The sequence below is a fragment of the Paroedura picta genome, chromosome 2 (assembly GCF_049243985.1).
Source record: "Paroedura picta isolate Pp20150507F chromosome 2, Ppicta_v3.0, whole genome shotgun sequence".
In the NCBI taxonomy this organism is placed as follows: domain Eukaryota; kingdom Metazoa; phylum Chordata; class Lepidosauria; order Squamata; family Gekkonidae; genus Paroedura; species Paroedura picta.
This window is the reverse complement of record NC_135370.1, coordinates 82,509,739-83,599,006: the sequence shown is the minus strand read 5'-3', so window position 1 is coordinate 83,599,006 and position 1,089,268 is coordinate 82,509,739. Positions and strand designations below refer to the sequence as shown.

General features: G+C 42.9%; 9 protein-coding genes, 4 long non-coding RNA genes, 1 other non-coding gene and 1 pseudogene across 43 annotated transcripts; 6 read left to right on the top strand and 9 right to left on the bottom strand.

The window, feature by feature from the left end:
• Positions 1 to 26,182: 26,182 nt before the first annotated feature.
• On the bottom strand, positions 26,183 to 58,926 carry CHKA (choline kinase alpha). The gene is made up of 12 exons (XM_077321324.1): positions 58,341 to 58,926; positions 52,932 to 53,043; positions 45,877 to 45,930; positions 40,986 to 41,099; positions 40,443 to 40,576; positions 40,072 to 40,176; positions 39,159 to 39,217; positions 34,797 to 34,884; positions 32,658 to 32,766; positions 31,504 to 31,610; positions 29,294 to 29,375; positions 26,183 to 27,334 (listed from the first exon to the last, which is right to left on the bottom strand). The coding sequence occupies exons 1-12, from the start codon at positions 58,688 to 58,690 to the stop codon at positions 27,275 to 27,277; spliced, it is 1,374 nt and encodes a 457-aa protein (XP_077177439.1). The 5' UTR covers positions 58,691 to 58,926; the 3' UTR covers positions 26,183 to 27,274.
• Positions 58,927 to 111,767: 52,841 nt separating this feature from the next.
• LOC143831019 (U2 spliceosomal RNA) lies at positions 111,768 to 111,993 on the bottom strand (annotated as a pseudogene).
• Positions 111,994 to 124,436: 12,443 nt separating this feature from the next.
• Positions 124,437 to 170,992, bottom strand: KMT5B (lysine methyltransferase 5B). Of its 3 annotated transcripts, none has more exons than XM_077321322.1 (11): positions 170,900 to 170,992; positions 150,849 to 151,084; positions 147,148 to 147,295; positions 142,450 to 142,524; positions 140,504 to 140,669; positions 135,803 to 135,912; positions 132,585 to 132,751; positions 132,261 to 132,280; positions 132,010 to 132,146; positions 129,977 to 130,173; positions 124,437 to 126,678 (listed from the first exon to the last, which is right to left on the bottom strand). In XM_077321322.1, exons 2-11 carry the CDS (start codon positions 151,006 to 151,008, stop codon positions 125,213 to 125,215), a joined length of 2,646 nt encoding a protein of 881 aa, XP_077177437.1. In that variant the 5' UTR covers positions 151,009 to 151,084; positions 170,900 to 170,992; the 3' UTR covers positions 124,437 to 125,212. The 3 variants fall into 3 exon arrangements, with proteins under 3 accessions (XP_077177437.1, XP_077177436.1, XP_077177438.1); XM_077321321.1 differs by lacking the exon at positions 170,900 to 170,992 and adding an exon at positions 170,389 to 170,802; XM_077321323.1 differs by lacking the exons at positions 142,450 to 142,524; positions 170,900 to 170,992 and adding an exon at positions 170,389 to 170,800.
• A 44,768-nt stretch (positions 170,993 to 215,760) lies between these two features.
• LOC143828742 (uncharacterized) lies at positions 215,761 to 229,868 on the bottom strand. Its single transcript, XR_013227841.1, has 3 exons — positions 229,734 to 229,868; positions 227,341 to 227,470; positions 215,761 to 215,935 (listed from the first exon to the last, which is right to left on the bottom strand). It is a non-coding gene; the product is annotated as an uncharacterized LOC143828742 (long non-coding RNA).
• A 47,209-nt stretch (positions 229,869 to 277,077) lies between these two features.
• On the top strand, positions 277,078 to 312,901 carry C2H11orf24 (chromosome 2 C11orf24 homolog). 3 transcript variants are annotated; one of them, XM_077321318.1, is made up of 4 exons: positions 277,078 to 277,270; positions 306,930 to 307,178; positions 308,084 to 308,197; positions 310,869 to 312,901. In XM_077321318.1, exons 1-4 carry the CDS (start codon positions 277,093 to 277,095, stop codon positions 312,035 to 312,037), a joined length of 1,710 nt encoding a protein of 569 aa, XP_077177433.1. In that variant the 5' UTR covers positions 277,078 to 277,092; the 3' UTR covers positions 312,038 to 312,901. The 3 variants fall into 3 exon arrangements, with proteins under 3 accessions (XP_077177433.1, XP_077177434.1, XP_077177435.1); XM_077321320.1 differs by lacking the exon at positions 277,078 to 277,270 and adding an exon at positions 277,585 to 277,808; XM_077321319.1 differs by lacking the exon at positions 308,084 to 308,197.
• An 83,813-nt stretch (positions 312,902 to 396,714) lies between these two features.
• Positions 396,715 to 570,530, top strand: LRP5 (LDL receptor related protein 5). 2 transcript variants are annotated; one of them, XM_077321300.1, is made up of 23 exons: positions 396,715 to 397,066; positions 456,712 to 457,102; positions 468,606 to 468,803; positions 474,420 to 474,616; positions 476,811 to 476,942; positions 489,238 to 489,634; positions 490,110 to 490,281; positions 522,042 to 522,258; positions 525,526 to 525,815; positions 527,201 to 527,427; positions 529,565 to 529,749; positions 532,159 to 532,482; positions 534,508 to 534,710; positions 536,755 to 536,966; positions 537,553 to 537,743; positions 544,582 to 544,791; positions 550,025 to 550,150; positions 556,939 to 557,175; positions 558,053 to 558,163; positions 560,327 to 560,563; positions 561,382 to 561,521; positions 566,517 to 566,614; positions 568,083 to 570,530. In XM_077321300.1, the coding sequence occupies exons 1-23, from the start codon at positions 396,979 to 396,981 to the stop codon at positions 568,342 to 568,344; spliced, it is 4,845 nt and encodes a 1,614-aa protein (XP_077177415.1). In that variant the 5' UTR covers positions 396,715 to 396,978; the 3' UTR covers positions 568,345 to 570,530. The 2 variants fall into 2 exon arrangements, with proteins under 2 accessions (XP_077177415.1, XP_077177416.1); XM_077321301.1 differs by lacking the exon at positions 396,715 to 397,066 and adding an exon at positions 453,487 to 453,517.
• Positions 562,019 to 591,008, bottom strand: LOC143829834 (uncharacterized). Of its 2 annotated transcripts, none has more exons than XR_013228249.1 (3): positions 590,433 to 591,008; positions 585,998 to 586,111; positions 562,019 to 562,622 (listed from the first exon to the last, which is right to left on the bottom strand). It is a non-coding gene; the product is annotated as an uncharacterized LOC143829834 (long non-coding RNA). The 2 variants fall into 2 exon arrangements; XR_013228248.1 differs by having other exon boundaries at positions 590,679 to 591,008.
• TRNAA-AGC (transfer RNA alanine (anticodon AGC)) lies at positions 590,567 to 590,639 on the bottom strand. Its single transcript has one exon. It is a non-coding gene; the product is annotated as a tRNA-Ala (tRNA).
• Positions 591,009 to 591,111: 103 nt separating the features above from the next.
• On the top strand, positions 591,112 to 691,213 carry PPP6R3 (protein phosphatase 6 regulatory subunit 3). 14 transcript variants are annotated; one of them, XM_077321315.1, is made up of 28 exons: positions 591,112 to 591,256; positions 592,615 to 592,689; positions 609,088 to 609,221; positions 609,818 to 609,893; positions 619,173 to 619,299; positions 621,696 to 621,928; positions 623,030 to 623,216; positions 624,558 to 624,695; positions 626,450 to 626,515; positions 627,515 to 627,627; positions 630,940 to 631,053; positions 631,731 to 631,860; positions 639,712 to 639,864; positions 642,513 to 642,662; positions 643,721 to 643,785; positions 647,539 to 647,654; positions 650,666 to 650,751; positions 655,761 to 655,847; positions 657,146 to 657,192; positions 660,109 to 660,163; positions 661,906 to 662,036; positions 670,816 to 670,934; positions 672,706 to 672,859; positions 679,809 to 679,915; positions 680,779 to 680,929; positions 686,946 to 686,963; positions 687,285 to 687,407; positions 689,736 to 691,213. In XM_077321315.1, exons 5-28 carry the CDS (start codon positions 619,288 to 619,290, stop codon positions 689,785 to 689,787), a joined length of 2,607 nt encoding a protein of 868 aa, XP_077177430.1. In that variant the 5' UTR covers positions 591,112 to 591,256; positions 592,615 to 592,689; positions 609,088 to 609,221; positions 609,818 to 609,893; positions 619,173 to 619,287; the 3' UTR covers positions 689,788 to 691,213. The 14 variants fall into 14 exon arrangements, with proteins under 14 accessions (XP_077177430.1, XP_077177428.1, XP_077177421.1 ...); XM_077321313.1 differs by having other exon boundaries at positions 657,113 to 657,192; XM_077321306.1 differs by having other exon boundaries at positions 591,113 to 591,256; positions 592,615 to 592,685; positions 657,095 to 657,192.
• A 1,922-nt stretch (positions 691,214 to 693,135) lies between these two features.
• LOC143829830 (solute carrier family 9 member C1-like) lies at positions 693,136 to 881,801 on the bottom strand. Of its 3 annotated transcripts, XM_077321297.1 has the most exons (28): positions 881,399 to 881,531; positions 880,238 to 880,297; positions 862,219 to 862,319; positions 854,699 to 854,824; positions 852,896 to 853,061; positions 851,228 to 851,344; positions 841,640 to 841,801; positions 841,192 to 841,291; positions 832,984 to 833,127; positions 819,941 to 820,112; positions 809,751 to 809,832; positions 804,048 to 804,214; positions 802,482 to 802,622; positions 799,924 to 800,021; positions 796,425 to 796,547; positions 794,712 to 794,907; positions 792,385 to 792,573; positions 783,374 to 783,523; positions 769,106 to 769,157; positions 767,816 to 767,964; positions 760,509 to 760,634; positions 758,158 to 758,256; positions 727,352 to 727,522; positions 723,003 to 723,140; positions 716,660 to 716,845; positions 712,797 to 712,917; positions 702,522 to 702,562; positions 693,136 to 693,453 (listed from the first exon to the last, which is right to left on the bottom strand). In XM_077321297.1, exons 3-28 carry the CDS (start codon positions 862,267 to 862,269, stop codon positions 693,406 to 693,408), a joined length of 3,315 nt encoding a protein of 1,104 aa, XP_077177412.1. In that variant the 5' UTR covers positions 862,270 to 862,319; positions 880,238 to 880,297; positions 881,399 to 881,531; the 3' UTR covers positions 693,136 to 693,405. The 3 variants fall into 3 exon arrangements, with proteins under 3 accessions (XP_077177412.1, XP_077177411.1, XP_077177413.1); XM_077321296.1 differs by lacking the exon at positions 880,238 to 880,297 and having other exon boundaries at positions 881,399 to 881,801; XM_077321298.1 differs by lacking the exons at positions 852,896 to 853,061; positions 854,699 to 854,824; positions 862,219 to 862,319; positions 880,238 to 880,297; positions 881,399 to 881,531 and adding an exon at positions 852,234 to 852,352.
• A 6,050-nt stretch (positions 881,802 to 887,851) lies between these two features.
• Positions 887,852 to 891,952, top strand: LOC143829831 (uncharacterized). The gene is made up of 3 exons (XR_013228247.1): positions 887,852 to 887,909; positions 890,526 to 890,679; positions 891,496 to 891,952. It is a non-coding gene; the product is annotated as an uncharacterized LOC143829831 (long non-coding RNA).
• An 823-nt stretch (positions 891,953 to 892,775) lies between these two features.
• Positions 892,776 to 907,588, top strand: GAL (galanin and GMAP prepropeptide). 3 transcript variants are annotated; one of them, XM_077321294.1, is made up of 7 exons: positions 892,776 to 893,009; positions 893,738 to 893,818; positions 894,382 to 894,436; positions 897,631 to 897,696; positions 898,234 to 898,314; positions 903,791 to 903,868; positions 907,311 to 907,588. In XM_077321294.1, the coding sequence occupies exons 2-7, from the start codon at positions 893,738 to 893,740 to the stop codon at positions 907,370 to 907,372; spliced, it is 423 nt and encodes a 140-aa protein (XP_077177409.1). In that variant the 5' UTR covers positions 892,776 to 893,009; the 3' UTR covers positions 907,373 to 907,588. The 3 variants fall into 3 exon arrangements, with proteins under 3 accessions (XP_077177409.1, XP_077177408.1, XP_077177410.1); XM_077321293.1 differs by lacking the exon at positions 892,776 to 893,009 and adding an exon at positions 893,031 to 893,414; XM_077321295.1 differs by lacking the exons at positions 892,776 to 893,009; positions 897,631 to 897,696 and adding an exon at positions 893,050 to 893,414.
• Positions 907,589 to 958,309: 50,721 nt separating this feature from the next.
• TESMIN (testis expressed metallothionein like protein) lies at positions 958,310 to 1,009,347 on the bottom strand. 3 transcript variants are annotated; one of them, XM_077321290.1, is made up of 13 exons: positions 1,009,152 to 1,009,347; positions 1,007,251 to 1,007,774; positions 1,002,093 to 1,002,210; positions 998,009 to 998,067; positions 996,910 to 997,071; positions 996,628 to 996,742; positions 992,129 to 992,205; positions 986,198 to 986,271; positions 984,532 to 984,603; positions 976,152 to 976,254; positions 972,925 to 973,062; positions 962,865 to 963,040; positions 958,310 to 959,287 (listed from the first exon to the last, which is right to left on the bottom strand). In XM_077321290.1, exons 1-13 carry the CDS (start codon positions 1,009,186 to 1,009,188, stop codon positions 959,092 to 959,094), a joined length of 1,851 nt encoding a protein of 616 aa, XP_077177405.1. In that variant the 5' UTR covers positions 1,009,189 to 1,009,347; the 3' UTR covers positions 958,310 to 959,091. The 3 variants fall into 3 exon arrangements, with proteins under 3 accessions (XP_077177405.1, XP_077177406.1, XP_077177407.1); XM_077321291.1 differs by having other exon boundaries at positions 958,310 to 959,284; XM_077321292.1 differs by lacking the exon at positions 972,925 to 973,062.
• Positions 1,009,348 to 1,018,060: 8,713 nt separating this feature from the next.
• On the bottom strand, positions 1,018,061 to 1,077,958 carry CPT1A (carnitine palmitoyltransferase 1A). Of its 4 annotated transcripts, none has more exons than XM_077321286.1 (19): positions 1,077,730 to 1,077,958; positions 1,061,148 to 1,061,301; positions 1,059,615 to 1,059,754; positions 1,053,454 to 1,053,625; positions 1,051,615 to 1,051,716; positions 1,050,147 to 1,050,284; positions 1,048,102 to 1,048,179; positions 1,047,093 to 1,047,200; positions 1,043,137 to 1,043,224; positions 1,038,691 to 1,038,886; positions 1,035,583 to 1,035,771; positions 1,033,758 to 1,033,863; positions 1,032,568 to 1,032,684; positions 1,031,935 to 1,032,099; positions 1,029,892 to 1,030,026; positions 1,027,086 to 1,027,238; positions 1,024,065 to 1,024,169; positions 1,023,516 to 1,023,608; positions 1,018,061 to 1,020,148 (listed from the first exon to the last, which is right to left on the bottom strand). In XM_077321286.1, the coding sequence occupies exons 2-19, from the start codon at positions 1,061,286 to 1,061,288 to the stop codon at positions 1,020,062 to 1,020,064; spliced, it is 2,313 nt and encodes a 770-aa protein (XP_077177401.1). In that variant the 5' UTR covers positions 1,061,289 to 1,061,301; positions 1,077,730 to 1,077,958; the 3' UTR covers positions 1,018,061 to 1,020,061. The 4 variants fall into 4 exon arrangements, 3 of the variants coding, with proteins under 3 accessions (XP_077177401.1, XP_077177402.1, XP_077177403.1); XM_077321287.1 differs by lacking the exon at positions 1,043,137 to 1,043,224 and adding an exon at positions 1,042,587 to 1,042,671; XM_077321288.1 differs by lacking the exons at positions 1,018,061 to 1,020,148; positions 1,023,516 to 1,023,608; positions 1,024,065 to 1,024,169; ... (4 more) ...; positions 1,033,758 to 1,033,863; positions 1,035,583 to 1,035,771 and adding an exon at positions 1,042,587 to 1,042,671.
• Positions 1,077,959 to 1,084,959: 7,001 nt separating this feature from the next.
• On the top strand, positions 1,084,960 to 1,088,781 carry LOC143828741 (uncharacterized). 2 transcript variants are annotated; one of them, XR_013227840.1, is made up of 3 exons: positions 1,084,960 to 1,085,102; positions 1,087,013 to 1,087,114; positions 1,087,627 to 1,088,781. It is a non-coding gene; the product is annotated as an uncharacterized LOC143828741 (long non-coding RNA). The 2 variants fall into 2 exon arrangements; XR_013227839.1 differs by lacking the exon at positions 1,084,960 to 1,085,102 and adding an exon at positions 1,085,142 to 1,085,397.
• The last annotated feature ends 487 nt before the right edge of the window (positions 1,088,782 to 1,089,268 follow it).

Below are 1,089,268 nucleotides of genomic sequence, written 5' to 3'. Positions count from 1 at the left end.
CAAACTCCATGACTCCTGAGCTTATTGCTTTTATTTTAGTTCTTGGTATCTCAAAGGCAGGGGGAAAAAGTTAAAAATAGAAAATGCAATTTTTGTAGTAAACAAAAGAAAGAATGTTTCTTGGACAGAAAAGACTATAGCCACAGTAGGACTTGCAGCATAATTGGATATCAAGTTAAAATCTATAATAATTAAAATATCAAACCTTTTATTTTTATTTTATTTATTAAAGTCGTTGTACTGCAACTTCTCCTGTGCAGTCTGTTTATTATCATTTTGATTATTATAGCAGAACGCTTTAGTCATATTTAAGCAATACATAGTTAGGAGGTGTCTGTGAGACCTGTGCAGATTGATCAGAGGGGTCTAGGCTAAAAAGACAGCAGTTTTAGTATATTGGCTTCTACCAGCTCCATCAGAGGAAGGCAAGCTACAATCCATAAGCAAAAAACCCCCTTTCTGCTCTTCTCAGTTTGATGGCAGCATTTTCTTGCTGCAGAAATTTTGAGTGTTTTTACAGAATACCCAGGAACTGTTAGCTATTGCTGTAAGACTGTCCTACATTAAACAAATCTTCATATGGAATATTTTGAATGAATACATTCTTTTCTTTATAAGATTTAATCCATTCCATATATTTTGCTGGAGTTTTTACAGTGGTCTTCAGAATTTACAATTTGTCAATAGTCCTCAGCTTGCTTTTCCCTCCTGAGCCATCATTGTGTGTGTGCACGTTAGGTGTGGTGATGTTCTTGTTCCACTCAGACATTTCTTTGCTTTAGTTAAACATTTTGCTGCCTTGTGGAGAATGTAAGATAGCTCAGTAGCCACAGACACCTGGAACTCACAAATTTGAAAGTACTTTGCTCCCCTTGGCATGAACTACTGAACACTCCTTGTTAATTCATGCTTTAAGGCAGTAGGAAATTTCATGCTCTAACAGTGTGTAAAGTAGCAAGAGTTTCCCTGAGCAAGTGGCTCTGTCATCTGTACTTTAATACCCATTTATTTCTGTGCCAGTTACGAGTCAATTCCTCTTCAGAGGGACTGATCAATAAAGAAGAGAATGTCATACTACTCCTAGCTCAGCTCAGTTGTTACAACAGGACAGTGGAAGCTGAAAGTATTAGAGCGGTTTCAAGAACAGGGGGCTTGCAAAATAGAAGCATACAAGTGAGAGAGGAGCAAGGATTTGTGGGGGCTTCTCACCTCCCATCCCATCTCTTCCTTGATAGTCCCCATAGCCTCTTCCCTTTCCCTGTTTCCTTCTGTCATTTCCATTCCCCTACCAACTGACCTTTATCTGCCCCATCTTCAGATTTCTCTCCTTCTCACCTCCTGGCAGCCTCTGCCCATGAAAACTCTGGACCAGTTGTGCATTCAGGCAGTTTGGCCTAGGCTCAATTGCATGGTTGGAGGGAGAACCTCATTTTCTGTTCTCCTCCATTCACTATTTCCTCTTTCATCTCCCCACCCCACCCAGCTATATTTATTATTTTTAAATTAATCAAAACCTGGGCCCATTCCACACAAGGACCAATGTTGCCAATTGGTTCCTGATAGCGGAAACGCTATTTTTAATAGTGCAATTCTGAGTTATGCATACCTGCCTTTGTAGTGTAGCGTTTCAATTGTTTCCCACAGGTTTCCGGTCTCACCAAAAATCGCTAGAAAGGAAGCAATTTTTTCTGTGCTTTGTCCCACCCCTGGCCGTCAATCAAACAAACAGCCAATGGGCGGCCGTTATAATGCTCCCAAAAAGCCCCTTTCCCTTTAAGAACAGTTCAAAAAAAAAAAAAGAAAAACAAACGTTGCAACGAATATGCCTTGATTCCTTGATTCCTTCTAACGTAGAGACCCATCTAGCTGGCAGCTGGTGTGTGAGCTGGCGATTCATCATTACCACGCTCCCCCGAGTAAAAAGGAAAATCCCTCGCCGTGCACGAGCATGATTTTCGGCTGAAAATAAAGGGAACTTGCAAACGGGGCTGTGTTGTGCTTGGTGACTTAGGGAAGCTTTAAAGCAGTTCTGTGGAGGGACTGTGGCCGGAGAAGCTTCGCTGGGTGAATGAAGGCTCGCCTGTTTGTTGCTTTCTGCTCGCTCTGAGAAAAAAAATGGCGATCACTTCACTGGAAGTTCGGAAGAGAGAGCCAGGGAGAGAGACTTGGCTGGAACCGCAACAATGGGAACATACAGGTCTTTTTTGCTACTGTTGCAGATTGTTTGCAAGAGTGTAGCGCTTTTCGGAGGGTGAATCCACTTTTCTGGATTTCCCTTTAAGCGGTACAACAAAACGCTTTTTGCGGAACTGTTTCAGGAGTGTGGCAGATTGTATGCGACGTTGGGCATAACTGCAAATTAGTAGCGTTTACAATTTGGAAGCCTTTTGCAACATTGAAGTCGTGCGGAATGGCCCCTGACCTTTCCCCACAATGGGAACCCAGAGCAACTTTCATCATTCTCCTCTGCTCCATTTTATCCCCACAACAGCACTGTGAGATGGATTAGACTGAAAATGTGTAACTGAACAAAAGCCACCCACCGAGGTTCCATGGTACAATACGGATTTGAATATGGGTCTCCTTGATCTTAACCCGAAACTAGCCAGGTAAGGGAAGAGACAGCAGACATTTGCATGCTGTCATCCTCTCTGGCTCTTCTCTCAGTGGAAGTAATGCTAGTAACCATATCAACAACTGCCAGGCTACATAAGCCTGCTGATAAATGGCTGGTCAGTCACAAGTAAAACAGTAGCCATCCAGGATTTAATTCTAGATAAGATGGCTGAGCTGGCATTGGAAATGAGCAGAGTCCAGTGGCACCTTAAGACTAACAAACTGTGGCAGGAAATGAGCTTTCATAGTCACTGCTCACTCTTCAGATACATAAAGAAGTGGCAGTGATTCACAAAAGTTCATACCTGGCCACAATTTCTTTTTAGTCTTTAATATGCTACTGGACTCTTACTCTTTTCTCCTGTTACAGGCTGACCAGCCATCTTGTGCTGGCATGTATCACTGAGAATTTGCTGGGGAAGGGGTTAACCTCTCTCAACCTCTTACAGGGTATTCAGTGCTACATCAGTCTTGGTTTGGTGGGTGTGGAGGTGGTGTCACTGCAGTCTATAAGGATTCTATGCTTCTAGAATGATGCCCATCCAGAACCGTTTTGGTTATGAGGCTGTGCACCTAGTGTTGGAACGGAGGGACAGGATTAGGATTCTGTTAGAGTACTGCCTGTGTTGTTGCTTAACATTCTCCCTGCTGTGCCTTAGGCTGGTTGTTCTAGGGCAGCGCTCATCAACCCCCGGTCTGCGGCCAGGTGGTGGGCCGCGAAAGCCTCGCCACTGGGCCGCGGCGGGGGAGAGGGAGGCACTTTCCTCCCCCCTGCAGTGTGGCGCTCTGTGGGCCTTTGCTCAAGGCTCAGCGAACGCCGCGCTGCTAGGGGGAGGGAGTCACGGCCTCCAGCATGCTGGAGGGCACAAATGTGATTGCGCAGAGATCCGCGCAGATGCGTTTGCACCCGCTGGTAAGCCTGCGGGTGCAAATGCACATGCGCAACAGCTTCGTGTATGCACGTTTGCGCAGAACTGTTGCACATGGGCGTTTACGCCCCCAGCGGGCACAAACGTTTGCACGGAGCTGCCGCGTGTGTTCAGCGCCGCCAGGCCGCCCTCTCCCTTCCACCCCTGCTAGCGGTCCCCAGCCTTTAAAAGGTTGGCGGTCGCTGTCCTAGGGGACTTCAACTTTCATGCTGAGGTTGTCTTCCTAGGAGCAAGTGAGGATTTCATGGCCTACTTAACAACCATGGGCTTGTCTCAGGTAAAAACTGGTCCTCTACGTTATGTAAGTCACAGCTGTGATCTGGTATTTTGTTTGGGGCAAGAGGAATGTGCTCTGAGGGTGGAAGAATTGACAGTGGTTCCTTTTTCATGGGCAGATCAAGGTTTGCTTGAGTTTAGAAACCAAGACTTTACAGGGGTGGAGATTCTATTGAAATGATCCACCCTCACGAGCTAGATGAATCTGAATGGCTTTTTAATGGACCTAGAGAATTTTCCTGCTGACATGGTTGGTGCTTATGTCAATGCCCTGATTGGCCCCTGTAATGAGGAAATATCTTGGGCAGTTGACACAATTGCTCCCAAGTAGAGGCCAAGTATTAGAGCCCAGGTATCTCTCTGCATTTCCTGAGGGGCTGTGTGCAATGAAAAGACCAGGGAAAGGCCACAGCAACAGTGGAGGAAGACATGAGAAGAATCTGATAAGACATGGGCAAAAGCTCATATAAGGCTTACTCCATGGCAGTGATAGCAGCAAATTTACAATGCCTTTACTTCAGCATGGCATCTGCATAAGTGCAGGCCAGCAAAACTGTTTTGGGTCATCAGTAGCAGTTGATGTCCGGCTTGCAGGAGAAGATGAGCTGCCCAGGGGGCTTCTGTGACTCTTTTGCTCAGCATTCTGCAGATAAAATATTTCTCATCTATTCTAACGTGGACTGTATATTAACAGGGGCAGGTTCAGAGGGTGCCAATCGGTCTATTTGTTTGGGATACCTTTCAGATGATTCAGTCTGAGGATGTGGATAGGTTCCTTGGAAGCCTGAGACCTCTCACCTGATTATATGACCCTTGCCTTTCCTATTACTTAAATTTGTAAGGCTGACTAGATCCAAGAGGAAGTTAATGTTTCCTTAAAACAGACTGTCGTGGGCTTACTTCTAAAGAAGCTATATTGGACCCAAGAGATCTCCCAAACTATTGACCAGTCTCAAATGTTCCATTCTCAAGCAGGGTGATTGAAGGGGCACAATTTCTGGATGAGGCAGATTGTTTACATCCTTTCCAATTTGGGTTTAAGACTGGCTATGGGACTGAACAGCCTAGAGGTTGACCTGCTATGGGATATGGGCGGGGAATGTGACTGTTGATTCTCCTGGATTTCTCAGCAGCTTGCGACACCATCATATGTGGCATCCTTCTGGGTTGCCTTTCTGTACAAGGATTGGGAGGTTCTGTTCTGTGGTGATTCAGTTCTTCCTGGAGGGTAGGTTTCAGAAGGTGGTACTGGGGGATTGTTGCTCAGCTCCTGGCCTTTGGGATCCTGCAAGGTTCCATCTTGGTTGACATCTACATTTAACCACTGGGTGAGGTAATCTGGGGATTATGTGAATAACACTCAGCTCTATAATGCACTTCCAGATGATCTAAGGAACACTGTAGAACCGAAGACAGTTCTGCCATAGATGCGGGCTAATAAAATGAAGTTTAATCCCAACAAGACAGAAGTGTTACTGGTGGATGAAAGGTCTGACCCAGGATTTAAGGTACCACCCATTCTGGATGGGGTTGCACTCCCCTTGAAGGAACAGGTCTGTAGCCTGGTGTGCTCTTAGACCCAGTCCTGCTGCTGGATAAGCAGGTGGCCATTGTAGCTGGTTAGTCAACTATGGCCTTTCTTGGGCAGAAAAGATCTGCTCACTGGTGTGCATGCCCTTATAGATGAATACAATGTGTTCTATGTTCAATGTTCTTGATAAGTATTCAGAAACTTAAGTTGGTAAAAACTGTTGCAACCAGGCTGTTGGCTGGAGTTGATTTTAGGGACCATATCACACTGTTCTCAGTCCTCCAAAACTGGTTTCAAATTTATTTGGGGGCACAATTAAAGGTGTTGGTCTTGGCCTTCTTGACTTTCACACCTACTTGAAGCACTGCCTAAACCATTATGAACCTACCTGGTAATTATGGTCATCTTTGGAGGCCTGTTTCAAGTGCCCCTGCCTTCTGATATTAGGCAGGTGGCAAACCAGGAAAGGCTTTATCAGTTATGGAATCAAAGATCTGGAAATCTCTTCCCAGGGAGGTTCTTCTGTCCACTACTGGTGTTGTATTCTGCCAGTGGGTGAAGGCTTTTTGTTTCGTTTGGCATTCCCTCAATGATCCTTCCTTCTTAACCAGTGTTCGCATATCTTTGTATGTATTTTAGCTCTGTTTTTCATTGTTTTAATGAGATGTGTGTTTTTTGGGGGGGTATTAAAGATTTTTTATGTAGGGATGCCAGCCTCCTGATGGCACCTGGGAATCCCCTGGAATTACAGCTCATCTTTCCAGACTCTGCAAAATTTTACAAAACATAAAGAAAATGAAGCAGTAGATAATTCTAATCTAGCAAGCTAGGTTTGATTCCGCGCTCCCCCACATGCAACCAGCTGGGTGACCTTGGGCTCACTACAGCCCGGATACAGCTGTTCTGACCAAGCAGTGATATCAGGGCTCTCTCAGCCTCACTCACCTCACAGGATGTCTGTTGTGGGGAGAGGAAAGGGAAGGTGAATGTAAGCCGCTTTGAGCCTCCTTCGGGTAGAGAAAAGTGGCATATAAGAACCAACTCTTCTTCTTCTAATTAATTTCTCTTGGCACAGGAGGAGGGTTTACTTGTCCAGGAGGGTGAGCTGGGTGGGAAGTCAAATTTTAGGTTGTGAGTGGGAGTGAGTTTGTGTAATTCCTGTATGTGTTTTGTTGTTGTTGTTGTTTTTTGTTCAGTGGTGATGTTGTTATTTGTAGATGTCTATAAGCATAATAAAATGTAAAAAATAAAGAAAGAATTGCAGCTCATCTTCAGTCAACAGAGATTAGTTCCCCTGGAGGAAATGGCCACTTAGAAGGTATACTGTAGGGCAGTGGTCCACGACCTTTTTATCACCGGGGACCGGTCAACGCTTGAATTTTTATTGAGGCCTGGGGGGGGGGGTAGACTTTTGCTGAGGGACGCTGCCGTCGCCACCTGAGTCCCTGCTCCACTTGCTTATCCATCGGTGCCCCAGACTTCCCGCCGCCCGCTGGGGGGCGCTGCCAGCAGCAGCCGTGCAGTGCCACGCTGAGGGGGAGCCCCAGCCATGGCGGCCACTGGAAAGCACCAAAGGTGAGCCGGTGGCTGAGTGGCAGGGCAGCCCCTCAGGCAGCAGCCAGGGAGGAAGACAAAGAGGAGCTGCGTCCCAGTACTGACTGATCTATGGACCAGTCCCAGTCCCCGGACTGGGGGTTCGGGACCACTGCTGTAGGGCATTATACCCCATTGAAGTCCTTCCCCTCCTCAAATCTGCCCTTTGCAGGCTGCACCCCCCAAGTCTCCAGGTTTTTCCTAACCCGGAACTGGCAACTTTAGTTTTATGTATGTTTTATAATTTATTATCTATATTGGTAACCTTTGTGAAGGCAGAAAGTCAGGCTATAAACTATATTACATAAAATAATATCATTTCTTTTTGTAAGCAGTATCTTCCTAATAAAAACTAAATGCTAAACAAAGAGTGATAAAAAATAAACAACTTACACAGAACAAACACTTTCTCTTGCTGTATCTTTTCTCTAATGCTGGAAAATAAGAAGCATCCACATAATTGTGGATATCAAAATCTAGGGGAATTCCACACAAAGACCAACGTTGCCCAATGTTTTCAGTATGCAGAAACGCTATATTTAATAGTGGAATTTTGTCATTCTGCATACCTTTAATTTTAGTGGAGTATTGAAGTCCCAATAGTGTTGTATTCATTCCCCACCTGTTTCCGGTCTCACTGGAATCGCAAAAAAGGAAGCAATATTTTTCCACGCTTCTTCCTGCCCCTGGCTGTCAATCCAACAGAACAGCCAATGGATTGTTGTGTTTGTTGCAACGAATATTTGCTCAATCATTGTTTCAGAAAGACCTTTTCTGCTGGCGTAGGAGCTGGCGCTTAATCATTTACACGCTCCTCCAGTAAAAAAAAAATCCCCCCCAGGGGCGTGATTTGTGGCCAAAATTTCGGGCAGTGTCGAACAGGGGGCTGTATTGTGCTTGGGAACTTTAAAGACACTTGCAGTAGGGAGCTTTGTTTTACTGTTAAGCACTTCTCTTGAGGGACTTTAGCCAGAGAAGCCTCGCTCATTCGTTGCTTTCCCTGGTCTAAGGAAAAAAAATGGCGATCACTTCTCTGGAAGTACAGGGGCGAGAGCGGGGGAGGGACATTCTTTCTACCGTTACACTGAGAACGCACATGTCTTTTTTTGGATGTGTTGCAGCTTGTGCTCAGAAGTGTAGCAGTTTTTTCAGGGGAATCCACTTTTCCCGATTTCCTGAAAAGCGCTACAACGAAGCAATTTTTACGGGAGTGTTGCAGGAGTGTTGCAGGAGTGTAAGACATCATGCGGAACGTCGATTTAATAGCATTTACCAAAGGTAAGACTTCAGCTACATGCAGAATGGACCCTAGTTATCCCCTTCACCCTATGGTTAAAGGTTGGACAGTCTTCCTCTTTCCATCTCCTCTCTCTCTGCTTTTAGAATCTTCCGAGAACTGACTCCAAACACAGGAATTTTTCTTTCTTTATCCCTTTGGAAGTCCTGATAGAAGACTACATCTTTATCCAATTTCAAGGAACCACGGCTTATAAAATGTGATCCTACACGCTAGGGTGTTGTAAACTGCTTGGAATGCAGCCGCATAGATGATATTCTTCATGGCAAGTTGTTTCAGTCCAAATGTTTATCCGCATAGTTTAACTGCATTGCAAACCAATGAGTACATTTTTTAAACATTAAGTATTTTTAATAACTCTGTTCTGAATGTCCCCTCACACACTAGCCCTGCATCATTTCTGAGAATAACTTTGTGGGACTGGGTGTGTAGCACCTTCCCCCAGGAGACTGCCTTCCGTCACTGCTTTGCTTGTTTACGCAAAGGATGATGGAGAGAATGTGGTGTGACTTGTAAATTATAGCTAAACAAGCTAGAATGTAAAACCGAAACATACTGGTCTCCATTCATATTGCTGCCAAGTCTTGTTTTCTTTGGGGACTGATTTCAAAGTACTTTCAAACTTGTGTTGATGAATTGTCAACTGCTTAACCTCATTAGTTTGACTGCTCTGTACCAGCAAGTAGCTATCCTGCATTGGGACACTGGTTAGAAAGACGTAACACATTTAGCTACCTCATTCTTGGAGGCCCGGCAAAAATATACTGAACACACTATTTATATCCTGGGTTGGCCTGGCCAGTATTATCACACTGGAGATAATCCCTTCTGGTTCTGCGTCTATCAGTTCTTGGTAAGCTGCCCTGCTGGATGCAGGCCTTAATGTTACAGCCTGAAGCCTGTGCTGATTTCTTACCCCTCGGCATTTGCTGTACAGGAGGCAGGACAGTGTAGAGTGGATGTTTCACAGCATGTCCTGAACTGTTCTGAACTATGTTAAAAGGCAACATGAGCCCAGGCCACGCATGGCAGGCAAAGAAAATGAAACTGTTGTGGGTGGGTGCAACCAAGGCTGCTAACTTTCTGGTGGGGCCTGGAGATCTTCCAGAATTACAAGCAATCTCCAGATGATAAAGATAAGGTCCCTGGAGAAAACGGATGCTTTGGAGGGTGGACTCTATGGAGCCAAATCCCTGAAGTTAGATTCCAGTCTAGTAGCTCCTTAGAGATGAACAAGGTGGTGGGGGCTATAAGGTTTTGAGAGACGAATATGTCTGCAAGTTTGGTAGACACAAACTACAAATTCTTTGCAAACACAGCTCTTTTACTGAGAGACAAATATCCTTTCATCAGATGGCTTCATAAGGAGTTTTGATGATTGAAAGCTAATCCCCCACATCTCATTGGGCTCTAAGATGCTACTACACTGCAGTCTAGGGGTGACCAAACTGAGGCTCTCCAGATGTCCGTGAACTACAATTCCCATGAGCCCCTGCTATCAAAAGACAAACTGTTTGTGCTCCCTCTCCAACTAGTGTTCCACATCCCCTTGTTAAAAAAGTGTTCTAAGGGCTATTTCAGCATGAGGGCAAAAAGAAGCAAAACTTTCAAAAAGGTTCTGGAGGCCAAGTAACGACTCCATAGCCCCGAAGACACGTTTAGGGCACAAAGGCTTAGACCAGGATTTTTCAACCAAGGTTTCATGAAACCATGGGGTTTCTTGATGGACCTGGATGGGTTTCCTGAATGGATGAGAATTAATAAATTTTTATATATTTTTGAAAAAATTGTTAAACAGTTACTGGGTGATATGACCATAAATGGTCATGTTGATCCCCCTCCCAAAATAGCCAATGATGGGCCTGAAGGAGGTGGGAAGAGGAGGAGGACTCAGGCGGACATGTAAACAGCTATTCTTCCCAGCCATATTCCACACCATCATGCCACTTCTGGGGTTTCTTAAAGCCTGAAGAATGTTTCAGGGTTTTCTCAATGGTAAAAAAAAGTTGGAAAAGGCTGGGTTAGACTAATAGCTACGGCTTACAAGGCCAGTACTGTATCTGGTGGAACTTTATATTGGGGGAAGAACTGATTAGAAGTTGCAGAGTGCAAAGAGATTTCATATCGATCAGCACAAAAATACTAGATTTGGCTGTGCCTCTTAAGATCATTTGGTCACAGAGAGATATGCAGCTTATAAGTCCTCAAGTCAGAAAGGAAAACACTAAATTCTGAATGTGATGACTCCCAGCACTGTTTGCTTATGTATTACACTCTTTCTCACTAACCGTTCTGCTGCCTTATGCAAAAGGACTCCATTAGAACCTGAAGCTTCTGTCCAGGTTCATGCAAACCTAGCAGATTTCTCTTTACTGGGTGGTTTTCCTCATGGAATGATTTCCCACAGTTCCCCTGTTGCTACTGAGGTTGCTGATTGACAGAGGAATGACAACAGAGCTTCCATTTGATAGATTTTTCCAAGCCTACTTTCTTGAGTATGACATTTCCATCCAGATATCAGAGGAATGTTTTGGTTTTGAAATTGGATATTACTAGATGCAAGCAACTTTGGGTGTCCGTTGGAGAGAAAGCAGAATACAGCTATATATAAAAAGATCATTGTCTGGAAGCCACTCTCAGTCCAGAGGCAGTAGTGTCTCGGTGTGGCTGGGCTTGGAGAACTTCCCAGACACTACTGCTGTAGCAGCTGGGCCCAGAACGGCTACCAGACACTGTTGTGGCTGGGCCCAGAGCTGCTCCCGGACACTCTTGCCTCCAGCTCTGCAGAATGAAGACAAGCACAATCACTGTGTTTGCACATAGAACAACCTTTAATTGGGTGAAAATTTTAAAAACCCACACACACCCCTTTCAGACTTCTTGCAAATCTGATGGATCCTCTAAGTTTGCAGGAGGATATGTTTAGTGTCAGTGTGGCCCCAATGTGCAGATTTATGTATCCGCAGATGTGATCCACACTTTAGATATATAGAAAATGTTATAGCGATCTAGTAATACATGACTTTTTAGAAAAAAACTTTTCAGTGAGAGGAGGAAATGGTCACTGTGGGAAATGTGCACTTTCCATAGCAGCCACTGCTCTGGCATTGCTGCAATCATTCCAGAAAGTCTGGAGTAAAGAGGGTTTTGTAAGGAATGCAGAAAAAAACAAAGAAAACCTAAAGGGTACCCAAAAGCACCACAGTGCTGTGGGAAGTGGAGGAAACCCCAGCTTCTCATCAGGATTCAGTCTTGGAAAAAAACCCTCTTGGATTTAAGACACCCTTGAGAGACCCAAATTTAGTCACAGAGTCCATAATTATAAATTAATTTGATTGCAGCCATGATGGACGATACCCTCATAGACTATGAAAGATGCCTATCCTCTACCACAAAGCTCTACAGAAACTGTTCTGGCTCTACATAATGTCAATTCTGAGCATATAATTACACATGCTGTGATTACACGGTGCAAGGGCTGTAGGGTATTCATGTCATATGGCTGCCAGACACTTGTGCAATTACAGGTAGGTCCAAAGCAAGATGTCTATCAAATACAGAGTGAGTCTGATGGTAGAGCTGTGAGAAGAGATAGTGGTGGGTCTAAGAATTAAGCCCAGAATTTTGTAGAAGATTCAGGGGCAGAATTTGGTGGGTTTTGGTGAGTTCATAGCCACAAAGGACCTTAAATAAACTGGTGTGTGTGTGTATGTGTGTTATGTCATGTCTGTAGGCATTTGGCCACTGATACAAATGAGGGCTTCTGTCAGCCAAGGAACTATCCAATCAAAGGAACCTGTTATGGTCCAACCAGATTGCTCTGCTTAGAGCCAATCCGAATGCTCTGCTTAGAGCCAATTGGATTGCTCTGCTTAGGGCCAATCAGAGGCAGCAGCAGGCTGCCTGAAAGGTATAAAAGTGCATGAGTTTGCCTGTTTTTCTCTGTTCAGTATTTGGAGTTTGTTGCTGGAGTTGCTAAATAAAAAAAGCTGTTCTGAAGAATCGGAGTCTGTGTTTACTGAACCCACAGACTTAATAGGGAGCACACTGTTGTCCCTTGTTTCTATTGCAGCAGACTCCAAACACATAAAAAAATAAGTGCTTCCTTTTCAGCTGGAGCTTTCAGAAGGTGGATGAGTTCACCAGCTCCCTGCTACTTGACCTGTCCGGGGAGAGTGAGATGCTGCCGATGGGGGAGTCCAAGACCAAAGGAAGGACAGGTGCAAGTCGACAGTTGAGGAGAGGAAAAGAAGCCGTTTTCCTGCTTGGAATGTTCCAGGAGGCTGGGGGAGAAGCCTGGGTAAATGGCATGGGTGACTAGGATTGTCTCGTCAGCTGGTAACAGTTACCCTACTGCTGATCATGTTGAAACTTTGAATTTGACAAGCCTGATCTAACTTGCTTAGAAAGGGGAAGCTCTAAATACCAAAATTGCTGAACCTTTCTATTCAGGCTTTCTAGCTTCCCTAGATTATAAATCTGAGCTCTGTTTGGTTTAGTGGCGAGATCTCTGTAAGAAGCCAATCATAAACCATTGCTACAAAAGCCATAGTAATAGGATGTTCAGGGCAGGTTTATAGTTACCCTTTGGCTGAGAAGGATGCCACTCTATTCCATAACACAAGGTAGGGGAACAATAATGTGAATGAAGCAAGTAAGAAACTTTGAGGAGTTGCAGTCAATTTGATTTGCCCAGCCTGAAGCATAGATCCTGACCAGCTTTGCCTACAATGCTTTCCAACTTACTTTGTTCCAGAACAGGATGGGACAGGAACAAATTTCCTTATTGACCTTCCTTAGTGCAAACAGTGCAAGGCAATCAGCTATGCTGTGCCAGCCCCAGATCTGCAGACAGAGTGCCCTAGTTGGAAGTCACAGCAGGAGACAAAAGGTAGCAACAAGGAATGTGTCATGCATCCTGATTCAATCTCCTCTCCACTCCTTCCCACGCTCCCTTGCTATGCCCAGCACAGATTTTGCTTTTGGCAGCCATGTAAATTAGAGTGGCTGCAGATTCCAAGTCAGGCAGCAGTACAGTTGCTGCTAAACCAGTGGCAAAGCAGTTGGCATTGTGTATGCAGGAGCAGAGCTATCACCTGCAGAGCTTGCCAAGAACTACCCAAAAGAATTCTATCTTTTTCTCTAACCTTCCTGTACTTGGACTTGAAGGGGGTACCTCATGACTCATTAGGCATAACTCCCTTAACAATGGTTGTTATAAGGGGGAAAGTGAGATTAATCCCACTCCTAAAGCTGACAACAACTTCTGACTGTTAGAAATGTTCCCTGCTTTGCAATGGCCATGAATTATTGTGCCGTAAGAATAATAGTTAATAGTAATCATTAGTCAATTGCTTCATAGCTTCTGATGGAGGTATCTGTTCATGAAGAGGTGAAATTTGTTTAAAGAGATGAAATTTGTTGTGGTGGTAGACTTTCCTCTAAGGATTTTAACATCTAACATGTGGAGAGTTTTTTTTCAGCTGGAAAGGAGGGATTAGGGGGGAAAATAGGAAGGTTAATGTCTTGTCAAAGATGGAAATTAGACACCATATTAGGGATAAACTGAAGGCATGAAGACAACCCTCTGGGGATAAAATTTCACAAAAGGATAATCTGCATGCAATCTGCATGCAAGGTAGTAAAATCCTCAATTCTCCTGGCAGATGTAATGGCCACCAGAAATAATTATTTAAAGGAGAGGCAATCTAGGGAACAGTTTGCGAGAGGAGGGTGCATGGGGTGTGTCCTGCTGTGGTACCACAGGTGCCCGAGGAGCATAGAGATTGTGTAGTCCCTTAAGGAATTTCTTACAGGTACACTGTGAGAAAAAGACCTCTCATCCACTGCGATGTAATATGCTGAGATGGCAGCTAGGAGGCAAAAACCAAACCCAAATACTTTAATGAAAGTAAGCAAAGCCATACAGAGGCCAAAGGGCATTTGAATTAATCCGGGCTCTTATCAAGAGCCCACAGAGAAAAACATCTCCACCTGTGGGAACAGGAGTGCCTAGTAGAAGGTCTATGGGCATTCTGTAACACAGAAATAACTGCGTCAGAAGACAGAGTTTGAGGTGTCAAAAACCAGGGTGTGAGGTTCAATTTTGCAGTGTTGGGACAATCTAATCCCTGGGTTCTTAGGAATTCTGGTACTTAAGAGAAGTGAAGGAAGATGTCTCTAGACCCATGCAGGGTGATGTGAAACCATGGCTGTTTCGGTGACCAAAATACAGGTAGCATTGTCTTTCAGAATTGTTGCCAGAGCCCTTTCCTACTAGTGGAACTGGTGGGAAGGCATAAGCCCAAATCAAGGACCATGGGAACTGAAAAGCATCCCCTATGGAGAGTGGGTCCAAACCTGCTCTGGTGCAAAAATGAGGTGCCTTGGTATTGAATCAGGTCACAAACTGGTCCACTTCAGGGAAACCCCAATGCACAAAAATTCTGGTATCAAATGTTAATGGACCATTAGTGCAAAGGGCCTCTCACCCTACTGAGCAAATCTGCAGTTGTGTTCTGTATGCCAGAAATATGAATGGACTGGAGGGATTCATTGTTTGCAATGAGCCACTCCCATATTGCTATCACCTCCTGGCAGAGAGGAAAGGAGGCCACGCCACTCCTTGCTTGTTGACACTAAACTGGGCTGTAGTATTGTCTGTCTGTATTTGGGCCACCTTGCCACGGAGTTGATCTGCAAAATTGTTATATATGCCAGTAAAGGCACTCTGACTCAGACTCTGCCCTTGAAAGGTAGCTCTTCCATCCAGGCTCGGTTGTAAGGGGGAAGAGCAGTACAATGTAGCCTAGCATGTCTGTGCAAAATGACAGAGGTAGCCATACTATGAATTGAAACATCCGCAGAGTGCTTCATTGCATTAAGCTGTTGTTTAGACAGCTTCAAGGTTTCTGTCTGGATTACCTTTACAAAGGATCTTTTGTCCTAAGGCAAATGCTCAAAATATGGAGTGATCTTCTCCCACAGCAGCAACTGGTACTCAGCCATTATGACCTGGTATATTCTTAAGCATGAGGAGCAAGAAGAGTACATTTTCCTATTAAGAGTATTGATTTTCCTGCCTTCCCAACAGCAGGGGTTGTGTGATGTCTAGATTTATACCTAGACTGAATCTCTTCATCTACCAATGATGAAGGAGCCAGATGGCTGAATAGGAATGAACATCCCTGTTGTTGGACTGTGTAGGTGTTCTCAGTTCTATGAGAGGTAGCTGGAATGGAGGAGGGCTTCTTCCAAAGTGATTTGACCATGTCAAGGATACCCTCAGGCAGAGGAAAAGTGACCAGATCCAGGGTGTCTAGGTAGGGGTAGCTAAGGGTCTTATTCTTTGTGTTGTTGACTGTTGATGTCATCTACTTTGTACATCAAGTACTTGAGCCATCCTCAACATCTATTCTGAAAATAGTCTAAAATCTTTGTTTGGAGACACAGGATCCATGTTGCCAACTCTATCCTCCGGAGAAGGCTCCAATGGAACTTTGGAACCAGCTAGAGACATGCATTCTTCCTCAGAACCATAGGTGGAAGGCTCAAAATGGGGAGTCCAACAAAGCAGGACTTGAGGTAGAACTGAGGGCCATTCCGCACAGATTCTTTGTAGCAGGAGTGTGGCAAATTGTAATCGCTACTAAAATGCAATTATGCACAATGTCGTAGACAATCTGCCACACTCCTGAAACCAATCTGCAAAAAGCGCTTCGTTGTAGCGCTTCCAGGGAAATCCTAAAAAGTGGATTTACCCTCTGGAAAGCGCTATAGTCTTGCAACCAATCTGCAACACTAGCGGAAAAGTTCTATGCGTTACCATTGTTGTGGTTTCAGCAAAGTCCTTCCCCCTGGCTCTCTCCTCTGATCTTCCGGCGAAGCAATCGCCATTTTGTTTTCTCGGAGCGAGCGGAGAGCAACGAACCAGCGAGCCTTCATTCACCCAGTGAGGCTTCCTCGGCTGCAGTCCCTCTGTTTTAAGTCACCAAGCACCACACAGCCCCGTTTGCTGGTTTATTTTCCCTTTATTTTTCCCTTTATTTTCGGCCGAGGGGGGGGATGGATTATTTTCGGCACGGGGGGGGGATGGATTTTTTTTCACTCGGGGGAGCATAGCAACGATGAAACGGCAGTTCACATGCCACCTGCTAGCTAGATGGGTCTCTCCGTTGCAACGAATCAACGCAGATTTGTTGCAAAGTGTGTGTCTGTGTGTGTTTTTTTAAACCTGCCTTAAAGGGAAAGGGGCTTTTCGGGAGCATGATAACGGCCGCCCATTGGCTGCTCGTTTGATTGACGGCCAGGGGCGGGACAAAGCTCGGCAAATATCGCTTCCTGGATAGCGATTTTTGCCAAAACCAGAAACCTGTGGGAAACGATAGAAAAGCAACTGGATTCCACTACAAAGGCAGGTATGCATAACGACGAATTCCACTATTTAAAATGGCGTTTTTTCGTTCCGAAACCAATTTGCGACATTGATCCTGGTGCGGAATGGGCCTGAATATACTCCCTGCAGCATAGGGGAATCCAGAGGGTGACAGATTGTGGAAAGTAATGGGAACTGACTAAGATGATGGTAACAGGACTGGGGATCTTGAATGTCATTCCAATACAAACTCATCAGGTGCAGTAAGATCACACATGATCACAGAACATGTTGGAAAATGCCATCAAGGTGAAGGTATACATGTAATCAATGGGGCCCTGCATTCAGAAGAAGCATGGGAACCAATAATGCCGGTTCCTTAGAAATCTTCAGTTTTAAATTTGGACTATTCAACATGGACTGTTAGGACTTACATTTGGTCTTTGACTTTTACCTCTACAGAGGAGATTCTGAAGAAGATCTCATATGCCTGCATTCTGGGGACCTTTCCCACTCAGATCTGCTGGTCTGGGAACTGACCTCGATTGTCAGGAGAGGCGAGAAACACAATCTTGAGGCAGTTTTGTGTCTGGAAATGCCAATTTCTCTCCCGGTGCAAATGCTTTAGCTGCCATTATAATGGAGGCCAAGAGAGCTCTTTCCCAAAGGGCAGTCTTAAGATAGGCTATGCAATCAGCTTAGGCTTTGAGGGTGAATTGTTAGCAAATACTATATGCCCTCACATTATGATTCTCATCAAGACAGGCAAAAACAGTGTTTGTCAAATCTCATCATTTTTTGGGGGGTGTTTTTTGGGTGAAGAAGGAATGCTAGCATTTGATGATCCTCTCATAGCAGCAGCAAAGAGAAAATTGAGGAAGGGAGAGGGGCCTCTGCCATGTGACTGTTAGGTAGAAAATAGTTACAGGGCTCTGTTTGGACAGCCCTCCACCAGCTCTGTTTTTAAGGAATCTTCCAGTGGCTAGCCTGTGTGCCTGTGCAGTGCCCACCTGGAACTGAACAGAACAACAATTATGAAGAAAGTGGTATTTCTGATTATGTTATGATTGGCATGATTTAATGATTCGGTGATTGAAAGGTCCAAGTCCTTATTTTATTTAGTAGGTCAAAGCCAAAGCTTCTTTGGCATTTATACTAGCTGAATTCTGCATGGAAGTTAATATGATACTTAATAGGTACAATCTGCTCTAAGACAGGGACTAAGAGAACCTCTAAACCAGTCCAATGCCTGGAAGTTCCTTGCCACTGTCTTCTGTTCAGCACTTTCTGGACCTACATCTTGGCTCTGAAACAAGAATCTTAGTATCAGGTGCCATGGTGGAGCTAAGGAAGGAGTTCAAATTTGCAAAACGAAAAGAGTTAGCACACTGACAAAATGAAGCTAGTGATGCTAGCTTGAAGCGAAACTAGGTTGTGACACACAAATCTGGTAGTTTGGTTGCTAGTAGTCAAAAACATAATAGTGGCTCCAGAAGAAAGTATCATCTTGCTGTTTTGGATCTAGACAGATTCTATTTGTTTAATGTGCTCTGCAAAGCCAAAGTGTTGAATAAGCAGCATTTTTTCTTCTGCAGCTGAAAGTTGAACTGATTTTCTCTGCTGAATCTGACTCAGCAGATTCTGAACTAATTTGACCTCAGGAAGGTACAAGTGCTTTCTCATGAATTCATCTACCGTCAGCAGGAAAAAAATGGCGAATTAAACGTGTGTTTTTGAGATGATAGAGATGGAATTCTATGGAAGATTAGACACTGAATTGGAAATTAGACCCTTGAAGTGTTAGAGTCTGCTGAGGTACAGGGAACCACATATTTAAAACATTTATTAGCCACATTTCTACCTTCTGGTACTCAAGGTGGCTTATGGTGACCCCATGCAGTTTTCAAGGCAAGAGACTTTCAGAGGTGGTTTACCATTGCCTGCCTCTGCATAGTAACACTGAATTACCTTGGTGCCCATCCAAATACTAACCAGGGCTGACCACGCTTAACTTTCAAGAGCTGACAAAGTTTTGCTCTCCTGGCCTATGGAGGGCAGGGCCAAGGGAGGTTACAGTATATAATAAAATATAAAATCAAAGATAAAGACATTTAAAGTCACTATTTAAGCAACTCTAATTAGGACTGCCAATAATAAAAGCTAAATCAGTCAAAGGAATCCTAAACAAAATTATCTTCAACTGCCTCCTGAAGATCAACATTGCCCCCCCTGGTGGTCTGAAGTATTCATCATTACCCTCCATCCCCCAATGCCCTTGTTCGGGTAGGGGAGAGTGGTATTTACCGCCGTGTTGGGTATTTTTATAGTCTTTTAGTGGGGGTTTTAATGGGGGATTTTAAGAATACTGTTACCCGCTACAAGCCTGTAGGGAGTGGCAGGAAATAAATCTAAATAATAATAATAATAATAATAATAATAATAATAATAATAATAATAATAATAATAATAATAATAATAATAATAAGGGGCTAGTCACACCTAGGAGAGGTTGTTACATAATTGTGGGGCTACCAAAGAAAAGGCCCTCACAGCAACAGCATTCTGCACTAGATGCAGCTTCCGAATGCTCTTCAAGGGTAGACATAACTAAGCTATGGATCACTGTGGCTGGGATTGACTGACTGAGGAATGGATGTAGCTGCTGCTATAGCTGAAGCTGGTCAAATGTAGTCTGAACTGTAGCAGCCAGCTGGAATTCAGTGAAAAAGAAAGGTAGAACTGGGTATCATCCATATATTGGTGACATTGCAGCCCATATCTCCTGATGATGACTCCCTCAGTGGCTTCATATAGAAAGCCATATGGATAGAAGACTTGAAATACTTTTAGCACCGTGGGGCTATGAAGGCCACTGGTAATCGCACTGTGGAAAGCACATACCCAGAATACTTTAAAGTATTTTGATTTCTGCTTAGTACTATGACATTACTACAATAAAGTTAGAGAAATAATGTAATAACAAGCAATCACTGTGATTTATAAAAGAAAATACAAATGGTCCTTTCACATTACACAGATAACAGAAAGACTATCACAACCAATGATGTGATGCTGCATCAAAAAATACAGAAAAGTACAATTCTTATGATTCTTATGATATTGTAGAATAGCTTCTGTAATAACTTGTAAGCTGACAAACATGTAGATGTAAACCCATTTTGTAGTTGATCTTCAAAAGTTATTCATAGACATCTGATTAAGGAAAAATTAATGGACTGACTTGCTTCTTGGGTAAAATTTGAGTTATAAATAAATTGTTTTAATGGCATTTTTATTGGGGATTTTATCAGACATATTGTAACCCACCACGAGCCGGTCTTGGGAGTGGTGGGAAATAAATTTAATAATAACAACAATAAAGAGATAATTTCTGAGGAAGTTCTGCAGTGATTAACTTCTGACAAAAATCAACTGAAATTTTTGTGAACTGTAGTCCAGCAGATGTAAGAATTGTGTCTTATATTGGTGCACATATGTATATACAAACATAAAATTACAAAATTAGCACATAGTTTGGATCAGAGGCATATGAAGGAGTCATATTAACAAGTAGGGGACCCACAAGGACTTGCAGGGGCATCTCATCCCTCTACTCCTCGTCCCTCCTTCCTTGAAGCCTTCCTAACACCATCCATTTATCTTTTTCCTTCTCTCCTTTCTGACTACAAGCCTTTATCTGCCCCCGTCTTCAGTGTTCCCTCCTTCACTCCCCCAGCAGCCTCTGCTTGAGAAAACTATGGTTGAACTGAGCTGTGCGCACCCATTAATGTTTCCTTAATCAGATGCCACTGGGCCCAATTCCACAATGATGGCTGTTGAAGAGTAGAAAGCAGCCAGCTGTCAGGGAGTCATGCAGGTTGGGTGGTATCGAGTTACCCAGTGCTTACTGCTGGACCTGCACCAAATACCAAAATTACCTGAGAAAGAAATTTATCTCTTCCCCTGCAGTAGTTGTGGTAGCCTAGCAACTACAAATGAGGACTTTCATTTATTAAAGCTATGAATGCTATTTCAATTATTTTGAATTATTGAAGACTCTTTGTAATATTTCCTTTTGGGTTTTTGTAGTTGCAAACCTGAGTCATTTCTCAGGTTTGTAGAAAGATGTATTGGTGCACTGGTTAAAAGAGACTCGAATCTGGGAGATCCCAGGATCAAATCCCTGATGTGCTATGGAACAATGCTGGGTGACCTTGTTCCAGTATCAGCCTAACCTACTTCACAGGGTTGTTGTGAGGATAAAATGAAGAACAATGTAAGCTGCTTTAGGTCCACCTTGGGAGGAAAGGCAGAATATAAATATAGTCAATTCTATCAGTGTAGTGGTTTATCTACCCATTGAGATATAGGATATCATAAAACAGGACAGGTCAAACATGAAATGAAGGTTTATCAGCTCTCACTTGTAATGATAAATGTTAGTTTTACCCTAGGTGAATACAGTACCTGCTGTTTCCTATCAGGCATCCACCTAGAACATTCCACTGAAAGGTGATGAGCAAAGGGCAGCCTCCTTTCAGGTGTGCCTCCTCCTCTCCAGCAACAAGAGAGTACTCCCAGCCTGTGCTTCCTACATCCCTCAGGCAACTCAAATGTGAAGCTCCAAATATTCTTGCCAGCTGCTGCAGAGTCATATTCAAAATGTATTAGGACTTGATGTACCTGAGTGTATGTGAATCAGATCCTACAAAGGATTTGGAACCATCCCAGACTAGAACGTGGGGGATGGGTTTAATGTGCATTGTATAGAGAATGTCCTGCTGTAAAGATAAAGCAGCACTCTTGAATCCACAATATGTTTCCCACCATTTGGTTTGATATATTGCAATTGTATGGCAGTAGGAAGAGAGCAAAGATCTACCCTGTTTACAGCCAGAGTTCCAGAGATGCATCACACCAGCTTTTCTGGCCCTATCCAGCTCATCCAGCTCCACAGCAATTGCTCAACAGCCATTAAACAGCTAGCAGCTCAAGGGCTTTTTGGGGATTGATAATGGAAGATTTTTTAAAAATGTTGTGCAAGAGTGCACAGTAGAGATTAGAAATAATTGTCTCAAGTAGATTTTATTGCTACAGTTTTAAAGGGGGAGGTTTTGCCACCTGCTGCTGCTTATCTAGAGAGCTATTCATAGTTTTTAATTTTTTAATCTTTGCTTTTGACTCAGATGGAACTTTCAAGAACTGGCCAAACAGGGATGGAAGCCTGTTGGCAAGACTGTGTAGCAGAGAGCTGCAAAATATTTGGACATCAAAGACACAAAATAGACATAACCAGTTCTCACTCACTTTGGTTATAACTTGTAAATTGAATGTTTACTATTTTCCCCCAAGCTCCTTAGAAATTGGTTTTGCCTGGAGTGTGAAGCATTCATAGGTCTGGCAAAGCTAAGTTTAGAGAATGGAAGTCATATAAATTATATAAAACCAGTTATTACGGAACTAGAGGTAAAACCCATTGTATCTTGTAATACAGTGGTCCCCAACCTTTTTATCACTGGGGACCACTCAACGCTTGACAATTTTACTGAGGCTCGGGGGAGGGGGGGTAGTTTACTCCTCTACTCTCAACCACTGCCCTAACGCTCTCTGATTGCTATGGTAATGTTTAGACATCCCTTCAAAATAAGATACAGACACGCCACAACAATGAACATAAGGAACATTTTATTTTCATGGAAATTGTGATAAAGTGATAAACAATGGGAACCCTGAGCTTATTTCTCTGCAACGAGATAGTCCCATCTGGGAGTGATGGGAGACAATGACACCCGAAGTGTGTTGTAAAGGGCCGGGGGGGGGGGAGAAGGCGTCCTTCGCGGCCCACCTCCAATTAGTCGACGGACCACATGTGGTCCAAGGCCCACAGGTTGGGGATCGCTATTGTAATACAAAGGGCGCTTGCATGCCAGCTGCTTCCCCCGGCCCCTTTGCAGCACTCCAGGCGCCCCCCTGTGCCCCCCCTGCCTTCCCCCCCAAGGACTGGGCCTCAACGTGGGAAGCCTCCCCCCCCCCGAGGCCCCGGCTTCAGTGCAGTTCCATTCCTGGTGGCGAAGCCTCTCACCCTGACCCTCTTACCTCTGAGTCCGGGACGGGCCAAGGGACCAATTGGGAGCCGCGCACTGCGCAGCTCCCGATTGGCCCCAGACTGACACTCAGAGGGGCCAATTGGGAGCCGCAAAGCGGCTCCCAATTGGCCCCTTCGAGTTTTTATCATAGATTCACCCTGCCCCTTTCTCCGCCCACTTAGCCCTTTCTGCTTTATTACTACTGCTCCGGCAGGAGCAGTTTACAGATGAGGCTTTATAAAAATGCACAGAAAGACCAGCTGGTTGCACACCTCTGTTTTCATGCATGGGAAGCTCAGCTTATTTAGCATAGTTCTGTGAATTTCTGAATTTTGTTTTCAGAATTTCTCCAGGCATTTTTCGCCAGTTCCTGCTAATTTTTCCATTTTAGTCGCTTTACAATGGCTCTTAACCCCTCTCCCCCAATATAAGTTCAGTAGTGCTATTGTTTAAAGACATACATCCATTAAAAAATGGTATACCTTGTCTGCAAGGGCAAAAGACGTAACCGCCCGTCATATCCCCACTCAAGCCTTTCAACTTTTCTTTATTCTGAAAAAGTCCCTCAGGCTGGAAGGCTGTAAACCACCTTACCACCCCAATCACTCACTTTGAGACCAAACAAAGGCTGTGACTGATACCAATCAGGACCCTTATTTCCTGGATCCTATAGAATGACCTGTGGATCATCCATATCAACCTTTTTGTCACCGGGGTCCACTCAACACCGGGGACCACTCAACGCCTTTTACTGAGGCCCAGTGGGGGGGGGGGTAGTTTACTCCTCTACTCTCAACCACTGCCCTAACGCTCTCTGATCGCTATGGTAATATTTAAACATCCCTTCAAAATAAGATACAGACACGCCACAACAATGAACATAAGGAACATTTTATTTTCATGGAAATTTTAGCTCATGACAGTTAAACTGACAGTTTAATTCATGACAGGGGAGGGGAGAAGGCGTCCTTCGGGGCCCACCTCCAATTAGTCGAAGGACCACATGTGGTCCACTGCCCACAGGTTGGGGATCGCTATATTAGCAGACATACATTTCCTGAACTGGGAGGTGCTTTATGCCTAATAGCTTGATACACCACCTAACGTCCCACCAATTAAACATTAATTAGCTCTCAGTAGTCTAAAACCATATTGGTTTAAATAAGTTTTAAACTCTTAAATTTTAAATTACATAATATATTATTGTATTTTATCTGAAGTTACCCACCCTGAGTCTGATGACGGGCTATAAAAATTAATTTATTTTAAATCCCAAGACTTAGGAATAGTAATGAGACAAGCCTTAGCACTTCGCTGTTTTTACAGGGACATCCAAACTCTTCCTAACTAATTTTCTAAAGCCCCTCTTGAACTCTGTTCAGGATACTTTTAAAATTTGCTTGGCCAGAGCTGAGTGGGGAGGAAAGGGCAGAATATTCTCTCTCACATTTCCCTCATGCCTAGGAGGGGGTGTGGAGGGCAGGGAAGAGAGAAAGCAAAAATACAACCATGTCCAAGCCATGAAGTCACAGGACCTACTTTAGCAACACCTCCTGTAAGCAGAACAAGGAGTCCTCTTGTAGCAGACAAACAGTTCAAGAGATGGCTTATGAGGACTGGATACATCCCCCCTTTATTGAGTTCATTACTCAGGTCTACAGAAATAAAACACCTTTTACATTGAGTTGTATCCAGCAGAGTATTTCTACAGATGGTGTGTGGGGCAATAATATTTTGCTGGGAGAAATTATTTACATCAGTGGAAATTTCTGGTGGAGTTCACAGGTGCCAGCAGATGGTGCAATGAATTTTCAGGGTTAATAAAGATCACTATTTTCTAAATGCACTTTTGCGCTTTCAAGTTTTAAGCACATAGTGGCTACTTTCCTTCACTAATTTAGCTCCAGCTGCCCACTTTTTTCCCAGGCTGGAACCAATTTGTGCCAAAGAGTTATGGGCAAGTACTCAGTAGTCAGTACAAGCCTCTCATGCACTACAATCCATCTTTACAGGCATACTAGCAGAGTATGTCACCTATAAAACCTTCTAGATCTAGAGAAAAGCACTAAATTCTGCATTAATGCAGTTTTAAAATGCTTCTATAAATGTGAATTTTTAAATGCTGCTTGATGGCAATTAGAACTGATACATGTTTATTATGCTAGAAACTTGTTAGCTGATGTGACTTGCCATCTCGAAAGTATTTTGAGGAAGGCAGGACAGAAGAGTTGGTATTTCATAGAAGATTCTTCTAAGAATACAACTATGCAGAGAATATTCGTGGATATGATTACTGATTGTTAAAGCCTAGATTGTATAGTTGCTGGTATTTTTCCTTTTCAAAACCTCATAAAACCACAAACCAACCTGCTCCTTCAGTAAAAACTGTAATACCTCAACTTTGCAAATATGCAAAGGCCATTTTCAGTTTTCAAGATTTCGGGCATCAATAATGCAGCTGGATTCTCCAACCCCTGATCACACTGAGTAAGGAATTAGGAATCACTAGAGTGGTAGTGCCCCCACCTACTCAAGTAGAACACACAGGATGTGAAGGGGGACAGGCAGAACATCATCACAAAAAAAGGTCTCCCAGCTGCAACTATTTTGGCACTTTCAGTATTACCTCATATAGACTCCTTTTACTACCACAAAAATTAGTGTCAATACATCTAATTGCTTATTGTTCAATTCACCCCTCATTGATGTATTAATTTTGGTACATTTCATGGTTTGACCAATTTTTCTCAGCATTATGAATTTAAATTGCTGTTTTACAGCTACATAGTTGATTCAATACAAAGTGATAACTGAAGCAATTATCAAAAGTAAAGCATGCCAGGGAAATTAGGAAACTAGAATTACACAAGGTTAAATATGCACATCCTCAAAAACTAGCAAGGTTTATAAAATATGATCAGCTGAAAGAAAGAAGTCTTCCAGGGGTCTGAGGCATGTGTGTGGCAGTAAGTGCTATGGAGCCAGGGACATGGAAAATCAACCTGGTCATGTAAAATTCAGTGATGAACATAAGAGTAATTTGTTGCCTATGTGGTGTAGGATTTTATCGCAATATTTACCTCCATAGTTCATTACAGAGTTTCTGCTCTCAACTTTGGAGCCCAATGACTGAGAAATGAGTGGAAATAGAAGCAGATGGTTACAGGAGCAATGCCTATCAATCCTATAGACCCAGACATCACATGGACACTTACAAATTAAATTATGCAAAGGATTCAAAATAAATGACAGTTGACAAAAAGAGCTGCTAAGAGCATCATGAAAGTTCTGCCTTATTAACAAAACTTTTAAGTTAATAAACTAGGTACATCCTAGATCTGAGGGAAGAACTGCTACCAGAATCCTACGATATATGCAACTCTTGCTGTAATACCTACATTTCATTCCCTTCACCTACTGCATAGAGCAAAATTTAAACTGGTAATTTGTGCTGTTTATGAAGTGACACTGAAAAAAGTAAAGACTTTAAAAAATTTATTTGTACAATACATGTTAGCAGAAAGCACAAGTTCAAATAAGAATGGTCAAAGGATACATTTTCTAGAAGCTCTTAAAGGAACATAAATACTTGCTGTAGAGTTCACACATTTCCATTTTTTGCACAAGAGACATCCAGTTATCTGGCAGAACAAGTGGCAAGTCAGGGGTTTGAACAAGGAGCAGTATGCCCCCTACAAGGCACCAGCATGCCACAATTGGTCAAATGCATCCCTTGTACACCACCGCCCATTTCATTCAACCTACTTTTCTACCTTCAAGTCAGAGAGGCTGCTAGAGGAATTAAAGGCACTCAATCCCAGTGCTGCCAGCCCAGGGAACTTCTGTACAAAAACAATGAAATACTGCTGAGTTGTTGCTGGGCAGTCGAAACACATCCTCGGTGAAAGATGTGTAATGAGCTAACACGGAAGGCAACTCTTACATTCCCAGATAGAGATTTCACTGTATGACCTTATTCCATGAAGGTATTAGTTAGTGAAAGACACCTTCACCTGTGGGGAACAGAAGCCAGGGGCTTCTTTCTCGCTATTTAGCCATTATTAGTGTTAGTTGACCAGTAGTTTTCTTGGGATGAACTGCTTGACATGCCCTATGAGAATAGCAGCTCACAAAGGTTTTCAGCCAAGCTTCACAGTATATCAATTCTCCTTAAGCACATCGAGGGGTTCTCCCCATTAACTGGTAGCATGTACAATGCATTAACAGTATTCAATAAAATGCCTTTGTTAAAATACCCACAGTTAACACTGTTTGCTCTTCAAGTGTGGGATGGTTCACATTAAAACTGAAAGCTTCCCTCATAATACCGTCTAGATTAAAAAGCTTGATATTGCACTGTTATATTATACTCCAGCTGTCAATTCTCATTCCAGAGACTTATAAAACTGTAAAAAAGTAAACCTAGCCATTTTGTGCAGTCTTCAGCATTGCATCCGAGTAGTTGGAATTTGCAAAACCTTCATTACAACTACAGTAGCCTAAGCACAGTGGAATTTCTGCCCAGCTGCCTTCCTCATACAGTACAAACACTGATTGCCCCATCTTCAGCCTTCACACTTTGAGTTTCCTCTTCTGGTCAAAGTAGGCATCAAATCGTGAGAGTGCATAGTCCTAAATGATAAAATGGCACAGTTAAAATTACCAAGCCTGTTTGCATGCTGACCCAGTTTCAGCACACTTAAACAGAACTATAGAAACACACATTTCATTGACAAAACATTGGGAGCAGCCTTTCTCAACTTTTTAAATCCTGAAACATTCTTCAGGCTCTGAGAAACCCAGATGTGGCACGATTGTGCAGAATATGGTTGGGAAGCATAGCTGTGTGTACACCCACCTGGAACCCCTCCCCTTCCCAACCCCCTCCAAGCCCATCATTGGCCATTTTGGAAGGGTGTTTTTTTACATGACAATATATGGTCATATCATCTTATAATGTTTAACATATTTTAAAAAAACATAAAAAATTATTTCCCATTCATTCAGGAAACGCTTTCAGGGCTGACAAGAGACCCCAGGGTTTCATGAAGCCCTGGTTGAAAAAAGGGATGATTACCAATTATCTTAGCTTGATCTATGATCTAGTGCTTTGCTACTAAACTAAAGTATTATTAGAAAGTCAGAAACCGCTTTTGCATGCAGCTACATTAGTTAATCTCAAATGCTGTAATATGCAAGTGGGAGAATAAGTTTTATTTCCCACTCAAAATCAAATAGGTATAATTAACTAAAATATACTACTACTCTGTATTCTTAAATACCTGAAGCATCTGACAATTAGTGCTACAGCATTAATTTAAAGTTGCTGGACTGGTTAACCTAGAGCCAAGAATTCAACCATCCACACAATTAATGCTCAAAGCAGCATGTGATCATTATCACTTCACTCTCTCTCCCCCATCAGAAGTCAGAGACTGATCCAGATGCCCCTGCAGAGCTTCTGAAATGATCTATTTCTCAGTGGGATGGGTACCTCAAGGAGAAAGCAGAAAGTGACTCTCAGAACTTCTTTATCCCCAACAGTGCAACATTTAAACAAACTGGGAATTCCTTCATTTTAAGGGGCTTTGTGGAACAATTTTTGTTCTTGTTTAATCTGCTGTACAGCCACATGTCTACATGTAATCAAGAGCCTGAAGAAGTTCTACAGTTCTATGACCTATGTTTTGGTTCCTGAATTCTTACTTTTTTAGCTATAGCTCTAGCTTTACCAATGCTAGGAGGTGGATATAGTTCTTCTGAAGTGAATTTGTAGGTTATGGGAATTAATCATTTCTTAGTGAGTGAGAAGTCATAATGTCACAAAATCTGCACATGCAAATTTAATGATTAATCACCCACATGTTGTCTTTTGATTAACATATATTTGAGTAACTGTACTAATGATAATGCAGAGCTCTTTAAGATGTCAAACCAAAAGCTTAAGTATGGGCTGACTGGTTACTCAAGTAAGCACTGCACAAATAAAGATAGGCCTTGGAGAGGATGAAACTGGGACAATAGTAATCTTATTTGGACATAATAATTGCTCTCTTAAACAAGCTAATGGTTAAATCAGATGTCCCTGACATGATGGCAGGGTGTCTTCCAGCACATTTCATGGCAACCACCAAATGAAGTGAGTGGGCCCAGATGATGCTTTTATGCAGCAGGGCTTCTGACTTGACTGTGCAGATTTAATTATTATTATTATTATTATATTTATATTTATACCCCGCCTCCCCCCGAAGGCTCGAGGCGGCTTACATAAGAAGTTAAGAAGTTACTTTAGGAGCAACTGCCACCACAGCACAGGAATCTTCACTGCATGACTGAAAAATACACTGTCTGTATGCAAGAAACTTTTAAAAACAATAAGTTCATCTTAAAAGGCAACCTGTTAAGCATAATCTTCAACATCTCAACATTTCAGAAAGGAATGCATGACATCACAATGACATTTTTGGTTTGAAGCATTTTGTCATTGCATCTACTACCCTGTGTCAAATTTATAGAGGTGGCTACAGACACACACAGACTTAAAGTAAGACCACTGGTTTAAAGTGCTAAAATAGCATTATAATGACATACCATGTATCCAAACTCAATAGATGATATCTTTGCCTGTATAATGGACCACAAACCCCATAAGAAATGAGATGCAAGGGCAAACCTGTCAACAAAAACAATGCAATCTTTCAGTATCTAATATAAACTTTGTTCTTGCCTAGGCAGGTTGATTTTTTTTGTACTATACATATTTTATTCAGATTCTGAATGCTGGAGTTGTATGATTTACCTAAATCAGAATATGCAACAAAAATCCAGTTTGCTATGCTTCAGGGCTAGGAGGCCAACCCATGACAAGGGTCAAATGTTGTTGTCATGTGCGAAGTCGTGTCCGACCCATCGCGACCCCATGGACAATGATCCTCCAGGCCTTCCTGTCCTCTACCATTCCCCGGAGTCCATTTAAGTTTGCAAAGGGTCAAATAGTAAACTCAATTAGAACAAATATTCATAGCTATTAACTGTACCTCTGCTGTTCCTACTTTCTTAACCATATAGCACACCATGGTGGCAAGGTTCATGTAGTCCTAGACATCTAGAGAGCCATAGTTTGGCCACCCCAGGCATATAGGATGGAGTTTTGACATTGTGCTGAAAATGAACAGCTTAGCTAAGTAGCTTCAGCTAAGTAACCTGATGGTCCCCATTTTGATTTACTTTTTTCTCAATTCTCAAGTCCTTCCCCCTCCCTTGCTGTTACCTCACATGCCCTAGACGGACCCTTTTCATAGTGTGGGTGGGGAGTTAACATGATGGGTTGGATCCTGCTAGGCATAATTACAAGGACTGTGACTTGCCACGTTTCTTACCCTTCCCACCAGACATGGGACCCTCATGGACTAATAAATGTGGATTAGGAGGCTGTTGTTGGGGTAACAGTGTTAAACAAAGTAAATAAGGCAATGCTCTTGCACACCCTGAAGTGGCGCAGAGTGGTAAGGCAGCAGAAATGTTGTCTGAAAGCTCTGCCCATGAGGCTGGGAGTTCAATCCCAGCAGCCGGCTCAAGGTTGACTCAGCCTTCCATCCTTCCGAGGTCGGTAAAATGAGTACCCAGCTTGCTGGGGGGTAAACGGTAATGACTGGGGAAGGCACTGGCAAACCACCCCGTATTGAGTCTGCCATGAAAACGCTAGAGGGCGTCACCCCAAGGGTCAGACATGACTTGGTGCATGCACAGGGGATACCTTTACCTTTACCTTTAAAGGTTTATTCAGGAATTACCATACCTGATAGTGCAGAGGAGAGACAGAAATAGGAGCTGACTACATGCCTAACTAAGAGAGAGAGATAAAGTGGAACTGTAGCTTCTGAGAAGAAACAGGAAATTGTCCCTAAGAGTAGCAAGCTGCAGAAACACAAGGGATGCCACTTAACAGGAGAGAAGGTGCTGATCTCACGATCCTATCTAACAGTTTTCTTGCTGCCCCCTGCAGGGTCTTCTCCTCACCTTCTTTGTACACCAGACATTGCTTATTTCAACAAACAGAAAGGGACAAAATCAGAAAGGATGATTTTGTCTTCTTCCCTCTCCTCATGGCAGCCTCCAGATCAAGTTGTTGATTAGCCTATGTGGGTCCCATAAACTCAGGAATAAACTTTTTAGGATAGGAAACAAATGCTGGAGGAGGAGAATTTAGGATAACCATCAGTATCCTCCACTGATATATTGTGAGATCCTACCCATCCTACAGAGACTTCTGCCCTCTCCCAGCCATTGGCTATTATCCAGAGATGCAGAGGGGCCTGTCTATTTCTATACCAACATTTTTTACATCTGAAAGCAAAGTGAAAACAACTTCAGTTTTATACCTGAAGTAACTATGACAATTGCATTAAGACTGTATGTCCTTGATGCTGCTGAACCATTTCTGAATTCCTAGGGATACGCTGTTGGTTTTCAGTCCATTTTCTGGCAAACCTTCAAGGTGATCTGAAAAGCTAGGTAACTGTGGGCCATAGCAACTTTATATGCTCCCAAGCATTTGGAAAAAGAGCAAGTTGCTTGTATCCCCCACCACAGACTGAGTCTCTTCCCTGCTCCTAGAGAATAGCAATTTTTGTGTTAGCTAAATAGGACAAGGATTCACACTTCATGTTTACAGGAATCTCCTGGATCACTCTGAGAAAATGCTAGGCCATATCAAATACTACTTAGATCTGTTTTTAAAAGGTCTGAACAACTCACATCTTAATGTCTATAGGAACTGTATTCAGAATGAAAGTGTTTACCTGTTAACTTCGATCAACATCTCATCTTCTATTTTGGACTTGTCTTCATTGCTCAGATTTCCAAATCCATTCTGAGATGCAGCTAGGTAACTGGTGATGAAGTGGAGCTAAATGACAGTCAGAATGACAACTTAGCCAGCGACAAGTAATTTATTAGTATAACTAGTAAAAAAAATAGTCCGAGGAAGATTGCTTGCACTCGAATGCTCACACCTTGAATAAATCTTCGTTGGTCTTAAAGGTGCTACTGGACACTGATTTTATTCAGATAGAATGATAAAAAGGCAGACAGACAAAGAGAAAGAAAGAAAGACAAATAGAAAGACTGACAAACAGAAAAAGAAAGAGTGGCAGAAAGACAAAGACAAAAAGACAGGCGGAATATGAATGAATGAATGAATGAATGAATGAATGAATGAATGGCAGCTCCACCCCCCCCAGCCTCCCCATGGGCCAAGAAAGACAGACAGACAAAAAGAAAAAGAAAAAAAGAAAAAAAAGGCAGACAGAAAGGCAAAAGGAGGGAGGGAGGGAGGTGGGGAAGGAAAGGCAGCTTCCCCTCTCCTGTTTCTCCTGCCATTTTGCAAAGGCACTGCTGCCAGGAACTGGCTCCTGGCGGCACTGCCATTTTAAAATGATAGGAGAGGCTGGGGGGAGGCCTTCTCCCCCCGGCCTCTCCTGTCACTGTACAATGGCGCTGCGGCTGGGAGCCGGCTCCTGGCCATGGCGCCATTTTAGGTCCTTGGGGAGGCTGGGGGAAAGGAGGGAGGCGTCCCTCCTCCCCTGTCAGTTTGGCCCCTGCACTTACTTGCAGCAGTGTCAGCAGCCAGTGGCAAACTGGTGGCAATGCCCTGGCTGGGCGGAGAGTGGGCATGGCCTGTCCAAGGCAGGGCCCAATCGGGATGTACTTTGGGCCCTGGCTCAGACAGGCCACGCCCACTCTCTGTCCACTAAGCCATTCGCCTGTTATTTTAACAGCAAAGCGCTGTTAAAGATTCTTCAAGAGTTTCAATGCCTGTGCACAAGCTAACATCACAATACTAATTCAATGTAACAATGCTCAAAATTTAAAAGTATATTAAGATCAAATTTGTCTGAGATTCAAAGAGATTCTAAAGCACAGGTTCTCAAAGTAGTTGTACTTCATTACTTACCTGCTGCCTCTTTGTGGGATATTTCTGGAAGTTTGCCTTGAAGAATGGATATTTTTCATACACGTAGTCATACATCCATTCACAGAAGTGATTCCCAATGTCAAACCCCCTATAGTGAGAACATTCAATACTTAAGAAAAATGAACAAGCTTACATACATTTTAAAAACTTTACATTAAATTAAAATATCATGTAATCTCTTCTTAGAAATTTTGGCTAGAAATGTAGGTACAAAAAGCTATCTGACTAGTCAGATGATTGGTACCACCAATCAGCTATTCTTTGACATCAGGTATTAAGAGATCTTTTCAATGGAGATTATCAACAACTGGACTGCTAAACATACATATGTAGTGTGTTATCCATCACTGAGCTACAGCTCAACAGCATATTGATGTTACTTGAATCAAACCAAGGCCATTTTAGCTTCATGCTTGACTAGTAGGAGGTCTTTGAAGTCTACCTCTAGCATTGTTACAGGAAATCCAAATTTCAAAAGACTTGCTGAGTGTCCAAAATAACCTTCCTCATTGAGGTTGTATGGACAGCATCATGTTTCAGTCTTGTCACTCTACAGGTACAGTGCTGGCACACCAGGTATATGTGGTCTGTATAGATGCCTTGCCAGTGCTACAAATATAAGAACAGCCTATCACAATTTAAATAGCTATGATAGATTCAGCACAAGAATGTTTCTTTTACAAGACCCATGTTTTTAGGTTTAAAACCCTTTAATGGCACTAGGAATTTAACCTGGGACCTTATAAACATAGAGTACAAGCTATAGCACATATATTAAACAAGCCTCCACATTGAATTGCCTAAAGTTTCACTGCAGTTTGCACAATTTTGTGAAAAAATGAGGATCAGACCTGAAATTATATATTATTGTAAATTATTAATGAGAACAAGCTGTTAACTGGCATCAGTATTAAGTAGAAAAAATCCTACCCAATCTAAATATTTAATCCTGGGTTGATTAGAACTCTGGATGAGCTAGCTTTGATTCTTCTTAATGTCCCTACAATTTATGCCCAAACAGCATTTGCTCTCACACAGGGACATAATTTCAGAGATTTGATACCCATCTTATTAATGCGTTTCAGCTATGGCAAACCAACTATGCAGGTGAGCAGCATCCTAATACCAAAGTCTTGCACCATCCAAAGAAGATAATGTTTTGATTAGGAATGAGAGAAGCACTATCTATTGGGTCCCTTCCTACTAAGAAAGCTGTGTGTAGAGTTCTGCCATTTCTCTCTCTCTGAAAAAGAACTTTAAACTGATAAAATGAAATTCATGAAATAAAACAGCACCACTGTTCTTGAGTAGCATTTTTATGCTGCAACAGGAAGTTACTGTCAACACAGTACAGCAGATAGCTACTACAGAGGGGCTGCCAGTTGTGACAGCAACAACAGCTTAATCCCCAATCCTGAGATGAGAAAAGTAACTCTGTAGATAAGAGGAACAAGTTAAATGTCATTACTTTCACAAGCTCTGAAATCCAGGAATACCAGAGTCTGTAAAGAGTGGAAAAGTTCACCCACTTGATAGCTTATTTATGAAAACTAATTCACCTGTATTCTTGGGAAAACTGAAAAATGAGTGAACAATGAACCAAAAATGTTAAAAGTATTGTATAGTAACTGTTCCAATATCTTATTTGAATAGATGGCCAATTTGTGCAGATGTCTTTGATGCTATTTTCCAGTATAATTTCACAACTAAGTGAACAGATCACATTTTAGGGGGAAAATGAGACTATTGACCATCCTTTAGCTTTTTTTAAGGGAACCCTGGGAAAAGAGAATGTGACTAAAGTGAAGGGGTTTAACTTGTTTTATTACCTTTTTTCTGATGTAAGCACCCCATCAAGGCTCACTTACACCACTGTGAGAAAGTAAAGCAGACAAGTAGCTAGGTGGAAATTAACCATTTAAATGAGAAAGTGTTAGGGAGGAAAAATTAAATACCCCAGCCCCAATCCCCATGATGCTGATCCAATCACCCAGCTCCAATATGGGCCATCTTGAATCAAGTATAGGCAGAATAATATTTAGGCAACTAATTAAGCATGTATTAATCTGAAATGTTTCTTTTATTAAAAGCAAAAAAGGTCATGCAAAGCAAATTTACCTATAATTGTAGCTGCTGTACTCAAAGTCAATAAGCATTAGCTTTTGTTTTTCAGAATCTTCTCTGCCTTCAAGCAGCAAGATATTTCCTGGGAGAAGAAGAATAAACATGTGAGGGCTTCCAATAGCAGTTAAAATGCTTTATAGTCTAAAATTATAACATAATTACTGAAATATTCTGAACACTAAATGAGCAACTATATTTATTCATTTAAACTGTTAATAAAGAAGTGCACTCAGAGCTACTCTTATATAGTTGGGGCAAAATATGCTCCTTGCCTCCTGCTTAACCTGTTGAATCAAGGCTGTTTATGTCTACATATACACGTAGAATCCAGCCCATGTAGTTCAACCCCCTGCTCAAAGCAGGACCAGCCAAAACCATATCTGTCCAGTCATAGCTTAAATGAATTACATACCTTAAAGACTGTGTGTGAGGAGGAGCTCACCACCTCCTAAAGCAACCGGGTGCACTACTGAACTACTCTAACTGAATATTTTTCCTTTTATCCACACAGTTTATATCCATTACTATGGGTCTTATACTTTATTGCCAACAGGAATCGTTTCCTGCCCTCCTCCAAGTGACAACTTTTCAAATATTTAAAGGGGCAATCATGTCCCCTCTCAATCATCCCTAGGATGAACATTCCCAAGTCTCAGGTGCAGTCTGACTAATGCAGTATATGGTGGGACTATGACATCTTGCGATTTTGATATGATGCCTTTTTGATACGGCCCAAGACTGCATTTGCCTTCTTTACCACAACATCATACTGACTGCTCATATTCAATTTACAGTCCACAAGTACCCCAAGATACACTGCAGGATGCATGTTTCTTGGTTTTGTGACTCAGATGTAGAACTCTGCACTTATCCTTACTGAATTGCATAGAGTTCCAATCTTGAACTCTATCGTCTAGGGCAGTGGTCTCCAACCTTTTTCAGGCTGGGGACCGGCAGCAGCAGGGAGGGCGATTGCCTGGCCCTGCTTCCCTCTCCCCCCCTCCCACAGTAAGAAGCTTGCCGGGCCGCAAGCTTGTGGCCTGGGAAGTTTTTTACTGCGGGGGGGGGGGCAGGGAGAGGGAGCCGCGGCCCGGTGCCAGGGCCTTCGCGGCCCGACACCAGGCCATGGCCCGGTGGTTGGTGACCACTAGTCTAGGGTGTTCACTATTCCACCCAATTTACAGTCATCCGCAAATTTTAAGTCCCTACACCCCCTCATCCAGATAATTGGTAAAATGTTGAAAAATACAGGAGCCCTGTAGCATCTCACTGCTCAACTCCCTCCATTCCTATGAATCAACATTGACAACTACTCTTTGCATGCAGTTTTAAAAACAGCTCCCAATCTACCTAACCATCCAAAAATCCAGTCTGCAGTCCTTCAGTTTACTCAACAAGAACATCATGGGGAGCCCTTTCAAAAGCTTTTGAAATTCAGGCAAACAACATCAACTGAGTTCCCATGATCTAGTAAGCCCATCACTTGGTCAAAGCAAACCAGATTGGTCTGGCAGGACCTGTTGGAGACAAATTCATGCTGAGTTCCATGGATCACTAAGTTGTCTTTCAGATATCTGAAGGTCATCCCCTTTAATATCTGCTCCATTATCTTTTCCACAACAGAGGTGAGACTCCCTGGTTTTCTGGTTAATCTCCCTTTTTAAAGATTGGGATAACAGTCTTCTGGCACATCTCCAGTCCTCCAAGGGTTCCTGAAGACTATAAAGGCTCCACAAGCTCTCCAGAAAGTTCTTTGAGCATTCTTGGGTACATATCACCCAGCCCAGGGGATATGAACTCATCTATTGCAGCCAGGTGCCTCTCAACAATCTCTCTGTCCATGTCAACCCACCGCCACCACTCAGATGGTAGCTTGCCTACTACCGTCCCTAGATGTGCCCATATTCTTCTGAAAAAATGGGCAAAATAGGTACTGAGTCTTTCCATCCTCCTTCAGAATTTCTCCATCTTAATCCAACGGCAGGCATATTGCCTCATTTATCTTACATTTATTTTTCTTGTTATAGTGGCTTCCCTGGCTAGTCTCAGCTTTGACCTCAGATGGCTGACCTACAGTGCCTAGTAACTTGCAGAAGTCTGTCCTTCCCTCCATTTCCTTTTTAGCTCCTTCTGACATTTTCTGTTAATCCAAATAGTCTTCTTGGATTCCCTACAATGTTTCCATCTTTCTGGAATAGTCATGGCTTAAGCATACAATATTTCTTGTTTAAGGAGAGGCCACTCATCACTTGCTCTTTTCTCTTCCAGCATTCTTGCCCACAGGATGACTCATGTCAGAGTTTATTAAAATCTTCCATACAAAAGTTCAACATGCATGTCTGCTTACAAGCTTTCTTGCCCCCCCCCCTCCAAAAAAAAAGTTTTGGTTCATGGTCCAAGATGTCTTTAATTTTTGCCCCTGGCGAGCAACACATCTCTCAGACTATGGGGTCAGGCCTAACCATGTGATGTTCCATGCCCTTCAGCAATGAGCCACCAATGATCAACATTTTCTTCTTTCTTCCATTGCCATTTCCTCCTATCCTTTTTCATGCCATCTTTCATTTTGGTTCTTTCTCTGCCTGTTACTGCTTCCATCTCCCCTGCAAGAACCTGGAATCTATTCCTGAACTCCAATGGCTCCAAGTGCTGTCTTGCTTTATGCCTTCGAGCTCATGTTGTAGCAGTAATGGGAGGCTCAATGGGAAAATCAGTCCACCGTTCTCCTTTAGACTGGTCTCTTCATCCCTATGCAGGTTCCCATAGCTCCAGTCAATAAAATCCTCTCTTTCCTTGATATCATGCAGGTTTTTAAACCTCTAGGGTCCTAATCTTCTCTTCTAAAAGCCCTTGCACCTTCACATTTCGAACTGTGGATTCAACTGCTGGTCATACTTTACGATATAATGTATGGAACTAGCTTTCTTGCCACCTAAATCTTGCTGCCCATCTTGTCAGCAGTACTGAATGGAACAAGCTACCATAAATGCATAACATAAACGACCTGCTGTATAAAGTTGGTGGGGCAACATGGAACATAATTTTGATACAGCTGTGGTTATCTTGCACCTTATACTACTATATAGAGCACTCGATATCTAAAATCAGTCAACCATATTGAAAAAATACTGTCAATTCAAGTTTTTTAGTGTGAATTTATGCTACTCTTTTGAAAACAGATGGGGTAAATTTACACTTGAGTTGATTCATACTTCATTAGTTTTCCATCTGGGGTCTGCTTTTTGGATATTCTGCATGGTCCTGGCATTGCCCTAATCTTTTGGATTTCAAGAGCACCTCATTTTTTTGGGGTTGGGTTAAACCTACTAGTGTCTTCAATTACAATTTTAAAAAGAAATTAAAGACAAATAAAGTAAGCAGCAGCTATTAAAAATCCAGTGAACTTTAAAAGGCAGTTGTGGCTCTGCACTATCTCAGCTGGGGCTAGCTCCTCTTGCAGCTCAGTTTAAACTAGCGGTTGGCAGACCGTTGCTGCTGAGTAAGGGGAGAGGGCGGCCTGGGGCCCCACGCACTCGCGGCAGCCCTAGCGCAAATGTGCGTGCGCATCTGCGCCCAGCGGAGGCGCAAACACACACCCACGCAGCGCATCCATGCGAAAAACTGCCACGCGTGCACGTTTGTGGTCCCGCCGGATGCAAATGCGCATGCACGGCAGTCCGCGCGTGCGTGCTTGCGTCGCTAGCATGCTGGCCGCTGCAGCTCCCTCTACCCACCCCTCCAGGCTGCCAAAGCGGCCGATTAGCTTGCGGCCCAACAAGCTTCTCTTCCCCTCCCTCCCAAAGCAAGAAGCTTGCCGGGCCACAAGCTAATCGGCCGCTTTGACGGCCGATTTGCTCACAGCCTGATGAGCTTCTCGCTGCAGGGGGGGGGTCGGGAAGAGGGAGCCGAGGCCCGGCGCCGGGCCATGGCCCAGGGGTTGGGGACCACAGGTTTAAACTGAGCTGCAAGAAGAACTAGCCTATGATCAGTCAGAGCAATGGGAGTTGACAGCTCTGTACCACCTTGGTAGAAACAACCCAGAATTAGCCAAGGTAGTGGGAGCCGAGAGCAGTGCTGCTCTTTGTACAATGGTAGTGTGTCAGCATAATATTTGGCTGGTCTCTGGATATCGGACATGATGCAGACATCTAGAAAGTGAAGCAGCTGAAAGCTCAATTTAAATCAGAGGCTGGACCCATGCAATGTTGTACAATTAAGTTTTTTGCTTTGTGACATCACATATAAATGGGGTCTGAAATAATTTTTATTTTGACTAGTTATTATTAAGACAGACTAGAATTATTTTGTTGTAAGGTATAAGAAAAGAGTAACAGCTAAAAAATAAAATTAGGGTACCTTCTTGACAATCATTATGACAAAACACAACTGGTGATGGAGTACCTTCCAATAAGGACCTGGAAAAGAAAATAGTTCAGAATTAAACACCAGTTTGTCACCAGGTATTTATTTACACAAGAGGAGACTGTCAATAAACTGTAGTAGGTAGAAAGAGCAATGCAAAAAGGAGGCATATTTCCTTGCCCTAACAACCCTTCCTGAAGACAGGAAATCTCCCTCACACCCAATTGCCTTTCTCTATTATGGAAGCTCAGAAGTTCCAAACAGTGACTGCCACAAAGTCTCTCAAAACAAGGTCATTCCCTAGCAAGAACTGTTTGCTATGGCACATCTCGCCCCCACAGAAGGCAAGCTCTATGAGATCATTTGCTGGCTTCCATTGCCCCTGGGAACAGTGATGACCTGTGTGCTGACTCTGGTCAATTTAACCTGATCAGTATTAACCCTTCTTCTTTCATTTGCTGTGCAAGCATTATGTAGACACCTGGTGACATAATGGAAGCATTTGAATCTTTCCAAGCATACAGCAAATGTACAAGCAGTCCTGAATATCCTCATGGCTGTCCAATAAAATTGGATGTTAGAAATCAGGTATTCTTAAGGAAGAGAGAACATTCTGTTCTAATGTATTCAACCATCTGCCCTGGTACAAACCTGGGTTGAGACTTTCCATCCACCACAGCAAAGAACCCCAAGGGGTCTAATATTCAATAGAATCTACACCCAAGCAGTTCTCAGCTATAATGCAATTATAGCTGTACATATGTAAATCTAATAAATTTAAAGTGAGTCATTTAAAATTCCAGTTAAAGGTCCATAGATCCTTCATTTAAATACTACCAATGAAAGCATTTATGGTCTATCACATATTAAAGCTAGAAATCCAAGTGATAATAAACTAGACTAATACCGCAGGTTTTTCATTTCTTGAGGCAGGTTGTAACTCAGAATCTTGTTCAATTTTCTAATGCGTGATTCCCTGGTAAACTTGATTCTCATCACTTGGTTTAAGTACCTGTGAAAAATTATTTACAATTTAGTATTTGTAAACTAGAATGCTACCCCAACTACTGTTTTAAAGAACATTATGGTACTATAAAGGAGTATCTTGTCACCCTGAGATTAGCTTATGGAAAATGTTCCTACTGTACATAGTAAAGGGGTCAACTTCCATGAAATTCTCCTCACTGACCTTAAATAAGAGCTATTCTACTGAAAAAATTTGGCTGTCATGCTAAACTAAGATTTCTATAAGAGGATAGTAAAATTAAAGTTACTTACTTCTCTATGGTTCCAAAGAGCCATTTGGGTTCTTTATTAAAAGGCATTTTCATACCATGAAATCTAGCCATTTTCTCAGCTATTTCTGCTGATATATCAGGCAAGCCTAGTTCCTCGGTATCCAGCTTCCTACTCTGAAATACAACAGTAGAAATTGGGGAATGTCAAGTGCCTTTTTTTTTGCCAGAATCACCACTTTGGAATGACAAACAGCAACTATTAGCAAACTGGAGAGTAGGGCATGTTCCCAACTTTTTCTTGTATTAATACTCATCACTTCTATACACCTTAATGCTCATTTTCCCCACTGCTCTAAAGAAAATGAAGGGTACACAACAGTTTACTATACATACATAGTCAAGGGGAAAAATTAGCATCAGGAAGCAGAGACAATGGTTTATTCTCTCTGCCATATCTAATTGTAACATGAAATTAACAGAAGCTTTTCCTACTTTATTTCCCATATCTTAGCAATGCAGCAATGACCTGGTCATAATGAATTACAATATCTTCTGAACTACTTAAATCATAGTGGTAACTTACAGGAATAAATTCCTCCAATCGGCCTTGAGGAAAGATTCCATAGAGTTTTGGTCCAAGAGATCTTTCTGCAAGAATGGCAAACATAACACTCTCGAGAACAACAGCTTCTGCACCCTAAATAATACAAAACACTGCAGTTAGCACACAAGCTGTAATATAAGACATAAAAAAATAAATTATAGTTTGGAATAAACAATCTACAATACATACAGCTATCAATTAGTATAGTAGAACAGTGGTCCACAATCTTCTCGAGGCTGCGGACTGGCGGAGGCGGGGAGGGCGATCACCCGGCCGCGCATGCCGGGTGATCAACCATGCATGCGCGGTCACAAACGGGCACACGCGGGAATGCTGCGCATGCGCACATGCATGGAAGTGCCACGCATGGCGCAAACTCAGGAATGCCGCATATGTGCGGCCCTGCTTCCCTCTTCCCCCCATAAAAAGAAGCTTGTGGCCTGGGAAGTTTCTTACTGGGGAGGGGAGAGGGAGCCGCGGCCCGGTGCCAGGGCTTTCGATGGACCTAATAGGATGTTATAAGTGTACTCCTTTCCAAGTTTGCTTCGTCTTACCAAGGGTGCAATTAAAAGGAAGCTGATGCACTTATTGTCCACTTGAAATCCCACTAGCAACACCACTCTTAGATCACTTTCCTGGGAGTAAGACCCACTGAATGGACAAGCAGGATTTCAGGTAGACCTATTTTCTATGGACTATGTCCTTAGTTAAAATTACAAAATTAGTTTCACTGTACAGATGTAGTTTCACTGTACAGCAAAGAAACCATGAATTAAACTTGGAACTCAAAGTAGCTTAGAATAGCGATCCCCAACCTGTGGGCCGTGGACCACATGTGGTCCTTCGACTAATCGGAGGTGGGCCCCGAAGGTCGCCTTCTCCCCCCCCCCCAGCCCTTTATAACACACTTCATTGTTGTGGCGTGTCTGTATCTTATTTTGAAGGGATGTTTAAACATTACCATAGCAATCAGAGAGTGCTAGGGCAGTGGTTGAGAGTAGAGGAGTAAACTACCCCCCCCCACCGGGCCTCAGTAAAAGGCGCTGAGTGGTCCCCAGTGATAAAAAGGTTGGGGACCACTGAGTTAAAGCATAAATGCAAGAATTTCAAGTGCTTTACTGTTTCATGATTAGCTGGCAATAGACACGGTATATTATGCTATTTCTATGGACTTCAAGTTTCCAAAGGCAAAATCAATGTATGACAAAATACATTGTTTCAGATGACAGAATGTAATGGTTTTATAAAGGCAAATCATCCACCTACCACTACTTTAAGATAGTCTATTATGGACAATGACCAACACATTACTTATTTTAAGTTCTGCTTTGCTCTCGATAAACCAACTTGCTTTTAATATGAGAGTTGGTGTACTATAGCGGTCAGACTGGGGTCTAGGTCAACTGGGTTCAAATTTCTGCTCTGTCAAGGAAGTTTGCTGGATTTATCACAATCTCTCAAATTAACCCACCTCACAAGGTTGTTGTGGGGAAAAACAGAAGAGAGAATTATGGAGACTTATGTATAACTCATTTTGAAAACTTAAAACTGGAATACAGCCACTATAGATACAAAGTTGGTTAAAACGTATGACCTGGCAAAACTGACTCTGAAAAGGTTTTGGAGACTTTGATAGGCTTTAATACATTGGTTTCTATATATTTTGCAGCTGTATTTTTTAGGGGAAAGGATGTTCATAAGCACCATGACAGTGGGCTCTTATCTTACAAATATAGCCTACTGAAACTTCGTTTGAAACATATCCAGGATGAACATTTCACTTTCCCCTTCCTCATGGTTATCTATTTGACTTCCTCCATGTAACAAGGAGCTCTGATATTCCTCACTATTTATCAACATGAAGCATGTGCTGAAATGATCAAATAGGTAAATTATTGAGATGTTCAGGTTCTTAATATCTAATTCTACAATATTATACTTAATTATTCCGTTACATGCTATAATTTTCATGGAACAATATTAAAGTATCATCATCTACCACTATGCAATATACTATTATATAAATCTAAATCTATAAATCTATAGATATAAATATCACCCTCCCCGAAGGCTCAGGGTGGTTTACAGCAGGGGTAGTCAACCTGTGGTCCTCTATATGTCCATGGGCTACAATTCCCATGAGCCCGTCAGCAAATGCTGGCAGGGGCTCATTGGAATTATAGTCCATGGACATATGGAGGACCACAGGTTGACTACCCCTGGTTTACAGGAAACAGGAAAAAGATACAGATAACATATGGTAACAGCAGGTGATAACAACAATAACATTGTTAACAACAAATAACAATTAACATGATAATAACAATATCTAACAATATATAAATCTAAATAAATAAATAAATAAATAACATGAGAGAATAATGGAACTGTCGTGATCTGAGCCTCCACTGAGAGGGAGGCATCAAGTATCACTCCCAGGTTCCTGGTGGAGTGGGCCACTGTTAAGCTGCACTCCATCCGGATTGGGTAGATGCGCTTCCTTGCTTGGGCTTTTCCTGCCCAGCCACAGGACTTCCGTCTTTGAAGGGTTGAGCTTCAGATAACTTTGCTTGAGCCACTGCGTCACTGCTTCCAGGAAGCTGGCTAATGTTTCTGGGGGTGAGTCAGGGCGGGCATCCATCAGGAGGAAGAGCTGGGTGTCATCAGCATATTGGTGACAGCCCAGCCCAAACCTCCGCACCAGTTGGGCAAGAGGGCACATAAAGATGTTAAATAGAGTTGGAGAGAGAATTGCTCCCTGGGGTCTCCACAAGCAAGCTGGTGACGGCTTGACCAGCTCTCTCTTAATGCTACGATTCCGTCTGTCTGCGATTCTGGAGAAAGGAAGCCACTGGAAGGCAGTCCCTCTGATCTAAAAGCTCATGATCTACTGTGTCGAACGCTGCTGAAAGATCTAATACTATAAGCAGCGCTGACCCGCCCCGGTCCAGCTGGCGATGGAGGTCATCCATCAGGGTGACTAGCACTGTTTTTACCCCATGGCCAGGCCAGAAACCAGACTGGGATGGGTCTAGGACCGAAGCTTCTTCCAAGTATGCTGAGTTGGTCCATGACTGCTTTTTCAAGCCATTTCCCCAGAAACGGTAAGTGCAAGACGGGGCTATAGTTGGATGGCTATCGTGGATCCAGAGAAGGTTTTTTGAGTAGCAGGCGAACCACTGCTTCTTTTAGTCCCTCCGGGAATTCTCCTGTTGAAAGGGAGAGGTTGATTATCTCCCGGAGGCTACTACTCTTTTGTCGGATGTTTTTAGCAGCCATGATGGACGTGGATCTAGAGCAGGGGTAGCCAGCATTCGCTGGCAGGGGCTTATGGGAATTGTAGTCCATGGACATCTGGAGGGCTGCAGTTTGACTACTCCTGATCTAGAGAGCAAGTGGTAGGCTTCGCTGACTTTAGCAACTTGTCCACTTCGATCAGCGTGAGTTGTCTGAAGTTACTCAGTGAATTCTCCAAAGCTGGCCAAGGGGCCTCTAGTTCACTTTCTGTGTCTGGAGTAGGAGGGAGGTTGGCCCATCTTGTAGTGCCTCATGAAGGTCAAGAATGACCATGTTGCAACTTTGCAGATTTGTGGGGCATCCACCAGAGCACTTTCAGATCTTCCATAGGCAAACAATAAATTTTCTTCACTAGGAATGCCAGGGCAAAGTATTTCCCCTGCATAACCTAGTCTGCCCTCATGGCCTGCTCATAATGGTGCAAGAAGGGTGAGATGCTTGGAAGGAAGCACTTGATAAATGTCCAGGACCATACTCAATGAATATGGAAAATGTTCCACATGGAACAACCTAGCAGAAGACTCCTTTGGTCAGTCCTTTGCCCCCGACCAGTTGCCCTCCTCATCAAAACTCAGTTCTATTTGGGCACCACAGATGCTTGATCCCTCAACTCCAAGGCAGGGTATGATGGCTGAGCCAGGAAAGTGTCTCCCTCTACCCCAGTGGTTCTCAACCTTGGGGTCAGGGCCCTATTTGGGGTTGCCTGGCCCCTTGCCCAGGGACAACAGCTTGCTTGCCGCGTCAACGTGTGGAGACGTGTGGTAGCAGCAGTGGGCGGTGGGTGGAGGCGGTGGCCAGTGGCAGCCTCTTCTATCTGTGGCCCCTCATTCCCAGCCGCAACGGAGGCAGCTCAGCAGAAGTCGCCTTTCCCCCGCTCTGCCTCAGTCCAGCACAAAAGGCTCCAGCACCACTGCTTACTGCCTCTTCACTGCCCTGGCCATTGCCCTCAATGTAACGGCCTTTCCCCTCCTTCCTTCTATGCAAGCAGTGCAAGCGCAACTCTGCTAGGACAACCAGAGTTGTAGTGTCCTTGGCTCAGAGAGCAATCTGGCCGGTCGTTCCTCAAAAACTGCTAGTACCATCGTGCAATGCAGTACAGGAAAAATTAGAGAAATGAAAAGGGCTATTTTGACATAAGGGTACCTGGGAAATGTAGTGCTGTTTCTGTGAATGCCTAAGTGGTAGAAGACACAGGGAATTTTTAAAGAAATACACTTCCTAGAATGCTTTGCACATACGGTTGCCAAGGCTACCCCAGTACCACAGGGAAATGAACAAGACAATAGCTTCTTATTAAACAGAATGGAAGCAAAGGAAAAGCTTCCAAAAATATGCAAAGGTTTTCAATTTATAAAATTTTACTAAATCAAATCGTTTATAGCACTGTATTCAGGAAACCATATCAAAATGAGCTTAAATAAGAGCCAGGAAATTGCTGAATTACTTTCATTTTTCTACCAGGCTCTGCAAACAATTTGGGAACTAGCTGGTTAAGATCCCCCCTCCCCCACAGCAAATACATTGTGCTTTTTATGTCAGCCTGACACAGAACCGACTAAAAGGAAATACTTACCTGTAAGTCATTTTCCTTCTGAGCCTGTCCAGAGCCTCCTTTATTACAGGACCTCTATAAATGAGAAAAGTCAACATTTACAGTGAGATGCTGAATGTCAACACAGCCAACAATTTGCAGATGCCACAATCTGGGGAGTTAGGAAAGCCAGCTATGCTTAAGACTTTTCCCTTCCTTTGCTTTCACGAAAATTCCATACACAAGCACAAGTTCTTTCTCATTCCAGAAAGAGACATGACTTCAGATACTTCAAAAGGATGTGCCATTGAAATCCAATCAGGCTACTATTAGAAACAGGATAGACAAAACTAGCAACAGATGTGATCATCTGAATACAGCAATTGGGAACCAAACATTACTTCTACACAGAAGAATCCAGGTGAGAAAGTCCAAATGTAGTTTTTACTACAGTGGTGTAGCCACTTAGGCAGTATTCACAGTGGAAGGAATTACATGATCCACCGCAACAAAGACAGCTGAAACAATCTTTTTCTAATTAGAAAGATAAAGGAGCTACAGCTTAACCTAGTAGTAACGTTACCTTAAGCAAAACATTGTGACTGCAGTACTTTTAGATATAATCTTATGTCACTTCACAGAGCAATAGAAGCAAGCAAAGCCTTAATCAGTTCCAGTCCCAGAGAACTGCAGCACCCTCAACATCCAACAAAAAGCATTTCCCAAGGTTCCAAGCTGTGATTTAGCTTTAGGACTCAATGGCACATGCTTTTACTGTAATTGCACAATTTAAAATGTAGCAAGGATGGAAAACTTTGTAGTCGATTAAGGATTTCAGAGCTGGTAGAATTCTGTATCAGAATTACTCAGTTTTAATGAGAGACCTTGCAAGGCAGCCTTTGCTTAAAGTTATGGATATTAATGAAAATGGAAAAGGTAAGTATGTTCTTCTGCTCTACCATTTCCTTTACCAAGAACAAACTGAACAAACCGCTACTGGTTATTTAGAGTATCAGTGTAGATACAGCATTTGTCAGTAGCTTATTTGATTCAAAATGAAATATACCATTTTCCACCCAATGAAGGTAGCCTCCAAGTGTAGCCAATGTTGGTCTGCAGTAGGACAGCTTGATTCAAGTCTAGTTACACTTAAAGGCAAGATTTGAGGTATAAGCTTTTGAGAATCAAAGTTCCCTTACCCTCTCAGAAGCTTTTGGTGATCTCTAAGGTGCTACTGAACTTGAATCTAGCTGTTCCACCTAATGCAATAATTCTTTCAATTAAAATATTGTAATTAGCAAGGATATATAAGCGCTATTGTAAAGTGTAATTTCAATGAAAGTGTCATTTATCTTTATGCACAAAGGTAAGCAAACTGCATAAAAACGGCATTATTAGATAACTGTTATATCACTGGTACTTTTCTAATTCTGATTACTCCCTGTCCAGCAGTCAAAATTGCTTATCACTCAAAAGTATTTCCTACTTAATGCTCCCTTATGATGGTATAATCCTTCATCAGAAACAAAGCGGATTAGAGAGGGTTTTTCTAGGACCACAAGAAGTATCCCCTTTTAACCTACTTAGATCACATGTACTAAAAGGATTTTTGTGTTACTATGCTTCAAATAGATGCCTGAAAAATATAACTGCACAGCTGGATTTAGGTCTGAAGAAAAATAACTGGAATGTGAAATTTGAGAGCTATCATGGAAGAACAATTCTAAAGGGTTACTTTGATTAATTGAGGCTATGCATATCATCTATGGGGACACAAGGACTTCAGATAAAAGGGGGTTGGGCTTCCAAGTAATTATGTTTAGAATCAAACACCTGAAAGCGCTTTTCATTTTATTGGAGGAGCCAAAAGTGCTGAAACAGAGAAGCAGAGGATTTTGTATAATCACAAACTAAGACTGCACTATATCAAATAATAAAAGCTTGACGATTACTTGGAAACTATTTAGAAACCTGCGGTTTTACAGATTTCCTTTAAATGTTTTAAAAGCAAAAACATTGAAGCAATTCTGATAAATAGCAGCTTATTGCCTTCTTGAAACAGGAGACTCTGTAACTGCATAGAAACAATGGCCAATATCCAGGGAGATTACAAAACAGTTGTTGCATAGCTCCTTCTAGAATAGATATTACAGGGGGGAAAAACTGTTAAAATGGTTGAACTGTCTACACTAGAGGCTATAGATAAGCAGGTACCTATATACCATGCCATCATGTTTGTGAACACAATATGTCGGGTTCCTTGATGCATTTTAGCTGGAGCTGCTTTACGTGCAATAAGCTGACCTGTAAATATAGGGAGCTTCCATCATATGTCTAATTTCTCACAACAGAAGCATAGTTATAAGTACAAATAAATCCAGGGGTAAGGGAACCATATCTAGAGTGTTACTTTATGGTGATAACTGAACCAACTACTGCCATGTAGGAAATTTTAACTTTATTTCTACTGTTATGGGCAACTTATTAGTGGAGTTTGATTTGTCTATTGGAAATGAAATACAGAAGTAACTCAACAGCCCAAATGAAGTAATATTGATTACAGGTCCATGCTAAGATATATACTATGTTTCAGGCAAAAGAAACAATTCTTTTTTTAAAAAGTAAGTTTATGTTGAATAAAGGATTAGAATAGAAATGGTATTACCACTAACAAATAACGCATGAATCAGATTGACAGAACTAATTTGGGGAGCTCATGAAGCTTGCTACTTCTGTGTCCAACATATAAACTTGCAGTTTTTAAATACTATATTTATTAGAAAATACAAAACAAGTCTATAAATAGGAATGCAGACTGTGAATCTAGGACTTCAATATTGCAACAATACTTATATGTTAAGCATAGTACAAACTGATCTGGATGCAATTCTATTGTCCTGGAAAAGTAGATTGCAAGCTTGACAGCTGCCAACTTGTAGAGTTTTCAAATAACCTCTACAAGATCAGCAGACTGATTTCTCATGCTTATGACAAGACAAATGCTTGTAACTGGCAATTTGTTACTCAAATTGATATTTTATTAAAATACAGATACAGAAGCTGCAATATCACAATTTGTCTAAATAGACATGCTTCTCAGGACTGAGAAATAAAATGTACGGTGTCAAGTATTTTTATTGATGTAACTCAATTCCAAATTTGAACACTACTATAGAAAGGGGACAATATTAGAATAATTATTAATACAGGTCCTATAAAAACCAAGAACATCCTTTTTTACTTCTGATCAAGTTACCATTCTCTAAGGGAGCAGAAGGAAGGAAAGATGCTTAACATACCATTTCAGCTTTCAATGCTACTATTTAATGGCTCAAACATTACAAACGTTTAAGGTAAATATTTTCATCATAACTTGTCACCCCGAGTCATAAAGAAATGAAACTCGTAGAGAATGCTCCAACTTCAGAGATCTCATACTATACCGTGAATCGTGTCTGTCACCTGGAAACCAGAGTGCTCTAGGCACGATCGCATGGACAAGCCTGCAGCAGAGAACACATGCACATACGACTAAAATGGTACATTACCCCCAGAAGACCTTTAACGCCACCCAACAAAACATGTGCCCCTTAACAGGAGTTCAGCTACCAATCTATCTGCCAGTATCAGGCATTTGCAATACTTCCTTGCTACAAAACATTGAGAGCAAGAATCACATCAGTAATAGAGGATTACAATTACAGCATTCTACACTTGCTTAGTACAAACAGTAAAAAAGCAACGCAGGTATGAAATACCTCAGAATTAGAGTCAATGCTCCTAACTTTATTCCCTGATGAAATGACAATCAGAAACTAAAGTAACATTAAGTAGTCATTGTTCCCCTACAATATTTTGATTTGGCTATTAATAACAGCAAACTAAATGTTTAGACTTAAGGTATGCAAAATAGGGAATGAGCCACTTTACCAAGTAACCCTTTGCTTGGGAAACATGGGAACTATACAATTAAACATTAGTATGAGTACAGTAATCATATAAATATTAGCTTTTTTGTAAGTGTCCAATTAGGGTTGGATGCTTTGGCGTCTGAAGCAGCTGTTCATGCCTGAAGCAGCCAGCGCCAGGGGCACAGGCACCGGCAGGCGCACTGCACTTGCGTATGTGCGCCGGCTGGCACCCGTGCCTCCTCCCCCTCATGCTGCAGCGCTGGCTGCTTTGGGCACAAATGGTTGATTCGGAGGCCAAATCACTCAACCCTATGTCCAATATTATTTCAACCCAAATGTAAATGCTTTTCTTGATCATTGCCATCATCATCATCAGTATTTATAAAGCAACTCACATGAACTTCTTCACTGCATGGAAATAACACCTCAAGCTAAATACTCAGTCCAACAGGAATTCAAATAATTTTCTATATACAATAGGATTGAACTGCTGCTATGAAGAATGTCCTTTTAGGTTTTGGGAATCAGGAAACAGAACCTTGAATGTAATGCATGCTTCAAAGGCAGATGCACATAATTAACTACAGCTCTTCACAAACTAAAAAGCAGGTAAGCTATATGGTCTGAGATCCTCAGTTTATATCAATCTCTGCCAGGGTGACATTTATCTGTATCAACCCAACGCAGCTAACATCTGCCCCCGTATAATTCAAATATAAAACAGTGGCTTAAAATAAAAGCTAATACCATTGAGAATGGAGGACCCATGCCCTTTCTATGTGGTAACTTTAGTTGACTTTAATCATTTATACTGAACAGCAGGTACTGACATTTGTGTCTTCCAGAATTTGAAAGAAAATGGAAGTAATCTTTAATATGAAAGTAATCAATTTGAAGCTAGAAGCTTCCCATTGATTTCTGGATTTTGATCAAAGGGCAAAAAGGTAAAACTTTTGGTCCTGTACATTTGAATTTGATAATGGAAAGAGTAGCATTTTCTGCATGCATTTATAAAAGGAAACGTCAAATTGTTTGAAAAGTCTTCTATTTAGATGACAAGATGCAATTTTTTGTATGTGCAATCTTTGATCCATACAAACAGTAATTGGGAAATCAGTAATAAGATAAAAAGTTACTGCCCACTTTATTTGTGCCTATAATTTAAATCAGCATTTCAGGAACTTTTCAAAATATCAATACCTCTAGAGAAAAAAACTCTTTATATCCCAAATTAAATAAGTCTGCTACCAGGAAGTTCCTTGGTCTCAGATAAAAGATCTCCAGCAACAGCAAAATCAGTTTGCTTAGGCATTGAAGATTGATCTAGAAGAGACAAATGTTTTTATTGAGACCCTCCATATAATCTGAAAGTTTTACCTTGGAACTGTCTCTGCTTACTTAACCCTTAGTGAACTGCACCAACAAGAGCAGTCATTTCACTGCCACTATGGAAATAAAGGAAGTTAGATATCTCAAAAGATCTTAAAAACCAAGAGAAAACAAGGTTATGATGTTAACACTCAAATGATTGGTCAAATCAGACCTTGAAAAAAATTCAGGGCTCACTTGTAATCCCCCCCCCACAAAACAAAACACTACACAGGAGGTAGCATGGTAAAATATGAATGCTGAAAGAAAACACTATGTATCCATGTTCTGATTCATGATTCTGTAAATGTAGATGTTATAATTACAGCAAAAGCTCAAAATACTATAATTATAACAAAATTTGAGGAATATATTTAGGAGCTAAAACTAAGATTCTGGAACCCCCCCCCCCCCCGCTTCAAGTTGAAAAATTAGCAAGTTAGTATATTACTTTTTAAATACAGCCTTCATTCTTAAAAGTGTAGCCTTCAGTTTTAAAACAGCTAATCTCTCACTGGAATAAAAACAAGTAAAATTACACCAGTGTGGCTTATTTAAGAAAAATCCCCAATGTTACTGCTGCTGTGCACATTTCAGACCAGTTTTATTCTTGTACGTTGCCAAGATGTGCATGAAAAATATTACGTTTCAGACAGTTTTCTAAATGAAAGTATTTTATATGCTGCAACACATTCATTAGTAATCCATTAATATCCTCATGATGTTCCCCAATAATTATAGGAAAGTGTGAAAATAATGTACAACTATGAAAGTACAGTAATAGCAGGTTCGAGTACAGCTAGCCAAAGTTTCCTTGGAGGATCAAGTATTTTCAAAGAAGAAGATCAATGAGGGAGGAACCTGCACCCTAGCTTCGATTAAGTATTTAGATGTTCAGTTTGCTATATCCCCTACTATTTGCTAGATAGAGGTTGATTCTTATCCCCTTGCGTAAGAGTAATACACAGAGAAATTGCCCTCTCTGAAAAACCTGTACCTTAGAGAGGAAAGTGAGTACTATGTCTCCAGCAAGATTATACCTACTATGGTTACTGCCATTATTAAGTGTTTTAATGCATGGCACATACTACAGGAGATCATAGGTAATCTGCACACATGCTACTGAAGATATATATTTAACAATAAAAAGTGTGTACCACCACAGGAAAAAGGCAATCTTTTGGTTATTACAGCTAGCAATGGAAATCCAGGACTGTCAGCTTTAATACAAGCCATTCAGCATCCATAAACAATTTCATAATTCTGTAACCACTAGAACTGAAGACCATGTTGTGTGCAGTAAAGAGGAACAGAACAGTTCTATAAGCACTTAATCAGAAGCAAGCTGCACAAAGCTGAATTAGACTTGCTCCTACATATGTAGAGGGATGGCTAAATCCTCTGATAGGTTACTTATATAATCAGCTATAAAAGGCAACATACAGGTGCCTTGGAAGAATGGTTTTAGACAAAGACTGGTACACTACAGTTTTCTTGAAGTTACTGATACTCACTACTCACAGATAATTTACTAACAATGCTGATTTCTCCCCCCTTAACTCTACAAAATTTAGAAAGAAAACTTTTGATTATTAAAGCTCCAGATGATACTACTGAAGATGAAAAGCAAGTTACATCATAGCTGAAAACTCCAACTGGTTTAGAAAGTCTTGCAAATTCTATGCACTAGACAATGAACAAATCTAGATGAAGAATTATCACTTCTCAACAGCAAGATCATGTTTACTGCAAAGTCTACTTTCAGCATTTTCCAGACTATACTACTGAAAAGTGTGCCCACTCCCCCCAAATACTCACCATTTGTAGAATTGCACCATATAAACGAAGAAGAACTGTGCGTGGTTCATCACCAACAGTTTCTATGGTGTCTGGTAATGAGCACTGGAATAACATGTTGCTGAGGCCTCCTCTATCAAAAGAAACAAAAAAATTATACATTCTAATGATCATATGCTAGGTTATACACAGAGGTATGAATATAAAGCCATAAGTAAACTATCTTGGAGCAAGTGTGCACAGAGTCCGAGTTCTAATGCTGGATTTAAATGTTAAAAAAAATTTTTTTTTTGTAAGCTGCCTCAGGCAAGTTTCTGCACAGGCAACCTGATTTTTTTTCTGAATAATTTTCAACAACACATGAAGTTGCCTTATATTGAATTAGACCACTGGTACATCAAGGTCATGATTATCTGCTCTGACTAGCAGCAGTTCTCCAGGTTCCCAGGCAGAGTCCTCTTTTGTAACAGTTATTACCCTAGATTTTTTTTTTACTGGAGATGCTAGGAATCGAACCTGCTACCTTCTGCATCCAAAACTGAATATGGTGAGCTATAGCAGCGGTCCGCAAGCTTCCGCTTGCTGCGGACCGCTGCGGCGTAGTGGGGGGAGAGGGTGGCCCAGGGGCCTGCGCATGCGCGGACAGCCGTGCACGTGCGTTTGCGGCAGTCCGCGCACGCGTGTTTGCGCCGCCGCCATCCCGGCAGCCGCGGCTTCCCCTCCCGGCCCCTCCGAGCCGCGAGCAAATCGGCCGCTAAAGCCGGCCGATTAGCTTGCAGCTCGGCAAGCTTCTCTTCCCTCCCCTCCCGAAGCGAGAAGCTTGCCGGGCTGCAAGCTAATTGGCCGCTTTCGCGGCCGATTTGCTCGCGGCCTGGCGAGCTTCTCGCTTCGGGGGGGGGGGAGGGAAGAAGGAGCTGTGGCCCGGCGCCGGACCGCAGACCGCGGGTTGGGGACCACTGAGCTATAGTTCTGCCCTGTAGGATACTCTATGAACAGAGTTTGTGATTAGGTGTAGCAATTCAATATATTAAAATTTTAGAATTTAAAATTTAGAAATTAAAATTTATTTATAACAATATCAGGCTAGGCAGAAATATCTTTCAGGTATAATGCTGCAACATCTTTAAGTATTGCAAAATGTAGCTTATTTTATTTGATAGGCAGAATCATAATCTGCAGTATATGATTAAACTCATAGCTTGTTCGTAAAAATGCAACTTAAACAATATTAACCTGCGGTAACTACAAAAAGAAGGGAATTGGTTTTATTCAATATCTTGCTCTATGAGTATTCAGTATCAATACCCCTGATATCATGCAAAAAAGGTCTACTTGTATTGCCCTCGTGCTTCAAAAAACCATATAAAAGTTATCCTATTTTATCCCCACAAATACCTTATGAAATATGCTGTCTGTACACAATAACTATTCCACATATTCTGCATTTATAGTAAGCTTTCTCAAATATTAAAATTGAGCCATGAATTTTTCCCTTCCTGAGCAGAATATAACTGTCGTAATCTTAAAATGGCTAATAGGCAGGGCAAGACCCTGTGCGGCGGTTCCAGATAGCAGCTGAGTGGGATTTCTTGTGTTCATGAGTGGCAACTCACACACACAGCTTAGAGGGATCTCTGGCCATGACAGTCGATACATAAATTACTTTTTAGGACATGGGCTTCTTAAAGGGAGTGTTGAGTTGGCAATGGCACTAAACTCAGGAATGAGCTTTGTAAAAGAGAAACAGTTTATCGATATTGCTTCTATGGTTTTAGAGAGGAACAGAGGCCTTACAGAGAGGTCTCTTGGGCTGTTGTTGCCACTAGACCTATTTTGGAAGAAATTAAAGAAGCACTGGGATATGGTTTCTGGGTCCCAGATTTTTTTTTTGAAATTGACTAAGGAATTTGAACTATATTCCAAGAATTTTTTTTATGTGTGGAGGGGACTTTGCCAACCCCTCCCAATTTCAAATTGAACTGAAGGAAGCTGAAAAGAAAGCAACGTGTATTAATCTGGTGAATATTCTAAGTGCTCAAGGAAGAAAGGAGTGCTACAAGTATAGCTTACAAGGTAGAAGGCGGGGGAGGGAGAACAACCTCAGAAGCCTAGGGACAGAAGCTCTGAAACCCCAAAAGCGAGAAAGCTAAGGAATTTTAGTCAATGTAGATCATAATCAAGATGGAACAAGACAATTCTCAAAGGGCTACAGAATTTTTACAAGCAATTTTGGTGAACTTTTCCCCATCCCATCCCTGAAATGGAGCAGAGGTTGGCCATGTGGTCCCACAGTATAACGTTACCAGGGCGTTACTCACTTGCACAACACTGATAACTGTGGGGCAGAGTCTCTTGTCTGAGGAAGTATGAAGTTGGAACTTTCAAGACAGAAGCATTCTGAAAGTGACGAGTAAGGCTGTCTCATTTCCGGTTAGGTTCAAACGCAAAAAGCAACACCAGCAGTTTTCGTTTATGTTTTTTAAAAGTTAGTAACTCAAGCCCACTCTTCCTTGTTCATTAAACAACTTGACAGGACATTCTTTTACTACTCTCATTTAAGGACATTACACACTTTCCTCTGGAAGTCCCTATCAGTGGAAATATTCCATTTCCTTTTTTAACTTAGATAGGAAGGTTGCTTTGTAGCACCAGAAGTAATGGAGAAATACACATGACGGAAACCTGTTATGCTGCCATTCACATAATTTAATTAAACATTCTACAGCTTTTAGGCCCACAATTCAAACAGCTCCAACAATCAGAATTCCTTCTATTGAAGACAGATTATTAAGGCACTAGGACAAATACTTAATTCATGTCTAGAAAGTCAAAGTACTCAAAATTATTGCAACAGAAATCACTACCATCTTATTTTTTTATTTATATACTTCATTTATATCCTGCAGCCCCCCCCCCCCCGCAAACAGGGACCCAAAGCTACACTTCACTGGCTCTCAATTGGTAACCAGATGTATGACTACCAAAACGTGTATGGGCCATGAACCATGCACACAAGATATCACTTGAACCTTTCTGTGTCATATTTTTGAGAAGGAAGTGTGCAACTGCTCACATAGCACAGAATCTCCATCTTCTCTACTGCTTGTACTTCTAGTACTAGTCCAGAGTATATTTTCTTGTCAAACAAGTAAAAAATATGATGTCACTGGGAAAGGAGACTTTTCCCCTAGTAACCTTCATCTTTTCAGGGCTATGATCTATGTTGAAACCCATCTGCATCCCACAACATTATAAATCCTTCTGTAACATCACCTCAAAGTTGCCTGCAGCAAAGCACTGTCAAGTTAAAAGTCATCAGACAACATCTACCAGTCTGCTCAAGCTAGAATATGTAAACCTGATGATACTATACTATGTGTAATCCCTTTTAGTAATTACTTAACTGCTATTTCTTACCTAAGGTCATAAGTAATAGCTATTTAAATATAATTCAGAAGCTAGTTCATTTCCAAATTCTTCATTTATGTGGAACGCTGAACTTTGGAGAAGAGTTACAACAAATAATATTGCTGCAATGCTGCCAGCAGAGCAGTGACTTGAAGACTGTTCTTTAAAAATTTGTAACTTTGAAACAAAAAACCCATTTAAAAACATTTTAATTACTGATATTGGGATGCTATCCTAATCATACTAAATAAATACTTGGCAAATTATTATGGAAGAAGATTTTACTTGTGTATGATTTACATGTTTAGGACTGGGCTGCAAGATCATTCTGCATGTTGTACTATAGTGTAATGCCAACCAATTTTACAGTAATAATTCACCATGGCCAGGACCAGTTGAATTTCAACCTTGTATCTTGAACAATCAGTTTGTCAAGCTTACTACTTAAATGGTCAGTCTATCAAACTCACTACTGAAAACAAAGTCCTTCTATGGCACATTAAAAATCATGGCAACTGACCAGAATGGAACTTTCCACTCCAATTACCCACACAACATAAAAAGTTATCTACACTAATACCATTATAACAAGGCATCCAAACACTACTTAAATTTCTTACCAGGAGATGACTCATACTACTCATTCAAGAAACCTCATGATCAAAGCTGCACACCAAATTTTCACTACTCAGAAACCACATTATGAATGACATCTGAGCCAAGATAAAAAAAGAGCCTCATTGTACACTCACCTTTGAAACATTTTGAACTGTACATACCTGAAGCATCAGTTTAATCATATCAACATGAACAATGTCAGTTAGGAAAGAGGATTCCTTGTAATTCTGAAGCAGCACATAGCAGCTAATACAATGTTTCCCAGATAGTAGCCTCTTTAACATTTATACTACATGGACACATTTCACTTATTTCAAAAGCACATCTCTGTCAGTTTAAACACACCTCTACATTTCAAAGCCATGTATGTTTTTTACATATAAAATAAACTTGAGCTAGAATTCACAAGCTTTTCTATGTAGATGTAATTGTGCTTTGCAAAGCACTTTACATGTTGGAAGACAGATATTTCAGTGTTGAAAGATGCATGCAGCAGCATCACTACTCACAATACACAACACTCATGCCATGCTCAAAAGGAAGGCTTTTATAACATTTTGCCTTTAAGTACTAGTCTTGACCAACCATGACAGTGAGATAATGAAATGTGTGCATTCACAAAAGCCAATTGTGCCTATTAATCTGCAGCAACCACATCAAACCATCATTAAGAGACATTAACTATGGTTTAATGGAATGTCTCAAGTAACAAACCACAGCTTGTGAAATGGATTTGTTAACCATAATTTCTGTTATCTATATGACATACCTTAGTCAGTGAATGCCTATCTCTGAAAACCTCTGAACAACAGAAATTGAAGGACAGACAAATGCGAATCACTATTCGTTGTTATTTAACTCCGCTATTGAGTCACTTAACTAATTTTAATTTTCTATTTCCAAATGGTTCAACTATTCTGAAAAGCAGGGCAAAACATTTTTAGCAATATTTAGCAATATTGACCTGCGGGAACTTCGCTGCAAGCCCACCTTCCCCTACCACAAGGAAGGCAGCGCTTCACTTCCCGGCATTCCCCAGAAGCCTATGCGAGGTCTTCCATGAGCTACCATATGGCAAATTTCCACATCTGCGTGAAGCAAGCCTAACACGAGGCACCGCGAAGGACAAAAGGTGGCAGGTGCCCCACCCTCACTTTCCCGCAGAGATCAGTTCATAGTGTTCTGGGATTTTTCTCTCTCTTAAGGCTACGACATCAGCCTCTCGTTCAAGAGAGGAACGAGCTGGCGGAGAGTTAATCCACGGCTAAAAAAAGAACACTCTGCACATGCTCAGAAAGACGCGGCGACTGGGCTCTCCTGCTCCTAGAGAGCGGGACCACGCCTTTACCATCCCGAGTGTCTTTTGGGGAGACCCTCCCCCCTCCCCCCCCCCCGAGTGCTGACCTGATGGGCGTGATGCGCAGCTGATCCTCCCGCAGCCCCCGCCACGCCCCTGGCAGGAACTCCTTGCACCACAGATACGCCTTGCGGCGGGTGCGGAGGTCGGGCTGCTCCTCCAGCGGCGGCGAGGGAGGGGTGGGCGGCGGCGGCAGAGCCAGAGGCTGCTGGTGCTGCTGCTGCTGCCCCCGCAGCCCGAGTTCCTTGGCGTCGATCTCGGCGTGCGAGGAAGGCAGCGACGGCGCGGACGAGGGTGACTGCGTGAGGGCGGGCAAGACCGGGCCCGGGTTGCATCCCAGCAGGAGCCCCAATGGGGAAGGGTCGGCCTCGCCGCCGTTGCAAAACTTGGTCTTCATGGCGAGGGCGGGAAGAAGCGAACGGGCGCGCGGAAGCAAGAGAAGCAACGGCTGGCAACGAGAATTCCGAGGGGGGGTGTGCACGAGCGCGCCCTCTCCGTTTCTCAGCGTTGGCGCTCCGCAAAGGATCTGAGGCGCGCGCGGCGCCTTCAGGTTCTTATAGCCTCTCGGCACGCGGATTCCGTGCACGCGTTCACCTCGCTCTCATCGCCCACTCCGACCACCCCCTCCCCCCCCGCCTCCGTCCACTTTTCTCTGTTGATTGGCTCGGATGCTGGGCCAACCGCAAGGTTGCGGCCGCGCCGTTTTCTGATTGGTCTAGAGGGAAGAAGCGGTGCGGGAAGGCCATTGGCTGCCTCCACCGTTGCTTTGGTTATCGGTGCGGCGAGGCTAGTGATGCCGCGGAGACAGAGAGGAGGGAGCCAGGTGATTGTTCCCCCCACGCACGCAAGATAATGAGCGGCTCCGTGGCCAGTCTCGCTCCTCCCCCCCCCCTTCTCCTCTGCTGAGGCTCAGGGCGCTCTGTCATCCGCCGGGGCCCTCGCTCTTAGACGTGCCGCTCCTTTCCTGTTCTTCCACTGCCGACTCCATTTTCTTTTCTTACTCCGTTCCATGAGCCTCTTGCGTTGCTCCTGCGGGCTCGTGGGTTACGTGTGATTCCCCCTCCTCCCCAGTGTCCAGACAAACGGCGAGGGAACAAGAGAACAAAATAGCTAATCAGAAATAAGAGTTGGGAAAGACGATATTCAAAGCAACCATAGTTGGAGGAGCTGCTGCTGGAAAGCCGGGAGGGGGGGGGTTCACTTGAGGAGGATTTATTTCAGCCTGCTCGGAGCTGTGCATTATTAACTCCCGATGCCGCTATAAAGAGACAATGTGTTTCTTGGTTCCTTTTCGTATCGAATTAATACGGCGTTATTTATGACGAGATCAGCGACGGCAAAAGTCCCTTGCGGCCCCAGCCACGGGAAGTGCTGCTGGAGGTTGTGGGGGCATTGGACGCTGTCCGCCAGGGGGGAAAGAGGGTGGGGGAGATTTACAGAAAGTGAACTGCTTAAAGTTAAAGAGCCCAAGTGCTGATTCATGGGTGCGCAGTGAACTGATGCTTTATTTAAGACACTGCATGGAGTGATGAAGACAAGGAAAGAGGAAGTTGCAAATCCCCCTCCATTGTGTGTGTGTGTTGCTATTCATTAAATTCCACAGCCTTGGAAACTATTATTGAATTTCTATACCGTCCTCTCATAAGGCTGATGGCGGTTTACATAAAATATGAATATATATAGAAATCTAGTGACAGTAAGAACAGTGGTTCCATCAGCTTTGTAATTGCAATTTGTTGAGATGGTGATATAACCATGCCAAGGCAAATTCTGCAGCCGCCTTCGTCAGGAGGAAGGGAATGTTGCTTCGTGACAATCTCATATGACATAAAGCATCCACCTCACCTTTTCATTTTTCAGAATATGTTCTCCAAGTCTTCAAGGGATGTTTTTTCAATATCATCTACTAATGGCCTGAACTGAACACAATAGTCATTACTGTGCCCCCCCCCCAATCTCGCTAGCACAATAATCTTCTTTATCCACTACTTCAGTAAAATGTTATTACTCAAAACAGAAATCAGGGTAGGCCTTCTGGATGTCACATTCTTGCAAAAGAGGTCTGACTAGTTTTGCTGGTGGTTCTTAAGACATTTACATTTACTGCTTTGGTACAGTCTGTTGAGAAAAAAACTATCCATTTGTTCCCCCTTCTAGTAATTGTTTAACACATGATATGGCTTCTACAGAGGTGTGGCAAAAAGAAAGAACCAGACTTTGCTTTCACATACTAAGGGTATCAAATCACTGTTATTCCAGAAGAGTATCTGTATTGTAGCAAAAGCTCATAGGAGTCCAATAGTGCATTATAGATTTAATTGGGGGGAGGAGTGAACACCCCAGAAGATAGAGATAAGAGTTCAACAAGATCTGAACATGCTGGAAAAGTGGACATATGAGAACAAGATGCAATTCAATAAGAGAAAGTGCAGAGTTCTACACTTGGGTCACAAAAATTAGAAGCATGCATATTGGATGGGAGGGGCATATTTACTTGCTTATTTGCTTATAAATGTATAGGCTGCCCCTATCAGACTTGCCATCTTGGGGTGGTTTACAACATTTAATGAATACATCACAATTAAATTAATTAAAACAGTTAAAAACTATCCAATAGTTGGTGACATCTCTATGTTCTTGTTAGGCAGTGGCAGGAAGAGCCATCTGGATTGCAGTGGGGGAGGCCCTTTAAGTTCGACACTCGCATGTCCGAACTGGCCTCAACCATAAGCCTGGTGAAAGAGCTTTGTCTTGCAGGCCCAACAGAATTGTGCTAGTTCTGTTAGGGCACTGATGTTTTCAGGGAGTTCATTCCACCAGGCAGGGGGCAGGGTTGAAAAAGCCCTGGCTCTGGTTGAGGCCAGTCAGACTGCTTTATCACCAGGGACTACTAGATGATTTGTGGTTGCTGAGCATAATGCCCTCCAGGGGACATATTCCCACTTCTGTGTAGCACTGTGTAGGAATGATGATTTTGGGGAGTATAAGCTAAATATGAACAGGCAGTGTGATGCGGTGGTAAAAAAGGCAAATTCAGTCTTGGGTTGTATCAACAGAGGCATCACATCAAAATCACAAGATGTCATAGCCCAGTACTCCAGACCTGGAGTACTGTGCAGTTCTGGAGGACTCACTTCAAAAAGGACATGGACAAAATTGAGAGGATACAAAGGAGAGCAACATGAATAATCCAGGCCCTGAGGACCAAGCCTTATGAGGAAAAGCTGATGGACTTGGAAATGTTCAGCCTGGAGAAAAGGAGGTTGAGAGGGGACATGATTGCTCTCTTTAAGTATTTGAAAGGTAGTCACTTGGAGAAGGACACGGTACGATTCCTGTTGGCAGCTGAGGATAGGACCTGCAGTAGTGGCTTTAAACTACATGTAGAATGGTACCAGCTAGATGTCAGGAAAAAAAATTTCACAGAGTAGTTCAGCTGTAGAATAGGCTGTCTAAGGAGGTGATGAGCTCCATCTCTTTGACAGTCTTTAAGCAGTAGCTGGATAGATACTTATGCTTTAGGCTGGTCCTGCATCAAGCAGGGGGTTGGACTAGATATCCTGTATGACACCTTCCAACTCTACGATTCCATGAAAATGTATTTCAGGGACCTCAGAGGGGTACAATGTCATAGAGTCAATCCTCCAAATCACCCATTTCCTCCAGGGAAAATGATCTCTGTAGTCTGGATGAGCTGTAATTCCAGGAGATTCTCCAGGTACCACCTGGAGGCTGGCATCCCTAGTTCTTGTGAAGATTGTTCCATAATTGTGAGGCTGCCACTGAAACGGCTCTCTGCTCACTAGAAAAACTTCTTTGATTGATGGGTCTCTTCTTGTGATCTTAATTGCTAGAGAGAAAGGTTGACTCAGCCTTCCATCCTTCCGAGGTCGGTAAAATGAGGACCCAGCTTGCTGGGGGGTAAACGGTAATGACGGGGGAAGGCACAGGCAAACCACCCCGTATTGAGTCTGCCATGAAAACGCTGGAGGGCGTCACCCCAAGGGTCAAACATGACTCGGTGCTTGCACAGGGGATACCTTTACCTTTACTGTTGTTATATCACACTGTTTGAGACAAGTTTCACTGTTAAATAAGTTTTATATTGAATGTTCATTGCACTGTACTACATATGAGAGTTATAATGTAAACCGCCCTGAGCCGAAAGGGAGGGCGGTATATAAATATAATAAATAAATAAATAAATAAATATGGGAGAAGAAAGTCCTTCAGATACCGTGATCCCAAACTAGACTGGATAGTCTAGTTTTAAAGAACAAAACCAACACCTTGAATGTGACATTAGTAGCTGATGCATTTGCTGTAGTATTGGGGTCATATGTTCCCAGTAGTTGGCCCCAAGCAGCAGTCTAGCCACAGTATTCTGCACTGGTCACAGCTTCTGGTCACTCTTCAAGGGTAACCTCAAGCATAGCACATTGCAGCTATTCAGTCTAGACATCACTGAGGAATGGATTACTGTGTTACATCTGATTGGGCAAAAGCCCTCTGAGCCACTGCAGCCCCATGTTTTCTAAGGTGACTGCTGTGTCAAGCAGCTGTTTTTCAAAGTTGCAAACCTGGCTTTTCAAGGGGAGCTCCAGTCCTATGTCTGTCTACTAAACCAAAGAGCTTCTGTCTTGGGCAAATCATTGTCTGTGGATACTAAAATCCTGAGACTGTAGCCATGAACTGACAAGACAAATCTGTACCGTAAATAAAACCGGACAGGAACGTTGGAGGAGTTGGGATGTGTGTACCAGATTAGCTGTCCATCCAATGAACAGCCAATCAGGTAGGCTGTCCCACTCCTGATTGGCTGTCCATCTATCTAACGGCCAATCAGGTAAGCTGTCCCACCCCTGACCACATCGCCCTCCACTGCCAGTCCACCCCACTCAACTGTGAGAGGTTAGGCAGCCAGCAAGTATGAGCTGGGAGGAGGAGGAGGAGGAGGAAGGGACTACAGGAAGGACCAGGGCCCGGGTGGGAAGGGAGGTGAGCCCTGGCCTTGCAAGCATGCGGGGGGGGGGCAGGGAAGGCAACAACCCCTGCCAGCATTCCCACCCCCCAGAAGGCCTGCTGCAGCCTCTCCAGGCCTCAACAGGCCTGCCTTGGTCAGGGGGAGAGGTAAGAGGCGAGTCCCTGCCAGTGCTCCCCCCTCTGCCCCAAGAAGGCCTGCTGTGGCCTCTCCAGGCCTTGGTTGGCCTGCCCAGGGTGGGGGGGAGAGATGAGACGAGTTCCTGCTAGCATTCCCCCACCTCCAAAAAGCCCACTGTGGCCTCTCTAAGCCATAGCAGGCCTGTCTAGGGCAGGAGGAGAGAAGGCTAGCGCCCATTGTATTTTAAATTGCAATAGGTATTTTGCTAGTCTTTCTATAAATCTGAAACACACACACTATGCTGTAGGCAAACTATGACCTTGGCACCCATCTATCCGAGCCTTCCATTTTCTGTATTGATCAACCAGATGCTTTTGAGAAACCAATGGACATCACACAAAGGGTGCACCTGCCCCCATGAAACAAAGTAGGGGTTCACCGCTTCAGCCAGCTGAGCCAGAGCCAAAGTTTGAGGAAGAATACTGAGGAGATGGCAATTAGTACTTAAGAGGTTGCCACTGCAGCAAGAGGCCCAGTGTAGTGCACCTCCCACATCAGGTAGGGGGCAATCTGGCACTGCAGGGGACTGGGCAAGAGATTAGGCTGCTGAAGCATTGCATCTGCACATGCACATGCTTCTTTCTACCCTCCTTCTACTCTTCAACACTTTCCCCCTTTCTTTCTGCTACTACTGGGAAGATAACTAGTTGTTAGACAGCTTCCCCCAAGCTCTGCCACTGCCATTTGGATTGCAAAGAAGAAAGGGGTGATCAGAATGTGAGAAGTTATTAGGGAGGAAAGAAAGAGAAGGATGCAAAGGGCAGGAACAGCCATTAGGAAGGACTGGCCTGCAACCCACTTTCAGAGGCTTTGTGATCCATTTTTGGGTCCCAACCCATGGTTTAGAAAACACTGATTTAGACAATGTATATGCCACCACTCTAGGGACTTCTGGATGTCTCACAAGGTAAAAATAATACAAACCATAATATCAACACAATTACCAATATTAAAATCAGTTGTATAAAGGCATTATTGTTCACCTAAATTCCAGCAATGCCAAGGTAGGTAAAAAAAGGACAACAATGTATATGACTTTTTCTGTCTTTGCATTTGGGGCTTTAACAATATATGAATGTTTTGACTCCTTACCACCTCATTTTTGAAAAGTTTAGAAAGTATAGCAGTAGCAGGATGTGAGTTTATCATTCCTAGTAAAATGGCAAAGAATACCAGAGTATTCTATTACCTTTGTAATAGTGGCAAAAACTGTTATGTCTTCATGTGCATCAATAACTTACATAACCGGAGACATAGCCTGTATGTCTCCAGGGAATGCAGCTCTCTGGGAGCGGAGCCACTTAAACTTTTAATCTCATCACTCTCTGTACCTGGCACAGGTATAGCCTTTTGGTCCTTGTACTATTATCTGAAATGAACACTTAAGAGTAGCAACAGTGTACTTCTTGTAGAGAGAGAAAAACTTAAAAAATGCTATTTCAGATATATTTGTCCTCAATATTATTTTTAAAAACTAATGCAGGATTCCTTGCAAAACAAATACGGAAATATTATCTAACTTCTCAAACTGTGGGTTCAATTCCTGGATCAAGGAAACTAAACAAGGGGGAAGTGCATATGTGAGTGCGAAGAATCTGAGAATGGCATGGCAAAATATGAAAATCCTTCTTTCCTGGAAGTTTCTCTCTACAAATTCCCTCCTAAGTACCAGATAGGGTTGCTAACTTTGGGTCTGGAGCCTGGACTTGGGAAGGGGAGAGACCTTAAGGTGATACAATGTCATAGAGCCCATCTTCCAAAGTGTCCATTTTGTCCACATGAACTGTTCTCAGCTGCCTGGAAATCACCACCCAGAGACCGGCAACCCCAGCACCAGACAAGACTGTGGGAGTGAGACTGAAGGCCATGAATACTAACATCAAACATCAGATAGAGAAAGTCAATCAGCACAGCCTGCTTGGCTCCTTCTCTTTATGCAGTGTCTAGAGCAGCCAGGAAGGCCTGATTACTTCTCATTCTCCTCCACCTCTACAGGTCTCACTTCCTTGCTTAGTAGCAGTGCCATACCCTACCCATCTAAAGAGGTTGGCTGTAGTCTTTGGAAGCTTATGTTGGAATGTACAGGTGCTTTTTAAGGGGAGAGAGATTACTATGGACTTCACACACAGAGCACACCCCTTTAACATTGAAAAACCATACTATATTTCAATGTGCAAAATCATTCCCCTTTCCAGACAGTAACTCTATTCAATGCAAATGTAACACCAGCACCAACAATCATTTCAATACTTTGGGGATCTGCCAGCTTGGTGTAGTGGTTAAGAGCAGCATCTTCTAATCAGGGTGAGCTAGGCTTAATTCCCGACTCCTTCTCCAGCTGCAGCCGGCTAGGTGACCTTGAGCTAGTCACAGTCCTGATAGCACAGATTCATTTGCAGATTTATTCATTCCATAGCCCATTCTTTTCCTCTACTTTCCTCACACCCTAAGGTATGTCAGCAACCTGACCGATGACAAAGCTATCAAAGCAATTGTACAGCAGCAAACAAATACTTTCAGCTCAACTCAAGTTCCTAATAGGCAGTGTTGTCAACTATTTTTTCATCAAAATACAGTTAACATCAAAGAACCACAACAATGTGTGTGTGAGTCCATTCATAGAAGAATATTCTACTTCTCATGTAGATTCACCAGGATCCACTGCCTCCCACTCAGTTTTAAAGCAAAATTAGGTATTTTTAAATATCGTTTCCCCACTGAGGTAATATGTCATTGAGACAAATTTTGGAGAGAAGGAAGTTGAGCTTCAAATGAATATTTGATACACAACCCCCCTCCCTCTCAGAACCTGAAAAGCGGCCCAGTTGTATGGATGAGTGAGTGGGAGCATAGCAGGGGACTGGCAATTGGGGAAGAGGGAAGCAAGGCACCTTTAAGGACTTGCAGGAGGCATCTCATTTCCCTCTCCCCCATTATTTTCTATTTCCCTTCTCTGAAACGCCCTACAGTGTCTGTCCTGATTCCTTCTGTCCTTCTGCCTGCCCACCACCCTACCTTTATGTGCCCCACCTTATTCAGCATTCCTTCATTCCAGGCAGTCTCTACTTGGGAAAAACTATTGCTTAGCAAGCACAGCACCAGCCACTGGGTCATGCCTAGCTGAATTGTGGAGAACACACAAAGTCTTGCAGAGAGAGGACCATAATTCCCCTCCATTGCTTTTCCCACACCCTTTCCTCTTTCCCACTTCCTGGGTGCCCATATCTTTACCTATCAGTATTTTCTTCTCTCTTTCCCATTCACCAAACCTACCTTTTATCTGCCCCATATAATCGGCTATATTTATTTCAGAATCCACATTTCTCCACACTGGGTACCAAAAGCAGCTTATATCATTCTCCTTTCCACAATGTTATCTTCACAATTACAACTTTGTGAGGTAAGTTAGGCTGAGTGTGTGTGACTGGTCCAAAATCTCTCAGTGAGCTTCCATGGCAGACTGTCATTTGAACTTAGGTTCCTCAGATCCTAGTCTGAAGCTCTAACCACTGCACATCACTGGTTATAATGGGATAGCTACTTTTGTATAGTAGCTGTCATCCAGTGTTGGATGTGTTACTCAAAATGAAATGGTTCCTGAATTTAGATGGAGGAATTAGCAAATTCTAGGAGATGCACTGAGAAGGGTAATGATGGTATCCTCCATCTGTATATACCAGGGTCCTTCCCTTCTAAAACTCACAGAAGCCAGGTTGAAATAAAGAAGAGTTATAATGAAAACAAATTAAAAATGAAACTAACATACTTGCATGCAATTTAAACTAGCACACACACACGGGAGGAAAAAGAGAGGTAAAATGGTGCAGTAGGGGATATAATCAGGAGAAAAGAAAGACTATATCTATCTTTGTAACATGTAGAAGTCCAGAAGATATAGTGAGAGTGACCAGCATTTTGGATATATGTGGGATATTCAGGAAAAACACACACAGAGGTTCTGGTATGTGCCTTAAATAGATTTCTGTCTGGAGGCTAAGGTTGTGCTCTACAGCCCCTAAAATAATGGATTTGATGAGATGGTTGGTATAACATTTTGAGAGGTAGACGATGTTCTTGTTGAGAGTACACAAAGCATAGGACAAGATCTTGGAAGTTTCCCTTAAATTGTTCTAGGTGGACTCTTGATGAATTTCCCAGGCAAAAGGACAAATACTTCATTACATTGACTGTAATACAAATCGTGTCTTGACAACCTTGAGATTAGAGGACAGAAAATGAATGCAGATGTAGTATGTTAATCATGGCTGTATGTGAGGTGGGAAGGAAGGAACACTTAAGGGGTGATAAGATTAGTACATTCCAAGATGTGCCACTGACCTGCAAATAGGTATTGTTTCTAGGTAAGGGAGAGAAAAGCTAGTAGAGTAACTGATTGGGGTGGTGATGAGGTCACCTGAGGAATTCAGGAAGCTCCTTGAAAACAAGGCATCTGGTTGGAGAGCACACTTGCCTACTTTCTATGTGAATGCAAATATTGCAAGTCCGCCTTTGGCAAAACTGACACACATTTGTACATTTCTAGCACTGGAGTGAAATTACAGAGCAGTATAACGGATACAGGCAACTTTAATAAAGGGCGTTTGTGAGCAAACTTCCCCTCAGTGTGAGGAGGGGTCTAACCACTAATAGATAGTCATGCAAGTCACATGGTATTGAATTGCTTGCTGGTTGCTTCCTGGCCTGGTCCCAATGAGGCCTCCCTCAAAGACTGAAGCAACCCTGCAAATAGCCCTGTCCCCCCCCCCCCTTGACAGAAACTGTTTACTGACAGAAACTAAGGCTTCTACATGCATGCTGGCAATTCTGTTGAAGTTACCTGCCATAATAGAGGTTGCCCTTGAAAGGGCATTTGTTTCTTAATAATACGGTCACTGTTAACCCCCAAATACAAGAGATGTTCACCTTCATGGCCACACCAAGAAACTAACATTTATAGTGATTTGTGGCTGCTGCCCATATTTCCCTTCATACCACTTGGGGTCAGATAATATGTGACCATGCTGTAATCCTCAGTGGTATGCTGCCCTTGCAAGTGGAAGTATAGGAAGAGTTGTGGAGGTGAGGGAACACTGAGCACCACAAAGCTTCATCACCCATCTATTTTCACTATCAGGGAGATGCAGGAAGGAGATCAGTGGTCAGTGACTGACAGCCATGTTTCCCATGTGGCATTTGGTTTGGGCCTGAAGATAGTACTGATTTTGCACAGACAACATGTGGGAAGAGGAGTTTATTTTTCAATGAATTTTCTGTGTGTGCCAATAAAAAAGAGCCTTCTTCCCATACAGGCATAGAAATGTTTGGTTGGCTTATATTATAGTGATGCCTTAACTTGGATAGTCAGATCTTGGAAACCAAGCAGGGTTGCCAGGTAAGTATTCAGATGGGAGACCACTAGGGAATTCTATTACGCAGAGACAGACAATGGCAAACCACCTATGAACATCTCTTGCTCTTAAAACCCTGTGGGGTTGCCATAAGTCAGTTGCAACTTGACAGCAAAAAATAAAAGGGGGTGAGACACTGTGGCAAATGAGGAGGGAGTTAAAAAGGCTGTTAAAAGTGTAACATATGTAAGAGTTCTACCAAGAATGTAACATTGCTGCCCTCCAACAATTAGCTGAATTGACCATTACGCTTTGCAAATAAAAAGTGTAGCTAATATATGATGCAAATATTGATATGATACAAAACTACAGACCAGTGAGTCTGACCTCTGTTGTGGAGAAGATAATGGAGCAGATATTAAAGGGAGCGATCTGCAAACATCTGGAGGACAATTTGGTGATCCAAGGAAGTCAGCATGGATTTGTCTCCAACAGGTCCTGCCAGACCAACCTGGTTTCCTTTTTTGACCAAGTAACAGGTTTGCTGGATCGTGGAAATTTGGTTGATGTTGTTTACTTGGATTTTAGTAAAGCTTTTGACAAGGTTTCCCATGATGTTCTGATGGATAAGTTGAAAGACTGCAATCTGGATTTTCAGATAGTTAAGTGGATAGGGAATTGGTTAGAGAACCGCACTCAAAGAGTTGTTGTCAATGGTGTTTCATCAGAATGGAGAGAGGTGAGTAGAGACCTTGGGGTACTTGTGGATTGTAAACTAAACATGTGCAGGCAGTGTGATGCAGCGGTAAAAAAGGCAAGTGCCATTTTGGGCTGTATCAACAGGGGCATCACATCAAAATCACATAGGCTGCCTAAGGAGGTGGTGAGCTCCCCCTCACTGGCAGTCTTCAAGCAAAGGTTGGATACACACTTTTCTTGGATGCTTTAGGATGCTTAGGGCTGATCCTGCGTTGAGCAGGGGGTTGGACTAGATGGCCTGTATGGCCCCTTCCAACTCTATGATTCTATGATTCTATGATTCTATGATTCTATGCCTTTACAGTTAAAAAAAAATTGTCTGCCAAAGCAAGAGCTTTTGAACCTTGAGCAAACATAAGAAAGAAAGGGCAGATTCAACAGGCAACTGAAAGTGCAAGACTGTCGTTTTCTCTTGCTGGCAAAGAGCTGGGTCCATTCCGCACAAACGTTTCCAAAATCGCTACTTAAAGTAGCGAAAATTAGCCGTTTTGCACCACAGCGATTTTTGCGGAATTTTCCACTTTCACTTGCAGTATTTTCGTTCCCCACAGGTTTCCGGTCTAGGTCATCTTGCCACAAAGGAGGTCCCTTTTTAGCGCTTCTGGCTTCCCGTGGCCGTCAATCAAACAGCTTGGACACCTTTTCCCTTCCTCCCCCAAGTCGCAATCGGGGGGGTTTCCTTTTTTTTTAACCCCGAAAAACATGTAGCTACGAATCCTCGAAAATTCATTGGCACAGACGGACCGGGTTTCCAATGATTTCTATGAAAAAAGGTTTTATGACGAAAACCTGTACCCCTGGCCACAGTACACACCCTCAGATTACCTGCCTATATTTACCTAGACACACATGTGGTCGACCTCACTCTTTGTTCTCCTTGCCTCGTGGCCACCCCACAGCTTAACGTAGCAATGGAGAAGATTATTCTTGTGTTGCTGGCTCAGATGCTAGCAATAGCCCAGCGTGTCCGTGCCGCCGTGTCGCGGATGAGGTCTACGTTTTGGGAATACAGACAACACGTGAACAGAAGGAGGAGGAGGGCCATCACTAGAAGGGCTGTGATTCACAAGAAATCTCTAAGGGCACATGTGGCGGCTAGGAAACGCTGGCAATCTCTATCAGAGGTTCGGTTCCCCAGACAGTTCTGGATGGACGAGAGATCCACTGACTGGTGGGAAAATTTTGTGATGTCTCGCTGGGATGATGACCACTGGATTTCCAACTTCTGAATGTCGAGGAGAACATTTTTTGAAATTGCGGAAGCTCCCTGTGGCCGCACGGAGAGGCGTGTAACTGGCATGCGGTGCCCTATTCCTGTGGAAAAAAGGGTGGCAGCTGCCTTGTGGTACTTGGCCACCCCACAGTACTTCCACACAGTTGCCCAGCAATTTGGATTAGGAGTCTCCACGGTCGGCGAGATCCTGCTGGAGTTCTGCTTTGCTATGGAGGCAGAATTGTACAGCAAAGTGGTGTGCCTCAGAGACCGGCTTGGAGCGGTGGGTGTCGTTTGATCCCCTTTACCCTGAAATTTTTTTTTTATGACAGGTAAGCAACTAATACTCGCTGCACCCCACCTTAACATTGATCCCTGATGTCTATTCTTTTCTTTTTCTTTCCTTAGAGCATGGACGGGTTTGGCCGTTTGGGGTGCCCACACTGCTTCGCGGCCGTGGATGGCACCCACATTCCGATCCGAGCACCTGAAGGAAGCATAAAGGAGTACGGGAACAGGAAGGACTTTTGTTCTGTTCTCCTCCAAGGAACCGTGGACTTCTCCGGAAGGTTAATAGATGCCGAGGTGGGGTGGAGTGGGAGGAGGCATGATGCCCTTGTGTTCCTTGAGTCGAACCTCAGGGCGGCCATGGACGAAGGGGTCTTTGTTCCTGGCAACCCCACCGCCACCATAGAGGGAGTGTGTGTTCCAGCATTGGTGCTCAGAGATGGAGTCTATCCCATACGATGCTGGCTCATGACTCCCTATAAGCAGCCAAGGATAAATGTGTAGTACAACCTCAGGCACTCCCGCGCAGGAAATGTTGTGGAGCGTGCCTTTGGCCGCTTGAAGCCTCAGTTCCGTTGCTTGATGTCCAGACTACATGTGCATATAGACAATGAAACACCATTGATCATCGCATGTGTCATCTTGCACAACATCTGCAAGCACAAGGGACATCACATCCCCTTCCCCCTGGCTGAACCAGAACCTGTGGTCCTTGAGGATGCGGCACCCATCCATCAATCCAGAAAAAAAGGGTTTATGCGGAGGGGTGCAAGGTTTGGGACGCTATAGCCAGTTACCTTTACAGAAATAGGGGAAGGTTTTGACTTGGCTCTTTTGCTTATGTTTAATCTGTTTTCAATAAAGTTTGATGTTCTTGGGTGAACCTTGTCTTCAGCTTCTTGCTTTTTAATGTCTACCAAAGTTGCCGTCTAACAACTGGCGAGTCTCTGGTTCCAAAGCACTTTTACAGACTTCACTGCCTCACTGTAGTTACATCCCAGTGAAACTGACAAACACGTTAAGGAAACGCTCTACAGCAGTGGTCCCCAACCTTTCCGAGGCTGGGGACCGGCAGGGTAACTGCCCCGCCCGCGCATCACGCATGAGCGGCCGGGCTGTATATGTGCGCATGACCTTGCGTGGCCGAAATCGCGCATGCGTGGTACTTGCGTGCATGCGCAAAAGCGCTGCGCATGCGCAAAAGTGCTGCGCATGCACGATTTTGGCCACGCGTGTGCGATGCGCGGGTGCGGCCCTGATTCCCTTTCCCCGCCCTCCCGCAGTAAGAAGCTTCCTAGGCTGCAAGCTTGCACAGAAAGGCAAGTGACAGCAGTGTATAATTAATGCATCACTTAGCAAATTAACCTGCTGGCAGCTTTGAACTTTCACTACAGGATTCAGCTAGGACAGTTCATTTCAAAGAGAGAGGAAGTTCACCTTCAAAAAGTGGCATTTTGAATTATGGCATAGCGGGAATGCATATGATGAGGTCACAAGGGGTGTACAAGAGTTTTCTCCAGAACAGAAGTGACTCATTGATGTATTCTCCTCAAACACCAAATTGTTCTCATTGGGCAACAAGTTTTCTCAAGAAGACAGTGATTAAATAAAAATCTGAATGCCACTATTTAGCAGTAGCTAGAGTAGTAGATTAGGAATCAAAGTCCTGGGTTCTAATTCCCACACAGCTTTAAAGCTCAGTGGGTGGTCTTGAGCTTAATCTACCTCTCAGGGTCTATCATCAGGTTAAAAAAATGTGGAAGAATGATATATATATATATTACCCCCATTTCCTTGAGGAAAGGCAATGTTGAAAATCTTTATACCAGTTTAAATTGTCTAGTCCAGTGGTTCTCAACCTTCCTAATGCCATGGCCCTTTAATACAGTTCCTCATGTTGTGGTGACCCCCAACCATAAAATTATGCAAGTGTTATTTCACAGAAATTAAATCAAAACTGACCAATGGCGTGAAAATCCACTGTTCATGATTGTATATAAATTGTTTTTCCCCCCAGGGTTTCTCAGTTCAGTTCTGCTTCTTAACCCACCATTACAATCTTGCTCTTTTCCATTGCTCCAGACAGATGAACGCTCCATTTATATCTACCCTGCAAGGCTGTTGTGTGGATAGCACCCCCCTGACCAAGCTGCTAGTCCTGCCACAACCCCCTTGAAAGGGTCATTCGACCCCAAAGGGGTCCCGACCCCCAGGTTGAGAACCACTGGTCTAGTCTTTCCCGGGGAATACATTCTGATGCTGTTACATAGACTTCTCTGCTAGTATTCTTCTTCCCCTCTCTCACACTCAGAATCCCAGTTCTTAGGATTTTCTGAGGGTTCTTAAAACTTTATTTCTATTTTAAATGTTTTAAATATTTATTAAAACATGTATATCCCACCTTCCACTTACAATAATAGTTAAATTTTGTTAAAACTGAAGGTAAAATACCAAGCCTGAAATCCCTGTCTTAAAAATACTTGCCATTTAAACCCCCTCAAAAACCCTGGCAAACAGCCAGACCTTGCAGTGCCTCCAGAGAAGGGATCCTCACAAGATTGTGGAAGGGGACTTCAAGGAGCAATTTTGTTCATAGCCCCAGTCAACCCATTATTCCAGGCAGTTACAGGGTTACCAGGGGAGCTCTCAAAATTCCTCAGAGTTGCCAAAGGATTCATTAATTGCTGAGGGAGGACCATCCAGAAGACAGCAAGCATCGTGACTTCAGAAGAAGGTGGTCTGACCGTAAGAAGGGCTGAACCTCCAGCACCCTAATCAGATCAGTGGCAGAAGAAAAGGTCCAGTGAATGGTTGTTTTTCCTTTGGTGGGTCCATTGCAGTCTGAGACAGACCCATGGCTGCCATGACAGCCATGAAGTCCTAAGCCTCACTCAACAAGGCAGTCTCAGCATGTAAACACACCAAGTTCAACACCACTTCTGTGAGCTCACCCAGAGATCCTGATGGTAAGCAAATCATAGGCATGTCCAAAGAAAACTTCCCTGAGGGCCAAACTATTGTGGCAGCATCCTTATGCCCACCACGGGGATGCAACTGCCACTTTTATGTGTTTTGAAAATATTTACAAAGGTCTGCCTCCAGTAATAGAATTGCAGACCACATGAGCTTCCTTTTCAAGGGCCAAAATATCAGGAGGGGGGACACATGCAACATTTTCAAAGCACTTTAAAAGGGCAGCAGTGTCCCTGTAGACAAGACACTATCACAACTAGTTTGGCCGTGAGTGGTTAAAATGGACAGGAACAGTGTTCAAGGTAGAAATAATCTGTTTATCACACTACTTAAGAATTCTAGCAGAACCTTACAGGAGCTCCAGTGTATGTCTGGTGCAAACCGTAATAAAATTTCTAGCTATCTATTAGGAGCTCTAGTGGGGAAAAGAACCCGGCTCTGTTGCTTTGTTAAAAAAACAGATTATGGATGCCTCATAAAATTCCTGCATAAAAAAACAGTTCAGTATATTGTAGATCCGTGGTCCCCAACCCCCAGTCCATGGATCAGTCGGTACCGGGCGGCGGCTCCTCCTCGTCTTCCTTCCCAGCTGCTGCCTTGGGGGCTGCCCTGCCACTCTGCCGCCGGCTCACCTTTGGTCCTCTCCGGCGGCCACCATGGCTGGGGCTCCCCTGCAGCGTGGCACTGTGCAGCTGCTGCTGGCAGCGCCCCCCAGTGGGCGGCGGGAATTCAGGGGCGCCGGTGGGAAAGCAAGTGGAGCAGGGGCTCAGGCACCGGCGACATCCCTCAGCAAAAGACTACCCCCCCCCCGGGCCTCAGTAAAATTGTCAAGCGTTGACCGGTCCCCGGTGATAAAAAGGTTGGGGACCACTGTTGTAGATGACTGGAGTGCTGACTGCAAAAATATGAGTTGAGTAATAAATGTTAACAATTAAGTAGAGTTTTTGATTTGTACACACAGGGTATGAGTCCATCTGTCTATTACATTTTTATTCTGCCAGTGTCCAGGATTCTCTCCTCCACCATTTTATCCCTTGAAGTAAGTTTGACTGAGAGACAGTAACTGATCCAAGGTCACCCAGTGATTTTCATGGCTAGGTGGGGATTTGAGCCTGGGGGATTCCCAGTCCGGGTTCTAACTGACACCACATTGAGTCTCTCAAGTTAAATCCTTTGTCTGCTTATCTTATATGATAAGAAGGTTGATGTAGTAATTCTGCTTAGAACTATTTGTATTTGTTTAGCTTTCTGAGGATTGCCTGTTCTTGCAATTAAAGGCATAAAAACTGTCATGGAAAAATACTAGGCCATGCCATGGGTTAGCTATTCCTGTTGCTTCATTTTCCCCCCCTCCCCCAATAAAACCTGGTTTATGGCCCAGATGACACACTCCTTAAAGCTGGAGGTGATTGGCCCTCATTGGGGGTGTTTCCCACCAATAGGAAAAAGGCAATCTAAGAGATCTGCCTGGCAACCGCTAACCAACCTGGTTCTCCATGTAGAGAGCCATATGCTATGCCACTTTTCCTAGCTGACCTACCTTTGCAGGGCTGCCCCCCAATGCCAGCCTGTGGGGTAACTCCTTTGCTAGAGGGAGCACCAAGAGAGACTGGCTGGGGCAGTGGCCCAAAGCGGCCATGCAGGCTGCAGCCTACCCCTGGAGTGGCTACCCATGGCCCATCTGGGATTGCGCTGTCACCACAAGGGAGGCTGCCCACCCCCTGGAGCCACTGCCACCACATCAGGGAGGCTGGCCAGGGAGGCAGCAGCTGTCCAAAGTGGCCCATCTAGCTGAGGCCTGTCCCCATATTGGCTGGCCTTGGCCTGCCTAGGACAGTGCCACCAGCATGGCCAGACTCCTTTTGGAAGCCCAAGGAGAAGACCAGACATACCCTGGAGCTGTTGCCATCCCATGAAGGTGCTCGAATGAAAGAAGAATCAAGGAAGTGGTATGAAACAATAAAGATAGTTTATTCACTCTGATCCAATGTCTTCTCTTTGTTTTATGTCAGTAAAGTCAAATTGTATGTTATTTGTCATCAATCGGGTGGAGCCAAAAGAAGGTCTAGATCAGGGGTAGTCAAACTGTGGCCCTCCAGATGTCCATGGACTACAATTCCCATGAGCCTCTGCCAGCATTCGCTGTAGTCCATGGACATCTGGAGGGCCGCAGTTTGACTACCCCTGGTCTAGATAGTCTAAAGCCCGCTTTCAAGAGTAATGCCTTTTATCAGTGGCTAAATCCATAAATATATCATGAATATAAATTAACAAAAATACTTACAAAACATCCTAAAATTAAGCATTAAATATCGTAAGAACAACTTAGACTCCCACTTCTTGCTGCACATAGAACACTTAAGTCCCTTTTTGTCTCCATTTAGTGTTAAATTTAACATTCACCTGTATAAAGACAATAAACCATGTAAATAAAAACACAATCTAATGTTTAAACATAGTCAATGAAGAATGTTAAGTAACATACAAACTTTCTAATATAAATTGACCATAGGCTCAAAAAGTAGATGGAAGAATCCAAGGGTGCCATAGCTCAGAAAACCAGAGCCTGGGTCAGCACTATTCCGTCTTGTTGCTAAATGGCAGGTGCACTTCGCACCACTGCTTAAAGGGGTGGTTCATAGAAAACAAGTGAGGTCCCAAGATGTACGGAGACCTTCTGATCCCAATGTTTCTAATGCAAAGATGTAAAAGCTTTTTCTTTGAAGCACTAATTTGTTAATGTTCAGATGTTGGTGTGATTGGGCTTGAATATGTTCAATGGCAAAGTGCAATTCCTCTGGTTGATGTCCCTTAGATTCGAAATGGTCTGCCAGAGGAGCTTCCTTAATCCCATGTCTGAGCTGGGATAGGTGTTTGAGGATTCTTACTTTAAGAGGTCTGGATGATATTCCAACGTACAAATACTGACATGGGCATACAATTGCATAAATCACGCTTCTAGTTATTCAGTGTATAAAATAACCAACATGTATTTTATAACTGTTACAAAGGTTGACATATTCATGTAAACAAAGCATTAACTTGCACACTCTACACATACCACAAGGGAAATTACCTTTGGGTAGGGATCTCAATGACCCCTCTACGATTGCTGGGTTTGGGTACTTGTAGTATAACTAGATGGAGGTGGTGGGTTCTCCATCTTTGGAAATTTTTAAACAGAGGCTGGATAGCCATCTGACAGAAAGGCTGATTCTGTGAAGGCTTAACAGGGTGGCAGTTTACAGTGGATGAGCGATAGGGTTGTGAGTGTCCTGCATAGTGCAGGGGGTTGGACTAGATGACCCATGAGGTCCCTTCCAACTCTATGATTCTATACTCTATTCTCTGTTTGTATTACAGTAGGTCTTCCCACAAAGCTAGAAGCAATTTTTCTCATGCCTGGGCTATAATTTCACTAGGTTAACCCCTTTGTCTTAAGGAAATGCTCAATTGTTCACTAACTGATCTAAAATTTTACAGATTTGCATTAATATATCTGTGGCATAAAAATTGGCCCAGAGGTAAGTTATCTTTCATGTGTGTAGGGTGGAAATTGGAGTAATGTAATAAATTATTTCTATCAGTTTCCTTATGGTAAGTAGAGACCTCCAGCTTCCCACTTTCATTTTTTATAATCCAGGTGTCCAAAAAAATGAGGGGGGGGGGCTGTATTGGACTTGCCACCACTATCCCAGATGCACCATGAGCAGCTGCTGAAGAGACAGGTCACAAGCAGCAGAGTCCCTTAGCAGAAATCTCACCATGTTGTGGCTACATCTGCTGCAATGCTGCCAACAGCACAGGGACCCACTGTGTGCTCTGTCACCATCAGCCACTTGCAGTTTTTTGCACTTTCTTTTGTTGTCCATCAACCTGTGCACATGTGTGTATGTGCATGTGTGCAAGAGCAAATATGTCCTCCCTGATTCATGCTTTAACAACAATAGGCTTACTGCTGTGATCTTTTTTACCATTGAGAAAACCCTGAAACATTCTTCAGGCTTCAAGAAACCCCAGAAGTAGTGCAATACTGCAGAATATACTTGGGAAGCATAGCTGTGTACATGCCTCTCTCCTTCCCACCACTTCAGGCCCATAATTGGCCATTTTGGGAGTGGAGTGGGTCAACATGACCATATATATATTACCCGATAAATGTCTGACAATTTTTAAAAATATTTAAAACTTAATTAACTCCCATCCATTTGGGAAACACTTCCAGGGCTGTCAAGAAACCCCAGGTTTCACAAAACTCTGGTTGAGAAAGCCTGGTCTGAAGCAACAAAGCAAAATTTGAATTCTGTGGGACTTTAAAAACCAATAATGTTTAATCCTGGGTGCCACTGGTCTCAAACTTAGTTCTCACCTCTGTTGTTCTCTTTTATGCTAATTGTTTGAGCTGAGAAACAGAGCAAACTTAACATTTTATTTAATTAACTTTTTTTTTAATGTCAGGGGTAGAGTTCCCCCCAAATTTGGTGGTGGCACCCATTATCCTTTCCCAAAATTCCAAAAATATCCATAGTCTGGTACACTTTAAGCAAGGATAGTTAGGTCAGGGAGCCCACCCAGCAATCTTTGTATATCAGAAATAGGTCAATGCTGACTCTATGGCCATTTATGCACTGAGAACTTCACTGCCCCACCTCCTGTGCAGGAGCACAGATCGGGGGCAGATGAGGTGCACTGGGCCAAATGCTCCCCAATGTGGGTGCAGGAAGAGATGAGGCAACCTGCCACGACTCCAGCCTGCAGCCCGGCATGAAACCTCCAGTGCGTAAATGGTCTATGTGAGTTCAGTCTCATCCAAGAGACTTTTTGACAATCACAAGAGTGATGCAGTTCATCTGCACAAAGTAAGGTCTGGGCCATTAACCACTTCCTCACTCTGCAAAATATCAACAACCTCAGATATGCAGATGATACCACTCTAATGACAGAAAGCAAAGAGGAACTAAAGACCCTCTTGATGAGGGTGAAGGAGGGGAGTGCAAAAGTTGGCTTGAAACTCAACATCAAGAAAACTGAGATCATGGCATCCGGCCCTCTCAATTCCTGGCAAATAGATGGGGAAGAAATGGAGGTAGTGACAGTTTTTATTTTCCTGGGCTCCAAGATCACTGCAGTTGGGGATTGCACCAAAGAAATTAAAAGACGCTTGCTCCTGGGAGGAAAGCTATGGCAAATCTAGACAGCATCCTAAAAAGTAGAGACATCACCCTGCCAACAAAAGTGCGTTTAGTCAAGGCTATGGTATTTTCAGTTGGTCTTAGAGGGAAGATTCCACCGTATCCAATACCATGCAAGACTCTGTCCGTGTGGTTCTGGCTGCCCTGACTCTGTCTCACGCATTTTGTTAGATTGCCCCTTATATGAGCAGTGTCAGGATGACAGCTTTGTTGCTTTGCTGGGAAACAAGCCTTCTGTAAGTAAATCTATGTCCTTGCAATTTCTGCTCTCTGACAAAGACCCAGAGTAACCATTTTAGTTGCCAGAGTTTTAACTAAGATGCTTTTATAATATGCTGCCTACCTTGTATTTTATCTTTTATAGTTTATTTAATCATTTTAAGATCTGTTTGGTTATGTAACCCCATGGTCCATTTTATTATTTTGTTGAAATTTTAAAGCCTATTTTTATATGTCTTATACATATTTTATGCCAATAAAAGGTTACTGACTGACTGACTGGCATCTAGTCAAGGCTATGGTCTTCCCAGTTGCAATGTATGGCTGTGAAAGTTGGACCATAAGGAAGGCTGAGCATCAAAGAATTGAGGCTTTTGAACTCTGGTGCTGGAGAAGACTCTTGCGAGTCCCTTGGACTGCAAGGCGAACAAACCGGTCAATCCTAGAGGAGATCAGCCCAGACTGCTCCTTAGAAGGCCAGATCCTGAAGATGAAACTCAAATACTTTGGCCACGTCATGAGAAGGAAGGACTCCCTGGAGAAGAGCCTAATGCTGGGAGCGATTGAGGGCAAAAGAAGAAGGGGACGACAGAGAATGAGGTGGCTGGATGGAGTCACTGAAGCAGTTGGTGTGAGCTTAAATGGACTCCGGGGAATGGTAGAGGACAGGAAGGCCTGGAGGATCATTGTCCATGGGATCGCGATGGGTTGCACACGACTTCGCACCTAACAACAACAACAACAACAACAACACCCTGAGACAACGTGGACAAAGGAATCCTTAGTATCTGGCAGTTGACTAATCCCCTCACCCAACCTTCCACACCTTGGAAGTATTGTTTCCACTTAATGGCTTTTCCTGATGATGTCATCCTTCTAGCCATTTCCCCATCCTTAACTGCTAGCTCATCAAGCTCCCATTGACTAGATGGGCTGTCATGCTTAAAGCCAGAATGCAAATATGGCCAACACTTTAGGAACTCCCATTTAGTTACATCAGCACCTAAGGTTTCCCAACTCAATCCATCCAAGATGAAGATCCTGGGATTTGGTAAGAGATGGCAAGATCAGGAAGTGCATTTGCCCACCCTGGGCAGAATGCAATTGAAGATCTCGTACTCGGCCAAGAATTTGGGTGTGACTTTTGATGCCTTCCTATTTAGGGAGGCTCAAGCCACTAGAGTAATCCAGTTGGCATTTTTCTACCTATGCCAAGCAAAGCTACTCGTGCCCTGTCTGTCCCAGGAATACCTGGCCACAGTGATCCATGCTATGGCCATCCTCAGACTGGATTTCTATAACTCACTCTATGCATGCCTTCCCTTGTCCTTGACCCAGAAACTGCAGCTGGTATAAAATTCAGCAGCTAGGGTTCTCACAAGGACATCTTGGAGAGCCCACATCCAGCCAGTGCTGAGGCAGCTGTATTGGTTACCAGTTGCTTATTAGATCAAGTTCAAGGTTTTGGTATTGACCTTTCAGGCCATCCATGGTCTGGGCCTAATGTATTTGAGGGACTGCCCAACTCCCTATTTCCCACACAGGGCATTACGCTTTGCAAGTTTAAATAGATTGGAGATCCCTGGCCCAAGTGAAGCTCACCTGGCCTTGACCAGGCCTAGAGCCATTTTGGTCCTGACCTCTATCTGGGTGTAAGCTGCACGGAGCTTTTATTCTAGTCCCAGGTCAATTCAGTCCCTGCCATCTACACAGAATGTGATTTCCATTTTGATTTTGCCTGATTTAAAATTTCCCTGTGCAACCAACATGGCAACATCTGTATTGACCCTACCTTTCCCCCATGATATTTAGGAGTGGAAATAACCCTCAATATTTTCAGAATCTGATTGAGAAAGCATGTTTGCCATGTTAGAGAAGGCCTAATTGCTCAGGGCTGACTCCCATGGTAGAAAAGCCCTGATTGGCCAAGGCTGCCCAGGCTGTAAGCTTTTCTTAACGAGGAAGCGCTAATTTTCTCTCCCCAGAAGCTGCAGAAGCAGTAACTTCTGTGAGTAGAGGTTTGCCTTGTGGGTTTTTTTCTCCCTCCTTTTTTGTCTTCAATCCTCTCTCCCCCCGCCCCCATGCGAGACCATCCCACCAATGTTTCCCCATGCAGACCGAAGCACTGCAGCCACATGAGGTTGCTGAGTGGTGGTAATTTGGGAGGGCCTGTCATGGTTACTGCCACAGAACTTGGAATGCCTGCCAACACATGTCTGTGCATCAGTAGAGGCTTCATTGGCACCCTGGCTTCCTAACAGAACTCTAAAGATATTGCATTCCCTTGCCCCATGGCTTCTGGCTGCCTAGGTCAGGCCAATGCCAGGCTGGCCCCTGGCCAGTGTTGACATCATGTGGAGTCGGGATTTCTCCCTCACTCCAGTTGAATGCTATGTTGGGGCATCTTTTCCATGCAAAATTGGCCTGACAGAAGCTATTCAAACCTTTTTGGGCCATAAAATTTAATCCTCTTTTGTACCATGTCAACCTTTTACTTTCTTCCGTTTACTTGTTTAATTTAACTTGTGTGAATGTGTGTTAGGAAGTTTTTATTTGGTTTTCAATAAAAATACTTTTTATTAATTTCTAATAACTGTCTCTGGCTGAGATTTCTGGCTAAATCCTCCCCCCTCCATATAAACAGGTGGAGTATTCTCGCTTGTTACCACCTCTTGCAAAGCAGTCTCCTAGAATTGCTAATTCTCCCTTTATAAATTCAGGAGACAAGTCTATTTTAGGTAACATTATTGCTTATAGCTTTATTGCTGTCATTACTGCTGGTTTTATTAGTCTATATTATATGGATGGGATGGAAGGTAGCATGGAACAGCACAATCTTTTCAGGTCTTGGAAGCTAAGCAGGATTGGTACTTTGATGGGAAACCACCAAGGAAGTCTCTACGTAGGAAATGACAAACCACTCCTATTTCTCCCTTGCCTAGAAAGCCCCTTTCTGGAGTCACCATAAGTCATTGTGACATGATGGTACTTGCATACATATGTTCTCTATGGTTGGATTTTTAAAACAATGATTGCACATTTTATCTATGTACATCACTTCTGGAGGATATGCAGCAGTCCAGTGTTAAGTAACAAATAACCATAAAAGTATCCCAAAAGATGCATAATAGCACAGCCTCTGGAGTAATTCAATATAAGATGTGGTGAAGGCAACAAAAATTAAAAAAAGGAAAGACTAGAGGCACTGCTCCTGTTGTACTTTGATAATATTTTGAACCAAATGAACTTACAAATCTGGCCTGTCATTTATTAACCAGATATCTGGGAATCCAAATGAGTAACATGGGAGTTGCTGCAACATTATGATTCCCATATAAATCACCCATTAGGCCCTAGGCAAATATTGGCTCAAGACAAAAGCAGAACAACTGTTAATCTGAACTACCTGACAGATCGCCCTGCCTTTCATGCTTGAGTGGAGTCTACAGCTATTTTTTGCCTGCAATCTGGGGGGGGGGGGCGCACACTGAATGTGCCCAAAGAAAAATTGCCTTGCTAGAACACTCTCATCAGTTGGGTGGTCTTACTGATTGCTCTGATGATTCTGGAATAAAATGTTAAGGCCATTATTCTCTGCTTTAGTATTCTTGAAAGTTGGGAGATAATTTGCTATGCAAAGCACCTCTGCATTGAATATAGAAGTCCATACTTAATGGTTTCATATTCTTCCACACAATATGATTTCATAGGCAATAATAGCCACACTGAAAATAGAGTTTACTTTGTACTTGTAAATTACATTTCCTTGTATTTCAGTGATGGGTAATTCTCATTCCTGCATGCGCAAGAAATTCTCAATACTGCATGCGCAAGAAATCCACACAAAATTTTAAGACTTTGGGTTGATTCTGCACCAGCAGCACAAGAGCTGCATGCTCCGTAACGTACTGTGTCCCTATGGGGGACACCTTTCAGCAGGACACCCAGTGTCCTGCTGAAAGGAGCCCCCCTGGGAAATGCAGTGGTGGTTGGCAGGTTCTGCCACGTGGTGGTGGGGGGGGGTGTTGAAGTTTGTTGGACAGTAGGATTGTATTCCATGCAATCCCACTGTCCTGTAAACTAAACAAACAATGTTCTGGTCCACCCTGCAGTGCCATGAAGCACCGTGAAACCATCCAGGGCATTGTTTGTCCCCTGCAGGCTTCCGTAGGGCAGGCCTATCCCTACGGGCCTGCCGCAGGATAGGCCCTGTTGGCCCCTGCAGGGCCAAAAAGGAAGAATCCATGCTCCCTTAGCACAGGGCTTCTGGGGCCTGGGAGGGTGGTGGCCTGGCAGTGGCATCGTATGGACACAGGGATTAGCCCAGGGTTAATAGATGCCACCTGGGCTTTTACCACCCACGCAGAATTGGCCTTTTGCTATCATTCTGCCAATACAAAGCTGGGCTAGGTTTTAAGGTTGACAACCACCAGGTGGTGGCTAGAAATCTGCTATTTCAACTGATCTGCAGCCAACAGATATCAGTTCTCCTAAAGAAAATGGCCACTTTGGACTCCATTGAAGATTTCCCCCTCCCCAAATTCTATCCTGAAAATCTCCAGGTATTTCCCAGCCTACAGCTGTTAACCCTGCTTGATCTATTTCAGTAATCCCTGCCCCCACTTTAAACTGGAACACAGGGCTCCCCTTGAAGGTCAAAGATCTTTGGAATAGGCTGCCTAAGAAGATGGTGAGCTCCCCCTCACTGGCAGTCTTCAAACAAAGGTTGGATACAAACTTTTCTTGGATGCTTTCGGATGCTTTGGGCTGATCCTGCATTGAGCAGGGGGTTGGACTAGATGGCCTGTGTGGCCCCTTCCAACTCTATGATTCTATGATCTTGGAAGCTTCTGTTGGTTCAAAATGTAGCAGCAAGACTCCAGGCTGGAATCAGCCACCTAAAGCAAGTAATCCCAGTGCTGTGTCAATTACACTGGTTACCTGTATACTTTTGAGATGAATTCATTTCCTTTAGGGCAATGGTCCCCAACCTTTTTATTACCGGGGACCGGTCAATGCTTGACAATTTTACTGAGGCCCGAGGGGGAGTAGTCTTTTGCCGAGGGACATCGCCACCGCCACCTGAGCCCCTGCTCCACTTGCTTTCTTGCCGGTGCCCCTGACTTCCCGTCGCCCACTGCACAGTGCCATGCCGAGGGGGAGCCCCAGCCATGGCAGCTGCTGGAGAGCACCAAAGGTGAGCTGGCGGCAGAGTGGCAGGGCAGCCCCCAAGACATCAGCCGGGGAGGAGGACGAGGAGGAGCTGCGGCCCGGTACCGACTGATCTACGGACCGGTCCCGGTCCCCGGACCGGGGGTTGGGGACCACTGCTTTAGGGCCCTTCTCAGCCTAAGTCCTTGATGCTCAGAGCCCTGCAGGACTGTAGGCAGTTCTGCAATGCTAGCAAGACACAGTTGTTCCATCAGGCCTATGGTTGAGGCCTGGCATTGGACATCTGACCTCTTTGTCTGTACCAACCAAGCTATACCCCACAGTAAGGGCATAGGCTATTATGACACCCCCCCCCAAAAAAAATTCGAAGGGCAGAATTAGTGTTTTCATCTTATGATGTTTTAAATTCCATTTCAATTATTACATTTTTATTTTTTATGTTTTTGGAATTTTATTTATGTGCTTTTACACATGTCATGATCTGCCCCAAGTCTGTTGAGATAGGAGAAAATAAAAGCTTAAAAATAAAATTAAAACGATCAAACCATATCTCCAAGTTTATTTATTATAATTATAAGCTGCCCTCCCTTGCGGGTCAGAGCAATGTACATAGAACATAGGAGAACATAAGGGTAAGCACAGTATAATTCAGTAATATCAATAAGCAACAGTACTACTTTCTATTGTTTTTAAGTGTTCCTAATTTGCTTTTGCTTTGTTAGCTGCCTTGAGTTAGGAAATAAAGCAGGACCCTGCTCCTGACTACTCAACTATGGTAGGGCTTCAGTGCTCCCTATGGTAAATTACCCCAGCCTGGCTTTGACTTCACTTCCTGCCCTGCCCTACTTGGTGAACTGACTCCCTCAGCTTAGACTTTTTGGACTAGACATTGACTTGGAACCTGCCTTCTGATTTGGTCTTAACTTCCCAGTTGAGGGCGTAATTAACCAGATCTGGTGTGCTACCTGACAGGGCACCGCAAATATATGAAAACCAGAAGGATTGGAAAGGAGTACAAAATAATCCAATTTTGAGAACCAAAATGAACCTACTCCTGCTCTAAGCCTGCAATATCCATCAGTTCATGGAAATTATTGAAAATTAGCGATGAGTGGAACTTGGTATTTAAAGTGTCTTTAAACAATTTTTTTCTGGTGACTTTTTTCACTACGTGTCACAAGATACACGAGAATGCACTCAGGCTGAGAGAGGGCTATAATAAGGTGTGTCTATGCAGAAAATGGTTTCTAATAGGAACATTCTTTGGGTTTTTTAAATGAATATTTTTCATAGGGTAGAATTTTAGACAATAAATCTTTTTACGGGGGGGCAAGAGCGGTATGTTTGGACACATTTTATAAGTGTGGGAGCCTTTATGTGAGTAATTATCACCCTAGTTGTATATATAAACAGAAATATATATATATATAAATATTAATATACAACAATGCTCTTCATAATATATATATATATATATATATATATATATATATATATATATATATATATATATATATATATATATATATATATTTATATTTATTTATTTATTTCAGATTTCTTTACCAGCTTATAGTCCACCTTACTAAATTACATGAGTGTATCTAAATAGTAGACTACTGAGGAAGACCCCAAGAGGGGTTGAAATGCATTTGTTTATTGTATCAGGTCATTTATACATGTATCAATATGCCCTGCATTTGTACAATCGTGTGAGGTTAATTTTGATTTTTTGATGTGCACATGAATGTAATATTTGAATTTTAATATTTAGCTTATTTTGCTGCTCAACCTTTAAGGTTTCTAACTTTTGTAACAGGTTGGGCTATTTTGTTCCCTCTTTTGTTCTCTGCATATTTTTTCCAGCTAATGCAGTTCTATTAGATGTGACCCCATTCTTCCCTTCAGTCTTTGCCTTTTGTCCAGAAATTTCATTTTCACTACCTAAAAGCATGTAGGTCAAATGGAAGGAGGGAAATTGGAGGTCTCAGCACCAGAACTAGTAGTCTGAAGCGACAGCATTGGCATATTTGGCTTTACTTGTGCTTTCTGAGTATTTGGTTCACAGCTGTCCAAGGAGCTCAGTGGTGGCTCACTCTCCCTCAAATATTAATTTTAGAAAACCCCTCTGCTCTAAATTTTAACAAGGCTGATTTTGCTGAATTTCATGGCTGAGGCTAGGACTACATGTAAGGTGTATTTCCAAACTCAAGTCATCACTTCTTCACTTCCAAGTGGAATAGGAAGTAAACTATATGCGGAGTTAGAAATGGCAGAATGAGGGTGTGTGTTTGTGATGGAAACACAGATCTAGAATCCTGGCTAGAGAAAAGCAGCTGGAGAAGCTGTAGGGAGAAAGTGGTGGGTGAGGGGGATTGCCAGCTCTGGGTTGGGAAAAACCCAGAGATTTTGGGGGTGGAGCCTGAGGAGCCCAGGTTTGGGGAGGGGAGAGACTTCAATAGGGTACAATGCCTAGAGTCCACCTTCCAAAAGGGACCATTTTCTTCAGGGGAACTGATCTCTGTTGCCTGGAGATCAGTTGTAATCTCAGAAGATCTCCAGGTACCACTTGAAGGCTGGCAAACTCTCATCCTACACACTAGTTCTCCCTTGCAAATGATTCTTTCCTAATGTTTCTTTGCAGCCCTGGGGTCACATGCAGCACTGAAAAAAAAACAGACAGGAATTAACAGGGAGCTCAGAGGAAATCACTGGTGCAGAAAAGACCCTGGATACCCTGGGCTAGCTTGATCTTGTCAGCTCTTGGAAGCTAAACAGCATTGGCCCTGCTTAGGACTTGGATGGACAGCCATCAAGGAATACCAGGGGAGCTATATAGAGGCAGGTAATGGCAAACCCCCTTTGAAGTCTCTTGCCCTGTAAAATCGCCATAAGTCAGCTGTCATTTGACAATCATATATGTTTCTTTGCAGTGCCCAGGGCCTGGGACTGTGTACAAAACATGGCATTCCTAGCTAAATTGAATACTCAGAGTACTGTACCTCACTGGCCCTCTCAAGTTCTTCAGCTAGAGCTCTCACAGTCCTACCTACCTCACAGGGTGTCTGTTGTGGTGAGAGGAAAGGAAAGGTGTTTGTAAGGCTCTTTAGGACTCCTTGAGGTAGTGAAAAGTGGAGTATATAGAAAACCAGCTCTTCAATTTGTGGGCAGCAACTTGATATAAGGTGGTTGCTGCACTGGTGCTGCTACCATTTTCTGTTTTATACTTTGCAGATAATGTGAGGGAAAAAATAGGAGTACAGAGGGAGAAATACTTCAGAGAAGAGGGGAGAGATGTCTAAAACAGCTGCTTTTGAGCATTTGCACATCATAATTGTGAGCAAAAGTCCTGATTTTGGGAGGGAGCTGCAGAAGCAACAAGAAGAGAAAGAGGACAAGGAGGACCCACAAGGAGCGGTCCTCTCTCCTATCCTATTCAACATCTTCATGCGCCCTCTCGCACAACTGGTATGGAAGTTTGGACTGGGTTGCCATCAATATGCAGATGACACCCAGCTCTTCCTCCTGATGGATGGCCGCCCTGACTCTCCCCCAGAAGCATTAGCCAGCTGCCTGGAAGCAGTGACGAGATGGCTCAAGCAGAGTCGTCTGAAGCTCAATCCTTCAAAGACGGAGGTCCTGTGGCTAGGTAGGAAGGGCCCATGCGAGGAAGCGCGCCTGCCTACCCTGGATGGCGTGCAGCTCTCTACGGCTCACTCCGCCAGGAACCTAGGCGTGATTCTGGACGCCTCCCTCACAATGGAGGCCCAGATCACAAAGGTAGCGCGGCTGGCATTCTACCATCTCCGCCAAGCCAAACTACTAGCGCCCTACCTGGCCCCGGAACACCTAGCCACAGTGATCCATGCGACGGTCACCTCTAGACTGGACTTTTGTAACTCGCTCTACGCAGGCCTGCCCTTAGCCCTGACCCAGAAACTACAACTAGTTCAAAATGCAGCAGCCAGGATCCTCACGGCAACACCGTGGAGTTCCCATATCCGGCCTATTCTCCATCAGCTGCAATGGTTACCAGTTGAATTCCGGATCAGACTAAAGGTTCAGGTAATTACCTTCAAGGCCATACGCAGTCAGGGCCCAGTGTACCTGAAGGACCGCCTCCCTGCCTATGCCCCCAAAAGAGCTCTACGCTCTACTGCCTCCAATCAGCTAAGGATCCCTGGCCCTAAAGAAGTCCGTCTGGTCTCGACCAGGGCCAGAGCATTCTCTGTTCTGGCCCCTACCTGGTGGAACGAGCTCCCAGAGGAGATCAGGGCCCTGACGGAGCTTAAACAGTTCCGCAGGGCCTGCAAAAAGGAGCTCCTCCACCAGGCATTTGGCCGAGACCAGACGTAATCTACAGCGACCAAGGGCCCCTGCTCCCCCCCCTCAGAATTCAATCAATAAGCCACCCCGCTCAGAATCCTATCAACAAGCCCTGGACCTGTTTGTATTACGATTGTTTACTGTTATACTGTGTTGTGTTTGGTTGCAATTGTTGGTTATCGATGTACATGTTCTACAGACTGTTTTATGTATGGTTCTCTGTTATAATGTAAACCGCCCTGAGCCTCCGGGGAGGGCGATATAGAAGTACGATAAACAAACAAACAAACAAACAAACAAACAAACAAATAAATAAATAAATAAAGGGAAACAGAATTTTTTCTGTAGACTAAGAGGGAAGACTGTGGGTATACTCATGCTCAGAAATCCTTGCACTAGTTTTAATTACATGCACTCTAGAAGAACGGCTGATAAGGAGAGAGAGTTGGCCTGTGAGTGACAGGTTCTCCCCATAAGCCACTGTGTCAGGATGAGCTAAAGCAATCTGGGGGAACTGACATTGTGGGATGTTCCCAAGACTTGGCTCTGAACAAGCTGTACAAACAAGAATTCAAGATAAAGGTCTTGAGCAAGAGCTACTAAAACAAACAGCGTGTGAAATGGCATGCTAGTAGAGTGGCCTCTTCCAGGCTCAGAAGGGGGGAGGGATTGTCTGAAAAAATGTATGGACACAATGGGGCAGAACATTTTTGTATCTACATGGAAACATTTTTCTGGATAATCTGTAATGATTTGCTTAATTAACTTGCTATTAGACAAAGAAGGTGGCAATGAGAAGAATATTTCCATTCACATTAAATGCATCTGTCACTTCCTAGGAAAAAATTGTGCCCTGAGTTTCTGCCCTATGCATGTATAAAAGGGGCCCTCAACATTTTTGAGTCCGTGGGTTCCCCTAGTATTCTGGCACAGGATAGTGGGCACAACCACAAAATATCTGTTATAAGAAGTAGAACTAGGCTTGCATGCTCGTGTCACCCACTGCTGCTTAGAGTGGCAGAGGGAGATTTTTTTTTAAGCTGCTGGCATTGCATGTGGCAAGACTTCATATAGCATCATTCTACGAATCACTAAAATTCCTAGAGCTACATGAGATCGCTTATGGGTTTTCCCTGAAGAGAAGTCGTGGCCTATTAAACGCTGGTGTACCCTCTGGACCCTGCCTCCAAGCTGCTGGTGGCTACCAGGCACAGCAGCCTTTGGTGGAGACTTCCCAACATGGCTGCTGCAGGGCATGGAGTCACACATACAGAAAAAGCCCAAATTCAGAGGAGAATAAAGTCAACATTGTAGTGGCAGCTGCTGCTGCCCAGCTAGTCAGATCTCTAGTGACTATTCAGAAGCCCTGCTGGGAAAGAAGCCTATATGGCCCCTCCCTTTAAAAAAAATACTTAGTGGGCCCTGGGGAAGGTGTCCAGCAGATGACGTAGAGCCCATGGATGCCATGTTGAGTACTCCTGATATACAATATAGAGACCATGCAGTTGAATTCAAAATCCAGAACCCTTTTTTCATGTTATTTCCCCCAGGAAAACTGGAGAAAAGCATTTTTCATTTTTAAAAGCCAATAATCATAATGCAAAATGCTGTGCAATATGACTTTCTTCATCAGTTAGAAGAGAAGGTAGAGCATCCCTGCTTCTGCTCTGTAAATTAACCAGAAAACCGTATTTTCAAGCTTTGTCTAATTTAGAAGGTCTCTAGAACAGCTTTTTCAACCTTCTGAATGTCGAGAAACCCCTGAAATAAATGTTCAGGCTTCAAGGACCCCCAGAAGTGATTTCAGTTGGCCATACCTCCCTGCCATGTCCTGGAAGTGACATAGCCACATGTGCCCTTCCCACTCCTGGTTGGGAATCCCTGCTCTAGAGGTTTGATTTCAAAGCAGGCAAGCAAGCTGGGAACCTGCGTCAGCTGATAGGCCAGTCAAGCGCTAGGCGGCACGCCTAGAGTTTGAGTAAAACCCAACCAATGTGGCAACCATTATTTTAGAAGATGCTGCTGTCTAGGTTCTCAAAACTATAGTTTCAAGTTTCAAGCTGCAGTCATGAATACCGGAAAATTAAACTATTTGCTGGGTGGTTGGTAAATGTAATTATTTGATTGCATCCATGATTAGTCTTCTATTGACCTTTTACCCCTAAAAGTAAGCTCCATACTCATAATATAACAACCTACATTTTTCTTGTGTTCTCACCCTTTCAGGTTTTTCTTAAATATTTACAATTGGAGCCTGCCCTTCCTGCTTTCCAGAGGACCAAAAGTGCAACTTGATATCAGCTCTACCTAGCACTATTGTTTTCATTCAAACCCACCTGGCATACTACACAGAATGCAGAGAAGAATAAGAGGAGAAAAATGCTCTTTGTGAGTTTCTAAATTGTTTAAAAACACACAATCCGGCAAATAAATAAAACATTGAGACTTTCTCTCTCTCTAAAAGCATAACATTTGTTATCCCTATCTGTTAAGAAAAGCAGAACCCCATGTGATGCTTATATTTTCAAAATTGGCCAATAATGTTTGATTGGGTGACATTACCTAGTGGATGGAGGGCACGTAATGGGTCTCAGATTGCACTTACTTGGAGACTCCATTGATTCTATTAAGAATTCACATATCACAAATCTGCTATTTCTCTTGGAAGCTGTAGAGATGGAAAAAAATTGGCTTACTTAAAAATCTAAACAAAAGTGACTTGTGTGCAATTATTTTCATTTCACATAGGCTAGTTTCAAAGTTGTTGGGTTTGGGGGGTGGGTTTGGGGGGAAGGATTCAGTAACACTCTGAATGCTCAAAAATGTTAAGTCCTAGACTAACCTTACTGTGCATTAAGGCTTTTATCAGTTGCTTACTCTAAGGCAGCTTTTCTCAACTTTTTTTACTGTTGAGAAACTCCTGAAATATTCTTCAGGCTCCAAGAAACCCCGGAAGTTTTGCAATAGTGCAGAATATAGTTGGGAAGCATAGCTGGGTACACCCACTGCAGGCCCCTCCACTCCCCTCCTCATTGGCCATTTTGAGAGGGTGGCGGTTTGACATGGCCATAATATGGTCATATCACCTGATAAATTTTTTAAAAATTAAATTAATTCTCACCCATTCAGGAAACCTTCCAGGGCCGTCAAAAAACCCCATGGTGCTACTGGACTCTGATTTTATTGTACACCGGGAAGGATGTCCCTTCACTCTAGAACAGCCTTTCTCAACTTTTTTACCATTGGGAAACCCATGAAACATTCTTCAAGCTTTGAGAAGAAGAGAAGAAGAAGAAGAAGAGTTGGTTCTTATATGCCGCTTTTCTCTACCCAAAGGAGTCTCAAAGCGGCTTACAATCGCCTTCCCTTTCCTCTCCCCACAACAGACACCCTGTGAGGTGGGTGAGGCTGTGAGAGCCCTGATATCACTGCTCGGTCAGAACAGGTTTATCAGTGCCATGGCAAGCCCAAGGTCACACAGCTGGTAGCTGTGAGGGAGTGCAGAACTGAACCCGCTATGCCACATTAGAAATCCGCACTCCTAACCACTATACCAAATTCAGAAGTGGTGTGAACATGCAGAATATAGCTGTGTACATGCCCATCCTCTCCACGGTCATCATTGGCCATTTTGGGCGGGGGTGGGTGGGTTGATATGATCATATATGGCCATATCACCCGATAAATGCTTAACAAATTTAAAATATATATGTATAAATTAATTAACTTCCACTGATTCAGGAAACCCAGAGCCATCAAGAAACCCCAGGGTTTCATGAAACCCTGGTTGAGAAAACCTGCTCTAAGGAAAGAACATTATTCCACACACTGATCTTTTAGGATATGCTTGGTTTGGTATGCCAATAAAAAGCACATTTAGGAGGTGCAAATTTAGTTTAAGATTTGGATCAGCAATTCAGCCAGCACTTATGTCTGCACTGCTCTATGTTCAGGTAACACGATGATGCTGTGGACTGAAGGTAACCTTGAGTTTGGTAACCAATTTATTTATGTAGGAAAACCCTTAGATTGAATATTACTATGTGTTGTTGGCAGATATTTTAGATGTTTGAGACTGCAGTGCTAGGCACACTTATTTGTGAATCAGTCCCATTTAAACGAGTAGCAACTATCTCTCTTCCAGGCCAGCTTTGCTGTTGCTGTTTGTGTCTGTTTGTAGTTGCATCTTCATCAGCATATATAAATTCTAGGCCTCCACTGTTTTCAGACAACAAACAATCCCTGAAGGAGCAGGCTGCTGGTCTGGGGGTGCTCTTGACCAAGGTGGCAGCTGTGACCAGGAGTGCCTTTTACCAGTTTTGGCTGGTTAACCAGCAGCAGGCTTTCCCAGGCAGAAAAGGTCTGGCTGCTATGGTGCACGCTCTGGTTACATCCAGGTTAGATTGCTCTGCATAGGGCTACTCTTGAAAAATGTTTGAAAACTTCAGTTAGTGCCGAATGCTGCAGCTGGGATGTTGACTGGTGTGGGTCATAGGGCCCGTATCACTTTAGTGATGGCCCATCTACACTAGTTCCCAATCTGTCAAAGGGCACAATTCAAAGTGCTGGTGCTGACCCTTAGGGCCTTTACGCACGGGGATCTTTGTTGCAAATAGTTTGCGGAATGAAAAATCGCCATTTAAAATAGTGGAATTCGTCGTTATGCATACCTGCCTTTGTAGTGGAATCAGTTGCGTTTTTTAGCGTTTCCCACAGGCTTCCGGTCTCGGCCGAAATCGCTAGAAAGGAAGCGCTATTGCCAAGCTCGTCCCGCCCCTGGCCGTCAAGCAGCCAATGGGCAGCCATTAGCATGCTCCCAAACAGCCCCTTTCCCTTTAAGAAAGGTTTTTAAAAAAAAAACAGACCCATAGCAACGAATCTAGGTAGATTCGTTGCAACAGAGAGACCCATCCAGCTGCCTAATGTGAGCTGTCGTTTGATCGTATGATCGTTGCCACGCTGCCTCGAGTGATAAAAAAAAAATCCCCCCCCCTCTCACGGGCCCGATTTTCGGCTGAATTAATGTGTAAAAAATAAAGGGACTTTATTTCAGCAAACGGGCTTTTATGTGGTTTGTGCTTAGTGACTACAGGTAAAGGACTGAAGCCAGGGAAGCCTCTAAACAGAAAGAGGCTCGCTGGTGCGTTTATCCCCGCTCGCTCAGAGAAAAAAAATGGCGATCGCTTCGCCGGAAGTTTGGAGGACAGGCTCAGGAGGAGGGACTTTGAAGAAACCGCAACAATGGTAATGCACAGGTCTTTATCGCTAGTGTTACAGATTGTTTGCAAGAGTGTAGCGCTTTCCGGAGGGTGAATCCACTTTTTGGGATTCCCCTGAAAGCGCTACAACGAAGCGCTTTTTGCTGATCGGTTTCAGGAGTGTTGCAGATTGTCTACGACGTCGTGCGTTAAGGCAAATCAATAGCGTTTCCAATTAGCAACCATTGTGCGATTTTGAAGCCGTGCAAAAAGCCCCTTAAAGCCCGATATGGCCTGGGACCACCCACTCCCTTGTGAACCTACCCAGCCTCTGTGGTCATCTCTCAAGACCCTGCTTTTGGTGCTCCTGCCTTCAGATCTTAGGTGGACCCCAGGAGAGGGTCATGTCAGCAAAGCTCTGGAAGTCTTTCCCCTCATCAGTCCTCTTCATTTGTTTGGCTAGCATTCCCCCAGGGATTCCTCCTTCCTGCCTTATGTTTTAACTGTTCTTTTTATGTTTTTGTATTTGTAGTTTAGCTTGGGTTATAATTGCTTTAGTGATTTGTGTATTTTTGATTTAATGGTTTTCAAAATGTGATTTTATTATGTTTTTTTTTAAACCTATTAGCTGCTTTGGTGGGCCTGATGAAGCCAGAGTAAAAAATAAAATAAATAAAATTGTTTTCAGATTCTGTCATTTAGGGCATGAGGGATGAAGGAAGCCATGTTTGTTCTTCTGGTATCTGAAAAATGGCAGGAGTATTTGGGGGATAGGAATATAGGGAGGTATCATCAGCAAGATACCATGGTATCACTTCTGGGGGAAATGCAGCAGTAATATAATATCTCTCAAGGAAATTCTGGAAACTCTATGGTCCTTAGAATGGCTTTTTTCATATGTAACATAAAAAGGTAAAGGTATTCTCTGTGCAAGCACCGAGTCATGTCTGACCCTTGGGTGACGCCCTCCAGCGTTTTCATGGCAGACTCAATATGGGATGGTTTGCCAGTGCCTTCCCCAGTCATTACCATTCACCCCCCAGCAAGCTGGGTACTCATTTTATTGACCTCGGAAGGATGGAAGGTTGAGTCAACCTTGAGCGGGGATTGAACTCCCAGCCTCATGGGCAAAGCTTTCAGATGGCTGCCTTACCACTCTGCGCCACAAGAGGCTCTCTATATAACATGGGAGTGTAGTTTTAATGTTTACAACAAAAAGGTATGTGTATAGCATTTTCTGCTTGTATCCAGGACCCCTCCCCCCATAAGTAAAGTGAAGCCTGGAACACCAGTATCATGCCAACATGTGCCCAAGTCACCTAGTTCCTACTTCCGGTACCTCAGGCACTAACAACCCATGGGAAAAGGTAGCTGAACCCTCTCCTACCTGCCCCCCCCCCAGACCATGTTTTACTGCTTCGGGTTCTTTTCTTTACAGCCTGAACCAATGGGTTTCATGAAGGTAAGGTGGGGAGGGTTCAGATCCCTTTCCCATTGTAAAAATTAGATATCCCTCTCAGCTCAAGTTTTACAGTGAATAGCCAAGTTTTGCTAATTCAGTCATAACTAGTTTGGGCTCTTGGAGTGTTATTTGTCATAGTGAGCTTTTCTATGGCAGAGGGGAGAATCTGCTCCCTAGAGTAATTAAGGCATATAGCTTTGCTGGCAGCACTTCTGCTCATCAAAGGTGAAATGGGAGCAAGAAAGAGAGAGAACATGAAATTAGATATTGTCGTATTTTGATTGTCAAAATTTATACCGTGCCTTTCCGCCTGAGATAGCTCTCCAAAGCAATTCATTAAAACAATTAAAATGATTGCACAAACAAAATAAGAGCCAATAAATATACAAAAAGAGCAAAAGAGTAGCTAGTGATATCAAATGCTGCCAAAAAAGTTCCTGGGGGAATTTACCCTCCCAGGAGGGGGAAGGGATTCTACAGTAGATGAAGAGATGCCACATTTGTCTTGAGAACATAAGCTGAGCCCTATCGGATCACAACAAGGGTCCATCTCATCCAGCATTCTATACACATTGATTTGCACTGTGTGAACTGGGTCTCCCCCACCTATTGTTGTGGGTCAGCCAGCTGCCTCTTCCTCTGAGGATGAGGAGATGGAGGAATCAAGAGCTGCAGCAATGCAGCTGGATTCAGAACCAGCAAAAGAAGCCTCGGGCTGAGGACTGTTCATTCTGGCAGGGGACAAAGGGACATAAATCAGTTTGACTCTCACTTCTATGGTCTCCTGAACTGGCAGACTGCTGGAGACTAAAGGTGAGATTAACTGATCAGAATAGGCTGAGGGGAGCTACATTATTAGTACAACATTGGTCAGCCTTGGCTTCCGATACAGCGTTGATGCAGGACCAAGGATTCAATGAGAAACACCTGGGTTTCAGTTAATGAGGCTGATAAAAGCAAGACACAGAGGAGAGCCAATCCGTGGGAGAAACTTTCTCTCATATCGCTCTGAACTCCAAGTCTTTTGTTAGTCTTGCCTCTGTTTTGCTGCTAACCTTGTGTTTGTTTTCCAGAGACAGAGATCCTTGATACCTTGCTTTGTCTTTGAACCTTGAACTCCAGTCATCCCTACTACTTTAGATAGAACATCTGGCTCCAGACCTCCTGGTAGTCTGGTTTGCTAAGTCTGTGTTATTTATTGACAATACTTTGATATTGCCTCTGTGCCTCCTGGAAGCTCTCAAGAAGAGTAAAAAAGTGTCAGGCTCTGGCCTAGACACCACATTTGATTTAGTGCCCTTCCCTATGTGTATTGGAGACAACCATCAGGCATAGCCTTTGATGTGACACACATTAAAGCCTGGCTGGCTGCTGTGTTGATGGGCAAATTCCAATTTTTCAGTCAACATGGCAACCATTTTTCCTTGATCCCCTATCCCTGCAGAAGCTATTTCCTCCCCACTGCCATCAGGGGACTTCTTTTTTTGTTTTAAAAAAGGGACTAGAATACCATTATATAAACATACCATGACAACAAGTGTAGCATTTTTTCTGAATTTTCATATTTTATTTTATAAAAGGTGTGTAGCTCCTTCTCTAGCAGAGATATAAGGAAAGCATGCATATATGCAACAGAAGACACTAGAGACTTATTTTTTTAAAAACACAAAATCTAGGAATCCAGAGAACCTGCTGTACCTATTGTTACAACATTATATTGACATAATGGTATTCTGATTTTAAAAAATTGCAACTGTTCTGGTGTTTCAGGGGAAGGGGGCCATTTCTGGGGGACTGTGGAAGTCCCATTGCTGCTGTGCATTATCTTCAGCAGCACAAGCAGCAGGGAAACCACCAAATCCCATCCTCATGCGGGAGACATTAAAGTTCCCCTCCCCAGGTCCCTAAGGAATTGTGTTCCTGTCTAATCCTGAAAGGTGATTAGACCACTCATCAAAACCCTTCAGCCAATTCATTTAAGTGTGAAAGGAAAGACTACTCCCTGCTGCAATTAACTGGATGCAGTTCAAAGTACTGGCTATCATCTGTAAATCCCTTGATGGCCTGGGCCCTACGTATCTACAGGATTGCCTCTTCCACTATGATCCAGAATGTGCCAGACAGAAATATTGAGAACATTTCCATAAGGGGATGGTAATAGAATGGATTAGTTTGGGAGGGGGGTTTTGAAACACAATGAGATTGTGGGGGCTGGAAATCCCCTGAAATTAGAACTCTCCTGACTAGAGACCAGTTTCCCTGGGAAAAAGAGCTGCTTTGGAGGGTGGGTTTTAGGCAATTATTCCCACCTTCACCCTATCCCAGTTCGATTCAGTCCCTGCCATCTCCACTTAATGTGATTTACGTTTTGATTTTGTCCGATTTAAAATTTCCCTCTGCATCAAGCTTGATTGATCCGGAGTGACCCTACTTTATCCTGAAATATCCTAGAATGGAAATAACCCTCAATATTTTCAGAATTGGATTGAGAATGCATGTGGATTTTAGACTGTGTTGCATTTGCCAAGGTACAGAAGCCCTGATTGGTCAGGGCTGACTCCCGTGGTAGAGAAGCCTTGATTGGCCAAGGCTGCCCAGGCTGTAAGCTTGTCTTAAAGGGGAAATCCTAATTTTCTCTCCCCAGCAGCTGCAGGAGCAGAAACTCCCCCCCCCACTTCAAGAAAATGAAAGAGAGAGAGGGGGGGCTCCATCAGGGCTTGGCTCCCCCCTCCCCTTCTCAGCCTCCCTAACCTTGTGCAGAACACTTTTCTGTTTCAATGGGGGGGGGGGGTAAGAAGAGGAAGATTGAGTTGAAATCTGGATTCGGCAGGACCCACACCGGAAAAAAACAATGTAAGTGCAGAATCAGCTCAGGCTGCACATCTAAAACACCTAGGAATTCTCCAGCTTGGAGTTTGCAACCTTAACCCCTGGGCTCAGGAAGCCCTCGCTTAGGCAATGCTGAATTTAGTTCTTTGGCACTATGAGAACTCTACCAGTCTCTTGTTTTCTCATGTGAAGTTCTTCATTTTCTGTATGAACACTGAGTTCTTTTAACATAAATCATCCAGCAACAGCCTATTGGTGTTAACAAAATCACCCCATGTTTATCCATCTCAGGAAACAGAGGGTAGAAATGTCCCAAGGAGAGCACTTCAAGGAAGTGGTGAGAGAAGTACTCCGCACTTACGGCTTTACCTTGTTATGCAGGTGGATAGAAAGAAGAGGCAAGGAAAGAGGTTATTAATTAATGAGATAGAAATGGGAATATCACAATCTTTCCTTTAAACAAACTCTTGCCACTATTTGCCAGTGACCTCTGTTCAGCGCGGTCTTTGAAAAACATGCCAGCTACCTTCTGATTGAACAAAGTCTGGCTCAGATATGAAGCAGCACTGTGTCAGGCTGCACAGTCTGTGAGCCATATGGTCATTTGCCACTAGATATTTTTGGGGAAAGAAGGTTGGCATGCTGATTACAGTTGCTTCACAAAGTGCATCCTACTATGCAGGTGTGTATAAACAACCAGTGTGACAGGTTTTGGGTTTTTTGCTGTTAACTCTTCCCAAAGACCTTGAATGAGCACAGATGCCACATCTTGAAATCTGTGATGCCAAGGCTGGTGGAAGATTTTGTCCCCTGCTTTGTGAGAAAGCAGCTGCTTGAATCTCATAGCATTGGGTCCCTCCCTTCTTTATTGTTTGGTCTCCCTTTCCAAGGTCTCTTCCTTCCTGACCTCAACCAGTCCTCTGCCATCTACTGTTTTGCCATTACGGCTGACCTTGATCTGATACTGTCCTCCTATAGCAGGTGGCAGCACGTTTCTCCTCCTCTTTCTCCCTTCTAGCTTCTCCATGTCCTTCCATTCCCAGCCCCACTCTGAAACAGATGCATGCCAAGAAACCTTACAAAATAGGATGATACTAAACATAAACCTCTTGTGGTAGGATCAAGGACATGGACAGAAGTGGAACCAGAGTGGCTTCTATGCCCCCCTTCTAATTTTCCTTCTGTCACCATACTGCCAGACTTTCTAGCAGAATATTAAGCTGGCACCAATTATGCCTCCATCGTATTAATGCCAACAATCAATAACTTAGTTGTAAGCACCACTATTGCCCTCGAATAGAACACATTAAACCACCGGAGGCTCTGATGGTGCTTTCATACAATGACTTAAGGAATTTTCCAGTTGGAGGACATACTATATAAGTGGGAACCCACAGTGACTTCAGGGGGCATCTCACCCCCCCTTTCCTCTTTCCCTTCCCTGGAAGCTCTAATAACTTATTATCTATTTCCTGATTTTTCTCTCCTCCACACCAAACATCAAACCTACTATTATCTGTCCCTCTGTCTTCAGCTTCCTTTCCCCTTCCCTGGCAGCCTTTACCTAGGAAAACCATGACATTGTGGTATGGTAGAACAAAGTTTGAATCAACAAAGTTTAATTCTGGGTATAATCCCATTAGCAGAGTAGGGAATTTTTAAGGACTTGTGTGGGGCACATAACAGTCCCCTGTATCCCCCTCCCCACATTATTTCCCCTTTCCCTCCTTCGGGCAATCCCCATATCCTTCTCCTGCCTTATTTTCACCTTCTTAGCCACTTCCTTCCAATCCTTTATCCATCTCCAATATTTAGCTATGTTTATTATTCATTTCATATATATCCCACTTTTCCTCACAGTAGGGAAAAGCAGTTTATATTATCCTCTCCTCCTTTCTGTGCTCACAGCAACCAGGACCCATTCTGCACTGGCAGTGACATGCGGGTTGCAGCCAGGTGTTTGGGTCGTGGCAGGTTGCCCCACCTCTTCTCAGATCCAGACAGGGGATCATGTTCCCCACTGCATCCGATCTTCCCCAGATTTGTGCTGCTGCATGGGAGCCAGGACAGCGAGATTCTGACACACTGCAGGGTAGCGTGTACCTGGGTTTAAAAAAAAAGTTTTAAGAATGTGGTATCAGGGTTCACTGCCATACCATGTTCTTAATTTTTTTTTTCAATTCCGCAGACAACTCTGTGCTGCCATGCAATGCCGGGTAGCTGCCTAGGGCACTTTTTTGTCCCTTCCAAGATGCCCAATCAGGGAAGGAGCCAGGCCAGGACGGCCTGATGCTTCCCCTGCCTGCATTCCCTTGCTGCAGGGCAACAGAGGGGTTCAGTCAGGCCATGCTTGGGATGGCCCCAGCCCAGCATCAACATTGAGTGGACCTGGGAATTTGTCCTGCCACTGGAGGAGCAGTAAGGCAGGGCAAATTCCCGGTGTGGAAAAGGTCCTTGTGAGGTAAGTTAGGCTCAAAGTATGTGACTTTTCCCAAATCACTCAGTGATCTTTCACACCATGATGGATTCAAACCTGGATCTCACAGAATCTACTCTGAAGCTATACCACAATAACCTCCATTGAATGATTGATGTCGAACAGTTCAATCAACCAGTCCTAGGCAAGTCATACAAGTCAGGTAGTATCAAGTCACAGTGGTTGTTATCAGGCCAGGCTCCGATGAACCTTCTTTGAAAGGCCAAAACAAATCTGGAAAGGACCCTGTCCTTTCCCCCTGCCCTTCCCCCACAAAAACCAAACCTTGGAATGCTGTGGTTGCCTAGCAACAGGCACCGGCGGAATCTGTTAAACCTACAGGTGCTTGTTTTATAATGGGGGAGGGGTTAAAACCAATTCTTTTTTTAAAAACTAAAGATTTTTTTTTTGCAATCCTGGGACATCGTTTGTATGAAGATCTGCCTTGCCCAGTCACCAAATATATGTATACACAGATTTGGCCAATGTCATTATTAGTATATTATGTATATGATGATGCTGATGCTGATTCTCTGAAACTGAAATACTGTGAGTGCTCAAAGCTCAGTGTAAACCTTCAGATGTAGGTCAAGTTGTTTCAGCAAATATTTCTGTGATGTAGTGGAATGCTTTCCAAAGTCCATCATGCCCTTTTCTTCTGCAGTGTTCTCATAGGCCTGTGGAGGATCAGAGTCTAAGGGTCAGCCTACCATAAAAGAGTGCTCAAATGACAGTCTATTGCCCTTTGAATGGACACATCAACAACTTGACAAAATGCCAACTGTAATTGATCCTCCCCTTTTCTGTTTATCAATGGAAACTGGAAGCAGACAACTCAGCTCAGCTCTGGTGAACTTTGGTTACAATGTGAACTGTTTGCTTTGGCCAATGAATAGCTCTAATAGCCAGCCTCCAAAATCAACATTTTTCCTTTGCTTCATTAAACTCAGCGATCTGGCAGGTTTGTAAAATGTTCACTAATAAAGGCAGCCACCTTGTACGGCGGTATCTGCTACATAGCGATTGGGTTGAAGGTGGCCTTTGGAAGTTCACTCTTTCACTAGCAGGACAGCAATGCACAATACTTCCTATGCTTTTGGGCTGCAAATACTCTTAATTGCACTAAAACATTTTAAATGATATAGTAAGTCAGTCTAGATTCTGCAACCAGAAATGATCCATTACTTCTTGTCTGTAGCACTCTAAAGTGACTTTACAGGAATCATGAGATGCAGAATCCTTAAGAAGGTTGCAAAATATTTTTCATTTTTATCTTTTCAAATAATACATTTCCAGAAAGTAGCCACTTTCCATCCAGCTGGGATGAAATACTCTGGGATTAGACAACATAATAATTAATGTGCTTGGTTTGCATAATTAGCAATCAATTTAAAGAAACTGCAAAGTAGGATACCCTGGTTTAATATAAGCCTCTTGCCCACTCTGTCCTGTTATTCCAAATGTGATCTTTTGCTCTCCCAACCTTGCTCCTTCCCATGTTGGGACATACACTTCCAGGTTTGACATTTCTGCTGCTGAATTCAGGCCCTTCTCCCAAACCACCTCCCTTGACAGATAAATACTAACCACATACATTCACATACCCATTAGCTTATAGTATTTAGCCTTTATTAGTAGAAAAGGAAAGCCCTCACTGCTGAAGTAAGTTTTTAGCTACTGTTCCATATTGGATTTTTGTTTTTGTTACATTTATATACCGCCCTCCCCTGAGGCTCGGGGCGGTTTACATGGAACATAAGGAATTATACATTGAACTCAGTTTTGACAATGAACTAGAATATAACAATGGTAACAATAACAGTAGTAACAGAAGATAACAGTTGAACAAACTAGTAATCAAACAGGTCCATGGAGTAGATTCAAATAAATGGATTCCAGGGAGGGAGGTTCAGGGACCCAGTAGGTGTTGTACATTCTGGCTGACCTCAACCAAATGCCTGGTGGAGGAACTCCCTTTTGCAGGCCCTGCGGAACTGCTTTAGTTCCGTTGGGGCCCTGATCTCCTCCGGGAGCTTGTTCCACCAGGTGGGGGCCAGGGCAGAGAAGGCTCTGCCCCTGGTTGAGGTCAAGCGGGCTACTTTTGGGCCAGGGATCACTAGCCAGTTGTCAGTGGCAGAGCGCAAGTGTTTTTGAGGGGCGTAGGCAGAAAGGCCTTTTGAACTTGTCCATTGGGTTTTCATGGCAAAGATACTGGAGTGGTTTGCCATTTCCTTCTCCAGTGGATCATATTTTGTCAGAGCTCTCTGCTATGATCTGTCCATCTTGGGTGGCCCTGCATGGCATAGCTCATAGCTTCACTGAGCTACGCAAGCCCCCTTGCCACGGCAAGGCAGCGATCCTTGAAGGGGGTATTGGCAGATTTTATTTTCCTGGGCTCCAGGATCACTGCAGATGAGGACTGCAGCAAAGAAATTAAAAGACGCTTACTCCTGGGGAGGAAAGCTATGGCCAATCTAGACAGCATCCTAAAAAGCAGAGACATCACCCTGCCAACAAAAGTGCGTTTAGTCAAGGCTATGGTATTCCCAGTTGCAATGTATGGCTGTGAAAGTTGGACCATAAGGAAGGCCGAGCGGCAAAGAATTGAGGCTTTTGAACTCTGGTGCTGGAGAAGACTCTTGCGAGTCCCTTGGACTGCAAGGCGAACAAACCGGTCAGTCCTAGAGGAGATCAGCCCTGCCTGCTCCTTAGAAGGCCAGATCCTGAAGATGAAACTCAAATACTTTGGCCACCTCATGAGAAGGAAGGACTCCCTGGAGAACAGCCTAATGTTGGGAGCGATCGAGGGCAAAAGACGAAGGGGACAACAGAGAATGAGCCCAGGCTGGATGGAGTCACTGAAGCAGTTGGTGCAAACGTAAATGGATTCCGGGGAATGGTAGAGGACAGGAAGGCCTGGAGGATCATTGTCCATGGGGTTGCGATGGGTCGGACACGACTTCGCACCTAACAACAACAAAAGGCAGAAAGGCGGTTCTTTAGGTACACTGAGCCCTAACAACGTATGGCCTTGAAGCTGATTACCAAGACCTTTACCCTGATCCGGAATTTGACTGGTAGCCATTGTAGTTGGTGGAGGATGGGCTGGATGTGGGATCTCCATGGTGTTGTTGTGAGGACCCTGGCCACTGCGTTTTGGACCAACTGCAGTTTCTGGATCAAGGCTAAGGGCAGGCCTGCATAGATCAAGTTGCAGAAGTCCAGCCTTAAGGTGACTGTTGCATGGATCACTGTGGCTGAGTGTTCCAGGGCCAAGCTAGTGGTTTGGCTTGATGAAGGTGATAGAATGCCAGCCATGGTACTTTCATGACCTGATTTTCCATTGAGAGGGAAAGGAATGATCAAACTAAGCATTGATAGGGCTTTAGGCTTAAAGTTAATGATAATTTACATAGATGTGTATCATTATTAACAATCAGTATTCTCAAAACAAATCAATAAGACATTGCCCACAAATCTCCATATGAATGACAGTCCATAACACCAGCCATTTAACTAAATCCTCAGAAGTGTTACCACAGACTTCTGGCCAGCTGCAGGCTGTTCTGTTGCTCCACTCCTACCCCAAGTTTGCAGAACCTGAATATGCTTCTATTCATATCCAATCAAAACATATGATCAGAATATCACAGCTTGTCAAATAATAAGCAGAGGACCTACAAAAACTTAAGACTAGGGCATCTAATTCCTATCCCTACCTACTTCCCTTTCCTGGAAGCTCCCACAGAATTTCCCTTTCTTTTGGTTTCTTCTCTTTCCCCCACTCTCCAGCCTACATACCTTTATCTTCCCCCCACTTCCTGCCCTGACTTCAGCTTTCCCTCCTTCCCTCTGGCAGAGTTGCATGCTGCTGGTGCCTAGTTACATTCCACTCTCTGTTGGATCCCCTCCCCTCTCAACCCTTTTTCCTCTTTCCATTTAATTGGCAGTCCCCATATAACATTCATCCTAATTTGGATGGACCAGCCTAGCCCAATGTCATCAGTTCTGGGAAGCTAAGCAAGATCAGCTGTGTGAGACCACCAAGCAATGGGATGCACATCTACTAAGAAAGTTGCTATACCGAGATAAACATGCTGTGTTTAAATCTTGCCTGAAAACCCATCACCATCATATCACTTTCCTTGCTTCCTTCTCGCCTTCCCGGTAACCAACCAGCCTACCTTTTATCTGCTTCACAGCTGCAGCCATATTTATTATTTATTTATTTATTTTATTTATTTATACCCCGCTTTTCTTCCTAATGGCAACCCAAAGAAGGTTAGATTATTTTCTGAGCCTCTATTTTATTCTCACAACAAATCTGTGAGATAAATTAAGCCGAGAGTATGTCACCCAGCAAGTTTTCACCACAGAATGGAGATCCTAATCTGAAACTTTAATCCAGTGGTCCCCAACCTTTCTGAGGTTGGGGACCGGCAGGGCATCGGGGCGCGGCCCGCGGCCCGCGTGGGCCACGCACCCGCATCGGCCGCGCCCGCGCATCGGGCCGCACCCGCAGGCCGCGCCCGCGCATAGGGCCGCGCCCGCTGGTTGCGCCCACGCAACAGGCCGCGCCCACGCATCGGGCCGCACTTGCGGGCCGCACCCGCGGGTCGCGCCCGCACATGCGGGCGCGGCCGGCCCTGATTCCCTCTCCCCGCCCTCCCACAGTAAGAAGCTTCCCGGGCCGCAAGCTTGCGGCCTGGGAAGTTTTTTACTGCGGGGGGGGGCGGGGAGAGGGAGCTGCGGCCTGCCACCGGGCTGCGGCCCGCAGGTTGGGGACCACTGCTTTAATCCATTACACCACACTGGCTTTTATTGGCTGACTGCTGTTGAATAGTAGTGAGCAGCAGGCCTGCAAGTGGCTGCATAGGGCCTTGCCCCAAGGATACTTCCCTGAAAGAAAAAACAGTCTGGAAATGGCTCTGCCTTTTACTGGAAGTAACCAAGGTTTGAAGGCTAGCTATAGTGCTGTGGTTGCCTAGGAACCCCCACAATGTCCACTGAAGAAGACATTTATTTCTTAACAGTACAGATGTTGCTTCTATTATTTGGGGAATTTAGATTTCTCTATAAACTTATCAGGTCTGTAGAAAGATCTCTCTTGTGCTGTACATGGTTACAGTCTTTGCATTTAAATATCCATAGATGGGCCGTTGTTGAGGACTAGATAAATTGACACATTTAAAGTATTTTCTGAGTGTTATATGCCAATATAATGTCAGAAGGAAGAGAAAGGTAAGTCTAGGTTGCAACATTTTGTGAGCATTAGAGTGCTACTGAATTCAGTACCTCACATCCCAAAAAGTTTGAAGATGGGCTCTGTAAGAAGACAATTACAAATTATCACTTATTTAATTTTTTAGATTAGATGAGTGAAATTCTTTCTAGTCTACAAAGTTTCCAAAGAGATTTGATCCCAAAAGACTGGACTAATTACATGCCTTGCTTCCTTTTGGCAATGCCACCAAATTTGGCTCCTTTTGACTTGTTAGTGTACCACCTAATGTAACTTTTCAGTTCTGAATTGTTAAGTGTTTAATTACAGAATTTTATTTTTAAACTTACAGTCTGAATTTCTGTGCCTTGTGACAATAAAAGGCATTACAAGTCAGATTTGTTTACCTGTGTCCCTGTTGGTCTCATTCATCCGAAACCCCATCCAGGCGACATTAACAAATAACTATGGTGGACAGTGTCGTTCCTAAGGAATGAAAGACCTTGCCCCCCCCTTTTGCTGGGTGAACCATGAAGAAGCTATGTTCAAAATGGGGGGAAACTGTAAGTGGAGAAATCAGGGGAGGGGGGATACTTGGGAAATCCACTTCTTGAAACCTCCCCCTCCAGGAGTCTCTAAGCCAGGCTTTCTCAGCCAGGCTTTCATGAAACCCTGGGGTTTCTTGATGGCCCTGGAAGGGTTTCCCAAATGGGTGGGAGTTAATTAATTGTTTATGTATTTTTAAAATGTGTTAAACATTTATTGGGTAATATAACAATATTTGATCATGTCAACTCACCCTCCCCTCCCAAAATGGCCAGTGATGGGCCTGGAAGAGGTGGGAAGGGGACAGCTATGCTACCTAACCATATTCTACACAACTGCACCACCTTTGGGGTTTCTCAAAGCCTGAAGAATGTTTCAGGGGGTTCTCAATGGTAAAAATGTTGAGAAAGGCTGCTCTAAGCTCTCCTAGCCAGGATGTGTTCTCTCCCCTGCCCACTTTCATTTAGTTGACTCTGAGCTGCCCCGACAGTCCCTTCCTTCTGGAACATAACAGATTTCTCATTGGCCTACTTGGAGGTGGGGGGAGTGAGTACGTGAATTATTTATCTTAATAAATGACAAGGTCATGCTTTTCTGCATATCTGGGGGTGCACCAAGGAGGTTAGGAATCCTATCTTGTTTATGATGGACCCCAGTGCACAGTTCTTATAATGCACTCAGGGGCCAGAGTACTAAGGCATGCAGCAGTGTCTATATTTCCGCATAGTGCATTTTGATGTAGTGATGTTGCTCACTGTATGACTGGTGAAGTAACAGGAAAAATAATTTTGGAAGCCACACAGGTTTTCTGAATAAAGAGGCAGTTAAGGGCAGTGGATTCTACTGCAGTGTTGGATGATGGAAACAAATTACCCTTGAAGTCTTTTCTAACTGTTTGAATCCATTTCGACAGATGGGATCTGGACTGCTTACCAGACCCAGCTGCCAAGTCAAACTGCTGCCCTTGCAAAGCACCTTCTGACTTGCCATGCATGGACTTGCCAAATAGGTATTTTCTTTCTGTCACGAACTTGCCAAATACTCTCAGCTTATCTGTCCACAACAATAGCGTTCACTGTGCCTTTCAGCTTCTAAATGCTTAATACGTTTACAAGAGGGCCAAGGCCACCTTTGCAACCTAACTCTGGGGTAAAACTCTAGAGCAGGGGTAGTCAAACTGCGGCCCTCCAGATGTCCATGGACTACAATTCCCAGAACCCCCTGCCAGCATTCGCTGGCAGGGGCTTCTGGGAATTGTAGTCCATGGATATCTGGAGGGCCGCAGTTTGACTACCCCTGCTCTAGAGGAGGGAGGAAAGTCTCTTGTGATCTTCAGCTGCATAGAAGAACCTTGGATCCACTGATCTTTCTTTGTCTCCTTTCTGCCATCCACTGAGGTGACAATGTCTGTGTCCAGCAACACATAACTTGGTGTGTCCAGCAACACATAACAACAGCTTTGGGGAGGGTGGAGCTAGAACTGGGCTACCTCAATTCCTTCATCCTCTCAAGAATTTCTTGACTAACTAGAAAATAAATTACCACCGCTAGGCTGTCCGGCTCAATTTGTCTAAGGTCATGCAGAGAATGGGATTAATCCTCCAAGTTTGCTCTTCCAAAATTGCCTAACTGCCATGCTATTGGCATTTTAGAGGAGAAAATACATGAAAATTAAACATGTGTTTTCTCTTTAACAATATTACTAGCAGACCTGAAATTGCTCCTGGCTCTTGGAGAATATGCACATGCTCAGTTTTAAAGAAGTGATGAGAATCTTCTCAGTTACTTAGTTGGCAGCTGAGAAGAGCTGAGTTGAATAAATGAAGATTTTGTTGAACTAACCAGATTTCAATCTTGAGATGTTAAAATCTAGCAGCTTTAGATTTTTCTAGTAAGACTCTAGATCTCATGATTTCAGGAAAATGGTAAAAATGTTACCTGTTCTTGCAGCTCAGGCACAAAAGACAAAATTCAGTTTAAAGTTTTTTAAAAGTGTTATTGAAATCTTTAGAGATAGTAGCTTTGTAGTATTAGCAAAAGCTAAACTGGTTATTTTGTTTTGGTAAACAGCCAATTAAATCTGATTTGCATGCCAACTAAACCCAGGTGACATTTTCATCGTGTTGCCTCACTGGTTGCTCAAGCCCAGTCTAAACAAATATCTTTGTTGTAGTGGCTGAAAGCTGCTTCAAAGATCTGTTAGTAGAACCAGTTTTTGTTAGTGCAGCAGGTGAAGACAGGCTGCAGCTAGTAATAACAAAACAGTATCCAAATTCCTGCTTAAGTTTTGACCAAAGACATTTTCTCCCCCACAAACACATTCCATTCTCTTTTCTGTTGTTTTTTCACAGTGCAGAGCACAATGCCTTGGGCCTGGAGCATTAATAAGAATACCAGTCAGAGGAATTCTGCACTAAACCTCTGAAATGGAGATTTAGACAGGAAATGGCATCAGGATTGGCTTAAAAATTAGATTCTTGACCCTGATTTTTTGGTATACTAAACCACTACAGGGCAATCAGTGAGTCTGATCCTGATCTTTCTGGTGCAAACAGGTTCAGGTTCTCTTTCTGGCTGCTGCTTTGCCTCAGATTTGTAATGAAACTCAGAACAATTTTTAAATATCAGATAACTTCTCATCATTGCTGGGTTTTATTTACATATATTTAAAGCGATTCTCTCCCCAACACTATTTAACATCTTCTTGCTCAGCTGCTTGGGCTGTCACCAGTACACTGATGACACCCAGCTCTATCTCCTGATGGATGGTCAGCCTGTCACCTTCCCCATTCCTTGGCCAGATGCCTGGAGGCTGTCAACCCCTCAAAGACAGAGATCCTTGGGATAGGTGGGAAAGGGTCAGACCAGGAAGTGTTCCTCCTAAACCTCAACAGTGTGCAACTTATAACTGCACAATTAGTCAGGAACTTGGGCATGTTTCTTGACACTTCCTTAACTATGTAAGCTCAGGTCATGGAAGTAGCATAGCTGGAATTTTCTACCTCTGTCAAGCTACTAGTACCCTATCTGGCTCCAGAACACCTTGCCACAGTGACCCATGCAACAGTCATCTGTAGGTTGGATTACTAACTCCCTGCTCCAGAAATGACAGTTGGTCCAAAATACAGCTGCCTGCATTCTCACCCAAACAGTGTGGAGAACCTACATCACCCCAAACCTTCACCAGCTGCATTGGCTACCAATTGAGTACCAGATGAGGTTTAAGGTGCTGGTACTCACCTTCAAGGCCATACACAGTCTGGGTCCTGTGTACCTCAAGGATTGTCTGCTTGTCCATATCCCCTGAAGAGTGACACACTCCATCCACTCTAACAGATTGGTGATCCTTTGTCCCAAGACGTCTGCCTGGCCTCAACAAGAGCCAGGCTCTTTTCAACCCTGGAGCTCTTTTGACAGGCTTTTGGCTGAAGGCCAGTGATGAGAGGCCTCCCTGCAACCTGGACCCATCCCTGTCAGGAAACTGTACCTCTCCATTGTTCCCAAGCTCATGGTCTTTTCCTCTCTTAATTGCTGCAGTTACCAAACTGTTCAATGCTCCTAAATTATGTTTGATGCTGACTGTTATGACTATGACAACTGCTATGACCTGTTCTTACTGCTAAAAATAGTTAAATTATGTTCTATTTTCTGGTTCTAGGTATACTGCCCCTTTGACATCACAGTGAAGGGTGATATACAAACTGAATGAATGAATAAATAAATTTAAATGTATAGGCTTTTTTGAGGCACAGGAGCCCACCAAGTAGCTTACTATAAAACCATAATATCATGAATACATTACTGAAATCCAACTAGTCTAATATACAGTGGCTTAGGTCCTCTCAGGAACCCTGTGGAGAACTCATATTTGACCAGTACTCTCCCGGCTGCATTATTTCCAGATTGAAGATCAAATCAAGTTCAAGTTCTTGGTTCTCACCTTTTGGTTCTCACCTAAACAGTCTGGGATCTTCATACCTGTGGGAATTGTTCAGGGTACCTGGCCCCAGAGAGATTAAATTGGGAGATACTCTGCTCTGGTTTGGCCTCACTTGGAGCACTGTGTTCAGTTTTGGGCACCCCAGTTGAAGAGGGATGTAGACAAACTGGAGCAAGTCCAGAGGAGGGCAACAAAGATGGTGATGGGTTTGGAGACCAAGACATATGAAGAAAGGTTGGGGGAGCTTGGTCTGTTTAGCCTAGAGAGGAGACGACTGAGAGGGGATCTGATAACCATCTTCAAGTATTTAAAAAGGTGCCATATGGAGGATGGAGCAGAATTGTTCTCTCTTGCCCCAGAGGGACAGACCAGAATGAATGGGATGAAATTAATTCAAAAGAAATTCCATCTAAACATCCGGAAGAAGTTCCTGACAGTTAGAGCGGTTTCTCAGTGGAACAGGCTTCCTCGGGAGGTGGTAGGTTTTCCATCTTTTGAACAGAGACTGGATAGCCATCTGATAGAGAGGCTGATTCTGTGAAGGTTCAAGGGGGTGGCAGGTTACAGTGGATGAGCAATAGGGCTGTGAGTGTCCTGCATAATGCAGGGGGTTGGACTAGATGACCCATGAAGTTCCTTCCAACTCTATTATTCTATGATCCTATGATTCTATCTGAAAGTTCAAAAACCTCGTAAAGTTCAGGAACACCTCCAAGCTGCAAACCATCCTTTCCATCCGTATTTCAGTTGTTTCTGATCTTGAATGTGTTCACCCTCATGCAGGGTGGCTTCAGCAATGGTGGGTCATGCCTTCAAAAGACCACTCCTAATTATTCTTCTTGCACTACACCTTTCCTTGTTTCCACTCTCAAAAAGTTCTCTTTCTTTCAACTCTTGCCCTGCCAGTGGAAAGCCCCTCCTGTTAACCACAATAGCCACAAAGAACAACCATATTCAAAGGAATTCTTTCTCTGATTACAAGAAGCTGGAGAAAACAAAGCATGCTAACTTGATGCTTCTTAGAAGCTTTTGTCTGTTGACTGTTGGAACCAGAAGAGTACATTCTGTGGAAATAAATGGCTTTTACAAACAGAATAAATGGCCAAGGTAGCATCTTAGTCTTAAAACATTACTCTACTCCCCAAATAACAGTATTTTCGATTAATCCTTCTAATATTAATTTCTTTATCAGATCCCATCTAATTTCCAGATCTTTCCAACAGTACTCCTTCAACCTCATTCAGCTCCCTTTTTACGTTTTCCACCGGGGTCCACATGCCCCCCCCCAATCCCCATGTGTCCAGATTTGCCTCCCGTAGCTCACACTGATAAGAACAGATACTACACTTGTTCTTAGCCAAAAGGCCGAGAAGCTCACACAGCAGACAACCACAGTTGTGCACTCAGTGAGTAGTTTAAGTTTGGTGGGGCCTGTAGCACCAGAACTAGTTTGAGGATTCGTAGGGCCCTAGCAGAGTACAATTGTGGCAATAGCAGCTAGAATGGGGGCTGAGGAGCTCCCCACAATGGAAAGGGGTGTCACTCCAAGTGTCCTTAAAGAAGAAAGAGAGGGGAGGAAATAATCTATGGCCTTGATCCATGGGGGGGGGAGCACTGTGTGGGGTCCCTGGAAGTGTGGGGTCCATAGCACATGCTACCTGTGCTACATGGATAAACTGACCCGGGGCTCAATTCCATTCTGAGCTTTCTGTTTTCCCCTTCCTTTAGCTTTCCATTGATGCAGAGATGTTGAACACTACTGGTCCTACATAACACTGCACAACAGTATCAGCACCTGTGCTACACTTGATAAGGCTTTATAGAATCATAAGAGTTGGAAGGGACATCATGGGTCATCTAGTCCAACCCCCTGCACTATGCAGGACACTCACAACCCTATTGCTCATCTACTGTAAATTGTCACCTCCTTGAACCTTCACAGAATCAGCCTCTCTGTCAGATGGCTATCCAGCCTCTGTTTAAAAATCTCCAAAGACGGAGAACCCACCACCTCCCGAGGAACACCACCACCTTCCAAGGAAGCCTGTTCCACTGAGAAACTGGTCTGTCAGGAACTTCTTCATAAGGCTTATAAATTATTTTAGGTCATGTATGCACATTGATTTTTATGGGCTGGGGATGGGCTTTTTTCAAGATGGTAATATCTGTGCACTGGGTATCTGGAGCAATCATACAACAAACTATCATGGGTGGTGTCAAAGATGCCCAATACATCCTACACATCTGTTATACCATTCTTTGTTATATGTATATTGATTATTGATTACCATTATATTTCTTTTTAACGGTTGCAAATGTTGAATGTATTTTCTCGTTTCTCTGTTCTGTGTATACTACCATGAGACATTACAGTGAGTGGTGGAATATAAGCTGAATGAATAAATAAAAAATATATAAACAATTCTAGAGTGGAGCATCGTTAGCATTCTAATAACGGTAGTATGTTAGCACAACTGAGCATCAAACTGGTTATTTCAAAATTGTTTAAAATTTAGATTTTAAAGTGTCAGCAGCAGATGAGGGGAGAAGACAATTCAGAGCAGGGCTATGCTGAGATTGCGTGTGTGTGGCGGGGGAGGCACTTAACATTTCCCAGGACCATGTTCCAAAAGCAAATTGCTCATCTGAGCTTTTACTCAGAGCCAGCTTGGTGTGGTGGTTAGAAGCACTGACGTCTGATCTGGAGACCTGGATTTGATTCCCTGCTCCTTCTCCACATGCAGCCAGCTGGGTGACCCTGGGCTCACCACAGCACTAATAGAGCTGTTCTGACTGGGCAGTGATATCAGGGCTCTCTCAGCCTCACCCACCTCACAGTTGTGGGGAGAGGAAAGGGAAGGTGATTGGAAGCCAATTGAGACTCCTTTGGGTAGAGAAAAGCGGCATATAAGAACCAACTCTAAATAAATACAGCAGGATGAATTGCATTAGGAAAGTGGTGCTAGGGGGACTGATTTTGCACTTGCACCATCAGTTTGAATGCAATTGCCATTAAAATGAACTCGTGAGACAGCCATTTATAGATCTACCAATGTCAACTTCAATTTGTCCATGATGTGAAATCGCACCATCAGCGTGGCATAGTGGTTAGAAATGCGGCTTCTAATCGGGCTAGCTGGGATTTATTCCCAGCACCTTCACATGGGTGATCTTGGGCTTGTCACAGCCCTGATAGTGATCCTTCTGACTCAGCAGTCCTGTCAGAAGCTCTCTCAGCTTCACCTACTTTACTGGATGTCAGTTGTGGAGAGAGGAAGGGAAAGTGATTATAAGTCGCTTTTAGATTCCTTCAGACAGTGAAAAGCAGGGCATAAAAACCAACTCTTTTTCATAGATATCTTGCGGAAAGAAGCTTGCCAGATGGACCATATGTTTTTGAGATCTGTAATACTGGTTTCAGGGCTCAGTGTGTTCCAGCTTTCATCAGAGCTCCACGCAGGTATTTTTTCCCCAAGTTATGGACCTTTCTGTGTAAAGATGAAGAAAAAAGAACTTCATGGATTCACAGAATGTCTTCTCTGCTACACAGCCACAGCCATAGGATTAGGTTGATGACTGCTTGCAGGGGTCATGGTATGTTCCAAATCTAGTGAAATTTCTGCCTGTCCCCATTTTGAAAGCTAAAGCAGTTATAGGCTGGGTGGAAATTTGGAAACTTGGTTTTAGAATGTTAGCACCACCTACTGGAAAAGAGAATTAGAGCAAAGGAACAAAATTCTAGTCCAGTAGCCCCTTAGAGACCAACAAAATGTTGTTTCTAACCTAGAGAATGTTATAATAAAACAAAATCAGAGTCTAGTGGCACCTTTAAGACAGACAAAGTTTTATTCGAGGCGTGAGCTTTCGAGTGCAAGCACTCTTCCTCAATGCTTGCACTCGAAAGCTCACGCCTTGAATAAATCTTTGTTGGTCTTAAAGGCGACACAGGACTCGGATTTTGTTTTGTTGTGCTGCTTCAGACCAACATGGCTACCCACATGAATCTAGATAATCCTGGTCACTAAGATGCTACTGGGCTTGAATTGTGTTCTGCTCCTACATACAAACATTGCTACCGGTCTGGGGATCAGTCAGTAACAGGCCGTGGCTCCTCCTTGTCCTCCCTGGAGGTCCTCCCTCACCTCTAGTGCTCTCCGGCACCTGCCATGGCTGGGGCTCCCCCTCAGTGTGGCACTGGGCAGCTGCTTCTGGCAGCGCCCCCCAGCGAGCGGTGGGAAGTCAGGTGCGCCAGTGGGAAAGCAAGTGGAGCAGTGGCTCAGGCGGTGGCAGCAGCCCTCAGCAAAAGACTATCCGCCCTGGGCCTCAGTAAAATTGTTGACCGGTCCCCGGTGATAAAAAGGTTGGGGACCACTGGTCTACAGAACTCTGGAAGAGGGGTCTCTTAGTTCAATGGTTCTCAACCTTGGGGTCAGGACCCCTTTGGGGTGTTGAACGACTCTTTCAGAGGTGTCATGGCAGGGCAAGCAGCTTGGCTGGGGGGGCTACCATCCACACAACAGCCTTGCAGGGTAGATCAAGATAGAGTGTTCGTCTGTCTGGAGCAGCAGAAAAGAGCGAGATCAGCATGGTGGGACAAGAGGCAGAACTGAACTGAGAAACCACGAGGGAAAAAAACAATTTATATACAATCACAAAGAATAGATCTTCACGCCATTGGTCAGTTTAATTTTGATTTTTATGAAAGAACACTTGCATAATTTTATGGTTGGGGGTCACCACAATATGAGGAACTGTATTAAAGGGTCACGGCATTAGGAAGGCTGAGAACCACTGTCTTAGTTGAAGGCTAAAGATGCAGAAGCAAGCTATCCTGTAATGCAGTCTGGCTGTTCTAGGAAGTGATTTATGAAACAGCTCATAAGCAGGGCTTAATGATGGGCTGTACTGAGAAAACATTCATTGTCATTTTGTGGGGCCCAAGACTACTGGAAGAGGCTTGGGTGTTTTCTGAAAGGGGCAGTTCTGTTCTTGGCATCAATACAATTCAGCGCCCTCTCTACATCAGATGTTGCATTAAGAAGTGGGAAGAATCAGTTCTGATTTAGGTGGAAATCAGACAAAACCATCTTTGAGTATAAGACTATTATGTCAAAAATAAGATTTAAAAAAAGGATGAAAGTGCTGAATTAACTAGATCCCCATGCTGAACAGATTGCAACCAAGAATATGATGGAGTCATCTGAGATCTTAGCTAGCTAGGGCTTGAAGCACTTCCCGTTAGTTGGGTAAGAACGAACTGTACGTCTCACAATGGTGCAGGTGATATGACTGAAGAGTGAAACCTAGTAAGATCCTTGAGTAATTATTTTATCAGTGGCTAAATGAACAGAGTGAAACTTTATCAGTGGGCATCATGCTGTTATTATTATTATTTATTAAATTTTATACCACTTTCCTAATATGGCTCAGGGCAGTGTAAATTAACAGTAATTTAGATGGCTAGACGTTGACAGAGTGCCAACCCTAGAGAATGGTTGTTAAGATACCCTAAGTTGGAATCATCAGCTAGGTAAAGTGCTTAAGCAAAATTTGACAAATGATCCACTCATGGGACCACCTAGGAAATGGTTTCCTAGCAGTCGCGATCATGTCCATCAGGATTTAGGAAAGCAATGCTCTAGAATCCCCCAGGCCACCAGGTACAGAGTGTTTATGTTTGATCCATGTGATGTTCATCTCTAGGCTGGACTTCTGTAACTCATCCTGCATGGACCTTTCTTTATCCCTGACCTGCAATTGGTACAGAATATAGGTGCTCGGGGTCTCACTGGAATATCTTGGAGGACCCATATTCAGCCGGTGCTCTGGCAGTTATGCTGATTACCAATAGAATCCCAGATCAGACTTAAGGTTTTGGTTATCACCTTCAAGGCCATACACGGTTTGGGCCCAGTGTACCTGAGGGATCGCTTACACCCCAAAGAGCCTTACGCTTATTCCAACTTCCTGGTGATCTCTGGCCACAGGGAAGCTCGCTTGGCCTCAACCAGGGACAGAGCTTTCTCCATCTTGGCCCCCATCTGATGGAACGAGTTCCCAGAGGAGATCAGGGCCCTGACGGAACTTGAACAGTTCTGCAGGGCCTGCAAAAGGCATTTGGTTGAGGTTGTCCTGAACCACCACTTCCCAAGGGCCCTCCCCCTGAGCCTCTCTCCTATGGCACCCACCATAATTCCGTCCAACCCACTGGGCTATCAGTAGGAGTTACTTCAATGTTTAATTTTTCTACTGTTCCATGTTGCTTGTTGTTTCACTTCATTCATTATTGTTAATATAAGTTATCTGTATTGTTCCTGTTCTGATTTATGAGAACTGCCCTGAGCCTTTCGGGAGGGCCTGTATTTGTATAAACAAACAAACAAACATATAAAGGAAATTTTTAAACAGAGGCTAGATAGCCACCTGACGGAGAGGCTGATTCTGTGAAGTTTCAACGGAAGGGTAGGTTACAGTGGATGAGCGATAGGGTTGTGAGTGTCCTGCACAGTGCAAGGGGTTGGATTAGATGACCCATGAGGTCCCTTCCAACTCTATTATTCTACTAGAAAAGAAGCCCGTTTTAAAGAGAAATAAAATAGGCGCTAGGGCCGCACTTCCTGGGGAAGCCTTCGGAGGGTGAAGGCTTCCTGGGGGCTCGCGCGCTGTGGCAACTCAGCCGCGACCGGAGGCGTTCTCCCGACCCAGGGAAGAGGCTCGCCGCATCACAGACGGGGTGAGGCTGTTCCCAGGGGTGGGAGAAGGGCGCTGGGCAGCCACCCACCCGGGGACAACACGAGGCCTTTTCCCGGGCCGAGGAGCAGCCGCAACGCGGCGAGGCTGTTTCCAGAGCCGGGAGAAGGGCGGGGGCCAGGCAAAACGGCGGCAGCGACCAGGGTCCCCCCCACCTACCTTAGTGGAGCTCCGGTGGGTGAGGGCAAGGAGGCATACGCGGGATTGTATGCATGTGTGGTCCAGCGGAGCGCAATGGTGGCTGCCGTGCGGGTCGCAGGGCCTAGCCACGGTGCTGCGGGATCGCTGGAAAAGGGGCAGGAAAGCAGAGGACAGCCTAAGGGTAAGGAGGGCAGCGGCGAGGGGCCGGGGGAAGGAACGATTTGGGTGGGGGTGGGAAGGGGTTGTAGGGCGGTGGGGCGATGGGCGACGGGTCGTGGAGCCGGGGCAGCAGCACGGGAAGGGTTCGGGGGGATTGAGGGGGGGTCGCGATCGGAGGGTGGGTGTGTGCCTGTGTGTGTCTGTGTGTGCGTGTGGGGTTTGTGTAAATTGCCGGAAGGGCGGGAAGGGGGATGGGGGGTGAGGGGGGTTAGTTCTGGGTGGGTGGTGGGTTTGTGTGTCTGCGTGCTGGAAGTATAGCAATCGGCAGGGGCGCAGGAAGTGGTCTGGGAGGCGAGAGGGAGTAGGCGTTGGGCGGGACCGTGTGTGTGTGTGTGTTTGGTGGTGGGGAAGCGGTGGCAGGACAGAAGGATGGAGGGGCAGTTTGTGTGAGCGTAATTGGGGGGGGAGGAGAGGTCGCTGGGAGGACTCATCGGCTCAGAGGTCTTCTTTGTCTGAGCGGCGAGTCCCCTGGCGGCCGAGGCGAGGCCGGGCCAGGCCAAGCGGGCAATGGGCTCCCCGCATGGCTCCCCATTGGCCGCTTGGCCCCCAAGTGGCACTCGGAGGGGCAAATCAGGAGCCGCTTTGCGGCTCCTGTTTTGCCCTTCAGAGTTTTTATCCCGGACTGGCCCCCCCTAACTCCTCTCCAGGAGGCCTTAGTGCTTTATTTAATCCGCTCCGCAGGAGCGGTTAAAGATGATTCTATGATAAATTCCAGATCAGGTTTAAGGTTTTGGTACTTACCTTTAAGGTAATTTGTGGTCTGGGTCGGCATACCTAAGAGATTGCCTCTCTGCCTGTCCCCCAGAGAGCTCTTTGCTTGACAAATTTCAACCAGTTGGTTGTCCCTGGCCTCAGGAGGTATCTTTAGCCTCAACCAGGGCCAGAATGTTTTTCAGTCCTGGCCTCTACTTGGTGGAGAATGAGCACCCAGAGGAGATCGGGGTCCTGTTGGAGCTGGGCCAATGATCCAATAACATCTATGGGCCTCCCCAACAAAAACACACACCCCCCTTTAGTAATTTCTGGCCTGGGATAAACTTAGTGACAGAGATAAACCTTTTGGTTGATAATGATATATTGTTGTTCTATTGATGCTTCTAATTATTAATTGGTTTTAATTTTTAAGGTATCAATAATGTTTAATGTGTATTATTTTAACTATATCCATAACTATATATTTACACTGCCCTGAGCCGGTCTTGGAAGGGTGATGATGATGATGTAAAGTCCTGCAATAGTTTGGAGACAGCAAGTATGGCAATTGGGGTAGGCCGAGAATATGCCCCTTCAACAAGTAAAAAATCTTGCTGAGATAAAATTGTGCTTTGTTCATCTCCCCAGTTGCACTAGAAATTAGTGGGATAGGAGGAAACAGATAGAACTGCATCCTGTCCACTGCAAAAGGAAGACACTGCCCAGAGAGCAAAGTCCTAGCATGACCTTCCCATTGACACATAGGTCCAGGGTAGTTATAAGGTGTAGAGTAGTATTCTCATGGTGGAGGATGTTGTGATAAACCAGTCTATGCAGAGAAAGATGGTTGTCTCTTAGTGACAAGATGTATTGCAACCACAGTCATCTGTTTAATGAAGACCCTTAAGTTAGTGGTAGTGGGTATATACCAATTAATATTATATATTAATTTTCAATGTTGTGGTTGCATGGAAATGCAGTAGGTATCTTTTTCATGAAGTAAACCATGCCCCAAATATTAGATATAGCATAAATATTAAGGTCACCATCCTGAAATTCTTGGGTCTGATGTGTCTGTTGACCACTTTGATATCTTGGATAGGAAGGCTTTCAAACATATTTGGGTTGGTGCAGTACTGGCAGCAGAACCCTAGACCCCTTTGGGATAGTTGTTCTGTTTCTGTTGCCTCATTCAGCCTGCAGGAGTCAGTCTCAAAGAGGAGAAAGTGTTGGGGCAATTACATTTGAACGTGTTGAATGGGTGAAGTGAAGCAAACTTGTCTAACTCAGCTTGATGACTATCAGAACCTAGATGCCTTTATAGTTTCCCATGCTGGCACATAGTGATTAAAGTTTGGTGAGGAAAGCCAGGAGGAGGGATCAAGGACACTATTCGGTAGTTTCAGATACATCAGGGCACTTAACAGTAAACTTACCTTGGGGGAGGATTTGTACAAATATAGCAGAGAAAGACCCGTATGCCAAAGAATGATCCAAGGACAGCAGAACCATTCGGTCCAATTTCAATAGTTTAGCCATTGCTCCTGCATCGTATTTATAGTGGTTGCAAGGCTCATGGCTGGAGCAAACAGTTTAGGACTCTCATCTATGGCTTGTCTTGCTGATGGATCGGGAGAAGAATCTGAACCTTTGCTTTCTATTTCAGAGTCTGAAGTATCCCCAAATTTCATTTGTGGACTTGAGGCAGAGGCAAAAGAGCTTAATCAGTTAAGGGGAATTAGTTCCAACATATGCAGCTGAGTTGATGGCAATTCATATGAAGTCTCCAAAAATCTGGTGATGGTATCAAGAGTGGAGTAGCTAGTTTGGATGCAGGTGGAGTCCTGTGTATTGCCACTGGGGACAAGGATTGTGAAGGAGTGCCCAAGTGACAGGTGAGCGACTGGAGAGGACTGGATTGAGGATCCATGTCCATGTGATAAAATCCAAGGCAATTACTAGCAGAAGCACGGAGTGAACCATGTTGGTAGACAGCCTCTGAGTATCAATTCAAATCCATGTATTAACTTTACACCTCCCCTAGTAAGGATTGTTCAAAATCCATCTCAAGGATATATTTAAAAAGCCAAGACTGTCAATGCTGGCTTGAGGATTCTGGTGTTGAATGGCTGGAGGGCCAAGGGTATTGTGACTGTGGTGATCTATCCTCAGGAGAGCTTGGGAGCAGTGAGTGAAGACACCCTGAATGAAGTGGACATCTAGGGACTGAATTCTGTTGGCTGATATTGTTCCCAGGATTAGTATGTGATTTAGAATGATCTACTAACTTGCCTTTATGATTGGTTCTGTTGGCAACAGGACTGCCCGCTGAAACAGATGGGGAAACATGCAATCCAAAGGATCAGACTGCTGATGGAGGAATGTCTCTCCATTTTGCCTACTTTAGGCTGTTTCTGAGTTTCTTCTTACTCTTTTCCAAAAGTGACTAGGTCTCATGTTTCTATTTCACCAGCGTAAGTCTGCTGTGGATTCCAAACTGAGGAATCCAGTATTGACTGTCTGGTATAAGAAAAACTGGTGGCACTTACACAGAGCAGCTGGATCTTCATAAGTTTTCAGCCACTGCATCAGAGGCTGACAGTGCTCTCTCTCAGTTGAGCCTTAATTATTTTGTAAACTTTGGTCAAAAGACGTAACTGCACTGCTTTAAGGCACAGGAGATACCAGCAGATGGACACCTCCATTTCCATAATACCTCTCTTGACTTCTATTTTGTGGTGCAATACTAAAATAAAAATGCTGACACTGCACCATGTATGCTGCAAGAAATTAACAAAGGAATTGAACAATTAAACTAAAAGTTGAAGACATCAACTACTCTACAGCTGGAATGTATAGCCTAATGAAAATCTCACAATTCCCTCAATATATGGAAACATCCTGAGGTAAGGAGGAGGACAGGATTCTTGAAACAGCTTGCAACAAAGTAGAGATGCTCTAGGAATCCCAGAAACCTCACATTTTCTCCCAAAAGCACTGGCCTATACTTGAGCTATGGAACTGTCCAATGTGAAGGAATGAATAATGTGAAGCAATATTAATTGGGATATTCTACAGTTTACCCACTAGCTTGAGAGCTTTCTGAGGAAACACTTTATATGCTCAGATATGTGAGCATAACCATAAAATCGCTCTGCAATTTTAACCTTATAGTGTGTCTCAGTCATTGGTGGTTTTGGAAGCAGCATACTAGAGCAGGCCAAGATTGTGTTGTGTGCACGTGGAAGAGAATATCAGAATGGCTAACATAAATATAAGTGATGACCACAAGCACAGCCCTAAAGGGTGTCTAAAAATTCCCTTTATAATGCACTTCACAAAGTCCATTTTCTGAAAGTGGTTCAGCAGACTGGCCACTTGTTTTAGAAATTTTGCTCTGGAAACTAGGCAATGCTGTCTACACATTAAATAAAGTTGTGAAACACAGGCTATTGAGAAATGTGCCACAATTCTGGGAACTTTTACTAAAACTGAGAAGTGCTTCTGGCTTGTTATTAGGTATGCTTTCCTCTCTATTCTATGCAGCTGTACTCACCAGCATTTAAAAAGCCAGGTGAGAATTAAAGTGAAATTATAATCAATATATGATTCAAACCCCAATTACTTGGCTTGCACCCTTTGGTGGTCCTTGTGGTCCATCACATATCACCACCACAGTATCTTCAAGGAGACAGCATTACCACTTAATTCAAGTTATCTAGTTCTTTTGTCTGGAAGTCAAACCATTTATATATGTAAGAAAGTTCATATACTTCTATCAGTAATGCTGCACTTGACAGAACTATATCTACAAGTATCAGTATATACAAATTAATGCTGAAAAGAACAAGTACATAGTTAGAGCATGACAAACAACCTGCACAATTTACAAGCCACAAAGACGGGCACAATCATAGAAAAGATTAAAAAGTAGGTAAAAACCATGTTCTGAGCCATCTATCATTTAATGAATTTAAAATTTCCAGTTTCCCCTTTGGTCTCATTTATTTCAAATCACTTTTGGCACTGATAAAAGTTCATCCCTGTGTACACCAATTATCTTGTAATACATTTTAAAGGTTCCATTTTATAAATTGTTCAGAGCAAAGGTGAGAGTTAATATCAACCGCTTAATGACAAACTTGGGAAAAAAATCCTTTAAACATCAATATTAAACATATGTATCTGTCAACAATATTACAGATACCTAAGTCAGCTGTATTTATTGCATTTGGAATGTTTGTGATAATGTAAGGAAGAAATGCCATAAATGCAATTCAGTTCTATAATGCTATTTTAATAGAACTGAAATGTATCTAAATGGTTAAAGTGTACACAACTTTAAACTGAATTTCAGCAACCACTCAGACCTTGCCACTTGACCTTGCCATGACTCTACACAATTTTCTGCCCAAGCCCCTTAAAGTTAAGTTTAAGGAAATATGTTTTAAGATACTTCAAACTTGGTCTCAAGTCCCTTATTTAGAAAGGGGTGCAGCTAATTTTTCTGTGACACATGAAGGAGATGGGCAAATCGTGATCTCATGCCACTTCAACACTTTCACAGAATGAAGGTGAGACAGCCATTCCATCATGCCACCACCTCTGTTTCCAAACCCACTCTACAGACAACTGCCTTTGCAATCTTATTCTACTGCCAAACTAAACAGTTTGGGTTCTTAGACTAACTTTGTGGTTAGGGATCCACAGCAGCACTAGTCTACTCCATGCCCTTGGGATAACACAACAATTCCTTATACCTTGCACAAAGATCCTGTCCCTCACCTCTATGCACATCATAATGGGCTGTTTCCATGTGGTCCAAGGCTTTCCCACCCTTAGGGCTGCTGCTTCCTCCACGCTACAGAAGTAATCCAAGAACCCAATAACAGCTGTTTTGTCAAGCTATGTCAAAATAAAGAATCCAAATTTGTCATCAGAAATCTTATGCTACACCCAAATTATAGACCACTTGAATAAAACTGATAATGTGAATGTTTTCTTTCAGATATGATACTTGAACCTTTGCAGAAATTGAACATTCTGACAAGCAGTATGAACAGTAGGATGAAAGGTATGGGAAGTCACTCTACAAGGTACAGAGGAAAAGGAATATATCATTGGAGCTAGGTAAGGAAGGAACAAGAACCTACACAAATGAACTTCAGTTATTAATCATTATAGCTTTCTATAGATGCTTGCTCCAATTCAGCAATTATTTATGATTATGGGAAGTCACAATTCTTGTGTCCGCAAGTGGTTCTCCATTTATGGAAAGCCTCGTATGCATCTCTGAACAAACACATATCTATGAACTGAGGAAAACTGCCTATAAAACATATTAACTATCATCTGGACTAGTTAAAGAAGTTAAAATTCTCAGGAATTCTGTATCTCCTAAGGTGTGAAATTCTGTGCATGAAATAGCAACAGATTTAACAACCCTGATTACATGTCTTCCTACTAACTAAAATTATTTGAGTTTTTTAAAAAACAGTTAATTTTATAGGATTAATTGCTCCTCCACCAGTTCTTATTTTAGCTCTTAAAAAGTGCATATAGCAATTCTGAAATTTCAAGATGTATGCTAAACCGATACAAAAAAATTCCACTGATCAGAGTTTAAAACTAGGTTTATAATTTCCTATTTATTGGCATGAATGTATTTCTAAACTTAAAAACCCTTCTGGTAAGTTATCAATTTTTATGACAAAATTTCTCACAACACACAAATATTTACAACATATACATTTTTCAGTTCTTTACACTGTATCTCAAAAGACAAACATTTTTATAGATTACCACAGAACAAAAGCTGTGACTTAAGTTTTTCTTTTAAATTTCATAAAACTATCATAAATTAAAGTGAATAGTTTTTTAATTCCTTGTAGCATTTTACAAGTGCAACAGAAAACAATGAGGATCCAATTAGGATAGCTGCAGTTCATTGGATAAATGTTGCCTGTTGTAATCACATTGTTTCACAGCAAGTTCTTGAAAAAAATAAGCACCAATCATTCTTGCAAAGAACAATTTTATCTAAAAGTATTGAAAAAGTGTTAAATACAAGGTGTTTTAATTTACATAACAAGAAATAAATACACCATATCCAAACTTGTGTTCTGCATACTGCTACCTTTGTACATATAATGTACTAAAAGTCAGCAAACTGTCAACACCCCTCCCCTTTTTTTAAAGAAATCAATTTGACTTCCAACCAACGGTTTGCTACTATAACAAAGGCCACAAACAGTACGTCTGGGGATAGCATACAGTGTTAAAACTGACAAACTCCAAGGGGGGAAAACATCTAGCAAATAAACCAAAAAAGCTGTAGTTCATTGCTGGTGATATTAACATACTAGAAAACCTTAATATGCCGCTACTATGATTTGTTTTAAAGTATTGTTTAGTCGGGTGTAAGAGCAAAATAATACTCTCACAGATTTAAAAATAATGGTGTAGCCACATTATTGTGATTTAATTATCCTGCATGGAAAAATTTGATGGCGATTTTAAATTTTGCTTGAGCCTTTATTTTACAATAGAGCATTTTCTCTAACTCAGAATTGCACATAAGAAGGCTATTAAAAAGTACAATAAAAATCTGCACAAATGACTTAAGGAGTCAGTATGCTGTACATTTTCTACAATATTATATTGATATAAGTGAATAAACAATAAAGAAGTGCTTCCACTAACATTTCAGAAAGTTCATCATCAGCTGAGGAATAATTGACTGGAATTTTTTGTTTTTAAAAAATGGACAGCCTGCTCTGAAAGACTCGTAAGCTTATGCATTTAGCCTTAACGACTGATCCTCTCTCCTCCTGGAAGAAATGTCTATGTCTATTGAATCCTTGCCAACTATAAGCCTTAAACGTTTAGCTGGAGGGAGAGGAATAAAATCATCCTCAAAATCATCCTCATATTCATCCTCTTCTTCTTCCTCTGAAGATGATGATTCATCTACAGTTTCTTCATACTGACTATAATCATTCACGTCCATTCGTGACTCTAAGAGAGAAAGAGGATCACTACAACACATTCCATTCTCATGGAGGTCATCTGCATATGTCCCCCTGGTTTCTTCGTCTCGTTTCAGCTGTATTTTTAATTTTGTTGAACTGTTACTTGATCCTGAGTTAAACCCATTATTAAGCTTTGCTACATATAAGTTATTATCTTTTTCATGGTCTTTACTTAGCTTGATGCTTATTTTTGAAGAACTCATTCCATCATTTTCTTGGTCATTTGTCTTGCTACTGCTATCATGCCGCCTCCGCAGAGTTAGTTTGGGAATCCCAGAGCTGTTTTCAAGAATTAGTTGTGCATCATACCTTGTGATTCGCCTTTTCTTTTTGTTTTTTGCAGTTCTAAAACGGTCCTTTGCTTTGAAAGTATCCGAAGTCACAATGGAGCAGCCACCAGATACAGGAATACAATCTTTATATCCGATGGCTGAATCCACTACATTGTTCCTTTCTTCTAAGTCAGAATGTGAGCTGATTAAATCTGGCACTGTGTCTTTGCCAAGCATATCATGTACAGGATCAGTTTCCTCCATTTTTGCAGATGGCTTCACAAGTCTTCTTTGCCGGTATTTCTTTTTGGCCATAACCCTGTCACTCTTCTGACACCTACCCTCCCCCTTATATGATGTCATATGAGCTTGTTCACCCTCCTGAATCATATGAGACTGCTGTTCCAAGCCATTGCCTCGTGTGCCAGTCAAGTTGTTTTTATAGCTATTCAGCATATTTGGTTCAAGCTTTAAGTCAGAGGTCTCCTTCAGATTCATTCTTGTTCTCATTGACCTCCTTGTTATATATGTACAAGGCGATACTTCTCCAGGTTCACAAGCACCTTTCACAGAATTCAATTTGTATTCTCGTGCTGCATGCCTTGTTAAGCAGCCACCAGAGATGGCTACTTTTACTGGTCCCACTGTTTCCTTCTCCTTCTTAATAGGCAAGTTTTTATACAGGACAATTTTAGGCTCTTTAAGAACCAAACTCCCCATTTCGAGTTTTCTAGATGCATTTTTCTGTTCTGGCCTTTTGCACTGATTCCGCAACTTAATCTTAGAAATTAAAGGCTTTGCAGGCTTTTTCAGTCTCTTTGGTACCCTGGAATTATTTAGATGAGTTAGTTTGGATGAGGTAGAATTTGATGAAGCTGGAATTCTTGAAATAGACTGCCTTGTTAATGTTCTGTTCTTGCTGTTCTTTTTAATACCAATTGAAGATTTACGACTAGCTGAAAGATTAAATGAAATAGGAGTTAATTTTCTTATTTCACTTATTATCAAGTAGTAGCAATATCAGAGTATAAACTATGTTTATGATCCTCTCAGAAATATACAGAACACAAAAAACAATAGAAAAAAATAAAATTGATCCACAACAGTCATCAAACACTTCCAATTCACTTTCTTAAGTAATGTGGTTCTTAATGATTTATAATTATAATTCAAACTACACTGGAACAGTTCCATTGCATAACATAGTTTGAGTCCAGCAGCACCTTTAAAACCTTTAAAACCAACAAAGTCTTATTCTGGATATAAGCTTTCATGTGCATGCATACTTTTCCAGAAATGTCATCCCATGCACTCGTCTTCAGAATTTCCATTGTCCCCTTTGAATTCCATGAGTACTAGTATAGTTTGATCAACTACAAAAAAATCACGCAGATAACCTCATTCAATTTGTTCTGTTTTCCATGAGATTTGAGAAGATAAGTTCTTTGAGAACTGAACTATATGTATTTGCTCTGCACAATTTTCAAATGAGACTTTCCTTCTGTATTCTTTACAAATAAAATAAGCATCTTTCTGCTTAAAGAGAGCTTTTTAAATGCGCAGAAAGTTCTGACATTACATATGCTCATAATCTTTCAAGGTTTATATGCTTTTAATTTCACAGCTGAAAAGATTATAGGTTACCATTCCATGTCACTGTGATGGCAAATGTTTCGACAATTCTGACTGCCTTTCCTCAATTCAATGTTGATTTAGTAACAGAGCAATTTAAAATAGCTCAGAACTATCATCATGACACCAAACAAAAATACAGATCTGTTTGATATCAATATAGCTCAATTCAAGGATACTTAAATCTAGAGACTGGAGCCATGTGCAGACAAGATCTTTCCATAAACCTGAAAAACACCCCAGATTTGAAGAAAAATATCTTAAGAGATTAACATTCTTTCCCCTAATAAAAGCAGCATCTGCAGCTTTAAGAAACTAATGATGTCAGTGACCATAGCTAGGCAACCACACAGCAAAACCCTCAGTTTCTCTCAATATAAGACAGGGGGAAAAAGCATGGCCAGGTTGTTTTGGCTTTTAAGGGAAGACTCATTGGGGCCAGGCATGGCAGCAACTTTTGAGCAGCTTGCTATAACCCAACGTGCATGACTCAGCTGCTTGCTACTGTTCAGGAAACATCCCACAAAACTCAGTGCAGTGTAGGGATTAGGGTATCAGACTAGGATCTAGGAGGCCCGTATGGCAATCAGTACTCTGCCATGGAAATTCATGGGGTGACCTTGGGCCAGTTATATACTCTCAGCCTAATCTACCTCATGGGGTTGTTGTAAGGACAAAATGGCGGAGAGGAGAATGATGTAAGCAACTTTGAATCTTCACTGGGGAGAAAGGTGGGGTATAAGTGAAATGATAAATATAGCTGATGTGGGGGGATAACAGGTTGGTTAGTGCAGTGGTCCCCAACCCGCAGCCCGCAGCCCGAAGCCAGGCCGCAGCTCCCTCTTACCGCCCCCCCCGAAGCGAGAAGCTCGCCAGGTCGCGAGCAAATCGGCCGCCAAAGCGGCCGATTAGCTCGCGGCCTGGCAAGCTTCTTGTTTCGGGAGGGCGGGGGGAAGAGAAGCTTGCCGAGCCGCAAGCTAATCGGCCGCTTTGGTGGCCAATTTGCTGGCGGCCCAGAGGGGCCGGGAGAGGAAGCCGCGGCCGCCGGCATGGCGGTGGCGCGAATGCGCATGCGCGGACTGCCACGCACGCACGTTTGCGCCCCTGTGAGGCGCAAACGCACGTGCGGGCAGTCCGCGCATGCGCGTTTGCGCTGGGGCTGCCGCACGTGTGCGGGACCCCAGGCCGCCCTCTCCCGCTACTCAGGAGCAGCAGTCTGCAGCAACCGGAAGGTTGCGGACCACTGGGTTAGTGGACAGAAGCAAGCACAGAAAGGTGAGTATATGGGGCAAGGGAAGCAGGGAAAGAGGAAATAGTGCAGGGTAGGATACATAGGAGAAAATTATACGCCCCATGCAAGTCCTTGTATTGGTAGTCAGGTCCACCTTCACTCTGAGGGGAAATCTGCTTACAAAAACCTTTGCTAAACATGCCTGCACCCCACTATGACTTGGCCATCATCTCTCTGGATTGGAAATGTACTAGAAGGTGTCGGTGTTAGCTCAAGAGATTGAACACTAATATCTGCACCCAAGCAATCATGAGGAAAGGTACACACCAATCACACTCCAAACTGGGCATGCTCCAGTTTGTCTATATGTGTCTTCAATTGTAGTGCCCAAAATTTAATACAATACTCCAAGTGAGGTCTTACTGGAGTAGAGTAACACAGTTCCATCTCCTCATGTCATGTACAATATTTCAGAACAGGATTTATAGATTTAAAGTTTGTCAGCCATTTTATCTCCCCCATGCATCCCTCTGCAGCACACGTAAGTGGCAGCATGCAAATTTTAATTCTTGGGGGAAAGAACATCAAAAAAATATATATATACAAATACTGTACCACAAATTTTCCATGAAAAATAAATGTCTTAATACTTGCTCATCCATTAAAAATCTAATGTAAATGTCCAAATTGTATGACTCTTTTAGATTATCAATGTGGCATAGAGGATAGAGTGCTGGACTAGGATCCTGGAAGACCCAGGTTCAGATCTTTACTTATACTATGGAAGCTTTCTGGGTAGCCTTGGGACTGCCACAAGATCTCAGCCTGGCCTACCTTACACAACTGTTGAGAGAGAACAGAGCAGAGAATGATGTTCTAAGCCAGTGGTCCCCAACCTTTTTATCACCACTCAACGCTTCACAATTTTACTGAGGCCCGGGGGGGGGGGTAGTTTACTCCTGTACTCTCAACCACTGCCCTAACGCTCTCTGATCGCTATGGTAATGTTTAAACATCCCTTCAAAATAAGATACAGACACGCCACAACAATGAACATAATGAACATTTTATTTTCATGGAAATTTTAACTCATGACAATGACAAATCAATGGGAACCCTGAGCTTGTTTCTCTGCAACGAGATAGTCCCATCTGGGAGTGATGGGAGACAATGACACTCGAAGTGTGTTATAAAGGGCTGGGGGGGGGATGAAGTAAAAGGCCAGGGGGGGGGAGAAGGCGTCCTTCGCGGCCCACCTCCAATTAGTCGACGGACCACTTGTGGTCGGCAGCCCACAGGTTGGGGATCGCTATTCTAAGCTAGTTTGGGTTCCAACTGGGGAGAAAAGCAGGGCATAAATAAATAAACGTAAATGCATACACCTTACTTACTTGCATTAACTTTTTCCTGAGTGGTATCTGCATCAGTGTTAGAGCTGACAGACTGGCTGTCTGAGTTTTTACTGCTGTCACCCAACTTTTTAAGCCTGTTTAAACGTTTATCTGTTTCTCTGAGTCCATATTTACTATTTATCACAGGAGCAGGAGCAGGCAATCCCACTCTTGATTTAAAAGCACCAGTTCCACGCCTATTAAAAGAGAATAATATACATTAATATCGCTAGTACCAGGAATAAAATCTGAATCCCATATCAATACCAACATATTTAGATTAAACAAGTTCATGAAAATATTTCCACACTGCTAGAAAGCTACTATTACAATTTTAGGGGAAATATGAAAAATTCAGGAAATCTGAGTTATACTTTTCTGAAATCATCCCATCTTTAAATATAGATTTGTCAGGTGAAACCTGCCTCAAGGAAAACTCACATTCAATATAGCAGTGGTCCCCAACCTTTTTATCACCGGGGACCGGTCAATGCTTGACAATTTTACTGAGGCCCAGGAGGAGGGGGGAGTCTTTTGCTGAGGGACGTCGCCACCGCCACCGCCACCGAAGCCCCTGCTCCACTTGCTTTCCCGCCAGCACCCGATTTCCCGCCACCTGCTGGGCGGCGCTGCTAGCAGCAGCTGCACAGTGCCACGCCGAGGGGGAGCCCCAGCCATGGCGGCCGCTGGAAAACACCAAGGGTGAGCAAGTGGCAGGGCAGCCCCCGAGGCCCCCGAGGCAGCAGCCAGGGTGGAGGATGAGGAGGAGTTGCGGCCCGGTACCGACTAATCCACAGACCGGTCCCAGTTCCCGGACTGGGGGTTGGGGACCACTGCAATATAGTATTTACCAGTGATTATTTAAAAATATTTTTCCTTTAGGTAAATATGTGACTAGTGCAAAGATGCTAGTGACAATTAACCTGATACTTTTCTGATGCTTCTGTGATTACCATCTAACCTGGATAAATCTAAACATTTACCTGGCCTTCTCTGATGTGCAATGATTGTTAACTCGAATTAATTAAGAGTCATCAGATGCTCTCACTGCCATTTCACAAATATTGTCATTCTCTTTACAAAGACACCATTACTTAACTGCACATAAACAACGGTAACGCAAAAACACCCTACTAATTTGGCTTGCCTGCTAGAAATAACAAAATGCAAACATAAAATGTTTCTGGGGGCGGGGGGGAGAGTTGCACTCACCTGCAACTGTTGCTTATGTAGTTGTTTCTGTGCAGGCACATATGGGTACTGTGCAGGCGCATAGGCCAGCCACTGGAAGATTTCTCACTAGCATAGAAACCTTCCTTGAGGGGCCCCTCCAATCAGAGCTTTGTAACTGTTTCCAACCTATGTTCATGTGCTCTGGGAGGGGCCACTCCACATACCTTAGTTCTTCAAGTCTGCTGCCATGAGAAATAAGTGCAACACACGGATGTAACACATAATCCTTTTATTTACCATAATAATAATGAAAGCTCAGTGGGGAAGAGTGAGCTTTGACAGTCAATGGGTACTGGACAGATGCGATAACGTAGGTCGATTTAACAGTAGAGTGCTTGTGAAGAAACCACCTTACCTTTTTTAGGGTCTGCATAGCTCACAAGAAGTTGAGCAACCCTTCTGAAAGACTCTTCTATTTACATAAAACAAAAGGGCTCTCTTACTTAATGTGTAGAGTGATCTTTTTCACAGGGGAGGCTGGGTTGGGGGATAACACTGACAGATAAATGTCTTGGGAAAGATGGAACTTAGACATCACCTTAGGAGTAAATTGGAGACTAAGTCAAAATACAATTTATTTGGATGGAATTTCAACATCCATCTAATCTGGGACATCTTTCCCTTCAGGGCTCTCCCAACCCCATCGATGTGGGAATCAGTTGAGAACGTGGCCATCTGGGTGGTGCAGCCAGCTTTAGAATAAGAAGTACCAACTGCAGGCAGACTTCAGCTTTACAATGCAGCTGTGTAATTCAACTGCAATATCATCTATCATTACTATTTACATGTTCTGTACATACCTTTCACATGTGTAGCATTCACAGAATTCATTATTTTCTCCAAAAAACCCATCCCCATAGTAGCAAGAAATTTCTTCTCCTGGTTCAATATCTCGTAGAGCTTTCACACATGCTGTATCCCGACCCGTCGACACAAACTATTGAAGAAAAATATTTTTTCAATGATTGAATTAGTTTAAACAGTAATAATTTTAAAATATCTCTATATTTAAGTAAATAGTTGCTATAGTTTTAGAACACTGATCACTTACCTTACAGTTAGGTCTGCAATCTGAAAAAGGTCCAAAAGATAAAATCAATTAGCTGTTCATAAGACCTGAAACATGAATAATTACAGATATCTAAAGTAAGGTTTCATACTGATTTCATTATTATAAAACTGAATAACTAGACATTCGACAAGAGGAAAAATATAGTACATTCATTATTTTATCTGATTTTTTAAAGAACAATAATATTTAAGAACCTTCTAATAAAATTTTGGGCACAACCGAATTTTAAGTGCCTAAATATGTTAAAAATTACTTCTGAGCAATATAATGAATTGTCTAATATTTAATATATTTATTGCTTACCATGGTTGATGAATGCAGCTGGACCAAGCCACAGCTGAGCACAGTTTTTCCGTGTTGAGTACATGACACTGAAGTCATTTTCGCCGTGTCTGAGCAGCATATTCTCTTCTAGTTCAGACAGTTCAGCAATACAACCCACTAATAATTCTATTTTGTCATTTCGTTTCCTTAAAAGCAAAGGAAGAAAGTATGCATTTCAACAGAAACCAATTTTTTCTTTGATCCTTTCCCACATCATAAAACAGAAAAACCTTGATGGATGATCTCTGTCGTCAGCTGGATCGGGGCAGGTTGGCCATGCTTGTTCTGTCAGATCTGTTGGCCACCTTTGATGTGGTCGACCATGAACTGCTGGCCCAACAGTTGGGACAGGGAAACGGAGCATAGCTCTTAGCTGGTTACGCTCCTTTCTCCATAACTGGACCCAGACGGTGGCTGTGGGGGATGAATTGTTGCGCTCCTCTCAACTCCCTTGTGGAATTCCTCAGGGTGCAGTGATCTCTCCCACGTTCTTTAACATCTTCATGCGCACTCTGGCCCAACTGGTATGGAGTTTCAGGTTGGGTTTTCATCAATATGCTGATGATACCCAGCTCATGGATGGACACCTGGACTCCCCCCCCCCCCGGAACCATCTGCCAGATGTTTGGAAGCAGTGGCTGAATGGCTTCAGCAGAGTTGTCTGAAACTCAACCTCTCCAAGACGGAGGTCCTGTGGCTGGGAAGTAAGAGGGCAGGACAGGAAGCTTGCTTACCTCTTCTGACTGGGATGCAACTTGTGACCACGTTCCAGGCCAGGAATTTGGGAGTGATCATAGATGCCTCACTAACTCAGGAGTCACAGGTCAAGAGGGCAGCCTGCCAGGCATTTTTCCATTTCTGCCAGGCTCGGCTACTAGTATCCTACCTGTCCTCTGAACAACTGGCCACAGTGACCCATGCAATGGTCACCTCCAGAATAGCTTTTTGTAACTCGCAATATGCGGGCCTGCCCTTGTCCTTGATCTAGAAACTGCAGCTGGTGCAAAATGCGGCTGCTGAGGTCCTCACGGGAACACTTTGGAGGGCCCGTATCTAGCCTGTGCTGAGGCAGCTGCATTGGTTGCCAGTTGCAGCCTGGATTTGGATCAAGGTTTGGTTTTTGACCTTTAAGGCCTTTTGCGGTCTGGGACTCACATATCTGAGGGACCGTCTATTGCCCTATGCCCTCCCCTCACACAGGGCCTTATACTCTGCAGGCACTGAGAAGCCCTAGAAAAGCTTGCCTGGCCTCGACCAGGGCCAGGACCATTTTGGTCCTGATCCCCACCTGGTGGAATGAGTTCCTGGGAGAGATATGGGCTCTGTGGGAGCTTTCTGCATTCCGCAGGGCCTGCAAGATGGAGCTCTTCCACCAGGCTATGGTTGAGGCCACGGTTTAAGAGGAAGACCTGGTGTCCACCAGGGTTAAAGGCAGCAGTACGCTAGGGTCACCTGTTAGCATTGGGTTATGGCTGCTTCTCGCCATTCCCCGTTTTGGAATGTTCATGGCGGGGATAGACAGTTGCTTCATACCACCGTGTTTCTTCCTCATGTTGTAGTTTTATGTCCTGTTTTAATTTTTAATGGTTTTTTTAATGGATTGTTGTAACCCCCCATGAGTGGCGGGGAATTAATAACTATAGAAAGTACTGTGTCTCATAAATCAAGAACTTTAACTGGGCAGGGGAAGGAGACAAGGGGCACGACATCTGTGTTTCCTTATGCCAATCCAACTAAGGACATCCAAGTACAAAAATAGGTTTTTATGTGCACTTTATATGCCGGATTAGGGACTGTGTGTAATGAAATGCACACCTAAGAGTGGACAATGTTGATCTGGCTTAGGACTTTTTATTTATATTTTATTTAAAATGTATTTTAATTTCTTTCCATTTAGAAGTTCACACACAAACACATTTATATCAATCAAAAACAACTAAACAAAGCACAGAAGCAGAAAACTCTTTCTCATGTTCCCATCCAGCTGACTTCAGATGGTGGGGCACCTGACACAGGGCCTCTGAAGTTGAACTTAATGTTAAGTTAATATGGAAGTAGGATGCTCAAAGTGTTTACTGGGCTCAGGGAAAATTGAAGTGTTTGAGAGAAAAACATTCTCTGTTATGGCACCAAAATTATGAATTTCCCGTTCCAGGGAGATTTTTTGGCCCCATCTGTCATTGTCTTCTGTTAGCAGGTGAATATTTTCTGAATTGTTTGCCATTCCATCACTGACCATCCTTTTTCTTGTTTTATTATGTTGCACTATGGTGTGCAATATAAGGCAGGATCCTGCTGACTTGCCTACAGCAAGCTAGTAGCAGCTTTCTACGTGGGTAAGTTTGTTCTGTTCTCCTTGCAGGGACAGAGGTGCAAGCTGATGACAGACTGATTCATTAATGGTTACTAAACATGGTGACTAAAGGAGCCTTCATTTTCAGTGAACTTCTGAATATCAGTGCTGCGAGGAAACATCTGGGGAAAGTTGGCAGACTAAGACCAGACAGATATGTTTGTATTTCTTTTATTTGTTAAATGATTTTATAATTTTAAATTTCCTGTAATCTGATTTTAGTCTGTTTCAGGAAAAAAGTGACAACAATGTTCCAATAAACAAATACACTAATATAGCACTTCAAGAAACAGGGTGACGTCCAAGTTGCACATTGAAATGCATTTCAAATGCAGGTGCATATTCCAATGCACATTCAAATATGCCTCCAAGTATGAATGGAGCCTTTGTGAGGGCAATAAACCTTCATTTGTCCTCATTAATGTCATCACACATCACATTGGTTCAGTGACATTTACTACATGATCCCTAATTGGTGTAGTGATTAAAGAATGGCAGACGCTTATCTGGAGAACTGAGTTTGATTCCCCCACCTCCACATGCAGCCATGGGTAACCTTGGACTAATCACGGTTCTTGTAGAGCAGTTATCTTACAGCTCTCCAAGTCCCACCTACCTCACAGGGAATCTGTTGTGCGGAGAAGAAGGGAAAAATGTTTGTAAGACATTCTCTTCTTAAAACAAGCCCTTTTAAGCAAAAAAATCCAATAGTGTTCTAAAACACTAGCAAAATAAAATGAAGAGGCACACAAAATAATGAATGTTATATAGGTTATCTTCCATGAGAATGCCACATACCAGCAAATTTAACACTCATAGTATAGTATTACTCCAGTATACTTACCACTCTTTTGTTGCAACTATTTTGGCTCCATTTTGCTCTGATGAATAGCGATTACATGGCAATATTTCAAATCCACTGTCAGTTGCAAACATTCGTAAATAAATAAATACCTACAGCAGAAAATAATAAATGGTGAGGTATTATTGAATCGCAAGTAAATGTCTCAAATTTCTTCGAAATTATTTTGAATATAAATACTGTAGACACACACACATACAAAACATTCTCAACATTAAATAAAGGCACACTTTCAAATCAAATAAAATTCATTCTGGTATAAGTAGTCTTTTTGCTGCAGCAGATTAACATGGTGACCCCTCTAGAATTACCCTCATTCTCATACACTGTCAGGCCTATTGGAAACCATTTTGCAACACTTGACAGCGATGACCAGGAGTGGTGGGGTAAAAGCCTAAAGAATGAATGAATATGTATTTTGTATAACACACATTTCTCTTTAAATCTGCTTCTTCTCACTCGTGATATGGGACATGGGAGCAGTAATAATGCCCCTTGTAATAAAAGCCCCTGATATGCTTTTATACTACTCATGTGTGCCCTTTTTGTCTTATCTTAACACAGCCCGCGGCACAAAGCCATAAGGGCTTAGGGGGAGGAATTAGGGCGGGCTCTGTCCGGGATGAGGAAGGGTGCCGATTGGCCCCTTCCTTCGGACAGACCATCAGCCAGGCCAATCGGCAGGTGCAAAGCGCCTGCCGATTGGCCTGGCCGATTCCCGCCCTGCCGACAAGGGAGCAACTGCGAGCCACGCAGAGTGCGGCTTGCAGTTGCTCCCTTGCCGGCGGCCTTACGCGGAGAGGCGCTTCGTGCCTCCGCCGCGTCAGGCCGCCGGCAAGGGAGCCCCTGGCAGCCGCGCTCCCTGCCCGGTGGCCTGACGCGGCGGAGCCGCAAAGTGCCTCTCGCCACGTCAGGCCGCTGGCTAGGGAGCCCCCGCCAGCACCGCTGCGTGCGGCTGCCAGGGGCTCCCTGCGGGGAAAGGAGGACCCAGCGGCCGCGGATCTGGCGCCAGGACCGCTGCCGTCACGCCAGCTGCCAACAACTTCACGCCGGTCAGCCCCCCCCCGCCCAGAGAAGCAACCCCATGGATCTGGTAAGTCCGTGCGGGGGGGGGGGGACCCACGCTGCAGGGACGCTGTCTGGCCCACCTGGGCCCCACTCCAAGGGCCCTGGGACTCGGGAGGAGGGTGGCTGGCCCGCCGCCATCGGGGAGTGGGGGCCCATCCAGGAGGGCAGCGAGGACCCCAGGGGCATGCTAGCACCCATTGTATTTCTTCATACAATGGGCTTTGACCCTAGTCTGTTTTCTAATTACGAAATGTGGTGTTGGGGAGAGTTTTACAGATATCACGGACTGCCAAAAAATTAAATAAATGAGTTTAAATCAAGTCAAGCCTAAAGTCTCTCCCAAAAGGACTAAATTGAGGCTTATACATTATGAGAAGACCAGCCTTATTGGACAGGACAAAATTGCTGGGAAATGTTGAGGGCAACAAAAAAAAGAGGAAGACCCACGATGAGGTGGACTGATTTAATAAATGAAGCCATGGCCTACAGTTGCAAGACCAGAGCAAAGTTGTTAATAATAATAATAATAATAATAATAATAATAATAATAATAATAATAATAATAATAATAATAATAATAATACATAGTCGCCATAAATCAGAAGTGACTGATGGTACTTTTCTCACTCTCTCCCACACACACATAACAATACTATGCATCCATTAGGGAAAGAGAGAAATATCTGTTTTCAAGTGAGAAACTGAAAAGTTATTCCAAATTTCTTAAATTCCAAAGGGTACATAACTAGATTTTATAGTTTTCACTTTTCAGGTTTTGTAACTTTTAATTATGATGTCCATAGTTTGTCACCCATTCTTGATCTCTTTACAGTTCTAATCTGGGGGCTGTTACCATATGGAAGTGCAGGAAGTATCCCACTGGAATGACTAACTTTCTCTGCATTTATTATTTATTTATAATCCTTAACACTATTTCGCTCCCTTATATATTTGTGAAACAGCCCCCTGGGAGGAGACTGTCTGGGGCCCTGTCCATCCAGGTCCACTCTGATTGGCACTCCCCCTCCAGCTCCCACCTTCCCTTGCCTGCTAGAAGCCTTGTGGTTGTGGCCTCCATTGTCACCCACGAGGAGAGAGGCAGCGACAGGGCTTTGCAGCCTGCAGGGACACTCCTGCTGGGAAGGAGCCGGGGGGGGGGGGGGTTGCAGCCCTCCTGCCTGCAGCCCCATTTTTAAAATGGGCTTTGATACTAGTTATATTTATATTTATTATTATATAAAGAGTCAGCTATGCAAGCTGCATTCGTTCTCACCAGTTATTTTGACTAGCAAGAGAGTAGCCCTGCTGGTTCAAATTTGATGTATCCTAGAAACAGCCCAGCGAGCCATCTGGGAAATGAAGGAAGATACTTTAATCTTTAGAAAATAACCACTCTATGGCTCTCTCATCATGAATGCTGGGGTGTACAATACCTCCTAAAACCAAACTGGAAGAAAATTCCTAGCAATTCCAAATTCTTAGATCTGTTTCAATGATTTAAGTCCCATGCTTCCTCAAAAACTGTCATCTCTCTCTCTCAATTATTCACTTTCCTATACAATTGTACTTTGAGCTCCCAGCCTTATACTGAAAAGTTTATCACTCCTCTGAATTCCTGTTAAGTCAAATATGCATTTCACAAGGCAAATCTGTAAAATGATGATTAAGATATGAGAAGTTTTACACTAATATAGCTAAATCTCATGTGAACATACTTTCAATTCACTGATTTATTACCATGGATTTTTCATTTGACTGTCCTTTCATAAGGGGTCAAGTCAAGGTAACACTCAATATCAACTAAGATAAAGCCATCAATAGATACCTGCACCAGCCAATACTGCAACTAGGCATTTTTATTTATCAATTTCTATACCACCCCACATGCCATTGCCAGCTTGGGGTGTACAGCATTTAAAATACATCATTGCTAAATTTAAAATAATTACAATTGAAAATTACAGGTAAAACTGTTAAAATTATTCTGCTTGCATCAGCCATGAGTCTTATTTTCTGCAATCCCTCACCCATTCAGGGGATGGGTTAATTTTGGGAAGGGCCTGTTCAGTGGTGCCATTATCATTCATTCACTACCCCCAACCAAAAGCCTGGCAGAATAGGTCTTGCAGGACCTTTGGAACTCGTTTGGAGCTCGTTCTACCAGGTGGGGGTCAGGACTGAAAAGGCTCTGGCTCTGGTTGAGGCTAGATGTACTTCCCTATGGCCAGGGATTACTAGCCAGTTCATATTGGCAGAGCTGAGTGCTCTTTGGGGCAGAGCTGAGTGCTCAGCTAGGCAGTCCCTCAGGTATGCTGGGCCCAGACTGCCAATGGCTTTAAAGATCAATACCAAGACTACCAACATGATCCAGAATTCAACTGGGAACCAGTGAAGCTGCCTAAAAATAGGCTGAATATGGGCCCTCCAAGATGTTTTCATGAGGATCCATGCTGCTGCATTCTGGACCAGTTGCAATTTCCAGGTTGAGGACAGGTAGGCCCACAGAGTGAGTTACAGAAGTCTAGCCTGGAGGTGAACATCATGTGGATCACTGTGGCTAGGCACTCCAGAGCCAGGTAGGATACTAGTAGCTTGAACTGGTGGAGATGATACAAGTCTCCATAAATAAGGTGGAATCAAGGATCACATCTATGTTCCTAGTGGCTGGTGCTGTCATTAGCTGTACACTGTCTAAGCAAGTGTGTTTCCTCTCCTGGTCCTTTCCTACCTAGCCACAGGACCTTCATCTTGGAGGGGTTGAGTTTCAGATGGCTCTGCTCGATCCAGACTGTCACTGCTTCCAAACAACTGACAAATGTCTTTGGGGGTGAATCTGGGTGGTGTATCCATCAGGAGATAGAGATGAGTATCATCAGCATATTGATGACACCTAAGCCCAAATTACTGGACCAAGTGGGTTACATGGTGCATGAAAATGTTGAATAAATTGGGGGCCAAAACCATGCTCTGAGGAATTCCACATGAGCGCTGGCATCAGCGCGACTGGTTGTCTCCCACTGAGACCCGCTGTCTGTGATTGGGGAAGGAAGAGATCAGCATTTGTAAGACTGTCCCCTATATTCTTACATTGGTGAGGCAGTGAGCGAGAAGCTCATGGTCTACCATGCTGAATGCTGCTGTGAGATCTAACATCACAAGCAGCGCCAACCTACTCCAATCCAGCTGGTGCTGGAGATGATCTGTCAGGGCAACTGACCATTTCCACCCCATGGCCAGGCCGAAAGCCAGACAGGAATGGGTCAAAGGCTGAATTTACCAGAGTAAGGCAAACTATTCCCTATTCCTTCCACTCCCCATATGGCTCTTGTGGTTGTTGGGTTCTTCCATTTCTTTCACATGTATTTCACAACACCATGCTATTCCATTTGACCCTCTTCCTTAGAATTTATTTCTATCAAGGACATTAATCCTAGTTTTAATTCTAAGTATAGGGCATTTGTCAAAACTTGAGAGCAAGTAAGACAAGTTTAGCTTTTACTACTTTATTTAACTTTCAAAAAGCCTGCAAACTCTTTTTCTATCTCTCTCTCTCTCACACACACACACATACACACACACAAATAATTGAACTATATTAAGTATAAACAAACCTACATGTTCCTTGAACAACCTTTCCTGCATTTTGTTCTTGTTAAGAAAATAGTGCCGGGCCCAGTCACCTGACGTCAAGGACTTGAAGGCTTTATCCAAGTGCTCATCTTTTTTAAAACGTTCAATTACCTCCTTCAGTTCCTCTTGCCTTCCTTTGATTGGTCGAAACCTAAAAAAAAATACAAAAAGCCCAGCCAGTCAAACATGATTTTAAAAATTTACTCACTTCATATGCCTAGAGTAACTGAATCACTGGGACAGAAATAGAGACACTGCTGTCAGCAGGTCCTGCACAACTCTGAATGCTAAAGGAAATGAATACCTATACAGCCATTAGAATGTTTGTTTACACAGCAAAGACAGTTTGTACATGCAATGCTGGATGTAAAACTGGGGGCTGTCACGAACTAGAAATGTGGGAAGTATCTCAATGGAATGATTAACTTATTCTGAGTTTATTGTAAGATGTCAGCTATGCAAGGTGCATTGGTTCTCACCAGTTATTTTGACTAGCAAGAGAGTAAGGTAGGTTTATTCATCTGGACTACAGCAGTGAACCTGACCCTCAAAATAAGAACATGAAAAATTAAATGCATGCATTTAAAAGCATTAGCAAAGGGAATCAGCCTAGGAACTGGATATCTCTTTCTACATTGCAAGTAAGTAAATGGAAACATTTAAAAAAACATTTAAACATTTAAAAAAACCCTGCTATCTCTCCCCTCCCCCACAATCAATCTTGAAACAGTTAAACAGCATTCAAAAGCAGCAGAACAAAAACAGGTACAGGTAAATCGATACTCTCTTGCTATAATGTTGATTGCAGCTAATTTGGTGTTCCAGATGAAAGTCCCAAACACTGGGTTACATTTCTAAGGCTTGTGTCAGATGGAAGCCATGTTGATCAGAAGTAGAACTGCTAGATTTTAGTCTAATAGTACCTTAGAACCAATATAAACTAGTTTATTTTCTGCCCCCAAACATTTCCCTTCTGCTCTATTCAAGCTGACTACTATGCACATTCTACCTCTGCATGCTAATTTCCTTCTTTGCTACATCCCTTCCCACCTTCTGACAGAAGGTTTCAGAGAACTCAATTCCAACTCATATCTGACAAAGGGAAATTTGGCTCTTGAAACCTCTTACTCCAAAAATCATGTTTATCTCTAAGGTACTACTGGAGTAAAATCTAGCATTTATAAGCCTTGTTGTTTGTTTAAAGAAGAATCCTAAAAAGTTTTGTTCTCATTTTCAGAAAAGGGATCTCTTCTCAGAGAAGACTAAAAAAATCATTTTGTGATTTTGTTTCCCTCTGCTTCAAAGCAGGAAGGAAACAGATAATATGACTCACAGCCATGTTTGTGGAGGCACCTCCCTGAACTTTGGTTTGGGGAGTGGGCACAAATGGGTCAAATTCATAACAAATTTTGAAGAAGGAGTTGATTCTTATATGCTGCTTTTCTCTACCAGGAGAAGTCTCAAAGCAGCTTCCAATCGCCTTCCCTTTCCTCTCCCCACAACAGACACCCTGTGAGGTGGGTGAGGCTGAGAGAGCCCTGATATCACTGCTCGGTCAGAACAGCTTTATCAGTGCTGTAGCAAACCCAAGGTCACCCAGCTGGTTGCATGTGGGGGAGTGCAGAATCGAACCTGGCTTGCCAGATTAGAAGTCTGTACTCCTAACCACTACACCAAGCTGGCTCATGAACCAGCTTGTGATTATCCCTATTCCTGAGATTCTGATGAGCTCCAGGAACAACATTATCAGGAGTCAGTGGCCTGCAGTGGGGAAGGGAAATTGGTAAAAATTACCAATCTCTTTTGAAAAGTTAAAGTCTCAGGTTCTCATAACTTGGTGGTTGGATACAGATCAATATTTTTTCTTTTGTTTCTAATTACTGACACAAAAGTTATCTTATCAAGTAGTTCTCACGTATGGCAAACCTTACCTAGTAGAATTTTGATTAGGGAAAGTAGATTTTATCAAAAACAGCCTCAGATCATTTTTCATCTTAGGATATAAACTGTAACACATTAAAAAATGGGAACAACATTCAACTTCTTTGATCCACAAAGATATTTATTTACTTTAGCTATGAGATCTGCTGCTTCTTGTCGCACATTTCTTTTCAAAGTATGTTTTTGATATCATTTCAAGTTACAAGACTGTTTTCAAAATGACAAGTACATCTTACCATCTTAGCATAACCATCATTAAATCCTATTTGCCCATATTGTTTATCTAAAGGTTGTAAGTAAAAATTACTCCTGTGGCCTAATTCCATGGTATACTGCTTACAAGGCACAAGAAAACAGTAAAGAAATATTGAAGGATTAGGCTTTTCTTTAAAATGCTCTTTTTAATAATATCCAGTTAAATAACCCAAAATATAGACAAATATCAATTAAACAATAAGGCCATTCTTTGTTTTAGATATCGCATATTTCCTTCTTTCTGTTCTGCTTTGGGCTCCCTTCCGATAATCTGTTTGTAAAGATTTGATGCTTAAAGAATTATACTCCCCTTTGTACCACCAAGCCATCATTTCAATTGTCATATGATTTGAGGTTGAAAACCAGTATTTTCTCTATTGAGACTGGCTACCAAACAGTCTTCAAGCAGTGTGCGCATGGACCTTTTCCTGCATATGGCTCACCTAATTGTATCATTTGGAACCCTTTACCGCATAGGCACCGTTCTGCAATGTGCCACCTCTGTGCTTGTAGCATACTTTGCTCTGGTTTAGACTGGTCTGTGAAAGGCATGACAAACGAATCAAAATGTCTTATGGCAGAGGGTTCAACTAAACATCCTTTTCACCCCTTCTACCTTAGACTTCTAATAAGGTTGCAACTGTGATGAAGCCAGATAGAATCTAATTGCCAACTGAGTGGTAAAGTCCCAAATTTTGATAGTAATCAATATTAGAACCTTGCATCTGTACAGCATAAAAAATATTGTGCTTGAGAACTCACATGGCATTCAGTGTAGAAAATATGTATACTTATGTAAGGCAATAGAATTCAAATACACATATGTTGAAGATTTGACAAGTACAGTTACAAACCTATTTCCCAATCCGACAAACAAACATGGAACAGGAAACATTGAAAATGGCTAGTCTGGTGATAAGTTCTACAAATACAATTGATGATCACATCTACCGTATTTGCCGGCGTATAAGACGACTGGGCATATAAGACGACCCCCCAACATTTCCACTTAAAATATAGTATTTGTTACATTACATTACAGTACTATGGGCCACTATGGGCAGCTATGTCTATCCCAACTGAAGTGCACCCGGCATATAGGACGACACCCCCACTTGGAGGCATGTTTTTCAGGGGGGAAAAGTAGTCTTATACGCCAGCAAATACTGTAACTCATGACAGGCTGAAAAAGATCTTTTTCTAAGTATAATCAAGAAGAATGCTTTTGTCAAATGCTCATGTAGGACAATCTGCATTCAATAATTACCTTATTTCACAACTATGAATCCTCTGAAATATCTAAGGGGAAACCTTTACTTGGAAACAAGGACATCTCTTTCGTGATAACTGAAATATTAAGGAGCAAGTTCCCATATGAGAGTATGGCAAATAATCCATCTCAGAAATGCAGGTCTACCAACACAACCTAGTGAGTCCTCAAATTACTGTAATATGCTGTTTTCTTCATGTGTGTGGCACTTTATGAAGTGAATCTGCATGATACTCACACATTTTTATCTTAACAGTGAAAAAGTACTCTATCAGTTTATCCTAGAATAGTCCTCTTAATGAACTCTTTGGATACACAAGAATATGCATGTCTTGTCAGTACTTGCTTTAGGTTAAACCCATTTTAGTATTAGTTCACCTTTCATACCAGGTCAGATGTTTTAAGAAGTGTTTTGATTGGATAACCTCAAATCCAAGCAAGTATTTTAAAAGTATCGAATATATTGTTTTTACTGGAGTATGTCAGGCCACACACACATGCACATGTGTATTATCCTTTACATAGTATGTGCAGTTGAAGGAAGCTGCAACCTTTTGTGGTAAGCAGAGGTAAGCAGGGTTATATATAAAATGTTATCTTAAAAGAAACTGATTCAGCAGACAGTACTGCAAATGCTGACAATGTGGATCTTATTTCAGAAATAGGATTCACTATCTGATCATGAAGTAGTAAAATAATACAACAAATACCTATAGTGATGACTAATACTGGTATTTCCTCAACCTAACTGCACTCCTTTTCAAATAATATATACACAAGTATGCAATGTTTAAAGCAACTTTAAATGTGTTTCTGGCCTAAGGAATGACTAAAAAAACAGCTTTAAAAAGGTAATGCTGACATGGAAATATATCCATAAAATTGGAGAAAAACTCTGAACCTGTAACACAGAAGGGGGTTATAGGTCCTTTAGACAATGAATAGGATTCAGACTAAACAGGCCATTTCCACAGATGTCTCCCACTGCAGACATCACCATGTCATTCCTCAGGGTCCCATATCCATGCGTGAGGGCGAAGGCAGGAAAGTTTAGTTCAGCTGATGGAAAATTTTGTCAAGATACAATCTTATGAAGGGAAAATCTGGAACCTATAAAGATGAAATGGTATCTTTCCAGGCTTTTTGCTCCCCAGAATTGTCAAGAATAGTTATACATACTATTTTAAAGCACCAGAGTGAAGCAACTCCAAATGGCCTGAATAAAAAGTGGCATGCTATTTTTTAAAAAAAGAAATCACACCATCAGCTGCTGTGGTCACTCTAGACTAGCTCAAAGAAGTTATCAGATGTTTCAGGTACAAACAGAGAGATAATTATTTTGCATATAATGTAAATATTTTTATTAGGAGCCAAAAAGTTATTTATGAAAAGAAGTTAGAGATGTTAGAGACCTGTTATTTGGAAACCCCAAACTGTAAGCACCACTGAAAATCAAAACAATTGAAAAAATTTCAGTCATCTTCAAATTTTGTATATCACCGACTGCACCAAGTAGATTTCAACTCCCTGTTTCTTAAGGAGCACTTGAAATACTTTCATTATTTCCAATTGCAATCTTCTATACTGTTTCCTACTCATTAAAAATTCTTAATTGTTAATTGTTAAAAAATTCTTAATTGCTCCCCAAAACTCCAAACAAAGAATGGCAATGGAGCCAGTCAAAAGAAAAGAACACGCCCTCCACTGTAAAGAGTCATTTACAAATTCACTCAGAGTATGCATTATTCAACCATCTATTAAAGAACAAGACACCAGGTCCTTTCTGTAAAGCTCAGACATAGCTTCTTATGACTACTTTGCATTTATAGCTTCAAATAAACACAGAATAACTGATTCTTCAACGTGATCACCAATATAGTGGTTGGGCAAGGAACTGGACAAAATCATTGATTAGGACACAATATGAACATATAAATGATGAAAAGGACTTATTTCAGGGGAGAAAAAGATTTAACTTCTAAATGATTAGCTACAGATATATGCAATATATTCCTCAGAATTTGTATCATTTTCTTGTTTCATGTAAACCGGCCTCAGCCTTCGGGAAGGGTGGTATATAAATAAAATAAATAAATAATAAATAAATAAATTTCTCTATATTTTCATACTGCTGAGGGGTTACAACACTCTGCATTATTTAAAATATATTATACTAGACCATGTTTCATAGAGCAGCCTCTTCAAGCAGATTCACTGGTATTTTAAGAGAGCAAAAATTTTATGAATGATAAAGTTACCCTCCCACAGTATTATAATGCAGAAGGACAATAAACGATTTTTTAAAATGTAATAAAGATGTGTGATTGTATTGTAAAGTAGTAGTTTAATGCCTTTAAGAAATAGCGGTTCTTTAATATATAATTTTTAAATAATTGTATTTTAAAAGCTGTGTGATAAAGAATATCTAAAGATTCTGAGTATTAATTTCAGAAAGTCAACAGTTCCAGTAACAATGAAAGCTGCCACAATCCAACATACACACACACGCAAAATTCATGATTATGAAGCCCAATATTAAGTAAAACTGACTTAGGACAGCTAAATACAAACAGCAGTCTCAAGTTTCTTTCAAAACTCTTTTGGAATGGATCTCCAAACTACAGTACAAAAATTAAGGAGCCAGCAAAATCCTTTAAAGGCTAGCTGTTAACATGTTATGTTATGAAGAATTCTAACAGGATTCTTCCCAAAAACATTGCTTCTAATGATCAGTCATTACATATTACTTTGAGCAAATTGTGTAAACAGGGGACAACCCAGGTGATGATGCAGTGTTCATCCATTACATAGAGATCAAAGAACAATTTTTCATATTAATCAAAAACCAGATCAAGACGCAAAAAGTAAAATGTGTGAACATTTGTAGTGATCCGATAAGTCCAAAATTCTGGAAGCACAGTCATGCTCTTCATGTATTGTACAGCCTAAAATCTTATTTGGAACATGGCAATAAGGATGAACAGGATCTGAATTAGAAACATCACACACTCTGCTTGGCTAAACACAAAAGGCGCAAGGAAGCATCCCATCCCAATAGTTATACTTGTGTTATATTTGAAAGACAACAACTTCATAATTTGGGAGTTGCCAAGTCTACATTTATTCTTTATCTTTTCTGGGTAAATAAATTAAAGTAAGTTACCTAGTGTTCATTTTATGTGTTTGAAACCCTAAATATGGATCAAGAACCAAACTAGTTGCTAGGTCATCGTTCTCACACAGCTCCTTGGCAGACATTCCAGAAGAAGGCACGTAGCGACTTTGGCCTTCAAATCCCGAACCACCACTACCTGCATAAATCAAAAGAAATGTCAGTATTAGCTAAAACAGGCTACTGAATCTAAAGGTCTTCCCCCTTCTATGAGGTACTTCCATGAGAGAAAGCAACAGGAGTAGGAACTTAGACATGTAACAATTTGTTGAGAATATATGCCAGTATAAAGAGAAAAAATGGGGCCTTTGATATCAGAATACAGTATGTTTTGTTCAGTAGAAAAGCAGCCCTGCTTTTGATTCACACATATTTTTCACCTTAGAGAATTAAGGCTTAAAGAAGCAATCATTTCCTCCGTCCCTCCATTCCCCACAGCATCTATATGTGAGGATGATGTTGTATCAGCAAACCAAAAGAAAAAAGAAAAAGAGGAGGGACAGGTGAGAGTTGTACATGGTCAGATGCACTGAAAGCAAACTGAGCTCTAGTGGCTCACAGACTCAGTTCAGTACCAGTTGATAGCCACACAGGTTCAGGAAACTACAAGGAACACAAGCCATATCTGTTGCCTTCTCCCACACCATCAACCCCAATGGTGCTGCTAGCACAAGGGCTTGCCTTATTTGGATAACCAGCCCTGTATGAACAGAAAGGTCTGTTATGTGGCTGTTCAACATGCATAATGAAAGTTGTCTGCTACTATAATTGAACCAATACCCTGCACTTTAGCTCCCATTAGCTCCTATTGGCTATGATCCAACCAACATTTCCACTGTAAGGATTTCCACCCACAGTGTATGCCTCCTCCATTCTGTGGCAGCATGCAATGCCCCTGAAATCCTCTTCCTCAGGGACTGGGAAATTCCCATACAGGATTTTGGGAGACATTTTGGGTTACCACAAGAAGGGTATGGTGGGAAAATGGAACTTCATGGGCAGAAATCCCAGTACCCAGAGAAACAATGGTCTCGACCCAAGCCACTGGTTTAGCACAGAGGAATGACCATCATTAAGGATCAAACTTTTGGCACTTATTTAGTAATTCCTAGTACTACATGGAAATTTATAACTGAAACATTTACAAGGTGGCAGCAATTACCATTCTGAGAAAGAAATGACTCCTTTTATGATTTACTTTCATAACCAGATGGCTGATGATTTTACTTTTCTCAGTGAAACTTACCTCACAAGAGATAAGCCATTTTTTATTTTATTATGTTTGTCTTGCCATGTGTTTTGAACTGAAATTTACAATGTTCACTTGGCCTTCAAAAGTCCAAGGGTAGTAGTGTAATGGATTCTCCATTACTTGTTCAAAACTATTATAAAAATTGACACACACCTAACATGCTCCCTCTTTCTCACTTCATTGTTTGGGTTTTCAAATTTTTAAAAAACTTTGTTAAGGACAGGTGTCGGAAAATGGTAAGAAAGCACAGAAGCCATGAGCCAGTGAATGTGGGTCACCTATGGGGCCATAAACTCAAAAGCCAAAGTGAAGAGGCACAGGGGTTCCATAACCTAATCAAGGTTTATATTCGTTAATGAGTGTTTAGCAGACACCATTCAAGCATCTGAGACAAAATTTACTTAAGTATACTCTGCAATTATCTGGTTGTATATATGTGATACACAAAATCTGCTTCCCAGAAATCCTCCCTGACCTGATAGTGTCGCTCATTCTCATCTAAAGTTGATGACTATTGCTCACTTTTCCCCTTTAAGGCCCATTATGCATGGCCACCGAAATGGCGATTTCGGGTCACATGGAAAACGCGGAGGGGAAAGAAGCGAAGCAAACCGCTTATGTATGGGACGGGACGCAATGGCAGCAAAACCCAGAGTAACCGATTATGCATGTGGCGACCCTGGCGCCGCTTCTGTTTGCGTCCCGGTCACCCGGAAGCTTCCACGTTTCGCTAACGCGGCTTTTTCGGAAGCATGCACCAAATCTGCGGCCGGTTGCAGCCGGCTGCGTGCGTTATCGGTGATTTTAGTCGCCGCCATTCCACCCCGAATGCACGCTATCCCCCCGTGCATAATGGGCCTAAAAAACAACTTTCCTTTTATATCAGAGACATGCAATTTCACTAGCACAACCCTTACTAGAATAGGGCCTCCAATGATACTTCAGTGGCTGAAGTAAACTTGGAAAACATTTCGCAGAAGTAATATAACGAAGTTTCAAATACATGGGAGATTGGTGCTCCTATGCTACAAATAGAAAAACCATGGAAATAGACTGTTCACATGTACAGTTATCTTGCCCGAGGCCAATGACATACTGAAAAGATTACTCACAAAATCACTTCTAGCCTCAGAGCAGATCTGGAGCTAGAAGGGAGACAGAACATATATTCTCTTTCCCCATGCACACTAAGAACTGCCAGGCTTGAAAACTGAAAATGAAAATAGTCTATGAACTTGTGGAAGGGAGGATTGGAAACAGATGCCCATTAGTCAAAGAATTATTTGTACTACTGCTTTGAAAAAGTTTAATAAGAGAACTTCAGGAAGATCAATTCAGCTGGTGGTTCAAATATGTAGTGATACATACAATACAAACATTTATTTTGCAAATGGAGGGAGGGAGGGAGGAAGGAAAGTTTTTCCTGCCAACATAAAGCAGATTATCTCTCCATAACCGGTCAGTCCTAGAGGAGATCAGCCCTGACTGCTCTTTAGAAGGCCAGATCCTGAAGATGAAACTCAAATACTTTGGCCACCTCATGAGAAGGAAGGACTCCCTGGAGAAGAGCCTAATGCTGGGAGTGATCGAGGGCAAAAGAAGAAGGGGACGACAGAGAATGAGGTGGATGGATGGAGTCACTGAAGCAGTAGGTGCAAACTTAAAAGGACTCCAGGGAATGGTAGAGGACAGGAAGGCCTGGAGGATCATTGTCCATGGGGTCGCGATGGGTCGGACACGACTTCGTACATAACAACAACACTCTGTATTCTTGTATCTGAGAATAGACAATTCCTTCATTTGGAGCCTGTTTGTACTAAAAGTAATACAATTACCATGTTTCTATGTTACATGAACTTGAAACTAACAAAGTACTTTAAATAAGTATGTTTACATATCTATTCAGAGCAACAAATGGCACTATCAATTCAAATTGCAGCTTTAAAAAAATCCAATATTTTTAATCTCCCTTTTTTCATTTTATTGATATCTGACCACAGTTAAAATAACAAACAGACTAAATAAACATGAAAGCTGTACAACTTCTACAGCAAATACCAGGTTTATAATCCATGTGCCACTGAAATCAAAGGTAAGCTTCACACTGACTTTTATGGCAATAGCCACTTATTTTTATGGGTTTGATTTGACTATAACTGCATATTATACATCAGACACAATCTCTCATATGATTCATAGAGAACAGTAAACAGCTCACATTTAAGCTTTAGTTGGGACTCAGGTTTATTTGAAATATAATAAATTATTTTACTACATTGAACTGTCATGAAGTAATCAGAAACAATATAATTACTTACACAAATATACTCAGCAAATACAACGATTGTGAAATTTAAAAAGGCACACCAAAAGTTCCATAAGAAAATCAGTTTGACAAACTTGACAAATCATTAAACAGTTCCTATCAACATATACATACATCTGCTTGATCGTCTCTCAACTCCATTTTTGCCAATCTTTGGATTTTCCTTTCCAGGGTTCTGTAATTTGGGCTGGTTCTCATGGTGATCATTAGATAACCTGCTTCCATTTCTCCGGCCATTCACCACCATGTTCTTGGATTCTCCCAACCACTTCATTCCCACAGGCAATCTGCCCCCGTTGCATTTAGTCCTTCTTCAAAAGGCTTTAAGAAGTCAATTGCAGTTCAGCTTCCTAGCAGAAGTAAAATGCACAAACAAAAGGAAACAGTTCAATTTCCCAAAATAGCAAAAACAAATGCTCTGTAAAAATGAGAAGGCAAGTTAACAGACACTAGTTTTACATTATACTTTTGTTCCTTCACTAAAATAAACTTTCTTCATTAAAACAAAGATTTTGACCTGAAATGTGCATAGCAGGCAAGTTCCACACAAAGGTTAATATAATCAGATGTAGCTGGCAAAAGTGCTCAATTATGCCATCCCATGTAGAGATCATGTAAACCAGTGATTCTCAACCTTCCTTGACCCTGTAATACAGTTCCTCGTGTTGTGGTAACCCCCAATCATAAAATTATGCAAGTGTTCTTTCACAGAAATTAAACCAAAACTGACCAATGGCGTGAAGTAGGGTTGGGCAATTCAGCATCCAAAGTACCATTTGTGACCAAAGCAGCCAGCAACACATTGCAGGGGGGGGAGGGAAGGCGTGGGCGTTGGTGTGCCAGCGCCTCCCCCTGCGGTGCGACACTGGCTGCTTCGGGCGCGAACGGCCACTTTGGACACCGAAGCACCCAACCCTAGAATGAAGATCCATTGTTCGTGATTGTATATAAATTGCTTTCCCCCCCAGGGTTTCTCAGTTCAGTTCTGCCTCTTGTCCCACCATGCCGATCTCACTCTTTTCCACTGCTCCTGACAGACAAACATTCGATCTATCCCACAAGGTTGTTGTGTGGATGGTACACCACCCCTCCCCTGGCCAAGCTCCTTGCCCTGCCGCAACCCCTGTGAAAAGATCATTCGACCCCCAAAAGGGGTCCCGCCCTGCAGGTTGAGAACCACTGATGTAAACCTTTTTTTTGCTGCAAGTATTTTGGTCAGCTCTGCAGGCTTCATTCTCTTATAATACTTGTCCCAGAATAGTAGAAGAGTGTGTGGCTGGGGAAGAACTAGAGCAAATGCAAATGCATGGGTTTCTCACTTTTCATGAGCAGTTTCCAAATTTGTATTCCACCAGCCCACAGCTACACACTATAAAATACATTACGTCTTCAAGTATATGATTTTTAACTTTTCTCTCAGCCCTCTACAAAATAATGACAATTTTACATAATAATGATATAATAATGATTATATATATATATATATATATATATATATATATATATATATATATATATATATATATATATATATATATATATATATATATATATATATAAATAAAATAGTAAGGTGTTCTGGGGTGGGATGTGTCCGGGATGAGGAAGGCTCCGGATTGGACCCTTCCTCATGACAGACGATCGGAGGGACCAATCGGCAGGCGCAAAGCACCTGCCGATTGGTCCCTCTGATTCCCAGCCCCAGCAACTGTGAGCCGCGCGCAGCGCGGCTCGCAGTTGCTCCTGGCCTGATGCGGCGAGAGGCGCTTTGCGCCTCTCGCCGCGTCAGGCCGCCGCCTGAGGGAATCCCCAGCAGTCGCGCGGAGCACGGCTGCCGGGGGCTCCCTCGGCCGGCGGCCTGTCAAGCCGCCACCGCTGCCGAAAGACCAGGACTCCAGCAAGGACTGCAGCTGCTCGCCGCCGCCGAAAGACCAGGACTCCAGCAAGCACTTCAGGTACTCCCCCCCCCCATACCCACTCTCACTCCTGGGGGCTGCTCACGCCCATTGCATTTCGGACTGCAATGGGCTATATTTCTAGTTTATAATAATAATAATGGTGTAAAGAGATATTTTTAAAAGATTTTAAAAGAGCAGATGACAGGAATGGACCTGAACTGATCTAGTAATATCTCTGATGAAGTGGGTTTTAAAGTTTGTTAAATCAGTTAGCCTTTAAGTTGTCCTGAAGTCTCTTTTTTGATGACAATGATGACAGAGCAGCTGGGAATAGAGATAATGCAAAGACTAATGATCAAAATGTTTATATTTTTATATAACAATATACAAGGTTTTATGTAGAAAGAACCAGAAGCAAAGAAGAGCAAGAGCTGTAAGGCAATGCAACACCTATGGCACACTGAAATAGAAAAAAAATCTACTCCTCAAGTGGTATAGTACCACTAATGTACACTGTTAGGAAACAAACTTTCAAGTGTGGACAGACAGGTGTTCTTATTCTGTTCTAGTTCTTGGAAAGATTGTTACCTAGGATTTAACAGATATGAGCCACAGATATAATTTATTTGAAAGAAAATTAGTCATAGCAGTTTTCATCTGCCCTTAAATGGCTGCAATCCCTTCTCCAGGGTCTGAAACAGAGGGTAACGCTAGGAGAGAGCACCTCCCAGTAGCATGATCTATTATGTGGGGTCTCACTGGCAGCCATTTTCTTTCTGATGCTCTTCATCCAACTGGAGTTTCGGGGGGTGTCCTCTTATTCAACTGATGACACCCAGCTATATCTGCTGATGGTCAGCCAACTGTCTGCACCCCTAGATTCTCTGGCTAAGTGTTTAGAAGCCATGGTGAATTGGTTCAAGAGAAGTTCATTGAAGTTAAATCCAACTTAGACAGAGGTCCTCTGGCTAGGTCAGTATGACCTAGGCAAACCACTGACAGGGTCCAACTAAAAATTTTGGTAAGTGTCAAGAGTTTGGATGTGACCTGGGATGCCTCCCTATCTATAGAGACCCAGGTCACAAAAGCTGCCTGCCAAACATTTTACCATCTCCACCAGACATGACAATTAGCACCTTACCTGTTGACATGCGACCTAGCCATTATGATCCATGCAAAGGTCACCTCTGGGCTAGACTATTCAGAGACAGCTTGGTGTACTGGTTAAAAGTGGTGGGTTCTAATCTGGAGAGTTGGGTTGATTCCCTGCTCCTCCACATGCAATCAGCTGAGTGACTGAGCTTGTGACATTACAGTTATTCTCACGGAACAGTTCTGTCAGAGCTCTCACAGCTCCACCTATCTCACAGGGTGTCTATTGTAGGAAGAGGATGGGAAGGTGATTGATTATAAGCCACTTTGACTCCTTTGGGTAGTGAAAAGTGGGGGAAACAACTCTTCTTCTAACTCACTCTACACTGGGCGGCCCCTGAAGCTGCTTCTGAAACTTCAAACTGGTCCAGAATGCAGCAGCATGGGTTCTTACTAGGACCCAATGCAGAGCATACATATGGCATTGGTTTCAAATTGAGGACCAAATAAGATTCAAGGTTTTAGTACTTACCTTTAAAGCCCTAAATGGTATGGGACCATCATATCTGTGGTACTGCCTCTTCCACTATGTCCCCCAAAGCAGTGGTCCCCAACCTTTTTATCACCGGGGACCACTCAACGCCGGGGACCACTCAACGCCTTTTACTGAGGCCCAGTGGGGGGGGGTAGTTTACTCCTCTACTCTCAACCACTGCCCTAACGCTCTCTGATCGCTATGGTAATGTTTAAACATCCCTTCAAAATAAGATACAGACACGCCACAACAATGAACATAAGGAACATTTTATTTTCATGAAAATTTTAACTCATGACAATGACAAATCAATGGGAACCCTGAGCTTGTTTCTCTGCAATGAGATAGTCCCATCTGGGAGTGATGGGAGACAATGACACCCAAAGTGTGTTGTAAAGGGCCGGGGTGGGGGATGAAGTAAAGGGCCGGGGGGGGGGGGAAGGCGTCCTTCGGGGCCCACCTCCAATTAGTCGAAGGATCACATGTAGTCCGCAGTCCACAGGTTGGGGATTGCTACCCCAAAGGACACTTAGTGATCAAAATCTGCTTAGGATCCTCAAACCTAAAGAAATTAAACTGGCCTCAACCAGGGCCAGGACCTTTTCTGCCCCAGCCTTGTGGAACACTCATCCTGGTAACATCAGAGACCTGTTCGACTTCCACAGGGGTTGTAAAACAGAGTTGTTCCACTGGTCTACGGTTGAGGCCCTGAAAAATACATCTGAAATTCCAATGACTTCCCTACCCTATCACCTATTACATCTAATTAATTATTAGCTTGTACCCCTTCACCTCCCTTTTGAACAGGAGACAGTCCAGGCAAATTTTTGTTTTAATTCTGGGTTTTGAATCCTATAAAAAATTAGAATTTAACTTGTATATATTATTTTAATCAACGCAGAATGCTTCTGCCATTCTGTTTTTATTAGTCTCTGCTTTTATTTCAGGAAGAGCTAAAATAATAGAGAATAGTGATGCTACACATGCAGTCAAGGGTAGATGGAACTGTATCTTTTCTCTTAATGTTTCAATATTGTATGTCAATCTGCCTACTTGCTTCCTTTTACTCCTTTTTAACAACTCTAGGTCATTTTCTATTATTCTTCATATTACAATCATAGAATCATTCTATTAATAACTCTAAACAATGATTAAGACCTGTCTTCTTCTACAGTCTTGTATGTTTTTAATTATATGTAAACTACCCTGAGCCACCAGGGAAGGGAGGCATATAAATACAAGAATACATAAATAAAAAAATTAACTGATGTTTGTATAAATATCCACAGCTGGCCCAAGTTAGCCTGATCTCACCAGATCTCAGAAGCTAAGAAGAATAAGTCCTAATTAGTATTTGGGTGGGAGACCAGCAAGGAAGTTCAGGGTTGCTTTGCAGAGTCAGGCAATGGCCAACCACCTCTACTGAAGAAGAGTTGGTTCTTATATGCCGCTTTTCTCTACCCAAAGGAGTCTCAAAGTGGTTTACATTCCCCTTCCTCTCCCCTACAACAGACACCCTGTGAGGTGGGTGAGGCTGAGAGAGCCCTGATATCACTGTTTAGTAAGAACAGCTTTATTAGTGCTGTGGCAAGCCCAAGGTTACCAAGCTGGCTGCATGTGGGGGAGGGCAGAATCGAACCTCGCATGCCGAATTAGAAGTCTGCGCTCTTAACCACTACACCAAGATGGGTCTCTTGCCATTGCTATTCATCTCTCTTGCTAAAGAAATGTGCTGCTGGTTAAGACCACAGTCCACCAAACCCAGCATTCTTTGCATCTAGCTGAACAACCCACAGGCACTAGGACTCCAGATGAAATTGCCCACTGTTTCACTACCACCTACTTTTCCCCATACCAGTTTACAGTATGTCAGCCTTTCTCAACTCTTTTACTGTTGAGAACCCCCTGAAACATTCTTCAGGCTTCAAGCGACTCCAGAATTTATGTCAGCAGGTGATGTCACCTCCATACCACACCCCTGGAAGTCACAAGAAGTGACATCAGTCAGACATTCCCACTGGATGTGTTATCACACTCCATCACCCCCTGCCCCCCAACACCAGAAACGGTCCAACAGCTTGTTCTGCTGGGTCAGGAACAGGGCTGGGCCAGGCATCTGTCCTTCTGTCACTCCCTGCCAGCTTCCAATGAAATTAAAATGAGAGTACTTATCTTTCTGGATTCTAGTCACTACCACAACAAACCTTGGCCAGCAAGGATATTTATGACTAGGGCCCCTTCCCCTTTCTACCCTATCCTGGCCCATCATTGGCCATTTTGGGATGAGGGGTGGGTCATATATGGTCATTTCATTATATTTTTAATTAAAATATATTAAAATTAATTACTTCCCACCTAATTGGTAAAACCCTTCCAGGGCCATCGAGAAACCCCAGGGTTTCACAAAAACCCCATTGAAAAAGCCTGGTAGCTGTGCAAAATGGGATGGCCCGTAAATACTGCTTAGATATATGAACCTCCTAAAATCATTTCTACATTTCCCATAGGCTGCTACACCTATACTTCCTAGCTAGAATGCTCAAATCACCAATCAAATGGATTTCTTTGATTGATTGATTGATTGATTATATTTATATACCACCCTCCCCAGAGGCCCAGGGTGGTTTACATAAAACTTCTAAACAATACGTGAAACAATCTAACATATAAATAACCGTAACAATAATATTAATAACTGTTAATTGTAACAGTGCAAATAGTGCAACAATGCACATAGTGCAACTGTGCAAACAGGCCCAGAGCGCACTGATGGAGTTCTGGGAAGGAGGGAGCAGGGGCCCTTCAGACACTGTTGGTTATGCCTGGTCTCAACCAAATGCCTGGCGGAAGAGCTCCTTTTTGCAGGCCCTGTGAAACTGTTTTAGCTCCGTCAGGGCCCTGATCTCCTCCAGAGCTCATGCCACCAGGTGGGGGCCAGGACAGAGAATGTTCTGGCCCTGGTCGAGGCCATGCGGGCATCTTTAGGACCAGGGACCATTAGCTGATTGGTGGTGGTGGAGCGTAGGACTCTTTTGGGGGCATAGGCAGGGAGGCGATCCCTCAGGTACACTGGGCCCTGACTGCATATGGCCTTGAAGGTAATTACCAGAATTTTTAGTCTGATCCGGAATTCAACTGGCAACCACTGCAGTTGGTGGAGAATGGGCCGGATGTGGGACTTCCACGGTGTTGTTGTGAGGATCCTGGCCGCTGCATTTTGGACCAGCTGTAGTTTCCAGGTCAAGGCTAAGGGCAGGCCTGCATAGAGCGAATTACAGAAGTCCAGTCTAGAGGTGATCGTTGCACGCATCACTGTGGCTAGGTGTTCCAGGGCCAGATAGGGTGCTAGTAGCTTGGCTTGGCAGAGGTTGTAAAATGCTGGCTGCGCTACCTTTGCAACCTGGGCTTCCATTGTGAGGGAAACATCCAGAATCACGCCCAGATTCCTGGTGGAGTGAGCTATAGAGAGCTGCACACCATCCAGGGTGGGCAAACGCGCATCCTCATACGGCCCTTCCTACCCAGCCATAGGACCCCCTTCTTTAAAGGATTGAGCTTCAGACGACTCTGTTTAAGCCATCTTGTCACTGCTTCCAGGCAGCTGGCTAATGCTTCTGGGGGAGATTAATTTCTAGTTTGTGGAGCTCAACTATATGATTAACTTCACGTATAGCAGCACATTCAAGGGCATGGTAATTTCACCACCTCTCAGCCCTTTGAAAGATTTAGGAATACCCAGATCCTCTGATACCATTAAGCTTCTAACACTGTTATGTTTGAATAGAGTTGTACTAGTTTCTTTGCTTGAGGTTTTTGAGTATTTTTGCTCCTTCCACCCCATTCCTCACTAGACATATATTTAGTACTTACAAGCTACATTTTGGAAACTGAGAAACCGACAAAAAGGCTAAGTAGCCTCAAAACTTCTTCTAGCACAATCTTTTTCATGGACATCAACTGCAGGAAAAACTAGACACAATGTACTAAGTTGCTATCCTGGCCTCATCCACAGTCACTGTGGATTCAAGCTACTTAGAAAGACTGAGCAGAGGTTGAGATACAGTTTAAAAGGCAGAAACTGAACCCAAACTTGCATGAAAACAGGGGAGACAGAAATAGCTGGAAGCTCTAGAATAGCGGTCCCCAACCTTCTTGTAGTTGGGGACCGCCTCCAAGGGTGGGAGAGAGCCGGCGGCCCGGCCGCCGCAGCTGCACGTAAACGTGCACACGCAGTAACCGCGCATGTGTGTTTTCGCCACTAGGTGGCGCTAACGCACATGCGCAGAGCTGCCGTGAGTGCGTGTTTTCGCCAGCAGGGGGTGCAAACACGTATGCGCGACAGCTCCGCGCGTGCGCGTTTGCATCGCTGGCGTGCCGGTGGCCATGCCTGCCTCTTTCCCCCCTCTCGCTGCGAGGGGGGAGGCAGGTGTGGCCGCTAGCGGGTACCATGGCCTTCGTGACCCGGTACCGGGCCACGGACCGGGGGTTGAGGACCCCTGCTCTAGAACAAGTGTGGAAGACCACTTTCTGCACCTCCATATTTCTGCTATTTTTCAGCACATGACATGATTTCTTTGGTCCCTTCCATGCACAATATAAAGTAGAGACAGTTATAAATGTATCTCAAAAGTCTTCTCTAATAAAATACTCATAAGTGGCCAGAGTTCTAGGGGTTTGGGTTTTTCTGTATTAAATTCTTTAAAAAGCGATTCACAAAAACTAAATGAAACACAACCAATAGAAACAAAATTATCTTGTGGTAGCAGAATCTCAACTTTTAAAGCTATCCAATCAAAAGCTTTTATCATAGCCACCCGTGACTACTGATTTCCTTTTAATCTCAAGATGTGAAATGTTATCAATAACTAAGTGCACTGTTTTTCACATTCCCATTTTAAATATACATCAGAAGGTTGAAGAACATATGTATGTATGACTATTGCCAAGAGTCTATAGGAAATAATCACTGAAGACGAGGTCAGGAATGAGCCAACACTCGGAGCCATGCCATGGCATCTGTTCCGCGAATATGGCAGTGTAATTAAAGATAAACTGAGATCTTTGAAGAGCAAATCCAAAAAGGGATGAGGATGAGATATGCCGGAGCAGTTTAAGATGACAGAACAAAATAACTGGTTTTTAGAGAACAAGGTTTAGGAAAGAAGTCCTGCAGACCTTGAGAGCCAACCAGAGTAATTTACTCCTCAAGATGTGCCAGCTGAACTGAAAACATTAATCTCAACAAGGTCAGCAGAGACCAATACCCTGTTCAGGGAAAAATATGTGAAACAGAATGATAGAATACTCTGGTGATTCAAATCTATAGTCATGACATAGCAACGTAACAGGAAGCAGAAGTCAAAAGCAAAGTCACTTAATCCAAGGCCCAATGCCACTGTTCCCCCACGCAAGGTACTGCATCAAATATCCTGGAATTGACAATGGATTGGAAACAATATGACAGAACCCACCCTTCAAATATTTTATATTGGGTCAGAGTGCAGGTGGTCTAAAACCAGATGTTTGCTCTAGGAATGCAAGATGATTTTTTCTGTTTTGTACAGGGCTATTTTCTTAAAATACAGGATACTAAATTCAAAGGCACTGGCATATTTTAAAGATCTTGGCTAAATGCTGTTTAAACCCCATTCTCCAAAGAGGCAGTAAACAAAGACAGAACTAAAAATGCCCAGACATATGCTAAACAGGAAAAACAGAAGAATCCAACTCACTGATGGATATTTATTTTTATTATTATTTTATTTATATCCCGCCACCCATAAGCGGCTTGTGGTGGGTAACAATATAAAACCTCACATAAAACCCCATAAAACTATAATAATAACCTAATTTGGTGACATAAAATTACCACCCCCACCCCCCCGGACCCCCACTCTCAGATTGTATTCCTTCGTCAGGCCCCGTGGAACTGTGACAACTCCAACAGGGCCCTCAGCTCTCCAGGGTACTCATTCCACTAGGTCGAGGCCAGGACCAAAAAGGCCAGGTGAAGTGCTTTCAGGCCAGGGATCTCCAACAGATTTGCACCCACAGAGCGAAGAGCCCTGTGGAGGGCAAAAGGAGATAGATGGTCCCGCAGACCGTGGACAGCCTTAAACATTAATACCAAAATCTTGAACTTGATATGGGCCGCAACTGGCAACCAATGGAGCTGCCTCAGAACCAGCTGGATATTGGCCCTCCATGGTGTTCCTGTGAGGACCCTTGCAGCTGCATTCTGCACCAGCTGCAATTTCCGGGTCAAGGAGAAGGGTAGGCCCGCATAGAGCAAATTACAGAAATCTAACCTGGAGGTGACCTTTGCTTGATTCAATGTAGCCAGTTGGTCCAGAAACAGGTAGGGTGCTAGTAGCCTCACTTGACGAAGATGGAAAAACACTATGCAGGCTACCTTAGTGACCTAGGCCTCCACTGACAAGGAGGCATCCAGAACCACCCCCAAATTCCTGGCTGAGGGTGAGATGTTGAGCTGCACCCTGGCCAGGGTGGGGAGACATGTTTCCTGCTCTACCCTTTTCCAACCCACCCACAGGAAGGGTTGAGTTTCAGGCAACTCTTCTCCAGCCATCCAGCTACAGCTTTCAAACACCTGGCAAATGTATCCAGTGCTGCTAACGAGACATCAGGAGGGATTGGGTTCCGCAGAGAATTCAGGAATCCAGTTGGATTCATAAGTTTCTGTGGGCAGGCAAGAATCCACCTGCTCCCCAAACAGGGAAGGGTTGGGCCTTCAAGGAATAGTGGTCTGACGATGGGATGACATGTAACAACTTCTACAATATGTAAAAACACCTCCAGCTATCAGTGGACAGCAGCAATCCTGAGACAGAACAAAAACTAAAATCAGTTTCCAAAAAAATGGATGAGCAATAATCACTTTTGTTTTAACTAGATCATCAGCTACACCGTCAGTTATGAAAATAGTGGATATACATATTCTAAAAAGACACACTTCCAATAAACAATTGCATCCTGCTACCTTGACAAAAACAGCACTCACTTCCTCTTCCTTTTCTTTCAACTCTCCACATTATTCCTTGAAAACTGATTTCAGATTCTGAAGGAACACATCTATGCTCTGACAAATTCTGAACCACTGCATGATCTAATGCAAAAATCTAGACTATTATAAAGTTCAGATTAACTTTGCAATATAATTTGGATTCTACATATTAGGGGGGTATGCTGGGCTGATGTTAGCTGACATGCAAAATCACAAACTGAGTACATAGAAAACAGTTAAAATGTGTTCAATCAAGTTTTCCAAGACATTCCTTACAATTACACCCCAGATTTAGTCCAGAGACACCTTTACGACCAACAGTTTTACTCAAGGTATAAAACATCTAATTAAGCTGTAATTTACTTAATTTACTGCTCACCATCTACCTATACGAGGGTAAGTCCCAAAGTATTGCTACTAGGGCTACAGTTCATATATGCAAAGGTTTATTCCAGAAAAAAGAATTATTCTTTAAAAAGTTTATTTAAAAAAACCCTATTTTCTCCAAGGACACAGGACAATCATAGGGGCTTATTCTGAAGAAGTTTTAAGAAAAACAGAAAACGGCATTTGTGAGGAAAAGGCCAGGAAAGTTGTGCTGAAGAATTTTTTTCCATCACAACAATGTAACTGCTCATTCCTTGAGGGCAACTGAGAAAACTTATCCATCCACCCTACAGCCCGGATCTTGTCCTTTCAGACTTCTTTTTGTTCCCAAACTCAAGGAACATTTAAAAGAAACAAGATTTGAGTCTCTCGGGCATGCCAAAACTATCATTTTGACATGACATAAATTGAAGAGTGCAGAATTCTTCAGGGAAGGTGGAAACCCTTCAGAGGTGTATAAACCTAGATGGAAAATATATTCATAAACAACATCTTCACATTTTTGATATTTTTGTTTAATAAAGTTTTCTATGATTTTGTAGCAATGCCCTCTGACTTATCTTCTTATGTATGGATGGACAGGTAATTCCCATTTCACTGTATCCCAAGACACATGAACGTTTTTACCTTGAATAAAAATTTGTTGATTTTTGAAGTGTCACTGGACTCAAATTTTGTTATGCTGCTTGAAACTAATAGAGCAATCCACATGAATAGAACGACACCCCAGGTTTCAGTAATCTCAGGGAGCAGCAGAAAGTCCATATCACAAGAGTTCCCTCTAGTGGAAAAACATGGTTACACTATTTCTGTGTATGAAATTTTACTCAAATTACCCTTTCCCCATGCACACATTAAAGCTATGGAACTGACTGGGTAATTGTACATCTAGTTTAAAATGCATTTTAAAATACTATTAATATTGTTGGAATTCTTACGAGTTTACAATTTAACCAAGTTGAATATACTCATTTCTCATTATATGGAAGATCACCAACAAGTAAGAAAGAGCACCCCTGACTACAAATTCAAGTAGAAATTCTTGTATGAATTAATTTCTAAATCTAAAGTTAGACTGATTAAAGAAATATCAAGCCTGCATGGAAGAGCACAGTGGACTGCATTTCAAGCACTCCTCCCAAGGCAAACTGTACGAAATCTCAAAAGGCATTACATATTATCAAAGCATTATTACAGGGAAATTCTGCAGCACTGCTGCCTGGAGTGCTCAATAAAGGCTATAGCCTGCTATCCTGCTTCTTTGCTCTGACCTTTATCCTGGAACTGCTTTCAGTTACTCCCCCCCTTAAAAGAACCCATAAAGTAAAGCAGATATTAAAGAACAAGAGGAATTTTAAGATTAGATCTACTAAGTAAGCATCAAAGCAGTTCTTCAACATCAGAATATGTAGGTTTAACTAAGCCATCCCAGCTGATTATCCCAAGTATCCCAATTGATAAACCTCAATTAACTTCTCCAGTCCCTCTTTAAACCCATCTGATCTAGTCACCATCCTTATCCATGGTTCCTCTTAATCCATGGTTCCTCTTAATATTTGTGAAACAGCCGTGGAGGTGGAGTGTCCTGGCTGTCCGAGATGGAATAGGGCCAATCATGGTGCGGCCAGCAAAGCTGGCCACACCCTGATTGGCCCTCCCTCTCCAACTCCCACCCTCCTTCCCTGGACGCTAGCCACTTTGCTCTCAGACACCTGAGAGAGAGACACAGAGAGCCCTGCCAAACAGCAAATGACCCCTGATTACCTGCTATGGCTCCTGCTGCGAGCGAGCGAGAGAGAGAGATCTGTGCCTGCCAGCGTCCCAGTGCTCACTCCATTCCTGGTTACAATGGGCTTTCTTGCTAGTAAGTGAATAATATTGTGAGTAAAGTACTTGCTTTTGTCTGCTCTCAATCTACTATCCATGAACTTTATTGACCCCACTCCGCCCAATTTCTAGTATTATCTACCTTATCTACATTATTTTATATACTTTGATCATGATCACCTTAGTTGCCTTTTTCTAGACTCAAAAGGACCTAATATCTTAGCATTGGTGCTATAAACTTCTGATTATACTGGTATTTCTTTATGTATAATTTCACCTTGTATCCTTTCTAAGGTAGGATGATCAAGCCTGTTTACTGTATTCTGAATGTGGCTATATTACAAATCTAAAATCTGATTTCCAACTTGTCCTAAGAGTTCTCTCAGGCCCACTTACCTCATAGGGCAGGGGTAGTCAAACTGCGGCCCTCCAGATGTCCATGGACTACAATTCCCATGAACCCCTGCCAGCAAACGCGTTGGCAGCGTTGTGCAAATGCTGACAGGGGCTCATGGGAATTGTAGTCCATGGATATCTGGAGAGCCACAGTTTGACTACTCCTGTCATAGGGTGTCTGTTGTGGGGAGAGAAAAAAAGATAGGTGTTTGTAAGCTGCTTTAAGACTCCTTAAGGTAGTAAATAGCAGGGTATAAGAACCAACTGTTCTAATCAAGGACAGCTACATACACCTGAAATACTTCAGGCAACATCAAAAAACATATATTTTAAACATTCACTAATACTAGCTGTGTTCAGTAGCAAATGAACATTACTTAGCTCCCACACAAAAGAAAAAAAAAACCCTTTCCATACTTAGCAGCAGCTGGTAAAACTTACACAAACACACATTTTATATGATCAGGAGAAATCCCCTCAAAGTAAAGATTAAACTGAGAATGGTTTTCTTCAAAACCTCCACAGAAGATGAAAACAAGATAAAAGAGCACAGTGACACTAACACAGGAGCAGTTGGGTAGATAAAGCAGAAACTCAACTGTTATAAAGCATCATGAATAACTCCTGAGTACCTGGTGAGACAATAGCACTACCACACATGAAAATACTGTCTAATTGCACTAAAAATCAACAGAAACCAATACCTTATAAACTGAAGAAACACAATAACAGTTAGGGAAGAATATCATCTGAATCCTAAAATATGCATGGGTACAATCCTATCGATCAAATCAAAGTCCATGGATTTCAATGGGCTTAGACAGATTTCAGTGGGTTTAGTCTGAAGTTAATCTTCACAGGATTTCACCATAAATGTTGTCAGTATTGGGGACTAAAGTAACTATGAAATATTTCTGTTTTCCATCACATCCAGCAACAAAAGTAAAATAACATATTCAAAAATTACAACCTTCTGATTCAAGTGGCTGTTTAGCCATAAACTCAATGAATGTTTCTTAAAAATAGGGGAGGAGGAAAGTTAACTGATACATATTCTCTTAACCTTATTATGCTGTGCCAAAGCTATCAGTACTTGAAAAACTGGTTGGAAATGACTGTTACAAACATGCAATAAATTTCAGAAGTCATTCTACAGTAGAATAAATCTTTAAGCTAAAATTTTACACCATTGCAAGACTATGTATTGTAACCACTAGAAAAGGGCATAAAATAAATAAAGCAGGCAGTTGACCTGTGTGGAGAAAAATGAACAAACAAAAGCAGACCCACATAGGTACATGAATGCAATCAACATGGAAACAAGCATCCCACTAATCCCCCCCCCCGCCCCCAAGACATATGCACACACACATGCCAAGACTTTGGGGTGGTATAAACAGGAAAAAAGCACCCCAAAGCAAAAATGACAATAACAGAACCAACAATTTAAGGGTCACTCTATGAGATGTTGCTTACAACTTCTCTATAATTGGGGAAAGCGATAACCTTTTATTCTAGCTTGGAAAGGTCTTTCTGGTAAAGCAGCCACTAATACACTTTGTTTTGTATGCCAATTAGTGCTAGACTGAGAGGTCTACTTGCAATTTCAGAAAGAGGATCACAAAATATGCTTTGTGGATCAGATTTTTTTTCACAGGGTATTCAAACAGCACCATCTCTCACTATTATGTTGTAGCTGAAAAAACTGAGCAACGGTTCAGGGGCTACTTATAAAAACAATTGTTATTATTACCACCGTGCTCATAAGCATATACCTAAGAAACAATTTCCACTGATGTGAATTTGAATTGCTTCCAAACAAATATCCCAATTCCAAAAGCTGTTGTACTGGGAGACTTGATCTGTCTTCAACTTTGTATCCTCACCTCCCAACTCAACTACTTTTCTGGTAAGTTGCAGAGCTGACCAATATAAAGTGTGAAGCAACATTAATTAAATCTCAGTAGTATGTCCTTGGTTCAGGTCAAGTAAATTTGAACTAGACCCAGGGTTGGATCAATGAGATTTAATGATGGTGCTTTTCATGCAACTTAAATAAGCTTTCTGGAAAAATTCAGTTAGTATACATAAAAGCTGCTGTACTTTAAGGTCATAACCAGGGTGCTGTGCCAGCATGTCAACAAAGGATACTCCACTAGCCTTGCAGCATGGGCTGATATTATGGGGACAGTAATAACCATTCCAAAAGCTATTATTAAGCAAACTAAAAGGTGGAAAGAAGATAGAATTGTGCAAAAAAAATGGGCTTTTATTCTTGCTTTTTAAAGGTGTGTTATGCTGTTTGTACTGCATTTTCTAATTTTGTAAACCAGGTTTTCCTTTGCCTTGTCTGTAGTTTGTATTACACTGTTTTACTGCAGTTTGAGTATATTACAGAGTTTTTAATATACTGTCTCCTCATTCTGTATTCCTCCTTGGATCTCAATGAGAAAGGTAGAATGTACTTCAAGTAAAATAAAAGCAAACATAGAATACATGCTTTTCAACAACTATGGAGTCTGCCATATCAGAGCAGCCATGTGCACCTGGCTAACTGGAGAACAACAGTCAGTATGGTAATTTGGATTTTTCTCACATTTGCTTTACATAGAATTGTATCAGAATTGTGGTGGCATGATGCACCTTGTGCTATTTCAGTTTCATACATTTGTATGTTCAGGGTGCTCACCAGCTTAAGATAACTTACTTGAATGCAAGACCATGAAATAAAGGTTTTAAGTAACAGCTCCTAAGACACTTGAATGCAGGGAAGAGTCAGTGTAATTGGGAAACACCTACTATTTCAAAAATTAAGGTGCCAAACACACACAAAAAGAGCAATTCCCATTACTTTTCTAAGTGGCTGCTGAAAAAAAAAGTAGATCCTCAAAGAGCTACAAAACATACTAAACTTGCTTAACAAGATTTACAGCACAGATAGTGATTGCTTTTAAACACAGCAAATACTCTGATATGTGGAATACTGGAGTTGCTGTCATGTTAGAGAAATTACCATTAAGGCATCAAAATTGCCTTCAGTACTAATAATTTTACTACCATGGTAATTGAGCAAGAACTTTATCTCATACACTAAACTGCAGTTTGTGGCATAAATTTAATAAAACAAATGTAGGGCAGTTCTCTGTTATTCTGTGAGACTGTGTGCAAATTAAATATAGGTATTTAAAAGAACCAATGTGTTCACATACAAGTGAACTTGTATATATTTTAAAATTTTCCAAGTAGGGATGGGTACATGGTTTCTTTTTGGATTTGTTCATCTAAAGCTTCATGGAATTTTATTATTATATAAACTAATCAAGACATTTGCCATGGGAAAAACTATTTTATTTATTTATTATTAGATTTCTATGCTGCCCTTCCATATGGCTCAGAGCGGTTCACATACAACATTGCAGGGGTAATACATGGGACAGCCTGAACATATAACACAGTCACAAAATAACACATCAACAACAATCCAATAGTGGATCTAAATCAAGAGAAATCCAATGGCTTTAGAGTTTGGTGGCTAATATGTTTACTAATATTGTGTTTACTAATACAAAGACAAATGTCATATCCTAAAAGAGTATTTAGTTTAAATGTAAACAAAAACTTACATAAAAACATATCTGGTGTGAAAAACAAAAACAAAATTAAACTTTTATACTCCATAACCAAATAATACATCTGTCCAACATACCAGTCAATGCAGATATATTTTAAATGACAAAACACAATGGGCAGCAGATTAAAGATATAAAATCTAAATAAGTTTACATGGCATATAGTGTGTCAAATTTATGGCAGTTTACTTCAACTAAATACATTTCCAATTATAAACTGAATACTTCCCAAATCTTTGTATCTCAAAAGTTGAACATGCACACAGTGGAAGAAAAGATGTCATATAGCCTATTTTGCATCTCTTGGGTCTCATCCTCACCTAGTGCAGATAGCATGTTTGTCAGAACTATACCTCTTCAGACAGTGGGCAGCATGGAGGCTCATTAATTGTAATTAGGAAAATAAGTAACAAGGAGATGGGCTCTAGCCTAACTTCTCTTTCTCATCCTAGTTTTCTATGCATTAGATTTATTCTGTGGAGGAACATTCCAACATCTGAGCCTTTCATGTACAGTCTGAATGACAAGATCGAAAGTTGGCTTATCATCTTATTGAAGGTCAATGAAAACTAGTCACTAAATGATGACTACAGTAGTTTTCAACTTCCTATTTCCGAAGAACACTTCCACATATATTTTTCTGCCATGGAACCCTTGCACATTGCTAGTTATTCTGAAGTAGTTGAGGTATTCTGAGGATGCACCATCTGGTTAAGCCTGCTGGACAAACAGAACAAGCTTGCAAGAACAGATACTGTATCCTATGGCACACCAGCAAACCCTAGAGCTCCATGTTCAAGGCTAACAACAGCAGTGGTGGGAAAAGCAGTTTTCAGGGAAGTTAAATTATTCTACTGATGATCTGATCACTGACAGACCTCTGATAAACATCCTGAAATTCCCAGGACTTTCAGTACAGTCAGAAAACCAAAGCATTCTCTCCCCATCCCATCATCTAGATTTGTTTCCACATGTGAAGTTTTCAGCTTCAATCAAAATGCCAAACAAAAGCCTTTGTGTCTAGAGGCAAATGCAACAGCATGGAACCAAATATGGCTCCTTAAAAAGGAAAGTGAAATATGAACATTCAGGTACATTGAAACAGTAGGGGAAATGTTAGCGTAGAAAGCAGGTGAAGGGAATGCCCAGCAAAGACTTTTATAGGACTAAAGGATGCCTTATAGCTGCTTCACAGAAAGGGAAATTATTCAGCTGCTACTAATCCAAATAAGAACCATGCAGATTTATGCCAGTGCAGTAGATCACACAGAATGCTCCTCTATAGTTATTACTTGTTACAGGATTGTGTATATCACTTCCTGTTACAGGACTTGCAACAGCCAGATTTTGAGGCTGCAGAAACTTTATGGATTATTAATCAACATCAATTACCAATAATGTTAAACTATATATTTTCAGTTGTGCAAACAGGTATTCATATACTAGCTCTTTGTTGATTTCTTTCTCTGTATTTTGATGTAATTTGGCACTTGAATTATAAAAGGTTGATTGATGGGACTAGAAAACAATAATACATATCTGGTCCTGTGTAGTCCCGTCAGCCTATTAAGAATAGTCCTAATGACTTCCATCAACAAAGCCAAGAATGTTTTGAATATTATGTTGAAGGAAAAAGTGACATCCCAATAAAATCTAAATGAATGCAATATGCATTTCTAAAGGTCAACAGGAAAAGGCTGTCTCAATGATCGCCCCGTAAGAGGATTCATCCAATTTCCCAGGGGGAAAGTTTAAACCGCAAGGGAAACAGGTGCTTTAAATCCTGATATTGAGCAAAGTTCTCTCGTTGTTTTGTGCTGTCAAGGGGAGAGTCTGCTTTACACACCGACTCTTCCCTGAATCGGCGCTGCCCCCTAGAGGTCGCATCTCGCCGTCTTCAGGGGACAGGAGCCATCAGATCGCCAGTTCCTCCACTCGAGTCATTCTTGTCTGATCCCAATCACTGCTGCTTTCCGCGCCGGGAACGGCTCCCCAAGCCCGTTCCTCCTTCCCCATCGACTGGGAAACGAGAAACACCCAGAACAAGCCGACTTTCCATCCTCCTCCAGCAGGAAACCCATCCCAGTTCCTCTTCTTGGCCGCTCCATATCCCCTTTAAGTGCCACCGCGCCGCAGGAGGATGCCAGCTGTCACAGCCAGGGGGGAGGGCGGGGGTATGGAAACCAAGCGCCCCTTTCCTTGGACCCTCACTGCAAGCTATTCGCTCGCCGCCACCGCAATCGCCTCGTGCAGTTCTCGGGTGGGACACATGCACAGGCTCTCCGGGCCCACTGAGACATCCCGGGTAAACCTCGGGCCTGGAGGGCTAATCTCTCAGACCCCCCCGCCCTCCCCCGCCTCTAAACCCTCCGGAAAACACACAACTAAGCCCACGCCGCCCCGCTTAGGGCTCCCTGTCACGGGACGTGGAAGGGGACCGTCCTCCTAAGGCCAGCCAGGGGCTGCCACCCGACCACGTCCCGAGCATCTCCGTCCGCGTCCCGAAGCCAGCCTTCATCTCACAATCGCCCCCGGCCGCTCGCCCCGGCCAACCCCACCGCCGCGCCCCCCCCCCCCGTTCCAGGGCCCGCCGGCCTCCACGCTGGCCTCGTCCGGGGGGGGAGACATTCACAATTATTCCCCCCCTCTTAGTTGACGTCCCGTAATAAAGAGAGACCCCCCCATCCTCCTCCTCCCCTCCTGCTCGCTCTCCGCAGTCACGAAAAGCAGCCCCCACCCACACGCCCCCCCCGCCGCCCCACCTGTGGGCCCTCACTGGCCGCCCGCCCGCCCGCCCCCTCCCCGGAAGGAGTGGGGCCCCTCCACGGTGCCAATTCCTACCCCCTCCCCTCTGCGAAAGCCTCACCTCCTGGCTGCCCGAAACCCCGCGGTCTTCTTCGCCACCCGGCTCCCCACAAGCCCAAAGCCTCCGTCGCCGATGTCCAGAATCCCGGCCGGGGGGGGGGGAATTAATCATAAAAAAAAATAATAATTCCAAGGGGAAAAATGGCGGATTAAAATCCAAGATGGCGGCGACGACGGACCAACGATATCGGGAAAGGTATCTAGAGATCCATCCGCCGTCACCCGTGCGAAAGAGTCCCCGAGTCTCCTCACGACGACCCCGAAGCGGAACAACACCAACCAACACACATTTCTATCCTCTGCAGAATGCGCCCGCCAGGACAAGCAGACACACAGGGGCGAATCTCCCGTGTGCGAGTAAGGTCTTTTGTCCTCGTAGGTCTACAGTCTTCCTCACAGCCAGAAGAAGCGCCTCCTGCTTGTGTGCTCCAAGACAGCGGAGGGACACAACAAGCTGAGTTAGGCACTTTTTCCCGAAAGCGGAGGAATACGGCAAGCGGCGAGGTTGGTACCTTAATGTTTCCACTCCACAGGCCGAAGTTGAGTGTAGGAACCCATCCCGTTCGTCTCTGCAGTGGCTATACTTCTCTTGGCGGCGGAGGGACACTGTGAAGCACCTCTGCATGTTACTTGAGAGGCCTTTTGCGGAGGGATATATATATATATATATATATATATATATATATATACGGTTTGCACAGTATAGTTTGAGATTCCGAAATAAATATTTTCTTCCTTCCTTCCTTTCTTTTTTGAAAGGAATTTCTGCTCTCCCGTCAGCCCTTTAAATCAGCTAGTTCCGCAACGCTGGCGGTCCGGGCAGTGTGGCCAGAGTATAGGTGAGAGGTGTTTTTTTAGTGCTACGTATTGGTCACATAACTATTTGTTACTGCAGGCCCACACAGCTTGCGAGCGGCCGTACCGAATGCAGACCAGCAGCTATATATGGAAACACAACGGAGGGTCAAAAAAACTTGTTTTTGCTGCGTGCCTATGAATGGAAACCGAGAGGTCAACCATCTGGTAGTCTACAAGACGTATAGGTGCCCATGTGGCCCTGCTTCTTCAATCACACACCATAAACTTTGACGGAGGAATTAATTATATAGCTTAGATTAGATGCGTGGGTTTAATGCTGCATGTATCCCCTTCTTTTAATTTCAAGCAAACACTTTCTTCCTTATGGTTTCCCTTTTATGTTAGCACAGACTTACACAATACACTTCTGCTCTAAAGAATACTGTCCTTCATCTAAGATTATCAGTAAAAGGGAATGTGAGATGGTATTAGAAGACTTGTCTTCATTTCATCAGTAAACAAAGGATCTGTTTCCATATGGTCTGGGTGGGGAAACAACAAATTGCACCATGTATTTGCTGTGAAGGGAAAAGGCCTTGAGAGGGCCCTGATGACACCAGAGATGTTATTTGTTGCCCCTTCATATGCTTAACAGGTGATTAGTTCAGCAAATTGCCTGAACTGGGGGGGGGGGCTTTCTTGTTAATATGAAAAGCAGAAAATTATCTCTCTTCTTTTGTTTCTCTTCATTCTCATATATTTGTGTCTCTTCTCTTGCCAACATAGTTTGCAGCAATTCTGAGTCTTCAGGCATTTTTCAAAAGTTTTTTTTAAATAAAAAATTGTGCATAAATTAGCATTGACATAGGGTAGACTGTAGTAGTTGCTTTCAACTTTACAACAAATTCACTCACCACAGACCTCTTTACTCTTTCTTTGACAGCAATTCAGAATATTACAAATAAAAAAAAATAGTTTCAACTATTTATTATTTACATTTCTAGACCTCCCCTGTTGAACATGTTGTCTTGGGCCATTTACAACATCCATAAAATAGAATTAAAATAGTTAAAAAGTCAAAATCAACAATACATCATTATTAGTAATATCAACACTATAGAGCCAGTTCCAGGTGTTTACAGCCCTTCTCATTTAAGGGAAGGCTAGCAAGAGTGAAGAGCTGGGTGTGTTGCAGCAGGAGAGGCACATTGATGTTCAGATTACTTACTTGTCCATACTGGACTCAACCATAGGCCTGGTGGAAGAGCTTTGTTTTACAGGCCCTATGTAACCGTGCTAATTCTATTGGGCCCTGATACTCTCTGGAGCACATTCTACCAAGCAGCGGACAAAGCAGAGAAAGCTCTGGCCCTGGTCGAGGCCAGCTGGACATTTATTTATTTATTATATTTATTGACTGCCAGTCCCAGTCCAGCTAGCTTGTGGTAGTTTACAGCAGCTTTAAAATAACCTACCCTATCTACCCACTTCTTTGGGGCCAGGGACTAAGAAACAGTTTGCAGTTGCTGAGCGAAGTACCCTCTGGGGAACATATTCAGGCAGTCAGTCCCTTAGATGCACCGGGTCCAGACAGCATATGGCCTTATAGGTTAGAACCAAAACTTTGAACCCGGAACTCTACTGGGAGCCAATGTAGCTGCTACAGTACTAGTCTAATGTGGGCCCTCCATAGTATTCTAGTGAGGACCCATACAGAAGCATTTTATTTATTTATTTATTTACCGCTCTCCCTGGACCTGCTGTAATTTCTGGATTAGGGTCAAGGGCAGGCCCACACAGAGCAAATTACAGTAATCCAGTCTAGAGGTGACTGTTGCATGGATCACTATGGCCAGGTGCTCAGGAGCTAGTTATGGCACTAGTAGCTTAGCCTCATGAAGGTTTGCTGCTCTTGTAACTTGAGCCTTCATTGACAAGGATACATCAAAAATCACACCCAAATTCCTGGCTGCATGTGCAGTTGCCAATTGCAGTCATCCAGGCAGGGCAGGGACATTTCCTGCTCTGACTCTTTCCTCCCCAGTCACAGGACCTCTGTCTTTGAGGAGGGTTCAATTTCAAGCAGCTAACCTTGAGCTACCCTTCCACTGAATCAAAACATCTGGGCAATGAGTCGGGGGGGGGCGTTTGGTCGACCATTCATCAGGAGATAGAGCTGGGTGTCATCATAGATTTGGATCAGTCTGGTGGGAGGGTGCATAAAAATGTTAAATAATGTTGGGTGGAGGATCCCCCATATCCCTACAATGGCCCATTATGCACGGGGGGGATAGCACGCATTCAGGGTGGAATGGCGGTGACTAAAATCACTGCACGGTGCCGGTTGCAACCGGCCGCAGATTCGGTACATACTGCCAAAAAAACGCGGAAGAAAACGCAGCTTCTGGGTGACCGGGGTGCAACCAGAAGCGGCGCCGGGGTGGCCGCATGCATAATCGGTTACTCTGGGTTTTGCCGCCATTGCGTCCCATCCTGTGCATAAGCGGTTTACTTCGCTTCTTCCCTCTCTGCGTTTTCCATGTGACCTGAAATCGCCGTTTTGGCGGCCATGCATAATGGGCCAATGACAAGGCAACATGCAAGAAGCCTTTGATCTACCATGTCAAACATTGCCATATGATCTGATAATATGAGCAGCGTCAACCAGCCCTGGTCAAGCTGCTTCTGCAGATCATCCATCAGGGTGACCAATGTTATCTCCATCCTGTGGCCAGAGTGGAAGCCCAACTGGAATTGGTCAAAGACTGAAGTTTCTCCCAGGTATGCTAACAACTGGTCTGTGGCCGCTTGCTCAACCACCTTCCCCAGGAACGCAAGATGCGATCCAGGGCAGTAACTGGCTTGTAGTTCCTGTGATGGTTTCTTCAATAGAGGACAAACCAGTGCCTACTTCAGGCTCTCCCTGTTCTTAGGGCCGGTTTATAACATCCCAGAGTGGCCCTTCCACCATCTTATCATTCATTTTAAGGAGCCATGAGGAGCAGGGTCTAGAGCAGTGGTCCCCAACCCCTGGTCCGGAGACCGGCACTGATTCGTGGATCAGTCGGTACTGGACCGCGGCTCCTCCTCGTCCTCCTCCCCGGCAGCTGCCTCGGGGGCTGCCCTGCCACTCTGCCACCGGCTCACCTTCGGTACTCTCCAGCGGCCGCCATGGCTGTGGCTCCCCCACAGCCTGGCACTGCGCAGCTGCTACTGGCAATGCCCCCCAGCAGGTGGCAGGAAGTCAGGGCAGGCGGCGAGAAAGCAAGCGGAGCAGGGGCTTAGGTGGCGGCGGTGACCTACCTCGGCAAAAGGCAGAAAGCGCGCTTCAACCCAGCTGTAGAAATAGTGAGACACATTGAACCCACAAGCGAGCAAAATGAGTAAGAAAGATGTCTTTGCAACAGAGAGCGTTAAGGCAGTGGTCGAGTAGTAAGTCTTGTCCACTATATATGATAAGCTTCATTTAATATTATCGTCTGAATTCTTTCCTCTTGGCAACCTAACTAAATTGTGGACTTCTGTAGTCTTAGACTGGGAGATGTCCTTTCTTGTCAGAGAAGGGTGAACTTTCCAATATCTTCCTCAACCATTCCATTACCAATATACATTATCCACATAGACCCAATTCTACCCCCAGCCCAACGAAGAATTGTACTTTGTCCCCAAGAGGCCTCTGTGCTTCCCCCCTCCCAGCCTTCTTACCATCAGCCTTTAAATCTCCTAGTTGGTCACTTAGGCTCCACCCTCCCAGAGATGTTGGGTTGCCACTTCCTCTTGGCTGTGTTTACTTCTAGTTGGGCCTGCCACTCAAGTTCCATGGAGGCAGGCATCTGGCTACAGATATCCACCTAATGTTGTGTTTTGGACATGTCTACGTGATTTTTTCAAAATCAAAGTTATGTAAAATGTCCTTTATATACATTATTGTAACTAGAAGAGAAAGGTAGATGGGAAGCTATAGTGCAAGATAAATTTATGCTGAAATTTTGAGAATATGGTCTAAAGGAAGTGAAATTATCTCCAGATGTTCTTCCATTGGCCTTCATAATTAGAATCAAAGAATTAAAGTTTGTTTTTGAGATAGATCAGATTAAATTTTGGGAGGGGAAACATCCAGTCAGATATTGTGACCTGCTCCAGAATAACATAATACCTTTTCTTACATCTATGCAAAGCAAGACAGCATTACTTTTCTCCAGCATCAACATATGAAAAGCTTTCTACTTTTCAAAACCTGCTTTTCTCTAAGGAGTTTCAAAGTGGCATACAATCACATTCCCGTCCTCTCCCCATAACAGGCACCATGTGAGGTAGGTGTGGTTGAGAGATTTCTGAGAAAGCTGTTCAACCAGCAGCCTTTATGTGGAGGAATGGGGAATCAAATCCGGTTCTCCAGATGGAATCCAGCACTCTTAAACACTACACCACAATGGGTCTTTACAAAAATATTCTACTTTTCATTAGCATTAGAAGAGAACACCTGTAAGATGGCAGTCCCATGCCATTTATTACCACTAAAAATTGAAAATATCTATACAACACAAACACTAGTAACTGCTAAATTCAGCTGAGTAGCCATACTGGTCTGAAGCAGTAGAACAAGGTTTGGATCCAGTGGCATCTTAAAGTTTAATTCTGGGTAAGCTTTTGTGTACATGCATACAAAAACTTACACCAGGTGCCAGTCAACAGAAACATTTTTCTACTAGTAATTGCTATTACTGCAATAAGTGATACAAGAGTGATCATGTGATGACATTGCTTGAGAGCTCAACACTTCTGGAGTAGTCACAAGAATATTTCCTCATCCTACCTCATACTGCTTCTTGACTTACTAGACCATGACTGAATGGCTGCACAAATCTATCCTGAATGCATAAAATTTCACAACTGAAAGAGTGATAGGTTGACTATCACCTTCTAATAAAAGAGGTAGGAAAGATTTACAACATTTACAACATTAAAGTGCCATGGCCTCTTAAATTTCCCCTCTCCCTTGAATTGTGTAGTAGAACTTCCCAAACTTACCAAGTGATAATAATAATAAAAATAATTACTGCAGCTTAGATGGTCTTTGCCAGGTGCTGAGGGAAAAATATTTATTTAATTTATTATGGGATTTATATTCCACCCTATCTTTGGGAACACTTGCCCTCAAGAAATGGTTGGAGGAAACCACAGGGTTACATGTTTTCTTTAGATTTACAGGCCTGCAAAAGACTCGAGATGTAACACACGTATGTTTTGTAAATGACCACTGAAATGTGGAGCACTTAGCAAACAAATTTGTTCTAAGTTAATAACTGTGATAAATGATTTGGTGTGAATAATATACAGACAAAATTGTGTTATATTGCAATTTGTAATAAAACATGTTTTTATTCTTGAATTTCTCTTAAAAACTCCTTTTGCCTAAATAGGTGAACTTTTTAAAAATAGTCTTGGGCAAGCCAGGCCTTATAGGTATGTGTTTAACACCTAATAATGCAATGTGTTGTCACACCACTTCTACAGATTTCCTTGAACTGCTAATGAACAAATAGAAGAGATACACAATAGTATCCACTTTTCATTATGCCACACAAGGAAGAAGAGCATTCACACAATCTGATTAGAGCTCACATTCTAGAGCAGGCTTTCTCAACCAGGATTTCATAAAACCCTGGGTTTTCTTGATGGCTCTGGGTTTCCTGAATCAGTGGAAGTTAATTAATTTATACATATATATTTTAAATTTGTTAAACATTTATCAGGTAATATGGCCATACATGATCATATCAACCCACCCACCCGCTCCCAAAATGGCCAGTGATTACCCTGGAGAGGATGGGCATGTACACAGCTATGCTTCCCAGCCATATTCTGCATGTTCACACCACTTCTGGGGCACGTTCATGCCACTTCTGAGCTAGTTTGGTATAGTGGTTAGGAGTGCAGATTTCTAATCTGGCATGGCGGGTTCAGTTCTGCACTCCCCCACATGCTGCCAGCTGTGTGACCTTGGGCTCGCCATGGCACTGATAAACCTGTTCTGACCGAGCAGTGATATCAGGGTTCTCACAGCCTCACCCACCTCAAAGGGTGTCTGTTGTGGGGAGAGGAAAGGGAAGGTGATTGTAAGCCGCTTTGAGACTCCTTTGGGTAGAGAAAAGCGGCATATAAGAACCACTTCTTCTTCTTCTTCTTCTTCTTCTCAAAGCTTGAAGAATGTTTCATGGGTTTCCCAATGGTAAAAAAGTTGAGAAAGGCTGTTCTAGAGTGAAGGGACATCCTTCCCGGTGTACAATAAAATCAGAGTCCAGTAGCACCTTTAAGACCAACAAAGATTTATTCAAGGTGTGAGCTATCGAGTGCAAGTACTCTTTGTCAGACTAAGCCTGGTGTACAGTCATTCCTGTCACACTGTTGTTTTAAAACTATACCTTTGGGGGATCTAAAGTGGTGTCTACTCTCGGTCAAGTACAGTTATCACCAGATGTCTTCTTTTTAGAGGACATATCCTCTTTTTTGGTGTCCATCCTCTTTAGGACTCTTCTTTAAAAACTGATGAAAGTGCCCTCTTTTTGGGTTCGAAGGTTAGGAATATTTCTAGTTAGTAGCCATTATCACAGCTTAAATAGTAGGGGTATTTAAAATGAGATTTGTCATAGTGATCAATTGCTTGAAGTAGTCCTCTTTTTTGCTTTTCAAAATCATCCAAATTCAAAATTTCAAAATTTAGTTAATTCAAAATTTAGTTAGGTTGCCAAGAGGCAAGAATTCAGACGGGGAGGGCGGTATATAAGTATGATAAATAAATAAATAAATAAATAAATAAATAAATAAATAAAATTATAACCCTACCTCAACAGGTACCAACAGGAAATGTTGCCTCAGCAACTGTTTCTTTGATTTTGACAGTCTTTAAAGTTCTGCAGCCCATATATTTGCTGTGTGTCGGTCTCTGATGTCAGGTGATGACTCTGATCCTGCCATATCTTATCAGAATTTATACCACTATGTTAGATTATCACATCATGAACCAAAGCAACACATACTCTTCCTCTGAGTATATTTAGGTTATCTGTTGCTTCAGTACAATGGGTTTGGATTTTCATGGGCTTCTGTACTGTAGGCAATTAGATATAGGGGTTGATTATCATAGTAGTGATTCTTGTGTCTGCAGAAGAGTCCTTCAACCTTTGAGATATTCAGCCTGTGATGGCTTCAGTCCCTCCCCCTGGCTCTCTCCTCTGATCTTCCGGCGAAGCGATCGCCATTTTCTGTTCTCGGAGCAAGCGGAGATCAACGCACCGGCGAGCCTTCGTTTACCAAATGAGACTTCCCCAGCTGCAGTCCCTCCCCAGAGCTGTTTAAAGTCACCAAGCACCAAGCAACACACAGTCCCGTTTGCTGGTTTATTTTTCCTTTATTTTTCACTCTATTTTCGGCCAAAAATCGCGCCCGTGCGGGGGGGGGTATTTTTTTTTCACTCGGGGGGAGCGTGGCAACGATAAAACGGCAGCTCAAACACCACTTGCTAGCTAGATGGGTCTCTCCGTTGCAACCAATCAACGCAGATTCGTTGCAATATGTTTTGTTTTTTTTTAAACCTTCCTTAAAGGGAAAGGGGCTTTTTGGGAGCATGATAACGGCCACCCATTGGCTGCTCGTTTGATTGACAGCCTGGGGTGGGACAAAGTTCGGCAATATCGCTTCCTGGCTAGCGATTTTTGCCGAGACCGGAAACCTGTGGGAAATGATAGAAACGCAACTGGATTCCACTACAAAGGCAGGTATGCATAATGACAAATTCCACTATTTAAAATGGCGTTTTTTCGTTCCGCAACCAATTTGCTGCAAAGATCCTGGTGCGGAATGGCTCATAGAATCATAGTTGGAAGGGCAACATGGGCCATCTAGTCCAAGTCCTTGATCAATGCAAGATCAACTGGATTCAGTCTGATTTCTCCAAACATATAGTAAACTGCTCCTTGTATTTAACTTGAGTGTGTAGTGCATAATAATGTGATTTTTGAATCTAGTTACTGTGAGTTGGTCTGCACCTGAGGTCCCAAGTCACAGGATAGAATGCAAGAGAGAATCCTTTTACTAGAGGAGAAAGGTATGGTATAAAGCAAAATATAAAATAAATCTTTTGAGTCTTTGGGCACTTGTGGAGTTTTGAGAAAGACGTGGGCATCACCACTACAAAATGGTTGTTGCAGAAGGCAAGGCCAATCATGAAATGGCTGCTGGGGGGGAACAATTATAAAAGGTTGGAAGGTCCCATTTTAAGCATTCTCATACAGTGGGGGCAGCTATTTCCAAATGGCTACTTCCTGTAGTCCTGTAAACACATGTAGTCTTTGAAAACACCTCCTGCCACAACCAGGCAAAGGAAAGCAAGCCTTTTCTCTTTACTTTCCAGGAAGATATGCCTTGGGGAAGAAGGAAGTAGGCATCAAGAAACATACAGGTGAGCTCTGTGGATCCGCTAAAACGGGTAGTCAACCAAATGCTGGCAGGGGCTCATGGGAATTGTAGTCCATGAACATCTGGAGGACCACAGGTTGACTACCCCTGCGCTAAAGCACCAATCAGGGCTTGGAGGACGTAGCTCCCTTCCAGTTGAAAAGAAGGGGTAAAGAACCAGCAGTTTAGATTCTGGAAGAGGCAGAGAGAGAAACATGGATATGGATAGCAGATCAGTTGTCTTGTAGGATTGGCTCTTGGCCCCTATCTGTGTCTTGCCTATATGTCTAGAAGATACTGCAAAAAGTCTGTAAATCACCAGTTCTCTTTCCTCGAAATGGAACCAGCCCAGATAAACACTACCCCTGGAAGTCTGTAACCCCAGGAGAAGGGAGGGAGGCACAAAGCAATATGTAATAAAATACCTATGTGCCAGGTATTCAGTTGGTGTCTAACATGCTCTGTTTGGTCATGCAAACAGGAATGGCTAAGAACCATTACTCTTTGCAATAAAATATTTCAGTGACATCAGCATACAGAAATAATAATGGTCAAATGTAGAAATGAATAAAAGTAAAAACACTTTATATTGAAATGTAATAAACTTATTTTTTTAAATAAAGTAACAGATGGTCAATACTAAATGATAGATCACCTCCTCCTATAAATGAATGGCTGTAATTCATTTAAGGACTCTGCTCCTGTTGTGAGTTGCAATGTGCAGCATAAGTGATTTATTAAGAGCTGTAGCTATCCTGTGGTGAATTACACCCATGCATTCCATCTAGTACTGCAGTGTTGCCTTGATGCTCCCCCCCCCAGGTGTTTTGTTAAATACATGAATTTAATGCTTAAGTGAAGAATGGAGAATGGATTCCTATGTCCAAAGCAAACAAGCTCTAGGCATAACTAAAGCAATACAAGTACATTTACCTATCTTCCAATATATGTGCATTTCTGCATTTCTAATCTGCACTTGCACAGTTGTAAATTTTAGTCATGGGAGGAACTCAAAAGTTGAGCTGAACAATAAAAATAATGTAAAACTTGTTAGTTGTTTATTATGGTGCACAATTAAAAACAGAATAAAAACATCTTAAAAACTATACCGAACTAACAGCACATAGAACCAAGGACCAAACGCGTTTCGACCCTTCCGGGTCTTCCTCAGTGGTCAAGATTATGACAATACACTCTATATAGAAATATACCCATATAGAACTCTCTATAATGTATAGCTCAATTGTTGAGTGGGATCTGTAATGTGTAAATTATATCCTTTTTGGAGACAAATTCCTATATTATGTCCCTAAAGTCACCACTCTTCATAGAATCATAGAATCATAGAGTTGGAAGGGGCCATAAAGGCCATCTAGTCCAACCCCCTGCTCAACGCAGGACTAGCCCTAAGCATCCTAAAGCATCCAAGAAAAGTGTGTATCCAACCTTTGCTTGAAGACTTCCAGTGAGGGGGAGCTCACCACCTCCTTAGGCAGCCTATTCCACTGCTGAACTACTCTGACTGTGAAAAACTTTTTCCTGATATCTAGCCTATATCGTTGTACTTGAAGTTTAAACCCATTACTGCGTGTCCTCTCCTCTGCAGCCAGCAGAAACAGCATCCTGCCCTCCTCCAAGTGACAACCTTTCAAATACTTAAAGAGGGCTATCATGTCCCCTTTCAACCTCCTTTTCTCCAGGCTGAACATTCCCAAGTCCCTCAACCTATCTTCATAGGGCTTGGTCCCTTGGCCCCAGATCATCTTCATCACTCTCCTCTGTACCCTTTCAATTTTATCGACGTCCTTCTTGAAGTGAGGCCTCCAGAACTGCACACAGTACTCCAGGTGTGGTCTGACCAGTGCCGTATACAATGGGACTATGACATCTTGTGATTTTGATGTGATGCCCCTGTTGATACAGCCCAAAATTGCATTTGCCTTTTATACCGCTGCATCACACTGCCTGCTCATGTTTACTTTACAGTCCACAAGTACCCCAAGGTCTCGCTCACACACAGTGCTACCTAGAAGCGTAACCCCCATCCAGTAGGCATGCTTTTCATTTTTCTGACCCAGATGCAGAACTTTACACTTATCTTTATTAAATTGCATCTTGTTCTCATTTGCCCATTTTTCCATTGTGTTCAGATCTCGTTGAACTCTGTCTCTATCTTCCGGAGTATTTGCCAGTCCTCCCAATTTGGTGTCATCTGCAAACTTGATGAGTAGTCCCTCCACCCCCTCATCTAGATCATTAATAAATATGTTAAAAAGTACCGGGCCGAGCACCGAGCCCTGAGGTACCCCGCTACTCACCTCTCTCCAGTCTGATGAAACACCATTGACAACAACTCTTTGAGTGCGGTTCTCTAACCAATTCCCTATCCACCTAACTATCTGAAAATCCAGATTGCAGTCCTTCAACTTATCCATCAGAACATCATGGGGAACCTTGTCAAAAGCTTTACTAAAATCCAAGTAAATGACATCAACCGAATTTCCCCGATCCAGCAAACCTGTTACTTGGTCAAAAAAGGAAACCAGGTTGGTCTGGCAGGACCTGCTGGAGACAAATCCATGCTGACTTCCTTGGATCACCAAATTGTCCTCCAGATGTTTGCAGATCGCTCCCTTTAATATCTGCTCCATTATCTTCCCCACAACAGAGGTCAGACTCACTGGTCTGTAGTTTCCCGGGTCATCCTTCCTCCCTTTTTTGAAGATCGGAATAACATTTGCTCTCTTCCAGTCCTCCGGGACATCTCCAGTCCTTAAAGAGGTTCCGAAGAGGATGGACAAGGGCTGTGCAAGTTCTCTGGAAAGTTCTTTGAGTACTCTCGGGTGCATTTCATCCGGACCAGGGGATTTGAACTCATCCAGTGCAGCTAAATGCCTCTCGACAACCTCTCTATCCATGTTAACCTGCCACCCAGACACTGTCTTTTGGCTATGACCATCTCTAGATGTGCCTAAGCACTTTGACCTGTGGGAAAAAACAGATGTAAAATAGGCAATAAGCCTTTCTGCTTTCTCTGCATCTTCCGTTAGAGTTTGTCCATCCACACCCAACAGTGGGCCTATTGCCTCCTTCACTTTACGTTTGCTCCTCACATAGCTGAAAAATCTTTTCTTGTTACAATGGGCTTCCCTGGCCAATCTTAGCTCACCTTCAGCTTTGGCCTTTCTTATGATTGATCTACAGTGCCTAGTAACCTGTAGGTACTCTTCTTTAGAGCTCTGTCCTTCCCTCCATTTCCTGAACATTTTCCTTTTCTTTCTTAGTTCCTCTTGAAGTTCTCTGTTCATCCAAATAGGCTTCTTAGAGCTCCTGCAGTGTTTTCGTCTTTCTGGGATAGTCATTGATTGAGCATGCAATGTTTGAGTAGCGCCCACCCTTCACATGCTCCCTTCCCTTCCAGCATTGTCGTCCATGGTATGACACTCATCATGTCTCTGAGTTTATTAAAGTTTGCCCTACGAAAATCCAACATCCGCGTCTGGCTACAAGCTTCCTTGGCTCCCCATCTCAAAAGGAATTCTATGAGGACATGGTCACTTCCCCCTAGGGTCCCCACCTCCTTCACCTCATCCACCAACTCTTGCCTGTTGGTCAGTATTAAGTCCAGTATGGCTGAACCTCTTGTGGGTTCATCTACCATTTGATAAATGAAATTGTCAGCCAGGCAGGTCAGAAAGTTACATGACTGAGGACGCTTTGCAGAGTTTGTTTCCCAGCACACATCTGGGAAATTGAAGTCACCCATGATGACAAGGTCCTGCCGCTTGGATATTGTCTCAAGCTGCTCACAAAGTGCAGCATCCACATCCTCTCGTTGGTCAGGCGGTCGGTAGCAGACACCAACCACCACACTGTTTGTTTTCCCCTCGCTTATTTTCACCCAGATGCTTTCCACTGTAGATATGCTATCCTTCACTAGAATTTCCTGACAGGTAAGCCCTTTCCTCACATACAGTGCCACTCCTCCACCTCTTCGATCTATTCTGTTTTTTCTGAACAGTTCATATCCATCCACCATTACATTCCAGTCATGAGAATCATTCCACCAAGTTTCTGTGATGCCTACTAGATCATACCTTTCCATCAGCATGAGAAGTTCCAGCTCTTCCTTTTTATTGCCCATGCTTTGGGCGTTAGTATAAAGACATCTGAATCCTTTTACTTTTGGTTCCCTATGAGCTGGCCTTGCCGGTTGGGCTGCCTCCGATCGTTTTCCTTCCATACACTCCCTATGTTGATCGTCTCCTTCCCCTAGTGGCTTTAGTTTAAAGCTGTCCTGATGAATCTCCCCAGGTTCCTGCCAAACACATTCTTCCCCAGTTTCGATAAGTGCAGTCCATCAGGTGCTAGTAGGCCTTCCTCAAGAAAGCCTATCCCATGGTCCCAGAAACCAAATCTCTCCTGCCGGCACCAATTACACAGCCAGTGATTCACCTCCATTATCTTCCTCTCCCGACGCATTCCTCTTCCCTTGACAGGCAAGATTGAAGAGAATACCACTTGTGCCCCCATTTGCTTGAGCTTCCTCCCCAGATCTTGATAGTCTTTTTTAATAGGAGCGATGGTATTCAGGGACATGTCATTCGTTCCCACATGGACCATCACAAATGGGTAGTGATCCGTAGATTTGAGGAATTTGGGCAGCCTTTCTGAAACATCTTTAATTTTCGCCCCTGGCAAGCAACACACCTCTCGGGTTAGGGGGTCAGGCCCAGCCACATGGCGATCCATTCCTCTTAGCAGGGAGTCTCCAATTACCAGTACTCTCCTTTTTTTTTTCTTCTCAACTCAATTTCCTTCTGTCCCCGTGGCCTCTTCCCTTTGTCTTAGAGTTTGTTTTGGGACCTCTTCCCTTGTTGACCCTTGCACCTCCTCTGCAAGGGCCTGAAATCTATTCTGGAGCTCCAAAGGCCCAGAGAACTGTCTCGCCCTTCGCCGTTCAGTCTTTTTCCGAACTGCCTGCAGAGGCTCCCTATTGTGGTCAATCTCCTTATCCTCTTCAGGACTGTTTGTATTCTCTTTATTCCAAGTTGCAGAGCTCTGGACTATGAACTCCTCCCCTTTCTTACTTTGGGTCAGAGTAAAAATTCTGTTTTCTAATCCCCTAATCTTTTCCTCCAAAAGTCTTACCAGCTTGCACTTGGGGCAGCTGTAGTCCATCTTGTCTTCTGGGAGGAAGGCAATCATGTCGCTATCATTAAGTTCAGTACTCAGAGTGTGATCTCATGTGCATCAGAAAAAGCTATGACTTAGTCATGCCATCTGTTCCACATAGTATTTCTGGTAAGGCCTTGGAGGAGATGTCTCATGGCTTGAGTGCCACTCAGTGCTTAACACCCAATCAGGGCAGCTGCCCCACCCCTGAGTACATTCTCCTCCAACCAGCTTGCCTGTCTTTCCAGCAGCCAGCCAATCACCTTCCATCCCTGTCCACCCCTTCCACTTTCCTCTGAGGCTCAGAGACTGCAGTTCTCTGCTGCATGAGAGCTGTCCCTGCCGTTGAGTTCTCTTCCTGGGGCCTCCAGCCTTTCTAGGTCCTGGGGGAGGGAGAGGCTGTCCACAGAGTTATGTGCCCACATGCTTCTTTCATGGTTGCTCCTTAGAAGAACGGATTTTTATACCCTATTGCTTACTACCCAAAGGAGTCTCAAAGCGGTTTACAAACACCTTTTCCATTCGTCTCTCCACAATAGTCAACCTGTGAGGTATGTGGGGTTGTGAGAGGTCTGAGAGAACTGAGAATGGGCTGATGTGACCCAGCAGGCCTCAGGTGTCTCAAAGCATTTCCCAATCGTCTTCCCTTTCTCTCCCCATAGCAGACTTCCCATGAGGGAGGTGGGATAGCGAGCCTCACAGGGAAGCTGGCAACCCTAAGAGGAAGACTCTTTGTGCACAGCAGTCTTGACCTTAGTAAGGTTTTTTATACTGTTTTTTTTATTTGCCAGGCCAAAAAGTCATGTCAGTTACCATGTGTCCCCAGCCATTTACTTGTTCTCTATTTACAGTTTCAGGCTGTAAATATTTATTTAGATCTTCCTGCACTTTCCAGACTCACAGGACTGATGCTGGTCTGCCTTTCTGCGCCCCAGAATACAAACAGTTGCTGGTAAGGACTGACCATAGCCCATAGCCCAGGAGGGACACACCTGCACCACTCCCTACCAACTACAGGCAAAAATGGCTCCTTTGAAGGCTGGACTCTGAGGCATTGTACGATTTTGAAGTCCCTCCTCCAAACTTCCAGGAATATTTCCAACTCAGGGGTAGCCAACCTCCAGGTGGGACCTGGAGAGCTCCTGGAATTACAGCTTCGCACCTTCCGATTGGCCCCTCCGCTTGTCAGTCTGGGGCCAAGGGGCCAATTGTGGGTCCCCCCCATCATGGACTGAGCCCACCCCAACACCCCTTACTGTTTTATTAAGAGGGAAAAGGTTGTTTCATAGGTGGCTGTCAGGCTCCAACTCCCACAGACAGGCACATCTTCCAGCATCCTTTCTTCAAAAGGCTCAGGGATTGAGCCTCAGTTTTGGGAGAGGAGGGATGCTGTTAAGGATAGGACATTTTGAAGACCATTAATTCATAGGTTTGCCATGTTAGGTGGCAATTAACGCACACGCACAGTGACTTCCTGCTATACCCTGAGCCTTTGCCTTCTCTCACCACCTCTTTTTCTCCCTAACCTTTTACCAGTGCCAGGTGCACCACTCTAAGTAGAGAAACAGCTAGCAGGTAGCAGCCTGAAGACTGAAGTCAGCACACAGAAACGTATGGAAGGACTCTATGTGTTAACTGTCTGGGCCCCAGGTTGTGAAGAACTATAAAGTTCAAAAGCGGGGTCAAGGGTAATGAGAAGACAGGGCAAAATAAAACACATAAGAAGAGGGTGTGAATCCTCACTGCCCAGAGTAATAAGCTGCCACCAGCCACTCTGCCTAATGTAGACATTCTTAACCAGGGTTTTGTGAAATGCTGGGATTTTGCGACATCCACAGAAGGGCTTTGCCAATTGGGTACCTTCCCTTGGGAGCAGCATTTCAGGGGGATTTTTGGCTGCAGCAAGAAAGGAACGGCGAGGGGACTCATGCTTTTGAGCACGCAATTTTGTCAGAATCCACCCCCCCCTACTTTGCAACTCAAGCTGGTGATGTGAAAGAATAAAACATTAGACGTCAGGAATAGATAGCCTGTAAACCTCCACTCAAAAGACACTTTTTAGTGAAGTTAAAGTCTGAAACTTATGACTTTTCTCTCATAGTATTTACCTGCTGAACTCAACACGTATATCTGTTCAAGATGTAAAAGAAACACTGATTTTCACATTCTTACCACATTCTAAACACATTCTTAAAATAATGCATAGAGATTAATGTACTAAAAGGACCCAAAGTATTGCTGAAAGATGGCATCTAGTACTGTACTTCTTCCAACCCATTGCTCTTTGTTTAAATGTTGGAGGGCGGGAGATTTCATTTGTCCACAAAAGTGGATAGTTCTGTTGTTATTCTTCATTGTGCTGACAAGGAATGCTTTGTTTTTGTTTCATCTATACCTAAATTAAAAAATCTGTTGGTGCATGATTTCTACTTGAAAAGGAAAACGTGAGAAGGAAAAATGTGTCAGTAAAAAGCACCTGAACTTTATGAATAGAGAATGGAGATTCCGTGATATTCATAAATTGGTGATTTGTGGGCCTATTTCAAAGATTGTTGAAGATCAACATGGCCATGTTAGTTTCAAATGGCTATTGGCTAATTGTTTTTGTCCACAAACTCCAGTTGGATTATTTGTATACCCTAATCTGTTTTGTGTCAAGGCCAGAAACACGTAAACAGACATTTCTATCCTTTGTTGACGGTACTCAATTAATAAAACTATGAACCACCACCAAATTAGTGGTGGTTCAGAGGGCTTTTCATATATTTAGACAAGTTCATCCATTCACGTATTTTTTAAAAAGCAGAGGGTAAGGGTTATATGCTCTGACCTGGATAGCCCAGGCTAGCCCGGTCTCATTAGATATCAGAACCTAAGTAGGGTCTGCCCTGGTCAATATTTAGATGGGAGACCACCAAAGAAGTTCAGAGTCATAACGTAAAGGTAGGCAGTGGCAAACCACTTCTGAACGTCTCTTGCTTTGAAAACCCTGTGGGGTCACCATCAGGCTGCTGCAACTTGATGGAACTTTCCTTGATCACCAGGGATTATATGGAGTATTTTGGCAAGGTAAGCCAAACCCTGCCCTCCCATGTCTTAATGTCCTTTCAAGCATTTTCTCCATCCCACTTCAGATTCTATTATAAAAGCTGGGCTGAGGAAAAAATTATTTGTCCATCATCGTTGTCCTATGAAATCTCACTAGTATAGAAACTGCACTTTGATGTCTCTGTTTTAAAAATGTGCAACCTGCTTAATGATAAAGATGAGAACAGATAAACATACAGTATATCTGATATGCTTGGGAGAGTCTCATAATGTGGGAGCACATGCTATATTCCAATGCTTCACTCACAAAGACAGGAGACTGCGCTGTGTGTTTAAAAGCCATGTTATAGTAAAAGGTATTGTCTATGTCTGCCCCTTCGACTGCAAAATTGTCTTGTTGGGCAAGGTTCCAACATTTTCAATGCATAATCTACCTCAGGAATGCCCCTCAGGCTCTCTGTCAGTAGTCTCTGCTGAATCAGTTCCACGATTGGATCCGATGCACAAGGAACCGAGTTCTCCAGATCATGACTAGCTGCGATCCTCTTTGGAACCCCCACCTCTGAAGAAGCACAAGAAAAAGTCGAAGCAGAAGTACTGCTTGGCTTTGTCATACCCAGCAGAACCAAAGGAACATGGGAAGACATTCTCATCAGCAAACTTGGAACCGCCCTTGCAACAGCAGCAGTCAATTCCGCAGACTCCGTCTCCACAAGGACATTCTTCGACAAGGTCTATGATTGTCTATGATCTAGCAGCTCTGGAGGAATTAGAGTCTGAGCACAGATCTCATTTGCCCATCTGTCATCGTCCTTGGCCCATTGTTCATGGTTCCTGGCCCATGGGAAGTTCATTTGGTCTCGAGCAGGGCCAGGGACTTTTTGGTCCTGGCCGTGACCTGGTGAAATGAGCTCCCAGAAGAGCTGAGAGCTCTGCAGGAGCTTCCATGATTCTGCAGGACCTGTAAGATGGAGCTCTTCTACCAGGTCTTGGGTTGAGGCCAGGGTGCGGAAGATCTAGGGGGCCTTCTACATCCACATTTATTTATTTGTTTATTTGGATTTCTATACCGCCCATTTCTTTCTAGCTCTGGGCGGTTAACTCTGAGAATATACTTAGGAAAAACTATATTGTGATAATTGGCATCCTGGGATTCTGACCCTGTGGCTCTGGGAGGGAGGAGGTTTGGTTTTTCATATATTATTTTCGCCATTGGACTACGTTGCGGTTTTAATGTTTTATCTTGTGAGGATTTATTTTATGCTGTAACCCTCTGTGAGATGACTTGCTCAATAGCGACAGGTACTAAATCGAGCAAATAAATACAATATCAGAGAGCTCCCAGCCACACCCCCAAATCCCCCCACTGCTAGGCCTCTTCCACCTGGCAACCATAATCTGTATGATGACCAAAAAGATTGCAATGTACTTGCATTGTTGTGTTATGATTGAGTGACAGGAGTAAAAATAAAATTCTTAGACCACAATTTTTCAGTGTTATCTTGTCAAATGTAGCCTTGAAATCAATAAAGACAACATGTAGAGCACCACCATGATCTTTAAGAGATTCATGTACAAGAAAGCTTAGGATATAACAATTATCAATAGTTGATCTACCCTTTCTAAATTTTAACTACTCACGATCCATTAGCAATAGAGATTCACCCCAGTATGAACAGAAACAGAAAAACAAGCCCATTAGTGGGCAGGAAAGGATGGGGGATCCACTCCCTTACTGGATTGGCTGTGAGTGGAGCCACCCCACATTTTCTCCTTTGAGTGAGATCAAAGGTGGTTTTCCAAGAGAGAAAGCACCATGTTCATCATGATATGTTCTCAGAGCATGATATCATGTGGACACACCTCCAATGGAGGGGAATCTAGCTGTACTTAAATGTTCTCCATGTGGAAGCAGCATTGTTTAGCCATTGAAAATAAAAATAATCAATCTTTTGTAAATATTTGACATTGAGACCTTACAGGAGCAAATAGGGGAAGGGGGACATAATACAATGTTTGTAAAAAATTAATACAACTGTTAGCAATGTTATTGTTGCTTTGAAATTGTTAGGCCATTTCTTTGGTTGCAGCTTGTATACTTGAGCAATTACCTTTCTCTAATTGTTCTGCTAAATCTTTGTCTTCTTTTCAATGGAGCACAATCATTTTGCCCAAAAGAAGTTTAAAATAGGGGGGGGGCACTAAGTCCAAGTTTGGACAATTAGTCTATCTAGTTGGATGTTAGAACTTAAGTCAGGAGTGAGAACCACCTGCCAGGACAAGAATCAAGAGATGACAATGAGAGCGCCCCTCCCCCTCCACATGACTGGGAATTTCAACTGACAGACCACAAGATGGTTCCTTCACAAAGCACATGGCTAACAGGTATATAGACCATGAACAGAAATGCCACACATTCCTCCAATATTTCTACATAGGCAGCTGCATGAGGCTACATCATGCACAAGTCATTCTCATGCAGTTGCAAATGTGTCTGAAGGAGCCCACATGCAATGTCGGTTCATGTGAAGCTGCCCTATTAAGAGTGCTCAGCTGGGAGTTCTGTACTGGAGAACTACTGTGATTATTGCAGTCCAGCTCCACTGCTGATGAGTATTTTATGTTATTGAAACTAGCCTCCATTTTATAACTCTGATTTACACTGCCGTAATCCTCTTACGTCTTGCTAAGTAAATATACCCCGAGAAACTGTTTTCAGCCCCCTTGGTAGACCTTTTAGAATCTACTCAGAGGCTTTAGCCCACTGACCTCAGCCATCAGCTTCTTCTCTTCTGCTGCGGGCTCTGTCTGGAAGCGCTAGAGGGGAAACAGGAGGCAGTATACAGCTGCTGCTGCGGCATTACAGTGTCTGAAGCCTGATCTATCAAATAAGAACTATTGTGGGCTTCTCAACAGCCAGATTGTCTATGCCAAGTGTCTAGGGAACAGGGGATGAAGACAAAATGAACGAGCTTCAAACCCCCAAGCAAATGTAGCAGGGTTTTTTTTTTCAGAATTCACTTTGTTAATTGAAACAAGGCTTGCTTGTCTGGAGTCAGTCCAAAGTTCTTCAGCTGTGCAGAAAGATCTTGGGTCAGGATATGAAGGGATATTTGGGTGTATCCAATTGCTTCCACATGGGGCTTTGTTATTGGTTTTGGTTTTGAAACCACAACATTTTACTGCTAGCAGAGCTGGATAATTATGTGTCCTGAGCAAGGTTCATGAGTTGTACTTTGGCTGGCCATTCCCATCATGATGCTGGTGGCCAATGGCATTTCCAGATTGCTCGTATTTACATTTGGGCAAGTTGACTGTGCCTCTGAGCATCCTCTGAAGTTACAGCACTCCACTCTTCCTTTCCTTCTGGCTCACCAATGCTTACACTTGAATGAGCTGGTTGTGCCACAGTGCATTCAAGGCTTCTCTGAGGGAAAACCAGCTGTACTGTCTTCCAAGCAGTGTCTAGGGATAGTCCCTGTTTTGTGTATCTCTAGTTTTGCCACTTAATGGCAGAAAGTGAAGAGGAACTAAAGAGCCTCTTGATGCGGGTGAAGGAGGAGAGTGCAAAAGTTGGCTTGAAACTCAACATCAAGAAAACGAAGATCATGGCATCCGGCCCTCTCAATTCCTGGCAAATAGATGGGGAAGAAATGGAGGTAGTGACAGATTTTATTTTCCTGGGCTCCAAGATCACTGCAGATGGGGACTGCAGCAAAGAAATTAAAAGACGCTTGCTCCTGGGGAAGAAAGCTATGGCAAATCTAGACAGCATCCTAAAAAGCAAAGACATCACCCTGCCAACAAAAGTGCGTCTAGTAAGGCTATGGTCTTCCCAGTTGCAATGTATGCCGAGCGTCCAAGAATTGAGGGTTTTGAACTCTGGTGCTGGAGAAGATTCTTGCGAGTACCTTGGACTGCAAGGTGAACAAACCGGTCAATCCTAGAGGAGATCAGCCCAGACTGCTCCTTAGAAGGCCAGATCCTGAAGATGAAACTCAAATACTTTGGCCACCTCATAAGAAGGAAGGACTCCCTGGAGCCTAATGCTGGGAGCGATTGATGGCAAAAGAAGAAGGGGACGACAGAGAATGAGGTGGCTGGATGGAGTCACTGAAGCAGTGGGTGCAAACTTAAATGGACTCCAGGGAATGGTAGAGGACAGGAAGGCCTGGAGGGATCATTGTCCATGGGGTCGCAATGGGTCAGACACGACTTCGCACCTAACAACAAGTTTTGCCACTGCATTAGGCAGGTGCAGTCTTATACCAATCAGCAACTGGGGCAGCATCTTCAGACTTGGAGGACAACCACCCAGCACCTCAGCCCCGAAGGAAGGAGAAAAGAACAGCAGTCTCCTACCACCACTTGCATTTGCCCCATCTGAGGCTCAGACAGCTAGCTTCTAGTGGAATAGTAGTTAACAATTGAAGGCAAGGCTAAAAAACTTTGTTGCATACATTTGATCCTTGACCATGTGGGCCCTATAGCTTGCTTTGACCATACACAAAAGAGGTGGGTCCATCTGCTGGAATGGTCTGAAAGACATGTTAATGTGCATTTCTCTTACAATAGCCTCCAAAGAGGCTTACAAATTCAATTAAAACAAATAACAAAAAAAAACATTAAATACAAATTAAACTGCATAAAAGTAGATTTAAACTACTCAGAGATAGATGTTATTAAAGCACAGGTTAACCGAATGGGCTTGGCGTCTTAAAAGGATGCTAAAATGATGACAGATGAATTTGTGTGGGGAAAGAAATCTAAAATTAGGGTACTATCACAAAAAAGGCCCCCTCTATGCTAATCTTAATTCCCATACCAATTTGTATAAAAACATGTATTTAGCCCAAGATTTGGGGGTGATACTGGAACTAGTTTTGCTAGAATTCAAATACACCTTTCAGGTAAGTGCTGAGAGAGCATTTTATTTTTTTAACTTTTTGTAAAAACTGAAGATCAGGGAAGAGAGAGACATAGGGGTCTCACAAAAACATTAAAATGGTACTCCCTCTGCTATAGTGGCTAATTACTGCCAAATGAAGACCCTCTGGCCCCCAAACAGTAATAACTTCTGCCTCTTCCCCTGGGACAGCCTTTAAAAAACTGCCAAGATGGCCACCAGTGTGCAGGATCAAATTAGAGAATCACAAAGAGTAAACCATGAACATTTGCAAGGAAGGGCAGGAAATTAGCGTTACTATGCAGCTGTGCTAGGACATCGACGATTAGTGGCACAAGTCTAAAAGAGCGCTCTAGAACTTCTGCCAGAGAATGATTCCCCCATACAAATTGCAGCCCTGTGCAAAGCATAGTAGAGTTGTAGCCAACTTTGCACAGGTACACACACAAAGAGGCATAAACGCTGTGCCAATGATTGCAGCTTGCAGTGCCACTGTCAGTGCATTCTATACATTCTACCATGCATTCTATACATTCAATATGTTGCCCCAGTTTTTGAGATTGTATGGCTCCTATTTTTCACAGTGGCTAGCTACACAGCAGAGAATCCCCTTGTGCCCCAATATGGAAGGCCAGGCTTTGCAGCTGCTTGTCAGTTTCAAAAAAAAGGCTTGTCAGTTTCAACATTGGGGGCCATTCCACACCAGGATCTATGTAGCAAATTGGTTGCAGAACGAAAAAATGCCATTTTTAATAGTGGAATTCGTCGTTATGCATACCTGCCTTTGTAGTGGAATCCAGTTGCATTTCTATTGTTTCCCACAGGTTTCCAGTCTCGGCAAAAATCGCTAGCCAGGAAGCGATATTGCCGAACTTTGTCCCGCCCCTGGCCGTCAATCAAACGAGCAGCCAATGGGCGGCCATTATCATGTTCCCGAAAAGCCCCTTTCCCTTTAAGGAAGGTTTTTTTTAAAAAAAACACACGTTGCAATGAATCTGCGTTGAGACCCATCTAGCTAGCAGGTGGTGTTTGAGATGCCGTATTATCGTTGCCTCGCTCCCCCCGAGTGAACCCCCCCCCCGCACGGGCGCGATTTTTGGCCGAAAATAGAGTGAAAAATAAAGGGAAAATAAACCAGCAAACGGGGCTGTGTGTTGCTTGGTGCTTGGTGACTTTAAACAGCTCTGGGGAGGGACTGCAGCCGGGGAAGCCTCGCTGGGTAAACGAAGGCTCGCCGGTGCGTTGATCTCCGTTTGCTCCGAGAAAAAAAAATGGCGATCGCTTCGGCGTTCGCTTCGCCGGAAGATCAGAGGAGAGAGCCAGGGGGAGGGACTTTGTAGAAACCGCAACAATGGTAACGCACAGAACTTTCCCGCTAGTGTTGCAGATTGGTTGCAAGAGTGTAGCGCTTTCCAGAGGGTGAATCCACTTTTTGGGATTTCCCTGAAAGTGCTACAACGAAGCGCTTTTTGCGGATCGGTTTCAGGAGTGTTGCAGATTGTCAACGACGTTGTGCATAACAGCAAATCAGTAGCGATTTCAATTTGCAACCATTGTGCAATTTTGAACGAGTGCGGAATGGCCCTGGGTTTTCCCTCCTTGCCTTTGTTCCTTTCTGCTCCCTTTCATTCAATAAACTAACACTAAAATACATATGCGAAGCAAGGATTTAAATTGAAGACCCCTGCTGGACACTACTGCATAGCTGTGGTATGGGAATTGTGTAAGTTTTTTTTTTTTTTTAAGGACAACACCCTCATTCATCGCAAGTGATGTTCCACCCCAATTCAGAAAATTATGTTTTTGAAATTGTAGCTGCAGAATAAATATACTGGAGGTAAAAGAATGGTTCATAAGGGAGGCACAGGATCCAAAGACAAGATTAAAGCTAGTGCTCTGAACATCCACAGTAAGATGTGTTTGCGCAATGGACCTCAGCCTAACCTGCTTTACAGAGGTTTTGTGAGAATTAAATGGTGGTGAGCAGAATGAGGTTAGCTACTTTGGAATTCCTCTGGGCAGAAGTATGAATGAAGTGAACAAATAAATATGGATAACATTTTGCTAAATATGTTCAGTGGGTCCAGATGATATGTCATTCTTCACACCTAGTTGAGAATCTGGATAGGCTTTTGGTGTAGTGGCAACTTTTCTTTGCTTCCAACAGCAAGTTTCTTTTCCTGCTTATATGAATTCAGTAATTATGGCTGTGTCTTTTGCTCAATATTGTGCAAAATGGCAGGTGCAGAGGAAAGGACTGCACAGCCCTTTGCACATTTCTTAATGTGCATGCCAGATGTCATTCATGACAGATAATTAGACTTGCTAAGGCACCCAAACCCAGAGATGAACTTGTTGCTAGCTTCCCAGTTTGGCTTCCTCAGTCCAGCACAGAGAAGGCTCAACTTATTACATGAACAGGAGCAGATTCCTCTGTCCTGTTTTCCTTTTTGTAGAAGCCTTCAAACATTTTTTAAAAGAGTGAGAAAATTGGGACAATCATTCTGAGGGGTGTTACAGGTCCTTAAAAAACAAAACAAAAATCCTAGACAGATGGATTTCTGACTTCTCTACTGGATCCACGAGTAGACATTTTGTTTTGAGCATATGTTATATCATAGTGAGCATACAGAGCAAGCCCTTTTGTTTTAGATTAACTTATCCTAATTAAAAACAGGGGGCATTTCATAAGACATTTCCTTAAATTGTTAGAATGAGATTTGTGGCAAATCTGGGTCCACTTAGGAAGAATTCAAAAACCCATGTTATGTGTTCTTCATTTTTTTATTCCATAGCAGATGATACTTGGCTATATCTGTAACATATGTTTCACACTCTTTTTTCTATCAGTCCATTTCTACTAATAGCAATGGATGTAAGTTCTTATTACGTTTAGCAAAATTGGGGCATTTCCGCACATTGAAAAAAAAATAGCGTTATGCCAACTAAATGGCGTAATGCTTAAAATTATCGTGCCTCCAGCCATTCCTCACCATCTGGCTCTCTTGCTTTTGTCTGCCACCTTCTCGCACTTCTTGCACTCTGCATCCCTGCTTGAAATGGTGGAAGAGAGCAACGTATTTTACATGTGACTTTGTTCTGACTGTCAATCAGGCCAGGCAGCAATTACCTTTTGCAAAGTTTTAAAGAGCCCATGATGGCAGCTAATTTTTTTAAAGTAAAACTTCTCCATTGAAACGCCTGTGCATCTAATCATAGGTGCATAATGTTTTTTATAATGCCATCCCTTATGGAATCATGAGCCTTGAATCTTTTAAAAATTAATCTCATTCCCAATTTGGGGTGGATGGGACCTTTAAAGATGCATGCTTTGCGTTTTAACTGGGCGGGGGGAGGTTTTTTGCATTGCCTTCATGATTTAACACCTATTAATCGCTCCATGCAGTTTACCTTAGAAAAACAAAAACCCATTCCTGGGAGAAGGGAGAGGGAGGCGGGTGTGCGGGCGGGAACTGGAGGCGGAGATGATGCTACTTCGGCTACGCACATTTCCTTAGCATGTGGCTTGCTGGTTGCTCTTCTGTGGCTTGAGCTTTTTAGTTGGGGGAATCCACTTTATGCGATTCACCAACTAGCACTTTAAAATAGAGGATGTAGCTACCAGTTTGCTGCTTGGATGCTGGATGTTGGCAACAACGTGCAAAACACCAAAAATATGGTGTCTGCATAAGGTGAGCATTTCACTATATCAGGTGAGGAATGTCTTTACATTTGTAGGAATCTGGAAACCTTTTAGCTGCATTTCTTAGAGCAATGCAGTTCTTCTAGATCATATACATCCCACTCTCTTCCCATTCCTTTCCCTTCATTGTTGTTGAGAGAATTCTGTGAATGGAACTGCCTTTCAGAAAACTGACCTCCCTGCAGGTTCTTAATTGCAATAACCTTTTATCTCTTCGCCAAAAGGCTTAGGGGCCATCTCTCCCAGTAGGCTTCCAAAGCAGCTTTGCTGCTGAAGGAATGAGACTGCAGCACCAATAAGACAGGAAGGAAACAGGCAACAGAAAAATGGAATGCGGGCTGCCCCTCAATAGCGAAGTCCAGCAGGACTGCTTAAGTATGAGAATGGTAATCTCCTTCTTCCACTGCCTTACTTGTCCACAAATTAGGTCAAAGTTCCCTTATAATTTTCTTCTGAAGAATCCTACTAAAGATAGACGTGCCCTCCAGTGAGAGACTCTTGTAGCAAGAGCTCTAATGCTGCTATGATCTTTTTCAACCCAGTTCCCTGAAGGAGTATTTTCTTTCCAGTTTGAATACTCTACTTTTACTCACAAGACCAGAATGTGCATTTCAGGCACAACATTCTACATTTCCATAGAAACCTGGAATGTCATTCATGGCAGCATTCTCTTCCCAGTCCCTGCATTCTGGAGACAAAACGCAGCCTGACAGCTTGTCGGGCACATCTTGTCACCTGAAGTTCAAAAGAAATCACAGCCCAAATCTAACTATCTTTAAAAGTAGACTGGTGGACTTTTCTGACATGTCAAGTGTCATCATCTTTCCTTCAAAAGCTATGCAGGATCATAGAATCATAGAATAATAGAGTTGGAAGGGATCCCATGAGTCATCTAGTCCAACGCCCTGCACTATGCAGAACACTCACATCCCAATCGCTCATCTAATAGAATCATAGGATGTCTCTTATCATTTCCCCATAGGACTGAATGCATTACTTCTTAGCAGAGAGAAGAGAAAATGATATTTTGAGGGCCTCAGCAGTAGGGATGAACATGAACTGGATCACAAATGAAAGTTCATCATGAATTTTACCTGGTTGGTGCCTTGTGAAGTGGTTTTCAAGGCAAGGCTCCCAGAACAAATTTTCCATGAACTTTAATATTGTTCATGGCTGTTCATGGTGGTTCATGAATAGATAAATTTCAAGGCAAACTATCTCCAGTTAAGATGTTTACCCAACCACAAAGCAATTGGGGGTTGAGCCATTTGCTATTTTCCTCCGTCATTGGTATATAAGCCTTGGAAATTCCATTAGTGGCCCTCTAAAGCTTAACAGGTACTGCTGGTTGCCAATAACAGTATACAGTGTGACTTAAAAAAGAAAATCTCTCCCCTCGCTCCGGGGCATCAGTCTTGGTGCAGATGAAATTGTGACTGGCCAATAAGAATAAAGTAGGGCTTCTGGTGCAGTCTAGCACTGTGTGCAGGAGCCTGGGGGCGGGGGGAGGACCTGATCACACACCCAGGGACCCCCACCTGACTTCAACCAAATGCCTGGTGAAAGAGTTCCATTTTGCAGGCCCTGCAAAACTCATAGAGTCCTGACAGGGCCTGCAGCTTGTCTGGGAGCTCATTCCACCAGATAGGGGCCAGGACTGAAAAGGCCCTGGCCCTGGCCCTAGTCAAGGCCAGGCCCACCTCCCAGGACTCTCAGCAGATTCATACCCACACAACGGAGTGTCTTGCGGTGGGGGCATAAAGAGGTAAGCAGTCCCATAGATAAGCGGGGCCCAAGCCATGTAAAGCCTGAAAGGTCAAAAACAATACCTTGAACCTGATCCTGAAGCAAAGTGGTAGCCAATGAAGTTGCATCAACAGCAGATGAACATGAGTCGCCCTCACACTGAGCAGTGAAGCTCAGCATTGGCTGAAGACTCAGGTTTTGATTATGAACTCCTCTCCCCTGCTGGGGTTTGAGAGTTAGGTGGAATCAGTGTTCTGAGCCACCCCACCATCCTGCTCATGCCAACCTGTGTGGCTTAGCTATTTGGTATCTTGGTTGAAGATCCACATTTATACCCTCCTGATTAGGAACTCCTCTCCTGTGCTGTGAATGTTAGAAACAAAGAATCCTGAACAAGGACTGAATAAAGTACAGTAAACGTAACTTTATACAAATGAGGAAGACCCTATGCTTCTAACTAGGCTTTTTGCCATTCTGAAAGCAGGTCCCCCTTGAGAACAGAATTTTGAACAATATTACAACTTATGATTTGTAGACATTTCCCTTTGAGAAGTCTATTATTATTATTATTATTATTATTATTATTATTATTATTATTATTATTATTTGGATTTATAGCCCGCCACTCCCCTAAGACCCGTGGCGGTTAACAGCATATAAAACTCCCCTAATACATAAAAACCATGCTGATACATAAACATAACCAACCCAACATGGCAACATTATCCAAGGAGGAGACCAGAGACAGCCTGAAAGGACTGCAGAAGAGGGGGACCCAATCTCACCAGGTGGCGCCGGCCTCAGTCATAAGCCTGGTGGAAGAGCTCTGTTTTGCAGGCCCTGCGATAAGCTGGTAAATCCCGCAGGGCCCGCAGCTCTTCCGGGAGCTCATTCCACCAGGTTGGGGCTAGGACTGAAAAGGCCCTGGCCCTGGTTGAGGCCAGATGCGCCTCCCGGGGCCGGGAACCACCAGCAAGTTAGTCCCCGTGGAGGACTACTCTAGGGTCTTTTAGATCTCTTGTGATATCTTTGCCACTGAGGAAAATATTTTGAAAGAGATGGTTACTAGTTGGCACTTTGGTAAAGACTACAAATAAATTTTAAAAAATAAAAGAAAAACAGACAAGCATCAGCTTTTTTTCATTTGCATACTAGTTACATTTACTGTACTTTATTCAGGCCCTGTTCAGGAATCTTTGTTTCTTGTATCTATACTGAACAAGCTGCTTGATTAGTTTTTGTGGTTTGAATGTTAGCATGCTGATGTCTCTCCTCACCTTCCCAAATTTACAAAAAATTGGCCCAGGGGGTCCAAACCTATGGGCCCCCAAAGAAGTTGTCCCATCCTGCATTGGTTTCAATGGAAGAGGGGGAAAGGCATTTAAAGGGAATGTGGTCTCTTTAAATGTCTTTTTGCAAGCTATAAGTGAATGCTGAAGGAATTTAAAGAGCTCACTATGTTTTCCCAGTTCATGCCCATCCCTACTTTGCAGGAGCCATCTTGTTTTCTTTGTGTTGCTTAGCCACAAACAACTGCTTAAATGCCACCATGCCTAAATGACATTACAGAATATATCATAGCTGGCCTTGCAATTTGTGCAAATCCATCTGGCATTTCTTGTTTCCTTTAGACATATGTCTTTGTTTTATGACACGTAGTCCAGGAACTCCTTGACTGAAATCTTGCAGTCAAATAAACTATGGAGGATTTCAGTATGTGGAACTTGCAGTGTAATCCTCTGAACTTCCATTATTCAATGGGTCTTGCACCCAGATAAGTGTTTTTATGACTGTGGTCTAAGTATAGCAACCTCTTACAGGCACTGGAACTACAGTGTGCTTACAAAGATCACTGTCTGTCAAAGACTGTTCCATTCAATGCAGTGGAGGAGAAAGACCCCAGTGTATATTTTTGTATACATCCGTTCCCCTGCTCGCATAAAAGCTCCATAGTAATAACGCTCTGGATTGGAGGACTTAATTTTAACCTTCATATCTGTACAACTATCTCCCCTCGTTGGGAAAATCAGCATCTTCAGTCCTTTGTTTTCCTGCATGTTACTTTAGGAATCAATTATTTCCTAGAGAATTATTCATAAATGCAATTTGAATTATACTAGTGAGCTATTGTATGTTACATTATTTAAAACCTAGCAGCTTTCAGCCAGAGCTTTAGAGGGACTTGAGCTTTTGTTGGATTAAAAGGCAACAGGTACACTTGGAAATGATATTATCTTAAAATGTTAATTGGTGCTCAAAAACGAACAATCTACCTTTGTTATTAACCAGTGCAATAGTCCTAAGCAGAGTTTGATTCTTCTAACTTTATGTATAACCCTGCTTAGGATAGCACTCTAAAGCTCATTCAGAACTCAAGGAATGGACTAGGTTTATGTTTATTGACTTTTTTGTTACAGATTCTCGTTTGGATACTGGCAAGATTGTAGTGGAAAGCTGGCACAAAACATGAGAATGCTGCAGCTTGTGGCTATTGGTGCAATCATCACACATGTTTTCTTTATCACCTCCATCACTCTTCCATCTTTTCACATTCACACTGTAGATGGGTTTTCGGCTCCCCACCCCTCTCATTTCTGCACATGCACTCAAGCGTTGCAGTGCTTGCTCAGCCTCAAGGGGGCTGAGAAATCCCCTTATGAGTATATTCCCTGTCCCCCACACCACACCTGCACGTTTCAGTGAAAAAGGTGTGCTTTAAAAAGTAAGCAGCAGGTGACATCCCTTACTTGGATCCATAGTGGTGACTCCCAGGCTATTGATACAGGGACTCTTCCTAGGGGTCTTAAGGGCCAAAACACTCTTGGACATCATTCAGTTTCCTGGTGGGTTTATAAACTATACAATTGATTCCCACAGTTCATTGATGTGGCTGCAACTGGGCTGAAGAAGTTATGCATGAATGACACTAAAGTTGCCATTCAGCTCTGAAAAGTTAGAAACTTGACATCAACCACTGAGGATATTCAATGAGCAGGAATTAGGGTTACCAACTCCAAGTTGGGCAATTCCTGGATATTTGGGGATGGAGTTTGGGTAGGGTGGGACAGGGAAAGGAGCTCAATGGGGTATAATACCATAGAGTCTATCCTCTGAAAAAGCCATTTTCTCTATGTCTGGAGATCAGTTGTAATTCTGGAAGATCCCTAGGCTCCACCTGGGTGTTGGCAACTCTAGCAGGAATGGAGGAGTTGATGGAGGAAGAATGCCTGAGGATGAAGACATTTTATTGTAAGAAAGCCTTTGTTCAGGCTGAGATAAGTTAGCTTACAAAATGTCACCTGCTTTTCTTTTCAAATGATGTCTCCCGCATGGATGGGTAATAGCTCAGTGGCAAAGCACATGTTTTGCATAGAGACTTTTCTGCGTCAGTACTTCTCATTGTCAGCTGAAAGATCAGAGCAGGGGTGTAAGTGTGTGTGTGTGTGTGTGTCAGGGAACTTGTACAGACTGCTGAACCAAAACATTATATATGCATCATCTTCTACATCAGTTGACCAGCAAAACAACAACAAAATAGAAATCAAGCACAACACATTATATATGTAAAGTGCACTGCACTCTCTAATGCTCTGTATAAATGTTTATTATTTCTGCTACTACTACTACTAGATGTGTATTAGATAAATCAGTAGCATCAAATAAAGCATGATTATCTGCTAATGTCTGCACTTCAAGTGACTGTTAAGGCAAAGGGAAAAGGGGCCACTAAAATAGCTGATAATTCCACTCTCTCCCCAGGATTCTTGGTAAGGTTGCTACAGTTATACTGAAGCAATGCCGTGGATCACTTCTAGTTTGCTTCCTCATGGGTTCTCCAGCCATTTGGAAAGAACAGCATGTCCACAGTTTGGGGGAGTTCCTAAAAACTTTGTGCACATTCTTAGAACAACTTGCAGGGCTAATGATGTCTTGTTTCAACTGGAGTGAATGCAAGCCTCCTTTGATCTAGTTTAAACAGAAGAATGGTGTTTATGTGTGTGAGTGTGTGGGGGGTTTCCCCGTGAGCAGAACTTCCTGTGAAAGCCCTGCTTATTGCCAATACAGGCAATGTCAGCACATTGGCATGATTTCAGTGCACACCCCCATTTCTTCCTGCTGGCACTTAAGACCCTGGATGGCAATGAGCTGTATTGGCAGGAGGTCTCTCTGTGACAGGAGATGTGACAAACTTGGCTGAACTGTAGTTGCCAGGCCATAGCAAGGCTGGCACAATGGAGGAAAAGAAGGAGGGAAGGAGTTGGGACCAGCAGCAAGTGGCACAACAAAGGCACCTACAGTTGCTGACCCCACCAATTTATACTCTGTTTGCTTCTACTTCTGCAGGAGGGGTACCATTTGGCAGCTTCACGTGGAAGCAGCCCTAGAGTGTACGTGTGTGTGGCCATAGGTTACTTCTGTGGGATTCATTTTTATCATTCCCAACAACTCAGAATAATATGGCTTTTCACTCATTGTGTCAGGGGCAATAATGATCATCTTCACAATGATGTAAGTTTAAAATACTGGTAACCTAACTAGCACAATAAGCAGAATGGCCAGATCATACTCTATGACAGTTTAAGATCAGAGGAATGGCAAAGTGGTTCTGAGAGAAGAGAGACTGTGGCACCTGGCTCTGAGTAGTGATCAAAGCTAGCATGTGACTTTTTTATTGTTGGAATATAGGAAGGGGTGTGTTTCTATTTCATTATTTCAAAAATGTGTATGATCCAGTTTGGGTTGGTCGCTATTACCAATGAGTTGATCATGCCGTTCTCATTATTTCCTTTCTTCTGCTTTTACTGACCACTTTTCTAGTACAAAAAGTGACGCTTGCATTTTTGCTTAATGTAGTACAATAAAACTTTACTGGTCTTAAAGGTGCTATTGGACTCAAATTTTGTTCTGCTACTTCAGACCAATACAGCTACCCACCTGAATCTGAGTTTTGCTTAGCATTTATATGATTGCTTGACTTTCCCATTTATTAGCCAGATGCCTCATCCGTCACCTTGATGGAAAAAGCAAAGGATACTTAAAACAACAGGATTGTGGCATGCAAATGTTTAATGACACAGCCCTTGAAACAGAGTTGTGTGTGTGTAAGGGGAAGGGAGAACCAATTACAAGGATGGAAAGAAACTCACCTCCCAATATACACAGATGTATATTGTGGCAAACTGACATCTGAGTTCCTACAGTTATGCAGTTATTGCAGGCAAGTAGACTGTTAGCGGGGATGTGTTATAGACCCACATGGTTTATGTGCTTCAACAGTTGTATCATCTCCAGTTGTTACCTGGCTTTTCTAAGTGATACTTATGCATTGTGGATATATGTACTGAGAAGCCACAACCAGCTGTAGTTCTGTTCCTCTTGTGTCTGCAGCATATAAGGGATAGAGACTGTTAGGCTTACATGGATTCATTTAAATAGTGTATGCTCAGGTGAACTTTCCAGTGGATAATGTCCTTGGACTGTTACAGGTATGAAGCATTTGCAGTTGGTTTCTGTTTCCTTGTGGGCAAATAAATGGAGTAGAACATGGAAACATAAAACACTTTGGAAACCATTTGCATCATTTATTCATCTAAGAGGAATGGAATGATGTTGTCAGGTTTTCTGAGTAGACATTTAAAGGGAGATTTCTAGAACTAAAATTAATGTAGGGCAATATTCTCAAGCAAATTCTCACTTTCCAGATTGCTAGAAAGCAATCACATTGGGAGAACACATACATTTTACACAGGCAAGAAAGGCAGAGTTAGGAAGATTCATTTCAGAATATTTGCTCATATTTGTACAGTATTTGTTTAATTATTTTATTTATAGTCTTCTCAGAATCAAGGCAGTTTACAACTGCAAAAACAAACAAACAAAGCAATGCAGAACAAAGTATTACTGGGTTTACCAAACTGTAATTTAACCCGATGGGGTAGTCACTAACCTGGAGCCAGACATCCTGGAATGTGAAGTCAAATGGGCCTTAGAAAGTCTGAGCAACAATAAAGCTAGTGGAGGTAACAGCATTCCAATTGAACTGTTCAAAATCTTAAAAGACAATGCAGTAAAGTTGCTACACTCAATATGCCAACAAATTTGGAAAACTCAGCAGTGGCCACAGGATTGGAAAAGGTCAGTTTACATTCCAATCCCAAAGAAGGGCAATGCCAAAGAATGTTCAAACTACCACACCATTGCACTCATTTCTCATGCTAGCAAAGTTATGCTCAAAATCCTATAAGCTAGGCTCCAGCAATATGTGGACTGAGAACTTCCAGAAGTACAGGCAGGATTTCGAAGAGGCAGAGGAACTAGAGATCAAATTGCCAACATATGCTGGATCATGGAGAAAGATAGGGAGTTCCAGAAGAACATCTACTTCTGCTTCTTTGACTATGCTAAAACCTTGGATTGTGTGGAGCACAACAAATTGTGACAAGTTCTTAAAGAGATGGGAATACCGGAGCATCTTATCTGTCTCTTGAGAAACTTATATGCAGGTCAAGAAGCAACTGTGAGAACTGGGCATGGAATCACTGATTGGTTCAAAATTGAGAAAGGAGTTCGGCAAGACTGTATACTGTCGCTTTGCCTATTTAACTTGTATGCAGAGCACATCATGAGAAAGGCAGGGTTAAATGAGTCACAAATTCCATTTGTGAGGAATGGTCCATGTGAGGAAGCATGCCTGCCCCCCCCCAAAAAAAAAACCCAGAACCCCTGACCAGCCTGGCCTGGAGGAAATTCACCTCTCAACCCCAAATTGGTGATTGGTATCTCCCTGGGCATGCAAGAAAGGGCCACAAGAGCCAAGCATCAACACATCCCTTCAGCCCACCTTTTTACAATCTGCCTAAATTCACAGAATCAGCATTTCTGTCAGATGGCCACCTAGCCTCTGCTTAAAAACTTCCAAAGAAGAACCCACCCTCCGAGGAAGCGTGTTTCCATACCATGATGTATCATAGTAAGTCAGTACTTAATTGATTGTGAACAAAAGCACTTTCTCACTGTCTTCATCCCCAAATATATTCAGCCATCTCTGTTTTCAACAGAGACACATTGTATTCAACAGAGATACATTGTCTGGACGCTACATTGTTCAGAATTCCCTTATTTGTAAATTCCCTATGCAACATCTACACATGTTACCTTTCCTCCCATTTCATCCTCCACTGATAAGCTCACTTCAACAGCTTGAATAATTGTGAAGTCTTGCCCTCATCATAACAAGTGATGAAAACATGAAGTGATACCCTTGTGCACCCCTTGGAATGCAAGGAATGAAATTGCTACATTGAGAGGCTTTCTGCTGGAACTTCAACAGAAGCTGTGGCAGAATGTGTATTTCCATACTTGCAATCACCACTCTGATCAATTTGTGATCTGAGAAAAATGAATTCTTGAACATATTCAGTCTCTTCACCATCAATTATTATTGTGTCTGTTTTTTGCAGTCATCATTATTTTTGTCTTTCTAGTGTTTAAGAAAAGGACTAACATGTTCTTTTAGCCTGTGTAAATCAGGCCTGAGTAAAAACATGTTAAAATAATGTTTTCTCTCATTGTTCTTTTGTTCCTGTATTGAATAGTGGAAATGAGAAGTCCAATTAATGGAACTGAGGCACAGAGAATTCTTAGCAGTGAGACTGAAGCTCAATTAGATTTTCCTCTTAAGGATGTGCCAAAGTTCCCTGATATCAAAATTAAACTATTGTTTAAAAAATGTGTGTTGGCACCTCCCAAGCCGCTGATTGTGGCTGCTGGAGATGCCAAGCCAAGGTGAGGACAGCCAGTGGCAGGAAGCCGCAGACAGGGGCCGATGTGTTGCCCTGAGGGCCTCATGCAAATTCCTAGCACAGATATGTGGGCATCAGCAGGAGTCAGGCTAAGGTATGCATAACGCCGAGATTGCACTTTTGAAAATAGCATTTCCGCTTTGTGGGACCAATTGGCAACATTGGTCCTTGTGCGGAAACACCCCCATTAAAGCCCCCAAACATAGCAGTCAGGCTAAGCAGCCAGAGATGAGACCCAAGGGCACCATGGTCAATGTGAGCTTTCATGGGATGTGTGGTACCAAGCAGAGAGCTCTGGGGGCCATTTCTTCTCCTGATGAGATCCCCCCCATCCAGGGATAAAGGGGTTTCTGAGTTTAGCACACCCAATCAGCTCCCCTGTGTTGCCCTACTGGGGTGCACCCAGAGATAGTCTGAGTAACTACACTCTCGGCCATGAAGCCAAGTCCCAATCACCATCTGTTTGCTTGGTCAGGTCCAGTCCATGCCTACTTACCAGCTGAGCAGTTTGCAGGATGAGGCAGGGGGGTGGTCAGAGTTCAGGTCTGGGGTTGAGCTGAGAGTGATAGAAGCCTAAATTGTAATTTTAATTTCTGCATTTTGTGAGCCAGTGCTGGTTTTGCTGCCACAGAGCTTGACGTCAGCCTATTCTTAAACAGACTAGTAATTAAGCCCGCTGTATGCCGAATACAGCGGGCGCTAGAAACTGACCTTGTCGGGCGGCGGCTCTCTGCCTAAGTAGGCAGCCCTGGCTAACAACTGAAATCATTGTACACTCTGAAATCTGTGCACTCTGTAATGCAGTGGTCCCCAACCTTTCTGAGGCTGGGGACCGGCATGGGCCGCGCCCGGGCCGCGCCCGCGAGCCGCGCCTGGGCCGCGCCCGCGAGCCGCGCCCGGGCCGCGCCCGCGAGCCGCGCCCGCACATCGGGCCGCTTGCTGGCAGGGCCGCTGGTGGACTGTTTCTTCCTGGAACCTTGTTGGCTGCACGATAACGCGAGAGGCGGCGCTGCAGAAGCCGGGGCAGGAAGCGAGCCGGGAGCGGCTGCGAGGACGGCGGAGACCATTGTAAGTTGGGGGCGAGGGGGTGGTGCGCGGGGGCTGCGGCCTGCGTGGGTTCCCTCGGGCGTCAGGCCAGGAGCAACTGCGAGCCGCGCTGCGCGCGGCTCGCAGTTGCTGGGGCTGGGAATCAGAGGGAGCAATCGGCAGGCGCTTCGCGCCTGCCGATTGTTCCCTCCGATTGTCTGTCATGAGGAAGGGTCCAATCCGGACCCTTCCTCATCCCGGACACATCCCGCCCCAGAACGCCTTACTCTTTTATTTAGTCCGTGGCGCCCGTGGCGCCACGGGCGGTGTTCAGATAAGACATTTTTATCTAACAGCCAGCTCCCAAGATGCAGAGTCTTTGAAGGGTGGCATTTGAGGGCGTTCTAAGGAACAAAGAAGAATGGTGCTGGAATACAAAGCCCACAGTTCCTCCAATATGATGTACCTAAAGCATGTTGAGAATAAAGCTGACAAAAACTGGGAGTACCTTTTTTATTGCTGTCAAGTTGCAATTGACTTATGGTGACCACCTAGGGTTTTTAAGGCAAAAAGACATTCAGAAACAGTTTGCCATTGCCTGCTTCTTTGTGGCAACCCCAATCTTCCTTGGTGGTCTCTCATCTGTCATCCAAGTACTAACCAGGACTGAACCTGTTTAGTTTCCAAGATCTGATGAGATCAAGCTAACCTGGGCCATCCAGGTTGGAGTTACTGCCTCTTGTGTTCTGAAGATGTGCAAGATTTACAAACTGGGAGTGGTGAGTGTAAGGACAAGTATCATAAGACTTTGAAGAATACTAACTAGGGGTCAGGGGAATAGGGTTGCCAGCTCCAAGTTGGAAAGCTCCTGGAGATTTGGGGACGGAGCCTGAGAAAACTGGGGACTTCAGTCAGGTTCAATGTCATGGAGTCCATCCTCCAAAGCATCAATTTACTTCCAGCAGAACTGATCTCTGTTGTTGGGAGATGAGTTGTAATTCTTGGGGATCCCCAGGTCCCACCTGGGACTGGCATCACCACCAGTGTTTTAATGGCATGCTGAGTACAAGAATGGTAAAAGCTGGGCAGACCAAGGAGGCAAAATGTACCAGAAGCCATGCAAGGGGAGTAGTCCCAGCCATTCTTCAAGCCAGCAGCATCCACCCAGAAAGCAGCACTGATAATGGGTATCGGCTCACCTATGGCCTCTGGTGGCTGGGCAGAAGGATGCAGTCAATTAATGGTCATAGCTGCTGCAAGTGACCTCTGCAGTGCTGGTGAAGTGTCTGGGTTGGGCTGCTCTTGGTTCTTGTCCCTTCCAGGACAGTGGCCCCTTGGGAACATTCCTGGTTCTTTAAATGGTTAGTCCATGCCCAGGTAAGAGGTCAGGTTGCTTATCCCAGATGTTATGCTTGTAGGAAAGCCACCATAAAGCAGTAACTGCTACCAAATGTCAGAGTTTGTATTTACCATTGGCCCCTGATATCACCAGACAGTTGTAATTAGTTTATACTGTATACCTGTGCTTTTGAGTATTGATCTTTTCTAATCTCTGTCTGCACTAACCCAGAGACCCTTTTTCTCAGTAGCTTAGACAATGGCTATGTTTTCATTAGTGAATGTAAGGGCCATTCCGCACTCGTCCAAAATAGCACAATGGTTACAAATTGAAATCGCTACAGTTTTGCTGTTATGCACAACGTCGTTGACAATCTGCAACACTCCTGAAACCGATCCGCAAAAAGCACTTTGTTGTAGCGTTTTCAGGGAAATCCCAAAAAGTGGATTCACCCTCCGGAAAGCGCTACACTCTTGCAACCAATCAGCAACACTAGAGGGAAAGTTCTGTGCGTTACCATTGTTGCGGTTTCTGCAAAGTCCCTCCCCCATCTCTCTCTTCTGATCTTCCGGCGAAGCGATCACCATTTTTTTTCTCCGAGCAAGCGGAGATCAACGCACCAGCGAGCCTTCGTTTACCCAGCGAGGCTTCCCTGGCTGCAGAGCTGTTTTAAGTCACCAAGCACGAAATAACACACAGCCCCATTTGCTGGTTTATTTTCCCTTTATTTTTTACTGTATTTTCGGCCAAAAATCGCACCCGTGCCAGGGGGGGGTTATTTTTTTTTCACTTGGGGGGAGTGTGGCAACGATGAAACGGCAGCTCAAACACCACCTGCTACCTAGATGGGTCTCTCCTTGCAACGAATCAACGCAGATTCGTTGTAACATGTGTGTGTGTGTGTTTTTTTTAACTTCCTTAAAGGGAAAGGGGATTTTTGGGATCATGATAATGGCCACCCATTGGCTGCTTGACGGCCAGGGGCGGGACGAGCTCGGCAATATCGCTTCCTGTCTAGCGATTTTTGCCAAGACTGGAAACCTGTGGGAAACGCTAGAAACCACTACAAAGCCAGGTATGCATAACGACGAATTCCACAATTTAAAATGGCGTTTTTTCGTCCCGTAACCAATTTGCCACATAGATCCTGGTGCGGAATGGCCCGAAGACTTGCAGCTGATGCGCTCTGGTTTGAAATTTGCCTTTTGGGAACTGAATTGTGCAACAAGTCAGCCGTGTGATCTGCATGACAGATTGGTGAGATTGTTGGCATGATCAGAATTTTGGAGATCAGCATGGGGCTGGAAGCAGAGTTGATGGCTGAGTTATCCTGTATCTGTTTGAAGGGTTCCTGAGTGTACCTTCATATCTCTTCCAGCTTCCTGCTCTTACTGACCATTCAGACACGGACTGGGCATTTTTGGTGCTTGGAAGAGAAGTCACACTGCATGGAAAGCATGTCTGAGCGTTACAGGAAGGGCATTGTTTTTATTTTCTCCTTCCTTTCTTCTTTCATGCCATGCAGCAGCCATCCACTTTTGCGCACAATCCTTTTTGCATGGATGCCTCACTTATATATTGTAATTGCCTTCTTTAAAATTCCTGTAGCACAATTGAGAACTGGAAAGAATTTCCAGAGAGAATCATAAGAAATTGGAGGTTATTTGACAATCAGAAGTTCCTATGGTCTGGCCCCAAATTATATATATAATGAGTCATTTGTTTAGTTGTCTAGATTTTGTAGGCTTGTTCACACCATCTCTCCAACTGATGCCTTATCTAAGCTGTTCTTGCTGATGGCACAAATTAGTGAGGATTTTTTTTAAGGGAGACTCCCATTATTTCTTTCAAGTCATGGCTTGACAAAACAGTACCTCTTCCCAGCCAGGGAACCTGTGCCCCTCCCCCTGTGGTATAGCTCCAGCTGCTGTCTAACAAATACAGCAGCAACATGTCTTTCTTTCAAGAGCCCCCTAATAAACAAGAGTAAATTACCATGTGACCTACTTACCAGGGTTGTTTAGACAGTCTGTAATGTGGCAGCTTAATTTGATGTTTTAAAGCGAAGAGAATATGGATTTCATATTATAGCATATCCTTTGCATAAAGAAAAATGGATTTTAGGAGGAAACAAGAAAAGGCATCAAAATAGCTGTTTTAAGTGAAAACATTTTCTTATTTTCCTTTAAAGGCAACATCGTGTTGATATACTTAATTCCATTATTATTAAATCATACAATTTAATTCCATTATGGAGATGAATCTGGTCAGTTGCATTGTAACATTGTGCAACATAATTTTATGGGAGGCCATATGGTTGGCTCACATCAGTGATAGTTTGCTTTGAGAGTCCATCTGAGTCACCTGAGCAGGACGAAAGCCCCTGGGCAGTGGATCTCCGGAACAGCAGTATGGCACTCCAGTTACAACTGCCAACGTGGGGGCAGAAAAAGACACTTTCGGCCAGCTGGCTGTCCAAATGTCTCTTTTTTATTATTTCAAAGATTATTTGAGAGAAACACTAAAGGATAAATTTGCAAAGAACTGATTTCAGTTATTTGTAATTTACATTATACACATTGCCCAACTTTCCAGTGACAATCCATTAACAAAGGTCAATGCACCTATTATGAAGGGTGGGGGAAATCTCCCTGCAATTAAACAATGGAATGCTTCCCCACACAGGAACGATGCAGGCAGACTCAAAATCAATTCCAATGCTAGAATCTTGTTAAAGAACTGATTGCTTGATGCTTGTCATGCAGCCCAGACCTATACAAGGATGTAACATTCCCTGGGCAGAAAATAAAGAGAGAGAATGAAAACAGGCAGAAAGCTACAACCCTGGGTATACTTACCTGGAAGTAATCCCTTGCAGAATAAAATGGAACTTATTTCTGCAAACACCTGTATAGAATAGTATTAAGAGTTTGTATGAGTTCCCAAAAGCAGGCTTACACAGCCTCGGAAAGGAGGCTGAATTTACATTTTCTTGTCCTCTGAGGAGTGGCAAATGTGTGGCAGGGAAAAGGTGATGAGATCCTTTGGCAACTGTCGCCCGGCCTGGAAGCTCTTCTACTTACATCTCTCCCAGTGCATCCTTGGACAACCCCTCTTGCCCCCACTTCCTCCCTTCCTCCCTCCTCATGCCCGCTTTACAACGTGCCTGTGTCACTTAAGTTTGCCAATAACCTGATGGAAAAAAAGTCATGTGTGGAAACAAGTATTAAAGTTTTTCATGACACAGAGGTAGGTAAATAATACACTAACTTATGTTAAAGGGGCAGCATACTTTTTCTGTAGGTTGCTGGTAATTCTACTGTGACACTCATGCCTGCTCCTTCACCCTTGCGCACAAAAGCAAAACAAGAAGGATAGAATCATAGAGTTGGAAGGGGCCATACAGGCCATCTAGTCCAACTCCCTGCTCAACGCAGGATCAGCCCAAAGCATCCTAAAGCATCCAAGAAAAGTGTGTATCCAACCTTTGCTTGAAGACTGCCAGTGAGGGGGCGCTCACCACCTCCTTAGGCAGCCTATTCCACTGCTGAACTACTCTGACTGTGAAATACGTTTTCCTGATATCTAGCCTATATCGTTGTACTTGAAGTTTAAACCCATTACTGCGTGTCCTCTCCTCTGCAGCCAACAGAAACAGCATCCTGCCCTCCTCCAAGTGACAACCTTTCAAATAGCAGTGGAATAGGCTGCCTAAGGAGGTGGTGAGTGCCCCCTCACTGGAAGTCTTCAAGCAAAGGTTGGATACACACTTTTCTTGGATGCTTTAGGATGCTTTGGGCTGATCCTGCGTTGAGCAGGGGGTTGGACTAGATGGCCTGTATGGCCCCTTCCAACTCTATGATTCTATGATTCTATGATTCTATGATACTTAAAGAGGGCTATCATGTCCCCTCTCAACCTCCTTTTCTCCAGGCTGAACATTCCCAAGTCCCTCAACCTATCCTCATAGGGCTTGGTCCCTAGGCCCCAGATCATAGATGCACTCCTAGAGGCAGCCTCCATTCCTCCCCCTTGCCTGGCTCCCCAGACCTCCTAAGATGACTAGGTCCCTTGCAATATTGTACCCCACTTCTTAAAATATAGCAAATGGTATGAATTTTAATATAGAGCTTCCAGGGCTATTATAGTAGACTTGGAAACTCTGCTTATATTGTCCTTATCTGTGGATCTGCAGTTACTTCAAATAGTATAATGTAGTTTCTTGGAAGAAAAAAACATATTTTCATATCCACCAAATCTCTACTACAGCCCCAAGAACATTTATCTGGGAGGATGCCCCAATGGCCATGGTGGACTAATTTCCAAGTAAATGTATAGGGGATTGGTCAACACTCTGTATAGAGCCTTTCTACTATAATAATCCCCACAGATCACCTGTGTGGTCCAAAAACTTCTGTTTCTTTTATGGTAACTTTTCTAGACAATATTTTGTAACTACCTTCTAGATGTCTTTAAAATGTTTGCTTTCAATACCTTAACAGCTATCAAGTAAGCCTCAAAAACAGAGATCCTTGTAAGTTCTTGAATGTGTTGCTGCAAATGACAGCAAGAGGCTGCTTTTGAAAAAATCAATGCCAGATAAAACTGACCCAGCCAACTACCAGCTAGTTTTGCATCTGCCATACCTGGGCAAGGTAGTTGAGCAAGCCATTGCAAAACCACTACAGAGCTTTCTGAAGGAAACATCGGCCCTTGACCCTTTACAGTTCAGCTTCAGGTCTGGTCACAGCATGAAGACAGCTCTGGTTGCACTTACAGATGACATCTGGAGGAAACTGGATCTAGGTGTGTCGGTGCTGCTGATACTTCTAGATCTTACAGCAGAGTTCAACATGATAGCTCACAGGCTACTTGCTCAATGCCTAACTAATAAAGGACACATCCTTGAAGATAGTACAGTCCTTCCTCTAAGGTCAGGGACAGAGGGTGGCAGTAAAAGAGAATATCTCCCAGCAGTATACCCTAATGTGGGATTCCACAGGGAACAATTCGCTCCCAATGTTATTTAACATCTATTTTATTTATTTATTTATTTACTAGTAATCAAGCCCGCTGTAGCTGAAATACAGTGGGCACTAGCGGGGCAGTGCGCGGCCCCCGAGCCAGCAGGCCACCGGCAAGTGAGCCACGGCAAGCCGCGCTATGCGCGGCTCGCAATTGCCAGCATGCAGGCGGGCGGCCAATTGGAGGGCCCAATCGGCAGGTGCAAAGCGCCTGCCAATTGGGCCCTACGATTGTCAGTCCGAGGAAGGGGCCAATCAGCACCCTTCCTCATCCCGGACAGAGCCCACCCTAACTCCTCCCCACCAGCCCTTACTGCATTATTTAGTCCGCAGCGCCCGCGGCGCCCCAGGCAGTGTTAAGATTTGTTTGTTTGTTTATTAGATTTTTAGCCTGCCACTCTCTGTGGACTTGTGGTGGGGTACCATATAACCCCCCCCCCATGTTGTTGTTGTTGTTAGGTGTGAAGTTGTGTCCCCCTTTGGTAGAAGGGCTCCATTTTGCAGTCCCTGCGGAACTCTGATAGCTCCGTCAGAGCCCTCAGCTCTCCTGCGACCCCATGGACAATGATCCTCCAGGCTTTCCTGTCCTCTATCATTCCCCGGAGTCCATTTAAGTTTGCACAGACTGCTTCAGTGACTCCATCCAGCCACCTCATTCTCTGTCGTCCCCTTCTTCTTTTGCACTCAATCGCTCCCAGCATTAGGCTCTTCTCCAGGGAGTCCTTTCTTCTCATGAGGTGGCCAAAGTATTTGAGTTTCATCTTCATGATCTGGCCTTCTAAGGAGCAGTCAAGGCTGATCTCCTCTAGGACTGACCGGTTTGTTCACCTTGCAGTCCAAGGGACTCGCAAGAGTCTTCTCCAGCACCAGAGTTCAAAAGCCTCAATTCTTTGACGCTTGGCCTTCCTCATGGTCCAACTAACCCCACCATAAAACATGATAAAAACCATGACAGAACACAGAGCATAAGCTAAAAAGATAAAACAAGATTGGTGATATAGTCCCTCTCCCCATCCCCACAGCCAAACACCCACCGAGTGGGGTATGCTAGATGTTACTGTGTATCCTGAGTAAAGGTAAAGGTATCCCCTGTGCAAGCACCGAGTCATGTCTGACCCTTGGGGTGATGCCCTCTAGCGTTTTCTTGGCTGACTCAATACGGGGTGGTTTGCCAGTGCCTTCCCCAGTCATTACCGTTTACCCCCCCTCCCCCCAGCAAGCTGGGTACTCATTTCACCGACCTCGGAAGGATGGAAGGCTGAGTCAACCTTGAGCCGGCTGCTGGGATTGAACTCCCAGCCTCATGGGCAAAGCTTTCTGACAGCTGCCTTACCACTCTGCGCCACAAGAGGCTCTTCATCTCTTGTGGCGCAGTAGGGGCCCTGAGTAGGGGCCCTCATTGTTCCTGGCTCTGACCTCAACCAAAGATTTGGTAGAAGGGCTCCATTTTGCAGTCCCTGTGGAACTCTGATAGCTCCGTCAGGGCCCTCAGCTCTCCTTGGAGCTCATTCCACCAGGTCAGGGCCAGGACTGAAAAGGCTCTCATCCGGGTCAAGGCCAGGCATGCTTCTTTAGGGCCAGAGACCTGCATCTTCCCTTTGCCCAGCTAATCCAAAGTTTCAGGTTAGGCTGTCAGCAATATATGGATGACACCCAATTGAATCTGTTAATGAACCCACACCACCATATGCATAGATAAAAGTTTCCCTTAAAATGATTAACAAATATTTAGTTTAATAATTTGTCAGTTAAAGAATGCAGCCTTGTCCATAATGTTAGAATTTCCCCTCACTGCTAAACCTGCAGCCAATCTCTGCAATACACATCATGTTACTGCCTTCTTAATCTGCACTATTGTAAAATGTCACCAGTCCTCATATGGAGGGAGTCTTATTACAACATACAGGAGGGTAATGGTGACTTTGTATTAGTTTCCCTGTGATTGACACACGGGCAGCGATGAGCCTAAACATGTTATGAAGAAAACCTTATATTTGCTCTGATCTAATCACTTGAGCTCAACAGCCAAGTGATTTAATTCTGAAGTTGGGAGAAAATGCAGAGTGTTCACTTGCAGGAGTCAAGTTAATATTAAACAATAGACTCCTAGTTGTTGGCCGGGGAGGCCAGGGGCAAGATACAATTTAAAACTTTTCTTTTGCAGAAGCTGCATGACAACTCCATACAGTCTTTCCCGGACCCATCCCCAGTGTTAACTCCCCTCATTTTGTAACACCCTTTTGTGGTTTTAGACTGCTTTCTCTGCAGGTCTATCTGTTGTTTTTAGGCTTTTGTAAAAGCTCAGAACGTGACCATTTCTGTACAAGGAATTTGCCCCTGCCTGGCCTCTCACTGTTCATGAGTTTTAATGCTGCTTCCATGTGATGTTGGCAGCAACCCGTAGCTCTCCAATGGATGCTGCAAATTTTCGTCCTTTTTGCCGCATGATGAGGGAAAGCAGTAGAATCCACTCCCCACTTTCTTGTTGCGCTGCAAATCAAGGCGCAAACCAGGGCAAGCCCATCTGAAAAGAGAAATGTGTGACAGTCTCAGTAGCATTTTGCTCACCCTCGCACCTGCCCTCCCCTCCCCATTTCCAGATCACAATAATAATAATAATAAAAAGGCATGGTCCGCATTGTTGTGGGACTGCAAACGACATGCCCTCAGTTCAAATAAAATGCTCTCATCAGTGTGCACAGTAACATTAGGATCAGACAGCAGTCCAATCTAAAACACATTCCTGTTTGTGTTTTCTGGCAGTGGGTTATGAACAGGGATAGAGGGGGAGGACATGCAATGAAGCAGCCCTTAGCTTAGCATCCATGCTCTGTGTTTGGAATCTTTATCGTGAACACACAATCACCGGGGTCCAATTTCCATGGCCAGCCGATCACAAATCTACCCAAACATAAAAAGAGACCATTATACAAAAAATCCCAAAAAGAGATCAAAATAAATGTTTTATTGTTGTGGCGTGATCCTGTAGCAATGCAGAAGTTTAACCTTTTTAAAAAACCTGTTTTACTGTTGTGGTGTGTCACCGTGGAAACACAGAAGTGTTTTTTTTAAATCACGACTTGGGGGGGGGGGTGCAGAAGTTTGAGTCCCCAAAATGCACTGTGAATGGATTGGTGGCTTGTATTGATAGACAACCCTTCGGGTTGTCCATGCTTCCAGCTTCTCTGCCACCTCATTGGGAGTCAAAAAGCTGTGATGATACGGTGGGATAACCTGGGGTGTGTGTGTGTCTCCCATCAGGAAGCATGCAAATGCACAATTTATTATCACACCTTTGCAAGCAGGAGGCGGCACGTGTTTTATGCCTCCATGTGGATATGGTCTGTGACACAAGGTCAGCTTACACCCCGTTAAGGTGTTAAGGTGTTAAGCTGTTAACTACCACCATATTCTAGTTCCATAATTTCGCTCTCTTGAGTTTTTATGAAAAATGCCATATTGGTGGGGAAAGTTCTTTCTGCATTCATTTCCTTTTTCAGTTAAATCATTCTGACCATATCTGAATTAGAGCTAATGAATACCTCAGAAACCTATGCCAAATCCATGTCTGGCATCCTTGCAAACAAAGTCAGGTGCAATGAATTCCTCGCCCAGGCTCTAAAAGAGCTAAAAATCTGTATCCAGGAAAGAGCAGGATAGCACTGAGAGGAAGTGTGAATTTAGAAATGTGGAAACAGGCTTAGACAGAGATATTGTGTCAAAGGAGGAACTTTCTGTAACGAGGAGGAAAAATGTATATACCCGAGGGGGAGAGTGTTCCAGATCCAGTTCTACCACAGAGGGTTACTTCAAGGCTGTGAATTTTTCTCATAGTGATAAAGTCCATCTATCTCCTTAAAATCTAACACTCAGTCAAGTGGAAGAAATAATTATGATGTGATGCAACTAACAAAGTCTGCCTCATACGTTATTATTATTATATTATGAATCTTTATTTATCTAAAACCACGAAGGAGTTCAATAAAGTTCTTTTTCTTATGGTTAAACTTTCAGGAGTCCAGTGATCAAATCTCTGAAGTAAAACTATATGCCAGAGGGAAAGGGGCACCTTAGTTCCCTAAGCTGGTTCAGTTATCCTTTTATGTTATCATGACGGTGCCTCAGAAAAACATGGAAGCAACCAGAGATGAAGCAGCCCTGGACTTGATCCTCAGTGGTGCTTCCCAGGAACTAGCGTGAGGCATGGAATTGGCTGAAGCAGTTGGAAACAGTGATCAAAATGGCATCAAATTTAATTTACATGTATGTGGAAAAGTGTCAGGGAACTCTGACAGTCATATTTGATTTCAAAAGAGGATGTTTCTTTAATGAGAAATATAGTAAAAAAAGAAGTTGAAAGGAACAGTCAACAGGATTAAATCTCTTTAAAAGTTTTGGGGGTTACTCAAAACTTTAATAATTAGAGGATCAGTTAGAACAGGGGTTCCCAACCTGAGCTCCCAACTTCTTTATGTGCAGCCTTCCAACCTGCTGGTCTGCTGCTATCTCCTTCGGGGCATTTTCTATCAGACCCATGCTGTTCTTCCTGCCTCAAGAGGCACCATCTACTGCTGTTCATCCTGTCCCTTTAATTTTCTTCAGATGGAACTAATTGATTTGCAAGCCAGTGATCATCTCAGAGACATTTACAAAGAAAATGATCTGTTAGATTTCTGTTCTGGTCTACCTGATATATTTATCAACCTAAAGAAATTTGCTGCAGGCATGTTCACAGTCTTTGGCATCACATACAACTTGAACAAACCTTTTCCAAGATGAAAATTGTGAAAATTGAGGTGTAGGTTAAGGCTTACAGATGAACATTCACATGACACCCTTAAAGAATGTCTGTCACAAACCTTGACTTGAACATCAGTGCCTTGGCTAACAGAACACAACCACAAAAGTCACACTGACTAGATACACATGTGTAGCTAAATAAAAGGATTCCACAGTAAAATATTGTTCCAAAATGGATTGCATTCATGTTAACTTTTCATTTACCTTTGAATGTTTACTTTTGATCTATATAAGAAGGTTAATAATTTTGTTACATTTTGATTTAAGATGTGGCCCTCTTTAGGCACTGGGCACATTAATGGGGCCCCCATGTGCCAAGTCATCAGCATGGTTAACAAGCAGAACAAGGGAAGCTATTACAAGTGAAAAAGGCTTTGTTCAGGAATGGGAAGTCTAACCCAAAGAATGAAGACAAAAAATATCAACTTACACAAAGGAAATACAAACAGATAATTATGGATGCAAAAAAAGGATTTTGAGAATGTTTCTCTAAAAACATAAAGACCATCAATAAATAATTATTTAAATGGATTATGAGCAGGAAACCAGCTAAGGAAACAATTAGAATACTGGATGAAAATGAACGGTAGAGCAGTGGTCCCCAACCTGCGGGCTGCAGCTCGGTGCCGGGCCACGGCGGCCATGGCGCCAGGCCGCGGCTCCCTCTCCCCGCCCCCCCCCGCAGTAAAAAACTTCCCAGGCCGGGAATCTTGCGGCCCGGGAAGCTTCTTACTGCGGGAGGGCAGGGAGAGGGAATCAGGGCCGCGCCCGCGCATCGTGCATGCGCAAATGTGCCATGCACGGCCGAAATCGCGCATGTGCGGCACTTTTGCGTATGCGCGATTTCAGCTGCACATGGCGCATTCCCGCATGCGCGGTGCGTGGGCGCGGTCTGCGCATGCACGATGCATGGGCACAGCCCACTGCCCTGCCGGTCCCCAGCCTCAGAAAGGTTGGAGACCACTGCGGTAGAGGACAGGTAGGCTTGGAGGATCATTGTCCATGGGGTCATGATGGGTTGGACACGACTTCGCACCTAACAACAAAAGGACAATAAGGTGATTCCTTAGAAGCAAAATGAATTCTTCTCTTCTATCTTCATTGAAGACACAGGGGAAATACTTGTTTCTAGATTGATATTTTAAGTAGGAGCTTAGGCAAACAGCACTGCACAGGAGGAAATTCTAGAACTTACAGACAAATTGCAAGCTAACAATCATCAGGACCAAATGGTATTACCAGGACCAAATTGCATCCATTCTAGAGTTCTTAGAGAACCCAAATACAAAATTTCTGATCTTTTAATTAAGATATGCAACCTGTCCCAAGATCAGCTTCTGTACCAGAGGACTAGAGAGTAGCAAATGTAACCCCCATTTTTAAAATACGAATACAGGGGGATCTTGGAAATTATAGGCCAGTTAGCTTAACATCTGTTTCAGGTAAATGGATAGAAAGTATTACTAAAGATAACATTGCCAGCCATATAGAAGGCCAAGTCTTGCTGAATAAAAATGTATATGGCTTCTGCAATAGTAAGTTCAGTCCCACTAGCTTTTAGAGTTCTTTTAAAGTGTCGATAAACGTGTGGACAGGAATGAGACATTATTTATTTGGACTTCCAGAAGGCCTTGATAAAGTTCCTTGTCAAAGACTGCTGAACAAACTTCAGAGTTATAGAATAGGAGGACAAGTCTTCTCATAGATTGGAAATAGGCTACAAATCAGGAAGGAAGAGTAGGACTAAATGGTCAGTTTTCACAATGGATGGATTAAACATGAGGTCCCTCAGGAACCTGTAGTGGGACTGGTGCTTTTCAGTGTTCATAAATGCTGTAATTAGGGGTGAGTTGTGAGGAGGTCAAGTTTACAGATGATGAAGAAAAAGAGTTGTTTTTTATGCCCCACTTTTCATCGCCTGAAGGAGACTCAAAGCGGCTTACAATCGCCTTCCATTCCTCTCCCCTTAATAGACACTCCATGAGGCTGAGAGACCTCTGACAGGACTGCTTGGTCAGAACAGCACTAACAGGACTGTGATGAGCCCAAGGTCACGTAGTTAGCTGTGTGTGAAGGAGAATCTAACCTAGCTCACCAGATTAGAAGCTACCAATCTGAACCACTGCAGTACATAACATTATTACGTGTGGCTATGACAGAAACAGATTAAGAAGTACTCAAAAGGACCTCTCCAAACTGGGGGAATGGATATTAAAATGGTGAATGAGATCAAATTTGAGTAAGTGTAAAGTGATCCTGACAGGAGCAAATATTTCTGACTGCTCATTTACAATGATGGGATCTGAGCTGGCAGCAATAGGCCAAGACGAGGCTATCAATGGCAACTAATAAGGATGGATATCTCCTCCCTCCAGTACCAGAATTAGTATGCCTCTTTAAATCGGTTGCACTCTTCCCATTTGTGGGCTACCTAGAGGTAGTTGTTTGGCCATTGTGTGAACAGAATGTTAGTATGACTCTTCTGATGTAAAGCCTTCACTCTTTTAAGTAGAAGACATCATAGGACATAGCATAGGAACATTATATGCCTGCTTCATGGTGAACAGACCCCACTATAGAGACAGGATTTTAGAACAATACAAATTCCAAGGAAGTGAAGCAGAGAAGGTAGGTTTCTACTGTACTTCTGGATTAATCAGGATATCCTCTCCCAGTGAGGCAAGAGACTCCTGGGATAATGTCTTCATTAGTTATTCTGAAAATACTTCTATAGACTTTCTATTCAATGGTACAAAAGGAAGTTGCAAAAACTAAGTGCCAGCTCTGAAGTAATATTTAGCACAGAGATGTTGTTTCCTGGAACTATTATATTCAGTGAAACCCTTGTGTATAGTGATTTCTGAACTGTTGATAGTAATGAAATAATATTATTAATTTGGAATGCATTTAATTATTGTCCAAAAATACAGACCTATGGTTATCAATGACAATGACTTGGAAGTGATCATACCAGGGTGTAAAATAAGAAGACTTCTCAGAAAGGAGATTTGGATTATCTAATAACAAAATGTCAGATTTGGTCTTGATGGCTTCTCCTTGGAGAAAAGGGATACTATGATAGCTGATTCAATGGAGGCTCAAACCTGGCAGACCTGATGTTCCTTGATCCTTTGACTCTCAGGGGCCACTGGATTACGTAGCCAGAAACCCAGATGGCCTATGAGCAGGAATCAGATTCAGAGACAAGGACGGGCAAGGGTTGAGTAAATTAAAGTCCAGTCTAGAGGTGATTGTCACATGAATCACTGTAGCCAGACAGTCTGGGGCAGGTAGGGCACTGGTAGCCTGGCTTGGTGAAGATGATAAAATGCTGCATGTGCTACTCCTGTGACCTGTGCCTCCATCGTAAGGGAAACATCCTGGATCACCCTCAAATTCCTTGCCATCGGTGAGATGTTAAGTTGCACCCCTCAAAAGGTAGGAAGGCATGCTTCCTGTTATACCCCTTTCCTGCTCAGACACAGGACCTCCATCGCGGAGGGATTGAGTTTCAGATGGCTCATCTCTAATCACCCAGCTACAGCTTCCAAACATCTGGCAAATGTATCTGTGGGCCATCCATGAGGAGATAGAGCTGGGTGTCATCTGTATATTGATGGAAACCCAGCTTGTAACTCCATACCAGCTGCCCTAGAGGGTGCATGAAGATGTTAAATAACACGGGAAATAGTACTGCACCCTGTGGTACCCTGCAAGAGAATCTATAAGGGTGCAATAACATCTCCCCCATTGCCACCCTCTGTGTCCAGTCCTGGTAAAAGGAACACAGCCATTGAAGGGCTGTTCCCCAAATCCCGGCCCCAGCAAGGTGTTGGTTCAGTAACTCATGGCTGACCACTTCAAATGTAGCCGACAGATGGAGCAACACGAGTACTGCCGACCTGCCCTGATTCAGCTGGCACCGGAGGTCATCCAACAAGACAACAAAAATTGTCTCCACCCCATGGCCAGGACAGAAGCCCGACTGGTATGGATCAAGTATGAAGTTTCCTCCGAGTAAGCCAGGAGCTGATCCACCATGACCCTTTCAACTATCCTACCCTGAAACGCAAGATGTGAGACTGGGCGGTAGCTGGCTGGGTCTTTCTCCTCTCTTTGGGACCTTTACATGCAAAGCATGTGCTTGAGTTCCCCTACTAATAATAGGGTGCCAAAGTGTGTGGTGTTGGAAGCAGATGCACTCTGCTTCCCCCTTCCCTTTCTGGCAGCACAGTAGCATGCACTGGTGAGTAGCCGCTGCTGAAATTGCAGCTGCTGAATGAGCAAAAAAAGCTTCCTTCATTTTAGTCACAGCAACTTGTATATGCAAAAGCTTGCTTGCCTTTCCTTCTCCACCCATCACCACTACCCAGGATCCTTTTTCTTCACAGCCACTCAAATAATTGGTATAATTAGTCCAACGAGCATATGGAATACATTGTGGGTTTGATATTACACGGCTTACTTCATTGGAAGTTTGGAAGAGCCAGTTTGGTGTAGTGGTTAGGAGTGCGGACTTCTAATCTGGCATGCCAGGTTCGATTCTGCGCTCCCCCACATGCAACCAGCTGGGTGACCTTGGGCTCGCCACGGCACTGATAAATCTGTTCTGACCAGGCAGTGATATCAGCCCTCTCACAGCCTCACCCACCCCACAGGGTGTCTGTTGTGGGGAGAGGAATGGGAAGGCGATTGTAAGCCGCTTTGAGCCTCCTTCGGGTAGGGAAAAGCGGCATATAAGAACCAGCTCTTCTTCTTCTTCTTCTAAAGTCCATTGATCTCTGTGTGATTTACTTCCATATAAAATAGGATTATGGATGACTGTCAACAATATATTTACCTTATTTATAGTCTAGATTTTCACTGATAAACAGTCCTGCAGATATGATGGTCCAAGGCCACTCAATACCTTGAATTGAACCTGGATGTCATAGCCACCTTAACTCATAATGATAACTGAACTGCAGCATTTTGCACCAGCTGGTGTCTCTGGATTGATTTAGCAGGAGACCTATGTAGACTGCATTACAGTAACATAACCGCCTCACCTGTTATAGTGGCCTGAATCCAGGTGACTAGATCAGCTGAGTCAAGCTATGTATCTTTGCATATTACTGATGGGGTAATGTTTCTCTTATCACTTTTATTCCAGTTAACGTGTCATGGCTTCTGCCACAGAATGTAGTCATTGTAATTTGCTGAAGATACTTAGAACTCTCTTAAAGATGCCTTGCTCGTCTCACAGAACTATCTCTCATTTCACCTCTAAGGGTCTTTTCTTATGGAGACATTTATACAATTTGGGGGCCAGCAGTTTCATTTCCAATTTGTTGTCCTTCTGTGGTTTCGTCTGTGCTTTCTCAATTGGTTTGAGGAAACCCAGGGAAGTGATGAGGAAGACAGCAAATGGAAGATGAAAATGTGAGGAAGTGCAGAGAGAAAAACACAGCAGGGTGGTACCCAAACTGCAGGACAACCTCCCAGTGAAACGACCTCCTACTTCAGAGGCATGCCCATAGTTCAAAGTGAGGGGCTGATAGTGTTGCAGCCCTAATTTAGCAGGTCAGCTCTACTAATAAGATAGAATTTCCATCAAGACTTGAGGATGTCATCAGACTCCCTGCCACAAAAATTTAGTTTAATCTTTGTGAGGAAATAAATTTAGCTGCAAGTAGACTTTGTGGCTAGGACATCCTTTCAGCTGCAAATCAAACCACAAAGTCTTCTGACATCATTACTTCTTTTCTTGCTAGCAATAATTTCCGTGCCACTTGCTTCATTAGGAGACACAGCTGCTATATTTCTCTTAAAGGGAAATACATGCCTGTTTTATATTCTGCTGTGTCAAGTCGCACAGCCCTATGGGCATATGAACCCCAGTTTGTTTCCTGTCCTATACGATAAACATGCTTATCCTGCTGTGACTGTGCAGCTACTTGTTAAGCAAACTATAATCAGAAGATCGCCCCATCTGTAACATAAATGAAGGGGTAGTGGAAGGAGTTGGGACTCATCACCTATCTGTTTGGCTGTCCATCCGACAAACAGCCAATCAGGTAGACGGTCCCACTCCTGGCCACATCCCCCTCCAGCTTCTTCCATGTGGAAGAAGTGCTGACCTACTCTACTGGGCTGATGACAACAAGTAAGCTAGCCAGCCAGCATGAGCTGGGAGGGGAGGCTTGGGACTACAGTGTGGGACGAGGACGGTTTTTTGTTTTTGTTTTTTTGCAACTGGCTTTTCTGCTAGTGTCATATATAAGACTCATGGGTACAAGGGTGAACTTGCAGCAGTCAGTAGGTGGGAAAGTATGCCAGATCCTTCCCTCGCCTAGGATTCCCTTCAAGAGCCCTCCCCTCAGCAGTGGTCCCCCTTTCTCCATCTGGTGTTAAGTCCAGAAATAAGGAGGGTGTGTGTGCTGAGGAAAGGATGCGAGAGACAATTACAGAAAACGGAGGGATTAAATTAACTGCCCCCTCCCCTTTGTCACATCCCACATTACATTTAACTAGCAACAATTTGTTTGAGAAACCTGTTAGCCAGTGTAACAAGGAATTCGATCCTTGTTATTTCTGAGCATTCTTTGTGTTAATCAATGTATTTTTACAGCAGATTCTCCTACTCTCAAAGCAATGGGAATAACGTCCCCCTTACCTCAGTTCTACAACACCAGCATGGTCACTGTTAACACCCTATAAGATAGATCTAGCCTGTTTATTTAAAGGGGTGAGATCGTATATGAAAGTATGGATAAGAGGGAACAAATTTTTCAAACAAAAATGTGTACTCTTTACAAACTGCAAGCCCTGATCTAGATGGTCCAGGCTAAGCCCATCTCTTCAGGTCTTGGGTCAGCCCTGGTTAGCACTTGGATGGGAGATCACCAAGGAATCCCAGGGTCACCACACAGTGACAGGCAATGGCAAACAACCTCTGTTTGTCTCTTGTCACCATAAGCTGGATGTGACTTAATGGCCCTTTCCACCACCAACAAGTAAATATATGCATGTTTGTTATTTATTTATTGGATTTGTATACCACTGCTCCCAACAAACTGGCTTGTGGCGGTTCACAATAACATAGCATAAAATAATATAACCAGTCAATAAAACCACATACAATATATAAATAATAATCCTAAAACAATTCCCCAAATCTATAACATGGCAGTAAAAAACTAAAATCTCTCCACATCACGGAGCCATTGGAGTCGGTCCAAATTACATCACTGGTGATGGTAAAAAATCAAGGGGTAGATCATCCGGCGGCTCCAGGCTTAATCCAACACTGCCCGGAAATCGGGGGGGGGGGGACCCAATCTCATACCCCAGGATTTCCACCCAGCCTCAACCAAACGCCTTACGGAATAGCTCCCTCTTACAGAACTCAGAGAGGGGGAAAGCTGCTCCCCAAAGGCTGCACTGCTTCCTGGCCTGCCCCTAGTTCATGGGTGACAAGGCTACATCCATATGTATAAAAGCTATTTAGACCTGGCCACAGACATAGCTTGAAGTCCTGTCAGTGAGTAGGAAGTTCTAAGGGGGACATGGAGAAGCAAACATGACTCCCTTTCTCTCAAGCCTATGCATCAAGAATGTAGAACCAGTAATCCATAGGAAAATAGTGAAATGTTTTAAAATTGGCACAGGGAGGAGAAGAGGGACTTGTTCTCATCAGTGATGTTATAGGCACTGTCCAATAGGAGGCAGTGGCAATCATAAAAAATGTACAGAGTAGCATTGCCAATATACTGGGTGTGTGTGCAGTTTCAGCACATAGTTCCTGAGTTACAATGAAAATCCTGAAAAACTGGTTTGTGGAACAAGTTTTACCATGAAATAACATGATGCAATACTTGAGACAACAGCAGATGCGGTGCCATCTTTCTAGTTCTGCCCAATTTTACTTCCTTTTTGTTTTTGTTTTCCTATTTGCCAAATGGTAACTTAGAACCCAAGCCAATTCTTCCATGCTCCTAAAATTTAGCATTGGCTTTCCCTAATAAGCTTCTGCATAACTAATAGCATTTCCAAACACAAGGTTTTGTGATTGGTTGACTGTGGACTGCCATAGCCAAACTGTGATGGCCAAACAGTACAAATGGCAATCTCCATGCACATATATGAATGGGTGGAAGAGGCAGCAGGCTTAACACCAAGTCTCCACACTAGTACATACCTCCTCCCTGCTGTGCAGAGTACTTTCTGGAATCCCCCTAACACTCAAGAAGCATTCTTGAGCAGATGAAGAGAGATCCAAGAGTAATATGGCTATGTCCAAACATGTTTTCCCCCAGAAAAGGTGCCCTCTTTCATGCATGGAAACCACTCCCCCAAGATGTGGGACCATGCTGTTAGATAGGGCATAGTTATATAGAAATGAGTGTGTTGTGCAATTTTCCATTTATATATCTGGACTCATTTAGTTGAAATCCATATTTTCATAGCTAGCCCTTTACATATTTCAGACAGTAAGAATGGATAGATCATCCCATAAATGTCTCATAAAATACATTATGGACTCCACATTCGCAGTGACAGGACTTGATGGTCCCAGTATGTTGATTTGTGCAGTTATGTGGAATATCTTTCAGTCTGTCCAGTCTGAGAATGTGGACAGGATGCTGGGAAGTTTGAGACCTACTACCCATTTGTTCAACTCTAGCCCATCCTGGCTGCTTAAATTTTGGCGGGGGGTGGGGGTGCTCCAGGAGAAAGAAAAATCCTCCTTAGAGAGAGGGCTGTCACTCCTGTTGACTATGTCATTTGCTTGGCACACTCCAGCTGATGGTGAAAGATGCTCAGGGGCTGCAGAGCACTGTCAAGGCCACCTGGGACACTGCCCCCCTTGAGATGTGGTCCTTGCTTGAGACTCGCTAGCACCTGACCACCCATTTCTCACACAGCATCAAGTCTGCCTGTCTGTTGCCTGGGAGGCAGGGGAAGGGGACTGAGAAACTCCACCTATACTATGATTGTGCTTTTGATGGAGCAGAAGAGCACAGTGCAGGATGTCACCTCCATGACCATCCTGCACAGGGAAGAACTGAATATCAGCTGATCCTCTCCCAAACTGTACATGTCTTCATGCTCTTCCAAGAGACCATCAATGTCACAAGAAGAATATACCTGATTTGAGAGCTGGACCAAGTGCTGGCCTCCAACCTGGTGCCAGGCCCAAGGAGATGGCTGTTCTCCCATGGGTCAGGGCCTTGTCCGAGAGGTTGCAGGTGGGCATCACCATCAGGTTGCATCCTCTCTACGAAAAAGGGAAGTACAAGCTAGTCAGTATCTGTGACCCCCAGATAAAAGGCAGCATTGCCTTCCTCCATGTAGAGCTCATGTAAGGGAAGTGTGAGCTCTGCAAAAGGTGTGGAAGCTGCAGGCCGACAGACATGGCTAGTAGCTACAGCAGGTGGAAGAGTCTAGGGAAGAGGAGCCTCAACCCAACAACTCTGCCTCAAAGAACTCAACCAAGAGGAGCTCTGAGCTTACCTGATACCCAAACCCTAGCAAGGGAGAGGAGTTCACAATCAAGAGGGTATAAAATGTGGGTCCTCAGGCAAGGCCCCCAGTAGCTAAGCCCCTCTGCTAAGTGTGAGCAGAAACCTGGGGTGGCTTAGAGCCCTGAGTCCACCTAACACACAAACCTCAGCAGGGGAGAGGTGTTCACAATTGGGAATAAATGATGAATGTCCACTACTTTTAATAAGTTCCCTGCCTCTCTGACTGCCAACAGCATGTTTATACTCATCCATGGAGACTAATGGATCCTGATAGCTTCCAAAATGCTCTGCAAGATTTATCTAGAACTGCTGGCAGTTTCTTTGATGAGCTGACTGAGATTTATAGCTGAAAGAACAACAGCTAAAACAAACCCCAAGAGTGGCAAAGGGTCTTTAGCAATCCCAGAAGATTATTCTATAACCTGAAATTTCATATAAAAGTTTAAAGCCATTTTAAAACTTGATTTTAAATTACATTTTCAAACATAATCTCAATATTCATCATAATCTGGTTTTGAAAACTCAGCAGCCATCATGAGATTAATTGGCAGCTGTGACAGGCAGGTTAGGCTCTGCCTTTCCGTATGAGCAACCAATGAGAGCTGATGAAAAGTTGGGGAAAGACAGCTGGGAAATGGCAGTTAAGAGAGCAACTGGGAGCTGGAAGCTACAGAAATGAGAAAGAAAAGGAGACATCTGGGTGAAACTGTGAAGAAGAGCTGCTCAGACCTGGCAGTTTGTAACAAAGGACTCCAACTGATGGAATAAGGAAACAGTTCAAAAGTACAATTGGAAATAAAATGTTGTTAACATCTACATTACATTCTTCAGTGTCATGTTCAAACCATAAATAAAAACAACTCCTTGTTTGTATAAATCTGTGGGCTGTCTGTCTCAGGGAGAACAGTGAAGATATTTTTCACTAGAAATAAAAAATACAACAGGTGCTAGAAAAACGGGGGGGGGGGAGCAGGCACATTAAATTGTAATAAAGGTGGTGAGGGTGCTTGGCTCCTGTTCTGAGCCCAGCTGAGTTTGCAGTGCCATGGGGAGGATAGGGAAAGGCAGCCACTCATCCTTGCATTGGAAAGGGGGAGGAACATGTAACATTGAAGGGACTGAACTAGAGACAGAGTTCAACGAGATCTGAACTAGAGACAGAGTTCAACGAGATCTGAACACAATGGAAAAATGGGCAAATGAGAACAAGATGCAATTTAATAAAGATAAGTGTAAAGTTCTGCATCTGGGTCAGAAAAATGAAAAGCATGCCTACTGGATGGGGGATACGCTTCTAGGTAGCACTGTGTGTGAACGAGACCTTGGGGTACTTGTGGATTGTAAACTAAACATGAGCAGGCAGTGTGATGCAGCGGTAAAAAAGGCAAATGCCATTTTGGGCTGTATCAACAGAGGCATCACATCAAAATCACAAGATGTCATAGTCCCATTGTATACGGCACTGGTCAGACCACACCTGGAGTACTGTGTGCAGTTCTGGAGGCCTCACTTCAAGAAGGACGTAGATAAAATTGAAAGGGTACAGAGGAGAGCGACGAAGATGATCTGGGGCCAAGGGACCAAGCCCTATGAAGATAGGTTGAGGGACTTGGGAATGTTCAGCCTGGAGAAAAGGAGGTTGAGAGGGGACATGATAGCCCTCTTTAAGTATTTGAAAGGTTGTCACTTGGAGGAGGGCAGGATGCTGTTTCTGCTGGCTGCAGAGGAAAGGACACGCAGTAATGGGTTTAAACTTCAAGTACAACGATATAGGCTAGATATCAGGAAAAAGTTTTTCACAGTCAGAGTAGTTCAGCAGTGGAATAGGCTGCCTAAGGAGGTGGTGAGCTCCCCCTCACTGGCAGTCTTCAAGCAAAGGTTGGATACACACTTTTCTTGGATGCTTTAGGATGCTTAGGGCTAATCCTGTGTTGAGCAGGGGGTTGGACTAGATGGCCTGTATGGCCCCTTCCAACTCTATGATTCTATGATTCTATGACTGGTGGGGAGAAATACCCTGCCCAACAGCGGATCCTGAGGATCAGCTGCTTGGTGGGGTCTTTAAATCTTCCCTCACAGACCTGAAGTGATCACAACCTGGTCCATCTGCCGCCACCCAAAGCACTTACTGCTCAGCTGAGAGAGCATACAGGCAGGGGGAGTGGGCACGGGACATGGTGTCCTCTGATGTGCTGATGTCACACAGAAAAGACTCCTGTTAGCCACAGCTCTTAGTGAGTCATCATCAATTTGGCTTGCCTTTTATATAGTAGAGGATATATGTTTTAGGATATAAATACATGGTGGCATGATGTGAATGGAACAGTGTATGAGCTCCTGACCACATTTACTCAGTGAAGTGTTTGAAGGAGGATTTGTTCTTTAGGGCTGAGCAACCCGGTCTTCTGAATGGGAGAGAGGACATGAGGTGTAAAATGGCCATGACTGTCTATATATTTTAAAACAGCCAAGAAGGGAGGTGATTGTGATGGCCTGACCAGTGTGTGTCCCAGAACCTGTGTGCGGGAGAGGATTTTAAGGGTGGTAGACACTCTAAATGAGAATGGTAGAGGACAGGAAGGCCTGGAGGATCATTGTCCATGGGGTCACGATGGGTCGGACACAACTTCGCACCTAACAAAAACAAGGCACTCTGTGTGAGTGGAGAAAAAGAAATGACCCTGGGTGTCACAAACATGAAAAGCACAAGAATTAAGTTGTTATAGGCATAAGCAGTGAAGGATCCTCCCAAGTAACACATTTAGTGACCAAGGGTCAATAAATAAGGATTGTGTCATTTGGGACCCTGGGATCCCAGTCCAGGGGAGCCAACCAGGTGTGTGGGAAAGGTAGGGTTATCAGATCTAGGTTTGGACCTCAATGTGGTACATTGCCATAGAATTCACCCTCTCTAAAGCATCCATTTTCTCCAAGGGAACTGATCTATGTAGTCTGGATATAAACTGTAATTCCAAAGGATCCCCAGGTCCCACCTGGAGACTGGCATCCTTAGAGGGATGTGCTGCTTTCATCATGGAATAACTACATTATTTGATCTGATTTTAAGTCCTTTATCTTCAAAGATCCCTAGATGTTCATTAGCACGAAGGTATGTTGTATTTAGAAATAGCTCTGTTCGGATTTCTGTAATACAAATACCGCATTTCTAACTAAATGGCACTCTTAGCAACATTTCCCAAAACACCTTAAGGATCCATTACTGAAGATGAACAACTAAGTATGCTCAGGTGCGCCCTGTATTCCTGTCAAAGGAGCCTGTCCTTCATTTGGGAGGCTGAAGTCTGATTCCTGAACATCATATTGTGACTGAAAAGAAAGAAACAGGACTTCTGCTTCTGTAGGTCTGGAAATGCTCTGCAGTGAGACTGACTGACCAGGATACTAGAGCTGCACAGGATTCTATGAAGCTGAAGACCAAAGTGATCATTGTCTATGGTAGGGTCATTATTATTGTATCATGCACAGTGATCTTTTTGAGTTTTTAATAGACAATTCACTTGAGTTGTTTTGTTTGGGATTGTTCCATGGTCCTTTTTCAACCATTTAAAAAAATAGCTGAGAAAGCTGATGTTTGCTGCAGAGCTAAGCAACAAGCTTAGTAATGCTGTTGATCTATGCTGCATAATCTCCACACCATCTGGAATCTGGAAACCCTAGTAACCTACTCTGAGATCCTTCTGAAAAGCTGGGAACAAACTCATTTTATTCCCAGTGCTATATTAATTCTACTCCCAAACTTCTGGCATTATGTCCTGCCCCCCATCTTGCTGCAACTGATATTGTTTTGCTTCCACTTTGAATAAGGGAGGGTTGTTGTTTTTAAAAAGGAAAAACCGTCTATGTGCTTACTGGATGGGGGGAGGAAAGCACAGGCTCCGGATGAATTAATGGAGGTGAGCTGGAAAGGGTAGCAAATGGTAGTGAATTACTACAAAATGAGGTCATCTTGCTGGTGTCATTCAACATTACAAAAACAGCAAAAGGGCTAGACAAGCAGCCAGTGTACATCCTCACCACTTTAAAGGAGCCCTTGAACTCTAAACTAGTCATATAATTTTGAAGGGAAAAATATCATTTTAAAGGTATTTATCTTTATGACATCATGGGCAGTAGCCAGCCAGTTCCTGATATCTGCACACACACAGTACCAACTATACAACTATACAACTATACAAACAATAATAATGGACAGCTAGTCGAAGACAAAACATTTGCATTTCCATCCTCAATAAAATACTTTTTCAAAAAATCCCCCAAACCAGCAGGTTTTATGCAATCAACACTCTTCTTTGAAGGAAAATATGTAGATCAGGCTTTCTCAACCAGGGTTTCATGAAACCCTAGGGTCTCTTGACAGCTCTGGAAGGGTTTCCCGAATGGGTGGGAGTGAATTAATTTTAATATATTTTTAAAAATTGTTAAACATTTATCGGGTGATATGACCATATATGGTCATGTGGACTCACCCAGCCCCTCCCAAAATGGCTAATGATGGGTCTGGAGGGGGTGGGAAGGACAGGGGGCCATCTATGCTTCCCAAGCACACTCTGCATGATCACGCCAATTTGAGGGTTTCTGAAAGCCTGAAAAAATCTTTTGCAATGGTAAAACAAAAAGTTGAGAAAGGCTGATCTAGATTCACTGCACTTTTATCACTCAAAAGCATAAGAAGGAAATGCTGTGGCAAGTCACACATTTCACATATAGTGGTTGTTTTGCATCCCCCCCCCCCCAAGTGCTGAATTGCAGTTCGAGTGGAAAGAAAATAATTGCGGCAAGAAACCTGATAAAACTCCACAAAATCGGAAGTCTCAGAATATGAGAAAGCGGCCCAAGATATTTTGTTTCTCAGGTGTCAAATCTAAGTGGTACCTACTGTTGTGATCAAAATATAATTGTCAATGACACAACTTACAGTTTGTTGCCCTTTGAATTATATGGCACATTCAGCCTCTGGTGATGCACTGCCTCACACTGCTTAATGGGAAAGCTGGTTCTGACGCACAGATTGTCTGCACCTCTATGAATATGTGAATAGGCGTTTAAATCAATAAGTATATAGTTTTTAAAAAATCGGCAATCAGTGGAAGTGTCAAAAGGGGATTGGTTGCCCAAACTGATTGACAGTGCTAGGTAGGTCAAAGCGCAACAAGCTTAAAGCACATTGCTCTCTCTTCTTGCTTTTCCTGAAGCGGGTGAGGAGTGCAAGATACGCGAAAAGCAGCTAAAAACATGCGAGACTGCTCAAGAGTTGTGGCGTGCCAGTGAGTCGCAATTAATTCTAGAGCTTTGCCATATAGCAGGCTTCATGCTATAGTGCCCAATGTGCAGAAAAGCCCTAAAAATAGAAGACGAGCAGCACATAATGAAACCAAGTAGGTTGTTTCTGCATTAGATTCCCAGAAAATGACTGTAGCAGGCTGAACTCCAGGCAACCTTGACCCTAAAGCACTCTCTCCGTGTATTGTTTGTCGTATTTTTATGTCCGGAAGGTTTTTAATGGGGTTTTACTGTGTTTTATTTCGACTGATTGTAACCCACCACAAGCCGGTCTAGGGAGTGGCGGGTAATAAATCTTTACCACTGGCTCTTAACTAAAGTTGAAAGAGCCATCTGGGGGGCGCTGTCCAGGTCTACGCTCTGCTGTCTGGGTCTGTCCAGCCCTCGGAATCCACAGGCAGCCACAGACAGCGGGCCAATCCGGATGCACCCAGCAAAGCTGGGCACTTCTGGATTGGGACTGCCCCTACAGCGCCCGCCTCCCCCAGACACGTGGCACCACTTACCAAGACACACACCTCATGGCCGCCGAGAGCTCCGCTTGGCCGATTTGCCTCCTTCCAGGCTGCGGGGTGCTATGCGGCCCCCCCCGCTCCAGAGCCACCGTTTCCACAAACAGCTTCTTGCCGGCGACACCCCATCGCCTGGTGCTCGCATGCCATGGGGCCTCTGCCTCGACAGAGCCCTTCCCACCTGCGGAGCCACTCCGCCCTCTGCCTGCCTGTCACCGGACTAGGCCCTCCTGACGGTCCGCACCGCTAACACCACACTCCCTGGCCGTTTGCTGCACGGCAAGGGTGCACCGCGCCCCCTGCGACTGCCCGGCCACTGCCCTCTCGGCCGGCTGCCAGCCCTCCGCGTGCCCGCTGCCACTCGCCAACCTTCCCACTGGCCTGGCCACCAACGACCTCCTCACCACCGACATCACCTCCAATACGTCTCCCCCACCTTAGCTTGCTCGCTAGCACCCGCTAGCACCCATTGCATTCCTGAATGCAATGGGCTTTTTGGCTAGTATAAGGAATAAATAAATAGATAGATATTGCAAAACTGTCTGCAAGTTATTTATTTGTCCTTCTTTGCAAGTACAATGATTGGTATTGGATTCTAAAGGCTGGAAAAATATTTGCAGTTATCATAAACATTCTTGTTCTTTCGTTAACTGCCTCGGCTTCATTGGCTGCCTGTTCACAGTCATCAGAACAGCCAATCTTATGACAGACTGCAGACTGGTTCTGCTGAGCTTATGTATGATATATAATGAGAAGACCTGAGCTAGCAGTAGTAAGCCAGGAATTTATGAGGGAAGAGTGCCAGTGAGGTCTGAGCCTTGCAGGCACAGCTTGTTGCCCAGCTGCACAAGATCCTAGCAAGCTGACGGAGATGCAGGGTTGTTGTAGGAGATCCGGAGTCAGGCTGCAGTAAAATATTTCTTATTCACAGAGAATTTTACTGTCGACAAAGCAGGATAACATGATGTAATGTTTTTATACTTTGCAATCGCAATGTAGGTCAAAATGACCTGCTTTACAGTCTCTGGGATGTTGGGAGATAGTTATGTACCGATTTACTTCACCCAGGGTATATGACTCCATTGATGTAAGTGATGGAGCGCAACGTTCATTTGTTGCTATGAGTTAAGTGGAGCGGAGTATATAGAGAAAGTGGGAAAGAAGTGGAATTGAATTCCTGGCTAATCCAACTGTTTTTCTTTCCCATTTGATTGCATATTGTGTTCTGTTTTCCAGTTCCAAGTCAATTGCTTAGTATTTTTGCCCTGCAGTGGATGTTCTGAACAAGCACTCTAACATTTTACACCTCAATTTGTGCTATTTGCCATCTCCCCCCCCCCCAAATGTACTGCATACAATGGATGAAGTTGCTATTGTTTACAGAAGGAACTTCCTGTCACGTTGAATTAGTGGCTTCTAGGGTAACACAGCAATTGTTATCAAGCTGATAGGAGGAACTGTTTCCTTCAGCTGGTTGTGCAGCCATGCCCTTCCACCTGCAGTATCACCTGTGCCTTCTTTAACAGCTGTCACTTCTGATCATTGCCCTGCCTGGCAGTAGCAGAAGCAAGGTGTGGCAGTGGGAGACCTTGAACATAGCTTAGCCAGCACACAAAATGGGCAAAGTTCATATCGAAAGCTATTAAAATGACATTGTAGTACATGATTTTCTTTTTTCAGCGAGGAATAATTGTTTTTTCAAGAAGGCAGATGAAAAGAACAAGATATCAGCTTTCTCAGAGGTTTTCTGAAGGCAGTCTGGGTGGCACCTTTACAGCTTCTTACCGGTGTTGTGCTTGTGGCCTAATCCGGTAAAGAACATCCAGTCATTAACAATGTAGTGCAGACCTGGGTTTGGGAAAGGGCATGGTATAAATACAAAAATAAACAAACAAACAAATCTTCACTTTTCCTTGAAGCTCAGTGGGTAACCTTGTACCGTCTATATCTCTCTTGGACTAATCTACCTGACAGGCTTGCTGTGAGGATAAAATAAGAGGAGGTGATATATGATGCACTAAGCTAGCGATCCCCAACCTGTGGGCCGCAGACCACATGTGGTCCTTTGACTAATTGGAGGTGGGCCGCGAAGGATGCCTTCTCCCCCCCCCCTGGCCCTTTACTTCATCCCTCCCGGCCCTTTACAACACACTTCGGGTGTCATTGTCTCCCATCACTCCCAGATGGGACTATCTCGTTGAAGAAAAAAAAGCTCAGGGTTCCCATTGATTTGTCATTGTAATGAGTTAAAATTTCCATGAAAATAAAATGTTCCTTATGTTCATTGTTATGGCGTGTCTGTATCTTATTTTGAAGGGATGTTTAAACATTACCATAGCGATCAGAGAGCATTAGGGCAGTGGTTGAAAGTAGAGGAGTAAACTACCCCTCCCCCCACCGGGCCTCAGTAAAATTGTCAAGCGTTGAGTGGTCCCCGGTGATAAAAAGGTTGGGGACCACTGCACTAAGCTGCTCAGAAGAAGAGCAGGATAAAAATATGATTGATAAATTAATTGCAGCTGGTGAGAAGAACACTGGAGCTATGATTGTATCTGGGAGCTATAACTCCCAGGATAAAACTTTGTGGGTCTGAAATGTGCCACTGGACTCAAACATTGTTCTACTGGAGATATTAGACATCAAAAAGCCACGTGTTGGTTTGTCTTGGGTTTCATGTTCATTTATGTTTACTAGAATTAAAGCCTGTTGTAGCTGATACAATGGGCGCTAGTAGGGGGGAGGGAAGAAAATAGCAAAGAAAGAGGGAGGTACAAAGGAAGAGAGTGATTAAGATATAGAGAGCTTGGCATTAGGAAGAGGAAGGGGAGGGGTTGTCCAGTCTGTAAGGGCATGATGTTGAATATGTGTGATGTGTGTGGGGTTGTGGTGGCATGGTGACAAATGAGGGCATGGGTGTGGAGGGATGGGTGTCAAGCACCTGTGGTTTGGGATGTTAATTGAGTGAGGGAGAGGACTGACCTTTGGGAATTGTGGCATAGTGGTTACAGATGAGCTTTCAAGAGACATGTCTTCAGATATGTGAAGGGAAAATCAGACTGGAGACTCTTCTTAGGGGGAGATTACATGGCAATAAATTCCTCCCAGTTCTGTGGCCCTGCTCCTTCTGTCTCCATTTTTTTACGGTTGATATATTGTTATGTGCCCACATGCTTCTTTCACTGTTGCCCCTTAGAAGAAGAAGAGATAGATTTTTGTACCCAGCTGTTTTTTTTTACCAAAAGGAGCCTCAAAGCAGTTTACATCTCCCCACAATAGACAACCTGTGAGGGATGTGGGGCTGTGAGAGGTCTGAGAGAACAGGGAATGGCCCACAGTCACCCAGCAGGTCTTAGGTGTCTCTAAGCAGTTTAAAAGCGCCTTCCTTTCCTCTCCCCATAAGTTACCCTGTGAAGGAAATGGGGCTGAGAGCTCTGAGAGAACTGGAATGGCCCACAGTCACCCAACAGGCCTCAGGTGTCTCTAAGCGGTTTAAAATCACCTTCCCTTCCTTTCCCCATAATAGGCCCCTTATGAGGGAGGCGAGCGTAGGGGCTGGCCCAATCAGGATGCCTTGACTGTCCCATATTCAACTTGGGGACCCTGGACACGCTCCTCCCACAGGGGCATTTCACAAATATATAGAGGAACCATGGATAAAGATTAGATTTTTAGACCACCCTCCCAGCAAGGGCAGTGTACACAAATATAAAATATACAATATCAGCAATAAAATTAGATTTAAATTTAATTTAAATAAACAATAACAAGTTAAAACAGATTAAAAACAGCAGTGATGGGTATTGAACCCACCCAGGAATTCAAGATGATTTGGGAGTGGTCAGTATATAGCAGATGGACCAATGAATGGGTGGGGCCATAAATAGGTAGGTAGGTATAGATGTTAGCTTAGCCCCAAACCTGTCAGAAGAGCTCTGCCTTACAGGCCTTGTGGAATTTCATTAACTCCGGGAGGGCCCTGATGTACTCCATGACCTCATTCCACCAGGTGGAGGCCAGGACGTTTTCTTTTGAGGCCAGATATAGTTCCTTGGGGCCTGGGACCACCAACCAGTTGGTACTCAAAGAACAAAGCATTTTTGTTTTTATTCTGTTCACAACAGCTCCTACACAGGAATTTTCTGAGTCATAAGAAGCTTGAATTGCCGGAGCCAACAGCAATTCTTAATTCACCCGGGTTCCTGTTCTTAGTAGAGAGACACAGAACTGGGAGTCTGCCTGGGGCAAAGAAATATAGTCCAGTAGGTAGCAAGTTGCCCATGCACTCCATTTACTTTTAGCAAATCACTCATTCTCTGCCACTGCTCACAATGGTAAAAATAAGGAGAGTTTGAAATTGTCATGAAAATGAAAAGATATTTTTAAATATTTTACATATAATAATAAAATAGAAATTAACCATTGTTTGGCAGTCTGGATTAACATTCAGTTTAAATATATAATTTATAATTATTAGAAACCCAATTATGTGCTAAGCTAATGTTTCACATGTGCCAGTAATTAGAGCCTCTCTTTTTTGACAACAAACACCCAGGAATAAATCCACTGGTCTGTGACTTTGTAAGTCAGATGCTATATTTTAACACCCTATAGATTTCATTTTAAAGTGAGCTGTTTGTTTTTCTTGTTTTAAATTGAAAATGAATCACAGTAGTAAGAAAGAGGCAGGTGTAATAAGGAAAGTGTCTTTATAGCTTAATAGTGAGACAGCCCCTACACCTTGGCCAGAAAAACTGCAGCATCTAAATGGTTCCTGACAGTTCATCCATATCTAATAATTACTGCAAGGCATCACCTGCTAGAGGGAGGTCTAAGGGGAGAGGAAAATATTGCACCTGTAGGAAGTATTGTGATTAATTGCCTTCAGTTTAGCCAGTGTCAGCCCAGACCCGTGACCCACAATGAAAAGAGAGGCATGATTTCATTTAAATATCATAAACCCAAAAATCCTAAATATATCTCTCACCAGATGAAAACACAGAGTGATCTGCTAAACATTTTCTGCTTCTTTGTTTTAGGTTCAAATACTCTGTTCACCCATGTTTGTAATTCATGTTCTTATCCATCTGTTTTTCTTAGCTGAAAGCTGATGTCAGATTTGGCTTCTGTCCACTACTAGGTAGGAGTGTGGGTGGGGGTTGCCCAGTGTATAAAGCAGAGTCAGGCATCTTCCAAGACCCAGGTTGCCTAAGGGTTTGTTTTGTCATTTTGGCTTATGTCATGTGGAGCTTGGCCTACTGAAGAAGCAGTGTTTGTTTTATCACCTTCCGCCCTTGAGATTTTACGTATTAATAGCAAAACAATGCAAATAAAAACAGACAAGTGGGGACACACAAGAAACTTGCAGGAGTGCTCATCTCATTCTGCCCACTTTTGCTTCCTCCCTTGTCCCCCATTTATCTTAGTCTCTCTCTCACTTTCTTCCTCCTCCGCCTCTTCTCTTACTTGTGGTATTCCTCATTTCTGTATGCCTACTGTCATAGTTTCTTTCTGTTTCTGCCTCCCCATCCTCATAGCTCTTTGTTCCTGCCTCAACAGCACGCCAAACTCTCCTGATCACTTGCCTTGCAGCTCGCTCACAACAACAGCACCACTGACTCTTCTGGCTGCTTGCTGGCTGTTTTCATTCCCCAGCAACAGCACAGCCCACTCTCCTGGCCACATGCCCATGCACTGGCAGCTCCTCTCCCCAACACACACCAACAGCAACATTGACTCTCCTGGCCTCCCTCAATGGCTCCAGCGACATCACCTGCCACTTTGTGTTTTGGAGGAGATTTAAGTGGGGACCTGTGATACTTGGGAGGGGGACTTCCTTTCCCCTCCTAATTCCCTCCCAGTCACTGACAGCTAAGAGATGGAAGAGCTCTACCCATAAGTATTATGGCTCCTACCCCCGTACTCTTATAGCTGGGCCTCCGCACTCCTATCTCCCAACCACTCTTCAACATCAACACTGGAGAGCCCAGTGTGACTCCAGGGCACTTTATGCATGGCAAGAAACATCGCAAAAAGTCTACTCAAAAAGACACAGTTTTTATTTCTGCATAAGTGACCATTTTTGCTGTGCGAAGCCCATCATGTTTTTTTTATTACATATGACAGCCCTTCCTCATAGCACTCACTGCGTTTTTTCAGCACAGTATCTGAAGCTATCTTTGCACCGACTTTTCTTATGTGATGGCCCTGAGAATGATATTTTTTATGCATAAATGTTATTGTGTTTTTGGTCTTCTGCCCTTTTCTGCTCACAGTCCCTCATCTACCAATGGGAGCTCAAGGGCCTGTCTCTGATACTCTGCTTCTGCATGAGAACATGTCATTTGCCCTGGCAACCAAGCCAACTGTATTGCTTTGTAAAAATTACCCTGTGGTATGCATGGCATTTTCTCCACAGCCTTCCACGAATGCTCCTGAGACTACAAAGCTCTACCTCTGATCAGTGACCATGGTGGGGGGCCTTGTTTGAAAGTTTATTAGGCTGGCGAAGCAGAGGGGTCTGAAATGCCAGTTCCGAGTTGCGGGAGAATGAGGAAGCAAAGCTGCTTCAGGCTATGGGCAAAGGCTCCCATTTGGGGCTCACCAGTGATTACAAAAAACTTTCATTGGGGAAGGGATAGTATGGTGGGGGCTTTAAGTTTGCATCGGAGCCTGCGGTCTGCTATGGTTGATCCTGTCTACTCTCTGTGAGGAATAGTATACCTTAGAGGGGGAAAGGTTTTAGTTTTGTCAATCAGAAGCCTGTGTATCTCTACAGAAAAGTCTCCATATCCATGAACTACAATTCCCACAAGGCCCTACCAGCAGCATGTGCCAGAGTGGCGGTCAGGTGACTATGCAGCGGAATGGAGGAAGTTCCCCCTCCCACAGTTATAGTTCGAACAGTTGAGAATGCATAATTTCTCAAGAAACAACAATGCAGAATCAAAGCAAATGCATAAATGGGAATGTTTTAAAAACATTTTTAAAAGGACGATTTAAAAGGGTCAGTAAATTGACTGACTGTGGAGGAAAACAGTGCATGCATAATAGGCCCAGGCAACTGCCTCTGGGCATGCTGTTAAAGCCCCTTTGTCATAGAATCATAGAATCATAGAGTTGGAAGGGGCCATACAGGCCATCTAGTCCAACCCCCTGCTCAACGCAGGATTAGCCCTAAACATCCTAAAGCATCCAAGAAAAGTATGTATCCAACCTTTGCTTGAAGACTGCCAGTGAGGGGGAGCTCACCACCTCCTTAGGCAGCCTATTCCACTGCTGAACTACTCTGACTGTGAAAAACCTTTTCCTGATATCTAGCCTATATCGTTGTACTTGAAGTTTAAACCCATTACTGCGTGTCCTCTCCTCTGCAGCCAGCAGAAACAGCATCCTGCCCTCCTCCAAGTGACAACCTTTCAAATACTTAAAGAGGGCTATCATGTCCCCTCTCAACCTCCTTTTCTCCAGGCTGAACATTCCCAAGTCCCTCAACCTATCTTCATAGGGCTTGGTCCCTTGGCCCCAGATCATCTTCGTCGCTCTCCTCTGTACCCTTTCAATTTTATCTACGTCCTTCTTGAAGTGAGGCCTCCAGAACTGCACACAGTACTCCAAGTGTGGTCTGACCAGTGCCGTATACAATGGGACTATGACATCTTGTGATTTTGATGAGACTATGACATCTTGTGATTTTTGATGTCCTCAAAGCTTCTGCTTCTTGGCCTCCATTATTACACCCTCACAACCCCAACCCAAGGTTCTGCTGGCAGACCAGCGGCAACTCCCAGACCTCCTCCTACTGCTTTCTTGGTGACATCGTGGCATCCAATCAATCTGCATTGTATGTATCATTTTCTACAGCAAACTTGCCCTTTCGTTTTTTTCCCACCAGACCTCAACCATAGAGGGGAAAAATATTTTTGGACTGAATGCAGTGAATGTACTTCCAGAGCAAACCCACCTCACATCTTTCTTCAGCCATTTGCACATTTTAACTCATAAAAAATAATTTTGAAAATAAGGTTGAAATAATTTATTTATTTAGATTGAAACATTTAGAATGAAATAATCCACAGGTTCAGGGAGCTGCTGCCAAGTGAACTGTTAGAAGGTCCTGTACTTTGTGGAATCTGTTCATCTTTAAACCCCCCTGCTCCGGAGGAGCGGGAGGAATAAAGGAGTAAGGGCAAGTGGGGAGGAGTTAGGGCGGGCCCTGTCCGGGATAAAACTCGGAGGGCCAAATCAGGAGCCATGAAGCGGCTCCTGATTGGGCCCTCCAAGTGTCACTCGAGGGTCAAGAAGCCAATGGGGCCAAGCAGCCAATCGAGGGCCAAGCAGCCAATCGAGGGCCAAGCAGCCAACCCCATTGACTGGTTGGCCCAGCCTCGCCTGGGCTGGCCAGGGAGTCGCCACTCAGAGGAAGAAGCCTTCCCCAGCGGTAAGTCCTCCAGCCGGCTTCCCCTCGCCCAGGGAGCCTTCTGCCAGGCCCTGGGGCAGCCCAGCCTGCCCCTGGGCCCGGCAGTAGGCTGCAAAGCCTGCCGCCAGCGTCCCAAGCCTTCTGCCAGGCCCTGGGGCAGCCCAGCCTGCCCCTGGGCCCGGCAGTAGGCCGCAAAGCCTGCCGCCGCCGTCCCGAGCCTTCTGCCGGGCCCTGGGGAAGCCGAGCCTGCCCCTGGGCCTGGCAGTAGGCCGCAGAGCCTGCCGCCCCCGTCCGGAGCCTTCAGCTGGGCCCTGCGGCAGCCGAGCTTGCCCCTGGGCCCGGCAGAAGGTCCCAAGGCCACCTACCTTACTCTGTTCCTCCCTTCCTCCCAGCATTCCCTTTGTTTTCCCCTTTCTCCCTTCCTCCCTCTCTTCCATCTGCCTCTTTCTGGCTACCTGTTTCTCTCCCTCTTGTTCTATCTCTATCTTCCTCCCTTTCTTTCTGTTTTTCTGTCTCTCTTTCTCCTTTTCCTCCTTCCTTCACCCCCTCCCTCCACCCACCATGCTAGGGCCCGCTTTATTTTGGCCACAGCAGGATTAATATCTAGTAAGCTATAACTCCCAGGATTCTGAGGGGCAGCCATGTCAGTAAAAAAAAAAAAAAACCTTTATAGGTTACAGAAGAGATGTGGACCAAGAACATGTTGCAGGCAACTATAGACTTTTTCACCTGTGATGCTAAGAGTAGCTTCTAGTCATTCATACGTGTGTGTGTGTATAGTTATAGATATATAGATATATGACCAAAGATTCCAGATCCATTTTCCAATCTGTGCATTGTAGACAACATAGACTTTTCATTTGATTTGAAGAAATGAAAAACAGGTGTAGTCGTCACTTTTGTGAAAGTAGCTGCACATCTGCTTCACACATTACCTTGTTGCTACCATTATTGTATAAACCACACTTTCTTGGGTGTTGAAATCATATCGTACAGACAAAGCATCAGAACTCCACCTTCTTGTTGCAAAGAGGAACAGAAGAATCAAGCTAACATCTCCTCACAGTTTTTGAGATTACCTAACCTTTTGGATTTTTATGTATCTCAAGCCTACCTTTTCCTTTGAAACAAGAGTGTAGATCACAGCTTCTCAACCATGGTTTTGTGGAACCCTGGTGTTTCATGGTGGACCCCCAGGGGTTTTGTAAAATGGGAAGGGAAAAATTATTTTTTAAAATACATTTTTATTATTTTTAATATATATATATATTTATTATTATTTTAAATATATATATATATTTATTATTTTTAAGTACTGTGAGATGATCATATATGGGTATGCTAACCCGCCCTCCCTCCCAAAATGGCCAGTGATTGGCCTGGAGAGGGTGGGAAGAGGAAGGGCCACAGACATCCTTGCTGGCTGAGGCTTGTTGCACGTGGAGTGAGTGGAGGTAAAGTTTTTTTTTAAAGAACTCTTAATGGGACGGAGGATTCCAGGGGGATGAGGGGAAGGATCAGACCTTTGCCACTTTGGCAGCAGGCCTGTAAGGCTTCTCACTGGGGCGGGGGTGAAGGAGGGAATCGGGCATTTCCCGCTTTGGTGACAGGCCCATGAGGCTTCAGTGGGTGAAGTGGGGAATGAGGCGTTTCCCGCTTTGGCGGTGGGCCATTGAGGCTTTTCGGAGGGGGTGAGATGGGGGGCAGTCGCTTATTTTGCTGTCCAGGAATGTGCAGCACCTTTTGTGTATTGAGGAACAAGACTCTGTTGAGAATGTGTGTGTGCAGGAGTGTGGAGGGAAGGGTTGTCATATCCAGGTTGGGGAACTCCTGGAAATTTGGGGATGGCTCTTGAGGAGTATAGGGACATTAATGGGGCACAATGCCAGGGTGTCTACCCTCCAAAACAGCCTTTTTCTCCAGGAAACTAATCTCTGTTGTCTGGCAATGAGCTGTAGTTCCAGGGGATCCCCAAGTCCCACCTGGAGGCTGGCATCCCTAGCTGAGAGCTACTCCACCTGGATCCAGTGCAAGGACTGTGCACAGCCTGCATAAGGATTCCTTTCTTCCCTGGTTTCTCCTTGCCCTGGCAGGCATTTCTGATCCTGAGAAAATATATGCTCAGGTCTTGCTGGAATTGCCAAACTCCTGGTGGTGCCTGGAAATTTTTCAGAGTTAAAAGTGATCTCCAAATCACACAGATCATTTCCCCTGAGAAGAATTGCTGCTTTGCATGGTGGGCTTTATAAAAGCTGAGATTAGATGAATTCTTCCTTGTTTTGTTCAGGCAAGGTTTGCTGTTTAGCATACTGCATACACAATAATTAAACTAACTTTTTATTTCACAAGTATTTAGTTTTATTAGCGATGCCATGCACACTGTAAACATGTGACTTCTGTGGGCGTGGCAGGGAGGCATGGCCTGATGACATCATATCCAGGGCTTTCGAAGCCTGAAGAATGTTTCCAAGGTTTCTCAATAGTAAAAAGGCTGAGAAACCCTGGTGTAGACTGATGAGAGAGCCAAGATCACTGCATATTCATCTGGCAATGGCTATACCTGAGAACAGATGAAGCCTAGAGGCCACTTTATAATAATTACAAGGCACATGGAATATGATGCTCTCAGCACTACATACATGAGAAGGGGAGAGTGGCTGGAGCCAGTATTCCAGGATTACTGCAACACCCAGGCTGGGAACAGCTTGCATCCTCCCAGCGCACTTGATATCATCTCTCATCAGCATGATTAGGCATAAGTAATATCAAGCTGTTCAGTGCCTAAGCAAAATAGAGTAAATAGAGACACATTACTAGAGGGCACTGCCAAAACATTTTCCCCCAAATATTATAAGCCCAGGAGTACTGGAGGGAAAATCTTCCCTCCATCTCAAGTTGACAGACAGGTGGCATGTTGTTAACTTGCCAGATTTAACTGGTACTTTCAGGGGAAACTGTGGCTCACACCTGCATGTATCTAATTAGGTTCAACTCTGAAATGTGATTGGTAATTTCTTTAGACTCATGAGCCTGATTTCACAGATGTTCGGTACTAGCAATTTCATACAGAGCCAGGTAGTGCAGCTTCTAAGCAAACCAGGCCAAACCAGTCTAAGATTTGCCAGGAATCAATTTCTGATATGGGAGTGATATACTTCTCCAGGTACGTCCAGATCATCTTGGGCTGAGATGTCCTTTCCCCTAATTCACAACGGTAAGAAGTTGGTAACCGAACAGCTTTTCCCTTCCAAATATTCAAAAAGAGGAACCTAATCATTTCCCTGACACAGTTCTTACGTACCTTGAAGGAGAAAATAGCAAGTAATATATGTACTTCATTGATGTTATGTTACATATCTTCCACCAGGTCTTTGGTTGAAGGTGCGGAAGATCTGGGGGGCCCTCTACTTTAGAACCAAATAATAGCATCTAGCCCTAAAGTTCTGATGCTACAAAAAAGTGTTTTAAACTATGATAAACTGTATTTTAATTTGACTGAATTTTAATCTTAAACATATATGTTTCTAGTATTGTACAATTGTATTTATAATTAAATTATGTAAGCCATCCTGAGCCCAAAGGAAAAGGTGGCACATAAATACAATAAATTCGTGTTTAATGTATGGTCTATTAAGTCTCCTAGATTAGGGTTGTATGCTTCAGCCACCGAAGTGGCTGTTCTAGCTCAAAGCAGCCAGCGCCGCAGCATGGGGAGGGGGGAGGAGCTCTGTACCTGTGTGTGCCAACTGGCGCACCAGTGCCACCCCTCCCCCCTGCGCCGCAACGCTGGCTGCTTCGGGCTGCAATGGCTGCTTCGGCGGCCGAAGCGCACCACGCTATCCTAGATCCTTTTCACACATACTACTGCCAAGACAAGTCTCCCCCATCCTACATTGGTGTAAATGGTTTTTCCTATCTAAATGCGGAACTTTACACTTGCCCCTATTGAATTTCATTTTATTCAGTTTAGCCCACTTCTCGAGCTTATCAAGGTCCTTCTGCATTCTGATTTGGTCTTCAGTTGTGTTTGCTACCCCTCCCAGTTTAGTATTGTCTGCAAATTTAATAAGTATCCCCTCTAATCCCTCATCCAAATCATTTATAAATATGTTGAACACCACAGGCCCCAGGACAGATACCTGGGGCATTCCACTTGTCACTCTTCTCCAAAAAGATGCTGAACTATTTACAAGTACCCTCTTGGTACGATCTGTCAACCAGTTATTGATCCACCTGACAGAATTAGGATCCATACTGCATTTTACCAACTTGTCAACAAGAATATCATGTGGAACCTTATCAAAAGTTTTACTGAAATCCAGATAACCTATGTCAACGGCATTCCCCTGTTCCAGCAAGGTAGTCACTTTCTCGAAAAAAGAGATAAGATTGGTCTGACATGACTTGTTCTTGCAAAACCCATGCTGAGTCTTAGAAAGCTCTATCAAAGCTTTCTACAGAAAGCTCACATGGGACCTATTCAAAAATATCTGGTATGCAAATATGTATACCTTAGCACAAAAGGCTAGAAACAGCCCTTGGCTGCACAAACTCAAGAGTGAGCAAATGGCACCCTTTGCCCATATTTGCCTCCTACTCATTGTCAGACTCCAGAGGCAACACATGAGTGGTGCTGGAAGTAATGGAACTTAGCACCAGATACACTGCAGAAGGACCCCTCACAACTGTCCCTGAGTTTCCCCCTGACAACAGCAGCAAGAGCAGCAAGCCAGCAGAACTAGTTTCTGACTCCCGCCAGTGGGGGTAGAAGGAGGATGGATGCTGCTGGGGGCCACTGGGGCCGAAGTGCCACTGCCCTTCTCATGGGCCCCTAAGGGACTGGCAACAAACAAGCTGCTTTTCGGTCCTGTGGCCTTGCTATTGATTTTGGTTTTAACATTGCTTACTGGAAACTGTCTTTAGAACATTCCTGAACGATGAGAGGCAATGTTTAATAATAAACAAGTACAAAAGATTGTTTATAAACACAAACAAGATGGGGATTTTATTTAGTACATACAATGTGACTGGATTGCTGATAATCTTTGAAAGGCTCAATTATGTCTTGAATATTTAAATAACATTATCTGCTGCACGATGCTGTCCAATTTTTATATAAGGATTTAAATCACTTGTGCATGTATTCACAGCAACTGCAGTCTGGTTACCCATAAGCCAGTGCAAGACTTAGAGGCTGGTCTCTAACTGAAAGTGAAGGACAAACCTAAGACTGAGAATTGACAGCACAGTCTTTATCAGAAGCTGAACGTAACTTTCAGCTGAAACCCTTTGGAAACTCTTTTCAGCTGAAACCCTTTGTTGTGTGGCTAGTAAATAATATGTGCCTTGGAGCATGAAAGTGCCCTTCTATCATCACTGGGATTCAGAAGCTACAACGAAGCGCTTTTTGCGGATCGGTTTCAGGAGTGTTGCAGATTGTCAACGATGTTGTGTACAAATCAGTAGCAATTTCAATTTGCAACCATTGTGCAATTTTGAACGAGTGCGGAATGGCCCTGTGAATTGGGTCTTGGCACTATTTCACTTTAGAAATGGGGGGAAAGCCAGTTGAGGAACTTCTACCCTTTCATATCTAGCTATATTCGAGAACAAGGGATATGCTGCAAGATCTGTTCAAAGAGTAAAATCAAGCGCAGAGGTACACCCTGGCTGATCTGGGGTTCTGTACATATGCAACCTGAATTTGCAACCACATACTTCATATCCACCATATATTCATATAGTCCTTTTGCTGAGCTTTCATAACTCCAGAATAACCCCTCCTCCTTTCCCAAGTTCTGTCTGGGAGAGAAAAAGATTCACCCAAGGCTTTTTGCTAACAAAGCAGCCAGGTTTATTAAGAATGGTCATTGTGAAGGGACCTTGTCAGAGTGCCTAAGCCTCACTAACAAGCTGGCATAAAGAACAGATACAAAGTTCTTCTTTGTATCTGTATCTGTATAAGACAAAACAACAAGGCCAGAGTCTGGCATTTCAAAAATAATTCATCAATACCATTCCCAAACATAATGTACCCCACACTTTATTTAGAGTATATTCTATGTTCCTAACAGGGACATAAGGAAAACAAACCTTCTACATTTTTCCTTGTAAGATAAGGATAGCACAGACCCTTGACTGAGATAAGGTTGCTTAGAGATCAGGAGGTCAAAAACAGATTTTCAGTGAGGAGTGGGGGGCAGGTTAGAGAGGAATGTAGCCTCTTTAAAATGTGTTGAGTCAACATAGGCTTATAATTTAAATACCATTATAAGACTTTCAATCTTGCATGAGAGTGTATCTTTCATGATACATGCAAAATCCCCTAACACCTTTGACACAATCTTATTGCTGTGGTGGAACATGTCCCTGCTACTATATGGGTTGTATATCTTCAGCTTTTTAAAATCCAGGGCTCTACCACAGATTGGCCATTGTAGCATGAAGCCTGCTGTATTGCAAAGTGTGAGAAATAATCACAACTGACTTGTACTCTACACTTCACGAACTGTCTCGCATGTTTCTGGCCACTTTTCCCGCTTTAGTCTTGTTGCGCTTTGGCGTGCCTACCAGTGTCAATCACTTTGGCCAGCCAATCCCTTCCTGGCATGGCTGATTGACAGATGAACTCCTGGTGATCACCATTTTTTAAAAAATTAATAGACTTATCTGTTTAAATGCTTATCTGAATCTTCATAGAGGCACAGACAATCTCAGTCAAGGCGCATGTCTGACTATTCATTGCTCCAGGCTGTTCTTCATTTTTGAAAAGCACTTCCCATCCCCTGGAAGAAGGGAGAGGGAAACGGGTGCAAGGGCAGGACATTGGAGGCGGATGTAGCACTTTTTCACCTCCATACCTTTCTTTTGCTGGTGGCCTGCTGGTTGTCCACTGGGGGAAAGTGCTTTTAGTTTGGTGAATCCACTTTATGCAATTCCCCAACTAGCGCTTTAAAATGGCAGATATAGTAAGCAGTTTGCTGGCCAGATGCAGGAGATTGGCAACATGATGCAGAGCAGCCGGAATATAGCATCTTCACAAGGTAAGCATTTCACTATATTTATTGCGTGCAGAAAAGCCCCCAGTTTTCATCACACGGAAAAATCTAGTGTTGAATATTCATAAGGAAGCAATGTTAAAATGGGAGCTATAGGTTGTTCTAGGACTTATGGCAGGTCACTCTTGCTGGCATCCGGAACAGAAACAGCTTTTCAGATGTAGTTTAGTATATGAAAGGGATGAAGTGCCCATTAGGGAAAAACCGTGGAAAGAGGAGTACTTAAATTTCCATGAAAATACAGATTCTTCAGACATCAGCAGACATATATAATTCAAGTATTGTGGCTAAATTTCTGTCTTCTGTCTTTAAATTCAAACTGACTGATGTATTTTGACTATCTCTGCTCATCTTGTTCCTAACCTGCTTTATGCCAATATTGGTATTGTGTGTGTGTGTAAGTAATAATATAGTTCAAAATAAAGCTGCTTTGTGATTGAGGATTTTAAAATAAGGGCCATTCCGCACGACTAATATAGCACTAGTCTTACATTTTGTTTTCACCACTAAAACTATGGGTCATTCCGCACTCATCCAAAATAGCACAATGGTTACAAATTGAAATCGCTACTGTTTTGCTGTTATGCACAACGTCGTCGACAATCTGCAACACTCCTGAAACCGATCCGCAAAAAGCTACACTCTTGCAACCAATCTGCAACACTAGCTGGAAAGTTCTGAGCGTTACCATTGTTGCGGTTTCTGCAAAGTCCCTCCCCCCTAGCTTTCTCCTCTGATCTTCCGGCGAAGCGATCACCATTTTTTTTTCTCTGAGCGAGCAGAGATCAACACACCAGCGAGCCTTTATTTACCCAGTGAGGCTTCCCTGGCTGCAGAGCTGTTTTAAGTCACCAAGCATGAAACAACACATAGCCCCATTTGCTGGTTTATTTTCCCTTTATTTTTCCCTTTATTTTCGGCCGAAAATCGTGCCCGTGATGGGGGGGGTTAATATTTTTTTTCACTTGGGGGGAGCGTGGCAACGATGAAACGGCAGCTCAAACACCACCTGCTACCTAGATGGGTCTCTCCGCTACAACGAATCAACGCAGATTCGTTGCAACGTGTGTTTGTGTGTTTTTTTTTAACTTCCTTAAAGGGAAAGGGGCTTTTTGGTATCACGATAACGGCCGCCCATTGGCTGCTTGACGGCCAGGGGCGAGACAAAGCTTGGCAATATCGCTTCCTGGCTAGCGATTTTTGCCGAGACCGGAAACCCGTGGGAAACGATAGTAACGCAACTAGATTCCACTACAAAGCCAGGTATGCATAACAACGAATTCCACAATTTAAAATGGCGTTTTTTCATCCCGCAACCAATTTGCCACATAGATCCTGGTGCGGAATGGCCCTACGTTCCGCATGACGTCGTGAGCAATCAGCAACACTCCTGCAACACTAGCGCCAAAATCGCTTCGTTGTAGCGATTTCCAGGGAATCAGGGAAAGTGGATTCACCCTCAGAAAATCGCTACAATCTTGCCAACAACCTGCAACACTTGCGAAATAGACATCTGTGTTATCAATGTAGCGGTTGCAACAAAGTCCCCCCCCCCCGGCTCTCTCCTCCGAACTTCCGGCGAAGCGATCGCCATTTTTTCCCCCTCGGAGCGGGGAAAGCAATGAACCGCGAGGCTCCATTCACCCAGCGAGGCTTCTCTGGCTACAGTCCCTCCACAGAAGTGCTTTAAAGCTCCCCTAAGTCCCCAAGCACAACACAGCCCCGTGTTTGCCATTTCCCTTTAATTTCGGCCCAAAATCGAGCCCATGCGGGGGGGGGGATTTTTTTCCACTCGCGGGAGCGTGGTAACAATGACTCGCCAGCTCACATGCCAGCTAGATGGGTCTCTACATTGCGAAGAATCAAGGCATATTCGGGGAACAAGCACAGAAAAAAATCGCTTCCTTTCTAGAGATTCCTGCGAGACCGGAAACCTGCGGGGAACGAATGAAACACTACTGAATTCCACTACAAATGAAGGTATGCGGAACACCGAGATTCCACTATTTAAAATAGCGTTTCTGCTTTGTGAAAGCAATTGGCAACATTGGTCCTTGTGCGGAATGGCCCTAAATTTCCCATATAAACTGTAATAGGTTAAGCATTTGTTCAGGAGGTTCGCTGGGTGCTTCCTCACTTTGGTGTAATGAACAGTGGTGGCTGTAAAACAGGAAGTACACTAAGGGCTGCCTTACTCCAGTTCCAAATCCAGACAGCCTAACTGCATGTGAAGTGGGTTGTTAACTAGTTATGTACATCGACTGTATAGATTGTTCTGTCACCCCCAGTTGCTTTGCATCTACTCCTGGTAAGTCACAAAAGGTCAAGGAAGGAAGCATATTTTGATCTCATGCCAGGATTTGCTCACGTTTTCTTTTCAGAGAACAGCAAAACAGGCATGAGAGTGATTCAACAGGCATGTCAGTCAGTCATAGCTGTGCCTTCTTGTATTGGCTAGAACAATGGAAGGCAGGAGCCAGCAAGCTTATTTCTGGTGAAACAATTGGACAGGGAACTGCCTGTTTATAAATTTGGCCTTGTATATCTTGATCTATTAAGGACTAAACTAGAAACGTCATATTTTAAAATCAAACGAAGGAATAAAGGCCAGCAAATGGTCCCAATGGCATGACAGCACACTCACATTAATCCTGTACAGCTGGATCATGTGGCAAGTATAAGCACCACCTTAATGAGTTCCTGCTTGTCGCAACAAGTTTAAAGCTGCCACTGACGTTGTCTCCTCTCTTTTCTATTCCAAACTAGCTGCAAACCGAGTGCAGACAGCCTCCCGGCTCTTTCCAGATAGGATGATGGCACACTGCTTCAGAACACTGATCACCCACAATACTGTTTATGAGGGCATTCTTGTCTCCCCGCTTGCAAAAAAGCAAGCCAGTGTGGATATCTCACAAGACAAGCAAAACCTGATTCTTCTGCCCTCCTTCCTCTCAGGTAACATGCAATATAGCACCCTTGCATGAGTATAAGAATTTTGAAATGGGGTAGTGCTAATCAACGATTGGTCAAGAAGGCAACCAGAAATTCTGATCTTTCCTTTGTAGATATGTTTGGATTTTGTATCTGAAAAAAATGATTCGGCTTATTCAGATATATTCATTAATAATCAGGGTTGCCATTTCTCTATTGGAGAATTCCTGGAGCTTTGGAGACAGTTCCCATGAAGGGTGGAGTTAGGGAAGGGAGATTAGCCATAACCTCCAGGGGAACTGCTTTCTGCAGTCTGGAGATTAGTTACGGTCCTGGAAGCATTCCAGGCCCTACCTGGAAGTTGGCAACTCTACATAGTAGTTCATCTTGGAATACTTAATATCTGAAGTCTAGGTCTCACATAATCAATGTATTGTGGTTGCTGGTGAAAAATACGCTTTCATGTGGTTACAGCTGATGCCTTTGCAGGGGAGACAATCATATTGCCTGTGCAAAAAAATACCGGGGCAAGAGCTCTGGAGACAAAAATATTCCCACAAACCAAATGCTATGCTTATTTTAGTCACAAAAAATGTGCACATATGACTCCTCAGTGCAACTCAAATTTGTCTCCCTTTCAATACATGAACATGTAATTTTGTGTGTGTTTAAAAATGGTCATAGAGAAAGATCCTAAAGATCAATGAGGTTGAGTGTCTTGGCAGCGTTATACAACAGGAATGAAACAGTCTCGACTGCTGTCTGATATTGTGCACACAGAAAGCCAAGTTGGTGCTACTCCAGAGCACATCTGGCCAGGACACCCCATGGTTCAGTGATTACAGTATTTTCTGGCGTATAAGACTACTTTCCCCCCCTGAAAAACATGCCTCCAAGTGGGGGTGTCGTCCTATACGCCGGGTGCACTTCAGTTGGGATAGACATAGCTGCCCATAGTGGCCCATAGTACTGTAATGTAATGTAACAAATACTATATTTTAAGTGGAAATGTTGGGGGGTCGTCTTATATGCCCAGTCGTCTTATACTCCGGCAAATATGGTAGGTACGTGGCCCAGGACTGTGTCTTACAGGGCTCTGCTGTGCATGTTTAGAGCATACACTGGTGATGGGAGAGGCACAGAGGAGACACTTAGCACCACTGATGGACCACTTAGTAGGAACACTCATGGGGGAAAGCAAAGTTCATGCTGTGTGGCTTATCTAACCCATTTCAAAACCCAAACAGAAAGCTCAACCCAAAGAAACAACCCCACCCTGGCAGATGAGCAGGGGTTGGGATACAGGGGCTCCAACTGGGGAGTCCATGTCTACCTCTCCCATTCCCCCTTGCATGAGCCTGGGTGCCATCTCAACTATGCTGGCTCCCATGACTGAGGCCAGCCATATGGCAGCAGTGACCTGTGACAGCCCCCTCCCCTGGCTCCATTCCTCATGTCATGCTATGGAGCACAATTGCAGAGAAGTGGATCTGGGAGCTCTGCCCATGGTGGGAGGGCAGGGATGCTGGCACACGCTTTTGCCATAGGGGCTGTAAGCAACAAGTACAACTATGGCTTTGGGTGGTGCCTGGCAGCTGCCCCACTATGCTTTCTGGACCCCCTGGCCAGCAACCACGAGACCCATTGCCTTGCAGAATGGGGGTCCCACGCAGTGTAGATGTGTGTCATCTGAATGCAGATGTGTGTCATTCACTCCTGGCAGATAGGGATGAATGGCAGACCTTGCATGAGCCCTATAGGTGTAGTTATTAAAGAGTGGCAGCCTCTAATCCGGAGAACCAGTTTTACTTCCCCACTCCTCCACATGCAGCCAGCTGGGTGACCTTGGGTTAGTCACAGTCCTGGTACAACTGTTCTCACAAAACAGTTCTCTTAGAGTCTCTCAGCCCCACCTACCTCTCAGGGTGTCTGTTGTGGGAAAAAGAAGGGAAGGCAATTGTAAACCACTTTGGGAATCCTTTTAGTAGTGAAATGCAGAGTATAAAACCCAACTCTTCTTTAACTCTTCTGCTTTGACCTCTGGATGGAGAGGGGATGGGGTTGCACCAACTTGTTCCTCTGCCTCTGCATCCCCCTCTACTCTTCCATGCTGCCTGAACATAGACCCTTCATTCCCTGTGGCCTGTTGCAGATTCTCCTTCAATAGACCACCCTTCCAATCCCCTCCCCTGGCTTGCTCCTCCCTTCTACCCCTTGCCTTGAAGCCATGTCTGAGCTGCAGCTGCCTCCCAGGTTGCTTCCTTTGCCCAAGCAGTCATATCAATGACTGCCTCGACCTGGCTGCTAAACTCTGTCCCTGAGCCCAGAATCTGCTGCCCCACCTTGCCTATTCTGGGTGTCTCCTGACTTGGCTGGTGCAGCTGCTAGTTGTGCTGGGCTTGTTTCAACCAAGGTGAGTTGTCCCTGCAAGTCCTGTCACTTGATGGCAACTGTGCAGGTGGTGATTCATCAAGGAGTCCTGGGAGCATGACCTGTGCCACTCGGGTCACTCACCAGTTTCCAGCCCAGCTCCTGGAGCATCCGGCACTAGGCAGCTTTCTGATCAACAGACCTGGCACGCTAAGATACATGCAGTGCTGGGGAAGCTCAGACTCCTGAGAGCAACTGCAAAGGCACAGGTGCCATACAACCTTAAGGGAACTGGCAACTCAGGTGATCAAACCTCTTCATTACCTCAGTGAAGTCTGGGGTCTTGTACAACTCTGCCCCAGTCAGTTTGTGACTGGATGAGACTAGCTCCCTGCCCCATCGCCTTGCCCCCAATTATGACTTCCCCTATGGGCTGCCCCCCTTTGGGGGGGGGGGGCTCTGACTCGGAGATCCCCATGCTGGGTTCGCTTTTGTTTGACTTCCTGTTCCCGCTGGCAGGGCCAGTTCCAGATTTGTGTGGCTCTTGCGTGACAAAGTATGAGTCCATTTCCCCCCTAACCGTGCCCCTTCCAGCTGGCCTCTCCTCTCCTCTTCTTCAACCACTCCCTTTCCCATTAAAGTTTGCTTACTCTGGTAAAAAGAAATCATACCAAAATGAATGCATGTGATGGAATATTACAAAAAAATCCTTCACCGGGCAAGAACTGTCTGCAGCATGCATCCCCACAAGAATCCAGTTGAGAGGAGGAAAAGGTACAAAGAATGCCTAAGGATTTTTTTTTAATATAAGGCATTTAAGACTGTTGTGTCTGATAGATGAACGGATCCCCTCCACCACCAAAAAAGAAAACAATCTCCTTGGTGTCCACTAATGTGTTCTTAAGAAAGAGAGAAGATAAGTGTGTGTCTTGGCTTTGGTGACAGCTTAATATCCCTCACCATAAATTAATGAAGTTGCTGTTCTCCACTTTACTGTGGTGGGAAGTTTGCAGTTTCACAGCAGGGGTGGACCTCAGCATCCCTCCCCACTACTGATATTGGACTGCTGTGTTGTTCAGCTGCATGTACCCATATAGCAGGGGTCCAGTGGCGCTTTGAAGAGTGATCCAACATATTGGTCCCCCCCCCTTTTCCCCCAGCTTGCATGTGTGCAGCTTGCCTGAGCAATGGGTTGGTGGGAAGCCCAATTATGGCACTGAATGACACACTACTGTGCAGCTTGAAGCTCTGAGCACTGGGGACCCCGGGTATATGCAAGGGAGCTGCGGCCATGTGTGCAGCATAAAGGGGCAGTGGAGTGCCTGCCAAAACAGTGGCTCTCCTGGGCAGCTGGTCTAGCCTGTTTGCTCTTTCTGTGGTTTGCTGGGGGAAAAGGCCAGTTCTAGGCTTTGGCCTGCCTCTCACTTCTGCCCATGTGGAGACTGAGCAAGGAATTGTGGCTGTGCTCTCCCAGTCCTTTCTACTATGTCATGCCTGTCTGTGTAATGGTTTCTGCCTGGCCCCATGGGGCTGCAGGTGATGTCAGAGCCTCCTCAGGAGAGTGTGCCCCAGACCTTGCCTCGCCTGGATCTGGGCTCTTGTCCCTGAGGTTCAAATGCTGTTCTTGAGTATGAAGGCTGTGGGTTCATGGTTGTCTTTCTCTGACTTCCTGTTTTTTCGGGGGGGGGGGGGGCTTTAGCTCAGGGCAGGGATGGCTAAATGTGGGCAGGACTTTTCCTACCAGTTAGGCCTTTGCCAGGGGATCCTCTCTGCCCTATGGGTGTCTGTCCCTTGTGGGTTGAGGAAGGCACTTGGGCCACCTGCCTCTGTCAGACCACAGGCTGTCTGTGCGGGATGGGAGTGGCCTGGAGGGGCAGTGGACAGATTGCCAGGTGGTAATTGGCTGTGCTTCTATGTGCCACTCACATTTGCATCATTGGCTGCTGTTGTCTGGTTGGCAGGAGTTGCAAGTGTCATGGTGGATTTCGGCATGCAGCGGCACGGCTTTTGAATTGGTGGCTGCCTGTCATCACCACAGCAGCTCTCAGGATTGTGTAGCCAGTTTTACAAAATGCATGAGGCTATATTTCAACTGGCTTATGGTTTCCCAGGGGGTTCTAGTGTTTCTTAGCTATGTGCAAACCGCAGGGATAGAGTGGGTGGCCCTGAAACTGTATGCCATGAACAGACACCCAGGGAAGGCTTGTGCTTTGGTGCCTTACCTTTAAGTTCTTCAAGGCATCTGCCTGACCACTGGAAGGAACCAAATGCTAGACTCAACGGACTTCTGGCCCAATGCAGGAGGGGTTCTTCTGCAACCACTCCCTCTCTTGCTAACCTTGTCCTCCCTGCTGATCCTGACCAGATAAACAAGTTGTTTTTCTGCAGACTGGCTGCTGTCTTGCTGTTTCAGTCACGTTGATGAGGCAGATATACGGACACTCCTTACTATTTTTGGAATCTTGTGGCATTTCTGGTTTGGACTCGCCCTATGGCAAGTTATGCCTTCTGGCCTTGGATTGCTTACAGTCAGATATGTGCTGGTATATCATGCGGTACTTTTGTCTCATTTAAAAGGCTCAATGAGTTGCAGAACAGGAAGAGGGCAGGGACTTCCCATCATCACAAACATACAAACGATAAGTTCATAGCATGATCTGTTACCCTGATCGTGGAGGCTGGTGAGGCAACAGCATTCACTTATGGGATTGGACACTGACACAGTGTCTCATTTACACTGAACTGTTACCACAGGCACAGCTCCTTTGCATGAGAAACATCCCCATTTAAATAAGACACTGTAAGTGCAAAGCCACATGAGTGCTTTTGCCATGTCAGTATCTGATTCAATCAAGCTTAAGATTCACACAGCCACAGCTTGCATCTAAAGCACTGATCCCCATAAACAGAGCATTTGAAAACCATGCACATACACCATTTCCTTAACACTTTGCCATCTGGGAACTAATCTCTGTAGAACGGCGTAAGCTATTTTTGTGTGCCAAGTCACAAAGGGAAGCCAAACAGAAAAAGAAACAGAGGAAATGAGCTCAAAAGAGAGCTTAACCTTCCAAGCATTTCCCCCAGTTGAGCCACAAGGAAGAGACAGATGAGTTGAAGGTGGTTTGAAAGCAGAGGTCTGGCCATTTCTGTACTTTCACAGTTTAGACTTGGCACATAGAGGGCCTTTGCTAACAATAAACAATGCAGGATGGACAGGATTAGATACGTAGGTCTGACTCCCAAGCCATTTAAGGCTTATTGAGGCCTTTGCTTTCCACACTGATGACTTGCTCTGGGTTCAGTACTGTTGGCGAGTGTTTTTTTTCCTCACCTTCCTGTATCACCACAGCTTTATGGTGTATTTGTGTACTGCGCAGAGTTCCCCTGGATTTTTACTGATCTTTCGTAAACCTGCTATGCGGCAAAGTTTTGGGAAATATTGCAGCAAAGCCTGGATGGCTGCTGGGGTTGCCAGCTCTGATTTAGGAAGTTCATGGAGATTTAGGGACACTGCCTATGGAGAGCAAAGTTTAGGAAGAAGTGGGAGCTCAGCCAAAATCCTAGAATCATAGAGTTGGAAGGGACCTCTTGGGTTATCTAGTCCAACCCCCTGCACTATGCAGGACATTCACAACCCTATCGCTCATCCACTGTAACCTACCACCCCCTTGAGCCTTCACAGAATCAGCTCTTCCATCAGATGGCTAGGCAGCCTCTGTTTAAAAAAAATTCCAAAGATGGAGAACCCACCACCTCTCGAGGAAGCCTGTTCCACTGAGAAACCGTTCTGTCAGGAACAATTTCCGGATGTTTAGATGGAATTTCTTTTGAATTAATTTCATCCCATTGGTTCTGTTCCGTCCCTCCAGGGCAAGAGAGAACAATTCTGCTCCATCCTCCATATTGCACCCTTTTAAATACTTGAAGATGGTTATCAGATCCCCTCTCAGTCGTCTCCTCTCTAGGCTAAACAGACCAAGCTCCCCCAACCTTTCCTCATACGTCTTAGTCTCCAAACCCCTCATCATCTTTGTTGCCCTCCTCTGGACACGATGTGGTCACTGGGCTGATGCCATAGGGTCAACCTTCTGGAGTTGTCATTTCCTCCAGGTGAAGAAATCTCTTGTGTCTGGAGATCATTTATCATTCCATGACAACTCAACTCAAGGCCCACCTTGCTGCCATGGGGTTGGGAAAATTCAGATATTCCCAATCCCACCCACATGGCAGCCATTTTCCCAGTATCAGCCATTTCTAGGGTGTCTAGCTCTGGGTTGGGAACTACCTGGGGACTATGAGGGTGGAGCTGGATGTGGGCAGGATTTGGGGTGGGGAGGGACCTCAGTGGAATATAATGCTAAGGAGTCTACTCTCCAAAGTGGCCATTTTCCCCAGGGGAATTGATCTGGAGTCTGGAGATGAGCTATAATTCCACGGGATCCCCAGGTCCCACTTGGGGATTGGCATCTCTAGCCATTCCCCTCTCCTACTCCAGGAGGGTTGTTTTTTAAAAAAATCTGAAATGGAATATTGTTATATTATTTTATGTCATAGATTGTTGATTGGCTGCAGCCAATATAATTTTTTGTATTGGGTATTTAATGTTTTATGTAAACTGATATGAGCCGGCTGGGCCGAGAGTGATGGTCAATAAATAAATAACAATATAATATGTATATGACGTTTTCTGAATTTCCAGCTTTCTTTTAAAAAGTTAGTCTCTGGTCCAGTTTGTGCAAAAATATAAGGAGAATGGCATATCACTAAATGGCAAGGGGTTAAAGACTTGCTTTAAAAAAAAGAAAGCTGGGAATTCAAATAACCCGAAACACAGATTGTTATATTATGATAACAATATGATATTCAATAGCCAATTAAACAAAAAATTTAAAGGTCCTGGGTGGTATGGGGTGGAAGAGCTGTTGCCAGGGGACCAGGGCAGGGAAACAATGAGGTAAGTTGCCGTGTAGAAAGCCCTATTGCCACTGCGATGAATGAGCAGCAATAACAGGAAAACTACACACGTCTGGCTCTATGCAGAAAACACCTGCATGGGAGCAGCACCTTGCATTGCGCTTGGAATGCACTGGAAAGCTGCCCCTCACATCAAGTCACAGAGAGCACCTTCTCCAAAAAGCTGCCCTGAATCCTGTGATAAGGCAAGGTCATCTCTGAATAAATCAATAGGACTAAACCCTTCTTCTGCAACCCCATCCACCAGGAGGATAATCTTTTTAGTAGTTACCATAGTAGTTTTTTTTTAGTAGTTACCATAGTCAGGAGTTGTGCTTGGCCCCTTATGTAGATTTTTAAAAAATTAAGTGGTAAAACAAATAAACAAGGCTGCTGATTGTTTACTTTCTTGTTCTCTGTCAGCAGGCAGGTTTTTCTTTGTTAGGGTTTTGCATTTCTTCTCATTTCAGGCTATTCAAATACATATTCTGCATATTGCAAACATGCTTGCCACATAAAGCACCCTACACATTGCAACACATATGTTTTCTAAACAACCCCAGATCGTAAAAGTCATTAAGAGATTTATGTCTTTGAGAACCCTATGATAAGGCAATCAATAAACCACACTAGCTTGTAGGAAACTGTTGTTTTTGCTCCCTCTGCTGGTCGACTATTCTAACAACAAATCAGTGACAGAACTTTTGTGTGTTTGTGTGTGTGTGTGTGTGTGTGTGTGTGAGAGAGAGAGAGAGAGAGAGAGAGAGAGGTGCTGATTTATACTCCAAAAAAATATGAAGCAATTTCTAAAAGAAATATTCTGGTCAGATAAGCAATCACAAAACAATATACTTAAACTTAGGTTCTTGGTACATTCTGAAGATTTCTCGAAAATATATTTAGAATATTTGTGTTTTCCACATTGGTTAGAGAGACATTTCACAACCTGAACTTCTCAGATGTCCTGTAAAATTATTTGTGTAGACCTTAAAATGTGCAAAAGTAACAAATGTGCTTGAAAACTAATGTCATGTAGATTGTAAGCCATGACTTCTTTGAGCAGTAAAAATTAATGCCATGTACTAGTGTGCTGATTGTGGTTCAGATCATGAGCTTCTTGTTGCAAAATTTAGGCTTAAATTGAAGAAAGTAGGGAAAAGCACTAGGCCACTCAGGTATGAACTAAATCATATCCCCGACGAATACACAGTGGAGGTGACAAATAGATTTAAGGAATTAGATCTGATAGACAGAGTGCCTGAAGAACTATGGACGGAGGTTCGCAACATTGTACAAGAGGTAGCAACTAAAACCATCCCAAAGAAAAAGAAATGCAAGAAATCAAAATGGTTGTCTGAGGAAGCTTTACAAATAGCTAAGGAGAGAAGGGAAGTGAAAGGCAAGGGAGAAAGAGAAAGATACACCCAATTGAATGCAGAATTCCAGAGAAAAGCTAGAAGAGATAAGAATGCCTTCTTAAATGAACAGTGCAAACAAATAGAAGAAAACAATAGAATCGGGAGGACCAGAGATCTTTTCAAGAAAATTGGAGATATGAAGAGAACGTTTCATGCAAAGATGGGTATGATAAGGGACCAAAATGGTAGGGACCTCACAGAAGCAGAAGAGATTAAACAAAGGTGGCAAAATTATACAGAAGAACTATACAAGAGCGAGCTTAACATCCCTGATGCCCACAATGGGGTAGTTACTGACCTGGAGCCAGACATCCTGGAATGTGAAGTCAAATGGGCCTTAGGAAGTCTGAGCAACAATAAAGCTAGTGGTAGTGACAGCATTCCAGTTGAACTATTCAAAATCTTAAAGGACGATGTAGTAAAAGTGCTACACTCAATATGCCAGCAAATTTGGAAAACTCAACAATGGCCACAGGATTGGAAAAGGTCAGTTTACATTCCAATCCCAAAGAAGGGCAATGCCAAAGAATGTTCAAACTACCGCACCATTGCACTAATTTCTCATGCTAGCAAAGTTATGCTCAAAATCCTACAAGCTAGGCTCCAGCAATATGTGGACCGAGAACTTCCAGAAGTACAGGCAGGATTTCGAAGAGGCAGAGGAACTAGAGATCAAATTGCCAACATACGCTGGATCATGGAGAAAGCTAGGGAGTACCAGAAGAACGTCTACTTCTGCTTCATTGACTATGCTAAAGCCTTTGATTGTGTGGAGCACAACAAATTGTGGCAAGTTCTTAAAGAGATGGGAATACCAGAGCATCTTATTTGTCTCTTGAGAAATTTATATGCAGGTCAAGAAGCAACAGTGAGAACTGAACATGGAATCACTGACTGGTTCAAAATTGAGAAAGGAGTTCGGCAAGGCTGTATACTGTCGCCTTGCCTATTTAACTTGTATGCAGAGCACATCATGAGAAATGCGGGATTAGAGGAGTCACAAATTGGGATCAAGATTGCAGGGAGAAATATCAACAACCTCAGATATGCAGATGATACCACTCTAATGGCAGAAAGTGAAGAGGAACTAAAGAGCCTGTTGATGCGGGTGAAGGAGGAGAGTGCGAAAGTTGGCTTGAAACTCAACATCAAGAAAACAAAGATCATGGCATCCGGCCCTCTCAATTCCTGGCAAATAGAAGGGGAAGAAATGGAGATAGTGACAGATTTTATTTTCCTGGGCTCCAAGATCACTGCAGATGGGGACTGCAGCAAAGAAATTAAAAGACGCTTGCTCTTGGGGAGGAAAGCTATGGCAAATCTAGACAGCATCCTACAAAGCAGAGACATCGCCCTGCCAACAAAAGTGCGTTTAGTCAAGGCTATGGTCTTCCCAGTTCCAATGTATGGCTGCGAAAGTTGGACCATAAGGAAGGCCGAGCGTCAAAGAATTGAGGCTTTTGAACTCTGGTGCTGGAGAAGACTCTTGCGAGTCCCTTGGACTGCAAGGCGAACAAACCGGTCAGTCCTAGAGGAGATCAGCCCTGACTGCTCTTTAGAAGGCCAGATCCTGAAGATGAAACTCAAATATTTTGGCCACCTCATGAGAAGGAAGGACTCCCTGGAGAAGAGCCTAATGCTGGGAGCGATCGAGGGCAAAAGAAGAAGGGGACGACAGAGAATGAGGTGGCTGGATGGAGTCACTGAAGCAGTAGGTGCAAACTTAAATGGACTCCGGGGAATGGTAGAGGACAGGAAGGCCTGGAGGATCATTGTCCATGGGGTCGCGATGGGTCGGACACGACTTCGCACATAACAACAACAACAACTAGTGTGCTTGCTCGTCAGGAAGACATGATTGGCTGGGACTGTCCTATTTGTGTAATTAAGGGGTTTATGGGGTTTTATATTGTATTTTATTGATTTTATATTGTGACCCGCCTTAAGCTGATTCAAATATAAATAGAATATGCTGAAGTTGAATATGACAGTATGCTGAAATATGTGTGAAATGGCTCCCAGAGATCTCAAACAAAAGGTTTAAAGTATATGACAATTTCTCTTATAGCCACTTAAAATGGGTTTGACAATGCCAGCTCAAGCTCCCTGAACCAGGTATACTTTGCAAAGATACACCAGAATTATGAATAAAGGAAAGGTTTGCAGGCAAACTCCCCTTTGGGCACAGGGAGGGGTGCTGGGGTCCTTAGGGAAGGGTGGCATAAAAATGTAAAAACAACCAAAATAAATTCAAAAATAAAAAATTATGAAATGGTATAGCACAGCTGCAGATTTGTATGTTGATGATTGTTTTTAAAGGCTTAAATGATTGCTCACTGGGAAGGCAAAAAAGGTGGGGAATAGTGGTGGGGGTCAACCTCCAACACAAAAAATAAAATGTATTTTAAAGTTATAAAATGAAGCATACATGGTTGCAGGGGAGAAAATTATGTCATATCATTATTCACACTTTAGGTAATACCTAATCATTGCCTATGACACAGCCACCTACCAAAATACTGCAGGAATATGTGGAATCACTGGGGCAATACATGGTGTATTTCCATACTGTAGGACGCTGCAGTAATGCCATATTTTTATAGCAGAATCCCTGAGCCAGTTTTGGGAGGGTGGTGTAGAAATTTAATAAATAATAACAATTACCTTGAAGAATGACATTTGAAGCTCATGCAATGAATCAACAGTAATTTAAAATTTGATGAGGGGTTGTGGCTCAGTGCTGACACACATATTTTGCATGTTGAAGGCCCCATGGTCATCTTCTGCTTTCTTGGGTGCCTAGTGATAGGAGAGACCATCTTGCACCTGAGATTTTGGAGAGCGGTTGCCAGTCAAAGTAAGTAATTGTGAGCTGAATGGACCAAAAGGCAGCTTCATATTTATTTATTTTTATTTAGATTAGATTTTTATACCGCCCTTTCCTACGGCTCTGGGCGGTTTACATAAAACATTTTGAAACATTTACATAGAAATGTAAATATGTTCACCTTGATTGTACACTTCCTCCTCCCCAGTCATATGGGCAATTCCTGAACATGCTGAATAAAGAAGAGACTCACAAGACTATTCCATCACGTATTTGCTGCCGGGATTCTATTACTGCATTAATCCCTTCTCCCTGTTTACCTTCGCAAACAACATATATCACTGCCCACAGCTCTTTGTATGCGCTACTAGTGGTGTTCAAAGCAATCTGGTACATAGAGTCAAGTAGACACACCGTCTAATGACCAGGAAGAAACCAATTAATATACCCATTTCCTTCAATGCACTCAGTAGGGAGTTATAAGTCATCCCAGGTTGCTGACAAGAGTACTTATATGATACATAGCTTTAAGCAGTATTGGTCTCAGTCATTTGGTGGTGTTAGGCATGCATTTGAAACAAGGTTAAGAAAAGAAACCTAATATGTACAGAATCCTTAAAACTAACGCCAGAAAGCAACTAGGAAGTCAAGTGCTTGATTTTTAAAAAATGAAACAAGAATGTCTCTTTATCCATCTGTCAATTTTAAGAGGTGCAAGGGATTCCAGGTTATTTTGATAGTCTTTCCCACCCATGTGTACACAGCCTGCGTTACTCAACAGGAAGAGGAGAGTTTGTTGAGTCCCTTTGTCTTCTTTCATTTCTAATGCAAGTAGTATGCCAGGGCTCTCGGGAGGATATCTGCCACTTTAAGGCAGACTCCCTACAGTTCTGAAGCACCTTTTGCACGTTAGCTGCCATGTTCATCTCTGTGTGCAGGCATTCACCACTGAACAATGAATCCAGTATTGAATGTAATCTCAGATAAGGTTTCTCTTCAGTAAGTAAAAGAAACAATCAGATCATCAGGCTTATTCCTTGGCATGAAGGAAATAAATTTCCACTAATGCTGGCTTCATTAATAGTACAGTAAATGGCATCTGAAGGTGCATTTGTGAAAATGCTGGTGCACACAGAATTACAAGATTGCAAATGCACATGGAAAAGAGCTCCTATTTCTAGAGTAGTTGCCCAATTGTGCAATTATGCCTATCATAGCCCGATTGTGACTGCATAAATTGCATAGGACAAAATTCTTTACTTTTCCAAACATTGATTTGATGTTCTGACAGAAATCCCTCCAGTTGAGTGTTTTCCACCTCTGCATGCATGGAAAAACTTTACCTGTTGACTTTTATAATTTAAAGTATAGAACCAATGTTTATTTGCAGGATGGGCATAAGGTTTGACTGGGTGGGGGCAATATACCTGGATTTGTGCTGCTTTCTCACTCTGGAAGATACAGAACCAAAGTTGCCAATTGGTTCCACAAAGCGGAAACGCTATTTTAAAAAGTGCAATCTCGGCGTTATGCATACCTGCCTTTGTAGTGGAATCCAGTAGCGTTTCAATCGTTTCCCACAGGTTTCTGGTCTCACAGGAATCACTAGAAAGGAAGCAATTTTTTCTGTGCTTGGTCCCGCCCCTGGCCATCAATCAAACGAACAGCCAATGGGCAGTTTTTATCATGTTCCGGAAAAGCCCCTTTCCCTTTAAGCACAGGTTTTTTAAAAAAAGAAAAACACACGTTGCAACGAATATGCCTTGATTCTTCCTGACGTAGAGACCCATCTAGCTGGCGTGTGAGCTGGCGAGTCATCGTTACCACGCTCCCCCAAGTGAAAAAAAAATCCCCCCCCTGCACAGGCACGATTTTCGGTTGAAAATAAAGGGAACTGGCAAACGGGGCTGTGCTGTGCTTGGGGACTTAGGGGAGCTTTAAAGCACTTCTGTGGAGGGACTGTAGCCGGAGAAGCCTTGCTGGTTTGTTGCTTTCCGCTCGCTCTGAGGAAAAAAAAATGGCAATCGCTTCGCCGGAAGTTCAGAGGAGAGAGCCAGGGGGAGGGACTTTGTTGGAATTGCAACTTTTTCGCTAGTGTTGCAGATTGTTCGCAAGAGTGTAGCGCTTTTCGGAGGGTGAATCCACTTTCCCCAATTTCCCTAGAAGCGCTACAACGAATTGCTTTTCACGGAACTGTTGCAGGAGTGTTGCAAATTGTGTGCAACATCTTGCGGAACTGCAAATTAGTAGCATTTACAATTTGCAAGCCTTCTGCTACATTAAAGTCATGCGGAATGAACCACAATATCTGCCTGGTCTGCATCTGGAGTTGGTATTTTATGCCTTCAAGTGATCTGAGACACTGAGAAGTCCCTATGCTTTCTGTTCTGGTCTTCCACCAATCCCCTCTTCCCAGGCCAGCAGGAATTTTGTCCCCAGAACAGGTTAAAAAGTATACTGAATGGACACATGGACCAGGGCAAACTATAGCTCCACAAGTTTGGGGAGCAGGGAGTGGGCATTACAGAAGTGGGTGGCGACTGTGGGTGGTGGGGTTGCAAATGGAGGCTCCACAAGCTTTGAGGAGGGATTGGAGGGTTTTACCCACTTTCGTGAACCCCTGAAGCAGGGGAAAGGGTACCAAGTGGAGAATTCCCAGCACCAGCAGGGGTATAGCATCCCTATGCTTTGGTACCGTGTAATGTTTAAGGTATAATCACTGTATCTCAAGAAAGATCTGGCAACCCTAATACCAATAGTGAATAAGGAATGGACCTGATAGGCTGATTTGGGGTCTTTTCAAAGAACCAATCCAGAAAAAACAGGGACTGTTCCAGGTGGAAGCAATTAATGGAAATACAAGCAAAAGAAGCCTTAAAGTACAGATGGCCGGTATTTTCAAAGATGAAGGCTTTGAATGGGAGGATGTGGGCAGAGCAAATTCTTTCCATCACCAGCCTATGTACAAGTATGCCAACTGAGCTAATTTGTGTCATCTGCCAAGGAGCCACTTGGATTTCAGCTGTTTGAATTCCATTGATTTCAATAGAACCGCACTGGAGAAGTTTAACTTCATAATTTTTTTTCATATCATCAAGTACTACTGGCTCCTTTGGGCTCTAAGTAAAACAGTTAACAGCCTGTGCAGTTCAGCTGATCTCACTTGGCTATGGAAGAGTCTCTGTGCCAGAATAAATAACATGAATTAACTCAAATATTTAGTTTTTGCTTTTTAGGCAGAGTTAATTTACCACATAATGAAAAGAACGGTCCCAACTCCAGGTCAGTGGAGAAGGGTAATGGCGAAAAGGACAAAAACTGTAGTGTGTTAAGAGTAAGAGACAAAAATCACAGGGGCTTGCAAAGAAACAGAGTTGCTCCAATGCGCTGGGAGGTATTCCCCCAAGTGACGTTTATCTGCTACATTCCTTGGAATACATTGTACCTTTGCAGCACTTTGTGAGTAAACTATTAGATTTTTATATGCTCAAAAATGGAGTGTGAGTTTCTACCATGAAGTAAGATCTGTCCAGAGTTTTAGGGACAATTAGGAATTGATGCTGCTTAAGGAACAGCACATTTGTACAGTTATCAAAACAAATTATTTTGCCTCTTACATGGGCCTGTTCCTCCTGTGGTGATATGATGCTTCCAGAATGGTGTAAGAATTCTCCCTCCGCCCCGAGGAAGCACACAACAGTGCCTTCCAACAGTCCACTTTCTGCTGACCTCTGAGGCTGGAGGGTAACCATGAGGAAGAGGGCTTGCTTCTAGATAGTCCCCTACTGTAGCAGTCTCTTCCCAAGAAGCTTGCTCTGCCTAATGTTTTGTTAGTTTTTTGGAATGGATCAAAGGTCATGTGCTATTTAAGTGGGTTTTTTAATGTAGTATAATCAGTGACTAGTTTGTGTTCATGTTTGTGGCTGGCAAATTAAGCCAACTGTATACCTTGTTAATATTAATTCTACATTCTGATTGTGTTTGAGAGATAGGTATTAGTTTTAATTTTAGTTTTAATTTTAAATGTTCAGAATGGAATAAATGATGTTTGCAAATAAATAACTCCTCTTGTCCCACCATCCTGATCTCGCTCTATTCTGCTGCTCTAGACAGACGAACGCTCTATCTCGATCTACCCTGCAAGGCTGTTGTGTGGATGGTGTCCCCCCCCAGCCAAGCTGCTTGCCCTGCCATGACCCCTGTGAAAGGGTTGTTTGATCTCCAAAGGGGTCCTGACCCCCAGGTTGAGAACCACTGCTCTAAAAGTTGGCTGGCTGGCATACTCACCCCTCTTCACACCAGCACCAGCACTGCTCCAGTTATCACAAAGTTGATCACAACCACTACTTTAAAAAAGAAACTAACCAAACATTTTTTTCTCTAAGCAGCAAATGTCATTAGAGTGTTAATACTGGCTCTGCATTTTGAAAGTATGTAACTTGCAATGTGGGAAGTTCACTATGCTAGGCATGAAATCCCTACTGGGAGAAAATAAGTTTTTATGCTTTGTCATTTTAGTCCTTGTTAAGTTGGGAGGGATGTTCCTGTCTTGCATGTGTTTTGCTCCCTCTAGTGGTCAATTCAGCACAAAATTGCTTTATTTCCCTGCTAGCTAAATCTAGTTATTTCCCTGCTCTTTAAATCTATGTTGACCACTAGAGGGAGCAAAATACATGCAGAACAGCCCCCACTAAGAAACCAAAGAACAATAATAACAATAAATAAAATGATAATGTGGGAAAGCCCAGAGTTTGTAACCAAACTATTAAAGCATTTTTCAGGACTCAAAAATTTAAATCAAACCTTATTTGATGCTCTGCATTTCAATTACCAGCAGAATTCAAGAGTATCACAGTACCATAGGTGAATAGCATAACGTGAAGAAGTGCACAAGTACTGTTTTTGTGAGGATTTTCATTTTTCTTACATTTATAAACAATCTATACAATATATACACATTTATATACAATATGGATAAATCCTCCATATTTAAGATCAGATTTAAAATCAACCTACATCGGGAATAGTCGGTACCTCTGGAAGTTTCTCCCCTGAGGTGCTGGAGGGGGGAGGGGAAGGGAGGGAGAGGGATGGGTTTTTATTTTTTTGCTGCTGGAGTTTGCTTATTTTTAATGTTTTAATCTGTGTGGGGTAGTTATAGTATCCCGCTGCAAGAAGTTCTTCAATAGTGGCGGAGGATAATAAATCTAAAAAACTTAAGCTCACTCAATTTTGATTGTCTTTTAAACTGCAATGCCATTTTTCTATTTCAATCATTTCTAGAGTATATAAATTAGTTGAATATGTTTTTCTTTTGGGGGGAAACTATCTTACTGTTCTCAGGTAGGCAAACACAAATGCTTCCAAATTAACCATTGGTACATTATCCAAATCCAGTATTTTAGAAAAATAACAGTGCAGCTCTTGAATGTATTTATATTATAACCTACCTGACAACACCAAGAAATAATAAACTACTACCCAGAAGCTTCCTATTCCAATCACAGAACAAAAGAGAGAAGGGAACAAAACTCCTTGTGTTTTATTTTACAGCACAACACATGCTCATGGTCTGGTGGGTGGCAAAAATGATGCTACTGTCCCTGTGCCCCCCTGAGGTGACTACAACTGTTGCTTACAAGAAAATTAGAACTGACATTTCTTTGTCAAAAGGGAATGAAACACTGGAGCTTGCCTGAAGGTTTCTTCACTTCAGTGGAGCAAAGTCATCCAGCTCCATGACAGATTTCGCATCCAACTATGCACCTTGCAATTCCCCTTTCCCTAATGGAAACATGAATCTTACCATAGTTCTTAATGGTCAATATCTGGGATTCAGAGTTTAACTCGGTGAAACACTGACTTCTCATCTAGGTCTTGAAATTCTTTAAGGGTCAGTCCAGCAGATTTTAAATGTTGTTATTGTTGTTATGTGCGAAGTCGTGTCCGACCCATCGCAACCCCATGGACAATGATCCTCCAGGCCTTCCTGTCCTAGATTTTAAATAGTGAACCATTTTCTCATACCAGGTAGCTATGTAGCAATCTACAAGCTTACACAATACTAGACTATTGGGATATGCCCTAGAGTGGAGGCAGATCCAGAACTTTAAACCAGGCTCGAGTAGTTAGTCAAGAGAGATCAGTTTCAAGGCTTAAAACCAAGTCAGCCACACATCTGGGTGCACCAAGTAATTGGTGGAGAAAAGATTATTGGAGTGATCCAGTGCTGGAAGCACAGTCAGGATCCCAAATAGAGATACCGTAACATAGCAGTGGAAGAAGTTTGGTGGAATACATTTATTAGCCCCTGGGATATATTGGCCACCACTTGTATGGAAGAACTTGGTTACAGCTCCAGCCTTAATTCTAAGGGAGTTGGCAGTTCATTTCATATGGTAGGGCCAATTTAGGGAGTGATGAAAAACTATCACTAAATATTTGATGTTGAAACTTGTTCAATTGCATGGCCAACAAAATGAGTCAAAAGGCATCTTTAAAACCAACAAAGATTAATTCAAGGCATGACCGTTATCTTGGTCACTTGTTCACTTTCCTAGATCTACCAAAAACTAAGGTTTTAGATTTGTGGTAAGTTATGGTTACAGCACTGGATTTGCAATAGGAGGCAAAAGCATATAAGAGGCACTTTAGGCCAACCTTCATGCAGGAGAGTAGGACTGCATAATTTGCATATAATAAAAGAAAGAGTCTCTAGTCCACATTCATTGGAGCATGGCTGTTTATTTTGGATATTTCTGCATTTAGATCTGCAATGTACAGATTGAAAAGGTGCAGCGCTAGGACATAGCCATGCTTCACATCTTTGTTGGAGCTTAAGTCGGAAGTTAAATAACCAGTAGCACTGCATCTAATCTGGTAGGTGGAGTATAACTTCCATGTCAGGAATTGTAGACATTGTTCCAAACTTGGTTGGCTAAATTTGATCTATAAGCAGCCTCTAGGAATTGAATCAAAAGTACTTTTAAAGTCCCAGAATGCTGTGTATAACTTCCTGATCCTGCCTTTGGAGAATTTCTCAACACCCTTTAGGGTGATACAGTGATACAGTAATCCAGGGTTGATTTGCCTTTGGTGAAACCAGCCTCCTGCAGTCTGGGCACATGGGGATCCAGTTTAGAAGTTTATGACATAGATGACTTGCATAGAGCTTACCAATTACTGACAAGAGGTTTATAGGTCTGTAATTTATTGGAGATACGGGGTTGCCTTTTTTGTGTATCTATAGCCAGGAGGTAGAAGAAGAAGAGTTGGTTCTTATATGCCGCTTTTCTCTACCCAGAGGAGGCTTAAAGCAGCTTACAGTCACCTTCCCGTTCCTCTCCCCACAACAGACACCCTGTGGGGTGGGTGAGGCTGAGAGAGCGCTTATATCACTGCCCGGTCAGAACAGTTTTATCAGTGCCGTGGTGAGCCCAAGGTCACCCAGCTGGCTACATGTGGGGAAGCGCAGAATCGAACCTGGCATGCCAGATTAGAAGTCCACACTCCTAACCACTACACCAAACTGGCTCTCAGAAATAAGCCCTAGATAATTAATCCTGTTGAACAAAATAGCAAGCAGATGGACCCAAAAGACTGAAATTTTTTTGAGAATTTCTGGAAATATTCTATCTGGTCCAGGAGCTATGTCATTTTTTAAGAAGGATATGAGTTCCTCAAGTTCTTTGCAGTTGACCAAAGGCTAATCAGGGCAAGCTGGAATGCAGACATCCATCATAGACTCACCTGGGACTTCAGGATCATAACAGCAAGGTGGTGTTGCTGAGTATCTAATCCCTGAGGCAACCAAGAAGCAGAATAGCCTGGTATCTTTGGAGTGAAATACCCGTTCCCAGGTGAGCAGCTTTTGATTTTGCTTCTTCATTGAGACAAGGTGCTGGTATTCTCTTTTGGTCGAATGAAAACTTGGTAATTGGCAGGCCTGATCATTAGTCCTTAATTGCCTATAAAGCATGTAAAGTTTCCTCTTTGCCAGCCTATATTCTTCATCAAACCAAGAATTGGTAGTCAAGGAGCCCTATCGCGCTCCTATCATGCCCCCTTCATCCCCACCTTTTGGAAAGCAGCAGTGAAGGCCTTTGGAGAACATCCTCCTCATTCCCACCCCCTGGAAAGCCTCCAAAAGGGCTGCCGGCACAGTAGCAAAGGCCCTATTGTGCCCCCCCTCACCCCCGGAAAGCCTCCAAAAATTTACCTCTGGAATCCAGTCAACCAACACGCAACAAACCTCAGCCAGCAAGGATGAGTATGGCCAAGGCACCTCTCCTTCTGACCCCCTTCAAGCCAATCGCTGGCCATTTTATGAGGGAGAACAGGGCCTAGTCTGCACACATAGGATAAAGCACTTTCAATGTGCTTTGGCAGCTGTATTTTCCTGTGCAGAACAGGAAAATCTACTTCTAAAGTGCATTGAAAGTGCATTATCCATAGTGTGCAGACTAGGCCCAGGGTAGCATGACCATATATGGTCATCTAACGGAAGATTTTAAAAAATCAGTAAAAAATATTTTTAAAATATGTAAAAACTTTTTAAATTATTTTTTCCCTCCCAAACTTTGTAAAACTCTTGGGGGGGGGGGCTGTTGAGAAACCCTGTTGTACAGTGTTTAATACAAGAATAAAATGGGATGATAATAACTACATATGCTATTCTAAGGGGCTTGGAGGAAGGGGGAAATGTAAATGTAGTTGTGAGTTTCCTGCATTCTGCAGGAGGTTGGACTAGATGACCCTGGAGATCTCTTCCAACTCTATGATTCTATGAAATACAACTAACAATAACTACATTCAATAGCATGGGATATTTGAATAATAAAGCACAGGCTCTATGAAGCTTACTTCCAGTTAAAGAAATGAGGAAGCCACTCCCTTCACAGAAGAACTAGGCTCCAGCTCTTCTGCTTGGCCTACAGCCCAGAGACCTGCATATATTGTTGTTTTCCCTAACAAAAGTAAAATCACTCACATCAATCTCATAACTTTACAATTTCTTAATGTTGAACATTATCTTTTTATAGTAGTTAGAATTTGCACTTCTCTGATAACTTTCTATACGAGATTTTAAGTGTTTGTCCAAAGGCAACCTTTGTATCTCATTAAACTGCTATGTATACTGCAAGAGATGAAGGGCAAGTACTTCCCCGAGGGGGAAACTCCTGTCTTCTGATCAGAATTGGCTCTGACGGGCACTGTGGCTATTTTAATGGAAGCTTCATTTTATTTACCTTTTAATCTTTTTTAAAACTCATTATGGCTAACAGATTTTTAAACCTAATAAATATAGAAAAATACAAAAATTAAACAGGACAATCATCCCCTGGGTAATTAAATGCTAGAGAAACTGTACCAGTCTGTTTTAGCAAAGTAAACAAAAGTCTAGTAGCACCTTAAAAACAAATATTTATTTTGACCTGAGCTTTCAATAGCTGAAGAACTAAGACTAAAAAAAGCTCATATTGAAAAAAGCACTGTTAGCGAAGCCACTACATTTTGTTCTTTTAAATATAGTCACTAGCCCATGTAAGAGTGGAATTGCATACCTGGTATTTGGCTGCCACTAAAAATGGCTTCCCTCTGTCATATTTTCTAACTTCTCTCTAAAATGAATAAGATTAGTTCCATTATCATATTGTTATGTACCATATTTTCCTTTCTCCACCAATGAAGGATGACCAAGACAAAGAAATATACAATGTGATGGCAACATGACAAGGGGTCCCATGTTGCACCCTTCAAAGATAGAGGTCCTGCAGATGGGTAGGAAAGGACCAGTGGAGGAAGCTGGCTTGCCCAGCCTGGATGGCGTACAACTTATTGCAGCACAGACTGTTAGGAAACTGGACAGGGTACTTGATGCTTCCCATTCTATGGAGGCTCAAGTCACCAAAGTAGCTCAGCAGGCATTTTTCCATCTATTCCTGGTGCCCTACCTGGCCTCAGATCACTTAGCCACAATCATCCATGGAACTATCACCTCCAGATTAGACTTTAGTAACTTGCACTACATGGGCCTTCCCTTGTCTCTACTTCAGAAATTATAGCTGGTCCAAAACACACCTGCCAGAGTACTCACTAGAACACTATGGAGGGCTCATATACGACCTGTGTTTAGGCAGCTGCATTAGCTCCTGGTGGAATACCAGATTAGATTCAAGGTGCTGTTTTTGACCTTGAAGGCCATTCGCAGTTAGGGCCCAGTGTACCTGAGGGACCACCTCTCCAAATATATCCCCCAAAGAGTGTTATGTTCTGCTAATTCTAACAGGCTAGAGAGAGGTTCACCTTTTTGGTCCTTACCTTTTTAGTCCTGGCCCCTATCTGGTGGAATGCATACAGTTCCACAGGGCCTGCAAAATGGACCTCTTCCACCAAGCATATGGTTAAGGCCAGGCCACTAGAACATCAAGAATCCTCCTCCTTCCCCCTTGAAACACTCTCCCTCTTAACATCTGGACCTGGCTTAAAATATGGGAGAGCAATGGGGGAGAACGATGTGAAGAAGCCTGGAAGCAAGGGACATGAGACTGTTTTAAATGGATGAACTGATTCAGTTTTAATTCTGTTTAAGTTAATGTACACCCTCCCCCCCCCAAGATGGCTGGGCCAAGAGGGGCAGTCCTATAAATCTATTATAAATAAATAAAAATAGAAAAAATATACTAATTTAAAATACATGGTGATAAGGTGTGAACAGGATGAAACTGAGATGGAAATAGATCTTGGGGTTGTTGTAGAGACCTTAATGAAAATGTTAATTCAGTGTGTGGCAGCAACAACAAAGACAAACTCCAAGCTCGGAATTATTAAGAAAGGGATGGAGAATAAAAGGCCAATAGTCTCAAGTGAAATACTGTGTTCAGTTCTGTTCATTGTACCACAAAACTGATACTGAAAAGGTAGAAAAAGTACAGAAGAGGGCAAAGAAGATGATCAAGGGGTTGGAGCACTAAGAGGAAAGGCTGGGTCGTCTGAGACTTTTCATTATAGGAAAAAGACAGCTAATGGGAGAACATGATAGAGGTTTACCAACTTATATACATAATTGCAAAAGTGGATAAAGCTTTTTCTCCTATGAAGTTGTTGTGAAACAGGTTTTCTGGGGGCAAGAGCCCCACCCCCAAAGTATCTGATCTAGTGATTGGTCCTGAGTGGGTAATTCAGACTCATCAGTGGCTGGAGCACTTGGAGTGAGCTTCTGGTGAAAGCTGTGCCCAAATACAGGCAAGGGAGCGGGGGTGGATGCAGCTCAGAGAAGAGGCAGGGTTTACCCCAAACCACACCCTCAGGTAATCCCACATATGAAGTTGGCAGGATCCCCACTGTTCATAGGTTACCCTTTTCACACTCTTTTTCATGGGGCCTGTGGTAGAACAGTTCTGCTCCAGCCTGCAGGCCCGTGCCATCTTGCCCTCCAAGGTTTCCTCAATATCTGGAGAGGCTTTTCTCCCTCTTTTCTCCCTCCCTCCCACCACCTGACCTCTGTAGGAATTGCCTGCTAGGAGGGTCAAGACTCCCAGCTTCCCATCCAAGTTCTGAGGCCCTGCCTCTCTGTCTCCCATTGCCCAGTGCCTGGTCATCATGTGGACATTTTACTGCCTTGTGTGTCCTGGGAGGAATTGGGAGCTTGCCAACTGACTGCCTCCCCCCTGGTGCTCCTTTTTTAAAAACATGTCAAAGATGGTGGAGGTCTTTGTGGAATGGAGAACCAGTACCAAAATCAAAAGTTATTGAGTATTTATTAATTAGAAAATGTTATCAAGTATAATTTTAGCATAACACCAGACTGAGCAATGGATTCAAAAGAAATGGGTAAATACAATTCCTCTGTATTAGCATTTGAGCTGTGTTAAGTTTGGAAAGCAAGTGAACTTACTTTTCCTTGCCTGCCTATTCTCTGTCCAGAGAGAAAAACTAACAACCTCCTGGTAAAGGTTTTATTTAGGTTAGCCCTCTACCCAAAAGTGCATTTCTTCACAGGAACTGAAGGTTGCCCTGCTCACAGGAAATCCTTTAAAAGGGAGGAAGCAGGATAACCAAGAATTGTGGGACAGATTCCAAGGAAGTGAAGAGAGGGGCAAAGTGAGATAGAGCCCATCTCCCCCAGTGGCCAGGACTCTATCTGCAAACAGCCAAGAAAATATGCTGGAGGGCACAGCAACCCTAGACTCAGACCTTGGGTCTTAGAGCCTGATATTTATTTATTATATTTAGATAGATACCACCTTCTCTTTAGGCTCAAGGCCTAAAGTTTACATTGTAACTCTCATACACCATATAGTACAATGAACATTCAAATATTCAGGACACACAAAAAGTAATTGTTTACTTAATAAATTATTAAACTGTGGAATTCACTGAGAGGCCACAAGCACAGATGCTTTTAAAGGGGGGTGAGAAAGCTTCATGAAGAATAAGCCCATCAGTGTCTCCTAGCCACAGTAACAACAGAGGCAGCAAACCTCTGAATACCAGTGCTAGTGGGCTATATCTGAGGAAAGCCTTGCCCCCAATGCCATTTCTCTGGCCCACCAGAACAACTCGCTGGCCACTGCATGGAACAGTATGCTGGAATAGATGGATCACTTGCTTGATTAAGGTGACCAGATTTTAACATTGGTAAAGCGGGACACCATTGACTGGGGGGGGGGGGTCTTGATTAAAATTTGGTCTATATGTAGCAACAAAAATTTTCATAGAATGCATAAAATACAAAAATAGTATTGTAATATATATTTTTAAATTTCAACATAAGTACAATTTGCCAGGTACCCTCAGATATCCCTCCAAAAGTGGGATAATCTGGTCACCTTATGTTTGATCCAACAGACTCTATATTCTTATGAAACAATCCCTATGTGGCAAAAGTAATAGACACACACTCAGGAACCAGACTGTGCAACAAATCTAGATGCCAGTTTTGACCTCCAAAAGCAACCCAATCACTGGACTTAATATTAGATTTTCCACCGTGTGCTCATTAATTTGTGCATCATTCTCTATACATTTGCCATCATGTACAAACAATGTCCTTCTAGTCTATATTGAACGAACAAGTCAGCCCCTGACGAAAGAAATAGTCACTAATCTGTCATCAGAAATCACAATATTCAGAAGCAATTATCTGACGGACTGGTTAAGAGCAAAAAAAGGGCAAGGGTGGCCAAAGGTCGGGGACAGGCGAAAAAGGAGGAGGCCTGCGCTTGAAACCCTATCTTAGCTGCACTGTGTTGGCTGGGGAAACCAGCTGAGACTAAAAGGAACGATAAGAATGCCCACCAGGTCAACCCCGGCCTAGAAAGCAGGAAGTACACTGGAGGCGCTGAGAAAAAGAATTAGCCGCTTCGCCCAGCCTTTCCCACAGTCTAGGTGTAGGAACGGTCAGAGGCAGCCCCTGACGTCATACAACGCGACTGCCGACTCAGGCGATACTAGGAAAAAGGGCTCCTCGGAGCGAAGGAGCGCGCCCTCTCGCGGCACCTTCCGGGCTCTGAGATATGACGTGAGGAGGCGCGGGCGTGACAGGCGGCCGCTGGACGGGCGTATCTCCTCCTCGCCCCGCGCGAATGCCGAAAGAGTCCGTGGGCGTGGCTTCGGCGCCTGCAGGCGGGGCCAAGCGAGTTGGGGGCGGGGATTCGCTGCGGCATGTGGCGGGTCTGCTGCGGTGGGGGCTGTCGCTTCTCCCATTGGCTTTGGCAGCTGCGCTCGGAGCGGGCCCGGCGGGATGCAGCTGCCTCGGGGCGGGTAACCGAGCTCCTTTCCCCCTTTGTGGCTGTTCGGGGACGGGCGGGGGTTGTGGTCCAGCCTGCGGCGGACGGGCTGCCCGCTCGGGAGAGGCTGACGAAGGGGGTCTGGCGGCACTTTGCTAAGTTTCAGTCGGCCGGGGGAAGAGGCTTCTTCGTCCCCGCCGCCGCTGTGTTTTTTCTAAGCTCCGCGGCCGGAGCGCGCCTCATGAGCGAGGCTGATTCGGTGAAGGGGTCCGGGCATGGTCGGGGTCAGCGCCTCGTGTGGTTGTGAAAGGTCAGCCCCTCCCGCCCTGCGTCTCCCCTGGTGTGCCGGCCGCCCTTTGCCTCCGTAGCTTGGGAGGGATGGAGCTCCAACTGGAATTCGCCCTGGTCTCTTCTTGCGTTGGCAGAGGGTGGAGCCCAAGCGAGGTCGGGTACCGCCGCCCTTTCCTTCTCTCCAGCGCCACAAACGAACTCAGAGGTGCCAGCTGCTTCTTTCCCTCCTCCTTAAAGCTACTTACAAAAGTGCCGTTGAAGTGAGACATTCTGGAAAGATGGTGAGCCTGTCCTGTTTCCCTAGAACTGTTCAGGAAGCTGCTGAGGGAGCATTCTTGCAGTGCTTCACAAATGTATCACTCAAACCACAAGTCTGAATATTGCTGGGAATTTAATTTTCTTGCCTGGTGGGCTTTTTAAAGGATTGCTGATCTGACCACCTGGATTCACACCATGGTAAAACACTGAAACTAGATCAGTGTGTAGTGCTGTACATTGGTCCCCCCAGCTCTAAATCCATTTGGAATTTCCAATTGGTGCAGAACACTCAGAGTTGGCTGTCATTAGAAACTAGATTAGATGGAGCATGTATATTAATCTCATTGGCACGCACTCCACTGGCTATCACACACAATGTCCTTTGTGGCCTTAGACCCTCATATCTGCGAGACCATCTCTACCCCTGTGGTTCACCGTGACAGCTCCAGTCATCTGAGAAGGGCAGGTACCAGTTGCAAATGGGCAAAATCAACAATGGTTTGTACATATGCCTTCTCGGTTGTGGCCCCCACCTTATGGAACAGCCTGCCTGAGAGATTAAGAATGTTTAAAATTAATTTTGACCCCCTTTATCCCCAGTGGTGACTCAGTCTTACATTGTTTTCTTTCATCCGTTTTATTCTCACAATAATCCCATGAGGTAGATTTGGCTGAGAGAATATGACAGGCCCAGGTCACCCAGCAAGCTTTGATTGCACGAGTGGGGATTTGAACCTGGATTTCCCAAGTATTAGTCTGTCACTCTTAGCCTGTATACCATACTGCTTCTTGAAGGCTCCCACTCTCCTGGCTTTCTGCAAACTATGCAAAACTGAATTATTAATGAGGGCTTTTCTATGTAGGCAGTTGGGTAGCGCTGTACAAAATGATTGATAAAGTTACTTGGATAAATTATTAGGGACTGTGGTCCATAGTATTGTATATAGTAGGATTTGTCATTTAATTTTATGTTAACATTTATTATTTGTTTCTGTACTGGTGGGTTGCAAAGCCCTAATCCTATTTCCTTGTTTATTGAATGTCGCATCCTGTTGATTGTATTGACTCACTTTGTGCAATCCTCCTTGAGTCCCAGTGAGAAAGTGGGACTCCTACTACTACTGCTACATAAAATGGTAGACGTACTGGTCAACAACTCACTTCTTAAAACAGGAGGCAATTGGCCCTGAGTGGGGGATATTTGACCAATAGGGAAAAAGCAGCACAAGGGATCTGCCCATCTATTGCTGACAAAACCAGACTGCCTTTTTATGGTTGGTGGAATATCCCCCACTTAAGACCAATTGAGGCTCTTGTTCCAGATTCCGCACCCCTCCCCCTTCGATGATCACAGCAGAGGGTGTCATTGCTGCTGTGGTCTGGAGAGAAGTGGCCAGGGTGACCCTGCCTAAAGGGGTTGGGGGACCTGCTATCCCAAGGAGTCTCCGTCTCATGTGCTGGGAGGGAGGGGAGGCCTTTATCTGCAGTCACTACCAGCTGCTAATGCCACCTGCTGCCTCATTTACCCTCTCAGTTCTTCCCATGTTAGCACTGCTGCTGCTACCAGAACTCTGGCCACCGCTACCAACGACAACCACTGTAACACCATCTTGGGACATGTTACATCAATAGTGCAGCAGGTGGAAAAAGACATGGCACAACCTTTCTCCTCCAGCCATCACTGTGCAAGTTGCATAAATGAGGAGTGGGAATTGCTTGCCTGTTTCCACACCAGACACCCATTACAGGGAGTCTCCCAGTACGAGTCTTGCGCCCAGTTACACTCAGTGAAACTGTATTGTGAATATGGGAAAGGGGGCCTAACGTGCTCCACTGACATCACACCCTCATACAACCTCCATGAATGCCTCTCTGAGCCAGTTATCTGCATATGGCTGCCTAGCCTACTTCCCAAGGTGGTTGTGATGATAACATTGAATAGAAGAGAATGAAGTAAACCACTTTGGGCTCCAGCTGAGGCGACAGGTGGTATATAAATGAAATAAATCAATCATCATCTGTGTTCTCAGTCACATGTATCAGTTGACATACTAATCTTCAATGTTGAAATGTCAAACCCTTCCTTTTCACTATATATATATATATATATATATATATATATATATATATATATATATATATATATATATATATATATATATATATATATATATATATATATATATATATATATATATACACACACACACACATATATATATATATATATATATATATACATATACACACACACACACACATATATATATATATATATATATATATATATATATATATATATATATATATATATATATATATATATACACACACACACATATATATATATACATATATATATATACATACATACATACATACATATATATATATATATATTGTGGTGAGATCTCTTACTGTTCCATATATTAATAGCTAAAGTGTGCCATTTTTTGAATCAGATCCTATCTCCAAATAGTTTTCTATAGCCTGTTGTATTTTTCCACACAATGGACATTATTACTAATAACATAAATAAGTGATTAAAATATGGAATTTGCTGCCAGAGGACATAGTGATGGCCACAGGAACAAGCAGTTTTAAGAATGGATTAGAAACATTCATGGAGGATAAGTCTGTCAGTGGCTACTAGCTATGGTGACTGAGGGGAACCCCCATGTTCGGAGGCACTGAACCTGTGAATCCCAGAGCCAGGAGGCAACATCATGGGAAGGTCTCAGCATCTATACCCTGGTGTTGGCCATCCAGAGAAACAGGTTGACTACTGTGTCAGACAGGATGCAGGACTAGATGAACTACTGGTCCGATCCAGCAGGGCTCTTTTTATGTTCTTATGAAAGGTGGCTGTGAATTGAGATGGAGAGAGAAGTTGCTAAAAGGTTTCAGCATTGTTTCAGTAGGTTTAAGAGATCTGGGCTGTTTGACTTTTAATGAAAATGTATGTCTTTGCTAATGTCTTAATGAAATCTCGTGAAAGATTTCTGCTGATTTTTTATTTTCCCCCGGGCATGATCTTTCACTTTAAAATTCATTTTAAAAGAACCATCAGTATTATTATTATTATTATTATTATTATTATTATTATTATTATTATTATTATTATTATTATTATTATTATTATTATTATTTAATTTATTCCCCACTACTTCCAAAGCTGGCTTGTGCCGGGTTACAAGCATCCAATAAAAAATCCCATTAAAACCCCCCCAAACCCCTTTTTAGGACACAGAGCGCAGTGGACACAAAAACACATTGAACAGACAACATGGCAGAAAATCACCCTGACCCAATTCTACTGCTAGAGGGGAGAGGAAGGAGGGTCAAGATAACTAACGTTGCTACTTAACACCAGGGATCTTCCTCACTGCCCCCAGACTCAACTGTAGACCTGGTGGAAGAGCTGTGTTTTGCAGGCCCTGCAGAATGCTGAAAGCTCCGTCAGGGCCCGTAGCTCCCCCAGGAGTTCATTCCACCAGGTCAGGGCCAGGACCGAGAAGGCCCTAGCCCTGATTGAGACCAAGCATGCTTCCCTGGGGCCAGGGATGACCAATAAATTGTCACTCGCAGAGCGTAAGGTGTGGATTACCATCATCAATAGTAATCCACATCAAATCAATCTTACAGAAGATTTGATGGGTTCAAACATCTGTTAGTCTTTAAGGTGTTATAGGATTCCTCTTTTAAACTGAGATAATTTTGAATTAATTCAGTGCATTCATATTCTCACGTACTTCATATTCTCACGTACTTTCCTTATTGCACCTGATTATCGGGGAAGAAAGGTACCTTAACTGTGCACCAGTAGTTTTCGTGTTGCAGTCAGTTCTCATCCACAGTAGAAGAAGAGTTGGTTCTTATATACCGCTTTTCTCTACCCAAAGGAGTCTCAAAGCGGCCTATAGTCACATTCCCTTTCCTCTCCCCACAATAGACACCCTGTGAGATAGGTGAGGCTGAGAGAGCCCTGATATCACTGTTCAGTCAGAACAGCTTTATCAATGTTGTGGTGAGCCCAAGGCCATCCAGCTGGCTGCATGTGGAGGAGGAACAGGTAATCAAACCCAGCTTACCAAATTAGAAGTCTGCACTCCTAACCACTACACCAAACTGGCTCTTTCAGCACCCTAAAACTGAGGTCTGGATTGCCTGTTTTCTGTTAGGACTTAACAGGCTGACTGCTTTGCAGCCAGTTCACAAGGTGATTGACTGCTGCTTGTTTTAAAGTCTAGGTTCTAAGTATTGTATGGTGCATTGATCATATGAGCTTTTCTCATCAGTACATGGCACTGAAACATCTCCTGAAGTGAATTGACCCGTTACATAGAATGCTATGGCCTTTACTTGATATTGAACCCCACAATTTGTGTTTATGAGTAGCCTAAGATCTCCTTGGGAACTGTATGTAGGAGGCAGTAGTTGTTCTTATGACTGTGATAGTTGGAAAAGGCTATGGATGCTGCTGGCCCTGTCTCTGACTGGATGCTGCATTTGTGCACAGAAGTTGGGGTGTATATATGAGTTAGGTCAGATCAGAATTGCTTATGTCTATGTCGAGTTGTTTGAATCATTCTTAATTAGGTACATCTGGAATTCAAACTGAACATTAAGGCAAGTAGTTGTACTCACAGGAAGGCTGCTTCTGGATTTAACATGTAAAATGGCCCTTATAGATTAACAAGAAAGAATTACATTATCCATGTTAGTCTTTTTAGCTGTTAGGAAGGAATTACTATCTGGTTCCTAACTTGGAGGTTGCCTCTTGACTTTTCTCTGGCAAATTTGCTTATATTATCCACCCACAAGACTGGGCTGCCATCCACCATTTTTCAGTGCTATGGATAGGGTTTTTTTTCTTTCTTGTAGCATGTGGCTTGGCATGCTTACGTGAGTTTCTGGAGATGTCTGTTCAATGGACATCTTTTTGCCAGACACAGCAGTACATTCAGACATGACTTACATGAATCAATCCATAGGGTGCAGTGTTGATATGTTAATTACTGTGACACAGGAAACTATGCTCAATGGCTTTGGGGCTCTCTTTCACCGTCATTACTTTAATTTAAGAAGAACTTTGAATAGTGAGGACAATTAACCTTAAGAATGGCTTACTAAGGGACTCTTTATCTTATGAAATCTTTATATTGTGGTTGGAAACATTCCTGAAAGATAACTGCAAGTATATTGGCCTAGTTCATTGAGGGAATCTAGGCTTATTGCAGATCAATGCATGTTACTTTCTTAAGCACTTGCAAGCTAAGAATATCAAGATTTTAAGCCTCCCTCCCTTTTTAATTATATCACTGTTCTTTGAAATTGTCTGAACCCCCTAAAGTGTATATTACTGTATTAAAGAGTTTTTTTTAAGTAAGTGTATCCTGTTCTAAATGAAAGACACACAAATCTATATTATTTATAGCTTCAATTCACAAAATGGCACGTTTCTAAAGCTGTATTAGGGTATACAAACTTTTCCTTGTTAAAAGATGAATGGACTTAATTTGTCTTTATGCATCCTTCATGTCAGACTTCAAAGAATTTGAAATGTCTTCAGGCACTGAAGTTCTTACTTGTTACTAGTGGTGTGCATTTGTGATTTGTGACACAGTGTGCAGTGCTCTAAAAAAGAATGTATAACTTCCAAGCCGTAACCCCCCCCCCCCCCATGTACAGTGCTGTCACTTGGGAAGCATGTGTTAAGAAGCAGGTAAAGGAAGAACCTCCCACTCCTATTTACTTAACATTGGTGTCAAGTGATGCATACAGGCTCCTGCTTAACTATACAGCTGACCTGGCCACGTTATTGCTCTACTTACACTAACTCACTGAGGGGTTTGTGTGACAAAATTGCCATTTTGAACTCTTAGAAAGGAAGGAGAGGACACAAATATCATTTTGCTACAGATAATCCTTCACTCAGAGTTGCATGTAGTTAAGTGGAAAGGTTATATATCTTCTTGCAGTTGCTTACTACCTTCCTGTTAAGGCCTAAGGCATCTTTTCATCCTCATGGAATCCTTGAGTCAGCGGCATCCAGCCTTGAATTATGGGCTATTTAAATGACTTACGGGGCTATTAAGCTAAAAAGTGTAACCTTCACTAGGTTTTTGCCATACATTTGCCACATTTTTCAAAATTCAGTTTCTCCACAAATTGGCAGTACCCTCCTATAGACCTTTTTGTCAGGTCAATTTCAAATTGCTAGTTGAGTGTGTATATATTTAAGGGTGGGGAATGCATTGTGTTGACAATGTTCTGATACTGAAGTTCCGCAGTAGTCCCTTGTAAATATAGGAATGGCTGCTGAATTTCTTGATCTATCAATGTAGATCTGTTGTAACGTTCTTGAATAGGCAACTAAGGGTGCTACTAACTAAAATGCTACTTCCCTTATGTGGATTATTTTTTTCCTATTCATGGCCTCCTTTAATCACAATATAGGATATGGTCTAGTAAGCAGGGGTATCCTTTTAGTGGGAGTTTGAACTGAGTGTGTGATGTGGTCTTGTGAACCCCACTGAAAAGACAATCTGTTTAATGTTAACAATGGATAGCATAGAACTGTATGCTTGGAGCAACCACAGAAGAGTGGGGCAGGAAGCATGAAAATGTACATTATGTTTTCAGTGTTCTTACATTTTACCAGTATTTTAAAAATGGTAACATTTGCAGTGCCCAAGTTTGTCCTAGACCCCATTCCACCTGACAGATATATATATATAAGGTTCCCAAGTCTGCTCAATACCACTCTGCCCTGAAAGATCATATTCTGAAGTATGTTTTTTTTTTTTACTTCATTTATACCTTGCTTTTCTCCCCAGTGATTCTTATAATAACAAAAGCCCAAAAGAGGGGGAGAGAAAGAGGTCCCATGATGTGGGTGAGGAGGTATGGAAATCAGTATCTTCCACACTTACAAAAATTCTCTGAATATGATCTTTCAGAAAAGAGTGGTACTGAGCCTGCTTGGAAAACAGTGCAGCAGAACTGGGGAAAATGCACGTTAACAATTGCTTGGCATTATAGCTGCAATTGGGGTGGGGGTGAAAGCAGTTTAAAATTCAAAAGACCATGTAACAAAGTTTTACTTTAATGGGGTAACTAGCCTCAGTAGTAGGGTTGTGTATTTAAAGGGCACTGTTTGCAATCTGTCTTCTGTCTAACCTGTTTGTTCAGTCTTCAGTACTGCTCAAAGTCAACATGTTTGGCTCATTTATATTTTTCTACAACAGCGGTACTCAACAGCCTTCAAGCCGTGGCCCCAACGGCGGCAGGGTTGGCCTGTGCGCGTGGTATGTGCACGCGTACCGGCGCACAGGCACACAAGAATCTGGAGGTGGCGCTTACTTAGGTGGGCGGGGCCATGGTGGTGGCCAGAGCAGGTGATGGCAGCGGCCAGAGACTCTCCTCCAGCCAGCCTCCTCATCGCGCCACACCTGGCCCCAGCCAAATCCCTTCCATGCAATGAGAGCGGCTGGTTGCCGGCCAAGCGAGCGAGTGAGCAAGCCACGGGAGGGGAGGCAGCACTTGTGCCGGACAGAGGCAGCTCGTCTCCCCTAGCCGTCTCCGCCTCCCGTGGCAAGCGCTGCCTCCCCTCCCCTTACTCACTCTCAACTATATAGATCTAGCTGCACATGAAGAGACCAAATGCCTTTCAAGCCTATTGGGTCTTCCTCAGTGGTCAATATTATTGAATAATTAACTCTTATCTAAAACCAATTATAAGGTATAGCTGTGTGGTGAAGGGAAATCCTGGAAAAATAAATATAGGAACATGTTAGAATGAGCAAATGTCAAAAAGGAAAAGTCTAATATATTTTCTGTGTAAGCTGTTCAAACACAAGTGGTGACTTACTGTTAGGTGTAGCCCCAAGTGGTAAAAGTCAACAAATGATAATACTAAGAAAGAAGATAGTACTTTTGTGAGATCTACTACCAAACACCTGCAGCGATGTAAAGAATTCTTTAACCAATTCTACAACCATGATGCAGCTCAGGGACCACCACCAAAACCACCAGTAATTGAGTTGCCAGAAAATATATTCATCAGCACTGAGCCAACTCTCATTGAACTAATAAGCGCAATAAAATCATTGAAGAATGGAAAAGAAGAAGAGTAGAAGAGGAAGAGTTGGTTCTTATATGCCGCTTTTCTCTACCTGAAGGAGGCTCAAAGCAGCTTTCCCCACAACAGACACCCTGTGAGGTAGGTGAGGCTGAGAGAGCGCTGATATCACTGCTCGGTCAGAACACCTTTATCAGTGCTGTGGCGAGCCCAAGGTCACTCAGCTGGCTGCATGCGGGGGAGTGCAGAATCAAATCTGGCTTGCCAAATTAGAAGTATGCCTCAGTGGAATCCAAATTGAGAAAATCAAAGAATTTAAATACTTTGGCTCATTGGTGCAAGAAAAGAAAGTGTCATCTACCACTGAAGCTCGCAATAGGATTAGCCAAGCCACATCAACATTTGCCTCTTTCAAATGGTGCCTCAAGACCAAAGTTCATTTCTTCCAGACACTGATCCTGCCAATCCTCCTATATGGATCAGAAACATGGTCTTTACTAAAACCTGACATAAACAAACTCAAGACCTTCCGAATGTGATTCCTGCAGCAGCTTCTGTGTATATGTAATTATAATCAAAATGAGACAATTTGGACAAAATGTGACAACCATCCACAAATTAAAGAACAAATCTGCCTCATAAACTATTCTAGGGAGTACGACCAACTGAATAGAAGATCCAGTGACTGGTACCAAAGAAAACATGGCTTAAACAGATGGAGAAAGACCTTAGAAACCAGTGATTGACTATCCACACGGCCAAAACTATTGCCATCATTCACCAAGAGTGGAAATATTATAAACAAGGCAAAAAGTCCAGCGGCACCTACAGCAGTGTATTGGCTGAGAGGACAACCTGCTCCACCAATCGACAGCTAAAGCATAAAAAGAAGAAATTCGCACTCTGATGCTGTAATTATTGAGCCACGTAGCTTTGCTTAATGTAAGAAATTTGCTTCTCACAGTAGAAATGAATGTGTCAGAATCAGCTCTGTTTTCCTTTTGCACATGGCTTAATGATGAATAGTGTCTGTTTCGATGTGTAATGATAGCTTGTGGGTACATCTGAACCACAAAAGTATAGCTTGTTTTCCTTTTTCTGAATCAGAGTTTCAAATTCTCACTTAATTCTCGTTTGAGGGGGAGAATTAGAATCATAAAGTTGGAAAGGGCGTATACAGGTTATCTAGTTCAGCCTCTGGGCAATGCGTGATCAGCCTAAAGTATCACTGACAAGTGCTCCTCCAGCCACTGCTTGAAGACTGCTTGGGGGTGGAGGGGGGGAAGAGCTCACCTAGGTGGCTGGTTCCACTGCTGAACTACTCTTATTGTATATTTATTTCCTAATACCCAGCTGGTACCTTTCCACCCATAATTTAAACCCATTATTGTGAGTCCTATCTTCTGTTGTCAACAAGAAAACACCCTGCCCTCCTCAAAGTGACAGCCTTTCAAATACTTGAAGAGAGCAGTCATGTCCTCCCTCAGCCTCCTCGGTGGTAATTGTGGTTACCTAGAAAAAATGAGCTCTCATCTCTGAGCTGGTGCAAAGGGGAGGGTAGCACAACAAGCCTGAATATCCCTTGACCTTATTCCTCTAATGTTTGTTAACAATGAACTACGTCAATATATGTGTGTGCCTCTTTGGAGGACAAATGTTCGTGGGAAGCTAAATCCAAACTCATGTTAAAAATTTTGTTGCATTTATCACATTTAGTTTCAAAGTAGAGTCATTTTCCCTCATGCAATACTACTACTTTTTCTGGAATGGGGGCAATGACCAAAATTCTTTACCATTGTGAAAAGTCCTTATTCCCTCAAGTTGTGTTAACAGAGCTTCTTTTTACCCTGAAGAATGCCTGTGAAACAGTTTCTCCATTCCATTCAAAATGGTCTCTATCCACCCCCACACATCTGGTGTTTGTATCTGTGAGCCTACTTTGCAGAAGCTAGGATATTTTTGTACTGTGATATACACATTATAATGCAGTGCTAGAATAATAATTTCTTACAAAGCCTTTTTTTCCCAGGGGTCAACAGACATCAAGTCTGTCTCTATTATGAGGTTCCATGAGCAAAAGTGTTACAGAATTAGGATTGAATCAAAATACCACAAGTGGAGGTTTGATCACATATTAGAACTCTCCTGTCATCCCCTTTCTGCTGTAGCAACCTGCACTTTGTGAAATGCTTCCCTGTGTGGGGGGGTCATTCTCCCCCTCTCCAGGAACAATACTGAGTGCAGTGTAGGAATCTGAAATGGGAGGAAGAAAATTATACAGTTTGGCCTTTCCTAGCTGCCATTGGAAATACCACATTGGCAGGTAGAAAGTGAGATTTGAGCCCAGTCAACTAATGTTCAAATATATAGAACATGCTTCAAATATATAGAAAAATCAGCATGGCTTTCTCAAGAAGAAGTCATGTCAGACTAACCTTACCCTTGTTTTTGAAAAAGTTACTGGATTGCTAGATCAAGGGAATGCTGTGGATATAGTTTATCTCTATTTAAATAAAGCTTTTGATAAGGTTCCACATGCTGTTCTGGTTGACAAGTTGGTAAATTGCGGTATGGATCCTGTTGTGGTGAGGGGGATAGATGACTGGTTGACAGATCGCACCCAAAGGGTGCTTGTTTCATCATCCTCTTGGAGGGGAGTGACAATTGGAGTGCCTCAGGGATCTGTCTTGGGCCCTGTGTTCAACATATTTATAAATGATTTGGACAAAGGAATAGAGGGGGTGCTTATTACATTTGCAGATGCAGATGATACTAAATTGGGAAGGGTAAAGGGTAGCAAGACAGCAGAAGACAGAATCGGGATCCAGGATGCTCTTGACAGGCTGGAAAACTAGGCTAAAATGAATAAAATGAATTTCAATAGTGATAAATGTAAAGTTCTGTATTTAGGTAGGAAAAGTTAAATGTGTCATTATTGATGGGGGAGACTGTGTTGGCAGTAGTATGTGCAAAAAGGATCTAGGGGTCTTAGCAGACCATACACTGAACATGAATCAGCAGTGTGACTTGGTGGCTAAAAAGGCGAATGGGATTTTGGATTGTATCAAAAGAAGTATAGTGTCCAGGCCACGTGAGGTAATAGTACCACTTTACTCTGCTCTGGTTAGACCTCAGAGTACTATATTCAGTTTTGGGCACCACAACTGAAGAAGGATGTAGACAAACTGGAGCGCATCCAGAGGAGGGAAATGAAAATGGTGAGTGGTTTGGAGTCCAAGATGTATGAGAAAAGATTGAAGGAGCCTGGAGAGAATACAACTAAGGTTATATGATATTCATCTTCAAGTACTTGAAGGGCTGTCATATAGATGATGGAGTAGAGTTGTTTTCTGTTGCCTTAGAACATCGGACCAGAACCAGTGGGATAAAATTAATTCAAAAGAATTTTAGGCTAAACATCCGGAAGAAGTTCTTGACAGCGGTTCCTCAGTGGAACAGGCTTCCTTGGGATGTGGTGGGTTCTCCTTCTTTGGAAGGTTTTAAGCAGAGGCTAGATAATCATTGGACAGTAATGCTGATTCTGTGAACTTAGACAGATTGTGAGTGGGTGGGCAGAAGGGATTGTGTCAGTGCTTGGTTCATGTGGTCCTTTCTTGGATGCCCAGGGAAATGCTGATCACCAATTTGGGATCGGAAGGTAAATTTCCTCCAGGCTAAACTGGCCAGGGATTTGGGGTGGGGGGTTGGGGGGGAGGGGAACCATCATCTGGGCATGGAATTTTGGTCACTGTGTGTGGACAGGTAGTTGGGAATATCCTGCATTCTGCAGAGGGTTAGACTAGACAACCCTGGAGATCCCTGCCAGCTCTACGATTCTATGAACAAAGATTTTTTTAAAGTTTGTATATAATAGATGTTGTGACCCACAAATGTGATACTTATGCTAACTGCAAATCAAGTTGTGAAGCAGTGAAAATAGTAATTTAAAAAACAACCTTTTAAACGTGACCAATTCACACTGTTCCTTCTTTGGATTTATCATGGAGCAGCAGAAGCCACCCGTGTCGTGGTTTATCCGTAGCAGCTGCCAACTCTTATCTCAAATCTGCTTTCAGAATTAATTATTTAGTATGTCAAACTGAGGTCCTGGGTACAAAGATTGATTTGTTATAGTTATATACTAGTGATTTAATAATACAGTGATAACTTTTATATATATAACCCGCCTTTCTTGTTTGGCTCAAGGCAGGTAACACCAGGCATGTACATGTAATAAGGTTACATTGATAATAATGTATAAAAAACATTCCAAATAAATTATATTACTAACTTATTAAACTGCCTCTATTTGGGTCTTGTGAAGGGAAACTTCATTTCTGTCGGGCAGTTGTTTTGAGGATGGTGCATTACTGGTTTTGTGAGGAGGGAGGCCACATTGTCTCAATGTTAATTTCCTGGCCTCAACCATAGACTTGGCAGAACAGCTCTGTCTTGCAGGCTCTTTAAAAGTGTTGAAGGTCCCAGAGGGCCCTGATCTTATCCGGGAAAGCGTTCCACCAGGTTGGCACTAGAACCAAAAAAGCCCTAGCTGTATTTGAGGCTAGTTTAATAAGTGCTGGTTATTGGATCTTAGTGCTCTTTGGGGAGGTACAATGAAAGAGGCGGTTACGTAAGTACAGGGGATCCAGACCATTAAGGGTTTTGAAAGTTAGCACCAAAACCTTGAACCTGATCTGGTCTCTTATCTGGAGCTAGTGCAGCTGGGGGAGCACTGGTGTGATGTGGGCTCTCCATTAAGTCCCGGTAAGGACTCGTGCCGTAGCATTCTGGACAAGCTGGAGTTTCTGGATCAGCTTCGAGGGCAGTATGGTTTAGAGTGAATTACAAAGTCTAGTCTTGAGATAACCATTGCATGGCATAGGTTCTTATATGCTGCCATACTTTTATTTATTTATTTATTTTATTATATTTATATACCGCCCTCCCTGGGGGCTCAGGGCGGTTTACATAATAACATACATAAGAAGAGCTTAATGCAGAAGATCTTAGAATGCTGCTTGCAGCGTGGTCACTCCCCTGTATCCTCTTCCTCATTTTTCAAGTGCTAAAACAGTTATGGGGAAAGGGACTTGCAGCATTTTCAAATTAAGGATACATAATGGTGGTGACATTTCCAGGTTGGACCTGGGAATGCTATCATGTCTACTAGTGCCTTTAGGTCCCTTTCTCCACTGTATTTTTTCTTTGACGGCTACTGTTACAATCTAATCCTTCTGTTTGTCATGTCACCTACAAGGAAAATGTTTTAAAACAAGTGAAATTGTGTGTGTGTGTGGTCCAGCAGAGCAAATACTGTATTTACCAAGAGGAAGATTTGTGTTTTTACAGGTGTGCTACCAAGAAGAAAAATATGTGTGTGAGAAACTTAGAATCACACAGTTATATACAACAATAATAACATTTTTGTGTATAATGTGACACCTTCACCACCTGATCTTATATTCAGGGTTGTTTGTCTTTTAGGTAAATACAGTGCTTCTAGAGAATGGGGAGAGATCTGGTGGTAATGGTGCAGGGGGAAGGAACAGCTCACCCTACTTTCCCAGAACTATTACTCTAGCCCAGTTCACAGTGCCCCCATAGCTGCTTTTGCATAACGTAATGTCAGGAGATCAAACATGGGAGATTTGTTTCACTGTGCACTCTTATTCTAACATTTTAACTCATTTAGCCAAAAACTACACTTGATCTTAGCCAAAAGGCTGAGACACCAAGAACTATGCTTTCATTATACAGCACATTTAAATTATGTGCTTAGCAGTGTTCCATGCTATCTGTTCAGTGCATTAATGCGGAAAAAACAGCACGTTGATGACATGCCAAGCATGAGTACTGGCGCAGAAACAATAGTCTGCTCAGGTTTTATATTTGCCATGTGCATGTAATGTGTTTGACTAGAGAACAGAAACAACATAAGAACAGCCCTGCTGTGTCAGATCTGTGGTCCATCTAGTCCGTCATCCTGTTTACTATGGAGGGTCCATGAGGAGGAATAAAGGCCATCCCCTGATGTCCTCCCAGAACTGGTATTCACTAATTTACTACCCACTTTAGTCGCCATACTCTGTCAATGTCTTTTACATTTTAACTACTCATCAAGTAAAGAAGTACTTCATTTTGTACATTCTCAATCTACAGCCCATCAATTTCATTGGCTGCTGTGGAGTTCTAGTATTATCCATGCCTTATGCATAATTTAATAAACTTCTGTCTTTTCTCTCTACCCTACCTTCCCCCAGTCATTATTTTTGTGACCTGAAAAGTCCCAGATTCTTCATTTTCTCCTCACAGGGGAGGTGATCCAACCCTTTAATCATCTTAGTTACCCTCTTCTTTCGGCTCTTCAATGGCATTTTTGAGATATGGTGTCCAAAACTGGACATTGTATTCCAAATAAGACCGCAACATAGATATGTGATACAGGGGCATTATAATATTTGGATTTGTCTTTTCAGTCACTTTCATGATAATCTCTAACACAGAATTTCGCTTTTGTACATCAGCTGGATGCTGACTCAGCATTTTCATTGAGCTCTCCATTATGATCCCATCACAAACACTGAATTTCATTTGCCATATTGTTGGCCAGTCACCCAGTTTAGAGTAATCCTCCTGGAGTTTTTCACAGATGGCTTCTGTTTTCACAATCCTGAATATTTTTTTTTTGTTATCTGCAAACTGAGCAGCTCTTCAGACTCCCTTCCTGAGGGACTCTGGTGACCAGCAAGAAACTGAGATGAAATCTAATCTGCATTAAAAGCGTACCCAGTCACTAAATGCAGAATGATCAATATAAGAAATGTGCATGTAATGTGTTTGACAAATTTTCATTGTCTCTTTTGCAGTTCTAACATTCCTTATTTAAAACTTCATCCTCTCGCTTGTCAGTGCAGTGGGATGTTTTGTATGAAGCTGTAGTTGTAACTATAACAAATTAGCCTTAATGCAGTTGGCTACAGTAAAAGCCATCCAGTCATTTTAGGAGCATTCAGGAAGGATGTTAAAAGCCCTCTAACAACAAATAATAATTGTAATTCAGCAGGCCTTTAAAAGGAGCACCAGGAGACAGCTTTGAAGCTGGCATACTCGAGCGGCATGAAGTGTAGGGCAATCTTGCAATTTGGGTTTGTAGTGTGTTGCCCACCAGTAGGAGTGCTGTTCCTATCTTTACAAAAGATTCTTAAAAGGGTTTCAAAGTGGGTAATTTCAGTAGCTGACAATATGGTTCAAATATTGTCCTTAGATAGTGTGCTATTTCTCTGTTTTAATTCAGCTCTACATGCCATGTCTAGATGGGAGAGAGCATCTAGTCCCCTCCACACACACGCATATCACACAGGCCAATGTTGTGGGATAGTTTTGCCTTCCCAGATAGCTTGGGACAGCTATAAATTAAATGTGGCAAGAAATCTTTGTGCATTTATTGATGTGTTCTACTATTCAATTGTAAAGTGGTTGGAGCTGTCTATTACTAACATAAAATGAGTAAAAGTTAGGGGACCTGCCTCCCTCGCGGTTCCTTGCTGCACTCCATTGTTCTGAAGCATTTGAGCTCAGTCTGTACTGGAGGTGAACTGGACTGGAAAGGGGTGGGGAAGGCAGCAAGACAAAGATAGGAAGGAACAATGATTTAGATCCCTTCTAGTGCTGCTTCAGGATTTTGTGCCCCAGGCTTGCTTGCTTCAGCACGGGGTTAGGAGGGAATCATAGGTGCATCCTGCTTGCCAGCCACTTCCTGTGCTGCCGGGAGCAAACCAGATCTCTTCTGGGCTTCCAATAATACTTAGGGCTCAACCAGTCACATGCGTCTGAGAGGGGATGGCAGGCATTAGCCAAGCCTGGTACCTTGTCTCATGCTACAAGCCAAGAGCAAAATAACACTCTACAGAGTGTTGGAACCCTTCTTATTGTGCTGCCCAAGGAACTGCTGGACTGCTTAGCTACATAGCCTGCTCTGACCATCACAACAAGAAGCTGTTATGTGTTTTTTTTTTAATTTAGACATCCCTGTAGTGGTTAAGAGTGGCAGCTTCTAATCTGTCAAGCCAGGCTTCATTCCCTGCTTGTCTACATGCAGCCAGTTCGGTGACCTTGGGCTAGTCACAGTCCTGATTGTTCCGTTCTCACAAGGCAGTCCTGTCAGAGCTCTCTCAACCCCTCACAGGGTGTCTGTTGTGGGGAAAGGAAGGTGATTGTAAGCTGCTTTGAGAATAGTTCAGGTAGTGAAAAACAGGGTATAAAAACCAACTCTTCTTTGCACATGAACAGGAAGATAGATGAATAAATGTGGATTCTCCTTCCCATGCTGAAAGAGAGAGGTTATTCATCTTTTTCTACTTCTTCCAATAGTAGGCCACTGACTAAAGGTAAAGGTAAAGGTATCCCCTGTGCAAGCACCGGATCATGTCTGACCCTTGGGGTGACACCCTCCAGCGTTTTCTTGGCAGACTCAATACGGGGTGGTTTGCCAGTGCCTTCCCCAGCCATTACCATTTACCACTGACTACTTCCCTTTTATTCCCTCAAAATGCTGAGTTTGTCCTCTGGGGCAGCTCTATGACACAGGTGGTTTTGAGAGATTTTTTCCTTTGTGCTTTTGTAGACTGGGGGTCAGTGGATACTCCTGCAAGGAAGGGGAGGCCTTCTATTGAAAAGCATGAAGACCTGAATGGATTGTTCAGTACCAGCAAGAACATTTATGAAGTGGTATCTGTATTATTTATTAATCCTTACAGGCCACTGTTCCCAGCCAGCAGGTCTCCATCTCTGCTGACCTGCTCAACCAGAGCTCATCAGTTGTCCCTGCATAGAGCCACACAGTTGGAATTGTTTAGGAGCAGAGCATCAGCATTTGATGTTTTTCAGGTTGAAGTTGCCCTGACACCAAGAGCCACCATCAGGGCACAATGTTAGAGCATGTTGGTGCCCATCACCATCAAGGAAGATCCTTTGGCATATATACATTGCTGAATATATTTATGTCTTTTGTAGGAAGGCCTGTAATCTGGACAGTCAGATCACAGAATAGCTCTCTTACACTGAAATACCCCAGCAATATTATATTTATTAACTGTCTCTCTGCAGTCCCTAGAGTTCTTCAAGAAAACCCTCCCAAAACAAAAAGGCAAAGATTAAAGGAAGGAAGCAGGGCTACAGCTGTAGGGGGTCACTCTTTTTTGCATAAAAGAGTTTTCCAAAGCAAAACCTTTCCAGCAAAGATGCCTTGGGTTTACTTGTCAACAATCTCAGCTACATTAGAGTTTATCATACTGCCTCTTTATCTCAGTGTAAGTTTTATTAGCTTCTTTCTTCCTCCTCCTCAGGGTAATCCATCTTGTATGTAACACTTTTGTCTATTCTGAAAAGTCACTGAAAAGGGTTATTATCTCTGGAAGCTGATGAAAAATGGTTATGAAAATTCTTCTTCCTTCTTTTGGTAGTAACGTTCACTGTTGTGTTAGCTCCTACAGGATTACAGGATACTGAATAAAGTAATTTAATGATTTGTGTAATCACATTTTCTGTATATGGAATTTAGCATCCCATGACTCTTCATTTTCATTAAAGCAAAAGCTGGGATCATATGAAATGGGATTGCAATGATCCCTCTGGTGGTGAGGTTTCTTGACATCTCTTTGCCTCCAGCAGCCTTTAAGATCTCCAAAATGCTGATGCCAGAGAGTTTTTATACCTTCAGAGGTAAATAAATAAAACCCATGTGGCCTACAGCAACATTACTACGAAACTGGATGAAAACTCCTGTTGCTGTTTTATCAGTGAAACTTCTATGTATACAGGAATTTCTCTTGGTTCCACTTCCTTACTGCAGCTGCAAGGGACCCCCCACACAAGTAATTTAATTTTTAAATTTGAATTTAATATCATATTTCTCTCCTGCCCTTCCCTAAAAGGCTCAGAGCAGATCACAGCATACCCCAGAATACAGACATTTACATTTTTTTACAAAAAAGAATTGAAAATTCACCAGTATTCAAATTTAACTCACACAGTTTTTCTAAAATTATTAAAAACTACTGTGCTGGATGGTACATCCTTACTGTAAAAGAGAGGAGGCCAGCTATATGAGAGAATGTATTTCTCAGATGGAATTTAACTGGATGGACTTACACAGGGAGACCAGCAAGAGTATTGATCTTACTGTACTATGGCCTCAACCATAGGTAGCTCAGTGTAGCTTTTGAATCTCTGCAGAGCTGCAACCTTCATGTTTTTAATGTTTCAGATTGTTACTGGCAAAGGACAGACATGAGCATAAGAGTGAGTGTAATTTTTCTTGCACTTCTGTCTAAGTCATGATCTTAATGAAAATGGAGGTACTTTCAAAGTGGCTCTTCAAAGTAGTTGCAGCCCATGGTGTGCTACAAGCAACCATCTAACTATGTCTGAATGGTTCATTGTGTTTCTGCTGACAAGTTCCCTTGTGTAGTGAGCTCTGCATTGCTTCTACCAGAGCATGTTGTTTGCTAGATAACTGAAGAATAAAAGTGGCACTTGTTTATGAGGTCACACAGCTGGGTGCTCTGAGAGAAAAAGTAGAGGAGATTTTAGTGAGGGGGTGGTGTGAATGAATCAAAGTGGTGGTGAACATCTGATTTCTTGGTGATATTACATTTCAATATTAACTAGGACTGACCCTGCTTAAGTTCTGCGATCTAATGAGATCAGGCAAGCCTGGGCTATCCAGATCAGGAGAGGTCCCATATATACTTAAAAAAAAACATGCAGTATAAATTGTAATTATATTTGCATTGATAGTCCAGTTTTATGTATGCTCAAATATTGGCAGCATGATGGTTGCCACACTGTTGTGGAGCTGGCTAACTTTGCCTTTCAGCAGAGAAAAAGAGTTGTAGGAAGACTACCTTGCCTTTCTCCCTGTGCCCTTTTAGTGGGATTCAGTGAGGACTTCACACAGAGGGGCCTCTTGGGAATAAGGCTGGAGTTGAAGTTTAGTAAAGTTCTGTTAATTTGTAGCAATGTGTATGTTGGGGGGGGTCTTTATTTATCACATGGAGATTGTACATTTATAATTTTCACTTGTGCCTTTCAGTCCTGATTAGGCTGTGGAAAACAATCATCAGTTTGTGGCACAGTTTTATTCCTTAGAGGTGTTTTCATTGACAGATTTTATTGTCCAGTCCTAGTTTTGATGCAGATGGTGTTTGATAGTTCATTTTTCTTTTCTTTATATTTAAACTGGATTTTCAGATATTCAAGCCAAGTGACATTTTATAAATGAAACAGCTGCCTACTCATTTTTCATAGGGAACCCTTCAAAGAGCAATGCAGTCTACCGTAGCAGCTTCTGGAGTATGTTGACAATAAAACAGCTATGTATGCGTGAATGTTATTTTGAATAAAGTTGAAGCTTGACATTTGCAAAGTCTAACAAATATATGCATGGGTTTGTGGCTAACATAAGCAGAGATCCCATAGGATTTATGTATATACCTAGGATTTTATTCCCTTTGATAGTGTTTCACTTTGTTTGTGTGCTTTGTTCATGTGTCCCTTTCATGTGGAAGCTGTCAGTCATGCTCCTTTGTTCCCTTCTTAATGTTTCTTTCTATTTTCCTTGTACTTTCTAGGATATAATTTGCTCACAATGTTTTCCCCAGCATTTCTCAAACTATCTGACTTGCGGAAGCCCATGTGAACTATCTTCTAAGAAAAGCCCGAATATCTGTTTTGGGAATCAAGTGCATTGCAGAGGATTCTGAGGCATATTCTAGGAGGAACTCTTGATTTGTTGGACCTCTCCTTTGTGCATTAAGTAGTCTCTGGAATACATCCAGTACTCTAATAATGACATGAATGATGCTACTGATCACTGCCTGTATTTGATGCTATACTTGTGTTAGACAGTTCACACTTGATAGATCTGTACTGCAGTTACACTAGATACTTTAAAAAGAAATCACAACCCAGTAATGCAGAGAGGGCCAGAATAACAAAGAAACTCTGGGAGGGAAATGCTTGGATTCTCGGCTCTGAGTTAATAGTATTTATCAGAAAGTACTGACTGTTAATAAGGAAGCTGAGACTCGAGATATTGTGTGACATATGGCCTTGAAACATATTTCTTTTTGTGAAAATAACTACTTTTTGTGGTAATTTAATTTACAGCTGCTCGTTGCATGTTAGCTAGCACTAAGGAAAGCAGCTTGTTAGAGGGTGGTGGATATCATATAATTGTATAGTAGAATCAGAGTGAGAAGGAACAAAAAAGCCATGCCATTTCTGATCTTGTGTATCAGCAGTAATGCATTTCCCCCAAATATTATTAAATAAACAGATACAAAAGATATGTTTATGTAAAGAAGGAGATTTTGTTTCGTGTTGTATGGCCAGTTCCATCAAACAAACAAAACTGTACTGAGTTTTACAGGCTGCATATATCTATGTCCAATAGTTCTTGCCTAACAAGTTTCATAAATCCTTGCTTAAATATTGAGCCTTGGATTATGGTCCTCAGTCATATAACTAAGAATATTTTAGATTCCTTATCCTCAAACTGTTAAACAACTAAACCAAATCCTAGACTGTATTAATTTCAAATGTCTAAAACAATATTGCCTTATGTTCTTATGGACCCTTCTATGTATTATTTGAACATCTGGATTGATAGTACATTTAATAGCTAAATGTTATTTTGTTTTCTACCATCCTCTGGAATTTTCTTTGTAATGTTTTGGTTACAACAGCCCCACTTTACACCAGCCTGCCCAATCCAGACATTATTAAGTGGACTTGGCGAGATTTGTTACATGGTGAGGCTGACCATGCAGATTCCCATGCTGTTAACAACTTGGCCAAACTGCATGCTAAAAGGGAAAGTATAAAGGGGGGAGGAATCTTGGTTCAGTCCTTGATGTGTTTACTTGATGCTACTTATTTTAAAGGGAGGGAACAACCCCACATTTATATACGTGTCAATATATTCTTAATTTCCACTCAAAAGTTTGAAAACAAAACATCCTAGAAAGGTCCCCAAGCCTTGAAATTCATCCAGCTCAGTGCTCAGGGAGATGGTGCTGTCATCATAGGATCCAGTTCCCAAATGTGTAACTAGTTTGCTTTTGACAGGCAAATTAATCCCCAGAATTTGAAATGAATGTTCCTGTTACCCTTTACTTAACAGCTAGATACGATGCTTTTCTCACAGCATCTTGGTGCATCCGTCTATCTTCCTAGGGTTCCCCCAAACTGTATATGGCCGCTTTGCTTCGATAACTACATGGTGACTTTGCATCCTGCATGCACATTGATATATAATTTTTTAAGGACCAGCCAGTATACAGTCCCTTTGCAATTGAAACGGGACTAGGCGATAGATAAATGTGAGGTTTATGTCACAAATCACAAGTTCAGCTGTATTCTGAATGGCCCATTATGCACGGCCGCCGAAACGGCGATTTCGGGTCACATGGAAAACACGGAGGGGGAAGACGCGACGCACACCGGTTATGCACAGGGCGGAGCACGACGGCGGCAAAACCCAGAGTAACCGATTATCCACGTGGAGATCCGGGCGCCGCTTCTGGTTTCGCCCCGGTCACCCGGAAGCTGCGCTTTCTTCTGCGTTTCGTGAACGCGGCTTTTTCGGCGGCATGCACCAAAGCTGCGGCCGGTTGCAGCCGGCACCGTGCGTTATCGGTGATTTTAGTTGCCGCCATTCCACCCCAAATGTGCGCTAAAACACCCGTGCATAATGGGTCAATGTGACATAAAAATGACTAAATGTCTGTATTTTTTAAAATTAGCTGTACATTGTATGCAGGTTTTATGTGAATTCACTGTAACTTGTGTACAGTGTTCTCATAGAAGCACATTCTTAGCCTTTTCCCCAGGACATGAGCTATTTCTCTGTAGACTGGAAAAGAATAGTTAACAATTTATTTCTAAAATGCTCTATCAGCAAAGACAGATGTTCTCTGGTATTTGTAGGATGGAGTCATATGACTGAAAGATTATTGCTGAAAAGCTTTTCAGGGCTATTTATGTTATGTAAAGAACTGAATCATGCCAGAAGCCTCTCCATGTTGTGCTTCACACAGTAATCTTTGGAAATGATAGTATAACCTGTGCTCCACACAGGTGTTTGAAATATCCTGGGCTGCTGTTAAATTCTGCGGTCTTGAGCCAAATTCATATATAGTCCTGTAGCTCCTTTTTCAGTACCGACATTCCATAGAAACTTCCCAGGGCAAATATGCTTTGTTCATCAATGTGACTATTTTGTTGTTTCTTCAGTAGGTAGTTTCTATACTAAGTACCCTGTAAAAGATACATCATATCTTTTTAGGGAGGAAAAAGCATGAATTACAGTTCTTTTAGCTAAAGTTTTACTCCAGTGGCGCCTTTAAGACCAACAAAGTTTTATTCTGGATATAAGCTTTTGATACAGTGAAACAGAAGTCACCGATCATTACATATAGGTAGATCAGGGTTTCATGACAGCCCTGGAAGGGTTTCCTAATTGGGTGGGAGTTAATTAATTTTTTTATATTTTAAAAAAAATTGTTAAAAATTTATAGGGTGATATGACCATGTTGACTCACCCCCGCCAATGGCCAATAATAGGCTTGGAGAGAGTGGGAAGGGGAGGGATCCCAGGTGGGTGTCTACACAGCTATACTTCCCAACCATATTCTGCACCCTCGCACCACTTCTGGGGGTTCTTGAAACCTGAAGAATGTTTTGGGGTTTCTCAACAATAAAAAAAAGTTGAGAAAGGCTGGTTTACCTTGAGGCTAGTTTACCTGGGTGTAAACTGCACAGAGCTTTTATTCCAATCCCAGGTCGATTCAGTCCCTGCCATCTACACAGAATGCGATTTCCATTTTGAGTTGGGGCAATTTAAATTTTCCTTCTGCAGCAAGAAGGATTGATCCGGAGTGACCCTACCTTTATTGTGCGATATCTTAGAGTGCTTTTAATGCTCAATATTTCAAGATTCAGATTAAGAAAGCAGGCTGTTTTGAATCTGGTCTCTCTTTCGTGGTAGAGATGCTCTGATTAGCCAAAACTGCTCATGTGACAAGCTTGCCTTAAAGTAGAAGCCCCTAATTTCTCTCAGCTTCTGTCAGTCTTGGATTTTTTCTCCCTTCTCTGCCTTCTTCGATCCTCTCTCTCCCCCCTCCAAGAAACGAAAGAGGCTCCCTGCTTGGCTCCTCCCCCCCCCCAAGAAAAGAAAGAAAGAGGCTTGGCTCCCCCCCTTCTGAACTACCCTATCCACGTGCAGAACACTTTCCTGTTTCAATGAGGGGGGGGAGAGAAAGACCCGAGTTCAAATCAATCTGAATTTAACAGGATTGACAATGGAATAAAGTAAGTGCAGACTCTGCCCTGGTTTACCTTGAGGCTGGATATTTTTAAATTGCAAGTGAACATTCTTACAATCATAAGAATAAACCTCCTCAGTTCTGAAAATGTTTTGGTATGTGGGCTAAGCTTGGGTACACAGCTGAATAAGTGGTGCAAGTCCTATATTGTTGGTCAACAGAAACTCTCTTGCTGATTCAAACAGTATGTCTCTGTTAGCTAAAGAATCACTATGGGACAAAGTTCTAACCTAATTGTTCTGCAGTGCCTTTTCCATTCTATTTTAAGACTGGAAAATATGTGGACAGGTACAAGAGTCTTAACAGCACGGCTATTCCCACCATAGGTTCTTGCTGCAGATTTCATGCTGGTGGGAAGATTTTTTTCATGCTTTCTCACAGCATCTTGGTGCATCTGTGTACCTTCCTAGAGTTTCCCTATGTTTTCTCTGATTTTTCTCAAAACTTCTTTGCTCCAACATTTTGGAAGTGATCACAGGAAAGCCTGGATGCCTGCTTTGTAGGTAGGGAAACTCAGATTTTCTTGCCCCCATGATAGCCATTTCCCTTAATACTTTCTAAACAGCAGCCATATCCTCCTCTCCCTGTGATTATGCAGATTTTAAATGGATTTTAAGAAGCTATTTTTGATACTCATGGACCTGCTCTTGTCCCTGACCCAGAAATTGCAGCTGGTACAAAATGCAGCAAAAAATGGTACAAAAAACCTGGTAAGGGACCAAAATGGTAGGGACCTCACAGAAGCAGAAGAGATTTTAAAAAGGTGGCAAAATTATACAGAAGAACTATACAAGAGCGAGCTTAACATCCCTGATAACCACAATGGGGTAGTTACTGACCTGGAGCCAGACATCCTGGAATGTGAAGCCAAATGGGCCTTAGAAAGTCTGAGCAACAATAAAGCTAGTGGTGGTGACAGCATTCCAGTTGAACTATTCAAAATCTTAAAAGGATACAGTAAAAAAAGTGCTACCCTCAATATGCCAGCAAATTTGGAAAACTCAACAATGGCCACAGGATTGGAAAAGGTCAGTTTACATTCCAATCCCAAAGAAGGGCAATGCCAAAGAATGTTCAAACTACCGCACCATTGCACTCATTTCTCATGCTAGTAAAGTTATGCTCAAAATCCTACAAGCTAGGCTCCAGCAATATGTGGACCGAGAACTTCCAGAAGTACAGGCAGGATTTCGAAGAGGCAAAGGAACTAGAGTTCAAATTGCCAACATATGCTGGATCATGGAGAAAGCTAGGGAGTTCCAGAAGAACATCTACTTCTGCTTCACTGACTGTGCTAAAGCCTTTGATTGTGTGGAGCTCAACAAATTGTGGCAAGTTCTTAAAGAGATGGGAATACCAGAGCATCTTATTTGTCTCTTGAGAAACTTATATGCAGGTCAAGAAACAACAGTGAGAACTGAACATGGAATCACTGATTGGTTCAAAATTGAGAAAGGAGTTCGGCAAGGCTGTATGCTGTCACCTTGCCTATTTAACTTATATGCGGGGCACTTCATGAGACAGGCGGGATTAGAGGAGTCACAAATTGGGATCAAGATTGCAGGGAGAAATATCAACAACCTCACATATGCAGATGATACCACTCTAATGGCAGAAAGTGAAGAGGAACTAAAGAGCTTGTTGATGCGAGTGAAGGAGGAGAGTGCAAAAGTTGGCTTGAAACTCAACATCAAGAAAACAAAGATCATGGCATCCGGCCCTCTCAATTCCTGGCAAATAGATGAGGAAGAAATGGAGATAGTGACAGATTTTATTTTCCTGGGCTCCAAGAACACTGCAGATGGGGACTGCAGCAAAGAAATTAAAAGATGCTTGCTCCTGGGGAGGAAAGCTATGGCAAATCTAGACAGCATCTTAAAAAGCAAAGACATCACCCTGCCAACAAAAATGCGTTTAGTCAAGGCTATGGTATTCCCAGTTGCAATGTATGGCTGCGAAAGTTGGACCATAAGGAAGGCCGAGCGTCAAAGACTTGAGGCTTTTGAACTCTGGTGCTGGAGAAGAACAAACCGGTCAGTCCTAGAGGAGATCAGCTCTGACTGCTCCTTAGAAGGCCAGATCCTGAAGATGAAACTCAAATATTTTGGCCACCTCATGAGAAGGAAGGACTCCCTGGAAAAGAGCCTAATTTCTAGGAGCGATCGAGGGCAAAAGAAGAAGGGGATGACAGAGAATGAGGTGGCTGGATGGAGTCACTGAAGCAGTCGGTGCAAACTTAAATGGACTCTGGGGAATGGTAAAGGACAGGAATGCCTGGAGGATCATTGTCCATGGGGTCACGATGGGTCGGACACGACTTCGCACCTAACAACAACGACAAGAACAAAATGTAGCTGCTAGGGTCTTCACAGGAACACCTTGGAGGGCCCATATCCAGCCCGTGCTGAGGCGGCTACATTGGTTGCCAATTGCGATCCAGATCCAGTTCAAGGTTTTGGTTTTGACCTTTAAGGCCCTCCACGGTCTGGGACCCACATATCTGAGGAATTGCCTATCGCCTTATGCTGCCCGCAGAACTTTGCGCTCTGTGGGTGCTAACTTAGTGGTCATTCCCAGCCCATGGGAGGTTCGCCTGGCCTTGACCAGGACCAAGGCTTTTTCGGTCCTGGCCCCAACCTGGTAAAATGAGCTCCTGGAAGATCTGAGGGCTCTGCAGGAGCTTTTGCAGTTCCACCAAGCCTGTAAAACAGAGCTTTTCTGCCAGGTCTTTGATTGAGGCCAGAGTATGGAAGATTGAGGGAGATTCAGAGCTAGATTGACTGACGCCCCTGGAGAGTTTCTTCTTCCTAAGGTGCAGGGGAGGGGTCTCTTTTTATTTGCTTGTTATCAGAATATTATTTTAATGCTAGCTTTAAAACCTGTTCCTAAGAACTGGCCTTGAAAGTGTCCTCTCCCCTGGCCCCCAGCAAGGCAGCTTAAGGTGGCTTTGGGCCACAGCTGGCAGCCAGATAAAGCGGGGTGGGTGGGGACTGGCCAGCTCGTTAGCAGGCCCGGAACAGAGCTCCTTAGCAGGCAGTCAGCAGGCCGGGAGGCCCTCATTAGCAGGTCCTGCTTAGCAGGCCAAAGAGGCCCTCGTTAACAGGCCTTCCAGCACGACCCTTTGCCCAGGAACGTCTGCTGCTGGCTCCATGCACTGAGGCGCGTTTGAGAGCAAAGAGGATAGAGTCCAGGGACAGAGGGTGGGAGCTTTGCTGGCTGCACCCTGATTGGCCCTATTCCAACTGGCACAGTCAGACACGTTCCACCCCCCAGGCTGTTTCACAAATATATAGAGGAACCATGGATAAGGATGGATTACTGGGTTTTTAATGCTTATGTATTGGGCTTTTTATTGTTATTGTAACCCACCACAGGACGTTTATTGAGAGCGGCAGGTAATAAATAAATAATGAATAGCAAATCTACTTTTTATTCTTTCATACAGCCTTAATGCAATCTGTGTACAACCCAGAAGTGAATTGACACAGTCTTGTGGGTCATAGTATACTCTTCCTGTTTCTCAGGTACTAAGGAGTTGGCCCTACAGCTGTTTTTTCACATTGTGGGATAATGCTGCTCCCTGATCAGCTACAAAACTCACTCTGCAACATTTTAGTTACTTCTCACATTTTTATTCTGTGTCATCTATTAATAGTGTAGCATTTCAGAAATACAGGTCTGCTGAAGCCAGGCTAAATGAATTGCATCAGTGCCATGGGATTACCTTCTGCCAGCAAAAACCAGCCTAAATGAATAGATCTTTTGAAAAATGCTTGTGGTCTAGTGGTTGTGGTCTGCTTGATGTAGCTGCTGCCATTTTGCAGTGCCCTAGATTCTATTTAGGTGGCCAGCCTGCATAGTTGCCATTTATGTTTTCCCCGAACTTTTAATTTACAAATTCTGTCCCTTGAAGGCTAAAATTATTATCAGCAGAATTCTAGTCATACCAGTCTGGTTCATGATATCTGTACTAAATGAGTGGGTTTTAAGGGAACTGCAAGCTTAGAAATATGGTGGGAAGGTTTTTAAGAGAGTTGGGATGGCAGCTGTTTACATAACATGTCTGTTTACATAACACGTGGCTCAGCTGAATTTGATCCTGAGCCTGAAGATCATGTGATTGATGTTATCTTAGTTGCAGTGAATGGTCTGGAACAAAGAATTTCCAAAACATGTAAAATGTCTTGAGTCCTGTGTGGTATTTCTTAAGCAGTAAAGAACTGCATCAGCCCAAGTCACTTTGTGCTTCTTTTTGTTTTGAATTCTAAGTGATCTGATTTTCTAAAACTTATTAATGAACTGATAAATTTTTAATCTGTTCTTTAATTTTCTTTGGCGATTGAACTTCTGTACTGATCTGTTCTTTTTAAAATATATGCTTTTGATAAAACATATTTTGGTTATATCTGAGAAAAATGGGGCACCCTCCAATGCCTGGAAGGCTAATGAGAAAGTAGGAATGTGCATTTAGTGCAGTGAAATTACTCAGAGAACTGATGGAAAATACATATTTGGATTTTTAGATTGTCACAGATGTAAAGACAGTTGTGGTCTTCTCACTATGTAGTTCTCCAGCTGCTTAGAATCCCTGCAGTTGAAGTCAGTATTGCTTTTAAAACAATGACCTAATATGCTTCTAAAAGGACAGCCTCAGTTTGCACTATCTGAAACCTCAGAGTAGGTTTTAAGAGCCAAATGCAACAGAGGTCACAACTTTTCTCGCTAGCTGAAGTGTTGCAGAGTGACCTTGGCTAGGATCAGTCTGAGCTCAGAATATGTCCAGTATCTGTAAACAGCAAAAGGTTACAGCAGAAGCTCATCAGTAATGAGAATCATTCCCTCTTCTTCCTTGTGAGGAAGGTGAGCTGATTTGAAAACTGGCACATGGCTTGATGCCTTGATCCTTCCATATCTCAAGCCACTATACCATTGGTTAACTCTGTAGCCTTCTATAAGCTGTTGTGGTTTTTTTAACATTCTTTTTTTCTTTGGGAAATATTGACATTTATATATGTCTAATAATGTAGCTAGTGATGGAAGAAAATTGAGTTGCAATAAAATTTTGCAATTTGAGCAGACTACCTATAGTTTTCAGCAGTTCTCTAGCTAGGTACAATTCTGGGCTACACTCCTTTAATTTCAAATACGTGAACACTCTATGCCTTCAGACTATTCACTGGACCCTTCTAATAAGGATGCTGGAAGAAATTCTGAACCTTCCTTAAACTTGGCTGCATTTGTCTTATGAATAATTAAAAGGTAAAGGTAAAGGTATCCCCTGTGCAAGCACTGGTTCATGTCTGACCCTTGGGGTGATGCCCTCTAGCGTTTTCATGGCAGACTCAATACGGGGTGGTTTGCCAGTGCCTTCCCCAGTCATGACCGTTTACCCCCCAGCAAGCTGGGTCCTCATTTTACCGACCTCGGAAGGATGGAAGGCTGAGTCAACCTTGAGCCGGCTGCTGGGATTGAACTCCCAGCCTCATGGGCAGAGCTTTCAGACTGCATGTCGGCTGCCTTACCATTTGGCGCCACAAGAGGCTCATTATGAATACTTACAGCTCTGCAAATAGTCAGTGCAGTTTGAAGTTCATAGAAAGAGTTTCGAACAGGTAAAAGTTTGAAAATGTACAAATGTTCAGAAAATGTAAGGTTCTAATTTTGTACTTTTGCAGATGTGTCACTTAAGGGCTTACTGATATTGCCTGGTAAATCTGGAGGACATCATCTGGAAGAGTTGACCTCCTTCCAAGACAAGCCCCCCAAGATGTGGACAGCTATTGCACTTTTCCTGCTGATATCCTTATGCACATCTGAAAACAGGGATTCCATCATAAAACAGAGTGGGGCCCAAGTAACATGGATAAATAAACTCAGTAGCGAAAAGCGTTGCAAGCAAGCTTGTAGAGGCACAACATTTTCAGGTAAGACTACTTTGCTTTAGATGTTTCCCATTAACAATAGAGTTCTGTATAAATTTTCTTGGCATTTATAAGTATAGCTTCTAAACAACTTCACTGCTTTATTTTAAACTGAAAACAGAGCATCAGTTTCCTAGGCACTGGCTTTATTTATACAAATCAGTGAGCACAGAAGAGTCTTTGTGCATGCTGCTAGTATAGAAATTGTTATAGCACTGCCCCCAAACTAGGTTTTCTGCATCTGATGACATTCTTCATGTGTGTGTGTTTGGTTTTTTGCCTTGTGGTCTTGGAAAGTATTTGGAATCAAATTTGAAATGAACTTCAAGGGTCACTCGATCCAGACCCCTACAACCATATAGCTTTAAATGATCTCTTACAGAGGCCCATGCGTTCCTCAGTTTAAAAACATTTAGGGAAGGAACTCTCCCTGTTTTCTACAGCAGCTTTTTACATTGCCTGGCTAAGGTCTTCTGCATTGCTATATCTTGGATTTATTGCTCCCCCACCCCCCCTACTCCTGATTAGGCGGTTCCTTCAATAACTGTGTTTCATGTCACCTAGTCCCAGTCTTCTTCATGACCAGTTTTTTCTCTCTTCAGTCTGTGCATGAATTCCAGTTCCATCTCTTTGCCTTTTTTGTGCATGGCATCAGACACTTAATACAAGCCACTTGTACTGTTTAGGCCAGTGCTTTGAACTCTGAAAGAATACTGTTGTCCAGCATCCCAGGCAGTTGTCATTACCAGCCTCAGAACTTGAGATCCCTTTAACTGGAGATTCTCCCCATCTTGCCTGTCTTGAAATTCAAAATAGAAGAGCATGTCTTTTAGTTGTGAAAAATTCTCTTCTTGTAGATTATAAGTCGTTTGGTTTGTTTTGGTGATCTTCCCTTTGTGGTTTCCTAGGTAATCGCTACTGCTGGTCAGTGCTTTATCAGAGCCACTGTGTCTTCCTGCGCTGTCCTCAACTGAGGGCTTGTCAGAATGCCAGCACCCAGGATGTCAAAGAACTAATAGGAGGTACTGTAGGCTCCATGGAAGGGCTCTTAGCAAAATTGAATGGGCTCATTTGCATGTTAAACCTCTCTTTTCATACTTACCTTCCAGATGTTATGTTTTAAAGGGGACTCCAACATATTCCCAGAGGTTTTTCGCAGAGAGATAATGGGTCCTAGAGGGCTGGGATTGCAAAACAGTTTGTGAATAACTATACTTCCAAAAATGGAGAGAGCTGAGCCAGCAGGAAAATGAATTGATTTAAGGGTTTATAGGGTTTGGAAGGCAAATGATGTACTACAAAGAGCTGGTTGTTCATCCTTGGTTATACTCAGAGTCCTTAGCCTATGATTGTTGGACTGGTTAAGAATGAAACATCTGGTGAACTGAACATGCAGCAAAGGCTTCTGTTTCTAAGGCTACATCCTGACTAAATTTCCCAGTGACTGTAATGCCTCTGTCCTCCATGAAGTATAGAAAGCCCTGAATAATAGCATGGGGGGGAAGGGGGTCCACACTAGGAAGAGGGACTTGTTGGAAATCACTGATTTAGTCTGGATCAAAAGCATATCTGGCCTACTAGGCAGCTCAAATGAACATGGGGACATACCCAGCAAGATCTGAATCCTCCCATGGATAACTGATGCTTGACAGGCCCACTAAGCTAAGATCTTGAGGCTGTCCTGTAATCTACTGTCTGGTGCCTGGGAGATAATCAAGAAAATGAGATCAGTTGTTATGGGAGTTAAGCTGCTGGAGAAGCTGAAGGTCTGTTGCACTGGAGCAGCAGTCAGACTGCATGCCTCTTGTCAAAACCTGGAGGCAGTCACATCTAAAGGGGGAGGGGAGATCTAATGCTTTGTTTGTTTGTTTGTTTATTTATTTGCTTGCTTATTTACTTATTTATTTATTTATTTTGCGTTTGGGAATCTGTCCAAGGAAGAAAATGTAGTTGTGTGAATGGGGGGGGGATTGCTTTAGGTTGTCAAGATTTTTAAAGTGGCTGGGCACTTTTCCTCTTGCATTTTTGTGTCCTTTTGTTTCTGCACTTATTTACTCTTACACCCATGTCTTCCTGGAGTAAGTCTTGGTGTTGACTGGAGTCTCGATGTGTAATCAGCATGGTTTTACCTTCTGGTGCTAGCAATGAATTCTAAAGCATTCTGGTCTTCTATCCTAATTAAGAATGACATTGTAACAAAACAGTGCAAATTAGGGACTGTGAAAACATGTGTATAGCGCACTTCTTATGTACCCTTTACATGTGTTTTTTAAAGGGCAGCTTTTCATGGTGGTCCTCAAAGGCTTTTTCAGGGCTTTAGTAGTCATGTTAAGCTGAATAGGGTCTTACAGCCATCTACTAGTTGTGCTGATAAGTAATATGTTCCAGCATTCTAAGTTGGCTTTTTAATTTAAATATTTGGGCAAGTTGAAGCAAGTGTGCTTTAAAATTATTATTAATTTTATTATTATTATTATTATTATTATTGTTATTATGGTGAATTATTATGGTATTATTATGGTGAATTGTAGAGATAGGCAACTCATACTCTGGTGCCACAGTTCAACCCCTGAGGGTTTCCTATTTAGTCTCTATAATAGGCCCTGATCCTAAGCCATCCATTGATTTATGTCCCTTGATCACTGTCCACTGTTCAAGTAGAGACACAGACTAAGGGATCTTACATTCCTCAAGTGTGAATGGCAGAAGTTCTGAAATAGCAATCTTCTTGCATACCTCAGCTGTTCAATGTGAGCAGCTTGAGATACATGGGGAGAATTCCAGTAGTGTTGTTGTCCACCCTGTAGTGGAGGGGGGCAGGAGATCCATCTTAGCTAAAATGGGAGTCAGTGGGTTAGAACCATTGATTTCAGCCTTTGATGTTAAAAATATGTTACCATTCGTCTGTGTCCCAATATGGTATATTGAAACATAAACAGCACAGGTTGTAATAATGTTACACCACTGGACTTGTTCTTTTCTATTTTGTGTAGTGTAGTTGTTGCCACTTGTAGCAGTATAACTAGCCTGAGAGATTTGTATGGCCAATGCTGTTCCTTTACTGCATGTGGCATTTGAAATGTAAAATAGCATATTCTTGGAAAGATGCTATATGCAAGATGTTAGCTCTAAATAGAAGTTGACAGTGTAATTTTAAAAAATCACTGTAAGTTAATTAAAGGTTATTCCATAAAAGTAAATTGCTCCTCATGTACCACTACCATGTAGATTAGTGGTTCTCAACCTTCCTAATGTCACAACTCTTTAATACAGTTCCTCATGTTGTGGTGACCCCCAACCATAAAATTATACAAGTGTTCTTTCACAGAAATTAAACCCAAACTGACCAGTGGTGTGAAGATCCATTGTTCATGATTTTATATAAATTGGGTTTTTTCCAGGGTTTCTCAGTTTAGTTCTGCCTCTTGTCCCATCATGCCAATCTTGCTCTTTTTCACTGCTCCAGACAGACAAAAGCTCTATCTCAATCTACTCTGCAAGGCTGTTGTATAGATGGTGCCCCCCCCAGCCAAGCTGCTTGTCCTGCCGTGACCCCTGTGAAACGGTCATTCAACCCCAAAGGGATCCTGACATCCAGGTTGAAAACCACTGGTGTAGATGGATCTCTGGGCTGATCCAGCAAGGCTCTTATTTAATTCTTAATGTATCTTTGTTTGTTTTTTGTTCTTTAAGAATTCATGATCCGGAAAAGAAGAGAGACAGAAATAACCTTACATCTCAATAACACAGAAGAATCTAAAGGAAAACCAGAGATGGTGACTAATAAGAATCTTGTTAATACAAATTATACAAAAGTGCCTCTTCCATTAACTCAAGCAAGTAATATATCTGATGACAGTGGAGTCAACTCACCTGTAATGATTCTGAAGAACAGTACCACTGCCACCTCTCAACTTAAAACAGGTACAACAGCCCTGAGTGGAATTCATAACAATATTACCACAAATAGTAATGAATCAGGTGTTGGAGTTCCAGTTATATCTTCAGTTTCCACTCTTCTTCCTCCTAAAACATCATCTACTACATATTTCCCTAATGTTGAGAGTATAGCAGGCTCAAAAGGGACAGGTAACAAGGAGCTAACTTTGGGACCAACTGAGGAAATGACAACTTCCTGGGGTACTAAACCCCCAGCAGAACTTCCCTCTACCCTAGCTACTTCTCCCAGAATTTCTGTGCTACTTAGAATTGACTCAACACCAGCAAGCTCAACTACAGAAGCAAGAACCCATAGTCCACAAACAACAGGAACCTCTTCTGTAGTTACCAGTGCATCTCAAGCAACCTACAGTCCACCAACATCAAGGCCTTTTTCAGCAGCTACGAGCACATCTTTAACAACTGCTGCAGCAACACACAATACGCCACCACCACTGACACCCCATTCCACAGTGATCAGCACAGCTCTGACAACTATAGGAACAATTAAACCATCAACAAAGTCAGATGATAAAACGACTTTGATAGACAAGACAAAATCTAATCCGGTTAGGATAATTTCCACAGTCTCTACAAAGGGTGCTGAAACCTCCATTGCTACACAGCAAACGGATACTACCAGCCAAGTTGTGATGGCACCAACTCCCTCATCAGTGCTTACAAGTTCTGTAGCGTTGCCAAAATCAGCAACTGTACAACACAGGCAGGATGAGCAAGGCCTAAGTGAGAATATCTATCAGCAGGTAGAGGTCAGTTTGCTCTTAGCACTTCTTTTTGGAGTCCTGTTTTTCATAACAGTTGTCGTTTTATTTGCCATACAGGCATATGAGAGCTACAGGAAGAAAGACTACACTCAAGTGGACTATTTAATCAATGGGATGTATGCAGACTCAGAAATGTGAAAGCAATAGAGTGGCAAAGGGATGTATATTTCTGAGGTATTTGAAAGCTTGTGGTGGCTTGTCTTTCAGTTCCCTCTTTTGCCTCTTAAGACCAACTGAAAGTGCTTCCAAATTACTTCTGGTGCAATGTAGGAGAAATGCCATGTATTCTATTGTAAAGTATTTTTTAAAACAATTACTGGTTGCCATGGATATATTATTTCTGAAACTGCGGTATCATTTCTGTTGTGCCAGTTTATTTGCCATTGGAAGAAGGCATTAATGCTGCAAGCAGCCTTCATACAAGGACTGTGTGGCTTCTTAGGCCAAGTTCCTCACATTCTGTTAATGTTATCCCTTTTCTTGTGCCACAAATAATGTAAAGGAGTGATTTCAGGTATAGGGTTTTTACAGTGTCAGCATGCCTGATGCTGAGAGTTGTACCGGGACTATGGTAGTGGCTACTCCAAATGATGTAACGAGTGACCAATCCAATGCAGCTTGATACCTCTTTGTGATGGTACGTTTCACTTTGCTACTTGCTACAGCACTAAATCAGCCATGGGAAAGCTGCTGGCTCAAGATGTAACCTTTAAAAAGTTTGTTTACAAAATGAAGTTTTGAAGCCTCTGGACAAAATGCTCTCTAGAACTGTTAAGCATTCCTATTGCTCTGTGTTGGGGGTAATGTTAATGGAGCATCCATCTTGTTTTCCTGCTCTCCCTGGTTATTTAAAGGAAAACACAACTGTTTACTAGACCCTGTTAATGCTGTGCTATTTCTTAATTATGATGGCTTTTCCCTCAGGTGCATGTGCACCTCTATATGATTTTATTTTTGTACCCACTGAATAAATGAGACCTTAGAGGACATTTAAAAGCTCAATGGCTCTGTTTTTGTTCATTCACCTTTTTCTCCCCATCTTCATCTTTGAGCACAAACCTCACAAAGCATATCTGTCAACAGGAGCAGGGTAAATCCAGGACATTGGATAAATCCAGGTAAATCCAGAAGCACAAGGACGTTGTAAAAGCATGATTAGGCCCTTTAAAGTGTTTTCATGGAATGGCTTAACCCAGGGATTCCTAACCAGGGGTCCACAGAAGCTCCACAGGGGGTCCAAAGCTTCCTTCTCCTGCCTTAATTGACTCAGCCACAAGCCAGGGAACTGGCTGCTTCCATTGCTTTCCCCACCCCAAGCATAAGTTATCTCTTTGTTTCTGTGCCTTAGAGGGGATGGAGCCTGCATACCTACACCTGCCTTAAATTGCCTCCTGCCTCCCCCCCCCCCCCCCAGTTCTTGAGCCTGCCTGTTGGCATGGGTGGTGCTGTTATTTCTGGTGACATGTCACTTCCAGGGATGTGGGATGCGTGGAAGGGGGCATCACTTCCAGGTCAACTCGAAGCCTGAAAAATTATTTCAGGTGCTCCTCCACAGTCAAAAGGTTGCAAAAGGCTGACTTAACCAGTGGTCATCTAAAAAGACACCACCACACACACATAATGAGTCCTCCTTGGCGGGGAAGGCGGGTTCCGAATTTAAATAAATAATGCCCACTCCTCATTTTCACAGCGGAAGACTAAAATATCCGCAAACCTCAGGTGTCCATTTGTTTCCTGAAGGAATGTCAAGGATAAGTGGCTCTTTTCCAAACTATAAAATTCTTACTCGTTAATACTAGCTTAACTGTATTTGCTGTTCTTTTTCAAAATCATCCGAAAGCTTACCAAATGAATTGAAATATGCAAATATGGAGTAGGTCTTTCTTACAAGAGTATGGGGAGGAGAGGGAAGAGAACTTTCCTCATCAAGCTGTCTAATTCCCATCATAGCCAAATGTGTAGATACTGGAATCCAGGGACTAAAGCTGGGAACAGAGAGGGCACCTTCCTACAAACCAGAGAAAAGCACAAGGTTTGCTGAAAAATCTGAAGCCCTAAAAAATTGGAAGGTTAAAACCCCCAATAATAGAAAGCAATGCCTATAGCTTTAAAAACTTATTCCCCTTTCAATTGCTGCTGTGAGGGGCTGCTAGGCAACTATAGCGGTATTACCACCTTTCAAGCCTTGGTAAGGGGGGACAGGGCACTTTCCAGGGCTGTTTTGGCCTGTAATAGAAGATACATCAGGACTAGGCCCAGCACCAATCAAAGAGCAACTTGATACCACATGACTTGTATGGTTCACAGCAGCCACCCCGCAAAACCCTGTGGTATCAGAGTAAATCTAGGAGACTCACATTCAAATCACTCTACCATGAAAACCAACAGAGTATCTTTAGGGCAGTTAAACATTCTCAGCCTAACTTACCTCACAAGATTGCTGTGAGGATAAAATGGAGGAGAAACGTGAGCTGCTTTGGGTCCTTATTGTGAAAAAAGGTGTGGTACAAAAGAAATAAATGTTGCTAAAAATGGGATGGTTAGTAGAAGAAAGAAGAAAGCAGCTAAAAGTGAGGCTGTGGCGTGGAAATGCTATGAGGAAGGGCCCTAGGGTGCAACACATGATAGACCCTAGCACTGCACAATATGAGCTGTAGTTTCCCAGGTAGAATCTACCAGACTTGTCCTGGAGTGATGCTGCCAAGGGAAAGCTGAAGGTGGGAGCCAATAGAGGTAGTTTTGATGGAGCACGGGAAGAAAGTAAGGAAGCAGGAAAGGGGTAGAGGGTATGGAGGCTACAATAAATGGAAAGAGGAAATGGTGGAGTAAGGGAGGGGGGGGGGTGAGAAGTCTCCTGCAGTTCCCTTGTTTGTCCCAATTTAAACCTCCTTATTCCCTGACACCATGCTCCCAGCAGTGCAAACAGGGATACCAACTGCATTTTTGCAGCTGAAAGGTTAAAATAGGAAAGGAAGAGCAGGAGCTGGATTCTGGTTTCACAAAATAGCCACAGTTAAAATAAAAGCATGGTTTTATATTATGTCCGGTAAAATTTACTTGCCAGATCAAATGAGAATAAGCAGAGAATTACCATGCCCTCTCTGACAAAACAGAATTCAGGAGAATAGACTCTGAGTCTCCATGGGGAGCAGTACAGGAGGCAAGTCCTTGTTGTTTGTAAAAAAGTTCACATCCTTCTCTCAGCATAAAAATACATGAGCTAAACTGCACCTCCTGTTGCAGCTGGTCATGCATCTCTGCCTGTTAGCAAAAGACTGTTTGTTTCTCCAGTTTAATGTAAGCCTGAGCAGCTTTTATGATTTGCTTTCAATGACTTGCACTTGCATAGATGAACCAAGAGGTTGTGCTACTGTGTTGTTCATGTGATGTTCCTCAAAACTGGAAACAAAGAAAGCTGTTCCTTATATTTCCCTGGCTGCTGCTCCTTTCATTCCTAATGATGGCTGATGACGCTCTTCCCACCACCAACATCTTTCAGTGAAAGGTGCTCAAATGGTACACTAGACACAACACTCTTGGTTTTAGTTAAAAAGAAGGAAACTATTAGAGGAGCATTGTGCACTTTAAATAATATAAAATAAACATTTGTTTATGTCGTTTATCTCTGGTCTTGCTGGGGTAGGCAGAGGTTTTTCAGTATATGTAACAGCTGGAAGAGGGATGTGGTCATGCAATCTGGATTTCTCTCATTGCTTCCCCACCCTTTCCCATGCATGAACAATACAGGATCTGATTAATAATATAATAATAATAATAATAATAATAATAATAATAATAATAATAATAATAATATAATAATATGGTAGAGGACAGGAAGGCTTGGAGGATCATTGTCCATGGGGTCGTGATGGGTCGGACACGACTTCGCACATAACAACAACAACAAAGTGTTCATATACGTGATACTTTACAAAACACGACAGTATAGGTTCCTCCTCAGAGAGGCTTACAATCTAAACTATTCTATAACAGAAACAACATGAAAAAATGCATTCATTCCAGTACATGTGTTTAGGTTTAATTCACTAGGAATGTAAACTTAAGGTCCTGTCCTCCTCATGGCTCCTGATGGAGGAGACTCAATGGCAACAAGCTAGGCTGTAACCACTGAAGACTTACTACTCATACTGCTTGGCCTGGTAGCATCCGCCATAATACTACTCTGCCAGACATTTCCTGGGGAGAGGCTACTTGAAGATGGGAAAGCTGAAAACTGGAAGAGACAAAAGAATGTTGATTCATAGAATCATAGAATCATAGAGTTGGAAGGGGCCATACAGGCCATCTAGTCCAACCCCCTGCTCAACGCAGGATTAGCCCTAAGCATCCTAAAGCATCCAAGAAAAGTGTGTATCCAACCTTTGCTTGAAGACTTCCAGTGAGGGGGAGCTCACCACCTCCTTAGGCAGCCTATTCCACTGCTGAACTATTCTGACTGTGAAAAACTTTTTCCTGATATCTAGCCTATATCGTTGTACTTGAAGTTTAAACCCATTACTGCGTGTCCTCTCCTCTGCAGCCAGCAGAAACAGCATCCTGCCCTCCTCCAAGTGACAACCTTTCAAATACTTAAAGAGGGCTATCATGTCCCCTCTCAACCTCCTTTTCTCCAGGCTGAACATTCCCAAGTCCCTCAACCTATCTTCATAGGGCTTGGTCCCTTGGCCCCAGATCATCTTCGTCGCTCTCCTCTGTACCCTTTCAATTTTATCGACGTCCTTCTTGAAGTGAGGCCTCCAGAACTGCACACAGTACTCCAGGTGTGGTCTGACCAGTGCCGTATACAATGGGACTATGACATCTTGTGATTTTGATGTGATGCCCCTGTTGATACAGCCCAAAATGGCATTCGCCTTTTTTACCGCTGCATCACACTGCCTGCTCATGTTTAGTTTACAATCCACAAGTACCCCAAGGTCTCGTTCACACACAGTGCTACCTAGAAGAGTATCCCCCATCCAGTAGGCATGCTTTTCATTTTTCTGACCCAGATGCAGAACTTTACACTTATCTTTATTAAATTGCATCTTGTTCTCATTTGCCCATTTTTCCATTGTGTTCAGATCTCGTTGAACTCTGTCTCTATCTTCCGGAGTATTTGCCAGTCCTCCCAATTTGGTGTCATCTGCAAACTTGATGAGTAGTCCCTCCACCCCCTCATCTAGATCATTAATAAATATGTTAAAAAGTACCGGGCCGAGCACCGAGCCCTGAGGTACCCCGCTACTCACCTCTCTCCAGTCTGATTAAACACCATTGACAACAACTCTTTGAGTGTGGTTCTCTAACCAATTCCCTATCCACCTAACTATCTGAAAATCCAGATTGCAGTCCTTCAATTTATCCATCAGAACATCATGGGGAACCTTATCAAAAGCTTTACTAAAATCCAAGTAAATGACATCAACCGAATTTCCCCGATCCAGCAAACCTGTTACTTGGTCAAAAAAGGAAACTAGGTTGGTCTGGCAGGACCTGTTGGAGACAAATCCATGCTGACTTCCTTGGATCACCTAATTGTCCTCCAGATGTTTGCAGATCGCTCCCTTTAATATCTGCTCCATTATCTTCCCCACAATAGAGGTCAGACTCACTGGTCTGTAGTTTCCTGGGTCATCCTTCCTCCCTTTTTTGAAGATCGGAATAACGTTTGCTCTTTTCCAGTCCTCCGGGACATCTCCAGTCCTTAAAGAGGTTCCGAAGATGATGGACAAGGGCTGTGCAAGTTCTCTGGAAAGTTCTTTGAGTACTCTTGGGTGCATTTTATCCGGACCAGGGGATTTGAACTCATCCAGTGCAGCTAAATGCCTCTCGACAACCTCTCTATCCATGTTAACCTGCCACCCAGACACTATCCTTTGGCTACGGCCATCTCTAGATGTGCCTAAACACTTTGACCTGTGGGAAAAAACAGATGTAAAATAGGCACTAAGCCTTTCTGCTTTCTCTGCATCCTTCGTTAGAGTTTGTCCATCCGCACCCAACAGTGGGCCTATTGCCTCTTTTACTTTACGTTTGCTCCTCACATAACTGAAAAATCTTTTCTTGTTACAATGGGCTTCCCTGGCCAATATTAGCTCACTCTCAGCTTTGGCCTTTCTTATGATTGATCTACAGTGCCTAGTAACCTGTAGGTACTCTTCTTCAGAGCTCTGTCCTTCCCTCCATTTCCTGAACATTTTCCTTTTCTTTCTTAGTTCCTCTTGAAGTTCTCTGTTCATCCAAATAGGCTTCTTAGAGCTCCTGCAGTGTTTTCATCTTTCTGGGATAGTCATTGATTGAGCATGCAATAGCTCTTGTTTGAGTAGCGCCCACCCTTCACATGCTCCCTTCCCTTCCAGCATTCTCGTCCATGGTATGACACTCATCATGTCTCTGAGTTTATTAAAGTTTGCCCTACGAAAATCCAACATCTGCATCTGGCTACAAGCTTCCTTGGCTCCCCATCTCAAAAGGAATTCTATGAGGACATGGTCACTTCCCCCTAGGGTCCCCACCTCCTTCACCTCATCCACCAACTCTTGCCTGTTGGTCAGTATTAAGTCCAGTATGGCTGAACCTCTTGTGGGTTCATCTACCATTTGATAAATGAAATTGTCAGCCAGGCAGGTCAGAAAGTTGCATGACTGAGGACGCTTTGCAGAGTTTGTTTCCCAGCACACATCTGGGAAATTGAAGTCACCCATGATGACAAGGTCCTGCCGCTTGGATATTTTCTCAAGCTGCTCACAAAGTGCAGCATCCACATCCTCTCGTTGGTCAGGCGGTCGGTAGCAGACACCAACCACCACACTGTTTGTTTTCCCCTCGTTTATTTTCACCCAGATGCTTTTCCTTCACTAGAATTTCCTGACAGGTAAGCCCTTTCCTCACATACAGTGCCACTCCTCCACCTCTTCGATCTATTCTGTTTTTTCTGAACAGTTCATATCCATCCACCATTACATTCCAGTCATGAGAATCATTCCACCAAGTTTCTGTGATGCCTACTAGATCATACCTTTCCATCAGCATGAGAAGTTCCAGCTCTTCCTTTTTATTGCCCATGCTTCAGGCATTAGTATAAAGACATCTGAATCCTTTTACTTTTGGTTCCCTATGAGCTGGCCTTGCCGGTTGGACTGCCTCCGATCGTTTTCCTTCCATACACTCCCTATGTTGAGCGTCTCCTTCCCCTAGTGGCTTTAGTTTAAAGCTCTCCTGATGAATCTCCCCAGGTTCCTGCCAAACACATTCTTCCCTAGTTTCGATAAGTGTAGTCCATCAGGTGCTAGTAGGCCTTCCTCAAGAAAGCCTATCCCATGGTCCCAGAAACCAAATCTCTCCTGCCAGCACCAACTACGCAGCCAGTGATTCACCTCCATTATCTTCCTCTCCCAACGCATTCCTCTTCCCTTGACAGGCAAGATTGAAGAGAATACCACTTGTGCCCCCATTTGCTTGAGCTTCCTCCCCAGATCTTGATAGTCTTTTTTAATAGGAGCGATGGTATTCAGGGACATGTCATTCGTTCCCACGTGGACCATCACAAATGGGTAGCGATCCGTAGATTTGAGGAGTTTGGGCAGCCTTTCTGAAACATCTTTAATTTTCGCCCCTGGCAAGCAACACACCTCTCGGGTTAGGGGGTCGGGCCCAGCCACATGGCAATCCATTCCTTTTAGCAGGGAGTCTCCAATTACCAGTACTCTCCTTTTTTTTTCTTCTCAACTCCATTTCCTTCTGTCCCCGTGGCCTCTTCCCTTTGTCTTAGAGTTTGTTTTGGGACCTCTTCCCTTGTTGACCCTTGCACCTCCTCTGCAGGGGCCTGAAATCTATTCTGGAGCTCCAAAGGCCCCGAGAACAGTCTCGCCCTTCGCCGTTCAGTCTTTTTCCGAACTGCCTGCAGAGGCTCCCTATTGTGGTCAATCTCTTTATCCTCTTCAGGACTGGTTGTATTCTCTTTATTCCAAGTTGCAGAGCTCTGGACTATGAACTCCTCCCCTTTCTTACTTTGGGTCAGAGTAATAATTCTGTTTTCTAATCCCCTAATCTTTTCCTCCAATAGTCTAACCACCTTACACTTGGGGCAGCTGTAGTCCATCTTGTCTTCTGGGAGGAAGGCAATCATGTCACACTCACTGCAGATGATGGGATGAGTGTCCTGGAGGTCCATTGTAATGTCTAGGCAATGGAAGTACTAGGGAAATATAATCTACTGATTCTAATTGCTCAGCCAAGAACCCCAGGCTAAGAGCCACAGGCCAAGAGCCCTTTGTCTCTGGAGCCTCTGGTGAGGAGCAGCCCTTTTTAATCCTCCCAACAATTACCCAGCAATCACCTCTCCCAGGCAGAATAATAGCCTCACCTGGTCAGCAGCAACTCTCCCCAGTAGCTCTCTCCACGTGCTCTCAGTTGTCTGAGCTCTGTCTCTGGTGAGGAGCAGCCCTTTTTAATCCTCCCAACAATTACCCAACAATCACCTCACCCAGGCAGAATAATAGCCTCACCTGGTCAGCAGCCACTCTCCCCAGTAGCTCTCTCCATGTGCTCTCAGTTGTCTGAGCTCTCATTGGTGCATGGGGAAAAGAGAAGGAAGCAAGAAAAGCGGCAAGGTTATGGAGCTTACCAGTGAAGGGATAGAGGGCATGGTAGGGGAATAGAAGGGGAAATGAAGCTCCAATTGAAGCCCATGTAAGTTCCCCACAGGTAAATAACTAAGTAAGAAGACCAGATTCAAGTGTGTGATTGACTGGGTTTCTCAACCTTTCTACTGTTGAGAAACCCGTGAAATATTCTTCAGGCTTCAAGAAATCCCGGATATGATGTCATCAGGCCACACCTCCCTGTCACACCCCCAGAAGTCACATATTTACAGTGTGCATGGCATCACTAATAATATTAAATGCTTCTGAAATAAGAAGTTAGTTTCATTTTTGTGTGGGCAGTATGCTAAACAGAAAACCTTGCCTGAGCAAAACAAGAAAGTATTCATCTCAGTTGTCATAAAGCCCACCATGCAAAGCAGCAATTCTTCGCAAGGAAAAAGATATGGGAGATCTCCAGGCACCACCAGGAGGTTGGCAATCCTAGCAATACCTGAGAATATAGGTCGCAGGGTCAGAAATGGCTGCCAGGGCAAGGGGAAACCAGGGAAGAAAGGAATCCTTGTGCAGGCTGTGCACATTCCTTGCACTGGACCCAGGTGTAATAGCTCTCAACTAGGGGTGCCAGCCTCCAGGTGGGACCTGGGGATCCCCTGGAATTGCAGCTCAACTGCAGACTGCAGTTCCCCTCAAAAGGGCTGCTTTATAGAGGGGACTCTGTGGCCCTGTGATCCTGGAGAAAAAGGCTATTTTGTAGGATAGACACCTCCATTAGTGTTCTGAGAGTCCCCAAGAGCCACCCCCAAATTTCCAGGAGTTTCTCAACCTGGATATGGCAACCCTTCCCTCCACCCTCCCACACATTCTCAACAGGCACTCTTGTCCCTTAAGACACAAAGGTGCTGCATGATCTTGGGCAGCAAAATAAGCACTTGTCCCCTCATTTCACCCCCACCCCCAAAAAGCCTGAACAGCCCACCACCAAAGCAGCAAAGTCCTGATTTTCCCCCTTACCCCTACCCCACTGGAAGGCCTCTGAAAGGTCCAAGGCCCACGGAAGCGGCAAAGGCCCAGTCGTGCCTCCCCACCCCCTAGAAAGACTCCAAAATGCCTGCCGCTGCAGTGACAAAGGCACAATTGCACCCCCCCCCCTGAAAACTTTCAAAATGCCCGCCACTGCATCGGCAAAGGCACAATCATATCCCCTCCCCAAAGCCTCCAAAATGCCCACCACCGCAACAACAAAGGCACTATCAACCACCCCTTTAAGAGTAAGTTAAAAACTTACCTCTGGAATCTAGTCACTCCACAAGCAAGAAGCCTCAGACAGCAAGGATGTTTATGGCTAAGCCCCCCCCTCCCACCCTCTCTGTCAATCACTAGCCATTTTGGCTAAGCACAATCATGTATTTAAAAAATCAGTAAAAAACATTTTAAAAATTATTTTCCCCTCCTGGTCTTGCAAAACCCCTGGGGGGGGCCAGGAAGCCCCAAGGTTTTCCAAATCCCTGGTTGAGAAACCCTGGGCTGAGTGAGCAGAACCAGATGCAACTTCAAATAGATGCATAGTGGTCATAGAAGCAATGAAATGTTTAGATGTGCCAGTCAAGGTTGTGGTGTTTTTGTTTGGGGGGGGGGGACGGACAATGAAGCCCCCCAAGAACAAGAATTCTGGGGTTCTAAGTAAATATCTAAAACCAGCTCAGGAAGAATCAAGTTCAAACACTCAAAATGTAGGCAATCATTGGAAAGCATAAAAGGGGTATGGAATCTTTGATGGACCACAGCAACTCCATCTCCCTGCTCACTCAGCTGAATAGAGAATCCAGAATGACATAATTAAGACCAACCAGATCCATGCATCTCCCCCAACCAGATCTTGGTAGCGCATTCGAGGTTGGCTTCCTTCTCAGGAATAAACCCTGGATGATTTTTCTGCTTGCTTAGCACTCATCATCATTTGAAGTCTTGATGAGCACAGCAGCCAGAAAACCTCATCTGGAAAGAACCCTTTGGTGTTTAGCATTAATCGTTTAGTATAACGAATGCTGTATATATTAAGACAGGAACTACTGAAAGAGAAATTGAGAAATTTTGTTAGTTTTGCTATGTAAAATTACATTTTAGTTACAGATTTACTTTTCAAATTTGGTCTTTGGACAGACAAATACATACTGAATTTAACTATGGAAACCAGTTACAGAGATCCTTCAATTGTCTGTGTAGCTTGGTATCAGAGACACGGTGTCCCCCAGAAGATGGGAAATGCAGCTTCCATACCAAATTGTCGAAGAAGTGGCCCAACCATAGAGCAGATTGCAGCACTATGTAAGTTTACTGTGGGTCAGCATGGCTCTGAAGTTGAAAAAACTAAGTTTAGTTGTAACATCTGAAAACTCATGGAAATGCTTGGAGGCCCTGCTGTAATCTGTGTGTACTGAGTTCAAATTACCATACTTTAGAGAGAGGCATATGGTTCTGGTAAAACTTACTGAAACAGAAAAAAGGACAGTGAGCCACATGGAGTCTTTCCTGCCCCTCTCCTTTCTGCCTAACACAGCAGAGATCACTTGTTTTACATTTCTTTTATTTAAAGGATTTAGATAGCTGTACAATTCTCTTGTGGCACAGAGTGGTAAGCAGCAGAAATGCTGTCTGAAGCTGTCTGTCAATGAGGTTGGGAGTTCGATCCCAGCAGCCGGCTCAAGGTTGACTCAGCCTTCCATCCTTCCGAGGTCGGTAAAATGAGCACCCAGCTTGCTGGGGGGTAAACGGTAATGACTGGGGAAGGCACTGGCAAACCACCCCGTATTGAGTCTGCCATGAAAACGCTGGAGGGCGTCACCCCAAGGGTCAGACATGACCCGGTGCTTGCACAGGGGATACCTTTACCTTTACCTTTACAATTCTGTTATAGCTATAAAAAAATTGAACTCATCATTGAAAAGGTAAATTACATTGGCGCAACATAAAAAGAGAGCACCTATTTTGGCATGATCCTATTGCTCTGCCCAGCCCACTTCAAGATGAGAATAGTACAGTCAGGCACGAATGTGTTTTTCTAATACAAACAAAACCAAAACAATTACCCAGAGGAGCAGGAAAAAAAACCCTCAAAACTAAGCCAGCTTCCAAAATAGATCCACCTGGAAGGAAGTACCAGAAATAGAATCAAGGCTATTGTCTCAGGCTTAACAGCCCTTTATGGCTGAATGGAGGTTTGAAACCAGCCATCCATTTCAAGAGGGTAGGACCTAGGAGCCCTTTAGAGGTAGCTGTTAAAACATACTTGGGTACAAAAGTGGTACAACCCTATGAACTAATGCAGCATAATTTTCACTGTAGTTGTCTGAAGATAAGCCTTTTCAAAGTCAGCATCCGACTTCTGGGCTAAGTACAGCTGACTCAGCTTGTCATGTTGCTAAAGTCTAGTCTCCACTTATCCTTTCTCTTGACAGTAGATGCCACACACTTTTAGAGAAACCAAAATAAGATTCAGAGAGAAGGTGGGCCACTGTGCACGTTACAGAAGTGATTTCTCTCTAATGCAACTTATATATACACACACACATTAACATATCTCATTATCTCATTAAGTCATACTAAAATTCTGTAAAGTGACTCCACAGATGCAAAATCAATCAAATTTTATTACAGAAATTGCCAGCCATAACAAAAAGTATAAAACAGGAAACTTAAAATGAGAATTAACGGTTACTGCAAAGGGAAGGAAGAGATGGTATGCAATTTGGGTTGAACCACCAGGGATATTAATCAGCTAGTAATTGGCTGTGAAGCAATAGTTTGTTTTTGAATTTCCCAAATGCCATTTTGTCCACAAAGGCTTCTTACATGAACCTTCAGGTTCATAGCAAATGACCATTAGACTTTTCCTGAAGAGGATGCTTCATACTAAAATAGCAGGAAGTACAAAAATAAATATGGAGACCTAAGCAAGAATCTTTGGGTATTAGCCTGTCGGTTATGACAAAATGTGGCCATGCCGCTAAATCTTCGAGGAAATGTTCTGGCAAATGTCTATGCTAGCCGTTCCTCTTATGACTCTTCATAATAGTCAACAAGATACTTAGATCACCTGAACAAGAACAAAATCACAGTTAAATCTCCTTGCACTGGCAGAGCAACACATCATCCCAATATTGTGGATTTATGCCCATTTAACAATACTCCTATACTAGCGGTGAACTGCAGCTGTGTGTAACCCCTGCCATAGGGGGATTCTGCAAGAACAAAAGGGTAAAATGAGCAGAACTGAGGGCCTGGGGGGTGGGGAGAGTACAGCTGAAGCAGAATCCTGTGCTCACTTGAGCTGGTCCTGCTTCCAGTGGTATAATAAGCTGTATCAGAACAACCCAGCCAATTGTTGCAAACCACAAGGCATGTATTAGCCCATTAAGGTAATATAGGTCAGGTCATACAATTAACCATTTACAGGATAGCAGGGAAGGAAGTGTTCCACAAAATATGATACCAGCTCTGCATAACATTTAAAAAGTGGCTGAAATGGGCCTTCTTTACCTGCTGCAGTTTAGGGACTCCATATACTAACCACACTTCTCCTTTACTCAACCAATTATAGCTCAGAGGGTACAAATTAAGTGTGTAGTTTGCAGACCAGACAATTTCTACATTTTAAAATATCCTCCATGCACTAATTGGGAAAGGTAATAGGCAGGGAAAAATAGAGATATCTGACATTTGCCCAAAGGGTCACTAGGTGGCACTGCTCAGGCTTGCTTCTGTAGCATGGGCAGGGGAAAGGACTAGTTTCCACCCTCCCCCCAAACCTGCAGAAGAGTACAAAGACACAGTAGGGAGAGTCAGCAACTAATCAGTTAAATGAATCATCATGGTTGTTCCTACTTGTCAACCCTTTCTCTGAGCAAAACCTCCTGAAGCTCAGGCGAATCAGTGGATATACGGAAGAGAAAGGAACTGTGTGGCTATTGGCTGTTGAATGAACTGACAACAGTGTGCTTCTAGTACTTCAAAGCTGGCTTGGAACAAAAATTACAAAAATTACATATATCTAATTCTTGACATGGCCTCATCTGTGGATACTTAAATCTGGATATTGGAGCTATGGACAGATAAGGCGGATCTTTCTACAAACCTAAGAAAAGTCTCAGGGTTGCAGAAAAATCTGAAATCTAAATAAACAAACAAAAGAAACAATGATAAAAGCAGCACCTGTAAGTTTAAGAAACAAATAACTAACTATATCAGCACCCTTCAAACCTTGGTTTCTGTCACTTAAAGACAGGGAGAAGGGGTAAGTCCTGTTTCATAGCTCTGAGGAAAGACGGGGTGGGGTGGGGTGGGGTGGGGTGGGGGTAAACCTGGCAGCAATCACCAGGTGACTTATATAATTTTACTATAAACATAGATCAGTCAGTGATTAGGTAATCAACAGTCAGCAAAACATAAAGAAAATATGTACAGATCAGGTTATCTGATGCCACCCAACCTGCATTTTTCAAGCAGACTGAGGACCATGTGCTACTGTTAGGCTTAGTAAGATAGGTCCCTGAATTTAAAAATCGGTACTATTATGCTTGAGGTATTTGTAAACCTTCTATACAACATATATAATGGATTTGTTAATGGGGATTATTTCGTGGGGAGGTTAGAGGAATGTTTATATCATTTTGGTTTATACCTGTATGTTATTTGATTTTATAGAATATCCTATATTAATCTGAAAGAGTGACTATTCATAAAAGAATATTATTTGAGAACCATAATAAGTTTGAAAGAAAACACTGCACAAGTTTAAATTTGTATAATAATATTTATTGTGTATTAATAAATATTTATATTTATTTTTATTAGTCTTGCCCCTCAATAAAGTAGTGAAAATGTTGTCTAAACTAGTGATCCTCAACCTGTGGGTCGGGGACCACACGTGGTCCGTCGGCTAATTGGAGGTGGGCCGCGAAGGACGTCTTCTCCCCCCCCTCGACCCTCTACCTCATCAACGAGCCAGCGGGCGCACACATGCAGGCGCAGAGCTCCGCGCCTGCACCCGCTGGCATGCCGACACCTGGAAGTCCCGGAAGTCCTAGCGCTTAGAAGCGCTCGCTTGAATGTCGACGCCTGTGCCTCCCTCCCCCGCTCCAGCCACCCCGCCTTCCTGAGCTGAAGCGTCCCCCCGGCGTCCCCGCCCCCCCGGAAGTCCCAGCACTTAGAAGTTGTCTGGGCTTCTCTGCTTCTCCCTGCTTCTCTGGCAAGGTATGCACTGGCGGCTCAGAGCAGCTGAGGCTCAGCTTCTCAAGAGAGTTTGGAGGAAAGCAGGCAAGCTGGGAAAGTGAGCTCATTCCAGGTACAGGAGTGGGAGAGAGCGAGGGGAGCAGCCGGCGGCAGCTCATGCAAAAACAGCAACAGCAAATTTGTTGGGTGAGTTCTCGTCAGGAGGGGCAGGTGGTGCAGGGCTGGGGGAGGCAGCTGGAGAGGGCAGGGCTTCGACTCTCCACTTTGATGTCTCTGCAGTCCCAGAGTGTGGCTCGAAGGGAGTCAAGAGAGGCACCCCCCCACTTTCGCCGCATGCCAGCCCGAGGAGAAAAGACTGTGGCTCAGGCCTCAGCTGGAATTTATGTGAAAGGCATTTAGGAGGGAATGGGTGACAGGGGGAAGAGGTACCATGGTAATTTTAAAATTAAAAAAAAAACCATATACACGCAGTGAGGCAGGGGGGGGGAGGGTTCCCTCACCAAATCTGCAAAGAGATTTGGCACTTTGCAGAGTGGAACAGAATTTTCCTCTTCTCGTCTCCCTGCAATACTCCTAGAAGGAGAATTCTTTATCCTTGATATGGATGTGTTGACCAGAATGTCATCTCTGGGCACCAGCTCACCAGCATGGGGGTGGGAGGTCAGCCTTCCTTCACCATGATGCTTAGGGCTCTTTAAACACACTTTGCTACTTTCTGGTAAATGAATTCACCCACTAGTGTCTCCTCTTGCAACAAAGCAGTTCAGGCCTTTGCTATGAACCCCCATTCTTCTCCCCCCCCCCAAAAAAAGAAATTGTAGAAAATGCCCCCCCCCCCCGTGGGCCTCTGTAAAATTGTCAAGCGTTGAGTGGTCCCCGGTGATAAAAAGGTTGGGGACCACTGGTCTAAACTAGTGCACAAGATATGGCAAGATTTTAGTGAATATATTTGGAAAAGAAAAAGGAAATTAAAGTGATATAAGTGTAACCAAGTGTTCAGTTTTTGTTTTGGACTTCATATTACTGTTTGCCATTATTTAACAACTAGTGATCAAGCCCGCTGTAAAATAAATACAGCGGGCACTAGGCAAGGGAGCCCCTGGCAGTTGCGCGGAGCGCGGCTGGCGGGTCTCCCTCGGCCGGTGGCCTGACGTGTCGAGAAGCACTTTGCGCCTCTCGGCGGGTCAGGCGGCCGGGCAGGGAGTCCCCGCCAGCCGCGCTCCGCGCAACTGCCAGTGGCTCCCTTGTGGGTGGCCTGACGTGTCAGAGGCGCTTTGCGCCTCCGACGCGTCAGGCTGGCGGCAAAGGAGCAACTGCGAGCCGTGCTGCACGCAGCTCGCAGTTGCTGGGGCTGGGAATCGGAGGGACTAATCGGCAGGGGCTGCGCGCCTGCTGATTGGTCCCTCCGATTGTCTGTCCGGAGGAAGGGTCTAATCCGGACCCTTCCTCATCCCGGACACATCCCGCCCCAGAACCCCTTACCCTTTTATTTAGTCCGTGGCGCCCGCAGCGCCACGGGTGGTGTTAAGATAACTACTGTCCCTCTTCGTGCCTCATTGCCTGTCCAATAGCCCCGTCGTTGGTTGGTCGAAGATGTTCCCATCATCCACAAGCAAAAGATGAGTGAGTCTAAGGAGTGAGTCGTTAGCATGTACCTCTTTGTGCCTCAGCTCCTGCCTGCTTGTTTGGTATCTCTGAAGCTCTTCCTTTCCATGCTGCTCTTTACAGTTTGGGGCATGCTTTGAATTCTTTGGATAGGAAGCAAAGAGGCACTCACCACAGTTTCTCAATGGTCTCTTTGCATCCTGTAGCAAGGAGCAGGTAGCTATCCCTTTGTTTTTCTAGGGGACAGCTGCAGAGCAGCTGCTGTTCCTCTCAGGAACTGCTCTAGCAAAAATCTTCTGGGTTCTGGCCTGCTGGAGTATAGGTGGGAGCTGTTCAGAATGCCATGGAAAAACCAGAGGGGGACACAGAAATAGGGGCCTTCTCCTTCAGCAGTCCAGCCTCTTGCCCAGCCTCTTGCATCACTTCACTGCCTTCTACCTGCTGTGCAGGGTGTACTGCAATGAGCCCTTGCTGCCATCTCCTTATCTTTGCCATCTCTTCAGCCCATTGCCCACCTCACAGTACACCTCCTCAGGTGCCAGCTATAGACCAGCTGGCAGAGGAGAAGGAAGATGGAATTCATGGTGAGGGCTGCTGAAACTTTTGTGTAATATTCATTAATTTCTTTAAAAACATCTGGTTGGGCACTGTAGAACAGAAAACAAAAATCTAACAAAATAATTAAGATCTAAAAGGTTGGGTATCTGTGTGAATTTGACAACAAGTTACAAAAATATGTGAACATTTATGCACAATTAAAAAGAAACTTTAAGGTTAAAAAAACCACATAGGCCATTGTTCAAAAATTATCATGTGCACTGAATAATCTTAGACCTGATGCATTTCGGCCTTCATTGGGTCTTCCTCAGAGGTCTAATTTTGACCACATACAATACAATAATAAAATATAAAATACATAAAGCAGCCAGTAAATAAATAAATTATGAAAACTTATTTTAGGGTGACAAAATAAAGGGATGTGATGGGGAAATATCCATTTATCAGTTTATCGACCCGTTTTTTTCAGGCTGCCAGGAAATTCTGATGTGTGCCCATGAAATCAGAACTTGTACAAAGGCAGGTAACTTCAGGTGTGTGGATCACCATTCAAAACAGGTTAGGAACCACTAGGATGAGGAATACAGGGGGGAAAAGAGAGGTCCCACACAAGTCCTTGTGAGTTCCCCACTGTGCATTAGTGCCAGTCCAGAGGCTGGGGGCATGCATCCTACAGTTTTCTTACCTGCGGTATATTCAAATTGATTGTTATGCACCAAGCAGAATTCTCAGTCAGGATGTATTTCTGTTCTTCCCCTGGGTACTCTGTGTTTCTCTGAAAAAAGGTCTACACAGCAGGATTTTCCAGGGCCCAGGGGAGGATCAGAAACCAGCTAGATCAGATTAAAGGTAAAGGTATCCCCTGTGCAAGCACCGAGTCATGTCTGACCCTTGGGGTGACGCCCTCTAGCGTTTTCATGGCAGACTCAATACGGGGTGGTTTGCCAGTGCCTTCCCCAGTCATGACCGTTTACCCCCCAGCAAGCTGGGTACTCATTTTACCGACCTCGGAAGGATGGAAGGCTGAGTCAACCTTGAGCCGGCTGCTGGGATTGAACTCCCAGCCTTATGGGCAAAGCTTTCAGACGGCTGCCTTACCACTCTGCGCCACAAGAGGCTCAGTTATCAGATCAGATTAAAGAAGTATTAATCCCACTGTTGAAAACTGAAATTTTTTTATTGTATAACTGTGGGTATCTATGTATTAACCCGATGAAGATCGGTATAATTGAAATGTATTAGATCTGAACTTATTGGCCTTAGTGGTGTTCTCACTGTGTGCGCCCAATAGATAAAATATTATTTTGTGGTTTTTAAACACTTTGAGCTCTGATAATAAATTGTTTGTATTTTTCTATATATGGTTGTATTCCTAACCAATCTCGAGTGGATTCCTGTTTTATAAAGCACAATAATTAGCATAATTCACACAAGGAAGTAACATCTATGACAGGAGAAAGAGCTAACTGAACCAAATCTGTCTAATAGCTACAGGTGGCACCGCAGTACAAGTCAAAAATACACTCCCTGGAACCACCCAGGAGTAGCATAGAGATTTTTGCCAACTCTCACCCCCCCCCTCAGTTTTGCAAACATGCAAAATATTTTAGAAGTGTATTATTGGGTCAGAGGGAATTAGAAAATGTGCAAACATCACAATGGACACTATCACGTTGATGTCCAAATTCTCAAACACTATTTTGGATTGCCAAGAGGACTCCAAACAACAAACAATTATTTCCCAAGCACTGGTTGGAGGTAACAGTTGAAAAGAGAAGGATAAAGCAGGGGCCAGTTATAAGGAAGACAGAGAAAGAAAGGAGAGCAGGATTGGGAAAAGGTAGCTGACAAAGAGCAAACAATCTGAAGGGGGGAGAGGCCAGTAAGAGACAGGGGGAGCAGCAACTGTAGCCATTAGGGAAGAAGCAGGGGTCACGGGTGGATGTGGAAAACAGCTTTAAAATTGGAGAAAGTAGCCCGTGTGTGGGTAAGGGGGTCAAAAAGGAAAGCAAATGGAATTTTCTCTTCCTTGTGGTTCTCCAACGTTGTTTCTGCATACAGAAATAAGTGATAGACGCTGGCATGTATAATGAACTGGGTTTCATCTGGACTTGTGGCATAGGCAATGATAGCATGCCTTTTGTTCAAATTTGTAGATAGATAGGGGAAATATACAGATTGTTCTTGTTCCATAAGTGCATGTTTTTAGAGACAATTTTCAATGAGGGATGTGATCAGTCTATTCCTATCATGGGGACTGCATCTTTGTAACTAGAAGCCAACATTTCAGAAATGATGTTCCAGATGTATAGAATCATAGAATCATAGAATATTGGAAGGGGCCATACAGGCCATCTAGTCCAACCCCCTGCTCAACGCAGGATTAGCCCTAAGGATTAGCCCTAAGTATCAAAAATAGCAAATAAGAACCACATTGCCTTATCCAGAGCACTGTTGAGCAGTATCACTCTATAGTTAAGCATCCTACAAAAGGCATCTGGAATTGTTTGTAGGGAGCCTAGATAAATATATTTTTAGCAGATATGGCAGAGATACAGGCTTATTAAATGAGAGGTTTGGAGGGCATCCAAAAACATGTAAACAATTAGAACTGGTCGCTTTTGGGAAACACTAGATGAATTAATATACTTAATTAGTTAATGCCATGTAAATTTGTATTGGGGGGGGGGACATCCTTTTCCTGATCTGTCATCTTATTTTGCACTGCTATCCCAGCCCTTCACTGCCAGATTCCAAAGTGTTAAGGTGAGGATGAAAAATTGGAAGGCAAAGTTGAGGCCATGTCATCTGGGTGCTACAGAGCCTCCTTGGATTTTGTCCTCTTTACAACAGTGCTGGACTTGATCTGAGCCTGGTGTGAGTAAGAATGGGATGGTAGATCTGTCTTTTCAACACACAGGGCTTCCTATCAGCTCCACTCACTCCCTTCCCACAAGTTCTTTCCTGCCTTTACCTCCATAATTTCAAGGCTCAAGCATGTCCAAGTTTCTTCTAAGTGGATTTGGAATCAGGACCCATGTATTCTGAATCCAAACTGCTTTATACCAGAGGTGCTCTTTTGTATCATGAAATACAAAATGGGACCCCCTGGTCTAATATTTTTGACACTTGGGGGTTCTTTTGAGGAAAGACTCCCACAGCTATGCTGCAAGTTTGGTGCCTCTACCTTAAACCCCCACCCACCCCCAGACCACAGAACAGACAGAAAAGGGAAATTTTGGTCCTTTTAAACTGCCTGATTTCCCCGTGGCCGATTTGCAGCCGAATTGTGGTTTGGCGATTCAATTCAGCTGATTTGGGCAGTTTAACTACAGGGAAGGTCGATTTGGATTGGATTAGTCCAAAAAGTATCCAAATCAACATTGATTTAGGCATTTTTCAGACTATCCAAACTGAATCACACATGCCTATTTAAGAACATGGACAAAGGTAGACAAAAGGGGGGTAGATAAAAGGTATGTAGATAAAACTCTACCTTTTGACTAGAGCAGGGGTAGTCAAACTGCGGCCCTCCAGATGTCCATGGACTGCAATTCCCAGGAGCCCCTGCCAGCATTTGCTGGCAGGGGCTCCTGGGAATTGCAGTCCGTGGACATCTGGAGGGCCGCAGTTTGACTACCCCTGGACTAGAGCCTATGAGCCAGAATGAGCTGAGTCAGCAGATCCAAGACCAGCCCCAGATGTTTATTTGCTTAAATTTTGTTCTTATGTTTCTTTTCTTTGAGTCCCCAGTGAGGAAGAAAAGCAGGGTAGAAATGCTTTATATCCTGTTGGATACACCTGTGTGTATCCTATTGGAAACAACAGTTGCAGCAGTGGCCACAAACTTTGTCTGATGAACCAGCTGCGATCCTTCCTGGGCAAGAAAGATCTTGCCACAGTAGTATAGGCTCTGATAACATCTAGATTATGACAATGCACTTGAAGATTGTCCAGAAACTACAATTGGTGAAGAATGCTGGCTTGAGTGGGGGGTAGAGAATATAACTCGTCTTGTTCCATCTCTACTTCTGGGCCCAATTCAAGTTTGCTGCTGGGCCCAGTTCAAGCTGCTGGTGTAGACCCTTATAGTCCTATATGAGTGGGACCAGCATACTTTAAGGACTGCCTACTCCTATTTGAGACTATTAAGGGGCCCTGTTTTAAGTGGCCCCATCATCTGAGGCAAGATAGGTGGCAACCCAAGAAAGGGACTTCTTGGTCACAGCATCAACCTGTAGGATTCACTCTCCTGAGAGATTCGTCTTCTTCCCTCTAATCGCTGTCTTCTACTGCAGGTGAAGATTTTTTGATATTGTTTGGCTTTCTATCATTGACACTCCTTGTTTGTTTGAATTAATAGATATACTGTTTGATTTGGATGTTTTTGCTGCCATCAGGGCCCTAACTGGGCAGAACATAAATGTTTTAAATAAATAAATAAATAAATAAATTATACGTATACTTTATCTCTATCTCTCCTTCAACAGGACCATTGCCTCTACCAGGTGACAAAGCAGCTCCCATCCCACTTCAACTGGTGCACATAAAGGGCAACAATGAGGGCAACATGGCTGTGGGAAGTGAGCCGCTTCCATACTAATACACTGTGGCATGGGATCTAACCGGAAGGATATGACTCCCACATGCATTAATGTGGTTGTTATGGGCTGACCCAGAAGTCTTGCACAACCACATATCAATTAAACTGTTTCCTGAGCAGCATGTACCCTATATTGGTGCCTTCCTCTATTAAGCATCCTCAATGGGTCTGAGAAGACATTTAAGAATTTTGTTTTAAATGGGCCTATAAAGTAAAAATAACCAGTATGAACCCAGTTTAAAGGAAATGGAAAAGGAGACTTCATCTGCATAAAAGCATACCATGCATGTACACCAGAGGCCTTAGAAATCTGACTTCCAATTTCCATGTCTGGTTGGTGTAATATATTTATTTATTTATTATATTTATATACCACCCTCCCCTAAGGCTCATCTGCTCTTTTCAACAACTAATATCAACTAAGATTTGGAAATATGAAAACTTAAAAAAAAACTGGCCCTCTGCATTTATAATGTAATGTTTAGAATATCCTAAGTGCAGTGATGATCAAAGCTAGAAGAAATGAACAGGCGCTCAACATGCATTTTTACTCAGATTTGGGGCAGGAATCTTGGAATAGTGGGATTTGGGGGGGCCCCTTCCTAAGTAACCCATTTCGCTTAGAGAACTGACCTCTGTAGATCAATTGCAATTCCTGGTATAGATTGGGGGGTGCAACACTTGGAGAAGTAGAAGATAACACATTATTATTATTATTATTATTATTATTATTATTATTATTATTATTATTATTATTATTATTATTTGAATTAAATTTATAGTCCTTCCTCTGAAGATTCAAGGTGGGTTACATAAAAATATAAATTATGTAAAATCCCATAAAAACCCCTAACCCATATAACTCCCAAGGTACGAAGATGGCCAGGTTCCTCCTACCTCTTATAGTCATCTAACAAGGGGTGCACTAAATCTTGTATAGCAAAGCCTGAGGGGGGCCCATCACTCTTACTAGCCTGGCCTCAACCATAGACCTGGTGGAAGAGCTCCATTTTGCGGGCCCAGCAAAAGTTTGTCAATTCCGTCAGCTCTCCCGGGAGCTCATTCCACCAGATTGGGGCTAGGACCAAAAAGGTCCTGGCCCAGGATGAGGGTAGGCCAGAGTAGAGCGAGTTAAAGAAATCAAGTCTAGAGGTGACCGTTGCATGGATCACTGTGGCCTGATAGTCCAGGGACAGGTAGGGTGCTAGTAACCTGCTTGGCAAAAATGATAAAACGCCACGCGTGCTACCCCTGTAACCAGTGCCGCCATCATAAGGGAGGCATCCAGGATCACTCCCAAGTTCCTTGTTGTGAGCAAAAAGTTAAGTTGTGCCCTTGCAAAGGTGGGAAAGACACACTTCCTTTCCTGCTTTAAAATGGCTCCTATAAATCCTGACAGGGAAATGGAGATACCCAGGCCCATTCCGCACAAGGATCAATGTGGCAAATTGCTTCCAGAAAGAAATAACGGAATTTAAAATAGTGCTATTCGGCATTATGCATACCTGCTTTTGTAGTGGAATCCAGTAGCGTTTCAATCGTTTCCCACAGGTTTCTGGTCTCGCCAAAAATCGCTAGAAAGGAAGCGATTTTTTCCATGCTTTGTCCCACCCCTGGCCGTCAATCAAACGAGCAGCCAATGGGTGGCCATTATCATGCTCCCGAAAAGCCCCTTTCCCTTTAAGCACAGGTTTTTTTTTTAAAAAAAAGAAAAACACACCTTGCAACGAATATGCCTTGATTCCTTACTTCCTCCTAACATAGAGACCCATCTAGCTGGCAGCTGGCGTGTGAGCTGCTGATTCATCGTTGCCATGCTCCCCCGAGTGAAAAAAAATCCCCCCCCCCGTGCACGGGCGCGATTTTCAGCCGAAAATAAAGGGAACTTGCAAATGGGGCTGTGTTGTGCTTGGTGACTTAGGGGAGCTTTAAAGCAGCTCTGTGGAGGGACTTCAGCCGGAGAAGCCTCGCTGGGTGAATGAAGGCTCCGAGAAAAAAAATGGCGATCGCTTCGCCGGAAGTTCAGAGGAGAGAGCCACAGGGAGGGACTTTGCTGAAACCGCAACAATGGTAACGCTGTTGCAGATTGTTTGCAGAGTGTAGCGCTTTCCAGAGGGTGAATCCATTTTTGCCGATTTCCCTGGAACCGCTACAACGAAGCGCTTTTCGCGGGTCTGTTTCAGGAGTGTGGCTGATTGTGTGCGACGTCGTGCATAACTGCAGATTAGTAGCGTTTGCAATTTGCCACACTCCTGCTACATTTAACTTGTGCGGAATGGGCCCCATATTATTCCTATCTTTTTTAAAGCAGCCAGCGTGGTGGTTTTTCCATCAGGGAAATCACATGGGAGGAAGATTTGACCCAGACTTGCCTAATTCACTTCAGGCAAGTCTTCTGCAGCTTTTCCTGCCCCCCAACTTACAAATCAGGAGGGTCCAGTCACAGACCCCAGATATCACAAATAATCTAACATAGAGATAAATTCAGGTGGGTACAGCCATGTTGGTGTGAAAAAGCAGAATGAAGTTTGAGTCCAGTAACACCTTTAAGACCAACAAAGCTTTATTCAAGGTATAAGCATTCGTGTTGGAAAGCATAAACTTCGACTAGATCTTTCTTGGTCTTAAAGGTGCCACTGCACTCAAAACTTTGTTATACATCTTATATAGCTTGTTATACTTCTGTTAAGCTTGTATATCTCGTGAATGATGAACTTATTTCTTTTACTTGTGTGATTCTTGGCATACAGACTGTTTTTTAGCTGTGTGTGGGATCCAACAGGTGTGGTGTTTTACTATTTTTCTTGAGACTTTTTGCTGACCTTAAACCACTATGGCCACTGTTTCCATAACCACCCAACAATTCCATACCAAAATGTTCCTTGCACTCCCTAATCTTTTTTACCCCCTTGGCATAAATATAGAAAACGACTGGCTATTATTAACCTTCATGCATCTGGCCAAACATGAAATAGTAGAGATTTGCTAAATGATTTCTGCATTTGGCAGTACAAATTGCACCATTTTTGAAGTTGCATGTTATTCTAAATCTATTGCTCCCCAGAGCTTTAGTGGAAAATTTTCAAGACCAGTGCAAAGTGGCAACATTTTCAAGACTAGTGGAAAGTTGCAGAAAATTGGTTCCACTGGTTGCTTTGATGGCAACAGACCTGACCTCACATACTTGTCAGTAAATGACAATAAATATGCTGAAGGGTTAGGCACATAACAAGGAACCATTATTTGGATTAATGTGTCCAAGGTTTGTTCCTTCCCGTTAAGGAACTGTACATGATACCTTATGGGAAGAAAACAAAATGTTTCCTATTCTAGTTTCCTGAAAATTGCCTTAATTCACAAATGTCTCCTTCCAGATATTAGAAAAAAAAACTAGTGTTACTCTCTTGAGAGACAATGAATGGCATCTGTTACTCACATTCCCCAACCACAGCTGTTTCTTCTTACTAGCTTCACTAATGGAGTCTTTTGTCTTTCTCTCTGCTCTTAGTGACAATGCTCTCATCCATTCTAAATGCCCCCACCATGTGTCCTAAACTGTGGTGACAAACTGAATGCGCCTGGACCTCTAGACACCCTTGTGCTTTCTTCCCCCACCTCCTGCCTGCACCATCAGGATATTGTCTCCTTTGTCTGAAGGTCTATGAGCAGAGCACAAAGAAAGGAAACTGGTTTCACCTGTGAGCCAGACAACCTAATGGGAAGAAACCAGCAGGGCCCTTTCCAGTCTGCAGCTGCAGCTTCTGGGTTTTTGTTGGTGTTAGGTCAGGGTTGCCCTATCAGGGCAACCATTACACACATACAGATTTTCTTCATTTTTCCCCCATCAGTGTTTCATCTGTTCACATTCACACTGCGGATTGGTTTTCTGCTCACACCTCCTTTTTTGTGCATGTGCTGAAGTACTGCAGTGCTCCAGCAGTCTCAAGGGGGCTGAGAAATCCCCTGATGAGTACGTTCCCTGTTCTCCACACCAAACCTGAGAGTCGTACCTTGTGTATATGTCTCATCCTTTATTGGTTGTCTCTTCCCACATTTGAGCATTCACTCTCAGTGTCCTCCTCCAAGTTTTGAATTTCTTTCCCTGATTTGCATCAGTACACAGTTCACAACAGCTTGTTTCCTTAAATTGCATGGTTTAAGGATAGCTGCATGCACTGCAAAATATATTTGAAAATGGTGCCTAGGAATGTGCTGGAATACGTTCTTGAGTGTGAATGAAAGAACTGTAAAGAAGGCAATGATTGGCTGCTGGAGTCAGGCCTCCCAATGGGTCGGAACTTCTGTTTCAGCACAGGTGCCCTCCAATGCTGAAATGCTGAGATGCCAATCTGGACAGGAATACATGAAGCAGAAGAAACTCTTCAGATTTTGAGCAAGAGGTTACAAATTCATTTCACAATGGGAAAAGAAATATGGGAAAAACCAGTTCAGGATAGAACCAGAGGGGGGGGCGAGCACAGAGATATTAACAAAGTTTTCTGGATGCAGGGAACAAATAGTAACATAAGGGAATGAAAATGGAATAGATGGGCAATCTGGAGTGCCCATTAACCTTTTGGAAGAGGAAGAAGAAAAAGAGGGAATTGTATATTTCATTAAATTTTCATGCTGCTCTTCAGCTACCTCAGGTGCCATACATGGTTCACATCCACAAATGCATTTTGCTCACAGTATACACTCATTCTGGAGGAAGGGAGTGGCTCCCCCAGGAACTAACTGACACTTCTTTTGTCCTGTCTCCTTACCCCAAACTGTCTTATTTGTTCAGTACAATATCTGTCTAGTAGCATCTCTCCTGCTTAATGTCTCCTATTGTACTTCTCCCAGACTGATTAATCAATACAGGGCCATTAACACCTAGCCTAATGAGCCTCTTGTGGCGCAGAGTGGTAAGGCAGCGATATGCTGTCTGAATCTGTCTGCCCATGAGGTTGGGAGTTCAATCCCAGCAGCCGGCTCAAGGTTGACTCAGCCTTCCATCCTTCCGAGGTCGGTAAAATGAGTACCCAGCTTGCTGGGGGGTAAATGGTGATGACTGGGGAAGGCACTGGCAAACCACCCCGTATTGAGTCTGCCATGAAAACGCTGGAGGGCGTCACCCCAAGGGTCAGACATGACTCGGTGCTTGCACAGGGGATACCTTTACCTTTACCTTTAACACCTAGCCTAGGTATTGTCCATCTTTGAGGCATGATTTAACTGACTGTAAGTCATACTCCAGGCAGCCCACTTCAATTACATAACACTTCAACTCACCTATCAGGCACACCTAAGGCCCCTGGCCCCTATATCATGCAGTACTTCCTCACAGGCCAGCCTGTGGGCTGGCATGGGAATTTCAATGTCATCAAGCCAAAGCTGCCCATCCATCCCGACTCCCGTGGGACACTCACACTTTCCAGGTCTTCGTCCCGGATCCCACCCAGGTCCTTTAAAGTCCCGCCAGCCGGAGCCCCCTCCCTGCCCCCCGGCCAGCAGGATGACAGGCAGCGGCGCTCTGCCCTGGCTGGCCTTGTGCCTGGTCTGCGCAGGCACTCCAGGCAGAGGCCCGCCCTCAGCCCACACCTGACCTGCGCCTACGCCGTGCAGGTGCACAAGACGGGCTTGTGGAAGAGGTGCGCGGGAGGTGACAGTGAGCCCAGTCGGAGGGAGGGAGGGAGGGAGGCTGCAGTTGCCGCCACCACTGCTGCATCCCACCTTATGGTCCCTTAATTCTGGTCACCTTAATCAAGCCCCATCTCTTTTCCTCCTTGGACTTCTTCAGGAGCAGTATATGTTCTATTTCCCTATCCATCTAACCTTTTCCTCCTGTAGAACTTAGTGTATGTATGTTTTTCTCTGTGAGCTTCTCAATAAAATACAAAATCCTTTCTGAAACCAATCAAGCCTGCTTATTTCAGGGATTCTCCCAGGTAAAGGACCCTGTAAAAAATGAATCATAGAATCACAGAATCATAAAGTTGGAAGGGGCCATACAGGCCATCTAGTACAACCCCCTGCTCAACGCAGGATCAGCCCTAAGCATCCTAAAGCATCCAAGAAAAGTGTGTATCCAACCTTTGCTTGAAGACTGCCAGTGAGGGGGAGCTCACCACCTCCTTAGGCAGCCTATTCCACTGCTGAACTACTCTGACTGTGAAAATTTTTTCCTGATATCTAGCCTATATCGTTGTACTTGTAGTTTAAACCAGTGGTCCCCAACCCGCGGGCCGCAGCCCGGTGCCGGGCCGCGAAGGCCTTGGCGCCGGGCCGCAGCTCCCTCTTCCCGCCCCCCCCAAAGCGAGAAGCTCGCCAGGCCGTGAGCAAATCGGCCGCCAAAGTGGCCGATTAGCTCACGGCCTGGCAAGCTTCTTGTTTCGGGAGGGGGGGGGAAGAGAAGCTTGCCGAGCCGCAAGCTAATCGGCCGCTTTGGCGGCCGATTTGCTGGCAGCCCGGAGGGGCCAGGACAGGGAGCCACGGCCGCCGGCATGGCGGCGGTGCAAACGCACATGTGCGGACTGCCGCGCATGCGCGTTTGCGCTCCTGCTGGGCGCATACGCGCGTGCGCGGCAGTCCGCACATGAACGTTTGTACTGGGGCTGCTGCGCGTGCGCGGGGCCCCGGGCCACCCTCTCCCGCCACTCCAGAGCAGCAGTCCGCAGCAACCAGAAGGTTGCGGACCACTGGTTTAAACCCATTACTGTGCGTCCTCTCCTCTGCAGCCAATGGAAACGGCATCCTGCCCTCCTCCAAGTGACAACCTTTCAAATACTTAAAGAGGGCTATCATGTCCCCTCTCAACCTCCTTTTCTCCAGGCTGAACATTCCCAAGTCCCTCAACCTATCTTCCTAGGGCTTGGTCCCTTGGCTCCAGATCATCTTCATCGTATTAGAAAAGATCTTGAGTTACCCTGCCTCTTGAAATGTTCATAATTCCCCATGATTCCCTTGGAGGGATCCAATTAGGTAACAAAACACTGTGATTCATCCAAGGTCACTCTATTGGCTGCATGTAGAGGAATGAAAAATCAAAACCAGTTCTTCCCTCAAGGTCATAATAGACAATATAGCCAAATTATTATTGCAGAGAATGTTTTCTGTACTAAAGTCACAAGATAATGAAATGCAAGAGATACAGTATAGTGCATTGCAGGAGCTCATGGTAATTGTAGTCTATGGACATCTGGAAAGCCACAGTTTGGCCACCCTGATATAAATAATGAGATGGAGAGTGGGGCTGGAAGAGGCTGCCTCTTGTTTGAAAACGTTTGCTTTATTCTCCACAAGGTGTCAGTTTGTCTTCAAGATATAAACACCTAAAGGCATTTTCTTAGTGTGCCACAGCCGCTGTTGACTAGCTGAATAGAATAACAACTGCCTGTCAGTAAATACATGTTTGTTTGGGACAGGGGAGGACAAAGTCATGCAAGCATGTTGTAGTTTTACATGTATGATGTGTTGAGTGTTATAGCCAACAGTCAAATACCTAATGATAGTAACTCACTGGAGTTGAGGCTGCTGACAACAGCTGTTATTATTTTAACTGTGGTATTAAATCACTAGATTGGTACTCTGCTAAGCCTCAATGAAAGTTAGCAACTTGCACAGAATATATTCATTATAAGTTGCTAACTTTTAATGGGGTTTTGGGACACTGTAACCCGCCACGAGCCATTTGGGAGTGGCAGGAAATAAATTTAAATAATAATAATAATAATAATAATAATAATAATAATAATAATAATAATAATAATAATAATAATAACTTTTGAATTGTTTGTTAATAGATTCACATTAATATTGAACTGATGAAAGTGTAAACCAAAATGTTTTCAGTTCTTCAAGCAAATTCTGCAATCTGATAAACATTTTATTAGTTCTATAATTAATTAATGTTTATGTGTTTACTTGCACTTATTGCCACAGTGTATATACTCACTGTTTTACTCATAGTTGCACTGTGTGTTCCTTCTCTTGTTCTATAAGCCCAAATAAAAGACACACACACACTCCAGAATAAAAGCTTTAACTTTTACTGAATAAAACTGAAGAAGAGATCAACCAACTATCCTTATCCATTCTTCCTCTTAGTATTTGTGAAACAGCTTGGGGCGTGGAACGAGTCCGGGGTGTCCGAGTTGGAATAGGGCCAATCAGGGTGCAGACAGCTTTGCTGGCCCGTGTACAGCTTGGCCCGTGTACAGCTCCCACCCTCCTTCCCTAGACACCAGCCACTTTGCTCTCAGACGCCTGAGAGAGAGACACAGAGACATAGAGAGCCCTGACAAACCGCAAACCACCCCTGGCTACCTGTTATGGCTCCTGTTGCAAGGGAGAGACAGACAGACAGACACAGCCACTCCAAACTGCAAACAGCCTTGATTCCCTGCTAGAAACCAGCCCTGATTACCTCCTAAGGCTCCTGTTGCAAGAGAGAGATTTGCACCTGCTGGTGTCCCATGGGTCTTAGCACCCATTGTAGTCCTGGTTGCAATGGGCTTTCTTGCTAGTATGACATAGGTTCCAAAATTGTAGTAATTATGTAAATAGAAGATGGAATAAGTCCAAGGAATAAGCTCCTAACAGATTCTTTCTTAACAAGAGAGAAACAGACTTCAATACCCAACCATGTTCTGTATACATATAACATTGTAGACCTTCATTAAGTCAAACAGCTCATTAAAACAAATCAGAAACATTAGTAGGTGGATCTTCACCCTCCCTTAACAGGAGGCTCATTTCCAAAAGCCCAGTAAATCAACAGTGTTTGTACCAAGCCCCAGAAGAAAGTATCCAATGAGACCAAAGGATGATTACTAAATATTAAAGGTAAAGGTAAAGGTATCCCCTGTGCAAGCACCGGGTCATGTCTGACCCTTGGGGTGACGCCCTCTAGCGTTTTCATGACAGACTCAATATGGGGTGGTTTGCCAGTGCCTTCCCCAGTCATTACTGTTTACCCCCCAGCAAGCTGGGTATTCATTTTACCGACCTCGGAAGGATGGAAGGCTGAGTCAACCTTGAGCCGGCTGCTGGGATTGAACTCCCAGCCTCATGGGCAGAGTTTTCAGACTGCATGTCTGTTGCCTTACCACTCTGCGCCACAAGAGGCTCTACTAAATATTAGGATGACTAATATTAGGATGACTACTAAAAATGCCCTGTTCCTAGCAGATGCTAACCTTACACTTACAGAACAAATAAGTGGAGAGTCATTGGCAGATCTTAAAGGATAGTAATATTCAGATGGAAGAATGTCCTTCCTAATGGTCTAGACCAGTTGGGCCCGGTCAGATCTGAACCTGGCATCTTGAAATGGGCTCAGGAACACTCTGATAATCAATGGAGTTATTGTAATAGCCTCTCTTCTGCTATTCCCCTCGCCATACAAACACACATACAAAGGAAGCAGCATGTTTTGAAGTAAATGTCATTTCAGGGAAATCTTTGTAGGCAGCTTTAAATATATCATGTTATGGTGGTTTAATCTGGAAACTGGCATGACAGTGGCCAAGGGCATTGGCAGGCCATGATGAAGCTAAGGTGAGAAATAGGTTGATTGCAGGTCATGAGGAAGCTAGGGTGAGAAATAGGTTGATTTCTTACAGAGACCTATGGCTAAATATATATATTTATAATATATATATATATATATATATATATATATAAAAGTAAAGCCCCGTTTACTAGGAGAGTTATACTTATGCTCCACAAAAGTGTATCTAAACTTTATACCTCATCTTCCTAATCTTTAAACAGCCCCGTGGCGCAGAGCGCCACGGACTGAATAAAGCAGTAAGGGCACTGTGGGAGGAGTTAGGGCGGGCCCTGTCCAGGATAAAAACTCGGAGTGGCCAATCAGGAGCCACCGAAGTGGCCGATTAGATTGCGGCCCGGCAAGCTTCTCTTCCCCCCCTCCTGAAGCAAGAAGCTTGCTGGGCCGCAAGCTAATCGGCTGCTTCGGCGGCCAATTTGCTCGTGGCCTAGGGGAACTTCTTGCTGTAGGGGGGGATGGGAAGAGGGAGCCGCGGCCCGGCGCCAAGGCCTTTGCGGCCAGACATCGGGCCGCAGCCCGGGGATTGGGGACCACTGATCTAGTTTATCTTTTGCAACTGACAATGAACTGCTGCTGCTACAATGACAGCTGCATAAACAAACACTATCTGTATAATGTTGCCACTAAAAGCTACTCATATAATTGCTTTAAAAATCTATTCATATGTACAGAATGTTGTGGAGAAACCAGCCCTATACTGTATCTAATCTGGGGACACTATTCTGCCTCTTCAGGCCCAATGACATATCTACCTATGACATATGAAGGACATATGTCCTTCCTACTTCCTACTTTTGTTAAGATCCAGATGACATTTATGGCTGTCACTAACAGCCTATGAGATTTACACTGGACCCAGCATTATTTTTGGAGAAGCAAGTTAATGCTGCTATGTCACCTGAGGAAGGAGTCCATTTTCTCTTGGCCATTTTACATAAAAGGGGGGAATCCATCTTGTCGCCAAGAGGCAGCCATTACCATATGATGCTGAAATCACAAAGGGAAAAATCTTCTTAAACCATAAACACAGTAATGGATCATTTCTAAATTATTGCATCTTCAAGAATTATCCTATCTTACTTACCATCATTAGAGATATGTGAGATGCAGGAGTAGAAGACTGCATTTATATTACCTTTTATTTGAACCTGGCTCAGCCTGATGTGTTTGCAGAGGGTGTGGGTGATTTTAATTTTCTTTCATTTAAAATACTGTCAGCCTAAAATACTCCGTGAGTCATTTTAGGTCCCTGTTTGATTCACATGAACCAAAAGAAAAGAGAGGGGAGGGGGTAGCAGATACCCTATTCCTCTGAAACGTTCAGTCATGCATATGGGTCCCCACAGCAATGAATACTGAAGCCCAGGAGACACAACCATTGAGCAGAGCCTACAGGGAGAAACTGGCAGAAGGAGCCTACGTGGCGGAGCTGCCCGGATCAGGGGAAGAGGGAGGGAGAGAGCCCCTGCCAGCACCACCCCTGCACCAAGCCGCCCCGCCTCGACCAGGCCTTGACAGGGCTGCACAGGTTTGGGGGGGGCGGAGGCTTGCGCCCACTTTATTTTTCCTACAATGGGCTTTCTGCTAGTGTGGTAATAATGTCCTTCCATATGTTGAACAGATCTCCAGGTAGTTATTCTGGTAATAACCCTACAAACACAAAACAGAATTTAAGCTAACCATAGAAGTTACTCTGGTAACAACTGATGAAGTTTTGTTAGCTGTCATGGGCTAGAAGTTTTCTGTCTAAGTAAAGTTTTTAAACACTACTTTGAAGCTGGTCCAACAAATATATGTCTTGATCCCACTTTGATCTTGAGAGTTCAAATGCCATGAAATGTATCAATCATTAACCAATGAGAGCCTGGAAACTTTCGCTTGTCTAAAGATTAAACTAGGCAAAGTGAGCTGATATTCTGACCCAGCCTAGGGATGGTTTACAGGTTAATTTCTGCTTGCAGAGAAATAGTAGGGAAAGTCCTGCTAATTTCAATGCAGTTTCTCTTTAACAGCACACAGAGGGCAGAACCGTAAACAGATTCACTCAAAGTAAGTGTCAGGTTATTCATCAGTGCCTTCTTCTGGGAAAGTGTCCTTATGACTGCAGTTGCAGTATACCATTAATAACAATGGTGGAGAAAAAATCTGGGAAAGGTTAGCACCATTTTAGAGTGTTGCTGACACAGAGTACTTTCTATTTGATTCCAGGTGATTGAACCAGTATGAAAAAGTTCTGAAGTGCAAACAGGCTTTGGCATTATATTGCACAATAGTGTTGGGTAGTAGAGAACACTAACCAAATCCAGCTGGAATTTGAACAGAATTGTAACTTGGCAAAAGGAACTGGAAATGGTGGAATTTAGCCCAGACAGCAGGCTCATACCTCCCTTTAACTCCTGTGAGATGTGCCACAAGTGGTTGAGATCTCAGCTTTCTGTCTCATCCACCCCAAGCTGGGTCCTGCTACAGCCAAGCAGATTTGAGCAATGCGCAGGGCCACTTCACAAAATTATATAACTAATCATGTCTGGGAAACATGCCACCTATTGAATCCCCTCTTGAAGCTTTAAGGCTTTCCTTCCATTCTTTTTTATTCAAGTAGTGGCTCAGCCCAACTCTGTTTAGCTTCTGAAATCTGACAAGATGACAGCCTGAGGGAGAGTACATCTGTAGGCAGTAATAAAGATCATGAGGTAATTAAGTCACGCACTTATTAAATTTCTAATTAAAACTCCAACTGCACTAGGATTTGGGTTAGCAACATTCTGCTGGGGCTTGGTTTCCTCTTGCAAAAAGGCAGACATGTTTGAAGGAAAACCAAACATCTTTCCAACAGCCTGGCTGTGCCTCCTTTGAGTAACCATAGCTCTCATCAATGGATGTCGACTTTGCAGGGTTCAGAGAGCACTTTGTAGGACTGTAGATTATGGATTCAAATGATAACATCAACATCATTGTGAAAACAATGGGTTATGACTAGAAAGAAAAGAATACACAGTCTGTCAGTAAACTTTATTGGCATAAAAAACCATAATTATGTAAGATTAGGATACAAAGTATATAACACAAAGGTGAACAAAAATTGGATTTTTGGTTTAAAAGACAGGAATTTCACTTAGCCAAACTCAGTAGCCACAATTGCCTTAGTACCCCAATCATTTTGAATATTCTCTCATTTGCCGTTAAGAAACAAGACACCTAGTTGGTATTTTGAGTTTGTGCTCTTTTTCAGAGCTCAATGGCTAAAAATTCTGATACATGTTCCATTACTTCAGGAGATATATCTGCTAATAATTTTTTGGTGCCACGAGGAAATGATTTATTAGTCTGTAAAACGGGGCCTAGCAAGAAACAATGTTGTTTAGAAAATAATGGTCAAGAAGAACATATATGTAAAATAGATTCAGGTTCACCAAGATGACAATCACACAGCCTTTGACCTTAAGGAATATTCTGATATTTTCTAAACAGTACCACCAAAGGAAAGATATTCATTCTAGCTAGCATGAATGCATGATGATGGGAAGTAAACTAACAATGGTTAGTAAATTAAGAAAATACTGGACTGTAGATTTCTCAGGAAAGGAAAGGCCAATAAAGGAAGAAGAACAAATCTGGCTGACTCCAACATTGATGGTTTGTTTCTCAATGTCCCAGATTCTTCTCCGGATTATTTGGAGTATACAAATTTCCCCTGAGTTAGCCATATCAATGTTCATAGTATTAATTTAATTTTATGAAGAATATAAATTGGGACCATTTAGAACAATGAGAATTGGTAATTAAATTGGCCATTAAGCTAAAGGACTGAGTCCAAAAATGAAGCTTTAACCAATATTTAATAGTGGTAATCCATACTCTGGATTCCAATAGATAGAGACCTAACTTGGCTTATAATGTAAGGGAACCAACAGATTTCAGGATACCAAGAATATGGTGAAGAAAGCACACCAATTTGCTCTACTTTCTTATTATAAGCTTGAATCCAAATGGGAATCCCATATAATAATTGTGTAATTATTTTAGCCTGAAAAACCTGGATGGCTGCTGGCACAAATTGATTCCCTCTTTGATAATGAAATCGGGAGACCGCAGACAGTTGGTTTTTAGCCAAGACAATGGAATGCTTCTGGTGTGAATTCCAACTTAGTTTATAATGAAAAAGGACACCAAGGTATCTAAAGGTTTTAACCTGTTCAATAACTCTCCCATCAACTTTCCAATGGAGACATTTCCATGACTTGTAAAAAAACAAGATTTTCATTCTCTCAGAGTTGATGGATAGAGAATTCTGATTACAGTAAGCAGCAACATCAAAAGGAGTTTTAAGCCTACTTCAGAGAACGAAAGACACATGGCATCATCTGCATAGAATAACAAAGGTTTGGGCGGAGAGTCTAGTCTAGGAGCATGGCCTTCAATTCTAGACAAATCAGTTGGTAAATCTGATAGAAATAAGTAAAAAATTAAAGGAGCTAACCTTGTTTAACTTCTTTGGTCATAGGAATCCTTTTAGTTAAAGAGCCCTTCTTGTCAAACTTGATTTGGCAAATATTTGAAGAGTGGAGTTAAAAGAATACACAATAAACCATCTTCAGTAAAGTAGCCCACATGATTGTCCATTATTAGAGTAATAGATCATATGGTTTCAAAGTGCACTAATTTTGTACCTGTGGAAAGTCTTCTGTGAGTGTATACAAAAAAGTTACTGCCTTGGCAAAGAATGGTTACTCAACGTATGTAGCTGAATACCCTTGGGCTAGTGATGCCAATATATAATTAAATCATCAGACAAGCATATAAATCCTAGCCCTGGAAAAAATGGATTTAGATCCAAGCAATAAGTTTGTATGTGGGTGATCCATTATTGTGTTCCTTATAGCCTCATGAACCTAAAAAGCCTTTTCTGATGGGCTCAGTGTAGATCATGGCAACAGTACTAATCAAGAAAGTTAATTCTTTCCTAATTGAAGCTTTGGGCTACCATTAGCCCTTTCTTCTCCCACTGGAGCCTGATGCAGCATGGAGAGTAATTTTGATGGCTCCAATCTGAACAGTCCTCTGTGTGGCCAAAAAGGATCAAGAAGAATACTGGAAGAATCTAACTAAAGATCTTCAATGAAGCGCTGTTCAGCTCTTACATAAATAACTGTTCGCTCAGTAAAGTGTGTGTATAGGGTGGTGAATGGGAGAATATAGAAGGGAAGCAAAGAAAGGCAGATTGTCTCGCAGTATGATCAGAGGTAATTCTGTCTTAAGTCAGCAAAGCAAGTTACCTGTGCCTTTCTAGTGAAAGGCTCCAAGATGGCTCAGGCTGATAGGTATCCTCAGGGTGTCAGTGAAAAGCCTTTTGCATCAATGTGACAAATTCTAAATTTAAAGTAACACCTTAGACACTGTCTAGAATGAAGAAAGTCAGCCACTCACTGACATCACAATAGTTAAACCAATAGTTAAACCAATGGGTTCCCCTGCCAACACAGATTCACTGTGACATCAAAACAGATTTGCCAAGGAAAGACAGGGCAGAAAATACTTTGTTGCAACTACACTGCATCTGGGCATTGCATTAAAAGTGTGTGTGTGTGGGGGGGGGGGGGGTCAACATACATTATTCCACAAATTCCAGTGGCTTCCATGTAGGAGAGTTTTACTGAGTGAAAACCTTTTTCCTGCCTTACAAGAATCCTGTAAAAATCGACATTCGATCCCTAAATAAAGGTATATGTAATAGAGTGTTGGTCTGTGGAGATATGGGTTTAATAACAGATACAAAAGTTATCGAGTCATTATGAACACTTACTATTTATTTTATTTTATTATTTATTTCTTATATTTCAATACCGCCCTCTCGGCTATTACCAAAAGGGCCAAAAAATGACTACCAAAAAACACCAGCCAATTAAACGTCAGGATCCTCCCTATAACCAATGAGGGGGCTGTTTTCTGACTCTCTTCAGAACCCATGTCATCACTTAACTGCCTCCTTGTGACCCTGGGTTTATACCTTAACCTTTATGGTTTGTGCTGCAGAGGCTTCTTAATTAGCACACCTTGTTTTAATCTCCTTTCCCCCTTCAATAAATGATTAAGGAATCAGTGTCTTTTCAGTCCACTTCATAGCTCTTTGAACATCATCTTCCCACTGGTAAGCAGTTTCTTAATTGCCTGATATCATCATATATAAGCCATCCTGGTATTTAATTTCAAAAGACTAGAACAAGATCTTTGGGCTAACTTGTACTTAAAGTTTCTCATGATTTTTAAGGGCAGATCTAGTTGTTACAAGGGAAATTTGGGATTATAACCATGTTTCCTTGTGATGTTTATTTGCTGGTTGAATTATTCTCTTTCAGAAACAGAAATGCTTTGCAGGCTATTTACTTAATTTTCCTCTGCCACATTCCAAAAATAGAAACACACTCGGTTGAGGGGAGGGAAAACAGATGAGGTTTTGAAAGGGAGCAGTGAGCATGGTGAAGTACTTCTTCCTTCAGTGTCTTGCAACCATCTCAGTCTCACAGGGTTCAGAATAGGTATTTGCTAACATACAGTACATCCCTGAATATCTAGTCAATCTCTTTCCAGTTGCCTGAAACTTTCTTTATTAACATTGAATAATTTAAAACTTGCTATTCCAGCAAGCCCCTTTGTGCCCTTTGTTAACAGTCGTTCATATTTATAGTAATTTTATAATCATTATCCAAGTAGTACATTTAATAAAGAAGTCCATTCTCATCTAGAAGTTAGGAAGGCAATTCCACAGATGGACAAACTTATCCAGCCATTGTTTAGACTGGTATCTATTGATTGAGGATATGTAGACTGCATCATTAACATTGTATAGTGCTTTGTGTAGTGGTTAAGAGTGGTAGCCTCTAATCCGGAGAACTGGATTTGATTTCCCACTCCTCCTCCACATGTAACCAGCTGGGTGGCTTTGGGCCAGTCACAGTTCTCTCAGAGGCCTCTCAGTTTCACCTACTTCACTGGTTGTCTATTGTAGGGAGAGGAAGGGTCGGCAACTGTAAGCCACTTTGAGACTCCTTCTGGTAGTAAAAATGGAGTACAAAAAACACCTCTCTCTTCTTCTTTTATCCACCATCAACCAAGCATTGCTGCTAGGCAAGCCTCTCATTTCACTGGAGCTTTTCTAGTTGGCTATCCCTGAAGTAAGGTTCAAACCCAATCAACAGCAGAGATACAAAACTCAGATCACGGAAGGTGATGCTACCTCTTTACTGTGCTCTGGTTCGGCCTCACTTGGAGTACTGTGTTCAGTTTTGGGCACCCCAGTTGAAGAGGGATGTTGACAAACTGGATCATATCCAGAGGAGGGCAACAAAGATGGTGATGGGTTTGGAGATCAAGACACATGAAGAAAGGTGGGGGAGCTTGGTTTGTTTAGCCTAGAGAGGAGACGACTGAGAGGGGATCTGATAGCCATCTTCAAGTATTTTAAAGGGTTCCATATGGAGAATGGAGCAGAATTGTTCTCTCTTGCCCCAGAGGGACAGACCAGAATGAATGGGATGAAATTAATTCAAAAGAAGAAGTTCCTGACAGTTAAAGTGGTTTCTCAGTGGAAGTGGTGCTTACAGTCGCCTTCCCTTTCCTCTCCCCACAACAGACACCCTGTGAGGTGGGTGAGGCTGAGAGAGCCCTGATATTCCTGCTCAGTCAGAACAGTTTTATCAGTGCCATGGCAAGCCCAAGGTCACCCAGCTGGCTGCATGTGGGGGAGTGCAGAATCGAACCTGGCATGCAAGATTAGAAGTCCGCACTCCTAACCACTACACCAAACTGGCTCTCTTAGAGAACTGTTTTCAGTTTTGGGCACCACAACTGAAAAAGGATGTAGGCAAACTGGAGTGCATCCAGAAGAGGCAATGAAGATAGTGAGGGGTTTGGAGACCAAATCATAAGAGGAAAGGTTGAGGGAGCTTGGTTTAGCCTGGAGAGAAGATAACTAAGGGCCATTACGCACGGCTTCAAAGTAGCAGGATGGTTGCCAATTGGAAACGCTACAAATTTGCCATAACCCACGACGTCGTACACAATCTGCAACAGTCCTGCAACCGACCCGCAAAAAGCGCTTCGTTGTAGCGCTTCTAGGGGAATCCAGAAAACTGGATTCACCCTCCGGATAGCGATACACTCCTGCAACCAATCTGCAACAGTAGCGCCACAGACTTGTGCGTTACCATTGTTGCGGTTTCTTCAAAGTCCCTCCTCCCGAGCCTTTCCTCCTAACTTCCGGCGAACTGTCCGCCATTTTTTTTCTCCGAGCGAGCGGGGATCTACGAGGCAACGAGACAGCGACTGGCTTTCAAGCACGATCACTTTCTGAAATTCTGCCCGGACACCACAATAGTTTTCCAAAAGCACAGTGGCACACAGCGTCACGTTCCAAACATTTGCCCAAAGCTTAAAACCCCGTCTACCTTCGGCCAGTACTAGCGGAGTCAACGTACGGGGATCATTTTTAAAAACTTTCCTCTGAGCGTGCCAACGAACGTTCGCCGCTCGCAGTCTCCTGTTTAGATTACTGGGGTTAGATAGATATGATTCGAGGTGATTACATGAGGGGCGGTTTATGTGTAGTGGGTCTTTGTGTGGTTCCGGGTGCGTGGTTGTGCTTGGGTGCGGACAACCCCTTCCATCGGCGGCTGGACCTCCGGCAAGCGGAGTCGCCGTCCGCCGTTCATTTTAAAAAACTTTCCGCTGAGCGTGCCAACGAACGTTCGCCAGTTACATGTCATTCATTTATGCTTTGGTTGGTGAATATTATTGGGGAACTGTCGCGTACCGCTGCAATTGCTCTCGGTTTTACACCGGCATGCGTTTTTGTAATGGCGGACATTTCACTAAAATGGCTCCCGCTGCATGTTCAAACTGCTCTTCCCGCGTGTGGACGAATCAGCGCATGCGAGAAGTCAAACAAAAGGCGCTAATCTGGCCATTAGGAGCAGATCCTGTTCCCGCGCGAGGAGTTTTGAACGTGACATGTGACCTGATGTGGCCAATGTGCGTGTCCCCTACTGCCCTCTACCAATCAGGAGCCGGCTAGTCCCTTTGTCTTTGTGTGTGGGAAGGTATATGATCCGTTGCACCCTGCACCTCGCACCACCATTTTGCTCAGCTACTAGCGAAAGCAACATGGAATCCTCTTCGCAAGCCTCGTCCGTCCCTGCAACCGGCCGTGGCCCAACTTGGAGGGACGCGGAGATCAGGGACCTGATCGCGATTTTCTCGGAGGAGAAAATCCAGGACGCGTTCCAGTCCTCCCACAGGAATAGGGAGGTCTTCGAGCAAGTGGCCATAAAGATGCGTGCCCTGGGCCACAACAGGACCGGCCTGGAATGCCGGTCGAAAACCAAAACTATGAGGGCCGAGTACATGAGAGCCGTGAACCATAACAAGGGTTCCGGCAACGAAAAGGTGACCTGCCCCTACTTCGAGGAGCAGCGCCCGCTGTACGGAGACGGGGAAGGAGCCGGCAGGCCGAAGCGCGTCGGGAGGAGCCTTAGGGTGGTTCGGAAGCCGGCTGCCCCGGTCGAGGAACCACCCGCTGAGGAGGATCCCGGCGAGGGCACCTCGTCCAGCTTTCGGCCTCCACCCCCCGTCCAGCAACGACCAGCGGAATTGGTCACGGTGGACCTGATGGCCATCGCTCCTGGGGAGCCGGAGGAGGCTCCTGAGCAAACGCCCCTTGCCTCCGGTAAGTAATTTTCTTTTTATTTTATATTTTATTGTTTTTATATTGAGCAAATGTGTGTTCTGACGTTTGGGGATCGTTTTCTCGTGTGTTCGTTGCTACGCATAATATGATAGGATGTTTGTGGATTGCTTTGGGTGGATTTTTAAAACGGTTGTGTTTAACCAACAACCCAAACAGTTTTGCAGCATGCCTCAGCCATAGGCCTTCTGCAGCGCTCTAGCCACTACTTTGGGACCTTGATGTGTGGTTCAGGTTGTGTGCTTGCTCCTTTTTCACTATTGTATGCCTTGTGTTCGTTGCAACGCATGCTATGCTTGGATGCTTGTGGATTGCTTTGGGTGGCTTTTTAAAACGGTTGTGTTTAACCAACAACCCAAACGGTTTTGCAGCATGCCTCAGCCATAGGCCTTCTGCAGCGCTCTAGCCACTTCTTTGGCAGCTTGCTGTGTGGTTCAGGTTGTGTGCTTGCTCCTTTTTCACTATTTTCTGCTCTTGTCCACAGAGACACAGATGCCTGGGACGGTGGTCCTCGAGTCCCCTGCAGCAGTAGCAGAGGACAGTGATTCTGGGGCGTCCACAAATGTTGGTAAGTATCAGTTGCAATAAGGGGGGGGGGGTTTAACTGCTTTGTGCTTTTCTGTTTGTGCAGGGCAGCAGCACTGCCAAGAGACAGAAGATAGTCCCTCAACGTTGCTGCTTTAGGGTGTGAAGCTAGCTTTGCCACACTTTGGTCCTAAATCATGTTCTTTTTTCCCTTTTTTCAGATTTTATACCCGGGACACAGGAGGAGGAGGAGCGTGGGGTGGCTGGACCTCCTGCCCTGCGCAGGCGGATACAGATACAAGATGGTGAGCGTGCATGAACTGTTCCTTTCGAGCCATGGCTGCAGGGCAATGTCTGTGTGCAATAACTGTGTGCTTTCTTTTCATTTTTGTGCTCCCCTGGCATTGTTCTGAGTCTTGGTTTAACATGTAACCAAGAAAGGCCACCATGGGCAAACAAACAATAACCATGTGCTCCCCTGGCATTGTTCTGAGTCTTGGTTTAACAATATGTAACCAAGAAAGGCCACCATGTGCACCAGGGTGGGTTTTGACTGTCTCGTTGTTACTAACAGTTCTCTTTCTCTTTTTTTGCCAACAGAGGTCCTTTCTGAAGACGACGAGCCAGCTGGCTCACCACCCAGGGGCGCTCTCCCGGCTGAGGAGAGGCTGGCCAGGGAACGCGGCAGGCTGCGGCGCGTCTCCGTCCTGACTACTGTGGGAGAAAGGATCCTGGAGCACTGCCAGGAGGAGTCCAGGCGTGCAGCTGCTGCAGACCAGGCGATGCTCTCCCTCGTGGCCCAGGAGGGCAAAAAATTCCGTGCCATCCTTAGAGATTCGAACAACTCACTACGCGAAAGCGTGGAGGAAGTTCGAATGATAAGGAGGCTGATGGAGAGGGCGGTCGCGGTTATGGAGGCGGCCCCCCCTCCTCAGATTATAGTGAACGTCCCCCCCACCCAACCCACACCCCCCCCACCACCTCCAGCACCCCCCCCCCACCACCTCCAGCACCCACCCCACCCACCCCCTCTCAGAATGCCGCGACCCAAACGAGAAGGAGGACTGTTCTCGGGAAGAGAGTCGTTAAACCCGCGGACAAGTTCTCCCCCTCCTAGTTTGGGCCATTTTGTCTGTTTATCTGTGTTTGCTGTTGTCTGTTCAATAAAGTTTATGTTTTTGACTCTGTCTCTGTGTACCCTCTCTAGTGATTGTGCCTATTCTGGCACCGTTGTGTGGGTTGTAGGTTGGAGGGTGTTTTAAAGGTTAAAGGTGTTTTAGGAGTTTGGGGTGAAAGGTGTGCGAGTGCAAGGAGTCACACTGGAGTCTTTTTCAGGAAATTTACAACAACATTTTATTTTCAGAAACAGTTCAACAGGGGAAAAAAACAAGGGAATGTAACTTGGACCCCCCCCCACCACCACCCCCACCCTCCAAGAAAGCCAACTTTTTTTAAACAAATTCAAATATTTAACAGGGATAGAAAAATGGGCAAAGTAACTGGGAACCCCCCCAACACCCCCCACCCCAAAACACAAAAAGAAAACAAAACTTAGGTCCCACCGCTCCCCTCCCCAGCCCCTTCCATCGCCCTCACTCTCCTGCACAGCCGTCCCACGGTCCCCCTAACTTTGCGCCGGAAGAGCTCTTCGTCCTCCTCCTTCTTAACTGTGTGGGGAGGGAGAAAAAGTACACATTAGTGCCACACATATTTTCCAATTTTTGTAGTTTACATGCATACACTTTTTGGTGGCCTTAGCCACAGTGTGAGAAGAGTTGGGCAGTGGGGAACATAACCTACGTTCTTCCGCCTCCCTCTGCTGCCTTTGCTGCTCTAACTCCCCTTTCAGCTCTGCCACTTCGGCCTCTAAGGCAGTCACCCTGGCCTCCATGGCACGCAGCCTTGCCTCCATAGTTTCTGCTATAGAAATCAAACAAAGAATTTAATAACACTTCAAATGGGAGCATCACAGCAGGCTCCCATATGGCTCCATGGGGGTACACACACATGGGTCTCCCGCACAGGCATAAAACTCTCACCTGCAGCCTGTCCTGAGGTGGAAGGCCCCTCTTCCTCCTCCTCACGCTCAGGTGCTTTTCCCATCTTGGATGGTGATTGTGTGGCTGGGCAAAGAAAAAGAGAAATCATAATTAAAAGCACACAAACCAGAGATGAAACACAGCTGGTAGACACACCACAGTTAGAGTATAAGCGCATAACCAAAGTGGTTCTACACAGTACTGGCGGGCTAAGTCTGAGGGGGTTGACAGCATATAAATACTATTTCGAATTTCATTGGGGACAGTAGGGGAAAGAGCCAGCTAGTCATGCCATGCATGTTTAAGGGCAAAACACAACGAGGGCAGCACTCACCCATATGCCTCCTCATTTCCAGGGGGGGCTTCCCAGCCTTCTCCCATATTAGCACCATCTGGTCGTGGAAGACCGTCCTCCCACTTGGCTGCGGGACCCCCCCCCACTGTTCCAGACTGTTGAGGAAGTCCAGCTTCAGGCGCTTAAATTTTGTCCGGACCTGCTCCCAGGTCCGGACATAGCCCCTCTCCCTCAGCTTGGATGCCAACACCAGGTAGGCACCCTTGGTGTGGCAGTGGGTGCTGGCCATAAGGCGGCCAACACTTTTCGATTGGAGCACCAGCTCCAGAAGTGCCTCAGCCTCGGCGCGCTGCCAGAAGGAGCCCTTCCGTGGCTTCGGCATCTTCGGAATGACGGTTAGGGAACGAACGTGCGTTGCTCCGATCGACCACCCCTATTTTAAATGTATCAAAGCTGCCCACCAATAAAATTATTCCTTGGAACATAAGTGGATTGATCCTCCGGTTTGACAGGGGTCGCCAATACTTCCTGGCTACCCGCCTCCCCGAACTTTACCCGCTCAGCGCTTCCGTGTTGTGTGTGTCAATTTCAGTGGGAGTTAGCGTTTAGGGCTGTCAAAGTGCTTTTGGACCAGAGAATCCCCGTTTTTTTGCTGGCAAAGTACACAAACCGCACAAGACAAGGTTAAACAAAGAACACAAAACTTTATTCAACAACAAGAGAGTGGGAAAAACAATTAAACACGCCTCCTGTTTCTGTAGATGTGGGTGGCTATGGCGTCCCGAACCTTGCACCCCTCTGCATAGATTCTTCTTCTCCTTGCTTCAGGGATGTCTTGTGTGTCCTCAAGGACAACAGGATCAGGTTCATCCACAGGGAAGGGGATGTTATGTCCCTTGTCCTCGCATATGTTGTGCAAAATGACACACGCGATGATCAGCGGAGTCACATTGTCTATATGCACGTGGAGTCGGGACATCAGGCAACGGAACCGGGACTTCAAACGTCCAAAGGCACGCTCCACTACATTCCTTGCCCGGGAGTGAGTGAGGTTGTAGTGGCTATGCACGTCTGTCCTTGGCCGCTTGTAGGGAGTCATGAGCCAGCGTCGTATTGGGTAGGCTCCGTCCCCGAGCACCAACGGCGGCACACGCACGCCCTCAATGGTGGCGGTGGGGTTTCCTGGAACAAAGACCCCTTCGTCCATGGCTTTCCTGAGGTTGGATTCCCTGAAAACAAGGGCATCATGCCTCCTGCCACTCCACCCCACCTCGGCATCGATAAACCGGCCTGAGAAGTCCACAGTTCCTTGCAGGAGAACAGAACAAAAGTCCTTCCTGTTACCGTACTCCTTTATGCTTCCCCCGGGGGCACGGATAGGGATGTGGCTTCCATCGACGGCAGCAAAACAATGCGGGAATCCGAGCCTGGCAAACCCGTCCATACTCTGGAATAAGGGAAAGAAAAGAATATAAGCCATGGCATGTCAGCGTGGGGTGTATCGCGTCTTCGTTGCTGACCTGTCAAACAAGAAAAAAAATTTAAAGGGCAAAGGGGATCGAATGATACTCACCGCTCCAAGCCAGTCTCCGAGGCACACGACTTTGCTGAACAATTCCGCCTCCATGGCGAGGCAGAACTCCTTAAGGATATCGCCAACCGTAGTGACTCCGAGTCCGAATTGCTGGGCTACTGTCCGGAAGTACTGAGGGGTTGCCAAGTACCACAATGCGACCGCCACCCTTTTTTCCACTGGCACGGGGCGCCGCATGCCAGTGACTTGCCTCTCCATGCGTCCACGTAGAGCCTCCACGAGTTCAAAAAATGTCCCCCTAGACATTCTAAAGTTGGCAATCCAGTGGTCATCATCCCAGCGAGCCCACACAAAATTTTCCCACCAGTCAGAGGATCTTTCGTCCGCCCAGAACCGGGGGGGGAACCGGACCTCTGCCAGAGCTTGCCAGTGCCTCTTTGCCGCCATGGTTGCCCGTTGAGAACGTCTTGTGCTGCTGGTCATCGCTCTGGCAATACGTTCTCGGTATTCCTCTGAAGCAGCCCTCCTATGCTGCACAGTGGTGCGGATACGCTGGACCAACGCAATCACCCGAGCCAACAATTGAACAATAATCCTCTCCATTTCAACGTTAACCTGTGCTGCGGGCAGTAGGCTACGCAAACAAAGAGAGGCCGACCGCGTGTCTGCCCAGGTGCATATAAGCAGGTAACCTGTGGGCGTGTACTGTGGGCGGGGATTAACCTTTCAAACATATCAATGCATCAACCTCTGGTTCATAGAAAACAATAGAAAACACGTTCAAAGGGCGCCAATGATTTGACGATAACGCGTTGCTACGGGTTTCCCAAGGTTTTTTAAAAAAAAGGGGACCCCGACAAGTCCGTCTTTAGGGTCGAGGTCAAAGGTGTGCCCGCAGTTTGATTGACGGGCACGGGAGGCCAGAAGCGCTAAAAAGGGACCTCCTTTGTAGCGAAAAGACGGAGAACCGGAAGCCTGTGGGTTACGAAAGTGACGAGAAGTGAAAGTGCTAAATTCCGCAAAAACCGCAGCTGTGCGTTACGGGCACAGCTAGTTACATTTCGCTAGTTGAAGTAGCGCTTTCGCTAACAGCAACCAAATAGCAACTTTGAGCTCTGTGCGAAATGGCCCTAAGAGTTGTGTCTTGGACTTTTCCTGGCCATCTTTGACTTCCCCTGAGCTTGCCAGGAGAGCCCCCCCCCAGTCCCCAAAGGAAGAAAGCAATGTGGCTTACATGGGCACCACCAAGGCCCCTGCCCTCCTCAACAATATCCAGGCACCCCCGGGGAGCCACCTGAAGACACCCGCATCCCCTGAAGCCAAAGACTGGGCCACAGATGGAGCCCAAATGCGGCAGGTGGGCTCCACCCCAACAGATCCCAATGATGCCGCAGCTAGCCTCCCTGAAGGAGGAGGGAGTGAGAGAGCTGGCTGTGCTCTTTGCCATCTCTTCCAGAATACCAGGGACACAGGACTGCCAGAACCCTAGAGGTCACCATCACAGCCCCCAAGCCCCACTGGCCTTAGCCAGAGAACCAGCCAGTTCTGCAAACTATGTAAGCAGGGCAATCCTGGCCATGTCCATGAGTTGGACAGGCTGAAACAAGTGGTGGCTGGGTATCTGAGGGCAGGACAGGGCAGGAAGAGGGCTTGTTAAGATCTCAGGGAGTGGGGATTGGAAGTAGGGGGGGAATAAAGGAAGGAAGGAGAGATGGCTTTGGGTAGGATGCAAGGTGGTGATGGAATTGAAGGGAAAGAGGAGGAGGAAGGAGAGTGAGAGAAGAGCAGAGAGGAGGAGGAAGTAGGAGGAAGATGAGAGGCAAGAGAGACTAACAGATGGGAGGAGTGAGGAGGCATGGGTTAGAGCAAATCAATTGGAGGAAGGAGTTTGGGACCTGTCAAGTACCCTGCCACTCATGCCCAAAGAGGGGGAGGCACAACAAGAACCTGGAGGCCAGGCAGCCAGATGAACACCTGGAAGCTGAGCCTCAAGTGGTAACCTTGCTCCCAGCCCCTACAAGGTGAAATGATAACCACCTTCAAATACATGAAAGGCTGCCATATAGAGAATGAAGCAGAGTTGTTTTCTGTTGCCTCAAAGCATCAGAAATTAATGGGTTAAAATTAATTAATTTTGAAATCAAGTTTTAAAAAATTCAGCAAAACATCCAGAAGAAATTCCTGACAGTTACAGCAGCTCCTCAGTGGAACAGGCTTCCTCAGGAGGTGGTGGGTTCACCTTCTTTGGAAGTTTTTAAGCACAGGCTAGATAGCCACCTGATAGAAATGCTGATTCTGTAAATGTAGGCAAATAGTGAGTGGTGGGCAGAAGGGATTGTGGTCGATGTTTGGCTCTTGTGGCTCTTCTTGCAATGCCCAGGAAAATATTGATTGCCGCATTGGGGTCGGAAGGCAAATTTTCTCAAGGCTAGGCTGGCCGTGGATTCTGGTTTCATGGGGGGGGGGCATCATCCGGGCATGAAATTAGGGGCACTGTGGGTGGGCAGGTAGTTGTACGTTTCCTGTGCAGGGGGTTGACTAGATGACCTTGGAAACTTTCAACTCCATGATTCTATGAGTGCAGCCTATGTAAAATAAAAGATATAATGTACATTACATCATGGATGTTTCCTGCACAAGCTCCAGTGAAATTAATTACCGCGGATTAAACTTACAGCCGCAGTCTGTGTGCAGGAGAATTTCTATGTTTTCTTTATTGATCTGTCCACTGCTGTCACACTGTCACTATATGAGGACTTGCTTCACCTCCTATCAAGCTACTGGAGAGCACTCCAGATACTGTAGCCAACCCAGGTGCACTGCCCAAACAAAACACACCCCCTACACCACATTCAGATTATGCCACCAAGGATCACATTGAGGAACAGGGCCAGCCAGGCTGCCATCCAGCCCTACATGCCAGCACCTTTGAGACCCTGGGGTAAGGCCCCATCCAGCCTGGCAAACTTGCCACAGCAGTAGTGATGGCACCATCACACCAACCTGATAGCTGTCAGAAGATCAGCCCAGCTGTCAGCTCGCTGTCAGTCTGGATGGGGCGCAGCTGAAGCTACTTCCTTGGATGAGGATTAGGCCCAGCTGCAAACACTCCACCTGAAGGGTACTCCACCCAACCAAGGTGTACTTAAGGAAAGGCTGAGGACAAACTTCTCTGTGGGTGCAACATGTGTGTTTCCTGCCTGTCTGCCTGGTGTTTCTGGTTGCTGTGGCAAAGCTCTGCCTGTTTGATCCTGTTTCCTGACTTTGGCTTGGCTCTTGACTCTGTTCCTGATGTTGGCTTGGCTCTCAGACTCCGTTCCTGGTTCATGACTCCAGCTTTTGATTCTGCTCCCCGGCTCTTTGACCATGGTACAGCTTTGGAACTCTCTCTGGTGTTAAATGCTGGCTGGACTCTCAACTCTGTAACCCTGCCCATCCCCCTTGGTGGCGAACCTCCCTTGGCTTCTGGCCTTATGGGCTAGACTTTGGACTCTGAATTTGCTTAAGGATTTGGTCTTGGCTTCCTGGCCCAGGGAGTAATTAATCGGTACCCAGAGTGCTGCCTGGTAGGGTAGCACAACTGTCCCCTCCCTAAATATCATGAATGTTTAGGTCACTATATATGGACAACCCTGAAATGACATAAAGATGAGAAATATACATTGTTTTCATTTGTGTTCTTTCTTGTTATCACATTTGTGACTAAACATTCCCTCTTTCTTCTCCTTTTAGAATTGATCAGATTATTTGCCTGCTCTTTGGAGATCACTTTACGGCCATATCTGTAGTATTCCTGTGTTAACAATGTAATGATAACTGGGGAGGGGGGGGCCAATATATCTGATTCTCTATGTGGCCAAATCTGTGGATACTTAAATCCAGAAACCAGAACAGACAAGAGAGATTTTTCTGAAACCTGAAAAAGGCCCAGGCTTGCAGAAAAATCTAAGATCTTTAAGAGGGGGGATGGTAGTAATAGAAGCAATGCTTGTACCTTTAAGAAACAAATTACCTCTGCAGTGGTCACTGTGTCAATTGCTAAGCAATCACAACAGTATTGTCAGCACTCTTGGTTTCTGTGCATGACTTGCATGACTCACCCACTCCTGGCTGCTTGCTTCTATTAAACAGCAGTCCTTGAGACCCAGGTTTGAATCCCCACAGCTCAATGAAAATTCCTTGTCTGACCTTGGGCTCATAATACATTATTTGCCTAAACTACCTGACAGAGTTGTTGTAAGGATAAAATTGGGGCATAGAAAATTATGTAAGCTGTTTCAGGTCCCCATTGTGAAGAGGGGGTATAAATTAGTTAAATAAGATTAAATGTAGCTGAAAATTTGAGGCAGATAAAAGATTGGTTAGTGTGTATGGGGAAGGAAAGAAGGAAGCAGAGAAATGCTGCCAAGAAGAGGGTGAGAGGACTTAATGTGGGGAGAGGGAATACAGAAGGAGGAGTCTTGAGTTTGCTTGCGGGGAGGGGTAGCCTAGAAATTGAAACATAAATAAATGAGCCCCACCCCCATGTCCACTGTGTAACTAGGCCTAGCAGCTAGTACCACCCAACTCAGCCTGGCCCTGTAGCTTTTCCCAGATGGAAGTTGTCAGAGGAGGGAAAGGAGAAAAACTGAAGGGGGGAGTAGATTGGTGAGTGAGCGGAAAGGAGAGAAGGAAGCAGAAAACGGAGAAAGCATGTGGAAGTTTTTAGAGATTGGAAAGACGAAACACTGTGGGAGGGATAAATGAGGGGCTTTCCGCACCGGGATCCTTGTAGCAAATTGTTTGCTGAACGAAAAATCGCCATTTAAAATAGTGCAATTCGTCATTATGCATACCTGACTTTGTAGTGGAATCCAGTTGCGTTTCTATCGTTTCCCACAAGCTTCCGGTCTCAGCAAAAATCGCTAGAAAGGAAGCGCTATTGCTGAGCTCATCCCGCCCCTGGCCGTCAAGCAGCCAATGGGCAGCCGTTAGCATGCTCCCAAACAGCCCCTTTCCCTTTAAGAAAGGTTTAAAAAAAAAAAACACACCCATTGCAACGAATATGTGTTGATTCGTTGCAACGGAGAGACCCATCAGCTGGCAGGTGTGTTTGATCTGTCGTTTCATCGTTGCCACGCTCCCCCCAAGTGAAACCCCCGCCCTCACGGGCCCGATTTTCGGCCGAAAACAGTGTAAAAAATAAAGGGAAAATACATCAGCAAATGGGCTTCTCTGTTGTTTGTGCTTAGTGACTAAACAGCTCTGGGGAGGGACTGAAGCCGGGGAAGCCTCTAAACAGGCTTGCTGGTGGGTTGAACTTCGCTCGTTCGGAGAAAAAAAAATGACGATCGCTTCACCGGAAGATCAGAGGAGAGAGCCAGGGGGAGGGACTTTGTAGAAACCACAACAATGGTAACGCACAGAACTTTCCCGCTAGTGTTGCAGATTGGTTGCAGGAGTGTAGCGCTTTCCAGAGGGTGAATCCACTTTTGGGGATTTCCCTGAAAGCGCTACAAGGAAGCGCTTTTTGCGGATCGGTTTCAGGTGTGTGGCAGATTGTCAACGACGTTGTGCATAATGGCAAATCAGTAGCGTTTTCAATTGGCAACCATTGTGCGATTTTGAAGGCGTGCGAAAAGCCCGTGAGATTCCCCCTGCAAGTCTTGGCAGGTCCCCTGCTTATACTTTACTTAAGTAGTTAAGAAATCCAAAGAAAGATGCTGATTCCTCATGCTAAATGGCAACTGACTGAACATTTGGGTGCAAAGTCACTTGTGGTAAACCATATCCTTCATAAAATCACCACAAACAGCTACAGCATGTAGTATATATGAAGGATAGTCAGCACCAAATGGCAGAATAGAAAATAGTCCAAGGAGTTGTAAAAGGTAGTTTCACCCACTGGCTCACCTATGTTTTAGTAGGAGAGATAGGAGAAGTATCAGTGATATATCCTTGACTTTGCAATACATTTTGAGAAAAGAAACATAATCGAGGAGTTTGCCCTTAAGTGTAAAATAAAAACATAAAATAATAAACTTAGCTCATTGTTAACAATATCCGTCAAAGCCATTGGGCTTTGCTTTATTTTATTTTAATTTTTTATTGCAAATACTCAAAGAAATGAATAAATGCATCATTTAGCACAAACTCTTCAGTGCAACTTAAGTGAATATTCTGTCACTGGTACCCATGATGCTATACAGGCAATTAATGCAAATCCCTGCCCCAAGGAGTTTATCTTTTCAATTAACACAGCAAAAGATGAGAAAAAGGGTAGGAAACTGCATCAAGGGAAGGGACAATGAAATAAATTGCTTGCTATTGATGAAACTGCCTATTGAGTTTCTTTATTATTTAGACTAGGGGCAAAGCCCATTGTATTCTAAAATACAATGGGCGCTAGCCTGGGTGGCGGTGGGGCTTGCAGGGCTGGCTGCGGGCTCCCCCTGCCTCAGCATCCCGGGCGGCCCCTTCTCCCCCCCCCCCCCGATGTGGCGGCCTCGCTTCCCAGCCCTCCCGGCGGCGAAGCCTCTCAAAGCCTTGCCGCCATTCCCCTCCCCAGCCAAAGTGGCTGCCTTGCTGGGGGGGAAAGAAGCAGAGCTGGCGTGTCAAAGACGTGGTGGCCCTACTCCTTTCCCGCCACCCCCCTACCCACCCAAGGTCCCTGCCTCGCCAGAGGGAAAGGAGCCTCTTCTCCCGGCCGACTCACCACACCGCAGAGTCGAGGACGGGCCAAGTGGCCAATGGGGAGCTGCACTGTGCGCGGCTCCCAATTGGCTACTTGGTCCTGGAGTGACACTCGGAGGGGCCAATCAGGAGCCACTTTGCGGCTCCTGATTGGCCCCTCTGAGTTTTTATCACGGACTCTTTCTCCTCCTACCTTGCCTTTACTCTTTTATTTGTACTGCTCCGCAGGAGCGGTTTAAAGATGCTCAAAATAACATACAAGAATGTTGGGGTGATATTTTATAATAGTTCTTTTTACTAGCCGGGCAAGGGGATACTGCTGCACAGCTTCTGATTTCCAGTTTTGATAAACACAGAGATATTTTGCACCAAAGACTCGTATTTGTACATAATACATTGTTTGTCCCTTCGTGTCGCCTACTTGCTTTCAGCACTTTGTTTTGCAGATATGTGTTGAAATTCACCAGAGAGGTACAGAAAGTTGTATGCCTCAGTTTGTTTAAAACACCCATCTCTCTTTTATAGTAATTGTTTGTGGTAGTTTAGGAACATAACTCGTCTTCCTTGTTAAGCTTAGCAAGAACCAGTTTAGCAATGAAAGTGCATAAAGCATTGTTATCACCACTCTAACAAAGGGAGGAAGAGGCTGCACCTGTATGCTTCAGACAAGTGTCAATGTGGATCCCTGCCCCAGGCCACATTTCTTATCTGTAGGCTCATTCCTTGCACCAGCAATCAGCCTTAATGGACACAGCTGTCATACTGTTCCTAATCTTGGGATGTTAGAATCCTTGCATATTCAGTTTCAATAATTAATTTTATTGATGTGCTAAAGAATAAAAGGGCTGTCAAAGGCATTATATCAAGTATCCATTCTGCAATAGGAATGTTAAGACAATAAACAACCCAGTAGGGTTGGGGTGGGGGAGTATCTATTCTAAAGTGTTAGGAAGCAGGTAGGTTTTTGTTCCTCTTATCTTTGCTCTGGATATTCAATACCAAGAAGAGGAAAGGAATTAACAAGAGGGGCCTGGATGATGTTTTGATTACTTGAGGAATGGAGATATTTGGAACTCAGATTGTATTAGTAAATCATAAAGTCAGTACACAAAATATTGGAAGTTGGGATTAGGGTTGCCAACTTTGGGTTCAGAAATACCTGGAGATTTTAGGGGGGTGGAGCTGGGGAGAGAGGGGATTGGGCAAGGGTGGGACCTTGGAAGGGTATAATGCCATAGAGCCATTTTCTGCAGAAAATCTAAAATCTGTTGACTGCAGATCAGTTCTGATTCTGAGAGATCTCCAGGCCTTACCTAGAAGCTGGAAGCCCTGGGTGGGGTAAAGAATAAAATTGGTTTTGGATCATTTGCAGATTTTATGTGGACTGTTATAATTGGTAGCTGATGGTTAAATGCTGTGCTTAACATGTGTGTTCAGTAGGGCCACCCACCAACTGGCTAGAGGGAGCCAATGGAACTCTGGAGGTTGACATAGCAAATAGGCTAACAAGCCCTCTGAGTCAAACGGAGGCAATGAACCTAGTGAGAAGGAATCTTGATCTAAAAAGCTACTTTCTGCTGAATCAGACTATTGATTCCCCCTACTATAATACTTTTCATTTATATCACACTTCCTCCTATAATACTTGCAATATTTCACAGGTATTACCTTCTTAATTCTGTCAACAATCCTTTAAACTAGCCTTCCTGGTGGCAGGTGTGGCTGAATGATGGTCAGTTTTCAAAGTGCGACCATGACTTAATTGGGATTCAAAGCAGGCATTAGATTCTTTATGTGTACTTTCAGGCTTCTTGGTAGGCCACCATACTTTCAGGTGTGCTCCATTCAACTCAGTGTATCACCAGCTGTGCAAGTCTGTTTCATATGAAATGTTCTGAAATTGCACAGACCATTTTCTAGATAAAGATGGCTTATTCAGGATGGTTTCTAGTTCATCACACATTCTGCCATGACATATGTCAGACTTGTACTTCACAGAAGTCATTTTTGCTAAGCTATCCCTTTTCTCCTCTCTTTCTGACTAAAAATGTACCACCTCCATGCTGTAGAAGGGGCACAGTAGGACTGAAGTGCTGGACACTCATAAGCCACATGGTTCTGTGGGTCAGTGGGAAAAGAAAGGGTGTAGTTAAGAATAGTACTACATCCAATCTTAAATTTAACAGGCCCTTCTGGGAGGAAAATTACAGCGTTGAGGCAGGAAAGTGACTGTGATTTCAATGTTCTGTAGTAAATATAAGTCCAGGGGTTTTGGTGGTAAGGAGGCAGTTTCGCCAAGAATGTGTAAGGCTTTGTTTGAGCCATGGCTGCCTCAGCTGCTTTCCATTATGTTATGAAAAAAGAGCACCAAAAGGCCCTGGTGACAAGAGAGCCTTGTGTCAATATCCCAGAGGTTCAGAACCCAGGGGAAACCAAGAAGGAAAGAGGGAGACAAAGTGAAAACTATTAAATAGAATTTCATCTAAACATGATGCAGATTGAAGCATATTATCTTTTCTGTTCTGAACTTTACAGAAACAAACTACTGATTTCACCCCATCAAGATTTTATCCAGATCCTCTGGGGAAACTCTGCTAGTCAGTTACTTTTAATAATAAACATTAATGCACGCAGCAGAATTAATCCCAACCAATTATCCCCTGGTACAGGCCATTCCAGATGCTAGTCACTTTCCTCTTATGGTTTGGCAGTTATTTTATATACACTGGTATGTGGCTTGTTACTGAAATTACATTTGCATCCCTTCTGGGCTAAGATATACTTTTCTGCTGTGGAAATAGAATATGGTTTGCTTTTACTACTTGGCTGAACCCTTTAAGGAGAAGAGGACTCAGGCTATCAAAGATAAATTTACACTGACACTGAGATGTCCAGGAGAATTAACAGGCTGGAACGACCCATGTCCATCATCTGATGCTGGTCATCCACCTGGCCTGAAAACAGAACAGACTGAAGCAATCTGCTTCATTCAGGAATCCCTGAAGTTGCCTAGTCAACACTCTTTCTATCACCTTATTCAAATTATATATATATATATATATATATATATATATATATATATATATATATATATATATATATATATATATATATATATATATATATATATATATATATATATATCACATTTTACAACAATTGCCAGTCCTTCAAACAATTAAATTAAAACAGACTTAAATACATAGAGACATAAAAACAGCAGTTAAAACTGCTTTAGGAGTGGACCACCCACAGTGCCCCCAATTTCATGCCCAGTGGACCACCACTACCACCATTTCCCTCAGGCAGGGAGGCTTTTACCCATTCCACTTCCCAGGGAGATTTAAACAGCTAGGGAGGGTCGTGGATCATAAAAACAGGTGATAGGTCTCAGGATTCCAAGATTCCTGTCCACATCCTCAGGTTGGAGAAGCTCAAAAGTATCCCACACAAGTGGACAAAATCAGTGCCCTAGGAATGGATGCAAGATACTTCATCCAACAAAGTGCTTAGCAAAATGATCATAATGGACTGCACAGGAGTCTACCAGAGCTCAATAGGCCCTTGATCACCCAGAAAGCTTCCATAGGTCTACACTCACTGTGTGGATATAGAGGTGGTGAGGAAATCTCCTTCCTTCACCACGATCACTAACACAGTAGGCTATAATATGAGCTCTAGCCTTGCTGGATTTATCCTGAGTCTTTCCCCAGTGTTGCTTAGAGCAGTGGTCCCCAAACGTTTTGAGGCTGGGGACTGGCGACAGCAGGGAGGGCGACTGCCTGGCCGCGCATGCTGGGCATGCGCGGCCCTGCTTCCCTCTCCCCCCCTCCCACAGTAAGAAGCTAGCCGGGCCGCAAGCTTGCGGCCTGGGAAGTTTTTTACTGAGGGGGGGGCAGGGAGAGGGAGCCGTGGCCCGGTGCCAGGGCCTTCGCGGCCCGGCACCGGGCCGCTGCCCGGTGGTTGGGGACCACTAGCTTAGGGAACTGAGTTTAATCCCCCAGTTTCCACATGCAGGTAGCTGTGTCACCTTGAGCCAGTCACAGTTCTCTCAGAGCTCTCTCAGCCTCACCTACCTCACAACATACCTGGTGTGGGGTGAGGAAGGATTGCAATTATAAGCCACCTTGAAATTCCTTTGGGGAAACAAGCTCTTCTATCCATCTCATTTGCTTTTTCATTATCCATAGTCTCTCAGTAACTCCAGGGGCTGTCCAGGCTCTTAGGTCTGAGAGAGGTTGGCTAGAAGGGATCAAATCAATGATCCAGGTTATTTCTTCATTCCAGAGCTCAACACGAAAATTGACAGGAATGCTAACTATATCAGCAGAAATCCTCTAATGCCATCAGGAAGCTAGTCTGATTCTTCAAGCTACAGTGGTGGATCATTTTAATTATTCTCCTACCCCACGGAGCCTTGGAGTCACAACATCCCACAAACACATGAATGAACATTCAGACAAACGGGAATTAGCTTACATATTCACACAGGGAATAGAAAGCAGAGTTCTTTAACCCAAAGAGGTGGCTGAGAGCAGCATGTTCAGTAGGAAAAGGATATTAGAAACCAGATTAAAGGTTTAAAAAGAAATAGAGTTTATTGAAAGATTTGGTACAATATAAGGAAGAGGAAAAACTTACCATAAATCTGCTCACAAACAGAAAGCAACTGGAACTGCTTCAGTTTGGAGCAATAATTACTTTTAAACTAGAAACATAAATGGGGGGTGGTGGACAGCTGGAGTTAGGCAAGCCAATGGTTCTTTGGGGGATAAAAGGCAGCGTAAAACCAGCATTAGGCCAGTACAATGGCATAACCGCTAAAAACAAACAAAAAAACGTACCTCCCAGAATTCCTCACCTGCTGGCTCCTCTGCTGCCGTCTAGCTCTTCCTGCCATTCCGCATGCCTGCTTGAAATGGTGGAAGGGGGGAATGTGCTAGACATGCTCATCTGCCTGTTAATCAAGACAGGCAGCCAATCACCTTCCTTGCTCTTTTAAAGGAACTGAGATGCCCGCTATTTTTTTTTTAATGTGACTTATTCATTTAAAAGCATGTGTTTATTCATGGATGCATAGGGCTCCTTTCACTGCAATCCCTCTTGCAATCCTTAAAGCTTTAAAAAAATTGGGGGGGGGTCAAATTTTATTATTATTATTTTTGGTGGGGAAGAGGCATGCTTTATGGGCAAACTGGCGGGGGAAAGTTTATTTTGTTCTCTGCCTGGGTGATTGTAAGGCTATTTGTTGCTCCAGGCAGTTTTTTTTTTTTAAAGCCCCGTTCCGGGTTGAGAGGGAGGCAGGCTTGAGGGCAGGCACTGGAGCTGGAAATCTCACTACTTCAGCCACTTTGGTAATGCACATGTCTTGTGCGAGTGCTTTGCTGGCTGCTCTCATCCTACTAGCGATACATGGCATGTGTAATCCAGTTTTGTGAATTCCCCTGCAAGCACTTTAAAATTGAGGATGTAGCTGCTGGTTTGCAGATGTAATGCTGGATGTTTACGATGTCATGAAAAATGCCTAAAATATGGTGTATGCAAAGAGTTAGACTCTGACTTTTTAAATCGGGTGCAGAATGGCCCTCAGTGATTTTAGCAAGACTAGCATAGTAGATGAACATAGTAGATGCAAGAGTAGCATAGTAAATGGGGCGAGGTAACCGATAAGATCCAAAACCAGCTACAAAGGTTTGGAGGCTGTTATGCACTTTTAGTCACACTGAGGAAGAAACAATATGTGCGCTGTGATGGGACTGGGCTCCTGCTAGAAACTTTGATATTTATTGGAAGGTTTGAATTTTAGAGGGGTGAAAGGTAGAAATAACTCAAATATAGGCATGGTTTGAGGTATGAGAAAGGTATGGAGAAAAGCCTAAGGAAAAAATCAACCTGGAGTGATTATGGTATTTGCCCAGAATACTCGCTTGGGCTGGTTTAACAAAGGACTGAGTAGAAGCTTGTTGGTTTTTCCTGGGTCTGTGACTGAATTACCAAAGAGGCAAACCTGAGGCAAGGAGAATGGTTGAAGGCCCTGGCCTTGCTTGTGATTAGATTTTCAGGGAACTCTGTATTGTAAGGGTAGATTCCTGTATGGTCCTAAGAGGTCAGTTATTATCCAGAAAACCTTGGTCTTTACATGACCTGAATTTTGGTGAGCCTTCAGGAAGCCAAAAATTAAACTGCTGGGAAGGGAGAGTCCAAGCCCCAGGGAAACCTATGTACTTCCATGTGAATCAGCTTTTCTATTGCTGGCAGCCTCATCTGAGTTTCTCAGTTTTATTATCAAACATTAATTCACTTCCATAATCTCAGACAGTGTATGGACTGAGAAGTCATGAAGATGACCCAAAAGCAAGACTACGGACTCAGGACTGCTTTTGAGGTTATATGGGCATCCCTGACAATCTAAAATGCTGCATGCAGTGATGTGGAAAGCCAGTGTGGTATAGTGGCTAAAAGTGCTGGTTTAGGAACTGAAAAATTCAGGTTTGAATCCCCACTCTCCCATGGAAGCCTGCTGAGTGACCTTGGGCCAGTCACACACTCTCAGCCTAACCTACCAGAAAGAGTTGTTGTAAGAATAAAATAGCAGAGGACAGAACAATATAAGATGTTCCCCTGTCAATCTGGAGGAAAGGCCAAGGAGGCACAGCACCCCCCCCCATCTCTGATCCATGGCATCTGGATGGAAATACTGGACCTTAAGGATTACTTCAGAGTGGGAGTATCCCTGATAAAACCCTTGAGGCTGGTCTTGCGATGGAGAATGAAATAAGTGTTAGGTGCACGCTCGCGGGCAGATGGGGCTCCCTGCACCACCTGGTGAGCTGGCTTGCCATCTTTTCCTTTCAGAGGCACTGGTTGAGTGGGCGGAGTAGCTGAGTCTGGACTCCCACTCCCAGTCGGGAGCTCTGGACAATAAGGGAGGTGACTAAAGAGATAATGTTATTATACTGGGAGACTTAAATACCCTCTCATTGACTGGGTAAACATGTGCTTGAGTCACGTTGTAGACATGAAATTTTTAGATATAATAAATGACTGTGCACTGGAACAAATTAGTCAGAAAGCCAAACTGTAGTGATCCTGGGTGTAAACTGCACGGAGCTTTTATTCCAACCCCAGGTCGATTCAGTCCCTGCCCTCTACGCAGATTGCTATTTCTGTTTGGATTTGGGGAGATTTAAATTTTCCTTCTGCAGCAAGAAGGATTGATCTGGAGTGACCCTACCTTTATTGTGCAATATCTTGGAGTGCTTTTAATGCTCAATATATTTTAAAATCGCATTGTTTTGAAACCCATGATTGGCCACAGGTGGTCATGTGATGAACCTGCCTTAAAGGAGAAGCCCCTAATTTCTCTCAACTTCTGTTGGTCTTGGATTTTTTTCTGCCTTCTTCGATCCTCTTACCCCCCCCCCCTTCAAGAAAAGAAAGGATTTATCCTCCCTCCTCTGACTTCTTGGATCCTCTCCCCCCCCTTCAAGAAAACAAAGAAAGAGTCTCCATTTGCCTCTCCCCCCTCTTCTGAGCCTCCCTAACCGCATGCAGAACACTTTCCGGTTTCAATGGGGGGGGGGGGCGGAGGAAGACTCGAGTTCAAAGAGATCTGAATTCAAAAGGATTGAAAATGGAATAAACAAAGTAAGTGCAGACTCTGCCCTGGACTCAGTTATGGCCAGTTCTCAAGACCTGGTAAGAGACAGAGATATAGTTGCATCAGTTGAGAACAGTGATCATAATATAATTAAGTTTGGCATTCATGTCAAAGAGAAGTTACCCCTGGAGTTCAAAAGTATAACATTTGATTTCAAAAGAAGGGACTTTAAAAAAATGAGAGGAATATTTAAAAGGAAGCTGAAAGAGAATCACAACAGTAGAATGTGTAGGGCATGTATCCCTGCCACGGCCACCATTTTCAGGCAGGCAGTCCAGGATTGAGTAATGTATTTGCCAAGTTTACAGATTCATGAGTTTCTAATTCAGGATGATGAAAACCAATGCAGACTTTGAAGCACTCCAATAGGATCTCCACAAACTGGGTAAATGGGTGCTGATGTGCAAATGAAAATCAGTTTTGTTAAATGTAAAGCACACTGGGGTAAAAAATCCCAGCTTCAAGTATAGGATAATGATGTCTGAACTAAAAGGGAAGCAGATCTTGAGGTTGCAGTGGACAACCCAATGAAAGTTTCAATCCAGGATACTGCAGCAGTGAAAAAGGCAAATTCTATGTTACGGACTATTAGGAAAAGGATTGAAAATAAAAACAGACAGTATTATAATGCCCTTGCATAGATCTATGGTGTGGTCTCACTTGGAATGCTATGTACAATTCCAGTCAACATATCTCAAAAAAGACATTGCAGAGCTTGAAGAAACATAGAGGAGAGGGACCAGGATGATAATAGTATTGAATCATCTTTCCTATGAGGAAAGGCTGAAGAGCCTGAGACTTTTCAGATTAGAGAAGAGACTAATGATTTTATGAACTTAGGCAGATTGTGAGTGGGTGGGCAGGAAGGGATGTGCCAGTGCATACCTTTGCATATCCAGGGAATTGTTGATTGCCACTGTGAGATGGTAGGTGAATTTCCTCCAGATTGTTTCTGGAGGTTTATGGTGTGTGTGGGGGGGGGGCAGGATCACTTGGGCATGAAATTGGGGTCACTGCAGGTGGGCTGGTAGTTGTAAGTTCCTGCATTGTACAGGGGGTTGTACTAGATGACCCTGGAGGTCCCTTCCTATTCTATGATTCTATGAAGGAGAACATGATGAAGGTTTAGGAAATTATGCAGGAGTGGGGAAAAGAGTTGTCAAATAGAATTTTTTTGGCGTAGTGGTTTGGTGTAGTGGTTAGGAGTGCGGACTTCTAATCTGGCCTGCCAGGTTCGATTCTGCACTCCCCCTCATGCAACCAGCTGGGTGACCTTGGGCTCGCCACAGCACTGATAAAACTGTTCTGACCGGGCAGTGATATCAGCGCTCTCTCAGCCTCACCCACCCCACAGGGTGTCTATTGTGGGGAGAGGAATGGGAAGGCAACTGTAAGCTGCTTTGAGCCTCCTTTGGGTAGGGAAAAGCGGCATATAAGAACCAACTCTTCTTCTTCTTCTTCTTTTCCAAAAATAGTAGAACTCAAGGACATCTAATATAACTGATGGGCAGTAGATTCAGAATGAATGAAGTTAAATGCTGCTTTACACAGAGAGTGTTTAAAATGTAGAATTTTAATGCCAGAGGATATATAGATGGCTGCAGAAATACAGGTTTAAAAGGGGATTAGATAGTTTCATGGACAATAGGTCTACCATTGGCTACTAGCGCTGGTGAATGAGGAGAACCTCCATGTCACAGGCACCAAACCTCTAAATCCCTGAACAAGTAGGCAACATCAGAGGAAGGTCTTGACCTCTGTGCCCTGTTGTTAGCACTAGAGGAAGTAGTTGGCTACTGTGCAAGACTGGATGCTGGGCTATATGGATCCAGCAGAGCTCTTCTAATGTTCTCCCCTACCCTGCCCTGCACGTTTTAGCCCTGAAGATCATTCTGAAGTGCAACAGCAGCTTCAGCCTTCCTCTTACTAGATAGAAGTTGCTGGCTGTTTCTTCCTCATTTGCAGCCAATGATGAAGGGGGAAAGAGGAGGGAAGCTGAGCTCTTCCTTCTACTTTCTGCTGTTTCTGTAAATGGGTACATGGGAAATCCTGGGACCCCAGCAAATGACACACTTTGCTGCTGGCTTTGGCTGCTCTTCGTCATCAGTAGACTATGAAGCTGGCATTAAAGGAGTAACCCTTCAGTGGTTTCAGTATTTTTTTCTCTGAACTCAAAGAGTTTCCAATCAAGGAACAGAATCAACTGAGTAGAATTTGTCCTGTGGAATGCCAATTCAAGTATATACATACACACTCACACACATGTTGTCACTGAATGAGATTGTATGGAGTTTGGGGTTTGGTGTCATTCGTAGGTGGCTGACACACAACTTTCGATCTCTCTATTCTTGTTATTGTTATAGTTGTTGTTCTCTTACATCTGTTCCTACTTGGACTGCCTTAAAGACAACCTGAAAACTGCAGCTGCTTCAGTAAATAACAACCAAATTATTGTAGACGGTAGCCATGGAGGAGCTAGAAAAGAAGTTTAAGGATGTGTCACTGGTAACCAAGATGAAGGTAATTCATACCACTATATTCCAGAGATATTATCAAGGAAGAATGCACAAAGACTATTCTTGTATCCAAAAAGAATGAAACCCCTTGATAGATGACTGATAAAACACTTAAAATTGCTCAAGAGAGATGAGAAACAAAAGCAAAATGTGACATAAATAAATCAGAAACCTAAATACCGTGTTCCAATGATTTGCACATAGAGCTGATGAGAACTATTATTACAATCAGTATAAAGAAATAGAAAGGAACAACAAAAAAGGAAGCTCTGTGCCATAAGATTCAAGAAATCAAAGGGAAATATGAAGCACAGTTAAGCATCCTGATATTAGGCATCCTGTATCGTAGACAAGAGGCTATTCTTGGGACAGAATATGGAAAAACAAAATGTTTCCAATTGGCAAAGGTATGAGACAAGGAGGTATTTTATCTACTTGTATGCAGAATATAACATAAGGAAAGATGGATTAGATTTAGATGAAGAAGGAATTAAAATTGGTGGAAGGAACATTAATTATTTGAGATATGCAAATGAGACTGTATTACTGACAGAAAGTAGTGAAGGTTTGAAAGGACTACTGATGAAGGTTAAAAGAGAAACTGCCAAAACAAGATTACATCTAAACATCAAGAAGACCAAAATAATGATTGAGGAATTACGGAATTTTAAGGTTGACAAGAAATTGAAATTGTTCGAGATTTTCTACTCCCTGGCTCTATCAGCAACCAAATAAGAGACTGCAACCAAGAAGGAGATAAAAATTGGGGATAGCAGCCATTAAGAAGCTAGAAAAGATTTTTAAGGATAAGGATGTGTTACTGATGACCAAGAAAAAGATAATTAATGCCTTAATATCCCCAATTAAAGTTGGACTATGAAGAAAACTGACTGGAAGAAGTTTGATTAATTTGAAATATGGTGTTGTAGAAAAGATTTATGGATACTGTGTACTGTTGAAAAGATAAATAAGCGGATTCTAGATCAAATTAAGCTTGAATTATCCCTAGACATTACAATGACTGAATTGAGTCACATTTAATCACATTATGAGAAAACAAGACTCACTGGAAAATATAATAATGCTAGGAAAATTTGAAGGCAGCAGAAAAAGAGGAAGCCCCACCATGAAATGGATGCAGTCAAGGAAGCCAGGTCCCCAGTTTACAAGACCAGAGTGAGATTGGACATTTGGAGGACAATAGGGTACCTATACACGCAGGTATAGGATAAAGGTAGGATCCCCCCAAGTGTTTAAATATATTTCAGACGGATTTCTGAAAGGCTTGGGTCAACTGTGTAGCAGCTGTTTCTAAATCATTTCTTCACTCTCCCTTTCCAGAGTTCCTGCTAATTAACTAGTAAAGGCACAACAGAAACAGAAAGATGTGTTTTCCTCCCCTGAATACATATTTTAAGCAAATCTTTATGCATGAAAGCATACTGTATTAAATTAAAATCTCCATAGAAGGCTTCATACAATATTAACAAATATAAATATATTGTATATTAATGTTTTTAGAAATCTGGCCTGTTCCCTATTTTGTAAACACCCACTCTTGAGTAACCTTTCAGCCTTCTGTGAATTAAGTATGCTTTAAAAATTAATCATAATTAGCCATATTTCCACCTGTGTTGCCACATAATTATTTGCTAGTGAAGATTCAGGCCTGATTTGTATGTGTTGCAAAGCATGCAAAGTCTGATTACCCACGAAGCGTTCCACAGGACTGGCTTCACATTTGAATCAGCTGCTGCACCACTGTAACATTAGTATGCCAATGCAATGCCTACCAAGGCCACACATCTCTGGTATGCTAATGCTACATGTGTTGTGGCTGCGGGCTCAATTTAAACATAGAGCTAACCACAAGGATAAGCATAGAGCTGGCTGGACACCACAATGGAAAGCAATTTTAGATTGCTGAGCATAACATTTGCATATAAGAACCCTTCTGCATATTATGCAGGACAAAGCAGACCGGGAATCTTTACACATACATAACTTAAGTAATATTTGAACTTGCTTATCAGTACAGCCCTTCATCAGAAATCTGAAGAAGGAAGAGATACTGTAGGTTTTATTATCCCACCCTAGTACTTTCTTCTTCAAAATCATCTCATGTTGATTCAATAATTCCTCTTCTAGTGCTATATATGCCATGAAGTCCTAGAGGAGATCAGCCCTGACTGCTCTTTAGAAGGCCAGATCGTGAAGATGAAACTGAAATACTTTGGCCACCTCATGAGAAGGAAGGACTCTCTGGAGAAGAGCCTAATGCTGGGAGCAATTGAGGGCAAAAGAAGAAGGGGACGACAGAGAATGAGGTGGCTGGATGGAGTCACCAAAGCAGTAGGTGCAAACTTAAATGGACTCTGGGGAAAGGTAGAGGACAGGAAGGCCTGGAGGATCTTAGTCCATGGGGTCGCGATGGGTCAGACACGACTTTGTAACTAACATGCCATGAAATGATAGCAATGTCCTTCTACTCCCTACATCAGATAAGCAGGTCAGTTCCTTTGCAAAAATAAACAAATGAACATAAATCTGACATTAAAATCGCAGTACACAAAATCTAGTGGGAGAACACTTCAGTCTTCCAGAACATCCCACTACTGATCTAAGACTGGTAGCCCTCACACAGGCCCTTTTCGAATGGGGAATTCTTCCTGGGCTGGTATTCATCTGGCTGCAGGGTTAATCCCCTCTTTCAGATGGCTCCAGCCAGGCCTACCAAGTCACTTGGGGCATTTTTGTTTGTTTGTTTAGGAATATGGTATTGCTATCATGATCCTAAACAGAAAAAAACAGCCCCCGCCGCCCCCTGCCCAGCGGAACCTTTCCTCCCTGGCTGCCTCGACTGGAGTCCTAAATTTGGGGCAGACTGGGTCTGGTGGGGAAAACGCTTCCTCATCTGGATCTGGGAAGAGCTGGGGCTCAAACATCCATGAGCAGCCCAGCAGAAGTGCCACCATGCAGAAAAGGTAACAATGAAATTTCAAGGAGACATTACAATATATTACTGAACGAGTTCCTTCACAAATTCAGAACACTGGACCTAGGAATATAGGATTCTTATCTCACTACAGATGCTAATTTTCTACCCTCAAAGTATTTCCCTTCTGGTCTAGTGAAGCTGTTGACAATGCTCATTGTGTCTCTGCATCCTGAGTTTTTTCTTTGCAATATCTCTCACATTCTAGATATAAGGGCTCAAGGATTTCCATTTCTACTTATACCTGATGAAGGGAGCCCTGACTCTCAAAAATCAAAACAAAAATCACTTATATCCTGAAACTCTTGTTGTTCTTTGAAGCGCTTCTGCATATGGCTGCCTACCTGAAAATCAATTAATCTAGTTTCACAACTTCAGACTGATAGGTTGCTTCTTGTAACTTATGTTCAACACATCTCACAATAAGGTCCTTTTTTTGTTTGATGTCACAGAAGACTATAAATGAGATCTATAGGACTCTTTCATTCCAATCCAAGGCCTTCAGTGAGCCTAGTTGGATTTGTGAAGGGTTTATTGATGTGGAAACACATCTTATGGCGTGCTCAGGAAAACAGAAATAGTCACAGACGTGAAGTCCGTCTGTCCCCCCAAGTGTGGCATAAAAGGTAGGGAAATGGTCGGCAGGAGGTGACCAACAGCAGTAGCAGAGGCTGCAGTGGAGGAGGCAGCCACGACAGCCCCACTGGTGGTGGCAGAGCGATCAGCCCTCACCATGGCTCGAGACCAGGCACTGAAAATGGCTGCCAGCATAGCAAGCAGGCCTTAGTGCAGCCACAGCCTGGGGCTGAGTGCCGAAGATGGGTGGCAGCTGACTCAGCTGGGCTCAGTGACAGCCTGGACCAGCCACCACCACACCATTATGTGGAATGTGTTTCCACATAATGGGCGAGAATCTGGTTGTCGCTATTTTTAAAAATTAATGTTGACTAGCAGATTTCTCCTGTATGGCCTTTCCAGATCTTATTGAATTTTTAACAGCTTTTCATGTGGCATGGGGGTCCTGGTGTTGAAGGAGGATTATTTTAATGCTGCTTTTAGTATACTGGACAAGTTGTGAAGTCCTTCAGACCCTGATCAATTGTAATGTTGAAAATATGATGACACTATTTAGTTTCCATTGTTCTAAATCACCATTATTTTAAAAACTGTGATGGATTTTCAAATAAAACAAATAGAATCATACATGGAAAACATAAATATGATTAATAATATTCCCAGTTGTTATTTTTATCTACATTATTACTTTAAGCAATGGTAATGCTACTCAGCAACAATGCCATCTGCAGGGCAATACTGCCTACTACATAAGACCTATATATTCAGCATAGTGCTTCAAGGTTTTTTTTTACTTTACAGATTTTACACTTTGATCTCTAAATTACTGTACAAAAGCATAGATTAACACCACACTATTCAGCAATGATGTTCACAGTCTGCCAAGGAAATCAAAAGTATGTAAATTAATAATGAATTTTCACCTTAATTAATCTTTCACTTGTTGGAATCAGGACAATGTTTTGCTCTTATTTAAATTACAACCTGTCCATACTCAGAATAGACAGACTTGGTTTATTTTGCTGTTGACTTCTTGAGCAATTCTTTTGCAATTGTGACTTTTGTAGAAAACAGATCCAAATTACACTGGCAACACCAGGGAAGTATATTTATATTTTATAAATTTACTAGCTTCAAAGCCCGTTCCTAAGAATGGGCCCTGAAAAGGTCCCCTCCCCTGGCTCCTGGACAGGCAGCGTAAGGTGGCTTTGGGCTGCAGCTCACAGCCAAATCAAGTGGGACAGGTGGGAGCTGGGCAGTTGGTTAGCAGGGCCGGGACAGAGCTCCTTAGCAGGCAGTCAGCAGGATGGGAGGCCCTCGTCAGCAGGCCCAGTCTAGCAGGCCAGGAGGCCCTTGTTAGCTAGCCCTCCACCACCACCTTTGCCCAGGGACCTCTCTCCTTACCTGCTGCTGGCTCTAGGCACTGAGGCATCTGAGAGTAAAGAGGCTAGAGTCCAGGGCCGGGGGGCAGGAGCCGCAGGGGTAGGGCCAATCAGGACAAAGCTGGCTGCACCCTGATTGGCCCTATTCCAACTTGGACAGCCGGACACGTCCCACCCCCTAGGCTGTTTTACAAATATATAGAGGAACAGGAGATAAGGAAAAGGAGAAGGAGAAGAACCAAATTGTCTTGTAATAAGAAATACTTCTCAAATGTCCTGATACTTTTTGCCATTGCACAAGAATTCTTCCTTTAGGCTATAAAGCAAAGAGGGAGAGTTGTTTATGGATTGCCTTCTATTTGTCAGTTTTGCCATTATGCAGTAATTTTTTCCCCATGGACATTCCAAGAAGAAAAGTTAATTTTAATAACCTGAACTTTTAATAAGCTTTTCACTACCATAAGGGGTACCAAGAAGGCTTACAAACTCCTTTTCCTTCCTCTCCCCACAATAAACACCTTGTGAGATGCAGGGGGTGGGGAAAGTTCTAAGATAATTGATCTGTGAAAACAGCCCTAAGAGAACTATGCTAAGGCAGACCCATATGGCAAGGAAGAGTCGGGCCTTCCAGGCCCAGCTCCTCCAATCCTGGGCCAACTAGATTGCCTCAGAAGGAATTCAAAATACCCTAGGCAGCCCTCTGGCACTGGGCAGTACTGCTAAACTACCTAGATCATTTTGTGTGTGTTTAGAAACGTGGTATTGCTATTATGTTCCTAAACAGAAAAAAGAGGCCTTCATGCTCCTCTGTGCCCACACCCCCCATGCTGCATAACTTTTCTGACCTGTCTGCCTCATGTGGAGGCACTAATCAGGGGTAGACTGGGTCCCTGTCTGCCTCATGTGGAGGCACTAATCAGGGGTAGACTGGGTCCGGTGGGGAAAATCATCCTTTGTTTGTATCCAGGAAGAAGTGGGGCCAATTGCTCTGTCACAAACACCTGACAGCAGCCTTGTGCGGCATTACCTGTACAGAAACAGTGCCAGCTGGCTGCATGTGGAGCAGTGGAGAATCAAAGCTGGTTCTCCAGATTACGGTTTGTTGCTCTTAACCTATACACCATGTTGGGTCTCAAGAGATTTCACACAGTTTCACTTTAGATCTCCTAAACAATTGCTCCAAGTTAAAACACTAACTCAAACCGTTAAAATTGCAACACAAATATGAGTCAATTCCATTTTGCTAATATTCGTACATAATGATGTGGTTCCTGGATCTCAGTGAGAAAAACTGTTCAAGTCTCCAATCTATTCCAAAGTATTTCAGTTCCTTGGAAATAAACAGTGGTAGATCAGACATCTGATCCTCTTCATAATTTGCTAAGGCAGCGGTCCCCAACCTTTTTATAGTTGAGGACCAGCTCCGGGGGTGGGGAAGAGCCGGCGGCCCGGGTGCCGTGCATGCACGTTAGCACCCCCTGGTGGTGAAAACGTGCATGCGCGGAGCTCCACGCATGCGTGTTTGTGTCCACAGGCATGCCAGCGGCCGCACCTGCCTCTACCCCCCTTCGCAGCAAGAAGCTAGCAGGGCCGCGAAGCTTCTCTCGTGGCCTGATGAGCTTCTCGCTGTGGGGGGGAGAGGCAGGCGTGGCCACCGGCAGCCCGTTACTGAGGCCTTCGCAACCGGACCGGGGGTTGATGACCCCCGTGCTAAGGGGTAAGTGGGCGGAGAGTGGGTGGGGCCAGTCCAGGTGAGGGGCTGATCAGAAGGTGTGAAGCACCTTCCGATTGGCCCTTCACCCAGACGGACAGCAGTTCTGGCCAGTCAGGTGACAAGCCAATCGGAAGGTACGAAGCTCCTTCTGATTGGCCCCTCACCAGCACAAGCCAGCACTCAGAGCCAGCAGCCGAACCAACCACCGTGAGTAGGTAGTCAGCCTGGCCACTGGCGTCGCTGCTGGGGATGGCTTCCCCAGGGCCCTCAGAGCAGGCCCGTCACGTTGAAGATGCGGTGGCCCTGCTCGGAGGCTGGGGCCTCGGTGGGGAAGGCGGTGGGTCAGGGTGTCTTCCCTGCGGGCCTCCGAGCAGGCCCGCCACAAAGCCGGGGCCTTGATGGGGAGGGGGGCTGGGCTGGGGTGGCTCCCCTGTGGGCCTTCGAGAAGGCCCGCCAGGGAGGGAGGCAGATGGGAGTCCCCTCCCCATGGGTGGCAGGGGGGCTGACAAGGGGTCCCTGCACCACCAGCCGTGGGGGGCCCTTCAAACCCTGCCCCTGCCTTTGATCTAGTATTCTCATAATTCTAATAGAGATTGCTGGACCTGAAGATGTAGTAGCATCAGTGGACTGTACTTTGAATGACATTTAAAGCCTTCTTGAATGCAAACCCTCCTTGTCAGCTCCAAAATCCTGGAGTAGCTTTGCAATTTAGGATAGCCATTGGAAAAGGAGCAGACAGAACAGTAGGATAAAATATGGGACTAGTGCAGAACTAGCAAAGTTCACTATTATCTATCTCAAGATCTACTGTCATGTGGGCCAATATTCTTTAACTCCATTACATGACTCCATACAGATGTAATATTTCTATCTTTATTATTTCAAATAAAAACATTTTACTAATCAGTGAAATCAATCTAATAACCTTCTCCTTCTACATAGCATGAAAATTGCAGCACGCTGCAGGAGGGATCCTTGTGTTGACACTATGTCAGTTCATTCTGATCCCCACCTAAAAAATGACTACACTAGACCATAGATGGCAGTGGCTAGACAATAGCAAAACAATGAATGTCTAAAATGTAAACAATGGAAATAGCAAAAACATTTTATCATTACAAAAGATTAAAAATGTAAACAAAATTTTCTTCATTTAAAAAATTAAACAATTCAAAATTAATATTTATTAAAGGATTCCCCCACCAAAATATATTACTAAAGAAAGTATTAATTTTCAGCATTGTATGCTAGTTTCTAATATTTTTTCTCTGCTAAACTAGATACATTCTCCAAAACAGTGGTCCCCAACTGTTTTATCATCGGGGACTGGACAAAGCTTGACAATTTTACTGAGGCCTGGGGGGTAGTCTTTTGCCGAGGGATGTCGCCGCTGCCGCCGCCACCTGAGCCCATGCTCCCGCCGGTGCCCCTGACTTCCTGCCGCCTGCTGGGGGGCGCTGTCAGCAGCAGCTGCACAGTGCCACGCCAAGGGGGAGCCTCAGCCATGACAGCTGCTGGAGAGCACCAAAGGTGAGCTGGCAGAAGAGTAGTAGGGCAGCCCCCAAGGTAGCAGCCAGGGAGGAGGACGAGGAGGAGACGCGGCCCGGTACCAACTGATCTATGGACCAGGACCGGTTCCCGGACTGGGGGTTGGGGACAGCTGCTCTAAAATGTTCTCAGCACCCTATAGGCTTGATTCAGCTATAGTTTTACATTTCTATTTATTTATTTATTTATTTATTTTTTATATCATGCCTGCTGCATGATGTAAAATTTGTTAGCTAAAAGTTATAAAACCCCACCACATCCTGAGGAAGCCTGTTCCACTGAAAAATTGCTCTACCAGGAACTTCTTCCTGATGTTTAGACGGACTTTCTTTGGAATTAATTTCATCCCTTAATCAGATGGTCATTGTTTTATTTATTTACTTTTCAATTTATACCTTACCCCCTCCCAGCAATGCCAGCTTGGGGTGACTTACAACATTTTTTATATAAAATACATAAAACAGCAATTAAAATCACAATAAAACAATCCTATCCACTGTGTGGCAATTTCAAATCATCACAATTTCCAATTGCTGGGGGGAGGGTAGCCATATAGAGGGAGCCCAGAGATGTTAATTGAGCTGCCCAGATGTTCATTCACCCTAACCGAATGCCTGGTGGAAGAGCTGTCTCACAGGCCCTGCAGAACTGACTCAGGGCAGTTCCACACATTGAAAAAAAAATAGTGTTATACCAGAGAACTGGCGTAAAATAATGTGCCTCTGGCCATTCCTCATCTTCTGGTTCTCTCGCTTTTGTCTACTGCCTTCTTGCGCTTCTTAGCACTCTGCATGCCTGCTTGAAATGGCGGAAGAGAGCAACGCGCTTTACATGCAACTGTCCTCCGCCAGTCAATCAAGCCAGGCAGCCATTCACTTTTCTCCATGTTTTAAAGTTCTCGTGGTGGCAGCTAATTTTTTTTAAAGTAATACTTCTCCATTGAAACACCTATGCATCTAATCATAGATGCATTGTGCTTTTTATAATGCCACCCCTTATGGAATCATGAGCCTTGAACCTTTTAAAATTAATCTTGTTCCTGATATTGGGGGGCGGGGAACTTTAGAGAGGCATGTTTTGTGTTTTAACTGGGGGGGGGGGACATTTTTTTTTTGCTTTGCCTGCACAATTTAATTCCTGCCTGCACAATTATTCATTGCTCCATACAGTTTGCTTTAAAAAAAAAACGAGAGAAGGGAGACAAGGGCAGGAATTGAAGGCATAGGTAGTGCTACTTTGGCTCCACACATTTCCTTAACGTGTGGCTTGCTGGTTGCTCTCCTCTAGCTTCTGCTTTTTAGTTGGGGGAATCCACTTTATGTGATTTTCCAGCTAGCGCTTTAAAATGGAGGATGTAGCTACCGGTTTGCTGCTTGGATTCTGGATGTTGGCGACATCGTGCAAAACGCCAAAAATATGGTGTCTACATAAGGTGAGTATTTCATTATATTTATTGGGTGTGCAATGGCCCTCAGTTCCATCACAGCCCTTAGTTCTCCCGGGAGTTCATCCCATCAGGCTAGGACCAGGGTTGCAGCCAGACATATTTGCTCTTAGATTAAAAAAAAACATTTTGTATCCATTTTTGAATACAATAGAAGGGAAGGAAATTAGTCAAACAACTTTAGGTCCCTATTGGGGAGTAAGATAGGTTATAAATATAAATAAATACATTCATAAATATTGCTAGTACTCCAGGGAACCCATTTCTTATGAAACAGACTCAATGCTTTCCTCTCTGAGATAGCATGGCAATCTGCTCCTGTCCCAAGGATGCATCAGAACTCATTCGTCCTCAAAATAATAGAGTGTTGTACGTTTAATGTTGGTAAGTGTAATGCGATGCACACTGGGACAAAAAATCCCAACAAAAACCAAGTATAGGCTGAAGTCTGAACTTGCTGAGACTGAAAGGGAAAAAGATCTTGGGATTGTAGTAGATAGCTCAATTAAAGTGTCAGCCTGGTGTGTTTTATCAGTGAAAAAAGTAAACTCTATTTTAGAGATTATTTTATAATTGGCTGAAAATAACATGGCTGATATTGTAATGTCCTCATATAGATTTATGCTCCCTCATTTGGAATACTATCTACCTGTCACTATATCTCAAAAAAGACAGGAAAAAGTACAGAGGAGGGTGATCAAGATGTTTTGCGGGTTGGAGCACCTTCCCTGTGAGGAAAGGCTGAAGAGCCTGGAATTTTTCAGTTTGGAAAAGTGATTGCTAAGGGGAGACATGATAAAGGTTTATGAAATTCTGCATGGGGAGTAGAACTCAGAGCCAACCAGTGAAGCTGATGGGCAGTAGATCAGGACAGGCAGAACGAAGTACTTCTTTACCTAGAGAGTGATTAACATGTGGAATTCGCTACCACAGTATGTAATGATGGCTGCAGGAATAAATAGGTTTAAACGGGGATTAGATAAATTCAAGAACGATAGGTCTATTTGTTGCTATAGTACATGGTATCTGAGGGGAACCTTCACATTCAGAGGCACTAATCTTCTGAATCCTGGAGCCAGGAGGCAACATCAGGGGATGGTCTTGACCTCTATGCCCTGTTGTTGGACCTCCAGAAGAAATGGTTATCCACTGTCTGAGACAGGATGTTGGACTAGATGGACTATTGGTCTGATCCAGCAGGATTCATCGTATGTTCTTGTATCAGGCACACTTTTAATACAGGTTAAGGAATATGTTTGTATTGTTTATATATAGGCTACAATGTAAGGTCTCCAAAGGTCTCCTTGTTGGTTGAATAACAGCTAGATGAGCCCTTTTCAACTTTTTTTACCAGTGAAAAATCCCTGAAACATTCTTCAGCCTTCAAGAAACCCCAGAAGTGGTGTGATTGTCCAGAATATGATTGGGAAGCATAGTTGTGTACATGCCCATCTCAAGCCTCTCCCCTTGCCACCCCTCCAAGCCCATCATTGGCAATTTTGGGAGAGGGAAAGCCACTGCAGATAGAACAAGAATAGAGTGATATGATTCCTATGAACCACTCCAGTCAACTTCTAACTGTAACATTCTGTACCAAATGAGGCTTCTGGAAACTTTTCACTTACAGTGCCATGAAGAGCAAGCACATCGTAGTAATATAATCTAGATGTTACTTGGACATGTACCTGGACATGTACTACAACAGCATTAGAACTGTATCTCCTTGGTGCCACCCAGCCAATTAACCTTCCTAAGGCTTAGCAATTGCAACCAAGCAAAGTGTATTATACATGTCTTGAGGTTATCTGAAAGCGAGGCAGTTGTGGGCAGCACTGGCTCTTGTACCCTTCAAAAGGATTCAAGTATCCTTTCCCTTCTCCCATGTCTCTGACCCAAGGCCAAAGCTGAGAGTGAGCTAAGATTGGCCAGGGAAGCCCATTGTAACAAGAAAAGATTTTTCAGTTATGTGAGGAGCAAACGTAAAGTAAAAGAGGCAATAGGCCCACTGTTGGGTGCGGATGGACAAATTCTAACGGAAGATGCAGAGAAAGCAGAAAGGCTTAGTGCCTATTTTACATCTGTTTTTTTCCCACAGGTCAAAGTGTTTAGGCACATTTAGAGATGGCCGTAGCCAAAGGATAGTGTCTGGGTGACAGGTTAACATGGATAGAGAGGCATTTAGCTGCACTGGATGAGTTCAAATCCCCTGGTCCGGATGAAATGCACCCGAGAGTGCTCAAAGAACTTTCCAGAGAACTTGCACAGCCCTTGTCCATCATCTTCGGAACCTCTTTAAGGACTGGAGATGTCCTGGAGGACTGGAAGAGAGCAAATGTTATTCCGATCTTCAAAAAAGGGAGGAAGGATGACCCGGGAAACTACAGACCAATGAATCTGACCTCTGTTGTGGGGAAGATAATGGAGCAGATATTAAAGGGAGTGATCTGCAAACACCTGGAGGACAATTTGGTGATCCAAGGAAGTCAGCATGGATTTGTCTCCCAACAGGTCCTGCCAGACCAACCTAGTTTCCTTTTTTGACCAAGTAACAGATTTGTTGGATCGGGGAAATTCGGTTGATATCATTTACTTGGATTTTAGTAAAGCTTTTGACAAGGTTCCCCATGATGTTCTGATGGATAAGTTGAAGGACTGCAATCTGGATTTTCAGATAGTCAGGTGGATAGGGAATTGGTTAGAGAACCGCACTCAAAGAGTTGTTGTCAATGGTGTTTCATCAGACTGGAGAGAGGTGAGTAGCGGGGTACTTCAGGGCTCAGTGCTCAGCCCGGTACTTTTTAACATATTTATTAATGATCTAGATGAGGGGGTGGAGGGACTACTCATCAAGTTTGCAGATGACACCAAATTGGGAGGACTGGCAAATACTCTGGAAGATAGAGACAGAGTTCAACGAGATCTGAACACAATGGAAAAATGGGCAAATGAGAACAAGATGTAATTTAATAAAGATAAGTGTAAAGTTCTGCATCTGGGTCAGAAAAATGAAAAGCATGCCTACTGGATGGGGGATACGCTTCTAGGTAGCACTGTGTGTGAACGAGACCTTGGGGTACTTGTGGATTGTAAACTAAACATGAGCAGGCAGTGTGATGCAGCGGTAAAAAAGGCGAATGCCATTTTGGGCTGTATCAACAGGGGCATCACATCAAAATCACAAGATGTCATAGTCCCATTGTATACGGCACTGGTCAGACCACACCTGGAGTACTGTGTGCAGTTCTGGAGGCCTCACTTCAAGAAGGACGTTGATAAAATTGAAAGGGTACAGAGGAGAGCGACGAAGATGATCTGGGGCCAAGGGACCAAGCCCTATGAAGATAGGTTGAGGGACTTGGGAATGTTCATCCTGGAGAAAAGGATGTTGAGAGGGGACATGATAGCCCTTTTAAAGTATTTGAAAGGTTGTCACTTGGAGGAGGGCAGGATCCTGTTTCTGCTGGCTGCAGAGGAGAGGACACGCAGTAATGGGTTTAAACTTCAAGTACAACGATATAGGCTAGATATCAGGAAAAAAAATTTCACAGTCAGAGTAGTTCAGCAGTGGAATAGGCTGCCTAAGGAGGTGGTGAGCTCCCCCTCACTGGCAGTCTTCAAGCAAAGGTTGGATACACACTTTTCTTGGATGCTTTAGGATGCTTAGGGCTAATCCTGCGTTGAGCAGGGGGTTGGACTAGATGGCCTGTATGGCCCCTTCCAACTCTATGATTCTATGATTCATTGTTAAATATGTAGCGGGCTCCAGTTTCACATTAATTAGATGGGAACAAGAATGGTAAGCCCTCCATCCCTACAGTGCCCCCCCCCAGAGCATTGCCTTCCCAGGCCCCAGTTTAAACAGAGACAGAGAGCAAGAAAATAAAAGTATAGATTTGTCTGGGTGCATATGTAAGCTAGGTATAGGCATGCAGCAGAATGAGGTGACAGAGTGCTGCACTTCCGACTACAGGGGAGGGATTATATTTTTCAGTGTTCTGCATTAATAGTTTCCTACCTAAATTGCAACCCAGCACAGTAGGTAAAGGCTAGGATAGAACATTTCTCAACAATACACTCAAATCTTACTTGCTGGAAGGTTTTTGGTCTTTGTTTTATGGAGTGTGAGTATTAACAATGCGACCTCTTGACCTGCACCCTGAGAATGGTACTGCCCTTGCCCTCAAATTTCTACCACCTCATCCAGCTGCACATGTAGGGCAGGACAGTATGTGAGCTGCACAACTGGTCTAATGGACCGTGAACTTGTCACAAATAGACAATTGCTTTTACTCTACGATTTTTGAAATGGCAAGAGGTCTCAAACATCACAGGATACCAATTTTTGTGAAAGGAAGTGCAATCAATTTGTTTTGTCATTTTGGCCTCAAGCTAGATCTCAGGATTTCCTAATATGCAGGTTACAACACAACTGGAATTAATAAAAATAATAAAAATAAAAAGAATAAAAAGAAGGGGGAGGAAAGACTTGGGTGGGAACAAAAACCTGGGAGATAGGAAGGGAGAGAACTATTAGCTGCTCAGAAAAGGAAGGCAAAATAACTACAAGGAAAAGGAAGGCAAAATAAGGGGAGGGATAAAGACCTGACCAAGACAAGAATAAACAGGGGGGGGGGGAAATTAAGCAGAATTTCATTGATTGACTGTATGCTCAGAGAAATAAAAAGGGAAAATATAAAAGGGAAAGAAGGGATAAAATATTTCTGCACTCGTCCAAAATAGCACAATGGTTACAAATTGAAATCGCTACAGTTTTGCCATTATGCACAACGTCGCTGACAATCTGCAACACTCCTGAAACTGATCCGCAAAAAGCGCTTCGTTGTAGCGCTTTCAGGGAAATCCCAAAAAGTGGATTCACCCTCTGGAAAGTGCTACACTCCTGCAACCAATCTGCAACACTAGCGGGAAAGTTCTGTGCCTTACCATTGTTGCGGTTTCTGCAAAGTCCCTCCCCCTGGCTCTCTCCTCTGATCTTCCGGCGAAGCGATTGCCATTTTTTTTTTCTCCGAGCGAACGGAGATCAACGCACCGGCAAGCCTTCATTTACCCAGCGAGGCTTCCCCGGCTGCAGTCCCTCTGTTTAAAGTCACCAAGCACAAGCAACAAAGAGGCCCGTTTGCTGATTTATTTTCCCTTTATTTTTCACACTATTTTCGTCCGAAAATCGCGCCCGTGAGGGGAGGGGGTATTTTTTTTCACTCGGGGGGAGTGTGGCAACGATGAAACGACAGCTCAGACACCACCTGCTAGCTGGATGGGTCTCTCCATTGCAACAAATCAACGCAGATTCGTTGCAACATGTGTGTGTTTTTTTTTTAAACCTTCCTTAAAGTGAAAGGGGCTGTTTGGGAGCATGATAACGGCTGCCCATTGGCTGCTTGACGGCCAGGGGCAGGACACAGCTCGGCAATATCGCTTCCTGGCTAGCGATTTTTGCCGAGACCGGAAACCTGTGGGAAACGATAGAAACGCAACTGGATTCCACTACAAAGGCAGGTATGCATAATGACGAATTCCACTATTTAAAATGGCGATTTTTCGTTCCGCAACCAATTTGCAACATGGATCCCGGTGCGGAATGGCCCTGGGTGTGAGCAACAAACTAAGAAGGAGGGAGAAAGGGAAATCAGTTGAGAACCATTGATCGCTCAGAAAAATAGAGAAATAATGAAGGAAGAAGGATAAAGACTTGGACAAGGACAATAACTAAAACAGGAGGGGAATAAGTCAAGAACTTATTGATTGTATGCACAAAGTGAAAAGAAGGGGAGGGGGGGAAAGGGAGGTTGGAGGGTAAAGATTTGGGCGGGGACGATAACTCACAACAACACAACACCCACAGCATCCCTAATCAATTCATTCACTTCAAATTGATTGCTCCCTTACCCATCTTGATCTGAGCCCAATTAACTCAAATACCTACCCAACTACACTCCTAATAAATTGAACCACCTACCTAACAAATTTCAGATTAATTACACCTTTATCCAACTTTCCATACCCATATTTAATTACCTCACCTACCCAACCAATTTCAATACTGATTACTCCCTATTCCAACCTGGCGGTCCCCCCCCCATTGATTCCCCCTTACCAAACCAACCTAATTCTACATCTATTCATACCCCAATCTACCCTTCTCAATTCAACCCACATGGACATCCAAATAAAATCCCTCTTCCAACACCATGACCCAACTTCCACACGTCACACAACTGGACTGGGCAACACCGAGATGCCAAAACTGGCGATCAGGGCCACCTCTCCAGAACCAAGGCACCACAACAACACATACCCACATACAATCCAGAATGGGAAGCCCTGAGATGCCCTAAGCGATTGGGACTATCCCTCTGAAGACACAAACCCACCCCAAACACAACTGACACTATCCCCAAAAGACAGAACCAGGGTCTGAGGGGACTCTAGAATATTATACCACCAAGTAACCTAGACACCTACTGAGACCCACATGAATCTATAGACCAACAAACCAGTACAAATATGGATTCATCTCACCCAACATACATATCAATTCAAGCGGAAGATGTGACAAAATCAGGGGGGCCTAGGAGTCAGGGATTCCGATACTGAGGGGAAGAGGTGGAGATACTGTTTGGAAGAGGTGGGAAAAGACAGGGGACCTGAGGTACAGGCACCCTCAGGACCCTTCCCACCTCCACCCCATCCCTCGGGTTACTTGGGAGGAGGCAAAGGTGTATAACCTTCCTCCAACACTGATATTGTGCAACGCCAGATCAATCAAGAACAAAACCCACACTCTGCAAGATTACTTTGCAGCTAACAACGTGGACCTGGCCTGCGTGTGACGGAAACCTGGGTCAGGGAAGGCGAAACAGTCGCCCTTAAGGAACTAACCCCACCCGGGTTCTCTGTCCTTCATCAGTCTTGGACAGTGGGGCGGGGAGAAGGGGGTGGCTATCCTAATCCGAGAGAATTACTCCTTTAGGGCTCTCCTTGCACCGTCAATCCCAGAAGTTGTATGTGTTGGCCTCAGGTGGGATTCAACAAAGAGTGTGGCCATCTGGCTGGTGTTCCACATGGCCAGTGCACTTCCAGATGCCCTGCCAGCCCTACTGGAGGACATAGCGGCCTAGATGCTACAGTTCCCCAGATTCCTAATTCTGGGTGACTTTAATGTCCATGCTGAGATGCTGCCCTCTAGGAATGGGTGGGATCTAATGTCAGCAATGGCAACACTGGGGCTCTCGCAATTTGTTGTTGGCCCCACTCATCAAGCAGGCCATACCCTGGACCTCATTTTCAGTGCACAGCTGAATGTGGATCTGGTTTTGGCCACGGACATGCCATGGTCAGACCACTATGCCCTGAAGGCCCGGCTAAGGCTTCCGCTCCCTCCTCAATTGGGCACCAAGCAGATTTTGGCTCGCCTGTGGAGACTTATGGATCCAATAGGATTCCTGAATGCTCTGCGGGACCCAATGCCTCCCTGCACTTCTCTAGATGGCCTGGTCAGAGACTGGCACATAGAATGCTGGCAGCCATTGATGAGATATCTCCCAGACGTCCTCTCTGCCCCCGCCACAAACGGGCTCCTTGGTACACTGAGGAACTCTGCAAGAAAAAAACGATAGCTGAGAACTAGAGCAAGTCTGGAGGAAGACTCATGATGAAATGGTTAGAGCATCTTATAGAATGCAGTTAAGAGCCTATGAGATTGTGGTGAAGTCGGTAAAATGCAAATTCTACTTGAAGATCGCATCTGCTAACTCATGCACAGCTCAATTATTTAGGGTAGTTAGATCTCTTACCGCCCTAGAGGAAGGGCGCCAAAATAATAGCCAATTGGACATTAGCTGTGAGGCTTTTGCGAGTCACTTTGCAGATAAAATCTCAATACTCTGCCACGACCTCCCTCCTACTTTAGAGACAGTAAGTGAACTAGAGGCTCCTTGGCCGCCTTTGGAGGGTTCGCTGAGTAACTTCAGACGACTCACGCTGACCGAAGTGGACAAGTTGCTAAAAGCAGCAAAACCAAATACCTGCTCTCTAGATCCATGTCCATCATGGCTGCTAAAAACATCCAACACTAGAGTAGTAGCCCCCCTCCAGGAAATAATCTCTCCCTTTCAACAGGAGAATTCCCGGAGGGTCTAAAAGAGGCAGTGGTTCGCCCACTACTCAAAAAACCTTCTCTAGATCCATGACAGCCATCTAACTATCGCCCTGTCTCGCACTTAGCATTTCTGGGGAAACTGCTTGAAAAATCAATCATGGACCAACTATAAGAATACTTGGAAGATGCTTCGGTCCTAGACCCATTCCAGTCTGGTTTCCAGCCTGGCCATGGGGTAGAGATAGTGCTAGTCGCCCTGATGGACGACCTCCGTCGTCCAGCACTGCTTATATTATTAGATCTCTCAGCAGCATTCAACACAGTAGACCATGAGCTTCTAGCTCACTGGCTCACCGATGCCGGGATCAGAGGGACTGCCCTTCAGTGGCTGATCTCCTTTCTCCGGAATCATGGACAGAGGGTAACATTAGGAGAGAGCTCATCAAGCCGTCACCAACTGTCTTGTGGAGTCCCCCAATGAGTAATTTTCTCTCCAACCTTATTTAACATCTGCGCCCTCTTGCCCAGCTGGTGAGGAGGTTTGGGCTGGGTTGCCACCAATATGCTGATGACATCCAAAGCCCTCCCCTCCTACCATGATTGTTAACAAATCCACCCAACTCCTGGGTCTCAGTACGAGTTGAGCTAAAGCTGTTTGCAGTTTCACCATGCTTTGTTACTGTTGTTATTGTTATCATGTTAATGTTATTGTTATCATGTTAATGTTATTGTTACCACTTTACTGTTACCAGAATTATGTTACCTGTACCATTTTGTTGTTTCATGTAAACCGCCCTGAGCCTTCAGGGAGGACGGTATATAAATATAATAAATAAATAAATAATCTTTACACCGCTCCACGAGAGCAGTATAAATAAAACGCTAAGGGCCGTGGGGGAGGGCTTGGTCCAGGATGGGGGGGGGCAATGATTGGCTCTTTTTCCCTGGACTGACAAGTGGAGGGTGCAATCAGCTGGCACTTGTCAATCCGCCTCCTGCCCCGCCCACCCCCCAGCCTGGCCTGCCTTTGGCTGACAGCCACCATTTTGCGGCTGGCCACTGACAAGGCAACCTACCCTGCCATGCAGCCCACGGAGGACGGGGGTGGGAGGGCTCAGTCCGCCCACCAGATCCTTTGCCTCCGCCCCCCAACCTCCTTTCCCCCTGGTCTGCACCTCCCAAGCCCCCCATCTCCAAACACCGCCGCCACCGCTTTCCTGCTCCCCCGTGAAATCTCCCAAGCCCCCCATTCCCAAACACCACTGCCACCCACCCTGCTAGCACCTGCTGTATTTTGGCTAAAAGGTAAAGGTATCCTCTGTGCAAGCACCGAGTCATGTCTGACCCTTGGGGTGACGCCCTCCAGCGTTTTCATGGCAGACTCAATACGGGGTGGTTTGCCAGTGCCTTCCCCAGTCATTACCGTTTACCCCCCAGCAAGCTGGGTACTCATTTTACCGACCTCGGAAGGATGGAAGGCTGAGTCAACCTTGAGCCGGCTGCTGGGATTGAACTCCCAGCCTCATGGGCAAAGCTTTCAGACGGCTGCCTTACCACTCTGCGCCACAAGAGGCTCTGTATTTTGGCTACAGCGTGCTTAATATCTAGTAAATAAATAAATCAGTTGGCTTGTGTTCCTGAACAGTACCCTGTTGTAAAGTTACAGTGAACACATGTATGACCTCTGAACAGTGTCTACTTGATTTTTCTATATATGTATGATACTTAATTCTCAGGTTACATTCAACACATGTGTTAGGTGAAATGAAATTCACAAACAGACTTCATATGAAAAAATTATATTTCTGCAAACAGGAGAAAGTTAGCCCTCTTTGGTGAGGACTTAAATCTTTCTCAAACTTGCTAATCCAAAGCAGCATTTTATACTATTCACCCAGGAAGATCATATCTAAACTGTCCCTCCCAGGGTGTTCCTGGGCTGGGCTCACACTCTTTTCCTTCTATGCCCTACACATACAATTTCATACATCATATGTACATTTAAATGAGCTATCTACCTGCCCCTAGGATAAGTTAATATAATTTCTTAATAGGACTTGAAGCATGCACCTCAAGCAACTGACCTTTTGTTCTGTGGCTAAGAGGCTACCTTACCAAACTTGTGGTTAGCTAGCTACCTGCAATTTTAGTTTCCCTTATCTTAGTTCCCAGTATTGCTAAACCTTGCAGTTTTGTCTTCTGCTCACCTTAATTCGCAGCTTATTGCTTAAGCATCTATGGGAACAAGTTTAAATTTTAATCCATCTTTATGGCTTCTCACATGGATAGCTGAATGTGTGATTGAAACCAATACTGGTCCCTGGTTTAATCTGAAAAGTGAACAATTCTTGGTTCTTTCTTACAAATAGAGGCATACATGTACATGCAGGGTATACATGTATGTTGTCTACTTCCCTCTCTCAAATGCAAGATTTTCCCTCTGTTTTTCTTTCCCTTTACTGTCTGAGCTGCCCTCATATGTGTTTTGCTGTTTACTGAAAAACTCTGGCTGTCCCACCCTGTCACAGTATTAGTTTAGTGCAGGAACTTAAGAGAAAGATTGGGAGCTCCCTTTAACTTAAACAACTTAAATGGCATCTCAAGGTGTTTTGAAATGCAAAAATACAGGGGAAAGGTCAGGTGAAATCAGGGGCTGAAAATTTCTGAATAAAAATAAATATAGGTAAAACCAGTACATGCACAGACTTTATTTCTTATGCTTCAGGCTAATGAGTTTCTTAAGACTTAAGTGATTCACAATTACTGAAATCCTAATGTTGAGAGGCTTTTGTTCCAGTGTTTTCTGAAACACTCTTGTACACTTTGAGTATTCCCTGACTCTCTTAGTTTCCAGAAGGCTGGCACATGATTTCCAGTACCCAAACCCTTTCTCTTGAAACACAAGTACTGATTCATCTCTAAAGGCAGTTTCTTAACTACACCAGATCCGGGATCTCCACACTCTTCAGAGCTAACTCCCTGTTTGACTAGGTAGGGAAATTCTCCTCTCACTAGAAGATATATCCTTTTTCTTTGGCACAAATGGGTGTCTTTGCCTACTTCCCAAACTTCCTTGCTAACTTTCCCTCAGTTCTCTATGTTCAGTTGCTCTCAGCTAAGACTGAAATCAGACTGTCATTACTCAACTTAAGACAGAAATCAGACAGAATTCTCCTCAGCATCCAGTTCAGAGGTCTTTCTCTTGCAACAGCCTCTCATTCAATGCTCTCTGACTCCTGTTTGTGGAAGAATTAAGCCATCACTGTCCTTTATCTGTTTACACAGGGTTTCTAAGCTTTTGAAAGTGCAGTCTGTCACAGTGTGAATATGCTATAATGCATGAACAGGGCTGCCATATGACATATGCTGGGGGCTTGCTGTCTGTTGTGCCACATCCAAAGACAGACACAGCAAATAAGTTCTGAAGGTAGAAAAACCTTATCTTTAAACCGCCCGTGGCGCCACGGACTATATAATTCGGTAAGGGGGGTAGAGGTGGGATTAGTCCGTGATGAGGAAGGGTCTGGATTGGACCCTTCCTCATGACAGACAATTGGAGGGACCAATCGGCAGGCGCAAAGCGCCTGCCGATTGGCCCCTCCGATTCGCAGTTCCTCCCGGCCTGACAGTTCCTCCCGGCAAAGCGCCTCTCGCCGCGTCAGGCCGCCGACCCAGGGAGCCCCCGGCAGTCGCGCGAAGCGCGGCTGCCGGGGGTTCCCTGCCTGGCGGGCTGACGCGGCGAGAGGCGCGAAGCGCCTCTTGCCGCGTCAGCCCGCAGCCAACAGAAGCTTGCAGCCGCCGACCAGCCCGCCGCCGCGACCAGCCCGCCGCCGCGACCGCCGCCGCGACCAGCCCGCCCCCGACCACTTCGGTAAGGCCCTAGCGCCCGCTGCATTCCCCTGCAGCGGGCTTGATTACTAGTATTTGAATAAAAGGGAATCTCTAGTACTTGGGCCAGAAGTGTATTTAATTGGTACAAGCATTCATCTTTTAAGGCTTTTGAGTAATTATTCTTGATTGCATATGTGTCACATAGCCACATTATTGCTTATTCATACAGCACTTCTGACATGGGTAAAAACAATTACACCGGTTTAGCATAAGACGTGTTTTTCTTTTTTAGCATTTAAGCTGCTGTATTATCATATACCAACATTTTCTGCACCAGGTTTCCTTCCCAACTTCCCTTTTTTGCAGTCTAGACATAAGCTTTGATCACATCTTAGTCCTTCATTTTGCTACTAAAATAAACTCCATTTGAAATAACTATTGCCAACTGTGCAAGATTACTATATTAGCCTTAGTTGTTACTTGCAACTGACTGTAAAATCAATAATTGATCCTTCACATGGATCTGAGATGGGACAACAGGTGGCACAAAAGGGATGTGCAATAACTTGGGGAAAAGTTTAGGTGATGCACTTACTCGAGCAGAGAGCTGAGTAGGTATACTCAATGATGTTTGTGTGTGTGTGTGGGGGGATTTAATATATTTAGAAGGGGAATTTGTTCCAATATGCATTGGGCCATACAGCTTCTTCCATCCAATCCAACAAAACAATAATACCAAAACAGACTAAAGGCAACGTTCTTATAAACTCCCTTCTCCATTTCCAGGAAAGGTCCTTTGGCTGCAATCCTATGTATTTAGTAGGATGTAAACGCTATCGAACTCCATCCATTTCCGATTAAACGTGAGGGACAGGGCCGATTTGAATGGCTCAGGGCTGTCTGCCTGCTAAACTGGCGTATGTTCTGCGAGCGAGTACTGTTTTCGCACGGGCGACTCCTTGTTTCCATTGGAGTACAACCTGAAGAGTAACCTCCGCACCTGGCGCTCTTTCTGCAAGTAGGCGCGCCAGCAGCAGTCAGAGGCAGCGACGGCAAAAGCTGGGGGCGCGCTCGGCTGTCCCAGTCCCACACAGGCGAAGGGGCGGGGCAGTCCCTTGGCTTCCGCTTAGTTCCTTCTTGGCTTTGACTGGAGCGGGAGGCTCCGAGCCCCTCTTCCAGCCTCCTTCCCAGAGCCACGGCACTGTATCGACGACGACGACGACGAGCAGGAGGAGGATCTGGCGAGCGCCTCCCTCCCTGCGAAGCGCGGCGCACACGGAGCATGGAGCCTGCCTGAGCCACTCCGCGGGCAGCTGCTGCTGCGGCACAACATGGAGGCGGCGGTGCCGCCGCCGCGGTTGCTGCTTTTGCTCTTGCTGGCCGCCTCGGTGCTTCGATGCAACTTGAGCTCCGTGGGGGGTGAGTTTCGTGGCGCTCCCGGGGGCAACAGGCGCAGCCTCAGGCTCGAGTAGGGGGGGCCTTTTGTTTTGGAGGAGACAAACTTCTGTGCAACTCCGAAAGTGGGAGCTGGTGGGGATGGAGGAGCGTGTGGGGGGTTTACGGGCCGGCAGACCGCAGCAAACGTGCGAGCTTTGACCTTCTGTGGGGAGGGGAGGCAGGGAGGGATGGGCTCCCCCGGGGAGAGAGAAAGAGGGGGGGGGGACCGAGTAGGACTACGGGAAACTGGAAGACGCGCTGCAGGGGAAGTGTGCGGGTGTGGTGGGAGACCGACCGGGCCACAGCGGATGGGGCAGGAGAAGGAAGTTCCTTCTGTGTTTCTCCGGGACGCTCTGCGTTCTCCCTTTCAAAGGACGAACACTTCTCGACCCCCGCGGCCCTTCCTTTCCCTGGCCTCCCGTGGTCGGCGACTGCAGGGCTTTCCACCCCAACCTTGTGCTCTCGACAGCGAAACAAAAGTTTTTCTTCCGCGGCTCTTTGCGGGCCTCAGACGCAGTGATTTCCCCGGAGTTTGGGGGAGCTGGTGTCGGGTGTCGATCCCAGACTGAATCAAACTGTTGGCAACGGCGTTGAAGTGGGGGCTGGGGGAAGAGCAGATCTTCTTTCTTTTTATTTTAAATTCGGGAAGGGGAGGTAATGTGGGGAGGGGAGCGAGACTTGCCTGACTTGTGAAACGTAACACTTGGCAAAACAGACTTCTGAGAAGAGTGTGTCTGTCTGGGGTTTATCCAGACTCCAGCTACAGTGAACATTTGTTTCTGGACTGCAGGGAGCGTTCAGACAATCGTGTATGTCGAAAAACACCATTTTCACATTTTCTGTGGACTTTTCTTTTTGTTTTTAATCTTCAGCGTGGTGCGTGTGTAATATATACAAGTTTTGACTGAAATGTGTAGTTTTCGGAGTTAGGAGGGGGGAAGGGTTGGAACGCTGTTCCCACTGTGGCTTCTTTAGCAGGCACGTGTAGGGCTCTTCCATGAATGTGGATCATGAAGCAAAAGCTTGATTTTTATTTACAGGACCCTTGTTCTTTCTCTCTTTGCAGAAATCCACACAGCGCTTACTGTTGGCACAGTAATAGTGATAATTCAGGCTCTGCTTTACCCTTGAACTGTTGCCTACAGAAAACTTTCAGGTTGCATACAGGAGACCTCATGACAGACAGTTTGCTTCTTTTAAGACTAGCAGTCAGCAAACTGAAGTTTTGATGCACTAATGAATGTTAATTGTTGTAATTTCCCCACTAGTTGAAGAAATAAAGTCGTGTGGGCAATAGCTTGGTAGAACATTCCTTCAGGGCAGTTTTTATTAGGCCACCCAGTTCTCTTCAAGTTATCTACAGCTATCAGAACTGTCATTTAATGTAGGAGTTCTGACCAGTTTCTCCAAAGCCATTATGTCCTGTTTTTAGACAGGGTTAACGGCGTATACATTGTAATTGTGGTGGCATAACGATTTTAAACATGAGAGGTCCCCCTTATAATAATTAAATGTTTCTGATAAAGTCTTTAACTTTTTGTTCCTGCTATTAATTGTTAGTGCGCTGATTATTGTTTTTCATGATTTTCCTAGTCTTAATTCTCAGTCAAATTTTTGTGATGTGATTCCAATTTAGCTAGTAGGTATGCTGAATGCCTAGTTCACATGAGATATTCTCTATTATAATGTGGTTGGATTTGTAAATATTTATTTAAAGTGTTGCCTTTCTTCCTTGCAGAACTCAAAGCAATTTGCAATGTAACTAAAATGGCAATAATAAAAATGCATAAAATATGACAATTTAAATACAAGGACTGAGTGTAGTGTACTTGTCCCATCTGCACTTACTGCAGCCAGAGTCTTGGGGAAATATGTTTTTCTCATGATGATACTTCAGTACTTACTGCGTGCTGTTAGCCATGTGGCCTATACTGATATCTGCCAGCTGTGTGTGTAAACATTACATTGGAATGGACAGTAGCATTTCATATCAATTCTTGTCTCCCCCCCCCAGGTACTGCTGGGGGCAGATTGCCATCTGTAGCTCCCCATCTGCTGTGAAACACTTTTTAAAGTAAAGTACATAAGCCCCAAATACTTATCTGTTGCTGGTCCTCATTTCCTGATTTACGTATGGTGTATACAGTATGCAATGCTGGATCCATCTGAAAAGTGCTTCTCGATAGATGCATGCTAAACTGGATGACAAGACAACAAAAACAAAGTAGACTACTACATTGGTGTCCCATGGAGGATAGCCTGAGTGTAGATATATACAGAGTGTAGATGTAGCAATTAATTTATATGTTGCATGTTTTCCTGTTGCTGCCTGTAGTTACAGAATCATAGAGTTGGAAGGGGCAATACAGGCCATCTAGTCCAACCCCCTGCTCAATGCAGGATCAGCCCTAAGCATCCTAAAGCATCCAAGAAAAGTGTGTGTGTCCAACCTTTGCTTGAAGACTGCCAGTGAGGGGGAGCTCACCACCTCCTTAGGCAGCCTACTCCAATGCTGAACTACTCTGACTGTGATTTGAAACAGTTTTTTAAAGTTAAGACATAGCAGCATTTGTCAAGGTCAGTGTGTGGAAACATTAATTTTAGGGCCAAGCTGCGTATGAAGGTTCATGATGGATCTCTGGACATGAAAGTCATCTACAGAAAGCAACTGCAGAGTGCATTTATGTGTTTTGTATAGTTTGGAGCTGCAACACTGGGTGGGGAGTTAATTTCCTCTTGACATTTCTCTGATTCAAAATCTGTTTTCCCCCTACTTTTAAATCTCAGTAGAAAAAGACTGGTATCCATATTGTATCTTTGCCCCACTGCTGGGTCTTAAAATAATCCAGAGACACTGTTTTGATTTGTAAAATGGTATAAGATGCCTCCCATACCAGCTTTTTGTATAGCTCCACAATACTGCATGTAGATTGGCTGTTATACTTAAACCTTGATTAATAATAAATGTGTTACTTGCAGTAGAATTCCTTTCAGTTTTGGAATTTGCTTTCATGCAAATATTCTTGCAATTATGGTCTTAGTGGTATTCCATAAATACGTTGGTTTATGTGAAAGCAGAATGCAGTCTTGCTTATAACTTCAGCAATGCACGAGAACATAGATTTAGGTGGGCAGCCATGTTGAGCTAAAACAGCAGTAAATATACTTGGTTTAATGGTCAACTAAGAAATATGCACTTTTAAGCAAAATGGGATGTTAAATCAATAAATTAGTATATTCTCATGGTGCAATCTGGAATAAAACTTCGTTGGTCTTTAATTTATTGCCTTAACATCCAGCACCTCATTTTGCTTAAAAGTGCATATTTCTTAGTTGACCATTAAACCAAGTACATTTAGTACTAAACAGACCATGGATGAATAGACTAATCAGGGTGCATTTTATTGCACATACATTAACACTGAATACTGACTTAGTTCTGAGTTGATGTCCCCAAACTTTCCAGAAACAAAGATTAGTGCTTCTCAGTAAGGACAAATTTAAGTGTCTTGTAGCTTGTATTGTCTTTTTGGTCCCATAATATTAAATACAGTACTCAGCCCATTGTATCATATTTTATTTCTAATGCTTGAATTAACAAGGAAAATATGGTATGTTTTTTACTTGGTCAAGCAATTTTAAACTCAGTGGTTCAACTTGAATGTCATGAAACCTGATCTCCATCTCATAGCCTGGAGATCAGAAATGTGCCGTGGGTTCTTGTGCTCCCTCCTTATTAGTGATAACCATAGTTTGGTTGATTTGAATGTAATTATGAACCATGTCTAAAGCAAACAGTAAAGGAGAGGAGGGAATCTGCACACCCATTCTCCAAACCATGTTTTGGGGATCAGGTTTTGTGATGTTTGAAATGAACCAGTGGCTTCATTCAGACAGACTGAGATTTGTTTGCTACAGACAACAGTGCAAGTTGCTTGTACTGTCATGTACATTCCTCTCTTGTACTCTTGCACTAGAGCATGCTTAAAGAATTTTTGTTTGGGAAGCCTTAAACTGATCCAGTTCTCTATGATATCTGCATGCACCCACTTTGGTGAATTGGAGTGTCTTCCTCCACACCCAACTGGGATCAAACTACTTTTTAGAATTCTGGTTTGTAGGTAGAAATGGTGGATTGGAATTTGATTCACACCTTCTCAGAATCTAACTATACAATATATTCTACCCATAAATATTCCTGGTTCAAGTTAAGAGGTGTTCTGGAATTCTACATTTTTCAGAAGTGCACTGGCCTGATTTGGATTGCTGTGAAAATAAGTTTCGATCTACTCATGCTGCTTTTCTGGCCTGAAATTGTCTTAGGGAACTCCCCAATTGTGTCAGGGGCTCTATGTATTGTGAAGGGCTCCACATTACATTTAAAAAATGAGGCCCTATCAGGTTAATATTGTGTGTGCATGTGTGTGTGAGGGAGTCTAAACTGTGACCCAGATCTGAATTGGATCTATCTTCCTGGGAAGCATAGGACTCCAGGACATATCTGTAGTATCAAACCAATCTGGGGACAATCTCAGGAAAAAAAGGTGGTATTATGCCCTCAGGTTTGGAAGCTTTCCATTCTCTACACATGAGGTACACAGTGGTCCCCAACCTTTTTATCACCGGGGACCACTCAACACCGGGGGCCACTCACCAGGGACCACTCAACCCCTTTTACTGAGGCCCGGTGGGGGGGGTAGTTTACTCCTCTACTCTCAACCACTGCCCTAGCACTTTCTGATCGCTATGGTAATGTTTAAACATCCCTTCAAAATAAGATACAGACACGCCACAACAATGAAGTGTGTTGTAAAGGGCTGGGGGGGATGAAGTAAAGGGCCAGGGGGGGGAGAAGGCGTCCTTCGGGGCCCACCTCCAGTTAGTCGAAGGACCACATGTGGTCCGCCGCCCACAGGTTGGGGATCGCTAAGGTACAGGACAGGTAGGGGAAGACAGTGAAAACAAGCTGCATTCATGCCCATTTCAGAAAGCTATTGTTGTGGTGTCTGAATGCTGCTAATCATGAAATGAAGCTATTAATCCATTCTGTTTTACTGTCTTTGACATGCTTGTTTTAATCCAGATTTTCATTTTAAGCGAGATTTTAAAAAATGCTAAACAGAAATATAAATATTTTCTTAAAACTCTCCCTGTGTTTGATTCCATAGCTGTCCTTCCCTGCAGAATTTCCCTTTTGTGTTTAGTATCGTATGCCTGTCCACGGGACTATTGCTAAATTATTTTAACTATATAGCAGTCCTTTTATTTCCTCAATTACTTTGTCATTTATCAACTTTTTGTCATGTTGGCTGCTTATTTTAAAGAGACTAAATGTTAAAGCCCTTAAATGTGGACTCAGAAGTGTTACAGTTTGATACTTCAGTTATTTCAGTGTTTTTATGCTTAGTGTTTTGTTATTCAAAAATAATCTCTGCATGATTTTTATTCTGGCACTGAACGCCTTGTTACACCAGTATGTTGCAGCTGCCAGAGGGTTGTTATATTGCAGCAAGACTTGTGGGGAGACAAGACTAGATGACGTAGGAACTGTCTTGTTCATACCTTGTTAACAGGATATTTAAAAGAAGGCCTTTTACATGAGTGTGTAATGTGTAATCTAGGCTTGCCTCTGTAGAGGTCTCTATTAAGGTTCTGTAGGGAGAAATAAGATTTGCTAGCTGAATTTTAATGGAACTGAAGATAGACTATACAAATTCAAAAATTCTTGCATTACAATTATTTACCTGTAATATTCTGTATTATGGAAAAGCAAGGACATAAGTCTGATGCTAAAATATGGATTAGTTTGATCTGTCATATTTCCAGTAGCTACTTATAGCTATGAAAGTTAGATGATGAAAAAATCAGACAAAAGGAGAATTGATTGGCTTGAACTCTTTTGTTGGAGAAGACTTCTGTGGGTTCCGTGGACAGCAAATAAGGAAATACTACAGCACATAAAGCGTGATATATCACTGGTAGGCGGAATCATGAAACTCAGTGGAGAAAGGAATTATGCTAGAATTGGTCAATGGAAAAAAGAAACCAGGCTGACAAAGAATGTGTTATATACAGTCAAAGTGGACACCGGCCAGAACATTACATAACTAAAAGAAGCAGGGCAAGATCAGAAATCGTGGCGACAGTTGAGCCATAGAATCACTGAGAGTTGGACTCAACTGAATGGTTAACATCATCATCATCATCATCATTCTATGTTAGCTTCATGCTAGGATATATATTTGTTAATAATGCAGATTCTTTAACTATTGTAGCTTGTCTTCAGAAAGCCTAGAAACTATAGTTCTTCCTTCAGACACTTGCAAGTTAAAACTAGCTTCAGATCTGACACTTAGTGGTTCTTAGTTGAGATTGACTGCTAGATTGAACATATTGGTGAGGAGGGATAGTTAAGTCCATCAATTGAAAATGAAGAGAGGAGTTCACGTGTTTCTTAGCAGGCACTGTGTCTAATCCAGGGATTCCCAACCAGGCTTCTGTGGAACTCTGGGGGTTATGCAAGTGCTGGGGTTATGTGGCCTTTCCCAGAAGTTCAGATGGCCACTTAAATCACTGGAATCCATGTCCCCTGTTGTTCTATACCCCTAGTCCCATTATCCACAATGGAAACAGTAAATTATCAGCTGGCCCCTGCATCTTACTTCTGTACCCAGTTCTCTAAATGGGCATGCCATCACTTCCAGGTTTCCACCGCAGTCAAAAAAGTTGAAGAAGGCTGGTCTAATCTCTTCCTCCTGTTGCTGATTTGCAACAAAGGATGTCATAGTTTTCTCTTGATAGATATAGCACTTCTATCTAATATATAAAGTTATTATCTTAGTATACGTTGGCAATGCCCCATTTTGCAGTTGAGTAGAGCCACATGTCCAAGACTGCACAATGAGGGTGTGACAGAGGCAAGACTTACAGTCAGGTTTTCCAAACTCATGTCAGTAGGTTTAGTGTATTTAGTGTAAAAGCAAGAAGTGTCTGTTTGGGGTTCTATAGATAGTTTAAGTGGAACAGGAATACAAAGTACAAGAGAAGTGTAGTACTCCTTGGCTGCAAAACAATATAGATTGTAATGAAGAGTCTCAAGAAATTTCTGCATCCCCCCCCCCCGAATCTTTAGCCAGAAGCCAGGGAGCAGTGACGAAATGGATCAAGCAGAGGTGTCTGAAGCTCAACCCTGCAAAGATGGAGGTCCTGTGGTTAGGTAGGATCATGGGAGGAAGCACGCCTGCCTACCCTGGATGGTGTGCAGCTCCTAGCGACTCATTCCACCAGGAACCTGGGCATGATCTTGGATGCTTCCCTTATAATGGAAGCCCAGGTCACAAAAGTAGTGCAGCTGGCATTCTACCACCTCTGCCAAGCCAAACTACTAGAGCCCTACCTGGACCCAGAGCACCTTGCCACAGTGATACATGCGATGGTCACCTCTAGACTGGACTTCTGAAACTTGCTCTATGTAGGCCTACACTTATCCTTGATCTGAAAACTACAACTGGTGCAGAATGCCACGGCCTGGATTCTCACTAAGACATCTTGGAGATCTCACATCCGGCCGGTACTCGAAGAACTCAGCTGGCTTCCAGTTGAATTCCAGATTAAGCATAAGGTTTTGATAATCACCTTTAAGGCCATAGGCAATCTGGGCCCAGTGTATCTGAGAGACCGCCTCCCTGCCTATACCCCAAAAGAGCTTTACGCTCATCCACCTCCAACTAGCTACAGATCCCTGGCCCCATAGAAGCACATCGGACCTTAACAAGGGCCAGGGTCTTTTCAGTCCTGGCTCCCATATGGTGGAATGAGCTCCCTGAAGAGATCAGGGCCTTGCCTGAACTTCCAAAATTCTGTAGGGCCTGCAGAAGGGAGCTCCTCCAAACATTTGCTTGAGGCCGACTCACTCAAAACATCTTTTTTATGTTCCCCCCCAATGAGAGGTTGAACCTACCTAGGGATTGTCAGAGTTATTGTTTTGTTGAAATGCTGTTCTAGTTGGTATATTATATCATGATGGTTATCCATTATACTGTTATATGTTCTATGTAAATGCTCAAAAACGTTTTATGTAAACGGCCCAGAGCCATATAGAAGGGTGGCATAAAATATAAAAATATAAATAAGTAAATAAATAAATACATACATACATACATACATACATACCAGAGTAACTTAGACACAAAGGGGATCCACACTATAATCGTGCTTAGGTAAGGTGTTGGTGGGCACTACATAGGGGACCCCTGCTACAATTAGTACGTTACAAATGGTGATATAGTGTCTTATCTTCCCATGTCTGCTGTATGTTAGTGAAGATTAACTCAGGGAGGTCAGTGACCTTTATCAGGAATGCCCCAGCTACCAGATGGGAGCCATAAGTAGGGGCAATTCTTATTGAACTTTGGACTGTTGGAAATCTCGTGTTAAATTCATCTGCAGACAAGCCTTTGCTAAAATTCTGTAACCTCATATGTCCATTCCATTATTAGGAGCCTCATTTGAAGTGAATTCTTTGATGAATATACATTGTTTCTGTGCATTCTTAATGTAATGGCCATATTTTAAGAAGGGAAGAGAAAAAACATGAGGGATTGCTATGGTAAACTGCAGCTTGTTCGTATCAAAATATATACGCAATACTCTAAAATGGTGTTAGGAGGACAGTATGGTATTTCAATAAATAGTCCTTTGAAGCTAGTTGTGTGGTCTTTTATATAATTTCATTTATGCCTGTGTCCCCATATTTCCTACATTTTCAGGGTTTTTTTTAGACTGCTTTCCTTCTCTTGTTTTCCCTTTAGTATGTTATATTTGGCTGTTTCAGTATAAGGGAAAATGTTTAGTCTTCAGTTATTAAAATACTTTTTAGTATAAGAAATGTAACTGATTGCACAGTTCTTTTGTGTTGGATGGGTACCAGATTAACACCAAAGCATAAGACGAAAAGAATATTAATTTTAGCAGTGAGTACCAGTTGCTGGTTTCTTGCTTTGCAAAACACCAAAGGATGGTTAGCTGGTAAAAGTAATTTTCACATGTCATGTATTAACCCTCAGCTGAAGTGTGCTAGGCTGCTAATTTGGTTACAGGCAAGGATGATGTCCCATTCTGTATTATCTAGCCTTGCATTTATAAGCTCACTAGAGGCAAAGCCTGTTGCACCCAGGGAAACAATGGGTGCTAGTATGCAGACCTACACTGTGGCTTTCCTGGGGGCTGACTTCATGGCAAACACATATATCATGGGAGGGGAAAGGAAAGACAGACAGAATGCAGAGGCCAAGCTGGGTCCTATGGGGCTGGTGGGCAGCCTTTATTCCTCCTGCCCCCCCCCCAACACTTGAGGTCTCATGGGGAAAATGGTTGTTTTGGAGGGGGGGACTCTGCAATGACAACTCATCTCCAGGCTCCTGGAGTTGAAAGGGATGCTTGGGTGGGGAACTTTGTAGCACTGCGCTTCAGAGAAGTTGTGGGATATGAATCTCCAGTTGGGACCTTAGAATTTGGTGGAATTGCAGGTCATTTCCAGGCTGCAGAGATCAGTTCCCCTGGAGAATAGGACTACTTGAGAATGGGACTCTATGGCTTTGGATCCCATGAAGGTGCAGGGATGCCAGGCTCCAGGTGGGAAACAAAGAGAAATGCTGTGTGGAAGTAATTACTAATAACAATAAACATCAAATAATTCCTAAACTTGTCAGTTTCTTCCTTCAATTAAAATATTTAATTGATAGCAAAATTTGCTTGAATTGAAAACCTTTCAGTCTGTATGTTCTGTTCAGTTCAATATCAAAGTAAATAAAAAATAGTTGCCTGTTTTCAAACCAACATGAAAACATTGGTTGGCAAAAAAAGTTACCGTGGGCTTCTAAATTACTGCCTCTGTCACCTTTTTTACCATTGAGAAACTCCTGAAACGTTATTCAGAATTCAAGAAACCCCAGAAGTGGAATTTCCAGGTCCCAGCTGGAGACTGGCATCTCTGCCACCATTCAGCCTCCAGAAGGGACCTGGAGAATCCTCAGAATGAAAGCTCCTCTCCAGATTGTAGAGATCAGTTCCCTTGGAGAAAAGGGCTGCTTGGGATGGGGTTATGTGTTTGTCTCACACTCACAGAACACAAAAGTATTCCTTTCTTCTGAAATTGCAGACCTTATTAATCACACAGGTGGGTTTGACTGCTGAGGCTGTGTGTGTGTGCATGTCTGTGGGGGTGGGGAAGTGGCGGCAGGGCGATCGCGGGGCTATAAACCGCCTGAGCTTTCGGGGAGGGCTGTATATAATAAATATGAATAAATAAACTAAAAATAAATTGGTAGCCAGTACAACTACTGGAGGTTGGGGTGATGTGATCTTAACATCCATCTCTTTAATCTCATATTTTGTCATTTCCACACACTGGCCATAGCTTGCAATATACCCAAATCAAAAGCAAGTCTGCTATATATCTCACAATGAAAAACAAAGGATATTTTTCAGAATCCACTTCTTTATGTCTTTATATTCAAAGCTTATTCTGCTTCTGCACTGTAATACATTTATATGGGTTATGATATATTTCCGTACAGTTTTTAAACTGTTATTCTAAATTAGTTTCCTGCTTGCTTCATAAACACTCCATTTCTCCTCAAATTCAAAATGAACTGTTTCTTAGATAGGTTGTTAATTTCACCGTTATTGCATAGTCAGCAATTTAATTTCCCTTTCTACTAAGCTTGGACAGATGTCTGATTTCCATTTTGCTGCATAGATGATTTTAGGTTCTGTCACCATACATTCAAATATTTCTTCCAAAACTTTTCATAATTTGTTAGGCAATATTCCTAATAGTTTATCCTTAACTTCCATAGAACATTTAAATATTAATATATTCTGTATTTTCCAAGTATATCCATCCAATATCTTTTTGTTGTTTTACAAGTCTATATCTTGACATTCCCAACATTTTCCTTTATTGTTTTTATTTTCTCAGTATAACTTTGGAGTAATACATTATATGAAAAACATTTTATATCCATTTTCTCTTAACATTTGACTGGCTGTGAACTTAATTTCCTCCCCCATAATTTTTCCCATTGGTGCATGTAATTGCTCTCTAAAACTTTGCATCCCTTTCATTATATATTTCTTCATTTGTTCTTCTATTCTAAACAGAAGTCATTTGTAAATCCATCAAAGAAAATGATCTTTTTGTTTTGAAATAAGCTGTTTGAACTTGGTCATTTCTCTTTCTAGAGCTCCACCTTCCATGTTGATAATCTTTAATCTTGAAACTGGTTGGTAATATAGTAGCCACTGAATATTGATTCCTTCATCTGTAAACTGCTCCTGTGGAGCGGCAAAAATAAAACAGTAAGGGCATTGTGGGCAGAGAAAGGGGTGGGGCGAGTTCGTGATAAAAACTCGGAGGGGCCAATCGATTGGCCTGTCCGAGTGCCAGTCCGGGACCAAGTGGCCAATCGGGAGCCGATTGACTTGTCCCGGACTCAGAGGTGAGGTGGCCTGGGGTAGAGTCTTCGGCACCGGGAAAGGAGCAGGGCTAACGTGTCAAAGACGCGGCGGCCCTTTTCCTTTCCCGCCACCAAAGCTGGGACCTCGGCCAGGGAGGGGGTGGGGGAAGGGCTTCAATGCGGTGAGAAGAGCAGGCCCACCGCATCAGAGACGCGGCAGCCCAGTTCCTTTCACCGTGCCGAAGCTGGGGCCTCGGGGGGAGGGGAAGGGGAAGTCTCTATCTAGTCTCTAATATCTTTCCAGGACTTTCCCTTGAGCATTTACCATATTGCTGTATATTAAGGAGCCACTTTTATTTCTCACATTAGTATCATGATAAGCTTCAATTTGGGAGATGAATGGAGAATTTGGAGGTCTCTAATGTTCCATATTCTTCAAAGTCCATCTCCAATTATGACTCCTTTCTTGTGTTAGGATTACTTTTGATGATTTCTTTATCCATAAATGTGTAAATCTTAATCTAAATCTGCTGTTTTCCCATGCTTCGTCTTGGATTTTTTAATCAAGTCTGCAGACCAAACCTGCCACTTGATTACATAATTTTATATTTGGAACTGCTAACTCTCCTTTCTTTTTCTCATCTTCAAATATTTTAAAACTTATTCTTGGTTTCTTGCCATTCCAAATAAATGTATTTATCTTCTGTATGCATAGGTAGCATCTGGGATTGAAAAATAATTGGCAATTTAATTCCAGAAATTCTACCCAGCTGTGAGATTCTTAAATTTTTCCAACTAGATAAGTCTGCTTGCATCAGTTTCCAAGTCTTCCGATAATTATTTTTGAAAAGATTACAATTTTGTCCAGTCACATTTGTCCCTAGATAGGACCAGTGACTTCTGTATTTTTATATCTTCTTGTTGCATTAAGAATTCATTATAATTTTTGTCTTCTTCCTGTTAATTTTATATCCTGAAAGGGATTCAGATTCTTCAACATGTTCCAATACATTCTGTAATGACTTTTGTGGATCCAAAACTGTTAAAACCACATTGTTTGCATACATTTTAATTTTAAATTACATTTTATTCTTTTAATCCTTGTCTAATCTTTGTAGCTAAAGTCTCTATCACTAGGCTAAATAATAAAGGTGACAGTGCACAGCTCTGGCATGTTCCTTTTTATTCAATATTGCTTCAGTTAGTTCTCCATTTATTGCATTTATATCTTACTTATTAAAGTCTTTGCTTCGAGGTTTGAGGATATAGTTTGCTTCCATTTTCAAAATTGGGGGCCCCTGTCCATATTCTGATATACATTCAGTAGAAAAGGCAATGTTACATTATCAACTGCTTTCTTTGCATCCATAATTTAAAAACTGCTTTTCCCCCTTACATACAAATTCTATTGCCTCTATTATAAATTGTATATTATCTATCATATACCTTTTTGGCACCAAGCCTGTTAGGTCATAATGTATTAAATTTGTTATGCATTTTCTTAATCTTTTTGTCACTATTGTGGTGAAGATTTTGTAATTACATTCATTAAAGAGATAGGTCTGTATGATTGTACTAGTGTTGGATCACTACTTTATTTAGATAGTCTGATTATATAAACCTCTTGCCATGTTGGTATTCTTTACTTTTATCTTATTCAGAACTTGCGTAATGTTAGCCTGAAGTTGGTTAAAAATTATAGGATGGTTTGTAGGAGAGTTCAGTCCATTAATATTTACTGATATTGTTTTTAATTTATCCATTTTGTCCTGATGTTGATGTCATGTGTTCTTCTGAGTGCTTCGATGAACTTTGCTTTGTCTTGCTTGAAGATTTTTTTTAGTTCCTTTATGTTCTTCAGGTTTGATTATTTTCCTTCCTTTTGGAAAGTATACTTGTATTGCAAAAGGTATTTTCCAGTGTTATTTCACTTCCTGATCTTTTAGGATCTATTTCAAAGTCAAAATATTTCCATTTCCTTAATGCCGTACTAAATTTGTGGACTAGCAACTGCTTACTCTTCTCCCCGCCTTTTTTTTAACCTGATGAAGAGTGTTTATTTGAGGGTATTGGAGCTCTGATTCTGGTGTGATGCAGCAAAGAGCAGCTTGGCAGATTTGACAAATAAATGGCTAATGCTGTCTACTATCTTCTAATACATGTGATTCAATAGAGGCTTGCAATGAAAGCTATCCAGTTTGAAATCCCATGCTAGGATTTCTAACTGGGTGGCTAACCTGACTGGTATAACTGATAAATGCCAGCATCTGTAGGTATTTATTGGAACTGACAATGGCATTGATATTGGAAAATTCTGTTCTGTTTCCCTAATCTATTCAGTTTAGCTAGTTTTGACTATTGGAAAAACATTTGAAATATTGAAGTATATAGAAGTATATTGAAGTATATAGAATTAGTATATAGAATTAGTATGAAGTACTTCTTAATAGAATTCTCTCCCTGAATTTTAGGTTAGATGTACAAAATCATATCCCAATCAATATAGAACACTTTTAAATTTTAAAAGTTTTGGAAACCTGTATTTGTACCTTATTTAATTTCTGTTGAGAGGCTGAACTTGCTTTCTTTTTGTTATAGCTTTTGAGGTGTTGTGGCATTTTAAGTTCTGACTAGTTTCTTTGCATTTTAAAGTTTTTCCAATAATTCGTTCTATGCATCATATTAAAAAAACAACACGATTTCCACTTTGTAGATCAGCTTGTAGACCTTAAAGTGCTATCCATCTGAATTGGTTCCAGAAGAGACATACAGATCTGATCAGGCAAAAATATAGTGTGCTGAAGTATTTAAAAACTTATAGGTTTCTTATGCCATGATCTTCAGTAAACAAGAGGTGGTAGGGAATGCTTCATCAGATGCATAGGATATATACTATATGGATTGAGGTTCAATCCAGTCCTCTTCATGCTTTGAATGAGGCAAGTTCTTGCCTGTGGATACTCATAGCGCAATAAATATTGATCTTCAAGGTGCATCTGGATTTAGTTAGCCAAGCTGCCTAAAGTGAAATTTAAGTAGAAAAGGGGAAATGGATCCAAAATTATAATGCAACAGCAGTAAGTCAGGCTTCAGTCACTGGAAGCTTTTCCTTGCAATTCCTAGGATTCATATGGAGGCAATACTGTCCCAGGCCAAACAACTAGGCCTACAATTTGCTAAAACCGATTGGTCTCCTGGGAGTTATGTGGTAGATGCCAGTTATTTGGGGGATCAGCTTGAAATTTTCAGTTTCTATTCATGCTGAATTACAACATTGCAGTATATCTGAATTACATAAATTTTGTTTAATGTTATTCATTAGTGCACCTACTGATGAGTTAGTGAGAGTCTTCTCTACAGTTTTGAGTAAATGGGCCTAAATGTCATTCAATGCTATTCTTTTTGGTGTTCTGTTTGGTCCTTTTATAAAAAGGCTTCCTCAATACCATAGTTTAATAGCACGAGAGCACAAGATCCACAAATGAAGTGTGCTCATTTCTGGGTGATATGTTCACTAACAGGAAGACTCAAATTCCTGATGTAGCTTGTTTGAAAAACATGTTTAATTAGTTTCAAATGACTAAGACTTTGTTCAACAGCTGTTAATAATCCGGAATAAAAGTTCTACAAAATTTCTTTCATATAGTGTTTTATTCTTTCTAAAGTCTCTTCTTTTACTTCTTTCATGCTGTGTAACAAAGACATTGGATCTGGCAAGTAGTTAACTTCCTGTGCAATTTCACAGGGCCAGTAAAGGTGTATTTTGAAGGAAGGAGTAAAGTTCATTCTGCTTTGCTTATCTATTGCTGCAGTAGGCTTTCACACTTTGTACTTTCATGGTGCTGGAAACTCCTTGTCCTCCAGCACTCTTTTTTTTTTTTTTTTTTTTTTTTTTTTTTTTTAATTCAGTTTTTATTGTTATTTGTTCTTATAAAAAGCATTTACAGAAAAGCAAAAAACAAAAACAGAAAAGTAAAAAACAGAGAAAGCGACCAGCTGATAAGTGTCATCAATACACGTATATCATACTTGATGTAGTCTGATATTATCTCAAGAGATATATAGTCAGTTCCCATTACATATTGGTCCTACTCTAACAGTTACTGCTGTCTTTCTTAAGAAAGTCCAAATAATCACTCCACTGTTCATCATATTCTTTCGGAGATCTCTTCTTAACCATGTTGGTGAGTCTTGCCATTTTTGCTAAGTCCGCTAATTTATCAAGCCATGTAGAAATAGTTGGAGTCTCAGTCGCCTTCCAGTGCTTCGCCCACACCAACCGTGCCGCCGTAGTTGCATGGAAGAAGAAGATTCTAGAAGAAGTAGGTAAAGCACTTGGGTGGAAGCTTAGCAGCATAGATTCAGGCTTCATTGGGTATCGCATTTTAAATATTTCCTGTAACACCATATGTATTTTAACCCAATACTTTTTTGCTTTTTCACAATTCCACCACATGTGATAAAAAGAACCTACTGCTTTATGACATTTCCAACATTTATTATCAAACCTATCTGAGATTTTTGCAATGACCTTTGGAGTAATATACCATCTATAAAACATCTTATACCAATTTTCCCTTAAAATTTGGCTGTTAGTTTGTTTAGGAATTTTGGTCCAAACTCGCTCCCATTCCTCCATACCAATTATGGAGCCCAGGTTTTGCATCCATTTAATCATACAATTCTTTACTTGTTCTGACTCAGTCTCGTATTTCAAAAGAAGTTTATAGATCTGGCCCTGTAGGTGTGGTTTTTTGAGCAATAACATGTTTTCAAAATCACTAAGAGGTGAGTTTTTGTCCACTCGAATCTCAAAGTCTGTTTTTAGTCTGGCTTTCAGTTGGTTATACTCCATCCATCGTAGCTCATATCCTTCTTTGTTTAATTCTTGCAGACTCTTGAGCTCACCTGTTCTCGTTAACAAGTCCTTGTACATTGGGCATGTTATTCTTCTTTGCTGTTGTCTGGAAAAATACGCCTCTATTGGCGATTTCAGTAAATATGATGAGGAGCAAAGTCTTGTTTTGTATTTATTCCAGATCTTTAGTAGGGATCTTGTCCAAAAGCTGACCTTGGGTTTTTCCTTTCCTTTTGTTTTCAAAGAGGGCCAGAGCATTTCATGGAAGCTTTGCTTACTATCTGCCTTTTCCAACACCAAATCTCTTGTCATTGGATCAATTATCCAGTCTGCCACTGCTGTCAGTGTTGCCGCATGTAGGTATAATTTTAGATTTGGAACGCCCTGTCCCCCTCTCTTCTTGTCATCTTGTAGAATTCTAAAGGCAATTCTTGGCCTCTTATAGTTCCAAATGAACTTATTTATTTCAGACTGCCATTTATTTACCACAGAGTCATTAATATCTATTGGCAGAGTTTGAAAGAGGAAGTTAAATTTTGGTAATATTGACATTTTTACTGTGGCCATTCTTGCTGACCACGAAAGGTTCAGGCTGTTCCACTTCTTAATGTCCTGTTGGATTTGTGACCAGAGCTCCCCGTAGTTGTTAGCAAACAAGGTATCAGAGCGATTTCCAATTTGTACTCCTAGATATTTGACCTTTTTAGGGTTGATCTCACACCTTAGTGCCCTTTTGACTATCTCTATGTTCAAGTCTGATATGCCAAATAGCATAATCTTGGTTTTAGAGAGATTTATCTTGTATCCAGAGTGTTTCCCAAAGGTGTTTATCTCTTCAAACAACAATTCTAAAGTGGTGCTTGGATTGGTTAATACACAAACAACATCATCAGCATAGCTTTTAAGTTTAAATTCTTCTCCCGCAATCATAAGTCCCGAGAGCTTTGCGTTTGCTCGAATTTTACGAGCTAGTGACTCCAATACCAGGTTAAATAGTAGGGGGGATAGCGGGCATCCTTGTCTAGTTCCCTTCCCAATTTGAATAGGGTCTTTAGTTAGCATTCCATTAACCAAAATTCTTGCCTCTTGTTTTGAGTATACATGCTTGATTAGATTCCAAAAATTGTCCCCACATTTTAGTTGGGTAAGCGTGGCTAGTAGGAACTTCCATTGCACCTTGTCAAAAGCTTTTTCAGCGTCCAAAAACACAAAAGCCGCTTGAATTCCTTTAGTGCGGACCACCTCCATTGCATTAAGGACAAATCTGACGTTGTTTTTCATGTACCTTTTGGGCATGAATCCTGTTTGGTCTGGATGGATGATTTCATTAAGGCATTTCTTCAGTCTTTCTGCTAAAGCCTTTGCAAAAATTTTGTAGTCCACATTAAGTAGTGATATTGGTCTATAAGCATTTGGTGATAGTGAGTCCATACCTTCTTTATGTATGAGTGTTATCGACGCTTGCTGCCACGATTTGGGGAGTGATTTTCCAGAATTGTCCACTACCTCATTCACCATCTGTGTCAGGACTGGTAGTAATATATGATTTAATTTCTTATAATAAGTTGCGGAGAGTCCATCTGGGCCTGGGGCCTTATTTAATTTCATAGCTGTTACCGCTTCGGCCAGTTCCTGAGCTGAGAATCTCTGATTTAATATCTTTCGTTGCTCATCTGTGAAGGTTAAGGATGGGGTACCTCCAAGATATTCCATGCTGTCAGGTATGGTTTCTTCGTCTGTTTGGTATAGCTTTTGGAAAAAGTTTGAGAGACATTGTTGTATTTCCTGATCTGTACGAAAGTGTTTGTCTCCATATTTAAGGCTGGATATAACACTTTTGTTATGATTTCTTTTTAGTTTATATGCCAGCCATCTTCCAGGTTTATCAGCATGTTCAAAATTCTTTTGTTTTATCCAATCCAGTTTTTTCCTCATATCTTCGGTTTCCAATGCATCTCTTTTTAGTCTTAAGAGCGTTATTTGTTTGGCTGTCTTCTTAGACAGATGGGCTTGGTGCTGGATTTCTAATTGTCTGATTGACCAGACAATTTCGTTCAGCTCTTTTTCTTTCTTTTTCCTTTTGGCGGTGTTCAGGCTTATCAATCTTCCTCTTATATACGCTTTACTCGTATCCCAGACCGTGGATAATGGAATCTCTTTTGTGCAGTTAAGTTTGAAAAATTCTTTTAAGTCAGCTTCGCACAGATTCAAATTCTCTTTGTCTTCTAGGATGTATTCATTCATTCTCCATCTTCGCATACCAGCTCTGCAGAAGGAAAATTCTGCCCATATTGGGTTGTGATCTGCAAAGGTGTTGGGGAGAATTTCCATATTTGTCACTTTTGGTAATAACGATTTTGAGCACCAGCATTGGTCTATTCTGGAATATGAGGAGTGTCGAGAGGAATAGAAGGTATACTGTTTGCTTTTGGGGTGGAGTTCTCTCCAGAGATCTATTAATGAATTGAGATGGATATTGCGTTTGGCCGATTTCGGAAAATGTGCTCCCTGTCGGTTATGTGATTTGTCCAACGATGGGTTCATTACCGCATTAAAGTCTCCGATTATGATCCACTGTTCAGTAATAGTTTCTGTGTGCTTCTGAAAGAATTCTTCAAAAAACTTATCCTTCGCATTGTTGGGAGCATATATGTTTGTCAATGTATATTTCTGACCATCTGGTAGTTGTATTTCAAGTGTCAAAAATCGGCCGTCATTATCTTGGATTTTCTGCTCAACCTTAATGTTGGGGTTTGCAATGTAAGTAATCACCCCTCTTTTTTTCACTGTGGCAGAGGCTGCAAATTCTCTTCCTAGTTTTCTTGTTGACAATATATTTAGATTTTTTTTCCTCACATGTGTTTCCTGTATACAGTAGATATCTGCTCTCAATTTTTTCAGTTGATTGAAGAATTTGGTGCGTTTGGCCGGTGAATTCAAGCCATTAGCGTTTACGGATAGCACCTTTAGCTTCTCCATTTTTCCGTGTTGGGGCGGTTGCTCCTTGTTCTGCTTGAGAAGGGGTGGCTTGTGTTCCCGTTGCTTGTGTTAGGTAGGATGATCTATCGTCACAGAGTTGAACTAATCGACGCGTAGTTTCCGCTCTTGTTGGGGAGGTCCTAGGTGATCCTGCCCCTGAAGTGCCTTGAGATAAGCTGTCAGCAAGCTCTTGAGCCTGTTGGAGCGTTCGGATAGTTTTTCTTCCCGATGGTAATATCACTTCCAGGGCGAATGGGATTCTCCAAAAGTATCTTATCTCTTTGGCAATTAGGATCTGTCTCAAAAAATGAAATTGTGCTCTTTTCCGTAGTGTGTCTGCTGGCAGATCTTGAAAGATTTGTATTTCTTGGCCTGCCAATTTCAATGGCGTCTCCCGATGCTTTTGGAACAAGTTATTTCTTACTACTTTGCTATCAAAACTTACAAGAATATCTCTTGGTTGTTTCTTGCGTACGGCAGCCTTTGAGTATACTCTATATACTTTGTCAATCCGGATTTCTTCCTCCTCCAGGTACTCTTCAAGGCTTTCGGTAATTTCCTTCCTCAGGTCTGTTTTCCCAAATTCTTCCGATACGCCTTTAAATTTCACGTTCCTGGCTTTAGATTCTACTTCCAGGACTTCAAACTTGTCATCTGCTACTTTTTCCCGCTCCTGCTGATTATCTTCCACGCGTTGGATTCTCGCTTGGTGTGTTACCAGCTGGTTTATGTTTTTGCCTACTACTTTCTCCAGACCATCAATTCTGTCTGAAAGTTCTTTCTTAATGTCTTGCACCTCCTTATCAACCTTTTTAACTGCTTCTAGTATTTCTGAATTAGCCTTACATAATAGGCGGTACATCTGTGCATTGGTTAGGTTTTCAATATCACTTTCCTTCTCTTCTGCTTCTGTTCCCCCAATCTGTTTCTTTTTTTTTTCTGCTTCTGCCTCCTTTCTTGCTTCAGCCATCTCCTTTTTCCTCTTCCAAAAATTGGTTATAGTGACTTCTGATTTAGGGGATCTGATTTGCTTTGGGCGAGGTCTTAATCTGTCTGTCATCAAAAAAAAATTTTTTTTGTTTTGTTTTGCTCAAAACCAACACTATAGTTTGACTTTATGACCGCTTTCACAATGCCAGTACAGTAATTAGAGTTTTAAATACAGAGTTATAGATTAATATATGTTGCTATTACTTCTTCAACTTTAGGTGCTTGCTTTATCACCTTACAGTAATCATTGAACCAATACTCTAACAGAATAACAACCTGAATATTCACACTCTCTGTTAATCTATTATCTGTGCAATACTAATTTTTTATGTCAATATAATAGGCCTAGATTGTTGATTTCTTCCAACCTGGTTGGTGGGGCTGACTCTCTCTTTAGATCCTGCAGATAACAGAACAAAACAACAAAAAAGCATAGGAGGAAAGGGGGGGGGATAAGGGGGGATAGAAAGATATGTCCTTCCAGAATCAGCTATAGCTCCAAAAATAACTTGTAGAGGGGTGTTGAAATTTTTTTTTTTTTTAAAAAAAAAAAAAGGAAGAGCCGTTGTAGAAATAATAACCACAAATAAGCAGGAGCTTTGTCTCAGAACAAAAGCCAAAAAGTGTTACAAAAGGTGAGGGGGGGCCAGGGCTATAAAAATATCAATAGGAGTGTATATAGAAAATGTCCCCCCCCCCAAAAAAAAGAAAAAATAAAAAGCCACCAGGAGAGAGGGAAAAGAAAAAAGAAAAAAGCAGAATCGGCAAATTATAATCCACTCAGACAGGCGCAGGTTAGACGTCTAAAATGGGTCCTTCCTCCATTGCAATCTTCGTTAACTCCACTGCGTAGATCCACCGCAAATCCCAAACAGGCGTCTCGCGAGAGTTGAGAAGCCTGGTAGTTATCAACCAAGCGATCTCCGTGAGTTGTAAACAATCCCTGCCGCTTTCTCTGTCGGTAAGGATTTAAGCTTTTCCTTCTCTCTGTTCTGCCCAGTGAATTTCGCTAATTTCCCTCCCGTCTGTGAAGAGCATTTCCATGCAAATTGATTAGATAAGGGGGGAGGGAGGTGGTGTTGGGCTAATGCCTAGCTTTGAAGTAATAGAGCAGACAGAGAAACTCACAGTCTTTATGCTAATGATTCCGTTCCGTTCCTTTTGTCAGTCGAGAGGTGGAGAGAGTCGGCAGGAGAGATGCAGAGTTTCATACAGCTGGTCGTCTCAAGCTTAAAGATTCACTTTCAGTTTTGGCTAACGGCTGGCTACTGTCCGGGCCTCTGACACAAACTGCGGAGATCCGGAGAAATTGTTCTCCACGGATCTGTAGGACCCTCTGGGTGCCGTTCCCGGCTCCCGGGGCGACCACGAGCAAGGTTTGCGCACCTCGCTCAAGTCTGACAGGAGTTGCTGCCCCTGCCCCTCAGTTAGGTCTGAGAGACCATAAGATATGGTCTGCTACAGTGCCATCTTTCCGAAGCTCCTCCTCGATCGTCCTCCAGCACTCTTGAACATGGCTAGGGAAGATGTGCTGTGCCAGGAAGGGATGTGGATGCATATGGGAACATTGCTAGGGTTTCTATTGGATTTATTCTTTGTTCTCAGTGCCTTGTCTGGGAAAAGCCTTGAGCTAGCTTGTCTTTGGAGCTTATTAAGAACTGAGCTGTCCTATCTATATAGTCCTATCCCTTCAAGTGCATAGCATCTTGGGCCAGTCTGCCTTCTGATTTATTTATTTCATTTGTAATCCATCTTTCTCCTCAGTTGGGACTCAAAGTCTCTTACATCAGTCGCATCTCTTCCATTTTATCCTCACAACAACCTTGTGAAATAGGATAGGGTGGGAGTGTGACTGGCCCAAGGTTACTCAGTGGGCTTCCACGGCATGGGATCCAAGACTGGCTCTTCCAGATACTAAGCCAAAACTTTTAATCACTGTACTATACTGTTGTAACAGCCTTAAATGAATATGTAAGATGGAAACCATAAATTTACAAAGTTTAAAAAAAAGTTTGGATTGTAGAATCTCCTCTTTGACTACTTCTGTGCATACCCCCTTCACAATGTTCAAACACTTTGCTCATCTCTTCCAACTTCTGTTCACATTACTGGTACTGCTATGTTCTTCTTGTGTTCTCTCACAAGCATACCTAAACACACATTCCTTTGTGTAATTTTCTTCATGGTAAAACAAAATTCCAATTCAAGGGCATTGTTAAGATCAAAGTTTTATTCTGGATATAAGCTTTTGTGTGCATGCACACTTCTTCAGCTGCATTTGATGTGGTCGACCACAAGCTCTTGGTCCACCACCTTACCACCTTGTTGACACGGGGATGGGGGTACAGCTCTTAAGTGGCTGGTGTCCTTTCTTGAGAACAGGTCACAGAGGGTTGCGGTGGGAGATGAGTTGTTTGACTCCTTTGCACTTCCGTGTAGGGTACTACATGGGGCGGTACTGTCTCCCACCTTTTTTAACATCTCCATGCACCCTCTTGCCCAATTAGTCCGGAGTTACAGGCTGGGTTGTCATCAGTATGCAGATGACACCCAGCTCTATCTCCTGATGGACGGCTGGCCAGATGTCCCCCCAAAAACATTCAGCAGTTGTTTGGAAGCAGTAACTGGGTGGATTAGTAAGAGTTGCCTGAAAATCAACCCCTCCAAAATGGAGGTATTATGACTGGGTAGAAAGGGGCAAGATGAGGAAGTGCACCTTCCCTGCCTGGATGAGGTGCAATAGACATCTGTACTGCAAGCCAGGAATTTGGGAGTGATTTTTTATGACTCCCTTTCTATGGAGGCTCAGATCATAAGGTAGCTCGGATGGTGTTTTCCATCTACTCCAAGCCAGGCTACTAGCACCCTACTTGTCCCTGGAACATCTAGCCACTGTGATCCATGCAATAGTCACTTCCAGATTAAACTTCTGTAACTCACTCTAAGTGGGCCTACCCTTGTCCCTGACCCGGGAATTGCAACTGCTACAGAATGCACCCTCATGGGTATTTGCCAGGTCACCCTGGAGGGCTCATGTTCAGCTGCTGTTGAAACAACTTCTTTGGTTACCAGTTTGCTTCCAGATCAGGTTCACGGTATTGGTTTTGACCTTTCAGGCTTTACATGGCTTGGGCCCTACTTGACTGCAGGACTGTTTACCTCCTTATGCCCCCTGCAGGGCAATTCGCTCTGCGGGTATGAATTTGCTGAAGGTCCTGGGGCCCTGGGAGGCATGTCTGGCCTCAACCAGGGCCAGGGCCTTTTCGGTACTAGCCCCTGCCTGGTGGAATGAGCTTCTGGGTGAGCTGTGGGCCCTGTTGGAATGCTCTGAGTTCCGCAGGGCCTGCAAAATGGACCTCTTCCATCAGGCATTTGGTTGAGGCTGGGTAGGAGCCCAGGGTATGTGATCAGGCCCCCCCCCCCCACGGCTCCTGGGTGCAGTGTTAGACTGTGCTGGGAGCCTTACATTATTCTTATCTGCCAGCCATAATTCCATTGGCACCAAGACCAATGCTCTGGAATGTGGGCGGGTCAAGGGTAGAGGGAGAGGGGGAAAGCAAACCACGAGAGAAGCATAACAATGGAGACTTGCCTGGTGCGAGCGGGAGCCCCTTGAATGACAACAACGTGGTTTCGGCGTGAAGGGAGGCTGCAAGAGAAGACAGAACGGCTCTGACCCCGCCCAGACTTAAAGGCACAAGCGGGAAAAGGGAAGCAAAGGAAACGGGGGCAAACTCAGGAAAGAACGTTAGACAGGGAGCCCGGGGGAATGAAATAATTAACATACTTACCCATGCATGTCACATAGCGGCAAGGGGTCTCAGTCAGCCCATGAAAGGGGAGGAGAGCGAGGCAACGGTAAAAGAGACAACCACGCTCTCACACCCCAGGGAAGGGCCAGACCAAGGGAAAGACGACGGAGGAACCTAGGAGGAGAGCGAGATTTAACTGAATAGCCAGCGGCGAGTGGAAAGGACGGGACCTAGAAGTACCGAGGATACGAACCGGAGGGTTAAGTAGAGGGGGCAGAGACACAGGAGAGGGATAAAAGGGAGGAAGGGCGGGGGTGTTTGGAGTGAAAGCACGTTGGTGTATGAGTCTAGCTGAAGAATTGGAATAAACGACTTCCTAATCTACTAATGATTTGGAGCTTTTGTACAACGCCGGCCTAAGGTTCGAGGCATCACGGAGAAGAAGGGCAGAGCTCTGGGGCGAACTCCAGGATCCTTCTCAGTGGGGAGGGTTTTTTTCTTAGGTCATATGAGATACTGCCATTTTACATGTTATTAAGGACTGCTATTAGGGGGTTATTAATTATGTTTTTATTGGATGTTACAATGTCTTTTGTGAACTTCCATGAGCCAGCTTGTTGGGAATGGCGATATGAAAATGCAAAAACAAACAAACAATATCCAAAATAAAATTTTGTTGGTCTTAAAGGTGCCATTAGGATCAAACTTCATTTTGCTCCTTCAGACCAACACAGCTGACCACCTGAATCTTTCCACATAGTAATTTATATTTATAATTTGTTTATAACTTGCATGTATGTATAAGCACACATATTTATAATCCTTATCATCCTTTTGTTGTGACTCCTGTTATGCCTTTCTCCCAGTATACCTACCTCTACAGTATCATGACCTCTTATGTAACTATTTTGACTGTGAGGGAAAAAGTGCCATCCAGAGAGTTTCATTTCTAGATTGCCTTCTTCAGGGCAAGGTAGTGCCACCTTAGCAAGAATCAGTCACTTTAGGACAGCCGGTAGTATCCTTCTTGAAAGCACTTCTATCCTTCTAGGTAAAACTGAAGCTGTGCCAGGTTTGAGGCAAATGATATGATTTCAAGGCTTTGTAGCCCTCCCTCCTCCTCCAGACTCCACCTTGGAAAAACCCCTGCCTTCAGGTTTTTTAAAAAAGTGTTGTTTCATGCCTGTTTATAGCTGTTGTTCTTCTAGTTTGTTGCTGCTGCTTTGGCAGCCATTTTTAGCTTCTGCTTCACCTATGATGTACTTCTCTGAGCTAACTGGCATGTTATCTGACAGAAACAATAAGACTGCATTATGCAATAATATCAGTGAGATTAAATAAAGCCATGTTGCCTTCTTTTTAAAAGTCTTGCTCAAATTCTGCATGTTTTAGGATTTGCATATATCCCATCGTGGACAGTTTAGTGTGGGGAAGCAACATTTGCACTTAAAGTGTATTTTGATGTGCATTCCAATAGAAAACCAAATGTGTGTATCCTGGCCGATGTATCCTGCTCGGATCTGCTGTAGTATATATGGTAATATAGGGGAAATTGTATGCAGTATGTTCCTTCTCTATCCTGAGACACATATGTGCTCTTTTCAGCCACCCCTCCTGTTGGCAGGGTTGCAGACGTTCACAAAACTTGGGGACTTGCTTTGGTTTAAGGCTAGTTCAAGTTTCAGCAGCGAAAGTGGTGGACAAGATTCTGCAAAATAAAGGAAGGCAAGGGGGATATGCAGGAAGGATGTGGTTGATGGGACGTCTAAGTACAATGTACACCCTAATCTCAGAAGAAGAGCCATTCTTAACTTCAGGCTTTGAAGAGGAGGACTAGGGCAGGGGTAGTCAACCTGTGGTCCTCCAGATGTCCATGGACTACAATTCCTATGAGCCCCTGACAGCATTTGCTAGCAGGGGCTCATGGGAATTGTAGTCCATTAACATCTGGAGGACCACAGGTTGACTACCCCTGGACTAGGGGATTGACTCTCAATATATCCTGTCAGGGTTTAGTATCTTTTTCTCATTCATGTCCACTTGTGTGATGTTCTGTTTTAGATTACATAGATCAGCTGTCCCCAACCCCCGGTCCAGGGACCGGTGCCGGGCCGCGGCTCCTCCTCGTCCTCCTTCCTGGCTGCTGCCTCAGGGGCTGCCCTGCCACTCTGCCACCGGCTCACCTTTGGTCCTCTCCGGCAGCCGCCATGGCTGGGGCTCCCCCTTGACGTGGCACTGAGCAGCTGCTGCTGGCAGCACCCCCCAGTGGGCGGTAGGAAGTCAGGGGCACCAGCGGGAAAGTAAGTAGAGCAGGGGCTCAGGCGGCGATGGTAACGTCCCTTGGCAAAGGACTTACCCCCCCCCCCCCCGGGCCTCAGTAAAATTGTCAAGCATTGACCAGTCCCCAGTGATAAAAAGGTTGGGGACCACTAACAAAGATGATACAAGTGAACATTCATCCTAGACAAGTTTTGTGATGTTACCATTCATTGGAATATGTTGTGAAAGTGTGCATTTAGATCCTCAATGTGCATTTAGATCTCAGCTGTTCCCAGTATATTTTTGAGTTTTTAAACATTAGCAAAATGAATTAGCAATTGTACACATTCTTTACATTTTGGGTATTCTCTTTATTGTGTACATTTATTGATCAAGTGATGTGGAATGCTGTTATTCGAACAATGATAAAGGGGGGGAAAGTTGGCCAAGCACTGTATCTGTCTTGTAACTTAGATTACCCTTGCTACTCACTTTATCTCTTTTTATGTGTCCAGAATCTACCAAATGTTGACGGTCTGAAGGAAGCAGTAGGGGTTCTTGCTGCACACAGCAGCAGTACTTATAATTTACTGAAAGGGGCTTTCAGCCTATTTCATCTCAAGTGGTTAAAATCCCTGTAAACAAAGTTACTGTAAAGAGAACTGGAACAGCTTCACCCTGTGTTGGCTTAGGTTGTGTCCTGCTTTGTTATATCAAAGTATTCATGAGTGGTAACTGTAAGACTGATGACCCTGAGGCTGTTGGTGAAGATTTTTTTTTAATTGTTCCATGAAGGCTTTCTCTTAAGTATAAAAGAAGCAACTAGCAATTAAGATGTCAAGTGTTTGTTCGCCATTGCTACACTTGCTGTGTAAATAGAACGTATTAAACCCTTTAAAGGAAACAGTGTAATGTTGCAATCAGTGCATCATGGTACCACATTCTTGAGAGTATTTAGACTTCAAGCTGTCTGAATAAAACACAGGCAGCTAAATTCTGTCTTGTATTCAGGATATGCAATCAAAATGCATGCATCCTAAAGCATATTACGTAATTTGGGGACAGGAGGGGGGAAATAGTTTAATGATATTGGTGTACTGTGGAATAGGTAAAAACTTTTGTTTTGTATCTCCTTACTGGCCAACAACTCAAGGAATGAGCAAATGGGGCTGAAAAGTATTTATTTTCTGTGGGTGAGCTGAACTGAATTAAATTGCAAAAATTAAGACACATTCAGGGAGTGAGAACAGGTTAAATGCATGGATTTCGTAGCACTGAAGTACCTTAAGAGTGTATATGGGCGACTACAATATATTCAACTGTGTAGTGTCCCTGCATATGCAGACTGAGCCTATCAGGGGAAAGGCTGTAACATCTGCCCTTCCTAAATATTTGAATTTACTTTGTGTCTGATGGTGATTGGGAGGCAGGGGAGTGGTTGTAATTGATTTAATTAAATTAACCACATAGAAAACCTAAGGGCAAACCTGTTAAACTACTTTATTAGATGTGAGGAGGAGGCTGCAGACACATAGAGCAGTTCTCAACCAATCTTCCAAGTCCTTAATGATCATTACCTGAATGCCTTGCTTAGCCTTTTTGGAGAGAACTCAGGGCTTAAATTTCTGATAACAGAGAAGATGAGGTGAACACATAATTTGGAAACTCCCTTCATCTCAGATCTTACTAGATTTCAGCCTTGTTGGTGCAAGGATTTAGGTTTTGGTTATGGAATCAATAAACATACTCCTTTTTTAATGGTCTGGAAATAGTAGTTTTTAAAACTTGTTCTTTGTATAATTTTTAGAAGTTAAGCTGAGCAAAAGAGTAGTATGCATTTTGCATTACATAGAACTAACGAGACCCAAGTCCAGATGCTTTTGAGGGAATTAATGTTCTTTTCCCCCCCTCTGTCCTTTTTTCTTTGTATAATATTTTGGGAGGATGAAGGGTGGCTTGCCAACTGGTGAGTGACTTCCTTATCATGCTGCTTGCTTGTGAGATAGGTGATATATTACTCATTAATCATTGTGTTTATTTAGAAGACTTTTTTCAGCAGCAAGACAGGATTGCATTGCAAGACTTTTTCTTTGTTTGATTCTCTCACAGTTTGACAGAACAAAATAGGAAACTTAACACCTTTTGCCTTGACACCCCATCCAAATACTAACCTCACTAGTTCAATCTTGTAAGAGCTAAGCAGAGTTGGCCCTCGTTAATATTTGGATGGGAGACCTCCAATGAAATCCAGAGTGCTACACAGCAGCAGACAATGGTAAATGACCTCTGAACATCTCTTGCCTTGAAAACTTTACAGGTTGCCATAAGAAGGCTGTAACATGATGTCCCCTCCCCCATTCAAACCTTTCAATTTTAAGCTAGAGCTGTTTAAACTGCTAATGATAGGGGCAGAGCATGGAAAAGAATAAGAAAAATGACTTACTACTACTTCTTTAGAACCCTCTGCCCACCGCCTCCTCCTCTACCTTCATATAGTTTTCCAGGATTACTATAACACTGTACATGGGGCTGCTGTTGCAGTGTGCAGGTTGTCTTATACTGCTTCAGAATGCAGCAGCATAATAAGAACATATATTGCCTGTTTTAAAACAGATGCACTGTGTGCCAGTTTGCTCAATTCAGCCCGAACTGAAGAGGGGAGATGGATTCAAAATATGAATTAACAAAATTATCCAATTTGAGTATCACCAGATGGCATACTTATGAAAATGCATATAGGCATTTGAAGCTGTGTATGATAGGTATGGTTCCCTCTCACAGTTCCCATTAACATATCTGTGGGCTTGTTTTGAAAACAGATTTAGGTGTGTTTTGCCCTGTAAGCCTGTCTCAAATTTATGTGCGGTGTGCCATATTTCTAGATTAAGTGTGCTTGTATATAACCTTTGACTTTATATTCTTATTACAAATTATTTTAACCCCCCCCCCAAAAAAAAAAACCTTATTTGAATGCCTTTTGGTTTGTGTAATAACAAATGTTCAAGTCATTCTTATCTAAAAGGTTCCAGGTATCATAAATATGCAAGGAAAGCTGAAAATATTCTTTGGACTCCTACTTAAATTTTGGGTATGGATTTGGGCTGGGAGAGACAGCAATTTAGCCAGTACTAGTAGACTGTGGTAGGGACAGTTCTAAATTAATACATTAAATGGTTTCGCTATAATGGAAAACTTTACTTGCAAAAATGTTATAGAACGTAAGTGAATAAAACCTTTCACAAAGGTATGCTTGTTTCTGATCACTGTTGTTTCTAGTTCCAGATGTTGGTTCTGCTGACTCCAAAAACTTTACTGGGTTTCAGGAAAGCTGGCAAGATATGTGGCCTTTACCATCTGTATTGAATATACAACATGCATAGTTGGAACAGAAATTAATCTGGAATATAGAACATCGCTCAGAAAACTACAGAGGCCAGAAATACATTCTGTACAAAGTTCACGGCCACAAACTGAGTGGCTATTTCAGCATGTTTTTCCTTTGCCTTGTAATAGAAGCTAACAATAGTATCAAAGCGAGCTGTGTCAAACTGATCTACACTATCTTCTTGTTCTAAACAGTGTTTATAAGTACATAGAAGATAACTATTGTGAAGTTTGAAAATGGTAGACTAGTGATAAAGCTGAAGTCGGAGGGCTGTACTCAAGAAGACCATTCCTAAGTGAACTAATATGGTTGACAGCTGTCAAAGGTAGTGTTGGTTTAGTTTGTAAAAAATTCTCATGGGGGAAGGGTCTTTTCACTTTCATGATAAATAGTACTAGGAATAAAAATATATTGAGAGTGTGTATGCACACATTACCATCTTTGCCAACTTTTTGTGTTTCTTTTGTGAAAGATGTTTCTGCTTTTTGATGCTGGGTCTCATAGTAGGAAAGTTGTAATTGTCTTTTATATTACTTTTGCTCATAAATAAATATTGATATCAGCACAGCAGAATCAGTGACACTTGGCATAATAAGATGCCATAAAGGCTTGAAAAAAATCAGAAAAAACTGAGGAACTTAAATTTTTCTATTAAGGGAAAAATAGAAATTTGGAGGGAAGCATATACCTAAAAATTCTGGAAGTTTTAAAACTATGGGAATGGGGTGGGTTGGTCGTAGGGCGGACAATTTTTTTTACTTGCTTTTCTATTGATGAAACTTATTTTACAGTTTTAGCAACATGAAAATCATGTCTTATAATGCAGCATGTAAAATTGCACTCATTGTTGTATTTACTAAGTTGTTATAAATGCCTTAGTTTTCTACAAGCAAAACTGAAACAGAGAACTACAGAGTTCTCCCTCTGAGGGGACAAGGACATCCTGTGGGTGATTTCCGCTTATTCAAATTTTTCCTTCCAGTAGGAGTCACCCAAGCTCAGTTTGTTTCCTGCTTCACATAGGGAGACAGCTAGTCAGGTAGCAGGCAGCCCTTCCTTTAAAAGTTTCTATTTTCTATACTATTTGTCCTATTATATTCCTATTTCTGTGGTTTAAATATCTGTCTGGAGTCTGTTCTCTGTTATCCAAGACAGCAAGAGAGAGAAACAGGGAGAGAAAAGCTGTAGAAGCACATTCTCTGCAATAGAAATAAAGGCAGCCATTTCAAGCCTCATGGAGGCAAAGAGGGCCAGAGACATGCAGAGTTCCGACTCAGAAGACATGCTCCTATCGGAGACAGATCTGGAAGCCCCAATGGTACCAGGGGAGGCAGCAAGGGCTTGCATAGTATGGATGTGCAAAGTGGCCTAATTAATTCTGGAAGACAGGAGACTGAAAGGGTACTGAGAGCAGTGATTCTTGGCTGACGCATTTCTAGACACTTCTATTTTTACAGCTAGAGCCAGGGCAATGAGTTTGGCTGCCAGAAGTACAGTTTGGCTGACAGTGTGGCAAGTAGATCTGAAAGCCAAATCGATTGTAACGGCATACCCATTCTATGGTGAGAAATTATTTGGAGAGGCTTTAGAGCGGCAAAATAGACAGTCCTTTTGAGGGGGTTACAATAATAGAAAACCCAACTATAACTTCAACAAGGGAGACAAACAGGACAGAGAGCAGAAGCAGTCAAAACAATGACTGCATGGCTGTGCTGGTCGGAGGCAGACTAACCTTATTCAAAGATCAGTGGGCAGGAGTAGAGGTGGACAGATGGTCACAGGAAGTAGCCCACAAGGGTTATGCAATTGAATTTCGGTGCCTACCCCCAGACAGATTTGTGCAGTCTCCACATCCAAAATCAAAAGAAAAGATCCTAGCGACAAAATTGGTAATAGAACATTTAATTAAGATTCATACCATAGAAAGAGTGCCACAGGCAGAAAGAAGTGTATTTAATACTATTCCTAGTACCAAAACCAAATGGAAATTGGAGGGCAGGTTTAGATTTGAAGTATTTGAATAAATTTATAATTACAAGAAGGTTAAGGATGGAAACCTTAAGGTCAATAACAGACTATTCAAAAAGAAGACCTTCTAACGTCCTTAGATTTAATGGAAGTGTTTCTGCATGTACCAATATTGAACAAGCACAGGAAATATCTGAGGGTCTGTGTACAAGAGAAGCATTTTCAATACAGAGCTCTTCCATTTGGACTCTCAACAGCCCCAAGAACTTACACAAAACTGGTAGTAGTTCCAGTAGCGGTAATAAGAGACATGGAGGTACACCTGTATGCCTGTTTGGGTGATTTATTAATAAGAGCGGCCTCTGTAGACAGGTCTTGGGAAGACACAGATCTAACAATGAAAATATTTGGGTAGTTTGGCTTTGTGGTAAATGTCAAAAAGAGTTAATTAGTATTGATTTACAAGATGGAACATCTAGGCATATTAATAGACACGCAGAAGGCAAAGTTGTTCATGACATAGAAAAAGCTGGAAAAGTTCACAAAAGTGGGTGTAACAGTAATATGCAGCAAGATGTCCTTACTAATGGAGTTGGCAGCTCTAATGGGTCTCATGATTTCAACTCTGAACACAGTAGTGTGGAGCAAGCTAGGCTCTAGGTCCTTAGAAAAATATTTCAGACCTTTTCAGGGAGCAATTAGGAACAAGGAGGTAAGAAAAGTAAGAGTTCCAGCAATGGTAAAATTGAGTTTACAGTGGTGGATGAAAAGAATAAACCTGAACCAAGAAAATAAGTTCAAAATGCAAGAAGTGGTACAGGTATTTACAGATGCCAGTCTGACGGGCTGGGGAGTAGCAACAGAGAGACACTCCAGAAAAGGGACATGGTCCCAGCTGGAATGCAGATTGCCAATAGATATTTTGGATATGAGAGCAGTCTTCCTGGCTCTGACACACTTTGCAAAACTCCTTCAATAGAAGGATGTGTTAATTTGGATAGACAACATGGCTTTCAAAGTCTACATAAACAATCAAGGGTGATCCATGTCTGTGAACCTGCACAAGGAAACCTAGAGAGTCCTTAAGTGGGCAGAAAAAAATTTCAGGTTCATAAGAGCAGAACACATACAAGGAAAAAAAACATGACAGCAGATTGGCTGAGCAGAATAAGCATCTCAGAAGCTGAGTGGAAACTAAAGACAAAAGTGTTTCAGTGGATCACAAACAAGATAGGAATGCCACAGATAGATCTGTTTGCTTCATACACGAACAGACACACACAGAGATTCATGGCCAGGTATTATCATCCAGAGGCCAAAGTGATTGATGCCCTAACAGCATATCTTGATTGTTAAAAAGAATAATTCTGCTGGGAGCAGAAATAATAGCAATAGCTCCTTTCTGGCCAAGAAGACCATGATTTTCAACACTGAAAAAACTGGCAACACAACAACCACTCAGAATTCCAGTGTCTCCAGACCTGCTGAACCAAGGCCCAATATGGCACCCAGACCCAGGTTGGTTAAATTTAACCACATGGAGGTTGATCAGGAATGTTTAGTGGAGTTAGGTTACAGTGATCAAGTTATCAATAATATATTAGCATCCATATGACAATCCACCAATAAGATTTACAGCTATACCTGGAAAGTCTTTGTGCATTGGTTTGGGAGAAAGTAAACTACTTGAAGCCAAAAGACAAAGAGGTACTAGATTTCCTCCAAGATGGGCTGAAGTAGAAATTGAGAGCGGCAACATTAAGGAGACAGGTGGCAGCTCTAACATCAGTTCTCCACTAGTAAAAGGAAAGGGCTTATCAAGGTATCCACACATCATCAGATTCCTGAAGGGTGTGGTGATGACAGGTCCCCTGGTGTTACATTGCTTTCCCATGTGGAAACTAAATGTGGTTTTGCAGGGCCTCACCAAACTTCTCTTTGAACCGCTACACAAGGTGCCACTAACATTTTAAAGACTAAAAACTCTTGTTTTTGGTATCCGTTGCATTGGCCCAAAGATTATCGGAATTAGCTGTGAGGTCAGTGCATAAAAATTTCTGCATAATACACAAGGACAGAGTGGTGCTCTGTCTGGATTCTTCATTACATCCGAAGGTATAATCAAACTTTCATCTAGAAGAAGAAGAGTTGGTTCTTATATGCCACTTTTCCCTACCCGAAGGAGGCTCAAAGCGGCTTACAGTCGCCTTCCCATTCCTCTCCCCACAACAGACACCCTGTGGGGTGGGTGAGGCTGAGAGAGCCCTGATATCACTGCTCAGTCAGAACAGTTTTTGGCTAGCCCAAGGTCACCCAGCTGGTTGCATGTGGGGGAGCGCAGAATCGAACCCGGCATGCCAGATTAGAAGTCCGCACTCCTAACCACTACACCAAACTGTCTCTCTAAAGCTAGAGGTAATGTTATCTACCTTTTACTCCAAGCCAAAGATGGAGAAGGAGAAAACATGGCATTCTCTAGATGTGAGAAGAGTATTGAAGATTTCCCGGAAGCACACAGGTCAGTTTAGAAATGAACAGGCAATGTTTGTGGCTATTTCATAGCCTAACAAAGGCTCAAAGGTGTCTGAGTAGTGTCTGGGTAGTAGAGGGTTAAGGGAATGTATAAGAGAAGCCTATAAGTGTCAAAGGATGCAGCCACCAGTAGGAATGACATTATCATCAATGAGAAGCGCAGCAACTAATACCGCATTAATCAATAGAGCTTCTGTAGAAGAGATTTGTAACGCGGCCATATGGTCATCTCTTTCATCATTTATTAGGCACTACAAGATAGATTCCTGCATTTGGTGACATTTGGAAGGAGAGTACTGCAACAAATAGAAGAGAAACCATAAATTATGATCCCACCCAAAAAAGTGGGGGAAATAACTCGGGGAGGTCCCAGAGGATGTCCTCACCCCCCCAGAGGGAGAATAACGATTAGATATTTACTGTGAAGAATCCTTCTTTTTTGAGGGGAAAAAGAGGACATCCTCGTCCCTCCCTCATCATCATTTTGGAGCAAAGCAGTACAGAGAAGAGAGATAATTGCAGCAGAAGAAGATGAAGACGAAGAAGATGACGACAAAATTTACATTGGGGTCTGCCATAGCTGTCATAGGTTTTCAGTTGTTTGTTTTTCACTGATTCTGACTATTTTCAGAATCTAGTTTAATAGTTAAGTTATAGAAGCTGTTGAAGTTCCCATACTGAGCTTGGATGACTCCCACCGGAAACTAACAGAAAGGAGAAATTTGAATAAGTTCTGCCTCCCTGGTGGAACGGTGGAAATCACCCAGAGGATGTCCTCTTTTTCCCCTCAGAGGGGAAGGACTCTTCACAGTAAGTATCTAATTGTCGTTCTGTACCCTTAGTGCTGCTATCTTAGCACATGTTCTTAGTTTGATCATCTGAGATGTGGGGAGGGGGGAAGCTGACATTAGAAAACAAACAACCAAACAAACCATTATTTGGACAGGAACAATCTCATGCACTCAAGTTAGGACTACTAGTGTATATGGATATCAACCTAAACTTGGTAACATTGAAAGCTCTGAACTCTTTAATAAATGTTTTATTAGCAGGTACGTTACAGCTTGTTAGTTCTTTTAAAAAGTTCACATTTAAACAGTGAACATATCCTTGAAAATATGATTTCAATATACATAGGAATTCCCGTTCTCTAGTGTTGTAGACTGTCTTGCATAAAGATTTCCACGCTGCACATTTTAGATGCTGTCTTAGCCTGCAACTCATTCATTCCAAAGAGAAAATTTTTCATAGGAGTTTTTTTAGTTCCTTTCCTAATTTCCCATTTTTTCATGTGAAAAATTAGGGGCAACACTTCCGAGGAAGGAAGGAAGGAAGGAAGGAAGGAAGGCAGGCAGGCAGGCAGGCAGGCAGGCAGGCAGGCAGGCAGGCAGGCAGGCAGGCAGGCAGGCAGGCAGGCAGGCAGGAAGGAAGGAAGGAAGGAAGGAAGGAAGGAAGGAAGGAAGGAACTCCCTGCATCTGATTTCTTAGGGCTTCAAAATCTCTTAAGATCACTGGGAAAAAACTTCTTTGAAGCAATTTTATCTCAATCTGGAATGAGTGAGATGCTTTATAACACAAGGTTTTACTTACTAAAAATGTGCAGTTTATTTATTTTATTTATGTTTCAATTTATATCCCACCACTCCCACATAGTGGCTCACAGTCTAAAAATCATCTTACACTCCCCCATAAAAGCCTAAATCCCAACTCCTGTAAAAACCTGATTAAACCCACCTCAGGTGGTGACCAAACTCCTACTCCTCTGCTCACAGACTTATTCACACACTGCTGGAGGGGTGCCAAGGCAGCCTGATGTTCTGGATAACTCAGAGAGGGGCCCTGATCTTACTCCCCATCACCTCAACCAAAGACCTGGTGGAAGAGCTCCATTTTGCAGGCCTTGTGGAACTGAGATAGTTCCATCAGGGTCCACAGCTCACCTGGGAGCTCATTCCACCAGGACAGGGCCAGGACCAAATGGGCCCTGGCCCGGGTTGAGGCTAAGCGCACCACTCTCAGGCCAGGGATCTCCAACAGATTAGCACTCACTGAGCGCAAAACCTGGCAAAGGGCAAAAGGAAGTATTAAGTTTTTCATGCAAGACTATTTGCGGTAGATAATAATTCCTTTGTTCACTATATAATTTCAAGGGCATGGTTATTTAAATGTGTCTAAATTTGTCCACAATGAGTATGTTGTAATGTGTATGGTAATATGCCTTGAGGAAATCAGTGTTTAGTTTTGATAAGTACTGAGTATATTTTAGTATTCCTCCAGATTTTTGTTCCCTTCCTCCCTCAAAGTGGAAGGGTTCCCATGACAGCAATATTTCTAGAAAATGTTGTGCCTCTAGTCCAGACTTTCTCAACTTTTTTACTATTGAGAAACCACTGAAACATTCTTCAGGTTTTGAGAAATCCTAGAAGTGGTGTGATCATACAGAATTTGACTAGAAAGCATAGCTATGTACATGCCCAACTGTGTTCTCTCCCCTTCCCACCCTCTCCAGGCCCAACATTGGTCATTTTGGGGGGGGGGGCAAGTCAGCTGGGAGCTTTCCCCTTTTTTTTTTTAACCCCCCCCCCTTTTGCCCTCTTGTTTATGTCTACAGGAATAAGTTAGAAAACTAGGTTTACATTTGCAAATTTGCCTCAGGAGTAAGTGGGGCTGTGTGAAGGAGGGTAGGGAATAGCTGAATCTCATCAGATCTAGAAAGCTAAACCGAATTGGCCTGGTTAATTTTTGAATGGGAGACCACCAAGGAATAACATGGTAACTACACAGAGGCAGACGATGGCAAATCACCTCTAAATTTATCTTGCTTTTAAAACCCTATGGTGTCATCATAAGTCAGTTACAACTTGACAGCAAAAGGGGGCTCACTCTGCTTGGTATCTGGTTTTAAAAACTCATTGCAAACTACTTTGCTGTAACATGCTTGTGTAAAGAAATGCATGCCTCTAAGCATGGGCAGGAATGCCTGTTAGTTCAGCAGTGAATAACCACTAGCAAATTCTTGTCCTATCCCCTTCCATCTCCAGTTAGGGCTGAATTCTGGATCAGGTTCAAGGTTTTGGTTGTGACAATTAAGGCCCTATGTAGTCTGGGCTTTCTGTATCTGAGGGCCTACCTCTTCAATATGTTCCCCAATTTTCTGGTTATCCTTGGCTCCAAAGTTGCTTGCCTGTCTTTGACCTTTTTGGCCCTGGTTCCAATCTGGTGGAATGAGTTGCTGGGTGAGATCCAGGCCCTGACGGAGCTGTTGAAGTTCCACAGGATCTTTAAATTAGCATTTTTCCACCAGGCCTATGGTTGAGAACTGATTATTCTTGGCACAGATTTATTTAGACTTTTTCTGTAGAGAAAGGTGATGTGACAAACACTATCTGTCCTTTACCTTAGTAAAGTACTTCTTTTTATGTTGGATAAAATCCTGGAGTTTAAACTTGCTTAAGTATAATCTATTTTCATTCATTCATTCATTCATTCATTCATTCATTCATTCATTCATTCTGCCCCTCCCCATGTGAGCTTGGGGCAGTTCAAAGCAGTAAAACCATATGCACAGTAAAATGTGATACTAAGATACAATACAATGCAGTACTAAAACACAGTTAAAAACCTAATCCCCATCCCCCCACCTTCACCCTCTTAACTCCCTTCGCTGTTGACCCCAGATTGGAGAGGACATCATAAATGGGGGATGTGGTGGAGAGATAGAGGGAGGCCTGAAAAACTTCAAACAGCCCTAATTTCTGATTGCCAAGGCTACAGAGAGCAGCTGTGTGGAGTTCCTTTGCTATGTAGTAATCACACACATCTGTCTACCTTGTATTAGGGAACAATTTCTAGATTGGAAGGAGTGATATGTAGGTAAGTATAATTTTGGAATTTCCCATTTAGTAATTAAAGCACTGATTAATTACTATCATCCCACCTCCACTTTCCTCTATTCAGTTTTGAATAGTAATCTTATGCCCTGTGATATCTCCAGAGAGAGAAAAAACGTAGGTACACTAATTGATTCAACAAAGAACTCATAGTGTGATCATAAGCACATTACTTTTTCCTGGATGGCGATGATATGACATATTCTAGGCATAGCCTTTTAAAGATTTGTATGCATACCTGTGTGTGGCAACTATTGTATGTGTGAATTGCAGAGAGGAGACAGTAATTGGCACTAGACATTCAATTTTACATTTAGAACATACATAATTCCCTTTTATTTATAGCTCCTTTTGGTCTGATAGTCACTCTTCAAAGCACAAAACTATTAATCAAAACATTTATATCATTCCTTTCCTCTTGCTTCAAGGCAGCTTACAATAATAATTAAATATTAGCAGTTAAAACCAAAGAAAATAACTAGCCCAAAACCTTCCCCTCCCAAATATGCCTGCTGTTCAAACCTATATATAAAAGGTAAATCAGTGAACTCATAGAATCATAGAGTTGGAAGGGCCCATACAGGCCATCTAGTCCAACCCCCTGCTCAACACAGGATTAGCCCTAAGCATCCTAAAGCATCCAAGAAAAGTGTGTATCCAACCTTTGCTTGAAGACTTCCAGTGAGGGGGAGCTCACCACCTCCTTAGGCAGCCTATTCCACTGCTGAACTACTCTGACTGTGAAAATTTTTTCCTGATATCTAGCCTATATCGTTGTACTTGTAGTTTAAACCAGTGGTCCCCAACCCGCGGGCCGTAGCCCGGTGCCGGGCCGCGAAGGCCTTGGCGCCGGGCCGCAGCTCCCTCTTCCCGCCCCCCCCCAAAGCGAGAAGCTCGCCAGGCCATGAGCAAATCGGCCGCCATCTGGGATAGTCATTGATTGAGCATGCAATAGCTCTTGTTTGAATAGCGCCCACCCTTCACATGCTCCCTTCCCTTCCAGCATTCTCGTCCATGGTATGACACTCATCATGTCTCTGAGTTTATTAAAGTTTGCCCTACGAAAATCCAACATCCGCGTCTGGCTAAAAGCTTCCTTGGCTCCCCATCTCAAAAGGAATTCTATGAGGACATGGTCACTTCCCCCTAGGGTCCCCACCTCCTTCACCTCATCCACCAACTCTTGCCTGTTGGTCAGTATTAAGTCCAGTATGGCTGAACCTCTTGTGGGTTCATCTACCATTTGATAAATGAAATTGTCAGCCAGGCAGGTCAGAAAGTTGCATGACTGAGGACGCTTCGCAGAGTTTGTTTCCCAGCACACATCTGGGAAATTGAAGTCACCCATGAGGACAAGGTCCTGCCGCTTGGATATTTTCTCAAGCTGCTCACAAAGTGCAGCATCCACATCCTCTCGTTGGTCAGGCGGTCGGTAGCAGACACCAACCACCACACTGTTTGTTTTCCCCTCGCTTATTTTCACCCAGATGCTTTCCACTGTGTCATAGTATCCAAATTAAGCTATTCATTTCATAACTGGGAAAGTATCTGCCATGAACTACTAACATGGACAGTTTTATTTCTGCAATGTTTTTGTGAACTACAACTGATCTCCAAAGGACTGATTAGCTGGTTTAGCAAAGAATTATCACATGGCATATAATATGGCATAATTTGGATACTATGACACAGTGCACTGATTTACCTTTTATATATATGTACTCTTATTATTCTTGTTTTATTTTGTCAGAAGATGTGTGCCTGCACACAAAAGCTCATGCCTTGAATAAATCTGGGTTGAGTTGCAGTTCACAAAAACACTGGAGAAATAAAAATGTCAAGTAATTAATGGCAGAGAGTCTAGTTGCTTGCCCCATCCGTCTCCAGATTAGAATTAGATTAGAATTAGATTATCCGCCCCTGTCTCAAGTGGGCCCCCTGGTATACTGAGGAGCACCGCAGGAAGAAACGGGAACTGAGACGACTAGAGCGAGTTTGGAGGAAGACTCGCGACGAAGAATCTAGAACATCTTATAGAATGCAGTTAAGAGCCTATGAGATGGCGGTGAAGTCAGTGAAACGTAACATTTACTCGACTAGCATCGCGTCTGTGCATTCACGCCCGGCACAATTATTCAGGATAGTCCAATCTCTCACCGTCCTCGATGAAGGGCACCAAAATAATAGCCAATTAGACATTAGCTGTGAGGCATTTGCAAGTCACTTGGCAGACAAAATCTCGAAGCTTCGCCTTGACTTTCTTCCAACATTAGACACAAAGTGAACTAGAGGCCCCTTGGCTGTCTTTGGAGAGAACAATGAGTCACTTCAGACGACTCTCACTAAATGAAGTGGACAGGATGCTAGCAACAATGAGGCCAACCACTTGCCTACTAGACCCATGTCCATCGTGGCTCCTAAAAACAACAAACATAAGAATAGGAGCCTCCCTCCGGGAAATAATCAACCTCTCCCTCTCAACAGGAGAATTCCCAGAGGGACTAAAAGAGGCAGTGGTACGCCTGTTGCTCAAAAAAAACATCTTTGGCTCCGTAGGAGCTTGACAACTATCGCCCCGTTTCACATCTAGCATTTCTGGGGAAGTTAGTTGAAAGGGCTGCTGCAGACAAAATATCAACATTCCTGGAAGAAACTTCAGCCCTTGACTCATTTCAGTCAGGCTTACGGCCTGGACATGGGGTAGACAGTGCTAGTTGCCCTGATGGATGATCTCCGACGCCAGCCAGACTGAGGCGGGTCAGCGCTGCTCCTACTATTAGACCTGTCAGCAGCGTTTGACACAGTAGATCACGAGCTCCTAGCTCACTGCCTAGCCAATGCCAGGATACGGGGAACAGCCCTTAAATGGCTGATTTCCTTCCTCCAGGGTTTCGGACAGAGGGTAGTGATAGGAGAGAGAGTATCTAACCAGCACCAGCTCACATGTGGAGTCCCTCAAAGAGCTGTGCTGTCTCCTATCTTATTCAACATCTTTATGCACCCTCTGGCTCAGCTGGTATGGAGGTTTGGGCTGGGTTGTCACCAATATGTGGATGACACCCAGCTCTTCCTCCTGATGGATGACTGCCCTGACTATCCTCCAGAACCCTTAACCAGATGTCTGGAAGCAGTGACAAAATGAATCAAGCAGAGTTGTCTGAAGCTCAACCCTGCAAAGACGGAGGTCCTTTGGTTGGGTAGGGAGGGACCATGGGAGGAAGCATGTCTGCCCACCCTAGACAGTGTGCAGCTTTCAGCAACGCACTCCACCAGGAACCTGGGTATGATCCTGGATGCTTCTCTTACAATGGAAGCCCAGGTCACAAAGGTAGCGCAGCTGGCGTTTTACCAACTCCGCCAAGCTATTAGCGCTCTATCTGGACCCAGAGCATCTAGCCACAGTGATCCATGTGATGGTCACCTCTAGACTAGACTTCTGCAACTCGCTGTACGCAGGCCTACCCTTATCCTTGAGCCAGAAACTACAACTGGTGCAGAATGCTGCACCCAGGATCCTCACCAAAACATCATGGAGATCTCACATCTGGCCAATACAATACGCCAACGCCTGGCTCCCAGTTGAATTCCGGATTATACTTAAGGTTTTGGTAACCACCTTTAAGGCCATACGTGGTTTGGGCCTGGTGTACTTGAGAGACTGCCTCCCTGCCTGTACCCCCAAAAGAGCCTTGCACTCCGCCACCTCCAACTGGCAGCGGATCCCTGGCCCCAAAGAAGCATGGCGAACCTCAACAAGGGCCAGAGCCTTTTCAGTCCTGGCCCCCACCTGGTGGAACGAGCTTCTTGAAGAGATCAGAGCCCTGCCCGAATTTCCACAGTTCCCCAGGGCCTGCAAAAGGGAGCTCTTCCACCAGGCATTCTCTTGAGGCCGACCGACTGAGAACATCTGCTGGGCCCCCCTCAAACGCCCTTCCATGACTGAACAAATTTGATTTCCCCAGTGTTATTGTTATTTATGTTGTGTTATGAATTGTTATTTGATTGTTATGATGTATTGAAACTGTATGTTATTGATTAAATTATTATAATGTTCCATGTAAAAAAAATTTCATAATGTTCCATGTAAACCACCCAGAGCTGTAAAGAATGGGCGGTATAGAAATCCTCAATAAATAAATTACATTGTTCCCAATAAAATAAAAAGAAGAGGGCATTGTAAGGAATGTGGATATAAGAGTTGAATGAGGTCCTTGTTGAGTCCAGGGTATGCCATTGTTTTGAGTGTTGTAATAACTTGTATTTCTGCTATCTCCCTTTTTAGTCTGTTCTAGAAGTTCCTTTGCAATAAAACAGCTACTTTGAGGTCCCTTATTGAATGTCCTGGAAGGTTGAAATGTTCCCCTACAGGTTTTTCAGTCTTGTGATTTTTTATGTCAGTCCTGTGTCCATTAATTCTTTCGTGGAGGGTTTGACCTGTTTGCCATATGTAGAGAACAGAGGGGCATTGTTGGCATTTAATGGCATATACTGTGTTAGAAGATGAGCATGTGAATAGGCCTTTGATGATATAGGTGTTGTGTTAGGTCCAGTGACTGTGTTATTGGAGTAAATGTGGCAGCAAAGAGAGCCAGTTTGGTGTAGTGGTTAGGAGTGCGGACTTCTAATCTGGCATGCCGGGTTCGATTCTGCACTCCTACATGCAGCCAGCTGGGTGACCTTGGGCTAGCCATAGCACTGAGAAAATTGTCCTGACTGAGCAGTGATATCAGGGCTCTCTCAGGCTCACCCACCTCACAGGGTGTCTGTTGTGGGGAGAGGAAATGGAAGGCGACTGTAAGCCGCTTTGAGCCTCCTTCGGGTAGGGAAAAACGGCATATAAGAACCAACTCTTCTTCTTCTTCAAAGTTGGCATCTTGGTTTGTTGCAAGCTCTGGTACCAGGATTAGTGTTAAAATTAAATGTTGCATTGTTGTGGGTGAGGAATTGTTTGAGATTGGGAGGTTGTCTGTGCACAAGAAAAGGCCTCAACTAGGAATCTCACTACATATGCTAGTGTCCAACTTTTGGGTTTGATACTCTGCTCCTCCACATGGAGCCAACTGGGTGACCTTGGGATTGCCACAGTACTGATAAAGCTGTTCTGACTGAGCAGTGATATCAGGGCTCTCTCAGCCTCACCTACCTCACAGGGTGTCTGTTGTGGGGAGAGGAAAGGGAAGGCAATTGTAAGTTGCTTTGAGATCCCTTTGGGTAGAGGCAGGTGGCATATAAGAAGGAACTCTTCTCATTATTATTATTATTAATTTGCTACTCATTTACTTTTTCCTTATGTCTGTACTTTCATGATCCATGTTCCATTGTGTGTTGTCAGAGAAAGAGTGCATGCACTTGAAATCTCACGCTTTGAATAAATCTTTGTCGGTCAGAGATGCTATTGGACTCTTATTTTGTTGTGCTGCTACATGGCTACCCACTTGAAAATAGCTGCTTTATGACTGTAGCTGGTGCATAGGGACCAAATGATGTGTTGAACTACTAATGGTTTATGAAGAAGTGAGCAGTGACTCAAAAGCTCATTCCCTGCCACAAAAGGTGTTACTGGACTCTCATATTAATGGTGGTATTCAATATGGCTTTACTAGGCCCCTATACATCACATTGCTGGACTCCATTCAGGGTTATCATGAACCTTGCCCAGTGAAGTTCAGGGTGATGGAGTTCCAGCAATCCTACCCTCTCTTGCAGTGTGTTCATACTTTTTTTGCATAACATTTCTTGCTATAGGCCAGCATATATGATATCTCCTGCTCCACTATGGCTTTTAACCTGTGCTCCGCAACAAAATAAAAACATTCCTAGACAAGTTTTTAAGCATTTCCACTGAAAATTAATCCAGTTGGTTAAAGTAGTCAAATATTCAAAGTAATAGATAGGCATTTCATGGCACAGAGATCATATGATCTGAACATTTATATGAAGAAGAGTTGGTTCATATATGCCGCTTTTCTCTACCTGAAGGAGTCATAAAGCGGCTTACAGTTGCCTTCTCTTTCCTCTCCCCACAACAGACACCCTGTGAATTGGCAAAAAAACTTTAATTCTAGGGCAGTGTAGAACTGCATACTAGTAGAATAAAATACTTGTTGCTTGTTACACTTGTGCTGTATCTACCCATACAACGCTAGTTAACCTTCATTGCTTTATGCTTTTATAAATCACCTCTTATCCCTAGTGCCAGAAAACAAGTAGGATTTTCATTGTTTTAAACAATGAAACAATGGTATCTTTTTGACATTAGTCTCTTCGGGGAAATAAATAACTTCAGCCAAATGAAATAGTATATAATCAGAGTGCTATATTTTGTTGTAAATAATAATGTTAGTAATAAAACTTTAGGCTGCCAAGTAAAACCAGGATTCTGAAATAAATCTCTCTGGTTTCTGAAACCCTGTAATTAGTACAAAAAAAACCCCTTAACCTTAAAAAAATGTAACTTTTACAAGACTTTAAAATACATACAGTATTTGACCATTGAAAGCAAGATGCCCAAGGACTGTGCCCAATTTTTTGTTATATATGCCAGTCTGAAGATGATGGAGTAGAGGGAAGGGTGAGCTGAGTTTGCTTTTATTGGTGACAGTTCCTGACAGTTAAAGCGGTTCCTCAGAGGAACAGGCTTCCTCAGGAGGTGGCGAGTTCTTCTTTGGAAGTTTTAAAGCAGAGGCTAAATAGTCATCTGACAGAAATGCTGATTTTATGAAAGGCAGATTGTGAATGGGTGGGCAGGTAGTTGTGAGTTCCTGTGTTGTGCAGGGGGTTGGACTAGATGTCCCTGGAGATACCCCTCCGACTGTATGATTCTATGATCCCAGAATATAAACTTTAGACCATTAAGCAATGGAAAAGTTCTGTTTGTGAAAAGATGAGTATCTTTCCTTTATAGAACTTCCCTGTTTTCAAATGGTGGTCTTTTCTTTGCAGTATGCCCTGTGTTCTTCCTGACTGATGACATTTGTATCCTTGTATAACATTGATTTATTCTTCCATTTAACTTTGTGGAAAAGAGTAAGGAAGGTACCCTGCTATGTTATACTATGTTATACTATCTGTTTACTTGGTTTAACTATTTGGGGGCTGGTTTCCTATCCTTGTCCAGCATGATTTGGGTGAGAAGTTCTCTTGACTTGTGGGTACAGTGCTGGACCTGGTTGATGAGCCAAAACCTTTGTGGATTTGTTGGGTAGCCTTAGATTACTTGCAGTAGGTTGAGTTGCCAAATTACTTAACACTGTATAATTTGCAGCCTTTCTTTTACATAAGTTTTGATACCTTGCTACTTGTAACCTGTATTAGTCATTCTTGGGCCAGAATTCTTGGGTCTGTTGATCAAGTGGCAACACTTTTTCAAAATATTTCTGATAGTACCACTTCATGCTTCAGCTAGGAAGGTTATGCCTCCTCATTAACACCCTGAGTGATAGGGAGAAAGATCTGGTCTAACTTTCTTCCTGGCAAGTTGCCTTCAGCATGCTGGGAGGTATTTCATGTGGAACATCCAACTGTGAAGTATCTCACTTATAGCACATACCATTCCGGAAAATTTTACCAGCTGATTTTACTGAACATATACATTTCTGCTTGGGTTAGCCAGACTGAAACAGATCTTGGAAAAAGTCAGTCTGAGTTCTCTTATGTATCAAATAATCTTCTGAACTGTACTTGTAAAGTAACAGAGACTGTCTTGACTACTTATTGGTGCACTAACCAGAATGATGTTTGACACGCAATAAGTTGATACTAAAATTCATATTTGTAGATATGGGCTTAGCATCGATAGTTGTGTATATTAATTATGTTTTAAGATTGTTTAACCAATTACAACTATAATTTCTGTGTATAAATTATTCTTACAAGAATTAAAACACATTTTTATTTGTTTTGTCCTTAAGATTTCAAGTGGCAGTTATATACAGAATAGCGTGCAAATGAAATTAGTTTGCATGATAGCTACATTTTATTTATTGGAATTTAGAGAGGGAAATTAATAAGGAATCTGAAATAGAAAACATCTTGTGTGCTGAAACCTCAGTGACATGTTGCTTCAAGTGCTGTGTTTTCCATCACATATGAAGTATGGGGCATTATTATTTGCTAACAGATTATCAAGTATTTTGCAGTCCATTAACCATTACAGTGACACTAGTGCAGTAGGAACTATGATTATACCCTTTATTGACTATAAATTCTACAACTGGCTTAAGTAATGTGGAATAGATCCAGAATATGAAAAATCTGTTAAAGGAGGCTGTAGTTCAGAAAATTTTTTAGTACCATTTGGAAACTATATTAACAAAATAGCCTGGATTTCTCCAATGTGTAATTAAAAAACTCACAAAATGGGGCTACCCAAACAGGGGCAGGTTACTGACTAGGCATATTTGGGTGATTTTATAGGGTGCCTTGATTTGGGTGGATGTGAAGCCAGCATTCCCGCAGTTTTGTAGTTCATAGCATATCAAGGGTACAGCAGCCAAGGACACAAGTCTTGATCACCAATTGATGGGGGGTGCAGGTCCGGGGGTGCTTCCTGTGCAGGTCTCAGAGCAGGTACAGGCTGTGCATTCTGCTGGAGGTGTTCCACTGGTGATGCAGGCTTGACAAGGCCCTGCTGGTCTTCCAGGATGATTGGGTTTGGTGCCACAGGCTGCAGCTGAGCCAACCTGCTCTCTGCAGCCCAAAATGAGTGTTCCCGGAGAGAAGGTATTGGGGCAGCAGCAGCAGTAGTCGGGCCACCAGCTGGCCATGGGGGCCTGGGCTGTGGAATCTCAGTTGACCAGAAAGGCAGCTGCCAAGCTAGAGCTGGTGCTGCCATGGGTGGCTCTCCACCACCACCACATGTCAAGGCAAGGCTGGCCAGGTCAGCTGGCTCTCTAGAATCATAGAATCATAGAGTTGGAAGGGGCCATACAGGCCATCTAGTCCAACCCCCTGCTCAACGCAGGATTAGCCCTAGCATTCTAAAGCATCCAAGAAAAGTGTGTATCCAACCTTTGCTTGAAGACTGCCATTGAGGGAGAGCTCACCACCTCCTTAGGCAGCCTATTCCACTGCTGAACTACTCTGACTGTGAAAATTTTTTTCCTCAGCCATTCTATGTGCCCTGCGCTCTCGCTCATTAGGTGTCTGGTTGTGGGTGGTGAGCTGTGCCTTCCAGGATGCTCATGACATTGGGGGAGGCTGAACCCAGGGAGCATGCAGCTTGTGGGAACTACACCCCCATGTCACCAAGCCAGGCCACACCCACCGAGCCCCACCATCACTGGGTGCCAAATAGGCTAGGTACGCTGCCAGATGCAGTGTAGGATGTGCCTGTCAGCACAAAGCATCTCCAGGCACTGCTACATCAATATTCCCTAGAATGGTGAGGGTATCAGAAACCAGTGATCCAGGGCTAAAATAAAGTTTTCCGGATACCAAGGGAAATCTCCAGGCTTGTGAGGGGAAAAAACCCAGACAAATGAGCACAAAATAGTCCCTTCACAGACCAACTTTTACAAGATCTCCTTGAAATACTTTGATTGCCATTTTTAAATTATCACAGCAATTGTCTGTTAAAATTTACAATTTTCTATTCTGCCTTTCCTCCTGTTCAGGGTTCCTGAGGTGGTGAACAATTGAAACATTAAAACATATATTAAAGTGCATATATGTAAACAGTTCAACTTAATGCAAACCCCACAGTCCTACAAAAGCAAGTAAACATTAAGGAAGGTCAGTAAGGGTCACTGAGGGAACACTGAACAGAAAAGTTTTTGCCTGTTGGCAGAGGACAGTGATAGAGGGGGACAAATGAAACTCCCCGGAGAGGGAATTCCAAAGTTCTCCAAATAAAGCCCCTGCCATTGTGAAATTCTGATTTGCCTAGCCAGAAAGATGTGGTAGCAGCATCAGCAATGAGTAGGAGATGAATGGGAGGAACAGTCAGAATAGAGCTGGGGAGGGGAAGCTGGGGGAACAGAGCAGGGAAAGGAGAAACAGTTCACGAGGATAGTGGGGAAGGGAGCCAGGGCAGGATGAAATGGGAGAAAAATAGTAGAATGAGTAGGTGTCAGGCTGGGACCAGAAGAAAAGGAGAGAGGTTTTAAAATAGAACTGGAACAAAAGGGGGGGGGGAAGTGGTGATGGCAGGATTTCCTTCTGTGAATCTGGTGGAAGACTGACAAATCTTCAAGAAGCTCTTATAGAATGCTTATGAAAGCCTACAAGATGGCAGTGAAGATGGTAAAATGAGTTTTACACAGTTTCCATCACGCTCATGAGCTCACACCAGTTCAGTTATTTAGGGTAGTTAGATCCCTCAACGCCCTAGTGGAAGGGCACTAAAATAATAGTCAATTGGAAATAAGCTGTGAGGCATTTCTGAGCTATTTCATGAATACAATCTTGGCGTACTGCCCAACCTCCCCCCACCCATTGATACATAAAGGGAACTAGAAGCTCCTTGGCCGCCTTTGAAAGGGAGTATTTGGTGGCTTCAGGTGGTTCATGCTGACTAAATGGATAGGGTGCTAGCTTCACTGTCTCTCACAAGCAATGAGAGGATAGGAGCCCCCCTTCAGGAGTTAATAAACCTCTCCCATTCGATGGGAGAATTCCCAGAGGGGTTGAAAGAGGCAGTGGTCTGCCCATTCCTGAAGAAGCCATCACTGGATCTGTGAAAGCCTGCCAGCATTCCTGGGGAAGGTAGTACAAAGAGCGGCTGCAGACCAATTACTAGCATTCCTAGATGAAACTTCAGTATTGGATCCATTCCAGTTTTTATTGTTGTTGTTGTCATCATTATTATTATTATTAATTAAATTTCTAAACTTCCCTCCCAGTATGGCTCAGGGCACTATACAAAGTGGGTTAAAATTAACAATAAATTAAAAACAGTATAAATGCTAGCGGTTTAAAACAAATAAAACATAAATAATAAATTAGCAGTATTAAGGAACAGCAGCCTCCAGATATTCATTGCCCATAAGTCTCTAGAATCTCCCTGACGGACAACCTCCAGGGCTAGCTGGATCGGAGCGGGTTGGTGCTGCTTGTATTGCTACTCCTTACATCAGCGTTCAACATAGTTGATCATGAGCCTTTAGCTCGCCGCCTTGCCAATTTTAGGATATGGGGGACATCCCTCCAATGGCTGATCACCTTTCTCAGGGGTCACAGACTGAGGGTAGCTGTTAGGTATAGTCAATTGTAACACTGCCAACTCCTATATGGAGTGCCACAGGGAGTAGTCCTCTCCCAATTTTATTTAACATCTTCATGCACCTTCTTGCCCAGCTGGTCTGGAGGTTTGGGCTCAGGTGTCATCAATATGAACATGATACCCAACTCTTCTTCCTGATGGATGCCTGCCTAGATTAATCTCCAGAGTCCTTTGCCAGATGCCTGGAAACAGTGGTGGGATGGCGCAAGCAGAGTCATCTATAACTCAACCCTTCAAAGACATAAGTTCTGTGGCTGGGCAGGAAGGGACCAAACGAGGAAGCTCACTTGTTCTGCCTGGATGGGTGTAGCTGATGATTGCACATCATCTAGGAATTTGGGTATGATCTTCAACTACCTCCTTTTCCATGAGGCACAGGTCACAAGAGTAGCACAGTTAGTGTTCTTCCATCTATGCCAAGCTAAGTGATTAGCACCCTACTTGGTGCTGAGATACTTAACCAGAGTTGTCCATGCAATGGTCACCTCTAGACTTGACTTCTGTAACTTCCTCTGTGCTTGCCTGCCCTTATTCCTGCTCCAGGAATTGTAACTGGTCCAGAATGCAGTGGCCAGGGTCCTCATTGTAACCATTGGAACATTTTGGAGGGTCCATATACAATCTGTATTTTGACAAGTGCACTGAATCCCATTTGAATTCCAGACCAGGTTTAAGGTTTTGGTACTACCTTTTAAGGCCATATGTGGTCTGGGTCCAGCATACCTGAGGGACTGCTTCTCTGCCTATGCCCTTCAAAGAGCATTATGCTTGACCATTTCCAACCCACTAGTGATCCCTGAGAGAGTCAGTTTGGTGTAGTGGTTAGGAGTGCGGACTTTTAATCTGGCATGCCAGGTTTGATTCTGCATTCCCCCACATACAGCCAGCTGGGTGACCTTGGGCTCGCCACGGTACTGATAAACCTGTTCTGACTGAGCAGTGATATCAGGGCTCTCTCAACCTCACAGGGTGTCTGTTGTGGGAAGAGGAAGGCAACTATAAGCCGCTTTGAGACTCCTTTGGGTAGAGAAAAGCGGCATATAAGAACCAACTCTTCTTCTGACCCAGGGACATATGAATGGCCTCAACCAGGACCAAGATATTTTCTGTCCTGGCCCCTACTTGGTAGTATGAGCTCTTGGAGGAGATCTGGGCCCTGTTGGAGCTGACATAGTTCTCCAGGGCCTGCAAAATGGAGCTTTTCCACCAAAGTTTTGGTTGAGGCCAGTGAACTGGTAGCATCTAGAACAGCAGTTCTCAACCTTCCCGCCGCCTGCTCCTTTGATCACCCTTTCTCCTTTCACACACAGGCGCACAACAATCTGGAGGTGGCGTGGAGGTGGCCAGTGCCATTGCTCCGCCGCCTCCACCTGCCGCCACCACCACCTGCTTTTTCCTGCCGCCACCTGCTGCCGGCCGCTGCCATGGTGGCGGCCAGCAACGAAGTGACCCCACAGAAGGGGCCAGGCGATCCCAAATGGGGTCGGGACCCCAAGGTTGAGAACCACTGATCTAGAAAAAGAGGAAGAGGAAGAGGAAGAAGAGTTGGTTCTTAATTGCCACTTTTCTCTACCTGAAAGCGGCTTACATTCACCTTTCCTCTCCCCACTACACTGCTTGGTCAGAACAGCTTTATCAGTGCTGCGGTGAGCCCAAGGTCACCCAGCTGGCTGCGTGTGAGGGAGTGGGGAATCAAACCTAGCTTGCCAAATTAGAAGTCCACACTCCTAACTACTACACCAAGCTGACTCTACTTGGGTCCCCACCAAAACGCCCCAGCTGAAATACCCATAGGAAATCAACTTGGGGTTCATATTCTGCATTCACCCTCTCATGGTGTGGTGCATCAGAACTGAAGAACAGAACAGAAGCTGACCCAATTTACTGTGACATTTGAATGTGAAAACCTTAATAAACTTATGTTATATTCTTTTCTAATAAGTAGGAGTCTTAATCACAGTATAGTCTGTTACTGGGCAAAAAGCTAACCTCTGTTAAGGCACTACTTTGGGGGATTTCACAAATAGCTGGAGTTTGACTTCTATGTTCAGTCTCTGCGAAAGGGCAGGAGAGGAAGGAGGGAGTGTGCAGGCCCAACAATTAATTTGGTTTGCATCCATCTTGAACTAACTGTGGTTGATTCATGATGTGTGAATTGAACCATAGGTTTATGAGTTCTAAGATGTCCTTTCAGAAGATTTTAACAACTGAAAGTGATTTGCTATATTTTGATGTTTAGGTGTGTGACAGTTCAAAGGAGTTCAGATTACCTGATCCGTTGTACAAATTAAGTGCCCATGTACATTTTTGGGTTTAGTTCCAGGAGGGCAAAGGGGAAGCACCTAGCAATGCCACTGTGTGCTTTTGTGTGGAAATTCATTTTTTAATAAAAAACAAAAAAGGATAAAAGGAGTGCTTTCCCAATCTTTAGAGGACTGTATTTGACAAGTTTAAACTCGGGATAAATATGAAGGTTCATTGCATGAACATTTAATCTAGCTTTTGAAGTTGGTGATCAATGGATTTCAGGTGTTCTACAGTAGTAGCTGCCAATGAACTGGGATGGGTGCAGCATGCAAAGCAATTGAAGTTGTTTTGTTAAGTAATCATATTCCAAACACTGAAAGAAGCTCCCTCCCTTTCCCTAGTTGGCTAAGAATGCAATCTGGGCCACTCTTAACTAGAGGTAACTCCATTGTATAAGTGCTTTTGAATTCAGCTGCCCTGTTTCATGCATTTTAGCTGTGAGTGGCTGTTTTTTAAAATTCTTTACCTGTGAGTTTGTTTCTAAAACGTGTCACCCCAAAGGCATATAACATGAATAATAGGAACATATTTCATCAATTTCATTTGTACTAGCCCTTTGTACTTAAGAGCTCACTACTGTGTCACCTTCCTCGCCACTGGGTCTCCTAGATATCTATGATTATCCCTTCCATGATTCCTTCAGTGTACCAAACTGGTACAAAATCTCAGCATAATCTGTACTGTGCATTTGCCAGCTGATTTGAGGTTGTATGAAAAACATTTTCAAATATCTTAAACAAAAACAACTAATATTTGATTTATGTGTACTTGAGTTTGCTTTTGAGAGGCACCACTTCATATCAGAATTTCAACTTCCAGGGATAGAACAGCAGTAGGAGTGGATTAAAAATTTACTGGGGGAGAGGCTGTGGCATGCACAGATAATACAGCATCATCTAAAGCAGCCTTTCTCAACCTTTTTACCATTGAGAAATCTCTGAAACATTCATCAGGCTTCGAGAAACTCCAGGTGTGATGATGCAGAATATGCTTGGGAAGCATAGCTGTGTACACACTTACTCAGGGCCCTTCCCCTTCCCACCTCCTCCAGGCCTATCATTGATAATTGGGAGTGGGGTTGACATGACCATATGGTCATATCATCCGGTAAATGTTTAACAAATTTTACAAAATTTAAAAACGTATTTAACTCCCACACATTCAGGAAACCCTCCCAGGATTGGGAGGAAACAGACAAGACATGTTGACTATCATGGGGAGTTGAGCAGAACTACATGTTCCCTGCTATTTATTGGGGCCACCTTAAACAAAAAAGGATGATGGAATTGCTAGATTATTGATTTAGGATGTGGGAGAACCAGTTTTGAAGCGTCATTCTGCTGTGAAAGCTGATAGAATCTGTTTTGTGAGAACAGCTTCTAACAGGACTGTGACTAGCTCAAAGTTATCAAGGTTGACTGCATATGGAGGAGTAGGGAAATAAACCCAGCTCACCAGATTAGAAGCTGCCACTCCTAATCACTGCATCATGCAAGTTACATGATCACTGTTTATTTAACACACATTTATGCTGCAAGGAGAATCAAGTGCCTTCCTGGTCCATTACAGGTCAACTTTGACATTTTGCGTCAATTACTTATTTATTAAAACATTTATATGCTGTCTTTCCTCTTGATTCAAAATAGCTGGGATTATAAAATGGCATTCCGGTTAAGTGTATTCCATACATCTGTGTTACAGGTGTTGGTGTTTGGATCATTCCAAAAACTCTGGTAGGTCTACTACAACTATTTGGAGTAATGGGTTTTGTTTGTGGGGTTATTGGAGTATCTTCAGATAGTGATGGAGAAATGAGAAATGCCACCACGCTAAATACATGGTTATCTTTTCTGGGATCTGGAATTTGGAGATTGCTATGGATAAAATATATTTGCACGATTATTTATTTCATTTCTAGCTTGCCCTCCCCCCAAATAGGGACCTAAAGTCAGTGTGGTATAGTGGTTAAGAGTGTCAGACTTGTATCTGGAAGCTTGCTGGGTGACTTTGACCAGTCATCTTAACCTATCTCATAGGGTTGTTGTGAGGCTAAAATGGAGGAGAGGAGTACAGTATAAGTTGTTTTGGATCCCAACTGGAGAGAGGTGGGCCATAAATATATTAAATTAAATAACAAAGTGGTTATATTGTTCTTTCCTACATCTTATTTTCACAATAACTCTGTGAGAGAGGTTAGGCTGAGTTTGTGTGTTGCCCAAATCCTACTCTGGCACTCTGTGCACTGCACCATACTATTGTATGGAGAGATAAGGTGCTGGTTGCTTCGCTTTTCCTCCAACCCCAAGCTGGGGAGATCAGAAGTTGATTCCCCTGTCAGCTGGGGATCTGCTTCTGTTATTCCCCGCTGCAAGGCTAAGGTCCTGGGGTGCACTGGAAGATCAGAACCCCATCCCAGCTGGATCCATTCCCAGCTGAATTGTCTTTTGACAAACACAGCACCTGCAAACCTGTTCACAACTATTCAAGTTGTTTTGAGCAAGGCAAATATTTTCTTGAGTGACACATAGTGTGATCCTGAGGGCTGAACCAGGTGTGTTTGCTAAAAAGGTTTGCTATGAAATGTACAGCATCCTCACTCTATCAGCTTTTAGGAGTCTGAAAGGTCAGCTGGAGTTACAAACTTGTTCTTAGGGAGCCGACAAAAGTAAGCTAGCAGCTGTTACTAAGACTTGTGGAATTGCGGTACAGAGCCTGAAATGACAATGTTCTGTTTACTGGAACACAGCAGGCACAAAGAGCCATCAGACATCAGAGTTCCAGAGTCAGGTATCAAACTACAGTTCCAAGGTTCAGGCACAGGTTAAACAACCTGTTTCAAGTCCATAGGGAAATTTAAGAACAAGGTTAAAGGTATAGACCAGGGTCGGAAACAAAGAAGTCAATCCAGTGTACTGCTAGCAAGGTCAGTAGTTAACAAATTGCTTCCACATAACCACTTCCTTTTCTGCTGCTTTTAAGCACAACACTGCTAAAAACGCCTGTATTGCATCATGCATATGCTGGCCACCACAGTCCTGCTCCTTGAAGCATTTATCCTTACTGTAACCAACTTTTAATGGTTCCATGATTACCAGCGCCAAGAATGGAAAATAATTTATTTTACAGCTTTAAAACAGATGCATTTAGAATCCTAGAGTTGGAAGGGGCCATACAGGGCATCTAGTCCAACCCCCTGTGCAATGCAGGATCATCCTAAAGTATCTAGGATAAATATCTGTCCAACTGCTACTTGAAGACTGCCAGTGAGACACAAAAAGAGCAGAGCCCAAATGATGCAGTTAAACTTTATATTTTATATACTGTTACCATTGATTACAATTGATAGCAAAAAGACAGACTTACCCATATATCTTAGTTACAAACATTCCATTGGTTTCTCCTAGGCTGTTTTGTTTTTACAGAAACAGTTTCCCTAGATTTCTTTGAGACACAGAACCTTTTCCCAGTTTATGCTTTTTGTTGTTGTTAGGTGCGAAGTTGTGTCTGACCCATCGTGACCCCATGGACAGTGATCCTCCAGTGATCCTCCAGGCCTTCCTGTCCTCTACCATTCCCCGGAGTCCATTGAAGTTTGCACCTACTGCTTCAGTGACTCCATCCAGCCACCTCATTCTCTGTCGTCCCCTTCTTTTGCCCTCGATCGCTCCCAGCATTAGGCTCTTCTCCAGGGAGTCCTTCCTTCTCATGAGGTGGCCAAAGTATTTGAGTTTCATCTTCAGGATCTGGCCTTCTAAGGAGCAGTCAGGGCTGATCTCCTCTAGGACTGACTGGTTTGTTCACCTTGCAGTCCAAGGGACTCGCAAGAGTCTTCTCCAGCACCAGAGTTCAAAAGCCTCAATTCTCTGACACTTGGCCTTCCTTATGGTCCAACTTTCACAGCCATACATTGCAACTGGGAATACCATAGCCTTGACTAAACGCACTTTTGTTGGCAGGGTGATGTCTCTGCTTTTTAGGATGCTGTCTAAAAAAGCATAAAAGGAAAGTATGTACTGCATATATTTTATTTCCCCCAAAAAAGTTAGGGGGGAAGCAGTTTTTCTCATGGCTTTAAAACCTTTGAAATTTTACCCCCCAATCATTGGGAAAGGTAACATGAAATATTTTAAATAAACTGTACACAACTTCTTTTGGAAAGCACATCTTATAATGTTCAAAACTTTAATTAGCGGATTTAATGAACTTTAGTTGATTAAAATCAACCTTACATTTTAATTAGTTAAGCCATTTACTAATGGTGCATGTTTATTTTGATTATACAAAATTGCTGTAATAGAAATGAAAAAATAAGTAAATAAAAAGTGGATGAGAGCTTCTAACAGACAAAGCAAGTCAACTCTCCCTTAAATTTAAATACCTTCACATTATACTATATACTATAGGTGTCTTTTAGATATATGAATCACTCAAAAGGGAGATGAAGAATCATCTATAATTCTTTAACTCTAGTGTTAAATAATGTGCATATTAATCCTGTAGGATAATACATTTTTTTGGAAAAATAAAGATTTGATATTTCAGATCCAGGGGGGGAGGAGAGAGAAACATCCAATAGGACACCACATCATGAGCCCAGCAGCGTAAGACGCAGAAGACTACTCTGAAGAAGAGGCAGTCAGAAGACCTGATTCCCAATCCACAGCCAGCAACAGAGGTGCTATAGGAAGAGGCAATCTTTGAGGGGCCAGACGTAGATCCTCAGCTAGGACCCAGCACATTGGCCCCTTAGCCTTCCAGCTCTGGGCTGTAACAGAGAGCCAGTTGCCAGTCAGCTCCCCATCTCCAGAGCCTCAGGAATGCCATCCGAGAAAGGTGAGGAGGGGCCAAGTCAGCAGCACAGTGCTCACCAAGCAGCACAGCCCTCACCCAACGTCAACATTAATGTTAGTCAAACAGCTAGAATTCAAATATGCCCTGTATTTGACAGGGACTTGGAAACTGCTGTACCCTATACCAGTGGTCCCCAACCTGCGGGCCGCGGCCCGGTGCCGGGCCGCGAAGGCCATGGCGCCGGGCCGCGGCTCCCTCTCCCCGCCCCCCCCCCCACAGTAAAAAACTTCCCAGGTTGCAAGCTTGCGGCCCAGGAAGCTTCTTATTGCGGGAGGGCGGGGAGAGGGAATCAGGGCCGGCCGCGCCTGTGCGGGCGCCCCCCGCGCCCCGATGCCCTGCCAGTCCCCAACCTCAGAAAGGTTGGGGACCACTGCCCTATACTGTTGTGTTACATATGTCTTATCTTTGCAATCCCCTATATCAGGGGTAGTCAACCTGTGGTCCTCCAGATGTCCATGGACTACAATTCCCATGAGCCCCCTGCCAGCAAACTGCCCACAAATGCTGGCAGGGGCTCATGGGAATTGTAGTCCATTGACATCTGGAGGACCACAGGTTGACTACCCCTGCCCTATATCACACACTAAGCACAGTATAGAAAGAGGTTAGAAAATTATTTAGGTATTGACCTTTAAGTGCTTGGTACTCTTTAGAGTAGTGGTCCCCAACCACTGGGCTGCGGCTCCCTCTCTCCACCTCCCCCCCCTGCAGTAAAAAACTTCCCAGGCCACAAGCTTGCGGCCCGGGAAGCTTCTTACTGTGGGAGGGGGGAGAGGGAAGCAGGGCCGCGCACATGCGTTTGCGCCATGCACAGCCGTAATCGTGCACGTGCGCATGCGTGAAAGTGCCACGCATGCGTGATTTCGGCTGCGCACGGCGCATGTGTGATTTCAGCCACACATGGCGCATGCAATCGTCCTCCCTGCTGCCACTGGTCCCCAGCCTCAAAAAGGTTGGGGACTACTGCTTTAGAGGTTTGTCACTTGTGAGGTAAAACAATGCTGATGTTTCTGAGGTTGCCTGCTCCTCTTCCTTGGTAAAATATGATTATAAGCTTATCTGCTGTACTTAATAAGGTGAACAGAGATTTAACATAATATGAAATAAGTTTATTTTTATGGGAAGTGGAAGTTGTAGGAATTCATGATGAAGAAGAGTTGGACTTTATACACTGCTTTTAATTACCAGAAAGATATTTAAAGTGGATTACAATCTCCTTCCCTGCCTCTCCCCACAACAGACACCCTCTGAGGTAGATGGGGCTGGCAGAGCTTTGGTATAACTGCTCAGTGAGAACGGCTCTATCTGAACTGTGTAGCCCAAGGTCACCCAGCTGGCTGAATGTGGAGGAGCAGGGAATCAAACCTGGGTTGCCAGATTAGAAGCTATCGCTCTTAACCACTACACCAAGTTGGTTCCTATACATAGATGTAACATTTTCAGGGACTAATGTATGAAGATGGTTTCTTTCCGCACTGAACTGTAGAGTCAGCTAGGAGCTACCACAGTTTGCCAAGTTTCCCCTCAGGTTTCCTAACCTCTTAAAGCCACTTGCGCTTCAAAGCCTTGATCTGCCCTGTAGGTTTCTTATGTATCAGGAAGACTACAAGTGACAGTTAAACTTTTCTTTTTCTTTCTGCCCATATCCCCTCTCCCTCCAAAGGTTTCAGGGGCCCTGAATGGCTGTTTCTGTCTGCCTCTGAAACATCTGTAAGGTAGAGGAGATGGGATTGGCTCTGTGTGGCACATTCAGAAGAGCGATAATTTTTGTAGCAGACAATAATACTCCAGCAGAAGTCCCAAACTGTTTGCATTGAGAAACTGCAAACCAGGAATCATTACCATTCCACCCCACCTTCATCTCCCTGGTAGAGCATGGACTGCAAACCCCACTGAAGTAATTTTTGACTGGTTTACTATGAGGCTCCCCCATCTCCAAAATGGCATCCCTGCTTTCTTCTCTCCCTATACCAAGGAGGGTATCTGGCCCACTAATCATTGGGATGGAGAGGGCGTTCTGGCACCTGGGTATATGACAAATATAAAATCTTAATGTTAGTAATTCAAATATTTATAGATGCAGTTATATCAGAAAAATTATAAACTTTGCAGCAAGCATGTTCATGCTGGACTATTATTTGTGGGAAAGAGAAGGGTCAACCTAATTTCTGTGGGATTGCAAAGCACCTTGATTAAGATTTTGTAGTGCTTTCCAAAACCCAGCAATGTCAGGCTGTGGTGAGCATTTATAGGGAGTTGCCACCAGAAGTATCAAGCATCCTGTTGGTAGAACTTTAAGGGGCATTCTTGGAAAATGTTAGATGAAATGTCTCATATACGCACAATAACTTTACAGAGTTTAGCTGATAGATATTTGATTAAATTGGATTTGGAGATGTGCTAGTAGCATTGGCATTCAAAATGGCTTTAATAGATATTAATGCAGAATTTCAGAGTCCTAATTGAACTTGAGAGTAGGCAGAAAGTATTGATGGGATGTACAGAATGCTGAAAGTGATAGATGTGTAGAGGCAGTGTTCATTTTGGGGACAGGGGAAATGGTGTGATATCCACCCTTCCTATGTTTAAAAAGGGTTTTCTTTAACTTAGTTTGTGCATCACTTTTTCAAGCACATAAAATGGTCCTAGGAATCATATTTATAGGATTTTTAGTAGCCAGAAAGAGAAGACTATTAGTGTATTGAAACTAAAGTTGAAAGTTTAGATTCTTTCATTACTGTTGAAAGCAGCGTGCTTCATTAACATGTAGATTTCTTTGTGCTGGTTGTAGTTCGTGGATGCAGAATGGAGAAGGCTGTGTACCAATGGCTGCAAGCCTCAGAAATCTGTTTAGAATGTAAGGGCCAGAATTCCAAATTCTGCAGTTAGATTGTAAAATACTCACAATGAACATTATGATAAGTAGAACATTACCCTGATTAGTGGAAGCCACACCCATTGTACTTTTTTGAAACTTAACAGACCCCGTTCGCCTCTCAGTCTTGAAAGACTAGTAGCTTCTTTTATTTTTTGTTTTTAAAATTCTTGCACTTAGCAAACACCACCAGATTCTGTGCATGCATGGCAAAGCCACAGGATTTAGTATTACTTCTCTGCTTAAGAAAACGTTGATAAATAGGAAGATATTGATAACATTGTATTCTTTTCTTCCATAGTGTCTCCTCTATTGCTTTTTGCTAACCGTCGAGATGTCAGGCTGGTGGATGCGGGAGGAGCGGAATCTACTATCGTTGTCAGTGGTTTAGAGGATGCTGCTGCAGTGGACTTCCTGTATTCACAAGGTGTCATTTATTGGACAGATGTGAGCGAAGAAGCCATCAAACAGACATATTTTAACCAAAGTGGTAATGTGGTACAGAACGTCATTGTTTCAGGTCTGGTTTCCCCAGATGGACTGGCATGTGATTGGATTGGAAAAAAATTGTACTGGACAGATTCTGAAACTAATAGGATAGAAGTTGCTAATCTCAATGGAACATCTAGAAAAGTTCTCTTTTGGCAAGACCTTGACCAGCCAAGAGCAATAGCCCTGGATCCAGCTCATGGGTAAATATTCTTCGTTATAAAGCTTTTGTGTGTGTGTTGGATTACACGTTCATGGTTATTTTAGTTAGGATTTCTTGCCTCTGTACAAAAATATAATCTCTTCTTTCAAACGTTACTTTCTCAAGGCTTTTTTCTCTGAGCGTATGTTTTAGACTTAAATAAAATATGGAAAGGAATGATAGATCATTTAAGTATGCCATTGCCAAAGTGCCAAGGAAAACAGTGAGTTGGTCTGATTTTTCTAGTTCAGCTTTCTCTTAAAAGCCAGCATGCATTTTTATTCTACAGTTAAGATGGCTTGTTAAAGCTGTTTGTGTGCTCTAAATACAAGGTAAATTCAGGTATGTAAATCTTAATCCTAATAAGAGCCCATGGTTTAGATGAAGACTGCTCTTTAATTGCTGACAAGTACATGGAGCAGTGCTGTTTGATTGAGAGATCTGAATCTGCTCAAAGACTGCAATGGAAGGAGAAAAATTCAAACATCTGAGAACTAACAATTCACTTAGACTAGTGATCTGCTAGCCTAGGACTGATTTTATTCTGTTATGATGATAAATGCATGCTTTATTATGGAAAATCATTACACTAATTCATAGATAAATGCACTCTGGCATTTGGTGCAGAAGAGACCCTACTTTTCCATGTGTTCATCCATGTGTTCACTTAACAGGAGGTTCGTCTATTACACTAACTCAGTTTCTATGTACCCTTTTGTCCTGGAAAAGTCATGGAAGCCCTCATTTACATAAAGAATTGCTCCCTCCCATTTTCCAGATACTTCTGCAAGAAAATCTCATAGATACATGGGCCTGTTTAATCACAGATTTTTCAACTTTCCTTCCATCTCACAACTTTTCCTTTACCTCTCTCTTGATTGCTTTGAGCTTTTATTTTGTAGGTGGTCTACTTTAACAGCATCAAAAGTTGTCTTTTCTGTGCATGTTATGATCATCTTGATCGAGGTAAACATATTTTCACATGTACATGTGAAGCAAAGACTTAAGCAGTATTCAAGTCCTTAGTTCTCCTGTTACATCTCCCTCCAGTCTATCTTTGCATGTCGTTTAAACCAGTGGTCCCCAACCCCCGGTCCAGGGGCCAGTGCAGGTCCGTAGATCAGTTGGTACCAGGCCGTGGCTCCTCCTCGTCCTCCTCCCCGGCTGCTGCCTTGGGGGCTGCCCTGCCAATCTGCTGCCGGCTCACCTTTGGTGCTCTCCAGGGGCTGCCATGGCTGGGGCTCCCCCTTGGCATGGCACTGCGCAGCTGCTGCTGGCTGCGCCCCCAGCAGATGGCAGGAAGTCAGGGGTACCAGTGGGAAAGCAAGTGGAGCAGGGGCTCAGGTAGTGGTGGCGACGTCCCTTGGCTAAAGACTACCCCCCCCCCCCCCGCTGGGCCTCAGTAAAATTGTCAAGCGTTGACCGGTCCCTGGTGATAAAAAGGTTGTGGACCACTGGTTTAAACAACAGCAGTTTCTAGTCTAAAAAATTACTTTGCATAAACAGTCCCCCATTTTCCAGATATTAATGCAAATGACCTTCATGGGTACAGTTTGGTGTAGTGGTTAGGAGTGTGGACTTCTAATCTGGCATGCCAGGTTCGATTCTGCGCTCCCCCACATGCATCCAGCTGGGTGACCTTGGGCTCACCACGGCACTGATAAAACTGTTCTGACAGAGCAGTGATATTAGGGCTCTCTCAGCCTCACCCACCCCACAGGGTGTCTGTTGTGGGGAGAGGAATAGGAAGGTGACTGTAAGCCGCTTTGAGCCTCCTTCGGGTAGGGAAAAGTGGCATATAAGAACCAACTCTTCTTCTTCTTCTTCTTCTTCTTCTTCTTCTTCTTCTTCTTCTTCTTCTTCTTCTTCTTCTTCTTCTTCTTCTTCTTCTTCTTCTTCTTCTTCTTCTTCTTCTTCTTCTTCTTCTTCTTCTTCTTCTTCTTCTTCTTCTTCTTCTTCTTCTTCTTCTTCTTCTTCTTCTTCTTCTTCTTCTTCTTCGGTCCAGTTAAATGACCTTTAAGCAACTGGTTGTGTCCAATTCTTAACCACAACTTAGCAAATTATCTTTATGACACATAGTTATCTCTACAGTTGGATGTTTTTCTTTTCAGCTGTAGTTTCTAGTGTTTTTACTTGGGGTCTCAGTGGGGGTTCTTGACCCCTAAATTCAAGGGTTTTTGTGTTACATTGCTTTTGCAAGAACCTGCCTCTTGCCCAATCAGGTAACTGAACTGAGCAGTAGTCTTTAGTACCCACAATGCTTGGCTTTTTCCTCTAACTTTTCCTCCCTCAAAGGAATAAGATGGGGGTTGCTTTGCACACTTTCACATCTCAAACTGAGTAGTGACCACCTATATTTTAAAAAAAGGTGTCTGTAAGAAAACATGCTGTTAGAGACCATTATGTGAACATGAACCCTAGTCTGTTTTTTCATACTACAGATTCCCCAAGGTGGAACTACATGTCGTTACAGAAAACATAGTTCAAATAAATACAAAACAGTGTTACAGGAGTCAGGCTGACTAGAAAATTGGGGTGGGGAGAAAGATTGAGAGACAAAATAGGGGAGGGGAGAGGACAAAGGGGAACAGAATAAAAGCTTGGAGCCATGAAGAACAGATTGAAGAGGGGGAAGCAAGAGAGAAGTATCATGATGCCCAGGAGCTGGTTGCGGAAAAATTGAGATAGGGTGTTTTAGAGGTGGAAAGAGCAGAAGGGAGGAGAGTGAGCAAGAGAGCCAGCGATTAAAATGCGGAGCAAGTGGGCTGGGATGGGGAAGGCAGTGAATGAGAAAGATCTATATGGTGACTTGATCCTCAAGAATGAGCATTGTTGAGAGTTTGGATGGTAGAGGCACTGTTTTAGGGCAAAAATGAACCTAATCTGGTGGGTCCAAATTACCATCCTTTTCTATCAGTAGAAGAAACGTTTTTCACATTACTTAATTCACCCTGAGGGGGAATACTAATGGGGCAGGGGAAGAAGCTGTCTTGCTGATTAATAGTATGATTGATTTACCAGGCAGTTCTGCATTATTCTGGATGTCAAGCCTCAAATGTCAATTTAGTGTCTTATAAGCACCAGTCATTCATTTGGCCTGGGTGTAGGGAGATCCCATGGGGTAATCAGACAAGTCTTAGATGGAGGAATGTGATGGTTTCCCACAGGAACTTGGCACTCATCATGAGATGGCATTTTATTGCACTTAATTCCTGTCATGATTCTGTGGTTTGATCCAAGATGTCTGCTTATACCTTTTGGATTTGTAGGCTCCAGGCATGTTAGGGTTCTGGGATATCATCATGGTTAATTCCTGTGCTTCTCATGCAAGGCTCTAATATATATGGAATGAGAAATGCCAGATGTTCAAGCTGGATTCAGAGCTACTGTGTGGCTCATAAAAAGCTGTTACTGGTTTAAAAAGAAATGAGTATGGCACAACATCTGATTGTTTTCATGCACAAGAGGCTACTGTTAGAACAAAATATGTGGAAATCAAATGGTTTCCAACTGGCAAAGGTATCAGACAAGGATGAATACTATTGCCTGTCTGTTCAGTCTGTGTGCAGACTATATTATATGGGAAGCTGGATTAGATTTAGGTGAAGGTGGCATGAAAATTGGTGAAAATAACATTAACAATGTAATATGCAGATGACACATTACTGGCAAAAAGATTTTAAATGTCTACAGATGAAAGTTAAAGCAGAAAGTGCCAAAGCAGGATTAGAAATGAACATCAGGAAGATAAAAGTAATGATGACTAGGGTATTGTTCATCTTTAAGGATGACAATTAAGAAATTTAAGTTAATAATGAATTTTTATTCTTTGACTCTGTTATCATCCAAAAGAGAGACTGTAACCAGACTGTAATAGGACTGAAATTTGTAAGTGCAACCATGAAGCAACTAGAAAAACCTCTTAGGTGTAAGGAAGTGTTACTGCAGACTAGGATCAAGATAATTTAGACTATGGCGTTCTCCATTACTGTGTATGGACAATGAAGAAAGCTGACAAGGAATAAATTGATTCATTCAGAATGTGATATTGCAGGATAGTTTTATGGAAATCATGGACCACCTAAAAGACAAATAAATGGTTTCTGAGTCCATTGTATTGGGGAGTTGCCATGGCATGCAAAAGGTCCCAGAGTCAGTCCCTGGCATCTCCAGTGAAAAATCAGGTAAGAGATTATGCCAAAGACCTCTGCCAGAGACCCTGGTAGGGTTGGTCACTTTGGCTGCCGGCCATTTCAGCCCGAAGCAGCCAGCACCCCGCCAATTGGTGCACGCATGCAGGCACAGAGCTGCACCTGTGTGCGGGTGCTGACTGGTGCGCCAACACCAACACTGCCCCTCACCCCCCCTCTGCGCCGCGGTGCTGGCTGCTTCAGCCTGGAACAGCTGCTTTGGTGGTCAAAGCGCCCAACCCTACCCTGGAGAGCTGCTGCCAGTCTGATTAGACAGTACTGACCCAGATGGACCAATGATCTAATTTAGTATAAGGCATTTTTATATTTATTATGACTTTGGTCATATCATCCTTACCATTTGTTCTCCCTAATATTTGTGAAAACCCTCTCTGGGAGGAGTGCTGCCCAGGACAACATCCTGTGTCCGGCCTGCACTTCCGCCTGCACGGGCCAATCTGGATGCACCCAGTGAAGCTGGATGCAACTGGATTGGGCCAGCTATAGCCCACCCGCGAGTCGCTCTCACAGCCTTGCGCACAGACTTGCATCCGACAGTGGCGTTCCTGATCTACCCTCCCTTGGCCGCAGAGAGAGGGGCTCTCTCGCCGCCTTCTGGCCCCACCACCAGCTCGCTTGGCCCATCACTAGCTGTTTGCGAAACCACCCACCCAGCCCTGACCTCCCCACCGCCACAGCCGCTCTGCTGCAACTAATCTTTGCCAGCCGAAACACCTGTAGCCCGCCGGCCGCCTTACCCAAGCAAGCTACGGCCCTGTCGTCCTGCCCGCCTGCTCCAACTCTCTGTGAGTCGCCGGCTGCGCCCTCAAGGCACGAAGAGGGAGGAGCTGCCGCTAGCACCCGTTGCATTCCGTGCAATGGACTTGAAAACTAGTGGGAAAATAAGACTCATTGGAAAAAGCAGTGATAATAGGAAGAGATGAAGGGAGTAGGAAAAGAGGATGACCTAACCTGAGATGGATTGAGTCCACAAAAGAAACCATGGTCTTCTGTTTGCAAGACCTTAGCAAGAGTACATTTTGTGGCACATTAATTCATAGCGTCTTCATAAATCAGAACAATAATAATAACAAAATTATCATGATTTTGCCCATTCCAGCAGTGGAACATTGCCTGAAGTTCAGGCTATTGATTCAGTGTCAGCTTCACCATGAAACCTTGCTTAGCATAGCCCAATAACAGCTGCAGATACTGCAAAGGTATTTAGACAATTTATTGAAGACTTAGCATGAAGGTCAGGATTAATTCTGGCTTAGATTGTTGACGACGGTATTGTATAAACATATGTTGACACAGGTCATGCATCATTTGACATATATAGATACATATATAGATACATACCTCATAGATACATCACTAACTAGGCGGTTCTAAAACATTTCTCATTGTTATCATAAACACCCTGGCCTCATCCAGGTGCAGATATATTAACTTTGTCTTTCTGTCAGTTCAGACCCAATAAATGATATTAATGGCTTGCTTACTATGTTACAGTTCTTTAGCAGCACTATTGTTGCAGCTGGGCTTATGCATAAACAATATCACACAAGCACATATAGGCAGTGCAAGCCTGAACAATGGAAAACAACTTTTCAAACAGCTTCAAGAATATGATTAGCAAACCTCTAACCAAAGGCCATTGCATTTAAGATGAAATTCAGATGTCTTTAGGAATGAACTGGATCACCTAAGGAGTGGACTTCAGTGTGACTCAAATCAACAGCAGGAACACAATTGCTTTAAAGCTGAATGCATCTCCACAATCTCTACCAAACCTCTAGAGATACTTGAAATATGAAGGCACTTTACTTAACTTATCTTTAACAGTATTAACAGAACAGCATCCCTTAACTCAGTGCACTTCATTCTGCTAAGAAAGCAAGCCAGCTTAAACTTCATAACACTCTGGCCTAGAGTGTAGCTACTTTTCAAAGAAAGGACTGCATACTCTTAGTTATTCAGAAACATATTTTACTCTCAGGTATGGGATAAAACATAAAACATATATAAGACATTGGATTAAATATTGAATAACTTAACATCATTTTAAGGCCTGTAGAAGTTTCTTGTTTATACCATTCTGTATTAAACACATTTCAAGGATTTTTGCCAGCATGACTTCAAGGCTGTTAGGCGAACATAGTTCTCACAGGCAAACACACAATAGTAGAAGAAGAAGAAGAGTTGGTTCTTATATGCCACTTTTCTCGACCCAAAGGAGTCTCAAAGCGGCTTACAGTCGCCTTCTCTTTTCTCTCCCCACAACAGACACCCTGCGAGGTGGGTGAGGCTGAGAGAGCCCTGATATCACTGCTCGGTCAGAACAGCTTTATCAGTGCCGGGGCAAGCCCAAGGTCACCCAGCTGGCTGCACGTGGGGGGGAGGGAAGTGCAGATTCGAGCCCAGCTTGCCAGATTAGGAGTCCACACTAACCACTACACCAAGCTGGCTCTCAGATAATGGTCTGCCTACACTTCACTGGGAAAGCAGGAGACTTTTGAAGGCCTCTCTCAACCTAGGAATGAGAGACTCTACGAATCATTTCACCCTGGCTCCGAAGGGGAGACCTGAGTGAACTTGGGTCTAGCCAGACTTACAAACGCTACTGAAACCCACTCTGTACGAATATCACATCAGGGAAAAATTTAGTGTCCATCGGTTTGTAGAAGTGAGATAATATGTGTGTTGTATCCTTTTACTTTATTATTTGCTGTTAACTGTTTGGTCTTGCTATCACTAGTATTCAGACCAGAACTTGCAACACTGCGGACTAAGTGCAACAGCACTGAGTAGCAGGTTTTCATTCCTGATACCATCTCTATTCTCATGGTTTTTGTAAGGGCTGCAGGACTGCATACTCTCCAGCCTTGCCCCCCTCTTCCCACAGCATCCCAAAATGCTGTCATTCGGGCAAGTCATCTCAAGAGCAGCATTTGGCAGTGGACATTTCAGGCTGCAATGGGAGGGAAGAAGTCAAAACACACAAAGTCCCTTTGCAGTAACACTGTGGTGCTGGAGTCCTGCAACCTTTTTGAGCTTGTGTGTATGTTTGTAATTGAGACACAAAGTGGTGGGCACAGCCTCTATAAATGGCTGTTGTAGGAGGCAGAGCCAGCCACAAAATATAAGAATATATAGAGCTAGTTAAGAAACCCACATCAGGCAGTATCTGTTTTCATTTTGCAGGCATCTAATCTAGCTATCCCCTTTACATGAGCTTGGGCAAAGCCCCACCTAATCTCCCACTTTCTAAAAATATTTGGGTGCCAGTAAAAGTGTTGGTAGGCACCATGGTGCTCATAGTTGCCATCCTGGGGATCCGGTGCTCTGCTGGATCCAAGTTATATTTTTCTCTTTAAAAATTATGTTGCTTCTACTCACCTCAGAAGTAAGCTCTTCAGTGTGAACCAAAATTATTTAGTCAGCCAATAAAATAATGTGCAGCTAGCTAAGTTTCATCATGCAACACTCTTCAAGCCACTATAAATTAAAGACTCCTTTAGAGTCTGCTCACCTTTATGCTTTCAATATCTGCAGTGCCATTGACACACTTTTTACAGAGTCTTAGTCTGACTTTGGCTTGGCACCCAGGACAATTGGCATAAGATTTTTTCCTGATGACATGCAGTCCTCATGCCTAGCGTCTCCAAGGCAGCTGGTCTCCTGCCTGGGTTATTGCCAGTTAGTGTTGAGGCTCCTGTCCTTTCGGCTGTTTTAGCTGTGAATTCTGGTCTAGTACCACATTAATAAACTGAATGTGAATGTCAAGCAAAATCTATTTGTTTAGCCAATTGAGGTGAACCACAGAATTCTTACTTGTGTTGGTGGGTGCCTTTGTTGGGAGAGTGTATGCTTTTGACATTAGATTGTGCTCTTAGTCACTGTGTCTAGCTAGCTGTTCTTCGCTGAATAGCTGAGATTCTCCCCTATTCCTTCTTCCTCAAAGATAATGGTGTGATACAAAACATTAGGAAGCATCTGGCTTGCAGATTCTAATAGCAATGGCAAATACTAAGGCTTGAATCCTAAGCTGCGCCAGCGTGGTGGAGAGAGTTGCATGTCAAACAAGAATCTGGGAGACCACCCAGGTTTGAACCCTCACTCTGCCATGGAATATTGAAAGGAGACCTTGGACCATTCACACACAGTCAGCATAACCTGCTTCATGGGGATGTTATGAGGGTAGGATAAAAACATAGTAAATAAGCTGCCTTTCTGCCTGTGGTTGTTACTTCCTCTTGTGGAAGACTGGGAAGGCAATTTTTGCCTATCTTCACCCCCACCCCCAAGTGGAACCACCCAGTGTTCATCTGGGCCACGATGAAGCATAGATTATTACAATGGAAGAAGGGAGTTTGGGATATCCAAGTGACCTTCATGGATCGATATCAAGCTTAATCTGGGTTTCCTGGACTGAGCACTCCAATCACTATATAATACCTCCAGTCTTGGATGCATTCTATATCACAAATGTATTGAAAGTTCCAAGGTGGCTATAAACATCTTCTAAGCATGGAATTTAAAGGGGATTGAAAGCCATTATTTGGGTGCCATGCAGGAAATCTTATAGCTCTGCTTCTGTGCATGGTTTCCAAATACATCAAGGTATGTATGGGATGAGATGATTATGACATTGCTGGCAGAGTGGCTTTTATGTCATTGAGTTCTGCTGGATGGTAAAGGATCATTGAGAGGTTACCAGTGTCACTCTGTGCAAATATATGTTCTACTTGCCTGCCCTGGAGCTTGTATATCTATCCTGGAGAAATGCAGTAACCTTGTACTTTGATCGAGATGAATTGTCTCTGGGATGAAACTCCCAAAGGCAATCAAAACTGGCCTTGATTTCTGTGTTGCACTTCTGCTTCAGCTGCTGAGATATCGTGGAGCAAAAAAACGTCATCATCTTTTTGCCTTACTTTTCCCATTTCCATAGGTGAGCTAATCAGTGTCAAAGTGTAGGGTTGTTTCATGAGGGTAGAATAAATGAGGTGTACAAATCTTTTGGAAAGGACATGTGGTGACATAAATGTTAGTGAAGCAGTTGGTGCAAATTTAAATGGTATGGGAATGGTAGAGGACAGGAAGGCCTGGAGGATCATTGTCCATGGGGTCGCGATAGGTCAGACACAAGTTCGCACCTAACAACAACAATTGAGACTAAGTGCTTTGCAGTTTCTTAGTCTCTGCATAGATTTATTTTACTGAGCCTTGCATTGAGTTTTCAAATAACTAATGTAATCTGTTACTGCATTCTTATGGCCTGTATTCAGCATTTAAACAGAAAACATCTAACATTTATCAAAAACATTAGCTGTTCATAAGAGTCAGAGTTGAGTCCTGTAAGGATCAGGAAATTCAACTTCCTTAAAACACCTTACTCAACATTTAAATACATCTGATAATCTTGGAAGGCCTATTTTTAATCATAGTTAATTTGATTGTAAATTATTCAGAATGCCTCTTGTGGAACTTGTTTGCATATTTTTGAGGGTTTTTTGTGTGCATTCTTTGGCCTTTTAGATTTAATGCATCTTTAGATATAAACTGCATTTCTTGCCTTCCCCCCTTTCCCCCTTGATATGATTGATTAATTCATTAACTATGGCATTGCTTGCAAAAGACCATCTCCATTAGCTTTCTCCCACACTGCTTAACTAAATGTACAAGCATTTTAGTTCTCATAGAATAGCATTGCTTTTCTAAACTTCTTTCACAGATCTATCTAACATGTAGTCTCGGTTAATTTTTTTGCAAAGCTGCCGTTTTTCTAGCTGTATTTGCCAGCTGTGCCTTTTGGTGTATTTATCATGTCAGTGTTTTCATAATAAATTGTAATATCCTAATTCAGCTGAAGAAAATTAGTTAGCCTGTGTAAATTGTGCAGAGATTTAATGCCTCTGTTTTCACTGGTCTTACCTAGGAATGTTTTGGTGCACTTATGTAACATGCCATTCCATGACTCCCCTTTTTACAATATCTTCTGGCTGGCTTCCCCAGCTGATTTGGCCACAACCTCAAAATAGTGTTAGTACAAATGCAAAACAATTGATGAGTAATTCATCACTGAGATTTTATTTTGGATGTCAAAAAAGGCCAAATAAAAATTGTGCTCCTATACATGTATAACATAATTCTAGCTTGACTAGAAGCTTTGGGATATAAAAGCTTTGGGAAGTTTACAGTGGCAAGGTTGTAATACTCAAATTAAATTTCTCCAACTTCTGGGCACATTACATTGTATAAGATTTTGGCTCAACCACCAAGCAATCCACCACCTGGGTTACTGAAGCTGCATAGAAAACTTGGTTTGTTCTTTCCTCTTTAATTTTAGGTTCTAAATGCTTGTTGCATCCCCCTACTTGGTCTTTAGAATTGTATATGTCAAAAGAATACATGGAAGGACAAGAGGATTTGCCCTTGTGAAAAGGGACTCCTGTTCTTGAAGTTACTAAATCTGAGAACTGGAGGTTATCAGCGATTCATAGTTGCATTTCTGTGGAATCTAAAATTTGGGAGGAAGATCGCAAGGTGTATTCATTGTAGAATTAATGCTAGAAAACTAATGCTAGAAAATTAATGCTGCTTTTGTGCTACTAATTTGAGCAGGGTACCTTATGGTGGGAGGTGGCATTTCCAGCCATAGCATGGCAGGGGAGGGGGTATTGGTTGGGGTTGTTTGTTCTTCTCTCTCTTGATTTTAAATTTTGTTTTCCATTGTTGTGAACTGCCCCAATTGACTGGCCAGGAGGGGTGGTTAATAATAATATAGGCAATACTGACTGTACACCACTGTGCACAGCTACTGCATCTGCATTTGTTAACATGTCGAAGGCAATTAAGTAATTCTCCAGTTTTTTTCAACATGGCTCAGCCAGTTGCTATAAAAGCCGTTATTATGCCACTTATTTATTTACCTTATTTTAACCCATCTTCCTCTCAAAGGAAACTGATTTGTCGAGTGGCAATAGTCATTGTGTTGCAAAGAAGACTTTGTTTTATTCAGCTAAAATAAGTTGTACATTAACTGTCATATACAGCTTGTGATTTATGAAACCTTTGCTAGCATATTACAATAGTGCCTAATCAAATTGCTATTTTGCTAGTACACGGTCTAAATTGAAGTAGGCCATTGTTTTCTCACTTTTTATGCAAGGGAGGCAACATGGTTTTTTGTAGTCAGTTAAATATAAAATCTTCAGAGGCACAATGTGGTAGGGTTTGTTAAAAGGTGTTTTGGTACAATTTTTTTCTTTAGATTGATAATCTGACACATTTTTTCCATAATTTTAGATACATGTATTGGACAGACTGGGGGGAGACCCCTAGAATAGAACGTGCTGGAATGGACAGCAGTGTTCGCGAAATAATCGTGGATATTGACATTTACTGGCCTAATGGACTCACCATAGATCTTGAGGAACAGAAGCTTTACTGGGCTGATGCAAAACTGAGTTTCATTCACAGAGCAAATCTGGATGGCTCCTTCAGGTATGTTTTCTTTCCCCTGTTACAAGAATCTAATCTATATATAATTCATTATTTTTGATGCTAATGACTTTGGATATTACCAGGAGGGAGCAAGTACAATTTTTGACCAAGAGAGGCTATGCTAGGGTTGCCAGCTGTGGGTTGGGAAATATCTGGAGTTTTAGGGGGTGGAACGTAGGAAGGACAGGATTTGGAAAAGAATTGGACCTCGGTGGGGTATATTGCCATAGAGACTACCCTCCAAAGCAGCTATATTCTATCATCTTGAGACTTGTAATACCAGGGGCCATTCCACACGACATAAATGTAACAGAAGTCTTACCTTTGGTAAACGCTACTAATTCAAGGTTCCGCATGACATCGCACACAATCTGCAACACTCCTGCAAAAAGCACTTCGTTGTAGCGCTTTTCGGGAAATCGGGAAAAGTGGATTCCCCCTGAGAAAACCACTACACTTCTGCGCACAAGCTGCAACACATCAGCGAAAGGCAGGTGCGTTCTCAATGTAGCGGCAGAAAGAATGTCCCTCCCCCGCTCTCACTGCCGAACTTCCAGCGAAGTGATCGCCAATTTTTTTTTCCTTAGATGGGGAAATCAACGAACGAGCAAGGCTTCTCAGAGGCTTCTCCGGCTAAAGTCCCTCCACAGAAGTGATAAAAAGTTAAACAAAGTTCCCTACTGCAAGTTTCTTTAAAGTTTCCAAGCACAATACAGCCCCTTGTTCGACACTGCCCATAATTTCGGCCACAAATCTCGCCCATGAGGGGGGACTTTTTTTTTAACTTGAGGAGCCTGTAAACGATTAAGCACCAGCTCCTACGCCTGCAGAAAAGGTCTTTCTGATACATTGAAGGAACGAATATGCGTTGGTACAGGTGTTTTCAGGTTTTTAAAAAAGAGTTCTTAAAGGGAAACACGAGCACAACAGTTAATTGGCTGTTAAGGGGCAGGAGGAAGCGTGGAAAAATATCGCCTCCCCTATTGCAATTTCGGCAAGACCGGAAACTTGTGCGTTACGAGAAATGCGCTAGTGGGAGAGCCTTTTTTCTCTAGAAACGCCTGTGTGCGTTACCGAGACCTGCCAATTTTGCCTGCAGCTCTTTTCAATAGCGCACAGATTTAGCCACATTGCCCTTTGTGCGGAATGGCCCCAGAAGATCTCCAGGCCCCATCCGAAGGCTGCCAAACCTAGGGTTCCTTGGGCTTTATAGAGTCCATGTGGTCCCAAAAAGCCACAGGTACGAGAACTGCCATAATGAGGGGACTAATCATAGCCTCATGCATACTTTCCTGTTGATTTTAGGACCAGCTTATGGATATTTTGGTGCCTTGGCAGTAAATTAAAACAGCACCTGCATTACTATATCTCAATGAGGATTTCTTTGGAAACAGCCCCTCATCCTATTACCTCCATTGCTTCTTAGGATAAATTACTTTCCCAGCTTTGGATGCTGGCCTGCTTGGAATGCACTACTTTTACTGTGACTTCTTGAAGCTTCCTTTATCTGCCTAGCAAAACAAAAATTGCAGGTTTGTGCATCCCTGGTCTATATAGGGGCTGTGTGGGGGAAAAAGTCTTAAACCATCAGTTTCACTTATCAAAACTGGCTTCTCTGCTGTTAGCCTTTTATAGAAAAATGTGTGTGTTTAAAGAGTATTGTTTTTGCCTTTTGCAATGCTAATAACAAAGTAAGGGAGTACAGTTTTGAATAGCAAAACCAAGAGGAATTATCTCTCCTTTTACCTTCTTTTACATGTTTTCCATAACATCTTAATAACTACAACAACAATAATAATAAGCATTAATAACTTTAACAGAGGTAACTTCAGGGACAGAACACATAAGTGGATTTTTGGGAGGGAGGGAGCAGGGGCCCTGTAGATGTTGCTGGTATTGCTCAGTCCAACCAAATGCCTGGTGGAAGAGCTCCCTTTTGCAGGCCCTGTGGAACTGTTTTAGCTCCGTCAGGGCCCTGATCTCTGGGAGCTTGTTCCACCAGGTGGGGGCCAGAACATAGAAGGCTCTGGCCCTGCTTGAGGCCAGACGGGCTTTTTTAGGGCCAGGGATCATTAGTGAGTTGGTGGTTGTGGAGCATAAATCTCTTTGAGGGGCATAGGCAGGGAGGCTGTCCCTCATGTACACTGGGCCCTGACCACATTTGGCCTTAAAGGTAATTACCAGAACCCTTAGCATCACTGGAACAGCCCTCCCACACTGAGTGCTATGCAGAATGTGGCTGCCTCTACCGTGGGACCCCACCACTTGTAATAAAAGTTAAAAACAATAATAGCTTCAGTACAGAATCAATTCTAATATTTACAAGTATGAACCAAATGATCTAGATCAAACATGTCACAGTGCACAACCTTCTTGGTCAGGAATACATATAAGCATACAAAATTGTAAAATACACAGGCTCTGGACATATACAGTAAGGTAAAGGTAAAGGTATCCCCTGTGCAAGCACCGAGTCATGTCTGACCCTTGGGGTGACGCCCTCTAGCGTTTTCATGGCAGACTCAATATGGGGTGGTTTGCCAGTGCCTTCCCCAGTCATTACCGTTTACCCCCCAGCAAGCTGGGTACTCATTTTACCGACCTCGGAAGGATGGAAGGCTGAGTCAACCTTGAGCCGGCTGCTGGGATTGAACTCCCAACCTCATGGGCAAAGCTTTCAGGCGGCTGCCTTACCACTCTGCGCCACAAGAGGCTCTGGACATATACAGTACATATTGTCAAATAATAAAAAGGACACAGTAGAAATTGTGGTCATGTACACTGTAGCACTGGATTAGGTTTGAATTGCATAGGCCCTGGTTAAATGCAGTTGTAATAAGATGGTGATCTTCTATACACTTTGTGAAACCAATTGTATGTATTGTTGCCAAGCATGGGAGTTTCACTGAATGGCAGTCAGGGAGCAAAACAGACCGGTGAAATGACTCACAGCCATTTCAGCCTGATGGGCATCCCAATCCTACTGTAAGGTTGAAATGGCTGGCAACCATTTAATCCATCTGTTTCATTCCCCCCATTGATAGATATCTAATCCTTCTTGGGTGATCTTCCCCCCTTACACACACACAAACCTTTTCCTGGCAATGACTTGAACTGGCCAGTTCAATTCATGGCATTTTTGGCTCTGTTTGGGGCCACCTTGAACCCTGAATTGAACCAGAATGTTTAGGTTCATGCCCATCCCTGCTTGCACAGTTTACTGAAGCCATAAGAAATCAAGTTTTAAGAGGGTTGTATACTGCTGTGAATTGCCTCTATAGTGTTCAGGAACTGATGATAAAAAGACATTTTGCCACCTTTCATGCAGTTTGGTTAGCTGTTTGGCTAAAGTCGTTATTTCACCAAAAATGTGCATTATTTTGGGAAAATTAAAATTTGTGAAAATTAGAACACTACATCATTATTGTTGGTTGCTGTTTGCAGCGTATTTTGTCTGAATACATTTTTGAACAGTGGCATTTCTTATTTCTTTATGTCTTTGTTAGTACATGAATCCTATTAACATGTTTGCTGTTCAGAGTATAATATTATTTAGCAAACGATGAATTCCTGTCACACAGCAGCCTCAAGTTACAGCCCAAGTTTCAGGATCTACAAATGCAGTATGTATCATTGACAAAAGCCCTGAGTCTAACACAGTGAACAAGTACATTAACCATGAATCATCATCATCATCACCAACATATATAATAAAATGTGCAGGGCACATTTGATGTGTCAGCCCTCTGATTGGCCCTTGGGGGGGCAGCCCTCTGATTGGTCCCTTCCCCCCAAAAGCCACTCAGGGGACCCGGCGTGCTGTCAGAAAGTGCCCACAGCCTCCTGGTTGGCCTTCACTGGAACGGCCTCCCAAAACTGGGTGCTATGCAGAACATGGCTGCCTCTACCAGTGGCCCGCCATTCTCCCTGGCCTCCCCATGTGATGGTGAGTGCTGCCTGCCTCTGATGTGCTTGCCCATGGCTCTGGTCAGCCTCTGCATGAGGCAAAGACTGCTGCCACTCTTCAACGCAGCTGCTCGTTGCCACATTGGCTGGGGCTATGGCCTCAGGGTGCCTCTGTACCCCATGTGGTGAGAGCTACTGGTGTGCAGAATGGGCTCCCACCAGCTCCCTGGCCAGCTAGCCCAGTGAGAGCTTGCAGTTTGGGGGCAATCCCATTGCCCCCATGCCCCATGCTGCAAGAGCTGTCAGGGTTGAGAGGTTTCTCCCACTGCTTCCTTGCTCTGTTCTCTGTGAACTCTCAAATTGAGGGGCTTCCACTGGCTTCATGCCTTGAAGATGGCCACTGAAATCCTTCCTGTCATTCCAGCCCTGCTGCGCCCATGGTCATCCTGCCGCCAGAAGGCCACCCGCCTGCTCCCCCCCCCCCCAGCCCTGCTGCATTCCCTAACCTCCTTACCTCTGCCACTGCCTCTTGGAGGTGCTTTTTGCCTCAGCCCTGCTGACCATGTAGCCCTCCTCGACTTGGTCAGGTGCAAGGGGGCTGGCTGCATGTTCTGCCCTGGCCCTGCCATGCTCACTGCCCTTCACACCTTTGGTACAGGCAGTGGTATGCGGTGTGTGCTCTGCCCCAGCCTTGCTGCCTGCCATGCCTTCCTCAACTCCCCCCCCCCCTGCTTTGCCACTCCTGCATACTTAATGTCTTCTTGCACTGGAGACACGCACTGAAGGTTGTTGTTGTTGGGGGGGGGGGAGTGGTGGCTCCTAGTATGCTTTTAAACCGTTCTTTGATGCTGTGTCCTCCTCCCTCTTTCCCCACTTCCGTCACCATCCCATGGGAGGGGGTTACTTCTAGCATGCTTTTAAAGCAGGCTTTGCCTGTTAGTTGTATAGTACAGTTAGCCTTAGAGTTCAGAACTGCTCATCTTGACTTACATTCCTGTCTCTTAGGATAAAACATTATTCTTAGACTGTCCATTAATCCCTTGTCTAGATGGTTAAACATTGTACAGAGCATGTTTCTTGTTTTGTTTGCAACCTGATAAATTCTCTTTGCAATAGGAATTGAAGCTATGTTTTATATTATACTGCAGACTTTAAATTGTTTTACAACTGTAATAGAAAAATATAAGGTAGCTATTTGCATGGCTGTCCTTTATTTCTAATTGTACTAAATACATTGCATTTTAACAAAATAAATAATATGTGTTGCAAATGCTGCCACAACTACCTGCCTCGGTTACTGATTAGATGCCATTTCAAGTGATTTGTATTCTGTATAGTGTATTGAATTTGTTGTATTTGATTCTATGTACATAGCATTTCACTTTGAAAACAAATCAACCTGAACTAGTCAGTGTCATTAAGAGTAAAGTAATATATGTTGAAGGTTTGAAAAAGATGAATAGTAATTGGTTACCAAATACAAGTTATCTCTTGCAGCTAGAGTACTTTTTCCTTTTTGATGATTCATTAGAAAGGGTTTCAGGGGGTTTTCTTTGCTTCAGGTAACTTGAATTGTAACTGTTAATGGAAGTCAGTGGAACTATGGAATAAAAAAAAACTTCAGAAACTTTTAAGCTATTATGTCTTAGCTTTGTATATTGGTTTACAAAATAGCTATGGTAATCTTAATTAATTTTCTCCCACATCTAGGCAAAAAGTTGTGGAAGGCAGTCTGACTCACCCATTTGCACTGACGCTGGCTGGGGATACCCTCTATTGGACAGACTGGCAGACTAGATCTATTCATGCGTGCAACAAAAGGACTGGAGAAAAAAGGAGGGAAATACTGAGTGCACTCTACTCCCCAATGGACATCCAGGTTTTGAGTCCTGAGAGACAACCATATTGTATGTTTCCTGTATTTACTTGTAATTACTTAAGTAATGTTTAGAAGTACAGTGGCTTAAAATGGGGCTTTTGAGGAAAAACAGCACCCATGAACTTCAAAGATCAAATATGTTATATTTCATTAATGAAAAGATGTACAAGTATGAACAGTCCATATGAGCCCTTAAGCACCATTTCCTCAAGTCATAGTAGGGTTTCATCAAATGCTTTGCTGCTATATGTTTACAAAATATTAGCATTTTTATAGTCTGCAAATTTATTTACTATTTATTAACTGGTTCATGATAGGCTTCCAGAATGTAGAATGGTGCATGAGAATGTTCTGAAAATGTGTTATATATGATGGGTTCACACAGGAACTATTATTACCCAGTGAAGGTTCTTGTAGAATCTTTATACGGCACAGAAAACATTCTGAGCAAACCTTGTCTGGAAAATGTTTTTATTCATTTCAAAATTTGTAAGACGTTTTCCCCAAATTTCCAAGGTTTCCATAAGAAAATAGTGAAAATGTCCTAGGGTTTGGTGATGTTTCCACATCACATAGTTCCCTACTTTTGCTCTGAGCTGTTCACATTTCTAAATGTGCAATATGCTTCAGTCTTGTTTCCCATTATATGTGTAACCTGCGTTCTTTGTCTTATTGAGGAAATTGTGGTTTGTTGAGTCTAAGTGGTGGAAGTCCTTTATCCCAGGCATAAGTGTTAACTCACATTTAATAGAATCTTGATATAAAGTCCAGACTTGAACAAATCACTGTATGCAGTGCTGGCTATACTTTTAAAAGGGAGGATAGGTTGACAGTAAACATACATCGAGTAAACAAAGGAATTTGGGATCTGCTCAAGCTGCAAAACAGGTGCAAGACTATCTGTAGAATCACTGGGTATATGTACTGCTACAGTTTGTCCTAGTGTTCCAGATAGGGTTGTGTGTGGTGTTCTCTAAATTCTTCACATTTCTCTCAGCTGAGGGAATGTCCCACCCCTAGGTCACAGTATTTCTGGACAGTAGTGAGAAAAACTCAGTGCAAAGGGAAATACTATCTGCTAGAAATAGCTCAGATGCCATTGTCTCTTGATTGGGATTGGAGTTGTTCTGCGCTGTATGGCCACTCTGAGTACAGCCATGTAGAGGACAGTAATAACCTAGGGTGGTATAGACTAGAAACTTCATTTCATTGGAGCCCCTTTTGTATTGCTGTATGTTGCCTTTCTGCTCATAATCCGTCCAAATCATTCCAGAGATTAAAAAAAAACTTAGACAATTGTTCAGCCATCAGTGTGCATAATGCACCTACTATGGAGTAGTAGTTACTAGTACATACTAGTAACTACAGCTTACATTCTTTAAATAAAGGGTTAGATCCTAACAAGATTTCTGCAGGTACATTAGTGTTTGTGCATGTGTGTGGGTGATTTCTCCCTCCTATGGTAGTGCAAAATATACTCTAAAATATTGCTATGGGGATTGGGGAATGGTGAAAATCAATGCTTCCTTGTACATGCACAAGATCAAGCCATATTTTCTTAGCTGCTCAAGGAAATATTTGACTTTGGAGAGTACCTCCTTTCACCTATATTTTAAGGTTCCTGTTAGTGTCTAGAAATCTGCCCACCATGTCCCAGGGTCGTTAAAAAACGTTTGGAATTTGAGGTCTGAAATGTGAGACTCTCCAAAGGAGCCTGGGGGTCAAAGCTCTGAACCTCTCTAAAGTTAGACCTCTACTGGGTATGTTTCAAGACGTTCGCCCAAGATTGCACTGATTGTACTTAATGTTATGATCCAGAGACACTTGTATAGTTCTGGAGCTTCTCCACAGGGCGCTCTCCCAAACTGCTTCTTGAACACTTACAGGAAAAAAATTGTGCGCATATGTTGTTTAAATTGCTTTCCTGAATTGTGGCCCATGTTTCACTAGGTGCCATTTAAAAAAGAAAATGCTATTTTGAATACCAAAAATACATGAATTGGAGATGTTACATCTTCATGACCACATTAGATTTAAAAGCAAACCAGAGAAGACCAGTCAGGTGAAACAAGTAGAACAAAGAAATTTATTAAAATTGATAACATCACCTTGTTTCTTCGTTCTACCACAGATTTAGGAAATACCAATAATTAATAGTAGTAGAACAGGAAATTTTCTCTGTCTTCCAGTATGAAACAGCTTTTCTTTTTCATTTCTTAAAGTTCATACACCCTGTGAACATAACAATGGTGGCTGTTCCCATTTGTGCCTGTTGTCTCCACGAGATCCTTTTTACAGTTGTAACTGTCCCACTGGTGTCCAGCTGGAAGAAGATGGCAGGACCTGCAAAGCAGGTAAAAGTTTAATGGATCACTGCTTGAATGGAATACCTTTTGCTTGATGGAATACATGAATAAAAGAGACAGTTTTAGACTTCTAATTTTTGTCTATATAAAGGATTCAGCAATAGCTTCTGTTTGTGCTTTTCTTGCCAGTCTGGTTTGACTCTCCACAGGGAAATCACTCTCCAAATGGGGAATGGGGAGCAGAGGGCTTTTTGTTTGTATTTCAGTTAATTTAGGAGCTTAGACCCTCCTCCCGCACACACACACACGCCCAAATCTGTAGAAGTTGTTTATGAATCACCATGCTAGTATAGCTTAAAGTATAGTGGGGGACAGATGTGACCATCATCATGCTTGATATTATGAGAGCAAGAACTAAGTATCTCTAAGATGAGTTCATATAGCTCCTGTCATTGCTTCTGTATTTTTGCAGACTGATTTTAAAAATGTGTGTCAATGCTCTTTTATTTTCAAATCCCTTTGTAATGTATTATATGGAGCGATGATCATTTATTAGCTATCAAAATCTCCCTATTGGTTAACCTGCATATAGAATACTATACATTTTCGTTTCTTCAATAAAACAGTTGATACCAGAATTTTTTTTGGTCTGTTAAGATGTTTAACACATTTTGAAGAACAGTGATTTCATAAAACATATCAGAAGGAGAAATCTTCAAAATGTATTGATTTGAGAGAGGGTACTGATGTTAAATAATGGGGAAAATGAGGGGAGGGGTTATCAGTGGCTTAAAGCAGTGGTCCCCAACCCGCGGCCCGCGGCCCGGCGCCAAGTCGCGAAGGCCTTGGTGCCAGGCCACGGCTCCCTCTCCCCGCCCCCCCCGCAGTAAAAAACTTCCCAGGCCGCAAGCTTGCGGCCCAGGACGCTTCTTACTGCAGGAGGGCGGGGAGAGGGAATCAGGGCTGCACCCGCGCATTGCGCATGCACGGCTGGGCCGCACATGCACACATGGGCCATGTGCGGCCGAAATGGCGCATGCGTGGCTGAAATTGCACATGCGCGGCCCAGCCGTGCGGGCGGGCAGTTGCCCTGCCGGTCCCCAGCCTCAAAAAGGTTGGGGACCACTGGCTTAAAGACCTAGTAATATTGCAGTACAGTTGGGATATTGTTTTACATGTTCTTTATATACAAATTAAGGATGAAAGGTGTTTTTTACAAGGCTAGTCAAAGTAATATTCCCCATGACTACTGAAGACACTCATACTTGGTAAGGTTCTTGAATGTTAAAATATGCACAAATTTTATGGGTTGTTCATTATTGATTGTTTAGGGGTTGTTGATCTTGTTAGAATGGAGTCAAGGCAAATTTACTGGTTGTGGCAAAGTGTTCCAGATCAATTTTGACACGAACTTGCGGTTATCAAATGTTAGAAAATTGGTCATTGCAAATTTGAGATTTTGCAGTTATGGGGGAGAGGGGTGGCGTCGGCGCGCCAGTCAGTGCACACATGCAGGCACAGAGCTCTGCACCTGTGTGCAAGTGCCAGGTCGTGCAGTGCAACCAGCGCTGCCCCTCCCCCACACACCGCGGTGCTGGCTGCTTCAGGCGCAAACGCCCCCTTTGTCGGCCAAAGCACACAAGTCTAATCTAAATCTAGTATACCAAATCATAACAGATCATTATTGTTGCTGCCCAGTGCATCTTTCTTCTGGCCATTCCTCTTTTCTTCTGTTCCTGTTAGGGTTGCCAGCTCTGGGTTGGGAAATCCCTGGAGACATTGGTGGTAGAGTCAGGAGTGGGAGGGATTTGGGGTGAGGAGGGACTTTAATTTGAGTATAATGCTTGCCCCAAATCCCTCCCACTTCTGGCTCTACCCTCAAAAATAGCCATTTGCTCCATTGCCTGAAAATGAACTGTAAAATCGGAGGATCTCCAGGCCAACCTAGTTCCCATAATCTTTACTATGGGTTAGTTTTGAGGTGGCATATACAGTACTGCAAAGTGAATTTGTATTTAGAACCAAATAGCAGTTTCATTTACGTCTGTCTCATTGACATGTTTTCAAAGGTACTGAAAGAGGCTCCCACCCCCAATCTTTCACTCCTTTTGAAAAATCGTTCTTTTACAGCTTTAGAAATGGTTTGCTGAATGCTCAGAACAAGCTTTTCAAAAAATTCATATTGACCTTGCGTTTCTGGCAAAGGGAAACAGTCCCAACGGGCATTTTAGAACTTTGGCTAAGGGCACTGAAATGAGTGACTGTTTATATGGCGTTAGCACCTTTCTATTGTTCAGTCAGACATTCTTTTAAGGGCTTTCTGTCAAAAGGGGGGAAAGTGGGATGGGAACAGGAAGTCTGGTTTTGCATGAGAATGTGGCTTTTTGGTTCAGTTTTATGGATTATTTCTTTCCCAAGCTCTGCATCTTTTGTGGCTCAACGCCTTATGCCAACAACCATGTGCTTCAATCCCTACTCTTATTAATGAACTCATTGGTGGCCAAAGTCTGTCTTTAATTCATTAGGTAAGGAGTTTCTTGAATCAGATTGAATTATCATTGATACATCTTTCAAAGATCAGATGGGGTTTCCCTCTAGAATCAAAGCCCCCAAATATAATGTTTGTACATAGCTGGCATTTACTTAGAAGTCTTAATCTTTTTAGTAATCTTGACAGGAAGGATTGTAAGGTGTTTTTAGACTCCTTTGGGTAGTAAAAAGTAGGGTACAAAAAACCCAGCTCTTCTTCTGTATTGTGTTTGCAACTCATTATGTGCAACTCATGTGACATTCTCCACTAGTGGATTGTAAAACTGCTTTTTTGTCTTGGCTATGTTCTGGTATCCTGAATCCTTTTCTTCAGCTCAAGTCGTGAATATTTCACTACCTAATCAAGGATGCAAAATATTTTCAGCAATTTGCAAAAAATATTATCCATTTTTCCAGTGATCATCTTGGAAGGGAGCGAGGAAGCAAATACCAAATAAAGTTCTTTGTGAAACCATAATGCTTGACAATGCTTAAAGACAGGCTTCCCTGAGAGCCAAATAATGGCCATTTCTGACTGTTGTGAGATACAATTTTTGTTGTTTTCCATACAGAAATCCAATGGACTTGCATATATTTGAAGTGACCAGTGATGAAACCAGATCTGTATATGTGTCTGTGTCTACATATGCAATTTCAGTCACACAATATGCCCACCTTCAGATTTATAGAAAGTTCAGTACATTTAAACAAAGCTAATCTATTTTTGAGAAGGAAAGGAAGGGGTTAGCTAAGTTAGACTTGTCTGAGTTTAAAATCCTAAATAACCGGTCTCTTAGATTTTCCTCATTGAAGCTGGCTATTTTTAAGTAGCAGCTGAAATTGCCATTCATAGGTTATGCTTCTTTCTTAGGAACAGAATATGCATATTCAGCTTTTATATTCAGAGTAAATCAGTGTTTTAGAAGGGCTGCAAATGTGTGATCACCAGCTCAAAGTAACTTACCTCAGGGTAAATATGAAACTATTGGCCAGTGGCAGCATATTTTGGCATTGCATTCCTCTTTCAGATAATGGAATGGTGGAATTTGGCATGTAGTTCACTGCCATAAGAAATGAAACCTCCTGAAATGAATCTGTTTCTACCTTCTCTGTGCAAAGCTTGTGTTAATGACCAGTTAACACTGAACCTCATTGTACTGGACCTTATTGTTTGGAGTGATGGCAAGAATATTAACTAATATAGTAACTTTCCCCTGTGGTTTTTTTTTTTAAAGTTTGGGTTGAATAGAAGTACCACATCTGATTAAGACTCTAGTACAATGTAGCTTTACACTCAATGTTATTATTTTATTCTGTTTTAATTTCTAAATAGCTAGATCACTAAATGTTAAGACTTGCTAATCTTCTCCTACGCCCAAGTCACTCCCAGAAAACTGTGCTAGTTAAAAATTAGCAGTTTGTCCTGATGGCGGTAGGGAAGGGGCTTGATAGGATCCCACAATAGAGCATTGTTCTGTTCTGATTAGTAGACAGACAAATGGGAAAGGAATAGCATGGCATTTTCTGGCATGGATTAGCAAAGGCAACCAGTGCTGTCTACATTTGTTTAGGTTGGGTGAATAAATTGGAGCATTTGTTACTGTATTATAGATGTCTTGTCACTTGTCAAATGTGAAGTGGGCCAAGGCTGAGAATGAAAAACAGCTCTTGTTGAGCCGGTGAGATGGGCTGTTTTGCTGCTGTCAACTCTGATTGAAGTTAATTTTGCAAATAGAATGCAGCTGCTATTTTCAGAGCTGAAACATGAATTTTTAATAACAGTAGCACAAAACAACAGTCTCGGAAAATGCCGCACTTAACGTGGGCATTTAAAATATAAACCTAATGGATTAAAGGGAATAGCACCTCAGTTACAAACTGTCAAATGCCAACATAAACCTTTTTTTTTTGTCTGCTTTCTGCGTGGCTTCTTGTTAACTACAAAATGAGAATATAGGACTTAGGGGTTCAGGATAAATGGACTAACACTTCTGTTCTCTGCATTTATTTTCCTTTCACAATTGGTTATAGTTTAGCAAGTGTTCCTGGTGTTTATTAAAATACATAGGTTTTTATGATGTTAGACCTTTTGTCAGCCTCTTTGAAAACTGAATTTTTAAGAAAAGGGAAAAAACACAAGCTAGATATTGGGCAGGAATGGGGGAGGCAAAGGAAATTAGTACATACCTTAAGAACTTTTCTAAGCTGCCTCTGCACAGAAAACAAATAGATAGATTTCTTGCACTCCTTTTTAATCATAAGGGATTGGTACAATTTTTTTCTTGCTAAATGAGCAAATCATATGATCTTATATATACATTCCTTTCCTTGTTTTTTCTGGCAAATGGTTGATGAGAGAAACTTTCAAAAACCAAGTGCATGATGCCTTGGATTCTCTCTTTGGCTGAAGAAGACATTTTCCAGCACCAATTGGCTAGTGGTCTTAGAGTTTTGGAGAAATTGTTCTTCCATGAGAGGAACTGAGAGCTGCCTTACTTGAACCATCTGGATATGATATGAGCTAATATTTTAAGGGCTTTTAAAATATGTAGTCAGTTGTACTTGGTGGTGGATTAGATGACCTTCAAGTGCCTTCAGCTCTGCAGCCAGATGTGGGTAAATTTTTGGGGGCCTGACAGTGCAATCCAGAGAAAAGTTATTTCAATCTAAGTCCATGGATTTCAGTGGTTTTAGACTGGAGTAACTCTGTTTAGGATTGCACTGTAAGAATTTTAGTGTTGTTGTTTTTCTAGCAGTATTGCTTACAATTAGGTTTGGCAGCTTTCAGGAAACATGACAGCTCCTGCCATTACAATTTCTCTCCAAGGCCCATTATGCACGGCCGCCGAAACGGCGATTTCGGGTCACATGGAAAACGCGGAAGGGGAAGACGCGACGCACACCGGTTATGCACGGGGCGGGGCGCGACGGCGGCAAAACCCAGAGTAACCGATTATGCACGCAGCGATCCCGGCGCCGCTTCTGGTTGCGCCCCAGTTACCCGGAAGCTGCGCTTTCTTCCGCGTTTCGTGAACGCGGCTTTTTCGGTGGCATGCACCGAAGCTGCGGCCGGTTGCAGCCGGCTCCGTGCGTTATCGGTGATTTTAGTCGCCGCCATTCCACTCCGAATGTGCGTTATGCCCCCCGTGCATAATGGGCCCATGTGAGTTTAGTTCACCTGGAGAAAATTGCTGCTTTGGAAAGTGAACTCTATTGTACCCCACTGAAGTCCCTCCTGTCTCCAAACATTTCCCTCCTTAGGCTCATCCCCAAAACTCCAGGTATTTCCCAACATGGAGCAGCCAACCCTACATAAAACTAGTTGTATTTGTGATATGGAAATGACATTGCAGCTTTGCATTAGCACAGTATACAGCACTGTTAGTGTGAAATCTTTTTGCTAGTCATAGAAACATGAATTTCTCTGAATTCAGCAAATGCTGAACTGTTTGCATATATTCATTTTACCAAGCCCCTGGATGAAAATGGATATAGACATGTAATACTTAAGGAAAGGAACACGTTATGCTTTGGAATTCAGTAATGGGTCTATTATGGGGCAGCATGGTGAATTCCTAGTCTGTATTTCAGATACAATTTAAATGGCAATATGTGTTTGGAATTCATATAAGAACCAACTCTTCTACTTCATATGTAAAAATATGCATTACTTGTTAGAAATTCTTTAGCTTGTTCTCGTTTTACTCTTTTGCAAATGCGTTCTTGATGAAGAAAGCAGTCACCTCTTCTTTTGGTGCAGTTTGTGCAGTGTTTTTTCTTCAGCCTCACCATTGCTGGATGTGGTGTGATTCTAGTGTTTGTTGTCTTAGAAAACTGAGGTCAGAGCAACAGCAGCTAGACCCAGCTGTCTGAGTTCATGATGAGTCAGGCTTCAGATGTGCCTTTCTTGCTGCCTAAAATTGGAGACGAGTGTTCCCATAGCATTTTCTGTCTGCTTAGTAATTAGCTTTAAAGTGTTTCACAAATCAGCTTGTTTTTTCAGTGCTTCTCAGGTAAATTATTGATTGTTTAAAAATTAAATTAAAGAGATATGTTTATATTTTGTCCAAACCTGTATACAGGAAATGCAGAAGGCTAGAAGGGAGTCAGGCGCTAGAACAAAAGTGCATGTCTGAATAAAATTTTGGTGTTGCACTCTCTACCTGCCCCTGAAAAAATGGACAATTTGTGCCCTCTTTTAGTTTCAGTAGCTCCTACTATGGTAACTGTGACGCTATTAATTTTAAAATACATTAATGTAACTTGCAGGTTCATTCTTTAAGTTTGTGACATTTACAGATTTTAAATTACATTGACAAACTTTGTAAGTATGTGCTGTGATGATCATAGTTGAATGTAATCTTGGAAATTTCATTTGTCTACATCAGCAACTTTCCCCAGAACTGTTACCTCATTTTAGTTTTTCCTTCTAAGGATATTCACACTTTCTGGGGCTTTCTGAGGAGGTTTCTGATGTAGTAGCCTAGTAATCTGCAGATCGACTCATTGCTTCCACTGTCCAAAATCCATAACGTGAATTGCATGGGGCTTAAGTTCATTGCCTTGGTAGAAAATAGAATCTGCATGTGTCTTTAGCTGTATAGATTGATTGTAAATTTCTAAAAAGGGCTCTTTGAATGGGAGTATGTATGTACAAAGAGAGGTGATATGAAAAGGCCTATGTTTGGTGAATTCAATAAATCAATCAAATACCTTTATTGGCATAATCATAATAATAATAAAACATTTATACAAAAGACAAGGTGGTTCAGATCCCTGGTCACTTGGAGAAAATCCTATGAAGGAATTTTGCAATGCCTTCAATTATTTGAGGGTTATGATCTGATAGGAGAAAGTGCACTATTGTTGCAGGACTGTGAGTCTTGCTTGCCTTCACAAGAGGAAATATGTACCGTTCTCTGAGATGGTTATGTTGCTCACAGAAGAGGAGAACGTGTTCCACTGACTCAGGTTTCTTTGCAGGACATGGGCAGAGTCTGTTGGTATATTGGATTTTAGCGTACTGACCTTTAGTCACTGCTGTTGGTAGGAGGTTCAGCCTTGCTAGCATAAAAAATCGCTTCAAGGAAGGCAATTTTAAAGATGTAAAGTACTCCATGATCCTTCTTCCTGAGGGATAGATTTCAAAAAAGATGGGAGAGCATGTTCTACGTGCTCCAGTGATAGTGTTCTGATAGTCAATATCCAGGATTCATTGCCTGATGATATTGTAAGCTTGGTTCTCTTCAAGGTTTTCTAAAAGCTCAATAGACAGGCCTATAGACTTTAGTTTGTTGTTAATCTTCACGAACCAGGGTGATATAAACTTATCAGACAGCATAAGGTAGACGAGACTCCCAGCTTGGGCTCTAAAGTTCAGGCGGAGCCAGTATTTAAAGATACGGAGCCAGGGTAGAGTGGCCAGTTGGGTAACGCTGGTCTCCAAGTATATTGTGAGGGCAGAGATGCATTTGGGGAGGCCCAATAAACGGCGAAGGAAGGCGGATTGCAGCCTCTCTACTCCTGCAGGGAGGTCTATGCCCCATACTGGTATGCCATAGAGGAGTTTTGAAATCAGCATGGTTTGAAAGATCTTAATAGCAGCAGGGAGGTTTTGACCTCCCTTAGTAAAATAGAATCTCGCTATTGCATTTGCCTTGAAATTTGTGCAGGTTGATATTTGGTTCCTATGTAGGGCCCATTTCAGAGAGTGGTGAAAATGGACTCCTAAATATTTAAAGAGGTGCACTTGCTCGATGGAATGTTCATTTATTTTCCACTTGGTGAGCTTCCTGGATTTGGAAAATACAACTATTTTAGATTTGGTGAAGTTGATCCAGAGTTGATTTTGATTGCAGTAGTTTGAGAAGACTTGGAGAAGGGTTTGTAGGCAAACCTTGGTACAAGAGAGGAAGACCGCGTCGTCCGCGTACAAGAGGGGGGGACTGGAGTGCTTCCCAGCATTGGAGTGTAGCAACGGATTCCTGTGAAATTTTTGGCCACGTCAGATACATACAGCTTGAATAGATGTGGGGCTAAAACACAGCCCTGTTTAACACCTTTATTGGCAGGTATTCTGTCAGAAAGTTTCCCATCCCAAGGATCGCGGATTCGGCAGCCAGTATTTGTGTGAAGGTTACGAATAAGATACAAAAGCCTAGAGTCTATTCCCATAATCGAGTTCTGGGGATGGAGTCAAAAACGGCTTGCAGATCGAGAAAGGCACGGGTGTATTTTGCCACTTGATCGTAGAGGGTCAGGGTATGATCGAGAGTGGACCTTCCCATCATAAAGCGATCTGTTCTGGCCCCACCTTGGTAGCTGACCACTCCACTAATTTGGATCTAAGATGGCTGGCATAGATTTTTCCAGGGACAGAAAGGAGGCTGATAGGTCTGTAGTTGGCTGGGAGGTTTGGGTTACCTTTTTTGAAAATCGGGACGACTACCGATTCTTTCCAGGAGGCAGGAATGGAACCACTGAAATTTATTTTGGTAAAAAGAGAAGCAAAGAGAGGGGCCCAGTAGTTGGCAAATTTTTGAAAGATTTCTGATGGCAAACCATCAGGGCCAGGCACCTTGCCATGTAGGAGTTTGGAAATGAGTTCCCTGATTTCATTTTCTTCGACAGGGGTCCAATGGGGAGACCCGGGTGTTAACAATTCTTCATTCCCATCAGGTGGCAGGTTGGAGTCATAGAATTTAGACCCAGCAACTACTGTGTTTCCCTGAAAATAAAATATACCCATAAAATAAGCTGTAGCAGGATTTCTAAGTGTTTGCACTATACGACATAAAAGTAAAGCTGTGGCTACTGTTTTACTCAGCACTGTGGGTCTTTTTCTCCCAGTACCAACCAGCAACAGTCTGTGGTAGGGTTGGGAGGGTGCCGGACTGGGAATCTGCCCTGACTTGGAGGTGTTTCTCCTCTCTTCAAAGGAGGGGGTAGAAAAGCCCAGCCAAGAAGAGACAAAGGGAAGAGCTGCCCGCCCTCGCTCCCACGTGGCAGATTCCAGCGCGCGCCACCTTCTTCTTGGTGCAGCGGCAGCGATCCCGGCATGCTCCCAGCAGCCAGAGCAGGAGAAGCAAGGAGGGCGTTTTTATAACCAGGGATGACGAGCAGCAATATGCCAGCTGATGCTCAGCGGAAGACTTGGGCACCTGCAGCCACCCAGGCATCCTCTCGGGCGCCAGCCCCGAGCACACCCGGCACATTTCCACCCCCACCCCACTTTTCTCCCCCCCTTCGCCCACCGTGTACTCACTTCCCTCCCCAGGCCCTTTTGGAGGTTGCTTTCCTGGTGGGAGGAGCAGAGCCGGCACCAGCACGCCAGCTGGCATCCACCCACGGGCACATAGCTCTGCACCTGTGGGTTGGCGCCAGCTGGCGCACCACCAGCATCAGTACTCCACCCCTCCATGCCACGGCGCTGGCCACGCCAGTTACTCTCACCCCCCACAAACACCAGTAAAGCTGCTACTCCCCAGCACTGACCAGCAACAGTCTGTGGATCTCTCTCACCCAACACAAAGACCTTTGTTGATGGCACTGACTTTTCTAAATACCAATAAGACACCCCCTGAAAATAAGTCAGTGTGTCTTCTTGAGAAAACATAAGACCGTGTCTTATTTTCGGGGAAACATGTACCAATGTTAGTGGCAACATCAGTGCTAGTTTCACTCATCCTTCATCATAGTGTCTCATACACTAATCTTTTTCAATAGTTTTCTATTTCTGTAAAGATCCAAGTTACAAATTGAATTAATTATTCAAATTAGTTGTCTTAGTTTGTATAGCTTATCCCAAATGGATAACTCTTAACTATTCTTCTTAATAAAAAGAGGAGTCACATTATACTTCTTTCTCTGCCATCTGTATTTTATTACAATAGGTCACTGACTTATTTTCTTTGCAGATGTTCAGAAACCATAGTTTATAATATTAAACAGAACTTCATATTTAGCTGTCGGTTGTAATATTGAATTCATTTTTCCACATTGCTTTCAAAATGAATGCATTTGCTGTTTATAGGTAAGAAAAGTAAATAAACTTTTTCTTCTGACTTCTTATTGAAGTATGACCTTTGGCTACGTTTGCTTTGAGCCATTTTATTTACTTTAATTCTTAACTAGTAGTAAAGCCTGTTGCATTCTGTAATGCAACGGGCACTAGCTCATGACTTGGTGTAGGTTTAGTCTTTCAGTTAGAAATTGGCAACCCTAAGAGAAGGACTTTCTGTGCATAGTAGTCTTGACTCTCATCAGGTTTATGCAGATCTGGATAGTGTGGAATTCCAGAGTGTGACTCTACACCAATCTGGCAACCTTACCTTCTCTCTGCAATGTTTTCTTGACCTGTAATAGGTCAGAGGGGTTATATGGCTGGCTAGGTGGCTGTGGAGGCATTATGTGGAGGCCCCACTTCCAACCCTCAAGGAATATTTCCAGACCAGGGATAGCCAACCTCCAGGTGGGGCTTGGAAATCTCCTGGAATTGCTGCTCATCTTCCAGACTATAAAGATCAGTTCCCCGGGCAAAAACAGCTGCTTTAGACAGGTGACTCTGTAGCATTGTACTCCACTGAGGTTTAGGGATGCCAACCTCCAGGTGGGGTCTGAGGATCCCTTATGCAGTAGGCCTCAAATGTTCAGAGAGTTGCGGGGAAGAGATATGCATGGCTTGGCTGCATCTGCCCTCGAGCAGTGATTTGGCCACAGCAGTATTTTAAGTGAGAAGGGGCTTTTCTGTGGTCTCCCTATCAGCCAACGGTTAGGCAGAAGGGGGAAAAGCTCCCCCCCCACACAAAAGGAAAGCACACCCATGCCCACAGACTAACCTGAGTTGCTCTTCGAAACACCCCACCCCTCAGTCAGGGGCTGTTAGAGGCTCCTTCACAGCAGGCCTGAAGGAAGGAGGGGGGTGCGGAATCCTGAGCAAGAGCAGCAGTTGATAGTTTGTGTCCAGTATGTTACAATCTAACATGCATTCTTTATGGCTACAGATGACTTTGTAAACTGACATCTCACCCTTACTGAGATCCAGTAACGCCATCTGAAAGCTGGCTAGCTGAAAAGCTAGTCTATCCTTCAGGAATAATTTTTCATTTAATTATTTCATTTTCAGTCCCTGTGCAACCCTAACTGAAAATGCCAACTGATTTTTCTAGAAGTGTGTACACGCACATTCTCTATGGTTGGGTTTTTGTTTGTTTGTGTAACTAGTTTGATATATAATGTAAATTATTTTTGAAAGAGCTCTCTAATATTACAGAATGAAAATATTTATGTATCTTCTGATTAAAAGATCCTTAAACTTACATCCATATCATTTGCTGGAAAGGTGTACTGCATACTGAAACTGTATCCATTCTTTACCTTCTGAAAAAATGCTATTAGCTGAAAGAACAGCTTTGTGGGACATCAATGTCTACGCATATTCACCTGATTTCTTTTTGTAAACTAGCAAATGAAGCCATAATCCACTTATATGTTATATAAATCTTAATTGTATGTTTTCACTTTAATGTGTGTCATAATTGGACCCATGTAAGTAGAAGAATCTTACTTTGTAAGTCTGAATAAGTGAATTCTAGCCTGTTGATGAAATCATGAGTTCTTAGACTTACACGTTATTAAAAGGTACTTTAGTGGAGGATTGATGTTTGGGAGTGAGCATCTCTAAAGTGTAGCTCCCTCACCCTCGGTGTTTTTCAGCACATTTCTGAAGTCAAGTATTGTTTTCCATTGTCACTAAGAATGTTCCAAACTTATGTTGTGGAAGGTGCTGATTATTATGGGTAATTCTCTTTTCTAGGTGCTGAAGAAGTGCTTTTGCTTGCCAGGAGGACAGATTTACGGAGGATTTCATTGGACATGCCAGACTTTACTGATATTATTTTGCAGATAGACAATATTAGGCATGCTATTGCAATAGACTATGATCCTGTTGAAGGTTATATATACTGGACGGATGATGATGTCAGAGCCATTCGTCGGGCTTTTCTTGATGGATCTGGAGCTCAGACACTTGTGACAACTGAAGTAAATCACCCTGATGGAATAGCAGTTGACTGGGTGGCTAGAAATTTGTACTGGACTGACACTGGAACAGATCGAATTGAGGTTACACGGTTGAATGGGACTTCAAGAAAGATCTTAATATCTGAAAACCTAGATGAACCCAGAGCAATAGTACTCAATCCGGTGATGGGGTGAGTGTTGCACACTTTTATTGAATGTAACAGAAATGAAGTGGTAGCCTTATCTTTGCTGTTAAGCTACAAATCCAGATATTTACATATGGATATTCAGATTTATTACAGCCAGCCTATGTCATGTTGCTGCTGCTGAATTTTTCTGTATTGGAATTTTTGTTGTTCTTTCAGTCTGTAGTTTACATTAGTCTAATGCATTTAAGACAGCTAAGTTTCAAAAACTGCCATTTAGTAGACTTGCTGAGTTAATTTCTGTCTTTTCTGTACCCTTATTTAAAGTAGCAAGCATGGTGATACTATTATTCCTTTATGGATCTCAAACTCTAGGGACAGATTGAAAAACTGCTTTGATACCAGTTAATAGGAGCAAGTTTCTCAGTAGTAATTCAACTTGAATAGAAACAATACATTTAAATAGAATTTTTGAGTGTATAGATGCTTATATAAAGTATATGTTTTATGTTCCCAACAGCTATATGTACTGGACAGACTGGGGTGAAAATCCAAAGATTGAATGTGCTTATCTGGATGGCTCAGAGAGGAAGGTCTTGGTGAACACCTCTCTAGGTTGGCCTAATGGCTTGGCACTGGATCTTGAAGAAAACAAACTGTATTGGGGAGATGCAAAAACTGACAAAATTGAGGTAAAAAGAAAATGTATTTTCTGAGAAGCTGTGGGGATGAACTCTGTCCCAAAGCAGTTTAAGTGCTGAAGTACCAGGAGGATTACTCAGTGGCCTGAAGATATCTGTTCATTCTAGTTCTTAGCAGTTTTCTGTGTAGGCCATGAACAATTTCTGAATTGATTGAAACAGTATGCATTACGTGTCTGTGTTTGTGTTTGTGTGTGTGTGTGTGTGTGTGAGAGAGAGAGAGAGAGAGAGAGAGAGAGAGAGAGAGAGAGATGCGGGGCTGAATCATGATAATGTAACTAATTTTAACAAAATCACAGAATAAGAATAGGAGAATGATTTAAGCTAACCTATTTAAAAACTATGGATGGAGGTTCGCAACATTGTACAAGAGGTAGCAACTAAAACCATCCCAAAGAAAAATAAATGCAAGAAATCAAAATGGCTCTCTGAGGAAGCTTTACAAATAGATAAGGAGAGAAGGGAAGTGAAAGGCAAGGGAGAAAGAGAAAGATACACCCAATTGAATGCAGAATTCCAGAGAAAAGCTAAAAGAGATAAGAATGCCTTCTTAAATGAACAGTGCAAACAAATAGAAGAAAACAATGGAATGGGGAGGACCAGAGATCTTTTCAAGAAAATTGGAGATATGAAGAGAACATTTCATGCAAAGATGGGTATGATAAGGGACCAAAATGGTAGGGACCTCACAGAAGCAGAAGAGATTTTTAAAAGGTGGCAAAATTATACAGAAGAACTATACAAGAGCGAGCTTAACATCCCTGATAACCACAATGGGGTACTTACTGACCTGGAGCCAGACATCCTGGAATGTGAAGTCAAATGGGCCTTAGGAAGACTGAGCAACAATAAAGCTAGTGGTGATGACAGCATTCCAGTTGAACTATTCAAAATCTTAAAAGACGATGCAGTAAAAGTGCTATACTCAATATGCCAGCAAATTTGGAAAACTCAACAATGGCCACAGGATCGGAAAAGGTCAGTTTACATTCCAATCCCAAAGAAGGGCAATGCCAAAGAATGTTCAAACTACCGCACCATTGCACTCATTTCTCATGCTAGCAAAGTTATGCTCAAAATCCTACAAGCTAGGCTCCAGCAATATGTGGACCGAGAACTTCCAGAAGTACAGGCAGGATTTCGAAGAGGCAGAGGAACTAGAGACCAAATTGCCAACATACGCTGGATCATGGAGAAAGCTAGGGAGTTCCAGAAGAACATCTACTTCTGCTTCATTGATTGTGTGGAGCACAACCAACTGTGGCAAGTTCTTAAAGAGATGGGAATACCAGAGCAACTTATTTGTCTCTTGAGAAACTTATATGCAGGTCAAGAAGCAACAGTGAGAACTTAACATGGAATCACTGATTGGTTCAAAATTGAGAAAGGACGGCAAGGCTGTATACTGTCGCATTGCCTATTTAACTTGTATGCGGAGCACATCATGAGAAAGGTGGGATTAGAGGACTCACAAATTAGGATCAAGATTGCAGGGAGAAATATCAACAACCTCAGATATGCAGATGATACCACTCTAATGGCAGAAAGTGAAGAGGAACTAAAGAGCCCGTTGATGCGGGTGAAGGAAGAGAGTGCAAAAGTTGGCTTGAAACTCAACATAAAGAAAACGAAGATCATGGCATCCGGCCCTCTCAATTCCTGGCAAATAGATGGGGAAGAAATGGAGATAGTGACAGATTTTATTTTCTTGGGCTCCAAGATCACTGCAGATGGGGACTGCAGCAAAGAAATTAAAAGATGCTTGCTCCTGGGGAGGAAAGCTATGGCAAATCTAGACACCATCCTAAAAAGCAGAGATATCACCCTGCCAACAAAAGTGCGTTTAGTCAAGGCTATGGTATTCCCAGTTGCAATGTATGGCTGCGAAAGTTGGACCATAAGGAAGGCCGAGCGTCAAAGAATTGAAAATGGCTCTCTGAGGAAGCTTTACAAATGGGAAGCTTTTGAACTCTGGTGCTGGAGAAGACTCTTGCGAGTCCCTTGGACTGCAAGGCGAACAAACCGGTCAGTCCTAGAGGAGATCAGCCCTGACTGCTCCTTAGAAGGCCAGATCCTGAAGATGAAACTCAAATACTTTGGCCACCTCATGAGAAGGAAGGACTCCCTGGAGAAGAGCCTAATGCTGGGAGCGATCGAGGGCAAAAGAAGAAGGGGACGACAGAGAATGAGGTGGCTGGATGGAGTCACTGAAGCAGTAGGTGCAAGCTTAAATGGACTCTGGGGAATGGTAGAGGACAGCAAGGCCTGGAGGATCATTGTCCATGGGGTCGCAATGGGTCGGACACGACTTCGCAGCTAACAACATAACAAATTTAAAAACTATTTATTTAATTGTGTTTTAATTTGTCCATAAGTTCATATTTAAATGCTTTGAATCTGGGAAGAAGTTTAAAAAAAAATACTGCTCTGAGAATTCTCAGCAAATAAAGATGCTCATTCTGTATGTAGCTCATTTAGTTATTTTTTCTCATTCAACTCGGTAAAAGAGTTGTGTATAACTTGAAGGCAAGCTAATTGCAAACAATAACTGAATCTGTTTTCTAGGAAGAAAGAGTAACAATTGAATGGCACTCATGTTTTTCAGAAAAAAATCCAATTAAACACCTTATGAGAGACTCTAAGAAAGGATAAAGTAGACCAATAACTTTCTCACAGGGAAGAATATGTGTTAATGTCTTCATTTAGTGGGCATTTTTATGAAGCAAGTTTAAATTCTTTCAGAATTCTGTTGTGTAGTTTCCTTTTGTTTAAAAAACAAACAAGTGGTCTTTGGTTGAAGCAGGATGCCTTGTAAATGGTAAAGGGGAGATTACACATGTTTTATAAATAACTGGACAGCTTGGTTCCCTAATAAAATCAGAGTCCAGTAGCACCTTTAAGACCAACAAAGATTTATTCAGGGCATGAGCTTTGAAGTGCAAGCACTCTTCCTCAGACTATGATCTCCTTACATGACAGGGAATATATAGCAAAAATCAATTCTGTTACATCAGACCCTCTCCTTGTGTTTTTGTAAACTGCATTGAATTAAGAGGATTGATTGACTGTATTGATAAAGGATTATCGTTGGCTGTATTTGGTTGTGACAGTCTACTGATATAACAGAATTGATTTTTGCAATATATTCCCTGTCATGTAAGGCAGTGGTCCACAACCTTTTTGGGGTTGTGGAATGGTGGGGGGGAGGCGATCCGGCAGCCCCTGCACAAACATGCATGCAAGGCAAGTCCGCACATGCTCGTTTGCACCTGGTGGGGCCGCAAATGCGCATTTGCGGCAGTTTCGCTCATGCGAGAATCTGCTGCGCATGTGAATTTGCGCTCCTGGTGGGGCCGCAAACATGCATGCACGAAACTGCCACATATGCGCGGACCTGCCGCACATGCGCGTTTGCACCACCGGCGGCCGCACTTCCCTCTCCCCCCCTCCCGCAGAAAGAAGCTTGCCGGGCCGCAAGCTAATCAGCCGCTTTGGCAAAACTGCCGCGCATGTGCGTATGCACCACTAGCGGCCGCACTTCCCTCTCTCCCCACCTCTCACAGAAAGAAGCTTGCCGGGTGAATTTTTCACTGGGGGGGGGGTGGGGAGAGGGAGCCAGGGCCTGGTGCCGAGGCCTTTGCGGCCCAGCACCAGGCCATGGCGCGGTGGTTGTGGACCACTGATGTAAGGAGATCATAGTCTGACAAAGAATGCTTGCACTCGAAGGCTCACGCCCTGAATAAATCTTCGTGGGTCTTAAAGGTGTTACTGGACTCTGATTTTATTATGCTACTTCAGACCAACACGGCTACCCTTTTGAATCTGTAGTTTTGTTCCCTGAAAGCCTGAAATAGCCAGTGTATTGCAGTCCCTGAGAGTCTCTTACCAATAAATTAGCAAATACATATATATGCATTTTGAAGATATGTATTATCCATGCCATTTGTTCACTCCACTAGACAGCATTAGTGATATTATTCACTTATCCGTCTCAGAGTCTGCAAACAGACTGAAAAAGTGATTTCGATACCAGTTAATAGAAGCAGGTTTATCTCTTAAAGGTCACAAAATGCACTTGAAATTACATATTTTGGTTAGAATATTTGTGGATACATATAAAATGTACTCTAAATACACTCTAAGAAGAAAAGGTAGGGACATTTACTTTAGACTTCTGTATTTTCATAGAACTTCTATTGTATCTTAGTATTTGGGATATTAGACAAAGTTCAAATTGCGTTACATCAACATGGGGGTGGGGGGGTAAGGTATGCTTTTGGCTTGCCGTAAGAACAGGAATTTTCAGTAGATTTACAGCCAAGGATGCTTGGTTGATAGCTTTTTAATTTTATTGAATATCACAACACCTTGTGGCCCCTACACTTTCTCACAGCATTTTTAAAACTTGAAAACGAACAGTACATTGTGTAGAATTCTTAACTGGAATTATTATATTTATATTTATATTTATATTTATATTTATATTTATATTTATATTTATATTTATATTTATATTTATATTTATATTTATATTTATATTTATATTTATATTTATATTTATATTTATATTTATATTTATATTTATATTTATATTTATATTTATATTTATATTTATATTTATATTTATATTTATATTTATATTTATATTTATATTTATATTTATATTTATATTTATATTTATATTTATATTTATATTTATATTTATATTTATATTTATATTTATATTTATATTTATATTTATATTATTTATATTTATATTTATATCCTTCCGAGGTCGGTAAAATGAGTACCCAGCTTGCTGGGGGGTAAACGGTAATGACTGGGGAAGGCACTGGCAAACCACCCCGTATTGAGTCTGCCAAGAAAACGCTAGAGGGCGTCACCCCAAGGGTCAGACATGACTCGGTGCTTGCACAGGGGATACCCCTTTTACCTTTACCTTTACCTTTACCTTTACATTTACATTTACATTTACATTTATATTTATATTTATATTTATATTTATATTTATATCCCGCCACTCCCTTGTGGCTCGTGGCGGGTAACAATATCACAAAATCCCCATTAAATTAGTTGTGTATTGTATAGTTGGCTAGTTTCTATATTTTAGAGAAGGGATATTTTTTCCCTTCTCCACTTTTGGGGTAGAAACACTTCCAAAGCAGCATAGTATTTCCATATACCTAGGAGTAAGAGAGAGTTCCTTATTTATGTGTGTAAAACTTCACATGGTGAAAACAGCAGTTACTCTTTCCTGGCAGAGACCTTCCCATCTGCAGCATTCAGCTGTAAATACAAAGGGCCCAGTCACTTCACTAGTAGTTTATATCCTGAAGAAACCATTTGGCAAGCCTTGTCAAACTTTGCGTGACAACAGCCTTTGGGGCTTTCACTGCAAATTTGGCACCCTGTGGTAACATTGTTCCCAGCTTTTAAAACTTTTTTGCTAAGTTAGTTTGGCAGCATGTGCAAAGGGTGAGGGGGGAGGGGGGAGGGGGATGAGGAATACGGCAGATTTCACATAGTGTCTGTGGAAATAATATATCTGACTCAACAAATTCAGCTGCCACAAAATAAACAGCAAAAATGAATTCAAAGCAAATTTAGGGACTTCATCGCAAAGAAGTACTTTCCAGGAACAAACAGTAGATTAATACGGATTACAAGTTTCCAGCAGAGAGTAAAGCAAAGAGCCACTGGCATCCACGTGTAGATGTTTCTAATTCTCTTTAAAAACCAATTTTGTGGTTTGTTGGTATTATCTCTTCAGCAATTGTTTAGTGCCATTGTAACTATATAATTAAAATGTTTGAGCTTTTTTCTTACTATTGGACAGGATTCCACTTTAAATAACTTTTGAATAAATAGAATCAAATAGAATGCACTATACTATTTGGTTCTGTTCCTAACTTTTTAGCTGTAATTTCAAATGCTTTGTAGCTTATTTTTCTGAAGGATTCAGTCTTTGTACCCAGAGTGTTTCTGAACTATTGTACAATGCTAAAAAGTTTCTGTGAAGCATGACACAGGTCATTAGTGTCAAGCTGTACAAGCTTCCCTCCATCTGGAAATCTTGCAAAGTTCAATTGATATTTCTTATCATTTTAGTGTCCCTAGTTTTGCTCTCTGACTAGATTGAATTAATGGATATATAAATTCAAAAGAGGAGTTGCCTTTCCTGGTACATATAGTATCAAAAAAAGTTTTCAAACTATTAACCTCTCTGTAGAAATCAGTTTTTCAGGTACCTTTTTTGCCATGTTTTCAGCAATATTTAAAATGACATTTTAGCTCAAAACATGGTGGATTTCTTTTGATACAGATGGCAGGATCTTTTTTCCTTTCTTTGCTGGTAATGACTTTTACATAATTCCTAAACATAAGTAGGCTAATTAAAATTTTGGGAATTCATTTTTAGCACCTATTAATTAAAGCGTCAATATATTGCTTTGTGTCTAACTTGGCTGGTTGTTAAAATTGTATTAAATTCTAAAAGCTGGTAAATATATAAAAGGCAACCAACATTTGGATCAAAATAATAGTCATAGGGCAAATTAGTGTAACCCTTTTTTCTCTTCAGTACCCAAACTAAATTGCCTTGCCACAAAGCAAGAAACAGGGAACCAAAGTATTTGCAAGAAGAGTGAATGAGAAAGCCTTCCTTTGTTTTGATATTCTAAAGTTCATAGGCTACAAATTTTAAAAAATTTACTGAAACAAAGTTTTGTAGTTTAGTTTTGGAACTATAAGCAATTTGCAGTTGTACTTATGTAATGTATTTATAGTTCAGAATGTGTTTAAATTATTAGACAAGTTGCTTTTTATACTTAAAATTAATTGTACATTCTTATACTCCAGAATGAACTTTTTGTTTGAAAAAAATGGGCAGGAGACTATTCCTGAATAATTGGAATCTGACCCTTGACCCTTGTTGAGCAGGCTGTGTCAGAAGTGAGGCAATTGCCTTCCCACAGTCAAAAGAGAAATAGGCATTGATCATAGCAGGACTGAGCTGACTGACTTCAGGGAACAACTAAAGGGCCACTGTGGGCTGCAACAGTATAGTTTGCTACAAGTCTTAAACTCAGGGAACTTTCACACATTCAAAATAATGCAGTTTCAATTCACTCCAGTAACCATTTTCAACAGTAAAATCCAGTTGCAAAGTACATTGAAAGTGCCCTCAGATTACTTCAAATAGAATGCTGCTAATTATTCACTTTATAAATTGTGGCTGTTTTGTGCTTTAAAAAGGAGCTATAAACATAGACATGGATCCTTCAACATTTTGTTTGTGTAGGTGGCTCTGCTTGCATATGGCAGAGTTGCTTCCCTACTGTGGAAATACTGAACTTGGGAGTGGGTGTGGGATTGGGAATTTGGACCTGAAACTGTATCTATATCTGAATTTTCCCCGCCTACTTCATGCTTACTATATGTTCCAATGTGATATCCTGCAGATTTGTCATACTAAAATGTTGAAGCTTTATTTACCGCAAGTCCTATTTTCTTGTAGCGTTATTTCTAGTCAAAACTTATTTTGGGTATTTAACATCAGAGTACACCTCCTGACTAGTGTTCATGGAATAAATGCTTTTGTACATTTAGCAACATAAAGCTGCTTATTAAAGCAAACTTTAAGACAAAGCAATTGTCCAGTAAGTTTAGATACAGTTGGATATCTTAGTGTTTCTCGGTTATAGAATAGAATGGAAATAAACTGTATTGAACTACCACTGATACTGCCATTTAAATTTTTCCAGGTATGATTGGAATGTATTAGTAGTCTATATCCAAAAGAAATATGCTCTGCTAGGTGAGCAAGATCAAAAGTCAAGAATAAAAATAGTATGGAGAAACAAGGGTAGTATATACCACAGTGGTGGGGTAAGAAAGCTGATATTTCCAGACAGGCCAGAATATAAATCCCGTAATAAAAGAAACAATCAAGGAAAGCTGAGACATGTATGTGCCTTCTGGGAGTTATTGCTCCATTTTCAAGCCTTGTAATTTTAAGAGCTGCTATAATGGTTTAGCTGAGTACCCAGCTTGCTGGGGGGTAAACGGTCATGACTGGGGAAGGCACTGGCAAACCACCCCGTATTGAGTCTGCCATGAAAACGCTAGAGGGCGTCACCCCAAGGGTCAGACATGACTCGGTGCTTGCACAGGGGATACCTTTACCTTTACCTTTATAATGGTTTAAGAATGTGGCCTGCGAACCAACAAGTTCCTGATTCAAGTTTCATTTCAGCTACAAGCTTATTAGCTGGTTGTAGGCAAGCAACTGTTCTCTTCATCTTATTCTATCTAGAATATAAGGGGTAATGGGGAAAGTTCTTTTCTAAACTGGAATGTCAAATAGATCAAATAATAATGTGATTCACATTACTTGGTCTTCTAGCACTTATTCTCATTAACCTTTCATTTATCAATAAAGGAGTGCCATTCATTAACAAATTCAGTTAATTTAGGATTTTCTTTTCCAGGTTTTCAATTCCTTTGCCTTTACACTGTGCCCTCTAAAGCAGGAGTAGTCAACCTGTGGTCCTCCAGATGTCCATGGACAACAATTTCCATGAGCCCCGAGTCCATGAACATCTGGAGGACCACAGATTGACTATCCCTGCTCTAAAGTTCTGCCTAGGCATTCATCTTGGATATGTGTAAACTGAATTCTAACCTTTGCACATTGGATTGAATCCATCACAGAGTTTCTGTGACTGGAAAGAGTTCCATCTATGGAACACGACTTTCTCCCTTCCTTTTTTGTTGGAGCCCTGAATGTACCTCCCCTCTTATGTTGCCATGTGTTCAATAGAAACTTTTGGGGTCTGTAGCTGGAGAGGGAAGCCAGAAAGCCATGCTTTGTTGAAAATCCTTCCAGGTGTGGAAATACTACAGTGGATCCATGTCAATAGCTGAGTTTTATATACAGTGCCTATGCAGGTATACATGGTCCATAGGTTCCATTTCCCCCCAAGGTTTGAATTGTACCTGTGGCAGTTGACATGTGGAAATGGAAATGGACATATTCAAGTCCCTGAAAGAAAGAAAGAAAGAAAGAAAGAAAGAAAGAAAGAAAGAAAGAAAGAAAGAAAGAAAGAAAGAAAGAAAGAAAGAAAGAAAGAAAGAAAGAAAGAAAGAAAGAAAGAAAGAAAGAAAGAAAGAAAGAAAGAAAGAAAGAAATGGCTCATGGGAAAACCACTGTTCCTGGCTACACATTTACAAGAAGTCATCAGCTTGGGCTGATGGACTGTGCCTGTAGCTATTGGGCTGTGCTATCTCCTGACTTGCTAAGTTTTTGCGAGCAGAGAGTAAAGTTAGGATTAGTTTTACTAAACCATGGATTTGCTTTATGTCTGGATGGGGTTAAAATATCTGCCCTCTTATATGTAGTAAAGTCTGAATTTCTTCACTCTTTAAATTCTAGATGTGCATGTACAGTTTTCAGTTGTTCCTCACAGAGGTGGAAGTTTTTGCTATGTTGGCTAGTAAGGCTCTGTCAGCAGCCAGCATCTCTCTGCATTTCTTCTCATGGAAACACTTGGGCCAGTTGAAGTTGAACTGATGTCTGCAGTGGTGGGAATTCTTTAATGTGTATTCAGCTTCTTATAAGCGTTCCTTGCCCTGATGAGACAGCAGTCACTCAAAAGGGAAAACTTCCCTCCCAACTTTGATTGACTAGAGTCATCCTGTGGGAAAGGAAGCTAACTTATTCTAAACTGTGGGTGACCCTTGCCTTTTTTGTGGGCAATAAAGACATAATGGGGGCCCAGCTAAGGTTCAGCAGAACCCCCACAGCCATCTGCGCACTTCATTGGCAGAAGTGGCTTTCACTTGAACTTGCATTTGACAAGTGTGTTCTGTCTTTCTCATTCAGAAGGGTCCTTCAAAGCCAGTTAATTGAAATGCTTGCATCTTTCCCTTCCTCCTTTTGCTTCTCCCCCCTCCTCAGATTTGTTTAAATTGCAGAGCACTAGTTTTTGCTGTTAATGAGCAAAAACACATGTATTCCTTAAGAATGCCATAGGGAAGTTTTAAGCTTCTCCCCATTTCATTCTGGTAGGTATGAGTCTAGTTTTAACTTTTTTAAAGCATTTTTTCCTCCAAATTTCTGTTGTGCCTTTAAAAATTCCTTTTGTGTTCATAGCCCTGGACTTTATGAAATGAAACACAAATCAGTCTCCTGGAATAAAAGGTAGCATGTATGCCTTGTGGCATTTGGAATGAAACTATTCACTGCCTGAATGACTATAAATAGAAAGCCAGGAGCTGTCTGTTTCCCTGCTCTTTGCAATGAAGCATCCTTCCCAGTAAAGGGTGACTTTTAAAAGAGAACTTTGTTCTTTCCATGTGGCAATTGAATTGCTCAGGAATGGTCTTTGCACCTCTGGCTAGAAGGCATTAATCTCAAATTTATTATTAACAGGAGCATTCGTTTTCTAATAAATGTGTATTCTTAGACCTGTGGCCAGATATGCCATTTCTTCAGTTCCATGAAAATTCTGAATGCAGAACAAACTAGTTCTCTTTCCATTTTGCTCCTGAAAGCTTTCTTCTGGCTGTGTTCCAACTGTCGGCTCCTTTTTATCTTGTATTCATTCTTTAGTAAGAAGGCTAAATTAGTGGCACACAGGTTTTTTCAGGTTTTGAGAGACAGGACAAGAATTGTGATTGATTTTTTTATAATAATAATTATAATAAAAGATTCAATTATCCCAATGGACTTCTGAAGTTGCCGACATAAGAACTCCAATAGCTTACTGTTGCAGTTCTTTAAGCAATTTGTTTGGTTGATTTGTTCATTATGAATGCTCAGAAATCCCCTGTGCTGTGCAGTTATGCAAATGGCCTGTCACATTTTTTCCTCTTCTCTTAGTTTTTTTCATAGAGAAACCGAAAGGTGGGGGAGGGTGTTGCTCATTGACCAGTGCTGTTCCATTGGCTTTGATAGAAAGCCATGAGTGTAAATCATCTGCCTGAGCAAGCATTTTTCAAAAACATTTCCATCACTATTTCTGACTAGAAATTTTCTTCTTTCTTTTACTGTCATCTGTATATTCAGAGTATTGAGAAATAGTTTGTGTGTATCTGCATCCCAATTTTTCATGGTTGTGTCATTGTTGTTCATAGTCAACAACTTATAGTCATTTACAGCCTTCTCAAAAACTAGCGTATTCAGAAGCCTCGAAGGAATTACTTTTATTAGGAATAATTAATACAGAAACAGCCACATTGCAATGCGTAGGAAGAAACAATGGCAAAAACCCAAATTTTACTGGACCATAAGAAATAGGTGGCTTTAAATTGCCTTGGACTTATTTTAATTTGATTCCTCCTCATTGAATATTGGCAGATGGAAATGTTATAAAGGGTTGTATTGGTTTTAATCAATACTACTTTTTTTCATAATTGGTTTTTATGATTGCAATCATTGTTCAACCGCATGCTGATTCCAGTGTGAAGGTCCATATGTTTTGCTTGTCACCTTTTATTGTAAAATATTGTAAGACTTCCTTCACCTAACGCGGCCCCCTGCTGCCTTTTTGCTTCAGCAGTTCCTATAGGTAGTCCTGCTGCCTTTTCCCTTTCTGACTTTCCCTTGGGAGCCTGTTGTGAACTATTGAAGACATTGAATTCTTTGTCAGTTTTCATCTTGCTTTGTCTCTGGTGACTTTGTCCATTACTTGCTTTGCAAGTGTTGTCTGTCATCCATTCATAGCTACAGAATTTCCCTTCAGTTGAGCAGAACTTTCATCTTGTCTACAGTAGCCACATGCCCCCCCCCCCCCCCAGGCAGTCTCCTGTTCTTTATGGCTACTGCTACTATGTTCACACATTTTGTGATTATTTTCTGGGTATTTTATTCTTTTAAAACTGTCTTCATATGGTATTAATTATTTCTCAAAGTGTTCTGTGAGAACTTGATAAAAACGGAAATGTCTGTACTTTTAAATATTAAGTTAATGCTCTTTATTTTTAATGCTCTTGCAAACAAGACATTGAACTTTAATATACAGAATACATTAAATATAAATGAATATTGAAATACCAACATAATTGTTGAAGTACATAGGTTGATTTAAAAATGGATATAGGAACACATTTAAACAATCCTTGCTTATTTGCTGCTTTCCCCCCTAATTACATAAAGTTGTAATTCTTTAGATGAGAACCATTAAGCAGCAGTGCTACAATTAGTCTGATTTAAATTGATAGTGTTTAAGTTATTGTAATTTTCCCCATTACCAAGTTCCACTTAGTAATAGCCATGTTTTAGAAAGATGGAGAGTATGAGTATGAGGCAGTGGCAGCCATTGGATAAATACAGACAGAAGGCAAGGCTTTGCAGCCCTGCTCTCTGCCCTGCCCTCCTCCATATCAAATGACCCTTGTTCTGAAGTCTTAAAAAGGTTTAACGAAGGGCAAAGGCAGCTTTATAATGGAAGTCTAGCTGCACAGAAAACTAGTTTAAGCAGTTGCCTAAGCATTTCATTATTTTCCTCCAGCAATATTAATTGCTATATTTGGTCATAATCTCAAAACTTTGGTAGCTTGTTTTGAGTTTGAATATACTGCTGTCCAGGTTTCTGGTTTGTATTTTGAAGTTTAGATATCAAAACGTTAATTACTTACTGTGAAGCCAGTGTGAAAGATTTCCTTGCACTATTATGCAAATTACTATTGTACATTTCTGCAGTTCGTAAATATATTTGTGAAGTGCTATGAGATAAAAGATGTTTCCTGGATTTTATCTGAAAATATGTGTAACCTCTATTCCATTAATGCCGTTTTGAAGAGGAAAAAGGAGTACATCATGTTGTTGTTGCTTGCAGAGGCCAAAGAAAGATTGCTCTTAAAGGAATATTCTGCTCCCACGACCGCTGCATAATGCATTTCCCTCTCCATTTCCATGTGACATTTCCCTGTACTTGGAATGCCATATGGAACTTGCTTGGTAACAAGGGGATTAACATGTTTTCCTTGCTGTGGTATTGGTAGAGGAGCTTAAACTAGCCTTAAGGAGAAATTTTGTAAGGCTTGTCTCTAAATTGGTGCATAGTTTTTTTGAGTGCTATCAAAGATCACTGTTCACGTTTAGCTTCTTTCTCTTTTTTTGCGCACTGCTGGTGTAAAGATGTGGAGTGCAAAAAAGGAGGGAGGAACAAATTTGACAAAAACTGATTGTCATCCTTTGCGCCTGGCTTGGTTAATGCTCCATCTGAATGTCATTAGACAGACCCAAGCTATTTTGTGGTCTTCATTCTCCTGACATGCAGCCAAGGTAATAAGTTTAAATGTAATGAAGTGTTGTTCTTGTAACCTAGTCGGCTTTAATTGTAAAACATATGGAACAGAAAAACAGAAGTATGTGTTGAAAAGAGTAAAATGCGCTACAGATTAAGAAAACAGACAGCGTTACATATTTTGGTGCCAGTGGCGCCCATTTGCAGACCATTTGAGAAGCGGCACTTAAATGTAAGATGTAGCAAACACTAATTCTAGTTACACATAGCAAGGTTTTGGATGGCAACACCATTGTCTAGTCACGGTAACTTTAGAAAAAAGTTAATTTGTGATGAAACATTTATCTCAGCAATAGATACATTTCATCCTAGGCAAATATTTGGATTATTTAGAAGTCTACAGTTGCCATTGGTATTGAAAGTGTTGTGTTTGCCATTGGTATTCATTATTAGTACACCAGCTTGCTTTTTAGTCTATTGTTCAGGTTTCTGATCTTGCCATATAAAGGTCAGTAAAGATACAATAAAGAGCCTCTTGTGGTGCAGAGTGGTAAGGCAGCAGAAATGCAGTCTGAAAGCTCTGCCCATGAGGTTGGGAGTTCAATCCCAGCAGCCGGCTCAAGGTTGACTCAGCCTTCCATCCTTCCGAGGTCGGTAAAATGAGTACCCAGCTTGCTGGGGGTTAAACGGTAATGACTGGGGAAGGCACTGGCAAACCACCCCGAATTGAGTCTGCCATGAAAACGCTAGAGGGTATCACCCCAAGAGTCAGACATGAATTTTCACCCAGGCTGCAGTTGGAAAGGCAAGTATAGCTGGGATCTACGACGTGGTGAGGCAGCTCCTGCAGCCGGTAGAAACTGGGAAGGCCCTGACCCGAGGCCGGACCACGTGCAGCGGTTCTCTTGGCCTCGTCACAGTCAGCCACTCACTTTCCCCTCCCCGGAAGAGACGGCAACTAACAACGGGCGCGGCTGGCTGTTCCAGTCCGGAGGGCGCGATGCCAGTGAGGACGCTGCGCGGCCTGCCGGGGAGCCGCAAGAACAGGCGGGCTGAAGAGCTGCGGGCGGCTCTGAGCGGCGAGGAGGAGGCAGCGAGCGGCGGGGTTTCGTGGTGGCCAAGGCAGGGACAACGGGGGGAGGCGGCGGCAGGGCCACGTTCCGAGGGGAGGCCGAGCGGAGGCTGCTCCCGTGGCCAGGAGAAGGTGGAGTGGGCCCCAACTCACCGGGGTTGATGGCTGTGTCTTCTCCCGGCCGTTGAAGCGGCCGGAAGAAGCAGGAGGAGGAGCAGGCCGGCTGGAGGACTGTCGGCGCGGTCTGCCAGACTGCACTGAGTCGGCGGCCGGGCAAAGCAGCCAATGGGGAGCTCCCCATTGGCTACTGGCCCTGGATGGACACTCGGAGGGGCCAATCAGGAGCCGCGAAGCAGCTCCTGATTAGCCCCTCCGAGTTTTTATCCCAGACAGGGCCCGCCCTAACTCCTCCCCGACAGCCTTACTCAGTTATTTAGTCTGCGGCACCCCACGGGACGGTTTAAAGATAGGGAGAGTATAGAGAGGAAATGTTATCAAACACTGCTAGAATCTGACATTCTCACTTTTCTCAAGAGCCCATGGGCCACATGCAGTGTGCCATATAATTGCCTATTGTCAGTCTTGAGATTTGTAAAAATTTTAGCTTTTAGTATGTATGTCTCTCTCATAGCTATTTAGTTTAGACCACGCTAGATTTTTTAAAATCCATTGGCGGTATATGTGTGTGATTAGTGTATACCAGTTACCAGATGATTCTAAATCAGACAAATACAACTCATCTAAATATTCTCTGTGGCTCAGGAGTGAGTGAAAGGAAACCTTATAGAGATTCTCATGTGGATGAGTTACTGTGTGGAGGGCTGTTGGCTAGTGTTTAAGTTGCACAAGGTATTTGGTTTCCCTGAATGTAGACCCTTAAAGTTGTCTCTTAAATGGATAAATAAAGTCAGTTTTCTTGCTACAGGTGTGATCTCAAGACATTAATTACATGGATTAAATATACAAATCTCTTCTTGAATATTTATGAGCTGCAGACCTTGAGTTTAAATGAGGGCATTACTTTGCATCTTTCCAAATATATGGCAAGCATGCTTGTACTTATACAGCTATAGGCAATGAAAGTACCTCATATATGCATGTGTGCTTTAATATATATTAAAACAGGATGGTGGGAAGAAAGTCACACATTAATCCTGATTTAGTTGTCCAGTAGAATTGGGAGGAATAAGGGAAGAGGAGTGTCCAGGTAGGCCACAGACTGATAGGGCAGAGGGGGAAGATAGTTGTACGGGGTACAAGACAGTAGAAAGCGTCGGCATCAGACACGGGACCGGAGGGTGTTTCATCAGACTAGAGGGAGGTGAATAGCGGGGTACCTCAGGGTTCCCCATGATGTTCTGATGGATAAGTTGAAGGACTGCAATCTGGATTTTCAGATAGTTAGGTGGATAGGGAATTGGTTAGAGAACCGCACTCAAAGAGTTGTTGTCAATGGTGTTTCATCAGACTGGAAAGAGGTGAGTAGCGGGGTACCTCAGGGCTCGGGGCTCGGCCCGGTACTTTTTAACATATTTATTAATGATCTAGATGAGGGGGTGGAGGGACTACTCATCAAGTTTGCAGATGACACCAAATTGGGAGGACTGGCATATACTCCAGAAGATAGAGACAGAGTTCAACGAGATCTGAACACAATGGGCAAATGGGCAAATGAGAACAAGATGCAATTTAATAAAGATAAGTATAAAGTTCTGCATCTGGGTCAGAAAAATGAAAAGCATACCTTGTATCCAACCTTTGCTTGAAGACTGCCAGTGAGGGGGAGCTCACCACCTCCTTAGGCAGCCTATTCCACTGCTGAACTATTCTGACTGTGAAAATTTTTTCCTGATATCTAGCCTATATCGTTGTACTTGTAGTTTAAACCCATTACTGCGCATCCTTTCCTCTGCAGCCAATAATAATTAAATATTAGCAGTTAAAACCAAAGAAAATAACTAGCCCCAAACCTCCCCCTCCCAAATATGCCTGCTGTTCAAACCTATATATAAAAGGTAAATCAGTGAACTCATAGAATCATAGAATCATAGAGTTGGAAGGGGCCATACAGGCCATCTAGTCCAACCCCCTGCTCAACACAGGATTAGCCCTAAGCATCCTAAAGCATCCAAGAAAAGTGTGTATCCAACCTTTGCTTGAAGACTTCCAGTGAGGGGGAGCTCACCACCTCCTTAGGCAGCCTATTCCACTGCTGAACTACTCTGACTGTGAAAAACTTTTTCCTGATATCTAGCCTATATCGTTGTACTTGAAGTTTAAACCCATTACTGCGTGTCCTCTCCTCTGCAGCCAGCAGAAACAGCATCCTGCCCTCCTCCAAGTGACAACCTTTCAAATACTTAAAGAGGGCTATCATGTCCCCTCTCAACCTCCTTTTCTCCAAGCTGAACATTCCCAAGGCCCTCAACCTATCTTCATAGGGCTTGGTCCCTTGGCCCCAGATCATCCTCGTCGCTCTCCTCTGTACCCTTTCAATTTTATCTACGTCCTTCTTGAAGTGAGGCCTCCAGAACTGCACACAGTACTCTAGGTGTGGTCTGACCAGTGCCATATACAATGGGACTATGACATCTTGTGATTTTGATGTGATGCCCCTGTTGATACAGCCCAAAATGGCATTCGCTTTTTTTACCGCTGTATCACACTACCTGCTCATGTTTAGCTTACAATCCACAAGTACACCAAGGTCACACACAGTGTTACCTAGAAGCGTATCCCCCCATCCAGTAGGAATGTTTTTAATTTGTCTGACCCAGATGTAGAACTTTACACTTATCTTTATTAAATTGCATCTTGTTCTCATTTGCCCATTTTTCCATTGTGTTCAGATCTCATTGAAATCTGTCTCTATCTTCCGGAGTATTTGCCAGTCCTCCCAATTTGGTGTCATCTGCAAACTTGATGAGTTATCTCTCAACCGCCTCATCTAGATCATTAGTAAATATGTTAAAAAGTACCGGACCGAGCACCGAGCCGGTACATTTTAGAATAGTAGTTTACTATCCTGTTATTGTTTGTAGTGTCAGATGTAGGGATAGGTCTTTCCTTCCTAGAAATGGACACATACATATTGGTAAGGCAGTACAGGAAGGGAAATACAAGTTTTTTGACTGTGCATCTGATAAGTTGTCATTCTGAATATGACAGCAAAGATGCTAATTTCTTGCTTCGTTGCCAGAGGCTTGGCTTCTGTGTATATGATTGTAGACTGTCAGATTTGGAACTTATAGTCAGTTTTCACTCCCTGAAATATATGTAATACTGCGGAGCATTAGTTGTGCAACTGGAAAGACTACTCCAAGAGAATGCTCAGAAAAGTATATAATAAAGATTGCATAGTTTAATTGAACCCTGCTACAATGAAGGCTGTACTCCAATTCAATTAAAATAAACTAAGTCCTTGATAACATGGATTTTAAAGTTGTTTAAATGTTTCTGCGTCCTGATTGCCCACAGGGAATTGTCTAGTATTGGGCTTGGCATGCCTTTCTAAACTTAGCCATTAAATCACTATAATTATGACAATAAAATTGTCTAAATCTGGTTTCCCTTATTATGAAGCTGTTGTCTCCTGTATTTAAAAATATAACACATACAGTTTGGTGCTTAAGCCAGAAGGATTGTTCTACCCTGTTCTTCAGCATGATGTATCCTACCTTAAATAGAGGAAAGAAGCAAGAATAACGAAGCCAGTTTGGTGTAGTGGTTAAGAGTAGTGGCCTCTAATTTGGAGAGCCGGGTTTGATTTCCTGCTCCTTTATATGCAGCCAGCTAGGTAACCTTGAGCTAGCCACAGTCTTGTAAGAGCTGTTCTCACAGAGCAGTTCTTTCATAATTCTCTCAGCCCTACCTACCTCACAGGGTGTCTATTGTGAGGAGAGGGAGAGAAGGCAATTGTAAGCCACTTTGAGACTCCTTCTGGTAATGAAAAGCGGGGTATAAAAATCAACACATTCTTCTAATTTGTATTCTTTTGTTTCAGAAATTCAGATCTTAAGCTCAGTCCAGCCATAGGATTTCAGCAGTGATGTTGTATCTCAGCAAGTCTTTGGTTGTTGTGAAAAGCTAAAGTGTGAGTGTAGAATGCTGTATCTTTTGTTTTAGGAGCTTAATGTAGAGTAAAGGTGTGCTAAACTTCTGATTTACTGCACTATTTTATTTCTCACTTTATTTAACCAAATTTTTAAAACATTGAATTGAGTTCACTTACATTTCAGAGCTTCTGAGGTCCAGTTGATGACCCCCTAGGATTGAACAGTTGATTCTCAATCTTCAAGTTTAGTCAGGAAGCAGTACAATTGATCTAGACCTGATATGCCAAAAGGGTTTCTAACAGATATGTGTATCTCAAAGTGAATATGCAAATGTTATTCGAAATAGGCTGTCCAGCTAGCAATTTTCAGACAATGGCAGCTGAGCAGAGCAAGTGAAATTACTGACTCATTCTGTAAAAATGCAAATCCTTATGCTTATCCATGGTCCTTCTATATATTTGTGAAATGCCGCTGTGGGAGGACCATGTTCGGAGTGTCTGGCCTTGAATACAGGCTAATCAGGGTGCAGCCAGCACAGCTGGCCACACCTTGATTGGGCCAGCCCCTACGCTTGCCGCCCTCCCTAGCAGCCTCTCTCACAGGGTGCCTATTATAGGGAGAGGAAGGGAAGGCAATTTTAAACTGCTTAGAGACACCTGAGGTCTGCTGGGTGACTGTGGGCCATTCCCATTTCTCTCAGAGGTCTCAGCCCCACCTCCCTCACAGGGTTCCTATTATGGGGAGAGGAAGGGAAGGCAATTTTAAACTGCTTAGAGACACCTGAGGTCTGCTGGGTGACCATTCCCAGTTCTTACAGAGCTCTCTCAGCTCTACCTCACTCACGTGGAGTCTGTTATGGAGAGAGAAAGGGAAGGCTATTGGAAACTGCTTTGAGACACCTGAGGCCTGCTGGGTCACTGCGGCCTATTCCCAGTTCTCTTAGAGCTCTCACAGCCCCACATCCCTCACAGATTGTCTATTGTGGGGATATGAAGGGAAAAGGTGTTTCTAAACTGCTTTGAGATTCCTTTTGGTAGCAAACAGCAGGGTAAAAAATCCAGCTCCTCTTCTTCTAAGGGGCAACAGTGAAAGAAGCATGTGGGCACATAACATTATATCGACAGTAAAAAAAATGGAGACAGAAGGAGCAGGGTGGACACCTGTGTACTGCATGTGGATTAGGGCAGGGGGACATTTCTGTGTTTTTGGCCTAATTCACACAAGAAGGGAAATGAGGTTGAATGCAGAACTGGGAGGAATTTGTTGCCATGCAATCTCCCCCTAAGAAGAGTTTCCAGTCTGATTTTCCCTTCACATATCTGAAGACATAGCTCTGGAAAGCTCATCTGTAACCATTATTCCACAATTCCCAAAGATCAGTCGTCCCCCACACTCAACAAACATTCCAAACCACAGGTTCTTGACACCCATCTCTCCATACTCACACCCTCATTTGTCACCACACCACCACAACCCCCTACACAACACACATATTCAACCTCATGCCCTTACAGACTGGACCACCCCTCCCCTTCCTCTTCCCAATGCCAAGCTCTCTCTATCTTAATCACCCTCTTCCTTTCTACCTCCCTCTCTCTTTGCTATTTCTCCCCTCCCTCCCTGCTAGCTCCCGTTGTATCAGCTACAATGGGCTTTAATTCTAGTGTATAAAATAAGCTTTTCATGTCATTAAGATGCAACAGACTCAATCCCACAAAACAGCTGTTCCCCCTCCCCCTTATAAACCTTTTTGTTTTATATATGTATATATGTACTATTTCCTCAGAAAAATATTACAGACTTTTTCTGTACACAAATTAGTATGCTGATAAGAGGCAAGAAAGAATTTTCACCAAAGTATAGCAGGAAAAGTAACATATGAAATATTTCTGTCATTTTGTTAGTCATTATTCATTTCCCACTCTTTTCTTTGAACTCAGTTCTACTATTTCTAATAAAGAGTTGTAAATGTTGATGGTTGCTACTTCTCTGTGCCTAGCTAGCTAATGCACTAAACATGGTGATGTTTTGAGTTTGTATTTAATACTTTTGTAAATGTAAGCAAACAGATAATGATATGAAAGTAAATAACTGGGAATAACCCTTGTTTTCATTTTTCCTTGAATGTCTGAGAAACAGCAAATAAAACAGTTTCATATAAATGGCAGAGATGAAGATTCAGTGAGAAGAAGAAAGGTAAAGGTATCCCCTGTGCAAGCACTGGGTCATATCTGACCCTTGGGTGATGCCCTCTAGCGTTTTCATGGCAGACTCAATGCGGGGTGGTTTGCAAGTGCCTTCTCCAGTCATTACCGTTTACCCTCCAGCAAGCTGGGTACTCATTTTACCAACCTCGGAAGGATGGAAGGCTGAGTTAACCTTGAGCCAGCTGCTGGGATTGAACTCCCAGCCTCACGGGCAGAGCTTTCAGACTGCATGTCTGCTGCCTTACCACTCTGCACCACAAGAGCAGGTGGACACCTGTGTACTGTGACTACTGCATGTGGATTAGGGCAGGGGACATTTCTGTGTTTTTGGCCTAATTCACACAAGTAGGGAAATGAGGTTGAATGCAGAACTGGGAGGAATTTGTTGCCATGCAATCTCCCCCTAAGAAGAGTTTCCAGTATGATTTTTCCTTCACATATCTGAAGACATGGCTCTGGAAAGAAGAAGTACATTGCAGTAATAAACATTTATTTATTATTTATTTTAAAATCCAGTGCTTTTCTTGGTTGATTAAATATTTAATGAAACTAATCTTTATACCAGGCATTCTCAACCAGGGTTTTGTGGAACATTGGATTTTCTTGACAGGGTTCTGAATGGGTGGGAGTTAATTCATTTTTATATGTGTGTGTGTTTGTGTGTGTATATATATATAAATATCTGTCAAACATTTATTGGGTGATGTGACCATTCTGTGGTCATTTTTACCCCCCCCCCTCCGATGCCCAATGATGGACCTGGAGGGGATGGGAAGGGGAGGGGCCCTGGGTGTGCATGTATACAGCTATGCTTCTCAACCATATTTTGTATGTTCACACAATTTCTGGGGTTTCTTGACAAATGAAGAATGTAAAAAAGTTGAGAAAGGCTGCTTTACATGGTATTTTGGAAGGGTAATGATGTGACAATGTGCTATTGACACAGGCTAAGCAACATAATGTATCTGACTACCATGCAATGCAAGATAGGGATGGACAGTGCTCACAGTTGTGGATGAACAAATTATTCTTTTTGGTCTATAAAGACTTGGTGCAGTATGGATACAACTTAACTCCTCTCAGAAAAAGAGAAATTATTGCCCAAATCATCAAATTTATTCAATAAATTATGAGCACCCTTAGAACTGGATAGCGTTTTTGTTCCCCTTTGGTTTTGTTTCAGTGGTATATCCATCAGACTGTTAGTGGGAGCAGTTGCCCTAGCCCATTATGAGCTGTGAAGATCTGTAACTTCTAGGGAGTAGGATAATGCACAATTGCTGTATAAAGCCATGTTGTTTTTGCAGGCCTGGTTTTTAGGTGGCAGAGAAGCAAGCCACACATCAGTTAACATGCTGTAGATATTAAAACAGTCTGTCAGGGAAAACCTCTACTATAAATTAGGGTTTGATTTGGAGATGTCCCAAGTGCTGAAATACATTGGGGATATCTGAGGAACTAGTCTTACAATAATTGTGGTTTAATTTCAGAGAGTTTTAAACTGCAGCAGAGACCCCAAGTATGCTTCACTCATCACAAGCTTGCCATGAAATTAAGGTTTCTCTTCAGCTGATTATCTCAAGGAAAGGGGAAAGTGCAGAGTACATTTTTGTTATGGTTATGTTTGTGGCTTATTAGAGTAATTACACAGAAATGAGATTGATGTTGCTTGTTTTATAACAATGTTGTGGTTCACAGTTGCCATCACAGCTGGTGAACTGTCTGTTCCTAATGCATTCCATATGTGTTGGAGACCATGTTGAGTGGCATTTGCAGGACAGGGGTGTAAATAATGAGGGCTAAAACCCTACTATTTTAGTTCTCTGCTGAAAATTAATTTATAAAATCCTTAATATGACAGCAGAGGAAAATGCTTTCTGTGTGAACTTGAAATGATATTTTAAATACAATTTAATTTTGTCTGGAATTTTATAGACTGTCCTACAGGGCCTAGAGTACACTGTACAAATGAGTGTTCTTCTTGCATTGCGCTGTGGTAAAGTTGTAGGAAGAAGATATATAGCTAAATGGAAATAAGTTGGAAATAAGGTGGTAGAGTTCAGACTGTAGATGGGGTTTCTTTTTTAATTTTGTTCTTGCACACACCTCTCTGGAGTTACTGCAAGGTTGGCATGGCTTAAACCTTTTTCCCTAATGTGCTAGCAGGATTCCCCCCTCCCCCTTACCAGCACTTTTTAACATGGGGAGCATTAAAAATAGTATCTCTTACAATCAGCCTGAAATAGTACGGTCTGTACTATCACCTCAGTTTGCTGCATGTGTAGACCACGTCTTAGATTCTACCAGCCTTGAATTCAGATTTTTCTTCCTTCCTACTTGCAGTTGTGTGTATACTATGCTTACCGCTTATAGCGGTAAGCTTTGTATTCTTGATACCTTTGGTGACTGAAAGCTCAGGTTTGACAGAAAAATCAGGGCAAAATCAATACCTTTAATTCAGTTAATAATCTACAAGGTTCCCTGTTTTTGATGTGTTATGCATCTTCTGGCATGTCCCCGGGATGGAGATGAATACGGACATCACATCCATAGTCTCGCCCCAGGGAGCACTCCAAAAGAGGCTGGGGCAGCCATGAGGCAGTGTGGGAGGGGGCCGGGGCAGTGCTGCTGTTGCCTGAGGAGGCCAGGGCAGCCATGGGGTGGCGCAGGAGAAGACCAGGCCAGCAATGCTGCAAGAGTAAGGAGAGGGGGAAGTTGGAGGCAGGAGGGAGTTCTGGGTGTTTGTCTGAGGGAAGGGTGGGACCAGGGATAAGGTGACCAGATTGTCCCACTTCTGGAGGGACATCTGGGGGCACCTGGCAAATTGTACTTATATTGAAATTTTAAATATATATATTACAATACTATTTTTGCGTTCTATGTGTTCTATGAAACTTTTTGTTACTCCATATAGATCAATTTTTAAATAAAGAACCCCCTGGTCAATGGTGTCCTGCTTTACCAATGTTAAAATCTGGTCATCTTAACCAGGGAAGAGGTCAGGGAAGCCAGAGGTAAGGGAGGAGATGCCAGGAAGGAGTGGGGAGGAAGGAATTTGTTTCTCGGTGTTTGTGTGTGTCTGAGGGGGGGGGGCAGAGTGGAGGTTAGGGAACCAAAAGGGAAGGGAGAGAGGCTAGGGGTGAATGGGAGCAAGCATTCTGTGTTTGAGTGTTTGTCTGAGAGAGAGGGAGGTGGGCAGGATCAAGGAGCCCCAGAGCAGGTTTGTGTTTCACATACCTTGTGAGAGTCACTGCCGCTAATTTATTATCTAATAGTTATTAAGCCCACTGTAAAAGTATATAGCGGGCTCTAGCCGTTCCCAGCCACCCTGGCAGCACTGGCAGGGCTGCTGGGAAGGGTCCCCCTCCCGGAACTATCTCTTCCCCCTGGCTAAAGGCATTCCCAGGCGGGCGGGAGCGAGATCTCTGCAAGCCCGTGATCGCAGTCCCAGTCTCCTGGAAAGACTTTCTGCAACCCCCGCCCCTGGCTGATTGGGCCCTCCAAGTTTTTATCCCGGACAGGGCCCGCCCTTTCTCCTCCCACGTTGCCCTTACCCTTTTATTGCTGTCGCTCCACAGGAGCGGTTTAAAGATTGGGGCTGCATAGTGATTAATCCATGGTTAATTAAAGCTTGAAATTGTCATCTTGAAATTGTCATCTATTCTCCATTTCTTCACAGTTCCTTTCAAAGTGCTCAGACTTCTGATGTTCGTGATTTTTTCCTGAAGTGTATATATCTGTACTCCCAAGATTTCTGTTCTTAGAATGGTGGATTACATACAGTATGGAATGAGTTTGCAGAAAAGATCTCTGCCACTTTCCTACTGCAGTCTCCTGTGCCCTCTGAAAAATTGTCTGGGAGTCATGTTGCCAAGGTGGTAGGAATTGGCAGATGGCACCTGTCCAAACTCTTCTGTGAACATGGCACAAATTACTGGGGGAGGGATTTCTACTCACATCCTTCTTTTTGCTATCACCTTGTACACTCTGTACTCTACCTCATTCTGCGCTGTGCCTAAGAATCCAACAATCCCCAGGAACAACTATTAGGGGATGACCTAAGCATTTGGGGGTCTAATATCTTACCACAGGCACTAAATTCTTTTCTGTGGCATGTCAGTCAAGTCTTCTTCTGAATGGTGTTAATCTCAATTCCAAAATGATTTATTACATTAATGATGTTGATTGAACATAAACTTTTAATACAATCCACAGTAGGTTGCAAGGATTGCTTCAAGTTCAGACATACATATTTTTTCTAAAAATTCAGAGTTCAAAATTGACTTTAAAATTGAATCTGAACTTTACCATTCTCACTAAGTAATTTCCCATTGTTTTCATTGTTGCCATCACTTTAATGCAGACTTCAGTCTTGACGTCTCTGTTTTTTGTTTTTGTTTTGCTATGACCCACCATGCTCATTAGCTTCCTGCACAGGGAAGGAAAGCAGGTATTTATGTGGCCCCACTCCCTGCCTCTGCACAATTACTTGGTTGTCTGAAAAGTACAGCCATGCAGACAACCCCTTCTCATGCTCAGTGACACTGCTTTCAGAAGGTTTCTGATCATGGGGAGGGGGTTTAGGCACAACCATTTCCTCTTTGTAGCCACCCTTTGCTGAGGATCAAATAACTGCATGAAGGCAAGGGGGGAGGACTCGCATGTTCATGCCTGCTTTCTCCCCAGGCCGTGAATCATCATGTGGTGTATGTATGGAGGTAGTCTGCACCAGTTTTGTGTGATTTCTCAGTGCATGTTAAATTATTGTAAGAATGCATAGATCCAAAGCATAACTGATCTGTGAAGTGATACTTAAGAATATGAGTCAAACCCGATCTCTATTTCAACATAATCACAAGCAGCATTAGGACCTTGCTAGACTCTCTGAAATTGACTACTGATCCATCAGTAAGCCTTTCCTTTTTTCCCCTTCTTCTCTGTTAATTATATATTTTAAAATATGGCTTTGTGGTGGTATATCTGCTTTGCCCATAGAAGATACTACATTCAGTCCCCAAGATCTCCAGTTAAAAGAATCAGATAGTAGATGATGTGAAAGATCACTGAAGATCCACTGCCAGTCAGAGTATATAACACTGACTTTGATGGAACCGTGGTTTGACACAGTATAAGTTATTAGATTCCCATATACATCCCAGGCATAAGTTTCCATTTCCTAGGAAACTTTACATAGCGATGATACATGATTGAGACGTGAGGCTTGATGTTTTGTCACTTGGAGGAGGGCAGGGAGCAATTTCTTTTGGCAGCAGAGGATAGAACTTGCAGTAATGGGCTACATGTAGAATGGTAGTAGTTAGATATTTGGAGGGGGGGCAATTTCATAGAGTAGTTCAGCACTGGAATAGGCTGCCTATGGAAGTGGTAAGCACCCCCTCACTGGCAGTCTTCAGGTAGGAGTTGGACAGATACAGTGGATGGTTTAGGTCAGTGGTCCCCAACCCCCGGGTCATGGCCCGGTGCCGGGCTGCGAAGGCCTCGGCGCCGGGCCGCAGCTCCCTTTTCCTGCCCCCCCCACAGCGAGAAGTTCGCCAGTCCATGAGCAAATCGGCCACCAAAGTGGCCGATTAGCTTGCACCCCGGCAAGCTTCTTGCTTCGGGAGGGGGGGAAGAGAAGCTTGCCGGGCTGCAAGCTAATCGGCTGCTTTGGCGGCCGATTTGCTCGCGGCCTGGGGGGGCGGGGAGTGGGAGCCGCGGCTGCCGGCATGCTGGCGGTGCAAACGTGCACGCGTGGCAAAGTCCACACATGCGCATTTGCGCTGGGGCTGCCGTGTGTGCGCGGGGCCCCGAGCTGCCCTCTCCCTCAACTCGGTCACAGCAGTCCACGGCATCCGAAAGGTTGCGGACCGCTGGTTTAAGTGATCCTGCATTGAGCAGGAGATTGACTAGATGGCCTGTACGGCCGTTTCCAACTCTATGATTCTAAGCAGTAGCCAGGCAATGCTCTCACCACTAAAGCCTGCGGTGAAGCTTCATGCAATGCCCAGAGTTGCTGCTACATCAGTGGTCCCCAACCTGCAGGCTACGGCCCAGTGCCGGGCCGCGACTCCCGCCCCCCCCCGCAGTAAAAAACTTCCCAGGCCGCAAGCTTGCGGCCCGGGAAGCTTCTTACTGCGGGAGGGCGGGGAGAGGGAATCAGGGCTGGGCCGCGCATCGTGCATGCGCGGCCCATGCGGGGGCGGCCCGCTGTGCAGGCGTGGCCCGTGCGGGCGTGGACCCAGCCTGCTGTGCGGGCGTGGCCCGATGCCCTGCCGGTCCCCAGCCTCAGAAAGTTTGGGGACCACTGTGCTACATCACTAGCTCAATAGACAATATCATGTCACTTGGTCCATTTTTTTCTTTATAAAAGAGTTTGCTAATGCAGAATGCGGATTGTGGATTGTATTTAATGAATTCCTGAAACATCAAGCTACATTTAGGTAACCCTAACTTTGCTGGTGCTCATTTCCAAAATACAGTTGAGCATGCTTGTTGAGAATGCTTGTGTTTCTCCATTCGCAGGAAAAACTTGTGATGGAATTTGCCTTAAAATAAATGTTTTTCTTCCTACTCAGTGAAGAAAAACATGCACTTGACCCTGATGCTGAGTACAAACATTTATCAGACAGAAAGAAGCTTATATGTTGCAGGAAGGTAATAATGGTGCAGGGAATTTCAATGATAGGTATGCTCTTGCAGAAGAAATCCTCACTTACCTGGGCTGACTGGTTATTAATCTGTATCAAGTTACCTTTTATAAGCATTTAACTTGTGCCCATGTGACTTCACCTTTTTAAAAGGTGGTGTTATTTAATATATGTCATGTGAGTTTCCATGTTAGAATGAAATGCAATACAGATACTTCGGAAGATGCTTATGATGGTCAAACACTACTAGAAATATTTCAAATATTTCTAAGGTTTCAGAGTGCCTTTAGGAGATTGTGTGCATCTTGCTTGCTCAAAGCTCTTTTGGGCCCTCCCTCCTATCTTGTTCTCTGCTGATTTTTTTAATAAGCAGTTTTGCCAAATAAGTACATGTCTGGCTATGATGCAACTGATGCTATGTTTATAAATATATTACAGGCTCTTTACCTATCATGTCTATTTAAGGCCATTGTGTGTATGTGGCCAGTGTAGATTATGTCCTAAATCCCAAACTCTTGTTCCTAGTGTTTTAATTCAGCCAAGGAGTTAAAGTTGAAATGAAAAAAAATAATATAACTGATTTTGTCTGAATTTTGTTGACATTTCAGAGGGATAGCCTGAGTATTGTTTTGTTCTTTTTAGATCTGTTCAACTTAATTTATGCATGTTTGACCCTTTCTTCATTGTACACACAGACACACACACTTTTAGAACTGGCTTGTCGGTATGTCTAATTGTTTGATTTTATATAACTGATTCTGCTAGTCTTTGACCATAATAAACAAAACTGAACTCTGTCTTATCCTTAAGGTGGCTTTACTTCAGCTGCTGAATGCATAATGCCTAGACTGGGCTTTAAACACAGCTGCCTGTTTTTTTCTAGTGATTTGATAATTTCCTTTTTTGGAATTTTCTTTCAACTTTGTCTTTTGCATATAATTTACGGACTGGGGAAGTGTACCATATACATGTCCCAGTTGCAACACTGGAAAGAATGAAAGAACGGTATTAAGGATAAAAAAGGGTAGAAACAGAAGAGATTTAGATGCCAGTTATACACTATATTGCTTTACAATTCCATTAGAACATCTGGTTTATGCATCTTACAGTGCAACTCTAAGCAGAGTTACACCCTTCTAAGCCCACTGACCTCAATGGACTCAGACGTGTATAACACTGTTTATGATGGCAGTATTATTTGTATGCATTCCCTTGTTAGATTTTACTGCTGTGGAGTTAATGAAATTAAGAGACCAAAAGTGACAAGTGAAGAAAGGTTGAAAATAATAGTGCTTGATGTAAAGGTCAGAAAAGATGACAGTAACAGATTTCAAGAAGTGACAGAGATGTAATAACTAAGGATGGGCACGAACTTGTTCACAACCATTCCTAGTAATAATGATTAAGCATCAGGCAAGACCCTCATTACTATAAAAGAAGGAAAGATTTTCAAGTTGCATAAGAGAAGAAACTGGGGTTGAGAATCCTGCAAGGATTTTGAGTTTTAATTCGTTGATTGTTAAAGTAGTCTTTGGTTGCACAGTTATTCTGTTTAATAATGCTAATTTAATTCTAAATCTAAAATCCATGTGCAGCTTTAAAGAATCAAGGTAGCTTGAGGTCTTTCACTATTTGTTGCTTGATTGTTTACTAGTAGAATGAATACCTGGTACAGTGAACTTGTATTGGAGTTGAAAACATAATGGGATTTGATTTGTAGGGGAAATAAGCAGATCTGTCAGCTCTTATCCTCTGATGTATGTAAAAGAATCTTAAAAGATTGGGTAATAATCAGGTACTGTTGACTTATCAATCTACAGTTTTAAAATAATATGTTGGCCACTGACGGATATAGTCAGAGGGAAACATATTATTTTTAATATTTAATACTCATCATACTGATTGAAATGCTGATTTCATGAACTTAGGCAGATTGTGAGTGGGTGGGCAGGAAAGGATGTGCCAGTGTTTGTCTCTTGTGGCCCTTCCTTGCATACCCAGGGAAATGCTGATCACCACTGTGGGATGGTAGGTGAATTTCCTCCAGGCCAAGTTGGATTCTGGAGGTTTGTGGTGTGTGTGGGGGGGGGATCACTGTAGGTAGGCAGGTAGTTGTGAAATCCTGCATTGTGCGTGGGGTTGGACTGGATGACCCTGAAGATCCCTTCCAACTCTATGATTCTGTGCTTTTTCTACAAAAAGATGCACAGAGCAGAGTAGCAATCCATTCAAAATCCTATGAGACATGTTGACCTTCTTGACAAAAATCAAACTGTTTCCTGGGTTATGACGTAAAAACATCTCCAAAAGAAGTGCCTGAGATGATTTGTAGGAATTTGAATAGTTAAATAACAGGAGTAGGCACCCAGCAGACCTTCAGGGGAAAACAGTTCCATAAGTGGGATGCCACCTCCAAAAAAAATCTCCTCTGGTTGATACATATCTTGCCTCTTTGGGTAGGGGCAGAGAAAACAAGGCATAAGGCCTTTAATTGGCAAGTATGGGAGGAGGCGATCTATCTGTACCTTGATCCCAAACCATGTTGGCATTTATTTTTTATTTGTTTATTATTTGCTTATTATTTATTACGTTTATATACTGCCCTCCCCGGAGGTAGTATGAGGATAAAATGGAAGAGGGGAGTATAAACTGGAAGAGGAAAGAATATTTGTTAACAAGTTGAGTCTGCAGTAGGGGGAAAAAGTGGGGTGTTGACAGTTAAATAAACTTGGAACATTTGGGAAGCAGATCGGAGTCAAAGCAGATTTCTGAGTACAAGAGACAGATAATCCCAGTCTCCAACAGCATCCTCACTGCCACATTTTGAATTAATTCAAGCTTCTGGACCAGTGGTTCTCAACCTGTGGGATGTGACCCCTTTGGGAGTTGAACAACCCTTTCACAAGAAGCGAGACTCCCAGTTTTAAATCAAGGAACTTGAACAAGGGCCCACAGTTCAAGTTAAAATCGTTGAACAAGTAAGGTGGTGGGTGGTGCTGGCGTGGCCGTCGGTGCCATGCTGGGCTTGCTGCACTGAGTGGAGCCACCAGCTGGTCTTCCCAGCCGTCACTCTGCAACAATAACCAACTGCGCTTTTCCAAGGGGGATCTCTACTATGCTGGACACTGGCTTGGCCTCCTCCTGCCCAACCAGATGGCGCGGCCACTCCTGGCTGAGCTCCTGTGCACCGACCTTGAACACCTGCGCTGGTTTGCCAAGCTGGCCAACTTCCGATGCTTCCTTCCACTGCGCCACTTCAGCAGGATCTCTGAGGACGTTGTCGACCGCCTCGGCCACCACCTCAATGACATGCTCCTTGCCTGCAAGTTCCACGGCGGGCAGTGCAGCCTGCACAACTTCTCCATTGCGAGTCTCTCTGTTGACCCCCATGCTCCTTCCAAACTTGGAAATGGGGATCCAACCGGGGCTGTCGTTTCCCACACACCGCTCCAGTTGTATTTCTGCAGAAAGTGTGGCACAGCTGCCGGGGGAGAGCAGAATCTCCCCCCCCCCCTTCATGGGATTAGCTGTCTTTCTGTGGCAAATGTTGACAATGTATCATTTGGAAACCAATCAGCTGGGGGGGGCTTCCTCATTAGTTTTGGCAAGCAAACGAGGCTTTTACAGCTGTGTCATAAACAGAAATGCAGCTGAGGCTTTTTTCTTAATTGTTATGGGGAAAATGCCTCACCTGTTGAACTTTTTCCTTGTTGCATACTTTTATCCTTGGCAGCACAGGTGGCCTGCCTACAAGAAAGAAGATTGCAGTGTGTGTGTGTGCGTGCGCACGCGTGGAAGAACCTGCATAGGTAGGAGAGAACTCTTAGCAGTTCTTAGCAGAGAAGACCTGCATATTAGATAGTTACATTACAATTCATAACAGTAGCAAAATTACAGTTATGAAGTAGCAACGAAAATAATTTTGTGGTTGGGGGTCACCACAACTTGAGGAACTGCATCAAAGGGTCATGGCATTAGGAAGGTTGAGAACCACTGTTCTAGACAGTCTTCACCGTAACCACATTTACAGTGTACTGAAGTAATCTAACCTGGATATAATCATGGCTTAAAATGGACAAAACACATTCACCCCAGGAAATGTATTGGAGGTATGTTGTAGACTAATGAAAGAAAGTAATTGCAGAACTCATTGAATAGCTAATGTACAGAAGATTCTGACACAAGGTATGGTGATAGCTAGCCTTGATGATTTTTAAAAGGATTTGAGAAATAGAGGGCAGGTTCTGAATTGCCATTAAAGTGTCTTAGCTCTATTAGAGTGTCTTAGCTCTATAGAACCTCAGTGAACAGAGATCTGGATGCCATGTACTGGGAACAGCAGGTGGTCTGTTTCATTCTTTGCTTGCAGATCTTCCCTTAGGATCTGTCCAACGGCTTCTGGGAACACAATTATACTATAGGTAGACCTTGGTTTACTTCAGCATAGACATTTTTTATGTCACTTTAAACTGTCATTGCAATCTGGAATGTTAGATTTTTTTTCCTTGTTGCATCTGCAGGTGATAAACATCGATGGTACCATGAGAAAAACTCTCATAGAAGATAAGCTTCCACATATATTTGGGTTTACTTTGCTTGGAGACTACATCTATTGGACAGACTGGCAGAGGCGAAGCATTGAAAGAGTTCATAAAATCCGAGCAAGTAGGGACATAATCATTGATCAACTGCCGGACTTGATGGGCCTTAAAGCAGCAAGTGTCACCAAAGCAGTTGGTAAGCAAAAGGGAACATGAAATCAATTTGCACTGTTTCAAAACTGTTTTCATTCCAAAGTATTGATGTCTAGAATTTTTACAGGAAAAGATCTTGAATATTTTAAGAGGCTGTTGATTTTTGGGGGGGGAGGGGGGGATCACAGCTAAATTAGTCAAACTGGAAAGTGTCAGGAGATCCACCAGTTATGCAAGTAGCTCTTTACTGAATTGTGGCTTACAACTGGTTCCTGTGAGGAATTCAAAAGGTGGTGGTGGGGAGTAGATAAAATATGGTTGTTAGGGTTTGTTTTGAAAAATAAGATTTAAGCTCTGATTGTGTATTATGAACCTTGATTATCAAAGTACCATATCACAAAATGGGCAAGTTTAATGGAAAACTGGAAAGCCTTTGTATCTGCTACCCAAGAAGGAAATAGTAGACACTTCTGGCATATTGTGAATAACAGCCTTAAGGGGGTCTGCCCTATTACTTTTTGTATCTCCCCAGATATATGGTTTGATTTTTGTCAGTAGTCTGTATGATAGAGACAGTCAAAAATATAGAAGCGAGACTCCCAGTTTTAAATCAAGGAACTTGAACAATGGCCCACAGTCCAAGTTAAAATCGTTGAACAAGTAATAAGGAAAAGGAAACCAGGAAAAGCACCAGGTATTAATGGAATGCCAATAGACTTACTACAGTTGAACCCAGGATGGTGGGCAGAGGTCTTGATTCGCTTTTTTAATGATAAATTATTCTGGGCTTTTCCCATTAACTTGTAGTTGTAGTCTTCACAAGAGGTTGTTGTTAGAAGAAAAAATATTGGAAATTGGCAAATGCTAGTATTGAAGTAGAAACAGTTTTCAGATATTTGGGTGTTATATACCCAAAATTTATCTTGGAAAAAGCCATTCCAATCTATTTCAAATAAAACCTCACATGTAAATGCTCTGGCACTTTTTTGCACATGGAAAGAGGTAAATATTATCCTTCAGCCATACAAATATTCTAGGGTAAGATTTTCTTCGCCACCATATTAAACACTATTATGACCCCAGCAATGAAAGGCTGCTGTCAGAGAATCCCTTTTTCACAATGGAGTTGCTTTTGTAAAACAGGAAAGAGAGGTACTGTGGCTCACCTTGTTTTGGGGTGCTTAAAATTCAACAAATGTAAATCAAGATCTGTCTTTTCTATTACGGGATGTGGACCCATATGCTACTAGGTCACAGGCCTCTTATCTCTTGACAACTCAATATAAAATTAAAATTAATGAACTTTTATGATTTCCCTATGTGATAAGATATAATGGCATAAGACTTAAAGACAAAGAGCATTATAAAGGAAAGAAAGGAAGTACCTAGATTTATCTTGTGTTCTGAATGACTTTGTCCATGCCGTAGATAAGAATGTTACATCCTTTCTTTTTCCTCTCAAATGTCCATTTTATGGGGATCTCAGAACTCTATTATCCCTTTTTAGCTTTTCATTCTGAATTTCCAATTTTGGTGACTTCAGATTTCTTACTTTGTAAATAACCCAAAATTCCATTAGCCATTTTTTTTGTTCTTTCATCCAAGTTATAATTATTGTTGCTACTCAAGAGCATTGTCTGCAGAGTTTCAGTGGGAGAAAGGAAAAAGAAAAGGAATTGTTTGCTTTGCTCTTCTCCTGTAACATAAATGAAAGCACCTGGAGATGCTACCACTGTATTCCAGGAGGTCACTGGGTATAATAGCAGGCCTCCAGGCTACACATTGGATTTGGGTCCAAAGTCTCTGATTATCCTAAGTCACTTGAGACAATTCTATGATAGGTATAGGACTGAAGGGGAAAGGTGAGCAAGCACACTCCAACTGCAAACCATACCTGGGTTAAAGAAAGTTAATGGCAAGTAATTCACTTATCTTCAGCCATTAAAATATGTTAGTTGAACAACAGCATGTGCCTCTGTGCTGCTAGCAGCTGTTGATTTTCATTGGCAATAGAAAGATGCGATTTGGGGGACATAAGAGGAAGCAAATGGTCTGCATTCTGATCTGTTGTGATGTGAGGAGGTCTACCATTATGCAGAACTTTCCCCCAGCCCCCTATATGCCCATATTCCATTGGGTTGTTACGAATAGATTGTCTAAATTGCCACTTCATCCCTTGTCAATCTGTGACCAAAACAATTGTGCAGTTTTGGTTTTGAATGTTTTAATTTAATTAATAGGGTAGTAGTTTTACAGAAGAGTGTTAAAGATTACTGGCTTACACCTATTTTTTTTCTTTTCTATGATTTAGCTTGTGTTCTGAGGTAAACTATGAGCATTTTGTTACTAGTTTTTGCAAATGAGAAGGAAGTATAATTTTTAGGCATTTAATTCGCTATAAAATATATATATCCTCTTTAACATTTCTCCTTCTAATCTCTTAGTGGCAAAATGCATAAATTATTTGCCTTAAATCTCATTATGCACTTTTGACCTATTTTTATGTCTAGGAAGGCTTTCAATGTAATTATGATGTCTGAAAGGAGCAATTGTTCACACCCTTCTTGTCTACAACTAGAAAGTTCCATACTATATATTTCCAAAATCTTGTCCCCTGTTTTTCTTCCACTAAGTTCACACCTCACCTTGTTCCTTCAAAGGGACAAAAGATTTCCCCCTAATTGGGACCTTAGTTACATTATTTCCTTTTTATTACCTTCCGTTTCTATTCTGCAATCTTCAGTCTGCTTTTATCCGGTTTGCTACATCAGCATTTCTTTATGGATATTGTGTGTGCTGCTCACTATCATTGTCACTGCCTTTATCTGTGATGATACGGTGATGTACCACTGAAGCATTAAATGCTTAGGTAGCAGGCAGGTGAAGAGGAGCAAAATCTTGAGAGATGGCTGATAAACAAAGCAGTATAATGAACTGGAGCTTCCTAGTATCTAGTATAGTGCGTTTCTCATTGTTCTCCACCCTCAATCTTGAGGCTTCAGCATAAATTCATGCCACGCCATTCAGGAGTACAGTGTTCATAAAGGGATTCCCCCTCCCCCTTAAGAACTCATGCTTTAGCTGCTGCTCACTACCAGCTGTCAAGCATGAGTGAAATAAATATTGGGGTAGGGGGGAGATTTAGTAGTCATTCAGAATAATCCCAGAAGACAAATATGTACTGCAATAGGGTCTGCTTTGAGCACTTTGGCATGATTCAGTTCTCTTGCAATCCCACTGCAATGTACTTAGTGCACATAATTCTGTCCCAGCGAGAACCATTTTTTCAAAGGATTCCTTTATTTTCTAGGTACAAATCCATGTGCTGAGAACAACGGAGGCTGTAGTCATCTGTGCTTCTTCACACCTCAGGAGTGCAGATGTGCCTGCCCCATTGGATTGGAACTACTTAGTGATATGAAGACTTGCATCATTCCTGAAGCCTTCCTTGTCTTCACCAGCAGAGCAGCCATTCATAGGATTTCTCTTGAAACAAACAATAATGATGTAGCTATTCCTCTTACTGGTGTCAAAGAAGCTTCAGCTCTTGATTTTGATGTGTCTGACAACAGAATCTATTGGACAGATATTAGTTTAAAGGTATTCGTGGCATTTTAATCCAGATAGGTTGTTTGTGTTAACTGGCTAAACATTGCATTCAGAGAAATAATTTGATAATGAGTAATATTGTTCTTGTGTTGTTCAGAGCCTCTTGTGGCGCAGAGTGGTAAGGCAGCAGATATGCAGTCTGAAAGCTCTGCCCATGAGGCTGGGAGTTCAATCCCAGCAGCCTGCTCAAGGTCGACTCAGCCTTCCATCCTTCCGAGGTCGGTAAAATGAGTACCCAGCTTGCTGGGGGGTAAATGGTCATGACTGGGGAAGGCACTGGCAAACCACCCCGTATTGAGTCTGCCATGAAAATGCTAGAGGGCGTCACCCCAAGGGTCAGACATGACTCGGTGCTTGCACAGGGGATACCTTTACCTTTACCTAATATTATTCTATAAAATGTGCAAAATAAAATGTGTTAACAATGAGGCAATTTCATATGAGTCAGTTTCAACATGAATATTTATTTATTAAGTTAATATGCTGCCTTTCCCCAAAGGCTCAGGGCAGCTTATGATTTATAATTTACAGTGGTTAAAAGAATTTAAAACATATTTCTGGTAAGGCCTTGGAGGAGGAGCATGTCTCATGGCTGTCCCACCCCTGAGTGCCTCCTCCTGCAACTGGCTTGCCTGTCTGTCCAACAGCCAGCCAACCTTCCATCCCCCACCCCTGACCACCCCCTTCTCCTTCCACTTCCATTCGAGGCTCAGAGGCTGCATATCCCTGCTGTGTGAGAGCTGCCCCTGCCAGTGAGTTCCCTTCCCGGGGACATGCAGCCTTTCCAGGTCCTGGGGGGAGGGAGAGGCCATCCACAAAGTTCTTCCACACACACACCCAATCTAGCACTCGATGTATACATGAATGCAACGGGCTTGGCCCCTAGTAAAACTGACAATTGACTTTAAAGCCATTGAACTTCATTGCTAAAGGGAAATAAACTGTTTTGTTAGTACTGTTATAGAGTACATATTCGGTTGTTTCCAACTGTTTCCAGACATTTTTTGAGTTGCCCATAGTCCTTATCTGCCTCTCTGTCCACTACACCACATTGGTTCTCCCCCTGACCTGTGTGGCTGTTAGTCTACACAGGTCCCACAACACAAGAAGTCAACTTTTCTAGAGGCAGAAGGGACTGCTGATGTGAGGGAAATGCAGTGAAGGTCTGCATCCTTCAGTGCCTTCCACTGGTCTATTGCTGAATCGAAATAAATTTATCAGCTTATATCCAGTCTGTAAGTTTCTAAAGAATGAGCTTTATTTGTGGAATTTGTTTCCAAATGAGAATGTTTCTGTCTTGTTATAAATGCCCTTTAGTAAACCTTTTGGTTTATGTTCCTGAACTCTCGTAATATTTCTTTAAAATTATTTTCTAGACAATTAGCCGGGCTTTCATGAATGGAAGTGCTGTTGAGCATGTGATTGAATTTGGATTGGATTACCCTGAAGGAATGGCAGTAGACTGGATGGGGAAAAACCTTTATTGGGCAGATACTGGAACTAATAGAATTGAAGTGGCACGCCTGGATGGCCTGTACCGGCAAGTTCTTGTGTGGAAGGATTTGGACAACCCGAGATCTTTGGCCCTTGACCCATCTAAAGGGTAAGGAAAGTTCTCTTTTAGGGTAGTGTAGTGTCACTGGAGCATTGATGGGCAGCAGGTCCATAGAGGCCATGTTAAATGCATGATTTTGTAATATATACTTTAAATGTAGGCACTTATAATTTAATGATGAAAAGAGAGCATTTCCAGTTATATTCTGGAAATCTCTTTGCCAGTTTGGAAGCATCATTACTCAAACGTTTGGATGAGCTATACAACATTCATCTCATTAATCACATACAAAATTTTGTGAATAATGTAGCATGTGCTTCTAGAACAGAATGATAATTTTGTTAACAATAAAATGCTGAATTGTAAAGGTGACAAGGAAATATGAATGACTTTGTATGTGGTTTATAAAAGTTCTGTATTTTAATGCAAAATTGCTGCATCCAGTAAATGGTGACAAATATGTTCTGGGAATGTTGCTTTAAGTTCAAAATTAGATCTAAAAATCCCATATGTGAACTAAAATGCTTCTTCATACCCATTGCCAGTTCCTTTGATGTTTTTCCTTTAAGTCCAAGCATGGCCCACATTATCTTGGAAGCAGAATCAAATGGTTACCCATATACTGGTGACTTTGGGATCAGGCTTTGGGGGGGAATTGTGGCCAGGATTCACTGGAATGTTTCTTCAGACAGAAGGATTTCTGCCTGCTAAGTTTGACTTCCTTATCTTTCCTCTCCCGTTGCAGGCCACCACTCCCCCCCCCAAAAAAAAATACTACTCTTAGGATACAAGTACTATCCTAAATGAGCCTCTTGTGGCGCAGAGTGGTAAGCAGCAGAAATGCTGTCTGAAGCTGCCTGTTCATGAGGTTGGGAGTTCAATCCCAGCAGCCGGCTCAAGGTTGACTCAGCCTTCCATCCTTCCGAGGTCGGTAAAATGAGTACCCAGCTTGCTGGGGAGTAAACGGTAATGACTGGGGAAGACACTGGCAAACCACCCCATATTGAATCTGCCATGAAAACGCTAGACGGCGTCACCCCAAGGGTCAGACATGACCCGGTGCTTGCACAGGGGATACCTTTACCTTTACTATCCTAAAAGTTAGTATGGGGGCATTTTAGGCTGCAACAGGAGAAAGTACAGCAAAAAGTTGCATTCCACGTACAGAAATCATTCCATCAGCAGAAGGATCAAAGCGGATCCAAACCTATAATTTTCTTTTTGGAAGATTCCTGTTCACTATTTTGATTTCCAATTATGATGCTTTTAAGTCAGTCAATAAGTCTCCTGTTAGTTTCCTTGATGCCATATTGTGCTGAGTAATAGTTAAAAGTACTCTGAACTGGGTAGCCCAAGCTATCCTGATCTCATCAGATCTCAGAAGCTAATCAGGAATGGTATTTGGATGGGAGACCTCCAAGGAATACTGGATTCTCTACGCAGAGGCAGGCAACAGCAAACAACCTCTAAGTCAGCTGTGATTTGATACCACTTTCTACCACCAATAGCTGAAATGTTTCTCTTGAGTGATGTATAATTCTTAAGTTAATATTTTCCTTAGTGACTCTAAATATAGTCTAGCGTAATCTAATTACAGAATATGAAAGTAATTTATCTGTCAAGTCATCCTTTCACAGTACCAGTGTCGATTAGTTATGGAGAGCATGCAGACTTTTGAATTGCTTATCATTCTGCAGGGAGAGTTCTGTTCAAATCAAATGCTTCCATACTGTAAGACATGCATAGGTGGTTCTTTAGATGTGACTGGACTTAGTATGGCAATTAATGTCTGTATCACATTAATGGTTATAGTGCATTTTAAGGTCCCAGGAATCCTTTAATTTTCTGAAATATTCATTAAATGTATTTTATAACCATTCTGGACTCCGGGGTAGAGGACAGGAAGGCCTGGAGGATCATTGTCCATGGGGTCGCGATGGGTCGGACACGACTTCGCACATAACAACAACATAACCATTCTGCATAATAAAGGAGATTATACATAATTACAGTTAATAAGGTGATTTATTAAGCACCTCAAGTTCACTGTTATAAAATTTACCTTTATATAATTTACCTTTTTAAGTACATGAGCACATATAAACAAAGGACCAGAATGGTTGAGCCACACTGTCTTTAAATGGATCACTTTTTATACTGGGTTCTGCTTAATTTTCAATTCCAGGTACATGTACTGGACAGAATGGGGAGGCAAACCAAAGATTGTTCGGGCTTACATGGATGGGACAAACGGTATCACTCTAGTAGATAAAGTGGGACGTGCCAATGATCTCACTATTGATTATGAAGATCAGAGACTCTATTGGACTGATCTGGACACAAGTATGATTGAATCATCAAATATGCTAGGTATGCCAATAATTAACAATATCAAAATGTAATACACAGATGAATGTAAAATACAATGGGTGAACGCTGATTCAAGAATTCCATGTGTTTAAATGTGAAATTCCCTGCTTTGTCTCTTATTTGTCTCTTGTGCGGCATAGAAACAGCAGCTGTGACTATATGAACAAATTTAGGGTAGATCTGGCCTTACCCTTACATATAACAGACTAATAAAAAACTGCTTTTGTGCCAAACCACAGTGGTTTACATCTGAACCACAAACTGCGGTTTGCTCTCTTTCCTACAAATCAGGATTCCAAATGCGGGTTTCATCCTGGTTTGTAACCCTGTTTTGCAGAAATGAAAGTGAGCCATCATTTGCGGTTCAGACATCATGACAAGCTAGGCCACAGTTGAGAGGGTCTGAGTATCTCTTAGGCTTATTTGGATAATGTCAAATCATGAATCATACCACTATTCTGGTATATTAGCAGGGCTATCCTATGCAGAGTTAAAGTTTATACATCTAGTCTAGGTACATAATGAATGGCACCTTTTAGCTCATACTTAAATAATTGTAGAATGTTTATTTCTTCATATATTTTAATGTTTTTTTAAACATTCTATTTAAAACTCATTCAGATCCTTGGTTCTTGGATTTCTCTATCAATGAAAAGATGTGTGTAACAGAAGAGTAATTTTATTTTAATCCACATTCATTCAGTGGTAATGTGAGGCAGATTACAGTGTTATTTAAAAACTAGTAAAAAAGCCCATTGTATTCCAAAAACAATGGGCCCTAGCAGGGGGGGGAGAGCGAGGGACTGGCGAGGGCAGGGTGAGGAAAGGTAGCTTACCGGTGAGAGGGCTGTAGCGACGTCGGGCAGCTCCTTCGCGGCGGGCAGCTCCTTGGGTGGCTCCTTCTCGGCGGGCAGCTCCTTTGCGGCGGGCAGCTCCTTCGGCTGGCGGCTCCCTGGCGCGGTGTTCTTGCCGGCGGCCATCTTCTTGTGCCGGCGATGCGTTTTTAGAGGCCGGCGGCGGCTTGAATCGGCGAGAAACTGCGCGGCCCGATCCGCGGGCGCGGCCCAATCCGCGGGCACGGCCCGATCCGCGGGCGCGGCCCGCGGGCGCGGCTCGCGGGCGCGGCCTGATGCGTGGGCGCGGCCCCCGCGGGGGCGGCCCCCACGGCCGCGGCCCGATGCCCTGCCGGTCCCCAGCCTAATAAAGGTTGGGGACCACTGGCTTAGAGGTTCTTAGAGGCCGGCTGGCTTGGAGCAACTGCGAGCTGCGCTACACGCGGCTCGCAGTTGCTCCGGCAAGGAATCGGAGGGACCAATCGGCAGGCGCAAAGCGCCTGCCGATTGGTCCCTCCGATAGTCTGTCATGAGGAAGGGGCCAATCGGCACCCTTCCTCATCCCGGACACAGCCCGCCTTCCAAGGGCTTACTGTTTTATTTAGTCCGTGGCGCCCGCGGCGCCACGGGCGGTGTAAAGATACCACATTACAGTTATTAAAAATGTAAAAATCAGTTACCTTTTTAGTTTAGCCGTCAGATTAAAAAACATTCCTGAATGATTATGCCACCACTCGCTCAGTCATAAAGACAAATTTGCCACAACCTGTAATTGGTCACCCTTTCTCAGGCAATTTTTCTTTAACAAAGGGGTCACTAGTGCCTCCTTAAGAAGTTTAGGAAAATTCCCACAACCAAGGAGGTAGTTATAATTCCAGCTAAAGAAGCTGATTTTCTTCTGGCATGTTTTAATTAGCCAGGAAAGGCAAGCTTCTATTTTACAAGTGGTAGCCATAGAATCATAGTTGTAAGAAACATCCAGAGTCATCTAGTCCAACCCCCTGCATAATGCAGGAAATTCACAACTACCCACCCACCCACAGTTTGCCCCTTCCAAAACCAGAATCCATGGCCAGTTTGTCCTGGAGGAAATTTGCCTCCTGACCCCAAATTGGCAATTGGCATTTCCCTGGGCATATAAGAAAGGACCACAAGAGCAAGGCACTGACACAATCCCTTCTGCCTAAGTTCACAGAATATAGATGTGAATGTGCCTTCATCTTCCCAATGACCTTGTCTGCATCAGGCTCGGAGACAGATCTCACTGATGTATTAACAAGATCAAGAGACTTTGAACAAAATACCTGCATTAAATCAAGCATCTACATTGAACTAAATAGGGGATAATTTAACAGCAAAAATCCTAGCCAAAGTATCATAATGATCAAACTCTCAAAAAACTAGTGATTGATGTCATTCATCTGTCATAGTTAAAAGTCAGTCTACATGTCATCAAAATTGGACCTGCTATCTTTGGAAAACAATATATGAATTGTAGAGAATATGTGAACTTTTTATCATGTTATCTACCAAATTACAGTTACCATGTGTGTTAATGTGTGGTCATCTTTTTCAGGGCAAGAACGAGAAATAATAGCAGATGACCTACCTCATCCTTTTGGGCTGACTCAGTACAGTGACTTTATCTACTGGACAGATTGGAACCTTCACAGTATAGAAAGAGCAGACAAGACAAATGGGAGGAACCGTACACTAATTCAGGGGCGTTTGGACTTTGTGATGGACATATTGGTCTTTCATTCTTCACGACAGGATGGGTTGAATGACTGTATGCAAAATAATGGTCACTGTGGACAGCTGTGCCTTGCCATACCAAATGGCTATAGATGTGGATGTGCATCTCACTATACTTTAGAACCCAACAGCCGGAACTGCAGCTGTATGTCTTTATCTTTCTTATAGTTATCTAACCACTAGCAGTTGATTGTTGATAGTATGCCTTTTAATCCCTAGGTTTTCCCAACAATGGAGTATTTCCCGACACACACACAAACACACAGTGTATCAACAAGTGTGCATTTTCATTTCGGATCTCTGGGGGAGACTCACAGCCATGGCTTCCAGGAGCAGCTGAAGCACATTTTGGGATCTTGCATTCTCTTTCATTCGTGTGTATCTGCTCATGACCCACTACAACAATTCTACAGTCAATATAGGGAATGATGATAGCAGGGTAGAAATCTGGGATGGGGTAGGGAGAGACAAGGAAAGCAGAGACTGGCATGAAATATCAATTTAGTTCCTCCTTTATCTATTACTATGGAGGAAGCCTGTTGCATTCAGGAATACAATGGGCACTAGGTTGGGGGGTGGGGTGGGGTGGAAGAACTCTGCGGATGGCCTCCACCTCCCCCAAGGACCTGTAAACGCTGCAGGCAGCTGTTAGGGAATTCACCAGCAGGGGCAGCTTTCACATGGGAGGTATCTGCAGCCTCTGAGCCTTGGAGGGAAGTGGAAAGAGGTGGAAAAGGTGGGGGCGGAAGGCAATTGGCTGGTCGCTGGACAGATAGGCAAGGCGGTTGGAGGAGGAGGCACTCAAGAGTGGGACAGCCACCCTGAGTGGGTGTAAGCCATGAGACACGCTCCTCCTCTAAGACATTTACCAGAAATATATTATGTGGAACAGATTATTGTCTAGAGAATTTGGGCAGGCCTGGGCTGGTGTAAAATCATCTTGTGTCCTAATAGAACTAGTGTGACTCCTTTATTTTCAGGTCCTCATTCACAAAGATTGTTTTCAACTTTATGTAGTTGTATCAGTAAGAGGGCCTGTGCACTTTTAAGTGACCTAGTAGTTCTTTGGGGCTTGGGGGATGATACTGTTTAGACTGAAAAGCATTTTTATTATAGCTGAGTTTCATGAATCAGATTGCAAAGCCTTATGATTTACTCATGGCTCTTATAAATTGGGATGGTTTCCAAAAGCCTGTCTGGAGAATCTGCAATAACTTAATCTTCCTTGTTTGGCAAAAAAAAAGAAGTAAAAATTTAAAAATACAGAGAGAGAGAGAGAGAGAGAGAGAGAGAGCGCACACTGTACTCTTTTCAGTTATTAGGATTCTAAAATTGATGCTGGAGGCTGGCTTGCTTTGTAGAAAGTAAAAAATTGTGTGTTTAATGTAGCTTTTGTTGTAATAGGTTTTTTTGCTATGGCAGGAAACTGCTTTGTTACTATATAACACAGAAAGCAAGTTAAAAATATGATAAAAAAGCGAAAGAATTCTTACTTTCCACATGGGGTAAGAATAGTGCTAAAGAAGGTTGTCACAAGCCTCTCTGCTCAGATTGAGCTAGCCAGACAGGACTGCAGCTGTTTTGTTTCGATCAATCCCTCTGAAAACGAGAACAGACAGCAACATTGTGCACCCCAAGTCTGAAATTTGGAATGTTAAGTGAACATATCTCACATATTTTTCCTTTTTTAAAAGAAGATGAGAAGTTTTTTTTAAGGCTTTAACTGTATAATTGTAGGCAGTATAAAGGAAAAATTTCTACGAGTGGTATTTGACTTTTTAAAAACATTACACAGACCATTTTTTCCTACTTTACAAACTTGTTTTTGTTGGAAACATGCTCTCTTAGAAACACAGTAGTGATTGTCATACTTTATTTAAAATTTTGGTTAGCTTTCCCTGTTGTGAATATTCCAGTTCCAACATAAAAATGCCTTGTGCCTCCACACTGGAGGTACTGCATAAACATTAACTATAATAATGCAGCACCTAAAAGCTATTAAAAATGAATTGCTTTAGTGATTTAAATTGTTCATTTATACCATACCAATGGAAAAATCTTCAATAGTTTTAATATATTTACAGGTATAGTTCTTTGTCCTACCGGGTGTTATTACTAAACATACTGTCCTTATATTCTTGGTTGGTGATTATTCTTTTTGTGTTTCTAGCACCCAGCAGTTTCTTGCTGTTCAGTCAGAAAACCGCAATTAGTCGTATGATACCAGATGATCAGCAGAGCCCTGATATCATCCTTCCTATTCATGGTTTAAGAAATGTCAAGGCTATTGATTATGATCCCTTAGATAAGTTTATTTATTGGGTGGATGGACGTCAGAATATTATTAAAAGAGCCAAAGATGATGGCACTCAGGTAAGTTTTTAATATTCCTCTGTATGTTTGCAAAACAGGTATTTAGGTATAGATATACTTACCATATTACATATACATCGCATTTAAAACCATATTTAGCAAGTCTCAGATTATGTACCTGTGCTTGTACATTTCTGCTTCTCTCGTGAAAAATACCTGTTAACATAATCAGTCTCCCATTCTGTCCCCCTTTCCTCACCAAAAATTTCTTAGATATCATTGCTGTGTAAATTGAGAAGTGGTTATGTTACAAACTTTTAAGAGGCACCTTAACAGCTATACTGGAAGAGGCTGACTGTATGGGCACATGGGTGGCCATGCAGCAAACAGGAGCATAAGGGACTGTTACATTATCAATGTGGTATTTTAATCAGGAGGGATTATTTTAAGTTTTGATGTGAATTCTGTTGTGAAACCAATTTTTTGAAGAAAAGTGGGATATAAACATTTTAAATAAGTAAAGAGTGTAACACTAAAATTTAGTATATATCACCCTGAGGCGTCTGGGAGGGTGTTATATAAATTTAATAAATAAAGCAGTTTCAGAGGGTGGCCATATTGGTCTGCAGTATCTGAGGAGGGGAACATTGACTCTCAAAAGCTTATATCCCCAAAACCTTATTGGTTTCTAAGGTGAGACTGGACTCAAATCTATTTTGGTGACGGCAGACAGAGACGGCTTGCTCTGAGGAGGGGCTGAGAGAACAGAGGGCACAATCCTGTGGCCTGTTCCTAATATTAGTATGATTAAGAGGATTCTATTATCTGTGCATAGTTCTTATAGTAATTCTTCTGAATATTATGACTATTTATACAAACATTTCTTCAATGCCCAGCAGATTTTTCAGAACAATTGTTTCTATTGGACAAACTCTAAGCCATTTAAAATACAAAGTGCCAAATGGAGCTACCCCCATAGTTGACACTGGACCATAATTGTGTTGGGTCAGTCTGTCTCTTAAATGGATCTGGGTTATATTTCCAGTATTTTCTTTTAGCCAAACAGCTCCATATCGTACAAGCAAGCAAAAAAAAATTGAATGCTATGTAGGATAATGTGATTAGTTTACTTCAGGATTTTTCTTACTGGTTAATGAAGTATTGTTTGTAGTAAGGAAAGGCCTTGTAATGTCAGGCTTGCTCTTTGAGGGATACCAGGCGTTAATTGCCAAATAGCTTCCCATTAGTAGCCCTTTCTAGGTGCAAATTACAATGGAGACTATTTGTTATGATGTGGCTTGTTGTATAGCGTAAGCAAAAGAGAGTTTTAGTGTTTGAAGAAGTACCTCCTTAGGACATTTTTGTTTTTAACTTTGCAGTTTTAATTGTTCGCTGGGCAATTTTTGCTACCTTTTATTCCAATTAATTCTGCTAATTAGCATTTTCTGAAGAGTGTTGTTCATCTTTGAATATTAGGTTTCAGTGAATATCTGTTTTTTTTTCTCACATGATGAGGAATAAGATATAGACATCATTATATAATAACAAATTTTGGTTTGTTTACACTAAAACTATTCTAATAATTTTTCAAACCATTCTTGGATCAAAGGAATTAGATTACTTGTATTAGTGAACTGGCAGCAATGAACAACAAACTATTTTAAATACAGGCACTATAATTATCTATTTCTACTGGATTTTTATTTGCAAAAATGCTGTATTTAGCTGATCAGTGAGCATATTATTATTTTTTAATTAATACAAAAGCAAGTGATAGGTGTCATGTTCTATGAGACCATAACCATTTAATCTTGCATAGAAGAAAATGCCATTTGCCCTGTCACATGTGAGGAATCACCTACAAACATGTTTTTTCCCTACAGACACAGAGTTTTTACTTACATACAAGCTTATTCAGATCTGTTGGGTTGAATCACATTAACATTAATTGATTTCATCAATCAACTTTAGTCCTATGCCATCTCTGTTTTTAGATGTGTCTTCTATAGACACATCTTCATATTTATTCTCTCATCTCTCCTGTGGGCTAACATTTATCATGAATATCTTCTTTTACTGTGCCTTTTTTGTTGTTGTCTCACAGCCTTTCACGATTATGAGTACTCCGAACCAAAGCCAAAATCCAGAGAAGCAGCCGCACGACCTGAGTATTGATATTTACAGCCATACTTTGTACTGGACCTGTGAAGCCACTAATACAATCAATGTCCACAGACTTAATGGGGAACAGACTGGGGTGGTGCTACGGGGGGACCATGATAAACCAAGAGCCATCGTTGTAAATGCTGAGCGAGGGTGAGAATACTTCTTCTGTATGTTCTTAAAGAATTTATGGAGCATCCTTAATACCTTCATTTATAACACTGTGAATTTATGTAGCCTGAAATTAATCTTTTTACTCCTGTATTCCATTCTCCACTCTTTTCTGAGAAGTGTGGCATATATATGTTACAGAAAATGGCACTGGAAACTCAACCTTATTTAGCATTATGTACATAACAGTGTTCATACCATTTGCTTCAATGTACAGAATAAAGCATTAATAGCCCACTTTTTAGAAGTTCTTCAAATTAAGATCTTTATAGGTATAACAAAAAGTTAAACCACTGCTGAGTGACCACAAAGAAAACCTTAATACAACTCCTGCCAAAAATCCAGTATTTAGGTACAAGATAGTTGCTGTGAAGTTTCCTCTACTTCAGAGGATCCTAAAAGAGCAATATCTTTTGCCAATCATTTCAGGAAGTTTAACAGTAAAATCCTGTTTAGACATAGCCTTTCTGCATCTCCATATTATGTCCCTTATTGAGATTTCAGTAATAGATTTTCTCTTCTCACAAAACTGTTAACTGAAACAGCACTTGTTCATACTTTTCATTAGATATATGTATTTCACCAATATGCAAGAACGAGCCCCAAAGATTGAACGTGCAGCCCTGGATGGTACAGAACGAGAGGTGCTCTTCACTACTGGCTTGCTCCGACCGGTTGCTCTGGTGATTGACAACAAGCTTGGGAAACTCTTTTGGGTGGATGCAGATCTAAAACGAATTGAAAGCTGTGATTTATCAGGTGTGGCTATTCCCCCAAATTTAAACAAATATAAAGTTAAGAAGAGGAGTAATTGTTAATGGTTTAATTTTAGGATTGTTATGTTTCTGTCTATTATAATCTCTACTGAGGTGCAACTAGTTTTCTCAGGACTTACTTAACAGATTTCATTTGTTTGGGGTATTGATTCATTGTAACATAATTTGGTGATAACAATGGTTGAGATGGCAATTTCCCCCCCTAAATCAGACATTTTGTTAAAGATATTTTGAAGTCTAAAATGTGCTGTCCAAATAGGTTTCTTCACAACTTTGCTGTCCCCCCCCCCATGTTTGTCACTATTTGTATTTTAGGCTTGGGAAGGGAGCTGATGACCTCTCTCACTCTGCAGGCTTCCATTTTGCCACCTATGTTGTTGATGAGCCTGTGCCCCAGGAACAAAACTGTAGGAGTTCAGTGTTGTGCAGCATCAGGGGAAAGTGCAAATTTACCATTCCACAAGACCCATACTGCTAGTAGTTGTGGTTGGATACTAGCCAGCTAGCCTATGCCACTCTGAGCAACTTGTCCAAAACTTGTCCCAGCTCCCTTTTGAGCAACTTATCAAAAATGGAATCAACATTTGCTCTCTAGTGGTTATGATTGTGTTAGTATAAAGCCTAGGAATGAGTACACTCACTGTTCATCATGCCCTAATTATTAGAAACCTCTGAAAATCCATTATTTTTACCATTTTCTTCAAAAACTTATATGCAAAGTATATTCCTGAATACTTCTAAGGTACTTGATCAAAAAAGATAAAATTGGGACACTAGAAAACAGGACACTGACACCACTGCCTCAAAAGATATTGAAATGTAGGGGTTAGTGTTGCATTAGGTTCTGCCATGGAAACTTGAGTCAGTCATACAAATTTTCAGTCTAACTTACCACACAAGGTTTTTGTGAGAATAAAATGGAGAACAGGAGAGTGATGTAAGCTGCTTTAGGTCCCCATTAGGGGAAAAGGTGAAGTAACATAATAAAGATATAAACAGGAGAAATTATGTAAATCAGAAAAGTTTAGAATATTTCAGTATGAAGATGAAAGCTGAAATGTAGTATGCAATTTGTCCCATTCTCACTGATTACAAGAAGAATCTGAGAATGGAATATTCATAAATCTAATGTTTATAACCTTAGAACTGAATTTTACTTGATTATAAAGGACAGCACAGAACTATCATATTGTACATGTGATTGTGTTCTATTTCCCTTTCATATATTTAATCAGGCTTTCTTGGTGGGGAGATTTCCGGTAACATCAGGAACATGCATGTGTATTCCCAAAATGCCAGTTTCATTAGAAATTTTATAGTAGGCAGAGACTGAGGAAGACACTTCCTCTTATGGACGAGGTAGGGGACACACAATTTCAGAGAAAACAGGAGAAGGAAAACAGGAGTTGCTGTTCATGCACAGCACAGCTCTGCTTGCACTGTATTAGGATCCAAGCCTGCCTAATTATAATGTTTTGTGCCAGTGTAGATATTGGTGAAGTTTCTGCTATAAGCATGAAATTGTGTATTATGTGCCAGAGCACACTTACATCATCAGTTAACTATTTTATATGGCTTTATAAGCACTCAGAATACAAGAAGACAGCCTGAGGAGATTATTATTTGGAATTGCACACAAAGATGGAAGAGGTGATATATCTGACAAAGGAGCTTTAACTCTCAAAAGCTGGAAATCTTGTTGGCCTTCTGGACTCAAATCTTGTTCAGCTTGCTTTGAGAAGGAGAAGGGTAGGCTGAAGGGATTGTGTTAAAGATTTTGTGGGGAAAGCTGATGCTTAAGAGTTATGAAAGAAGTAAAATGAGGCATCTTGCAGGGATCTTAAGTTGGTGCCGCATGAAGTGCAGTGAGGAAAAATAGTAAGTTTTGATGACTGTTGCCAGTTCTTTGAGAAGAGGAATTTGTCAGCTATGTGCTGAACTTGCTATTAACTGAACCAAGTTTTGATGGTTGGAAGCACCTCTCTGTTAAGATGAATTTATAGGGAAGAACTTCGTTTTCCAGAATCCTGATAGATTTCATCCAGCACCATAGACAGTATATGTCATTGTATAAACGTTATGTTGTGGTGGAGGGAAGTAGTACACTTTCCTCCTCTAGTCTTGATTTGCTACAAGGAAATCACTTGGTGATCCCTGAGGTTGGCAGACATTATAATACATCTTTGTAATACATGGAAACAAAGGAAGGATATGAGTATGAAAAGGAACTTCAATGAATGTTAAATAGAAAATAATCTCACTGTGCAAGAATTATTGCTGTTTGCCTGTGCATGATCATTGTCATGCAATGCACAGTGTATGACAAAACACATGCTACAAATAGCATATGTCTTCCTATTATAAGCATGTACAATAAAATTATAGGTTGATTTGAATGGTTTGCAGAAAGTTTTTAAGCAGTCCTAGTTTTAAGTTTGGGCTTCCCCTCCTCTTTAGGCATGTTATATGTATTTACTATCGGATTCCAGAATATTATGGATTTAAATACCTGTAATATATTTTCTTTGGCTAATGAGGGCTCTACTGAGCAAATGAATGGTATTCCAGTGGGCATGTCCCATTCTTGTTTGTGTTCTGACCTGTATGTAGGTTCTGACACTGTGCAGAATCAGCTTTGGAACATTCGAGAGTTCTAGCCAATTCCTTCCTCTGAAGAGATGGGTATTCTTTCTCTATACATGCCATGAAGGGAAGGAGGCTCTTTTTTCACCATCACATTACATTCTCTCTTGGGCAGCAGCTTACATTGAAATGCATCTGTAATAGTTCTCTGCCTTCTTGGTCTAGGTAAGACATCCAAAGTGAAATGTGTTTTAGGTGGTTTGAAATTTACTAATACAGCCATTTTCTCTTTTTTCTCTTGTTCTGTGAGAAAATGCTGATGTTCATAAATGACCCATGTCTCATCTACTGATATCAATATCAGTCCTGCAGCCAGCAGTAGTCCAGTGGAGGTAGATGGCGACTCTGTCCATTCCTTCCATTCACAGTCTGCTTCCAAACCTTTTGGTCATTTTTTCCCTTTCTTACTTCACTGATTACCAGAAAGATAGAAACATATTTGACTGGTGGCTCATCCATTATACTACAGCCGCTTATCACACTGCCTTTTGTATCAACTCAGGCAAAACTTGTTCCAGGTTCATCCATCATGTCAATGCAGGCAATGACTCCTTCAACTCTTCTGTTGTCTGTAGAATTCATCCCAGTTTCCATTCCATGCCTCTGTGTAGGTGTCTACACATCAATAGACCTACTGTACTATCCCTGATAGTATCTATCCACTCAACAATGGCCACAGGATTGGAAAAGGTCAGTTTACATTCCAATCCCAAAGAAGGGCAATGCCAAAGAATGTTCAAACTACCGCACCATTGCACTAATTTCTCATGCTAGCAAAGTTATGCTCAAAATCCTACAAGCTAGGCTCCAGCAATATGTGGACCGAGAACTTCCAGAAGTACAGGCAGGATTTCGAAGAGGCAGAGGAACTAGAGATCAAATTGCCAACATATGCTGGATCATGGAGAAAGCTAGGGAGTATCAGAAGAATGTCTACTTCTGCTTCATTGACTATGCTAAAGCCTTTGATTGTGTGGAGCACAACAAATTGTGGCAAGTTCTTAAAGAGATGGGAATACCAGAGCATCTTATTTGTCTCTTGAGAAATTTATATGCAGGTCAAGAAGCAACAGTGAGAACTGAACATGGAATCACTGACTGGTTCAAAATTGAGAAAGGAGTTCGGCAAGGCTGTATACTGTCGCCTTGCCTATTTAACTTGTATGCAGAGCACATCATGAGAAATGCGGGATTAGAAGAGTCACAAATTGGGATCAAGATTGCAGGGAGAAATATCAACAACCTCAGATATGCAGATGATACCACTCTAATGGCAGAAAGTGAAGAGGAACTAAAGAGCCTGTTGATGCGGGTGAAGGAGGAGAGTGCAAAAGTTGGCTTGAAACTCAACATCAAGAAAACAAAGATCATGGCATCCGGCCCGCTCAATTCCTGGCAAATAGATGGGGAAGAAATGGAGATAGTGACAGATTTTATTTTCCTGGGCTCCAAGATTACTGCAGATGGGGACTGCAGCAAAGAAATTAAAAGACGCTTGCTCCTGGGGAGGAAAGCTATGGCAAATCTAGACAGCATCCTAAAAAGCAGAGACATCACCCTGCCAACAAAAGTGCGTTTAGTCAAGGCTATGGTCTTCCCAGTTGCAATCTATGGCTGCGAAAGTTGGACCATAAGGAAGGCTGAGCGTCAAAGAATTGAGGCTTTTGAACTCTGGTGCTGGAGAAGACTCTTGCGAGTCCCTTGGACTGCAAGGTGAACAAACCGGTCAGTCCTAGAGGAGATCAACCCTGACTGCTCTTTAGAAGGCCAGATTCTGAAGATGAAACTCAAATACTTTGGCCACCTCATGAGAAGGAAGGACTCCCTGGAGAAGAGCCTAATGCTGGGAGCGATCGAGGGCAAAAGAAGAAGGGGACGACAGAGAATGAGGTGGCTGGATGGAGTCACTGAAGCAGTAGGTGCAAACTTAAATGGACTCCGGGGAATGGTAGAGGACAGGAAGGCCTGGAGGATCATTGTCCATGGGGTCGCGATGGGTCGGACACAACTTCGCACATAACAACAACAACTATCCCTGAATACTCTAATTCAGCCTTTCTCAACTTTTTATCATTGAGAACTCTCTGAAACATTCTTCAGACATCAAGAAATCCTAGAAGTGGCATGATTGTGCAGAATATGCCTGATAAGCATGGTTGTGTACATGTCCGTCCTCTTTCCACCCTCTCCAGGACCATCACTGGCCATTTTGGGAGGGGTGGAGGGTCAGCATGACCATGTATGGTCATATTACCTGATAAATGCTTCCTCCCTAAGATTCACCAATCATCTCTTCCATGTGGAATAACCACCATAGAAGTCTTGCTTTTGAGGTAGTTGAAAATGGATTTGTTTATGACCATATTTGATTAATTCACTAGCATTCCTAAATTATGATTTTAAGTTGTTAATTTTTAATGTACTCTATTTAATATTTGATTATTTCATCTAGACTGTCACAAAGCTGAAGGATCACTGTCTTCATATTTTTCTTTGATTTGTACATCACCTTGATCGGTATGAATGCAGAATATACATGCATGGACAATCAAACTAAACAAACAATTTAAAATTGAAGTGTCACATATTCCTGTGGTGAAACTATTGCACTGTTTTGTTTCAACTATACCATAACTGCCATCCCTGCCCTGCCCTCTGTCGTCCAGTACTATAAATGGCAATAAACTATTCTGCAGGCATTTAATTGAAGCCAAGATGTTAAATAAAGAAATTAAGAACAATTGTAATCAAAGATTAATAACCTGCTTAGGTGAATGTTAACTCTCCGGCTGTCATCCATTCGACACTGTGTGGTCATCTTAATCCATGGAACTATGCATCTGCATTAGCTAGGGTTATCAGTCTCCAGGTGGTGGCAGGAGATGTCCTGAAATTACAACTGGTCCATAGATAAAAGAGATCAGTCCCCCTGGTAAAAGTGGACTCTATAGCATTGAGGTCTCTCCCTTCCCTTAACCTTGCACTCCCCAGGCTCCACCCCCAAAGTGTCTAGGAATTTCATAACCTAGAGCTGATCCTAGCTGTAGCAGACTTAAAAGCCACACATCCATCCTGCAGAGTAGAGTTGCCAACTCTGAGTTGGGAAACACCTAGAGGTGTTGGGGATGGAGTGTGAGGAGATCAGGGGTTGGGGAGGGATTTCAGTGGGGTATAAAACCATGGCGTCCAAAGCGGCTATTTTCTCCAGGCAAGCTGATCTGTCTCCTGGAGATCAGTTGTCATTCCTGAAGATCTGCCACTCACATTTCTAGAACAAGGTAGTACCTTTATTGGCATAATTGTTTTAACATTTTCAAGTAGCACTGATCTGGTGTTCAGCCTGGGGGGGGGGGGGGGTAAGGACTTTTCACTCAGATAAGATTATATGCTTCCAATACTTCATAATGGGCATGAATACAACAGAGCCAATTGAATCCTTTCAGTTTCCATTTTCAACAACAACTCATAATAAATGCTTCACATGAGCATGGTCTCCAGCTAGGTCATATATTGCTCATATGCAGGCATTGCACACATGGGCTGTTGCACAGAGTAGAAATCATTAAACATGGGAAGCAACATGTTTAAATTGATCTGTGCACTCAAGCTAATCAGATAGCTGATAGTTTAAAATAAGCTGTTTGCTACCTGAAGTGTTCCATACACATTTAGTTATATTTAAAACTGTGTGCTTGGAAATATTATAAAAAAGGAATAATTCTCGTCTACTCATGAATGTTATTTTCAAATAGTCCAAGCTCTGTAAGACTTATAATATTGTAAAATGGGAATTATGGGGCTTTTATTGTATTTTTTAATGTTTTATTATGTGAACCGCCGCAAGACCAATTGGGGAGCAGCGGCATACAAATCAATCAATCAATAAAAAGCTTATTTTATTTTGTTATTTTCTGTGGCCTCATGCCTTTTACATTGTTGTTCCCTCTGTCAATCAACTAGTTCTCTTCACCTGTTCATATATATAATATGAAATCCACATTGATTTTCTAAAAATTACTCTCTCTCTCTGCACATCATAGTATAAGTTGGATCTTATTCCTTATTATTCCCTTTATATTGCATCCATTCTGTAATTTTTATTCAGATACTGAATCCTTGAAAAGGGGATTTTATCACTTTAGATATGTTAATTAACAGAGGTTCAATTTTTCTTTCAGGAGCTAACCGTGTGACACTACAGGACTCCAACATTCTTCAGCCAATGGGGTTGACAGTGTTGGGAAATCATCTATACTGGATTGATCGTCAACAGCAGATGATAGAAAGAGTTGAGAAAACCAATGGATACAGGAGGACCAGAATACAAGGGCGAATTGCTCATCTGACAGGCATCCATGCTGTTGAAGACATTGACATGGAGGAATTCTGTAAGTTTATTACTTCACATTTCTCTGGTATTAGTTCATTTTAAATCTTTAGCAGTGTGTGTATACACACACACACATATATATGTGTGTGTGTGTGTATGTATATATATGTGCATGTATGTATGTAAGTGTATATATATGTGTGTGTGTGTGTATACACACACACACACACACACATATATACATGCATTGGAATCTTTTTACAGATGGTTGACTTGACTCTTCAGATAACTTCAAATCATCTAAAATTTTAGTGGTAACTGTAGGTGACATTTTGCATCTGTATATGCGTCATGATGAAGGTTGATTTTATAAGCATGTGATAGATTTCTATGTTAATTGTGCTAGGCTGAGCATGGGTATTTCAGGGGTCAAAAATTATACTCAGCACTATGAAAGAGGGCATAGAGAAGACATGCCCAGATGTTTTGTTGAGTTTCCACCTTGAATCATTGGTACACTGAGGAGCTCCGCGAGAAGAAACGAGAGCTGAGATGACTAGAGCGAGTCTGGAGGAAGACTCGTGACGAAGTGTCAAGAGCATACTATAGAATGCAGTTAAGAGCTTATGAGATGGCGGTGAAGTCGGTAAAATGCAAATTCTATTCGACTGAAATTGCATCTGCAAACTCACGCCCAGTGCAATTATTTAGGATAGTTAGATCTCTTACCGCCATAGAGGAAGGGCACCAAAATAACAGCCAATTGGACATCACCTGTGAGGCCTTTGCGAGTCACTTTGCAGATAAAATCTCAATACTCCGCCATGACCTCCTTCCTACTAGAGGCCCCTTGGCCGGCTTTGGAGAGTTCACTGAGTAACTTCAGATGACTCATGCTGACCGAAGTGGACAAGTTGCTAAAGACAGCGAAGCCAACCACTTGCTCTCTAGATCCATGTCCATCATGGCTACTAAAAACATCCGACATAAGAGGTAGTAGCCCCCCTCCGGGAAATAATCAACCTCTCCCTTTCAACAGAATTCCCGGAGGGACTAAAAGAGGCAGTGGTTCACTCGCTACTTAAAAAATCTTCTCTGGATCCACGACAGCCATCCAACTATCACCCCGTCTCGTACTTAGCATTTCTGGAGAAATTGCTTGAAAAAGCAGTCATGGACCAATTGTCAGCATTCGGACCTAGACCCATCCCAGTCTGGTTTCCAGCCTGGCCATGGGGTAGAGACAGTGCTAGTTGCCCTGGTGGACGACCTCTCTCGCCAGCTGGACCGGGGCAGGTCAGCGCTGCTTATATTATTAGATATCTCAGCAGCATTCAACACAGTAGATCATGAGCTTTTAGCTCACTGCCTCGCCGATGCTGGGATCAGAGGGACTGCCCTTCAGTGGCTGATCATCTTTCTCCGGAATCACAGACAACTGGCTTGTGGAGTCCCCCAAGGGGCAATTCTCTCTACAACTCTATTTAACATCTTTATGCACCTCTTGTCCAACTGGTGCGGAGGTTTGGGATGGGTTGTCACCAATATGCTGATGACAGCCAGCTCTTCCTGTTAATGTATGGCCGCCCTGACTCTCCCCGAGAAACATTAGCCAACTGCCTGGAAGCAGTGACAGGGTGGCTCAAGTAGAGTCATCTGAAGCTCAACTCTTCAAAGACGGAGGACCTGTGGCTGGGCAGGAAAGGTCCAAGTGAGGAAGCGCGCCTACCCAATCTGGATAGAGTGCAGTTAACAGTGGCTCATTCCGCCAGAAACCTGGGAGTGATACTCGATGCCTCCCTCTCAATGAAGGCTCAGATCACAATGGTAGCATCGCTGGCATTTTACCACCTTTGCCAAGCCAAACTACTAGCGCCTTTATTGGCCCCGGAACACCTCGCCACAGTGATCCATGAGATCACCTCTAGGCTGGACTTCTGTAACTCGCTGTACTCTGGCCTGCCCTTATCCTTGATCTGGAAACTGCAATTGGTCCAGAACGCGGCTGCCAGGGTCCTCACAGCAACACCTCGGAGGTCCCACATTCAGAAGCTGCACTGGCTCCCTGTTGAATTCCAGATCAGGCTTAAGGTTTTGGTTATCACCTTTAAGGCCATACGCAGTCTGAGCCCAGTATACCTGAGGGATCGCCTCTCCGCCTACACCCCTCAAATATCCTTGCGCTCTACTACCTCCAACCTCCTGGTGGTCGCTGGCCCCAAAGAAGCCCACTTGACCTCAACCAGGGCCAGAGCTTTCTCCATTCTGGCCCCCACCTGGTGGAACAATCTCCCAGAGGATATCAGGGCCCTGACGGAACCCAAACAGTTCCGCAGGACCTGCAAAAGGGAGTTCCTCCACCAGGCATTTGGTTGAGGTTGACCTGGACCATCGCTTCCAATTGGCCCTCAGTCCCCCCCCCCTCCTATTACGACCGCCACTGATTTGCCTAACCTACTGGGTCCCTGTAAGAGTTGAGCTGTGGCTCCTTTGCAGTTCTATCATAATATTATTGCTGTTATCATGTTGGGGTTGTTGTTGTAGTGTTATTGCTGTTGTCACATGTGTTACTTCATGTTATCTGTATCTGTTTCCTGTAAACCTCTCTGAGCCTTCGGGGGAGGGCGGTATATAAAAATAAATAAATAAACAAACAAACAAATAAATAGGATCCTTCCTGGAATTTCATAGAGTTTGAAAATATGGTGATGGGTGAAGTTTCAAGCACAATTCCACTTTGAGGACAGATTTGATTTACAAGCCACATAATATGATTTTTCAACTTGTGAACCTCATAGATTGTAAAAATCTAAAGGTCCTCTTGGTAGTTTGGTGTCCTGCTCCACATCAGTCTCTAAAAAGATAAGCCCACAACTTATTATATTATTATATGACTAGAAATAAAGCCCGCTGTCGCACAAATACAGCGGGCGCTAGCTGGGGGACTCTTGTTTTTCTGGGGGGCTCACCGGCTGGGCGGGCCCCTCCAGCGGAAGGGAGGACGGTCGTGAGGCAGCATGTGAAGGGCACGAAGTTGTCGCAGCGGCTCTGCGGTGCCAGGCGGCGGTGGCTCCCTGTTCCCAGCGGGCGTCCAGACGTGGGGGCGAGGGTGGGCGGTGCTCCCCAGGAGGGGTTGTCGATGGGTGGCCGCTGTCAGCGGCAGGCAGCGATGATAGGCAGCGCGGGGTGGGGGTTGAGAGGGCGACGGGGATGGGGCAGCCATGCACCGGAATCAGCGCAGGCATGTAGGAGGAGTGGGGTGGGGTAGGGGGCCGGCCATGGGGGACTCGGAGGGGCCCAATGAGTGGCACTCGGAGGAGCCCAATCAGGAGCCGCAAAGCGGCTCCTGATTTGTCCCCTCCGAGTTTTTCTCCATGATCCAGTGTATGTTGGCAATTTGATCTCTAGTTCCTCTGCCTCTTCGAAATCCTGCCTGTACTTCTGGAAGTTCTCGGTCCACATATTGCTGGAACCTAGCTTGTAGGATTTTGAGCATAACTTTGCTAGCATGAGAAATGAGTGCAATGGTGCGGTAGTTTGAACATTCTTTGGCATGGCCCTTCTTTGGGATTGGAATGTAAACTGACCTTTTCCAATCCTGTGACCATTGTTGAGTTTTCCAAATTTGCTTGCATATTGAGTTTAGCACTTTTACTGCATCGTCTTTTAAGATTTTGAATAGTTCAGCTGGAATGCTGTCACCACCACTAGCTTTATTATTGCTCAGCCTTCCTAAGACCCATTTGACTTCACATTCCAGGATGTCTGGCTCCAGGTCAGTAACTACCCCATCGTGGTCATCAGGGATGTTAAGCTTGCTCTTGTATAGTTCTTCTGTATAATTTTGCCACCTTTTTTTAATCTCTTCTGCTTCTGTGAGTTCCCTACCATTTTGGTCCCTTATTATACCCATCTTTGCATGAAACGTTCTCTTCATATCTCCAATGGGGTTTGTAGTGGCCAATATCTGTCCAAACTCCACAGTAATTTTTAACTGTCTACTGGTAAAGTTTTGAATATTTATGTAGCTCCTTTAAAATGTGAGCAGCAACAATGCTAACACCTTGCCTAGGAACTAGGGTTGGGCGCTTCGACGTCCAAAGTGGGCATTCACGCCCGAAGCAGCCTGCGCCGTACCACAGGGGGGAGGGAAGGTGCGGACACTGGCATGCCGGCGGGTGCACACACGCCAGCGGAGAGCCCTGCGCCTGCGTGTGTGCGCCCTTTGATGTTCCGACGCCCGCGCGTCCCCTTCCCCCCCCCCTCCCCCACGGCGCTGACTGCTTTGGGCGCGAATGGCCGCTTCGGAGGACTGCTGCAGCATCAATAATGGCATGTTCCAGAAGTGACATTATCACATTAGGAATGTCCCAGCAGCACTCTGTAATTTAAAAATTCTGTAATAAAATGGTTTCTACCATAGAGTTTTTGGCCAGATACTAGCCCATTGCCTAGATGTATCAATGTAATAATGTCACTTCTGGTACATGCCAGAAATGATATCACGGTGTTGCCACTGACTTATCCTGGGCCTCCCTCTTGCCTCTGATCAGCAGTTGTGGCAGGAAATTTCACACACAAACCTCCATTGGGAAGTTAGCAACCCTACACTATAATGCAAGTTAACAAAACTATAGTGGCTTTCTGGCTTCCAAGATAGTTGAGCAAAATGCTTTCCCAGAATTTTTCAAGCTCTTTGTAGTCTGTTTCTATTGAAACAATCTGAGTATACAATGAAGAGTTTTAGAGCATGTCCTTACATGGACTTTATTTTGATACTTGTGCTGATACCCAGTAGTCCAGATAACAGACTACAAGACTAATTGATTCCACAGTCAAGATAAAAGAATGCTGCGTAAAACACCACGTTATTTTCTTTTCTGTGTTAAAGTACTAAGCGGAACAGTACAGAAAGTACCAAATATGAATAAAGTAATTTTAAAATGAATTCTTTCTTACATCAGTTACTCCTGCTGTAAGATCTTTCTCATTAACCAAATAATTCAGTCTGTTTTACTAGTTAAAGAAAGCAGTTCCTTAACATTTAAATATTGTCACATAAAAACTGCTCTGATTTCTAAAGTAATGTTTTTGTCCTTTTCTTGTTTGGTTAACTGCTACTTTTGTATTTACTCAAAACCCTGTGATCGTGTGACATGGTGAAATGCCTTTAAAAGGAAATGCCTTTAAAAGGAGAGTTATCATGTCGTGCTGTAAAATGCGATGGTTATGACAGAATTCTTTCCCTCTAAACTGTAAGCAAGAAAAACATGTTTACTATTTTTATGCAGCTGCACACCCATGTTCTCGAGATAATGGTGGATGTTCACACATCTGTATAGCAAAAGGAGATGGAACTCCAAGGTGCTCCTGCCCAGTTCACTTGGTACTTCTGCAGAACCTCTTAACATGTGGAGGTAAGTAGACTAAGCAGAAGCTTTTTATGTGCCACATCAGTAAAGTTCAAAGGATTTCTTGATTTCAGAGTACAAACTTATTTCAAGTTGATTGTACTATAGCCACGATGTTGTCTTAGCCTTCCATCTTTAAATAGGACAGAGTCCTATTAAATAAAAGACTAAGGCCACCTGGGGAGGAGTTAGGGCGGGCCCTGTCCAGGATAAAAACTCAGAGGGCCCAATCAGGAGCCGCGAAGCGGCTCCTGATTGGGCCCTCCGAGTGTCCATCCAGGACCAAGCAGCCAATGGGGAGGCGCGCAAAGTGCCTTCCTATTGGGCCCTCACCAGGACAGACCAAAATTCCATTCACCCAGCCCAGTCTGGCTGCCAGTCTGCTCCTGACCACTGAAGGGAGAGGAGGTCAGTAGGGCTGCCAAGGGGGATGAGAACAGAGGCTGCGCCAGTCCTTTTCACCTCAAGGCTGTCCTAACTGTCATGTCCAACTGTAAATTGCCTCAGAACCCTGACAGAGCTGGCAACAGGCTGGTGAGTGCACTCCCTCCTCCCCTTCAGGCCTGCTGCAAAGGAGCCTCTGACAGGCCCTGACTGAGGGAAGGAGGCCTTTCCAAGAGCAACGCAGGGGAGACTGAGGGCCTTCCTTTTGAGGGGGGGGGACTGTCCCCTTCTGCCAAATGGTTGCCTGACAGGGAGGCCACAGAAAAGCCCCTTCTCACTTAAAATACTGCTCTGGCTGGGGATTAGACACAGCCAAGCCATGTGTCTTTCTTCTTTGCAACTCTCTGCAAATTTGAGGCCTACTGCGCAGCATTATTCTGCAGACAAAACTGGATGCCTTTGCAGAGTTTCTTTTGTCTCCTGTTTCATCTACACAACAACCCTGTACAGTAGGCCTCAACATTCAACCCCATGTCCTTACAGACTGGACAAATCCTCCCCTTCCTCTTCCCACTGCCAAGCTCTAGCGCCCGTTGTATTCTTGGAGACAACGGGCTTTGCCCCTAGTAAGTAATATAGTCCAGATCACAGCTGTTTGGGTCCTTACCAGGATTCGGTGGAAAGCACACACATAACCTGTGCTCTTCCAGTTGCACTGGCCCCAGACATCGGAGCGAAACAGGTTCAAGGTTTTGGTTCTAACCTTTAACGCCTCAGACAGTCTGGGACCATTGTCTCTATGGCACCACATTTCCCATTATGCCCTCCATACAACATTAAGATTTAGTGAGCAAAATCTGCTCAGGATCCCCAACTTCAATCAGGTCCTTTTCTGACCTGGCCTGGTGAACGTTCTGTCCAGTGAGATCAGAGCATTTGCAAGAGTCTTAATCCATCAGCTTATTGCTGGGTTTACATTTTCACAGTTGGCTTATAAACCTAAATTCCATATAAAAACATTTTGGTGTTTAGGAGCTTTGTTTTAGAGTTCTGAATATGGAACTTAGTTTTCTGGGGTTTTTTCCTGGCATCTTATGCCCTTTGTCGTCCCAGGGGTGAGGGTAACATAATCATTATGCAGTAATTTGATACAGTATAATTAAATGTCATTTAAATAAGTAGATGTCTTGTAACACAGTAACAAGCACTGCTGTAACATATTTCAAGGAAAATCCCTTTTGGAACATAACATTTTTTTTTTACCAGGCATAATTTGTGCAATTCCATCTGTGCTGTGAGACAGTGTTCTACCCTGAACCTGTGTCCTATTTTTCTTTCACATGTCAACTATGTTAGTTTTCCTAGAGGTAAATGTTTTCTGTGTTGAGGGAAGGACAGACCTTCAGTGTTTTAGCTAACTGCTTCTTTTCTCAAGTATATTTTGGAGACACTTGTTTCTCTTACATGACACAGTTGCTAGATTGACCCACAGAGGCAGCAGTTGTATGCATGAAACAGCCACCATAGCATCATCATTCTTTGCCCTTGTTAAAATCTGTGGTGAAAGGTTGTGTGAGCTAGATTTGGCAGCGCGCAACATTTCTGTGTTTCCAGTTTTGTTGTCTCCTTTAATGCAGAAAAAATGTACTCAAAAACTTCTAGCTCCTCTGAAAGAATATCTTATGCAGGAATATGCTACACTGTGGTTTTACTTAGGCTCTGCTTCCATTTTTAGATATTCAAATATCACTATTCATTTGCCCCAATATTCTTTTGAAAGTCAAATTTGTAAATTTCAGAAGCAGTGGTAGCCAGGGAACCAGTTTAGTCTGTTTGCATAAATGATTGCATTATGGGTATACTAGAATGAAACCCATTGTAGCTGTGGGCACTAGCATGACAGGAGAGTGGAGTTTCCTGTTTGGAATTGTTGGTGTCCCTGAACTCACATAGTGTTTGAGGTAGAAGGTCCTGCCCACCCTTGGACTTCTGAGGCTTCACCTCCAAGCCTCAAGGGACATTCATGACCCAGGGGTCACCAACGTTCAGCTTTGGGCTGGAAAGCTCCTGGAATTGGAGATAGTAGCAGAATTTAGAGATCAGCTCGCCTGGGAGAAAAGGATGTTTTGGAGGGGGGAACTGTACAACAACAATTCATCTCCAGCCTCCTGAAGATGACATGGCTTGGCTGCGAGGTGAACTCTGTGGCACAGAGGTTGCACGATGGGATAGATGGGGACCTGGGGATGTACTTGAATTGCAAATATTTTCCAGGCAACATTGATTGGTCACTCTGGAAAAAAGCTGTGCCTTTGGATCCCATTGAAGTGCAGGGATGGGAGATGACAGTTTGTAAACAAAGAGAAATGTTGTGAGGCAGTAATTGCTAATAACAATAAATAATTCATAAACATGTCAGTTTCTTCCTTTAATGAAAATGTTTAATTTGGAGAATTCAAGGCCATTGCGGTAGCAAATAAAATGGGTGTTGATTGGGGGGAGGGGGTCCTGTTTGGAATTGGTGGTGTCCGTGAACTTGCGTGGCATTTGAGGCATATTGTCTTTGTACTGTGGTGGCTGGTAGGACGTTCTGGGCTGGTGATGTACAGAGTGGATTCCAATGAGCGCAAGTGGAGCATTGAGTGGATACTTGGAGAGAGCGGAGATGATGGAGGTGGTGATGTGTTTGATGGTGTGGTGGTTAGAGGAGGACCCCCTGGTAGACAATGTTTTTTGTAAATATATGGTCTGAATGTGGAATCAGCATGCCCTGTTGTGGTCCGGGGGTGACATGGATGTGTAGGTCCTGAAAGTGGTGTTCTTGTGAGTGCAACATAGCATTTTGGCGAGGGCATCATGGAGGCAATCCTGCTCAACTTCATAGAGCATCTTGCATGCCTGGGCAAAGGGTTGTTGGCAGTCATGAAGGAGCTGAGTTCCTGCAGAAGGATAAGGTTACAGCCCTCATTTTCGGGGAACTGGAGCCGTTGGTCTGTAGCCTACAGTGAATCCAGTTATGTAGAACTGTGCATATTTGCATGGCTCGCCAGGGGTGGGATGTAGTGTGCTAGTGTGGTGGTAGATAGCCCCACTGCTCTGGAAGCAGTATGGGCCATAGTGAGGTGGTGTGGCGGTAGAGGCACCCATGGAGGTGAATACTAATGAACTATTAATGGGGCGGATGTTGGCCAGGAAGTTGGCAGAGTACTCATGGCATTTGGAGAGTAAGTTGATGATGAGGGTTACAGTGCGAATGGGTGGGAGGCTGACAGCTCTATTAGAGCAGCATGTAGAGTAGCAGCCAGCATTGTGCCTCTCACCAGGAAAGTGTTGTGCTTGGCAGGAGAGACAGGTCTCAGTGAGATTGCCACAGGAGTGAGGGTCTGAAGTGGTTAGGATCCCTGGGATGGTGAATGCAGCAGGTAGAGCCCCACAAACAATGGGCACGAGAGGGGGTTGAGGAGCAGCCAGGTGAGTTGTTGGATCACTGGGGACCGTCTGTGGTGGTGTTAGAGCTGCACTGGTGGGACAGATGTCTGTGGAGGTCCCTGGAGTGTGGTCCTGTGGAGTGGTGCCCGGGAAAGAGGACAGGCTGCATGCAGCAGTGGCAGCACTGGTCCACCTGTGTTGGTCACTATGTCTGCTGTCAGCAGCAACCTGCTCTGGATCACGGGAAACGCGGCATCGGCGGTTGTAGGCCTTATGAACTTTTCTAACAGTGGGTGTTGGTCCACAGCATAGACGCAGGAGGCCAGAAGATGCGAGCAGCAGAGTCAGGCAGTCAGTATGCAGAGCAGTGAAGCAGTCAGGCAGGAAATCAGGCAGGTATTGGAGGGGCACTGAAGGGAGAAGGAGTAGATGAGAGACGTGACTGGGAGAGATGGAGTTTGGGAGCATAGGAGGGAGGGCGCCCTGGGGAAGGCTCACTGGCAAAATGCTTCTGTGTGGTTTATTTCCTATACAAACTTGATATTGTTATAGAATCTGTGAGGACTATCTCTTCTTTTAGATGTGTGTCAAAATGTTTCCATTGTAGTGTCTTCTGTGCAGTCCTACATGGGAACTGCACATGCACAGGCCTATCCCGGGCATTCCAAAAGCTCTTGATAATACAGAGTGTTTTCCCAAGAGTTAATGCAGTGCCTGTATAAAGGTAGGGAGAGTACTTCCCTCCATCAGTTCTTCTTCATCACTACTGAAGGAGGGCTGTCTGTCTTATCTCCTGGGGGAAAAAGAATAGCTGCTTAGTATTCTTCTGGACTCATTCTCTGAAGCATGAACCAATCTCTTCAAAAGCTCTCTTCAAAAGTCTTCCAAGTGTGGAACCAAGATATCACAGATAGACGGCAATAATTCCTGCCTATTCTGCCTGGGGAAAGGCCATGATACATCAGGGTGTGCTGTGTGTAAGCAATTTACCTTTACGAGTCACAGTGAGAGAGCTTTGCACCTAAAACCTACGTTATGGGAAAGCACCCTGAATGGGGCACCTCTGGCTTTGGTATGCCGGCAGGGGGTGGAAAGGGACTCTTATAAGCCACCTAGGACTTCATCAGTTCCTTCTGGCACTGACTTCTGCATTGGTTCTGACTGCCATAGGTTTCATCAGCTCCAAGGCCACACTGTTGGAGCTTCCCACCAAAGTCTAAATCTAAACACTCTGTTGGGAAGTGGTGCGTTTGTGCCAAATATGGTTGGGAAGCATAGCTGTGTATGCACCCACCTGGGACCCTTCCCACCCCTTTCAGGCCCATCATTGACCATTTAGGGCAGGAGGGGGGAAGTTGACATGACCATATATAGTCATATCACCTGATAAATGTTTTAACAATTTTCAATATATATATAATTAACTCCCATTCATGAAACCATTCCAGGGCCATCCAGAAACTCCTGGGTTGAGGAAGCCTGATCTGGACAATTGACTAGATATGGCTCTGTTCAAAGTAGTGCTGTTATCACCCTTTGGGAACTTCAACTACACCATCTGGGCTTGTTGCAAGCTCTAGTACCAGTGTCCATGTTCACATTAGATGCTGCGTTGTTGTGATTCATAGTCTAAGGAAGAGTGCTTGCACTCGAAAGCTCCCACCATGAATAAATCTTTGTTGGTCTTAAAGGTGCTACTGGACTCTGATTTTGTTGTGCTGCTTCAGACAGACCAACATTGCTACCCACTTGAATCTATACCAGGAGAAATTAGTTCTCCAACTCAACACAAAACCTTTATCAGAGCCTTCCTGGATTTCATCTGGGGGAGGCACCTTTCCTCCCAAGGACAGGTTTACCCACATGGAAGCAGCAATAGCCTCTGTTCTATCTTGCTGTTTTCAGAGTGCTCAAAATGTCCAAATGCTGTTAGGTTTTAGGTTCTAATGGGTAGCCGTGTTGGTCTGAAGTAGCACAACAAAAATTGAGTCCAATAGCACCTTTAAGACCAACAAAGATTTATTCAGAGCGTGAGCTTTCGAGTGCAAGCACTCTTCCTCAGACTAGATGGAACAGGGATAATAAGCGTGCAGATTATAAGGCAAAAGTACATTGTGCAAATCAGTAAACTGTGTCATAATACCCAAATTAAGCCATATTATACCATATGATAATTCTTTGCTAAAACAGCCAAGAATGACTCAGAGGGGGCCTTACACATGTTAGATGCCCTCTCTTTTTATTTGCAAAGAACAGGACCATTTAAGGAGGACAGAAACCTCTTCATTGCCTTTAGGGAGGACCAAGAAAGGTTGCATAATTTCTGCCAGAACAATATCCCACTGGATTGTGTACATCACTTATTATTGTTTTGCAGAGTTCAGTGTAGCATCCCCACTAGGCATTGCAGCCTTTTCTGTCAGGGCATAGGCAACCTCTGCTTTCCAGAGTGTGTCATCTCTGCTAGACATTTGCAAGGCAGCCACCTGTTCTACAGCATTTTCATTCATTAAGCAGTACATTGTTGATGTGGACTCCAGGAGTGATTTTGGTGTAGGCAAAACAGTCCTCCAAATTCTGTATGATTAAGAGTTCCACACTCACCTCCTCTGGTAAGCTGGCTTGGCATTCTCCCATGAGAGACAGCACAGAAGACACTGATGAAAACATGATTCCCCTTACTTTTAACTCATTCAGGCATACACTGTGAGCTTTCTGGACTTCTGTTTAGATCTTGTTTCTAGTGGCAACTTCAGGGAACTGAGGGAGGGAAGTATTTTCTCACCCTTTATATAGGTGTTTATATAGGTGTTAAAATATAGTAACGTACCTCACACTGTCAGTTTTTGGAACAGCCTGTGCATGTCCAGTTCCCTGTGTGTGTCTGTGCAGAAGAACACTTGATGAACATCATGTTTTCCCTGTTTAAAATTGCTTATTCTACTGTAAATTAAATGAATACTTTTCATTCCCTTGCTCAGAGCCTCCAACATGCTCCCCAGATCAGTTCACATGTGCCACTGGAGAGATAGACTGCATCCCTATGGCATGGCGATGCGATGGATTCTCTGAATGTGATGACCGGAGTGATGAGGATAGCTGTCCAATATGCTCAGCAGCCCAGTTTCAGTGTGAGAAAGGGCAGTGCATTGATGCTCGGTTGAGATGCAATGGAGAAATCGACTGCCAGGATAAATCAGACGAAGCAGACTGTGACAGTAAGATCAATTATTTTAACCTTATGGGGTAAATGCTAGACGATGTTTAGTGGCATTTCCACAACTTCCACGCATTGACTACACAAAGTGCAAATAAAAATCACTTATTCAAAAAAGTTTTTGCTGTTGCGGATTTTTACAGCCCCGCTGCTGTCTTGTCACAGCAGTAGTTCTGCCCACCACCATGATCCTGATACCATGTTGTGAGTTGGGTGAGTAGTGCTCTTGATTCAGCACCCATGCACAAATCCATTATTTTGGAAGTGCTGCAAATGGGCCGTTATTGTTTCCCTACCTTTTCAGAGACCTCTTGAGATACAAAATAGAATTGGAAGGATTCGATCTTTATTTCTTCGGGGGATTGTGCTACAATCTGCATTGCTTTTGGATGGGTCAGGTGTCAAGCATTGAAATTAACTGTCACTGGTCCTCCTACCTCATTTACTCATAAACAACCAGCCAGGGTTTAGAAGTCTTTTCTCTCCACTTTGGGTACCTAACCATAAACAGGTGTAATCCCTTTTACTTATTTCTTAGGAATATCAATGTATTCATGAGCAAATCATTATAAAATTGCAGTAACAGGAAAGTGATTGGAAAAGTATAATCTGGATGAATTGCTCCATCCTTTAATGTTGAGGTGCTTGTTAAAAGGGCTGGTTAATTTCTGTTGGTTGTCCATTTCACTGTGTCAGTGCTCTGGCTTGCTAGTACTTCACACAGTATGGATTACTAATGTATAACTGACAACTTTTCAGAATCTGACAAGAAGACTATTGTTTTAGGCCTTTTTATTTTAAAAAGACATCTGATGCTGTATTAATGTTCTTTTCACTATTTGATTTAGACTGGGAATGAAATATATGTTCTCTTGCAGCAATTTGTCTTCCAAATCAGTTTCGATGTGCCAGTGGCCAATGTATACTCACAAAACAGCAGTGTGACTCATTTCCAGATTGCATTGATGGTTCTGATGAACTTGCATGTGGTAAGGACCTTCTTTTTGTTGAATTGTGTTTCCATCCAGATACTTATTAGTCCTAGAATATCCCTTTAAAAATTACCCTTAAACTTAGCAAAGTAAAACCATATTTGTACAACTGAAAGAAGAAAAATTTGCAGCTATAAGATCAGCCAACAGTGATGCTTATGTGACCATCTGTGTGCTTTCTAGAGTGGGAATTTTCTGGATCCCCCATCTTTTGCAGACCACTGAGTTCCCTGAAATTTTGTTCATAGGAGGGCAATGGACCCTAAGTAATAGCATAAGTGGCAAAGCTGATTGAGGCAGGAATTAATGGAAATTGCCATCCACTGTTCCACAAATGGTAATGCCATTCTCTCAAAGAAATGTGGATCCATTCTTGTATACCCAAGTATGTTTTGTGAAAATGAATTTGTTCATGCTATGGCTCATTGGAAAGGCAACAGAATAAGATACAGTTGTCTTAATATACTTCAGGTGACTATCTGGATTAGGTAAACTACTGTGTGCCATAAAATCACAAAAATGTGGGGAAACTTTACTTTGATTTATGCTTTATATCACACACACAGAAAAAGTAATGGATACAGGCATTATTAGTTACCTGCAAGGGAGTTTATTAGCCTTCCAACAGTGATTTTAAATTTGGAATTGGTCACATAGGGATGGGCATGAACAGTTCACAAACTAAAGTTTGTGGCTTATAAAGTAAAGTTTATGGCAGGGTGACTAGCAGGAACTTTCCACAAACTTTCAAGCTGTTCATGGTAATTCATGAATGGATATATTTCTAGACAGACTATCTCCACTCAATTAAAATGTTTACCAAACTTTAAAGCAATGAGGAAGTGGAATTCTCCAGCCTTGGGAAAACCAATGGGGGGCTTTCAAAGCTTAACAGGCATTCCTGGCTGCCAATAACAGAGTTTCCATTCTGCTCTATGGGATTAGAATACCATATATATCCTCAGCTAAACTCTTCAGCCTCTCATCTGTTGGCTGTAGGACAGAGAGGCAGTAAACTTGTTAAAATCATTTATTCATGACTGTGAATACCTCTCCCGTGCAGAGGTTTGGGTGGTAGGTGGGCTCAGAGCTCTTGAGACAATCCATTTATCTGCTCATGCTGAGCCGAAGGGCTTAGCTACTGGGCGCAGTGGCTGAGGATCCACATTTGTATCCTGATTGTAAATTCCTCTCCTCTGCTAGGGTTTGGGTGTTTGATGGACCCAGGGCTCTGAGCCATTCTATCTGTCTGCTCACATTGAGCAGAGGGGCTTAGCTACTGGGTGTCTTGGCTGAGGGGTCACATTTATACCTTCCCACTCTCTTGATTGTGAACCACTCTGTGCCATGAGAGTGAAAGTGGATGCAAAGGGTGCTCATTGTGGAGGGGAAGAAGTTTTTCAACCCCCGTCCCTTGGCACCAAACCCATCCTGCCAGCCCACTGGAGCCTGGCTCTAGCAAGGCATCAGCAGGAGTCTCAGAGCCTTTCCCTACTCTGTTTCTGGGGCTCTCCCCAGAGACAGCAGAGTTGTTAGCCTTGCCCAGACAGCAGGAGTTGCTAATGCTCTTTGGAGAAGAAGACTCTGACAGCTGTGATTCAAACCACCTTCCAATATGTCATTCCCCAGGAGATGCCAACAGTGCTATCCAGGAGGGCTATGTGGATGGCCCAGGAAGCAGTCACTTACCTTGTCAGTGAGATGATTGCTGAGAATGGCCAAACCTTCTCCCTCATGGAGGGCATAGCCTTATGCTGGCTGCTGGAATACCTAATCTCTATCCAGCTGAAGGAATACCTGGAAAATACTGATCAGGTTTTATTTTTTTTATTTTTTGGGGGGGGGTATTTTTTCAGCTCAGATATATTAAATGCATATCCTTGCTCTGATCCCTGCAGGTCCCAGGCTGCTTATGTTCCTGATGCAGTCTTTTATTTTTCTGCCTTGTCTCACCTTTCCATTTTTACAGTCTCACAATTGCCATTTCACACACAGTGTACAAAAATGTAAAACATTATTTTATTTTAGACATCATTAACTGAGCCTACTTAGTCTGGGGCAAAAGGGCATGAACTTAATAAATTTGCCACAGATTGACTGACTACACCTTTTTTTTAGAGAGTTTCACATCAGTCATGGACTTTCCTTCTTCTTTTCCAGCAAAAAGTAAATCCTCTTCAGATGAGTCTCAACCCCACAGTAGTGCCATCGGGCCTGTCATTGGTATCATTCTGTCTCTCTTTGTCATGGGAGGAATGTATTTTGTTTGCCAACGAGTGGTGTGTCAGCGCTATGCTGGGCCAAACGGACCTTTCCCACATGAATATGTCAGTGGTACACCTCATGTCCCTTTAAATTTTATTGCTCCAGGAAGCTCTCAGCATGGTACTTTCACAGGTAAGGTCTCTGCATGTATTCCTTAAATGTATTTATTTCATAACATGTCAAAAAGCAACTTGATGATTAAATATGGCTGGGCAGAGCATTCCCCAAGCCAGGTCAGAAAAGGCCCTGGACCTGATTAAAACCAATCTAATTTCTTTGGAGTTGGGGATCCTGAGCAGATTTTGTTTGCTAAATCTTAATGTTCTTTGGGGGACATAGTGGGACATGCTTAGCTGGGCAAGGAAAGGCAAATGTCTTAAGCTGTTTGTGTCTGGATTCAGAGTTTTGGATCAAAGTCATGACATCAATATAGAACTTTTATAATCGTATTGTCTGTCACTCAGAGCAGGATAACACAGACAAATTTGGTGTGGGGTTTTTCTTTAGCTGCTCTGGACTGCCAGTGCTTGCTCCTAGGCTGCTACTTGATCACCATTTTAGAAATCAGTAGAGAGACGTGTGTCCGCTCAGAAAATCACCTACTTTAGAGGGTTCTTTGAACCATTTGATTGACTCAAAATTAGAGGACTTTAGGATTACAGGGAGGACTGCATTCTGTGCAAACTTGGTACCATTCTCTTGATAAAAATCTGCCCCAGACTTCTAGAATTCTGAAACCACATAAATTTGAATCCTAAATTGATAGTATTCAACAATAAGCAATCGCAGTAATAATCCTCCTCCTCCTCACCACCACCACCACCACCACCGAAGTTGAAATTATAACACAATTTTTCTTGGTATGCTCCTCTACTGGCAGTTGACTTGATTTTGCATGATTACATGCAAGTGTAAAATCCTGACTCTCTCTCCTTTTGTTCTCCACATAGGTATCTCATGTGGAAAATCTATGATCAGCTCCATGAGCCTCATGGGAGGAAGCAGCGGTGCCCCTCTTTATGACAGAAACCATGTAACTGGGGCCTCCTCTAGTAGCTCGTCTAGCACTAAAGCCACTTTCTATCCACAGGTAAGTTTTGAAAGCACTAGTTTCCCTGTCCTCCAAAATTAACACAAAATATGCATGGATGCTAAAGATTAATCAAGATGATTCTTGGGCATTGGACCCTACTGATTTCAAACAGGGCTAATGCTCATTGATAATAGTTGCCACTCTCTTTTGTGTTTCATTAAGCAATAATGAAATTGTTTTCAGAACAATCCCAGAAAAGTCAAAATGATGAGTCAGCTTGCTAATGAATAAGCAACAACTGATTTTGAGCACATGTTTTTGCTAAGACGATCGGTGACCTTTGAGAATATTCTTTTGATTTTTTGTTCTTGCTTCCCCCCCCCTTTTAAAATGTAATTTACTGTTTTCTTTGTGAATGTTTGATGTTGCTGACCTAGTGAGACACTTGGTACTGTGTGCTTCCACAGGCATGTGCCAGAGTGAAAAAAGAAAGAGGGAGGCCCAGAGGGGGATGATGGGGATCTTCAAAGGTTAAACATTTAATTCACTGTTTGTTTACATTGATTCATCTTGGATCTCTGAGAACTAACCAAAAATTCCCTGAAATAAATTTTCCATAAATAAAACTGCCATCATAGCACAGAAGACAAGAGCTGGAGCGAGAAGTGTGATTATGTCAAGAAAGTGTATTTATATCAATCAGTCCAACCTAAGCACTTTCCTGCTAATTATGCAGGCTTGTGCATAAGGCACAATTACTCCACCCGTACCAGTGCAAGCTGTTGCTGAGTGTCTCTTCAAGATCTCAGACTGAATTTGGTTGCCGGTGTTTCCCAGTTCCATTGCTTCCTTTTGTGGCCTTGAGGGAGTCAACTGGAGTATCTCATTATCAAAGTTTGTTTCAGAGGGTGGCTGTGTTCTTCTGCAGTAGAAGAGTTAGATTCTAGTCCAGTAGAAACTTAGAGACCTTTTGAAAGTCCAAGGTCCCTTCTTCATATCAGAGTTAGGATCTGTCGAAATCTTCCACCACTTCTGATATACAAGCGGACAAATAGAGTGGCTCTAGATATATTTTTTATTCTTCAAAAAAGGAGGGGAAACAATGATTGTAGAAGATTTTCCTGAAGCATCAAAATACCACAAGAGCTCTGAGGAAACCTTGAAAGAGACAAGCATTGTAAATAAATATATTTAAAATTAAAAATGTATGAATAGTTACAAAAATTTAAAGAAAACATTTTTCACATACTATTTTAGAATAAAAGGGTCTTCAGTATCCCCCCAAAAAGAAAATTTGAAAAGGCAAATAAAGCACTGCAGGACTATGATAGACAAATTAAATAATGAATAGCAGAAGTAAAGCCCAAATGACAGGGTAAAGTATGGGGTGATCTCTAGAGAATTTCAGCCAGAATTACCAGTTCCATCATACATTGATCGGATGACCTGGTGGAGAGAAGTTGAACACATCCTTGCATTCAGAATGTCCATCTTCTCCATTAAGAAGGGATCTCTGCAGGGTTATGAAAAACCTCTCCCTGAGAGTTGCTGCCAATCATTCTAGATGGAGTACAGCTGGCTGATTCTGCATGTGGCTTCTTCATATATTCATGTAATAACTGGAAGTATAAAGTATGTTGTTGTTGTTATGTGCGAAGTCGTGTCCGACCCATCGCGACCCCATGGACAATGATCCCCCAGGCCTTCCTGTCCTCTACCATTCCCCGGAGTCCATTTAAGTTTGCACCTACTGCTTCAGTGACTCCATCCAGCCACCTCATTCTCTGTCGTCCCCTTCTTCTTTTGCCCTCAATCGCTCCCAGCATTAGGCTCTTCTCCAGGGATTCCTTCCTTCTCATGAGGTGGCCAAAGTATTTGAGTTTCATCTTCAGGATCTGGCCTTCTAAAGAGCAGTCAGGGCTGATCTCCTCTAGGACTGACCGGTTTGTTTGCCTTGCAGTCCAAGGGACTCGCAAGAGTCTTCTCCAGCACCAGAGTTCAAAAGCCTCAATTCTTTGACGCTCAGCCTTCCTTATGGTCCAACTTTCGCAGCCATACATTGCAACTGGGAATATCATAGCCTTGACTAAACGCACTTTTGTTGGCAGGGTGATGTCTCTGCTTTTTAGGATGCTGTCTAGATTTGCCATAGCTTTCCTCCCCAGGAGCAAGCGTCTTTGCTGCAGTCCCCATCTGCAGTGATCTTGGAGCCCAGGAAAATAAAATCTGTCACTATCTCCATTTCTTCCCCATCTATTTGCCATGAATTGAGAGGACCGGATGCCATGATCTTTGTTTTCTTGATGTTGAGTTTCAAGCCAACTTTTGCACTCTCCTCCTTCACCCGCATCAAAAGGCTCTTTAGTTCCTCTTCACTTTCTGCCATTAGAGTGGTATCATCTGCATATCTGAGGTTGTTGATATTTCTCCTTGCAATCTTGATCCCAATTTGTGACTAATCCCGCATTTTTCATGATGTGCTCTGCATACAAGTTAAATAGGCAAGGCGACAGTATACAGCCTTGCCGAACTCCTTTCTCAATTTTGAACCAGTTAGTGATTCCATGTTCAGTTCTCACTGTTGCTTCTTGACCTGCATATAAATTTCTCAAGAGACAAATAAGTTGCTCTGGTATTCCCATCTCTTTAAGAACTTGCCACAATTTGTTGTGCTCCAAACAATCAAAGGCTTTAGTATAGTCAATGAAGCAGAAGTAGACGTTCTTCTGGTACTCCCTAGCTTTCTCCATGATCCAGCGTATGTTGGCAATTTGATTTCTAGTTCCTCTGCCTCTTCGAAATCCTGCCTGTACTTCTGGAAGTTCTCGGTCCACATATTGCTGGAACCTAGCTTGTAGGATTTTGAGCATAACTTTGCTAGCATGAGAAATTAGTGCAATAGTGCGGTAGTTTGAACATTCTTTGGCATTGCCCTTCTTTGGGATTGGAATGTAAACTGACCTTTTCCAATCCTGTGGCCATTGTTGAGTTTTCCAAATTTGCTGGCATATTGAGTGTAGCACTTTTACTGCATCGTCCTTTAAGATTTTGAATAGTTCAACTGGAATGCTGTCACCACCACTAGCTTTATTGTTGCTCAGACTTCCTAAGGCCCATTTGACTTCACATTCCATGATGTCTGGCTCCAGGGCAGTAACTACCCCATTGTGGTCATCAGGGATGTTAAGCTCGCTCTTGTATAGTTCTTCTGTATAATTTTGCCACCTTTGTTTAATCTCTTCTGCTTCTGTGAGGTCCCTACCATTTTGGTCCCTTATCATACCCATCTTTGCATGAAATGTTCTCTTCATATCTCCAATTTTCTTGAAAAGATCTCTGGTCCTCCCCATTCTATTGTTTTCTTCTATTTGTTTGCACTGTTAATTTAAGAAGGCATTCTTATCTCTTCTAGCTTTTCTCTGAAATTCTGCATTCAATTGGGTGTATCTTTCTCTTTCTCCCTTGCCTTTCACTTCCCTTCTCTCCTTAGCTATTTGTAAAGCTTCCTCAGACAGCCATTTTGATTTCTTGCATTTCTTTTTCTTTGGGATGGTTTTAGTTGCTACCTCTTGTACAATGTCACGAACCTCCGTCCATAGTTCTTCAGGCACTCTGTCTATCAGATCTAATTCCTTAAATCTATTTGTCACCTCTACTGTGTATTCGTTGGGGATATGATTTAGTTCATACCTGAGTGGCCTAGTGCTTTTCCCTACTTTCTTCAATTTAAGCCTAAATTTTGCAACAAGAAGCTCATGATCTGAACCACAATCAGCTCCTGGTCTTGTTTTTATTGACTGGATAGAACTTTTCCATCTTTGGCTCCAGAGCACATAGTCAATCTGATTTCTGTGTTGACCGTCTGGTGATGTCCATGTGTAGAGTCGTCACTTGGGTTGTTGGAAAAGAGTGTTTGCTATGACCATTGTATTCTCTTGACAAAATTCTACCAGCCTGTGCCCTGCTTCATTTTGTACTACAACGCCAAACTAGCCTGTTATCCCGGTTATCTTTTGGCTTCCTACTTTAGCATTCCAATCCCCCATGATGATAAGCACATCATTTTTTGGCGTTGCTTCTAGAAGGTGTTGTAGGGCTTCATAGAACTGATCAACTTCATCCTCTTCAGCAGCAGTGGTTGGGGCATAGACCTGGATCACTGTGATGTTGAATGGTTTTCCTTGGATTCGAACTGAGATCATTCTGTCATTTTGGGGATTGTATCCCAAGACTGCTTTTCCTACTCTCTTATTGATTATGAAGGCTACTCCATTTCTTCTGTGAGATTCTTGTCCACAGTAGTATACCTGATGGTCATCTGAATTAAATTCACCCATGCCTGTCCATTTTAGTTCACTGATTCCTAAAATGTCGATGTTCAGTCTTGTCATTTCTTGTTTAACCACATCCAGCTTGCCTTGATTCATGGATCTGACGTTCCAGGTTCCTATGGAATAAAAATCTTTACAGCATCGGACTGTCTTTTCGCCACCAGTTACTTCCACAACTGAGTGTCCTTTCGGCTTTGGCCCAGTCGCTTCATTCATTCTGGTGCTACTCGTACTAGCCGTCTGCTCATCCCCAGTAGCATATTGGACACCTTCCGACCTGAGGGGCTCATCTTCTGGCGTCATATCGTTTTGCCTTTTGGAACTGTCCATAGAGTTTTCATGGCCAAGATACTGGAGTGGTTTGCCATTTCCTTCTCCAGTGGATCACCTTTTGTCAGAGCTCTCAGCTATGACCTGTCCGTCTTGGGTGGCCCTGCACGGCATAGCTCATAGCTTCATTGAACTACGCAAGCCCCCTTGCCACAACAAGGCAGCGATCCTTAAAGGGGGGGTATAAAGTATGTTTATATGTAATAAGTAATTGGCAATAAACTAAATTTTAAAACCAGAATTTAGAGCTAGTTTATCTGTAGAACATGTAGAGCTATTATGCAAAGTGCTATTGTTGTGAACTGGCACTTCTGTGGGTACTGTATGCTGCCGTGATTTTTTAAGCCAATGTCTATGTTGAATGTAACCATTTTATTTTTAATCTCTGCAGATTCTTAACCCACCACCTTCACCAGCAACTGATCGCTCCTTGTACAACACAGAAATGTTCTATTCTTCAAACATTCCTTCAACAACAAGATCTTATAGGTATCAAGCTTTCAATTCTTCATCCAAAGTTGATGTCGACAAGCCAAAATGAGCATGTTTTGAAAGCTTTAGCTTTTTTATTTAAAGATCTTCTTTGTGACTGTATTTCTATTATTTTATTTTTTGAGAAACTGTATTTTCAGCTGTGGTCATCTTTTGTTAATCATTCAGTGTAAACTGTTTCTACTAATTCTGCTACTTGGTTTTGAATTCTATTTCTGTGGGAAATAAACATCTGAACAAATAAAGCTGCCTTGCTCCAAGTTAGCACTCTTAGGTGATTTAGCCCTTGATATTATCTACTCTGCCTGGCCGCAGCTCTTCCAGTTGTTATGCAGACAGAAATCTTTCTCAAAACCTGATTATTGCCTTTCTTTTTGAACTGGAGATGCCAGCCCAGAACTTTCTGTATGTGCCGCCTGTTCTCTGCCACTAAATTGTGGACCTTTCATGTTAAGTTTGTACACATCTCAATACATCTCAACACACAGATGTTTGAAATATATCTGTAGTAGATATTACGTGGAAAATTCATGGAAATAACAATACACTGCATACAAATACATAATGGCTACCCACAGTTTGCTGTAGATTGTAGAAGACAGGTCTCCAGCACTGTGAATTAACAGTAGCATCACAAGCAGTTATATCCTCCAATGTGGACTTAGAAGAGTGCAACTCTGCCTACACTGACACTGCACAAAACTTAGCCTAAACCCAACCATCTACATTTCTCTTAACAGTTTCATGTTTAACTTAATGGGGAAATTACAGCAGTGTCTTTTCTCCAATAACTGTAGGAACTAAGGAAAGCATAAGCTTGAAGCTTCCAGTAAAAGAATGCTTTGTGTGATTTAGGGCAGAGAATCTCAAATATACATAGATTCCTTCCTATTCTTGTTGGTTGATGAAACGTGTAGTGTTTCCTTGGGCTTAGATTGGAGTAACTCTGTATAAGATTTCACTAACGGGGATTTTTGGACTTGTCATATGAGTCCCTTCTTTGGCACAGAATCCCGTAATAATCAGGCTGTAGGGTCTGATGCAAGGGCATAAACCTGCCCAGTACTCCTGCTTGCTTTGTTCTGCTGTAGTACTGTGTACCACATAAGGGTTCTTATGGGGCCCTGACAAGTGAGTAGGCAAATATTGTAAATGTTCTGTATTTCGTACATGGACGGCTACTTGGCCTAGAATAACTTTTCTTAGGCAGCCTGGCAGATCCAGGAATCTTCACTTACATTCATATAAGTCATTGTATCTTTGCAGTTACAGCTAGTGTGTAAGATCAGTTTGCCCATTTCAGTGAAAGGTGAATTAGCAATGTACCATCATAACTGCTTTCTCATAATTGAAGCCAACCTACTTCTGATGTGGATGCAAATAAAAATATCTCTAGTGTCTGGCATCTGTTTTTCCTATTGTACACATTCAAAAAATGCAGCTAACTCTTCATTTATTTTTTCAGGCCATATCTTATTAGAGGCATAGCTCCACCTACGACACCGTGCAGCACTGATGTGTGTGACAGTGACTACACCACAAGTAGATGGAAAGCGAATAAATACTACATAGATCTAAATTCAGACTCAGACCCTTATCCTCCTCCTCCTACTCCCCGCAGCCAGTACATGTCAGCCGAAGAAAGCTGTCCACCATCTCCTGCCACAGAGAGAAGTTACTTCCACCTATACCCCCCTCCACCATCTCCTTGTACAGACTCTTCATGATTTCAGCTGAAGGAACTTTCTTTGTATGTAAATATATTTTAAATATGAACAAAGATTTTTTAAAAGTATATATATTTTATGTTCTAAAAATGGGGTGGGAACTTAACAAATGTGAATAAAAATGGGTGGGTCTGGACTGTGAAAATTGTACAATGTAAGAATATTTATAAAGCTGTTTTTAACTTAATATCCATTCTTTTGTGCCATATTTGCCTTTGCATCGAAGTCACAAAATTAAATTGACCTCCAAAGGAGGTGGGGATGAGGAATATAATATTTGGAGCTTTTTGAAGTCACCATTTTGATAAGTAAAGGGAAATATGCTGGGTTTGCTATTGTGTTTTTTTTTAAATAACAAAAAGGATAATAAGAAATACTGTGTGAATGAATGGCAGAGTTGTTTGAAACACACTTCAGAAATTGGGGGGATATTTTATTTTATAATAGCTAATTAAAAACAAAAATGCACTTTTCTTTTGGAATGTAGAATGCAAAATAGTCGCCCCTTTAATTTTTTCCCACCATGCACAATCCAGAGGAACCTGTACATAAAGAAATGTGGGATTTTGAATCTTGCACTCATTTTCTTCACCACAGACCACTTCTGCTGAGATGAAATAAGCATGCATACATTTGTATAAACTTAGCAAACCTTTGAGATAATTCTGAGAACCCTAAAGTAACTTTAATTAGGCAAGCAAATAATGTTTTTTGTTGTTGTTTATTAACATTGTTTGTAATTCCATTTGGTGGTTGTCAAGAGAGTGGCTGTGAATTTAACAGTAGCAATAGAAATGAAACAGAGAAAACAGAGAAAGGAAATACCACTACCAGTTGTCTTGCTTTTCTGGAAAATCACAACATTGTGTCATCCAGACATATATAATCTGTTGTCCGAGGCAATCTTTTTTGTTGTTGTTTTTGGCCCATAGAATCTTGGTAAATTGCACATTGTGATGATATGTTGGCATCATTCATAATTGTTGGTATCTACTATCCCACGTTATGCTCTGAAGGGTGGACTGTATGGCATTGTACCCCACAGAGTTCCCTGTACTCCCTAGGATCCACTTCCAGGAGTTTCCCAACCTAGATCTGACTACCTAGATCTGTTGTGGGGAGAGGAATGGGAAGGCGACTGTAAACCGCATTGAGCCTCCTTCGGGTAGGGAAAAGCGGCCTATAAGAACTGTACCTTTGTTGAAAAGAGATTTGAGAAGTCTTTTCTTATACACTGCCTGCCCCACACGCTGCAATCAGAGCATTGGATCAGGACAGATAGCTTCAGGTCAGTAGTTGTATTGGAAGATCCGTATTTCATAGGCGGGTGGGAGGAAAGACAATGACACCTTTTGTAACACCTTTTGTAACAGCAACCTGTGCCTTTGCTTTGAATGTTCAGTACAGAGTGGTTGAAATCCAAGTAGTCTAAGAGCTATGATGTGAACAAGTAATAAAAGATTACTGGAAAAGAAAAAAGAACCAACAGTAATCTGTTTTCACAGCTGCAGAACAGCACGTGCAGCAGGCCTTTGCCAGCCTTAAGAGCACTGACAAGGATGAAAAATGGTCCTTTTTGAACTCTTAGCTGGATTTTTAGCAAATATTTTTGGCAGAGCAAGATGTGAAACTCTTCCAAACCCTGGCCAGTATTTCCTATCTTACTGACAGGGTGGAGTCTGACTTCTGATGTTTTCTTACCACTTCGTTCTTCTGCCTCAGTCTGGTCTTCACTCCATTTGGGCCCTAGGACTTAGCATGTGCTGTTTAGACCTGTGGAATTTTTCATTTTCACTATCTTGACAAATTAATATTACAGTCCTGTTCTTTGCTTCCCATGCTAAGGTTTAGTATATTGGGGGGGGGGGGGCTTGCAGTACTTTTTAAATCTCAGGTGTATGCCCATGAATACTGCAAAAGTAAATTTCTTTAAAGCTTTAGGATGCAAAGGATGCAATTTTGTTGCTTGCTTCTATCATAGACATGGCTCACATCTCAGGTCAAAGTCATAAGTGGCTTTCAGCACATCTCCCAATTTAATAACATAAGCTGGTGATATGAGAAGGCAGGAATGTTTAGTTTCTTGTCTCTCTTAATTTTAAGTGAAACCCACATTTATATCTTACATTTGAGAGATTTTGATCCAGTTGTTTGACACAATTAAGTTTATGTGTATGTATGGGAGGGAGGGAGGGAGGGAGGGAGCATTTGTAAAGAGGTTGCTATTCTGACTATAAAGGTTACAGACCATGATTCCATGTGGATGTTGATTTCCTATGTACTTCAAAAATCATACCAAGCATTAACAAATCATGATTTCCATTTACTGACAAGCTCCTTAAAAGAAATTCTGTTCTTTTTATGGTCTTGGATATCCTTTGGCTATGAATTCTATGAGAATTCACATGTGATGTGTGAAGTAGAGCTTCCTCTTGTTTTGTTTTTAACCTGAAGCTGATCAGGTTAATTGGGAATTCATAGGTCTAATATTCTGAGAGCAAATATTTCTTTGCTTTATAAGCCTGAGTAAAGACATTATCCCTTTGGGTGGATCCAGCCAACTGTTAGGGCAATGAAGAAGCGAAGAAGGAGCTCCTTTTGACCACCCAAAAAGGCTCTGCTGGAGATCATAGTTTTTAACCTTTAAGGCTATACACAGCTTGGGCCCTGCGTATCTATGGGACTGCTTGTCTGCCTATGCCCCCCCACAGGGCACTACACTCTGCGGGTATGAATCTGCTGGCTGTTCCGGGCCCCAGGGACATTCTCCTGGCCTCAACCAGGGCCAGGGCTTTTTTGGCCCTGGCCCCAGCCTGGTGAAACGAGCTCCCAGAAGACCTAAGGACCCTGTCGGAGTTATCAGCTTTCCACAGGCCTGCAAGATGGAACTCTTCCGCCAGGTGTATTGTTCAGGCTGGGCTGAGGTCCCAGAGTTACTATCAGGGGATCCCCTAGAACAGTGGTTCTCAACCTAGGGGTCGCAACCCCATTTGGGGTCACCTGGCCGTTTCTTCGGGGTCCCCAGGTTGGCGGCCGCAAGCGGCGGCGAACAGCAACGGTGTGCGGCATCAGATGGCTGGCAGCAGCAGAGCCATTGCAATGACCGCCTCCACACTGTCCAACCATTGTGCGCATGCACATGCGCTCTCACACACACACACTGCCTGCGCACGTGCACATGCCACCACCATCAACCCCACTGCCAATGCAGTTGGGGTCGCTGCCCTAGAATTAGTGAGATCAGGATCCTCGCTCCTAATGTGCTCCCAACTGCAGCTGGACAGGGGAGGGGAGATGGGAAGTTAACTCCAATGAAAAGCCATCTTTTAATGTCTTGGGGGTTTTACGGGTTGTGTTGTTTTATTCTTTTATTGTAAACCACCGCGACTCTGAGTGCGGCGGTATATACGTTAAAATATAAATAAATAAATAAAATAGGACCTGCATGGACAAAAGCAATGTGGGACAGGAACTGTAGTAAAGAGGAAAAAGGGCTGAGATTGAGCTAAAATGCTGGCTGAATCCAAGTTTCAACAAGAGTATCAGTAAATACATGTCTAGCAAATAAAACAGCTCAGAAAGGTGAGATTCACAGCTCTATTTCATATTTTGTTATTATAGTAGGTAAAACTATGGATTAGGGTTTTAAATTTCCTTTGGCATAGCAGTAAGTACTACCAACAGTTTAAAAGGGAAATGTGGATTGCCAACTGTTTGGTTATGATACAAGTTAAAATTATTTTCTCTCCCCTCCAAAACAATGGGAATTTGAAAGTAACATGATGAAACATTTGTTGTCAGAGATTGCAAGATAATTTGGTTTGTAGAAAATAATGCTTAGAAATCTGATATTGATTTGTCAGTTCTTCCTGTTTTAACAAACAACAGTGCATGGTTGTTTGATTTGTAAAAGAGCAGCTTGGTATATTTACAATACAAAAAGTAGCAACATGGCTAGATTCAGGCTTAAAATCCAGAACACATTAAAAACCCATACTAGTGTAATCCTGAAAGTGAATAAGATTGGACGCCTGGTACTTAGAAGTAATCTTTTGGACAGAGAAAATGGTCCTAAGCTCAGTTTACCAAAAGTCTTATGTTGGAAAAAACTATTTAAAAATAAAGCACCTTTAGGCAAAGAGCCATGTCCCATGGCACTCCCTTGTGGCTAATTATGTGCGTCTGTTGGTGTGTGTGCATGTGCACATGCATGCACAGCTGCATGTAGGATGGAAAGTAGAGTGTAATAACAGGTTTAACTTGTAAAATGTTTGTGGAAAATGTTTTGTAAATAATGTTAATTGAAGTATTTGCAGTTAGAAACAGAGCAGTTGTTGATTTATTAAATAGAAAAACGTATTGGCCTGGAACAAAATGAAACAAATTAGGCTTCCATGGTTGGAACCCGGAGGTTTCTCCTATACATTGTAGATCTGCTACTCAGAAGAACCAGAGTCAGAGGAACCAGCCAGTGACCTTGTTGCCTGCCTGTTCAGCAACTGGGAAAGGTGAAAGGGAATATCTGGGTTGCAACCTGGAAGCCCCAAGCAAAACTTCTTAAAATGATGTGTAGAATTTTGCTGTCATACCTGAAATTCAGAGGGCATTTTAAACTGAAATGAACCCCAGGCTACTTTTTGTATCTTATTTAAGTATTTTGCAATTGCTGCTAATGTAAATGTACATGAATATATACAAATATTGTCAAGAATTGTTATAATAGACTCACATGCCAATCTTTTTTATATTTATATTGTCAAATGTATTCTGCCAACAGCCTAAATATGTTAGCTTTATTCTTGTATCCTTTTTGTAGACACAATTTGTCATACACAAGAGAAGAAAAAAGTGCCTTTGGTGTTTTTAAACAGCCTGATCTACTTGAGCAGATGATAACACAGCCTTAAACAATCTGTCCATTGGCTAAGTGTTTCACCAATTGTGTGGCAAAAATGTATTAATGTGCTCAATTCATTTCAAGAAAGACATTCACAGATGATGAAATTAAGCTTATTTGTATGCTTTTACTGGAGCATATTTAAATATTGACATAAGAGCATTCATGTGATGGAAGCTACTATTTCAATATACCATATGGAGAAATCACTCAGAAATGACACAATCCCAAGGGAGCTTCCACTCAACCAAAATATCCATCCCTTTTTGCTGGGATCCAAGTGTTATCACTACTGATTATTAAAAATTAATTTAACAAAGCATCAATAACATGATTAGAATAATCATTTTCTTCCAGGGTCTGAAGTTCACAAAACACAATACTGCAATCTCCCCCCCCCCTCCAAAGTAATGCCATTTAATTAAAAGAAGAGTTTGGTTTTTGTATCCTATTTTTCACTATCCAAAGGAGTCTCAAAGCAGCTTACAATCATCTTTCCTTCGTGTCCCCACAACTCTGTAAGGCAGGTAAGGCAGAGAAAGCTCTGAAAGAACTGTGACTGGCCCAAGGTTACCCTGTTGGCTGCGTCTGGAGGAGGAGTGGGGAATCAACCCCGGTTCTCAAGATTAGAGATCGCTGCCCTTAACCACTACACCACGCTGGCTCTCAAAGTAGTAAAGCCACTGTTTAGAATATAGGCTACAAGATATAAGGAGGACTGATGAAAACCACCATTGTCTTATATCTAGCCACCCATAAACCACTATACAAAAGTAGTTCACCAGTATTAAAACAGAGCAAAAGTACAGCTGGAGGTGTGCATTTTAAATCCCACAGAACTCCACAGGGTAGGAATCTCCTAACCTTCAACTGGATTGTACTTCTTAAATTTGAGTCCTACAGGCAACCAAGATATTGCAGTTTGTAATTGTTTCATATCACCAATGCTAGAATGTTTGAAATTATTGGCTTCATGTACAATAACTGTAAAGTTAACTCTCTGCATTTGTACTATAGATGTTGTTGATTTTGTTTTGTAATTAAAACTTTGAAAAAAAATGTTTGGCACCTCGTTGCATAAATGTTTTTTTTGTAATGTAGTACTGTTGAGAGATGAATTTTCTGGAGGGCATGTTTTTAAAAAGGGTGTGTGTGTGTGTGTCAAAGGGTATTTTCCTCATGCTTTCCGCCTTTTTTCAATGCATAAACTTGCCTCTCAGGTTGAGACTTGATTTTCCCCTTTTAATTCATTAATGGTAATGAATGTTTTCAATGCTGAATAGATTTAAAGTTGTGCTAAAACTTTTAGTAGCACATGGAGCCCCAATCCTATCTGGAGAGGGTTGCCAATTTCCAGGTGGTGGCTGGACATCTCCCACTATTATAGTTGATCTCCAGGCAACAGATTAATTCACTTGGAAGGTGGACTCTAGCATTATACCCTATTGAATCCCCTCCCCAAAGAACTGCTCATGAGGGTTAGAGAACTCATGGGAACAGATAGGACTGCAAGATGATAGAGGCCAAATTGGCCGAAGTGAGCACATCAATCAAATCCCTTGTAGAAGACCTTGCTGCATTGTACACGGGGTTGGACTTGATGACCCTGGAGGTACCTTCCAATGCTATGATTCTGTGATTCATGTGGAGGAATGAACTCTGATGGAGGAATGAACTCTGATTTTCTCTTGAGCTACCACCCCTATCCATTCTATTCCTAAGAGTACCTCGAGCCTCATAAGCAGATGGATAGGGGATGATATACATCCTATAAGCAGTTCTTAGGGTCTGGCCAAAAATAGTCACTAATATTAAAAAACAGATGGCCTAATCAAGTAGCATAAATTCAATAAATAAAGTCAGTTTCAAACATTAGCTGCCTTTGTATGGGCCTGTGGTTAAAAATGCCTTCCATCCCAGAAGTCTAGTACCAAAATGTACAGACTAAAGGGTACCTGTTGGATCAGTATTTTCAGTACTTTTTTCTTTTGTTTAACAATTTTCTAGAAGAGTGACTCAATAGGTATGATTAATTACAGCATAACACTGTGCTTTGGGACTTCCAGTCAATTACATTCATTACAGTTTTCGTACCATTTCCCAGCTAATATTGAGGTCGTTATTTAGAAATGGAATTAAGACATCTTTGGTGGCCTGATGCTGAATGACAGGGGCAGAAGATTGCCAACTGGTTAAAAAGCTTCCTTTGAAAAACTGGCTTGGATGAAAGGTTAGGAAAACCTTGTGTTTGTCTCCTCCTCTTTTGATGACAAGAATAATTTGAGTTTGATTTTGGAGTCTGGGCTACAGTAATGGAGAAGCAGCAGCAGCCATCAGGGCTTCCAGCTTGTCCCCCCTTCTTCTGTGGAAGTGTATCCCCCACCCAATTAATGCCGTTGCAACTACATTGTGCAGCGGGGAGGTTCAAATGCCACCACCAACTGTTTGACAGTTTCTATGAATATAACTCTCTTCCCCATCTCTACCTGTGCCATCTGGTGAACTGTGTAACCGCTTTTTACAACTACATCCATTTTTTACTTCATGTATACCTTGCTTTTCTCCCCAAAGCCGCTTACATCCTTCTCTTTTCCATCTCAGCCTCATAACGACCTTGCAAGGTAGGTATGTTTAAGATAGAATGACTAGTGCAAGGTCACCCAGCAAGCTTCCATGGCAGAAAGGGGGTTTCCTAGTCTGGTGCTCTAATTACTTCACCAGACTATATAGTTAATGAGTACTCTGTTCTGCGACTGCCTAAAGGGATAGATTCAGGTAGGTCTGAAGCAATAGAGCAAAGTTTGAATCCAGCAGTACCTTTAAGACCCAACAAAGTTTTATTCATGGTATCAGCTTTTGTGTGCACGCACAGCATTCATTGATCCCTTTAAGGAAGCAGGGACAACAATTGGCAAGCTTGCTTTCCTTGTGACATGTGCATAAAGAGTGTCTCTGGATGTGAATGAACGAAAGCCCTGGCTGGTGGCCAAAGTCTGTCAAGGCTTCTCCAGCCCTGGGGCTCACACATCTTCTAAGAGAAATTGTCGGCTTCATCATTACTTTCATGAAAGTTTCAGTCACCCCCAAGAAACAGTACAGGAATTCAGGAACAGAATCTGCTATCGGAATATGGCTGTTCTTATATGCAAGAGAATAGTCTCTGGTTGACTTGTAGATTGAAAAGTAGAAACAGAATAATCATAGAGAAGCAAAAGATTTGGGAGGTTTCTTGAGTATGCAGTTAATGTTATGCCAGTCTCATTTGTTATGTTCTTCCAAATGCCAGTAGCCGTTCTGCTGCTAGAAATGGCAAGTCCAGATGATACGTGTTATGCAAGCAGATGGGCATAAGTTGTTTGATGTTCTTTTATTTGTTCTGGTCACAAGTTCAGGAACACACCAAGTCAATGTGTGTACAATTGAAAACAGAAACTGCGCACATTTGGGACAGGGTTCAAGACAAACCTTGCCAGCTGGCAGCTTCTCCCTGTCCAGAGAGTCATACAGGCCAAATTGTGAAAATGAACAGAAGAATCCAGTGATAAAATAACTGCAGATCCAGACACTCTTTTCCCCCCTTTCTTCCCGCAAAGACGGTAAAATCCCTTTGCCCTTAGACACAGCATTTCACAGCTAACTTTTTTTTGGGGGGGAGGGGGTGAGTGTGCAAGATGGAATTGCTTCCAATATGAGAGTAGCAGTTTGTCATTGCTTGCTACCCTGCACTCAGTGTGAAAGTCCCAAAGGGAGAGTCAAGGATGTAGTGGCCCAACGAAGTACAAAATGACAATATGGCACAGTTCCCCATGACGAAATGTTCTCTCTGACTAGCCTAGAGGGGTCAGTTATATCTCTATATACAACAATACCAGAGCAACAATCCCAAATGATGTGCTAGTGGCACCCAGCTCCCTTTTCCAAAACAATATGTAGTCTTTATTCAATGAGAAGCACTTCAGAAGAAATAAGGCTCCATGCCTCCTAGTAGTATGTTTTATTACGGTCACAGACCAGCATAAGATGATACAGAAATATCCATTAAAACCAGGAATTAAAACATCTTAAAAGGCTCCCTGCAAAACCTCTGGGTCTGCAGGAAGCAGCATTCAAAAGAAGGTGCATTCATCCAAGCAGGATGTATGGTTTGGAACATCCCAACAGTTTGCGATTGCCTTGCAGCAGCCATTTTGTGATTGGTCCCAACTTCCATGGCAGTCATGTAATAATTGTGACCCTACCCTTTCCCAAAATCGACCCCAAGTTTGGTGACGTGTAGAGTTTTCTGTGGCTGACATGTCTCAGAGCTTCCCTGATTTTTCTCATTCTTTTAGTACCGCTTAGCTCCTATTGGCTTTAATGGAGTTCTTACAATCAATCAAAAAGTAGCTATATAAGGTTATATTGTTCACGTGCATGTATCAGATAAAGTATCTTAGACTGACACTGGAAGATAAATGATGGGAAGCAGAGTGATCTTCTAAAGCAGCTTAAACAGCCTTTCAAGCAAGTGTTCCAAAGGGAAGACCTATGGATGAGAGAGAGTACCTCTTCTCTTACATGTTCTGGTATGCATGTGCAAGTCCTTTGACATTCTTTGGCCTCTCGTCTGCTGAGCTAGAAGAGCAGATGCTAGCGGAGCATGGAAGTATCCCTGCACAGATTGGCCATCTTGTGTTCTAATATAGAGCATTCTGGAAGATGCTGAATTCCGGTGCATGACTCTGGAGTTGGTCTAATCAAGTGCAAAAATGCCTCCATTCATGTGTGGCTTGATATTTCAGATATGTGGACCAGGAAGGCAGACACACATATTATAAAAATACATTTAACATTAAATATATGCATTGTGGATTATAAACTGCCTTGCCTTTAAATTTTGATCCACCCTCCCCCACAAGAGTAATTTGAGAGAGCTTTTTCTTGAGGAAACCTAAATAGGTTCTCCAATAAATTTCAAAAAAAATATGTTTCCTTCCCTGTTGACAGCTGGTTCAAAAAGCAGTGATTGCAGGTTTTATCCCTTTTTGACCCATTATGCACGGGGGTTTTAACGCACATTCGGGGTGGAATGGCGGCGACTAAAATCACGGATAACGCACGGAGCCGGCTGCAACCGGCTGCAGCTTCGGTGCATGCCGCTGAAAAAGCCACGTCAGTGAAACGCGGAAGAAAGCGCAGCTTCCGGGTGAGCGGGGCGCAACCAGAAGCGGCGCCCGGATTGGCGCGTGCATAATCGGTTACTCTGGGTTTTGCCGCCGTCGCGCCCCGCCCCATGTATAACCGGTATGCGTCGCGTCTTCCCCCTCCGCGTTTTCCATGTGACCCGAAATCGCTGTTTCGGCGGCCGTGCATAATGGGCCTTTCTCCTTACTGTCTTATTACATCTGGAATTAATTTTGTTTACATGGAGTATTTGTTTTGCTTGCCTCTAGTGGGCGCATTCCAGCATCTTACCTGTGGGCAGACAAACCCTGTGATGTGGAATTGCCTGCCCTCCACTGTTTCAAGGCCACATTCTGAGCTGGTTCTTTTCTCCAGAGCAGAAACAGCAATTGCTCCAGAATTTGAGTGACTACATAGGCCTGCAATTTGCTTTACTAAACGTGTATTCAGCACCACCAAGAGTGGCCAAAAACCCACTTTCGTTTGTGCCCTCATAGGACATAAAATAGAATCTCTTGTGGTGCAGAGTGGCAAGGCAGCAGACATGCAGTCTGAGAACTCTGCCCATGAGACTGGGAGTTCAATCCCAGCAGCCGGCTCAAGGTTGACTCAGCCTTCCATCCTTCCGAGGTTGGTAAAATGAGTACCCAGCTTGCTGGGGGGTAAATGGTAATGACTGGGGAAGGCACTGACAAACCACCCCGTATTGAGTCTGCCGTGAAAATGCTGGAGGGCGTCACCCCAAGGGTCAGACATGACTCGGTGCTTGCACAGGGGATACTTTTACCTTTAGGACATAAAAACTGGAGATAATGTTATTTGTGTCCCTCCTATGTCTCAGCCTGACTTGTGTAGCCTCCCTCTTTCTCCTTTTGCACCATACATGATTTGTAGAGATACTTGTGTATATTTCTGGAGATACTCCAAAACCTGGAGTTATTCCGTGAACTGTGGTCCACCTATTTATTGGTGTTTTGATCTGAGTATCCCTGCAAGTAGCTAATGCTCAGTGCAGGATGTAAAGCCATTTTCACTCCTTGAGGAATTCAAATCAGGGATAGTCAGATAGGACTAGGAGGAGTGATTGCAGCACAGATACTAATTTCTCCCCAGCCATTCCTTGACGTGAGGAAGAATCTGTCAAGAAATACTTCCCTTGTAATTGGCAATGTTGTGTTCATGGTAGCTGTGTGTATATTGCATGCAGAATCCCTTTGGAACAGTGTTCTTAACATTCATACAGAAGAAGAAATAAAAATCCCACGCAAAACCACATGACTGTGTATGACATTTGAAAAATTGAATATTTTACCTAGTCAGAAGCTGATCTCTCATGTGGTATGACAGGACAGTTCTGTGCAGAATTTGCTCTTGTGAATAACCACCAACTGATGAACAACAAAGCTTCTCCTCATCACCACTAATCTCCCTCCGTTTCACAGATTCTTCTTTCCTTAAGGATTCATTTTAGTAGGTGGCACACACTGTCTGTCAAGCATTCTAATGTACTTTGCCCACAATGCAAATGGGAGCTAAGACTGAAGTTAACAGGGGTTAAGCCCCTTGGGTGAATTTGTGACTAGATTTGAACAAGGAATGGGGACAGTCTTGTAGCTGTTCAAGAGTCAGCATGGTCTCAGGGAGCCCAGAGTTCAAATCCCTACTCAAGCCATTAATCTCACTGGGTGACCTTGGGTCCCTTCTTCATGGGATTATTGTGAGGGTAAACTGACAGAGGGAAGAAACGTGTCCTGAGCCCCCTGGAGGGAAGATGGAACAAAATATATACACTAACAGAAACATCCCCGTTTGCTTGCCCAGGACAGTAGTTCTCATGTCCACAAGAATCCTGTTGATTCACAAACAATTGCTGAAGCCTGAAAACCAAAACTGCTATTAAAAGATACTACCATAGAAACATACAATCCATACAAAACAAGTGTTAAACTATAAGACTTCCTTTCTAAGCTAAATCCGTAAAACAATTTCTATTTAATACAAATCTGACTTGATTGTTATAGCCAAAGCACCACTCTGACCCTGACAGAAACCGAAGTAATGCAGTAAACCAACGGTTTGCTGCTGCTAGCAATACCTTTGTGACTTTACGGAAAGCAGGGTAAGCAATTTAAAAAATTGCTCCGGGAAGAATGTTTTCACTGCCATAGAAATAACTTTTTGGGAATCTTGGCAAGCACCCACCACCTCAAGAAGTTTACGATTCAAGTTTACATTTGGTAAGACGGGCTGTCCCAAATACATGTTTTTTTCTAATTAATGAAGTGACTTGAGCCATCCTTCTTCCTTAAAAAGCAAAGAAAAGACTAAGAAGAGCATGGGATATTCCCCCTTTCCTGAATAGGGAGTGTCAGTCTCTTGCTATGAACTGTGAAAGTATAAATAACTGAAGGCCAGTGGATCTGGTCCTGGACTTTGTATTTACACAAGCTTTTAGACAGCTGTTTCCTTTCTGCACCTCTAAGTAACACAAACCATTCATCCCTCTTTTCTTCAGATGTCTATTAAACACCGGTAAGGTATCTATATAGGTGACATCAAAGAGGCATGGCAGCTTGGATGGTAATCTCATCAAGAGGAGGAATTCCCTCCTTAAGTTTCCCTTTAAAGGGTATATGGCATTTGCACAGGTGAACATTCATCCTTTTTCTTCCTTTCCTCCCACCTATAGTTTTAGTCAGTCTTTTCTGCCCACATCATCATAAAAGGAAGACAGGACTTATTGGGCTTGGGGAATTCTATTTCTTGGGATATGCTTATTTTGCAACTCCTTCATTAAAGAGAAAATTCTCTTTCCACAGCACTTGTCCCCCAGTGACCCATGGAGAAGCAGTACCCCCCAAAGCCCTGTCCGGATGTTGTGAAGGACAGTTGCATGTCTTGATGCACGACTGATTGAGACTTGCGGCCATCTGTTGATCTCCTTTAGCCTCTCTGCCTTATGTTTTCCTGCTCAGCGCTTTTATTGCTTGCTGTTCCTTCCAGGGGGCTAGGCAGCTCGAGACTGCAGTTCCCCAGCCTTTGTGTGCTGCTCTGAAATCCATTTTCAGGCTCATGAGCAGACATTTGTGTTTGGGGAAGACACTGACTGCTACAGTAGTATACACCTTCCTCCGATCCAAAAGAGCAGAGAAAAGAAGGAGAACGATATCCCCTGCTCTGTAAACTCTGAGCAAACACTGAACAAAATGAACAGTTCCCTGGAATGGAAAGGACATTGTGAGCCCAGAATGTGGCAGCAGACCAGACACAGCCAATGCAAACTCTAGCATTATAGATGTCCTTTCTAGTTTGTTCTCTTAGGCATGTGATGTCTTGATCAGATAGGAGTCTGGTGCCCTCTAGTGATGAGTGTTCTGAACTGCAGGTATGCTGTTGAAACATATTCCCCCCTCCCCAGAAAAAAATAAAGCTTGGATAAGAATTCAGCCATTCTCCCAACCCCAACTCACTCCAGATTTGAGCCCAGAGGCAAGCAAGTAGTAACTTCTTCTTCATTACTTATGAAGTGTATGTTTTTTCTGGACTCAAGAATGAATTTGCCTGAGTATTGCTGTGGGCAGGAAAGTGTTAAAGAACTGGGGGAGGGAGGAGGGAACCACCAGATGTCCACAGCAAAAAATGTAGGTCACCTATTTTTCCCTTGCGGGATCTGAATTGCTGCTTCCACACATAAGTAAAGCCAAATAATATGGCAATAGTGAATCTGCTTCACTTCAGAGAGTCTGGTCTCTGAAATTACTGGCACTTTAGGAAGAGGCACAGTTTTAAAATTACTTACCACATTTAATTTTTAGAAAGAAATGACTATGCAGCTATAGTTTCATTATCATATAAAACCAAAGCACTGTAAGAAATAATCTATATTTATTATAAATTCCAAACTAAAGCAAGTCCTGAAGTACGGGTGTACTGTATATGAGTGTTTGAGCTGAAAGAGCTGTGCAATGAAGAGCACCTTCCCACCAATTTGACCTTTTGGGGATTCACTCACCGTATATGAAGTTCAGGTACACACCTATTTTCTCAAGTCATGGATGTTGCCACGCCTATTGTAGAGGTCATTTGCTGGATACCAACAAAAAGATCCACATACAGAAGAGTTCTTTAGAAAGTTGTGATCTTTACCATTTGGATTTGAGTGAGGAACTAGGGCCAAAAGTGTCTGACCAGTGGATAACTATAGGAATAAAAACAACCGAGTCGTTCCAGAGCAGCCTCCCATCATTTTGTCATATCTCAGATATTAGATTGTAAACTCTTTGGGGCAGGGATAGTATTGATAGATCCCATTAATGTAAATAGGGAACACACAATGCTTAATTGTTATGAAGACTTAAAAAAAGGAGATCCAGTTATATGACAGACTAGATTATGAAATAATAGGCATTTCCATTAATAATGAGAAAAAAGCAGACGTTACATACAATAGCTAATGTTAGTTATCTTAAAGAATATTTTTGGTGTTGCCTTTATAATAATCAATCAGGAACTGTGTTTGAGGGAGATGGGAGCTATTTGTTAGGGAAATGCTAATAACCCTTAAGATTTATGTAATGTTTCTAGGCATGCAAAGCACGTCCCATGCATTATCTTGCTATCCTTGCAAGAATGTTGAATATTATCTCTGTATTTCTGGTGAGTGGGTGATGTTCAAGAGAGCATGGCTTGTCGGAAGTCACCTGTCATGTCTACAGCAAAAAAATAAATTTAAACTGAAAACTTCAGTCTCTTAGCCGTCAGGAGGAAGCTGTTATGGCTTTAAATGGGGGTTAGACTCATTGAGTATAGGACCATCAAAAGTTGCTAGCCACAGAGAGAACCTCCAAATTCAAAAGCAGTAAACCTGAAATCCAGCAACAGGAGAAAATACTAGGAGAAGGTTTGGCTATTATGTGAAAGAGAAATGGACTCGGTGGACCATTATAAGGTTGCCCGCTCTGGGATGGAAAATTCCTAGAGATTTGTAAACCAAGTAGAGAGAAATCAGCAGGGATATAATGCCATCAAGCCCACCCTCCAAGGGAACTCTGTATTCTGTGGATCAGTTTGAATTCAGGTAGAATTCCAGCCCCTACCTGGGAGTTTGTAACCCCAGACCATTAGTCTGATCTGTCAGGCCTCTTCTTAGATTCACTGTCTTACAACAGCTCTCTAACTAAAAAGTTTCTTTTCTTTCCAGATGACAGGGTTTTACCATTTTTAAAAGAGACAGCAAGAAATCAACTTTGTGTTTAACTGTGTTTTTTCCTGTAACGAATAAAGGTAAAGGTATCCCCTGTGCAAGCACCGAGTCATGTCTGACCCTTGGGGTGACACCCTCCAGCGTTTTCATGGCAGACTCCATACGGGGTGGTTTGCCAGTGCCTTCCCCAGTCATTACCATTTACCCCCCAGCAAGCTGGGTGCTCATTTTACCGACCTCGGAAGGATGGAAGGCTGAGTCAACCTTGAGCTGTCTGCTGGGATTGAACTCCCAGCTTCATGGGCAAAGCTTTCAGACGGCTGCTTTACCACTCTGCACCACAAGAGGCTCTACCTGTAATGAATAGGAAAGACTTAATAAGTCCTGAATCACTCACAGAGCTGACTTTAATTGGTATATATTTTTTGCTTTTAAACGTGGCATCATGGATGGCTTAAATAAATGTCACAGGCTGTAGTCTGTTTGGACCTAATTATGACTGTCTGCTAGGGATGGGCACAAAAAGAGGTAATGCCACCAACTGAACTAGGAGGTTGGTTCACGAACCGGTTTGGGCAGTGTGTGGCCCTGCAAACCCCTTTGAAATTTTAAAGGGACGCAGAAGTCAGTCCAAAAAACATCTTTGCAACGAGTAGGCAGACTTTTGTGCAGTCCCCTGTTTTCAAACTGCCTTGTCTTTTTAAAGGACATGAAACAAGTGGGAGGAATAAATGAACAGGACTTGTAATAGATGGAAGTAAGCAGTGGGTCATGGTCACCAAAGGATCCACTTGCTCGACACAATCAAAGCCCATACAGGGGTGACCATGAACCAACTGAAAGAAGCAGTCATTGAGAGAAACTTATGGTGAAAACTTTCCTATAGGATTGCCGAGGGATTTCCTCTATAGGATTTCCTATAGGATTGCCGAGGGTCGAACATGACTGAATGGATAACATCATCATCATCAAGCAGTGGGATCCTAAAATGATAGGTATTGGGGCTGGTACTATTTAAAGGGATTGCAGAAGACAGCCTGAAAGAGCTGTGCAATGAAGAGCACCTTCCCACCACTTAGCTGTTTTTTAGCTGCAATATTTTTAAAGTTTAAAGAGACTGCAGAAGATAGCCCAAAACAGCTGAATGGCGGGAAGCACCTCCCCACTGCTTAGCTGTTTTTGCTGTTTTTACAGGGAACAGAAAGCAGGGGCTTAAAGAGACCCAGAGTTTAAACCCCCACTTTCTACTGCATCCATGAATGACTACAAACCGCCTGAAACCTTCATGGAAGTTCATGATGATGAATCCATCATGAACTTCTGATTGTGAACACAAACCGTGTAAAATTCATAATGAATTTTGCTTTGCAGTTCAGTTGATGCACATCCCTACTGTCTGCTCCTTCCAGCTGCAGACTCTTACATCTTTTACCACTCAATGAAGGTAGGGGAGCCTCCATAATGACCAAAGAGAAGGCAAGGCAATGCAGCTGGGCACAGGGAATCAGTGAGAAATGGATTACCATCCCCTGCATGAGTGCAAATGCCTTCCACATGGAAGGGCCTCTTTGAATCCCCATGACCACATGACATCAGTGCCGGCCCCGCCCCAGACGGTGTGTGCTAGGTGTTCCATTGCCCCATGGCATGAGAATGTGGAAATATCTGCGTTCACGTCTGCTGCGGGGGCTGTCCCACCACAGGCCCATGTGGATAGGGAAAGAACTCGACTTTCTAAGCCCAGCTCCACCCCCTCCTACAGCAGCCCAGATGGGATAGAAAATGCCCCACTTGGCTCTGCAGCGTTTCACTGGACCATGGGGCCAAATCGAGCATTTTAAAAATTTGCAGAAAAGTGAGATTGCAATCCCCACTTTGTCCAATTAAAAAAAAAATCGCCCCTCTTCCTGGCAGCAGAACCGTTCCACCCCAGCTGCCTCAGTGAGGAGGCTGTAATCTGGGGGCAGACCTGGTCCACCACCAAAAAAGGTCTCCTGTGGGGACACAGGAAGTGGCGGAGCATGTTGCTATACCGCAAAGCACTGCCAGCAGCCCAGTGTTTTCACAGCTCTTGACTATAAAGTCCTCCAGCTTCACCTATGCCTTTTCCTGGCGCAGATGGTGGCTGTGGCTGCAGGGTTGCAAAATGCTGATCACATAAGGAGGTGGGGTAAAGTATCTATAAATTGCTGCGGCGGAACTGTTGGAGTGTTGTTTTGTGGTTAGTGTAACTTTGAATATTGTAATTTATCATTTTCTCAGTTGCTAATGTTGAATTGTGTAATTTGTAAGCTGCAGGTAGTTACTTGAAAAAGTTGTACATAAGAGTTATGATCAGCTTTATATATGGTGTTTTGTAGAATTGAGATAATTTAATAAAAATATTTTACCTCTGCCAGACTCCAGACTGGAGGACTAGAAAGAGAAGTTTGGAAGGAGAAAGGGGGCTCAGAGTTCCTGTGCTTAGTTCTGTCTCAGCCAGCTGCAGGTTTGCTTCCAGGGTGCTAAAAGGATCAGTGATGGAAATGAGATTAGAAAACTGAATCCGAACATTTTGTTTCGCCTAAATGGATTAATTTGTATCTGTTTGGGAAAATGGAATCACCATGTTCCTCGTAGAAGCAAGCTGTATGTTTTTTTGTTTAGAATGAGCTTGTTGCTATTATTTTTATTATTAGTTTCCAAAACTGCATTATTTAATGTCATAAACCTCTGGTTTTATCAATCATTCTTAGCAGTTACCAAGATAATTAGTGTGTTCAAATCCTAACACCATTTATTTACGGACCATGTTCCCTTGACCTCATTTATTTTTAAAAGCTTATATACGCATTCCCCATTCTATGAATGTCCAGAATAGCCTACAGTAAACATGCAAATATAATAATACATCTTCAACAGAATCGAGTAATCCTGTCTGACTATTGATTGGATTTCTTACCTGCCACTCTTGAAATCATCTTGCAATGGGTTACAATAAAATAAACCTCATGTATGCTAAGAACATTACAACAACATACTCCATCAGAAGAAGAAGATTTGGTTCTTATATACCACTTTTCTTTACCCGAAGGAGTCTCAAAGCGGCTTACAATCACCTTCCCTTTCCTCTCCCTACAGCAGACAGCCTGTGAGATAGGTGAGGCTGAGAGAGCCCTGATATTACTGCTTGGTCAGAACAGAAGAAGAAGAAGAGGTGGTTCTTATATGCCACTTTTCTGTACCCAAAGGAGTCTCAAAGCAGCTTACATTTGCCTTCCCTTTCCTCTCCTCACAACAGACACCTTGTGAGGTAGATGAGGCTGAGAGAGCCCTGATATCACTGCTCGGTCAGAACAGCTTTATCAGTGCTGTGGCAAGCTCAAGGTCACCCAGCTGCTTGCATGTGGGGGAGCGTGGGATCAAACCCGGCTCACCAGATTAGAAATCCGCACTCCTAACCAGTATACCAAGCTGGCTTTCAGCAAGAAAAATAAGGACAAATAAAAATCAACCCCATATCCTCCCTCCTTTCCTCTCCTCTCCTCACCCCCGCCCCCAGCAACTCAAGACAAAACTCTTAGGGGTGTCGATCATACAGATCGATCTTAATCCAAGGTATTAATATAGTTATTAATATAGTTCATAAGCATGTGGAGGGGCCCTTCAATCTTCTGTGCCCTGATCACCTGGTGGAAGAGCTCTGTTTTACAGGCCCTGTGGAACTATTAGCATTCCTTCAGGGCCTTCAGCTCTTCTGGGAGCTTATTCCATCAAGTCGGGGTAAAGACCGAAAAGTCCCTGACCCTGGTTGAGGCCGGGCAAACCTCCTGTGGGCCATGAATCACCAATGTTAGTACCTGCAGAGCACAAGGCTTTGAGGGGAGCATAGGGCAATAGGCAGCCCCTCAGATACGTGGGTCCCAGACTGTGAAGGGCCTGAAAGGTTAACACCAATTCGCTGAACTTGATCTGTGCTGAAACTGGCAACAAATGCAGCTGCCTCAGCACCGGCTGGATATGGGCCCTCCAAAGTGTTCCTGTGAGCTCCTTAGCTGCTGCATTTTGGAGTAGCATTTTCAGGTCGAAAACAAGGGAAGGATGACTTACAGAAGTCAATCCTGAAGGTAACCATCGCATGGATCACTGTGGCAAGATGTTCCAGAGACAGGTAGGGTGCTCGCAGCCTTGCCTGATGAAGATGGGAAAATGCCAGACGTGCTACTCTCGTGACCTGCATCTCCATAGTAAGGGAGGCATCAAGGATCACATCCAGGTTTCTGGCACAGGACAAGAAGTTATACCCAGGCCAGGTTGGGCAAGTGCGTTTCTTGGCCTGCCCCCTGTCTTCTAAGCCACAGGACCTTTGTCTTTGAGAGGTTGAGTTTCAGGTGACTCTGCTCTAGCCATCCAGCTACATTTTCCAAACAACTGGCAGATGTATCCAGGGGGGAATCTGGGCGGACATCTATGAGGAGATAAAGGTGGGTGTCATCTGCATACTCATGACAACCCAGCCCAAAGCTCCGGACCAGCTGGGCCAGAGGGCGCATAAAGTTGTTAAAAAGTGTGGGGGAGAGGACTGCACCGTGAGGAACCCCACAAGGGAATTAAAAATGGTGAGACAACTCTTCCCATACTGTGACCCTCTGTGTTCGGTTCTGTGGGAAGGAGAGCAGCCATTGAAGGGCTGTCTCACAAATTCCAGTCCCAGCAAGGCAGTGGGGGAAGAGCCTGGAGTCAACCACATCAAATGTGGCCAATAGATCTAACATCACGAGAATGCTGAGCTGCCTCTATCCAGCTGCCACTGTAGGTCATCAATCAAGGTGAGCAACACTGTCTCCACCCTGTAGCCAGGACGGAAGCTCAACTGGTATGGTTGTGTGCCGAAGCTTCCTCCAAGAATGCCAGTAGCTGATACGCAGGGCCTTCTCAACTACCTTACCCAGACATGCTAGATGCAATGATGGGCAGTGGTTGGATATGCCCCGTGGATCAAGTGATGGTTTCTTCAGCAAGGGCCACACCACTGCCTAGTTCAGTACCTCAGGGAACTCCCCAGTATACAGGGAGAGGTTGATAAGGTCCCTGAGTGGGCCTTCTATCTGCTGGTTGCCCCCCCCCCCAAACAGCCAAGAGAGATAGGGATCAAGGGGGCAGATGGTCGCCCTTACTGAGCCTAGCAACTTGTCCACTTTGGTTATTGAGAGCCACCTGAAGCCATCAAACATTACTTCCTGTGATGGCCAATAGTCCTCAAGCACCCATTCTTTTATCAATTGTGGCAGGAAGGTCCCAGTGGAGCAAGTAGACTTTATTTGCGAAAAAGCTTGCTAATACCTCACAGCCAAGATCCAATTGACTAAAATTTTGGCGCCCTTTCTCAAGGGCCGTAAGAGACCAAACCACCCTAAACAATTACACCGAGTGAGAGCTCACAGATACAATGGCAGTGGCAAACTCCCATTTTGCCACCTTCACAGCCATCTCATACGCCCTCATAAGCGTGGAATAAAATGTCCTTGCTGCTTCATTGCAAGTCTTCCTCCACACTCAATTCTAGTCATTTCAGTTCCCTCTTCCTCTCCCAAAGCTCCCCAGTATACCAAGGAGCCCATTTGAGTCCCAAGTGTGGAGAAGGTGTCTGGGGGTGATCTTGTCAATGGTAACAGGCAGGTGGGATGACCAGTCCTCCACTAGCACCACCATTGAGTCACAAGGGGGCTTCAGGTCCCACAGAGCATTCAAGAATCCAGTTGGATCCATAAGTCTCCGCAGGCAGGATAACTATTCCTGTCACCCTGGGCAAAACTCAAGCTTCTTCAAAGATCTTGTAGGACAGATATTTTGAAAATACCTATATGGTAAAGCCAAATGCACCTCCTGGGGCATGGAGGACTACAATTTGGGGATAGTAGGCCAAAATACACTCTTATGTCCCACCAACTGCAGATTTCTAAAGGTCTACCTAGAAAATGTCAGGATCCAGACTGGTTTGTACAGGTGGAATTGGGCCTTCAGGTATCTTTCTTTCAAGTATTGGGCCTTCTGGTATTTTTGTTCCAGAAAATGACCTACCCTGGATATGAGGACACTGTTGTGGGAGGTCCCATCAAGATGTTTTCCATCTCAGAGGCAGAATGGACCATTGGATACTTACTTTGAAGGGTCCTTCGATATATGGTCATATCATGATTAACAAATTTAAAACTTGCCATGGAGACGTTGTCATGGCCCCCTCCCCCCACCTCAAGAAAACAAAAGCCAAAGAATCCAACCTTAAATGAGAGCCAGTGTGGTATTATCCTTAGCTCGTATAACTAGAGATGCCGGACCCCAGATGGAGCATGGGGATCCCTCGGTTCTACAGCTTATCTAAAGGGAACAGAGATCAGTTCCCCTGAAAAAAATGGCTGCTTTGGAGGGTGGGTGGACTACATAGCATTATACTCCACTGATGTCCCTCACAGCCCCACATCCCACCTACTCCCAGCACCACCCCCAAAGTCTCCAGGTATTTCCCCAGTCCAAAGCTGGCAACCCTACGTATAATGCATCAAAATATTTAGCATGATCTATGAACACGCTGTGATTTTCTTAAAATGGCATTTTGAACAAAGCCATTTCTCTTTGTGTGTTTCTGAGACGCAGCCTGGATGGGTTTTTGTGTGTGTGTTGATTTTTAGACTGAGGTAGATACATCCAGATTTCTGAGGTCTTCCTTCTGCACTGATTTGTAGGTTTTAAAAAGTACATGCCTCCTTTTCAATGAGAAGTAGTATAGTGAAGTACAAAAAAAATCAGTAGATTAAAGTTTGAGTCTAGCCCAACACGGCTACCCACCTGAATTTTGTTTTAAAAGAACCCCTATATCAGTTCTCTCAGTGCAAGCATTACTGTATTGGTGAAGTAACTTCTGCATCCAGCTTTACAGAACGGGGAAATTATAAGCGCTTTACATTGTAAAAATAAAAGACTGGAGAATGCGGGCATCGATCCCGCTACCTCTCGCATGCTAAGCGAGCGCTCTACCATTTGAGCTAATTCCCCTATATAGAAAAGTTCTTTCCTCTTCCTTTTCTACTCCACCTTGTGGTGAGAAGTCGTTGTTGTCAGGCAGTTTTATCGGTTCTATTTCATGATTGGGGCTTGGTTTCGTGCACCGCCCAATGGGAGAATTGTGGTCGCCTAGACGCATGCGCAGCCTCATTCCTTCTTTTGTAAGTGATTGGCTGAAATTGGTTTATTTTTAAACGGGAACAGATGTTTTCGTTGGACAATATAACTGTCTTTCAAAGTGACGTTAAATTGTTGCTAAGGCGTGAAGGTGGGAAGACGACGGCGCCCAACAGCGCACGCAGATTGGTCTAAATTAAGCCGCGACCTCGTCCCTTCTTCTTTTATTGCCCAATAGCGAGGTGCTGGGTGAGTGATTGACGACGCTGGTTTGCCAATAGAGAGTAGAGGTTTCTCGCCATTGCCCAATAGAAGGGGTGATTGATGAAGAAAGGTGTGCTCTGTGGAGAGTTGATTGGCATGAAAGGGGCGGGGGAAGGGGGCTTGGAGGAGCTGATATGTCCGCCATCTTGAAGAGTCGGTGATGGTGGCGAGGAGTAGCTTTCCCGCCTGAGCGGGGGGGTTCACCGGGGGGAGGCGCAATCGCCGAGGTAGGGCTCTTTAGGTTGACCCGTGCGCGTTTCTTCTCGCTCAGCGGCCTGAACTGAGGCGTCCTCGGCCCTTTCTTTCCGCTCCAGGGAGGAGGAAGGGGGCTCTTCCTCACAGGGATCGAAGCGGGGGAAGGAAGCGTTGGGCTTGAGGGAGTCCGGGTCCTTCCCCAGTGCTCCCCCCCCCCCTCTGCTGGGTCCAGCTTCCACGCCCGCGGGCTAAGGCCTTCTCCGCCATTGGATTTTCAGCAGCGGCCTAGACCCCCGGTTTGTTTTGGTTCCCGAGGTGTGCGTGCGCTGTCCGCTCCCCACCCAGTCCTGTGTGATAGCGGCCTGTGTGCCCCCCCCTCCCCGCGCCGCCACTGCTGCTAATCCTCGGGGGATGGAAAGCCAGGATACTTAATGGCTCTGATTCCCCTGCTACAGGATGCAGACAACGGGGGTATTCTTTCCCCCTCTCGAAATAAGTCAGCAAGGAGGGAGCGGGGACAGATGAATATGCACACAAACACTACTATTTCGGGTATTATCGTACTTTCAAGATGGGAGGACAGGCAGTGACTTGTATTTTCTTTTTCCTTACTGATTACTGATATCTAGTTTAAACTATACATATTTATATATAAAATAACACGGATATGGCCCGCCCCTGTCTGCAGACGTCTCTAGCCTTCGGACTCCTTTTCTGGAATCAAAATGGGATCTTACCTTTGTTTATAGTGTGTCTGATCTGGAGAGACAGAGATTTGGACTCAGACTTTTGAAGATAGTTGATAGGAACTGATCTAGCTTGTCTTGCCTCCATTCATCTATAGGATTGTGCTAATAGGGAGGTGAGGACGCAAGTATCCTGTTTCGATGCGTCTTAAATGCCATCTCCCCACAAATAAATGCTTTTTATGTTTTGTGATGGTGATGTCTTGTGATGACTGCCCTGTTAACTTTGCCTAGGAGAGTAAAGTAACAGATCCAGTAGGTTAAACAAATGAGAGAGAAAAAAACTTTAAAAACGTTCTGTGGAAGATGTGTGATATTTTTTTGCTTATTTCGTTATAGTTGGTTTGACCATTTACTTCTGTTTTGGAAAGGTAGTTCAACCTTAAGGATACACTATTTGTAGTTATTTGTAGTTATAATGCTTTGTTTATATTTAATCAAATTGTATTACCTAATGTGATTAAGGAAAAGATCCACAGATTTATTTTGCAAACAAAGTTATTGTCTGGCAGCTGCCCAACATAATTTCAATGGATTTCAAGTAAAAAAATGCATTGGTGTCCTGCTGAGAACAGCATCTAAGTAAATGCAAGTTCAATATTTATTTATTTGAAACATTAATGCCACCTTTTTACCCAATTTAGGGTCCTCAAGGCAGCAAATGATGAAGCACATTAAAATTGGCTTTGGAAATAAATCATTCACAACCTGGGAAGTAGGTCAGTGATAAGTCATATGGTGTGGAAATATTTCTGATTATATATTTTTGTGACAAAATTACACCCATATGTAAATATAGTTTGTTTATCTGTAGTTGTCAGTGCTTTGATAAATCAACTGTAAATCAGTCATGTTAGATAGGATCAATATTGGACATTAAGCACAGACAAACCCCAGTCCTTGTGCATGATTCAGCCTAATTTAGTTCACTTTGACTTGGAAAAGTATCCAATTCAGATTTTCCTTGAAAAGTCACATCAGCTGTCAGTGTGGGAATGCCAAACAAAACTAAAGTCTTCATCTGCTGGCAGAAGACAATGATAGACTAGTAAGTTCAGAAGTTGGATATTTACTATATGTAGCCTTAATCATTACCAAAGAATATGAGAATCTTTTTATGTGGGTTGAAGTTGGATAACTTGATTTTGTTATAACTAGAAAGGATGTTTTCCCATCTTGGTTGGTGTTTGGTTCCTTTTCACTTTTCTCTTATATTCAGCTATCAAGATCTTTTTGGTCTTTTTTTCTCATACAACCACCTCAGTTTATCCATTTGTCCTTCCTCTTCCATTGGTTCTGCACTTCTTTTCTCTAAACAGAATGAAAACAATATGCATGGGGAGCCTATTCAACCTTGTTTTTAAAACGTTTTCCCCCCACTCTGCATATATTTTGTATTTCTTTGATATTTGTATCACTACTGCCTTCTAGCACTGGTATTCAGAAGCTTTCTGCATCTGAACATGGAAGTTCCCTTAATCACATGCCATGGTTGAACCTACCCTTTATGTAATTAATTGTCAAGTTTCCTTTTAAAGGCAGCTGAGTTTGTTGCCTTCATTACATCCCCTGGCCATGGATTCCCTATTTTAATCACACAGTGAGTAATGAAGTACTTCCTTTTGTCTGTCTTGAATCCGTTACCCGTCAATTTCGAGTGCCTACTATTTCTAATATTTTGGGAGATGGAGAAAATTCACTCTGTCCACTCCTTCCTCTTTGTGCATTAATTTTCATGACACCCATAAGTAATCTTTTTGTCCGAGCTGTGAGAGAAAGACAAACATCTGGAGTTTTCAGTTTAGAAAAGGTACAACTAAGGTTTATAAAACTATATATGATATATGATGTGGGGACAGTTGACAAAGGGAACTTTCCCCCCCTCTCTCAAAATACTGGAACTTGAGGGTATTCAACCAAGCTGATAGGCCAGGGGTAGTCAAACTGCGGCCCTCCAGATGTCCATGGACTACAACTCCCAGGAGCCCCCTGCCAGCATTCGCTGGCAGGGGGCTCCTGGGAATTGTAGTCCATGGACATCTGGAGGGCCGCAGTTTGACTACCCCTGTGATAGGCAATAGATTCAGAATGAACAAAAGGAAAGAAAACTTTACACAGTGAGTGATTAAAATATAGAATTTGCTGCCAGAGGATGTAGTGATGTCCACAAGCATAGGCATCTTTAAAGGGGGATTAGATATGGAGGCTAGGGCTATCAGTGGTGATTAAGGGAGCCTCCATGTTCAGTGGCAGTAAATCTCCAGTTCCAGGAGGCAACATCAATAGATGGCCTTGGCCACTGTTCTGTGTTGTTGAACCTCCAGGGGAATTGGTTGACCATTCTGTGAGATAGGATGCTGGACTAGGTGGACCACTGGTCTGATTTATCGGGGCTCTTACGTTCTTAACTGAAAAGTTGAAATTGCTTTCATCTTCATTCATTTCAATAATTGGCTTGCTTGCTTCCTTGTGTATTATTTTGAGCTTTGCAATATCTTTTTTGAGGTATGTCAGCTAAAACTGCACGTGATTCCTTTACAACAGGGGGTAGTCAACCTGTGGTCCTCCAGATGTTCATGGACTACAATTCCCATGAGCCCCTGCAGCATTTGGACCACAGGTTGATTACCCCTGCTTTACAAGGCAGCAGCATAGATTTATACACAGATTTATAACTACATTTTTGTTTTCAACCTTTACCTGATTATCCCTAGCATGCAATTTGTCCCAGTTCCAAATCATTGATAAACAAATCACATCGATCCAAATACCAATCCTTATGAGAACCTACTACTCACTTCCTTTGATTGGGAGAAGTGTCCATGTATTCCTACTGTCATTTAACCAGTGTTGAATGCATAGGAAATTGCATCCTCTTATTCCCTCACTGCTAAACTAACTCTTTGGCATGGTACCTTTGGTGAAAGCCTGTATGGTATAGTGGTTAAGAATGGTGGACTCTAATCTGGAGGCATGCATTTGATTTCTCATTGCTAGGTGACTTTGGGCCAGTCACAGTTCTTTCAGAACTCTTAGCCCCATCTGCCTCAAAGGGGTCGTAGGGAGGGGAAGGGAAGGTGTAAGCTGCTTTGAGACTTCTTATGGTAGAGAAGAACCATTTCATATTAAGTTCCTTACGTATCCTTGGATGTATGCAGTCTGGATCCAGGCACTTACTAGTTTTTAATTTCCCTAAAAATCCTAAAACTTAATCGCTTCTCATCTCAGTTTGAGTCAGTTTTTCACAGTAAATCCCTGGAAATGTTGGTGCTTAATGGAGCAAGTACCCTGCACTTTCCACAATGAATGCTGTTGAAATGAAGTTGTTTGGCTTCTGTGTCATCACTTCATCTTCCTTTAGAAATCTTTTTATTCCTTTAATAGCCCAACCAACTCCCTGCTGTTTTTCTACTCTTGATAAAGAAATAGTTATTATTTGTCTTGATGTTTTTAAAAATCCGCTCTTCACTTATCTGCTGCTCCAGACAGACGAACACTCTATCTCGATCTACCCCATCCAAGCTGCTTGCCCTGCCGTGACCCCTGTGAAAGGGTCATTTGACCGCCAGGTTGAGAACCACTGGTCTAATCCTTTTTCTTTTAAAGCTCTTTATACGTCTTGCATCAGGACTTGAGTGTCACCCAGAACCAAGTCCATGGTTTGGTTGGGCTCTGTGACTGACTGTTCCAGTGTACAGTCTTTTATGATATGTCTATCTGACTCAATCATATATTTTCTCAGATAGTGTGACGGTAGTTGAAGTCATCCAGTATAGCAATATATTCTACTTTAGTCACTTTCTTTATTTCCTTCTCAAGGTTAGCCTCAGTGGTTTGATCAGCAGGTGATAGCACAACCCTGTTTTGAGTAGTCCTTGGGGCTTAGTATCTCCAACTATATTCTAGTATGATGGAGGAGTTTATGCCCCTAAGATTTCCCAGATTTTTTTACTCTCTACTCTCTATGATAAAGCATCCTCCCCAGCATATCCATTGTTGTGTCTACTGAGTTTATATCCAGAGATAGTAGTGTTCCATTAATATGTTTAGTTCCGCCATGTTTCTTAACCCCCCACTGTATCTACATTGCCATTTTGCATTAAGCACTGCAGCTCTCCAACTTGGCTTCAAGCCTGGCATACAGCCACCTGTATTCCCTGACATGGATAGCGCAGGCTACTTGATTATTTCTTCAGATCTTGAAGGATAAGCAGTGCCGGACCTGCTTAATAGTTGGATGGGAGACCATTGTGGAGTACAAGGGTCACTATGCCAAGGCAGGCAGTGGCAAACCAGCATGTTTCTTTGAAAGCCCTACAGGCTTGCCATAAGTCATCTGCAACAACAGGGGAAAATAAGATGCATATAACATGTTTCCTTTTCCAGTGATCCTCTCCTTTCTTACACCCTGTGGCATATGCCCTTGGCTGTCCTCTTCTCACTCTCAAGTTATATTGCACTCCTGCCAATATCACTGGGAGTTTTACCCATCATCTTTTTCAAATGAATCATCTCAAACTAGAGGCTTCCCAGTTCCTGCTGACTTTCCAACCTTGTTCTTGAGCCTTTTGTACTGTTTTTGCAAGTTGTTTATATGTGAGAGAAAACAGAAACATTCTTAAATTGAAGATTCATAGCCACTATAGGTTTTATTTCCCTTGTAGATGTAGATGTGGGGGGAAGCATTTGTATACACATAATATTAACGCATTCTGAGATCTCCTGCAGTTTGTGCAGCCTGATCTTATGCAGGTTTAGGCATGCCTTTAGCATATTGATATTGACTTGAATCCACTGAACTGTTTCCATGGATGAAACAGTTCACTTCCAGAATGAGACCATCTGCTCTCAAGGCACTGGGTTTGAGTGCACCTGTTCTGACTTCAAGACTGTAATAGAGTATATTAGTTACTTGTGAAAAGTCCGTAGTGTGGTAAAGGGTTAAGGGAACTAATGCTTTGTTGGGAGTTTATGTAAAGATAACTTTCAATATGAGCTTCATCTTAAAGATCACATGCTACATTAGCGGTAATTGATTATGGAAAGACAATAGGTATGACTGTACTAAACACTTGCTATGTTACGAGGATCAAGAAAACTAAAGGTGGAGGTACTTTGAGAGGGAGCTTGTAGCCTTATTACTAATCATCAGGTTCATGCTAGTCTACTTCAAATACAGCAAAGGATCTGTATACTATGTGTTCTCCCAATTCTAAAGTAGGCTGATCAGTGTAAGCTAATACCCTATTGCATTACAAAGATCTCAGTCAGGTGCTTGTAAGGACAGAGTTTTCTGCAGCTCATGTAGATTGCCTCTTTCTGAAGGAAAAACAACCTCCGATAACATTATAGACCAGCCTTTCTCAACATTTTTACCACTGAGAAACCCCTGAAACATTCTGCAGGCTTTGAGAAACCCCAGAAGGGGAGCAATTGTGGAGAATATGTTTGGAAACTATAGCTGTGTACACACCCACCCAGGGTCCCTTCCCTTCCCACCCCTCCAGGCCCATCAATGGCAATTTTGGATGGGGGGGGGTCAACATGACCATGTATGGTCAAATCAGCCAATAAATGCTTAATACATTTAATATATAAATTTAAAATTAATTAACTCCTACTCATTCAGGAAACCCTTCCAGGGATGTCAAGAAACCCCAGAGTTTCATGAAAACCTGATATAGACATCTGAATAAGTGAATCATGTTCAAGGTTTCCTGGGAAGTTTAAGTCACTGGGCAAAGTATTGTAAATGGGCTATTCAGCCAAGTTGAGGTTCTGTGGCCTTCAGTAAGGGGCACGAAACACTTAAAAAGAATTTATTACCTGGCATACTTCAAATTTTTCAAGGCAACAAAAAGTTCAGTACTTTGCTCCAAATTGAACTTTAATGTGCCTTTTGCTTTGTTGGCATGATTGCCGCATGAATCTACACATTCTGTCTTGGTTTGCTAATAAGAAGTTTTTTGTAGTCACCACTGATGAATTTATTTGTTTGTGTGTGTGTTGGTTTTTACAGGAGATTATCTCATGTAAAAAGTGAAGGAAAGTTGGTAGTTGGATTAGGTATGTGTGGAGATGTGAGAGCCCTGGAAAACAACCGGAAATATTTGGATCCCCCTCCCTGAGAAAAAAACTTGTAGTTTAGAGGTATACAATATTGTCAAGATTTTAAAATTTTAAGTATAAGTTTTGCAACAATTAATATACTATAACATGTTTCATTATAATGAGTAGTGTTTTCAATATTGATAGATACAAATGGGTAGCTGTGTTGGTCTGAAGTAGCACAATAAAATCAGAGTCCAGTAGCATCTTTAAGACCAACAAAGATTTATTCAGGGTGTGAGCTTTCGAGTGCAAGCACTCTTCATCCTTTCAATTGCTTGCACTCGAAAGCTCATGCCCTGAAACTTTTATTGTTTTCATTATTAAAATCTTTAGCTTAATATTCAAACATTCTGGCAGTCCAACCTAAATCTTGAATTTGTCCAGATAATATAGTTCCTTTTGTCTAGTGTGGAATTTGTTTTTTACCATTGGCTTTTATTTTACTATTTCAGAGATGGCAGAAATTAAAGCCACATGGCTATGATAGCATTTGCAACTTTCTAGAATATTGAATATCTTGCCTTTTTTCAGTTTCATTGTGCTAATGATACAATATGTTATAAATAGTGAATTTCACATTGTTAAATCAGCAAAAGTAGGCTTGGTTTGACAGGAAAGTAAACATTGTATATATTTTTCAAAATTTCTATTTGTCCCTGGGGGCGGGAGTAGGGGTGCATTTTCTCCCTGGCGTCAACATTTCTGGAAATTTTGTGCCCCTAGGCATGTGAGTAAATGGATTTTGCCACAAGTAAAAGGCAAATTACAGAGCCCTGGCTGCTAGACGTTACCAGGCAGTTTTTCCTTTGTGTGAGGGATTGTAATCTAAAACAAAAATAATAAAATGGTATACACAAGAACATAGATTAGATTAGTTTGTCTTAACCCTTTCTTCTTTCCCATCCCTTTTTCCCTAATTGTGAGGCAGCATGTATGCTTTCCCACTTCCATCCTACATGTCCAGCCCAAAGATCTTGTGGTGGATCTGGATGAATGTGGTGTGACCTAGATCAGGGGTAGTCAACCTGTGGTCCTCCAGATGTTCATGGACTTCAATTCCCATGAGCCCCTGCCAGCAAACACTGGCAGGGGCTCATGGGAATTGTAGTCCATGAACATCTGGAGGACCACAGGTTGACTATCCCTGACCTAGATGGCCCAGGGTAGCCTGATTGTCAAATCTTAGAATATGAGCAGGGTTAGCCCTAATCAGTAGTTGGATGGGAGCCTCACAAGGAAGTCCAGGGTTGATATGCAAAGGCAGACATTGGTGAACCACCTCTTAATGTCTCTTGCCTTGGAAACCATGTGTTACCATAAGTTTGCTGCAACTTCACAATACTTCCCACCACATAAATTATGGAGAAGTTGAAAAGGGTGGCAAGACAAAGACAGCATCTTCCCCCACTCCCAAGTTCTTGGCAAGCTTGCATAACAGGAAGAGGCATTTTTTCCTGACAACTAGTGTTTTGCAGGAGGCAACTACAGCTGTAGGTGTTGCTGCCAATTGTGGAAGCGTGGCATGAAGAAGAGAACACCCCCCTCCCCTTGAATTTCCTGCCGTGCCACAGAATTTGAAGTGGGGAGTGTTAATGGTGATCTCCAGGTTCCTGTGAGGACTGTTAGTGCTGTCATTAGTTGGTCGTGTATCTAAAACAGTGTCAGGCTCTAATATGACAGATCATAACTGATCAGACAGCTGTGGGTTGAAAGAGGGTGGACATTTTGGTGGGTGATTCTCGCCATCCACTAATCATTTTATACTATACTACTATTTATACAGATTACAAAACTATTTCTGGCTTTTGTAACCCACCCTAAGCCTTTGAGGAAGGGCAGGCTAGGTGTCTGTAAATGACAAATATCTTAGTGGGTGATTCCCACCATCCACTCAGGGAGGCAGAAGCTACTTTTTTTAGTTCCTGTCTCCTTGTAGAAGTCTCAATCTGTTCAGTTCTTTTCCTGCCTCTGTGGGGGACAGTAGGCTGCTCTTTATTCTCTCTTACTCACATTACTTTCTTCTTTCTTCTGCTAGGTTTTCATCTTAGTCTTCCTGTTTATACCTTTAACACTTCTCTGCTAATTTCCCCTCCCTTGCTTCTCAGGCTCATGAAAGAGAGCAAAGACAAGCTAAGAGAGCAACAGCCATCTTAAGCAGGCTTGCAAAGCATACCTTACAAGGTGCTAAAGCTATGGATAGAGAATGTAGTGATAGCTTCCCTTCTGACATTGAATTGGAAGCTCCAGTCTCCACAGGAAAGCTGTGTCTGAACCTGCTGCTTGCTTGCCAACTGATCAGGTGGAGGCTGGAAAATTCGACTTACCATTCAGAATGTGCAGCACTGAAAACCAGGCCCACTCTCCATAGAGATACAGAGCAGGGATCCACAACCTTTTGACACATGGGCCCCATTAGCGTGCCCAGTGCCTAAAGAGGGCCACATGTTAAACCAAAATGTAACAAAATTATCAACCTACTTATTTAGATCAAAAGTAAACATTCAAAGATAAATTGAAGAGAAGTTAACTTGAATGCAATCCATTTTGGAACAGTATTTTACTGTGGATCCTTTTATTTGGCTACACATGCTTATCTAGTCACTGTGATGTTTGTGGCTGTTTTCTGTTAGCCAAGGCATTGTTGTCCAAGTCAAGATTTGTGACACACTCTTTAATAGTGTTATGTAAACCAGTGGTCCCCAACCCCCAGTCCGAGGAGCGGTATCGGACCATGGATCAGTTGGTACCGGGCTGCGGCTCCTCCTCGTCCTCGTCCCCAGCTGCTGCCTTGAGGGCTGCCCTGCCACTCTGCCGCCAGCTCACCTTTGGTGCTCTCCAGCAGCTGCCTTGGCTGGGGCTCCCCCTTGGCATGGCACTGTGCTGATGCTGCTGGCAGCGCCCCCAGTGGGCAGTGGTAAGTCAGGTGTGCTGGCGGGAAAGCAAGTGGAGCAGGGGCGCAGGCAGCGACATCCCTTGGCAAAAGACTACCCCCTCCGGGCCTCAGTAAAATTGTCAAGTGTTGACCGGTCCCCGGTGATAAAAAGGTTGGAGACCACTGATGTATATGTTCATCTGTAAGCCTTGACCTACCCTTTGATTTCACAAGTTTCATCTTGGAAAAGGTTTGTTCACATTTGTATGTGAGGGCAAAGACTGTGAACATGCACATTACATTTCTTTAGGTTGATAAATATCAGGTAGAACAGAATAGAAATCTAACAGACTTATTTTCTTTGTAAATGTCTCCAAGATGATCGCTGACTTGCAAATCAAGTAGTTCCATCTGAAAAAAGTTACGTGCATCTTCTGGTGCTACTTAAAATGGATTCTGAAACATTCTTATTTCCATTACAAGCTATCAGTTAATCTGTTCTGAAATTCCACCTGCAATAGGTTCAGTGCTTAGAAGTGTCTTTCAACATTGAATTGTAAATTCCCATCCTCAAATTTTAGTACATTGCAGCAAGAGAAGTTTGAAAAGTTACCTTCACTAACTTGCTGCACAAAAATGTTTAGTTTTTCTTCAGAAGCTTTCAATTCAGTATACATATTACATACAAGCTTTACTTTCCCCTGCAACCTTAGATTCAATGTGTTCAGATGCTCTGTGACATCCATTATGAAAGCCAAATCAAAAATCCATTCAGGGTCAGAAATGGATTTCCTTTCAGTTTAAGAAAGACATCAATTTCATGATGAAGACTGAAAAACTTTGCCTCTACTAAGCCACCTGACTTCTGCATTGTAAAATACATCCCCATATTCGGTATCTATCTCTGAGAGAAAATTGTGAAACTGACAGTGAGCAAGGCCATGATGTCTGATGTAATTAATGCTGGATACAATAAAACGCATCATGTTTTCTCAATGAAGAATCTTACTACACAAGGCTTGCTGCTGGATGATGCAGTGAAATTGCATGGGAAGTGTACTGTTTAATTTAAATATGTCTTCATTGGTTTTTGCAACTTCACCAGTTTTACTTCCCACCATATTTCTTGTGATGCTTTTCAATTTACCCTAACTCAGACCAAGATTTTCTACTGATTTTCTGCAGTTGCAGTGCCTTTTAAAATCTGCTGTGTACACAACTCTTCTTTAATTCTGAAGTTGGAATCTATCCCCCTGATAAAAATTAGTAGTTGAGCAGTGTCTATAATGTCACTGATCTCATGTAATGCCAAAGAAAAGGAATCAAAACTTTTTGCCTTGATAACCCGTGACATATGCACCTCTTCTCCTGTCTCTTCAACACGCTTGATGATTGTAGATGCAGATAAACTGACACAAGAAACTGTCTCAGGGCACATTTCCTCCATTATTTTAACCATGCACTTTTAACGAATTCACTTTCACAGAATGGTCTACAACTCTCAGCAATACATTTAGCAACATGATAGCTGGGCAGGTTCTCTTCAACATGCATTCTAAAACTATTTTGCTGCAAAAATACTGATTTTTTTAAAAGAGAGTTTCTCTTAAACAGATAAACAAATTTACAAATTTTAGATCCAGTATAAGATGGCAGTTGTCTTTGGGACCAAGAACAGTATGGAGTAAATACCCATCCCATGTTCTGGCAACTGAACAGGTTCTATGGTTTCCACCTCCAGGAGGTGGAAAATTGCTTGCCTTAAGGCTTCCCTCTTTTCCAGATTTGCGCTTAGGTGGGAGTGACGAAACGGGTTGTAGGGGTTGAGTTGAGAACTATTTTGTAACCAAACCGAACCACATCCATTGCCCATCAGTTTGACTGTATTGAGGCCCAAATGCTGTGAAACAGAAATAGATGACCTCCTACTGGGGCCGACTTGTAGTCATGCTCTGTTCTGACTGTTGTTTCTGTCACACTTGTCTATTTGGACCTTGTCTATTTCAAATGCCTTCCTCTCCGAAAGGATTGGTGATTATAGCCCCATAATCCTCTCTTGTTGCCTTGAAATCTGGGAAGAGTATTCTGAGATCTGAAAGAGAAACCTTGATATTTGTGATCATTACTATACCTGACAAATTTTGAAAGGAACTGTTTTCTATCTCTGGTTTCCACCAGAATTCTATTCAATGCCTCACCAAACAACATCACCCTGGAAAGGATAAGCAATTACAGTTGCTTTCGAAAGAATATCGGCTGACCAAGCTCTTAGCCAAAGAACATGTTTGGTTGCCGCAGCTGAGGCCAAACCTCTAGCCACAAAAAGAATCTAGTGTTGTGTCTGCCCAGAAAGGAAACAGCCTTTAACAAACGGGACACTACCTCTGCCATCTTTTTATTGGATTCTGGGACTAACCTCACTAATTTACATGCCCAAACTATAGACGCTCTAGAAACTGTTGTAAAGTCTTTAATAGACATTGTGACTCCTTCATGTGTTTTCCTTAAGACAAAGTCAGTCATGCTGTTCCCAATATTACCACCCCCATCTTCCGAAACTAAGCCTTGAGATTGTAAGGTGGTAACTAGAGCATGAACCAAAGATGTTTGCAGAAACCTCTCAGTGTAATTATACAACTTATACATTTTCCTAACAAAAGCTGGAAATTGTTTATTTGACATTGGTTTCTGCCATTCTGTTTTAATCTTTTTTCCCCCCAAGGGATCATGGCATAAGGAAGACTTTTTGTACTACTTCCTCTGGAGGAAAAAATTCCTCCTTGTCTTTAACTCTGGTTTTAGTATTCATATCAGCAGGGGCCTCAGCTGCCTCAGGCTGAATGAGGCTCAGGGTTACAATACATTTTTGAAGCAAGTCCTAAAAGTTCTTAGGTTTTAAAAGATCTTTGGGTTTGTCAGGAACCTGAACTTCTTCAATCACCTCATCTGTCACAAATTCCTCCTCTTCCATATCGCTTTGAGAAGTCTGAGGATAGAGGAGCATTATAACATCTTTTTCTGGCTGCCTTTGTTGAAACAGAAGGAGCAGCATGATCATGATGCATAGAGGGAGGAGAATAAGTAATGCAAGGAGGGCATCATAATAGGGGCAAAGGAATAGGAGATATACACAAATTTCCTCTTTGCTGACAAAAAGAAGCCATTTCATTTCTAAGCATGTTTTGCATGAAGTTAAACATTTCTGGAGAAATGCCAGCCGGCAGCCCCTCACTCACATGACGTTTCATTCCTCCTCTGCCTGATGAGCTACGCTGCTGATGCCCCAGAGAGTCAAAATTGGTTAGGGGATCACCTATAGAAACATTTTCAGCACTGCCAACCTGCCTGCCCGCAACAAAGTAAGGCTCCCTGGTTGCATTAGGTGCAGACAAAAATGGCTGCCAGAGCTGGAATGGCGCTGTTGAACATTCCTGTTTGATTGTGCAGCCACGCCACCATTGTGCTGCTTTATCCTGCCAATGTTCTTCTGGCTGCCACTTCCACAGCTGGTAAATCTGACTCCAATAGGTAGTCATTGTTTAGCAAGCTGGACTCCATAAGGGTGCTGCAAAGGCTCACTCCCAACGACCAGATTTAAGAGTTCTATTAGCTCTTCAAATAACTTTTCTTCAGATACGCTCTGTTAAAGTGGAGGAAAGGAGAAACAAGAAGGGAGATATTAGAATTTTGAGTAGAGATAACAATCAGAAATTATGAGTAGAGATAAGAATAGGAAATGGGATGAAGAGTAAATGTTCAAACAACTGCCCTCCCTGAGAGGGAGGAGAAAAACTGAAGGAAGTTGGGCCATTCTATCAAGGAAACAGGAAGAAGTTGTTCCTGCCTCCCTGGCAACAGTAGCAAGAACCACCCATCAAGGATGGAGTCCTAGAGCCATGATACAACACCTAGGGATATTAACAGATACCACTCATCTGTATCTCTTCCTTCCTCAAGCAAAGATATCCAAAACATTGCTACAGGTCATGATAGTCTTCAGGGCCTAGCACTGCCTACTCATGTAACTTTCCAGCCTGATGAGCTTGCTGATACTTAATTCAGAAGCAGTATAGTGGGGTCAATTTCATACTCACCCCTTTAGTTAGCACTACGACCTTTTCAGGAAAAGATTTCCAGGAAAGTTCCAGTTACATTGTCATTTCAGGCCAAGATCAGCTTATAGTGGTGGATGTCCAAGGACAGTCTGTCAAAGGGCAAGCCTTTCCTCATACTGGAACCCCTCTAGATCTTTACAGATGCCAGCCTTCAGGCCTGGGGAGTTCGCCTGAAGTCCCAACTAGCTCAAGGTACATGATCACAGGCAAAAAAGTGACTTCCCATCAGTGTTCTGGAGTTGAAGACTGTCTTCTTGGCCCTGAAGGCCTTCAGGATCAAAGTCTTAGGCAATCATACATTTTTTAAATTTTAATTTTGTACAAGATTGAAAAAATATAACAGTAATAAGCTAGTCACATTATACATAATGGAAATGTAGTAATAGAACAATTCACCTTATACAGGGTACACTGGTACCCATACAACTTGGTACATTGAATCTAATGATTATTGAGTAAACAAAATATTCTACAGCAGTGGTCCCCAACCCACAGGCAGCAGCCCGGTGCCGGGCCCCGGCTCCTTCTTCCCTCCCCCCCCGAAGTGAGAAGCTCGCCAGGCCGCGAGCAACTCGGCCGCCAAAGCGGCCGATTAGCTCGCGGCCCGGCAAGCTTCTTGTTTCGGGAGGGGAGGGAAGAGAAGCTTGCTGAGCCGCAAGCTAATCGGCCGCTTTGGCGGCCGATTTGCTCGCAGCCTGGCGAGCTTCTAACTTCGGGGGGGGAGGGAAGAAGCTTTAGCGGCCGATTTGCTGGCGGCCCGGGGGGCTGGGAGGGGGGAGCCGCGGCCGCCGGCATGGTGGCGGCGCAAACGTGCGTGCGCGGCAGTCTGCGCATGCGCGTTTGCGCTGGGGCTGCCCTCTCTCTCCCACTCCGCCGCAGCGGTCCGCAGCAGCCGAAAGCTTGCGGACCGCTGTTCTACAGTATATATTATGCACTGCCCCTGCATTGTAATGTCTTGTTTGATTTATCTCTCTAAATAACTCAGATAGGGGCCCCATAGTACTTGAAAGACATCTTCTGTTTTTCCCTTGACCATCAATGTTAATTTAGCCATCTTGGTGAGATCAGCCAATTTATCCAGCCAGTAATCTATTGAAGGTAATTCTTGTAATTTCCATTTTCTGGCCAGTACTAGTCTTGCTGCTGTTGTCTCATAGAAGAAGAGGCTTCTAGTTTGAGTTGGAAGGCACTGCGGTTGTACACTTAATAACATATATTCAGGTTTTAAAGACATTTTTGGGGTCCACATTTTTTCCAGAATAGTAAGAACTTTGGCCCCAAATTTATAAATTGTTCCAGCATTTATTATCACAGTCTTCTGAAATTTTGCAATCAGTTTTGGTGTTACCACCTGTAGAACATTTTATACTAATTTTCTTTAAGAATTTGACTATTAGTAAACTTAGGAATTCTAGACCATACATATCCCCATTGTTCTAATGTAACATTTATCTGTTGCCTAAAATTTTAGGCAATCATGATACTGATAACAGACAGCGTTGTTGCAATGGCCTATATTAACCACCAGGGTGGATCTTGTTCTAGCAGGCTACAATTCGAGGCCAGGAGACTCATTCTGAGGGCAGAGAAACGCCCAATGTCTCTGACTGCAGAACACATTAAGGGTCTTCTCCAATATCCATGTAGACTGGCTGAGCTAGCAAACTATCCAGGAGGTGGAATGGTCCCTGAGTCAGAAATCCTTTTGCCTCATAACTGCACACTTCGGCATCCTGAACCTCGACCTATCTGCATCTCTGTTCAACAGTCAGCTCTCAATATTTTGTTCAAGGTACCATCATCTAAAGGTGGAGTAAGTAGATGCCCTGATAGCACAATGGCCAACAGGATTGCTGTACGCCTTTCTGCTGGTCCCAGTTCTATTCAGGATGTTACAAAGAATAAGAATTCTCAAGGCAGCAGTGATCCTGGTGACATCTTGGTGTCTGAGACATCCCTGGATTTTGGCCATCATTCAAGTATTGGACTTGCTGTATCTGACCATACTGATGTCTCTAGACCTATTGCAGCAAGGTCCTCTCTGGCATCCTGGTCCAGAGAGTTGGACTGCATGGCAGCTAAAAGGTTGGTTTTGATGAGAAAGGAATATAGCACGGAAGTCACAGACATGATCTTTGTTTCACGGCAAAAGTCTACCATTAGAATGTATATTTGTTCCTTGAAAGCATTTGTTCGTAGGTGCAGAAGAAAGGCAATTAACATTATGGCTCCAGAGATCAGAAACATATTAGAGTGTTTCTGATCCTGCGTTGAGCAGGGGGTTGGACTAGATGGCCTGTATGGCCCCTTCCAACTCTATGATTCTATGATTCTTCAAAAGGACACTAAGGCATGTCATCGATCCAGGACACCTTGATGGCAGATTGTAGCCTTGTCAGGGAGGGAGCTTCCCACCCTCCAGGAGACAGGAAGTTCAGATTTGTCCTGCCTCCCTCAACCACCCATCTTGTTCTTAGAGGAGAAGAACCTTTCTTGGTGAGTAACCAATGGTCGTTTTCATAGGAAATAACTGCCCACTCATTGAGAAGGGTGGCAACTAATGCAGCCATCACTAAGCATGACTCAGTGGAGGAAGTATGCAGGTAGCAGTGTGGACTTCTTTCTTGCCTTTGTATTTTAAGTTCATTGTATATAGTTAAACTGATGCCATGTTCATCAAAAGTCTTCTAGCATATAACAGACATATGACGATGATCCACCTAAAAATTGGATACTGCTTTGGGAGGTCCCACGAAGATGTCTTCCACCTCAGGGTAAATGACCATTGGAAGTGAAAGGTACCATTTCCTCTCAGGAAAGGAGGACATTTTATTCCTTCCAAGTCATTGTCAACTAGTAGGACAATCAACCTACTGCCTTTTCTAGTTTTACCTAGTTTCTTACTTTTGTGATTGTTCTATATTATTACTCATTTAGTTATATGTTATCTATTATGTACAGTATTGTAGCCTACGTTTGACTATGACTTTCAGAGTTAGCTGAACTGAAAGGAGAGTGCATGACTTCCATCAATGAGACAGGAAGGAAAAAAAGTAGTACCTGGCTTTTCTTTTTTCCTTGTCCTATTTTCTGGATGCTTTTTGGGGATAGCAGATTGGATAAAGCAAGCCATGTTGGAGGAATTCAAGTTCCTGCAAGAGAAGAACTTCTTTTTCCCATGGGAGTTGAAGAAAATGCAATTTGGAAGCGCTTGAGTATGAATTTCAGTAGACGCTGTAGCAGGACTTATGGGTCACTTGGAGTTATGGGGGAGGGGGTCCGTGTCCTTTCCCTTCCTGCCTTAATGGTCTCAGCCACAAGGTAGGGAACTAGCTGTTTCCATTGCTCCCCCCTCCTAAGTGTGAGTTCTCTCATGGTTTATATACCTGCATGCCTACTCCTGCCTTAAACTGCCCACTCCTTTCTCCCCCACTCAGCCCTCCTTGAGCCTGCCTGTTAATACAGGTGCTGAGAGGTGTGGCAGGGAAGCATGGTCAAGTGACATAACATACAATCATAGAGTTGGAAGGGGCCATACAGGCCATCTAGTCCAACCCCCTGCTCAACGCAGGATCAGCCCAAAACATCCTAAAGCATCGAAGAAAAGTGTGTATCCAACCTTTGCTTGAAGACTGCCAGTGAGGGGGAGCTCACCACCTCCTTAGGCAGCCTATTCCACTGCTGAACTACTCTGACTGTGAAAAAAAAATTTCCTGATAACTTCTGGGGCTCTTGGAAACCTGACAAATTATTTCAGGGGCTTCTCCACAGTCAAGAGGTTGAAAAAGGCTGTGCTATAGAAACCTTAGTGTCAAGTGTACCTGAATATATTCAGAAGTTTTTTTTCACTGTCATACAAAATGCAGAGCAAGAAGTTATCCTAACAAGTTTGTCATGTTCTATACTTTCATTTGTGTCTCCAGTAGGTCGGTATGCTGAACTCATCTTGTATTTCTTTTTTAGTTGAATTCACCAAGAAAATTATTCTGATGTTATGAAATTATCTTGTTTTCTTGTAGGAAGAAATCTGCTTCATCTTAACCCAATTCAGTCTGCTAATTGAAAGATTTTGCTGTCGTCAGGATATCCTGTAATGGGCAAGAAGCTACAAAGGATACATTTTTTTCCCCTTTTTAAACCTTTCTCTTAACAGGTAAGAGGTTACTAAGTTTGCAACTAGTGATAAAGGTTTATGTGTTGGATTGCCTGCTTTTCTGAAAATCTTGATTTGACAAGCGATGCTTTAGAAGTCCCTTGTTCAACATGTTGCATGACCTTTTGTTGCTTAGTTACATTGATCCCTGTTTCGTGTAAGCTTTCAAATACACATTATTTATCTCACTAAATATTGAAATGCATTCTGGGATCAATATGGTATTGGCATTGCAACTTAGCAATTTATTAATTGCTTACTTCAGTGGTCCAAGTCCTGTTTGGAAGCAACTGAAGCAATGGGTTGTTTTGCAGTGGTGTGTAGTTTACTATAGTGCACAAGACCTAAGCAGGTTATATAGGCTGTCTGGATTTAATTCCATTGTGTGAAAAGGTTTTGATTAGTTGATCCCAGTCACCACTACTTCCTAACTTTAGGGAAGGCTTTTGTGTTGGCATTCAATTTTTGATACGTGAGTTTGTAACATTTTGCTGTTGTTGTACTGTATTGTACTGTGGCAATGATTGTATATAAAATAAAACATCACTTGCTTTTGACTGCTAAATGTCTGCCATCTCTCTGGCATAAAACACTAGGTTTTAACTGCAAAGTCAGTCTGCTACTTCCCTCAGTTTGAACTGTTAATGACTGGAGTGTCTTCATGAAAGCTAGGTAAGTCAGTCATACAAAAACAAGTTGTTGAAGCCCTTGATTACTATAGTGATAAAATTTAGCTTTTAAATTTACTGCTACTAATGCTAAATGAGCTATAAAAATTACAGCGAGAAACAGTTATCTGATAAGTATGTAACTTGTATCCAAAAGGTTCTATATCAAGTTCCTTTTGATATTTTAGCCTGTTTTTTAAAGATTGCAGCTCCCTGCATTCCCCCATGGTCTCTGAGCTTCAGAAATTCTTTGGAACAGCTTTTCGGCCTCTGCCACCATTTTGCAGTAATCAGGCAAGATGACCAATACAAAGGGGAAGAGGAGAGGGACTCGTTACATGTTCTCGAAACCCTTCCGCAAACATGACGTCGTCCCTCTTGCCACCTACATGCGCATTTACAAGAAGGGTGATATTGTGGACATCAAGGGCATGGGCACAGTTTAGAAAGGCATGCCTCACAAATGTTACCATGGCAAAACAGGAAGGGTATAGATCATTACCCAGCATGCTGTCGGCATTATCGTGAACAAGAAGGTTAAGGACAAGATCCTTGCCAAGAGAATCAATGTTCGTATTGAGCATAGTAAGCATTCTAAGAGCCAAGACAGCTTCTTGCAGGAAAATGAAAGAAAGAAAAAGGAAGCAAAGGAAAAAGGCACTTGGTTTGAATTGAAACACCAGCCTGCTCCTCCAAGGCCCATTATGCACGACCGCCGAAACGGCAATTTTGGGTCACATGGAAAACCCGGAGGGGGAAGACGCAAAGCACACTGGTTATGCACGGGACGGGGCGCAACAGAGGCAAAACCCAGAGTAACCGATTATGCATGCGGCGATCCCGGTTCATAAGCCTTTCATCCATATTGTGGGATCCAGCCTAACAATTACCATATTGACCACTAATTAAGAGAAGAGCTCCATTCATTATTTAGGAAAACCCTTGTTATTCTCATCAGGCTATGGTCACAAGCAAGGAAAAATGAAACATAAAACAAATGCTTAATTAGCAATGTAAGCAAACAGTAAGTGTGACTGGCAAATGTAATTGGCTAAAGATCTTAAACACCAAAAACCATATGTAAAGAAATGGAACTTCAAGATATTACAATAATAGTTTGATCTTGGTTTCCATGTACACTGAAGCTGATTTTATAGTTGGGAGGGAAGGGGTCAACATTGAACATGTCTCCTTAATCATGGTTAACTAGTCCAATGCAGGAAGGAGTTTGAGACTACTGACAATCTCAGTGAAAGAAAAAGTAATTGACTTGTACAGTGCATTGTCAATTTGGGTGCTAAGTTGTAAGGACAACTGCAAGCCAACTGACGAACATTCTATTTTTCTGGAAGTAGTTACGTGTGTGAAAAATGGAAAGAGCAAATAACAATTTCAGATAAGGTTCTCAGAACCCAAGATGTCAAAGCTGGATCCTTCTGTGTGTCAACAAAAGAGAAATAGATGTTTCACTGCACTTCAGATAAATTATTTTTATACAGTTATACAGTACATGTTGAAGAGAAACATTTACATATTAAATGTAGCGTGACTGAATCTGAAATACTGTTTGAAGCCTGAACTATAGCATATAAAAATAATGACAAGGATAGGAGTGTACTCATTCTGGTAAGATCAGGGGAGGGGAATTTGTATTGAGAAATATATGGTAAAGTACTTTTTCTGAGATCTAAATTTTCTTCAAGAAGGTAGCATGCATAATGTATAGTTGGCTACGAAATTACAAGTACAAAGGACTTTGTTTAAATGGGTTTGGATCCTATGCTGTGTGCCAATAAGGAATTTTATGACATTTTTCTTGCTCTCCTCTGAGACCTACAAAATGTTGATTGATTATTTATTTATTTATTTATTACTTATATAAGTCCATACTGTCCTCCCTTCTGGCTCAGGGTGGTTTACACATAACAAAGAGGAAGTACATATAACAAGAAGTATAGTACAATTCATAAATTCGAGAAAACAATAGTAACAGTGAATTTAACTGGTGATAACAATGTGTATAACATCTAGTAACTTGCTAACTAACTATGCAACAGTGATTCTATGGTTAGACCAGTGTAGGATTCTGTATATAGGTAGGGGTTTTCTGGGGGCCCAGTAGATGTTGTTTTGCTCAGCCTCATTTTAGAGGTCCTGTAGAAGGATAGGGGTGAAGCAGCAAGCTGCATTCTAAGATACCCTAATCAGTGTTGTACAGACCTAGATAGTCTGTTCCCTACACAGTTCCCCCCTTGAACAATTTTTCTTCCCCTCAAATATCTCTTTACAAAAGGAAGCATGGTGATTTCAAGACTGTAATTGGAGTCAGTAACTTTCAATTCTGAACTTACATTTTCATCCAAAGGCTTCAGGTAATTGAAGATATGCACAAAACTCTAAAATGTCAGTTTCTTTCTTGATTTAGTGTCCATCCAATTGTAGGTAGTTTTATATGTTTTAGGAATTAATTGAGAATTCATACAGATCTACAGTATATAGCACCCATTCTCAACGTTTTTACTGCTGAGAAATCCCTGAAACATTCTTCAGGCTTCGAGAAACCCCAGAAATGGCATGCAGAATATGTATACACTAGGGGCAAAGCCCATTGTATCCAAGAATACAATGGGCGCTAGAGCTTGGTAGTGGGAAGAGGAAGGGGAGTAGTTGTCCAGTCTGTAAGGGCATGTGTGGGAGGTTGTGGTGGTGTGGTGGCAAATGAGGATATGGGTGTCAAGAACCTGTGGTTGGGAATGTTCGTTGAGTGTGGGAGAGGACTGACCTTTGGGAATTGTGGCATAGTGTTTACAGATTAGCTTTCAAGAGCCATGTCTTCAGATACGTGAAGGGAAAATCAGACTGGAGACTCTTCTTAGGGGAAGATTACATGGCAACCAATTCTTTCCAGTTCTGCGTCATTTCCCTTCTTGTGTGAATTAGGCCACAGACACCGAAATGTCCCCCTGCCCTAATACACGTGGGGTAGTCACAGTACACAGGTGTACACCCTGTTCCTTCTGTCTCCATTTTTTCACTGTTGATAAAATGTTATGTGCCCACATGCTTCTTTCATGGTTGCTCTTTAGAAAAAGAACTGGATTTTTGTACCCTGTTGTTTACTACCCAAAGGAGTCTCAAAGCAGTTTACTAATACCTTTTCCCTTCATCTCCCCACAATAGACAACCTGTAAGGGATGTGGGGCTGTGAGAGATCTGAGGGAACTGGGAATGGGCCGCAGTGATCCAGCAGGCCTCAGGTGTCTCAAAGCATTTTCCAATTGTCTTCCTTTCCTCTCCCCATAGCAGACTCCCCATGAGGGAGGTGGGGTAGAGAGCCTCACATGGAAGCTGGCAACCCTCTTGACCTTAGTAAGGTTTTTTATAATGGTTTATTTTATTTGTGATATCACCCAGAAACTCCCACTGGATGTGACATCAACAGACCACTCTCTAGTAGCAGGAATTGGTGTTACAGGTCTCTTTCTTGTCACCAGAATTGATATATCTATTACACCCACGCCACAAGGAGAGAATGCACACAGAATAGATATAATCCACTTCCGTATGAATATATTGTTTCATAAACCCAGTTCTTCACCTGCTCTTGAGTAGAACATGCTGCATTTGATGTTAGTTTGGTAGCAAAAGGATCTGTCGGTGGAGTCTCAAGCCTAGAAGATATTGTGGAACTAACTCTGCTAAAACTTTGACATATTCCTTGGTTCTGCTGTGATCCTCTGTTAGATGTATCTTGATTTATAGGTAACAGTGGGCTAGTGTGATTACATATGCATAATATTTTGGAAGCCATGGCCCTTGTTCTTTAATGTCCCAAAGGAATGTGGATAAAGGACTTTCTTGAGGTAGTGTCCTTTATTTGTTCCTATTTTTGGCATTGTCTCTCACTGCCTATACAATCTGTTCTGTAAGATAATTTTGAGTGAGTCCATTGTACTTTAAAGAGCAACCAGTTTCAGTGACTTGTTTTCTGGTGCAGTCTGAAGTCCATTAGTGGTAACATCTCGGCAACATGAACTGGTAGCTCCGTGGCTTTCACAGGAGGTGATGTTTGATGGCTTCAGGCGGCTCTCTTTAACCGAAGTGGACAAGTTGCTGGGGTTGGTGAGGGCAACAACTTGCCATCTGGATCCCGTCCATCGTTGTTGCTCAAATTGGGTGACCGATGGATAGGAGGCCCTTTGAGGGATATTGTTAACCTCTCTCTGACATTGGGAGAGTTCCCTGCAGGAGGCAGTTGTTCACCCTCCCCTGAAACAAACATTGCTGGATCCATGGGATCCCTTGTGCCAGAAACCAACCAATGGGAAAGTGCTTCTGGAGTTCTGGCCCTGCTGGTGGGCATCTGGGTTTTGTCCAGCCCCCCCCCCCCAAATTGGCATCTCTAGCGATGTGTGAAAGTAGGTGGGTGTGGGTGTAATAGATATATCAATTCTAGTGACAAGAAAGAGACCACCAATTCCTGCCACGAGGGAGTGGTCTGTTAATGGCACATCCAGTGGGAGTGTCTGGGTGATATCACTTCCAATGGCACATGACTTCCTCAAAGTTCCTCAAAGCTTGAAGAATACTTCAGGTGGTCCTCCATGGTCAAAAGGTTGAAAAACACTGATATAGAGTTATTACCAGTATTGTCTCCATACTATAATGCAGGGGTCTAGAGTAGATGTCTTGCAAGAAGATCTGGAGTTTTCTGCAGGTATTCTCTGGATCATTTTGCTTAGAAAGAGCAAATGATTTACCAGGCAATGATTGGCCACATCATTTTTCTGTAGGAGTGGTTTTTAAGGCAATGGATAGGTTTTACTGACTAAGGAATGATATCTTGCCTGGATCAATGATTTATTTATAATGGACATCAGGGCTCATTAATGCGGACAGTTTCAGCAACCAGGATGAAGAGTCAGTAGTACGTTGCCTTTACATATCCAGGATCCCTCAGGTAACAGGATCCATAAATAGGCTTGTGTGCTTCGGCTGCTTTGATAGCCATTCAATCCCGAGGCGGCCAGTGCCGCGGTGCGGGGGGGGGGGGCGGCGCTGCCGGTGGTGCATCATTCGACGCATGCAAGCTCAGAGCTATCCGCCTCCGTGTGGGCACCAGGTCGCGCTCCAGCACTGTCACTGTCCTTCTCCCCCCTGCAGCACTGGCCACCTCGGGCTTGAAGGGCCACCAAAGCGGCTGAAGCATACAAGCCTATCCATAAATGGATCAAATTGTATATTGGACATTTCTACCATTTGAAGTCAATTACAATGAGCATCCAAATCAGAATGTATTTGAGAAATGTTATCAACCAAGAATTTTGGAAGTGTCACTGCTAATCATCACTTTCTGAGAACTTAAAAGGGACAAACTTGAGAGTTAGCAAGTACTGAAGTATTTTTAAATTGCTGGAGCTGGCTACAAACTAGCTGATCCAGTGGCATTAAAGTATGATTTTTTTTTGTCACTCTAATTCTCACTTCATAAATCTTCCTTTGTGCTCTATAGTGCAGGATGCATTATAAGCTTTCAGTTAGTGCTCCAAGCATCTGTCTCTCTACAGTAAATCAAGGTGTACCAGATTATGCCTTGAGGATCAGAAAAGTCAACAGAGGGCAACCATGTGTCAAAGGGGCATACAGACTCGCAACAAGGCTTTCTGGTTTAATAAAAAGCTCTTATTGGAAGTAGTTCTGATCACTTTAACATCTGAAGTCAAGACTGTTTGATACAGGGAAAGCAAGCAGTTATCAATACATTTCTCCCGTCCAAATTGTCCCCGGTTCCCAGAGAGGAATGTTCCCCCCCCACCAGGTGCCATCCTGGGCTTCCTGTCAGACCGTCTCTGGCTCCACAGCCTTGGTCGAATTGGCGCCTAGCTTTGTAGATACAATATTTACAGGGGTACTTTCAACAATGTGTCACAGCAGGGAAGAATGCAGTGTGAAAAAGCTCAGGGCCATCAAAACAAGCAGAGGTTCAAAGAGTTACTACAGACTCATAAAGTAAAAGAGGGTACACACACACAAAGATGGAGTCTCTCTGGTCAGCTTGAACCAACCATGGCAGAGAGCAGGGGCTGATCCTGACATTCCGCCCCCCCAAGGGCCCCTCCCCCACCCGCTAACCCCCATCGATTGGCCGAGGGCAGTGTGGGAAATCACGGTGGAATTCTTTAAGCAGTTTGGGGGCCCGTACATTCCCAGCCTCCATCCACTCTTGATCACCCATGGAGAATTCCTTCCAGTCCACTAGGTACTGCAGTTTTCTGCTCAAAGGACCCATGGCACTGTTCCGACCAAGCCAGTGGAGCACAGTAGATTTCAGAACATTCTTGTTCCAAGCTTCCACTGAGCTCACAACAGAACTGTCATTTGAGACTCTAGAATCCCCACAGCATTCCAGAATCTAGGCAGGTCAGCATGGGAGAGCTAAATTCACCCATACATAGAGAAGGCAGTGGTTAAATTATGGCACAGACTTAACATCTAGCTCTCAGATTTAGACCTTTCCCAAGAGGTTCTGTACAATTTCAAGGTATTTCATCATCTTAAGTAAATCTCATTATTGCGAAAGATGTTATGAAATCTTGTGCTGGCCTAGACTGGGTGCCATGGCATGAATGTAAAAGTCTGGGAGTCTCCAGCACCAAGCCTGAGTCCATCCCTGCCAGTTCAGACTGGGTCTCCATCAGGGAACTGGGTGGCTTGTAGACAAGTAGATTGCCTTCCCCAGTAAAAGAATGAAAGGCTAGGGTGTTTGGACATATAGCAGCAGTCCTCAACCACTCTGAGTTGACAACCCTAGCTGTGGAGGTAGTGGAATCAGTGTGCGCATGCGCACGAGCAGTGTGCATGAACCTGGGAACGAGCTCACGCAGGCGCGCAATCGTTGTGTAGCATGGAGACAGCCATTGCCATGGCTCCTCCATTTCCTGCCGCTGCTGCCAGCCGCCACTGCCACCCTGGCGGCAACCAACCTGGGGACCCTCCAGAAGGGGCAAGGCGACCACAAATGGGGTCACGACCCACATATTGAGAACCACTGATATATAGGATGCACAAAGAAATTTCAGAAACCTGATATATTACCAAATTTTAAAATTTAGACAATTTATAAATTTAGAAACTTGATACATTTAGAAACCTGATACTTTTTTAGACTGGATTTTAGAGTGGTTAGGTGGATAGGAAAGTGGCTAGAAAACAGCACCCAAAGAGTGGTTGTCAATGGTATTTTATCAGAGTGGATTGAGGTGAGCAGCAGATTGTCACAGGGCTTGGTACTGGTACATTTTTTATCGGACGAGGGGATAGGGGGGACTCCATTAAATTTTCATATGACACCAAATCGGGAAGAGCAACAAACACCCCAGAAGATGGAGATCAGTGAGATCTGAACATGCTGGAAAAGTGAGCAAACAAGACGCAATTCAGTTAAGAGAATTGCAGAGTTATACATCTGGGTTACAAAAATGAGACGCATGCATACCGGATGGGAGATATAGTTCTGGGTAGCAGTATGCGTGAACATGATCTTGGGATACGTGAACTGTAAGATATATATGAGCAGATGGTTTGATGTGGTGGTAAAGAAGACAAATGCAGTCTTGGGCTGTATCAACAGAGGCATTGCATCAAAATCATCACAAGATGTCATAATCCCACTGTATACTGCCATTGGTTAGACCCCACCTGGAGTACTGTGTGCAGAAAGGATGTGAACAATATTGAGAGGGTTCAGAGGAGAATGACGAGAATGATCCAGGGCCTGGGGACTGAGCCCTGTGAACAAAGGTTGAGGGAGCTGGGAATGTTTAGCCTAGAGAAGAGGGGTCTGAAAGGGGACGTGATTGCTGTCTTTAAGTATTTGAAAGGTAGTCACTTAGACCGTTTATGCACTGGGAACTTCACTGCCCCAGCTCCCGTGTGGATGCAGGAAGTCGTGGAGCAACATGCCACAACTAAAACTCCAGCCTGCAGCCAGGCATGAAACCTCCTGTGCATACACGGTCTTAGAGGAGGGCAGGGAAAGGTTCCAGTTGACAGCAGAGGATAGGACCCAAAGTAATGGGTTTAAATAACATGGAGAAGGATATTGGCTAGGTATTGGGGGGGGGGGGTGTCGCAGTCAGAGTAGTTCAGCCGTGGAATGACTGCCTAAGGAGGTGGTGAGCTCCCCCTCACTGACAGCCTTCAAGCAGTGGCTCGACAGATACTTATCCTGGGTGCTTTAGGCTGATCCTGCATTGAGCAGGGGGTTGGACTAGATGGCCTGTACGGCCCCTTCCAACTTGTTTTTTTCTTTTTTTCTCTTATCTGTAACATTCGGAAATCAACGGTGTCGTTCCTTTTCATTTTTAAAGCAAAGTTTTTAACCTTTGGTTGCAAATGATTACGAAAAAATGCACACTTGCATATCGGCAAACAGGCAGATTAGAAGTATGGCAGTGTTGGACATTTGAAAAAGATGGAACTGTTCATCAGATTTCTAAAATCACACTAGTAAAACCTGAGGTGGACCACAGTTCTGCTTCTCACAAAATAACACAGAGAAGCCAGTTCTCTTTAAATGAGAAAGACAGCCCACTCCAAGATTAAAACAATAATAAGGTTTTGGAAAGATTTTTCAGAGGCCTATTAATGCTAATCTGAACTTTTAGAGTTCTTGATTCTTTAGGGGGAAAGCTTGCCACTGATTTATGTTAGATTCTTTAAAAGTATAGTGCTTTGAAAACTGCAGTGAAGAATTTCAGTTTCTTTTGCTGCATATAAGAAACAAACCAGGCAAACCTTTTTAATCAGAGTGAAAGTAAAAGGGGGGGGGGACGACAAGAAATAGATCTCTGAACAGTGTGATGGTAATGAGTGAACTGAAATTTGAGGTAACCAGACTTAGACTAACCAATTATGCCCCTAGAATTGACTCAGTTTTAATGGTAGTGGATATGAGAACCTTGTGCCCCATTTAATGTAGATAAAGTGTATGAAGAAATACATATTTATTTTTATATTGTTTTCATTTTCATAGGTAACTCAGGCTTAAGCTATACTCACGTTTACTTGTGAGAAAGTGCACTTGAACTCATTAGGACTCACTTCCCATGCATAGGTTTAAGGTGCTTATTTTGCTGGGAATCACAGAACACATATTTAAAAGCAATCCTAATAAAGTTTTAGATAGTTACACTGTAGTATTAATCAAGACCAGTTCTCTTATTTAAGGGTTCCTGTCATTTGCCCTTTGATCCATTTTGTGGTGTTTTTTCCTTATTCCAAGGGTCCTGGCCTCCTGTTGAAAAGTGATGGAGTAATCTGGTCAGCATCTACAATATTGAGAGACCAGCCCCTTATACAGCTTTCCCCGGAGACAGTTTGTGAAATAACGCAGTAACATGTTTGCAGTAGTATGCTTTCTTTTTTGTTGTTGCTATTTTATTGTCAGTCTTCTTGCCCAAATAAACTCACTGGTTTAATCACCAATATTTTTTAATGGTAGCTTGGGGAAGGTTTTTATGCAGTTCTGCTCTGTGCATGTTTACTTGGAAGTCTGTGTCACTATGTTTAATAGATCTTACTCCATAGTTAACATGCATAGGAGTGCTACCTTAATGGCACTGGATTTTTCTGGAATTCCTTATCTGAAGTTGTTCATTCACAAAGATTCCTTTCTTTGGTGCTAAAGTTTGGGAAACTTTTTCATAAAATAATAGACTTTACTTCTTGGATTGAAAGCTAATCTCTTTTGTCTGCAAAAAATCATTACAGTGGCCAGAGAAATAAGCCAATGTTTGACTTAAGTTTTCTTTGTTTTTGGAACTGTATCTAGTGAATAGAACTGAAGCAACTTGTGTAGACATACTAATCATTTAATTAATTATAAAAGCTTAATTGATTGCTAACTTCTGGCCATCTTTATCTTTTGAATATTAACTTTTGATCTCTAGTGACTTAAATACTGATGCTTTAGTATCAAACTCAGTGGGTTTTCGTCCTTTAGGAGTTTCTTCACAGCTGAGAAAATTGTAGAAGAAGAGTTGGTTCTTATATGCTGCTTTTCTCTACCCGGAGGCTCAAAGCGGCTTAGTTGTCTTCCCATTCCTCTCCCCATAACAGGCACCCCGTGAGGTGGGTGAGGCTGAGAGAGCCTTGATATCACTGCTCGATCAGAACAGTTTTATCAGTGCCGTGGCCAGCCCAAGGTCACCCAGCTGGCTGCATGTGGGGGGAGTGCCGAATCGAACCTGGCTCACCAGATTAGAAGTCCGCACTCCTAACCACTGCACCAAACTGGCTCTAGAGATAGGTTATACAAAAATTGTTGTTAGTTTTGTATGATTAAAAATAGACCATTTTCCCTTGTATCCCTGGGGAATATAATACTTAAATGCTTAATAGCATCTCTAGCCTGAACACAATTTGGACATGAGCCCTGTTGATTTCAATGAAACTCACTTCCAAGTATGTGTAATTTAAAAGCCTATCTGCTACCAACTTTGGGTGAGCTTAGTAGCTCAGTTTATTCATTTCCTCTTCCATAAAGGTAAACTGTGTTTCTCTTTACTGCTAGCTATTTTAAAATAGAGCAAAAGAGGGTTACAGATGCTGGCCAGTGTGGATTATGATGCAGAAGGAGTTACATGTTGCCTTAACACTGCTGCTTTGATATAGTGCAGGTAGAGTTAGCACACGGTAGAGCTATCACATTTAACTTACTGCATGAGTGCTTACCAGTGCCACTACTCAGCTCTGCCAAGTGGCAGTTGCAAAGTGGTTGTTGATTTTCACATCCTGTTGTGGAAAGTCACATAAATAACTCAGTATAGTTTAGCTATAATATAATCCTGACCCTGTTTCTCCTATAATTGCTGATATATGGATAACTCTTGTAGCACTGAAAATTGGTTTTGGTCTTCTGGTGAGCATAGTTGATTTATAAATTGGTATAATTTTTGTGGGCCAAATTCTAAATCAAAAGACATTCAGTGATTGATAAATCAGTAATCTGGCCCTTATTGTGAAATGAAGTGACAGAAGCTTTAGACCTCACTACTTTAATAGTGTAGGATTAACTAATTAAGGATGTTTTTCTGAAATACTTTTGCATCAAGGCAATTTGTTACTTGTTCTATCTGATATGTTTGCATTAATAGTTATTGCCAGGAACATCATTTGAGGCTGTTAGTACAATATGATGTAATAGATATATATGTACGTGTACACACACACACACACATACAGTTGATATTTCTGATGGTTGCATTTGTAGCAGGTATTCCCCAAATTCTATCAAAACCAGTATTGGAGGAGGCATAGCTAGATATTGTGGTATTAGCTAGTATTAGGCTCAATTCTGTTTCTAGTAATAGCATCTATACAGGTACAAATAGTAGTAGGTATGGACACCCCCACAAGTGAAGGTTGGATCAGCAGTGGAATAACTATCACCCCCTTATTTAACTCCAAGATAGCCTGCTCTTAAACCAAAAGGGTCAAGTTTTCATAAAATTCTATGATGAACTAACATTTTCCTTACTCTTATTGCATTAACATGTCAAAATGTTAAAATTCTAGAACTAGCTAACCACTTCATTGAAAACGTTAAGACATTGGCTTATCAGTGAAGGCACTATTTAAAATAAATTGCAGTTTAACATGAGCATAATACCTTTCCACTGCTTTCTGTTTTCTGGTTTTGCAGTCCCAATATAAAATTAAGGAGATGGCTTTCCTAAGTATTGCAGAAGGTAACTGCTGCTAACACTATTTTAATTAAGACCTGTATGCTTTTCCTCTTCTCTAGACCAGCATGTTTTGGAAATTTGATCTTCATTCATCATCCCATATAGACACACTTCTAGAGAGAGAAGATGTAACACTGAAGGAACTGATGGATGAGGAAGATGTTTTACAGGAGTGCAAAGCTCAAAATCGCAAGCTTATAGAGTTTCTTTTGAAATCAGAATGTCTGGAAGATCTTGTTTCATTCATTATAGAAGAACCACCTCAAGACATGGATGAAAAAATCAGATACAAGTAGGAAAATAATTTAATTTGAAAGTTTGACAGAAAAGTAAGATGAAAATAGTGTTCCAGCATTATATATTGCATTACAATTACATTGCGGTTCATATTATATTTGTTGCCTTTTGTATTGGTTGTGGTTGGTGATATAAAGCTCTTTATAGTATGGTTTATGAACTTTCACTCATCTTATACTAGAGCTATAATCTGTGGATTAAATAATGCAGGAAGAATTCCCATATTTAAAATTAATTTAATCCACAGCTAATAGTTCTGTTTTCTTAATTAAGTATAAGATGAATGAGTAAAATTTTTATTTCATCTTGTTTCATTTCAAAGGACAGTAGGTTGAAAAACAGGAAGTATTAATGGTTTTATTTGTTTATTTATTTTATTATATTTATAGGTCGCTCCTTTCTAGACTTTTGGTACTGTCCATAGAGTTTTCATTGTCCATGGGGTTGTGATGGGTCGGACATGACTTCGCAAGTAAATCGAAATAATAATAATAATAATAATAACAACAACAACCTTTCTAGCAGCCTCGGGACAGCTTGACAACAGTTAAAACTCCATTCAAAAATATAAAGCATTTACATTTTTTAAAAAAATATATCATTTACAATACAACATGCTTTGTCACTAAAACCTGGGGACAGATGGATCAATGACGCTTACAGCCCAGGCTTGGATTGGGAAAGGCTTGGGGACCCACTCAGATATCAGTAAATGTAGGCTTTGTCCTCAACTGTGTGCCTGGGGAAGAGTGCCATTTTACAGGCCCTTTGGAACTTTGTCAGTTTCAGAATTGACTAGGCTTGAGCCAGTGCTGAAAAGGACCTGGCTCTGGTTGAGGCCTGGTGCACTTCTCTGGTGCTGGGGACCATCATCAGGTTGGAACTGGTGGAGTGGAGCACCATGATTTTAGTGAGTTATACTCGGAGAGGTTGTCCCTAAATTACTGCATAATGATCCTTAATTTTTCCAAGTAAACTATTTCCTTGTACTTTTGAAAGCATGCTTTGCATAAAATAGCAAACAATTTTGTTGATAGAAATTTACCAAATAAATTTTACCCCTTTAGGGTTAACAATGTCAGTTGGTCTCTTCTAGGTACCCAAACATATCTTGTGAGCTGCTTACTTCAGACGTTTCGCAGATTAATGATAGACTGGGAGAAGAAGAATCATTACTAACAAAACTGTACAGTTTTCTTTTAAATGAGCCCCCTTTAAACCCATTATTGGCCAGTTTCTTCAGCAAGGTGCTAAGTATTCTTATTAGCAGAAAACCAGAACAGGTAATTACCAAAGAATTACTCCTTTTTTCAGTCTGTGTTTGAAACCTCCATTCAACTGCTCTTTTAAAAAGAGCAACAGACTTTTTCATGGAAAACTGAATGAAGATTCATTTAATTTAATAATTCTATATATATGAAATGGGAAGGAAGACAGCATGGTATAACTCAGCCTTGTCAGATCTCAGAAGCTAAGCATGTATTTCAAAGTGAGACCACCAAGAAAGACTCGGCAGAGAAAGGCAGTGGCAAACCACCTCAGTTTCTCATTTGCCTTGAACCCTTTGTTGGGATTGCCATTTCAGCTGTGACTTGACAACACTACTTTCACAGACACGCATGAAATTCATTTTAAAGTAATAGAACATTTTGATGTGAAGGGGACAGGAAAATCACAGACAAGTCTTTCCTTACAAGTGTAATTCTTGTCCTTTGCAATCTAGCACAGGATTGCACAATTGTCCCTTACCTCCTTTTAACACATCTGGATGTTGAGTTAGAATTATAGACACTTGGCCAGCAAGAAGTTTTGCTGCTTTACCTGTGGCATTATTTTAAAACAGGATGTTTGTTAATAATTATCTTTCTACACTGCTTTCCCGTGTTCAAAATGGCGTAAAATAAACAAAAATTATATATTTTCCCCCATCTTGCATACCCAGTATTAGTTTCCATTAACGTATGAATGCTGAAATACTCCCCTGCATTCAGGATGAGCATATTTTTAATGTTGGAGGCCAAGCAGAGAGGAGCCAAATGTTATCTACCCTCTCTCACTGGGAAAGAGCCAAACATTTATTGCACTATACAAAAATACACACTATAATAGATTATCCAAGAACATTAAAACATTATTATGCCACACTGGATAATAGCTTGTTTTGTCTCTTCTTCAGATGGGTGTAAAAAGCTTAGTAGCATGTAAATACTTCCCAACACTTTGTTCCTTCTATTATTAAGTCTTTGCTGATGTTTCAGGGTTCTGCTTCCTTTTTATCTTGGTATACTCTCTCCCCTCTACGGTATGCTATCATGACTCTTCATACATTGCCTGTTGAAATGCTGAGGTTCCCAATCCCTGGACCTAATAAACTGCTGTGATTATAAGGATCTTTTATTAGGTAGTTGCCTGCCCTGTTTGTATTCATAGTGAACAAAAATGCTAGAAAAAGTGCTGTAAAATATGGCTGAACTACATATAGTTCAGCAATTCTGATCAGTTTTGCAGTTATTATTATAGACAGTTAATTTGTCTGGAAATGTTTTGCTACTTTTTCTTGTTTTATTATTTTACAAGTTTAAAAATTACTTTCTTTAAAGTAACTGTTCATATATTTTTTCCAGATAGTGGATTTCTTAAAAAAAAAGCAAGATTTTGTAGATCTCATTATAAAGCACATAGGAACCTCTGCTATTATGGACTTGTTGCTCAGGCTACTGACCTGCATAGAGCCTCCACAGCCCAGGCAAGAAGTATTAAATGTGAGTAACTTCTTAAAGACATGAGAGTAAATTGTAAGAGCAAAGTATAATAGTTGCTTTTTTTAAGCTTGAGTTGTAACCAATGAATGAGTGTCCAGATCACAGGAGGTCATGGTACTGCTTTATTCTGCTCCGGTTCGGCATTTGGAGTACTGTGTTCAGTTTTGGGCACCACAGTTGAAGAGGGATGTAGACAAACTGGAGCATGTCCAGAGGAGGGCAACAAAGACGGTGAGGGGTTTGGAGATCAAGATGTCTGAGGAATGGTTGGGGGAGCTTGGTCTTTTTAGCCTGGAGGGGAGACGACTGAGAGGGGATCTGATAACTATCTTTAAGTATTTAAGTATTTGCGTTGGACAGGGAGTTGGACTAGATGGCCTGTATGGCCCCTTCCAACTCTATGATTCTGTGATTTAAAAGGCTGACATGTAGAGGATGGAGCAGAGTTGTTCTCTCTTGCCGTGGAGGGACAGACCAGAACCAATGGGATGAAATGAATTCAAAAGAAGTTTCTGACAGTCAAGAGCGGTTTCTCAGTGGAACAGGCTTCCTCGGGAGGTGGTGGGTTCTCCATTTTTGGATATTTTTAAACAGAGGCTGGATAGATAGCCATCTGACGGAGAGGCTGATTCTGTGAAGGCTCAAGGGGGTGGTAGGTTACAGCGGATGAGCGATAGGGTTGTGAGTGTCCTGCATAGTGCAGGGGGTTGGACTAGATGACCCAGGAGGTCCCTTCCAAGTCTAATTTTCTGTGATTTTATGCACTTGTGATTCCATTTTTAAAAAGAGCAACAGGAAGATTGAGAAAGAGAGAGAGCCATAAAAAAAGAAAAGAAAGCAAGAAAGTATGCTCAGATTAGTGATTACCTCCCTTCTTGTTTATTCAGTTTTGATATGAAACTAACATAATTGTTCCTGCTGCTTCATTGCTTCTAGCTTCATGATAAACCAAATGATCTTTTGTCAGTAAGGGAGGGTGCTAAGAAGAAATTGTACTTACCACCTGAATTATTACTTTACTAGTAATAGAGCCCGCTGTAGGCTGCATACAGCGGGCGCTAGGCGTGTTGCTGGCGGGCGGGCCGGCGGGCTGACGCGTGGGAGGCGCTTTGCGCCTCCTGATGCGTCAGGCCGGTGGGCAGGGAGCACCCGCCGCCGGCCTGACGCATTGGGATGCGCTTTGTGCCTCCCAATGTGTCAGGGCGGCGGCAAGGGAGCAACTGTGAGCCGCGCTTTGCACGGCTCGCAATTGCTCCCTTAGTGGCGGGCCAGCAATCGTGCAAAGCGCCTGCCGATTGGCCCAACGATTGTCAGTCCGGAGGAAGGGGCCAATCGGGTCCCTTCCTCATCACGGACAAAGCCCGCCCTAACTCCTCCCACCAAGCCCTTAGCGCATTATTTAGTGTTAAGGATTAAGGATTCCTGAGATCGGGTAGGGATTCAACTGAAGAGCATGCCAAGTTAGGGGAGATTTCTTCAAGAACAGGAAATTTCTGGCTCCTTCAGTCTTTGATAGTAGTCTATGTTAATAGGACATCTAACCCAGCAAACATTCTGGTTTCTTAATGTCAAATAATATGTTTGGCTTACATGATGTGTTTTGATGCTATTTCTTCTGCAAATTTACAGGACCTTAGAAAATATTCTACAGTATCTGAGAATGCAGTTTAATGTTAAATGTGAGCGTATTGTGTAATAGTTAACATCTTATTCTGGAGGGTGAAAATTGTAAAAAACATTACATGTCTCAACAGTGGTTAAACGAAGAGAGAATTATCCAGCGACTTGTGGAAATTGTGCATCCTTCTCAAGATGAAGATGTAAGGAATATGTTTTTTGTTCATGTAACTGTAACTTTTGTACAACAGTATATATATTTAAAAAATCCTTGTCTTTACTGGTGAAATCCATGCAGTTGGATGATCTTCATCCGGAGATGTGTGTGAAGTGATCTTATTTTAGGGCAGGAAATCCTGCTCTTGTTGAACTGTGGGCACATCTAGAATTTTGAGAATATTGGATGGGCACCGCAACCAATGGCTACCATGGGAATTGGGACTAATAATCGATCAATCACAATAAACCTTTATTGGCATACAAGATCATCATATCATTAGGATGCTTTGGGCTGATCCTGCGTTGAGCAGGGGGTTGGACTAGATGGCCTGTATGGCCCCTTCCAACTCTATGATTCTATGATAATAGGTTAAGATACAGAATATATAACAGAAATACAAATTAAATTTAAAACTCAGCAGCTTCACTTAGCACAAACGCACTATCCTCAGTAACCATAAAACCCCAAACAATTAGGTGTTCTCTCACTTGCTGTTAAAAAGCAGAGCGTCCAAATCCTTAATAGTACACAATTGTGCCCTTTCTCGGAGCACAATAGCTAAGAATTCTGCTACACGTTCCATTACTGCAGGAACTAATTAAAAATATTGGGAGGTTCCAAGCCAAGCGTTCTTCTGTAGTTGAGGGCTCCCTGCAGAGACAAAGGTAATGTATCCTTGGTACTTGCAAGCTGCTCCTGCTCCAGTAAGGTGGTAGAAAGTCAGGCATGGCTGTTTGCTTTGGGTTAGAGTGCTTTTGGGAAAGAAGTAGATGCCCGGGAACACATTTGCAGGCACCATGTAACCCATGAATACTACATTGGGAATCAATTCATTTGAACTAGATTAATTGAATATCTTAATGTTGATTTCATTGTTTCTGGGAAATAGGTTCATCTATCTGTATTGAATTTAGTTTCTGGAGCTACCTAGCATTGAAATTTGTAATGGTTTGTTTGTTTGCTTTATGCTCTCTTTGTTCAGAGACATTCAAATGCATCCCAGTCACTTTGTGAGATTATCCGTCTGAGCAGAGACCAGATGCTACAAGTACAAAACAGTTCAGAACCAGATCCACTGCTTGCAACACTAGAAAAGTACGTTGCCATAATGACTATGTGTATATGTACACGTTTCATTTTTGAGTTCATAAAATATATTCCTTGTGCTAGGGAGAATAATACATTTGTTGAAGCTCTTGCATTGTTGTGAGTTCCTGCAGTAGTATTCAGCATATTTAAAATTAATAAATGCCATAGTTTTTTACAAGCAAAACTGCAAGTACAATAAGAGCTTCAAATTGTGGCACGCTGTGCTATTGCCATCTGAGAAGTAGAGACAAAATAAAAATATGCAAATTTAAAAGAACAAACATATTATGTGTTTTATAAAAAGGTGGGTTATTTTAACAGGAACAATCTCTTAACATCACAATAGGGCTAGCAGTATATATGCATATCAAATTAAGCTTTATATTACAGCATAATTGTGGACAAAGTTAAATGTGTGATATATGTCTGTGAAATACGTATAGGAATTGTCATTGAGTGATACTGAACATTTTCATTAACATTTTCATCGTTACACTGCTCCGTGGGAGCGGTATAAATAAAAGGCTAATGCCTGTGTGGGAGGGGTCGGTCTGGGATGGGGGGGCCAACGATTGGCCCCTTGCCCCTGAACTGACAAGCAGAGGGCCCAATTGGCTGGCGCAAAGCCAGTTTGGTGTAGTGGTTAGGAGTGCGGACTTCTAATCTGGCATGCCAGGTTCGATTCTGCGTTCGCCCACATGCAACCAGCTGGGTGACCTTGGGCTCGCCATGGCACTGATAAAACTTATTCTGACTGAGCAGGAATATCAAGCCTCACCCACCCCACAGGGTGTCTGTTGCGGGGAGAGGAATGGGAAGGCGACTGTAAGCCGCTTTGAGCCTCCTTCGGGTAGAGAAAAGCGGCATATAAGAACCAACTCTTCCTCTTCTTGGGCCCTCCGCTTGTCAGCCCACCTGCCGAACTGCCCACCCCCCAACCTGGCCCGCCTTCTGCTGCCGGCTACTGCCGAACTGCCCACCCCCCCAACCTGGCCCACCTTCGGCTGCCGGCTGCCATTTCGTGGCTGGCCGCTGGCAAAGCAGATAGGCAGCTGCCCGCCCTACCCGTCCATGGGGCCCTGGAAGTAGCGGGGGCCCAGGCCCACCCACATTCCTTACCCCCCTGGCCCACACCACACCTCCCCACCACACTCTGCCACCACCACTTCACTCCCGCCCTCCGCCGCTGCTCTCCCGCCCTGCCTTCTCCCTCGCACTAACTTCCAAGCGGCCCCCCCAACCCCTCACGCCTCCGCTTCCCAGCACTGCCTTCTCCCTCCCCACGCGAGCTTCCCTGCAGCCCCCCGCAACCCTGTGCACCTCTGTTGACGCTTCCCAGCCTCACCTTCGCCCTCCCCGCATGAGTTTTCCAGCCCCCCTCCCCACGCACCTCCGTCACCGCTTCCCAGCACCGCGCGAGCTTCCCTGCAGCCCTTCCCAACCCCACGCACCTCCGTCGCCGCTTCCAACCAACTCTTCTCAACCCCCCAACCTTAGCCAGCCATTGCTGCTGCACCCTCCCCCAACACCATCTTTCTCCCCTTTCTCATCCCCTTTCATGGGACCTACCTACCTCCCTTCCTGCCTTTCTTCCTCCCAGCATTCCCTTTGTCCTCCCTCCCTCTTTCTTTCTTTCTTTCTTTCTTTCTTTCTTTCTTTCTTTCTTTCTTTCTTTCTTTCTTTCTTTCTTTCTTTCTTTCTCTCTTTCTTTCTCTCTTTCTTTCTCTCTTTCTTTCTTCTCTCTCTTTCTTTCTTTCTTTCTTTCTTTCTTTCTTTCTCTCTCTCTCTCTCTCTCCCTCCCTCCCTCCCTCCCTCCCTCGTCCTTCCTTCCTCCCTTCCTTCCTTCCTTCCTTCCTTCGACCCATCCACCCACCCTGCTAGCGGCCGCTGTATTTTGGGTACAGCGGACTTAATATCTAGTACTACATATTCTGAATAAGGCATGAATATTCTACATATTCTGAATAAGGTGTTTCATCAGACTGGAGGGAGGTGAGTAGTGGGGTACCTCAGGGCTCGGTGCTCGGTCCGGTACTTTTTAACATATTTATTAATTATCTAGATGAGGGGGTAGAGGGAATACTCATCAAGTTTGCAGATGACACGAAATTGGGAGGACTGGCAAATACTCCGGAAGATAGAGACAGAGTTCAACGAGATCTGAACACAATGGAAAAATGGGCAAATGAGAACAAGATGCAATTTAATAAAGATAAGTGTAAAGTTCTGCATCTGCGTCAGAAAAATGAAAAGCATGCCTACTGGATGGGGGATACGCTTCTAGGTAACACTGTGTGTGAACGAGACCTTGGGGTACTTGTGGATTGTAAGCTAAACCTGAGCAGGCAGTGTGATGCAGTGCTAAGAAAGGCGAATGCCTATTTGGGCTGTATCAACAGGGGCATCACATCAAAAGGACAAGATGTCAAAGTCCCATTGTATACGGCACTGGTCAGATCACACCTGGAGTACTGTGTGCAGTTCTGGAGGCCTCACTTCAAGAAAGACGTAGATAAAATTGAAAGGGTACAGAGGAGGGCGACGAAGATGATCTGGGGCCAAGGGGCCAAGCCCTATGAGGATAGGTTGAGGGACTTGGGAATGTTCAGCCTGGAGAAAAGGAGGTTGAGAGGGAACATGATAACCCTCTTTAAGTATTTGAAAGGTTGTCACTTGGAGGAGGACAGGATGCTGTTTCTGCTGGCTGCAGAGGAAAGGACACGCAGTAATGGGTTTAAACTTCAAGTACAACGATATAGGCTAGATATCAGGAAAAAGTTTTTTCACAGTCAGAGTAGTTCAGCAGTGGAATAGGCTGCCTAAGGAGGTGGTGAGCGCCCCCTCACTGGCAGTCTTCAAGCAAAGGTTGGATACACACTTTTCTCGGATGCTTAAGGATGCTTAGGGCTGATCCTGCATTGAGCAGGGGGTTGGACTAGATGGCCTGTATGGCCCCTTCTAACTCTATGATTCTATGTCACTCATTCCAAAAGAAGAAAAAAATACTTCACTAGATTTTTTTCCTGTATTTCTCCCAAATTTTTCTATGAAAAAAGTTGAAATAAAGGCCTGGTGGAGAGGAATGTGTGTTTTGACTTTTTCTTTTTGTTTTCTCGGACCTTCACATCTTTATTTGTCTCTACATATAAAATGGTTCTTTAGCACAGTTGATACTGAAAATTGTTGACATTCGGGGGGGGGGGGGGGGGACGACTGTTGACCAGAGAGAACAGACTGCAAGCTATCTGTTTGACTTGTCTTCAAAATGTATTGGTGATAAAGAATGTTACATTTATAACTATTTTCTTCCATCTTTAGAAAAGAAATCATAGAGCAACTGCTATCAAATATCTTTTATAAAGAAAAAAACGAATCTGCAATAGTCAGTGCAATTCAGATATTGCTTACATTACTGGAAACAAGGCGACCAACGTAAGATTCTATTTCATCCTTTTACCCCAGTAATAACCTTGTTGGATTTTTTTTTTTGCATTTACATGTTTATTTTTTACCTTTTCTTCTTTAATTCCAGAAATTCTCAGTTTCCCATTATGTATCTCTTCCCCCCCCCCTTTTAATCTGGTGTCTTGGATTTTGATATCGAAAGAGTGTTTAACAAATGTAGTTCTAAGGGTATAGCCATACTTGTAAGTACTCTTCTGCTATCCATCCTGGATCTGACTCAGTTGCAGGACAAGTAATGTTTTTAGCAGGAATATCAAATATTTAGTACTAGAGTTTTAGGATTTGTTTGCTATCCATATACAGCTGTAATGCTTCTAAGGACTGAAAAACTGGCAATTAAAAAAGGGTTATTTATTTTGTTTACTCTTGCCTTTTCTTGCTGAGACTTAAAGCAGATTATATGGTGTAAGTTAATGAGGTCAAAATAGTATGTCACAGAGTAGTTTAGTGAGTAACAATAAATGTTGTGTTATGTTTAGATTAGATGACAGATGAATTGAATCTTGGAATCCAGACAGTAGATATTTCTAGAGTATACTGAGGAGTAATTCTAGGTTTGTTTTCTGATTTCTAAGCAGTCTTACCTGCTGTGCTAATGGATAAATATTTTCTCTTTATATATATGTGTGTGTGTGTGTATTTAGATTTGAAGGTCACATAGAGATTTGCCCACCAGGTATGAGCCATTCAACATATTTGGTCAACAAAAGTGTACTAGAAGCCATAAGAGCTCGACTTGCATCCTTTCATGAATTGCTATTGGAGCCCCCCAAAGTAAGTATCAAGAACGCAAATTCTGTGTTTGAATAGGATACTTTCTGTCAAAACTGCCAATCTATCTTCTCTTTCGATTGTAGATGCTTGGTTTTAATCCTTCTGCAATAACAGATCACATGAAGTGATTTCCTGGGATCTGCATCAGTGGGTTCCTATATGGAGGATATCAGATAGGCTAGACATTTTTATAATATCACTGCTGATCTTATTCTTTGGTTTTGTATCTTACTAGATTTTATGCCACTGATTTTATTTTGCTGATTTGTTACTTATTGATTTATTTTGTTTTTCATGTTGTATCCACATCATGAAACCTTAGTGTAGAGCGCAGCATAGAAATGCCTCAATATCTGAATCCTGTTTTGCAGTACCTCCACTTGTCCATGGTCCTTGGTTGTCTATTTTCCCTGGCTTGTGTCCTCAAGCTAGGAATTCACACAAGACCAGAACATACCTGGGGAACATGGAGAGAGGAATCTAAAGATGTAAGAAAGAGAAGACTGCCACAGTTTGAAACAAATAGAGTTGGTAGGTTGTGGCATAGAAAGCTGTACCAGTGCTCCTTCCATGACTCCCATGTACTTACAAGTATTTTTCTATACCTTTCGCTATCATGGTGTGGAAGGAATAGGAAGTACAGATGCTTAGTACTTCCTGCTTTTCTGCATCATTCAAAATATTGAATTCTCCTTTCCTAAGACATGTTAGAATTATTTCACCAGTTTCACATTTTCAAAAAGTTATGGAAAGGAAGATGTCAGAGTTCTATTTTTGATACAAAGCTGAATAGGAATAGTAAGGCACTTGCTTCCCACAGGGTTGACATGTCTAAAGCAATCTGTTCTGTCTCTTATCTGAGAACATTGTTCAGCCCTTACTAATAATAGTAATAACAATAACAATAATCTTCCTGTATGCCACCCTTTCCTCTCTTGCTCAGGGCATCTCACAACAAATATAAGCAATCCATTAATTAATATAATAATAAGATATTAATTCAATAAAAATAATTTGAAAACTGCCTCTTCTATCTATTTTCATGAATATTTATTTATTTATATCCAGCCACTCCCATACAATGGCTCATGGCGGGTCACAAGGTCCTCATTAAAAATTCCATTAAAAGGACATACCAATACAATATGAAATAAACAGTGAACAGGCAATAAATAAGACAAGCCCTGCAGCCAAGACTAATACCCACTATCAGGGAGGAATGGGGGCCTAGCAGGCAACGCCCAGGTGCTAACATCAGCCCTGGGAGGGGGGAGCGTGATTTTCCAGTGATCTTCCTCACTGACCTGGCCTCATCCAATGACCTGGCCCCCATTTTGCAGGCCCTGCGGAACACGGAAAGATCCCACAGCTCACCTGGGAGCTCATTCCACCAGGTCAGGGCCAGGACCAAAAAGACCCTGTCCCAGGTTCGAGGCCAGGCATGTCTCACCCAGGCCAGCGACCTCCAACAGATTTGCACCCACTGAGCAAAGGGCCCGGTGAGGGGCATAAGGAGATAGGCAGTCCCACAGGTATGTGGGGCCCAGACTGCAGAAGGCTTTAAATGTTAACTCCAGAATCTTGATCCTGATCTGGGCTGCAACTGGGAACCAATACAGCTGTCTCAGCACAGGCTGGATATGGGCTCTCTAAGGCGTTCTAGTGAGGACCCTAGCAGTTGCATTTTGCACCAGTTGCAATTTCCGGGTCAGGGATGAAGGCAGGCCCATGCAGAGCAAGTTACAGAAGTCCAATCTGGAGGTGACCATTGCATTAATCACTGTGGCCAAGCAGTCTGAGGACAGATAGGGTGCTAGTAGCCTCACTTGGCGCAGATGGACAAATGCCATGCGGGCCAGTCCTGTGACCTGGGCCTCCATTGAAAGGGAGACATCCAAGGTCATGCCCAAATTCTTGGCCCAGAGCAGGGTGGGCAGGCATGCTTTCTGATCTGCCTCCTTCCTGTCCAGCCGCAGGACCTCCATCTTGGAGGGGCTGAGTTTCAGGTGGCTGGGTCTTGCGGGTTCAGCAATGGTTTCTTCAGTAAAGGGTGAACCACCACCCCCTTCAGCACCTCTTGTAACTCCCTGGTAGACAGGGAGAGATTGATGATATCCGCTGGTCATCTGTCTTGAGCAACCAGGATGGACAGGGACCAAGGGGACAAGTGGTTGCCCTCACTGACCCCAGCAGCTTGTTTTCTTCAGTTTCCAAGAGCCACCTGAAGCCATTGATCCCCTCCCCCCCCCCCCCAAGGTGACCAAGGGGCCTGCAGTTCCCTTTCTGTCTCAATCGTCACAGAGAGGTTGCAGCAGAGCAACAAGACTTTATCTGCAAAAAAGCTTGTTAATGCCTCACAGCCTAATTCCAGTTGACTAACATTTTGGCACCCTTTCTCGAGTGCAATGTGTGTTCAAACTACACTAAACAATTGGGCCAGGTGAGAGCTTGCAGATGCAATAGAGTCAGCATAAAACTCACCTTTAGCCATCTTCACTGCCATTTCGTACACCTTCACAAGCATGCAATAAGATGCTCTTGCTGCCTTGCTGTGAGTCTTCCTCCACACTTGCTCCAGTCATCTTTCCTGTCTGTAGCTCCGCTGTATACCACAGAGCCAGTTTGAGGCAGGGGTCAGGAGGTCATTTAGAAGTGATTTCATCAATGGCGGCCATCAGGTGGGTGTGCCAGCCCTCCACCAGCGTAGCTAGTGACTCGCCAGGAGGCATCAGGTCCTGCAGAGCATCCAGTTGGATCCATAAGTCTTTGTGGGTGGGCTAATTACAATCGCCGCCCAAGCAGGGCGTGGTACCTTAAGCTGGGCCTTCAAGGCATGGTGGTCTGACCATGAGATGGCCTCAGTTGTTATCAGATCCACCTCTATCCGAGGACAAAAGATTAAATTGAGGCCGTGGCTATCCTGATGGGTGGTGCCAGTAATATATGAGTTGTTCCTTTTGCTTGTTCTATGGGTACGGCATACAATTCCCCCCCCCCCAGGACTTCCATTGTCCTGAGGGAGTGCTTGACCCCCTCAGTCATTGACCTGCCTTCTCTGTGGCTGCATACGCTTCTAGAGTTCTACCACTGCATTTAAGAGAAAAAAGAGAATGCTGGAACACATTAAGAAGCTGACAGCTGCCTTGCATCTCCTGCTTTGCTAACAGCAAATGTGTGAAAAAAGAAGAAAAAGCTTTTTGGAATTGAACAAACTTGATACCAACTGGAGTTGAGCTATCTCTTAACTCCAAACCTTGTGACAGTGCTTTTTCCCCAGCTGCTCTGCTTTTGGTACAGCAGCAGTGGTAGATGAGACTGTTGAGACAGTGGTGGATGAAACTGTTGAACATTCAGCTTGTTCTCCCTTTGAGGCTCTGGGACAAACTGCTACCACGACAGCCACTCCCTTTTCTGCTGCTGTTCTCTGGAAGAACTCCAGCAGGAATGGGGGGTGGATAGCAGCCCCTTTTCTGTTCCAAAGCATCAGTGGCAGAAAGGCCCATTGGTGGACCTATATGCAACTCCTCTGAGCCAGTGCCTCATCCTGTCTACTAGAGCAGTGGTCCCCAACCTTTTTATCACCGGGGACCACTCAACGTTTGACAATTTTACTGAGGCCCCGTGGGGGGGGGTAGTTTACTCCTCTACTCTCAACCACTGCCCTAACGCTCTCTGACTCTGGTCGCTATGGTAATGTTTAAACATCCCTTCAAAATAAGATACAGACACGCCACAACAATGAACATAAGGAACATTTTATTTTCATGGAAATTTTAACTCATGACAATGACAAATCAATGGGAACCCTGAGCTTGTTTCTCTGCCATGAGATAGCCCCATCTGGGAGTGATGGGAGACAATGACACCCGAAGTGTGTTGTAAAGGGCCGGGGGAGGGGGAGAAGGCGTCCTTCGCGGCCCACCTCCAATTAGTTGACGGACCATATGTGGTCCGCAGCCCACAGGTTGGGGATCGCTATACTAGAGTAGGTCAGGAGGCTCCAACAAGTAACAGCAGTGGTGGGCAAAGAGGGGTCTTCATTTGCCTGGAGTGATATGCCTTCTTTATCTCCTGTTCCTAATTATCCTTATGGGGCTTCATTTCACCTGGATATCATTGTTTACATTGTTCAGAAGATGGTGAAGGATGTTAAGTACAATTTACCCCCTCCCCCCCAAATCAAAGATACCATGCTCCCCCCCCCTCCCATTATGGCTGTGCTGGAGGCTAATGGGTTCTTTAGTCTCAGTCATGTTTTCAGGTGCAGTCCTGGCCAAAATCATGGCCGTCACTATCATACAGTGTCTGATAGCATTCTTTCTCTCTTAAATAAAGCTGCAGGGTTTCCACTCTTACTGTCAGCCTCCTCCAGAGCCCCCATCCTTTCAACAGAGTACAGCTCTTGTCAGGTTCCTGACCAGATAAGCATCATTATGCTTTCACAAATCATCATCCATTAACATTCCTTGATCCTCTATTTTCCTCCTGGAAGAACATTGCTGTCTCAAGACAGCAATTACTCCTCTCCTACAAGTGATCACCTGACCTGACCACCTTGACAAGCACACACTTGGTCTCATGATCTGCTGCCTGGAAACTGTGCCATAGGTCTGATTCCACTTCTGTCCTTCAGAGTCTCCAGTGCTTTATCAAAGGAACACCCTTCAATTCATCACACAGGAATATTTGCTCCATCCGGTATATGCTACTTCTGGGACTCTCATCTGAGAGGAGCCTCCCCCTTTCCAGAACTACACAGTGTGGATATCTCTACAGATGCTAGTCTGCTCCATTGAGGAATGCCTTTTATCATCTAACCACACAAGGAATGTAACACAACATAGAGACAAGCACAGTATCATTAGATCAACACTGAATATGATCCAGCTTTGTTATACTCCTTCCAGTACTTGATGGCAGGTTCTCATGTACTCATCTTCACCAACTATAAGAAAAACACACACCAGCTATCAGGGAGGCACAAGATAACACTCTCCAATTTCAGCATTCTTAGGGCTTCCGCTGCCTGAAGGCAGACTTGGAACCAGGTGAGTGGGCTTTCATCCCCAGTCTTCCATGAGGTGACACGGACACTGACCACCTCTGCCTGTACTCCCTTAAGTACCCAGTTTTTAGGGGCCTGCCCAGTTTCCCACTGGAGGAGACAGAGTATGAGAATGCTTTCTCAGCCCTCCAGCCACAGGGGCTCCTCTCTGCATTTCTCCTGCTACTGGTCATAACTTGCACACTTAACCAAATAAAGAGGAAATAAGCACATGGCACCTATTGAGCATGAATATCTGTTTGTCCTTAGGGGTGATATTTCAGCACCCCTGGTAGAGCTTTCTTGACTGTCCATCATATACTCCTAGAGGTTCTGACTCCCATCACAATTCGTGATGGTTCTGCCTATCAATATGAAAATTAAAAAGAAGATATTAGAGCAACATGATTTTCCTGGAAAAATCATCAATGGCATCTGGACTTGTAGAAATCTTTCTACCCAAAGAATCTACAAAACCACCTGGAAGGCATTCCACAGAGGTGTTGCAGGAACACATACCTTCAGCACAAATTTCAGAGATCCTTTGCTTCTTCCAGGATGGATGCTATCAGGACCTCAGACCTGACTCTCTCTGATGCTTAGTCTGGTATTTGGTTCCCTGTCTTGCTGTAGAACAGCCACCTACCAAGCCATGGTCCTGTAAAGCTTTTCCTAATGGGAGAAACTCTATTCAGTCATCTCACTAAGTCACTTCCCTTTGTAGGACATTCACAAGGTGTTAAAAATATTGCACAAACATCCACTTGATCCTGGAAGATCAGTTCTGCTGAGGGCAATTTAATAATTGATGACCTATCTTCAGTTGAAAGGTTTTAAGACTTCACTGCCCTCTCAATCATAGATGAGTCTTCTTTATTTCGGAAGATTCATGGATCATATCCACTGATTCTTTCCACATACCAGAAGGGATCAGGAGATCCATCTACCATTATTCTTATCCCAGCTGTTCTAGGGAGATTGTCATCTCCACATCTCCATTAGGAGAACTGCAGTCTTCTGAACTTTAGATGCTTGAGAGCTAGTGTGAGATAATGATTAAGAGTGGCAGCCTCTATTCTAGAGAATTGGGATTCTCCACTCTACCATATGCAGCCAACTGGGCCAGTCACAGATCCCAGAACTTTCTCAGCTTCACCGACCTCACAGGGTGTCTGTTCTGGGGAGAGGAAGAGAAGGCAGTTGTCTGTGAGACTACTTTGATTAGTAAAAAGCAGGCTACAAAAAACAGCTCTTATTTGCTTCCCTTATGTCCAGTAGCATGGGAAAGAAGGCATTATCATTGCCCATCACTAGGTGGATTAAAGTATCTGTTTCCCTTGCTCACAAAGTTTAGAATCTTCTGTTTACCAGAGCAGTTAGTACTATGTGTTCTTCTAGAATGACTGCCACTTTTGCAGCACTCTCTACCAAGGCATCCATCACAGAAAGCTGTAGAGCAGTGGTTTGGGTATAGGCTTTTATTTTTGCAAGGTGCCACAGTCTTGACATAGTTGTTTCAGCGAAGCTCTCACTATTATTCCTTCTGAGATGATAAGCTTTTCAGTGTCCCAGGCAATGATACCTTCCTTTGCTGATAGAGAATAAAACGTACTTACCATGAGGGCTTCTTCCCATCACTCAAGTTGATGGAGGGATGAACTTCAATTCAGAGAGGAACTCTCTAGGTTGACACTGGAGTCTCTGTTTTTTCTCTCTCATATATTCAACAGCCTTATGGTATTTCCAGTTACTAGTCTCTAAGGAAAAGTCTATTTCTAATCAGGGTTGCAAACTAGAGGTCAATCCAACATCTTCTGATGCTTGGTAAGACATGAACTTGGGTTGAGTGCCTCTGCAGAACAGTGAATGCCTTTGTGGAAAATCTGCAAGGAGGAGGCACAACCCATACAAAAATGTCTTCCAATCCACTGAGAGAAGAAACCCTCATGGTAAGTTCAGTGTTTGATTCTTCCTCTCCACTCCAAAGTCCTACATTTTCCGCAAACCTTGCAAAACTGCAGAGCACATACTTTTTGCTTCAACAGAAGGGACTGTGTCCATGCCTGGCTCTTGTGGCCCTTTTCTTGCAGGGCCAGGAAAATGCCAATCGCCATTTTGGGATCGTGAGGCAAATTTCCTCTAGGCCAGACTGGCCATGGATCCTACGTGTTTTCTTTGGGGAGGGGCATCATCTGGGCATGGAATTGGGGGTACTGTGGTGGGCAGGTAGTTGTGAATTTCCTGCATTCTGCAAGGGATTGGACTAGATTACCCTGGAGGTCCCTTCCAACTTTGGAAGTCACCTTCCAACTCTGGTGGTCCCTTCCAACTCTGATTCTCTTTAAATTGTTGAGCTACTAGTGCAAGATTGTTGGTGATAGAGCAAAAAGAATGTGTTATAGTGCTGCTAGCTTTCTATGAAGTGTCATGCCCAGTGAAACCAATCTTAGGGGATGACCTCTCCCTTTCAGATTCTCTGCATCTCATCTCACAAATAATAAAGAGGAAATGCTTTCACTATTGGCAAGCCTACTGGTGAAACCTCTATTCCATATTATGTTTTCATAGAATCATAGAGTTGGAAGGGGCCATGCAGGCCATCTAGTCCAACCCCCTGCTCAACGCAGGATTAGCCCTAATAGTTTTCCAGTCTATTATATCTTAGAAAACAATCTATGGAACTAAAATTGTTTTTCTAACGTAAGTAGAGTGTAGAAAGTTATAAACTTGGCTTTGTTGTGACTACATTATTATTATCCTTGAATCTTGAGACTTGTCTAATATTTAACACTTTTTTTCTGGTGTAGAAAAGTGTAATGAAGACAACATGGGGAGTATTGGATCCACCTGTAGGGAATACCAGATTAAATGTGATTAGGCTGATATCCAGCCTTCTTCAGACAAATACAAACAGCATCAACTTGGAGCTTATAGAGCTCAATAGCATAGGAGTTGTACTGGTAAGAATATGAAATGCCTTTTCTGTTTCTCTTTCCTAAGATGCCAATGTTCTTTTTTTTAAAATTGTGGCAGTAGATCACAGTCCTAATTTACTGCAAGTCACAGATAATAGACTGTCTTCTGGTTTCCCTGAGCAACATAAATGCAGTCAGTCGTTCTGTTGTTTGAGGTCCAGACTATGCATTAGGTGGTAGATCTGAAAGAGGAGCTCCCGCATCTTTTTTAAAACACAGAAATGCCAATTGGGGGGGGGGGGATGTGTACCTTTTTGTGGATTACAGCAAATGAGCAGAGGTGTTTACCTGCCCTCAAGAGGGCATATAGTAGCAGGATGGAGGATTTTGATGAGGCATGGGGGAGGAGAACACATACATTTGCACTTCCTCCTTATCCCGAGAAGTGTTTTTCAGTTAAAAAAAAAGCAATCTATAGTTTGGATGTTATGATATTTATTTGGAAAGATAATTCATTAAAAGCATCCAAGAGGTTGAAAAATGATTTAAAAAAAGACACAACTGAATCCACAATAAAACGGTTATTCAAAGTAAAATCTTGGTTATTTACAAAATGTCTTTATCATTTCTGAATATATTTCTTGAATCCTTGTGTATTTAGCTTTTTCTGTGCTTGTGTTTGGGCTACCAAATGATCTATTCACAGACATTTGCTTTTCAATAAGCACTCTGATTTGCCCACAAGTCCACTATTCATATTTTCTCAAGGTCATATAAGCTTGCTGAAGTAGAGGTAATAGAGTTGCATTAGTTCACAGGTTCAAAAGTTTGCAAAGGACGTACTTCGAAGGACATGTTTTCTTTGAAAAAATTTTGGTTTGACATTAGTATTGCCACAAACAAGAGCTCACAGACTCTAGATATCCTTTCTTGTTCTGTAAAGCCATGTAAGACAGCAAGTGGGGAGCACATTCTTGCAAGGAAAAAAATCTCAAATATCACAGTACAATAATACTATCAAAATAATATGGTAACTGGTATTGATCAAAGTATGGATATCCAAAGTACATGGGTGAATATCTGCGCCACTTCCCTTCCTGAAGACCGCACAATTCTTCTGCTACAACCATACTATAAACACAGTTTTCCCTAAGGGCCAGGGATATAAAACATCCCTCCTTATGGAAGCAACTGCTGTTTTACTCTCAGCTATGCTTTTCTTTTTTTCTAAAAGAGCCTCTTGTGGCGCAGAGTGGTAAGGCAGCCGCCTGAAAGCTTTGCCCATGAGGTTGGGAGTTCGATCCCAGCAGCCGGCTCAAGGTTGACTCAGCCTTCCATCCTTCCGAGGTCGGTAAAATGAGTACCCAGCTTGCTGGGGGGTAAACGGTCATGACTGGGAAAGGCACTGGCAAACCACCCCGTATTGAGTCTGCCATGAAAACGCTAGAGGGCGTCACCCCAAGGGTCAGACATGACTCGGTGCTTGCACAGGGGATACCTTTACCTTTACCTTATGCTTTTCTGAGTCACCAAATGCCTTAGTACAGTATTTGCATAAACTGATATGTTCATCCTTATCCATCCTCCATTGTTCCTCTATATATTTGTGAAATAGCCTGGGGGGTGGGACATGTCCAGCTGTCCAAGTGGGAATAGGGGCAATCAGGGTGCAGCCAGCAACACTGGCTGCACCCGGACTGGCCCAGCTCCTACAGCTCCCACCCTCCCACCCTGGACACTAGCCATATTCCTCTCAGCCCGGACAGAGACAGAGATACACAGAGCCCTGCCAGACCAAACATGAGCTCTCATCCCTCCTATCGCTCCTGCTGTGAGGGAGGCAGAGAGAGACAAAGAGAGAGCTGCCCCAAGCTGCTGACCAGCCCTGCTTCCCTCCAGTTTGGTGTAGTGGTTAGGAGTGCGGACTTCTAATCTGGCATGCCAGGTTCGATTCTGCACCCACATGCAGCCAGCTGGGTGACCTTGGGCTCGCCACGGCACTGATAAAACTGTTCTGACCGAGCAGTGATATCAGTGCTCTCTCAGCCTCACCCACCCACAGGGTGTCTGTTGTGGGGAGAGGAATGGGAAGGCGACTGTAAACTGCTTTGAGCCTCCTTCGGGTAGGGAAAAGCGGCATGTAAGAACCAACTCTTCTTCTTCCTAAGAAGGGGCCCTAATTATCTGCTATGGCTCCTGCTGCCACGGAGAGAGAGACACACAGAGAGAGCTTCCCCTGCTGCAACGGATAGAGAGAGACAGCTGCCCCAAACTGCACACCAGCCCAGCTTCCCTCCTAAGAACAAACCCTAATTACCTGCTATGAGAGACATGCAGAGAGAGAGAGAGAGAGAGAGAGAGAGAGAGAGAGAGAGAGAGAGAGACCCACACAGAGAGATCTGCACCTCCCAGTTGTTGCCTGGGTCCTAGTGCCCATTGTTTTCCTGGTTGCAATGGGCTTTCTTGCTAGTATATACCATATAAAATGCAAAATGTGAATGGTTCTTACAGAAGCTAGACTGTAGAATTGATTATGTGATAACAATATGTGTGCTAAACTTTAAAATACATCTTACTGTCTTATTATAGTTGTTCATATGAAACTACAAATAAAGCTAGTTGGTGGGGCTTTTATGTGGACATAGCATGTTTATCTTCTAGTAAGTTTTGACGAGTTTCTTTTTGTTCTGTAGGATATGTTTTTTAAGTATACATGGAATAACTTTTTACATACTCAAGTAGAAATTTGTGTTGCATTGATTCTTGCAAGTCCCTTTGAAACCACAGAAAATAGTACTATCTCAGATCAGGATTCCATTGGAGACAACATTTTGCTGAAACATGTAAGCCAACGTATGGTTCATCTCATTTTGATTTATATTGGTTGAGGTGTAGTTATAATTTATTTACGGTTGAAAAAAACATGCTTGGTGGGGTGAGTAGAATAAAATCTGAGTTACCAAGATGATGAAATTCAAGAAACATTGCTGCACTGAGGACTCTTGTGAATAATAACTTCCATTCTCCCTCTGTTGCACTCCAGTAAAAAGATTTCATGTGCGCAGAATAGCAGTCTTATGAAACCTCTGAAGACAGACTGTGTTGTTGTGGAACAAGATTTGGTCAAGGCTTATGCTACAGTACATTTTTAAACTGTTGAAAGACTAACTGCAGCAGACAGCTACCATTCTGAACTTTCTCTGAGCCGTGGCAGTTTCAGTGCCATGAATATTTCAGTCCTTTTTATTTCATTAAAATATTTGAATATTTTTCTGCCCCTTTATTGGCAGCCCTAACATTTTTTAAATTAGTAAATAGCCCTCAGATTACGACTACTGTAACTAATGAAATAATCTCTCTATATATAAAGATTGACTGGTACTTCTGAAGATGTGCTGTGCATTTTAAACCTCCAGAATGAGCCCCACCCATGCCTGGAGGCTTAGAACATTCAGCTCGCCCGGGGAGGGGGGGCTGTCGGCCTTTAAGGGCAAAGGGCTCTCACAGTCAGCAATATGGAGGACTTTAGATGAACTGTTCTACCCCCATGTTACAACTGACTGTAATGTGGTGGGAGGGGGGGAATTTGGCAGCATTTGTAGAATTCTGCCCAAGGACAGGAGTCTTCAAAGGAATCGCCCTCCCCCCCCCCTTTCACTTTACAGCTGACTGTAACGTAAAGGAGGGATCCGGCAGCATTTGAAGGTTCTAGCCCAAGGTTTGGGAGCTTTCAAAGGCTTCCAGATCTCCCCCCCTCCCCCCCCATTACAGCTGATTGTAAGGATGGGATTTTGCAACCTTTGTAGGCTCCTGCACAAGGTGTTATTTATTTAACTTCTGGAGGCTTTATCCTGCAAAAAAACTTTCCAAGAACTAAAGCTGTGTTTTGTTTTTTTTTAAGCTTTTCCTTAAGTGCCATTTAATAGAGCGAGTACTTGAAGCATGGGAGATGAACGAGAAGAAACAGTAAGTCCCCCAAAACTTCTCTTTCTGTATTGAATCATAGAGTTGGAAGGGGCCATACAGGCCATCTAGTCCAATCCCCTGCTCAATGCAGGATCAGCCCTAAGCATCCTAAAGCATCCAAGAAAAGTGTGTATCCAACCTTTGCTTGAAGACTGCCAGTGAGGGGGAGTTCACCACCTCCTTAGGCAGCCTATTCCACTGCTGAACTACTCTGACTGTGAAACTTTTTTCCTGATATCTAGCCCAGCGGTCCCCAACCTTCTAGTAGTCGGGGACCGCCTCCGAGGGTTGGAGAGAGCCGGCAGCCCAGCCACTGCTCGCAAACGCACACGCGCAGTTGTCACACATGCGCGTTTTCGCCACTAGTTGGCGCTAATGCGCAGAGCTGCCACACGTGCGTGTTTTCGCCAGCAGGGGGTGCAAACACACATGTGCGGCAGCTCCGCGCGTGCGCATTTGCGTTGCTGGCGTGCCGGCGGCCGTGCCTGCTTCTTCCCCCCCTCTCGCTGCGGGGGGGGGAGGAAGGTGCGGCTGCTGGCGGCCTGGTACCATGGCCTTTGTGGCCTGGTACCAGGCCGCAGACCGGGGGTTGAGGACCCCTGATCTAGCCTATATCGTTGTACTTGACGTTTAAACCCATCACTGCGTGTCCTCTCCTCTGCAGCCAACAGAAACAGCATCCTGCCCTCCTCCAAGTGACAACCTTTCAAATACTTAGAGGGGTATCATGTATAGGTTAAGATGCCATATGAGACATCTTTATAGAAACACACAAAATTTGCAAATGTTCATAAAGTTTAGGTTCAACATGCTTATTATACTTTGGGGCACATTTACATGCTAGGAAATTCTTGTGTGGAAAAAGAGACAAGATAATTCCTCTTGTTTATTCTCTCACTATGCTCTGCTGTTGAACTTTATAGGTGAGTAGTTTGCATAAACAATATGGCAGTAGAAAAGAGCAAGAGTCCAGTAGCAACTTAAAGGATAAAGAATTTGCGGCAGGATATGAGCTTTCATGAATTGTTGCTCACTTATTCTGACACCTATGTACTTATGTCAGTTTGCTTTTCCTAATTTATCAGAAAAGCAACTCTATATTAGAATCATATAACTGGAAGGGTACCTCAAAGGTCATCTAGTCAAACCCCCTGCAGAATACAGGAAACTCACAACTACCTGCCCACCCACAGTGACCACAATTTCATACCCAGACAATGCCCCCCCCCCAAAAAAAAACAGAATCCTTGGCCAGTCTGGCCTGGAGGAAAGTCTCTTTCCAACCCCAAAATGGTGATCGGCATTTCCCTGGACATGCAAGAAAGAGCCACACAACCATTCCTGCACACTCACTCAAAAACTGCTTAAGTTCACAGAATTAGCATTCCTCTCTGGTGACTATCTAGCCTCTGCTTAAAAACGTACAAAGATGGAGAACTCCCCACCTCCCAAGGAAGTAGGTTCCACTGAGGAACTACTCTCTGTTAGGAACTTCTTCCAGATGTTCAGCCAAAAATTATTTTGATTTAATTTCAACCCATTGGTTCTGGTCTGACTTCTGGAGCAACCGAAAACAACTCTGCTCCATCCTCTATATAACATTCTTTCAAGTGAATATGGTCATCATATCGCCTCTTGGTAGTCTTCTCACCAGGCTAAACAGATCAAGCTCCCTCAATCTTTCCTCATACAACTTGATCTCCAAACCCCTCACCATCTTTGTTGGCCTTTGTTGACATGCTCCAATTTGTATCTTTCTTCAGTTGTGGTACTCAAAACTGAATACGGTATTCCAAGTCTTAAAAGAACAGAGTAAAGTGGAACCATCACCTAGCATGATCTGGATACTATACTTCATTTCATACAGCCCAAAATCCCATTTGCCTTTTTAGCCACCAAGTCACATTGCTGACTCATGTACAATGTATGGTCTACTAAGACCCCTAGATCCTTTTCTTATATACTACTGCAAAGCCAAGTCTCCCCCATCCTATAATGATGCCTTTACATCTTCCTGTCACTAAGCTTAACATATTATAGGGTTCACCACCTGAAGACTAGCTCAGTCAGTTGGACTTGTATCTCTGTGTGGGGCTCAAAACTCTGGTGTTTTCGATGAAATGATCAGGAGAAAGAGCGGTCCCTGCCTGGCCCTCCTTGCATCCCCAGCCAACAGCAACATACCAGAATTACATCATGGGTGCATGTCACTGAAAAGGAGGGTGAGAATACTCTCTCAGCTCCCACTCGTAGCCAAGCTGTCCAATAAAGCATGAGAAACAACAAAAAATACCTTCATCACATCCCTCTGGCCAAAGAGACCCTGGTTTTCCAATCTGGTTTACCTCCAGGATCGAGTGCATTGGAATCTATTCTTTTTGGCTTCAGCCAGGGACCTTCATGGGTTCCCTGTCATGTTGCAGAACACCCACCTGCTACACACATTCAGTTACATTCTCCCCAAAGTGAAGCAGCCATAGCCAGGCCTCACAGTATCATTTCCTTTCATGGAATCTGCAGAGTGTTTGGCAATCAATTCAAACGTCTAGTGAGCTCTTGACATCTGCTATGCTGAGAATTGAGATATTCAAATTATCTCAATTAGCTTCTTGTGCCCTCAATCTCAGCAGGGGAGGGCTTAAGGGCTTCTTTCAGCTCAGAGTTGAGTTTTGTTCCCTTCAGGAGGATTTGGTGATCTTATAAATCAAATTCTCTTTCTTGCCATTTGGTAAGTCTTTGATCCACAGGGACCAGGGTATCTATTTGTCTTCTAGCTGTAGTAATTTCAGCCATCTTGTGGAATGGGTTAGCATAAATTAGAGGCCCAAAGAACTCACCATATCTACCTAAGAGAATAACAGCCTTCATATCACTGGGATGACCACATTCTTACCCAACAGCAGGGAAAAGATTGTATCATTGTAAAACATAACCAGATGCATCAGGGCATGCATTTCCCTAGTTTTACAGCACTCAGTATCTCCTGTCAACTTCAAAGGTTACTGTCTTTTTTACTAGAGTGACCACTAAGTACGCAACCTTCTCCACCAAGTGACTTGGGCCTCAGCCTCTACTTTGGTGAAGCAGTATTAACTAAACTAGTTTTCCTCAGCTCTGGCTCTTTAGACAGAAAACTTAGTTTTTTAATGATGAAGGTTTGATTGGTCTATTATTAACAAGAAATGGTTTTAGTAGAGTAGCAAGGTCTTTGGAGCCCATTTGGCCTCACCCCCAAGAGCTATGTCACATTTACAACATATCCCTTCTGATCTAACAGTTCGTTTCCATTTCTTTCCCACCCAGAATAATATAACTTTTCAATATTCTATACAAGGATACCTTTGCTACTGATGGAGGATAAAACATTATATTTAACCATGAAGGTTTCTTCTCATCAGTAGATTGGAAAGTATTCTTCCCCTTTCTAGTTGGAGAAGGAAGAATTTGAAAGAAACTCACCTCTTGAGAGAATTCTGTTTTAGTGACACTAGAGGTGAATCTGTCTCCACTAGAAGCTTGGAGAGTTGGAAGCCCTTGCAAAAATTTGCTCATGCTCTACTCCCAGAGCAAGGAAGAAGCACGAACCATTGCAATCCACTTATGAGAAGAATCCTTCCTAGTAAATCCAACGTCTCATCAAAATAATAGTAGTTTAGTTCTGTGGTAAGGAGTTTTAGACACAGCATATTCCTTAATAAAGGTAACATTTTGACAGCAGTTTATTTAAATTACTAACTATATTGAACTTTGCAGGTCTGAAGGAGGACGGCGATATGGCTACATGGGTCACTTAACAAGGATAGCCAACTGTATTGTGCATAGTACTGATAAAGGACCAAATAGCACGCTAGTACAACAGCTTATTAAAGGTAACTATTTTTAATGTAATTCCTTTTGATTTGCCTACTATACATCTAAAAAATTCATCATCTTAACCCCCGCCCGTGGCTCCATGGGCGCCGCGGACTAAATAAAGCCGTAAGGGCTTGGGGGGAGGAGTTAGGGCGGGCTCTGTCCGGGATGAGGAAGGGTGCTGATTGGCCCCTTCCTCCGGACAGACCATCAGAGGGGCCAATCGGCAGACGCAAAGCGCCTGCCGATTGGCCTCTCCGATTGCTGCCCCGCCGCCAAGGGAGCTCACAGTTGCTCCCTGGCCGGCGCACCTCCCGACACGTCAGGCCGCCGGCACACGGGAAATGGCGGCCTGCCGACTTGCCGGCCGCGCGCTGCCCCTCTAGCGCCCGCTGTATTGGAAGTACAGCGGGCTTGATTACTAGTTATTAGTATAAAGCAATTTTTATAAGCTGTTGAATGGTCATGTCACGTATGTACAGATGATTCTCTAAGTTTAGATGAGTGCACCTTAAGGCTGGCAGAGTCCTTAATATATTCTGAATAGAAGGAAATGACTTCACACTGTTTCCAGAAGTATACTGCATCCATGTATCCACACAGCTCCTATGCCAAGTCCTTATCTCTTCGGTTTCCTTTTAGCCTTATCTCCTTGGCTGTTATTCCAGACTGATTTGAAATTTGCTTTCATATTTTTGAGTTGTTAGTTCTAGTATTCAGTATCCAAGCTTGACATGGATGTACTGACCAGGTTTTTCGAGCAAATCATATACTTTGGCACCATTGATAGCAGATTTATGAACTCCATCCTTGCTGGCTGCTGCATAATTTCATATGAAATGCTACTCTTGAATGGTGTAGCATGTCCTTTCAAAAAGTAAATACTTGGCTTGTACGTTGGGTTTATTTTAAATCAAAGTTATTTATAGGGAAATGTTAAATGGTTTCCCATTTTGAAATGTTTATTTTCATGGGTACTAACTGATTACTATAGCAGTATAAATAATGCTCTGCAATTCAACATAACTTCTATACAACTGAGGAAAATAATACCTTTGATCATGCAAGCTATATGCACTGCAGAATTATATCTCCTTGAAGCTGAGAATTCTGTTTGCCTGCCTTTTTTACATAGAAATAGTTAACAAGATAAAAAAAATTAAAGGCTACACTGAGATCTTAAACAAGCTTACTTGGAACTAAGACTCATTAAGCATAGTGAGATTTACCTGTGAGTAAATATAAGCTGTAAATGTCCTGAACTTCTCATGAACAATGGCGGTTATTGGATAAAGTAATGCTTTCCCATGAAATGCATGCTTGGTTGGAATAATAAGATTTCATAGTATCAGAGGGGATTGCAATGCTTGTTTGCTCTGTGTCAGCCATGCTCGTGATGAAGTAAGACAGCATCACCTGGAACCTAGCACCTGCCACTTGATAGTCCTAGAATCCAGCTGGAAACCCACATATAATACAGTGTGACATTTACAGTAATCTCATAAATCATATATTTATCCTATGGTTTTCTCTCATATTACAAAGCATCATTTTATTTAACATCTGTATTAGATTAAATATAAAATATTTAATTTGTTTGTATTTAATTCAGTTCACTTTAAAATGGATCTTTACTATTGAACAAACATTTGCATATAGAAGTCCCATTAAAACAGATAGTTCTGGATGACTCATAAGGCTTGAGTCAGATATAGGTGTGTAATTAAGAAACCTTAGGAATCTAGTCTGAGTCTGATTCTACATAGTAGTGACTCTTAAATCTTGATTCTTAACCCACAGGCAATCCTTTATAACATTGTAAGACCAAATTAAAATCTAAATAAATATATCACAGTGTTTATTTATTTAGGATATGTCTATATCACCTTTATGAGCTTCTTGGGGCGCAGAGTGGTAAGGCAGCAGACATGCAGTCTGAAAACTCTGCCCATGAGGCTGGGAGTTCAATCCCAGCAGCCGGCTCAAGGTCAACTCAGCCTTCCATCCTTCCGAGGTTGGTAAAATGAGTACCCAGCTTGCTGGGGGGTAAACGGTAATGACTGGGGAAGGCACTGGCAAACCACCCCGTATTGAGTCTGCCATGAAAACGCTAGAGGGCATCACCCCAAGGGTCAGACATGACTTGCTGCTTACACAGGGGATACCTTTACCTATATCACCTTTTCAGAGTCCTGCCTGAGGTGGGTTACAATTAAGCAACAAGATAAAAACAGGTTATTGGATGTAAAGCATAAAAACTATCCATAACCCGGATGCAAAATATTTAACAGTCTGGCAAGATAAGAATGCCTAATTGAAAGACTGTTAAAGATGTGTTTTGGCCTCATGCCTGAAAGAAAGGTCATTAGGTGCCAGGCAAAAGTCAAGGAGGAGAACATTCCAGTGATGATGTGCCACACAGAAGATGACCTGTCTCCATTTGCCGTCCACCTCCCTTTTGAAGTTGGAAGCACAGAGTGCAGGACTTGAGAGGGAGACTGTTGATCTAGATAATACAGGAGGAAGCAGTCCATGGCCAAAATCACTTGGGGATCTGAATTGTACCTAGAAACAGATGGGTATCTTGTACAGATATTTCAATAGAATGTCTCTCAGCCTTCATTTGTTCTGCTGTTTTTCAGTTGTTACCTTTTCATGAAAAAAAATCTGATTATATCAATGTCTTCCTTTTTTACATACTATAATTTTATCGATGATCATGCTATGGACAATTCTGTAACCTTCTTACTTTTGATGGTTTCATCAGTTGTGTTTAGTATTTTGCAGATGTTTTGAATAGAATAGAAATATAAGAACCTCTGCTAGTTTCCTCTGCTGAAATTGGTTTCTTCTGTCCTGGTCATGTTTATTGTTTATTATTATCTTTCTGCATTGGGGGAAAACAGAGCAACATTTCTGAGATATTTGGGTTCCTACTTTCGAGTTATCGGAGTTCTGTTTGCTATGCATATATGCTGTAACGTTGTAAAGAATATGTCCTTATTAAAACTTTTGTTTTACTTTCTAGAGCTTCCAGATGAAGTTAGGGAGCGATGGGAAACATTCTGCACGAGTTCATTAGGTGAAACAAACAAAAGAAACACAGTGGATTTAGTAAGTTTCATTGAATGAAGTTTGAGAAGTGATTTCTTAAAAAAGAAATGTATTATATTATGTACTAGGAATAAAGCCCATTTTATAGCAAAGTAAAATGGGCGCTAGCGGCCAGTCACCGGGGAAGCCTTCGCAGGGCGAAGGCTTCCCGGGGGTCTTGGCCGCGAATGGAGGCCACCCCTGCAGACGGGAGAAGGCGGGGAGGCCCCCCGTACCCCGGAGCATCTCGGCTGGCTCTCCCGGCCCCGGGAGCAGCCTCGAGGCATTGGCAAGGCCATTCTTGGGGCCAGGAGAAGCCAGAGAGCCCCCCACCCCCACCCTGGAGCATGTCTGGGGCTTCCCAGCTGCCAGTTCAGTCTGTGCGGTGAATCCCTGGCCGGGCAAAGCAGCCAATGGGGAGCCTCGCTTTGCGCAGCTCCCCATTGGCTGCTCGGCCCTGGATGGACACTTGGAGGGCCCAATCAGGAGCCACTTTGCGGCTCCTGATTGGGTCCTCTGAGTTTTTATCCCGGACAGGGCCCGCCCTAACTCCTCCCAGACAGCCCTTACCCTTTTATTTAATGGGCTCCGCAGGAGCGGTTAAAGATAAGCGTACATTAAAAAAAACATTGAACACAAAACAGCAACTTCAAAATAACAAAGACATTTAGAAAATTTTCTTGATGTGTACTGGGAATCTAACTCTGCTGAGCATCCAGAATCATTCAACTTTGTGACCTGCCTAGCTGACAATTTCATTTATCAAATGGTGGAAGAACCAACAAGAGGCTCAGCCATACTTAATACTAACCAACAGGCAGGAGTTGGTGGATAGGATGAAGGAGGTGGGGACCGTAAGGGGGGAGTGACCATGTCTTCCTAGAATTCCTTTTGAGATTGGGGTGCCAAGGAAGTTTGTAACCAAAAGTGCCTGTTAGATTATCATAGGGCAGACTAATATACTCAGGGACATGATGAGAGTCAACCTATGGATAAAAATACTGAAAGAGAAAGGAGCAAGTAAAGCTGTTAAATGCTTAAGCCATGAGTATTCCAGCAAGACGGTAACATGCAGATTCAGGAAGCCTATTGAGGTGAACAGAGAACTTTGGGAGGAGCTGAGGAAGAAAAAAGAAAGGTTCATGAAATGGAGGGAAGGACAGATCTCTAAAGAAGAGTTTCTGCACATTACTAGGCAGCCATCAGAGAGGCCAAAACTGGGAGTGAGCTGAAACTGACCAAGGAAGCCCACTAAAGAAAAGTTTCATCAAATATATGAGGAGCAAACATAAGATAAATGAGGCAATATGTCCACTTTTGGTGAAGATGCAGAAACTCTGACAGAGGATAGAGAGAAAGCAGACTCAGTATCTATTTGCCTCTGTGCTTTCCCGGAAAATATGAACACAGCTAGGGATGGTAGTAGGCAAGGTGGCATGTCTGGGTGGTGTGTCAGTATGCACAGAGAGGTTTTCAAGAGGCAGCTGGCTGCACTGGATGAGTTCAAATCCACTGGGGTGGATGGTGTGCAGAATCCTTGTCCTGGGCCTTTTCGAGGTCTATAGATGTGCCAGAAGATTGGAGGAAAGTGAATGCTATCCCAATCTTCAAAAAAGTGAGGAGATGACCCAAGAAACTACTGACCAGTGAGGCTGATCTCTGTTGCAGGGAATATAATTGAGCATATATCAAAGGGGATGATCTGAAGTACAATTCGGTGATCCAGGGAAGTCCGCACATATTGTCTCCCAACAGGTCCTGCCAGACCAATCTGGACCGATTCTGCATGAGGAATTTGCCCCTGCACAGCCTCTCATTGCTCACAGGTTTTAGTGCTGCTTCCACATTACGTTGGCAGCAACCTTTGACTGTGCAGCAGTTGGCGCAAGTTTTCGTCCAGTTTGCTCCACGATGAGGGAAATTGCCCTATTCGAGGCACAAATGGGCAGGCCCATCTAAAGAGAGAAACACATGACAGTCTCAGTAGCGTTGTGCCTGCCTTCCCCTCTCCATTTCTGGACCAAAATTAAATAAATAAATGGCACAGTCTGTGTTGCTATGGGACCACAAAGCGACATGCCCTCAGTACAAATAAAATGTTGTCTTCATTGTGCATGGTAATATTGGGATCGGGCAGCAACACAATCTAAAACAGATTCTTGTTTGTGTTTTCTGGTTGTTGGGGTATGAATAAGAAACCGGGAGGGGGGGGAGGAGTGATGAAGAAGCCATCTCCCTATTAGCTTGATGTCCTTGCTCTGTGTTTTAAATCTTTATCGTGAATGCACAGTTACTATGGCCAGCCTATCACAAATCTACCAGAACATAAAGAGAGACCATTATAAAAGTATATCCTGAATGAAAAGAGATCTAAGGAACTGTTTTATTGTTGTTGAGTGATCCCGTAGCTACGCAGCAGTAAAAGGTTTTTTTTTTTAATGTTTTACTGTTGTGGAGTTTCCTCATAGCAATGCAGAAGTGTTTTGTTTTTTCATTAATTTCGGGACTTGACAGGGTACGGAAGTTTGAGTCCTCAAAACAACCACTGTGAAGGAATTGGTGGCTTGCATTGATTGACGACCCAAGAAGTGGGGGAAGAAGTTCAAGTTGTCCACACTTTAGGCTTCTCTGCTGTCTCATCAGTAAGGGAAAAGCTGCAATGAGGTGGGAGGATAACACAGGAGGGATCTCCCGTCAGGAAGGGTGCAAACACGTTGTTTCCTATTACGTGTTTGCAAGCAGGAAGCAGTGCGCGTTTTATGCCTCCGTGCAGAAATGGTCCTGGTTTCCTTCTTTGACCAAGTTATGGCTTGCTAGATCATGGAAATTTGGTGATGTTGCTTACCTAGATTTCATTAAGACTTTTGATGTTCTGATGGGAAAACTGGATGACTGCACACTGGATTTTTAGGTGGTTAGGTGAATAGTGAACTAGTTAGTTGTCAGTTTCATCAGATTGGAGAGATTAGCAGTGGGGTGCTGCAGGGCTTGGTACTTGGTCCAGTGAGAGGGTGGAGAGACTCCTCATTAAATTTGCAGAAGACACCACATTTGGAGGAGTAGTGAACATGCCAGGGGACAGAATTCAACAAGATCTGAATATGCTGGAAAAGTGGCAAATGTGAAGAAGAGTTGGTTCTTATATGCCGCTTTTCTCTATCCAAAGGAGTCTCAAAGCAGCTTACCCTTGCCTTCCCTTTCCTCTCCCCCCAACAGACACCCTGTGAGGTGGGTGAGGCTGAGAGAGCCTTGATACTACTACTTGGTCAGGAAAGTTTTATCAGTGCTGTGGCAAGCCCAAGGTCACCCAGCTGGTTGCCTCTGGGGGAGCGCAGAATCAAACCTAGCTTGCCAGATTAGAAGTTGGCACTCTTAACCACTACAACAAGCTGGCCAAAATGCAATTAAATCAAAATGTGCAGAAATCTGCATCTGGGTCACAAAAATGAGAAGCTTTCATATTGGATGTGAGATATACTGCTGGGTAGTGTGTGTGAATGAGATCTTAGGATACGTGGACTGTAAGCTAAGTATGAGCAGACAGTGTAATTAGGCAATAAGAAGCAAATGCAGTCTTGGGCTGTATCAACAGAGGTATCACATCAAAATTTCAAGATGTCATAGTCCCACTGTATACCACACTGGTCAGACTGCACCTGGAGTACTGTGTGCACTTATGGAGACCTCACTTCAAAAAGCACATGGACAAAATTGAGAGGGTGCAGAGGAGAATGATGAGTATGATTCGGGGCCTGGAAAAGGCTTAGGGACTTGGGAATGTTCAGCTTAGAGAAGAGGAGGTTGAGAAGAGACATGATTGTTCTCTAAGTATTTGAAAGCTTATCACTTGGTGGAGGGCAGGGAATGGTTCCTGTTGACAGCAGAGGGTAGGACAATATTGACTAGATATTAGGGGGGAAAATGTTTACAGAGTAGTTTGGTGGTGAAATAGGCTGCCTGAGCTGCTGGTGAGCTCGCCTCACTGGAGAGATACTTCTACTTATCCTGGATGCTTTAGGCTGATCCTGCATTGGGCAGGAGATTGGACTATATGGCCTGTATGGCCCCTTCCAATTCTATGACTCTATTATACCAGGTATTGCCATTCATTTGGCTTTACAGCTTCAATAACATGTCACTACAGCTGAAATTTTATTTTATGCCTACTTAATTTGTAAAATTTCATCTTTTCTTAGATTCCTAATGGTGAGTAGAGAATGAAGAGTTTTTGAGCATTGATTAGCAAAACATGGATTCCAGATGGCATAAACATCCTCACTCATTTGATTTTTTTCTAACCTAATCTGCTGAGTTAATGTTTTTTAGGGTTCAAAAGGTGCTCATACCACATCCTAATAGAAAATTTTGTTACAGATTACCAGTGTTGAAATAGGATAGATCTCACTGTTGTTCAAGCCGAAGGGTCTTATGAACTCTATTTAAGGCAAGATAGAAAGCATTGCTTGGCATGGCTAGAGAGGCTTTGGGGTGCTTTCAGAGAATGGAAAAAGGAAAATAGTGGGAGACAAGGAAATAAGATTTACCTTACAACTTATTTTAAGTTCCTATTCCTACTGCCCTCATTTGTGAAGGACATTTGACGGTGATTTGCTTTGTTTTTTGCTATTGAAAGTTTTCCTTTTCTTTTTTCACTAGAGGTTCTGATTGAGGTTATCCTGTACCTTTTATTAACCCTTCCATGTAGCAGATATTGAAATGTGGGTGATATAGAAGAATATTCCCCTAGAAAAATATAATAATTTATTGAATGTTTGCAGTATTTGCATCATTTCAAGTAGTGGAGTATATCAAGACAATTTAGGGAAAAATTATCTACCATCTACCACAAGAAATAAAGTTGCAGCTTTTGTGTAGTTTTCTTGTTATAACTGATTTAGATATATTTTTATAGTTGCATTAAGCATATTTTCCTGCAAATATAAAAAAAGGATGAACATTCTTTTGATTTTAATTACTATATCCTACAAAAGCCATTTTCTCTAATTATCTACTGTTTTTACCGTCTCTAGGTTACTACCTGCCATATTCATTCATCCAGTGATGATGAAATTGATTTTAAGGAAACTGGTTTCTCACAGGATTCCTCATTGCAACAAGTAAGTCAAAACTATAGGTGTCTGCTGTTTTATGCATTAATTTTTTATTGAAAACAGCACTCCTAAGAAGCCTGCTTTTGGGACTGTACTCTTTCACTAGCTGGCCAGGTTTCTTCAAGGGCTTGCTCAGACAATGGAAGAGCGAGAAGGGGCAGTTTTTGGCGGTTATCCTGTACCTAAGTACAGTTTCATTGCATTTGTGAGGATCCTCCAGTTCTTAGCTGTCTTTTAGTTGAGAAAGGGCAGCTGCCGAGGAACAGATAAGATGGGGAAGAGCGTCTTGCACAAGCTTCTCCCACTCACACAAATATACATTCTAAGCTATAGCGTTTAAATTGATTCTGTACTGTTTTCAGCTTTAACTGGACAGTTATTGGCTTTACAAATGTACAGTACCTTGATACGTGAAGTATTTTGGAGATATATTTCATGAAATCTGTGCATTCTCTACTGTCTTGATTCTCCTTAATTTGGGGCAGATGTTATTTCCCAAGGAAATTGTTAAAAATATGATTCGGTCTATCCATAAGGGAAAGACTGCCTACTACTTTATGAACCTGCCCAACTGCTAAGGTAATTTTCAGAAGCCCAGCTTTGGATGCCCCCAGCCCCAGCCTTTTGAGGTTAGGTGGGTGGCAACCCAAGAGAGAACCTTCTTGGTTATGGTACCAAAGTTCTGTAACTCTCCCCAGAGAAACATATCCTCTTCTGTTGCCATCTTCCACCAATGGGTGAAGAGCTTTTTGTTTAATTTGGTATTCCCTCATTGAACCCACATTTCTAACTAATGTTTTAATTGTTGTTTTTATGTTTTGTATATATTTTGACTTAAAAAAATTATTTGTGAAGATAACATTGCCATATTTTAATGGAGAATATACATTATATTAAGTGTTGTTTGGAACAGTTGTGGAAAAGGAATCCTTTTGTCAGCATGAAGGCATTGTAAGCTGGAAACAGCCTCAGTCAGGGAACTCATCCAAATCTGCGTTGTACTTTTTTCTAGTCTTGCTGAAATTGGGTTTAATTCCGCAAATACAAAAGAACTAATCTGAATGGTTACCAAGTTCTTCCTTATCCTAAAACTGTTATGTTTGGCATACCTGATCGCTTGCAGTTCTTAAGTAATTTTTCCTGTATTTGGTTATGTCAATTAACAAAACGTGTTTCTGGAGCAAAATGGGCAAGTAGTATTTAGACTATTATTAGAATCATTATATCACTGTCGTTGGTCCTGGGGTTGCCAGGCCTTTTCTGATTATCAGATGCAACAAATGACGTCCAATTTTATTGACCAGTTTGGCTTCAACGATGAGAAGTTTGCTGATCAAGATGACATTGGCAAGTGAGTATGGGTTTGTTTGCCTTTATTTCCCACTTGTTTATTTCACAATGGTGGGTAGTTGTCTCTCTTTACTGATGACACTGTATTGTATACAGCCGGCCTTGTTTTGTTTTCCCATTTGCCTTGTATGCGCTCATAAGGAGAAATATACACCTTCCGTTCACCAATTGCATTCCTAACATTTATGTATGCAAATTCTCTTTTTGCATTGTTAATTTAATAGATGAACAGAATGCTCAGTGTGTGGATTTCTTTCACTGAAGGCTCATTGTTCTGATCCAGAGTTCCATGGCTTGGAATGTTCTCTTTGGATGCAAAGTAACTTTTCATGGAAAGGTTGATATTTACCAACACAGCTTCTGTATGGTGTTGTAATGAAAAGATTAATAGTCTTAGTCTATAGACAGATATTGAATAAATTAATATTATTCTGATCCATTTAATATCCAGAATATTAGAGTTCCAGAAGCATAAATACATTTTAATTGGTACAATTAGATCATTATATTTAAATATCTGAAATCAAAGGATTGGGGTGGGTATTTAGGTTGTAAGTACTATAGTGAGTTAACCAGCTTTAATTCTCTATTGCTGCCTGTGAAGTACAGAAGAAGAAAAGCTGGTTTTTTGTACCCTGCTTTTTACTACTTGAAGGAGTTTCAAAGCGGTATATAATTCCCTTCCCTTCCTCTCCTCACAATAGACCCCCTATGAGGTAGATGAAGTTGATAAATATGACTGCCCAAGGGCACCCAGCAAGCTGCATGTGGAAGAGTGGGGAATCAGATCCATTTCTCCAGATTAGAGGCTGCTGCTCTTAACCACTATACCGAGTCTCAGCATTATCATTGATTGACCCTTAAAACTTCAAGTTAAGAAAGACATGAAACAGCACTTCAGACAATACTTTTATTTGTATAAATTGTTTTTACTTATAGATTCATAGATAAATAATGCATGCTATACATAGATATCAAGAATACATTTGATACAGCCCTTAACATTCGGTTTGATTCCTATTTGCTATGGGGGAAAATCCGAGATTTTTAACATCAAGGGAGAGCAATCAGTAACTTTCCTCCATTGGGCCTCAGAAGCAAGAGAGAATGGGTTGCCTAAAATCCCCCTAGTTTCCATTTGTCTCTCAAGGTTCGGAATGCCCCACAAAGTTCTAGATCATTGGTCTAATTTAAATAATATTGTAATTTAAATAATATTGTAACATGCATTTATTTATTTATGTATTCTGTTTGGACCTATTCCCTGTAAAAGTTCAGTGCTGAGAGCTTATTAAAGCAAAACAACATAACAATTTATGTAGACATTGAAGTCCTCCATGCTTTTTCTGCTACAAAAAAACCCTAAAATGAATAGATCAAAGATTTTTTAATCATGAACACTGGCAAAAAGCCCTCTTTATCAATTTAATTTCTTCCAGATTGTTATCTGTAGTTTTCTTGATTGGTGTCTACTATTGGGTAAATAATGAAGTCTTCCTAGGTCTTTTCAGTTGGAAAGAATGTTTATTGAGAGGAACGTGGATCATGTGCCCTCTGATTAAGAATATAATGAGTCTTTAGGGGAGAAATCCACTTTGATCATTGTTGCTAACATTCTTATTAGACCACGAGTCTATTAAAAGTAATGTCAAATTTATGATTTAAAAACTAATGATCTGTCCTGATGACGCATATGCAGGGTTCAGACCTTTGAAGCATTTGACCATATAGTTGAAAGTCTCTCTGTAGTATTTCCTGTTAATTTAATACTTGTGTCGTCCTTCTTGAACAGTGGCAGTGCAATCTTTAAAAAAACTACTGGGAGTAAGCCCTGTTTAGGATTGCACTATTTTAAAACAAAAACTAGGAACTTTGATTTTGTTTATAGAAATACTGTTGGTTGTATACACCCAGTAGCTGAACAGTTTGTATATTTTTATGATACTGGTTTATGCTCTCTTCTGACCCTTGCTGCCTGTTTTACATTCTTTCTTATCTGTCATGTTTCTCGACTATGACTTAGTTGATTTGCTGTGTGACAAGACATTACTAATATTGTTTCATAACTTTTCAGATTAAGTGTTTCGTAGTCCGTTTTCACATATCAGTAATAAAAAATGATAAAACAATAGGCTTCAAAAAGCGCCAAAACAGATACAAAGGCAAGACATCTCAAGTTAACCTGTTGCTAAAATATAATGTAAAAGCACCAAAATTCTTAATTTATTGTAAGTAATAACATTCAGAAATTAATAGAATCATAGAAACATAGAGTCAGTAGGGGCCATACAGCCTATCTAGTCCAATTCCCTGCTCAAAGCGGAATCAGGCTAAAGCATACATGAATTATTTAATGGGAACAGTGTAAAATCCAGATTCCATTAAATAAAATTCCATTTCATGCTTTTATTGACTACATGTAAATGTTGCACGGACCCATGGATAGAAGCCGTTCCCTGCATTGTATGCTGATAGAATTGGAAGAGAAATATTTATTCATTTATTTTTCCATTTTTATACCACTGCACATTTGTGACTTTTGCTACCACCAGCAAACTTTTATTCCTGTGACGTGAAGCAGTCTTGGGGCATTCTTCCTGATAGAGGAGGAAACAGCAGTCTTAAATAGTAAACTGTAAATAGTAAATAATAAACAGTCATAAATAGATAACTGAGCACCAGTCATTGTGAGCATCTGTCACAGTCTCATTCCTCAAACAATTTTATATTTGTTAGCTTCAGTTCTGGGTGAATTTGTGACCAGGCTTCTGGTAGCCTGTAATTTTGTTGTCTGTCAATGTGCTCATTCTTGTTCAAACCCCCACCCCACAAAATATCTTCAATATAAAATGAAATACCATTTCTATAATGATATTTGGTTTCTGTTCCAGTATATAACTCTATACTTTGTTTACAGTGTTTCTTTTGATCGTGTGTCGGACATCAATTTTACCCTGAATACAAATGAAAGTGTAAGTATATTCCAGCAGTTATTTGGGGGGAGGATGTCATTTAACAAGAAGGTACACTTAGGGAAATAGCACCTGTATTGGAATGTGTGACTATGGTGATCCTGGGCATTTTTTTCTTTGGTTGGTCTTTGGACGATGTACTAAAATGTAGGTAATTTTGGGAGCAAATTGGGTCATACTGTCTGGCTCATTATGACCCTTTGAGTTTAGTGGTTTGATACTTTCTGGAGTTTACACTTTCCATGTGTTCCTCTCTTGTCAGATACATGTGGTATAGGAAGGTTACTAACAAAGACAGTAGATCTGCTGAGCTAGGGATGCACCCTAGCTGCTTTCTGATGTTTCCCTCACTTCTCACTTCATGCATTCAAGATGTATTTCAATTTTTCCCTGACAAGATTCTATCATTTTCTAGATGGGAACTGTAAGCCAGCAATTCCCATTTGTGTCAAGGAAACAAATTCCAAATCACAGCAAATTTGATTCAGTTGATTCCATGCTTCCAAAACCAAGATGGTTCCATTTGTACTCTATACATGAGGAGGAAAGGGAAGCAGTAAGCATGAGGACCAGCTAAGTTTATTACCATCATGAACAAATAAGTTTATTGTGTTGTAGGAATGCATCTGTGCATGGTTTAAGGCCTGCAAGTGAGCCATAAGGATATTCTGAGAAATGAATAGATCTGGCAGCTGTTGGGCTGACCATGCGTCCTCTCGACCTGTGTCCCTATTAGATCTGACAGCAGCATTCGACACAATTGATCACAGGGTTCTTGCCCAATGCCTAGCTGGCATATGAGGCACCACCCATTAATGGCTGTAATCTTTTCTCTAAGTTCGGAGACAGTCTCTAGGGGAGAGAACCTCCCAATGGCATGCCCTGATATTCGGGGGCTCACAAGGAGCTGTTCTCTCCCCAGTATTATTTAACATCTTTCTATTTCCACAGACTAGCAAAGTAACCCATTCTAATTTAAAATACAACTGGCACTAGCCTTCTCCCACCCCAGGCAGGCCTGCCAAGGCATGGAGAGGCCATGGTGGACCTTCTTGGGGTTGGGGAGGAGCGCTGGAGGGGGTCACAGCCTTCCTCATCCCCCACGCACCGGCAAGGCCAGGGTTTGCCTCCCTTCTCTCCCAGGGCCTGGTCCCGGTTGCAGTTCCAGTCTCTCCTCCCAGCTCATGCTTGCTCGCTGCCTTACGTCTTTCAGGCAGTTTACTGGAACAGGCTGGCAATGGAGGGGGATGTGGCCAGGGGTGGAACAGTTTACCTGATTGGCCGTTCATTGGATGGGCGGCCAGTCAGGAGCAGGATAGCATACCTGACTGGCTGTTAGTTGGATAGAAAGCCAATTAGGTACGCTATGAGTCCCAACTCCTCCCACCATCCCTGTCCGGCTTTATTTATGGTACAGATACAGATGATGTTCAAAATAGGTCACCCTTAACATTTTTACTGATGAGAAATGGCTGAAACATTCTTCAGGCTTCGAGAAACCCCAGAAGTGGCATGATGTTGCAGAATATAGTTGGGAAGCAAAGCTGTGTACATGCCTATGTGAGGCCCCCTCCCCTTCCCCTCCAGGTCATTTTGGGAGGGGGGGCAGGTCAGCATGACACCCCAGCATTTCACGAAACCTGGGTTGAAGAAGCCTGGACTACATATTTGTATGGAATGAATACAAGTTCAAATATATGGGGATTATAAGATATTTCTGTTGGTTTTTGTATTTGTTTCAGGGCAATATTGCTTTGTTTGAGGCATGCTGCAAAGAGAGAATACAGCAGTTTGATGATGGTGGTTCTGATGAAGAAGATATCTGGGAAGAGAAACACATTGCATTTACACCAGAATCTCAGAGACGATCCAGGTAGACTTAAGATGACAAAGTATATCCTTTTGCTGATTTGGGCTGAAATACTAAAGACATGTATTCTGACTTAGAATAAAGCTATTCATTTTTAGATTCTCAGGTGCCTACATTCTTAATAACACCACATGAAGTGTTCTGAGAGTAATTAATACAGACTGTCCTATTCAAGACAGCGTACTTGTACCTGTCTGTATTAACCATGAAAAGAAATTGTAAAAAGCATTGTATTAAAAAGGATATGTATGTCTCATACAGTCTTCCATAGTTTTGCCATTGATACAATTCCTGCCATTTTCTTGTTTCTGTTATTTGTGATATTTTGGACCAGGTCTTTATGGCAGGGGTCTCCAACCTCCGGTGCGGGGACCGATACCGGTCTGTGGATCGGTCGGTAAAGGGCTGCGGCTCCTCCTCCTCATCCTCCCCGGCTGCTGCCTCGGAGGCTGCCCCGCCACTCTGCCGCTGGCTCACCTTTGGTGGTCTCCAGCGGTCACCATGGCTTGGGCTCCCTCTTGGCATGGCACTGCGCAACTGCTGCTGACAGCACCCTCCAGCGGGCGGCAGGAAATCAGGGGCACTGGCAGGAATGCAAGTGGAGCAGGGGCTCAGGTGGTGGCGACGTCCCTCGGCCTCAGTAAAATTGTCAAGCGTTGACTGGTCCCCAGTGATAAAAAGGTTGGGGACCACTGCTTTAGTGCACCACCAGAGTAGCCTGTATATTTTTGTAGCCCCTGTCCAACTTATTGCTTGGCCTATATAATTGAGCCCTTTGGCACCCCTTCTCCTTTTTGTTCCATTAGTATCCTTTCCTTAGTGGTTTTGTTGTTACTACTTCTTGGAAGATCACTTTAAACCCAGGAGTTTAATGAGAATTATGTTTTAACAGTATCTGTAAGACGTAAGAAACCATTACTAAATGAGTTCATTTTATGTCTGCACAGAGAATTTGTCATTCAGGTAGTTTATTTGCATTAGAATATTGGGTATTCCTCTTTTATTTTGTCTAGCTGGCAGGAAAATAGAGAAATAATCTGACACAATGGTTAGTTTAAATCTTTTGTCATACAGACTGCACCAGGATTTTATTTTGACAAGTGGAGTGATGAAAGGAGAATGCGGCAACATATTTAGAAGTTCAGATAGCTTTGATTTCATGATTAACATTCTCCACCTGAACTTTGGCATGTATATTTCCAAAGTTGGATAGTTCGGTTCAACTTGATTTCTTTGGCATAGTACTTTGGTGTGTGTCCCAAGGTACACTGGTCACTTTGCTTACATGCCAGAATGCGAATTTTCTGAGTCACACTGAATTGTTTTAAATCAAACTATGCAAAAGGAGATGGAGCCTTGAGAGGCACAGAATGATATTAGCCCCTTGAAATTCTATTAGACTTTAAAATAATATTTATTTATTTACTTAATTTATTTAGATTTCTATACTGCCCTTCTATAAGGACCTGGGTGGTTTACATAAAACATTGTTGAATGGTTACATAGAATATTATAACAACTAGGAATAAAGCCCACTGCACCCAAAATGCAGTGGGCGCTAGCGGGGTGGGTGGCTGGAGGGGCAGAAGGAAGGGAGGAAGATGAGAAGAAAGAAAGAAAGAAAGAAAGAAAGAAAGAAAGAAAGAAAGAAAGAAAGAAAGAAAGAAAGAAAGAAAGAAAGAAAGAAAGAAAGAAAGAAAGAAAGAAAGACGCACAGAGAAAGAGATGAAGGAAGAGAGATAGAAATTCAGAAAGGAAGGCAGAAAGGAGGGAGGAAGAGATGGAGAATGAAGGGACCGGTGGGAGGAAGGAAGCGGCGTGGGGGTGTAGAATGCGGGGCGTGGAAGCGGCAGCAGAGGCGAGCAGGAGTGGGTGGGGGTGTGGGAGAGGTGGCAGAGGGTCGAGAAGGCAGGGCGGAGAAGTGTTGGCGGAGGTGAGCGGGGACGCGGAGGGCTTGGGAGGGGAGAGAATGCAGGGCGGAGGTGAGCGGGGACGCGGAGGGCTTGGGAGGGGAGAGAATGCATGGGGGGAAGCGGCGGTGGAGGTGTGCGTAGGTGGGGACGGATTAAAAGGGCGGAGAGTGCATAGTGGGAAGAAGCGGCGGAGGCGAGTGGGGGTGGGGAGGGCTTGAAAGAGGGGGGCGAGCGCATAGCAGGAAGGCGTGGTAGAGGCAAGCGGCAGACTGGCTACCTGGCTGATCGGTTCCCTGGAGAAGTCGGGCCACTGCGTGGGCAGCGTTCCTGGCAGCACAGTTGAGGGCAGGGCAGGCGGGCTGTGACATGCCTGGGCGGGCGGCAGGCATGAGATGGCGGCCTGAGGCGAAGTGAGGCTGTAGTGGAGCGTAGGTGGCTGGGTAGGTGGTCGGCTGGGCAGTGACGTGAAGGTGGGGCGCGGCTGGGTCGGCGCTCCCCGCTCCGCAGTGGAGGTTAGGGTGGGTGGGGACGTGGCTGGCCGGCGTGCAGGCTGGAAAGTGTGGGCGGCAGGTGAAGGCAGGCTCAGCTTGGAGGGTGGCTGTCTCGGGAGGCATAGGCCTGCCTAGCCGCCTTGTCGCCTCGCAGGCGAAGTCAGGCGGTGGCGTGGTAGGGCGGGTGGTGCCATGCCTCACCGGCCGCCAGGCTTGAAATGGCGGCCGGTAGGCCAAGGCAGGCTCCGTTGGAGGGTGGGTGGTCCAGGAGGCGGGCTTTGCACCAGCCGATTGGGCCCTCCGCTTGTCAGTTCGGGGGCTGGAGCCCAATCGGTGGGCTTCCTCATCACGGACCGACTCCTCCCACTGAGGGCTTACTCTTTCATTATTACCGTGGAGCGGTTACAGATGTGATAAATAACATAACATAATATGACAACCAGAACAGTACTTTAACAGAATAATAACAATGACAATCCCTGGGCAGGTCAGTCATGGAAGGGCGTCTGAGGGGTGGGGGGAGGGACCCAGCAGATGCTTTAAGTCAGTTGGCCTCACGCAAATGCCTGGTGAAGGAGATCCCTTTTGCAGGCCCTGTGGAATTGTGGAAGTTTGGGCAGTGCCCTGATCTCTTTAGGGAGCTTGTTCCACCTTGTGGGGGCCAGGACAGAGAAGACTCTGGCCCTTGTTGAGGTTCAACATGCTTCTTTGGGGCCAGGGATCTGCAGCCAGTTGGATGTGGCAGAGCATAAGGCTCTTTTGGGGCTATAGGCAGAAGTCAGTCTCTCAGATACATTGGTCCCAGTATAGCCTTGAAGATGATTACCAAAACCTTAAGCTTAATCCGGAATTAAACTGGGAGCCAGCCGAGTTGTTGAAGTACCGGCCAGATGTGGGATCTCCATGATGTCTGACGTCTGCGGCATTCTGAACCAATTGTATTTTCCAGATCAAGGATAAGGGTAGGCCTGCGTAGAGAGAGTTGCAGAAGTCCAGTCTAGAAGTGACCATCACATGGATCACTCTGGCTAGGTGTTCTGGGGCCAGGTAGGGCGTTAGTAGCTTGGCGGAGGTGGTAAAATGCACGCCGTGCTACCTTTGTAACCTGGGCTATTATTGTAAGGGAAAAATCCAGGATCACACCCAAGTTCCTGGCAGAGTGAGTCACTGAGAGCTGCACACCGTCCTCACATGGTCCCTTCTTACCCAGGCACTGGACATCCGTCTTTACAGGGTTGAGTTTCAGACAACTCTGCTTTTTTTTTTTTTATTGAAAGTTTTTATTTTTATTTTCCAAAGTTAACGACAGTGAGATACATGCAATCTATATTGTCAATACAGAAAAAGGAGGGCTATGCTCTTCATTTAATACATTTGGTTCCCTGTTTCAATCCCCTTTGTATTATTTTCTTAAATAGTTCAGGTAAGGGCCCCATTGTTCTTGAAAGGCCTCTTCTGTTTTTCCGTTAATTATCAGTGTCAGTTTAGCCATCTTGGCAAAGTCAACTAGTTTATTCAGCCAGTCTTCTGTCAAGGGTAGTTCTTGCGTTTTCCATTTCTTGGCCAATTCTAGTCTTGCTGCCGTCGTCGCGTAGAAGAAGAAGCTCTGTGTGTGGGTTGGGAGGCACTGAGGAGGAAATAACATAGCTTCAGCTTTCATAGGGAATCTAAGACCCCACATTTTCTGCATAATAGTATGTATTTTTGCCCAAAACTTATAAACTTTTTCACATCTCCACCACATATGAAAAAAAGAACCTACTTTATCATCACATTTCCAACATTTGTTGTTACAATTTTTGGCAATTTTAGCGATCACTTTTGGTGTTACATACCACCTATAAAACATTTTGTACCAATTTTCTTTAAGTATTTGACTGTTAGTATACTTTGGTATTCTAGACCATACTAACTCCCATTGTTCCATTGTCACATTAGTCTCAATATTTTGCATCCATTTGATCATACATGGCTTTACCCGTTCCATTTCTGTCTCGTACCTTAGTAACAGTTTATATATTTGGCCCTGTAAATGTGGTTTATCTTGGATTACTAAGTTTTCAAACTCTGGTATTGGAGCCTCTAGATTTAACGATTGCTGGAACTCTGCTTTGAATCTGGATACTAGTTGGTTATACTCTAACCATTGAATTTCTACTCCTTCTTCCTTTATTGTTTGTATATCCTTAAACTTACCAGTCTTTGATATTAAGTCTTTGTACTGGAGACAGGTCAACCTTTTTTGTTGAGCTTTACCAAAATGTGCCTCAATTGGCGATTTCAGTATTGATGGTGTGGGGGAAAGTCTCTTATTATATCTTGACCATACATTCATAAGCCCACTAGTCCAGGTATTTGCTACTGCTTTTTGTTTTTGTTTTCCTGCTGGCCATAGTCTTTCATGAAAACTGTTACCCATGGTTTTTCTTTCAAATACCAATTCTCTTGAGTGCGGTTCCCGTATCCAGTCCACTATGTATGTAAGTGCTGCTGCGTCTTTGTATAGTTTTAAATTAGGAACGCCTTGGCCTCCTCTCTCCTTCACGTCTTGAAGTATTTTAAAAGCAACTCTTGGCCTTTTTCCACTCCAAATGAATTTGTTAATCGCTGATTGCCATTTTCTTAGCGTTTTCTCCTGGATCACTATTGGTAACATTTGGAACAAAAAGTTGAATTTGGGCAACAGGTTCATCTTGACCGTAGTCATTCGAGCTGACCAGGACAGTTTTAATTCGTTCCATCTTTTGATATCCAGTTGCATGGTCTTCCAGAGTCTTTCATAGTTACCAGTGAAGAGTTCTTGGAATTCTTTGTCTAGATAGATTCCCAGATATTTCACCCATTTGGGATTTGTCTCACATCCGGTTTTTCGGTTGATATTTTGCACTTCAAGATCTGCGGACAACTCTGCTTGATCCATTTCGTCACTGCTTCCAGACATCTGGCTAAGGATTCTGGGGGAGAGTCAGGGTGATCATCCATCAGGAGGAAGAGCTGGGTGTCATCTGCGTATTCATGGCAACCCAGCCCAAACCTCCTTACCAGCTGAGCCAGAGGGTGCATAAGGATGTTAAATAAGATAGGAGAGAGGACTGCTCCTTGTGGAACTTCACATGTGAGCTGATGACGGTTAGATATTTTCTCTCGTATCACTACCCTTTTTCCACGGTGGAAGAAAATCAGCCATTTAAAGGCTGTTCCCCATATCCCGGTGTTTGCTAGGTGGTGAACTAGAACCTCATGTTCGACTGTGTCAAACGCTGCTGACATATCTAGTAGTACAAGTGCTGACCTGCCTTGGTCTAGCTGGCGTAAGAGGTCGTCTGTCAAGGCAACTAGCGCTGTCTCTACCCCATGTCCAGGATGGAAATCCTACTGAAATGGGTAGTGGGCTGAAGTGTCTTCCAGGAATGCTGATATTTGGTCCGCAGCAGCCCTTTCAGTTAGCTTCCCCAGAAACACTGGATGTGAGACGATAGAGTACAGATATGCAAATTTACTTACCTTAAAATGCCACCCCCATGAAACATGGGTTGGTCAATATTCTTGAAAAAAAGATTTTCATGAGTGCATTTAATTTCAACGGTATGTTTAGTTCTCTGTAAAGACCATAAACCTAATACATGCTTCAGATTAATTAAATTTCTTTATGTGCTAACCCAGCCTTTCATAACTTTTTTACTGTTGAGGATCCCCTGGAATATTCTTCAGGCTTCAAGAAACCCCAGAAGTGGCACAATCAAGCAGAATATGTTTGGGAAGCATAGCTGTATACCTGCCCACTTGGAGCCCTTGCCTTTCCCAACCCCTGAAGGCCCATCATTGGCCATTTTGGGAGGGGGGCATATGTTGACATTGCCATATTACTATCACTAAACACAATAAAGCTCAAGTAAACAGCTCACTTCCTACCTGATTGGCCTTTCCTGAAGATGTATCCCCAATAGATAGAGAGTACTCTGCCACTGAGGGCCAGTCAGTTTAGATTACTCCCTACCTGATTGCCCCCTCCCCGATATATTCCCTCAATAGAAGATGGCCCTCAGCCAGGATTGGCCTGCCCTGATAATTTAGCACCAATGAGGGGGGAGCCCTCAGCCAGGAAGCGCTAATAAGGAGGTCAGCTCTCTGCCTCCGACTTCCTGCTGGTTTCAGAAGTTTTCTGGGAGGAAGAAAAGGCAGCCTTAGAACATGCCCCACTGCCAGTAAGTTGCCCTGGCCTCTTTGAACTCAGAGGACAAGGGGGGGGATAATGCTGCTTTCTAGAAGGGAGGGCCGTGGTAGGCCAGGAAATGGCCCCCTGCTGGCCCTTTTTGATGGGTGGAAGTTTGATGGGTGGAAGAGGAGCCGGCCTCAGAGCATGTTCTGCTGCCATGCTGCCATTGCCCTGGCCTCCTGACCTCTCAACTCAGAGGACATGGGGGTGGGGAGCAAAACACCTCTTCACACCTTCTGGTGAGGGGGCTGTAGGAGGCCTAGAAATGCCCCCCTGCCGGTCCTCTGGGACCCAGAGCAGCCAAAAAGCCTCTGCTCTGGGAATGTTTATTCATAAGTAAGTCGTGTGAGGTTTGCAATTTGCAATCTGAGATGGGAGCATTGCTTTGGGGGTAACCATCACAAGCAATTGCAGAAGGGAAAATAATGCTGATGTGGCTCTAGCTGGGAAAATGTAGACTTCTTCTTTCCATATGGATACCACCTTGATCTTGCTGAAGTCTTTCTAAGACCATCACAATAAAGCAAATTTGAAACCAGTGGAATGGAAGATTGTGAAACTACAGACGGTGCATAGAAGCACCATGACAGCATGTGGAGGGCGGAGATGCTGTTTCCCAGTAGCACCTTCCCAGTAGAAGAAGAGTTGGTTTTCATACCCTCCTTTCCACTGGCCAAAGGAGTCTGAGTGGCTTATAATAGCCTTTCCTTCCTCTCCCCACAACAGACACCCTGTGAGGTAGGTGAGGTTGTGTGAGCTTTGAGGAAAACTACTCTGTGAGAACAGCTTCTAACAGGACTTTGAATAGCACAAGGTCACCTAGTGTATGGAGGAGCAGGGAATCAAATCCATCTCACCACAATAGAAGCCTCTCCTCTTAACCACTACATCAAGCTCTAGAAATTGCCATTACCTTAAAGAGATGGAGCTACCTCATAGGCAAAAGAAGCTGTTGCCAAAGGATAGTGTAAGTCTTTTTTGATTTGCTCATTGACTGTTAGGGGATTCTTTTCCTTTAAATTTGAACCTTTTGGCCAGTGGCTTCTCAGAGCAATCCAAGGAGGGAGACACTCAGGTGTTTCCTATATGGAGAGGTGATTGTGTTATGGTTAATAAGGTTTGCAATTTGAGAAAGTAGGAATGCTTCTGTGTTCTTTCTGTGTGTGTCTATAGTGGGGAGTACTACACAGCTTCCATCCCCCATCCCAAGCAGCTCTTTCCTCCAGGGAAATTCCTGAACCGTGACAGGGATGCTAGCCTCCAGCCAGGGCCTGGAGATCCCACTTCTGAGGTTTCTCAAAGCCACAGGAGATTTCTCAAAACCACTTCTGAGGTTTCTCAAACTCCACAAGGGGTTTCTCAATGATAAAAAAGTTGAGAAAAGCTGACATAGAGACAGTAGTTGAGAAACCCCCTGTAAGCCATTTCCCCCCTGGGGAGCTGATCTCTATAGTCTGCAGATGACCTCCAATTCCAGGAGATTTCCTGGCCTGGCCGCACCTGGAGGTTGGTGACCCCTGTGTCAGGAATGTTCCTTGAGGTTTGGAGGTGGGGCCTCAAGTGTGCAGGGTTGAGCAGGAGCTTTTGCCACATAGCCAGCCTGTAGGAAGGCCACGGTGCAGCTGTGCATCCTAGCGCCTGCTGTTTTCCTGGGCTCAACAGGTTTTGCCTCTAGGAAATAAGTATTGCTATCCCTCTTTATTTTTCGCACCAGGCTAAAGTTATTTTCCTGAACCTTCATGAATTACTTTTCGGATTGGTTTCCTATTTAAAAATATATACTGTTAATGGAGATACTTGCCTTTTAGACTAGTGTGGCTTTTCTTTAACTTTAACACAGCTACTTTTTTAAAATGCTAGCCGTGCTGTTTGCATTTTCTTCAAAATGGTTGGGCATTACCCCAGACTCAGTTTAAACAAGGTGTTCTATACAAGTATTTTAAATAAATATGATTAGGGTTTTAGTCTTCTGCTCAATTGGGAATAGTGTAAGGGTCCCTTGACTATTGTGTTAAAATATGGCTAATACTTCCTTCAAGCATGACCATCTGATTTTTGTTTCTCTCCTGCCTCTCCGTGTAACTTCGTGTTAGAAAAGGAGACCATCTCATTTAGTGGAAGTAATAATCTTTTTATGTTTTTGTCTGTTTAAACATAAACAGCTCAGGCAGCACAGACAGTGAAGAAAGTACAGATTCTGAAGAAGAGGATGGAGCAAAGCAAGACTTGTTTGATTCCAGTACCAATACAGAAGACAAGATGGAAGTAGATTTAAATGAACGTAAGTTGCTCTTCATCTATATTATACTGGACCCATGCAGTAGGCCATTGTCCCCAGGTGTGAGAAGGCACTTAGCTTTCTGGTAATATTTTTACCAATGTGGTACTTTTTACTTGGTGATCCAAGGAAGTCAGCATGGATTTGTCTCCAACAGGTCCTGCCAGACCAACCTGGTTTCCTTTTTTGACCAAGTAACAGGTTTGCTGGATCGGGGAAATTCGGTTGATGTCATTTATTTGGATTTTAGTAAAGCTTTTGACAAGGTTCCCCATGATGTTCTGATGGATAAATTGAAGGACTGCAATCTGGATTTTCAGATAGTCAGGTGGATAGGGAATTGGTTAGAGAACCGCACTCAAAGAGTTGTTGTCAATGGTGTTTCATCAGACTAGAGAGAGGTGAGTAGCGGGGTACCTCAGGGCTCGGTGCTCGGCCCGGTACTTTTTAACATATTTATTAATGATTTAGATGAGGGGGTGGAGGGACTACTCATCAAGTTTGCAGATGACACCAAATTGGGAGGACTGGCAAATACTCCGGAAGATAGAGACAGAGTTCAACGAGATCTGAACACAATGGAAAAATGGGCGAATGAGAACAAGATGCAATTTAATAAAGATAAGTGTAAAGTTCTGCATCTGGGTCAGAAAAATGAAAAGCATGCCTACTGGATGGGGGATACGCTTCTAGGTAGCACTGTGTGTGAACAAGACCTTGGGGTACTTGTGGATTGTAAACTAAACATGAGCAGGCAGTGTGATGCAGCGGTAAAAAAGGCAAATGCCATTTTGGGCTGTATCACCAGAGGCATCACATCAAAATCACAAGATGTCATAGTCCCATTGTATACGGCACTGGTCAGACCACACCTGGAGTACTGTGTGCAGTTCTGGAGGCCTCACTTCAAGAAGGATGTCGATAAAATTGAAAGGGTACAGAGGAGAGCGACGAAGATGATCTGGGGCCAAGGGACCAAGCCCTATGAAGATAGGTTGAAGGACTTGGGAATGTTCAGCCTGGAGAAAAGGAGGTTGAGAGGGGACATGATAGCCCTCTTTAAGTATTTGAAAGGTTGTCACTTGGAGGAGGGCAGGATGCTGTTTCTGCTGGCTGCAGAGGAGAGGACACGCAGTAATGGGTTTAAACTTCAAGTACAACGATTTAGGCTAGATATCAGGAAAAAGTTTTTCACAGTCAGAGTAGTTCAGCAGTGGAATAGGCTGCCTAAGGAGGTGGTGAGCTCCCCCTCACTGGAAGTCTTCAAGCAAAGGTTGGATACACACTTTTTTGGATGCTTTAGGATGCTTAGGGCTAATCCTGCGTTAAGCAGGGGGTTGGACTAGATGGCCTGTATGGCCCCTTCCAACTCTATGATTCTATGATTCTAATGTCACTGTATAAAGGCCTACACTCTCATTTGTTTACCAGATCAATGGTAAACCTGAAATTGTATGTAGACTGCAGGAAGAGCAGGCTACTTTGGACTCGCAATAGTTGGTTATTTTGGGATTAATTGACTCTTTAAGCAACAGGGCTGAAAAGACCCCAATTCTCAGTCTAATTCCTTGAGGTTGGGGATCCTGAGCAAGTTTTGCTCACTTGATCTTAAAACTCTCTGCAAGGCGTACTTGATGATCAAAATCTCCCTTTTGATCTTAATTTTAAAAAATCAAAGGCCTTTTGCAAATTAATGTTATGGTTTCTGCTTTAGAGATTATACATTTAGATAACTGCTTTATATCATGATAAATAAATGTACTAATCTTTCCAGCACCTAACTGGTCAGCTAACTTTGATGTTCCTATGGAAACCACACATGGTAGCAATCTAGATTCTGTTGGGTCTGATGTGTGGAGCACAGAAGAACCTGTGTCAGCAAAAGAAACTGGATGGGCTTCCTTTTCAGAGTTCACATCTTCTCTAAGGTAGGAAAGTATTATACCATACAAAAAACTGAACTGAATTGAAGAAAAGGCCTGATAATTTTAAACTTTGGCTTTGCTTTCAAACCATCACAGAGGAAGTTTTTGTATACAATTGAGATGACATGTGATAATTAGGCCCTAAAACAACCTTTGTTCTTCAGATAAATAGTAAAAAAAAAAAAAAAAACCCTCCCCCTCCCCTTTATTTCGATGGGGGGCACCAAGCTTCAGTCTGTAGAATGTTTCAAGGTACAGAACAGCAAGTAGCAGCAAGCCAGGCATTTCTGTAGCCTTCTTATTACCTGTTGTGATGGACTGTTTAGAAGTGCTGTACAAACAGCTGAAGGACTGTGAAGTGTTAATTATTAATAGAAACTGAGAGCCTTGAGTGACAGGCTGCTCCAAGCAATCTGATTGGTTGGCATCATATGAGCAGAGAGAGACTTTAGAACTGAATGCTGAGAAGAATTCTCAGCCCTGACTGAGAGCAGTTCAACACAGACAGGAGAACTGGGGGAAATTGGCAAAAAGTAGGCTGTTAAAAGAATCCTCCATTCAGGCCAAGGAAAGGGGATAGATCTTGTAGAGAGAGAAAGAATTTCTCTACCAAGTTTAAACAAGTGAAAGCTCGAGTACAGAGATCCCTGGTCTGGTGTGATTAGAAGCCTCTTTTAGAGACATTAAGAACCAGTTAGAAACTCAAGACCAGTACTGGTGCTTTAAGAGAAGGAGTTTGGCTGTTGGAAAGAGTATACCATCCTTCTGGATACCAAAAGAGTCTAAGAACACATAAAGAAAGTGTACTGGTTTGTTTAAGGAAACACTGAAACAAAAGGCTGTCAACAAAAAGATTTTATGTAGAGGTGGGCATGAACCTGAAAAATGGAGGTTTGGGGTGGGGGTCCGCAGGTCAGGGGGCACCACAAACCTCAAACCCCAATCTTAAACTAACCTCATTGTATTCAAGGACTGGTTTGGTTTCTTGGATGCAAAATTCACAGTGGAATCTTCTGATTGCATCACCTCATCGTGGACATGGTTTCTGCATGTGGGCCACTCCTCTGCCTTAAAGCACTAGTCACTCACCCACCTCTCCATGTCACTGGTCCAGGCATGCGTGACGTTAGCTGATGATATTTCCCATGTGAGAGAACACCCATTCGCCCTGCACATTGGTGGGGAGTTAGAATAGCAGATTCATGGCATCATTTGTGAGGTCAGGCTGCTTGGCAGCCATGTGTGTCCAGTACTCCAGGGCAGTGGTCACCAACCTTTTTATCACCGGGGACCACTCAACGCCTTTTACTGAGGCCCTGTGGGGGGGGGGGTAGTTTACTCCTCTACTCTCAACCACTGCCCTAGCGCTCTCTGATCGCTATGGTAATGTTTAAAAATCCCTTCAAAATAAGATACAGACACGCCACAACAATGAAGTGTATTGTAAAGGGCTGGGGGGGATGAAGTAAAGGGACGGGGGGGGGAAGGCATCCTTTGGGGCCCACCTCCAATTAGTCGAAGGACCACATGTGGTCCACGGCCCACAGGTTGGGGATCGCTACTCCAGGGGATTTGAGTCAGGGCTTAGCTAGCTACACTGTCACCATGAGCTTGACCGAGTCTTCCTCAAAAACTATTGTGGCCTTCACCTTAGGTTGGGCAACATGTGTTCCCCTGAGGCAGACTGCCAGTTTGGTGTAGTGATTAGGAGTGCAGAGTTCTAATCTGGCATGCCGGGTTTGATTCTGCACTCCCCCACATGCAGCCAGCTGGGTAACCTTGGGCTTGCCATGGCACTGATAAAGCTGTGATCTGACCGAGCAGTGATATCAGCGCTCTCTCAGCCTCACCCACCTCACAGGGTGTCTGTTGTGGGGAGAGGAAAGAGAAGGTGACTGTAAGCTGCTTTGAGCCTCCTTCGGGTAGAGAAACGCGGCATATAAGAACCAACTCTTCTTCTTCTTGAGGCAGATGTTCTTCTACCATCCCCTCCATCCCTCTTGCCTCTTCCATGCAACACCCCTGCAAATTTGTCTGGATGCCTGCGTCCCCCATGCCACCCCACGACGAGCACCCTCCATGGCATGGAGCCAGCCTCCTAATTGCAGAGAGCTGAAATGGAGGATCTCCCCCAGTTCAGGCCAGGCTTCAGAACAGCAGGAGCAAAAAGAGTCAGAAGAAATGAGATCACCCCCAGAACAATCTCTAATAAATGTGGCTGGTTTTGGCATGTGACTTTACAATTGGGACAGTATTTGGAGAATTTCCAGCAGAGGAAAGCCCCAGACCCTACAACCAAGAAAGGTTGAACCTCAGCCAACTCCAGCCCCCCCTATGAGGGTGAGCGGAGCAAAAAGTTGCTTAAAGTTGCTTTCAAAAATAACCCCAGGGAACCAAGAATTTGATGGTTAATGTGGCGTGACCCAATGCAAAAATTATGAGGATCCATCACGATCTGTGCTTTGGAGCCATGTTTTTTGCCTTGAAGTTGTGGATCTGTGATTTTTGTGGTGCATGCTGTGGCTATTGATATAATAGATGATCTTATGGTGAGTTTGGGATGATCCAGTGCAAAAAATTATGAGGATCTATCACAAATTGTGATTTGGAACCATGTTTTTCCTCCTTGATGTTGCCATGAGGACATGGATCTGTAATTTTTGTGGTGCAAACATTAGTATGATCTATGTTTTGATGGTGAGTTTAGGGAAACTCTCATATGGGGTTTGGGGAAATGACAGAGAAAACTGACTGAAACACAGATATGACAACCTCATCTACATCTCACCGTAGAGGCAAGATTTTCCCTCAGTTTTTCTTTCCCTTTACTGACTGAGCCATGAGGATTCATCAGAGCCCATGCTTTGGAAACACGTTTTTGCTCTGTTGTGTTGCCACTTGGACCCATTATGCACGGGGGTTTTAGCGCACATTCGGGGTGGAATGGCGGCGACTAAAATCACGGATAACGCACGGAGCCGGCTGCAGCTTCGGTGCATGCCGCCGAAAAAGCCGCGTCAGTGAAACACGGAAGAAAGCGCAGCTTCCGGGTGAGCGGGGCGCAACCAGAAGCGGCGCCCGGATCGGCACGTGCATAATCAGTTACTCTGGGTTTTGCCGCCGTCGCACCCCGCCCCGTGTATAACCGGTATGCGTCGCGTCTTCCCCCTCCGCTTTTTCGATGTGACCCAAATTCGCTGTTTCGGCGGCCGTGCATAATGGGCCAAAGTGTGGATCAGTGATTTCTGTGGTGAAAGCTGTGGCCATGGGCATGATATGTTACTTGATGGTGATGTTGGGGTGACCCAGTATAAAAACCCCAAGGATCCATCAGGATTTTTGCTCCATGGTGTCACCATGGTTTTTGTGGTTCACACTGTGGCTATTAACATTATAGGTGACCTGATGTTCAGTTTGGGATGATCTAGTGCAACCTTTCTCAATTTTCTTCAGGCTTCAAGAAATCCCAGAAGTGGCACCATTAAGCAGAATATGGTTGGGAAGCATAGCTGGGTACATGCCTGCCAGGGACACTTTCCCACCCACTCCAGACCCATAATTGGCCATTTGAGGGGTGGGTCAGGTTGACGGCCATATATAGTCATATCACCCAATAAATGTTTCACAGATTTAAAAATATATTAAAAATTAATTCCCACCCCTTCAGGAAACCCTTGCATGGTGGTCAAGAAATCCCGGAGTATAAGAAAAACCCTGTTGAGAAAGCCTGATCAAGTGAAAAAAATCTTGGGGATCCACATGGATAATCAATCTATATAAACTGCATTTTCATGCTATTGTGGCCCCATGACACAGTGGATGTGTGATTTTTGTGGGGCTCTCTGTAGTCTTAAGACACAATGGTATTTCACTTTGTTATAAAAATAATGTGAATTCATTAGGATCCATTTCTCACATCTAGGTTTTTGAGCTGCTGCAGCACCATAAAGTGTTGGATCCATTTTTTTAATGGTCTAGTCCATAGTCCTGGCTTCCACAAGTTATTTGGTACTGGATTTGTTTGAGTTCCCTTTTTAAAGGTGCAAGATCCATGAGGATCTGGATAGATCCAACTTTTACTTTCTTCCCAAACTAAGCAAGCAAACCCTGCTCCAAGGAAAAAAAGGAAAGGAAATCCTAAGTGTCCTCCCAGAATGCCCTAACAAGTGGGTATTTCTTCAAAGCCAAACAAGACTGCAGCGAGGTTTCATGCTACACCTGAGGGGAAAAATCTCTGCTAAAATCGAAAGTTACCTCATCGGAGGGGAGGGGTAACCCCTTTGAAAAACAGACGGACACCACCCCCAGCTAAAAAGTTGGTTGTTCAGAAGGTGGTCATCCTCTCTCCCCCAAGCACAAGGCCCACTATCCAGCAAATATCTCTTCTGCCTTCATTTGTTCTATAGCTCTCCCACACACTCTTCACTCCATGCTAGAACAAAGAATGAAATGTGATCACACATGACTATTCTAAATGGATATGTTTTGCTGCTCCTATAGGCAAGAATGGTTAAAGTAGAGGGGTGGTGATTGAAGCTTCCATGGCCACTGGCAAACAACCCCAAATCCTCTTCCTGGAACGTCAGTGTTTCTAACGTGGGAAGACACGTGTGGAAAAGCTAACTCCTCCCCCCAAACCGCCGAGCCTGCAAAAGGACCCATATGGCTTCATGTGCTTGTGGGGTGTGTGGCTTTGTGAACACCAGATCGCAAACACTGAACTGGCCAATTTTTGTGGGATTTCCTGACTTATGTTGAGGTCCATGCTTATCTCTGATTTTAAGTAACTCTGAATAGTTTAAGAAACAGCCTAAAACAGAAGAACTAGAGTTATCTATATTGAATTACTGTAGAAATTTTATCCATTTTCACCGGATGTTGAATAAAATATTTTATTAATTTGTAATATAGAAATATATTGAGTGCCACTTAAGTCATATAAGTTAAATGTGGCTCCTTTCCCACAGGTCCCTCCCACTATACTTTGACAGGGTGGGATAGCCAGAATTGTTTAGGAAAGAAAAAAACACATTACTTGTGGTGCACCTTGGAGGGCCCAAATCCAGCCAGTGCTGGGGCAGCTGATTGGTTGCCAGTTGTGGCCCAGATCCAATTCAAGGTTTTGGGTTTAACCTTTAAAGCCCTTCGCAATCTGGGACCCATATATCTGAGGGACCATGTATCGCCCTATCCCCCCTGCAGGGCTTTATGCTCTGCGGGTAGTAACTTGCTGGTGATTCCTGGCCCCAGGGAAGTTCATTTGGCCTCAACCAGGGCCAGGGACTTGTTGGACCTGGCCCTGACCTGGTAGAATGAGCTCCCGGAAGAGTCAAGGGCCCTTCCAGTGTTCTGCAGGACTTGCAAGATGGAGCTCTTCCACTAGGTCTATGGTTGAGGCCAGACCCGGAAGATCTGACAGCAACCCACTAGTTGGGCAGATGCGTAGAGAAGGGAACTAGAGACCAATAGAGTCTTCGCCAGCCGACCATTGCTGTGTGTGGTGAACTGGCACTGAGTCCCCTTGGCACCAGATAACAGCTAGTTGGAATTGTCGTTGCTATGGGGGGACGGGGTTAATTTTTGTTTTAATGTCAATCAGTTGTATGTTTTATTGGGAGTTTTATCTGTAACCTGCTGCAAGACAGATTACTGGGAAAAGTGGGATATACATAAAATAATATAAATAATAATAATACTAAGATGGCTCAGTCAGTAAAGGGAAAGAAAAACTGAGGGAAAACCTTGCCTCTAAGGCGGAATGTGGATGGGGTTGTCATATCTGTGTTTCAATCCATTTTCTCTGTCATTTCCCCTCACCCCATATGAGGGTTTCCCTGAAGCTGGCTTTAGCTATTTAGGATAGCATGAAAACTCTTTCCCCCTCTCCCCCATATTAATCTTCAGCTCAAAGAAAGCTTATTTCTGTGAAGACTTTTCATACATTCCTCAGAGGAGCACAGATTCTATTCCTATCTTCACAGGCTCCTGGTAACATGCTTTTCTGTCAATTATAGGCCAGTGGATGTGCAGTGAATGCTGCAGTAAATTGTACAAAATATAGATCGATGCCAACTGGCAAGAGTAGAAAAGGTTATTTACATTGCAGTTTAACACTTATCTCTCCCCCCCCTCACCTTCCTGTCCTAGTTCTAAAAGGAGGAATTGAGATCTGCTATCTTTTAGTTATAAGGAGTGTAAACATTCACAAACATGTATGCATTTGGGTCCCATTTCCTCATATGTACTTTGAATTGCTTGTGCATGAGATTGTTTTTATTATAAATCTAAAATGTATTTTAGTCTCTCCCTCCCTGTGAGGCTGTCCAAATATGCCTGTGATATTTACTTGGATAGTTTCTTTTTCACCATGTGAGATAGTAGTTGGTATAATAGTTTTCTGAATTAATTTTAGTCATTAAAGTGAGATAAAAATACAATAATGGAGATTCTTCATTGTGAATTTACAGGTAAAAAGAGGGTTTAAAATGTGCCCTCTAGACTCTGAGAGGTAATTTGGACACTAAATAAGTTTTTAGCAGGCCTGGAAAAAACATATTTTCTATTTAAAGGGGCTCAGTATGTGGAAATGAGCAGCTGAATTTTTTTGTGGCTTGGACATAACAAACAGTAAATAAATGTATAATTAAGCCTCTACTAAAGGGACAGGACTTTTTTTTCTAGGAAGTTACAACTATGGAAATTATTATTGTGCATAAAGGCAATAAAGTTTTGATTAGACTCACAAATAGTTCCAAGCCTATCTCAAACTCTTTGTTCTCCAAATGGTCTGGATAGCTCCGAGATGAGTTGTCATTAAAAAGTATTTTCTCACAGTTTAGTTGGAGGATAAGGAAGGAATTCAGCCTAATGAGTTCTGCAGCCGATTGTACCAAAATATCTTTTTAAAAAAACTTGTAAATGGAACTAATCAGAGCTTGAATTTCTTCTCAAGTTCAAAAGATTCCTTAAGAAGTAATTCACCTGTGGAGATGGAAACCAACACAGAACCAGTAGACCCTTTGAGTTCAAATGTAGCTGGACTTGCAACACAATCAGAAGGTAAGTGTAGTGAAATAACACAGAAATGCATTTGAGACTATCTGTAGTCCTAAGTAGAGCTGTCCCAAAATCTGTTGAAGGCACTGAGTTTAAAAGGATGTAATTCTGATAGGGGTGTACTTTCCCAAAATTGCTCATCTAATAGACATCTTAAGAGGTAATGGGAGCCTGTGAGTGATTAGTTTCTGATGTGACCAGCTAGTTATCTTAATGGCTGTGTTTCTTAAATAGAGTAGAACATGACTGAAGGATTGCTATAGAGTATACATTTATAAAGGTTATGAAAACATTGTCACACATGGTCATGTTTCTGTTTTATGCTCTAAAAGCCACCGCAAAAATTTGTTTGTTTGTTTGTTTATTTATTGGCTGGATTTTATTTTCCTGCTGCTCTCAGTAACATTGTTCAAGATAGATTCAAAAGGGTAGTCGTGTTGGTCTGAAGTAGCACAATAAAATCAGAGTCCAGTGGCACCTTTAAGACCAACAAAGATTTATTTAGGGCATGAGCTTTGAAGTGCAAGCACTCTTCCTCAGACTATGATCTCCTTACGTGACAGGGAATATCGTCAGAGAATAGGCCATGTTTTCATCATGAATTTGTTGGCTCAGTTCTGGTTGTGGCTGCAAAGCTTATTTGTTCTGTGATTTCCCCTGCCTTTGATGAGGCTGTCAGGAGGGAAGGGCTGCTAGCCCCTCACTCAGATCTAATTCAGTTGAGGAGTCCTCTCTGAGAACTATTTGATGATAAATTTTGTTACTTGTATTCTATTTCATTTCCTAGAGCCATGCAGAATCCAATTTGGGATTGGAAAGTAAGATAAAAATAAAATAAATGATATTTTTCATATTCTTTCTTCCAGCTGCAGGAACTGTTGCAATGGAGGCTGGTTCCGATGGAGAAGATGACATAGAAAATGCAGACAAGGTGACTGAGACAGTAATGAATGGCAGCATGAAGGAGACCCTTAGCCTTACTGTAGATGCTAAAACAGAAACTGCCGTCTTCAAAAGGTGAGGAAACCTAATGTTCTGATTCACACTAAGAGAAAAATCTTTGGCTTCTTGAAAATGTTGGCCTGTCATTAAGACTTTTATAGCAACGTTTGAAAGAATACCACTCCATCACAAAATGGGAAGCTTTTTATAAAATTGTGATGCAGCTGTGTTCTAAATTTAGCCAAAAAGTTTATTGCTCTGAGATCTAGCTTTGTGTTCTATGAAGTTCAAGTAATCAGGAAATTTTGTGGCGAGGTCTCTTTGGTCCTCTTGATTCATAAACAGATTGGTTTAGTTAACACAGATGGCCTGTTTGCTGTGGCTAGCTGAATGAATTAGCGACTTTCTCCTCCATCCTTGAATTGCTAATGATGGTACTGAAAAGTGAAAAATGCACTTTTTCACTTTAGTGTTTACTTTGCAGTATCTTAAAAGTTAACTTTTGGCAATTTTCTAGTTTTCTTCCTGGACCATACACTTTTATTTTAATTATTTATTTATTTCCCACTTTTCTTGACATGCGACTTGTGGCAGGTTACAAAATTGATGCCTAATTACAATAAAACCCCCAATAAAATCCCATTAAAACAACATACAACAATATATAAATCATCAACCCTCATCCCACCATGGCTGACTGCTAGCCGGTCGTCAAGGGGGACAGCATCCGCTGGTCCTCAGTATGGTGGTAGATCTTCTGGGGGGGGCAGGGGGGGCATTTGATCTTCTGACTGCACTGACCTCAACTATATACCTGGTGGAAGAGATCCATCTTACAGGCCCTGCAGAATGCCACAAGCTCCCACAGGGCCCATAGCTCTTCCGGGAGCTCATTCCACCCGGGGGGGGGGGGGGGGGGGACGACGACAAAAAAGGCCCTGGCTCTGGTCAAGTCCAGGCGAGCTTTTCATTCTTTCTTAGTATTCTCTTTAGATGAAGTTCACAATGCCTTGCTCAAATTTGTCTGTTGCACTTTTCAGTGTGTATTCACTGACAATATGCCTGTTAGACAGTTTTCACATAGCTTTCATCTGGGATATTCCTCTATTATGTAATAATTTCTTCTGAAACAAATACATAAAGGCTCTGTAAATAGGACAGTGGCATATATTCCTTAGCCAAGACTTAAGTTATCTTTTAATGAATGCTGGGAATTGGATAACTTGACTTGTCATTATTTTATTTTAGTGCCACTTTAAAAGCTATGTCCATTATATTGATATGCCAATATAAGCATAAACAAAAAATAAAAGTGTGTGATGCCATGAAGCCATCAATAAAAAACAGTGGTCACAGAGGTGGACATAGTAAGAAGAAAAAAACTTCAGTAATACAGTGGTAGCTACCTACATGTCAAAAAATTATTATAGACATCCAAAAAAGGATTACTTTTACCTATTATAATACAAAACCACCCATGATAAGAAAATAACACATTATTTAATGCAATGTCATAACATCTGCAAGATTGTCTGTTATTCAAACTAATAATACAAATTGAACAGCCAGCATTACAACCAAATACACGTCTCCCAAGTTTTATACAAAGTTAACAAATAGCATAATAGCCAACAAATTAGTACATAGTAGAAGGCAATGTAACCAGACAACATGTTGAAATCTTATGCATAGTTGAAATGTAATGTGGTGACTAGATAAGGTGGTAAGATAAGATGGGTCTCAGGTAACTCCCCATTTCGAACTTCCCTTTTTCAATTATCTTCCAATGGGTTTCCTCTTATCTGCACTCAGCCTCTAAAGAAGCAGTTCAAGGGGCTTTTTCAGCTCTGTCTTTCTGTCAAGGCACTCATGTTGGAAATGACTCCTCATCCTACAGGTATTGTTCCTGTTGACAGTCTGCTCATCAAAGCAAGTGGACTCTGCGCTCCATGCCCATAGTCTTTCCGTCAGACCCCACAGGAACAGTTTCTTCTGTACCCAGATACTAGTTTAATTCCAATAAGGACCTAATTTTCCATCTTCATCCCACCTCCAGCCTCAAGAAGTGTACATAAATCTATGCTATTCAGGTCAAGTCATTTGTTTATTCAGACAACCCACCTGTGATAAATGTCTTTAATGAATGTATTTATTTACTAGCAGAAAAGCCCGTGGTACAAAAAATGCAATGGGTTCTCGCCTCTCCCTCAGCCTGTGACCCAGTCTGGTTTGCTGAGGCCTTGCAAAGCTGCTACAGGGCTGCTCATGGCTGGAGGGGGGGGCACAGGCAGGGCATTCTCGCTTCCCTCCCCTATCTGGGCCGGCTGTGCCAAGGCCCTGCAAGGCCGTGGCAGGGAGCAACCAGTGTCCCAGGGCCTCCCAGCTCCAACTTGCTGGCTGGCTCACCTACAGTCAGGCCACTTCAGGGGGCTATTTGGAAGTTGGAGGGGAGGTAGTCAGGAGCGGAACAGCCTACCTGACTGGCCATTCATTGGATGGATGGCCAATCAGGTAGGTGATGAATCCCAACTCCTCCCACAACACAGGTTGTGTTTTATTTATGTTACAGATTTTTAAAATTATCTGCCTAATGAGGGCCACAAAGGCAGTTAAACAGTTAAACAACATTATAAAAAATACATCATAGAACAATTAAAACTGCTGCCATGTACTCTTTGTTTTTGGAAGTGAATAGGAAAGCAGGATTCCTTCCCTTTGGGCACTAAAATCTTGTTCTAGAAGTTTCTGAATCTGAGCTCTTTGAGGCAAAAAGTACAGATGGTCCACTTAGAGAGCCAGCTTGGTAAAAGAGCCAGCTTGGTGTAGTTGTTAGGAGTACAGACTTCTCATCTGGCGAGCCAGGTTTTATTCCGCGCTCCTCCCTCACATGCAGCCAGCTGGGTCACCTTGGGCTCGCCACAGCACTGATAAAGCTGTGATCTGACTGAGCAGGAATATCAGGGCTCCCTCAGCCTCACCCACCTCACAGGGTGTCTGTTGTGGGGAGAGGAAAGGGAAGGTGACTGTAAGCCGCTTTGAGGCTCCTTCGGGTAGAGAAAAGCGGCATATAAGAACCAACTCTTCTTAAAGAACAACAGTCAAATGTAAGCAAGCTTTTCTTTCCTCCTCTCACACTTATCTTTGGGATGTTTCCATGGGGCTCCCAAGTAGGTTCATATCCAAACTGAGGTCTCACTTTCTGAGACAGCCAGGGAAGTTGTAAGTCTGATGTAGGTGGTACCATTTAGGTTTGCAGGTGGGGCCTTGCATTATTGAATAGTTTCTTTGTAAAACTTTTGAAAGACCATGCAGCCTGAAGCTTTAACTTGAGAGTGGCTTTTTTGGCTCTTTATTGAATATATTTTTGACTTATTGTTGTCTTTTTATAGCTGTAGGATTACATGGATCTAGGCCAGGGTAGTCAAACTGCGGCCCCCCAGATGTCCATGGACTACTACATGGAATTGTAGTCCATGGATATCTGGAGGGCCGCAGTTTGACTACCCCTGATTGCAGTTGTTAGTGAGTGGGGAATAGTTGTAGGTAGTTTGAGCTTTGGTGAAGTGTTGCAACCTCCTTTTATAGAGGTATAGTTGTCCCTAATCTATCCCTCTTAATAAAACAATAAGGGGTGTTGGGGTGGGTTCAGTCCGGGATGGGGGGGGCAACAATTGGCCCCTTGGCCCCGGACTGACAAGCGGAGGGGCCAATCGGAAGGTGCAAAGCGCCTTTTGTTGGCTCCTCACCAGGACAAACCAGAGTTCCATTCACCCAGCCCAGCCAGGGGCTATCAGGAGACATGGCTGCCAGTCTGCTCCTGACCACCGCAGGGAGAGGAGGTCAGCAGAGCTGCCAAGGGGGATGAGAACAGAGGCTTGGACAGGCTGCGCCAGCCCTTTTCGCCCCAAGGCTGTCCTGACTGCCATGTCCAACTGCAAATTGCCTCAGAACCCTGACAGAGCTGGCAGGAGGCTGCAGAGTGCTCCCCCTCCCCCCCTCCCTTCAGGCCTGCTGCGAAGGAACCTCTGACAGCCCCTGACTGAGGGGAGGGAGGCATTTTCCTTCAGAGAGTAACGCAGGGTAGCCTGAGGGCATTCCTTTTCAGGTTGGGGAACTTCCCCCTTCTGCCAAACAGTTGACTGAAGGGGAAGCCACAGAAAAGCCCCTTCTCACTTAAAATACTGCTCTGGCCGCGGGTTAGACACAGCCAAGCCATGTGTCTTTCTTCTTTGCAACTCCCTGCAGATTCGAGGCCTACTGCGCAGTGTTATTCTGCAGACGAAACTGGTTCTTTTGCCTCCTGTTTCATCTGCACAACAACCCTGTGCAGTAGGCCTCAAGTCTTTCAATTCAACAACAACCTTAAATGTTTCTTCTCTACCACAACCCTGTCCGAAGTAGCCCTTTCTGCCTGGGGAGCTGATCTTTATAGTCTGCAGATGAGCTGTAATTCCAGGAGCTCTCCAGACCCCACCTGGAGGTTGGCTACCCCTGGGTTGGAAATATTCCTGGAGATTTGGAGGTGGGACTTCAAAATTGTACAATGCCTCAGAGTCCAGCCTTCAAATGCTTTGAGACACCTAAGGCCTGCTGGGTTACTGCAGCCCATTCCCAGTTCTCTCAGACCTCTCACAGCCCCACATCCCTCACAGGTTGACTATTGTGAGGAGACGAATGGAAAAGGTGTTTGTAAACCGCTTTGAGACTCCTTTGGGTAGTAAACAACAGGGTACAAAATCTGTTCTTCTAAGGAGCAACCATGAAAGAAGCATGTGGGCACATAACATTTTATCAACAGTGAAAAAATGGAGAAGAAGGGACAGGGTAGACACCTGTGTACTGTGACTACCCCATGTAGTATTAGGGCAGAGGGGCATTTCGGTGTCTGTGGCCTAATTCACACAAGAAGGGAAATGACACAGAACTGGGGGGATTGGTTGCCATGTAATCTCCCCCTAAGAAGAGTCTCCAGTCTGATTTTCCTTCATATATCTGAAGACATGGCTCTGGAAAGCTCATCTGTAACCACTATGCAACAATTCCCAAAGGTCAATCCTCTCCCACACTCAGCAAACATTCCAAACCACAGATTCTTGACACCCATATCTCCACACCCACGCCCTCATTTGCCACCACAACCTCCCACACAACGCACACATTCAACCCTTACAGTCTGGACGACTCCTCCCCTTCCTCTTCCCACTGCCAAGCTCTAGCGCCCGTTGTATTCTTGGATGCATCGGGCTTTGCCCCTAGTAGATGTATATTTGTTTACCTTTTATTGATTTTTAAAATGTGTAATGCTTGATGTCCTAAACGCTCTTCTTCCCTCTCCTGCCTACCCTGTACTTTCCCCATGCCTGTTGTCTCCAGCTTCCTCTTTGGCCCCTGTTCTTCCTTCACATCCTTTCTCCTTTTATTAACTCTTTTCTGAACTTCTCCCATGATTCAGTTGAAAAATAAATGAGGACAAAACCTTGCAATGTAGTCTTGTAAGAATTCTGTGACCAGTTTGGGGTGGTTAAGCAACCACAGAAATGTTGCTGGGCCTCAGCCTTGCTTAAAGATTTTTGTGGGAAGTGCAAAAGGGCGTTAAGGCCCTTACCCAAGCCTGTGGTGAATTTGGATTCACTTGATGCTTTGGAAAGGAATCTAAGCAAGGCTGTGTGTGGTCTTGGTGATATTGTTTATGGTTGCCTAGGTGGCCAATATCTAACATTAATATTGTGATATTTTGGTTGTTATAAGTATTTTTGTGTTTTATTTATTCCCCCCTGCCCCAACTTGGTTCTGGGGGAGTCATTATGCCAGATTAGAACTGGGGAGTCTAGGTTTAGCTCAGGGTAAACTGGATGGCTGTGGGCCAATTCTTCTCTCTTATATTAGCCAACTTGCTAGGTTGTTATGAGATTAAAAGAGAACTGTGTAAGTTCCTTGGAGAAAGAGAAAAGCATTATTTATTGCCACCCCCTTTTCGGCTGCTGCATAAATAGGCTTAATCCAAGGATTAGTCTCTCTTTAAAAAAATGTTGATGGTCTTTTTTATATTCCTTTTCTATTCTTCTCCCCCTCCCTTCATTTTTGGCTTCAGAGTGTTGAAATCCTATCGGTATGTACAGTACAGGATAATGAATGTAATTTCTTATCACTTTGGGCACCGCATACATTCTTTCTTCCTCTCCCTATGACTCTGTAATCTGACATCCTGCATTTTTTCCAGTCCAGTTCCTTTTATGTGATCATAAACTGATGGCAGTGTTGAATGTGAACAGACTTCACAACCATGTGCTTGTTTTCTGTGTTTCACTCATATTTCTAATGTCTGTTTGCATGTAATCTCTGGACCCTTTCTCCTTCAGCCTCCCACTAGTGCATGATGATACACAAATATTTTAAACATATGTAAAACTGTAACCTGTTTCTTCACCAGTGAGGAAGGAAAGTTGTCTACCTCGCAAGATGCTTCTTGTAAATACCTGGTGGAGGAGAATGCAGAAGCTGGAGAAGAAAGCCCTGTCCCTGCACAGCCTGCAAGCAGCAGCCTGGAACAGAGGTAGCACTTGGTTTCCAATTATTTTCACATGCTCAGATGTAGGCATCCCAGGACTAATCCAAGAACCCTTCACTTAAAAAGCAACAACAATGGATATGAGTACAAGGGTGTGCTGATATTGTATAGAGATGACTAGTCGGAATGTTGCTCTGATCTTGGGAGATGTTTAGGCTATGTTGGGGGAAATGGAAGGAAGTATAGCAGGTGTTGTTTGCTCCATCCTGCCAGTGGTCTTATCAGAAAAGCTCGATTAAGAACTTATGGGCAAGCTAGAAGCCTCAGAAGAGCCTCAGGACTAAGAATGCCAGCTTTCTTTCAATGGAGGAAGGTATCCTTGTATTGCTTGTACCACTTTGTTCCATGGGCAGGGCATATGCAAACTTTTTGTGAAGAATCTCAAGGAGTCTGATGCCATCAGTCTCCTCTGCCTACCACTTGCTGGTGGAGGCAGTTGAGGACAACGAATAATCTGTCAGATGGAACAGTGCCTGACAGCAGCAACTGGAATCAAATTTCCACAAAGGGCCACCCCACCCACCACCCACCCCCTTCTTCTTCCACTACTGCTCCCCTCATCCCTGTCAAAGCACCAGAAGGGACAGAGGGCAGATAGACAGTTTTCTCATGTTTTGAAGCACCAATGGCAGATGAAAACACTAGGGGAGCTGCTTACGGCTCTTTTCCTGGCTCAGTCCCTGGCTATTCAGGGGTCAGAAGATGCCCTTTACATAGTTGAGTGGCTGGTTTATTGAAGTCCAGTAGCTGTGGGTAAGACTTCTAACTAGTATAGTAATTAAATGTATTCTTTACCCCAGCAGGTTCTAGAACACCTAAAAGTATTGTTAATGGGTGCTGTCATGGCAGCCCTGACTTCTGGAACAGTTCTTTCAGCTAAGAGAGATTGTTTCCTGCTGATATCAGAAAGACTGAGTTGACCTTAGATACAGATTCTGAAACTTCAGACTAGCACTCAGCCAGGGTTGCTATTTTTTCTAGGCAGCTATTGTGGGGACCAATTAAATAACCTATTTTAAATGCAGAGCTATGAAGGATAGACTCTGCGAGATACCCTGTCACTGTTCTTGCAGAATCCTTTTTGGATCCAGTTTATTTATTTCTCACATGTATGATATACATACTTAGTTACATGTTCTACTTTCTAAGAAATTCTGCCTTCTCTTGGATGTAGTTGACCATTCTATACTCCTTGATTCCCCTCAGGTGTTAAGGATCCATGGATGTTCTTAGCTGGTTCTTTTCTAACTGTTGTATGTTTTATTCAGTCCTGTCCCTGTTGCAAGCTTATCAAGATTCTGATGTCCTTATGTTGTCTCATTGAATCCTACAGCTTTCAGTATTGTAATTGTGTATGACATAATTTTTTCATCAGCCGTTATTTTTTTCGCTACCTCTGTCTGCATATCTGATGTTTGTACTTTGGTATGGCCATTCTCAATGAGGACCATATGGTACCCTGGCATCTATGAAGGGGGGCCACAGATTGAAAAATGTGAGAAGGGGAGCCCAGTGGGTTAATGGGGGTAACTGAACCAATTAAATATCCTTTTTGTCATGTATGACATCACTAATTTCTAGATAGTTTGACCTTTGTCAAGGGAAAAAAGAAATAATGTAATCCATTCCTTTGTGTGTGCTTGAACACATATGCTTCTCTTTGTCAAATGTTCTAGAAATCTGTCTTGCATATATATGTCAAAGTATCTTGAGTATAGTTAGTTCACTCTTACCTTAAAACTTTTTTTAGCCCAGCTTATTGTGTAAGTGGCCAGGCTACTAGAGGGAGCCCTGGAACCAGAGAAGAGCTAAAAGGGCCATGGCCAAAAAAAAAAAAGCAGGTGAAGAATGGCTGCTTTAGTATGTTTTGCCACCATTCCAAACTCAGACTGAAGGTTGGGCACAATCAACGCTTGCCTCTCTCATTGTTCAAAGCAGGTGATTTTATCCTGAGGTCCCTACACTGGCCTCCCATAGTGTGAACTCCTTTTGCCATAACATAGTCCCCCTCCTACTCTTTGTGCTTTCATAGCTTAATATATACCTTCCCAACATGACCACTCAAAGTTGTCCATTGGTCTCCAGTGTTCCTGGAACATCCTCCTAGAGCACTTTCATTATGCCTGTTCTCTTAGTCTTCAAACCTTAGCTTAAAAACAAAATCTGTTTTAAAAAGCTATTATTCTTCATTCCCGGCTGAAATGAAACCTAAATATATGTAATAGCATTTTATCACTTTTTACCCTTTGTATAAAATATTTGCAGTTTATTCTTAAGGTGGTCTCTGCTAACACTAAGATTCTAACTCCTTAGGACTGGTCAACAGGCTCTTCTACCAGAGGCATCGGCTAATGGCCCTGTATGATATGTGATATTGACTGCTGTTGGCTGAAGAATATGAACTGATATCCAAGGATATCTTGAGGATTTCATCTAGAGCCTATTGGAGCCAGTTACTGCTGCACTAATTTTGCAAGGGATCAGGACCAGCAACATTTATATTCTAGATTTTGAGACATTGTACAGAAATTCATAAGTGTAAAAATTGCACATTGAGAAATACCAAGAAATTTTTGCGTATGTTTATATTGTATTGTTCTAAATAATAATGGGTGACCTGTGAAATAAGATCTTGCCACCCAAGTAATGATAGTAGTGATGCTATAGTTAAAATGGCTGTAAGAATAGTTTTATATAAAAAGAGTGAATACATAAATCTAATGTATTTGAGGCATAACTATTTGACAATTAGTGACCAAAGTATTTAGCAGTTCCATAATTTTTCACCCTGAAATTTGAAATCCATGTTTCTTTCCGTTTGGCAAAAAACAAAACAAAAATAAATGCAATGCCCTCTAAATGTTTTGATTGTTTTAGATTAAAAATAATTTAACCAGGATTTTTGGTGTTCAGCATTTTACAGCAGGTTTTCAATTGGTAATTGTTTTCCGTATTGTTTAAGCCAGATCAAAATGTAAGTCTATTGGTAGAGATTTTAAGTATTTATTGCTACAACTTAGTTGACAAATTGATGTTACTGTAAAGCCATACATTCTGTTAAGTCTTGTTTGCTTGAAACAATTACTTACAGGTGAAACACTAGAATATTTTGAAGTGCACATGGCTTGTTGTGTATTTTAAGTGATTCACCTACTTTTTAACCCATTCACCAAGGTGTACTTTAATTCAAAGCATTATAAAATTGGAACATTTTGAAACAGTCTTCATATTTAAAACACTGTAATCCTTTTGAAAAATCAACTAAATATAATGAGATGCTCATGCTGCTCATGTAATTACAGTACATGCATTTTAAAGGTATAATATCTTTAAAGGAAATATCAAAACTGGGCACTTGAGCATGTTAATTGTTATACTTTCACTGTTTTGATCTGTGTGAAGTTTTCATTTGTAAGTTTAAACCAGTTTTTTCCATAACTGGCTTATGTATATATATAGTGATTATGGAAACTAATTGTAATTTATAATTTTGTATGTCATGAAATTCCAACCACCTTCTCAAACAGAAGCAATATAATGTATATTGCCACATTGTCTGGTGAAAGGGTTAAAGTATTTCACCTCTTGCACTTTTAGATGCAAATCCATTTTTATTTCTTTAACAGAAAGTTATATTCATTTATTTTTACATCATTTGTTTTCCTGACCAGTATTTAAAAGCCAAAAGGATACTCTAAACCAATGGCCAATGACTTATTTTAGAAAGTGTCCCAAGCTATGTGCCTAAATATTACATTGCGTAAAGAAATAAAAACTAATGTATACTGGTATATCCTTTTTGTTTTTGTTTTATTTCGGATGTACCATCTGTCTGGATACTTCCACTTGTGTTCCAAAATATGATGCGGCATTTGAGGGCTATTTCAATTGCTACAGGAAAACTGCCAAAAAGGGAAGGAAATGTGTTTTGCTTCTCACCAATTTATTCCACTGCATAAGACCATACCCTCTTCCATGATGAGTGATCTTGCTATTCATCTATTCAAGTGATCTTGCTATTAATCGAGTGGTCTTCTGTGCAGGAACACATGGGCGTGCACTTTTGCTGTCCTGCCACAAAGAACAGTAAGCAAGCTTTAAAACAAAGTTTTTAGATCCCAGGAGTCCTCCATCTGCAACCATGGCAAGGTATCAATCCATAAGCATAAGCCCACAGCAGGGAAAGAAGAGAGTCATGTGTGCCTGCACAGAAGATCACTCAGTGAACAAGTTACAGATAAGTGCAACCTTGTTTCATCTTTATGGCTTCTGCACAGGCCACAAAGATGAAACATGGGAGAATAGCTGTCACTCACTATGGAGGGGGGCGTGGGTTTATACAGTGGAAAAATAGATTGAAGTACTGCTCTACGCAAAACAGTTTCTCTTCCGGAGCTGACATCTGTGGCATAGTGGCGGACAAACATAGTTCATTTGATCAGGCCACTCCACTGCAGAAATCTATCAGAAGCAATCCAGTTGTGAAGGCTGCAGAAAAAAACTCAGCACATGTGTAGTGCAGAGAGGGCCATCTATTTTAGGCAGAGATCAAGCCAGTTTTACGGATGACGACATCCAACATTATGTGTTGAGGCCCTTCTACCCTTTCCAGGATCAGTAAATTAAAGAGATTCCAACTCCATGAAACTAAACGAGCAGGGTCCTGAGAACCTCTGTTTGCCTTCAGTACCTTGATGTGAGATGGCAAAGCAGCAGTCATGCCAGCAAAATCATCTGGTGTGCCACTTTTCAGCTCACATGTTAGGGGGTTAAGTTATTCTTACCTGGAATGTTATGGTCTTTTAAAATACTAGGAATATCATATAAATGAGCAGTGGTCAAATCTGTGAATAATACTGAATTATTATGGCAAACCATAAGAATTGTGCATGTGTGGTTAGGCATGTTGGCATGAAAAATCCTAACTGATGAGCTCTGACATTTGGTGGATTCCCCCATTTTTAGTCTGTGAGTTATGTTCAACCTGTTTAAAAAGTTGCTCTTCTTTTAAATAGGTTCTGGTCACGGGATGTGTTTTTTTTTAATCTCTGAGGGAGAGGGCTGGTGATTGGAAGCCAGGCTCTCCGAGGAAAGGTTAGCTCTGCCTTTGAGTGAAAGGGCAGTATAGTTAAATCTCCCTGGACTGAGGAGGAAAAGGGAAAATAAGGGTTAAGGTTCAAGGTAGAACAGGCTGCTTGTTTACTTTGTCTGAGCTAAAGGTTGTAATGGTTACTCAGCCCATTCACTAAAACCCTTTTATTCTGGATGTTCTTTCTTGTACTTTAATAAATCAACTGTTAGGGGTTTTTTTTTTTTTGCCTAGTGCTTGTTATTTTGTTGAGTGACTAAATCAAGAAAATATCAGTTTCAGGAGTCAGTTAACTGATATACACCATCCCACAGCCGTATGGACTATTAGGTCAAAGGAAAAATAAATAAATACAAACACTTATATTTTCCCAGGAGTGGGTAAGTATCCTCCTAGTGGTGGCAACAACCAGGGAACAACAGAACTGGGGGAGTGGTGCATTTACAATACCTTGAAAAGAAGACCTAGTTCTAGTTTATGATATGAAGCACCTGTTCTGAAGATACAGGACTGCCAGTGTTTAAAGATGTGAAGCCCTGAGGAAAAATGGAAGATGCTCAAAAATATCCCCATCAGGATTTTCCTCCTCTGTTTAAAATAATCATTTGGGTATTCTTAGATCCATTGAAACAAAGTTTAAATTTTATTATATCAATTGAAACAATAAAAAACAATATTAACAGGATTTCCAAACTCTCACCCATCAACTATATTGTACTGCTAAACTAAGGCATTCTCTAACTCGCAAATTTGTTTCAAACAAAAATCTTTTAAGCTTGTATACATTAAATTTAATTATTAACAATACAAATCCCAACCAACAAAATATATATTCCACTTCACCAGGGCACCTTACATGTCTTGACTGTTGTCCTGGAACATGGTGCATGTAAGTCAGTACTCTGAAGATCTGTGTTTCACTGAGCCCAGATAAGTATAATCCTGTATAAGGGGAAATTGTATAACTGAGAAAACTTTTTATGTGTCTGCCTGCTATAATAAAAGAAGGTTTAATCAGTGAAAAATACCCAGAAAGTAACATTTTATTGGCATTCATACTCAGACCAGCCATTCTCAAGTAGAAGTGATGGGCAGTCTCATGGAATAGTGCCTTTCATGGTCACTGGCAGAGCTGCAGCTCAATGATGACCCCCAGGGGAGGGCATTGCCTGAGAACCCCAATTCAGCCTTATCTGGCTCATATAGACCATTTATGCACTGGGTACTTTACTGCCCCAGCTTCCATGCAAGAACACAAATCGGGGGTGGATAAGGTACACTGGGCCAAGTGCTCCTCCATGTGGGTGCAGGAAGAGGTGGGGCAAACTACCATGACTAAAATTCCAGTTTGCAGCCTGGCATGAAACCTCCAGTGCATAAACGGTCATACAGAAGCTCACTGGTTTCACTCCTAGCTGAGCAGAATTACTCATTATTCCACAGCATTCCTTTTATCTTCTACCTGTGCTTTCCCCACCATAGCTGGAGGGATGTTAGACACCGGCTGAAATCCTGAAACCAGGGAAATACCTTATTCTCCCACATCCAAGGCTTCTCTTATCCTTGGGAGGGAGGGGGGAATGAAGAGGTAGCACTGACAAAAAAAGTTCAACCTTTTTCTGGACAGGTGACATGGTGTGATATGAAGAGCTACTTGAAGAAGAACACCCTGACTCCATTTAGCCTTCTCCCGTCTTCATTGGGGATGTAGAGAGCTTGGTTCTGTACACTAAGAAGTCATGGGAGGGTGTACAGAAAACAAAAAAACATAAAAGACTGCTCCAGGGCTAGATCTAAGAAACTTGGCAGGAGCCTTTAAAGTGGGAAATAGATCTCTGTCTTCGCCTGCTCCCAAGAGGAAAAGAGGAAACCTTTATTTATATACATTCCATTCCTCAAGGTTCAGTGCTCATAGTAGGAGACACAAGAATGCCAGTCCACTGCTGGTTCAGAAATCTATGGTGTCAGACCACTCTGAAGATTTTCATAATGAGAAGCTGCCTGAGGAGAAACTACTGGAGACAATTACTTGAATAATTCAAGACATTCACCCCCAAATACTCCCAAGGTATTATTTTGGAAATCTCACAAAAGTGAGATGATAGCTAATATATCCCAGATCATAGGCTCTACCAGAGATTTTATTTTGACAGGTTCAACTTCTCTAGACTTGCCTTTCCCATTGGTGTTTGGGAAAACCTGTCTAAGCCAAAAGGGGCATCAGCTAGGACAAAATCTATACCACAATTATTCTCTAGTGTCACAGTTATTCACATGCTCTTCTGTTTGCAGAACCACTTTGACGCTCTGCTGACAAATTGTGCATTTAAGAAACTCTACATAGACACCATCAGGGAAATAATTGGAGAGGCAAATGAAGAACTGGAAGGTCCTGGAGAAGCTCCTTTGCTACTAGCAGGCAGACATTATTCTGGTGTACATTCTGGGCATGATAGTATCCTACTGGGACATCATCAGTATAGAGATGGGCAGGATTCTATGTCAGATCGTGGCAGAAACTTACATTTCCAGTTGAACATAAAAGCTGTATCAGGAGCCTCAGTGTGGGCTCATACAAGACAGACTAGCACAAGAGCTCCTTAATGGTGTTAGTCATGGAGCTCACTAGCTGGAAGAGATGGCTCAGTCTTTGGTCTTCCTTGGAGTCCAAGATGAATATCAACACACTAGAACTCAGTGTAATTTGTCTGGAACTTCTCACATTTTAAGATTATCAACCAAACAAATAGGTACTTCATCCACACAGACAATACACTAACAAAGGCCTATGTGCCAGGTAGGCATCCTCTCAATGGTGGCTGAGCTACTGAAATGGTCAGGATATCATCTAGCATTGATAAAGGTCATCCATGTAGCAGAGTTGGTAAATGTAAACAGAATGGTTTAGCATTACACTGTATCTGTCACATCCAATAGCAGCTCCATCCTAAAGTTCTTTGACAGATTTACTGAAGTTTTGTGAAAGTCAGCATATATCTTTTTGCATCCAAATACAAAATCTAAATGCAATCACAAGATCAAGAGATTCATGTCCAAGATTAAATGCAACCAATGTGAAAGTGTCAATACCATCACAAGCAAATGATACCAAAGGTACATCTTTTTTTCAAAGAGGCTGGTCCCATGGATGATCCAGAGGATCTTAGATATGAAAACAAAAGCAGTTTTAATTGTACCCTTTTGGCCAAAGAGGCACTAGTTCCTGGATCTGCTGTTATAGTAATCACATTCGCATCTAGCTGACCAGATCTACTTATTCAAGGGCTACTACATCATCCAAAACTGTAATTCTTAAAGCTAGCCATCAGGATCAAGCTGTTCATGTTCAACAGTATTTACTCTTGGTATCTTGCAAGTTATCCAGTAACAGAGTGTACAGTAATAACTGGAGAAAGTGTGTATGAGACTAAGGCTGTAGATCAGCCTTTCTCAAGTTTTTTACCATTGAGAAACCCCTGAAATATTCTTCAGGCTTTGAGAATCCCCAGAAGTGGCACGATTGTGCAGGATGTGGTTGAGAAGCATAGCTGTGTACATGTCCACCTGGGGCCCCTCCATTTTATACCTCCTCTAGGTCCATTACCCCCCCTTCAAGGATCGCTGCCTTGTTGTGGCAAGGGGGCTTGCATAGTTCAGTGAAGCTATGAGCTATACCGTGCAGGGCCACCCAAGACGGACAGGTCATAGCTGAGAGCTCTGACAAAAGGTGATCCACTGGAGAAGGAAATGGCAAACCACTCCAGTATCTTTGCCATGAAAACTCTATGGACAGTTCCAATAGGCATAACGATATGACGCTGGAAGATGAGCCCCTCAGGTCGGAAGGTGTCCAATATGCTACTGGGGATGAGCAGACGGCTAGTACGAGTAGCGCCAGAATGAATGAAGCGACTGGGCCAAAGCCGAAAGGACGCTCAGTTGTGGAAGTAACTGGTGGCGAAAAGACAGTCCGATGCTGTAAAGATTTTTATTCCATAGGAACCTGGAACGTCAGATCCATGAATCAAGGTAAGCTGGACGTGGTCAAACAAGAAATGAGAAGACTGAACATCGACATTTTAGGAATCAGTGAACTAAAATGGACAGGAATGGGTGAATTTAATTCAGATGACCATCAGGTATACTACTGTGGACAAGAATCTCGCAGAAGAAATGGAGTAGCCTTCATAATCAATAAGAGAGTAAGAAAAGCAGTCTTGGGATACAATCCCCAAAATGACAGAATGATCTCAGTTCGAATCCAAGGCAAACCATTCAACATCACAGTGATCCAGGTCTATGCCCCAACCACTGCTGCTGAAGAGGATGAAGTTGATCAGTTCTATGAAGCCCTACAACACCTTCTAGAAGCAACGCCAAAAAATGATGTACTTATCATCATGGGGGATTGGAATGCTAAAGTAGGAAGCCAAAAGATAACCGGGATAACAGGCAAGTTTGGCCTTGGAGTACAAAATGAAGCAGGGCACAGGCTGGTAGAATTTTGTCAAGAGAATACAATGGTCATAGCAAACACTCTTTTCCAACAACCCAAGAGACGACTCTACACATGGACATCACCAGACGGTCAACACAGAAATCAGATTGACTATGTGCTCTGCAGCCAAAGATGGAAAAGTTCTATCCAGTCAATAAAAACAAGACCAGGAGCTGATTGTGGTTCAGATCATGAGCTTCTTGTTGCGAAATTTAGGCTTAAATTGAAGAAAGTAGGGAAAAGCACTAGGCCACTCAGGTATGAACTAAATCATATCCCCAACGAATACACAGTAGAGGTGACAAATAGATTTAAGGAATTAGATCTGATAGACAGAGTGCCTGAAGAACTATGGATGGAGGTTCGCAACATTGTACAAGAGGTAGCAACTAAAACCATCCCAAAGAAAAAGAAATGCAAGAAATCAAAATGGCTGTCTGAGGAAGCTTTACAAATAGCTAAGGAGAGAAGGGAAGTGAAAGGCAAGGGAGAAAGAGAAAGATACACCCAATTGAATGCAGAATTCCAGAGAAAAGCTAGAAGAGATAAGAATGCCTTCTTAAATGAACAGTGCAAACAAATAGAAGAAAACAATAGAATGGGGAGGACCAGAGATCTTTTCAAGAAAATTGGAGATATGAAGAGAACGTTTCATGCAAAGATGGGTATAATAAGGGACCAAAATGGTAGGGACCTCACAGAAGCAGAAGAGATTAAACAAAGGTGGCAAAATTATACAGAAGAACTATACAAGAGTGAGCTTAACATCCCTGATGACCACAATGGGGTAGTTACTGACCTGGAGCCAGACATCCTGGAATGTGAAGTCAAATGGGCCTTAGGAATTCTGAGCAACAATAAAGCTAGTGGTGGTGACAGCATTCCAGTTGAACTATTCAAAATCTTAAAGGACGATGCAGTAAAAGTGCTACACTCAATATGCCAGCAAATTTGGAAAACTCAACAATGGCCACAGGATTGGAAAAGGTCAGTTTACATTCCAATCCCAAAGAAGGACAATGCCAAAGAATGTTCAAACTACCGCACCATTGCACTAATTTCTCATGCTAGCAAAGTTATGCTCAAAATCCTACAAGCTAGGCTCCAGCAATATGTGGACCGAGAACTTCCAGAAGTACAGGCAGGATTTCGAAGAGGCAGAGGAACTAGAGATCAAATTGCCAACATACGCTGGATCATGGAGAAAGCTAGGGAGTACCAGAAGAATGTCTACTTCTGCTTCATTGACTATGCTAAAGCCTTTGATTGTGTGGAGCACAACAAATTGTGGCAAGTTCTTAAAGAGATGGGAATACCAGAGCATCTTATTTGTCTCTTGAGAAATTTATATGCAGGTCAAGAAGCAACAGTGAGAACTGAACATGGAATCACTAACTGGTTCAAAATTGAGAAAGGAGTTCGGCAAGGCTGTATACTGTCGCCTTGCCTATTTAACTTGTATGCAGAGCACATCATGAGAAATGCGGGATTAGAGGAGTCACAAATTGGGATCAAGATTGCAGGGAGAAATATCAACAACCTCAGATATGCAGATGATACCACTCTAATGGCAGAAAGTGAAGAGGAACTAAAGAGCCTGTTGATGCGGGTGAAGGAGGAGAGTGCAAAAGTTGGCTTGAAACTCAACATCAAGAAAACGAAGATCATGGCATCCGGCCCTCTCAATTCCTGGCAAATAGATGGGGAAGAAATGGAGATAGTGACAGATTTTATTTTCCTGGGCTCCAAGATCACTGCAGATGGGGACTGTAGCAAAGAAATTAAAAGACGCTTGCTCCTGGGGAGGAAAGCTATGGCAAATCTAGACAGCATCCTAAAAAGCAGAGACATCACCCTGCCAACAAAAGTGCGTTTAGTCAAGGCTATGGTATTCCCAGTTGCAATGTATGGCTGCGAAAGTTGGACTGCAAGGCGAACAAACCGATCAGTCCTAGAGGAGATCAACCCTGACTGCTCTTTAGAAGGCCAGATCCTGAAGATGAAACTCAAATACTTTGGCCACCTCATGAGAAGGAAGGACTCCCTGGAGAAGAGCCTAATGCTGGGAGCGATTGAGGGCAAAAGAAGAAGGGGACGACAGAGAATGAGGTGGCTGGATGGAGTCACTGAAGCAGTAGGTGCAAACTTAAATGGACTCCGGGGAATGGTAGAGGACAGGAAAGCCTGGAGGATCATTGTCCATGGGGTCGCGATGGGTCGGACACGACTTCGCACATAACAACAACAACAAGGTCCATTACCATTTTGGGGTGGGGGGGTCGACATGACCATATATGGTCATATTACCCAATGAGTGTTTAACACATTTTTTAAAAATTCACTCCCACCCATGGTTGAAGAAGCCTGCTGTAGATCTTCAAATAGAGGAGATCCTACAATTTCTTCTTCGATAAATAACAGTCTTCATCTAATGGTATCTTAGATTCCATACTAGGGATGCACTGCTTTCCTAAATCTGATGAGAAAAGACTGTCCCACTCCTACCACTGTAGATAGGAAAATTGGTTCACTTTCCTGAATTTCCATTCTCTGTGATGTATAGGTGGGACAGCCTCCTCCATTTTGTTTATATACACAACTATTTGAGGGACTGAGAACCTCAAAGTGGCTTCTGCATCTTTTAAGTCTGGTGGGATGGCCTGCTTCTTACCTTCTTGTGTTTTGCAATTATATTTTCCCCCTCAAGATTGTGGAATGTTCTCTTTGTGTTACTAGAGTTTTAAGGATTTACAGATGCTGTTTTGGGATTGTCAGGGAAACCTTTCCATGAGGTCATCAAAGAAGTGTGGCCCAGACTTCAGCCATAAGAGTTGCTAGCCCTTGAGAAGACAATTCTCAACCCTATACCACCAAGAATGGAAACTCATGGTAAGGGAACAAATTTTCATTTCCTGCCCCAATTAAATTAAGCAATCAGATTTAACTAGGATAAACTGCTAAGTATTCATTCTTACGAAAGAGAGGGGGTATCAGTGATTCATATAGTGGTTCAAGAAAACTGGAATACTCTAAATCTGTACTTCTGTTTTTCTCCCTTAAACCAAAATTATTATTATTATTATTATTATTATTATTATTATTATTATTATTATTATTATTATTATTATTTAGACATATCCTGCTGCCTTTAGAGACTCATGGCGGTTTACAACATTAAAAAACATTAAATTCCCATTAAAAAACCTCCAATCCCAAATATTGGTGGCCTAAAATCCCTCCCTCAAGCAGACCTCCCAGTAGGTAGGGGGGTGTAGATATAAGACAACTGAGCCTGAGGAAGGGCCATGATAACCCCAGCACTAGCACTGATCTCAACCAAAGACCTTGTAGAAGAGCTCCTTTTTATGGCCCCTGCGGAAATGTGATAGCTCTGTCAGGGTCCACAGCTCTTCCAGCAGTTCATTCCTCCAGGTTGGGGCCAGGACTGAAAAAGCCCTAGCCCTAGTCGAGGCCAGGAGTGCTTCCTTAGGGCCAGGGATCTCCAAAAGATTTGCATACCCAGAGCAAAGTGTTCTGCGGGGGGCATAAGCAGGCAAGTAGTTCCTCAGATAGGCAGGGCCCAAGCTGCAGATGGCCTTGAAAGTCATAACCTTGAACTTGATCTGGGCCAAAACTGGTATCCAATGCAGCTGCCTCAGAACCGGCTGTATATGAGTCCTCCAAGGTGTGTTTGTGAGGACCCTAGCAGACACATTTTGTACCAGCTGGAGTTTCCAAGGGGAGGCCAGCATACATACAGCAAGTTACAGAAGTCTAGTATAGAGGTGACTGTCGCATGGATTACAGTAGCCAAGCAGTCTGGGGGCATGTAGGCCACTAGTAGCCTTGCCTGGCGCAGATGGAAAAATGCTGTGCGGGCTACTCCTGTCACCTGGGGCCTCCATAGACAGAGACGCATCCAGAATCATGCCCCTCACAGACCCTCTTTACCTTTAAAGCGTCTGTTCTTGTGGGCATATTGAGCTGTAGTAGGAAGGGGGAGAGATAAGGAAGTCACTCATCACTGATGGAATTCCGTCCAACAGTGAAAATGTTGAGGATACAAGCTATTCTGCTACTGTCTCTGTAGACTATAAATGCTGCATAGTATGGAGATGTATTTGAGCTGTACACGAACTTCCTTGAAGTCATCCCTGATTCTATGACAGGAAAGGGTGTCTATTATTTAATGGAATGATTAGGCTTGCCTTTATGCTGAAATGTGGATATCCCTTAGGGCAGTACTATACCTTAAGTAAATAATGAAGAATGAATCAAGGTACAATTATAGAAGCAACTAATTAATAATTGGTTAACTTATCTATACAGTTATGATCTCATTCTTCCTTATGATAGCTGGCTTGGGTAAATGTTTTGTGACCCACCTGAGGTTTTTAGGAGAAAATATTTTCTATACTCTTTATGAAAATAAGTACAAGGTAGCTTATATTTTCAGTTAAAACAATAAAACATATAAAAACAAAAACAGTATAAAAATCAATCAACATAAAAAAATGTTCTAGGTAAACTACCCAGAGCCGTATGGAAGGGAGGTATGAAAATCTAAATAAACAAATACGCTGTTTAAACAACTACAACATACAAATCTTGACATCTGACCAAATAAGGTAAAGAGGTAAGGTAAAATAATGAGTCCAAAACACTTTTCATTGACTTTATCTCCATGCAGTTAATATGCTTTGAAGACTCTGAAGCAGGGGTAGTCAAACTGCAGTCCTCCAGATGTCCATGGACATCTGGAGGGCCGCAGTTTGACTATCCCTGCTCTGAAGGAATGGAATTTTAACAGTGCAATTATACAAAGAATCACTGTAGTCCAATGAAACTGTTGTAACTATGCATAAGATTGCAGTCCTATAAAAATCCAGACAATTAAACCACAGTTGGGATTTCTTCCAGCCAATTAATTGATGCAGCAATTCCCTATTTCAATAATATTTGCCTTCCAAGTGTGGTACTGCATAGAATTAATGGCTTTTATCCTAAAAACACAAATGACAGGTGGCATATTTCCAAGCACCTCCTCCCCTTGACACTCCAAAGGCTTATTCCTAGACTTGTGGGACTAATATGAACAAAACAATTGCAGGGATGGGGCAGCAAGGAGGGGGAAGTATGTAAAATAACCCCCCTGTCTTTTGTTAATGCTGAAAACAGAATGTAGAGATACTGATGATGGAGACTGGAACTCCAATGTGCATGTGTAAAAATAGGAGGGAAAGATGAAAGGAATGGAATGGATTACCTCTCAGTGTACAAAATTATTAAGCAAGTTATTTATTAGGCCAACACCATCGTCTCCTACTTTCCAGAATTAAGGTCATGCTTTGGCCATGGAAGTATAGCCTACAAGATGCTGTTCGGACTTGATAAAGCTAATTGCCTTGAATATAGCTTCTCATATCATTTGTTGTGGAAGCCTTGACATTTAAATTTAAATTGAAGAGATCAAAATTATATTAAACTTTAAATTTTATATATTTAAACTTACTACATCAGTGCTATGTATACTTTGATAGCTGTCATCCAGTCCTGAAAATTAAAACAGAGTTGCACTTATAAGTAACTGTTGTTCACTTACGACTTCAGTGCAGGCATACATTGGGACTGTGCATGCACTGGCCTGCCACAGACTTTTTCTTAGGTATAAAAAAGATCTACTAGGAGGTGCACTGCTCCCTTGGGTATGGCCCATGTGCAGATTTCTTCCCCCTTTGGGCATCATATGTCCTTGGGTGGCATGTCACTTCCTCCTTAGTTTCCTATGCTGTCATGAACCCCACCTCTCTCTCTTTTTTTCTGGTGCTACCTCTGTAGCATGCTTGCCTGCATTGACTTCCTGTTTAGAGATCTGATGGCCTCAGTTTAGATCAGCCCAACAGATTATCTATCCTCCTCAAGAAATTTCTCTAGATATGGGAAAGAGGCTCTCCCATTAGAGAAGCCGATAGCTAGCCATAATAGCCTCTTAGTTAGCCACCCTGTAATTCAAGGCCACCAATGTATACAATTTTTTCTCCAAGATGTCCATCCATCTGCCTTCTCTGTCAGCTGGTGAGGAATGAGGTCCTGGATGCTGGTGGGCATGCATATCCACCACAATGAGCGATGATAGGGGTGGGTGAGTCAAGAGGAATTTGCAGGAATCTGTCTTACTGTATATATTTGCATATAAGCCGACCTACATATAAGCCTAGGCACCTAATTTGACCACAAAATCTGGGCAAACTTATTGACTCACATATAAGCCGAGGGTGGGAAAGGCAGCAGCTACTAGTGCTACTGAGCCAGTTTGGTGTAGTGGTTAGGAGTGCAGACTTCTAATCTGAATGTCAAGCGCTAAAAGAACTCACAACAAAACTTCTATAATAAGAAAGCTTTAATGGAAGTTTACTCTAGTCACTATAACTCAAGAAGTCAAATCTACCCCCACAATAGAATTGCAAGCCCTTTTCAATACAATTCTCCCGCCCAAAACTTGAATGTTCCCAAGGGGGGGGAGGTGCCCTCTTCCCCAGGTGCCATCCCAGGCATCCTGCCAGAGGTGCTACAATTCGCACGTCCTTGGACTGGCCGGTGCCTAGTGACAAGATACAATGTTGCTGTTACAAAAAGCAGAGCAAGCGGGCAGGGATCAAAGCACAAACAATTCAGAGAGGGCACTACAAAGCATGATAACATGGGAACAGAGAATAGGCTTGGGTTACATGGAAAGCCAGGAAAAAGAATAGTGAAATACAGACAAGATGGGGTAACCCCTGTTCATGGACAATTCATGGCAGAGAGCAGGCACTGATCCTGACACTGGCATGCCAGGTTCGATTCTGCGCTCCCCACATGCAGCCAGCTGGGTGACCTTGGGCTCGCCACGGCACTGATAAAACTGTTATGACCGAGCGGTGATATCAGGGCTCTCTCAGCCTCACCCACCTCACAGGATGTCTGTTGTGGGGAGGGGAAAGGGAAGGTGACTGTAAGCCGCTTTGAGCCTCCTTCAGGTAGAGAAAAGCGGCATATAAGAACCAACTCTTCTTCTTCTTCTTCTTCTTCTTCTTCTTCTTCTTCTTCTTCTTCTTCTTCTTCTTCTTCTTCTTCTTCTTCTTCTTCTTCTTAATTTACATTAATTGAGGCATCAGTAGGTTAAATGTTTTTGAATATTTATTTCAAAGAAAAACAGTAAACTAGCTCTGTAAGTGCAAAAGAAGGTCAACAAGAATGTCCAGCCTTCCCCCCCCAACAAATACAGAAAAGTCAAGATGAATAGCTGCTGGTTTTTGTACCCCGCTTTTCACTAACCAAAGGAGTCTCAAAATGGCTTACAATCACCTTCCCTTCCTCTCTTGATGCCAGACATCCTGAGAGAGCTCTGACAGATCTGCTCTGTGAGAACAGCTCTGGCAGGAGAACTAAACAGTTCCCCCCAGGCCAGAAAACCAGAGCAGAACAACAGTACCCAAAGTTGGCAACCTACTACAGCAAGTACAACAGCTACCAAACTGGGAGAATGGACAACTCTAACTACAATTACAGTGCCCCCCTAGAACAAAACACTGAAATAAAGAACTATAAATCTGAACACTGAAAGAAAGAACTGTAAAAATCAACTTTTAAAAGAAACACAACCCCAAGAAGAAAAAGCAAACAATGCTGCCCTTCGGATAAAAGAAGCACTAGGAGAAAGAAACCCCAAAGCACCCCCAAAACCCACCCCATCCCAGCCCCAGAAACCAAAAGAATAGTTTGGAAGAAGTGATTAGGAAGAGAAGAAAAGAAAAGATTAGAGTCCCTCAGTCAAACCGTTGATGTCCTACAAGCTGCCAGAGCAAGAAGCTCAGCTTGCAAACACATTTGCAAAAGGCAATGCAACGAGTGGCTGGCTGCATTCTACAACCAGAGAAGGCTGTTATTTCAATTACCCTATATACCCACGTATAAGCTGAGGAGGGCGTTTTCAATGTGAAAAGGAGTGCTGAAAAACCCGGCTTATACATGAATATATATGGTAATCTAATAGAGCTTCTCAGTCTTTTGTGGTGTTGCTTGCATAGACTCCAGTCATTTCCAGATTGAGATCATCTGATCAGACAGTCCCTCCAAAACTGGAAACACTACAGAACCCATCAAATCTGTGTGGAGGCAGCTGAAGATTCAATCCTTTGGTCTACTATCAGATGTGGAGAAATCAATTTCAAGAGCTCTAGCAATTCTGAGCATTTACTCACTGTCAAGTCTCAAATCTTTACTAGGAGAAACTGGGGTGGGGTCCCCCCGACCTCATCCAGTTAAAGTTCTGAAATGCTCTCAGAGCTGTAACAGGAAACCATAGAAGCTGCATCTGACCAGTCCTGAAACTGAGGATCAAACTGGTGTAAGTCCTCCGAGTCCAACATCAGTTCTGGGTCATTGAAACTCAAAAGTTGGCATTCTCCCACTCCCTCTGATTGAGCTGGTGAGAGGCAATACTCTGAGCAACCCTCAGATTGTCAAGCAAGGGGAGGTCTCGACTGAGTCAATACTAGCTGACCTGCTGGAATGGAAGGTTGCATGTCTCCTTCCTCAAGATCTGAGAAAGAACCAAACATGGATGAGACTAAGCAATGGAATATGGAAGGTCCTCATCTCAGATCTAACGACCTCCTTACTTCAGATTTAGGCATTTCCACTCTGGTAAGCTCCTTATGTTTCAATTTCTTATAGGCAGAGGATCAGATGCAGACTTAGTTGATTTTAAAGAGGAAGAATTCACTTCTCCTTTCCTTTCTTAAGCTCCTGAGGGTCATCTAGGAGGATTCACAGCTACTGTTGAAGCCATGCCTGTAGGAACTGACCAAACTAAGGCAGATCTGAAACATGCCTTCTTTGATGCCAGACCCAAGGTCCTGAGACTGGAAACCAACTTGGGAGGGAGGCTGAGAGTACTTTCTCCAATGGTGATGCCTTGAGGCAAATACCTGGCTTTGGGTGTGAAGCACTGAGAAACCTGACACACAACCACATTATGTGTCTCTCCAAGGCACAAGACACAGAGCTCATGCTTGTCACTACAGGTTATCTTAGTGCTGCCTTTGGCACATTTCTTTAAAAAAACATTAAAAACCATAGCCTCCCAGCCCAATTCTTTCTCCAAAAAGGGGGAGGAAAGTACCTCTAACCAACGTAGGTAACGATCCTCTAAATCACACAATGAACACAGTCCAAGCTCCAAGCTAACAGCAAAGAAAAACATGCCCACACTTTGTGACAGCAAAAGACGACTGAGGGGAAAGGGGTGCACCACCCAAGGACACATGACACCCAAAGCAGGAATAAATTGGTGCCTGTGCCGGACCTGAGGGCACAACACCCCCCCTAATGGCGCTTTTTTATAGCTAGGAAAAAATATGTCTACAGCAGGCCTGCATGTGCACAGTCCCAAGTGGGGCTGCACATGAAGATGGAAGATGAATTTTTATTTCTCCAGAGCACAAGGAATTGCATGACATTTACAACATTACAGCTTCCGCCCATAAGTCCTGTTCAGCAGAACATGTATATTTCAAAGGTTCAGTTCAGATGTCAACCAGCTGAAGTCTGGCTGCCAAGAGACAGGATTAATCAAGCACACACCCACACACACACAGAAGGCAGAAGATTTCAGCAAACTCAATTTTTCCATAACATCTCAAAGCATGCACTTTAAATGAGTTTTGTTTCTTTCCCAGTAATCAGGATTCTTACCTTTGACTTTGGTTAAAAATCCCAGCTAATAGGAAATAAGCAAATCTCAACTGGTAAGGTATGTACATTCAGACACCACAGCAAACTGGTTAAAGATTTCAGTCTTCCATTTCTAGGAGGTGCACTGCATAATGGCTGGACTTTATGAGCGTGAAGGAGTGCACTGTTAATTGTTTTTGTGTCTTTCATGAAAATGCTACAGTTTATTAATTATAGTGGAATGCTGCAGAAAAGTTCTTGATGCTACTTTACAAACTGTTGAATATGCATGGTATCTAACAATTTTGTGTGTTTTCACTACCTACCAAATATATGTATGCAGTACTGTACCTTCCAACTCTGAATTTTTCACTCCAGCAAGCAGAATAATTTTGTGTTTCAAAATGTTCAGCCTACCCATAAAAGTCATATACTTTTCTTATTCATTTTACTACTACAATATTTTGGAAGTCCATCAGTTGCAAACACCTGAACATTGCAGCCTACACATTCAGTGGTTTCACTGCAACTGATTTCAAGGACCTTTGTTAAAATAAAGGACTGGAGACTAGGCATTGGCATGAATCAGCTGACAAACTAAAGTTTATCACAAACTTGTTTGCAAACTGAAGAACCATCACCACTTCCATTGATTGTTGTGCAGTTTGTGACTTTCACAAAAAAGCTGACCAGCAGGGAGCTCCCCATTGCTCAGTTGTTTGGTTTAAATCAGTGGTTCCCAACCTTTTTATCACTGGGGACCGGTCAATGCTTGGCAATTTTACTGAGGCCTGGGGGGAGGGGTAGTCTTTTGTCGAAGGATGTCGCCACTGCCTAAGCCCCTGATCCACTTGTGTTCCCACTGGCACCCCTGATTTCCCGCCGCCCGCTGGGGGATGCAGTAAGCAGCAGCTGTGCAATGCCACACCAAGGGGGAGCCCCAGCCATGGCGGCCGCTGGAGAGGACCAAAGGTGAGCCGGCGGCAGAGTGGCAGGGCATCCCCAGAGGCAGCAGGAGTACTAGGAGGAGCCGCAGCCCGGTACCGACTGATCTACGGACCGGTCCCGGTCCCGGTCCCCGGACCGGGGGTTGGGAACCACTGGTTTAAAAGGAGAATGCCACTCAGCTGTTTGAAACCTCCTGCTTTCTGCTCTGGGAAAGACAAAAGGAAATGTTTCTTTATACAAGTAATTATAATATGGAATTTGCTGCCTGAGGATGTGGTGATGGCCACAGGTATAGACAGCTTTAAAAGGGAATTAGATTCATGAAGGTTAAATTTATCAGTGGCTATTAGGCATGGCTACTAAAGGGAACATTTACATTAAGAGCCAGTAAACCTCCGAATGCCAGTGTCAGGATTCAACATCAGGGAAAACCCTCAGGCTCTATGTCCTGTTGTTGGTCCTCCAGAATACATGTCCATGAATACCATCGCTCCTATTTAAAAAGATTATCAAGATCTGGGGAGGAAGCTCAAGCAAATGGGGGCACAAGTGTTATTCTCTTAAATCTTGCCTGTCAAGGGAAGAGGAATGCATCGGGAGAGGAAGATAATGGAGGTGAATCAGTGGCTGCGTAGTTGGTGCTGGCAGGAGAGATTTGGTTTCTGGGACCATGGGATAGGCTTTCTTGAGGAAGTCCTACTAGCACCTGATGGACTGCACTTATCGAAGCTGGCGAAGAATGTGTTTGGTAGGAACCGGTGGAGATTCATCAGGAGAGCTTTAAACTAAAGCCACAAGGGGAAGGAGATGATCAACATAGGGAGTGTAAGGAAGGAGACCGATCGGGGGCAGCCCAACCAGCAAGGCCAGCTCATAGGGAACCAAAAGTAAAAGGATTCAGATGTCTTTATACTAACACCTGAAGCATGGGCAATAAGAAGAAAGAGCTGGAACTTCTCATGCTGATGGAAAGGTATGATCTAGTAGGCATCACAGAAACTAGGTGGAATGATTCTCATGACTGGAATGTAATAGTGGATGGATATGAACTGTTCAGAAAAAACAGAATAGATCGAAGAGGTGGAGGAGTGGCACTGTATGTGAGGAAAGGGCTTACCTGTCAGGAAATTCTAGTGAAGGAGAGTATATCTACAGTGGAAATCATCTGGGTGAAAATAAGCGAGGGAAATACAAACTGTGTGGTGGTTGGTGTCTGCTACCGACCGCCTGACCAACGAGAGGATGTAGATGCTGCACTTTGTGAGCAGCTTGAGAAAATATCCAAGTGGCAGGACCTTGTCATCATGGGTGACTTCAATTTCCCAGATGTGTGCTGGGAAACAAACTCTGCGAAGCGTCCTCAGTCATGCAACTTTCTGACCAGCCTGGCTGACAATTTCATTTATCAAATGGTAGATGAACCCACAAGAGGTTCAGCCATACTGGACTTAATATTGACCAACAGGCAAGAGTTGTTGGATGAGGTGAAGGAGGTGGGGACCCTAGGGGGAGGTGACCATGTCCTCATAGAATTCCTTTTGAGATGGCAAGGAAGCTTGTAGCCTGACGTGGATGTTGGATTTTCGTAGGGCAAACTTTAATAAACTCAGAGACATGATGAGTGTCATACCATGGACGAGAATGCTGGAAGGGAAGGGAGCATGTGAAGGGTAGGCGCTACTCAAACAAGAGCTATTGCATGCTCAATCAATGACTATCCCAGAAAGAAGAAAACACTGCAGGAGCTCTAAGAAGCCTATTTGGATGAACAGAGAACTTCAAGAGGAACTAAGAAAGAAAAGGAAAATGTTCAGGAAATGGAGGGAAGGACAGAGCTCTAAACAAGAGTACCTACAGGTTATAAGGCACTGTAGGACAATCATCAGAAAGGCCAAAGCTGAGAGTGAGCTAAAATTGGCCAGGGAAGCCCATTGCAACAAGAAAAGATTTTTTCAGTTATGTGAGGAGCAAATGTAAAGTAAAGGAGGTAATAGGCCCACTGTTGGGTGCGGATGGACAAACTCTAACGGAAGATGCAGAGAAAGCAGAAAGGCTTAGCGCCTATTTTACATCTGTTTTTCCCCACAGGTCAAAGGGTTTAGGCACATCTAGAGATGGCAGTAGCCAAAGGATAGTGTCTGGGTGGCAGGTTGACATGGATAGAGAAGTTGTCAAGAGGCATTTAGCTGCACTGGATGAGTTCAAATCCCCTGGGCCGGATGAAATGCACCCGAGAGTGCTCAAAGAACTTTCCGGAGAACTTGCAGAACCCTTGTCCATAATCTTCGGAACCTCTTTAAGGACTGGAGATGTCCTGGAAGTCTGGAAGAGAGCAAATGCTATTACAATCTTCAAAAAAGGGAGGGAGGATGACCCTGGAAACTACAGACCAGTGAGTCTGACCTCTGTTGTGGGGAAGATAATGGAGCAGATATTAAAGGGAGCAATATGCAAACATCTGGAGGACAAATTGGTGATCCAAGGAAGTCAGCATGGATTTGTCTCCAACAGGTCCTGTCAGACCAACCTGGTTTCCTTTTTTGATCAAGTAACAGGTTTGCTAGATCGTGGAGATTCGGTTGATGTCGTTTACTTGGATTTTAGTAAAGCTTTTGATAAGGTTCCCCATGATGTTCTGATGGATAAATTGAAGGACTGCAATCTGGATTTTCAGATAGTTAGGTGGATAGGGAATTGGTTAGAGAACCGCACTCAAAGAGTTGTTGTCAATGGTGTTTCATCAGAGTGGAGGGAGGTGAGTAGCGGGGTACCTCAGGGCTCGGGGCTCGGCCCGGTACTTTTTAACATATTTATTAATGATCTAGATAAGTGGGTGGAGGAACTACTCATCAAGTTTGCAGATGACACCAAATTGGGAGGGCTGGCAAATACTCCGGAAGATAGAGACAGAGTTCAACGAGATCTGAACACAATGGAAAAATGGGCAAATGAGAACAAGATGCAATTTAATAAAGATAAGTGTAAAGTTCTGCATCTGGGTCAGAAAAATGAAAAGCATGCCTACTGGATGGGGGATACGCTTCTAGATAACACTGTGTGTGAACGAGACCTTGGGGTACTTGCGGATTGTAAACTAAACATGGGCAGGCAGTGTGATGCAGCGGTAAAAAAGGCAAATGCCATTTTGGGCTGTATCAACAGGGGCATCACATCAAAATCACAAGATGTCATAGTCCCATTGTATACAGCACTGGTCAGGCCACACCTGGAGTACTGTGTGCAGTTCTGGAGGCCTCACTTCATGAAGGACATAGATAAAATTGAAAGGGTACAGAGGAGAGCGACGAAGATGATCTGGGCCCAAGGGACCAAGCCCTATGAAGATAGGTTGAGGGACTTGGGAATGTTCAGCCTGGATAAAAGGAGGTTGAGAGGGGACATAATAGCCCTCTTTATTTGAAAGGTTGTCACTTGGAGGAGGGCAGGATGCTGTTTCCGTTGGTTGCAGAGGAGAGGACACCCAGTAATGGGTTTAAACTACAAGTACAACGATATAGGCTAGATATCAGGAAAAAAAATTTCACAGTCAGAGTAGTTCAGCAGTGGAATAGGCTGCCTAAGGAGGTGGTGAGCTGGCAGTCTTCAAGCAAAGGTTGGATACACACTTTTATTGGATGCTTTAGGATGCTTTGGTCTGATCCTGCATTGAACAGGGGGTTGGACTAGATGGCCTATATGGCCCCTTCCAACTCTTTAGGATGGTTCTATGATTCTATGATTCTATGATTCTATGAATAACTGGTTGGCCATTGTGTGAGACAGGAACCTGGACTAGATGGACCAGTGGTCTGATCCAGCAGGGTTCTTCTTATGTTCTTAAAAATGGAACTAGACATCAACAAAACTGGAGGACATGGGTGATGGAAATAGTTTCCATCTCCCATTCTACCCCAAACCTTGCTGCTCTCCAATGGTTAAAGATATATTCCAGCTGACCAGAAATGACTGGGCTGGAAGAAAAATGCTGAAATAAATTGAATGCTGTGAAGTAAGCAGCTGGGGGAGGGGGTAGTTTCCATTGCCTGTGTGTGTAATTCTTGTAAAATAAACAGGTCCCCTCCATCTTCACTCTAGGACACCTTAAAAGGATGGATAACTTGTGTACCAGTTCACAGCTGCCTGGCCCATGATACAAGTGAGAATTTTCATTGCCTAAACAAAAGAGCCAGAAATTTGGGAGGAAGAATTGTCTGGGTAAGGAGACCAATCAAAAATGTGTTTCCCGTTTAAATGAATGGAAGTATTGAAATAAATAGAAATATTTCCTAACAATAATAATTCTAATTCTGATAGTAAAGTATCTGAAGTTTTTAAAATATCAAAGCTTTATGAGGAATTGCTGAGGAACTTGGGAATAGTCAGCCTGGAGAAGAGGAAGTTGAGAGGGGGCATGATTGCCCTCTTTAAGTATTTGAAAGGTTGTCACTTGGAGGAGGGCAGGGAATGGTTCCTGTTGGCACTAGAGGATAGGACCCACAATAATGACTTTATACTATATATAGAATGCTACTGGTTAGATATCAGGGGGGGGGGGAATTCAGCAGTGGAATAGGTTGCTTAAGGAGGTGTTGAGCTCTGGCAGTCTTTGAGCAGTGGCTGGACAGATACTTTTCATGTATTCTTCAGGCTGATTTTCTTTTTTTCCCCTGTTGTCTAGTTCTGCATTGTACCAAGCTTTTGCGATCCTGACACTTCCTACCACCAGGACCGCTCTTAAAAAACAACAACCCTACTTTAAACAAACATCAGAAGCCTCTCCTCTTAATGATACAGACAAGTATGTTTGACAATTAGATATGTCAGCACTAGGAGAAAAAAAGTACCCTCTGCAATCTGCAGAAGGGGGACCAAAGTCATATGGAATTGTATTCAGATCCCAAAAAGGATTTGACATGACATCTGCATGGTAAAATCTCATGTTGATAATTGTCGCAGTTATGATCTGTAGAACAGTTGATAAGTAAAGAAGGGTAAGTGAGGAAGGTAGACAGCAATATAATTTTTCTGTGGCATAATTCTAATATTTTCCTTCTATGCTGTTGACTAGAAATGTACATTTTTTTTGGAATTCTATAGTACAGGCTTGCACACTTTCTCTTACCTCGCCTCCGAGATCCTGTATGAACCTGACAAATACTTGCTAATTTTCCGGTTTCCTTCCTCCTCATTGGCTCAACTGTTCGTACAATAAATAGTTTTGATATTGCTGCAGTACCCTGTACCTAGAAAATTACCACAGTAACAATTACTCACAATATTTCATTCTGCTACAGCTAATGCAGAAGCTCCATACCAACTAATGATTTAACTGTACCATAATAGAAGTAAATCGGTTTCTCACTATTGGAGAACTTTGTTGGCCACTGTACTAATTTATTTGCCAGCAGAAGATGAGGCATATTGGGAATTACATGGAATACTTAAAAAAGATATCTTTTCCTACATGACAGTCATATCTTTATACAGACTGTAGTTGAACCACAAATGTTAAAATGCTCATTTTTTAAACACAGAGAACACTAGCAGACAACAAAAATACATCAATTTTATAAATTTTTCAATTTTCCCATATTTCCCTAAATCCCTTTTTGGAGATATGTGAATACCATAGACTGGAGTAAGGAAGGTATGTAATAGGCCTATTGTTCTGAGTGATGAGGTAAGGATTTGCAACATCTGTTAGTTTTAATCAACTGGTTAGAATTATTGGAGATGATTACTAGTTACTTGCCCCCAGAATTCCATCAATAGTGAGACTGGAAGCAGCATGTTGATAGAAGTGAACTACTTTCTGAGTCTTCAATTAATCTATTCTACGGGAGGTGATATTTTGGTAGTGCAGTTCCAAGGGTTCTTAAATGACACATATGACCTTGACCCCTTTAAACTGGCTTCAGGACTGCATTTGCAATCTCTCAGTGACCTTTGACATACTTGACCACTCTATTCTTATTCCTTTGTTGGTTTTCTTCTTTTTATCTGGTCAGCCACAAAGAATCTCTAGTACAGAAGCAGAATCAACTCAATGATGTTTTTTCCCTGTGGAGTGCCACAAGGTTCTATTTTCTCATCCATGCTCTTAAATATGAGACTGCTGCTGAATGAGATTGCCTGGGGCTTCTGGATTTGTTGTCACCAATATGCATTAGGAACCCAGCTCTATATTTCATTATCCAAGCCTCCAAATACATCTGTCATAAATTCATAATATTTTAAACTGCTTTTACTCTATTTCTACAAAAATTTTATTGACTGTATTCTATGTTTGGTTGTGCACCACCCTGAGCTGGCCTTGCTTGGGAGGGCAGTATAAAATAACAAAAATAAATAATAAATAACAAAAAATTAAAAAATATGTCTCAGCTCTGAACCAGTGCTTTGAAGCTTTGGTCAGGAGGCTGAGACCCTTCCATCATCTGTACCTTGTCATGGATAAAGTCCATTATTCAGGAGAACAGTTGCTGGACTGAACCAAAAAGATCATAGATGATGTTTCAGGACACCAAAAACAAAGCTATTCTAGCCTAAGCTAAACATGCCAAAAGGGAGTTTAGAGATCCAGAATAAGGTGTATTATTAGAAGATGATTTTGTAAACTTATAAATATGGGAAGCTGAACTGATTAGGCACTTAGTCTTAGAAGGGGCCTCTTGTGATCTGCTTATATTTGGATAAGATGTTTTTATAGACTTGCTGTCCTTTAATTATATATGTAGCAGTAATGGATGGCATAATTTTCTGTTGTGTTAGTCAGTGTTAAATAGTTGAATGAAATCTTTGTGCTTTAGCAAAAGATTAAAATGAAAGGAAAGATTTGCTAATAGTATAACTGATGTACTCTATCCTCAACCCAAGATGTTATTGAGGTGTACCTCTTGCCAGAAATTAAACAAATTGATTTAGGAAAGCTAACGAGATGTCTAGATTTTCTGAGCAGAGTAATCCAGAACAAATTGGCTAGTCTGCCTCCTGGGTGAGTCTTTGACCTATTTGCATATATGTTAGAACTCGTTGGGTGACCTCCTAAAAATCTCTTAATTCCCATTCTCATGGGGATATTTGACTTGGGAAATCTTCTGTCTGTATAACACTTGGAAGCTGCCCTCACAGAGGGATAGAATCATCTTTTTGAAGTTGTAAACAGAGATTGAGGTGAAAGTGGAGAATTTACCTTCACTGATGCAAACAGAGTGAACGCACCAACATTGGAATGGCATGTGACAGATGCAGATGATGCCACTGCAGAAATTCTCCCTGTTACAGAAGGCATCTAAACTCAGATGCTAGTAGGCAGGCCTGAAGCTCAAAGGAGAATCCAAAGACACGATCCAGTTGCAACATTTAATGCAGATTAAAGCACTCCTCAGAGAAGATTATATGCCCCCTATGGAAGATGAGATGATGTGGCAGACAATGCCAAACTACCCCAATTGTCTTGAAAACCCGATCAGGTCACCATAAGTCAACTGTGACTTGATGATTTAAAAAAAAAATCCAAAGAGTGGTGTGAAATATACCAGTGGATCCTTGGTATATAGCTTTATTAATGAATAGACACATACAGATGGTGGAGGCTATCCAGCCAATTAATTCATCTTTTATTATGCAGCAACAATCAGAATTATGGAATAAAACTGTGGCAGCTTTGTATCAGACAGCTCATGGCACAGCAGGGGTGGCTAGTTTATGCAAAATCATTATTGAGCTAGTCACAACATTTGGCATGTTTACTGCTTTCTGGATGGGAATGAGGCTTGAGCAAAATTTTATCACCCTTTGATTAGTTCTCTAGGTGAATATTAGAGGTTGAATTGCTGTCCTCAAAACAGAAATCTGAGAGGGATGATCAATGACATAACACATAGGTGAATGTGAGAATATTGTCTCAGACACTTGTCAGATTTGGAGCTGGGTTCCCTTAGGACATCCCATATGCCTCAAGATAGAAAAAATGGCATGCAACCTAAGCCCCTCAAAAAGAAAGCAAGACCAAATCTGAAAGGATACTTGAGATATTTACAGAAGATATTTGAGAGGTGGACTCCAAAATCAAATGGCCAAGGTCAAAGATATGACAAATTATAATGCTCATTCAGAGCATTCTAAGCAGAGATACTACTTTAGACTACAGATTTGAAAGCAAGATTGATATTAGGAAGGAAACTAGCATCACGCTCCAGCATCATCCAAAATATCATCCTTCCAAGCAGGACAATTGTGAGTGGGAACAGCTAAAGGGGCTGCAAAACCTCACCCGTCAAAGGCTCCAAATGAGAACAAAGGAAAGCCAAAGGCAATAAGTGAAAAAAGTAGCACCAGTGTATGCAGCAGAAGCAAATGGCACCTATCCCCCAAGTAATATTTTATTTATTTATTAGAAGATTTTGTTGTGAGTATAATGGCAAAGTTTATCTGGGATTAATAGACACTGAAGCAGCAGTGAGTTGTGAGAAATCCATTATGTTACAGGCAACAGTGACACAAGATCTCTATCTAAACTATGTTCATGACCCAAGCTACTTAATTAAAAATGATTTTTCAAAAGTTTTGATGAAGCTTTCCCACTGCTCCATCAACAAGTGATTTTTTTTTGTACCTCCTACATTGGCATCAGAATTGTGACCACCGCCGCTATATGTTATATGTAACTTTTAATTGGGGTTTTTATGGGGATTTTATTGTGTTTTAACTGTTTATGTTGTAAACCGCCCTGAGACCTATTGGGAGAAGGGCAGTCTAAAAATTAAATAATAATAATAATAATAATAATAATAATAATAATAATAATAATAATAATAATAATAATAATAATAATAATAATAATCAAAGATTTTTGGGCACAGAAATATGGGAAAGCTAATTTACTCTTTGAAAGCTTCTAACCAAATACTCTTTTCCTTCCACTCTTTTTAAAAAAAGTATATTTGTGTTCCTTGCAGATTCCAGCTTTAAAAATCTCCTTACCTGGTGACAGGTTTTAGGTAAAATGTATGGTGCACAAAAAAGCTGTAGTAGTTGACAGTCTTGTACAGTTCCATGTACAAGAAGGACATATTCCATGGTCCCATCATAAATGTCATGCTTGGTGTGATTAGGTACATCTAGTACATACAAGTTAGGAAGCTGACCACACATTTTGTACGACCAGTCCTGGAATACATAACCACAGAAAATGATTTATATACACAATTATAATTAATAAGATATAATTGAGGATTTACCATGTGTAAAATCATCCTTGTATAGAAATCCCAACGTTGAAATGTTATCTAGTTGTGTTATATTCACTGTGGTGTTGGTGGATGGGAGGGAAGGAGGGAGGGAGGGAATCTTGGAATGCCAGACGGAGGTTGCTGTCAGTGGAGAGTACTCATCTTCATACATCTTACCCACATTCTCTTCAATCAGCAGACCTAACTGACTCCAAGAAACTGTATTCCCAGGGACAAAGGACAAGGGATCCATGCAGACGGGGAGGCTGCAAAAGGGAAGGGGAAAAGGATGAAATCACCCTTTCAGCTTCTTTTGGACCCATGTTACAACTTCACTGATAGAAGAGGAAGGGACAGTCTGTGAGTCAAACTTTATTACAGTCATTCAAACCAAGTTATATATACACAGAATCATAAGAAACCAAATCAGTATGGTCATTAAATGTAATACAATTAAAACAAATCCTTATCCATTGTTGTTCCTCTATATATTTGTGAAACACCCTAGGGGGTGGATTGTGTCCGGCTGTCCAAGTTGGAATAGGGCCAAACAGGGTGCAGCCAGCTTTGCCCTGATTGGCCCTGCCCCTGCAGCTCCCACCCTCCATCCCTGGACTCCTGCCTCTTTGCTCTCAGACGCCTCAGTGCCTGGAGCCAGCAGTAGGTAAGGGGGGAGGGCCCTGGGCAAAGGGTTGCAGTGGAAGGCCTGCTAAGGAGGGCCTCTTGGTTTGCTGGGCTGGGCCTGCTAATGAGTACCTCCCGCCTGCTAACTGCCTGCTAAAGAGCTCTGTCCCAGGCCTGCTAACGAGCTGCCCAGCTTCTTCCCACCCCACTTGATCTGGCTGCGAGCTGCCACCCAAAGCTGCCTTAACCTGCCTGGCCAGTGGCCAGGGGAGGGAACCCTTTCAAGGCCCGTTCTTAGGAACAGGCTTTGCAGCTAGTCTTAAATAATAACACTTAAAACTAGATTTTTATGGCAGTAGCACAAAACTTAGCCAGCTAAATTGTCACTGGGGGGGGGGGGGTCTCATTGCTTAGTAGACTCTTCACTTAATCTGCATCCTGATGTTCTGGAAATATTTTTGAGTAGTGGTTCAATCAAATTGCCATGAATGTCTGCATAAGCAGGGCAATGGAACAATATAGGTTCTCTTGTTTCAATTTGGACACTCCCACAATAACACTGTCTCAGTGTGAGGGGGATATTCTTATAGAGACCTTCTACTAGAGCTGAGAGTAAGACTGAGTATCTTGCAAGGGTAAATGCCCTTCTTTGTTTATTAATTACTAACTGAGACAGATAAGGGGCAGGGGCTAGAACATAGAGTTGTCCGCCACTTTTGTGCTCCCTTGTGGGGTACTGAAAGGGCTGATACCCTCCCCCATGCTTTTCAACATCTATATGCACCCTCTGGCACAGCTGGTCTGGAGTTTTGGACTGGGTTGTCATCTGCATGCTGATGACACCCAGCACTATCTCCTCATGGATGGCCAGCCAAACTCCACCCCACCCACCTCCCGGAAACATTCGCCAGCTGTCTGGAAACAGTGTGGCTTAGAAAAAGTCTCCTGAAACTCAGCCCCTCCAAGACAGAGATCCCCTGGGTGGGTAGAAGCGGATGGGATCATGAAGCACGCCTCCCCTGCCTGGATCGGGTGCAGCTTGTTGCTGTACCTGTGGCCAGGAATTTGGGGGTGATATTTGATGCCTCCCTAACTATGGAGGCTCACATCACAAAAGTAGCCTAAGTGACATTTTCCCATCTACGCCAAGCTCGACTAGTAGTGCCCTACCTGTCCTCAGTCCACCTGGCCATGGTGACCCATGCAATGGTCACTTCCAGACTAGTGGGCCTCCCCTTATCTGTGACCTGAAAATTACAGCTGGTGCACAATGCAGCTGCTAGGGTCCTCACGATGTCATGTCCAGCCTACGCTGAGGCACCTGCATTGGTTGCCGATCAGCTTCCAGATTAGGTGCAAGGTTTCGGTACTTACCTTTAAGGCCATCTGCAGCCTGGGCCCCACTTATTTGAGGGACTGCTTGTCTTCTTATGCCCCTTACAGGGCTCTTTGGTCTGCGGGTAGGAATTTGCTGGTTATCCCTAGTTCTTGGGAGGTGCGCCTGGACTCGACCAGGGTCAGGGCCTTTTCGGTCCTGGCTCCAACCTGGTGGAATGAGCTCCTGGAAGAGCTAAGGGCCCTGATGAAGCTTTCTATGTTCCGCAGGGCCTTGGAAGAATGGGTTACTACATATAACATGTTCTTCAAGTGGTTGTCTGTGTAGTCACACTGTTGGGAACCTAAGTCTGCATAGGCTCTTCAAGGCCTCTGCAGGGAATTGCAGAGTTATAAATATCTTGAATGGTAGTGGTTAGGAGCATGGACTTCTAATCTGGCAATCCAGGTTTGATTCCCTGCTTCCCGCATGTAGCTAACTGGGTGACCTTGGGCTCGCCACAGCATTGATAAAGCTGTTCTGAACTAGCAGTAATATCAGGGCTCTTTCAGCCTTACCTACCTCACAGGGTGTCTGTTGTGATGAGAGGAAGGGGAAGGGGATTGTAAGCTACTATGAGATTCCTTTGGGTAGAGAAAATTTTGGTGTCCTTTACTGATCAGGGAGAACAGTCTCCTCCAATAGCTCTAGCAGGCTCTGAAGGTTTAGCTATAATGAATATGTCAGTACGGGCTGTCTTACTAGCAACTGATAATCAGTAATGTTTTGGTCACAAAGCAGGCAATGGTATCAAAGTCAAAGGCACCAGAATAACTGAGGGCTGAACAGCCATCAGTTCTAATAGACATACACACTCCCCAAGTATGGGAGCCTGCTTCATAAAATACAAACAATTCTGACAGAACAATGCCATAAAAAAAGATCTTTTGTGAATTGTATGCCCTGGATAGATAGGGATAGGAGAGGAATTTCAAGATAAAAATCTAAATCAATGGATGAGAAAAATCTAGACTAGATGGTGATTATATATGAAGTAATTCTCCTGCATTGAAGAAATCAAGTGGCAAGAAGCAAAGGGTGTCCAACTCATGCTTTCAACTAAACAAACAAATACAAAAAACACATACAATGACTTTCCAATGTGATATGGAACAAAAGACTCTTTGGGGAAAAATTAGTTAAAATATGGTGTTAAAAATATAATGAAACATTACCTCTCCCTGCCACACTATTTCTTATTAATCTAAGTCAAAAGTCCCACCAGAAAAGACATATCCTGAAATCCCTCTGGAGGAGCAGAATTTCAACATTAAAAATAACAGCTGAAAAAGCCATACCTCTGCTATGGCTGTTGCCCAGAGGAAGGCTACCTGGGCCCTGGTTGTTAAACGTGGAAGCTCACATATTCTGGACCCATGTCTTTTAAGGCTTTAAAAGTGGAAAAGAGCATCTTGTATTGAGCCCGGCAACGGATTGTAAATCAGTGTAGATTGAATAAGCAGAGTCGCCTGAAGCTCAACCCTACAAAGACGGAGGACCTATGGTTGGGTAGGAAGGGACCATGGGAGGAAGCGCGTCTGCCCACCCTGGATGGTATGCAGCTCTCACCAATGCACTCCGCCAGGAACCTGGGCGTGATCCTGGATGCTTCCCTTACAATGGAAGCCCAGGTCACAAAGATAGCGCGGCTGGCATTCTACCACCTCCGCCAAGCCAAGCTACTAGTGCCCTACCTGGACCCAGAACACCTAGCCACAGTGATCCATGCGACGGTTACCTCTAGCCTGGACTTCTGCAACTCGCTCTACGCATCTTTGATCCGGAAACTACAACTGGTACAGAATGCTGCGGCCAGGATTCTCACTAAAACATCATGGAGATCCCACATCCGGCCGGCACTCCAACAACTTGGCTGGCTTCCAGTTGAATTCCAGATTAAGCTTAAGATTCTGGCCATACGCGGTGTATCTGAGAGACCGCCTTCCTGCCTATACCCCCAAAAGAATCTTACGCTCTGCCACCTCCAACTGCTGCGGATCCCTGGCCCCACAGAAGCGTGTTGGACCTCAACAAGGGTCAGAGCCTTCTCGGTCCTGGCCCCCACCTGGTGGAACGAGCTCCCTGAGGAGATCAGAGCTCTGCCCGAACTTCCACAATTCCGCAGGGCCTGCAAGAGGGAGCTCTTCTACCAGGCATTTGCTTGAGGCCGACTGACTCAGAACACCTGCTGGTCCCCCCAGACGCCTGCCCATGACTCTCCCAAAGTTACTGTTAATTGTTATTATATTATAATTGTGGTTTTGTAATCTTTTGATGTTTTAAAAAGTTGTTTTGATGTTATAGTCTACATAATGTTTCATGTAAGTTATAATGTTCTGTGTAAACTGACCCAAGCTGCAAAGAAATGGGCGATATAGAAAAATAAATAAATAAATAAATAAATACATAAATAAATAAATAAATAATACTGGTTTGAAATGGTCAGCCTGGCAAGTTCAGCGGTCCCCAACCCATGGTCCAGAGACCGGGACCGGTCCGTGGATCAGTGGGTACCAGGCCGCGGCTCCTCCTTGTCCTATTCCTCAGCTGCTGCCTTGGGGGCTGCCCTGCCACTCTGCTGCCAGCTGACCTATGGTGCTCTCCAGCAGCCACCATGGCTGGGGCTCCCCCTTAGTGTGGCACTGCGCAGCTGCTGCTGGCAGCACCCCCCAGTGGGTGGCAGGAAGTCATGGGCGCTGGCAGGAAAGCGAGCAGGGGCTCAGGCGGCGACATCCCCCGGCAAAAGCTTATTCCCCCCCCCCAGGCCTCAGTAAAATTGTCAAGCGTTGACCGGTCCCCGGTGATAAAAAGGTTGGGGACCACTGTGTAAGACCATTAGCTGCTCTATTTTGGATGTGCTGAAGTTGCTGGACTACTTTTATTTACACCCCCACACAGTGTATTACAATAGTCGAGTCCTGATGCTACTAAGGCATGTGTAACTGTGGCCAGGTCAGCTTCCTCCAGGAAAAGTCACAACTGGTGATCTTGCCTCAGTTGGTAAAAGGTATTCCATGGAACTTCTGACACTTGACTAAAGACAATGTTGAGTCTAGAAATGTGCACCCAATCTCTATCAGAGAACAAGTAACCTTATCCACTTGCTATACTAGTAACAGGAATAGCTAAATAGCTAAATAAGTAGTGTTCGGATGAACAGGGGTGTCCCCAATGTTATTTCCTATGATGGGAATTTATGAACAGACCAGAGAATCTATTTTCCCATAGTAGGAAATAATGGACGTTGGATGGGGATACAGTCTTTGGGTGCCCCTAGAATTGGACCCCCATGTCCAATTTTTTTGAAACTTGGGGGTTCTTGAAAGTTCGGTGCTTCTCCCTCAACTCCCTTGTCCTTAAACTTGGACAAGATTAAAACGGGAAAATCCCCATAGACTTTAATAATGCCATTGGTTTCAACGGCATCCAGATTATTATGATTGTACCATTTTACTCTGCTCTGGTTCGGCCTCACTTGGAGTACTGTGTTCAGAAAGGCTGGGGGAGCTTGGTCTGTTTAGCCTAGAGAGGAGACGACTGAGAGGGGATCTGATAACCATCTTCAAGTATTTAAAAAGGGTGCCATATGGAGGATGGAACAGAATTATTCTCTCTTGCCCCAGAGGGACAGACCAGAATGAATAGGATTAAATTAATTAAAAAGAAATTCCATCTAAACATCCAGAATAAGTTCCTGACAGAGCGGTTTCTCAGTGGAACAAGCTTCCTCAGGAGGTGGTGGGTTCTCCATCTTTGGAAATTTTTAAACAGAAGCTAGATAGCCATCTGACAGAGAGGCTGATTCTGAGAAGGCAAAGGGGTGGCAGGTTACAGTAGATGAGAGATAGGGATGTGAGTGTCCTGCATAGTGCAGGGGGTTAGACTAGATGACCCATGAAGTCCCTTCCAACTCTATTATTGTATGATTGTATGATTCTATGATTTGGATTTGGCCAAATAAATTAGTCTGGTTCCAAAGAACTATGAATGATTCAAACAAATCAGAATTGGACTGAAGTGGTTCAGATCAAGTCCAAAATGGTCTTTCCTTGCACATGCCTAATTATTACACATAGGAGCATGCATACACACTTACCTCATAAGGAAGGTTTTCCTTGAAAGTTTTGAGGGCAACATCAAGAGAAAGTTTCAACCATATTTTATATTCTAAAGATGGATATTCCAAAAACTTGTCAAAAGCTTCAAACAAATCCTCTATAGAGATAAAGCATGTCTGGAAAAATAAGTCCAACAAAAATTATGTTATTTGTCAGTTTTTCTTAGAGTAAATATGTTATACATTTCCAAGCATTTTCAGTTCCACTGAGATTGCCTACTTTATAAATGAGAATTAAAGAGATCTGTCACTCTGGAAACTCCCCAGATGTCAGAGAGAGATTTATAATATCCCTCAGGGGGCCTCCTATCCTCTGGTAGCCCAATTTCAGCAACCACAATGGGCAGGGTTCTAGGAGGCAGGTGGTTGCACTTACTAAACCCAGCTACTTGTCTACTTTGGTTAATGAGACTTGCCTGAAGCCATCAAACATCATCCCCCAAGACAGCCAAGGGGATTCCAGTTCACATTCTGTATCAATTGTAGCAGGAAAGTCATGGCAGAGCAACAAGACTTTATCTGCAAAGAAACTCACTAATGCCTCATAGCTCAAATCCAATTGACTACTATTTCCCTTCCTTGAGGGCAGCTATCCTAAACATTGTGCTGGGCGAGAGCTAGCGGATGTGATAGAGGTAGCATAAAACTCCCGTTTCATATGCCTTCATAAGCATGCAATAAGATGTTCTTATAGTTTCATCGCAAGTATTCCTCCATGCTCACTCTGTCTTCCCTCTTCCTCTTCTTCTCACGAAGCTCCTGGGAATACCAGGGAGCCTGTTTGAGGTGAGGGCAGAGAGGGTGTCAGGGAGCAATCTCCCCAATGCCAGCCAATGAGTTGCTGGCATTTTCAGACTCTGTATCCTAGTCCAGTTCCATCAGCTCCTCCATTTTAAATGTGATGGAGACAGAGACAGAGACCTCAAAGGATACATGGCTAGGTAACTGGCTTTCATTCCTCGTTGGGCAGGTAGTTGAAAGCAGTTCATAGGAATGGGACACACTGAGGCTTCCAGGAAGACCACTGTGGACATTTCTGATGTCAAGGTGATTTCAAATGTGATCATCTCAATGTTTAGCCTTATTCTTTTGACTTCTTTGAAGGCAGTTCCAATGCTGAGCAGGTCAGCGCTAGTGTGAAAGTCAGAACCAAGGTTGATAGAGTTGATGCCAATGTTACTGAAGCAGCTCTTTTTCATTTTAAGCTCACTTTTCCATCTGGGATTCTTGAGCACCTAGAGCCTTTTCCCATACATAGGACAGCCTGTAACCGGGCAACGCTACCCTCTTTCACTTTAAGGAGAGGTATGATGTTGTTTTGTGCCCCTACCCCAGACAAAGCAGACATTATTTATGATAGTCGTTCTGAGCCATTTTAGCCCCACAATTCTCACACTTTTAAAACCAACATCATCAAGGAAAGCATACTCTTGACGAAAAGACTGAAAATCAACAGAAAAAGGAGAGTCTTGTTCTCTTCACATTGTGGCAGGAAAACTGAGGGAAGACTGCTCACCTTGCCCCATCACAGGACCTTTTGGATAGGAAAGGGATAAAATGGAGGCAGGGCAGAGCACTCCTAAGGTCTAAAAAGATCTTGTGAAGCTTGTTATCTCTCCTGTGGCTGGCCTGCGGGTGTACAGTGAGACTACACAGAAGCCATGACAATGAACAAAATGGTTCACAAAGTTTCTTTGGTAAAGAGATAGGGACTATACAGTATAATACCGTATAGAGTACATAGTGGCAGTTAGTGTGTACATTATCATACGATATAACTTCTGCATTGTTTAACATGTCATGTTAATGCTAGTGCCTTGTTTCAGGTATGTTTCAGACTTTTGCTTGGTTTTGGCTGTCTGCTGTCCAGACCTTAATGCATTGTTTATTGGGTGACCCTTTCTGTTGAGCGTATTGACTTACATGACGCAATGTGCCCTGAGTCTCAGTGAGAGGCAGACTATAAATAATGTTAACATATGGGAATGCAGGGATGAGTTAAAATATAAAGGAACTGCCAAAGACAATATCCAAATTAGAAGAAGAATTGGTTCTTATATTCCGCTTTTCTCTACTTGAAGGATTCTCAAAGCAACTTACAATCACCTTCCCTTTCCTCTCCCAACAACAGACACCCTGTGAGGTAGTTCTGATATTACTGGTCAGACAGAACAGCTCTATCAGAGCTGTGGTGAGCCCAAGATCACCCAGTTGGCTGCATGTCGGCGAGTGGAGAATCCAATCCAGCTCACCAGGTTAGAAGTCCATGCACCTAACCACTACGCCAGCGATTCTCAACCGCTCTTACCTTGTGACTCCAAATGCAGCGGCGGGCACACGCACACCAGCAGCGTGTGCGCGTGCATGCACAGCTGCAGAACAGTCAGGCAGCATGGAAGTGGCCATTGGAATGGCTCTGCTGCCACCACCACCTGCTGCTGCCCACCGGCACCCAGCGCCACCTGCCACCGCCCAACACCACTTGTCGTTGCTGCCACTTGCCACTGCCACTGCAGCGGCAACCAACCTGGGGACCCCCAAGAAGGGGCCAGGTGACCCCAATTGGGGTTGCAACCCATAGGCTGAGAACCAATACACTACGCCAAGCTGGTAAGGGTATCCAAATTAGTAAAGATAATTATTCATATTAACATTTAAAAACTGACTCAGTGACTTATCTTCTTTTTATATTGTAATGGCTTATGGCTACACGCAGTACAATCTGACTTGACTAAGTGACTATGCAATCACAGCACAGTCATTCAAATATTCCTTCTTAGACTGATAGCCACTTGCATCTTTAACAGCGGTTTGATATGCAGCTATTAGTACATGACAATATAACAGTAATTCTATTAATTAGGCCAATGCTTCATCTAGTCCAACATTCACTATCCCACAATGGCCAACCAGATTCCCATGTCAAGTTTACAAATAGTTATGGAGGCCAAGGCCAGCCCTGCACTACCCCTTCCCCTGTTTCACCAGTGCTGGTATTCAGAGGTTTATTGTCTCTGAAAATATATGTTACTAGGGGCAAAACCCATTGTATCCAAGAATACAACAGGCGCTAGAGCTTGGCAGTGGGAAGAGGAAGGGGAGGAGTTGTCCAGTCTGTAAGGGCATGGGGTTGAATGTGTGTGTTGTGTGGGAGGTTGTGCTGGCATAGTGGAAATGAGGGCATGGGTGTGGAGATATGGGTGTCAAGAACCTGTGGTTTGGAATGTTCATTGAGTGCGGGAGAGGACTGACCTTTGGGAATTGTGGCATAGTGGTTACAGATGAGCTTTCCAGAGCCATGTCTTCAGATATGTGAAGGGAAAATCAGACTGGAGACTCTTCTTAGGGGAAGATTACATGGCAACCAATTCCCCCCAGTTCTGTGTCATTTCCCTACTTGTGGGAATTAGGCCACAGACACCGAAATGTCCCTCTGCTCTAATACACATGGGGTAGTCACAGTACACAGGTGTCCACCCTGGTCCTTCTTCTCCATTTTTTTCACTGTTGATAAAATGTTACGTGCCCACATGCTTCTTTCATGGTTGCACCTTAGAAGAACGGATTTTTGTACCCTGTTGTTTACTGCCCAAAGGAGTCTCAAAGCGGCTTACAAACACCTTTTCCATTCGTCTCCCCACAATAGTCAACCTGTGAGGTATGTGGGGCTGTGAGAGGTCTGAGAGAACTGGGAATGGGCCGCAGTGACCCAGCAGGCCTAAGGTGTCTCAAAGCATTTTCCAATCATCTTCCCTTCCTCTCCCTCTCACTATTTACAGTTTCAGGCTGTAAGTATTTATTTAGATCTTCCTGCACATTCCAAACTCACAGGACTGATGCTGATCTTGCTGGTAAGGTCTGGCAATAGCCCATAGCCCAGGAGGGACACACCTGCACCACTCCCTCCCAACTGCAGACAAAAATGGCTCCTTTGAAGGCTGGACTCTGAGGCATTGTACGATTTGGAAGTCCCACCACCAAACCAAGCCTAGTCCACATTGGACTTAAGATTTGTTTTTTTTAAAGGTCTTTAACTCAAATGTTAGATTTCAAATTTTAGAGTCATAGAATCATAGAGTTGTAAGGGGCTCCTCAGTCATCTAGTCCAACACCCTGCACTATGCAGGACACTCAGAACCCTATCACTCACCCACTGTTACCTGCCACCCCCTTAAATCTTCACAGAATCTGCCTTTTTGTCAGATTTTAAAAATTTAGCTAGACTTCAAGTGTTAATATTATTTCATCTTTAGTCTAAATCATTCTTTTGCAAATCACAATGTATAAATACATCCAATAAAACATATTAGAAAGAAGAATTTTCTCACCTGCACAGCAGTTTCACAAGTAATCATAAATTCCATTTCTTGCTTAGTTAGGCAGTTCAGCTCTCCTACTATTGCGCCAGTGACCAAATAATCTGAATAGGGAAGTCTTGTAGGATGTGTTTGTTCATACAGTTCTTTGTCAACTCCATAACGAGGAGCAGAACCATAAACCTTTTGAACAATTGCAAAGAGCAAAATGCATATCAGATAATGAAATAATGTGAACTAAGAAATAATAGCATCTACAATTCTTAAAATAACTTTTAAATATATTGTAATGAACTGTGGGTGTACAGGCTACACATTCATTATAATTTTCCCTTTTCTTGGGTTCTTCTTTTAATTGACTAAATGGAGGATTTTTCCCTAGATAGCCTATATTGGGAGCTGGCATCTGTGAGGAGTCATGCTGGGATTCTTTGTGTACATCAGTCTCAGGGAATAATCCAGGCAGCTGCCTCTCACAAGAAAAGGGATGCTGCCAGAGGAATTAAAGGAGGAGAGCAGTAATCTGGGCCCCTTTTAGGTAAAGGCAAAACCTCAAAAACTGGTGGTAGTGGTTTACAAAGTCCCTACTTGCCCAGTGGTTATGTATAAAAATGAAAGATACCATGCCATAATACCATAAATGTAAAATTTGAAAGACTAGCTTAATTTCTTCTTTAAGACTACAAAATACATCTTTTATCTGAGTACATAACTGGAACTTTTGTTAACATGTCACATAGGCAAGACTCATAGTTGCTGATCTTAATACTTTAGCAAATGGAAGAATGCATACTTGTAAATCCCCCAATGGAGATAGAACCTTCAAGCATATATTATGTTGCAGGACAATACAAATGAAAGCTTATTTTAATTTTTGCTCGCTCTTAGGATTATCTTGCTCAGGAATGCCAGATATTTAGCAGGCAATATTATAGCCCACAAAAGAAACAGGGAGGGATATTATAGCTACATTATAGATCCTAGCCAGTCTCCTTCAGTAGCAATGAAGCGAAGGCAGGACTATCTAGTTTAGGTAACAATTTGTTGAACAACCCAGCCATTTTTGTTGCTTCTGGGCCAGCTACCAGAGAAGGGCTTGCTATTTTAAAAAGGAATCTAACGTTTCTTTCATGCCCACACAGCTACTGACAGTACCCATTCTTGTCAACAATAACAAAAAAGGCAACAGTCACAAGCCCTTTAGAGATGTGGCACTCCAGATGTGGCACCCCAGTTGCCCAGTTGCTCCCAGTAAATCCTGTGTTTTCGCAACAGCCCCACGAGGGTTTCACCCATTTGGTCAGAATTAATTTTAAAAACATTTTTAAATTTTTAAAAAATTATCAGGTGACCCCCCCAAAAAAATGGCCCATGGTGGGTCTGGAGGGGGTGGGAAGGAGATGGGCCTCTGCCATACAAATCCTTGCTGGCCAAGGCTTGTCATATGTGGTAGCAACTGGAGTCCAGAGAGATAAATACTTTATTTTAAACTTACCTGTTGGGGGGTGGGGGAGGAGAGAGTGACACAGGCCTGCCCCAGCCCTGTTTCTGGCATTCGGGGTTGGAGGTGATGGAGCAGCAAAGGTGTACAGCGGCTCTGTTTCTGGCCTTGAGGGGGTGGGGAAGGGAGGATTGGCATAGGCCTGCAAAGAAACAGCATTGGCCTGCTTCAGCCCTGTTTCTGGCACTGGGGGGGAAGGGAAGCAAAGGAGCAGCATTGACCTGCCCCAGCCCCAATTCTAATACAGCAGAAGAAAATACAATGGGTAAAATATACAGAGTGAAAGCGATTAAGCAGGCACAAAAGATCCAGAAAATTTCTACTGAATTCATAATACATTTTAATAGAAATTTACTGTATCGTTTGTGCCTATACATTGGGTTAATCATTGGGTGTATAAAGATGTTAAATAGCATGGGGGAGAGAACTGCACCCTGAGGGACCCCACAAGGGAGTCTATAGGAACACTGGAACTAATTCCCCACTGCTACCCTCTGGGTCAGGTTATGGAGAAAGGAGCGTATCCAGCTCAAAGCTGTGCTCCATATCCCATCCCGGTGAGGTGGTGAGCTAGCTGTTCATGGTCGACCACGTCAAATGCGGCCAACAGATCTAATAGAACTAGCACAGTGGACCCACCTTGATCTGGCTGGCTATCGATATCATCCAACAAGGCGACCAACACTGTCTGTACCCCATGGCCAGAAGAAAAGCCAGACTGATATGGATCGAGTGCCAAAGTTTCTTCCAAGAATGCCAAGAGCTGGTCTGCTGCAGCCCTTTCAACTACCTTACCCAGGAATGCCATATTGCGAAACCAGGCAGTAGCTGGCCGGGTCCCCCGGGTCCAGCAATGTTTTTTTGAGGAGAGATTGAACTGTGCAGCTGCTCAGGGAACTCCCCAGTAGATAGGAAGAGATTGATAATATCCCTGAATTGGCCTCTTATCCATTGGCCACCCCCTTTGAGGAACCAAAACGGGCAGGGATCAAAGGGACAAATGGTCACCCTGACCATAGGGTGGTGGTAGAAACGACAATGGCAAAGGCCTGCCCCGGCCTTGTTTCTGCAGGCTCCCATTGCAGGATCCCTTTGGTGAAGAAGAGCAAACTGGTAGCCAGCCCAGAATCTCAGATCAATGGAATCAATATTAGATGCTTTAATTCCAATCCATCACCAAGCAATCTGGGCATTTGGAAATAGAACTTCTTAGCTGGGGTTTGGACATTTAGCCTCTTAAGATGAGTTCTTATTGTTGCATACTGTGAGCCAGAGGAGTAAAAGCTCTTGGAAGATGTAGCAGAAGAATTCTAATCAAAATGACCGTTTCCACCTTGGATCTGTTCCCTAATTGCTACAGTGACAGAATTGTGAAAAGATCAAAAGGTAGTGGTAGGTGGGTGTCCTCCTAGCCTACCAAGGACAAATCACCCTGCATTTCTGCTTCCTCTGCCTCTAGCCTGACCCAGCACAGGTGTGTGGGAGGAGGCCATTGACCTAATAAGTGAATTCCTGGTAGAAAGAAATTCCAATTCAATAGGTGCAATTAGCTGAACAGAGAATTTCACACCCCAAATCCTAGCTGTATAATGTTACAAATCTGCCTAAGTGGGTATGACTTAGTATGAATGACCTACTGATATGAATCCACCTGTCCATTGGTATACTATAAAGGAGAACTCTTAAAGGAGAGGTATTAAGGTATCTGAGGTTTTAAAATATACTACAGGTGTGCAAACTCAGCTGATTAGCAAGTACTTTGTGGTAACCCCCCCCCCCAGCATTTCATATCCACATTTTGGGGGTTGGTATAATTATTGATATTTTGGATATAATCAGGTCTTCAATAACAGTTCATTATTTGGATTCAGATATTTCCTGTTATTCCAACAATTATTTGAGTCCATTATTTTTTATCGGGACTTTTTCGGGGGGGGGGGGGCTGGACTGGCTGTTTATCAAACAAATAGCACAACATTTGTGGTGTAATTAGTGTTGCCTGTCAACTAAATGGCTCCCAAGTTTCAAGTGAACGAGGTGCCTCCTGCCATCCATTGTTTCTTATGGAGAGAAAATTCATGCTTTCTCCAGGGAAAAGAATAGTCAAACACAAGCAAACACTGGCCAAATGCCTCCTAAAGCAAATACAGCCAACTAGCCCAACAGAACCAATGTCAAACCAAAAATTCCCAGCAGAATCATAGGCCAATGTGGTAATCCTAACACATCCAACATTACACCAGGAAATTCAAACCAAACCAACTGAAGCAAGGGAAGGGACATTATTTTTAGCTCAGAATAATGTCAGGCCACAGAAGTCAAGCAGAATCCAGGACCAGGGCATGGCAAACCAACAGGATCCCTGTCAAATCAAAGAATCCCAGGAGGCTATGGCAAGCTCATTTGTCCATGAGAGCTGCCTCCCAACTTCTAATTCCTGTTGTTTAGAAAACCCGCAAAAAGCAAAAAAAAAAAAAAAAATTCAAGTTTGGTGCTTTAAAACTCTAGCCTTGGATATTCCTGACTATTTCTGAGAATATTTACTGGTATTACTGAGAGTCCTGAATATTGATCTGGATTCCAAATATATCTGAAAAATATTAATAAGGTATGTTTCAGGTATACATTCGCACTGGATGGACCCCAAGCACACATCCGTAACCTGTGGCCTTTCTTGTATCTGAAATCTATCTCTGCACAATGCTCAGAGCTTTGGCTCTACAAACCTCAAAAGATAATCCTTACCACGCCCGCGGTGCAGGCGCCGCAGACTAAATAAAGCTTTAAGCACTTTGGGGGAGGAGTTAAGGTGGGCTTTGTCCGTGATGAGGAAGGGGCCTGATTGGCCCCTTCCTCCGGACAGACCATCGGCCGGGCCAATCCCCGCCCTTCCAACAAGGAAGCAACTGCGAAGCGCCTCTCGACGCGTCACGCCGCCAGCCGAGGCAGCCCCCGGCAGCCGCGCTCCACGCGACTGCCGGGGGCTGCCTGCCCTAGCGCCCGCTGCATTAGTCACAGCGGGCTTGATTACTAGTTTATGATGTTATCATTCAAAAGAGTATTTATTGGCTAGGATAAGACAAGATAGATTTTAGGCATGCATTTCAGTGTTTGGTATTATGTTAACCATTTAACCATTTTCTGATTGATCATATTTTGTAAAACTTAATATCAAATGTGATTCCTTTGTTGCATAACAGATTACAATTTTAAATAAGAATTAGATCTAAATGTGTTATATAGCAATTAATGTTGTTGTTTTTAAATGAGATAGTTTTGTAATATTACACAAGATCTGAAGAACCTCTTTCATATAATATAGGTATGAATATTTTTCGGAGAGCTCACACATGATTTAAAACAGATGTGAATTTTCCTCTACGTAGACAATTACAGGCACTGATGATGACATTAGTTACATATGAGTAATCATAGTTAATGCATGCTGTTGCAAATTAGCCTTATTAGAACAAGCAATTTGTGCACAGGATGACATTACTTTAATTACTGTAAGCAGCTTGTTCATTTGTTGAGTACGGTACATTTGGAGAAAGGTTAGTTTATCCACTAATTAATCATAACCTTTATTATTACAAATTCAGAAAAGCTTAGGAGACATCTCTTGTTAAAGCAAAAGTGTAGGTGATAGAAGTCTAAAAGTAATTTATCATTCTACTTTGCTTTTTTCCTGCTGAGGTAAATAAAGGTATTGCATGCTTTTTATCTGAAAGCAATCTATGAGTGGGAGACAAAATTACTAACTCTAGGCATTATGACAATTAGGGAGACAGTAAAACAAATACATATACATATACTTTCCAGGTTCTCCAAAGGGAATCTGTACTGCTGCTTCATGAAATAAAACATGCTGATAGACATAATATAGATAAATGGGAATATAAAGAAGGAGAATTTCTATTACCCATTACATTTATAAATACAACTCCAAAGTGCTAAAAGTTATAGTTGAATTATAGTTGCTCAGAAAATTGATAGAACATTAAAAAGGACAGAGATAATATGAGTTTAATTTATTGATACAAGCTGCAGCTCACACTGATATAGATACCAACACACACTGGTATAGCTTTGAAATGTCTGAGAATACACATAAGCTATGTATACACTGTGAACTAGATTGGCTGCTATAGCATACAGGAAGGAGGAATCACTGCAGAAATGAAAAAAAGGTTCCACCTACTGACAGAAGCCCCCTTCAAGGATCGCTGCCTTGTTGTGGCAAGGGGGCTTGCGTAGTTCAGTGAAGCTATGAGCTATACCGTGCAGGGCCACCCAAGACGGACAGGTCATAGCTGAGAGCTCTGACAAAAGGTGATCCACTGGAGAAGGAAATGGCAAACCACTCCAGTATCTTTGCCATGAAAACTCTATGGACAGTTCCAATAGGCATAACGATATGACGCTGGAAGATGAGCCCCTCAGGTCGGAAGGTGTCCAATATGCTACTGGGGATGAGCAGACGGCTAGTACGAGTAGCGCCAGAATGAATGAAGCGGCTGGGCCAAAGCCGAAAGGACGCTCAGTTGTGGAAGTAACTGGTGGCGAAAAGACAGTCCGATGCTGTAAAGATTTTTATTCCATAGGAACCTGGAACGTCAGATCCATGAATCAAGGCAAGCTGGACGTGGTTAAACAAGAAATGAGAAGACTGAACATCGACATTTTAGGAATCAGTGAACTAAAATGGACAGGAATGGGTGAATTTAATTCAGATGACCATCAGGTATACTACTGTGGACAAGAATCTCGCAGAAGAAATGGAGTAGCCTTCATAATCAATAAGAGAGTAGGAAAAGCAGTCTTGGGATACAATCCCCAAAATGACAGAATGATCTCAGTTCGAATCCAAGGCAAACCATTCAACATCACAGTGATCCGGGTCTACGCCCCAACCACTGCTGCTGAAGAGGATGAAGTTGATCAGTTCTATGAAGCCCTACAACACCTTCTAGAAGCAACGCCCAAAAATGATGTGCTTATCATCATGGGGGATTGGAATGCTAAAGTAGGAAGCCAAAAGATAACCGGGATAACAGGCAAGTTTGGCATTGGAGTACAAAATGAAGCAGGGCACAGGCTGGTAGAATTTTGTCAAGAGAATACAATGGTCATAGCAAACACTCTTTTCCAGCAACCCAAGAGACGACTCTACACATGGACATCACCAGACGGTCAACACAGAAATCAGATTGACTATGTGCTCTGCAGCCAAAGATGGAAAAGTTCTATCCAGTCAATAAAAACAAGACCAGGAGCTGATTGTGGTTCAGATCATGAGCTTCTTGTTGCAAAATTTAGGCTTAAATTGAAGAAAGTAGGGAAAAGCACTAGGCCACTCAGGTATGAACTAAATCATATCCCCGACGAATACACAGTGGAGGTGACAAATAGATTTAAGGAATTAGATCTGATAGACAGAGTGCCTGAAGAACTATGGACGGAGGTTCGCAACATTGTACAAGAGGTAGCAACTAAAACCATCCCAAAGAAAAAGAAATGCAAGAAATCAAAATGGCTGTCTGAGGAAGCTTTACAAATAGCTAAGGAGAGAAGGGAAGTGAAAGGCAAGGGAGAAAGAGAAAGATACACCCAATTGAATGCAGAATTCCAGAGAAAAGCTAGAAGAGATAAGAATGCCAGTGCAAACAAATAGAAGAAAACAATAGAATGGGGAGGACCAGAGATCTTTTCAAGAAAATTGGAGATATGAAGAGAACGTTTCATGCAAAGGTGGGTATGATAAGGGACCAAAATGGTAGGGACCTCACAGAAGCAGAAGAGATTAAACAAAGGTGGCAAAATTATACAGAAGAACTATACAAGAGCGAGCTTAATATCCCTGATGACCACAATGGGGTAGTTACTGACCTGGAGCCAGACATCCTGGAATGTGAAGTCAAATGGGCCTTAGGAAGTCTGAGCAACAATAAAGCTAGTGGTAGTGACAGCATTCCAGTTGAACTATTCAAAATCTTAAAGGACGATGCAGTAAAAGTGCTACACTCAATATGCCAGCAAATTTGGAAAACTCAACAATGGCCACAGGATTGGAAAAGGTCAGTTTACATTCCAATCCCAAAGAAGGGCAATGCCAAAGAATGTTCAAACTACTGCACCATTGCACTAATTTCTCATGCTAGCAAAGTTATGCTCAAAATCCTACAAGCTAGGCTCCAGCAATATGTGGACCGAGAACTTCCAGAAGTACAGGCAGGATTTCGAAGAGGCAGAGGAACTAGAGATCAAATTGCCAACATACGCTGGATCATGGAGAAAGCTAGGGAGTACCAGAAGAACGTCTACTTCTGCTTCATTGACTATGCTAAAGCCTTTGATTGTGTGGAGCACAACAAATTGTGGCAAGTTCATAAAGAGATGGGAATACCAGAGCATCTTATTTGTCTCTTGAGAAATTTATATGCAGGTCAAGAAGCAACAGTGAGAACTGAACATGGAATCACTGACTGGTTCAAAATTGAGAAAGGAGTTCGGCAAGGCTGTATACTGTCGCCTTGCCTATTTAACTTGTATGCAGAGCACATCATGAGAAATGCGGGATTAGAGGAGTCACAAATTGGGATCAAGATTGCAGGGAGAAATATCAACAACCTCAGATATGCAGATGATACCACTCTAATGGCAGAAAGTGAAGAGGAACTAAAGAGCCTGTTGATGCGGGTGAAGGAGGAGAGTGCAAAAGTTGGCTTGAAACTCAACATCAAGAAAACAAAGATCATGGCATCCGGCCCTCTCAATTCCTGGCAAATAGAAGGGGAAGAAATGGAGATAGTGACAGATTTTATTTTCCTGGGCTCCAAGATCACTGCAGATGGGGACTGCAGCAAAGAAATTAAAAGACGCTTGCTCCTGGGGAGGAAAGCTATGGCAAATCTAGAGAGCATCCTAAAAAGCAGAGACATCACCCTGCCAACAAAAGTGCGTTTAGTCAAGGCTATGGTCTTCCCAGTTGCAATGTATGGCTGCGAAAGTTGGACCATAAGGAAGGCCGAGCGTCAAAGAATTGAGGCTTTTGAACTCTGGTGCTGGAGAAGACTCTTGCGAGTCCCTTGGACTGCAAGGCGAACAAACCGGTCAGTCCTAGAGGAGATCAGCCCTGACTGCTCTTTAGAAGGCCAGATCCTGAAGATGAAACTCAAATATTTTGGCCACCTCATGAGAAGGAAGGACTCCCTGGAGAAGAGCCTAATGCTGGGAGCGATCGAGGGCAAAAGAAGAAGGGGACGACAGAGAATGAGGTGGCTGGATGGAGTCACTGAAGCAGTAGGTGCAAACTTAAATGGACTCCGGGGAATGGTAGAGGACAGGAAAGCCTGGAGGATCATTGTCCATGGGGTCGCGATGGGTCGGACACGACTTCGCACATAACAACAACAACAACTGACAGAAGATGGCAACAGAAAGGGAGAAGCAAACTTCCTAGGGAATCTTGGATTCTGAAAGATTTCGAGTCATGCAGTACATAAAAGTTGCTTATATATCATAAATGATTGCTTATTAGAACAGGTGGTCAGAGAGCCAAAATGAGGAGTTGTTGTTGTTAGGTGCAAAGTCGTGTCCGACCCTTCGTGACCCCATGGACAATGATCCTCCAGGCCTTCGTCCTCTACCATTCTCCAGAGTCCATTTAAGTTTGCACCTACTGCTTCAGTGACTCCATCCAGCCACCTCATTCTCTGTCGTCCCCTTCTTCTTTTGCCCTCGATCGCTCCCAGCATTAGGCTCTTCTCCAGGGAGTCCTTCCTTCTCATGAGGTGGCCAAAGTATTTGAATTTCATCTTCAGGATCTGGCCTTCTAAAGAGCAGTCAGGGCTGATCTCCTCTAGGACTGACCGGTTTGTTCGCCTTGCAGTCCAAGGGACTCGCAAGAGTCTTCTCCAGCACCAGAGTTCAAAAGCCTCAATTCTTTGACACTCAACTTTCCTTATGGTCCAACTTTCACAGCCATTCATTGCAAAACAGGGTTGCACTTACCTGTAACTGTTGTTCATCGAGTGGTCTTCTGTGCAGTCACATATGGGTTTTGCGAAGATCGCAGGCCTGCCACGGAGAATTAACTAGCCAGCTCAAAGCAAAAAAAGGTCTCCCAAGAGTGCTCACCCCTCCCCTCACAGAGTGACTTTCCCGCCCAAAGTCACATGATGTGGGAGGAGTTAGCACTCTCCCCTCAGCCCTTTCCCCTTGCCGCTCAACGGGGTATCAATAAGTAGCGGCCCAGTGGGGAAGGAGGGAGGGTTGTGTGACTGCACAGAAGACTACTCGATGAACAACAGTTACAGGTAAGTGCAACCCTGTTTTCATCTTCGTGGTTTCTGTGCAGTCCCACATGGGAGATTAACAAGATGATACAGCAATGGAGTTGGGGTGGGCTATTAGCGGATTATTGATTTTAACACCGCTTTTCCCACTGCTGCATCTTTTCCAGAGTCAACATCAATGCAGCAGTGACATATGAAGGTGCCAGGCGTTGACCATGTCGCTGCTCTGCAAATGTCACGCATCGGAAGGTTAGCCGCAAACGCTGCAGACAATGCCTGTGCCCTTGTGGAGTGCGCTTTAATCCCGAATGGACAGTCTAAGCCAGAAGCCTTGTATGCCAGAGAAATCGCTTGTACAATCCATCTTGAAATGGTTTGCGCAGATGCAGCTTTACCTTTTCTCACACCCCGGAAACAGATAAAAAGAGACTTATCTTGTCTAAAGTCTTTGGTTCTGTCCAAATAAAAAAGTATGGCTCTGCGAATGTCAAGTGTATGCATTTGTGTTTCAAATTGAGAGGTGGGTTGTGGAAAAAACACCGGGAGGACCAAAGATTGTCCCATGTGGAACTTGGAAACCACCTTTGGAAGAAAAGAGACACTAGGACGTAGTATAATTTTGTCAGGAAAAACCTGTAAAAATGGAGGCTCAGAGGATAGTGCCGCGAGTTCCCCCACTACGCACTGAGGTTATTGCAACCAAAAAGGCAACTTTGAATGACAAAAAAGACAAATCCGATTTGGCAGAGATTCAAAAGGTTTATGAGTTAAACGAGATAAAACAAGGGATAGACTCCATTGTGAAATTACAGGAACATTAGGTGGGAACAAATTCTTTAAACCTTTCAAAAACTTTGTAATTAACGGATGAGCAAAAATAGTTTTACCGTCGACCATTTCATGAGAAGCAGAAATAGCCACTAAGTGTACTTTGATAGAAGAATTGGATAGTCCTCTAACTTTTAATTTAACTAAATAAGAAACAAATGACAGGTAAAGGACAGGGTGGCTTCCAAAATCTGGTCTACTCTCAAGTCTTCTACAAACCTACCCTCCAGGCTGTCAGGTGGAGGGGTTGGGGGTTTGGATGCAGGTGCTCTCCCCAAGTTAGGCGATCTGTCCGGTTCGGCGGGTGAAGATACCTCCCTTTGGCCAATTGGAAGAGAGTGTGGAACCATGTTTTTTCCATCCAAAAGGGCGTGACACAGATGCATTGAGTGTCGTCTGCTACTAATTTGGTCACCATCCTGTTTATTAGTCCGAATGGAGGGAAGGCATAAAAAAGGGATCCCTTCCAACAGTGGAGGAAGGCATCTCCCAGTGAGGTCGGATCTATTCCTCCCCTGGAATAAAACTGAGTGCACTTCGTGTTTTGATGAGTCGCAAACAAATCCACGGTTGGTTGACCCCACTGATGAAAAATGGGGTTTATACAGGATGGGTTGAGAGACCACTCCTAAACCATGTTTACATCTCTGCTCAATGTGTCTGCCCATGTGTTCAGTGACCCGGCAATGTGAATGGCAGACAAGGTTGTTCGATTGGAAATAGCCCAGTCCCAAATTCTTGTCGCTTCTTGGCATAGTCTTTTGGACTTGCTGCCTCCCTGTTTTTTTATGTAAAAAACTGCTGTCATATTGTCCGATGCTACCAGGACATGTTTTTCTGTAAACAGGTCTGAAAAGAAAGAAAGAGCATGTCTTATGGCTTGCAGTTCCAAAATATTAATATGTAAAGATTTTTCTGTCTCACTCCAGCGACCACTAGTGGCATGCTGGAGGCAATGTGCCCCCCAACCGTCCAGAGAGACATCTGTATAAAGGAGTAAATCCTCTTGTTGTAACCCAAAAGGTACCCCTGTAGCTAAGTTTTAAGGGATGGTCCACCATTTGAGAGATTGGGAAACTGAACGAGGTAGTGTGAAGTGTTTCCAACTGCTGACTCCACTCCCGTGGCCAGGACGAAAGCCAGACTGATATGGATCGAGTGCTGAAGTTTCCTCCAAGAAAGCCAGGAGCTGGTCCGCCGCAGCCTTTTCTAACACCTTGCCCAGGAACGCTAAGTACAATACTGGGCGGTAGCTGGCAGGATCCCGCGGGTCCATCGTTGGTTTTTTCAGGAGAGGACAAACCACTGCCTCCTTCAGCCTCTCAAGGAACTCCCCAGAACCCAAGGAGCAGTTGATAATGTCCCTGAGTTGGCCTCCTATCTTCTGGCCACCTCCTTTGAGGAGCCAGGAAGGACAGGGGTCAAGGGGGCAAGTGGTCACCCTGACCGATCCCAGCAACTTGTCCTCTTCGGAGGAAGAGAGCCGCCTGAAGCCATCAAACCTCTCAATGCCAAGGGCGGCCAACAGGCCTCCAGTTCGTTTACTGTATTAATTGTAGCGGGAAGGTCATGGTGGAGCAACAAGACTTTGTCCGCAAAATAGCTCGCCAATGCCTCACAGCCAAGTTCCAATTGGCTAATATTTTGGCGCCTCTGAAGGGCGGTGAGGGATCAAACTACCATAAATAATTGGGCTGGGCGAGAGCTTGCGGACGCGATTTCCACGGCAAAAACTCTCTTTGCCACTTTCACCACCATCTCATACACCCTCATAAGCATGTGATAAGATGTTCTTGTAGCCTCATTGCGAGTCTTGCGCCACGCTCGATCTAGCCTCTTCTTCTTCCGGAGCGGCCCCGTGTACCAGGGAGCCTGTTTGAGTAGAGGACAGAGAGGATGTTTAGGGACGATCTCATCTATAGCGGCCGTTAGACGGGACTGCCAGTCCTCCACTAAGGTTGTCAGTGAGTCACCAGGCAGCATCGGGTCCTGCAGAGCATTCCGGAAACCAATTGGATCCATAAGTCTCTGCAGGAGGGCTAAAATACACTGCCCAACTGGGGAAGGGGTGGTATCCTGAGCCGGGCCTGGAGGGCATAATAGTCTGACCACGGCACAGCCGGAGCTGCATCCAGATCCACCTCTACCCCTGCACCGAAAATCAAGTTGAGTATGTGGCCGGCGTGATGTGTGGGTCCAGCAACAAATTCCAAGAGCCCCAGTGTTGCCATGGATGACACCAGGTCCCCACCTAAAACTGAAGAGGTCGCGTCCGTATGGACACTGAAGTCACCCAGGATTAGAAGCCTGGGAAACTGCAATGCCCAGGTGGCCGCTGCCTCCAGGAGGTGGGGCAGGGCATCTGGTGGTGTGTTGGGTGGACAATATACCAACCAGACAGCCAAGCTCTCGACCGAGTCCCACCCAATACTGACACACTCCACTCCACTGATTTCTGGCACCGGGAGAGCCCTGCCCCCCTTCCCCCCACCCAACCTATTCTAGCAGCTGGCGAGGTGGGGTCAGGCTGCAGGGCAAGATCCCGCCTATTACAGGGGTTCTCTCTACCACTCCAGTCCCTTCCCTCCCCAACTCAGCTGGGATCAATCTACTCATTCCTCTCCTGGTGATGTTCCCAAGCTACGTGGGATGTTCCCTACTTTCCACCACAATCCAACACTGGCCACAGAAGGCCAAGGGAGAGAAAAGGAAAAAAAATTCTGCTGATGTTCAGTCCCGAGCCACTGGATGGTACCAAAGAGGCAGACACTGAAGCCAGAGGCCAAGCTCTGGGAGATTTTCCAGTCAGCCACTGGGTGGCAGTTGGAGATCCAGCTCTCCACTCTTCCAGTCTCAGAGAAGTTCTTAAAGAGGAAGCGTCCCAGGCTTCCTTCCCCTCCAGGTTGAGCTTCCACCAGTAAGGAGTCTACTTGGGAGCCTCACACAAGACAGAGCGGGCAGAGCGTCCCCCAAGGGCTCTTCCCATTCGCCAGATGAAACTAGCCAGGCACCAGCACGTTCCAATCGCAGTCCCAAGCTCCCTTATCGGGCCCCAAGTTCCTCAGCCGTGTCTCTCTGCCGGCGCCTCCATCTACCACCCCCCCAACCAAGGCAGACCCAGCTGAAGCCCTAGGAATCACCCAGGGGAGCAGCTCTTCCTCTTTTTTTTTTCCGTCCCTCCCCGGTGTTCTTCGGCTGGGGAGGGCGCACTGGGGGGCTCCGAGTTCTGGGTGAGGGTGAGGGCTTGCAGGGAGAGTTGGTAGGATCTTCTGCGAGAAGCCTCGTTCCCAGGGCTCTCATTGCAGCCGGCTCTAAGCACACTCTGAGACTCACGCCGGTCCCTCTCTCACAGCTAAGGTGACTCTCGCTGGAGAGGCCTCCTACGTGAGTCCAGTGTTGGAATGGGTGTGCTAGGCCACTAGGTTCTGACTCTCCTGTGCCATTACCTCTCTGTTCTGCTGCCAGTATCCACCAGTCCATTTCCACAGAATCAGGGGGAAAGAAAAAACTAAACCCCAATCCCCAGAAAAATGCAAAGGGGGGAGTGCTCCACAGTCTAGCAGCACTCATAATCACACAGCTGGGCGGAGCTCTAAGCTCCGGCGTCCAACCAAGCCACCATGTTGCACATGCTCATCTTGGACTTCAAATAAACTTTGAACATTACAATATGAAGGGAACAGTTAAAAGGAAGCTGAAAGGAAAACACAAGACAGTCAAATTGCTAGATGATGCTTGGAAGCTGTTTAAATCACACTAATTGAAGCCCACACAAAATGCATTCCCCAGATTAGGAAAGGCACTGACAAGTCTAAAAGAAGGCCTTCATTTTTAAGAATAAAGGTCAAGAAAGCTATAAATGGGGGTGTGGCTAAAGATGTTGTCCTGAGGGGATTGCAGTGCAATCACTGGAGCCTGACAGGGGCCAATTGTGGAAGCAATTGGCAGAAAAGAGGAAGGGTACACAAACCCCACCTCACCTTTCTGCCCAGGAAGTCCTAGGGAACTCTTGGGGCCATCTCCAATCCTTTAGGGAGTTTATCTTCCCGGATTACAGGCTGTCAGCGTTTCAGGTCAAGAGGACGACCGCCATATTCTATCTTGGATTTTTCTTCCTTCCTTTCTTTCTTAAAGAATCTGCTTTAACCCTCCACTACGATTTACTGCAAATGAACGCTGTGGACTGAGGGAGGACAGCATCTATTAGCCTCACGAAAGCCATTAATCAACGCACAGAATCTCCAAGACATTAATTAACGCACAGAAACTGCAAGTATTTCTCAGTTTTTTCGTCTCTCTCCTTCCCCCCTCTAGCTCGGCCTGAAGCCACCTCGTTATGAGGCAGGCTAATTCTCTTTCTTAAGCAGAAGAAGAGGACTTAAATTAACTCAAATTAATTAGCAATAGCTCTTACTGCAATTGTTTTGGTTTTCGGAGATAAGAGATAAGAGCCGTGAATGGGAAGATCCCTCGAGAACTCTGCTCCAGAACAAGACTATCTGCTTTACTGACTTCAAAACGTCACTTACTAGTGCCAGGAACGTCGGAGGACAAAACAGACTTTTGCTCTCGCCTAGGACTGTATAGGACCTCTACTGGCTATTTGCAAAATTGTCTGAGATTGGTTGCTGACTTACAAGCCTAAAACATGTCTATGTTAAAAAGAATGGCTCATCTAATAGAGAAACAAACCTAAGATTTGAAAGCATTCACAGAAGGATTGCTTAAGAATATTTTCAAGGAGATCCAAGATGGCAAGGAAGAAGTTATTAACAGCAATGATGGATCAATAACAGTGGTTGATGATAGCTCTAAACAAGGTGGAAAACCATCAGCAGAAGAGAAATCTGAAATTTTGGAGATGGAAAAGGGGATGTTGGAGCCTTGCAGCCTATATAAGGACACCCTTCTTAAAAAGACATACAGCCATTTCAAAGCAACAGTGCACAAGAATCAACCAAAAGATATATGGATCTGCTTTGAAAGTAATCGATTTAAAGGAGCATTTCAGGGGAAAAATTGTATTGATATCGGAGTCCAGGAGGTGCAACTGCCTCAAGATTCATCGATGCATATTCTGCGGGAAAGAGTACAATTGCACTTTCTACGCCAAAGGCCAACTGGACAGAACATAAGTCTACGGGAACAAGATGCAGCAAGTCTCGATATGAGACCCCCTTAAGAAGACCGGGGAAGGGAAAGGAGAAGCAATGTTTGAAATTTTGTTTTAAATTATTTTTCTTCTGTATATTTCTAAGGCAATATAATTGTAAGTGCTGGAAATGTCATGATAAAATGGGGGTTTCCGCCTTTCTTTCTTCTTTATTAGTGTATTGTTATAGGGCTAAAGTTCATACTGTTCTGCAAAAAATGTTCAATGTTAAGCATTTAATTCAAATCTGAAAAGATATCTGTCAGGATGGCTCTTAGAATGTGTCAAGTATAAAATGTTTTATAGATGTATGTGACACTAAAAGTGACTGTAAAAATTACTAAAAACTATGTTAACAAACATTGGAAATGTGGTAACAAAGTAGGCTTCTTTTCCTATATGTGGCGGAAATGTGAAAAAGCTTATAAGTTTTGGGCAAAAGTTTATACCATTGTGTAGTTAATGTGGGGTCTTAGATTTCTTATTTAAGCTGAATCTGTATTAAGGGAAAGGAGAAGCAATGATTGAAATCTTTTCGTTATTTTTTTTTGTACACTTTCAAGGTAATATAATTGTAAGTAGTAATAATATAATATAATATAATATAATATAATATAATATAATATAATATAATATAATATAATATAATATAATATAATATAATATAACATAACATAACATAACATAACATAACATAACATAACATAACATAATATAATATAATATAATATAATATAATATAATATAATATAATATAATATAATATAATTGTGTGTAGTTAACGTGGGGTCTTAGATTTCTTATGTAAGCTGAATCTGTATTAAGGGAAAGGAGAAGCAACGATTGAAATCTTTTTGTTATTTTTTTTTGTACACTTTCAAGGTAATATAATTGTAAGTGCTGGAAATGTCACGAAAAAGTGGGTTTCCCCCCTTTTTTTCTTTTCTTTTTTATTAGTGTATTGTTATAGGGCCAAAGTTCATATTGTTTTACAAGAAATGTTCAATGTTAAGCATTTAATTTACATCTGGAAATATCTGTCAGGATGGCTCTTAGACTGTGTCAAGTAGTTAACATGGGGTCTAAGATCTTCTAAGTAAGCTGAATCTGTATTATTAAATATATCTCTGCAGTGCCCCCAGCCTAAACTTAAAGCTTAGCTAAAAGGAGACACGTAATGAAGTGGGTTTAAGTATAACAAATGAAGACTATATTTTACTGTTCTTTGTAAATTCATACCATTATGTAGTTAATGTGGGGTCTTAGATTTCCTATGTAAGCTGAATCTGTATTATTAAATATATCTCCACAGTGCATCCCAGTCTAAACTTAAAGCATAACTAAAAGGAGGCACTTAATGGAGGAGGTGTAAATGTAACAAATGAAGACTATATTTTACCATTCTTTGTATTAACAACTTATACTGTCTCTTTTCTATATTTCTATCTTTATGAAAATAAAAAATATATTAAAAAAAGAAAGCTATAAATGCAAAGAGGCTTCTTTCAAAAAGTGGAAGGTCTGCCCAAACGAATTGGACAGAAGGGACCACAGGCTCTGAGAAAAGAAATACAAGTTAATAATTTGTGCCAAGCCAATAAATATGATAGCTGTCCAAGTATACGCTCTGACAACTGATGCAACAGGAGGCAGAAATTGAAGACCTCTCTACCACCATTCAAGACACTTTAAAACAAATACCCAAGACGGATGTCAATTACTTAACTGGGTGACTTTAATGCGAACTTAAATGGACTCTGGGGAATGGTAGAGGACAGGAAGGCCTGGAGGATCATTGTCCATGGGGTTGCGATGGGTTGGACATGACTTTGCACCTAACAACAACAACAACAAAATGCAAAAGTTGGCACACAAGCAGAGAGAGACATTACTGGCAACTTTGGACTTGGAGAAAAGAATGATGCAGTTGATTGTCTAGTACAATTATGTCATGAAAATCAGTTTTGCATAATGAACACTTGATTCAAACAGCATAAAAGTTGCCTACACACTTGGACATCACCAAATGGACTACATAAAAACCAAATCAACTATATCTTATGCAGCCACCGATGGCCCAGTTCAATCCTTGCTGTCAAAACATATCCAGGTGCTAACTGTGGTTCAGATCATGAACTGTTATGGGCTAAAATCAAAACAAAACTCTGCAATATCAAGAGAACATCAGGATTAAGGAAGTTCGATGTAAATAAAATTCTGCTCATATATGCAGTGGAGGTGAAAACCTGATTACAACTACTGAATGCAACAGAGAAGATGCCTGATGAACTGTGGCAGGAAATTCAATCAACTGTTGTTGAAACAGCCGGTAAACAAATACTACATAAGAACCCAGAAAAAAGATCAAAATGGCTCTCAGATGAAATTATAAGAATAGCTGGAATCAGAAATGCAAGCACTTAGAAGATTACAAAAAGGGACACATGATAAATGATTTTGCACAAGTAAATAGGTTCCAAATGCCACTTGCTGCTCATAAAGGCATTATCAAAAATAAACAAGGGAAGGAACTGACTGACCAACAAAGTATCAAGAACAGAGTATCCCATCAAGGTGGTGGGAACACAAAGAACTGTATACATGCAGAACGGAAGTTTGCTTTCGGCAAAATGAAAAAGACATAGATACAGAACTTGAACTGGTCATTCTTGAGGAAGTTGAATGAGCCTTGAGTCAATTGCCGAACTACCCCACAGGCACTGATATCATACCCGTGGAACTGCTGAGATATGTACCAATCAAAACCATTACAGTTTTGTGCCAGAAAAACTGGGAAACTAATAACTGGCCAGAGGAATGGAAATGATCTGTGTTCATCCTACTACCAAAAAAGAGTGAATTAAAAAAAAACCTGTTCTAATTACCATACAATAGCCTTCATTTCTCATGCTAGTAAGATCCTGCTCAAAATCATACAACACATAGCAACAACCAATGAAAGAGAATTACCAAATGTTCAAGCTGGGCATGGCACTTGTGATCACATAGCAAATCTGTGCTGGATTTTGGAAAAGTCACAGGGATATCAGAAGGATGTCTACATCTGCTTTATTGACTACAAGAAAGCTTTTGATTCTGTGGATCACAACAAATTATGGGAAGCCCCACAAAATTTGGGGGTGCCAGTGCATTTGATCAAACTGATATAGTCGCTCTACACAAACCAAGAAGCCATTGTATATTCATGATTTCGTGACACTGACTGATTCAAAACAGAGAAAGGAGTGTGTCAAGGTTGTATTCTTTCTTCCTTCCTAAGATCATTATGAGAGAGAATGAACTCAAAGAATAAAACACTGGAATTAAGACTGGAGGAAGGAATATAAATAATATTCGATATGCTGATGACACTACTCTCCTGTCAGAAACTAAGGAAGGCCTAAAACAGCTGATTACAAAGGTCAATGAAGTAAGTGAGAAATGCGGCCTTTTCTTAAACACCAAAAAGACAAAAATAATGACCAATGCAAAAAACATACATGTCACAATAACAATTAATGAAGAGATCTAATGTGTTCAAGAATTCATTTTACTTGGATCACAAATTGATATGAGTGGTGATTGCTCTATGGCAGGGGTCCTCAAACTTTTAAAATAAGGGGCCAGTTCACTGTCCCTCAGACCGTTGGAGGGCCGGACTATAGTTAAAAAAAAAAACTGAACAATTTCCTATGTATACAGCGCATATCTTATTTTGAAGTAAAAAACAAAACAAAACGGGAACAAATATAATATTTAAAATGAAGAACAAGTAAAGTTAAATCAACAAACTTGCCAGTATTTTAATGGGAACTATGGGCCTGCTTTTGGCTAATGAGATGGTCAATGTCCGGTTCCATATTTGTCACTGCTAGTCGTGACAAGTGATGCAAGTGTGCATCAGTTAGGCTAGATCTGGTTAGAGATTTCAGATGTTTCATTCTGGAAAAAGTCTGTTCATAGACATAAGTGCTGCCAAAGATGGTTCCCATTTTGAGTGCATGGTTCCTGAGATTTAATGTGAGTTCAGCCATACAAGCACATGGCTGAACTTGCAGTGCTCAGAGATCACAACTAGGGATGGGCGATTCGGGTTCGGAAACTCGGGGCCGATTCGGCCGTTTCCGAGCCAGAAACGGTCCGAATCGGCCCTCTGGCTCCCCCTAGCGGTCCGAATCGCCGAGATTCGGCGATTCGGGCTGCCAAATCGATTCGGGCCGAATTGATTCGGGTGAGTCGGAGGCTTCAGGCAGCCGTTGCCTGAAGCCTCTCTGGCTGTCTTTTTGTTTTTTTAACTTTTTTTTTGCCGCCTAAAATGGCAGCCGGGGGAGGGGGGAGTGAGTGGCCAACCAGAATGCCTGTAGCTTTTCAGCTCAGGCATTCTGCCACTCACAGAAGGGTTTTTATTTTTTAAATCCCCTTGCTTTGTAGCCTGCCTAGGAGGAGGCTACTTAAAGCAAGGGGTTGCTTGCTGGAGCTCACTTTGAGCTCTGGCTGGCTGTGCTGCTCCTAAGCTCCTGCTTGGTAGAGTGGCCTGCCTGCCTGCCTGCCTCTTGTCCTGACTGGTGGACTTCTGGACCTGGCCTGTGTGGAGTCTGCGCTGGAGAAGACAGCAATAGTTTGTTTTAGGGTATTTTTTTCTTCTCCTTTTCTATTTTTCTCTATTTTTCCCTCCCTCTTCTCCCCCTCTCTCTCTCCTCTTTTCAAAAGTTTTTTGCCTTTGGGTTTCTGTGGGTGGGGGCCTGGGGGGTTTGGGGAATTGTATTTGCTGTTTTTATTGTGTTAACTGTTTGCTGTTTTGTTTTTTGTAAAAGTATCTTGGGGCTGGGGGGTGGGGCTTGTACTGTAAAGTTGCATTGTTTCTGGTTGTTTTTTTGGGGGGGTTGGTTGTTTTGGGTTTTTTTCCACAGGTTTCCTCAGTTGCCACCTTTGGGCTTCGTGCCCTGGGTGGCAGCTGGTTGTTTGATAGGTGTGTAGGTGTTTTTTGGTGGGGGGCTAGTTTTAGTTTAGTTTGTTATTTAGTCTAGTTTAGTTTGTTAGATTGTGTTGGTTCTTAGGTTGGTTTAGCTTAGGGCCTTGCAGGGCCAGTTTTTGCCAGCCACCTTTGGGGGGGAGTGCCCTGGGTGGCTGCTGCTTGTTTGTTGGGAGCTGTTTCTTTGGTAGAGTTAGCTTGTTTGGTTAGGGCCCTGCGGGGCAAGTTTTTCTTGGTGGCCACCCTTGGGGGAGTGCCCTGGGTGGCTGCTGGTTGTTTGCAGAAGCTGTTTGGTTGGCCTAGGCTAGGCTTGGTTTGATTTGGCAGTTTGGGCCTTGCAGGGCCACTTTTGCTTGGTTGCCACCTTTGGGAGAGTGCCCTGGATGGCTGGCAGCTGGTTGGTGTTTTGGAGATTGTTTGTTTCCTTCCTGGGGGGAATTGCTGCGTTCTTCTTGGGGTGTCCAATTAGTGACCCTTTAAATAGGCAGTAAAATCCATAGTGTTAGGAGAAATTATAAAGTGCAAATAATTTTTTAGAATAGTTTCTTTCCTAAGTAGCCAGATAGGATTTTTATAAGAGAACAGTGATTTGGGTTTTAGGTTAAAATTGTATTTTCTTAATAGTTAAAAAACATTTAAACCAGCAGGGGCTGTGCCTTATTGAAGGCCAGCTTTCCTGGTAGAGACAGGAATTGATTTAGAGGCCAACAGGTTTAGGGGTTCTTCTTAGCAGATCAGGTGGGGGCTTGGTGCACAAATCTGCTCCAGCCTTCCTTCTAGCTAGTAACACTCAGGTAGTTTAAAACACTTTAAAAGTCTAAAAAGGGTTTTTTTTTCTAATTTTTCCCTGCTGTAGGTTAGGTAGGGCCAGTTAAACTTAGCTAGGACCAGACAGGTTCCTTTAGTTTAACAAAGAGAGAGAGAGAGAGAGAGAGAGAGAGAGAGAGAGAGAGAGAGAGAGAGAGAGAACAAGAAAACTCCATAGAAGTTAGGTCAGCTTAGGGTCTAAAAAAACTAAACAGGTAGCTGGTGGGAGGGTTTTATAAGTTTCAAGGTTTCCTTAGAAACAGGTGTTAGGGCAGTTAGTGGTAGGGCCTCAAATTTCCCTGTCTCTTAGATTACAGACAGTTAGTACGAAAAGTTTGTCCAAGGGAACATGAGTGGGAAGAAGGAAGGTCAGGCTAGGGGCCCTGGGGGAAAGGCCCTACAGAAAACTAGAGGGGTGGAGGGGAGTGAGAGGGGGAAGGAAGCGTCCTTCCCCCCACCTGAGAAGAGGCCTGTCTTGGGTCAACCTTCCACCACTCCGACCTCTGGCCGGAGTGGTGCAATAAAGAGTGTCCACAAGGGTCTCTTTATTGAGGCGGCTGCCGGGGCGCCCCTTTCTAAGGTGCGGCAGGCAGGGGTCTTTGCTGGCACTTCTGCGGGGCCTGCTGATCAGGCAGCCCCTCGTGCCGCTCCTTTTGCTAGCGAGGCATGGGGGCGTCAGGAGGAGTTGCCTGATCTCTCCCTTGGGGTGAGCCTTGGGGACATGAGTGGCTTGTCCTTCATGTCCCCAGGCATCACCTCGAGGGTGCAGAGAGCCCTGGAGGAGATGGGTGAGGGACTGGCCCGCCAGTCTACTCCCATTTCTCCTCCAGGATCCAGCAGGCTTCAATTGGGGGGGGGGGACAGGAGCAGATGGTTGAGGTGGTGCAAGAGGGAGAGATGGAGGTGGCACCCCCTGCCCCGCCATCTCGACCCCTTCCCCCTCTCTCACTGCCTTCTGTCCCCACCTCAGGACACGGTGTGTCCGGCCCGAGCTCCTCACAGGAGGCAGCTCAGAGGACTTCGCAGGCTGCGAGCGAGCCTGCGTCGTCCAAAGGCTCCAAAGTCTGGAATTACTTCCAGACAGTGGAGGGAACCCACCTAGCAGAGTGCCAGCTCTGTAGGCAGAGGGTTAGTCATGGAAGGCAGGAGCGCCACTACACGACTAGCGGCCTCATGAACCACCTGAAGAGGCACCACCAGGCTGTCCTGCTTCAGGGGGAGAGACAGGCTGGCAGTGGGGTGCCTGCGCAGGCACAACCTACCAGCAAGGGGCTGGAGAGTCTACCTGGGACCTCCACCTCAAGAGCTCTCCCTAAGAGTTCTGCTCAGGGGGCGGGTGGAGTTAGAGGGAGGCAAGCGACCATGGTGGAGATGCTTGCCCGGGCTGGCAGTGGCATGCCAAAAGGGGGGTTTGAGGCAGGGTGTAGGGCCGCGAACCATGACCTAGCTGCGCTCATGGCCGTGGGTGGGTACCCCTTTTGTAATATCAGGGCTCTCTCAGCCTCACCTCCCTCACAGGGTGTCTGTTGTGGGGAGAGGGAAGGGAAGGCGACTATAAACCGCGTTGAGCCTCCTTCGGGTAGAGAAAAGCGGCATATAAGAACCAACTCTTCTTCTTCAGTAATCTCAGGGCTCTCTCAGCCACACCTCCCTCATAGGGTGTCTGTTGTGGGGTGAGGAAAGGGAAGGTGACTGTAAGCCACTTTGAGCCTCCTTTGGATAGAGAAAAACAGCATAGAAGAACCAACTCTTCTTCTTCAGTAATCTCAGGGCTCTCTCAGCCTCCCCTCCCTCACAGGGTGTCTGTTGTGGGGAAGGGAAGGGGATTGTAAGCCGCTTGAGGTAGAGAAAAGCGGCATATAAGAGCCAACTCTTCTTCTTCTACTACTGTCAATTAAATTGTGTTTCCTACTCCTTCGCTGTCTGCAGAGCTGGATTAAGTTCCCATGCAATAACACTGAGCACTGACCATTTTCATTTCCTCTGAGCACTGACAATTTGCATTATCATTGTGATGCCACCCACCTAGAAACCACCCCAACCAACTAACCAACTTCAAAAAAAGGCTTTCCTAATGTTTAAAAAAATCCTAATTGTTTTAACGTGATAGGGGGGACGGGGACCGGGTCTCTCTTCAGAGGAAGGCGGCAAAAAGACCTTGGCAAAAAAGATCCGACAGGAAGGTGGTGGAGGGGTAAAGATTAAAATCCTTGCAAGAGCAGAGTTTTTCTAGGGCAGCCACTGTGCGCTGCAGACCCTGCACTGCCTTGCAAACCTCATTTCCTGTTGCCACCCTAAGCTCAAGCCAACTAACCAACTTAAGAAAAAAGGCTCTCCTAACTTAGAAAAAAATCCTAATTATTTTAACGTGATGGGGGGGCGGGTCTCTCTTCAGAGAAAGGCGGCTGACAATGGAGAGCTTGGCAAAAAAGATCTGATGGGAAGGTGGGGAGGGGGGTAAACATTAAAATCCTTGCAAGAGCAGAGTTTTTCTAGGGCAGCCGCTGTGCGCTGCAGACCCTGTGCTGCCTTGCAAACCTCATTTTCCCGTTGCCACTCTAAGCTCAAGCCAATTTACCAACTTAAGAAAAAAGGCTCTCCTAACTTTAAAAAAGGCTCTCCTAATGTAAAAAAAAATCCTAGCTTGTTTTTAACCTTGATCAGGCAGCCGCTGGCTTTGCACAGGCACACTCGTTATCCCTCCAATCACGCCAGAGACTGAGAGGAAGAATTAAGAGACGGAGAAAAGGCGGGAAGTCAGAGAGTGCAGCTCAAATTTCACACATGCGCACTGCAGGGAGTTGGTTGCTAAATGACAGGCAGCTGGAGGGAAAAACACCAGGCGGGCCGGATAAAAATAATCCGCGGGCTGGATTTGGCCCGCGGGCCGTAGTTTGAGGACCCCTGCTCTATGGAAATAAAACATTGAATTGCTCTGGGTTTGCTCAGCAATGATAAGCTTGAGCCGAACATGGATAAGCAAGGAGATAACCCTTACTACCAAATGTAGATTAACTAGATCTATCATATTTCCATAGCCACTTGTGGCTGTGAAAGTTGGAAGATGAAAAAATTGGACAAGAGATTAATTGATTTATTTGAACTCTGAAGTTGGAGAAGGCTTCTGCAAGTTCCATGGACAGTGAAAGTCACAAACAAGGAAATACCACAGTGCATAAAGTCTGATATATCATTGGTAGACAAAATCACAAAACTCCGGCTCATTTAATTTGGCAATCCAACTTAATGGAGAAAGCATTGCTAAGATTGGCCAGCGGAAAAAGGAAACCAGGCCAACAAAGAGCATGATGGTTGGACACGACTGAGATGGATACCGTCCAGAACATTGCACAGCTAAGGGAGTCAGTGTGGGGTCATAGATTGTGGTGATGGCTGTACCACGCATCGCCAAGAGTCAGAGATTACTGACAACAACAAAATGTCATCTGGGCCAGATGAATTTCATCCAAGAACTTGCAGATGTAATTTCTGATCCTCTGTCCATTATTTTTGTCATTTCTTGAAGAACAGGCGATGTGCCAGAAGATTGGAGGTGGGCAAATGTTGCCCCCATCTTCAAGGAGGGGAAAAAAGAGGATATGGGTAACTATCAGTCTGTCAGCTTGATGTCTATAATCTGCAAAATTTTAGAACAAATCTTCAAACAGTCAATCCTTGAGCAGCTAGAGTGAATGGCTGTGATTACTAACACAGCTTTCTCAAGAACAAGTCATGTCAGGCTAACCTTATATAACCTTATATAACCTTTTTTAAAGAAAGTTACTACCTTGCTGGATTAGGGGAATGCTGTGAATACAGTTTACCTCCATTAAAGTAAAGCTTTTTATAAGGTTCCACATGATATCCTTGTTGACAAGGCTCAAGAAGTGGGCTAAACTGAATAAAATGAAGTAGAATAGGGACAAATGTAAAGTTCTGCATTTAGGTAGGAAAAATCAAATACACCAATATAAGATGGGGGAGACTTGTCTTGGCAGTAGCATGTGCGAAAAGGATCTAGGAGTCTTAGTAGACCATACATTGAATATGAGTCAGCAGTGTGACTCGGTGACTAAGACAGCAAATGGGATTTGGGGCTGTATCAGACGGAGTACTGTGTCCAGGTGATGGTACTGCTTTATTCTGCTCTGGTTCGGCCTCACTTGGAGTACTCAGTTTTGGGCATCCCAGTTGAAAAGGGATGTTGACAAACTGGAACGTGTCCAGAGGAGGGCAACAAAGATTGTGTCAGGGGGTCAAAAGAAATTCCATCTAAACATCTGGAAGAAATTCCTGACAGAGCGGTTTCTCGGTGGAACAAGCTTCCTCGGGAGGTGGTGGGTTCTCCATCTTTGGAGATGTTTAAACAGAGGCTAGATAGCCAGAGAGGCTGATTCTGTGAAGGCAAAGGGGTGGCAGGTTACAGCAGATGAGCGATAGGGATGTGAATGTCCTGCATAGTGCAGGGTTGGACTAGATGACCCATGAGGTCCCTTCCAACTCTATTATTAGTCCCAGCCACGGCTCCTGTTAGTCTGGAAAAAAGCTAGTCTGGAAAAAAAGGCTTTCTTGGCTGCAGCGTGGCTTCCCATGGCTAAGGGAAGGCTGTATTGGGCTTGCCAGCCCCCCCCCCCAGCCCAGAAAGCTTCGCTGAGCATGTCCTGATGGGCCCATGGACCAGAAGTGAAGGCCGGACAGGCTCCACCTAGGAGGCATCTGCTCAAATATTTTAACAGAAAAGCATTAAAGATGAAAATTTGCATGTGAAACAAAATATGTTATTGAGTTACCTAAGGATGGTGCAGAATTTTTTTTCTACATAACAGTGGCAAGACTTATTGCTTCCAGATGGAAACAGCAACAAGAGTAGCAAATGAACTCATGGTGCGAGAAAATCAGAGAACTCGCTGTGATGGCCAAAGTAACAGCTATGGTAAATCAAAGACCAGCTGAAGAATTTCAAAGACATTGGGATGAATTTCTGAAATGTTTGTAATAGCTAATATTTTATCTCTCTCTATCCAGCAATATATTGGAAAATAAAAAATGTGTGATATGAAAATTATTATTGCTGGTAATATTTTACATGACTTACTCATTTCTTGTGATGCAAATATAAAAACTAGAATTGTTATATTTGTTTAGAAATTATAAATGAAATATATATATCAAAATGTATTGAAAGTAATTTCCTTAAGTGTACACATAATTTATATTTTCAAACATACAAAAATGAAAAGCAAGAAACATATTAAGAGACAAATATTTATATCTCAATAGTAAATGCCTTTTGCTTTTTCAATACACTCAAGTTTCATTTGGATAAATGTTATTGAATTATACAGGAAAACTGGTATACTATCTGCCAGTGATATTTATGCATTTGTCTGTTTTATTTAATTTGACTTTATTAAATTATTTAGGATTAAACAGAGCCTGCAGAATTTCAATAATCAATAAAACTATGGTGTTCTTCAGAATTTGAAGGAAATTAACTCAGAGATGAACTTTCCAAATACCAGAAGAAAAGCAGTGACAAATAGAACTACTAGAGCCAGTATGGTGTAGTGGTTAGGAGTACGGATTTCTAATCAGGCTGGGTTCGATACTGCACTCTCCCACATGCAGCCACCTGGGTGACCTTGGGCTCTCCACGACACTGATAAAACCGTTCTGACCGTGCAGTGATATCTGGGCTCTCTCAGCCTCACCCACCTCACAGGGTGTCTGTTGTGGGGAGAGGAAAGAGAAGGCGACTGTAAGCTGCTTTGAGCCTCCTTCGAATAGAAAAAAGCGGCATATAAGAACCAACTCTTCTTCTTCTTCTTCTTCTTCTTCTTCTTCTTGTTCATCTTCTTCTTGTTCATCTTCTTCTTCTTCTACTTGCAGATTCGTTTAGAAAAATAGTATGCTATACTCTGTAGAAAATTATTTCCACATTAAAGAAGGAGGCATACTTCATTTTAGCCTTGCTTTGGACTTCAATTGGATTATGGGAGTTGGAACTTTGCTTTCCAGATTTGGGCTCTCCTCCTTTCTTTTTCCAGGCTGTAATTTGCCATATGTTTTCCACATTGGGATCGGAAGGAAGCAGCCTCCTATAATGCTTTGATCCCTTCCCTGTTCCCAAAGGTTTTGTTTTGTTTTGTTGCAAATGGTGCCTGCTTGCATCTTTCTTTTAATTTTACCACTTCACTTCACATTCCCTGGTGTTTTTTAAAAGGTTATCATGTTACAATGCTGCTGCATTGTAACAAGCAAGACTCTAATCCTAGAGGATTAGAGAAGGCAGCGAGCTTCTGAATGACAGGCGGGGGGGGGGGAGAGGTGGGCACAGATAAATCTACATACACCTCTCTGATGCTGCATTGGTTGGTTGTCAGAGCATTTCTGAAGGAGGGAGGTGGGTGCAGAGAAATCTGTGTGAGCTTCCTGATGCTGCCTGATCCAAGTGATTGGTAACCATTCCTATGAAGCTAGAGCTGGTTTCCTGAGGCTGTCTGGAGCTTGAAGCCAGGTGTGGATCTCTCCAGGGCCGAATCTGCACTTACTTTGTTTATTCCATTGTCAATCCTGTTGAATTCAGATCGATTTGAACCTGGTCTTCTTCATTAGTTTCCCCCGACTTGAAACGGAAAGTGTTCTGCACTTGATTTGGGGAGCTAAGATGGGGGAGGGCAGAAGAAGTCCAGCTGGCATGTTTTATTTCTCCTCTTTTGATTACTGGTGGAGAAGCCTAGTGCAGCATGAGGCTCTTTCTCTAATGAGAGGGGCGGGGAGAGCCGAGCAGCCAGCTAGCCACCCAGCAGCAGCAGCAGCAGCTTCTGAGACAATGAGGCAAATCTCTGCTGATTCTGGAGCACAGTCACAAAGAGAAAAAATACATCTTGGGAGGAAAGTTTTGCAACCAGGAAGCCTTTGAAGTGGCCAATTAGGGTGTTGGAGGCTCGGCAGCAAGTTAGTTTGGGGGAAAGCAGAGAACTGCATGCTTTCTCATGCCAATTTTTCAAATATCAAGGGTTATATCCACTCCAGGATGTCGCGGGCAAAAGGTAGGATCACTCCGGATCAATCATGCTTGTTGCAGAGGGAAATTGTAAATCGCCCAAAATCCAAACGGAAATCGCATTCTGTGTTGATGGCAGGGACTGAATTGACCTGTGAGCCTTCTGACTGGCCTCCTGGGGCAGGAAGTAAAGTCTGGACAGCCTATATGGGCCCCGGACAATCTCCCCCCAGGAGGCTGTTTCTCAAATATAAGATAAGCAAAGTGTTAAGGATAAATGTTAATGTAAATTGGACCAGTACTGGACTGGAACTTTAATTATGATTCCAGATTCTACATTCAGAAATACATGAAAATTGGGAGAGTATGTTTTAGGGCGGGGAGATACCTTGGTAATGCCATGCAGTCCACCTTTCAAAACAGCCATTTTCTCCAGAAGAAGTGGAATAAATGTTTTAAATAAACAATAAACAATAAGCCATTTATGTAATCTGGAGATCAGTTATCATTCCAAAAGTTCTCCAGCCCCCACCTGGAGGTTGGCAACCATAAGTTTTGTCTGAGTTGCTCTTAAAAGCATTTGGAGACCTAGATCAGTGAGTCTCACAAAGGAATTGCAGTGTGATTGCTAGGGAAACTGCAGGGCATTGGACTAAATATCCATCTACTAGTTGCCCAAGACAAAAGAACTATCATGAGGCAAAACGCAGAGAATGGAGGATATAGATGCACAGACACTGAGCTCAACATCTAACAGCACCTGTTCCCCTCAACACTGGGGAATCTTCCCTGTATATAGATCTTCCTCTGCATATTTAGGAATATTGGATGATAGTTCTCTTAGAAGAGCATTTATTTTGGCACGGCTAAATCTCTTTCTCTCCAGTGTATCCAGAGGCCGCCTTTTGGATATTCCCTTTGCGGAAAGGTTGTGTCTTATATATATATCTATATTCTGTATTCAGTGTGATTGCAAATGAACCAATGGAGGACCTCTAAATTTATTTTGAAAAAATATGAGAAAGAGGGCAACTATATTACGCTGTAATTTAAAAGAAGAGGAAGTCTCTTTAGAGGAAAAACAATCATCATGCTTTTCCAGGCCTTGTCTTCTTATCTGATGGGTTATTACACTTGCAGCTCCAGAGTCAGACTGTAATTCTATACTTCCTTGGGAGTAAGCCCCATGGAATAACATGGGGCTTCCTTCTGACTAGACCTATTTAAGGATTACTCCAGAATACTCCTAAATTTGAAGGTTTGAACTACAATTGCCAACCTTCTGGGGGAAAAAAATCCTAGCTCTTTACAGAGACTTAATATGACATAGACCATAAAGACTTAATTGCATGCATCCCAGAAAGTAGACAAGTTTCAGTCTAATCCAATGCAGAGTTACTCTAGTCTTCACCAGCTAAAATCAGTGGGCTTAGACTGATAAATAATATAGTGGTTAGCGTGCTGAATCTTAGAGACTCAGGTTTTGAATCCCTGCTCTGCCATGGAAGCCTGCTGGATTACTTTAGGCTGGTCACATACTATCAGATTAAATACCTCACAGGCTTGTTGTGAGGACAATATTGTGAGTTGCTCTGGGGAGAAAAGTGGGGTAGAAATGAAATAAATAGTACGCTGAAATGGGCCGATGCAGCTTTTCATGGCACAGGGGTAAATAATATCATCTGGCAAATAACTTCCCAATATAATTGTGTAAAATGGACAGAACATTTTCTTATCCAGCTTGTTGACAGCCTAAAAAAAATTCATCTAGCTTGAGCTTCTGCTCAGATGCTTATTAGAATGGTCCACGTGCACCAACTTCTAGATTCCCTAGGTTTGTAAAATGCTGGAATATAATCCCTTAATGTTAATAATTTGCCTGTTGTTGATCTGCATGATCTCTACAACAGGAGACAAAGTATTTTCTATCATTGTTGAATAGCAAACAGTGCCCTGTTTACTAGGGTGGAGAACGAGAGCCCAGGTGAATGAAAATTCATTCTGAATATGATGAAACATGACACAGGGAGTGGCAATACTGGCACATTATTTACTACTGCAATTGCACCAGTAGACATGTAACTATCATGAGAGAAATATCAAACAAAAAGGACCACAACCTAGAGTAGAATGCATGAAGACTAGCAATGAGATAATACTGGCTGTATTGTGCAATTGGCTTCACCACCCAAAGTGATATGTCTTTCTTTTTACTATAGTAAAATCTCAAAGTTTAGTCTGTAATTGTAGTTTACCTTTGCCATTCCTGATGTAATTAAATGAATGCCACGTGGAAGTTCACCTTCTTCACATATGATATCTCCATAGTCATAACAAATAATTCTTGCTTTTCTCTGAAAGCAGCATGTACAATATACAGGAAGTATTATCAAATTATACAGTATATTATTGAACATATGCACAAAATGGTAAAAGATGCACAATTATTTTAAAAGTACAGACAGATGGAAAACATAGGAGACAATGAATTGGGAAGTCTGGAAATAGTAACAATGAATGATACACACTACTGAGTGTGATATTGTTTACATTTTACATGTTTGACTACACTAAAGAAATGCAGGAATTGCACTTTAAATTTCTGAAGTAATTACTGGTCCATTCTGCGCATGTTCGAGAATGCACTTTCATGTATTTTAGAAGTAGATTTTCCTGTTTCACACAGGAAAATCCAGCTGCAAAAGCACACTGAAAGTCCATTATCTAACTCATTGTAAAGACTGGATCTATATTTGTTGGATTTTTGAGTTAAGATTGCCAGCTCCAAGTAAGAAAATACCTGGAAATTCTGGGAGTGGAGCCTGAGGAAGGCAATGTTTGGAGAGGGGAAGGACTTCAATGGGTTATAATGCCATAAAATTCACCTTCCAAAGTGGCCATCTTTTCTACGTGAACTGATCTTGGTTGCCCTGAGATCAGTTATAATTGTGGGAGACCTCCAGCTACCACTTTTGTAGAGGGGCAGTTTATAGCTTATAGAGTCAGAAACCTCTCAGTTAGGGTGTGCTTTAGGCTTGGCAAAACCTGGAAAAAAACCCAAAACAATGCTAATTCAGGTGTTTTTTTTTTTGGGGTGAACCCCTAGTGTGAACCCCTAGTGTGATTTGGGACCTGAATGGCAAAACCTGAATCTATTAGGCTTTTTATTCAGGCCTCATACATAGAAGCTTCTCTGAGATCAGCTGTTTGTCAGGCTGTGTGCAAGGGCAAACTACACCCTGACAAACAGCCGATCCACTGAGAGAAGTCTCTCTGCAGTTCAGCTATTGGGCAGCTCTGGACTCTATTTAAATGCCTTGGAGTCAGACCTTCCCATACAACTCAAGCAATCCCTGGAGATGTCGGAGGATCGGCTCCTTAGTGGACTATGGAACACGTTCCATATATGGCCCCAGGGCATTACTTGGACCAAAATAGACCAAGATGCATGCCAGCCAAACATCAGCCTCAGGAAACAATCTTAAAACTCATCAAGACTGGCTGGCTGGCTAATACCCCCTCCTTGCCCTGGAGAGACACATGACTTTAGGACAATAGAATGACCCAGGACCTATGATTCACTCAGCATAATCCCATCATTATTCTGGCCTCACTTCCTCTCACTTATTATTCCTGATTAGCAGACAATTAACTAATACTTACCGACTGGGCATATAAGACGACCCCCCAACATTTCCACTCAAAATATAGAGTTACATTACAGTACTATGGGCCACTATGGGCAGTTATGTCTATCCCAACTGAAGTGCACCCAGCGTATAGGACGACCCCCCACTTGGAGGCATGTTTTTCAGGGGGGAAAAGTAGTCTTGTACACCAGCAAATACTGTATATCTTTTGCTTTCCTGATTGCCCTCCCCATCCAGTGCTTGTAGAGCAATCAATGCTCTCACACTATTTTTGTCAACCTCTAGTTAACCCATTTAGTCACTGTTTTTTAGCAAATGCATCATCCTCACCTGAGGGCACATTTTGCCCTCTAACTGGCAGTGTGGTTGTGTTTTGAGCTACGACTTTTCCCCCTCACTTTATGAGCTTCTTTTTCTCTCCTTTTCAGAACAGAACATTGGCTGTTTTCTCCCTACCAGTCTCTAAGACCAGTAAATATCACCACTAAATAGCTATCCCATTTGCTCTCTGATATCCTTAGTTAGCTCTTGTAAGTGTCTTGTATGTTTTTATTGTGTAATTTTTTGTTTTATTCTTTTAAATAAAACCCTTTCTGGTTGAATATCCATCTGTTTAATTTAAGAGTTCTCTTAAAGGGGGAAAAACCTGGTTCCTCGTTACCTACCTCTCATTCTGTTTCCTTTAGCTAATTCCCCCCACCTTAATTGGGGGCTGCCTCTTTGGGTAACACTACCTGTAGGTTGGCAATCCTAGTCTGGGTGCATGGGTTTTATTGAATTCAAGCATATACGGTAGGCCTAGAGTTTAGATAAATGTATCCTGTGGATGGTGCAGGTAGGTTCATACTCTTTCAGGTCATGGCTTCTACAAATTTGGCAACTTCTACGATCAAGGAATAACATATTTTTATGACCAAATTCGTATTTGACAGGAAGGTTTTGAATTCAGATCTTACCTGAATAAAGTCTATACGATCTTTATCATTCTGTAACCACATGATATTGCGCAGAAGCTCCTCTGCAGTAGGTGGTGCAATCATAGGTGGAAGCATTGCAAGCTGTTTTTGTTTTAATAGGATCATCTAAACAAGAGAATTACCCGTATAGAAACAACTTAAAGTTTTTTAAAATTTAAAACATGCTGTTGAAGTACGGATTAGTTAATGAAGTTTTATCCATTATGAGACTACTGTTATATAAATAAGCACACCACTACAATTTGGCTTACACTGAGTTTTCACTTAATGCATCAACTGAAGTTAATTTCCACTAATACTAAGACTGCTGTATTATTCTGTTGACTTTTTAAAGGATTCTGAGCATTCTGTTCACTCTCTGATGAACAGAATGCTCAGGATCCTTTAGAAAGTCAACAGAATAATACAGCAGTCTTAGTATTAGCTGTACCCTTGAAATATTGGGAACAAAAAATAGAAGCCACGAAATGTAAATATAACAACCAATGATTGATCAAATGTCTCTGTGACATTTGATCAATTATTGGTTGTTATATTTTCAGCAAAGAACAGGTTGCTGCCAGAGAGGCCTTTATATTTTTTATCAATCCCGCTTTTAATCACCAGCCCGACAGCTGGTGAAGTTGAAAACCAGCACCCTTTGTTGTGTTATTTTAGTTTGTCTTAATAAAAAGTATGATGTGCCTTTTGGTTTTGAATTCACTATATATAAGCATGGATGCTTACTTTTTTGACAAATGTAAAGGGTTTCAAACAGGTTGAAACTACTAGAGAAATGTGGAATAAAGATGCAGAACGTTATGATTGAATATCATTGAATAAAGATGCAGAACAAATTATGATTGAATATCAAGAGCATCAACACATTTATTATTACTCCAGTCCCAATAATAAAACTCGCAAGTAGAAGCAAGTTCCGACAATGTGGTGTCATGGCACCCATCAACAACTTTCTTGGCACCAAGTGTTTTTAGGACCAATTGTAGTTTTTGGAGTTTTTGATGTTTATGGTATAGTGCTGAATGTGACTTTTGGTAAATTATTTCACTTGAGCCAACAACTGGGTGATATTCTAAAAACACAGCAGAATATCCTTGTGACTAAATATGATAGGTCAGCATGGCTAAAATGCTTAATACACTTCACTAGATCATCTACTGAAGTCATCAGAATTTGTCATTTTGAATATATCTTAATCATTCAGGTGGAAGTTGATAATAACATCACTACATCAATTTTTGGTAACTTTTCAAAATTTATTTATGCTCCTCTCAACATCTGATTATGATCTCACTATGATTGTGCACATCACATGAATGAGATCTCTCCAGCCCTCCAGCAACAACTGTCATTGTTACAAGATACAGAACAGGCTGCAGATGTCTGGGCTGATGCAAGAAGGACTCATCTAAAGCAGAGAAGAAACCAGGAAAAGCATTTTTGCTTCTTACTTTTGCATATGTGTGTTAGATGCCTGCAAATGAAGACTCATCATCATCATCATCATCATCATCTTATTTATATCCCGCCTCCCCCCGGAGGCTCGAGGCGGGTTACATCTGATACTGCCAGATGAAGATGTCTTAGATAGCTTAATATGTATGCTTATTTTGTGTATATGCAAGACAATATTGTTAAACAGTATGTTAACTAAGCAGAACTTGTTTGAAATGCTAAAGACCTGCTACTGGAGTTATGCATAACCTCAGACCCTTACATTTTATGGTTGGCTGCACCTCCTGCACAGCCTTTTTATAATGGTCTCTTTCTCCCATGTCAGTCATTTTGTAGTTGCATCCAGAATCGTAGAATCATAGAGTTGGAAGGGACCTCCTGGGTCCCAAGCAAGCCTGTTCCACTGAGAAAGTGCTCTGTCAGGAACTTCTTCCAGATGTTTAGATAAAATTTCTTTTGACCCCCTGACACAATCTTTGTTGCCCTCCTCTGGACACGTTCCATTGGTTCTGGTCTGTCCCTCAAGGGCAAGAGAGAACAATTCTACTCCATTCTCTATATCAGTGGCCCGCAACCTTTTCCCGGTTGCGGACCGCTAGGAGGGGTGGGGTTGGAAGGCAGCCCGGGGCGCCACGCATGCGCGGCAGCCCTGCGCAAACGCGCATGCATGGAGCATGTGCGTTCACGCCCATCATGGGGCGCAAACCCGCACGTGTGAGTTTCGTGCATGCGTGGAGCTGCCGCACATGCACGTTTGCACTCCCCTAGTCTTTTGACTAAAACTTCCCCATACCTGTGAGCCAAAGGCCAATATATATATTGTTTAAATTCTGTCAAGAAGAATAGATCCTAGTGAAGGACTTCACCAGCAAACACTAAGTTGGAAAAACAACCACTGATAACAACCACTGATGAAAATAACTTTGAAAACTGTTTAAATCTGGAGTCCGTTTTGGTTGTTCTATTAAAAGAAGAGATAAGACATTTCTATTTACATTTATAGTTAAATTGTTTAAATGTTTATTATAGCCTAGGATAGGTTCTTTCTTCTGTTATTACACTCATTTCGAATTGTCCTCTTTTCATGAGCTACAGATGTCAAGCTGATGGGTCAGTAGTTACCCGGATCCATTCGCCCGCCTCCAGTCATCTGGCACCTTACCTGTTCCCCAAGAAATGTGATGGTACTGCTTTACTCTGCTCTGGTTTGGCCTCACTTGGAGTACTGTGTTCAGTTTTGGGCACCCCAGTTGAAGAGGGATGTAGACAAACTGGAGTGTGTCCAGAGGAGGGCAACAAAGATGGTGAGGGTTTTGGAGACCAAGACATATGAAGAAAGGTTGGGGGAGCTTGGTCTGTTTAGCCTGGATAGGAGATGACTGAGAGGGGATTTGATAACCATCTTCAAGTATTTAAACAGCTGCTATATCGAGGATCTAGCAGAGTTGTTCTCTCTTGCCCCGGATGGACGGACCAGAACCGATGGGATGAAAGTAATTCAAAAGAAATTCCATTTCAACATCCGGAAGAAGTTCCTGACAGTTAGAGTGGTTTCTCAATGAAACAGGCTTCCTTGGGAGGTGGTGGGTTCTCCATCTTTGGAAATTTTTAAACAGAGGCTGGATACCCATCTGACAGAGAGGCTGATTCTGTGAAAGCTTAAGGGGGTGGCAGGTTACAGTGGATGAGCAATAGGGTTGTGAGTGTCCTGCATAGTGCAGAGGGTTGGACTAGATGACCCATGAGGGCCCTTCCAACTCTATTATTTTATGATTCTATGATTACAGGACTTTTGGGAAGGATAAGATTCCTCACTCCTCTGAAAGAGAGGTAGAAGAATTTGGATTAATACTGAAGAAAGAAGCTTTCTAGCTCCTCTCTGTGGCAGGCCTGTAGATTCACATGTGCCTAGACAGAAGCCATGAAGATGAAACATGGGATTCAATAATATCTAGAAACATGATAGTCAGTGATATCTATAGATTAGGGACACTTGAACACAGGCTGATTTTGCTCTTTTTGTATTTGCTGGTTGACAATAATGGGGCCTAGATAAGGACACCCTTCTTAAAAAGACATACAGCCACTCCAAAGCAACAGTACATAAGAACCAATCAAAAGATATATGGATCTGCTGTGAAAGTAATCGATTTAATGGAGCTTCTCAGAAAAAAAACTGTACTGATATTGGAGACCAGGAGGTACAACTGCCTCAAGATTCACCGATGTATACTCCGAGGGAAAGACTACAACTGCACTTTCTATGCCAAAGGCCAATTGGACAGAACACAAGTCAACGGGAACAACAAGATGCAGCAAGCCTCGATATGAGACCCCCTTAAGAAGACTGGGGAACGGAAAGGAGAAGCAGTGGCTGAAATTCTTTCTCTCCCTTTTCTTTTCTTCTGCAGCCACACAGGCAATATAATCAGTTAAGAAGTTAATGTGGGGTCTAAGATCTTCTAAGTAAGCTGAATCTGTATTATTAAATCTATCTTCGCAGTGTTCCCCAGCCCAAAATTAAAGATTAACTAAAAGGAGACACCTAATGGAGTGGGTTTAAGAATAACTGATGAAGACTATATTTTACTGCTCATTGTAAGTCTATACTATTATGTAAGTGTGGGGTCTTAGATTTCCTATGCTAGCTGAATTTGTATTATAAAACATATCTCCACAGTGATTCCCAGTTTAAACTTAAAGCATAACTAAAAGGAGGCACCTAATCGAGGTGTAAATGTAACCAACGAAGACTTTATTTTACTATTTTTTGTATTAACTACTTATACTTATATAACTTATACTCATATAACAACTTATATATTTTTCTTCTGTACAACTAAGTAGGCCTCTTTTCCTAAATGTGGTGGAAATGTGGATGGCTCTAAGATTGTGTTAAGTATAAATTGTTTTATAAGTGTTACGGGGCACCAAAAATGACCGTTAAAATTGTTAAAAACTATGAGCCTAGGAGGTACAACTGCCTCAAGATTCACCGATGCATATTCTGAGGGAAAGAGTACAACTGCATTTTCTACGCCAAAGGCCATCTGGACAGAACACAAGTCTACGGGAACAACAAGATGCAGAAACAAGATGCAGCAAGCCTCAACATGAGACCCCCTTAAGAAGACTGGGGCTTTTCTTAAGTTAATGTGGGGTCTAAGATCTTCTAAGTAAGCTGAATCTGTAAATATATCTTCGCAGTGCCTTCTAGCCCAAAATTAAAGCTTAACTAAAAGGAGACATCTAATGGAGTGGGTTTAAGAATAACAGATGAAGACTATATTTTACTGCTCACTATTATGTAAGTGTGGCGGCACCAAATCAAGGAGGTGTAACTAACGAAGACTTTATTTTACTATTTTTTGTATTAACAACTTACACTTATATAACTTATACTCATATAACAACCTATATATTTTTCTTCTGTACAACTAAGTAGGCTTCTTTTCCTAAATGTGGTGGAAATGTGGATGGCTCTAAGATTGTGTTAAGTATAAATTGTTTCATAGGTGTTATGGGACACCAAAAATGACCGTTAAAATTGTTAAAAACTATGCAAACAAATGCTGGAAAGATGGTAACAAAGTAGGCTTCTCCTCCTAAATGTGGTGGAAACGTGAAAAAGTTTATAAGCTTTGGGCAAAAGTTCATACCATTGTGTAAAAGGGGATTGAAACGGGGAATTAAGTGTATTAAATGAAGAGCACAATCTATTTTTTTTGTATCAATAATGTAGATTACTTGTATTGTACTATCTTTATTCTTGGAAAATAAAACAAAAACTTTGAATAAAAAAAAATAATAATGGGGCCTGTTTTTGGTGGATTATTTGGCTGTTCCTGAGCAGTTGTAGTCTCTCCTCCATTACAGACCTGTGTCTCTTTCCCCCAATTGTGCCCCTTCATTCCATGTTCCCTCACCTCCCCCCCCCCCGGTGTCTTTTTAAAAAGTAAGGTTATCACATCATAATGCTGTAGTGTTGTAACATGCAAGACTTTTTGTCCCTGGAGGACTGGAGAAGGCATATCAGTAAATGCTGCATGAGGCAGCTGCTGCTTGGATTGGGAAGCAAGAGGACCTTGGCGCATCTCCTCCCCCATGCGATCTGACAGCTGTCCCAAGGACTGTCAGGCCCATCGGGGCCTGACACTGCCATGAGGCAGCTATCAGACTGCATGATGAGGAGAGGCACCAAGGTCCCCATGCTTCTCCTCCCTGATATGAGCTGCAGCTGCCTTGTGCAGCTAGGGCTCGAATTGGGGAGGAGAAGAAAAGGACCTTCATGCCTCTCCTCCCTGATGTGATACAACAGCTGCCCCCTGCAACATTGGGGAGGGACATGTGGATTTCTCCATGTCTGCCTCCCCCCTGTCCTTCAGAAGCTTGCTGCCTTCTCCAATCCAGGGATTTAAAAACAGGCTTGCTTGTTACAACGCTACAGCATTGTAACATGATAATCTTTTTTTTTTTAACCCTGGGGGAAAGGGGGGTGAGGGAATGTGGAATGATAGAGCACAATTCAAATACAGGTGCAAGCAGGCACCATTTTGCAAAAAAATATATACCTTTTTGGAATGGGGAAGGGAGCAAAGCATTATGGGAGGCTGCCACCTTCTGACCCCAATATGGAAAACATACAGTGAATTACAGCCTGTGAAAAGAGGGGAGGAAAGGCCAAATGCAGAAAGTAGAGTGCCAACCCACAATATCCAATCAAAGTCCAAAGCAAGGCTAAAATGAGGCATGTCTCCTAATGTGGAAATGGTCTAAGGGAGTCAGTTTCCACAATTTATGGCTCCAGGGGAGAATCAATTTCCATTATTGAACCCACCAGAAACAACCTGAGAACCAAAATTTAATTAAGCTCTACCATCACAGCCGCAAAGCTATTCTGCAGCTGTTTGAGGAGACAGATAAAGAAAACTCAGGAGTCACAACAGCTGCCATGCATAGTATGTTTGAGAGGTGGTTTCCCACTGCAGCCATTTATTTATGTAACTATTTTTCTACATTTAAGTAAGAAATTGCTTTACTAGCTGGTTGGCTTAAATATTCTTCTGTCTCCTGAAATAATTAATTAGAGCAACACCCACAAAAGCCCAAAGCTAATCAGATGGAGTACCATAAGGCAGAATTAAAACTTTTTAAAAAAGGAACTTTGAATAGTCTCCACGTTTGTAACCCCCAAATTCCTATGACCATTAGTCCATTTGAATCCTGCAACCCATATTACCAACTTTCCAGGATTTGGAAAGGAGGAAGTGGGCAGAGGGAACGCAGGAAAGATCTATGACTGTCAGCATCTTCTACAGACTGATTGCTAGATCCATGTTAATACAGCTTATAGTTTTTAAAAAGAACTGGCTACTACTGTTTCTTAGCAGTTTCTTACATCATCTTCTACTGTTTTATATTCTCCTTTTTATATTAATGTTTCACAGTTAGATCAGTCAAGAGATAACTTTAGTTTCAATCCCAAAAGTCAAAGAAGGGTTTCCAACATTCAGAAAAAAACCCTGAACACTTTAATCTGTCATCTTCAAGTAGAATACTTTCTATTAATCTTGATTAAATAGTCAGATTTAAAATGAAACTGAAATGCTTTTTCCCCCCTTCCTAGACTTGCACCCAACATCTGGGCAGAGTTAATATCATACATTTATTTTGTGAAGTACATGATCTACTATGAATTCAAGTAATGTTACTTTTAGATCTACTGGGTTGAGTGTTTGCCATCCACTATATTTTTAACCCCAAACCAGTCCCACCAAACACATACTCGGTTTGTGTAAGTTACATATTTATCTGTGCATTTTTAAAATTACCTTATACAGTTCTTTTCCTTCATGGTCATTAACAATTCCTCCAGATACCATAAATTTAAGCGTTTCAAAAGCAGTGTTTAGCACCGTTTGGACTGCTTGCTTAGTTTTCACAGCAGTAACAATTTCTGGATACTCATGCTGCATTAGTCCTACAACAAAAATATTTAGTTTTCATGCACAAAATGCTTGGTGACAGTTCACCACTAGACTACTAGAAGCACATCTTAGGGAACAGACATTTTCTATCCTCAGATATGAGCCACATCATTCAGAAAGTATGCTGAGGTGAGTGTCTCTCCTTGTCACCTCAGACAATAGCCGTGCGCCTTACTGAGCAAGGAAAGCAGGGTAGTAGCTGGGGTATCCTCCTTTTTTGTTTTAAGAAAGGAGGGAAGAGGAAGACAGTTGCCTTTATGCTTATCTTGAGCTTGAGGATGCATCTAAACAATATATGTGAGCCGGATCAGTGGGCTCAAGTGGAAATAGGCAGTGGGAAGCCTTATTTGCCCCTTGGAGAAACCTTTCCCTAATAGTGCTCCAAGCGGCACCAACTGACAAAATATTTAAGATGTCCACAGGAGTATGAGTGAATGAGACAGGTTCCAGGGGATACCCAGCCTGGCTCACATCACTTGTATTATTTAGAAGATCCCTCAGGAATGTGCCTTTTTCCTGCAGTTAAGCTGGTAGGGAGGAACTCTTATGGTTTCATGGGGGATTTTGGAACATAATTTTCCAAAATCAACTGAAATAAAAAGCTTACTGTTGACTTCACTGCTTTCCTAGGACAGCCAGGAATTATAAAATCCAATGCTTCAATGTCAGAAGAGAGAGTATACAAATCTTCTGACATAAATTGATATAGGAGGTGTCTTCCAAGACCCCTGGCAGTATGCACGTCCCACACACCCCATCTACATGATAAATTACCATTGTCTGTGCACTCTTGTTCACACAGTTACAGTGTCTGAAAACAGAATAATAATAATTTTGATTCTACAAACTATAGAGTTGGATCTGGAGAACAGTACTTTTTATAGTACCAGATTTTTTTTGTGATCAGGCCCAACCCCATCGTAACCAGCTGGTGGTGGAGCCAACTATTCTTTCTAAACATTACAAGTAGATACAAGGACAATGCTTGGGTATCTATATCATATCACTTTAAATGTTCCCCAGAATTTTGTTTAAACTTTGGATATTTGGACTAAATAAATGTAAATGACCTCAACAGATATAATAACCACAACACAGACATTTCTAGTGTAAGATATCTCTATAAATGCTTACCTAATTCCTTCATGGCTTCTTGCTTGTTCTTATCAAATATATTTTTTAAATCCTGTTTTTCAAAAAAAGGTAAACATATATTTATGTCCATAAAAATACAGAATGGTACTGGCTAGATATCAGAAATCACAGAGTAGTTCAGCAGTGGAATATGCTGCATAAGCAAGTGGTGAGCTCCCTCTGACTGGTAGTCTTTAAGCAGTAGCTGGACAGATGCTTTAGGATGATCCTGTACTGAGCAGGTGGTTGGACTAGATTGCCTGTGTGGTCTTTTCTAGCTCTATGATTCTAGAGGCATTTCCATACCCGTTAAATGTAGTGTAATGTTTGCCAAAAGAAGTTACTATATTCTGGCCCCTCTGTATGATGTCGCCAGTATCCAGTACCTGGGCTTGCTACATCCTCCATTTTAAATCACGAGTTCAGGAACTGCATAAAGTGGATGCACCAACCTATTTAGCGCTAGCTGCTGGAGAGCAACCAGCAGGCAGCCAGCAGAGGGAAGGTATGGAGGCTCGAATGCGCTAAAATCACCTGCCTCATTCTGCCCTCGCACCCGCCTCCCTCTCCCTTGTTCCTTTTTAAAAATTGCTAGCTTCCTGGAGCAATGAATAGGCGGACAAGCGCGCAGGCAATGCCAGAAATGAAATAATATTTTCCAAACTTGTAACACAAAGCATGTCTCTCCAAAGTTTTCTCTCCCCCAATCAGGAATGAGATTAATTTTTAAAAGTATCAAAGGACTTGTGATCGTATAAGGCATGGTGTTCAAAAAGCACTATGCATTCATGATTCTATGCATAGGTGTTTCAATGGAGAAGTGTGATTTTAAAAAATGAGTGGGCATCACAGGATCTTTAAAGCATGGAGAAATGGGACTGGTTGACTGGAATGATTGACAGGTGGAAGCACAGTGGGTATAAGGCGCATTGCATTCTCTCACCATTTCCAGCAGCAGATGTGAAGGGTAAGACACGTGAAAAGAAGGTAGACAAAGACAGGACAGTAAAAAGGTGAGGAGCGGCTGGGAGGTGCGATAGAATTTAGCACTTTGCCTTTCAGCTGGTGTAACGCTGTTTTTGCTGATGTGCGGAAACTGCCTAAGGAAATATATAACTAAAGCAAATAAAGAATATAACAGGTTGGTGAGTGGAAGGAGAGAAGGAATCAGGAAAGGGTGAGGATCTGAGAGTTGTTGGGAGATGTGGAATAGGAAATAGTGTTGGGAAGGTGGTACAGTGGAAATTGAAATAAATCTCTAAGTCCTTGTCCCGGATCTAGTGCCGGCCATGGAGATACTAGGGTTCTTGCAATTTGTTGCCAGTCCTACTCATAAGGCTGGTCACACCCTCGATTTGATCTTTGGCGCAGGTGTAGCGCTAGATCTGGTGGCGAATAACATCATTCCATCACATTCACAATCTCTCTCCCAGCACAATTATTTAGAGTAATTAGGTCTCTCACTGCCCTCGAGGAAGGGCGTCAAATGATAAGGAAATTGGATTTAAGTTGTGCAGCTTTATCGAGCTATTTTGCAGACAAAGTTCTGTCACTCCGCCATGATCTACCTGCCATGATAGATTTGGTTAGTGAACTGGCCATCACGGAGGTTAGTGTTTGATAACTTCAAGTGGCTCTCTTTAACCAAATTGGACAAATTTCTAGGTTCAGTGAGGGCAACCACTTGCCCCTTAGATCCCTGTCCGTCTTGGTTGCTCAATTCAGGCAACCAGCAGATAGGAGGTCCCTTGAGGAAGATTATCAACCTCTCCTTGACATCTGGAGAGTTCCCCAAAGGGCTCAAGGAGGCAGTGGTGCACCCTTTACTGAAAAAACATCGCTGGACCCATGGGACCCCGCCAGTTACTGCCCTGTCTCGCATCTTGCATTTCTGGGCAAAGTAATACAGCGGGTCGCAGCGGATCAGCTCCTAGCATTTCTGGAGGAAACTTCGGCCTTCGATCCATACTAGTCTGGCTTCCATCCTGGCCATGGGGTGGAGACCACACTGGTCGCCCTGACGGATGATATCTGGTGCCAGCTGGGCTGGGGTGGTTCTGCCGCACTTGTGTTGCTAGATCTGTCGGATTCTCCCCAAATACATTTTCCAGTTGTTTGGAAGCAGTGGCTGGATGGCTCAGGTAGAGTCACCTGAAACTCAAGCCCTCCAAGATTGAGGTCCTGTTGCTGGACAGAAGAGGGCAGGTTCAGGAAGCGCACCTCCTATGCTTGGATGGGGTACAGTTAACACCTGCACCAGTTGCCAGGAATTTGGGAGTGACCTTTGATGCTTCCCTTTTGATGGAGGCTCAGGACATGAAAGTAGCCCAGACAGTGTTTTTCCATCGGTGCCAAGCCAGGCTACTAGCACCCTACCAGTCCTCGAACCACTTGACCACAGTGATCTATGCAACAGTCACTTCCAGCCTAGACTACTGTAACTTGCTCTACACGGGCCTGCCCTTGTCTTTGATCCAGAAGCTACAGCTGGTACAGAATGCGGCTGCCATGGTCTTTACTGGGACATCGTGGAGGGCCCATATTCAGCCGGTACTTTGACTGCACTGGTTACCAATCTGTTTCTGGGTCAAGTTCAAGGTTTTGGTATATAACCTTTAAGGCTATATGCAGTCTGGGTCCTGTCTACCTGTGGGACCGCCTGGTTGCTTATGCCCGCTACAGGACTCTTCACTCTGCAGGTATGAACTTACTGGTATTCCCGGGTCTTTGTGACGTTCGCCTGGCCTTTACTCAGGACAGGGCCTTTTCAGTCCTGGTCCCAACCTGGTGGAATGAGTTCCCGGAGGAGTTAAGGGCCCTGCCGGATTTGTCAACTTTCCACAGGACCTGCAAGACGGAGCTCTTCCGCCAGGCATACGGTTGAGGCCAGGGCGGGGTCCCTGATATTTGATCTAGGATCCCCCATGTCCATCTGACTGATCTGATACCTCACTCCCACCAGAAGAATAGTAGGAAGATTGTCCCCTGGCTGGATGAGGCGAGGATATAGCTAGTGGATTTTTCACCTGCCGCATAGTAGTAGTAGTAGCTATAATATTATTAAGGGAAAAATTATGGGGTTTTATTGTGCTTTTATTCTTGTATTGTTTGTAAACCACCATGAGCCTAATTGAGAATGGCGGTATATAAATCCAAATATAAACAAACAAACAAATAAATATCACACTGCATCCTATCAACCAGCATCACACAACTGGGGCATAGTTTTCTTAGAAAGAAGTTGTAGTGGGAGGAAAGGACGGAAAGCTGAAGACAGGGAGAAGATAAAGGGAGGCTGGTGGGTGGATCAGTGGGAAGGAAAGGATAAAACAAAAAGAAAAGTGGGGGATGATATGATGGCTTTGACAGAAAAAAGAAGATGGGAAAATGAGATGTTTCCTGCAAGTCCTCACAGGTCCCCTGCTTGTAATATCTATTTTTCATTGGTTACAGTAGAGCACTTTTAATTTTTAAAAGTTTATTTCTAATTCCATATTGTTTTAACTTGCCATCTCCCAAAAGGTTACAGCAGTGAAAAAGGTATTGAAACAAAGAGAATTATGAATAGATTCCAGCTAAGAAACCAGGTTAGTATTACGTTAATTTTCACTCTTTTTTGAAATAGCAACATGTCAGTTCAAAGTGGCCTTGAGTGCCTTTAATTGCAATAAGTAGTCAATAGTTTTTTTGCTTGCTGTCTGGTCACCTTTATTTTTTATTTATTTTTTTTAATTTTTTATTATGGTCATTGACCATCATCAAAGTATCTACAGACCACATACATTATTACAGCGTTTTAACAGGACATTCGGCACCAGGGAGTTAACAAAGGCACAAAACATTAATACAGCATTTTGACAGTCAGGTCATTCAGCATCAACAGTAACCAAAGATTTCTGCACTCTGCTAGCAGTATAGCAAAACTTTACCACCATGTAAGAAACAGAATTATCTTTATCTGCAAGCAAGATGTTAATTAGATGATCATCTGTAAATCCAGGAAACCTTGATATCAAGGGCAAGATTAAACGGCTTCTGGTAACCTTATAAAAGTCACAGTATAATATAATGTGGGCAATTGATTCAATTACACCTGAATTGCAAGGGCATAATCGGTTCTCTATGGGCACACGCTGCAGTCTTCCACTTAGCAGTGCTGATGGAAATACATTGAACCAGGCCCTCGAAAAAGCCCATCAAAATTTAGTAAAGGTGATATAAGTTAGATATGGTGCAGTAGAAAATCCCTCCCAGGACTTTAGTAACCTATTGTCAAGCGCAGACAAAACTCACAAACAAACTTCTATAGAAAGAAAGCTTTAATTGGAAGTAGATCTGGTCACTATAACATTCGAAGTCAAGACTGTTTGATACTAGGACAGCAAGCAGTTATCAATACATTTCACCTGCCCAAACCTAAGTGTTCCCAAGGGAGGGGGAAACCCCTCACCCAGGTGCCATCCCAGGCTTCCTGCCAAGGTGTTGAAGTTAGCACGGCCTTGGTCAGGCCGGCGCCTCAGGCTAGCAGATAAGATGTTTACAGGAACTGGGCAACATTGTTTGACAGTGGGGAGACTATGCAGTGTGAAAATGCAAGGATCAAAGGAGGGAGGTGGGAATCAAAGGAAAACTACAGGCATAAGCACCCTGGTTACATGGGAACATTTCTGTAAAGGCACAACACTTCAAGATGGAGTCTCTTATGTTCACTGAAAATCCAAACATGGCAGAGAGCAGGGACTGATCCTGACACCAATATGGGCTTGGGAGTAGGGCAATCTCATTTTGCAGCTCAATATCCATAAGTTGTTGATAGACCAGATGTTTTGCTTGCCTGTGCCCTGTTTCTAATAGATGATCAGGAGCTAAACCAATTTTAAGAAGTTTGTTAATTATTTCTGTATACTAAGTGGGTTGTGGGTTAACTGACAAGAAAGAAGGAATAAGGCCTACAGGTTGAAGATGATTTTTTAGCCAATAGTTAATTATTGTTATCCATGCCCTGGTCTCTACTTTTGTCAACCCTGCCTCCTGCTGGAGAACTACATTGGCTGTACACCTTGGGACATTAAAGAGGGCTCTTAGGAAACCTGCTTGAATTTTCTCTAAGGGAGCAAAATTAGAGTAAGGGGCTAATTGGGCACCATATGTAAGTTGAGCAGTGATTTGGCTGAAAACAGTTTGATTGCAGCAGGAATGAAGCCACCACCCTTAGTTCGATAGAATCTTAAGATAGCCGCTGCACTCTTCAGAGCAGCGTCAGTTACTGAGTGAATATGAGCAGTTTGCTTTCCATTATACTGGAAGATCGCACCAAGATATTTGAAGCATTTAACCTGCTCAATACAATGTTGGTCAATATGCCAAGTAAAAAATGTTGCCCTGTTGTTAAAGCACATAATTTTTGTTTTGGTATAATTGATAACTAGGTGTTCCTCCTGGCAATGCAAAGCCAAAACTTCCAAAGCCCTTTTCAGGCCTATTCTGGTCTGTGAGAGAATTACTGCATCATCAGCATACATAAGTATGGGTAACTTTTGTCTGCAAGTTTAGGGGCATGAATGTCTGAGTTCTTTAGACATTTGATTAATGCATTAATATAGATATTAAATAAAAAAGGAGCCAGAATACAGCCCTGTCTTACACCTTTCTGTGTAGGGATCGAGTTGGTTAAATGACCCTTTGGACTGAATCTGACACGAAGACTTGTATTTTTGTGAATTTTATAAAGTAATAGCAAAAGCCGTTTATCAATTGTTGAGTTGGATAATTTTGACCATAGAAGAACTCTAGATATTGAATCGAATGCAGATTTAAAGTCAACAAAGGCCACAAAAAGATCTCTTACCAGAATACACATACTTGTCAATTAAGTGCTGTAAGACTAAACAATGATCCATAACTGATCTGCCATGCCTAAAGCCAGCCTGTTCTTCTTCTAAGAAACCTTCCTGATCAAGCCAATCACCCAATCTTAAACTAAGGTGTTTAGAGTATAATTTACTGATTATGCTAAGGAGACTTATGGGTCTATAATTGGCCGGTTCTTCTCTACTGCCTTTCTTAAAGATGGGAACTATGACTGCAAGACCCCAGTCTTGGGGAATCTGAGCTGTCTGATCAATGTACATGAATAAGAGGGCTAAAATTGGGGCCTACCAATCTACGTTTGATTACAATAAGTCTGGAGGGATGAAGTCACTGCCTGGGGCTTTCCCACTCTTTAATTGTAGAATTAATTGTTTAATTTCTTGAGATGCTACTGGTGGCCATTGTGGTAAACAATTAGTTGGAAAATCTAGTTGAGTGTGTAATTGATGTTCACTATACAGGCTAGAGAAATAAAGTTCCCAAGTCTCAGCTGTGATTGTATTTGCCATGTGACTTATTGCAAAGTCAGAGCAGGTAGATGTTAATCTCCAAAAGCCCACAGAGTCCTTGTTCTTGACAGATCTAATGATAGATGCCCAATTCTCATGGACTGCTGCTTTCTTTTTGTTCCTTAAAAGAGTTTTGTAGCTTCTCTTTTTTTCTATAACTTCTAATTTAGCAAGGTGAGATGGCTTAGCTTTGAAAGCAGCAGAGGATAAAAGAAGATCTTTCTTAGCATTTATACAATCCTGATCAAACCACTTTCTTGAGGGTATCTTTACAGCAGTGGAGGTTGAGCCAGGCCTAGATAGTAGTGGTTTCAGAGTCTGGATGAGTTCGTTATATACCTTAAGGATGTCAAAACTGTTGTCTAATTTTCCTAAAAATCTGGAGTATACCTCTATGCCGTGCTCTGAATTAATCCACTAATTTATAGCATTATTTAACTGCCAATTCCATTTAACTTTTAGTCTCCCTGATTCTACTGAGCCATCAAGATGGCTGTAGACAAAAGTTCTAAGAGAAGGGGCCTCAAGGTTACAGAACAGAGTAAGAGGGAGATGGTCACTTTCCAGTCTTGGGACTATTACAAAATTTGTTATCCTTGTTGCCAGATCATGGGATACCATTACATAGTCTATAGTAGACAGTTTAGACCCAGACCAAAAGGAGAATTGCCCAGGGCAATCGCCTGGAGCAGCTCCATTCAGTATAAATAAGTTTAATTTATTGGCTGCCTGGGCTAAGCAAAAACCCAATAAGTTGCTCACAGAATCTAAGGAACCACGAGGGGGGAAAAGTTGCTCACCTTCTGTGTCAAAAGGCCAAGAGGAGAATTTGTTTGCAAGTAGTGTGTTATTATACCCCATCCTTGAGTTTAGATCACCCCCAACAATTAGCATGGCAGTTGGATATTTTAAAGCTAGTTGGAAAATATAACATTCCACTTCTCCCCACAGAGATTTGGTCTGTGCCTGTAAACGCTGGGGAGGTAAATACAAGTTAATGCAGAGTAACTGGAACTTATTAAAATGCAGCAATGTTGCCACTACCCAATTAGCATAAAATGGTAACTTGAGGACTTGCACTTTCAGTCTCATGAAGATAAAGATTCCTAAACCTCCCCGAGGTCTTCCACCCTTAAAACTTGGAGTGGCCGCTGTCAAAACTGAATGTTAATTAGAAATATCAAAATCATCTATCATCCAGGTTTTCTGCAAGAATATAACATCAAACTGAGATATATATTTTATAAAGGGCCCATCTAAGCGTTTTGAGTGCCACCCAGCTACATTCCAGCAAACCAAGCTGCAAGGTGTTCATTGGGAGTCATTCATTACTGATATTATCATTTTGTACATTAGTTCCATTAATTCCATTGCCAGAGCGAGACATAGTCAGAGGGAAGTTCTGGGCAGGTAGAATCATCTGGATATCTTCATCCATTTCTTGAGGTAGCAGTTCATGTTCATCACTTGCTATTCTATTTAAATCGCCATCAGAATCCAAGAAGATGCAGCCATTTTTGCATACAGCAGCCTTGTCCTTCTCAGTGCAAACTTTTGTATTGACCTCTAAGATAATGTTAGTCAGTTTGGTCTCAGGCACCTTCTGCTGTATTCTAGGGTAGTGATCCCCAACCTGTGGGCCACGGACCACATGTGGTCCTTCGACTAATTGGAGGTGGGCCGCGAAGGACGCCTTCTCCCCCCCCCCGGCCCTTTACTTCATCCCCCCGGCCCTTTACAACACACTTCGGGTGTCATTGTCTCCCATCACTCCCAGATGGGACTATCACGTTGCAGAGAAACAAGCGCAGGGTTCCCATTGATTTGTCATTGTCATGAGTTAAAATTTCCATGAAAATAAAATGTTCCTTAAGTTCATTGTTGTGGCGTGTCTGTATCTTATTTTGAAGGGATGTTTAAACATTACCATAGCGATCAGAGAGCGTTAAGGCAGTGGTTGAGAGTAGAGGAGTAAACTACCCCCCCCCACCGGGCCTCAGTAAAAGGCCTTGAGTGGTCTCCGGTACGACCCATTATGCACGGGGGTTTTAGCGCACATTCGGGGTGGAATGGCGGCGAAAAAGCCGCGTCAGTGAAACGCGGAAGAAAGCGCAGCTTCCAGGTGAGCGGGGCGCAACCAGAAGCGGCGCCCGGATCGGCGCGTGCATAATCGGTTACTCTGGGTTTTGCCGCCGTCGCGCCCCGCCCCGTGCATAACCGGTATGCGTCGCGTCTTCCCCCTCCGCGTTTTCCACGTGACCCGAAATCGCCATTTCGGCGGCCGTGCATAATGGGCCTACAAGGTGTTGAGTGGTCCCCAGTGAGTGGTCCCCGGTGATAAAAGGTTGGGGACCACTGGACTAGATGACCCAGGAGGTCCCTCCCAACTCTATGATTCTATGATTCTACTAATGCAGTCCCTAGGTCCGTTCTTGATTGTTTGGGCAGGTCTGTCCATGAAATTAAGTCCTTCTGATGCTTAGCCTGCAAAACATTTTCTTGAGCAATAATCATTGAGAAGTTAGAGTTGGAGTTAAAGGTGTTGGAGTTTTGCAGCTTTGGAATTAAGGAAGATAAAATTAAATTGTTAAAATCCCTTTAGAGTAGAGGAATGATCTCTGTTGCAGTAATATTGCTGGGATCTTTGGGCTTTCAAAGGTAAGCAAAACTCTTTGTACCTGATTCTGAATGTTAAGTGACTCTACTGTTTTTAGTTCATTCAAAGAAAAGTTCTTCCTAGGGAGAACTCTTAAATGCTGGTTAATGCACCATTTCAAGTTCCATAATAAAGTCTGACCTCTGAACTTGTAGATGGTGAGGCATATTTTGCATGGCTGCCACTTTAGCTGAAACTGGCAATCCTCTGGTTGCTGTTTCCAAGCTGGTTCCTTTATATTCTTAGACTTGCAAGGTGAACCATTCTGTCTTTCAGGATTTAGTCCCATCTGGGTTTCAGTGGCCCTGGATGGTTTGGTTAATATCTGAGTAAGTTGATCAACCTTGGCCTCTACTAGTTTTATTCTATTGAAGATAAGTTCAACGGTTTTTGCTGTCAGACTAAAGGGGTCATTTTTGATGTTATCTGCCACACTGAAGTTATCTACTTCAATGTCAATGCCTTCAGTTTGGAGCAGAGTAGATACCTCTTTCCTTTCTTCGCTGTAATTTTTGATAGAGACACTGCTATCCGAAGGAGCAAAATAGTTTGATGTTGGAACAGCATAAATTGTGGCAGAATTATTTGGTACAAGGAAGTCATCAATCTTAGATTGCTTAGAGACAGGAGATGGGGATAAATCAACAGGATCACGGCCCCTTTTATTCCGGCCCATCTTCAAGGCGACAGAATAAGAGTTGCAATAAGAGTTACAACAACTCAGATTAGCCAACTGCTGGAGTAGCTTTTACAAATAAATATCACCCCAGTCCTGTCCTGAATCAAACGCAGACGAAAATATAACCATGAAGGTTAATCTCAATAGTCAGAAAAAACTTAAACATAAGTAAAAACTTAAACATTTAAAATAGCCCAAACAATGCTAAAAAAAGGAGTAAATAGATGGAATAAAAAGAGAAAGTACTAAAAATAGGGAGGATAAGCAGGCGTCTTGCGATACGCCACTATTAACTCCAGTTTACTCCTCCAAGGAACTTTTCTCAGGCAGGTGTTTTTTTTTTTAGTAATTGTAATTACAAGTTTTTATGGGGTTTATTGTGTTTTTATTCTTTTATTGTGTGGTCCCGTGAGCCCAATTGGGAACGGCAGTATATACATTTAAATAATAAATAATAAATAAAAATAAAATGAGAAAACACTTTCCCACTTGGGTAGACCTACATATAACACTGCCACCTCGATTCCTAGATCTGATCCTTATGAATGTCAAAGGGGAAGGATTATGAAACACCACACTTTCCTTATCAACTTTCCTTTTGAGCTTTTCCTCCTCATCACGCACATATTGTTAACTGCATTTTATATCTACTGGTTAGTGCCAGTATAGACATAATATTACAGCATAATTACTGTTAGTCTCACCTTCGCACACACATATAATGCAACAAGTTCTCTTTACTGAAAGAAATTAGCTATATACTCCTATAAATAGCTATATAAATAGCTATATAATCCAAGAAATAAGTAGCTATATAATCCTCACACTTTGCCTTGCATTCTGGCAACCTCTCAAGTTAATGGTTATTAATTAACTTCTCAAGATAATATCGCAGTTTAAACCAAATTAAATACTCTAATAAATAAAACAGTCTTAAATGGCCCTAAAAACTTCTAAAGACTGTTCTCCCTCATCAGGAGTTTATTCCACAAGGAATTATAGGGGAAAAAAGACTCTAGCAGAAACCAAGCAAGTTTAAGTGGAGGAAAAACTGCAAGGTGGTATCTTGCCTCTCCTCTTTAAATGAAGTAACTAATATAATACTTGGATTGGATGACTAAAATGAGTGCTCTTTAGTGGCCTCCTGGCATTTGACATTGTTTGATATCTTTGAGTAAGTCTTTTTTTCTTTTTAACTGGTTATGATTTGCTAATTCCTCAGTCATATCAATCAATCAAACTTTATTGCAGTCGTTCAGATGAAGTTATATGAAGTCAATACATAAAAGACCAAAAGAATATGGTTATTTAAGGTAATATCTCTTTATGACCCCCTCATAAACATTATTTCTGTTTTCACTTTGTATCAATAATCTTATTGTTCCTTTTCAGACTTTAATGATCCCTACACAGATATCTCTTAGTACTATTGTGTTGCTCAGTCTACATAGAATGGTGACTTTAAACCAGATGAGATTTAAAACAGTAATTCCTTAGCATTGGAGTGGCAGAAGGAAGGTAGCTCTAGTATGCCCAGGCTATTTCAGTAACGATTTGTATCTGAATTAGGAAATGGACCATGCCCACAATGATACATCTCAGGAGGAGAGTAACTTCTGATCACACACAGTACCATAGGATCTCTTTCAGTATTAGGGTACAACTTACAGTTCTTCCTGTAAGTGGCTGTGGCTTAGGAAGAGAGACAAAGATCATGCAAGTAAATGACTGGCCACATCACTGGTGTTGTTGGGAAAGGTTTGGATTTCTGGATCATGGTCTACGATGTCAATATGAGAGACTACTATCAGGAGATGATGTGTACCTCTGAAGGGATAGAAAAAGTATTTTTGGGAGAACCACTGCACACCTGGTGAAGAGGGCGTTAAACTAAATCCAAAGGGGGAATGAAATGTACATTCACAAGAAGAAGAAAAGTTGATTCTTCTATGCCGCTTTTCTCAAAGTGGCTTAACAGTCACCTTCCCTTTCTTCTCACCACAACAGACACCCTGTGAGGTGGGTGATGCTGAGTGAGCCCTGATATCACTGCTCGGTCGGAACAGTTTTATCAGTGTCGTGGCGAGCCCAAGGTCACCCAGCTGGCTGCATGTGGGGGAGTGCCAAATCGAATCCGGCATGCCAGATTAGAAGTCTTCACTCCTAACCACTACACCAAACTGGCTCTCAGAACCTAGTATGATGGCAAGAATTGAAGATGAAAACATTGCAAATCTACATGGAACAGCACATAAGCAGGGAACTACGAACTTACAAGGAAGTTCAAAAACCAAAACTTTGGGGCACACAAAGGATGGATTACAATGTCTTTACACTAATGCTCAGAGGATGGGAAACAAGCAGTAGGAACTAGTAGTCCTAATAGAGGAAGGGGACTATGACCTAATAGGAATCACAGAAACTTGATGGGATAATACTCACAATTGGACTACTAGAACATACAAGTAAAGAAGGGGGGGGGTGCAGCAATATATGTTAAGAATCTTTATACTTGTGAACAAATACAGATGCCTGAGCATGAAAGTTCAGTTGAGTGTATTTGGGTAGGAAAGGGAGTAGGAAATAAAAGGATCAGGAAATGAAAATGGTATTATTGTGGGGGTCTGCTATAGACCACCAAGCCAGTCAGAGAATTTGGATGAGATACTCTTAGACCAAATTACACAATTCTCAAAGAGGGGGAATACAGTGGTCATGTTGGAAAACCAACTCTGCTAAAAATACAAACTCCATTAATTTCTTAACTTGTCTTGCCGACAGCTTCATTTCCCAGAAAGTAGAGAGGGGATCCAATGGGTCTATTGGATTTTAGACTTAATTTAGACTTAATTTAGACTTAATTCTCATCAATAGGGAAGAACTGGCAGATGAGGTGGAAGTAGTAGGCATACTTGGTTGTAGTGACCATGTGATTTTGGAATTTTCAATTGTGGGAATGAGAAAACCTTTACGTAGTTGGACATATAGGAAAGCAGATTTTAATAGACTCAAAGGTATGTTGGAGAGAGTCCCATAGTCAGAAACACTGAATATGATCGGATTTCAAGAGGGGTGGGAGTGAAATACTGAAGGCTAAATCACAAACAATTCTCTTGAGAAGAAAAGATGGAAGGAGACTAAGGGAGCCAAGGTGGCTCCATAAGCAGCTGTCAAATGCTTTGAGGAATAAAAAAGAGTAGGAAATGGAAGGAAGGCGTTATTACCAAGGATGAGTATAAACAACTAACTAATGATTGTAGGGAGAGTGTTCTAAAAGCTGAAGCTCAATATGAGCTTAGGCTAGCAACAAGTGCTAAATATAGCAACAAAAAGGCTTCTTTAGTTATATTTCAACTAAGAAAAAGAGTGGGGAAAGGTTGGGGGAGCTTGGTCTGTTTAGCCTAGAAAGGAGATGACTGAGAGGGGATCTGATAACCATCTTCAAGTATTTAGAAGGCTGCCATATAGAGGATGGAGCAGAATTGTTCTCTCTTGCCCCGGAGGGACGGACCAGAACTAAAGGGATGAAATTAATTCAAAAGAAATTCCTTCTAAACATCCGGAAGAAGTTCCTTACAGTTAGAGTGGTTTCTCAGTGGAACAGGCTTCCTTGGGAGGTGGTGGGTTCTCCATCTTTGTAAACTTTTTAAACAGAGACTGGATAGCCATCTTACAGAGAGGCTGATTCTATCGAGGTTCAAGGCAGTGACAGGTTACAGTGGATGAGTGATAGGGTTGTGAGTGTCCTGCAGTGCATGGGGTTGGACTAGATTAGCAATCCCCAACCTGTGGGCCGCGGACCACATGTGGTCCTTCGACTAATTGGAGGTGGGCCCCGAAGAATGCCTTCTCTACCCCCCCCCCCCGGCCCTTTACTTCATCCCCCCGGCCCTTTCCAACACACTTCGGGTGTCATTGTCTCCCATCACTCCCAGATGGGACTATCTCGTTGCAGAGAAACAAGCTCAGGGTTCCCATTGATTTGTCATTGTCATGAGTTAAAATTTCCATGAAAATAAAATGTTCCTTATGTTCATTGTTGTGGCGTGTCTATATCTTATTTTGAAGGGATGTTTAAACATTACCATAGCGATCAGAGAGCGTTAGGGCAGTGGTTGAGAGTAGAGGAGTAAACTACCCCCCCCCCACCGGGCCTCAGTAAAAGGCCTTGAGTGGTCTCCGGTGAGTGGTCCCTGGCGTTGAGTGGTCCCCGGTGATAAAAGGTTGGGGACCACTGGACTAGATGACCCAGGAGGTCCCTCCCAACTCTATGATTCTATGATTCTACTAATGCAGTTGCTTGAGATCAAATTAACTGCTTTTCTGAAGTACAATTCATTATTATTGGTCATGCTACCAGATGTTTTAATGATCTCCTACTCACAACTCCCTCCCCATCCACTCTGATTTTTTACCTGCATGCAACAGTATTTTGTGTTCTCACTGTTCAGGGCAATTTTCCAAATGTTCTTGATATTTTAAATAAAATAAATAAAAAGTACTGTCAGAAATAATTTTCCTTATTCCTTATAATACATAGTTATTTTACTCACCCGATAAACTCTTTCATGGCCAGCTATCTGCTCAATTAAACAGCTTATATCTTCTTCACCCTGAACATATCCTTTGGCAATATCATACCGAAAAGCCAGCTGTTTATTTATTTGTTTTTCTAGTAACTTAACCACTTTGGGTATCACAATCTGAAAGCCATAATGAAGTAAAACCTAAGTCAATCAACAAGACATATCTATTGCAGATGAAGAAGTAAATGACCATACATTGTTGGTATTGTTTCTTAACTGCTCCATCAGCATCTCAAGTTGAACACTGTAAAGATATTTAGATTTTTGTTTTATTTATTTAATTGTATTCTTCCTTTCCCTGAGGCTTCAGAGTGGATCACATCAATCCCAATGAATAAGCAGAATAAAATAAAACACTTATAATCCTAAAATATAAATGTAAAATTAATTGCACAGAAGGTGATTCATTCTCCTTGGAGGAAGTGTGTGTGTGGGGGGGGGGGGGAGGGGGGAATCACATAATATGCACTCTTAATGGTTGGTTAGATAAATTATTAAGCAGGAAGGCCAACAGGTTGAGGTTATTTCAGGGCCTCAACCATGGGCCTGGTGGAACAGCTCTGTCTTGCAGGCACTGTGGAACATTTTGAGGTCCTGAAGGATCCTGATCTCATTAATCAGAGCATTCCATTAAGTCAGGACCAAGTTAAGGCCAATTTAACCTCTTCAAGGCCTGGGATCCTGAGCAAGTTTTGCTAATTAGAACTTAACATTCTTTGGGGGACATAGTGGAACAGGTGGTATTGCAACCCTACCTCCAAGGAGGGTTGAGTCCTCAGACATCCCTCTGGGTAAAGTTGCTTCTTTAGTGAGGTAGACACAATTACAAAGCAAGAAGTTTGGCTAAACCGTCCTTCCTCTAAGGCAAGTTACCACTATGTCAGAATCCTATTTCTTCTTCCATGGTTTAGTGTGGGGTTCGATCACTTTGCTCATTTTAGCATCATGCATCTATTTTCCTCGCTTTCTGCTAGCTTCTAGAATGTAGAGGCTGCTCGCAGCTGTAAGGTCATTTCCCCAACTAGTTTCTATCAACTTCCCACGCTGGCTGGTTTCCCAGAACCTACACCTGGTAGTTTCCTGTTATGTCTCATTTTGATACCTATGTTGCCATCTGCTCCTGGGGGGGGCGGTCATGGGGTCTTATAATGTAATGCTTGGCCTATCTAACTCAGTTCTGTCTAAGAGTGCTGTATGATTCTGCTTGAAATAAAGAGTCTTCATTCCAAGAGGATTTCTTTTTTCCAAGTCTGGGATTCTGACACACTATCTCTGAACTTGTTCCTTAGCCCCCCAGAACTTAGAGACAGTTCTGGAGTATCAGGGAATTACACAATGAGTCTCAAACCCTGTCCAGGGCAGAGAGGCCTTAACATAACACAAAGATAGTGTGACAAAGAAGGCACTGGGTGGGTGGTGTTCCCTCCCATGGCACATTGATAGCACATTCAAGAATCAGACAAATATTAAAAAATCTATTAAAGGTGCACAAAACAAGAATACTAGCAGTGAATGAAAATAATTAAAGTATACATATTTCTATCTAAGCACTTATACTCACAACAAGAGGTTACAGAGTTTAGTTGCAGAGTCTATAGAGTGTAAGCAGAGTTTCAAAGTTTCAAATAGTCAAACTCAAGGATTCAGAGGGAAGTCACAACTTCCAAGACATCAAAGGGAGTAAGATGAGTTTTTTTTTTTTTACAAAATTGGATTCTTTATGGAAAAGTCCAACATGACCCTTTCTAAACAAGGCCAATCAAATTCATATGCCAATTAATAATTAAGACAATGAGATTCTTCATGCTGGAGTGGCCATGATGACCAATCAAGGACTTGACTGAAAAAGATGACTTCAACAGAGTCAATTTCTTAAAACATTAATTAACAACAGTTGGAAAAGGAATTGTCTTATCTTCAAATGTCTCAATTAGGCCTAGCTACTGAACTTCAAGGAGGCAGGTGCAAAAAGCTTCAAGGAGAATTAAATCTATAGCTAATGGGAAGCACAGTTTCACAGAAAGATCATTTTAAGGCCTGCTTGCAGTTACAGGCCTGAACCAAAGTCTTAAAGCAGCAAAAATAAGCCAGTTAACCATGTTTTCACTACAGGTGGCCCTGCAGATCCAATGGACCCAGACTATTTAAGGCTTTGAAGGTAAGAATCAGAACATTGAACTTGGTCTTCAATCTGGAGCCAACATAGTTGGGAGAGCACAGGTCAAATGCGTGCTGTCTGTTGGGTCCCATCAGGAGCAGTACTGCTGCATTCTGGACCAGTTGATGTTTCCAGAGCAACTTCAAGGGCGCTCCTCCATAGAATAAGTTATAGAAATCTAACCTAGAGACAACTGTTGCATAGATCACAGTGGCTAGATTGGATGTCAACAGCATCTGGTGAAGATGGTAGAAAGCCTGATGGGCAATATTTGTGATTTGGGAATTCATAGATAAAGAGGCATGCTGGATCACAGCCAGGCTCCTGACAGTAGCTGAAGCTGTCAAATCAACTCTGTCAAGAGCCAGGAGTAGCACTGACTGACCCGGGGAATGTTGACTCAACCAGAAGACCTCCGTCTTAACTGAATTTAACTTCAGCCAGCTCAACTCAAAGCAGTCCACCACATCCACCAAACAACTGGCTAACAAATTTGGAGATATAGACAGATGAGTTTCTTCAGTATATTGATGATAATACCCAAGCTTGAAACACTGGAACAGCTGGGTGAAGGAGCACATATAGATGTTAAACAACGTTGGAGAGAGTATAGCTCCTTGTGGAACTCCGCACACTGGAGCATGCCGCTTGGAGGTTCTATCCCCTAGCTTGACTTTCTGTCTCTGACCTTGGAGATTGTAGCCATTTAAGGACAGCACCTTGAATCCCAGCGTTGTCTAGATATTAAGCAAGTAGCCCATGGTTGACAGTCTCAAACACTACTGTCAAATCCAGTAAAACCAGCAGTGCTAACCTACCTAGATGTAGAAGTCTCCAGATATCGTGAGGGTGACCAGAGCTGTCTCTACCCATGGCCAGATAGAATGCTGGACTGGAATGGATCAAGAGCCCATATAGCATCCATTAAACTCTTCAGCTGTTCTGTGACTACACTCTCAACCATCTTACCCAGGAATGGCAAATAAACAACTGGGTGGTAGTTGGCTGGGTTGGCTGGATTCAGAATCCACAAGATCCATTAAACTTTCTGGGATAGACCCTTAAATTAGGGACAAATTAATAATCTCCCAGGAAAGGACCCAGATCTCCTCACTGCCAGCTTTCACCAGCCATTAAGAACATAGGTCAAGGGAGCACATGGTAGGCAGAGCAGCTGCCAGAGTCCTGTCAATATTGGCCAGGGAAAGAGGACTCAAGTAACCCAAAATAAGACCTTGAGACAGGCAATGAGCCTCCAATTCCCCGACTGCATCAAAATCAGTGGAAAGGTCATGGTGGAGCAAAAGAATTTTCTTTCCAAAAACACTTTCAAAAGTCTCACAGCCATGATCCAATTGTGAAATTTCAGATGCTCCAGTAGATGTCAGAGACGAAATTGTTTTAAATAATTGTGTTGGGCATGAACTAGTGATACAATAGAGGCGACGAAGTATGACCAGAGGCTTGAACAGGTTCAAAAGTTTAAGTACTTAGGCAGCCTTTCTCAACTTTTTTATTATTGAGAAACCCCTGAAACATTCTTCAGGTTTCGAGAAATCCCAGAAGTGGCATGAATCATGTTGAATATGCTTAGGAAGCATAGCTCTGTACATGCTCACCCAGTGCCCCTCCCCTTCCCACTCCCTTCAGACCGAACACTGGCCATTTTGGGAGCAGTGGGTGGGTAGACAAGACTATATATAGTCGTAAAGGTAAAGGTATCCCCTGTGCAAGCATCAAGTCATGTCTGACCCTTGGGGTGACGCCCTCTAGCGTTTTCATGGCAGACTCAATACGGGGTGGTTTGCCAGTGCCTTCCCCAGTCATTACTGTTTACCCCCCAGCAAGCTGGGTACTCATTTTACCGACCTCGGAAGGATGGAAGGCTGAGTTGACCTTGAGCCGGCTGCTGGGATTGAACTCCCAGCCTCATGGGCAAAGCTGTCAGACGGCTGCCTTACCACTCTGCGCCACAAGAGGCTCTCTATATAGTCGTATCACCCAATAAATGGTTAACAAATTAAAAAATATATATATTAAAATTAATCAACTACCACCCATTTAGGAAACCCTTCCTCAGCTGTCAAGAAACCTAAGCCTGATCTAGGGGTAATCTTCCAAGCCTTGGGTGCCAGGATGGCCCACTGTGCTTATGCTGTGGAACAAGGAGGAAAGTCAGCTCTTAACATAAAGTTTCTCTGCACTGAGGGAGGCCACTGAGGGAGGCACTTAAATTATTCCAGACTAACCCCCTAGCACAATTGGTATATGGGACTCATCTTGGATCTCTCAAATGCTGCCTCATAACTTTGGAGCAAATCCAGTTGAAGTACCTCAGTGTTCTTTTTCAAGCACCCAGATGGGTCTTCAATGGCATGATACAACTCAAAGTTGGCATGTTAGGAGTTGAGGCCTAATGCGCCTCCTGTATTTATTCTGCAGCTACAATTTAAAAAACACACTTTTCTAAATTGATGTAGAATGTCACTCGTGATGTGTGTGTGTTTTGTGTGTATGTGTGTAAGGGGGTGTGTTCAAAGTTCTTTAAAAATTAGGTAATTGCCCTACTGCAGCTGTGCAGTAGTGTCCAACAAGTACCTTCCATTTAAATTCTTGTGACTCAGGTTTTGCACATCCATGTTAATGTTAGTTCACTGAATGAAAGGGAACTGAATGGAATGCATGCAAAGGGAGGAAACCCAAAGTTGAAACTGACCAGACTTGTTTTGAAATTAAGCAGTTGTAAAGACCTGTTTTCTTTTTTTTTTTAATTTTAAATCTATATTACAACAAACAAGAAAGAGATGAGAAAGAAAAGGAAAACAGTAAAAAGAAAAATAAACAACCTATAAGCAATCTTAACAAACTTCACCCTTTTGTCATCCAAGTTTTTTCTCTTACCTAGTATATGTCAGAAAATGCTACTTATTGATATAGCCCATGTGATAATGCCAATGTTCTTGAAACTCAACAACAGATCTTCAATATACTAAATTAGTAAGTTTTGCATTTTAAATAGTTCACCAATCTTACCCAACCAATTAGAAGTGGCTGGTAAGTTCTGTTTTTTCCAACCTTGAGCAATTAACAGTCTTGCAACAGTAATGGTATGGAAAAAAATTATCTTGCCAGCACCAGTAATCCATAGAATCATAGAATCATAGAGTTGGAAGGGGCCATACAGGCCATCTAGTCCAAACCCCTGCTCAACGCAGGATCAGCCCAAAGCATCCTAAAGCATCCAAGAAAAGTGTGTATCCAACCTTTGCTTGAAGACTACCAGTGAGTCTTGCTTGAAGACTGCCATCTGGCAATACACTCAATAACGTATAATCAGGATACATCAGGAATTCAAAGTCCTGTTTTCCATTTTGCCAAGCACTGGGGATTCTCTGCTGTATTACTGGCCATTGTGAAAAATGTGGGACATGCCGAGTACATAGAATGCTTGGTAGAACCCAATGATGATGTTTTGCTTGCTAGGAATTCCTAACTCAAGTTTGCCAACCACCTGCAGGAGGTCCTATGCTATTTCAACACAGCCAGCTTCAAAGCAATGCAGGGAAAATGTCATCTTGGCAATCAGTCACATTGTTGGGATTCCTAATCACTGTTGCTAGAGTCCACCCCACCAAGGACAAGGTCAGGCCATCTAAATCACACCTCCACCTCTGTCAAACATGACCTGCAGGCCTTTCTGGGACTTTTGAACTTCTATCATTCCTTACTGCCTAACAAGACAACAATTGTGGAGCCCCTGCACTGGCTCCTTGACAAGAAGTCCTAAGCCTGTGGTCCCATGCAGCCTTTGCAGCTGTTAAGAGCCTCAACACATCAGACAGCATCCTGGTCCATTTTGGTGAGTTCAAGCCCATCATTCTTGCATGCGATACCTCCCAACATGGCATTGGTGCCATTTTGAGTCACTAACTTCAGGATAGGCGGGGGGAGGCTCCCATGTTTTATTCATGGACCTTATCTTCTGCCAAGAGCAACTATGCACAGATTGACAAGGAGGCACTGGCTATAGTCACTGGGGTTAAAAAATTTCACCCCTACCTCTACAGTCGCCAGTTCACAATTACAGACTATAAGCCTCTCCTGAGACTTTTTACTACAGATCGCCAAATACCACAGATTCTGTTGCCTCACATGCTATCCTGGTAAATTTCTTTGCATGGCTACGAATTCAGGCTTCAGCATCACCCTGGGAAGTCAATCAATTATACAGATGCCGTCAGGCACCCACTGCTGCCACAGATCAACGGGGACCTGGCGCCAGCCTCCAGCGTCCTCTTCCTGGACTCTCTTCCACAGTCATCTCTGTTCTCTGCTGACATTGCTGTTCACTCCACTACAGATGGGCTCCTCTCCCGCATCATCTACTGGTGTGGAGGGAATGGCCTAGTGGTAAGCAGGACTCTGACTTTGCCCCTTTCATGACCCAACAAACTGAACCATCAGCACACAAGGGTTGTGTTTGTGGGGCCGCTGGGTTGTAGTCCCCCTTAAACGGAACTGGCCAATCTTAGAAGTGCTGCAAGAGGGACACCCAGCGATTGTGCACATGAAGGCGCTGGTTCACAGTTATGTGTGGTGGCCCAGCATAGACAAGGAGGTGGAAGCCTGGGTCCACCAGTGCTGTACATGCCAGGAACAACGGCTGCTTATGCCACTGGCTCCTGTACAGCCCTGGGAGATTGCCCAGAATTTTTGGTCCAGGGTGCATGTAAACTTTGCAGGCCCCTTCCAAGGACACATGTTCTTGGTGGTTGCTGACTCTTACTCAAAGTGGTTAGAGTGGTTCCAGTCTCAGCCATGACTTCCACCATGGTGATTGAGGTTTTGCAGTGCCTTTTTGCAACCTACAGGCTGCCAGACACTATTGTCACAATTCACTTTGGCAAAAATCAAGGCATTCCTTAAGGAGCACCTGATCCAGCATGTAACATCTGTGCCCTTTCACCTGCCCATCAACAGACAAGCAGAGTGTGTGGTCCGCAAAACCAAAGATGTGCTCTCCCTACTCACCCAGGAAGACCAGCACCTAATCTACTTCCTGGCCAGGCAGCATGTGACTCTGTCATCTGCTACTGGCAAGAATCTTGCAGAACTGTTGATGGTCTGGAGACAGGGCACCTTACTGGACCACCTGAATTCAGATCATTATACATCCTGAAAAGACAGCCAGGAAGTGATCACCGCACCAAACTCCTTTGTTCCTGATGACCTCATCTATGTCTGGAATTATGAGGCCAGTCCCAACTGGATTCCTGCTACTTTAACCCAAGCGATGGGGCTAGTATCCTATCAAGTGCAGTCATTGGAGGCCAGCATGCCCAAACATGGATCAAGTACACTGCCCCAACCCTGAACCAGCTCACTCAAAGTAGCCTTCCAGCCCGGCACTTACAAGTCCAGCTGCTGATGACAATGCGCTGTTGCAGCTTGTTCCTGTTCTGGAACTGTCAGCGCAGCCAACAGAGGAGCCTGTACCCTGTGTTCCTGCAATTCTGCCTGCTACTTAGGACACTGTCACTCTATTTCCAGTTCCCAAGTTCATTCCGCACCCTGGTACCTCCAGAACTTTGTGCACACTTTACCAAGTGACTGCTTAAGAGACGAGGGGTGTAGTGCCTGCAGTCTGGTTCAGGACAGAGCCTGAGGCCAAGGCAGAACTCCTTGTAACTGACCAATGCATAGCTAGATCCCAGCTGCCGGATCCAGTCAGTTTAAAGTGAAACTGACCAATAGTGCACCTAGCAGGAAGATCTATTGCATGGCGTATGTTGAGGTGTTTGGATGTTTTTTTGGTTCAGTTTGGTTCTTGTTATACTATGCTAAGTTCCAATTCAGCCTTTCACAACTTTTTTACCATTGAAAAACCCCAGAAGTGGTATAATCGTGCAGATATGACCATATATAGCCATATTGCTCAATAAATGTTTAAAAATATTAAAAATTAATTAACTTCCACCCATTCAGGAAACCCTTCCAGGAATATCAAGAAACCCCAAGGTTTCATAAAGCTCTGGTTGAGAAAGCCTGATCCAGCTAAAGAGATGATTAAACTCTCAGTATCCTGACTTCCATTGAACCCACAGATCTAACAGACTGAACTATCCTATTGTCTCTAGCTTGACCTATTAGCATTTCTTAAGAGATAGCTGAAGTGTGGCTGGAAAGTCATTTAACTTCCTCCCCGGTTCTTGCTCAGAGAGAATCACTTTTAAAACATCAGGCTTTACTCAGGTCAGATCCCCTACCCAAAATTGCATTTCTTCAGACCCAGAAATTTTTGCTGGTCTTTAGGGTGCTTCTGGACTTGAATTTTGTTCTGGTATTGTTAGATTCAGGAGCCTCTTGTGGCACAGAGTGGTAAGTGGCTGAAAGGCTATCTGAAAGCTATGCCCATGAGGTTGGGAGTTCAATCCCAGCAGCCGGCTCAAGGTTGCCTCAGCCTTCCATCCTTCCGAGGACGGTAAAATGAGTACCCAGCTTGCTGCTGGGGGGTAAAACAGTAATGACTGGGGAAGGCACTGGCAAGGCCACTCTGTATTGAGTCTGCCATGAAAATGCTGGAGGGTGTCACCCCAAGGGTCAGACATGACTCGGTGCTTGCACAGGGGCTACCTTTACCTTTACCTTTATTGTTAGATTCACAGTTTTAAAAACCACATTGCAACTAAATGGAGGTTAATCAATATTAATGAATATATTTTAAACATTTAAAATTATATTTTTATATTTTTTGAAACATGAACAGTTAACTTAGTAAGTCAGAACATATTCCAGGACAATGATAGACTTATGTTTTTACCTTCAAGAGTCGCAGAACTCTTAGAAGACGAACAATTCTGAATACATTGATGATTCTTAACACATAATATTCTGGACTAATTTGCTTAAGGGCTTTCATAATGATGACATCTATAATTCCCACTATTACGATTAAAAGTTCAAACTGGTTCCAGTGATGAGAGAGGTATGTCTTCCCCATTGCTGAAGCCTGTTAAAAACAAATATTGAATGGATATTAACTAGGTAGATGTTACATTTTGCCTAGCGCAAATTCACATTGAAATTATTAATCCATACACTGATTAAGAGTACAACTGGAATGTAATCTTTAATTTATTAGCCCGGGAATGATAAAGACTAGTATACAAAGCATCTTGGAACTTCTACAAGATACCTTATAAGGTTCTTCCTTCCAATATCAACCTTTATATCATTTGACAAGCCTGCGCTAAACTAAGGATACTTCAGGAACACCTCTGATATAATGTGAAGAGTTGGTATTTTTATGTTCAAATAAGTGAAGGGCTAGAGGCATAAGATTTGCTCTGCATATACAAAAATTTTACCTCAATAAAATCAGAGACCAGTAGCACCTTTAAGACCAACAGAGATTTCTTGCTATTTCAGACCAACAAAGCTGACTTTACAGACTTAAAGGCATGTTGCATAGAGTCCCGTGGTCAGAAAGGCTTAAAGAGATGGTAGGCCAAAGGGGCTGGGAGTTTCTTACTGAAATACTGAAGGCTCAATCACAAACAATTCACTTGAGAAGAAAAAATGGAAGGAGCCTAAGGAAGCCAAGTTGGCTCCATAAGCAGTTGTCAAAAGATTTGAGGAGTCATTTAGGAAATGGAAGGAAGGCCTTATGACCAAGGATGAGTATAAACAAATAACCAATAATTGTAGGGGGAGTGTTAGAAAAGCTAAAGTTCAATATGAGCTTAGGCTAGCAAGAAATGCTAAACATAACAAAATAGGCTTCTTTAGTTATATTTCAAGCAAAAAAAAATAAGGATACCACAGGACCATTGCGAGGACAAGAAAGTGAAATTATAACAGATGATGAAGAGAGGGCTGAACAGCTTAACTCCTATTTCTCCTCGGTCTTCTCTTGTGAGGGAAATAGTGATCAATGTTGCAAAAACATAACACAACACGGGGGACGGGAATGGTGGCAACAGAATACAGGATGATCTTGATAGGCTCAAGAAGTGCGCTAAACTGAATTAAATGAAGTTCAATAGGGACAAATGTAAAGTTCTGCATTTAGGTAGGAAAAACCAAATACACCAATATAAGATGGGGGAGACTTGTCTTGGCAGATCCTTGTGCGAAAAGGATCTAGGAGTCTTAGTAGACCATACATTGAACATGAGTCAGCAGTGTGACTCAGTGGCTAAAAAGGCAAATGGGATTTTGGGCTGTATAAAACGGAGTATCATGTCCAGATCACGGGAGGTGATGGTACCGCTTTACTCTGCTCTGGTTCCGCCTCATTTGGAGTACTGTGTTCAGTTTTGGGCACCCCAATTGAAGAGGGATGTTGGCAAACTGGAACGTGTCCAGAGGAGGGCAACAAAGATGGTGAGAGGTTTGGAGACCAAGACATATGAAGAAAGCCTGGGGGAGCTTGGTCTGTTTAGCTTAGAGTTCCCTTTCAACTTTATTATTCTATGATTCTATGATTCTATTATTAACATCCATGATTACACAGGATATTACCAATGACCAGTCCCTTAATGTCTGACTGTGAGCTCATAAGAGAATAGAACTCTATATATAGTGTTTGGAGCTTCACATTTTATGTAAATAACCACCGCTCTTTATTTTTAGTTTTAATAAAAATATCTCTAAAATTCTTACACAAATATTTTCTATTTCTTTATACTACCCACTAGGCATTAATTATATATGTTTCTGTGTTGTTTATTTGACCACTGAAGAAGACCCTAAATGTTGAAATGCATCTAGTCACTGGTCATGTGTAACTATTAATGTTAATATGGGAAATTATACTTGCAACATTTTATAGGTTGCTGTAAATGAGAATTTATGTTTTTAATGATGTTTTAATTCTGATTTATGTGCACTAGTAATAAATAATTGTGTATAATTTTAATTTCCTTTTTGCTCTACCTTCAGCTACCTAGCTTTAAAACATGATCAGAATAAATAAAGGTGACAGAATAAAGGTGATACCAATAAAAGGAGAGCAATGTATTGTTTTACACTTTCAAGAAACTGCATTTTCAGTGTTATATTTTAGTGGTAAAAGTGAAATTCAAATTATCAGAATATGTCACTAATTAATGTTACTAAAATGTCAGAATATTATACAGACAGTACCTTCATTATTGCTTCGATTATATACAAACTCAGAAAATAGTAGTTGCACATTTTTAGTTGTTCCTGAAATAGTAAACTAATATGCGATATGAAATGAAAAACAATAGGGCAGGTGTTCAGTAATGTAATGACAGAGCTTGTACTTTCAAATTCATCTGTGAATACTGCATGATGACACATCTTCAGAAACTTGTTTCTGTGGAGAAAGGGGGATATAGTGTGACTTTCATTTAGAAAACTCAGACCACTACATTAAATTCAATTTTTCTCTATCATACCAGGCTCACATTAGTAATAGGGATGGATATTAAGGCATTTCCTTAGGCCAATATATAAACCTATTTTAATGGGACCAAAGGGGCTGAACTCCACATTGTCTATGAAAACACAGAGACCTCAGTATCTGACAGGAAGTGCCTCCAGGCCAGTCTCTCAATATCTGACATGGAGGGATCTAGTGACATCACAGTGAGAAAAGTGTGAGCCCAATTTACTTCATTTCGCCATGTTAACACTAGTCTTCATATCAGAGGGGCCAAAAGTTTCTCAAGGAAGAAATGCTTTCCCTCTTTTCTACCTGCCACTAGTGTTATTACAGCCTTCCCAGTCTCATACTCTTTTAATTGGCAATCATTGGTGAAAATGGTTGGAAGATCCCAGTATCTCCCATAATTGGTCCTGTCTGTAAAGGACCAAGATGAGGGGTAGTGATAGTGAGAAGGAAGAAAATCCATTTCTCATTCATCACTAGTGCAGCTGTAAAAAAAATTGTTATTTTTATCTATAGATCCAGAACATGCCTTCTCACATGGAAAGGAGGCAAAAAAAGGTCTCCATGAACTTGATATCACTGACTAGACTGGTTTTTATATGTCACTTTTCTCTACTAGGAGTCTCAAAGTGGCTTACAATCACCTTCCCCTTCCTCTCCCTACAACAGACCTATGAGGTAGGTGAGGATGAGAGAACCTTGATATTACTGCTTGGTCAGAACAGCTCTATTACTCCTGTGATGAGCCAAAGGTTCAAAGTTGGCTGCTTGTGGGGGAGTGGGGAATCAAACCCGGCTCACCAGATTGGAAGCCACCACTCTTAACCATTACACCAAACATGACTACTTCATGCACTGTGATATGGAATGCTGAAAAGTATTGGAAAGGATGTCATATCCCTGCATCCATGTTGTGGTAACTTACCTCTTGGTTCACCGGGCTCCATTTCTAGCCTGTGGCTTACAGATTCAGCGGCATCTTCTGAATTGTACTACAAGTCCCATTACCTTATTCTGAGGACAAATGCAGCTCTGCCTGGCTTTATGAAAGCATAACATCAATGCTTGTTCTGTTCAAGCAAGTTGTCTTATTGGAGGTGACCCTCCCTTCTAAGCTCCTGCTTCCTTCCCCAACATTGCTTCCTTAAAACCTCGTTGGTCTATGTAGACATAATCCAAACTTATGAACTCCTGCCAATGTTAGAATGTGACTTCATTCTAGCCTTTCTGATATCTGGTTGCCTTTTTTGAACCGGACTTCTGGCTCCTCAGGAACTTCTCATCTTTGGTCCCTGATGGACTGACAGAAGGCTTCTTCAGACCTTGAAAACCATGCCCGAAATTTTGATCATATTAAAGTGTGTACAATATTTCATTTTTGTGTCACATTTTGTAAGCATGTTACCCATTCTTTCATCCATGTTCATCCATGTTCTACTAACCTTGATGGCCTAGAAGACTTTTCTTCTTTTACATTGTAAGACCAATCCATTAACCCATTTTTAATAGTTACTAGTAATCCTTTGCTTTCCCAGTATGTCTTTACTTCTTGGATATTCATGAACCTAAAGTATTTATGAAAATGCATAATTGAGATCAGTTAAAACATGAACACAGCAAGAGGTACAAGATTAGAGAAATTACATTATTTTATAGACATTAAAAGTAAATTAGAACACTGTGAAAAACAGAGTTTCAGGGCAGACTAGGGATTCAAACCTGGGTCTCCAGATCCTAGTCTGAAATTCTGACCCCTATACCTCATTGGCTTTTGTAGGAAGTTGAATAGGAGCAAATAGTCTGTTCATGCAAGTAATCTGGTAGTAAGTCACCCATTGATTGCTGCCAGGGCTGAACCTAGTGAGTCCTCCCTCAAAGGCCAATATGGTCCTGGAAAGGACCTTGTCTCTATTTACAAAAAACAATGTTTGAAGGCTGGCAATACTGCCTAGTGATCCCCACAATGGCCAATACAGAGGACATTTGTTTCTTAGAGCTATAACACTGCATCTTGTTATTTGGGTTTTTAAAATCCTCAATCTGTTTGTGTGTACATACTTTATGATTTCAGACTTTTCTACAAACCTTTAGCTTTTCTCAGATTTGCAGAAGGATCTGTTTTGTCTCTCCATGGTCCCTGTCTCTGGATTTAAATGTCTATAAATGGGGCCACACTGAGAATCATCATATCATATATATATATCTAATAGTGGAGGGGGTGAACAGTGAATATATAAATCCACAGCTCAGGCTCATTTACACAGGAGAAAACTTTTTTTTACCAACTTGGGGGAGCCCCCCCCAAAGGTCTGCAGAAAAATCTGAAAAGGAGGGATTCCAGAAACCAATTGGATTCATGAGCCTTCTTGGGCAAGCATAAATCTACTCTCTGCCTTTATACTCTTCTTCCTTATCTTCCCACTATAGTGGGGACACTCAGGGCAATTTCTGGCTGACAAGCCTATAAACCTGATTTTACAGTGGGAATGGATCATAGCAGAGAAAAATGAGTGTCCTCATATATTTCCAGAGGCAAGACACTGGATTATGAAGGTCCAAACCTATCCACAGTTAAAGATTGTAGCTGGCAAGATATGAGGTCAGTGTAGCCTAAGGGACTGCTAAGGTTGTAGAGCTGGTTGGTAAAATAGCTGGTTGTTGTTGTTAGGTGCGAAGTTGTGTCTGACCCATTGTGACCCCATGGAAAATGATCCTCCAGGCCTTCCTGTCCTCTACCATTCCGCAGCAGTCTATGTCCACTTGGGAGACACATTTCAGTGGGACACCTAATGTTCCACTGACATGTGTCCCCAAGGAAACAAAGCACTGGTGGATTAGTTCCGCTGTGCGTGGGGAGGCATGGGGAGGCATGGGGGTTATTTTGCAGGAAGGGGGGATTGCATGGAATGCAATCCCCTCTTCCTGGAAATACAAATACAAATAAATGCCCCGCTCCACCTACAGTGCAGCAAAGTGCTGAGAAACCAACCAGGGCATTTTTTTGCTCCCTCTGGGCACTGTAGCCGTGGGACAGGCTCTGTTGACTGCCGCATTGGGCTACAGGAACTCAGAAAATTCCACATTCCCTTACCTTGGGACTTCTGGGACTTGATCCATGCCAGGCCCAGGACGGCAGCAGCCTGGCAGCAATGTCATATGGAAGCAGGGTTTTGCCCCGCTTTCATATGACTGCCCTCTCAACATTTTCTACCCATGCGGAATTGGCCACAGTGAAACAAAACTAGCTGCCAGGAAAAGCATCGCTGCCTGGGCTCCAAGGACATAGAGATAACCTGAGCCCAGGGACCAAGAAGATTTACTATCTGCCCCTCCTGACAGGGTGGCAGATATCAACCTTGCAGCCCCCACCTTTTTAACCCTAGTTGAACCAATATAAGGCAACCAGATTTTAATATTTGTAAAGTGGGACACCAGGAGGGTTCTTGATTAAAAATTTGGTCTATATGGAGCAAGTTTCATAAAACGCAAAAATAGTATTGTAATATATATATTTTTAATTTCAACATAAGTACAATTTGCCAGGTGCCCCCAGATGTCCCTCCAAAAGTGGGACAATCTGGTCACCTTAAAGCAATACCAACCACTACAGACCTAAGCAAGCACTGAGAACAAAGGCTGACAAAATGGAGTCACAATAGTGAAACAAGTCTATTGTATCATCCAACTACATATCTTAGATATCAAACTTTAGTAGTAGGAGCATGCAAATAATGTTGTTACATTGTTCGTGACATACCCTCCTCAGAGACCACCTTGTGAAACCTCTAATGGGAGAAGTAGACATCCATAATTCTATGACACTGCTTCAACATCTATTGAGCTAATGCAACAACAGTGGCAAGACTTATCATTGCTGCCAGATGGAAGCAACCACAGGCGCCACATATAGATTCCTGGTGTGAAAAGATCAGGGAACTGGTGGTGATGGCTAAACTAACAGCTATTGTCAACCACAGACCACCTGAGGAATTTCAAAGACATTGGGATGAATCCTTAACATGTTTGTAAACGTTAATTTTAGAGCCTATTGTGGCGCAGAGTGGTAAGTGGATGAAAGGCTGTCTGAAAGCTATGCCCATGAGGTTGGGAGTTCAATCCCAGCAGTTGGCTCAAGGTTGATTCAGCCTTCCATCCTTCTGAGGTCGGTAAAATGAGTACCCAGCTTGCTGGGGGGTAAACGGTAATGACTGGGGAAAGGAATGGCAAACCACCCCGTATTGAGTCTGCCATGAACACGCTAGAGGGCATCACCCCAAGGGTCAGATACCTTTAAACGTTAATTTTATATCTTGCTTTTTCTATTCTGTAATTAACTAGAAAAGTAAATAAAACTATTAAAAAAAACATGAGTTAACAAAATCCCCAGATAACTGAAGCCACTACCAGATTTTTCTACTTAATCTTGTTCAAATATGCTAAAAATTTATAGCACATCTGAGATTTAGCTTGAATGGTTTTAGCACGCTTTTAACACATATATCTATGTTCGGGTAATAATGCCAATAAAGGTATTAGATTTGATTTGAGTCGCAATAGTCATGGCAAAAGCATGTAGATACACTCTGGATACATGATCTTGACACACGGTATCAAACACATCAAATGTACAGGAGACATCTACTTTTATTAGGAAACCCTGGAATTTAGAAAATGTATCACCATGCAGAAACATAGAATTTCTTTATCTATGGCTTACCCACCTGGACATATGAGTATGAATATTGAGACACAAAAGAGGCACAAATATATTAGTTATCATTAATCAGTAAATAATGTAACAGGGTTAAAAAAAATAAAAAATTATCACACCATTTAGCTGAGCATGGAGTCTTCCTCCCTGTTAGAGGAAGGCTATACTTTTAGCAGAATGAAATGGTTGACTAAAATCCCTAGTTTTAAAAATTAAAATTAAGTACTTACTTTCCTTTAATATCAATATAATTTTCTGCTGCACCAATCAATGCTTGGGCAGCTTCTTGGTTAAGAATTCTAGTACTGTATTGCTTCTGATAACTGGCCTGTATTTTGAAAAACAAATTCTAAATAAGTAGCATGATAATCACAAATAAAAAAATATGTGCAGCTCTACAGCATACCTGACTCCCATATATGTTTCATGTGGTTAGTTTTCTCTCTATCACTCTCATTTTCACTCTCTCTAACGTACTCTGTTCACATCTCAATGTCTAAACTGACTCCACTGAAAAAAATATTATGTCTGAGGTGAGATTAGGCAGCTATCCCATATGAATAGAGATCAGGATAGAATCCATTCACAACCACCTTCTGAACATACAACTTGACTTGACCAGCAGTTGCAGTTATCAGAGACCATTTACGTATCTGCTGTAGGATTGTCAACTGATTTGTTCTAGTCCAACTCCTGCACTCTTGCTAGCAGCTCAAAAGTCCATTATGTCACCAGCATAGTTGTCCTTTTCATGGGTATTCACCAATACAGACAGTATATATGATTCTGAAGTCTGTCAGTGCAAAAGCACAGAAGTCATAGAATGACAGAACCATCAAGTTGGAAGGGACCTCCAGGGTCATCTAGTACAATGCAATGCCAAGCACCTATACAATCTCTTCTGTCTACCCACTTACAATCTACCTAAGTTCATAGAATTAGCATTTCTGTCAGATGGCCATATAGTCTCTGCTTAAAATCTTCCAAAGAAGGAAAACCTAACACTTCCTGAGGAATCCTGTTTCACTGAGGAACCGTTTTGTCAGGACCTTCTTCTGGATGTTTAGCCAAAAATTCTTTTGAATTAATTTCAACCCATTAGTTCTTACCCAAACTTTTGGGGCAACAGAAAACAACTCTGCTCCATCCTCTATGTGACGGCCCTTCACATACTTGAAGATGGCTATCATATCACCTTTTTAGTTGTCTTCTCTCCAGGCTAAACAGATCAAGCTCCCTCAACCCTTCCTCATATGTCTTGGTCTCCAAACCCCTCATCAGTTTCATTACCCTCCTCTGGACATGCTTCAGTTTGTGTACACCTTATGTGATGACATTATACTCCTTTTGATAAATCCCAAAATCCTACTTGCCTTTTTAGCCACTGAATCACACTGCTGACTCATGTTCAGTGTATGGTCTACTAAGACCCCTAGATCCTTCTTGCACATACTTCTGCCAAAACAGGTCTCCCCCATCCTATAATGATGCATTTGAATTTTCCTACCTAAATGCAGAAGTTAACATTTATCACTATTGAAATTCATTTTGCTTATTTTAGCCCAGTTTTCCAGCCTGTCCAGTCTGGCTGGGAGAACAGCTATAGCATCACACTCATCTGACCAATATGCCTGCTGCTGTTTAATAAAAATGTGGATTATATTACAGCTGTTCCTTAGTTTGGACATTGATAGTGTCCCTGTACTTGTTACTGGCCTCAGGTGTTTTCATTATGCACGCCATACAGTAGCAGGAATCTGAGAGGGTAGTCTAAACTATACACAGCTGTGTTCCAGTAAAGGTGAGGGAAAGGGTACCCTGATCACTTTTGCTATCTAATCAGCCAAGCAGCCTGCATAAAGGGAGGGGACAGGGAGGGATGGAGAATATACCTTGCTTGTATGAAAAGTAGATGCTGGTGGCAGTGAACACCTGAATGCAGTATAGGAATAGTACATAGAAGATTGCTGACCAAAAGGACTGGGCTCATGGGGCAGCCAATCAGCATTATCAGCCTGTTCCAAGCAATTGTGTTTGATGGTGCAAATCACAGAGTGCTCTTCCAGAATGTCTGGTAGCCAACCCAATACTGACTTGAACTCAAGGCCTTGAATATATAATACCTGTGACTATACATTTATTGATAGTTCTCTTTGCCCTAGTTTATATGGCTGGTGTTTCTAGGACCTTCCTAATGTCAAGCTGTGTGCCTAGTTGTGTGCGTGGTTGGAGAAGTATTCTGAATATATGACATGTGGGTTCTAGTCCAGCCTCTTCCTTCTGTTTTGCTGCTAATGGGTTTGCTGCTGTCCAAATGGTGAGTTGTAACCACCCTTCTTAGTAGAATCCAAACTCATGGCTTTTGTTTGACATGCGGTTGCCTTCTTCCACTGAGCTATGAAACTCCATGGTTTGTTTGTTCCAGTACTCTGACTAATCATATCAGGTCTTCACCAGTGAAAGAGGCTGTGTTCTGTTTTTTACTCCTGTTTTTTACGTATTTTATGTGGGTTGTGATTTGCTAGTGTCAGGGGGGTATGGTAGTGTTGGTTGTTTCAGTCTTTGGTTGCTACAGAGAGAAGTTTCAGCACAACCATTTAATGATTGGTGCGTTGCAATTGAGTTGCCATGGACTACAGTGCAATTGCTATGAACTCTGAACATTGGAGTGGGGTGTTTCTTTACATATTTCCTCTCTGTTGAGTGAGCACAGGATAAGCTGGTATTGGGTCTCAAGAGTGCATTATTAAAACAGTAAAATACCAACAAAATTTTAAAAAATACTAACTATTTGAGCATTTAAGAGACGCAACCTAGCTTCTTCCATTATGTCAATAATTTGTTGAGGACTTCTATCAAATGAAATATCATTAGCACAGTCTGGACATTTAAATGCTCCAAGTGTCTGAGAATCTTCTTCTATGGATAGCTGTGTAAAGAAAAAAGAAACAAGAAATGTGGGCATAGTGTAACCAAGTTTACATTTCATACATTACCATGGAAGAGCCAACAGAAAGAGCTTAACTTTCATTTTATCATCTCGTTCCATAGGCCATTGCCTGTTTCTGAATTTTGCAGGGAATGTTGACTAATCCTCCCATTTTGTTGTTATCTAAAACACACTATTTACTTGTGTTTTTCACTTTAATCACATTTTTTTCCTGTACATGAGCCTTTGAAGGTGACGAGGTTCTGATCATTTGCATCTAAGAAACTTCTAAGCATTGGGTGAACAGAAGCCAGCTCTTTCTGGCTAGGATTTCTGAAGGTAATATAAAATTACCTTGTATTGTGTTGATATTAATTGTAAATTGTACTTGCCATTAATAACTGTTACATAACATTGAATAGCATGTATGAGTAGCCTTCATAATCAATAAAAGAGTAGGAAAAGCAGTCTTGGGATACAATCCCCAAAATGACAGAATGATCTCAGTTTGAATCCAAGGAAAACCATTCAACATCACAGTAATCCAGGTCTATGCCCAAACCTTTGCTGCTGAAGAGGATGAAGTTGACCAGTTCTATGAAGCCCTACAACACCTTTTAGAAGCAACGCCAAAAAATGATGTGCTTATCATCATGGGGGATTGGAATGCTAAAGTAGGAAGCCAAAAAGTTACCGGGATAACAGGCAAGTTTGGCCTTGGAGTACAAAATGAAGCAGGGCACAGGCTGGTAGAATTTTGTCAAGAGAATAGAATGGTCATAGCAAACACTCTTTTCCAACAACCCAAGAGCCAACTCTACACATGGACAACATCAGACGGTCAACACAGAAATCAGATTGACTACGTGCTCTGCAGCTAAAGATGGAGAAGTTCTATAAAAGTTCAGTAAAAATAAGACCAGGAGCTGATTGTTGTTCAGATCATCAGCTTCTTGTTGCAAAATTTAGGCTTAAATTGAAAAAAGTAGGGAAACGCACTAGGCCACTCAGGTATGAACTAAATCATATCCCTAACGAATATACAGTAGAGGTGACAAATAGAATTAAGGAATTAGATATGATAGAGTGCCTGAAATTGTGTTCATTTTGTTCATGTAATAGGCTAAAAAGAAATTGAGATAGTTGTATTATTGTGCAAATTAGTCTGCAATTATGTTTCATTATTAATAAATTAAATTAAGCTGGTGATCTGCTAACTAAATATGAGAAGGTTTGAGGTCTTAAATAATGCAATGCTGTATCAAGTTGTCTCCACAAAATCATAAACATAATGGTATATATTGTCATCATTATGAAATTCAGCTCATTTATTTTGCACTGCATAACAGCAAAGCTGCAAACTGTCCTTTGTTTTATATATTCTAAGTGATATTATTTTTTTCATAATAATATAATAATACTTACTTTATAAGGGTAATCAATTTTAATTGTTTCTTCAGCCATTGCCCAATTTGCATCAGCCAAATATCTGTCAAGTTTCAACAATGAAAAGCTGTGTACCTCCATTTGTCTGATACGCTGAACAGCATTACTCATAGCTATTCGCTTTGCAAGAGTAATATCACAAAGGCCTATAGACACAGAGAATAAGGATTATTAAAACATATCTGAGAGCAATTAAGTCTGTGAAAGAGGAAGAACCTGGAAAGATGCTGATAGCTTGCTAGGAGTAGCTAGGTTTGTGATCTAGACTGAATTTGTTTTCTGTTCTGTTCACATGAACTTAGCCTGTAAGGCCAAAGGAAAGAGTCAGAACTATTGGTCTTGGCTCTTAGCCTATGACTTGCAGTCTCTGACCTGTATTAGCTAGCCCACTGAATAAGAACCTTAAGTTACATTGTATTATGCTAGATGTTTTGTATTTTGTACATTTATTTAAGTGACTTTGGATCCTTAAGGGGAAAATGAAAATAAGATGACTACTGAAAAGTGATAATTTCTCCATGTAGAATAGTAGAGGCATTGTCCACATTGTTATGAGCTAGAAAAGCCATGCTATCATTTGCTCAGTAAAAGTAGCAACTGTCCCTGAACAAAAATATGAACACCAAATTTTACTGTACTATTCTTTGTATTTACCGTATATACTTGCATATAAGCCAACTCGCATATAAGCCGAGGCACCTAATTTTATCACAAAATCTGGGCAAACATCGACTCTCATATAAGCTGAGGGTGGGAAATGCAGCAGTTACTGGTAAATTTACATTAATTGAGGCACCAGTAGGTTAAAAAATTTTGAATACTTATTTCAAACAAAAAACAGGAAACTAGCTCTATCAGTGCAAAAGAGGGCCAGCAATCCAGCGCAGAACAACAGTACCCAAAGTTGGCAATCTCCTACAACAAGTACAACAGCTACCAAACTGGGAGAATGGACTACTCTAACTACAATTGCAGTGCTCCCCCAGAACAAAACACTGAAATAAAGAACTATAAAACTCAACACTGAAATAAAGAACTGTAAAAATCAACTTTTAAAAGAAACACAACCCCAAGAAGAAAAGGCAAACAATGCAGCCCCTAAGAAAAAAGAAGAAATAAATATTAGGAGAAACAGTAAATCCCAAAACACCCCCAAAAGCCACCCCACCCCACCCACAGAAACCGAAAGAATAGTTTGGAAGAAGTGAAGGCAAAAGGGAAAAAAAGATCTGAGTCCCTCAGTCAAACCGTTGCTGTCCTAAACAAGTAGCCAGAGTAAGCAAGCTTCAGCTTGCAGGAGGCTTGCAGAAGCAATTTAACAATCAGCTGGCTGGGAGCAGGCTGTTATTTCAATTACTGTATATACCTGTGTATAAGCCGAGGAGCTCTTTTTCAGTGTGGATACTGTGCTGAAAAACTCGGCTTATACACGAGTATATATGGTAATTATTTATCATATTTATAGATCACCCCTATTGGATTTGTTGTCTCTGGGCAGTTTACAACTCGTGACAAATAAAAATGAATTCAAAGTCTAAAATAAATTAAAACAATTAAAATAACCAAACAATTGGTGATATCATCACTGATATTCCTCTTCTGGAGGAGGTCAATGAGAGCTGTCTACTTGTGGGGGGGGGGAACGGGACACTTCATGTTGGCAGCTTTATTTGTCTGAACAGACCTCAGCCATAAGCCTGGTGGAATAGCTCTGTCTTACAGGCCCTATGGAACTGTCATCGTTCCATTAGGACCCTGATGTTCTCTGACAGCTCATTCCAACAGACAGGGGCCAGGGTTGAAAAAGGCCTGGCTCTGGTTGAGGGCAGTCAGATTTTTAAGGGGAGGAAGGATGACCCAGGAAACTACAGACCAGTGAGTCTGACCTCTGTTGTGGGGAAGATAATGGAGCAGATATTAAGGGGAGCGATCTGCAAGCATCTGGAGGACAATTTGGTGATTCAAGGAAGTCAGCATGGACCTCCGTTCCTTTCTGCTCATCCAGCGGGCCTGTATGGGAATAGTTTTTTTTTTTTTTTTTTTTTTTTTTAATCGCCATCATTGTGACTTAGTCATTGTTTTAATGGGGTTTTAATGGGGTTTTAATGGGGAATTTTTAATGGTTAATATATTGTATTTGTATTAAAATATTGTGAACCGCCGCGAGCCGGTTTCCGAGAGCGGCGGTCATACAAATCAAATAAATAATAATAATAATAATAATTTGTCTCCAACAGGTCCTGTCAGACCAACCTGGGTGTAAACTGCACGGACCTTTTATTCCAGCCCCAGATCGATTCAGTCCCTGCCCTCTACACAGAATGCGATTTCCGTTTGGATTTGGGGCGATTTAAAATTTCCTTCTGCAGCAAGAAGGATTGATCCGGAGTGACCCTACCTTTATTGTGCGGTATCTGAGACTGCTTTTAAGCCAGAATATCCATTGGGAAAGAAAGCTCCATGTGACACGCTTGCCTTAAAGGAGAAGCCCCTAATTTCTCTCAATTTCTGTCGGTCCTGGATTTTTCCTCCTTCCTCTGCTTTTTTGATCCTCTCCCCCTCCCCTCCAAGAAAAGAGACTTGCCTCCCTCCCCCCCTTCTGAGCCTCCCTAAACACATGCAGAAGACTTTCCTGTTTCAATGGGGAGGGGAGGAAGAGGAAGATCCGAGTTCAAAGCGATCTGAATTCAACAGGATTGACAATGGAATAAAGAAAGTAAGTGCAGACTATGCCCTGGTTTCCTTTTTTGACCAAGTAACAGGTTTGCTGGATCGTGGATGTCGTTTACTTGGATTTTAGTAAAGCTTTTGATAAGGTTCCCCATGATGTTCTGATGGATAAATTGAAGGACTGCAATCTGGATTTTCAGATAGTTAGGTGGATAGGGAATTGGTTAGAGAACCGCACTCAAAGAGTTGTTGTCAATGGTGTTTCATCAGACTGGAAGGAGGTGAGTAGCGAGGTACCTAAGGGCTCGGTGCTCGGCCCGGTACTTTTTAACATATTTATTAATGATCTAGATGAGGGGGTGGAGGGACTACTCATCAAGTGTGCAGATGACACCAAATTGGGAGGACTGGCAAATACTCCAGAAGATAGAGACAGAGTTCAACGAGATCTGAACACAATGGAAAAATGGGCAAATGAGAACAAGATGCAAAGTGTAAAGTTCTACATCTGGGTCAGAAAAATGAAAAGCATGCCTACTGGATGGGGGATACGGTTCTAGGTAACACTGTATGTGAACGAGACCTTGGGGTACTTGTGGATTGTAAACTAAACATGAGCAGGCAGTGTGATGCAGCGGTAAAAAAGGCAAATGCCATTTTGGGCTGTATCCACAGGGGCATGACATCAAAATCACCAGGCGCAAACACGCATGTGTGGACATGCCACGCATGCACGTTTGCACAGGGGCTGCTGCGCATGTGCAGTGCCTGGATTGCCCTCCCTCCCCCACCGGTCTGCAACCCCAAAAAGGTTGCGGACCACTGCTTTATAGGAATGGGCACTAACTGGGAAAATGTGGTTTGGTTTGTGGTATGCTGGGTTCACAAACCAGCATGAATTTTTAGAGGCCAAATGAACTGATGGATATATGAGGTCTGAGTTGCAGCCTCCCCCCCAAAGAAGGTGCCCACCAAACTTCAAGTGCACATAGAGGAAAGTCAGCCAGCGATCCGTTTGATGTCTAGCTTATACAGGATCCATTCTATACCTTTTCTGAACCTCCTGGTCCTGTGCCTGTCAAAATGACCACCACAGGTTCCCCCAGAAGCTTCTCTAAATGTCCTCCGTTCCAATTTCTGTGTTGCTTTGAAGTTAGGCAAACATTTAAATTGAGCAGACAGTCTGTCTGGAAATGTATCCATTCACAAACTGGCACTGACCTTTATGTACAGCTTGAAAGTTAAGGAAATTCACAGCAATTGATTTGCCATGAACTTTACTTCATGAATCACAAACTGCCTAAAATTAATCATGTACTTTAATTTGTGAGCTGGTTCATGCCCATCTCTTGTCCTTTCAGGCTTGAGATAGTGGAGTTAAGGAAATGATAATAAAAAACTTAAAGATGGAAGTTCTAGAACTACTGGTAGAATCCAGGACTATGCAGCCTGAGAAATTTGTCTTCTTTCCTCATCTCTGCAGAAGTAAAATGGTTACCAGTGGCAAAAGTATAAGGTTTCACAAGAGAAGTATAATTTAATTAGATATCTTTAAACAGCCCGTGGCGCCACGGGCGCCACGGACTAAATAATTCGTTAAGCCCCCTTGAGGTGGGCTTTGTCCGTGATGAGGAAGGGTCCGGGTTGGACCCTTCCTCACGACAGACAATCGGAGGGACCAATCGGCAGGCGCTTCGCGCCTGCCGATTGGTCCCTCCGATTCCCAGCCTGAGCAACTGTGAGCAGTTGCTCCCGGCCTGACGCGGCGAGAGGCGCGAAGCCTGCCTGGCGGACTGACGCGGCGAGAGGCGCAAAGCGCCTCTCGCCGCGTCAGCCCGCCGCCCGACGGAGCCTGCCTGCCTGCTGCCCAAAGAAGGCCCGCCGCCCGACGGAGCCTGCCTGCCTGCTGCCCAAAGAAGCCTGCTGCCGCCGCCACCGACGACGACCAGCCCGCCGCCGCCGCCGGTGAGTCCTAGCGCCCGCTGCATTTAGCTGCAGCAGGCTTGATTACTAGTATCTATATATACTGAAACAGCACAGTATAAAGCTAACTAGGCAAATGTCTAGGACAAAAGGATAAAATATTCAATATAAAATGAGATGATACCACAAGAATCTCGTATTCTAAAGTCAAAAGATAAACATATTCAAATTTATCAGGATCTTATAGATGTGGAGTTTTATTTTGTGTAACCCGCTGTGAGACGTTTTAATTAGTGGACATAACCACCATAAATATTCAACATCAGCAGAGAAAAGACCACAGGTTTGATATTTATTATTTATAGCATAGATACATAATTATATAATAGTTTTCTTTAAAAAGTTATGCTTATACCTGTTTATGTTTCTTTCTCAACTTGGTAACTGTATTTTAATTATTTCTGCCAGAGTCACTAGTTGTTTATCACATTTGCGGCATAATAAAATTGATGAAGAAATATGCATCAGGTATTTAATCATATACACTAGATACGGACAGCATGAGAGAACTGAACCATAAGCCAGAACATGACTTTAGGAGATGCTAAAGAGTATGCCAAGAGCCAAGAGCCTCTTGTGGCGCAGAGTGGTAAGGCAGCCGTCTGAAAGCTTTGTCCATGAGGCTGGGAGTTCGATCCCAGCAGCCGGCTCAAGGTTGACTCAGCCTTCCATCCTTCCGAGGTCGGTAAAATGAGTACCCAGCTTGCTGGGGGGTAAATGGTCATGACTGGGGAAGGCACTGGCAAACCACCCCGTATTGAGTCTGCCAAGAAAACGCTGGAGGGCGTCACCCCAAGGGTCAGACATGACTCGGTGCTTGCACAGGGGATACCTTTACCTTTACCTTTATGCCAAGAGCCAAATCAAGAGAAATCTACAGTGGAGAGTCAGTATATGTAGCATGTCTCCTTTCTGGGCTTAGGGAACCTACTATGCCACATCAAATACAGAATTTAAATATTCTCTGTCAAATAGATTTAGCTTATATAGAGTGCATATTCCCTTAAAATGGTGAATGAAACACATTACCTAAAGTCACAACTAGCTTTTTCACAGTGGTAGAGTTAATCATCAAGGTCAATAAGGATGCTGTTCCTGCATGCAATAATACCTGAAAGATAGATTAGAACAATTAGTGTCTTCATCATCAAAAAAACCAGTAATTTAACATTGTTACATTTAATTCTACCTCAGAGAGTCAATATAAAGTACTGAAGAGGTCAAAACTTACATATTATGCCACTTACCTTTTAAAATTCCATTAGCATCATAGTAAACAGAAACAAAAGAAACATGGGTTTGGATCTCCCAGTTAGAGCAAAAGTAGCTGGAAAGGAACATTATGGAGAAAAAGAAGAAAAATATCCCAGAAATTCTTGTTGAAACTTCACTCTTTCTATACTATTTGGCAGAAATGAAATGGCCTTTAGGATTTTAGCACAAAAGTGGAGGAGAAATTTCTCTAAGAAACCACAAAAGTTGCTGAGTAGCAGAGATCATAAAAAAGAAAAGAATAGAAAGTAATTGTAGCTCCGGAGCCTAGGGCAACGGTTCTCATCCAATCTGTCTCAGTGACCCCAACTGCAGCATCAGCGGGGTCAGCGTGCACAGGTGCACAACAGTTGGGGCAGCATGGAGCCAATGCCATGGCTCCTCTGCCGCTGGCCACCGCCTGCTGCCTGCTGCCACCTGCTGCTGCCGCTTTTTGGCTGCTTTAGAGCGACAGGGCTCCCGTCGGAGCAGCCATGGGGGGTGGCCAGCAGGTAGACGGCGAGGGTTGGGCAGGTGAGGAAGGGGCTGTGGCGCCTGTAGGAGCCTCTTATCTTTAATAAAGATAAGAATAAAGACAAGAATAAAGATAAGTGTAAAGTTCTGCATCTGGGTCAGAAAAATGAAAAGCATGCCTACTGGATGGGGGATACGCTTCTAGGTAACACTGTGTGTGAACGAGACCTTGGGGTACTTGTGGATTGTAAACTAAACATGAGTAGGCAGTGTGATGCAGCGGTAAAAAAAGGCGAATGCCATTTTGAGCTGTATCAACAGGGGCATCACATCAAAATCACAAGATGTCATAGTCCCATTGTATACGGCACTGGTCAGACCACACCTGGAGTACTGTGTGCAGTTCTGGAGGCCTCACTTCAAGAAGGATGTAGATAAAATTGAAAGGGTACAGAGGAGAGTGACGAAGATGATCTGGGGCCAAGGGACCAAGCATCACTCCCCGCCGCCTCCCACTGCCGCCTGCCACCGCTGCCGCCGGCCATCGCCACCATTACGGACACCAAACTGGCGACTTTGGGGAAGGGTCCAGGTGACCCCAATTGGGGTCAGGACCCCAAGGTTGAGAACCACTGGCCTAGGGAAAGGGAAGTCAGGATCCCTCCCATGCAACCTCCCAAATAGATGCAATTAGTCTTTACTTTTGGAATAAAATGGCTACAATTTTTATTGCTTACAGCTGTAAGAATCCTCGGCACAGCATGGAACCACCTGACTGATCCACCTGCCAGTTCATGTATGCCAGCCCCACCCTCAGCCCACCTGCTGGGGTGGGGGAAACCATGAAATGGCAGGATGTCAGATTCCACAAGGACTATCACCCCTAAATGGTCTCCCGTGCCACCAGAATATGAGGTTAACCTATTGCAAACCCCTGAGTTGGGCAGGCCCTATTTGCAGCCTTAAAGCTGGACATGCCCTTTGAAAGCCCTGATCCCCAAGATCCCTTAAGGAGATCCCCACACACTGGGAAAACAGTCAGGCAGGCAGGCCGGTTTCCCCAAAATGGATCCAGTTCTATGCTGATACCGCCGCCAGGCTATGACATATAGATGAAGCTTAAAACACCATAACAGAAACCTAACTCATGTGTTCCCCCAATACAGTACCCTCCCGCAAAGCAACTATCCACAAATACCCATATGCACTCTTCCCAATAAATAAACCATTAATCCCCAGGGAGAGATGGGTGGGCAATCAATCCTATGTGGCAGATAAGGTAGCTAGGTGATATGGCTAGTTTTCCCCCAGTGACCCCTTCTTCTTTCTCTTCTCTGCAGTCTTCCCCAGGCTTCTGTTATTATATACAGTTTGTTTTAATTAATGCCCACTTCTGGAAAAAGTAAAACCCAACTTGTGCAAATAGAACAGAATATAAACATTAATTCTGCTTAAAAGTAAATTTGAATTAGAATACTGTTTGGCTTGAATAAGGTATTGAAATGTTGTTGTGTTTTTTGAAGTTTCATCTTGATAACCTGGGGATTTCCATTTTGGGTTTTTTAAAAATATTTTATTTATTTTTATTGTATATAAAGCGCTTACAGAAAGATAAAAAGAAAAAGAAACAACCAGCTGGCAAAATAATTGTTGATACATATAAGAGTATAGTCTGTTATTATCTTTAAAAGAACATATTCAGTTCCCATCGCATGTTAGTCCTAACCTAAAAGTTACTGTTGTCTTTCTTAGCCAAGTAATTGTTAATACATATAAGAATACAATATATTATTATCCCAAATAATATATAGTCAGTTCCCATCGTATGTTGGCCCTAACCTAAAAGTTGCTAAGAGAGACCAGGTAATTGCTCCACTGTTCGTCACATTCTTCCGGTGGTCGCAAAAGATGGAATTGTGCTCTTTTCCATGATGTATCTGCTGGCAGGTCTTGAAGTATTTGTGCCTGAAGCTTTTTGGGTGGAGTATTTCTTGCCGCCTTGCTGTCAGGGCCCACAAAGATGTCTCTTGATTGCTTCTTGCGTGCGGTCGCCTTTGAATAGACTCTGTATATTTTGTCAATCCAAATCTCTTCCTCCTCTAAGTAGACTTCCAGGCTTTTGGTGATTTCCTTCCTTAAGTCTGTTTTCCCAAATTCTTCCAAGACGCCTTTGATTTTTACGTTCCTAACTCTCTCCCACTCCTGTTGATTAACTTCCAGACATTGGATTCTCGTTTGGTGTGTTGCCAGCTGAGTTGTGTTTACATCAGCTATTTTTTTCAAACCGTCAATTCTGTCTGAGAGCTCTTTCTTGGTGTCTTGGATTTCCTTTTCAACCTTTTTGACTACTTTCAGTATCTCTGAGTTGCCTTCGCATAACAAGCGAAAGAACTGTGCCTTAGTTAGTTTTTCCATAGCTCTAAACAGTCACAGATTACAGGCAGGAGGTCTCACGAGGTCTCGCGAGAATTTGGGCGATCAGAAATTATCCTTTTGTCAATCTCTGTATTAAGTCAGCATCCCCTGCTGAGCTCTCTTTAACAAATCTTTAAACTCTTTCTTTTGTTTGTTTTAATGAGTGTATTTATCTGGCTTGCCTCCCGTCCGAAGAAAGGATTCCCTTGTAAATTGGTTAGGGGGGAAGGAGGGGGGCTGGTGCCTGGCTTTAAAGAATAGGAAAGCAGAGGGAGAACTCACAGTCTTTGCGTTGATATTATCAGACTTCGGCTCTTGTCAATCTGCAGAAGAATGCAGGATTTTATGCAGCTGGTCGCTTCAAGCTTAGAAAATAGTTTGCGACAATCATGGCCCCAAGCACAGGCAGTGCAGATCCGGAGAAAGTCTCCGCGCATCTGTAGGACCCTCGGGATGCCGTTCCCGGTTCCTGGGGTGACCAGCGAGTGAGATTTGTGCATCCCGCTCAGGTCTGCCAGGTGCGTCTGCTCCTGGCCCTCTGCTTGGCTCAAGAGCTCGTCACAGAACAGGCTAGCACAGCGCCATCTTCAGTTGCCTCTCTCCATTTTGGGTTAATGGTGGATTAGTTGCTGAAGCACTTGCTTTGGAGCTCTCTCTCCTTTCAACATTGTAAAAGGAGCCCATTAAATTGGGTATCCTGGGAGAACAGTGTTAATTAGCCTTCCTGAAACTCCTGAAACTATTTAGACCTGTCATATATAAAACACTCCCTGGGCTGAAGCCTGAGAGAAGGTGGAATGATGCTCAAACCCAAGCTGAGCCAAGCTGGAGGAGGTGAGCTATCTTTAAAGATTCTGAATCTGTCTAACCCAACTTCTTGGCAAAGATCTTGAAATAAGAATTTCTACAGAATCCCATTTCTACTTGACTACTGTTTAACACCTTGCTGGGAGCTGCTCTAGTGGCAGCCATAAGGTTTGAATCTACAAGCAAGGATTAAAACTAATATATATTTTGACGGATTTATATTCCAAGGATTTATATTCCAAAAGTTGTTTTGAAAGATTAGTTTATGAAGAAGAAAGCAATAGTTTCAATGCATGAGAAAGAAGGATGGGTACAATGACAAAATCTTCTTAAAAGTTTGCTGTAATCTGTGTGGGAAAACAAGATGTTCAGAGAAGTGAAATGAATACATATTAGACTTTATTTTCTACCCACCACTCGCAGCAGGTTACAATCACAAATAAACCCCCAATACATAAAACATTAAACATTAAAACCATACCTAACAACAACCTGCTCCAATGATGATAAGAATAAAAAACCCTCCTCCACTTCCCGTATCCCCCCCCCTCCATCAATGCCTCCAGGCACAAATCCCAGGGTTGCCAATTGTTCTTAGTCGTGGAGGGCCCCTTTGGTTTAAACAATACTGTGGTAGAAAGAATCTTTTAAGGTGAAACATGGCTAAACACAGAAAAATGTGGGAAGATGAGATAAGATCTGAATACTTGATAATGAGTGCAATAGCAAAAATGACCTCCACTCAGATGAAAGGTAGAGTTCCAGAGGCAAAAAACACAGAAAATGACTCTAAAATGGATCAAATAATTAGCTTACTTACCTCCTTTCAAAAGGATACTATAGACAACTTCAACATTTTGGAGAAGAAGCTGGTGAAGGTGGAGCAAAGATTTAGCAAAGTGGAAACAGAAATTAAAAATGTGAAATCTCACTTGAAGTTGGTAAATAAGATAGGAGATATGAGAACAGAATTAAAATCAATTCATGAAAGACTTGATGGTAAGGATAGATGGGAAAAGACTGAAAATGACTTAGAAAAAGTAATTGATCATTCAGCAGTGTTAGAACTTCAACAAAAATAGACAATACTGAGATTTAGAGAATTTAAGGAAGAAGGAGAAAATATGAGATAAAATGGTGGAAGCTATGGCTAAATTTCTGAATTTAGAATGGCAAGCAATGGAGGTTGATTAGGTCTTTAGTGTTAACTATAAAGTTATACATGACGAAGGGCTATCTAGAGATATCCCGACCTTCTTTATTCGGAAGTGTATTAGAGATACTATTCTTAAATTACACTCAACAAATAAATTTTCAATAGGAGGAATAGAATTAGCAGTGCTAAAATAAATTCCAGTGAAAATTCTGAAGAAGAGGAAGAAATATGTTTTTGTTTTCCTCTTAAGAAAAAAGATATCCCATTAAAATGTGAAGCACTTGAAGGATTCATTTAGATTTAAATCCAAAAACAACAGACATACCCTTAAAGCAAGCAAACATTCTTTCAAAAATATAAGAAATTACTAATAGATGAATTTGAAGAATTTAAACATCTTCCATATTTAATTGTATTTGTTGTTTTTTTTACTTTTTCTTTCTTTCGTTTATTTAATTAACTAATAGAGATTAAGTTTTATCTTAAGGAGGAAAATATTTAATGTATTGAAAAAAACAAAAAAAAGGTTCAGTGGCTTTTCAAGAAACTCATATAAAAACAAAACACCTACAATTACCTGTGCTAAAATAGAGAATTTGATTCTTCTAGTGAAAGAAAATTAATGGAACTATTTGATATGCTAACCCCAAATTAGAACCTACGTTAATTATAAATGATAATTTGGGAAGATTTGTGAAAGTGGAAGTAATGTGGTTGGGTATTAAAACTTGAATTGTGGCTATCTATGCTCTGTTTTCAGACTTGAAAAACAGGACATCTGTATGCAGACATATGCAAGCTTATGTTTACTAGGGGATTTCAACATCACTGTTTCTTCATCTTCAGTCAGGAAAACATCCTCCCCTCAAAAAAATAAGGTCTAGTAGGAAACTACCATCTATTTTTTTTATTCAGTTGATAACCTGAAACTCACAGATGCATGGAGATTGAAAAATCCAGATGAAATTGATTTTACATTTTTTCAGGTAGGCATAAATCTCCATCCAGACTTGACATGATCTGAGATTTAATTGACTACAGTAATTAAAGTAGATATTGAACCTCTGCTGAGTAGGCCTTTGTGCTATAAAAGGCTCTTGCTTGCCAGAGGTGTGCGCCTTTGGTGCATACAATACCAAAAGAACCAAAGGACTCTCAGGTTCTGAATCAAACCAGAAGGTTCTAAGGAGCCATAGGGCAAGAGCTACAGGACTCTTGGCTGTAGGCTGATTGCCAGAGGATCAAACTGAAGGATTCAGTGAAGTGTAGGACTGTTTGAGAAATTCATTTCAGATGAACTGAAGTGGCATGAAGAAGGTCAGGTAGTACATGTACCACCTGTGGAATATTTGTCTTCTTACCCTGGGGAGACAGTTTTTACAAATGCAGCAAGTGCAAATTAGTGGCTCTGCAAGAGGAGAAAGTCCGGAGATTAGAAAAAAGATTGAATATGCTGCAGGAAGAGAGAAATCTATCAAATCAAAATCAGGAGCACCTAACACAGGAGTGTAACAAATGGAAGTATGTTACACATAGGAATAGAAGAATGGGGAAAAGATCAGACCCACTGATGCTCAGTAATCAGTTCCAGGATCTGCCTGAGGAGGTTGATTCAGGAACACAGGAGCATGTCCAATCCTCCATGAAGAGTAAGCCCCAATGAAGACCAGCAATAAAGTCACAGGCCCCCACAGGTAAGAGTTCAAGGTCTTCTTCCCCAACGACCCCATGACACCCAGCAAACACTTTACCAGCCCCCACAGGTGAGAGTTCTAGGCCTGCTCCCAAGGGTACAAAGAAACGGGTACTGGTAATTGGGGATTCTTTGCTGAGAGGTGTATAGGCCAAAGTGTGTAGACCAGACTAGCTGTCTCGAAAGGTCTGCTGCCTACCTGGTGCATGCATAAAGGATGTCACAAAACGGCTGGACAGGCTCATTAAGCCCACAGATCATTATCCCTTCCTTCTCATCCATGTAGGAACAAATAATACTGCCCAACACAGTATGGAACATATTAAGAAAGACTTTGTGGATCTGGGGAAAAAGTTAAACAACCTGGGAGAATAGGTTGTGTTTTAATCAGTCCTTCCTGTAAGTGACCGTGCCTTAGGAAGAGAGAGAAAAATGACTGGCTACATCATTGGTATTGTCAGGAAAAGTTTGGATTTCTGGATCATGGTCTACGATGTAAATATGAAGGGCTACTATCAGGAGATGGTGTGCACGTCACAAGGGATGGAAAAAGTATTTTTGGGAGAAACCTTGCACAACTGGTGAAGAGGGCTTTAAACTAGATCCAAAGGGGGAGTGAGACGTAAATTCAGAACTTGGTGTGATGGCAAGAACTCAAGATGAGAAGATTACAAATCTACAGGGAATGGCACATAAGCAGGGAACCACTAAATTGCAAGGAAGTTCAAAAACCCAAACAGTCAGTCCTTGAGCAGCTGGAACAGAGAACTGTGATTCCTAAGACTCAGCATAGGTTTCGTAAGAACAAATCATGTCAGAGCAACCTTATTTCTTTTTTTTTTTGAGAAAGTGATTACCTTGCTGGAACACAGGAATGCTGTGGACATAGTTTATCTGCATTTCAGTAAAGCATTTGATAAGGTTCCACATGACATTCTTGTTGACAAGTAGGTAAAATGCAGTATGGATCCTAATTCTGTCAAGTGGATTAATAACTGGTTGACAGATCGTACCCAAAGGGTACTTGTTAATGGTTCAGTATCCTCTTGGAGAAGAGTGACAAGTGGAGTTAGAATCATAGAGTTGGAAGGGGCCATACAGGCCATCTAGTCCAACCCCCTGCTCAACGCAGGATCAGCCCAAAGCATCCAAAAGCATCCCAGAAAAGTGTGTATCCAACCTTTGCTTGAAGACTGCCAGTGAGGGGGAGCTTAGGCCTATTCCACTTCTGAACTACTCTGACTGTGAAAAAATTTTTCCTGATAAAAAATTTTATCCTCAGGGATCTGTCCTGGGGCCTGTGTTGTTCAACGTATTTATAAAGGATTTGGATGAGGGAATACTTATTAAATTTGCAGACGATACTAAACTGGGAGGCATAGCAAACACAACCGAAGACAGAATCAGAATGCAGGATGATCTTGATAGGCTCAAGAAGTGGGCTAAACTGAATAAAATGAAGTTCAATAGGGGCAAATGTAAAGTTCTGCATTTAGGTAGGAAAAACCAAATACACCAATACAGGATGGGGGAGACTTATCTTGGTAGTAGCATGTGTGAAAAGGATCTAGGAGTCTTAGTAGACCATACATTGAACATGAGTCAACAGTGTGACTCGGTGGCTAAAAAGGCAAATGGGATTTTGGGCTATATCAAATGGAGTATCGTGTCCAGATCACAGGAGGTGATGGTACTGCTTTACTCTGCTCTGGTTCGGCCTCACTTGGAGTACTGTGTTCAGTTTTGGGCACCCCGGTTGAAGAGGGATGTAGACAAATTGGAGCTTGTCCAGAGGAGAGCAACAAAGATGGTGAGGGGTTTGGAGACCAAGATGTATGAAGAAAGGTTGGGGGAGCTTGGTCTGTTTAGCCTGGAGAGAAGACGACTGAGAGGAGATATGAAAACCATCTTCAAGTATTTAAAAGGCTGCCATACCAAGAATGGAGAAGAGTTGTTCTCTCTTGCCCTAGAGGGATTGACCAAAACCAATGGGATGAAATTAATTCAAAAGAAATTCCGTTTAAACATCAGGAAGAAGTTCCTGACAGTTAGAGCGACTTCTCAGTGGAACAGGTTTCCCCCGGGAGGTGGTGGGTTCTCTGGAAATTTTTAAACAGAGGCTGATTCTGTGAAGGTTCAAGGGGCTGGCAGGTTACAGTGGATGAGCAATAAGGTTGTAAGTGTCCTGTATAATGCAGGGGATTGGACTAGATGACCCATGAGGTCCCTTCCAACTCTATTATTCTATGATTCTATGACAAATGTAAAAACAAAATAATGTTTTTTTCTTAATGAGAATTGGGGTAGGGAAGTGAAAGACACAATAGTATGAGATACATTAAAAGGTTTGAGAGGATTTTTTATTCAGAAAAATATTTTTATTAATAAAGAAAAGAAAAAGAATCCATGAAGAAATCAGGGAAATGGGAGGAAAACTGAGTAATTATTTAGACAATTTGAAATTTTAGGTAAACAAGTCAACATAAATGAATTAACTGTTCAATCAGGCTGAGATATAAGCTTGCAAAATTTAAAGAATATTTTTTTATGCTCACATTTTTCTATTAAAACTTCCACTGGCATGTTAACATCCCTTAAAGACTAAGCTGGTTCCCAGTGTATATAGTGGAAGTAACAGTTTCACAGTAGTTAAGGAATTAGGAAGGGGAGAAACATTTCAGCTATTTTTAATAAAGGCAAGATTGTAGAATCCAATATATCCCAAACACAGTTTAGAGGCTACATTAAAGCCTATTCTGCAGGAGTAATGATGGTGAAAAGCCAATGTTCAGTTTTTGTTCAGTTTTTTTGTTCAGTTCAGAGTTTTTACATCATATCCCCAGAGAACTGGATTCTGAACCATGATATCTTGCTGCAGTTAATTTGCTATTTGCTTTGCAGACAAAATCACCCATATCCACTCTAGGTTAGATATTCAAGTGCACATATGTTCAGAGACACCTGCTTGGTTGATATCTTTCAGTTCGTGCAGTCTGAAGATCTGGACAAGACTCTTGTACAAGTGAGACCGATTCCTTGTCCTTGGCTGATGCAAGCCACCACAAGGGGACTGGCTGAGTGGGTAAGGGTGTGGCAAATGTATGAGATTTGTGCAATCCATGTTCAAGGGGGCAGTGATTCGACCCACTTATTTTAAAAAAACCCTTCCCAAGTAATACTATGTTGGAGAACTTCCTGCCCAACTATAATCTTCCATTCTTGGGAAAGGTGCTTGAGCAGGTTGTTGTTTCTCAGCTCCAGTGGCTCATGGAAGAGACTAATTTTCAGGACTCTTTTTAATCTGGCTTCAGGCAGGGATTTTGAAAAGAGTTTGCTGTGGTCACTTTGGATGAGGACTGCTGTTGAGAGCAGGAGAGTATATAATTACTATATAATTTTTTTAAAATATTGATTTATAATTACCATGTTCTTCCACTGCTGTTTATCTAGACCTTCTTCTTGACCAACTGCAAGAGCCATATTCAAAGTAAATGTGCCTCTCATTCCACTCCAAACAAGAACAGCTCCCCAACGCCAATTAAGTCCATAGCCAAGACGACTCAATAAAGGGCTCAATGCAAAAACAATTAAAGCCCTAGATAAATAAAATTAAAATACTTAAAATATACTTAAGATATTAAACATCAGGTTCCAAAATAGGTCAAAGAAAGAACTTATATACCCTTGTTAGGTAACATAAATTTCTTGCACCCTGACCAAGACAAGAGATGTTATCAAATAATGAATTCCTCTTTTTAATGGCTTCTGGTATCATAGCTACTGAAACCACATAGAACGGCACTATTTTAAAATGGCCTGCCATGCAGAGCTGCTTCCTCCAGACATGAACTTCAAAGAAGGAATTAATCCACTAGCTTTATCTATACAGAATGAATAGTCATATATTTTTGTTTGCCATTTTTTGTTGTAAATGCTTTAAAGATTTCTTTAGTGCTCTGTTATGTACTGGGCACTACTGGCAAGCTCTCAGTTCAGAGAGAACTGTGTGCCTCAGTTCTCTTTCTATAGCTGGTATGTACAATCTACAGCTATATGTACAATCTACTTGTGGATTGTAAACTAAACATGAGCAGGCAGTGTGATGCAGCGGTAAAAAAGGCGAATGCTATTTTGGGCTGTATCAACGGGGGCATCACATCAAAATCACAAGATGTCATAGTCCCATTGTATACGGCACTGGTCAGACCACACCTGGAGTACTGTGTGCAGTTCTGGAGGCCTCACTTCAAGAAGGACGTAGATAAAATTGAAAGGGTACAGAGGAGAGCGACGAAGATGATCTGGGGCCAAGGGACCAAGCCCTATGAAGATATGTTGAGGGACTTGGGAATGTTCAGCCTGGAGAAAAGGAGGTTGAGAGGGGACATGATAGCCCTCTTTAAGTATTTGAAAGGTTGTCAGTTGGAGGAGGGCAGGATGCTGTTTCTGTTGGCTGCAGAGGAGAGGACACGCAGTAATGGGTTTAAACTTCAAGTACAACGATATAGGCTAGATATCAGGGAAAAAAATTTCAGTCAGAGTAGTTCAGCAGTGGAATAGGCTGCCTAAGGAGGTGGTGAGCTCCCCCTCACTGGCAGTCTTCAAGCAATTTCTCCCTTCCCTTTATCTCCCTCTCTCTCCTTCCTTCCATCCTTCGGTCTTTCCTTCCTCTGTTCTGTCCTTCCTACACCCCTGTTTTCCATTCTTTCTCTCTCTGTTTTCTCTCTCTGTTTCTCTGTCTTGCTGCCTCTATCAATCTCTCTGTCCATTGTGGCATGTGTGTGTCATATTTCCTTATATCCTTCCAGGCATTCAGCCACCCATCCCTGGATCTCCTCTCTCTTGCCCATGCATCCCTTTCTCTACTGACTGTGTTACTTTCTGTTCATCATTGTTTATCTCTTCAAGCCCTTTATGTTCCTTGCAGTCCTTCCTCCTTTCCTTCGTTTCTCCCTTTTTTGCTGTCTTTCCTTGCTGCCTCGAGGCAGCAGGGGCGGAACTCAGGGCCCCGGGGAGCCCTTGCTGCCCTGCCTCATTGCAGCCTCGTTGCAGGTGTAAGTGGACAGGCCATCGGCGCTCTTGGAGAGGGCTGGGCGGCGGCTGCTCTTGCCGCTGCTCCGCCGCCTCCTCTGGGCGCCCAGTATTTCCCAGGTTGCAGATTAATCTTCCACTCATAAAAACCTTGCTTGTTTCCAATATTGCTGAACTATTAATACCAGGGGTAGCATTGATTTGAAAAACCTCTTGAAATTCTGTTTGATATTTCCCCAATCTTTGTTCATCATCTATAATATAATTATTCATTCTCCATCGTCTTAAACCAACTCTTCTAAAATTCAGTACCACTCCCAGAGAGTTGTGGTCTATATGTGTATTGGGTAAAATTTCTATATTTGTCACCAAATTTTCAGACAACCAACACTGATTCTTTTTTACGATTTGTGGCATTCTGAAAAAAGTATATTTCCATTTTGGAGGTTTATGTTCTCTCAAAACATTCATGAGTTGAAATTTAAGAGTGTAGGCATTGAAATCTTTGCACCTCTTTTATGGGATTCATCTAGTAGTATGTCTTGAATTGAACTGAAATCTCCAATCAGAATTTCTTCCACATCAATGAAAAACTTCATAAAACTTTCCCCCCTAATATTAGGCATGTAGATGCTTACTAGAACCCATTTCTTCCCAGATGGTAATGAAATCTTAATAAAAATGAATGCCATTGGGGTCTTGGGCCAAAATCTCTGCATTAAGGTTGAAATTAGTTATATAGACCATTACCCCTTGTTAGAGCCTCTTGTGGAACAGGATGGTAAGGCAGCCGACCTGCTGTCTGAAGCTCTGACCACGAGGCTGGGAGTTTGACTCAAGGCTGACTCAGCCTTCCATCCTTCTGAGGTCGGTAAAATGAGTACCCAGCTTGCTGGGGGGTAAATGGTAATGACTGGGGAAGGGAATGGCACACCACCCCGTATTGAGTCTGCCAAGAAAACACTAGAGGGCGTCACCCCAATGGTCAGACATGACTCAGTGCTTGCACAGGGGATACCTTTACCTTTACCCCTCGTTACTTCACTTTGGCCAAGGCTGCATAAATTCTCCTTCAGATTTAAAATTCGTCCATGTTTTTTCTTAATATATGTTTCCTATAAACAAACTGTTGACCCTGACTTTCTTAAGTTGACTGAAAATCTTTGATCACTTAGTTGGCGCATTTAGACCATTTACATTTATAGAAAGAATCTTAATTTTCTTCATATCTCCTTCTTTGCCTGTCTATCCTGAATTCAATGGACCTGGTTCAGGTTGATCTGGGTTGGAAGGTTGATTTGCCAGCTGCTTGGGAATTTTTTGTTCATCCTCCTTTGCTCCTCCAGTCTCCTGAGAAAGTTGCTCAACTAGATCCTGAACCTGTTGAAGTGTCTCTCTTATGGTAATAAAACTTCAAGAGCAAAAGTTATTCTAATCTCTTTCTGTAACACCTTCTGATGCAAGAAATGGAATTCAGCTCTTTTACAAAGAATATCACCTGGATGATCTACAAATATTTTAACTTCTTTTCCCTTAATGGTCAGTGGTTCCATACAATTTTTCTTAAGCACTGAATCTCTCACTAATTTGCTATCAATGCTTATCAACAAGTCTCTTGGTTTTTGTTGTTGAAAATGGCTGCTTTAGAGTAGTTCCTATTAGGGTTGAGTGCTTCAAAGCAGTTTGGCTGCCTCAGCGATCACTGAAGCCCGAGGAGGCGCAAAGGAGGCCAGTGCCACAGCGAAGAGAGGAGGGTTGGTGGCGGCACACCAGCATGCAGCCGCATGCACGTGCAGAGCTTTGTGCCTGCGTGCAGCCACCGGCTGGTGCATTACCACCCCTCATCTCCACACTGCGGCACTCACCACCTTGGGCTTCGGTGATTGCTGAGGGGGCCGAACTACGCCAAAGTGCTGAACCCTAGTTCCTATAGGTCTTCTCAACACATATCTCCTCATCTGGTAAAAAAACTTGGATTAATTCTGTGACTTCTTGGCATAGATCCTGCTTTCAAACAGATTTCTGAAGGTCATCAATTCTGATAGACAACTCTGACTTAGAATCCACTATTTCTTTCTTTACTTCTTCAATTTCTTCTGCAATGTCTTTTCTTATCACTAAAATCAAAGCCTGAAGTTCTTTAGTATGTTTATCCAAACTCCTCATAATCTGTGAAACATCTATTTGTTCTTCTAGTCCAAACTTTTTCATTGGTACATTCCTCTTTTTAGACATCCTTCTTTTTCATACAGTGAGAAATTATATCTGACAACCTCTTTTGTTTTGGAGATTTTGTGAAGTGTCTTTATTTAACAGACATTTACTCAAGACCATCACGAAATATGAATATAAAACCTTATAGTTATAAATATTTATATTGACAGTACATTGAAACGTTATTCAAAAGTGTGGAAAAGAAAGGTTTCATTTACTTCAAAATATTTTAATAATCTTAATGGAGTATTTGCAACATTCAAAAAAATGAAATGAGCCGATCCTACCTAAAATGACCAGCTTAGTATAAAATAACCTAAATTAGCATGGAAGCACCTATAATTGAAGCTAACAATAATCTATAATGTTAAAATATTAACCTTCTAAGACACAATGGATCTTACTATGGCCAAGAGCAAATAAAAAAAAATAAGCAATAGTAACCTCAGATATGCAGATGATACCACTCTAATGGCAGAAAGTGAAGAGGAACTAAAGAGCCTGTTGATGCGGGTGAAGGAGGAGAGTGCAAAAGTTGGCTTGAAACTCAACATCAAGAAAACAAAGATCATGGCATCCGGCCCTCTCAATTCCTGGCAAATAGATGGGGAAGAAATGGAGATAGTGACAGATTTTATTTTCCTGGACTCCAAGATCACTGCAGATGGGGACTGCAGCAAAGAAATTAAAAGACGCTTGCTCCTGGGGAGGAAAGCTATGGCAAATCTAGACAGCATCCTAAAAAGCAGAGACATCACCCTGCCAACAAAAGTGCGTTTAGTCAAGGCTATGGTATTCCCAGTTGCAATGTATGGCTGTGAAAGTTGGACCATAAGGAAGGCCGCGCGTCAAAGAATTGAGGCTTTTGAACTCTGGTGCTGGAGAAGAGTCTTGCGAGTCCCTTGGACTGCAAGGCGAACAAACCGGTCAGTCCTAGAGGAGATCAGCCCTGACTGCTCTTTAGAAGGCCAGATCCTGAAGATGAAACTCAAATATTCTGGCCACCTCATGAGAAGGAAGGACTCCCTGGAGAAGAGCCTAATGCTGGGAGCGATCGAGGACAAAAGAAGAAGGGGACGACAGAGAATGAGGTGGATGGATGGAGTCACTGAAGCAGTAGGTGCAAACTTAAATGGACTCCGGGGAATGGTAGAGGACAGGAAGGCCTGGAGGATCATTGTCCATGGGGTCGCGATGGGTCGGACATGACTTCGCACATAACAACAACTTGGGTAGGTATAAAAATAAATTGCCAATGAATAAAGTTACGTGATGAAAGTAGTCTTATAGCAAAACAATTACCAATGGAGCTTTTTGATTCTGAGTCTTCTGGGGCCGTCTTAAATAAATCCATCATGCTCTTCTGTCTCCTTCTGTCTGCTTCTTTCCTCTTGTTAAAAAGCAAACCAGTAGCAAAAAAAGCTTATTTGTATCCTGAGCCAAATCCTGGCACCTGCGTTGAATTTAGAGGAACCAGCTCAGAGTCTTTTCTCTCCACACTTCCTACTTCTCTGGGCTGCAGGGGGAACTCTATAATCTTCTGTCACTTCCTCTCTCTCCAGCCAAAGCAGGAAAAATAGTTGGTTTGATACCGCTCTAGTTGTAGAATCCATGGTATTCAATTTCCTGTTTGAACTCTCAGATTCTAGTCTCACAAGATGCTATCGCAAGGCAAGATCCCCGTGCCAGTAAACAAAGACAGATCTACACCCGCGAGTTCAGAACAGCTTCCCTGCGCTGGGAATATGCAGGGGATCACATTGCTAGAGTTTAAAAGCATTAAGTTCCCTAAAATTGAAGAGGTCAATAAAAGAATAAAATTGTCTCGCCACATTCCCCGATTAAATCTCCAATTCTCCATACAGTAGGCAGTATCTTATAGCTTGAGATGAGTAAAGTTAGGAAAAAGAATCAGAGAAAAAATGAAAGTTATACGAAGGGGCAGAGTCATGAAGAGCTTATTCAAGTCCCACCGGTTCACATTGAGAGCCCCTAGTATCTTGAGCTACTGGGGGGAGAGTTAGGAGGGATCGCATACCCCCACCTGTCTACAGAGCCCAGAACTGGATTTCTCTTGCCTGGTGTCAGATATGGCAAAAAGTTCCATCTAGCTACTCCGCCATGATGCTTTGCCTCTCTAATTTTACCTTCTTTTTTGCTGTTTTAATTTTTTTTGTTTTGTTCTAATATTGTGAACTGCCTTGAGCCTATTTGCAGAGATGGAGGTATGCAAACTAAATAAATAAATACTCTTTACACTAGGTATCTTTGTAAAGATTTACAATGGTAAAAGGTGAATGTTGGATTAGCACTGTTAGCAATGCTTAGAGGCAAACAAAAAATCACCTTGGGTAGGTAACAGAACGATATTTCATAAATTAGGATTATAGATAAAATAATAGGAAAAATAGAATAGTTCTCAAAATGGAGGGGGACAGTAGGGTTCCAGAAGGTTAGGTATTGAGGTCTGGTACTCTTTAATTTATTCATAAATGATCTGGAACTAGGGATGAGTAATGTAGTGGCAAAGTTCACAGATGACAGAAAATTTTTCAGAATAGTGAAAAACAAAGCAGAACAGAGCTCTAAGAGGACCTCAACAAACTGGGTAAGTGGGGAAAATTGTGGCAAATGAAGTTCAACACTGATAAGTATAAGATGATACACTTTTTGGGGTGGGGTCCCAACTTATGATATAGGCTAATGGGGTATCAGTTTGATAAAACTTAAAAGGAAAATGTTCTTAGGATTCTAGTGGATAGTTCAATGAAAGTCTCAGTCCAGTGTGCTTACAGGAGTGAAAAGGGTATGTTAGAGATTATTAAGAAAGGCATTGTGAATGAAACAGCCAATATTGAATTGTCCCTGTACAAATCTATGGTGCAGTCTCATTTGGAATAGTGTACAGTATTGGTATTTATTTATTACATTTTTATACCGCCTTTCCTTGCAGCTCATATCTCCAAAAGGACATGCAGAGCTGGTAAAAGTACAGAGGAAGGCAACCAATATGATCAGGGTCTTGGAGTACCTTTCCTATGAGGAAAGACTAAAGAGTCTGGGACTTCGCAGTTTAGACAAGAGACAACTAAGGGAGGGGAACATGATAAAAGTTTATAAAATTATGCATGGTGTAGAAAGAGTTGACAAAGTTCAGACAACAAGGCTCAGACAACTGAGAGCACGTGGAGAGAGCTACTGGGGAGAGTTGCTGCTGACCAGGTGAGGCTATTGTTCTGCCTGGGTGAGGTGATTGCTGGGTAATTGTTGGGAGGATTAAAAAGGGCTACTCCTCACCAGAGGCGCGAGCCTTTGGCACGAGCCGAAGAGCGAGAGACTCTTGGCCTGGGGTTCTTGGCCGAGCAATTAGAATCAGTAGATTATATTAGTAGATTATATTTCCCTAGTACTTCCACTGCCTAGACATTACAATGGACCTCCAGGACACTCATCCCATCATCTGCAGTGAGTGTGACATGATTGCCTTCCTCCCAGAAGACAAGATGGACTACAGCTGCCCCAAGTGTAAGCTGGTAAGACTTTTGGAGGAAAAGATTAGGGCACTAGAAAACAGAATTATTACTCTGACCCAAAGTAAGAAAGGGGAGGAGTTCGTAGTCCAGAGCTCTGCAACATGGAATAAAGAGAATAAAGAGAATACAACCAGTCCTGAAGAGGACAAGGAGATTGACCACAATAGGGAGCCTCTGCAGGCAGTTCGGAAAAAGACTGAACGGCGAAGGGCGAGACAGTTCTCGGGGCCTTTGGAGCTCCAGAATAGATTTCAGGCCCTTTCAGAGGAGGTGCAAGGGTCAACAAGGGAAGAGGTCCCAAAACAAACTCTAAGACAAAGGGAAGAGGCCACGGGGACAGAAAGAAATGGAGTTGAGAAGAAAAAAAAAAGGAGAGTACTGGTAATTGGAGACTCCCTGCTAAGAGGAATGGATCGCCATGTGGCTGGGCCCGACCCCCTAACCCGAGAGGTGTGTTGTTTGCCAGGGGCGAAAATTAAAGATGTTTCAGAAAGGCTGCCCAAACTCCTCAAATCTACGGATCGCTACCCATTTGTGATGGTCCATGTGGGAACGAATGACATGTCCCTGAATACCATCGCTCCTATTAAAAAAGACTATCAAGATCTGGGGAGGAAGCTCAAGCAAATGGGGGCACAAGTGGTATTCTCTTCAATCTTGCCTGTCAAGGGAAGAGGAATGCGTTGGGAGAGGAAGATAATGGAGGTGAATCACTGGCTGCGTAGTTGGTGCCGGCAGGAGAGATTTGGTTTCTGGGACCATGGGATAGGCTTTCTTGAGGAAGGCCTACTAGCACCTGATGGACTGCACTTATCGAAACTGGGGAAGAATGTGTTTGGCAGGAACCTGGGGAGATTCATCAGGAGAACTTTAAACTAAAGCCACTAGGGGAAGGAGACGATCAACATAGGGAGTGTAGGGAAGGAAAACTATCGGAGGCAGCCCAGCCGGCAAGGCCAGCTCATAGGGAACCAAAAGTAAAAGGATTCAGATGTCTTTATACTAACGCCCGAAGCATGGGCAATAAAAAGGAAGAGCTGGAACTTCTCATGCTGATGGAAGGTATGATCTAGTAGGCATCACAGAAACTTGGTGGAATGATTCTGATGACTGGAATGTAATGGTGGATGGATATGAACTGTTCAGAAAAAACAGAATAGATCGAAGAGGTGGAGGAGTGGCACTGTATGTGAAGAAAGGGCTTACCTGTCAGGAAATGCTAGTGAAGGAGAGCATATCTACAGTGGAAAGCATCTGGGTGAAAATAAGCGAGGGGAAAACAAACAGTGTGGTGGTTGGTGTCTGCTACCGACCGCCTGACCAACGAGAGGATGTGGATGCTGCACTTTGTGAGCAGCTTGAGAAAATATCCAAACGGCAGGACCTTGTCATCATGGGTGACTTCAATTTCCCAGATGTGTGCTGGGAAACAAACTCTGCGAAGCGTCCTCAGTCATGCAAGTTTCTGACCTGCCTGGCTGACAATTTCATTTATCAAATGGTAGATGAACCCACAAGAGGTTCAGCCATACTGGACTTAATACTGACCAACAGGCAAGAGTTGGTGGATGAGGTGAAGGAGGTGGGGACCCTAGGGGGAAGTGACCATGTCCTCATAGAATTCCTTTTGAGATGGGGAGCCAAGGAAGCTTGTAGCCAGACGCGGATGTTGGATTTTCGTAGGGCAAACTTTAATAAACTCAGAGACATGATGAGTGTCATACCATGGACGAGAATGCTGGAAGGGAAGGGAGCATGTGAAGGGTGGGCGCTACTCAAACAAGAGCTATTGCATGCTCAATCAATGACTATTCCAGAAATACGAAAACACTGCAGGAGCTCTAAGAAGCCTATTTGGATGAACAGAGAACTTCAAGAGGAACTAAGAAAGAAAAGGAAAATGTTCAGGAAATGGAGGGAAGGACAGAGATCTAAAGAAGAGTACCTACAGGTTACTAGGCACTGTAGATCAATCATCAGAAAGGCCAAAGCTGAGAGTGAGCTAAGATTGGCCAGGGAAGCCCATTGTAACAAGAAAAGATTTTTCAGTTACGTGAGGAGCAAACGTAAAGTAAAGGAGGCAATAGGCCCTCTGTTGGGTGCGGATGGACAAACTCTAACGAAAGATGCAGAGAAAGCAGAAAGGCTTAGTGCCTATTTTACATCTGTTTTTTCCCACAGGTCAAAGTGTTTAGGCACATCTAGAGATGGCTGTAGCCAAAGGATAGTGTCTGGGTGGCAGGTTAACATGGATAGAGAGGTTGTCGAGAGGCATTTAGCTGCACTGGATGAGTTCAAATCCCCTGGTCCAGATGAAATGCACCCCAGAGTACTCAAAGAACTTTCCAGAGAACTTGCACTGCCCTTGTCCATCATCTTCGGAACCTCTTTAAGGACTGGAGATGTCCCAGAGGACTGGAAAAGAGCAAACGTTATTCCGATCTTCAAAAAAGGGAGGAAGGATGACCCGGGAAACTACAGACCAGTGAGTCTGACCTCTGTTGTGGGGAAGATAATGGAGCAGATATTAAAGATCTGCAAACATCTGGAGGACAATTTGGTGATCCAAGGAAGTCAGCATGGATTTGTCTCCAACAGGTCCTGCCAGACTAACCTAGTTTCCTTTTTTGACCAAGTAACAGGTTTGCTGGATCGGGGAAATTTGGTTGATGTCATTTACTTGGATTTTAGTAAAGCTTTTGACAAGGTTCCCCATGATGTTCTGATGGATAAGTTGAAGGACTGCAATCTGGATTTTCAGATCGTTAGGTGGATAGGGAATTGGTTAGAGAACCGCACTCAAAGAGTTGTTGTCAATGGTGTTTCATCAGACTGGAGAGAGGTGAGTAGCGGGGTACCTCAGGGTTCGGTGCTCGGGCCGGTACTTTTTAACATATTTATTAATGATCTAGATGAGGGGGTGGAGGGACTACTCATCAAGTTTGCAGATGACACCAAATTGGGAGGACTGGCAAATACTCCGGAAGATAGAGACAGAGTTCAACGAGATCTGAACACAATGGAAAAATGGGCAAATGAGAAGAAGATGCAATTTAATAAAGATAAGTGTAAAATTCTGCATCTGGGTCAGAAAAATGAAAAGCATGCCTACTGGATGGGGGATACGCTTTTAGGTAGCACTGTGTGTGAACGAGACCTTGGGGTACTTGTGGATTGTAAACTAAACATGAGCAGGCAGTGTGATGCAGCAGTAAAAAAGGCAAATGCCATTTTGGGCTGTATCAACAGAGGCATCACATCAAAATCACAAGATGTCATAGTCCCATTGTATACGGCACTGGTCAGACCACACCTGGAGTACTGTGTGCAGTTCTGGAGGCCTCACTTCAAGAAGGACATAGATAAAATTGAAAGGGTACAGAGGAGAGCGACGAAGATGATCTGGGGCCAAGGGACCAAGCCCTATGAAGATAGGTTGAAGGACTTGGGAATGTTCAGCCTGGAGAAAAGGAGGTTGAGAGGGGACATGATAGCCCTCTTTAAGTATTTGAAAGGTTGTCACTTGGAGGAGGGCAGGATGCTGTTTCTGCTGGCTGCAGAGGAGAGGACACGCAGTAATGGGTTTAAACTTCAAGTACAACGATATAGGCTAGATATCAGGAAAAAGTTTTTCACAGTCAGAGTAGTTCAGCAGTGGAATAGGCTGCCTAAGGAGGTGGTGAGCGCCCCCTCACTGGAAGTCTTCAAGCAAAGGTTGGATACACACTTTTCTTGGATGCTTTAGGATGCTTAGGGCTAATCCTGCGTTGAGCAGGGGGTTGGACTAGCAGGGGGTTTGGCCACACCAAGTTTCAAAAAGTATGGCCCCTTCCAACTCTATGATTCTATGATTCTATGAAAGTTATATTTTTCTCCCTCTTCCAAAATACTAGAATTTAAAGGCATGTAATGGAGCTGATGAAAAGTAGGTTCAAGAAATACTACTTTACGCAGACAGTGATTAAAATGTGGAATTCACTGACAAAGGATGTAGTCATGGCTACAGGAATAAACAGATTTAAAAAGAGGATGTCTATCAACAGCTATGGTCACTGAGGGGAACCTTCATATTTAGAGGCATTGAATACCAGAGCAAGGAGGCAACATCTAGGTAACCCTCTAAGCCCTATTGTTGACCATCCAAAGAGACTGGCTAACCACTGTGTGAGTCAGGATGCCAGACAAGATAGACTCTTGATCTGATCTAACAGGGCTCTTTTTATGTTCTTAAGATCAATTCTCCTTAGCCAGACTTTTTATCCAGCTACTGTTGGGGGTACTTTACCCACATACTCCTTCTCTCTAATGATTCATTTGCCATTGCTTTTCTTTCTTTCACAGAAAACAATATATTCATAGTGAGTGAATGAAGTGAGGTGGCATATATGCTATATATTTTGATTTTCAACTGATATTAACAAACTGCCCCACCCAGTTTTGAGGTATTCCTACTACAATTTCAAGGCCAAACACACTAAAATCAACACAATCTTTGTTAGTTTCAGAATATTTCCCCATCTTCTGACTAATGGAGCTTACTCCTGTTTCAACTATATGAATTCCATTCCAGAAGATGACATTTTAATACAGATAGTAATGGAGGAATAGTTAGATAATGATTAATGGAGAAGAGCAGTGTTAATACTAGGGATGGGTGATTCGGTTTAGATAAGCTGAAAAGGATCCAAATCAATGCTGATTCAGGTACTTTTCAGTGGTATCCGATCCAAATCACTCATCCCAGCACTTTAAATGGTTAACATCAGCATTATCCAAAGCGTGATTTGGCCACACCAAGTTTCAAAAATAAAGCAATAGAGGTCAGATGAGGGCACCTTCTTTGGGTATCTGTAGAATTGGACTCCTGATTCCATCTTTTTGAAACTTAGGGCTTCTTTTGAGTAGATTCTCCTGTAGCTACACTACAAATTTGGTGCCTCTACCTCAAACCCCCACCATGGAATAGACAAAAAGGCAAAATTTCCCATTGATATCAATGGTGCCATAAGTTTCAATGGCATTGAATTGATTCGGCTGAATCTGAATTGTCCAAATAGCTGTATCGAGTCATTGATTTGGGTGATTCAGATTCAGCAGAATTGATTTGGGCCCAATCTGAAAAGTAACAATTTTTTATTTGGTGCACATCCCAAACATATATTCAAAATTGCACTTAAATAAATCATCTGTGGTGGGAGCCACTGGATAGTCCATAGCAACCCCCTGAATTTGAAATAAAATTGATCTTGAAAACGAAAATAATTTTTCTCTAAGGCAATTTCAAGGAGTTGCATCAAAAAAGACATAGGGGAAGACAAATCTTTCTTCTGAATAATAGAAAGGGCCTCATGATGTAGTATATTAGTGCACAATGAATCGACATCCATGGTGACCAAAATATCATCTTGTTTTGTTTGGTTCAGTTAAAAGGGGAAGCCCCAAGAGACCTAAAAATTGTGCAGTCAATCAGCAGCTTCCCGCAATCCCCAGGAGGAAACAGTCTAAATCTCATGAACAATTCATGTTATGTGAGTGTATGGGACTGTCAGTATATGCTGCCAGCATGGAAGTATTTTTCCAATAAATTTTGATAATTAATAATTAAAAATTAATAATTAATATATAATCAAATATAATCAAAAAGACTACTAAGAGCAACAGAATCAAAAAAGAAGAATTAATTCTTACCGTGTAAGATTTATTGAAAGGTACAATGTCACAACATAAAATAAAATGCGGGTATTCAAATACAAAAATGTCCTTTGAGCTAGCACAATCCCTGTGATAAAGTATATCATAAGGTGAGCCAAAAATGACATCATTGACCAGAACCTGTATAAGAAAAAGCATGTTATATAAATGATTAAAAGTTATTATCATGTCATGGGCAGAACAATACTAGCTAATATAAAAAAGCTCTCCAAAAAGCAGCTCACACAATTTTTTTCTATTTTAAAAAATTACATGCAAGTATGAATGTTTTATTTCATTAACACTTCACAAAAGTGTTATAATAATAATAAATATTAGAACTTACTTTGAATGGGAATAGTAAAAATTAAACCAGAGACAGGCAAAACCTCCCAGATTTAAATTCTTATTTACTGAGTAAATTAATATTCTGCTTAATATCTGCCCATTATTCTAACATGTCAATCTATTGCTGACATTCTGTGTTTCACATATGCACTTTTTGCTAGTGTATGCTTTTTATTTTCATTGCATTTAACTAGATATACAGAGTAAACCTCTGAGATATTGTTGGCAAAAGTCATTGGCAGTTATAGAGAAAGGAGGAAGAAGCTCCAGCTGATAAACCACACAAATAGTATGCTTTAATTTTCATATTGATTACAGAAGAGATAGGCATGGTAGTAGTCTGGTTATAAAAACAGGAGTTGATGCAGTTTGCTAGCTTGGTGTAGTGGTTAAGAGCAGTGGCCTCTAATCTGGTGAACCAGGTTTGATTCTCCACCCCTCCACATGCAGCCAGCTAAGTGACCCTGGGCCAGTCTCAGTTCTTTCAGAACTCTCTCAGCAGCACCTACCTCACAAAGAGTCTGTTGTGAGGAGAGGAAGGGAAGGTGATTGTAAGCCACTTTGAGATTCCTTCAGGCAGTGAAAAGCGGGATTTAAAAAAAAAACAATTATCTTCTCTCTCTCTCTCTCTCTCATGTAGAAAGTTCCATAGGGGAGCTTTATTAGTATGTTGTAAATAATGACAAGTCTTGAAAGATGCTAAAGATTATCTATTCTGTGATATATGCTTTTGTGGATTAGAGACCGCTTTGTCAGACAAATGAAGTATTGCTCTCAGCATGCAGATTCATCTAATCAGACAAACATGTATGATAATACATACAAATGGATACAAATAAGTATAGAAAGCTACAACACTGGGACCAAAAATCACAAAACGGATATTACCATATTTCTATTCAAAGCCCAAATGTATACCAGTAAAGAAGAATTCACAACGACAGTCACTAGCTATAAATTAGCAGATTCTAGAACAGTGGTTCTCAACCTGGGAGTCGGGACCCCTTTTGGGGTCAAATAACCCTTTCACAGAGGTTGCGGAAGGGCGAGCAGTTTGGCCAGGGGGGCATGCTGCCACTGTTGCCATTCCTCCCGCAGACACCCATGCTCGGCCGCCAGCCACTCCAGCAGCGCCTCCAGCACAGCATTGTCTCCCACCAGCGCTCCAGGTGGCAGCGCAGCTTGGCACCCTCGAGTTCCAGGTGCCAGTAGCACAGCTCCTGCAGCTGTGCGCCCAGCCTCTACTGGTGCACCCATTCACCGCACAGCAAGTCTGAATCCAGCAACACTACCCCATGGGCCCAGCTCAGCTCTGCCACCGATAGCCACAGCTTGGCCCCCTCCTCCTCCTCCACGGGCTGCTGCTCCTGCCCACGCCTAACTGATAGATCCTGCACCAGGCACCCATTCTCCTCCTCCAGCGCCCACCCTCACTCTACATAGGTGCACAGGTGGCAGTTCAGCTCCCACAGCTTGCCCTGCATAGCTGTGCCTCCACCTGCTTGCCTCGCCAAGTGTGCTCGCCCCAGCAACTGGTGCGCCCACTTCACTGCGTTGGGTCTGGCTGAGGGGGGAGCAGGTGGCCCCTGCAGCCCTCCTGGTGGCCCCCGCCCACCCTGCAGCCCCTGCCAGTTCCCCCCACTCCCTCCCCCCCGAGACCCCGGCTTCGGCGTAGGGAAAGGAGCAGGGCAACCATCGACCCTGAGACAAGGTATTATTACAGTAAGCTTCCCATCCTACAGTAGACACATCTGTAAACATTTGCACATCTGGCTGTTGCAGATCAAATGGTACCCTGCAAACCAGTGCTGAATCTGCATGAGGCTTTTATTGCAATCCCAGATCAATTAAATCCCTCCCATCTGCACTGAAATCGATTTTCATTTTTATTTTAATCGATGGAAATTTTCCATCTGCAACCTCCATGCCTCGACACACACTGACCCTACCTTTTTATCGGAATATCAGGGAGCGCTTATTTTCCAGGAAATCCAACTAAAGTGCTCTGGAAGCAAATTAGATTAAAGTGTAGATGCCTGCGGCTTTGGATTAACAGGCACTCCTCCTCCCGCATTGCCAATGCTGACGTAGCGTGTTTGTCTCTTGCTGATTGGTCAAGTCGCCCCCTGAGTTTCCAATGCTGACGTAGCGCGGTTCTCTCTTGCTGATTCGTTGAGTCACGGACTCAAAAGAAAGGGATATCCTTTGGATCCTTTGCTTGGGATTGTTGAGAGACTGCTATCATTCCATTATTCGCCGTTGTATGCTACTCTCCACTCTCTGCTCACTAATCTGAACATACATTTTACGAAGCCTTTTCTTGTCTTTTTTAATTTAAGGGGCTTGAGGCATAACATAGGCGACGGGGTCGGCCCGCGCACACAGGCAGTGTGCACTTACACAGGCACACAGCACTCAGGTGGCATAGGGGCTAACGCCCACCGCCACTGCCTGCTGCCCGCCGCTGATTGCGGCAGCTGCAGTAAGCTGCCAATTGCAGCTGCTGATTGCCCGCTACTGCTTGCGAGCAGCAGTGGGCAGTAGCTGCACCATACGTAGGCGGGCAGCAGTGCCCAGGATGAGTGGCCAAGTGTTTCCTGCGCCGCCCACCAGGATCGTGCACAAGAGCCGAGCGCCTCCGCTGCAACCGGCTTGGCTGCGGTGGTGCTCGGGTAGACGCCTAAAGCCACATTTGTCATCCTCTGGCTCGCCCCCCAAAGTTTGCAGGAAACGGCTGGCCAACTGGATTAGGGTGTGCGCACCAGTGTGCCTCTGCCCAGCACCGGGGTAGGGGCGCTCGCTGCCTCGGGCCCTGGCAGAGCGGGCTGCATGCCAGTCCTCAGCTGTTCCCTGCCTCGTTCCCCTCACCCTTCTGCCCCTCTATTCACGGAGAGTGAGCACGCAGCCCCAAACTTAAAAGCACCTTTGGGCTTCTTGTTCTCCTCACCCTTCTGCTGCTCTGTTCATGGCGGGCCGCCAGAAGAGTAAGCGCGCAGCCCCAAACTTAAAAGTACCTTTGGGCTTCTTGTTCCCCTCACCCTTCTGTTGCTTTGTTCACGGGGGGCCACCAGGAGAGTGAGCGCACAGCCCCAAACTTTAAAGCATCCTTGGGCTTCTCATTCCCAATCTCCACTCCACTCCACAATCAGAAAGTATCACAAGGACAAAACGTGTCTGATTCAAAAAGGCAGCAATTGATTTTTACTTAAATGATGCAGATGGCGAAAGCGAATGAAGGCTGTTTCACTTCGGGAAGACTGTTTGTTGCAGATCACTCACTATGTCCGGGCCCAAATCGAACAGAGATAGCCAAGAATTAATGCGGGGGAAATCATTCAATGAGGAATAGGCCCTGGTGAGGAAGAGAAGCCCATCAGTTCAGGGACCTGATAACTTATCTTGGGATAGACAAACGGACTTACGTTGATGGCTTAAATGTCTTAAAACCCATAGCTGTAATGATTTCATGTGTAGATTGGCAGATCGTGTCACTGTCATTGTAGAAGCCAGGTGTTCCAAGAGTGTCTCAATGGACAGTGCTCACCGGAAGCATTTTGCCATAAACTGTAAAGCTATGTCCGTAATCCTTTGGGCCCATGAACGGAGCAAGGTTGCTTCTGTTAGATGGGAATCTAGATTTGCCCCAATGAACTCAATGGATTGTACTCTTGTCAGGACTGATTTCTCAACATTGACAACAAATCCTAAGGATTGTATGGTCATAATGGTTAAGTTTATATCCCTCTGTAACTGATATGCAGTGTCAACTACAAACAACCAGTCAATCAAGTAAGGATAAATTGTGCACCTTTTTGTATGTAAATGTGCCACTAACAGTTAAACACTTTTAAAGAACACGCTGGGCACTGCAGCGAGTCCAAATGGAAGGACTGTGAATTCATAGAGAGACAGAATCATATGTAAACTGTAAATACTTTCTGCAAACTGAATGACTAGAAATATGAAAATATGGATCCCGGTCTAAAAAATTGTGAAAACCTTCATCCATACCATTCTTCTTAAATACTAAATCCCTTGAATTTGGATCAGAAATCCAGTCAAGATAGAGCTGTCGCATGCAGGTAAAGTTTCAGGTTCAGAACACCCTGACCACCTATTTTCTTTTCATCTTGTAAACTTTTGAAAGCAGTTCTTGGCCTTTTATAGTTCCATATGAATTTATCTTGTCCTTAACTTCCAATGGAATTACTTGAAATAAATAGGTGAACTTAGGTAATATGTCAGTTCCTTATCTATGGTCACACCAAGATAGTTAACTTGATCTGGGTTAACTTAACATCTGGAATTATTCCTTAAATTTGTCATCACTTGATCTGAAGCTCCAACAACCATTATCTTATTTTTTTGTCTATTTATTTTATAACCTTAGTAATAACCAAAGTCCTTAAAGATATCTAACAATATTGGCACCTTAACTTCTGGTTTTCTTAGTATCACAACAACACCATCAAAATAACTTCTTAACTTGAACTCCTCCCCATGCATAGGCAGCCCAGAAATGTTTCCAAAACCAGAATAAATAAGAGAGGACATAACTAGCATCTTTGATATGAATTGTGTTGCCTGTAAGCATACCATTAACCAAAATCCTGGCCTCCTGGCAAAAATAGAGTTGTACAATTGAGTTAAAAATATTTTAACTACACCCCATAGTTTGTAAAGTTGCTCATAGAAAATTCCAAGAAACATTGTCAAAATCTTTCTCAGGATCTAGGAACACAAAGGCTACCAAACTGCTACAATCTGTGTACATGTTCCATTGCATTTTAAAAAGTACATTATTTCTGATATATATTTTAGGCATAAAACCTGATTGGGCAGAGTGAACAATAACAATATCTCCAATACATTTTTGAGTCTTTCTGCCAGTATTTTAGCAAAAAAAAAACATTTTAATCCACATTAAGTAGGGAAATTAGCCTATAAGATTGAGGAGCAGACGGATCTTTTCCCTTGTTATGTATGAGACCTATGGAGGCATGTTGCCATGATTCTGGAAGGATATGACCAGGATCCAAAATAAAGTATTCAGCCAAGATCCAAAATAAAGAGGTCAATAGAACTCAATTAATTGTCCTCTAATTTGTTAACTATATGGAAAAAGTATGCATCAAGACTAACAGCTGATTCATCTTTAATGAAATCTCCAAATGGGGCTTATTTTGATAAATCTCAACAGATAAGACTGGGTTGTCTCAAATATAAAGATTTTTTGAACACAAGCAAGAAACTAAACTCCTTGAGGACCTTGTCAATATGGGTATAGACATTTGTTGGTTAGAGTATTATCAAATTATAACAAGATGCAAAGTGTGGCACTGGCTGCGTCAGCCTAGAATGGCTGATTCGAACATCGCCGCGCACAATCCTAAACCAAACCCCTTTGGAAAGGAGGGGAAGTACCTCTTGTAATAATAGCATCCTAAATTTTGAGGTATGTATGAATTTATTCAGTTGTCTGAATAAAGGGGACATCCAAAGTTATCAATTTGGCTATAGAACAATGAATCATAATGCCCTCTTGTAGATCTCTACCTGGAGTCTTGCATGCTGAAAATTTAGAGCCTTTAATTCCACATCTCAATATCAATGTCGAGACTTTCATTTTTAAGCGGTACTTTGTCATTAAAACAAACCTCAAAGATTGCTACCAACTGAGGGCCCTATGAAAATCTAAATAGGACCAAATCCAATCTCAGTGAGGTACAAGTTAACATCAGAATGAAGGGAATCCAGGGAGTGTCCAACACAAACTAAGCTCTTAATAGATCACTGTATTAGGCATCTCATAAAAGCCGACTTACATAGCTGCAGGAATTCTTCTAAAGTAGTGGTTCTCAACCCGGGGGTCACTGCAGAATTCCTTCTGCGGGGTCCCCAAGTTGGTTGCCACCGTGGCAGAGTTGGTGGACGGCTACAAGCAGTGGCGGATGGCGGCCGGCAATGGCAGCAGGTGGCAGGCAGCGGCAGCAGGCTTTGGTGGCAGACGGCGCCAGAGAAGCCATGGCAATGGCTGCCTACACACCACCTTGACTGTTGTGCGCCTGTGCCCATGCCTCATGCGTCATGCATACACGCAGGTGCACAACAGATGGGGCGGCATGGAGGCGGCCATTGCCATGGCTCCTCCTCCACTGGTTGCTGAGGTTGACAGTCTCTCTATAAATGATTGAGTCAGTTCTGATGGACCACATAGAACTGATTGCTTTAGATTTATTCTTATTCTTAACTTTAATTTTCTTGGAAGGAGGTTCTGAAGAGCTTTTTTGCCATAAGATTTCAAATCTGACTGGGTCTGAAGAGACATTGAACCCTCGGGCAGAACCAAATGGGTTGAATTCAAGACAGTCTCTGCTGAAGATTTTTCAGAAGCTGCCTTAACAGGAGGCTCTGAAGGCTTTATGTGATCTGAAGAGAAACCAGAGTATACTCTGAAGGCTTTAATGCCTTCTCTCACAAAGCTGTCTTGAGTTTACTAGCTCAATCCCCCTGGGGTAAACTTTTGGCAGAGATTACAAGTGAGTACCGAATGTTCTTTATCCAGACAAAACAGGCAATGCTCATGTTCATTAGTCTGGGGCTTTTTCAAACCACACTTAGTGCATTGGTTAAACAAGGCTTTCTGAGCCATAATATCAACATAATACCTTCTCATCAAATGCATTATTGATAAACAGAGCAAGCTAGAGAACAAACAACTCCTTCTGCATCAAAAGATGAACTCAGGGTGAACAAGTGCTCCTAGGGAGGAGTCAAGGGTTTGACTTATACATGCATCACCCTCTAGAGCAGTGGTCCCCAACCCGCAGGCCGGGCCGCGAAGGCCTTTGCACCAGGCCGCGGCTCCCTCTCCCTGCCCCCCCTGCAGTAAAAAACTTCCCAGGCCGCAAGCTTGCGGCCCGGGAAGCTTCTTACTGCTGGAGGGGGGGAGAGGGAATCAGGGCCGCGCCCACGCATTGTGGGCAAAAGTGCCACGCATGCGCGATTTCGGCCGCGCATGCGCGGCATGCACGGGCGGGCGGTTGCCCTGCCGGTCCCCAGCCTCAAAAAGGTTGGGGACCACTGCTCTAGAGCAGCGGTTCGCAACCTGGAGGTCACGACCACTGGGGGGGGTTGATTGACCCTTTTCCCAGGGGGAGCTGAAGCTGCCGCCACCACAGCCTCAGTGACCCAAAGGGGACTGCAGCATTAGGAAGGTTGAGAACCACTGTTCTAGAGGCTTTTTAGCTTTAAAAAACCTCTCAGGAACAGGCATGCTCATGTGAACTCCCCATGTGAGAACTGCAGGGAAGATCAATGATAAACAGAAGATGCAAATGGTGAGAAATCAGAAGCAAATATACCCTTTGCTTGAGTGTCTATGGACTATCCCACAGTTTTAGCCAGCATAACTTTATGCGATATTATGGGGTTGGACAAGCCTTCGAAATACTTAGGGAGCCAGCTAAGTTATGCTCCCCTCACAGCATGCCCTAGTATCTAATTTCTTTACTAGCGTAGCAATTACATTGCACCCCCTACCTGTATCATGCTTGTGGGGTTGGCTGCTGGGATAACTCCAGACAATCATTAATGATATGACTGGTCAATTCTATTTTCTGTCTCCATCATACCTGCCAATACTTTTGCATCATTTCGTTAATGAATGCTTGGTTGAACTTCTCTGACTGAAATGTTCTATATTATAAGCTGATCAAATCAGTCAGGCCTCTTTCCTATGACTACTGCACTCTTGTAAAGTATAATCCCCTGCTTGACAGGTAAAGGGGGAGAATTAATTTAGAAATATTTTTTTCAAAATGGTCCAAACATACTTAAAAGAGATAAAACACTTACTTAAAAAGAAATACATCTGTTCCTGGACTAAAGCTTACAGAATCTATAAGAAGGCCCAAAATACTAATAGAAATAACTCCAGACATTCCACACCATTCAGCTAAAGAAAAAAAGGATAGAACAAATATTGTATATATATTTCTACAAGCATTTTTCCAAAAATATTATTTTCCACATATTTCTTTGAATTTTTGCATACAACATTTAAATTATACTTTACTTTTTTTACCCAATCCAATATTTCAAGTATTTGCTATGGGGCCATAAAAATAACATGAGATAATTTTACGATTTGTTTATTAAATATAAGTCAAACAGATAACCTAAATTGGATCACATTTTATTTAGGGTATCAGATTTTCTGGTTCTAATTTTTCTGGAAAACCCACATCACTGCTGATTAAATATGCCTACTTAAAAATTGGCAAATTATTCATAGCTATCTTACCAACGAAGAAAATAATGTATGTCATTGTGAAACTTAAGATTACTTCAGCTACTCCATCATTGAATATGTGTTTCAGCCAAAACATAACAACTCTTGAACACAAAAATCCAAATACGACACTTGCAAAAAATTTTAAAGTTAATTTTAAAATAATCTCTGTAACTGTAAAAGGAAAAAACAAAAAAACAAATATTATGCTTTTGCAACTTGCATTACAATAATTAATTTACAATACTTCTTGTTCCATAACTAATTGGTTCCTATATTCACCTTTCTTTTTATCATAGAATCATAGAATCATAGAGTTGGAAGGGGCCATACAGGCCATCTAGTCCAACCCCCTGCTCAACGCAGGATTAGCCCAAAGCATCCTAAAGCAACCAAGAAAAGTGTGTATCCAATCTTTGATTGAAGACTGCCAGTGAGGGGGAGTTCACCACCTCCTTAGGCAGCCTATTCCACTGCTGAACTACTCTGACTGTGAAATTTCCCCCCCTGATATCTAGCCTATATCGTTGTACTTGTAGTTTCTTTTTTGGAACACATAATTGTATTACATAGCATATCTTTATATCAAGGTAGTATGTACAACACCGTGCCATATATTTTAACTTGCTCTTTCTCCAAAGAGCTCATATACATGATTCTCCCTACCATGTTTTATACTTAAATCAAACCTCCAGAATAAACTAGATTGAAAGAGTATGACTGATTCAAAGTCACCTTGTAAGCATCATGGCAGACTAGGGATTTGAACACAGATTTCTCAGATCCTAGTCCAACACTTTTAATTCCTACTCCAATGATTCCCAAACATTTAATAGGACCCACTGTCTAAACTTATTTTATTATTCAGGACCCACTTCTAAATATACTGTACTTTCTGGAACCCTCTTGAGAAGTAGAGAGAGCCATCTTGGTGTAGTGGTTAGGAGCGCTGACTTCTAATCTGGTAAACCAGGTTTGATTTCCCACTCCTCCACATGCAGCCAGATGGGTGACCTTGAGCTCACCATAGCACTGATAAAGCTGTTCTAACTGAGCAGTAATATCAGGGCTCTCTCAGCCTCACCTACTTCACAGGGTGTCTGTTATGGCAATTGTAAACTGCTTTGAGACTCCTTCAGGTAGAGAAAAGTGGCATATAAAGAAGTAACTCTTCTTCTAGTAATTCTTCTTTCCACTTCTTCAACGTGATATGCTAAAATTGTACCTCAGTGAGCAACTTTATATTACATTTATTTTCAATACTTATAAATAATCTCATTAAGCAATGATCAAGAAATAGTTACTATATGAAGTAAGTATTATGAATCAGTTATGCTTTCTTATTGCATGAATGCAGTAACATACAACCAATTCTAGCAATCAGAAATAACCTTAGGAGAATCTCAAGCAAGACACACATATCAGGGAAGGGAGAACAGTTAAATTCAGCAAATACATTTCAGCTCTGTATTATAAACAGTCAGCAAAATGAATTTGCACTTACCTGTAACTGATATTCACTGACATTGTCTCTATAAACAATTAAGGGTTGGCAGCCAGGAGCCATGATGGGAGGGCCCAAGAGGGAGCCATAGAAGCTGTGACATGTGTCTACCGCTGATGAGGTCTTTTGTGCATATGACGGGTCTGCTGGTACCCCCAGGCATGTCCTGCTCAGACCCAACCCCGGCTCCTGCAGGCCTGGCAATGGTCTATCTGGATGCTGCGGACCGGGGGGTGGGGGGTAGTGCTCCTCCACAATGGTGAACAGCCCAAAGGCCACCTCTCACAACCTTCCCTCTGGACTGACAAGGGTACCCATGGCCTGAGGCAGCTGGCCACTCTGCTGCTGCCCAAAGAGAAGCCAGTGGGATGTCAGACAAGGGGGCAGGCCTGGGGTGCAGGCAGTTGCTATGGACTTGAGGCTGGGCCTGGCATGATGCCTGAGCCAGTGCAAACCTCCATGGGCTTCCCTCCAGATTTATAGCTGGACTCACATTTTTGGGTGGCTAGCCCCTCCACTGCCAACCACAGGGAAGGCATCAAGCAACAAGACAGGCCCAGAGCAAAGGTGGCTGGGGAGGGCATATCTCTTGGGTAGATATGGGGTTCCACCTCTCACCCCTGCATCACTAAGTCCTACCCTCATGTCCTCAAGCCCCACCCAGCTGCTCAGGGGACAAATCTGTCAAGTCCTACTGATATATTGGGATTGAATTTACATAGGCCTGTCCTGGATATTTTTTTCCCTAGTTCAATACTGTCAAAGGGGGAAAGCCCCACCTTCTCAGTGGCAATGCATTGGTATTTTCACTGTCAAATCCTCCAAGGACAGGGTTCCCCCTCAGCCTAAGTTCCTACAAAGCTACTGCAAAATTGTCAGGTATTAAAATTAGAAGAGTTAATAATGATGGAACCAAGCAGGGCAGGGTTAAAGTATGATAAAGTATTTTATTAGACTACCAGGGAAGGGGAACTAGAATAAAAAACAAGAAAGTACATATTTTCTTATAGATTATGCAGGAGCTCTTCCCTTCCTGTTACAGGGACTAAGTGAGAACATGTAGGCCATGGAAATGCAAACAATTTACATACCAATAAACAATCATATGACCCAGTCTGTTTGTCCCCATTACAGCAACAAATGTAAACCAACAGTTAAACTTTTATTGTCAGTCAGTTGCTAACTCTTGGGGCCATTCCGCACTAGTTCAAAATTGCACAATGGTTGCAAATTGAAATCGCTACTAATTTGCTGTTATGCACAACGTCGTTGACAATCTGCAACACCCCTGAAACCGATCCGCAAAAAGCGCTTCGTTGTAGCGCTTTCAGGGAAATCCCAAAAAGTGGATTCACCCTCCGAAAAGCGCTACACTCTTTCAACCAATCTGCAACACTAGCGGGAAAGTTCTGTGCGCTACCATTGTTGCGGTTTCTGCAAAGTCCCTCCCCCTGGCTCTCTCCTCTGATCTTCTGGCGAAGCGATCGCCATTTTTTTTCTCAGAGCGAGCGGAGATCAACGCACCGGCTTGCCTTCATTTACCCAGCGAGGCTTCCTCGGCTGCAGTCCCTCCCCAGAGCTGTTTTAAGTCACCAAGCACCAAGCACCACATAGCCCCATTTGCTGGTTTATTTTCCCTTTATTTTTCACTCTATTTTCGGCCAAAAATCGCGCTCGTGCGGGGGGGGGGGGGGGTTATTTTTTTTTCACTTGGGGGGAGCGTGGCAACGATGAAACGGCAGCTCAAACACCACCTGCTAGCTAGATGGGTCTCTCCATTGCAACGAATCAATGCAGATTCGTTGCAACGTGTTTTTTTTTTTAACCTTCCTTAAAGGGAAAGGGGCTTTTCGGGAGCATGATAACGGCCGCCCATTGGCTGCTCGTTTGATTGACAGTCAGGGGCGGGACAAAGCTCAGCAATATCGCTTCCTGGCTAGCGATTTTTGCCAAGACCGGAAACCTGTGGGAAACGATAGAAACGCAACTGGATTCCACTACAAAGGCAGGTATGCATAACGATGAATTCCACTGTTTAAAATGGCATTTTTTCGTTCCGCAACCAATTTGCTACATAGATCCTGGTGCGGAATGGCCCTTGCTATTGACAAAGTCCAGCCTGGGGATAACCCAGAGGGAAGACCAGAGTACAGTACAGACTAGGGCAGAGTCTGCACTTACTTTCTTTATTCCATTGTCAATCCTGTTGAATTCAGATCGCTTTGAACTCGATTCTTCCCCCCCCCCCATTGAAACAGGAAAGTCTTCTGCACGTGGTTAGGGCAGTTCAGAAGCGGGGAGGAAGCCTAGCCTCTTTCTTTCTTTTCTTGAAGGGGGGGGAGGAGCCAGGCAGGGAGCCTCTTTCTTTTCTTGGAGGGGTGGGGGAGAGGATCGAAAAAGGCAGAGGAGGGAGGAAAAATCCAGGACCGACAGAAATTGAGAGAAATTAGGGGCTTCTCCTTTAAGGCAAGCGTGTCACATGACCAGGTATAGCCTATCAGAGGTTCTCTACCACGGAGCTTTCTTTCCCAATGGATATTCTGGCTTAAAAGCAGTCTGAGGTATCGCACAGTAAAGGTAGGGTCACACCGGATCAATCCTTCTTGCTGCAGAAGGAAATTTTAAATCGCCCCAAATCCATTCTGTGTAGAGGGCAGGGACTGAATCGATCTGGGGTTGGAATAAAAGCACCGTGCAGTTTACACCTAGGTCAACCGAAGAAAGGAACGGGCTCACAGCAGGGATGGAAGAAGGGAATGTGTGTCTGCACACAAGATGTCAATGATGGGTAAGTTATGGGTAAGTGAAACCCTGTTTTCATTATCCATCTTGTGCTGCAGCCTCACATTGGGACCTTCACAAGCTCTTCTCATAGAGTCTTCATTAAGCTGACTTCTGCTGTAGAGCAGTAGAAACCTCCAGGAAATATTGAGCCTGAGGGACTATTCATAGGGTAAGAAATGTTATGTAACAGGTAGAAGTCAACTTAATGATGACTTTGTTAACTGGTTTTGTTATATACTTACACAGAATGTTTCACTGTGGATTTGTATATTTCCTATAGTTTTACTTTTAATAATATTGAGATATGACTCAGTCTTAAGCAGGTGGACATTTGCTGGTTTAATTCAAGGAAACATTACACATGTAAATATTTACTAAAGGTAAAGGTAAAGGTATCCCCTGTGCAAGCACCAAGTCATGTCTGACCCTCGGGGTGACGCCCTCCAGCGTTTTCATGGCAGACTCAATACGGGGTGGTTTGCCAGTGACTTCCACAGTCATTACCGTTTACCCCCCAGCAAGCTGGGTACTCATTTTACCGACCTCGGAAGGATGGAAGGCTGAGTCAACCTTGAGCCGGCTGCTGGGATTGAACTCCCAGCCTCATGGACAAAGCTTTCAGATGCCTGCCTTACCACTCTGTCTGGCTTCCGTCCTGGCCATGGAGACAATGTTGATTGTTCTGACAGATGATCTCCAGTGCCAACTGGATTGGGGTGATTTGGCTATCATCATGTTGTTAGATCTGTCAGCTGTGTTTGACATGGTCAACCACGAGTTTTTAGCCCACTGCCTTGCTGGGGCTGGGATATGTGGGACAGCCCTTTAATGGCTGATCTCCTTTCTCCAGAACCAGACACAAAGGGTTGCTGTGGGGGAGGAAATGTCGTGACCCTTTCAATTCCCTTGTGGAATCCCACAGGGGGTGAGTTTCTCCCCCACAATCCTCAACATCTATATGTGTCCTCTGGCCCCACCCCCCCCAGAAACATTTGCCAGATGTTAGGAAGCTGTAGCTGCATGGCTTGAGCAGAATTGTCTGAAATGCAATTGGCCCTGTAGTTTGGTCAGAAGGGACCAGATCAAGAAACATGCAGCATTTCTTGGATTAAACTTCGGCACTCGATCCATATCAGTCTGGCTTCCGCCCTGGCCACGGGGTGGAGACAGTGTTGGTCGCCTTGCTAGATGATCTCCGTCGCCAGCTGGATAGAGGCGGGTCAGCCGTGCTGGTCCTTCTGGATCTGTCGGCTGCTTTCGACACCGTGGACCATGAGATATTGGGCCACCGCCTCGCCGGTACGGGGATACGGGGTACAGCCTTGCGCTGGATACGCTCCTTCCTCCAGAACCGGACCCAGAGGGTTGCAGTGGGGGATGAGCTCTCGCACCCTTATGGACTCCCTTGTGGGGTCCCACAGGGCGCTGTTCTCTCCCCCACACTATTTAACATCTTCATGCGCCCTCTGTCCCAGCTGGTACGGAGTTTTGGGTTGGGCTGCCATCAGTACACTGATGACACCCAGCTCTATCTCCTCATGGACAGCCACCCAGACTCCCCCCCGGAACCATTCGCCAGATGTTTGGAAGCAGTGACAGAATGGTTTGATCAGAGTCGCCTGAAACTCAACCCCTCCAAGACGGAGGTCCTGTGGCTGGGAAGTAGGGGGCAGGAACAGGAAGCGCATTTACCCACCCTGGCAGGGGCGCATCTTACCATCGCGTCCCAGGCCAGAAACTTGGGTGTGACCATTGATGCCTCCCTGACTATGGAGGCGCAGGTCAGGAAACTAGCCAGCCAGGCATTTTTCCATCTTCGCCAAGCTCGGCTACTAGCGCCCTACCTGTCCCCCGAACACCTGGCCACTGTGATCCATGCAAATGTCACCTCCAGATTAGATTTCTGTAACTCGCTCTACGCGGGCCTATCCCTGTCTCTGATCCGGAAACTCCAGCTGGTACAAAATGCAGCCGCTAGGGTCCTCACCGGCACATCTTGGAGGGCCCACATCCAGCCTGTGCTGAAGCAGCTGCACTGGTTACCAATTGCTGTCCAGATCCGGTTCAAGGTTCTGGTTCTAACCTTTAAGGCTTTACGCGGGCTGGGACCCACATACCTGAGGGACCGCCTAGTGCCCTATGCCCCCCGCAGGGCTCTGCGCTCTGCGAGTGAGAATCTTCTGGTCGTTCCCTGCCCTAGGGAAGCACGCCTAGCCTCGACCAGGGCCAGGGCCTTTTCGTTCCTGGCCCCCACCTGGTGGAATGAGCTCCCGGGTGAGCTACGGGCCCTGCGGGACCCTTTAACGTTCCGCAGGGCCTGCAAGACGGAGCTCTTCCGCCAGGTCTATGGTTGAGGCTGGGGCTGCCGGGGTACATCGACTGCTCTCCCCCGGGCTTCTTGAACATCGTTGACCTCCTTCTCCTCCACCCCCCCTTTTTTTAGGAATGGGGGTAGGAAGGGGATCTTATTATTGTGCTGCCATGTTGTGACATTTTAAAGTCTTTTAATGGGAGTTTTAATGGGTTTTGTAAGGCATTGTAACCCGCCGCGAGCCATTTGGGAGTGGCGGGAAATAAATCGAAATAATAATAATAATAATAATAATAATAATAATTTCTGCCACTGGTGGTGGATTGGGGTCAGGTCCACTTGCTACCTCCTCCTCAGAGAAGGCTTCAACATCTATTTGCTCTGCTGAATTTGCCTGGTCCATAACACCATGCTTGACAGCTCCCTCAAAGCACTTTCTTGGGGCACCTTTTGGCTTGTGCCCATCCCTAATGAGAGCCTCTTGTGGTGCAGAGTGGTAAGGCAGCCGTCTGAAAGCTTTGCCCATGAGGCTGGGAGTTCAATCCCAGCAGCCGGCTCAAGGTTGACTCAGCCTTCCATCCTTCCGAGGTCGGTAAAATGAGTACCCAGCTTGCTGGGGGGTAAACGGTAATGACTGTGGAAGTCACTGGCAAACCACCCTGTATTGAGTCTGCCAAGAAAACGCTGGAGGGCGTCACCCCAAGGGTCAGACATGACTCGGTGCTTGCACAGGGGATACCTTTACCTTTTACCATCCCTAATGTCAAGAAATAAAATTGGCCTTTTTATTATTCAACAGAAAGCGTCAGCTCTCCTTATTCCAAGGCTATGTGCAAGGTGATGACAGTGACAAGAGAATCAGAGAATTAAGCACTCAAGGAAGATGTACTGCTGCAGTGCAAACCTGACTTCACCCAGCACTCAGTCAACCAGGGCTGGTTGGATCATGTTGTTTATGGAGGTTGATAAGTGAACCCAGAGATAACAGCTGAGTACTCATTATATAGTGTCTGGATAGCACTACTTCAACAATACTGGGGGGATTTTAAATCCCCCTCACCTTTTAAAAAGAAGATGTTGGGTCAAACCAGGGCATTGTCCCAAGTTTGTAGAAAAATTTCAATTATAGGATCATGTTCAAAATTTGTTATATAAATGAGATGTACAGGCATTGTTTCAATAACAGTAATATTAAATAACAAACTTTAAGAAAAATATATGGGAAGAGACACATTGCAGCAAGAAAGACAAGTCAGTAAAATATAAGTTCAGAAAGCGATTTGATGATATAGGATGCATTCATTCAATTTTCCCTGTTTCTACCATAGCCACTCAAATGGGCTTTTCCAACTTTTTATCCTTAACACGCCCGCAGCGCCCGCAGCGCCGTGGACTAAATAATTCATTAAGAGCTTGGTGGGAGGGCTTTGTCCGTGATGAGGAAGGGGCCTGATTGGCCTCTTCCTCCGGACAGACCATCGGCCGGGCCAATTGGCAGGCGCAAAGCACCTGCCGATTGGCCCGGCCGATTCCTGCCCTGCTGACAAGGAAGCAACTGCCGTCTGCCGGGGGCTCCCTGCCCGGCGGCCTAACATGGCGAGAGGCGCAAAGCGCCGATTCCCGCTCTGCTGACAAGGAAGCAATGGTGACCCGCGCGGAGCGCGGCTCCCAGTTGCTCCCTTGATGGCGGCCAGATGCATCGGGAGGCGCAAAGTGCCTACAACGCATCAGGCCGTCGGCAAGGGAGTCCCCGGCCGCCACGCAGAGCACGGCTGCCGGGGGCTCCCTGCCTGGCGGCCTGACATGGCGAGAGGCGCTTTGCGCCTCTCACTGCGTCAGGCCGCCCACAAAGGGAACCCCCCGCAGCCATGCGGAGTGCGGCTGCCGGGGGCTCCCTGCCCGACGGCCTGATGCAGCGAGAGGCGCTTCGTGCCTCTCGCCACATCAGGCCGCCGACAAAGGGAGCCCCCAGCAGGCGCGCTCCGCGCGACTCCCGGGGGCTCCCTGGTCTAACCCCCGCTGTATTTAGATTACAGCAGGCTTGATTACTTGTTTTTAAAATATAATGGGTGATGCCACTATAGCTCAAAAGGATACTTCAATTATGTATTTTTTTAAGTCTGAAAAAACCCTTCAAATGATGGCATGAGAGGAATGATGGCTGCAGATAACTGAAAAAATGGGTTGAATCTCTTGTATTACTAGCATAATATAGTAATGGAAGTGGATTCCACCTGTGTTTCACAGAAGCCATCTTCACACCTTTCCCCTTTCTCAGAAGCCATCTGTAAATTCCAGAAAAGCAATTCCAGAGGTTGAGGAATCCACATGATTGAAAGCAACAGTCTGGGTAACTGTAAGGAGGCAAAGAGTGAAATTGCCGGTCCTTCCTGTTCAACCAATATCACTTCTATTTGCATAAAAGGCTTAATTGAGAGAAAGTTGAGAGGAGCAATGCTGCTCACTTTCCCGTCCTCATTTCAGCCATTTATGTTGTGTAGCTTTTCATCCATTAGTTTCTCTAAACTTCACGCTACCTTTTCAGAACTCAATGGCAGCCACTGCAAAAAGAGGAAGATGGGGAAAAGTCACCTCTACGAGACACATTTCCAGACATTGTATCAATATATGAAATCCAGCCTTTTAGCCACAAATTTAAATAGCCATGGTGTGAATAGAGAAGCACAAATGCAGATGGAAATATTTAGAAATCTTTATTGCATTCAAAAAGGAAAAACACATGCTTGAACTGTTGAGTTTTACTAAATAAACAAAAAAACTCTACTTACAGAAGATCAGCTATAGTAAAAATATTCCAAACACTATACACAATTTTCTTCTGCCTTTACTCAGGACATCTATGATCCAGGATTTAACAATCTTTCATTTTCATGGTAAGTTATCTGAAAAGATTTCTGTTATACTTGTTTTACAGACATCCCAGGCACATGACATTATAAGAACAATATTCTGATGTAAGAACAAGGAATAATGGGCTTACCTATTTCTTTATGGACATTCTCCACCATGTCACGATACAACTCAAAAAGAATTGATGTGGTAGCATCATTACACAAAGACTCTCCTGTAATTATGTTGATTACTATTTTTGAAAGCCCTAATGAAAAATCCAGAAAATAGCATACAAAATGAATTTCCTTTTAAAATTTGACAAATAAAAATAAAGATAATTTACTCAAAGAGTGAGGTCACTGCAAAAACTGGATGCATTTACATAAGCAGTTTTAACATGCACATCCCTTTAGCACCTCAAGTAAGACTATTTATGGCAGGCTAAATGAAACAAGATTCAACAACTACAGGTACACTTAAAAATTTGGACTGATTTCTAGTTTCGGTTCAGCACATTGGAAGTGAAGGGCTTTGAGATATCAGCCTCAGACTTCAGCAATGAAGCAGCCTTTCTCAACTTTTTTTGAATTGAGAAACCCTTGAAACATTCTTCAGGCTCCAAGAATCTCCAAAAGTGGAGTGATGGTACAGAATATTGTTGGGAAGAATAGCTGTGTAAATGCTCACCTGGGTACCCTCTCCTTTCCACATCCCCCAGGCTTGTCAATGGCCATTTTGAGGCGGGTCACCATGACCATATATGGTCATATCAATTGATAAATTTTAACAACCTTTCCTGGGCTGTCAAGAAACCCCAGGATTTCACAAAACCCTGGACCTTACAATTACAATCCTGTCAATTAAGTCCCAGAGAAGTAGGAAAACAGATTCACTGAACTCCTAGGTCGTATTTGGGCAAAAAGCTGCATTAGGCTTGCTTAGGCAAAAGTTGTGCAGGCCTAGAAAGTTTCCTATGCTGTGCCTCTTGCCCTTATTAAATCACTATTTTCAACCTTTAGTTCTAACACCAAATACTACTGTTTGCATTAACTGTACAGAGAAATATTTGTTTTATTTTTATTTACAATACAGGGCATTGACTGAAAAGTTCAGACCAGTAAAAGTAAGTCTTCCATTAGGGAAACAGGAAGGACCTTAAACTGGATGCCGGGATTGCCCCACAGACAAATCCCAGATCTTCCTTCCTTCCTTCCTTCCTTCCTTCCTTCCTTCCTTCCTTCCTTCCTTCCTTCCTTCCTTCCTTCCTTCCTTCCTTCCTTCCTTCCTTCCTTCCAACCCCGGAAAAGTTGATTCCTGTGATCATGGAACACACATGAAGAATCATGGAGGTTAGTGGACTGCATGAAGGAAGAGGATAGCAAAAATTTACTGACAGAAAAGGCAGGAAAGTGGATTTCACTCCCTCCTCATTCCATCCCACCAACATTCGTGGCTATTAACTCCATGTAAGTTCTGCAATCCTGGCTGGGGAATCAATTTTCCTGGGGTTGGAAACTGTTGCTGCAGGAGAGAGGAAAACAGATTAGCCATTTCCTGCCCTTCCACTGATAGATCTCTGGCTCTAATCCCATGTCTGCTGCTAAACCCCATTGAGATGCATCCACCAATAGCCATCATTTGCTTGGAGACTGTTGCTACTTATCTCTGCCACACATCATCCATCTACACTAATGACATATTCCAGAGCAGAATAATGCTTTTCACTTAATGGCATGCATTACTTCAAAAAAACATAACTAGAATAGGCTGTTTAATTCAGCACTATGGAAGAAAAACAATATATAATCATACCTACCTATGTTTTTCACAGAAACCACAGAGAGAATAGGATCTGTTGTGCTAAGTATTATTCCAAACAGCATGCTAGTATCCCAGCTCCAGCCATACCTATTGATTTTATAAGTTAATCCTCCAATGAGAGCACTATTCATCAAAAATCCAGGAACTGCAAGGACCAGTATCTGTAGAAACAAATTGTGAATATGCTACTGAAGTAAAAATAATCCTACATTTTATATTACCTCAGAATTGTTTATCAGATAAACTTACATTAAATTAAGGTGGAGTTTTAATGGCACACTACTATTTATAACAGTAAAATCATCTCATAGTAACTCATATGTAAACAGTTCAATGTAATGGTATACTAGTATACATAGTAACCTCCAAGTCATCAGATGGAACTAGCATGGGTCAGGGTGGTAAACTGGATCCTACACTAGCAAATCCTGAGCTACCAAGAGTTTCAGGTGATCTGCACTGATTCCTATCACTTGTTTCTCTACTCACTGTAACAGAAGCTCAGCCTCCCTGAACAACTATTTTGATCTCATGCTCCCTTATCTGTTAATGTGTACCTTAGCCATTATATTGTCTGTGCACATTAATATTTTCTTGCTGTGTAGGAGATCTTGGAAGGCCATCAGCGGTAGTCTGATCACATGTGGTTCCAGCCAGTTTATTCTGTGAAAGACTTTTGTTCGACTCTGCTCACCCTGCCCTGATTATGTGGATCCCAGGCTCTTGTGTTGCCGTCTGCTGTCACTACCAAATGAGGCTGTAGTAAGAAAGTCATGACCTTTTTTAGACTTGCTGGAGTAGTTTATTATCCCAAAGAAACTTTTATCATTCTGTCCACTTTGATTTGTGTGTCTTTTTCCTTATGTCCTTCCAGTAAGGAAGCAACTTCCACTGTAGCCGTTTGGAATGAAACCAGGCCCAAGAAGTTAAGTCTGTTGTGGAAATCATCAAATATAGGACAGTTGACAAGTGCAGGCCCTCCACCCACGACCCTTTGCCCAGGGCCCTCTTCCCTTACCTGCTGCTGGCTCCAGGCACTGAGGTGCATCTGAGAGCAAAGAGACTAGAGTCCAGGGACAGAGGGCGGGAGCTGCAGGGGCAGGGCCAGTCAGGGTGCACCAACAAAGCTGGCTGCACCCTGATTGGCCCTATTCCAACTTGGACAGCCGGACACGTTCCACCCCTTTGGGTGTTTTACAAATATATAGAGGAACCATGAATAAGGCTGAAGTATACCAAAACAAGGGTAATTCACTGGGATGTTATTCTGTTCAAAATTGGAACACTCCTGTTAGGAGGTTCTCTCATTAAACTATTTATTGAACCTGCATGGATTCATTTGGTGTTTACTTCCCCAAATGAACAAGACATCTAGATGGAGTGACCTGATTTTCTGAACATCCATTAGGAACCCGTGCACCACAAGGACCTCTGTGATGGTCCTGTGTCCTTGATTTTTGTACTGGCATCCCTTGCCATGATCAGCAAATTGTCTAGATAAGATAAATGTGAACACCTTGCTATCACCACCTTGCTATCACAATGTGACTAGAACCTTGGTGAACACTCTTGGTGATGAGGAAATGACAAAATGTAGAGCTTTGTACTGGAAATGATATCTCTGGAACAAAAAACTGAGAAACTATCTGGAAACTGTGCATTGAAATATGAAAGAAGGGCTCCATGAGGTCCAGAGATGTCCAGAAGTCATCTGTAAAACAGCACTTATATATAGTCAAATCATAATTTTATATTATGAGATAAGAATTGTACACAGAAATTAAAAATAAAACATTACCTGCCAAAATGCTTTTCGAAATATATACAAGTCCATTTCAAATGCTGCTGTAAATATTATAATTGGTGTAAACATATGAACGAAAAGTACAGGATCTATGTTTGCAAGTTTTTTAATCAGTTGTAACTGCAACATAACAAGATAGTGGAGTGTTATTAGGAGAATGAGTTACATTGTAAAATATTACATCTGTCTTCCCCTTCTGAACACATAATCAAAAGGATCACGCCTCAACAATTTACTAGCATTCTTAGTAGGTATTTACAAACATATAGGTAAGGATGAAAATAGACTTCATATAAATTATATAGACACTATATACCAAAAGTTAAAATAAAGTCCTTCACCAAAGGATTCTGACTAAATTTGGAAGTCATGGGATGAGGACATGTTCTCACAAAGCACTATTATTTATTTACTTACTTACTTATTTATGTATGATGATATTTATATACCACCCTCCCCTGAGGCTAACTGGTTAAAAACAGGAAGCAGAAGCTAAATTAACAGTGTCCATACCATAGGAAGTAGTGGAATTGGAGGAGGACCAGAAAATTATAGGAATTGAGCGGTTCAGCCTTTTCTTCATCACCTGTTATAATTTTTCCCCCAATGGTTTCAAAATTTCTGGAAATTTTACATCTCTCATGGTCCTTTTCACCAGTGATGACAGTGAGCAATGGCAGGATGACTCCCATGCAGACTGCTCACCCTGATTTAAGGAATAGTAGTGAAGAATGCAGTGTGAATACAATGTGCTTAATTCCTGAGGAAGCCTGACCATGCTCTTGTTCCTGAACTCCTTGATGACCCTGGACCAGTAGCAATAACCTTGACTTTGGACATTCCCTGTTAGCATCTCGACTTCTTGACTTCGACTCTTTAGTTTGACTTTGGACTCTCTCTGCTCTGGTAACTCTCTGAATTGTTTATGACTGCAGGCTTGGACATTCCTTTCAGTGCAGCCTCCTAAACTGCAAGAAGCTTCAGTTTCAGTAAAGCCAGAACCCAGAAGCTGTTCCTGCTCACACTTTTCCTCAGCACTATGCTGCATGAGCAGCACACCTGACTATGACAGGCAGCACAGTTTGCATCCACTGCTGGTGCAGCAGCAGGAGAGGAGATCTACCTAGCTGTCCAGCATGGACCAGTTACCATATATACTCAAGTATAAGCCGAGTTTTTCAGCACATTTTTTCACACTGAAAAAGCGCCCTTCAGCTTATTCTCGGGTATATACAGTAATTGAAATAAATTCTTTTAAACAGCCTGCTCAGGCTGTGGAATGCCAGCCAATTGTTGCAATGCATTTTGCAAATGTATTGCAAGCTGAGCTTGCTCTGGCAGCTTGTAGGACATCAAAGGTTTGACTGAGGGACTCTGATCTTTTCATTTTTCTTCTTCCTCTTCCTAATCACTTCTTCCAAGCTATTATTTTGGTTTCTGTGGGTGTGGTGGGGCGGATGGGTTTTGGGGGTGCTTTTAGATTTACTATTTTTCTCCTAGTGTTTCTTTCTTCTTTTTATCTGAGGGGCAGAATTGTTTGGCTTTTCCTCTTGGGTTTGTGTTCCCATTAAAAGTTGATTTTTACGAGGGCGGAGAAATATGGCTTCTTGAGCAGTTCACTATCAGTGAACTCTGGAACCTAACAGGGGTCAATCTGTAGCTGCAATCGGCAGAAAGGGGCGAGGTGTGCAAACCTCCCCAATTTTCTACTCAGGAAGTTCTTGGGAACTCGTGGGGCCAATTCTGATCCTTAGGGAGATTTATCTCCCTGGATATCAAGCTGTTTGTGTTCTGGGCCATGAAGAAGCCGTTCACCATGTTTGAATCTTTTCATGTTGTTTTTTTTAAGACTGTTTTTTTTCTATCACTTCCTGAGCTGCCTGGAAGAGTCTTCAGAATTTCTACGGAGATTAATTTCTGACTACAAACGTCTAAGAGTGAGTAATTCTCCAGTGACTTAAAATTGTTTTCGCATACCTCCCCCTGCTCTGTTATCAAGAAGCGGCAGTGAAGTTACCTCCTACAAAGCCTTTTCTGCCAATTATTTTTTTCCTCTTTTAACTTCAGGGGGAAGGTGAGATATACTAATAACACTGAAAAACAAGAAAGCATTAAACCAGTCTGTTTATTATTTCGCAGAGATTTCCTTGATAAGGCATTCGAGCGATACTTTTCCTGGAGCTCCGTGACTTTCTAAGCAACGTCATCAAAACCCTTTGAGGAAGGACCTCTCCTGGCTATTTGCAATATTGTCTGAGCTTGGCTGGTGACTTATAAGCCTAAAATATGTCTATGTTAAAAAGAATGGCCCATCTAATAGAGAAACAAACCCAAGATTTCAAAACATTTACAGAAGGTTTGCTTAAGAACATTTTCAAGGAGATCCAAGACGGCAAGGAAGAAGTTTTTAACAGGATTGATGGACTAAAAACAGTGGTTGATGACAGCACTAAACAAGGTTGGAAATCATCAGCAGAAGAGAAATCTGAAATTTTGGAGATGGAAAAGGGAGGTGTTGGAGCCCCTCAGAAAACATGACTCCCCAGATAAGGACACCCTTTTTTAAAATGCATACAGCTATTTCAAAGCAACAGTACATAAGAATCAGCCAAAAGATAAATGGATCTGTTTTGAAAGTAATCGATTTAAAGGAGCTTCTCAGGAAAAAAAATCATACTGATACATTGTGGATTGGAATCCAGGAGGTGCAACTACTTCAAGATCCATCGGTAAATATTCTATGGAAAAGAGTACAACTGCACTTTCCACGCCAAAGTCTAACTGGACAGAATATAAGTCTTTGGGAACAACAAGGTGCAGCAAGCCTCGATATGAGCTGTCGTTTGATCGTTGCCACGCTCCCTCCGAGTGAAAAAAAAAAATCCCCCCCCCTCTCACGGGCCCGATTTTCGGCTGAAAATCCAATGGGCAGCCGTTAGCATGCTCCCAAACAGCCCCTTTCCCTTTAAGAAAGTTAAAAAAAAAAAACAGACCCATTGCAACGAATCCAGCTGCCTGGTGTGTTTGAGCTGTCATTTCATCGTTGCCACGCTCCCTCCGAGTGAAAAAAAAAATCCCCCCCCTCTCACGGGCACGATTTTTCGGCTGAATGAATGTGTAAAAAATAAAGGGAAAATACATCAGCAAACGGGCTTTTCTGTTCTTGGTGCTTAGTGACTGAAGGGGAGGGACTGAAGCCGGGGAAGCCTCTAAACAGAAAGAGGCTCGCTGGTGCGTTTATCCCCGCTCGCTCGGAGAAAAAAAAATGGCGATCGCTTCGCCGGAAGATCAGAGGAGAGAGCCAGGGGGAGGGACTTTGTAGAAACCGCAACAATGTTAACGCACAGGTCTTTTTCGCTAGTGTTACAGATTGGTTGCAGGAGTGTATCGCTTTCCGGAGGGTGAATCCACTTTTGGGGATTTCCCTGAAAGCGCTACAAGGAAGCGCTTTTTGCAGATCGGTTTCAGGTGTGTGGCAGATTGTCAACGACGTTGTGCATAACGGCAAATCAGTAGCGTTTTCAATTGGCAACCATTGTGCGATTTTGAAGGCGTGCGAAAAGCCCCATCATCTTGGAGAAAGAATGGGCTTTTCCTTTTTTCCTTTTTAAAAAATAAATACTGGGTTAAAGTATAAAAATGATCTGAATCGAAGAATTTAGGAGCTGGAAATGTCATAATAAAGTGGGTTTTTCCTTTTTTCATTTTTTAAAATAAATACTGGGTTAAAGTTCATATTGTTTTATAAGAAACATTTAATGTTAAGTACATAAAATATGTTATTGTGAACAAGTGCAGGAGCCAGTTGATTTCCTAGTTTAAGGATAGGCCTTGGTTCAAGTTTAAGGGTAATTTTTGTAATACCCAAGATTGATTGTAAGTGTTGGAAATGTTTGTAAAAGTGGGCTTTTTTTGTTGTTGCCTTGTTTTTATATTTACAGGCAACAGATATATTTGGATTATCTGGCAAAACGAAATTTCAAGCAAATGGGGACTTTGGGGGGTAGAGGGAGGGGTGACATTGTATTATGTATTTCTTCTTTTCTGTATCTATATAAAATAATAATAATAAAAAAGTTGATTTTTACAGGTTTTTCTTTCAGTGTTCAGTTTTACAGTTCTTTAATTCAGTGTTTTGTTCTGGGGGGGGCACTGTAGTTGTAGTTAAAGTTGTCCATTCTCCCAGTTTGGTAGCTGTCATATTTGTAGTAGGTTGCCAACTTCGGGTACTCTGGTTTGCTGGCCTGGGGGGGGGGTCACTGTTTGGTACTCCTGCCAGAGCTGTTCTCACAGAGCAGTTCTGTCAGAGCTCTCTCAGGATGTCTGGGATGAAGAGAGGAAGGGAAGGTGAATGTAAGCCACTTTGAGACTCCTTTGGTTAGTGAAAAGCAGGGTACAAAAAAGAGCAGCTATTCATCCTCTTGAATTTTCTGTATTTGTTTGGGGGCGGGCTGGATGGGAGAGCCTGTGATGATGAAGCATGGATTAAGCGCTTAGGACACTCTGAGCTCCTCCATTGGAGGTCAGTAGGGTAGATTCACGTGATAATCCTGCTAAGGAAGTTGTCCATGTGACATTCCCCCCTTGCTTTCTGATGCAATGGATGGCAGTGAAGCGGTTTGTGTGAGAACAACAGCAGTGAGGTTGATGACTACGAACTCAGTCTATGCTGATAACCTCACACCTGCTACAGCTGAAGCTCTGTTTGGACATACCCATGATGAGGAATCCAGTTTTGAAGGATTTGAACTCTTGCGTTTTAGCTTGATTACTGATTGAGCAAAGGTTTTTGTACTTTTAAAATTATTGTTGATCCCATATTGTTCTTGTTGACCCTTTTTTGCACTTACAGAGCTAGTTTACTGTTTTTCTTTGAAATAAATATTCAAAAACATTTAACCTACGGATGCCTCAATTCATGTAAATTCACCAGTAGCTGCTGCATTTCCTACCCTCGGCTTATACTCCAGTCAATAAGTTTTCCCAGGTTTTTGTGGTAAAATTAGATGCCTCGGCTTATACTTGAGTATATACGGTAACTTACGTCCTTGTTGACATATCTGTCTTGAATCAAGCCCTGCAGACCCATTTCCATCAATTGATTGGTGTGGGCTGGTACAGCTGCTCCTGCACCCCAACCTTAAGGAAATGCCCACTCAAATTTCCAGACAAGTTATATGCAGGTACCAGAACCTGTGACTTTACCACAGACCAGCTAAAGGTCAGCTTCATCATCAGCCTGCTTTGGGATCAAGCTACAAAATGGGCCATGCCCCTCCTTTTGGTCCACTCTTCCTTGCTCACTAATTACTCCCAGTTAGAGCAGCACCTGAGGGCAACCTGACACTCAGGAGGGACAACCACCAAACCCAGAAGCTTCAGGAGGGTAGGTTGACCATGGGAGATTACAGTACAGAGTTTCAGCTCCCAGCACAAAACCTTCAGTGAAACTATGCTGCACTCTGGAACCAATGCCTGGAGGGGCTCAATGAGGACATTCTAGATGAAGTGGCCAGGGTGGAATGCCTGGCCACCTGGGCTGATTTGATAGTGCTGTGTCTCTGCATAGATGGGCAGTTGGAGGACCAACAGTGAGCCAGGGGTACAGCCCTGATGTGGGTTTGTAGCCATACCACCATGGTCCTTGTCGCACTGCCCCAAGAACCACCAGTGACGTGGTGGAACCCATACAGGCTGGGGTCACCCAGCTATACCTCACATCAGAGAAAAAGAATGCCCCTGAACCATCAACCTATGCTTATATTGCAGTGAGGCTGGACACTTCACCTGTATCTGCCCAAAGAAGTGCTAGAGTCCATTAAACAACTGGCCCCAATTGAACGCGAGCTTCTTAGCTTGGAGAGACTCAGCAAAGCCAGAGTCTCCAAACCCTGCGACCTCCAGCACCTACTGAATTCAGTCCACATTTTGCTCCCAGAAAACTATTGGGTCTTAGCTCAAGCCCACACTGACTCCAGAACATGGGATGCCTCCTCTGCCAAACAACATCAGGCCATTTGTTCCATTGCTACATGTACAGGGTGACTGGTGCTACTTCCTGGGTCACCAAGTCTGACTGGAAGAGTCTGCAATCAATAGCTTCCACTTTGGTGGCCTGTTTCATCTTTTTGCTAAGGTAGGGGGCCCTTGAGAGGGGGGACAGTGTCACAGCCCCCCTCACCAGCGATGACAGTGAATGATGGCAGGAAAACTCCCAAAGACTGCTCAGACTGATTTAACAAATGGCTGTGAAGAATGCTGTGTGGATGCAACATGCTTTGTTCCAGTTGCTCTTGTTCCGAAACTTTTTGCTGACCTCAAATGCAATGAGATTGATGCTGAACAGTCCCTGTTAGCATCATGACTTCTCAGCTTTGACTTTGATTTTGGACTCTCTCTGCTCTTGTAACTTTCTGGTTATTGACTCCTGGCTTGTTTATGAACGCATTCTTGGACATTCCTTTCAGTGCAGCCCCCTCAGCTGCAAGAAGCTCTGGCTTCAGTAAAGTCAGCACCCAGCAGCTGTTCCCAGTCAAGGTTTTCCACCAGCCTCAGAACAGTGCAGCAGCAGCAGCAGCAGGCCTAATTGCACTAGGCAACACAACATCTCTGAAAATGACTATACAACTTAACTTTTTAATAAATCATCTATAATCTGTTTAACAAAGTGAGAGGAGAACACTGAAGGAGCAATTTTGCTGACATTTCTCAATAAATAAAAACAAAGGTGCAGAAAGAATCTCCCTAAATCAAGTACAGGCAGCAGCATGGCAAATAAAGCTTGGTGCAACTAAGTAAAAATATACACTGGTGGGGTTTAAACTGGTAATATCAATCCAGAAAGAGATTTTGAAGTCATCATGGGTAGCTCAATTGAGTGGTTTAACTGGGAAGTGGAGGTAAAAAACAAAGCAAAAATTCCTTGCTGGGGATTATTAAAAGAGGGGCAGAAAATAGAAAACCTATTATCTAAAATTTTCAGTTTAAAAAAAAGTTGGGGGACCCAGAAAGAATTCATGAAGAAACTCATGCCATTGCCATTGTCTTCTCCCACAGCCAACACTTTCTTCCCCTCACCCTGACACTTTCTTGGCTCCAGCCAAATATTCCATAACAATGTTGCATATTTTAGTAATGTTTACCAGAGTCACTAGTCAACCCGACAATGGTGGCAACAAGGATCTCATGACATCACTAGATCTTTTTTCTTAATGATGCCAACGCTTGTTATTTATTTATTTATTTATTTATTTAATACTTAAATTTCTATACTGCCCCTCCTGGCTCTGCCGACTCAACCCTTTGAGAAGTGTCTCCATGGAAGCAACTGGTGGAAGAAGGGCTCTGCTGAGAGAAGCATTTAGAGAAATCAAAGAAAAAGTGGGGAGGATCTCTCTGTCTCACTCTTCTCCTTTGCTTACTATGTTTTCATCTCTATTCTTTATTTAAAATATATCACTAAAAGACTTCTGATTTTCTCCCACCGTAATAACTAGTAGCTGGTTATACAGTACCTTGTGTGTATAATGTGCTGATATTCCAAAGCCAAGTCCAATGAAACACATTATAAGTAGAATAGGAATTTTTGCTTCTTTCAAAACAGTTCGCAACAAGGCTGAAAAAAATATTACTTTTATTAATATTACTTTTATATAATACCAGGACAGATTCTGTGTAACTGAAAGTAACTGAAACTTTTTATTCCTCTGTTGAATACACTGTTGAATATCAAATGAACATATCTAAGGCACAAGGATACATTAACTATTAGCTCATTAGTGTAATTTCTCTTAGTTATATTTATTTAGAATGTTTGATCGACAAATATTCCACCTGTTATGTCTTTAATGAACTATGCAAGATGGAGAGGTAGCATACCTAAAACAGGCCCTTCTTCTGGCACTTCAACCAGCCATAAGCCACACTAGCCGGCATTGCTGGGAGGGGCGGGGTATAAATTTGAACTAAATTATTACTGTTTAGACTTGGCTGTCTGCTTTGGAGAGGGGACTCTGCAGCATTGTACCCCACTGAGGTTTAGGGATCACAGCCTCCAGGTTGGATTCTGGGGATCCCCCAGGCAAATCTTCAGGCAAAAGATATCCCTTCCCCTAGAGAAAATGGCTGCTTTGGAGGGTGGCATTGTACCCTTTTGAGGAATCACTACCTAATCTACTGTCAGGTGAGGTCTTTAAATGCTCCCCTGCACCTCCCTAGGAAGCTACTGGTGAAGCTTTCCATGATGATGATGATGACGACGACGACGATGATGATAGTGTTGGGCTGTGCAAAAAAACTGCAATAGGCTCTAGAAAACTATTGTTGATAAGAGCTGCTCGTATCTCACTAACTAGGCAGGGCACACCTGTGCCGGTCCGCTCCCATCTCTCCCTGCCTTTCAACTCTGCCATTGCTGCCCATCTCCAGATTATAAAGATCAGTTCCCCAGGTAAAAATGACTGCTTTGGAGTGTGGACCCGGAGCCACTGTACCCTTTTGAAGCCCCACCTCCAAACCTTACTTTCACTGTGCTCAGCTAGCACAATCTGTTGCTCGGCTGATGATGTCTGACCTTCTGAAACCTAAGGCCTACTGCTGGGAACTGCAGTTACTGTTCCTGTCTGCAAGTTCAAGTTGTTGCCTAACAAAATTGGAACACCTAGTTCCTCACAAAATCTCATTATCCACTTTCCTGTAAAACCTTTGTATTTGTTTGGGAGTTCAGCTAACTCCACTTGGAATTCTGGGCCTTTGATTTTATAGGACCTTCCTGGTAAATACAGCTTTTTATTTACCAGAACAGGCTTGAGCAAAGTCATTCAGCCCCTGTCTCTCTCCAGCCAGTTACTTGTTCCCCATTTAGTTACAGGTTCTAAATACACCTTATTGAAATCTTCCTGCACTTTCCAGACTTGCAGGACCATTGCTGATCTGTCAGTTTGTGCTTCCTGTGGCTCAGAGTCTGTCACTGGGGTTTATATAGTTGCCTCAGCCCTTTTCAGTCTTCTGACAGTTTGGGATGATGTTAGAGATTTTCCCTTCTCCAATTTTGGACAATAAGCTCTTATATGTCCCTCCTGCTGACAGTGGTAACACGCCCTGTCTATTTTGTGGGGAAGTGTCCCACTTCACAGGATTAGTGTTACATTTCTAGATTTTTCCTGAGGTGCCCTAAACTTTACTTTTCTTGATGGAAGATGGAAAACACAATCCACCCCAAGTCCCCCTCAGTCGCATGTAATAAAGTGGTGGCTTTAGCCACTTCTTTATTCCTCAGGAACCATCTGAATTGTGAGGGAACCTGCCTGTAGAGCTGTCCTAAACCTATTAGTTGTTTCAGATCTTCCAATTTTGTGACTTTACTCCCCTCAACCCATCTATTCAAGGCTCTATCTAAATGACAACCTAGCTGGGCATATGTTTCATCTGTCTTTCTTTTAATTTGCCTAGCAACAGCCAGAAGAGACAGCCATTAGACCTCTTGTGGCAATCATCCCCCAAAGTCTCGCCTCCCCTCCAGGACTCTGAACCAATTGCCTCCTGTTTTAAGAAGTAAGTTTGCCGGGATGGCACATATTTTATTATATGGAAAGATATTTATATACAGCGTTTCCAGTAACAAATTGTGCAATATGGCAAACATCACTAAACCTATATAAGGACAACCAACAGCCAACGTACTAAAAAAACTAAACAGCAAAGTTTAATGCACTAGTATAATAACAAAGGCATACAAAACTGAGCATAATCAGATTAGACCATTTTCTGTTCTTCACTCCAGAGATTGGTGTTCAAAGCTGTAAACCTGGAACTGAGAGCAAGTAACGTAGTAGCCAAATTTGCAAATGACACAATTATTCATGATGGCAAAAATCAAGGCCAACTATTAAGATTACCAAGAGGATCCTTACAATATGGCAAATGAAATTCAATATAGGATAAGCATATGGTAATGCATACTGCAACAAAAAAAAATCCCAATTTCACATATATGCTAATTGGATCTGAACGTGCTAAGACTGAAAAGGAAAGTGAGCTTGGGGTCTTAATAGATACTTAATGAAAGTGTCAGGAACACCACCCTGAACTATAGTGTATGCTGTAACCCTAGTCAATTTATTTATGGCTGATTGGAAAGATACACATTTTTTAATCATCCAGTATGTTTTTGGACACTAGGCTTGCTTATGTTTCACTGATGGCATTGCTATGATTTTCAGTTGTTAAACTATACTGCATGAATTTGTAGAATCAAAATCATCATATTATCCCTGTCCTAGTGATGTGGAATTGGTATATTTTCCCACTGTCCCAGTGATGCGGAATTGGCAAATTTGGACACGGTGATATATAGAGATGAAGGCTCTCTACAGGTCAGGCTATATTCAAACCTACATAATTTTCTTCCTTATGACAGTCACCACCCTGCACATCTGCATTAAAATTTACTTTACATTTCTTTTTTTACTAATTAAAGTCAGCAGAAATAAAAGTCATATCAGACAATGATCATGACTGTCTCTGGATAGTAGTTTTTGCCTCACACCCATATCAAAAGGAAATTATTACAATATTTTAGGACTCAAGATAGCAGTCCCTAATAATGAGAAAATCAGTATGCCACAATATTTATTTATTAGATTATTTTTATTATTTGCTTTTTTGCAATGGTTTAATGTTCAAGTGGAAAAACTGTTCCATGAGTGGGAGAGCACATGGGAGCCAATATACTATTGAGGAGTAGCTGATATAAAATTGCTAGCATTGTGGGTTAGTTAATTTCTAACTTTATCAAAATAACACATAACAAAATTGTTACTTATTTTATTGGGGTTTTATGTTTTGGGATTTTATCCTGTTAGCCGCCACAAGCAGAGTGGCGGGATATAAATGTAATAAACAAATGTAATAAACAAATAAACAAATTTAAAAAATCTATTCAGCATAATCAGGCAGGCTGCATAATTCTTTAATTTATTATACAAATTGTTCATAAAGTATAGGCTTGACACATTATTTTCTAAACAACCTTTCAGTAAGTACGGTAAGGAAATTACCCTAATGGATGAGTTCTCTGGGGGGAAAGGTTCACCATTCCCCTTGGTCATTTGGCCTTACTGACAACTCATCCTTATCATCAGCTGTGTTGGATATTCTAAGACCAAGGCTGCAAGAGACCTTCCCAGCAACAGCTGATATCCCTCTAATTTGAAAACACTTTAAAGGTTCTAGCCACACTATGTCCACCTCCAGTTCCTCATAAGGAGTCTGTATCAGACCTAGTATTAGGATTATTGTCTGAGGGCAATGCCTCTTCCCTGGAAAGTCTAGCCCTGTGTTTATGATCTGCCTTTGTGAGTCATGAAGGTCTAGGCTGGGAAGCATCTGACCCATAATCCTGGTGGGGAGGGGGGAAATGAAGATGCATGCCTGCCCTATTGCCCCCATACCTGAAGCCAGCTACCTGCCCTCTTGGCTGTAAAGGTAAAGGTATCCCCTGTGCAAGCACCGGGTCATGTCTGACGCTTGTGGTGACGCCCTCTAGCATTTTCATGGCAGACTCAATACGAGGTGGTTTACCAGTGCCTTCCCCAGTCATTACTGTTTACCCCCCAGCAAGCTGGGTACTCATTTTACCAACCTCGGAAGGATGGAAGGCTGAGTCAACCTTGAGCCAGCTGCTGGGATTGAACTCCCAGCCTCATGGACAGAGCTTCAGACTGCATGTCTGCTGCCTTACCACTCTGCGCCACAAGTATCTTGACTGTACCACCCCTCTAATAGAGTCCCAAATCACTGCTAGTAATTCTGGGGATAAGGAGCTTATCCAGTAGGCCTTATGTTCCCCTTTGAGAACAGCTCTTTTCTGACACAGCATCTGCAACCTCTGTCATCATTTTGTGTTCCTTCAATCCTTAAGCATACTCTTCCGATGAGGCAAGATGGTTGTTGTAGGTTCTTTTCGCATAAGGAGGCTAACATGTCACTGCCGATGTGGCTGTCTTTGTTGCACTACATGCCCTTAAAGTTTCAGCTCCGACCAGATGCAGGAGGACCCAAGAGAGCATGCCTGCTGGCCCTTCTAGTTCCAGATTTGACCAGACGTGGGATGGCTCCAGAGAGGGCACCTGCTGACCCCACTGATTCCCTGTTGCCCTCCAGAATGGGAGCTTCTAGGTATGTATCCAACAGAGAGCCAGTGCTGCAAGCAAAGTGGGGTTAAAACTTTTTATTTTATTTTTGTTTGGAAGAAAGAGGGGGAGAAAGACTACACAGAAAAAGTAATATAGAAAATTGTTAGAAAGTGAAACTAGAAATAAGTAAGGAAAACCTGCTAGCCTAGGCTGGTCCACCTAGTTGAGGCAGGATTTGCGAGATGCCCAGTACAGGAAAAAGAAAGAGGAAAAACCTGCCTCCTTGGGAGAAAAAATCATCCAAAGAAGTCTTCTACCTCAATGGGAGAATTATTTATTTTTTATTTGTTTTAATTTATATCCCACCATTCCCATGAATGGCTCATGGGTCACAAAAGTTCTCCCCAACAATACAGTAATAAAACAATTCCTACAAAACCACCCAGAGCTGTAAAGAATGGGCGGCATAAAAATCCCCCCCCCCCAATTTTTTTAAATTATATGTTCTGCTATCAGTGAAGACAGGTGTGCCGACACTAAACAGGTGATAACTGCTGCCTCCTGCTGCAGAATTTTTGACTCGATTCTCCACCATTGCTGGTTTATGAGACCTTTGGTGGTAGTACTGTTCATCCTGAAACAATATATAGATGCTGTAAGCTGTTCTGAAAGTGAAGTAGATTTATACATCATCCTGAGTTCTAGGAAGTTCATGTTATGAGATGGTATTCTAGTATTCCAGAATTTTTGAACACAGTGATACTGGAATCTATTGTTATTTGAAAGCTCTCCAGGACTGGGAACAGCTTACCTATGGCAAAACATTTTATTGTTGCCCACCATTTTATTCTTTAAAGATTGAAACCATGGGATGATAATAATAATATTATTAATTATACTTTTATACCACCGCTCCTAGCAAGCTGGCCTGCGGCGGCTTACAACAGATAAAATAATAAAATCAAGAACAATAGAAGTCCCCTCCCACCCCCCAATCCTCCCTCCAAAACCCTCCCCCCTTACCAAGCCCCCAGAAATTCTGCCATATGTGCCCAGAAGATGTCAACCTGAGTCAAAGGCACCAACAGATCAGAGGAGGGGCCAGATCTTCCTCAACCTGGCCCCAACCAAACACCTGGTGGAAGAGCTCTATCTTACAGGCCCTGTTGAACTAAAGAAGCTTCTGCAGGGCCCTACGCTGTTCTGGGAGCTCATTCCACCAGGCAGGGCCAGGACCAAGAAGGCCCTGGTTAAGGCCAGGCAAACCTCATCAGGGCCAGGGATCACTAGCCTATTTGTGACCACAAAGCGCAAAACTGCAGGGGGCATAGGGGGCCAAATGGTCCCTCATATACAATGGGCCCAGACTGCAGAGGGTCTTGAAGGTTAAAACCTTGAACTTGATCCAGTAAACAACTGAAAACCAATGCAGCTGCCTCAGCACTGGCTTGATATGAGTTCTCTAAGATGTTCCAGTGAGAACCCTAGCAGCTGCATTTTGTACCAGCTGAAGTTTCCAGGTCAAGATATTTGAGACAGAGATTCTGAAGAAACTGGAAATGCTTGCTTGCCCAAAGAATTGTGCCACTATGCCAGGAATACCAAGTCAGTCAATCTTGGAGAATATAGAAACCTCATGGGCCTTAATCAGCTACTCTCCTGTATAATAGAAGGACATTGCCTATGAGTGCATTCAAATACAGAATGATTTGAAAGGGAATGAGTTGACTCTAATGATAACTGTAAGAAAGAGGGTTAAGACCATGCACAAGGCGAAGAAAAGAGATATTTGATGCAGTGGGAGATTAGTATTAATTCAACTCTATGACCCTTATACTATATGTAAAGCACACAGCAGGTCTTAGAGTTTAATAACAAATAATTTGTCCCCAGTACCAATTGTCTCTTTTTATTTTGCAATTAAAGTAATTGATCAGGAAACTGTGATCTGATGAGGAGTGAAGGATGGAGTAGATGTCCTGGATGACTTTGCATCTGAATGGAGCCCTGTTGAACAGGTCTTCAAGATATGAATATTAATGAATGTCCCAGATCCCAGACTGACAACTAAGGACACCATTTGTGTGGTATTACTATTATTATTATTATTATTAGTTAGATTTATTTCCCACCACTCCCCGTAGGCTCATGGTGGGTGTCGAGAATGACTAGTTTGGGCAGCGCGGGGGGTCCGGAGAAGGAGTGTGCGGACAGGAGCGGAAACCTAAGAAAGGAAGATACAGAGGAAGAGATCCCGACAGACCCTCTTTGGATACGAAACTTACATAAAGGGATGTGGGGAATCAGTTCGCCAGGGGTGGGGGAAACGGTAGCACAGGGGCAGTCAGTACAAGCGGGAGAGCAAGGGAGAAACCCAGGGTGGGGCGGTGGCGGAGAGACGCGGAGTCCCGGAAGGGCGAGGTCCGCCTGAGAAGCCCGGAGGGTGGAGACAGGGGCTAGAGAGGCTACTTAAGGAAGCGTCAATGAGGAGACGGGGTTGTAGGCGTAGTGAAAGAACTACCCTGAACCCAGGAGCGGGAGAGAGAATACCGACTCCATTCTGAGACGCTGTTTCCTAACGATAAAGCCGTCTAGTCCCGGGTCTCCCTCACCGAACAACGTGGCAGACCCGAAGCGTGGCAAAGACCCGGCGGACCCTGACAGTGGGTCACAATAGTCTTATCCCCATTAAAATACCCATTAAAAGACTTTAAAACAATCCGAACATGGTGGAAGCTCTCATTATTCCCACCCCTGCTATCACAGCGGCAGGGAGGATGGGGAGGAGATCTAACTTACTAGGTCCGGGGGGGGGGGGAATGCTGACACTCATTCGCTGACCCTGGCCTCAACCAAAAACCTGGCGAAAGAGCTCCATCTTGCAGGCCCTGCAGAAAGCAGGTAAGTCCTGCAGGGCCCGCAGCTCACCCGGGAGCTCATTCCACCAGGTAGGGGCCAGGACCGAAATGGCCCTAGCCCTGGTAGAGGCCAGGTGCGCTTCTCTAGGGCCAGGAATGACCAGGAGATTCTCCACCACCAAGTGTAGAGCCCTGCAGGGGATATAGTGCGATAGGCGGTCCCTCAGGTATGTGAGTCCCAACCCGCGTATAGCCTTAAAGGTCAAAAACAGAACCTTGAACCTGATCCGGGCAGCCATTGGCAACCAATGCAGCTGCCTCAGCACAGTCTGGATATGGGCCCTCCAAGGTGTACCAGTGAGGACCCAAGCAGCTGCGTTTTGCACTAGCTGGAGTTCCCGGATCAGAGACAAGGGTAGGCCAGCGTAAAGCGAGTTCCAGAAATCTATTCTGGAGGTTACTGTTGCATGGATCACTGTAGCCAAATGGTCAGGGGCGCTAGTAGTCAGGCCTGGTGAAGATAGAAAAACGCCTGACCCGCTACTCTCTTGACCTGAGCCTCCATAGTCAGGGAGGCATCGATGGTCACCCCCAGATTCCTGGCCTGGGGCGCAATGGTGAGTTGTGCTCCTGTCAGGGTAGGTAAGCGCACTGCCTAGTCCTGCCCTCTGCCTTCCAGCCACAGGACCTCCATCTTGGAGGGGTTGAGTTTCAGGCGAATCTGCTCGAACCATTCAGTCACTGCTTCCAAACATCTGGCGAATGGTTTCAGGGGGGAGTCCGAGCGGCCGTCCATGAGGAGATAGAGCTGGGTGTCATCAGCGTACTGGTGGCAGCCCAGCCCAGAACTCCGTACCAGTTGGGCCAGAGGGCGCATAAAGATGTTAAATAACGTGGGGGAGAGGACTGCGCCCTGCGGTACCCCACAAGGGAGTCCATAGGGACGCGAGTACTCTTCCCCCACCGTAACCCTCTGGGTCTGGTTCTGGAGAAAGGAGCGTATCCAGCACATGGCTGTGCTCCGTATCCCCGTGCCGGCGAGGCGGTGGATCAGGAGGTCATGATCCACGATGTCAAAGGCTGCCGATAGGTCCAAAAGGACCAGCATCCAAAGGGGCGACCAACCCCATCTCCACCCCGTGGCCAGGACGGAAGCCCGACTGATATGGATCGAGTGTCGAAGTTTCCTCCAAGAATGCCAAGAGCTGGTCAGCCGCAGCCCTCTCCACCACCTTGCCCAGGAACACCAAATGCGATACTGGTCGGTAGTTGGCAGGGTCCTGCGGGTCCAGCGTTGATTTTTTTAGGAGAGGGCGGACCACTGCCTCCTTTAGCCGCTCAGGAAACAGGTAAATACCCAAGGAACAGATGCTAGGTTAAAGACAATAGACTTTAATCAATAATATTGTCTTTCAAACATGAAACTGAAGAAATGCCTGTGAAGTGCAGAAAGTAGGATGTGAAGACACGCAGGTAAGCAGCGGGGGACTGTGGCCATTGCTGGGGCCTCATCAGAAATGTCTGAACCTGCATCAATGATAGAAACTCTTTTTTCAGATATTCAGAAGGGGCATTACCTGAAGGAAAATGGTGCCCTTTGCAGGCTGTCTCAGTATGTCAGGAAAAGCTGTAAAGCAGTTTCCAGTCCTGAGCCTTGTTCTTCTGGACCGTTAGCCTCCTTCAGTGACACATGTGGGGAAGGGGAGAGGTTAGGCTGAAGACTTGCTATGACAGTTGTAAGTAGTCTGCTGTCCCCTCCATCTCCCTGGCCACAAACTGCTCTAACCACGCTTGCAGGCTGGATGAGATCATCTTCTCCATTTTAGCTTGCCAAATCCCAGTGATGAATTTATATGGCAAATTTAAAATTATCATGGAAATAAGTTAAATAACATCATCATATAATAGCTGCAAAGCAACTGACATTAATACCCCAGTAATGGAAAATAGGGTACGTGTGAGATATAGCAAAGCAACAAAACTCCCACTCTGCAGGAAGTAAAACCCTCTATGTTTCTCATAGTTTTACCTCAGAGGAAACCAGGAAAAGGCATCTATTTTGGACTGTGTGACATAGTTAGTTGGTTTGTCTGTAAAGAGAGAAGAACCTTCCAACCAAGATGAACCAAAGGTATCTTGGGTGGTCTAGGGAGAATGACAAATATGTTGTTCTTAGAGAAGGCAGTCTGTATAAGGAAACTGGGAAGGATAGATTGGATATGGAAGGGAAGGATGCTTGTGGGAGCAGAAGGGTTAATAGGGGATTAGGAGAATATTTGATTGTACTATAATTTTTAAAAACTTAATAGCTTGTGTTGTTAATTAAAAATTAAAGTTATATTTCAGCTATCTGAAGATCATTTGTTGAAGCCAAATGTGTTTTACAAGTTGACCCATCAATGCAGTAATTTCCCATAAATGATTCATGTAATTTCAATAATCTGTTTTGAATGTCTGTCTTCTTAAGGAGGAGTTTTTAAGCAGTATACTAAGAAAGCATGGTATATAAAATCCCAGCTGGCATAACTGTGGGTTTTCTTTGGAGTCATAACTATGGTCACTGTTCTGAATTGCCTCAAAATGTGCTTGTACTCGCAGAATATGAGTTTGAAGTTAGCAGATACTCTAAACTCTTTACATTTCCTTTCCCTAAATCCCCCATGGCCCCACCTCCATAGCCCCCCCCCCCAGGATGTCACTGGTTTCTCCCTAGGATGCCACTGGACTTCTGGACCAATTGCAGCCTCCTCCCCCCAGGGGGGGGAGGAGGGAATTAGGAAGTATATACCCCTAATTTCACATCCCTATGCATGTTTACTCAAAATCCCAGTGGCTCCTTGGACACGGCCATTCCAAAGGCAGGCCACAATGGAGAAAACGTGTATGGTGGCTGATGTTTTGATATTTGCAGCTTGGCATCTGCAGAAGCCCTTGCTGGCATGAGTGCACTCGTTATGGCAAAGCACAGGGAGAGAGGTGGTTCATCAAATAAAAGGGTCCAAGGCCATGAAGAGCATTGTTGTGATAGCCAGTACCTTAAACTGAGCCCTGTAATAGATGGTCAGCCAATGGAGTGTCTGCAGAATGGGACTAATATGCATGCCCCATCTAGCTCCAGCTAATAGCCAACCTCTGGACCAGATGGAGTTTCTATGTTGATTTTGAAGGGAGACCAATATACAGTGCAATACGTAGTCTAGATTTGGTGTTATTGTGGCTAGGTCACCTGTGACAAAATAAGAGGCCATTTTACAGCCTACGCTGAGTCAAGAGAAAGCCTTTTTTAACAGCTGCATTAATTTGCTTCTCCAGTAATAAAGATGGACATACTATTACTCAGCCTTTTCACACCTTTTGACTATGGAGGGGCTCCTGAAATAATTGTTTAGGCTTCAACAAGTTCCAGAAGTGGTGTCAGCTGGCCACATCTGGAAGGCTGTTACACATAGGAGTTCAAGTGGCCGTGGATTAGGAAGAGATAGAAAAATCGTACAAGTAAATGACTGGCTATGTCACTGGTGTTGTTAAAAATCTTTATACTTGCGAAGAAATACAGGTACCTGAGCATGAAAGTTCAGTTGAATGTATTTGGGTAAACATAAAAGGTATAGGAAATGAGAATGCTATTATTAAGGGGGTCTACTATAGGCCACCAAGCCAGTCAGAAGACTTGGATGAGATACTCTTAGACCAAATTACACAATTCTCAAAGAGGGGGAAAACGGTGGTCATGGGTGACTTCAATTACCTGGATATCTGTTGGAACACCAAGTCTACTAAAAAACAAGCTCCATTAATTTCTTAACTTGTCTTGCCAACAGCTTCATTTCCCAGAAAGCAGAAAGGGGAAACCAGGGGGTCTGCTATTTTAGACTTGATTCTCACCAATAGGGAAGAACTGGTAGATGAGGTGGAAGTAGTGGGCACACTTGGTAGTGGTGACCATGTGATTCTGTAGTTTACAATTGTGGGAAAGAGTGAACCTTTATGTATTTGGACGTATAGACTCAGTTCAGGAAAGCAGATTTTAACAGACTTAAAAGTATGTTGGGCAGAGTCCCATGGTCAGAAAGACTTAAAAAAACTCCAAGAGGGCTGGGAGTTTCTTAATAGTGAAATACTGAAGGCTCAATCACAAACAATTCCTTTGCGCGGAAAAGATGGAAGGAGCCTAAGGAAGCCAAGGTGGCTCCATAAACAGCTGTCAAATGATCTGAGGAATAAATAATAATAAGGAAAGCCTTATTACCAAGGATGAGTATAAACAAATAACCAATAATTGTAGGGAGAGGGTAAGAAAAGCTAAAGCTCAATATGAGCTTAGGCTAGCAAGAAATGCTAAACATAGCAAAAAAGAGTTTAGTTATATTTCAAGTGCCGCAAGGGAGTGGTGGGCTATAAATCTAATAATAATAATTTTAAAAAGTAAGAAAAAGACTAGGGACACTGCGAGGGCAAGAAAGTGAAATTATAACAGATGATGAAGAGAGGGATGAACTGCTTAACTCCTATTTCTCCTCAGTCTTCTCTATTAAGGGAAATAGTGCTCAGTGTTGCAAAAATGTATCACAACAGGGGGGGATGGGAATGGTGGCCTAGGATCACTGTGGGGGCAGTCCATAAACACCTGTTTTCTTTAAATGAAACAAAGTCTTCTGGGCCAGATGAATTGCATCCAAGGGTATTAAAAGAACAATACAAAGACAAACATCTTGTCTGAAAACTGAGAAAGAGCATCTACGGACTAAAACAGGCTGCAAGATGTTTGAATGAGAAACTTCATCAAATGCTAACCAAGGAAGAGTTTAAGCAGGGCAAAGCAGAACCATGCCTCTACTCAAGGTATAGAGACAACAAATGGACTTATTGTCAGGGTCCGCTGGATCCCTCCCACTGCCTTTCTCCACCACCTTGCCTCACTTGGATCCGCTGGGCCAGGAAGCACACTTTTGGGTGGGTTAGCAGGTCTCAGAATGGGAGTCTTTATTCTCTCTTTCTGTTGCTCCTTTTCTCTCTCTGGGCTCACAGTATCTTCTCCACTACTCCAGAGCCCCGCCTCCTCATTGACTCTGCTTTCCCCCATTAAGTACTCTTCCCTCCCTGGCCAGACCCACCTCCCGCGTTTACAAGTATTGCGCGTTCCCAGATAGCTTCCCGTGGTCACTTCCGGCCTCTGGGTTCCCTCTTGCAGACGGCGCTCTCCCTGGGATGGTCCTTTGTTCCTTCCTCAAAACCTCGTTCTCTGCCAGCTGCTCTGTATCGCCTCTCTTGCTGTGCTTTGTTGTCCTGCTGTTCAAGGTAAGCCTATTGCCTCAATGACCGTTTATGCACTAGGAATTTCACTGCCCCAGCTCCTGTGCAGGAGCACAAATCGGGGGCGGATGAGGTGCACCAGGCCAGATGCTCCCCCATGTGGGTGCAGGGAGAGGTGGGGCAACCTGCCATGACTAAAACTCCAGCCTGCAGCCCAGCATGAAACCTCCAGTGCATAAACAGTCAATGGGAGCAGGCATTGGTTTTCAAACCAACACCTATATTCTGATTTATGTGGATGATCTCCTTTTATGTTATGAAGCCAAGAAGGAGTGTGATGAAATAGTTCAACATCTGAATAAAGAAGTAGAAGTGAAAGAACTTGGAGACATCAAGTACTATCTTGGAATAAAAATAGAACGAAAAGAAGATGGAAGCTATCTTCTCAATCAGAAACAGAAAATCATACAATTTCTGGATTACATGAATATGAAATAACTTAAGTCAGCACCAACTCCTATGAAAACAAACTACCTGGATCAGAGAGGAATTAGTGAACTTTTGCCTGTTAACAAGCAATTGGAAAACTTCTGTACATAAGTACATTCACGGGTCGAGATATTGCGGCAGCTATTGGCTTATTATGCAGGAAGGTGGAATCACCAAGCAAGAGACTGGAATGCAGTCAAACAACTTGCAAAGTACCTGACTAACACTGCACATCTGAAACTGAAGTTACCAATGTGTGACAATCCCAGATTGGTGGGATACATGGATACAGACTGGGTAGGAGATACTAATGACAGAAAGTCAACAAGTGGACACTTATTCTACTATGGCAGCAGAGTGATCAGCTGGAGCATCAGGAAGCAAGAAAGTGTAGCTGTTTCCACAACTGAAGCTGAATATATATATGTAGCAGAAGCGTGTAGACCACTGAAATGGTTACTGCAACTAATGCAAGACTTTGGGATAGAGGAAGCCAAACCAGTGCAATGTTTTGAAGACAACCAAGGGTGCATAAAGCTTAAACTAATAGAGAAGATCAACTCAAGAACTAAACACATTGATGTGAAGCATCACCTTGTAAGGAACATGAATGAAGGTGGGCTTGTTGAGCTGGATTATTGTCCTACACTCCTTAGAGAAAAGTTTCAAAGTCTACATAAGAAAATTAACCTTGTGGACTTTGTACACTAGACCTTGAGAAGGGGTGTTGGAATAGACAATGTCTGGTGTACAAAGAAGAAGAGAAGACCCTGTAGGGGGCAGCAAGAAGACTGTTAAATAGAATAGTGAGGTCAGGACCTTCTCTCCTGTTAAGTGTCATTTTTTGTCTCCAGATTGCTATGTCACTTCCAATGACATACCATCATCATCTGCGTTAACAGGCAGGCTCAAGGAGGACTGAGGAAGGAGAGACATGAGACAGTTTAAAGAGGAAGTTGGCATGCAGGCAATTAAAGTGGTTTGTTCCCTAGCTTGTGGCCAACACCATTAAAGCAGAAGGGGGAAGGTCACAGACCCCTCCAGAGCTCCTGTGGAGCTCTGGGGATTCACAGCCCCTTGGTTGGGAATCCCTGCTATAACCCCAAGGTTTTGACTGAGTTAGCATGGGTTAATTGAACATTGTAGCTAGGAAGAACAATGTCCTTTAAAACTTCTGCTTTCCCAACTATCATCACTTCAGTCTTCTCAGAGTTTAGTTTCAATGTGTTTACTTTTAGCCACCTAACCCCTGTGACCAAACAGTGATTCAGGACCTCTAACACATCACCAGGAGATTTTGATAAGGACATATACAGCCGAGTGTCATAAGTAGACTGATGACAACTAACCACAATTACAATTTTGTCCTAAGGACTTTACATAGAGATTGAAAATATGGAGGATAAAACTACACCCTGTGGAATACTACACTGATAGCAGGTAGCTTCCAATAGCAACCTGAGCCTGATCCATGAAGAATTATTTGAACAGTTCTACATGTCCCCTAATACTGACTTCTGCCTCCAAGTTCCTCAACACTATGGCATGGTCTATTGTATCAAAATGAAATTCAAATATTTTGGCCACCTCATGAGAAGGAAGAACTTCCTGGAGAAGAGCCTAATGCTGGGAGTGATTGAGGGCAAAAGAAGAAGGGGACGACAGAGAATGAGGTGGCTGGATAAAGTCGCTGAAGCAGCCAGTGCGAGCTTAAATGGACTCCGGGGAATGGTAGAGGACAGGAAGGCCTGGAGGATCATTGTCCATAGGGTCGCAATGGGTCGGACACAACTTTGCAACTAACAACAACATTGTATCAAAGGCTACAGCTAACACCAATAGGAGCAACAGAGAGGCTTGGCCTTTGTCTACACTCAGACAGAGATCATCAACTAAAGCTAGCAGTGCTGTCTTCATCCCATTGTCCAGCCTGAAGCTGGACTGAAAAGGGGCCAGTAAGTAATGAAAAAAAGCAGATCCAGAAACCACTGTAACAATAAATAATCCAGTCTTGAAAACAGTATTCTGCCTCCCTTTATTCCTCAGTTAGACGCATCCCAAATCAGAAATCATAAAGTAATGTCAAAGTGAGGTCCAGGGTATCAAACACTCACTTTCAAGTTCTTTATCAGTGTCATCTTTAGAATGACAAATATGTATACGACTACACATTCGCATTCCATCAAAATTAATTTCAAAGTATACAAAATTTCACATTCCCCCATGTGGCATACTTCAATTAATTTCCTTACTATCTTTGTAAATTCCAAACTCATTCAAAGGGACCGACTGGCTTGTCTTCAGTATTCTTAAGAAAAAAAGTTTGTCAGTATTACACGAAGATATTTCAGCTATACCATCTAGAAAAAATATCAGCCATAATTATCTAATAGTATCACATCAGCTCTTTGCTCATCAATCTCCATAGATCCCTGATGCCGCTACCAAAATGGGATCTCAGTTCCTGAGACCAAGGTTCGTTATAGCATACCACCCCATAGCAGGTGCATCACAGCTGTAGCTTATTAATAAGCACTTAAAATAATACTTAATTTCTCCCCTTTCCCAAATGTACAATATACATTATAAAAAGCAGGAAATGAATAGAGATAATGAGGTGAAACAGTGTCCAGTAGGAAAATACATTGGCATTCCTCTTGTACTAGTTTACAAGTAATGTCAATCCATTGGTGCATTCCCATCCTCAATTGTTTCAGTCTGAAGAAGTGGTGATCCTCAGGTAAGTGCCCAGTGCATTGTAAGCGGGGCTTCAGAAATATGATTCTTTAGCCTGGACAGGTGTTCTAACATTCTAATTTTCAGAGGTCTCATAGAAATACCAATATAATGAAATTGACATGGGCATTTCACTGCATAAATCATGTTTTTTGATGTACAACTGATGAACGAAGAAGCTTCTATTTTGATACCATTAGTATGTTCATAACTTCATATCTCCAACATAAATTTACAAACCATGCAGTTATCACATCAGAAATTACCCGGTGGAAGATTCCTTAAAACAGTGGTTCTCAACCTTTTCTTTGCCACAACCCCAACTTCGGCACCGAGACCCAGCGGAGGACCCAGTGGAGGAGCTGCCAGCTAGCGCTGCAGGGGAGCTTGCACTAGCCCTCCTAGCCATGGCCAAGGGCGACCCCCCCCCCGCAGGAAGTGACTGGAGGGGGGAGGGCCTTGCCTAGGGGAGGGGGCTGCTGCTGCTGCCACCACTACATCCACATTGCTCGCTGTCCTGCTCCAGGTCAGGCTTGGGTGCGCATCCTGCTCTCTTGGCTCGCCGCTTCTCTCCTTTCTCTTTTCTTTTAACCGGGGGGGGGGGAGGTGTTCCGCAGCAGCCTGCTGCAGAGCACACAGGGCTTGCTGGACGGATTCGGTTGGGATGGGGTGACTTCAGACCTATGGGAGGAGGGGGTCGCTTTCTTGCCAGCTCTGAAAGAGCTGAATGAAGTGTTTCAGCGCATTCCTTGGCAGGCAACGGTGCCACCCTCCAGACAGGCTGGCCAGCTGCAAAAGGAGCCAGTGGGCTGCTGGAAATGCATGGGCGCACACATGCGCACAACAATCGAGGTATGTGGAGGTAGCCATTGCCATGGCTCCACTGCCTCCACCTGCCTCTGCTGCCACCACCACATGCCTCCACCACTCCTGCGGCGACCCCAGGGAAGGAGCCAAGCGACTCCAAATGAGGTCCAGACCCCAAGGTTGAGAACCACTGCCTTAAAGAAACATCAGTACTAGTCAATTTTGGTGTACCCAAGTCTCCTATATTGCTTCTACGGCACCATGCCAAAAGGGGTTGTTGTTCGCATCCCAGTATATAGGAAATTATATGCCAGTGTCTACTTATTATAGTTCTGATCTGATTGGAAAACTGGGGAGTATTCAAATGAACTTGTTAATCTGTCTGCTGATTCCCTTCTCCAATACTGTAATAACGAGGCCCGTACCAAGTCTCTAGCACATTGGCACACTTTTGTGATTGTCCACTCTGGATACTCTTTCTCTTAAAACTGTACTCAATTGGTCACTCCCTGATTCAAATTGTATTTCAGACATGTTAATATGTTTTATTCTAAGCAACTGACCAATAGGCAAATTTTTCTTTAGGTGTCTCAGGTGGTATGAGCTAAAGTATAAGAGGGTATTCCTATCAGTTGGTTTTTTATAGGATGCAGTTCGTAGTTTACCCTCAGCGACTATTGAAACCTCCAGGTCCCCAAAAGCTATCTTAGACCTGTCTGATTGAGAGACAAACTTGATTGTTACATGTTTAAAGCGAACGTTTGATACTCAGGACCTTGCGTGATGTTCCTTTATGATTTCTGATTTGGAATGTGTCTAACGTAAGAATTAAGAAGGGAGACAGAATATCATTTTTAAAACTGGATTCTTTATTGTACAGCTGTTTCTGGATCTGCTTTTTTCATTACTTACCTCTACTGATCTAGTAGGATTTCTTTGTGAAAAGGGACCAGAGCTGATGAGTTATCCAAGAATACTTGGAATTGGTTTGCTACTGTGCTCTCAATCACTTTTGTAGATTAGAAACCAGTGAAGAACTGGCCACATCATTTTATTGTAGAAAGCTTTTTTTTAAGTGCTGCCTCCCTGCATGGCCAAGGGAAGGTGCCCTGTTAGTGATCAGATCAACATCTGTCAATGTTCAGCAATATTGTCCTTTAATTCCCAAGGCAGCTGAACATAGGACACAACTAACACAGGCTGTTAACGTTCTGCACTGTTGGTGAAAAGGCATACCAAAGATAAGGCAGACTTACTTTCTCTGAGGATTCAGTCTGGGCTTCTGCTATCACAAATTGCCTTTAGATCACTGCTCTCTGAAAAGGGGATGATTTAGTTAAAGTTAAGCACTTTTAGTTCTCATTCATTTTAATAGAGAACTAGACATGCCGAAAGCTGCAATCCTGTCATCAATATATTTAATTCTGAACTTGGCCCCATCTGCAGATACTTAAATCCATGCATCAGAGCGAGGTGAATGAAGATTTCCTCACAAATTTGGTGCACCACCCCAGGTTTCCAAAAAAAAAAATCTAAAAACCTGCTCCAAGTGGTGGTGGTGAGGTTAATCTACAAATCTACAAAACTCTCTGCATTTATGCAAATACAATGCTACTGCCAGCCCTGCCCTTGCTGCCTCTCTGCAGGAGTCTCAGAGGTGGTGAGACAGAAATGCTTCAAGCAGGGGAGAAACCAGCAGTAATGTGGTAGGGAGGAACTACAACCTACTATGCATTCTGAAAACAAGCTGGCCCATGCCATGGGATCTATTCCTGTATCCCACTTTCAACAGCTGTGTAAAGGGCTAGTAGCAGAATTGCCATTAATGTGGGATGGAAAGCAGGAGGAATAGTAATGTGGTAGATGATGGAGAAAGAAAGGTGGGGGAGAACTGACTGTAGACAAGGGGTAGGGAGAGAGAAGGGGGAAGAGGGGAGGAAGCAAAGGTGAAGGAGATGAGATGGCCACTGCAGCAAGTTTTCTGCAGGGCTATGCTTTAAAGAGGCCGCTAATCATTATGTTCACTAAAGATGCACAATGAGGCCACCCACAGGAAAGGTGGAGGATTCCACACACCTCACCTTATGCATATTTATTTGAGAAAAAAATCCCATTAAATTTTGTGGGTTTTACTTCCAAATAATATTCTACATTTGTTTTTGACAACCAGATTAATTCTTACTATGTAGGAGGGGGATAACTCTCCCACCAAAAATTACCTCTTCGTGTTTATACCTCAAAGTAACCTCTCTGTTACATAGCTTCTGTTTCACAGACAAGTAGTGTGCTGGCGACGGAAAAGGCAAGAGCAACCATTGAGATCACAGCTCTTGGTAAGCGGCGGGGCTTCATCGCCAGCCGCTTTGCCTGCATAGCAAGCCGCAGCGTCCCATGAACTGCAGGTTGAGACATCCTACCTCCGGTGGCGCAGGCCGAAAATAGCAGCAGCAACTGGAACGGCATATCCTCCGTGAGGAGATGGTGATGACGAGCATAGGCTGCAAGGCCAGTTTTCAGGTGGCTTTGGGGTCCGAAGAGGGCTAAAGTCTCGTTGCCTGCGAAGGAAAAGCCGGTGTTTAGGGAGTCCATCGCGTCCGCTCTTCTCCCAACGCTGGCAGGAGACCACGCCCTTTTTTCACGACCCACGAAGTCCGCTCCTTCAGCAGCCCTAGGGCTTCCAAACGAAAGTGCCGCCAAGGTGGGCAGTTCTCCTCTCCTTCCACGGACTTCGCGCACCCTCCAAAAACCCGTTAGACTTGGCGCGCGACGCTATCAGCAGAAGCACTTCTTGCGCGCGCCCGGTGGTTGATGCCCCCGCCTTGCGACCTGTAACCGTTAGATCTCAAGTCCCTTTGTCCTTCCAAGTTGTCTCGCGCGTCTCTTCAACCGCCAGCATCTGAAGAGAGTGCGTTGGGGGGGGGGGGAGCAGATTCGTGTAGAACAGAATTGGGAAAAGAGGAAGGAGAGTAGTCAAATAGAGGCATTGCATTTGAATTTCATAGACCGGAAACAAACATACCGAAGAAGATCTTATTTTTACAGAGCAGATTCTTCACCAATCATTATCCATTTCTAATACCCCTCTGAGAAAAATGCCATATGTCTGGTTTCTTATTTGTACTAAAACAGTGTTTACCTGTGGAAAGTAAGCGAAGCATGAGGAATCAGGGCCAAATCCGTTTGGTGTACTAGAGCTCAGACCTGCTAACTGCCAAGCAATAAACACCAAAGCCCAAAGCACCCTCCTCTTCCAATCATACCACTACCACCACCACACACACACATACGGCAATTTTAAATGCTACCAAGGACTTGGGTTTAGAAGACAAGTGCCCAGATTATTCTGAGCCATGGATGTTTATTGTATGTATCTGATGAAATGTCCAGCAAAGCTTTATGGTGGAATAAATGTTGTTAGTCTTTAAAATGCCACTGGAAGATCTTCTCATTTATTTTGCCTACCGGTAATCAGCACATCAGCTGTGGAAAGATTCAGCAGCTCAACACTTGTGCCTAAAGATCTAATAGCATTTGAGGATTGCCCAGGCTCCATTCCTAAATCTACAGGGGTTTCTCGACCTGGAGCTAGGATACTACAGAATCCACCCTCCAAAACAACCATTTTCTCCAGGGGAATTGATTATTGTTGTTTGGAGATCAATTATAATTCCAGTAGATTGCCAGGTCTCCTCTGGAGCTTAGCAACCCTATGATGATCCAGTACAATTGAGAATTCCCTCACCAAAGAATATATTGCACTTTAATTCTAATTTATATTAGAATTTGAAATGAGCCTTTTTCAGAATCATCCCTGGACCTGCAGGAGCCTGACAACTACTGTCCCATCTTGCATCTAACAATTCTGTGGAAGTTGGTTGAAAGGGCTGCTGCAGACCAAATATCAGCATTCCTGAAGGAAACTCCAGCCCTTGACCCATTTCAGCTGGGTTTCCGGCCTGGCCAATGTGGGATGGAAACAGCATGAGTTGTCTTAACAGACAACCTCTGTCGGCAGCTGGACTGAGGTGGGTCAGCGTTGCTTGTACTATTAAATCTGTCATCAGGGTTTGACACAATTGATCACGAACTCCTAGCTCACCGCCTCACCGACACCAGGATATGGGGAACAGCCCTCAAATGGCTGATCTCCTTTCTCCGGGGTCACGGACAGAGAGTAGCAATAGGAGAGAGAGTATCCAGCTGTCATCAGCTCACATGTGGAGCCCCACAGGGAGCAGTCCTATTTTATTTAACATCTTCATGCGTCCTCTTGCTCAGCTGGTGTGGAGGCTTCAGCTGGGTTGCCACCAATATGCAGATGACACCCAGGTTTTCCTCCTGATGAATGACTGTCCTGATTATCCCCCAGAATCCTTAGCCAGATGCCTGGAAGCAGTGATGAAGTTGCTCAAGCAGAGTCATCTGAAGCTCAGCCCTTCAAAGACTGAGGTCCTGTGGCTGAGTAGGAAGGGACTAAGCGAGGAAGTGTGCCTACCCAATCTGAATGGAGTGCATCTAGCGGTAGCCCACTCCACCAGAAACCTGGGTGTGATCCTCGATGCCTCCCTCTCCATGGAGGCACATCTTACAAGCTAGCAGGCCTTCTACCACCTTTGCAAAGCCAAGCTACTAGCACCTTACTTGGTCCCAGAACACCTAGCTACAGTGATCCTTGCAATGGTCACCTCTAGATTGGACTTCTGCAACTTGCTGTACGCAGCCTAACTTTATCCTTGATCCAGAAACTATAACTGGATCAGAATGCCGCAGCCAGGATTCTCACCAGTACACCATGGAAATCCCACATCTGGCCTATACTTCAACAATTCAGCCGGCTCCCAATTGAATTCTGGATCAGGCTTAAGGCTTTGGTAACTACCTTCAAGGCAGTTTGGGCCCAGTGTACCTGAGAGACTGTCTCTCTACCTATGCCCCCAAAAGAGTCCTATGCTCTGCCACCACCAATTGGCTGGTGATCCCTGGCCCCAAACAAGCACATCGGATTTCAACAAGGGCCAGAGCCTTCTCTGTCCTGGCCCCCATCTGGTGGAATGAGCTCCCTGAAGAGATCAAGGCCCGACCCACAATTTCGCAGGGCCTGCAAAAAGGAGTTCCTTCACCAGGTATTTGCTTGACATAACTTCCACTGGTCCCCCTTCAGACACCCCTCCGTGACCTGAATCAATCTGAGCTCCCTGGGGGGTTCTGTTAAAGTTGTCATTCCTGTTACAGTATTATTAATCAAATCTATTGAAATTATGTTAAGCTCAGAACCACTGTTGGAACTGCTGTTGATATGTTACATTATGACTGCGTTATATGCCTATGATGTTCTATGTAATACCCCGTGACGTTTTATGTAAACTGCCCTGAGCCTTATGGGAGGGTGGTATAAAAATCCAATAAATAAATAAATAAAAACGGAAAAGCAGAGTTAAAACTAAAATACATAAGAACTGAGCAATTATTTTGGAACTACTGAAACCTCATTATGCATTCCAGTGAATTATCATGAGTACAGACAGTGCAAGGTAATTACACTAATATAGCAAAGGGGGCATTCCTTGTAGCCACATAAGTAACTTCAAACTATACAAACATGAAGCGTTTTTCATTGTGAGTTAAGTCTGACAGGCAGTGTTTCTCCAAGTATGATGCATAGGCCTTTTCCAGACTTGCTACCTGAAATTCTTTACTTGAAAAAGATATCAGTTAAACACGAGATCTCCTGTTTGCTATATACAAAAGCTCAGATATCAGGAGGAATAAATAGAAAATTGAAGTTTAGTATCCACAAAGAAGACTGTCTGCGTTGCCTTTTTCTAACCAGTGGGAAGAAGTAATTCAATGTTCTATACTTTGTGGGGTTGGATTAAGGAAGGCTCTCAGTTGTATAATAGTGAGTTTTGAGAGCCAGCTTGGTATAATAGTTAAGAACTCACTTACCTCACAGGGTGTCTGCTGTGGGGAGAGGAAGAGGAAAGAGTTTGTAAGCCATCCTTCAGTAGTAAAAAGTGAGATAAAAAACCCAGTCCTTTGTACTGATCCGAAGAGGTAAGTATCCTCCCACCTACCCACACAGACATCAGAGCAATCCTATCACCGGATTGCTGAATGGCATTCAGCCCTACCTATTGTTGGTTGCATTTTACATGTTGAGGTCTTAGGGACATTCTTTTTATGCTATAGTATTTATATTTATTAGATTCCTTTGTTGAGACTAAATTGTACACAATGATTAAAGTAGCAGATAAAACATAATTTTGGTCTTCACTATGAGGCAAAGAGAAGTTCTCTAATAATTTATTGCTGTAATTCAGTCCCCATTTTTAAATGAATAGTATGCAGATTTAGCTCTATTTTCAGCGTTAAAGTATACATTAAGAAAAATGGTGCTGAAATCTAACAGTTTCCATTCATTTGCCCATTTAAAATGCTTGAAATAGAGAACTGTTTGGCTCTCATATAAATGCGGAGCTCTAATTCAATAATGGGACTCCTGTACATCCTGAGGAGAAATTTTATCTGAGTTATGGTGTTCCTGCTTTCAAATTTAGTACTTAGTATTATCTATAATGTGGCATAATGGCAAGGAAATTTAAAGTAGCCAGTCTTCAGATTGTTTAACATTAGCATTCACAGTAGCAAGAATGGTTACTTTATGTTTGACAGATATGAAAAAGTATGATGTGCCACAGAGAGTAAGAAAAACTGTTTAAAAGCCTATTTGTAAGTCTGAATAAAAAGCTGTATTCTACAAGAGTTTATGCAGAAATAAAATGTTGTTAGTCTTTTTACTTTTCTCACAACAGGCTAACACAACTGTGGTTCTGGACTTATGCCATACAGTATTATTTATTTACGCAGGATATTTGTATTCTGCCTCACCTGAAGTTGTCAATTACTAGTAAACTTCTCTTTATTACAATAATTGATATACATTTGGAAGATGAGTTTGTCTATTTCAGGGTCCTCTGGAGGGTATATGCATTTCCATAAATTAAATGCAAAGTCATCCCCCCCCCCCCCCCGCCCAGTTTTACAGTAGTTCTCTTGTAAGCTAAGAGGTGAACTTCAGGGTACAATTGGGGGTGGAGCTGTGCTTGGTCTCTCTCTTTACTGACACTAACCTTTGGGAATCAAGGCTGTTGCTATCTGCATAGCCCCACTCTGGGTTCTATTTGTTGGAATGCTCGGAACTGGTATTTTATTTTAAAGGGTTTACTGTCTGCCTGTATGTTTTTTCCCCCAGCTGGTATTTACTGGTAGTACATTTTTATGCTAATGTTTCTCCAAGGAGCTCAAAGCAGCATACATTTTCTCTTTATTTCTTCAGACAACCCTAAGAATAAGATTAGGTTAAGAGAGAATGACTGGCCCAAGGTTACTCGATTAATTTCATGACAACTGTAGATTTGAACCCAGAACTCCCTAGGCCAAGTCCTACACTGGCTCATATCACAAGAGCTCTATGGCTGTATCAAGAGGCAACTGAGAGCACAAAAGCTGCTATTTTATTTATAAAATTGGGTAATCCTATTTATTCACTTCCCAATACTATATAGTTTATCCTTTATTTAGATGCCAAAGTATCAGTCTAGGATATTGCAGTGCCAACATTTGGCTATTTTAGTTAGCTGAATCTAATGCATAAATTCAAGTGAGTAGCCATGTTGGTCTGAAGCAGCAGAACGAATCTAGAGTCCAGTGGCACTTTTGACCAACACATTTTAATTGAAAGTATGAACTTTTGTGTTCACATACACACACTCAGCTTCCATGACATTGCATCTGAGGAAGTGTGCATGTACATGAAAGCTCATATTCTGAATAAAAATGTGTTGGTTTTAAAGGAGCCACTGGACTCTAAATTTGTTCTGGTTTGAAGACTAAAGCCTTAGTTTTGTTAATACTGCATCAAATAGTGCCTCAGCCTTTCCAGTAAACTTTCTTGGAAAAGTCTTATACCAATGCATCTATTTTGTCCAGGAAAATAACATATTTAGGAAATCAGTGTTTTCCCATGTATATTTGTCTGGAATGCCACTGTCAACCAACCCAATCAAACCTAAGGTCTCGGATATATTTATTTAAATCCCACTCGAGAAATTTGCCACGTTTGAACAGAAGTGTTTAGGACTCAGGGTATCAACAGCTGACTGTGCATAGTTACAAAGCACATCACTATGGAAGTATTGTTTCAGTTTTTACCCTGACACATACCAGAATAGGTGAAGAATATAAGCACTGATGATTAAATTTAGAATAAAAAGGCTTAGAATTTCTGAAATCAGGAGCTGGTAAAATGTAGCAGGCAGAGGCAACTGCTGGGGCAGAACTGGCATATTCATAATCAAGTCTGGCTATCCAATATATGGTTTGTCATTTATTAGGGCAGATGCCATATATCCTTACATCATTCTATGGCTAGACTAGGTTGCATGGTCATAAACTTAAGCAACATGGCTTAACTGAGTTGAGGATATAGTTTCAATTACCCCTTTAGATTCCTTGATCCTGTTATATTGTATCGCTTTAGCATAATACTTTTTTCAAAGTAATATAGCTTTTATACAAATGCATTTTGGGTGGGAAAGGGAGCTATCTTCATTTATGATAGATCCCGGACTGATGCTCAAGTAAGAGCCACGGAAGAAATTGATTTTCTTAATAAGTGAAGATGATTAATGCATAGTTGGATAACCTGAAGAGATTATCAGCTTTATTCAACATATATTTTAATATTTGGCTCAGTTGATACTGTGTTTCTGGTACAAAATGAACAAATAATTCACTGATCTGATTTCTCCCCAGTGTATTGGACAGAAACAGCAAGATTAGAAAATGAGAAAACAATGGTTGTGGCTTTGGAAAGATGAAGAAATTGAGCCTTCCCTTATTACCATCCATCTTCATTTCCCCCCATCAGTATGTCTCTGTTCTCAGTTTATTTTAATTTTTTTAATTGCAAATGTTCCTACAAATGAGAAAAAATGAAAAAATATAGAATAAATCTTACACACAAAAATACAATCCAGGTCATCAAAAGATTGTAAATAGCATGTCCATATCAGGTATAAACTCAGTTAATTCCAAAATATCTAATGACTGCTGAAATCCCTAAATCGATGGAGAATAATGAGGTAAAGCCAAAATTTTGGTAAATCTCAGTAATGTGAATGAGGAAATCTTCAAAGAACTTCAAAGAACAGGAGTGATTTGCCACCAGTATTACATTATATTCTTGTGCATATGAATGCCTTACATCCCAGTCCTAAACCCTGAGCCCAAGGTGTTTAGAATGAGCCCTCACCTGCCATGTCCTGGATTGATACTGAGACGACTCCAAATTACATTAACAGATCTGGAGATACATAAGCAGGCAGTTCCATCAGGGCACAGGATCTGATCCATTTTGACTTAACAGTAAGTGGGTCTGCCACATCTGGCACATATACTAGCAAATTTGTTTGTTTATTAAAATGTTTATATCCTGCATATCCTTGTTTAAAATATACAGAATAAAATAATCATCCAATAACTCCTGCCCTCCTAAAAGGTATCTGAAGTTTATAGCCCATTAAAAGCCCTTGCAAATAAATTGGCCTTGTGATGCCTCCTAAACAATTCTAGAGACAGCACATCCTCAGGGAAACCCATTCAACAGAGTATGAGTTAAATTAGAAAAGTTGCAGGCTTTAGTTAATGCCATGATGCAGGATACTATAAGCAGTGGGACAAGGAGCCTGAGTCAACCTGATTCTGCATCTATTGTATGATGTCAGCATCATTCCATGCCAGGTCAACATCTTCCCTGCAAGTGAGGTACAGAGGAAACACAACTGAAATTTGGGGTGACTATCAGCCTCCCCATTATTCTCTGTGAAGAAAAACTGATACAGGAGCGAGAGGAGGGAGAGCAGATCACCAAGCAAATGCCATGCTTTTAACACTGGGAGGAGGTCAGATCTTCCTTGCCACGCTGGCCTCAACTATAGACCTGGTGGAAGAGCTCCGTGGAATGCTGAAAGCTCCTGCAGGGCCCGCAAGCTCCTCCGGGAGCTCATTCCACTAAGTAGGGGCCAGGACCAAAAAGGCCCTGGCCTTGGTTGAGGCCAGAAACGTCTCCCTAAGGCCAGAAATGACCCATAGATTAGTATCTGCAGAGCGTAAGGCCCTGTGGGGGGGCATAGGGTGAAAGGTGGTCCCTCAGATATATGGGACCCATACCATAAAGGGCATTGAAGGTCAAAACCAGAACCTTGAACCAGATCCGGACGGCAACTGACAGCCAGGACAGGCTGGATATGGGTCCTCCAAGATGTCCCCATGAGAACCCTAGCAGCTGCATTCTGCACCAGCTACAATTTCCGGATTAAGGTCAAGGGAAGGCCGCATATAAAGAGTTACAGAAATCTATTCCGGAGGTGACTGTCACATGGATCACTGTGGCCAAATGGTCAGAAGATAGGTAGGACGCTAGTAGCCATGCCTGGCGAAGATGCAAAAATGCCTGGCGGGCTACCTTCTTGACCTGCGCCTCTAAAGTCAGTAAGGCATCAATTGTCACTCCCAAATTCCTAGCCATGGGCGTGGTCATAAGTTGCATCCCGGCTAGGGTGGATAAGTGCACTTCCTGTCCTAACCCCCTGTCCCTCAGCCACAGGGCCTCTGTCTTGGAGGGGTTGAGTTTCAGATGTTTCTAACCACCCAGCAATGGCTTCCGAACATTTGGATAATGGTTCTGGGGGGGAGTCCGGATGGCTATCCATGAGGAGATAGAGCTGGGTGTCATCGGCATATTGATGACAGCCCAGCCCAAAACTCCGTACCAAATTCAATGCAAAGAAACTGCACCGTTGATTTCCCAATGTTATAGATAAGCCAAAATAGAAATGAGACAGTATAAGTTGTTAATACAAAGAACATTAAAATATAGTCTTCATTTGTTACACTTAAACCCCCTCCATTAAGTGTCTCCTTTTAGTTAAGCTTTGAGTTTGGGCTGGGAGGCACTGCGGAGATATACTTAATAATACAGATTCAGCTTACATAGGAATAAGACCCCACATTAACTACACAATGGTATGAACTTTTGCCCAAAACTTATAAGCTTTTTCACATTTCCACCACATTTAGGAAAAAAGCCTACTTTATTACCACATTTCCAATATTTGTTAACATAGGTTTTAGCAATTTTAGCAGTCACTTTTGGTGTCACATACCACCTATAAAACATTTTGTACTTGACACAGTCTAAGAGCCATCCTGACATTATTTTGGCCTTTTGATTTCGTTTTTGGCTTATCCAAAACTCCATACCAGCTGAGCCAGAGGACACATAAAGATGTTAAAAGGCATGGGGGAGAGAACCACGCCCTGTGAGACCCCACAAGGGAGTCGGTATTATCAATATTGACTATTAATTACTGGTGTTATAATACAAATGTCATTAATTAATCAATTATGTGGATGACAGAATGCAATTAATCTTCTGTATATTCTCTTCTGACTCACTGGCACTTTTTCTGTTTCATAAAACAGGGGAAGAACAGAAAAAAATGACCCCTAAAAGTAGCATAATACAACTACAGGAATGTCATCTAGTTACAGCAGTTGGTCAGCTGCAAATTGAACTGGATCAACCCATGTGCACAATATCTCCATCCTGTTGTTGGAAGACAAGATTCATCCTCATGTAAGGTTTACATTTCAATAGAAATTAACAAACCTTTTTCATGTTTACAGCTGTGAAAACTAAATAAACTGAAATGTTGATCCAATTATAACACTGAGAAGTGGAAAAGTGATTGGCAGACTTGCCTCATTTAAATGCTAACAAATCATAGACATCAGAGTGATCATCAGTCCTTCTTACACAACTAGACACACTATAACTTCATAATATTAATGGGCTAATAACACTCTTGACAAGAAGAGATGAGGGAATAATATACATTTTTGTGAAAGAGCAGAAAATTATTCAATTGCTTTTATGCTGACAAAATAGGTCGAGCCAAAAATATGAGTTTAAAAAGAAGTGCAGAAATGCTGGATTAAGTCTTTAATAACAATAGAGGCTTTCATCATATAACTCACTTGATAAAGATGACATGATTATTTTACTAAAAATCTGAAAAGGAAATGCATAAACCTGTGAAACTCATCCTTTCAAATTGTGGGTTAAAAACATATTATTCCCATTGCTTTCTGATATACATTTTAAAAATGGGCCCAGCTAACAGCAGCAATAACATATTTTATCACATTCCTCCTAGAATCTAGGTGTTGGCCTCTTGTCCTTAAAAAAGAAAGAAAAGAAATCAGCACATCAAAAAAGTACAGCAAAATGGCTCTATTACTGAAGTTAAAAGGGGTATAATGTGAAAATCAACATGTAGTTTTACAGACTCACTTATGTGCATGCATTTAGACTTCAAAGCCATTGGTATATTTGCTGAATTGTATGAAAGATTACAAGTATTTTGCCATCTCTGTCTCATATTTTTTACAGATTCCAGAGGCTGGCCACGTTATTCGATTCTGCAGTAGCTAAAATAATGAAGAGCCTTTGGGAACCGTAACAGCAAAATGGGTTGACTTGGGCAGAAGGTTTTGTGTGCTCACTTCTGGCTGATAAAACTTGTCCCATAATAAGTCTTTAAGGAGAAAACAATTTCTTGGATTGATGTAAGCCCCACTGAACAGTACTCTGAGGAAATATACAGAAGAGATTTAAGGCTGACAAATTATTTAAAAGCACATAAGGCTCATTATCAAACTGTAAGAAATTAGATAAATTGACTTTAGGTGTAAAGATATATGCCTGCATGTTTTCATTTCAAGATTTAATTCATTTAGTCCACTTAAAGATTAAGCTACTATGCTGCTTACATAACAGAGGTAACAAATATCTGTACCTGATCAGGGTTGGTTTTTTTCTAGATACTGTGTTCTAGTTTCCAGATTTAGTTACAGCTCTGAATTAATCTAACTGGACCTTAAGTGCTGGTTTTAGGATACTGAAATACTATAATACTAAAATTCAGCAAATTTATACTGTATTTTAAATCTTACCTTGTTTGCAATTCATTTTATGAAAATGGCCAGCAATTTACACATGTATATCAGCTACCAGTATGTATGCATTTTGATGGTCATAGCTAAGTGTATACTTTTTGAAGGTAAGTATACTTTGAATACAAAACACAAAGAAAATGAGTATGGCTATTACCTTTTAATTGAAGCATCTGGAATGTACTTTGGGTACATGTGCCTGCCTGGTAAGGGAATGCAGCCAGTTCTGGCTGGAGGAGTGCCTTTGAATGATGTAAATACATGCAAAGCTTGGAGGTTGGTTGTGTGTGTGAGTGTAAGAGTAGGATTGGTTTGATTTATTCCATCATGCTGGGATTAGTATTAGATACCTGTATGGCTGCTTTTGCACCAGGTAACACTTTAATGTGTTCTGCTGTAAATAAAGCACATTAAAAAATATACCATAAATTTCCAATTATTTCACCTCCTAAGGAAACTGATCCTGGAGACAACATAATTATTCTTAGGCTTTGGACAGTAATTTGTATTCTTCACAAGGAACCAAGCCAAACTGCCCTGCAGTTTAATAATAGATACCCTGATTTCCTGCAAAAAGTAAGTGGCTTCTCTGGTGATTCAAAGGAATTTTAAAGGCACTCTGTAGCATCTGGGTTTATGGGAGATTGATGGGTCTCTTAGAAAAAGGACTAAAAGTCCTGCCTTTGCCTGAAGTCAACAACAAATTTTGTAATTGACAGAGCTGTGTGGATCTTATTAAGGAGCCTATTAAACCTCCTTTCCCATCTTGTTCGACTTGGTGTCTGGCCCTCTAAAGAGATAACTCTATTCAATTTAACCGCCCCCTTTCTCCAACAACAACAAAGAACTTCTGAAGTTGCCGGAGGAAGATAGAAGGGAGGGCCGTCTACCTAGAGCAACGTTCTTTTCACTGTTCAGCCACGGTGGCCACCAGCCCAGGCGTAATGAAAGGTAATTGGCCAGGCTGTTATCCATCTCCAGCCTACATCTTGCCTCCGAATGCCTCTAATTGAATTGCTGTAATTTTTTGCCCTTCCTAATGCACTGCCATGGAGAGGGGAAATGACCAAGGGATGTGGGCGGCTCTTGAGTCTTCCCGGGGGAGAGAGAAGCAGCTCCTGCGGGGTTGCACCGCAGCTGATAAATAGCTGAGTAAGGAACGGGTACCTACAGAGACACACACACCCTTTTCTCTTCCGACGCCCCCCCCCCCATCTCCACCTGCCCCCTGGTCCAAGACATGCAGTGACGATTCCCAGAGGGAGATCAGCCGGCCCGCGACAGCCTGAGGGACGCACTCCCCTGCCCGACCTCGGCTCGCTGACTATTCGAGCAGCACCCCTGGGCCACGACAAGGTACTGTCCGGGCAAGTACGCAGTCTCCTCCGGCTGCCTGCAACTTTTGGTGGAGCGCTCATTGCCAAGAGCAGGAGCTCCTTGAAGCCTTTCGCGTCAACCAAGTCCTCTCGCCGGCGCCGGGGGGACGACGGAGAGCCTGAGGCGTCGTTCTCAGTCTCCTGCACCCCCTTCACTCCCCGCTGCCGAGCGGGGTCGCTTGCTGGCGGCCTTTTCATCGGTCACGGGAGGGCAGGACAGGGCAGGGGGGCTCTGCCGGCCGACGGCTGAGCGGGTGCTGCTCGCACGCGAGGGGGCTGACGCGGGGCTCGCTCTCCTTTCAGATGCACAGGTGCGCCGCTCTCCTGTTCGCTGCCTTCATCTGCTGTGCCGCCCTCTCACAAACCTGCGGACTGGTCTTGTCCGTAAGTACGGCTTGATCCAGCCTTTCGCGCGACTGCCTACTGAATACGGTCCGGCACGTGAATGTGAACGAGGGGAACATTTTGCATGAGCGGGAAGATTTAAGGGGGGGGGGGGCGATGAGCAGAGAAATTCAGAAGGAAGCGGTGTGAACGGTTTGAGAGGTTTAGTGATTCGCAGAATATAGAGCATTTGTTATTTATTCTGCCGTCTCATTATTTCAGAGTCAAGTCAACGGCTGAAGTCAATGTATTGTGCATTTACGATAAAGCTAAACTTATTAGAATCAATTCCATGTATTCAGAAGTCAAATTATTAGAAAACTACATATCATTTGCGTAAAATAAAACTAAATACTGGTCACAATTTATGTTCAGAAAAGTCAAGATTATCCAAAAATAAATATAACAACATTTATGTATTTGGTATTCACAAGTTTAGGTGTTTTATTTTAAATAGCATATGACCCGCCTCTTACAGATCATCTGTTTACCCAGCCTTGTCTTTTAAATGAAACAATGTATAATGTGGGCACCAAATAATCTTGCAATTTTCCCTTCTGAAGGCTAAAGAGAAAAGGGGCTGGACTATGAATAGTGCTGGTTATCTTCTTGGCCCACGTGAGTCAAATGTTTTATATTGTTTGAATATAGAGAATGAGTATCCTAAAGATGGCAGGGCTCATTGAGCACTATAAATGTAACTTTGCACGCTGACTCTCTTCCCTATCTAGAAAGATGCTAACAAGTGTAGTCCTGTGCAGAATCACTTCAGTCTAATGAGCATAACAGGATTATACAGCAAATTCCTCAATCATTGCACTATCTGTTTGTTTTAATCTCCTTCATTGGAATATTTTGAGTGACAACTGCACTGCCATCCTAAACTGGCCTACTCAGTATCCTACTCTGATCTTGTGGGGCTTAGGATGGCACTTTTATCTTACTAGTTTGATCTTAAAACTTCATGGTATTGTTCTAAAGCAATGCTGTTTCAAAAATGTATTGTCCACATTAACTTATTTGGGCATGTTTGTTGAATTAATGTCCTAAATAGTGAGAACATTATTCTCGAAAAGAGTAGCTTCCTGATTTCTACTTTCCTTTCTTTTTCTTCCAATCACTGAGTACAAGGGATAATGTATTTCAGACAGCCTATAGCCTTTCAGAGCATATAGGGAAGAGGGCAAAGTGATGGTCAAGGGTCAGGATTCACAACAAGGTTCACAAGCCTGCTCTTGGCCATAGGCAAGATTAAGCCTATGCATACTGTAATGTTTTTCAGCTATACATTCACTCACTTGCCTGAAGTTGTTTCTCCCAAATCATTGCACTTTTTCTTCCCTCCCTGCACAAATCTAGGCTTTTATAGTTTTGATTCGTTGTAATTTTTTAAGTTTCCACAACAATTGTAGCACAATCTTTTAAAGGATAAATTGATGAAGCTCTGTTGCCTCATTTGCTTTGGAGATGGGGTTTGTGATATATTTGGTAAGAGTGTTGAACCCTGTTCTTCTTTATTACCTTGGCTATACTTCCACAATTACTCACTTAAAACTGCCTTCCTTCTACTTCTTGGATTTGAAAATCTTTATTTGCAACATGAAATAAAATTGTCATAAAGGTTCTCAACTTCCCTTCTTTGAAGTTGTAGATTTGAAAAACGTTGTCGGTCAGTGGTTTTCTTTCTAAAATGGTAGCATATGCAGCAGTGCTATGTATACATACTGTTTTTATGACTGGGCTAGCCCAACTTTGATAGACCCAATTCCCATCCCATCATATCTCTGAAGCTAAGCAGAGCTGGCCCTGGCTAGTACACACATGCAATATGATAAATAATAATAAGGCTTCTTCCAGGAATTTACTTGAAATTCTCTCCCTCCCCACTTCTTGAAGCTGCAGCTGTTACAATTGAGGGTACTCTTTATAGGGAAAGAGATGCCCATTGAAATTTCTCTAGAGGTGGTAGCCTAAGGATGCCTCCTAAAGAATATTAAAAGACACAATATGAGAGCAAGAGACTCCACATATGTCAGACTATTAGTAGTTCTTGATTAGAATGTTATCTTGGGAGGTATTGTTGAGTTTGAGGTGCATCTTTTATCCATGAGTATTTCTGAAATAAATAATAAGGAACAAGTGAAGTATGATAGCCTTGCCGGCACTCTGTTTAAGGAAGAGGCCTATATGAAATGTCCATAGACCCAATGCCTCCTGATGACTCATTGGTGCCACTGGTGAAGGACTGACAGTCCTACCTGTCTGCTGCCATTGACAAAATTGTCCCCAACGCCCTCTCTGCCCTTGCCTCAAATGGGCTCCCTGGTATACCAGGGAGCTCTGGGAGAGAAAGAGGGAAGCGAGATGGCTAGAGCAAGTGTGGAGGAAGACTTGTGATGATGTGTCAAGAACAACCTACTGCACGCTTATGAAGGTGGTGAAGGTGGCAAAATGGAAGTTTTATGCCACCGCCATTATGTCTGAAAGCTCTCTCCTGGCTAAATTGTTTAGGGAGTTTGGTCTCTTACTGCCCTTGAGGAAGGACACCAAAACCTTAGTCAATTGGACTTGAGCTGTAAGGCATTAGCAAGCTTCTTCGCAGATAAAGTCTTGACATTCTACCATGACCTACCTGCCATACTTGATACCGAAAGGGAACTGGAGGCTCAGTGGCTGTTGTATGGGATAATGTTTGATGACTACAGGCAGCTCTCTTTGACTGAAGTAGGCAAGTTTTTGGGGTCAAGTAAGGCTGACTACATGCCCCTTGGAACCCTGTCCATCCTGACTACTCAAATCTGGTGACCAGCAGATAGAAGGCCCCCTTAGGGATATTGTAAATCTCTCCCTGTCATCCAGAATGTTCTTAGGGGTGGTTAAGGGGGCAGTAGTTCATCTCTTGCTGAAGAAACCAATGCTTGATCTGTAGGACTTGGCCAACTACTGCATCTCACGTTTCTGGGTAAGGTGATTGAAAGAGCTACTACGGATCACTCCTAGCATACTTGAAGGAAACATTAGCACTCGACCCATAACAGTCTGGCTTCTGCCCTGCCCACAGGGTGGAGACATTGCTGGTTACCTTGACAGATGATCAGGGACCACCTGGATAGGGGTGGCTCAGTTGTCCATATGTTGCTTGATCTGTCATTCGTGCTTGATGTGGTCGACCATACATTTTTGGCTTGCCACCTTGCCTTCAATGGCTGATCTTCTTTCTCCAGAACCAGATACAGAGCATTGCCATGGGAGAAAAGCTGTTGCACCCCTTTCAACTCCCTTGTGGAGTTCCACAGGGAGTAGTCCTCTCTTCCATGCTTTTTAGCATCTATATGTGCCCTCTGGCCCAGCTGGTATGGAGCTTTGGGCGAGGTTGTCACCAATATGCAGATTGACACCCAGCTGTATCTCCTGATAAATGGCTGCCTGGACCCCCCCCCCCCGAAACATAAACCATAATGTTTCACATGTATGCCAGATACTTCAATTCTATCTAAGCTTCATTTAACAAAAAACAAAAAAAAATACCCCCCCCCCAAAAAAAAACTTGTCAGATTGTAAACCTCACATAATTTCCCCTTCTTGTACATATTCACAATTGCTCAACAGTTTGGTTACAGTTATTTGAGTTTACTGTGGGGGTGGAATGTAAAGGATCTTTACATTCCTTAAGGTTTTGTTCGATTTGTTGCCTTCAAATGAACAGTGGCAAAATAGGCTGTGGACAGACGATTCCCCGTGCTGTACAGAGGAGATCTGCTTACCAAATCGCATTTTCTCTAAGGTTGGGTAATAGCCATCATTTGTTTCAGGTCGTATTGAACAGCTGCTCAAGGATATGCCCAGTGCAAGGGGGAGAGAAGCGCTACCTGGGGAATGTAAGATGGCTTTTGGAGGTTATTCATGTCAACTAAATGTAGTTTACTGTCAAAGCAACTGACAGTTTATTCTTAAAACCCAGAAAAAGAACAGTGAAACCCCATTTTCTAAACTTGACTCCAACGGGTTGTATACTTTGTGCACCTGATTATGCTTACCTCTTTTAGCCAAGGCTTTGCAGGAATGAACAAAGAGGCGCTATATTATAAAGGAGGTGCTTTCTAAAATTCAACAGTGATGGCTCAGTTCCACAACTGGTGGCTGTGCATCCTTACCAAACAGCTGCACCACTGCAATGAGGAATGTTGTGCTGGTGCCGCTAATTGTATGCCAGTGTTGCTGTCTGACAATTGATGTGAAGTGAAGTTTGTCTTTCCATTCATTAATCTTGCATCCTTCCATTATAAAATGTCTGTTACATTTGTGTTAAAAAATAAAAAGGTGTTTACCAAGTATTACAATATTTATGAATCTCCTAGCCCACTGCACTATTATAAAACAATAATACTTTTATTGTACCTCTCTTTTTTCAACAGATGCAATAGACAGAATTTTTAATGACAAGCACGGTCTAGCTGGTAAACGTGACATACAGCCTGAAGAAAATATAAAAGCAGGTAATGGAATTACCTTCTTCCTTTGTGTGTCTTTCAAGAATCGCTAGCTGAACAGCAGCCCAGCAAACAATGTCTGGCACCTTTCTAAAGTGAGGCTCTTTCTGATATCACCAAGTGGACAGCTTCAGCGAATTTCTGATTTTTCTGATCAGCTTGCAGCAAGGAAGCTTGCAGCACTACTAGATGCTAGTAGTGACTTGTATAGCCTGCTTCACTTCTTGACGTTTCTCTCTCTGTCAGGGACCTTCCTCAGACTTTTCTTTAACTACAATTCTGCCTCCCAATGGACATTTTACAAATAATTTGTATGAAACTTTGACAGTTAGTATATGATTTACATATCAAAAATATAATCCCTTCTCATATGCCCTTGGATGTTAATAATCTATAGGCTGCTACCAGCTGGCTATTCCTCCTGTTACAGCAGCGGTTCTCAACCTTATCTTGTCTGTGACCTCAACTCGGCAGCGGCTGGTGCGGTGGCATCCTCAGCGTGTGTGCGCACGCACCACAAAATTGAGGTGGCGTAGAGGCGGCCATTTCCATGGCTCCGCCGCCTCCCCCTGCCGCTGCCTCTGACTGCCGCCTGCCGCTGCTGCCCGCTGCGGTGGCAGGCAACCTGGCGACTCTGGGGAAGGAGCCAAACAACCCTAAATGGGGTCACGACCCACAGTTTGAGAACCACTGTGTTAAAGTAATCTGTCTGACATGAACAAGGTTCCAAGCCTTTTCTGTTATAGCTCCCACTATATAGAATGGGCTTTCTGAGGCGAGTGAGGTACCATGTGTAAAAATATTTAGGAGAGGCTGTGAGTAATTTCATTTGCCAGGGCTTTTATATTATCTTTATATTCTATATTGTGATTGTGATATTGTTATGTGACTTGTAGGCTTCTTGAGCCATGAGCAAAGCAAGGATATAATATTTCAATAAATTATCCACACAATACATTATCCAAAAAAATGTCTTTATTTTATATTGTGTCACACTACTGGTCTATCAAAGACTATTCTGACTGGCAGTAGTTCTCCAAAGTCTCAGATTTTATATGCGGAACAAACACAGTGTACACAATCACCATTTCCTTGGTAGATTAACACAGTGCCTTGTTATAAAATGTTACAATACTTTATACAAAGATCTTGTTTCTCTTTTGAAAATGGATGGAACTTGCTGACCCAGATTTGTCTTTGCACAAACTTTTAAGCAAAACAGAAAACCAAACTAACTGTTAAAATATATTCAGCCTCTGATGTTGTTTTCTAATCTTTCTGGTATTTTCAATTTCCTAGTATTTCCCATCACATTAGAATGATTGGACTGAGAATCTTTACCTGGGTGAATACCAGAAACTCGGTGAGAGGGGTGAAAAATATTTTCAGAAGTCATACTTTGTGGGCACCATAATTCCCTCTCCCAGTAAGCAGAATCAGAATAAAGTCCACAGATTCCACACAATTCTTTTTATGTTAAGTTGTCTCATTTTGCATAAGCTATGTGGGTGACAGAAAGCATGTTGGTGACGATACTGGGCTTATTGCTGTAGAGTTTTGTGTTGTTGTTTTTTAAGTGCAAGTGTGTGCACAGCCTTGGCCTACAATTAAACTAGTATAATTTGACCTTTCTCTTTTCAGCTCACTTAAGATACTATGAATGGTCCTTGAAATCTGGTTAATAGATGTCAAATGTAAAGGTATCCCCCATGCAAGCACCGGGTCATGTCTGACCCATGGGGTGATGCTCTCTAGTGTTTTCATGGCAGACTCAATATGTTACTCAAATTAACTGAGCACACTCATCCTTCTTTTGATTAGAAGGCTGATCTAACAATGAAAGCTGATATTCTCATAATGTAGATCTTTGTATACAATACCCAATTCTGTTATCATGAAGCTGTATGACAAGTTTGCACAAGTTTTAGAACTCTGAATCAGTCCCGCCGACGGCCACGGCTGGCTCTCCCCCCCCGCACAGCGAGAAGCTCACCAGGCCGCTTCGCTCGCGGCCCGGCTTGCTTCTTGCTGCGAGAGGGGGCGGACACAAACGCTCATGCGCGGAGCTGCCACACGTGCGCGTTAGCACCCCTGGTGGTGAAAATGCATATGTGCGGCAGCTCCGCGCATGCGCAATTTCACCCCCAGGGGGCGCTAACACACATACATGGCACCCGGGCCACCGGCTCTTCCCCATCCCCGGAGCCGGTCCTCAACCATTAAAAGGTTGGGGACCGCTAGCTAATCTATACTATCTAGTCTTATTCCCAGAGTGTTACAGCTGTCTAGTAATGCAAAGAAAGGAATATGGTAACAATGCCCTCAGCCTACATGGTGAACCTGCAGATGGTTTAATTTCCCTGCTGACGGAGTTTCCTAATCTACCTTAACTCTCAGCAAGAAGGATGAGCTATAAATGGAGTAAATTAAAATAATGATGATATGATGACTGTAGTTACGTAGTTTGGGTTCCAGAGATAAGGAAGATCACGGAAGAGAAATAATATTCAGGACTATGACTGAGCAGTTGTTTACTGCATGTTTAGGTAAGACCATGGGGTGGAGACAGTGTTGGTCGCCTTGCTGGATGATCTCCGTCGCCAGCTGGATAGAGGCGGGTCAGCTGTGCTGGTCCTTCTGGATCTGTCAGCTGCTTTCGACATCGTGTACCATGAGATATTGGTCCACCGCCTCACCGGTATGGGGATACGGGGTACAGCCTTGCGCTGGATACGCTCCTTCCTCCAGAACCAGACCTAGAGGGTTGCGGTGGGGGATGAACTCTCGCACCCTTATGGACTCCCTTGTGGGGTCCCACAGGGCGCGGTTCTCTCCACTACACTATTCAACATCGTTATGCGCCCTCTGGTCCAGCTGGTACAGAGTTTTGGGTTGGGTTGCCATCAGTACACTGACGACACCCAGCTCTATCTCCTCATGGACGGCCACCCGGACTCTCCCCCAGAACCATTCGCCAGATGTTTGGACGCGGTGACAGAATGGTTCGAGCAGAGTCGCCTGAAATTCAACCCCTCCAAGACGGAGGTCCTGTAGCTGGGAAGTAGGGGGCGGGAACAGGAAGCACGTTTACCCACCCTGGCAGGGGCGCATCTTACCATCGCGTCCTAGGCCAGAAACTTGGGTGTGACCATTGATGCCTCCCTGACTCTGGAGGCGCAGGTCAGGTAAGTAGCCAGCCAGGCATTTTTCCATCTTTGCCAAGCTCGGCTACTAGCGCCCTACCTGTCCCCCGAACTCCTGGCCACTGTGATTCATGCAACGGTCACCTCCAGATTAGATTTCTGTAACTCGCTCTACGCAGGTCTACCCTTGTCCCTGATCCGGAAACTCCAGCTAGTGCAAAATGCAGCTGCTAGGGTCCTCACTGGCACACCTTGGAGGGCCCACATCCAGCCTGTGCTGAGACAGCTGCACTGGTTACCAATTGCCGTCCAGATTCGGTTCAAGGTTTTGGTTCTAACCTTTAAGGCTTTATGCGGGCTGGGACCCACATACCTGAGGGACTGCCTACCGTCATATGCCCCCTGCAGGGGTCCGCGCTCTGCGCATGAGAATCTTCTGGTCGTTCCTGGCCCTAGGGAAGCATGCCTAGCCTCGACCAGGGCCAGGGCCTTTTCGGTCCTGGCCCCACCTGGTGGAATGAGCTCCCGGGAGAGCTGCGGGCCCTGCGGGCCCTTTCGATGTTCCGCAGGGCCTGCAAGATGGAGCTCTTCCGTCAGGTCTATTGTTGAGGCTGGGGCTGCTGTGGTATATCGACTGCTCTCCCCCGGGCTTCTTCTTGAACACCCTTGACCTCCTTCTCCTCCACCCCCCCTTTTTTAGGAAGGGGGGTAGGAAGGGGATTTTATTATTGTGCTGCCATGCTGTGATATTTTTAAGTCTTTTAATGGGAGTTTTAATGGAGTTTTAAGACACTGTAACCCGCCACGAGCCATTTGGGAGTGGCGTGAAATAAATTGAAATAACAATAATAATAATAATATAAATTAAAATAGTTTAAATTCAAGAAAAGCTGGATGCCCCTGAGGAAATTATGGTAGAACTAGCAATGAAGTCCATTATTTCTGGCCCATCGAGCCCTTAACATCAGCAGTCTAGCTTAAGATGGCAGAGGTTCAGAGACAAATATGCAAGAAAATGCGATTTTATTCTGATTTTAACCGGAAATGCTTTTTAACTGTTATTGTAAGCTGTCTTGAACCCTGAGGAAAGGCAGGACATAAATGTTTTAATACATACAAATGTATTTAAAATGTACAAGAAGGAGATATTGTTACCTTTTTCTCCCTATGCTGTATGGAAAACTGAGTGGGTGTGACTATGAAGCATGCATTCTCACTCCAATCTCCTGTACCAGGATACTTTAATAACCCAAATTTAAACCACCTCTTTTATTTGCAAGTATATATATTTACAGAGGGCTACCAGATGCTGAGGGCTTTAGTCGATTACGGGGGTAGATGGATTCTCAACTAGGGAGGCCAGTATTGTTATTTTCCTGGCCTCAGCTGTAGGCCTGGTGCAACTGCCAGTCCTACCGGCTCTGTGGAACTGTTTTAAATCCCACAGGGCCCTGATATTATTGGGTAGAGCATTCCAGCAGGCCAGGGTCATGGATGAAAAAAATCTGGCCCTTGTTAAGGCCAGTTTTACCTCTTTAGGGATGTGTGGATCCTGAGCAAATATTGACCACTTGACCATAGTGCCTCTGCCCTTTTTGCTGCAGAAAGAGTCACAGGAGGTGCAAGGGCATCTCCTCTGGTCCTAATACATTTCCTTCTCACCAAATTCCTTTCACTGCTAAATATCCAGGTAGTCCTGGGTAGGGATGGGATGAACTGAGTTGGGGGAGACGTGTTATGTTTAAGACCTCTGAGGGGCTCAGTCAGGACCAGCCACTACACAGGCTCCAGCTTTTAAGAAAATGCAACTGATAATCAACTGTCCTTAGCACTTTTGGTTCCTGAAGGTCAGTAAGCATATTTAGACTGGATTATGCCATGTGTTTTTAAAAAGCAACTGACCTGGTTTTGAAAAGAGACTGTACTATACTGTAGGTTTTCTCTTGTATTATGTCAATAAAGGTCTTATGTAGGTGAAGGGGCTCTACTGCTGTGGAAATAACCTGATCTATAGTACAGACCTAAGCAGAACTGTATCATTCAAAATCCATTAAAGTCATGATTGTATTTCTTTCTTTCTTTCTTTCTTTCTTTCTTTCTTTCTTTCTTTCTTTCTTTCTTTCTTTCTTTCTTTCTTTCTTTCTTTCTTTCTTTCTTTCTTTCTTTCTTTCTTTCTTTCTTTCTTTCTTTCTTTCTTTCTTTCTTTCTTTCTTTCTTTCTTTCTTTCTTTCTTTCTTTCTTTCTTTATTCCCTTACATTTTAAGGTTGGTACTGCCCCTCCAATCTGAATTCCATTTCATAAACAGCAGATGCAATAATTTCTGATTAATATTTTCCAGGCACTTTTGGAAGACAACAGATGGATGACAGTGTTGTGCGTACAGTAATTGAATTTTTGACCTACTTACATCGCAAAGGTTAGTAGTAAAGCTTTATTAGATATGTTGAATATCTTATTCAATCATTGGTTGATGGTATTATACCGCACAATGCACTGCAATAGCTTTAAGCATCTTCGGGAAAGTGGCTTGTGTGGTTTGTATCCAACTTAGCACCAGTGTAATGTTGATTTTCCCCTGGAATAACAGCTGCATGAGCAAGGAGGCTGCAATGAGGAGGGAGTAGTAGGTGAAGTCAACTTTCCTTTCCCTGGTCTGGGCAACTGTTGATTTCTTGGATCTCAAAGTGATCTCAGTACCATCAACTGTAATATTCTTCCGGATTGTCTGGTTGGAATGGGAGTTGGAGGACTATACTCTGGTAGTTCTGTGCCCATTTTCTTCTTATCAACTAGATTGATCTTGTGCAGCTCAGCATATCGGTAAATTTCCACCCTCTGGAGTGATAAAGACATTGATCCTAACCACTGCAGCATGCCACTCCAGCATCTGTAAACCAGAAATAAAGTCGTAAGGCCAGTGTGGGCGGAGAAAGGGGCGGGACGAGTCTGTGATAAAAACTCGGAGGGCCCAATTGGGAGCCGTGAAGCGGCTCCCACTTGGGCCCTCCAAGTATCACTCACTCTGGGGCCAAGTGGCCAATCTGCGCATGGCTCCTGATTGGCCGCTTTCCCACTTGCCCTGTCATCCACTGGAGGGTGAGGGGGCCAAGTTGCGCACGGCTCCAGGACCTGCTCCTTTCCCGCCGCCAAAGCTAGGACCTGGCCCGGGGGTGGCCGCAAGCCACCCCTCCCCCCGCTATGACGACTCTTGAGCCACCTTCCTCCCTCGCTGCCATTGCCAACCTGGTCGGGCAGGCAGCGGGTGGAGGCAGAGTCCGGGGGGGCCCTCCTGAGAGACCCAGGTTTAAATCCCCACTTGTTCTATAGAAACTCACTGGGAGACCTTGGCTCCATCACATTCTCTCAGCCTAACCTATCCCAGAGGCTGGTTGTGGTGGGAAAATGGAGACTGGTGAGAAGATCTTGTTCTATGCTGCTTTGGGTCCCAGCTGGGGAGAAAAGCAGGGTATAAATTATAGCAGATATATGCAGTGTGACTGGTGGTGTGTATGCATGCATGTGTGGGGTGGGAAATATGCTCTTCACTGGCTTCCAGTTTATTTCTGAACACATAACTAAATGCCTAGAATGTGAGTACCTTGAAAGACTATCTTTACCCATAGGAACCTGGCCATTCATTAAAATCTTCTCGTGAGGTCCATACACTGGAGAACTCCTGCCTTTGAGAATAAGCACAGTGTTGTAGTTATAGACTATTAGTGAGATATATAACATAACCTAATGCCATACAAATTCTTTCATTGCATAACCTGCCTCACAAAGTGAGGATAAAATGGAGGCCAGGAGAAACATATACACTGTTCAGAGCTTCTTGTAGGAGAGGGGAGGCTAAAAATGCAACAGATAGAGATGTGATGACTTTTTTGTAGTGGTGTCCCTATCTATTTAAGGTGCAGAGAGACATATCTGCTTTGAGGCTAATCCTTGCAGTTAAAAGGCAGGAATTAAATATTTTACATCAGCTATAATCCATTTGCTTTTAGTTGAATACAAGGCTGCATTATGACTTAAGTGGCACTTTTGTCTTCATGGGTCTCTCCCACGATAATTATTTATTGATTTGATACCACTCTCCCAGTGGACCAGCTCAGAGTAGTGTACAATATATAAAAACACAATAATTGTTGAGTTTAAATTAATCTGAAATAGTTAATAAAACAGATTGAGTATCAGCAGCACTTATTCATATATAGAATTAATATTGGTGTTCTCCCAAAAGCCAGGTTATGGTCTGGGACTTCTTTTATAAATGAATTGGAAGATGGTATATGTATTTTATCAATAGTTAAAATTACTTTTGATATAACTTTAAATACTTCACCATGTTTTTCCTGTTTGGAGCAAAATTGAATAGATTTCCGTGGGTTCTAAACATTTCATTTTTTCTGATGTGAGAAAAAAAAACTTTATCTGACTCTAACAGTTCATTTGTTCTTCTGATTTTAAAAGAAATCAAAGTATTTTTGTGGCTTCCTAAAGTATCAGGTGCTCTAGGCACTGTGCCTGATGGACAAGTTGGCCCTGACTGAACAGAACAGAAAACCTTATGCCATTCCCCACACATTTGGACAGGAGCACCTGCAGGAGATGGGTTGAGGCAAGAATAAGAAAGATAATTTCCATTTTAAGCTGCAATTCTTAAATTATCACATTGTTTAGTTCTAGAGTAGTTCCATTCTATGACTAAGTTTGATTGAATTTGTAACTGTTCTGTTTGAGGTGAAAGGCAACATGTTGTTTAATTACCATGTCTGATAATTTCTCTTCACACTTAGCATGGGCACAGCATCTTGCTAGAAATTTTAGTATAAAGAATCAAAGGAGGAAATTTCCCAGTTCTAAATGGCTTCCTAATTATTTCAGAAAATTACTGATGAAATAAATTGTTTCTTGTATCATTCCAAAATTTCATCAGGTTTATGTGAAATTGTCTCATGAAAAGTGTACTGTATAGACACTGTTTGTGCTAGAAGGGAATAATGATGTTGAGATGAAAGGCAAGCTCTGTAATTGCAAACATTATGACAGTACCATTGGCAATGAGACAGCCTTTGATTCAAAGCCAGCCGATTCTGCAGCATACGTTTTCTCAGTGTGGAATTAGAGGCATACAGACACATAGGTCAGCTCCACACAAAATCATGAGAGATACTAGATATTCACTTCTGTGGAGCAGCAGGTTTTGAGTAATTCAATTTATTGAGTCTCCCGATTATAATATGGATTTATTACAGCACAATTATTCAAAAGATTGAAGCTGTAATAAGAAATATATAATTTATAAAAACATGAAAAGAGCTGGATCAGACCAGTAGTCCACCTAGTCCAGAATCATGCTTCCCACAGTATAGGATGGCCAGGTATGGTATGGCAATCAGTAAGAGATGGGAGTTGGGGACATGGGGAGCAATCAGTCAGTGATGCTCTGGCATCACTTCTGGAGAAAACCCAGAAGGTACATTATACCTCTCTAGGAATCACCATAAACTCTATTGTAAAACTATAGAATTTCTGGTAGTGCATCCTTAAATACCAGCAGTCATTCACCTCTCCATTACTTGTCAACTTTCTTTGATTTTACTAGGCATGCTCAGAGTTTCCCCCTCACTTTAGTTTTCTTGCATATATGCAGAGTTTGCTACTTAACTTTAGCCCTGAACCAGGTCTTTGTGATCCAAAGTCTTAGCATTGCATCTACACGGCTGCAATGTAACTGTTAGTATATAGATTGATTCAAGAAATTAAGAAATTAATGATATTTCTCCAGATTTAAGTCTTTCCTCTCCTTCTTTCTTTGATGTATCACACACATTTTAATATATTTATTTATTTTACAGAAACTGGTGCTCTTGACAATATATCTACAACAGTTTCTTCAGAAGAAACAGATCAGTCTTGAAAGAGAATGTCTTTATATGCTGTTATAAATTAAGATATCTAATTGGAATTTTGAACAAAATAAAATGTTGACTATTATTTACATTGAACTTCTACAGTTACCCATTATAAACCTTTTTGTCGTTTCTTTCTCCTGTGATGTCATAATGTAAAACTTTTCCTTGAGAAATATTTGACTTTGGATAAATGACAAAATAAAGAACAATTATCAGCTGCATCATGTTTCATTTTTCCTGTTATGCTTGAGAGCTTCTGTAAATGTTATGTAGACAAGGAAGGTTTCTGTCCTTCTTAGGGATCGCTTCCTTTTCAAAGAATAATTTTTTAGTCCATTGGCATCTTTAAGACCAACAAAGTTTTATTCAAGGTGTGAACTTCCATTTGCATGCACACTTCTTCAGACAATGAAATGGAAATCACTAGACTACATATATAAGTAGGGTAATTAGCAGAAATTTAGTAAACAGCATCATGAAAATATTGAACAAATATGCAGTATAATGAGTTGTACCTGCTAAACATCTTCATTACACTGCATATTTGTTGGATATTTTCAAACATGTTAAGGATATGTTTGAAAATTATATTTGCAAATATGGTTAGGACTTTAGAATTGTATTTCCATCAAGGAAATCCACCTTTGAAACAAATATACTGTAAAATAAAACTTTTCCATTGGTACCTTATTAACTATTAACTAACTAAATATATTCTAGCATGCACTTTCATGAATCAGTGCTCATTCCATCAGGTATATAAATTAAATATAAATACATCTCATGCTACTGGACAGTGTTTAATTTTGCTGCTACAGACTAACACAGCTACAGACTAACACAGCTATTTAGCTATAACAATTAATGTGATGTGAAAATAGAGTCCTGATTATTATATTAGTTATTAATCTCAAATTATGATGGCCCCATCCACTTCCTTCCCTTAAAGGCAAGGTTTTCCATCCATATCTCTTTCCTTTCATCACCCTAGTAATGTGTTTTCTTCTTTGCTGAAGAATTCTGACAGTCCCACTCTGTCACAGTAAAATATTGTGGCTGCTGGCTCAACTCAAGAACCTGAGGGAACGTTTGGGAGCCCCCTTTAACTAAACAATTTAAATGGCACTTAAGGCATTTTGAAATTCAAAAATCACAAAATATTTTATTTAACAGAGGGGAAAGGTCAGGTGAAATCAGGGGTTAAATTTTTTCAAGGTAACCCAATATAGATAACTCTGAGGTAAAATCAGTACATGCACAGACCTTATTTTTCAGTTTAATGAGAATTTATGAAACTAGTACATTTTTTGTTGAGAGGTTTTTGTTCCAGTATTTTCCTGCTCTAATTCACTTTCTGTGAGTTCTCACTCACTCTTTTGGTTTCCAGAAGGCTGGTAGATTCTTTCCAGTACCCAAAGCCCTTCCCTTGAAACATCAATACTCATCTTAAATTTCTAACTGACTCCTTAAGATTTCTAAAGGCAGTTTCTAACCACACGAGACCAGGAATTTCTTCAGAGCTAACTCCCAGGCTAATATGCATGCAATGTTTTTCACCAAAGTCAGTAAGCTGGCCCTTTTAATCGTCATTTTTTAAAACAGTTGCGTTTATGCATGTGCACTGATACTGTGTTGTTTTTTTCTGCATATGATTATGCATCCTTAAGTGGGGGGACACTTCCTCTGTTGAGCTAGATGCTCGTTGGCAGGTCATGGTCAGCTGCAATGTCACCTGACTAGCACATGCTGCTGGCAGGGTCTCATGGGAATTGTAGTTTATAGTCATGGAAACCTCAACAAGAAATTTCTGTTGGGGCGTACAGCTTTTTGAAGACATGACAATCTTCCCCCCTCAGAGGTATGCTATTCCTTGTAGAGAGTGGATTGAAATGCTTGCAAATGCCAGGGGGAATGGATAAATTAATTTCTGCTTGTGTAATGTTGTCTTAGAGGTGGGAGAGTCTGCGCTGAGCAAGGGGTGCCTCAATTTCAAATTGGTGGATGAGGGACTAGAGGGTGTACCTTCACCCATTGATGTCTGATGGTACAGGGAGGAGACCAAAAACTCGCTAACGCTTATGCATGTGAATTACAGGTGTTCTCACTGGAAAAGAAAAATAATTGTAAGGATAATTTTAAATACTGAGTAGAAAAGACACAGTTGTCAGTATGAGTGGGGAGTACTCATCAGAATAAAAAATACTATGGTGGGTTTTCCATGGGGAAAATGGTGCCACGTTCTGACCTTTTGGGGCAGACCTTTGCGAGGTTTCTTGCTGTGCATAATGCTCCCCTGTTTGACTGGGTAAGGAAATTTTCCTCTCACTAAAAATCTGTCTCCTTTCTTTGGCCTTAATGGGAGTCTTCATCTACTTTCCAAACTTCCTTGCCAACTTTCCCCAAATTCTCCTGTTTTTGTTAAACTGCTCAGAGTTAGGGCTGAATTCCAGAACTGTCAATACTCGATTCTTCTCAGCTAAGGCTCAAATCAGACTCAGCTTAGTCAAAAGAAAAATCTCACTAACGTTCTCCTCAACAGGCAGTTCTCAAGTCTATATCTGTTCACCTGATGCTAACCTATCAGATAGCTTGAAGCAGCCTATCACTCAAAGCCCTCTGTTTCTGTGATGATTTCCTTCACAGTCCTTCAGCTGTTTGTACAGCACTTCTAAACTTTTTAAAAGTGCAGTCCATCACTTAAACACTAATAAAAAGACATGTCATTGTAGCATCCTTCACCACTCTGCTCCTGAACCTGGGGTGGGGTGTTCAGGAAAGAATGGAATGCAGTATGGGGGATGCAACTCAAGAGGACCAACTACCCCTTGTGGAAATAGAAGCATCTTTCCTTGCACAAGGGGATGCAGCCTGCAATGTCTGAACCTTCCTTATGTTGGAATATGCAAGATCTTCAATGTGCATGTGAACAGAATATAAAGAGTGTCCGGCAGGAGGCATTGGAGGAGATGTATATTTAGTATAGACAGGATAGAAACATCCTGATTATTTTCAAATGGTTTCCTCCAGTATCCTGATTAGCTCTTTGGAGACGTCCTGCTTTCCCCCCCCCCCTGCTACCTTCCTACTTGCCTCCAGAACAGCAGTTGAACAGAAAAAAGACTGCAGACAACAGCTAGCTAGATGTTTAGGTATATCCTCTCCTCTTTCTATACATTGTTGTTTCTCTTCTGAATAAAAAACTATTTCATTCTTTAAGCAGTCTGGTGCTTTACTCTTTCTGCTTATTGAAACTCTGCCCAAAACTTGATAGACCGATTTCTTAATAGACATCTTATTGTGGCACAACTAAATCTAATTTTCTTCTGCAATTACTTTATTTTTCTGGGACATTCAAGGAACACAGTTAAGTTCAAGAAATAAAAAGAATGAAAAGGAGCTTCTTGTAACCACTGCTATTTCTACTTAACTGCAAAAGACCCAGAGGTTTAAGTGATGCACTTTGTCCTTACAAAATGAGCTCCCAGGAGAGACCAGCGCCCTGTCGGAGCTCTCTGAGTTCCGAATGGCCTGCAAGAGAGAGCCCTTCCACTAGGCCTATGATTGAGGCCAGCCCGTTAACAACAACAATTCAATGAAATCCCGAGCCTCCCTCCCACCCTTTCTGCCCTTCTATTGCCCCTCTGATTCCTTCCTAATAAAATCAGGGCGTGAGCTTTTGAGTGCAAGCACTCTTCGTCAGACTATGATCTCCTTACATGACAGGGAATATATAGCAAAAATCCTTCCTAGTTCAACATCCGGTGGACAAGTGTGGTTATAAATCTTTATCAGTTCTGTCTGGTGCAAAAGTGATTAGTTTCATCTTTGTAAATTTTACAGTTTTTAAATTGTTTACATAGCTGTTAATTTTATTGGTTTTATTGTGGTTTTAGATTGTGTAAAATTCCCTGAGATGGTATTCTGAGTAGAGTGGTATATAAATCCCTAAATAAAATAAAATAAATAAAATAAATGCCAGGAGTGGTTTCAGGATCTGCGGGGTCTGTAGCACCGGAGCCAGTTTAAGGATTCATGGGGCCCTAGTGCAGTACAATTGCAGCAGGAGCAGCCAGACATGGGACAGAAGAGCCCCCCACGGTGGAAAGAGTGTTACTCAAGTGTCCTTAAAGAGGGAAAGAAGCGAGGGGAGAGGCTACAGTGTTGCTCCTTGGTGGAAAGCACTGTGTGGGGCCTGTACCACGTGCTACATGGATAAATCAGCCCTGGCAAAAGCTTGATCCAAAAGCTAATTATCCATTTGCCTATTCCTCCTCCTCAAATATTCAGCTTTTTTCCATAGACGGGTAACTATTATGAGATTTAATTAAATTCCCAGAGTCTTCTTATACAACCGTAAAACTTACTAATTCATTGTGGCATAACATTTTGTGTACTAAAATTCACTTTATCAGCTGTAACATTGTAAACAATGTGGCTTAGGGCTCATCTACGAGAGACATGTGATGCCTTTCAGCCTGGGGATACTAACTCAGAGTCACCTATGCCATTGTATCCCAAAGGATTAATCTTAGAAAGCACTTTAATTTGATGCAGCTCAGAAGCACTGCAAAAGAGGAGGAGGAGAGGTTTCTTCCTTCCCTTCCATACCATTTTCCAGATTAGAAATGGTAACAGGGGGAGTGGATTGCCCCTATTTTTGGCTTCACATATCCTGAGATCATGTGAAAGAAGAAACATGGAGTTTGAGACTGGGGCAAACCAGATTCCACTGTGGCCATTTCTGGTTTGGAAAACTGTGGGTTGGAAGGTAGAAACCAAGCTGCACTGAGGGCCGGGAAGAGAGAATTGACTCTGGACTTTTTCTCATTCTCATTTTACTTGCTGGTATATTAGTGTTTCGGGGGAATATGTGTATGTTCCATATGTATTTTTCTCCCTCTAGTGGGCAATTCAATATCACACAGGTTTGTTTCTGACCTATCTCCCTGCTGTTTGAAATCCAAAACACTTGTGGAACAGGGAAGAGTCTGCCCCAAGAAACAGGAACCTACCAGCAAGTAAATGAGAATGTAAAAGCACCCTCTCAAAAGGAGCGCTTCCTCTTGAAAACTTATACCCTAAAAATCTTGGGTCTCTAATTTGCTAATGGACTCAAATCTAGCTATTCATCCTATTTTTCCTCCCATTGATAAGGCCTGCCAAGTTGGAGCCAAAGGAACAATACATGAAATGAGAATACTTCTGTGTTTAGCAGGAACACTCTCTCTCTCCCTCTCTTATTTTTGAATTTATATCATGCCTCTCTTGACAATGTCACCTAGAGGAGGCTTACAAAATAAAACAATAAAACAGCATAACCTGAAAAATCCCATTAAAAACATAATCTCTTTAATCCGCTCCTGTGGAGCGGTTTAAATAAAAGAGTAAGGGCTGTTGGGGAGGAGTTAGGGCGGGCCCTGTCCAGGATAAAAACTCTGAGGAGCGAATCAGGAGCCGCAAAGCGACTCCTGATTCGCTCCTCTGAGTGCCAATCCAGGGCCAAGTGGTCAATAGGGAGGCGCGACTTGGCCCGTCTCCTGGCTGGGCCACCGCTAACTCTACACTCCTCCCGAACAGCCATCCTTGCTGGATGGCTGCCGGGCAGGAGCCTTGTCCCACGCCGCTGGGCTCCGGGGAAACTTTTTCCCCTTCGCCCAGCGACTGCCCTTCCCCGCCAATGGACTTCAAGGACGGTCTGCCCCCCCACCATCCGAGGCCTTCCCACCCCCACCCCGAGCATCCCTACCCACCACCCGAGCCCTTCCCACCCCCACCTCGAGCGTCCGTAGCCACCCGACCCACACCACGCCCTTCTCACCCCAAACTAAAAAAAGCATCCACGCCCGCCGACAGCCGCGCCCTTCCCACCCCCAAACCCCACTTACACGTTGCCGCTTCCCTGCCTGGCCCCGGAATTCCCCGCTGCCACGCCCACTCCAAGAAGACGCTTTGCCACTTCGAGAACACTTCGCCGCCGCTGCCAATTCGAAGGAGACAAGATGGTGGCCATGACTCAGTCGACGCTGCGGAGTGCCTCCTCGCCCAGCGCCCCGCCTCCGCCTCCCGCTGCCTCCTCAAAATGGCAGTGCTGCACGGAACGCTGCCGCGGAGCCACTGCCGCTGGACTGACACGCCAAGCCTTCCCAGCCCGCCCTGACCCGCCTGCCCTCCCGCTCCTCAATTACGATCCTGCACGCTGCCGCCTGCACGGGACCCGGTGAGTCTCCCGGATGGGGAGGGGGGGCCCACACCGACAACCACCACCCCTCCAAGCGAGGCCCCGTCCAACAGCCTCCCGCGGCCACGTTATCCCCCAGCTATCGTCTGCTGTATTTCAGCCACAGCGGGCTTAATTCCTAGTTAATCATAAAATCAAACAGTCATAAAGATGGCAGAACAAACAATTTTCCCCAATCCAACTCAGCTGGCCCCAAACCGAGAACCAAAATCATGATCTTAAAAGTATAACTACAGGTCCTGATCTTCCACGTTCAATATGGGATGCACAGAATAGGGCGGGATTGGTCAATCCTCTCCTGGCCTCAATCAAACACCTGGTGGAAGAGCTCTGTCTTGCAGGCCCTGTGGAACCAGGGCCTTTAGCTCTCCTGGGAGCTCATTCCACCAGACTGGGGTCAGGGCTAGGCAGATATTCCAAGGCCAGACGGATATAAGACATACAGAGAGAGAGAGAAAGCTGAGTGTAGATATATATAGATGTTGAAAACATACAATTTAAATTTTTATTTAATACTGTTCTTTTTTATGGAAGATATGTTTATGGAAGTTTTGAGTACAAAAGTAAGATCTCTGGCAGTCTCTTCAATGTTTCTAATTACCATATAAACCATTGGTAATTAGCAGGTAGTTTAAATCAGTGGTCCCCAACCTTTTTATCACCGGGGACCACTCAACGCTTGACAATTTTACTGAGGCCTGGGGGGGGGGGGTAGTTTACTCCTCTACTCTCAACCACTGCCCTAACGCTCTCTGATCGCTATGGTCATGTTTAAACATCCCTTCAAAATAAGATACAGACATGCCACAACAATGAACATAAGGAACATTTTATTTTCATGGAAATTTTAACTCATGACAATGACAAATCAATGGGAACCCTGAGCTTGTTTCTCTGTAACGAGATAGTCCCATCTGGGAGTGATGGGAGACAATGACACCCGAAGTGTGTTGTAAAGGGCCGGGGGGAGGGTGAAGTAAAGGGCCTGAGGTGGGGGGAGAAGGCGTCCTTTGCGGCCCACCTCCAATTAGTCGATGGACCACATGTGGTCCATGGCCCACAGGTTGGGGATCACTAGTTTAAATGATAAAAACAACATTCATGTAGTTTTATTTATTTGTTTTCCTTATTTATACCCTACCTCACTGGGAACAAAAAGCAACTTATATAATTCCTCCACCCACCCTTTTATCCTCCCAACAACCCTTCTGAGATAGGCTAGGCAGAGAGTGCATGACAGGCTCAAAGTCATTCAGCAAATTTCCATAGCCATGTAGAGAGAGTTAAATAATCTTGTTTCTGTGAGTGAGTGAGTGACTGACTGAGTGAGCGTGCGTGTATTCTATTTAGATTTTTGAGGAGTTTGCCCCTTTCATATAAATAAATGATAGAAACAATGGAGGGGCATCTCATTTGGGAAACTAAACCCCATCTAGGTCTAAGCAGTTTACAATTTTTAGTTAAAATGGCACCATCAACCAGCTAACCTTCAGTTGCAGACAAACTTGAGATGGTCACATCTGATTTCTCATTATTCAGTTATTAAAAACAGAAAGCCAGATGCAAACCTAGGAACAGCCATACAGTTACAAAAGATAAAGCAGATGCGAGTGTTATGTGATGTGTAAGGATACCCTTGTCACCCTCATATTGGTTTATTTGAATGGAATCATGGGAGTTGATTTTATTAAGAAGTACAGAAAAGACAACACCCCTGCCTTCTGGCTTGCCTTAAAATAATTTGACTTTTCTTTCTTCTGAGCTGGGGTTTTTAAAGCTTTTCCTGTGAAGTCAAAGAAGGAAAAAAAACCCTTATGAACTTAGTCCTTCACCACAGCTGCCCCTTTTCCAAGCAACCTTATCCCTGCAAAAGGTGGGAGTACCAGTGGAGAGGAATCTCTGATGGCAAGAGAAACATTTGCAGGGTTGCCATCTCTGTGCTGAAAAATTGCTGGAGATTTGGAAATGGAACCTGGAGAGGGCATGATTTTGGGAGGGGAGGAACCTCAGTATATTATTATTAATTAGATTTATTTCCCACCACTCCCCGTAGGCTCATGGCGGGTATAGTACAATGCCATAGAGCAGTGGTCCCCAACCCCCAGTCCATGGACCGGTACCGGTCCGTCGTTCAGTTGGTACCGGTCCGCAGCTCTTCCTTGTCCTCCTCCCCAGCTGCTGCCTCGGGGGCTGCCCTATCACTCTGCCACTGGCTCACCTTTGGTGCTCTCCAGCGGCCACCATGGCTGGGGCTCCCCCTCGGTGTGGCACTGTGCAGCGCCCCCCAGCGGGTGGTGGGAATTCAGTGGCATCGGTGGGAAAGCAACTGGAGCAGGGGTTCAGGCGGCGGCGTCCCTCGGCAAAAGACTACCCCCCGGGCCTCAGTAAAATTGTCAAGCATTGACCGGTCCCCAGTGATAAAAAGGTTGGGGACCACTGCCATTGAGTTTAACCCCAAGATCTGCAATTTTCATCATGGGAACTGATCTCTGTAGTCCGGATATCAATTGTAATTCAGGGAGATATCTGGACTCCATCTGGAGTTGGCAACTTTACTTATAGGCCTCTTTCTTAAGCTGTGGATGTTGAGAGGGGTAGTTCCTATGCCTACTAGACTCTGCCAGCTACTAGCCTTCACAAGGGTAAGGTTGCAAAGGAAGGTGGGGACTGGCTGCTGAGGAGCTGAGCCCATTATGAGTTGCAATGAAATTCAGAGTGGTTTGTACTTGATTTACAATGAATAACAGTTTTCTTAACTAGGAGAGATCTTACCTCAACACTCCACTCTGATTCTAAAGTTTGCTGCCCTGTCTCATTCTAAATCAGGTGAAGATCTTTTCAAAATATAATCTGGTCTAAAAATTAATGTCTCAGAATGCATCAAAAGTTCAAGCAAATTTCATTACTCTGGAGTTTTCTCTCTTTCATTACAAAGAGGAGGCTATCGTTGTCCGCAAGTTATGTATTTTTATTTTGCCTATGATATGTATATATGTGGTGCTAAAACAAAGAGCAGAATTTTCCAAGTAGAATACTATGCTTTATATCTATTTGTTGCTGAAACCGTTTATGTACTCTTTAGGTCTCCTTGTTTTATAGGCTTTTGAATGAGTCATGAAGAATATATTGACCTTCAATAGACGTGTTAGTGTTCTTATAAGACATGAGAGCATCTATAATTGGTTTTTAAAGATAACCTAAGTAGATTATATACTTGCTTTCTAGTACCCTCTGAAGAGAAGCCTTTTGTCTTAAACTGAATTGTGCATTAATATACTGATTGCTTTAGGACTTTGAATGTTTTTTAGTATTTTTTTATTCACCATTCATCCAACATGTCTGCATTTACTCTTCATGATAAGGGTAACAAACCTTGAGTAATGAACATTTATAAGATCATACTGGGTTGTTTGTAGCTAAATGCATTCTGATGTCAGCCTGGAAAAGTATTGAAAAAGTATTCCTCTGTGTGTGTGTGTGTGTGTGTGTGTGTGTGTGTGTGAGAGAGAGAGAGAGAGAGAGAGAGAGAAAGAGAGAGAGAATAAAACATTAATCTTCAATGGAGACAGGCTCATTAACAAAATGACTGTTGTTTTGTCCCATGCGTCTCTTTAACAAAAGGTCATAAAGTAACTGTCAGCAACAGAATACTGGATAGGGATTTGGAACATCTGGAGGTTTGACTCTTAGTTTTTTAAAACCCAATAATAATTTAGGGTATATGTAATTCAATTATCATTTTAATGGCCTAATATCACAAGAGAAACTAGCCTTATTTTACTATGGACAGTCCACTTCTACAACAAAGCTCTTCAATGCAAATGTCAGGACCACATCAGAACATGTATTACAAGATACAAGAAGCTTTGATAAATGTACATAGAAGGAATTACAGTGTATATTGACAGGGTGAGTAATTCTTCTGTATCCTATTACATAATGAAAGAGCAAAATGAAATGGGATTCAATAAAAATGGAAGAAAAAGCTATTTGCTCCATTGTAATCAGTCCCCACAATGCTCTGGTGCTTCAAAAAATTTAATGACAAATCACAAGACTCATTATAGGTTTTTTGGAAGTATGCCTGAAGGTTTTACAAACAGGCATAGTGCAGGAGTCCTTAAACTTGTTTAGCCTTCAAGAATGTTGAAGGATGGTGGGCCTCACCAAATGATTGTCACAAAGGCAGAGCCAATTATAAAAGAAAGGCTAGATTGGGGTTCCTGGGAGCTCCTTATCCCTTTTAGTACACTTAATTACAGATTAGACCTATCAAAGACCGTTTACGCACTGGGAACTTCACTGCCCCAGCTTCCGTGCAGGAGCACAAATCGGAGGTGGATGGCCCATTATGCACGGGGGGATAGCGCGCATTCGGGGTGGAATGGCGGCGACTAAAATCATCGATAACGCACGGAGCCGGCTGTAACCGGCCGCAGATTTGGTGCATGCCGCTGAAAAAGCAGCGTTAGCGAAACACGGAAGAAAGCACAGCTTCCGGGTGACCGGGGCGCAACCAGAAGCGGCGCCAGGGTCGCTGCATGCATAATCAGTTACTCTGGGTTTTGCTGCTGTTGCGTTCCGTCCCGTGCATAAGCAGTTTGCTTCGCTTCTTACCCCTCCGCGTTTTCCATGTGACCCGAAATCGCCGTTTCGGCGGCCGTGCATAATGGGCCGATGAGGTGCACCAACCCAAATGCGTCCCCATGTGGGTGCAGGAAGAGGTGAGGCAACTTGCCATGACTAAAACTCCAACCTGCAGCCCAGCATGAAACCTCCAGTGCATAAAGGGTCAAAGGGTTTTTTTGTCCCTGAACTTTGCCTATATAAACATTTAAAATTAATACCTTCATACGTCCCCCTTTAGTTCTGTACTCTTTGTAAAAATAAAATAAAACTAGAAAATACTAGGGAGGGATTCTGCTCAGCATTGTTCCATACACATTTTTTTTTCTTACCTGTGGCAAAGTGATCATAAATTTATTTTGTCATTTTTAGAATTCTATAATGAGGAAGATTTTGGGGAGATTTTTTTCCCTTTTTTGTTTTATGTATCCTGTAAGGTATAATATGTTTGATAATATGATTAGTTATTATATGTACCCCCTTTTTTCTTTGTATCCCTCTTGTAGTTCTAGATTTTTTCTTAAAATAATTTTTCAAAGAAATATATATTACAGAATTGTGAATGATTACATTAACTTATATAGACATTTTTTCTGATAGGAAAACTAAAATAAATTTCTACCCAGTGTTGAATAGTGTTTTAAAAACATTCAATAAAATGACCTTTTTAAAAAAGGTAAACTAAAACAAATTGTCAGACATGATGTTTGTTCAAGCATCTGACATACAAGATACTACTCTCTGTTTTGAAGAACTCTGATGAAAATAGAGTAGAGTTCCTTGCTTTTTGAGTGAGCTGGGGCCTCTTATCTTATGTTTGTAATGACCAGTCTCCAAAGAGCTCAAAGCACTGATTGATGATGTCTGAAGTGTTTCATGATGGCTGGAAATGTAGAATGAATCCCTTAAAATATACTTTGTATCTCAGGGGGACAGCCTGCATATAGTATGAATACAATGATATATGTCTCTTGATTGCATAGTGAAGGTTTAAGAAGATACGACTCTTGTTTTAGGTGCATCTGTATGTGCCCTTAGGGTCTGAAATGTTTTATGGAGAGTTTGATGATGTTTGTATCCCTGAGCTTGTTTTAATGGTTTGTCTTTATATTGATAATTTATTATTTTAATTGAAAGCTGCTTTGAAGAAGATTCAAATTTGTACGTTGGCATACAAATCTCCTAAATAAATAGGTGTTAAGAATCTAATTCGTTTATGCCTGTCTATTCCTTTGTATTCTACTAGCTTTTCTGCTAGCACACTGAGAGGAGGTGGTCCATAAAGGCAATTCCGGGAGGGGGAGGTCACATGTGACCCACATTGGCAAAATAATATTGGATGGGGCTGAAGAATGGAGAAGAACCAGTCAGATCACCCTTCCTTCTTGAGACAGCAGAAAAGATGGTAGGATTCAATTAAATAGGTGGTGATGTTACCCTACATGAAAAAGTAAAGTCTGCTGAAAGGGAATTGATTGCTTTTACTTATCATAACATAGCTACTTATCATCACAGGATAACTTGACAGTTGCTGAAGATTAAAATACTACAGTTTAGGGAAATAATCACACTGGAAACATTGGAGCATATGAATTGTTTTTGTGGAGAGTCAGGCTGCCCTGGAATAAAGACTAAGAGAACAAAGTCTTCTAGGTCATGAAGATCTATGTGAACTGATATTATTCCAAAGGGAGATAGCCTCCAAAGCAGCTCAAATAGCTACTTATTAAAACCACCCTGTCTTCATATACATGTTTGGATCCACAGTACTGTGTTATTTTGTGTCCACTTAAGGGATTTTCTACTTGCTTTCCTCTGTAGCCTTTGCATTCCCCCAAATTTGTACTTGAGGGCCATTATATCCTACAGTTCAGCATACAGTGCAGCTATGTGGTGATGAAAATCTAATTCTGTTATTAAATATGCAGGCTCAGTTTAGTTCACCACAAGTGACTACATAAGCTCTTGATACCAGTTTAGAGAACTGCTGAAAAAGTATTCCTTGGTAGACCCTCCCGATGGCACATGCGTAAGCACTGAACATGTCAAGCCATTAAGAGAAAGGTAGGTCTCCCAGGTCCTGTCTGTCACTATTGGTCAGCAAGCAAGAGCTTAGTATGGGAAAATGAAGAAGAGTTGGTTTTTATACCATGCTTTTCACTGCCTGAAGGAGTCTCAGACTGTTTACGCACTGGAGGTTTCATGCCGGTCTGTGGGCTGGAGTTTTAGTTGTGGCAGGTTGCCCCACCTCTTCCTGCATCCACAAAGAGGAGCATTTGTCCTGGTGTGCCTCATCTGCCCCCGATTTGTGTTCCTGTATGGGAGCTGGGGCAGTGAAGTTCCCAGTGTGTAAATGGTCTCACAGTGGCTTATAATCGCCTTCCTCTCCCCACAACAGATACTCTGTGAGGTAGGTGGGCCTGAGAGAGCTCTGACATTACTACTCTGTCAGAACAGCTCTAACAAGACTGTGACAGGCCCAAGGTCACCCAGCTGGCTGCGTGTGGAGGAATGGGGAATGATACCCAACTTGCCAATTAGAAGCTGCCGCTCATAACCACTACACCAAGCAGGAAGCATATACAGATCTCCCAGTACTTCTTAAGAACTTTGTGTGCTATCTGTGCACATACCTTAAATGCACATATTACTGTGTTATCCTCTATAAGGATCTCTCTTTTTTTGCAGCTGCTATATTTGCTTTGAACAATCTACAAGGCTTTGGACAGATCACAAGGAATTAAAACCACCCTGAAATTATAACGATGTAATATAGCCAGTATTGACTAAACTTATCACATTTCATGTGCTGAGACCTTATAGTAGTAGGAAGATTTGTTTTTGTTTTTTTTAAATCTACCAATTGGTTGGAGAAAGCAACTTTTTTGGTGTGCAAATTTTTAATATAACATTTTGATCAAAAGTGTGGGGCATCTCCCCATTTCCAAATTAACTCCGATAGTCATCAGTTAAATGCAACCAGCTCATGATGAACTTGTTGGCAGAGATGGAGAATTGCAGTAGGGCAGCAGCACAGCACCTTTTAATCTCTGAAAACTTGAGGAACAACCCAATGCTATGGCTGCTAGCTGACCATCCCTTTGCCTTACTAGTCGAACGGCCCAGGTGAGTGGTTGATAGTTCATCAATGAGAGCTAAGGGGGAATTTTCAAACACTCAAGTAACTTCTGATTTTCATGGGAGTCGATCTACAAACACTGAAATCAGTTTGGGCACAGAGTATTTTTACAGATGTGGAGTCAATTAATTACTTCCACATGTGCCTTCAGTAATGGGGATTTTCAAAGGATGGGGGCATAGAATCATAGAGTTGGAAGGGGCCATACAAGCCACCTAGTCCAACCCCCTGCTCAACGCAGGATCAGCCCTAACCATCCTAAAGCATCCAATAAAAGTGTATATCCAGCCTTTGCTTGAAGACTGCCAGTGAGGGGGAGCTCACCACCTCCTTAGGCAGCCTATTCCACTGCTGAACTACTCTGACTGTGAAAACTTTTTTTCCTGATATCTAGCCTATATCGTTGTACTTGAAGTTTAAACCCATTACTGCGTGTCCTCTCCTCTGCAGCCAACAGAAACAGCATCCTGCCCTCCTCCGACAACCTTTCAAATACTTAAAGAGGGCTATCATGTCCCCTCTCAACCTCCTTTTCTCCAGGCTGAACATTCCCAAGTCCCTCAACCTATCTTCATAGGGCTTAGTCCCTAGGCCCCAGGTCATCTTCGTCGCTCTCCTCTGTACCCTTTCAATTTTATCTACGTCCTTCTTGAAGTGAGGCCTCCAGAACTGCACACAGTACTCCAGGTGTGGTCTGACCAGTGCCGTATACAATGGGACTATGACATCTCGTGATTTTGATGTGATGCCCCTGTTGATACAGCCCCAAATGGCATTCGCCATTTTTACCGCTGCATCACACTGCCTGCTCATGTTTAGTTTACAATCCACAAGTACTCCAAGGTCTCGTTCACACACAGTGTTACCTAGAAGCCATCAATTGTAGTGTCATCAGTAGCAGCACTAAAATATCAATATATTGCAGCAGTTTTGTAATAATATACTTTTGAAGAATGACTGTGAGATGAACAAATTCCCCTGATGAAGCTTGTTAGTGAAATGCATTGGGAATTTTTGGAAATTTAACTGAGTAATAAAATGTATTTTACCCAGTTTTGCACCACTGACCCTTTTGCACATTGGCCTTATTTTCTATCTGATCTAGTTTATGAACATACAGGATATAGCCAACTCTTAACTTATCCTCTAGTGCAGCGGTCGGCAACCTTCTGGTTGCTGCGGCCCGCTGCTGCCGAGTAAGGGGGGGAGAGCGGCCCGGGGCTAACTGGGAAAATTGTGTAATACTAATGATAGTATTGTGCTGTTTAATTGGCTAAAGTAGTGATCCCCAACCTGTGGGCCGTGGACCACATGCAGTCCTTCGACTAACTGGAGGTGGACCGCGAAGGACACCTTCTCCCCCCCCGGCCCTTTACTTCACCCCCCCGGCCCTTTACAACACACTTCGGGTGTCATTGTCTCCCATCACTCCCAGATGGGACTATCTCGTTGCAGAGAAACAAGCTCAGGGTTCCCATTGATTTGTCATTGTCATGAGTTAAAATTTCCATGAAAATAAAATGTTCCTTATGTTCATTGTTGTGGCATGTCTGTATCTTATTTTGAAGGGATGCTTAAACATTACCATAGCAATCAGAGAGCGTTAGTGGTTGAGATAAAGGAGCCCCGTGATCCTCGGGCCACCTGCCGCCGCCACGCTCGCTCCTAAGAAGCGTGGCTGGCAGCAGCGGCCCACAGCCCTCCACCTGCCTGCCATGGAGCCACCCGCTCCAGAAAAACCTTCTCGGCAGCAGAACCCCGTGGACTTCCGCCCATCCGCCATGGAGCTGCCACCTCTAAAGAGGCCTTCCCACCAGCAGAACTCCGCCACCCTCTGGCCGCCCATCACCGAACCAGGAGCTCCCAACAGCCCTGGCTGCCAATGCAATGCTTCCCAGATGCTTGCTGCACGGCGGGGATGCGCCATGACCACTGCCATTGTCCAGCTGCCACCCTCTCCACCGCCAAGACACCAGCCACATGCCCTCTGCATGCGCGTCGCCGCTTGGCCTGCTTCCCAGCAGCCTGCCCGCCACTCACCTGCTCACCACCGATGCGCCCATTGCTTCCGGTACGTCCCCCCTTGGCTCGCCCTCCCTGCCACTGCCCGCTAGTGCCCATCGCATTCCTGAATGCAATGGGCTTTTCGGCTAGTATCTATATAACTGTATATATCTTTATACTCTGGTGGCTGAGCAGTTGGGACCTGAAAACTTCTGGAGTAGTTAATGTCAAAATCCTATAATGTTTGTTTACAGATGGGGCAGGAAAATCTTAATCTGCTACTAAATCAAATGACTAAGAATCACTATCACACAGATAATGATGAAATCAAATAACGATACAAATAAATTACACAATTTTTTATAGAAAAGTATAGCCATTTCCACATGAGGAAAATGTTTCTTGACAGCCTTGGCATGTTGGCGGCATATGTAGCCCCCTCCACATGACATTGGCAACATTCTGAGGCTGTCACGATTTGGCTATTTTTAAATCGAGATTTCGGGAATCCAGAAAACTGTATTTATCACCCTAAATGGCATGAATCACTGGTGAGCAACCAGTGAGCAACCAGTGATAAGACTGTATGGAGGGGGAAACGCAGCTTTGTTCTCTGCAGCTTTGTTCCGCCTATGCTCCCGCCCTCCCCTTTCCATTTCCTGCTTTGAGTGATACATATATATTTTTAAATTGGTGCAGTCCATGTTGCGGCAAGACTGCAAACCTATATTATCCAAGGTGAAATAAAATCTTTAACATTTCCATGGTCTTGGGATCAGACAGGCAAAACACGGCCTCATTTTTGTTTTCTGGAGGTGGGAAATGAGCTGGGGGGCGGGTGGGCAGGTGATCGAGCAGCCTTCTCCTGACTATTCAGCCATGTGTGTGCTTTATTTTTAAACCTACTATTAGCACAAAATGCATTTTTGGGCTTCAGTTACCTGTCCAGCCTTTTCACAACTCAGACAGGCAAAAAACCGTTTACATCTTCTGGAGCTGGGAAATGAGCTGGGAAAGATGGGGGGGGGGGTATGATCTGGCTGCTTTCTGCTGATCATACAGGAGTCTGATCAGCTAGTTGTAAAGCCACCCATTAGGATAAAATGTCTTCTTGGGCTCCAGGGACAATGTGCATCATCTCAGAAATCTACCCAGACAGAAATAAAGTGCAAAAAAGAAGAGTTGGCTCTTATATGCCGCTTTTCTCTACCCGAACGAGGCTTAAAGTGGCTTATAGTCGCCTTCCCTTTCCTCTCCCCACAACAGACACCCTGTGAGGTGGGTGAGGCTGAGAGAGCCCTGATATCATTGTTCGGTCAGAACAGTTTTATCAGTGCTATGGCAAGCCCAAAGTCACCCAGCTGGCTGCATGTGGGGGAGTGCAGAATCAAATCTGGCATGCCAGATTAGAAGTCCGCACTCCTAACCACTATACCAAACTGGCTCTCAAAAAGGGGGGGGGAATGCTGTACTGGCATTTCTCCATAGCAGCAGGGGCAGTGTTGATTTTATTAAACATGCATCTGTGTTATGGCATTACTGCATAGCAACACGAAAGTGCCTTTTGTAAAAAAAAATAATAATTTTGGGATGGGGAGAAAATTTCAGTCCACAAGGTAACTGCTGTGCTGTGATTGCTGGCTTGCTATGATTGACAAGCCAAGGAATAGAGGAAGATATTCGGCTTGTTTCCTTTTGCAGCCTCTTTAGGAGGCAAAAAGCCTCAATGGGGCAGAGGGAAAAAGTGTGAGGGGTCTCCCTGTGAGGAGGGCTGCAAATGCGAGATTTACCATCCTGTGTTTGCCAGGAGGAAGCCACTTCATGTGGAAATGGCTTATTATTCTCAGTACCAGTATGCCACTTACAATATGCTACTCCATAATTAAATATTATGCTTCCTAAACATCTACACTGTTGCTCCAGTATACTTCAGTGAAACTCCAAATGAGTATTTGTGAGCAGAGGCACATCTTCAGCAGAGCACTCAAGTGTTTGAGCTATTGTTGTTGTTGTTGGGTGCGAAGTCGTGTCCGACCCATCGTGACCCCATGGACAATCATCCTCCAGGCCTTCCTGTCCTCTACCATTCCTTGAAGTTTGCACCAACTGCTTCAGTGACTCCATCCAGCCATCTTATCCTCTGTCGTCCCCTTCTTCTTTTGCCCTCAATCGCTCCCAGCATTAGGCTCTTCTCCAGGGAGTCCTTCCTTTTCATGAGGTGGCCAAAGTATTTGAGTTTCATCTTCAGGATCTGGCCTTCTAAGGAGCAGGCAGGGTTGATCTCCTCTAGGACTGACCGGTTTGTTCGCCCTGCAGTCCAAGGGAGTTGCAAGAGTATTCTCCAAGACCAGACTTCAAAAGCCTCAATTCTTTGATGCTCGGCCTTCCTTATGGTCCAACTTTCACAGCCATACATTGCAACTGGGAAGACCATAACCTTGACTAGACGCACTTTCGTTGGCAGGGTGATGTCTCTGCTTTTTAGGATGCTGACTAGATTTGCCATAGCTTTCCTCCCCAGGAGCAAGCATCTTTTAATTTCTTTGCTTGATCTATAGTGGAGTGCATTGTTCAAGGGAAATCTACACATATAGAAACTTTTGTACTAACTGTTCAGTGGGACTTTTGGAGTTTACATTGTACATTAAGAAGAAGAAGAAAAGTTGGTTCTTATATGCCGCTTTTCCCTACCCAAAGGAGGCTCAAAGCGGCTTACAGTCACCTTCCCATTCCTCTCCCCACAACAAACACACTGTGGGGTGGGTGAGGCTGAGAGAGCCTTGATATCACTGCTCGGTCAGAAAAGTTTTATCAGTGCCTTGGCGAGCCCAAGGTCACCCAGCTGGTTGCATGTGGGGGTGCGCAGATTCGAACCTGGCATGCCAGATTAGAAGTCCACACTCTTAACCACTACACCAAATGCTGGATTTCATTATCTTTGCAATAGTTATCCTTTGGTATACAAATGCATGCACTCTTTGTTCTTTTCCATGTTCCATTGTTGCATTACCCTTGTTTGTGGATTCATAATCAAGAATGTGTCAACAAGCCTTTAGGTGGCAGCATAACCTAAAAGATAAATATCAGTTTCTTGTGACATGGGAAGGAGGGAAGCAGGCAGGACTGGGAAGTTTTCAGGATGCCAAACCTTTAACCATGCTTAAAGGAAATAAAATTATTGTGACAAATAAATTGAATGACATGAAGTTCAGGTTTCCCAGAACCACCTGCACAGGTAGATTCATGGACAAATTTTACCATTGTGCTCTGATGTTTGGCTCAATGATAATTAGTATAGATGAGGATGCACATCCTCATCTGTTTTGTAGGCTGGATAGGAATGCGCAGCCATGTCTGTTGATAAGTGCTTTTGTTACTGCTTTATCCCTGAATGTCATGCTAAATTGCATCCAATGCTGCTTTGTGAGACAGTATCTTCTCACTAGGACCAACATGAGCATTTTTCTGAAATAACCATTCCTAAATTAGATGATTAATTAGTACAGATGAATCCTGAATGATGATTCATTAGTGTTATATTATGTCGCATTTAATGCAACAAATTACACAATCTAACATTATTCAACATCTTTATGAACTCTCCGGCCCAGCTGGTGCAGTTTTGGGCTGGGTTGTCATCAATATGCCAATGACACCCAGCTCTATCTCCTCATGGATAGCCACATGTAATCACCCCCCCGGAACCATTTGCCAGATGTTTGGAAGCTGTGGCTGAATGGCTTGAGTCGTCTGAAAAAATTGCAACCCACCAGTTGGCACACAGGGCATGCCTCTCAACCCTCCCACCCCACCAAAAAAAAAAATCTGGAAAAAAATTACTTCTGTTCATCTTCAAGTGTCAAACTTCCAAAACGGGCTGGCTAAACTATGCACTCTTCATCTATGATTATATACATTGGCATAGCAATGGAGAAGTTTTACTTAAAAAAAAAAAGATTTTTTGTATCCCTTTAAAGCTAGGTGAAAGCTGATTGGCTGGCTGCCATGATTGCCAGGCAGAGGGAGATGCGCTGGTATTGTGAGTCCCTCTCTGTAGCCATTTTAATCAGCTGTGCGGAGTGCCAGAAAGCATGAGGAAGCAGAATAAACTGAGAGAGCGAGGAGGTGAGAAATGGTTTGTGTGTGTGTTTTTTTATAGTGTTAAACAATTGAGGTTGCTTAAAGCTATATTTTTAGAAGTGCAGAATAGCCCATTGTGTTCTGAAAAGGAGAGTGGGTATTAAGTAAGTAGTAGTACATGATAAAAGGTCAATCAGGAGTATAAAAATAGTCAGTAGTATCCTGAATGTCACATTACTGCATATAAAATGGTTGTTTTGGGAGACTGGAAAGATCATGCAGAGAAGCATAATTGAGTCTCACATTCATAGTTAGGAAGCCACCAATCCCACCTCCAAAACCAAGTAGCAAGTACCAAGATCTACTTCAGGGCCTTCAATAGGATGAACAGGTGCTTGGGCCTCTATTAAACAACCCATTAGCTTGTTTTTAGTAGGAGGTCCTGAAGGAGGAGGAATTGTCTCGATTTGCCTTTATTTTTCTTAGAACTGACTGCAAATGATGATCTGAATGTTCTTTATTCAGCTGGAGTTGGTCATCTTCCATTGCAGAAAGCTGTCCCTGGTTTTCAAAATAGTCTTCACTGATTGGAACCATGTATTTTTATGAAATTATATTGAGAAAGAAAATAATTATTTATGCTTACCCAAAATGAGATGAATAATTAATATCAATTACCCAAGGAAAATGCAAATGTTCCCTGACATCCCATTAACTAAAAGGGGTTTCTGAACATCCTTTTCAGCCAGTAAACCCTATTACAACTTTAAAAAGAACTATGCATGGAACCTTGTTCCACTGTACCTAGGAGTTTTCTTAGACAAAATGTTGTTTCGGTGAAAAAACATAAAGTAGCTAATGTATCAGCTATCTCTGGACATTTTGCTTTTGTTTTGTGCATGTGCAACAGACTTTAGTTAACCAAACAAGTGAAGCTACTTCCCTTTAAGACTATACCCCTTTAAATAACCTCATCCCTTACAAAGTAAGCCAAACCACTCACCCAAACGCTGATTAGAATACTGTAGTGTGAAAACAGTTGAAAGACAAAAAGGGATCCCAAGTTAAAAACTTAGTTTCTGACTAAACTTTCTAGACTCAAACAGAGTCAATAGTTTAGTTTGTGGAGTATAAGACACAAGATGTAAAGATCTCCTGGAGTGCCCCAGCCACCAAAAAGAGTACCTTCTTTGCAACTCAGTCAAGACTGCAGATGGAAAAGTGGGGACTGGGGGAGAATGGCCACAAAGTTGCCTAAGGATCCAGGAGCTAAAAAGATTATAAGAGAAAAGCACAGCAATGAAGAATAGGGACACCATTAGGACCACTGTGAGGACAAGAAAGTAAAACTATAACAAATCATGAAGAGAGGGCTGAACTGCTTAACTCAGTTTTCTCTTGTGAGGGAAGTAGTGCTCAAAGTGGCAAAAACGTAACAAAACAGGGGGGGATGGGAATGGTGGCCTAGGATCACTATGGGGGTAGTCCACAAAGACCTAGTTTCTTTAAATGAAACAAAGTCTTCTGGGCCAGATGAATTGCATCCAAGAGTACTAAAAGAACTTGCAGATGTAATCTCTGAATTTGCAGATGTAATCTCCATTTTTTGACACTTCTTGGAGAACAGGTGAGGTGCCAGATGATTGCAGGTGGGCACATGTTGATCCCATCTTCAAGAAAGGGAAAAAGGAGGGTCCGGGTAACTATCAACCCATCAGCTTGACATCTGTAGCTGGCAAAATTTTGGAACAAATAATCAAACACTCGGTATTTGAGCAGCTGGAACAGACAGCTGTGATTTCTAAGACTTAGCACGGGTTTCGCAAGAACAAGTCATGTCAGACCAACCTTATCTCTTTTTTCGAGAAAGTGACTACTTTGCTGGATCAGGGGAATGCTGTAGACATAGATTATCTGGATTTCAGTAAAACTTTTGATAATGTTTCACATGATATTTTTGTTGACAAGCTAGTAAAATGCAGTATGGATCCTAATTCTGTCAGGTGGATTGGTAACTGGTAAACAGTTCATACCCAAAAGGTACTTGTAAATGGTTCAGCATCCTCTTGGAGAAGGATGACAAGTGTAGTGCCCCAGGGATCTGTCCTGGGGCCTGTGTTGTTCAACATATTTATAAATGATTTGGATGAGGGATTAGAGGGGATACTTATTAAACTGGCAGATGATACTAAACTGGGAGGGGTAGCAAACACAACAGGAGACAGAATCAGAATACAGGATGATTTTGATAGGCTCGAGAAGTGGCCTAAACTGAATAAAATGAAATTCAATAGGGACAAATGTAAAGTTCTGCATTTAGGTAGGAAAAAACATCTATATCAATATAGGATGGGGGAGACTTGTCTTGGCAGTAGTATGTGTAAAAAGGATCTAGGAGTCTTAGTAGACCATACATTGAATATAAATCAACAGTGTGACTCGGTGGCTAAAAAGGTAAATGGGATTTTGGCCTTTATCAAAAGGAGTATCGTGTCCAGATCACGGGAGGTGGTGGTACCACTTTACTCTGCTCTGGTTCGGCCTCACTTGGTTACTGTGTTCAGTTTTGGCACCACAGTTGAAGAGGGATGTACACAAGCTGGAGCATGTTCAGAGGAGGCCAACAAAGATGGTGAGGGGTTTGGAAACCAAGACGTATGAGGAAAGGTTGGAGGAGCTTGGTCTGTTTAGCCTGGAGAGAAAACGACTGAGAGGGGATCTGATAACCATCTTCAAGTATTTAAAAGGCTTCTATGTAGAGCCGAGTTGTTCTCTCTTGCCTCGGAGAGACAGACCAGAACCAATGGGATGAAATTAATTCAAAAGAAATTCTGTCTAAATATCCGTAAGAAGTTCCTGACAGTTATAGCGGTTTCTCAGTGGAACAGGCTTCCTCGGAAGGTGGTGGGTTCTCCATCTTTGGAAATTTTTAGGGGCTTTACGCACCGGGATCTTTGTAGCAAATTGGTCACTGAATGAAAAATCGCCATTTAAAATAGTGGGATTCGTCGTTATGCATACCTGCCTTTGTAGTGGAATCCAGTTGCGTTTTGTAGCGTTTCCCACAGGCTTCCGGTCTCGGCAGAAATCGCTAGAAAGGAAGCGCTATTGCCAAGCTCGTCCCGCCCCTGGCCGTCAAGCAGCCAATGGGCAGCCGTTAGCATGCTCCCAAACAGCCCCTTTCCCTTTAAGAAAGGTTTAAAAAAAAAAAAAACAGACCCATTGCAACGAATCTGTGTAGATTCGTTGCAACGGAGAGACCCATCCAGCTGCCTAGTGTGTTTGAGCTGTCGTTTGATCGTTTGATCGTTGCCACGCTTCCTCCGAGTGAAAAAAAAAAAATCCCCCCCCCTCATGGGCCCGATTTTCGGCTGAATGAATGTGTAAAAAATAAAGGGAAAATACATCAGCAAACGGGCTTTTCTGTGGTTTGTGCTTAGTGACTAAAGGGGAGGGACTGAAGCCAGGGAAGCCTCTAAACAGAAAGAGGCTCGCTGGTGCGTTTATCCCCGCTCGCTCGGAGAAAAAAAAATGGCGATCGCTTCGCCGGAAGATCAGAGAAGAGAGCCAGGGGGAGGGACTTTGTAGAAACCGCAACAATGTTAACGCACAGGTCTTTTTCGCTAGTGTTGCAGATTGGTTGCAGGAGTGTATCGCTTTCCGGAGGGTGAATCCACTTTTGGGGATTTCCCTGAAAGCGCTACAAGGAAGCGCTTTTTGCAGATTGGTTTCAGGTGTGTGGCAGATTGTCGACGACGTTGTGCAAAACAGCAAATCAGTAGCGTTTTCAATTGGCAACCATTGTGCTATTTTGAAGGCGTGCAAAAAGCCCCTTAAACAAAGGCTGCATAGCCATCTGACAGAAAGGCTGATTCTCTGAATGTTCAAGGGGGTGGTAGATTACAGTGGATGAAAACAGGGTTGCACTTACCTGTAACTGTTGTTCATCGAGTGGTGTTCTGCGAGGATCACAGGCCTGCTACAGAGAAATAACTAGCCAGCTCAAAGCAAAAAAAGTCTCCCAAGAGTGCTCACCCCTCCCCTCACAGAGTGACTTTCCCGCACAAAGTCACGTGATGTGGGAGGAGTTAGCACTCTTCCCTCAGTCCTTTCCCCTTGCCGCTTGGCAGGTCCATCAATACGTAGCAGCCCAGCGGGGATGGAGGGAGGGTTGTGTTACTGCACAGAACACCACTTGATGAACAACAGTTACAGGTAAGTGCAACCCTGTTTTCATCTTCGTGTGTTCTGTGCAGTCCCACATGGGAGATTAGCAAGATAATTCACCATAGAGATGGGGTGGGCTATGAGTGGAGTATTGATCTTAACACCGCTTTTCCCACCTCTGCGTCTCTTCCAGAGTCCACATCCAGAGAGTAATGCCGGATGAAGGTGCTAGGCATGGACCAGGTAGCCGCTCTGCAAATGTCCTGCAATGGAAGATGTGCTGCAAAGGCTGCCGATGATGCTTGCTCTCTAGTTGAATGTGCTGTAAGTCCCAGAGGGCAGTCTAAACCAGAGCTTCTATATGCTTGAGAGATTGCCTTCACTATCCAGTGAGATATGGTCTGAGTGGATGTTGCCTTGCCCTTCTTAGCACCTTGGAAGCAGACAAAGAGTGCCTTATCTTGTCTAAACTCTCTTGTTCTATCCAAATAAAATAGTATGGACCTACAGACATCTAGTGTGTGCATTTGCTTTTCAAAGTTGGATGTGGAAAAAATACTGATAAATTCAACGATTGCCCTAAGTGGAACCTTGACACAACCTTAGGAAGAAAGGAGACACTAGGGCGAAGTATCACCTTGTCAGGAAAAATCTGGAGAAATGCGGGTTCAGAACAGAGGGCTGCCAACTCTCCCACCCTCCTGGCCGAAGTTATTGCCATTAAGAAAGCCACCTTGAATGATAAAAACGACAAGTTTGTTGTTGCCATAGGTTCAAAAGGTTTATGAGTCAGTCTTGATAAAACAAGGGACAAACTCCACTGGGGTATAACATAAGGAACTGGTGGAAACAGATTTTTTAAACCGTTAAGAAATGTAACTGACAATGGGTGGGAAAAAACTGATTTACCCTCCACTTGATTATGGTAAGCAGATATTGCCGCCAAATACACCTTAATAGATGAATTGGAGAGGCTCTTATCTTTTAACGTTACTATGAAAAAATTGTAGAGAGGGAGCAGGAATCAGGAACATGCCCCAAGTTTGTGGCCCACTGAGTGAACTTGGTCCACATTAAAATATGAGCACCGAGTCGAAGGTTTACCAGCAGCTTCTAATATCTGTTTTACTTTAGCATTCCCTACACTCCCACCTTCCACGCTGTAAGGTGGAGGGGTTGGGGATTCGGGTGCAGGTGTTGCCCCCAGGTCAAGAGGTCTGGCTGGTTGGGGAAGTGTTTGAACCGCCCTTGCGCTAGTCGAAACAGGGACGGAAACCACGTCTTCTGTGTCCAAAAGGGAGTAACACATATGCAGTGGGTCTGTTGCTGTCTGAGCCTTGCCACCACCTTGTTTATCAATCTAAACGGTGGGAAGGCATAAAAAAGGTATCCCTTCCAAGATCGGAGGAAGGCATCCCCTAGGGACCTTATATCTGTGCCTCCTCGAGAGCAAAAAAGTGTGCACTTTGTGTTGTGGCTGTCTGCAAAGAGATCCACCATGGGATGCCCCCATTCCTGAAATATTGGGTCCAAGTATGCTGGATTGAGGGACCAATCTTGGAACAAATTCACATCCCTGCTGAGGGCGTCTGCCCACACATTCAAATCTCCTGCAATGTGCATTGCTGATAATGCGGTCTGATTGTCTATAGCCCAAGCCCAGATTCTCATTGCCTCTTGACACAGTCTCGTGGACTTGGTACCTCCCTGCTTCCTTATATGGAACACAACTGCCACATTGTCTGAAGCTACCATGACATGTTTTCCTTGCATCAAATCTGCAAAGAAAAGGAGGGCATGTCTTATTGCACATAAAACCCTGGGTGCTGAGGCTAACCTAAGCGGGAGAACCTTAAACTCATAATGGCTATATGAATGAATTGCAATGTGGAAATATGCATCTTTTAAATCCACTTTTGCGAACCAAAGATCCCTTGATAAGAGTGGAATCAATTCAGACAAAGAGAACATATGAAAACGCTTCACATCAATGTACATATTCAGGTCTCTCAAATCTAAAATAGGTCTTTTCCCTCCATCTTTCTTGTCAATCAGAAATTGGAATAAAACCCTTGTGTTGCCAGTTCAGTACCCAAGCACACTACAGCACCTTTATCTATGTTTCACCTCAGCCAGAATTTCTGGATTGCATGAATTCTCCTGAGAAGGTGGCAAGTTAAACTTTGGCACATTCCAAAACTCCAAGTAATATCCATGCTTTATTATGGAAGAAACCCAACTGCTGTCAGAGATTGCATTCCAGACCTTTATGTATTCTGACAAACCATTAACAGTAACGGTGTTAGGTGTTAGTCACTGGGACTGAGTCTGGCGACTCCCGTTGTCCCTATCAGGTACAGCCTGACAATTATGTCCGCCACCCCTTCTATGCCCCTGCTGAAATCTAGGGGTGGAAGAATATACTGGAGTCTGTGATTCAGAATTCCTAAAAGGTCTAAAGTTTTGGGATCTGTAGAAGGGACGGCCCCATCGTTTTGGCTTTCCCTGCCCTGATGAAGAAGCCCCTATACCAAGGGATTTCACCTGCAATTTATATTTCCTCATTTTTTTCAAAACTTCGTCAGTTTTGGAGCTGAACAGATCCTCCCCTTCAAAGATGAGATCCTCTAAGGTCGATTTGATGTCTGAAGACAAGGTAGAGCTTCTGAGCCAAGAGTTTCTGCGCATTACTACTGCAGACCCCATAATTCTACCAAGACAGTCTACGGCATGCCGAGCTGTCTTAACCTGTTGTCTTGCCAGATCCCTTCCTTCCGTAAGTAGGGCTTGAATGAAAGGTTTTTGGTTCTCAGGTAGAAAATTTAGAAAAGCCTCCAACTTTTCCCAGAGGACAGCCTGCTCATTAAGGTCTGTAAATTTGCAACCCTAATGCCCATAGTTGAGGACAAATAAATTTTCCGCCCCAAACCATGTATTCTTCTGCCCTCTCTATCTAATGGAGCAGAGTGTTGGTCAAGTTTTCCTTTCTCTGGCAAAATAGCTGAGAAAACCAAGGAGGCCTTCGGATGGCTAAACAAAAAATTACAGCCTTCCTCCTGCACTTTATACAAATGATCCATTTTCTTTGCAGCAGGAGGGGCCGAGGCAGGGAGTTGCCAGACCTGTTCTAATACCTCTGTCACCCCTTTAATTAGTGGAAGGGCCACAGGGCCACCCTCAGAGGAGTAGAGGAATGGCATCAAGGGGTCCTCAGACTTCTCTAAGTTCACCTTGTACTGTAAGCTCAGAGCATTGGCCATCCGAATCAACTGCTGAGCATAAGGCTTGTTCTCATCAGAAGGAGAATGAGCCCCTCTTTTCCCCACCACAGCAGAGAGAGAAGGTGGAAGTTCGTCATCAGCCTCAGCAGCCTCAGATGCAGAGTCACTATATAAAGTTCTGTCATCTGATCTACGCTGCCGAAGAGAGTCCACGTACTCGACTCTGGCCACCTTCGACGCCGATGGTGACTGGGATCGTCGACGCTATCGGTGATCGTCGGCGTCGATTGAGAGTCTCGACAATGAAGCCCTTGATGGAGATGGCGAACATCAATGTTGAGGACCTCTAGGATCGACGTCGACCCGAGACAGTGGATATTGGGATTGGTGATGCCATCGGCGATCCTTGTCGGCGATCGAAGTCTCGACGACAAAGTCCTTGTCGGAGACGGCGAACGTCGTCGATGACGAGTATCGATGTCGACCATTGGCAAGTCCTTCATCGATGTCAAAGTACTCTTGCCCCAATGTCGCCAGGAAGCTGGGATCAACATAGGGACCCAGGACTCAGTCGACGACTCCGATGACTCCCGACGTCGACGCTTTAGAGGTCGGACAGGCATGTCATCTTCTGACTCTGAACTAGACATCTGCCTTCTCAAGGACGGCGGTGAGCCTTCCCTAATGCTCAGCATCGAGGGTCTCCTTTTGGCTGCCAACGTCGAACGCCCTTCTCGGGCAGCAGACGGCAATCTGGAGCGCCTCCGAGACAATGACCTCGAGAGTCTCTCAGCACCCGTCTCAGAGTGTAACACGCCGGCGCCAATAATCGGTTCAGTCAATGATGTCGAAGCGGCTGCTGGTGACGGATTAGCACGACCCCTAGTGCTCGTCGATGGAGTCGGGTCTCTGCTCCTGGAGCAGCCTCTCGAACCTGACCTCGATTTCGGGGGAGATGAGGAAGGGGAAATTACCCTTCTAGATTTTCTTGCGGCCACCACAGTAGAGGGGGTTTCCCTTGATGGTGCCTGTGCTCTCTTCTTCTTAACCTTCTTGGGAGGTTCAGAAGCAGCCCTCTTTTGAACTGTAGAAGTGATAGAGGGAGCTCCTGAAGTAGAGGGAGCGGCCATTTCCACTGGTTTGAGGGATTTCTCCCAGAGAGCCGCTTTAAGTCTTCTCACTCTTTCATCCCTCGTTTTGGGAGTGAGCTTCTTACATGAGGGACAGTTTGATGTATAGTGTCCCTCCCCCCAGCACAACAGACATAAAGTGCATTCTGCGCACTTCTTAAAGAGTGCCATCGAAGAAAGGAATTTAAAAACTCCTTACTTACAATTTTTTCTCCTCAGAGAAAGTTGTGAGGTAATCACAAGAGCTAGCTGACTAGCGTCCTTCTCCTGCAGTGGCAAAAAAAGGACTGAGGGGAGAGTGCTAATTCCTCCCATATCACGGGCGGGAAAGTCACTCTGTGAAGGGAGAGATGAGCACTCTTGGGAGACTTTTTTTGCTTTGAGATGGCTAGTTATTTCTCCGTAACAGACCTGCGATCCTTACAGAACCCATGTGGGACTGCACAGAACACACGAAGATGAACGGTGGGTTGTAAGTGTCCTGCACAGTGCAGGGGGTTGGACTAGATAACCCAGGAGGTCCCTTCCAACTCTATTATTCTATGATTCTATGAAGCAAGGGAAGTGCAAGCTGAGCACTTTGAAGTTTAAACATCAACACGCCTTTTCAATAGACCTAGCCCAATGCAACACCCCCACTGAAAAGATGGAAAATTTTACATTGATGATGGATGGGGGAGGGCAGAAGGTACAGAATACGAGGAATAATCTCAATGTGGACGGTAGAGGAGTAGCTTCCTATAAGTTAATAAACTCTGGTGGAACCTTTATACTTTTGAACTTACAGTGGCTTGGTGCAAAGAAAGAGAGGAAAACCATGGCCAAAACGCTCTAAAAAAACCCTAAAGAAGCATTCAAACAGACAGTGAACTGAGCACTGAAAGGGAGGAAAATCAATGCAGAATGGGGAGAAAAAAATCTTACACCTATGCACAAGGAAAGTGAGGACAACTACAGAACGAAAAAGAAAACCCAAAAAGAATGCATAGCAAAAACTGAAGGAAAACATCAGCGCATAAATGGCCTTAGACTCTCTCATGTAGTAAATAAACCAATCAGGAGGAATATACAAAATTAATATTGATCTCCAAAATACCATCTTCTCATTTTATTTTTCTTGAACACCATTGGAGCTTTGTATATCAGTCAAGAAAGGGGATACTGTAAAAAGCTTGTTTATTTTTTTGATTTTTCATTTATCCCATCTCACTATAACATGCCCCCTCTTAAGCTCGGTGGCTTTAGAACAATACTTTAAGCAAGAAAGAGTTAAATTTTTACCCAAGCCAGTTCTGACTCAGTTTATGCCAGTCATTTCACAGATGTCTCTATCTTCCCATAATGGTCTTTTCAGATTATCACAAAGACAGCATCTGTCTCTATTTGTAATTTTTCCTTCCTTTTAATTTAAGGACTGAATATTTTAGTATCAATTTGAAAATTGATACTAAAATAATTTAAAATTTTATTATGTGTAGTGTTTGAGAACCTTAAATGTAAAATAGGTTTAAGATTTAATAAACAACATTCTTAAAAACAAGGCCATCATGTTTTGTGTATTCCCATCACAATAACTTACTAAAAATAAAATAGTTTCAAAATAGGCTAATCACCACAATGTCTGGACAATTAGGGCAATTATTTGGCAGTGATAATTTTTGCAATGAGGTGCCAATTCCCAAATTAAGGCTAAATTGGAAATAGAATCCTTTTAAGGAAGAGAATGTAGATCCCTGGCTAGTTAGTAAGGAGAAATCAGTTGTGTGTATTTCCTCAGATTTCTGTGTGCGAGAAAGTGCTACAGTTACCTCAGTAGACAGTGAGATACTGGTTCATCCAAGAAGGAAGAAAGTGAAGGTATAAGAGTAAACACTTTTTAGGGACCACGGGAGTTTAGGGGAACTCAAATAAAAGACAAAGAAAAACAAATATATTTTGGGATAACCACAGTAAGAAAACCTCTCAGTTTAAAAGAATCAGTATCTGAAAGAAAAGTTTATGAACATCTTTTTAAAATCCTTTAACTAAGAACTAGAATCTGTAAAACAATGCATTTATATGAAGAAACTTGATTCCTCATCCCAAATACTTTTTCGCTCTTTGTAAAATAAAATGTTTAATTTGTTGATAAAAACACTTTGGTGCCATTCTGACAAAGGGTTTTTAAGAAAAGAAGGCTCTACAACTTTCCAAAAAGCTAACTAAAGCCAAAAAGATCTAGCAGTGATGGGGTAGGACGGTGAAATTAATTTTTATAGCAAAGAAAACCATGCTAGTAGGCTAGCCCAGTCTAAGAGGGAAAGCATTTGATTTTGGAGGGAGAATTTACCTAAGTGTAGGAAAATGTATAGAGGTGACCTTCATATATTCAGAAAGTGATTGCATCTCACAATTTTCTGGGAAAGGCCATACAAAATGTTCCAAGAGCAGACAGCAGGTGACAAGAAGACTTTTTCTATCTGAGATCCTGGGAACCTGTTGCCAGACAATAGATATATTAGATGACTCAGCATACGGCAAGTTCATCCATTTATGTGCTCAAATAAATTGTCCCTACTACTTACTCAAAGTTGGTTGATTCATAGACTGATTTTTAAACCCAATTTAAGGACTTCACTAAGCAGTGCTATCCTATGAAAAGTTATTCTAGTCTAAGTCTATTTAAACCAATGGATTTAGACCAGAATAATTCTGTAGTGCTGGACAGAAAAATTTAGCTAACATCAGCCAAGTAGAATATTCTGATGGCAGGAATACATGTAACTTTCCATAATTATGAAATAAGACAGAAAACCATTAAAGAAATTACTGTTTATAAGTATAATTTCCCAGTGTATGAGGTGTTGGACAATCCTACCTGATTTTTTGACAAAAATTCATTGCATTATTACAGGTACAGTGATCAGCCTCTCCATTAGTGTGCATTAGTTAATAACCCTCTCAAGCTGTAATTTAATACATGGAATAAAACAAGTCATTTAGTGAAAAACAAAGCCCCCTTCATATCCAGAAATACAATACATATTGTGCTAAACGATGACTATTTATACAGCAACAACTTCCAGTTGTCATCATAAATTAGAAAAAGTACCCCTTATGGAGCTGAATTTTTGAGTTAATGCTTTGAATTAAAGTTACTTTCATGGGAGCTAACTAGATAAAAAGCAAACACGGTATAGTAGAAGGGTAAAAAATACAGGAAAATATTGCAAAGGAAACTCAGCTTGAATGGATTCAATATATGTTTTTATCCTGCTTCCAAAGCCTGTATTAAAGAATAATTTTATAAACATATAACTCTGCTGCAGATTGGGAGTAAATCAAAGCAAATGTACAAGACTATTAAATAAACATTTATTGTTACAAGGTCATGCCATGAAAGACCCGGAGAAACAGTAACTTTTTCAAATGACCAAAAGGGAAGATTTTACAAGCATATGTTCCTAGAGTAAGGTGACCAGATTTTAACATTGGTAAAGCAGGATACCATTGACTGGGGGGGTTCTTGATTAAAATTTGGTCTATATGGAGCAACAAAAAGTTTCATAGAACACATAGAATGCAAAAATATTATTGTAATATATATTTTTTAAATGTCAACATAATTACAAGTTGCCAGGTACCCCCAGATGTCCCTCCAAAAGTGGGACAATCTGGTCATCCTAGAGGATCCTTATTCCTAAACATTATTGCCTTCAGCTATCTCTCTGTATCTTTCATCATCCATTCTTATAAAAGAAAAATAATAGTAAAATTAGGTTGGAACTGAACAGAAAGTGGGAATTGGTGAGGCAAGGATCAAGGGTACAGTTCCCAGTGATTTAATTTCAGTTGGCTAGTTCTGTAGGTAGGTTAGGTAAGGGAGGGGAAAAGTGTTAGATGGAGGGTTGGTTTGGGAAGGGGGGTTGCTTAGAATGATAGAGTTGGAAGGGACCTCCAGGGTCATCTATTCCAACCCCCTGCACAATGCAGGAACTCACAACTACCTGCCCACCCACTCTCAATCTGCCTAAGTTAATAAAATCAGCATTTCAGTCAGATGACTAGCTAGCCTCTGCTTAAAAATTTCCAAAGAAGGAGAACTCACCACCTCTCGAATATGCTTGTTCCACTGAGGAACTGCTCTAACTGTCAGGAACTTCTTCCGGATAGGTAGCCGAAAATTCTTTTGAATTAATTTAAACCCATTGGTTCTGGTCTGACCCTCTGGGGCAACAGAAAACAACTCCACTCCATTTTCTATATGACAGCTCTTCAAGTCATCTTCTGATAGTCATCCAGTTAAAGCAGTTTCTCAGTGGAACAGAAGTGTGGCTGGCCTTGACCTGGCCTGGGCCTTTTTGGTCCTGGCCCCAACCCAGTGGAGTGAGCTCCTGGAATTGCTGAGGGCCCTGTTGGAGCTTGTACAGTTCCTCTGAGCCTGCAAGATGGAGCTCTTCCCCCAGGCATTTCATTGATGTTGGTGCAGAGAAGATCTATGTTCCTCTCCTCAGCATAGCCAGACCATCTGGTTAACCTTTATTACATCCCCCCCAAGGTGCATCATGGCCTGTTGAGCTGATGGAATGAGAGAGCTGGGAGTTTTAATAGTTTCAATGCCAGGGGATGGTAAGGGTGGGTTTTACCGGAGTTTTATTGTGGAGTTTTTACTCTATAACCCACCATGTGCCAGCTAGCCTGGGAGTGATGGGAAACATATAAAATAAACAAACAGAGAAACCAGCTAACTTCACAACATCTAGTGGTAGTGAATTCAATAGGTTAATTATGCATTGCGTGAAAAAACACTTCATTTTCCTGTGATGAGTCTACTGCCCATATCAGCAGAGGAATGAATGACATGTGCCCATCAGGTCCCTCCACCAAAACTCATTAGGAAACCTGGAAACAAGGAAACTGTACATATATGCCCATGTATATATTCCCATGTCCATAGCCAAATTGGGGTGTGGTGGTATTTAAGACTAGTGCCATCTTTAGGTCTTGTATGAAATCTGTGCACTATGAAATCTGGCAGAATAGCCAGATCACCAAGAAAGTGTTAGCATTTTTTCTCCAAAGAAAATTCCCCCCCACTCCAGATTTAAGGGGGGGGGGACCCAACAGTTGCATGTTAAGACATATATGGGAGGCATATGTATTTCAGACAGAGCAAGTCCATCACAGTGGCTTAGCTGTGGTCTGGGAGGCCCCCAACTCAAACTGTGTGATAAGGGGATGATAGTGGTATACCTATAGGACTTCAGAAAGAATTTATGTGCTAATATATACAAAGCACTCTGAATACTGAATGAATCAAATATATAAAACTTACAAAACATATTTACATTGAAAGCATAGATTCATGTAGCATTCAGAATCATAATAAAATCACATCTCTCTGTATTTTCACTGTAATAAATCATCCTAGAGTTCTATCTTTTTGGGGGGCTTAGGGAACAGGCATATAGCTCTATGGCTTTGGATAACACACTCTTTAAAGCATTTTCAGAATTTCCATTTCCAATGCTCCAACCATGGATTAAAGGATTGTGTACTATATGTCAGTGGTCCCCAACCTTTTTATCACCGGGGACCACTCACCGGGGACCACTCAACGCCTTTTACTGAGGCCCTTTACTCTCAACCACTGCCCTAACGCTCTCTGATCGTTATGGTAATGTTTAAACATCCCTTCAAAATAAGATACAGACACGCCACAACAATGAACATAAGGAACATTTTATTTTCATGGAAATTTTAACTCATGACAATGACAAATCAATGGGAACCCTGAGCTTGTTTCTCTGCAACGAGATAGTCCCATCTGGGAGTGATGGGAGACAATGACACCCGAAGTGTGTTGTAAAGTGCCGGGGGGGTGAAGTAAAGGGCCGGGGGGGGGAGAAGGCGTCTTTCGGGGCCCACCTCCAATTAGTCGAAGGATCACATGTGGTCCGCTGCCCACAGGTTGGGGATCACTACTATACGTGATCCATTTATTATATATTTTTAAACATATAATCCATTTTGAGTGAATGGGGAATTGCATGTATGTTTCATACATGTTCACTTTCATTATGCCTGAATTAATTTTCTCAAAATCTGGGTTTCATATATTGCCCCAATCACACAAAATGACAACTATGCATATCAGGAGGATTGTGTGTATTGCACACTCCTGTTACATGTGGCTGCTTTGCCAAAACTAAACATTTCAGAAGAGCTAAAAAAAAAATGTCATTGCAAGTAAAGATTATCTATAGCTGCTTAGTTTCTAAATGACTTAAGGATAAGCTTTGGTTTCCAAACTAAAAAACAGATCTCCATAAGTACACTATATACAACAGGAAACATGCTGTTGCTTCACCAAATCCCAAGCCAGGCATTCACTACTGAAGAAGAGCGAATGGAAGGTACAGGTAAAATGTGTGACGTACAGAGTACAAATGCTTGACATTTGCCCACCTTTTGTCTTGTATTTTTTTCCTCTGGGTGCAGATTGTTTCCAAACCTCACGGGAACAGCTGTTATTAGCTACCCTTTTGTCAATGAGTCTCTGGCTCTAATTTGATGCTAGGATCACCAAGGCAGGTAAATATTAAACTTCACATAAATCCTTCACTGGGAAATGATGTCTTAAGAAAAATATAAAAATAAAACCCGAACCCAAGCCATCATTGAGCAGCTGAACTGAGCTGTATGCGTTTTATTATCAGCTATTTAAAAGCAAGGTGCCAAAGCAAAACTTTGGAACCACTGGGCTAGAAGCAAGTGGTCAAAGACCTGCTAGCATGGTAAGAAGCTTACGGTATATGCATGAAACTTGCTTTTAATATTTTGTTAGTGTTTTATCTGAATTCTAAAAGACAAAATAAATGCTGTTTTTTCTTGCAGAGAGTTAAAACTGCATTTGTCTGCACTTTTACCATCATGATGGTCTTTTTGGTAGTTAAATCATCATGTGCCCAAAAGGTAAAAAATAAACAAACAAACAAAAAAAAACCCTGAAGCTAACCCCTACCCTGCAATAATATAAGACATTTTCCATTAAATAATGACTATTTTTCTCTTTGCAGACTAAAATTGTAGCAAGAAACTGGGGCCCACAATCAATGCTGTACCTCAAGGGACGGTGTAAGTTACATTTGCTGGCTTCTTATTTTGAGAAAAAAACCCTGATATGCTTGGTTCAGTTAACTGAGTATTAATTGCTAATTGTTAACACTACATTAACAAAACATTCTTATATGATATTAATTTTTCTGATAACTAGATTGTCTTACCAATGTATTTTTGCAATGGCTTACTACATTATGACATTAGAAAAAGCACCAGGAAGAATTCATCGGTTATATGTTCTAGGCATTTTTTAGAATTATTCTTATGCTCAGTGGTTCTCAGCCTGGGGGTCGGGACCCCTTTGGGGGTTGAACAACCCTTTCACATGGGTTGCAGCAGGACAAGCAGTTTGCCCAGGGTGTGTGTCATCTACACAACAGCCTTGTGGGGTAGATCGAGATAGAACGTTCACCTACCTAGAGCAGCGCAAAAGAGCGATATCAGCATGGTGGGACAAGAGGCAGAACTGAATTGAGAAATCCTGGGGGAAAAACAATTTATATACAATCACGAACAATGGATCTTCACGCCATTGGTCACTTTCCATTTAATTTCTGTGAAAGAACTCTTGCATACTTTTATGGTTGGGGGTCACCACAACATGAGGGACTGTATTAAAGGGTCACGGCATTAGGAAGGTTGAGAACCACTGCTTATGCTGAACTATATTCAATTATAGCATTAGCATACTGAATAAATTGTGTTGCATTAATGGCATAAAAACAAATAATTGCTTAAGATCTTTAGAGTAGCTGAATATATACCCCTCCCCCAATTGTTACAGAGTTAATGTCAAAATAAAAAAGTAAATATGTTTAATTTTAATTTTATTTTGGCATTAAGAAAGAAATCACTACTAAACAAACCATACATTTCAGCTGGAAGTCTTTAAGAAGCTCTAGGATTAGTTCTATGAGTGTGGCACTGTGCTGCAGATGCTAACAGAACTATGTAAAATATGCATTTATCTAACTTGTTAAAATATAAAAGAGATATGTTAACCTCCTAAAGTCAAAGTTTACATGGCTATTGCATTGTAACAAGAAATGTGCATCTCTGAAAACTGGGTTTACTGTTTTTAATAGGAGGATGTCACACAGGAGTTTCTAGCATAGGGAAAGAAATATCAAGACATTGCATTTAATTCAGAACATATCCCAGATATGTAGAAGTTTAGTGCTATACTTCCACACTCTCCCTCAGCACAGGTATATAGTACAATGCCGTATATAGTACAATGCCTTATAGTACAATACCTTGAGGACTTTCTATATAGAACTGAAAGAAGAATATGTTTTAGAGAGAGAAAGAGAATGAAATGGAAGCTATTCAACTCCTTAAGGAGTTCCTAACATTTATCAACTCTTAGTATAAATTCTTAGGAACAAATTTGAGTAGTCTAATAGATCCCCCCTCAGGTTTTATGTTGAGGCATGCTAGTATGTAGAGTTATTTATTTATTTAAAGATGTTATGGCTCCTTTCTGTGCAGCTCTACATATTTAGAGTGATTTACAGATATAGTATAAATAATAAAACCTTCACATAAAAATCATGCAAAGCTCAAACCAGTTAACAATAATATATCAGTTAGCCATAACTTTTTCATATTAGTCATCAACATCACAAATTCAGGCCAATGGACTTCAGACCAATAGACTGCTCTCAAGAAAAGCACTGTCTTAAAAACCTTGGGAAAGGATGGGATGGTTCTAAATCCCTGTAATTACCTATTCTGAAGCAATGGGTAGCCACTGAAAAAACCCTGGGGTCAGCCATGAGCAATGAATTATCTCTATAAGACCGTTTATGCACTGGGAACTTCACTGCTCCAGCTTCCATGCAAGAACACAAATCAGGGGCGGATTAGGTGTACCGGGCCAAATGCTCCCCCAGGTGGGTGCAGGAAGAGGTGGGGCATCCATAACTAAAACTCCAGCCTGCAGCCCGGCATGAAACCTCCAGTGCATAAATGGTCTAAGAGAGGACAAAGAGAAGCAGTTGGTCTGGGAAATAAAGCTCAGGCACATATTCATACTGGAAGAGAATGCCATGGTGAGTAAAGGGAAATTCCATATTCTGGAGCCATAAACCTCTGAAACCCAGTATTAGGAGGCAACTTCAAGGAAAAGCCTCAACTTCTGTAACCTGTTTGTTGGCCCACCAGGGTTTGTTGCTGCGTGAAACTGTTAGCTGGACTAGATGGACCATGGTCTGACTCAGCAGGGCTCTTAATATTTTCTTATATGAATCCCGGAATCCACAAAGGGCTTTAAACTGAACCTGGAAGGTTCAGCAGTCAGTATAATTGCTCCAAGACAATTCCCATCTGCCAATGCTTAGCCATAAAAAACAGACTTGCATCCAAAGCTTTAAAAATGCAACAAAATGGTAACAAAGGAAGTCTTGAAGACACTAGTCATTTTGCAATGGTCACAAACAATGATGAGCTGAACTGCTATGGACAGTGACTCTCTGCTTGGCATGCAGAGTTTCTGCTTGGCATGCAGAAAGTACTAGGTTCAATCCCTGGGATCTCCAGTGGAAAGGATCATGTTGTAAGTAATGCAAAAGACTTCTACCTGAAACTTTGCAAAGCTGCTTTCAGTCTGAGGATATAAAAGTGACCTTAATGGACCAACAGTTTGATTTGGTATAAGGTAGCTTCAACATCCCACGGGATGTTCGCCTGGCCTCGAACTGGGCCAGGGCCTTTTCAGTCCTGGCCCCAACCTGGTGGAATGAGCTCCCAGAAGAGCTAAGGGCCCTGCGGGATCTACCAGCTTTTCGCAGGGCCTGCAAGACGGAGCTCTTCCGCCAGGCATATGGTTGAGGCCAGGGCAGCTCTCCCACTAATCCATCAGAGGATCCCCTCCAATATTGAGATCTCTAACATCGAGATCATTGTTAGATCTATTGTATCGGTGCCACCCTCTTCTGAATATTATTCTCTCCACCAGGCTGAACTTGGGGGGAACTCAGATAACTAAGATCAGAATTGTGACCACCGCCGCTATATGTTATATGTAACTTTTGTTTATGTTAATTGGGGTTTTTATGGGGATTTCATTGTGTTTTAGCTATTTATGTTGTAAACCGCCCTGAGACCTATTTGGAGAAAGGCGGTCTAAAAATTAAATCATCATCATCATCATCATCATCATCATCATCTGTTTTGTAGATAATTTATGTCTGCTGTAGGGATGTCTTGGGTACCTCAAACCTTTTAAATATGTCCCCTAAGATTCTCAATTACATGGTTGTTAAAGTGAATGGAGCTAAACAAAGCTGCCTTTCCATGAATTCAGACATTTAAAGCCCTCAGTCAGCTGAATTCCTCCAGATTCTGTCTCATTAACTATGGTAGCAGTACAAATCGTAGGTTTTCCTTGATATCAAGTAAATTTCCCCTTTTCACCATTTCAGATAGGATTAATAAGTAGCCATTGAAGTATCACAGGAATTTTTCTCATCATGATGAGATTTCTGTATTTTTAAAAGGACATTTTTCATATTGTATTTTGGATTGGTTGTCAACCACCACAAGTTGGCTGGCAAGGAGCAGCAGTTTGCCAATCTGATGAAAATGTAAAGTCAATATTTTTCGGGATCATGGTACTTTACTGCATACTTAAATAGCTACACAGCTTAATTTTTAGATATAATTTGACTTTCTCTTTTTTATGTAGATGGAAGAAGATACACTTCTGATGATAATAAACAGCAGTGTTGTTACAAGCTTGACTTGGATGATCTGAATGGGATTCTGAAAAGTATTTAACTCTAATTATATTCTTCCACATTATCTTATGCATCATGTTTGAAATCTAGTTTACTATCTATTATTTGTCTACTTGTTATAACGTAGTTTGTTTTTGTTTTAATTACCCATTGTTTGTATGTATAATGGTGAAATAAGAATTTTGGGATTAAATAAATTCAAAAATGATAATTTTGGATTTAATTTAAATGTCGTTTAGCATAACTGTCTTAGATTTGGCAGGAATTAATTCTGGTGAACATCATATCTATCCAGGCTCACATAGGAACCTGTGTTTTCATGCAAACTACATGGAAATTGTAACCAATTCCTTCCCAAAGATCTTATCATCTATCTCCTTGTCTTCTTAATTGTGTGTGTGTGTGTGTAAATATTGTTGAATTCAGCAAGATGATAAGCATTTTAAGCCTATTAAAGCACATTAGGATTATCTTAACTATTGCTGCTCTAATTGAAATATGTTGAATTTCTAAGAGAGGTTCTTCAAACTATAGTTTATATCTAAATTCAAAAAAGGGAGCACAATGTAATTATTTCTGGTATAAAGTAGAAAGGTTAGAATGAATTGGGAATTTGTGATGTATATAATATACTAGATGCATATTGATAAATATTAAAATGTGTATTTGTTTTATCTATACAGGCTACAAAGGCTCAGTACCAGTAAATTCTTGAATATCAGAACATTCACAACTCAAAATATGGACTTTGGCAACTTGAAATGTTTGTTTTTCTTTTCCGTCACATTTTCAAATCATTGTAAATAATTTTTCTTCATTCGTCCCATTACTAAATGTGCTCAAACAAAAAGCTTTATTTAATACTGATTACTTCCATTGAGTCTGGTTGACATAGTATAGTTATGCAGTCTTATTGACAATACATTTGAATTTTTTTAATGTACTGAAGTTAATAATGTGAAGTACTTGATGGACTTGATTGTAATGGATAACAAATAAATAACAGAAAAGACAATGTTCCACTGGCAAAAAAGTTGCAATGAAAGAGTTCAGGACCCACAAGAAAATTTGGAAGGAATATTTGAATAAGCTTTTCACTTTCTGGTTGCTCAAAGATAAATCCTGTTCTTCTAATGGAACCTCTAATAAAGGGTCTAACAAGGAGGTAGTTTTGGTTAGCTTTCAGCTATGAACCTTGGAATGCTTGGCCCAGAAGGGAAATATAAAGACCCTTATACATTTTAATTTAGGTAGAAACTGTAGTTCTCTTGTTCATCTGTGTGTCCTTAAAATAAAATTAAAAAAACGGAACTGAGCCTTAGAGATTTATGTGGCCTTCTTCCTCAATGAGCAAGTTTGCCCAGCACTTACTACTTCCCATGAGTTTGGAGAAAGACTAGAAATGAGGCAAGCAATGAGGCTTCAAGAATATCTTATGACACTTATTAGAGCCTATGAGATGGCAGTGAAAATCGCAAAAAAAAAAAAAAAAGGATTGCTACGTGGTTTCCATTGCATCCACAAGCTCATGCCCAGCACAATTGTTTAGTGTAATTCAGTCCCTTACTGCCCTACAAGGGCACTCACATAATACTCAGTTGACAAGCTGTGAGGTTTTTGCAAACTATCTTGCAGATGAGATTTTTATGCTCCGCCATGACCTTCCCCCAAATGGTTAATACAATAAGTGAACTGGAGGACCCTGGGGTACCTTCAGGGGATGAGTTTGAGAGCTTCAGGGTGCTCACACAAACCATAGTGGATAGGTTGCTAACTTCAATGAGGTCGGCCACTTGCCCCTTGAATCCCTGCTCCTCATGGCTCTTAAAAACAAGTGAGAAGAGTGAATCCACTCCAGGTTATAATAAATCTATCCCTATCTACAGGGAGCCTAAAGGACACAGTGGTTCTGTCCCTATTGAAGAAACCAATATTTGTAGAACCCAGCTAGCTACTGCTCCATCTTGCATTTAGCATTTCTAGGGAAGGTGGTTGAGCAGGCAGCCATGAATCAATTAAAAGCATACATAGAGGAGGCTTCAGCCCTGGATCCATTTTATTTTGACCTCATCATGGGGTGGAAATGTCCTTGATTGTTCTTACAGATGATTTCCAGTGGCAGCTGGACTGAGGTATGTTGGCACTGCCCATACGACTTGATCTCAAGACAGTGTTTGACATAGAAGATCATGAGTTTTTAGCTCACTGCTACATCAATGTAGGGATTACAGGGTCAGCCCTGCAATGGCTGCAATCCAACTCTGTTAATGAGCAGATGACTGAATACACCACCCAAGACTTTGGCCAAGTGTTTGGAAACAGAATGGCTTCACAAGAGTCACCTGAAGCTGAATTCTGTAAAAATGGATGTCCTGTGGCTGGGGAGCAAGGGCTCAGAGGAGGAAAAATGACTACCCAGTCTGGACAGGGTACAGATGACAGCTGCAACCATTGTTAGAAATGGAGGCACAGGTCACTAGAGTAGTGATCATTTACCCACCTATGACAAGCGTAGCTACTAGTGTCCTATCTGGCCCTGGAATACCTGGTCACAGTGATCTGTACAAGGATCACCTTCAAGCTGAACTACTGTAACTCTCTGCATGTAGAGACTTGACTCTGATCCAGAAATTACAGCTGGTGTAGAACATGGCTGCTTGAGTTCTTACTACAACCTCATGGAGGGCCAACATTCAACTGCCCTCCAGCAGCTGCACTGGCTGCCAGTTGAGTTCCAGGTCAAGTTCAAGGTGTTTAAGACCTTTAAAGCCTTACATGGTCTGACTCCTGCATATCTGAGAATGTCCCCTGAAGAGTGCTGCACTCTGCTAATTCGAATCTGTTGGTGATTCCTGACCGCAATCAGCTAAGGATCCCTGGCCCTAAAGAAGTCCGTCTGGTCTTGACCAGGGCCAGAGCATTCTCTGTTCTGGCCCCTTCCTGGTGGAATGAGTTCCCAGAGGAGATCAGGGCCCTGACGGAGCTTAAACAGTTCCGTAGGGCCTGCAAAAAGGAGCTCTTCCACCAGGCATTTGGCCAAGACCAGACGTAATCAACAGCGACCAAAGGGCCCCTGCTTCCCCCCCCCCCCCCCCGAATTCCATCAATAAGCCCTGGACCTGTTAGTACTACTATATTGTTATACTGTTATATTGTGCTGTTATTTGGTTACAATTATTAGTTATCAGTTATACATGTTTTACAGACTGTTTTATGTATTGTTCTTTGTTATGATGTAAACTGCCCTGAGCCTCCGGGGAGGGCGATATATAAGTATGATAAATAAATAAAATAAATAAGTGCATTTGGCCTTAGCTAGAGCTCCAGCCTCATAGAATGAACTGCCAGTGGAGATCCAGGCTCTTTCAGAACTATCACATTTCCAAAGGGCCTGTAAAACAGCACTTTCCCAGCAGGTGTGTGGTTGAGGCCAAACAAACAAGCAGAACATCAAATCATGTGCCCATTCCCTCCTCTCCACTACTTAGACTGCCCATGGGTACCACTCAGAAAGACTGGAGCTCATACAAAGTACAAATTAAACCAATTCTTCTTCTAACAAGCAAAGCTAAGACAATGTCTTCTTTTGATAAATCTGGCAAGAGTGCTAAATTAAGAAACATTCAAACAAATTTTCATTATAAAATTATTATTATAAAATTATTATAATAAAATTATTATTATTATTATTATTATTAGATTTATTTCTCGCCATTCCCTGAGTAGGCTTGTGGTGAGTAACAATTGTCTTAAAAATCCCAATTAAAACCCCATTAAAAGACATTAAAAATCATAACATGGCGGCAGCCAATCACAATCTACTCCCACCTGCCAACGTGATAGAGAATGGGGGAGATGATGTATACTTCAGACCCCCCAGGGGGGGCAACGCTGTATCTCCCAGACCCCAGCCTCAACCATAAACCTGGTGGAAGAGCTCCATTTTACAGGCCCTGCTGAATGCTGACAAATCCCGCAGGGCCCGTAGCTCACCCAGGAGCTCATTCCACCAGGTGGGGGCCAGGACCGAAAAAGCCCTTGCCCTGGTTGAGGCTAGGTGCACTTCTCTAGGGCCGGGAACGACCAATAGATTTTCCCCCGCAGAGCGTTATGCTCTGCGGGGGACATAGGGCGATAGGCGGTCCCTCAAGTATGAGGGTCCCAATTTGCATAAAGCCTTAAAGGTTAATACCAAACCTTAAACCGGATCCGGGCAGCAATTGGTAACCAGTGCAGCTGCCTCAGCACAGGCTGGATGTGGGCCCTCCAAAATGTACCAATGAGGACCCTAGCAGCTGCATTTTGCACTAGCTGAAGTTTCCGGATCAAGGACAAGGGTAGGCCCGCGTAGATGCAAGGTCTTTGCAGATAAGAGTGCTTATATTATAAATATCATCAAAGAATCTAGGCACAACAACTATGGAACCTGGAAATCTCTTAAGACAACTTTCATAAATAGATGTAACAACTGATTTAGCAAGTTGAAGACACAATAAAATGCTTTGGAATTTACGATCTAGGCTACAGCACACAAAAATAATTTCAAGCACAATAAATTTGGAATAGCTGTTAACTGGCAAATAGGATGCATTCTACTGGCAACTGATAACATTTTGTAACATTTTTCCAGTGAACTTTCTCATATAATTTAATTTTAATTTGCTTCTTACTCTGGTTTGTGATGAATATATAAAGCATTCCTGATATTCCCAAATTTGAAAAACTTTCCATTAATAATTTTACTATTTTGAACTTTAAAGACATGAAAACACTGCATGGCTTCCAATTAGTTTCCAGATTTCAGTGTAACCTAGATGGATGCATTTATAGTTGCAGTAATTACCTTAATTTCATAGGAACATAAGACTACTGTGCAATCAGCTATTACTAATGTAATTATTCTGACAAAATTGGCTCACAAAGAGACAGAGTTAGGGTTGCTCCCACATCAGTACCGATTGTTGTAATTTAATAGTGAGTCATATTCATCTCTGAAGTGGATAATATGGGATAGCAAAACTCTGCATTATAATTAAGATTTATTAAAAGCATTTTGAAATGTGCTCTCATAACAGCTTTCGGCTTATTGAGACTAACTGGCATCCTTTTGTCATCTTAAAATTACTATTATTTGCATTACAGTGGTCTCTCTTTAGATCAAGGCCTAGCACTGTGTAAACATCCATGAAGATAGCTTTTAGCTTTCAAAAGTCAGTTTGGTGTTGTGGTTAGGAGTGTGGACTTCTAATCTGGTGAGCTGAGTTTGATTCCCCACTCCTTCCCCACACGGAGCCAGCTGGGTGACCTTGGGCTCGCCACGGCACTGATAAAGCTGTTCTGACTGGGCAGTAATATCAGGGTTCTTTCAGCCTCACCTACCTCACAGGGTGTCTGTTGTGGGGAGAGGAAAGGGAAGGCGATTGTAAGCTGCTTTGAGACTCTTTCTGGTAGAGAAAAGCGGCATTTAAGTACCAACTCTTCTAAAATGTGGTGGTTTAAGTAGGCATAAGGGTAAGTCAAAATGTATTGTTACTAGGTTCTAGTTCAGTGGTCCCCAGCCTTTTTATCACTAGCCCCAGTACCGGTCTCTGGACTGGGGGTTGGGGACAGCTAGTTCACATGAACAAAGATTTATTCCAAATAAAACATTTTTTTCTAAATAAAATTATTTTCTTAAAGGACACAGGATGATCACAAGGACTTATTATGAAGAAGTTTTAAGAAAACTACATTGGTGTGGAAAAGGCCAGCAATGTTGTGCTGAAGAATTTTTCCCCATCACAACACACCTTCTCATTCTTCAAGGGTAGCAGAGGTTGTATGATGAGAATTTTATTGGGGGACCTTACTCTACTTTAAAGTCCTGATCTTGCCCCATCAGACTTCTTTTTGTTCCCCAAACTCAAAGAACATTTGAAAGGAACACAATTCGTGATCCTTGAGGATGCCAAAACTGCCATTTTTGACATGGCATAAAAGAGCACAGAATTGTTCTGGGAAGGTTTAGAGAGATGGAAAAACCGCATTCAGAGCTGAATAGACCTAGGCTGAATCTGCACTTACTTTGTTTATTCCATTGTGGATCCTGCTGAATCCAGATTGATTTGAACTCGGGTCTTCCTCTCCCCCCCCCCTCATTGAAACAGAAAAGTGTTCTGCACGTGGTTAGGGAAGCTCACAAGGGGAGGGGGGAGCCAAGCACAGCAGGAGCCGTGATTGGAATAGAATCTGTGCAGATTCAGCCCTGGGTGAAGGATATGTCCATTTTACCAACAGAAAACAATAATTTCTTTGCATATTTTAATTATTTAAAAATGCTTTTATGCTGCCTTCTCCTACCAAGCAGGAGCCCCTTTATAATAAGACACACAACAGACATAACATGTAATAACCAACATGGCCCTATCTGAGGATACTTAAATCCACTGGGAGCAGTCACCAGGCCAGGCAGCAGTCACCAGGCCAGCTACCATGCAACTTGTAGCCAGCTAGTATTCAACAGCAGCCAATCCCCAATAGCCATTGCGATGTATAATTTCAGATGAGGGATGCCAATGTTTGAACCCACACTTTGTTATAGAACTCACTGGATTTAGACTACTCGTATACTCTCAGCCTTACCTGCCCCAGATAGTTGTTTTTAAGGTTAAAATGGAGAAGAGAACAATAGTATGTATGGCTTCACTTGCATGTCTGTGTACCAAAGGCCTCCACCAGTTGAGTCCTTTACATGCCCCCTTACTGCCTTACCTGTATAACAACAAAACCTGTATAACAACAAAAACCCTGTGGTGGATCCTATTTCTGTGCCTGTGGCACTAAACAATAGCAATATTGCTGGAATAGCTGTGGACACAAAGGTCTACAACACAGATGGCAGCAGTCAACTGTGGGAAGCAGCAGGGCAGCTCATTATGTGTCTTGCACAAGTAGAAGTGTCAGGAATGATGATTATGCTGGATTCCCCCACCCCCACCCCAGTCACTCATGGCTTTATCTGCATGAATGTCTTGATCCCCACTATTAGCCTTGTGTAGGTCCAAAAGGATTTATGGGGGAGGGGGAGATGAATGCATCGTAAGATCTGCTTCCATTAGTGTCAACTTGAATTTATAACTCATAGGATATAATCCAGTACATTTAATTAAATATCTCCCAGTACATATGTGGATCTCTTATTTCTACCCTATTTGTATTATGTTACTCATCTGAGATTCTGTGCTTCTTTTAATACACCCCAAAAGACTGTGGCATTGTTCAAATATAACACTAATGAGCCCGGGAGGTTCTTGGGCTCACATTTTCACTCTCCTCTAGCCTGCTCCACTCAAGCATAGCCAGCTAATGAGGTTTTTGTACTTTTGTAACAACAATGGCTGGTAGGTATATCTGATTCAGGAAAACTAGTATTTTCCTTACAAATGAGAATTCCATATAATGAAAATCCAACAACTGTTTTGAATTCTGCTTTGCAGGGAAAAAGAGAGTTGAACTTACCTGTAACTGCTATTCATTGAATGGTCTTCTGTGTACACACATATGGGGGACTGAAGTGTAGCAGGCCTGCCACAGATAGGAGCTAGCAAGTTTTTAACTATAGAAACCCAGTCTCAGGAGTGCTGCCCTGCCCAACCAGGAGGAGGAGACTTTCCTGGCCAAAGTCACATTATGTGGGAGGGGTCAGTTCTCCTCCTATCCTATCACCATAAGTTGTTGACCACAGAGACACACCCACAGTGGAGACAGAAAGGAGGGATGTTTGCTTGCACAGAAGAACACTTGATGAACAACAGTTACAGGCAAGTACAACTCTGTTTTCATCTTCATGACATCTGTGCAATCCCACATGGGAGACTAGGAAGATAAGTGTAAAGTTCTGCATCTGGGTCAGAAAAATGAAAAGCATGCCTACTGGATGGGGGATACGCTTCTAGGTAACACTGTGTGTGAACGAGACCTTGGGGTACTTGTGGATTGTAAACTAAACATGAGCAGGCAGTGTGATGCAGCGGTAAAAAAGGCAAATGCCATTTTGGGCTGTATCAACAGAGGCATCACATCAAAATCACAAGATGTCATAGTCCCATTGTATACGGCACTGGTCAGACCACACTTGGAGTACTGTGTGCAGTTCTGGAGGCCTCACTTCAAGAAGGATGTAGATAAAATTGAAAGGGTACAGAGGAGAGCGACCAGGATGATCTGGGGCCAAGGGACCAAACCCTATGAAGATAGGTTGAGGGATTTGGGAATGTTCGGCCTGGAGAAAAGGAGGTTGAGACGGGACATGTTAGCCCTCTTTAAGTATTTGAAAGGTTGTCACTTGGAGGAGGGCAGGATGCTGTTTCTGTTGGCTGCAGAGGAGAGGACACGCAGTAATGGGTTTAAACGTCAAGTACAACGATATAGGCTAGATATCAGGGGAAAAAAGTTTTCACAGTCAGAGTAGTTCAGCAGTGGAATAGGCTGCCTAAGGAGGTGGTGAGCTCCCCCTCACTGGCAGTCTTCAAGCAAAGGTTGGATACACACTTTTCTTGGATGCTTTAGGATGCTTAGGGCTAATCCTGTGTTGAGCAGGGGGTTGGACTAGATGGCCTGTTATGGCCCCTTCCAACTCTATGATTCTATGATTCTATAAGATCACTCACCATTAAGGAGGGTGTGGACATAGTCAGAGGAATAGTGTCTGTATATCACCATTTCCCCCACCACAGCATCTGTCCTGGAATCAACATCCAGTGAATAGTGCTTGATGACAATTGATGCAACAGTCCAAGTTGCTGCTTTGCAGATGTCGAGAAGCAGGCGATTGGCAGAGAAGGTTGTAGAGGTGGTCTGGGATTGAGTGAAATGTGCCCTAACCTGAAATTGACAATCTACACCTGAGTGTTCATAAGCTATACAGATTGCAGACATGATCCATCTTGACAGCACCTTGGCTACCCAGCAAAACAAATAAAAAGGCTTCTATCCAATCGAAAGTGTCACACTCTCTCCATATAGAATAGTGGTGATCTTCTAACATCTAATATGTGTAGGGCTTGTTCCTGGACCAAAGGGGGAGAGAAGTTTGGGTGAACACAGGTAAGGAAATAGACTGGTTCAGATGAAATTTAGAGACTATCTTTGGAGAAAGGACACCAATGGTCTCAGGGTTACCTTGTCCAAGTAGAACTGAGTAAATGGGGTCACATGAGAGAGATGCTAGCTCTCCCACCCATTTAGCAGAAGTGACTGCAATCAGGAATAAAGTCTTGTAAGGAACAAATGTCAGGTCAGTAGTTGCCAGCAGTTCAAATGGTTTATACATTAAACAAGAAAGGACCAATGATAAACTCCATTGTGGTGAAGGTGGCAAAACAGAGGGAAACAAGTTACATACAATCTTCATAAAGTTTTTCATCTTCCATAACGCAAAAACAGATACCTCATCAATGAGCTCATGAAATGAGGAAATGGCTGCTAAACGTACCTTCACCTAAGTAACACCTAACTCCTCATGCTTAAGGGACAGTAGGTACTCCTATATGGAGGGCAATGGGCACGTTTTAGGGTTCACAGCCCACTCCTGTGTCCAAGTCTCAAAATTTATCTATGTCCATTTCCACACTGTAGGCTTCATGCTGGGCTTCAGGATGGAATTTGAGTTGGGGCAGGTTGCCCGCCTCTTCTTGTTCCTGCATGAGGGAGCATTTGTCCTGGTGCAACTCGCCTACCCCGGATATGTGCTCCCACACGGGAGCCAGAGCAGTGAAGTTTCCATTGCAGAAACGGTCATATGAAAGCCTCTTTCCTATCCTATTCAACATCTTCATGCACCCTCTCACACAACTGGTAAGGAAGTTTGGGCTGGGTTGTCATTAATATGCAGATGACACCCAGTTTTTTCTCCTGATGGATGGCCGCCCTGACTCTCCCCCAGAATCACTAGCCAGCTGCCTGGAAGCAGTGTTGAGATGGCTCAAGCAAAGTCGTCTGAAGCTCAGTCCTTCAAAGACGGAGGTCCTGTGGCTGGGTAGGAAGGGCCCATGTGAGGAAGTGCATCTGCCTACGGCTCACTCCGTCAGGAATCTGAGCGTGATTCTGGATGCTTCACTCACAATGGAAGCCCAGGTTGCAAAGGTAGCGCGGCTGGCATTTTACCACCTCTGCCAAGCCAAGCTACTAGCGCCCTATCTGGCCACGGAACACCTAGCCACAGTGATTCACGTGACGGTCACCTCTAGGCTGGACTTCTGTAACTCGCTCTATGCAGGCTTGCCCTTAGCCTTTACCCAGAAACTACAACTGGTCCAAAATGCAGCAGCCAGAATTCTCACAACACCATGGAGGTCTCACATCCGGCCCATTCGCCACCAACTGCCAGTTGAATTCTGGATCAGACTAAAGGTTCTGGTAATTACCTTCAAGGCCATACGCGGTCAGGGTCCAGTGTACCTGAGGTACCGCCTCCCTGCCTATGCCCCTCAAAGAGCTCTACGCTCTGCCGCCACCACCAGCTAATGGTCCCTTGCCTTAAAGATGCCCGCCTGGCCTCGACCAGGGCCCGAGCATTCTCTGTCCTGGCCCCACCTGGTGGAATGAGCTCCCAGAGGAGATCAGGGCCCTGATAGAGCTAAAACAGTTCCACAGGGCCTGCAAAAAGGAGCTCTTCCACCAGGCATTTGGTTGAGACAGGCATAACCATCTTAAGGGCCCCTGCTCCCTCCCTCCCAGAACTCCATCAGTGCGCTCTGGACCTGTTTGCACAGTTGAACTGTTTGCATTGTTTATACTGTTTGCACTGTTACAACTATCAATTATTAGTATTATTGTTATGGTTATTTATATGTTATGGATTGTTTCATGTATTGTTTATATGTTTTATGTACATATAGAGGCAGGCAAATGGGGTCACTGCTGTCGTAGAGGCCATGTGAATTAGTATCCTTTGAATGGTTCTAGCAGACTGGAACCTGTTTGCCATTAGCTGATGAGTCATAGCCACTATTTTACAGGAGGTAGGCTCGAGCCATACCAGAATCCAGGCGTACCCCAATGAATTCTATGCCCTGCACAGGAGACAACTGAGATTTCTTAGTGTTCACAACGAAGCCTAAGTTGTGAAGCATGTCAAGTATGAAATTCAGACTCTGTTGCAACTCAGTTTTCCCCATAAAGAGTCAGTAATTGAGAAAAGGCCAAAGGATTCAACACTTAGTCCTAAATATGCCACCACTATTAGGAAGGTTCTAATGTAGCTGACGTTTCTTCAGAGTTGAGTCAATTATCGTCAAAACTGTGCTTCAATGAAGCTGAAGGGTATTATTATGTATGAAATTTAAGGTTATCTTACAAGTTCAGTAAGTGGGGATGAATGCATGGTGTTTACTAAAGTGGGACTGATTTTATGGCATTGTACCAGCATCATTTACTTCTGAATTGTTGCATAAAAATGAAAATAGTGAAAACCTGTAAGTATATATCAGCCAATGACATATTTATTTCACATTTAAAAGCAGATTTCTTATGTTTTGTTATTTTAAAGCAGAATTCATTCATATTGTGACTCAAGTGCCATGACTTCAACATTTATTTTCACATTTGGTCATCTTTTGCTTTTTGTGCAGAAGAGGGGAAAAAACCTTATTAAAGATGTTCATTACCTAAAAAGATATATTACAGTTTTCATCATTACAAATATAGCAGAGTAAATAGAAAACAGCGTTATAAATAAATAGTGGAGCTCACTGGGAGGGTAGTATAGAAGTTAAGTAAATAAATACAATATATTTGAGGTACTTCATTTTTGTACCTTTAGTTGGGAAAATTCCTACTGGTATATGCAATATTACTAAATTTAAAAGGAAGCTTTGAATGAGCCCTGTCAGGTCCAACAAAAAAAACCAAAACCTTTTAACCTCAACCGTGTTACAGATTATTTTCAAGAAATGGGCTTGCATGTGATCTCACAAATCCAAGTAATTTGTTAGTAATGTTATGTCTGATCACTAAATGAATTTCCTAGAATATTTTCATTTAGGTAATAAGATTCTGTGCTAAATTGTTCTTTTCTTTGACCCCGTAGAAACAAAAAATCTATAAAGATTCTAGTTTGTGGTTTTGATTGTATTGTCAATTTGAAACAATATTTAAAACAAATTACTATCTTATAATGCAAACCAGTATGAGATTGAAATAATGAATAGGTAGAATGATATCCCAACAACGAGGATGGTTTTTATAAATATTGATAAAGGCTACCTCAAGCCATATTGTGTTTTTGTAACTAAGGCACATTATTCAACTTTTAGCCCTTTGGACTTAAATTCAGAGTGTAGAATCTGTGATAAGCATCTCCCAAATTCTTCCAAAATCATTTGTTCAGCTAGGCAAACAGTATAAGATCCTTTTTCTGCCTCTTCAGCTTGAGCCAGGAGACAGGCACATGTTGCCTCAACCACTTCCCATGATATACATGTATTAGACTGCCTACTGGGGAAAAAAACAATTAATATATTTTTAAAATATGTAAATTAATGGAAAATATTTAAAATGCTAATTCTTTTTAAACACACTTGGGGATCTGAAAATTTAGCCCCCTCCAGGAGATTATCAGCGTATCCCTTTCTTCAAGGATTTTTCCAGAAGGACTGAAGAGGGCTGTGGTGAGACCTCTCCTGATGAAACCATCATTGGATTCAAAAGAGCCTACCAACTACTGCCCCATCTTGCACCTTGCATTGGGGGAAGGTGGTTGAGTAGGCCACTGTGGACCAGCTCCTGGAGTACCTAGATGAAGCCTCAACCTTGGATCCATTTCAGTCCGACTTCTGGCCTGGCCACAGAGTAGAGACGGCATTAGACACTCTGACTGATGACCTTTGTAGGTAGCTGAACTGAGGTGGATTGGTTGTGATTCTTGTGATGCTTGATCTCATGGCAGCATTCAATGTTGCAGAGCATGAGGTTTTAGCTTTCTGCCTCGTTGATGCTGAGATATGGTGCTGATATGATGCTGAGACTAGTACCTAGTCTCCTTTCCCCAGGGTTGAGGACAGAGAGTTGTGGTTAGGGAGGACCAATCCCATTGCTGGACACTCCAATATGGTGTTCTGCAGAGGGCAGTGCTTTCCCCAATGTTATTCAACATCTCCATGCAACCACTTGCCCAGCTGGTCTGAGGGTTTGGGCCTGGGTGCCATCAATATGAAGATGACACTCAGCTCTATCTCCTGATGAGTGGCAGCCAAACTCTTCCCCAAAACAACTTGTCAGATGCCTGGATGCTCTGGCTTAGTAGAGCAGACTGAAGCTGAACTCTTCAAAGACAGCGGTCCTGTGGCTCGGTAGAAAGGAACCAGTGGAAGTCTATTTACTCAGCCAGGATGGTGTGCAGCTTAATGCTGCATGGTGTGCAGCTTAATGCTGCACAGATGGCAAGAATTCTGGGATAATTTTGATTCCTTCCATTCTATGGAAGCTCGAGTCACCGGAGTAGCTCAGCAGGCATTCTTCCATCTGTGCCAGGCTAAGATACTAGTACTCTACCTGGCCACAGATCACTTAGCCACAGTTATCCATGCCATGGTCACCTCCAGATTAGACTTCTGTAAATTGCTCTACATGGGTCCTCCTTGTCCCTACTCTGGAAGTTACAGCTTATCCAAAAATGCAGCTGCCAGAGTTCTCATCAGAACACCATGGAAGGCTCACATGCACCCTGTGCTCAGGCAGCTGCATCAGCTCCCATAGAGTAACAGATTGGGTTCAAGGTGCTGTTTTTGACCTTTAAGGCCATTCGCAGTCTGAGCCCAGCATACCTGAGGGACTGCCTCTCCAAATATACCCCCCAAAAGAGCATTACACTCTGCCAGTTCCAACAGGCTAGTGGTCCATGACCCAAGAGAAGTCTGCCTGGCCTTCTTGGTCCTGGCCCGCACATTGTAGGACGAGTTCCCATAAGAGATATGGGCCCTGTCGGAGTTCATTGAGTTTTGCAGGACCCACAAGATGGAAGTGTTCCTCTGTGCATTTGGTTGAGGCCAGCCTTCAAGTAACACCTAACCCCCGCCATAACATCCTAGATCAGCCTTTCTCAACTTTTTTACCATTGAGAAACCACTGAAACAATCTTCAGCCTTCAAGAAATCCCAGAAGTGGTGGGACTGTGCAGAATATGGTCGGGAGGCATAGCTGTGTACATGCTCACCCTGAAGCCCCTCTCCTTCCCACACCTTCCAGGCCTATCATTGGCTATTTTGGAGAGGTGGATGGGTCAACATGACCATATATTACCCAATAAATATTTACAAATGTAAAAAATATATGGGAAATGAATGAACTCCTACGCCTTCGGAAACCCAGGTCCATCAAGAAACCATCATGAAACCCTGGCTGAGAAAACCTGTCCTAGTTAAACTATCTTTTGGATCAGACCAGGAATTATAAGGATGCCAACTGCAGTTCTGGGATGGATTTAAATCAGTTTATCTAGTTTTATTGTATTACTGGTTTTTAAATTATTGTACACTGCCCCAAGATGGCTGTACTGAGAGAGGCAGTTTTAAAAATCTAGTAAATCAAATCCTGAAATGCAATACCTAACATTGTTTTTTGTTTTAGATTTAAAACGCCCATATTCCAACCTAGTAATATTATATTTAATACTAGATATTAAGCCTGCTGTGGGCAAAATACAGTGGGCCCTAGCATGATGGGTGGGTGGAGGGATGGGGCGAAGGAAGAAAAGGAGAGAGACAGAAAGGGAGGAAGAAAGGGAGGAAGATAGAGACAGAAGAAGAGGGAGAGAAACAGGTAGCCAGAAAGAGGCAGATGGAAGAGAGGGAGGAAGGGAGAAAGGGAAAATCAAAGTGAATGCTGGGAGGACGGAAAGGGCAAAGGGAATGCTGGGAGGAAGGGAAGAACAGAGGAAGGTAGGTGGCCTTGGGACCTTCTGCTGGGGCCAGGGGCAGGCTCGGCTGCTCCAGGGCCCAGCAGAAGGCTCGGGAAGGCGGAGGCAGGCTTTGAGGCCTACTGCCGGGCCGAGGAGCAGTCTCGACTGCCCCAGGGCCCGGCAGAAGGCTCGGGACGGGGGCGGTGGGCTCTGCAGCCTACTGCCAGGCCTAGGAGCAGGCTCAGCTGCTCCAGGGCCTGGCAGAAGGCTCGGGACGGGGGCGGTGGGCTCCGCGGCCTACTGCCAGGCCTAGGAGCAGGCTCGGCTGCTCCAGGGCCTGGCAGAAGGCTCGGGACGGGGGCGGTGGGCTCCACGGCCTACTGCCAGGCCTAGGAGCAGCCGAGCAGAAGGCTCAGGACCTCGGGAGTGGGCTTTGTGGCCTTCTGGCGGGCCCAAGGGCAGGCGAGCCTGCCCCAGGGCCTGGCAGAAGGCTCCCTGGACGAGGGGAAGCCGGCCGGAGGACTTACCGCTGGGGAAGGCTTCTTCCTCTGAGCGGCAACTCCCCGGCCGGCCCAGGCGAGGCTGGGCCAACCAGCCAATGGGGAGCCGCGCTTTGCGCGGCTCCCCATTGGCTGCTTGGCCCTCGAGTGACACTCGGAGGGCCCAATCAGGAGCCGCTTCGCGGCTCCTGATTGGGCCCTCCGAGTTTTTATTCCAGACAGGGCCCGCCCTAACTCCTCCCCACTTGCCCTTACTCCTTTATTCTTCCCGCTCCTCCGGAGCGGGGGGAGGGTTAAAGATGGCCATATTCCAAGCTAGAAAAGCTGGCAACCAGTTATGGTGAGTTTTAATTGCATATGTAGCATAGCTATCCTCAAAAGTCTATATATAACATACATGGCAATACAAAAGAGCTGCAGTATTATATCCCTTACCACTGCTGTAGTGTGTAGCTGGAGTATGTTATCTAGCTCTGACTGAATAACTGTAGGTAGGTAAAATATATTAAAAGAAGCAAGCAGCGGTCAAAAGAAGCAGACAGCTAGACTCAAGGCTTCATGTAAATTAAAGATACATTTGTAGTTAAAAATCAATACTAATACAAAATAATCTGTTATTTCAAGATACATGAATTAGAAAAAAACTGAAATTATTTTGATAATTCCTAATATTCACCTGTCTTTTCTGGTTTTCAATAATATTTCAGAGGTAGAAAATGATACAGTGTCATTTCCTTCATTATTTCTAATCTCCATATAATTTGGCATATTCATTAGTGTTTTTCGATCTGGGCTTTCTTCATAATTTTTACAGCCAATACATTTGCAGATAGATGAACACATAATTTTAGCCTAGAAGATGCAAAAAATATTTTATTCATATAGACATTTTAACTGAATATTAACAATCTATAAGAAAAAAACACATACAAGTTTGGCTCCCCTGCAACTTGATCCTATGTGTGTCTACTTAGAAGTCAATCTTAGAGTTCAATATAGCCTACTTTCAAAGAAGTGCAAAGACATTTGTAGCTATGATCTAGTATTTCTTTGGACTATCACACTGTAGGAAAAACTAATTAATCAAAGGGCACGATTAGTTTTCAGAGGCTTATCTCTTTAAGTTAGACCTCTGAGATTTTGATATTTCTGTTACTCTCTCTCAGCATATACCACTGAAGACATTGCTGGGTTAGATGTATAGAAGGAAGCTTGAATCTTTCTTCTAAAGTGAACAGGGGGTTATTATCCAAAGAAGTATTTCAATCATTTCAGTGCTTTTTGAAGAGCTGTTTTTTAATAACCTGCTTTTCACTACCCAAAGGAGTCACAAAATTTTCCTTTCCTCCCCACAACGGATGCCATGTGAGATAGGTGGGGCTGAGAGAATTCTAAGAGAACTTCTCTGCATGAATAATTCTAAGAGAACTATGACTAGCTGGCTGCATGTGGAAGAGTGAGGGTTCAAACCTGGTTCTCCAAATTAGAGTCCACCACTCTTTAACCTTTATGCCATGCTGACTCTCTCTTTTGAAGCAAATCCCTTGTATTAAATGTCAAGTGGGACTGGTAGAACATAGTTGTGTATTGCATTCTTATACATCCATTTACTATGGTTTATACTAGGGCACAAGTTAGTAATCTCATGAGCCGTAAGAGAATTTCGATCAGATATTTCCATATATATGGCACCTATGATCTCCCTTACAATTGGTTGGTCACTTAGGATAGGCTATCATTCATCACATCATCAGCCATGCTACCTTCAGATCCTTTGCCTCACTTTCCCCTTCTCTTGCCTTCATCTTTGCATACTGCTTCCTAAGACTTATATCTAGAAGCAGGGCATGTACTCTCCACTCCAGAGTTTTTCCACCCACCATAATCTCATCCATTTTGGGGATCTGTGCTGCTACAGCTTCCTACTTCTCTGTTTTCCCTCAGGTCCAAATACAACAACAACAACGACTTTAATCTTACAGCCCAACCTTCCCTGTTATTTATTATATTTATAGACTGCCCCTATTGAACTGGATGGCTTGGGGTGGTTTACAGTGTTTATCTGTAAACCCCTCCTGCGGAGCGGTAAAAATAAAACAGTAAGGGCTAGGTGGGAGGAGAAAGGGGCGGGGGCGAATCCCGATAGGCCCGTCCGAGTGCACAGCGTGGCTCCCCACTGGCCACTTGGCCCGCCCTGGACTCTGCGGTGAGTGGGCTGCGGGAAGAGGCTTTGCCGCCGGGAAAAGAGCAAGGCTGCTCCTTTCCCGCCAGCGAGCCTGGGAACTTGGGCGGGGAGGGGGGTGGCGAGAAGGCTTTGACGTGCCCAGAAGAGCAGGCCCGGCACGTCTCTGACGCACTGGGTCTGCTCCTGTCGATGCGCTGAAGCCACCAAATTTGGGGGGGGGAGGGGCCGGCGGGGACGCTGCGGCGGGTATGCCCGCAAGGAGCCCTGTGAGCCCCCCCCCCGCACCCATGCTAGTGCCCATTGTATTTAGAAATACAATGGGCTTTGCCCCTAGTAAATACAATAAATCAGTTAAATCCATTAAAACAATTAAACCCTTAAAATCAACCAAATGTATGATATTGTAATTATGTGGCAGGTCTCTTTGGCTAGACCAGTTGATTGTTTAGGTACTTATACGAGCAGGAATGAAGAACTGTCAATATTGCAGCTGGAGAAACCCGTGATTGTTTAGCTTATTGTTAGGGTGAGTAACATCAGAATACAACAGTACATTCAAGAAATGATAACAGTAAAATCAATTAAGAAAATTTAAATAATTCCATTTCAATTCAAAAAACATGAGGGGAGACTCAGTTGGTATTTGGTGGATTTTGTTAAGGTGGCATTCTGTTTCAGATAGACCGTTTATGCACTGGGAACTTCAGTGTTCCAGCTCCCATGCAGGAGCATAAATTGGAGGCGGATGAGGTGCCCCAGGCCAAGTGTTCCCCCATGGGGGTGCAGGAAGACGTGGGGCAACCTGCTATGACTAAAACTCCAGCCTGCAGCCTGGCATGAAACCTCCAGTGCATAAACGGTCATAGGGAGGCCACTGTTTTGTTGGTGTTAGTTTCCTGACCTGAAACATAGGCCTGGCAGAACAGTCTTACAGGGCCTCTGGAATTGTTTAAGATCCTGGAAGGTCTTGATCTTCCCAGGCAGAGGGCATCACCAGGCCAGTGCAAAGGCTGAAAAAGCCCTGGCCCTGGTCATGGCCAGTTTTACTTCTTTGGGGCCAGAGACCTGAGAAAATTTTGATCTTAGAGCTCTTTGGGGGATGTAAAAGAAGAGTTGGTTCAATAGATACAGGGTTCCCAGACTGCATAGGATTCTGAACATAAGGTTCAAAACCTTGAACCTGATTCAGTCTCCCATCTGGAGCCTGTGCAGCTGGGAAAGCAGTGCAGCTATATAATGTCCTCTCCAGGGGGGTCCTGTTAAGGACCCAAGCTGCTGCACTCTGAACCAGTTGGAGTTTACAGAGCAGCTTCAAGAATAGTTCTGAATAGAAGTCTAATCTGGAGGTGCCTATGGGATGGATCACAGTGGCCAGGTTGGTTGTTGGAAAGAAGGTACAAACTGTTGTCTGGCAATGGTGGTAAAATAACTGGTAAGCAACATTTGAAATTGTTTTTATATCTTACTTTTCACTGTCCATCAGTGTCTCAAAGCAACTTACAATTGCCTTCCCTTCCTCTCCCCATAACTGACACCCTGTGAGGCAGGTGAGTTTGAGAAAGCCCTAAGAGAAACAGGAGAACCAGCATGGTGTAGTGGTTAAGAGCAGTGACTTCTAATCTGGTGAGTTGGGTTTGATTCCCTGCTTCTCCACATGCAGCCAGCTGGGTGACCTTGGGCTTGACATAATCCTGAAAGTGCTGTTCTGACTAAGCAATCCTGTCAGTAGCTCTCTCACAGAGTGTCTGTTGCGGAGAGAGGAAGGGAAGGTGATTGTAAGCCACTTTGAGACTCCTTCAGGTAGTGAAAAGAGAGAGATAAAAACCATCTCTTCTTCTAGTCCAAGGTCACCTAGCTAGCTGCATGTGGAGGAGCAGGGAATCAAACCTGACTTGCCAGACTAGAAGCCACTGCTTTTACCTACTACACCAAGCTGGCTCTCACACCAAGTGGTCAATGGCGAGCTTGCTGGTTCAATCACCTATTACTTGGACCTCCTTTGATAGACCGTTTATGCACTGGAGGTTTCATGCTGTGCTGCAGGCTGGAGTTTTAGTCGTGACAGGGTGCCCCACCTCTTCCTGCACCCACATGGGGGAGCATTTGGCCTGGTGCACCTCATCCGCCTCCTGTTTGTGCTCCTGCACAAGAGCTGGGGCAGTGAAGTTCCCAGTGCATAAACGGTCATAGGGAGGCACCCAGGATCACACCTAGGCTCCTGACACCAGTTGAAAGTGTTAAATAGACCCAGTCAAGAGCCAGGAGTTGCACTACCTTCCCCCCACCCAGCATAGCGGCACAACCAGAGGACCTCCATCTTAACTGGATTTAGCTTCAGCAAAGTCCAATCTACCACAGCCCCTAAACAATTGGCCAGAGAGTCTGGGGGTTTGGACAGATGCCCCCCATCAGCAGAAATAATTGGGTGTCATCAGCATACTGGTGGCAACCCAAACTGTAACCTGGACAATCTGGGTGAGCATGTAAATATTAAATAGGTCCCTGTAGGATCCCACATACTTGTGTGCTTGCTGCTACCCGCTGTCCCTGACCCTGGAGGAAAGACTGCAGCCATCACAAGGTCATGTCTTGAATCCCCATGTTGGCTAGGCATTGGGCTAGTAGCCCATGGTCTACCATATCAAATGCTGCTTTCAGATCTAGTAGAAACAGCAGCACCAAGCAGCCTAGATCCAGCTGCCTTGAGAGATTGTCTGTGAGGGTGACCAGAGCTGCCCCTGACTGGGTGGAATGAGCTCCCAGGTGAGCTGAGGGGCCTGATGGAGTTAATACAGTTCCACAGGACCTGTAAGATGGAGCTCTTCCACTGGGTCCTTGGTTGAGGCCAGAGCAAGTAAGATCAGGGGCTGCTCCTCAGGCTGGGCAAGTCCAAGCCAGTCTATTATTATTATTATTATTATTATTATTATTATTATTATTATTATTATTATTATTATTATTATTATTATTATTATTATTATTATTATTATTGTTATTTAAATTTATTTCCCGCCACTCCCTTGCGGCTCGTGCCGGGTAACAGCGTCCCAGAATCCCCATTAAAACAATAAAAGCATTACCAATATTACCGGCATGGCAAAGAACAGCAACTCAACTTCCCCCCTCCCACTACTAGGGGGTGGAGAGGAGATCCTGATGATGTTTACTTTGGGTCCGAATCCCGAGTCCCCGGCGGGGGCATAGATCTATATTATCGGCCCCGGCCTCAACCATAAATCTGGCGGAAGAGCTCCGTTTTGCAGGCCCTGCGGAACGTTGAAAGATCCCGCAGGGCCTGCAACTCTCCCGGGAGCTCATTCCACCAGGTCAGGGCCAGGACCGAAAAGGCCCTGGCCCTGGTCGAGGCCAGGCGTGCTTCCCTAGGGCCGGGAACGACCAGACGAGTTGCCACTCAGATGAGTCGCCACTCCTTCTCCGTGGCAGGTGGCGGGCCGCCGGACTAGAGTGGGGAAAGGGTTATTATTGTAGTTTTGATATGCTGGATTTTAATGTGGGTTTTATTGGGGTTTTTTTTCTGACCCTTCGTTACCCACCACTACCTGTTCTGGGAGTGGTGGGCTAGAAGTCTAACAAATAAACACAACAACAAATAAATATGTGGTGGCTGGATGGCTGCCAGAGTCCTGTCCATTTCAGCTAAGGAGTGAACTGAAGCAGTCCAAAATAGAAACTTGAGACAGCCAAGGGGGCTCCACTAAGTGCATTAAGCTCAGCAAATAAGTCCTGGCAGAGTGGTAAGATTTTCTCCAAAAAAAAAAGCTTTGAAAGTCTAACAGCTAATATCCAATTAAGAATTTTGGACAATCCTTTAGTTAAGGATGTCAGAGATCAAATTGTTTTAAACAATTGTGCTGAGCATGAGCTAATAGAGGCAATAGAGGTCACAAAAATATTCCCTTTGTGCGACCTTAACCTCCATCTAATAAACATTCATAAGATGTTCCTGCAATCTTCTCACGCATTTTCTGCCAACTCATTCTAGGTGCCTTAGTTCCTGTTTCCATTCACACAGCACCATGGGGTTAGCTTCAGATGGGAGAGGAGAGGGCACTGGGGAACAATCTTCTACTAGCATTTCAACTGAGTTGCCAGGGGGCATTGGATCCTGCAAAGCGTTCTGGAAACCAATTGGATCCGTGAGTCTCCTTGGGTGAGCATAAATTAGGGGTGTTTCTGCACGCCATTAATATAGTGAAGTGCTTACCTCCTGGAGATGTTATATTCCGGGCACTCCGCCTGACATTGCCAACCTCCCATGTTTAGGCAGCAAACTGCTTGTGATATCTGCCATTTTAATGCGCTAGTTGGTGAATCCAAAAAGGGGATTCACCAACCTAAAAAGCACTATCACATGGCAGATAGGGTTGTGCGCAGCGGCATCCAAATCGACCATTCCAGGCCGACACAGCCAGCACCGCGCTGTGAGGGGGGAGGGGAGGCGTGGGCACTGGGTGCATAACTCACACACCGGTGCCTGTGCCTCCCCTCTCCCCAGGCTGGCTGCGTCAGCCTGGAACAGCCAATTCAGATGCCACTGTGCACAACCCTAATGGCAGACAAGGAGCAGGCCACCAGCCAAAGAAAGGTATGGAGGCGAACAAATGCTATCTCCACCTCCAATGTCCTGCCCTCATACATGCCTCCCTCTCCATTCTTCCCGGGGATGGGAAGTGCTCTTTTAAAATGGCTGCTAGGGGGATGGGGTAAACAGCTGGAGGCTACTTTTAAAATTTTATTTAAAGGGACTTCAGTAGAGGAAAGCAAGTGCCTGAACCGTTCCCCCTCCCCCCTCCCCTTTGTAACATGAAACATGCGCAAAAAAATGCGAGACAGCTTGAGAGGTGTGGAATGCTGGTGAGTCGCTATTATTTCTTGCGCTTTGCCATACAGCAGGCTTCACTCTATAATTAACAATGTGCAGAAAATCCCTAGCTCTCCACCTGAACCTATGCACAATTGCTATAGTGATTGGCAGTCACATTGCTGTAGCAAGTTCCCTATAGAAACTGTATTCCAAAATGCCACAGGGGCCTTTCCAGATTAGGACTGCAGAGGGAGGTGGAAGACTGAAACTGCTCTACCAATACTACAGTTCTGAATTGCGCCCCATGGTTCTTTGGAATGCAGTTCCTACAGGAAAAAACAGCTTGTACTTATCTGTAACTTTTGTTCATTGAGTGGTTTTCTGTACATGCACACATGGGACTGAAGAAGAGTTGGTTCTTATATGCTGCTTTTCTCTCCCCGAAGGAGTCACAAAGCGGCTTACATTTGTCTTCCCTTTCCTCTCCCCACAACAGACACCCTGTGATGTAGGTAAGGCTGAGAGAGCCCTGATATTACTGCTCGGTCGGAACAGCTTTAGTAGTGCTGTGGCGAACCCAAGGTCACCCAGCTGGTTGCATGTGGGGGAGTGCAGAATCAAACCCATCTTGCCAGATTAGAAGTTTGCACTCCTAACCAATACAACAAGCTGGCTCTCTGAAATTTTGCAATTCTGTAGGCCAGCCACAGAGAAGAGCTAACAATTTTTCTAAGTCCATCGCCTACAACTCCCAAGAGTGCTCACCCCTCCCCCTCCTGAAAAAGATAACTTTCCCACCCAAAGTCACATGAACTGGGAGGGATGAGCACTCTTCCCTCAGTTCTCCCATTGCTTCCAGGAAAAGTTAAGATGGCACATATGCCTACAGCGGGGATAGGAGGGACGGATGTGTGCCTGCACAGAAGACCATTCGAACAAAAGTGCAAACTGTTTTAATCTTTGTGGCTTCTGTGCAAGTTCGCTCAGGTGGAGGATGTGGGCAAGTCAGTGGAATAGAGATTACAACACCACTTTCCACACTGCTGCTTCCTTACAGCTGTAATTACGCATAAAGGTTGAAAGACCCACATCACTGCTTGACAGATGTCCTCCAGTGGAAGGCCCATGGCAAAGGCAGATGAAGAGGCCTGCACTCTTGTGGAATGTGCTGAGAAATGTAAAGGACAATTGATGTTGGCCAATTTGTATGTTAATGTGATGGCTGAGAACATTCACTTACATATGGTCTGGGGGGAAGCCTTGGGTCCCTTTTTATAACCCTTGAAACAAAGATCTATCCTTGTAAAATGCCTATACCCTGGCCAAATAAAAAAGTACTGCTCACCGAACATCCAAGGACTGCAAGGCTCTCTCCATGTCAGATGAGGGGGCAGGAAGAAACATGAGCAGTGATAGTTTGTGAAAGATGGAATTTACTATCTTTGGTAAAGACTCAGTGCTAGGATGGAGAAGTACCCTATTAGTGAAGAGCTCTGTGAAAGGAGAGTCACAGGAGAGAGCTCATAGATCTCCCACCCTCCAGGCAGATGTAATGGTCACTTAGAAAGCAATTTTAAATGACAGAAGTCTGAAACAGCCATAGGCTCAAAAGGTTTATGGGTCTATTGTGAGAAAACAAGTGACAAGGTCCACTGGAGTACATATTTAGCAGTGGGGAGGGCTACAAATTACAGAGACCTTTCAAAAAATTATTTACCTCCTCTGAGGCAAATAGAGATGGCCCATGCATGGGGTCATGATATGTAGAAAGAGCTGCCAAAGTAAATTTTCATCAAACTATTTGACAAACCCTTGTGTTTTAGTGTTAATAAAAATTCCAAAACCAATAAAACTTGACATGTTGTGGGGTCTGCTACCCTTCCTGGGGACCAATGAACAAAAGTAATAAAACTAATTTACAATCAGAGAGATAAAGATGTGCTGAGAAACCTAACAGAGTCTTAAGAATTATTGATTTTGGATGGAAACAAAATTATTTCTTGAGTTTATTTCAGACCCAGTAAAATATTCTAATAAATGGCATGAAGATCTAAAAAAAAACTTTGGAAAAGAGGAGATTTATTTTAACCCAACACATGGCTTTCAGAGTTAGCTTTTCACTAAGACCGTTTACGCACTGGTAACTTCACTGCCCTAATTCCAATGCAGGAGCACAAATCGGGGGTGGATGAGGTGCACTGGGCCAAATGCTCCCCCGTGTGGGTGCAGGAAGAGGTCGGGCAACCTGACACAACTAAAAGTCCAGCCTGCAGCCCAGCATGAAACCTCCAGTGTGTAAACGGTCTAAGAGAAAACCTGCTAAAGATGGTACACTTTGCATCTAACATGCTTAAGGTTAACAAATAAAAATAATAACACCAAATGCTGGCACTGCAGTGAAAAGGCAGACTTCTTTCACATGTGGTGGAAATGTGATGGTGCTCATAATATTGGGGAACAAATAGCTGAAATAATGTCAGTTGGCCTAGAGATAAAAAATTCACGTAATCCAAATACAATGTTACTAAATTATTTACCCACAATTTCAGGTGAATGTAGGATTATTGTGTCAGAGTGTTCGATTCCCAGACAAGCAAACTTCTGTTTCAGAAAGTTTCTTTAATCAGGAACGAAGATACCCTATATACTAGTGTATAAGCCTGGTTTTTCAGCACCTTTTCCCACACTGAAAAAGCCCTCCTCGGCTTATATGCGAGTATATATGGTATTTGAAATAAAAGCCTGCTCCAGTGAGCCAATCGTTGCTCTGGCAGCTTGTAGGACATCAGCGGTTTGACTGAGTGACTCTGATCTTTTTTTTCCTCATGGGAAGGTGGTGACCTGCATTTCAAAGGAAGACCAAACATTGCTGTAATCTGACTACAAAGGTGCGAGAAGGGAAAGCAGGGAGGAAAGGAGGCTGTGAAAGCAGGGCCAAAAACCACAAATGCTGGAATTCGTCTTTGAGGTGTGAAGGGAAACAGGAACTGGGAAGCATCACAGACTAGGCATACATGACAGCTTTGAGAATCAATGATAATCAACATGGCAGCAATTCTGAAGTGATTCTGACATATTGTTTTGCATATGATTATAGCTGCCAGGCTAGAGTATGCTAGACAGTGGAAGGAAAATATCACTCCAAAAATCCAAGATTGATTATCTAAAATAAAGGAAATGTATACCTTGGTTAAATTAACTTACCAAATAATAATGATATAGAGAACTTGGGAGTCTATCTGGTCTAAAGCAATACAAAAAAGGTCAGCAATAACATTTTAGATTGTAATCTTAAGATTTTTTAATAGTTTTTATATAATTTATTGCATACCTTTTACTGTTTTATATATAAAATAATGTAACTTCTTTATTAATAAACTAAAAAAGAAATTAAAAAGAACTGACTCACTGAAGCATCCTCTTTTATTGATAGTGGCAAAAAGAGAACTGAGGGAGGAGAGCTGGCTCTTCCCAGGTCATAGGACTTTGGGCAGGAAAGTTATCCTCCTCAGGAGGAAGAAGGGTTAACACTCTTGGGAGTTGTAGATCATGGACTTAGAAAGCTCACTACCTTCTCTTCGTAGCTAGCCAGCAGAATCGCTATGTGGGACTGCACAGAAGCCACAAAGATGAACTTGCAGATGCAGTGTAACTGCCTTCCCAAGAGCTTTCAAGTATCTCTTTCTAGGTGGAAAAAGCCAAGATAGAGAATGCCAAATAACAAACCTCAAAGCATTCACAATAGTTCTTCAGGCACCCTGAACGCTTACAGTTACATCCTTTATTATGTCGAGGCTTAATATCCCCCATTTTCCCTTTTCCAATCTTTGGCAGGAAAGCTTCTGGGTTTCTGTCAAGACAAGCCTAAAACAAAACACTTTTGTTTACATGAAGCTTGGAAATGTTTAAATGAAGAAAAAAGTTACTTTACTTCTACATTTTATCATAGATAGTTTTCATAGATAGGAATGACCAATACCATCTAAAAATGACACGCTTAAAGTGTTCATATAAATGTATTTGGAATTACACCAAATTTCTATCCTCTATCTTATTTTATATGCAACAGATCAATAGCCATTTGTCTGAAGTCCTTAATAAAAATGTTTGGCATTTTTACTTGTGATAAACAACTCTAATAATTCCAGGTGCATCTAACTCAAAATTATTCCTAATGCATGATCTGGTTGTCAGATTTACTCATAGTCAGATCACTCATTGTGTATGATGAAACCACAAATTTAAACTTATGATCATAGGAGTTCCAAGAAGTTCTAGTGGATTTTTCATAATTATGCTAGGACAAACCTACCAAGTCACTTAAACAATCCTTTCTAAATAACAGAAATTCACACACGCACACAAATTCCTAACTCTTTACAGTAACTTCCTGGATTAGCTAAATAAAAGATGAGATGCAAGTAATGGTATATTGCCCCATTATTGGCTTGCATAACAGTGAAGATAGATGAAATTCCTTCCTTCTACTGCAGACCCAACATTATTCCCAGCACTATTCCTGGAGACCCTATGAATCTCATTTCAGGGGCACAGTAACTACAGCAGCAGGGAAAGGTAAAAAAAAGTGCTATTCTGCATGCTCTATTCTGCGTGTTATTTTTGTTAGATCCAGGTCATCTATCTATTTTTCTTTTACTCAGGAGCCTTTTATATTGGGAGAATATGCGTTCAAATAAGAAAGGGATCACTATTAGCCTAATGTAACTACACATTATGTTTTCCTAGCATCCTCCCAGATCTTGACAAAAAGGAGAACAGTATGTGGTGTTAGAAGGTAGAGAAAGAACAATGAAGAACCACAAAAGAAGCAAAATCCATGAACTAGAATAGAGACTTCCTCTCCAACCAGTGGCAAAGAAAGAACTGAAGATAAAAGATACTCTCCCCTCAACATACATCAGTTTGGGCAGGAAAAACCTCATCACACATGAGAAGGGAGAGGGAGTGACTTTTCAGTCATTTTGAGCTAGAAAGTTCTTTCTTTGCTGCTGGCGTGCACATGCACGGTCCAATATGAGATCACAAAGCAGATTAATTTATTTATACATTATATATTTATATACCGCCCTCCCTTGAGGCTCAGGGCAATCTTCATTGAAAACCTTCATAATGTGGTACAATATAATATTTTGATTTAGAGTACATAACATTTTTTTTTAACTGAGAAAATTTATGTTGGGTGAAATCCTGGTAGAAAGGCTCCATTTTGCAGGCCCTGTGGAATTGTTTTGGGTCTGGCAGGGCCCTGATGTTGTCTGGGAGCTCATTCCACCAGATGGGAGCCAGGACTGAGGAAGCCTGGCTCTGTTCACGGTCAAGCGACTTTTTCTGGGGCCAAGGATGTTAGTAGAGTGTAGTGCTCTCTGGGAGGGATAGGTAGTGAGACGGCTTCTCAGGTATTCAGAACCCAGACCACGGATGGCCTAGAAAGTGATTACCACAACCTTAAGCCTGATACAGTAGTCAACTGGTAGCCAGTGCAGCTGTTGGAGTGTGGGCCAGATGTGGGCCCTCCAAGGTGTTCGCGTAAAAACCTTAGCTGCTGCATCCTGTGCTAGTGGGAATTTCCGGATAAGGGTAGGCCCGCATAGTGCGATTTACAGAAATCCAGTCTAGAGGCGACCAGCACTTGGATCACTGTGGTTAGGTGTTCTGGGGCCCAGTAGGGCACTAGTAGCTTGGCTTTGTGTAGATGGAAGAATGCTAGCTGAGCTACTCTCATTATCTGTTTCCCCAGGGCAAGGGAGGTGTCAAAGATCACACTCAAGTTCCTGGCTGAGTGCATGAGTGATAGTTGCACCCCATCCAATTAGGGCAGTCGCGCCTCCTCACCTGGACCTTTCCTACCAAATCACAGGATCTCAGTCTTTGAAGGATTAAGGTGCAGATGGCATTACTTGAGCCAGCCCATCACTGCTTCCAGGCATCTGGCTATTGAGTCTGGGGGTGAGCCAGGGTGGCCGTCCATTATGAGGAAAAGCTGGGTGTCACCTGCGTATTGGTAACATCCCAATCTGGAGACTGAAGAGACCCAGATTGAAGACAAATATATGTTCCTAGTCGCTGGGTGGCAGACAGTTTTTGTTGAGCAGTTAGACTAATCATAATCCTGGGAAAGGATGGGTTAACTGCAGGCATTTTCCAAGATGGGTGCCTGTCTGAGACTTTGGGTATGCTGCAGCTCAACTAAAGCATATTTATAAACTTGTCTGGACTTCAGACTTTTAGAGAAGACATAATGTATGTCTAGAGCCTCTTGTGGCGCAGAGTGGTAAGGCAGCCGCCTGAAAGCTTTGCCCATGAGGTTGGGAGTTCAATCCCAGCAGCCGGCTCAAGGTTGACTCAGCCTTCCATCCTTCCGAGGTCGGTAAAATGAGTACCCAGCTTGCTGGGGGGTAAACGGTAATGACTGGGGAAGGCACTGGCAAACCACCCCGTATTGAGTCTGCCATGAAAACGCTAGAGGCCGTCACCCCAAGGGTCAGACATGACTCGGTGCTTGCACAGGGGATACCTTTACCTTTACCTTTAATGTATGTCTGTGCTGTTTATTCAAATTGTTCTATAATATACACAGTCATCTAACAAAGCTGGTGTGTTGAAAGTTTGTAAATAGCCACTCATATGGTAACAAGTAAGGAGTAGAAATCTCCCCTAGGCAACTAAATAGGGAAGTTTTGGTTCCTTTTTGTGTTAGAAAACGGTGTGGGCTATTTTATTCCGATGTAATACATGACTATTTCAAAAGAAGCAACTATCTTATGAAAGGAATGAATAAATTTAACATACTCACTGAGAATAATAAGGAAATTGTTGGCAACTGTGTATATGTTTTTAAAATAAGAGAATTGCTGTTCTAACACATCTTTAGAAAAGAATAAGCAACATATTTTGCATGTAAAAAGTAGAAAGAAAGAATACATTTATATTACCTTAATTGCTTTAAACCGTTCTATTTCATGTTGTGGATTGTTATAACAATTATTGCAGTTGCAGTTACTGCAGAAATCACCAGTGGCAAAACAATCACAGTATCTGTGATTAACAAAGATAACATATAGAATACATTTTATAGAAGTTCATAATTTTCAACTGACTCATTTTTATCTATTAGGTTGAAAAGCACTAAATGTTGGATCATTTGTATCTATGAACCCATGTATTCTTTCATGTGTACATCTATAAAAACCTGGAGACTGGAGTTTACCACCATATGTGACATTCCTGGGAAGTTAAATTTCTTCCACTAAACTAGTAACTAGCTCTGAGAAATGCACTTCATATGTAACAAAGTCATATACTACATAAAAAGAATTCTTGAAAGATGCTTCTCAAATTGTGAAATTGATGGAGAACATGTTTTAAAATTTTTCTCCCACTTGCTACCCTTACCGTTTTTCCTGAAGTAGTGTTCCCTGCCTATTTCAATTGGGGTTATGTGGAATCTGCATTACTATTTAATGAGAATAGCTGCTATATATTGCATTAGGGAAGAGTGGGGCTGCTGGATCCTTCCATGAATGATGCAAAGGGGAAAATCTCATATTCCTGGTAAGGATTGATCTGAGTCTTCAAGAGGCAAAGGAAGTGCATTAAAATTCCTTATGGGGTTTCCTCCTACATATGAAGCTTTGAATTAGTAATGCAACTATGTGCCAGTATGTGTCTGTGCTACGTGTCTTCAAGACACTTATGACATGGCAATCCTATGAATTAGTGTCCTCCAATATATCCTATCATTAACAGCCATGCTCAGGTCTTGCAAACTGTGGGTTGTGGCTTCCTTGAATAAGGGCATCCATCTTATGTTGCATCTTCCTCTTTTTTCTGCTGCCTTCAACTTTTCCTAGCATGACTGTCTTTTCCAGTTACTCTTGTCTTCTCATAGAACGTTTCCACACTGAGGGCTCACCTAGCCATCATTTTGCAATGATTCCTTTTTTTAGAGTTAGGGATTGCACACCAGACCATTGGGAGCTCTTGACCCAACTTTCCCTCTTTTTGCCTCCAGATTGAGCCCCCAGATTTTTTCTGTACTGATGGTGAGGGACAGGAAGTGGAAACTTCCCAGCAACTTTTTTTTTTACTTGTCCTTCTGTGTCACGTGACAAAAAAACCCATTCATCTACCAGCGCCATTCTGTTGCCTTTGAATGCCCCCCCCCTTCCAAGTCTGAAATCATTTTTTAAAATCACACCAATCACATTATAAAACTAAATCGTAATTTTAAAAAACAATTTGGTGGGGATACAGAAAGGTAGGTTGTTGTCTCATTTCATCCCCCCCACACACACACGTGCTTCCCCTCCTCCAATCCAAGCTGCAGCTGCCTCCTGCAGTGTGGACTTGAACTGGCTGTTAGATGAGGAGGGGATGCTCCAATATCCCCTTGTTTCCCCGATCTGAACACAGGCCACAGAAGACAGTTGTAGCTGGGATCGGGGAAGCAAGGGGCCTTGGAGCTTCCCCTCCCCCAATCCCACCTGCAGCTGCCTCCTGAGGTGCGGGCTTGGACCAGAGAAGCAAGGGTTGGGGCCTTGGAGGTTCCCCTCCCCATCTGACAGCTGATCCATGCAGCATCAGGGAGGCGCATGCAGATTTTTACATGTCCGGCACCTCTGTCCTTCAGAAGGCCGCTGTCTACAGGAACAAAAATTTTAAAAGGCTTGCTTGTTAAATTGTGACAACGTTGTACACAATAACCTTATCAGTTAAAAAAAAACACCTTGTGAGAGAAAGGGGGAAGGCAAGGGAATATGGAATGAAGGGGTGCAACAGCGGGGGAGATGCAGGGCATATGGAAGAGGGGAGTGCTAGGGCTCCTTTCCCATGGGAAGGAGGATGGTGACAAGGAAAGGGGAATGCCCAAACACTCAAAATGGCCGGTACTGTGAAAAACTGAATGCATGCATTTCTACATTATTCTTCTTCTGCATTGATCAGCCCCAATTTAGAACCTGCTAGCTCACACTTAGAATCACAGAATCATTGCATTGGAAGGGACCTCCTGGGTCATCTAGTCCAACCCCCTGCACTATGCAAGACACTTACAACCCTATCGCTCATCCACTGTAACTTGCCACCTCCTTGAACCTTCACAGAATCAGCCTCTCTTCTCAGATGGCTATCCAGCCTCTGTTTAAAAATCTCCAAAGATAGGGAACCCTCATGAGGAAGCCTGTTCCACTGAGAAACCGCTCTATCAGGAACTTCTTGTGGATGTTTAAACAGATTTTCTTTTACATTAATTTCATCCCGTTAGTTCAGGTCTGTCCCTCTGGGGCAAGAGAGAACAACTCTGCTCCATCCTATATGGCAGTGGTCCCCAACCCCCGGTCCGACGACCGGGACCGGTCCGTGGATCAATCAGTACCAGGCCGTGGCTCCTCCTGATCCTCCTCCCCGGCTGCTGCCTCGGGGGCTGCCTTGCCACTCTGCCGCCGGCTCACCTTTGGTGTTCTCCAGAGGACACCATGGCTGGGGCTCCCCTTTGATGTGGCACTGTGCAGCTGCTGCTGGCTGTGTCCCCCAGCAGGCGGCGAGAAGCCAGGGGCGCCAGCGGGAAAGCAAGCGGAGCAGGGGCTCAGGCAGCGACATCCCTCAGCAAAAGACTACCCCCCCCCGGGCCTCAGTAAAATTATCATGTGTTGACTGGTCCCCGATGATAAAAAAGTTGGGGACCACTGCTATACGGGACAGCCTTTTAAATACTTGAAGGTGGTTATCAGATTCCCTCTCAGTCGTCTCCTCTCCAGGCTAAACAGACCAAGCTCCCCCAACCTTTCCTTATACATCTTGGATATAAACTGCATGGAGCTTTTATTCCAATCCCAGGTCGATTCAGTCCCTGCAATCTACACAGAATGCGATTTCCGTTTTCATAGAATCATAGAATCATAGAGTTGGAAGGGGCCATGCAGGCCATCTAGTCCAACCCCCTGCTCAACGCAGGATCAGCCCTAAGCATCCTAAAGCATCCAAGAAAAGTGTGTATCCAACCTTTGCTTGAAGACTGCCAGTGAGGGGGAGCTCACCACCTCCTTAGGCAGCCTATTCCACTGCTGAACTACTCTGACTGTTTTGATTTGGGCAATTTGAATTTTCCCTCTGCACCAAGCAGGACTGATCTGGAGTCACCCTACCATTTCTTCGCGATATCCAGCAGTGCTTTTAATCCTCGATATTGGAAGATTTGGGTTGAGAAAGCATGAGAAAGCACTCCCTCCGTGGTAGAGAACCGCTGATTAGCCAGCTGACTCCGTGGTAGAGCAGTTCTGATTGGCCAAACATGCCAAGCCAGCCAAGGCTGCTAGCTTTTCTTAAAGAGAAAGTCCTAATTTTCTTTCTGTAGAACCTGCAGAAGCCCTCACTTCTGTGGATAGAGATTTGCCTCGTGGTTCTTTTTCTCCCTTCTCTGTTGTCTTCAATCCCCCCCCCTTCAAGAAAAGAAAAGAAAAGAAATAGGCTCTGTCTGAGCTTGGCTCCCCCTCCCCTTCTGAGCTTTCCCAATCAAGTACAGAACACTTTTCTGTTTCAATGGGGGAGGGGGGAGAGGAAGACCGAGTTCAAATCGATCTGAATTCAGCAGGATCCACACCGGAAAAAAACAAAGTAAGTGCAGAATCAGCCTTGGTCTCCAAATCCCTCACCATCTTTGTTGCCCTCCTCTGGACAAGCTCCAGTTTGTCTACATCCCTCTTCAACTGTGGTGCACAAAACTGAAAAAAATATAGCTGAACCAGAGCAGATTAAAGCGGTACCATCACCTCCCGTGATCTGGACACAATGCTCCGTTTGATACAGCCCCAAACCCCATTTGCCTTTTTAGCCACCAAGTCACACTGCTGACTCATGTTCAATGTGTGGTCTACTAAGACTCCTAGATCCTTTTCACACATACTACTGCCAAGACAAGTCTTCCCCAACCTGTAATGGTGTAGATGCTTTTTCCTACCTAAATGCAGAACTTTACATTTGTCCCTACTGAATTTCATTTCATTTAGTTCTCCAAGTGTCAAAAATATCGGACAGAGGTTCAGAGACTTCACCTGCAAGTTCTTTTAGTACCCTTGGATGCAATTCATCTGTCCCAGAAGACTTTGTTTCATTTAAAGAAACGACGTGTTTATGGATTGCCCCCACAGTGATCCTACGTCACAATTCCCATCCCCCCTGTTGTAGTATGGTTTTGCCACGTTGATCACTATTTCCCTCACTAGAGAAGACTGAGGAGAAATAGGAGTTAAGCAGTTCGGTCCTCTCTTCATTATCTGTTATAATTTTACTTTCTTGCCCTTGCAGTGGTCCTACAAAGTCCCTATTCTTATTCTTGCTTGAAATATAAATAAAGAAGCTGTTTTTGCCATGTTTAGCATTTCTTGCTAGCCTAAGCTCACATTGAGCTACAGCTTTTCTAACACTCTCCCTACAATCACTGGTTATTTGTTTATACTCATCCTTGGTAATAAAGCCTTCTTTCCATTTTCTAAATGTCTATTTTTTATTTTTCAAATCATTTCACAGCTGCTTATGGAGCCACGTTGGCTTCCTTAGGCTCCTTCCATATTTTCTCAAGGGAATTGTTTGTGATTGAGCCTTCAGTATTTCACTTTTAAGAAACTCCCAGCCCTCTTGGACTCCCATCTCTTTTACGTCTTTCTGACCATGGGACTCTACCCTACATACCTTTAAGTCAGTTAAAATCTGCTTTCCTGAAGTCCAGTCTATACGTCCGACTATGTAAAGGTTTACTCTTTCCCACAATTGTAAATTCCAGAATCACATGGCCATTACTACCAAGTGTGCCCACTATATCTACTTCACCTACCAGTTCTTCCCTACTGGTAGGAATCAAGTCTAAAATAACAGATCCCCTGGTTCCCCTCTCTACTTTCTGGGAAATGAAGTTGTCGGCAAGACAAGAGATTAATGGAGTTTCTATTTTTAGCAGAGTAGGTCTTCCAACAGATACCCGGGTAATTAAAGTCACCCATAACCACTGTTTTCCCCCTCTTTGAGAACTGTGTAATTTGGTCTAGGAGTATCTCATCCAAGTCCTCTGGTCTATAGCAGATCCCCACAATAATAGCATTCTCATTTTCTACTCCTTTTATATTTACCTAAATACACTCAACTGAACTTTCATGCTCAGGTACCTGCATTTGTTCAGAAGTATGAAGATTCTTAACATATATTGCTACACCTCCCCCCTTCTTTACTTGTCTGTCCCTTTTGAATAGATTGTACCCCTCAGTTCTAGTATTCCAACTGTATTATCCTACCACGTTTCTGTGATTCCTATTAGGTCATAGTCCCCTTCCTCCATTAGGACTAATAGTTCCTCCTGCTTGTTTCCCATATTCTGTGCATCCATCCTTTTTGGTTTTTGAACTTTCTTGTAAGTTAGTAGTTCCCTGCTTATGTGCTATTGCCTGTTAATTTGAAATCTTCCCATCTTCAGTTCTTGCCATCACACCAGGTTCTGAATTTACTTCTCGCTCCCCCTTTGGATTTAATCTAAAGCCCTCTTCACCAGGTGTTCAAGGGTTCTCCCCAAAATACTTTTTCTGTCCTTTGTGAGATGCACTCCATCTCTTGTTAGTAACTTGTGGGGGCCTGTGAAGTGTTTCCTGGGCTTTGTGGCTGTGGGGGAGAAGACCTAGAACTCTCATCTGTGGGGGCCTGTGTCTTGTTTCCTGGTCTTCATGGGGGCTTGGGGAACTGCTCATGCTCCTATGTGCCTGAATCAACATCCGCAGGCAGATCCTGGAACCGATTGCTGAGCATCAATGGGGCAGACCTTCTTATTCTTCTACTCCTATTCCTAACAGCCTTCCATTCACTACCCTCCTGTGTTCGGTGATCTTGTGTTTGCTTTGATAGTTTTCCCTCCTCCTGCACTTGCTCTCTCAAGAGTGCTTCATGAGTTTTGTCCATGAACTCTTCACCCTCCTTTATATGTTGCAGTGTATTCAAGCATTCCTCTAATCCCCATAACTTCTCCTCTAGCAGAACCACTAATTTACACTTGCTGCATGTGTTAAAGCCATTCCACTGAGGTAAGAAGACAAACATGCCACAGATGGAACATATCCCTACCTCAGCTCCTTCAGTCATCATGCCACTTTGATTCATCTGAAATTCTTCTCAAACAATCCTGCGCTTCACTGAATCCTTCAGCTTGACCCTCCAGCAAAGAGCCAACAGCCAATAATCTTTCAGTTCTTGCCATTTGACTCCTTACAGAATCTTCTGGCTTGATCCAGAACCCAAGAGTCCTTTGGTTTTTGTAGTTTCAGAGTGTGCCTCTGGCAAGCAAGAGCCTTTTAAAGCACAAAGGCCCATTCAGCAGAGGGTGGAGCTAGCAGTCAGCTCCTGATGCTCCACTTTCTCCTTCTCCCAGCTCCAAGTGCTACAGCCTCTGGCAATCAAGAGCCTTTTAAAGCAGTGGTCCCCAACCTTTTTATCATTGGGGACTGGTCAATGCTTGACAATTTTACTGAGGCGCGCGGGGGGGCACCCCTGACTTCCCACCGCCCGCTGGGGGGCACTGCCAGCAGCAGCTGCTCAGTGCCACGCTGAGGGGGAGCCCCAGCCATGGCGGCTGCTGGAGAGCACCAAAGGTGAGCCGGCGGCAGAGTGGCAGGGCAGTCCCCGAGGCAGCAGTCGGGGCGGAGGACGAGGTGGAGCCACAGCCCGGTACTGATTGATCCACGGTCCAGTACCGGTCTCCAGACGGGGGGCTGGGGACCACTGTTTTAAAGCACAAAGGCCCACTTAGCAGAAATCAGAGCTGTCACGAACCAAGGTGTAGGCTGCACCTGACTCAAACCACCAGATCAAATCCACGAGACTCAGGAGAGGCTGAAAGCATAGTATCTTTAATGGAGGGACTCACTATGCATTAGAGGAAACACACAGCAACGTTGAAAGCAGGAATCTTGACAGAGACAAGGTATAAAGGGTGCTGACGCATTATATAGGTTCAGGGGGCAGGGGAGAAAATATGGCGGGAGAGTGGGTTCACATAGGATGGACCTTAGATCTAGGAGGCGCAAGAAGTTATAGCAGTCTGACATCCTTTTCCAGGCCAGGCAGCTGTTGTTGAGCATCTGCCCTGCAATCCAAGGACGCCTTCCCAAGCAAAAAGATAAGGGGGGTTACAGCAGAGGAGGGGAAGCTATGTACAAGTAGGCCATAAAACTTAGCATCAAAGCATCAGCTACCAAGGTTTAAGAACACCAAAGAGAAACAAAAAGGGGGGGGGGGATAGAAAGGTGAGAACTGAAACCAACTTTCCAGGACTGGAGGCAATTCTGACAAGAGCTAGCAATCAGCTCCTAAGTCAGCTCCTGATATGCCACTTCCTCCTTCTCCCAGCACCAAGTGCAAGTTTGAAGTGCAAGTTTTTCATTTCAAAAAGTGAAAATCAGATTTCTGAGGATTTCCTTGCTATGGGGCAAGTGAGGAGGCAAATTGGATTTTTGCTGGATAGGTGAATTTCAGTGCAGAAATGGACGAAAAGCTCGACCGTATGGAAATCCAAGACAAAATCCTAGTACAGAAACAGTCATAGTGTGACTAAAGCACGATAGCCTCAGCTTGGGCATTTAAGTTTCTAGGGAGAGTTCAGGCTTGATTGATCTAGAATCCACTCATTTGTCTTTTTGGTGGTCCATGGTATCCATAAACTCTCTTCCAACACCACCTTTCAAATTGATCAATTTTCTTCCTGTCAGATTTCTTCTTTGTCCAACTTTCTCAAACATACATACTGATATGGATTACTATGGCATGAGTTAATTTGATCTTCATTGACAATGACACAGTATTTGAAGGCCTTATTTAATGGAAATATAAGCCACTTTGGGGCCTGATGGTGGAGACAAGTGGAGTAGGACATGCTCTAACTAAGTTAATAACTTAATAAAATATTTTATTTCAACATTCTGAATGTTAATTAAAACAGAAAAATGGAGAAAAATATATTTGACTCATAAAGTTAATCTGTATTATCTTCCAATACATTAATATAAGCATATTTGATATATATGAGGCTTGTCATCATGCATATAAAGTTAGACAGGACTTTCACTGTATGGTACTAAGCATCACAAATACACAGAAAAAAAAAGAAAATGCACTTTCTGATATGTTAAAAACAATTTCAACACTGTTCTGTAAATAGATTTAGTAATATAGTTTCATTGACTTCAACAGCTTTACGCCCAATATATTAGGCTATCTGATTAAATTATATATAAAGTTTATTACACACCAAATGGATGTTACAATAATATAAAATTTACTTACAACTTGAGACACTGTGATTTAGTACAGTTGCATGGCTTTTTAGACTTTGTATCCCAGGAACTAAAAGGCAACCTAAAGAATTGTGAATTAAAAATGAAATCAATACTCAAATAAGATAAATGTACAAAGAAAATATATCTGTTCAAATGTTCTAATTCCTGTTCATACAGTAATGCCTGTTATGGAGATCTTCCTTGTCATCTATAATCCCTGACTTCTTTGGCTGCAAACAAACTCCTACCTTGCTGCAAACAAACTCCTAATTTAGCAAATTTGTCTGGCAGATTAATGCGAACTGTACTGAATAATTATATATAAATATCTAGGAGTAGTTTTCCAATATAATGGTAAACAATCTGTTCACATGCAAACTATAACAGTCTGCCAAAAGAAGTATGAATGCAATAGATGTTTTTTTAATCAAAAGGAGCTAGATTTAATCTGGCTGCAATCAAATTGTATACTGCTAAATCTTTAGCTCATCTTACTTATGCTGCCCAATTAGGTCTATTTAATAACTTCAGTGCACTGGAGAGTTCAATTGGGTGATATTTAATCTCCCCAAATGCACAGACAATGCTGTGCTTAGACAAGAGGTGGGTCTGCACAAGGTAGAAACAAAAATTTGACTGATCATTATTAATTACCTGGACTAATTCCTTCCTTTATCTTGGCTGTGCCATATGTGGTATCGTCTACTAATGTAATTAAAAAGATACTAACTATTAGCCTAGATCCAGAGTGACTTCTGGAGGTAGGATTGAGAAAGGTCTTTGGTCAATCAGCACCTCATTGATATTGAAATCCAGAGTGAGTTAGCAATTCTACCAAAGCCATAATGTTCCCTAAATTAATGGACAGAAATTTCAGCAGCCCCTTCTCTACTAATTCTAAATGGCTCTTTTCCAGAGCTCACTTTGACACCTTCCCATCTGCATGCATGTGCTTGGTTATTGCGGTACAATGATGCAGAGTGTTGTAACAAGCAAGACTTTTTTTTGTTCCTGGAGGATTGGAGAAGGCAGGCAAAGACTACATTACTGAAATTAGCATAAGGTGATCCCGGCCCCCAAGAAAGTTTGCTTGACCTCAACCAATGCCAAAACTTTCTCCATCCTGTCCTCCACCTGGTGGAACGAGCTCCCAGAGGAGATCAGGGCCCTAGTGGAACTTGAACAGTTCCACAGGGTCTGCAAAAGCTCCTCCACCAGGCATTTGGTTGAGGTCAACCTGAATCAATCATCTTCCATTGGCCCGAGCCTTCCTCCCATGAAAACTACCGCCAATTTGTCCAACCCATGGGGCTGTCAGTATGTTATAGTCAAACTGATGTTTTCACCATTGTTCTACTGTTCAATTATATTGTTCTATTGTTCTCACTGTATGGTTACTGTTTATAACTACTGAGTTATCTGTATTGTTCCCTGTTTTATGCAAAACGCCCTGAGCCTCAGGGGAGGTCAGTATATATAAATATAATAAAATAAATAATACAGTAGAACATAATTTTGCCCATCAACATAAGCATATACTCTGGAAAATCTGTATTTTGTTGAAAACTAACATCGATATCAGGATTTTGAATGGATTTTTTAATACCTTAGAGATAATTGTATAACAATTGTATAACAATTATTGTAACTAGCATCAAATATAAATTCCTTACCCAACCAGAGTCAGTTTTGTTGGCTCTTGAGCATGTGAATCTGAATGACATATATGTAAGGATCCATTATCAAGCTGCTCAAAATAAAAACCATAAATTATATTTCTGCTAATTCATAATTTTAATACAAATTTACTGTTTATAGATTTAAAATAAGATTACAAGATACGAATCACTATCACTAAACATAATAAAGCTCAGGTTGACAACTCACTCCATACCTGATCAGTCTTCCTGAGGGTGTGCCGCCAATAGAGAGCACACTGCCAATGTGGGCCAATCAATTCAAATTACATACAGATAACTCACACCCTGGGGGGTGCCAATCTGGGGGTGTGCCACCAATAGGGAGAAAGCACTCTGCCAATGAGGGCCAATCAGTTCAAATTGCACTCTGCCTATGAGGGCCAATCAGTTCAAATTGCATACAACTTACTCTTTATCTAATTGCCACCCCCCCAACGAAATATTCCCCCAATAGGAGATGGCCCTCAGACAAGAATGGCCCATCCTGGTAGTTTAGCCCCAATCTCGAAGGAGCCCTCAGCCAGGAAGGGATAATAAAGGGTTCAGTTTTCTGTTTCCAACTTCCTGCTAGTTTCAGAAGTTTGCTGGGTAGAAGAGGTGACAGCTTCAGAGCATGACCCACTGCCAGTAAGTTTCCCTGCCCCCTGATCTCTTTCAACTCAGAGGACATGGGGAGGGGGAAGCAAGATGGCTCCTGGGGCAGCCTCTGCGTGCCTTCTAGGACCTAGGGTGGACAGGAAAAGCTTCTGTCCTTGGAAGGTTTACTCATAAGTAAATCATCACCCCTGCCTTGGGAATGTTTACTCATGAGTAAGTCATGCGAGACAAATTGCAATCTGAGAAGGGAGATATGCTCTGGGGGGTAACTATCATAGGCAATTGCAGCAGGGAAAATAATGCTGATGTGGGTGGGACTGGGAAGATGTAGACTTTCCCTTTATTTTTGTATTTATTTATAATAGCCTTCCCTTCCTCCCCCCACAACAGACATTCTGTGAGGTAGATGAGGCTGAGAGAGTTCTGAGAGCAACTGTTCTGAGAACAGTTTCTAACAGGACTACGACTAGTCCAAGATCACCCAGCTGGACCAAGGTTATCCAGCATGTGGAGGAGCAGAGAAACAGCTTGCCATATTAGAAGCCAGTTTTTAACCACTACACCAAGCTGTACAAATTGCCATTGTCTTAAAGAGATGCAGCTAGATCACAAACAGAAGAAGTTGTGCAGGAGGATGGTGTAAGTCTTTTTTACTTGCTCATTGATTCTTTTCCTTTAAAATTGGGCCTTCTGTCCAATAGCTTCTCAGAGCAATCCAAGGATGGAGATACTCAGGTATTTTCTACATGGAGAGGTGATTGTGTGTTTAATAAGGTTTGCAATTTGAGAAGGGAGGAATACTTTTTCTTCTGTGTTCTCTCTGTGTATCGGTGTTTAGGGAGGACTGCTATCCCGCACCCCATCCCCAAGCAGTTCTTTCGTCCAGGGGAAGTAATCTTTGCAGTCTGGAGAGGAGCTGTCATTCCAGGGGATCCCCAAGTCCCACTGGGAGGCTGGCATCCCTGATTCTCCCTGGGGCACAGTGCCACAGAGACCTCCCCACCCAAGCAGCCCTTTCCTCCAGGGGAACTGATCTCTGCAGTCTGGAGAGGAGCTTTCATTCTGGGGGCTCTCCAGGTCCCACCTGGAGGCTTGACTCCTCACCAGTGGTGGGGATGCTAGCCTCCAGCTGGGACCTGGAGATCCCACTTCTGGGGTTTCTCGAAGCCTGAAGAATATTTCATGGGGTTCTCAATGATAAAAAGTTGAGAAAAGCTGACATAGAGACAGTAATTGAGAAACCCTGTGTAAGTTCTTTGCCAACCAATGTTTTCATTTTTTATTGTAACATACAATTGTTTTTTTTATTTACTTTGATACTGAACTGAACTGAAGAACCTGAAGACTGAATGGTTTTCAGTTCTTCAAGCAAATTTTGCTATCAATTAAATATTTTCAAGCAAGCTCTTTCATCTTCAGGAGTCTGAAGATGAGTTTTCATTGCCAAGACCCCCTCCAAAACAATCATTTTCCCATGGGGAGCTGATCTCTATAGTCTGCAGATGACCTCCAATACCAGGAGATTTCCATGCTGCACCTGGAGGTTGGTGACCTTGAGGTTTGGAGGCGGGGCCTGAAAAGTCTAGGGGTGGGCAGGTGTTTTTGCCATATAGGAAGGCCACCATGCCACAGTGGAACTTTGTCTTTAATCTACAGTACCATTCACACCTTTATATTTTGAATACTAACATAGCTAATGCTGTTGATCATGATCAGTTCCAGATTTGTTAAGCCCTCTCCCTAGAAAACATTATAATTGGCCTCTTTTAGTGCTAGATGAATGGGAAAAGGTTAGAAGAATAAATGTGAAGAAGAAATTTTAAGGTGGCACAGGGAGGAACAGATGGAAGATAGGAGGAAAATAAAGAACAATGATTATCCTTGAAGAACAAGGAGAAAGAATTAACTGTCTGCCTACAAACCTGCTTGTGTTTCCATTATGAGCAGGTCTCACATTACATGCTTTGCCCCTGCCCTCCAGCTCCCATAATGATCAAGGGAAGCAGCCTACTGGAAGGATGAAAATGAGTTCTTGACTCTTTGTTTGGGACAGATCTTCCACCTGCTCTGTTCTCCTTCTCACACTGTAGATTAGTTAACAGCCAGTATATTTGTTTAGTAACTTGTACTTTTTAAAAAAGAATTGGTTTTCTGTTGTTGCTCTTTAAGAGCAAAAAGAAGCCCATAAAGAGAATGGCAGAGTGGAGAAACGTGAACAGAATGCTAATAAAGGTGAGACATGCATCTGAATTTAGGGCTGAGGTTGCAAGGAACTCTGAAAAAATAAATCTGAAGTTTGTTGTTGAAGCAAGTAAAAGACAGGAACTAGGTAATAACAGAAGACAGGGGGAAGTAAACGCTTGCAACATCTGACAATAGAATCTGCCAAGAAAAAAATGAAAACCCTGATACAAATATGACATTCTTGATATTCAGTGTAGAACAAAAAAGAACGATGAAAGAGGTTATTTTATAGATGGGAAGGTATAGTTTTGTTTTAGTCATCTTAAGCTTGGTGGTGATGGCCGGTGATCAGAATGGAAAATATGGAAAGACAAAAATGTTAGCAAAAACAGGAAGAAAAAAGGAGTCCTCCTACCAAGAGATAAACACTGTCAACAATAGCATGTACTAAAAAACAAATAATACTAACTACTTGCAGAATATTTTAAATATAGCCTAAAACAGATCCTTGAGGACTTTTGGTACTGCTATACTTCTGTTGATTTTTTGTGAAGTCTAGACATTTAATGACTGGAAAAGGTCAGTTTACATTCCAATCCCAAAGAAGAGCAATGCCAAAGAATCTTCAAACTACCGCACCATTGCACTTATTTCTCATGCTAGCAAAGTTATGCTCAAAATTTTACAAGCTAGGCTCCAGCAATATTAGGACTGAGAACTTCCAGAAGTACAGGCAGGATTTCGAAGAGGTAGAGGAACTAGAGATCAAATTGCCAACATACGCTGGATCATGGAGAAAGCTAGGGAGTTCCAGAAGAACATCTACTTCTGCTTCATTGACTATGCTAAAACCTTTGATTGTGTGGAGCACAACAAATTGTGGCAAGTTCTTAAAGAGATGGGAATACCAGAGCATCTTATTTGTCTCTTGAGAAACTTATATGCAGGTCAAGAAGCAACAATGAGAACTGAACATGGAATCACTGATTGATTCAAAATTGAGAAAGGAGTTCGGCAAGGCTGTATACTGTCGCCTTGCCTATTTAACTTGTATGCGGAGCACATCATGAGAAAGGCGGGATTAGAGGAGTCACAAATTGGGATCAAGATTGCAGGGAGAAATATCAACAACCTCAGATATGCAAATGATACCACTCTAATGGCAGAAAGCGAAGAGGAACTAAAGAGCCTGTTGATGCGGGTGAAGGAGGAGTGCAAAAGTTGGCTTGAAACTCAACATCAAGAAAATAAATGGCATCCGGCCCTCTCAATTCCTGGCAAATAGATGGGGAAGAAATGGAGATAGTGACAGATTTTATTTTCCTGGGCTCCAAGATCACTGCAGATGGGGACTGCAGCAAAGAAATTAAAAGACACTTGCTCCTGGGGAGGAAAGCTATGGCAAATCTAGACAGCATCCTAAAAAGCAGAGACATCACCCTGCCAACAAAAGTGCATTTAGTCAAGGCTATGGTATTCCCAGTTGTATTGTATGGCTGCGAAGGTTGGACCATAAGGAAGGCTGAGCGTCAAAGAATTGAGGCTTTTGAACTCTGGTGCGGGAGAAGACTCTTGCGAGTCCCTTGGACTGCAAGGCGAACAAACCGGTCAGTCCTAGAGGAGATCAGCCCTGATTGCTCCTTAGAAGGCCAGATCCTGAAGATGAAACTCAAATACTTTGGCCACCTCATGAGAAGGAAGGACTCCCTGAAGAAGAGCCTAATGCTGGGAGCGATCAAGGGCAAAAGATGAAGGGGACGACAGAGAATGAGGTGGCTGGATGGAGTCACTGAAGCAGTAGGTGCAAACTTAAATGGACTCCGGGGAATGGTAGAGGACAGGAAGACCTGGAGGATCATTGTCCATGGGGTCACGATGGGTCGGACACGACTTCGCACCTAACAAATAACAATATATTTCAAACAGTATTATATGGAACTAGTAATTAAGCCCGCTGTATGCCGAATACAGCGGGCGCTAGAAACTGACCTTGTCGGGCGGCGGCTCTCTGCCTAAGTAGTGGTCCCCAACCTTTCTGAGGCTGGGGACCGGCACGGGCCGCGCCCGGGCCGCGCCCGCGAGCCGCGCCCGGGCCGCGCCCGCGAGCCGCACCCGCGAGGCGCGCCCGCGAGCCGCGCCCGGGCCGCGCCCGCGAGCCGCGCCCGCGAGCCGCGCCCGGGCCGCGCCCGCGAGCCGCGCCCGAGCCGCGCCCGAGCCGCGCCCGCGAGCCGCGCCCGCACATCGGGCCGCTTGCTGGCAGGGCCGCTGGTGGACTGTTTCTTCCTGGAACCGGGAGCGGCTGCGAGGACGGCGGAGACCATTGTAAGTTGGGGGCGAGGGGGTGGTGCGCGGGGGCTGCGGCCTGCGTGGGTTCCCTCGGGCGTCAGGCCAGGAGCAACTGCGAGCCGCGCTGCGCGCGGCTCGCAGTTGCTGGGGCTGGGAATCAGAGGGAGCAATCGGCAGGCGCTTCGCGCCTGCCGATTGTTCCCTCCGATTGTCTGTCATGAGGAAGGGTCCAATCCGGACCCTTCCTCATCCCGGACACATCCCGCCCCAGAACGCCTTACTCTTTTATTTAGTCCGTGGCGCCCGTGGCGCCACGGGCGGTGTTCAGATGTTGGTATATTCTATTTTAACAATTCAAAAAAGACTTGCTATTTTAACTGCCACAAGACTTCATAGTATTACATTGTCAGTTCTCAGAATCTTCTATTGATGTTGATTACTTTGATAGTCTTTTTGCCCCGCCAAGTAATGGTTATGACTTTTTTGTTTCTTTTACTGTAGCTGTAAATTATCTTTACTGCAGGTTTTCTAGAGCTGCTGAAGGGTAGTCTATAGGAAAAGTGGGTTTCCTGACACACTCTGCACTTAAGAGAAGCAGATTAGTAAAAGAGCAGTAGTGCCATAAAATTTTCTTAAAATATGCATCCATGCATAGATCACAAAAATGTGAGATAAGATGCCTGAACACACAAAAAGTTACCTAATAAGAATATATAGCATATTCTAACATCTATCTTGGTAGAAATAGGATGGGGGCATGATCATAGTGGCTGTCAGTCTCTGGAGACTGGTTGTCAAATGGAATTTGTAAAGAGGGGGTAGAAGGAACATCCTCACCTCTTGTGTACAGGTATTCAGTTTCCCTCCTGCTGGTAAAAACTGTCCTTGTACAGATGTCACAGAGTCAGTTGAATCTAATAAGAAAATGCATATTTCATTGAAGTCAATACAATAAAGATTTAAACAAATACATATTTCTACAAACACAATACAGATTTCAGAGAATCATATCCTTATCCATCCATAGTTCCTCTATATATTTGTGAAACAGCCTGGGGGGGTGGAACATGTCTGGCTGTCCAAGTTGGAATAGGACCAATCAGGGTGGATTGGCCCAGCCCCTGCAGCTCCTACCCTCTGTCCCTGGACTCTAGCCTCTTTGCTCTCAGACATGCCTCAGTGCCTGGAGCCAGCAGCAGGTAAGGGGAGAGGGTCCTGGGCAAAGGGTCATGATGGAGAGCCTGCTAACGAGGGCCTCTTGGCCTGCTGAGCAGGGCCTGCTAACAAGGACCTCCAGGCCTGCTGACAGCCTGCTAAGGAGCTCTGTCCCAAGCCTGCTCACAAGCTGGCCAGCCCCTGCCCGCCCCACTTAATCCAGCTGCGAGCTGCGGCCCAAAGCCACCTTAAGCTACCTGGCCGGGAGCTGGGGGGGGACTCTTTCAAGGCCCGTTCTTAGGAACGGGCTTTGAAGTTAGTGCAATTAATAATTTCTAAGTTTTGATGTTTGTTAAAGATCAAAACAGTTTGTGAGCTTGACATATATCCTTCAATTTCTGTATCCAAATAAAAATATGAATACTTATGGACAGAAAAGGCACAGATACTAAGGGAAACAAATCATCCATGCAGGAAACAGCAAGAGCTTGGGAATCAGACTTTGAAAGCTTTGGCAAAACCACTTTTTCCTAGCTCTTCCAATATTCAATGTTTACACATTTTCACTTTCATATGAACTTAATGACTGTCAGAAGAGTTTTTCCCCTTAAGTTTGAGCAACTATCAGATGCATTATCAATTATCTGGATGAGAGGTAGGACTCATTAAATTTGCAGATGATACCAAATTGGGAAGAGTAGCAAACACCTCAAAAGATGTAGAGTTCAATGAGATCTGAACATGCTGGAAAAGTGGGCAAATGAAAACAAGATGAAAATAAGGGTAAGTGCAGAGTTCTTCATCTGGATCACAAAAATGAGAAGCATGCACACTGGATGATAAATACACTTCTGGGCAGCTGTGTTTGTGAGTGAGACCTTGGGGATACTTGTGGACTGCAAGCTAAATATGAGCAGAAAGTGTGATGTGGTAGTAAAGAAGGCAAATGCAGTTTTGAGTTGTATCCAGAGAGGCATCAGATCAAAATGGCAAGATGTCATAGTCCAGCCATATATCGCATTGGTCAGACCGCACCTAGACTGCTGTGTGCAATTCTGGAAGCCTCACTTCAAAAAGAATGTTGAGAAGGTTCCAAGCAGAGTGATGATGATGCAGACCAAGCCTTATGAAGAAAGGCTGATGGACTTAGGAATGTTCAGCCTGGAGAAGAGGAGGTTGAGAGGGGACATAATAAGTATCTGAAATGTTGTCAGAGAAAGGCAGGGAGCGGTTCCTGTTGGCAGCAGAGGATAGGACCCGCAGGAATGGTACCAGCTAGATAGCAGAAAACATTATTTTATTTTTTAAATTTGTTTCATTTATATCCTGCTACTCCCAGCACAGCTGGTCTGCAGTGTTTCACATCAGCATAAAAAAATTACAATACAATAAAAGCAATCAGAACCTTAAAAATCCCCTCACCCACCCTCATTCCAATAAATCCCCATACCAGCAGGTCATGACTATCCTAAAAGCCCAGACAGATGTCACTTGCAGATGTTAATATCAGGTGACAGTAGTAGAGGATGTCACTGGCAGTCTTCAAGCAAAGGCTGGATACACACATTTCTTGGATGCTTTAGGATGGTTAAGGCTGATCCTGAGTTGAGCAGGGGGCTGGACTAGATGGCCTGTATGGCCCCTTCCAACTCTATGATTCTATGATTCTAGGATGTGCTAAGGGTGCCGGAGGAGGGGCCAGATCTTCTATAACCCAGCCTCAACCAAATGCCTGGTGGAATAGCTCCATCTTGCAGGCCTTGCAGAACTGTAAAAGTTCCATCAGGGCCCTCAGCTCTCCCAGGAGCTCATTCCACCAGGCAGGGGCCAAATCCAAAAAAGCCCTGTCCTTGGTCGAGTCCAGGCAAATCTCATGAGGGCTAGGGACCTCCAAATTATTCGCACCCACCGAGCACAATGCCCTATGAGGGGCATGGGGCTTAAACAGTCCCTCAAATACATTGGGCCCAGACCACAAATGGCTTTGAAGGTCAAAACTAGAACTTTGAACTTGATCCAGTATTCAACTGCTAACCAATGCAGCTGCCTCAGCACCAGCTGGATGTGAGGACCCTAGAAACTGCATTTTGTACCAGCTGGAGTTTCTTGGTCAAGGACAACTGTAAGCCTGCATAGAGTGAATTACAGAAGTCTAATCTGGAGATGACCATCACGCGGATCACTGTGGCAAGATGTTCATGACACAAGTAGAATGCTAGTAACTGTGCTTGGTGCAGATGAAAGAATGCCAGTTGGGCTAATTTGGTAACTTGGGCTCCCATAGATAAGGAGAAATCTAGAGTCACTCAAGTTCCTGGTGGAGTGCGAGATCTCTAATTGCACTCCATCCAGGGTTGGTAAGTGCTTCCAGCTCCTTCCTACTAAACCACAGTACCTACTAAACTAGAGTCTTGGAGGGGTTGCGTTGCAGCTAGCTTTTCTCAAGCCAAACCAAAGGATAAATCTTTCTCGGGGAGGGGGGTCAGGGTGGCTGTCCTTCAAGAGATATAGCTGGGTACCATCAGCATACTGATGACAACCAGACCAAAACTCCGGACTAGTTGGGCCAAAGGGTGCATAAAGATGTTCAACAATATAGGGGCGAGTACTACCCCCTGCAGAACTCCACATACCCTACTGCAACCCTCTGTGTCCAGTCCCAAAGAAAGGAGACCAGCCATTGAAGAGCTGTCCCGTGAATCCCGGTCCCGGTGAGATGGTGTGTCAGCAACTCATGGATGACAATACTGAACCCTGCCGACAGATCTAACAAGAGTCGACCTGCCCTGATGTAACTGATGTTGTTCATCTATCAGGGTGACCAATACTATCTCCATCCCATGGCCAAGTTGAAAGCCAGATTGGAAAGGGTCAAGAGCCAAAGTATCTCCCAAGAATGCCAGAAGCTAGTCTGCTTCACAGTTAGAGTAGTTCAGCAGTGAAATCAGCTGCCTAAGGTGCTGCGCTCCCCATAACTGGCAGTCTTTAAGCAGTGGCTGGACAGATATATATCAAGGATGCTTTAAGCTGATCCAGCATTAAGCAGGAAGTTGGACAACTCTATGATTCTATGAAATTATTCCACCCTCCCCAAATGGGAGAAACTTGTTACAGAAGTAGAAAACACCTAGATTTACTTTCAGAAATTCAATAGGTGACATCTGAGTGGATAGATACAATGACTTATCATTTAAAAAAACTAAAAGAAAAAGGCTTTTATTATGAAGACTAAGGCAATGATAACTCAGAGCACTGCAAAATTTCTGCCCAAATGAATTCTGGAAAGGGAGTCATATGTACTACACATGACAAATTCTTACTAAATGGCTATCAGTGTACCATACTATTTTAAAAAATACATTGTTGAATTCTCTCTCTCTCATGCTTTATCTAATGCGTTCATAGTTTGAAAACACTGACATCAGGTGGATAGTGTGAGTAACTACAACCTTCATTGTTTCCAAAGAGCTCTTCCACACAACCATTTCTTTGTGTCACAAATACTCATTTGTTACCAAACAGCTAAGCTTGGTCAGATGAAGAATCTGTATAAAAGAATATATATCACCTCCTGTATATCTCTTGATAGAAAGGAAAAGGAGGAGGTTCATTTTTGTTTTATCAGTGATGATACGTCTCCCCACATGCTCACACTATTTTGTGAGCATTTACATTTTAATCTAAACCATCTTTTTGAACAAAGGTGCTCAAGGCATTTTACAATACAAAACCAATGTTAAATATTTTTAATCATACAAAAGTAAGGATTTATTTATATAATAGAGGAAGGATGTAAAGAGAAGTAAGACTGCCCTTTATTCCATTTCCTCTCTGTTAGTTTTTTCTTCTTTTGGGATCTCTCTTTCTTTTCAAAATGATAATCATTCCATTCTAGTCTGACCTACTTAAGGTAAAGTCATATCCTAGTTGTGAGCCCCAATTCATAAACTGCCCAAATTATTTAGATGGTTCCAAGACCTTCCAGCTTTGAAATGGCATTGTGCAAAGTGTTGTGGCCTGAACAGATTTCATCATTCTTTGCAACATTTAAATCTCTCTACTTAATGTATAGGTTAATCTGTTCTTACCTAAAACTTACATACAGAAAATTAAGCATGTAGTTATATGATAAATACATGAGATGACATCTGATATGTTTATATTTTTCAAAATGCTGATACCTGACTGAAGGTATTTATGCTGATCTTGATACTGGGGGACCAAATGAACTGTTTTCATTGTGTCAGTATTGTTTACACAAACTATATGAGTACCACCCTTCAGTTGGAAGATAACCTGAAATGCACAATCATTGTTATCTCACAGTAGTACTCATTCTTAAGATAGCAAAATCATTTATACAAGAGTTCTCTTTGGAATAATTATTTTTCTTAGCTTGTTAATTTCTAAAACTAATAATGATTTTTTTTGCATTTTAGAAAGAAAGAAGTACTGATTATTACCACTTGAGGACTGGAATAATTTCTCTGTGAACAGCTTGGTTCCTCCACTGCATTTTGTGAAGCAGGTAAGCTGTGTCTGTATTCTCCATCATTTGTACTTTGACACACTACTTCATCTGAATTATTAGACATAATGCTGACAACTGCTTCTCTCACCTCTGCCTGGATTATATGAAATGTCATAATTTAAAAGCACATAATATTGTACTATTAAAATAACGAGATTTTTAAAAAAGTTTCATGAATAAGAAACTCAACAGCATCCATTATGCTCAAATGATAGGCAGAACTGGTAATTCAAATTTCTGTTGTTACAACTAAAATCTGTTTCATGATTATGTCTAAACAGTAAGAAATAAAATATGGCAAACAATCTGAAATACATACACACACACATAGTTGGTTTAAATCCATAGAGCATTGCAGCAGTTAATTGTGAATACTAACAAATTATAGATATCATATGAATCATGAACAGCTTTCAGCTATATTAATCATAAAGATTTAATAACCATCAAGTATTTTTTTTCTGTTTCTAAGGAGCAGCTGCAAGCTAGGGGATATATAGTCCAGCATTCTGTTTTCAGTAACGGCTAGTGACATGCTTCCAGGAAGCTACAACCAAGGGCTCCCTCCTTTTTTTTTTGGGGGGGGGGGGGTCTGTCTTGAGATTCTATTTATCTATCATGGCTAACAATAGCTGTGTCTTCCACAAGTGTCAAATCCTCTTTTAAACCATCATCTTGTTGTAGCAGATTTTGTTAATTTATTATACATTGTATAAATTTTGCATTTTCTATGCTCTAAATCTACTGCCAATCAATTTCATGTCAATATTATACTTGTATTTTAGATTATAGGAACATTTGTATATACATGACTGTGCTGATTTATTTTAAAATGTCTCTATCCTGCTTTTCTTGAAGCAGCTTAAAAACAATATAAAACATACAAATTATACAATTATTAAGCAACATAATCTAAATCCACCAATATCAGGAGTATGATTACACAGACTTTATCATCAATAATTTTTTCTTCTGTGATACAAAAATATAAATTTCCAATAAAATATCAAAAAGACAAATTGCATACTTACAAGTTCATCACAGAAAGCACCAGTATCTTGAGGTAAAGTGCTGATACCATTACAAGATTCTACAATACAAAACAGAATTGAACAAAAGATATGCAGACAATATTATTTCTGAACTCTGCTTGAATTAAACTGATAGAGTCCATAAAGAAATTAGCAAACTGTAATTGCACTCTTCATTAGACACTGAATAAAAAAGAGCCTCTTGTGGCGCAGAGTGGTAAGGCAGCCGTCTGAAAGCTTTGCCCATAAGGCTGGGAGTTCAATCCCAGCAGCCGGCTCAAGGTTGACTCAGCCTTCCATCCTTCCGAGGTCGGTAAAATGAGTACCTAGCTTGCTGGGGGGTAAACGGTCATGACTGGGGAAGGCACTGGCAAACCACCCCGTATTGAGTCTGCCATGAAAACGCTAGAGGGCGTCACCCCAAGGGTCAGACATGACTCGGTGCTTGCACAGGGGATACCTTTACCTTTACCTTATAGTATCAGACTTATTCAGAAATACTGGCGAGGAAAAAGAAACTGTCACTGTTGTTTAAGCCCAGTTCTCTTATTGAAAACAAAATTCTCCTGACAAAAGCATTATACTGGGGAATTTTTCCTATAGTAAATTTTAATCTCACTTGACAGAATCCAAACAAGAACACTGTTTCAAATATCAATTTTAAGGGAATACAAGCACAAATATAAAGTGATATCTGATAAAGAAACATCTATTTTATTTTGCAGAAATAAAACTTAAAATAATTTGCAATATTCTATGTAATCATGTTATATGTTACATGATATTATATGTAAACTGTCCAAGGTGATATAAAATTTTTAAATAAAATAAATACAAATAAATTTCATTGTTTGTATTAGTCCAAAAAGCTCAGGTCCACAAACCCAATGTTCAAAGAGAGAATTATGGATGTGAATTCTTGTTACATGCAACAAATGGCATTACATATAAATATACAGTCTCATGTGCATCAATGTACCATTCCTACCCTGCTCAATGAAAGTCAGTTGAACAATACTTTATTTTTCATAAATAATTACTTTTCACAAACCAAATAATAGTCCAGTAACCCGTAATATCTGTTGTAACTAGATATGCTTGAATATCTGCCAGTGTGGTTCATGCTCTGGATGTAAGCAAATCAACTGGTTTGGAAGTGTCTGAATGAATTTGGATGTGCCTGGTTATATGATTATGACTATTTCCATATGTAAATATTTTCTCCCCCCTCACTGCAGCCACTTCCTTTGATTTTAAAAGGACACAGTTAAAACAAACTTGTTTTGTAATGACTCTGTGTCATGTGCAAGTGAACTTAATTTTGTCATGAGTAGTTGTAATAACTTCTCAGATAGATACCAATGATTGGGCAGATCCAAAATGCAGGCAAAGCAACCTAGTCAATATGGTGATGCAAATGATTCATCTGACTGTATAGATGCAAAAAAGGGGTGAATTAAAATTGTGATAGTTGAAAGGAGGTATGTTTGCTTGGCAAATGTTAAAATTTGCAGTATACCCAGTTCTGACAGGCAGCAATTCCCTCAGGCAGAAATTTGAACATGGGTTGCTCGGTATGCAAAACATGTGTGTTCTGCCATAAGCCATTCAGCCTGACAGATTTTCATGGGAAAAGGAAAGAGCTTGTTTTGACTGCCTTCTAGCACACACTTGGGTAGCAGATGTCAGAAAGGAGAAAAGACTTAATCCCAAAAGAACTTGAAGCAAGAAGCCAGAGGTTAAAGAAATACAAACATATGGCCTAATAATTTCTCTACATAGAAAGTTTATAATGCTCAATTATATGAAAAAATACATGAATTTATTACAAAATAATTTAAACCAGTTTTAAGTCCAAATGATAGCCTCACAATCAGAGTAAAATTATTCAATAACTAGCCTGCAAACCTGTTGCATCCAGGAATCCAATCCGAGTGGCCCGTGCAGGTGCCTGTGCAGGCTGGACACCTGGAGGTGTACCGGATAGCACTCTGCCCAGAGTGGCTTTTTCGAAATATTAGAGCCACCTATTGTTAGAATATCAAATAAGGCCATATCCAACTCTGACCAAATGCATTTCACCTAAATGTCCTTCTTCAGTGGTCAAACATACAAATTATGTAATACAAAATAGCTCCAGTCCTAAAACAAATCAATAATTTCAAAAGGTTGGACTCAGTAGAAATGTTTGAAATTACTGACTGTGACTCAAGGCAGAAACAAAATATAGAATCATAGGGTAACAGAGTTGGGTCTATATATGGGTCATCTAGTCCAAACCCCTGCACTGTGCAGGACACTCACAACCCTATTGCTCATCCACTGTAACCTGCCACCCCCTTAAGCCTTCACAGAATCAGCCTCTCAGATCGGTATCCAGCCTTTGTTTAAAATTTTCCAAAGATGGAGAACCCACCACCTTCTGAGGAGGCCTATCCCAATGAGCAACTGCTATAACTGTCAGGAACTTCTTCCAGATGTTTAGACGGAATTTCTTTTGAATTAATTTCATCCCATTCGTTCTGGTCTGGCCCTCTGGGGCAAGAGAGAACAACTCTGCTCCATCCTTTATATGGCACCCTTTTAAATATTTGAAGATAGTTAGCAAATCCCCTCTCAGTCGTCTCCTCTCCAGGCTAAACAGACTAAGCTCCCCCAACCTTTCTTCATATGTCTTGGTCTCCAAACCCCTCACCATCTTTGTTGCCCTCCTCTGGACATGCTCCAGTTTGTCTAAATACCTCCAACTGTGGTGCACAAAACTGAGCACAGTACAAGTGAGGCCGAACCAGAGCAGAGTAAAAGGCTACCATCTCCTCCCATGATCTGGACACAATGCTCCATTTTATACAGCCCAAAATCCATTTGCCTTTTTAGCCACCAAGTCACACTGTTGACTGTTCAATGTATGGTCTACTAAGACTCCTAGATCCTTTTTGCACATGCTACTGCCAAGACAAGTCTCCCCCATCCTATATTGGTGTATTTGGTTTTTCCTACCTAAATGCAGAATTTTACATTTGTCCCTATTGAACTTCATTTTGTTCAGTTTAGCCTCTTTACAAATAATCTTCTGCCCTGGTTAAGTATATGCATAATAGCATTCACAACAGATAGCTGGTCCAGCCTTTGTCTGAAGATCCCGGATGAGTGAGAGTCCATCTCCACATTACCCCAGGCAACTGGTTCCATATTCAAACTGCTCTAATAGGAACTTTTGCAAATTATGTAAATAAAATTGCCTGTTCTGTAACTTAATCCCATTAGATCTAGTTATCACCCTCTAGAGTTTCATAGAACAAACCCTTGCTCTCTTCTATGGGACATTCCTTCGAAAAGTGCAATTTCCCTTCATTCGTCTCTTCACTAGGCTAAATATGCTAGTTTCTTCAAACCTTCCAAGCAGAATTTTTTTTCTAGAATCTCAATAATCTTTGTTCTTTAGAAATCATTCAAGTCTGTGTATATCTTTCTTAAGACAGCTTGGTGTAGTGATTAGGAGTGCAGACTTATAATCTGGCAAACCGGGTTTGATTCTGCACTCCCCCACATGCAACCAGCTGGGTGATCTTGGGCTAGCCACAGCACTGATAAAGCTGTTCTGATCGGACCTTAATATCAACCTCACCCACCTCACAGGGTGGCTTTTGTGGGGGGAGGAAAGGGAAGGCGAATATAAGCCACTTTGAGACTCCTTCTGCATATAAGAACCAATTCTTCTTCTTAAACTGCCATGCCAGAAATGGAATCCTCTTAATGACTTCCTATGAAGATTGATGAAGTATCACTGATGAGCACTTTTTAAGTATGGCTCTCCAACCATAACAAAATCCACCTGACCAGAAATTTGATTTTTTTTTTAAATCCAACTGGCCAGTAACCCAATTTAAAACACAGAGAGACACACATACAAATAAGATTCATCTAGCCAAATTTGTTCTTGAGAAATCCATGCTAGCTTCCACTAATCACTGCATAATTCAGATGTATACCTCCTCATAGAATTAACACTCTTACCTGGGACAAATGGGAACAAAAAATAATAAAAGCAAGCACACAGGATCCCCCCCCCCAAGTCACTTACCCCCACAGCAATCTGGTAGGACTTGTGATGATGCAGAGCTATTAATAATTTCTTTAATTTGGTCACAAGAAGCACAATTATTTGCACCTGCAGTTGAAGTGAATGATGGTGTCAGCACCTGGAGAAATTAAGCATATTCTTCAAACCTGATATTAAGTGTTTACTTATATTGTAAAAGAATAAACACGGCTTATATAAGAGGTTAAAATGTTTACATGATTTAATAAAATAATCACGGTGTAATTATTTTTGTTATTCAGCCCTATGGATATCTAAAAGTCAAAGTGTACAAAGATGCTTTCATGTTCATGCTATTTCTCTGTTTCAAATCTAATACTTATTTTTTTGTTTGTAGGATTAATACTTATCTAGAAAAATCAGAACAAATATTAATTCAATTTATTTGTTGTAAAGCTTCTAAAATGTATATCATTGTCATAGTCAGGAAGCATTACATAGAATACAAATACAGAACAAAAAAACAACAACACAATAACACTACCTCTTCATTCAGCTGATCGAAAGAATAAATGAAGCTGGCTACATCTGAAAATCAACTAAAAGATCAGAAAAATCAACACCGCACTCCATTATATTATGCTTGTTTTTTTCATTGAGAAATACTTTCAGATGGGGGACTAGTTCCTCCAAAAGTGGGAATGTGACTCCTCACTTGCCTTTTAAGAGTGTGTGTGTGTGTGTGTGTGTGTGTGTATGATATATATATATATATATATATATATATAAAAATAAAAAGGCAATATCACTTGCTCTTAAAAGGCAAGTTATATATATATATATATATATATATATATATATATATATATATATATATATATATATATATATATATATATATATATATATATATATATATATATATATATATATATATATATATATATATATATATATATATATATATATATATATTCTCCTAATTCAAACCTTCTCCTACCAGTTCTAAAACCAGCTCTGCCAACATAAGCCACTGCTGCCATTCTGACCTGTCACCACAACCAAAGTGGTATAGTAGTTGATGTTGGACTAGGATCTGAGGCCCATTCTGCACGGCAGCAGCCATGCCAGGCCACTGCCAGCACATCCTTGCGGAGCTGCAGCGGAGTATTAGTTCTGCCGCATGGAAGGACGGGGGAGGGAATTGCATGGAATGCAACCCCACCTTCCTGCCAAATAAAAATAAATGCCCGGTCTGCCCTGCAGTGTGGCAAAGCATTGCAAAGCCAACTTGGGACATTAATTGCCCCCTCAAGACCACTGTAAGACAGGGAGGAGCCAGGCCTTCCCTGTCCACACGGGCCTGCTGCAGGCCCTGTTGGCCCCCGCAGTGAGTTAAGGGAACGTGGAAGAATCCGTGTTCCCTTAGCCTGGGGCTTCTGGGACCTGATACATGCCAAGCCTGGAAGACCAGCAACCTGGAGGTAACATCATAAAAAAGTGGGGATTTGCCCTGCTTCTATATGACTGCCCTCGGCATTTTCCGTCATGCAGAATCAGCCTGACCTAAGTTTATATCCCAACTCTGGGTGGCCTTGGGTCAGTCATATACCTCTCAGCTATAACCTACCTTGCAGGTTTGTATAGAAAATAAAATGGAGGACAGGATAATGTAAGCCACTTTGGGTCCCTATTGGAGAGAAACCAAGGTATAAAATACCCTGTCAACTTGTTTATATTGTCCATCTTCTCATCATCCATCTATTCGTCTATCATCTACCTACCTATTTCTGAAATTAAAAGTTTGATCTCCTCCCTTTTTTCTGGCAAGGCCCCGAGAAAGCACATGACCCCCCCCCAGGATTATTCAAATTAACAGAACAGGGTTCCTCCCCTTAAGATGGAAATGCAGCATTGTGGTCTCATTATATAAAAATGGGTATAAGCAGGTTCTCATCAATTACTGCCCAGTTGGCCTGCTGGATCTAGTCTCCAAAACGTACAGCAAATATCTCTTGGGAAAGCTGGAGGACTGGGAAGCCTCCGACCAAATCATCTGCTCAGAACAAGTGAGCTTCAGAAAAGTGCAAAGTACAATTGATTGTTGCCTGATCTTATACCAGTTCACACTGAAATGCATGAGGATCCCTATCAAAATCTGTTTGTAGCTTTTGTGAACCTAAAAGCTGCTTTTAACTCAGTGGATAGGGACAACTTTTGGCTGATACATTAATAATGGCTATTGGTTTTTCTACCAGAATTCCATAGTAGAAATGGGCACAAATCAAGGCCTGAGCCAAAATTTTCCATGAAAATGCCCTGGTTTATGTCCCCTCAAACATTTCCTGGACCTTTGTCTGCTGCAGTTCAAGCGGTTTGGCTGGGAGCCATTTCAGGCTGACAGTAGATGTGTGTGCCCATCCTTCTGTCAAGTTAAAATGGCAGCAAGTCTTTTCAGCTATCAATTTCGATCCCTCATGATTAGAAGTCGAGGGAAGTGAAACAACCAAAATGACTGCTAGACATTTCAGGCTGACAACAGGTATGCCTGTCTGTTTTAAATATCTGGCAGCCCTTTAAACCTGCTGTTTCGCTTGCTTCCTTCCAAGTGGGGAGAAGTGAAACAAAGTTTACAGGCTGCCAGTTATTTAAGGCTAACCGCTGACAGGCAAGCCCATCTACTATTAGCTTGAAATGGCTGCCAGCCATTTTAGTGATGTTTCACTTCCCACCACTTCTAAGCAAGAGGGAGTGAAACTAGTCACTGAAAAGGCTTACAGCCATTTCAGCCTGATAGGACAGGCACTCCTTTCAGCCTGAAACAGCTAGCAGCCATGTTACTGGTCTGTTTCATTCTTCATTCTTGAAACAGGGGGAACAAAATGGACCAGCCTAAACTGGCTTGTTTCAGGGCTTTGGGTTAGGTTCTGTTTAGTTGTTGAGTTTGTGAAAATTCTGAACCAGAATTTTCAGTTTCATGCCCATCCCTAATTGAAACAACTAAAATAACAGTGGACACCTCTGGATCACTAACTGAGGAAATCCCAGTCCTCAGAGAGGTAAAATAGTGGTGTATTCTAGTTATCCTGATCCTCAACATATAACTCAATGACACAGGAGACTGACAGACCCACAGTAAAATATCTACAGTATTTGCTGGCGTATAAGATTACTTTTCCCCCCTGAAAAACATGCCTCCAAGTGGGGGGGGGGGGTCGACCTATACGCCAGGTGCACTTCAGTTGAGATAGACATAGCTGCCCATAGTGGCTGATAGTACTGTAATGTAATGTAACAAACTCTATATTTTGAGTGGAAATGTTGGGGGGTCGTCTTATACGCCCAGTCGTCTTATACGCCGGCAAATACGGTATTTTTCTGTATGTTGACAATATAGTTCTACTGTTTCTTACATAAGTGGACCTGTTAAAAATGCTGCACAGGCTTAACAACTTCTGCAAAAACAATCCTGATGTATCATTCACTCTAAGACTAAGGGGTGGTTTTTGGAAAATAGCCCCATAAGTTCTGATGGCACTTAAACTACTTCCAAATAAATCATGATGCAGTTTTAAATACCTTGGGATAACATTTTCTGAAAAATCTCTCCTGGAAGGTTCATCTGGAGATAATGAAGGCCTTAGTTACAAGATCAACTAGGGTTATCCTATTGCTTAAAAGGTTGCTTCTTGGCAGACCCTGCCTTGAAATCATTCCATAGTAAACACAATAGTTTGCCTGGAGAGAACACTCTTTCCTAAAGAAAATTTTGATCCTGCCTCAGGGCACTCCAGCTCCTCTGCTATGAGCTGGATCTGGCTTGTTTCCCATTAGGGTCTGTGCCCACACTGCCTTAATTACTAAAGAAACTCAAAAAATTCTCCTCCAATGAACTTTATAAGCAGTGCTTTATTCAGCTCCAGAAAGATACCTCACAGGCTTTTCTGCCATTACCCAATACCTGAGGACCTCCAGGGCTTTCCTCTGGATGAAGAAGAGGTTATTATATCCTGCTTTTCACTACCTGAAGGAGTCTCAAAACAGCTTACAATAACCTTCCCAAAACAGACACCCAGTGAGGTAGGTGGGGTTAAGAGAGCTCGGAGAGGACTGCTCCACCAGAACAGTGCAATTAGAGCTGTGACAAGCCCAAGGTCACCCAGCTGGCAGCATGTGGAGTAGGGAATGAAACCTGGCTCTCCATATTAGAATCCACCACTCTTAACAACTACACCAAGCTGGATGAGTACAAAGCTCAGGATCTGTATAGATGCTGCCTTAGATAGGGGAACTATTATCAGTTCTAGATTTTTTCCATAGTTTAAACTGTTCAAACAGGATTACATCAGAGCTTCCTATTTGATCAGCATCATCTTCCAGAAACTTAGAGAAGTCTTTCTAGTTTGCAGATTTCAAACAATGGTAGCCAACATGTTATCAGCATACACCAGTTGCTCAGTAAGTATGTATCCATGGAAGCCCTTGAATTAAAATTTACTTGGTTCCCAGGGCCAAGTTACTTGCAGCCATTTTAGCCAGCCCAGTCTCATATTCAATGGCAGATAAAATAACCCACCTGTTTTCCAGTGATGTTCATTATGTCACTGTTTGCATTGGCTGCCAAGAAAATTCATGGAAAACAACATGCTGTATATTTTGCCATGTTCTGGTCCTGACAGTTTTAATATTGTTTTTAACTTTGTTGTATCTTTGCAGTAATATTTGTTACTTCTTGGGCAGCTATCATTGTATTGTCATAGCCTTTGGCCTCATGCAATAAAATTCTATCTACCAATATATGTAAATGGTAGTGAAATGTCCAGGATCAAGGAATCTCTGAATGTCAGATGCAGAGAACAAAAACACTGTCATGGCATCCAGTAAAAGATGCAGCAAATTAATGAATCAAAACTTTCAGGTTTTTGGGTGGACTCCCAACAAAAATTGCATGCATATATGCATTATAAAAGAGTCACGGAGAATCCTACTTCTGCTTTATATTTTTTCTCTCTGATTAAGGAACTGTATCTGTAAAATGCATTTGCTAGTTTTAAAATATTGCTCCCATTTTCCATGTTTTGAAAAGTGAATTTAGTTAGGATCAACACTATGTTATAACACTATATCTCATGCTGTAATTTACTCATTCAGTAAATTATTATCTATTGTAATTAAAATAAATTAATTTAAACAATCTTACTGGTATCATTTCAACATTTCTATTGACTGGTTCATTAGAAGAGTTGATACCAAGAGATAACACAGAATTTCTATGCTGTGTTGACAAGGAAGATGGAAAATGGATATTGTAGGAGTGTAGTTGCAACTGAGGTAAATAAGCATATGTTGATTCTTCAGTTGTCTGATCTGGTAAACTCTGATGTTTTCCAAAGCCTTCTTCACAATCTTGTTTACATGGCTGCATTTTAACTTCAAGAACTACATTTTCACTCTCTCTAAGAGTATATGTCAAGTGATCAACTGTTTTGTCCACATTACTTAAGCAGGTATCTTGACTGCAGTGGAATCTGTCAGCTGGTTTATTAATTAAATCACTTTTCATGTTTAGCTTTTGTTGATTAAATAGTTCATTTACAAATCCATTATCCATATTATTTATATGGTTTTCCACAGATACAGCCAGACTTTCAAGCTGTTTGTGTTTGTTCTCGGTAGAGTTATCTAATTGTCCTAGATCATTTTTCATCTTGGTAGGTGAGTCTCCTTCAAAATAAACAAATAAAAATTAAGAAAAACACATCCAAGATGAACCTCAGTCCTAAAACATGATAATTTGTCTACTAGAGTACATAAATGTGATCACAGATATATACATTCAGAATAAAAAACAACCTATACACACAATTAGATTCTTATTCCTTGCATAAACTTTTAGAAAGTTTGGAGAAATACCCACTGGTGTTTTCATTTAACTACTTTATGAATACGAGTAGGTTGGGGCACTGCTTAAAAAAAAACCAGTGCAACACTTTGCTTTAAATAAACAGAGAATGCACTGCTGTTTTTATTTACTTCAGTATCCCTACCATGATTGCTTGCTTATAAAGCAATTGTTACATATTTGTTTGTTTTTTCTAAATCTTTAAGATCATCTTTAATGATTTATTGGGCTATAGACTAATTAGACAAACCCACACATTTACATTAAATATATGTGAAAATTACCAGTGTTTTGTTTCCATTTTCCCTGAAGACATTTATGTAACAAGCATTTTTTAAACTTTACACCAATATGAACCAGTGAATTTCTCATAGTTTATTATATAAGCAAAAGTTAATGAAACAGTACTACAAACTTGCAAAGTTGGGAGATATTGTCCTGAGATATTGTTCTGAAATAAGATTATCATGCAGTTGAAACAAGTGCTATTAGCTAAATATTAGGCATAAAATCCATTATGTATTAACAACCAACAAATTGTATAAAATCGGCACAAAAATACTTAATATAAAATTCAGGATCCTTTTAAAATGTAAAGATATACATCAGCTTTCCAATAATTTCCAATCAGACTTTTATCATTATTTCTTCAGAGGAGTGTATCTGCTTAAAACTATCCCATGAAAATGATTATTAACTGTAAATGGTGTGCCGGCCAATCCCCCCCTCAATAAGAATGCGGTCTACCATGATTTCACTAGTTTCACCAGCTTATTATAGTGGACCACAAATGCATCTAGTTGCCTCACACACGACTGTAGTACATTGTTCATGGTCTCAATTTTGCGATCAGAGTTTACACAATAAAACGTTATCACACGTCTCTTTCACCATACGTGCATCAATTCACAAGAAGCAATTGGCAGGCAAGGCTTCCTGCTGGGTACGTGAGGTAGAACTCTGGCCGCTTCACATTTTAAATGGAGACTCAGTCTCTACCACAACTGCCCACGTGTGCACCATTGTGTAATAACCATCTGCTCCTATTTCACAAGTCTACTGCAGCAGAAATAGCACATAAGCCCCACTTCACCGGTGCGGGTGTTTACACATAACACAACGCTTGCTTGCCTCTCTTCTCACAGTAGTGCACTGTCGTGCTGTCAAGAGAGATATCTATTTCCTTCCCTTTCCCTCACCTTCCCCCTCCACAGATTCCCGCCTTTTCCCTTCCATCCTAAGTGCTCCGTCGCCGTCTGAGGAAGAGCCGTTGGTGGGAGCCGTGGAGTCCTTGGGAGAACAAACTAGGAAGTCGCGCGCAAGACCGAAAGGCAGAAACCGGCTTCTCGCCAGTCCCGCTGAAAGGACGAGCCCCGCAGAGCTGTGGGCGGAGCTGGAGCGCGCCAAGCAGTAACGCTCCTTCAACCCCAGCGGATACCATGGCAGGCAGCGAGAAGGAGTCGCTTACTGCCTCCGAAGAATATGCCTTCCTGCAGCTTTCGTGCATGCAACTATCGGAAAGAAGTGTCGCGTCCCCAACAGGCTTGCGCATTAACATTTTGCCTAAGCCGAAATTGCGGGCGGCGAACGATGCGCGTCTTTTGAACAAACGCTCCTGCTGTTGCCCTCCACCCCATCATTCTTCAAGAAGTCAAGTGCACGGGAGCGTGGGCAGTTTGTAAGAGGACAGCCGCGTGAATCAGCGCAAACCGTTTTTAAGCATCATGAGGAAAAATAGGGTGCACGGTACGACTGGATCGCAGAATAAAACCACTGCACGCTCCTGAAAAAAAATCCAGATACCTGCTTCCCTGGCTCATTTACATCCTTTAGCTTCACGAGGAAATAAAGAATGATGTTTAGGTCACTATTTTTTTCTTACAGAGGCAGGGAATCGATACAGTATAAATCGAACAAGACTTTTAAAACGTCTCTCGTGCACTGCAAAGTAGCATACAGCTTTTGTTGTTGTTGTTGTTAGGTGCGAAGTCGTGTCCGACCCATCGCGACCCCATGGACAATGATCCTCCAGGCCTTCCTGTCCTCTACCATTCCCCGGAGTCCATTTAAGTTTGCACCTACTGCTTCAGGGACTCCATCCAGCCACCTCCTTCTCTGTCGTCCCCTTCTTCTTTTGCCCTCGATCGCTCCCAGCATTAGGCTCTTCTCCAGGGAGTCCTTCCTTCTCATGAGGTGGCCAAAGTATTTGAGTTTCTTCAGGATCTGGCCTTCTAAGGAGCAGTCAGGGCTGATCCCCTCTAGGACTGACCGGTTTGTTCGCCTTGCAGTCCAAGGGACTCGCAAGAGTCTTCTCCAGCACCAGAGTTCAAAAGCCTCAATTCTTTGACGCTCGGCCTTCCTTATGGTACAACTTTCGCAGCCATACATTGCAACTGAGAATACCATAGCCTGACTAAACACACTTTTGTTGGCAGGGTGATGTCTCTGCTTTTTAGGATGCTGTCTAGATTTGCCATAGCTTTCCTCCCCAGGAGCAAGCATCTTTTAATTTCTTTGCTGCAGTCCCCATCTGCAGTGATCTTGGAGCCCAGGAAAATAAAATCTGTCACTATCTCCATTTCTTCCCCATCTATTTGCCAGGCATTGAGAGGGCCGGCTGCCATGATCTTTGTTTTCTTGATGTTGAGTTTCAAGCCAACTTTTGCACTCTGCTCCTTCACCCGCATCAACAGGCTCTTTAATTCCTCTTCACTTTCTGCCATTAGAGTGGCATCATCTGCATATCTGAGGTTGTTGATATTTCTCCCTGCAGTCTTGATCCCAGTTTGTGACTCCTCTAATCCCGCCTTTCTTGTGATGTGCTCCGCATACAAGTTAAATAGGCAAGGCAACAGTATACAGCCTTGCCGAACTCCTTTCTCAATTTTGAACCAATCAGTGATTTCATGTTCAATTCTCACTGTTGCTTCTTGACCTGCATATAAATTTCTCAAGAGACAAATAAGATGCTCTGATATTCCCATCTCTTTAAGAACTTGCCACAATTTGTTTTGCTCCACACAATCAAAGGCATAGTCAATGAAGCAGAAGTAGATGTTCTTCTGGAACTCCCTAGCTTTCTCCATTATTGCCGTTGGCAATTTGATCTCTAGTTCCTCTGCCTCTTCGAAATCCTGCCTGTACTTCTGGAAGTTCTCGGTCCACATATTGCTGGAGCCTAGCTTGTAGGATTTTGAGTATAACTTTGCTAGCTTGAGAAATGAGTGCAATGGTGCGGTAGTTTGAACATTCTTTGGCATTGCCCTTCTTTGGGATTGGAATGTAAACTGACCTTTTCCAATCCTGTGGCCATTGTTGAGTTTTCCAAATTTGCTGGCATATTGAGTGTAGCACTTTTACTGCATCATCTTTTAAGATTTTGAATAGTTCAACTGGAATGCTGTCACCACCACTAACTTTATTGTTGCTCAGACTTCCTAAGGCCCATTTGACTTCACATTCCAGGATGTCTGGCTCCAGGTCAGTAACTACCCCATTGTGGTTATCAGGGATGTTAAGCTCGCTCTTGTATAGTTCTTTTGTATAATTTTGCCACCTTTTAAAAATCTCTTCTGCTTCCTATTCTCTTATTGATTATGAAGGCTACTTCATTTCTTCTGCGAGATTCTTGTCCACAGTAGTATACCTGATAGTCATCTGAATTAAATTCACGCATTCCTGTCCATTTTAGTTCACTGATTCCTAAAATGTCGATGTTCAGTCTTGTCATTTCTTGTTTAACCACGTCCAGCTTGCCTTGATTCATGGATCTGACGTTCCAGGTTCCTATGGAATAAAAATCTTTACAGCATTGGACTGTCTTTTCGCCACCAGTTACTTCCACAACTGAGCGTCCTTTCGGCTTTGGCCCAGCCGCTTCATTCATTCTGGCGCTACTCGTACTAGCCGTCTGCTCATCCCCAGTAGCATATTGGACACCTTCCGACCTGAGGGGCTCATCTTCCGGCGTCATATCGTTTTGCCTTTTGGAACTGTCCATAGAGTTTTCATGGCAAAGATACTGGAGTGGTTTGCCATTTCCTTCTCCAGTGGATCACCTTTTGTCAGAGCTCTCAGCTATGACCTGTCCGTCTAGGGTGGCCCTGCATGGCATAGCTCATAGCTTCACTGAGCTATGCAAGCCCCCTTGCCATGGCAAGGCAGCGATCCTTGAAGGGGGAGCATACAGCTTTAGAGTCTAATATAATCCAGCAACTGCAAGGGTGGGTGTGGAAAGATGCTGCTAGGAGGGTGCTAGTCCAGACACTACAAAAACGAATAAAGCATCTGCTTAACTATGGAAACAAGCAATACTTTTTTCTTCAGATAAATTCTCAATCGGTTGTCTCCAAAGGTGGTGATTTTGCCCTTGCTTCTCCATAATCCTCAAGTAAACTGCTTTGTAGTGGCGGTTGGGCTAGATGACCCATGCAGGGGGTTGGACTAGATGACCCATAAGGTCCCTTCCAACTCTATGATTCCATGAATGCTTAACTTAGTTAGAAAAGGAATTAAAATAGCATAGAAAGGAAACATTAGAAGAAAAAAGGAAATCACGAGGCTCAATGATATAGTAGTCTACTCTATGTTTATAAGTGAAAAGGTTATAACATGAAATCTAAATGGTCAAACATATGATCAAACATAGTCAACCAAAACAGGATCCTAGGTTAAGTGACCCGCTTTCTGTTTTATCATCGTCAGTCGTTGCTCTTCCAATATACTGTCATAGTAGTAGTTGTAGTATCACATTGGCAAAATGCTTATAAGTGCATTTTATGAAATCCCCAGATGATTATGAGCATTTTGCCAATGTGATACTACAACTACTACTATGACTGTATATTGGAAGAGCAACCAGTGACGAAGATAAAACAGAAAGCGGGTCACTTAACCTAGGATCTCGTTTTGGTTGACTCTTTATGACTTTATGTTATAACCTTTTCACCTATAAACATAGAGAAGACTACTATATCATTGTGCCTCGTGATTTCCTTTTTTCTTCTGAGTCCACAATGAGGAATCCACGGTTCTATACTAGAAAGGAAACATTAGCATGGAGTTCAAGCCTGAAACAATAATTTTCACTATAGAGGAGGAGAACAGCCTCTCTAAAATTAATACATCCTGAGAACTTAGCTAGCCATTTAGTCCATAGTCCTCCCATCCACTTATACCTTCCTTATACCTGCAATTAATTGATGACATTTTTATCGTCTAGACCAGGGGTCCTCAAACTACGGCCCGGGGGCCACATACGGCCCGCCGAGGACATTTATCTGGCCCACCGGGTGTTTTTGTTGCCGCTGCCTGTCCTGCTTTGCAGTGGATGACTTTTGCAGCTTGCACGGCATCAGGTTGAGCCAGACCCATCAGGGTGAGCCAGGAGCCTATATAAGGCACCATGTGTGCGGGTCCCAGACCTCTTGCCCAGGACGCCATGGAGAGCAGCTTGCTCTCTGTGGTGGCAGAGGTCAGGTAGGAGGCCATTCCCCCCCCCCTCCGGGCCTGGCTGTTGGTGGGGATTGATGGCCCACAGGGGGGGGGGGCTGGAGCCAGAGGCTCCCTCAGAGCAGAGCAGCGGCCTCAGAGATGGTGGGGCTCATAGGGCTTGGGCCCCACTCCTCCCCCTTTCAGGCAGTGCCCGTGCGTTGCGCCCAGCCATGTTAGTGCCGGCAGAATGCAAGTGCGACGGTGTTGCTAGCCCACAGTGCAGAGCTCTTTCAGAGATGTGGGCTCATGGCAGTGGGTAGCAGGTGAGTGTTGGTGCAGCCCAGCCAGGGCCAGCCACCAGGAGAGTGGCTGGCTTGGCTCCGCAGAGCTGAGACTCGCGGTTTCTCACCCCACCCCATCCCACCCCACCCGACAGGCTCAATTGACATAAAGGGTTAAGTGCAGAAGTGGGCCTGCTGCCCTCCCCTTTTCTTTCAGCTGTGCAGAGACGGGGGGGGGGGGGGGGGAGGGATTTGAGGCTGAGGTGGTCCTCTCAGGGGAAGAGCAGAGTATTGCCCTTTGAGCCAGTCAGCTTACGGGGTTTTTGCCACCCCACCCTAATTCGCACAACAGGCTATCAAGCACAACAGGCTATCAAGCACAATGGGTGCTGGCTCAGGAGCACGGAACAACTCAGGACAGGCACGCTTGGCAGCCAGGAGAGGGTGAGTTGGGAAGTGGCTCTTCTTGGGCAGCAGTTGGGAGGGCAGCTGGCTTGGATCCATGAAAATTAGGCTCATGGAAATCTCTCCCCCCCCCCCCCGCTTCTGGGGACATTGAGGGGCTGCTCCATAGGGGTGACTGTAGGGTGGGCTGGATTCCACATCCCCCCACTTTGTAGCTGCAAGGGAAGGGGGATTGGAAGTTTGGCACAGCTGCTAAGAGCAGGATCCAGCAGCCACTGGGCACCCCGTCCCTTTTTATTTTTATTTCTGTTTTTCTTTCTTTTTTTGCTGGATCCTTTTGGGCAAATGTTGGATGCAGGGGAGCTGGACTCCCCCAACCCCCCAGGTTCTCAAGAGCCAGGACATTCAATATGGGGAGCAGGAAGAAACATTTTGGGAGGGCAGCTGCATGAGCTTTTGCAGGCATGCTTTCCAAGGGCTTCTCTTGAGCCAGGATTTTGGGGTGATCAGGTGGCCCGACAGCTACATGGCTAGCTGGGGATCCCTCCCTACTCTTCTACACATGCAGCCAGCTGGGTCACCTTTGCTTTCCATAGCACTGTAAACTGTTCCTCTGCAGCACCATCGGGGCTCTCTCAGCCTCACCTATCTGACAGGGTGGTTGCTGTGGGGAAAAGAAAGGGAAGGCAATTTGAAGCTGCTTTGAGACCCCTTCTGGTAGAGAAAAGCAGCATATAAGAACCAACTCCTCTGCAACAGCTTTTTGCATTCAGAGCAGTTTGCAAGTCCATGACAGGACTAATAATTGCAGGCAGATCTCCCAAATTTAGGTCACTGCCTGAAAGTGTAGCAGCCAGTGCATTGGGGGGTGGAGGAGCTCACATTTTGTCAGAGCAGGTAAGTTGACGAGGTCTTGTCACTAGCTGGCACTGGGATAGTAGACACATAGCTCATCTGGAGCACAGAGTTGGAATTTGTTCATAGTTTTTTTTTAAACTATACTCCGGCCCTCCAATGGTCTGAGGGACAATGAACTGGCCCCCTGTTTAAAAAGTTTGAGGTCTAGACACATGGTCTAGACACATGGTAAAGCAGCCCTGGACATATTCCACCAAACATACAATGGCTTTCTCCCCACAATCAACCTAACAATGAACCAATCTATGCAGGAAATGCATTTTCTGGACAAGCTGCCATCCTAAATACACCAAGAAGGTTCCAGCAGTAGGAGACATACTGCTAGCATTTCCACATTTGGGCTTTCTTCCCCTTATTTCCCAGGCTGAAATTTGCAACACACTTTCCACATTGGGTCCCATGGGGGCAGCCTTCCATCATACTTTACTGCCTTCCCCTTTTCAAAAAAATGTTTTGCAAAATGTTGCCTGCATGCACCTTTGTGCACCCCTTAATCCCATCATTCTGTGCCCTTGAGGGGAATAGGGAAGTGCCCTTAATCACTTCCCTATTCCACCGCGAGTCTTGAATGTAGTTTTAAAATAAACCTGAGTTGTAATATTATAAAATGGTAACATAATGCTGCTGTGTAAGACGGCAAGACTGCTTTAAAAAAAGACCTTAGAATTAGCGTTGTAATATCGTCACCCTCTTTTTTTTTAAATAAGAAAAGCAGATTTTTTTTGCAATGGAGGGAGGGAGGGGGAGGACTGTGGCAAGAAAAGGGGCATTTCCTAATGCCTCAAAATACAATGAAAAACCTGAATGCATGCATTTCTGTATTGGACAGCCCCAAATTAGACCCTGTTAGACCTGTTCTCTTTCACAAATACTGGATGGGAGGGCCATTTTTTTGCAAACACTTAATCCTCTAGTCTCAAACAACTCCTTGCTCACAATAATCTGATTTAAACAGGGACAACGGTACCAGAGATTACAACAAACCCAGATGCCAACTTTGCAACCACATACATCCAGACAACACAATCACTGGCCCCAACAATATCAATACACCATCAAAGGCTTATTCACACACTCCTAACATTGTATATTCCATCAAATGCAAACAATACTCATCCATTCTCTACATGGGGCAAACAGGTCAAACCCTACACCAGAGGTGGCTAAACAGTGGCTCTCCAGATATCCATAGACTAAAACTACCATGAGACCCTGCCAGCAGCATGGTAATTGTAATCCATGGACATCTAGAGAGCCACAGTTTGGTCTATCACAAAGGATAAATGGATACAAATCTGACATAAAGAGTAAGAAGACTGAGAAACCTGTGGGGGAACACTTCAACATTCCCCGACATTCAATAGGTGACCTCAGAGTAGTTGTTCTAATACAAAAGAACTGAATAGAAAGGGACATTTTTGAACTGCAGGTTATTACACCACTCAGAACAATGGAATCCCCAGGATTTTATAGACATTGATTTCTTATTTCATTACATATGCTAACCTGCATTCTTAACAATCCCCAAGCCAGGCCACATGTCCCCTGTATTTTCTTTTCTCTTATTTGGAATAATTGATTTGAAGGAGTCAACTATAATATAACAATGAATAGTACAATGCAATATAACTTGGAATGGTGGGTTGATTTGGAGGGGAGGGGGTCTGGGAACTCTGTAAAACACCTCCATGCTTGAGAGAAGACATATGGAACATAAGGGCAAGATCTCAGCTAATTGCTGCCAGCAAATGATTATATATCTGCTCATCTCTCTCCCATTTTAACATATTTATTGACTTCATTATGTTTCCCCTGGAATTCAATCCCCTGGAAGTGAATTCAGTTTTTTATTCCTGTTTGTCTCTGGAATTTGTCAAACAGTTTCAGTATGTTAATTTACAGCTTATATTTTGCCGATAAGTATGAACTGATTAAGAGCCTCTTGTGGCGCAGAGTGGTAAGGCAGCCGTCTGAAAGCTTTGCCCATGAGGCTGGGAGTTCAATCCCAGCAGCCAGTTCAAGGTTGACTCAGCCTTCCATCCTTCCGAGGTCGGTAAAATGAGTACCCAGCTTGCTGGAGGGTAAATGGTAATGACTGGGGAAGGCACTGGCAAACCACCCCGTATTGAGTCTGCCATGAAAACGCTAGAGGGCGTCACCCCAAGGGTCAGACATGACTCTGTGCTTGCACAGGGGATATCTTTACCTTTACCTTTATGAACTGATTGCTTTCATTCCATACCATTGTATCTGAAGAAGTGTCTGTGCTTGTGAAAGCTCATACATTAAATAAGCTTAAAGGTGCTACTGGACTCAAAATTTGTTCTGCTTCAAACCAACATGACTATCCACTTGAATCTTTCATCTAATATACAGGTAGGTATTCTGAAGGCATTCTTTACCAATTAGGAATATTGGACAATCAAAAATTAATCTTATACAGAAAATACTGTTATTTCCAAATATGCCAACTTTTGTAATTAAATGGTACATCTAAACCTATATAATGGCAAAATAAGGTTCAAAGGTATCCTCCATACAGCATGTTTAAGTCAAATGTTTTAAGATTGGGGAAGGCACTGGCAAGGCCATCCTGTATTGAGTCTGCCATGAAAATGCTGGACGGCGTCACCCCAAGGGTCAGACATGACTTGGTGCTTGCACAGGGGATACCTTTACCTTTAGTCTAAACTGTACTACTTGTGAATGCAGCAAACACAGAATAAATACTCCAAGCAAGCCAATTTTAAGTGTACAGAATTACAAAGATTTAAGGGAAACGGTCTAATATATGTATATGTTATGTAATACCAGTAGCCATAAGTATTTAGTTAACCTTTCTTCATTTCTATCCTATATGCCAATAAAGGTTTACTATCCCTGCATGTTGTCAACTTTTACTTTTGTCAAGTGTGCTCTTAAACACAAGATCAAAACATTTCAGAAGCAAAGTGCTTACTACTGAGGATATACCTTGACAATTATTTCAAAACCAAGTCCCTTTGGAATTTGTATGGAGCAAGTAAAAACAATGCTATTGTGTATAAAATAAAAACACACACATTCAAATATTTATGGATGGCATATGTTTACTGTGCATTTTAGATTTACAGCAAAAGTAACATTATTTACATGCAATTGACATTCTAAGATCTTACAAATTGTGGCCTGTTTGGGAACTGATTATTTGTGTCAATTGAAAAAAACAAAACATGACAGCCCTTCAGATATACTTGCAATAAAAACCTGGTTGTCCCCTGTCAATTACACATTTACATTCCTGCAAAGAATCCAAAATTGCATTGATAATGCACTAGTTAACTATGATTATATATGCAACATCTAAAACCTGAGAATCAAATCTAGGTATGCTTCTTTTAGAAGTCCTACAGGATTAAAGAAGTTGGTCAGTGGTCAATATAGTCTATACATACTGCTCCTTGTAGTACTTTTAAAGGATATCATGCTGCATTCTGGGTACTATAAATTCTTTCTCACAGCATTCTTTCTTTTAATGTACCTGATCAGACAAAACACACTCCCCCACTCCTGTAGGAGTATTCCACTACTTGTAGAACAGTGTATCTGATTCTTCATTAACATCCCAAACCAAGGCGTTTAAACGCATATTAGCCAAGTACCATACAAAACAGAAGTTACTCTGTTTTGTGATGGGGAAAGAGAAATCCCTCCCATTCTAGTTTTTAAAACCTCTGGAGCATGAGATTTTTTAAAACATTAAAGCCTCAAAAGATGTTCCATGTTTTCATAGATGTTGTATAGCTGCAACTGCTGTGATAAACCCTTGGCTGTTTTATGCAAATAGTGCCTTAAAAACTTTTTAGAAAGGCTCTTCATAATGTTTGTATTGTCAAATGTTTTGTTTAACTTTGTACCACTCACACTGCTTTGATTTTTAAGTCCCTCTACACATATTTTCTAGAATCCTCTTATGATTTCTCATGTTCTCTCTTCTTCAGCATCTTTGAGTTAGATAAGTCCACAGTACTAGTTATTATGATAAAGCTCTTCCCATATACCATGGTTGCATGCAAGATGGGAACTGCTTAAGGCACGAGAATGGGTAAGTTACAGTATTTCAGTCAGGCTTTGTCTTGTATGGTGGGGAATGTCCAGTAGGTTTTTAAAAATCTGATGGCTAACAGTTCCTAAAGCCCTGGAAGGTATCATGAGTAACAGTAAATCTTATTGACCTGGATGAGATCTACATTTTTGTGGGTACTCTTTTATGTACAATGCTATATGAAAATGTGCTCACTTTTACCCATCAGGTAAACTGTGAATCCAGCAGCTCTAACCGATTATAGAATGATCAACTATAAAATAGTAACCCACTTGTGTACTATGTTTAGAACCTCTTTTTAGGTGCAGAAACACACCCTGCAGGTTCATTTACAAAATAAAATGAAGATGTGGAAATGTATGTAGTCAGAAATAATATGATAAAAATAGTATTAGCTGCCACTGTTTCAGGTAGTGCAAATGGTTTACTACTCATCTGTGGCAGCATAAACTTGTTTCAAGGAAAAAAGAATTTCCCCACTACATGGAGATTGCCATCTTTTTTAAAAAAATGTTCATCTTAATGAAACGCCTTTATTTAAGGTAAATGGCCCAAGTTGCCACACTGATAAAATAGCAGATATATGTCTATTACTGGTACATTTCAAGACAGGGTTCTGTTGTTATGAGGTTGCTACACATGTATTTCATTCATCCCTTCCTTTACAGAATACAAAAAACATATTTTTATAGGAAATTATCAAATTTACATTAAATTAAGACAGGCCTAGAATACATGTCTTCACCATTGTCACCTTGCTGCAATATTACTATTACAGAGAATATCAAGTCATCTGTTGTGGAAAAGAAAACTCTTCTGAACAATTGCAGTCATGAACCCTGGTATCTCTCCCAAGATTAAATACTTATGCATATATCCCTTAATGGATTATGTCCAAATGCTATTTAGTATGCCTTGTTTTCTTTCATTCACTGATCAGAAAAGTTCTCACACCCAACACAGGGTGACAAGATGTACTGGTTGGGAGTCATTTAACTGAGTTTTTACCAAGATGAAACAAATTTCTGATGTCACATAAAGCCTGCTTGATGTTGCTTCCAAAGCGATGAGAATCCTAAATCAAAAAAGAGAATTAAAAATCCAGATTTATCACTGCATAGACTTCTAATTAAAAACAACAAAGTAAATTAATAAATAAAGACAGTGTAATCAGGTAATACTATATAAGAAATGTCAACCCCATTATTCCTTCTGATTTGTTAAGATGGTTCACAGAGGTTTAAAAATCTAGAAAATATTTCACCTTAGCAATACAAATGAATTTTGGAAGACTAGCTCTTTAGAAAGTAGACAATACTAATCAATCTTCAATTTCAAATGAAATTTTTATCCAAAATCATAAAGCCAATATTATACAAATACATTAACGTTATACAAATACAATAGAATGTATACCCATAAGACTTAAGTTAATGAACTATTTTTGTTAAAACAAATTCAGATGTAGGAACAATACAGATTAATGTATTAAAGGGAAGTGCAGAATAGTTAAACTATCAAATATACTTTCTGGTAGTAGTGGAAATCACTGTTGAGAGTCTGAGCTGATTTAAGGCAACCCCTCATGGAGTTTTCAATGCAAGAGACATTCAAAGCCGGTTTTGCCATTGCTTGTCTCTGTGTACCAATCTTGGCCTTTCTTGGTCTCTAATATCCAAGTACTAAAGGCTGGACCTGTTTAGCATCCAAGTTCTGACAGGATTGGGCTAGTCTGGGTCATCCAGGTCAGGCAAAATGTTATTAAAAACATTTGGTTTTTAATAACCATTTGCTCCAAATTCTATCCAGAGAAGCTACGGTAATTTATCAAAACATTATCAAGGCCAAATTAAATTAGCATGCAATCTAACCATCAGCAATGGATTTAAACATAAATCACATTTTCTTTCATCCAAATGAAAAAATATTTTGTTACAGCTTGTCTATGATATATACTCAAGGCAGAGGAAAAACACAAAATCTAAAAGAAAGCAAATGGTTTGGGGTCACGATGGGTCAGACACGACTTCGCATCTAACAACAACAATTTGGCACAATTAACATTTGTGGATTTGTGGAGAGAAAGAAATAAGAGTAAATATCAATGTACTTTCTTTTTGGCTCAACATCAATCCTATTCAAGAATTGATCAATGCTGGATAACTAATGGCTTGCTACCTATGATGGACAATATCGAAATTTTGCCAAATGATTTTGTGGATCATTCTCCTTTGAAGTGGACTTTTGTCCAACAAAAAGCAAGATGCAGAAGATGGAGACTAAATGACATGATTTTAGAAGATCCACAAATTTTGAAACAAGAAGAACTTAAGGAATTTTTTCAAATAATATTTCTGATGCTAGTAAAATCACTATTTGGGAGACCAGCAAATCATTTATGTGAGTAAGACTAATTAACAGCTCTGAAAAGAAAAAGGAAAGAAGATGTATAAAATTGTATTGCAATGCAAAACGTAGAAAAACAGTATCAATAGAGCACTTTTAAAGCAAATTAAAAATTACGTTTGGAGAGGGATCTGTTGGAAACTGAAGCAATGAGGGGAAAAATGAATTTTTTGAAGCATAAGTTCAGTGATGATATCAATGGAAAATTGCCCTCAAACTATCCCAAATTACTTTTTTTAAAGGGCTGCGCACTATAGTAACCCACTCTGTGAGTGATACTAAATTATTCAGGATCGTGAAAACCCAGGGTGACTGGAGAGCTCCCGGAGGATCTCTCTAAATTGGGCTTGTGGACAACAACAAGGCAAATTGAAGCTCCTAACTTTAAATATATATTGACAGGATTTGAATTGGCTGAGACTGAAAGGGAAAGAAATCTCGCAGTGATTTAAATGCTGACTCAATGTGCAGCAGCAGAGAAAAAGATAAACTTGATATTAGGGTTTGTTAGGAAATGAACTGAAAATAAATGCCGTTGTAGAGATCTATGGTGTGGTATAATATGGAGTACTGTGTGCAGTTTTGATCACCATATCTTAAGGATACTGCAGAGCTGAAAAATGTATAAAAATCAGCAACCAAGATGATGAAAATGTTGAAGCAATTATTCTAAAAGGAAAGGCTAATAAGTCTAGAACTTCTCAATTATTAAAAAAGGATCTATGAAACAGAACATGATAGAAGTTTATAAAACTTTTCTTTCTCCCCCCAAATTCTAGAACTTTTAGGTATTAATAAAGTTGATGGGCAAAATCAAGTATTTCTTTATTCGATTAGTGATGAAAAAGTTTTATTCACTGCCAGAGAATGTAGTGATAGCCAAAAGCATGGGTAGCTTTAAAAGGAAACTGCATAAATCCATGAAGGATAGCATCATCAACTACTACTAGCCATGCAGACTAAAGAACACTTTCATAAGAAGCAGAGAATCTTTGAATACTATTGCCCGGAGGCACCCTCAGGGTCTCTATGCCCTGTTTATTGGCTCTCCAGGATAACTGGTTGGTTGTTGAGTGAAACAGGTTGCTGGACTAGATGGACCACTGGTCAGATCCAGCAGGGATCTTTTGTTCTTAAAAGCACATCACACAATTAGCTTCTTTTCCATTTTATCACCCATCCAGCACTAGGATAGCTGGTGGAAGTTAATGTAAATTTCTACAGGTATGGTACCAGTGCAAGAAAGCACAGAAAGCCAATAACCATACAAGGTTGCTCCTTCAATAGAGGTTCAAATAAAAATGTACATTTTGATGACAATAGCAGTAGAGATTATGATTATTCTATTTAGACAATGGCCTAGATGACTGAACATGTTGTTACATTAAGATTTTACTGTATACCACCATAAGCCAACAGGGTCCAAGAATGGCAGTTAATAAATGTGTATATAAATAAATATAAATAAAATAAATAAGTGAGGATCCTTGAAATTTTGAGAAAAGGCCCTGACACAGAATAGGTGCTGTGGGAGTCAGGGCAAAATGACTGCCATGGAAGCAAACACAAAATTTTGGGAGACTGTATGCTAAGCATCCTGCTATGAAGGGGGTAGCTATTTATGAATAGGTACTTCCTAAGTACTCCTGGATATCTGGAGACTTCTGAAATACCTCTGTTCCAATGAGAAAGAGGAAAGCTAGGAAAGGTTCTTTGCTTTGAAGATGCAGAAAGTGGGCACCAGAAAATATTTCAATTGGCAATATATGGTACCCATGGGCACCATATAAAGGATCACTAATCAAGATAGTGTGCATATTTGGAGGAAGAGAAGTCTATGGCATCCATACATACCAACCTTCTTTTTTCAAAACATAAAAGTTATTTTGTATACTGTCCTGCAGAGTCAGCTTTCAGGAGCATGTGTGTTGTAAAATATGTCCCAAGCACAAATGTAAACTAGACAGTAAATGAGCTTTCAGCAATTAGACATGGCAATAGGATTGGTGGACATCAAATTTTATAAATCCACTTACCGTTTCTGGGCAAGAAAACTTGCTGGACACATGGAAATTGATGAGATTCTCACCCACAATAATATATGACACACCGTAACCATCATCAGCAACCTGTTAAAAACACATTTAGAATGCTTCAGCTCAGATGCCACTGAAAGCCTTTGTTCACATAAAACCAAAGCCGTATTAAAGTTCAGTATGACACTGTCAGCAATATAATAGTTTTCATGAAAGCCAGTGGAAACCATTATAATTCAGAGAGAATAATCAAATAAGTATATTTTATTCCATAAACATACATTTTAAAGCCATTAGGGCAGAGTGTTTAACTGGACCCGGATCTCTTTGATTCACCTTCAAATTGCCATTCTGCTAACTTGGAGATGAATGCTTAAAGCTTTCAAACAGCATAAACACAAAGTGATCAGAATATGTGCTACGCCAGTTACAAAACTCAAGGTTACACTGGCTGTTTTAATATTACACCAGCCAGATATACTGGCATAGTTGTTCGTTACAGTGGTACCAGCCTCTCTCAAAACCAAGTGCTTTCAGCATCCAACTTACTGGTCCAAAGCCACCACCACTGGACTCCATTTCAGGATTCTTGTTCAGGTCAATGTGCTGTTGTGGTGTCTGACTTGTTGAAAGTCTCCAGGGTTCTGCCAAAACCTAACAAAGTAAATGAAAAGATAAAAACCGATTTGCACATTTGTGACCTGGTTGCAACATGTTGTAAAGCTGCTGCTTTGAAACTAGAAAATTTCCATTCTAACAAATATTCATTCCATAGGACTAAATAATCCATTTCTTCTGCAATAATTTTGCCTCTTTTTTTTTGGCATTGCAATTTCCAGCAAAGGCATGGAAGGTTTTCAGTGGAATTAATTCAACAAGCAATGATGCTGCTGATACATTTCCATTGAAATAAACAGAGGCTGAATATCAGTTGTGACTGACAGAGTATAAGTCATGTAAATACACCAGAATAAAAGCAGTAAATTCACTACAACTAAATTTTCATACAAGCAGATTTCCTTTAGGGCAAAAAAACTGCCAGTTAAAATGGACACTAAATTAAACATCTGTTACTGAAAACAGCAGCAGCTCATCTAGCTACCCACTCTATAACATCCAGCAGAGTTTATCTTTATTATACTCTCATACTTGTGTACCTAATTGCCCCCCTCCCCACATACACACAGCTTACTAGCCGATGATAGGAAATGTGGCATCTCTAGATACAAGTGTTAGGGAGAAGCAGTGAACACATAGCTAATAGTCTGGGTGGTAACTATAATTAAAAGTCAAGCTCTTGACCAGTTTACTCCATGCTTTGCTTTTGAGGGGAGCTGGAGTCAGACAGCTGCCAGGAACAGAAAGGCCCATTATGCACGGCCGCCAAAACGGCGATTTCGGGTCACATGGAAAATGCGGAGGGGGAAGACGCGACGCATACCGGTTATACACGAGGCGGGGCGCAACGGCGGCAAAACCCAGAGTAACCGATTATGCACGCGCCGATCCGGGCGCCGCTTCTGGTTGCGCCCCGGTCACCCGGAAGCTGCGCTTTCTTCCGCGTTTCACTGACGCGGCTTTTTCGGCGGCATGCACCGAAGCTGCGGCCGGTTGCAGCCGGCTCCGTGCGTTATCGGTGATTTTAGTCGCCGCCATTCCACCCCGAATGTGCGCTAAAACCCCCGTGCATAATGGGTCAAAGAGAAGCCAGGGACAGTAAGGCATTGTGATTTATTGTTCTCTTGGAGATGCTTGTGAGTGTGTGTTTATCCATTTTTGTGGGGATGTTTGTATGTTTATCCTCCCTTTTCTTCCCTTCAGTCTTCAATGTGTATATGTTTTATTCCCTACCCTTAGTCATCATCACCTGTAGGAGCATGAAACCTGCAGTATACTTTGGATGAAGGTTGGCTCCTACGTGACACATACTGGATACTGAAAGTGCTTACTTTGACCAGGGACTGCTTTTGAAACAACAGAGGCCTCAATTTGTTTTATATGGCCTTCTGGTTCACAGAATTTACTCAGGTCCATAGTATCCATAGTATATAATATCATTTTACATATAGGAATTAACTCTGTATATAACAATCTTTGTAACTCTTGTATTTTATGTACGCTGTTTTTATTTCATGCCTGACCATTGATAAAGTCCATAACGCTGAAACGTGTTTGGTCAGTGGTGGTATTGGTATGCATGTATGCACTGATTTTATTGAGGCTATGAGATAAACGCTGGGTTCTTAATTTTGATAAATATTAGTACTTAAAGTTGTGTTCTACCCTACACAAGCTTTAATTCATTCCTCTTGTTTTGAACTTTTTTTGGTTCTTGACTTCAATTTGGGTCAGGATATTTTCTCCTTTTTGTTTTGGCATGTTGTTCACTGCTCCAAGATGGCAATCACTGAGAGGGGCAGTATGAAATCTAATAAATAAAATAATAATAATAATAAAAACAGCAACAGGAATTATCTGGAGCGACTTGTGGTTGGAGAAGATTTGCCATCATGGCAAAGCTTACTAACCTAGTTAAGAGAAGGCCACTGGAAGAATTTACTGACAGTTGGAAATTTTTCTTAAAATTGGTTGACAAGTAATGTTATCTATCTCTTAATATGTTGTTTCTGTATTTGGAAGTTTTGGGTAAACTAATAAGCAATTGTTTTCAATAATGAGGAAAGTCAGTAGTCAAATTTATAATAGAGAATATTTTAGGGAGGAATATTCTATTTAACTGATAATCTAGAATGTATTTTGTTAGAAATTTTGTTATACATTTTTATCCATATGTTTCATTTATAACTTCTTTCTTCTGTACTATTCTTTGTATCTCAAAAAATAAAAGACTTAAAGCGAGAATTGTTTTTTAAAAAAACAAAGAGACTGCCATTGAATAGGGGACCTGCACAAAGAGATAATCCCTATCATCCCTAGTTTGGAATTTCACCCAGTCTGCAGAAAAGTTAAGGAAAGCCAGCCAGATAACGGATAAATATGGGTTCAGAAAAATTAAATTTGTCTGTACTTAACTACAAGCTAGGTGGGGTGGCTTGAGGAATGAACTCATGTTCATGGTTTGTCATGGGGCATAGGGCGCTGCTTGGACATGTGAAATTATTTAAGTGTGTCTTAGCTTTGAAAGAACTTAAAGCTAAATATGGATACTTGGTTAATAAACTGAACTTTGAAAGAACAGTTTAGATTATAAAAGATAATAAAAACCTTCCTTCTGTTCATTGCAGTGTTGATGGCTTCTGTTTTCCAACTGAGAAAATTTTTAAAAACAGACTTGGGTCATTATAATATTGTGTTTTCTGTTTGCCCTCTGAAATTTATATATCTAAATATAAAATTGTTTCATATAGTTACCAGCCGAGTTCTACAAAATACAGTACATTTAACAATACAAAATGTAAGTATTGCTTGAATTTAATTTTCTCCCAAATTTGTTTTTATCCAGAGAAAGTTTTCCTCCATTTTGCAAGATTTCTGGAAACTTTGCTTCTTTGACAACGCACATAATCTTCACTTATTTACTTAATCAATGCACATTATTTAATTACTCACTTCCTTAAGGAAAGGAGACTCAACAGCAAGATATTTAGACACTACATAAAGACAGAAGAGGTGACGATCAATGCCAGCACCAGTCATAGCAAGACGGTACAAAAGTTGGTGTTTAGCAGCAGCATCCTTGAACAGTGCACACTTCTTTTCAGTCTAAGAAAAAAATCCAAAGAAAAAGATTTCCATGTTAAAATAGAATTACAATAATTGCCTATAACATACACACAAAGATTATGACCAATAAGAAAAACATTCATAGGAGCTCCAACTCTAAATGCTCTGTTAAATCACGCAAACCAAGTACATTCCCCCATGCAGCTTTCCTAACTTGCAGCATATTGCTGCTATACTCACACTGCCAATGGCTTTTTAGACTCCCAAAGGTATTATACTAAGCTTTATGAATATATGGGATGGCATAAAAATGGGATCATAAGATGAGAAATATGGAAACAAGTTGTCACGTTAAACTTCAGATAGGTCATCTGATCAAAATAAGGTTACGTTAAATAGCACAGAATAGTTTTCAGAACAGTATTTATACAGGATATCAACCCATACAAGACAACTGGGCTATTATTAAGTGCTCTGCACTGTCAACAGCCTGATGAATGTTGATATACATCCCCAGTTATCTTCTTGGTTAAATTATTCCATTGAGAGTCATCACTAACTGGTTGTCAACTTTTATACTGATGCTCCTGTAGTCTGGTATTATTCAAAGCCATTTACAACCAAGAAGATTCTTTTCAGAAGCAAGTGCACTTAGCACAACAGAGCATGCACACTTTATTTACTATACCATGTGTAAAAAGAGCAAGCCATAATAATTGGTTCATCTTAAAATTAGACTTTGCAGCAGCAAATGTTCTTTTCATGTAAGGAAGTCTTTCTCATATTTTGCAGGGCTTTCAGTGCAAGACAAGGGAGCAGGATGTAAATGAGTGGTCATGGGCTGGCGACATTTGCCACAGTCCCCCAACTGAGTTGCATCTGTGTGCTGGTCATGGAGTAACTGGCCTTTATGGATCTGGTGGTGGGAGGCTTTTTTCAGGCCCACCACCTCTATCACTATATGGGGTCCAATGCCCTGCCTCTTTAGGTGCCTTCAGCCGTGGTCAAGGCAGGGATGAGCAGAGCATCCACTCTCACTGCACTTGGTCAGCCCTACCCACAGAGCTAGGACTCGTCAGGGAGGGGATGGGGCCCACTGCAATCCCAAGTCATTCTATTTCAGTCTATCCTGCTATCAAGCACACATGCTGTATTTAGCAGCTCGGGAGGATGCTTTTTTTTGGGGGGGGTGAGTAATAATCAAGCCCCAGCCATAGCTGATTCAATCAGTAAACTTTCCATTGACTACTGGGTGTGAAAACCACCTTGGTGTAGAAGTTAAGAACGTGGTTTGATTCCCCACTCCTCCACATGGAGCTAGCTGGGTGATCTTGGGTCAGTCACAGTTCTCAGAGCTCTCTCAGCTTCACCTACCTCACAGAGTGTCTGTTGTGGGGAGAGGAAGGGTAGGTGACTGTAAGCCACTTTGAGATTCCTTTGGGTAGTAAAAAGCAGGGTACAAGACCCAGCTCCTCAACTTCACTACTGGGGGGGTATTCATATGCTACCTGCTGCAGAAAAGGGATTCAGTTTGTGGCACACAAGTTACAGTGCTGGATAGAGAACATTTATTTCAGGCAGTGCGCTAGGGATCATTCCCCAGATGGCTGGATTGGGAAAGAAAACATCAGATAGTAGGACAAAAGGAACAATACATTTATCTTAAGCAAATGGAGTAAAATTCTTGTAAAGTTGTGTAATTTCTCCTAATGGATAAAACAATGCCTGACATGCCTGAACCTGCTTTTAGATATGTATAGCTCCTATAAGGAAAAGCAACTGAAAGGTCTTCAACAGCTAATTGAGAGCCATTCCGCACAGCATTAATGTTGCTGAAGTGTTACCATTGTGTAATGCTATTTATTTTTCGTTATTCACAACGTCGTACACAATCTGCAGCACTCCTGCAACACTCCTGCAAAAAGCGCTTCATTGTAGCACTTTTCGCGGAATCCACAAAAGTGACATGGTACAGCTTGGATTCCCCCTAAAGAAACCGCTAGACTCTTGACAACAACCTGCTGAAAAAGACATGTGCGTTCTCAGCATAGCGGTAGCAAACATGTCCCCCCCTAAGCTCTCGCACCCGAGCATCCGGCGTCGTGTTTGCCATTTCCCCCCTCTTAAACCAGCAAAAGCAACGAATAAGCGATGCTTGTTAGGCTGAAATCCCTCCACAAGCAATTGTCTGTAAAGTTTCCAAGCACAATACAGCCCCCCATTTGACACTGCCCATAATTTCTGGTACATCGAATGAACGAATATGCATTGCTACTGGTGTTCCGGGGTTTTTAAAAAACAGTTTTTAAAGGGAAGCACAAACACAACAGTTAATTGGCTGTTCGGTTTGATTGACGGCCAGGGATGGGGGGAAAGGGGGGAAAATATAGCCTCCTTTGTTGTGATTTCGGCGAGACCGGAAACTTGTGCGTTACGAGAACAGCACTAGTGGGAGAGCCTTTTTTCGATAGAAACGGCTATGTGCGTTACCGAGACCTGCCGCTTTTGCTTGCAGCACTTTTCAATAGCACTCAGATTTAGTGATATTGCCCGTTGTGCAGAATGGCCCTTGGTATTCATCTAGCCATGAATGCAGTTAGTGCTAAGTTCAACAAGGAAGAGTTTACAGTAGTTTCTTGAGCAGCTGAATGCAACTATAAAGATTTACGCATAAATATCATAATCAACTCACACTTTCAGCTGGGTCATCCATAGCTTGCACAAACTTGCAAGACTCAACAGTACATGAACGAACTGTTTCTGTTCTACCTTCTCTGAAGATGCGGGTCATAGATGCTTCATAAGTTAAGCAGAATTTTCCCATGTCCTTAAAATAAAACATCCATAGTGGGATTTACATGAAGGCAGTCAGAAAACCCAAACACACTGTGTGCATATCACACTATAAATTACTTTTATGTGAGAAATACATAAGTGTTGAGGCAATGTATGAGCCAAATTAATAGCACTGATTCAGCTATTATTTAAGATTAATCAATTATTTCCATTTAATGCCCCTTATAACTGTACTGCGTTCAGCAATGCCTGGCAAAAACACAGCATACCTACACCTACCTACCTATAAATGCACACCCTCGATTAAACTGTGTAGGAGGTACTTCCCTGTAGTACTATCCTAGATAACAGTGTGCATGAAATTTCAGTCAGTTAGGACAGGCATATATAATGGGCCTTGTACAACCTATGTAGCTGTAACTTCCAAGCTGCAGATGGCATCCCCCTCTTTGCTCTTTTACTGTAGAAGAAGAAACCTAGTCAATAGTTCCCAACACTAAGTTTACTTTTGATGTGTTACGGCATGGTAAGCTGACCTCTCTCTCACAATACCTTTATTAGAGGCGGAAAGGAATGCAACTCAGAGCCAGTGTGGTGTATTGGTTAAGAACTGCAGACTCTAATCTGGAGAATAGATTTGATTCCTCACTCCTCCACAAGCAGCCAGTCAGTTCTCTCAGACTTGTTCTCACAGAGCAGTTCTCTCAGAGCTCTCTTAGCCCCACCTACTTTATAGAATGTCTGCTGTGGAGAGAAAAGCTGAAGGGTGTTTGTAAGCCTCTTTGGAACTCCTTTGGGTAATGAAAAGTAGGGTATAAAAATCTCAGCTCCTCAAACTGATAACGAATATCTATTTGAATGCTTTCAAGTACTGAATTTCAGCTGTCATTCTGTTAGCCAACTACCAGTTTTGGAGAGACCTTTTTGGATGTTACTATTTTAAACAGTTTGAAGTCTGCAAAGTTAGTTACTTCATGGATTCCAGAATAGTAGATGTATGTAGTGTTAGTTCCAAATACAGATCTCCTAAGAGACCCAAATAAGTACCGTATTTGCCAGCGTATAAGACGACTGGGCATATAAGACGACCCCCCCCAACATTTCCACTCAAAATATAGAGTTAGTTATATACCCAGCCCGCCCCTGCATCTCCCTGTAACCGGCACTAGTGTGCAAGTGCGCATGTGCGAGCTCTATGTAGACAAGGGGCGGGCCGGAGTGCCGCTGCCTCCCGCCGAGCAAAACGGGCCGGTCACGCTGAAAAAGCTGGCACCCCTGTCTCGATGCTGATGCTTGCCGCAGCCACGCTGATGACCTGCCGCAGCCGTGCTGGATACCACACGATACTGGATGGTATGTAGAATGAGAACCACTATGGGCACCGGGTGGGCATCGGGAGGCCACTATGGGCAGCTATGTCTATCCCAACTGAAGTGCACCTGGCGTATAGGACGACCCCCCCCCCCCCCACTTGGAGGTATGTTTTTCAGGGAGAAAAAGTAGTCTTATATGCCAGCAAATACAGTACATTTTTCCATTGTGAAAACTACATTTGTCAGTATCAGTTTTCCACAGGAACTCACACTCACTTGTCACGTGTCTTGTCCAAAGACTTCAGGGAGGAATTCCATCAAAACATTTTTAGACAAAACTATAATACTTCTTTGAAGATCAAATAAGAATAGATTTGCTGTTGTACACTCTACGCACACACTTCCACATACGCATAACATATCACCTTCCAATACATTTGCATGGAGTATGTAGTTGTGTGTCGCAGAATTACGTAATCTATGGAACTATATATCTCTTTGCAACAATGCTCAGGAGCTTAGTACAATTTACACTGCAATTAAAGTAGTAGTAGATAGACTGTAGTATGATTCTGAATAAAAACATTCTTTATTCCTTTTTATAAGCAAATACCAACGATACGTACCCGGTAGTGTGCAAGCTGCAGTGCAAGCTGCACAAAAGCATCAGGACTGGTTTTTGTTTTCTTCATTAATCCTTTCCCAAATGTTTCAAAAGGAAAAGAATGAAAATCCACATCATCTGCCAAAGGTCTTGCAGTAGCCAGGGACCTCTCTATTACTTCTTGGCACTAAACATCAACATAAATATCACATTACACAAAAAGCAGCACAAAATAAAAAACAAAAAGTAAACAATTAGCAATGTTATTTTGGCTTTAAGGAAGGTACAGGTTCATCTCTCCAGTTCTCCACCAGCAGCCCCTGGAAGGGACCAAGCACCACACATGAACAAAATACCACACAGGACGGGGGAGGGGGTAATACAACAGGGAAACTGAGCAAGACTGCTCCAGCTACAAAAGAGGAAAAATCCAACTCAATTACAATTACCAAATATTTTTATAGCAGTTCTGTGTTCATGACATTCCATCACCACAGTACATTTTTTTCTGTAGTAGAAGTCATGAAAAAACTTCTTAGTTGGATGACTAATCAGACCAACAAGCATCTCTTTTCAAAACTAGGCAGAAATTTGATACACCCCATTCAAGAGAATAACAATCATAATTTTAATCCATAACTGGCTTTGTGTTTACCTCTTCAGGGATTTCCCACTGTAGCCTAGTAGGCATAGGAATGCCTGAATTGATTTCTCCTTTGCAATGGCCATCTTCCGTGTAGCCCAATTCAAGACAGTCAGAAAACATAACATTCTGGGGAGAAAATACACATGTTGTAAACTCTGTATACGCACTGTTTTAGAATACAGAACTTTGATTAAAAGAAGTGTTTTTTTACTCTACATAAAATACTTTAGATTCAAGAACCAAAATGTAAAAATATCAACAGATACTTGTCAAAAGTTATATTTCACATCCTTTATATGTACTTTATATGTACCCAGCTTGCTGGGGGGTAAACGGTAATGACTGGCAAACCACCCCGTATTGAGTCTGCCATGAAAACACTAGAGGCGTCACTCCAAGGGTCAGACATGACCCAGTGCTTGCACAGGGGATACCTTTACCTTTATATGTACTTTAGAGCTATAAAAACGGCTGTGAAATACCAGAATACCATATTTAACACCAGTATGTTAAAATGTCAAGCTTCTATAGATGACACTTCCTTCATGTTTTCCACAGAAAACCTTTTATGTGAATAAAATCAAATACAGCACTTGATTAAGTGAACAAAATCATGCTTAGCACCTAGCCCTTCCTGTTGTGTATTCTGCTTCATAAAAGCTCCAATTGTTCTATGTTCAGTCATCTAGCTGGGTGCATTTCAAACATAAAATTTAATAGACAATCACATCATAGAAAAAATGTCAGCAGTTTTGCACCAACAGTTTCATCAGTAATTCTTTATCAAAGTTAAAAGATTTCCTTTAAAGTTATTGAATCAAGCTAAAAATTCTGAAAATGTTTGTCAAGAGTACTGGAATCTTTACAATTTACTGCACTGAATTGCCCGCTTTTTCACTTACTTAAGTACAGTATACTCTTATCACTAGGTCAATAACAGGATGGGGATGTGAAGAAAAAAATCACCTTGAACTTTTTCGCATTACCATGAAGACTATTTCATGCTCCTGGAACTTCACTGATTTGGATGGGCAGATTTTTAAAAATACATTACTGAAAAGTAGGAACAACTATCTCAAAGTTCATTTTGGACCAAAAGTAAAATCAGCAGAGAAATACTTGGTTTGTTTTAAAAGTTAATCTAAAAAGCCAATTATACTACAATGTCTGCTAGTTTACTTCTTGTCATAGTCACTCACCTCCCAAAGATGCCCAATAATAGGAGCATCTGCCCAAGAGTGTTCAGCATTCAGGCCCATTTTACCATTTTGGAACACTATGAAAGTGAATGACTTGTCAAACCACCTATTAAAGACAGAAAGTTACTGATTCAACAAAGGTATTCAGTATGTCAAGATTTATCAATGAGGTCATGACAATGACCTAAAATTAAAGCCAAAGTAATTAGTTACACAATTAAAAAAGCAGATCCACAACAGTGCAAGAGATCAAAGCACACGAGGTTCATAATTATCATTATTATAGGAAACTAGAAAGAAAGCCCATTTTATCTTGAAATAAAATGGGCGCTAGAGAAGGTAGTTTTGGCAGGAAGGCTTCTGAGGCTGAAGGCCTCCGGTGGGCTGATAGCGGGGCCTTCTGCCCCCGTCGCACCGGCGACTGCACTGGGGCGAGGCAGTAGGCGGAGGGTGGTGAGTGCTGGCGAGAACGCCGGCAGGGCGTTGTGGGTCCATGGAGGTGCAGGGCGGCGATGGCGTGTCGGGTCGCGGCATACCGGGTTGCGGTATACCTGTAGTATGGCGACGGCAGCAGTCGTCCGTCGGCTGAGGGCAGTCGCAGCTACGTGCGGGCGTGGCGGCTGGTGGGGACGATTTGGCGGGCAGCGGGAGTGACCAGTGTGGCCTCAGCGGCGGAGGTCGCGGAGATAGGGGGCGTGGGAAGCAGGCGGAGTGCCTGTCGTCTGTGGAGGCAGCAAGGCGGCAGGGGCATGTCTGGGCAAGGCGATGGTTCGCTGCCGGCAAAGGAGCAGGGTGGCCGCGTCTTTGACGCGGCCGCCCTGCTCCTTTGCCAGCAGCGAACCATATGGGGATGGAGCACGGGCAGGGAATCTGGGCTGGGCCAAGTGGCCAATAGGGAGGCGCGCTAAGCGTGCCTCCCAATTGGCCACTTGGCCCCCGAGTGGCTCTCGGAGAGGGCCAATCAGGGGCTGCTTCGTGGCTCCTGATTGGCCCTCTCCGAGTTTTTATCCCGGACGGGTCCCGCCCTAACTCCTCCCCACAAGGCCTTACTATTTTATTTAGTCCGCGGCGCCCTGCGCCGTAGGACGTTTAAAGATATATTTGGGAATTTTCATACAAAGGCATTAACACCATTTATGTAATTGGGAGGCATGGCTTTCTTATACTTTATGTAAAAATAAACAAAAAAGACTGATAATTGGTCCAAAGTTGATTTTAACCAAGAGGCATATCTGAACTATAGGACAAGCTACCACTTGTTTTCTTAAGGAATGGAGCATGGGGGATGGATTCTCAGTAGCCTCACCAAAACTGAAGTTCCTTAGAATTTTTGAGAAAAGCAATGATAATCAAACAGATACAATATGCTTTTATACAGATTCAGGAATACATCACTGAATGGCAATATAAGGAAAAAAATATACAGATCTACAAAATAAAAGCCATCATGTAAATGTGAATATTCCTTGGGTATAACTACGGTAGCCCTGTGCCCCCTGGGGAAGGGGAGAGCATAAACCTAAAAATAGTTTGTACTAAACTGGTGAAGAAAATCATGCTATTTATTTATTAATAAATATAATATAAATATAAACATAATAAAATAAATAGCATGATTTTCTTCACCATAGTTTAATACAAACTATTTATTTTTAGGTTTATACCCTCCCCTTCCCCAGGGGGCACAGGGCTACACATCTATACAAACACTGCAAATCAGAAAAAGCAGTGAGAAATCAGAGTTGCAGGTTACTACCATAAAAGGAAGTTGGGTATTAATTTAGGTATCCCATAGGATTTATGTTCCATGTACTTATTAACATACCTGTCATAGCATTTGCCATGCAGAAGTGCCTTTGCATAGGCATCCATGGATATCACTGGATCATCTTCCCTGTAACCCTGAACAGTGTCATCCAAAGCCACACAGAAAGCTGCCTTTTCAATGGCATCCAAAGACTGCTTGTTCTTTCCACGAGCAAAGTATGTCTGGCGAGCCTTAGCCCAAGGAACTCTGGCACAATACATAGAAGTCACATCAAATTAGAGAATATAATCAACTCTAAAAAGATCAGATTTTATAGCATATTTAAGTTATACCTAATGATGTAACAACAAAAAATTAAATAAAACTCACAAAGATTGAACATGAATAACATATATATTTTATTGAAAGACTAGGGATAAAGCCCATTTATAAAAATGGGCAGAGGTTGGGTGTTGGGAGAAGTGGTCTCGCAGGGCGTTGGAGGGAGGAGGCGGTGCAGTGGTGGGCGGCAGCTGTTAGGGGAAGGCGGGGAAGTGGCGCAGCATGGGCTGGGGGCGGCGCGAGCGACGGGGAGGGAAAGGACGCATGCTCAGGATTCCGGGCATGCATGCAGCAGCGGGAGGGTGGGGTGCTGGGCCCATGGCAGCGTGTTGGACTCCGCAACCAGGCATGCGCGTGACTCCGCGCATGCCTTATTCATTTCAGGGCTGAGCAGGCCGGCTGGGGCAGGCGCAGGCGAAATGGAAAGGAAGGGCCAGGGATGCGGAGGACCGGGATAAGGTGAGCGTCATGTCGGTGAGGCTGGATCGGGCGAGGAAAGGGGTGGTGGGGAAGGGGGGGACGGGGGCTGGGTGATAGGCGGCGGCTGGTTGTTGGGGCGTCGTGTCAGGCCGGAAAGGGGTCTGGGGAGGGTGGGGGTGATCAGTTGGCAGCTGGGCAGGTGACTGTGTGGTTGGGGGAGTACTGGAAGCGCGGGAAGTGGCGGCGGGGTGGGAAGGAGTCTGGGGAGGGGGGATTAATTGGTCGACGGCCGGGCAGGCGACTGTGTGGTTGGGGGGTACTGGAAGCGGTGGTGGGGCGGGAAGGGGTCTGGGGAGGGTGGAGGGGTGATCGGTCAGCGGCCGAGCAGGTGACTGTATGGTTGGGGGGGTGCTGGAAGCGTGAGAAGCAACGGCGGGGCGGGAAGGGGTCTGGGGAGGGTTGGAGGATGATCGGACGGTGTGCGTGCGGGTGAGTGTGTGCTCAAAGTGTGGGAAGCGACGGCGGGGCAAGGGGAGGGTGGGGGGGTTAGCAGCCGGCAGGCGGGTGTGTGAGTGTGTGTGTTTTAAGGGGGTGTTTTAAGGGAAGGGAGCGGCGGCGGGGCGGGAAGCGGCCTGGGGATTGAGGGGGGGTAGTTGGTGTTGTGCGGACGCGTAGTGTGGTTGGGGGGTGGGCCAGGAGCAGGGACAACGCGTCCCGGCTCCATTCCCCGGGGCGATGGGAAGGCAGGAGGACTCACTGGGCGAAGGCAGTCCCCTGGCGGGCGAGGCCGTGGCAAGCGGCCACTGGGGAAGCACGTTTTGCACGCCTCCCCAGTGGCTGCTTGGCCCTTGAGTGGCACTTGGAGGGGCCAATCAGGAGCCGCTTTGCGGCTCCTGATTCGCCCCTCCGAGTTTTTATCACGGACAGAGCCCGCCCTAACTCCTCCCCAATAGCCCTTAGGGCTTTATTTTATCCGCTCCACAGGAGCGGTTAAAGATTCTATTTATATACTGCCTCTCACTGTGACGTCCCAGCAGGGCATCGACTGTCAAAGTACATTCCAATGAAAACACTGTAGCTGGCCAGGTCCTGCAGGTCCAGCGATTGTTTTATCAGCAAAGGGCAAATCACTACCTCCTTTAGCACTTCCAGGAATTCCCCTATAGACAGGGAGAGGCTGATGATCTCTCCCAGAGAGCCTACTATCCGCTGGTCATTATCCATGTTGAGTCTTCCAGAGTCACCCACTCTGCAGGTGAGAATTTCAAAGAAGTATGCTTAGCCTCAACCAGGGCCAGAGCCTTCTTGATCCTGGCCCCGACCTGGTGGAATGAGCTCCTGGGTGGGCTTCGGGCCCTGCGGGATCCTCCAGCATTCCGCAGGGTTTGTAAAATGGAGCTCTTCTGCCAGGGCTATGGTTGAGGCTGGGGCAGTGAAGGAAGATCAGTCAGGGTCCCCCTGATGTTAAATGTGATCTGTGATTCTTGTCTCTCCTTCCTCCTCCTGTAGTGGAAAACCAGCATGTTCATTTTTGCCTTCTGTTAAAAGTACGGTTCAGGCTTTGCTTTGGTCTGCTTCTGTTGGCCTAATCTATTATGTGCCTTTAAAACTAGTTCTTCCAATTACTGCTATGTCAGTGTCCTTAGAACACACCTGCAGTTGACTTCAACTCACCCCTGGAATGGGTGTTTGAAGATAGTTTTTTCCAGTTTCTTCTAATCAACGGTCTTGCTAGGTGTAAAACTTTGCCTTTTTTGTTACTGCAGGTCAAATGAAGTCAGACTGGTAACACGTGAACAATTGCCAGGTCAGAAACGAGACTAGAAGGGGTCAAGGACTGAAGCTTCATCCAGGTATACTAGTAATTGGTCTACAGCCACTCATTCCACTACCTACCCCAGGAATGCCAGGTGTGAGACAGGGTGGTAGCTGGTGAGGTCTCGTGGGTCCAGTGATGGTTTCTTCAATAGGGACATACCACTGCCTCCACTTGGGAAGATCCCTTATGTTAGGCAACTGCTGATAATCTCCCAAAGTGGGCCTCCTACTTTCTCCTGGCTTGTTTTGAGGAGTCATAATTCGCAGATACTTAAGAGTAGTAAACCACAGTTTGTTCAGAAAATACAGAAACAAACTAATTTTATCAGTTAGAAATGGCCTAAATGTTGTCAATTATACACCAGCTTGGTATAGTGATTAAGAGCAGCGGCTTCTAATCTGTTGAGCCAAGTTTGATTCCCTGTGCCCCCATTCATCACAGCCCTGAAAGAGCTGTTCTGACTGAGCAGTAATATCAGAGGTCTTTCAGACTCATCTGTGGGGAGAGGAAAGGGAAGGTGATAGTAAGCCACTTTGGCTGAAAAAAATGACATATAAAAACCAACTCTTCTTCTTCAAATCAATAGCAATTAAAAATGATCATACCTATCTCCTGCAGTAAGAGCCGCTAACTTTTCTTCACCAGGCTGGGGCTCCGATTTGTCATTTAAAATCCATTGCATCTGGTGTTCAATCTCCCTGGGAGCCAATAGTCTGCCATCATAGTACAGCCACACTTTGTAGTAACATCCTTTATGATACACAACAAGGTGTTTGCTGTCCTTTATGTGCTGGATAGTATCTAAAATTACAACCCACAGTTTAGATATGAGCAAGATTTTGATAGTATAAATTTTTGACCAAAGTAGTACAACTCTTAATTGTAAAATAATTTATTATGCAAAACTCATTTGCCCAATTCTGATTAAAGACTACATGGAAAAGGTACTTAATATTCAAACCCTGTGTTGTATAAAGTTGTAGCTTTTTTGTAATCTATGCTCAACAAGGATGACCACCTCTTAAGTTGTGTGACTTATAGCAGTGGGTGCCTTAGTGTACTTTTTCTGGTGTCCACTAAGTGTTTTTAGAAAGTGGGTGGACTTTTTCCCATGGCAAGGCTTCCTACTAGTTGGACAGAATTTTAAATATGTTCCTTTGACAGAAGCTACTACCACATCACGAGCATCTTTATACTTAAGTGAAATTCAAGTGAAAATAAGCTGCAACAGTCATTTTGTAGCTGGCCCCACATGCCATGCTAGCCATTTTGTGGCTGCACCCACTATAATGTCAGAATTCCAAAGGTGCCTGCAGGCTCAAAGGCAGGGACTCCAGCCTGATGCTATCCAATTATACATGTTTTGGAATTTGATTGTGATAGTGTACTGTAATTCATCCAAGTTCCACTGAGAAGCTGCTGTGAACTATGAAGAAAGGCATTGCATAAATGAATAAATCCTTAACACGCCCGCGGCGCCGCGGGCACCGCGGACTAAATAATTCGTTAAGCCCTCAGGCGGAGGGCTTTGTCCGTGATGAGGAAGGGGCCTAATTGGCCCCTTCCTCCTGACAGACCATCGGCCGGGCCAATTGGCAGGCGCAAAGCGCCTGCCGATTGGCCCGGCCGATTCCTAGGCTGCTGAAGGAAGCAACTGCGAGCCGCGCTCTGTGCGGCTCGCAGTTGCTTCGTTGAGGGCGGCCTGATGCGTCGGGAGGCGCAAAGCGCCTCTTGCCACTTCAGCCCGCCCGCAAAGGGAACTCCCGGCAGCCGTGCAGAGAGTGGCTGCCGGGGGCTCCCTGCCTGGCGGGCTGATGCTGCGAGAGGCGCTTCGCGCCTCTCGCAGCGTCAGCCCCCTGACACACGGAGCCCCGGCAGCTGCGCTCCGCACGGCTGCGGAGGCTCCGTGGTCTAGCGCCCGCTGCATTTAGCTGCAGCGGGCTTGATTACTAGTAAATTAATAAAACTGTGTGGGTCCTTACTTAAAAGCTAAACCACACAGGCCCCCCACCTGAAGGAATTTTCATACAAAAACAGCTCAGGGGTATGCATATAAAATACTCTTTAAAAACAAGTCAGTATTTTACTCACTGCTCCCCTTAGTGGAAAGATTTGTAGTAAAGACCTGTATTAACTCATTCATTGGCTGAGCTAATACAGTTCTTTACTATAAAAGAATAGTACAGCATTCTTTTATATAAAGAATAATTTGTTTGAAAGGGACCATACATCAAAATGTACCCCAGAGAGTAAGTTACTCTCTTTCCCTGAAGTTTGGCAAGGGGCATAATGAGTACTTCAAGCTATACAGTTTAATATCTGTTTTTATTGCCAATAAATGTAAATATATCCACATTTATGTTGTGGAGACATGTGGCATAGATATTAAACTTTTCACTAAGGTGAAAAACATCACCTGTTAGTTAACAGAGAAAAAAGATGTTTCAAAGTCAACAAATAACTCAAATGACAAAATTTATCCATTTTTCTTTAGCAAAGATTAATATGCCACACAAAGCTCACAAAAATGAAATATGAAAGAAGTATTACTGAGAGAATTAGTAGTGATTATATATAATTGAGAGATTATTCATAAAGTAAAGTCACTTAATAAAAATTTGGTGAAGCAATAGGCAAAAAACTAAAGACATTCCAAATGAATGGAATGAATTATTGAACAGTATGAATTATTAGATGGCATTTTGCAAGGCCCACTTCAGAAGTATATGAACCATTTGAGTCTGTTCCTATATAATGGGATTCAAGTCTTTTTTTTCTTTACTAATGCTCTATTTTGCAGCACAAAGTTACCTTCATCAAAAGAAAGATCCAACCAGTTGTTTCCATGAATTTTGTAATAACATCAGGAAGCTAGAGTAAATATTAGGGATGTGCAAAAAATCATGGTATTTGGGGGGATTGGGTATTCTGAACCTGAAAAATATCAGTGTTTTCTGATATTCTCAAACCTCAATACTACTTTGGTATTCAGATTTGGTAAATATTCAGGTATCCCACTTTTTTTAGCTCCATTATATCCTATGGGGATCATTACAGTAAATGCTATCCATAGGGTATAATCCAGGAATATCTGGAGGGCATTTTTTTAAAGAGGTGCCAAATTTCCAGCATAGCTGCTGCTGCCCCTACTGAACTCCTCACCCCCAAGTTTCAAAAATATTGGACCAGGGGGCCCAATTCTATGCAACCCCCAAATAACATTACTGCATCCTTCATTGCTTTTAACAGGAGGAAGGCATTTAAAGGGAATGCAGACCCTTTAAACACTTGCAAACCACGAATTCACCCAGAAAGAATTTAAAGGGACTGCAATCTTTTTTAAATTCAACTATCCAGCCATCCTGAAAAATCCAATTTCAGAAAGCTGAAAACTCAGCCCTAATCTATATCCAGCTGAAAGAACAGCTGGAAAATACTAATAAGGTTTTTGGGCTACTTTTTTCAGACTGGATAGAGTGAATGCACACACCTAGTAAGTATACCTTCAAGCTTATGCACCCTGCCCATTTGATTCCAGGGTCTTACTTCCTCCCAACTCTGACCAGTGTGATATAATCTAATATAGAGGCATATACGTTTGAAGGCATAAAATAGTCTTTGCAGGAAATACATCCTAACTCTATCATGTATTGGAAGAGAGAAGAGACTCATGCAACTTTCTGTATATCATTCTACAATATCTGATTGCATGCAAGGCTTTAAAAATATTGCTCTGGCATAAGAGCAGAACATGATCACAGCCTTCTAACATTGATAGCTAGCAGTAAATTCATACTGCCATGGAACTATATTGTTATGGAACAGCATAAATATAATTGTAACAACAGAAAGTTAGTTTATTACAGAAATGTCAAAAACTCAGGCTGGCTTCACACAACAAGCTTCATCTCCTATCATATCACATAATTAAAAGAAAAAAGAAATAGCATATAAAAAGTATCCACCAGCATCCTTCTATACACACCTTATATCTGTATTGGTGATTTTGCACAATTTCCCTTCTAAAAGATATGGGATTTGCAAGAGCATCAGCTCTTAAGCTGATGTATTTCCTAGAGATGTTTCTTGTATTGTGTCTTTAAAAAAATGTGTTTTACTAGTTTTCAGAAATGATTTTTAATATAGCTACATCAACTTTTTTTCATTTGTATTATTTGTTCTATGCCTCCTTAGCATCCTAAAGTAGATTAGAAATGCTGAAGTTGATGAGCCCAGATACCTGCAGTCAGTTTTGACAATTAGCTCTATCTTGCATCAGTCCACTTACTAGTGAATTACCCTAGCACTGAAATGGTTCATAACTTTTAGGAAATGGATCCTATAGCATACAATGCTATAATTACAATAAATTCTCAATTAAAAAAAAATCATACAGCCTCACCAATAGGCATATGCTACAGTTTGAAGTCAATCTTTTGTGACATACACAGAAACTTAAAATAAACAGGGGCCAAATACATTGACAGGACTAACACTGTACCTGTCTCTGTGCCCGGTATACGACTAGTGTTGAACATACGTTCATACTGAGAAGAGCACATTGGGATAGTATTGTAAATCATAAGCTGAAAGGAAAGAAGGAAAGTCAACCCCACACTCAAATTTTAAAACAGTGAAGCTATATGGAGCACATGAACGTCCATGAAGGTTAAGGCAATGGAAACCAAAAGGACCTGAAGAAATGGAAACATAAAGAGAAATTATCACCAAAGAAAAGTCCCAAAATGGTAGAAAACCCTTTCCCAGGAACAGCTTTTTTAAAGGAGAAAAAACAAGGAAACAAACAAACAAAATATTTCAAACTGCAAGTTGAAATGTTTGGTTATTAAGCAACAAATTTTAACACAGTGAGTTTTTCCTCAGTGGCTACCACTTACATCAAAAATACAATTAACTCAATTTTTATCGTTATATACAGCAAAATTGAATATTTGTTTAACAGCCTTATGTATTCAAGAAGAAACTTTGGTGAGGACGTCACCCTTTTTGGAATTCCCTGGTATTCTTGGGCTTCAACTGGTCCTTCTTACCTGTTTCTTCTCCTGGAATACGGGAGGTATTAAACATCCTCTCCCATTGAGCTGAGCAGAGTGGAACAGTGGATCCCATCAGAAGAATCTTTGTCGTGTTTCAATTTTTTTTTTACAAATACAGTTAGCACGTAGAGAGAAAAAAACCACACATGCTTGTTAGACAGATAGAAGATCTGGAGATGCTTAGGGCCATTTCATACAAATTTAAGTTTTCCTAAGCAGAAATCACTTCTGCAAAAGGGCAATGGCTTGACCCTCATAAGTATTTTATTACCTGCAACAAATGTATATATGTATTCTGTTGCATGTTCATAAAAATGCATGTACAATCTCTAAGAGATTGTCGTGTGTGAAGCAGCTTTCATAATACCAGCTGCCAAAACCATTTCCCTGTGGACCACTCTTAGATCTATCAGTTGTAGAATCTACAACAGTTCCTTTGACTGTGATTAAACTGCCAATTTGTTCCCAGTCTCTCTCTTTCCCTTTCATCAATATACATATTAAGGACTGCCATTTTGGTTTTGATACTTCACATACAATCATTTTCATACTCAGAGGTCATTTCTAATGTTCTTTAAGAGATAATATTGTGGAACAAGAGAGTTCTTGTCCTACAAAGGGCCACTAAAGTGCCATAGAAATCAAGTACTGAAATGTGAGAAAGAGGCAAGGACCAGTACTGTATACATACAATTAATTAATCAACACATAAAAAAGCACAGAAATACAATCAATTGCCTAAAGTTCCTAAATCTTTCCTACTAGTTTTTAATTGTATGTTTGGTGAAATGCAAGATAAATATCATAAAAGGTCCCATTTGAGATATAGTTCCAAATGCATGTACATACCACACACATAGTGGTTTGTGGCTTTCCTATTCAACAGATATCCATACCTAACTCAGAAATGTTAAAAAGCAGTCAGACTATTTGGCAAGAGCACTGTTGAACAGGACATTGATAACTTCAACAGAACTTTTAACAATCAGCACAGACTATAAAAATGGAGCCTATCATTTATAAGATTTCACAGCATCAAAAGAAATGCTGTATGTATGCATCTTTATGCACTGTAACATGCAAAGGCAAAGAAATACCTACACCGACTCGGGCCTAAATCTCTGACACATTCTGCAAACAGATTAAAAATTCAACATGGATTTTTCTAAGCTGCAATTGATTTTGTCCCAACATGGCTATACCCCATAACCTACACACACAGTGCAGACTTCTGACTGCCCCAGTCATTCTGTTCCTGGGGGTCCATTTTAGAAGGCATTTGGGCTGCAGAAGGAAGGGAAGGCAAGAAAGTCATACTTGGCTAACTGAAATCCTTCTGTAAAAGGTAATGTTTGGCAGAAATAACTATTGTGCTGTACTGGTTTATTTCTGACATGAAGTAGTACTGCCTCATTGTTACTTCTGAAGTATGGGATAGTTCTGGAGAAGAGGGAACCACATAGGAAAACAAATTAAATTCAGATCATCGCCAATAAAACACTTTAACTGGGCTCCCTTTCATTACATATGCCAGAGTTGAACAGCCAACAACAAAATTGGGTGGGAGGAAGTTATCCAGTAGTTATCAGAATTTTGAACAAATAGTTTATACTGAAAAGCTGACTGTGGATTAATATCACATGAAAAGTACTTAGTACAAATTTTGTTCAAAGACAAATAAAGAAAACAGAGTCATACATTTATCCTTGTAACATGGAGAACTATACTGCTTACTGAGGACATATCCTTTTTGTTGTGGTCTCTTTAGTTGGGACTCTGCAGTTTTATTATAAAATTTTATTTTTAGCCCACCCATCCAGTACTTCTCAGGGTATAAAAACATCATATGCAAAAGAGGTTAAAAGCATTATTAATCTATATGTCCCAAACAAACATTTCCATACAGGGGGTTTTGTCATCAGGAGTTGACCTTTCCATCTCCCCAGCAGTGAGGCCAGCATTTATTGGTGGTTACTATTTTAGGCCCCAACCATAAGCGTGATGGAATAGCTCCATCTTACAGGCCCTGCATGAGCCTCTTGGGGCGCAGAGTGGTAAGGCAGCTGTCTGAAAGCTTTGCCCATGAGGCTGGGAGTTCAATCCCAGCAGCCGGCTCAAGGTCGACTCAGCCTTCCATCCTTCCGAGGTCGGTAAAATGAGTACCCAGCTTGCTGGGGGGTAAAACGGTAATGACTGGGGAAGGCACTGGCAAACCACCCCGTATTGAGTCTGCCATGAAAACGCTAGAGGGCGTCACCCCAAGGGTCAGACATGACTCGGTGCTTGCACAGGGGATACCTTTACCTTTACAGGCCCTGCAGAACTGATTAAGGTCCTGCATGGCCCTGATCTCTCTCAGGACCACATTCTACCCTGTTGGAGCCATGGCCAAAAAGGGTCTTGACCCTGGTTGAGGCCAATCTGACCTCTTTTGGGCCGGAGATATTCAGCAAATGTTGTTCTGCAGATCATAATGCTCTTGGGGGAATAAAGGGGAAACACCTGTCCTGTAGATACTCTACACCCAGTCTGTTTAGGGCTTTGAAGATTAGCACTAGAACCTTGAACTTGATTCAGTCTCCCATCTGGAGCCAATGCAGCTGAGAGAGCACTAACATTATATTTGTCCTCAACGGAGTCCCTGTCAGGATTTGGGCCGTTGCATTTTGGTCCAGTTGGAGCTTCTGCAGCAGTCTCAAGGGCAGACCTGGTGAAAAGCTAGTTGCAAAAGTCTAATCTAAGGGAGTTGTTGAATAGATCCTTCTGGCTGTTTGGCTCTGGGAGATAAGGTGCAAGCTGCCTTGCCTGGCATAGGTGGAAAAATGTCAGGTAGGGAGAAAATGCCAGTCTTCAATCCATAGTTACACTGGCAAGAACACCAAACATGCTCACCCCCAAATGAAAGGAAATCCAGATACCTGCCCAAGAAACTAAGCAGTATCAAGTACTGTACAGTGAGGAAAATACAACACCTCTCTCTTACAAAAATATGTTAATCATTGCCTACTTTATTTCAGAATACCACAACAGCCATTCTAAAATGAATGGAGACAACTTGCAGTTTCCCCTCAGTTTCTCAAAAAGATGTTCAATGTTTTTGAGAAACCTGATAACAAGGGAGCATCAAGTTTCAGTGAAAAGTCACCTGCTAAGGAATATCCCAAAGTTCTGTTTCATTGTTTTAGCATAAAATCATGAGAACATGGAACCACTTTCTCCCAGAATGGGCCCAATCTGATCCAGGTTCCAAGAGCCAATTCTACTTCTTCATGTATGCTTCCTAAGATGTTCCATATATACTGTGTGAATAAGACAAGGATAAGACGTTGGGTTTTAGCAGATGCCATGTGAACAGCAGGGACCAAGAGCAGTGCATGAGCACACCCGAGTTCCTCCAAAATAATCAAAGGATAATGACAGTATTTGAACTTTAATGGTATCAGGTAAATAGGCTAGGAAGTCACCTTGAGTCAGAGACAGAAAATAGGAGAAGGAAGCCAAGTTGCTTCATTGAAGCCAATTTTGGGTGCATCAGTTGGTTAATATCACATTTTTCACTACAGAAAACAATTTTAAGTAAGATTAGAAAATAATGCCTTGCACATGCTAAGTTGTATCCAACCAACAATGAGTGAAGCTCCCTGTGTAGAATACAACTTTCTCACCTCCCCTCTACTGCTGCAGCTTTATGTGCCACTCACACATTTCCACTGGAGTTCAGAGAATGTCCATGACTGGAATAGCTCTGGGCACAATGTGTGTGAAGAAAGGTTGAAAAATTCACCCTTGCCCTGCAAGTGGAAGCACTTATTTGCCGGCATAATGTGACCACTGGATACAGTCTTTGACATTTACATTGGCTGGAATGGTGCCTTACTCCTGGGACCTCAGTTAACAGGTACTCTATATACAAGACTTTGTATGTAACTGTGTGAGGAAAATATACATACTGGTGGAATTTGTTGCCTGTCAAGTTTTCTTCTATACAGCAAGATTGCATGGATGGCATTGCCAGCTCTAGCTGCCTGCACAGAGGTGGGAGTGAAATATAGAAAATCCTAGAGAATGAAGACAACAGAAAGGAATTTATATTAGTGGATTCATATTGTGTGCATGATCAAGACTTACGTATATACAGGACACTATTGCTACAAAATTGTATTTGTATCTTTTATTCATTTTACACAGTTCCTAAAATACCAATGTTTTTGTTATTCTGCTCACTTACTTCATAGCCTGCAGCTACCATCTCCTACTTATATTTATATATTCTTAATATCTGTTGCAGCTTGTTATAGGACTGTACTCCAATATGAAATTTACTAAATTATCCTGGAAAAAAACTAATTTTTTAAAAAAGCCATTTAAAAATGAAGTTTAAACAATACTGGGTGAATTCACCACATATGGAAAAAAAATGACACATATTGCCCTACAGGTCCCAATTCATGGGACAGGAGGCATATAGTGTAACATTGGACCTTATCAAGGCTAACTGTATGCCCATGAGATGCCAGACCAGGCCAGTTGAGAGCATGAGAGATGAAGTCTGTTTAAAGCAGGCTAGTTTAAAGGATTGCAGAAAAGATCAGGGAAACAGCTGAGAGGTAGAAGTCACTGCTCTTTGACACTCCTGGTCCCCCCCCCCCCATCTCAGGTCTATTTAACTTCCTCCCACAAAAATAGGATTTCCGGAAAATTTCAGATCCAAATACTTTGCCAGTATTGGTATTCGGAATCCTGAAATTGTTTGGGTCCAATACACCTGAACCAAAAAACAAACAAACAACCCCCCTCAAAAAAAAATACTCTAATATTAACATGTTGTTATACTATTTGGGTTGGTCCTAAGAAATGCATATCCACAAACTCCTCCTTTCCACGAGTTGGTCTCTGGATGAGTTCCACTCCTTGCAATCTTTTTCTATCACCAAATGGTGATTATTACCATTTACTCACCATTGCAAAGTAGTTACTGTTAACCATAATTGGGCCACGTCCTCTAAGGTATATGTACTCTTCCCACCAATCACTAACCTACAAAAGACCAAACAAGGTTTAGTTCACAATTCTATAAATATCATTAATTAAATAAGGGTCTCTGATAATTATGCTATCACAATCTCAAATACATTAGACATCTGCAGTGCAATCCTAAATAGAGTTACACCCTTCTAAATCAGTGGGCTTAAAGGGGTGTAACTTTGCTCAGGGCTACACTATTCATTCCTGAAGGTAAAAAATACTTAAAGCTAATCAACCTCATTAAGTCAAATGAGAGGCCATCAGCCCTTTTCACCATAAACGTAAACTATTAATTGGAACATAGAAGTGGGAAACAGATTGGAAGACAGGCATAATATCGTGTTGTCATCTCCCAAATTTGCCTCTTTGGGAAATTTTAAATGGCAGACAATGGTCTTCTCTGTCATATCACCAAAACTTAGAACTCCCTCCTCAAAAAGTGCTATGTGTCTCCTTCTATTGCTCGGCCTTACCCCCTGGTTTTGGTGTTAAACGTGTTTACATGATTTTATGGAATCATTTTATATACATTATTTTAAATGTTTTTAGTGTTAAAATATTTTAATATTTGCTGTCTTGGGGACCCTATTTAAGTAGTAAGGTGCCATATAAATGTTTAAATACATAAATACAGATATTAGCAGGCTTTTGAGAGCAAGCAGAAGTGTTATCAACATCAGAAATCCCTGAATTTACTAGCCCTTCACTATCAAGTAGTGATATCACAGGGATATCATTACAGAGAAGGGCTGTGGCTAAGTAATACAGCATCTGTTTGGCATGCACAAGGTCACAGGTTCAATCCCCAGCATCTTCAATTAAAGAATCTTTTACTAGGCAATGTGAGACAGGACTCTGCCCAGGACCCTGAGATCTGCTATTAGTCTGAGAAGACAATACTGACGGTAATGGACAAATGATCTGATTGGTATAGCTACATTTGTTCAAGTAGCTTCCCAGCTTTTGACTATTGGGTAAATTGACTGAGTCAGGCAACTAGAGTATTGTCCAAGAGCAACTGTTTTTTTTTTTGTACCGGGCTTTTCGCTTTCCAAAGGTGTCTTCAAAGTAGCTTACAACTGCCTACCCTTCCTTGCCTCACAACATACATCCTGTGAGGCAGGTGAAGATGACAGAGTTCTGAAAGAACTGTGACTGGCCCCAAGTTCACTCAGGTGGCTGCATGTGGAGGAGGAGTGAGAAATCAAACCTGGTTCTCCAATTTAGACACCACCGCTCTTAACCATTACACCTAGCTGGCTCTGAAGCGCCAGTAGCATTGTGCAATGCTAAAGCAGCTTGTCATAGCATAACCCAAGTTAGTAAACATCATTTGAGATGCAAACCAATGCTAAAAGGCAGATTTGTTCGGAGCTGGAAAGAAAGAGTTGGGAAATCAGGTATTCACAGCATTTGCCTATAGCATACAAATTAATTGTTTCCTAATTCAGGAAAAAGGAGAACAACAGCACTTAAGAAATTAAGAGCTCAAATCAGTAATTTGTTGTTGTTGTTAGCTGCAAAGTCGTGTCCACCCCATCGCGACCCTGTGGACAATAATCCTCCAGGCTTTCCTGTCCTCTAGCATTCCCTGGAGTCCATTTAAGTTCGCACGGACTGCTTCAGTGACTCCATCCAGCCACCTCAATCAGTAATTTACCAAGGTCCAAGTTAGCTGTTGCCGCTGGCTTCAGCTTATCCAGCACTAGCACCAAAATATATTGTGAGCTTGTGTGAGCTGCCTGTATTCCTTCCAAGTATTGTGGAGTTACTTACAAGTTCCTTCCTTCTATAAGAGACCCTATCAAATCTAGGCTCTTAACAGCCGCTGTAGATAACACAATAATTATAATTTCTAGAAACCAGCTGCAGTGAAATTGTATATGTATTTTGCTTTTGAAAAGTGATCATTTAAACAAAGAGGGACATAGAGCATTAAAGTAAATCATGAGCTTTCACAAAATAACTCATCTACTTACATAATTTGTAGCCCACCAAGATTTCAGTTTCAAATACCACTGTAGTTTTGGTCCCAAATTAACTGCAAAATCTTTGCCAAGGTCTTCCATTCTTTGAAACTGCTCATCATTCATAAGTGGCCTAACCGACTCTAAGTACTAGAATTTATAAGAACAGATGAAGCATTAGTATTCTGAGGTCCCCCATTAAACCTCTTTCTCCCCTCTCATACACATAGACAATGGATGATTATGGTATTCTGAACAGCATTATACCAGAAAGCACCAATAGCCAGTGTTACACATTATGACAAACAAGAATGGCCCCTTCTGAGCTGAGGTTTGTTGAACCACCTCTGTACCCCCGATGGCTGATCAGCCACAAAAGAATGGTGTATGTATAGGACAAAGCAACTTCAAACTTGAATTCCTGACAATGAGAAGGAAGCTTGCTAAGGCCCACAAATACTACTCAATAATATCCTGGATCATTCTCCACTAGAGCAACAGACCACTAGAAATGAATATAGCCCTGGAGGCTGCAGTGTTCCAGAGCACTGGAATGTCCTAATCGAATTTTACACTAGTAGCAACGACGTCTATTTGCAAAGATTATAGACAAATGAATGGAAATAAAGTACTTCATACCAATACGTCCACTTTAATTATTAAATATCTGTTTGCTACTATAGTCTCCGACTAAGGGCTTTTGTACAAATAATTGCGGGGGGCATCACTCAAAGGTCACTCTAGACTTCTTGCTGATTTGCTGAATGTATGGATGTGTTGAGTACATTAAAACATCAGCAAATTAAGATTCCTTGCCCTCCCTGCTGCATTAATCATCAAAACATATAATACAGCCTTTCTCAACTTTTTTACCATTGGCGTTCAGGCTCTGGGAAATCCCAGAAGTGGTGCAATCGTGCAGGATATGGTTGGGAAGCATAGCTGTATACATGTTCACCTGGAGTCCCTTCCTGTCTCATTGGGAGGGGGGGCATGTTAAAAATTTAACACATTTAAAAAATATATAAGAGTTAATTAACTCCCACCTATTTGGGATACCCTTCCAGGACCATTAAGAAACTAAAAGGTTTCACGAAACTGTGGTTGAGAAAGCCTAATCATGTGTGGCTTATTTTCCAGATGAAATTGTCAGACCAAAGTTGGCTAAAGATCTAATCTTAAAACTTTAAGACATCTGAAGATTACACAATGCAGACAAATGATAAAAGACATGGGAATTTGAAGACTTTGGACATTCTGCCTATAGGGGAATAAACACTAGATAAAAGAGGGGTGTGCAAGCAGATGACTATCTTCGGTTTCATTGTTAGAGAACACAGGCCAAAACATACCCTGGAACCAAGTTAATCACATACTGTTAATTTTTTGTCTGATGCATGTTTCTCAGAAAAAACAAATTTAAGTCAATGTTTCCTTTGGATTTAAGTTGAAGGGAAGAGTTCCCACCAATAAAACATACCCTATTTACTGTGTCCTTAACAGTTGGAACGGGAAGACGTGGCAGAGATGTCTGGAAACTGTACAGCATTGGTTTCGGACCTGAGAAAAGTTTTACCAGTTTCTGAAATGAAATAGAACAAGCAGTATTACACATTTTACATGTTCAAGAAAATCAGGATCTCCAGAACCTGGTACTGCAGGAATAAATTGTTTCATAAATTTGTGAAACAAAGGTTGAGTTCAGATATCAATCTGTTGCCTTCAAGGACACATAAACCTCATTTACAAGTAGAATATGAGGAACTTTATATTCCTTTGTATCTTTTCAGCGAGGGGTTGCATCTTGCGGTTTCTGCACAGCAGGAGATAAGCATGCAAATACCTACAGTTACTACTTAACAGCACTCTTCTCAACACAGAGTGATATCTTGTCAACACAAAGTGGTATCAACTCATCTTACAGAAGTGCCCTCATATTGGTATACTATGCAAAAGAATGTTCTAACATAGCATAATAAAGTCCTTTCCTCAAAAGCAAGTAATTGTTGCTTGTTTTCCAGATGAAATTATCAGACCAAAGTTGGCTAAAGATCTAATCTTAAATGCCTGTGAATGCTGCAGTTCTCACAGTAAGAGCAAAGTTCAATAAGCTCATAATGACCATCTGCTTCGGTATATAAAATCAAGGAAACAAAGAAAAATGGGAATACAGGTGCAAAAGTAGCACAAGAAAGAATGCTTGCTAGATTGGTGAACACTATTTAGTGAGAGAAAATGCTACAACCTTGTTAGTAAGCTAATTAGGTTAAAGTATCTCCAATATCTGAGAATTTGTGTCCTAGTAGATCAAAAGCAACAACATGCCTTATTTTCTTAATACACACACAGGTTCCATTCAAGTTATGATGATAACGAAATTTCCAGATGATATCCAGGAGCATAATCCAAATACAACTTATCAATTAGGTCTAGTTCACACTGCTTAAGCTTGGCATTATAATAAAACAGATTTTTAAAAGAAGTATTGAATTATTAAGACATGCCAAAAATCCAGCCAATGAAATTGCCAAGCAATCCTGACATAATGCTCTGGGCCTTACCATTCAGACAGAACCTGTATTCAAATAAGATGGCTCTTGGAATCATATCTGAGGAAAACTATCAGACATTTAATTTGCAGCAAATATTGCTCCCTATGAAAACATTCAAAAGACTACTCAATCATGTTCTAGCTGGTCCTTCTTTGCAGTCAAAGAATGCATGGAAGAGACAGACAGGATTCATTAATCTATTTTATTTCATTACACCACTATCCCACGTCACATTTAAAATGCTTCCCGGCAATAATGCCACAGCTACTGCTCCCCTTTTCCAAAAGCATAGCAGCAAGTAGGAAAGGGCCTCTCCTACAGCTTAGGGAACAGTTACAAAGGTCCTGAAGTGAGATTTGGTTTAAGGGTCTGATGTTCCTTTTTACTACCCGAAGAAGTCACAGCTTACAATCGGGTCTGATGTTCCTGATATCTTTTCCTATGATGATCGAGGTGTCTTCAACAGCTTTGTTTGCTGGTAGACCTATAGGTACGAACATTTAAATATTCAAGTATTATTAACAATAGCAGCTAAACTAGATTCAAATTGAGAATCATTGGGTGAAAAGGCAACTGATGGGGAAATGTTAAAAGAACAGACACCTTCCAATAGCACTGGGAGGCCTCCGCTAAATATGAAGAGGAAGAAGAAATGGAAAGGAAACATACTGAACATGCCCCAAACAAGTTGCTAGCAAGACAAGATATTTTCAGGCAAGTCATGTCTCAACTCCATATTCAAAGAGAAGATTATATGAAATCCTTACCATCCATATCATGGTTCCTGTGGAAAGTTTGCCATGTTCATGAAACATCCACCCATGGTAGGAAAGCAGCATCTTTAGAGTATAGCGCATTGTGAAAATAAGGGCCACCCAAAGCCCTGTCCCAAAAACTATACCACTGACAACATTCTGCGTTTGGCTGGACATATAGCCGCTATTAAAAAAAAATTAGTGCACACTGTTACTCAAAACATATTGGGATAAAATAACAGAAATAAAATGAGACAATATACTGTTATTAACAATGACTATTTTGAGCACATGAAGTTGCCATATACGGAGAGAAATCAACCAGCAGCTGCTCATCATGGTCATGGCAGATATTCCCCAGAACCTGTTATCAGACACCCAAGGACTGGATCTACTTTTTTTCTGCATGTGAAGCACATATTTTTATTTATATTATTTATACTTTTCTCACTGAGATGCAAGGCAGATTACACAGTGGAAATCAATGATATCAATCAATAGGATGACATAATAGGCTATGTCCTAGGAAGCCTTACGGATCTCCGCAGGTAGGAGCTATTTATATCCCACTTACCATCCCATACAGCCCTTGAAGAAGTTATATCACTTGCTCTGCTCTCCCTTGAGCCACACAAAAAGACAGGATATAAATATTTTGATTAATTAATCCTCATTCAGCCCTACCTCTCTGCTTGCTCAAGGCCTAAAGGGATCCTTCTAGGCACATGAAACATGCCCATGCTGGTAGTAGCTGCACTGGCTCCAGATTGAAGATCAAATAAGATTCAAAATTTTGGTCATAACCTTTAAAGCTGTAAACGGTCTGGGGCCAGCATATATGCAGGACAGCTTTTCCCTGTATGTCCCACAAAGAGTTCTGCAGACCAAAAGCTGCTCAGGATCCTCGGCCCTGAGAAATCAAACTGACCTCAACTAGGGCCAGGGCTTTTGGGGACCTGGCCCTTGCCTAGTGGAACGCTCTACCAGAAGAGTAAAATGGCGCTGTTCTCCTGGGCTCATGGTTGCGGCCGAAATAATGTCAGGAAGTACTGGCTCCCCTGCCAGAAATCCACCAAATTAAACCAAATTTACTCTAGCAAGAGGGTCTTATGACCCTACCCTGCCCCTTCATGCAGGATAGAGACGATTGGGCAATCAGTAGTTAGATTGATAGTAATAGTTTAATATCTTAATTAACTGATTTAATAAAATGCTTATATTGTATTTTATTCTATGTATGTATTTTGTTTTGTTGTAATCCGTCCTGAGTCACCAGAGAGAGGGTAAAAATTAAATACAACAACAACAACAGCAATAATAGAAATGCTTTTAAACATACAGCAAAATAAAACAATTAAACATCCACCAAGCACAATCCAGTCAATGTTAAAAACTTATTTAATAAGTCCATTGAAAATAAGTGAGACTTTAATGTGCTTTATTTTGGCTAGACTGTAACCACTAAAAATTGTAGCTTCCTTACTAGCTTGCATGGCAATAACTTGCCAGCTGTTGTTACTCTCCTCGATAGTGCAAATTTGTTCATTGTTCTCTTTATTTCACTGCAACTGCAAGTTTTTAAAAGTTTCTCAGAATGACCTTCACTGTTTCAAAATATGCTATTATATGAATACTCACTGTACTTGTTTCAGCCATATCTGAATTTTACTCAGTACTGTCACAACCTGTGAAGAGGTAGAGGAACTAGAGATCAAATTGCCAACATACGCTGGATCATGGAGAAAGCTAGGGAGTTCCAGAAGAACATCTACTTCTGCTTCATTGACTATGCTAAAGCCTTTGATTGTGTGGAGCACAACAAATTGTGGCAAGTTCTTAAAGAGATGGGAATATCAGAGCATCTTATTTGTCTCGAGAAACTTATATGCAGGTCAAGAAGCAACAGTGAGAACTGAACATGGAATCACTGATTGGTTCAAAATTGAGAAAGGAGTTCGGCAAGACTGTATATTGTCGCCTTGCCTATTTAACTTGTATGCGGAGCACATCATGAGAAAGGCGGGATTAGAGGAGTCACAAATTGGGATCAAGATTGCAGGGAGAAATATCAACAACCTCAGATATGCAGATGATACCACTCTAATGGCAGAAAGTGAAGAGGAATTAAAGAGCCTGTTGATGCGGGTGAAGGAGCAGAGTGCAAAAGTTGGCTTGAAACTCAACATCAAGAAAACAAAGATCATGGCATCCGGCCCTCTCAATTCCTGGCAAATAGATGGGGAAGAAATGGAGATAGTGACAGATTTTATTTTCCTGGGCTCCAAGATCACTGCAGATGGGGACTGCAGCAAAGAAATTAAAAGACGCTTGCTCCTGGGGAGGAAAACTATGGCAAATCTAGACAGCATCCTAAAAAGCAGAGACATCACCCTGCCAACAAAAGTGCGTTTAGTCAAGGCTACGGTATTCCCAGTTGCAATGTATGGCTGCGAAAGTTGGACCATAAGAAAGGCCGCGCGTCAAAGAATTGAGGCTTTTGAACTCTGGTGCTGGAGAAGACTCTTGCGAGTCCCTTGGACTGCAAGGCGAACAAACCCTGATACTGCTGTCCTGACTGAGCAGTCCTGTCAGAGCTCTCTCAGCCTCACCTACTTCACAGGGGGTCTGTTGCGGAGAGAGGAGGGGAAGGTGATTGTAAGCCACTGTGAGACTCCTTTGGGCAGTGAAATATGAGGTATAAAAAACAACTCTTCTTAATGTATAAGCCTCTTCAAACAGGACTATAAACAGACAGTATATTTCAAAATATCTTAATATCTGCAAGCACTAAGCCTTGGCCCCCACACATTTTAGTTCTTCTCACTGTTTCTCATGAACTGTTACTGCCACTGTTCTCACAGGGCATTGTACAAATGATGGGGAAACTGCATTAAATTGAATTGAAACAGAAGCCTTAAGTCTTATCTTCAAGGGGCTTTTTGCTTCTTGGTTTGTTTGTTTTTAATCCTTTAAATCTTTCATTTCTCAGTCATTCATACTCTGAAAACAAAAGGGGTCCAGAAAGTGATGAGCCCTCCCATCAAGACAGTATCACAAAGAAGAGATACCTTGTTTTAGTTTGCATTTATACTCCTGTGTTCCATTAATTTCAGAAGTTATTTTTTAGGAATCTGCTTTCATGGAACTAGCTCTGGATCCTCACAAAACAAAAGCATGAATCCCATAGAAAATGGTGGTGGTGGGGGGAGTTCCCCACAGATCTTCCCATTTCACTGGGGACCTCCAACTTCCCTCTGCTTTGCTATTGCTATGCCTGGGTGCTCCCTGTCCCCCAGAAGAAACATTTTAGGCATCATATTTTATTGCACTTGGGGAGAGGGGTACCCATTTGCTGACAGCAGAGAATTAATGAGAAATGCAAGCTAAATCTAGACTTGGGAAATTTTCCTGCAGCAGAAATTCTGCCACACCCTTAGTAAGGCCTTCTTTTCCAAGATCACCAATGGTTCTTTCAAGTCAGATACTTATAGCCCTCTCTTGGTCATTCTCTTAAGATTTAATAGTATGCTGACTTTGAGGCCACAATAGCTTTGGATGCTGATACTGTCTTAGTTATAAGCTGGCAAACAAGTTTAAAGAGCAGTTAATGAGGCTTTGCAATTTTAATGTAAAGTTTCCTAAACTAGTGAAGACTCTAAATCAGCTGGGACTAATTTAAGGTGTGGCAAGAAATTCTGATTCAGAGGACAGAGGCTTTGACTAAATAACATCCAAAGTACAAGGGAGCAAAGTATCTAGCCAGATATCAAAAGACTGACCCTCCTTGAGGAAAATACATGGGTTGGATCTATACAGACAGCCAAGGAAATAAAGCGCTGAATTGGAAACCACTGTTCTCCTCAGTCAAACACAAAGAGACAAGGTAGAACTGGAGGGTAGCATGTTGAATCATCTATTTTCTTTTAAAGTAGTTAAGATGGTTGTCATACAAGAAAGGCTAGTGATTTTAATACTGATTAGGAGGTTTTTAAAAGAATGTCTACTCCTATAAAGATGGATGTACTTAATACAAGGTTCATTTATTTGTCAATATTTCTTCAAAGGGTTCTTGCCAAATAAGCAGTTTGGTTAATACAAACTACAACAGTGTGACAGTCCTCAAAATCTGTCCTAAGCTAATGCTATATATCAATTAGAGAAAACCAGTAAATTATCCCTAGCAACTTGTTGTCTTATGGTGTCTCTCTTGTTAATAGTAACTTACATGGTGGTCTGTATTGCTTAAAATATCTAGCTCAATGCTTCTGTCAGGGCAAATAAAAATAAAATAGATAAAAATACTAGAAGCTATGAACTTCTTTTATTTAAAAAAAACAACAACTTGGCTTAAAACAGCACCTGAACAGTACAAATATATATCCTCATCATCTTCTCAGGGACTTAAGAAAGGTTTCTCCTTACATTTATGGTTTGGTATTATATGATACCCTTATACGATACCCCAGAGGTCATCCACTGATCTGTCTGGATAACCTTTACTCCTATCTATTAATTTCCTGACCTCTGCAAATTGCTCAGTAGTCTAACTGCAGAAACTTATTACTCTAATAATGGATATTAGTGTTCCATTTCATGCAGACTAACAATCTGCTTAGTTATAACTAGTCCTTGCTTCTAGCTGAGATTCTTTTGCAGGGTGGAGCAAATCAGTTATGTGTCAAAGAACAAGGGGCACACTAAATCAGAAAGGAACTCTGGAAAGGAACATCATGGTCTAGCGTTGACTCCAACCAGCATTTGAGAGGGCTATACTGGAAGTAATTAATATTGTTACTAAAATAAAAGCAATATTGTTTTATATTCTAAAATCGCAATATTAGGTTTTAAATGCATATTATGAGGTTGCATAAAGGCTCTATGCTAGAAGTCCCCAATTTGCAATTTTGAAGCTAGGTAATGGGTGCCACCACAGAACGGCTGGTATTGGGAGCATGGCCATCTACAAAATAGCTGCTATAGTGTGTTTGGCCAATAGTAGATAGTTTTGTTTCCCTATTAGAATATAATATATGAAAAAAGTTGTTTTGCAAGGTTCCCAAGATTTCTCTTAGTGAAAAGGCATTTGCTTTGCATTCAGAAGTTTCCAAGTTCTAACCCAGGTATCTTCAGCCAAAAGGTCTGGTAGTAGGCAATATGAAAGACCTCTGTCTGCGATCCTGGAGATCCACTGCCAATCTGAGTAGACAATAGTAACTCTGATGGACCACGGGTATACTTCAAAATAGGCAGCTTCTATCAATTCAAGCAGGTATGTTTTTACCCCAAATGGAACAAGTTTGAAAACATAATCAGAGAAACGACTAAATCTTGAAATCTTAGAATTCTTAGAGACACCAACTAGCTGCACTGTTCCACTCCTGTTTAGGGTTGGGCGCTTTGGTGCCCAAAGCGGTCGGTCTCTCCCAGCGCAGCAAGTGCCACGCCGCAGGGGGGGGGGGAGGAGAGGCGCAGGCATCAGCGCACCGCCAAAGCGCCCAACCCTACTCCTGTTCCCTAGGACTCCACAGCACAGACTCTCAATCTACAAATGCTGCTTTTACATCCAATATTAGTGTTTTATTATAGGCAGTAGCAACTGCTTTCAGAACTGCCCAGTAAGCAGGTGGTCCTGAGGTCAGCCATTTTACTTCACCCAGAGAAGGGAGAGGAAATTAGCATCACACGAGTACCTGATGATCATTAATTTATTTATACCATTCATACTGCAGCTTTCTCCCCAGTAGGGGCCCAAAGCAGATTACGCTGTTGTCCATGCCATTATCGTATCCTCATCACTACAACCCAGTGATGTAATTAGACTGAGGGTCTTTAACTGGCCCAAGGTAACCGAGTAAACTTCAGTAGCAGAGAGAGGATTTGGACCTGGGTCACTCAGAAACCCAAGTGATAGATGTGAGGATTATTAAAATGAACAACATGGCAGAACACAACATTTACAAATAGACAGAATGGCCAGAGTTGGGGATGGGTAGTGAGAGCCTGTCAACTTTTCAGCAACAGGAAAATTATCATACTAGTGGCATTTCATGCACATATACGTCCTCACCAAGGATTCCTGCACTACTATTTGTGGGAAAATATGTCTAAGTGCTTGATATATAAGCGGGGGGGGGATCTGATTAGTGGGGAAAAAGAAGACTTGGTATACTTACGTTGTGTCAAGAGTTCTGTTAATTTTTGCTATTAAGCCCAATGAAGGATCTATTTTGGCATACATTGTTGACATAACTCCCACCACTACAATAAGCCAACTGGATGGACTGGCAGGGTAGACTCCTGTAATTATGCCATTCTGGAAAGAAAAGAAACCTTTACTTGTTTTATATATTCTGAAGCGTCTATTTCATTTTTCCAAGACAATTCTTGTTTTAAACAATCTCAACATAGAGGTAAATATGCCTATGTGAATATATACTGAATATATACTGACTCTAATTAAAAATTATTAGCAGACTTAAAGATTTGGGCAAAAAAGTAAAAATTCCTCTTAAGTGGAGGTGGAGAGAAAGGAATTTGCGCACAAAAGAAATTCACACTCATGCCATACCTCCTTACTTCCTGCCATGGGCCCATTATGCACGGCCGCCGAAACGGCGATTTCGGGTCACATGGAAAACGCGGAGGGGGAAGACGCGATGCACACCGGTTATGCACGGGGCGGGGCGCGACGGCGGCAAAACCCAGAGTAACTGATTATGCACGCGGCAATCCAGGCGCCGCTTCTGGTTGCGCCCCGGTCACCTGGAAGCTGCGCTTTCTTCCGCGTTTCGCAAATGCGACTTTTTTGGTGGCATGCACCGAAGCTGCGGCCGGTTGCAGCCGGCACCATGCGTTATCGGTGATTTTAGTCGCCGCCATTCCACCCCGAATGTGCGCTAAAACCCCCGTGCATAATGGGTCATAGAAAGACACACTTTAGCAAAGCAAAAGGGCTTTCAAAGGTAACAGAGGACACACTGATCACTTCATTCAGTAGAAGGAAGGAGGATTTCCTGAACTCTGGAGCTCCTGCCCCAGCTGCCTAGAGGCTAACTGTCAGATAGTGTACATAAGATAAAAAAAAACAAGCTTCTAAAAGTCTCCAAACTATTAAAGTACTTTGAAAACATTCAGCTGCAAGACTGGCAAGACAAAGAGTACATCAAAGGTGTACATGTGGTCTGATGAAGAAACTGCAAAGTTTCAGGGAGACAACAGGCTGTGACAAACAACAGAAGTATACAGGCATAAATAAATGTATATACCATTTCAGTCATTCAAGGTTATAAATATTTAAGGAAGTTCATATTACTTGGATTAAGCTACATTTTCCAAACATATAATTACCATTCAACAGTAATGCATAGGTGGAGGACCCGTTTGGAAGGATATGCTGGAGGAGGGTGTTTAACCCTTCCCCTGTCCACAAATCTTCTCTTACAAACCTCTCACCAAGGCATCCTCCCCCTAACAGCTGGACATATTTACGATTTCAGACTCTTTGGGGAGAAACATTAGGGGGCATTCAAGATGAACAGACTAAGGAAGACTTGGTGCAATGTTTCACATCCTGCCCAAAATGCCCAGAAAATGCTCCTTGCCCTCCCCAAAGCATTATGTAGTAAATGCATGGGTTTTCAACATTGTTTTTCAACATCAATTCTAGTTTGTCCTATGTACAGATTCAATCCTTAATTACTGATTACCTTGAGTCTGATGTATTTCTTCTTCCAAGAATAAAGCCCAGACAGATAGATCTGCCGGAGAGCTTCATGGCTCATACGCAGATCGATCCCATCTGGAGTTACAGTGAACTGAAATGCGACTGCTTGATGGGCTTCTGCCATGGTGAGACACTATCTGTTGGGCAAAATGATAAATATTAATAACCAATTATTTTGTGAGAGAGAATTCTTTTAAAAGGTCATAATACTAAGTTGTAAAGATCAAGGATATACTGTCTTTTTACAGATGTTCAAGGAAGATACTGTCCAGGCACTGTTCTTGTGATTCAGATTATATCACAGGCATTCCTATTTTAAATGTATTATTTATTTTTTAATTTTATTTCTTTGAATTTATAATCTACCCTCTCTGCCAAAGGAGGAATCCTAGCATGGAGAATAACATAATAACAAGAGGAAACTTTTGGACAAAGGTAATATGTAACAAAAAAAGCTATGCTGCAATACAACCACATTCCCTCACTATGACCGATTATGCATGGGGTATGTAATCAGGGGTGGCAGCAGCAGGGCAGGCCCGACTGCGCACAACGCTGGCACCATCCCAGCCCTGGCCTTGCACAGCGCCCTGAAAGGCCTGTGGTAAGGGAACACAGAATTTCCACATTCCCTGGGATGCCACGGGCGCCAGCAGGGGCTAGGTTAGGCTGGCGCCATACATAATTGACCAACCTATGGTGTCCCTGCCCGTCAGTTCCATGGAGACGCAGAGCTGGTTGGGCATTCCCCCCACCCCCATCTTAGTAGGAGAGCGGCATGCCTCTTCCCTCCATTGTGCCCCCCCCCCTGCTGCCACCTCCAGGCAGCGTACCAGGCTTTCCAGCCCCCGCATTTAGTACACACGCACGCTATGCTGGGCAGTCTGCATATGCTGGGGAATTCCCTCCTCCGTGCATACACATGCTGCCCCAATGCAATGCCCAGCAGCAGCCCAGCGTGGCTGCTGCTGTGCATAATGGGTCTACCAGAATCAGATCAGAGTGTGTTTGCAACACATACAAACAACAGAACAATACAGAATTTCAAAACCCAGTATTCAGGTCAGGCACTGCTCATGAGAACTGACAGTCTATCATTTATTTAAATGTCTGTTGCTGTTGTTGTTGTTGTTGTTAGGTGCGAAGTCGTGTCCGACCCATCGCGACCCCATGGACAATGATCCTCCAAGCTTTCCTATCCTCTACCATTCCCTGGAGTTCATTTAAATTTGCACTGACTGCTTCAGTGACTCCATCCAGCCACCTCATTCTCTGTCGTCCCCTTCTTCTGTTGTCCTCAATCGCTCCCAGCATTAGGCATTTAAATGTCTAACATTTATTTTTAAAATAAACAAACAAACATTTATTTTTATAACCCGCCCTTCCTGTATAGTCAGGGTATATAATAGCATTATTATACAAATGTCAATAAAATAAAAAAAACATAAACAGTTTGTTATTTCATTCCCCCCCCAGCTAACTTAGATGGGGGTGGGTCAGGGTTCTCATAGCAGGTCTTCCCTCAGTTCCCAATAGCGAGGCTAGCACTTCTTGATAGTCTCTCAGGACCCCAAGCACAGATCTGGTGGGACAGCTCTGTCTTGCAGTCCCACCAGAACTGGTTAAAGTCCCGCAGGATTCTGATCTCTTTTGGCATATTTCCACCAGCTGGGGCCAAGGCCAAAAAGGCCCAGGTCCTGGACAATGGCAGTTTCACCTCCCTAGGGATCCTAAGTAGATTTTGGTCCACTAATCTTATTGCTCTTTGGGGAGGGGGTATGAAGGAAAATGCAGTCCCATAGATCAGTGGATCCTAGGCCATTTAGGGCAGTGGTTCTCAACCTGGGGGTCAGAATCCCTTTGGAGGTCAAACGATCTTTTCACAGGGGTTGCAGCAGGGCGAGCAGCTTTGGGTCTGGCCCCGGCTGGGTGGGGAGCAGGTAGCCGATGCTGAACAGCCCGAGGAGGCAGCCAGAGAGCGGCCTCTGCTGGGCACACACCTTGACCTGGTCCAGATGTGATGAAAAGCTCTGCTCTTGGGTCCACCTGTATTGTCTGCCTCAAATCATGGGTTTTCTTGGCTTCTCCCCCCCCCTTCTCTTCAAGGGGGAACCAAAGTGGCCCACATCTTTACTGATGTCTCCAAATCAATTGTGTCTGAGGGAGGGTGCCTGCAGATGAAAGCTCACGCCTTGAATAAATCTTTGTTGGTCTTAAAGGTGCCCCTGGACTCAATTTTTGTTCTTCCAAATCATTGGTTTTTGTTACTCAGTTAATACCCTGTCCTTCTCTCCAAGAGGTCCCCAAAGTGACCAACATCACTCCTCTTCCATTTCATCCACACAATAGCCTTGCGGGGAAGATCGAGATAGAGCATTCGTCTGTCTGGAGCAGCAGAAAAGAGTGAGATCGGCATGGTGGGGCAAGAGGCAGAACTGAACTGAGAAACCCCAGGAAAAAAAAATTATATACAATCATGAACAATGGATCTTCACGCCATTGGTCAATTTTGGTTTAATTTCTGTGAAAGAACACTTGCATAATTTTATGGTTGGGGGTCACCACAACATAAGGAACCATATAGGGCTTTAAAAGCTAATACCAAAACCCTGAATGTGATCAGTCTCCAATCTGAAGTCCAATGCAGTTGGGAGAGAGAGACTTGGAAGAAAAGAAGACAACCTTGAATAGAGTCTGAATATATAGCCTAAGGTGACCAGATTTTAACATTGGTAAAGCGGGACACCGTTGACCGGGGGGGGGGTTCTTGATTAAAAATTTGGTCTATATGGAGCAATACAAATTTTCATAGAACGCATAGAATGCAAAAATAGTATTGTAATATATATATATATATATATATATATATATATATATATATATATATATATATATATATTTAATTTCAACATAAGTACAATTGCCAGGTGCCCCCAGATGTCCCTCCAAAAGTGGGACAATCTGGTCACCTTAATAGAGCTACAACTGATGGAAGAGACAGTACCAAAGATAAACAATCTGAAGAACTGAAGGTAAAATGCAGTAGCTCACACAACATTTATATAATTTACTTCATTTGTATCCTGCCTGTCTCCCAATGGTGACCCAAAGTGACTGACATCATTCTCCTCTCCTCCATTTTACCCCCATAACAACCCTATGAGACAAACAAGGCTAAGAATATATGATTGACCCAGTGTCACCTAACAAACTTCTATGACAGAGAGGAAATTCAAACCTAGATCTCCCAAATCCTAATCCAACACTAACAACTACACCACAGCTGAAGAGAACTATTGTACAACAGTAACTCCTACCATGTCTCACATTTGAAGCCACAAAAGCCAATATCAGATACAGTAAACAATTTTTATAATGATAGGCAATGCATACAGTACTTCTTCTTTAACTGTTCATATTCACATATGGTACATCATAATCATACTTTATATATATACTAAAAATTAAGCCTGGTGTATGCAAAATACAGCGGGCACTAGCTACCCTCCTGACAGGGCCCCAGGGCACCCAGGCGGCCCTGCCCTCCCCTGCTCCGCGGGACCATTGCCTCGAGGCAGGGGAAGAAGCAGGGCCGGGGCGCCTCCTCCACGCCCCCTGTCCCACCCAAGGCCGCCTGTTTCCCACTCCCACCCCATTGGCCCCGGACTTCCAGGCTTCGGGACTGGGAAAGAGGCAGGGCCAGCAGGTCTATGACACGCCAGACCTGCCACTTCCCTGCCTCCGAAGGCTTCCCCCCACCCCAGACCTCCTGGCTTCGGGGCCAGGAAAGAGGCAGTATATAGTATATACTAGAATTAAAGCTCATTGTTCCTAAAATACAATGGGTGCTAGCAGGCGGTCCCCCTCCCCGGGGGGGTGGGCAGGGGTCTCTGGAGATGGCCCTGTAGGCTGCGGGCACATCGGCAGCTGGCCACAGCATGGCAGGGGTCCCTGAGCGTTTGGAGGGGTGGGCGGCAGGTGGATGGTGGGGAGTAAGTAGCAAGTCTGGGGCAGAGCGAGAAAGAGGCAAGGGCAGCGTGAGGCAGGGAAGCAAACCTATTGGAGCTGGAGGAGCTGGCAGGTTGGCGCAGCTCGGCGGCGGGCTCTCCATGTCGGCGGCCAGGAGGAGGACGTCAGAAGGCAGGGCTGTGTAGCGGCTGGGCGGCGGCGTCCTCATGTCGGCGGCCATTTTGGACGGCGGGCTGCAGCTCGGAGGCGGGCTCGTGGTGTCGGCGGGCAGGAGGAGGACCCCTGAAGGTTGGGGCTGGGGCGTGGGAGCGGCTCGCAGGCCGGCGGCGGTGGAGGAGCCGCGGGAGGGAGCGGCACCGCCGGCATAAGGGCGGTGGCGGCAGCCGAGGCCCGGTCGGCATGGGCAACGTGGTCGCAAGGGCGGGGACGCTGGGGGAGGCACGTGTGGGAGCGGGAACAAGCGGAAAGCGGCGGCGGCGACAGCCAAGCTCCAGGGATCAGCGGCGAGGTGCGGTGAAGGGGCGTGTTGTCCGAGGCCCTTTTGCGGGAAGTTGGGAGGTAGTGCGGCTGGAAAAGAGCAGGGCCGCCGCTTCAAAGACGCAACGTCCCTTTCCCCGCATCGAAGCGTACTGTATGGCGGCCAAGGAGGCAATGGGGAGGGGCGCTTTGCGCCCCTCCCCATTGCCTCCTTGGTCCAGGATTGACACTCGGAGGGGCTAATCAGGAGCCACCTCGCGGCTCCTGATTCACCCCTCCAAGTTTTTATCCCGGACAGAGCCCGCCCTAACTCCTCCCAACTTGCCCTTACTCTTTTAGTTAATAACCACAGAGCTGTTTACAGATAAGCAGAAGTGTCTGTTTCTCCATTAAGACTAATTAATATCAGACACTTAATTCAAGCAAGTTTCATTACACACATAATTGATGGGATTTTGGGGAAGATGGTGGTCAGAAATGGGAAATCAAATATTTTCAGTAGAAAGTAATAGAAAAGTATGCTCATGTTTGTAATAAAATTAAATCAAAATATATATGTGACAAACAGGAAGACACTGATACTAAAGAATGCTGCTTCTTCCTGGCATTAAAAACTGATCCTTATTAACATTCGAAAAGAGTATTAGATCCCCTTGTGGTACGTTCTTGCATACAAATTCAAGAGTTGTAAAATACAGTTATGATATAAGGCTATAGGCATATGAAGAATTGGTTTTTATACCCTGATTTTAACTACCAGGAGTCTCAAAGTGGCTTACAATTGCCTTCCTTTCCTCTCCCCTGTTAGGTAGTTGAGGCTGAGAGAGGTCTGATAGGACTGGTCTGTGAGAACAGCTCTAACAGGACTGACAACCCAAGGTCACCCAGCTGGCTGCATGTGGAGGAACGGAGAATCACCAGCTCCCATTCTTAACCAGCTCACCAAACCTTAAAAACATGGCAACTTGATGCATAATACATACTGAGACAAAAAGTCCCAACGTCACAGAAAAGCAAGAGGATACAAACAGATGGATGATGGATCTGATTCATCTGGGCTATTCTTAAAATGGAGACATGTGTGAGAGAGGGAGACAGCAACTAATCCAATTAACCTTAGACTGCAATTCTATGCAGATATACCAGAGAGTTTAATTGAGAGGGAATTACATTTAGAGGGAATTACTTCTGAGAAATGTTCACAGGATTGGGATATTCATATCTCTTGAGATCACTCCATTGCTTTGTAACAAGCTTTTAATAGTCTGCTGCAGAGCATTTTCCCTGCCTCCACATTTCTGAAGTAGTCACATGGTCATCCAGAAAAGTAGGTAAAAGGGTACAGCGTTACAGAGCATGCGTCTTGATTTAGAAATGCAATTCTCTTCGCTGCCAGGAACGCAGAAGCTACAGGAAATTACTCATATAGAAAGAAGAGGAAACATGTTTATTTGGGCTGGAGTAGTCACATTTGTATACCTGGGTACAATTCTTGCTAAGAAAATTATAAAATATGAGCTATAAAAGCAGGGCTTGACACAGTATTTTCATTTGCAAACCTTCATAGTTTTGGAGCTGCCTATATCAGAAATATACATTCTTAATAATTTCCTCTGTTCACATTCCAATGTATTGTAAAGAAGGGGGTGGTTGGGGATCATTGATTTGATCGAAATAAATTTTAACAGGACAGAGAAATATCTCTTTGTTGTCTGTCTTTTTATAGTGCCTCACATTTCCCTGAGAGGCTGAAGACAACTCTCAAGAATAGTATACAAAGCAGCACAGGATCCTGTAGAGACAGGAGGAACTGTGGGAATCCCCCCTCCCCTCCCCCAAGCACTTACTCCTTTGGGCCAGCAGTCACTTGTCTGCTCATGCAACGTGAGCAAGGATCCAACACATGGTATTATGAAAGAGTCAAAGAAAATAGGAACGAATTTCAGTGCCATTCCTTTGGGCAGAGGTGGCCAAACTGTGGCTCACGAGCACTGGTAGGGACTCATGGGAATTGTAGACCAGTGGTCCCCAACCTCCGGTCCAGAGACCGGTCCTGGTCTGTGGATCAGTTGGTACCGGGTCACGGCTCCTCCTCCCTGGCTGTTGCCTCGCGGGCTGCCCTGCCATTCTGTTGCCAGCTCACCTTTGGTGCTCTCCAGCGGCCGCCATGGCTGGGGCTCCCCCTCTGTGTGGCACTGCACAGCTGCTGCTGGCAGCATCCCCCAGAGGGTGGTGGGAAGTCAAGGGCACCGGTGGGAAAGCAAGTGGAGCAGGGGCTCAGGCAGCGGCGACGTCCCTTGGCAAAAGACTACCCCCCTCCGGGCCTCAGTAAAATTATCAAGAGTTGACCAGTCCCTGGTGATAAAAAGGTTGGGGACCACTATTGTAGACCATGGACCTCTGGAGAGCCACAGTTTGGTCACCCCTGCCTTAGGGGAATTATTTAAACTGTTTAACTGAACAGAGATGGGATGTCTATCAATTTCTGCAGTACAGAAAGTATCTTTTATTTTAAAAAGACATCCAATTTGGATCCAACAGCAGCCTAAATCCATTATTGTTTTACAATATAATAATTTTTTTAAAGATGCTAAAACAAATTCCTAGCCAATACAAAACAGTAAAGGTTGTAGTGTAAAAGAAACAGAACATCTCCTTACTTGACCTCCATCAATGCACACCAATATGTTTGTCATTCTGTTACCAAGAACAATGGTTATCCTTTAACCCAGCTTGCCCCGACCAATAAACCCTATGAAGAATAGCTTATCCTTCTGTAACCAACTTTTCACCTTTACTATGGCAGCAATAAAATGGTATGCAGTGAGTCAAAGCTTCAAAGAAAATCTGGAATAAACCTACTAGACAACAGGGTTGTGCAGAAAACATCCACACTGAAATGAGGCCAGGAATTATATACAAGATTTTCTACTAAAAAAAAAAATCAGGACTCATTGAACACTATAGAACTTTTTTGCATACTGTCAGTTTCAGGGGTAGGGAGGGGGGGTAGACTATACTTCCACAATGTTTGCCAAATTTGAGACTGTAAGATTTTTAAATGTCCAGAAAAACAGCAGCAATGTGTTCAATTTGTAAGCTAACTGTTAGGAACGTGCAGAGGAGATGATGCAAAATCTCTCAACAACAAAGAGACTTATTATTAAATATATATGACAAAAGTCGGCTCTGACTAACAAACACTAATGCCACAAGATGTTACTTAACTTGTAAATAACTCTCTTTTTTGCTACACTGGCCTCCTCACCAATGACATTTTATCTGATAATTAAATTCGTTATACTTCCCAAAATTTTGATGTTCTGCTACAGAGTTTTCAGCAATGAATTTCACCCTTAACTAGAAGTAAGCTGCACTGGATACAATGGAATTATGACATTTCTGAGGGGTAAAGTTATTCTATGGGGCACCACATAATAGTTTTAACAAAGAGAAATTCTAGGAGGTAAGACATTAACATCATCTTTTTAACCTATCCATATTAATAGTGTTTCTTGCAAGATACAGAACAAGATTTATATCTGTACCATATAAATAAAACGGTAAGGGTGGTGGTGGGAGGAACTGGGACTCATTGCCTAACTGCCAATCAGGTAGGCTGTTCCATTCCTGATTGGCCATCCATCCAATGAATGGCCAATCAGGTACGATGTCCTGCCCCTAGCCGCATCCCCCTCCAACTACTTCCGTATGGAAGAAGTGGCTGCCTGCAGTAAGCTAGGCATACAATGGGAGCTGGAAAGGAGTGGGAGGGACTGGGATTGCGGGCCCAGTGAGGGGGAAGGGAGAGGGAGCCCCATACGAGCATTTGCCCCCACCCTGAGCTGGCCTCAGCAGAGCTGCCGGGATGGGAGGGGATGGAGAAAGAGAGTCCCCGCCAGCACTTGGCAGGCCAGCCCAGGGGAGGCAAGGCTAGCACCTGTTGTAATGTTTTATAACAGGCTTTTTTGCTAGTCTTTAACCGCTCCTGCGGAGCGGATTAAATAATAGAGTAAGGGCCCTGAGGGCGGGCCCTGTCCGGGATGAGGAAGGGTGCCCATTGGCCCCTTCCCCTGGACTGACAAGCGGAGAGCCCAATTGGGAGGTGCAAAGTGCCTCCCAATTGGGCCCTCTGCTTGTTAGTCCAGCTCCAAACCGCCAGTCAAACCGCCGGATATTTGGCCCAGCAAACACCAATCAGGAGGCGCAAAGCGCCTCAGAACTCTCCCCATCCCCCACGAGGGCAAACCTTCCCCTCACAGCGGCCATTTCTCTGCTGGCTGCCGAGATGGGAGGTAGGCCCACGGCTCCCCGTCCCTTTCCCCGACTGCGGGAGCAAAAAGGCTTCTGCGGCCCCGGCGACGGCGCTGGCCGGCTCCCAGAGCCGGCCAGCACCGTCCCCGGCCTCGCAGAAGCCTTTCTCGGTGCGGGGGGGGGGGGGAGAAAAAGGCTTCTGCGGGGCCAGGGACAGCGTTGGCCAGCTCTGTGAGCTGTCCACCGCCCTCCCTGCCCTGCAGAAGACTTTGCCGGTGGGGGGGGTGGAAAGAAAAAGCCTTCTGTGGGGCCAAGGACAGTGCTGGCCGACTCTACGAGCTGCCCAGTGCCTTCTCCTCCCCGCAGAAGCCTTTGCCGGTGGGGGGGGGAAGAAAAAGCGTTCTGCGGGGCCGGGGACAGTGCTGGGCGGCTCACAGAGCCGCCCACCACCCGCCCCGCCACGCAGAAGCCTTTGCCGATGGGGAGCTGCAGGGAAAAGGCTTCTGCCGCCTCCCCACCCTTCAGCTCTTTCCAGGGACCGGGGAGAACGACTGCTGGCTCGCAGAGCCCGCTGTCACTCTCCCCGGCCCCTGGCAAGGGCTTTCTCCTCCCCCCCCCCCCAGCCTTAAGCCCTTCCCAGGGACAGGGGAGAACAACTGCTGTCACTCTCCCCGGCCCCTGGCAAGGGCTTTCTCCTCCCCCCCCAGCCTTGAGCCCTTCCCAGGGACCGGGGGGGGCCTGTCGCTCTCCCCAGCCCCTGGGAAGGGCTTTCTCCGCCCCCCCCCACCCTACAGTCCTTCTCAGGGGCCAGAGAGCACTTTTCCAAACCCCTGGGAAGGCCTTTCTCCGCCCCACCACAGCCTAAAGCCCTTCCCAAGGGCCGGGATCGCGCTCCCAGCTACCTCGGAACGGCTTCATCCTGTGGCCGGCAAGAGCCCTTCCCAGCCGTCCGGCTACCGCTGCCAGGGTGGCTGAGAACAGCTAGCGCCCGCTGTATTAATTTTACAGCGGGCTTAATTACTAGTAACTATATAAAGAGAGAGAAAGAATGATGGAGATGTATGCTAACGTGAAAAGCCTTGCCCAAGACAGAGAAGATAAAGAGTGGAGAACTGTTAGAGGCTAATCTATGGACGAGATAAACCTGGAAGTCCTGAAATACTTTACTGTAAATTATAGACAAGATCTTTAAATGCATTTAGAATTAGGGAGCCAGTGCTGCAGACCTAAGCCCAACATCTTAGTACAGTGACAGAGATCTATACCATTAGGCAGTGGACTAACAGATACCCTAGCTAACCAGAAAACACCCAAGTAAAATATAGCAAGTCAATCAAGGACACTAATGCAGTTTATTTTGCAAACCCATGTATATTTCTATCAATAGTCTAAAAGTAAGCCACTCCCTAACCAGCTGCAGAGGTTGCTGCGCTCATCACTGTCCTATAATATGCTAAGAATGAAAACATCCATGCCTCGCTCAAAGCTAATCATATTATAAGCATGTCCCTTTTTATGCATAATTTGATTAGTTATTGATATGTGAACACTGCTCTCATATTAACATCTACAATGACACCAACATTAAACATTTATACAACATTTAGATCCAACAAGCATATCCCAGCTTCTTGTGTATCGAAACAAATTAAAAATTGGTATTTCACAACTTTTAAACTACAAACTGGCTAAGCACATCTAACTGACCCAGAGATAGTGGGCCCAGTATACCTGAGAGACCGTCTCTCTGCCTATACCCCCAAAAGAGCATTACGCTCCACCACTGCCAATTGGCTGGTGATCCCTGGCCCCAAACAAGCATGTCTGTCCTCAACGAGGGCCAGAGCTTTTCCCATCCCGGCCACCATCTGGTGGAACGAGCTTCCTGAAGAGATCAGGGCCCTGCCTGAACTCCCACAATTCTGCAGCGCCTGCAAAAGGGAGATCCTCCACCAGGCATTTGCCTGAGACCAACCACAGGGCTTCCCCACCTCTGACATCCCTTCCATGGCCTGAAGCAGCCTGACCTCTCTAGGGAATTTAGCTTGTTATGTTGTTATTGTTGGGATCACTGAAGTTGTTGTTTAGAACCTCTGTTGGGTTGTTATTGTTGTATATTGACTATGTTGTATGTTGACTCATTCCATGTATCCCCTATGTTGTATGTAAATCGCCCTGAGCCATATGGAAGGGCGGTATAGAAATCAAATCAAATCAAAAATAAATAAAAATAAAAATAAAGATAGAAGCAGAGGTTTAACTTCAGACCATCGCTAAATGGTGGTCGCAATGAACTATCATTCCCGTCTCAATGAACTATCACATCTCTAAATACAAGGTTACTCTACATATTTACTGCCTGGACATCGCTTGTCATAACTACAATTGATATGACTGGGAAAATTCTAATCTAGGCAGTCAGTGCTAATCTTGGCAGCAACTATATAATAGACAATGAGATTTGTGAGAACAGAGTGTTACTGGATAATAATGGAAGTGCTATTCATTTCTGAACATTTTTGGAGCATTTACAAGTAGCATGCATCCTAATCATTGATTAACAGATGGCTCCTTAGCATGGCACATAGAAAATGTTTATAATGTGGATGCTGATGCAGGTGTAAAACATAATTATATTGTGGGTCAGGTGGTCTCATCAATGCACACATTCACAGAACAACGAAGAGAAGCAGGTTAAAATGCACACAGAAAGTCTCTAATATAAATTCACATGGGTAGCCATGTTGGTTTAAAGCAGGGGTAGTCAAACTGCGGACCTCCAGATGTCCATGAACTACAATTCCCATGAGCCCCTGCCAACAAATGCAAATTGTAGTCCATGGATATCTGGAGGGCCGCAGTTTGTCTACCCCTAGTCTAAAGCAATAGTTGAGTCCAGTGGCACTTTAAGACCAAGAAAGTTTAATTCTGGGTATAAGCTTTCATGAGCATGCACATTTCTTCAGATACTTCAATCTGAAGAAGTATGTATGTACACAAAAGCTTATAACTGAAACTGATGAAGTGTGCATGCTCATGAAAGCTTATACCCAGAATTAAAATATCTTGGTCTTAAACGTGCCACTGGACTCAAACTTCATTCTCTAATATAAAAAAGACCCAATTATTTGGATTACTTATACAAATAGTTGTTAATGTTTCACAAATAAGGGAATAGCAACAGCCCCTTTCTCATAAAAGCATCAGAGCATCAATTTCTCCTCCAGCTCTAAGTCCTTGGTAAATAATACTCCGCTAATTATACACCACTTGAGAAGGCAAGGACAAAACTTTGGACTCTGTAATAACACTGCCTGCACATAGTTCTTTGATAGCCACTGTATATGTTTATTATAAATGTATGGCAACAGATATCAAAAGAAAAGAGGCGTTTGGGGCAATGCATATAGTAAAATACTTTGATGATTTAACTCTTATCTTAATGAGTTCATACACTTCCAGTAACTTTTTAAAAATATCGTACAAAGTACGATACAAAGAGTACAAAGAGATACGTAATTCAGTGCCTTGTTCAATACTTTTAATAGACAATGCCAAGGAACCAAAGCCCATGGTATCTGATTCATAGTATGGCTAATGATGAAAAGTGTACCAACAGGCTGGTTGCCTTTTAAACAAGGAAAAGGAAGACATCTAGAACAAAACTTTACTGACAAATGGCTGAATAATAATATAGTGATTGTCATGGATCAGGAAGATAATTAACTTTTAGGAAAGAATTCCCTAATACTTTGGAACTAGCAATTATGCAGACACTACAAACACTACAATTCCAGCGTAGAATGCCTGTTTCCTTTGTCCACTGCATATTTTCCAGCAGTGAACCTTCAAAGAATAAGACAGACCCTATTATTTATGTTGAGAGCAAGGGAGAAATACATGCATGACCAATGAGTTCCTGAAATACTTGTTTATTAGGTCTTTTTCAGTCTCTTACTTACTCTGGCCCCTCTATACTATTAAAGTCGTGTTGGGAGCTGTGGTTTTAGGAAGCCATGCACAACGTCATCTCAAAGGCACTTCTGCAAGGCAGTGTACTTGAAACCCCGCCCTTCCTCCCCTTTCGGAGAAAGATCACATGTCAGAGTGAGAAAAGTGGGTAAAAGGTTACGCTGATGCACAGCACACCACTAGACTACAAAAGCTCAATTTGTCTTTCACTCTCTGGACTACAGATTCTATTTCCATGCTGCACTTCTGACTGAAACAGAAAGCACAACTGACTTCCCAAATGCATGACAGGAAAAGATTCCTGAATTCAACCCAAGCCAGTCTAGCGGCCAATTTGATCTTCTCAGTCTTAACAGAGGATAAAATTTAAATATACAGTGCTCTTGCCCAAACAACACTGGAAGGGACAAGGATTGCCATTATTATAATTTATAAATAAAAATACACAGTAATACTGTTAAAGGAGACTATATATGAACTAATATTGTAGAAGCTTTGGAAATGGCAACAGATATAGTTCCATGTATTGCTTATATGTTTAATGTAAACCACCCTGAGCCTCCGGGGAGGGCGGTATAGAAATATATAATAAAATAAAATAGATAAATAAATATGTGTTTAAAATATCCCATAATGGAGTCCAATTAGTAAGACAATAATTACTTCCTGAAATCTAATAACCTGCACAGCTTCCAAAAGGTTAATTTATGTAGGAAGAATGTGTCCTTTTAAGGCAGATGGAGGTCTTCCACCAGGCTTTTGGCTGCAGCCAAAGTTATCATCTACCTACCTATTTATGGTCCCACCCATCCTTCTGTCCATCTACCTATGCACTGATTCACTCCCAGACCACCGTGAACTTTAAGGAGAATTCCAACAACTGTAATAGACCCTCTGTGGAAGTATCAATGCTGTTTTAATCTCCTGTTATTTATCTAAATTAATTTAAAATTCAAATGTTATCACTTTTAATTTTGCATTTTATGTAATATTGTACACCACTCTGAGCTGCATAAGCAACATAGTATATCTCTAGTACAGAATTCAGACAAGCATTAAAGATGCTTTCCATTTAAGTTTTAACAGGCAATGCTGGATATTTTACATCTTTATCCAGCTTTCCCCGTTATTCTAGAACCACCACATTGATGGCAATTAACACAGAACAGTGGAATATGAAGTCTTAAATGAGTAGCTTCAGATAATGTTTGAAAGGACCAGATAAGTAAGCACTGACACCCTTCACCAGGCATACTTTGCTATGGAAAATGCATATATTTGCATACTTTAAAAAGCTTCCTTAATCCCAAATATTACACAATGCCATCTGCTTCCTTGTTATCAAAACATTAATCTACGTGTTCTACAAGTCTGAAACACTTCTTGGCAAACTGCACAGTTGCAAGTCCAAGACTCTCTAAAGTGTACAGGTATAGACTTACTGGTACACAATACCAGAGATTACATATTTACCTGATCCCATCATGCACCTGCACACCTTCAGCTTTTGACTGATATGAAATCAAGTGCTACAAAATATGCATCCAGTTCATCTTTTACCACTTATAGGCGATGTAACTTTACCCTGCCTAGGAAAAAAATTCTGTAGAAATATTAGGTTCTTCCATTTTAATCATAGAGGCAGTCTACTTGGGAAACATGACAAAGCATTTTCTGGGCACTAACCTATCAATCAGCCAAACAACTATTTTCTTTTCTTAACCGCTAGACTTTGTTTTTAATGTACTAATTACTTTTGTAAAAAATTGCATTGTCTTTCTGTTAATACAGAAGAGCAAAAAAAGAGATGGCTTTTGCTAAATCACACATGGTTCAGAGAAAGCCATCTAATATCTTCGTTTAATAAACATGGGAATCTGAAATAACAAACAATCACAATTACAGTATGACACCAAATCCTGAATAGCTGTTTTAAACTATTAAAACCTTAGCAGTATTGTAGAAGATAGAAATTTTAAAAGATACTGATCCAAACGCAGCATCACCCTGACCGTTTACGCACTGGGAACTTCACTGCCCCAGCTCCCATGCAGGAGCACAATTCGGGGGCAGATGAGGTACACCAGTCCAAATGCTCCCCTGTGTGGGTGCAGAAAGAGGTTGGGCAAACTGCCATGACTAATAATCCAGCCTGCAGCCCAGCTTGAAACCTCCAGTGCATAAACGGTCCCTGTGATACATCAGAGTGCCTGTGGTACATCAGAATGGGAAAAACATAGAGGTGCCATTCAAAGTACCAATTGGTTCAGGATACAAGTTGGAAAGAAAAACCTGTTTTTAACATTCTTTCTCATAAACCTTGGTAAAGAGAGGAAGAAAAATCAATTTTAGAAAAATCTAAACAGTTGATTATAAGAGCTCAAATGTTTAAAAACCATAGAAGAATATCTATTTGGCACACATAAAACACATAAGTGCGTACACCTATAATGCCAAAAAGTTCTGACCTTGACCTAACATATTTCGATCTAACAGATCTTCATCAGAGGTCAATTGTTCAGATGCACACAGATGTAAATAACTTTTACAATTTTCAACAGGGGGGTGAAAAAAAAACTTATTTGGTCTGCTCTAGCTAGTTCTGGTCCTGCAAGGTGTTCGTATTAGCAGAATTCTTAACCAGCAAATGGAGAATCCTACTGGGTGCTTCTCTAAAGATGGGGCCTGTACACATGTTTTAGGCATGCCAAATATTCTTTTATGGTTTTTAAGCATTTGAGCTCTGATAAAGAGCCTCTTGTGGTGCAGAGTGGTAAGGCAGCAGACATGCAGTCTGAAGCTCTGACCATGAGGCTGGGAGTTCAATTCCAGCAGCCGGCTCAAGGTTGACTCAGCCTTCCATCCTTCAGAGGTTGCTGGGGGGTAAACGGTAATGACTGGGGAAGGCACTGGCAAACCACCCTGTACTGAGTCTGCCATGAAAATGCTAGAGGGCGTCACCCCAAGGGTCAGACATGACTCCATGCCTGCACAGGGGATAAATACCTTAATAAAGTGTTTATATTTTTCTAAAATTAATTTTATCCCTAACCTTTTTGGTTCTCGCCTGTACTTCAGCTTGGATTTGTTTCCTTTTATGTTACTCCTTGAAAGAGAGGAAGAAGCCAGATGGGATAGAATCTTTCTCTTCTGGCTTCACTATTAATGGGCAGGGCGTTTATAATTATTATAAAGGCCTGATCACTAATTAATATTATAATTATTATAATTATTATAAAGGCCTGATCTCTAATTAAATCAGTTTTTAAACTGCAGTGCTCCAGGAAGTACATATCTCAGCTGGCTAAACTGTTCAAGCGTATAATGTGTCATTACTTAGTAACACTGAATAAAATGCACTTTCTACTAGTGTAACCCTAGCTTAGATAGGAAAGGAACAGTCTTGCACAGGTGGGGCGCTGCCAAAGGCCGCCTGAAGAAAGTCTAGGGGAGAAAAAAACCTAGGACAGTGAATCAGCTGGACAAAAGCTCCTTCAAGGAAGCTCCTCCCCTCCTCTTGAATCTCGCGCAGAACTGGGGGGGGGGGGGGGCGGGTCCACTTGTCATTCTCAGTCGCTCGCTCCCTCGGAGTCCGCAATTTTGTGCAGTGTTTTTACTCTCGGGCCATTGTAGCAATGCCCCCTAAGAGTTCCTTTTCCCCAGAAAAACGAAAAAGGCGGCACTCGCGGAAGAAAGAAACTCTCCTGGACATCCCGTCACGCTAACAGCAAAAGTCGCTCTCGGCGTCCCCTCCAGCCTGGCACCTGTCATATCCCCTCGCAGAATACTCCTCTTCCCCCACCGCAGGCTTCCGCGGGGCTCCTCCCTCCCTCTCAAGAGGCAGCACAGCCGCGAAAGAGACGAAGGTGGGGCGGCAGCGAAGCGGCACTTACCGCTCGAGGGGCAGCGCGGGGCAGGAGGGCGTCGTCCACAGGCGTCTGTCTGCGAAAGAAAGGCAGGCAAAGGAGAAGCGCGCGAGCGTCTGGCCCGCGCGCACTGCAGCCCCAGGAGTGCGGCTGCTGCCGGCTGGTTCCGGATTGGCTGAGCGAGCCGCGGGCGGGGCGACGGCCAAGGAGAAAGGGGAAGAGCCGCGGGGGATTAATAGGCAGGCGGGGGTGGTTGTATTGCCGGTGCAGAGTGCGGCTGGGTGGAGCGAGAGCGAGCGAGGGGCGCGGCAGGGGCGCGCTTTGGGAAGGGCCGGAGCACGTGGGAGGAGCTGGGAGGCAACAGGAACGGCCGCTCCAGCCTGCCCGCCCTTGGGATCACGGCTCATTCTGCAGTGAGCGGATCCGCCTTCTCGGAGGCGAAAGGGAGGGGGCGGGGGATTGTCTTGTGGGACGCGGGCTGCGGGACAGGGCGTTTGTACGAGTTCTATAGGAGCGAGAATTTCAACGCTTCCTTCTGGTTGAGTCCTGCAAGGGGCCGGGTCAAAGCATTAAGCAAACAAGAGTACCACCAAAAAACAAACGAAAAAAACAACAACAATGGGACGTATTACAGACACTCGAGGACAATATTTTAGAGATGAAAAGGCAGAAATCCCGTACCTTCATTAGCCCGTAACCAGCCCAAATGGTATCTGGAACAGGCCAGAACGATCATTAAAACAAGAGTACACCAAAAACAGTTGGCTCCATAGCAGTCACTCAAGAACAAAATTTTAGACTGAAAACGCAGAATCCCCGCACTTTTATTAACCCTTTCCAGGTCAAGATGCTTCGGGAACGGACATTAAATGTGTACCGCAAAAAAGCAGAGGGACGCATTACAGACACTTGGGAACAGTATTTTAGAGATGAAAAAGTAGATGTTTCGCTTCTTTATTAACCCTTTCCAGGCCAAAATGCTTCCACAATAGGCATTAAACAATACTACCTAATAAAACTGATATGTTAAAGGCACACTTGAACAATATTTTGGAAATCCAGATGCAGAAATATCATGCACTTATCAGTCTGTTTGAGGCCAAAATGCCTCTGAAACATCCCAGAACAGGTTGGAATTGGTTTTGAACAAATCATAATACATCAAAAGAACGGTGGGATGCATTAAAGACACTCCAGAACAATATTTTGGAAATCAAAACACAAATATTGTGTGCAGATTAGCCTTTTCCAAACCAAAATTCTTTCAGAATGGGGGGGAAGGGGAGGAAGTATTCCACTGTTAAGTGGTTGCATTTCATCATGAGCAGAAGTTTCCAGATAGGTGTTGGATTGTGGTTGTTTACTCTTTCTGCCTTTCTGCTATGGGGTTCCTTGCTTGCATTAGTACTATACGAATAAAGGACAGTTCAAAATGAATATAACAGCAGAAAAAAGAACCTACCCTGCAGTTCTTCAGCCAGTAGCTTAGCACATTCTGATGTAGCCTTTCTCAATTTTTTTACCATTGTGAAACCCCTGAAACATTCTTCAGGTTTTGAGAAACCTCAGCAGTGGCAAGATCATGCAGAATATGGATGGGAATAAGTCCAAAGTCAAAATCAGAAGGCCAAAGTTATAAAACACTCATTCTACTTTTATTGGAATAAAAAGTCCATATTCAAGTTCAGACCATTTGGGGTTATTGTATCCAAACCAAAAATAAAAAAGTTCCCTTTTGTTGAAGACATATTTGCATGTCCATTCCATCAATCCCTCCCAACTTCTTTTGGACTTGATCTGTTTAGCCAGGAGAGAAAACTACTGAGAGGGGATCTGATAACTATCTTCAAGTATTTAAAAGGATGCCATATAGAGGATGGAGAAGAGTTATTCTCTTTTGCCCCAGAGGGATGGACCAGAACCAATGGGATGAAATTAATGCAAATAAATTCTGTCTAAACATCCAGAAGAAGTTCCTGACAGAGCGGTTTCTCAGTGGAAGAGGCTTCCTCAGGAGGTGGTGGGTTCTCCATCTTTGGAGATTTTAAAGCTCTGACAGGGCCCGCCCACCCAGCCCAGCCAGGGGCAATTTGGAGACATTGCTGCCAGTCTGCTCCTGACCACACAGGGAGAGGAGGTCAGTAGGGCTGCCAAGGGGGATGAGAACAGAGGCTTGGACAGGATGCACCAGCCCATTTTCAAAATTATACAATGCCTCAAAGTCCAGCCTTCAAAGAAGCCATTTTTGCCTTCAGTTGGGAGGGAGTGTTGCAGGTGTGTCCCTCCTGGGCTATGGGCTATAACCAGCCCTTACCAGTAACTGTTTGTATTCTGGGGCACAGACAGGCAGACCAGCATCAGTCCTGTGAGTCTGGAAAGTGCAGGAAGGTCTAAATGTGTATGTATGTATGTATGTATGTATGTATGTATGTATGTATGTATGTATGTATTTATTTAATTATTTAATTATTTATTTATTTTTATACCGCCCTCTCCAGAGGCTCAGGGCGGTTTATATTGAACTTATGAACCATACATGGAACAATCTGCATTAATAATCAAACAATAATATTAACAACAGTGGTTGTAACAATTAAATAATATAACAAATAAAGTTGTAACAGCACACAATACAATATAACAGCACAACAGTGCAATGGCACAACAGGTCCAGAGCGCTCTGGTGGAGCCTAAAACTGTAAATAGAGAACAAATAAATGGCTGGAGAGACATGGGAATGAAAATGACTTTTTCAACCTTGGCCTGGCAAATAAAAAACCTTACTAAGGTCAAGACTGCTGTGCACAGAGAGTCTTCCTCTTAGGGTTGCCAGCTTCCATGTGAGCCTCTCTACCCCACCTCCCTCATGGGGAGTCTGCTATGGGGAGAGAAAGGGAAGACAATTGGAAAATGCTTTGAGACACCTGAGGCCTGCTGGGTCACTGCAGCCCAATCCCAATTCTCTCAGACCTCTCACAGCCCCACATACCTCACAGGTTGACTATTGTGGGGAGACAAAGGGAAAAGGTGTTTGTAAACCGCTTTGAGACTCCTTTGGGTAGTAAACAACAGGGTACAAAAATCTGTTGTTCTTCTAAGGAGCAACCATGAAAGAAGCATGTGGCCACATAACATTTTATCAACAGTGAAAACATGGGAGACAGAAGGAACGGGGTGGACACCTGTGTGCTGTGACTACCCCATGTGTATTAGGGCAGAGGGGCATTTGGTGGCCTAATTCACACAAGAAGGGAAATGACGCAGAACTGGGAGGAATTGGTTGCCATGTAATCTTCCTCTAAGAAGAGTCTCCAGTCTGATTTTCCCTTCACATATCTGAAGACATGGCTCTTGAAAGCTCTTCTGTAACTACTACGCCACAATTCCCAAAGGTCAGTCTTCTCCCACAATCAACGAACATTCCAAACCACAGGTTCTTGACACCCATATCTCCACACCCATGCCATTTGCCACCACACCACCACAACTTCCCACACAACACACACATTCAACCCCATGCGCTTACAGACTGGACAATTCCTCCCCTTTCTCTTCCCACAGCCAAGCTCTAGCGCCCGTTGTATTCTTGGATACAATAGGCTTTGCCCCTAGTATCCAATAAAAATGGAATGAGAGTTTTATAACTTTGGCTTTCTGATTTTGACTTTGGACTTACTATAGATACTGTGAAATCACAATATCTCTTCATTGAATATGGTTGGGAAGCATAACCATGCACATGCCCATCTGGAGACCCTCCCTTTCCCACCCCCTCCAGGCCCATCATTGGCCATTTGGGGAGGGAGGCACATATAGTCATATTACCTGATAAATGTTTAACAAAATTTTTAAATATATTAAAAGTTAATTAACTCCCACCCATTTGGGAAACCTTTCCAAGGCCGTCAAGAAACCTAAAGGTTTCATGAACCTCCGGGTTGAGAAAGCCTGATCTAATACATCACATGTTGCTTATTTTCTGGATGAAATTGTCAGACCAAAGTTGGCTAAAGATCTAATCTTCAAATTTTTAAAAATTTGAAGATTATACAATGCAGACATGTGATAGATGAAAATGGAAAAAAACAAACAAAATAAAACAGAATTATATTGTGGTAAGAAAAATTATAAAAAGCCATAAAGGGGGGGGAAGAAAACTTATTTGATTTATTGGCTCTAAAAAGTCTATATTAGGCTGTCCACCTAAAGAAGGCAAAGGAATTGGGGGGGGGGGCTTGCCCTGTAACCCTGCATTTGCTTTCCAAGGTGCTGATTCATCTGTCATTCCCATTGTCAGAAGGAGAAATGCTATAAAAATTAGTCCAGAATCCAAAGTCTTCTCATTATTTTAATTTTCTGGGGAGTCAAGAATAATACTCGAGTAGATAATATATCTTCCCATTATGCCATCTAATTGGTGACTCTGCCAATCTGTGCCAGTCTGTATGTTGCACTTTTATTGCTGCATCACAGCAGATCCCAGTGCTTACCTGTCTAAATAAACATTTTACTTTAAATAAAAAAGGGACAAAGGAGAAAAATAAATGACTGATTGTATAGTCTATAGAAATGATATTTCACAAGGATAAACTATAATTAAAAAATCTAAAAGATGAAAATGCAGATTGCAGCTGAATCAGACCTTCCAGTCTGAACCAGGCCTTTGTATCTATTCTGTTCTATGCTAGAGATTTCTTGAAGGGAGATGTTAAAATAAGCACAGTTCAGTAAAATTAAGCACAGTTCAGCTTAGTGTAGTGGTTAAGAGCAGCGGCTTCTAATCTGGTGAGTTGGGTTTGTTTCCCCACTCCTCCACGTGCAGCCAGCTTCAGGGAGTTACAGTCCTACTAAAGCTATTCTCACAGAGCAGTTTCTCTCAGGGCTCTCTCACCCTCACCTACTTCAGAGGGTGTCTGTTGTGGGGAGAGGAAGGGAAGGCGATTGTAACTTGATTTGAAGTTCCTTTGGGTAGTGAAAAGCAGGGTATAAACACCAACTCTTCTTCTTCTTCCTCCCTTGAGAAAAATCTCATAAATCTTTTGTTGGTTCTCTGTAATTTGTAATCTGTAAATGTTAAAGAACCCTCTTACCAGTGAGATGCAATGGTACTGGCAGTCTGCCAATTTTCTGAAATGAATAACAGTTTCAGAGTGGGTCTGAGGGCTAGCCAAAAAGTTGTGGATTTGCAAAAAAAGAAGAAAAGTTTATAGTAGGGGAGGTTGGCCTTGAGAGCAAGTCCCACTTATTTTCCACTCATCTTGGTGATCAGAATCCAAGTGATACCTGTAGAAATCAGGCCCTTGCCATGGATTCACCTGTCAATTGGATATCCCCCATGGGGAAAGAGGTGGGGATAGAGAAATGAATCCTGTCCTCTGCAAGATAAGTCTGGAGCCTTTAGAAACAGTCCTGTTTAGACCAACATTTCCCCAGATGTCCCTTTTATTTTTATTTTTTGAGGAGTATTCCTGTCTTTACATGACACTGCCTAACAAGGCTATTTATATTGATATCAAAATGCAATTCAAGTACATAACTAAAATATTCACATTGACTTCTATCAAACCAGCTGTGAGTGGCAGTGATGGGTTTTTTTGTTTGTTTTTTTTTAAACAGATGACTGAAAAAATGAGCTTGGCTCATTGGTCAGTGCCTGCTCCGTGAAAACTGAAGTAGGAGACCTGAATATGGAAAGAATAGATGCTTCTGATCAGTATCCTTGTTTTTATCTGACAGCCTCATTGTACAGCTACTGTGGCCTTCAGTAAGCGGAGTAAAATGGGCCTTCTTGTTTGCTCCCTGCTAGGGGTCGTCATATACTTCATGATGCAAGCCAAACACAGATCTGTATTAAAGGCTGTAATGTAAAAGCAGAGCATACTGTTCTCTGTGTTTGCAGCAAATTACCTAGTTCATACCACAAAGTTTTGAAATATATTACAGCCCATAAAAGAATCAATCTAATCACCTGTTTGGTTTGAAAAGGACTTGGAAACTCAGAATAAAGGGAGGACAATCCTTTCATGGATTTTAATGTTTAAGGAATGAGGCAAACAAGCAATTGGATCATATTAGGTGGCCATTTGCCCAAGCAGCACAGTTCACATTTCAAAGGTTTGCTCTCATGCAAGGGAGAAGCCTTCCTAATGCCTGTTATTTGAGGGCCTGTCCGTTATATCTCTGAATCCCAAAGTAAGCCTCACTAAGTTAACTGTCCATCCATCACGTGGAAGTTGTATGAGTATCTCCTGCTTTCAGACCATTCAGCATTTGATCTGTACAGAAGACCAAAGCAAGCAGATAATCTATAATGTATGTGATCAGCAGGATGTTCCAGGACAGCCCTATGATTACCAAGTCCTGAGCTGCTCCAGCTAAGGTAGCTTAGACATGGGTATGGAAGTTCCCAAGGAGCAAAGTTCTTGGGGATTTCAACATCAGGCCTAAATCCCTTTAGATAGCAACAACTCCTTAATCTGTCTCACATACAGGTCTGCTGGGGATGAGGGGGAGGTAACAATTGAAATGGAAAATTCCCTAGGCCTAAATTATTCTGGAGTCCTGACAAGCTAGGCAGACTACCGGCCTCATTTTGTTCTCATGCAAGAGCAGCACAATGCTTGTTGGTTGGTGTGAGCTAATAGATTAAATCTCGGGGCTTTTGTGACAACTAGAAACTTCTCTAGTCTCTAGGAATCTATAATTGTTCACTTTGACTGATTTGAAAAACAGGAAGTGTTATCCTACAGCAAGAGTGTACTTGCTAGTTTTTCTGGTATGCAAAGGATTAAAGTGAATTAGGGATCCTGAGATGGGAGTTTTCCTGCTTTGTACTTTAAAAACTGGCAACTTTCCTTATTTAAGGAATAAGAGATAGCAAAGAAAGGTTAAATGTACTGCTGAAGTAGTGTGAGGTTTATTTCACTCTCCATTTTTTACTTTTGTACCTAGAAACATAGAATCATAGAGTTGGAAGTGGCCATGTTGTTGTTGCTGTTGTTGTTGTTGTTGTTGTTAGGTGCAAAGTCATGTCCGACCCATCGTGACCCCATGGACAATGATCCTCCAGGCCTTCCTGTCCTCTACCATTTCTCGAAGTCCATTTAAGTTTGCACCTACTGCTTCAGGAACTCCATCCAGCCACCTCATTCTCTGTCGTCCCCTTCTACTTTTGCCCTCAATCGCTCCCAGCATTAGGCTCTTCTCCAGGGAGTCCTTTCTTCTCATGAGGTGGCCAAAGTATCTGAGTTTCATCTTCAGGATCTGGCCTTCTCAGGAGCAGGCAGGGCTGATCTCCTCTAGGACTGATGGGTTTGTTCACCTTGCAGTCCAAAGGTCTTCTCCAGCACCAGAGTTCAGACAATTGGGAGCATGTGGAGAGAGCTGCTGCTGCTGACCAGGTGAGGCTATTGTGGTGCTGAGTGAGGTGATTGCTGGGAGGATTAAGAAGGGCTGCTCCTTGCCAGAGGCGTGAGCCGAAGGGGGAAAGACAAAGGGCACTTGGCCTGTGGCTCTTAGCCTGGGGTTCTTAGTCTAGCAATTAGAACCAGTAGATTATATATTTCCTAGTAGCTGCACTGCCTAGAAGTTACAATGGACCTCCAGGACACTCATCCCATCATCTGCAGTGAGTGTAATATGATTGCCTTCCTCCCTGAAGACAAGATGGACTACATCTGCCCCAAGCGTAAGGTGGTAAGTCTTTTGGTGGAAAGGATTAGGGGCTTAGAAGGAGGATGCCTCCAGCATTCTTGTCTACAGGATGACTCTTATGTCTTTTGAGTTTGTTCAAGGTTGCCCTATGAAAGGCTAACATACATGTCTGACTACAAACATACTTGGCCCTCCATTTCAAAAGGAATTCTAGGAGGACATAGTCAAATATGCATACTTGAAACTGGCACTATGCTTGGCAAAGCACCTAAAGTTGGTGTTAGTATTATGACTGACAGTTCGCTTTCTCTGTCCCTGCAGTCTAGGCTGCATAATAAGCTCCTAAATGCTGCTAAGAATACCTTAGTCATAATGTATTCTGATTTGTGCTTTCTGGGTACCTCTTTGTGCTTGATGGGATGTTCAGTTTTCTTAAACTGAATTTCACAATCTTACTAATATCTCCTATATAGAACACTGGACTTTTATATTCTGAAAAAAATATGTTCTGTGACAAAGGCCACTTCCACATGAGGAAAACGTTCCTGGACAGCCTTTGAATGTTGGTGGGTTTTAGAGCCCCCTCCAAATGACGTCACCTCCACCCCAAGGTTGTCCAGTAGCCAGGTTGTGATTTGGCATTTTTAACTCTCAATTTCGGGAATCTCCAAAACTGCATTTACCACCCTATATTGTGCGTTCCATCGATGAACAACCAGAGACAAGACTGTATGGAGGGGGAAACGTATTATAGTCTAGCCAGCTTTGTCCCACCCTAGCACCTGTCTCCCTCTCCTGAGTTCCTGGCCACAGAAAAAAATGTTTTTTAAATGGTGCCGTACGTGCAGCAATGTGTACTTGCATCTGCATGGCAGGGGACCAACATGGAGGGACATCAAGGTTGGAAAACTCCTGGCCATCTTCTCTGATGGAGGTTCAGGAGGTTCTCAATGCCTCTCATCGCAACTGGAAGGTCTTCGAGGAGGTGGCAAGACAGATGAGGGCTCTCGGGTACAACCAGACTTGGCTTCAGTGCCGCTCCAAGACCAAGATCCTGTGGCAGGAGTACTTTCAGTGTGTTTCCCACAACAAGGGCACCGGAGCCGCACCAGTCACTTGCCCTTATTTTACCATCCTTGGGGGCATCTATGGAGAGGGGGATGGCACCAGCCATCCAAAGTATGTGGCTTGCAGACTCAAGCTCAAAGTAAAGAAGCCTGCTACAGAGGAGATCAGCCACTAGCAGCTGGAGGACACAGACAAGGGGTCTTACACTTCCAGGGGAAAGCCACGGAGGCAAACCACCTTTGAAAAGGACCCTGGGATGGAATTTGAGATCCTGGACCTCATCCCTATTCAGTAGGGGAAAATACACGACTGTTGTTGCTCTATTCCCCTCGCCACAGGTAAACCAGGAACCCCAGGGTATGGATTTGGGTGTGCCTGGTGTTCCTATGTGGATTTGTTATTTCACGTAGGGGGGAATATGAGCAAAAATCCCCTGCCTGTCTGTGGTTCTTCCATCTTCCACCGCGTGTTGGGTCACTAGAGGCTTTCCCACTACTGTTCCCTACCCCTTCAAACCTCTGTGTGTCCAGCTGGCAGCCCTGGAAATCTTTCTGGGCAGCTGGCCACAACATCTGCTTTTTATTCACAGGGCATCCTGCTCCCGTGCCAGCACCCCCCCCCCCCGAATCCCAGGAAATGTCTCCTCACAGAGAGGAATCACAGGGCACTGATTCATCTGCCATGGAGATAGGTGAGTGCTTGTGCCAACCAGATATCCTTGGGAGGGGGTGGGAAGCTTTGCTTTTTCTGGAAGCTCACAAGGGAGGTTTCTCTGACCAGGAGAAGGCTTCTATTCGAAAAGAAGGCTTCAACAAGCCTCCACTGTGCTCCTCATTTCTTCCTCAAAACTGCTTCAGAGGTCTGACCAACCTTTTCTCTAAAGACTATGTCCCACCAGCACCTCCTAAGGTGCAGCCTGGAGCTGTGGCCAGGAGGGAATCTGCCCCAGCATGCACAGAGATGCCTGGTGGCAAGCATTCCTTGCCCTGTACAAAACTAAGCAGTGGTGGTCATTCCACAGGATCCTGCCTGAGGTCACACAAGGGGTGAGCACAGCCACTGAGCCTGCCCAGCCATGGAAAGGCTCTTCAGCAAGAATAGGCCTGCTGATGGGCAGAGGAGGGTGCTCAGTTGGAGCGTTGGAGTGGAGGATTCCAATGCTTCCCTCCCCCCCACACACCACTTTTTTCTCTTTTTTTCCAGGTGAGTCTCAGGAGAGGAGGAGGAAGGAGAGGTGGATAAACAGAACCTTGAGTGGCCGCTTGGTGGACAGCTGGCCGAGGAGTGGCTGCAGAGGGAGAACAGAAGGCAGAAGCACATTTCCCTCCTCACCAACCTGGGTCATAGACTCCTATAACAGGGGGAAGAAGACATGAGGCAGCCCTGGAGCTGGAGGAGGCGATGCTTCAGCTGGAAAGGGAGGGATTAGACCACTGCCAGGAGGACTACACGGATGCCATGCTGGGCAGTGAGGAGGCAAGGGTAGCTAGGGAGGCCTTCAGTGCCTCCATAGACAGGAGCAACCCAGTCTTCATGGAAGCTGTGGAGTCACTGAAAAGGATGGGGGGCCTTATGGAGAGAATGGTGACCATTATGGAGGGCTGGGGAAGGGGGAACCCTAACCCAGCCACTCTTGAGCTCCCCATGCTCCCCATACTGCCCTATATAACCAGCCCCATTGTGTACATTGTGGAGGGCAAAAAAAGCGGGATGGCTTTACAGTATGGAGGGGTGAAAAGGCACAATGTACTATCCCGCAATCATGAGCAGGAGACAACACGTGATTTTGCCCTCTGTGTGGAAATGGTCAAAGATACAGAGCTAACATCAAAAAGTAAATGCAAAATTATAAGGAAATACATATCTAGCAGTAATATAGGAGCAAACTATTTTTAGCAGGTAGATTAATAATTTGCTGACATAGAAGTAATACATTACTGTCATGTGTACCCTATTGAGAATGTATTGTTGATGTTTTAACTCATCTTTTGTTAGCTGGTTGGTGGTAGTATTTGGCCTTTTGAAATATTTGCCCTATTGTATTTTGATGTTCATTTGGTAGATGCTGTAACTTGTGCAAAGGTGGTTGAAAATATTTTAATATGTAAAGAAATGGGTACACTTGAACAAAAATTAGTTTTATCTGACTCCTGTTGGAATTAGTCATATTATTGTTTGTCAAGAGTGTGTCATTCAGTTGCTTCACTGGAATCTTAATATGACTAATTTTTGTGACGATGAAGCCCTCATCATACAGTGTACACAATATGTATTGCTTGTCACTATGTTCTGAAATTGCATGTGTGTACTGAGCGTGCATATTTTCTTCATGAATGTATTATTGTACACACACAAATAAATAATTAATCTTCTTAACGTGCAACAGGCAATTATTGTTCAGAATTTAGGTGTTACCATAGTAGCATATCTTCTAATAACCTATTTGAAAAGTGGATTGGCATTAACTGAACTGTAGCACTTGCTCAAGAATGTAGGTCAAAGGTATTGGAATTGTTCTATGTACTCAGCTACTTACTGTAATAGGTTTTTCTATAAATCTGTCAATGTGCAAAAATGGCTGCCTTTGCCCTTGAGGAAGGTTACAAGGTAATCCTAGTGCTATCACAAAAGACTATGGTAGCTCCAAGGGACAAGCAATTTAACAATTGAAATTATAAAATGCAAGTTTGTTGTATGCATACTAGATCAAAAAGGTCATTCAAAGCACTATATTACATTAAAATCTCAAGCATAACACTCAGAGCCATACACCTTGGCTTAGATAACAAATGCTTGGAATTATATAGACCAGAAGCTATGACACTCCTATATTTTAACTCTAATT

What these genes read in the sequence shown, in the direction of transcription:
- CHKA (XM_077321324.1), bottom strand. Translation starts at nt 58,690, where the DNA reads ATGAAGACCAAGTTTTGCAACGGCGGCGAGGCCGACCCTTCCCCATTG. An exon ending in GATTGGAGGAATTTATTCCT is followed by an intron (nt 40,577 to 40,985) that starts GTAAGTTACCAC and finishes GTTGTATTTCAG; the next exon opens with AGTAGGAAGCTGGATACCGA. An exon ending in CTATTGAGTTTGGATACATG is followed by an intron (nt 27,335 to 29,293) that starts GTATGTCATTAT and finishes TTTATCATTTAG; the next exon opens with GACTATGCACTCTCACGATT.
- LOC143829830 (XM_077321296.1), bottom strand. Translation starts at nt 881,570, where the DNA reads ATGGACTCCCTAAACACCGGCTTTTCCTTCGCAGGCAACGAGACTTTA. An exon ending in GAGTTCTGCGACTCTTGAAG is followed by an intron (nt 783,524 to 792,384) that starts GTAAAAACATAA and finishes TATGGCTTTCAG; the next exon opens with ATTGTGATACCCAAAGTGGT. An exon ending in AGAAGCCATGAAGGAATTAG is followed by an intron (nt 767,965 to 769,105) that starts GTAAGCATTTAT and finishes TTTTTGTTGTAG; the next exon opens with GACTAATGCAGCATGAGTAT.
- PPP6R3 (XM_077321306.1), top strand. An exon ending in TTAGCAGAAAACCAGAACAG is followed by an intron (nt 623,217 to 624,557) that starts GTAATTACCAAA and finishes TATTTTTTCCAG; the next exon opens with ATAGTGGATTTCTTAAAAAA. An exon ending in GGAAGTAGATTTAAATGAAC is followed by an intron (nt 670,935 to 672,705) that starts GTAAGTTGCTCT and finishes TAATCTTTCCAG; the next exon opens with CACCTAACTGGTCAGCTAAC.
- C2H11orf24 (XM_077321318.1), top strand. Translation starts at nt 277,093, where the DNA reads ATGCCGAAAGAGTCCGTGGGCGTGGCTTCGGCGCCTGCAGGCGGGGCC. An exon ending in ATGCAGCTGCCTCGGGGCGG is followed by an intron (nt 277,271 to 306,929) that starts GTAACCGAGCTC and finishes GTACTTTTGCAG; the next exon opens with ATGTGTCACTTAAGGGCTTA. An exon ending in TAGAGGCACAACATTTTCAG is followed by an intron (nt 307,179 to 308,083) that starts GTAAGACTACTT and finishes GTGGTTTCCTAG; the next exon opens with GTAATCGCTACTGCTGGTCA.
- TESMIN (XM_077321290.1), bottom strand. Translation starts at nt 1,009,188, where the DNA reads ATGGAAGGGAAAAGGCGGGAATCTGTGGAGGGGGAAG. An exon ending in GTGCTTTCTGTGATGAACTT is followed by an intron (nt 997,072 to 998,008) that starts GTAAGTATGCAA and finishes CATATAATCCAG; the next exon opens with GCAGAGGTGAGAGAAGCAGT. An exon ending in ACAAAACTGACTCTGGTTGG is followed by an intron (nt 984,604 to 986,197) that starts GTAAGGAATTTA and finishes ACAATTCTTTAG; the next exon opens with GTTGCCTTTTAGTTCCTGGG.
- CPT1A (XM_077321286.1), bottom strand. Translation starts at nt 1,061,288, where the DNA reads ATGGCAGAAGCCCATCAAGCAGTCGCATTTCAGTTCACTGTAACTCCA. An exon ending in ACAGGCAACAAATTCCACCA is followed by an intron (nt 1,043,225 to 1,047,092) that starts GTATGTATATTT and finishes AACACGACAAAG; the next exon opens with ATTCTTCTGATGGGATCCAC. An exon ending in TATTCCAGGAGAAGAAACAG is followed by an intron (nt 1,038,887 to 1,043,136) that starts GTAAGAAGGACC and finishes TTGTAATTTTAG; the next exon opens with ATACTATCCAGCACATAAAG.
- GAL (XM_077321294.1), top strand. Translation starts at nt 893,738, where the DNA reads ATGCACAGGTGCGCCGCTCTCCTGTTCGCTGCCTTCATCTGCTGTGCC. An exon ending in AGAAGCGCTACCTGGGGAAT is followed by an intron (nt 897,697 to 898,233) that starts GTAAGATGGCTT and finishes TTTTTTCAACAG; the next exon opens with ATGCAATAGACAGAATTTTT. An exon ending in TGAAGAAAATATAAAAGCAG is followed by an intron (nt 898,315 to 903,790) that starts GTAATGGAATTA and finishes AATATTTTCCAG; the next exon opens with GCACTTTTGGAAGACAACAG.
- KMT5B (XM_077321322.1), bottom strand. Translation starts at nt 151,008, where the DNA reads ATGAAGTGGTTGGGAGAATCCAAGAACATGGTGGTGAATGGCCGGAGA. An exon ending in ATAGTTGCAACAAAAGAGTG is followed by an intron (nt 132,752 to 135,802) that starts GTAAGTATACTG and finishes TTTGCTTTTAAG; the next exon opens with GAAACGAAATGACAAAATAG. An exon ending in TCAGGAAAAAGTTAATGCAA is followed by an intron (nt 126,679 to 129,976) that starts GTAAGTAAGGTG and finishes TTAATCTTTCAG; the next exon opens with CTAGTCGTAAATCTTCAATT.
- LRP5 (XM_077321300.1), top strand. Translation starts at nt 396,979, where the DNA reads ATGGAGGCGGCGGTGCCGCCGCCGCGGTTGCTGCTTTTGCTCTTGCTG. An exon ending in TTCTGATGAACTTGCATGTG is followed by an intron (nt 558,164 to 560,326) that starts GTAAGGACCTTC and finishes CTTCTTTTCCAG; the next exon opens with CAAAAAGTAAATCCTCTTCA. An exon ending in TCAACAACAAGATCTTATAG is followed by an intron (nt 566,615 to 568,082) that starts GTATCAAGCTTT and finishes TTATTTTTTCAG; the next exon opens with GCCATATCTTATTAGAGGCA.